The 1,084,389-nt window shown below is 51.7% G+C and overlaps 12 protein-coding genes, 1 long non-coding RNA gene, 2 other non-coding genes and 2 pseudogenes across 28 annotated transcripts; 9 read left to right on the top strand and 8 right to left on the bottom strand.

The window, feature by feature from the left end:
* Positions 1-18,473: 18,473 nt before the first annotated feature.
* On the bottom strand, positions 18,474-18,623 carry LOC138385494 (U4 spliceosomal RNA; annotated as a pseudogene).
* A 7,719-nt stretch (positions 18,624-26,342) lies between these two features.
* Positions 26,343-119,825, top strand: PPFIA1 (PTPRF interacting protein alpha 1). 3 transcript variants are annotated; one of them, XM_069471707.1, is made up of 32 exons: positions 26,343-26,551; positions 27,858-28,121; positions 61,997-62,098; positions 63,690-63,854; positions 64,769-64,843; positions 65,209-65,310; positions 65,532-65,753; positions 67,320-67,466; positions 70,145-70,279; positions 71,219-71,293; positions 71,674-71,757; positions 75,519-75,650; positions 77,068-77,130; positions 78,360-78,439; positions 81,561-81,696; positions 83,786-84,009; positions 86,936-87,167; positions 89,267-89,296; positions 92,686-92,837; positions 94,030-94,202; positions 94,556-94,649; positions 99,313-99,394; positions 99,501-99,701; positions 102,087-102,149; positions 102,653-102,679; positions 108,230-108,405; positions 108,492-108,589; positions 110,668-110,843; positions 111,594-111,662; positions 113,653-113,818; positions 116,514-116,584; positions 118,410-119,825. In XM_069471707.1, exons 2-31 carry the CDS (start codon positions 27,858-27,860, stop codon positions 116,570-116,572), a joined length of 3,804 nt encoding a protein of 1,267 aa, XP_069327808.1. In that variant the 5' UTR covers positions 26,343-26,551; the 3' UTR covers positions 116,573-116,584; positions 118,410-119,825. The 3 variants fall into 3 exon arrangements, with proteins under 3 accessions (XP_069327808.1, XP_069327810.1, XP_069327809.1); XM_069471708.1 differs by lacking the exon at positions 71,219-71,293 and having other exon boundaries at positions 26,515-26,551; positions 118,410-118,528; XM_069471709.1 differs by lacking the exons at positions 71,219-71,293; positions 89,267-89,296; positions 102,087-102,149; positions 102,653-102,679.
* On the top strand, positions 95,323-95,429 carry LOC138385519 (U6 spliceosomal RNA). Its single transcript, XR_011233753.1, has one exon. It is a non-coding gene; the product is annotated as a U6 spliceosomal RNA (small nuclear RNA).
* Positions 119,826-129,159: 9,334 nt separating the features above from the next.
* Positions 129,160-163,984, top strand: CTTN (cortactin). 6 transcript variants are annotated; one of them, XM_069471701.1, is made up of 18 exons: positions 129,160-129,243; positions 134,426-134,522; positions 136,757-136,843; positions 136,980-137,053; positions 139,765-139,894; positions 143,743-143,853; positions 144,961-145,015; positions 145,916-146,026; positions 147,530-147,640; positions 148,181-148,291; positions 149,199-149,309; positions 150,649-150,704; positions 153,239-153,308; positions 154,566-154,714; positions 157,420-157,509; positions 159,548-159,731; positions 160,606-160,677; positions 162,453-163,984. In XM_069471701.1, the coding sequence occupies exons 3-18, from the start codon at positions 136,757-136,759 to the stop codon at positions 162,587-162,589; spliced, it is 1,659 nt and encodes a 552-aa protein (XP_069327802.1). In that variant the 5' UTR covers positions 129,160-129,243; positions 134,426-134,522; the 3' UTR covers positions 162,590-163,984. The 6 variants fall into 6 exon arrangements, with proteins under 6 accessions (XP_069327802.1, XP_069327807.1, XP_069327803.1 ...); XM_069471702.1 differs by lacking the exon at positions 129,160-129,243 and adding an exon at positions 129,469-129,597; XM_069471704.1 differs by lacking the exon at positions 129,160-129,243 and adding an exon at positions 130,224-130,276.
* Positions 163,985-180,474: 16,490 nt separating this feature from the next.
* On the bottom strand, positions 180,475-699,430 carry SHANK2 (SH3 and multiple ankyrin repeat domains 2). 2 transcript variants are annotated; one of them, XM_069471699.1, is made up of 26 exons: positions 699,367-699,430; positions 676,669-676,756; positions 631,507-631,725; positions 607,718-607,921; positions 603,831-603,902; positions 601,432-601,540; positions 590,220-590,371; positions 589,043-589,210; positions 583,986-584,102; positions 574,877-574,954; positions 529,504-529,570; positions 464,634-464,940; positions 450,659-450,828; positions 441,190-441,303; positions 363,781-363,856; positions 342,510-342,592; positions 340,840-340,964; positions 210,263-210,398; positions 209,759-209,839; positions 209,535-209,543; positions 208,462-208,482; positions 201,032-201,162; positions 199,206-199,317; positions 198,228-198,248; positions 193,106-195,512; positions 180,475-182,817 (listed from the first exon to the last, which is right to left on the bottom strand). In XM_069471699.1, exons 3-26 carry the CDS (start codon positions 631,711-631,713, stop codon positions 182,247-182,249), a joined length of 5,538 nt encoding a protein of 1,845 aa, XP_069327800.1. In that variant the 5' UTR covers positions 631,714-631,725; positions 676,669-676,756; positions 699,367-699,430; the 3' UTR covers positions 180,475-182,246. The 2 variants fall into 2 exon arrangements, with proteins under 2 accessions (XP_069327800.1, XP_069327801.1); XM_069471700.1 differs by lacking the exons at positions 529,504-529,570; positions 574,877-574,954; positions 583,986-584,102; ... (6 more) ...; positions 676,669-676,756; positions 699,367-699,430 and adding an exon at positions 468,642-468,678.
* A 61,416-nt stretch (positions 699,431-760,846) lies between these two features.
* On the top strand, positions 760,847-760,953 carry LOC138385509 (U6 spliceosomal RNA). The gene has a single exon (XR_011233743.1). It is a non-coding gene; the product is annotated as a U6 spliceosomal RNA (small nuclear RNA).
* A 17,380-nt stretch (positions 760,954-778,333) lies between these two features.
* On the bottom strand, positions 778,334-798,878 carry LOC138384663 (uncharacterized). Its single transcript, XM_069470292.1, has 8 exons — positions 798,750-798,878; positions 794,395-794,523; positions 792,977-793,087; positions 789,448-789,532; positions 785,577-785,738; positions 783,794-783,982; positions 782,148-782,329; positions 778,334-778,598 (listed from the first exon to the last, which is right to left on the bottom strand). Exons 1-8 carry the CDS (start codon positions 798,864-798,866, stop codon positions 778,455-778,457), a joined length of 1,119 nt encoding a protein of 372 aa, XP_069326393.1. The 5' UTR covers positions 798,867-798,878; the 3' UTR covers positions 778,334-778,454.
* Positions 798,879-815,944: 17,066 nt separating this feature from the next.
* On the bottom strand, positions 815,945-831,366 carry DHCR7 (7-dehydrocholesterol reductase). The gene is made up of 9 exons (XM_069471698.1): positions 831,282-831,366; positions 827,773-827,888; positions 825,241-825,344; positions 824,386-824,608; positions 822,505-822,595; positions 821,418-821,631; positions 819,718-819,922; positions 818,701-818,832; positions 815,945-817,321 (listed from the first exon to the last, which is right to left on the bottom strand). Exons 3-9 carry the CDS (start codon positions 825,336-825,338, stop codon positions 816,857-816,859), a joined length of 1,428 nt encoding a protein of 475 aa, XP_069327799.1. The 5' UTR covers positions 825,339-825,344; positions 827,773-827,888; positions 831,282-831,366; the 3' UTR covers positions 815,945-816,856.
* A 3,078-nt stretch (positions 831,367-834,444) lies between these two features.
* NADSYN1 (NAD synthetase 1) lies at positions 834,445-867,810 on the top strand. Of its 2 annotated transcripts, XM_069471695.1 has the most exons (21): positions 834,445-834,604; positions 835,817-835,877; positions 836,099-836,215; positions 839,072-839,125; positions 839,694-839,783; positions 843,688-843,739; positions 847,564-847,652; positions 847,834-847,951; positions 848,656-848,787; positions 850,525-850,599; positions 851,479-851,603; positions 852,328-852,376; positions 852,748-852,850; positions 853,736-853,904; positions 854,974-855,109; positions 855,249-855,355; positions 858,531-858,662; positions 859,436-859,505; positions 864,010-864,138; positions 864,749-864,925; positions 867,576-867,810. In XM_069471695.1, exons 1-21 carry the CDS (start codon positions 834,520-834,522, stop codon positions 867,621-867,623), a joined length of 2,118 nt encoding a protein of 705 aa, XP_069327796.1. In that variant the 5' UTR covers positions 834,445-834,519; the 3' UTR covers positions 867,624-867,810. The 2 variants fall into 2 exon arrangements, with proteins under 2 accessions (XP_069327796.1, XP_069327797.1); XM_069471696.1 differs by lacking the exons at positions 834,445-834,604; positions 835,817-835,877; positions 836,099-836,215 and adding an exon at positions 837,287-837,328.
* A 7,913-nt stretch (positions 867,811-875,723) lies between these two features.
* LGALS12 (galectin 12) lies at positions 875,724-883,464 on the top strand. The gene is made up of 9 exons (XM_069470291.1): positions 875,724-875,792; positions 877,101-877,189; positions 877,324-877,537; positions 878,306-878,425; positions 878,936-878,974; positions 879,562-879,588; positions 880,163-880,251; positions 882,685-882,835; positions 883,318-883,464. The coding sequence occupies exons 1-9, from the start codon at positions 875,724-875,726 to the stop codon at positions 883,462-883,464; spliced, it is 945 nt and encodes a 314-aa protein (XP_069326392.1).
* Positions 883,465-900,024: 16,560 nt separating this feature from the next.
* On the top strand, positions 900,025-904,315 carry LOC138384661 (uncharacterized). Its single transcript, XR_011233679.1, has 3 exons — positions 900,025-900,116; positions 903,573-903,670; positions 903,842-904,315. It is a non-coding gene; the product is annotated as an uncharacterized lncRNA (long non-coding RNA).
* Positions 904,316-905,202: 887 nt separating this feature from the next.
* Positions 905,203-908,820, bottom strand: LOC138385028 (heterogeneous nuclear ribonucleoprotein A1-like; annotated as a pseudogene).
* Positions 908,821-909,182: 362 nt separating this feature from the next.
* Positions 909,183-914,312, top strand: LOC138385027 (phospholipase A and acyltransferase 4-like). Its single transcript, XM_069470662.1, has 6 exons — positions 909,183-909,224; positions 909,359-909,459; positions 909,613-909,685; positions 909,989-910,097; positions 912,511-912,770; positions 914,205-914,312. Exons 1-6 carry the CDS (start codon positions 909,183-909,185, stop codon positions 914,310-914,312), a joined length of 693 nt encoding a protein of 230 aa, XP_069326763.1.
* A 14,140-nt stretch (positions 914,313-928,452) lies between these two features.
* Positions 928,453-954,053, bottom strand: LOC138384660 (phospholipase A and acyltransferase 3). 3 transcript variants are annotated; one of them, XM_069470288.1, is made up of 5 exons: positions 953,989-954,053; positions 953,496-953,574; positions 941,527-941,629; positions 939,909-940,177; positions 928,453-930,414 (listed from the first exon to the last, which is right to left on the bottom strand). In XM_069470288.1, the coding sequence occupies exons 2-5, from the start codon at positions 953,508-953,510 to the stop codon at positions 930,313-930,315; spliced, it is 489 nt and encodes a 162-aa protein (XP_069326389.1). In that variant the 5' UTR covers positions 953,511-953,574; positions 953,989-954,053; the 3' UTR covers positions 928,453-930,312. The 3 variants fall into 3 exon arrangements, with proteins under 3 accessions (XP_069326389.1, XP_069326388.1, XP_069326390.1); XM_069470287.1 differs by having other exon boundaries at positions 953,953-954,052; XM_069470289.1 differs by lacking the exons at positions 953,496-953,574; positions 953,989-954,053 and adding an exon at positions 945,674-945,682.
* A 6,426-nt stretch (positions 954,054-960,479) lies between these two features.
* ATL3 (atlastin GTPase 3) lies at positions 960,480-1,014,647 on the bottom strand. 3 transcript variants are annotated; one of them, XM_069471694.1, is made up of 13 exons: positions 1,014,606-1,014,647; positions 991,197-991,411; positions 990,629-990,772; positions 988,685-988,789; positions 988,138-988,188; positions 977,575-977,631; positions 976,676-976,768; positions 975,804-975,942; positions 969,255-969,382; positions 968,497-968,553; positions 967,172-967,243; positions 965,687-966,118; positions 960,480-964,912 (listed from the first exon to the last, which is right to left on the bottom strand). In XM_069471694.1, the coding sequence occupies exons 2-13, from the start codon at positions 991,401-991,403 to the stop codon at positions 964,826-964,828; spliced, it is 1,572 nt and encodes a 523-aa protein (XP_069327795.1). In that variant the 5' UTR covers positions 991,404-991,411; positions 1,014,606-1,014,647; the 3' UTR covers positions 960,480-964,825. The 3 variants fall into 3 exon arrangements, with proteins under 3 accessions (XP_069327795.1, XP_069327793.1, XP_069327794.1); XM_069471692.1 differs by lacking the exon at positions 1,014,606-1,014,647 and adding an exon at positions 1,007,653-1,007,879; XM_069471693.1 differs by lacking the exon at positions 1,014,606-1,014,647 and adding an exon at positions 1,007,653-1,007,879 and having other exon boundaries at positions 990,629-990,769.
* Positions 1,014,648-1,014,903: 256 nt separating this feature from the next.
* RTN3 (reticulon 3) lies at positions 1,014,904-1,066,695 on the top strand. The gene is made up of 7 exons (XM_069471691.1): positions 1,014,904-1,015,178; positions 1,060,648-1,060,855; positions 1,063,100-1,063,238; positions 1,063,927-1,063,996; positions 1,064,535-1,064,581; positions 1,065,423-1,065,481; positions 1,066,589-1,066,695. The coding sequence occupies exons 1-7, from the start codon at positions 1,015,037-1,015,039 to the stop codon at positions 1,066,632-1,066,634; spliced, it is 711 nt and encodes a 236-aa protein (XP_069327792.1). The 5' UTR covers positions 1,014,904-1,015,036; the 3' UTR covers positions 1,066,635-1,066,695.
* Positions 1,066,696-1,072,084: 5,389 nt separating this feature from the next.
* On the bottom strand, positions 1,072,085-1,077,326 carry ZFTA (zinc finger translocation associated). The gene is made up of 5 exons (XM_069470286.1): positions 1,077,188-1,077,326; positions 1,074,542-1,075,042; positions 1,073,598-1,073,984; positions 1,072,747-1,073,301; positions 1,072,085-1,072,539 (listed from the first exon to the last, which is right to left on the bottom strand). Exons 1-5 carry the CDS (start codon positions 1,077,324-1,077,326, stop codon positions 1,072,085-1,072,087), a joined length of 2,037 nt encoding a protein of 678 aa, XP_069326387.1.
* Between the last annotated feature and the right edge of the window lie 7,063 nt (positions 1,077,327-1,084,389).

The following is a 1,084,389-nucleotide window of genomic DNA, read 5'->3' as shown; positions in this document are numbered from 1 at the left end:
TGCCATGCTGAACCATCTTGACCTTGGTTGTTGAAATTGTAGCCAAGACTGTGGGAGCACTATCTCCACTTAGCTGTGGACCTTGGCCTTGGAGCTGCTCCACACCTTCGCCAGGTAATTCTGGATACCAGGCACCATGCTGGGAGCCAGGACCATGGCAGTGAATGAGACAGAAGTGGCCCTGCCCTGTTGGCCCTGAAAGCTTGGCCAGGAGCCGTAGGTCATCACCAGCTTGGGGTGCTGCCCAGGAGCTGAGCCTGACCCTCTGTTACTCGCTGTACAGCCTCAGCCCCAGCAGCGCCTGCCTCTTCAAGCTTCAGCTCAGGGCTAGTTCTGTAAAGAAAAACATCATCCCTCACGTACTGAAGTGTGAGCAGCTTGGCTTTGGGGAATAAGTTTTCTGGGAGGGAAAAAGAATCCATATCTCCTGAGCAGAGGCAGATGTCAGAGGTTCTACATTCCCATAAAAGTTTAAGGTATAAGCTGCTGTAACGTGGAAATGTCCCACGTCTCCTGCATGCTTCTCACACCTGGCAGGAGTCCTGCCCTCCATCACACCAGGTGTTCTGAAAGGGGTTTGGGGAATGTGACATTAGTGCACCTAAAATTTTCCAGTGCCTAGAGCAAAGGCTGGGCCAGGCTCGGTCCCCAGTCTGCCACTGGCTTAAGTCCTGGCCTGTCCCGCAATCCTCCTGTGCGGGGCGAGGACATGGGTCTCCTGCCCTCGGCACTGACGTTCCAGGATCTCCCCACGCTGAGGGTGAAGGAGAAGGAGCTCCGGCTTCACAGCGGACCTGGGCCTGCTCCCAGCCCCATCAAGCCCCGCTCGGGGTGCAGCATGGGGCAGATCTCTGTCCTCACTGCCGGGCCACACAGGGTGTCCACCTCCAGGACTGGAGGGGCCTGGCCCAGCCCCAGCAGCAAAGCCATAGAGCATGGCGACGTGTGGCAAACTTGCCCCACGAGGTGAGTGTTGTGCACAAGAGACTGCCCCAGGAAGGCGGGACTCGGCCAAGCAGAGACATCCCTTTGTTCAGCCAATCCCGTGAAGCAGCCGGCATAGCTGGGCACTATGCCAGACGCTGGGGCTGCAACAGAGCAAGGTGGGCAACTGTCCTCAGGAAGCACTGGATTTTCCCAACTTCGTAAAATGGGAAAAGTGAAGAACATAAGCACAAGTGTCTGCAAAAGCATAAGTGCTCATATAATCACTGAAAATGGAGAGATAATGATAAGTATTTTATGACGGTGATGATTTTCTAGATGGTAAGCTGTGTATACTTTATATTTTCCACATTTTCTGTAATGTGTTTTTTATTTTTTAAAAACGACCCACAAGGTGCTGTAATGGGCGCAACCTGGACTGTTGGATGGGGAGTGTTCCCAGAGAGCAGCGGAGCATGTGGGCTCCAGTCCTGGCTCTGCACCCCGTGGCTCCATCCCTCTAAAAGGGGCCACTAGGCAAAAATAACTTGCCAAAATCTGGGGTGACTTGTTTCTCAGGTGCCTTTAAACTTTAAAGCAAGCAGTAAGATTTCACCCAGAGCCCCAGGGGCCAGTCCAAAGGTTACTCTGTTGCCTCTTTATGGTCTACTGGGAACCCTGAGCTCAGCAGTAGCCTGTGGTCATGGGGCACCGCCCGTCTCCCTCCCATCTGGACAGACCTACAGCGGCAGAACACGTCCTGAGCACCGACTTGTACCCCTGCCCCACAGGGAAGGTATTCTGCATCTTCACAGCCTCTCCTGGGACAGATGGGACCTGTGTCCACTCAGATGGGACAGGTTCAGTTACACCCCATCCTAAGTAGGGAACTGCTATAATTTTTGGACAAAGATTTTCTTGTACCAACTTTACAAGAAAAAAAAAAAAGCCTGTGTTCCGTTCTTTTTTTTTTTTTTTTTTTTTTGCAATCCTGTAAAATTTATGTTTCTGAAAAAGGTGCACATAAATTATGGGGTTTTCTTGAAAACTAAAGAGTGACATCGTGCTCTTCTAGTCCTTTTTCCCCTGACAAAGAAAAGCCCAAATGTCTGTGCTTTGCATGGAATTTGATCCAGCACTTGCTGTGACAAAGGGGCAACTCCCTTGTCTTCAGGCTCCTGGATTTCCAGGTGCCTTCCCTCCGCCTGCCATTACACAGTGCCGCTCCAGGACTGTGGGCCCCTCTCTAGCTGCCCTATGGCCCCGGCACTCCTGAGACCACTCCCCCCAGGCTGCACCTGCTCAGTCCCAGGCTGCCACTGCCCCTGCGCTTTTTTGTTCTGCCTTGCCCAGCATCTGGGGTTCTGGTACTTCTCGAGACCATTCTGTCCCCCAGCCTTCCTCTGATCGCCCTCCTGGGCCTTGCCTAGCCCAGCTCCTGTTGCCCGCAGTGCCTCTCTCTGGCCCAGATCTTTCTCCTAGGCCTGCAGACCCACATTGAAGACATAGAAGAAAATCCATTTCTTGCTTTTTGCGGCTTCTAGAAGCCACCTGCCTTTAATTCATGGTCCTTCCCTCCATCTTCAAGCCCACACTGTAGCATCATCCAATCTCTGACTGACTCTCCTGCCTCTATCTCAGTGAGATTCTTATAATTACATGGGGCCACCCAGCTAATCCAGATCATCTTTCCATGTCAACGTCCTTAAATCCACACCCTCGAAATCCCTTTGCTGTGTGAAGGAAAGTGTTCAGAGGTCCTGGGATGAGGATGTGGGCATGGGCGAGGGTGCCTACTCTGCCCACCACGCGCCTGGGACTCAGCGTCTCCCGCACCTGTGCCCAGTTCGTGCCTGACCACAGACCCTCCTTCCTCTCGCCGGTGCTCCTCCCCCACCTATACCTGAGACCTCGGGAGCATCCCTCCCGCCCCCGCTGCCGCCCACTCCCAGCAGGGCCTGGCCCCTTCTCTCTGGACAGCCTCAGCAAGGGACTTCCTAACTCATCCTCTCTCTGCTGTTGCCTCACCCCCCTCCCCCTCTTCCATCCCACCCTGCCTGCAATGGGAAACAAACCGAATCACACTATAGACCATGACTCTGTTCTTGGAAACCATGAGCTCTACACATTTTTTAGTTTTATATTCTTACTTCCAGATAACCATTCTGAGTCATCTTGCTGACCACTTTCTAACCACACCATTCCTGAGTAAATTGTATCTGGAACCAGACCATGACGAGGACAGCATGTGCTCGTGCCAAAATGACCCGTCACGCCTACAGCCGCTGATCCGAAGGGCAGGCTTCTCTTGCAGGGAAAATTTGCAGTTGAAAGCCATTTTCCTCAAAGAAGCCCTTGGTTTCTTTTTTTATTTATTTATTTTTTCCTTAGTTTCTTGAGTCATTTACTAAGTTGAGACCCTGTGGCAAGAATGATGTATACCAACCATATTAATTGTCACCAAGGAACAGAGGCCAATTCAACCCACTAATGGGGTCCTCATGGAGGGAAAGCCACGTGACATGTGAGCCACGTTTTCGTGGTGTAGCTTGCATAGAAAGAGAATGTTGTGGGCCGTTTGCGTGACCCAGGCACAGGGCAGGTAGGTACAAGGCCTCCCAGACCTGCCTGATGGCACTCGGTAGACATAAGGCTACAGTTTCATTTCCACAAAACATCGTGTGTTATTTAATGGTCAGGCAGAATGAGCTTCTGTTAGGAATGAATAAAAAATTCTGAAGCTGGGTGGCGGCGGTGACTGCACATCATTGTGAATGTACTTAATGGCACTGAGCTATGTGTTTAAAATGGTTAAAATGATAAATTGTGTGTTATGTATATTTTGCCATAATTAAAAATTAAAAATAAAGTTTGAAGTAGTTGGATTAAAGAAAGATACGAAGTAAATCATGGCACAGGAAGATCATGAATCTGGCTCGAATTAGAGACGTGAGGAAAATTTATGATAAAAGTGGAGTTTCAAATTAGAAAAAATTTGATAAACGGGGTTGAGACAACAGGAAAGAACTGCTGCATTCCTGCCTCACGCCTGCTGCCAAAATAATTCCAAATGGAGACAAGATGTGAATGGGGCGGGGGAAGAAGCTGCGAACCTGGGAGGAGTTCCTTGTTTTGAAGACAGCCAGGTGCAGTGGCTCACGCCTGTAATCCTAGCACTGCCGGAGGCCGAGGTGGGAGCTCAGGACTGCAGTGAGCTATCTTCACTGCACTCCAGCTGGGCGACAGATCGAGCATGACTTTGGTCTTTGTCCTAAGAGCCAGGGGAAGGCCCTGAAGAAGTCCAGGCAAGAGATCAGAGTTGCATTTTTCAAGGCTCTGGCCACGGGCCGGGCGGCGGGGAGCCAGAGGGGATCTGAGGGGCAGGTTAGGAGGCCACTGAGAAGGTGGGAGTCGGGGAAGGCACGGTGTGGTGTGGTGTGGGGTGGCGGGGGTGCCTTTGAGGGCTATTTGTGGTTTGGTGTGACTGAGGGTGGCATGGAGGAGGATGGCTGGTTCCAGAGAAGTGGCCGTGGACACAGAGGCTGTGTATAGGGTGAGGACACAACCACAAAGGTGATGATCATGTTAAATGTGAGGAGGTGCCTCCAAGGGGCTGGAAAATTCCACGGGTGTGAGTGTGAGCTGGCCAGGGAGAACTGCCCAGGCCCTGGAAAGAGAGGACGGAGCCCTGGAGGACAAGGCAAAGGGGCAGAGGCCTGAAGGCTGGGCAGGGACAGCTCAGGAATGGAGCCCTGCCCGCGCTCCGCCAACACACATGCACCCTGGGTTTCAAACCACCTGTGGAAGGACCGTCTGGAAAAGTGTCCAGACTGCAGACACCTGGGTCCCTCTTCCTGAGATTCAGGGCTGGCGGAGCCAGTACCGACTCCAGTACTGCCCCAGGCAGGACTATTTAATCATCAGCTGTTAAGTGCTACTAATTGTCCTTTGCTCTGTCTGTCTGTCTGCTCTGTCCATCTCGCCTTGCCAACCAAATTGCTCAGGACAGGCTGGGACCTTTTTAACTCAACTTTGATCTCAGATTGGAGTGAGCACTGGTGAAAAAGCAGGTTTTACAGCCCAGGGCCACAAAGGGTGGTCTGGACTCCCGCAGAGTGAGACTCCAAGCCACCATCAAGGCTCCAGTTGACACCCCAGAGGGCACAAGGGTGTGTTTCTCTGGAGGCGGGTGGTCAGCTCCAGGGTGGACTGAGTGCCCCGGAATGCTGAGCCCCAAATTTAAAACCTGTCCTGCTCCAGGCTGGCAGTGACGTTAGTGAGAGTCAAGTGGTGGGTTTGGCTTTTTGGTTTTGTCTTTAGATTAATCTGAGAGGCTCTGCCATCCAATTTGTAAAACAAACTGGCATGAGTCACCCTAGTGAGAGCTGGAGTGATTTGCCAAGTCACAAGGTGGAGCTAGGACTTCAACCCAAGGCTTCTGACGCCAAGGCCCGTACGATCCCAGGACACCACGCGGCGTTTTCAGAGAAGGGGCCCTTTGAGTTGGTTTCGTGGGATAAGCAGTTCTCCGGGGCAAGCAGTTGAGGCTGGGAGGTGTGAAATTGGAGGGCACGTGCCCCACTGAATTAGAGACTCAGTATTTGTTCATTGGAAAATGAAAAATCAGAACAACCAGATTCCCAAGATACCGTGCTTCAGCTTTCCGGCTGAGTTTGGTTGGGGGATGTGACAATGCGTATCACCACCTGGGAAGAAAGTCGTGCGTTAGTTAAGGCTGTAGAGTGGCTTTGGTTCGGGTGGTTTTTCCTTCTAAAGTTCTTTGAGGGCCAGCATCTTGTTTTAGTCTCACAGGAACCTTGACCTGTAGTTAAGGGCTGTTTGTCCTGTTTGACAGGTAAGGAAATGGAGGTAGGGTCCGCGATTAGCAGGGTGGTCTGCGTGGGAAGTGGAAGAGTGAGGGTCTAGGTCCAGATCGTCTGGATACTGTGCCAGACCAGAGGAGCCAGCCTGCCCTGCGGAACCCTCTGGTTCCCAGACGGGTGCAGCAGGCCCAGAACGTGTCCCAGCTGGGATGGGGCAAAGCCCATCCCAGTCCATAGTCCCTGGGAAGGCTGCCCAACCGGCGTCCTGGTCCCACAGCAGGCAGTTACCGGCCAGCATGTGAGTGACAAACAGGTGACTTCGCACAGCACAGGAGCAACCCCGAGAGCTAAAATAAGGCCTGTGTACGCTCCAAAAATACTCTGCTAAAAATAAACCTGACTGCTGGCTTCATGCCCAGGGCAGTCGGGGTGGGGCCAGAGAGCCACACTTCCTGTCCCCACACCCTTTTATTTTGGGAAAATCAAACCCTCCCTCCGCACCCCCCAGAGCGTGCCTGCAGGAGGGAGGTGTGGCGACTCTTGCTGGAGAGTTTGGGCTCAGCAGGAGGTGACCCTTCCGTTCATTCATTCATTCGCCCCAGGTGCGTATGGTCTCCTGCGTGTGCCAAGCAGGGAGCAGGCGGACTGCACTGCACTCGAGTCTGCTGTTGGCCGGGCGACAGCTCAGGGAGCCGCTTTCCCTCCATAGAGTATTAGCGGGTTTATTGTGCTGCACCCTCAGCCAACTGTCACCGTACTCAGTCATTATCCCTCACTCTCTTACTTGGTCTCACCCGTGGGCTTAACAGACAGTGTGGATTCCTTTCAAGAGCCTCGTGACCTGGGTGTAAAGCGCCTGGAACATCTTAGGTGCCCAATGAGTGCTCTCCGTGGCGATCACAGATGCGTTATTCCTGGCTGGCTCTCCATATCCGTCTCCCCTCCTCTCTGCTACCCCGGTCGGTGCAGGTTCCCCCCGTTTATGGCCCATAGGAATCAACTCACAGGGGACAGCTGGAAAAACCAAGGACCTATTGGCCCACTGGAAGTGGCCAAGCACTGGGCAGAGAGCAGTCAGTGCGTGGGCGCCCAGCCCAGCCCAGGGCAGCAGGGAGAGGCACCTGGGGCCAGCAGAGGATGCGACGTGAGAGCTGGCTCCCACGAGGGGCACTTCCGTCGAGCCCAGTGAGCCCGTGGGGGCCGTGCTCCCCGTCTCCCCCTGCAGTGCTCAGTCTCCGTCATCAGTGTGGAGACTCGGAATCCCAGCAGCCTCTTCCCGATCCTGGCAGAGCCTTGCTGCCTGATTTCATCTCCGTTCCCACGTAGCAGTACTTCGTGAAGAGTTTTGCTGACGTTAAGCCACGTGAACAGCAGGGGCCAGAGTGTGTATGTATTGGACGTGTTCCTGGGACCCATCTGGCCAGTGCTTGCGATCGCTGATTCAGACAACGTAACAGGTCGCAGTGGCAATGGCCCCTCACTTGGGATCCCCTCCGTGTCCTCCCTGTACTGAGATGAATAGTCCCCCCCAAATTCATGTCCACCTGGAACCTCAGAAGGTGACCTTCTTTGGAAATAGGGTCTTTATAGATATAGTGGAGCTAAGATGAGGTCACACTGGAGTAGGCTGGGCCCTAATCCAATGACTGGTGTCCTTATAAAAAGAGGGAAATTCGGACGGAGAGACGCATGCGGGGAGAAAGTCACGTGGAAACGGAGGCAGAGACTGGAGGGATGCGTCTGTAACCCAAGGAATGCCAAGGATTTCCAGCTATGGCAGTGCGTGTGGCTGTCTTCCAAGCCACGGGTGCAAGAGGTACCAAGGGCGGCCACCAGCCCTATGCCCAACCCCAGCTTTGCCTTAGCGGGGAGCTCCCCGCAATTTTGCCACTATCGTTAGCAATCACCCTCCTTTCAAAGATACGGAAATCGAGGCTCCGAGAAAGAAGTAGAGAGTGGACTAACATTAACTGTGTGCCTTCTAGGAGCTCCACGCAGTGTGCCTTCACTGCTCTCGGTTCTAGGAGCTCCACGCAATGTGTCTTCACTGCTCTCAGCATCCTGCAGAGAGAAGGCATTGTCCCATTCGCAGACGTAAAGACAGGGGCTCCGAGCATCAAGGACCTTTGCTCTGGGTCACAGAGATATTTAGTGGCAAAACCAGAACCAGGAGGTAGGACTCCCAATGCTGAGTCACTGCACCCTCCCTGCCTTCCTGGAGAAGGATGGGGGAACCGGGACACCCCGGACCCCTACAGCAGCTGTGGTGGGGTTAGAAGCCAGGCCCTGCACCCGAATAATTGGAGTCAGCCCTCAGAGGAGCAGTAGGGGGCGGCGGCCCTGGCACAGCCAGGGCTCTGCTGCGCACTGCCACGGCCCAGCGGGCCCCCTGCGTGGGCAGGATGGCATGTTCCTTCCATGAGCCAGGAGGTGAGTCATGAGCACTCGGTAAGGACGAGCAGGTAGAACGAGGCCCAGAAGTCTCGGCCGGGGCTGCAAGAGCGTGTTTGGCTCGTTTCTCTGCAATGCGTGATCTCCGTCCCACGCTGGGGCATCAGTTTCCCAGGGTCTCGCCCGGCCTTCCTGCCTTCCGAGCTGCAAGAGGGTTTGCCCTGTTGCTCTGCCGCTGTTTTCAGCCCCACCCTTTGCAGCCACTGAGTGCCTGCTCCTTAGGCTGGCACTCAAGGCCTTGACGCCAACCTCAGCTTCACCCCCGTTTCCTGATGCAAACCCTCCGCTCGGGCCGCAGGACATGTCGTGACCGTCCCGCCGCTGGGAGGCGTTGGGCAACTTCCCGAACCTCACGGAGCTTCAGCTTCTCCACGTATAAAATGCCTTTCAATTCCACCCGTTTTTACTGAGCTCCTACTAAGTCCACGACAGTCTGCGGACCTAGCAGTGGAGAAAGGTGGTTTGTTACTGTCTGTCCTTTTGTGCCTTTAAATGCTGTACCGTGTGCATGTGTAACTTATTTTTTAATTTTATTAAAATAATATTTACCAATGAAATGAGACTTAGGAAGAGGGAAAATATCTCCCTCCAAGGGCTTCCGTGAGGATGAAGGGAGGCCACACAGTAAAGTGCTGGGTCTGGGCCCAGCAAAGGGGAGGTGCTCATGTAACTGCAGCTGTCCCTCAAATGCTGCCCTCTCAGCTCCTCTGATAAGCCTCCCCCAGTGAAGCCTGACCCTCACCCCTTCTGGGGCGTTGCTGCACCTTTGGTTGTGTTGTCTTGCACCCACATTCTTTTTTTTTTTTTTTTTTTTTGAGACAGAGTCTCACTCTGTTGCCCAGGCTAGAGTGAGTGCCGTGGCGTCAGCCTAGCTCACAGCAACCTCAAACTCCTGAGCTCAAGGGATCCTCCTGTCTCAGCCTCCCGAGTAGCTGGGACTACAGGCATGCACCACCATGCCCGGCTAATTTTTTCTATATATATTTTTAGCTGTCCATATAATTTCTTTCTATTTTTAGTAGAGATGGGGTCTCGCTCTTGCTCAGGCTGGTCTCGAACTCCTGAGCTCAAACGATCCGCCCACCTCGGCCTCCCAGAGTGCTAGGATTACAGGCGTGAGCCACCGCGCCCGGCCTGCACCCACATTCTATTCGCCCACTCGCCCTCCGTCCGTGCATCCACCCACCCCTCTGTCCACCCTCCGTCACCCGTACGTTCACGCACGTCAGTTACTTACTGCATACTGCGTTACTCTGCGTACTGCATACTCCGAGTACTGCGTACTGCTATAACCGGGCAATGGATAATGAGCAGACATTTATTGGCTCGCGGTTCTGGAGGCTGGGAAGTCCAAGGTCAAGGGGCCACATCTGGAGGGGACTTTCCTGCTGCGGGATCCCATGGCAGAAGGGCAAATGGGGGCAAGGAGAGGGGCAAGGGTAGCCGAACTCGTCCTTCCATAAGGAACCCACTCCCCAATAATGACATTAAGCTACTCATGAAGGCAGTGCCCCCAGGACCCAAATACCTCCCGTGAGGCCCCACCTCCCAGCACTGCCAGCGGGAACCAGGTTTCCAACACATGAATTCTGGGGGACACATTCAAACCATAGCACGTGCCTGCAGTGTGCCAGGTCCCCTGCCAGGTGGGCAGGAGGTGACAGTAAAACAGTTTCAGTCCTTCCCTCATGGGGATCCCCTGTAGGTGGGGAAAGATGCCCCATTGTAGGAAGTATTTGCCACACAACGCACGAGCTTTGGTGGGTCATATACAGAGTGTGGGCCCCACAGAGCACGGGGTGCAGGCACATGGCTTGCAGAGAAGACGCGTCTCGGTGGAGACCTGAAGCCGGAACAGGCGATGGAGGGAGAGGAAAGCACATTCCGTGCGAACGGCATGGATAAGCGGGCGAGTGGAGCAGATAAGAGCAGCTGGAACATTGAGTCTGACGTTGAGAGTAGTGAGGGGTTGGGGGGGAGGTCACGAAGGACCTCACAGGTCACCGGAGGCATCTGACTCTTGTCCCCTTAGCAGGCTTCGGTTTCAAGCAAGGGAGGGACATGATAAACTCTGGTTTTGGAGAGAGAACTCCAGCTGCAGCGTGGACCATGGGCTGGGCGTCGGGGACCTGGCTGGCAAGATGGAGCAGAGACTCCCGGGTGGGAGGGGGCGTCCAGAGCAGAGTGCAGGCAGTGAGGGCAGAGCCCGGGGGAGGGGTCAAAAGATTCCCCACTCTTTACTACAAAAATTCCCACCCTACTGAAAAGTAGAAAGAGCAATACCACGAACATCATTCATCTCCACTCAAATCCAACAATCATTAACACGTCTCCTCTTTGGTTTTCTCTAAAGAGATAGCAAGGTAGGTGGACAGTCTTTTTCTGAGCCATTGGAAAGTCAGTTGCTGACATGGTGACACTTCGCTCCTGAGTTCCTCAGCTGCGTCTCCTGAAAAGGACATTTTCCTCCTTTTTGTTTGTTTTTCATGGAGAAAAAGTTTTGTTCTGTCACCCAGGCTGGAGTGCAGTGACGTCATCATAGCTCACAACCACCTCAAACTCCTGGGCTCAGCCATCCTCCTACCTCAGCCTCCTGGGCGGCTGGGACCACAGGCATGTGCCACCACGCCCAGATAATTTTTCTATTTTTTTTTTTTTTATAGAGATAGGGTCTCACTCTTGCTCAGGCTGGTCCCGAACTCCTGAGCTCAAGTGATCCTCCCACCTCGGCCTCCCAGAGTGCTAGGATTACAGGCGTGAGCCACTGCGCCTGGCTGTCATTTCCTCCTTAACCGTAAGACCCGTGTCACACCTTGGAAATCCAGCAAGAATGGCACCTGATGTCCAGTTTGTGTTCAGATTTTCCTGATTGTTCCAAGATTGCCTTTTATGGTTGGGTTTTGTTTGTTTTGAAAGCTGGGCTCCCATCAAACGTTCTGGCGTTGGATTTGATCATGTCTCTCTAGTCTCCAGGAGAGAATGTGAAGGGCTTGATGAGTCATTGGATTCCGGGGTGGAGGGGAGGGAGGATCTGGTGTGGGCAGCCAGTGGTGCGATGCCGCAGGTGCGGATTCGGGAGTGGGAACAGATCTCGGGGGAGAGAGTCGTTCTGGAAGAGCTGGGTGTGCGTGTGTGGTAGGCAGATGGAGGCTCAGGTGGGAAGCCCAGGAGATGATGGAGAGATACAGAGTGAGGGCTACATTAACTTCCTGGGGCTGCCACAACAAATGACCACAGACAGGGTGGCTTAAAACAACAGAAATGTGTTGTCTCAGCTCTGGAGCTGAAGTCCAAAATCAGCAGGGCCACGCTTTCTCCAGAGGCTCCAAGGAAGAATTCTTCCTGGTCTCTTCCGGCTGCTGGTGGTTTTCGGCAACCCTTGGTGTTCCCAGGCAGCTGTAGTGCTGTGATGCCTGCCTCCGTCCTGCACGTGGTGGTCATCCCCGTGTGTGTTCACATGGCCGTCTTCTGAGGACACCAGTCTTTGGATTTAAGGCCCACCCTGGTGTGACCTCGTATTAACTTAACTATGTCAGCAGAAACCCTATTTCCAAATAAGCTCACATTCTGGTGTTCCAGGTGGACGTCAAATTTGGGGTGTTGAGGGAGCCACGCTATTCAACCCAATAGATGACATGAGCATCACCATGGTAACTGCAACTTCAGGAGAGGAAGCGACTGCCCAGGGAGAGCAGATGGAGGGAAGGGCTGAGGAGGGATCTGTGAGCAACCCCAAGGTTTCTGGAGTCACCAGAGGGCTCTGGGCCCTAAAAGGAACCAGGGAGTTCAGTCAGAGCTGGGAGGGGGGGCGGCGTGTGGTGGACAGGGCCAAGTGGCCTGGGATGTCCAGTAGGAGATGGGCTGAGCTGTACCCTCTGGATTCTAGGGCAAGCTGGGGACTTTGGCGAGAGTGGCATCAGGAGACTGCTTGGGGGAAACCCAGACCTCGTGGGATTTTGTTTTCATATTGCAGGCTCTGGCCTCGCAGACCTCTGGACCGCAAGGGGAACAGTGGCTCTGCTTATGTATTCCTTTTGCTGTTGTCTCTTCTTCCCATCGGACTGCAAATCCCTCCAGACCAGGGGCCCACACCCGACTGTGTCCACTGTGACTCTCCCAGCCCCCTGTGGGCCGTCAGGCCTCCCAAGAGCATCTGTGACCCCAGAGGCCTTAGTACGTCTGTCCTAGGACAGCCACCACCTGTGTGGGGAAAGGGTCCCTTACAGGGCAGGAAGATGCCGATGTCGGCTGATTTCAGCTGATTTCAGTTGGCACCTACCAACCCCTTCCTTTGCGACAGGTGCGGCATTTCACATGTGTGGACTCACTCATCAAACCCTACAGCAACCTCCAGGAGTACTAGAGTACTGTAGTGCTAACAGTACTGCAAGAGTACTATCGTTACTCCTACATAGCAGATGGGGAAACCAAGGCACAGAGAGGTCAAGTTGCACAGGAAGTGCATGAGTCAGGGTTCAGACTTGGTGACTGGGCTCCAGAGACCATAGTGCTCTGTAGAATGCACAGCTCCGGACTGACCACTGACACCTGTTTGTCATTAAATGGGCTCCAAGGTCATAGGCGGATCTCAGGCCAGGCCCGTGGATCTGCTCCCGGAGCTCCCGCAGCTGTGGCAGGCCTGGCCTCACCTGGGCCCTGGCTATATTCTCTGCTCTTCGCTTCCTGGGGCCGAGAGAGGATGCAGGGGCCTGAGCTCTGTGGGTCAGGTGGGCAGGTGCGGTCTGAAGCCAGGGGCTTCCAACCTCAGCGTGGCCAAGGCTATTCTCGTGTTGAGAAGACACTGTCCTCCCTGCCGAGTCCCCGCCAGACCCAAGACCTTGGCCCTGCACGTCCGCTAGCAGCCTGCTCTCTGCCTTTTGTGTCTCCGGCCTGCTTCATTCAGGGGAAAGCCCTGGAGAGATGCACCTGGCCGGGAAGGCTCCCTGACCGTAGTGGTGAGGTTCTCCGGCTTGTTTGTTTCAGTTGTTATTAGAGGTCTTCATTATCCTTCCTACGAGCCAGCGGAGCCTGTTGGCCCTGGGCGAGTTCCTGCCTGGCGGGCGAGTGGGAGCCTGCAGCGTTTCTTCTCCCACACCCCGGAGCCCCAGCTGGCACGGCCGGGAGGGAGGGGTCCCCCAGGCCGTGGGAAAGCGGGGATGGAGGGACACCCCAATTATCCACGCTGAGGGGGTCGCTGCCATGCCAGCCCGGCCAGGGACTCCTCCCTGCTGTGCCAGGGTGTCCCAGAGGCCCCAGGCTGCTCCCAAAGGTGGGAGGAAGGGACTTCCTTCTTCCCTCTGGCAGAACTTCTCGTCCCTGAGGCAGAGTAGATGTGAACAGCCACAGGTCTCTGGGAAGGAGGGGAGGGGACGCCCTGGCCTCAGTGGACACTTTCCTCCCTGACTTGTGCTTATTTGTTCCCCCGCCTGGAATCCTCTGCCCTGCCCTGCTCACGTGCTCACTCTTATCCGGCCCTCCCATCTCACCTTCAAAGTTGCTTCTTCCAGGGAGACCTCCCTGCTTCCCCCAGAGCTGAGGTGGTGTCTCCCTCCATCCCGCATGCTTCTAGAACACCCCACCACCCCCTATCTGCCTTTCCCATGATGGAATTTAGCTTCCCTGAGGGTGGAAGCCGCGCCTTTCTGCCCACCCCGTGTGCTCAGCATCGGGCCTCACAGAGCATCATAGGCTTGCAGTGTGGAACAGGAGTTGGCCCGTTGCCAGAACCAGGCTCACCCACTCACTGCCCGAGGTCCTGGCTTCTCCCTTCCCCACCAGGACCAAGGCCAGCCAAGAACAAGCAAAGAGCACAGAGAGCAGAAAAAGAGACAAGCCGGATGAAGGGGGGTCCTTGGTGGGGTGACCTCCTGGAAGAGGTGACTTTAGGCCTGAGAACTCAGTGACTGGGAGACGTCAGCAAAGTGAAGGGCTGGGTCAGAGTGTTCTGGGCAGGGAGAGCAACATGTGCAAAGGCCCTGGGGCAGGAACTAGCCTGGCAGGTTTGAGGGCCACAAAGGAGGCCAGTGTGAGTAGAGTTGAGTGAGTTACAGGTCTTATTCCAAGTGTGTCAGAAGCCAGGCGAACATGATCTGACTGAGCCAGCATTGCTGTGGGGAGGTTGTCTCGACGCCAGGGTGGCTTAATGAACTGAGGCCGAGAGACGTGGCTCTGGCCTTCCCCCCGCCGCCTTCATCATCATTTGGAAATGTTCACAGCAGGCACAGCAAGGGGAGCGTCCAGCGTCTGGGGCAGCAGAGCACGTCTCACCTTCCAGTTTTGGATGGTGAGAAATAGGGCGGGGGCAAGAGGAGCCTGTCCGTCAGCCACCCACGGGGAGCGTTCTGGCCCTAAGCAAAGGCAGCGTGGCCATCCCCGGCTTGTTTAAGTTACTTACACAAAGGTGTAAGGTATGTTGGAAGAAGGTGTTGGGTTATGACAAAAGGGGCCATTCTTTTTCTTTCTTATTGGAAAGGAACTGGGCTGCCGTAGGGACCAGCCACGTGCCTGGATACGTGGGACTGACAGGGGGTGCCCACCCCAGCCGGGCACTCTGACCTCTCTGCCGCTGGAAGGAGGGACTCTCATGGCCCCCACTTGGCCAGGGAGGAAACTGAGGCTCAGAGAGCTTTGGAGCCCTACCTCAGCCACAGGCAGGCACGTGCAGACGAACTCAATGCCTGATCCCAAACCCTGTGCCTTTTAAAGACCCTCTTATTATGAATATTTCATTGATACAAAAGAACAGAGGTGATGTTTTGCAAGGTGAAAATAATGATCATATAACATGGACACCCACACACTGTCACCTGCTTAAGAAATAAAACGTGCTGGGGCCAACCGTCCCCCTGTTTCTCCTGATGGACACGTCCCTGCCAGGCCACCCGAGGGCAGCCAGGACTCCGGATTTTGCCTGGATCCTCCCTCTGCCCCGTGCTCCTCCCGCTTTACGCCAACTGCTTTGTGGCTTCGTAGGGCAGGGAGGGTATTAATTAATATGCATACATGTATATTAGAGCATACTGTTTCCTGGGTATGCCGTAACAAATGGCCACAAACTGGGTGGCTTAAGCAACAGAAATTTGTTCTCTCCCAGTTCTGGAGGCCAGAAATCTGAAATCAAGGTGTCGGCAGGGTGGGTTCCTCTAGAGGCTCTGCGGGAGGGTCTGTTCCAGGCCTCTCTCCCAGCGTCCGGTGGCTGCTGGCGATCCTTGGTGTCCCTGGCTTATGACCACGTCTCTCCAGTCTCTGTCCTGTCTTCACGTGGCCTTTCCCCTGCGTGTCTCTGTGTCCGCTCCTCTTCTTGTAGGGACAGAGACATTCTATTTATGGCCCGCCCTAAATCCCGATGGTTTCATCTTGAGATCCTTAATTACACTTGCAAAAAATCCTTATTCTGAATAAGGTCATATCTGCAGGTACCAGGGGTTGGGACATGGACATCTTTTGGGGGGGCCATTACTCATTCACCCACCACATACAGGGAGGTGCTAGAAATTTACTTAGTGATTAGAGTGCTCGATCAAAAGGTTTAGGGTTCTGTATGGCGCAGGGATGTTCCTGGCATTGTCTCTCTTTCGGGCGGGGGCCACATCTCATGACTCCCGAAGCCCAGCTGCTTGGTGGACTGCAGGAGAAGGGTCTCCAGGCTACTCCAGCTGCTGCGTAGGTTTGTCAGATGCAGCTTCACGTGGAGGAGAGCGGTCTTCGTTCCCTCCCTCACGGCTGTCCCCAGAGGTGAGCTCAGAGGGCCAGCAGGGGTGATCCAGATGCTTCTTGGCCTGGCCCAGAGGAGACCGCAGGGCAGGCTGGGTCACGGCGAGGCCTCCCGCCAGCACAGGAGGAAGGAATCGCTGTACCCCAAGTGGACTTAGCGCTGCTTGGCCCACAGCAGCCAAGAGCGTCGGGCAAAGCCACCTCGACTGGGCAGCCGGGGCTCCACAAATGATGACCGAGCACCTGCTCCGTGCTGGAGAACGAGACACAGACGGCAGACACAGGGACAGCCTGCTTCCCCAGTGCTGCTCACAGTGAGGACGAGAATCCGGCCTGCTGACCCCGGGGCGGCCCTCGGCCCCTCTCCCACGCCACGCTGGCCTTGCGCTGTTCGTAATCTTCTCTGTGCTCCCACTTGGGTGCGGGCCATCTTTGTCAGCGCTGTGAAGGATCTACTCTACAGCTTTACCACGCTGGGAAAGGTCTGAGGAATCCCCGGAGTGACAGCCCACACATTTCCATTCTGCCTAAGGTGAAAGCCCAAACTATCAAGTGCAGTGAACTCACACGGACAGGCCCCTCCAGGAAGCTGCGACGCCCAACAGGTCAGGCACTCCCGGCCTGTGCGTTCCCAGAGCCGGGCTGGGAGCCCCGCTTGGCTTCTCTCTGGGAAGCAGTTCTTGGAAATCTGTTGCAGCAGCAACTCCTGGTGCAACCGTGGGCTCCTTTGTGTCCGCTTGGAGCCACCTGGGGTTGTGTTGGCTGACTGTGGCGCGATGTGGCCTCACTCCTTCCAGGAGCTGGTGGCTCTTTTTCTCATCCCTGCTGCCCAGAGCAGCTCCTAGCACCCGGCCTCAGCCCTCCTCGGCTTCATCAGTATTCACAGGTGCCGCCTTGCCTGGCACAAGGGAAGCATTACTCACGGCTAAAAATTTCAATCCAAATTAAAAAGAAGAAAAAAAACCCACCCCCACTGCCCGAGAAACAGGCCTCATTTCTCTTCCTTTGTTCTGGATCACAGCCAGCAGGTTCTCAGAATGCTGGGCCAGAGGGACAATGGGGACGTTCTCCGAGTGCCCTGGCCAGGCCGTGAGCAGTCATTTCATCATCCCAGGAACAGGAGAAGGTGCACCACGAGGAGGGTCCCAGACACCAGGCATCAGTGGGGTGCTGGGCAGGGGGAGAGGAGGGTAGGGTGGGAGTCCAGGGACTGACGTGGGGTGGCCAGGGCAGGCGCTTAAAGCTCCATTCGTGGGAAATAGGTTTGCTTGATAGGTGGGGACATTTTTCCTTTCACATTTGATCAGACCCACCCAACTATTTTGAACTAAACCTACATGCTACATAAAGAAGTGGCATGTGAAATGCACCAAATGTGTGAAAATCTATAAAGCGCAAGAAAATCACAGATTCCTTCCTAAACACAGCATGAACACACTACTAGAGAAAGATGAGAGCCAGGATAAAGAAATCTGACACCAGCTACACACAAAGGCAAATTGTCGTTAACAGCTCACAACTCCACGAATGTGGCATAAAGAAATGACTCTAGATATTCTTTAGGCATGACAGTGAAAAATAGCATTTAAAAGTGGGGATTTAGCCTAAGAATCTACTCCCAACTTGGGTGTTCTCAGATTCTGTCTTGTTTTTTTTTTTTTTTTTTTTTTGAGATGGGATCTCACTATGTTGCCCAGGTTGGTCTCAAACTTTTGGCTTCAAGCAATCCTCCTGCCTCCCAAGTGCTGGGATTATAGGTGTGAGCCACTGTACCTGGCATCTCAGATTCATTTTTAAAACAAGTCTCTCAATAGGGTAAAATGTACCCTATGATCCTTGAGTCTAGTCCCTGGGGGCTCTAGCTCAGCCTTGTCAGTTGTCACACCTTGAAAATGGAAATGTGGTATCAAGAAGGTAGTGGTGAAGGTAGGGGAGGATCACCCATTGGTCTGCATCACAGATGGCCGAGGAAACAGCTGAGGCCGGCTGTTGCGGGCTGAGTTAAAGCCCCAGACGGAATCAGCCCCGTGACATCTTGATCTCGGACTTCCAGCCTCCAGGACTGTGAGAGAATAAATATCTGCCCTTTAAACCACCCGTCTGGGTGCTTTGTTACAGCAGCTCGTGCGGACTGACACACATGCCAATCTCAAGCAAAGGTTTCAGCTCTTTCACTTTTTTCATGTGAAATGCTAAGCCTTTGATTCCAAATTAACCTGGCGATAGCAGTGAAGATTGACACACCAGAATCTCCAAGCGCAGATCCAAAAGGCACGTGGATTCATCATTTAATCCACCCTGAGTTCACCTGTCCACCTTTCTCTGGCTTCACCCGGGCAAAGCTCCTTTCCTTTCCCGTGTGATGGGGAGGAGTGGGAGGGCCACGCCCTCCTTGGGAAGACCCAGCCAAGCGCGGATCCAATAACTGTGCTCCCAGTTCAAGAGCTGTCACTGGCCAAAGTGCTCATGACTTTTTAAACCATATGCAAATTTTTCTTTGTTCATCCATTTCAATGCCTCTAGACTATGTGTTCTTTTTTTTTCTTTTTTTCTTTTTTAAATTCAGTCGCCTCTCAAAAATTGCCAATGACAACCATACTTCAAGTCGTCTTGGTGGGGTATTGGGTGGCGGTATTGGGAAAAGTTTTCAATTAGCAATAATCGCGCCTCGGATAAACCTCACTGGCTACGATACTGCCACTGTGCAAAGGGTGACGACACGTTCTGACCTTTCATTTATGGATGTGTTCCCAGCACCCGGCCCGTCATCTGCCACAAAACGGCTCCCAACATCTGCTGAATGAATGAAAAGTATAAAATCTCGACGTCTAACAGTTGTCATATTAATATCAACTATAAAAATTAAAGTAATTTTAAGAAGTGTCAGGAAGACAGAAAAGAAGTTGGTGCCTGCAGCATCAGACACTCAACTAAAGGTGCTCACACGACACAGACATTACCCACTTAACAAGCCTGCTGGGAGCAGTTCCCGGTTGGTGCAGACTTCTGGCACGGTCTCGCCTCAGAATGTCACAGCTTCCAAATTCCCCACAGATATTAATCCCAGGAATGAGAAATCAGAATTCCCCAAACCCTAAATTGTTCTGTATTTTTTCAAAACACTGTATTTACATGCTTTTAAATAATCATGGGTGGCCATAATAAACAGGTTCAGAGGTTTTCAGTAAGAAAAAATCGTAAGTGCATGTTTTATTATAAACCAATACATTATGATAATATTGTATATTTTAATAACTTATAAACATGATCTGTAACTGATACCGACATCTGATGATAGAAAATATTGAAAGAAAGGAATACTAGTAAAAGATAAATGCCAAAAATGTAATTTAAAAAATTTTAAGATAGTTCTACAAATATCTACCGTTTAAAAGATTGATCATCCTGTCCCATAATCTTGATCTTTGTTTCACGGTGAATATTCCCGTTGGAAAAAAATTTCTGAGGCGTGTGGCCAAAAGCATCTTGGAGTTGGGCTTTGGGAAGTTGGGCTTTTGGAAGAATATGGGGTTTAAAAAAAATTGTTATTATTGTGGTAAAATACACATAACATAAAATTTCCCGTCTTAACCATTTTTAAGTGCACAACTCGGTAGCATTAAGCGCCCTCACACTGTTGTGCAACCGTCACCACCATCCCTCTCCAGGATTCCCTTCCTCTTGCAAAACTGGAACTCTGTCCCCGTTAAACATTGACTCCCAACCCTCCCACGGCCAGCGGAACCCACCACTCTACTTTCTGTCTCCGTGAGTTTGACGCTGTAGGGACCTCCCATCAGCAGGATCATTCAGTATTTGTCTTTTTGTGTCTGGCTTTTCTTCACTCAGCATGATGTCTTGGAGCTTCATCCATTGGGTTATATTTTTAATGGGGAAACTATTTCATCTGCTTCACAAAAAACTGTAACCCACAGCGAATATTCAGACACTGGGAAAGACCAGCAAGTGTGTGGGGTGGGATTCCAATGCCGCTAACGTTCCGATCTCTCGGCACGGTTGACAGGGCCAGGCGGAATCACACTGAATCCTCAGACGCAGTTTGTGCTTAGACCACTACTCACGGATGAGTACCGAGTACACTACGTGCACAAACTCAGTAACATTCATTTTATTTGCAGGAATAACGCCGTAGACAGAGGCAGGGCCCGCCGCAGGCACTGCCAGTGTGGCGCAGCCGCAGGCAGGGCTGACTGGTTGAGGGTGGCTGGTTTTCTGGTTTTCTCCCGCACACGCCAATCCTGGGTCCAGAAACATCGACCTTACCCTCCTTTCAACCCTGTGCATCCACGTTTCCTGCCCCTGCTTTTGACTTGGCATCGTGGATTCCTTTGAACCGATAGCCTCTCCATGTTGATCATGTTTCATTCTCCAAAGAGGATCATCATACTTTTTCCCTTTTTTCAACTTTTGGGTTAATTTTTCTTGCCTTTGGAATCGAGAAAAACACAAATTTCCTGAGTAATGGTGGGAAGGAATTTCCTGGAAATATCCTGGGCAGTATCTTTCCTCGTGGTCTCACGATGGCTGCCACAGTCCCCAGCCCCAGTCCTCAAGGGTAGAGTCCCAAAGAGAAACAATAGGGCAGAGGTCACCGGGCATTCTACTGCTCTGTCTTTTATCAGAGAGGGAAATCCCAGGAGACTCTACCCACTCCCCCTTATGTGTCATTGGAGAGAACAGGGCCCAGGCCCACTGCCAGCCTGTCAGGGCAAAGGGGAATTAGGTGGTTTAATAGCAGAGCTGCACCAATCCTGATTCCCTCTGGGATGATGGGCACGGCCCAAATTAAGAGGACTTCCAGCTAGTGGTGATAGCGTGGGGCTCGGTGTGGTGGCTCAAGCCTGTAATCCCAGCACTTTGGGAGGCTGAGGCAGGAGGATCACTTGAGCCCAGGAGTTTGAGACCAGCCTGAGCAAGAGCAAGACTCTGTCTCTACTAAAAATAGAAAAATGAACTGGATACGGTGACACACGCCTGTGTCCCAGCTACTGAGTCCCAGCTACTCAGGAGGCTGAGGCAGGAGGATCGCTTGAGACCAGGAGTTTGAGGTTGCAGTGAGCTATGATGACGCCACTGCACTCTAGCCTGGATGACAGAGTGAGACCTTGTCTCAAGAAAAACAAAACAATCGCTCACAAAATACTTCCCAACGCACTTAACTCTGACAGCAACCCTATGAGGTGGTGCTATCATGCTTGCTTTACAAACGAGCAACTCACCTAGGAGTACGCAATGGCGGAGCCGCAGAGCCAAGATCCGACCCAGGCTTCCCGGCTCCAGAGTCGCTGTTTACACCTCCTGTGTAAGTGGCCCCCAAAAAAGAGGAATGGCTGCCCGGCAGGAAGCCAGCTGAGGATGCTACTGAGGTCACCTCTCATATCTGGCAATGAATGTCCCAGTGTGGTAGTGTGGGTGTTACATCCCCATCTGACAGATGAGGAGTCTGAGGCTCAGTATAGTTAGCACCTTACTAAAGACAAGAGCTGGGAATCCGGCTGAGATCTCTGAGAGGCTAGACTACTTCTGTCTCCCTGTAACAGCCGGATGTTTTTATTAGGTGGTTCCATTTGATGAACACAATGAAGTTGTCAAGAGAAGTTGCAAAATGCTTAGGACTTGCTTTTAAAATATAATTATACACATAAATTATATTTTGAACAAAAGTCCCTATGTCTACGCAGGAGGCCATGAGATGCCCTAAGAGTCAGTGTCCTCCCTGTACTTGGCATTGTGCTGGGGGCAGTAGGGAGTATTTCAGACAAGATGTTGGGGAGACAGATCCATAGACCCTTAGAGGGCATCAGGGGTCAGTACCTTGGTGGCTCGCCACTAATAAAGGGTTTTGACCCCAGCTTTGGGGGCTTGGAGATGCCATTTTGATGTAGCAGCAAAAACACCAGCTTTGGAGCTGGAGAGTTTTGGGGTGAGGGCCCTGCTTCTACCAAATCATAAACTGTAGGGTGTACGATGCATTATCTAGCCTCTGGGTCTTAGTGTGCTCATTTGTGAATGGACATACGATACACTTGTGAAGATTTGTGGGGTTATATGGGTAAGAGCTTCTTTCTAAAATGCTCTTCAAATGTGATTTTCTTACTATCATTTCACCCAGAAGTGTCCATGCTCTTGGGACTGACCCGAACAAACCAAACTCTGGACAGGGTCATCAATGGACCAAAATTTTAATTAATTGGTTTACCATGAGAAATAGAACTGCCATAGAAACCAGAACACTAGGGCCGATGTCAATGGCCACTAGGACCTCAGTTTCCTCATCTGCAAAATGGGAAGAATACAGGAACAGTCAAGTGGGGAACTATTTTAAGAATGCAATGAGGCCAGGAGAGGTGGCTCATGCCTGTAATCCCAACACCGTGGGAGGCTGAGGCGGGAGGATGGCTTGAGCTCAGGAGTTCGAGACCAGCCTGAGCAAGAGCAAGACCCCATCTCTATTAAAAAAAATAAAAATAAAAAATTTTTTTAAAAATTAAGAATGAAATGAGATGAATAAGTAAAATGGTAGCTTTCTGTCCTGGGGATTGGATTGTTTGGGCTGTATTGCAGACCCACTGATGAAATATTTTCTCTTCAGTTGTTCCTTAAAGAGACCACTCTTTGGTCACAACAACATGGGAGAGGACCGGGAATCAAGAGTCCTGCCTTCACTCAAGGTTCTAATCCCAGCTCTGCCCCAAACCAGCTGAGTGTCTATGGGAAAATCCTTTTTGCATTTCTGAGTTTCAGTTTCTTCCTCTTAAAGGGAGGGCCTCATCCCCCACCGTCCACCCCCCGCGGGGCTCCTGCAGCTCAGACCTTGCCCCGAACTGTCCTAGCAGCAGCACTCCCGAGGTTGCTCTCCATGTCCTGGGTAGATCGACAGCCTGATGCCTGCAATGGACATTGGGCCACACCCTGATCTTGCCGGGAATCCTCCTTGGACTGCTTACCTCTCTGGAATGCAGGTGTCCTCACCGTGAAAACAGCATCCTGGCTGTGGTAAGAAACTCCCTGCTCCCTCCTCACCCCCACGACCATAGTTTCTTTATCAAGTCTTAACAGAAGAATTGGAGTGAAAACATTTTCCATCTTCATCATTTTCCTGATGGAACCTTCTAAGGATGCCACTAAACTCTGAGACATGCTTTTCAGATAAATATTTCTGGGAAGTGGTTTAGTTGGGTGGTATGGACAACTATTAATACATCCAAAAGTCATTTAGCTTCCTGAAAGCAATTCTCCGTGGTTCTTTCTTGTCCAGATATAATTAAAGTAACATTTATGTGTGTGTGTGTGGGGGGGTTCTAATGATAAAAATAATGCACATTCATCTTAAAGTATCTGGAAAATACAGACTAGCACAAAGAAGGAAATGAAAACTCTAACCACAGTCCCACTCAAAGATAACTACTGCCAACATTCTGCTATATCTCTTTCCAGGAAAAAAAAATATATGGAAAGAGAGAGAGAGAGAAACTTATTGAACACAGTAACAATATTTTCATGTGTAGACATACATGTTTTTCTTTTACAAATCTGAGACTTAAATTTCACTTTTCAAAAATATTTCATTTCACATAAAATACATTTTATTAAAATGTTATCTTAATAACATTCTAGAGCTTTTCATATACAAGATAACTTTTCCATGATATATTCTTTATCTAGACACAAACTGTTTTTCAAATTTGGGCTCACACTGTGTAAACTTGTTTGTAACTTGCTTTTTGAAACAAATTTTTTTCCCGTTTATGAAAACTAGGACATACTTTACATATTTTTTTAAGGCAGGGTTTCACTTTGTTGCCCAGGCTAGAGTGCAGTGGCGTCACCATAGCTCACTGCAACCTCAAACTGCTGGGGTCAAGTGATCCTCCTGCCTCAGCCTCCCAAGTAGCTGGCTTGTGTTGTCACACCTGTCTAATTATATTTTACATATTAATGTACGGTTCAGTGAGTTTTGACAAACAAATAATAGCATAACTACCACCAAAATCAGGATATAGAATCTTGCCTGTCATTAGATAATTATCTAATGTATCACTGGGAATGTCACCAGGTTTTCTGTCACTTGGAAGTATAATGATTTAACCAATCTCTTTTTCTGTTTAAGTTGTTTATAATTTTCTTCTTACTGATTTTGCAATCTGGGGGAATGAAATGAATGAGTGAAATCTGGGATTCTCATTTTCCTGGAGCTATATCAAATGGGCTTCTCCCTTTTCTGCTGGGAAAATTTCGCATCATTCCATACCCACCTTACATGTTGTGTCTTGGGTGAAGCCCCCACGATGCCAGCTGGAGAGTTAATTGGAAAGATATTGCAACAGTCTCTCTTCTCAACTCCAGAAGTGATGTCTTGGGCAGCTCTGTGTTCCCAGAACCTAGGCTATGTTTAGCTCATACATGCTTCACAAATGCTCACAAAGTGAACCAATAGTCTACCCTGTTGAGCTAAATTTTGGTATTGTGCTGATTTCTTAGGAGACAGGTACTTTATGAGCATGGTGCACATATGGGTTGGATGAATTAAGCAGGTAAAGATTAAAAAATGTTTTTCCATCTATAAAAACTAGGGCGTGCTTTACTTATTAATGTACAGTTCTGTAAGTTACACTACATAGAGTAGTGTAACTACCACTACTATAATTTTTTTTTTTCAAAAAAGCAGATTACAAACAGGTATACAAAGTATGAGCCCAAATTTGAAAGAAAACAGTTTGCATTTAGATAAAGAATATATGACGGCCGGGTGCAGTGGCTCACGCCTGTAATCCTAGCACTCTGGGAGGCCGAGGCGGGTGGATCATTTGAGCTCAGGAGTTTGAGACCAGCCTGAGCAAAGGCGAGACCCCGTCTCTACTAAAAAAATAGAAAGAAATTATCTGGACAACTAAAAATATATATAGAAAAATTAGCTGGGCATGCTGGCGCATGCCTGTAGTCCCAGCTACTTGAGAGGCTGAGGCAGATGATCGCTTGAGCCCAGGAGTTTGAGGTTGCTGTGAGCTAGGCTGACGCCACAGCACTCTAGCCCGGGCAACAGAGCGAGACTCTGTCTCGAGAAAAAAAAAAAAAAAGAATATATGACATAAAAGTTATTTATTACAGACCCAAGGATCAGGGAAATTCAGGACTTGTGGGGAATTACTGGTGTGTGGAGGGGCAAATGGTCCCTGCAGAAAACCTCATAGAACCAAATGATCATCTTCACAATTTTAAAATAGCAAGAAACTTAGCCAGAGGTGCAAATTCGTATTTTTGTGTAGTTAATACTATTTATTGAATGAATGAATAAATGAATGGAAGGAAGATGTACCAACCCTGGTAGGTAAGAAAGCCAATCAGAGGTAGTGCTTGTTCTTGGTGAACTCACAATGGGGAATCAAGGAATTCACCTTGGAAGGGTTCGCCTGCACCACTCCCTGCCCCCACGCGGCCTCTCCTCAAACTTCATTAGTTCAGAGGCTTCTGGCTGCCTCCCATCAACAGCAGACCACTGGCCAGTGGGGACTAGCAATGATGTCCTCACAGGTTGGTTTGTGCTTCAGGAGTTAAATCCTGGGGGGAGAGGGTAGACCATCTACTTTATTACAGGTGTGATTATTAACCTTTGTATCTGCAACAGCTAGCACAGGACTTGGCACCTAGGTGTTTAAAAATATTTGCAGAAGGACAAAAAAAGACCACGACTCTCGGAATGCCTCCCCAGACAGGTTGCTCTTCACATACGTTCCATTTCTTAAAAAGCCCCGCAGGCAGATCTGTAGCATCTTCCCACCCCACAGCGCAGGCACTGGGTCCTGAGTTGCCCAGGCCCACCCGGCAGAGCAGCAGTACCGGCGGGGCAAAGCCTGCGTTCCGGCGCTGCTCATCTCCGCCTCCCAGGTACGGCAGGCAGCTCTCCGCAAACGGGTCTTGCGTGCAAACCGCGTCCTCCTGAGCCCGAAGGGATCCGTTCCGAGGAGGCCCCAGAGGCGACGCGGTGGGCTCTGACCCTGGCTCTCAGCAGGCGACTTGGCCTCGGCTCGCTCGTCCGGAAGGTGCGAATCAAAGCCTCTCCCGCTCTCTGTAGACGCGACATGTGGGAAGCGACTGGCTCAGAACTCGAGGCCCAGCAGACACTCAGTAGAGGCCCCTGATGTCCCCGCGACCGCGGGAAGAGATTCGGGGTCGCCAGAAGAACAGTACACCGTCAGGGGTGAGAAAAGGCGCTCCCACCTGTGGGCACCTGGGCGGGGTTAGGGGGCGGGGCTACTCTGCGCTCAACCAATCAGCGCCCCAGAGCGCTCGCCCGCCCCCTCCTGAGGAGGCGGCGCTTGCGCACTCGGCCCCGGGCCCCCCGCCTGCCTCGGGCCCCTCCTCCGGGGCGTTGCTGACGCTAGCGCCGACGCTCCCGACGTCGGGCACGTTGACGCCGGCGACGCGCAGCCGGGCCCGCTCCTCCGCTGTTCCAGTGTCCGGCCGCGGGCCGGCCTTAGTGACTGGGGCGGCGGGCCCCGGGGCCGCGGCGTGGGGCGGCGGGCGGACGCCGGCTGTGGGCTGCCTTCGTCGGCCCTCGGGCTCGCCTGGAGCGAGCAGCCGCCGCGGAGCCTCCTCGCCCGCTGCCGCCGGCGAGCAAGGTAAGGGAGCGGGAGACTGAGGCAGGCTCCGGGCGCAGCGGGACTCAGGGCGCCCCGGCGCCGGCAAGTCCCCGTTCCCTCGGCGGCCCCGCGGCCGATTGAATGTCACCCCGGGGAAAGGGTGCGCTTCGGCGCCGGCGGGGGCTGGAGGCGAGGCCCGCGGCGCCGGGCCAGCGTGGGAGAGCCCTGCGGGCGCCCGGCGGGACCCCTGCGCCTCCCCTTCTCCCCGAGGGACCGACTCCGGGGCTCCGCGCCGCCTCCTCTCCTGACCCCAGCGCCCCGGTGACCCCAGCGCTGGCGCGAGGGGCGGAGACGTGTCGCCGCGGGAAGCCCCGAGCCGGGCCGGCGCCCGTTGTCAGTGGTTCTCACCACCCTGGGGTCCGGGGGCTTCTGTAGCACCTGATGTGGGAGGGGAAGGAGTGCGGTGCGAGTGGGTTAGACTAGGTCATTATCATAGTCAGGTGCGCTGTTTTGGGCATCTCCGTCTTGGGGGTCCACCGGGCCCGGAATGCTGCCCGGAAGCCTCAGGAGTGGCCCCCTTTTCCCTCTCCCCGTCTTTATATTTGAGACACTTAATAGCCTCTCATAATCTCACCTTTCACTTTTCCTTCCTTCCTAGCCGTCCCTAGCTGTATCGACCTACTATATTTCCATTGTGGAATTTTTTTTTTTTTTTAAAGCAGTAAACTTACGTAAGTTAGGTTGACTGACCAACCATTGCAGCCATTGAAAAACACCTCTCCCAGCACTTAATGAATCCAGTTCCTTTTAGTGCTCACCAAATCCAGCCCAAGAATTCAGGGAGCCGTCAGTCCTTCTCAGGAGCTGACTGCACACATTCCTGTAAGATGCCTGATGGATTTTGTACTTGTCAGTTTTACTGGCTCTATGCTCCTTCTGTGCTTTTCCTGAAAAATGATTGGGTGGCATGTGTTTTGACTTTGTCTCCCCTACTGGGAAATAGAAAAATTAGGTAACAGAAACACACTTGTTTCCAACAACTGAAAAGTACAACTTTGCAAACAAAGTACCACGGGGTTTGCTTTTTATGTGAGAGGTAGTCTTGTTGATTTTTACCCCTTCACTGATTATTGTCTGTATTAATGTCTTCATGTGTGTTCCCGCACTTAATATTTCCCTGTGTACGTTTTCCCGCTTATTTATGTAGAAAGCATAACAGATCTGAGAATAATGAGGCTGCCAAACTTTGTTTATTAGCTACAGCTACCTATAAAGTTGCAGATTTGCAGGAACCTGTATGCTGTATGCTGCATTTAATGACTCTAGCCTGGGTCTTTCATTTCAGATGATGTGCGAGGTGATGCCGACCATCAGCGAAGCAGAAGGCCCCCCAGGAGGAAGTGGGAGCCATGGATCCGGCTCCCCTTCGCAGCCAGATGCAGATTCACATTTTGAACAGTTGATGGTCTCCATGCTAGAAGAAAGGGACCGTCTTCTGGACACGCTGAGAGAGACTCAAGAAACATTGGCACTAACACAGGGGAAATTACACGAGGTTGGTCATGAAAGAGATTCCCTACAGAGACAGCTCAACACTGCACTTCCACAGGTATGGGTGCTTTTAACCTGAAATTCCACAGTTTTTTTTTCAACTAAATGTTTTCCATTCGTGTCCTCTTTTGTTAATATTTTAGATGAGTATTTTATGTAACCATTTGTGAAATTATGGCTTCTGGTGTTTATAAGTCACATACAAAGTTCCTGAGGATTAAACTTCTTAGGGAGAACAAACTGTTGTACTCTAAAGTCATGTGAAAATACCTTAGTACTCTCACTTCTGTCTTTGGGGAACTGCCTAGATTTGGGAAGTACTTCAGAGTTTTTGAAAAAGAACCATGAAGCAACAAGCTACATGGTGCCTTCCGTTCTGTTGTAAGCCTTTTATTGTTAAATGTGTATTTTCCCATGGATTGTATCTCATGTATTTCCAATTTTCTAATGAAATCTAATAGACAAATAATATTGATTTCACAGAAAAAAATTTTTTACAGTCTACCTTTGTCAGAACACCTGTGTTTTATAAGTCAAATTTGTTTTAGGGAATAGAAGACTAGAGATAGATTCTTTAGGAACTTTCTCCTTAGCAGATAAGAATTTTAAAGCTTAGAACAATTGAAGTTGTTTCTCTAAGTACATTACATTTAGACCAGTGTTTCAAAGCCTTATTGAGTTGAATGAAGATTTAATGGTAGGTGAAGAGAGAAAAATGTTAAAACTAGAAAAGTGTAAGGTGAATGATGCAGAGCAGTGGGAGATAAGGAGGTTACTTTGGTGTTTACTTGGGTGTTACTTAGGAGTTGTCTAGGCGCTGTTTTACTTATTCAAAATAGGTGCCCATATGGTGCCTTCAGGTAGACCTCCATAAGCATACATTTGTACTCTCATGATGGGTCTGCAGTGATAAATTAGTACCTGAGTAATTACTAGCCTTAATGCATTTCTTGGCTATAGTCAGTTCTCCTGAAAGATTGATAAGCCAAACATTTGGATTTCCTTTTTAGCAACAAGAATTTGATGTTATGCTATATGTTCCTTTTTCATTGGGTTAGAGAATCATTAAAATTTTTTTCATTTGAACCTTATAAATTAGCAAGTTTGTTTAGGTCAGATTTTATTAACACAAGTTTAAAAGGATTGGTCAACTTATGTTTTACTGGGATGTTATTACATTTGCAAATCTTTTCAGTAGGTTTTTTTTTTTTAAATTGTGTTTAAGTATAATTTGAGGTACATATACTGAGGTGTATATCAGATACTTCTGTATTTAATAAGGTAGTTTTTGGAAAGCATGGACATACAGGACATGTCCAGGAAGTGACAGGAATTTTGTACAGTTAGTCTCAGCAGTGGGGGTTGTCACACCCACTGGTGAGATGGTTGCTCAGTAATTTGTTTCTGGCTACTGCTCAGTGTAGTAGCCTGGAAATGCCTAGTCAAGTGGATAATGCGATGGTGCCAACAGTTCACGTCACCTCCTGAGCACCTGATCCCAGCATTTCAGAAACAGGGGAACCAGTAAGTAAATTTGTTTTGGACCCTTCCCTTTCCTGGAATCTGGCTCATCTTTGGTGGCTAATAGAGCAACCAAATAGGTGAATGAGTCAAGTAAGTGCATTTGTACTCCTGGCACGTTATGTAGGCAAATCAGAGTATACTGTCAAGAAATGTAACATACATTAGAAAAATGCACAAACCACAGTGTATGTCTCGGTGAACTTTTCACAAAGTTAACACACTTGCGTAACCACCACTCGTATCAAGAGGTGGAACATTACCTGACTTCTTAGAAGCGCCCGCCTAACTGCTCCCAGTAATTGTCCCCCAAAGCTAACCACGGTCTTCACATTTCAACTTTGATTACTTTTGCTTATTCTTGGCTTTATGTGAGAGAAATAAAATAATACATATATTTTGTTTCTTGGTTCTTTCATTCAACATTATGTTTGTGAGATTCGTCTGTGTTGTCTCATATAGCTGTGCTCATTCTCGTCTGTTGTCTGGTAATCCAGTGTACAAATGTAACATAATTTAGTCTTTCTACCCTTCATGAACATTTGGGTTGCTTCTAGTTTCTACAGATGTGGCTCTAATATTCTTGCTTGTTTTTTGGTGCAGAGATATATACATTTCTGTTGGGTGTATGGAAGGGAGAGGAATTGCAGGGTGATACTGTGTGTATTTGTTCAGCCTTAGTACCTATTGATTGTGATAGTTTGTGTACTACCACCAGCAATGTATGAGAAGTCAGTTCATATGTTCTGCAACACTTGGTATTGTCCATTCTTTTAATTTTAGCAATTCTGGTGGGTATTTAGCTCAGTGTGGTTTGAATTTGCTACTCCCTGATGACAAGTAACATGCAGAGGTAGAGCTTCCCTGCATGTGTTCATTGACCATTTGTGTGTGTTTGTTTTTTGTAGAGATGAGGTCTCGCTATGTTGCCCAGGCTGGTCTCAAACTCCTGACTTCAAGCAATGCTCCTGCCTCGGCTTCCCAAAGTGCTGGGATTATGGGCGTGAGCTACCACACCTGGCCTCTATTGGCTGTTTGGATGTTGTTTTTGTGAAATGATTGTCTTTGGCCCATTTTTCCATCGGGTTGTCTGTTTTGTTTCTTACTGATTTTAAGGAGTTCTTTATATGTTCTGAGTACATGTGTCTATGATCTATTGTTTTTAGGCTCTTGTGTTTGACTTTTCACTCTCTCAGTGGTATCTTTTGATAAGCAGAAGTTTTAAATTTTTAATGTAGCCCTGTTGATCAATTGTTTCAGTAATGTTTAATGCTTGTGTCTTGTTTAAGAAATCTGCTAGGCCAAGTTCATGAAGGTATTATCCTACATTGTCTAGTAAAAACTTTAATCATCTTCCGTCTGAAATTGATTTCGTTTATGGTGTGAGATAGGGGCCAATATTCCTATTTTTGTTGTTGTTTAGTATATGGATATGCAGTTAACCCTGTGTACTTTATTAAAAGGACCATCCTTTTCCCAGTGCACCGCATTGTCATCTCAGTCGAGTGACTATCAATGTATGGGTCTGTTTCTGGACTCTCTTCTGCTCTGTTGATCTTTTGGTTATTATTGCACAGATATCACACTGTCTAAATTACCGTAGATATAGTCTGTCTTGAGATCTGGTAATTTAAGTCCTCCACCTTTATTTGTCAAGATTTCCTTAGCTAGCCTTGGCCCTTTGCATTTTCAGATAAATTTTAAAGTCCATTTGGCCCTCTTGCCTGCAAAAATGTACTGGGATTTTAATTGGTATTGCATTTAATCTATAGACCAGTGTGGGGAGAAATGACGTCTTTTTAATATTGACCTTCTAATCCATGATCATGAAATAGCTTTCTGTTTATTTAGATCTTGTTTAATTGTCTTAATATTTTTTAGTTTCCTGCATATAGGTCTTACACATCTTTCATTAGATTTATTCACAGGTATTTGATTTTTTTGATGCCATTATAAATTGTATCTTTTAAAAAATAAGTTATATAATTGTTTATTACTAGCATTATAGAGATAGAATTGATTTTTTGCATATTCATCTTGCTAAATTTATTTATAGGAATAATACTTGTATTTTCTCTGTGTGCATAGTTATGTCTGCAGATAATAATGACAGTTTCTTTTTTCTCAAGTGCTATAACCATTTTTATTTTTCTTTCCTTATTGCACTGGCTAAGATCTGTAGTCCAGTGTAGAATACAGTAGGCGTCCTTGTCTTGCTCCCACTATCAGGGGGAAAGCTTTCACTATTTCACCCTTAAGTGTGATAATTACTGTAGGATTTTTGCAGGTATTCTTTATCAAAATGCAAAAATTCTCATCTATTCTTAGTTTGCTAAGAATTTTTAAAAATCATGAGAGGGTATTAAATTTAAATTTCTTAAATGTGTTTTATGCATCTTTTGAGACAGGTGATTTTTCTGTTATGTGGTGATTTAACTTTTTTTATTTGCAATTCTAGAACAATTCTAACTTGATCTCGGTGAATTCTTTTACTGGATTGTATTTGTTAATATTTTGTTTAAGATTATTGCATCTATATTTGCGAGAGATTGACTTGTAATTTTACTTCCTTGTATTGTCCTTGCTAGGCTTTGGTATCAAGGTTATGCTTGTCTTTAAAGTGTTCTTTGTTTTTCTGTTTGTTCCCTAGTAAAGTTCCTGTAAAATTGGTGTTTTCTTTCTTAAATGTTTAGAAGAATTGGCAAAAGCAGATGGTGTAGACTTTTCCTTGTGAGAAGGAAAAATTTCAGAATTAATTTTGTAAGTCGAAATGAGAGTTTTAGTATTTCTTTGTGTGTCTGTTTAGGTCAGGCATTTTTTTCCCCTAGGGATTTGGTCAGGCTGCCCACATCTTCCAATTTGTCAGCATACAATGGCTTGTAATGTCCTTATTATGTGCAGTGATGTCGCCTTTGGTAATTCTCGGTGCTGGTAATTCCTGCTTTGTCTTGTTTTCTTAATCAATCTTACAAGGAGTTTGTCATTTTTTAAAGCTCTTTCAAAGAACCAACTTCTAGTTTCTTGAGTAGATAATTCATTTTAGCCTTTCTTTTTTTCTAATATATGTATTTAAGGCTGTAAGTTTCCTTCTAAGCACACTTTCAGTTGCATCGCACAAGTTTTGATAAGTCAAATTTTCATTATCATTTATGTAAAAAATTTTCTAATTTTCACTGTGATATCTTTCTTTATTCAAGAAAATTTTTGAAAGTGTATTTCTTAACTTTCCAATGTTTGGGAGTGGATTTTCTAGAGTTATCTTTTTATTGATTTCTAGCTTCATTCCATTAGATACCTAAATACACTCAGCATTATTTCAGTCCTTTGAAATGTGCTGACTTTCCTGATAGTCTAGCATATGTTTAGTATTGTTAAGTGTTTCCTGGGTGCTTAAAAATAATGTATATTTGTGGGAATGCAGTATTTGATATTTATCGATTATGTCAGCTTTGCTAATCATGTAATTCAGATTCTAGTAGCCACATTAACAGATACAGGATACATTTTATTTTATTTTATTATTTATTTTTTTAGAGACAGAATCTTTGTCACCCTGGGTAGAGTACAGTGGCGTCATCATAGCTTACTGCAACCTCAAACTCCTGGGCTCAAGTGATCCTCCTGCCTCAGCCTCCTGAGTAGCTGGGGCTACAGGCACATGGCACCATAACTGGCTAATTTTTTCTGTTTTTGGTAGAGATAGGGTCTTGCTCTTGATCAGGCTGGTCTGCAACTTTTGAGCTCAAGCAGTCCTCCCGCCTTGGCCTCCCAGAGTGCTAGGATTACAGGCGAGAGCCACCACCTCGCCTGCCCAAGATGCATTGTAAATTTAAGCCTGATTTAGTACCTTTACTGCTTTCTAGGCACTGCTGTTTCTTGAGACACTTGAACTGCACTTAACTCCCTCCCACCTTTTGTGTCATTGTTTTATAGTGTCATTTTTTTATACATTTTAATTTTAGGTATGTTTTTGGCATTATCAGTTTTGTGCAGCTAATGTTTATTTAGATTTATCCTCATTGTTACCCTTTTTGTTGCTCTTCATTCCTTATTATTTTTTCATGTTTCTGCCCGGGATTACTTCTCTTTTCCCGGAAGAACTTTCTTTAATATTATTTTTGGTTCATGTCTGTGGGTGATGAACTGTCATTTTTGTTTGCCTGAGAAGTCTTTATTTTGGGTTCACTTTTGTAGAATGATTTTGCTGGGTATCGAATTCCAGGTTATTTTCTTTCACCGTTTTATAGCTACCTATCCATTATTTTCTGGCTTCGTTTTTCTTGAAAAAGGCAGTATGTTTTTTTCTCTGGTTGCTTTTAACACATTCTTTTTGCCTTAGGCATCAGCAAAACTGCTGTTCTTCATTATATTGGTGGATTGATTCGTAATTAGTTTTGGAAAAGTTTGAACTATTCTCTCTGTAAATATTCCTTATTTCCCATTCTGTCTTTCCTCCACTCTGAGGGTCTTCATTTGTATGCACATTAGATCTTTTTTGCCATGTCCTGTACATCTTTTATGCTTATTTCTATATTTTCTAGGCTTTCTGTGTATATCTGTATAGATATTTGTTTACTGACCTATCTTCCAGTTCACTGATCCTCTCTTCAGCTGTTGTTCAATCTGCTATTTAGCCCATAACTTGAGTTCTTAATTTCAGTTACTGTATTTTTCAGTTCTGGAATCTGTTTGATTCTTTTTAGTATTATGGTTCTCCAGTGAAATTTTTCCTTTTGCCAAGTACATTTTTGAACCGTTGAAGTTTGCATCCAATAACTCTAATATATGGGTCATGTCCTGGTGTGTTTCTATTTATTTTTGTTTTTTTCTCTTGGTCCTGTTTGTTGATATGCCCATTTTCATTTTTTAAATTGAGTATCAGGTATTATGTATTAAAAACTGGAGGTGCCAGGTGATACTGTCTTCCTTCAGTGAGTTTCCTTTTATTATTTGACACACGCTTAGGGTAGGGACAGATCATCTCGGCTCAGTCAGGGACTGAGTGACTTGATGCTAGGATTCAGTCTTGTAAACCTCAGTTTAAGCTGCCTTTACCCCCAACCCCCACCCCAGTGTGTTTCCCAGGACCCCTCCTCCTTGGCCCGTCCCAAAGCCCAAGTTTTATCTCCCTAACACCATGAGACTACTGAAAATTCAGCTTCTTGGCCAGGTTTTGCAGAGTGCTGGGCTCATTTTCTGTGTCTCCTTTTTCTCTGGAATCTTGGCCCCTGAATTCCTGGCTGTCCAGCCTATACTCCAGCTTTGTCTTCCCAGCCCCTATGAGGCCATCCAGAGCTCTGTTAGCCACTGCTTTCTGCTGTGTTTTCTTCCTACTGTATCATTGCACTGCCCCAAATCCTTCGGAATTGTCATATGCCCTGAGGGAAAAAGTGGGGCTCTCTGTGGGCTTCCTTTTTGTTTGTAATCTTGGCCTCCCCATTGTGGTTGCCTAGGTATGGCTTTGATGCCTGCAAACAGACTTTAAAAATGTGTTCAGCTTTTCTAGTTCTTGATGGGTTGATGTACTACAAGCTACCCATGTTTATAACTGAAAGTGGATTAAAAAACCTGGTGTGCTCTCTTCATCTGTAGCAACATATAAAAGTCATAGTAAATATATTGATCATCATTATTTGATATGGGAAGGGTTTGTGATCTGATAGTGGCAAAGAAGACTAGGAAGGTGGGAGAGGTTACATGGTGTTAATTCTGTGAATCGATCACACAGGAGTTTTCTTTTTGACTGTTTTTAAAAATTACTGCTTTTAGGTTTCCCTCTAATTTCACTTTAAAGTTTTTTTTTTTTTTTTTTTGAGACAGAGTCTCTCTCTGTTGCCCCGGGTAGAGTACAATGGCGTGATCATAGCTCACTGCAATCTCAAACTCCTGGGCTCAAGTGATCCTCCTGCCTCGGCCTCCAGAGTAGCTGGGACCACCATGCCCACTAATTTTTTCTGGTTTTGGTAGAGGCGAGGTCTTGCTCTTGTTCAATCAGGTCTCAAACTCCTGAGCTCTAGCCTCAGCCTCAGCCTCATTAGCCACTGCCCAGGCCTCCACTTTAAAGTTTCAACTGCCTATTCAAATGCAGATTTTATTCTAAACCCTAGTGTAGTGATTTTACAGTCTTTAAAAGACCTCTTACTTGGAGAACTCTAGCATATAAGACCTAGAAAAGAGAATATGTTTGGGTTGAACTGTGGATGGGGCCTCAAAGTTTGCCTGTGTCTCTCTCAGTCTGTTAGTCCTTGGGACAGTAGTAGAGAACTCAGAGTATTCTTAAGGAATAATGTCTTAAAATCAAATCAAAATTTAGTGAAAAATAAATCTGCCTGTGTCAGTTGTGTTTCTTGTCAAAATTAAACAGTAGTGGTATAAAATGTGCTGGCTGGATTGGAAAGGGAAGAAGGCACATGCATAGCCTGGTCAGGAGGCTGTTTCTGCAGTGTAGGCCTGAAGTGTTAATAGCCCAAAGTAGGATGCTGGACTACAAGGACAGGGAGTGTTAGAAAAGAAAAACCTGACAGAGTGGGGTGAAAGATGCCAGAGTAAAGCCTGGGGGAGGGCTGGGGAGACGGGAGATGCCGACATTGGCGGCAGTGTTTGGAGGCATTTGTGGCTGTCACCACTAGGGCAGGGATGCTCCTAAACACTGCGTGGGGCCATACCACAAAGAACTACCTGGCCCCAAATGTCAGAAGTGCTGGAGGTTGAAAAATTCTGGTATAAAAAATCACAAGCTTTTCTCAGTTATTGCTATAATGCAAAGTTGGCTACAACACTTTACTATAATTTAATTGTTAAGTACCACCAGTAAGGTTTGATTTATTACTTGCTAAGCTCAAGTTAGTAAATAAATTAAGAATCCGAAATAGGCAAAATTAGCTAAAGGACTCTTCCCGGGGGGGGGGGGGGGTTGGTACAAACGACGACTCCTTGAGTTTAGATGGTATCCCCTGCAATGTGCTTTTTTTAGTAGTAGTTGGTAAAACCCCTTTTAAAATACCATGCTTGTTTTCATTGTTTTTGGTTTATGAAACAGTTAAATATATCCTTTCAAAATACTGTTGGACCATTTATATCTTCTCCCTTTTGCACACACTCACTTTGCCATTTTTTTGAAAGCAGCCCTGTCTTGCCTTCCTCTGTTTCTCTGCACCTTTTTAAAAAAAATATAATATTAATAAATAGAGACAGGGTCTCACTATGTTGTCCAGGCTATCTTCAAGTGATCCTCCTGCTTTGGCCTCCCACAGTGCTGGGATTACAGGCCTAAGCCACTGTGCCTGGCCTGTTTCTCCGTACCTTTAATCATCGGCAAGGGGACAGAACCACCCCTTCCATTATTGAGCCCTGTGTGAATATGAGTGCTCTGTGCAGACAGAATCCCTGCCCTCAGAGGGCTTACTTAATACACCTGCTTGAGACAAAGGCAGCTTGTGAAGGACAGAATGAAATGGTTAAAAGGAAAGCCATGACCTTGGTCGAGTGTGGCTGCACTGTCGTCCAGGAAGGCAGGGCTTTCCGAGGGATCGCTCTTGAGCCAAGATCTGAAGGCTGAGAGGAGCCGCTGTGAGAGCTGCCTCAGAAGTGGGGCTACCTGGGCAAGGCAAGGAAGGACTTAGCTGGTGCAAGGCTGGGGACTGGGCCATTGTTCCTGGACCTGGAGGGAAGAGTGGAACAAGGTGAGGTTGGCCAGGTAGGCTGTGGTGGGATCAGACAGAGCCTTGCAAGGTGAAGAGTTGAAGAGTTGTTTGTTTCTGTTTTGTTTAAGTACCTTGTAGCCTTAGTGGGAGAGAGTGACATGATTTGGTGGAGTTTTTAAAAGATCATACTATGTGGATAGTGGGTTGGAGGTAGAGGCAAGAATGGACACAGGATAGAAATCATTGGTTAGAATAGTTCCTTTTTTTTTTGGAGACAAGGTCTTGCACTGGGTCTTGCACGGTTGCCCCGGCCCATCCCACAAGGCACAGAACGATACATACTTTTTAATATTATATACATAAAGACATACTATCTTAATGCAGCACACATAATGTTTACGTATATGTGAATAATGTATACATTAATGTATTAAGTATTTTACTGAGTGCCTGTTATGTGTCAGGCACTGTTCTAGGTGCTGAATATTCAATTTGTAATAAGGGTTATATAGCCTACATATATTTTTTAGTTGTGTAAAGAGATGGGAGGAAAAAGCACTTGTGGTGTTTGGTTTGAGCAAGTTAAATGCACGGATGGTGCCATGTGGGAACGCTTTCTGTTTTCCGTCGTGTTTGTGTGGACAGAACTTGGGGAGGTGGTTTTCCTGGGTACTCCTTCACTCTCACAGCTCTGTCTCACAGATGCCTTGCCTGCGTGTCATGTGGTGTACTTCCATTTGGGTGGCCTTTAGGCTCCTTAAATTCAACATTGGCCCAAACCATCTTTCCCCCAGATCTGTCCCTACTCCTGTGGATGGTACAGTTTTCTCCCTCGTCAGGCCAGAAACTAAGGAGACATCTGTCGTCCTTTTCTGCACTAACCGTGCCCTGCCCATCTCCAGCTGCTGTGGACAGACCTCTCCATCCCTTAAAGGTTACCTCTGAGGCCCACTGGCCAGAGTGGACCCTCTAGTGGCCTCCTGGCTGCTCCATAGCTGCCTCCAGTTCATAACACCTTGCTGCAGCATCATCTTAAAATGCAAGTCTGATTGCCTTTCCTTTGCGCAAAATGCTTCAGTTCTCCACCTCCCTTAAATTAAGGCTGAAGCCAAACTCCAGTCTCTTCACTTCTTTCCTGGTCTGGCCTCTCCCAGTTCCTCCCCAGCTGTGGTTAGTTCCCCTGTGCAGATTCCTCATTTTCTTACAGCTTCTTTGTAAATATGCCGTTCTCTCAGATTAGGCCTCTCTTATCTTGTCTTCTGCTTGCTGACTCTTGCTAGCTACAACTGAGTAATGCGGTACAAATCGTTTGGAGAACCAGTTTTGCCCTGTGTCTAAAGATCCTCAAAAATGCTCACATTCTGACACAGCAGTTTGACTTCTGCTAAGGAAACACTTCTTATCTGGAAGAGACATCATGCATAATGATGTTCACTCTCACAACTTGTACATCTGCACTTTTTATTGGTTAGATAACGATAGGAGTTAAAAGTACAAATATGTGTAAAGTAAATTCTCATTGCACTGTGTGGTTGAGTATCTCTACTGCATTCCTGCCTTACCCATCTCCCCCCTGCTTTTAGCGTCACTTCGAGAGGGACACGGGTCCGGTGGTCTCATTCTTGGTGGTATGAAGTGGGGCCACCTGGCTGAGGTGGAGATTGCAGACCCCTCTTCTGGCTTTCTCTGCAATTGCTTGTTCCCTAGTGACTTTCCACCAACTAGTTTTAGCCTCTGTTAGTGTCCTCTGCCCAAATTAATTGTGATGTTGAAAGTTGCAAAGTGGTGATTTTTCCAACTCTCTGCCCTTCTGCCTAAAGAAGAGCATTCTCCTTTGTTCCCTTTCTATCTTCTCAATCGCTGTAGACACTTGGATGTGTATTTATTCAGTGTATTACAATCAGTCATCGTTCCTTGGATGTTCACACTGTCCCCTTCAGATGGCTCCTCTGTCCTTTTGCCAAGACCCCATTAGTTTTGAGTGCTTCATTACTTCCTGGCACAAAAATCTGTCCCAGGCCCACTTGTGCTTTTACTGCCTAGGATCTGAAATCATTCCTCTAGAGAGCCCTGGTTCCTTTTAGTGGGAGAGTGATACTCAGAAATCAGTATTTGGGAGCTAGATGTCACAGGAGTTAACATCTGTCATTGGACAGAGCTAGAAAAAAGTTCATTAAAAGAAAAACTTCAATTTCATATTGATATTACTTTATAAATTAAAACTTAGTTTTTTCTTAATTTATTTTACATTTATATTTATTTTCTTATACTGACCTTGATTTCAAATGATATTAACATTTTTTTCTTTATCCTATGATATACCTAAAATGGTTTCAATATTTTGATACCCTGTTGTTCTTATAATCAACCTTTTGAGTGAAGTTTTAGGATTTCTTAGCAATTCTTTTGGACTTTAAAATAAATATCTCTTAAGAATATGCAGTTGGGATTATGAATTTTCAAGCAACTTGGTATAACATAACCACACAGATAAAGTAATTATCAATTTGATATACCGTTAGGTTCATTTGTTACTATTTAAATTCTTGCTTTCAGGGTTTGCATTTTTCTTTTTAGGTTTACTATTTTTCAGATACATGAAACATTTACGTGGTTCAAAAGGCAGAACTGTATAAAAATGCATACTCAAAAGTCTTGCTCCCAGCCCTGCCCCACCCAGCCCTTCTAGGTGGGGTGATCACATGTCCCGGGTTGTAGGGGACAGTCTTGGGTTTTGCCTTTTATCCTGGAGCAATTAGTGATAGTGCCCCCTTTGACTCTCAGAAATGAAGCGTAGCTAGAGCTTTGTTGGCGCCTGCTAATGCTAATTTAGAGATGTGGACAAAATGTTTCCACTTTGTAGATTTTTTTTCCCTGTAGCTAAAAATGAGCACTTGGCTGCATCCTGCAGACTTTTGGATTGTGGTTCTCTTGGCAGGGAGGTTCACCCGTGGAGTTCATACTCTTGCCTTTCACAGAGTCTCATTCTCATTCGCAGGAGGAAATTTCATTTTGCTGTGAAAATAAATTTGGAAGCTTGAAGCATATCCTGCATTTCCCAGTTTTTCTGCGTTGCAAATGGGCTAATTATCCTTCCTGCTGTAGTTTTAAGCCTTTGCCAGTACTAACAGAAAAATTGATTTCAAGTAGCAGCATGCTGAAGTTGTTAAAGTTTTACTTGAGACTAATCAATATTTCTGAGTGATTGTTCTATCTTGCAATCTTACGGTGATGTTAAGAAGCCAGAGCAGGCCGGGTGCGGTGGCTCACGCCTGTAATCCTAGCACTCTGGGAGGCTGCAGTGGGTGGATCACTCAGGGTCAGGAGTTCGAGACCAGCCTGAGCAAGGGTGAGACCCCATCTCTACTAAAAAATGGAAAGAAATTAACCGGAAAACTAAAAATATATATAGAAAAAATTAGCCAGGCATGGTGGCGCATGCCTGTAGTCCCAGGTACTTGGGAGACTGAGGCAGTAGGATTGCTTGAGTCCAGCAGTTTGAGGTTGCTGTGAGCTAGGCTGACGCCACGGCACTCTAGCCCAGGCAACAGAGTGAGACTCTGTCTCCAAAAAAAAAAAAAAAAAGCCAGAGCAGTTTCTTCCTTCCACCTTAAAAATAGTTGATGGGGGAAAATGTGAATGACAGGTGAGGTCATCATAGTATCTTATGTACCCTAAAATAGACAAATGTGGTAGGCCAAGGTTGTTTTGAATAGTCTGAGGATTAATGTGAATAGTCCGGTGTGGTATTTCTTTTCATGCAAATTAAAATATAAAGGACTTCATTTGTGACTGAGTGGGAAATGCAGTTGATGCATAAAGGTTTAAAGAAGTTCTGTGTGGCATCTGACTTTGCTGTGTTGTGGCTCAGCTTCTTCACCTCCACCACGGACACCGGGTGTGTTCACGTCAAAGGGAGGCCGTTATTCTTCTTGCTGTCTGAAGGCATTTTACAAAAAATAATTCGTTTCCCTTTCTCCATTCCTTTTCGTGATTGATGGAGACCTACTGACTGGAATGAATGGTTTAGAAGCAGGTCATACGCAGTGTGCATCACCACACCTCTTGTCTGTCTCGGTAGGCATGTGGCGCCCCACCCTCTCCCCCGATGTGTGTTCCTTGGCCAAGGTGGGCAAGTGGCGAGGATGGCCCAGAAAGCTGTCTGTCCCTGCAGAGCGTGGCCTTGGAGTCAGCTGGACGTGCGTGCCATCTCTGCCGTGGTACCTCTGTCAGTTTCCTTGGTATCTCTGAGCCTTCAGTTTTCTCATCAGCAAATTAGGGATCCTAATTATTTGGGGTTATTTTTGGGCAAATATTTATTGTGTGTCTACCATATGTTAGGTATTATCACAGGGTTGGGTATGTGGATGTTTGAAAGATTAAATGAGATAATAGTTAATGTTTATTGCTTCTAATCCTCATTATAGGAATGATCTCACTGAAGTCTCATTATAGTACTATAAAGCAGGGTACTGTTATGTACCCCATTTTATAGATGAAGACATTGAGGCACTGAGAGGTTGGGGAACTTGCTCATAATCCCATAGATATTAAGTGGTAGAGTCTGTAATTGAACCCAGGAAGTCTGACTTCAGAGTTATGAACCTGTGTGAAAGGATTGCGGGTAGCGATATCCCTTAGGCGGCCCTGGTGCGGTATTGGAATGCATATGTTGTGGTTCTTTAGCAGAGGGTCTTTATCTCCCAGGCAGCTCCCCTTCCACCCTTCCGTACCCGCACTACCTTTGAGTAGTGTGGGCAGCTGCACAGGCTCTTGTCCCTGCCTGGGGTGGAAGCCTGAGTCCAAACGAAGTGCCTTCCCCTGTGGCCTGCTGCCTGGTGCTGTTCTGTCCCCAGTGCCGAGCATAGTGCCTGGCATGCTAGGCTCACAGTGGAATGAAGTGATTTCCTCATGACCTAAGTTGGTTTCTGTAATGCCCAGAATCTTTACAGTCAACTGTTCTTCCATGTCGCATCTAATTCTGTTTCTGGCTTTTCTACTTGATTAATCCAAGGTATTTAGAGTTTCTGTCTTTTCCCTTTCTTCATTGCTTTTCTGCAGAAACTTTTTCCCAGTGTAGAACAAGGAGGTTTAAGTGTGCTATATGTTAGCTTCATGGCAAGTGTGTGACATTATTGCTTTGTTTCCTGTCAGTCATCTCTTGACCTGCTGCAAAATTAAAATATGCTAACCTGCAGTTGTGTCAGTGCTTTAACGGTAACTTTAAAGAAGTCACTGGAGTGGCAGAGAGGAAAATAAAAGCAGTGGGTTTGAAACGTAACACATGAGTCAGCAGTTGTTTGTGTGTCACAGTGGGCAAGGTCTCCCCCCTTGTTCCCTGCCTTTGACACACAGGAACTGCAAGTTGGCAGAGTGTGGGAGCATGTGGCCCAGGGGCTGAGAGGTGTCTCCTGTTCTGGTCATCAGTTAACCTCTTGGAGCCTCCGGTTGCTTCTCTGTAGAATGAAGGGGTGGGCCCTGTGGTTGAATGCTTTTGAAAGAAGCCGGTCTCTGAAAGGTATTTTCAGTAGGTGAGCACAGCAGCTCAGGTGAAGGTTGGCTGCCCTGGAGCATCATTTGCTCAGACCGCCTAGCCTCCTGCAAACCGCCTGTGCAGGACAGTTGGAAAGCCCTACAGCGAGATGATTGTGAACACCCCGTTTGCTTTCTGGTTCTTTAAATCTTATGTAGTGCCTGCACAGTTCTTTTTTGCAAGTTGTAGAGAAAGGTGAAAAAGTGATTCCCTTATTCACCTGCACAAGACCAGCACCAGTAGCTGGAGAAGGTGAGGTAAAGGCAGGCAGGAGGAACACTGGGAATGAGACCCAGCTTTCCTGCTGTAGGGAGTGTCCTCGTCCTTTAGACATTCGACAGCAAGCAGGATTTCGGTGCCTTGGAATGGGAATGTAACTCCTACCTTGAATGTAATAGTGAAGGTTTTGTGAGAAGGGCAAGGAGTCAAAAGGGAAATTGTAAGAATTTTCTTCATTGCATTTGTTCCTGTGTTTATGGAGGAAATTGCTTGTTAATACAGTATGATTTTGAGGTCATTCATAAGAGCATGGACTGTGGGTCTGGGTTGTCCCCTTAGTTCTGCTGCTCACTGTGAGACCTGCCTCGCAGGGTCATGGTGAAGATAATAAGAGTTAATTTCCATGAAGTCCTCAGAAAAGGGCTCTGGTGTTTAATGGGCAGGCACAGTTGGCTCGCTCTTGTAATTCTACCACTTTGGGAAGGCAAGGTGGGAGGAGTGCTTGAGGCCAAAAGTTCAAGACCAGCCTGGGCAAAATAGCAAGACCCGTCTCTATAACAAAATAGAAAAATTATCCAGGTGCAGTGGTACGAGCCTGTAGTCCCAGCTACTTGGGAGGCTGAGGTGGGAGGATCATTGAGCCTGGGAGTTCGAGGTTACAGTGAGCTAGGATCACACCACTACACTCCAGCCTCAGCGACAGCAAAATCTCATTTCTTTAAGGAAAAAAAAGAGTGCTTGATATTTAATGAGCATTCAGTAAATGTTAGCCGTTATTCTGATAGTCATTATTGAATGGGGTAATGAAGTTTGGTTATGGTGAAGAATGCTTCTTTGTGATTCCCAAAGTTAATTGTGAACAGTAGAAAAAGAGAAATGAAAAAGAAGGTACAGACTGATTTGGAAATGTGTGGTGTCCACAGTGACTGTCTCTACTTGCACCCAGCGTGTCCACGGTGGGGGCTGTTACCTGAAAGATGCGTTCACACTCGTCCTTTGCGTTCCCGCTTTTTGTTGAGAAGAGTGGATGAGATTCTAGGTTGTGAAAACACAGCTAATGAGTAAATCAGCATACCAAGTCAAGGGGCTTAGTTATAAACTCCCTGTATGATCTGTGCAGAAAAATAAATTATTGTAAGGATTTTGACTAGGTTACAGTGTCTCAGAAGGCAGGAGAACCAGGGTTGGAGGCCACAGGGCCCAGTCCTGCTGCGAAACGGTCTGGTGAAGCTGCTTGTCCTGGAAACTGCACCCTGTGCTGGACGCCATTGGCCCTGTCTGTGGATGAAATGACTACCTGTGGACACCGGCTGCCTGGCCCTGCTTGTTCCCAAAGTCTGGACTCTGAGGGTGTCACCCGCAGATGCAGGAAAGGCTAACAGAGCAAGTGGCTCCTGTGGGCCACTTGCTGTTCCTCATGAGTGGACCATTTCCCAGCCACAGGAAGGGGGCTCAGATGCTGGCTGGCCAGAATGTATGACAGATGGCAACAGTATGACGAAAATTATTGACAGTTACACCTATAAAACTGAAGAAAGCAATTTAGCATTTATTTACATGGCAAGTGGTAATGCCACTTCCCTGCTGGAATTACCAGGAGAAATCGCCATGTGAATCTCTGCTTTCTGCCCCAACCTCCCTGTAGAAAGATAAAAGAACACATATTAAGTGAAAATCCAAATTATATGTTTGGAAGTCCTTCCTTCCATCAGCTTTTCTGCGATATCACTGCCCTTCTTACTTTTATTCGTATGCCTGATCTTTATTCCATTTCAGGGAGAAAGAGTAGGAGAGAGTTGCACACACAAGAAACGCTGCCTTTCTGGAGTGTGTATAGCAGGGTGCCTGATAGTCACCTGATTGGCGGAAAGGCCCTTGTAAGAAAAAGTAGTGGGTGGTTAGAATAAAGGTTTTTAAATTGGAAAGAATGTACATTCCAAGGTTGTTTTCTTGTGCAAACCATAGAAATAATTGTTCCCTCAAAAAGTTTAACGATGAATTAAGAAGGGATTGTTTGAAAGCAGGTTCCTGTTGCTAGGTTCTGCTTGCCTTTTGCAAACTCTTGAATGCCTGATACTTTCTTCTGTATGTTCCCCAAACTATATTTTTACTGTAAATGATTGTTATTGAAAGGGCCAGCTGCTGCCAGGAAGTGATATTTCCTAGACTGTGCCTGAAAGTGTTAATACAATAAGCTTCCAGGCCGATGCATCCCACTGTGCTGGCCTGAAAACATCAGCTGCTGTTCAAAGGGCTTCACTGGGCTCATGAAGAGATTACTTGGGGTCTCGACTTAGAATGCATGTTTTCCTATGCTTCAAAACACTGTTGGTATTGCTTCAGTTAAAAGTTCCTGTCTAAGATTCTCTCATTGCAAGTTTTAGAGTAACACTACATAAAGAGATGTTGGCAGTTATAATACTAAGTTCAAATCAGTTTAAAAACTGTCAGTAGTTTAGAGGGCAAGTGTCTAGATACAGTCATTCTTTCTTCATTAAACAATTTTACCATTGTCCTTTGTTTAAAGGAACAGGTTCTGGGTAGGCCTTTTGTTAGCTGCAACTTTAGAATAAAATGTTATCATGATTGTCTGTGTTCTTACGCATGTCTCTCTGTGTTTACTGTGCTGCACTGGTGGGCACTGGGTTTTTTTCACGTTAGGAAAACCTCTGTGGAAAGAATGGAGGGAAAGGGAGCACTTGCTGTCCAGAGATGCTGTTCTTGGACAGTGACTCTCATTTGCACACAGCATGGTGCCTGTGACTAAGAAATACACTGACGGCCTCACCTCGGCTCCCTTCTGCAGTCCTCATCCTGGCGGTGCCTTCCCTTCTCTGGAGTTGCCTATCTTCACCACGTCTGTGACTCTACTGGAACCTCAGCCCCGAATTTTATAGTGTTGCAGACACAGCCATGGGGGTGTCCTGCTGCACCTCATGTCCAGAGCTGTGCTCGCCTTTCCTTTGAAGTCCGTTTCTCTCTGTCCTGGGCCTCCCATCCACACCTTAGTCTGTGTCGCCCTCCTCTCCTCTCCTCCTCCATGCCACTCGACACAGTTCTCTCCTCTAGTCTAACCCCCCATGTGCTCTCCCTTTGTGTTCTAGTGTCCAAGCTGGGCCCTCAGCGCCTCGTGCCTGTGTTCCAGACTGTCCCTGTGCTCTCTCCCCTTTCCGGTCCACCCTGCACACTTTATACTGCCACCAGTTTGAGCTCGGCCGTGGCTTTGGGAGTGTGTGTTTAGCACTGATCTGTGCAGAGGGACAAACTCTAAACCCGGTTAGTCTTGCTTTCATGACTCCCCGTTCTGGCTTTACTCTCCTTTCCCACCCTGTTTCCCTCTAGCCAGATGGTCTGTTCACTCTGCCCCTCCCTGCACCCTGGCCCACGAATTCCCTCCTCCCAAGGTGCCCCTCAGCCCCTTGCTCAAGGCCAAAGTGCAACCTGCAGGGTCACCCCTCGCAGGTGCTCTTTCCCTCCCATCCCTGCTGGGATTCAGGGCCTGGCCCAGTCACCAGAGAGGTCAGGGGCCGATGCCTGTGGCTGATTTTACTTTTTATTCCTTTCATTTTTATTCTAGTTTTTTTTAAATGCCACCGGCTTTAATATAAACACATGAAATGTTAGGATTGAGTGTATATCCACATCAGTCTTGAGGAGGCAAAAGAAAATACAAAAAGATAACCTGGGGGATGTGGCCCCCATATTCTTTCCATTTAGGGTTATTGGTTGACTATGTCAGCAGTCCCTTCTGTCTAGCTCACTGCTGCAGTGGTGTTCTGTTATTTTCTGCCCAGCCATTCACTGTTCCCCCTGCTCTACATACCCATTTCAAGTCTGGGGCCATCTGCACACCAAATTTTTGATCTTGGCCAAGATATTTTGCCTCTAAGACTGTTTTGCCATCTATAAAATAGGACTACTATTTACTTCCCAATATTACTTCCCAATATTATTCTCAGATTTAATGAAAACTAACGAAAAGTATCCACCACAGCACTGCACACAAAGTAGGCACTCATTTGCTCTGAGGCATCTGCCCACAAACCCCTTACCACAGCCCCTCCCCAGCACAGTTGGGACTGAGCTAATTCATTCTCTGTGTGGACTAGGTTTTGGTCCTCACCGTGGTGTCTTCCCCCGACGATAACATCTGCACTGGGTTCCGAGTCCCAAGCCACTTATTAACTGAATGACCTTTGCAGCTCTCTGACCTGCCTGGGTCTGTATTCTAATTTGTAAAATGAGGTAATTATGTTTGCCTTACTGGGTTGCTGAGAATAAAATATGATAAAATATATGAAAGTATTTTGAAAACCATAAAGCGTTAAACAAATACAGTTATTGCAGTTTACATCTATGAGTACCTAGCATAGCGTCTTAGAAATATTTTTTTTTGTTCAGCAAATGATTTGAATTAATAGGGCTACTCATTCTTAGCTTGTATTTCTGTTTACTAAGCTTAACAGAGCCACAGTGAGAACATTCCTAATAAACTACCCCTAGTTACAGTTTTGGACCTAGACCTCTGACTCATTCTGAGGTGCCTTCTTGTTAAATTAGAGGGTAGAACTGTTTATGACACAGGGCTCTTGTCAGACTGGTTTGCAAGACTATATAAGCACACAGCCCCATGAGAGCTTGAGAAGACTATAGTGCAGCAGTATTACCTGTCAAAGGTAGTGTATTACTGAGTTAATCCCATACGTCGTCGTGTGAACACCCACACTTTGCTAGATTGTTTGCCAGGGCTCAGGGTTTTCACAGTGATGGGGACAGTTCTTTCCCCTAGGAGGGAGTAGTAGACTCAGGAGAGCGCAGTGAAGCGCTGGCGGTGCTGTGGTGCAGGCAGACAACATCCAGTGTAGTGCAGGGAGGGAGCTGGCCAGGTCACCCTCGCCCGTGGGGGGCGTGGGGGGTGTGGGGGGTGTGGGGGGCGCAGAGAACCTTCCCAGAGGAGGTGGGGTGGTGGAGTGCAGGTTGTGAGGCTGCATTCAGCATGCAGGCGGTTGGGGCGGGGCCGCAGTGGGAAGAGAGACTTCCATGGGAGCACACCAGCGTGGGGGGTGGGGGGGCAACCGTGCTGGTCCTTGGAAAGGGCATGCTTCCCCAGGGAGGCCGTGGGAGAGGCATCGAGGGCTGTGAGATCACAGGAAAGTGGGTGTTGAGGCTGGAAGTGGGTTCTCTGAGAACCTTGTTGTGAGAGGATGAGGATGCACGGTAGAGGCTGGACAGACAGACGGAGGGCACTGCAGCAACAGAGCCGACAGCTGGGAGATGGGGCACTCGAGACGCTTCCTTGGCTGACAATAAATCCTTTCTTTTTACTATTTCCACCAGTCAGTTATGTCGTTTTCTGGTAGGCAGTTCTGAAAACTGCATGAGAATCAAAAGCCTTTACAAGTCCAGTTATATTTCTTACGTTCAGCCTTAACTATATGGCCTTAAACACTAGAGCATTTGTGTTTCCCCACCTGTCAGCAGAATATCAGGATGTGTAAATGTAGCCGTAGACACTCGTAGACCCTCATTCTTTAGCTTATGTTCCTATTTACTAAGCGTAATAGAGCTACAAGAGGAAACCCCTCATAAAGAACCTTTCAGATACTTTTATGCCTAGACCTTTGATTCATCTTGAGAAAGCTGCTTATTGGTTAGAGAGCTCCCCATCTTTGACCTGATGTCTCCTAAACCATGTCAGAGACTAGAAAAAGAAAGCAGCCTGCCCAGTTCTCCTTGGTCTTGTGCGTGCTGAGCTTGCGTTTCCTCCAGTTGTGGCCCCGTGTCTGAGGATACTGGCTGGCACTTTGTGTCAGTGTTCTTGCGCTCCTTCATCCTTCAGAACTGTGTTGTCTGCTAGACCCCAGTCTGGGGCAGTGCTGGGCGCCCTGTTGCACATCAGGCTGCTGCTCCCCAGTAGTGCTTGGTCCAGCCCTGCACACCCAGTCCTGTCTGCAGAACCTTTCTGTGCACTTGTGCTTGACGAAGAGCCTTGGAAAGTGGGCTCAGAAGGCTCACACGTCTGGGCATTCCCAACTTCACGGCATGGGAATAGTTTTGCAGATTGCTTAATCACATGTGAAAGAGTTGATTGTGGCATTCTTTGCAGAATCGAAGTGCTCATGTGAACTAATGACAAGCCTGAAAAATGCTAACTAAAACTGGAACTAAATCAGAGAAACCTTGTGCAAACCCTAAGGTTTTTAGAGAGAATTGCTAACCTGTAAATTGTGAAGCAGTTCCTGAGTGGTGGCAGTGTGATATCATGACATAATAAGAAATATATGTTTGGACTAGGCATAATGGCTCCCACCTATAATCCCAGCAGTTTGGGAGGCTGAGGCGGGAGGATCTCTTGAGCTCAGGAATTTGAGGTTACAGTGAGCTGTGATCGCACCACTGCACTCCAGCCTGGGTGACAGAGCGAGACTCGTCTCTAAAAAAAAAAAAAAAGTGCATATATACATATACACACCCACACACACAACAGATATCCTTTGACTCAGAGATTCTAAGATTTTTATCCTACAGAGACACTTGTCACATGTGCAGAATGATGTATGTACAGTGTTGTTCCTTGCCATGTTATTTGTAATAGCAAAAGATTGGAAGCAGGAACATAAATGTCCATCAACAGGCGAACGATTAAATTATGGCATTTGGACTCAGTGGTACTCGGTGCCGCTGTAGAAAGGAAGGAGGACATTCTGAACTGATAGGGAAACACCTTCAGGTTATATCCTTAACTGAAGAAAAACAAGGGGGAAGGAATATTTTTATGTATATATGCATTTTTAAAAACTCTGGGTAAACAAGAAACCTATAACTTAACTTTAGTTACCTACTATGTGGAGGAGTGAACGGGGCTGGAAGGTAGACTTTTATATGTATACCTTTTTTAGCAATTCAAAAAAATTAAATAATTTTTATAAAGATTTGTGTAAAGAAAGAAAAAGATGTGTCCTAAGACCCTTATCCTTGCTGCTATCACTGTTTTTAAAGCTTGTAGGACCAAAACATACCTGTAGAAATATGGGTTATACACTGTCCTACTGATGGCTTTAGACTGTCAAGTTCAAACAGGCATTTTCTGATTTCATACTTTGAAGACATGATTCAGTAATTTCTTGGCACCTGCATAGGTCTGTGAAATGAGATGCTTAAAAATGAAAAATATTTTATACTCCCATAAGCGTGAACAATGCCAAAAATCACATACTTGCTTTATTGGAACTTTGAGGAATACTATAAATATAAACTGGATGTCAGGGTACTTCATTTTATGTTTTTTATTTTCTAGTGTTTTTAATTTATCTGAAACTCTTTTAAGCTAATTTTTTTTTTTAAATGTGATGCAGAAGGCTGTCATGCCTATTCGAATCAAGGGTTTCTGCCCTCAATTTATTATTTCATTGCTTTGATTCTCCCCCTCCTCCCAAGCTGAGTTAATTTTTTGTTTTGTTTTGTTTTAGAGATGGGGTCTAGCTCTATCACCCAGGCTGCAGTGCAGTGGCTGGATCACAGCTCACTGCAGCCTCAAACTCCTGGGCTCAAGTGATCCTCCTGCTTCAGCCTCCCAAGTAGGTGGGACTGCAGGCGCACATCACCTCTCCTAGCTAGTTTTTTTTTTTTTTACTTTTTGTAGAGACAGGGGTCTTGCCACTGCCCAGGTTGGTCTTGAATTCCTGGCCTCAAGAGATCCTCCCGCCTCGACCTCCCAGAGTGCTAGGATTACAGGTGTCAGCCATTGCACCTGGTAAAAAATTTAATTAGAATGTTTTTTTCTGTGGATTTTTCACTAATATTATATATTTGAATTCTGAAATATATGAAAGATACATTCACATTAATACTTCAGGTTGTTCTGAAACATGCATTCTAATATTTCAAATTGTTCTGCTTATTCTAAGGAATGGTTTGTGTTTTAAGTACTAAAATGCTAGTAACAACCCAAACCAGTTTGGTTTGGCTTTGGTTAATGGGAAGCTAAAATAAATAAATAAAAGCAAAAACAGTTTTGTTTGCTCTTTAGCAGAAAGATAAAAATACATGAAGCAAAACTTATCCTTCACTCCCATGATGAAATCACAGTTTTGCCTAAAAGAAAATGTCTTCCAAAGAAAAAGGAATGAAGCTGCATCATGCTACAACATGGATGATCCTTGAAAATACTGTGCGAAGTGAAAGAAGCCGGGCACAGAAGGCCACATAGTACATGATTCCATTCATATGAAGTGTTCAGAATGGGCAGATCCACGGAGACAGAGCAGATTGGTGGTTGCCAGGGGCTGAGGGCAGGGAGGATCGGGGATGATTGCTAAGAGGTGTGCGGATTCCATTTGGGGTGACGAAAATGTTCTGAATTAGCTAGCAGGCATGTAGCATAACATTGTAAATACGCTAAGAACCACTGCTGAATTGTACACTTTAAAATTAAGATGGTGAATTTTATGTGACTTTTATCTCAGTAGAAATTTTAAAACATAAAATCAGTATGGTCATTTTTTTTATGAATTTGAATCATGTTAATTTAAAATACTGGTATAAAATATTGACATCACTATTTCAGTTGCTATAAAGTAATACAACTTCCAAGAGTCAAAAAAAAAAAAAAAAAAGTTAAATTTTCAAGAATGAGAGAATTTCAGAGCTGGTGGGCCAGGTGGATTATAAATTGTGTTTATGTTACTGCTGTCTGGCAGTGCCACTGTAGCTGGTGAACAGACCACATCCTGCATCACCATTTTCAGGTCTGGCCTTAAAGAATGCAGATTTGAAATTAGAAACACACAGAATGCGTCCTCCTTAGTTGCTAGGCCAAAAGTTAGGAGAGAGGCACAATGCATTTTTAACCTGTTCATCCATATATTTAAAAAAACAATGAGGGCTTCCCCCCCTTCCCCCGCCTTTTATTCTGTTCCACATCAAAATTGCATTTGGTTTTTGACAGAGTAAGTTCAAGCTGTCCTAGTAGTGGTGGGCTCCTTATCATTTAGCAGAAACTGAATGAGTTCCGGGAGACGGGACCAGGCCTGGAGGCCAAGTGTTGGTAACAAGGACCCAGTATTGGGAGAGATAAGAGGCCAAGGTCACACAGGCTCTTAGGGTGCTCAGATTTGTTCATCCCTGAGAAGAGCTTGTGAGCATGAAGAGGGGAAAACAGGCCATGGGCTCCCAGTACGCGGAGACTGAACACGAGACCATTCTGGGAAGAATTCTGTTAGCAAAGGTGAAGCCAGGTGCAGGGTAACCAGGAATCTATAAAGTTGCCCATGGACTGAACCATGAGTGCATGTGTGATCATTTTCCACTTTGTGTGTCAGAATGCTTTTGCTTGAAGAAAATGTTACTATTGAGAACTGAATGGGCTGGGCCTGGTGGTGGCTCATGTCTGTGATCCTAGCACTCTGGGAGGCTGAGGCGGGAAGGATGGCTTGAGCTCAGGAGTTCGAGACCAGCCTGAGCAAGGGTGAGACCCCATCTCTACTAAAAATAGAAAAAATTAGCTGAGCATGGTGGCGCACCCCTGTAGTCCCAGCTACTTGGGAGGCTGAGGGAGGAGGATTGCTTGAGCCCAGGAGTTGAAGGTTGCTGTGAGCTATGATGACATCACTGCACTCCAGCCTGGGCAACAGAGCAAGACTCTGTCTCAAGAAAAGAAGAAAAAGGCCAGGCGCGGTGGCTCACGCCTGTAATCCTAGCACTCTGGGAGGCCGAGGCGGGTGGATCGCTCGAGGTCAGGAGTTCAAGACCAGCCTGAGCAAGAGTGAGACCCCGTCTCTACTAAAAATAGAAAGAAATTATATGGACAACTAAAATATATATATACAAAAAATTAGCCGGGCATGGTGGCGCATGCCTGTAGTCCCAGCTACTCGGGAGGCTGAGGCAGTAGGATCACTTAAGCCCAGAAGTTTGAGGTTGCTGTGAGCTAGGATGATGCCACGGCACTCACTCTAGCCCGGGCAACAGAGTGAGACTCTGTCTCAAAAAAAAAAAAAAAAAAAAGAAAGAAAAGAAAAAACAAACCTGAGTTAACATTTGAAAGTATTTTTTAGTAGCATGGCAAAAATCAACCGGTCAGTCCCATGCCTGTCAGCCATGTGCATTTGAGGAGCAGACGGGCACACAGGTAGTTCTGTGGAAGGAGGTTTGTGGGAGCCGCTTTCCTGGGTCAGTGGACTGGCACGTGGACAGTTTGCTCTTTTTTTTGGTGGTTACAGTTGTGTGTGGGTAGAACGAGGGGAAGGTATGGTTACAAAGGTTTTGTAGATTAATAAGCCAGGAGGAATAACTCAACTCAAGTGACGTGTTCCAGGTCAGAAAGGCCAGTTGTTTTCAAACGCAGAAAGATTTTAAAAATACGGCCGGGCGCGGTGGCTCACGCCTGTAATCCTAGCACTCTGGGAGGCCGGGGCGGAAGGATCACTCAAGGTCAGGAGTTCAGGACCAGCCTGAGCAAGAGTGAGACCCCATCTCTACTAAAAATAGAAAGAAATTAGCTGGACAACTAAAAATACATAGTAAAAATTAGCCAGGCATGGTGGGGCATGCCTGTAGTCCCAGCCACTCGGGAGGCTGAGGCAGGAGGATTACTTGAGTCCAGGAGTTTGAGGTTGCTGTGAGCTAGGCTGACGCCACGGCACTCTAGCCCAGGTAACAGAGCAAGACTCTGTCTCAAAAAAAAAAAAAAAAAAATACAAACAAACAAACAAAAATAGATGCTTCCAGGTTCCACCCTGGAAACGTTGATCCGGGAGCGAGAGGGCCACCTGAGCTCCCCAGGTGGTTTCTGCATAGCCAGTCTGCGCAGCACGCATGGAGCCTGTGCTGCCTGAGCACGGGCGGGTCCGTATGTTTGGCTAAAACCAGAGCCTGTGCATGTGGTGCACAGTTTTTCATAATAGGCAACATTCTGGTTTTGTGTGTGGGTGTTCCTTTGGTACCATTGCTGTCATTCAGGCTGCGCACATTGACTGGGTCCCTCCTGTGTGCCCAGCAGTCACCGCAGACATGGGCTTCTGCTGTCCAGTGTGCGAAGTCGTCTAGCAGGGAAGACAGCTGAGCTGGAGACTGAAGTGCAGAATGCCAGTGGGGGGTGTGAGCACCTATCCAGGGACCTGTCCACATGTGCAGGAGGCTGAGAAGGCCTCTACAGGAAATGGCTCCCACGCTGTGAAGGGAAGGGTGGGTGGGCGCTGGTCGGGGAGATGGCAGATTCACAGATGCATGGCAGGGGGACCGCCATGGTGTGAAGGCCCAGAGGGGAACAGAGGACCTGTTGAACGAGGTGTAGACTTCTTGCGATTGAGGAGCTGAGTGTGAGGCACAAAGTGACAAGAGGAGCAGGGTCAGAATGTGCGGAGCTGACTTCCTCGAGCTGCTGCCCTGCCGTCTCCTGTGCACGGGGAGCTCCCTGTGTCACCTCATAGGACTGGGAGGATTAAATGGGATAATCAGTGTCAAGTGCTGGGGGCAGTCTGGCAGAGAGTGAGTGCTGCATTAGTGTTTGTTATTACTTCTCATTAGTAGTAGAAGGTATTAGAGGAGGTTTGGGCTTGACCCTAAGGGCCCTGGAGAGTTTCAGAAGGATCTTAAGCAGAAAGGTCACAAGGTCTGATATGTTTTAGAGGGTCTAGGGAATGGATTGGAGGGAAGAAGGAATGGAGGCAGGGAAGAGTTAGACAGCTTTTATAGTGGGCAGAGGAGACACAGCAGCCGGGACAAGAGTGGGCAGGGTAAGGGTGTAGAGAAGTGGATGGTCCCAGAAGACAGATGCTTGAGGGTAGAATTAACAGTCCTCAGCACTTGGTTACTGTGGTGGGAGAGCAGGGGGGCGATGCGATGTCCGAGCGTCTGACTGGGACAGCTGGGTGCTGCTGTCTGCTGAACAAGGGCGTAGGAGGAGCTGAAGATTGGGCAGGAGGAAGATGATGAGCTCAGTGTGGGGAACGTGGTTCGAGTAGAGATGTAAAGTGGGCAGTGGGACATCATCCAGAGTGGGTGATGGAAGCCCTGACAGAGAGCGGGTTAGGCAGGCGCGTAGGGTGAGCAGTGGGCATGAGGAGAGCGGGGAGGAGGCGGTGTCTGCAGGTAGGGAAGGCCCGGCGAGGACGGCTGCAACCAGGAGGTGGGTGGGTGTCGTGGCCAGAGCTCGTTCAGGGGAGCAGTGGAGGCTGAGAGTGTGGGAAGCAGAACTGAGGCCTGAAGGACGGGCTCTGGGGGAATGTTTCTGAACAAGTCATGTGACATTTGGACAATCTGTATTCTGGTCATGTCCTTGAGTTTTAACGTTGTTTGAAGGAGGTCTACTTTTTTTAGTACTAATACCTACTTAAAAATTAAAATAACAAATATATAAATTGTATCACTTTCAACCCCCTTTCCCAACTGTAGTGGGTAACCAGCATTAGCAGTTTGGTGTGTACTTTCTATATTTTATCTCATATATATATATATATATACACACACACACACAGATAAGTGTGTGTTTGCTTTTAACCCAAATGGGGTCATATTGAAATACTGTTCTGTACCATGTTTTTAAAATTCAATGTTTATTTAATTGCTTAATGCTAAGTATGAGCATACATTTTGTCAGTATATATTTCTTATAGAGAAACTGACAGGGAAAAGAAATAAGATACATTGGAACTTTTAAAATGTTTATCTCTTGCTTGCAAATAATGCCCCGTGATTGAAAAGCCAGTGTCATTTCCATCACAGCAGGTTTGAGAGTTCAGTGAGATGATGAGATGATGGATCAGAGTATGCAAAAGTGTAAAGTTTATGGTTTTGTTTCCTAGTATCCCTCTGTCTCTCTGCTCCCATCATTAGGATGTGAGATAAATAGGTGGGTAGATAGATGGATGCTTATTAGCATACTTTGAATCACTAGGGGTTCAAAACATATGATTTACTCATTAATTTTAATATACAAACTTCCAATTTTCTCTTTATTTCAAATTTTTTTTTTTTTTTTTTTTTTTTTTTTGAGACAGAGTCTCACTTTGTTGCCCAGGCTAGAATGAGTGCCGTGGCGTCAGCCTAGCTCACAGCAACCTCAAACTCCTGGGCTCAAGCGATCCTCCTGCCTCAGCCTCCCGAGTAGCTGGGACTACAGGCATGCGCCACTATGCCCGGCTAATTTTTCTATGTATATATTTTTAGTTGTCCATATAATTTCTTTCTATTTTTAGTAGAGACGGGGTCTCACTCTTGCTCAGGCTGGTCTCGAACTCCTGACCTTGAGCGATCCACCCGCCTCGGCCTCCCAGAGTGCTAGGATTACAGGCGTGAGCCACCGCGCCCGGCCTTTATTTCAAATTTGATACTCTTTTAAAACATGATTGAGGCAAATAGCTTCTACTAACTGAAAATAATAATGTCAGTTAAGGCAGTGCTGAGACGCTAGCGGTTTTGCCCACTCTCTGTTCAGGGCCCTCGAAGTCTGTAGATAGGACGACTCCTACAGCCTTCAGCGTGAAATCCGGACTCCAGCTGAGGTCTGAGAGGGCTGCCCACCTCTAGCCTCTCCTCCTTCCTCCATACACAGTGCCTGTGCCCCTGCTCTGCTGAAGCCCTTCTCTCTTACCTGATGCCTTCGTGCCTCTGCGAAAGCAGCTCTCACTGACCAGATAGTTTGTTCAGGATTCAGCTCAAGTGCTGTCTCCCTCAGCATAGCTTCTGAGAAGCATGCTCATCTCCCATCACAGATGGCGTCCACTCGGCTCTCCCTCAGAGGCTGTGGGGGTTGTGGCCAGCTTGTCTGGTCTGTAGAGCACCCTGCGGTGTGAACAGGCCTTGCCTCCCTGTTCCAGCGGCTGACATAGGCTAGGTGGGCCACTATTTCTTGATCGGATTGTCATATCCAATCAAGATGGAGGTATAAACTCATGCTTTGGGCACCTCTCCTCCAAATGTAGCGGTGAAAATAGGGAAACAAACCAGAAAATGTAGCCGGGTCTCCAAACAAGGTAAATACCCTCCAGTACAGAAACAGACTAGGAACCTAGCATGAGCACGAGTTGGCTGGATTTTACTGGCCTGCTGAGCTCCAAGCTCCAAGCAGGCAGTGTTAGTAGAAAACGTGGTTCCTGCAGGGCAAGGGTCATAGGTACTAAAGTGGTCAGTGGGATTAGAACTAGATTTAGATACTTCCTGAAGCTGGGGGTTAGATGAGGTCTCTCCTTATCTAAGGCCATTCTCCCCTCTGCAGATTGGGGCTTGATAAGAATGTTGCAGTCCTAGGGAGGGGAGAAAGCAAGGCCTGGGATGAGCCATGCTCTTCAGTGGTCTCCAACAGGATCTGCACTGTCCATAAGATAACTATGCAACAGAACCCTCAGTCACCATGGAAAACCTAGTTCTGGACTGAGGCCTTGGAAGGCTTAGAGTACAACAGCCACAGAACACTAGTCATGCTGCAGTCTAACCTGCAGTATCATTGTATTAGCAGGTGGAGCCCTTGGGAGATGATTAGGGCATGAGGGTAGAGCTCTTGTGCGGGGGGATTAGTGTGCTTAGAAGGAGACCCCAGAGAGACTCCTTGTTCCTTCTGCCACATGAGGACGCAGAGAGAAGTCTGTAGTTGGACTCTCACCAGACAGAATCTTACAGCCTCAAGAAATGTGAGAAATAAATTTCTATTGTTTATAAGCCACCTAGTCTATGAGAGTTTGTTAAAGCAGCCCAAACGGACTAAGACAGCTAGGCAAAGAGAGTGCCAGCAACATAAATTCCTGTTAAGATGAGCCTAAAACCCAAATTCCGTAATACTTAAAGATACCTAATACTAAGACATCCTCACAGAGTCAACTCCTCACCGAGCTGTACATTTTCTCCATCTGAAATTTATGGACAATCTTTTTAAGATGCTTAAAAAGATAACTTAATATACATGGCAACAAATTACTCCCCCCGCCAAAAAAAGCAGAAGTGAAACAAGAGCAGGATGGTATGACCAAAATAAAAATGGAAACCTAGTGAATGAAAAAGTTACTGGCTAGGATGATAGACTCTGGACTGGACACAGTCAAAGACAAAATTAGTGAGTTGGTAATTACTTTACAAAATTGACCCAGATTGCAGGTACAAGGGGGACAAAGTAATAAAAATTCAAGGCCCCACATTCAGGCAGTTCTGGAGCCAGCTCTGCCCTTTTACTTCATGGTTATGTGAATCATAATTGCCTTTTAAGTTAAACTAGTTTGAGTCCAGTTTTTTTCCACCTGGAACAGAAAGAATCTTCCAATACAAGATCCTGTTAATAAGAAGACACTGTCTCATTAACATTAGGTATTAGGTGATCTGACAGTCAACTAGAGATAATTACCAAGGGAGATGTAAATCAGGGTATTCGATATGATTAATATTGGCGTAAATGAAAGAAATCTCTGAAACTTAGGAAGGAAGATGAACTTGAAGGGAGAACATGGAAAGGGGACCTAGTGATACAGTTAGATATTTGTCCCCTCCAAATCTCATGCTGAAATGTGATCCCCAGTGTTGGAGGTGGGGCCTCATGGGAGGTGTTTGGGTCATGGGGGCGGATCCCTGATGAATGGCTTGGTGCCCTCCACGTGGTAATGAGTGAGTTTTCCCTCTGTTACTTTGCCTGAGAGCAGGTGGCTTAAAGGAGCCTGGTACTAGCACTCCCACTTCCTCTCTCCAGTGTGATCTCTGCATACACTGGCTCCCTGTCTCCACGAGGGGGAGCAGCGTGAGGCCTCAGCAGAAGCAGGTGCTGGCTGCATGCATCTGGTACAGCCTGCAGAACCGTGGGCCAAACAAACCTTTCTTTATAAATTCCTCACCCTCAGGCGAGTATTCCTTTATAGCCACGCAAACAGATTGAGACACCTGGTCTACTCAGCTGCCTTTCTCTGCTCCTTCTCCCCGCCACTCCCCAGCCAAGAAGTCCCCTTCTGAATGCTCCCTGTTAGGTCTTTAAGGATGTGTCAACACTTGACTGAATATCAGGTTTTAAGACACATTTAGGTGATTTTTATTTAGGATTATTTTCTTTATGTTTGCAGGCATGCATTGAAATACTGAAATGAAGAGTTGCTCCTGTTCTTTAGCCAGTTGTATGCTCTCAGGAGCAGCCTTGTCTCCAAAGCTCACCGTATGACATGTATACACACACACTCACACACACACAAATATATATATTTAATTTCAGTAAAATATACGTAACATAAAACTTACCAATTCAACCAGTTCAGTGAATGGCTGGATTAGTTTAGTGAAATGTGTTCCCTTTCCGCACCCACATGTTCAGCTCCCAACAGGTACAGCTGTGGGTGTGCCTGGTCACCCTGCCACGGCAGCGGTGCCGATGCTGCAGCTCTCTCCCACTCTCTGACCACTAGGCAACTGTGAACCCCCACAAATTGTTCTGTTTTCAACAATGCCGGGGTAATTACAAACCAGTTCAGTCAAATTGTAGCTCCTTCCAAGGCATCGTTTCTAAAGTCAGTGTTTGAGATTTGTTCCCACCCCAGGAGGGCTCCTTCCAGCTGTCTTACTCTCCAGTTTTCTCCTGTGAACTAGCCAGCCTGCAGGCTAGGCTGTGTCGTCATTGAACCCACGCATCTCGTTTCAGTTGCCTTTCACCAGGACCTCCACTGTTCTTGAATGCACCTGCACCTCTAGGTTTGAACTTCACTGAACTGTTGCAAATGAAGTTAGTGCCCTTGGGAAGAAATTAAGAGCTATCTCTCGTTCTACCTGCTTCTCCCGGGGAAAATCTCTGAACCAGGGCTCTGGAGCTGGGGGTAGGAACTGTGGCAAGTTTCTCTCTGAGTGACACGCCTGCTCTAGTTGTTGAGCACTAGAGCAGCCGGGGGTCCTTTCAGCTGCCACTCCAGCCCTGGAACAGCACTGCCTCACAGAGCCAGGGCACAGACAATCAGAGCCCCAGTAATTTCGCCTGCTACAACCAAGGATGAGCCTCTTCCAGAGTGGAGGCTGGGCAGAGGTAGGAAGCCCCCACCCTCAACTGCACTAGCCAGGATGTAGCATTGGCACCAGGCAGCTAAGGCAGGGTGGGAACCACTGAAGTCCTGCCCCTCCCAGAAAGAAAGCCTGGCTGAGAGCTGGAGGAGAGGGTCCCTGCATTGTTGGTATCGGGGACAAGGGGCCCTGCATTGTTGCTGTGGGGGACAAAGGGGCCCTGCATTGTTGGTCTGGGGGACAAGGGGCTCTGCATTGTTGGTCTGGAGGACAAGAGGCTCTGTGTTGGTGGTTTACGAGACAAGGGGGCCCTGCATTATTGATCTGGAGAAAAGGGGGCCCTGCGTTGTTGGTCTGGGGGACAAGAGGGCCCTGTGTTATTTTCTGGGGGACAAGGGGGCCCTGCATTGTTGGTCTGGGGCACAAGAGGGGCCCTGCATTGTAGGCTGCAGCAATCTGGAGTGGAGTCTGTGTTGACCTGGGAGGGGGAGACAGGGAGCAGTCTTGGTTTAAATACCACAAACTCTCACCCTGTCTTACTGAATTTTTGTAGATTTTTCTTTTCTTTTTTCTTTTTTGACGTTTCTTCATTTGCTGTGTGCACTTAGAACCATTTCCAGAGGCTTTGAATAGTAGTTTTTCTTACCATGTTCACCAGTATCCCTGGGGAGCAGGTCAGCGGAGCTCCTTATGCTGCTGTGCTAGCAGTCGGTCACTCACAGTCATGGATTCTCGCAGTAGTAGTAGTAGTTTGGAAGAGAAGTTAAGTAAATTAAAGTGGCCGTTAGCTTACCAGGTCTGAAAAGTGCTCCTGAGTCCCCTGAAAGATCTCGGTACCTTATATGCCTCCTCATCCCTCGCCAGTTTTCTTACCTGGAAATGACAGCATTTAAGAAAAAATGAATATGCTTAATATCACTCTTTTCCGTTGTCGACTGTAACAGGACTGCTTGCTGCTTTCATCCCCATGGATGAGCATTTCAGTTCTGTGTTATGGCTCAAATAGGCTTTTGTGGGTTAGCCTTGTAAAATCAAACCAAGGGAAGGGGTAATTTCTGTAGTAAAGCTGACTTTGAGTTGCAAAGGATTAATTTATAAATTCACTTTAAGCATACCACCTATTTGTAAACTGATTTTCTAGAATTACCTAATTTAACCACTTTTCATATCTTGAATGTCTTGATTGTCAGGTTAACCTTTATCCCTCCTTTGTCTTTTAAAGAAGAAATACTTAAAACCTAAAGAAACATGGCAGATGATTTTACTTAACTTCTGTTTTGTTCCATTGAAAAACTGGCAGAAGAACAGGAATTCATTTCTCTGACTCAGCTCGTCCGTGGTGTGCACGTGAGGGTGCTTGTTGTTGGGGTTGGAGACTGACGCACAGTGGAAGCTGGGGGAGGCGGTGCTTGCGTTGCTCTTCCTACTCACGTCCTCTAGGAACTCTTCTGCTTGACTAAAGAATAAGTCATCTTAGACCTTTCCTCTATGCAGAAGGCTTACCAGCATTTGTGATGAGTCCGTTTTTTACAGCTGACTTTGAGCAGTTTAATTCAGGCTGAAGGATTGGCCTTGGGGTACCATCAGCCTTTTTCCCAGGGGACTCTCCAAAGCCAGTGGTCTTCCCCAGAGGAGATTCAAGACAGACAGAAAAGGAGGCCGGGCTGGGGTGGAGGCATTCTGGGCTTTCTTTCCTTTGCTCTTCTCAGCAATTCTAGGAGTTGCTTAAAAATGTCTTCATTCACTTCATGTCAGGATCCTTGCTCAGGAAAATATTGTGGACTGCTCTGGCCATTGAGAAGGTGACTTGGATTGCCCTTTGTCCCCTGCCGTCTGAGTGCCCGGGCCCGGGGTGGAGGGAAGTCAGATTGAGTTGGGTTCTGATTTATTAGATACCGGGTGTGGTCTTAGGCCAGTCGGTTGATCTCCTCGTTCTCTGGAGGGTCACAGAGATCCTCCCCTACACCCTGTGACGCTGCCTCCGTGAAGACTGTAGAGGCTTGGTGGAAGTCTGTCATTAGAGGTTCTCTTTTTATTTATTTAATTAATTTTGCTATTTTCTAGGAGTTTGCAGCACTTACTAAAGAACTCAATGTATGCAGGGAACAGCTCCTTGAAAGGGAAGAAGAAATTGCTGAACTGAAAGCAGAAAGGAACAACACCAGGGTGAGCAGGTGGATCTTACCATTTACCGTTTGCCTCTGGAGTCAGTATCGGGATCGGTGATGCTGTCTTAGAAGGAAAAGACAAGCACTATGGTTTTAAACACATTTGATACTATTTCTTACTAAGCAACTGGGGTAGATCAGTTGCATTAATTTGTGATGAAAATTAATGATATTTTAATACATTTGAGAGGAATTTCTGTAACCTTCTACTGAACTGAAGGGATTCAAACTTGTTTTACCATAGATTGTAAAGGAGCTATTGGCCCCAAATTCAAATGTGAAAGTGTTAGGTCACTAAATATGAAATGGTCGATTCTGAATCAAAAGTTTATTATATCTCAAGAAGCAGTACAATTAATCAAAGTATGTGCCTAAACTATTGACATAGTTTTGCCATCTTAACGGTAGTTTGCTTATGCCAGCAGTGGAGAAGCCTGCAGAGCAAGTGGCAATGAAATTGAGAAAGGCATTTTCCACAGCTTGTTGAGAATTGAATAGTTTTCCTTGCAAGTGGTCCAAAGCCTGGAAGAAGTGGTAGTGAGTTGGTGCAAAGTCTGGTGAATATGGTGGATGAGAGTTTCTAAGTCCAGCTTCTATAGTTTGAGCAACGTTGTTTGTGCAACACGTGGTCGAGCGTTGTCTTACAACCGCATTGGCCTGTCTCTGTTGACCAGTCTTGGCTGCTTAATCGCAAGCATCCTCATCATTTTGTCCAGTTGGTTGCAGTAGACACCCACTGTAATCAATTGACCAGGTTTCATAAGTTGTAATGGATAATACTAGCGCTGGACCACCAAACAGACACCATTAGCTTTTTCATGAATATTCAGTTTCGGACTGTGTTTCAGCACTTCATCTTTATCCAGCCATTGTGCTGAACGCTTATGATTATTGAAAAGAATCCATTTTTCATCACACTTAACAATATGGTGTAGGAATGGTTCGCCTTTATGTTGTGACATCAAAGACAGGATGCTTCAAGACGATTTTTCTTAATTCACGTGGAACCCGTCTATCCAACTTCTTTACCTTGCCAGTGTATTTCAAATGGTCTAATATTGTTGGAATAGTAACATCAAACCTTGCTGCTAATTCACACGTAGGTTGAGATGGATTTGATTCCACTACAGCTTTCAGCTTTCAGCTCACCATTATCCACCTTGGTCTCAGATTGCTCACGTGGCTCATATTCAAGATTAAAATCACCAGAACAGAGCTTCTCAAACCATCGACATACTGTGCGTTTATTAGCCACATCCTTCCCAAACACTTCCTTGATACTTCCCGCTGTCCGCGCTGCCTTGGTTCCACAACAGAACTCATGTTCAGAAATAACACTAATTTTTAACTTATCCGTGGTTTCACAAAATTGCCCTAAAAAAAAAATTTGAAAGATAATCACAAGGCAAACTGTGTATTTAAAAGACTGAGGATGTACCTTCACAATAAAAATAAAACAAGAAGTGTCAAAGTGAAATGTCAGAGACATCAACTGTCAAATTTAGTACTTAAGAAAACTGGACCTTTCATACTCAATAACTTCATAAAAGTGCTTTTTAAACGTGTCTTTCTTTGGCCTTTTGTTTCAGCTGCTGTTGGAGCACTTGGAATGCCTCGTCTCTAGGCATGAGCGGTCCCTCAGGATGACCGTGGTAAAGAGACAAGCTCAGTCCCCAGCAGGCGTGTCCAGCGAAGTTGAAGTGCTTAAAGCACTGAAGTCATTATTTGAACACCACAAAGCTCTGGATGAAAAGGTGCCATCAGCCACGTAGCAAGTGTTGGTTTGTGCGAGTTCTGGGTGTTGGGCAGGCTTCACGTGTGTTTGGGGAACGCTTATTTTTGGAGCTTCTTGAATTCTTGCAAACAAATTTTCTCTCTAAGATAAAAGGGTTCTATACCATTAAAAATACTAATTGTCATAAATATGTTAAAATTAATTAATTCTGTATATTGAATTGCTAAGAATTTGGTAATCTCATTTATTTAGGGGGGAAGCTTTTCTCAAATTTAAAATTTAAAGCCATTAAAAAGGACGTTTTCTTCACAATAAGATCAATGAAAGAAAGTAATGATATTCAGGCAGGCTCCTGTGGCTCAAACCTGTAATCCTAGCACTCTGGGAAGCTGAGGAGGGAGGATTGCCTGAGTTCAGGAGTTCGAGACCAGACTGAGCAAGGAGGAGACCCTGTCACTACTAAAAATAGAAAAATTAGCCAGGCAGTGTGGTGTCTGCCTGTAGTCCCAGCTACTCTGGAGGCTTAGGCAGGAGGATCGCTTGAGCAGAGAAGTTTGAGGTTGCAGTGAGCTAGGATGATGCCACTGTACTCTACCTGGGGCAACAGAGCAAGACTTTGTCTCAAAAAAAGAAAAAATAAAAAGAAAGTAATGATAGTCTATTATGTTATGGTACACTAATACTAGGATAACTATACAGTAAGAAAATTAAGCTGGGTGTGGTGGCATGTGGCTGTAGCCCTAGCTGCTTGGGAGGCCAAGGTGGGAGGATCGCTTGAGCCCAGGAGTCTGAGGTCGCAATGAGCTATGATGAAGCCACTGTACTCTAGCTTGGGCGACAGAGGGAGACCCTGTCTCCAAAAAAAAAAAAAAAGAAGAGGAAGATAAATAAATACATACCTATGCATGCTAACTCAACCCCTTTTATTTTCAGGTGAGAGAGCGGTTACGAGTAGCACTTGAAAGATGTAGTTTGTTAGAAGAAGAATTAGGTGCCACACACAAAGAGGTAAGCTTGAGATATCATGTGATGTGAATTGAGAGATTTTTATTTTTATCCCTAAATTTTAAAAGTATGAGGACTGTAGTAGTGGATATCAGATGTTATTTATCTTTTTGACTGAGGACCAACCTATCCAGGTCATTTTAAGTACCAGTAAACTAGACTTTTATTTCTTAAGTACCCATTTGTACAGTAGATAATAAATTCCATTTTAAACGATCTGGCTATATATTGGTTGGATAACATTGCCACGTGCTTTACTTTTATACTGTGTTTAGCAGTTTATAGTAGTATTTTTCCAAAAGGAATTTTGCCGTCTTATTTCACTTATGTAAAGTACTTTACTCTCATATTCAATTTTTTGGTTTTAGCTAATGATTCTTAAAGAACAGAATAATCAGAAAAAAACACTAACAGATGGAGTGGTTGACATAAACCATGAACAAGAGAGTACGCCGAGTACGAACGGAAAGGCAAGTCTTCAGGCTTTCTCTGTATACTAATTTCATTTGTCCATGGTAAGCGTGTTGGCTGTTTTGAAAAGCTGTTGCTAAAGCACTGGCTTAAGCTTGAGAGGCCATGAGAGTTGTGTAATCCAACAGATTGCATAAATCAGTTTTGATTTTACCTGGTTTCTGGAAGTATTTTACAGCTAGCCAAACAAGGCTATTTAAGGATTTTTTTTTCCCAGCAGAGATCTTCCGATGGTTCTTTAAGCCATGAGGAAGACCTTGCGAAGGTACTTGAGCTCCAGGAAACCATAAGCAAGCAGTCAAGGGAGCAGAGCCAGATGAAGGAGCGCCTGGCTGCCCTGTCCAGTCACGTGGCAGAGCTGGAAGAGGATCTTGACACTGCTAGAAAAGATCTCATCAAATCTGAAGAAATGAACACAAAATTGCAACGAGATGTCCGTGAAGTAAGTGATCATAGAGACCTGCAATATTGTCATTAAATGGAATATTTGGGGTGTTTTGATTAATTGAATTTTTTTTTTTTTTTTTGGCTCCTTTTGTCCCTTACTCTCCCAATTACTTTCAAGCTTTGGATTATTGTATAAATGATATCCAAAAAAGATTGCTAGGAGACTGTGACAGGCTGCCTCCCTAGTTTTGTGGTGAAATCCCCTGTCCCTTTAAAGGTAGAGGAGAGTGGCCCCACTGTCTGGCTGTGGCTGGAGAGCGGGCACCACCGTGTGCCGTGGGATCAGGCACTGCCCTCGTGGAGAGTCTTCGTCTGTATGGCTTCTAGGCCGGCTTAGTTTGTTCTTCATTATGTTCACATTTCCTTCCGACACACACTTGCTCTGGCAGGTGCTTGGTAGCGGCTGTGCTGTGAGCATGGCCCTGTGTCAGGGTGTCCTTGGTGTCCTTTTGCTTTCCTGACTTCTGCTCCTTCACACAGTGTGTCGTGGTGAATGTCAGTTGTCAGGATCATGGTGTGAAACTATGGTGAGGTATATTCATTTCTGACAAACATGTCTGCATTTGTAACTGTCTATGAGAAACTGTTAATATTCAGTCATAAAGGAAATGAGGGCTGGATGCTTTCTCTGGTGTTCCTCCTGTCACTCACTCACCTGTCCTTTGTATCCTCTTAACTGTGTAATATACATAGAACAGGCTGACTTACTGTTTGGTAGCCTCAGGTGAGAATTCAGAACAAAGAAAGATATTTACATATATTGCGTAACCTATTAGGTAATATTATTTGGCTACGGCAGGAGATTATGTGGGAGAGATCAATAATGCAGAGAATTTTGAAATTCTTTTAAGACCTGTCGCTTTTAATATTAAGACTTTGCTAACAGTCCCTTGGTAAACAATGAAGGACCTAAAAATCAGTGAATTGTGGGGTGGAAGAGAGGTACTCCACCTGCAAAGCATTGTGGTCCTACTTTCTAGGGGTTGATACATGTGGGATTAACTTCAGTTTTGCTACAGACATTAGGTGGTTCCATCCAATTAAATTAAACTTTGACTTCTGCTTGCATTTGTTAACACACTTGTATGTTGTGATTATATGAGATTTCATCCAACCTTTTCTCTAGAAAATGAGTTTTGTGTCTTACTACTTTATCCCTGTCCTGTGTGAGACCATTTATATAACACAAGGCAGACCTAGGCTGCATCTTCATTGCAGATGCCTTCACCTCCTTGAATTCTTGCAATATTGGGATATTCTGTTTTATATACTCTTTTGTAATACTGTGTAGAAAGGGATAAGCTTGGTAAACTGAGTGGCTTAGTATTAAGGCAGACGAGTCTTTGTTAACTTTATAGGTGAATATTTATGATATTTGAGGTAGTGGTACATTTTCATTCAGATTTCAGAAAATTGACATCTGTATCAGTTTAATTTTGAGGACACTAATTTTATATTTGATTTGAAATTTAGGATTTAGTCGAGTTTTTTCTCTCTGAAGTATCATAATGTTTTATGTATTAATTATCTATCTTTTTCTCCTCTGAAATACCTATTTTAGGCCATGGCCCAAAAGGAAGACATGGAGGAGAGAATCACTACTCTTGAAAAACGCTACCTCGCCGCACAGCGTGAAGCCACATCTGTGCACGACCTCAATGATAAACTTGAAAATGAAATTGCGAATAAAGATTCTATTCATCGGCAGGTAATGGGTTTTATGTACCTTTGTCTGGCTTTTGTTAATTAAGTCAAAGAAAATTTTTATAACCTTAGAATATTATGTTCAAGAAGTGTGGGTTACTCCAACGTAAAAGTTTTGATTATTTATTAATAGGATTTGATTTAACCATTTTGTGGAGCTACACTCCTTGGTTCTTTCTTTTGTTTTAATTGAAAGTTAGCCTGTTGCTTGTTAGCATTTTTACTAAAGGAGCAGAGAGTGGCAAAGAACTTCAAGGCGTGGGCTGGTTGCTAGTACCTGGGAACGACACCATCAATGGCAAAGTCAGAAATGAAGTCTGTGATAAGAATTTGTACCTCCTGTGGTTTGGTAAACCACAGTCACTCCTGTTTCTCTGTAGTCTGGGATAATCAAGTTAGCGAGAAAAACCTAAATCAGGCTTCTTGAAAATAAAGTGTTTGGTATTTTATAAAGTGTATTTGGTACACTTTTGTGTATAATTAATGTAATTCATGAAGTACGTACAGTGTGGTATATTTTTTGAGGGTTATTTTATTTTTTATTTTTTGAGACAGTCTGGCTCTGTCACCTTGGCTAGAGTGCAGTGGCCTCCTCATAGCTCACAACAACCTCAAACTCCTGAGCTCAAGCAATCCTTGTGCCTCAGCCTCCAGTGTGGCTGGGACTACAGACACTACACCCTCACGCCCCGCTAATTTTTTCTGTTTTTTAGTAGAGATGGGTCTCACTCTTGCTCAGGCTGGTCTTGAACTCCTAAGCTCAAGCAATCCTCCTGCTTTGGCCTCCCAGAGTGCTAGGATTATAGCACTCTGGGAGCCACTGTGAGCCACTGTGCCTGGCCATATTTTTTGAGGGTCTTAAAGCATAATGTGTTATCTGCACACAGAAAAAGAGGAAAGCTGCATGTAAATAAATTGTAACCTCTCAGGAACCTGGACTTACAGATGGTTTTTAGAATTTTTTTTTTTTTAATAAGAGACAGGGTCTCACTCTATTGCCTAGACTAAAGTACAGTGGCCTGATCATAGCTCACTGCAGCCTCAACTGCTAGGCTCAAGGTATCCGCCTGCCTCAGCCTCTCGAGTAGCTAGGGCTACAGATGTGTGTCACCAAACCCGACTGATTTTTTTTTTTTTTTTTTTTAAGACAGAGTCTCACTCTGTTGCCCGGGCTAGAGTGAGTGCCGTGGCGTCAGCCTAGCTCACAGCAACCTCAAACTCCTGGGCTCAAGCGATCCTCCTGCCTCAGCCTCCCGAGTAGCTGGGACTACAGGCATGTGCCACCATGCCCGGCTAATTTTTTGTATATATATATTTTAGTTGGCCAGATAATTTCTTTCTATTTTTAGTAGAGACGGGGTCTCACTGTTGCTCAGGCTGGTCTCGAACTCTTGACCTCGAGCGATCCACCCGCCTCGGCCTCCCAGAGTGCTAGGATTATAGGCGTGGGCCACCGTGCGTGGCCCCGACTGATTTTTTTTTAATTTTTGCAGATATGGTGTCTTGATACGCTGCCCAGATTGGTCTCAAACTCCTTAAGTAATCCTCCACAACCTCCCAAAGTACTGGGATTAGAGGTGTGAGCCATCACACTCAGCCGTAGATTTTTTTTTTTTTTCCAGCCTTTTTTTAAATTATCATTTTAAGTGACAGGATCTCACTATTTTGCCGAGGCTGGCCTCAAACTCCTGGGCTCAAGAGATCCTCTTACTTCAGCCTCCAAGTAACTGGGACTACAGGCGCGCACCATCACACCCAATTTTAAAATCTTTTGTTAAATTTTTTAGAGTAAGAGGGTTTTTTTTAAAAGAATAATTATACACTTAAAAAATAACTAACATTTCATTAGACATACTCTGGGAAGATCTATATGAAAAAGGAGATGAAAGCCATATTTTCTTTTACATGCCCATGGCAGTCTGCTGTAAGCAATGTTACTTTCAAATATGGGTCTGATTATTATTTTTTTTCTTTTTCCTAATCTTGATATGGGTTTGCCTTTCCTGAGATGATTTTTTAACAAGGCTTAATACCAAATTCTTCTTACCTGAAATTTGTCAGTAACAATGAGCAAACTGGCTAAACATGGTGGCTCACTCCTATAGTCTCAGCACTTTGGGAGGTTGACATAGGAGTATTGCTTGAGGCCAGGAGTTCAAGACCAGGCTTGGGCAACATAGTGAGACCCCGTCTCTATGAAAAATTTAAAAATTAGGTGGGCGTGGTGTTGGGCACCCTTAGTCCCAACTGCTTGGCAGGAGGATCGCTCAAGCCCAGGAGTTCAAGGTTACAGTGAGCTATGATCCTGCCACTGCACTCCAGCCTGGGCAATAGAGCAAGATTCTGTCTCTTAAGGGAAGTAAAAAAGAATGAGCAAGATTCTACAGAAAACTAGTTTTCCTTAGTGTATACGAGCCTTTGGTTTTTTGTTAAAGCTTCTTTGAAGCTATTTAGGAAAGGCAAATACTTTGGCAAGAGATGTTTTGCTCACTGGAATCAAGCTCTAGAAGGTGGGCGTGTACCCCTGGCAGCGAGGAAAGCCTCACCTGGAAGCAGCTACCAGAGCTGTAGTGATGCCCTTGTAATGAACTCAGTCTGTGTCTGCCTTCGGTTTGTTTCAATCTGTGAGAAACAGTTATGGCTAGATTTGCCACATTTTGATACTTTGCTCTCATTTCATAGACCGAAGATAAAAACCGCCAGTTACAAGAACGCCTGGAATTGGCGGAGCAGAAGCTGCAGCAGACTCTGAGGAAAGCCGAGACGCTCCCCGAGGTGGAGGCGGAGCTGGCCCAGAGGGTGGCGGCCCTTTCCAAGGTGGTGTCCTGGGCTTAGTTCTGGATTAGATGGCGGGTTTGTGATTGTGATCGTGGTTTGTTCCTGTGCCTCACACTGTGACCTCAGTGCACCTCAACCCATGGAGCAGCCGGATTTGTTTTTAGGGCTGTTTGCTCTGAGATTGGGGTGCTTTTTCAGCGTCAGACATGATCCTTTTTGTTACCCATAAATCTCCCTGCAGTTTTGTCAGGTGTATGCTGTTTGTCCACCGTCTGCGTGGTCTAGGAGTTACTGCTTTTTAGGGTCATTTTAGTCACCATCTGAAAGCATAGGCCAGAAGCTTCATGTAAAAGAAGGATAGTTTTTCTCAAATAGGAAATGATAATTAAAATAAATTTGTAATAAACAGATGAAGTAGTTTTGTTTTGAAAATTACTTAAAAATATGTTTCTAGGTAATACTGATTCATTTGTTCAACTCTTGGGTATGTGTGTTCAAGACACAGTCCCTGTCCTCCCACGTTCTCACCACGCACGTGGGAAGAAAGCAGGTAGGGGCCGTGTCAGATGAGGTAGTAGGTACTCGAATGCGGCAACCCACAGGGGAGCTCTGGGAGCAAACCAGCAGCCTCAACTCCACAGGGCAGGCTTCGCCCTGCAGTGCCGGCGAGCTTCCGCCGGGCACAGGGAGCAGCACAGGCTGAGGCCCGTGTCGGCACCTGTCAGCGGTCCTGGCTCGAGCTTCCTGAGCCTCTGGGGAGGGACGGTGAAAAGATGCTGGACCACGACCCGGCGTCTGGCTGGTGAAGGGGAGCGTTGGGCCAGTCAGATGGTATCCAGGACCCACAGACCTGTTCCTTCGAGCAAGTGTGTTGCCAACAGCTGTAACAGAACCTTTCCTCCCTCTCCGTGATCTGCTTTTAAAGTCTCGGTTTCTTTTCTCCCTTGTTATCTTTCTTGTCCCTTGTCGGCTTTGTAGTCTGACCTTTTGTCTTCTGGGAGCTCTGCTGCTAAGGAAGCTAAACTGTTCGAACTTACTTCCAAGCTTAGGAAGGTAGAATTTGTACATTGCTCCTTACTTGTGCTTGCTGCTTTCTGCTTTCCATGCTGACTAACCAGAAGCAATCTGAGATGGGGAAAGTCACGAATCCGTGGAGACCGGGCATGGGGGTGGGGGCACAGCACTGAGTCAGTGGCCAGCACCAGCCATGCTGCAGAAGCACCAGCTAAAGAGGGCTGAGCACGGGAAGCCACATAGGATGTGTTGATAGATGGTAGCAAATGCTTTCCATTTACTGTGATTGGAAACAGTCCACGCAGAGCATGTTATGCTTGTTGCTGCTGCAGTAGTGTACAGCATGTTGTTAATGAAGTGTGAATACCAGGCCAGCTTATGGTTTTTTTGGGTTTTTTTTTTTTCCTTTTTGCTGACAGGCCGAAGAGAGACACGGCAACATTGAAGAAAGGTTACGACAGATGGAAGCGCAACTAGAGGAAAAGAACCAAGAACTGCAGCGGGTGTGTATTCAGCCAGAAAGGCTGGGAGCGCCGAGCCTGTGTACTCTGGGGGCGTGGCTCAGTGGAGGTCATGGCCTGTCTTCCACTTCTCCCTCCTCTGCTGCCTCTGCCCCCAGCTGAGACACTGTCCCTGCAGCTTGAGTCTTGTCCTGCGCACTTATTTTGTGGCCTCATCTGCAAGTTGTCCACTGATATGTGTATCTCATACACTGGCAGCTTTTTGTCAGTATTGGTAGCAGCAAAAGAAGTCTGTGGTCAAAAGCAGTACTGTAGGGAGCAGATGGGATCTCCGTGTCCAAGAAGACTTCTTGTTCATCTAATATCCTCTCAGGGGAACTGCTCTAGGTACAAGTGAGACCTCATGGTTCCTGCTAAAACAAACCTGTTTCGCTGGACTTGGGAACCCCACCCTTGAAACGCAGAGGAAAGCCCATTGTCCTAGATAACTAGTCCGCTTGCTAGGCCAGGGCAGAGCCCTGACCTCTATCCCAAAATAAAATAATCCGAACAGTGATTGTTTCTGAGCAAGAGGAACCCCATAATTGAGCTGCAATAAAAAGAGCATTAAGAGAGCATGGCATTGGAGGGCCCTGTCAGTTGAACCCTAGGAGAGTTTTTCCTGGAAGAGTTGGGCAGATGTCAGTATGCAACATCCAAGAAACAGATACAGTGAGAACAGTTTTGGAGCCAGCTGGTGCCAGGCCTGGTGTTTTGGGGTGGCCTTTTCTTTAACAAGTGGGTGGATTGAGGAAGCATGGAGCATCTAAACTCTCATACCCCTGGGTCAGCCAGCTTTATGACACTAAGGCCATTAGATACTGTTTTCAGCAGAAACCTGTATTGGCCATGCACTGCAGAGTATCAAACGAGCTTCCAGGAAGATTCTGACTCCCAGGATGGGTTGCATATTAGGCAGTCCCCCTTCCCCTCCCCACATGCAGAGACACCCCACCACACAGACACACACTCTCACCCTGTAAACAGAGAATTACATTTACATATTTAATGACTGTCAGAATTGGTTTATGGCGTTATGAAGGACAAGTGTTACGATAGGGGTGTTTATAACTAAGGCAATTAAAAGTAAACTTTAAGCTAATTTGCATTTAAAATACACAAATGCTGACAGAAAATAAGTGTAATTTTCTAAAGAAGGATTATTAGATACTCTGTATCTTGCATGAGGTTTTGGGCCCTTTCAGATAATGTTAGTTGCTCAGGTATATTCTGAGTGCTTCATATTTAATCCTTACAATGACCTTATGAGAAAGGGGAGAGGCTGCTGCCCACGTCTTACCAGTGAGGAAACTGAATGCGCAGGGGCTGGGCACACTGCTGAGGCTCATGGTGAGTCCTTGTGGATCCAGCCCCCTTCCTGGGCAGTGTGACTCGAGTGCACAGCGTAGCCCCCGTACCCACCACCCTCTGCCTGGGAGGAGCCTCCTGAGCACCACAGAGCTGCTTGGATACAGAAGGTGCAAAGGTGCCACCTGAATGGTGCTGCCTGCTAATCTGTTAATTCTTCTTGTCCCCTTCTACCTGTCGTTTGTGTTCATTCAGGATATGGGGTGAAAACAAAGCTTTTCAGTTGATTATGGTTTTAGAAAACAGACTTGTCAATTTTGTTACCACATTTTGAAAATTCCTTAAGGTAATTGTTTATAATTTTTGAATATAAATTTCCATTATAAGAAATTCAAGCAATGTAGGTGTATAAAGAAAAATATGTGAGAGTCTTCTTAAATTGACCAATTTTTTTTTTAAAGCAATTTTTTTAGCTGGTTGCGGTGGCTCACGGCCGTAATCCTAGCTCTCTGGGAGCCTGAGGTGGGAGGATTGCTTGAGGCCAGGAGTTTGAAACCAACATGAGCAAGGGCGAGACCCTGCCTCAACAAAATAACAGAAAAATTAGCCAGGCATCGTGGCACGCACCTATAGTCTCAGCTACTTGGGAGGCTGAAGGATCACTTGAGCCCAAGAGTTTGAGGTTGCATTGAGCTATTATGATACCTCTGCACTCTAGCCCAGGTGATAAAGTGAGACCATGTCACAAAACAACAGATTTTTTTACCTTTTGCTTTGTATTAGATCATTAAATATGAAATTGTCCAATTTCAAATCAAAAGTTTATATCTCCAACAAGAAGCAATAGAATTAATCAAAGTATGTCCCTAAACTATGTCCCTAAACTGTCGATACAGTTTTGCCATCTTAACGGTAGCTTGTTTATGCCAGCAGTGGAGAAGCCTGCAGAGCAAGTGGCAATGAAATTGAGAAAGGTATTTCCCACAGCTTGTTAAGAATTGAGTATTTTTTCTTTCAAGAAGTGGTCTAAAGCCTGGAAGAAGTGGTAGTCAGTTGGTGCAAGGTCTGGGAAATACAGTGGATGACAGAGTTTCCAAGTCCAGCTTTTGTAGTTTGAGCAGTGTTGTTTATGCAACAGGTGGTCACATGTTGTCTTGCAAGAGGATTGGCCTGTCTCTGTTGACCAATCTCAGCTGTTTAATTGCAAGCATTCTCATCATTTTGTACAGTTCGTTTCAGTAGACATCTGCTGTAATTGACTGACCAGGTTTCATGAAGCTGTGGTGGATAATACCAGCGCTGGACCACCAAACATACACCATTAGCTTTTTGATGAATGTTCAGTTTTGGACTGTGTTTCAGCACTTCATCTTTATCCAACCATTGTGCCCAATGCTCCCCGTTGTCAAAAAGAATCCATTTTTTGTCACATGTCACAGTATAGCATAGAAGTGGTTCACGTTTATGTTGTGACAACAAAGAGAGGCAAGCTTCAAGACAGTTTTTCTTCTGATGCTTTTTTAATTCATGTGGTACCCATCTATCCAGCTTCTTTACCTTGCTAATTTGTTTCAAATGGTCCAATATTGTTGGAATAGTAATGTCAGATCTTATTGCTAATTCACACGTAGGTTGAGATGGATTCACTTCCACTACAGTTTTCAGCTCATCATTATCCACCTGTTCTCAGGTCACCCACGTGGCTCATTTTCAAGATTAAAATCACCAGAACGGAACTTCTTAAACCATCAACATATACTGTGTGTTCATTGACCATATCCTTCCCAAACACTTCGTTGACATTTCGAGCTATCTGCGCTGCCTTGGTTCCACGACAAAACTCATATTCAAAGACTACACTAATTTTTGACTTATCCATAGTTTCACAAAAATTGCTCTAAAAAAAATTTGAAAGCAATCACAAGGCAAACCGTGTGTTTGAAAGACTGAGGATGTACCCTCACAATAAAAATAACACAAGAAGTATCAAAGTGAAATGTCAGAGATATCAGCTGTCAAGCTTAGTACCTAAGAAAATCGAACATTTCATACTTAATAATCTAATAAATTAAATTTAATTTTTTCCCCATGAATCCAAACCCAGGATTTTATTTACACAAGGAGAAATTCCGCTACTAGTACATTAACAAGCTGGTTCCTAGGTGTAAATCTGCTCCCTAAGTCCATCTGACAGTTAATGACCGGTGACATTCCTGAGGCCCAGGAATACTTTGTTCACCAGAAGCAATGGGACCTTTTAGTTAAGGATCTGCCCAAGACGTTGGTGGTGTCTCCCTGCAGCATGGCCCTGAAGGCCCCTGAGGATGGCGGGGGACGGGCATCCAGGGCGACGGTGCCTGTGGGTCTCCCTTGGCCCACCCCTCGGTCCTTGTGCTTCTACAAGAATGATCGAACGTTTCCTTGAAGTTCCTAAGTCTCTGATTCTCCTATTTTAGGCAAGGCAAAGAGAAAAAATGAATGAAGAACATAATAAACGTTTGTCAGACACCGTCGACAAGCTTCTTTCAGAATCTAACGAGCGGCTGCAGCTCCACCTGAAGGAGAGGATGGCTGCTCTGGAAGACAAGGTACGGCAGAGAGCCTGGTCACCCCGCAGGCACCCACCCTTCATGAAGAGACTGTTCCTCTTCTCCTGAGGAATGACGTATGATGGTGGCTAGCAGCCATGACAGAAAATGGGAATTATTCTTTAGAATGGAATAAGTACAGACCATTATCCAGTCCCTGAATCAACTTCCTGTTTGCTGTGCCCTTGCTTCATTTGCACGTATGGAAAATTGTGTATCATTCTTATTCTCTAGGGCAGGAGGAGGTAAATGGTATCTATAAAGGACCAGATATTTTAGACTTTTAGTAATTATGAATAATTAAATAATTTTGTGCTAACCAATAATTAGCACAAATGTAAGCATACACGATACGTGAGTGAATAGGTGTGACTGTTACAATAAAATTTTATTTACAGAAATAGGCAGTGGGCTGGATTTGGCTGGCAGGTCCTAGTTGGCCAACCCCTACACTAGAATCCTTTTTTTGTTTGTTTTTGGGGGGCTTATCCCTCTCCCCTCTATTGCTCTTCCTTTGGAAGTTAATTTCTGTCTCATTTATAAGCAGAACACTAAGGGGTGTGGTGTAATAGAAAGATTTGATCGGCTGAAACCAAACATTCTCACATTCCAGCCACCACCGTCTTTCTTTCTGGTTTGGTTTGGAAAACGTCTAAGCCCAGTCTGACTTACTGCTCCTGTCACAGAGTTGCATTAGCTGTCACCAGAGTAAAGGGATGTCCTAGAATCTGTGTCAGAGAAGTTCTAATGGGCTGCAGTTGGATTCAGATTTGATACAGCCTGTCCTAACTACACCAGTGTCCCTAGAGAGGAGGCTCAGAAATTCCCTGAAATTGGCTCTTAGGGTTGAGGTTGTGCTCATTTGAGAGAGACTAATGATTACTAATCATTATGGAACACATTATGCTATACAAAACTGACTGTGGAGTTAGAGAACACATAGAGCTCACTTAACTCCTTGGTAAGTGGATCAACCTTAAGGTAGGAATATTTTTATCTTTATTTTAATATTTTATAAATTTATATCTATATTTTATATCTTTATATCTATATTTTAATTATACATTTGAAACTTAATTTTAGGTTTCCTAAGTGACCGACCAGTGAATTGTAAAATCGAGAAGTTAGTAATAAACCAGTTTAACTGATTAAAATAAACTTGCACCATGAACCTGGCATACCTACGTTTAGAAAATAGGGTCGGTGAAGGAGTAAGTTTTATGTGAATAAGAGAAATGATTAGAAGTGGTCCTGGCCACACCGTCAGCACTTGACTCCATGGGACGGTGACACGGCTCATCAGTGTGCTCCTCTGGTCCATTCCCTTTCTGTGGCACTTTGTTTTTTAGATGAATGTAGCCAGGCTGTGTATCGCAACATTTTAAACAAACACTAAAGGACTATCTGTCTTTTTCAGAATTCTCTATTACGAGAAGTTGAAAATGCAAAAAAGCAATTAGAAGAAACGCAACATGATAAGGTACTTAAAAAATCTTCTCTAATTCATTTAGAAACTGTTCGGAGCTGAATTGAACTGAGCTTATTATAATTATAGTTACTGCAGATGCTTGGCAGAAGTTGAGAAAAACTTTCTGTCTGGCTCTCGTCGTCCACTGCCGTGAGATTCACAGCACTCCTAAATTTGCACATTGAATGCCTTTGTATTTTAGATGTATTTTGAGTCTGGCAATGTGTATGGTTCAGAATTCTGAGTCCTTTCGGCGCTTATTTGAAACTAAAATATTAGTATAAACCATTCATCCATAGCAGTGCTGTCCAAGAGAAATATAATGTTAACTACATATATAATTTTCAATTTTCTTTTTTTTTTTTTTTTTTTTTTTGAGACAGAGTCTCGCTTTGTTGCCCAGGCTAGAGTGAGTGCCGTGGCGTCAGCCTAGCTCACAGCAACCTCAAACTCCTGGGCTCAAGCGATCCTACTGCCTCAGCCTCCCGAGTAGCTGGGACTACAGGCATGCGCCACCATGCCCGGCTAATTTTTTTTTTTTTTTTTTTCTATATATAATTTTCAATTTTCTAGTAGCCACATTATAAAAAGTAATAAGAAATAGGTACAGTTAATTTTATTTAACCCCATATATCCAAAATGTTATTTCATAATGTGTTAATAGGAAATAATAATGAGCTACTTTACATTGTTTTTTTCTCATTAAGTCTGTGAAATCCACTGTGCATTTCATAGTCACAGCACAGCTCAGTGTGGGCCAGCCCACTTCAAGGGCTCGGTGGCCACGTGTGACCAGCGGCTGCTGTATAGGACAGCACAGATCTACAGGTGGGATCAGATGTGCAGGTGACATAGGAACGAATGCATGCTTGGTAGGAGACTATTCAGAACAGTACAGACGTACAGTGCAAAGTGAATATTGTTCCCATTCTCCCCCAAAAGACTTGTTTCTCTCTGCAAAATTAATAATTGTTAATGGTTTGGTGTTTGTCCTCCTCTAAACTTTTCTATGACTAAGACAGGTTTTTCTTCATGAAGCTTTACAAAGTTAATTTGGTAGTCTCAGGGTTGATGTTTACCACAGTACTCTTACAGAAAATTTTCTCAGAATTAAACTGTTTGGTATTTAAACTGCTGGTTTAAGCTATTACAGTTATGTTCAACATCTGAGCACATTTGAAGCAAATCGTTTTAAAACCTAAAAGAGATACCTGTAATGTAAGTCTTTTCCTGTTTTGTAGGATCAGCTTGTCCTAAACATTGAAGCGTTGAGGGCTGAACTAGACCAGATGAGACTAAGAAGTGCTTCACTTCATCATGGGTATGATGTTAACCAACTAACAACTATGTTTTTAGCACCTGTTGTGTGTCTGCAAGGGCCTGCTCTTGGCCATGTGGGCAGCATAGCTGGATGTAGCTCATGGTCTGACCTTGTAGCAGGCAAGAAGGAAGAGTAAAATATTCCAAGGGTTAGAGCTTGGTCCCTAGGGGAGACCAAGCACTGGCAAAACTGACAAAACTCAGAAACATAGGAGGAGGTTTGGAAGGTGCTAAATGATCAGTCAATATTGGGATACGTTAATTTAGGTACCCAGTGGAGTATGACCCTGATGATACAGGGACAGGAGGACAGACTCCAAAATGAGAGATGCAAGGCTGGTATCCATGGGAGGGTGTCTGCACCCACAAGTGAGACTGCTCAGGGAGCGGCTGCGCAGTTGGAGTTAGAGAAACACTTTGGCATTTAGGGATTTAGTACACTATTTGGAGTCTCTGGTATTTTTTAGGAGACACTGAAGGCTCATGGCATGTGACTTTATTTTTTAAAAAATGGGGTCTCACTATGTTGCTCAGGCTGGCCTCAGACTCCTGGGCTCAAGTGATCCCCCTGCCTCAGCCTCCCTAGTAGCTGGGACTACAGGCACATGCTACCATACCTGGCTTTTTTAAAAAAATTAATTTATGTATTGATTTAAGTCCGTTGAAATAGGACTTTGAGTTGGCTGATGTAGGAGTGAACCACCTGGCTTGTAATGCATCTAGCAAATAGCCCAGCATATGGCCCGCCAGCATTCTGATTTTCTTCCTACTCATTGTTACAGAGGCAGTCATTCTAATTAAGGTATTAAAATTATTGTTTTGTTTTTTTGTAGAAGATGATCACCAAGTGAGAGTTAACTTTTAGCAAACATGATTGAAATGGTGAGCTGGTGACATTAGTCTACAGGAAACAGGCTCCTGCTTGAAACATGATTTAGGAGAATCCTGGGGCCATATCCCCATTTCTACATTTGCAATCTATGGTATTGTGAAGGTCTAGGGTACCCTGTGGCCCTTCCCCACTGAGCCTACTCCTGGAAAGCAAGAATGGAAATCAGTGAAGACAGAATTACAGAGAGTCGGAGTCAGGAACTCTTGCTGTCTCTGAAGCCAGGGGAGGGTGAACTCCCCAGGAGGAGTTTATATCCTCACAGGGGAAATGCTGAGGAAGGTGAGACCAGAGAAAAGTCGCTGGATTTGGAGATCAAGATCCTCGATGCTGAAAGGCTAGTGTCATTCGTGTGGCAGAGACAGAGTCAATAAGATGCGTGTCTAAAAAATAGTTTGAGCAGATAAAAAGGAAGCGGACTCAGTGCGTGTCACTGTCCAGAATGAAGGGCTTTGGCAAGAAAGGGAAGGAGAGAGCTGTTGCCACGACTGGAGGGTAGCAAAGTTAAGGGGGGCATTTTAAGGTGCAGAAGGCTGCCCACGTGTGCCAGCCAAAGGGCTGGTGAGAGAGGAGCTGCTGCTCTAGAAGCCCCAAGGAGCAGGGGGGCTGTGGGAGTCGCAGTGGGTCTGAAGTGGCCATGTGGGCCTGAAGGCCCGAGGCAGGAGAGGCTGGGTGGGGAGGACAGGGCTTGTTTCAGGGAGGTAGACCTAGAGGTTTCACAGCAAGAGGCTGTGAGGATGGAGAGGAGGTGAGTGTGCGGGGTGACGAGGGGTCTGGGGAGGAGTGAGGCGAGGGCTGGCCCCCCGGCCCATGCATTTGTTCCACATGCCCTGACGGTGACATCGGTCATCTTATTTTTGTGATCTGATCCAGAAAGAGAAGTGAGGAGTGGAAAAGAAAGGGGACGGCTGGGAGATGGCTGGTTGTGGGCCAGGGCTGAGTTGGAGGAAAGTAAGCCCAAGAGAGGGCGTCCAGATGAGGAAGCTTTGGCGGGCTTCAGAGGCTGCGTGAGCCACCCAAAAGTACACACATGATATCGTGTGTGCGTAGCTTTTTCTGGTTCTGGCATATGTCACAACCCAGAGCAGCTAAGCTAGAAATGATGCCGAGAAGGAAGCAGCAGTTTCCTTAGTTAGGAGGGAAAGGGGGAGTGAAAGGCAAGCTGGGGGCAAAGGGCAGTTCTGGGCTTTGGTATCTTACACAGAGATAACCAGTTTCATGTACAGTTCCCAGAGCCATTTCTTACACACACGGAACGGGTGTGAGCCAGAGGTGAGTGAGTTGGCACATTGGGCATGTCGTGTGGAAACTCGTGAGGGGTCCTCTGTTTAACTTACTGTCATCAGATTGGTGGGCTCTGTCTCCCAAGACCTTTGCCTGTTAAGGATTTCTGGAAACGAAGGTAGCCACCCTTCTTTCACAGAGAACTAGGAGTTCCTAGAGTAAGTGAAAATGAGTCCATCACAGACAGAAGTGGCAGGTGACGTGCCTGTGGCTGGTGGTGGCAGCACTTGCCCCCTGCTGCCACCGGGCTCTTCTCTGGGGCCTTTGCTGATGGGAACTGGACAGGGGCTTACTCCAGCACCTCCGGCTCCGTTGCCTGGAGCCCACGCTCGTCTTTCCAGGCAGTTCTTCAGCCAAGGGTGTTGATTTTTGCTAGTCTAATTGCACACAAGTCTGTTTTTGATTCAGACACTGAAGTGAGCTGCCAGATCCAGTTCAGAGAAGCCCCAGCTCTGGCTGAAAGGGGCTTCTGCAGCGGATTCCTCTCAGGCACCTCATGGCAGCACTTCAGACAGCGTCACAGACCAGGGCATGTGTGCCGGGCTGATCTCAAGCCATGGGTCTTAGTCCAAGGCAGAGTGGTTGGAGGCCAGGGCGTGTGGACGTCAGCTGTGGGAAGTAGAGCAGACATGCCGGCCTGGACATCTGCACGCAGAGCAGGGGTCTGAGGGGACCCCAGGTCTCTCCGCATTCCAGGGAGCTGGACCCCGCCCGGCTCGTCTCCGTGGCCGTGGCAGTCTGCGCTGGTTTTCCTGGACAGTGAAGCCTTCCACCTGGTGAGGCTGGAAGGCTAAACACCGGCCCAGAGCAGCGAGCGTGGAGCCACTGGGGCAAGCGGGAGAGGCGCCCTCCTCGCAGAGTTTTTCCTCTGGAAAACCTGTTTTCCAGAAGTCAGAAAGTTAGTTAATTTTCCTTCTAATAACGATCATTCTTGTTTTTCATGTTTCAGCCGACCCCATCTGGGCAGCGTCCCAGATTTCAGGTTCCCTGTGGCAGACGGGCACGCAGATTCCTACAGCACCAGCGCGGTGTTGCGGCGTCCCCAGAAAGGCCGTCTGGCAGCCCTGAGGGAAGAGCCTTCCAAGGCAAGGCCTTCGTGTGGAGTCTCTGTTGACGTAAAAGTTCCCTACTCTACCCTGCGGTTCTGAGACTGCTCCGCAGGGAAAGCGTTGATGGGTCACTTTCTTTCCTGACCTCCTCTCAGTTCCTTTTTCTGGCTCTTTCTGGCTGAGAATTTATTTTTAGTTAGGGCTTAAAAAAATGAAAAGAAAAAAAATTCTGAAATAACATAGTATACTCTTAAATACAGTGTTAATTAGTATGGATTTGAAGTGGTAACTTAAAATAAGTGAATACATGCATTCATCATGTAGTGAAAAGATTTCACATTTGGAAGTTCAGGTACCTTCTCACTTGGATCTTTTCAGCAGCACGTATTTGATGCACTTGTGTGTCATTTGAGCACCCATACGCATTGGGCAGCTAGTTTGGGGCAGGTGCCGTTATGGACCTAGCGCTGTGGCAGCGTGTGAAGCACAGACGCGACATCCCAGGGTGCATGTGCTAGTGAGGACAAGTACACAGATGAAGTAAATGTGTGCCTGTTAGTTTTTCTTGGTGTGGAACAAATTACTACAAAGCTCAGTGGTTAAAACAAGGAGCATTTCATAGTTCACAGCTCCGTGACTTCAGATCAGCAGAGCAGGGTGGCTCTGGCTCCGGGTCTTGAGAGGTTGCAGCACAGGAAGGCTCCACGGCTGGCAGCTCTGCTGTCAGGCGCACTCACCTGGCTGGGGCGGGGGTCCGTGATCCCTCACCCTGTGGGCCTGTCCACAAGGCTGCTTCCTCCCAGGGCGACAGTGGCTTCCCCCAGAGCTCCCATTCTAAGGGAGGTAAGGAGAAATCCCACAAGCCATTGGCAGCCTAGTCTTGGAGAACGCACATCTTCACTTTCACTTTATTCTGTTCATTCAGGTGAATCGCTAAGTCCTACTCACACTCAGTGGCAGGGTGAGAATCACCTCGGCCTCTTACGGGAGGAGTATCAAAGAGTTTGTGGACATATCTTTAAGCCATCCACTGTGTCAGATGGTAATAAGCAGGGAAGGGACCTGGGGGCCCTGAGTTATAGAGCGAGGCGGGGAATAGGAATTTCAAGTGGGGTGGCCAGGGAGACATCACCTGAGGGTGACATATGAGCAAGGGCCGGAGGAGGAAAGAGAGGGAGCCGTTTGGATACATCATTAGGTGGAGCCAGCCAGACCCGCTGAGAGACTGGAGACGGAGCTGGAGACGGTGCGCAGGAGAGAGAACAGTCAGAGACAGCTCGGGGTGGGGGAGGTGTAGCTGGCAGGGTGGAGTCTGCTTCCTGAGATGAGGAAGACTGCAGGTTTGGGGGAGACCTGGAGTCCAGTCTGTCAGATATCGGGGGTCGGGTGCGAGGGCAGGGGCTGTAAGATAACCCTGCAGCAGAACCCCACACTCACAGACAACTCAGCCCGTATTTTTTAATTGATTATATATTAGATGTACATATTTTTGGGCACATGTGATAATTTGATATAATTCACATAGTCAAATCAGGGTAATTGGGATTTCTGTCACCTAAATATTTTTCTTTAAGAGCATTTGAATTATTCTGGCTATTTTGAAATGTACAGTCAATGGTTAAGTAGAGTTACCCTACTGATCTATTGAATCTCAGATTTCTCTTCATTCCCTCTCTCCCTTCCTGGCTGATTTTCAGTTTTTATTTCTGACTCCGTCATTTCCCTATTGTGAATTGCATTATAGAAATGCCTCACATACACATTAAGATGTTAATATTGGCTGAGCGCAGTGGATCACATCTGTAATCCTAGTACTCTGGGAGGCCAAGGTGGGAGGATCACTTGAGGTCAGGAGTTTGAGACCAGCCTGAGCAAGAGCAAGGCCCCGTCTCTACTGAAAATAGAAAAATTAGCCAGGCATGGTGGCATGCACTTATAGTCCCAGCTGCTTGGGAAGCTGAGGCAGGAGGATCGCTTAAGCCCAGGAGTTTGAGGTTGCAGCGAGATATGATGATGCCAGTGCACTCTACCCTTGGTGACAGAGGGAGTCTTTGTCTTAAAAAAAAAAAGTTCCTATAACTAATGTTGCTTTCAGTCTGCTAAGATTTGGTTTTCTTGTTTATAGGTACAAACTCTTAATGAACAGGATTGGGAACGTGCCCAACAAGCTAGTGTCTTGGCAAATGTAGCGCAAGCATTTGAGAGTGATGTTGATGTGTCTGATGGTGAGGATGACAGAGACACTCTCCTCAGCTCGGTTGATCTGTTGTCCCCCAGCGGGCAGGCTGACGCACAGACATTAGCCATGATGCTTCAGGAACAGCTGGACGCCATCAACAAAGAGATAAGGTATGTGTGACCGTACACAGAACTCACATAAAACATGCTGTCTCTGAGGAATCTCGTTCCACTTGGAGGAGTCTGGAACAAATACTGTTAACATTTTCTAAATGTTCCATAGTAATAGACTGACTTAAGCAAGTTCCGTGATTACCCTTCATTATAAAAGCCAAGTAACCAGGGCACCGTGTCATGGCACTGGTACCCTGTGTAGGATGTTGTAGGAGGTGAGAGGTGTTTGGTCTCTGGAGAGCACTGCAGGGGCTCGGTGCGCTCCTGTGACAGGGGCTGCAGGGCCAGCTCAGCTACTGCTGCTCTCCTGAGAGCTGCGCCTAGGTGGGCAGAGGAGCTGGCACAGGTCGGAGAAGGGCTGCTGGGCCCCACCTCTCTGAGCCAGTGCAGAGGGAAGATGGGCACCTTGGGGAGTTGGGAAGAGACGGACTGGCTGAAGCGCGCTGTGGATGAGAAGCAGCAGGTTCCTTCCGCAGGCCAGTGCCAGGCAGCAGTGCCGCTCGCTAGGGGAGGCGAAGCAGATGGTAGAAGTAAGAGGGAAGGCTGCCTGTGAACCCCCGTGCCAGCCTGAGTGTCCCCTTGACTCTGAATTCTGAAGGGAGCATGTGGCCACCACCTGCTGCCTGTGCATCCCGCAGCACTGCGGGGGCTGCTTGTAGCGTGCCCTTCAGAGCATCACGTCAGTGTCTGTCACACGGCGCCAGCCTGGCACAGAAAAGTGGAAGTTTTCAGGTGTGTGTGTTCCCACTATACTTGCCTTTCCCTAGGTTAAATTAACATGAGGTGAAAATTTGTTCACCTTAGGACAATGAGTGGTCAAACGGTGAGTGAATCTTTTTCGTCTCATCAATATTTCCTTCAAAATTTTTTCCTTTAGCAACTCAATAGCAGTTTTATTGGGAAATGTGTAAAACAGTGGGCCACCTGTGGAATAGAAACTAAGGTGTAGTGCTGAAGAGGCCTTCAAGAGGCCTTAGGTAACTGCTGCCCGTGCTGGCTTGGTCTGGGTGCGCAGCAGTGTGACCGGGGGTGCCCTGAGATCTGTCCCGTGGCCCCAGGCCTGACGGCCACACAGCCAGCCTGAGTCCAAGTGAAGAGCAGCCACACGTGTGGAGTCCTACAGCGATCTGGGTGGGGCTGCTGCGGGGACTTTGTTGTAAAGTTAACACAGGCGGGAGTTTGCCCGTCCTTCTCAGAGAGGGCACGAGGCGGAGCAGAGAAGGTGAAAACAAGCTCTAAGGAGAGATGTAGGCTCCAGAGTAAGACATTCATGTGCTGCCTACGTTTTTCACTTTGTACACTGACTTGTCAGGTGCCAGGTTTAAAACTGGTGAAGAGCTCAGAAAACTAGTCTTCCCTTATCGTTATGGCAAATAGATACCTTTATTTTTTATTTTTTACAATGTATTGCTAGATAAAAGTGATTTTTCTTTATGTAGCAAGTTAAGGTGGTATAAATAAGTTCTATCCACTAATTTGTAGATTTTCTTCTGTTAATAATGACCAAAAAAATACTTTTCTTAGAGTATATAGTAGAACTTTAATTGGAAGGGTTGCTGCAAGGTTTCTGTATTTTAATATTAGAATAATGATTATTGGCATAGTCAGATGTTAACATCACTGTTTAGTCATCCACGACACTTTAGGATAGAATAGCCTTAATCTTGAATTCGAAATTAGCATGGCATGGTTGACATGAATCCCGAAATTCAGATGAAGCTGTTAGAGAATTCCATCAGGTGACACTTTTGTTTGAATTTAAACTTTATTTTTTTTTTTTTGAGACAGAGTCTCACTCTGTTGCCCGGGCTAGAGTGAGTGCCGTGGCGTCAGTCTAGCTCACAGCAACCTCAAACTCCTGGGCTTAAGCGATCCTACTGCCTCAGCCTCCCGAGTAGCTGGGACTACAGGCATGTGCCACCATGCCCGGCTCATTTTTTGTATATATATATTTTAGTTGTCCATATAATTTCTTTCTATTTTTAGTAGAGACGGGGTCTCACTCTTGCTCAGGCTGGTCTCAAACTCCTGACCTCGAGCGATCCACCCGCCTCGGCCTCCCAGAGTGCTAGGATTACAGGCGTGAGCCACCACGCCCGGCCTGAATTTAAACTTTAAAAATCAACTTGATATTTTCATTTAGTCTAAAGAGTTAAGTATTTGAGCCAGGCATAGTGGCTCATGCCTATAATCCCAGCAGTTTGGGAGGCCGAGGTGGGAGGATCACTTGAGCCCAGAAGTTCGAGACCGGCCTGGGCAACATAGTGAGACCTCGTCTCTATAAAAAACTAAAGAATTAGCTGAGTGTGGTGGCGTGCTCCTATAGTTCTAGCTACTTGGGAGGCTGAGGCGGGAGGATTGCTTGAGCCTGGAAGGTTGAGGTTACAGTGAGCTATGATGATGCCACTGATCTCCAGCCTGTGTGACAAAGCAAGACCCTGTCTCTAAAAAAAAAAAAAAGCGTTAAGTGTTTGGAAACTCTTAAATGGCTTTGTGGTTCAATTCTTTGTATTAGAATTCCGAATATCCAGTTGAAGAAATCTATAGATAAAGGTAAGCTTTGCTCTAAGAATAGGAGAGATGAGGATTGTAAAATTTAAGTATCTCATTGCTTGGTTGCAACCATAGAAAAAGTTGCCAACCAGCCCCTTTCAAAATTTTAGTGTAAATCAGTAAAATCAAGCCTGAATGTATCACAACCAACTTAACCAGGGTCAATGGAAGATTTACTTTTTATTGTCCTAAGATGTAGTATATTTTAAAAGACTAAAAGCAAAACATTTTTGCTGAAGTGTTAAATGTTTGAGCAACTTATTGGAGTTTACTTATACTAATACAGAGTATAAGCAGATTTTTTTTTCATCCAAACATATTAATCTGTTTGCCAATAAGGAAAGAATGACTGCTTTTGTTTTTATTGTAGGTTGATACAAGAAGAAAAGGAAAACACAGAGCAGCGAGCAGAGGAGATTGAAAGTAGAGTTGGTAGTGGGAGTTTAGACAATCTTGGTCGTTTTAGATCAATGAGCTCCATTCCCCCGTATCCTGCCTCCTCGCTTGCCGGCTCCTCCCCCCCAGGCAGCGGTCGTTCCACCCCAAGGAGGATCCCGCACAGCCCAGCCAGGGAGGTGGACAGACTGGGCATCATGACTCTAGTAAGTGGCACCCTTTCTGTGTGGCATCCCCACCCCACACACCTGTTTGAAGTCTTGGACACTGTGAACTTGCTGCTTTTTACCCAGCAGAAAATCGAGTATGTTTGTCATTTTAAGAGGTTGAAGATTTTAAAACCTAACCAGTGTTTTCAACTATGTTATTCAACTATGCCAAATTGATTCTAATATTTGGATGACCAGGCTAGTGTGCCACCATTTGTTTGTGTGACAGTTGGCCTAGGCAGCTGTGCAGGGTACAGCAGCCAGAAGGGGGAATGTGTACTCTTTTCTAGGAGTAGAGAGTTAACAGAGGAAGCATAGGCAGATGTCAGAGCATATAGGAAAATGAACAGGGGGATCAGCACCATCTGTCCTTTAGGGATGCTGAACAAGGTTCCAGGTGTGCAGTCCAGGAAATAAAAAACTAATCAGGTTCTGCACGTGAAGCCATTTATAGCCAGGCTGCTTTTCGGCCTCCTCTGGAAGCAGATGGTCCTCAGCCTGGAGTCACTTTACCTGGAAATTTGATGGCCTTGTGGTGTTTGGTGGCAAAGTGTGCAGATCTGAAGAGTGTTTAAAACTTTGTTGTGTAGTTAGTCTAGGTTTTGTGAGTGCATTGCCTAGGAAATCATATTTCACGTGAAATCATACTTACAACATTCTGTTTTTAACTGCACTTCTATCGTTTTTTTCTTTGACCCTCCATTTTCATCTTTAGTTGTGTTGTTAGCCAGCGTATGATTAACTCAACAATGAATCATTTTAGTGGCTTATGAAGTGGTGACCCATCTACTTGCAGTATTTTGACATACTTTTTTCATAATTTACATCATTAATTAGCTAATATTTTGAACTCTGACCATTTCATTTGTGGTTTCATGCTTATTTCCTTCCAGAGCATTTGTAAAAACAGTTGTGTCTATTTTTTTCCTGGTTTTGTAATTCCATATGCTGACCGACAGTCTCTATGCCTCCGTCGTTGGCTTTGATTTCCTGCATCACCCTTTTGTTTTGTTATCTGAGCCATCTCCAGATTCATTTGCGATCCAAACCTCAGGTCCCTGTCAGCCTCTAGTTTGTTCCTTCAGCGCCCCCAGGGCCACCCCACGATATAACGCTTCTTCACAGCACACAGGTACCCAGGCTGCAGCTTGGTGGCCGATGATATGTGAGTCTGGGCTAGATTATGACTTTGTTAGTCGAGCTTTGGGTTTTTTATCATTAAAAAATGTATTTTTTCTGAATAGTGATAAAATATAACTAGTGTATCATTGTATAATAAATATGGATACAGGCACAATATAGGTGGTTTAGACGGTTTTTACTCAGTTTACGTAGGATCTGTATAATTCATAAATATTTCCAACATGAAATAATCTGATAAGTGTGGAATTAATGGAAGCTTTATGAAAACAATATACTTTCTGGTTTTGATGATTATATTCAAGACTATAAATCTCATCAACTTACTAAACATACTCTACTGTCAGATTTTTTTTTATTAAAATATCTTACATAAATCATTGGATGTAAAGATTGTACCTGATATGCTAGCTTTTGTTCTTATATATTTTCACAGGGTACCTTGCTTTAAGCAATAAATTTTTTTTTTGAGAAGTTATAAATCAAATTCTCAGTAAGGATTTTGCGTTAATGTCCAATAGGTGATTAAAAGTAGGTTTGTTCAGTTTTATAATGGGCATACTGTAATAACTTCATCATCAATTAGAATAGTTTGAATTATAGCATGTTTTTTATTAAAGAAAACTAAGCTATAGAGAGGTTTGTCTTAGAATAGACAATTATTAGGGCCTGTTGTTATATACAATGCCACAATAAATTGCATGTATTGAAATAGAATTGTCTCTCTCTGAATAATAATTTATAGTGTTTCTCTAGTAAATCTTGAATAACTTATATTTAAATTTTGTGGTGAAAAAATGTTCTGTGTACAGTTAAATTTTCTCTAAATCCTATTGCACTTGTAACTATCCTGTTATTCCCATTTTGATATATTTGCCTGTACTGATCCTTGAATTTTTAACTTCAAGTGTGCAGTAAATCTGGTTTCTCTTCATCTCTTTGCATGCATCTGTCAGCCTAGTGATTTAAGGAAACATCGTAGAAAGGTAAATTATTTAGTAATTTAACATATTTTTGTATGTCTATAACATATTGAAGAATACCTATCATTTTACATAAATGTAACATTATATAGTTATATAATAACGAATAATTGAAATTTTAAAGAAAATGTTTAAACTTACCCGGCACTTTACATGTGATCGTTCTCTTGGAAGTTATTCATTAGTGGTTTTCATAGAACACGGGACAAATGTAAGAATTTGCCATTCTCCCACTTTTTTTGCCTTCTAATCATTGCATGCTTACTTATAGCCATGGTATTTTTAAAAATAAATTATTGAAGCAAAGCCATAGATTTTAGATTTGGGGAAAATCAATTTTAATAACAATTATAGCTAGCATTTACTAAGCTCTTGATCTATGCCAGGCTCTGTGCTGAGTGCCTTACCAGTCTGTTACAGGTTAAGTATCCCATATTCAAAATGCTGGGGACAAGAAGTGTTTTGGATTTTGGAATTTGCATTATACTTAGTGGTTGAGCATCCAAAATCTGAAATCCTAAATCCTCCCATGGGCATTTCTTTTGAGCATCCTGTCAGCGCTCAGAAAGTTTCAGATTTTGGACCATTTCAAATTTTGGGTTTTTGGATTTGAGATGCTCAACCTGTATCTTATTTAATCCTCACACACGTTCTTGTGATATATAGGTTACTGTTATCCCCATTTTACAGATGTGGAACCTGAAGCCTAGAGAGTTCACACAATGTGCAGTGCAGATTTGAGTTCAGATTTGCCTGATTTCAAAACCTGGACCCTTGGCCGTGTCACCATCTGGCCTTTTCTCCAGATGTTAATAGTCTGGTCTCCCTGGCAACGTCCCTACAGAGGGAGGTTCGAGGCCACGTCTCCTGGGAGATAACTGTAGATTGGGCCTCCTGTTCTGGGAGGACGTGCAGTGCATTAGGAGCAGTGCTGGTCGGTGGCTGTTGTTTAGGGTGACCCAAAACCTCTACCTTGTAACTTTCACGCTCTAGTCTGTATTCTGTGGCCCCTTCCAAAAAACCTGCCTGATGGTGCAGTGACCAGACAGCCCTCCAGAGACATAAAAGCAGTTGTTCTCTGAAAAAGCACGTGACGTGTCACTGTGTGAGCTGCTCTGTTGGGCTGGGCAGTGGGGTGATTAGTGACACTGCTTGTTCAGTCACTGATTAGTTTGTGACCTGGGGTTTGTTACTCACCCCCGTTTGTGCCTTTGTTTGTGCTCCTGACAAATGAAGATAATAATAGAATGGTGTCACTTAAGGTGGCCGCAGACCTTTGTGTGTCTGCAGTGAGATCAGCTACAGCAAGACACAAAGCATACCCTTAGTTCTGCTGACTTGTATTTGGGTTTGTTTGTTTTCGATAGCAAGATTTTCTCAATGAGGGAAGCAGCGTGTTGATTTGCACTCAGGCCTGATAACCTAGTGTTGTTCGCAGGTAGCTTCAGCGTGCTGCTGGTGGCTTTGAGGAGCCTTGTTCTCAGGTTGTTGTGAGGGTTAAGGCAGCTGTATGGGCAGAGTGCCAGGCACGGTGCCAGGCACAGCCCGCATTTGACTGTCACCCTCCTCCTCTGCCTCAACATTATTGGTGTAGACTAAGATGACTTCCCTGCTTTCTAGTAGCGTCTGAGATGTGATAGAGGCAAAAATCTGGTGGGTCTCAGTGCTGTCCCTTGCGGTTGCAATACAGAGGGCAGAGCGTAGGTGGGGCTGGGTGTGCGGGAGCACTTCCTTAGGGAACCTTGGCTGGGCTTTACTCATCGACCTCTGGTAGTTTACGGTGAGTCATATTGTCAGCTTGATCACATGTATTGCTGCCTATGCTGTTCTTTGTTTTGCTTTTATAAACAAATGATTGTTTAACCTGAATTTTGAAGCTGTTAAATTTTGTACTGACAATATCTAGCCATAATAGCCTTGTGTTATCTTATGATTGTAATTGGAAGTTGAGAAAGGATATAGGATTTATCTGCATCTTAACTGCTAATTAAAATTACATCCTCAATGACCTCAGCCCCTCCTACCTGGTTCTCATTGAGCCACTGTTGGGCTCCCATGAAATTGATGTACTTTACACAGTCCGTTTAAGAAGCAGAAGTTCAAGCCAGGGGCAGTGGCACTTGCTGAGGATGGGGGAGGATCACTTGAGCCCAGGAGTCTGAGGCTACAGTGTACCGTGATTGTGTCTGTGAACAGCCTCTGTACTGCAGCCTGGGCAACATGGTATACTTCATCTCTGAAACACAGATTTTTAAAAAATAAAATTAAAAAGCAGAAGTTTGCTATTCAAGTCTTATTGTTTATACAGATGCTTGCTCTTTATGTTTCACGAGACCTAGTCCTGCTCAAAACCAAAACACACAATGCATAAGCAAGACCTGCCTAGACCCTGCAAGGGTGAATCTGTTTGCTGTTATTATACCATCCTGCGTCCCTCAGCACATGGCGTACTCACATTGTAGCGCAAGAAAAGAAAGCATGGAGTCGGAAAGAGATCATCTTTAATGATAAACCTAGGATTATTTTATGTAAACCATATTTAACAAAAGGTTTTTGAGCTGCTTATAAGTGCATCCGTTTATAGCATTCAGTCCAAACATTATTGAGAAATAAATAGAAGCTGTACATATGTGTGTTTGGGTCATGGGCTATTCCAGGGGTCCCCAACCTATGGTGAATTGTATAATTTTTTCATTATATTATGTATTACAATGTATAATAATAGAAATAAAGTGTACAATGAATGTAATGCACTTGAATCATCCCAAAACCATACTCTCCCTCCCTGGTCAGTGGAAAAATTGTCTTCCATGAAAACAGTCCCTGGTGCCAAAAAGGTTGGGGACCGCTGGGCTATTCCATATTTATTCCCCTCCTCTCCAGACAGAAAGATACTGACAGTTTTGCCCGAGAAGTTTCTGCCCACTCTAGTGTTTTTTTTGATTGGAGCCAGGAGATAAACATATTTATCATAGGATCTGTATAAGTCTGAGTTAATGCTGTCAAAACTTTATAATGATGCAGTCGTTTAGATCTTAGATCCCTTTCAGTGATTGTCCTCAAGATGTGCGTAGGACTCCCGAGGGCAGAACCTGGCATGGAGGAGGCTGAAGGGTGCTCCTGTGTGCTTCCCGGGGCCCTGCTGTCAGTCGTGGAGGGCAGGGTAGGAGTCTGGCTGCTCTGTGTGCGCGGTGCCGCGTGGCCCTGCGTCTCGTGAACAGGGCAGTCCTTCACATGGCATGAGACTGAAGTGAGACTTTCTGCACTGGCAGAAAGCATAGCTGACAGATTTTCAAATAAGTTTGTGGTTATAATTTAAGGCTTCTGTGATTTTTTTTTTTTTTTTTTTAATGGTCCCTGTCAACTAACTTTGCACTTCTCTCACCCCTCAGTTGCCCTATTCCAGAGAAGAGGTACGAGATGACAAGACAACGATAAAATGTGAAACCTCCCCCCCTGCCTCCCCGGGGTCCCTCCGGTTAGATAGGCCGCAGAAAGGAGCACTGCACACAGTCAGCCACGAGGACATCAGGGACATGAGGAAGTAAGGAGTGGGCGCCATCCCAGCAACCCCCATCGAAACATGCTTGTCTGTCTGTCCTCAGGTTTAAGAAACCTGTTCATCTTTACTTGAAAAAACAAAACAGTGACTTTACTGAATTACCGGTTAAACTGAGTTGAGTTTATTTAAATGCTGTACCTTGAATGCCCACCACTGCTCTGGGGACTAGAGTGAAATCCACTGGGCAAAGTCAGTTTGAAAAGAAAGGAGTTTAAGTATCAGCAAAGTTTAGAAAAACTTGGTTTCTTCAGATTGTACAAACTGACTACTGTGAGAAATTTCTTTGTGTTTTTGGTAGAGAGTTTGCCAGGCAGATGACAGGTTCTGGTTGGTGCTGCTGTGTAGGGCAGTCGTGCCTCTCAGGTGCCCTCTGTGCCGTTTGTAAGCTGTTGAGAGTTCCGCGTTGTCCTTACCCATTGATTAAGTGCTTCCTCTCAGGAAACCAATAAACTACTTTGTTACTAATATACTATCTTTTTTCAAACTACCATTTATTTTTTATTTTTATTTAAAAAAATTTTTTTTATTTCAGCATATTACGGGATAACAAATGTTTAGGTTACATATATTGCCTTTGCCCCACCCGAGTCAGAGCTTCAAGCATGTCCCTCCCCGAAATGGTGCACACTGCACCCATTAGGTGTAAATATACCCATCCCCAAACTACCATTTATTGAATTTCTGTTCTGGACCAGGCAGTACGCCTTGGAGCATGTATGTTCCCTGCAGGCAGCTGACGTGGCCCTGGGTTCACAGCCGAGGAGTCAAGCTCAGGGCAGCTGAGAGGGTTGGGGGCTCCAGCTGTTCTATTCCCAGGACTCTGCTCTTGCTGCTCTTCCGGCCGCCCGGCCTGAGCACAGCTCTCATGAGCTGAGGGGTGCACCTGACTCAGGTCACTGGGCTCCAGAGTCTGCTGGTTTGGAGTCCAGCCCCACTCTGAAGGGGAGCAGCCAGGGGAGAATCTCGGTGTCCCAGAAACAGGTCTCTGTGTTAGCACCCTGGGAGCCGCCTATGCTGGGCAGAGTGCGCTTTATGAAGGTGTAGAAGACACTGGGAGTGTTGGTTAGGAAGCCTGAGGAACGAGGGTTAAGAAAGTGAAGAATCGTAATGCACGTGAGTGGAATGTTCTGTCATGGTAAGGCCTTGTGGTAAGGATCCCTTTCTTTCCTCAAAGCTCCACAGGTTCTCAGGATGGCCCCGTGAGCAATCCCAGCAGCAGCAACAGCAGCCAGGACTCGCTGCACAAAGCCCCGAAGAAGAAGGGCATCAAGTCCTCCATCGGTCGCTTGTTTGGCAAGAAAGAAAAGGGCCGACCTGGACCAGCTGGCAAAGCCGCATTAGAGCAAGGTCGGTGGGTTTCCTGGAAACATCTTAAGGGTCAGGATTATGGAGAGGAAGGGACTGTCATTTGTGTGCCCGCCATGTGCTTGACCAGCAGCTCCTTCCTGGGGTGGGAGAGGCTGTGTGTTCTCCAGAGAGCAAAAGCTGCGGAGGCGTGAACTGAAGAGCGCGGTTAGTTCATTGGCCACTCATAGGTATAACCGGTTCACTGTCCGGAGCGTTTTGGTGTATTGGTGCCCTAGTATGAAGCTCAGCCCAAGAAAGTAACACTGTGCCTGCAAATGTGTGACCACCTGTTTAGGAAAAGACACAACTTTGCCAAGTCGATTTTATTTTGGGGTTGTTCTGCTTCCTCGTAGCTGGTGTTTCAGAGACAGAGAACTCATCTCAAGATGCCTTGGGACTTAGCAAATTGGGAGGACAGGCTGAAAAAAATCGTAAACTTCAAAAAAAGTAAGCTTTCTATTATTTCTTCTTCTCACTGACCAATTTTCAATTGTGCCTAACTTTTAACTAATGCCTGTTAAATGTAATGTCTAGCTATGTGTATACGTTACCTTCTGAAAGATTAACCTCCAGCCATACTTCCTGGAAGACAGAGCATTTGTGACATTCTGAAAGAAATCACACACAGATCCTCAGTCCACTTTGGGAAGTAGAAAGCGGAGGGTGCTGGGTCGCATTGGAGTCCTGGTGCCTGCTAAGGTTAGGTTTGTGACTTTGGGAAAGTGACTTAGCATCCCTGTGCTTCAGTTTCCTTATCTGTAAAATGAGGGTAATAGTCGTGCATACCTTGTATGGCCTTGTTAAAATTAAATGCAATGATAAACATAACGTGCTTTAAACAGGACCAACAAGTCGTAAACTAGCTGTAGCTGTGGCCACTGCAGTGATTGTTGCCTACCAGCATTCAGAACTTGCTATTCAAGGCTGGGCACGGTGGCACGTGCCTGTGGTCCCAGCTACTGGGGAGACTGAGGCAGGAGGATCGCTTGAGCCCAGGTTTGAGGTTGCTGTGAGCTAGGCTGATGCCACGGCACTCTAGCCCAGGCGACACAGTGAGATTTTTTTCTCAAAAAATAATAATAACATAAAATTTGGGAAATAAAAAGGAATTTTCTCTTCAGTGCTTGCTTCGGCAGCACATATACTAAGATTGGAACAATATAGAAAAGATTAGCATGGCCCCTGCGCAAGGATGACACACAAATACATGAAGCATTCCATATTTTAAAAAAAAAAAGAAAGAAACAATTTGCTTATTCATACTAGTGATCTGTCTGGAAACATTGGCTGTGTTGCATTTTACCTCTTCCTGTAGATTTTGTACTTTTATCTCAAATAGTCTCTAGATTTTGTAGTTTATTTACTAAATTTTAATTCTAAACTAAATCTTGACTCTGAAAATAAGCAATGTCTGGAACGGTGTTCGGCACAGGAGCACGGGCACTGTGATGCCCCAGGACAGGGACTCGGGTGCACACGTATCTCTGGGTTCTTCTCTGATGCAGAGAGAGCTGTGTGTTGGTCGGCCTTATCCAAAACCAGAGTTCAGTAGATGCACTGGATAGATTGAGACAATATCCCAGTGAACTGACAAATGAAAAATAAAACTAAACCCACTTCTGAAACAAAATGGGCCGTTTGTGTAGTCTAAAGAGGTCGGAGGTGACCTTGAGAGTGGGGATGGAAAACTGATGATGAGCTGGGAGCGCAAGGCCTTGAGACAGGGTGAGACTCGACAGGCTCTGCAGAAACCTGACGGTGGGAAGAGTTGTTCTGCCGCTCTGTGTGCCCACTCGGATCTGGAGCTCAGGGCCCAGAGATCTGCCCCTGGATGGCACCAGAGCCGTGGGGACCCTCTCCACTGGGGGCCAGTTTGCCTTCAGCCCCTAGAGTTGCCAGTGGATTTTTCTGTTGTAAATCTACCTCGTTTTGTTCTCTTTGCAGAAGCCGTAATAAATATCTTAATCATTGATTATATCTCAGGTGAAATGTTAACAATACCATAGGAACACTCAGTTTTTTGGTTCTCTGTAAATGGAAATTTGTAGAAAACACTTAACAGCAAAATCTGATTTGAACATTGCTGTCTTTGAACTGTGTAAAAATGTTTTAAAATAACTTGGGTGGTTGCCATTTGGTATGAAACTTAATACTAAAACTAGGCCTTTTGCCTCCTGGAACCACACTAGGAAAATTTTGTCCCTTAGATTTTGCTGCTGTGTTTTATTTCACATCCTCATACTTACCATAATAAAAACAGTAAGGTATGTAGCAGTGCAACTTGGTCTTACCACCTCCAGCCCCAGAAGTTTGTATTTCATGTCGGAGAAAAAAATTCCCAGGAGCTATGTTTGAGCACTTAGATGTAAGAGGACAGCCTTTGAATTATTTGCCTGACCATGTGATTAAATTTCATGCCAGTTTTGTGTGTGTGTGTGTGTGTGTGTTAGTGGTAGGTTTCTGTGGAGCTGTGATGTTCAAATTCATGGCATTGGCTTTGAACATTTAACTCTGTTGTCATGGTTGAAACTAAGTGTCCGAGAGATCTTTCTCTGTACTTGATGCTTATGCATGGGATCCGTGTGTAAGTTCTTAAATGTACTAGTAAGTTAATAGAGAAATTTCAAAGTACAAAGGTTATTTGTCTGCCTATAATGTTTAATTTCATTTCTATCAGTTAACCTGAGATAAAATTGATTTTAGGAAAAATGCTGTATTTATAAATGTGGAAAAATGTTTGAGGCTTTGGGTGGCTCCCACCTGTGATCCCAGCACTTTGGGTGGCCAGGGCAGGAGGATCACTTGAGGCCAGGAGTTCGTGACTAGCCTGGGTAATATAGCGAGACCTCATCTCTACAAAAAAAATTTTGAAAATAGCCAGGCATAGTGGCGTGCACGTCTAGTCCTAGCTACCTGGGAGGCTGAGGTAGGAGGATCACATGAGCCTAGAAGTTCAGAGTTACAGTCAGCTGTGATTATGCCACTGCAGTAGTCTGGGTGACAGAGCCAGACCCTGTCTTTTGGAAATAAGAAAAGTTTGAGTTTGTGTGAATACAGTTTGACACTCACGCATTTATTGATTTAAGAATCCAAATACATTTTTCAGAATTACTTGTTTTCTTTTTTTGTTGTTGGTCTTTTTTATTCCTTTGAGATGGGGTCTTACTGTATTGCCCAGGATGGCCTCAAACTCCTGGGCTGGAGCAATGTTTCTGCCTCAGCCTCTGTAGTAGCTCTCACTAGGTTGCCCAGGTTGGTCTCAAACTCCTGACCTCAAGTGATCCTCCTTCCTCAGCCTCCCATAGCACTGAGCCTATAGGTATGAGCCACTGCACCTGTCCTCCTTGTGATATTAAAACATTTGTTGCATTTTCTGGTATAATTACTCTTAGATAATTATATTCATTATCCTCTGGAAACCGGACCACTTTTTTGAAATTTTATGTGAAACATTTTGCTTAGGAAGTTGGGCTGTAATTGTACGTAGACTTCGCAGTCCTAAGAAAAGTCTACTATTGAAATTTATTGAAGCTCTAATATTTAATCTTTAGAAATAAAAGATTCTATGGTATGGCCTACAGAAATTATTATAGAAAAATGTCCAAAAGCAACCTAGGAATTTAAAAATGACTCGGGGACATCCATGCATGCAAACTAAATGTACCTGTCCTCTCCCCTCTAATGCCATCTTCTCTCCTAGATTTTTCATTTTTTAAAGTAGTTTCTCTTTGAAAGCCTTGTAGATAAACACTTGAGAAATAAGGTGATAATAACACCAAGTTTATAGTGTTGTCTTTCAAATAATTATGTTAGACACAATCATTTTTAAAGATGTTAATATGGTAAAATCATGACTTGGGTATTTAAAAATAAGGCATCTAGAATATTTCTGATCACAAAGAAGTGTGTGGCCAGGAGTTACCCGTGGTTGTTTCCCTGTGGTTGCTGTCAACGTGTCAGTTCTTGTGCTCAGGATCTACTCTGTGCACTGAGACAGCTGTTAGGATTTCAAATCTTCTGGGTAGGAAGCCTGTGGGTTAAACCATAGGATGGCCCAGTGACTTAATTTAGCAATACTAGCTAAACAGGAGTGTAGAATAGAAACAACCATCCATTACTTGCTTGTTTTATTAGATTATAACAATTTTAATGTTAAAAAGCTGCACTAAGCCAGGCACGGTGGTGCACGCTTATTAATCCCAGCTACTTGGGAGCCTGAGGTGGGGAGAATTGCTTGAGACCAGGAGTTCAAGGCCAGCTTGGGCAATGTAGCAAGACCCCTTTTTAAAAAAATAAAGGAAAAAATCTACAGTGTACACTGTTTTGGAGTTTTGTTTGTTTGTTTGAGTTTTTTTGGTTGAATGTTAACATTTTTAAAGACTCTCCAAGAGATAAGCTCCTTTGTTCAGATTTGGGTGTGGTTTCCTCTTCCTGGATATTTTTCTTCCTTGTTTAAGAAGGGAATCGTGCTTATATTTTCCTTTTAATGTTCTGTTACCTTGGATATGAAGATGAAGACTCTGCTGGTGTTTTTTACGTTGGTAATAATTCTTTGATTCTGTAAGGAGCTGGTGATCGTATAGAGTCCAAGGGGCTCAGGCAGCATTTCCTCACTTGGGCGTGCTTTGTAGTATGTACAAAGCTAGTATGAAATAGGTGATGTTGATAACATTAAAACTGAAGATGATTAAAGGAAAATGATGAGAACATACAGTCGTCCCGCAGTATCTGTGGGGGACGGGTTCCAGCACCTCTCAAGGATACCAACATCTGAGGCTGTCCAAGTGCTCTGTGTGACGTGGCGTAGTGCTTACACGTAACCTGTGTACGTCCTTGTGTGCGCTTGAATCACCTCTAGCTGGCTTATGATACCTAATACAATGGAAACGCTGTATAAATGCTTGTTATACTGTATTGGTTTTTGTTGTTTTTTTTCCCCCTAATATTTTTGATGCTCGGTTGGTTGAGTGTGTGGTTGCAGAACTATCGAGCGGGAGGGCGGACTGTACTGTTAGACTTTTGGAAGTGCTCAAAGAGAATACTTCTGTTAACTTTTTTATATATGCATGTCATAATGATTCTTTAATTTTGAGTATCTTCTTATTTGTAGGCATGAATTGCTCGAGGAAGCCCGGAGGCAAGGTTTGCCTTTTGCCCAGTGGGATGGGCCAACTGTTGTCGTTTGGCTGGAGGTACGTCCTTTTTTTAATACTCATTCGAGTGTGTTACTTAATGTGTATTTATAGATCCATCTCATAGACCAAACACAACCTCTGACCTTGCCATTCCTGTCTCCAGCTCTGGGTGGGGATGCCGGCCTGGTACGTGGCCGCCTGCCGAGCAAACGTGAAGAGCGGAGCCATCATGTCGGCGCTGTCCGACACGGAGATCCAGCGGGAGATCGGCATCAGCAACCCCCTGCACAGGCTGAAGCTGCGGCTGGCCATCCAGGAGATCATGTCGCTCACCAGCCCGTCGGCCCCCGCCACGTCCAGGACGGTATGGCCAGGGCGGTCCCTTCGCTCTTTGGGAAGAGGAACGTTTACGTTGCTTCTCCAGGTCTTTGTGGACACATCTAGTGTAGTTCTAGTTCAAAGGTTTAGGGTTCACATTAGAACTTTTAATCTGTGGGATAGTCAAAAGGAACTTTATCAAATACGTTTGTAAAAGATCAGTTAGGATCCATCATAAGATAAAAACACGAGGGTTTTTTTTAAAGGTGAAAAAGTAATTATCACAACTTCAGGTAGGAATTTATCAAAATCGAATCAGTCTAAGGGCATCTTGAGGAAGGAAAAAGTTAACATTTTAAGTTCATAATTTATACTTAAACTTTTTGAATTTCATTTCCTGTTTCATGATTCAAGCTGAATGAGTGACTAGCATTTGCACTATACATGAAGATATTTGCTGAGCAAATGATAGTCTAAATATTTTTAAATTTTATGGAAATGTAATATAGAAAAATGCACATGTAAGTGTAACACTTCAGGGAATGTGTAAAATCTGTGCACCCTGTGTAATCAGCACTCACACTGAGAAATGGGATTTGCCCGGGGCCCTAGAGGCCCCTCCCCCTCACTGCTCCCTTCTCTGGGGGGCCATGCGTGACTCCTGACCCCATGGACTGGTCTGTTTTGTGCTTTACGTATATTATTGAAGTTGTGTATTTACTCTTTTGTGTCTGGTTTAGTTTACTTATTGTTATATTTGTGAATTCATGAATATCATTTCATGTGTAAGTAGGATCTTAAGGAGTAAAATTTTTTTGTCTGTTGCAGAGTACTGGCTCTTCCAGATACCTTAGTAGCATTCATTTAAACACACTGGTACGTGGTGACATACGAGTAAGAGATGGCTGACATGCTAGCTAACACACTAGCAAGAGGTGGTTGTTACTAGCTGACATACTAGTAAGAGATGGTTGTCACCCACCCATCAAAACTGGTCCCTGAAGAATTCTCCCTTTTCCATAATTCCAGTTTGTGGGCAATATATATATATATTTTTTCCAAAAACTAAAGGGGGAAAAATTAGCCCATTGGTTGCATTGTAACCAGTGTTTTACTGTATTTGACTTGTTTGGCCTGTAGGAACTTTCCATTTTGGGAGCTGTAGACCCTGGGAGCTCAGGATTTTAAGCAGTTCACAAATCTACAAATGTTCAGCAAGCATTATCTGTACTAGAACAATTTTTCTCCACGTGGGAAGTCCTTGAAAAGGGTTCTCCTGGTTGAAAAAGTTTAAAACTATTCTAATAAAACTAGTGGTTATTGGGAAGTGAGGGCAGGCCAACTCCTAATTTCTGAAATTCAGGCTTTTTACATGGGTTGGATTCCCAGTCTCTGCTTTTAGTCTACTCTGGAGAGAAAACCAGCTCTTGTTAAGAGATTAAGAACCTTGGAGACATATTTCTCCAAGGAGCAGGGCAAGGCCAGATTCAGGGCTTACGGTTACTTTACATAAAAAGTTTTGAGGTTTGTTTGTTTGTTTTATTTTTTTCTTAGTGAAGAAAATTAGGTAATGAACAATAAGCATTTGTTCTTACCTATCGCTCAGAGAGCTCTTTTCCCCAGGAATGCTTTGTAGCAGTATCTGATCTCTGCCCCGGCTGTTTCACGTTAGAGTGGCCTTTCTAGAAACGAAGGGGCTGTGTGGTTTTTCCAGCGTTTTTATGAACTGTCTTCCTCAGTAGTGATGAAGAATGGGCCTCACTCTCTGCACTATGTCGGGTGCAAAGATTAAATCTGCTCCCTCAAGGAGCTTATGGCAGACAAGTGGGGTGGCCCTCTGTGTCATGTCTGGTTCAGATGGTTCCACGGGGCCTTTTTGTTTGGCATGTGGCACTCCTGTGACTCACCCTGCCCTGCTCCTACCTCCCCAGTTTCCCTGGCTTCGGCTGTCCAGGCAGAGGGGCCCCGTCACTGTAGAGCGGGCTGCAGATAGTCTTAAAAGAACCAAAGCAAGAGTTTCATTCTGTGTTCTTTGTTGTTAATCTTTGGGTAAGGCTGTTTTAAATATAGTGACTCAGTAGTTACTTGAGAATTATTCAAAATTTCCAGAAGAACAAAATGTGTTTTCTTCTCTTTATATTTCATGTACCCCCAGGGGTAAGCATGGCATCTAAGTCTCTGGAAATTGTGGGCCATTCTCCTTAGTTATTGATGACGCGGCGATAACAGGGCGCGTTTATTCTTTAAAAGGGAATGCGCTTGTGTTCCTGTCTATCATTTTCTGTGTGGGCATCTGAATTGAAAAAGTGAGAAGAGCGACTTTTGTCTCCGTGGCTCCTTCTCTGTACGTGTGGCTCATGTGTGTGCCCCTCTCCTCTTTGTCACTGCTTCCCTTGACCTGGATGTGGTTGGTGCACTGGGGTCACCTTAGACCACAGGAAATGTCTGGTTAACACACGAAGAGATGGAAACGCTCGCAGCCACGCCGCAAACGGTTAGTCACGCGCCGCAGGCTATGCTCCTCGCGGTGCATTTTCCACTTAAGACCGCCTGGGTTCTTTGCCTTTTTGTTGAAAACAAAAATGTTATTTTCCATTTCAGTTGTTCCAGATAAGTATTTCCTTTAGGTATTGGTTTAATATGTAAATAGAATTTGTATTATATTTTATTTTAGATTTTTTTAACTAATTTGAAGTTGGTAGACTTTTTAGAATAGATTAAATTCATCTCTCCATTTGGAAAGACCTCAGTTTTTTTCCCCTGTTGTGATTGGCTAACTCTAACTTTCTCCTTTTATGGATGTTTTTGGCATGGAAAGAGTCTGCTCCTTGCATGAGAAAAATTTTTTGTTTTGCATGAGTTTTGCATGATGCTTTGATAATTTGAACTTTTCATTCATTTAAGTTGCACTTTCCCTACAGAGTGAATTTGCTTGCGTTACTAAGCTCACCAATACTAATGGTTATGTTCTTTTGCATTCCTAACACATAACGTCAGGAAGATGAGGAGGGAAGCTGGGCTCAGGTTGGAGTCTTTCTATAATATATTCTTCACTACATGTACAGCAGCAAAAAGAAATTGGATATGAAAACTTGTGTAATTTGCTTTTTTGATTTTTTTTGCATCTTATTCAGAGTAATAAATGATTTAATGATTTAAAAATGATTTGAAAGCATTAGGCAAATCATAGGATTAAAGAGTACGTCTCATGGACAATTTTGAACATGTCTCGTATGGAGCCATGGTAGTTATTCTTAATTGACATAGATCACTTCGTTTAACATATGATCTTTTTTATACAAAGTCCTGTGGCTTAGGCAGCTTCTGAGATTATATACGTAATGCCCTGCTGGGGTAATTTCAGTTGCAAGATCTACTGATGGGAGACTTGTATTCTAATAAATTTCCAAACATCAAAATTGGCAAGTGGGCTGGGCGCAGTGCCTCACGCCTATAATCCTAGCACTTTGGGAAGCCAAGGTGGGAGGATCCCTTGAGCCCAGGAGTTCAAAATCAGCCTGGGCAACACGTAGCGAGGCCTCAACTCTACAAAAAATTTAAATATTAGCCAGGCATGGTGGCACGCACCGGTAGTCCCAGCTACTTGGGAGGCTGAGGCAGGAGGATCACTTGAGCCCAGGAGTTGTAGGCTGTAGTGAGCTATGATGAGGCCACTGCATTCCAGCCTGGGTGACAGAGCAAGACCCTATGTCTTTTAGAGAAATAATAATTGCGTAGTGACTTTTCCTCTGTGTCTTTGTATCATTATTTTACTGAATACTATCCTAATATTGTGTCCACTTAAAGGTTTTCTTACTAATGGAATTCTCAGAAATTAAGCCTCTTCTCAAGTAATGTACATTTGAATTTTCAACTCCCAAACTCACCAAAAGCTCTGCTTCAATTGTTTTATGGCCTTTACGTTCAGACAGCTTGACTAAGTAATAGCGGCTCCTTAGGTGCAGTTCCGCCAGTATTGCTGTGTGCCAGGCTGTATGTCTCAGTGGCACGTCGTGGCTGCGAGGCGTGGACAGACAGTTCTGGAGACTCTCACTAATGGCACGGTGTTCAAGGACTTGGGAAGAATCATTATGTATCTGAAAAGAATCAAAATCATTTTAAATCAGAATTTTCTTGATTACAAGGTGATGGTTGAAACAACTGTTTCCTTCCATTTGTACTCCTATAGTCAGGTATATTACTTTTTTTTTTTTTTTAAACAAAAAAGGAGAGTAGCTATAATATGAATGAGTCTGTGGGTTTTTCCCTCCCTTGATTTAGGCATTCTTTGCTTCTCCTCCGGATAAATAACCATATTAATTATTTAACCTAGTTAGATAGATATCTCTTTACAGGAGCAATAATGATCATCAGTAAATTAAATAGGGTTTATTTAATAAATACTTACATTTCAGTGTGTTTTATACTAAGAAACATAACTTTGTCGCTATCTTAGTGTGAAATTGCGTGCATCAGAGGCATGAAGTATAAATTCAATAAGCTTAACCTTTGCTGTTCACGGTGAAAATATATGCAGTGTATACCTTTATTTAGCGAGTGGTAAGAGAGTGTTGGCTGCCAGGAACCCACCCGTGAGCAGGACAGCCACAGTCCCTCCCGTCATGGAGCTCACGTTTTGTGGAGTTCACAAAACTGGGTTGCGTTTGTGGTCATCTTAATGATGGACGTAAACGCTGTGCGATGGGTGTCTCCTCTAGCCCAAATGGTCTCTGACCAAGAGATCACTTTGCGTTTGTCTTCAGAAGGCTGTTAAGGCAGCCCAGGAGAAGAGGGGGGTCTCCCTGGGATCGAGCCTGCTTCTCCCGGGAGTGTACGTTGCCAGCCACTTCAAACATATGAATAGAGTATATACTGAGTGAACAGAAGTAAGCAAGGTTCTGCTTCTATGCAGTTTTCTGTTTAGACTGTTTCTTTGCTACTTCTACCCATTTAAGAATGCATAATCAGCAAGCAAGGAAACAATACCAGATATTAATGCTCTAAATAGCAGGCCTATGAGAGTAAAGTTTGGAAGAATGAGAAAACATGGTGATATTGTGAGATATCTTGATGGTGGCCCCAAAATATTTAGTGTATTTCTTACTTGTGGTTGTTTAGAGAAAGTAGTGAAACGTTTTTTTCTGTTAGAATGTCAACATTCTTTGTTAGAATTTGGGTCATTACTTCCAGCTTGATTGGAACAAATAACAAATGAGATTGGAGGCCATCATGTCAGGACAGAACGTGGTGGTAGTTGCAAGTTACTATTTCCTGGGATCTCAGAATGCAACTACAGGATTCCTGTGAACACAACTCAGTCTTCCTCCACGGGAGAGCATCACGGGCCTTTTTCTGGTGTCTGTGTGTGTATATAATGTATTTAGTTTTTTTCATTGTCCAAATCTTGCACATATTCTGCTAGACTTATCCAATTCATGTGCCTTTCTTTTTCTTGCCCTATTACAGTGGCTAGAATGTTGAGTACAGTGTTGAATAAAAGTGGTAAAAGCGTTCATTCTTACTTTGTTCTTGTCTTAGGGGGAAGCAGTTAGTATTTTACTACTAAGTATGATGTTAGGTTTACGTTTTTTGTAGATACCCTTTATCAGGTTGAGGCACTTTTCTTCCATTGTATTCATTCCATAAATGGATGATGAATCTTGTCAAGTGCTTTTTCTGCATCTTTTGAGATGATATTATGGTTTTTCTTTTTCAATCTCTTGATATGGTGAATTTCATTGATTTTTCAAATGTTGAATCAACCTAGGTTCCTGGAATACTAAACTATACTTGTCTTGATATCTTATTCTTTTAATATATTGCTAATTTGGGCCAGGCTCTATGGCTCATGCCTGTAATCCCAACATTTTGGGAGGCTGAGGCTAGAGGATCACTTGAGGTCAGGAGTTCAGGACCAAGTTGGGCAACATAGTGAGACCCCCCCCCCCACCTCTACAAAAATTTAAAAAATTGCCAGGTGTGGTGGTACGTGCCTTTAGTCCCAGCTACTCAGGAGGCTGAGGCAGGAGAATCACTTGAGCTCAGGAGTTCAAGGCTGTGGTGAGCTGTGATTGCACCATTGCATACCAACCTGGGCAACAGAGCAAGACCCTATCTCTAAAAAAGTAAATAAATAAAAATAACGATATATTGTTGGTTTGATTTGCCAATATTTTGTTAAGTATTTTTTACATCTGTATTTTCTTTCCTTATAATATCTTTGGTTTTGCACTCAGGGTAATGCCGGCCTCATAGAATGAGTTAAGACATTTCTTATTCACTTTTTTGTAATAGCTTTTGTAGAATTGTGGGGTTATATATTTTATGTATATATATAAAATATATACATATAAAATATATATGTAAAGAAAAGAAATATATATATCTTTCTTTTTAAAAGAAAAAATATATATATGTATAAATTGTGGGGATTTGGTAGAATTCACCAGTGAAGCTATGTTGGGTAGATTTGTGTGTATGTGTGTGTGTGAGAGAAGATTTATAACTACAAATTCAGATTCTAATAGATCCATGTTATCTGTTTCATACTGGGCTGCTTCGGTAGTTTAAGAAATTTGGAGCCGGGTGCGGTGGCTCATGCCTGTACTAGCACTCTGGGAGGCCGAGGAAGGAGGATTGCTTGAGGTCAGGAGTTCGGGACCAGCCTGAGCAAGAGCGAGACCCCATCTCTACTAAAAATAGAAAGAAATTATATGGACAACTAAAAATATATAGAAAAAATTAGCCGGGCATGGTGGTGCATGCCTGTAGTCCCAGCTACTCGGGAGGCTGAGGCAGGAGGATCACTTGAGCCCAGGAGTTTGAGGTTCCTGTGAGCTAGGCTGATGCCACGGCACTCTAGCCTGGGCAACAGAGCCAGACTCTGTCTCAAAAAAAAAAGAAAGAAAGAAATTTGTCCATTTTATCTAAGTTACTTAAAATTATTCACAGTATTCCCTGATTCTTTCAGTGTCTATTGGATCTGTACTGATGTCCCCTCTTTCATTGTTGATGTTGTAATTAGTGTCTTTTCTTTCTTTAATGTGGTGGGGTTTATTAATTTTATTGATACTTATGAAGAACCAGATTTTAGTTCCATAGGTTTATTTTGTATTATTTTTCTTTTTTATATTTCATTGATTTCTGCTGTCCTACTTTCTTCTTTCTGCTTGCTTTGGATTTCATTTGTACTTCTATTTCAGGTTTTCAAAAGTAGAATCTTAGATCAGTGATTTGAGATCTTTCTACATTTGTAATCACTTAATACTATAAATTTCCCTCAAGGAACTCCTTTATCTGTTTCCCACAGTTTTTGAATATGTTTTCATTTTCATTAAATTAAAAAATATTTTCCAATTCCCTTGTGATTTCATGACACATGAGTTATTTAGAAGTATGCTAATTTCCAGATATTTGGGATAGGGGTTCTAGACATCTTTCTGTTACTGATTTCTAATTTAATTCTGTTGAGGTCTGAGAACATACTTTGTATGATTTCAGTCTCTTTAAATATGTTGAGATTTGTCTGTCTTGGAGAATATTTTGTATATACTTTTAAAGAATGTATATTCTGTTATTTGGTACAGTAGTCTAAAAAATGTCGATTAGGTCCAATTGGTTAAGTGTTGTTTAGGTCTTTTCTATATCCTTACTGAATTTTTTTTTTTTTTTTTTTTTGGCTTGTTCAGACAGTTACTATGAGAGACAAGTACTGAATTCTTTCAAGTGTAATTGTGGATTTGTATATTTCTCTATTCAGTACTATTGGTTATTGCTTTTTTTATATCTTTTTTAAAACTATTTTTAAGCCACTTTTACTGATTTTGAAATATACAGATGTTTTGCTTAGGAAAACAAAGTATTAAAAATAAAATTAAAACCAAGCTGGCCACAGTGGCTCACACCTATAATCCTAGCACTTTGGGAGGCTGAGATGGGAGGATCTCTTGAGCCCAGGAGTTGGAGACCACTCTGGGCAACACAGCAAGGCTCTATCTCTATAAAAAACTTCAAATTAGCCAGGAGTGGTAGCGCGCGCCCATAGTCCCAGCTGCTCGGGAGACTGAGGCAGGAGGATCACTTGAGCCCAGGAGTTTGAAACTGCTATGTGAGCTATGATCGTGCCACTGTACTCCAGCCTGGGTGATGGAGACCCGTCTCTAAAAAAATAATAATAATTAATCAAAACCAGCCTGAAATAATTTTAATGAGTCGAATTGAGCCTTCAAACTTGTTCATGAGTCGTGATCATTCATCATTGTTACTATATTAAAAACCATTTCAGAAAGGAAATTTATAGCCAGTTCCAGGTTTATTGTAATTTGGTAAATAAGTTAAATTTATCACGAGTGAGTCATAGAATTTTAATATTATGATTCCTTTTGTATAAAATTTTGCTAACAAATTTAAAAGGAGGGAAAAGAAAATCTAATTATTTTGAAATTATAAAGTTGTCATTAGTTTAACCTTTGAGAATATCTGTATTAATAGTAGATTAAAAATTCTATTTAAAAATTATTTCAACTGCTCTTGTAACTCCTTCCGTAACTCATGTTACTCACTCGTTAAAACCAGACACTTGCATACGGGGACATGAACCACGAGTGGATTGGCAACGAGTGGCTCCCCAGCCTGGGCCTCCCGCAGTACCGCAGCTATTTCATGGAGTGCCTTGTTGATGCCCGCATGCTGGACCACTTGACAAAGAAGGACCTCCGCGGGCAGCTGAAAATGGTTGACAGTTTCCACAGGTAACTCTGTGCAAATAGTTCTTACTACCGGACTAAGAAATTTTTCACTGTTGCCATCTCAAATAATCTCTCTTTTTTTGTATTAGAAACAGTTTCCAGTGTGGAATTATGTGCCTGCGAAGGTTAAATTATGACCGAAAAGAACTGGAAAGAAAAAGAGAAGAAAGTCAGAATGAAATAAAAGGCTAGTACATTGTTTAATTGATTTAGCATACTCCTGCTGGCTGGGGTGGTAGCAGCATCAGTGATTTCCTGTTTTTAAAAAAATCAGGAAAAGCTTTAAGTTGAAAAAACTAGTCTGGCATTATTGCAGAGGAGGGAAAGATGAAAATGAATGCTTTTGAGGTCTGTTCTGTGGCCAGAGAACTTGTGCCTGTTATGCCTTACATCAGTCTGCAGGCTGAATGTCTCAGAGCTGGCATTTTTCCTATGACTTTAGAGGTTTTCTTTTGTTATGACCTATGTACTCTTTTGCTCAGAGATGCTGTTCTATACCGTTAGATAGCAGCAGAGCAAAGTGTGCCCACTTGATTTAAGTGTGAGAAATGTGGTTCTGGGGGTTCGTCCAAGGGCTTCCAGAGCACAAAAGAGCACCGTTGCAGTTCTGCTCCCAGCTTGGAGGGAAAGAGGCGTAGAGTTTGAATTGCAGCTGGTCCTTGAAGGAGGAGCAGGTGCTTCTTGGTGGGGTGGGGTAAGGAAAAGGCATTTCATTTAGAAAACAGAGGCCAGGAAGGTCTAAGAGTACATGGGACGTTCACCCGGAAGACATGGGCTTCTCTCCTCTCTCTCGGCGAGCCTTTCAGTGCCCCTCTGAATGATCAAAGATAGTAATTTGCTTTTAAAGTAAGACTCTAAACATTAAGCTCAAAGTCAAGTCTCCAAGAATTTTTGGAATGCAAGGCGATCAATAATAATAATGATGATGAGAAGCAAGGCTTATTGAATAGTGAGTAGGTGATGGGAAGTGTTCCAAGCACTTTCATAGGTTGATTTATTTAATCCTTTCCACAGCCCTGTAAATGGTGTTTTCATCCCCAATTTTTACTAAGAAAGAAACTAAAGAAGGCCAGGCATGGTGGCTCACACCTGCAATCCCAGCACTCTGGGAGGCCAAGGCAGGAGGAGCACTTGAGCCCACGAGTTCAAAACCAGTCTGGGCAACATAGGAGGACCCCATCCCTATAAAAAATGTTAAAATTAGCCAGGTGTGGTGGTGTACAAGTGGCTACAAAATTAGCTTCTGTTCCTCAGGAGGCTGAGGCAGGAGTATCATCACTTGAGCCCAGGAGTTCGAGGTTACAGTAAACTTTGATCTCTCCACTGAACTTCAGGCTGGGCAACAGAGAGAGACCCTGTCCCTTAAAAAAAAAAAAGAAAGAAAGAAACTAAAGGAAGAAGAAAATATGGTTGGGAGATGGTGCATTTGAAGAGTAGTTTACTTATGATAGAGTTAATGGTGAATCATGAGAAATATCTTAAATTCACATTTATACAATATATATGGAAGTGTGGGCTTTTATCCAGAAAAGGGTATTGGAAATGAAATATGTCAGTCTGTTTCATTTGTTTTCTGTATCCATTTTATATCTTTTTACAGTTAACAAAAACTGTCTTTGGCAGTGATTGGTGATCATCTGAATGTATTTTTACAGAGTGGCTATTTTTAGATCTGATAGAGCAAATTTAATAATTTATTAATTTGCATAACATCTTCCTCCAAGGTTTCTAATATGCTGGAGAATATCTGTAGGTCTCTCTTTTTAAAATGCCACATGAACAAGGCTTAAAAATTAGACATAAGTGATGTATGTTGAATTGAATAAGATGTCTAGATTTTTACGGTGCCAACTCCTGTGATGGGAAGAAGTATTTCCAGAGGCTCTCCTGCTATAAAACATGTTCATACATGTTAGGTTTTAAAGTCCTTACAGTCCTTTTGGTTTCTGATCCCTGGATCCTCCTCGTTTTCTGTTCTCTAGAAATACAGTGTACATGATACCTTCATTCCTCTTGTGTTCACTGAAGACCAAGTTCTAATGGGAGAGTTTCCGTTAGAATGGAGCAGGGCCAGGACACCAGTGTCTAAGTGCGGCAAAGGTTGTCCGATTAGCAGTTCCTCCCAGCACTTGTGGGGATCATGCCCTTTGTCAGGAGCCAAAGGATTAGGAACAACGGTAGGGATCTTTCTCCTGCGTTATAGGGTGTGTGTGATAAAGATGGCTTTCTGAAGGCACTTTTATAATTGTTTTTATTCTTTTTCAGATGTGCTTGTTTGGAGCAATGATCGAGTGATTCGCTGGATCCTGTCTATTGGTCTTAAAGAATACGCAAACAATCTCATAGAGAGTGGCGTTCACGGTGCGCTTTTGGCCTTAGATGAAACCTTCGATTTCAATGCACTGGCGCTGCTGTTACAGATCCCGACGCAGAACACACAGGTGACACTGAGTCTGTCCGTGTCTGCCTCAGCCGCAGTGTTCAGGCTTTCCTGATTGTAGCCACTTAGTTGTTCACGTGAACGGAGAGAAAACAGAAGAACCTCAGACAACTAGTCATCTCTTTTCATAACTAATTTGTAATACGATGCTTCAAAATTAAGCATTCTTTTTTATTATTTTGTGTCTCATCTTTCCCTTTCTGTTACAAGCATGAGAGTCTCATAGTAAACCAAGGGAGTCTTTCTTCCAGTCCATATGCTTTTAAGAGTGACATATATTTAGTTCTCAGGGAAAGAAATATTTTAGGTATGCCACATTGAGGTTTTATTAATTTTCTTCTATTTTAAAGTCTTGGTTTAAAAAACAATTATGAGGCCTGGCAAGGTGATTCATGCCTATAATCCTAGCACTCTGGGAGGCTGGAGGATCACTTGAGCTCAGGAGTTTGAGACCAGCCTCAGCAAGAGCGAGACTCCATCTCTACTAAAAATAGAAAGAAATTAGCTGGGAAACTAAAAATAGAAAAAATTAGCCGAGTGTGGTGGTGTACACCTGTAGTCCCAGCTACTCGGGGGGTTGAGGCAGGAGGATCACTTGAGCCCTAGAGTTTGAGGTCGCATGATGCCACGGCACTCTAGCCTGGGTGACAGAGTGAGACTCTGTCTCATAAATAAATAAATGTATGTATGTAAGCTAACATCCTCCTAGTTAAATTAAATGAAAGTTTTGGTGGTTGTTTTGTTATTTCAGGCTCGTGCTGTCTTGGAAAGAGAGTTTAACAACCTTTTGGTCATGGGGACTGACAGAAGGTTTGATGAAGTAAGTTTTTGGCCTAATGTTCTTTACATTTATGTTCAATATAATCCATTTTATTTTACCATGTAGCTAGGCTGTCTCTTCAAAATGTGGAGATACTTTTACTTTACAAGTTAAGCTTTGCTCTTACATAGTTATTAACAAATCAGCTGGTAAGAAAGTACTGGGCTGGGTGCAGTGGCGCATTTGGGGAGGCTGAGGTGGGAGGATCACTTGAGCCCAGGAATTTGAGGCTTCAGTGAGCTGTGATTGTGCCACTACACTCCAGCCTGGGTGACAGAATGAGGCCTTCTCTTGAGGGGAGAGGGAGACTAATATCATCAATAAGACAGTTTTGTTTTCATTTTCGTGATTTAATTTTTGACACTCCTCAAAAATAGTTTGTTTTTTCTTGTTGTTAGGTTGGTTGTTTGTTGTTTTTTTTTTTTGTTTTTTTTTTGGGGGGGGGGTGGGGGGGAGACAGGGTCTCACTGTCTCCCTGGGCTAGAGTATAGTGGTGTGATCATAGCTCACAGCAACCTCAAACTCCTGGGCTCCAGCGATCCTCCTGCCTCTGCCTCCCAAGTAGCTGGGACTACAAGTGCATGCCACCACACCTGGCTAATTTTTCTGTTTTTTGTTTTGTTTTTTTCTTTAGTAGAGACAGGGTCTCACTCCTGCTCAGGCTAGTCCCCAACTCCTGAGCTCACGTGATCCTCCCACCTTAGCCTCCCACTGTGCCAGACCCTTCTTCAAAAATGGTTTTTATGTCATAAGACATTGGTTGCAGTTTAGGAATTAAGTCTGTAAATGGTGTTTTGGGGACCACTGGATGTCCTACTCCAATGCAGAGCCCTTTTACTTTGATGGGGAAATGTTTCAGAAGTATTAAAAAACACCAAATGTTGGCTCGGCACACTGTGGTTCAAGTCTATAACCTTAGCACTTTGGTAGGCTGAGACAGGAGGATTACTTCAGGCCAAGAGTTCAAGACCAGCCTGGGCAACAGCAAGACCCCATATCTACAAAAAACAGAAAAATTAGCTGGACATGGTGATGTGTGCCTGTAGTCCCAGCTACTCAGGAGGCTGAGTTGAGGAGGATCAGTTGAGCCCAGCAGTTTAAGGCTGCAGTGAGCTATGAGCCTGGGCAACAGAGCAAGACTCTGTCTCAAAAAACAAAAGACAAAGAATGTTAATTTCCCCTTATACAAAACCATGACTCATTTATTTCCACACTGTTGCTATTGTCTTCAGTGCACCTCAAGAAAACTGGAGTTTGACAAAGAGAGTAGGAGGGCATCTCTAAAGATGAAGCACTTTTTGGCCATGTCCTGGCATAAGACAGAAATGTTTCCAGCTTCAAAACTACTTTTTAAGACAAATAAAAATGTATTATAGGCCGGGCGCGGTGGCTCACGCCTGTAATCCTAGCACTATGGGAGGCCGAGGCGGGTGGATCGCTCAAGGTCAGGAGTTCGAGACCAGCCTGAGCAAGAGCGAGACCCAGTCTCTACTAAAAATAGAAAGAAATTATATGAACAACTAAAACCATATATATAAAAAATTAGCCGGGCATGGTGGTGCATGCCTGTAGTCCCAGCTACTCGGGAGGCTGAGGCAGTAGGATTGCTTGAGCCCAGGAGTTTGAGGTTGCTGTGAGCTAGGCAGACGGACGGCACTCACTCTAGCCTGGGCAACAAAGTGAGACTCTGTCTCAAAAAAAAAAAAAAAAAAGAAAAAAAAGAAAAGAAAAAAGACGTGATTAAGAATACATTCCTGACTTTAGCAGTTATTTTAAAGGACAGTCAACTTTACATCTCTGTCCTTTATTTTTATTTTTGTAAAGATGTAGAGTCTCACCATGTTGCCCAGGCTGGACTCAAACTCCTGGGCTCAAGCAGTCCTCCTGCCTCAGCCTCCTGAGTAGCTGGGACTACAGGCACAGCCCCTTGGGCTCAGCTGATGTCTTTCATATTTAAATGAATCTTATTTTCTGTTCTTTAATTTACCAGGATGATGATAAAAGCTTTAGGAGAGCACCTTCATGGAGAAAAAAATTTAGACCAAAGGACATTCGTGGCTTAGCTGCTGGGTCAGCAGAGACTCTCCCTGCAAACTTCCGAGTTACTTCTTCTATGTCTTCACCCTCTATGCAGCCAAAGAAGATGCAGATGGACGGTATGTGACGAGCCATGCTAACCGCCACTTTCTGGGAGCCTGAGCAGCTTCTTGTGTGGGACGTGAATAATGACCTAGAATGGCTGTTTACTGTGTTACAAGGCATTTGAGTATGATTGCATGCCCCAGTATAAATGTTTTAAAATTTAACTCTAACATTTGTTTTTAAAAGTTTAACAATAACAATAGAATTTTTAAAAAATTATTGTCTGGTTAAATCTTAGCATATTCTTCTAACTAATACAGCTAAGTATTCGTCTGTGTTCTCGGTGTGAGATTGACATCCACCCTTGCACACACGTGTGCGTGACAGGCTGCGCTGGACAGCTCTGTCATGAAATAGCAGTCGTGGCTTCCAGACCACGTAACTCACTCTCAGGACTGCTCTCCACACTGTGAAAATGACCAAGTAAACTTCAAATACACAATTTCCAACCTCTTTGAGCTCCGCTTTTCCTATGTTCCTTCCCTCCCTGCTGTTATTTTTTCATGTGACCACCCTTGTATCCATTAGAGAAGGACAGGGGAAAAGGAGGTGATCCTGGGGGAAGTCAGCAGGGAGACAAGGTCAGCCCTTGGGACTATGCCATCGAGAGGGCACCACAGGTGTTAGCTCGTAGGAAGCTTGAGGTTTTCCCTTTGATGGCCACTTTTTCCCTTTGACGGCCACTTTTTTTTTTTTTTTTGAGACAGTGTCCTACTCTGTCGCCCACACTAGAGTGCTGTGGCATCATAGCTCACAGCAACCTCAGTCTCCTGGGGTCAAGCGATCTTCCTGCCTCAGCTTCCCAACTAGCTGAGACCGCAGCCATGAGCCGCCACCACCAGTGTAATTTTTTCTTTTTTGTAGAGACTGACCGGGCCTTGCGCTTGCTCAGGCTGACAGCCACTTTGATTTGAGGATGCAGCTGGTTAAGAGTTGACCATGGTTTCCTGACACCTCTCTCAGCTCTGACCTTGTACTCATCAATGAAGGGCAGTACAATCAAGAACCAGACTGCCTGCACTGTGCCTCAGTCTCCCCCTCTGTGAAATGGTCATCACAGTAGTATCCTCCTCATAGGGGGTTGTGATGATTGAATGAGTCCTTCATAGAGCTGGGAGACCCGAGCGCTGCATCAGCGTTGGCCGTCCAGGCGTGTCGGCAGCCCCCGTGTCACACGGAGACGGTTTATTCTCACTTCTGCTGTGGATGGTGGGCTCGGGAAGGGAGAGAGTTTAAGAACTGTACTGATGGGATTTTCACAGGTTTTTTTTTTGTTGGCTTCTCCCATAGTAGGTTTGCCCTCTCTCACATACATAAAAACGAAGAGAAAAATACCTTCATATAAAACCTTAGTTAAGCTGGACACTTGGTGAGAATGGATTACAGGGCAACATTTTTAACTTTTATAAAAAAGCTGTAAATTTTTTTTTTTTTTTGCCAGAATTTAGTAATATACTTGAGGGGGGATATTAAGAATGTCTTTTAACTATTAACTTTTGAAAAATTAGCATTTCTCTTCCAAGGAACATGCAGATAATCCTTAGGAATTTTAAGTGTAACTTGGCCTTCAGCTTACTCTGCGCCAGCCCGTTGGGCAGTGCAGTGAGCACCTTCTTGATTTCCTTGTAGCTTCGATTTCAGTTTTCGTTATTGTAAGTCACATTTCCCCCGTTAATTGTTAACAGCAATATTAAGTATGACAGTTTGGATAGATTTAAAAAATAAACCTAGAAAAGAGTGTAGGGAATGTATTATACAGAACGAGACTGTTTACTAAGGCACAAACCAGGTAAAATGGATTACTGTAATGGCTTCGTAAATAAGGGGATGTAAGGTAAATTCCAGCAGGTGCCCTGGGCTCTTGGAAGGATCTGTAAAGATTGTCCATTCACTGGCAGTCCCAGCCCAGCTGTCTCACGTGTTTTCTGGAACCACGGCAAGATGTTGATAAAAAAGTGTTCCTGGTGTGCCTGTGGGAAAACAACAACTGGAAGCAGCAAATGTCTGCTACAGATTTTGAAAGTTTCTCACCCAGTTTGTGAGTGGGAATCAGGCTTACCTGGGCCATGCAGTGTGTTTCTTGAACGGGAAGCAAAAAATCAGTGGTCTGTATTATTTCTGGTAGAAACTGAGACTGGGGTTCAGTTTTCTTCCATCAGTCATTGTCCTCACCCCACTGCCCGCCGGGCCCCAGGCCTGCAGCCAGGCCTCTCACCTGCTCTGCCGCCACCCAGCAACGCATGCGACCCCGTCTCCCGCCGCCCTCGCTGGGGCTGCGGGACACCTTACAGCACCACTCAGTGCCGTCCCTGCTGCCACGCTCAGCACACAGTCCTGCGGGCAGACAGGAAAGCCCGGTTGGTCTGTGAATGTAGAGTGGAAGGAGAAACGAAACAAGTGCTGAATAGTTGTCACTGGTGCAGTTGTACATTTTGAAGTTGTTTTTATACCATTTGGTGGTCCATTGCTATTTCAGTTACCTCCCAGTGACTCCCAGGCCCCGCGGGAGTTGGGGAAGACCACCACTGGGTGACACTTTGATTCTCTTTCTCCGGCTCTGTCCCACCCCTCTAGCAGACTCCCCTCAGATCCCTCAGTAGGTGCTATTGTAGGTGTGAAGATGTGTGTCTGTGCTTGTGCCTTCATGTGACGTTTTAAGACTAACTGCACGCTGTGTTTGCACGCCTCCTCTCGTGGTTGTCAAAACAGGCAATGTATCAGGAACACAGAGGCTGGATTCTGCTACAGTCAGGACTTACTCCTGCTAAAGCCTCCTGTTGGTGAGTAGAGAGCAACTTAATCCCTGGAGATTGTTCAGAGGTGCAGCCGTCAGTAAGCGCGAAGCCACGGTGTAAAGATAGGACTGTTGGCTTTGGCCCGTGAAAGCCAACTTCAGTTCATTGGGGAATTTTAAAACTATAGACATGCAAGCTCTCTGCACCCATTAAGATGATTTTGGTGTTACAATTGCCCATAAAGATGTTAGTGTGTCCTTGTTTTTTAAGGAAAAAAAATGTATTTTTGTATTTTCACTTTTTCCTTACACTTGAAAATGCTGGCTCATGTTAAGTGTCTGTTGATGTCATGAGGGGTGGGCAGGAGAGCAGGACAGGACAGAAGGGAGCATAACACAGCTCTCATGGACTGCACCAGTAGCCAAGAGCATGGGGACATCTCTGCCACCTTGACATTTTCATGCACGCTGATATAATTCCTAAGCTTACTTTGTTACAAATACACATTCCTGAATGAAACAAGCCCCAAAGTTAATCATGTATTAAGTTTTATGAGGGCCGGGCGCGGTGGCTCACGCCTGTAGTCCCAGCTTCTTGGGAGGCTGAGGCGGCGGGAGGATAGCTGCAGCTCAGCGGTTCGACACCAGCCTGAGCACAGTGAGACCCTGTCTCCGTAAAAAAACAATTACAAAAAAAGTTTTATGAGGCTATATGATTGTGTGACACTTAACAGCCTTTCAATTTGGAGAGATTGGTTTTTTTGTTTGTTTGTTTTTTGTTTTAAAGTTGGGGTCTCACTCTGTGGCCCAAGCTGGAGTACAGTGGCACAATCTTAGCTCACCGTAACCTCGAATTCCCAGGCTCAAGTGATCCTCTTGCCTCAGCCTCCTGAGTAGCTGAAACGACAGGTGCACACCACCAGGCCTGGCTTTTTTTTTAAATTATTTTTTGTAGAGGCAGGATCTCACTACATTGCCCAGGCTGGTTTTAAACCCTTGGCCTCACAAGTGTTCCTCCTTGCCTCCACCTTCCAAAGTGCTGGGATTACAGCTGTGGGCCACGGTGCCTGGTCTGGAAGGCTGATTTTTAAAACAAACTCCTGTGTTGCCATTACAAGCTCTAGTTGCTCAGAGCCCAGCCTGTCCCTGTTGTGCTGCTTTGGGGCCTCACCCTGGGAGCCTCTGCTCACCCCAGCAGGGAGCGGCTGGCCTTGCCCTCTTCTGTCACTGCTTCTGCAGTGGAGCTGCGTCTGCTCCACTTGGTTTCTGTTTTTTTTTTTTTTTGAGACAGAGTCTCACTCTGTTGCCTGGGCTAGAGTGAATGCCATGATGTCAGCCCAGCTCACAGCAACCTCAAACTTCTGGGCTCAAGCGATCCTTCTGCCTCAGCCTCCCGAGTAGCTGGGACTACAGGCGCGCACCACCATGCCCGACTAATTTTTGGTTTCTATTTTTAGTTGCCCGGCTAAGTTTTTCAATTTTTAGTAGAGATGGGGTCTTGCTCTTGCTGAGGCTGGTCTCAAACTCCTGAGCTCAAGTGATCCTCCCACCATGGCCTCCCAGAGTGCTAGGATTACAGGTGTGAGCTACGGCTCCCGGCCTCCTCTTGGTTTTAATGTCTCAGCTGGGAGATTTGGCCGGTTTTTTAATTGGTAACTTAGACATATGCCAAAATGAAGTCGATCAAGAAATTCTTTCGTTGATATGCATAGTCCTTAATGTTCTCCCTAGTGATTCTCAAAGCAGCTAAAAGCATAGGTTGGGGAGTCAGTGTGGGTGGGTGCTCCGGCCCTGGCACCTGAGGGTACATACGGGTCTTCCTCCGTGTGGCTTGTATTAAGGGTGGCTTTTTGTTTGTTTTTATTTTCCAGTTTACCCACACTACTTCTACAGATGATTATGCAGCATTTTGAATCCAACAAAGACTACATTTTAGAATTCAGTGGAATCTTTAATCTGTTAATAATTGTTATATGGACCCTAAGATATTTTATTACAGAGTTTTTAATTAGTAAAAAATTCATGAATACCATAGAGAAAATATTTTAGAATTTAATGTTTCTTATATTTATGTAAACTTATGACTTTCATTTATATAGTTACTTACTTTTTCATGTATATCCAGGCTATAAATATCCTTTCAAATCAAGTTCTTATACCTAATTTTAGTCTTTCAAAAGAATGTACTGTAATGCTTGTATGTATAAATGCTATGAATAAATATAGGGCTTTTGTAAATTATGCATTTATTGTAATTATCACTGTTTAATTTTTTAATGATAAACCATGACAAAGGATTTTACTATGTTTATAAAATTATCATGACACAAACAACGTGCATTGTCCTTTACAAATGCAGCCTAGCTCTGCAACAATCATTGGGAAATATGCATACTTAATTTCAAGCAATTATTGTCGTATTTTAATGACTGACCTTAACAATACTTTTTCTAGCAAGAAATGCTTTTTTTCTGCAGCGTGAACAGATTTAAAATATCTGGTATTAAATATCAGCTTCTAATAAAATTTGGACTGAAGGGATTATCAGAACACTATGAAATCTTAGCACTGGTTAACTCTTTCCTAGCCTAGTCTCTGGACTTGGGCAGCTTGTCTTCAGTGACTGACAGAAGCTGGGAACTGGGAAAAGTTTTCTCAGCGGGAAAGAAAGACAGGTAACCTGGGACCGGCCCCAGCCCTCCGAGCCTCCTTCCCCGCTTTCCTCCCCGGAAGCAGGGGGGAACGGCGCCCTTACGCCTACTCTTCGAGGACCAATCACCAAGCACTGCGCTCTCATCTCACAGACATCGGTGCATATAACAGATGAAGGCAGGAGATCCTGAGAACTGTGTCGTGCAACTCTAATAAAGGCCTTATGTTTCTTATGTAAATCATCTTTTTACATTTGTTTGTAAACATGTTTAAAGAATGAACCTAGTCGTACATTTTTAGACTTTGATGATATAGCCATTTTGGATTGTATAAGTAGCAAATGTAACTTTTCCTTTTTAAGTGGCATATTAAAAAGCCAGCAAGCAATGTGTCAGATCACGGTGCGTTATTTATTATGCAGCTGATACAGATAGAGACGGCATGTCTTTTTACATTCAGCTTCTGCTTCTAATTTACTTGTACAATTCATTGTTACTATTCTGTTTTTCTATTAATCTTTTGTGAACTTCCTGATCATGTAACAAAGTATGTACAGTCTACTTTTGAACTATTTTTATCACAGTATTATTTATTGCTTTCTTTCAATAAAGTACTGAAGCATTTTCCACTGCCAATAAAAAATACTGAGAATAAGCTGGAATTATATTGACAGCTGGCCGCAGCTGCTCTCTCTCATCTCACTGAAGTCACCGTAGGGAAATTGCATTCTAGAATCAATCGATAGGATAAAGAAGCTGGAAGACAAAGTGTAGGTTTGGGGTGTCATCCACCTGGTCTTAGGTGGGTCCTGCCCGCTGCTCTGAAGCCCTAAGACTGTGTCCCTTCCACACCTGAGGGGAACACTGGAGATGGGTGGGTGGTCTTACCCAGGAAGGGAGTGTGTGGGCTCCCACGCGTGGTCCTGGGTAGGCTGGCCTGAGGCAGCCCTTGACTAGGCAGATGAGGAGCCGAGGAGGTGGCTTGTGTGCCAGGGTGCGTGCATGTCCCTGCAACGGTCTCTTAGCTCCGCTCCCTTTCTCCATGTTGACTATACTCTCCTGCTTGTTCTTCATGCCCGGTCCCCGGGCCACCAGGAATCAGGAAGCCAAACCAAGTCCTGTGTGGAGAACCAGGGCAGAGGGGAGGGGACAGGCTGCCTGGCTGGTCATGCAGGGCCCACCCTTGGAGGTGGGCGTGAGTTCAGTCCCCCACCCCCACACTACAGGGCTGGAAGTTGATTGCCCAGACAGGAAAGCCAGGCGCTAGTGAGTGGCCAGGAGCTGTAGGAAAAGAGAGCCATTCCCCTGCCTTCCCACCGCAGAGGCGGTATTGTCACCAGGCCTGGGGCTGCACAGAGCCCAGCAGCCCAGCCCACCTCACCTTGGGGTGTTTGGACGCCACTGCTGACATTCGCTGGGGTTTTCACTTTCTGTTCCCTCTGCCGCTCCCTGGCTGAGGGACTCCTGAATGACACGTTTTGTGGATCAGTGCATTCCAGCTGGTTTCTATCTCAGCAGAGCTACCAGGGCATGTTGTGCTTTCCTGTTTAAACTGCGCCTGCTCCTTTAATGTGGGGGCAGCCTTATTTTCTGCATTTCCTAGTTGGTGGTGTTAAGTGTGAGATTTGAAATGTTAATGTAATGCCTCCCTGCTTTTTCCACCTAGTAGTTCTTTTTGGCTGAATAAAGCTAGGCAGGCCCTCAAGTATCTTAAAAGCTTCTGGAAAAACAAAATGAAACAAAAGTCATCACTGATTATAAGTTGCAGTTGTTTTTTTCTCTCTTTATAGAGATAGGGTCTCACTCTAGCCCAGGCCGGAGTGCAGTGGCATAATAGTTCACTGCAACGTCCAATTCCTGGGCTCAAGGGATCCTCCCACCACAGCCTCCCAAAGTGCTAGGATTATATTAATAGGTGTGCGTCACCTCGCCCAGCCCATAGACACATCTTTTGAGGGCCATCACTGAACCCGCTACGCTCCTGTCCTGGAGATAGATGCACGGGTCAAGCAGATCACTATCCCCAAGGCACCCACTGTCTGGTGGGAACAGACTCCTAGGATTGCAGGAAGGGCAATATGAGTAGAGAGGAGGGAGCTGTCAACAGCCTGGCGGTGACACCCAGGGAACAAGGGCCTGTGCTTGGGTATGGGAGGAAGCAGGAGTGTTCCAGACCCATTTGAAGTGCCATCATGGGGTGGGGGCAGAGGAACCAAAGAGAAAAAAACAGAAGAGTTTTAAGTCACAAGGACGGCCAGGCGTCGTGACTCACACCTGTAATCCTAGCACTCTCGGAGGCCAAGGCAGGAGGACAGCTTGAGGTCAGGAGATCGAGACCATCCTGAGCAAGAGCGAGACCCGCGTCTCTACTAAAAATAGAAAGAACTAGCCAGGCATGGTGGTGCACACCTGTAGTCCCAGCTACTCAGGAGCCAAGGAGTTTGAGGTTGCTGTGTGGTAGGCTGATGCCATTGCACTCTAGCCCAGGTGACAGAGCAAGACTCTGTCTCCAAAAAAAAAAAAAAAAAAGGCCACAAGGCCACTTGGCATGCAAATGGGACAGTTCATCTTCAAACTTGAGTGTGCATCACCTAGCTAAAAAGGTAGACGGGGGGCCAGAGAGGCCTTGCTGCGTTAAAAGCAATTCAACATTCACTTACTGAGTGCACACTCTGTACCAGGCACTTCTAGGAGCTAGAGAGACCATGATGAGACAGAGAAACATTTCTAATCCTGTGCATCTAGGGTGCAGCCCAGGAGTTCGAGTCACACTCTGGCATGGGAGCAGAGGGATAGAGAGGTGCCTTTGGGGAGACGGCGTCAGACAGCATCCCACAACATCGAACCTCCACAATCTCTTCATGTCTAGTCAACACCCTGCCTGGTGAGTAATGCACGCACACTCTTCCCCAGACAGGGTTCCGGGGAACACCGTGCGAACAGACCTGCGTTATAATAGACAATGTGCTAACTTTTCCCATGTGTGCTGTCAGGCAACAATCCTTGTGATTTGACTCTTTCTGAATATGTGACGTAGGTCCTGCCAGTCAACTTCAGAAGGAGCAGACAGGATACCGTTCTCCCCTCCTGAGGGCAGGCGACAACCACCACTGCCTAATACTGCACGGTTCTTGTCTTCAAGGAGACTAGAGTGCGCTCATAAAATTAAATAAAAGCCATATAACCTAGGAATTGTTATACAACCTAGAGGGCTGAAGAGGTTTTAATCACCAATTCTCCAACACCCTATTTTCTTTTGTAATTTTTTGTTTGAATCCAAGTACTACATGCCCATTATTTATTTATTTATTTAGAGACAGAGTCTCACTCCGTTGCCCTGAGTAGAGTGCCGTGGCATCAGCCTAGCTCACAGCAACCTCAAACTCCTGGGCTCAAGCGATCCTCCTGCCTCAGGCTCCCGAGTAGCTGGGACTACAGGCATGCACCACCATGCCCGGCTAATTTTTTCTATATATATTTTTAGTTGGCCAGATCATTTCTTTCTATTTTTTAGTAGAGACAGGGTCTCGCTCTTGCTCAGGCTGGTCTCGAACTCCTGACCTCAAGCTATCCTCCCGCCTTGGCCTCCCAGAGTGCTAGGATTACAGGCGTGAGCCACCGCGCCTGGCCAATGCCCATCACTTAAAGTAAAACAAGAACAAAACCAAAAAACCCCCAGCATTCCTTGTCCCTCCTCTCTTCCTCCCCCCGTTCTGGCTATTTCTTCTGTTTGCTTCCTTCCACTTATAAAAAGAAAGTCAAAGTCTCAGGGCCACCCCCACACCGACTCCATATGGTAAAGGCCTCCAGCCCCTGTGAAGAGCTGGCCCCACAGGTGGTTCATTAAGGAAGCTCCTTGCTGCCCTCCCGGAAGCAAGGACACGCGCACTGTACCCATGTCTGGCACCTAAAACTAAAGTCTGCTGGATTCCACACTAATAACGAATACCTGCTTATGTTGCCAGGTGACAAGGGGAGACAGGGCAGGATCAGACATTCTTTCACCTGCCCAGCGGCCCCTACATAACTGATGCTTCCTTCGCTCCCTTTCTCTCTGTACATACTCCCCTTAGCTTAGGTGAAAGGTAGACGTCCTGGGCCTCATAAGGATGTGACCAGTGGGTCTGTGGCCGTGTCACCCTAAATGCTCTCATGCTGTCTGATGTCCTTAAAGCTAACCAGGCTCAGGCCTGGTCAGTACTTGGATGGGAGACCACCTGGGAATACGGGGTGCTGTAGGCTTTTCTTTAAAACAATACAAAAAGGAAAAAGACAAGAAGGAATGTAACCACTTGCCTTAGCACTGGGCCGCCTGCCTTTTTCTTTCTATATGGCTTTAAATGCTGAAGCTTCCAAATTCCCCTTCAGAAAAACGACGACAGTTCTGTCTGGTTTTTGTTTTGCTGGGGCATCCTCAATTTTGGCTTAATAAACCTCCATTGATTGAGATTTTTGCGTCAGTCACTTTTTGGGTCGATACTCCTAAGTAAACCGTGCTCAGTGGGGTCTCCTGCTCCATCCATTTTTGGCCCTGTCTTTTGGCTTCTCTTTGTGGTTAATGAGAATTTTTTGTTTGTTTGTTTGTGTGTTTGTGTGTTCTTTTGAGATGAGGACTTATTATCAAAACTGCAAGAGAGTTTCAGCCTAGATCTAGTTGCTTGCCTCTCAAAGATCCAATTATTTGGGGGGCGGGGGTGGGGAAGATCCAATTATTAGAGAATGAGGATTGCCAAGGAAGAAAGGAATTTTAATGCGAGTGACGTTGGGAGAACAGGAGCAATAGTCTCAAACCCCTCTCGCGGATTGGCAGAAATCATGGGCTTTTTAAGCAGGGTCCACATGCACTGGGGCAGGTCCTAGGGGGTGGTGATTCTTGGCATCAGGAATCTTGTTCAGGGGACTTCAGAATCTCAACTCCTTTGTCTTGTAAACATTCTGCCATTTCTGGCAAACAACTCAAAAAGTTCAAGTAGTCAGTTAAGGGAGAAGATTATAAAAAATACATAGAGGTCACTGAAATTTGTTCATAGAGCTGCTTCCAGTCTCACTCTGTTGCCCAGGCTGGAATGAATGCAGTGGTGTGATCAGAGCTCACTGCAGCCTCAAACTCCTGGGCTCAAGCCATCCTCCCAACTCAGCCTCCCTAGTGGCTGGGACTACAGGTGCACGCTACTATACCTGGCAACTCCCTTTCCCTCTCCCAATCCCCCAACAGAGGTAAGTCAAGGCTATTGGTGTGAACTAAAATAAAATCTTAGGCTCCCCTCAGCTGATTGAATGGACCCCTCTTGGCCAAGGGGACCCAAAAAAACCTTAAAGCTGAGTTGCCGGCCATGAGAAGAGAGGTCACACACGCGTAGTTCTGTCCTGTCCCTTTTGGAGTTACTCTTTGCAACCATAAGATACTAAATCATTAACAGGCCTAAGGCTGTGCAAGACAAAGCCTAAACCACACCTACAGGCCATCAGTTTACTGGACCTGTCTCTTGAGTTTTGGTAAATGTTGGGTGACTTGTCTCTGATTACTAGACTTCGTTAAGTTGAAACATTCCAAGCCATTAGACAAAGCTTCATTTCTTTAATCAATTACAAATCAAAGACTCATTAAACTCACCTATAACCTGTAAGCGCCTTCCCACCCCCTCCTTTGCAGATGTCCCGCCTTTTCACGACAAACCGGTGTATGCCCTCCACACGGCGACACAGGATCTTAAGTGTGATTCTCGTCCCCAGGAATGTACAAAACCAATCTGTAACCCAGCTACTGTGGGCACATTTTCTCAGGACGTCTTGAGGCCAGGTGCTCTGGGCCAGTCACACACATTAGGCTCAGAATAAACCGCTTTCAATCATTTTACAGAGTTTGGGGTTTATCCCATTAACATCAGTTAAATCCACATTCACCATTTCCATTAAGACTGTAAATATTATTGTTGAGCCAAGTGAGATACTTTGATTACAACAAAAAGGGGACATGGCAAGACTGTATCCCCAATATTCACAGATGAGATAATGTGATGTCTGGGATCTGCTTTCAAATAATCTTGGGGGAGGGGATAGCTCAGGCTGTGGATCAAACAACACTGACCATGTGGCTTGATGATTGTTGAAGGAGGGTGATGGATTCATGAGGGTTTATTATATTATTCTAGTTTCACTTTTGTGTGAAATTTTCCATAATAAAAAAATTGAATATACTCCCATGCAAATGAGGGAAAAAAATGAAAAGAAAAAAAATGAATAGTTATCTCAGGGAGACCCTCTATGTGATAAACTATCTCTCCGTCTTTGGATGTCTGGAAATGATTACTTCTTTTTTTAAAATTTTTTTTTACTTTTATTTTTTTGAGACAGAGTCTCACTCTGTTGCCCAGGCTAGAGTGCTGTGGTATCAGCCTAGCTCACAGCAACCTCAAACTCCTGGGCTCAAGCGATCCTTCTGCCTCAGCCTCCCAAGTAGCTGGGACTATAGGCATGTGCCACCATGCCCGACTAATTTTTTCTATATATATTTTTAGCTGTCCAGCTAATTTCTTTCTATTTTTAGTAGAGATGGGGTCTCGCTCTTGCTCAGGCTGGTTTTGAACTCCTGAGCTCAAACGATCCACCCACCTTGGCCTCCCAGGGTGCTAGGATTACAGGCGTGAGCCACCACGCCCAGCCTGGAAATGATTACTTCTTGAGCCTCACTTTGGAATGATGATTTTGCTCAATCTCAAACTTGGACTGCAACCCACAGTGGAAACATTTTATATCACAACCCAGCATGTACACACTACGTTTCATCAGTTCTATATGACCATTTTTTTTTCACATTTTGGTATCTGGAATTATGGTGCATTCTTACAAGCAATGACATCTTAGACAAAACATCACATGTAAGATAGGCTGAAAATTCTTTGCTACTCTTCTCATTGAAAGGTGGAGTCTAATTCCCCACTCTTTAAAGCTGGGATGGCCTTACTGACTTGCTTGACCAAAAGAATGTAGCAGGTAGGATGTTTAGGGACCTCTGAAGCTAGGTCATAAGAAGCCTGGCAGCTTCCACCTGGACTCCGTGGAACTCTTGCTCTGAAAGAAACAAGCCATCCAGTAGTAAGTCCCATTACCCCCAAGACCACCATGCTGTAAGGAAGCCCAACCAGCCACAAGGAAAGACTGTGGAAAATGAGACATGGCTGGTGGCTGTCCCCAGCTGTTTCTGCCATCCTATTCTAGATGCCAAACATGTAAGTAAAGAAGCCAACTTGGACATGCCAGTCCATGAAGACATGATTGGTTCTGTCTGTTGGATCAGTCAGAACCAAGGTCCCATTGGAAGGAGAGATGAGCCATCCCCAATGTGCCCTGTCTGAATTTCTGGATCCATGGAATTGTGTACATGATACAATTGTGGTTGTTTTCCACCACAGACTTTTGGGGTGGTTTATTACAGCAGTAGATAATTGGAACAATCTTATGTGTGAATGCACTTATGTTTTCTACTGTCTTCTATTTTTTATGCTGTTTTCTCCCCCACCATCTGGTATGTTTTCTTATCTGTTGCTGTGTTAAAATCCACCCCAAAACTTAGTGGTAAAAAAATAACCATGTTTTATTGTTTCTCTTGATTCAGTGGTTTGGCAATCTGGGTGATTTTTTTCTGCTGGTCTGTCCTGGGATCTCGTGACTGCAGTCATCTGAGTGGGGTTGGAAGGTCCAACATGGCCTCAGCCAAATGCTTGGCAGCTAGCACTGGCCACTGCCTGTGGTGCCTCATCTCTCTTTCTAGTGGCTTCTCATCTTCCAATGGCTAGGCTGGGCTCCACAGCATCATAGCCTCGAGGTTCAAGATGCAAGATTAGAAGCTGCAAGGTCTCTTAAGGGCTAGACCCCGAAACTCGCACAATTCATTTCTGTGCATTCTATCGAGCAAAGCAAGTCACAAGGCCAGCCCAGATTCAAGAGGATGGAGAAACAGACAGCATCTCTTGACAGGCACAAGAGCGATGTCACATAGCAAAGGGGGTGGGCACAGGAAACAAGCTTCGTTGGGGCCTGTTAGTCCAGTAGGGCTGCTGTAACAAAGCACCATAGAGTAGCGGGCTCAAACAACAACACGAAATATTTATTTTTTCACAGTTCTGGAGGCTAGGAGTCGGGATCAAAGTGTTGGCAGGTTGGTTTCTCCACTTGATTGTCACAGGTCACTCAAATGCACCAGTCTGGGACTATACTCACTCTCCCTCCTCAGTCTCAGTGCATCTCCTCCTGAGGTCCTCACCCACCCTCATTTTCCCAGTCCGAGAGCACCTCCCCAGATGCTAGGAGGCATCCTGTTGTCAGAAAAAATTTCAGACTTTCGAATGGGCAAAAAGATTTGGTTATTCAATAGAATGTCCGAGCCTCTGATGATCAGGTTATCGTATGGGACATAGGCCTTTGTTTTTACTAGCCTATTTTATACTCTATAGAGGCAGAAGTTAACCTCCAGAAAACAGGGAGCAACATAAATGATCCTTGTCCATAGAAGTGCAAACTAGCTGTGTGCAGTGAAATACCCTAAGGATGAACTAGTTTTTGCAAATTCATTTTAGCATTCTTTTTACTTCGCCTTTGAATCAGTTGTAACACCTTACTGGTTTATTCCTTATTGAGTTAAATAAGATCTTTGACATGTTTTCATTTTATGTATGTGTGAAAATATGATTTTACCTTTAAAAAATTATCCTTGACACCTGACCTTTCCTTTCCCACCCCCCACCTCTAATCCATCCTCAAATCTGACAAATTTAACTTTCTAAAGGTCGCTTGTTTCTACCCACTTCTCTCCATCTTACCTGTCACCAGTTTGCCTGAATTGGCTGCATTAGGCTCCTACCTGGTCCTCTTCCCAACCATTCTCCACACAGCAGCCAAAGTAATCTCCTCACCAATCTTTTTTTTTTTTTTTTGAAACTGAGTCTCACTCTGTCACCCCAGGTAGAGTACAGTGGCATCATCATAGCTCACTGCAGTCTCAAACTCCTGGGCTCAAGCGATTCTCCCACCTTGGCCTCCCAAGCAGCTGGGACTACAGGTGCATGCCACCACGCCTAGCTAATTTTTTCTATTTTTAGTAGAGATGGGGTCTTCCTCTTGCTCAGGCTGGTCTAGAGCTCCCGGGCTCAAGTCATCCTCCTGCCTTGGCCTCCCAGAGTGCTAGGATTGCAGGCATGAGCCACCAGACCACCATTCAATCTTTATGATGTCTTTTATCTGTTTAACTTCCTCCAAGGACTTCCCATTTCTTTTAGCGTAAAGGCCAAGGCCCTTGCTGTGCTTGTTCAAATGCTACACGGCCCAGCCCTATCTCACGCTTCCTTTAGGTCCTCTGTGGAAAGACCTTTCCTGCCTCAGGGCCTTTGCACAAGCTGTTTCTCTGCTTAGAAAATTCTTCCCTTCTTATCTTGTTTACACCTACTTGGCTCTGGATCTTGGCTAAAATGTGAATTGCCGGAAGAACTCTCTGATGTCCCAGATGGGTTCAGGCCCTACCTTCTCCCCAGCATAATTTCATGACACCTTTGACTTCTGCAGAGCACTTATCTCCGACGTATGTATCTAGGCGGTGGAGTGCTTGAGTCACCTGGCTGGAAGGGCCCTGAGGGCAAGCCCCAGTCCGTCCCGCTCTCCCACTCCCCGGACACAGATGCGGCCTTGTGAGAAGAGGGACAGCCTGCGGGGTGGAGGGAGAGGGTGAGGAGGAGGCACGATGGCCCGGCAGACCGGCCGGCATAGCCACCTCCGCAGGGCTCTAGGCTCGCGGCCCCGTCCCCGCCGAGGCGCATTTCCCTTCTCACCGGCCAGAGCCGCTCACCCTGAGATGCCCCCGTGACCGCCCAGGACCGGCCGCATTCCTGCACGTCCATCCGCACTCGGAGCGCGAGGCGCAGCCGGGACCTCGGGGCGGGGCTTCGCCGGACCCGGATGCGGCCCCGCCCCCGTCCGCGGAACCGGAAGTGGAGCCTGGCGCCTGGGATCGCGGGCGCAGCGCGAGCCGGGCTGACCCGGGCCGGACTGACGCCCCGCGGCGGTGAGCGAGGCGGCGTCCCCGGGCGGGCGGCTGTGCTCTCCGCTCCACCCCCGAGGCGCCACTGGCCCCGAAACGGGAAGGAAGCGGCGACCGCAGCGGTCTCGCCACTCTTCCGCCTGCGGTTTTGGGGGCGGGGGGGAGCGCCCGGGGCGTCCCCGGCCCTGGGCGCGGGCTGGGGGCGCGGACGGGGGAGGGGCCCGGGCCGAGGGGGCGGGGTGCGAGGGGGAGGGGCGGACCGGGGGGGCCGGGGCTCCGCGGAGAAAGGTTAGAGGGGCCGGCTTGGGAGGGGTCCGGTTTCTGAGGGGAGATGCGGCGGCCCGGAGGGTTTGAGGGGACGGAGAGAGGCCAGACGAGGTAGGGGGCTGCGCTCCGAGGGGGAGGGGCGCTGGGCCTTGGGTGTTGTGGGGTGCGAGCGGAGGGCCCGGGGTCCGAGGGCATAGGGGAAAGGTATGAGGGTGCGAGCGGAGGAGTTGGGGTCTAAAGGTATAGGGGAAAGGGATTGGGGGAACGAGGGGAGGAGCAGGAGTCCGAGGAGATTGGAGAAGAGGATGGGGGTCCGAGGGGGAGGGGCGCTTGGCCTTCGGAGTTGGGAACTCAGAATGGAGGGGCCGGGGCCTGTGGGCAGGGCGTGGGGTCTGAGGGGGAGGGTACGGAGGCTCCGAGGGGCTCAGACAGGGCTCGGCAGGGGACAGTGGCCGGGCAGCTGGGGACCTGGCCCGCACCTAAGGGGAGGTTTTGCAATCAGCAATCAGGTCAGTGGAAATGCGGCGACACAGCAGCCGCTGCTAGTCGTGAGGCTCTAAATTTGGAACCGTCCTTCCTTCTGAATGTTTGAAATCACCAGAAAGATGCTTTGGGGTTTCTGATTCTTGCTTTTCGATCGCCTGGCTATTCCAGCGGATGCGCGATCCCCCGTGCTGGCGGGTCTCTGGTGAGCGTGGACAGGGCTTCCTCCGACTGGAATCTGTAGACGTGTCTGGCCACTTGGGGAGGAATTCCATTTTCTGCTGAACACAGCTCTTAAGCAGCCCAAGTGAGCGCTCCCTGGAATCTTGTGCCAGATTATGCCCACGCTCCTTTTGGGTTCCGTTTTGACTTGGTTGGACAGTGCTTTGTCAGGGGGCTTCACCCTCTAGGTCCCTACGGTGGGATTCAGTCTGTGGCCCTGTGGAGCCTGAGTGGGCCCAGGGCCTGGACTGGGAGTGGCCGCCTGCCCGTGCCTCCCTTCCGTGTTTGACGGTGGGGGTGAGTCACCGGCTCTAGCACATTGAGTCAATCCCATTTCTCCTCTGGTTAGAGGAGTATTTGCCAGATAGTCAAGGAATAAGGGAGCGTTTCTTGATTGCGATTTTAAGACCTAACAGAATAAAGAGCTGGGAAGGTAGGGTTGTTTTGGTATCAGGTTGCTGGGTATTGGAAGTTTACCCTCTGCTAAAGCTGACTTTTAAAAAATTCCTTTTTTGGAAAGAGACAGGGTCTTGCTATGTTGCCCAGACTGGAGTGCAACGGCTATTCTCTGGGCTCAAGAGATCCTCCCACCTCAGCCTCCAGAGTAGCTGGGACTACAGGTGCTGCCACCTTGCTTGCTAAATAAAGCTGACTTTAATTGTAGCATTTTGATGGACTTGGCTTTAAAAGTGCATTAGTAGTTGCCCAGGGCTGGAGGTGGGGGGTGATTGGAGGTGACGGCTAAAGGGTACAGGGTTTCTTTTTGAGGTGATAAAATTACTCTGAAATTGATTGTGGTGATGGTTACACAACCTGAACATACTAAAACCATTCTGTGAACATACTAAAAACTCACTTTTTAAATTACAGTGAGCGTAACTGGTGATGCAGACCTTTGGTTCCTGACACACAGTAGGTGCTCAGAACATGTGTGGTTGAATGTATGAGTCAGTTGAATGGGCCTGTCATGGTGAGCACTAGTTACTGCCTTATGCTGCAGTGTTCCCATGTCCTGGGGCAGCCGAGAGCAGGGACTGCACGTGTTCCATCAGCACATGTCTCTCACTGCTGTCTCTGTGCAGGCAAGGCCACTCCCCTCTGCTCAAGCACTGTGTGGAGCTAACTGTGAGCAAAAGTGCTCAGGGTGAGGATGGGGGGGTTTCCTTGGAACATGCGTGGTGTGGGGAGTTGGCCTTGGAATATCTGTTTTGGCTACTCAAAAGCCTTTTGGTTCTCTTTGGCTTTCTGCTACGCTGTAGATAGTGAGACCAACATAAACGTGATTCTGGGTGGGTGGTTCTGTCCCATCATTTAGAACATTCTTCCATAGAGGAGATTTTCACTCTGTTTATACTGGGCAAGGTTACTTCATATTTGTGCAATCTTGATTTGTACGAGTGACGTTTGCAAGGGAGATTTAATATTAAGGGTGCTGGATAGAGGCATTATCTTTTTTGAATAGTATTTTTTTTGTAACAGCATCATTGAGATGTAATTCACATGCTATACAATGCACCAATTTAATGTGTACAATTCAGTGGTTTTTAGTATGTTCACAGAGTCGTGTAACCATCACCACAGTCAATTTCAGAGGAATTTTATCACCTCAAAAAGAAACCCGGTACCGTTTAGCCATCACCTCCAATCCTCCCCCACCCCAGTCCCTCCAGGCCTGGGCAACTACTGATGCACTTTTTATCTCTATAGATTTGCCAATTCTGGATATTTCATTTAAATGGAATCGTATAATATGTGGTGTGTAGTGACTGGCTTCTTTCACTTAGCATGATGTATTCAGGGAGCATCCATGTTGTAGTGTGTGTCAGTGCTTCATTGTTTTTATGCTGAATGACGTGCCATCGTGTGGATAGACCACATGTTACATATCTCTTCATCAGTTGATGGACATTTGGGTTTCCACTTTCTGGCAATTATGAACAATGCTATTGTGAACATTCATGTACAAGCTTTTATGTGGCTTATATTTGCATTTCTCTTGGGCATGTACCTGGGAGTGGGATTGCAGAATCATATAGTACCTGTGTTTACCCTTTTCAGGAACTGCCAGACTGTTTTCTATTTTCCATTCCCACCAGCAACGTATGTAGGTTCCAGTTTCTCCACACCCTCACCAACACTTGTTACTGTCTTTTTGATTTTAGCCATCCTGATGGGTGTGAAGTAGTTTCTCCTTGTGGTTTAGATTTGCATTTCCCTGATGGTTAATGACATTGAACATCTTTGCATGAGCTTATTAGCCATTTTTATATCTTCTTTGGAGAAAGATATCTTCTGTTCAGATCCTGCACCCATTTTTAAATGGGGTTAGTTGTCCTTTTTATTGAGTTGTAAGAATTCTTTCTATATTCTTGATATATGGTTGAAAAATAGTTTTCACTTATTCAATGGATCGTCTTTTCACCTTGATGTTCTTTGAAGGACAGAGTTTTACATTTTGTCCAATTTATCTATTTCTTCTCTTCTTGTTTTTGGTATCATACCCAAGAAACTATTGCCAAATTCAAAATCAAGATTACTCATAGTTAGGATTTTAATTCATTTTTTTAGATACTTTTTGCATATGGTGTTGAGCTAGGGGTTTAGAGCCATTATCTTTGGATTCACAAGACATTTAAGCTGATTTTTCTTTTTTTTTTTTTTTTTTTTTTTTTTTTTTTTTTTTGTTGAGACAGAGTCTCACTTTGTTGCCCAGGCTAGAGTGAGTGCCGTGGCGTCAGCTTAGCTCACAGCAACCTCAAACTCCTGGGCTCAAGCGATCCTACTGCCTCAGCCTCCCGAGTAGCTGGGACTACAGGCATGCGCCACTATGCCCGGCTAATTTTTTCTATATAGATTTTTAGGTGTCCATATAATGTCTTTCTGTTTTTAGTAGAGACGGGGTCTCGCTCAGGCTGGTCTCGAACTCCTGACCTTGAGCAATCCACCCGCCTCGGCCTCCCAGAGTGCTAGGATTACAGGCGTGAGCCACCGCGCCCGGCCAAGCTGATTTTTCAATTAGTTATTTTTATAATTTTTAAAAGTTTTAAATATCAAGGGGATGGTAAATTACTGTGGGTTAGAGCCTATCAGTAGCTGCCCTCGGGTAGATCTTTATAGATGCTTGCTGATGACACCAGTAACTGCAGTATCTAGAATGTACCGAGAAATCCACAGGAGTTAGGCTTTCCAGAGGGGACTGGGGAGACAGAAGGAGCAAATAGTTGGGTCAGTAAGTAAAGAGGACTGGGCGCAGTGGCACACACCTGTAGTCCCAGCACTTCGGGAGGTTGAGGCAGGAGGATCACTTGAGCCCGGAAGTTCGAGGCTGCAGCGAGTTATGATTGGGCCATTGTACTCCAGCCTGGGCAACAGAGCAAGCCCCTGTCTCTTAATAATAATAAAAAAAAAAAGGGACTAAGGAAATTAAGTATAGAGAGGACCAGCCAGCCAGCAGCCCTGTAGTTCCTAATGCATGAAAAGCTGCATCCTGGTGCACGTGGGTCTGCCTGGGACTGGCTTGTTGCTAGGGGACAAGGGGATTTTATTCATCTGATATGTGATGTCTAGCAGTGCGGTGTCCGGTTGAGACTGATGTAGGGTCTTAGGGAAGAGGGTGTGTGCTTGGCCACCATCTGGGGAACTGGAGTGTTTTTCTCTGCCCAGTAACCCTATACATTCATTAGGAATGCAGCCCACTTCTGCGCAGCTCTCTGGCTGCAGAGCTCACGTCCTCATAGCCAGTCAGCGTACTATTTTTTCCTCCCAGCCACAGCATGGAGTGTTTTTCTTTTTTTTTTATATATATATATATTTTTTACATACACATGCACATATATTCTATTGTGAGATATTTATCTCACAGCAATAGAATTGTATTGTTTTTAATAATGTCATAAATTATTAACAGAATGAATGAAACATGAAGACCTATAAGAAGTGTAGCAAACAGGAAACTTGCGCTAGCAGTTGAGCCAATAATTTCTGCTTGCACTAAGAAGAAACATCATGTAGTTGTAAATCTTTTAAAACTTAATTGCTTTAGTTTCTTTATGTTGACTTTCTTGATTAATAAAATGTAAATCTTTCCATCCTCCTTTCACATTTCTTTACAAAATCTTGTTACATTTGGGAGGATTTCCAGGGTATTCTAAAAAGATCTCCACACAGAAGGATTTGCCCAGAGACACTGTCAACAGACGTCCTTCTGAGCTTTCTACCCTTAATCTTTTTACAGACGGAATCATTCCCAAATGCCTGGAAATTCCTCATTGGATAACTGTGTTTTAAACGGAGTTTTGTGAGCAGCCTTTTATCTTCGACCGGAAAGAAAGGTTCGTGTATTGTGAACATTCTAATATTCTTTCCCCGTGGATGGTGAGAGAAACATCCCTTTAACAAAGAAAGGAGGGGGTTGCTCTCACTGTGGGCTTACAGGGAGAGAGACAATTTTCTGGAAGGAAATTCCATTGTTTAAAAAAGTCAAGTTTCTGATATTGCTGATGACTTAGAAAGCGGAGGGAATTGCAGAAAACTCAGGGATGGAGGAACAGGAAGCGTTTCTGTCCTTTCAGAAGGGGCAGTCTGGCCTCTTTCTGTCATGTTCCATTGAAAGTGGGCAGGTCCACCAGGCATTTATGAAGCGTGCAGAAATGCCCGCCTTGCCTACCGGTGAAGCTGAATTCCAGAAAGGTCAGTGGAGGTTGTGCTTTGCCGATCTTTACCTGATGAGTCTGAAAAAGTAACAGGCAAAGACACCTGTTTTGGTCCCCTGCAGAGACCCCCCCCCCCCATCCTTGCCTGTGACCATTTCCTTGGTGGTCGAAACTATACGCAGCTGAAGTGCCAGGTGCCATGGGGCAGACTTGAGTCTGGGCAGACCATTTAACTTTCCTGTAGCCATTTTTTCCCATCTGTTAAATGGGCACATTGAGATTAGACTGTCTGGTTTTCCTTTCAGTGCTGAGATTCTAGTTCATCTGCTCTCTAAAATCCTGTCAAAGGCAGATGACGTCTGGGAAATTTTTGCCATGCTTTTTGGAGCATTTAGATGAGGTTCAGGGTGGCCCTAGTTCCAGGGGTATTATTGGTCCTGCCCCACTGGTGGCAGGAGTTGCACCTAGAAATTTGAGAGCCTCACTCTGCCGCCTTGGACTTGGACTTGAGACCCAGCCGGGCTGGAGCGGGCAGAGTTTTTTTAAACTTTAAAGGTTAGATTTTATCTTTGCAGTTATAAAAATAATTGTCTTGTTAGTGTCTACAGATGTGCCATTGTTCTCTATAATAGACAAAACCTTACAGGCTTAAAGTGCTGAGGAAGAAAGATGACTATCCACTTTCAGAGCTGTCCACTAGAGGAAAAGTTGGCGTCTTATGTACCCTGTTTATTCTGAAATAGATGGTAAAGCAATCAGCTAATAAATTATTTGAAACATTTATTAAATTGTCAGTATGAATGAAGAAAATCATTGTTATATTTCCAGTAAGCACTTGAAATCAAAGTGGATGTTCTTTCTTAAATACGTGTATCATGAAATTTACCATTAGCAATGTTTAGTGTATTTATAATGTGGAAACCAAAATGGTATGTGTTTTTTCTCTTTTTAATTTTTTTTACAGAAGGAGTCCCTGTTGCCCAGTCTGGAGTGCAGTGGCACAATCATGGCTCTCTGCAGCCTCGAACTCCTGAGCTTGAAAGATCCTTCCACCTAAGCCTCCTGAGTAGCTGGGACTACGGGCGTGTGTCACTGCACCTGGCTAATTTCTAATTTTTTTTTTTTAGAGTCAGTGTCTTGCTATGTTGCCTAGGCTGGATTCTAACTCATGGCCTCAAGCCAATCCTTGGCTTCCCAAAGTGCTGGGATTACAGGCATGAGCCAACACATCCAGCCTGCCTTTTTTTTTTTTTTTTTTTGCTTGGAAAACAGTGTTGTCATAAGATTTAGAAGAACGGGGGTCTGTTCTTAGTGAATAAAGGATATCCACACCCAACTTTTTATTTTCCGGAAAATTTTCTCACTTGAGTTGAAACCACAGAGTGTTTCCAGTGTCTTTCTGATGCCAGTTGACAACAGTGTTAGAACCCTCAGCGCTAAGTGCTTTAATGCCTGCAGTGGTCATCCTAGGGGTCATGAAAGATCACCTGGTCACGCAGCCCCCACCCTCTCTTTATTGTCTTAGAGTCTGTAATTTTGGTAAAAACCTGCAGATGGGCCAGACACGGTAGCTCAAGCCTGTACTCCTAGCACTCTGGGAGGCCAAGGCAGGAGGATCGCTCGAGTCCAGGAGTTTGGGACCAGCCTGAGCAAGAGTGAGACCCTGTCTCTACTAAAAATAGAAAAATTAGCTGGGTGTGGTGGGTGCACACCTGTAGTCTCAGCTACTTGAGAGGCTGAGGCAGGAGCATCGCTTGAGTCCAGGAGTTTGAAGTTGCAGTGAGCTGTGATGATGCCACTGCACTCTAGCCCGGGAGACAGAGCAGACTTTGTCTCAAAAAATAAATAAATAAATAAACCTACAGACGGCTCCCCTGAGGTCTCCATAACCCTCTTCGGGGCTGCTTTTTCAGATGTGGAAAGCATCGGCAGGTCACGCGGTGTCCATCACCCAGGACGATGGGGGAGCTGATGACTGGGAGACCGACCCCGATTTTGTGGTAGGAACCACCAGCCTTTTGCTTCTTGTTTTTCTAGAAGTGTCTTTCCTAGGTTTTTGTTTGATTAGGCAGTTGTTACTTGTTTGTCTGTGTTACAATCCAGGGTGTGGAGCTTACTAGTTCTTTTTCTTTGCAGAATGATGTGAGTGAGAAAGAACAAAGATGGGGCGCCAAAACTGTGCAAGGCTCCGGGCACCAGGAGCACATCAAGTAAGAGGCCTCGCCAACACCGTGGTGAATGGGATGCGATGCGTGAAGCCGCAGGTGGAGCGGGCATGTGCCTCTGATCCGTCTGTGGGGACACCACGTGTAGGGTTGCTTTTATTTGTCTTCTTGACCTCCTGTTCACACAGTAGATGAATATGAGATCTGATATATTAACATACGCATTTCTGTGTGTGTATTTACATGCATATGTGCTCAGTAATTTTAAAATTTCCATTGCAAACAATTTTTATGTCTATAATTCTAGAGAGTCTACTTTTCTTTTCTTTTTTTTTTTTTTGAGACAGAGTCTCACTCTGTCGCCTGGGCTAGAGTGCTGTGGCGTCAGCCTAGCTCACAGCAACCTCCAACTCCTGGGCTCAAGCAATCCTCCTGCCTCAGCCTCTCAAGTAGCTGGGACTACAGGCATGCACCACCATGCCTGGCTAATTTTTTTTATATATATTTTTATCTGTCCAAATCATTTCTTTCTATTTTTTAGTCGAGACGGGGTCTCACTCTTGCTCAGGTTGGTCTCGAACTCCTGACCTCGAGCAATCCTCCCGCCTCGGCCTCCCAGAGTGCTAGGATTACAGGTGTGAGCCACCGCGCCCGGCCGAGAGTCTACTTTTCATCAAGGAACACAGTTACTTAAGCTCTTCTTTCTACAAGTGGGAGGTTTCTTTTTCTTTCTTTTTTGAGACAGAGTCTCGCTCGGTTGCCCTGGGTAGAATGCAGTGGTGTGATCATAGCTCACTGCATCCTCCACCTCCTGGACTCAAGCGATCCTCCTGCCTTAGCCTCCCAAGTAGCTGGGACTCTAGGCGTGTGCCACCACGCCAGGCAAATTTTTCTGTTTTCAGTAGAGACGGGTCTCGCTCTTGCTCAGCCTGGCAAGTGGGAGGTTTCTAAAGTGTGAGATGTCTTTGAATAACTTAGACATTAAATGCCTCCCTTCCTTTATTTTCTTTCTTGTCTGAAAGTATTGTGTATTGCAGAATTTGATAGGTACTGTGAACTGAATTGTAAGCTTTGTTCTTATGAAAAGCCCAAAATAGGAGAACTTAGTGAACCATGTCATTGTTTCTGACTTGGCACCATCTAAAATGCTAGCTCTCAGGGTAGTTTGTTTTTTTTTCTCAGGAAGTGTAGATAAAAGGAACTTTTAAAATGTGATCAGACTTTTGTTTTAGGTGGTGCTGGGCTCAGAGCTTATGCTGCGTTCCCTGCCGTGAAGGCAGCACTGCTGGCCGGGTGACCTGCTCTGCTACTTTGGGAAGACTGCGCCTTGCTTGGCTGCAGTGTCTTTGACTGAGAACGATTTAGTAAATCATCTAGAAAAGAAGGCAAAGTCTGCACAGTGGCTTTTTATTTTTATTTCTTTAAAGTAAAGAAATAAAAGAGATAGGGTGTTGCTCTGTCCCCCAGGCTGGAGTGCAACGGTGCTGTCATAGCTCACTGTAACCTTGAATTCCTGGGCTGAAGCAGTCCTCCCTCATCAGCCTCCTAAGTAGCTGAGACTACAGGCATGAGCCACCACAACTGGGCAGCAGTGACGTTTTAGACATAAGTGTTAGTCCCTGCATGACTCAGTCCACTCCCTTCTAGAGAAGCAGCTTGAGAACGTAGAAGGTCCTGGGGCCAGCTGGGGGGCAGTTTGAAATGGGGGCTGACCCAGGAGGCTGGTGCAGCCTTAGCTTATTTGCCGTGGGGTTAGGCAGACCAGGTGGACTCTGACCTTGGTGATGTCATCACATGTTTTCCCGTCTATTCTATTCCCCGTGACTTCAGAACATGTTGGGGAGGGTAGATTGGAGTACAAAAGGAACTCGGGTATAAACAGCCTGTGGATTGATTAGGATTCAGAAAGGGAACACGTGGGGACAGTACCGTGCTTGGTGCTCTGTGGTCCTTGTCATGTTTTAGGAGCCCTGTCTTTCCTTTCCCTGAAGGGGGTTTGGTGGTTTCCAAGCCTGGTTTGCATTTCGTCTATACTTCTGGGATTTGTCCAGATGTTGAAGGTGTGGGCCTGGTGTCTCCTGGGCAGAAAGGCCACATGCTAAGGTGGCCTTCCTAGCACCTTGGGATTTCTTGGGCACAGCTGCTTCCTGGCCTGCCAGGGTTTTACCACATCTTGTAATCTGTTTCATTATTCCCTGCATTTAAAATTTAAAAATGGCTTTTAGGTGGTAGATTCTGAAAGACTCTCATCTCGTCTTTGAATGTATAAAAAGCTGGAGAACTTCCGCTAAAGAAAGACAGGCTGCCTAGATGGTTGTCATCACTGGGCTTCTGCTGGTGTCCTTGGGACACCTGGAGTAAGGGACCTTTGACTCGCAACCCCTCCCTCCGGACAGAGCTAGTTTTCCTAACTCATCTATCTAATAAAACAAGAATCTTTTCTCCCTGTGAAATAAAGTTCAAGTTTCAGTAGAGCTCCTTTTGGGGGTGGTTGGGATGATCCTGTTGCACGTGTTCAGATTAGCGTTCCTTCTGCCATGAAACTTCCGTCTGACTCTGAGAGTGACTGAAGCGGATGTACCAGCTGCAGAATAGTCGGGAAAGCACAGTGAAGGCAGGGACCTGGGTGAACATCAAGTGACCAAACTCACAGATTTGCGAAGATAATGTCACCTCTCTTTATTCAACTGGAAGGCAAGGATGCTCATTCATTATATTTTATTGACTTGTTCCTATTTTCATCTCTCCCCTTCAAGCATACACAAGCTGAGAGAGAATGTTTTTCAAGAACATCAGACCCTTAAGGAGAAGGAACTCGAAACAGGACCAAAAGCCTCCCATGGCTACGGAGGGAAGTTCGGTGTGGAACAAGACAGGATGGACAAGGTGAGTGGACGATGGCTGCCTGTGCCAACCTCCTGGTGAGCTTGGGTCCCTTGCCAAGTTGGCAGAGCCATCCCTCAGACTTCCCTTAGAGTAGCAGTTACATTTGTTTAGGATGAGACTTACCTAAAGTAATCCTAAATCCTGATTGGATTTAGTCATAGAGTGCTCCAGCTTTTTTAGAAGCTCTTTAAAAATTTTTAGAGGTGCTGGAGTGTGGGGAGGCACAGAGGGGGAGATTGTCCCCCAGAGGCCAGCTATGTGATCAGGACAGCAGTCCAGAGGCATCTGACTGCAGATGTTGTTGTCACTGCCTGCAGTTCAGCTTGCAGCCTGAGTTGTACCAGTCCGCAGACCCAGACCAAATGTGTGGGCCTTTGGGTCCCAACACGTGGAAATTCAGCCGGCAGCATAGCTGATATTCTCCCTGCATTTGGTGCCCTTCAGAGAGGAGTCTGGCCTTCAGTGTACGCCGGGGGCGGGGGGTGGTGGGGAGGAGAGAACACTCACTCTGTTCAAAAGCGATGGACGAGGCCCAGCGCGGTGGCTCACACCTGTAATCCTAGCACCTTAGAAAGCCAAGGCAGGAGGATCCCTTGAGGCCAGGAGTTCGAGACCAGCCAGGGCAACATAGCAAGACTCTGTATCTACAAAAAATAAAAAAAAATGTCCGGGCGTGGTGGCATGGGCCTGTAGTCCCAGCTATTTGGGAGGCTGATGCAGGAGGATCCCTTGAGCCCAGGAGTTTGAGGTTGCTGTGAGCTATGATGATGCCACTGCACTCAAGCCTGGGTGACAGAGTGAGACCTTGTCTCAAAGAAAGCGACGGACAAGCTTCTTGTGACTAGTCCTTGCTAGAGTTCAGACTGCCAAGCGGATGTTGATCGAAGTTGCTGACTTTGCCGGTACCTTAGGTCTTCCCTGCCCTAGGAGAAAGGAGGGCTTATTTGCTCCCTCTGCAGACAAGATGGTGTAGACTGCAGTGTGTTTGCGTGTTCTTCAGTAGAGCAGGTCTTTGCATTCTGCAGACATCTCGTAGAGATGAATTTCCGCGTCTGAGCAACATGAGATTGTTCTGACCTGACAGATGTCTGCCCTTCTCTGTGGATGGAAGTGAAAGTCTCAGCCGGTGTTGGAGTCCAGTCAGTAATGTCATGCCTCTGCCTCACTCATGGGTCTCATGAACATCTGACCCGGGCACGGGACAGTGTAGCTGTGCCAGAGTGAGCTGCTCGTCCCTCTGTCCCTCAGCAGAGTGGACGATGTGGCCAGCCTGGGAGCACCCCAAACCACATCCCCAAGTAAGCTGGAGCTGGAGTGGGGTGCGGGGCCATCTGCAGGAAAGAGACGGGTGTTGCTGTGTCGCTGCGTCACTACCACAGAGACGTCCTGACGCTGAGACAGTGTGCAGAGAAGAATCATCTTTGGATTCTAAAAAAAAGTCTGGGTAGCTTTCGGGAATGCAGATGAACAGACAAAACTTCCTGTGTTCAGGGCAGTGAAAGAGTCAAGTAGGTAAGAAGCCTTTTCCATGCCAAACTGAGATGGGCCCTGTGCTCGCCGGGCTTGTGGAGAGTTACAGCAAGGAGAAAAGAGAAATCTGTTCTAAAAATTGCCCCCCAGCTCTGGATTGGGAAAATAATAAAAATGTATCAAAGAAGAGCCTGGTAATGAACCTATGGTGATCTGGCTTCTCTGCTGCTGCTCAGAGGGTGCTTCTGGCTGGCCTGCCTCTCAGCCCTGACCCACAGCTCAAGCCTGTCTAGTCCAGGAAGCTTCCCTGAAGAGCCCTGCCCTTCCCTGTGCCCCAAGAGGCCACCTGTCCCCCGTGCCTTCTCCACCTTAGCTTGTGCTCCCTTGCTTGGTCGTCACTGGCACACTGTGCCGTCCTTTCTAGCGAGACACTCCCCTCTGGGCTGGGCTTTCTGAGGGCCGGGGCCGTGAGCCACGCTGCTTCTCCTGGGAGGGTGAATCCAGCGAGGGGCATCACCGCTGTCCCTGCCAGCTCACAGCACACCCCCCCCCCCCAACTGGGCATTTAGGAAAGGTTAGCGCTCAGCTCAGGTGAGCACCACAAGGCAAATCTGTTGTCAAAACTAACTCAGATTCCAAACCCAAGAAGAAATGGCTTAAGGTATTTGTAACCTGCTCTCTCCAGAAATTGAAAAAAAAAATTGAGATCCCTGTGTTAAGAATTCAGGAATATGCAATAGAGACTTCCAGAATAAAACACTTTTGGGGTAGGCACACATTTGTAAGAGGAGCCTGGCCAGGAGCCGTGGGGTTCTGTTACTGCTGTTGTCTAAGCACATGCACCCTCCTTTGGGGACTCAAGGTGGCTGGAGTCCATCCGGCTTCCTCTTCCTCCCTGGTCTCTGCGTCCTAGAACCCCAAGTCTAAACACTCACCGACCAGCCAGTAACAAGTGTGATTTTGTCAATATAAGATCAAAGACAATTTTGGGGATAAATCAGTTTCCATCAGAAAGCTGGAAATGTTACCAGGCTGTCACTCTGGCCATATTTTTAGAACGGGTTTCTTATAACCTCTCTCTGGTGGAAACTCACGCCAGGGAAACCCTCTGGCACAGCTGTCTCTCGCCACCTCTTTGTGTGTTCTGGGAGAGACCCTGGAGGCTGCGGTGGGCAGGCTTTGCCATGGCAGGTTTCGGAGGCGGTGGCTTGTGTGGACGCTTGGGCAGCTGCTGACCTCAGAACAAACATAGGAAGAAGAAAAAGTGACACAGCTCTGGCGTTTAGAGTAAACCCACCTTATTCATTAGGAGAGTGGACACTCTGAGTGCCCTGTGGAACGTCAGGGTGGGGCTGATGCTGCTCACCGTGGGGCAGCCGCGATGGGGACACACAGGAGGTGGAGCAAGAAGAAAGCTCTGCACGTGCCATGGGCTTTCTCCACGCCCTGTGCTGGGTCACATGTTTTCATCATCCGTGAAGGAGCCACTTGACCTCCCGGCCACTGTGGGGAGGGAGCCTCGAAGCCTGGGGCTTCGCTGAGCCTCGAAGGTGGGTCTGATGGGGCTGAGCAGGGCCAGGGGCTTTGTGGACCATAGGGTTGGTCAAAATTGCTGAACTGAGTGCTTGAATCAGAAAAGCAGCCATAGCCAGTATGTCCGTGAATGGTTGTGGTTCTATGTTCCAGAAAACTTTCTGTACAGAAAGAGCTGGGCACTGGGTCTGGCCCAAGGCCATGGTGGCTGAGCCCACGTGGAAAGCTTCACCTCCTGGCTTTGCTGCCTGGTAAATGTGTGACCTTGAACAGAATGTCCCTGAACTTGTGCCCTTTTCTGGTGGGGGCTGACGATGCTGTTGGTGATGCTGGAATGAGCTCGTGCAGCAGCTGGCTCCCTGCCTGAATGGGCCGCTTGCTCAGTAGATATCAAATCTGAATCTGCCTTGTAACTCCAACGTACGTGTGTATTTCAGTTTGTTAGCAAAATCAATATTTTTTGTTCTGATTCTTGGGTCTTGTGGTATGCAAATGTCTCATGAGTAGGGCAACTGTTGCCAACAGTGTCCACATAAGCGGGTCTTATGAACTGTGTCACAGGCTGCCGGCCCTGTGTCCTTTCTTCACAGCGATCGATTGTGTCAGAAGCCTCTGTCTATGGCTGGGGTTTGTGGATGGCTTCCCGGGAGCCCCCGGCTGGGGTAGGCAGTGAACCTGCAGGGGCTTGGGCAGCTCGAGGCTCCGGTTCCCTCCAGCAGCCAAGTGCCCCTCTGTCGGCTCTCAGGTTGGGTGGGTGGCTTTCCCCTCAGTGCCTGCACTGGGAGGAGGTCAAGAGCCGTGCTGTCTTTTGGTGTATAATACTGTACGTTTGGACCCTGTTCCAGTCAGCTGTCGGCCATGAATATCAGTCGAAACTTTCCAAGCACTGCTCGCAAGTTGACTCTGTCCGGGGCTTCGGAGGCAAGTTCGGCGTCCAGATGGACAGAGTCGATCAGGTGAGAGATGTGTGGGGCCGAGGCAGTTGGGAAACGGGGTGTCTCCAGAGAGCAGAGCTGCCTTCAGCGTGACCTGCCGCTGCCCTGCATGTCCTTTGGGCCACATGCAGTAGCACACAGGTGCACTCCAACTCCCCTGGACTACAAGGGGGGCCTCCAGACCCAGGGACTCCAGGGCTCTTCCCCTCCCAGGATGCTCTGGGAGCCTAGGCCACCGGGTGAGGAAGCAGGACAGTAATGTGTTTGCTGTAGCAGTCCCTGTGGTCACTCTGAGTGCTGGACAGCCTGAGGTGTATCCAAGAATGTGCCAGCGGGGACCAGCTCCATTCTCCTTTCTCACGCGTGTCACCGTGACAAGGTGACAGTCAGGGCCTGTGCTGGGGAGTGTGATGCACACTAGGTGTCCAGGGTTCAGGCTAAGCATCCAGATGTGGCAGTTCCAGGCCTGAGCCTGTTCTTGCATTTCTTTGGCTCGGGGCTGTTAGCCCCTTTGTTTTCTAATGAAACAGTCAGGATCCTGAAATGACTCGCTGCAGGTGGCAGACCGGGATAGACCTCAGTCTGCATTCTGGTTTTGTGACACATTAGCTGTGTTCTGAATTAACGTGTGTATGATGTGGTGGTGGTAATACCTACTGCACGGGGCCGTGTGCAAAGCGGGTGCGACGGTGTGTGCTCGCCCGTGTCTGTGCCTGGCCTGCAGCAGTATACACGGTAGCTGCTGCGGTTCTTGCTAAATTAACGTTCTTGGCATGGCTTGTTGAAAAGCGAGTTTACGTGTACCATATGGAACTGCTCCAGATTGGCATTGTGTGGCTGAAATGAATCAGCTGAGCATGCTCTGCAGCAGTGTGCTGGGGAGGGCAGGTCACCGTGGGTACAGCTTGGCCTGTGTGGCTCAATGGGCTTTCTGGAACATTTTGGGGCATGTAAACTCAAAGCACCAGAGCTTTGGCATTAATTTCACTTGCACCTGGCTCAGGAAACCACAGGCCAAAAATAACGTTGTGTTTTTAAAAATTTCATGTATGTTGTGAACTCAGGGATTGTTTTGGAGACATTTAAAAATGCATTGTCCTGTCCTTCTTTGTCTTTTGGTGACCACAGTCTGCCGTGGGCTTCGAATACCAGGGGAAGACCGAGAAGCACGCATCCCAGAAAGGTGAGGCGTGGAAGGTGCAGAAAGCACCCTGTGGTCGGCTGGGCCTTAAAGTCACAGTCACCTGGAGCCTGTTCTCGGGTGGGTGGGCTGTGGCCACAGTGAGGACTTTCTCTCCCCTTCAAGTTTCTGGGTCACCTGGAAACCATAAGATGGGGATGTTCCTGTAGCGCAGCTCCCACGAAGCCCTGGCATCCGGCATCGTGGCACGCCTCCCACCTGCAGCGGAAGCCGCCCTCCCTTCATCTGGGCGGCGCTGCTCCTAGAAAAGTTAGCGCTCTGGCTTGGCAGAAAACTACCTTCTCCCCCAAGGATAGAAACCAGAGTTGTTAAATTCTTATTTTTGTTATAGATGTACGATCTTACCATGGCGGTGATTAATCTTTATTGCATCATACTAGTTTCTAAAGCCATTTTTAAAAGACGAAATCATATCGCTTTCTAGAAGTCCTCAGTGTGTTTTTTGCAAGCTTGATTAATTCTGCCTTTTGTGTGTCATCACGTAATCTGGGACACAAGCTCTCAGTGCTCGAGCAGTCCAGGCGGTGTTGGTGGCCACCACTGGGTGTGGGGGAAGAGTCAGGGCTTTTCTGTAAAGTGTCAGCTGCGGAGCTTTCTTCATACTCTAACCTGTACTTGAACAGGTAACTTTCAAGTGGGCCCACAGCTTCATTTCTGCCATTGCGAGGAGCTGGCCCTGTACCAGTGGAAAGGGACCAGGGCTCCTTCGTGTACATTGTCACCCGTATGGAAGAGTGGGTGGCTTGCTGTGTGTTTTAAAATGTGTGCTTGATGTCTCTGGGAGTCTTAATGCCCAGACACTTCTGTTTGCCTAGCTTAACAAAAAGGGGCGGTCGAGTTGGTCCTCAGCCTCACGTGCTGACTGCTACCCTGTCTCCTCAGACTACTCTAGTGGCTTTGGTGGCAAATACGGCGTGCAGGCTGACCGTGTGGACAAGAGTGCCGTGGGCTTCGACTACCAGGGCAAGACGGAGAAGCACGAGTCACAGAGAGGTATGGGGGCACCGCCCGGTCTTCGCTCAAGTGTTTGCAGACACGAGGGGATTTTCTCCCCCGTACAAGCTGGGCTACGTTCGTTGTGTATAAGTGCTTTTTTTAAACTCAGGCTGATTTGGTGTTCTCTTCATATCAGAATATATGGATTTTCCTATTTTTAATGGCTGCTCGGTCCCCCCACTGTATGAAGATTCCATAGTCTATTTAAGCATTTCTCTTTTGAATGTGCACTTGAGGTTATTTCCAATTCTTTTTTTTTTTTTTTTTTTTTTTTTAACAGTCCACTAGCAGGCCTATTTCCAATTCTTTGATGTTAAAAGTTGAGTGCAGTGGATATTCTCATTCCTATGCCGTACACACGAGTGATTATTCAGAAGAGTCAATTCCTAGAAATGGAGTTGCTGGGTCAAAGCAGAGTGAATTTACGGTTTTGAGAGGCACTGCCGAGTTGTCCTCAGAGGCTGCGCTGCTTTGTCTCTTCACTACGACATACCCTGTGAATGAACGGTCACTCGAAGAACCTTTCCTGCAGCTACAGCCGTCGTGACCTGTTGGTTCCCCTGCACCGTTTGTTTTCTTCGGCCTACACCTTTAAGTTTTTAAAAATAACAGTCAACATTTGAAAACTGAGAGCTTTAATGTTTAAAAAGTCCAGGTTTCTTTTTAAAAAACACCACTGAGAGGTGGTCACACCGGCTTGACATTTCCCAGAGGAAAGCGCCAGCGGGCCTAAGGGGCACTCAGCCTGGAATTTGCTGTGAGGCTTCCCTGGTCCCTGCTCCCTACCTGCTGGCTCCCAGGAGCCCCTTTCTTGGCTCTGGCTCTGGCTCTGGCGTGTGCAGCCCCTGCCTGCTGCAGTGAGTTAGTTTACTCTGCCTTCTCCTCTCTCTCTTCCGGGAAATAAAACGTCCTCCTCTGCCAGTCTGCACAGGGCGCAGCAGGACCTTAGCGAATGGTGTGCAGGGAAGCTGTGCAGACGCGCCCCGGAGAGTCTGGGAGCACAGGCCCAGGTGCCGTGGCAGGTTGAGGCCCCTCTGATGCCTTGGGCCTTCTCTCCCAGGACTTGATCTCTGCGTTCTACGCCATTAAAGCTCCAGGAGAGATTCATGCTTTACTGTCAAAATAACGTGCTAGATGACTTCATTCTGCATAGAACTGATGTTTCTGAAAGTTGCACTGTGCACATCCTGTTTCCTGGAGGCTCCTTCCTGGCACCTGCTGCTCTGGGTCGTCCTCATCTCAGAAGCCCTGTTACAGTGATCGGCGCTGCTGTCTCTTGGGAAGGATGATGCTACAGTTATTAGTCTGCTGTATTTGCCACTCTGTACTATTACACATAAGTAGTACCTTTAAATACTGTCCAGGTTGCTCAGTGATCTTACAGTGAGCCTGACTTTTATTTTTAAATTAGCGATAAAAGTAGTTTCTTAAAGACTAAGACCCTAGCATGTTGACTGATTTTGTTGCTCGTTTTTAAATGGTACTTGTTGTTGTTTTTAGATTACTCCAAAGGTTTTGGTGGCAAATATGGTATCGACAAGGACAAAGTGGACAAGAGTGCCGTCGGCTTTGAGTATCAGGGGAAGACCGAGAAGCACGAATCCCAGAAAGGTGTCTTCAGTTTTATCTCATTCTCCAGCCAGCGGCTATTAATGTGACAGGTGTTAGCCAAAATAGAAAAGGGAAACAATGCTTAAAGTAGATATCTCTTTTTAATTAAATATTCAGCTTTGAAACAGCAGATCCAGAAACATAGCTGTGAAATGAGAAGTCAGATGTTTACACTGTTGCTGGCTGGCAGACCCCAGCGGAGTTGCTCATGACAGTGGCCGTGCACCGCACGTCTGTGTTGCAGTGTCGGCACGGCGCTGCCTCCCAGTGCTGGCAGAAGCTGCATGCGTTGGAGCTGCTTCTAGGGGGTCCCATCTGTGTCTAGTGACGATACTAAGATTCTAGGCTCGTTTTCTGGCCACTCTACACAGAATCCCTCTTAATGGATATCACCTAAAGTTTTACCAAAGATCCAGGAGGGAAAGGATGGAAAGGATGGATTTAGCGAGTTGTGTGTATTTAACTGCATTGAAACGTACTTTCTACCTGTGACCCAGGCTGCCGGTTACTGATAGATTATGGCCTTTTATGTGCATGTAGACTATGTGAAAGGGTTTGGAGGAAAATTTGGTGTGCAGACAGACAGACAAGACAAATGTGCCCTTGGCTGGGATCACCAGGAGAAATTGCAGCTGCATGAATCCCAAAAAGGTACATTCCCTTTGACTACTCATACTCAAGATGATTTTGGAAGTTTGTTTTCGTTCATTCCTAGGTCAATTGATGTGTTTTGTGTTTGCTTTGTTGTTGTCACAGTGTTGTGCTTCACTGTTTGAAGTTGTCCTGTGCCTTCTACGGTGTCAGAACCCTTCAGCTAGTGTAGGGGTGACCCCTGCCCTCTCACACAGGAGGCCTGGCCTGCAGGGCTGCGCCACAGGGGATGGGTTTACCTGGGGTCAGGAAACTCAGGTCAGCGCCTGCAGAGCTGCTGTTTGTTTCCTGCCCTCAGGGTTCCTGCCCTCAGGGTGTGGCACAAAAGCCGAGGTGTTGTAGTCCATGGCTTCTTGTTTGTAAAGTGGCAGGAGACTCTTCCTTTCTAACTGGAAGTGTTTCCTTGTCAGAGTGGGAACCCCGTCCTGGGAAAAGGAGTCCGAGGGGACTGAAAACCTTTCAGTGTAACCCGGACCTAAGCCAGGGGTCAGGCATGCCTATCCTTGAAGCCGGCTCAGCAGGGGGTGGGCTCACCTGTGTGGCTGTGTCTGATGTGTGTGTCTCCATACAGACCTGCAGGTGCATTCTCTTTCTGCAGCGTGGGTAGGACCCTAGAAATGAACTTCAAAGCATGGAGTGGCTTTACTGAATTACATAAAATACAGCGCTTAGCCCGTTTCCAGATCCTGGCTGAAGTGTTCAAATTTTAAGTTTGTTCTTTAACCTTAACCTTCAGAGCCACCTTCTGACTGTGAGGCTGGGAGCTGGGTCTTTAAGGCCCTAAACTCGGCAGAGCTCTTGCTTTCTGGAAACGATGTATTTGATCATTGCCATGCTCAGACAGTTCTAACCCAGCTTGTGTTTCCTCTCTTGGTTGTTTTCCCCACTGTCGCTTGTGGACTTTCAGATTATAAGACTGGTTTCGGAGGCAAATTTGGTGTTCAGTCCGAGAGGCAGGACTCCTCTGCTGTGGGGTTTGATTACAAGGAGAAGCTGGCCAAGCACGAGTCCCAGCAAGGCACAGTTGCCCCCCCAGCCTTCTCCCTCCCCTCTTTGAGTGCAGCCACTTCTAGCACAGACTTCAGGGTCACCATCAGAGCCTGCAACACAGTCTTCCTAAGTCACCAACTGTCAGCTGCCAGGGGCTGCCACGTGTAGTAAACCCACTTTTGTGTTAGAGAGGTGTTAACTTGGGATTTTCCCCCTCTTTTTCCCGTTCCCTTTTTTTCCCTATGACCTTTACAATTTCTGTTTGGTAAATTGTGGCAGTTAGTTTGCAAGTTTTATTGTTCTAACCACATGACTTGTCCAGTTTCTGGAATGGGGCATCTCCAGTCTGCTCCTGACCGTGGAGGCTGTGAGTCATTGAGTCACCGAGATGAGGAGAGACCTGTCTGGTTCAACCAAACCACTGACCTTCAGACCCGAGGCTGGTGGCAGTGAGGGCCAGGAGACAGGCACATTCTGTGTGGTTTCTGTGTTGCATTTGTGATGGTGTTTTTGGCCAGGGGTGGGTTTTTTTTATTTGTTTGGGTGTGTTTGATGACATTGTCTACATGTAATATCCCTACACGGAGCCACACAGTATGGACACAAAGCCGGCCAGCACCGTGTTCCTTAGAGCAGTTCCATTACCTTCAAGATTCAGAGTTGGTTATGAGAGCCTGGACACGTAATTGGAGAAGGGGGAGTCCCTAACTTACAGGGCAGACTTTAGGCTTTGAGCCTCAGTGTTAGAAGCACATGGCAGCTCTCAGGCGTGGGAAGGTAAACACACCTGGGGAGGGTCCCTCGAGCTGCATGGAAGAGGCCGTTGGGTCTCTGTGGCATTACTGCTGCATGACAGTGTGACTTTCATGTGGATCTGTGTTGCTGCAACAGAAGTATTTGGCTGGCAGAATTTCCACATGGATTTTTTTTTTTCTTTTAAAAAGCAAGAGAACAAACTGCGATTGAGCCTCTTTTTAGCGCTCAGTCGAGCAGGAGCACAGGAATCATGAGAATAAGCCCGTGCTGGTGCAGAAGACTGTGCTATTGAAGTGACGCGTTGCAAAGGCCTGTCCCGTGCCCTTTCCTCAGCTTAGTCCCCCTGCCTGCTGCCCGCCAGCCCCGTGCCCCTCAGGAGAATGCCCAAGCATGCCCCAGGCCTGTGCTCTGCCTCTCACCTGCCTGCGTGCCCAGGGCCGGTGTCACGTGCGAAACTTGCCTTGCCAGTCAAGACAGCCTTGGTGGTCCTCGTTTCTTTCTGCGCTGGGTGCACTCTCTTGGGCTGTTTCTGGTCTGTCTGCATGCATCTGCCGTCAGCCCCGGGCCTGTCCTTGACCTCAGAGTAAAGGTTGTGTTTTGCCACATTTCAGACTACTCCAAAGGATTCGGGGGAAAATACGGGGTGCAGAAGGATCGGATGGACAAGGTAAATATTTCAGTATTTTCTGCCAACAAGTTTGGGCATTTATGGGGCTCTGGGTGTGTCAGCCCTGCGGTCTCATGGATGTTCTCAGTGGGCGTGGCTCATGGTTCTGGAAGTATACCCAGTGGCCGGGCACACACCGTTCCTATCACAGATGGTCCTGTGCTCCTGGGGGCAGTGCTGTGGGCTAAGTGCTGTCACCATCCCTCTTCCCCAGCCGCAGCACAGTGATGAGTGGCTGGGCCACCACTGGAACCCAGGTGTTTAACATGAGAGAGCCTCAGGGGCATGTGGTCAGTTGAACATTAAATCAAATTGGAAACTGTGTTCTCTGGTCACATCAGCCACATCGTAAGAACTCAGCAGTCACATGTGGTTGGTGGCTGCCCTGTGTGGACAGCACAGCTCTCAGCCGTTAGCGTTCTCCTGGCAGGTCTGAGGGACACCGCCAGCCCCGGGCTGTAGTCTTAACCACCAGAAGACGTTTCTATGGAAACACATTTTGCTCTCCCATTGGTGATTCCTTCATTTATCTTTTCACTTTTGACTGGTTTCACAGCCTCGGTGAGTCAGTGTTGAGCATATGAAATGATTGTTTTTCTCATCCCTAATCCAATGCTTTAAAAAAATACTAGAGTTATCAGAGTGTGGGGGGGTTATCCAGACTGGCCGGCTGGGCACTGCTGTTGTCTGCCTGCAAGATGAGCCGTGCCTTCTGTCTTGTATTGCGTCTAGCTGCACAGACTCGAGCCCCCCCAAGTCCACTCCTGTGCGTGGCCTGGGGTCACGGGCAGCAGGGCTGTCCATTGGGCTGCCATTGGGCTCACTGCTGACCTCGCAGACAGTGTTGCCCAGTGGACTGGCCCTGTGGCCAGGGCTCCCGACGTGGGCCCTGGGGGCACAGGGGAGGGCAGGAAGTTGGGCTGAGGAGTGGGGCGAGTGATAGCCTGACTCAGTCTTCGGGTGGGTGGGGACCCGAGTTAGGGCAGATTCTGAAGAAGGGCCAAACTGCAGAGTGTGGAAAGGGGTGAGGGACTCACTGGTCCCCCAAGAGCCCCACAGACCACGGAAGGCTTTGCGCGGCATGAGGTGACGTGAGCGGCCCTGGAAGGGGTCAGCAGGCAGGGGACACTAGTGGGAGCCCTCTGTGTGCAGGCTGGATCGTGGGGCACGTCCTGGGCCGGGATGTGGTTGTGAGGAGAGAAGCGTCGTATGCCAGAGGTGCTCAGGTGGCAGAGCCGCAGGGCTTGGTGTTAGGTTTCAAGGGGAGCAGGGGAGGGAGGAGTCAGGGTGACCCTGAGGTGGACATGGGGCAGCTGCCAAGGTGGGAACTTGGGAGGAGGGACTTGGGTGAGTCTGCATATGGCCAGTGCCTAGACGGGGCTGGGACAGCCAGGAGAGCATGCGGGGGGTGGAGGGGGCGTCCAGGGCTGCACCCTCATGATGGTAGTGGTCAGGCGGTCAGAGGAGGCTGGGCAAAGGGACCCAGCGAGGGGGAAAGGGCTCGGGGAGGTGGCCTGGAATGGGTGGAGGGAAGGAGCTAACTGTGTGAGTGAGTCAGAGGTTGTGGGATTTTTTTGTGGCCGGAAGTTGAGAAGTGTCTTTATCGTGGGTGTCTGTGGTCAGAGTTGATGGTAATGACAGTGACCGCTGACCTCACAAAGACGTGGAAGGAAGTGTGTGAGGAGCCACCTTCAGTGTCAGGAGGAGGTTTGGTATTCTTTGTCGTGGTCTGCCTCCATCCATGCTGGGAGGCCAACCCCCTGTAGCAGTCCCTGCCGGTGGTGCTGGCGGGTTCAGGATCGCTGAGGCCAGTGGCCTTGCCTTTGAACGGGTGTGAGCAACTCAAGGGCCTGGAAGTGGCCGACGTGGACCCAGGCGCTGGCTGCACAGAGGGCTGGTGTGGGGAGAGGGAAGGCCTCAGGGTCGGAGCAGAGGAGGCCGGGAGGTGGGCGAGCCGCTGGGCAGACCATCCTGGTCAGGAGGGGCCTGATGGGGCCGCTGCAGCTTCTGAGCCCCAAAAGTTGCGGTCAGAGGGAATGAAATGCAGGATGCGAGGGAGGACGGCCGTCGGTTTCTAAGAGCCCTGCCGGGCTGCCCCTGCCTCGGCCGTTAAGTGGCAGCCATGGCCCCGCACGGCAAGCAGGTAGGACTGTGCTCCCTGGGAAGTGGAGGATCAGGCCAGCAGAGGCCCACGTGTGTCCCAAGTGTCCTTCCAGGCTCTGAGTAAGTGTTGAGGCCTCTCTCGGTGGTGAGGGAGGGGAAGGCTTGAGGAAATACCCAGGACAGATTTGTGACAGAGCAGATGGGAAGAGAGGTGGCTTTTATTCTCGTGCTGACTCATGGTCACCAGCAGGTGTGTGTGGTAAAGTTTGTGATGCCTCAGTTACTTTGCAGAATGGAGAGGTGGAGATGAGAGTTCTGGGCTGTCTGGTTGGAAGATCTGGGAGGCTCTGAGGATTTCTGTCAGTAGGAGCCTCTGCGGGGCATGACGAAAGAGAAAAGTGCCTTCCTGATTCCTTTCCCTGTCTCCGTAGAACGCATCGACCTTTGAAGATGTCGCCAAGGTGTCCCCTGCTTACCAGAAGACGGTGCCTGTTGAAGCTGGTGAGTCCTAGCAGACCCCCAAAAGCACGGTGTGGTTTTCCCGCGAAGAAAGTCCATGCTGTGTGGTTTTTCCACACAGGAAAATGCCGAGGGCAAAAGGATAATTTGTGAAAGGGAGCCAGGAGCAGACGGGGCATTCCTGGAGAGCGTGGCTGTTGCTGCACATTTTGGGGAAAGAAATTGACAATCCTTTTGATGAAGATGCTCTTTGCTCCTGGAGAGGTGAAGAGGCATCTTTCAGGCACAGCACTGTGGGCTCTTTCAGTGGGGTCTGTTTGGAGGGGCACCACCCAAATCAGAGAGGGAAATCTGCACTGCCGATGACAGGGTTCTGGGAGCAGCCCGGGCACACCCACTGCTCCCTGAGCCAGTCAGCCATGGCCATGACCGGAGGAAGGTGTGATGACATCTGTGTGCAGACAACAGGAGACGTCTTCTCCGCTTCACACTCGTGGGCCCTTGACCAGGCAGCTCGAATGAAATCTGTCCTTTCAGGTGTCTTGCTGGGCACACGGTGGAATCAGACGTGGGCCACACCCTGAAGAGAGAATCGTTTAGTTGTGAAAAACGTTAAACATGATAGCAAATGCTAAATTCAAAATAGGAAGCTGAGAGCTACGGTGCTGTGGGTGCCCTTGATCTGAGAGTCTCAGGGCTCGTGGGCCCAGGGCACTTTGACACACATGAAAATTAGTGAGGGCCCCCTGAGAGCTTTTGTTCATGTCGGTTATATTTGTTGGTATCTACTGTACTAGACAGAGAAAAATTTTTAATTAATTCATTTAAAAATAAGAAAACCATTACATGTGAATACACAACACTTTTAATGAAAAATGACTACATTTTTCAAAATAAAAGAAGAGTGGCATTGTTTTACCTTTTTATAAACCTCTTTAATAGTTGGCTGAATTCTCGTATCTTAGAATCTTACGCCTATACTCTCAGCTCCTCGGGAGGCTGAGGCAGGAAGATCGCTCGAGTCCAGGGGTTTAAGGTTGCAGTGAGCTATGATGGCACCACTGTCCTCCCAGGCGACAGAGCGAGACCCTGTCTCTGAATGAATGAATGTTTTTCAAGTCCAAGGCTTGTAGTAATTCTCCGTCCTACCAAGCATGTAGCACGCTGCGATGGGTGCACAGGGCTGGCTCTGGGTGGGTGGGCTGAGCAGTAGCTTGGGGAACCTTTCCCTTCTCAGTGGGGGGACTGGGAGGGTTCTAGGTGTTCTGAGGCCAGGTGTCCTTTCTCCTCCCTCTGTAGTGACCAGCAAAACCAGCAACATCAGAGCAAACTTTGAAAACCTCGCTAAGGAGAAGGAACAGGAGGACAGACGGAAGGCAGAAGCGGAGCGAGCCCAGCGGATGGCGAAAGAGAGGCAGGAGCAGGAAGAGGCCCGGAGGAAGCTAGAGGTGAGTGAGGAGGGCCTGCGCCGAGGGGATGGGGGCTCTGGGGCTGCGCTTACTCTTTCCTGGGCAGGCCAGAGGGTTCCACTGGAGAGTGTTTAACTCACGTTTGAGGCTCCCCTGCAAGTCGGGAGCCGCACAGACGGTCTCTGGCCTTGCTGATCCAGCCCCTGGTGACCCGCCAGCTGCACTGCCCTGTCCATGAGCTGTCAGTGGATGTGTCCAAGTTCTGTGCACTTCCTCCTCTGTGGAGTTCCTGCTGGAAGTTTGCCTCTCTTCTCAGCCCTCACCTTCCGGAACCCGCTCGTTTCTCAGGTGGAAGGTTAAGAAGGGAGCCACCTCTGCTCCCCCCAGCCTTGCTTCTGGAGCCTGGGCTGCTGCGTGGCTCGTGCCTCTCCGAGCTGTTTGTTCACTGCGGGAAGGAGAGTAGGGCTGTGGGAAGTGGGCGGGAGGCCAGGACTTTTTCTCTCCTGAAACTTCTCTAGACGGGCCCGGCGTCCAGGCGCTCCGGTCCCCACTTGCCACTGGGCACCTGCGGCTCGGCGTCATCCCACTTTTCCGTGGTGTCCTGTTCTCATCTGTGAAACACAGGTGACGATACTTGGGTCTCTGTGGGGTAGCTGGGAGTAGAATCTGAAAGGATGCTCGGAAGCTGTTCTGTAAACTGTGGAGCCTCGTGTGAGTCCTCGGACGTTTCTTCCCACAGTCCGTGGTTAGGGTTCTGGAAACGCCCGCTGAGGGAGAGCGTCTGGTTGGGAGAATTAGCACGCAGCAGTCGGGCGATGCTGGGGCCGGAGACGTGGATAAACAGCCCCTGGCACGTGTGCCGCACGCAGTGGAGTAGGCATGGTGGTGAATTCACCCAGCTGCCCTTTGCCATTCCTCTGCCTCTAGACACTCCTAAGGATTTCTCTCCTTCGCAGTGTTTAGCAAGACGCTGGCGTTCTCTTTGTTGCGGAACACACAAAAACACGCACAGGCCTCCCCCACCGCTGTCTCGTCCCTTCAGATAATTCATGCTTTCCTCATTTTATGACTTGGAATTTGACCCCTGCCATCCGAGTGCCATCACATGCACAAGGTGCAGGACGATTTGGTTGCTTGGGAAGACAAAGGCCGTAGGTGGCTGTTGAGAGCCTTTCAGGGCCCCTCGGTGGCTGTCCTTCTCCACGTGCAGCCCTGCCCACCCCGTGCTGCTGGCTTCTCCCCGGAGAGTGGTCTCGGCCTGGACAGCACTGCTTGCACCCGGGCCCCTTGCTCTGGTGAAGAGGTGCTCCAGAAGGTCACCAAAGCTCCCCAGCAGGTGGGGGACACCGGCATGCATCCATGTGTGCTTGTCCCCAGCCTGGGTGGTTGGCTGCTGGGAAGGCATTTCCTTGTGCCCTGCTGGGTGTGGGAGGGGCTGTGAATGGAGCCCACAGCCTATGGCTGTGTTGGTGAAGCCACTGCGTGTAATCCAGCAGCCAGGGCCTCTGCATTGTGGCTGGCAGGCCTGGGTGTCCGGACGCCCGGGCTTCTCCTGCCCAGCCCAGGCCCTGGCCCTCCAGGGGCACACACGGGCCACGCTGGTACCGCGGGTGTCCCCAGTGAGTGGGGATTTACGACCGTTAGGTGTGCAGGTCGGGGATGGGCACCAGATGCCAAGAACCGTGCTAGGGTCTCCAGACCTTGGACAGTGCTTTCATCAACAAGACTCGCTACTCCGGCCGTCCCGTCAGGGCCCGCTGCAGGGGGAGGAGTGGGAGCATCTGCAGTGGACGGGTGGGGTTCCGACCCTGCTTCTGCCGGCCCCTGGCTGCCTGGCCCTGGGCATGCCACCTCACCTCTCGTGGGCCTCCGCTTCCTCTGTGGTGACAGGCAGGCCGTCAGTGTTTGTTTCCTGGTGCTGCTCTGTGGTGGTGGCTTGAAACCACACGTTACCTCGCAGTTCCGGAGGTCGAAGTCCTAAATGGTGCCGGCAGGGCTGTGTTCGTTCTGGGGGCTCTTGTGGCCCCTCCCTGCGTCCCTCCAGCCTCTGCTCTCCTCAGCATGTCCGCTCTGCCTCTCACACTCCCCACCCCTTACCAGAACCTAGCGATTATGTGAGGTCCACCAGGCAGTCCAGAAAACTCCCCATCTCGGAATCCTTAACTTTATCGTGTCTGCGGTCCTTTTGGCCATAGGAGGTCACGTGTTCACAGAATCAGCAGCTTTGGAGGGCCACTGTTCTGCTTCCCACAGTCCACCCTTTGGTGGCACCCAAAATTCATGTTCATCCCACATGCAAAACATATTCACCCTGTTTTAAGGTCTTAAATGTGTCAAGCCGTGACAGCATCAGCTCAGAGCCCCAGAGTCATCATTGCCACCACGCAGATCAGGTGCTGCTGGGGCTCAGCGTCGCAGCTCGGTGACAGTACTGGTGCATTCCCGACCACACTCTGCCACCTGTGGGCCATGTGGTGGCAGCAGGAACGCTGTGGGCCACCACGGTCCTCTTCCTTGAGGCTGTGGACCGACTGCATGACCTCCCCTTCAGAGTGCACCTGCCCTTCAGGTCCCCTAGGTGCTCAGCCTCGGTGCCCGGTGTCTCTGCTCCTTCACCCAGAAGGGTACCCGGAGCTGGGGCCCGAGCCTCCCCCAAATGCAGAGGGACTCTTGCCGTGGAGGCAGACGTGGTGACATGGAGCAGCGTGGTGACGTCCTGACTGCTGTTTGTTTTTCCACGCCAGGAGCAAGCCCGAGCCAAAGCGCACACCCCGCCTGCATCCCCTGCTCCCCAGCCGGCTGAGGAGAGGCGGCCTCCGAGCCCCGTCTATGAGGTTGGTGTCTCCCCTTGGTCTTCCGTGAGTCTCCGACTTGCCCGAGATGGGTTTCCTTCGTGTAGCGGGAGAAGCCCTTGCTGGGCCGTGCAGGGGGGGAGGGGGTGGCCTCGCCACTGTTCTGTGCCTGGGAGATGGGCGGCCGTCAGGGTGTCCAGGGCCGGGGCTCTCAATGCTGTCTGAGGGGTGGTCCTTCAGACCACGTGCCACCCTTTCTCTTCTGTGGCCCTGGAGCAAGCCCCCCGCCACTGCCCTTCCTCATCCCCTGCATTCTGGCTGCCTGTCACATGGTCCCCCTGAGGCCACCTGTTGCCACCTCATGAGAGGCGTTGGTCATCTTCTCACTTGCTTTCCACCTTGTTGGATGCTGGCCACGTTCCCTTCTGGAAATCCCATCCTCCCTCGACGCCAAGGTGCTGCTCCCCCCGAGGTCCCGCTCCCACGGCTGCTCCTCTTCAGCCCCCGCCCTCTTGAGGCACCTCCTGGACGAGTGTTTTCCAGATGCCACCTGGCCTTTCTCCTTGGTGTGATCATTGGCGTGCAGTGACTCCCTCACAAGTGTCCCCAGTGTTCTTTCCTCATCTTATAGTTACTAAACTGACTGCCTGACGTCTGGTGCCCTCAGGTTCTGAGTCCCCCTCTCCACCGGAGCAACTGCCCCCAAGACCACCCCCACCACCCATGACCACGTCCAGCTGGGCCTGGCCCCTCCCCTGCGGCCACTGTCCTGGTCCACCCGGTTGTCTTCTCTCACCTGAGAGTCAGTGATTTGCAGGGGACACCAGCTGAAGTCCCGAGGAGGTCTTGAGCCCAGGGAGAGCTGTGGAGATGGACAGGGCCAGGCCTGGCCCCCAGCTCGGCCGTGGTCTTGTCCCCTCTTTCAGCTCTCACCACTGTGCCCTCTGCCTGTGCTTCATCTTGCCAGACCCCAGGCGGATGTGGCCATGGCCTCGTAGCTTGTCCCTTAATGGTAAGAGGCCTTGCGCTGTCCTCATTCTGCCACATGCCCTGTCTGGCCAGCACTGAGAAGCTGGTCCTTTGGCAAGCAGGCCAGTGAGTGTGGTCCCTGGTGGGTGGGGGGCCACGTGATGGGGGTGCTGATGTTGGAAGGCTGCAGCTCAGCCTGGGCTGCCACACCGGGACCTGGCCTCCAGCCTCCAGCCTCTCCCCTCTGCAGCCGGGGCCGTCTTACCCAGAGGATGCTCTGACCCTGTTAACACCGCTGTGGTCCCCAGTGCCTGCCCTGGGGGTGGCGTCGCTCTCCTTGGTCTTGCAGCAGCTCTTCCTGCCTGGTTACACCCATAGACAGCTCTAGGCCACCACCTCTTGCGGGAGCCCTGTGTGTACAGTTCTGGGCCGTGTGCTATGCTTTCTCTAACCCTTGGAGGGTCCTTCCGGTAGCCCCTGGTGGGAACATTGATGCCAGCCCTGTTGGAGATGGGCAGACAGATCACAGTGTCCTCAGGACTCAAAAGTTACCATGGTTTGAGTGGAGAGGTGTTTATTTCTAGAGAACCTTTGCACTTGAATGTGGTTCTTTGCACAGAGGGTGTGGCTCAAACAGATCCCGATCTGCAGGCTCGGCTGCTCAGGCAGGGCTGGGGTGGCACGGAAAAGCTGCTATCAGGTGTGAGGCGGGCAGTGCAGGGCAGGGAGGCTGGTGGCCTCAGGGATCTGAAAAAAGCGCCAAATGTAACCCAAGAAAGACTCGCCCACAGGCCACAGCACAGGAGGGGTGTGGCTCCTGCTAGGCGGCCTGGGTTGTCGTTACTACAGGGCTGGGGAGGGTTGGGGTGTGTGGGAGGCCTGGATCCTCCAGGAGGAGATGGCACATGGGACTCTTAGCATGCGCTGCCGTGTTGAAAATCCAGGCATGCTCACGTGCTTGTGGGTTGGCCTCCTTGTCCTATGTTTGTTTCCTCCGTCCTTGCTGGGGCTGGGAGATAGTCCGTGTGTTTCTGCTGGCTGGGGCAGCGCAGCCGCTACTTGGCAGAAACCAGCACGGGCCGCATGAAACGTCCATTTGCCACTTCCCCAGGACGCAGCTTCATTCAAGGCAGAAGCGAGCTACAGAGGCCCCGTGAGCGTGAGCGGGAGTGAGCCGGAGCCTGCGTACGGCGTGGAGGCCGCCGACTACCGAGAGGCCGGCAGCCAGCAGGGCCTGGCCTACGCCCCAGAGGCCGTCTACGAAAGCACAGAGGCCCCAGGCCACTACCCAGCAGGTACTGGGGCCCCACGTTCCAGTGCCCTTCCCGGAGCAGGGAGCTCCCCTGTTCATCCTGAGCTGCCTCTGGGTCCCCCTGTGAAGAGCGTCCCATTCATTCACCTGTCCCGCCTGTGCTGTGTCCACAGGGCCTCTGCCCCTGCTGGGGGTGCCCCGGACAAGCTGGGGCACGCACAGTCCCAGGAAGATCCTGCTTGCTGGGGCAGTGGGCAGGGGTCAGAGGAAGGGGGCGACGCTGCTCTCCTGTGTCCTTGGACAGAGGAGAGTCTGCAGAAAGCCGAGGGATCTGGAGGGCTTTAAGGTCTTCCATACGCTTTGAAAGTTTTGTCGATATTTCAGTCAGAGAGACACTAAAATTGGTCTTGTTTTATTTTTAAAAATGAGGTTTCATTTAATATATTTAGACAGGCTTAGCATAAGCACTGCGTCCCACTTGGAGTGCTGTGAAAATGGGTAGCAGAGAGGGTTAGCTGCTCCTGGCTTTGAGAAGGTACGTCAGGGCGGGGCTTTCTACCTGCCCCCTCAGTGTGACGAGGGCCATCTGATTGGCTCTGTCCCATCACTTTCCATGACACAGGACCTCCCTAATGATGCCGAGTTCTCCCGCTCTAGGAGTTACGTGGCGAGGATGGCCACCGTGCCAGCCAGGGGCACCATGCTCCCTGGGGATCTGGGAACTTGCTCTGAAAGCCGGAGTCCTTTTCCTGTTTCTAGAAGGTGTCTCAGAGTAGAGCTGGGCCTGCAGTTCTTTCCTAACCGGTTCCCCCACCCCAAATCTCAGCAAGTGTCATCTACAAAAACAGTAAAATGGAACAAGGCAACAGTGCGTGGGTGGGACTTGAGCTGCGCTCAGGCTGTCCGTCTGCTTGCAGAGGAGAACGCCTACGACGAGTACGAGAACGACCTGGGCATCACGGCCATCGCCCTCTACGACTACCAGGCCGGTGAGCACACGCGGAGTCAGGGCTGCCGCACACTTCCTGCTCATCTTCTAGGGACTCTTCTTCTAAGAACCCACCTTTGGTGCATTTTACAGTTTTTAGAAATAATCTGTGGGAATAGTTTCAGGACTGTTTGTAGAAAAGTTGCAAGTACAGTGCCAAGATGCCAAGAGCTCCCATCTCTCTCCCAACCAGATTCCGTCCTCTGCACACACGCACACCCCTGTTACCTTTAGTCTTTCCCTGAACCCTCGGAGAGGTGCAGGGCTGCTCCTCCACCCCTAAAGACCCCAGCCTGCATTGCCCAAGACCAAGGACACCGCCCCACAGGAGCCCACTCCACCCTCCTGGTGAGGAGGCCAACCCAGATGCCACGGTGTTGCCATGTTCCCGCCAGTCCCCTCCTCCTGCCCTTCGAAGCCTTGGCAGTTTAGAAGAGGCGGCCTCACGTCCTGGGCTGAGCTACGTCCTGGGCTGTGCTACGCTCTGGTGGCAGGAGGGCCACGGAAGCCATATGGCTCTCCCTGGTGCCTCACATCGGCTTCACGGCGTCTGTCTGTCCGTTTGTCCCAGCTCATCTTGTGATCCAAAGTCACCCCTCACCCTCAGCAGTGGACGAGTGTCTTGTCGGTGACTCGGGATCCACCATCGTGCTTTCCTCCCAGACTGCCCCACGGCTTCCCGCTGCCGTCCCTCCTGCACGCAGCCGGCACCCTCCCGGCTGGAAGAGCTTTCCCTGCCCGTCTTTACCCCTTTCACACGCGCATTCGTTCATGCACGTGTGGGTTCTGGGACATTTCGGCACCTGTACTTTAAAAAGTGCTGTGGCTTCATCCTGCCGCCTCCCATCCCGGCCTGTCACCTTGGGCTTCTCTCCAGGTGGCCCCTTTTCATATTTGTAAGAACCTCCTCAGCCCTGCAGTGGCCCACACCCGTGATCCCAGCACTTCGGGAGGCCGAAGCAGGAGGATCACTTGAGCCTAGGAATTTGAGACCAGCCTAGGTGACAAAATGAGACCCTGTCTCTACAAAAAAAAAAAAAAAAATGAGCTGGGTGTGGTGACACATGCCCGTAGTCCTACTCGGGAGGCTGCTGTGAGCTGTGATGGGGCCACTGCACTCCAGCCTGGGCAACAGAGCGAGACCCTGCCTCTCAGGAAGCCTTTCCAGCTGTCCCTGCACCCGCCTTACACGCCCATGTTGTCTTTGGGGACTAGTGGGCACCTGCCAGGAAGGGAACGTGGGCAGGGAGCGGAATTGCTGTGGTGGACACGGGTCCGTGAGGGCGTGAGTGTAGGTTGGGGCTGAGGGTCCGCGAGGACGTGAGTGTAGGTTGGGGCTGGGGGTCCGCGAGGGCGTGAGTGTAGGTTGGGGCTGGGGGTCCGCGAGGGCGTGAGTCTAGGTTGGGGCTGGGGGTCCTCGAGGACGTGAGTGTAGGTTGGGGCTGGGGGTCCGAGAGGACGTGAATGTAGGTTGGGGCTGGGGGTCCGCGAGGGCGTGAGTCTAGGTTGGGGCTGGGGGTCCGAGAGAGCGTGAGTGTAGGTTGGGGCTGGGGGTCCGAGAGGGCGTGAGTGTAGGTTGGGGCTGGGGGTCCGCGAGGACGTGAGTCTAGGTTGGGGCTGGGGGTCCGAGAGGACGTGAGTGTAGGTTGGGGCTGGGGTTCTGTTTGATGGGCTCTGCCAGGTCTGTAACCGCCTGGGCCCTGCTGGCGGAGCTGCGCTTCTGGCAGACCAGGGCGCGCTTGCACTTCACACCTTTCTCTGTGTCCTTTCCCCTAGCGGGCGATGACGAAATCTCATTCGACCCCGACGACATCATCACCAACATAGAAATGATCGATGACGGCTGGTGGCGCGGGGTGTGCAAGGGCAGGTACGGGCTCTTCCCAGCCAACTACGTGGAGCTGCGGCAGTAGGCGGCGCTGCGCCCGGTCTCACCACACAGCAGGCCTTCCTCCGTTCTTGGTTTCGGTTGATTGTTTTTGTTTTTGTGGGTTTTTGTTTGGTTTTTTTTTTTTTTTTTGGTTTTATTTTTTGATGGTGGGGAGGGGAATATACATATTGCTTTTATATTTAATACTTTTGCTGATGCTTTTGAAAATGTTTATGGCACAGAATTTGCTAATATATTGTAATCATGTTCCTTAGGAGGACTTTGGTAATTGTTTTTATGCATTTAAGATATTTTCTTCTTTTGCCAAATTGATTGTCACGTGCAGCCACTTCAGGGGCCTTTAGTTCTCTTGAGGTCAGTAGTGCGTGTCCTCGTGGGCAGCCGCGATTCCCCAGGACAAACACGAGCTCTTTCAGGTCAGTGTCTGCGGCTGTCAGGCAGGAATGACTGTCGGGTGAGGGGTCCCTGGGGTCTCCGTGTCTGCAGGAAGGGGGCAGGCCCTGTGGAGGTGAGACTGGAGGTGCCCTGTCAGGAAGGAGGGATAACCCTGTGCGTGTCATGCGGTGACAGCCCAGAGTAGCGACGGCTTTAGCAAGGACCCCGCTTCTCTGCTGTTCCGGTGGCTCGGCTGGTCCTTGTCTCCACCCCTCCCCTGCCACCCCAGTCCCCAGTGAGGCTGCCGTGGGGCCTGTGCCTCCACCCTGCCTTGCAGTGGCTCTGAGTCTCCACGCACCCCCTCCCTTGGCCATCTCCAGACCACGGCCCACAGTGACAGGCTCTGGGGCCTTACTGGTGAGGCTGAAGCTCGTGCTGGGCTTGGCTTGCTGGCACGAGGCTCATGTCTGGGCTGTCACTTGGACGGTCCCTGGGCAGCCTGGGGTGGTGTGTCCATTGTGTGGCAGACCAGCCACGTAGCTGTGGGAAGGCAGGTGCCTTCTCTGTTGTAAACTGCCAGAAACATTCTTCCCATCAAGGGGGTTGTGCTGTTTTTGCCAAAATATGTTCAATTACTGTAAAAGTTGATCAATTGACAGCTAAAAATAAGAACTGCAAATGAGTGAGTGTTCCTACCCAGGGTGCCCCGTGGTAGTTCTGGACACTGCTATCCCTGGGCACCGTGGCCACTTGCTGCCTGGGAAACGTATCTCCCTCCCAAGAAAGGAGGGGCTGGACCAATGTGATGGTGCACAGTCTGGTGGACAGTGTGTCTTTCCAAAAGATCACGTAGAAATGTCTCAGGTATTCGGGACATTTAGTGATTGTAATGCACGTGTTTTCTTTCCTGAAGTGCATTTCTGCATATTCCTTGCTTTACCACAATTAGGTTGGGTTTTATATGCAACTTATTGTATCTGAATTCCTGTAGCACACCTCATAGGTATGATTTTTTTAAATTAAATACTCAGAATAAACTTTTTTTTTGATCCACTTGCATGATTTGCTTTGGTCTTTGGTTACTCTGTTCTGCAGCTGAAGATGCCATGTTGGAGCCAGCACACTCCCCGGCCCCCCGGGGCACACCCTCCTGTCATTGCGCATGCCACACGCATTCTGCTTTAGTTCTAGACCAACTGCAGACTCCTTTGAAAGAGGCATGCTCCTTAAAAGGCACATTTTATAAGGTAAAATGTATTTACTCTCTCTGATCATCAATTTTTGGACAAAGATTCCAAGCAAAATAGGAAATTATGTGCTTAAAAATAATTTCTGAAGTACAGTTCTCACCATAAATCCCAGGCTGGCTATGATGTAGCTAAAGGTCTATTTTCTTTAGAGGCACCTCAAGTTAAAGTCTGGGGGGACAGTGGCACTGAGCAGAGAGCTGGCCGGCTTGGGGCCTCACGCCTGGGCGGGGAAGTGGCAGGAAGGCCAACTTCCATAGCACAGGGCAGGTCTTTGGAGCCCCCGAGATGGTGGCAGAGGGGCCTCGTGCTTCCACCCCCCGGCTGGACTCAGCTCTGTGGTACCCATGGCCATACGTGCGCCTTTCGTGGGCAGCTCCCAGACAGTGTGGCAGAACAATTTGAAGCTTCAGGAAAAACTCCTCTCACCATCCCTGAAAGAAATGGGGGAGCGAAGCAAATCACAGACGTTGCAAACTAGCGCGTCCTTCCCATTTACGGGAGGGGCATTGCCCACAGCCGCCATAAGCTGATGGTAAGGAGGCCCCAAACCCCAGGTCCCACCTTTGGCCATTTCACTTCCTAAGTCTTGTCGGGTCCCCCTTGACACCCTGCTGCCCTGTGTCCTGCTGGTCCTCTCTGGAGCCCAGGACCGTGTGCTGGTGGCTGCCTTCTCCCTATCTTCTGGGGTCCCTGGTGCCCTCTAGGTGAGCCAGGTGCCAGAGCAGCCTCCAGCCCCCTGAGCTGCGTGGCTTTGGCCCAGGCCTGGGGAGGGTCCCAGACTTTCTGCTCAGCCCTCTGTCTTTGGAGACCGGAGTGGTGTTGACCTTTTGTTTCCAAGCTAAAACTGGAGGACTGTCCCTAGTCCCAGGGGTATAGTGGTGGTTTTCTTACAAATCAGGGATTAACAAGTTGTCACTGGCTCTCCTATTCCACCCCCAGCTCTGCTCCCCACACATCCCTACCTGCCCTGATCTGGAGGGAGGTGACAGGTGGCTTCCATGGGGTTATCTGGACATGCCTGCAGGAGCTGGGAGCCGGGCCCTGGAGAGCCTGGTTCCAGCTCACACTCCCTGCCTGCTGGGCCTTCCCACCAGCCTTCAGTTATGCTGACACACCCTGGCACCCTTTGCAGCCTGGGTGGCGACAGACCACCCCCCCACCACCACCTGCAGTATTCCCCAGGCACTGCATCCTCCTTTGAACCATCACTGCCTTCAGCTTAATGAGCGCCCCCTTGCCCCCTTGCCCCCTTGCCAGCTCTGCTCGTGTCATCCAAACCCAATAAGGCCCTGATCTCCCATGACAGTGCAAGCACAGGTCCTGTGCTTGGGACTTGGGGGCCCAGCAGGGAGGCTGGGACCACACGTGGTTACAGAGGATAGAAGGACCTGTTTGCCAGGTGAGAGGTTGCAGCCACCTGCAGGGAGGCCAGTCCTGAAAGAGTGGGGCAAAGAGGTTTCTGCACAAGGGGAAGGGCTGGTGGGGGAGCCAGGATACAGGGTCTAACAAAGGGACGGGGTTGTGCAGAAAGGGTCCCCACTGGCCCACTGTTTACCCGGTGTGGCCCTGTCCGTGACTACAGAGGGACAGGTGTGGTGCTCAGCAGGAATGGGACATGTCTTGGGTGGGTCTGTGTTCCTGTTGTCTTGGTGACCAAGCATGGTCCGGCAGCCTGTGCACCTGTAGTCACCCACCTTAACCTAGCTGCTTTTCTTTTAGCTGTGGTTGTTTTAAAATCAACTGACCAACACTTCTGTCTCAAGGTCAGATTCATGCCCAGGCCCCCTTGGCCTGAGGAACAACCCAGCTGCTCACTGGGCAGCAGTTTGCTTTCAGACCCCTGGAACGTGGAGGTCAGAGGGTGGATGTGCTTTTTCTCTATCGATCCCAGCCATGGGGAATGATAATTGGGGCACATAGGAGTAGTGGTCACCAAGGAGCATTGCGTTACTGTGGCCACTTTGGGCAGCTCAGAAGTGTGCACAGAATGGAGAGTGCTTCCTGCCTGGAAGATCTGCTTGCCGGTGCTTCAACCCAAGACCTCCAGAGAGGTGCCCCCCGTGGTTTTAACTGAGCACCCGTACAGGTGCTGGGCCCTGGAGGTGAAATGTGGAATGAGGGAAGTGGCTGTGCCCTGGGGGAGGCCACACAGGAAATACGTGATTCCACCATTGTGTCTAATTCCAACCAAGGAGAAGAGAAAATTCTGAAAGGAGAACAGGGAGATCTGAGAATATGGCCAGGGTTGGCCAGGGAACTCTGCTTGGAGGAAAAGCCTCTCCCCGTTGTCTGCCAGTCCTGCGGATGCGCTGTGGAGGGCAGGCACCATCTGTGATGCCCGCACTGACTTGCCGATCTTCAGCTCCAGCTTCCTCCTCTGAAACGATAAAATAACCCTCTTTCTAGTTACATGCTTGCAGGAGTCATTCTGCCTACTTGCATTTGAAATTTATTACCAGGATACACCTTAAAAATTTCATGGAACACATCAAGTGCATATTAACAATATACTTTAGTAATTTATACTTATTTTGCCTGAAACTTTAGGATTCCATTATCTTTTCATCTCAGTGCTGTGTTTTGAATTTTTTTTTCCTTCTCTTATCCCTTTGGTTTCTTCTGGCCTGTTTGTCATCCCCTTGGAAGACAAACTCTGCTTTTGATTAGGATTGCAAAAACGTGCAAGGAAAGGAACAAATCAAAATAGGTTGAGTGATAAGGTTGTTTTTTTCCTACCCATTGTCACTGTACAATAGTGCTTGTTCAGTTAATGTTTAAGTCATTTGAGAAGGCTCATTTGTCACTTGTGAGCTGTGAGGACATTTCCCACTAACATAAGCCTTCTCTAGATTAAATGTTAATCCTTCCTCTGTTAATTAAACCTCCCGCTAGGAAATAATGAAATGCAGTCTTCCCCTGGTATACAAGGGGGATTGGCCCCAGGGCTGCCGTCCTGTGCCCGAATCTTTGCATACTCAAGTCCCACAGGTGGCCCTGTGGAACCTGTGTGTACAGAATGTTGGACCTCTGTATACATGGGTTTTGCATTCTGCAAATGCTGTATTTTTTATTCTTGTTTGGTTGAAAAAATTTGCATATAAGTGGACTTGTGCACTTGTGCAAATCCATGTTGTTCGAGGGCCAGTTGTGCCACTGAGTAGGGTGTGCAGATGAGGTAAGTGCATGTGAGTCTCTGTGAGCCTGGTAACCCCTGAGGGGGTGGAAAAAATGGCCTCTCAAAGATGTCCAAGTCCTAATTCCCAGAACCCGTGAATATGTCTCACATGGCAAAGGAGAATGAGGTAGCAGATGGAATTAAGGTTGCTAATCAGCTAACTTTAAAACAGGAAGATTACCTTTTCAGCAAGTGATGCTGGGAAAACTGGCTGTCCACGTGCAGAAGAATGAAGTTAACCCCTTACATTTTACCATATAGAAAAACAAATTCAAAATGGATTGAAGACCTAAATGTAAGAGTTTTATAATACAGTGTGTTAAAGGTTTCCTCCATCCCTACCTTCACCCATAACTGTGTGTTGCTGTCCGAGCCCATCTCCAGAACTGTCCCGTGGTCCTCACCTCCGCGTGTCACGCCCTCATGCAGCCCTTCCCACTTGGAATGGGGCTGACCGGCATCACCAAGGGGATAGTGTGAAAGCGGTGCAGCGTGGCTTCCAATCTAGGCCATGGGAGATGCTGCGGTTTCTGCCTCGTTCTTTTACATGGTTTGCTCTGAGAGAAGCCAGCGCCTTGTCATTCAGTGGCAAGGAACCAAGGCCAGTAGCCAATAGCCATGTGAGCAAGCCACCTTGGAGAGAAATCCACCATCCCCTGCAAAGCCTGGCGGATGTCTTCAACTGAAACCTCATGAGAGACCCTGGGCCAGAACCGCCTAGCTAAGCCACTCCCCAATTCCTGATCCTCAGAGACAGCGTAAGGTAATAAATATTTAGGGCTGTTTTAGGCCACTAAGTTGTGTAACAATTTATAAGGCAGCACTAGGTCACCATTAGAGATGCTGGAATTTATTGGAATCCAGCAAAGATGGGCACGGCTCCCACACAGACGTCACTATGCTGCTGGGAGTGGCCTGAGGCCACCTGGGAGGTGGGCAGTTAGGCTCCCTGAAATATTCATTGAAATGTCTAAAATGTGCTTTAGCCCACAGCTCTACTTCTGAGGATTTATCCTAGCACACTTGCATGTGTGCATAAAAGAGACAACCTAAGTGTCCATCCACAGGGGGCTGGTTCGATCCACTGTGGAACATCCTCGCAAAGGAACTGGACAGCTTAGAAAGGGCAGCGACCTCCTGGGCGCCATGGCCAGGCCTACGACGTTAACTCACAGCTCGGGGGCCTGGTGGGGAGCGATTTGGTCATTCCCAGGAGAGCAGGAGGTGACTCAGCAGTCCCACTCCTGAGAGATGCTCTGATGCACATGGACTTGGGCATTCACAGCAGCACTGCTTTTTAAATCAACTTTTAATTTTGGAGTAATTTCAGATTTACAAAGACATTACAAATTCAATAGAGAGAATTCTCGTATACCCCCCACCCGGTTTTCCCCTTTGATTAACAGCTTATTTAACTGCAGTACATTGATTAAAACTAAGAAATTAACATTGGAATGTTATTAACTGAGTGACAGAGTTTATTGGGATTTCATAAATTTTTCCATGAATGTTCTTCTTTTGTTCCCGGATCCAATCTAGGATCCCACATTACATTTAGAAAAACACTGGGTTTTTCTTTTCTTAAAAATAGATCTATTGAGATTTAATTTGCATACCATATAATTCACCTATTTAGAGTGTACAGTTCAATGGATTTGAGTGCATTCATAGAGTTAGAGAAATAGCATTACTAATTCCAGAACATTTACATCACCCTCAGAGGGAGTCCCCACCCATTAGCAGTCACGTCCCACTGCCCTCTCCCAGCCCCTGGCAACCACAACTACTTCCGGTCTGTGTGGATTTGCGTGTACTGGACGTTGCATGTAAATGGAATCATGTAATATGTGGTCACTTGTGACTGGCTTCATTCACTTAGCATAATGTTGAAAAACGTTGCTTTTAAATTTTTATTAGAGACTATTTCTTTGAGCAGTTTTAAGTCTACAGCAAAATTGAGCAGAAGATACAGATATGTTTCATACACCCCTGCCCCCGCCAGCACTATCAGCATCCCCCACCGGCGTGGCACATTTGTTACAATCAATGAACCCACACTGACACATCATTTCCCCAGAGTCCACAGTTTACATTGGGGTTCAGTCTTGGAATTGTACATTCTATGGGTTTGGACAAATGAATAATGATGTGCATTTACTGTTACAGTATCGTATAGGATAGTTCCACTGCCCTAAAAATCTGTGTTCTATCTATTCATCACTTCCCCCAAAGAGCATTGTTTGTAATAGTGAAAAACTGGAAATCTAAAGATCTATCTACAGATGAATGGAGAAATACATTTTGATATGTTCATGTAACGAAATACTATTCAACTGTGAATACGAATGATTTAGAGCTACATCTGTCATCTTGGATGAATCTCAATACTATTGAACAAAATAAGCCACCTGCAGAAGAATTCATGATTCCCAGCAACTATCATAGTATCGATGATGTCGTGGCCAACACGTAACTGAGTGGTGACTATGTGCTGGGCACGGTTCCCTTTATAGGGATTGCTGTTTTATTATGCATGAAGTAGAGAACATTTATATAAGGTTTTAAAATGAGCACAATAATACTACATATTGTTTATGGAAGCGTGTATATGCAATAAACATATAAAAACATGCACAGAGATGATAAACACCAAGTTCAGGGCAGTGGTTGCCTCTGGGGTGGGAGGAAAGAGGGTGGAATCGGAGTGGGAGGAAGGGACTTCAATTGTACCTGTGATGTTTGTTGTCCTAAACTGGGTGGTGACTGTGGGTGTTTGTTATTCTCCATCCTTGTGATGTGCCTGATCTATTTCATAATAGTCTTAAAAAGAGCAAGACTACTGCAGAACAGTGTATGGAGTGAGCTATATTTGGGTTATTAAAATGATTCATAGGTATGTGCTTGCAGATGCATGCACTGGCCCTGGAAAGGGCCGCGAGGAACCCTTAATAGGCCCAGGCTTTGCGGAGAGCCTGGGGCCTGGGGAGCAGAGGTGGCGGGGAGACACGCTTTTTCCTGATACTTTTTGAATTTTGTATTGCATATATTATTATTAATTAAAAACAATCCAACCTGGCCGGGTGCAGTGGCTCACCCCTGTAATCCTAGCACTCTGGGAGGCCAAGGCGGGAGGATTGTTTGAGATCAGGAGTTCGAGACCAGCCTGAGCAAGAGCGAGACCCCATCTCTACTAAAAAATATATAGAAAGAAATTAGCTGGACAACTAAAAATATATAGAGAAAAAATTAGCCCGGCATAGTGGTGCATGCCTGTAGTCCCAGCTACTCGGGAGGCTGAGGCAGCAGGATCGCTTGAGCCCAGGAGTTTGAGGTTGCTGTGAGCTAGGCTGACACCATGGCACTCTACCTTGGGCAACAGAGTAACAATCTGTCTCAAAAAAACAAAATCCAACCTATATTTATATATTCCCTTTTGCTTTGCCAGGCAATTTTCCCATCCAGAACCTCATTCCCTCCACAAAGGTCCTGGGGCTTCCACGATCGTAGCATTCGGATGAGAACGCTGAGTTGCAGACAGGTTCCTGGGTTCCTTTCCTGGTGGCTGGTTCCCAGATGAGGCTCCTCCTGCCCTGCACAAGTTCTGTTAAATATTAAAAGTCTGTGATGGGGAACTTGTGTTTTTCCCTCATTCTGTTTATATGAAATGCCCAGAATAAGCAAATCCATAGAGAGGTTAAGTAGATTGATGGTTGCCAGGGGCTGGGAGCAGGGAGGGGGAATGAGGAGTCACTGTTAGTGGGTACAGGGTTTCTCTTTGCGGTGATGGAACTGGATAGTGATGCTTATACAACATTGTGAATGTACTTAGTGCCGCTGAACTGTATACTTAACAATGGTCAGTTCTAAGTTCTTTACGTATCAGAACAACAACAAAAAACCAACCAACCAACCAACCAACCAACCAACCAAACAAAAAACAATGCTCAGTGAAGACACTTCACCTGAACACACTCTTGCCACTATCTGTCACCTGCCCACCCATTCTCCATTACCCTCTGCTTGCTCACAATTTGTTCCTCCTCCACTTTGTTCCTGGCAGCAGTGTGCCAAACTAACTGCTCACTTTCCCAGTCTGCCTTGCTTCTAGGGGTGGCTGTGGACACTACTGTGGCTGATGACACATTGGCAGACATTTCTGGGAAAGCACTGCTTTTTCTGTTAAAAGAGACAGACACAGGTGAATAGTCTTGCCCCTTCTTCTTGCCTTGGAAGAGAATACGATGTGTGGAGCAGCAGCAGCTGCTGGTTGCCACGAGGTGGCAAGTTTCAGGGCAAGGCTGAAAGAATCTCAAACTCGGCACTGTTGAGCTGTCAGACCAAAGCCAGGGACCACCCACCTCCTGTCCAACACATACTTAGTGAGAACATTCTGTTCGAGGTGCTAGGCAGTGAACAAAGACAGACAAAATCCAGGCCTTCCTAGAGCTGACATTTTCATGTCATATGAAAAGAATAAACCACTATTTAAGCCACTTTTAATTGGAGTTTCTGTTATTTGAAGCCAACATATTAATAGTATTAACTGATACAACCATTTACTTAAATCGTTTGATCTACTTCCAGGGGTAAGAGTGAAGATGTTCACATCTGTGTTAAGGTGCCTTGGCCATACAGCTAACAAGTCCCTGAACGTGGATGTGGAGAAGTTTCTGGAGCTGGAGCCCAGACTGTACTTCCCATTACAGTCTTTCTTACATCCACCCCACCTCTCTGCACAGCCCTTACCCAGTGTCTGTCCTTGTGCGGCAGCAGGTCTGTGGTGATGTGACAACCACGGCCTCAAAGAGCTGGATGGAGGACAACGCTGTAATAGTAAAAATTGGAAATTATCCTACATGTCCAACTAAAAGAGGATCATCAGGGAAATTAGGGCGTACCCACTCAATGGGCTGTAGGGCCACCGCTTCCGTGAGGGCTGGGGACGCAGGCAGCCACGTGAACCAGGCTTAGTGTGTAAAGGAGAGCAGGGAAAGTGGGGACAAAAGTGTAAGTACATCACAATTCAAGCTCAAGTAGGGGGCGATGGACGTCGGAAGACTGGAAGGGTTTCGTATGGCTGGATGCTCAACCGGCTGGCGGGCAGGGCTGTGGGTACCTCTGTATTTCTTGGTGTGCACCTGATGTGGTTTTGTGGCTTTGAAATTCAAAACCGTAACTCTATTTAAAAAACAACTTTCAAACATGCGCACTCCGAGCGTGAAAGTGGGTGTCTCACCCGTCCTTCCGATGGCGCAGGGCACAGGGGTCTGAGGACGTTGGCACCGTTGGCGGCACCTCTGCCCCTGGCTGAGAGCCCAGCCGCTGACACCTGCCGCTGGGGCATGGGGGGAACCCCGGCCCGCCCCGTCTCCTGGCTCCGGGATTGGCTGAAAGATGCCCCTCCTACTCCAGCCGAGCCAATCCTGGGTCCACGATCTTTGCCAGTGATTGGCCCACGTGCGGTACGTGACCAGCGGGCCCAGCGTCCCCTGCGCGCCTTGGTCAAACTGTGAGGCGGGAGGAGAGCGACGGTCAGGCCGCTAGCGGTGGGGTGAGGCCGCGGCCTGGCTGTGCCCTGGAGGCTGGGGACCTGGGGGACGGTGGTCCGGCTCTCCACCCCGTCCTCCAGTCCTTGCGGGGGAGCACGGAGCCGCGGGGCCCACCGTCCGGGACAAGCGCGGACGTCGAATGGTAAGGACAGAGTTGGTCAGCGGCGAGCTGTGGCCGCGGGAAGGGGCAGCGCCGGGTGGGCGACCTGCGTGGTGGAGGGAGCCTGAGGGGAGGCGGCGGGAGCGGGCAGGGTGCATGGCGAGGCAGCAGGTCTGCCGCTGGGCCGCTGTCCCGGTGGTGATGTCGCCGAGCGTCGGCTCTGCAGCCTTGGAGGCCTGAGTGAGGGGGCTGTGCCGCACACCTGTAAGTCCTTTCCGGTAAATGCTCTAAGGAAGCCGGGCGGGCCTGTGGTCAGTTCTTCTGGCAGCCTGGAACTTTCTCGGGCTGGCGCGTTAAGGTGGCCTGCGGTCCTCCCAGGGCTGTGGCTTTGAGCTGTTGTTAGAAACTCTGTTAGTGCTTAAGTCTTTTAAAGTTGAGGGAGAGGGGTGGACAAAGTCATTTGGTTTGAGAATCGGTAGTTTTATAGGCCAAGGTTCAGGCCTAGTGGAGATGACAGCTCAGAGAAGCCTGGCTAGAGTTTGGCTGAGGATGGACTGTGGGTCATCACCCAAGGGTGTCTTTGTGGTCCTTGAAGCCACTCTCAGGCGAGCTTAGAGCAGAAATGTGTGTCTTCGTCCAGAAGCTGGGCACTGGGACAAGTTACTCAAAACACCTGATTCTGGGAGGATGGCTGTGCTCCCTGCGGGTCCTCTGTGGGCGGCTCTGCATGTGTATCCCCTGTGCTAACGTTCCCCTGGTACTGCAGGGAGCTGCGGGGTTTGCCACTCGCTGGAACAGGGCTGGTCTGGGCAGGTGTCCTTCCCCACGGGGCCCATCCCTGTGTGCCGGAAAACTGAGGGCTGTGGTGGGTGAGGGCGAGTCTGAAGGGTTTAAGCCCAGGTGTCTGTCCGCCCAGGACATAGTCTGCCTATCCTGCAGCCACTGAGGGGTTCAGGAAGTGTCCCTTTCCACACCCTGTGACGGGACAGGAGAGGTGTGTAGCTCGACACAGAGGAGAGGAGGCGCCTGGTGGTATGGGGGAGCAGGGGCCCCAGAGCAGCAGTCAGGGCAAGTGGAGGATTCCCAGTAACTTTCCAGGCAGGGGACAAGGAGGGTCAGCATAGGGGCAGGCAACACACGGGAGGAGTCCCTGAGCCTCTAGGGAAGTCCTTCCTTGCCAGGTGTCTGAGGACCAGATGGAGGCCGCAGGAGCTGCAGTGGCTGCAGCTGTGAGGGGTGAGCGGGGCCTCTGGGAGATGGGAGGCCCGACTCTCTGGCGCGGAGGGCTCCAGGGTGGTGCTATCGCAGTGCACGCAATTGGCAGAGCTGCCCCCGTGAGGCTCGCCTTCCAGAGGGGTGAGTGTGGTGGGAGGCAGGTGATAGTCAGTAAGCAAATAAGCCAGTCGTGGGTATTGACAGGTGCCATGGGGAGATGTGAGAGTGTGTCATCAGAGTGAGCCCTCCTCTAAATCCGGTGGTCCAGGAAGCCATGCAGGCACGGGGAAGAACATCCCAGGTACCAGGAGGAGCCAGCAGAGGCAGCCCTAAGTGGCAGTGTGGCTGGAGCAAGGTGAGGAGGGCGGGCAGGGGCCCAGGTCTCTCAGGATGGGGCAGAGCTTAGTCAGCTGTGGCTTACGTTTCATGCTGTGTGCAGCCCTCCTATTTTGTGGTCTCCTTTCCTCCCTCCATAAGGAGCCACCACACTCCCCACTTAGTGCTCCTGGCTGCTGCCAGAGAGCTGGTCACATGCCTGGGGCGGGGAGGGGAGCTGGTCTTTCCCAGCAAGCCTGCCGGGTGCTAAAGGTCTCAGGCTGTGTGGTTTTCTCTGGGCCCCATGTCTCTGTCAGGGCCTTTGTAGTCACATTTTATAAACTCCTGCTTGAAAACGGAGACTTTATTTTTAGGCTGCCCAGATGGCAGGCTCCAGGCCAGGGAAGGCTGCTGCTGCGCCCTGCCTTTGGCTTTAAGTAAAGCTTCAGAGCTGTGTGGGTCTGTTGTGCTTGTTTCCAGACTCCTTCTGTAACTGTGGGCTCCTTATCTCATCCTTCATTTGCTTGGCCTCTCTTCTCTGCCACTGAGGGAAATAGCAGAGGGAGAGGAAAGGGCTGCCCCGTTTTGTAATAACTGGCAGAGGGAGGCTGTGGGCTGGGGGAGAAAACACCATCATCTGGGTCAGGAGCTGCGCCTGGCATCTGTGGTTGCAAGCAACAGAAATGGGCTCTGGCTGACTTAGGCTGCAAAGAAACATGTCGGGAGTGTTCTGGGTCGTTCGTAGCCATGAGGGGAAGAGTTTAACAGGAGGGAAGGATGGGGCCCAGGGCAGCTCTGCTCCCGTGGTGAGGACTCAGTCTTCAGGATGACTTGTTCCAGCTGCCTGTAGGCCACATGGGACGGCATCTGGTTCTTTGAGCTTCAGTTTCCTCCTCAGTAAAGGGGATAATCACCATGGTGATACTTACCCGATGAGAATTAAAGTAGATGCTACATGTCACATGCTCTCTAAGCCGTGGAGCCTTTTACAAATGTCGGGTCCTTTCTCTGAAAACTAGAGGTTCCCTAGGCCTTGCTTCTCCTGATCTCAGTTGAGCAAATTAAGGTAACCAGATTCACACCAAATTAAGTCTCCCTTTTCCACAACTCTGGGGTGCTTTAGCCAGGAGGCGCCTGCACTTTGCCCGGCCTCCTGAACCCCAGGCCCTGTACAAATGGCTTCAGAAGGGGGCAGGGAGAGGGAGTGCCCTGTCAGCAGGGCAGATTCTGACCCAGCAACGGGTCCCAGGCCACCTGATTGGGTTCTCTGCTACAGACTTAGGGAAGCTGTATGGCAAACCCTTCTCTACTTGATGTGGACCTTGGCAAGACTTAAGTTTCCTCGTCTGTGAACTGGGGCTCTTAGTTTCTAACTCACAGGGCTGTCAGATACTCTGTGGGTCAGTACTCTGAACGGGCCTGGCACATACAGAGAGCGCTGGGTGGACTGACTGTTCCCAGCCTGTGCTACCTCTTGGGCTCACACACAGACCTAAGTGGACATCTGCCTTGTGCTTGTGGCCCGCTCCTTGGAGTGTCAAGGGCTGTGTGCTCCTGCCACTCTCTGGGCTCTGGGTTTGGAGAACACGTGTAATTCCATTTCTGCAGTCCTCGGGCAGGGAAGACTACAGGTGGGCAATGGCACGATGGCTTGCCTTCTAGGAGCCCTAGGACAGGGGTGCTGGCCATCAGATGTGGGTGGCTGATGAGCTGTCTCCACACCCAGTCTGGCTCACCGGGCTGTTCCTGTGATCCCCACCTCATACGGGACCCTGTGGCTGTGGGCAGTGCTCCAGCTCACCCTTTGACTCTTGGACACATGCCACATACTTTGAGCAGAGGCAACGGCATGTGGAACAGAGTGGCTGAGAAGCCTTGGCCACCTCTCCCTGACCACCCCTTCAGATTCTTGGATCATTGGCTATGTCCGTTGCCTGAAACTAAAAAATCCGGATATCCAGTTGACTTCTGGCCAGCAGCACTGTTGGTAGTCTTGCGAGGTCAACAGGCACAGGGTAGAGTTCCAGACCTGAGCAGCTCCTTGCTCCCTTGAGATATGTGTGGCAGGACAACTCAAGGACATGCTGACAGACACAGCACGTGGTATTGCCCTGCCTCTGGGCACGTCAACAGCCTGAGGAGACCCGGCTGCTGCTGCTCCCATCTGGCCGGAGAGTCCCACAAAGGTTCACTGCTGCTGCCACTGATCCGGTCCACAGGCAGACGTGGGTTCCCGATGTGTGTGCTGCACCCCAGACTCATCTTTTAAGATGGGAAAGGACACTTGGGAAGGCTGACATTTAACGTTAAGTGGAGCGCGACAGCGTTGAGACATTTCTTCCGTCATTTTTATTTTAAAAGAAAAATGTGTGTTGCCATTCCTTGTCAAAAATGGAAATAATTTTTCTGTGATGAGTGCCCTCAGTCACTAAAAACAAATATTTTGTATATTTTTAACAATGTGAAAATGATCAGTACTGCTGACTTGGGTAAGCATTACCAACAAGTGCCACCAGGGGACGACACAACACAAGGGAGGAGGGTCTGAAAGCCCAGGACTCTGGATCAAAATGTTTTTCTCCATGAAAATTCTCAAACACGTTTTGTATTTTAATTAAATGAAAATACTGAAGTGATACAGTAGAGAGTACTTTTAATTGAAAATTAATTGATAACACAATCTTATTTCAATTTACTTTTATTTTTAACTGAAGTGACTGTGTATGTTCCACAGTCTTGTGATGAGAAAGGCTCCAGAATCATGTCCAGGTCTTCTCAACATTTCATAGCGAATTGTTTTTTTCTTTACGATGTGCATTGATATGGGCTTCTCAGTTCAGAAAACAAGGCACTATAACTATTTTATTAGCTACATTAATACATTGAAGATATATTTATCCTTTCATTAAATATACAGCATTTGAATACAATATGGTTTTATGCAGATCAGGTTCAAAACACCCAAGGCACACACTTTATTTTTTTCCTTTTTTTTCTTTTATGTATTTATTTGAAGGCTCATATTAAAGTTTCAGAATTGCTATGAACAAAGAGTTCCAGAGAGAAGCAATGGACAGTGATGTTGTAATTTTAAACATGAAATGCTAAAGACTGTGAAATGTAGAAACATGTTACAGGAACAATAAAGAAACAAAATCACTGATACAGCATGGAGTAAAATTGAAGTGATCAGATCTGCTGAAGTCTGAGAAACAAGTTTGGAAATTATCCGATTTCCCACAAAGCCCGGGCAGTCCCGTATGCATGCAGCTGCTGTGATCACCCAGCCATGGTGGAATTTTCACCCACTTGCATGTGTACATGGATATCTACAAATACAGAAACACATTCCAGTTCACTAGTTGTTAAAATGCCTCGGATAAAGTTCAAGTAAAAGAAAACATCTTCCAATATTTTTTCCCCCAATAAGACAAACTAATATATTCATCTAGGAAAAGAGGTGTGGAAAAAACCATTGGACAGTAAAGTCAGGGGACATGTTAAGGTTTGGGAGAAACTATTGGATGGTGAGGCAGGAGGGCTTTGTAAACTACAAAAGATAAGTGGATTCAAATTTTTCATGAACATGGAAACACAGTGGCTGCTGCTCAAATGGAGAATGTGCCAAAATAGAAGAAACCATTCAGGAACTAAAGACAAGTTTTCACTGATGAGGCCAAAGAAGAGGTTCAATGTTTAAGTTAAAATTTGCTTCCCTAAAGTGGAAGGGGTGGCCTATGTCTTCCTGGCTCAGTTCTTTGCCAAAAGACACAAGTGCTCTCTTGCTCCAAGCCTTAGTACCTTGTTTGCTTCTCAAAACATTGTTACATTTATGTCAAGCAGAGAGGCTGCCCAGTTCTGCAACTCCCATGGCTAGAAGGCAACCAGCTGGGGATGAGGGGAGCCCTATACTCCGAGGAGAGAGATCCAAACCTGGCTCACCTCCGTGGCATCCCTGCTTCCTCCCCAAAACAAAAAGAAAAGCCCATTCTGACATTTTTCACAATTCTGAAATAATATACATGTTTCCATTTATACATTGAGAATACTTTAAGGAAATGGAACCAAGGCATATTTTTAGCTCAGTGGGAGGAGCATTTTTACTCTTTGATGAAAGATATTATCTGGTCAATTTTATAGAGGTAAAGCCGGCTATGATGCTTCAAATAACCTACATTAGATTGCAAGTTTGGCAACTTTTTGTTTGTTTAATTCAGACAGTTTTCACTGTTTGCAATCAGAACCACAACCTTAGTGCAATAGTATATTTATTTTTTTACAGTAATTTTGGTTGCCATACAAGAGATTAAAGGATTGGGAGAAAGTGCAAATTACAGGAGCTTGGTTTTGTTTTGTTTTTTTAATAAAGTCTAAAAAGAATAAAAGCACAAAAGTAACAGCAACATAGATAATGCGAACACGTGTTGTTACACAAACTATAGTGTGAAACATATTAGTATTTAAAAAACAAAAAAAAATTGTTAATGGGAAAATCAATATTTGTGGCCCACACACAAAAAGTCATTGCCAGATCAACTGGGTAATGCTTGTTCAATAACTGAGAAAAAAATTCACCATTTTATTAACTAAAGTATCACAAATAATTCACTTTGTGATATGTAAAGTTCAGCAAATCAACAGTCACATTGAGTCATTTTTATATTATATGAATTAACTTAAAATGTGCACAGACACCCTGGAGAAGGTATCTTGGCAGGTATACATAATTTACATCTTGATAGATTTGGGTTTTGTATACACGATATTACAGAAACTAGGTATGTAAATGCAGTTTATTTAAATTACAGTATATAACAAAAGTTGATCTTAAAACCTGGAATAATATTAACATCTTTATATGAGCAGTTTAACATTTGTCCCACCATTAAAGAGGGTCATGGAATAGGGCCTGGTCCTTACATGTCCTAAAGGGGGCGAACAGTGGGTGGTGATTTGAATGAGGAACTATATTGCTCTCTGTAGCAAAATCAGCAAATAGAGCTAGAGACCGATTCATCTTGGCAACATGTTTATTGGTCAGTGCAGGTTCTGATAGATCCTATTACTTTTTATAAGATAATGTAAAAAATAAACTTTTATCAGCTGTTTAGCCAGCTTGCTTCTGGTTAGTGGCATGTGGCTTGAAGTCTCTTAAGAAAGGGAGTAACAGCCAGCTCTCACCACCTGGCTGCCAAAGTTTAATGAAACCAAAGTCACCATGTTGTGATTGCTTACAATCTACCAGAGGTTTCTTTCATTCTCCTCTTATCTAGCATTTTGCCTGGCACTGAGCACAGAGGTAATACCAATAGTAGGCAAAGCAAAAAGAGCCATGGTGAAGTGGTGGGCTTACTAAATTTTGCACTATCACCAAATGGAAGACAAAATTAATGGCCAAACCACCATTTTTACATTTTTCTAAAATATCGGGCAGCCCAGCAGGCCACCTATAGTATCTTGGCTTGAAATTTCTCTAGAGTAATGTTCGTTCATCTCCCAGTGGAAAAACTGAAAGTACACAAAAGTAAAGCGCCTTAATATTCAATTATTTCAAGTTGGACTGAATCATTCAAATATAAAGATTGACCTGCAAAACATTTTGGAACAGGAGAAAGTCTAAAGACTCAGTTTCCAAATCAGGGGCGTGTAGCTGGAAAAGTTGTGTGTGTGTAGTGTGTGTGTATTTTGGTTTTATTTTTAGAGAAACTGCTGCATTGTGAATTATAACCACTTTTTTGAAGAAATTGTCCTTCAATGATGAAGTTCTAGCAAAGATAGAAAATATAACACAGCTCTGCTGGTTCAGATGCATCCAAATAAGGTTGATTTAAAAAGGTCATACTTTTATAATTATTCCACAGAAATAGTATTATTAAATCACAAAAGTTTTTTTTTTCTTTAACTTTCTAGCACTGAAGTGGCACAAAGGCTGCCTAGTAGACCAGCCACTTTTTTTTCTTAAAATATTGTGCTTATAAACTATCTGTACAACTATTTAAACTTGCAGTAAAGAAAGAGATTTTAAATTTCTAAATTTTATGTATTCATTCTAGAGCTGTTCCAGACCTAACCAGACACTTGGTTGTGAGCATAAAGAAAAAAAAAAAAAAGAAAAAAAAATCACGTTTTATAATTAGAGATGGGCTGAGCTAGTTCTGAAATCATAATAAAACCAAAAACCTGACATTCGAGTATCCTCCAAATGTGGGAGAATGTGCTGGAAGCCTGACTGGATGTTTTGCAGCCCATGTGCAGTTGGTGACCTCCCTTGGCAATCAGAGGTCTCATTACCTGGAGCGGGGCTGCAGGGCAGAGCCTGGGGAGCTCAAGGAAGCCTTGCCGGAGAGGCCGGGCTGGCTGTCCAGGAGACCGCCCTGCTTTCCTTGCCTCACTCGTCTGCTGCTCCCCCTGATCCTGCAGCCCACCTGTGTTCTCAGTCCTGGGTTCTGTCTACACTGCATACCCACTGGGTCCTCAGAGGACCTGCTGTACTGTTAAGACAAGCTGGTGGGATTCCTAGACACCCAGAGAAAAAGGGGAAAATCCCCAAAGTACCATCTTCCCTGGCCTCTGAGAGCAAAAGGACCGTCTCAGCAGAGACGCTCACCCTTGGCCGGGCTCAGAACTGAGGGCCCTGCACCCCCCAGCTCCCAGAGAAGACACCATCTCACAGGGCAGCAGTGATGCCCACCGTGAGCTGTGCATCTTCTTGTCCTTCATGTCAGAGTAGATGCTCACCTGCTCTGGTCTTTGCTGAGCTCAACACACCTTCATAAAAAAGAGTTCTGAGAGGCAGAGAACCCCTTTCTCCATCCTGGATGGATACTCCTGGCAGACAGCAGCTCTCGACCTTGAGGAGACCTGGGACCAAGGCAGCTGCACACTGGCTGGTTCCATGGCCAGGTCTCCTCTCCTTTTTGGAATCGTGACTTTGTGCTTTGGCTAACTCCATGTGACATCTGATTGGCCACCTTGGAATTATGCTAATAGATTTGCAGAAATAAAGAAAGAAAGCTAAGCAAAGCTGGGCACGATCCCATTCAAACTCCCCACCACTGCCAAGAACTTCATGGCCAAAGAACCATGGATGCTCATCACAGGATGAGATGGGGTAAAGAGTCCGTATAGGGCAAAAAAGTTTCTCTACCTTTCAGGCCCAAGAAGGGGCACCAGACAAACACATCTGGGAGCATCTCACTGCAAGCAAAGTACAGGAGAGAGAAAGGAGCACGTGAGCATCGGGTGTCCTCTGAGAGGCCACAGGACTGAGGAAGGCCTGGTGCTGGGGCCTAGGGTGGTGAGAGCTGCCCGGAATGCAGAGGAGGGAGGTCTCAGGAGGTATCTAGAACACACTGGTGTCTGCCTACAAGAGCAAGGATCCCGTGCGAAATCGACGGGGAGCTTCTTGGACCCGGCAAGTGAGGTCACCTGCATGCTGGGAATCTCTTTCCATGCTAGAAAAACACTCTGTCCTTGTCCCCTGTTTGACAGAAACTGCCCAAGAAACCCAGAGAGAGCTGAGAGTTTCAAGGCCTCTGCTCAGCCACACCGTGGACACACACAGTATTTCTTTGGGTACCAGGAGACAAACCCATGGAACGGGGTTGATGCTCACAGACTTGCTTGGCCATCCTAGTATTTCAGTGCAAGCCCATCTCTACTTATAACAAGAAGTCTGTAAGGGTAAAGCGCAGCCGTCCTTATCTGTCAAGCAGCTGTTTCAAAGCCCTTTCTATGTTCATTCTGTGCCCAACTCGAGTCACCCCAAGGTCGATTAGGTCTTCCTTCTGAAGGTTTGGTAAGTGACTGCCATCGATCTCATTGTCCATGAAGGTCTCTTTATGTTCACCCAAGTTTAGACTTTCTAGCCAATCTGCCACGTCTGGTTTAGTCCACAGGTGGACAGGTTTAGTTGTAAAAGGCTTATTTGAGATTGGCTGTTGCAGTATCGAGGGAGATGGCGACCTGCTGCGTCCCACTGGGTTCAAGCCAAATAGGTCCCCGGAGGGGGGCTGGCTCGGAAGGCTAAAGACATCGGAGAGAGTGGGAGAAGGAGAGGCAGCAGCAGCGGACAGAGGGGCAGGCAGAATCTCTTTGTTCATCTCTGTTGGTGAGACCACAGGGCTCGGGGCACGTCTCGTTCCTGAGGTCCTACTTTCATAGTCGTGGGGCCGGCTCTGCAGGGTGATGGGCTGGGAAGTGCCAGGGCGGACAGTGAAGGTGACTGTCGTGCTCCGTGTACCTGAGACGGTGCTCATGACCTCTGGGCTTCTGAAACAGCAACAACAGAGAAAATCATTACAAGGCAGGTTACCATGTCAGGGTGGCAGGATGCAGATCACCGAGGAAGGTGAGGGGGACACCCAGACCACACCAGAGCATCTAGTGGCAGATGTGCTCACGTGGCAGTGAGCAAATGATTTGCCAGGACAGGGAGGAAAGGAGCAGAGGCAGAGTTGTAGGGAGACACCAGAGCACACCAGGCAGCCCACTCACCTGAATCCAGGATGGAGGTGCTGGGTGGGAGGGGAGGGCCAGCTGGAAGGTGGCCAGTGAGGCCCTTGTAAGGCTTGAATAGGGCATGAAGACAGGGCCAGAATGGAGTCCTGTCCCCTGAGTGGGATGTGCCCAGTAACCTCATCACTACCCCTTAAGGAAACGGTGTGCCCCATGTCAGCGAGCAGGAGGCGCACCCTTGAGGAGAGAGCCTCTTCGCAACTGCCCAGCATCCTCCGCTCCTTGCCTTGAGTGGCCGAGTGCAGGGCGGGGCGTTCCCAGGCCCTCATTCAGTAAGTGGAAAGCCCCATGGCTGCCTGGGGGCACTCAGGGTTTTTTAGGTAATTTTTAACCCCTTTCCTCTGAAAGATTCATCAGTAGGATATACAATCCTTATCAAAAAGCAGAACTCTGAAAGAAGCCCCGTTCTCCCAGTGGCCATGGAAGTCCTTGGCAGTCCCCTGTGCCCCTCCTGCTCTGGTTTGGCAGGTAAAGCCCCTGGAGCTGGAGAGGGGACAGGCTTCACTCTAGGTCCAACCTTTACTGAACCCAGTGAGGTGGTTGAATGACTTCCGTGGGGAGGAGGTCACAGCTCAGTGCTGGAGAAGTCCCTAGTCCCCACGCTCACCTATGTGGAGGTGGACTTTTCATAAACCACTCCCCCACTGGTTTTGGCCAAGGCCCATGGCGGGCTTTCTCACCACACCTAGAGAGGAACCACCGCCCCTCCGGGCCCTGGTGCACATTCTGCTGTCTCCAAACGGAAGGCATGTCCATCCCACTGGTCCAGGGAAAGCCATAGCCACTGGGGAGGCACAAGAGTAGGTGTGTGTCTCTTGCCTTTTGGACTCATTCACATGGATGTGGATAGCCCACCCACTCCTTTCTGGAAAGATCTATCCTACCACAGGCCCCTCCTCAGGATCTGGACTCGAGAGATGTCTGTTGGAGCCCTGGCTCTGCCAAATACCGGCCCATGAGCCTCCATGTCTTCATCTATAAAATGGGCTCCTCTCCTCTAAGTGGCGGGACAGCTGGGAGGAAGTGCCCTGGACAGTGCAGGGAGCGGCATGGGAGCGGCACCGTGGCTGCGAGTGAAGGCGGGCGGCCACGGTGTCTCAGTGGAAGGGTCGTGGACGAGAGGAGCGCTCCGGCAGCTGAGATGCCGCTGTGTGGGGAGACTCCCCAGGGACAAGACCGAAGCCCTGCAAGTCTGCTGCCAGCCAGTCTTGTCAGTTTGCATCTTGACTGTCGCTGGGGATTTGCTGCTGCCCAGTTACAGCAGCAGTTCTAAAAATCATCCAGGACACTGGTCAAGTGAGGATTCCTGAGCCCCTCTCGAACCTACTGAAATAGGATGGCTGGGGACAGGGACCCGGTGCCTGCAATTAACCAAACCCCAGACATTCTGATAGACACTGGACTTTAGAAACCACTTGTTTAGGCCCTGGTTTTTCTTCCAGGACGTGCAAAAGGCTAAGGGGCCAGACCTGCATGGAAGCTGATCGAAGGGAGTGCGCTGGAGACAGGCGAGGCTGCCAGTCTGGTCTGCCCATCTCCCGACTGTTCCTTTTGCTGCTGTTTGTTTTCTTTATCACTGATGTGTATTTGGGTAAAACCACCAATCAGTTACCTAGGCGCCTCCAAGCCTTGTGACACTTCCCCACTTGATGTCAGTCCTTGTTACTCCAGGTATAGAATATTCCACCGTGAAAGGAAAAGAGCGGATCTGAATAGGGGCTAGTGCTGTGGACTCGAGCGTCCATCCTGTCATGAGAAGTGTTTCCAGGGGCTGGTAGGTGCACACTGCTGGGCCAGGCACACCTCCACCCACGGAGTGCTCACATGCAGTTTCCTGGAGAGCTGGGTGCCCCAGGGGGGACTTGCTACCAACAGGACTTGCTACCTACCTGGAGCCTGCCCATCCCCTCCCCCCGAGGGGGTGCCCGTCACTGGTTGTGCTGGTGGACTGTGTACACCAACAGGTATGAGGCAGCCGCAGGTGAGACTGAGGACTCTGCCACTGCTTTTAGGCTCAGTTGTTCAAAATCAAGAAATTGGAGCCCAGAGGGGCTTCACGTGCAGGGGAAGAGGCCAGCACTCTCTGGTGTCTAGATTTAGCTTCTCAGGAGAGAGGTGGGCTGCGGACACAGGATATGAGAAAAAACTCTGGTGCTCAAGTAGGATACGAAGATCTGCCCCAGTTCCAACCTGAGCAAGCTAAAACTGGTAGGGAGTGTCGTGGTGTGTCCATCAAGATGGCCTGTCTCTGTGCGCCACAGCCATAAGGTGTGTACGTTTTGGGGAAGACTCACTTTTTTCACTTTGGTAAAATAAGATGATTGAAATAAGATGAGGAAGTGTGAAGCCACTGCATTCAGAGGCTATTTGTGGTGTTAATTAGGGCCAAGACCTTTGGGGAAGAAGGCATGCTTTTCGTTAAGTGGGAAAATATCCTACAAGAACACATTTGCTCAGATATGACTGGGGTGGGGGAGGTACTTTCTCTGAAGCTGACTTCGCTTGGTGAAGTGTGCCCATGACCCTGGCTCCAGGTAGATCCACTGAGGCAGCACAGCTGAGGAGCAGCCCTGTTGCTCATTAGGCTTGTGAAGCAGAGGCAGGTTAATTCCCCAAGTGACAGCGACTGCTACAAACCTGGGCAGTGTTTAACAGTTGGTGTCTCTGGCCCAGGGATGGCAGCAATGCCAGCCTCACTGTGGAAATACCCCAACCAGTCCCAGGCATGGAAGGGCTCTACAGGCAGGTGTGTGTGCGGGAAGTGAAGAGGAGGCTCTGCAAACACCTTCTTGGGCAGCAGGAGCGAAAGACAGTGGCACACACGAGAACACGCAGTGTTACTGCAGGCGGCACTTACTTCTGTTCAGCATGACCCTCTTCTGTTAACACCCATCATGGGAGCAAATGAAAATGACAAAATGCAATGACTTGAGACAACACTGCAAAATTAAGAAAGAAAAAAAAAGCATCTTTCGATGGATGGAATGAAAACAGTGGCACAGACGTTGGCTGGGAATCCGTCCAAGGAGGTCCCTTCTGCAGGTCCACTTTGAAAACCAATATGGGCATCACTTTCATATTTAGAACAGGAAAATAACAACTTTGCCTTCTTTGGCTTGGGATTTTGTAACTCACTTAAAAAGAAGAAAAATATCCCGGAAAAAGTTAAGAAAGAGAAAACAGTGACATTGGAATGCTGTTAGCCTCTGCCTGAAGCCCTCTGAGAACCAGCTTACTGCTAATTCCCTAACTCGGGGCCTGAGCCGTCTTCTCTCTTCTGCAGCTTAGGGAGGATAAACCAACATTCCCAGTGGGGGGGGGGGGGGCGAGGCCACCCTACGGGGACGAGATGAGGGACAGCCAGCAGCTAATCACGGGGGCGGGCAGATCCTGGCCACGTGCCCGGGGCCTGCTGGTGCCCCGCCCAACATGCCTACAGGAAAGGACGGCCAGCGAGTCTGGGCTGGCCCACCCTGCCCTGCTCCTCAGTGCGCGATTCTCTCCTGCTTCATCACACCCGTGTTCACTGGATCCTCCCGGTTGCACAGATCCTTACGTTGCTAAGCAACCACTGGGTTCCCAGGCGGAACACATGGGAATCTGATGCTCTGATTTAGAACAGACGCATACACACTCACACACACCCTCTCTTGGACTCTCACTCTCTAGCCTGCCTTTTAAATCAAATCCATATAGAAACATGAGAATTAAAAAAAAATCAAGAGGTAATTGAGACATTCGGAAATGTGCTGTTAATCCATCAGCCAGTACAAGTTAAATGGGGTGGGAGAAGTAACGGGCAGGCGGCTTGTGCACTGTGTTTACAAATCCGGTTTGGCTGGTGGACAATAACTGACAGTGGGCCAGGGGCTGTTCGGCGTGGCTCACTGGGCCTGCTCCTTCTGTCCCCCACACAGGCTGCCTGGCAGGAGCCCGGCCCTGGTGCTGGGTCCAGAGTCCTGTCAGCATAAAATTCTCCCCGCACACCAAGTCACACGTCTGCGTTTTAGTGACGAGCCACCATCCTGCATGTAAAATAGCCCTGATTTCCAGACTGTTCTCCAGTTGAGTTATGCTGTCTTTATAGCCTCCTGGTAAGTGGGGCACTGAAGACTCGGAACTGGGGCTGCTGAGCCGCTAGCCGTGTGCCCGGAGCCTCAGTGTCGGGAGCGGAGTCAGCACCGCTCGCTTGTACTGTGTGCTTCATGTCCATCTCGGCAGCTGTCTGCACACTCAGGCCTCGCTGCCATCCGCGGGCTCTGAGCGCTCTGAGGGGCCCTGGTCTGTCTTCAGTCCTCAGTGCCTGGCCCGGAGTGGGGCGTAATAAATCATTGCTGAATGAACAGTTAAGGGATTTTATGTCCATTTCCCAGATCACTTGGCTAAGTGACTTGACCAAGCTTACAGAGCCGGACCCGGGAGTCGGGTGGGCTGCCCTGGGTTCAGCGGCCATCCTGGGAATCCAGGTCTCCGTGCTAGGAGGTCCACATCTAGGATCAAGAAGGCACCCAGCTTTCAGGGGGAAATGGTCACCCTGTGATATGTTCTTGCCAAATGCGTCTCATGTGCAAAATGGGAAGGAAGCATCTGATTGGAGACCTGACCTTTGATGTGCAAGGACAGGTGCTCCCACCAGACTAGACTGGCCCCTTCCAAATACGAGTCTAGGGAAAACACACTCTAACCAGTGTTCACCAAATTATCTACAGCTTCATTCACTGACATTATCTTAATGTTTCAGTTGGTGCCGTGAAATGATAAAACCACCCTGACAGTGCTGAGATTATAAAGCTGTCATTAGGCAGCTTCTATTATTGAGTCTGCTTTGAAGTCTGCTCTGGGACCAGCTGGGCAGAGATCATTTTTTAACAACCCAAATTGATTTATTTTAAAATCAAGAGGTGCTCAGGATGACATTGCCGAGAGCCGGTGAAGAGCCGGAGGCACCGGGTGGGAGGGGAGGCAGGTGCTGCAAGTCAGTGGGCACAGGGACGGAAGCTGGGGCCTTGACAGTGGCTGTTCTGGGAGTGGGCCGAAGCCCCCAGGCAGCCCGAACCCCCTGCAGGGGCCCCTTGTACCCAGAGTTCCAGGGAGGAATATTCTCCCCTAAGCCTAGCCATGCCTTCGAAAGGTGAAGGCCAGTCTCAAGGTCCCTTCTGGACCCACCAGAAAGGCTGGCGATCTAGAGGGGACCCTGGGGGAACCAGCATATGCCGTGCCCTCTGATGGAAGCCACACGGGACCCCCATAGCCTGCACTCACTGCTCTGCTGCCCCCCAGACGCAGGGTGAAAGGGAAGCTGACCTTTTCCATGGATGTGTTGACAAAGAACAACAGATTATTTTGCTGTAAAATTAGTGTCTGGTATTTGTCAATTATATCTCAATTAAGCCGGGGGAAATGATGCTTAGCTCTCCTGGGTCGTAGCTAGTTTATTTTGGGTCAAAGCATAGAAGCCAGGCGAACTGTGCTGTCTTTTTTGGGGTTCCTGAGGCACTGATCCCTGGAACGTACCTGCTTGTCTCTAGAGTGCAGGCCTGTGCCTGGGCTGCCCGTGCCTGGTGTTCTGCATAGCTAGCTCCTTTTTGTATTTCAGGTCATTCAAATGTCACTTCCTTAAAGAGTGTCAGCTCCTTTCTGCACGTGGTCACTCTAACCTGTTAGCACCTCCTAGCTTATTGGCAGCATTTGTGACATTGGGGTTTATCTTGTTCATTATTTATCACCCGTGTCTCCTCTCAAGAATTTGAGCTCCCCAAGGGAAGAGAGACCTGGAATGTTTTGCTTGTTCAGTGATAAATTCTGGGCTCATGCTGCCTGGCACATAAGTGGCAATCAATAACTATTTGTTGAATGAATGATGAATGACAGACTCTGCTGCCTCACTTTGGAGGGCCCAGGCGTCCTTCTTGATGTATTCTTGTTACTCTCCACCCTAGAAAGCAGCAGTTCAGCGAACTAGGGCACCATGGGGCTGGGCCGTGGATCCAAGCCCCAGGACTGAGTGTCCAGTGGTCTCCCAGGTCTGCACCTGGAAAACTTGCTTGCACCTGGCTCCGTGACTGTAACCAAAACATCCAAGTGCCCTGCTCCTTGGTCCACAAAATGGCGAGAACACCAGTCAATGCCTAACACCTCCAGGCTTGTGAAAATCAAGTGCATCAGTAGATTACTGAAGGTCTTTGAAAAGTAAAAAGCACAGTGCAAGTGAAGGACACTGTAGTTGGGGCTAGTATTTTCACACGCCCATTCTAGTGTGAGAGCTCCAGGCTGTCGCTGGTACTACAGGTTCACCTTCTTGACTCTGAGCTCTTGACTCTAGCTCTGAGCAGGGGCAGCAGAGCACCAGGATCCTGTGCTGGGACCCCCAGCCAGCAGTACTGCGGTGGGGCGGGGGGTGGGCAGGGAAGCCCACAGGCTAGTGGCTGCAGAGGGAGAGTCCACTGATTCTCCATGGAGACTTACGCTTTCCCCAGACCACTGCTTCCTTCACTGATCTGGTTTGCTAATCCCTTATTCCCTTCAAGGTGAGATTACCTCCTGGCTGGATGATCAGGCTGGGTGGCCACCGGACGCTTTTCCCGGAACTGCTGACTCCATTCTTGGCGGGGTGTTTTTAGACCAGGCCTAAGAGATGCCTCTAGCGTTACGTACTAAAGAAAACTACTTGACTGGACTCCTTTCAACAACATATTTGTAATCAAGACATCTCCAAATTCCACGTCATCCCTGATTTCAGGGAAGAGCTTTTAGCAGCAGAAACACACTCGTTGCTCAAGTTAAATCAAATGTGCCCAAGAAAGCAAGGATCTAGTCATGTAATTTTCTTCTTCTTCCCTCGATCCTGTCCTGGGTTCTAGCAAGAAGTAAAAAGAAAACAATCTCCCCTCAGAGTTGTTGAGAAAGCATCCAAGGGTGAAAGTAACTTTAAAAGGGTCAAGTTCAGCTGGGGTTTTTGCCCACTTAGTGAACGAGTAGCTGTGGAACAACTCTGAAACTGTCCCTTTCTTGGACAATCAAAACTTGGTCCTGTGGAAATGGATTTTTGCACCACTGCTTGTCGTTTCAAAAGGCATGGCCGGCTTTCAATTTTCCCTAGAAAAACTCATTTCTTTTTCCTCAGTAGGAATTCCCTTCATCCAATTTCGTGTCTCATTTTGCCCATGGCCATTCACAGCTTTTAATTTTTAGATGTATTTAAAGGGGTGGTGAGCCCCAGCTGGGGGCACACCGGGTTTGTCTGATCCAAATGGGCAGATACCAGGCCTAATAACGAAGGCAACGCCCCAGCAATGAGACGTGCCAGGGGTACATCTGCGTCGGGAAAAGCGGAGTAGTGGAGTCGAGTGCTGCTTGTTCGTGAGAAAGACGCGCTCTGGGCTAGGGGAGCGCTTCGTTACGCCTTCGTAACTCTGTCCTGGACTCACTGGTAGTTGTGCTGTCACTCCAATTTACCCTTGTCAGCATATCCTCTGGCTGCAGCTCATACCCACTATGGTCTTCCCTCAGGCGCTCAACATGGTGAGGTTGTAAGATCCAAAGAGCAAGGATTAGAGTGCCTTGTTCAGTGTCTAAAGTGAATGACCTCCATGTTCATCCTCTGGCCCCATCCACAGGGCCATCCTGTGCCTGATCCAACTCCGAGTATAATCCTTGGCCAGTAGCAGGGAGGAACAGACATGACCTCTGGGAGCTTGGCAGCGCGGGTGACCCTAGTGACTAAGCCTGCCTGTCATTAGCCATAGAGTCACCAAAGAGCCATGGTGCTCAGCCCAGCCCAAGGGGAGTTAGAATGCCTGAGAGCTGTCTTGCCCTCGGCAATCTCAGCCTTGCAGACGTTCAGTTAGATAGTTGGCCTTTCCTCCAAGGTGATCCCTGCCTCCTGCCGGAGGTCAGGAGTTGACCCCGAGCCAGCCCAGTTGCAGGGCTAGTTCTGTGCCTTCCAATGAAGCACCCCTGGCCCTGGGGGCTTCAGCACTCTGACCTTCCGTTTCCTTGTCTGCATGAGCACAGGCCCTGCCTCCATGGTACCCGTGGCACACGATGCCCGGCATTTGGTGAGTGCTTAACAGGTGTCAGCTAATGATCTTATTGTAAGTGAGCTGCATTATAAATGCCAGGATGGCTGGGAAGTGGCTGTCCCCGGCAACCACGCACCAGTCCAGTTGGAGGTGGTCACGCAGCTATTCTCCTTAAGAAATCCAGCAGGATTCTGCCCCGTGATGCCTGCTCTGAGCCCCTTCCTGCCTAGCGTCACCTAGAGAAATGCAGGGCAGGGAAGCCCTAGAGACATGTGCAAGTTGGAATCCTCCTCTGTGAGCACCCCAGGAGCTCGTCCAGCCCAAAAGTGATCAGAGGGGGTGAGCTATCCAGCTGCTGTGAGAGAGGGGCCCGTGGAAGAGGTCCCTGCACTCACCAGGTGGGAGTGCTTGGGGGTCGCAGCTCGCTACAGGCCGCCCCACTGGCCTGAACAGTGAATTCCTTCCTCCAGCCTTGGGATCGCGCCCTTCCCGCTGTCCTTACTGTAGACATTGCTAACATGGGAAGCAGGAGGCAGAGACCTTAGCCTGAGTCCTGGCTCCATCTCCTACTGGCCGTGCACGTGGACAAGCCACTTAGCCTCGCTTAAAAATGGATCTAGTTACTACTCACCTCCCAGCTCCCCAGTCGCCCTAGGGATTATTCACCCATGTGAAAGTTGTAAAATGTGAAACACTAAGTCCTCTTAATTGTTATTTTCACATAATGTAATGACTAAAGAACCATATCATTATGTAATGGGATAGGACAAAACTAGTTGGCTTTTAAGATTTCCTTGAGACTTTTGAGTATATAACATTAATATTTGTAGCTACGTATGTACATATGTCTACCAGAAATAGGGAATTTTTAAAGAATTTCTCTTCAACTGGAGGTACTACGTGAATGTCACAGCTGGCGGCGGGTGCCTCATTCAAAGACAGCGGTGTCAACGTCTTCTCTAACAAGGCCGCCCGTCAATACTCCTCTGAGAGTAATGGGCACCATCGAGTAGTTTATTTACGTCCACACTGAAGACAGCTGGGAAAATTGTGGCTCTCAGCCTGCCTCTCGAGACCCCACTGTAGTGTGGTATCACTGATTAACGGACTTAGTTGTTTGACTCAAATGCCTGCCCAGCAGGAGTATGAAGAAAGACTTCATTAGTCAAAATGATGAAACCCGAGATCAAACATCAGAGGGGGAGATGGCAGAGCACTGCTGTCTGGGGAACAGCAAAGTGGCGCACGTCTCTGGCGATCTCGGGAGCAGGTGGGGCTCCGGTGGCAGTTACCCAGAAGCTGCAGACAGTTGAGGGCCCGTACTAGACAGAGCCTCAGGCGGGGCCTCCAGGTTGGGCTTAGAAATGACTCCTCCTTTATTCCCCCTCCAGTTCCAATGGAAACAACTTAAACCCCACACGATGCTCTGAGTGGCGACTTGGGACAATTGGAGGCTTTTCCTCCCCAGCGTCTGCCCCTGGCATAGGAGGGGCTGCCAGGGAGGAATGCATCTTACTCTGAAGTTCCCAGTAAAGCCACAGCCCAGCACCTCCCTGGCCCTCAGACCTGCCCGCGAGGGAGGGGAGAAGAACCCACACGTGCAGACGCCCGCCTGCCCCCCAGCTGGCGTGGTGGCTCCTGCAACCAAGCTTGGTTGGGCCTTGGTGTGGCTCTAAATGGCCTTTTAGGTGGTCCTGGCAAAGATGTGGAGGGCACAGAGGAGAGAGCAGAGCTTCTCTTTAGAAGCCAAGGTGGAGCTGGCTTTGTGCGACCTCATTTACACGTCTGTACGAGGGAGCACCACGTCCTGTTGGGATGCTTGTGGTCATCACTCTGCTGTCTCAGAGTCCAGGAGCATGAGAAAAAGAAGCACGGTTACTGGGTAACAGATGTGGCCAACACAAGAGGCTTTACGGATCCCCTCTTCACGTCCACCTGGGCTGCTCCCCGAGGGCTTTCCCGGTCAGCCCTGGACAGTGTGCACCAGAGCACCGTGTGCCTGAGCCGACCGCGGGACTTACCTTGGAGCGAGGCTGGTGGACTTGGCTCCCGTTGGTGAATCCAGACCTTCCCCCGGCTTTGCCGATTTCTCTCGGTTCATTTGCTGCAGGATTGAGTTCAATTCACTAATAACATTTGCCTTTGGGCCTGAGAGAATTGGGCTTTTGACCTCTGTGACGTCGCCCCACAACTTAGAGGTCCTTGGCTGGATGACCTTGGCCATCCCGGGCTGGGCACTGCCCGGTGGGGGTGGGGGGGCGGGTGGGGGGATAACAAAGCTATCTACATCCTCTTCCACAAGCGCATCTTGGTAAAGTGCATTGCTTTTGTGAATTATGGGCTTCATTTTTGGCTTAGGAGGTACTGGGGGTTTGTCAACCATAAATGCTTGCCCATCTGCATAGACTGTGCAGGTGTCCACGTTCTCCCCGCCTTCAGAAGACAGGGTGGAGATGCTGGACACTGTGGAGATAGTGCTGGTCGTCTCGAGATGGTGGTCGCTGCTACTCCGGCTGTCCACCTCCTCAATCCCAGAGTCGGTGACAGCGTCAAAGCTCTCAGGGGGTGGCAGGAATGAGGCAGGCAGACAGTTTGAAAGACCGGCTGGCTTCTTGCTGTCTGCAGAGTTGGTTGGTTGGCTGGAGTTCAATGAAGGGGACTGAGGAGTGTCGTTTTTTTTCTGCTTGACCAAGTCCGTGAGAGCGGGGACAGAAGCAGCGCGGTCGTCGGGGATATCAAAACTATTTGCAAATTCCAGGGGAGGAGGCAATGGCTCTGTAAAAATAAAATCCTCATCCAAGTCCACGGATGCCAGAGGGGGAGGAGGGATGCGGAATGGCAAAATCACCGCCTCTTCCATGGAGCCGGCCGCCACAATGGTTCTGCCGGGCGCGGCGGCGGGCTCAGGGGCAGCGGAGATCTGTAAAGCACCTTCGGTTTCGGAAACACCTTCTGGCACCTCAGACAGCGAGTTGTCCGGCTTCATGTCCACGTCTGCTTTCTCGTCCTCTTCCTCCAGGGAGTCGTGCAACTTGGTGGCGTCCACGGTGTGGACCATCAGCAGCCCGGCCGACTTCTGCTGGGACGTGTCCACGATGTCGATGAGCATGTTCTTCTTGTCGTCGCCTCTCCGGTCCCTGCCCAGGTCAGTCTCATACTTGTTCTCCGTCTCCTGACGCCGCAGGGGCCCCCGGGTATTCTGCCTGGTGACCGGAGGGAAGCCGGTTTCTGTGCTGGGCCTCATTTTGGTGTCGACGTAAAGAGGTTTGTTGAGGTCAGCCCTGGGGGCCTCCCCCCTGGGTCCCTGCTGGGATTCCTTCAAGGCTCGGTCCCGTGCAGAGAGCGCCAGGGCCAGTGGGGAGCTGGGGCCGAGCAGCCTCCCTGTGAGCGGATGCACGTAATTCTCAGGGCCGGCTGCGCTGCTGCTCTTGGGGGGCGCCGCCGAGCTGCTCTCGGGCCCTGTGGCTTTGGATGTGGAATTCAGTGGCCTCCCGGCCTCACCCTGAGCACTGGCCTCGCCACCACCCACGAAATGGTTCTCAGGTTCCCTGGGCGCTGCCCCTGGCACTGGGGACGACAGCTGCTCGGCGCCATCCTCGTCGCCAAACCCGCCCTCCTCGGGGAACTTGGAGGGCCGTGTCCTGGGGGCAGGCGGCCCCAGGCCCACATCCTCATCCCCCAGGTCTGTGGAGAGGAAGGCCGGGGAGTTCCTCCTGGCTTCCAGCCGCTTCTCTCGGTCACGCACGGCCCCGGCGATGGCGGCTGCGAAGGGACTGCTGACGGTCAGGCTGTCGTCAGGCCGCAGCTGGCCTGGCTGCTCCGAGGCCTGGGGGTCGATCTCCATGCTGCTGCCCTGGCTGCTTTTGCCGCTGCTGCTGGTGGACGGCTCCTTGACAATGATGGTGGGGATGGGGATGGAGCACGTCTTCTCCGGGCTGTCCTCCACGTTGGACTGCTTCACCAGCATCCCCTTCCGCCGGGCGGGCTTGGCAGGGACGTAGACGGCTTTGCTCGCGATCTTCCCTACCTCTGAGTATGGGTTTTCGGGCATCTGGCCTCTCTTATTGCGGAAGGTGGCCTGGGGGCCAGCGTTCCGACTGTAGAGGTCATCGGAGTCTAGGGAGTAGCGGTCTAACTCTCTCCTGTAGAACATTCCCTTTTCCCGCATCATGGTGGCCACCGTGTCAGACCTCGTGGCTGGGGACACCTTGGCGGCAGAATTCTGATTAAACGCGGGCTTTATGGTCCCATAGACTCTTGGAGTTGGGGACTTAGGGCAGTTGTAAGCAGTGGGGGAAGGAGGTGGTGGAGACGGGGGCACAGACTGCGGTGGTGGGGGGATGTCCTCGGAGGTGTCTGGCATGGACAGGCTTCTAGTGAACTTCAGCATTGGAGGAGCCAGAAACTGTCGCTCTTCCTCTGTTATTCCTACAAGTAGAGAACAGTTTTAAATCACAACAGTAGAAAACCCCACTAAGTTTCTAGGATTGTGCCGTATACTACAGTTCCACAAACTCACACAGTCAGATGATGTACACTTGTTCATGAAACACAGCACAAGCCACGATGCCCAGTGGTTAGTTCTGTGGCCCATTCTGAGCCAGAACAAAAAGAAAGAAAAGAACAGAAAAGGCACGAGGATGCAGTGAGTGTGCGCTGCTGCTGCGGTGCTCTCCCGGGCGCGTGTGCACCAGGGTGCAGTGAGTGTGCGCTGCTGCTGCGGTGCTCTCCCGGGCGCGTGTGCACCAGGGTGCAGTGAGTGTGCGCTGCTGCTGCGGTGCTCTCCCGGGCGCGTGTGCACCAGGATGCAGTGAGTGTGCGCTGCTGCTGCGGTGCTCTCCCGGGCGCGTGTGCACCAGGGTGCAGTGAGTGTGCGCTGCTGCTGCGGTGCTCTCCCGGGCGCGTGTGCACCAGGATGCAGTGAGTGTGCGCTGCTGCTGCGGTGCTCTCCCGGGCGCGTGTGCACCGGGGTGCAGTGAGTGTGCACTGCTGCTGCGGTGCTCTCCCGGGTGCGTGTGCACCAGGGTGCAGTGAGTGTGCGCTGCTGCTGCGGTGCTCTCCCGGGCGCGTGTGCACCAGGATGCAGTGAGTGTGCGCTGCTGCTGCGGTGCTCTCCCGGGCGCGTGTGCACCGGGGTGCAGTGAGTGTGCACTGCTGCTGCGGTGCTCTCCCGGGCGCGTGTGCACCAGGATGCAGTGAGTGTGCGCTGCTGCTGCGGTGCTCTCCCGGGCGCGTGTGCACCAGGGTGCAGTGAGTGTGCGCTGCTGCTGCGGTGCTCTCCCGGGCGCGTGTGCACCAGGATGCAGTGAGTGTGCGCTGCTGCTGCGGTGCTCTCCCGGGCGCGTGTGCACCAGGATGCAGTGAGTGTGCGCTGCTGCTGCGGTGCTCTCCCGGGCGCGTGTGCACCAGGGTGCAGTGAGTGTGCACTGCTGCTGCGGTGCTCTCCCGGGCGCGTGTGCACCAGGATGCAGTGAGTGTGCGCTGCTGCTGCGGTGCTCTCCCGGGCGCGTGTGCACCAGGATGCAGTGAGTGTGCGCTGCTGCTGCGGTGCTCTCCCGGGCGCGTGTGCACCAGGGTGCAGTGAGTGTGCGCTGCTGCTGCGGTGCTCTCCCGGGCGCGTGTGCACCAGGGTGCAGTGAGTGTGCGCTGCTGCTGTGGTGCTCTCCCGGGCGCGTGTGCACCAGGGTGCAGTGAGTGTGCGCTGCTGCTGCGGTGCTCTCCCGGGCGCGTATGCACCAGGGTGCAGTGAGTGTGCGCTGCTGCTGCGGTGCTCTCCCGGGCGCGTGTGCACCAGGGTGCAGTGAGTGTGCGCTGCTGCTGCGGTGCTCCCCCGGGCGCGTGTGTGGTGTGGGTGCCGTGAGGATCCCGAGAGAGGGTGCTGAGGGAGGGCAGCTGACGTCCTTGGGGCTGCATGTGTGTGTGCTTTTGCTCTCCTGTTGGGGCAGAGTCTGTCTAGATTAGGAGGCATCTGTCCATGCCCTTTCAGGCTTGGTAATGGCCCCTGGGTGAGGGTTTAGGGCTGAGGGTGCTGAGGTGGTCACCTGCTCATCTGAAATGAGGGCAAAGGGCACAAGGCACAGGGCTGTAGGTGCTATTGCGGCTGCTTCTGTGGCACAGATAGTGGCAGTGCCAAGGACTCTGCTCGCTCTGATCCTGCCCAGACTTGCAGGGAGGCCTCCTACCCATCAGCAGAGCCATCTGCTTGCTGGTGGCCCTGTGTGTCACTGTGATGGTATCTTCTAGGGTGATATGAACTTGTTTTGTTGCCTGACTTCTGTGGACCACACTGTGTGCTCTGTGTGTGTCGGGGCTCCCTGGGTCCTGGGAAGGATGGCTGTGTGTGGCCAGCTCAGAGGAAGGGTCGCACTGGCTCTGGATCATGCCCCTGAGGGGAGGGAGCCCTCATCTTCTCTTTAATCAAAGACTCCAGCCCAAGCCGGGAGCAGGATCCCAAGCAAACCCTCGGGTGAGGGGGCCTCAGTGAGCCCCTCTGGGTTATCATGGGAGCTCTAGAACTGGTCCCATCTAAGACCCTCTGGAGCAGGGGCTGAGGGTGCAGCAGGCTGCCACGACTGTGACTGACCAGGGTCCAGGTTCAGCTGACTTGGCAAAGTCAAAGTCAGGTTCCGTGAGTTGCCCCAGTGAAAGCCTGTGGGTGTTGAGCATGTGAGGATGTGGCTGAGGCTGTGGCCTGAGGGTTCTCTGGGTGTGTCGCTTGGGTGTGACTGTACAGACTGCTCAACAGTCCAAGACACAGAAACAGTAACAGAAGGCACTCCAGGGGAAGGGGGCAAGGCACGCACATACACACTGACAGACACGCAGGATCGCACGTCAGGGGCATGCAGGTTTTTCAAAATAAATTACTTGAAATAAAAAAAAAAATTCCTAGGACAAACTACAATAATTTATTCCAATGCAAACTTCCATTTGATAAGGGTATTCCAAATTTAGCATACTCCTTGTGGGAAGATCTTTTGGCATCGCAAAGATGGTTGCTAAAGGCATTCTGCATCGGCCACTCACTGCATGTTGGTTGCCCGACAGTTCCGTTCCCAAGGAGTAATAATTTAGGAATACACCTTATAAAGTAAATTAGGTTACATTCAAATTACAGATTCCAAACTGTAAGGATTCACTGACCTGATAGAAAGATTCTGCTGTCTGACAGGAGGAAATCGACTGTTATTAACCAGTAAAAGAGCCAGGGATTCAACATGGCGCATACGCAGCTCTGCCGCGGCCCTGAGCTCGCTGGCGCTGGGTGGGTTTTACACACAGCAGACACCACCTCCACTGTCACTTGTTTAGTTACTGCCTGCTGTCATTCATCTCAAACTAGTGACACGCAAGCAGCCAGGAAGCGTTTCCAGAACAACCAGAGCAGTGACCCCAGGGCGGGTCCAGGCTGAGCCCAGGTCCCCAGGGCTGCCGCGTGGCTCTTTACAGGGCGGAGCCCATCAGCGTCCCTGGGGCCTTTGCTTCTAAGAAAATTTACGTGAGAAAGACAGTGCCGGATTATCGCACAAAGGGACAGTCTTAAAAGGTCAAGTTTACCTTTGCCTGTAACAGAGTCAGTAGAAATAACTGTGACATTAACAAGAAAGGTAAGCAGTTTGCTACAACACACAGTACATTATTTCATTACAATTCAAGAACCTGACCCAACCACCCTTAGAAGTGTGTCCGTTGAGCTCATCCTCCAGAACATGGCAGTGGCCTGGGGATGTGGGAGCCCACTGGCCTGCCCACTCTGAGGCATGCAGGGTGGGCTGGGGCTGGCCTAGATCACCCCGTGCACCCCTCGCCTTCCTTCCTGGCATGTGGCCTCTTCACCCAAAAGGGTATTCTCACAGACGACTTGGCTTTAGGATAGAGAAACCACCCTGGAGTCTGTATCCATGGGGGTAGGGAAGTTTCACACCACCCGATGTTCAAATGGCTACCTGGTGGGTGAACCCAGGCTCCTGTCCTCCGGTGGGTGGGCTGGTGGGGACTTGCTGGGGGTGGGTGTGCCAGGGCGGCTGTGGTGGGCCCAGTGGCCCAGGCTCCCTGTGGGGCTCTGAGGCTGCGTTTGAAAGCCAAGGGGCAACTTCTGCAGGTGCGGGTCACGCTTCTTACCTATCGATTTCTGCCTTCGCATCGTACCTCGAGGGATGCCCAGAAACGGGCCTTTTGGGCTCCCAGGAACGGTGGGCGTCATCACAGCAATGCCTTGGCGCTCGTACACGGACTGCAAACCAGAACCCAGGGTGAGACTCTGCTGGGACCAGCCCCACCCATGGTCACAAAGAGTCTGTCATGGCAGCTCCTCTCTGTGCCTTTCCTATCGGCTCCTGCTGGCATCAGCCTCTGGCCCTGTTTAGATGACAGCACACGCTGCTCCGTGGAGCCGGGCTCTGCAGGGACCCCGTTCACCAGACTAGCTGTGCAGACGAGTCTGGGAGAATGGGGCCAGAGCAGATGGCCTGTGGGAAGGGGCACAGAGCAGTGCACAGTGGGTCCGACCCAGGTCCACACCCAGCTCCCCACGTGCCGTGGGACCTAGTCAAGGCCTTAAAATAGGAGCCTCTATTTTCCTCCTATAGAATGGGCTAATAGCGCCAGCCCCACAGCGTGTGTGAGAGTGTACCGGGTGCTGCGTGGATGAGCCCAAGGTGCCGGTTAGCGTGGGCGAGCTTTGAGAGTGCTCTGGAACACGGCTCCGAGTCTGCAGCAGTGGGCTGTCCCCAGCTTTCTCCCTCCTCGGCCTGCTCTAGGAGGAGCCTAGAGCTTCCCTTTACCCCCTTGGAAACAGCTTCCCTGTGCAACGTCTGCCCAAATCTCTCCCTGCCCCAGGCTGTGGCTTTGTCTGCAAAACTGAGGTTGCCAGTGTGATTCTGGAAAAACGTCAGATGTAGATCCCTGGCAACATTTGTATGCAAGCTTTTGACTCCAACGTGGAGGTGCAGCCTCACCTGCGCTCTGCAGCCCTGAGGCTGCGGGAGGGAGGGGACCCTGGTCCTCTGAGGGGTCAAGGGCAGCTGTCCCATGAGGCTAGTCAGGGGTCGGGGAGCATCTGAGCTGAGGTGGGGGGCAGGGCCAGAGGAAGGTGCTGACTGCCGCTCCGAGTGGGGGTGTGCCTCGCAGAGCTCCAGAGGGGAGGGGAGGAGGTGTGAGGGGGGGCATTTAATTTTAATCATTAACAGTTTTGTTTGTTTTAATGCATATTACATAAAACTCACATCAAATTTATGCTATTTGTGGGTGTTATTTTTTAAGAAAGGCTAGATTAAACAAAGTGCACCCATTTGAAATTGATTCAAAGAGAAGAGTAAGTAACAGGTAGTGCTGGAATCTGGTACCAGGCACAGACAGTTACGTCTAGAAAACAGAGAGCACGCCCTTGTCCTTGGAGGGAAGGGGATGTGGCAAGGGCCGCCTGCTCTCAGCTGGGCACCTGGTACGCCCAGCAAGCTCGGAACCCAGGCACTTCCCTCTTGGCAGTTACAGTTCTGAGTACGGCTGTCGCCCAGATCTCAGAGCGCGTGGCCCAGTGTTTATGCGGAGGCCTCTGCCTGTAAGGGCCACTGCACTCCTTCCACACGGGAATGCTTCTGTGCTCTGGTGGACGGGGAGCCAAGGTCCCTTCTGTCTGAAGGACATAGCCAAGAGCTCAAAGAGCCTCAGCTGGGCATGTGGTGGGGGGTGCCCTTGAGGCTGAGGGCATTGAGCCGCTGAGCCGAGGCCAGGGTGGTGGGTAGATGCGTGGTGAGGCGTGGCGCTAGCATGGGCTGTGCCCTCCACTGCGGGTCTGTGCTGGACTCGCGTGCTGTGGCCACTTAGATTTGGCTCTGTCTGGATGGCACAGGGAGTGTGAACCTCAGCTGCTGAGGTGGCCACCTCTGTTCCTGCTGAGCACCCCCCAGGCCCCACCCCCACAGTCCCCGGGGGGCACGGCCACTCACGTTCATGTCCGAGACAGCCGGGAAGCACCGGCTGGTGGGCCGCTGCTTGATGGTCGCCACCCTTGGCTCCACAGCCATGTTCTCGGCAGCTCGAGAGGGCTTGGAGGCCGGGACTATCTCGTCGGGTTTATCTGCAACATAACCACGGGGATTGGAGCAGGCCCCCCAGTCAGCGGAGGCCGAAGCTCAGTGAGGAAAAGGAAAGCGCAGCGATCACTCAGCATCCGCAATCATGCAGGTGGGCATTTGCCCCGCTGTGGGGAGCGTGCACGTGTCTCTCTGCCACATGCGCCCCACTGGAGCATCGTCTCGTTCCCCAGCCTTTGCCCTGGGCGGGGGGCACATTGACACAGGCGGGGGTGGAAGACCCCCAGCAACTTGGCTGCCTCCTCGGGAAGTGCTCAGCCCACCCCGGGTCCTGAAACTCTCGGTCGTTTCTTTAGTGGAATCACTTTGTTCTTATTAATGGTACTTACTCTTGATAGTATTCACTAAACCAACTTTTGGAATTTTTTAAGACTCAGAAATGTGGTTCTTTTGCAACCAAATACAGATGCCCAGGTGTGAGGACCCCATGCCCAGCGCAGGGGCCACCTGGACAGCGCGGGTGTTTAGGAGCCCCCAGAAGTCTGAGCATGTGCTGCACAGGGAGGTCCCCATTTATTTCTCCCAATAGAACATTCCATTTTTAAAAAGAAAGCCAAAGCTTAGTTATAAGCGATCCCTAGAAATAAAAAAAATTTAAAATATTTACTTTTTAAATTGAAAACGGAAGCAAATCCTAGAACTATCTGATGCCCCGGCTTTATCTCTGGGATGTCCGGGAGCAGGCACAGGGTCTGTCTGGGGCTGTTACAATGCAGGCACCCCCGTTCATGGAGGCCTGCAGAATCAGTCTTTGGGTCCCTGTATGCTTTTTTTTGTTGTTTTTTGGCTTTAAGAAACGGGGTCTCATTCTGTAGCCCAGACTGGAGTGCAGTGGCACGATCTTAGTTCACTGCAGCCTTAAACTCCTGGGCTCAAGTGGTGCTCCGGCCTCAGCCTCCCAAGTAGCTGGGACTACAGGCATGAGCACCACAATTGACTAATTTTTCTATTTTTTTGTAGAGACAGGGTCTTGATATGTTGCCCAGGCTGGTCTCGAACTCCTGACCTCAAGCGATCCTCCTGCCTCAGGCTCCCAAATTGCTGGGATTACAGGTGTGAGTTACCATGCCTGGACCCCACATGCATTGTGGAAAAGGCTCTACCCAACCCCAGCTGTGCTTTTGAGATACCACTGGGTGGGATGAAGCCAGTGCAGAGTGATGCCTGGTGGGTACGTCCCATTTTGGATCCCGTGAGGCACAGCACTCGCCTTGCCCCCCAGGAGAACACTCTGCTACCAGCCTGAGGCCTTTTCCTAGGCAACCCTCATCCCCCTCCTGGGGTCAGTGGCTCCCTGTGAAGTGCATGCCGTCAAAAGGGCTCAGACCCTGAGCTGTGAGGCTGGCATGAGAGTCAGGGAACTAACCAGAGCCCAGGGAGACAGGCCCACGTCTTCCAGTTGTTTTTAAGACTCAGTGTAAGTCACTTGTAACGGCGGCTTCTCACCAGGACCTGACCCACAGGCAAAGCCCTCCAGAGCCACAGCACTGCTCCGGGTCACCCAACACTAAAGCACCAGCCTCCCCCAAGTGGAAGAGCAGGGAGAGGAAAGGGGGTGGGGTGGGAGTTGAGGGACGGAGCTGGATCCCCACCACAGCCCCTCCACCTCACAGAGCAGCTGACACGCACACAGCCCTGACACCCGAGGAACCATTTCCGTGGTGAATTCCAGGTGAAGGTGCCTGATGCCAGGCCTGTGTTTTAGACCCGGAGTTGGCTCATGCCTGTTGTGGGATGGCCCTTGGCCTCAGGGTGGTTTTTACATTTTCAAAGAATTGTAAAAAGGAGAAGAAAAGGAAGGAGAATGTGCAAGAGACCACGTGGCCTGCAAAGCCCGAACATTTACTACCCGGCCCTTTGTGGAAGACGTTTGCTGACCCCTGGTCTGCACCATTATTGCAGTTTCCTCGCAGCAGGACGCTGAGGAGTCGCACAGAGCAAGGAGGCCCAACCCTGTCCTGCTCTAGTGGCCGTGACGCCGGCACGTCTCAGGCACCCGCCCGTGCTGTGCGCTCCAGCTTGCAGGCTCACCTGCCCCACTGCTGCTCCCACCTCCTGGCACCTCTCCTGTGACTCTGGGCCCACGAGCTCTTCTGGTTCTTTGATTTGGCTGATGCCACCTCCTTGGGGGGGCATCTTGTCCGCTCTATGGATGGCAAGCATCTGCCCCTTAGGGAACTGGTCAGGCCCAGCGAGGAGAAACACCCGACTCTCGTTCCACGTGGCAGTGGTGCACCCCAGCCGCAGCCGCCTGTGTCCTCACCCGCATTCAAGGCTCCTACCTCCTACTGCCCAGCGCCTCCTGCCCAGCGCGTGCTACCTGTAGCTGCCTCTTCCCACCTTCTCCCCTCGGCTAGAGTCCCTGTCCCCACCACTGGGCTATATGTGCCATGTCCACCTGCCACAATCCCAACGTTTTGCTTTCTCCGAGGAGCTTTTCCCCTTGGAGGTCTGGGCTGGGACTGACCCCTTTCTGTGAAGGTTTCTCCAGCTCAGCTGTGTTGGCCGGGCCTCGTTCCCCTTCACTCAGGGTCAGGTGACGCTTGTGTGATCTGCTTTGGCGAGCTGACTGACCAGCTTGGTCTGTCCCTAGAAGCTGGGCCCCTTGGCAGTGGCTGTTGGCTGAAGTGTGGCTGCTGGTGGCCCCCAGAGTGGTGTCCTCCAACAAAGGGAGGGTGAGATCTCCCACCAGCACTAGGGAGCTATGACCCACAGCTGCAGCGAGCCACTCTGGGAACCACCAGCCCCTCCTGATAGTTGGCCTGGGCCCCTCTTCTGACCCCAGTGGAGGGCGAGGCCTGAGGGGTATGCAGGAACATGGGCCCAGAGGGCATGCCGTCAAGTTAGGGGAGAACAGCTGCAGCCCAACAAGACATCTCATGGGGCCGTTTCAGATGGCAGGTCCTGTGCACGGCTGCAGACAGTGAAGGGAGCCCTCCCCGCCGAGCGGGTGAACCAGGGCTGTCCTTTTGCTCGCGCCTGGGCCGGATTCTGTCAAGATGTGGGAGAGGTCATCAGAGCCAGGAACACCTGGACATCCCTCCTGGGCTAACCTCTATTTTAAGTTATTTTAAGCTCAGAGAGTGAAGGTGGCGGCCGGGGTGCCGGGGCAAGGGAAGGTTGTCAGCTTTGAGCACTGATGGAGGTGCCAGACCTGTGAGAGGCAGATGGCCATGCCCTGCAGGGAAGGCCCTGGGCATGGGCTAGGCACATCGGGGTGAGGGACTCTAGGGTGGAAAAGCTCTCCTGTGATTAAGATTTAAACCAGCCAAATCTTCCAGAAGCTCCTGTTTCCAGCTGGGCCCTTCCAGAAGCCACGAGTCTGTTTCTTTTATATTAACAAACCCCAAAGCCGATGGGCTGGTTCACTCCTATCCACAGCAGGCTACGATCTTAGGATCTCAGGGTGCGTGACAGGCACCCTGAAAATACACCTGGAGTGAAGGCTGTGCCCTGGGTGAGGCAGCGGCAGCATAGTCAGTAACAACAGTGCCTTGCCCTGGTGGGACCGTGGAGAACCTGGCTGTAGGGGAGGGATTCTTCCCATTTTGAGAGAAAAACATTGAGGGTCTCATGCTTAAAGTCAGGAAACCGTGGGACCAGGTAGGAGCTGTAGCTGGCATTGAGGTCACCCAACCCTTGCGCCTGTCATGCAGATAGGGGTTCCCAGCCCTGGTGGGCAACAGCAGCAGGACACTTATTTGCAAATTGCTAGCGTCACTGTCAGAACGATCTGTCTTGGCTGGCTGAACAGTGAAGGGGAGGGGACGCTGTTCACATCGGAGTCGCCATATCAGAGGGGTGGGCTTGGCCATGTTATTGAAGGCACATCCCCTGGAGCAGTGGCCACCTTGACTGGGGATGTCCTTGTCTCTGTTTTAAACCTTCCCCCTCCTGCCTCTACCCTCAGCACAAACGTTCTTCTGAACCAGAACATGTGAGAGCAACTTGGTTTGTTGGTGTGGTACGGTCGGGGCCACAGTTCCTTTTTAACTTAGAATTTGTGTTGTTTGTGCAATTCAAGTGAAAAGAGGGAAATCCCTGCATGGGTCCCCTCCTGGCCCTCGTCTCTTGGATACGCTGGCCAGTGGGAAGCTGGTGGCCTGGCTCAGCTCAGCCCCACGTTTGACAGAGGGAGAAGCCGTCAGACTGCAGCTCCTGCTTCTCATTCTAGGCGTCTAAGGATTCCGCTTGATTCATAAAAGCCAGGAATTGGGTCTCTATTCAGGTTCTCTGGATGAAGGGGATTAGGGAATCCAGCCCCCTGCAGTCTTAAAATGAAGTACTTAGTGACTGAAAACAATCCTTAGACATCTGCCAAATCTTAAACAATCTAGCAATGAGCTGATGGAAATTCTCCAGCAGTAACCCTGCTTTTTGATTCTCTAAGCAAACTTATGTTCTTTTCAGAAGACAGATGTGATGCTAACCAGCATAAATTGCCAACTTCTGGACAGAGGGAGGGGAGGTGGCGGCTTTGTCACCTGCCTGCCACCGGTCCCCCAGTCCATGAGCTGACTTCAGTAAGAGGGCCCCTGACTGAGAGAATGCAGAAAGCAGCGTGCCCTGTGCCCTCAGCAAGTCACAAGGGAGACACCAAACTGTAATGAAACCCCCCCAGCGGCCATGCTGAGGTAAGGTGTCCCAGGACTAGTCTCCTGGTTCCCCAGTAGAAAACAGGATCCCACTGAAGCGACTCTAGGTCCAGTGTCCTGTGGGTTCCTTTGCATGTAGCCACATGCAGGGTGAGCCCAGGAGCCAGGCCCCAGTCACTCCTCAGGGCCATCCTGGGGAGAGCAATCCAGACCAGACCCTCCAGAAACATCCAGTGAGACCAGAACTGAGCCGCTCAAGCCCTTCCACTTTTCCTGCAATCAGATCCACAGGACACTTCGTATCAGCCGAGATGTGCGGGACCTGTTAGTGCTGCTGCTGCTCCCTCCCCTGGTGTGACCTTGAACCTGTGGCTTTGCTCACCTCTGGAGGTGCAGCGCCACCACGCCCTGTCTCAGGTGAGAGTGCAATGCGGGATTTCCTCTGCAACACCATTTCCAAAAGGAAAACAAGAACATACACAGCACCAGATGTTAGAGGACAAAAGCCACACGCGTTAGAAGCAGCGGCTGTCGCCAGCTGGCGGCCTGTTGGCTTAATCTTCCACAGAGGCAATGAAGGAATGGGAAGGGCACGTCTGGATGCTGGTGGGCTGGTCCTGGCCTGCGAGGGATGAGTCTGGGTGCAGGCAGAGGTGCCTGGCAGGGAGAGGCCATAGTCACCCCACGTGCCCAGGGCCAGAGGCCTGTCTGCCCCCCGCCCCCCCCGACCTCCAGGTGGCTTCTGCCTGCGCCCCCACAGCTGTCTTGGGCCAGGGTTCACTCACAAGGCAGCACGGGGGTCGCTCACCTGGGGCCTGAGCCCAGCATGGTGTCTGGGGACTGGGGCAGGTGCTCAGTAAATAATGGAAGACTAAATAAAGGGGTTTTAGACACAGAGAAATGAAGACTCGGGATCACTAATCAGGGTGTAGCTTAGGGCAGGGGTAGAGCTGGGATTTGAGCTGTTTCGCTATTACATTAATTTCCTGGGGCTGCCAAAACCAGTGACGACAAACTGGTTGCCTTAAAACAACAGAAATTTATCCTCTCACATTCTGGAGGCTGGAAGCCCAAGGTCGAGGCATGGGCAGGGCCACGTGCTCTTTGAAGGCTCTAGGAGCGAGGGGGAGTGTGGTGGTCCTTCCTGCCTCTGCAGCTCCTGGTGGTGGCTAGCAATCCCTGGTGTTCCTTGGCTTGGTCCTTCCTCCTCTTAGGGAGGTCCCACCCTAACCCAGTGTGACCTCATCTTGGTTACATCTGCAAAGATCTATTTCCAAATAAGGTCTCATTCGCAGGTTCTGGGGGGACATGAGTTTTGGGAGGACACTTTTCAACCTGGTACAACCATAGTGGCATGACTTTTCCAACGGCAGCCCTTCTGGAGTACGATGGAACCGCTCAAGAGGCTGAGCCAGAGCACGCGCTGCACAGCTCCTGTGTGCCACCCACTTGCCAGGTGCGATCCCGTGGGACTGGGAGTGGGGACGGGCAGCACCCGCTGTGCGGACGAGGAGCTGAGGCTCAGGGCCTGGCTGTGTGCGTGAGGGTGGCCCCAGCTGGATCCCCTAATGCAACGGGGCCAGGGGCATTTAATCACAAATTTGCAGCCAGTTTACTCTGCTGTTCAAATGGAATGTGGATATCCACTCTCTGGGACTCCTGCCTGTCCTCTGGTGGGTTCCACCTGGCCGTGCAGACCATGGCATCTGTCCTCTAATCTGCCAGAGGTGCTGCTGGCGGGGGAGGGTGGAGTGGATGGGGCTGGGGTCCAAGCAGGCCACAGGTGCCCACGGAGCCTTGGCCGGTCCTGAGCTGTTCTCCCTGACAACAGACTCTTCTCAGCCGGCTCTGTCAGAGTGGGAGCCCATGGTGGGGTGTCGTCTTCAAGAAGGTATGATGAACAGAAAGGCTGTTCTGGTGAGCTGGGGTTTGGCCTTGGATTCAAGGTGAGTTCATATAGAAATGTAATCCCGTGACCCTCTCTGCGCTGGCCCCTACCAATCCTCCACACAGTGCTGGAGCCTAGGAAGCCCACCGGGAATTCCATCGCCCCCGCCAGCATTTGGGATAGAGCGAAGATGCGCCTAAGGCCCCGTGCTAGGGTTCCCTCCTGCTCCTTGGGAAAAGCGATCTTGAGTTGGGGTATCTGTCTCTGGCAGCCAGGGGGGCAGTCGCCCCACATGCAGGTAGCTACTTAGAAGGGGCCACCTGATTCCCCCTGGGGTGGCAGTTGGAGAGATGTGGCCAAAGGGCCCCACAGCTCCCTTCCCTCCCCAGGCAAGGCGCGCTGATTGCTGTGGGGTAGCCTGCTGGGAAGTAGGGGCTTTCTGGGTGCTAAAGGGAGGCAGCCTCTGCCCACTGCACATGGGGTCAGGAATGCAGCCAGGGGCTCAGAGTGCAAAGGCCACCTGCCTGAGGCAGGCCCAGCTGTGCCTGAACAGAGGTTCCTACAGGTTTCATGGTCGTGATAATGTGGACACAGCTCAGGGAAGAAACAGGATGCGCAGGGAGGAATCACAAACAGGAGCAAAGCAGACGGAAACAGGATGTGTTCCAGGGCTGGGGAAATGGAGGTGACAACACAGGGCTTGTGGTACACTACAGACTCCACGTGGCAGTCACACAGGGGGTTTCTGTTTCACAGGTGTGACGGGCAGGGGACTAGACGGACATTTGCTCCTCCCTTACCCTTCTTCCTCCGCACCGAGGCTTGCAAACAGAAAGGAGTGCCGTGAGCCAGTGGATGGCACCCCCACACCCACGCGGGGGCCAGGGCGGCTGCAGACGCAGGCTGCGCTGTCTCCAGCAGCCTGGCCCCCGGTGGCTCCTTCCCCTGTGCCCTGCTCGTAAGCCTGCCTGGCGGAGGAGAAGGGGCGCCTGCCCAGGTGGGACGTGGTTTCTCCCAGAGCGGTGGGCTCAGGACACCCTGCATGGCTGAGCTGGAGCCCCACCCCTTATAAAGAGGAGCTGTTGGCTCATCCCTCTTAGGGAGCCCCATGAGAGGCCTCTCAGAAGACTGAGCCTGACACTTGCCACCTCCCTTTAGAGGAGAACGTGTGGCAATCCACACTTCTGTCGCCCATAAGGTTTGGGGCATGTGGAAACTGGGCTCTTCCTTGCGGGGTTGTGTTTGAAGAAGATGAGGTAAGAGCTTGTGGGGGGCTCTTGTTTTCTAGAAGACCAAGGCCTTGTGCTGATCTTCAGATGGTGGCCCAGCCAGCCTCAGTGCCCTGGGCCAGGGAAGCCCGGTCCACCACATCACCCACAGTGTGCACTAGACCCCCCGGGAAAGTTGCCCCTCGTCCAGGACAGCAAGGAGGAAGGAACCCCATCAACTCCCCGAGCTTGGGGTTGTTTCTGTGCCCAAGTGGGCTGCCTTCACTAGCCCTTATCCCTGCTTTCAGTGGGGTGGGCATCTCCACTGCCCCCACCCTTGCTCCAGAACCATCCTCTTCCACGAGGTGTTCCTGGGCTCCATGGCAACTCCCTGATATGGCATTTAACAGCCACCATGACCCAGGTGGCTAATAGGCCCCATCTTGTAGCCTGGGCTACAATGACTGAGAACCTCTCTCTGTTCCTTGCAGACCTTTTAAGAAGGTGCTGGGAGCTCCCTAAGCCTGGTGGGCAGATAGAGCTGCCAAGCCTACCACTGTGCCAGGTCCCTGGGGCTGAGGCCCGAGTGGCCATAGGGGGAGCTTGCATAGGCCCCGAGGCTGGTGTCAGTTGGGGTGCCCCAGGTAGCAGGGGGAGCTGCTTACCTTTATCCACTAGTGAGAAGCCCAAAAATGCAAAACAAAACAATGTTAGATCAACAGAAAAGAGGAAAGGCAGAACCACACCCACAAGGCTCTGGATGGAGAGGCCAAGCATAGGGCAGTCGGGCATGCAGGGCATTCGCAGACGCCATTGCTGGGGGCAGGAAGGGGCCAAGCGGGCACGGGGGCACTTGCAGGCTGGGGCGGGCTGGACGGGCGACTCTTACCGAGCTCCTCCAGCTCCGAGGTCATGGACTTGGAGCGCAGGGTGAGGGCTGTGGTCGGCGCTCGCTTTGGAGGCGGGGGAGCTTGATGGCAGATGGAGACAGGCGTGAGAGCCCGGCTGCAGCACACCCCCGCCCCCGCCTTTGCCGAGAGCCCACCCTGGCCCTGGAGCCTGCAGTTTTGTGCGGGCAGGTCACGGGGCAGGTGTTCCTGCAGGCTCCATTCGGGCTGTGGGGATCGGGGGCGGTGCAGGTGTGCTCAGGATGGAGAAGGACGGGCACTTAGGAGGGCGGAGAAGGGACAATGAGGGGAAGCACAGCAGAACGGACACTGTCCGGCTGTCTGCCTGTGTCTGCTGGTGACAGAGGGGCACAGATGGTTCTGGCAGCCTGTGAGCCCCGAGTCAATGTCATGGGCCCGATGCTTGGGCTCTCGGGTGGGTAGGCTCAGCTAGAGTGAAGGCCCCTGCCCCACAGCTGCCCTTTCCACCCCGGCAGGGCGCGTACCTTTCTTCCTGGCAGTGTCGTCCGGGTCCAGATTCCTGGTCACCGTGACCACCTTAAGGACAAGGTGATTCCCTCCCTGGCGGATCATGTTCACCACCTGCCTGTGGCCAACTTTGACGACATTCTCATTGTTAACCTGTGGGAAGACAGGAAGGGCAGGGTCAGTGAGGGCCAGGGGGAGAGAAAGGCCACATGGCACCCACCCGAGGCAGACAGAGGTGTGGTCTGAAGAGGGCGAACGCAGGGAGGTGTCATGAGACCAGTATTTTCTGGAAGCAGCGATGCTTTCAAGGAACCAGAACAAATGCCGCTGTGGCTGAGGAGGCCAGGGAGGCAGAGCTTCCTTCAGCCTGGCCCTTCCTCTGACCCCCGGTGGTCTCCACTGAGAGCTCTGCAGCTGCTGGGGTGCATGGACTAGCCCTGATTTCACCGGGCACTCTTACGTGCTCACTTATGGCGGCCGAGAGCGATTTTCACGGCCCCAACTACCTGCCAAGAGCCGAGAGGTTTCCGGGGTCAGGCTGCAGCGCTCTATCTTCCCACTTCCACAGAGACGAGGAAACAAGGCACTGAATTGCTTTTCCCATATTCTGGGAACACACATCACACCAACCCCAGACCCTTTCCTCCCCGCGCTTCCGCCCGGGGGCCTGGCTCGACAAGGTGCGAGAGGAATGGTGCCTGGACAGCTGCCCCAGCGTTTCAGGGAGGGTCGGTGGCTGCTACACCCTGGCCTCTGCCCGGCAGTTAGGAGCTCGTGGCCCCTTTCAGAGTCTGTTAGCTCCCCTGCCCTGTTGTCCCCACTGTGGCAAACATGCCCGGGGCCAAAACAGACTCGAAGTGGCATCCCACAGGCAGAGGCGGGGCTGGCCCTCTGCCACGTGTTCTTCTTACCTCCCCAAGCAAAGCACGGCAGCAGAGCATCCTCCGCTCCCTGCCCCACGCCACGCCCTGGAGGAAGGCGGGGACTGGTGGGTGTTTGGCCCTGGCCCTGTTCCCTGTCCACTGAACTGAGCCCGACAGGTGGGCTCCGGCACCTTCGTCCCTGCAGCTTCCAAGTGTGAGCGCTGGCCCGAGGGCACCTGTGCCCAGCACATGCCGTCTCTGGTTGGCAGCAGGGACGGTGCAGGTCCCAGTGACTGCACGCGCCACCTTGACTGTGAACAGAGAAGGCGCCCCGAGACCATGCCCCTCGACGACCCCCAGCCACCATTTCTGTGGTGGATTGTTTAAAAACTTGAAAACTCTGGTGAACAGAAACGTTAACAAAGCACAAGTGTGCTGCTTGGTGAACTTTCCCAACTGCCGCCTGTGCAGCCAAGCCTGGCTCCCCGTACTGAGGCTGGCCACGGGGCGTGCTGGTCTGGTCACCACCGAGATGGCTGCACAGCTCCGAGAAGCCCAGGGAGGGGCAGCCCCCACTGCTGTGGGACAGCTTGTCCCTGTTCACCCCAGACCGGTCTGGTTCTACAAACACCCTTGGTCCCCTTCCACTCTCCTGCAAATGCCATCTCGGGAGGACCAAGCCCACCTAGTTCAGGGTGGCAGCGGCAGTCATTGTGAAGGGACTCCTGGGGGCTCCCTTTCACTGATTTTCTCAGAGTATAGTTAGGAAACCAGAAGAATTTAGGAAGGAAGGAAGCCCGATGGAGGAAGAGAGCAATGAGAGCTCTCCGAGGGCAGAAGAAAACGGCCCAACTCAGCCAGACCTCGGCTCTCGGGACCCTGGCCGCCTGCTGCCATGAGGCTGCCTTCTCTCTGCTCCCTCCGACCAGCACAGCAGAGGCTACTCAGGAATTCTTTCATTCACTCATCCAACCAGTATTTTTGTTCTCAGCATCCACTAAATGCCACTCTGTCCCTGCCCTGGGGAGAGTATGTTTTCACCGGGAGTCATGACAAACAGGAAGTGAACAAATATAACCTCAGGCGTGCTGAGTGCCCCCCGAGAAGACAGAGTGGGAGCAGCACCGTGGGGCCTGGCTCCACTGGGGACGTGTGCTCTGGGAGGCGTCCCGAGGCAGGATGGCAGGCATGAGCACAGGACAGCAAGATGGCCCAGTGGTGGCCAGGGCAGCAGGAGAGGGTGAGGAGTTAGGTTTAGGATGATGGACCACTCTGGGTTGGGGTGGGGACGGAATCAGTGCCAGGGACAAGGGTGTGGTGGAGATGGGAGCGGCAGTGAGAGCAGGAACTAGGATGGCATCCCCAGGGCACAAAACAGATGGGGTAGCACCAAGAGGGTGGGGGGCGGGCAGGCTGCCTGGGCTCAGACGCCATGAGGCCAGCACAGAGGCTTTGGCAAGACGACATGGCAGCAAAGAGCCTCTGGGTGCCTGTCCCCCAGACCCCAGAGGGTCAGCCCCGCACAAGGCCGTGGTGGAGGCGAGGACAAGGCCCTCCTCTGGGCAGGTCCCCAGCGCAGGGGTTGAGGAAACTGCAACAAAAAAGTGAGTTTTGCCTTGTTCATGCCGATCAGCGCCTGGGGGTGTTTTCTGCGTTTCTGGGGATGTGCTCTCTCCCTTTGCACTTCCTACCCGAGGTGCCCCGGCCCATCCTTCCTGCAGCAGTTGCCGTTCCCATCTAAGCTCCTGGTTAGTGGCGCTGCCTTCACGCCAGCCCTGCGGGCAAGCTTCCATCCCACGCCCTCCCAGGAGAGCTGCCTCCCCCAGCAGACTGCAGCAAACCGCCGGAAGGACATGGTGCTCTGACCAGCCCCAACAGTGCCACCTGGCCTCTGAAAACTGATGCCGCAAACCATCCACACACATCCCAGGATGTTCCCATCCATCCCTGTCCGGGTAAACCCGAGGTTGCCAAGGGCCAAATCCTGCCCCCACGGTGCTTCAATCACCTTTAACTTGGCTGTCAGCATTCAAAGAGTACAAGACTTTTACATAAGAAGTCTGGAATTTCAGTTTCCATTGAAAAAAAACAGAAAACCTGACACCCAGGGACCGGGACCTCCCACTCCTACATGGCAGCCTCCCCCGGCCCTGATGGCACCTTCCCAGCCAGAGGAGCCATTGGATTTGTGACTCCTGCCAGCCACCATGGAAACAAAATGATGATCACTGCCTTCGATGCCATCTGCTTTTAGAATTTTGGAAAGGGACAGATTGAACTCTGCACATTGCGGGTCTCAAAATCAGTCCAGGACCATTCGTGAAATTCATTTTGATTTGCTCGGTAACCTGCAGGTGACCGCCTGAGCTTCCAGGGTTCAGTCTCCTGTGCCAGAGCTCGGATCACACACAACATTGACCTTGTGCCCAAGTCTTTCCCCCACAGAGGGAGAGGAGAGTCTGCGAGGGGCCTGCGGTGGCCTCTCTGAACATGAGAATGTGACATATTGCATGGACAGAGGCCTGCGGCCACCCTGCTTGTCACCACTCTGCGAGTTCCCCTGAGCTACAGGTGCACACCCAGCGGGTGGATGTGGCTGTGAGGTCTGGAGAGTCCCCGAGGGTGACCCCCTTGCTTACGCTGGCCCAGAGTTGGGCTGGCAAAAGCCAATAAAGAGGCTCCTTAAATCTCACATGTAATAAAGAAACCTCAGTGTTTCCGCCAGTGAAAAGCATTTGTAATTAAACTGTAGACACCGTCAAAGCATTAAAAACATCCACTTTCCCAAAGCGATGGGGCTTGTGGTTTCTCTGGGTGTCCAGAGGCTCTGCAAGTTGCTAAAGACCAGCGGCGGCTGCAGTGAGTGAGTGTGTGGCTTGGGTTTTGTTGCCAGGGCACAGATGACAAGAGCATGCTGCGGGGACCCCCGTCAAACAGACCTCAGAACAGGAAGCTCCCAGTGGAGAACTTGGCTGCGCTGACAGCCTGTGCCCGGCTCTGACCCTGGGCAAGGAGGAGAGCAGAGAGTGCCAGGCTTGGGTTAGGGTGCCCATGTGCTGGCTGAGCACACACCTGCCTCGGCTGAGCAGAGATTCTGTCCTGACCCTCTGCCCACACGGATCACCCCTCCCCCACTGCCCAGTACCCCCAGCTGCCCCACTGCTCTGCCAGCGCACGCTCTCTCTCCGTGTCCCCACTCTTGTTCTGGACTCACTGTGTCCCTCCCAAATTCACATGTTGGATTCCTAACTCCCAGTGCCTCAAAGTGTGACTTTATTTGGAAAGAGGGTCTTTGTAGACAGTCAAGTTGAGGCCATTTGGGTGGGCCCTAACCCAACTGACTGGGGTCCTTATCAAAAGGGGAAGATTGGACACAGAGACACGCACACAGGGAGAATGCCATGTGAAGATGAAGGCAGAGACGGGGGTGACACTTCTGTAAGCCAAGACAAGCTAAACAAGCCCTGACAGCGGGGGGGTGGGGGGTGTGCCTGGAACAGTCTCTCAGCCTCAGTGGGAACCCACCCTGCCACCACCCTGATCTTGGACTTCTGGCCTATGGGACTGTGAGAGAGTCCCTGTCTACAGTTGAAGCCGCCATCTGTGGCATTAGTCACAGGGCCGGGGCCCTGCCAGCCTCCACGCCGAGCACTGGGCTCCCCCGTGGCCCTCAGCTGCAGCCTTCTTCCTCCGCCGCCTTCGGAGCTCACCTCCCCTGGGCCCGTGGGCTGCACAGGGCGCCAGCATCTGCCTGATGCGAAGACACTCACTGGGCCAGAGCCTCGTCTCCTTGTCCTGTGACCTCCCGCTAGGCCTACTGTGGGGACACTGGCTGTTGGCCTCGAGTGAAGATGGCCCAAGTCCCGTTCATCCTGTGAGGAGGCTCTAAACCCGGGGCGCTCTGCTCAGGGCTTGCATGCAGGCACTGTCCCTGGCACTGCCCACCTCCTGGGGCAGGGGGGCCTGTTCCCAGCGTTTAGTTTCATGTTTTCAGCATTGGTTTAGTTTTCAAATCTCTGCTGCTTCTTTCTGCACAAGCCACACCCCCAGCTCCCCCCGCCCCTTCTGCTCCATCCTCCCCTCAACCACACCGGCCTTAAATTCTCGTCCTGTTCTGTGAAGTAAATAAGGTCTGGATGGCATCCTTCCCAAGAAGACAACATGTTACATAGCAAGGTCATAGCCGTGGGCTGTGTGGCTTTGGGCTGTCGTGGATCTGCTGCCAGTGTGCAGGTGAGCACCTGATCAGTGAGGCACAAGGATGCCGCCCAGAGTGTGCCCCGGCGCCTGGGTGGACGCCCCTGTGAGAAGAGCGGGGCAAAGGCACGTGAGCGGCGATACAGTTCAACGCGGAATTACCTGGCAAGACCAGCACTAACCAAGGCGGGACTGGGAAATTCGGTTACATTCCCCTTCCTGGTACAGCAAGGACCGAGTATCAGAGCCTTAGAATCCTTAGAATCTCTCAGCCTTTAAACAAACCTAAAATCAGTTTAACCTGCAATGGGACTTTGGAACCACTACAGTCCCTAAAGCAGATGCTACCAGTTGTTCCTGTGGTGTGACAACAACTCCAGGGTAGGGGAAATGCTGGCTGTTCCCTCACATGCTCAGGTTGGCATCTTGGACTGTCCTGGGGTTTTGGTGTCCCTTAAAAAACCTGGACCTGCGACTCTGGCACGCTGCTACCAGGGGGAGGCTTGTGCACTTGGTCACTTGGTGTACAAGGCTCAGGTAAGGATCAAGGCACCGAGGGATTACCGCCGTGGAATAGAGAGAAAACTGCTCACAAGTCACAGATTTACTTAATTGCACAAAAGAGTAACATGCTTTGCACGCACCGTCCCTACATACAGACGTGGAGATATTTATAGCAGGCGTGACTCACTGCTACATCCAGGTAGATGGCAAGAACCCAGGCCTGGCGCCAGCCGCAGTTCAGGGAACTTGCGTGAAGAGTGGGGCTACACGCCTGCCTTTGTACACCATTCTCCCCTTCCGCTTAAATTATTTAAAATATCAAAATCATACATGCACATAATTTAAAGAAATAGTTCTACAAGCCTTGTTACAAAAGGAGCCCTCCCCCCGCCAGCCCACTCCTCACTCTCGAAGCCTTCAGTGGATTATTTTTATATTTATCACTGCATCTTAAACACCTGTCTGTTGCTGCTACTTGGTGTTTACATGACATTATCTGTTGACACACCATCATGGGAAACGATTTAGAGCTTAGGGTTTCTCAACAGTGGCATCACTGTGACTTGGGACCAATCAGTTCTTTGCAGTGGGTGTGCGTTGTAGGACGTTTAGCAGTGCACCAGAGTTCTACTCACTAGAGGCCAGCAACAGTCCCTGCCCCCAAGTGTGACAGCCAAGAACGTTTCCAGACGTTGCCAAGTGTCCTGTGGAAGATGCCCTCAGTTGAGAACCACCAATGTAGCTCTTTTTCCTTTACCCACCCCTTCTGTTTTTCCAGTGCCACCACCGTCCCGATATATCAAAGTCTTAACTAGATCAACATTCGGGATTTACATTATGACTAAGCAATAGCTCCTCATAGCTAAAAGCATACAGTATACTATGATTACTTGCTCATTTCCCGTATGTTTTGTTTTCTCTGGAGCAATATAATTTTGTTTGTTAATTTTCTATGTACTTAACAGTAATTCAAATCCAAACACTTTCCTAATTACATAAATCTCTTTTCAAAATCTTCAAATACTTTAGGTATTTTAAGTTTGTCTTGAGGAAATCTTTCCTAAAGACTTCCGATCTGCTCTGAACAGTCAGGCTTCAGTGTGGTCCCCTGCTGTCCCCATTACAGTCACACTCAGGATTCCTTTGATTCCCTCTTGTGTTAGGTCTCCTGAATCCCAGACTTCATGGATGTATTCGTTTATTTGGTTTAAGACCTTATTTTTGGTAGAGGACATCTTCAAGTAGCTTCCCAATAAAAGGAGTCTGGAGATATAAAGACATTGCCTATTGGAAAATGGCTTTATCTGCACACTTTATGGTGGGTAGTTCATTTGGGTATGACATTTGAGATTGGAGGGTGAGATAAAGTAAGCTTCTAAGATTAACTCTTCTGCAGGTAACAGTTATAAAGTCTGGACAAAATACAATCCCTACCCCCAAACCCAAACAAACAAACAAATTCTCTGAAGGCTTTAGAGCGTTAAACAAAGGCAGGTGGATTCTGGATGGAAGGTGAAAATTAGAAGTTTTGGGCCGTAGACACAGTGTGGTATGAGCTACGTGCAGCTCCCGTAGAAAACTGCAGCCTTTCTGGCTTGGGAAATCAGAGGACAGCCCAGGTTGGCCACAGCTGCCTAAGTGAGGGGAGAATTCCAGAAGAGAGAGAGTCAGAGAAGGGTAGTTCCATGAACTGTGTATAAACTTTTCCCATGTCTCTGGTTGATGTATGAATTGCGCATACATAGAGAAAATTCAAAGAAGCTTGCAGATAAAGCTAAAGAACCTGAACTGAAATTTGAGCTGCTGCCACTGCAGGCTATACACAGAGTTTGCAATTTGAGTCTAGCCAAGCTAGTTATCAGCTAAACCAAAAACATCAACACTCATCAAAGGAATGTGACAGAATCCAGAGTGGCCACAGCATAACATTCACAATATGTGAATACAATTCAAACTTAATGAACAAACCCAGAGATGACCTGGATGTTGGAATTATCAGACAAGGACTTTAAAGCAGCTATTATAACAATACTCAATTAGGTAAAGGAAAATATACTCATAATGAATGAAAGATAGGAAATCTCAGCAAAGAAATTAAAAGAGATTACATGGAATTATTAGAACTAAGAAATACAATATCTGAAATTAAAAAATGCCTTGGATAGGCTTAATAGAAGAATGGAAATGGCAGAGCTCAGAGTCAGTGAACATGAAGGTACATCAATAGAATCCAATATGGGCCGGGCACGGTGGCTCATGCCTATAATCGTAGGACTCTGGAAGCCCGAGGTGGGAGGACTGCTTGAGCTCAGGAGTTCGAGACAGGCCTGAACAAGAGCGAGACCCTGTCTCTACTAAAAATAAAAAAAATTAGCTAAGTGTGGTGGTGCACGCCTCTAGTTCTAGCTATTAGGGAGGCTGAGGCAGGAGGATCGCTTGAGCCCAGGAGTTGGAGGTTTCAGTGAGCTATGCTGACACCACTGTACTCTAACCAGGGAGACAGAGTGATACTCTGTCTTTAAAAAAAAAAAAAAAGAACACCAATATGAAGTGGGGCGGGGTGAGAGAGAGAGAGAGATTGATTTTAAAAAGAGAACATTGAGTATTAAGGACTTACCGGACAATATCAAAAGGTTTAAGAAGGGGAGAAAATTAGAGTCACAGAAGAGAGAGAGAAAATGGGTCAGAAAAAATATTTGAAAAATGATAGCCAAGAACTTCCCCAGTTAGGTGAAAGACATAAATTTATAGATTCGAGAAGCTCAGTGAATCCCAAACAGGATAAATACAAAGAAAATCATGCCTAGGCGCATTATAGTCAATCTAATAACAGCCAAAGACAAGGAGGTGGGAATCTTAAAGAAGCCAGAGAAAAGTGACACGTTGTTTACAGAAGAACAATGGTTTGAGTCACTGTGGACTTGGCATCAGAAAGTATGGAGAACTTCATCCTGAAGAGGACACTGGAGCAACATCTTTAACACGTGAAAGTAAAAGAACTGTCAACTAGAATTCTGTATCTGGTGAAAATATCTTTAAAGAATGAAGGCAAAATAAAGACCTTTACGGATAAATTAAAACCAAGTTATCTGTCGTCAGTAGACCTGCGCTATGAGAAATGCTAAAAGTTGTTCTTCAAACTGAAGAAAAATGATACTAGATCTTTGGAAGGTATGAAGGGTATCAGAAAAGGTAAATACCTATGTAAAATAGAAAAAGATTAGTTTCTCTCAATTTTTAAAAATAGATATGACTATTTGAGGCAAAATAACTCTTTTTTGAGTTAATAAGCATATAGATATAATACATATGACAATTATAGAATAAAGGCAGGCAAGAGGGAAGAAGATACACCTACAGGGTTGCCAGGTTTTTATATTTGATGTGAAGTGCGAAATACAAACTCTGTTAAGGACGTATCCTGTAATCCTAGAGCCACCAGTGAAAGAACGTAAAGAGGTACAGCCAAAAGCCAATAGACGAATTAAAATGGAGTTCTGAGAATAGTCAAATAATCCAAAATGAGGCAGAACGAGGGAGAAAAGAAGAAAACAGAGGAGATAAACAAAAAACAAACTTGTAAACCTAGATTGAACATCAATAATTATATTAAATGTTAATGGAATAAAACTCTAATTAAAAAGCAGATCTTATAAAATTGGATAAAAAAGAAGACCTATACATGCCGTCCACACCCTTTCAACACAAGGACAACGAGAGATTGACAGTCAATAAATAGAAAAAAACAGCCCCTGGGTGAAGCGGCCGCGTTACCATCAGACAAAATAGACTTCAACCGCTAGAAAAACAGTTTGGTAATTCCTCAAAATGTTAAACATAGAGCTACCACATGACCCAGAAATTCCACTCCTAAGTATACACCCAAGAGTGCTGAAAGCATATGTCCCCATAAAACCTATGTACGAAAGTTAGTAGCGGCTTTATTCATTCATCCAGCCACAAAGCAGGGCGAATGAATGGGGAATGGCTGCCAGTGGACACGAGGTTGGGGGGAGGGTATTAAATGCATATTACTAAGTGAAAGAAGCCAATCTGAAAGGCTAAGGAGCGTCTGATTCCAGCTACATGGCATTCTGGAAAAGGCAAAACTATGCAGACAGTAAAAACATCAGTGGTTGCCGGGGGTGTAGGGGGAGGGTGGGGGAGGGGAGGAGATGGAACACGGAGGATTTTTAGGGCTGTGACACTGTTCTGTTTGGTACTACAGTGGTGGATACAGGACATTATATATCCACGATTTTGCTTGGCAAAAGCCCTAGAATGTACAACACGAAGAGTGAGCCCAGGGTGAGCCAGGGACTTGACTTAGCGCTGGCTTATCAGTCCTTAGCCTTCGGGGCACTGAAGTGAGATATTCGAGACAGGGGAGTGGGGAAGGGGGTAAGGGAATGGATGGGAACTCTGTACTTTTCATTTCAATTTTTTTCCTATAAAACTGCTCAGAAAATAAAGTCTGCTAGTTAAAAAGATCATTTGTATAGCTTGTTAGGATAGAAAAAGTCCAACGTTACACAAAAGCAGAGAGATACGGGAACCACTGTGGTCTCTTCCGCCAGCGTCAGCGATTTCTAATGCGCCAGTCCCGCTCCCTTCCCGCCCGGCGCTGTCCCCAAAGCACTACTGTGAAGCACATTCCGGGCATCTGGCTGCATTACCTGAAAACAGGTCACACGCTTTTTATTAAAAGACAAAGACTCTTATTAAAAACAAACACAATACCGTGATCACAGCTCAAGGAACTCTAAAGTGCTTGTACCGTCAACTACCCCACTGCAGATCTCCCCGACTGTCCCAGGCTCAGAGCGGGGTTATTGAGTCCCGAGCAGAACAAGATCCACACACTGCGTCTGGCGGGCCCATCTCTGAAGTCCTTTTCATCCACAGGTTGTACCTATTCCTCTTCTATCCCTTTGCCGCTCGTTTGCTGAAGAAACCAAGTCGTGTGTATCCCTGTGGTATCACTTAATAGTGTTCCTCAGCTCTCCGTGTCATTAGCCGGTGGCCGGAGGCTTGAGCGCATTCAGGTGTACTTCACGGGCGGTTCCACCCCCCACGCCGGGAGCCCCTGGACGGCTGGGTATGGCTGTGACACAAGGACGTGATGCCAGCCTCACCCATTCCCCGCCAGCCGGTCCTTAATGTGTTCAGCAGCTACTGGCAAATGGTCACTGCCTAGGTCCTTCCCCGCTGGGGACTGCAAAGGGTGACAGTCTCCTTCTACTGTCCCTTCTCCACATGCCAGTTGGGATAATTTTTAAAGAGCAACTTTCCCTCTCGGCTGTTGGATTACAGTCTGTATGAGAAGGCAAGATCCATGCTGGTGTTTTTTTTTTTTTTTTTTTTAATTTTCAGATTAATGAGTTGGTTCCTTCCAGAGCGACCAGTTCTTTAAAATGTGTCACTATGAACTCAAGGATGTTTTAGAAAAACATATTTGATAACTTTGAATGCACTGTGATTACTATTCTTACACCGTGAGGACGGTTAGGGAGCTCCCACGCAGTCCAGACTGTTCCGTGTTGCTAACATCGTACACTGGCGTGGTACGTTTGTCACAGTGAATGACCCGGTATCGATACGTTAACTAAAGCCCAATTTTTATTCAGATTTAATTTCTACCCGGTGTCCCTGTTCCGTCCCACGATCGCATCCAGAAGCCCACGACACTGAGTCATCACGTCCCCTTGGGCTCCTCTTGGCTGTGATGGTTTCTCAGACTTTCTTTGGATTTGATGACCCTGACGGTTTTGACTGCTGGCTGGGTATTTTGTAGTGTCCCTCAATTGGGATTTTCTCACGATCAGACTGGGGTGTGGGTTTGGGAGGAAGACCGCAGAGGCCAAGCGCTGTTCTCATCGTGGCACTTCAAGGACAGCTGCTGTCAACACGGCTCACGGCTGCCGGGGGGGACCCTGGCGGCTGGCTGAGGGAGGGCTTGTCAGCTTCCTCCACTATAAAGTGACCCTTTTCCTCCTCCTTTCCACACTGTGCTTTTGGAAGGAAGTCAGAGTGCGCAGCCCACACTTAAGGAGCGGGAGCTCTGCGCTGCCTCCTCAAGGACAGAATATCTATAAATTTTAGGAATTCTGCAGGGGAGATTTGTCTTTTCTCCTCTTTTATTCAACTGTTTATATCAGTATGGACTCACGTGTATTTATTTTGCACTCTGAATTATAACCTAGTACTGCTTTATTTTCTTGCTCAAATCGTTCCAGCTTCAGCCACTGGGAGCTCTTGTGTCCCTGAGAATGGCTCCAGCCTTCTGTTTTTGACCACTTCCTTCCTGCTTCTAGAAGATGCTGCAAGCTACTGTCTTGCTACTGTTCTTTCACATCCTGCAATTGTGTGGTATCTGCTCGCTGGGCCCCTTCACCTGGTTCCTGCGCCCTTCGCATGTGACTTTGTCTTCAATCCCTTCCTTGCTTTCGGGTGTGACAAAATAGTCTGGATTCTTCATCTTCATGACTTTATGCTGATAGTTTTAATGAAATTTAGGAAGCTAAGGTTTTTACTTCTTTGCATTTACGCTTGTGTCTCTTTCTCTTCGCTAAAAATATGGGTTCCTAATGACTAACATTAAGGTAGGGACTCATGTGCTCTATTATCTGTTAATGCATTACCTATTAGTCCATCATTAGATAGTTTTAGGCTAATAAAACCAATTTCACTACTAACAATATGACTACTACTGAAAAGAACTTAAGATTTCTTCACAGTTTGCAATGATATACTAATTGTCACTTGAAATAATTTCTTATTTGTTAATGCTGTTAATTTAATGCTCATTTATACAATTTTGTTTTGGATTCTCAAAGATTTTTTAAATTTTGATTTAATTTATGTTTTACAATTGTGTGGCAGACTTACTCAATTCCACAATCTAATCTACAAAATAGTTTGTGTTCTGAAAAATCTACTTTTTCTTCTTGTATCTTCTCCCCCAAGGCAACATTAAATTAAAAAAAAGATATTTTGGTGGATTATCTTTTTACTAAAAAGAAGAAATGAGCAAATACCTGTGTGTTCATGTGTCCAGGTGTATGTGTGTGTCCCCTCCTCACTCTGGGTGAACGGCAGGATGCTGGGCACAGTCTCCTCCCCTTGCCTTTCCCACCCAGCGACACATCCTGCAGACAGCGCGGTGGCAGCACACGGAGATGTCCTCTGGCCCGACTGGAGCCGCGTGTCCTCTGCAGCGGGTTCCGTGGTGCGTTCAGCCAGTCTTCCTGGGGGGTCTGGTTGTTTTAGTCTTTCGCTGTCACAGACAGCTGAAATGAACAGTCACGTGCATGCGTGTTTTCCCAGTTTTCTCAGGGTATCTTTGGGATATGCTCACAAAAGCGGGTTGCAAGCTCACGGCTTCTTATCCAGGTTTTCTGTCAGCCCTGCATTCCTGGGGCCCAGGTGTCTGCCGCCTCCAAGGGTGCCCAGTGCTGCCAGGCTACAGCCCGAAGCAGTTCTAACCGTGTGGTTCCGACTCCACTCGCTTCCCCACTGCAACCCAGGACCCAACTTTCAGGGGCCATTAAGTCCACTTGCCACGTGGCTTCCAAAATTCTGCTGCCACCATGTCTGTCCCTGTTCTCTGTCACTGATGGTCCACGCCTCTTCCAAGATGGCCTTGCTGCTGTGTCAACAGGCCCCAGGAGAAAGCCAGTCTGAGTGCAACTCTTAGGCTGCTTTTACTGGACGTCTCTAACAAAATCTCTAAAAGCTCGTTTATTCTTGGAAAAGGTGCACGGGGGACACAATTCTGAAGGCACAAGAAGACACCAAATGGGTGGGCCCCCACCATGGTCGTCTAGGTAAGCAGCCACTCTTGGCAGTTTCTTGGGCACCCTTTTGGAGTCCTGTGAACATACGCAGGCGTAGGGGTTGTAATTAATTCCTAGCTCATCTCTAATCATGGTTTATTCAATAAGATCTTGTTTCCTCCGCTGATTAGAAAGCCCTCTGGAAGCATCCCCATGCCAGCTCTCATCCTACCTAGGGACTCTGAGTCCTCCAGACTTGGGTCTTTGAAAGCCCCTCACCTGGCTCCGGCCCCAGGGCCGTGCCCAGCCTCAGACATGGGTGGCTGCCACCTGCTCACACTGTCCAGGTTTTTTCAAGGACGCTCTTGGCCTGCTCTCACCATCCATTCACAGCATGTCTTAGTCCCTCAGCCACTACAGCTGTTGGAGGGGAGAAAGGACGGGAGGAAGAGGGAAGAAGCGAGGGGAAGGCACAGTCCCCGTCTCCAACCAGGTGGCATCATTCCTAAGGCTCCTGCAGAAGTAGAAATGCCGCCCCCGGGCTGGCCAGGCGCTTGGGCCCCTAAATACTGCAGTTCCTCTCTTAGCAGCCACCGTTGCCAGGGCAACGGGTGGCAGTGGGCAGGCTGCCTTCACGCAGAGACCTCCCTCCAGACCCGCAGCAACAGTCCACACCCCCCTGTGAAAGTGTTTGCACACCACCCTGCAAGGCTTCAGGCAGAGGGCTCCTTGCACCAGCAAGCCCGCGGGCCCACACCTGCAACCCCGGCGTGGGTGTACGGGGTGGGGGGGGGCTGCCGCTTTCTTCCCGCCCCTCCCTGAGCGGCGAGGCGCGTGAGCAGCACGGCGGGGGGTGCTGCTGTGTTCGCTCAGGCCAGCCGGGCCTGTGCTCAGGACGGGGCTGGCCCACCCCTCAGCGTGCTGCCTGTGACAATGCAGATTCCTGGCCCTGCACAGCAGCAGGTGCTGCGTAAATGCTGCTGAATGGTTCCCTCTGGGACGTGGCAAACACGGGGAGGGGACTGCCTGGGTTCAAGTCCCAGCTCCCCTGTGTCCCACGTGAGTTTGTCACCTTAGAGTGGGGCTCTGGCCTCAGCAGCTCTGTCTGCACCACAGAGAGGATGGGCCCACTGGTGTCTCTGTGAGATTACGGTGGGGACAGGCGTGTGCCATCGATGGCAAAGCCAGAGGCACCCCGATGGCCTCCTCTGGGTGGATGCTGGGCGCGCAGGCCGGCCTCTCTGATTTGAGTGGGCTTGTCCCTGGTCACCCCTCCTCGGCCGTTCTCCCACATCCCCTCTGTGGCAGCTGGTGCGGTGAGGGCAGAAGTCACCACTCCTGTGTCAGTAGCAACGCTCTCCAGCTGGGACTGAGGGGGAACCGGGGGCTTTCGGGGCTCTCAGCCCATTACCGTGTTGTTCTCAGATGAACATCCACCATTTCCGTTCAGAGCAGTGGAAGAGTGTCACACGGAGGCTGAGTCGGAAAGCCAGGGTGACTTTATATTGCAGCATCCCTCGTCCCCTCACTCCCCAGAGCTGTCCGCCCTCCCCAGCGCTCCCGCTCAGCACAGCCACTGCCTGGGGGTCCCGAGGCCCCAGGGGCGGCCTCAGGGCCCAGGCTTAGTACTTGGAGTCCTGGAGGGGCCTGGCCATGTTTGCGGTGTGACTAGCAATGCAGGATCAGGAGCTGACACTAACTAAGGACCAGGGATGTGGCTGTCCCCACACTCCGGACCTTCCGTGATCACGTCATTGAATCCGCACACGCGTCCTGTGAATGAGACGGCGACTGTCTCCCACTGAACAGACGAGAGACTGAAGTCGGAGTGGGAGCCCTGGAACCCCCCTCGCTACCAGGAGAGCCAGCAGAAGCAGTCCCGCACCCTGGGGGCAGTGCAGACATGAATGCCCCCCGCAGAGACTGGAAAGAACAGGGCAGTGGTGTCTGTCACGTCCCCGCTCGCCACGCCCATCTGGACGGCAGAGGATCACATAGCTGCTGGAGCATGGTGTGGACCACCCTGAGCTTAATCTGGTGGTGACACCAATTGCAGCTGCTCTTCCTGATGGAGCAGGTCGGCACCACCCCTGACAGCTGGCAAGCAGTGACGGCCTCGCTAATTCCTCTTCCCCAAACCATCTGCAAGGCGTGCCAGGCGCAGTCCGTGCTCACCTGGCAGGGCCAGCCGGACACCCACTCGGTCTGCCCTCAGGGCTCTGGCAAGCCTGCTGCTCTCTGCGTCACAGGCCCTCAGAGATCCTGACCAACTCGGCATTCCAGAAAGCGGCGCGCTGGTCCACTACGTGATGACGTTATGGAACTGTATATGACGAGCAGGGAGGGGCACGTGCCTCAGATGCCGTGTAGGAACACTGCAGGGTGAGAGCGACACCTCATAAAAACGCAGGGACCCCCAGTTCAGGGACGCTCCAGGGGCCTCGGTGGCCTGGAACGTGTTAGGACATCCCTCCCAAGGTGAAAGACAGTTGCTTCCTCTCACATCACCTCACGCACATACATGTACACACTCTTGCTCACGGGCCACACTGGAACATTTCTTCCACCCATCTACAAAGTCCTCTGGATGGCTGCCTGCTCCGAGTGGGGGGCAGAGCGAGAGGCAGGTTCCAGCTACAGCACAGACCCCTCGGCCCTGGGCCTCGTGGTCCGGAAGATTCAGTGATGCTTACGGTGCCCGTGGCAACAGGTGCGCGGCGCGGAGCCTCTGGCCAGCACCAACGGGACAGTCCCAGTGTGGACCTCTAGGGTTTGGGAGCACATCTAGGTCCTTCTCTGCACACGGCTGTGCTCTTTCTGCAAAACGCCTCCGACTTGCTCCTGGGCCTTGAGCGGTGTACACCCGCCTGAGACTCACCCAGCAAGGTGGCCGGAAGCGTTTTCTCATACAGCTTTTGTTAGCTTTGTACGCCGGCCCCCAAACTCGGCCAAGGAACTGTCTCTGTGGATGGTCAAGGCCCGCTCCGACAGCTGAGGCCAGCGGCCCCCAGCTACTAGGACAGCCCACTCCCCCTTCTGCAGAGCCCAGGTGGCAGGCTTAGGGGCTGGGCAGGACACGGTGGTTTCCTTGTTGTTCTCCTGCCTCCTGCCTGGAGCATCAGACAGATTAAGAGAAGGGCAAGGGAAACAGCATTGGGAAACGAGCCTCGAGGAAGGGGACGAAACAGGCTTGTTTCATGGAAACAGAGGGGTTGGCGGCAACAGAGCAAGAGCGAGCGAACAGGTCCCTGGCATTGTGCACCTCGGGGGAGGCGACCTGCTTCCTGATGGGCACACGTGCCAGGAAGCCACACGTGCCTCCCCGTGGCGCAGAGCAGCCTGTTTGGGAGCCTCTGCACTTCAGACCACCCCAGGTCCTTTGGTGCTGGGGGCTGGGCTGTTGACGAGCGGACACACTGTTGCCCCGGGGAGGTCTGGCCCTCAGAGACGAGCTGGCTGGGGCATCTGGTGCCTGCGCAGGGTGGGGGCCCAGGCGGGGCGGGGTCCCTGCAAGAGAAACCAAGCAGGTGCTACAGGTGGGTGCAGCTCGGGGCTGGGGGTGGCTGGTGCTACGTGGGGCCCTGGGGGCAGCACAACAGCCTCCCACGTCGGTGGCCGCTCTGTCTGGCGGCCTGGATCACCAGGCGTGGGGGACATGTTCCTGAAGCTGAGGTCACGCTGAGACGCCTGCCTTCCCGTGGACAGGGGGAAGCCGGGCCTCGCGGAACCTGGGTCCCGGGTTTCCACCTGTGCTGGTGTGACTGTGATGGAGGCGTGGGAAGCTGGGGTGACGTGAGCCGATGTTGAGGCCGGACGTGCGAAGGCCGGGACCCCCAGGCTCCCCATGAATGAGGCGGCTGTGGGCTGGCCTGGGCACGGTGCGGGCTGACGCACGTCAGCTCTGTCTCAGGCCTTCGCCCTCTGTGGCGAGTGGGCTGATCGCCCAGGAAAGCACCAGGCGCCAGGCCCAGCGGGGCGTCCGGCCCCGCCCCAGGCAGCGCTGTGTGTAGGGGGGTGTGGGTCTTCCTGCTCCCCTAACCCGGAACACCCTCACGCATGCTGCCAGCCTCTCCCTCGCCCTCTCGTGGGGGACTCGCTGTTTCCTGGGGTGCTGTGTCCCCAGTGAGCTCACCTGGACCTGCCCGCCCCTGCACCTGCCCTGTTTGGCTGTCCCCTTGGGAAACTCCCTCTCAGAGATGTGACAGCTGCCCAAGTCTCCTCGGCTGCAGACCAGACACCCCCAGGTCCCCAACGCTACCCGAGTGCTGACATTCCAGACCCCTCCTCGTGCCACCCCTCCTCTGACCTGGCCTTGGCACCTCTGCGTCCCACTGGTGTCCCAACCCCAGTGTGGCTCTGCTCCCACAGCCAGGGCCTGGGCAGGCGCCACGTAGGGAGAGAGACCACAGAGCCTTGGTCCTGGACACAGGCAGCCCCCTTCATTGACCAAACACTCCAGAACATTCCACCTGGGGTCACTCCCCAACCCCACTCCAGGACCCCTGACTTAAAGCTGACTCTGGGCTTCTGCTGACCCATCTTGGAGATGGGCTGGTGCCAACCCTGGCCCCGTCCCTCCGGGGCAGAGCCTGCAGCTGCCTGGGGATCATTCTGGAAAGCTCCCAGTCTCAGCTTCCCAGTGGGCCCTGGGGAGCCATGTGGGCTCAGGTGGGGCCCGATTCAAGTCGGGGAATCCTAAAGTGGTTTGACTTCCTGGTGTGTTTAAAATAATCATTCTGCTCTTCACTCAGAAGGGCAATTGCTAAAAAAGGGCCCCCAACAGCCTGGAGATGGCGCTAATGCATATAATTAGCCAGCCTGGGCCTGCGGAGGCGCCTTCTCACTGGGGCCCCCAGGCCCCCCGCCATTCCCGAGGCCTCGGCGGGGACACAGTGACTCAGACTCAGAGATCACGGAGAAGGCCCCTCTGACACATCAACGAGCCGTGCTGCCGAGGGAGCAGCCCCTGGGCAGGGGGCAGCCGGGGACAGTGGCTGCAGGGTCAGGGCCAGGCGGCCGGTCCTGGGGTCAGGACGAGTGAAGGCCAAGAGCTCAGGCCCGTCTGTGCTCCACCCGCGAGTGTCCTGGGCGTCACCTCCCAGCCTCAGCGTCTCGCTGCACAACGGGACAGTAACAGAAGGTGCGGCCTGAGCGCACGTCAAGGATTTAGGCCAGTGCCGGACACATGGCACATAAACGCGCAAGACTGCTGGTGATAGTTGTCACCCCCAGCAAACAAACTGTCTGGACGAAAAAGATGCAGCAGGAAGCGGAAGCAGAGGCAGAAATAAGGAAGCCGACCCCCACTGGGGCAGAACCAACCCCACTGGGTGGCCCTGGGGGGGCCCAAGGCGCTGCTCACCCAGCCCAGGGCTTTGGGAGGCAGGCAGCAGGCCCTCCCACACCCCAACCCCAGGCATGTCCCCAAGTCTGAGGGCCAGTGGCCCATGGCTGGGATGAGTGTGGCTCACGGGCTGTCGTGGGCGTGGCGGCTTCGGGCAGGAGCAGGAGGCTCAGCAGGTCCTCCACGGCTGCGCAGCCTCCCGGGCCGCTAGGACGGGGTGCGCCTGGCTCGGGGCACCGCCCAGGCCCCTCCAGGCCACGTGGGGCTGAGGCTGACCCGGTGCTCTGCCAGAGTGCCTGAGTGGGTGCAACTCAGTGCCACAGGGCGGCTGTGGGGGCCTGGACAGGGGCTCAGGCCTCATGGGGTCCCTCAGCTCACGGCCCCCTGTGGCGCCAGGAGCAGGCTGGGCAGGGCTCTTTCCTGTGCGACACACGGATCCGTCAATCCGAGGTGCTCAGGGCTCCCCTCACCTGCCCAGGGTTGGCCGGCGTGCGAGCGGCGGAGCTCGCCATGGGCCCCGGTGCCCGTGGACGGCTCGGAGGTGCCCTCCCAGGTGGGTCTTTTCTGTGCCCTGACAAGACGAGGGGGAGCAACTTGCTGTGTGGCAGGATGGAGGGAAGTGTCCCCAGTCCTCCCTGACACGTCACCTACGTTCGGGGACCACCTGTGGCAGCCGGTAAACTGGGTAGCACTGCGGCTGGAACCCAAGGTGACAGCCACTGCTCTGGGCCCCCACACCCGGCTGCCAGGAGGGGCTCGTCCGTTAGAGATCAAAGGTCCTGGTGAGGCTCGCGCTGCACTGTCTGCGCCACTGGCGGCCCCGCCGGGAGCCACCGGGAGGAGAAGGGCTCCCTTCAGCTGTGACTGCGGGAGCAGACACCTGGTCACTCACGCCCCGCGGGCCGGAGGGAAGGAGCAGGTGCTGAAAGCCGACAGTACACAGGGCCGGATGGGCCAGGGGTGACCGCAGCCCCACGCAGAGCCCCCAAATGACAGTGGAGTCACAGAGGCCGTGTTAGAAAGCTTTCTAATAAACCAACGCGGGGGCCAGGCACTAAGACTCCCCTGGGGGAGGGCAGGGAAAGTGGGGTTACAGACCAGAATCTCTTTCTAGTTCCCTCCCACTGTCTGTCCTCGGTGGCCCCCAGGACACGTGCTGAGCCTTAGGGGGCTGCTGCAGAGAGGCTCCTCCGGCCCGTCCCTCACTCCTGGGCTTGCCCAGGGCCGGGCTCCATGCACACGAGATACCCGTGCTGACAGGTCCTCAGGTACCAGCTGCCCGCCTCCTCCTGCTGGCCCTGGGAGGATCTCCTTTTGACTGAGGGCCTCCCAAATTATCCGTGTGCGTGGCTGCAACTTAGCCCTGGGCAGGTGTCCAGAAAACCTTGAGTCCCCTGCAGGGCTCCCAGAGGGGCTGGTATGGACGTGGAGCTGTGTCCGTGGTCCTACTGCAGGGTCATGTTCCGTTGGCCCCGGATGTGCCTGGTGTCCCCAGGGCCAGCTAAACCCATTCTGTGGGGGGGGGGGGGCGGAGGGGGCTCTCTCAGAATCCAGCACCCCCATCTAAGGCAGTGAGGCTGTGCGGGTCGTGCCGATGGAGCCCAGAGCAGGCGAGCGACTTGCCCAAGGCCACACAGCTGTAATGGCAGTGGCACAGCAGAAGCAAGGGTCTGGCTTGAGAGCACAGGCTCCCCGTTACCACCCAATACCGGCCCCTCCAAAGAGCTGTGGGACCCAGGCAGCCCGCAGTGGGACAGATACAGGTTCCGGGTTATTTTAGAACAGTCTCGAAGGTCCTCCTTTGACCTAGAGGGTTTCCAAGATCTATATAAACCTTTGTGTTCAGTGTGGAAAACACACGTAAGCATTAAATTCACCACTGTAGCACTGAGCACGTTCACAACAGTTTGCAACTAACTACCACCTCAATCTAGTTCCGTGACGCTGCTGTCACCCCCAAATGGAAACCCTTGCCCAGGGGCAGTGGCTCCTCCCTCCCCTCCTGCTGGCAGCCACTAATCTGCTGTCTGTCTCTGTGGATTTGCCTGTTCTGGGCATTTCGCAGAAATGGAGTCGGACATTACACGGCCTTTGTGCCTGGCTGCCTTCACGTGGTGCGTCTTCCAGGGCCATCGGAGTTGTACGCGCGCCAGGACGTCGTTCCTTTTTATGGCTGAATAATACGTGGATACATACGCTTTTCTAGTCTTCGACCATGGACATGTGGGCTATTTCTACCTTATGTCTGCCATGAGTAGCGCTGCTGTGGACACGTGCGTACAAGCTTTTATGTGAACACCGTCTCACTCCGTCTACACCAGGAGGGGAATCGCGGGGCACGTGGCAGCTCTGTTTGGACTTTTGAGGAGCTGTCAAACCATTTTCCACAGTGGTTGCACCATTTTCCATTCCCACCAACAGCGTGCAAGGGCTCCAGTTTCTCCACATTTCAGCCAACTTGATACTTTGTCTTTTCGGTCACGGTTACACAGAGGGCGTGACGGGCGCCGTGCTGTGGTTTTGGTTTGCATTTCCTCATGAGCAGTGACGCTGAGCACAAATAAACCTTTTATGGTAAATATCTGGGGCAAAAACGCTGGAGCAGTGGAGCAGTGCACCTTTGGGCTCAGATTCACACGGGCACGGCCAGAGTCCAGGCCAAGACACACCTGGGGCAGGTCACAGCGGCCCTCCCGCAGGTGAGTCACCTTTCACCCGGACGGAATATGGAGCACAGTGCGGCGCGGGTGGCAGAAGGTGACAGAGTGCGCACGGTGCGGCTGCCGTGGGAGACAGTACAGCGGCTCCTCAAACAACTGAAGGCAGAATCACCATGTGACCACGTGATCACAGCAGTGCCACTTCTGATGTCACACTGATGTCACCACAGATGTCTGCACTGCTGTGTCCACCGCAGCACGTTCACAGCGGCCAGCAGGGAAGCCAAGCGTGTCCCCCAGTGGGTGACCGGAGAAACAAGACGCGGTCCATCCACACAGAGGAATGTCACTCTGTCACACAAAGGAAGGAGCTTCTGACACAGGCTGCAGCTTGGAAGGACCCTGAGGACGCTCTGCTCGGCGAGATGAGCCAGTCACAAAAGCACAAATACCGTGTGACTCCACTCGCACGAGGTCCCAGAGTAGCCAAAGCCGTGGAGGCAGGAAGGGGAGCGGCGGTGCCGGGGGGTGGGGGGGGGCGGAGCTAGAGTTGCAGTTGGGAGGATGAGAAAGTTCTGGAGATGAACGGTGGTGATGGTTATATACCACTCTGAATATACTTATCAGCACTGAAGTGTATATTTAAAAATGGCGAAGATGGTGAATTTTATGTGTTTTACCATGATTAAACACATACCTATAATTTTAAAAAGGGGAAGGCATGGCGTATGGCCTGGGAGGCTTGCGCACCAGCCCCGGAGCCGCTGTCGGGGCCTCTGCACCCATCTGTGAGGGGCTGGCAGGGGGCTGCTTTCCAGGGTCTTAGAGGATCAAATGCAAACACACACATGGTGCCTGGCGAGAGCCGCGGCGAGCTGCAGACGCCGGCCTGGCGGGGTGCGCTGGGTCCTCCTCTCTCACTCACGCTACCTGCCCCACGGAGGGATGACTGTTTCCAGGAGCACCAGGGGCCCGGGGACCATGCCGAGGGCAGGCGGGTTCCTATGGGATGGAGCACAGCTCTGGGCATGAGTACGGGGCTAAGGCTTCACCCCCAGTTCCTGCTGCGTGGCCACGGGCACTTTGTTGCCCTCTCTGTCCCCCACCAGGAAGGAAAACAAGCAGCGCCTCCCGGGCTGGTGTGGTGACCAGGTAAGAGTGCAGAGACTCTGGGGGCCTTGGGTAGGCCCCGGCCCAGCACACACTCGGGGCCGGAAGCGGCCTGTCCACACTTGGTCACTTGCTGACGGGACAGGGTCCTCGCATCACCCTGTGCATCTGCCCACCCACCTGTGCATCTGTTTCCCACCTCTCAGCTCGGGGCCCCGGGGCCTGCCTGTGCCAAACCCTCGTGGAGCTGCCAGCGGGGACCAGACATCTCCTCATCCTCCTGGGCCATGCCGTGCAGTGACACCACCGGGCTATGTGGCCTCTCTCTAGGACCAAGCTGGGTGCAGAGCTCTGAGCATGTTCCTCCCACTTGGGCTTCCTCCCTCTGGCTCACTCACCTGGGCAGAAAGGCCCAAGGAAGCCTCTCCTAGATTCTCTTGCCGGTTATTGAGAAAGTGGGTTGTGCTGAACTGAAATTTCTATTGCAGCAGCTGCTCTTGGGAATGTGACAGTTCCATAAGGCAGGGACTCCCACACTGTGCCAGATGAATGTGCTTCCGGGTGTCAGTAGGCAGGACTGCCCGGTACAACAGCATAGGTTGTTCACTGCACAAGGGCGTCTGCTGAGGGTGGTGCTTGAGTCCAGTCTATGCTCTGCTCTCCATGCTGTGCTCAGCTACTGGCATGCGCGCCCTGAGGGCGTCTTTTCCAATTTGAACAAAGGTACTCACGGGGTCCCAGAGGTGGCCTATCAACAAACACTGTAAGTCTGTGGGCAGAATTGTGGGTCTGTGTGCATTTTCCTAGAGGGAGGGCCCCTGGTCCTCACAGATTCTAAAATAGAGTCACAACCCAGACAGAGGCCCAGAGCCCCTCTATGAGGGAGGCAGGCCCAGCTGGGTGAAGCCAGCCCCCACACGGTCCATTGTCCATGCAGCAGAGGGGGGCGTTTGGTGGGAATGTCCAACCGTGCAGCTGCCATGGGAAAGAGTCGGAAGGTTCCTCAAACAGTTAAACAGAACTACCGCATGGCCCGGCAATTCCACTCCTAGGTGTGTCCCCAAAAGAACTGAAAGCAGGACGGCGAACCAGTATGTCCACACCAACGTCCACAGCAGCGTATTCACGACAGCCACAAGGCAGAAAGTGACCCAGTGTCCATCGGCAGACGAACGGAGAGACGGACGGTGGCGCAGCCAACAATGGAACGTCATTCAGCCGAAAAGGGCATGAAGTCGGGACGCTCGCTACGGTACGGATGACCCTTGAAAACACTGTGCTGAGTGAGAGACGCCAACACAAAGGACCACAGATGCCTGATTCCATGGATGTGAAACGTCTAGGACGGTAAATTCGCAGAGAGAAAGTGGCCTGGTGCTTGCCAGACGCTGGGGGAGGGGAGAGTGGGCGCGACTCCCTGGGGGTGCAGGGGTGCGGGCTCCTTCTGGGGTGGTGGGGATTTTTCAGGAATCGGAGGAAGGTGACGGCCGCACAGCACTGTGACTGTGCCAGGTATCAACTGTGTACTGAAAAGTGGTAAATTTTATGTTGAGTATATTTTACCCCCATTTTTAAAAAAAGGCATTCAGTTCAAAGGCTCGAATACAGCACTCCTCGGTACAAATTCAACATCCTTATCCAGCGTCAGCACCGCTGAAAACCCAGCTCCAGCCACGCCCCGCCCGCGCCAGCCGCTCTCCTGGCAGTCCCTCTGGGCGGCCACGCCGGGCTCCTCCCTCTTCCCCAGCGACCTGCTCTCGTGAGCTTTTCTGCTGTGGTTTATGTGTACAATACCTGCTTTTTGAGATGGGTTCACATGACGTACAACTCACACTTTCAGAGTACGCAACTCGATGGCACGTAGTGTATCCAGTGCTGTGTCACCACCATCCGGAAAGAAACCCCACGCCCATCAGCAGTCACCCCCACTGTCCCCTTCCCCAGCCACAGGCGAGCACCACTCTGGGTTCTGTGTCTGTGATCCGCCTGTTCTGGACATTTCGCAACAGGGGACCACACGCTCCGGGGCTGTGTGTCTGGCTTCTCTCCGTCGGCCTCGCGTCCTCCACACCACCCGCGCTGTGGCACGGCCAGTTCCCGAGTGTTCCACGGGAGCCTCGCCTGACGCCCTCGTCCCAGCCCGCGCCGCTCTGGGAAGGACTGAGCCGGGCACCGCCCTCGCGGGTATCGACCCCTTGACTCCTGCTCACCCCGGGGAGGGGGGCAGGTGCTGTCACCGTCCCCACTCACTGACGGGAACTGTCCTGGAGGGCCCAGGTCAGGACACACGGTTGGGATGTGGCCCCAGGCGCGCGGCTCTGTGGTGTGTGCTCAGCCACTGAGCCAGGCTGGCTTCTGACAGATGTCAGCTGGGTCAAAGAAGGACCATGTCCTAGGACTGCTGGGAAGTCCCGAAGTGGTGACTGCTCTAGAGTGTCACTTTTCCCATCGGCCACAGCAACGCACAGCTTATCGGTTGAGGTGGCCCCTCAGACACCCCCGGGAGCATAGAACTGAGTGAGGATGGTGAGGCGGGGGCTCGGCACCTGCCCGAGGGGCTCCCCCGGCCCGTCCACCTCACTAAAAGTGTGGCTCAGGCCTCAGGGCCACTTGGGCCACGAGAAACGGGGACAGTCCAGGAGGGCAGGGGCTGCTGGGTGTCACTGAGTGAAGCCGTCTGTAGGAAGAGGCACTGGGCCTGTGCACGGGGCCGGGGCAGGAGACACGTGGACAGGGCCGCTGGCTGGGGGAAAAACACCGGGGCCGTGGCTCCAGGGCCCCAAGCAGGGTGGTCCCGGCTGTCACACCCCCCGTCCTGCCCGTGCTGAATGGGCAGAGCTGACCTGGAGGGAAGATCGGCTTCAGGGCAGGTAAGGCAGGCACCGATGCCCACACCCGGGACCCTGCCCACAGGTACGCCTTTTCTCTCCCTCCCTCCGGTATCCGTCCGTCCATCCATCCGTCTGTCCATTTCCACCTGTCCGTCCATACAGCTGTCCTTCTGTCCACTGGTCCACCTGATGTCTGCTAGGTCAACTGTGAGGTCAAACGTTGTGCCAGATGCTGGGGAGCGTATAACGCTGCCTTTGAGGGCTGCACTGTTCAGCAGGAGGATGGCCACCAGGGGGACCCCGCCAGCCCTGCAGCAGGGCCATCGACTCTGCTCTGTGGGGGCACGGGAGGTTCAGGTGGGCAGCCCAGGGCCGTCTGCCAGCAGGCGGCAGGGCTCAGGCACTCTGGGAGCTGGGAGCCTGGGAAGAATGCGGAAGGAGCCTCAGGTCCCGGTAAGCTGGGGGAGGACACAGTTACTGGCTGGGGACCCCAGGAAAGGGGTACAGACCAGAATGGACACGCAGCTCACCTGGGGCTAAGTGACTGAAGGGGGCTGGGCGGGGGCAGGGCCTGAAGCCAGCAGCGCCACAGGGGCCCGACCCTCTGCAGGGCACGTGCTACTGCCCACGCATCGGGACACGCCCAGCACCGGCACTGGCCCAGGCATCGGACAGCACTGCACCTGCCACCCAGGACCAGGGACCCTGGCCCAAGCCCCTCCCCCTGGGCTGAAGCCAGCCATGCCTGCTGGAGGGCACCGGCCCAGGAGGGCTCCCAGCCCCGCGGCCTGACTGCCTGGCTTTGCGCCGAGGCCAGCCCCGTGCTCGGAAGCAGGAGTGGCTTGCGGAGCTGGGGGCTGGGCCAGCTGGAAATGGCAGGGTGCGGCCAGGCTCATGGTGCCTCTTGTTTTGTTAAAGTTCAAGTCTGCTGGACTGAGCTGAGCATGAGGCTCGGTCTAAAATAAAACCAGAGCTGCGTCAGTGTGTGGGCTGGCTCTGTAGGCTGCAGGCCGGCTCCGCGGCGGCTGATGAAGTACGGCTGTGCGGCCTGGGGCCATCTCTGCCCGGGTGGCCGAGCCGTCCCCAGGGAGCCGGCCACTGTCCCCTGGGAATCCCAGGGGCAGAACAGCCACCCGAGCAGAGGGTGTGTGTGGACCCACACGGACGCGGTGAGCCCACCGCTAGGGGCCTGATCCCGCGCTCCGTATCCCCGTGAACCCTGGGGTTCCGGCCTGCCGGTGCCCTTCAGGGTGGCTTGGGGGGGCAGGTGCCCCAGACTTGGCTCCCACTTCTCATGCAGGGAACCACGGGGTTAGACCAGAGCAGAGGAACCTTCCTGCCCGGGGAAATAAACGCGGCCCTTTCTGAGCCCTCTCAGAGCTGGGCTGTGCTGGGAACCGGCTAGAAGAGGAGCTTCCAGGAGAGGCTGGGAGGGACAGGGGCGTGGCCTGCCATTCTCCTTTCCCTCCCTTGGGGCTCCCAAGCACTGGGATTCTGGGGACACAGTCTGAAAATGTCTGGGCTCCCAGAACCCAGGCACTGCCAGGCACCCACCGGATACCAGTCTTCCGTCCCTCCCCCCGGCTATAATCTCGACGGTGTTCGGGGTAGCAGTCCTCCCAGAGTCTACTTGACACAATTCTAACCCAGTGAGACGCAGACGCATACCTGGGGATTTCAGTAGAGACCGGCATTTCTAACACAGGCGCAAACTGTCACTTTCCGTGGCCGTCTTGCCTGGGGTATGGATGTGAAGGCTGGACTTTCAGCAGCCATCTTATGACAGGGAGGTTACAGCCAAGAGAATTTAAGCTACGGAATCCTTGACCTGTTGAACTTATGCCTTTAACTACTGACCTCTAGATTTAAAGATAAAGTAACCTCTAATTTTTAAAAAAGCTGTTTGCTCAGGTCATCTTCCAAGTGGAAGCCGGTCCCTGATTGCCAAACCTGGGAAGGTCCTGTTCAGCTTGCAGTTTCCATGTCCCTGTGCGCTCACTCCCATCCCCTCCCCCGGCCGTGCGCCCCCACTCTACTTCCCGCCTCCGTGGATTTGACGACCCTGGGGACCGCCTGCAATGGGGCCCTGCGGCACTGCGTCTGTCTCCTGCGTCGGGCCGATTCCCTCGGCGTGATGTCTTCAAATCATACTTCAAATAATACAAGTAAGACCGAACAATACTCCGGCACACGGATAGACGCCATTTGGCTTCCCCATTCTCCCGTGATGGGCACTGGGGCAGGGCTGGCTCTTTACCCCGGAACACCTGTCCCTCCCAGCCAGCCCTGCTGTGCCCCTATATTGCCCTCACCCACTGGCCGAGTGCAATGGGAGGAAGCGATATCCACTCGCCCTAGACCAGTGGTCCTCGGCGTCATCAAGAAGGACAGCTGGCTGTGCCAGCTTGGCGGCTCCTGAGTGCGCCCACCTGGCCTGGTCACACCACGGCAGGCTGTGAGCCGACAAGCACAGGGTCAGCTAACGGAAGGTTCTGCAGGGGACCACAGGCCAAACCAGGGCACCTCCTGGGCCAGCAGGGCTAGCGGGCACTGACAGATGTGCCAGGGCTTGGGCTTTGCTCTCCAAAGTGGCGGAGAGCCCAGTTTAGAGCCTTAGCAGTGTTTTTTAAGCAGGGGTGACTGCACCCCCACAAGGGACAATCGGCCACATTGGCAGACAGTTTTGGTTGTCACAATTAGTGCTGCTACTGGTGTCTTGTGGGTGGCAGCCTCTGTGGGTAGAGGTCAGGGATGCTGCTAAACACTCACAGAGCACAGGACAGTCCTCCACAGCAAAGGATCGTCTGCAAGCCACGGAGCGCCTACAGCCCCCAGAGCCGGAGGAGGCAGGAAGGACCCTTCCCTAGAGCCCACGGGGAGCGTGACCCTGCTGACACCTTGGTTTTGGACTTCCGGCCTCCCAGACTGTGAGAGAATCACTGTCTACTGTTGGAAGCTGCCCTGCTTGTGGCCACTGGCTGTGGCAGTCCCAGGGGACCACCAGGCTGCACTCGGCCCTGCTCTGGGGCCACAGCCCACAGGGCTCTGACACCTGCCGAGCCGGGACTCCTCTCCCCAGCACCTCCGTGCTAAGCAGTCCCCCTGACGCTCCTGAGTGCATGGACCCAGTGGTCCAGGAAGGTCTGCAAACCACTCAGAAGTCACGTGGGCCACAGCGGCCACCCCTGCACACTTTAGGAACCAGTGTTCGTAAAAAAGTGGTTTCATCCGACGAACTCATGCAGCATTCCTGCCTGCAACCCGTCCACACTTCCAGTGAGCATCCTCACGAATCCCCCTGGGCAGCACTGCCTCAGTTTCCCCACTGCCAGGGAAAGAGGCAGGAAATGTTCTTGGGGGGCTTCTCTAAGATCTCAGGGGTGATGGTACCTCTACTTGGAGATCCCGGCAGGAAGGGGCTCCGCAAGGACGGCTGACTGATCCCACTCGTGAGAACTAGAACCAGGCGAGCGGGGTGGGGGCGGGGCAGCCTCGCTGGGTGGACGAGGAAGAGGAGCAGACCCCAGACTGCCCAGCCCGGGCGCCAGCCAAGCTCCCCGGGAGCTGCAGTCTGATGGCCGGGCAGCCACGAGGTCAGGGGATGCCGTGCTGGAGAAAGGGATTGGGGAAGGAAGAGCAGCCTGTGATGCCATAGATGATGTATTTGCTCTTCCTCCTGTTTCCTGGCACACAATTGCTAGAATCCTGGGAATCTCCAAAATGACATGTGTATGCTAATGAGATGGCTGATGGCTGGTGCCCCGAGGTATCTTGAGGTTGGGGGCTGGTGGCTGGGAAGACCAAGCCATGATTGGAGGGTTGGGACCATCAGCCCCATCCCCGCAACCTCCAGGGAGGGGACAGAGGCTGAAGGTTGAGCTGATCACTAGGAGTCAACGATGTGACCCACCACACCCTATAAGGAAGCTCCCATAGACCCCAGAAGCTTCTGGATAGCTGAACACATGCAGGTTCCTGGAGGGGGGCCCCCTGACCCAGAGCGGGCGCTGAAGCTCTGTGCCCCTCCCCCACACCTCACCCTACGCATCTCTTCATCTGTGTCCTTTGTGACATCCTTTGTGACAGCCCAGAAAACGCGTCTGCCTGAGTCCTGTGAGCAGCTCTAGCAAATGAGTCAGACCCAAGGACGGGGCCATGGGAACTGCGGTTTGTGGCCGGTGGCTCAGAAGCACGGGTCAGACAAGCTGGGGCTCGCGATTGGCCCCGGCACAGGTGGGGGAGTCTTGGGGCCTGAGCCGCCCCCCCCCCCCCCGCCACCGCCCCGTGGGGCCTGACGCCGTCTCCAGGTAGGCAGGGCCAGGACTGAATCGAGGACCCAGTTGGACGGCTGATTGTTTGCTTGGTGGTGACCACACGCTTGGTCCCCGAGCGCTGTGCTGCCGGTGATGTCCGAGCACAGCAGGGACAAACTGCCATCCTCGCAGCCCCTCCCAGGCTGGCGGCACCGGGCGGCAGTTAGCAAGCACAGCTCCGTTTCTCAGGACAACTTGCCAGAGGCCCAGAAACGGCCCGTTTGGCAGATCCAGCCCTGGCCACCCACCCTGCACCTCTCCCAGGGCGGGACGCCCAGGCGTGGGGACGACAGGCCAGGTTCAGATCTCCACTCTCCCCCGAGCGTGGGGAGGCCTGGGCCGCAGACCCTCTCCGTGCCTCAGTGTCCTCATCTGTAACATGGGCACCCCAGCACCTTTCCCATAGCTGCTGTGAAGACAAAGTGAGCCACAAAACATGGAGCCCCCACATTTGGGACCTTCCACAGCAGCCGGTAATAACTATCCTTCCTCAGCCGGGCGGTGGGGAGGTGGGGGCCCAGGTCCCTGTCCCATCGGTCCCCATGAAACCTGGAGCACCTGTCCCAAGGGAGAGCGGCCCACCTAGTCCACTGTGGGCCGGGCAGTGCGTACAGCTCACCTGGCCCCGGTCCCTGCCCAGGGAGAGCTGCTCAGCAAGGTGGGGAGGGGACCGCCCCCATCCTCAGTTCCCAGTGACAACGTCCCCTAATGCCTCCTCCTCTGGACCACACCAGCAGGGCAGCTGCTGGGCACTGGACAGTCCTGGGACTAGGAGCAGACTGGCCGCCTCTGCGGTGACTTGGGCCTTCCATCTGACAGGAAACAGAAGGGCCTGGAGGTCCCTGTCTGCCGCCCCGAGACCTGAGACTACCATCTCACTGAGATGCAAGGGCGAGACCCCAGCCCAGCCCCGGGCTTGTCGGCCAGCAAAGGGGCAACTGCCCTGGCACCACACCCGCCGGGTGAGGCCTCGTGGCCTCTTGCCAATGTCCCTTCCCAGAAGCCCTCTGGGAACAGCATCCTTCCGAGCCGATGAGGACACCAAGAACAAAGTCACAGGACCCCACGGGGCTGCGGGCTCTGCCCGGCTGCTGGTCTCCTGCTGGGTGGAGGTGGACCCGGGAGGTCGGCCCCCAGGCCTAGAGGGCGTCTCTGGCACACCCGACGCAAGCAACGGGGACAGGCTCTCGGCAGAGGAGGGGCCAGAGGCCAGCGGATGGGCCCAGGGCAGGTGGGGCCTGCGGAGGGGGTGGGAGGAGGCTCGGATTCGGTGGTCAATGCCTCGGTCCCCACTGTGGGCCGCGTCTCTTTCTGCCCGAGAGCGGATGCAAGTGGCTCCCAAGTCCCCAGGCACTGTCTGGGCTCCTCAGCTGGCGCCTCCAATGTGCCCGGTTCCTACCAGCTCCCGTGTGCGTCTCTTCATCCTGACGGCCCCCGCTCCTGCCCCACTCGGCGGCCGGGGCTGCCCCAGGGCCTCGGCCTCTCTGGCTCCCGGGACAGGCTGGGCAGCCCCAGCTGCTGCACGCGCTCTCCTGGGTGGCACCTGCCCCGAAGCCCACTGCAGAGCCGGGGGTCCTGACCCAGCCTCAGTGTCTCACCTGAGAGCAGCTCAGCAGTGGCATGTCCTCTCAGGGCCGCTGCGACGCTGAGATGGGGACTTCACGCAACCCCTCAGCACGGTGCCCTGAACCCGGTATGTGCTCAGTCAACAGCTGCTGTCGTGTTTTTTTCTGACGCCAAATACGTCCTTTCAACGCCATCAACCAATGCTCCAGTTCTCTGCCACTAGCTGGCGTCCGTGGTTCAATCCAATTCCGACACCAGCTCCCCGAGTTAGCGCAGACCCCACAGCCGAAGGCCTAGTCCTTCAAGACTGTCCCCACGCCCGACGCCAACCTCAGGGGACCACAATCCTGCCTGGCCAGCCACAAATGTGAGGCCTCCCACACCCCCCTTGCTTCGGGAATTCACTAGAACCTCTCACAAGACGGCAAAGTGCTTCACTTAGGACGGTCGCTTGGTAAGAAGGACACACAGGAGAGATGCTTGGGGCAGGGTGTGGGGGCGCGGAGCTTCCATGCCCGTTCTGGGTACCACGGCCCGGAACCCCCCTCGCCTCGTGGCTTCAGCCCTGCAGTGGCGGCTCCGTCACGCAGCCACGACTGATGCCACCGCTGGCCAGTGGCCACCGAGCTCTGTCTCCAGCCCCTCCTCTGAGCCTTCTAACCCCCTCATCGTGGGCTTGGTTTTAATGGCGACCAAGCCTCTCAGCCTGAAGCTGTCTAAGGCCTCCCCCTAGAGTCATCTCCTTAATACACAAAAGATGCTAAAGTCCAAAGGCGGTAGGAGTTCCGGGGACAAAGACCAAACACAGAAATCTTTATTATTCCACAGCTGTCACCTGCCCAGACGCCGGCCTCATTCGGCACAACGAGACCTTCCCTGGTTTGAGGGTGCCTCCCGGACCCTCGTGCTACACGTCTGGGGTCCTCACACTTGGCTCCATCCTGTCCGAGCCCTGCGCTGCTGGCTGGGCTGGTGTGGACGCTGGCTGGCCACGGTGGGGGTGCCGCCGCCCTGCCGGCCTCTGCGGCTGGGGGGGCCTGGTCAAGGGAACACGCGTTGTGTGCCTCCCAGTGGTCCCTGGGGTCCCTCCAGCTGCAGACACTTCTGGGGGCATCCTGCGCTGGCCAGCTGTGTGCTTGCCACGTGACAGTCGAGATGCTTGCTGGCCCAGCCTGTGCGCTTCCTCATGAAATCCAGCTTTATCAAAGGGCCCCGCTCAGCCAGTTTGGCAAGAACCGCCCCCATATCTGACCAGGGTCCTTGTCCCCCACGGCCCCCAGGGCATGTCCAGTCGCCCTGGCCTGCCCTCAGCCAGAGTCCCCTCAGCCCTGCTGGTGCTCTTGGTCACTTTCCATCCGGGGACCCTCTCCCTGCTCCTTATCTGTAAATTCCTGCATGTCCCGGCTGTGTTAGGAAGGAAGCCCCGTTCCCTGCTGAGCTTTCTTTCCCCTTTGTCCCGGTCGCAGCCGTCCTCAATAGAACCTGTCCTTCTCGCTTAACTTCTGTGCAGCCCTGTCCAGTCCCCACACGGGCGCGGCACAGAGCAGGTGCCCCGCGGCTCTGGCCGAAGAGCACGTCTGCGTGTTACACAGCTACTTCTCCGCCTTGAGGAAGGGGCAGACCCACTCTGGACAGAACAGCAACTTCTCGGGGATCCCAGTTTGAATGGCTGACTTGAAAGACTAAGTTCTTACTCTATGCCATTGTCTCCAAATGCAAATTATCTCTGCTAGATGGATACTCGCAGATACTCGGCAGATAGTGTCCGTAAGTGTTTAGATGAGCAAGACAGAGCATTTCAAAGCTCTCGTCAAACCGCTGTGAGCCCCCGTCTGAGCTCCATGGCGTCGGAGTGAGGAGAAGCTCACCAGCGATGAACTCCCAGGGCTGGAAATGTCCTGTCTCCCTGCCAGCCGCACAGAATGCCCTAGAAGGCAGAGAGCTGTGGGCAGCGTGGCTGGCAGAGCATCCTCAGAGCGGCCTGGCCCGGCCCCCTGGGTGTCAGAGGTGCTGAAGTCTGGGGCCCGTCCCGGGCAGGGGTGGTGGCCCCCACCCTCATTCCACCTGCTCCCCGGGGATGGCAGGTGGGGACCCCCCGTGTCCTGGGCACGCTGTGTCCAGACTCCAGCCCCCTTGAGCGGCAGCTGCCCCCACCACTTGGCTTCTCCCTGCCTGAAATCACTGCTCTCATTTTTCTGTCACACCTATTTTAATACAACCTTTCTGAAAAGAGCCTGGACACAGACATGCACGAGCGACCATTTCCAGCAACCGATGGCTACACTTCCCGTCCGCCTGGACGCAGGGAGGGGACTTTGCTTCCAGGAGCGCCTAGCCCATGCCTGCCCCGTCGTCCCCTCACTTCCCAGCTCTAATCCCAGCCCACCCACCGCTGGGCTCTGTTCCCGCAGCAGCAACTGGAGCTTGGTGGGGGGCTGGCCAGGAGCCTGTGCCGGGTCCCGGACACGGAGCCACTCTCTGTCGTGCCTGTTTACACATCTGCCCCTCCCCCTCCAGAGTCCTCAGAATGGGGCTGGGTCACTTCTCGTTCTCCTATAGGAGAGGCCAGCTGGTGCCAGCTCCACCCTTGCTGCTGGGGTCATAGGTTGTGGTGGGGTGAAAGGTGTCCCCCCAAAAGATATCTCTATGTCCAGCTGGGCATGATGGCTCGTGTCTATAGTCCCAGCACTTTGGGAGGCCTAGGGAGGAGGACTGCCTGAGTCGAGGAGTTCAAGACCAGCCTGGGCAACATAGTGAGACCTTGTCTGTACAAAATATAGAAAATTAGCCAGGCATGGTGGCAGCCATCTGTAGTCCCAGCTACTCAGGAGGCTGAGGCAGGAGGATCGCTTGAGCCTGGGAGTTCGAGGCCGCAGTGAGCTATGACTGCACCACTGCACTGCAGCCTGGGCAACAGAGTGAAACTGTCTCAAAAAGGAAAAAAAAAAAAAAAAAAAAAGGATATGTCCACGTCCTAACCTCCAGAACCTGTAAATGCAACCTTATTTGGAAACCGGGTCTTTGTAGATGGGATCAAATTACAGGAGGCCATTGCGGTAGGCCCGAGTCCAGTGAGGGAAATTTGCACACGTGGAGGCAGCAGCCAGGTGAAGACAGACGCAGAGGCTGGAGATGCTGCCACGAGCCAAGGATCGCCAAGGATCGCCAAGGATCGCCAAGCATGGCCAGAAACTCGCACAGGCTGGAAGCAGCTGGGAGGAGGGATCAGGAAGGTTCTCCCCTGGAGCCCTCAAAGGGAGCCCGGCCTGCTCACACCTCGATTTCCGACCTCGACCCCCAAACTGTGAGCGACTGCGTTTCTGTTGCTGCAGACACGTGGTCTGCTGGGCCCTGTTGCAGCGGCCCTGGGAAACCGGTCCTAGCACAGCTGGGCCGCTGTCCGCTCTGCAGAAATACTTCTCACAGCCCTCAACCAAGTGAGCCCTCAACTTGCCTGGTGCTTAAAACCAGCTCAGCGTGGACCCCGCGGAAGGCCCCGCTCGCAGGCACGGAGGAGCAGCCCGGCTCCCGCGCTGGTGAGCGCAGCCCTCGTTTCAAGTTTATTCCGACTCTCACCCCAAGCCCGTGACCACACTTATCTCCCTAACGTTGCCCCTTAAACATGGGGACTTCATGGCCCAGAAAAACAGTCCGATTTATTCAGGAAGTGGAGGCCGCCTGCTTCCTCTGCGTTGGCTGGACATCAACCTACGAGGACACCTTGCTGACGTTTGCAAAGCAAGGTCACTGCCGCTGTCATCTCTGCTGGTGCTCAAGGCAGCAGGAAGAGGGGCCTCCAGGGGCCGTGGCTCCCCTCTCGGGAGCCGGGACCCTGCTGGGATGTGCCCTGCCCCAGGTCATTAGCCAGGGAGTTGGGGAGCCCAAATGGGACCCATGGTCTGGCATCCGGGCACAGGGCTTTGTCCCCTGCCTGGAGCTGCCTCTTCAGGCCAGCGAGAAAGAGGGAGTTTCCAGCACTGTTGGCATTCACGCCCCTTGGACAGTCAGCACCAACACAGAGGGGCCAAGGACACAGGACTGCAGTGTACACGCCATTCTCGCCACATCGTGACACTCGGGCTCCCATGAGGCAAGGGCTCACGGAGGAAGACGCGGGGAAGCCCCAGTCTCTTTCCCTCCTAGATGCTTCCCTCCTAGATGCCGGCCACCTCTGAGTGGCACTTGTGAGTTACGTTCGTGAGACCACCCTGGCAATGTGCCCCCATGGCCCCGCGACACAGCCTCGGAAACTGCAAACGAGCTTGGCCACCGGCTTTCCTGCTCATCCTCGGCTCTGGCTGCCGGGCGACGCCCTCCTAGCGGGGTGTGGACAGCCTGCGGTACCTGCCTCAGTCCCCCACTTCCTCGCCGCGCCCCTCCCCTCGTTCTCCGCATCTGGGCCCCGAGCAGACGTCATCGCTCAGTTCTTGGCCCGTCCACCAACTCGGGATCCAGAGCCAAACGTGAGTGACACCGTGGACTTGATTTTTCCTTCTTAACAAGTCTTTAACCCCACAGATGGCATTTTCACAGATTCGTGACGACGGCACTGGGACGTGCTTTCGCCTTGGAGAGGCAGACCCTGGTGAAGAGCAATGGGGGTCAGCGACGCAGCGTTTGCCAAGGCTGGGGACACCCCTGCCCCTGCACCGTGCAGGTGGGTCCACAGCGGGGGACGGCTGGCGTCTGTCCGAGGCCAGCTGCGCTCCAGCCCACCCTCCCGGGCGAGAGAGTCTTTGCCACTTCTCCACAGCCTGACGGCGAGGGGGACGGTGTGCGCCACCGCCAGGGCCCAAGACACCCACTGGGTCGCTGAACACTGTTTTCCTGGGGGCTTCACCAGGGATTTACCAAGTTGCTGGATTTGCATTTGTGACTTGTCCTCACTCTGTGTTTGTGCGTCAGTGCCCTTACTAGGGGAAAAGGCCGAGCAAATACAGAAAACCTCCCTTTTTGTTGCCCACGACCTGGTTCTTTCAAGCTCATGAGAGGTGCCAGAGGTTCTTTCCCATGGCCTTGGGAGGAGTCCTGGGACCCTCCTCGCTGCTCTGTGTCCTGCCCGCCCTCCCCACTCCCCGCCCAGCCACCGTCCTCAGCCCGTCCCCTGCCCTCACCCACAGCCAGTCTGCCCTGAGCACTGCAGATGGGTGGCCGGAGCCCGACCTCTCACTTTAAATTTGTGGACAGAATTCTCAAAAATCCTACTCCATCTAGACTGTAGTGCCTGATTTTTGCCCAAGACATGTGGGCAAAACATGATAGTCATCGTGTGTCCTAGATGCAATTTCCCCCAAACTTCAGTGTTTGGGTACCACCGCCATGATTCTTGGGCCATCGCCCGAGTTCCATATATATTATTATTTCCTTAGAGTGATTCAGGGTTCTTCGTACTCAGATACACTAGCCTCCACTGAAGCCAGAGCTCTAATTGTACGAGGATGCACTGGTTATAATCTTTGAGCTACACCCTAAAATAAATGTCCCCTCAAAATGAAGATGTGGACTCGATGCCACTCAGCATCGCCTCTGGGCCCCAAGGGGACAGGTCATCTCTGCCCGTGCACCTGGCCCTAGGCCTGGCGAGATGCTGAGCCCCCAAAGGTGCTGGACCCCGAGTTCCGAGAGGAGCACAGACGGGAGCACTGACCTGGGGCCCCGAGTCAGTCCTGCCTGGGGGCTGCAGGGGCAGAGTGAGACCCTCCGTCTGCCAGGCCTGTGCTGCCACCTTCCCAGCACGGGGCACAGGGGAGGTGGCGGGGCGTGGGCTTCTTCCCACCTGGGGTCTGCACGTTTTATGGAAGAGGGTGGACAAAATTCAAGCACAACGAATAATTTCAGGCAGCATCCAAAGCCACGTTTACTGGCGACAATGCCTGAGGTCAGGGTGACTCCTGGGAGGGCTGCCTGGAGGTGGTGGGCCTTGCCCTTGGCTTTGAAGGATAACATGACTGGGGTGAGGTGACGGTGGGAGGGAACAGACTGCGTTTCCAGGGTGTGGCCACTCTGAGTGGGAACAGACACACAAGCAAGCAGTGGGTGGACCTTTCCCGGGAAGAGGGAACACGCGAGGACACACCAGGGCATCTGCAGCCCAGGCCCAGCTTCTGGAGGTGCACCTGGCACGGCCCAGCGGGGCCCCTCGATGGCACCATCGGCCTGCCAGTGTCCCTCCCGCCGCGCGTGTGGGCCGAGGCCCGGCTGACACGCCAAGCCTGGGGAGATTTATAGCTCAATTTAGTTCCCACATGTCCCACGTCACGGCAAGTAATTTATTGAGCACTTCAACTCGAAGACAACAACTGAAAAATTAATCCCAACAGCAAACGATTAACTCTTCAAGGGGATAAGATGCCTCATTTCCGAGGCTTTTGCCGGGAAGGTGATTCATCACTTTCTGCCCAGGACGCGCGGGCGGAGGCCGACCTTGGGCACGCTTCGGGCCACTGTGCGCTGCCGCCGGGGATCACTGCTGGGCCTGCAGCAACCTGTGGCCCCAAGGTTCTCCGCTGCCGGGTGGCCACAGCGTGCACGCCGCACGGGCGCAAGCCGAGCAAGGCGGCCGGCCGAGTCCAGTGGGTGGGAGGGTGGGCCTGGTGCTCTGACTCTAAGCGTGGCCCAGTTCCAACAATCCGTGGTGCTCAGCTTGGGCGGCCCTAACAAAGCCACAGTGGCTTTCACAACAGATATTTGTTCCCTCACAGCCCTGGAGGCTGGAAGGCCGAGATCAAGGCATTTCGGGGTTGGTTCCATCTGAGGCCTCTCTCCTTGGCTTGCAGACGGCCGCCGTCTCCCTGGTCCTCGTGTGGTCGTCCCTGTGTGTGTGTGTGTCTGTGTCCTAATCTCCTCTGCTCATAAGGCCGCCAGTGCTGTGAGACAGGCCCACCCTAGGCGCCATCCTACCTTACTTACGCCTTCAAAGGCCCCGTCTCCAAATACAGCCATGCTCTGCAGGACTGGGGCTTAGGCCTCCACCATGTGGATCGTGGAGGGACACAGCGCAGCCACGACAATCTCCGGCTGCTCCCTCTCTTATCCTACTTGTCCAAGCTCCTCTCCTGACAGCTCGGTTACCGGGACACGCCCTCCTGTGGCCGGCAACAGTGGGAAGTGCAATGAACCTGGGTCAGGACGCTGGCACCCGGGCCCTTGGTGATCTTCAGCAGGACATGTCCCCTCTCTGGGGGAACGAGCGGCTGGACCAGACAATACCAGAGGTGGCTTCTGCTCTGCCACTCGGGCTTCATGTGATTCCCTGGGTGACACAGGGTCACAAGTCAGGATGTCTGATGTGTCCTGGTATTAGTTAATGCGGCTGCTAAAACAAATACTCCCTAATGAGTAAGAGCTCGGTCACATCAGACATTATTTTTCATCCAGAGGAGGTCACTTCTGGGGGGCAATTCAGGGCCCCAAGCATGTGCTGCAGAGGAAGAGGCTGCGGCTGGTGGGCTGCAGGCCGGTGGTGGCAGGGAAGCTGCAGTTTGAATAAAGTCATGGAAGAGAACTTGAAACGGCCCGGAGCCTCTGATTCCCCAGCTACAGGAAGTCACCAGTGTGTGTGACAACCTCGAAGTGGCTTCTCCTCTGGTGGGGGCAATGCAGATGCCATGAGCAGCCTGTGCTGGTGTGTGAGGAACCCCCGGGTCCACGGGTCCCCAGAGCTGCACCAGAGGAGAAAACGCCATGTCTGCAGCCCACCCTCCTGAAAAGAAGTCACATGCACTTCCTTGACCCTCCGGACACTTCTAGAACATTCCACATCCCTCCTTAGACTCTGATGGGCCTCCAAGGGGGTGCTCCCTCAGATGGCCTCCAGGTCAGTGACACGCTCTGATCACTACCACTGTGGAGCTTCGAGGAATGTTCTAAGAGCCACCTCTCCTCTCCATCCATTCTGTCCCCACTGGGTTCCCTTAGAACCCTATTTCCTAGCATGAGTAGGAACTTGGGAGGGTATGCCTGATCCTGTCTTATCTTCATTGTGTCTTTATATTCTGGAACATTTTAGATGTACAGAAAAACAGCACAGGAAGTTCAGAGTTCCCACGTATACGCCTTCCTCCCCCCGAGTCCCCAGTTCCCGGACTGTTGACACCTTGCACTGTTGTGGTGCATTGGTTGTGATGGATGAACCGACATGACACATGATTATTAGCTAAATCCACAGCCACAACAGGCTTCACTCTGGGGACGTGCACGGCTTGGGTTTTAACACACCAATAACGACGCGTCTGCAGCGTGACAGCTCAGCGCGGAGCGGCCCCACCGCCCTCAAACGTCCTCCTGTGCCACTTCCTCGTCCCTGCCCGCCCCGGCAACTGCTGATCGTTTTACCGTCCCCACCGTCTCATCTTCTTCCGGGTGTCACGTGCAGGCACACCGCGCTTTACTGCGCTCCTCAGACGTCGCGTCTTTTGCAAATTGAAGGTTTATGGCAACTCGCGTCGCCCGAGTCTATCGGAGCCGTTTTTCCGACAGCGTGTGCTGACTTCCTGTCTCCGTGTCACATTTTGGTAGTGCTCACAGTCTTTCAAACTTTTCATTATTATTGTATCTGCTACAGTGACCTGTGAAAGTGATCTCTGATGTTGCTATGGTAACTGGGGGCCCCATGAGCCACGTCTGTGTCAGTGGGTGGGCGTCACCTGTTAACGCTCCGTGTGTTCTGACCGCCCCACCCGCTGGCCATTCCCGTCTCTCTCTCCCTCCCCTCGGGCCTCCCTCTCCCCCGAGACACAACAAGACTGAAATTAGGCCAGTTCATAACCCTACAATGGCCTCTACGGGTTCGGGAGAAAGGAAGAGTCACACATGTCTCACTTTAAATCAAAAAGTAGAAGTGATTAAGCTTAGTGAGGAAGGAACGTTAAAAGCTGACACAGGCCAAAAGCCAGGCCTCTCGTGCCAGAAAGTTGGCCAAGTTGTGAATGCAAAGGAAGAGCTCTTGAAGGAAAGTAAAAGTGCCAGTGTGGTGGACACACGAATGATAAGGAAGCAAAACGGCCTTTTTGCTGACATGGAGAAAGTTTCCGTGGTCTGGACAGATCAAACCGGCCACGACATTCCCCTAAGCCAAAGCCTAACCCCGAGCAAGGGCCTGACTCTCTTCAATTCTGTGAAGGGCGAGGGAGGGGAGGAAGCTGCAGGAGGAAATCTGAAGCTGGCAGAGGTCGGTCCACGAGGTTTAAGGAGAGAAGTCGCCTCCTGAACATAAAAGGTGCAGCTGCAAGTGCTGGTGGAGAAGCTGCAGAGAGTCGCCCACAAGACCTAAGACCACGGATAAAGGCGGCTACACTAAGTAGCAGATTTTTAACGTAGCCTTTTCAGATTGGCTTCCTGTACTTAATATCCACTTACGGTTCCTCTAGGCCTTTTCCAGGCTTGATACCACATTTTCTTTATTGCCGGATACTATCCCATTGTCTGGATGTACCACAGTTTGTCCGCTCAGCTAGTGAAGGTATCTTGGCTGCGTCCGGGTTTCGGTGATTAGGACTGAAGCTGCTATGAGCACCCGTGTGCAGTCCAATCACGTTACTGCAAGGCCAGGGCCCTAAGTGTCTTGGCACCGCTGCTGTGACTCGTAGGACCTAACAGTGTCCGTATTTTGAGTGCTCGCTGCGTACCAGGCGTGGCAGCGAAGGGTTTACTCGCCCGCTCACTCACTACTTACCGAGTGCCGTCCATGTGCAGCTCCGTCCTAGCTGCCGGGGATGGAGCCATTTGTCGGTCTCAGGAGCTCATCAATGACAGACAAAAAGCGAGAAACACATCATCACATAGTGAGTTCTGGGGAAGGGTTTGAGCCAGGCTGGCCCACCATGACACCCTTGCTGCTGTCACCTCCCCTAAAGGAGAGGCTGGCATGGAAGGGGTTCTGTGTGGAAACTTCCAGAAGCATGTTCTGAAGGAGCAGTGGGTGAGGCAGCCCTGATCGAGTTAGCAGCCCTGGCTTTGAGGCCTGACGTGGCCCTTGGGAGGCTCAGGCCAGGCGCCGACAAGCCGGACAGCCGGCCTCGCTGCCGAGGCGGGGGAGAGCGCAGGCCACTAACACCGAGGCGAGGGCAGGGGGCCACAGCAGGGCCTGGCGGAGTGCCGGCAGGGTGGCTCCACTGCCATGCCCCTGAGAGTCCCACAGCCCGGAAGGACAGGCAGAAAGCCCTCACCCAGCAGAGGCCCAACGGGGAGCTGAGGTTCCTAGTGACCCCCAGGGAAACTCCCAAGAGGGCCAGCAGCTTTCTCTGGCCACCCGGCTGCCCAGCGACCAGGGAAGCAGAGCCCACCCTGGACCCCGAGCTGCACTTTGCGTGGTCACAGCGCCCAGGCGTGCTGGCCCTGGGTCTGAGTCACTGCTACTACATGAACGTTTTCCCCTTCAAAATGACAGTCTTTGGCAAATACGTTAAATACCAACTGAGAACAAACGCCACCGGGAACTCGGACCATCCTTCATCTTCTAAGCAAAGAAATGTCACAGGGAGAAGGCAGATGAGTTGGAACCACAGAAGGGAGCCCTGGGGCCACTCTCAGGCTGCCGTGTGGCAGGGGTATGCAGTCCCCCAGGAGCCCTGGGTCCCTCCGGGGACTCTTGAAGAGGCACTTTCTCCTCTGCAGCCCCTCGGCTCCATCTGCAGGCTCACGACAGTGGCTTGTGCAGGAGCGTCAGGCTGGTTGCCTTGTCGGCTCGCTGCCAGGTGGGGGGACACCCGTACCTGCCCTCTGGACAATGCCACAGGGGCTCCCAGAAAGAAGGGAGCAGCAGCCTTCTCTCAGAGCTGGCACTGGGCTCGCCCCATTCAGCAAGTACAACCCAGCACAGGCAATGCCTGTCACCACCGCAGAGCTGGCAGTCAAGGCAGCACCTGGGCAGAGGTTCTGCGCTGAGGCTGCAGCCGGCTTGCCCCGGTTCAAATCCCAGATCTGCCACGCCTCCGCTGGACAGCCTGGGACAAGTAAGCGGCTTCCCCGCTCTATGCCTCAGTTTCCTCATCTGTGACACGGGAACAATGTCAGTGTCCCACACCCCCACTGCAGATGCGAGACCATGCAGGAGGTACTCAGCCCGGGGCCTGGCACTCGGGACGTGCCCTGGGCCCCGCCCCGCCTCCGCCTTGCAGCCCGAGCTCTGCAGAGAGCGCCAGGTTCTGCGCTGGGCACGGGCGAGTGGGCTGAGTAAGACACAGACTGTCACCGCTGTCCCGAGCAGGAGGGGGACAGAGAGACACGATGACAACGTGGAGGGGAGGAAGGAGAGCAGCTACAAAGAGTGCAAGAGGAGGGCTCCAGCTTCCTGGAGGACGTGAAAGAAGTGGTGACACCGGCGGGGACGCCGGGCACAGCAGGCCACCTGGGGAGAAAGCAGCCTCCAGCCGGCCACGGCCCTTCCATGTGGCCGTGGGAGCCGGTGCAGGGCGCATCCGCACGTCTGAGGAGACGTGCACACACACACACACACACACACACACGCCCCTTGAAACTGTTTAATCTGATATACTCTTTTTTTTTTGAAGCGGTTTTAGGTGTACAGAAAAACGGTGGAGAAAGTACGGGCAGCTTCCATATCCGAGTCCGGACAGCTCCCACACCCCTTCCCATGCCGACAGCGACGAGCTGTTCTGCTGTTCGCTCTTTCCACTTAGAATCCGTGACTGAGGGAATCATTCCCCAGCAGGACAGCCAGAGCCATCTCGTCCTCCGGCGCTGCGCCGCACGGGGCCCCATGACCCACCTGAGGACGCCCCCGGGGACGGCACCTGGCAAGCAGAGCCTCGGGGGAGAGCGCTAGCCGTGTGGCCAGGCCGAGGGCGTTTGCATTTCACATTTTAACAGGAATCGATGAGTTGTTCTTCAAGGAGGGTGACTGCCAACGTCACCTCTCCCAAACGTAAGGCAGCACCCAGTGCCCCTCCACTCTTGCCGAAATCAGATTTCAAAAAGAAAGAGTCCTGAGACAGAACAGCCTTCCTGCACCCCACCTCGGACACCCGCGCCGCAGGCCGCACACAGAGGGGACCGGAAGGCACCGGGTTCCGCGGAGACCACTGCCCCCTAATCATGTGTCATTCTATGTAACAGCAAGAAATGATCACAAACAAACTGAAATTCAAAAATACCTCTACCACATCTTCAAAAAGTATGAAATAGGGATAAATCTGACAAAGGATGTGCACGACTCGTATACCAAAAACATGAAAACATCGCCGAGAAAAACGAAAGCGGACTTGAATAAACGGAGACGTTTTCCAGGGTTGTGCGGCGGAAGATTCGGTCTCTCCAGAGTGATCTACGGAGTCGGTACCAACCCGCTCAAAATCCCAGCAGGCTTTTTGTGGAAAATGACAAGCTGGTAGTAAAATTTATAGGGAAATGCAAAATACCTAGAATAGCCAAAAAACAGCTTTGCGAAAGAACAAAGGTGGAGGACTCACGTGACCTGAGTCCAAGCCTTAGCACAGAGACACAGCAATCGAGACAGTGGCGCCAGGACAGACAGACAGACGAGGGAAGGAGGTGCAGACAGAACTCTGAAGCAGAGCCGAGCCCCGGGACACGTGAACAGTTGCTGGCCACGTGCAGGGCGACTCCCCAGTGGAGAAGGAACCCGCAGTGAGGCTCACGTCTGCTACCCTCAACGTTGTGCCTTCCCCATTTCATTTCCGGATCAGCCAGGCTGAGGGTCATTAATTTTATCGATGTTGTCAAAGAACCAGGTTTTGGCTTCTCCATTTTCCCTTATTATTTTTCTATTTTCCAGTTCATTGGTTGCTGTGATCGTCATCATTTCTTTTCTTCTGCTTACTCTGGTTTTCACACACTGTCTAAAGGTGTCTAAAGGTGAAAGCTGAGGCCACCAACTTTCTTTCTACTACAGGCATTTAGCACCATGGTTTTCCCTTAAGGACCGTGTTAGTGAATTCCTACATATTTTGATATGTTGTGCTTTCATTCAGTTCAAATATCTTCTAATTTCCCATTTGATTTCTACTCTGACCCATGTGTTATTTAGAATAATATAATTTACTTTCCAAATATTTGGTGGATTTTCCAGAGATCTTTCTCTTATTGGCTTGTAATATGATTCCACTGTGGTGAGAGAACACATCTGTATGACTTGAACAGTTTTGAACTCATTGAGACTTGTTTCATGGACTGAAACGTGGTTTATCTTAATAACGGTTCCAAGTACACTTGAAAGGAGCCACAGAGGGTCCTATAACTGTTGGGTCAGGCTGGCTGCCGGTTTTGTTCGCGTTTTCTATGTCCTTGATGATTTTATTTCTATTTGTTCTATGAGTTATTGAAAGAGAGGTGATTATGCTTGTAGTTTTTAAAATCTACTTCCCCTTACAAGTCTACTAGTTTTTGCTTCATGTATTTTGAAGCTCTGTTATTAGGTGCATAAATGTTCAGTGTTTTTATGTTCTTCTACAGAACTGACCCTTTACCACAATGAAATAACCTTTTTTAACTCGGGTAACATTCTTTGTTCTAAAGTATACTTTGATACTAATATAGTCATTCCAGTTTTTTTGATTATTGTTAATCTGGTATATTCCTTTCTACCCTCTTAGTAATTTTGGGTCTTTATAATTAAAGTTACTCCTGGAGGAAAGGATTCATCCAATTTGAAAATTCTGCCTTTTACGTGGGGTGTTTATACTATTTACATTTATTGTGATTATTGACATGGTGAGTTTTGACTCTAACCTCTGCACTTGCTTTCTATTTGTTCCATGCATATTTTGTCTGCCCCTCTGTTCCCTCATTTTCTGTCTTTCTTTGGGTTGAGAATTTTTTATGATTCCATTTTACTTCCTCTGCCAGCTTGTGAGCGATTATTCTTTGTTTTGTTATTTCAGTGGTTGCATCAGAATATACTTATCGCTGCTTATAATCAAGTGATGTTCCACCACTCCACACATAGTATAACCAACCACCTTACAATGGTACAATGGTACACTTCCATTCCTCCCCTCCCAGCCTTTCTGACACTGTTCTCATACATATTACATTTCCATGTCTTAATCCCCAAACTACACTGTTATTATTTGTGTTTAAGGTAGTTATTTTTTGAAGGGATTTAAGCAATAACAAATTTTATATATTTGCTCATGCAGTGAAGCCCTCCATTCCTTTGTGTATTTCCATCTGTGGTCATTTTCTTTTTATCTGAAAGATGTCCCTTAACATTCCTTAGAGTGTGATCTGCTGGTGATAAATTACTAAACCTTCTGTATTTTCCAAAGTCTTTATCTTTGTTTTTGAAATAGTTCTGTTTTATCTTCCCTTTCAAGACTTGAAAGATATTTCTGTACTGTCTTCTCACTTGCATTGTTTCTGACAATATATCTGCTGTCACCCTTATCTTTCTTCTTCCTATGTAATGTGTCCTCCCAGCTGCCCCTGGGTTGCTTTTAAGATTTTTGTCTTTATCGCTAGCTTTGAGCAATTTGAAAATTATGTGTCCTGCTGGTTTTTGTTTTTCTCTAATGTGTCTTGTGCTTGGAGTTCATTAAGCTGCTTGGATTTGTGTGTTCATAGTTTACTTCAAATTTAGAAAAATTTCCATCCTTATTTCTTCAAATATTTTTCTTTCCTCCCCACCATAATCATCCCCACTTCAGGGAATCTATTGACAAGTATATTGGGCTGCTGGATGTTGTCCTGCAGCTCACGGATGCTGTTTTATAAAAAAATGCTTCTTTTCCTTTCTGTTTCATTTGGGATAGTTTCTATTGCTGCTTCTCCAAGTTCACTATTCTTTTCTTCTGTAACGTCTAATCCACTGTTAGTCCCATCCTGTGCATTTTTCATCTCAGACACTGTACTTTTCATCTCTGCAGTTTTGATTTGGGTTAACATTTTTTTAAAAAACTTAATTGTGGTAAAATACGCAAAACATAAAATTTACCATATTAACCATTTGAAAATGTACATTCCAGTGGGCTTTTAAAATATCTTCCATACTGGTTGGAACTGGAGCCATTATCTGAAGTGAAAAAGCTCAGAGACAGAAAATCAAAGACTGTGTGTTCTCACTTGTAAGTGGGAGCTATAAAGCATGCGTAGGGACACGGAGTGTGGAGTAATAGTCACTGGGGACTCGGAAGAGTGGGAGTGGGGGCTGAGGGATGAGAAATTACTTAAAGAGTAAATGTGCACTATCTGGGCGATGGTCACAATAGAAGCTCAGACTTGACCACCGCATAATATATCCACATAACAAAACTGCACTTGTATACCTTAAATTTATGCAAATTAAAAAAAAAATCTTCCATGCCTCCATTTAACTTTTTTGAACATATGGAATATGGTTATAACGACTCTTAATCTCCTTGTTTGCTAATGCTAACACCTGTGTCAATCCCTAGTCAATTCTGACTACTCGATTTTCCTCCTCTTTATGGCTGTATTCTTCTGCTTCTTTGTGTGCCTGGGAATTTCCTTCTTTCATTTCTTCCCCCTAATCCCGAGACCCTGTGAAGGCTGGGAATTTCTGAATGGATGCCAGACATTATAAATTTCACCCTGCTGGGTACTGGGTATTTTTGTATTCTTATAAATATTCTGGAGCTTTGTCTTGGGTGTAGTTAAGTTACCTAGAAGCAGTCTGATTCTTTCATATCTTTTTAAAAAAGATTTGTTAGGTTGGCCCCAAGTCCTGTTTGGGCTAGGACCGATTGTTCCGCACCATAGGGGAAAGGCCCGTCTGAGTGCTCTACCTGCTGCTCTGTAAGACGTGAGGTTTTCTCCAGGCAGGGGTGGGGGTGGTGGGAAGAGGCGCTACCCCAGGCCTGTGTGGGCGGCGACACTGTTATCGCCCCAACAGTAGGTGACCAGACTTCAACAACAGAGTCCTGAGACAAAACAGCCCTCTCTCTTCCCACCTCAGACCACCCATACTCTGGGGGTTGTATCCTGAGTGAGCCAGAATATACCGGATCCTACGGAGCCCCCTGGACCCGAATCTCTTGCAATTCTATAGAATAGCGTGCGTCACTTTTCCAGTCCCACTGGAGGTCAGCTCCTGACAGCATCCCTGAGAAATGCAGTGTTCTCAACCTTCGGGTGATCCTTTCTCCAGCTTTTGGTAGTTTCGTCTCACACACGCACTGATCCGTATTCAGCTGCAACTGGGGGACTTTCTGCGGTTGTCCAGGGTTCTCTGTGCAGCTCTTTCCTCGCTGCTGCTCTAGCCGCAGCTCTAGCTGCCCGTGGTCTCCCCAGACTCTCAGCTCCATTTCTCCGACGTGGGTGTGGTTGCAGGCCCTGGGTTCGCTCTCCCCGTTCTGCAGCCTGGAGACACTCGGTGCGGGAAGCCGTGGCAACTGCAGGACTTGCACAGTTGTTCCCTGTCTTTCAGCGATCACCCTCACTTGCTGCCTGACATCTAGTCTTGAAATCTACTGTTTCACATATTTTATCAGAAAGATAAATCCTATTTCTGTTTTTCCATCTTGACCAAGGTCAAAGTGAAGTAGAAGCAGGCATTGTTTAATTTTGAGTTTTTTTTTTTTTTTAAGGGAAAATGAAAACAGCAAACAGCGCAAAGAGGAGCACAGTGCTGAGCCCACGGCCTCCCTGAGGCCCCCGCAGCCACCCTGCAGCCGTAGCCTCAGTGAGACAGAAGCGCATGTCCCTGGCTCTGATCTGCACCACCTCGTTTCTCAGGGATACTGCTACGAGCTGGCCCCAAACAGCAGTGGAAAAGTGGCTCTGCGGCCCTCCTGGGATGGTGACACCCCTCACCGAACCCAGGGCTGGGCAAACCGTCACCACCCCCAGGCTCCCTCAGGAGGGCAGCTCCCACGGCCTGAACACCCGCGTGGACGCCAAGACGATCGCTTTGACTCATTCTGAGGCTCACAGTCACAGTTGACACAGACACCAGTGATCACTGATCTCGAGGAGGAAGACAGCACTGTGCTTGTGGGAGGCCGCAACTTCCCGCACCCCACCCGCCCTCCCGCGCTGGAGGGGAGTGCCCCGAGCCGCTGTCCGGGCACAGACGGTACGAGATCAGACACGCGGTAACAGGTAATTCATTTAGTCTCTAACATAACCACTTAGCAATCTGTTTTCTCTCTATTTCCTGTTCAGAGAACTTTGTATGCATCAATCTGAATAATTGATTTGAGCAGAAAAGCAGCCTCAAGCCTTTGAAGCCCTCATTAATTACCTGGCCGGGAAGAAGGAAGAGTCTCTGCTCAGCCATGAAGCTGCTAAATGCCATCAAAGGAACCCCACCTGGCTTTGATCGGTCCCTCGGTTTGCCAGATGTACCGTTTTCCTTCACGGATGGTGGAATGCTTCTGGAACTCTCAGAGGTGCTGCCGAATGCCACCACCACTAGGGTACGGTGTCCTTTTACCCTAAGGCAAACCTACTTGGCTGCAACTGCAGGAGACGTGGTCTGCGGAGCATCTTTGATCGGCTGTCATAGGCTGAACTGCATCCCGCTAAATTCATATGTTGAAGCCCTAACCTCTGACACTTCAAAATGTGGCTGTATTTGGAGATAGGGCCTTTCAAGAGTTAATCAAGTTAAAATGACATCATTAGGGTGGGCCCTAAACCAGTCTGACTGGGGTCCTCATAAGAAGAGGAGATTAGGACACAGACACCCACAGAGGGACGACCATGTAAGGACACGTCTGCAAGCCAAGGAGAGAGGCCTTGGAAGGAACCAACTCCCTGACACCTTGACCTTGGACTTCCAGCATCCAGAACTGTGAGAGTAAGTGCCTGTTGTTCAAGACCCCGTCCTGTGGTCCTCTGTTTCGGCAGCCCGAGCTGAGACAGAAGCTAAGCTCTGTGCTGGTTGTAGGGACGCGAGGGCAGCTACAGACACTGGTGCGCGTTCATCCAGGCACTCAAAATGGACTGAGCTGTGCAAACCAAAACGCAGCGAGGAGACGGGCCACAGGAGCGTTCGCAGTGAGAGTGAAAATGAGATGTGTCCAGACAGTTAGTCTGGACTACTGGCCAGGCCTGGGTGGCCAACTACGGGCCTGGGTGTGCAGGCCGTGAGGCCAGGGAGGGGGCCGGAGCGTGACCCCACCCTGCCTGTGACGGTCCTGCGAGGGTTCAGGGAGACCTTCCAATAGGAGGAACCTACAGGGCAGGTCCTCGGGGGCTGCAGCTGCCACCTGTGCCATGGAGGCACATCTGGGGAGGCCGGGCCAGGAGTCCTTCAAGGGGCAGAGCTGTCTCCGTCCCCAGGATGAATATTAACTTCTTTGCAAACGCCCTGGCAGTGAGTGTAAGGACAGAACTCAGTCAAGGCAGTGCCACAAAAGGGCACGGAGGGCTAAGCTTCCTTCCTTCTCACTCTCGGCTCCCCGAAAGCTCCTTGCAGGGAACGCCTCACTTTAGTAACCTAGAAAGAGCATGAAAAATGAGTCCGAGGAACTCATTTAATGGATTCTTGCAGGAGCTGAAATCCTCAGAGCTCTGTGAAGCTGAGGAACTTCTTATTCTTGGTAGAACCTCCGGCTTAAGAGAAAGTGTGAATTTCCCCAAAGCCGGTTCATAGTCATTGTTCCTCCTGGGAGATGAATCCACCCAGCACCTCCTCCTGTCCTGCGTGGGCAGCAGACTGCTGCCAGCCTGCCCACCTCCTCCAGCCCAGAGCCATTTGTTCTTTCTAGCAAAGCAGCGAGTGAGCTGTGGGGTGGAGCGGGCCAGGTGGGCTGAGCTGTCCATGCGGGTGGAGCCCGGGTTCTGGAGGCAATCCCACAGGGCAAAGCCCACTCTGAAGGGTGTGGCCTCCAAGACTTTGGTTCCTTGAGCCACCCTGGCAGGAGAGCCCCCTCCCTTCTTCCTGAAAGGGGACTTGAGTCCCTGGCGCTGCCACTCTAGCTGGTTATGGGATGGCTGGCAAGCCTGCCCTGTGTCCAGCCAGAGTGCAGCTGTGTGGCCAGTGGATTCAGCGTCTGGACCCCAGTGATGGCTCATGTTCTTGGAAGACATTCAAGGCCACTAGTCTGCCCTTTCCCTACCTTCAGCCACACAGCACACAGCTCCGTTCCCTCTGCTCGACTTAGGGTGAAGGTGGCAGAGGAAAGTGAGTCCAGCCCTGGGTCCTGCAGGGAGGCCCAAGAGTGGACAGCAAGGCCCCAGATCTGCACCAAGAGGGCAGAGGTGGGCCTGGCCCCAGGGCACTTCTGGAAAGACTGATGCTCACAGGGATGCTGGGAGAGGCCACACTCAGGGCTAAGCTGTGGCTGCTGGGGGCTGCTGGGGGCTGCTGGGGGCTGCTGGGGGCTCCTGGGTGATGTGGCTTGGGAATGGCACCTGGGTTTTCCCTTGCTTGTCTCCCTGGTGGGATGGTATCTTGCCTTGGTTTCCAGGCACAGCGTAGCAGGGAATTCCAGGGCCAACTAGCCCCAGAGCTGTTTGGAAGGTGGAGTGGACAGGATTTGGATCATGGGAAGGAGAAGGCCATTCCCAGGCTTCCGCACTGGGCAGTGGTGGACAGTGGGGCTGACCCAGGGAGCGCAGACCCCAGGAGGAGGACAGGCACAGGTGGCAATGATGGAGCGACCTGGCTCTAGTTCTGTTTGTCCAGCCAACTTCTCCATCCCTCTTCTGCTGGTAACTGCTGCTCTTTCCTTTTTGGGGGGGCCCTTCCCATGGAGTCCCCAAGATACTGTGGATGCTAGGACACACCCTCTGTGTGCTCAGGAGGGCCCATGTGACCCATTCCTGGCCAATCTGAGCCCCCCCATTCCTCAAGCCATCCCTCATTGGTTGAGGAATGGTCATATGACCCAAGCTAAGGCCAATGAGAATCTTGCCTGGGTTTTTCTTCTACATCTTCTGGGGAAGATGGTCTCCTGTCTTTGGGGGGCAGTGATGCTGGCAGGATGTGTGAGCAGGGAGGGGCTCCTCAGCAGTGGGAAAGACTGAGGCTGGTACACAGAAGCAGCAAGGGCAGGAGGTCAAGGAGAGGAGGGAGGGGGAGAGGGAGGGACAGAGAGAAAGAGAGATAGAGACAGAGACAAAAAGAGAAAGAGACACGCAGAGATACAGAGACAGAGAGAGACATTCAGAGAGCCGGACAGGCGGCCAGCTGTGGACCCCTGTAGTCAGCTGTGGGTCAGGGAGCCCATCCCCCACTTGTTCAGCCACCTGCACATTATTTACCTTTTCAACTTCCGCCATTCGGCTGGGCCTTATAAGCTGCTGCCATCTGTTTTTTGACCTATAAAAATGGCAGCTTCCCATGGCTCGACTGAATGACGAGAGGGGACTTGTGTCATTTGCAGTGGGTCCTGGGTCCCGTGGTCTCAGTGGGTTGCCTTGCTGGGCTGCAGGACCCTGCCTCGCTGAAGCACCCCCATCTCTCGGATCTGGTGTGCTCACAAGAGGCCCAGGATGCTCCTGTCTCAAGGATTAACCTTCTAAAGGCTTTGATTCTAATTCCGAACGGTAGAACATCAGGTCCCAGTGCCTCCTGGGGTACACTCTCCGGTGGCCCTGGCCCAGGAGGGTGCTGCCTGGCTCTCCAGGAGCTGTGGTCGAGGACACCCAGCCTGCCCTGGGCCAGGACTGCTGTCACATCACCAGGATCCCCATGGAGGCCTTTCCCTGACAGGGGGCCCTGGGCAGCCTGTGCACGTTTCCGTGGGCAGGGCTGGCCTCTCTGCTCTGCTCAAGGCCTGCTGCTGCCACCATGGGAGCTGCTGACAATGACAGGTGTGGGCCCAGCTTCAGATGGGGCTGTGATCCTTCAGAGTCACTTCAGCCAGGCTAGCTTCATGGGCGGGAGCACTGGGGGCTGGAGGACATGGGTGTCCCGGAGTGGGGTGCCATAGACCAAGCCCCCCAGGAACCAGGGCACACTCATCCCTACCCACCAGGGCCTCACGTGTGGCTCCCTTCTTGGAGCTATGGGCGCAGTTGCAGAGACACACACTCTGCTTGTCACCCAGCCCATGACGGGACCCCATGTGGGTGGGGCTGAGAGTGGACGTATGTCATGAATCCTGTAGTTACCTGTGCACAGCACAGCTGGGCTGCATTCTGTGGGTCTAAGCATTCATCTCTAAACCGGGAAGAGACCTCACCGGAACCGACCCTGCCGCCACCCTGGCCTCAGACTTCAGCCTCCAGAACCGCGAGAAAATAAAATTCCCTGTGTTTTTAGTTTCCAGTCTGTAGTATTTTTTTTTTTTTGAGACAGAGTCTCACTTTGTTGCCCGGGTTAGAGTGAGTGCCATGGCGTCAGCCTAGCTCACAGCAACCTCAAACTCCTGGGCTCAAGCGATCCTCCTGCCGCAGCCTCCCGAGTAGCTGGGACTACAGGCATGTGCCACCATGCCCGGCTCATTTTTTCTATATATATTTTAGTTGTCCATATAATTTCTTTCTATTTTTAGTAGAGATGGGGTCTCGCTCTTGCTCAGGCTGGTCTTGAACTCCTGACCTTGAGCGATCCACCCGCCTCGGCCTCCCAGAGTGCTAGGATTACAGGCGTGAGCCACCGCGCCCGGCCCGTGGTATTTTTCTTATAGCAGCTTGAGCTGACTCAGACAGAAGGGGAGGGAAGGAAAAAAAGAGAAGGAAGAGAGAGAAGAGGGGGGAAAGGGAGAGGAAACCCCTCTGTTCCCCAGGACGTGCCAGGGCTGGATTCACAAAGAAGATACAGGGACGGCGTGCACAGCGGCAGTCACACGGAACGCAGATCGAATGGCACCTCACACCTGTGAGAATGTCTGAGATGAAGAAGACCACACACGCCGAGCACTGGCGAGACGGGGGCAGCTGGGACTCGCGCACGGCTGGCGGATGCAACACGGTGCGGCGCTGGGGCAGAGTTGGCAGTTTCTTTAAAAAGCTGCACAGCCAGACCCCACCCACCTCTTTCCACCGTGGGGCCACCCCCAAGATCACCACCTCCACCCCGATTATCACAACAGCTTCCTCACCAGTCTACCCAGCTCCAGGTGTGTGCTCTAATCGTTCTTCACGAGGCTGTCAGAGTGATCCTTATAACATGCAAATCCCATCACCTACTCGAGCCCTCAGTGGCTCCTCCCGCCCTAATCCAAAGTAGAAATTCTTTCTCCGCCAGGGCCTCATCTCTTGCCACTGGCTTCCTGAAATTCTCTGCTCCTTATGCACTATGGTGTAATAAAATAAATATTTGGTCTTTGTCCCTGGACCCTGACACAGAGCTCCTAGGACCCTTGAAAAAAAAAATAAATAAAATACGCAGGTTTCCAAACTGTGGTCCATCCACACAATGGAGTGTCACCCAGCGACAGGAGGAATGAGCCACCAGCACATGCGAATCTCAAAATAACTGTGCGGAGTGGAAGAAACCAACCAGAAAAAGAGCATAGATTGTATGATTCCATTCATGCGAAATTCTAGAAAATGCAAACTTCTCTGGAGTAACAGGGGGCTGGGCCACAGCTGCAGGAGGGTGGGGGGTGGGAGGGACCAAGTGGTTCATGAGAAACTTCTGGGCTGATGGTGGATCCATCACGTTGATCTTGGTGATGGTTTCACAAGGGCACGCATACCTGACAACTAGTACAACTGCGCACTCTAAATATGTGAAGTTTCCTGTACACTGATCATGCCTCAGTAAGGCTCTCAGCAAAGCACATCGCACCATATCCCAGGATGCCCCAGGGAGCCTGCCCCGCGTGTCTGCGTGTGGCAGGGGGAGGTGGCATTCGGCAAGAAGGAAATACAAGTGACTGGGACCGAGACACGAAAAGGACCTCCCCACAGCCCCTCCTACGCTGACCAGAGCAGGTTTCAGGTTCTGGGAGATGGTGGGTGCCCAAGTCCATGTGCTGTGCCAGTGCCCAGCTGCGGCCTGGGGACAGGGGGGAAACGGGGTGCCAGCTGATGCTCCCCAAACCTGACACCTCGCTTCAGCAGGAGACCACATCCGTATCCTGTCTGAGTCTGCAGAGTGCTTCTCACACTGGGGACTTGGGGACACACACCACACTGGAGACAGCGGAGCCTGCTGGCAGCCCCGATGGGTTGGGCTGACACTGCAGTACTGGCTTCCACACCCTCCTCGGGCAGCACCAGGCCCCACCCTTCTCGCCCGAAGCCCTGCCCTGCCCTGCCCGGCGCCCCCGCCCAGCACAGCCCTTCCAAAGGCAGACGATGCTGACGGAAGCCTGGTCTCCCCGCCAGGGCTGAGATGCTCCAAGCCCCCAGCTTGTGCTGACGGAGACCCAGCCAGCTCCTCCTGTCCACGACTGCATGGCTCGTAGAGCCCACGGTGGCCCCTGCCCAATCCCTCTTAGGTCCTGTCTCAGTTTCTCCCAGCTAATCAACCTCCAGGTGAGCGGGGACGGGCTGCTGAGGTCTGGCCCAAGGTCAGCATGCGTTTATTGGGGGCCTTTCTTTCTTCTGAACCCCCATCCAGGCTGGCTGTCCCGGCCTCTTGGGAACCTCTTGGCGCACAGCTGGTGTGGACACTCCACACAGCCTGGGAACTAATGTCTCGGGACCACAAACCCCCCTCTCCCTGTGGGGACGCACCATCAGGGTGGGGCCCGGCAGGTCTCCGGAGGCAGGAGAACAGGCCAGCTGGATGCTGGCTTCTGCCCCCACACTGCAGCTTGTGACCACACAGTGACATCACCTGACGCCTCCCAGCTTCCATTCATTCACTCATCAAATGTCTGACTCTCGACCTGAGGCTGGGACCGCCCATTCGCACACACGTGCACTCTGCCGGAGGACATCTAGTGGTCGTCCCTCTGCCCACGAGGATGGCTTGGCCTGAAGGGTCCCAATGCCATTTCCCCACTCGGCAGCGAGGGAGGGGCCAGCTCTGAGGGAACCCAGCCCTGTGTGCTGGGGACACAGTCACACAGGGGACGTGGTCTCAGGGCCTCAGTCTACCTGTCTGTGAATGGGGGGTCAAACACCCCCTCCTGGTGACCTACCGCATCTGCCGTAGCGCTTGGGGCACCCAGGAAACGGAAGCTCCTCTCCAGCTTGTTATGGTTGGCGGCCTCGTAACACTCTGACCCCAAATCCCGCTGCCCAGTGAGTGTCCTGTCCTTTCCTCTCCCTGTCCTCCTCCTGGTGGGACGTCCTGACACTGAGTGGAGAGGCCCTGCCTGCCCCCGGCCCACCTCTCACTCGCAGGAGCCACAGGCAAAGGGCACTTTCTGCTTCAAAACCTGCATCCCAGCTCATCCTCCACGGGGGCAGCAAGGGGCCGGGCCGCGGGCCGCATGGGGAAGGACAGTGGGAGCCAGGCCCAGCCACCTGGGGCAGCAGAGGGATGGTCACCCAATGGCTCCTGCCAAGGTGCAGACATGTCAGAGGCCAACGGAGTCAGCCCAGAGCGGGGACCAAGATGACCCCTGGGGCAGAGGGCCCAGACCAGACGTCAGACTTCTATTTAGGGCCCTTTGGACCTCCACCTTTTACCTTTGCCCACGTGCTTTATCGTGTGTGTGCTCTAGGGTGTAAACAAATAAATGCACACGGACTGGGGATACAAACGGAGAGAATCGGAGATTCTCGGGCTGTACAGCGATTCCTGACGGGCTTCCGAGAAGCCCCTGTTTGTGGAGGGGGGCAGGGTGGGGGACTTGGGGGGGCTGGACACAGCGGAGGATGCCGAGCTCCCACGGGCTGCGGCCCTAATGATTTTTAATTCCTTGCCACTGAATACCCTGGGTTCGCTGCAGCCTGGCACGTGCCAGGGGCTCAGTAATTACTCGACCAAATTGAGCATGGAGAGTCGCCAGGAGCGAGTACGGCACGTGGTGTCTCCCCAGTTGTGGACGCAGGTGTTTCTGCCGAGCGACCCACGGGGCTGGGATTCTGGCAAACAGACTCCTGCCATCTGAGCGCCAGGCCATTTGTGCCCACCGGGGACTGCTGGTGCCTCGGCACTTCTCACGAGCCTCTATTCTTGCAGATGCTGGGACTCGGCTGAGGACAGGGTGGGATGGGGTGGGGTAGGGGTGGGACGGAGCACTGAAGCTGCAGGCAGAGACCCTGCGCCGAGCCCCTGGGGGGGTTGCCATGCCAGCAGGGGAGCACTGGATTCAGAGTCAAAAGCCCACTGCCCCAGCCCTAACCCTGCCTTCGCCAGTGTGAACAGGGACCAAGCCCTCCCAGGGCCCCAGTTTCCCTATTTGTTAGACTGGGATGCCCAGGGCCACTGTTAGGCTCAAGAAAGTCTCTGAAAAGGGGTTTTTATCATCTCCTTATGCCTCACTTTCCTCGTCTGTGAAATGGGGTAGCAGTGCCACCATCCTCCTGCGGTGGCACCCAGGAGTCAGTCTGAGGACAGAGCCAGCAGGTCACAGTGCCCAGGGGAATGCTGGCAGCTCTGTAGCAATAAGGAGCCGTCACGCAGCTAGTGGCAGGGATGACTGTTCTCACACAGGTGGCCAGACGCCCTGCAGGACGAGGTGCGTGCCCAGGAGAACGCTGGTCCAGCACCTGCCACAGAGGCCACCGCCACTCCTCCCCTCCCCACGGATGAGCCGGGCAGGGAGGCTGCAGCTAGCTCCTCCAGCACCCCTCGGCCCTGTGTCACCAAGGTGCCAGCCTCTTCCCTCAGTCTGGAGACTGTGACATAGACGTGACATCGCAGAGCCCAGACACCCCTGAGGGGGACTCGTCATCCCCACCTGGCTGGAGGAAGGAAGGGTGACTCAGACCCACGCCTTTCTGGGAGGCATCATAAGGGGTCGTCAGTGTCAGAACCCTGAGCTCCGGGTGGGGGCTGATGATCACTCCAGAGGCCCCAAGGCCACCAGGGATGACCAACATGCTGAGGGCCACAGGGACATGGCCGTGCTGTCTCAGTGGTGGAGTCGCTTTACTCCACCACTAGGGCTGCACCCCGGTGGACGCAGCACCCCGGTGGACGCAGCGCCCCGGCGGACACAGCACCCCACCAGACGCAGTACACCAGTGGACTTGGCACCCCGGCAGATGCAGCGCCCCGGTGGACGCAGCACCCCGGTGGACACAGCACCCCAGTGGATGCAGCGCTAGAGCTGAGGAAAGTCATAGAACCCTCCGGAGCCTCAGTTCCACCCATAAACGGGGGTGGAAAGCCCACAGGCTGTTTCTCAGAATTAAGCCGGGAATGAGTGTGCAACACCGGGCAGGTGACTCCCCTGGGCCCACAGACACGGCCGGCCACTCCCAGTGCAGGGGAATCATCCGCTCCTGACCTGCACGAGACACAGAGCAGCAGATGTGTTTGGGGGATGGGACGGTTCCTGGCCCAGGCGCCCCAGCCCCAGCACGCGGGGCAGAGTTGCAGCCCTGCACCCCTGCACCCCTGCACCCCCGGCGAAGGGGAGCTGAACCGTGTGCTCCAAACTCCTACGCTGGAGTCCCGTCCTCCACGACCTCAGAATGTGACTGCGTTTGGAGGGAGGGCCTTTCACAAGGTCACGCAGTTAAAGGGACGTCACTAGGGAGGGCCCTAATCCCATAGGACTGTGCCCTTATCAGAGAGGAGATTAGGACACAGACACGCACAGAGGGACGACCACAGGAGGACAGGAGAAGAAGGCAGCCGTCTGCAAGGCAAGGAGAGAGGCCTCAGGAGAAAGCAGCTCTGAGACACCTTGATCTGGGACTTTCAGCCTGCTGGAACCGCGCGCTGGTTAAGCCACCAGTCTGTGGTGCCCCGTTTCGCGGCAGGAGCTGGCCGATACGCACAGCAAGGGCCCCACCTGTCAGCTCTCGCGGTTCTCTCCCCGTTGCACACAGGGAAATGGACGCACAGGTGCACGGCACCTGTCCAAGGGGGGACTTGAACCCTGGTAAATGCCTGCGATGTGCTCACACACCCTGCAACCTCGACAGGCTGCAAGAAACAGAGACCTCTGCGTCCCGAAGAAGGCAGCAATGGAGATGTCTTTTGACTCTTCATTCCAGCGGCACAGGAGCTGGTTTCAGGAACAGCACGTTCCCCGCTCACCCGAGGATGGTGATGTCACCAGCACAGAGCTCGAGGTCTCAGGTAGGACACACCCACGACAGGACACACGACTTCCCAGCCTGGACCACATCATCCCACGAGCCTCTCCTGCGCGTGCCACGGGCTGCTGAGGCCAGCGCCCTTTATCTGCACCAAATTGGTGCATGACGGTGGCCCCTCTGTGGTCATGCAGACAGCATGGCCCTGGGAAGGCGGAGGGGCTCCAGGGAGGGTCTCACGGGCGGAACCTTCATTTCTTGAACCATCGCTAATCAGCCAAGGGGATGGCCTTGGTCACAACGTCCCATCTGCTAATTTACACAAATCGGAGCAACCAGAACAGCCAGGGAAGGTTCTCAGCCCGGGGTGGAGACCAAGGGACTGACTTTCTTCTCAAATGGAAATGACTGTTCTTCCCATGGAAACGTCTTTTATTTGTGATAGTTTAGACTTGTAATGCCATGAGCTCGGAGACCATCTGCGGGGCCCCTTCTCGGCCCTTCTCTCCCCTCCACACAGTCTGGGTGGCAGGCCCAGGCCCACCGCAGCGTCAGGGGGCTGCCACGCCAACCTGCTCTCTGCAGCGTTTGCTGAACACGGGGAGGAACTGGAGTGCGGAGCCGTGCGCGTGCAGGTGGGGACGAGACCTTGCTAACCACAGGTGAGCAGGAATGCACGGCCGACTGGCCGTGGCCGTACCTGCATTTATAAATTACCTCTTTCTCAGACTTCAGGCCCACCCCAGCCCCGGTGGGTGGGGTCGCCGAGGGTGTGGACACTTCCCCAGTGCACCCCTGCTCTGCACTGTTGCATGTGGGGGTGTCAACACGCTGTCTGGGGACATCATTTCTAGCTGGGGGACTGACTTGGCACCTAACTGAAAACACGTCAAAGCCACTCTCAGGAACGCAAGGTGGCGGTGCCCAAGCTGTGGGACAGGCTAGTGGTGGCTGCTTCTGAGGGCGGCCAGGAGAGGCTGTGGCTGGAACTGCATCCCTTTCGTTCGTCCTCCCCGGAGAGGGGGACCCGCAGGCCCCCCTGTGCCGCAAAGCCCAGGCCTGGACAATGTCACAGACGTGAGACAGGCAGAGGCTGAGCTGCGCACTCAGGGCGGCACCTGCAGGGCCTGGGCTGATCCCAGGAGCCCAGCTGTTCCCAGGTCCTGTCCTCTGCAGGTCAGCGCTCCAAAGATATCCATGTCCTAACTCCTGGGACCCGTGACTCTGTGACCTGACATGGCAAAAGGGACTCCGCAGAAGTGACAAAGTTAAGGACCTTGGGATGGGAGATGATCCTGGGCTACCCAGGAGGGTCCAGCTGAATCCCAAGGCGCTCGGGTGTGGAGGGGGCAGGAGGAGAGCGTCAGAGAAGCCGTGAGGATGGAGGCGGAGGTCAGAGGGATGCACTGCTGGCTTCGAGATGGAGGAGGCGGCGCAGGCCAGGAAGCTCAGGCGCCTCCCGAAGCCGAAAACACACAGAGACAGGACCTTCCCAGGGCCACAGCCCCTGCCGGCACCTGACTGAAGCCGAGTGAGACCATCTGGGACTGCGGCCCCCAGGACGCTGCGATAATCAGCCCGTGTGGTTGGAAGCCGCTGGCTGTGTGGTGACTTGTTACAGCAGCCACAGGGAACAGCCACCGCGCACAGTTGCTCCCGCAGAAGCTGAGGAAATGAGGACGCTGTGGGGACAGGCACGGGCTGAGCAGAGGGCTCACGACCCGCCCATCGTGTCGGTGATTAGTAAATGGGGGTGGGGCTCGCAGGGACGTGGCAAGGCACCAGCTTGCAACGGACTGAACACATTGCAACAAGGTGTGAGGCAGGTGCTGGGCCCTGCACCCTGACTGGCGCCCCCAGCGGGCCGTCTCTGAACACCCACTCGCTACCGCCGGGCCGTGGGCCTCCAGAACACTCGTCACATCCATCATCCGCCTACACAAAGGAACCACGCCACGGATGTGTGGCGCGGGCCAGAAGCCTGGGCCGCTGGTGGCTCTGCCTCGTCCGGGCAACCTGGGGTCTGCTCAGTGCTGCCAGCGGAGCGCACGGGGCAGCTGGTGGCACCGACAGGGGCTCGAGATGCAGGAGGAGGGAGCCGGTCTTCAGCCAGGATCAAGGACAGCGCCTGGCAGGCGGGTGCTGGGGCGGCAGGAACCACGAGGCCAGCAGCCACGGCTCACGGCCACGTCTTTGTGCCCACGTGAGGCCTCAAGGCCTGTGCTGCCCACAGGGGCCAGGGCTGGGGTGGGAGCCCTGGGAGGACACAGTCTGCCGCTGCCAGCGCCCCGTTGGTGGACCCGGGACCCTCCCCCAGCGCACATGCACGTTGCACCGCTGCCATCTCCACTGCTCGGCCCTGGCCTGGCGCCACCGTGTCCCGGGACTCCCGAAGCCCCAGGCTCTTCCCCATCATCAACTCTCCATCGTCTGGGCTGCGTCACCCGAGGCCTTCCCAGGAGCCACCGGGGAGGGAAGATGCCAGAGCTGGGACAAGAGGCGCCTGAAACAAGGATGAACACAGGTTCAGGTGCTCCCTTCCCCAGAGAAGAGACAGCGAAGACCTCTGTTGGGGATGGTGGCGAAAGCAAGTCTTGTTTTTGGAGGACAAGGGAAGAAAAGCTTCATAGTCACTGAAATAAAACCGCAAACCTGATCAGCCTTTCCGCTCCCCTAGGACAGGCCTTGTCTCGCCCACAGACGTCTCTCTCCCCGAGGAACGTGCTCTGCATTACATCACGGCTGTGGGGCACTTTACTGTTATTATTATTTACTTCTAGATGACACCATAACTTCACTGTACTTTTTAAGCTAAAGACCAAATATGGGGCCTGGTGCACAGAGGAGCCTGGCGTCACCACGAGAGGAACCTAATCGGTCCCCGCCCTCTGAGCTCTCCATCTCCGAGCCCCTGGGAAGCCACTGGGAAGCCACTTGACCTCTCTGGGCTTCTACTTAATGTCCTGTACAGCAAAGCTCCTGATACTGTCTCCCGGCACCAGGGGGCGAGGCTGCAATGGGCTGCCAGCCCTGCCCCAAGCCTGATGCCCACCAAGGCCGGCACTGCCTCCTTCCGGGAGCTGCCGGTCAACAGGCCTTCCTGCCAAAGAGCTGGGACCAGAGGAGGGGCTGGCCAGACCCAGGGCAGGAAGTCAAGTGTGGTGTCACCCAGAGAAGGCCCCAAAAAGAAAACAGAGAAGGGACAACCACCCCAGGTGGCAAATGCCACCGTCTCTGTGGCAAGAAGGGGCCTGGTGTCTCCTAAATGGCATCTTCAACATCCTGGCCCCCCAATCCCCTTAACTGCATTACTGCAAGCCAGCAGAGCCCCGCCAAGCCCCGGCCCGGATCCAATTAGCGCATGAGCATATGTCTGGACACGACTGGGAGGGCTGGGGTGAGATGCCGTCTGCTCAGAACGCTCAGCAGATGGGACCCACTCAGCCTCTCCTTCTCCCCTTGGAGTCCCCAGATCAGTGTGTCCCTCTGTGCTCGTGCAGAAGCAGCAGGCAGCAGACACACGATCGGTCCCACGTTGGTCTGAGTGGGGCAGGTGGGCAGTGAGGCTACGAAAACCTCTCCCTGAGCTCTTGGGGCACTGAGGTGGCCCTGGAGTGACAGGCCCTTGTCGGTCCTGGGGGTGTGGGGACGCAGCCTCTCGCTTTTGTTGCTGTCGGGATCCCTGAGGGGCCTCAGCCTAGAGAGAGAGCGGACGGACAGACAGGTCGCAGGGGGCATGTGTGTGCGCTGTGCTGCTGTTCCTGGACCTGGCGGATCTTCAGAACCACCTGGGGACTCTGGACCAGCGCAGAGCCCTGGGCCGTCTCTCTGGACAATCTGAGCCAGTGGGTCTGGGCTGGGCCTGGAGTGGGGTCTGAGTGTCTGATGAGAGCAGACTTGGGCACTGGCGAGGTCCGAGAAGCCCAGGAAACGTTTACAAAGCACGTTCTAAGGAGCTCACGCTCCTGAAGGCTCACAGCAGCCTCCTGAGCCCCATGTGCTGCGGACAGATGGGGCCCAGCTCAGGGGTTCCCGGGCCCTGCCCCCCTTCTTGGGGAGGAGCCAGGAGATTGGGCACAGGACAAAGGCCACATGTCCAGTCAGTGCCCCGGGCCTCCCGGGGCTGCCGTGCGGGTGGGAGGAGTCCAGCCCCAGGGCTCACAGCCCAGCAGGCGCTCGGTAAATGCCATACTGTTATTTTCATAGTTGTGATCCTTGCAAGGTGCTGGCTGGCGTCTGCCTACAGGGAGGGCAGGGCCAGGAAACAGCAGCTAAACACCAGCTGCCCAGATGGTGCCAAGGCCAGACGGTCCGGGTCGGAGCTTCCAGATCACCAGGGTTGCGCCTCCTCTGTCTGGGGCTGCTCAGGACCAAAACCCGAAGTCCCCTTTAACATGCTCCACTCGCTCCCACTCCCATGTCACCCACAGACCAGCTCGGCTCCCAACCTCAAAGCAGGCCCGGGGCGTCCACCCTGTGCTCACACTGTCTCTCCTAGGAACCTCGTAACGGCCCCCAAGGCCACCCTTCCCGCTGTCGTCCACTCTCAGTCCAACAGTCAGAGCCTGCTCTGCACTCTAACAGGACTGCGTCAGCTGCCCCAGCACGGAACCTGCAGGGCTGCCCTCTCCTCACAGAGCGGACGCCAGCACTGCCCAGTGGTCCACACGGTCCCCAGGGCCCGGCCATGAACCCCATCTGGCCACCTGCCACTCCCCCCAGCTGCCTTGGCCAGACTCAGAGCCCTCCTGCTGACCTCCACCTCCAGGCAGGGCCACCTGAGGGCCCGGAATGTTCTTCTCCAGACCCCCTTCACCCCCTCACCTTTCTACTGGGGCCGTCGTAGCCACCGTGCGTGACTCTGCAACACCCCACCCGCACTCTGACCACAGTCCCTGCGGCCTCATCTCTGCCGGTCACCCGGACCAGTAGCCCGAGGACGGCACGCCAGAAACATTTGCTGGACAGGTGACACTCCCCACCAAAGGCGGGAGACAGTGACTGAGTTCAGACATTCCAGCTGCTCCAGCCGCCTGCCGGGCTGAGTCCGAGTTCCAGTCCCCCACGGCGGGTCTGCTACCCACGCCTTTTATTTCCATCTTCTTGATGCTCTCACATCTGGGGTCCTGCTGACTCTGGAGGGATGCCCGGTGGCCCATAGGCGTGGCCTGTCCCCTCCTCTTGGGAGCTTGAGTTAACAACTCCCTTTCTAACAGCAGCCCACGCCTTAATCATAATGAGCCAGGGGAGGGAACCTGCAGTCCTAAGGCCACATGTGGCCTTCTAGGTCCTTAAGTGCAGCCTTTTGACCGAATCCAAATTTTATAGAATGAATCCTTTTATTTTCATTAATACATTTTTGTTCATCTTTTACATATTTATTTTATTTCTAAAATGAGCACATTTAAAATACTAAGGAATAAAATAAGTTTCAACAAAATAATTCTCCCAGATTGGCACAATCAGAACATTAGTAAGCCGTAAGGGCTAATCTGGCTAATTTAGTTTTAACTTCCCCTGCCTGGACTGGCGCCGCTACAGCACGAGGCTGGCTGGTGAGAGTTTATGGGGGTCAAGAATGCCAGTCTGTTACCAGCTTTTGACAATGGTGCACTGTGGGTTTTTGTTTTAAGTGGAATTTGTGAATAGTTGCACAGCTCGACAGTATGTTTTGTCTGCTTAACAGCCCAGCATGTCAAAGACCAAGAGAGCACTGAAGGAAGAAAGCAGATTTTTTTAATGGGCATTGGGAATTGTAATATTATCTTATTTCTGCAAAAGATAAGATGATTTGCTTGCTTTGTGATACTGTAGTATCAACATTAAAGAAATTCAATGCTCATCAGCATTATAATGCTCATAAGGACCACAAATATTTTAAATTAGAGGGAGAGGCGTGAAAGGTGGTATTGCAGAAATTAAAAGATGAAAAGCAAAAGCAAAGACAATTCATCTGAGCAGCAATAAGACCTGGTAATAATGCCACTGAAGCAACTTATAAAGTAGTTATTTACTCAGGAAAAAAGGGGAGCCATTCAGTGATGTAGAAATTGTGAAAGAATGCATTGTCTAAGTTGTAGGATGCTTGGACCCTGATAAAGTTTCAAAGTACAAATAACTGCTTCTTTCAAAGAGAACCATAACTGATTGGCAGCATGAATTAGCCTTCAGCTTAACAGAACTTCATGTAATACTTCAAAAGGAAAATATACATTATTCAATTGCTTTGGCTGAATCAACTAATACTATTGACTTGGTGCAAGTTTTATACTTCATTCAGGTCATAACAGAAGGTTTTCTTTGCTATGAAAAGTTACTCACTTTGGGCACTCTTGGGAACAGAACACAGGGAACAGACATCTTCAGCAACTCTCAAGATAAATGTTGTGAAGTTGGACTGAATTTAGTCAATTTAGTGAGTTTATGTACAGGCAGTGAACCTTCCATGACAGGAAAACATAAAAGTGTTTATTGCGCAGATAAAGAAAGTATTAACAGATACAGATGCTCTCATTTCTTTTCATTGTATCCTGTATCGGCAAAATCTCTGTGCTAAAGCTACTACTGTTGTAAGTGACACTTTGCAACAAGTTATAAGTATTGTTAACTATATTCAAGCAAATGCAACACAGCATCATCAGTTTTGTAACATGCTAGGGTTGAATGATGAGGAATTCAGTGTGGATTTTCCCTATCATTCTAAAGTGTGTTGGCTATCGCAGGGACAGGTGTTAGCCAAAATTTTGTCTCTGTGAGAATAGGTAGTTAAGTTTTATGAGGAACAGAATCAGCAACGTGAATTATGGAAAAACAATTTTTATAGGAATGCAGCATTTCTGTGCGATCACTCAAATCAAAATGACTTGAATATTTCTTTGCAAGGTAAAACTAGGTCTATATATGATATGTGGCAAAAAAATCCAAGCATTTTAAAAAAAAAACAAAACCTATTTTTTTCAAAACATTTCTTCAAAAGGAAATTTTGGATGAACATTTTCCCCAGTTAGCAAAGGTCACTGATGAGGATGATATACACGGATCATTTGAAGAATACGCAGCTGTCACAGGCCTGTTAATCGGAGAACACAATGAAAGGTTCACTGACTTTGAAAATCATGACATCACACTCAAATTAGCGTTTCAGCCTCACCGAGTTGATATCACCAAGGCACCTAAAGAACTACAGATGGAATTGATTGAGCTCTCAGTAGATGACATTTTAAAGTCATTGCTTGATGCTAAGTAAAAGATCCATTTGAAACGTGGAAACATGCAGTAGAATACCCACGCCTTTGGCAACATGCTTGGAAAATGCTTTCTTGCTTGTCAACCACTTATTGCTCCAAATCTGCGTTCTCCTACCTCACCCAAATCAAGACGCCTGTAAACTGAAACTGCGGACCTCCCTGCTGCAACCAAACACTCAAATGCTCTCCCACAAAAAGCAGGCAAAACAAAGTCATTAAAAGGTTAGTTAACTTTAAAATTAACAAATAGTTTTCATTTTTTGAAATTATTAAGTAGATAGTAGTTAGATTTCTGCAAAATAATGTACATTTTTAAGTATATCTAATTGAAGTTTCTTGAATGTGGCCTTATTGAATTACGGTTAAATCAATGCGGCCTTCCCACATGAAAAGCCTCCCCACCCCACATTTAAACCTCCATTTAAAAAACACTGAGGTACACAGGACCTGCCTGACCAAGGGCCCAGGAAAGCAAGTCCCCGCAGGCAATTGTCTTCTTTTGTCTTGCTCCACTAAACCGGAGGGGCCAAGCCAGGCATTGCCTGATGCACTCGGGGGCGTGGCCAGAAGTCAGCAGAGATGCGGAGGCCTAAGGGTCAGAGGACCGGCCCCCGAGCTCCATGGCTACTGCCCTGGGCTGGATTCGGTTGCGATGGATTTTGCACAGGAGGCAGGGTGAATACTACCGTGCAGCCCCTCTGAACTGGCATGGCCCAGCCCACAGCACCCCTGCCTGGCTCAGGGAAATGGCACCATGCTCCGAGCCCTGGCAGATAGACTGATTCGAGGGTGGGCATCCGAGGGTGGACCATCTAATGCCAAGATCTGATGCAAAGAGCTTTCTTCATGGGGCAGGAGTGACCAGCAGGACCAGGCAGACTGGCTGCTTTTAGAATCAGAGAGTCTGGGGACGGTGACGACAGAACAGACAGGCAGAGAGGGGCTGAGACAGCATGAGGGAGTGACAGGCGAGCCACTCTGTGACACTGTTCTGGGTCCTCACAGCTCCACGTCCCAGGACACACTGCCTGACAATGCTCTCCAATCCCACTTGCCATTTAACAAAAACTGACCAGAACCTGTCCCTGTTCTTACTATTACTAATAAGGACAGGCTTGCGTTTATCACCCCTCCCTCCACCTCCCCACCCATCTCTGGATCTGTCCATCCGTCCGACAGCTATTTGAACTAGTTACTGACCACCTCCCACAGGGAAAAGATCGAACCCCAGCCCCGTGGAGCTCCCGACCTGGAGACAACTGAACAAGCAGCACAAGTGCAGTGAAGTTCCCCGGAGAGTCACACAGGTGCCTGCCCTGGGGGTGTGATGTGGTGGGGGCTCTTCTAACTGAGGGGGTTCAGGGAAGGCTTCTCTGAGGACAAGGCTGTCAGGCCTGAATGGCACCCAGGAGTCAGCCAGGAAGGGCAGAATCCTCGAGGCAAGAGGCCTGGGGGTGGACTGGGGCAGGGCAGGAAGTGGGGATGGGGCTCATCCTCGGGGAGGCTCTGGAGGAATTCCTAAAGGCTGGGGCACAATACTCGTCTCGCCTTAGGGAGGCTGCCGTAGGCACCGGTGGCAGGTGGACACGAGGGAGGCGCCCGGGGTGGGGTCCCGTTAGGAGGCTGCTACAGTCCTCTGCCTCTTTGGCTTCCATTAGGGCAGGGTGGGGGCGGCCAGCCGCACAGGTGGACCCAGGGAGCCGCCTGGCCGGTTGCTCAGAGCTGGGCAGCCTAGGCACGCAGGTCTCCACGGGGACCCTGGAGCTGATTCCAAGGCAGCACTGTGTGGTTGTCCAAGGGCACAGGGGGGCACAGACGGAGGGATGGACGGATCCGTGTGGGCTCTGACCGCTGGGCTCCAGCACTGTCTCCACGGAGACCAACTGGCAACAGGAAATCGAATTATCGAGGAAACAAGGTACTTCCTGGTCCCTTGTCTAAACACTTTCTGGAAAGGCAAGCTGGCCAACGGGAATCCTAATTAGGCCAGTCCTGACGGGACAGAGGGAGACGGGAGGGAAAGGTGGGCCCCAGGAAAAGCCCACGACAGCAGCACTGCAGGAACGTTTGTGAAAGCGGAAACCAAGGGAAAGGGAGGTTGGTTTGGGTGTTCCGAGCGGCCGCCAGCTGTGGACAGCGGTGCTTGCTGACATGGAAGAACCTTCTCCACGTGCTGTTTAAAAGAAAAGCCGCTTACAAAAAAGTACGTGACAAAGAGTCCAATTTTCAGAGAGAAAAGATGTTAGTGGGAAAGACACACGGGCAAACCTCTTTCTAGCGCGTTTTGCTTTAACACGCCTCGCGCATGGTGCGTTTTTCACACATGGAAGGTTTGCGGCGACCCTGAGTCGTGCACATCTATTAGCACCATTTTTCCAACAGCACGTGCTGATTCGTGTCTGGGTCACATTTTGGGCATTCTCATCATATTTCAAACTTTTTCATCATTATTCTATCCGTCATGGTGATCTGTGAAAGGTGGTCTTTGACATTAATACTGTAATTGTTTTGGGGCCCCGCGAGCCACGCCAGTTTAAGAGGGCCAACCCCATCGATAAACATGTGTGTTCTGCCTGCCCCACCTGCTGGCCGTTCCCTCCCCCTCCCTGGCCTCCCTATTTCCCAGGAAGCTGCAAGATTGCAATTAGGCCACTTGATAACCTTACAATGACCTCTAAGTGTTCAAGAAAAAAGAAGAGTCACAGATCTTTCACTTTAAGTCAAAAGCTAGAAATGATTAAACTTCGAATTTGGTGAGGAAGGCACATTGAAAGCCAAGATGGGACGAAAGCTGGACCTCTTGCTCCAGTTAGTCAAGTGTGTGAACGCAAAGGAAAAGTTCTTGAAGGAAATTATAAGTGAACACTGGTGAGCACGCAAATGACAAGAAAGCGAAACAGCCTTATTTCTGACATGGAGAAAGCGTGAGTGGTCTGGACAGAAGACCAAACCAGCCACGACATTCCCTTAAGCCAAAGCCTAATCCAGAGCAAGGCCCTGACCCTCTGCAATTCCTTGAAGGCTGAGAGAGGTGAGGAAGCTGCGGAAGAGTTTGGAGCTGGCAGAGGTTGGTCCATGAGGTCTAAGGAAAGCAGCCGTCTCCATAACGTACAAGAGCAAGGTGAAGCAGCAGGTGCCGATGTAGAAGCTGCAGCAAGTCATCCAGAAGATCGAGCTAAGATCACTGACGAAGGGGGCTACACGAAACAACAGGTTTTCAATGTAGACGCAACAGCTTTGTGTTGAGAGAAGATGCCATCTAGGACATTCATAGTTAGAAAGAAGTCAATGCCTGGATTTAACACTTCAAAGGACAGGCTGACTCTCTTGCTAGGGTCTAAGGCAGCTGGTGACTTAAGTTGGAGCCAGTGCTCATTTACCATTCCAAAAATCCTAGAGCCCTTAAGAATTATGCTAAATCTACTCTGCCTGTGCTCTGTCAATGGAACCAAGCCTGGATGACAGCACGTCTGTTTATAGCATGGCTTACTGAATATTTTAAGCCCACCATTGAGACCTCCTGCTTAGGAAAAAAGGTTCCTTTCAAACTATTGCTGCTCACTGACAACGCACCTGGTCACTCAGGAGCTCTGGCGGAGACGTACAAGGAGATGAATGTTTTTTTCATGGCCACTAACACAGTATACGTTCTCCAGCCCAGGGGAGTAATTATGATTTTCAAGTGTTATTAGTTAAAAAATACATTTTGCAAGGCTATAGCTGCCATAGATGGTGATTCCTATGATGGATCTGGGCAAAGTCAATTAAAACCTTCCGGAAAGGTTTCGCATTCTAGATGCCATTAAGAACATTCGTGACTCATGGGAGGAGGCCAAAATATCAACATTAACAGGAGTTTGGAAGAAATTGATTCCAACCCTCATGGATGACTTTGAGAGGCTCAAAACTTCAGTGGCGGAGGTCACGGCAGAGGTGGCGGAAACAGCAAGAGAACTAGAAATAGGAGCGGAGCCTGACGGCGGGGCTGAACTGCCGCAATCTCGTGAGAAAACGTGAGCGGATGAGGAACCGCTTTTTATGGATGAGCAAAGAAAGTGGCTTCTTGGGATGGAATCTACTCCCGGTGAAGACGCTGTGAACACTGTTGAAATGACAACAAAGGATGTAGAATGTTCCACAAACTCAGTTGACAAAGCTGCGGCGGGGTTGGCGAGAATTGGATCCAATTTTGAAAGAAGTTCTGCTGAGAGTAAAACGCCGTCAAACAGCATCGCACGCTACAGAGAAATATTTTGTGAAAGGAGAGTCCATTGATGTGGCAAACTCCATTGTTGCCTCATTTCCAGAAATTGCCACAGCCGCCCCAGCCTTCAGCAGCCACCGCCCTGACCAGTGGGCAGCCGTCAACACCAGCAGAAAGATCATGACTCCCTGAAGGCTCAGATGATCATTACCATTTTTTAGCAATGAAGTATTTTTTTTTTTTCAGACAGACTCTCACTCTGTTGCCAGGGCTAGAGTGCCATGGAGTCAGCCTAGCTCACAGCAACCTCAAACTCCTGGGCTCGAGCAATCCTCCTGCCTCAGCCTCCTGAGTAGCTGAGACTACAGGCGTGTGCCACCATGCCTGGCTAATTTTTTTTTTCCTATATATTTTTAGCGGTGAAGATAATTTTTTCTATTTTTAATAGAGACGGGGGTCTCGCTCTTGCTCAGGCTGGTCTCGAACTCCTGACCTCGAGCGATCCTCCCGCCTCGGCCTCCCGGAGTGCTAGACAGGCGTGAGCCACCGCGCCCGGCCGCAATAAAGTATTTTTTAATTAAGGCAGGTAACATTGCTTTTTTAAGACATAATGCTATTGCACGCTTAATAGACTACAGCATAATATAAACATAATTTTTATGTGCACTAGGAATCCAAAAATTTGTGCCTCACTTTATTGCAATATTTGTCTCATTGCAGTGGTCTGGGATCAAACCCACAGTATCTGCAAGGTCTCCCCAGATAGGAAACAGGAGCGGAGGGGCCTCCTGGGGCTCAGGGGGCTTCCCTTGCGAGGGAGACCTTCGCACCTGGTGGAGTTATTGCTCTGATAATTAGGATCCTTGTTCCCATGAGACGTCATTTTTCAAAAAAGGAAAAGACAAAGAGATTGAGGGAAAGAGAAGGTCCAGAAATGGGACAGAAAAGAAAGGCAGGAAAGACAGACGCAGAAGACGGAGACGAGGAATGGCAACCGCGTTGGTGCAGGCGGATTAGAGCGACGAGTGCGGTCCCCGGACTGAACGCCGTCCCTTCCACTTCCAGAGACACAACATTTGCTTTTCTTTTCTCAAAAAACAAAAGTAACATCAGAGCTCCATTTTTGTCTTTTCAAAGGAAACGTTACATTTCAACAACTCATAAAAGGACAGGAAGATCACGTTAAAACATCCTGAAATAGTGTTTTCTCTCGAGGGCAGACCTGGGCAGCAGCAATCTCCTGAAACATTTTTTAAAATGCAGAGATGTTGAGACTAAATTTAAACAGGGCGTGTGGGATGACCACTTCCCTGTCAGGTCTCAAATATTCTCTGGCGGTTCGGGCTTTGAATGGGCGCTGCCGAGGCATCGTCCTGGGCTCCGTCCTCCCAGTGCACACGGGGCGGGGGAGGCGAGCCCTGGGCGTCAGGGAAGCTGGCCTGCCATCCGGGTCAGCGGGACAGGGGATGCGGCCCACTCAGAGGGAGGGGAAGGATTTGTGCTGCCCCGGGGGCTTCCACGCAGATTTGGGGTCAGCAATCCGGCGCGGCCAACACAGACTCAAGCGCAGACGCAGCCCGCTCTGCATCCCTGGTCACAGCACGTGCAGCCACGGTTTGGGGAAGCTCGCTCTGAAGACTGCAGTACCTTGGCACCCACGGCACCCTCCCCTTCCCCCAGACTCCCACCTCTGCCTAAGGGCGGGTCTCGGGCAGCCCCATCTGCCCCCAGCAGCGGGCAGACGAGTGCTGCCCTGGTCCTGGCCTGCGCCACCGTCCTGGAACAGGGCTCTGCAGACAGGCAGGTCTGGCCTGCGCCACCCACAGCCGCAAGCCCTGTCCTCGCCTGTGAACCGGGGCAACGGCAGCGCTCAGCTCAGGAGGCCGCTGCGAGGTCTGCAGTGAGGTGATGCAGACGGGCTCGGGGCTCAATGCCTGGTGGCCATGGCAATGACACGCATCACCTCGAGTCCCCGGGGGCCTCTTGCAGGGCCAGACCCCTCTCGGAGGGCCGGGGCGGTGTTGTTCATTCTTCTGCCTCCCGGCTCCAGACACAGGGGAACTATTCCTCGCCAGGGCACAGGTCTGCACCGAGTCCGTCCTCCCCGCCAGGCCTTCGCAGTCTGGCCAGGAGGGCCTGTCTCCCCCGTTCAGGAAAGATGCTCCGCCAGCAAGGTGAGCAGCTTGCCCCAGGCCGTGCAGGTGGCCCTGGCCGGGCCGGGCTTTGGGCTCTGCTCTGCTCTGTCGGCCCTGTGGGAGCCCGCTCGGGCTGCAAAACAAGGGCCGCAGGCTGGGCAGCGGAAACCACAGAGGTTTATCTCCTCCTAGCTCTGGAGGCTGAAAGTGGAAGATCAGGAGGCCACAGGGCCTGGTCCTGGTGAGGGCTCTTCCTGGCTCGCAGACAGCACCTGCTCACTGTGCCTTCACACGGCAGAGAGCGCGCTCTGGTGTCTCTTCCCATAAGGGCACTGACCCCACCATGAGTGCCCCACCCTCGTGACCTCATCCAAAGGGAGCTATCTCCCCCAGGCTCCGTGTCCACGTGCCACCCCATGGGCATTCAGGCTTCACGTGTGGATCACGTCAGTCCACAGCAGGCCTCAGAGCTCCCCTCTGCCTGTCCCATCACACTTCCCTCCCGAAGACACTGTCCTGTGCTCGCAGGCTTGTCCCCGTCACCCCTGCTGGGACACTCCAGCCCGGCCGCTCGCCCACCCCAGGGACACCAGGAAGCACCTGTTGAGATGTGAACAGCCCTCCTCCTCCTCCTCTGTCCTCAGGCCTCCCGGGGGTCTAGGTCTCCGCCTGCCCCCGGACGGGACGAGGCCTGGGCTGGACCGGGAAGCAGAGGGCCACGCCCGGCGGCGGTGGACGCACCTGCTGGGATGCGCAGGCCGGAATCCACCACGTGGCGACGGCCCCCGAGGTTGGGAATCTCCCCACTCTAGTGGAAGCCATTTGCACTCGGGCCTGGGCCACAGGACAAGTTCCTTGTGCCCTTTCTCTCAGCCCACAGCTCCCTCCACTGCCCCGTTTCCGCCCATTGCACGAGAGAGGCCGGTGTCCGCCATGCCCTGTGGCCTGCGGCAGGGGCAGTGCACCTCCATGGAACGAACGCCGCCCCACCCAGGGCAGCCCGGGTATCCCAGCGTGCGTGGGGGCGGCACGTGAGGTTTCCAGCCTTCCCCTCCCTGCCCCCAAGCCTGCCACATAGTAGGTGCGCAGCAAACACTGGCCGAAAGGAAGCATGACTCGTGAAGCCAGCGGTTCTGTGGGGCTGGGGCCCTCCCCCCACCTCGCAACCTGCTCACACCCAGGACTGTGGGTGGTGACGTGTGTCTGGCCCCGCAGCTCACAGCAGGCCCGAGGCCACCTTGGCTGCCCTTTGAAGGCTTCCAGCATGTCCCAGCAAGCACGAGTTGTTGGCTTCAAACACTTTGAAGGCATTTTTGGCTAGGTGTGCCTCCTTTATTTAGGGTGGGCTACAATCTCTTAGGAGTCTTCACGCAGCTCTGAGAACTCTCACCATGTGAGAAAATCTAACCTGCAACGTGTTTTTAAACGAACACTCACTTAACAGTGAATGAAGTTCGGATATAGCAATTCAATATTTACTAATTTAAACAGTCCCGTTGCCTTTTCTTATTCCAGAGCCTTAAAATGTCATTTCTAGATCAAAGCCTGAGAGCTCCTTCCTGAAGTGGCCTGGAGGGTGGCGGTACCTCGGTTTCCCCACCTGGGCAGCGGTGGCCACCACGTGTACTCACGTCTTGCAGTCGGCCCTTTGGTGCCCATGCGCGGGGAAGGTTGGCCCTCCGTACACGCAGGTTTCTTGCCCTGTGAATACTGTATTTTCTGTCTGCATTTGATGGGAAAAAACCCTCGTGTAAGTAGACCTGTGCGGTGCAAAGCCACGCTGTTCACGGGTCAACTGTACACGAACTGTCTGGGACAGGTGACTCCCCAGAGAAAGCAGATCAGTGCCAGGCTGCGGGAGCGGGAGGAGGAGGGGGATGAGTGCTTCATGGATACAGGGTTTCATTTTGGGGTGATGAAAGTGTTTTGGAACCAGGTAGAGGTGGTGGTTGAACGACGCCATGAATGCTCTAAATGTCACTGAATGATACACTGTAAAATGGCTAATTTTTAGTTCCGTAAAATTTCAAAAACAGTGAACTTGGACAAATTATGAGAGAAGGGCTTCCGGGCTGGGAGCTGGGTCGTTCTGAGCCCGTGTCCTGGTGGCCACAATGAGAGATGCTCGTTTGGCACTGGGCACACCCCGGGCGGGGGGGAAGGGCCCACTGGCCGCTGAGGCGCTCCTGGGGCTGTGTGCTCAGGAGGCCGGGCCGCTGAGCCGGAGGAAGGGTCCTCAGCTGCCCAGTGTGGGGTCTGCAGCCTGCAGCCCCTGCCTCTGCCCACTCACCCTTCAGCTGCCAGCGTGCCCTGATGCCTGCTTCTGCCAAGGCTCAGGCAAAACCCCAGGCCGCTCCTTCCCACTGGCCCCCGGATGGAGCAGGGCTGGCCTTCCGGGCCCCAGTGACCAGGCAGGCAGGTCAAAGGCTGCAGCCCGGCCCACCTCTCGGGACGCCCGGGTGCCAGCGCCACCCTCCACCCATCCCTGGCGCCCAGCTGAGGCTGCTTGCGTTTGTTACAAATACACAGCACCATCTGCAGCGACTTATAATTTAATAACATTTATCTATAATGCGACTGAGGCTTGTTTTAAAGATGAGCTTGTATCTTTGAGATGAGGCTTCTGAGGCTCACAGGAAGCACCCAGCCTGGCTCAGAGCCGCCCTCTCTCTGAAAACGGCACGCGGGCCCGGGCCACACCTCTGCAAGGGCAGAAGAGAAAAGCCACTGCCCGGTGCGGCCGGCGGCCCCCCAGTCATGGGAAAGCCGAGGGAAGGCAGGAGGGGCAGGGTCTGCCCCAGCTGAGGTTCCCTGTACCGCGCTGGGTCATGTCTGCCCAAAATTCACGCCCACCAGCAACCTCAGAATGTGACCTGACCAGGAACTAGGACCTGTGCAGATTGAATTAGTTAAGATGAGGTCGTGCTGCATTAGAGTGGGTCCTTAATCTAATGACTGCTGTCCTTGTCAGAGAAACTAGAGGAGGACGTGACACACAGACCCAGAGGAGAGGAGAAGCCACGTGACGACAAAGGCAGCGATCAGGGACGCGTCTCCAAGCCAAGGAACGCCAAGGACTGCTGGCCAACCGCCAGCAGCCGGAAGAGGCAAGGAGGGACCCACCCGAGAGTCCACAGAAGGAAGCGATGCTGCTGGCTCCTTGTTCTGGAATCCTGGCCTCCAGAACCACGACAGAATACATTTCTGCTGCTTTTAGCCACCCAGCGTGTGGTCATTTGTCACTGCGGCCCCAGGCCAGCTCGCTTCCTGACCAGCGCTGTGGGGCACCCGGCACCCGGCAGGTGTTCACCGCAGGTCTGCAGAAGGCGGAGGGGCACCTGGCCGGACCTCAGACACCTCCCTGCGCCAGCTGTGCCTCCTGTCACTTCATTTCCCTCACGTGGACTGACATCGGGGAACCATAAGGGGAGGGCATGGACGCCCAGCATTAGGCTCTAGAAGAATCCACAGGCCACAGGGGTATCGGGAGGAGAAACTGTGAGGTGCTGCTGAGGGCTGGGGTTGGGCAGGGTGACAGAGGAAGAGGAAGAGGCTCTGAGCCCCGCGACTTGCCCCTCAGGGGCTCTAGGTTTCTAGGCAGGAAGAGCACCAGGGTCCAGACGTGCGGCTTTGTTCCTTTTATTCCTGGTCCGGGAGCCCCAGGCCTTGCTCTGCCCAGAGGCTGGCAGGACCTCACCGAAATGGAAAACGCCATGAGCAGAACCCCGATGTGGGCATGGAGGGCTCAGTGGGGCGGCTGCCCGGGACTGCAGGCTGGTGAGGCAGAGGGGCCGGCTGCCTCCTCACTCAGGAAGCCTCCATCCCCTCCTGCCCTGACCCCTTGCCTACCCTGCCCCTCCCTGTCTCCTCCCCTCCCTGCCCCACCCCTTCATTCCCTGGCCTCCTGCTGCCCCACGTGGTAAAAAGAAGTGCGGGCCCCGCCCACCTGGACCCCAAGGGCTCATTTTCCCCTGGGGTCATGGGCGCCTCGATGGGGCGCACTTAGAGGCTGCCCGGAGCTGGGCTGTCACCTGTTGAGGGATGATGGAGGCTTCTCAGCGGAGCAAGTGAGGGCCACGCAGGGGGAGGACAGAGGCTGTGGTGTCAGGCCGCGGGCACAGCAGGGGCACAGGCTTGGAGTTAGGGGCCTTTCTCACGCCTGAGGTCCGTCTGTACCTGTGCTTCTGAAAGCTCTCAACAGACACCCTCAGGCCCCCTGAAGAAAGCTGAGTCCACACGCAGCTGGCTCTCAGGTGTGACTGCTGCCTCCAGGCTGCCCACCGTGGCGGGGGCAGGCCTCGCGCGTCACGGGCAGGGGGCTGAGCTCAGCCTCTCCTGGCACTCGCGCAGGCCAGTGCCCGCAGTCCCTCATTCCCGCCCCCCCTTTGCTCCCACTTCCTTCCATGGTGCACAGCCTAGGTGCCCCGGGCCAACCGTGAGGACCCCAAGGGACAGCGAGTCCTCAGCACGCACAGGAAGCCCAAAGGAGCCCTGAGGAGATGCCTCTTGACCACACCACGGGGTATGCTGAAAGGGCCACGCAAGAGGTGGCCAGTGGAACTCGCACCAGTCAGGGGGAGAGATTTTCCTTCAACTGGCAAAGTCTCCTTCCCATTCACATCCCGCCTGAGATGTCACCTCTCGGGAGAGGCCCTCCGGGCACCCCCAGACCAGGTGAGCCTGACTGGGGCTCCCGCAGCCACGCTGCCCTTCTGCACAGCACACAGTGCCAGGCTGTGAACCCACTGCCCCTCTGGACCCCCAGAAATCCAGCACGCCCGGGGCTGGGGCCCGGAGGAGTCCAGAGCCAGCAGGGAGACGTGCCGTGGACATGGCCCCAGGGAGGGGCAGGTAGGCAGGTGATGAAGCAAGATGAATGACTTTCAATATGTGTTTGCTGAATGACTGAAGGACACACATGTAGAACTCTGAGCAGCTGTGTTCGGCTGGAGTGAAGGGTATTTGGAGGTGGGCAAGAATAGAAGAAGAGGCTAGAAACAGAGGCTTGGTGGGCAGGGCTTGAACACCTGGGGAGAGAGCTGGAAATGGATCCAAACTTAGCACAGGCGACTCAAGAAGAATAAAGACCTGAGGAGCCCTGTACCCTTGAAAGAAATTGAAATAGAAATTGCAGATCTTTTCACAAAGAAAACACGAGGCCCAGATGGCTTTCTGAGCAGGGTCAACCCATCGCGGAAGGAACAAATAATTCTAACCCAAGCAATGCCTTCCGGAAAAAAAGAGAGAACATTCCCAGCTTGTTGTGAGACTGGCAAAAGCTTGACTCTCAAATAAGAATAGTATAAAGAAAGGAAAATTACAGGCAAACCTTATTCATGAAGCTTGACGCAAAAATCGTAAACAAAATATTAGCAAATGGAATTTGGCAACATATTAAAAAGATTATTACTAAGTTGGGTTCATCTTAGGAATCTAAGATTGATCTAGTAGAAAATCAATGAATGCAATTAATTAGCAAAGGAGAAAAGCCATATGATCTTCGCAAGTGACACAAAAAAGTACTTGATGAAATCCAGTATCTGCTTGCAATTAACCCAAACCTCTTACACACTAGGAAAAGAACGGAATACTTTAGCCTGATAAGCTGCATGTCCCAAAAACCTCCAGAGTCAACAGAAATTCTGAAAGCATTTTTTTTAAAGATCAGGAACAAGACAAGCATGCCCACTATCACACTTCTATTCAATGTTTTATTGCAGGTCCGAGCCGGCAGAGAGAGAAAAGAGAGAGGAAGGAAAGACATAATCAACAGACAAAAGAGAATTCATAAGAGAATTTAGCAAGGTGGCTGGATAAACTAAAAATCAAGATACCAAAGTCAGCTGCATTGCTACATTCCAGCAACAACTGGCAAACGTAATTTTGAAAAATACACTGTGGATGTGGTGGCTCACGCCTGTAATCCCAGCACTTTCGGAGGCCGAGGCAGGAGGATCGCTTGAGGCCAGGAGTTCAAGATCAGCTGGGTAACGTAGCGAGACCTCATCTCTATAACAATTTTTTTAAAAAATTAGCTGCACATCGTGCACATGCCTGTAGTCCCAGCTACCCGGGAGGCCGAGGCAGAAGCATTGCTTGAGCCCAGGAGCTCGAGGCTGCAGTGAGCTATGCCTATGCCACTGCCCTCCAGCCTGGGCGACAAAGGATGACCCTGTCTCCAAAAAAAGAGGGAAAACCATATATATATATATATATGAACAAAAGAAAGAAATAAATGAATACCACGAATGCCATGAAGTGACAATAGTTAAACTACCCAGGAATAAATCTAAAACCACTGTAGAAGCTCTTCATGGAGATAATTGAGAAATCTGTTTGAAAGACATTAAAAAAGACCCAAATAAATAGAGAAACATATCATATTCTTAGAGAGGAAGACTATATTGCAAAAGTGTTAATTTTTCCCAAATCAGTCTATTCTGGGTCAATGCAATTCCATTCAAAACCCCAAAAGGGTTTTTTCTTTTCTTTTTTTTTTTTTTCCTGCTATTGTTGTTGCTATTTTTTTTTTGGTGAAACTTGATGAGCTGATTTAAAAATGTGTATGAAAGAGTAAGGAGCCAAGAATGGCTAAAATAAACCTGAGGAGAAACAAGGCAAGTGGGGTAGGTTGGGAGGGGAGGGGAGCATTTTCAGATGTGATGAAGGTGGTGCTGGGAAAGACACGTGGACCAGTGGACAACCCAGCAACAGACCTGCAGCCACGTGGAAGTGTGGTTTGTGACTGAGCCGGCACTGTGGACCTTGGAGAAAGTGTCACATTCCACAAATGATAGTGGACAAATGGGTTACCCAGAGGAGAAAAATGAAATTGGATCCCTACCTCACACCATACACATACCAAAAAAACCCCCCAAATTCTTGAATTAAGGACTTACACGTGAAAGGCAAACATATTAACCTCCTAGAAAATAAGATGGGAATGCAGCTTTATGACCTATTGGCAGAAAAGAATTTCTTAAATAAGATATAAAATCACAAACCCCAAAGGAAAGTTTGATGAATTTATCTAAATTAGGTGGCTCATGTCTGTAACCCCAGCACTTTGGGAGGCTGAGGCGGGAGGATCTCTTGAGACCAGGAGTTTGAGACCAGCCTAAGCAAGAGTGAGACCCCGTCTCTAAAAAAAAAACCCAGAAAGATTATTTGGCCGGGTGCGAGGGCTCATGCCTGTAATCCTAGCACTCTGGGAGGCTGAGGCGGGTGGATTATTTGAGCTCAGGAGTTCGAGACCAGCCTGAGCAAGAGACCCCATCTCTACTAAAAATAGAAAGAAATTATCTGGCCAACTAAAATATACATATTGAAAAAATTAGCCGGGCATGGTGGCGCATGCCTGTAGTCCCAGCTACTCGGGAGGCTGAGGCAGGAGGATCGTTTAAGCCCAGGAGTCTGAGGTTGCTGTGAGCTAGGCTGACGCCACGGCACTCACTGTAGCCCGGGCAACAAAGCGAGACTCTGTCTCAAAAAAAAAAAAAAAAGAAAAGAAAAGAAAGATTAGCCAGGTGTGGTGGCACACACCTATAGTCCCAGCTCGTCAGGAGGCTGAGGCAGGAGGGTCGCTTGAGCCCAGGAGTTCAAGGCTGCAGAGAGCTATGATTGTACAACTGTACTCCAGCCTGGGTAACAGAGTGAGGCCTTGTCTTGAAAAATAAATCAATCGATAAATCAGGAACTACTTGTGATAAGAAGAGTGAAGAGACAAGCTAAGGATTAATCAACAAAATATAGAAAGAACACAAATCAGGCAGAAAAAGAGGAAGAACCCAAGAGAAAACTGGGCAAAAGATAAGAATAAGCATTTTATAGCAAAGGAATTGCAAATGGCCCAGAAACACAGGAAAAGATGTTTAAGTCCATCAGCAACCAGGAGATGCAAACTCAAATGCCAACACGAAACCACTGAGCATCCCTAGACTGGCACAAACTGCCGGGTGTGCACCACAGTAAGAACAGCTGTGGGCGTGGGGCCATGAGACCTGCCACCCGGGTAGCTGGGATGCTGCCACGGGAATCTCTGTGCCACCACCCGGCAGAGCCGAGCATCTGGCTCCCAACGATCTAGCAGCGATTCTCCTCATATCCGCACACGGACATCAGGGGACACACAGGGGTGCTCAGAGCACATCTGTTACAGTCACAAGGAACAGGAGGCCACCCCACGGGCAGGTGATGAACACAGCGAGCACAGGACAAATCCACAACACCACGCTCCATATTCCCGCGCCAACAAGGCTCTGAAAACAAAACGCATTTCTCCTTTGTTGGGGAAGCAAAACCGGCCTGAACAGATCCGAGGGCATTTAATCTCCTCCGTGTTTATCCCACTGAATGTCCAGACATTTCGATGCCAAAAAATCAAGGTGCTTGATACACGGGGCCAGTTGACTGGAATGATACACCAGATGTATAGAATTTTTTAACCTATAAAGTTCATTTTATGGTATGTTTTATAATATTAAATTATATAATTTTTAAAGTATAAAATAAATATATGCACAACATCATCTTTATTCTGAAGGGCACCCAGCCCCATGAGCTTTGGATAAGGGACCAGGGACCTGCCTAGTCGTACAACAGAATCCCACACAGGCGGGAAAGTGAACACACGGGCCCCACTTGTCAGGGGCTGACTGCAAGAGCATGCTGACGGGCCCAGGCAGTAGACAGCAAAATGCCATCTATACAAAGGTGGCAACAGGGAAAGCTGGGCTTTGTTCAGTGATATCAACACAGCTAGCAACACCACCAGGAAAGCCCAGGAGAAGCAGTGGCAGGGAGGGCCCTCACAGCCAAGGTCCCTACTGTGTCCCCAAAGTGTCCCCTGGCTTAGGCCCAAGCCTCCTGGATGCTGGCAGAGTAGGGGGAGGGAGCTGTCGCCAGTGGCAACGTCCACTAGCTGAGTCCAGGCCTGGGTGGCAGACAAGCCTGAAGCTCAGGCCACGTGTGCAGTCTGGGCAGGAGGGAGCAAGAGGCTTGGACATTGTCCTGAGACCAACACCAAGCTGCAGCCATCGCCGCGCCCCCTCCAACCTCCCCTCTTCACCCGCACAGCCCCCCATCCTACCAGCTACCCACCCTGGTGCCCCGTCCATCCTGGCCATGATCCAGTCCGGCAGCTGGGCCACAGCTGCAGGGCCACTCGACGGATCATCCTCCTTCCGCCCAGGCCCCAGGCTCAGGCCATCGCACAGCGGCCTCCGCATGCCCCCTCCTCCCAGCCTGCGATGCTCGGCTCCAGACATCGCCTGGCTCACGCCCTGCTTAGCCCTTACCAGGTCCCAGTCAAAATATCCCCTCCTCCAGGAAGCCCTTTAGGATCACCCAGATCCTTGGAATTACTGTCCGCTGCTTTCGTGGCATTTTCACAATCTGTAAAGAATTTACTTTTGTATGTTCTGCCTCCGTAAATGATAAGCTAAATAAGCACAGGAAATATTTCTGTTTTTGTCACTGCTGTAAACCCAGAGTCTAGCAGGACCTTTACTCTGTAGGAACACAAATCGTTCTTGAGCAGATAAGCCCCTAAAACTAATGACAATGACACCAAGGAACAGAGAGGTTGAGTGACTTAGGATCACACAGTGGGTAAGGCACAGAGCTGGGATCTGGAAGGCTGCCTCCCCCATGCTGCGCGGCCCTGTCCTGGGCCGGTCCTGCTCCCCACTCCCCAGAAAGGGCCTTGGTGCTTCCACGAAAACCTGAGGGGCACAGGGAAAACCAAGAGCGGCTGGGGCCACTCACTGTCCCCGCTGCAGCCTAATGGGTAGGCGAGGCAACATCCGTGGAGCCCTCTGCTCACAGGGACCCATGCCCGGCCCAGGGGGCACGCAGAGACCCACCTCGACGCCCCCTGGCAGTGCCGTGATGCTAAGCAGATGGTGCTCAGCACTCGGAAGAGGGGTCGGGGAAGCAGAGTGGCCCAGTAAAATGACTTATGCAAATATGTAACCGTGGGCACTGCGGCAGTGCAAAAATAAAATCCAGGGGCACGTGAAGCATTAGCTGCCGGCAGCCCTGGGCATCTGCATGCTGAGCAGGCAGAGGCCAGCCGGAGGTGGGGGGGTGGGGAGGAGGGAGAGGGGGGAGGAGGAGGAGGGGGGAGGAGGGGGGAGGAGGAGGAGGGGGGAGGAGGAGGGGGGGAGAAGGAGGGGGCAGGAGGAGGAGGAGGGGGGGAGGGGGGAGGAGGAGGAGGAGGCAGCGGCACCAGGAGGGGAGTCCAAAGCTGAAGCCAGCTGGGAGGGAAGCGCAGCCTGCTGCTGCCCCACAGTCTTTCTGTTCTCAGTCCCAGGACTGCATCCTGTGGGGCCCGGAGCTCCTGGCCCAGCTGCTCAGGGAGAGAGACTCCCAGGAGGCCGGGCACGGTGGCTCACACCTGTGATCCCAGCATTTTTGGAGGCCAGGGTGGGAGGATCATTGAGGCCAGGAGTTGAGACCAGCCTGGGGAACATAGTAAGATCCCATTTCTAAAAATAATAATAATAGTAAAGAATTAGCCAGGCAGGGTGGTACACACCTCTAGTCCCAGCTACGCGGGAGGCTGAGGCAGGAGGATCACTTGAGCCCAGGAGCTCAAGGCTGCAGCGAGCTATGATTGCACCACTGCACTCCAGCCTGGGCAATGGAGTGAGACCCTGTCTCTAAAAAATAAGATGAAATAAAATAAACACCCATGAACGGCTCTCCCTCCCACGGTGGGGATTGCAGCAGAAATCTCTCAGTGACAGTGAGACGCGAACAGAGCAGGACCCGTGAACCTGGATGCCTGGGCGGGGCTGCACCCCAGCCCCTCTGTCCCATCGGCACTGGGAACCGCCGGGGTGCACAGCTACCTGGGGGCTCTGGACCGCTCTGGCCTCTGAAGGGTTTGCACAGTGAGTCCAGGAGGGCCACACCCCGGGGAGTGGTGGCCTGGGACAGGTGATGCCAGCACTCTGGGCTGAGGTGGCACCAAGATCAAACTCTATGGACACACTCAGCTCAGGAAGGGCAGGTGCGAGGGTCCCCGGCCAGTGGTCACTGTGTGAGGACGAAGATGGTAACTCCAGAAGCAGCAGCGGCAAAGCTCCCCTGACACCGGATAGGATGTACGGATACACAATACACAGGTACGTATGTGCACGCATTCCACACACGTACAAAATATAACATATCAGCGCATGTTCACACCCAGCCGGCCTGGCTCTGGCCCTCTCCTAATCCCTGTCTGCACTGTCGCGCTCCGGGCGCTGGACAGAGGAAGTGCGTGTGCACACGTGCACACCTGTACATGCACACGTGTGTGGGATGTGCACGGGCTACAGGGCAGGCTCGGCAGTTTCAGGGTCGCTCTGGCTGAGCCACCAGCGGCAGTGACAGCAGGCCCTCGGGCCGGAGTGCAGGCAGGCCGTGGGGTAGTGGCCTGGGGCAGGACCCGGGCCAAGGCCTGCAGAACCTCTCAAGAATCCTTCCCATCGAGTGTGGAGTTTAAGCTCCAGAGCCACGTTTCTCTGTATGCGGGAGATGCCCCCACCCCTCCACATCTTAAAGTAAACGTGACTCTTCTGGAAGCTGCTCTTGCAGAGCAGCCAGGCCACGCTGCCGTGAGCCTCGGGGGTGGGTGCACCTGGTGTGAGCTGTGAACCCCCAGAGCAGCCGGCAGCTCGGGAGGGGCCCTGCCTCCAGAAGCCCCTCCGACCACCCATGTTTAGGGCGGACCCTCTACACTTGCATTTTCCTAATGCAGCTGGTCTCTCACCTTCTGTGAGTCGCACGTTGGGACCGAGAGCCACGAGAGAACCTGCCAACTTCTTAATGGCCGGCAGCCTCCAGTGACCTCATTTTTAGCAATTTTCACTCCAATGAGCGCTCAGCGAGAGCTCAGATGTGTCAGCCACACTGGGAACTTTTCCATATCGCGAACTCTCTCTCTCAAACAGGCAGAGGGAGGGAAGGACCACAGAGCTCACTCTGGATTCACTGTGCAAACTCAGTTACAGATGCAAATATCCGACATTTTTGATATTTTCCTCCTGGAGCCAGAGCAAAGGAAACCCGAGGAAGCCTGATGGCCACCAGCCCCAAGACGCGGGCAGGCTGGCACCGAGGCCACACGCCTGTCTGGAACTGGATTTATGAGGAATGTCGCCACTCAGTGGTCTTTCTCCTCCCCCACTTCCTCCGCTGCTGGAAGCTCGGAGCCAGCGGGAGGAAGCGTAAGACTGAAATGATCCCTCTGGAACAATCTACTGTTCTCTCCCCTGCAGGGTAAGAAGATGCCGTGAAGTATCATCCCTTAGGAGCCCTGGGGCCGGGGTCCGCAGATGGACAACAGCAGCTTGGGGCTGCTTCTAAGGGCCCCATTGCCAGGAAGCATCCTTGGTGTGGGGCAGCTGTAGGATGGCTCCGAGCCACCCCAACACCACCAAAGGCCCATTGGAAAATCAGCCTCTCTAATGCTTGGGAATCATCACCTTCTGTTCTCAGGTTTTCCTCACTCCCTGGTAAAGCAGCCCCAGTGCCTTTGCACATGCTATTCTGGCTCCTCCGACCGTCCTTCCCCGACCTCTTCCATCTGAGACTCCTATCCACTCTTCAAAGATCCTAGCACATATTCACAACCTAACGAGCAAGCCAACCACTGGATCTTGTGAGACTTCAGAGTTTGAGGTAGCAGGTCCTGGGTGGGGCCGAGTTACAATTACACCCCTGAATCTCTCCCACCACCTCCTGGAGGGCCAGCCCTGCGCCTCACCATCTCTGCGACCCCCTGGTCTCAGCACGAGGCTAGGAGGTGCCCAGGTGCACTCGAGATGGAACAGCCCCATCTGCTCCCGCTGCCTCAGGCACCGCGCAGGCCCTGGTCCCCACTGCTGGGTCCAGCGGCAGCGGGAAGATGGGGAAGGGAGGACGGACGGGCAGCTTCTCGGAGCAACTTTGTTCTTGGAATGTTCTCATCCCAAAACTCAAAGCCCTTGAATCCCTGACAGCCCAGGGAAGGGCGAGGCTGGTGATTGCTCACGGTGTCTGTGCCTGCAGCTCCGAGACAGGTGCCTGGGTGGGGCAGGGCCAGCGAGGGCGCCGTGCCTGCTCGGCCTCTCCAGAGAGAGTCCACGGAGATCCAAAGTGCACGATGGACCTGAGGCCTCAGCACCTCCCGTCAGGCCCCTGATGGGGACCTGACTTTCCTGGAAACACGCACCTCCTCCCAGGCACCCACAGGGACACGTCCCTCCTGGACCCTGAGCAGGATGTGGCCCAGGCTCTGGGATCTGGAATTGCCCAGGCTGATACCATGGCCCCAGGGGGATTTTACCAGATGAACCTGTTTCTGGGCTAAAGTCTGGGCCTGGCCTCCCTGGAAGGTCAGAGGTGACCACCGAGGACCTGGGGGCTGGTCACTCTCCGGTCCTCTCTCGCCACTGCCTGCCCCATGTCCAGCACAGACTAGGCCAGGCCTCCTCAGAAGGTCAGAGGTGACTACCTGGCAGACACTAAGGACCCAGGGCCCTGGTCACCGAGGGCTCCTGCTCCCCATGCCCCTCCTGTGCCCAGCTCCCCGTGCACACACTGGCCCTAGGACCTGTTTGCCAGCGTTGCTCCCTGGGCCCACTGGTCCAGGGACTTCTCAGCCAAAGCGTGTGGCCACCAGGGCGCAGAGCAGAGTGGCCTGGAGGAGGGGCTGGTTTCCCTGCACACTCCTGGCCCGTCCAGGCGACTCCCTGCAGCACAGAGCCCGCTGGGCACGCCGCCATCTGCCATCTGCCCTCCGGCCTGGCCGGGCTCACTCGGTTTTGAAGCAGCAGCCCTGTTTAACCTCAGCCGGGCGCATCCAATATGAAAGTCAGGCTGGGGTTAAGGGTGGGAGCCAAGCATGGTGGCCAGAAAGAGGCCACTGAGTGTTCTTTTGCTTAGCACTTTAACCCCCTTCTAGAGAGAAGAATCTATTTCTAGTCTGTCCTTGTGTTCTTGTGGGGCAGAGTGAACGGCTGCTCATTTTCCCACTTGACGCTGACCAGAGAGGCTGAGTGACTCACCCAGGGTCACACAGGAAAGGCAGAAGCAGGCCTCCTGACTACTGCCCACCACCTCTGACTCCTGGTACCTTTTCCAGATAAACAAAGGTAAATTTGCCAGATGTGCTTGCTAGAAATCTCACCCTAAATTGCAAGGGACTTTTTCTTGCCTCTGCGAACAGAGCTACTATTCCAGCCACTGACAAGGCTACATGAGGAATTAGACGGACACAGAGGTGGCAAGGCCACCTGGGGACGATGACTTATTCTCTCAGAACAGACAGCTCAGGCAGGTCACCCAACCTTGCCCAGGGGCTCGGTGGCCCCATCTGTGAAAGGGCCAGTGTGAGGCCTGCGGGTGAGCGGGGCGCAGTGCCCTGGGGGCTGCTGGCTCTCCCCTTCCTGGCCTCGGCTTGCTCTGACAGTGACGGGGCATGGCTGCCCCGGCCTCCCTCTGCCGGACTCAGCTGCCCACGCAGCCCACCCGGGCAGCGGGGCCAGGCCCACGGGAACCCATTCACAACCGAACGCCGATCCGATTTCGTCTCATCTGTTTACAGCCCACGGCAGACCTTGATCTCAAATTACAAACCTCTCAACTCAACACGGCCTATTACGCAAAACCTCATTCCGATGGCTATAAATAACCCGCACGACGCGGTCTCCAGGAACTCTCTGGAAAGATACTGCACAGTTTTGAATAACAGGGTAATGGAAACACAAACCGATGCTAATTAATTTCACTGCTCAGAGACAGCTATTTCCTCGGTTAGCCACGGTCAGTGGGACTCAGGCGAGAAAACCCTGGGCCGAAACGAGAGGATTCCCCAGGAAACCTGGCCACGTGGACTAATGACAAGCGACTGTCGGGCTGTTTGGGAACCTGCAGGATGTGGGGCCCCTGAGAAGCCCCAACTGGCTCCTGCGTCTCAAAGCCCTGCTCAGACAACGCCTGGCCAGAGGCTCAGCGTGGGGAGGACCTGTGGGAGGGGACGCACAGCTGGACTGCGCTTGGAGGGGAAACAAGGAAGAGAAGAGAAGCTGGGGACGCCTGCCGTAGGGCTACGAAAGCTCCCAGGAGGTGGCTTGTCTGCTCGAATCAGAGCCCCCAGAAAGATGACCTGGGGGTGTGAGGGAACCAGCTGTGGGTCATGAGAACAGTCTGGAAGTTCCTCAATAAGTTAAACATCCAGCTGCCATGTGCCCCAATAATTCCACTAAACAGGACGTCAAACACACACGCGCACACCCGTGTTCAAAGCAGCACCGTTCACGGTAGCCAAGAGGTGGCACAAACAGCCCAAATGTCCACCAACTGATGAATGGATAGAGAAAACGCAGTAGGTACAAATAACACAGAATAGGTTATACATAAAGAGAGAATGGAACACATACATACAATGTGGAATTACATATGTGTGCATATTATGGAATATTATTCAGCCCTAAAAGAGAATAAAGTTCTGATACGACACGGATGAACCTCCAAATAAAACGCTGAGTCAAGAAGCCAGACACGAAAGGCCACGTGCCATGTGGTTTACTTACAGGAAACACCCAGAACAGGTAAGTCCACAGAGACAGAAGGCAAGTTGGTGGCCGCTAGAGGCCGGGGAGGGACAATGGGGAGCGACGGCCAACAGGTATGGGGCTTCCTTTTGGGGTGATTAGCTAGTGGTGGTGGTTGCACAATCTCATAAACATACTAAGTTTACTGAATTGTTCACTTTTAAATGGTTAGGATGGCAAATTTTATATTATATTAATATGTATTTTACTACAATGAAAGAAAACACTCATGGGACCTGGTTGCCTCGTAATGAAAGGCGTGCAAACTCGGCTTCGAGGGCCTCTTGCGGCTCGGCTGCAAAGGAATGAACTGGTGCCTGGTTTTATGACACTCCTCCTCTGCTGCCAAGGCCAGGGTGTGTCAGGGTGGCACGAGATATGCCTGTGACCTCAGGCCAGTCCCTGAGCCTGAGCTTCTCAAATGCCAGGGCAGAGGCTGGCTCCAAGGACAGCCTTTGTTCTCCCTCTCCCTGACTCCGAGCATGCTTGGTTTTCCAAGCAGGCTGCACTTGGAAATGATATCCAATTCTCCATTTTATATTAATTAAAGACAAACAGAACTGCCAGCCAGAGCTGCAGACGGGCTCCAGCGGGTAGAACAGATCTGGAGGATTTTGCGGGGTGAGCCGACGCAACTCTAGCCCTGACACGGAATGAGGCACCGAGCGACCTTGCCGGCAACTTCCGGCTTCCTGCATGTTTAGAGCAGCTGTCGGATCCCAGGGACTCCATCCCACGGCCCGCGGGGATCTGCAGGACTCGTGCCAAGAATTACTGAAATCTTTCTCAGCTTAAAACTCCCTGGTTTTGAAAAACAAATGACCCTTTAAAGAAGGCTGCTTCTTTCACATGCAGCCCTTGGGCACCCCGATAAGAAGAGCTCCGGCCTCTTTCAAACCCAGTAAATGACACGCCGGAGGCTTCCGAACAGCTAGGAGGATGCGGAACCCATAGCCACAGCGAGGCAGATTTAGGGTTTTGGAATTTCTGCCACCCGAGGCTGGCTTTCTCACACGTGCTGAGGATTCGGAATGTGACAGAAGCAGTGTCCTTTAAAAAGGAGCTCTGAGCTTCTCGAATCTAAGCAGAAATGCCACGTCCCAGAGCTGGCACTGAAGCCGCCGAGAAGGGCTCACTGGCAGAGGCCCCTGACGGCTGGTTTATCAACGCTGCCAAGGGCAAGTTCACAGACGCCCGTCGGCTTTGGTCCTGCGCTCCGTGGGGCTGGTGGGGCAGGGCTGGGCAGGCTCCCCAGCTGCCATGTCACGCCCAGCTCAACGCCACTCGGATGCCCCAGGGCCCCTGGCTGCCCACGCTAGCCCACAGCAGCCCTGGGCACTTGGTCACCAGCCCACGACCTGGATCTTCTCCTTCAGGGATTTCTTCTCCATGGGGCTGCACCGAAGGACAGAGGACAGGGCAGAGGGACAGACGACTTCTGGTCTAGGGTCTACCTCTGCATTTGTTCATCTTTCCACACTGCAGCCCTACATCAAACCAAGATTTCAGAAAGCCCACACCCGTTGGTGTGGAGGGACCCACTGGCCATGTGGCAACCTGGGAGGGCGTCCTAGGGGAGGTGTCACCTGAGAATCCTTCACTCTTAGCCATTTAGGGAGAATTTCTAAGTAGCCAGGCACTCAGGTTGGGCCTTTCAGGACAGACTAGGGAATTAAGAAAATTGTCTCCATTTCTACTGAAAATGGAGGAAAAAGGCAATTTTCAGTTCTTCTCAGAGCACTTAGGAACATGAAACTGGGCTGCTGGTTTAAAAGGGAACCACAAGCCTCGTTCCAAATGCGCTTGGCTGTTGCTCCCAATGGCAGCCCCTGGGGGGTCGGGGGATGTGAACACCGAGACTGTATCCCAGAAGGGGACAGTCCTGCTCAAAAACTAGGCAGGAGGTGGCAGCTGGGTTTGTCACAGGCACAGAGGGTTGGAAGGGGTGATGGGGAAGTCACCCAGAACTCCTGCCCGGGAACCTGGGCTCTGTGCTGGGGGTGAGGGGTTACCTGTGTTTGCATTTTCACAGACAGCCCTTTAACAAGGGCTTGGAAGGTGTCCCGCTGCTGCCTGTGGGGACTCCGGGCTCTAGGTAGGACACTGAGCAGGAAAACACCGAGGGCACAGGACACCCACCCATAATCGCTCACCTGTGACAGAGCAGGACGGACACGCACCATGTGTCCATCAGCCAGCAGCCACCTCTCTCGCCAGGTACGGCCATGCAGGCCAAGGCAGCTGAAGTGTGGCTTCTTCACAGATGCACACACGTGCACACACGTGCACACATATTCTGGGAGATGTTTTTCCTTCTTCATACGATTAGGAATACATTTAGATAAGCGCTTAACATACGCACAGGTTAAAGGAAGCTCCGCTGAAGAACCGCAGCACGGTCAGCCCTGCCGAAGCCCCAGCCACCCCCTGCCCCCAAGTCAACTGCGGTCTCTGTTTGTGCCTCCCAGGCCCCGGTTTGTCTTTCTAGTGTTTTCACCCGTTCCTATCCTTAAATAATATGTTGATTTCATTTTGCCATTTTCTTCCTTAAAAAAAAAAGTTTACATAAATCATTTTCCCTTTTTTTTTTTTTTTTGGAACTTTCCATAAACCGCATCAGACTTTCTGTGTTCCTCAGAGGCTGCGATGTCCCTCTCCACGCCGTTTCTGAGATTCACCGCCCGGCTGTGCGCGGCCGCCATCCGCCCCGCTGCCCTGCTGAACAGCACCCGGCGCACGAGCAGGCGACGGCGTCCTGACCCTCCCCGGTTGACAGACACTTGCATCGTTCCCGATTTTTGCTACTATGAACTGAGCTGCTTGGAAGCCCTGGAGTGCGTCTCGTGGCCCGCGTGGGTGGGCCCGACAGGGGTTTGCGCCACAGAGCCACGTGCTGGTTCGCACAGGAGCTGCGTCTTTAATTCTAGTGGGCAGCGACCACTGTTTTCCAAAGAAGTTGCGATTTGGGACCTTTTCCATTTTTTTTTCTTATTTTAAAACAAAGTGTAGAAACCTGAAAGGCTCTGAAAGGCCCGGCCCTGTGCAGCTGGGCCACAAGGTGCACAGTATCCCCCCAAACGATACCGGGAGTCCTAACCCGCCGCACCTCGGAATGCGACCTCCTTTGGACGTAGGGCCACTGCAGATGTAACTAAGATATAAATGCAGATGAGGTCATACTGCCGTAGGGTGGGCCCTTCATCAATACGACTGGAGTCCTCCAAGAAGAGGGAAATTTGGACACAGACAGGAGAAGGCCGTGTGATGACAGAGGCAGAGATTAGAGTGGTGCAGCCGCAAGCCAAGGAATGCCACGGGGTGCCAAGGAGCACCAGCCACCACCAGGAGCTGGAAGAGGCAAGGAGGCTCCTCCTCTAGAGTCTCAGATGGAGCGTGGCCCCGCCGACAGCTTGATCTGGACCTTCTAGCACCCACAACAAGGAGGCAATAGATGCCTGCTGTTTTCAATCACCCGGTCTGTGGCATTGTCACAGCAGCCCTGCAAAATGAACGCAAGTGGCATTGCAGGCCTCCCTCCATCCCAGCCTTCGTCTCAGAGACAGACGGGCCCTCGGTCTGTGCTGTGAGAGCAGGGATGGCCAAACCCTCCGCAGATCCCCAAGACGCTGCACGCTTGCCTAAGCCAGGTGAACATCTGAATCCTTCTCAACACAGTGCTACTGGCCTTGCTACCTACTAGTTCAACAGGCAGGAGGGACTAGATGTTTTCCATCCCTGTGTTAGAGGCTTCCAGAGAGGGAAGAGGAAATGGGCAGCTCTTCTGCTCCTGGTTGGAGGCTGTGGTCCCAGGGGCCTGCTTTAGTGGGCTCCTGCTTTCTTCGCCCCCTGCAGAACACATTCAGGGGTGCACTATCTGCAGCCCTCCACGGGAGAGGTCTGCAGAGGGCGGAAGGCACCCACGAGCTCAACCTTCCCAGCCTCTCTCTGGGCCTGGAGCCAGCGGGGAGGAAGGCTCATCGCTTGGCGCATCCGGGGTGGGGAGTGAACATCACCAAACGTCTCTGGCCCGGCCGGCTCCTCCTGGTGGGCTCGGAGCTAAGGGCTGGCTCCTTGTGCAGGATGGCTGCCTGGCTGGCCCTGGACTAACCCAGTCTCCTCGCCTTTTTTGCTTGTAGTTCTCAAGAATAACTGTAGAATGTGCTGGGAATGCAACGTCCTAAGAGGAGGAGGGACTCTCGGGGACAGCCTGGGCTCTGAACCAGTCCTCCCCAGAAACAAGACGTCCTAGCAAGTCATGTCACCCAGGGTACAAAACCCTCTGCTTTTCAGGGTCCCTCAGCTGCGGGCCAAGCGGGGCACGTGCAGTCAGGACCCACTCAGTTTTCCTGAGCCTTTTGGGGCTGGTCCTGCTGTGCCTTGCTGCGTATCTGTAAGTAACAAACCCACTTCCTGGGCGTTCTGTGTCACCCAACACGGGCAGGTTGGCAACCAGCACGGTGAACCCGCTGCACACCTCGGGTTGGAGCCGTGTGGCCTGCCGATCCAGTTACGGGGTCTGGTGCCGGCAGGAAGCCGGGCCACCTGCAGATCTGAGCTACCTCGAGCAGCGTTGGTTTTGGCAGCAACGAGGGCAGAGTTTGCTCTCCGCGTCTCTCGAAGCCTGGTCTGTCGCTTCCTTGGCTGGGCGTGGGGAGTGGGTGGGTGACAGCACCTGGTGGTGCTGCTCAAACCCTGACCACCTCGGAGGGCGGGTGAGGGAGGGTCATCGGTGTGTGAGAGCCTGAGGTCAGGGCTGCCGCCCAGCAACTGGGCAGAGACCTTGACCCCGTCCTGCCTCCCCTGGATTCAAGTCCTTCAACTTCTTATTAGGTGGAGCCATGGGGAACTGCCATTTTTGTAGGTCAATAGTAGCTAAGGACGGCCAGCTCCGTAAGGTTCCAACAGACCCGACTGAGTGCGCCAACAGACGCCTACTCCAACCCAGGGAACAGATGCCCTGCCCTTGCTGGTGACCCACAGTGGGCCAAGCACCGTCAGAACTGGCTCCGGGGACCCTGAGAGGAGGCCCTCCCCAGCCCTGGAGGGGTCTGGCGGCGTCTCTGGGTTGGGGACGTCCGCACTGAAACTGGTGGGGGTGAGCCAAGCAGAGGGTAAGAATTACCAACAACCAGAGTGTCGAGACACCCCAAGGAGGGCGGCGGGGCGGTGCCCAGGAGCCAGAGGCAGCCTGAGAGGCCGAGAGTCCAGTGCTGGGGGTGGCAGGACAAGGCCCTGGGACCAGGGCCCCCGTGCCCAGCTCTGGGTGTTGCGAGAGTCCAGCTTCCCGGGGTAAAAGCCCTCCCACTCGAGAAGGAGGGCGCGCGGGAGGCCTCTGAGGCTGCTGGGTTGAAGGCTGGGATTCATCTCCAGGCCAGGGCGGCCCAGAGCCTCGCTGTGGCCCAGGTGGGCCTCCCGCCAGGCCGGCCCCTCCTGAGGCCCACAGGTGAGCATAGGGCGTCGACCCCACAGGTGCCACCGTGAAAGAGGGGCTGGCAAGTGCCACCTGCCAAGGGCCAGAGAGTAGAGCTTTTCGGGTCCGGAGCCACGTTTTCATGTGTGTGTGGGTATCTATGAGTGAGTGTGTGTGTATGTGTGTATACGCGTGTGGGTGTGTTCACAACCCTTTAAAAATGTACAAACCTTTCTTAGCTTGCAGGGTGCACAGAAACAGCGTATGGGTCGAATGTGGCCCATGGGCCGAGTTTGCCAAATCCTGCCATAGCAGAGAGAGACGTTCAAAGCCGAGCAAGGACGTCCGAGTAAGAGCGGGTCATCCAAACCAGGGGCCTGTGCGCACGATCTGCAAATTTGGTTCCAGGACTCCCGGGGCCACAGGCAAAGGAAGACCCAGCCATGACCAGAGGAAACTCAGGACCCCCCAAAGCGGTCCAGGACATGCATAGGTGGGGCCAGTTCAAGGTCAGAGTGAAGGGGGAGAAGGGGCAGGTGCTGGAATAAAGGATAGAAAAAGTTTTCATTATCAAGGTGGGGTCTACCCCAGCACATGTGACCAAAACTTTCAAAAACAGGTTTTACTGAATAAATGGCCCCACGTCAGTGCGTTAGACAGGTTTGGGTCTGATCTGACACACGAGGCGAATTCAGACGGCGAAACCAAACCTCCACGGGGCAGGGGCCACGTCCCAGAGTCAATGGCACTAACGTGGCCCTGGCTCCCTGCACCAGGCCCGGCCTGGCCTGCAGGCAGCGTGCATGCTGGGATACAGTAATTAAGTCATAAAGCACAAGTCTGGCTGCTCAGCAAAGAATTACAAGGCATCGTGCGCATGAATACAGTAATCCCGCTTAATTAACACCGACGCGCAGAGAGCAACGTGTGCACTTCTGGGTTAAATTAGCCCGTATCTGCACGTTGACTATCACTTACCCTCAACACACCGCGATGGATGCTTTCCACTGTGCGTCATAAAAATAAACCTGGGCCTGGGAAACCGGGCAGGTGACCCACGGAAAGGCCTAGAACCATCCTGAGGCTGGCTCTCCAGGGCCTTTGTGCCAAAATGGAACAAATCTACCAACGCTGAGAGGTACGTCAAGGGGTGTGGAGCTTCCCAGGGACAGGGGACACGTCCACGCCCAGCCAGGGCTGACCCTGGCAGACACCGAGGGCGGACGGTCTGCACCCCCAGGCACTGTCCCAGGGACTTCCCAAGTGCTGGTCACTTCAGTCTCACAACCACCCTGAAGGGGCGTGTGTTAGATTCTTACCACCTAACAAATTACCACGTGTTTAGTGGCTCAAAACAATGAAAAAGGTTACCATCTCACAGTTCTGTAGTCAGGGGTCCGGCACAGGTCTCACTGGGCTAAAATCATGGTGTCGCCAGGGCCCCGCTCCCTCCAAAGGCTCTAGGGGAGGGTCCCTCCGAGTCCCTCCCAGCGCGGGGGCTCCTGGTGCTCCTTGGCTTGTGGCGCCATCACCACAACTGCTGCATCCGCGGTCACGTGGCCTCTCCCCGTGCACAGCAAGTCCCCTCTGCCTCCCTCTTACGAGGACACGTGGTTACCTTTGGGGTCCACTACGTGACCCAGGACTCTCTCCCAGGAAGGCACACGTCTATAGTCCCGGGGACCAGGCGCAGACATCGCGGGACCCTCCCTCAGCCGAGCACAGGGGGCACCGCTGCTGTACGAGGAGGCGCCTGGGTGTAGAAGGGCGGCCGCCTGTCCAGGGCCCCCGCGTGCAGCACCTCGGGGCCCCTCCTCCCTCCCCGCTTTCTCCTGTCACCTTCGGGGCAGGTCCCGGCCGCACTGTCGCGAGGCTGCAGGAGAAATGCTGCCGAAATGCGGCTGCCAGAGGGGCAGTGCCCGTAACGACAACTCCCTGAGACGCGGGACAGTGAGGGGCTGCTGGGGTTGAAACCCACCTCTGTGGCCTCGTGACCCAGACGAGCCCCCGCTTGGGGCTGCCGCCATCTCCAGCCTGTTAGCTGCGGCCTGGGGACCTGCAGGGCAGTTTTACAAGAACCAGAGAGTGACAGGAAGCATCGAATGAGAACGTCGAGGGCCGTGTTAAAGACGGGAACAGAACGTCTGCTCTGGGAGCGAGAGTCTGGCCTCTCCGTCCCTTCTCACAGGCACACAAATCCCCTCGCGGGGGCCCCACCCTTGTGGCCTCACGGGACCCTGATCACCTGCCACAGGCCCCACCCCCCAGGACCATGGCAGGGGCCGGGCTCCACACGCACGTGCTGGGGGACAGAGATGCTCGGGCCGCAGCACGGCCTGACGAACAGCCCCTGGCCTGACGCACGTGCAGAGGGTCCCCCAGCCCTGCCGCCTCACACCCTCCCACGGCAGAAGGATCATCACTGTCCTCCCCGGAACAGAAACGTAATTGTTTTGTGCCTTTCAGAGGCCTCCTGGGTTGGGAGAAGTGGAGACTTTGGTGGCTGTCAATGAAGTACTTAATTAAGCAGAACAGGTAATCCCGCTGGTGCTACCAGAAACCAGCAGCGCTGCACCGGCTGTGGGGACGCTGCCGCCCCGGGCCCGCCCTTCCCGCTGTCCCCACCCCACCTCGGGTGCCCTCCCTCCCACCTGCTCCGAAATAACTATGGTGCCTCATTAACGTCTGCCTTGCCCCCGGACCAAGTGACAAGTTTGTTTATGGACTGAATGTTTGTGTCCTCCCCCCATTCCTATGTGGAAGCCTCAGTCCCCCCGAGGTAATGAGGCCTGTTTGGAGCTGGGGCCTTTGTGGAGGTAACTTAGGCTACAGGAAGTCACAGGCGTGGGGCCCTGACCAGATGGAATTAGCGTCCTTGCAAGAAGAGACATCAGAGAGCTTGCGCCCCCCCTCCCCGCCTCTCTCCCGCGTGAAGAAGGCAGCCCGTGCTGGGAGTAAACTGCCGGCGCCACGATCTCGGACTTCGGCCTCCAGAACTGGGAGCAGATACACGTCTATCGTCTAAGCCTCCCAGCTCATGTGACTCGGCAGCCTGAGCCCGTGAAAACGTCCGCGGAGCCAGGTGTGACGCAGTATCTGTGTGGCCCCAGCAGGCCTCAGTCTCCCCGTCTGTAAATGGGGGCGGCGACGGCACCTGCCCTGCAAGCTGGGGGGGATTCAACGAAAGCCCCGGCACCGAGGCGCTGGCTCAGGAAGGAAGCGGTCTTGACATCCCCCCACCCACGCTCACACCGACGGCGGCGGTCGGCCGGGAGCCCCAGGAAGACCCCACGTCTGGGGCTGTGCATGTCCAGTGGGTCCTGGACACTTCACTCCAGTTGCGCTATCCACCCCCACAAAGTCCCTCCGTCCTGACCCTCGCCTTACAGATGAGGACACCGAGGCAGGGGCTGCCAAGGAACTCACTCAAGGTCACAGCAGGAATGTATGAGGCAAGTCTGGAGGCCCCACAGACTTGGAGTCCATGTCCCCAAAACAACCCAGGCCAGTGACTGTCACAGGTGGCAGAGACTTTGCCCGAGGACGTGGGCAAGAAGGATTTAAGAGGTTCGGTGCAGGCAGATGAGCACGGCCAGCTGCTACGAGTTTTCCATGGTGACACCCATAAAACACCCGAGAAACACACGGTTTGTGGCTTAATGGCAGAGGGCGGTAAAGTGTGACTGACCGGCAGGTGTTGCCCATGGAAGGCAGGTGCGTCCCAGGCCTGACGCAGCCGTGGCGAGAGGCCCTGGCCAGCCAGCTCTTGTGTCCACACAGGAGAGGATCCACTTCTGAACCCAGATCTGTCCACACCGTGCTGAGCTTCCAGAGCTGAGCCCAGTGCCCCTGTGGAGGGGCTCTGGCCCATGCTGCTGGGCTGGCTGCCCTCAGGCCTGGCCACATCTCACTGGTCGGGGGTGAACCTGATAAGAACAGGTGGCCAACCACGCCTTGGCACCTTCTGGAACCATCTGCACCCAGCAGGATGCCTGATGGCCATCTCCATGGCACAGTGGGGCTCCCCGTCTCTCGCTCCACCCTGCCCCCAGGCTTCCCCATCTCAGCAAAGGGCCAAAAGGTCCAGGGGTCGCCCACTCAGCCCTCCCTGTGTGTGAGCTCTGCCCGCAAACCGACCCCGTCTGGCTCCCCCCAACACCTGGGCGTGGAAACCTGTGGCCTTCCTGCCCTCTCCGCATGCCCCGGGGCTGCCCTCACAAAGCGCCCCAAGCCAGGTGGCTTAAAACAACAGAAATGCATTTGCTCACTGTTCGGGAGCCCGGAAGTCCAAAATCAAACCTTCTGGGGGGGAGAGTCTGTCCCAAGCCCCCTCCCAGCTTTCAGGGGCTGCCGGCAGCCCTCGGCGGTCCTGGGCCGCAGCCGCGCCTCTCCCGCCTCTGCACCTGGCCTCTTCCCCTTGCCTCTGCGCCCTCTTCTCGTAAGGACACCAGCCGTCGGGTTTGGGGACTGTCCTACATCCAGGATGATCTCCCCTCAAGATCCTTCACTAATTTCGTCCGAGTACATCTGCAAAGACCCTGCCTCCAAATGAGGCTCCCGGGGGACACGAGCTCTGGGCAGACACTGTCCAGCCCACTACACTCTCCAATCCCTTCTCTGAACAGACGTCGAGCGAGCGGAAACACACACACCCCCACGCTCACACCCACACGCACGCATGTGCTACTGCCGACCACAAACCCTTGTCACACCAGAAGCAAATTCTAAATTCCTCCCTGCCCCTGCCTCCTCCTCCTCCCACCGTGCCCCACACTTGGGTGCACGGCCTTCTGCCCCTGGAAGCCTCGGGCCCGTCTCTAGGCCATCGCGGCAACAGCTTCCTCTGCCGGGAAGGCCGGCTGCTAGGGCCTCTCCTCCCCCAGTCCTGGCTGTCCCCGAGCTCCGCCCGGCGGCCTGGGCCACGACCCACTCGAGTTCACACACCTGCCGTTGCAGCAACATCCTGCTTGCTCACATTCGGCTCCCCACCCCGCCCCCACCCAGCCAGCCCCATCTCCCGGCTGCGCCCCCACAGCACCCTCCGTGGCCGGAGGACGTGGCCTAGGACAGGTTCTCGGCAAACACGGGCAGACTGACTGGAAGGGAGGGAGGGAGGAAGGAGAGAGGGACCTGGAAACTCTTCTCAGCACCTTCATTTTCCGCACGGAAGGTGGCTTCACCAAATGGAAGGTCCAATGCAGTAGCCATGGCCACCCCTGGCTACTTAAGTTTACATTAATTGACATTAGTACATCAAATACAATTAAGAATTTAGCTCCTCAGTCTCACTGGCTACCTTTGAAGTGCTCAGTAGCCATGTGTGGCCAGTGGTACCATATCGAGCAGATGGAACCTTTCCAGAAAGTTCTACCAGGTAGTGTTGCTCCAGATCAACAAATGAGAGAGCATCCGAAGCCCTCAGCATTATGAGGGCCCCAGGCTTCTCCAGCTGTGTGACCCCAAAAGAGACACCATTGGGGAGCTGGGGTGGGGGTCAGGCCCCGGCCTCCGTTCTGAGGGGTGCACGCCAGGGGCCTCCGTCCTGTGCGGGTAGGGCCGTCTCCAGTGCGGGCACCTGGGGACAGAGGCCCTGGTTCCCTTGGGCAGGGTGGCTTGGCCTCAGCTCGCCCAGAACCTCTGGGGACATCCGTTCAGAGCAAGGCAGGCGTTCGTTCGTCCTCCAGGAGGTGCCGGCCTCGGGGGGCTGCGGCTGAAGGAGTGTGCATGGCTGACGCACAGCCACCACCTGCCCGCTTGCTGAGAACCGCCGCGCAGACCCAACGGAGTGAGCCCACCGTCTTAGTCCCTGGGCACGGTCTCAGCGAGGGGGACTGGCACCCTATTCCTCTCCCCGTGGAGGAGCCTGGAACAGCCACACCCTGCCGGTCCCCTGTCCCCAGCCTGAGGCTGCCTGGTCCTCTGCTGCCCTGGGGCACTCCTGCCAGCTCTGCGGCTCTCAGACCCGGGGACGCCACACCCGTCACAGGAGAGCAGCAACAGAGCCGGCCCACCAGGCCAGGACGCACTCCTATACATCCCTCAGCACCCGCTTCTGCCTCGCCAACCAAACGCTCCACCATTGGCAAGTCTGTTTCAAAACAAAACAAAACATCAAACCATCGTTCCCTTGAGGCAGAGTCCTCAACCAGGGGACACTTGGCAACGGCTAGGGACATTCTGGGTTGTCACGACTGGGGGATGCTACTGGTATCGGGTGGGTAGAGGCCGGGTGCTGCCCGACACCCCACGATGTGCAGGACAGCCCATGACAGGGTGGCCTGCCCTGCCGTGTCAACAGTGCCCTGTGGAGAAACACGGCCTCAGTTCCACATCCGAGGGCCAGTTCTAATGTCACCTCCCGGAGCGTGGTCTCTCTCCGCTTTCTTGCTTGGTGACCTTGCGGGGGGGAGGGGGGCGGTACCCTGAGGGACTGGGCCTCAAAGGAGTTTAGCCGCTTACAGTTGGAGAGAACTGCCCACAAGACCACCCTCAGGTTCGATGTTTTGTGAGACTCACGGAACTCACTGGAAGTGCTTACACCTGTCACGGTTTATTACAGCGAAAGGATCCAGGCACAATGGGCCGAGGACAGGGAGGTGTGGGGCAGAGTCCAGGAGGGTCCCACCACGGGCTTCTGTGTCCCGTCCTGTGGAGCTGGGGTGCGGTCCCTCCCGGTGCCAACGTGTCCACACGCGTGAGCATGCCAGCCGGGAACTGACTTTCCGTCTCCAGCCCTCCTGGAGGTCTGGGCCGATCCTGCATTTCTCCAGTCAAAGCTGACGACGCGTGGTGGCCCAAAGCCCCCATCACACTGTCAGACTGTCCCGGGGACAAAGCCCCCAGGCACACAGAGACACTCCTGTCAGGCAGGACCTCCCAGGAGCAGAAGACCAAGGCCGGACTTCTCTTTGGGTCAGGTGAGTTCTTCACCACACAGACCTGTGTCCATTTTGCAGATCAGGAAACCGAGGCCCAAACCATAGGGAACCTGCCCCTGCTCTGAGCAGCAGGGGTGCGGTGGGCTCTGAGCGCTGCTCATTTACTCAGGGCCCTCCACTCCCCACCCCTGCCTTCCGGAGGGTGCCAAGGCCAGCTGGGAGCAATCTCAGTCCGGCCCTTCACCAACAAAGCCAGGACATGGGGACCGGACCCTCAGACCTTTGTGTGCAAATGGAAGGGCAGGACGGCTGGTGAGTGAGATGCACACAATGGGGGGCTAACGGAGGACGAGAAGTCCCCGCTAACTCGCCCCCGTGGAAACCACCAGGACTGCGTGGGACCTGGAGCCCTAGTTCCCTAAGCCTGGGGCCCCTCCCTCCGAGAGCCGAGGGCTGCGGGCCTCCGGGCCTCCCCGCCTCCAGTTCCGCAGCCGCCTCGCTCTCGCTCCCCGAAGCCTCCATCCCAGCCTCCCATCCGGCTGAGCATGGTACCCCACACACACGGTTGCTAGGAGACCGTTGCCGAGAGTCACAACTCAGCTGGCAATGGAAAACACCCCCAGCAACACAGTTTTCCGGGCCCATTTAGGGAGACACGTTTTCTGGTCCACTCAATGCCTCGCCCTCTTTGCAAACATTTCAAACGATTTCTTTTACATGGCTCCTAGGTATCACTTAGCATGCACTCTATATTTAGGAACAGTTATGAAACAAACATGTCACCCACAGTATCTGCATCGAATGTGGCATGAAGCCTCGTACCAGGAGCAAGAAGCAGGGAGACACCGTGGGAGAAAAATGCCGCCTCTCGCCGCTGGTGAACCTGGTGCTCTTGGCCGCTTCAGGAGCTTGGGTGTAAATGTCATCTGGTCAAACCCCACGAGCCCCAGGTGACCAGCTTCTTGCCACCGAGCCCACTGGGCTTGGAGAAACAAGAGAGACTGATGGCTCCGGCCCTCAGGCAGGGGCAGGGGTCTCTGTTGCTACAGTGGAGAAAGACTGCACACCAAGCCCCGTCACAACACCCCGCAGTCCAGAGGGGGTGGCAGGAAGAGGGCGACCCCACCCCAGCAGGGACTGTGGGGGTCACCGCTGTGCAGTCAGCACACATTTCCTTTCTTGGCATCCAGTCTGGGGACCCCAGGAGGCCCTGTGGTCGGCCTTGGCACAGCCATGCGGGTCGGATAGGAGCCTGGGGGTGGGGGTGGTGGCCTTGCAGTGGGGGCGCTGTGCCCCTGAGGAGTCTCCTCTCGAGAGCCTCCCTAGCGCTGAAGGCTCTTGCTTTCGGGCTCTGTGGTATTAGGGCTGGTCACGGGCAGGGTTGCAGTCGCCACTGTCCTGGAGCTGCATGTGGCCAGTGAGCCAAGAGCAACACAGGTGTGTGTGGCTCCAGAAAAGCCTGTAGGACAACACGCCATTCACATGTCACCCTTGAACCCAGCCGCTGCGACTACTGACGGGTGGATGGTCTGGCCAGTGGGGGCTTCACCCAGGTGGGTTCCCAAGTGAGGACGGCACAGGACAGGGCTGTCAGAGTGGGTGGGAGATGATCCTTTGTTCTTCTAGGCCACAGTGACCTCGGGGATGTTTGTTACTGCAGCCCAACCCAGGCCACCCTGACTGCTGCAGATGAGGCGGGGACAGACGGAGTGTCGTTTATCTGAGATGCCTGGACCAGAAACGTTCTGGATTTTGGAATATTCACAAATGTACAATGAGATCTTGGGGATGGGACCAAATCTAAATACAAAATTCATTTGTTTCATATAGACCTCATACACATAGCCTGAAGGTAATTTTATATATTTTCAAGAAATTTGTGCATGAAACAAAGTTTTGACCGCACTTTGACTGTGACTCATCACATAAAGTCAGGTGTGGAGTTTTTTTACTCGTGGCATCCTGTTGGCACTCGGGATGTTTGGATTTTGGAGCATTTCAGGTTTTGGACTTTCGGATCAGGGATGCTCCACCGCTCCAGACCTCACAGGGCGCCCTTGCCGACGGCAGCAGCCCCAGCAGAGCAGAAATCTCTTAAAACTGCAGCCCTCACAGGGGGGCACCTCTTTGCACGGGGGGGTCCACAGGCCAGGCTGGGAGGGTCCTGGTGCAGGGGAAGGTGGGAAACCAGATCCTGACGGGGGTGGCAGTGCTGGGAGGAGCGTCCAGACCCTCAGCGAGGACTCTGGGGAAGCGGATGGCGAACACGGCACCAGGGGACGGACCGAGGTCGTGGGTGGACGTGGCAGAGAGGTTTGTTAAGTGATGGAAGGTGGTGCACAGTGCACCCCTCCTCTTTCCTGTCCAGGCTCATCCCTGTCAGATCACTTTACCTCTGGGCCTCAGTTTCCCTGTCTGCAAAGTGGGACTTGTCATCCTTGCTCTGCACACAGCCTGGGGAGGACCAGTCCACAAAGCACCACCTGTGCGACACTGAGGCAGCGCCTCCATATGCAAAGAGCACTTCTCCCTGGGACCAGGCTCCTTACTGTGCAGAGGTGGGGACGGAGGTTGGGGGACCTGCCCAAGGAGCCCACCCACAGGAGGCAGAGCTGGGTGTGGCGGGAGCCCCACACCCAGCATCCTGGTGCCGCCGCTGCTCACGCCCCCGACTTCCGACTTCCCAGCTCCAGGCCTGTGGGTGGGCGGGGCTGCAGCAGCTTCCGCCCACCCACCCCGGACAGGTTCACGCCGAGTGTCTGCGAAGAGTCTCTTGACTGGCAGAGGGAACAGGTGCCAAAGGATCGTGGGAACACTCGCGGCTCTGGCCGGGTAAACAATCCCAGCTCCGGGGCTCGGGGCCCCAGCTCGACAAGGCAGAGTGCGTTCCGTGCAATCAGAGACAGGATGTACTCGGGGAGAGGCTTCATTGTTGTGAAGCGGAAGAGAAATTAATTTTAAGCCTGGAGTTGATTCCAGCCTGGGAGGGAAACGCCAACACTCGGAGAGGGCTGGTTTGGGGCGTGCACGCACCGGTGCTCACGTGCCCGCTGCAGCCCGGATTCGGCGGAGAAACGCGCCCCTGGGGACTCTGCCTCCTCTCAGCGTTCTAACTGCGCCCACCCCCACCGCCCCCCTCCCACCGCCCCCCTCCCACCTACGATGTACTCTTCCCTGAGCCACACCCCAGGCTGCCGCGGCCGGCCAGGGGCGAAGGGGACAGGCAGAGGGGCAAAGGCGGAACAGCAACCACCTCCCCAGAGTGCCCTTGCCCTCGGGAGTCCGGTCCTCTGTCACTCAACCCTGTGCTTGGTGACTAGACGTAGAATGGAGTGTGGCCCATGCCTGATGGCCTCACGGGGCTCCGTGCCTGGGTCAAGGGGACACGGGCATCCAGAAGGGCCCAGCTTACCCTCCAGGGGACGTCCAGGTCACTGCAGCCCTTGGACACTGGAGGTGGGAAGGGCAGGGCTGAGCCGGCCAGCCTCTGGGGCCTGTTCCATCCTGTCACGCCTCGAGTCACCCGCCCCGTGCTGTGCAGGGGGTCGGCCCCTCACACCTGCTGCTTTCCCGTGCCCAGAGAGCGTGGGAGGCGATGGGCAGGGACGGGAGCTGTCCCAGGGACTCTGTCCCCTGGTTCCTGGAAGCTTCCAGGTCCCCTCAGGGATCAAAGGGAAGGGTGTCTGCCTCTGGGGCCCGTCCTTGCACTCCCTCGGCTCCCCGAAGTGCCCCCAACTGCCACCTCAGCCACTGAGCAGTGCGCACTGACTATCAGCCCAAAGCAGGGGAGACGGGGTCGCCACCCTCTGAAGCCTGCCTGTGCACAGGCGCTGACACCAGGGGCACCCCCGGAGGGCGGATGAGCCCCTCTCACTCCCATGCCCTGACTCTAGTAAGCCCCACTCTACCTCTGTGCCTCAGTTTTCCCAAGTGTACAATGAGAATCCAGCTCCCAAGCAGACCCCATGCGGGTGGGGGGACAGAGCACTAGACTCAGCTACAAATCCCCCTTCTCAGCCTGCCCTTGCGGCTGGGGTGACATGAGACACCGTGCTCCTTGTCAGTGAGATGTGAGAGGAGGCTGCCTGAGGGGTTTCTGGAAAGCTCTTTACATGGGGCAGAACCAGCCCGCACAGCCCTTTTGCTCCCGGCCCTGACCTTGACCCTGGAGACGCACCCTGGTGGGCTTCTGCCCCCAGCCAGCTCACCCTCATGCTGGACAGCTCCCGGGGACAGGGGGCGGAGCGGGGTGGGGGCCGTGCTGGGGCAAGAGAAAGGTGAACACGGCCCGCGGGCTGGCCCGACCCCACAGGGGCCTGGGGTCAGATGGCACAGAGCTGCGGCTGGCCCAGGACAGAGGGCAGCAAGCGGAGGACAACCGGGCCTGCTGCCCAGGCGGGGCGGGGACAGGAGCAGCCTGCACACAAGGCCGGCACGTCCAGGCCAACTGAAACCACGTGTCATTTCCAGCCAAGAGAAGGCAGTGGGTTGAACTGTGTCCTCCTAACATTCACATCTACCTGGAACCTCAGAATAGAAATGGACCGTCTTTGGAAATAAAGTCACTGCAGATGTAACTAGTCAAGACGAGGTCACACTGGAGCAGGGTGGGTCCTACCTACATCCAGGGGTTGGTGCCCTTAGGAGAGGAAAAAAATAGACACATGCAGGGAGGCCACATGCAGACGGAGGCAGAGACTGGAGTGATGTGGCCACAAGCCAAGGCACAGCAAGGACCGCCAGCCACCCCGGGAAGGATCTTCCCCTGGGGCTCCCAGGGAGCGTGGCCCTGCCGACGCCTTGATTTTGGACTTCTGCCTTCAGAACGAATGTCACAGGCTTTTGTTACTGCAACCCCAGGACGCTAGCACGGAGAGCCAGTGTCCCCTGTGTCCCATGGGGCCAGAGTAGTGACTGGCACTGGTATATTCTTGGCCTCTCCATCAGATACCCCGATGTCTCCTAGGACTGGGGGTTTGGGGCTGCACGCAGAGCACGTGGCAACAGACGGAGGCGAGGAAGACGGCAGCCGGAATCGGGCCCACAAAGGGCTCTGGCATCAGCGGAGAGACGGGAGACCCACAGGAGCGGATTTAAACAGCAGCAAGAGCCCGTCCGAGGAGCCAAGAGGAAGGAAACGTAGACACCCCCGGCAAACTGCCAAGAGAAGGGGGCAGGCCCCCCTCTGTGGGGCCTCAGCAATAGAAGAGTTGACTTTAGAACAAATAAAGTCCAGGTTGTCCAAAACAGGGGAGGGTGGCCGAGGGCTTGCCCAGACTCAGTCCCTGGTCCACCGGGCAGTGTCCTCGGTGGGAGGGGCTCACTGAGTGCTGGGAGCCGGGCACAGGCCAAGGCTCTGGGGCCTCCAGTGATTAAAAAGTTTCCAGGAATAGGACAGCGCCGGTGCCCTGCAGGGGCTGGGGTTACAAAACACATGAATCCTTTGCAGGACGGAGCTGGGACCGTAGGAGTCGGGGTTGCTGAGCTCACCAGTCTCTCGGGGTGCCACCCTCACTGCGGTCGTCAGGCCCCTGGAGCTCGAGTCTGGGCGTCTGAAATCTGCCCTGCCACTGGGTCCCTCCCCGGCCCGTTCTGATCGGCCCTCTGAGACCCATCACGGAAAACACAAGTCTCAGAAAAGCAAAGCAGTTTCCACAGGCAATTTCCTAAGTTACGTTTCTCAGAATCACATGGGGAAGTTGACTGATCAGATTTCCTCTCACTTCTGAAATGTTTTCAAAGTACAGTGAAAATGTTCACTCTCTTGGGACAAGCTTCGTGCAGATGCCAAACATCTGCATGCGATTTGCTCTTACTGCACCGAATCCCACACTTTGCGCTCCTGGTTCCGTCCCACAGGTGTGGGAAGGCAGGTTGGAAAACGCCTTTGAGTCAGACCCACATCCCGGGTTCAGCTAGAGGCTCCTTCCGTTACTTGACAAACATCCACATTTTTCATTATTTCATAGAACCTCCATTTACAGCAGGGCGGGTCCCCACCCCACACGGGATGCTGCCTGGCGACCCCTGTCTCCCAGGGACGTGGGCAAACACAGCCAAGGGCGGGGCCAGTTCCTGCACACGCCCAGCACTGCCAAAAGCCAAGGGCGTGAGAGGTGCGCACACCAGGGCGTCAGAAAAAATTAATGTTTTTATTTTTTGAAATAAGGTAGTGTTGACTTGGAAGGCAACTTGGGGCCGGCAGGGAGAAGAAAATAGGACCAGAAAGAGGACAGAGGAAAAGGACATTGTTCAGCAAAATGGGGGCCTGAGAAGCTGGGTTTCTGGCCCCTTTAATTCCAGTGAGACCCTCGCACAGGGCAGGTGACTCAAAAGGGGCAGGAGAAGACCCTGGGCTCGCAGAGTCCGGCGTGAGGCACCGCCCGTGGCAGGGATGGGCGACTCAAGCCTCAAAGGGAATGACGTCTGCAACGGGTGGAGACGCCTTGAATACAGCAAAGCCTGTGATCCATCATGACATATAAGTGAGAGACAGAGAGAAAGAGACCCGCCCTGCCCCCAGCCAAGGAGGAGATCACCGAAGCATCGACTCCCCACGGAGAGACTTGATAATGAAAAAGAAAGAATTAAGCATTTATCTTGCCTTCTTGTACAAACAGTGTTTTGGCTTAACTGAATCGTTTTCCTTGATAAAGGAATGTTCTTCTCGATTAGAGAATCTCAGCCCGTGATTGCGGAAGGAATGCCAGGACTGGGAAGTGGCCCCTGACAAGCCCTAATGGACTCCTCTGTGCCCACCGTGGAGAGAGAGATCCCGGGTGACGGATGGTAGGGAGGCTCATGATGAAGGGGTCAGCTGTCACCACCCAAACCCCCAGGTCCAGCTGTCGTCACCTGGGTGGGGAGCCTGATCCCTGCCTTGATAAGGGGGGGGTACGGAGCACACGGCACCCCTGCTGGGGGACCAAAGCAGCAGAGCTGTGAGAACTCATCTTCATCTACGAGGAGGAGGAAGGACTGGAGGACGGGCCAATGCCACCACGATGAGGGCCAGCAGATCCCGTCCCTGTGACATGTCGGCAGCAGAAACAGAGGAGAGACAGCCTGCATGGAAGACAACTTGGGGGACAGACCTGCCAAGTGCCATGTGGGGTCCCCAGTCAAAGTCACCATGGTGAAAGGACATTTCTGAGACAATCGGGGAAACGTTTCGAAGCTGGGGTCCCGATTCCACCCTGAGACCGCAGCTGGATGCGTGGGTGGGACAGCAGCACTCGGTCCCATCGAGAGACACAGGCTGAAGGGAAAGAGGGGAGGTGATACGTGCCAGGGATTTTCCGAATTGCAAACAAAAAGAATAAAAAGAAGTAGATGGATGGCAAAGATTTCTTGGAGGTGACAAAAACACAACCAACCAAAAAAAAAAAAATAAAAAAAACTGGACTATATAAAAATTAAAAACTTCTGGGCATCAAAGGGCGCAATCCACAGAGTGAAAAGGCAGCCCAGGGAATGGGAGAAAATACTTGCAAATCATGTATCTGATACGGGGCGGTTAACACCCAGAGTGTGTAAAGAACTCCTACAACTCAACAACAGGCACAAACAACCTGGTTAAAAATGGGCAAAGGACGTGAACAGACATTTCTTCAAAGAAGCGACACAAATGGCCAATGCACGGGGAAGGCTGCTCCGCATCAGTGACCATCAGGGAAACGCAAAGCAGACCCACAGGGAGATGCCGCCTCTCGCCCATGAGGGCGGCCACTGTTACCAAGAGAGAAAATGACAAGTGTTGCCAAGGATCTAGAGCCACCTGGAACCCTTGTGCACCACTGGGGGGATGTGGAAAGGTACGGCTGCCATGGAAACAGTATGATGGGCGGGTCCTCGAAACATCAAGAGCAGGATCGGCGTCTGCTCCGGCAACCCTACTCCTGGACAGCAGAGTCTTGATGATCCAGCTGCCTGCCCGGGTTCATAACAACATTAACTCACAATAGCCACGAAGTGGAAGCCACTCGCCTGCCCGTCTGTGGGGCGTGGGGCGTGGGGCGTGGGGGCGTGGGGCGTGGGGCGTGGGGCGTGGGGCGTGGGGCGTGGGGGCGTGGGGCGTGGGGCGTGGGGCGTGGGGCGCGGGGCGCGGGGCGCGGGGCGTGGGGGCTTGGGGCGTGGGGCGTGGGGCGCGGGGCGCGGGGCGCGGGGCGTGGGGCGTGGGGGCGTGGGGCGTGGGGCGTGGGGCGTGGGGCGCGGGGCGCGGGGCGTGGGGCGTGGGGGCGTGGGGCGTGGATAAACTGCGTGGCCCATCCGCACGGTGGAATATTACTCAGACTTAACAGGAAGGAAATTCTTTTTTTTTTTTTTTTTTTCACATTGCGATTGTCTTTATTTTATTAGGAAGGAAACAACTGATTACCCCAGGCTCCTGCCAATATGCCAGAAACCCAGTGACCACACCCAGCCCACCTGTGGTGGTCAGGAAGGAAATTCTGACACAGGCTACGACGTGCAGGGACCCTGAGGACATTACATTGAGTGAAAGAAGCCAGACACGAAAAGACAAAATACCGTGTGTGATTCCTCTTACAGGAGGTCCCCAGAGTGGCCAAACTTACAGAGACGGAAAGTACACGGTGTCCCTGAAGCCTCCATACAAAGGGAAAATTTTGTAATGAATATTTTGTAAATAACGGTATGTTTAGTTGCAGTTTCCCAGGGACACCCTGCGGAATGGTGGCTGCCAGGGGCCGGGGAGGAATGAGGAGCTGCTGTTTGGGGACAGAGTTTTGGTTCAGGAAGATGAGAAAGTTCTGGAGACGGGCAGTGGTGATGTCGAACGTGAGTGCCCTTAACGCTGAGCCGCACACTTAAAGATGGCCAGATGGCCCACTTCATGTTACGTGCCCTTTACCACAACTTAGAAAATAATAAAAAACGTAATTATTTAAAAACAGGATAAATGGAGCAAATGTGAGCTATAGTTTCCTGAAGGCCAGCTCTCCACGAGGGCGTTCACAACCCTCAGTCGCACTCCTACCTTGCTCCAAAGCCCGCAGTGGCTCCCTGTGGCCCTGGGCCTCACTGCAGCCCGCAAGGTCCTGCAGGGTGTGGGCCCCCCCACCCCTCGGACCTCACCTGCCCCCTCCCGAGTGTTCCAGAACACGCAGCACCTGTCCGGGCAGGGCCTGTGCATACCCCACCCTGGCCTCAGCCCTTCCTCTTCGGGCTCCGCCTGGATCTCACCCCCTGGGGAGCCCCCTGACCACCCTGCTCCGTCCCTGCCCACCCTGCTCCGTCCCTGGAACTGACGCAGCGTCCCGGTGTGGGGTGTGCGTGTGTGTGAACAGACGTAGCATTAGTGCCCTGCGGCTGTCAGAACAAACTGAAACAACGGGGATTTCTCCTCTCAGCTCTGGAGGCCGGAAGTCTGAGATCAAGGGGTCTGCAGGGCACGCTCCCTCCGAAGGCTCCAGGGGAGGGTCCCTCCTGCCTCTTCCAGCTTCGGGGGCCTCCTTGCGCTTCCTGGCTTGTGGCTGTGTCACTCCGATCTTTGTCTCTGTGGTCACGTGGCCATCTCCCTCTGTGAGTCTCAAATCTCCCTCTGACACTCTTACAAGGATGTGTGGAGGCATCCGGGGCCCACCCAGACGATTCAGGGCAATCGCCCAGGTCAGGACCCCTAACTTCACCGGGTCTTCCTTTTCCTTGTGAGGTCACAGTTACAGGTCCCAGGGATTAGGCTCCTTGGGGAGCCATTATTCAGCCTATTACGCCGTGTGCGTGTGTGTGCACGTGTTCATCTGTGTGTGCACGTGTTTCTGTTCACACCACACCACCACTTCCTGTCATGGCGCCCTCTAACGCGCCTACAGACCGTTTCCCACACGTGGGCCCCGGGAGGGCAGGGCCTGGTCTCGCTCTGCCCAGTCCCCAAAAGGGCCCAGGCTTGTTACTGACGAAATGTCCCCAGTTAGCCTGTCTGTAGGGCCCCGCCCCCGTTATTCACAGACAGGGGACAGATGAGGCTGTGCTGGTGTTCACCGTCCCCACTGCCTGCACTCACAGCCAGGCCACAGGCAGCTCGAGGAGACCTCCTGGTGCCCAGGCCCCAGAGCCTCCAAAGACCAAGGAGCAGCAGGAGGAGCTCCCAGGGCAGCGGCTCAGGCCTCCCCCGGCCAGCCCACTGGGAAGCTGCCACCGCAGAGAGGATGTGACCCGTGCGTGGACACTGCCCAGTGCTCGTGAAAGCCAGGCAGAAGGGACACAGGGCACTGGGGTGTGGCTGGCACCCCCGCAAGGGAAGGCCTGTTTCCCCAGACCCCAGCAGTCCTGTAATACCAGACCCAGGCTCCAGACCCGCTTTCGTCCTGCACCCCGAACTCTAGGGAGCCCAGAGAAGTCCCGAGGAGCTGCCTCCCTGGCACCCGCCAGCCTTCAGCCAACCCGTGAGTCCACCACACACCGTCTGGCGTCTGTGAGCCACCTGCAGCTCACACGCGGCCTCTGCTCCCTCGGCCAGCTCAGGCCTGCTGAGCACGGGTTCTCAGGGGCTGCTCAGGAGGCCCACGGGTGGTGGGTCCCACTCGAAGACAGCTGCTTCCTGGCCAACAAGAAGCTGCAGGACACCCTTGGGGCAGCCCACAGTCAGCTGCAAGACGCACAGCAACTTGGGGCTAACTTCCTCCTGCAAAGAAGCTGATCCCATAATCTGGTAAATACACTAATCATCGCCGTGCTGCTCAGAGCGGGAGCTTATGTGCCCCAGAGTCCAGGGGGGGCGGGCTTGGCGTGGAACGGGACCGAGACTGCCGACACGAAGAGTGCGCTGCCAGGAAATGAGGTTCCCAAAGCTGGCGACGGAGCAAAAGCAGCTCCCCATTGCCGAGGACCCGCCGCCATGCTGCACGTGTGGCCCGTACCACACCCACACGCCACATGCAAACGGGGAAGCTGAGGCCGTGCGGACCACCCCAGGGTTACCTCCCTCCCCTAATCCCGCCTCCTCCCTTTCCCTGACACAGCACAGAACAGCACGGGGCCGAGGCACGGCCGTCCACTCTGCCAGGGGATGCCCACCCGTCAGGCAGCCACAGTAGCCCAACGAACTTACCCGCTGAGAGCTTCTTGGACAATATTTAAAAATCTGAGTAATTACCACTATTTACAAGGGGAAGGTTTCCTAGAAAAGTCTCCACTCCGGCTTTGCTCAGAGAAGGCACAAGCAGGCTGACAGTCCCACGGAGCAAGTGTGGGCTGGTCTGGGAGGGGTGGCCCTGCCCACAGAGGGTCCCCTCCAGCCAGGCCATTATCACTCACGGTGGCATCTAGAGGCCTCTGTGTTTGGGACCCAGACAGTGGCTGGAGGAGGGGGCAGCCGTGGGCTCCCCAGGCACCCGAAAGAGGGTCTCAGTCCACTCGGGCTGTGGTAGCAAAATACCAAAAACTGGTGGGTTAAAACGGCAGAAACCTATTCCTCTCAGCCCCAAGGCTGAGATTCGGGCTCTGGTAAGGGCTCTCTTGCCGGTTCACAGACGGCGCCTTCTCACTGTGCCCTCGCGAGGCGGGCGGGGCAAGGGAGTCCTCTGGGGTCCCTTTTTTAAGGTCACTAATCCCTCGTGAATGGGCCAAACCTCCCAAAGGCCCCACCTCCTAACACTATCACATTGGCAGTGAGGTTTCTTATAAATTCCAGGGACACAGACATTCAGACCACAGCAAAGAGAATCTGTTTGGTTTTCTCTTTTGGGGGGAACGGGGGGACAGAGTTGATTTCCATATGGTTTTCCCAGCAACACACTGACTGAGTAAAGCCCAGACCGTGAGAGTGGACCCTGGTGGGCAGCGTCTGCACGAGAGTGGGGTGCATGTGGGGTGGGGGGGCCCTCAGTCTCCCCTGGCCGGCTGGGACGTGAGGGTGCCCCGCAGGCCACAGGGTGAGGTGTGGCCTCAAGGGCCTGAGTGGGCCCCATCTCCCCACCGGGTCTTCACCCTGCTGCCCCACCAAAGCCTTGGCCTCTCAGTGGCGGGGCTCCTAGCGGCTGGGACTGGGATAAGGTCGGTGGGCCCAGGGATGGCCTGGGGGAAGGGGCTGGGGGCTTAGACAGGAAGGGGAGGGGACAGATGGCCAGGCCCATGGGCCCCCCTGAGGCCATGCCCAGGCCATCCAGGGGTGGGGAGGGGGGTGCAGAGACATGGAGGTGGGGCAGGGGTATGTCCCCAGCAAGGAGCAGACAGCCACAGGCCCATCAACGCTAGCACTGTGGGCTGAGTGGGGACCACCAAATAGAGGTGCCCACGTCCCGAGCCCTGGAACCTGGGAAGGTGAATTTATTTGAAAAAGAATCTTTGCAGGTGCAATTAAGCTAAGGACCTTGAGAAGGGGAGATTACCCCGAATTATGTAGTTGGGCCCTAAATCCAACGACGTGTCGCTCTACAAGAGACAGAGACCACAGGGCCCCGTGGAGACGGAGGCAGAGGCTGGAGTGATGTGACCGTGACATGGGAGTGCCTGGGGACACCAAAGCTGAAGAGACAAGCAAGGTCCTCCCTGGAGCCCCCAGAGGGAGCACAGCCTGTCCACCCCCAATCTGAGACTTCTGCTCTCCAGAGCTGTGAGGAGAGAAATTTCTGTTGTTTCAAGCCAGCTGATTTGTGGTCACTGGTGACAGCAGCCACAGGACACAACACACTGTGCCTCTGAGGGGACTGCACAAGGCTGAGGCCTGGCCCTGACCCGGGGCACAGAAGTGTGACGGAGCTGGGGGGCGCCTCGGGCAGGGGTGGGGTGGGGGGAGAGGGGCTCGCACCCGGGCCAGGATCCCTTCCTGGCCCCCTTCCCTAGGTCAGTCTCCAGGCTGGGGGCTCTGGAATCCTCTGTAAACTGCCCAGCCTCACAAAGCCTCAATTTACGCATCTCTAAAATGGGGACAATAATGCTACTTACTCCACCTGAGGGGCTGCGGGAAGAATCGAGGCGAGCACCCAGGTAACCTGCTCAGCACAGTGAGTGCACGGTGCAGGTCACGAGTTACCATGACCACCGGGATTTAGAGGGAGGAGAAGAATCCGTCACTGGAGATCTGAAATTTCACGCGGCCGAAACACACGCTCGCCATCGTGCAGCATTGCTCCCTAACGAAAAGCAACAACAGATCATACCCAGAATTTTTTAAATTGTATGTTTTTTTTCACTGAGCATTTTTCTTAAAAGTGCTTCAGCTTGTCTACCAGGATCTAGCACCAAGCACTTTGAGACCAGTGGCAGAGAATGGCCATTCGCTCTCCGTGCAGATGCGCAGAGAGGCCGCGCGCCCCAGGCTCCCCTGCAGCAGGAATGACGGCCAGCCGAGATTCCAGTCAACGAAACGTGAGTAGAAGTGACATGCGCTTTCTCCCCTGCCAGCCAGATGAGGCAGAGCCAGGTGACCTGGGCACTGGCGTGTCCAGGATGGAGGAGCCGGGAGCCAGAAAGAGCCTGAATCCCAGCTTGGAGGCGCTGCCTGCCCAGCCAAACCTGAGAGGAGCAACAAGTACAGCCCCACCGCTCCCGGGCAGCCACTGCTGTCTGGCTTGCTGGTTACAGCGGCTGGTGTCCAGCGTCACTATAACTGACACAATGTCTAATGTGGTTACAGTTCTGCAAAGCGCACCTGCGACACTTAGCCCACGGGCAGCGGAGCAGTCGTGCAAGCCCCTGCCCCGGCTGGCAGCTTTGCCAAGCAAAAAAGGGCGCAGCTGCCCAGGCGAGGGTCCGGCACTAGCGATTCCCATCCAGCACGGCTGTTTTGGGTGACCAAGTTTCACACTCTTTCTTGGCAGTTCCCGGGGCTGGAGAGGCCTCAGGGGACCAGACGCCAGGGTGGGTAAGGTCGAAAGGACAGGGGCTGGGGGTTGCTGCGAGTCACTGGCATTCCCCGCAGGGAGGTTGCATTTTACTGGCTTTTCCAATTGATGAAGCCTTGGCTGGCGAGGTCTCTTTACAAGGAACCAGACGAAATCAAGCCAATGCTTCCGAGGCACCTTGACCCCAAACTATCTGCCTAGCAACTGGCAATTAGGCTGCCTTCGTGATAAATTTTCTTGGCTAAAAATATCCACGGGCCTTGTAACTTTGATTTTCTGTTCGATTCGAATTTACATCCACAATTGCAGAGCTGGGGGGAAATGCCCAGGATGAAGACAGTGTCCTAGTGAACAAAGCAACCGGTGAGTGACAGGGCCTCCCCCGGCAGTAACTCAGGTGGGATGGGGCACGCTGGGTCACCCGTGTGAACTGCTCTAAGGAACAGAGCGGTGGTTCTGTTTGGTTCAGGGGGGCGGTGGCTTAGCCCATCCAATTGCAACTGAGGTGGGGCCGAGGGGCGTCTCCCCCGTATCCGTGCCCGCCAGGCACTGCCCACCCAGTGACAGAGGCCGGGCTGCCACTTGCATCCTTCCCCGACACCTCCCACCGTCTTCTGGGAAATAGCAAGTGACACAAATGGGACACGGATTTCCTGGAGATTTCTATCCGGCTCAGGAGCCGCACCTGCAAAAGGTGGTGAAGAGCTACGAAGGCCCCAGAGTGACAAGGACGCTGCGGCCGCTGTCCCTGAGGCTTGGGAGCTTAGTTTCACCAGCTTATTCTCTCTTGTTTGTTTTTGGCTTTTCTTTTCTTTTCTTTTTTTTTATTTTATTATTTACTTATTTTAGAATTTTTACCACATAGATAAAAAGTATTCTTTTTTTGCCCTTTATGATGCTTTATGTATGATGAAATGTACATAAGCTGGAATTTTAATCACCAGCTATAAAGTGAAACAAAAATAACATATTGGTTGCTATCTAATCTTATATAAAGTAGTAAATATTTTAATATTCTTCATATTGATCTTCCATGATATATGTAGTTTTTGCTAGTGGGTCTTTGGTTTTTCTAAGAGACAGGGTCTCGCTCTGTTGTCCAGGCTGGAGTGCAGTGGCATCATCATAGCTCACTGCAACCTCCAACTCCTGGGCTCACGTGATCTTCTCACCTCAGCCTCCTGAGTAGCTGGGACTACAGACGTAAACCACCATGCCCGGCTCATGTTTCTGTTTTTTGTAGAGATGGGGTCTTGCTACGTTGCCTATGTTGTTGGCCTTGAACTCCTGGCCTCAAGCGATCCTCCCACCTCGGCCTCCCAAAGTGCTGGGATTACAGGCGTGAGTCACCATGCCCGGCCTTCATTCCTTCATTAGACAAGGAATACAAGTTAAAAAAGGGAAAATTTACTTTACCAAAGTGCTGAGGTGACTACAGTTAACGATAATATATTGTATATTTCAAAATAGCTAGGAGAGAAGATCTGGAATGTTGTTCCCAGCACAAAGAAATAAAAAATGCCCCAGGTGATGGATATCCTAATTACCTTGATTTGATCATTACACATTGCACGCCTGTATCAAAATATCACCTGTACCCCATAAGTAAGTACAGTTATTATGAATCCATTAAAAAAAGAGCCAAGTCCCATGTGACTCACCCCTACCCTGTTTCTTCCTCCAAGGCAACCTTGTTATCACATTGGTGTAGAACCTTCCAGACATAAACACAGCATTTATGTTCCCTTGGGAAATGTAGAATATGGAGGATAAATATAGTATTTTTGCATACTTTTGCAAAAAGCTGAACTATTATCGTACTATAGCGATTGTTCTACAACCTGCACTTGGCATTTAGGATTACGTCTTGGGGACCGCTTTGTGTCTATACATACACACTCTCCTCTTTCTTTCTAACTTCTACATAGTTTTTGTTCATTTCACAAGGATTTATTGAGCACCTGCTGTGTGCCGGGTGCTTTCTGTTGCAGGTGAGCAAGAAAGACAATCTTTGCTCTCACGGAGCTATGGTCTGGCGCGGGACACTGGTCAAGATGAGACACAAGTGGAAGCTAAGCCGTGTGCCAGTCGGCACTGTGAACAGGCAGGAGGCAGAGGAAGGGGCTGGAGATGGAAGGGGGAGGAACACTGAGGGTGGGGGCCCCTGAGCTGGGGCCATGCCCTGAGTCTCAGCTGACCCAGGGACTCCACACGGTGGGCAGAGGTCACTGCTGATCCTGTTTCAGAGCTAAAGAAACAGGCTGGGACCTGCCCCCACATCTAACAGTAAAGACTTATTGTTCAAAAAGTTTTTTAAAAAGTCAGGATATTGCTTTTCTTTTTTTAATTAAAAAATTTAGGCAAAATACACATAATGTAAAATTTACCATCTAAGCATTTTTACACGCACAGCTCCGTGGCATTAAGCACATTCACACTGTTGTGTGACAATCACATCCATCCCTCTCCAGAACTTTCTCATCCTTCCCAGGGAAGCTCTGTCCCCATTACACACTAACTCCCCGTCCCTGTCCCCCACTGTTCTACTTTCTGTCCCTATGGGCTTGGGTACTCTAGGGACCTCATGTGAGTGGAATCTACAACATTCTTTCCCTTTTAACCAAACTTGGCAACTCCTGGCATCTGTCCATTTCCTCACTTCCCAGCCCGGACACCCCTGGGGGACAGTGGCGAGAACCGAGAGGGGCCCCATCCCAGGGCAGGGCCAGCAACCCTCACACACGGCAGCTCCTGCTTTGGGAGCAAGGTGCCAACGCCCCCCTTGCCTGCTGCAAAGAAAAGAGGAAGGTCGACCTTCGGAGGACATGCCAATGGGTATTCCTGGAGACGGTGTTAATCAAGGCAAAGCCAGGAGTGAGGACAGCATCGAAATCCACCCCAGACCTGCTTGCCAAGCCTCCCTGTCGCCGAGTACCTGTTTGCTATGATCATCTAATTAATTCCTTCCTGATGCATTTATTCACCAAACAACAGCCCCAGCCCGCTGCCAAGACCTGCACCTGTACCTGAGATGAACAAGGGAGGGAGACGGTGACCCCCCCCCCCCTGCGATGACCCCAGCCTGGCAGGGAGGGGGCCTGGTATGAGATTAACCGAAAGGCCATGGTGAGGACACCTTGATGGGCGAACGGGTAGACACAGCTGTTCTGTCTGACGCCAGCGTCCCGCAGTTGCTGGGCCGAGGTGGGGGCCGTGGAACGGGGCTGCAGGCTGGGGACAGGGCTGGCCACGGGGCTGCTGGGCACACAGCCTGTTCTCCAGGAAACACAAAACCAACTGAACAAATCTGGCCCTTCTATCCAGAAGGCTCATCAAAAAACACCCCAGGAAAATTAACTGACAGGATTTCCTCCTGGGACGGACACAGTGGGGCCAAACGCAGGAATTAAAACGACATGGGTGCCGTAGACACTTGACTGCCGTGTTCACAACAAGGTAGCGATGCCAAGACCGGGAGGCAGCACTGTCTGCCACCAGGTCCTCAGGGCTAAGTCGTCCCCCGCTCGGTGACCAACACTGCCCAGTTCTGCCAGTTCTCCAGGAGGTGGCCTGGGGTGCTAGGGCGTGGCAGAGCCTGCCAGGCTGGGACCCCACACCAGGGCGGCCAGGCTTCCCGAGAGCCCCCTGGCCACTTCCCCGCTCCCACGGGAGGAAGCCGCAGCATTTGGGAACTACGGGTCCAGAGCCGGACTTGGGTTCCCGTCCTGCCTCATCACACACTCACCACCTCGTGTGACTTCTGTCATCCCGACGCTCGCCAAACCTCAACTGCCACATGGCACTAATGCCACCTCCCTCCTCAGACGGGTGAGGGTGGCAGGAGACCCTGGCACACAGTAGGTGCTCAATAACTGGCAGAGTCGTCACTGAAATGGTCACTGTCATTACTCCCACGCTGCGTGGACCCCAGCACCTCGCATGCTGGTGGCCAACTGTGGAGATGGTGGCGGTTTGATCTCCCATGCTCCGTGCCCCCCGAACCCCGGCCGTTCGGTGTACGTGACCGTGAGTCTTAGGCTGGAAAGGCTGCTCCCCTCCTGGCTGGAAGAGCCAAGACCACCAGCTGTGTCTGAGACCTGTGCCCTGCACGGCGGGTCGAAGGTGCCTGGAGCTTAGTTCCCAAGCATGTTCATCGTGACACTTGTGGATCCCCAAGCCCAGGTGCCCAGCCAGGCTCCCCACCCTCAAAGCTCATGGTCCCCCTCACCTTCCCGATACACAGATCCCTAAGGGCCGCCCCTGCCTCCCCTCAGTTCATGTTTTCACTCCTTCCCTCACTGTGAAAGCACCGACGAGCAAATGCTACAAGGGGCCCCGGCTCAGCTCGCTGGAGCGGGCGGCCGAGGGGGGAGCACAGGACCCGAGCTCCGTGCTCTGGGGGAAGAAAGACCAGATCTGATTCAAATCTGCTTCACCAGCCACCAGCTCCAGGCCTGGCACGACATCACAGCTGCTGAAAATAAGTCTGTAGATGTGTAACCCAGATAGACACCATGCCCCACGTGGCCCAGTCCTTCCCGAGAATGATTTTCAAAGAATCACAGTCTAGATACCAAGTAGACAGTACGTAGGATTTCCAGCCTGTAATGGCACTTCTCCAACTACTACGAGGAATCTAACGTAAAGCTCAAAGCAACCCCGGTCAGGAGCCCCGCCTTTTACAACCCGCGTGTAAAGGTAAAGCCCCCGTCTCTCTTCAAGCCTTACCCACGTGTGACTTTTTCTCCTCCCAGCTTTCTGCCTAGGCCGCCGCCTTTCCCTCTGTGTCCTTGTTTTCCTCTCTGCCCTTCCTCTAGAACCTGCATCGCAGCAGAGGTCAACTTGGCCAAGACTCTCTCTGGCAGGTGGAACCGAAGGGGGGCTGAAGGGGCAGGTGGGAAGCAGTAAATTGTGCCCCCGCCCAACTGACTGACTGATGCAAAGAATGAGTGAAGGGAAGCCGGCTGAAGGCCTGCGTCACTTTCTACACTTCATTAAAACCAAGCACTTCACTCGGTGCTCTCGACAACTGCAACGTGCAAGTTTGGGGCCACCATTTGGATTCCGAGACTCTTGATCTATTTTGTCTTTAAGGCCAAGACCGAGTTATGCTGGACCTGAGCAGTGACTGAGTACCTTGACTTTTGCTTGGTGAGTGAGGACGTCCGAGATTACGCTCCGTACCCGAGCTGCAACCAAAAGGTTTCCCGGGGCCAGGGCAGAGAAGTGCTCAGACCTTGAACAGTGAGACGTCACCCAAGCAAGCTGGTTGGGGAGGGACCTGGAAGTCCTTAAAAGGTGCCAGATGCTCACGTACCCCTACCTGTCCTTAGGACCACATCTGGGCACTATACAAAACACAGATCAAGATACTATGATACTATGATACTACACAGATACTATGTAAAACACAGATCAACGTGAGACCTCTTTAGCCCAGCTTGTTATGGGGTCTGTGTCCCCAGGCCTGTGGGAATCAGAGCCTCTGCACACTCAGAGAACCTAGAGACCCTGTGACAGTCGGGGTCAACATGCCCACAGGGAGGATGCACAGAGAGTGTGGTGGGGCAGAAACCCCCCCCAGGCCATCCTGCGTGGCCCGCAGGGAGTGCTGTCTGCTGAACCTGCCTGCTCAGCGACCCCACCCTCTCCTAGCCATACCTGAACCCCAGCTTCCTTCAGGACGCCCCCATTGTCAGTCCTGTGGTCAAGGGGGGCTGACCTAACCCATCCCTGGGGAGAGCATGTCAGCCAGTCCCTGGTGCAGGGAGGGACATGTGACCCAAGGCAGGCCATGGAGATGCTCTCTTTCTCTGGGGGTTCCTCAGCCAACAGGATGGGAACCCGGAGCTGATGGAGATGACACCCACCACCTTTGTGGGAGGATCAGCTTCAAAGTGAAGCTGGCCCAGGAAACACCAGAACCGAGAGCGCGAGTGAGATTCTGGGGACACTGGTGCATGTCTGGATCCGGCTGGGCCTGAAGCCAAACATCTCTGGCATTTTCAGTTACTTGAACCAGTAAGTTTCCTCTGCACACGGAGCCAGTGTGGATGGAGCACTGTCAGTTGTACAGAATGTTCTAGAATATCCACAGGAGATGGGCACCCTTGCTTGGCTTCCATTGTTAACCAACTCCACTTTATGCTGAAAGACCCCATGCCCCTCACCTCCTCCAGGAAGCCCTCCAGGGATCCTCCAATCAGTGATGACCTCCGATTTTTAAGTATGCTCAATCTGCTCAGTCAGCAACTCTCCTCAGGCCCGGAAATGTCACCGTCTTCACTGTGGCCTCCAGGCTGGACAACATGGCCAACCTTGTGTGACAATGCAAAGCACGCAGCAGCCCTGGGGTAAGAGCCCAGGGTTTAAGCCCCAACCACAATCTGTGATAACTCTAAGTGACCCCATGCAAGACACATGATCTTCCTGAGCCTTGCTTCCTCATCTAAAACATAGGCGTGATGACAAAGCTAGCAGGAGCGTGAAATGAGCCATCCACAATGAAGCGTCCTGCCTGGGGTCCGGCACATGCTACCCACCCACCAACAGCAGCAGCTGCTGCCACTGCTGGGTCTCAGACACCAGGCAGGGCTGGAAGTCAGGAGGGTGTGGCTCCATGTGTGATCACGGTGACCCCTGCAGCAGGTGAACATTCTGCCCCCTGGCCCTGCACCCTGATGCGTGGGTGAAAGCCCAGCCCTGGAGGCTGCAGCCAGCCTTCCCGGGCTTGGCACCCCCGACCCCCTGCACCCTTGAGGATGCCGTAGCCCACACCACGCTCATTTGAGATCACCTCTTTCCTAGGCTCCTCCCACCCACCAGCCTCTCGGCAGGTGACCCAGCAACGACCTCCAAGGTGATCGGCCACCGAGGACCCACACACCTGCCTGTGCTCACATCCCCACCCTCATGGTCCTCCTCGCCTCCCCTGCCAACGGCCACCAGGATCCTCAGCCCCTACTGCACCCAGACCCCTCCCTAGAGCCCTTCAAGTCCCAGGTCACATGGCCCAGGTGTCCCGTTTATGAGAACCTTCTCTGATACTGCTCTTGAATCCAACTCTCCTGCCTTCCTTTGCTGCCAAACCCCCGACGTGCTGTTTCTGCCTCCTCTCCCTGCGTCCACGTTCAATCTGTCATGAAACCCAGCCTCAGCCTGAGGGTTCTCCATGGGCCACCAGCTCTGAGCGGTTTATCTTCTCCATCTCCAGATGGACTCTTGTCTCCAGGGTGCAGACAGGACACTGAGGCCCAGCTAGGTGAAGAGGCATGCCTGAGTCGCCCGGCTCGGGTGACGTTAGAGCCCTGGGAACTGCCCCCGGACAACCGACTTCTGCCTCATCCTATCCTCATTCCCCTCCACACTTGCCAAGAAGACTTGCTCCTCTGAGGCCCACTCTCAGGAGCTCATTTCCGGGTTCCAGAACCATCCCTGCCACCCTCCCACCTGGCACCCCCCACCTGGATGCCTCTTCTCAGGGGGTTTGGGGCCCCCTGATCCTGCGCTCTGCCCCGACCCTGCCGTCCCCTGTCCCGCCCACCTTTCAAGGCCCTGGTCCGTGGTTAGCTGTGTCCCGGACACTGGCCAAGACTCTTTATGTGGCTGTCTCATTTTCATTCACGCCAGCACTGGAGGCTGTTCTGTTGCTGTCCTCACGCTACAAAGCCTTCCCCACCGGCCTGCCTTCAGCGGTCCCCCAGGCTGGGTTCTACACCCCACTCCCTATTTGATGGCGGTCATACGGTGGGGAAGTTCTGAAGGAGGCGCCTGCCTGGGACACGGCCTGGTCCTGCCATTTGCTCGCTGTGCATCTACGGGCAAATGAGTCCCCCTCTCTGGGCCTCAGCCTCCTCATGCAGAAAAAGGAGCTGATAGAAATATCTACGCGAAACTGAACACTCAATGAGTTCACGGATGCGAAATCCCCAAAAGGTGCTGGCACATGGGAAATGCTCAAAATGTAAGCATTTCACTCCGCTATCGTCATCACCATCGTACGTTTCACTTGCCGTCAGCATCGTGCTGCCGGGCAGCGAAGTTTTTCGGTGGGTTGAGCCCGGACGGGGCTCCCTTCCCTCTGCAGTCCTCCTCCTCCCCACGCCTCATACAGCGATGCTCCTCTGCTAAATGCTCGAACACCTGCCCGCCCAGCCCAGGATGAGGCTCTGGGGTTTGGGTCAGCAGTTTAGAGAAACACAGAATGACCGTGAGACCCAGCAACTCCACTCCTAGGTACACACCCCCAGTGGACTGAAAGCAGAGACTCAAACAAAGACTTGTACAGAAATGTTCATGTCAGCGTTATTCACAATAACCCAAAGGTGGAAACAACCCGAGTGTCCCTCAACTGATGAGTAGATAAACTAAATGCAGTCTAGCCATACGGCGGCATGTTCCTCGCCCACAAAAGGAACTCAGCACCGATACATGCTACGACACAGATGATCCTCAGAAACATTATGCTGAGAGAAAGCAGCCAGACACAAAAGGCCGCATGTTGCATGATTACCTTTATGTGAAATGTGCAGAACAGGCATATCCGCAGAGACAGGGTGGATTAGTGGCCGTCTGGGGCTGGAAGGGACAGGGGAGTGAGTGCTAACAGGTGCAGGGTTTCCCTGTGGGGTGATGGAAATGTTCTGGAACCAGACAGAGGTGCTGGCTGCTCAACTCTGTGCATGTGCCAAATGCCTCTGAATTATATACTTCAAAATGGGTAAATTGGTAAATTTTATGGTGTGTGTATTTTACCCCAATAAAAAAGACATACCCAAATGAAAAAAGAAATTGCATAAACACATGACAAAATGTATTTCTAATAGACGACTAAGAAAATAAAAACCCACAAAGGTGAACTTCGTCACATTAACCTTGTCTCCTGGCAGCAGCATCATCTGACTTTTTCCTTTGGCTTCTCTGCATCCCAATTTTATTTGCGGCAGACAAGCGTGGTACTCAAACCATGATGAAACAATACTACGGTAAAAGCTGGTCACCGGGCCTACGTGGGGGTAGAGTTTACTCTAAATCCCTGAAGTCTCCCCAGGGGAGGGGCACACATTCCTGGGTGTGCCCGGGGAGAGGAGGCCACAGCTTTACCGGGAAGGGCTGGCTCATTGTGGTTCTTTCTGATGCAAACGAGGCAACCCGGCCACCTCCACCAGGTTCCTGCTGTTCCTGGCCCCGCAGGGGGTGGGGGGACTGGGAGGGAGGAGCCGCCTCCCCGGCTCTGAAGGCTTTATCCTGGCTGTGCCCTCCTCCGGCGGGCCCGCCCACACTTAAGGCGTACTTCCTGAGCGCCTGCCACGTGCTCAGCTCTGGGTGGTCCTTATCTCAGGGAGTGCACACTTTCAGGACAGGCAGGGACAAGGCACTGTGAGTGGGTGTCACAGGCAACTGTCAGGGAGCAGAGATCGAAAGGAGGAGCAGGAGGTACTCAGGTAGGGGAGGGAGAGGAGGGAAACATGTGGGCAAGTGCCCGGGGGCAGGGGTGTATGGCACGTTCTGGAGACCCGGGATGGTGACATCTATCCAATGTGGCGACATCTATCTCCTTGCTGGCCGGGCATGTGTGCCATCTCCCCGCTCAGCTGAAAAACCAGCTCCTCCCTCTGCCGCCCGCTCCAGCTTGGAGAGTCCCCAGGGAGGTTTACACGCCTATTTATCTCTGTGACCTCCCTGGGCCCTGCCCAGAGGGGGATGAGCACACAGGAGGTGCACAGAAGTTTGCTAAATGGAACTGAACGAAGGTCCTGGGGAGAGGGAAGTGGAGAACTTGCTGGTGGTGGTTGGTCTCATGGGACCAGAGTGGGGAGCACATTCTCGGGGCTCTGCAGTAGCCTCAGACGCTAACTGCAGCTTTCTAACCCCCCTCCCCACCTGGTCTTCCTCCAGGCTCCTTCTGAGGAAGGCTCCCTCCTCCCAGCTCTCTGGTTCAGCACCCTGGAGAGCGCCAGTGCCCTGGAGAGGTTCAGCACCCTGGAGAGAGCCAGCTGCCAGCACCGCTTCCGCTGTTCCTCCCAACTGCTGACCAGCCATACGCAGTTGTACCTACTTCAGTTGACATTCCAGGCCCTCACTGGACCAGCCCAGTCACCCCAGCTCCATGACATCCAGCCACTCCCAAATCCACCCTGAACGTTCTGAGCCCCTGAGCTTTTGCTTGAGCGTCCTTCCTCATTCCTGCCTAGGAAACCCCGCTCACTGCTCAAACCTGGTGCCAGCACCATCCCTTTCATCTCTCCCTGGCTTAACTTGGGGTCTTCACCACACTCCGATTTTGCCCCCCTTCCCCACTGTGTGCTCCCCAAGGAACTGTGTCTGATTCATGTCCTTCTCGCGGCCCCGCACCTGGCGGGCACCCAATGTATGCTGCAGAAATGAGTGAAGTTTCAGACATGAAACTTTTTTACCATTTGTTGAGAGCTCACGATGCCAAAAACTGTGCTACATGCTTCACACACATTTTTATTTACAGTTTAAGAAACTGAGGCCAAGAAATGAGCAATGTGCCCAAGTTCACACAGTTAAGAAGAGGCAGAGCCTGGATTCAAACCCAGATCGGACTGCACAGCCCATGCCCTTGACCGTGGCTCCTTTCCACCTCCCTCCAACCCAGAGCCCTGCCATCTGCCAGTCCCACGGCATCTGAGCACAGCAGCCATGGTCCCCTGAAGTGATTCTGAATCTTTTTTTAGCCTGAAATTGAAATCACTGATGCTTCAAATTAGAACCCCAAAAGGAACGAGCCAAGACTTCAGATTTGCAATAGCTGAGCTGCAGCCACCTTCTATGCAAGATTCCTGGGCTGCTCCTCAGCCTGACCTGTCCCCAGTCAACATGGAGGACACAGGGGACGATCCCCTAGGCCCACAAGGGCCACGTGAGGAAAAGGGATCCAACCTCCCAGCCAGCCAGTGGCTCCCCTTCAGAGCCTCAGAGAACAAAGACCCTGCTATAAGCCTTGGCGAGCAGACCCCAGGGGCTACGACCCTTGGAGAGCAAAGACCCCAGTGCTGTGAGCCTTGGAGGGCAGATCCCAGCGGCCTAGTGAGAAGCTGCAGAGCTATCAGAACAGAAATGCTTCACACTCAGAGGGACTCAGGACAGTCATTGGTTGTTTTTGATGTGAAACCAACAAAGCATTGGCCTTGACAACCAAAGCACCAGTGTGAACCCCGGTAAGAATTCAGCAGTCACCCTGGATTCCTGCTAACATCAGTTGATATTTGGTCTTTAACTTAGTTGCTAAATTACATACCCATTTAAAACTATTTAAATAAGCTATGAAGAATTTGGGGGGGTACGGTGCGGTGGACGGAGTTCCTAGATTGGCCATCAGGACCACCAGCAGGACAGATGACAGAGTCTCTCCTGATATTCCAAAAGGCAAGACAGAGAGCTGTGAGCTGTGTGGTGTGGCTGCATAACTGGACCCAATGCATGCTGGCACCCAGGAAGCCACAACAGGGCTCTGACCTCAGTGCTGGGATTTTTCACTAGAGGGCAAAGCAGGCACCATGAATAGGAATTCCAAGATTATCTGAAAGCCAGACCTGTGCCAACACTGAGTTATGCAAGGCGGGCAATGCCCTGGGAGCAGAGGTTTAAGCCAAAGCAGGAGGCACGACCGCCGGGGACACTGGCTTGGGGGTGGGGCAGGGCAGGTGCCTGTATTAGCCGATATCCTCTCCACAGAGGCACAAGGAAGCTGCAGCTCCTCCATCTCAGCTGGACACGTCTGAGTGTATGTGCTTGGCACGTGAAGGGCGTGCTCTGCAAGGGCTACACGCTTGAAAAAACTGGTAACGACCTCCTGCCATTATAACTTTTTATTATTACTATTTGTTCAACTAATAATCATTGGCTTCCTCTCCAGAGTCAGGCACCACTAATGATGATGAAGGACAAGACGTGATCAACAACAGATACTGACCGAGTGCCAGCCCAGGTGATCGATTCTCACAACTGCCGGCTTCACCGATGGGGAGCCGAGACCCAGTGAGCACGTGAGCATAGTGGCCGATCGGGACACCCGGACTTCATTTTCTTTCTTCTGGGCAATTTTTGACTCCGGAGCTGGGGAAGGCGGGTCACCAGCGGGTTGCAACCACCGCACATCACGCCAGCTGGGTTGAAAGTCATGGTCTGGGCAAACGTGCTGGAGGCGCCTTAAGTGTTTCTCAAGTCCGGTTTTCAAGTCCCAGCCTGAGAAACAGTTTATGAGCCACTCAAATGGTCTCTGAGGAAAGCGCCAGGGCATCTCTTTCGGCGTCCTCACTCAAATACAAACAAAGATTACAGAACAGTTCCAGGCCATCTCTGCTGCAAGTATTTAATACCAGGAAGGGGTAATTAGCAATCAAGCATCACTTGCCAAGGATGAAGGATATTGCTGTCTGCTTTCATTGCAAGGGAAAACCTATTTAGGGAAATGAACACAAAAACAAGATGGGCCACTTCAGGGCTAAGAAAACAATCACAAAAGCCATAGGAGTCTTCAGAGCACGGCACCAGGTTGGCAAAGGAGCCCCCAGGCAAACAATTAACACGCAGGAAGGCGTCCTCTAGAGCGAACAGCACCCCCCGTGGCCAGGGAGGCTGCAGCACCACTGTCCTGGTTCTTCTAAGAAACGTTTCCCTACTTATGAAATTAATGCTCGTCAGAAGTTAGCACTGTCATTCTAGAAAATCTGAGAATTAGAGACAAGTCTGAAAGAAGAAAAAAATAACATGATCCATCTTCTAGGAGTTAACATTTTCTTTTTTGTCTTTTATGGAAGGTAGTATTATGTAGGTCATCTTGTACAGAAAATTTTGATTCTGCCTTTCTTTACTAAATAGAACGTAACCATTTCCTGTTGGTGTTATATTAAGGACTCCTTGTGAACATAACGTCTAATGCTTTCTTACAAATCCACGACAGATATTCGCTGCCCCTTAACCGCGCCCCTACCGCCACCTCCCCACCCCGACTCCCTAGTGTGCTGGCTACACTGTGATCTCTGCCCATTTTTCAGATTATTCCCTTAGGATGGATTCCTGGATATAAAATTCCTGGTTCTGCTTTACGGTTCTTGTTACATACTGTCACATGGATTTCTAACAAGTTTACGGCAATTTAATTCTTTTACCTAACAACACAAGCATGCTGTTACCAGCAACGGGTATGGGAATAAAAAAAGAGTATTTGCTAATTTGAAAATAAAAATTGGTCCCTCATCACGTGTTTCTCTTCTAACCCTTTGCCCACTGACACACGAAGCACATCCAAGTATCTCTCGTGAATCTCTGGGCTGCGGTGTCACCGAGCCGGACAGCCTGGGTTGGAACCTCTGCAGTTGCCAGCTACAGAACCCCCCTGTGCCCGTTTCCTCGTCTGTAAAACCGGGTGACACCACGTGCTGTCTTACAGGATTACCGTGAGGACTAGACGGGAAGCACCGTGCCTGGCAGACACACCCTCAGTCACTGTGAACAACGACACAGGACTTTTGGGGGTTATTTGCTGCAAATGTTGTTTGCCTTCGGGTGTTTACTGCTGAGTTGCCTAATGAACAATGCTTCAGATACAGAATATTTTAGTTCATGACAGTAACTCAAGGAACAAAACTTAGGTTTCCACATGGGGAGCTGGTGGGAGAGACAGTCCCGGTTTGCAGACAAGGAGATGAGGGCAGTTCCTGCTTCTCTGTGGGCTGAGCAGACTGCAGCTAGATGCCAACTGGAGAGGTGCAAAATGCCAACCCGGATCAGGCCAGCAGGACATCATCCTGCCTGCCCGCCAGGACCCCTGCGGCATCACCGCCGCTTTCTAAAAACATGCCGCCCGGGCTCCTGCCGCCTGGCTCTGATACGGGCGTGTGGGTTGAGGACCGGGTCTCTGGTTCTAATGGGCCTTCTGGTGACTCTGACGCCCAGCCGGGTGTCACTGGGCCGGACCAACAGCGAGCCCTGCAGGACATCCACGTGGCATCCCAACCTCCATGCCTCCACAATTACTCCACATGTCTGTCACCCACGAGCCATCATAAATTTTGGAAGTGACCTCTGACCTCTCCTGCCCCACCTTATGGGAGTGCAGAGGCCAAACCACAATAATGCCAAAGAGACGGCAGATGGTCTTCAGGAACTATCCCGGAAGGCTGATTCTACCACTAAAAGCTTGGGTTTCAGCTCCCTGACAAGCTCCTATCATTATGAAAACCAGTCTGGACTGGTTTGTAACCAAACCAGTTTGTGACCAAAAGGGACATGGGCTCTGCCCCTGTGCCCACCTCCCCGCACGCACCTCCATTCCCAGCACAGAATGTTTAATGACAAGACAATTTGCACACTAACACTTCTCTGTCTTAGCAAAAGTCCCAACTGCAAGCTTTTTACAGGGAACTATACTCAAAGCTTTTGATTTTAGTGGGGGTGGAGGCGTGGTCGGCAAAGAAACAATAACACCAACAAAAGAACAAACTCTTCCCAAATGCTCAGGCAGGAAAGAAAGAAATTCTAGAAGGTACGTGCCCAAGAAAATCAGGCACGACGGGAAACCCGTCATTACAGGCTGGACGCCGAGCACGGTGACCAAGCTGGGGCATTCTGACAAAGCCAGACGGAAAAACCAAGTTCTGAAGATGCCAAGGACTTTAAAAGCCAACATTCGCTTCAAAAAGTGCCCCTTGGTCCGAAAGTTCAAACCACAGCATGCATTTTTAAAGAGAAAATAAAATCTGACATACTTTCAAGGGTCTTTCACAGAGCGGGGAGAAAAGAGGGTCAAGGGCAACGCGGGGCAAGGAAGACAGCGTGACCACGGGTCGGGCGGCTCCTCACGTGGACACCTCGCGCCTCGCCAAGGACTCAGAACCCCCCGGCCCCAGCCACGTGAGGCTGTGCAAAACGAGCCCTGCAAGGTGGAAGCTTTTCACTGAAGACAGAAAAAAATCATCTGTTGGAAAAAACATGCACCTATAAGGCTCTGATTCTAATATTCCAGTTGCAAAACCCAGTAGCTAGGAAAATAGCTCCGCAGGGATTGCGTCTCACATCCAAGCACCTCACGGAGAATTCTGGGTCTCCCAAGGCAGCTCTGGAAATGAACTGGGAGGAGCTCGGTTCCAACTCGCCTGTCCCCTGTCCCCGTGTTAGTATGTGACTGGCAATAAGTGGCCTGTTAGGACTGTAGCCACGGGGGGCCCAGCACTCCTTTGGGTCACACGAGACACCATTGTGCCAGCACAGTGCGAACGCATCTCAGGGCCAGCCGTTCCTAGAATCCCGAAAACCAGAGGTTACCCAGAATATAAAACCTGCTCCAAAATGGCAAATATATTTGCATCTCAGAGGTTAAAAGCAATGTCAAAGGAGGTGCTTTGAAAATTGAAGTGCAGAAACTCTCAATGCTCCAGATTTCCACAGAGGCTTCCATCCGGCAGGATGGCGTGGCCCAGAGAGCACGGCGTGGCCCGTGCCCAGCAGCGTCTGCTAACCCAGCACCGCCCCAGTCCACGCTTCTTTTATTGACTGGCTCATCAAGGAAACAATCCAATGAGCTGAACAACGGGGTGCTCTTGCATCTGCAGTCCTCGTTTATTATTGAAAACCAAGAACCAACAGCAACCTATCTCAGCCCACCGGAACCCCCGCCCCTCTCTGCCACACACTCACACTCCACCCATAGACTTCAGCCCTGCCTCTCAGCCCGAGACCACACCCCTCTGTCTCTCTCTCTCTCTCTCTCTCACACACACACACACACACACACACACGCACACACACACAGGAAGGGGACTTACATCACAACTGCAACCTACAGAAGATGATTCAACCCAGTCTCTGCATCTCCATGAAGGTTACAAACCGAGTTAACCCACAAAGCTGCGGAGGGCTCCAGTCTCCCTCATTCTAGATGCGCATCCGACAGTTTCAACATATGAGAATCCAAATGAGCTCATTCCTCATTCAAACCAGGCATTTATTGGCTAATGATAATTTAAATGCATCTTTTAGCAAATAAGATCCATACAAGATACCTGGAATAAGTTAAAACACCTTCTCCATCTTACCTCGCTCTCTCCCCTGCAATAGCATCTTCCCTCTGGTTCCATGACCCTTTCCTAGTCTGGAGAAGCGCTAAGATCATGACAGAACCACAGCTTCCAAAGCATCCTTGGGAGCTTCAGCCTAGTGGGGAGAACTGGATTTAAGTGGCCACCTCGCCAGGGGCTGGGAGGTGTCTCCTTTATAGAACGGACATACGTCTGGCTGGCCCAACGGCAGGGACCACCATGTGGCTGGCTGGATACCACGTACACAACTCTTCCGAGTGGCTGAGGCAGGGCTCAGGGTTAACACTTGTCCAAGAAATAGGAACTCCCAACGAGTGCAGTTTGTGTCTACCGAACCTTTTACAACAATCTTTTCCAACCTTCATACTTCCAAAGAGTAACACATTCCTTTGCACATCAGGATTGAAAGTAACACCTAAACTTGAAAAAAGCAAGACACTCAGAGGTGCTGGGGCCGTGGACACCTCACACGCACTAACGTGCCAGCGGCAGGTGAAGTTTGCAAAACACAGGCACGCGCACCTAGTGGGATTCCTTAAATGAAGAGAATGCTCAGTCCCTTTACATACTAGCAAAAGCTCATTTTCAAAGCATCTGAATTTACAAGTTTCCTTTCTGTGCCATCAACGCCAGCCACCCCTCTTGCTCAGGCTCCTTGGTCTTTGAAAGCCACCATCCATCCAACAGGGCTGCTATTGTAACCCACAAATCAATGAGCTCTTACCCACCAGCACCACAGACCTCATGCCAGCGGACACCACACCAGAGTGCTTGCCAATGTGCCCTCAGGACACAGGAAAGGGGACGACTCCTCTTGCTGTCTATTTATAGAGTCACAACTGAACAACCCACAGATCCACCTGTGGCCCCAGCATCATGGTGACCACACGTCTCTTACTACCTGCCACTCATGACCAACAGCCAAGTTCTGCCTATGCTATTTCCTCCTTCCAAAGAGTTGCAGCCGAGGCCTCAGAGGCCATCAAACACCAGGTCCACAGGGAGTGGCATCCACAGTGGGCTGAAACAACCACGTAACAAATGTTCACGGCAACCCCAGGTCAGGCCTTGTGGCCGTGCTGCCAAGAACACGATCTGCTTCCTGATGAGAGTCGGCGCTCTCCCCAGGCAGAAAGATACAGACACCTGTGCTCCTACCTCAATCAGGAAGTCCCCAGTCCTCAGCCCGGCTTGCCACGCCACCCCGCCTTCATCCACGGACTCCAGGTACTGCAGGGCTGGGAACGCTGGCGTCGGTGTGAACTCTTCAATGGGCGTATCCGCTGGAGAGACAAGGAGCACCTCGTTACAAGCCTGGGACATTATTTTCCAAGTTAGCAGCCCCTGACCTCCCCATGGGACCCTGGGAGAAAGGCCCCAAGCATCTCCCATCAGAAGTGGGTGGTCTAGGCCAACTTGTCCCCAGGGAAAGCTTAAGACTCAAACTCATGGGTCACCCCCAACCCAAGCAATGAAGCCAACTGCATGTTGGTGCCACCATCATGGCTCTTGGCCTCTCTTCTGGAACCATGGATAACGTGCTCCATGGTACATGTCTACATGCCTGTCATTTTCTTTAAAAGCATCAGTGACTAAACATTTTCAGTTCTAAAAATGGAAAAGTTCCTCCCCTACCACACGGAGCTACAGAAACACCACACTGAACCACTTGCCAAATTTATATCTACGTAGACGCGCAACCAAGGGAATTCAACTTGGAACATGGACGGAACATCATGCTGACCCAGTGGGCGGCTGCAGATTTGGAATCTGCTCAAGAGTCCTCCCTATGGCAGCCCGGCCCTCTGTGACCTCGTCCACAGTGGGGGGGGCGGGGGGCTGGACCACTGTGCCTCAGCCCTGCGGGGCTCGGCTCCTGGGGCCCACACAGCTGCCAGATGCAACTCTGGGGCAAGAGGTGGACTTTTCTGGCAGTCATGAGTGGCTGGGGGTGGATGCGTGTGGGGAGGAACATACCAGCTGGGGGAGGGGAGAGCACACCACAGAGACAGGTGGGGACTCACTCACGGGCACAGATCACTTGGCCACCTGAGCCCGAGGCAGGAGGGAACGCCGGCCAGGGAGGCCTGCGGCACAGGTGCAGGAGCCCCGGCACAGCACTAGCAGAGATGAAACTTCCACATGGCTCATCCACACACGCGGTGGGCAGACGTCCCCTCTCGTGGGGAGGCGATGCCATTTTGTTTTCTTTTGGAACGGAAGCCCCCAAGTTAGGGGCAGGTGGCAGGCATGCTGCCACAGAGCCTCCCACCACGGGCCACGTAACGTGTGTGCTGCTGGCTCGGGCCACGCCAGAGGGGACCATTTTGCCACATTTCCTTTGCAAAGTCACCTTAGAGGCAAGCACACGGGTGCCTGCCGGCCTCAGAGCCGAAGCCCACTCCCAGAACGGGGCAGTTTCCTGATCCTGAAACTCAGAGATGGGTAATTCTGGGTGTATGAGACCAGGAGCTCCAAATGCAGCCCCAATCCGGCCAAACCAGCCCACAAAATATTGATCACCTCCATCATTTAAACAGAGAGGTGGGGGAGGGACGAAGGAGACGAGAGCGAGCCTATTCAGAGCAATATTGTGTATGGAAAATTAAAAATATTCCTAAAGGAAGCCCCAGTGTTTTCTGAGTAAGGCAGAATGTTAAAGAACATGGTTGTCTAGCAACCAAGTGCCCCCAGGAAAAATGCTTATTTCATGCTTGTTTCTGAGCCGGGGAACATTTTTCATACAGGCGTGTGCACACACGCACACACACACACACACACACACACACAACATGTGAACGCAGCCAGGCTTAGAGCCGTGCTCTTACCTTTTGCCCCCCGGAGCACGAACCCGAAGCCCTCATTGTCTTTCTTCTGCAGGACCACCGTCTTCTCCTCGATAATGCAGTCGCTGTAGAGAGAATTCCGGGGATAGCGACCATTACTGTAGCCCGTCATCATCACCGCCGCGGCTCCTCCGCCGGGCACGTTCATCATCATAGCCAATTAATCACCCGGCCCGCCGGACCCGGCAGCACGGAGGCAGCCGGGCGCGAGGGTGCGGGAGGAGCGAGGGAGGGGGGCGGCTGCCAGGATAGGCGAGCTCCGCACAATGAGGCTCGGAGGGGGCGGGCGGAGCGGGAGCCAGCCCGAGGCAGGAGTCACGCATGGTGGGGCGGCCGGCTCAAGGGGGGCTGGCCAGGACGCCGCCGAGAGCAAAGAAAGTAAGTGGCCCGCTCGGCGGCGGCGGCGGCAGCAGCCTCGGCGGCAGCAGCGAGGTGAAGGCGCCCCTCCGGCCTGCCCCGGCCACGCGCATCTTCCCGGGAAGCCCAGCGAGATCAGCCAGAGGAGAAATGAGGCAGCAGTTTTGTTTTGCTTTTCCTTGAAGAGGGTTTAGGAAAAAAAAATCAAATCCTGTCTCCTCCCGCACGAGCGAGCGGCAGCAGGCGCCGGGGACAGACGCAGGGACCCGTGCGTCGCATCCAGCGCCCCCTCCCTCCCCGTCCCGCGCGACGGTGGCGTGGCAGGAGCCCCCACGATCATCTGACGAGCCCACGGCGCGCCGGCGGCTGCCTGGGCGTCATCCCGGAGGAGCGCGGCTGGGCTGGGCGCGGGAGGGAGGGGGAGCGGCCGCGGCCTCCCTGGCCGGCGGCTCCGATCATCTCAGCCACAGCAAAGCCTCCCTGGGGGACGAGCGAGGAATTGCGGGACCAGGAGGGGGGGCAGGCGGCCGCCTCCTTTGAGCCTGAGCCCACAACCCAAAGCCACCCTGCTCTGCCTCTCGGCCCGGCGTCTCCTCTCTCTTCTTTAAAGGAGAGAAACCGCAGAGCTCCAACTTTGCTGTGGCTGCCAAGGCCTCCTCTGGTCTGTGCTGACGGCACCCTGCCACACACTGTCACTCCTGAGGACCTTGGGGTGTGTGGGGGACCTGCACTGCCCGGTGGACCACCAGGCCAGTGTCCCAACTGTCGTCCACCCCCACCTTCTGGGGGGCCCACTGAGGCAGGGGGCGTGCGCTGAAGGCTGCTAGCATCCCAGGAGCCTGCTGCCGCCCCAAGTCACTTGGGAGGCCGCTGCAGAGGGGAGTGAGGAGGGGAGGGAGGCCCTCTCCAGGGTCCTGCAGGGCCGTGTGGGAGCACCAGGTGCCAGGAGAAAGGACACGGCCACCAGAGGCCCCGACAGAAAGGGCTGCAGAGGGGCCCTGAAGAATCCGGCAGACCCGTCCCAGAGAAGCAGGCCTGGGGACGTGAACAGCAAGCAGCTAGAGAAACGCACACAGCCAGCTGTGACAGCACAGCCATCCTGGACCAGGTGGCCCTGGGGGGGATGAGGGACATGTATGATAGGCCTCAAGTGTCCTAGACAGGGGACAGGGACAGGCAGCAGCCCCTCGAGGTTCGTGTTTCACAGATGAGGCCAGTGAGGTTCGCAAGGTTGAAGGACATAGCTGGGGAGCGTGCAGCGGTTCCGACCCACTCCCGTGTACCCTCCCTCGGAGGGCCGTGCAGAGGGACTCACCAGGGGGACCCTGGCTTCCAGAAATGGCCCAGCACGGGCGTGAGGTACACCTTCATGGCCGTAGACCACGGCAACCCAGCATGACTGGTCAGGGGCCCAAGAACTTGGCAGGGGGCTCAGTCTCTGGGCCCTTGCTCTACCTCCCGCCCCAGAGACACCGGGACAAGTGCAGGGAGCCCCAGCTCTGGGGAGCTTGGCCATGACTGTGAGCCCCACTTGGCTCAGCCTCACGAAGCCCACCTGCCCTGCTCAGGGCCCCCAGACAAGGGCTGAAGCATGGGCAGAGGTCCAGGGCCCTGGAAGCCCATGGGTGGTGTCACATGGCTGGTGTGGTCATTAGTAAGTGACGGGGCTCTCCAAACCTCAGTTTCCCCACACGTCCAGAGGCGGCAAGAACAAGCCTCTCGTAATTACCAATTACCGCAGGGTCAGAGGCCGTGCCCACAATGTTGAGATGGAACAGGAAGCCCCGGGGAGCCGTCCCTACAATGGCTGTGAGTAACCGCAAGCAGCCTTGGCAGGCAGCCAGGACCCGGGGGCCCCAGGGAGGCAGCGGGAGCAGAACTTGGAAGGGGAGTCGGCTCACCCTGGCTGGGCAGGCGCAAACCTGCAACCTGCTTATGGGCCTCCTTCTCCATGGAAGGTTCTCCAAAGGCCCCGCCACCAAAGCCAAGGGCCTTTGCTCCGCCCTCCCATATGTCTCCTTTGCATGAGGAGCTGCTGAGGGCAGGCAGCCCCCCGAAACTCTGGAAGGATGCCAGACCCAAGGGTCCTAGGCTTGCTTCCCTGCTCTCCCCGGGCCGACGACGTCCGCCTCTGTCCAGCTCCAAGGGGAACCTGTCGTGTACTCAGGGTGCCTGTTCCAGCTGCCAGGCAGCTCCACCCCCGGGACCAAAGGCTGCCCAAACTTGGGTCATTTCCTGCCAGCTGTCCCCCAACAGGGGACTTCTTAGTGCCAGCGGGGCTGCCCAGACACTCACTGGCGTCGCCTACTGACCACAGGAGGCAAAGGTGCTCCAGAGTGTGGGGTGGGGGCACCCAGAGCCCCGTTCAAAGCCCAGCTCTGCTCTGCCCCAAGGTCACTCTGACCTTCCCAGCCTCAGAGCCCTGCTCTGGAAAATGAGAATCCCAGCGACATGTCCCAGGGCCCTCAGGAGGCGTGCACGAGATAACCCTTCCGAGCCCCCCTGGTCCGGGTGTGCTCACAGCACCAGTGCAAGTAGACTGGAGTTTGCATCCGCCAGTCCCTCCTCCCGTCAGGACCCCTCCGATCTTGCCACCATCCAGGTTCAAACACTCTCCTCGATTCCTAACCCACCCGAGAACTTTCTAGCTCGTACTTGCGACTGGGCAACTGTCTTGCCGCTAAACTGTAATGGCGCCATCCTGTTTACTGAGAAAACACCAAACTCCTTAGTTTCATATTGAGAAGGACTGTTTCTAGCTTCTCTTTCCTGTGTTATTTCAGGATCTAAACAGTCCCCTGTCCCCTGCCCAGCATGACCCCATCTCATTTTCATTCACAGACAGACCTGGGTTTGAATCCTGACTCAGACAGCTACCGGCTTGGCTACTCAGAGCCTCGGTTTCCCCACCTGCAAAGTGAGGGAAAAACATCTGCCTTGTAAGGTTTACAAGGGAAAACTGAGACAACGCCAGTGAATGCCTGGTGTGCGGGCAGCCCCCATAACCGCAGAGGCTCCTCTCAGCGCCCCCACGCACCCTCCCGCCCTGGGAAACCAGGAGCAAATGTCCCTCTCCCCGAAGAGACATGAACTCGTGGGGCCAGGGACCTCATCCTGCAGGTCACCCCAAATGACCACAGCACCCCGCATGGGACAGGCACCCCATGTGTGCCCAGATGGGAAGCAAAATGGGCGTGAACTCGAGTCACCCATGGGAGTAGGGAGAAAACAGATGTTGGGCAGGGCTTGACCAAAGGGTGACCATGGGGTTTGGAGTGAAGAAGGCTCCAGGACAGCGGGCAGCCACACCAGAGGGCAGGAATGGCTCAGCGCTGGGCAGCACCAACTGCAGGCAGCTGGTGTGGCCCAGGGAGCCAGAGAGGAAAGAGGAGAGGCAGCCTCAGGCCCTCAGAAACTTTCACTCCTAGAGCACGTCACGAAAAGCAAAGGGATACTCTAGCAGAGCCGTTCCCCTCAAACAGGAGCTCGAGTCTGGTTCTGTCCTGGGTCTGCAATGTCCCACCAGCCCCACGGAATCAGAATCCCACACTCAGACCTCGGGAAGGAGCCTCTCCGGAGACGCGAAACTCTCAGGAGCTCCTTCTGCTGGTTTAGGAACCTAAAACCTGTCCCAGACGGCAGCCTTGGCCACGTCTGAAGTCGTGGCCCTGAGACACGGTCTCCATGTGCTGCTCCTGAGCTGCACTAAAGCCCCCGTGAATCGCAGCCCGCCCTGACCTCCGCCACGACCTCCGCCCTGGCCAAGCCTGCCCTGGCCCCACACCGGCTTACCTGCTCTCAGATGCAGCCCGAGAACACCGCGATCTGGTTTCATGGGGGGGGGAGGGGTCAGCTGAGGAGGTACCTGCACCCCCCCAGCTGCTCCTGGAGAGCCTGGCCCAAGCCTCTGCTGGGGCCCTTCTGACCCCAACCATTAACAGATCCTGCGTCTGCACAGTCACCGTGGGCTCCTTGGGAGCAACACCCTGCCCCTTCCTCTCTAAATCTCGCCCCCATGGCATAACCTGTGCTTGTTGACTGGACCAAGAATGTGGTCCAGTGGCATTCTCTCCAGATGTGCTTTCTCAGCAGGTTGGGAGGCCGCTTTGACATACCCCACATGTACCTTCCTTTGCCAACTTGTGTCTGCAGCAGGAGCTGTGGAAGGCAGAAAGGGTGGGCATGCAGCCTGGTCAAGCACATCTGTACAGGTTGTGTACAGTACAACTACAGAGGACGCCATTTACATCATGGCCATCATAGAACCATGTGCTTACAGTGGTAATTTCAGCATAGATGGAGGTGAAGTGTCTTGAGAAAGGGGCAAGCACACTTTCCTAGTTCAAACAAAGATGGGGCATAAGCCATTGCCTGCCATGGACAATGTAAGAGGAGTCCCTGTAGGAACCACACAGACCTCTGGGAGACACAACCAACTCCGTGTTGAAACTCTCCTGGGAACCAGCCCGCAGGGACCATGAAAAGTTTCCTTGTTTGTGCTCACGGCACAAAGGAAAGAGCTTACTGGACACACTTGCAGCAATCTATAACTGGAAGCCAGACAGGAGGGTTGTGGGGACTCTGGGTCTGTCACACAGGGGCCCCCGAGGCCTCACCCCACTGGCAGGCCCGGCAATGCTCCTGCCGTCTGCCTCGCGAGACCACAGGTGGCCGAGCGTCAAGTGGTTTTTAGCAGTGGCCTGGGGTTCACTGTCCCCAGCTGGGAGCCCACGGGAAGGCCATGCTTCACTTGGTCCAGGAGGCCGCAGGTGCCAGCGATGGCAGCTGGCATTTTTAGGATTTGTCAGTCTCCAAATAAGCTCCCTTGGCAGCGGCCCCTGATCCTGGAAGAGGCGTGAACTCAGAGCCACAGGAAGCCCGGCCTGAGCTGGCCGAGACGTGTGAGCTCGAGGGCCCGGATGGCTCCCTTGGCCCTACCCCACAGGGTCCCCCTGGGCATCTGAACTGCAAACACCAGGGTCACTGGAGTGGACCAGGCGGCTTCCTCAGCAGCTCACAGGATCCTGGCTGGGACGGCGGCCCTGTCAAGTCTAACGGATACAGTTCTTTAATCAACTGGGACCAGGTCTTGGTCTAGGACTGAAGTTCAGACATGACTGGGGCCAGCGTCCATCTGCCACGTTAATTAGTGCATCAATTCAGCCATTACTCACTGACTACCTACAGTCAGGGGGTGGGCTCCTGGGGGCCGGGCATTTCGGGGGGACAAACCTGGCCCTTATGGAGATGCCAGGTGCAGGGGTTGAAAGGTAGCCCCCCAAAAAGATGTGTCCAGCTCCTAACACTGGTATCTGATAATGGGACCTCATTTGGAAATAGGGTCTTTGCAGCTGTGATGAGTTGGGGACCTGGAGGTGAGACCATCCTGGGTTTAGGGAGCGCCCCAAAACCTCATAAGGGAGAGGCAAGGAGTTGACTGAGACACAGAGGCGGAGGGGAGAAGGTCACACGGAGACGCAGGCAGAGACTGGAAAGATGCGGCCACGCGCCCAGGAGCGCTAAGGACGGCGGCAGATGCCAGGGGCTAGAGAGGCGGGAAGGCTCCTCCCCCAGAGCCGCCAGGGGAGCGTGCCCTGCCGACACCTTGATTGGGGACTTCCGGCCTCCAGAACGGTGCAAGAATCAGTTTCTCTTGTTTTAAACTACCTGGTTTACGCTGATTTGTTAAGCAGCCGCTGGAAGAGCCCAGCAGGCGAGCGCGGAAGACAAGTGCTCACCCAAGGGCCACGTGGTGCGTGTGCTCGACAGCCCAGGACGTGCTCTGTGAGAGCGTGAGGGACCCGGAAGGCCTCCTGGGAGGGGGACTGAAGTGTGTGCAGGAGCGAGTGGGGTGGGGGCTGGGGAGGGGACGAGAGGGAGAACATTCCAGAGGGGCGCTGGAGCACAGGGAGCAAGCGCATAGAGTCGTGGGTGTCGGCCGCCTGCACACCCGGGGCAAGGTCCAGGGACGCAGCTGGTGGCAAGATGTGTGCGTGCAGGTGTCAGCAGGGCCCGGGCCGGCGCGTATTTCCCCCAGGGTCAGCGGTGAAGGCTACAGTGACAGAAAAGCAATTGCTCCACTCCTTCCTCTGGGCTTCTTCCGGCCAGGCCTGAGCCCTGCTGGAGTGACCCGGGGCTGACCCGCACCTCGTGGCAGGAACTTTCACCCAGCGACCGTGTTTCCATCTAAGCAGTTCGTAGGCAAGAGCATGACTGTCGCCCCATGAATGTTGGAGGCCACGGCTGTTCCTTCAAAGCGGCAGGGAGTGGCTTGTGGGGCCGAGGCAGATGACAGAGTCCCCACCTGCAGCTCTTTGCAGGGGGCTTCTGAGGCCGGGGTGGGGGCTTCCGAGTCAGGGTCGGCGCTGGAAGGACACTGGGATCAGGCAGGCGTGGCCGTCAGAGGTGGCACAGACGCCGGGCAAAGCACCCTCTGCAGGTGTGCGGAAAGGGCAGAGCAGAGCCGCAGGGTGGGGTGAGCGGGGCTGTTTCCACAACTCCCCGGAGGCCCAGGCTCCAGCCGTCTGGACACAATGGGCAGGGGACCCGCCAACATGCCTGCGACCTGGAAGATAAAATTCTCTGGCCCCAGAGTCCAAACAGCGTTCGGCGTCTCTGAGATCTCCCGCGGGGTCCACCTGCTGATCCGCTAAATCTGCTGTCACCAACGTACCGTCCACCGCGTGCGCAACCGCTTGGAGGGCAGATTTCCTCCCCTGGAAGGAATCCTCGGGCACGCTGACGGCTGCTAAGGAGTCACAGAAGCCGCTGGGGAACGATCACGGTGAGTTACTCGCAGCCAAATGGGTTTCAAAAGCAAAATTATCAAAATCATCTCAGAATTTTGTTTATGGCAGAAAGGTACCTTGAATGTGGGCTGTGGGTGCATCGCGCACGTCTGATCCGACCTTGGCAGGGGACGCCGGAACCCAGGGCAAGGCCCACGGTGGGCTGGGGGAGGGACGGACTCAGGAGGCTGGGAGGCGCCTTTCCTGCCTCTGAAAGCTCCTTCCCTGAGCAGTGGGGGGGACCCGCCTCTCCAGGGCAGGGGACGGAAGCCGAGAGCAGCACCTCTAAATCATTCCCCGTGTAATCGCATTTCGGTGGCAGGGCCGGATGGAGGCAGGAACTGGGACACTATTAGAAAGAGGAGCCTCCGGGGAAAGGCAACGCCAGCGGATGTCCTAGAAATTTCCAGGCTCTGCCAGTCAGGAAGGATGGGGCTAAGCAGAGAGCTGTCAGCTCTCTTCTCCCTCAGGGGTTCCGGGGTGGGGGGCTCCACAGGTATCCCGGCCCTGCAGAGACGCCAGCCTGGGCCCTTGTGCTGCAGGGTGCGGGCACCGGCCCAGCTCACCGTGGCACAGCTGGCTGCAGGCGGCACAGGGGGCCACTGAGCGGTGGGCAGGCTGCAGGCGGGCAGGAGTTCCCCAGGCATCTGTCACTCGCCGCCAAGCGGGGGGCCTCTCATCCTGTGACCACACACACGGCTGCTCCCAGCACCTGCTCCCTGGTTGGAGCCCTGCAGTACTCGGTGCTGCTCTCTCGCTGCCCTCCTCCATAGCTCACGGGGGAAATGAAGCCCAGCACCCTCACGGTGCTCTGAGTGACAGCCCAGGGAGCCACTGTGGTGTCACGTGCAGGAGGTGACGGATGTGGGTCATTCATTGATGGAGGACACTTCTCCTGGCTGCTGGGAGCTGCCCTCACTTGACGGGCAGGGGGACAGCGTTGCTCCGCGTTGTGTTGGGGAGGACAATGGCTCTGTCCCCATGGAGCCTGCGCACCTGCTCCACAGAGATGCGCATTTATAGGAGCCATTTTTCAAATCAGCAATTATGAAAACACCCTGCCCGGCGTTTATTACGACCATTTTCCTCCTCATTGCTAACATGATAAGCAATACCAGTTTTTCCTAATAGAAATAATAATGTGCAAAGAATTTGATTCAAATTAAATTGTCTCATTACTTCATAATAAATCACCAACAAGCATTTCCTAAGCGCTACCAGGCGTGTTACCTGCCAAGGACGGCTGGCGGGGAAGACAAAGATGCGGCTTAAGCGTGTTCACAACAAGCAGGGTGGCGACCGGGCTCCCTGCGGAGACACGGGGACGTAGGCTAGGAGGGAGAACCGCCGCCTTGGAACCTGAACGACCCGGGTGGGACCCCAGCTTCCGTGACCTTGGCCAAGTTGTGGAACCTCATTGAACACCAACATCCTCACCTGCCCAACATGAGTGTCAACTGCAGCCTGGAAACAAAACAGTGGGCCCGAAAAATACTTATTTAAAAAAGGTCCCTTATGCAGGGTCTGGCACGGAGCAGGTGCTGGAAGACTTTATCGGCTCATGAGGACGTACCTTATGTGTTACAGAACCTACTTCATTCTGGAAACGTCACGTATAAAGCGAGATATTTTTATGTGCCTCTTAGGTAAAAAACTCTTGTGCCAAAATCAGCAGAGTGCCTGCCCTCGGGTGTCCTTCCTTGTGGCAGGACATCCTGCAGGTGCATTTACGCAGAACACGACACCCCCGTGTGCCAGAAAACGAGGAGGAGGAAGTCCCCACACGGCGACTCCCAGGGAAGGGGATCCTGGCACACAGAGCTGTGGGCAGGTGGGATGCGGGCAGGCCCGTGGGGGAGGGGCACCCGGCACCTCACTGTGCTTGCAAAGACGCCGTGGAGTCTGCGGTGCCACGTGCGACACTCGCGTGCTGGCCCAAACCCAAGGGAGCATCCTGAAGTGAGCTCTCCCATCCCCCACAGCCACCTATCCGCACGTGCCGTCAGCTGGAGCCCCGAGGCAGAGCTGGCATCCGCACGCCTGTCCACGACTTTCCCCGTTCCAAGCCCCCAGCCTCGTGTACCTGGGGACCATGAAAGCCTACTGACGGTCTCCCCTGAATTCGCTCTTTACTGTAAAGCCTTACATGTATCTCTTTTGCCTAAAATACTTCAATAGATTCCCATCATAACTGAGGATAAAATCCAAAGTCCCCACCATGGAGGGGCTAAGACCCTTTATGATCTGAACATGCCCCTTCTCCTCTTACCTCCCCCTATTCCAGCCACACTGCTGTCTTCTCGTCCTCCAGTGGGCCAAGCTCATCACCACCACAATGCTTTGCACTACCTGTGGTCACCCCAGAATGCTGCTGCTGCCATTGTACAGGTCCCTGAGGTCACCCCACAGAGGGGCCTTGCTGCCTGGTAGCAGCAGCCCTCCTGTGTCCCCAGGTCCCCAGCCCTTCTCGTCACTTATTTTATTTGAAATTGGGATTTGTCTGTTCACTCGTTTACTGCCTGACTCCTGCAGCGGCACGTGAGCGCCCCCAGAGGCAGGATCTGGTCCTGCCCACCACGCTTGTGCAGCCTCGGACAGCACCTGCCACCACCGTTATGTTTTGAATAAAAGCAAAAAGGTGGAGAGGACCCACTTTCCAGTCCTGGCTCTGGCAAGCACTGGTGGTGGGACCCTGGGCAGGACTGTCACCCACTCTGGGCCTGGGTTTTCCTGCCTGTAAAACGAGAGACTGGGACATCCGAGCAGGTGCTCCACTGGTGCTACTGACTCGATGAATGAAACTACACCAGAGTCTCTCGTGTGCGGTGTGTGACGCAGACTGGGTGACCCACTGTCCTGGTTTGCCCAGGACAAAGGGGTTTTCTGGGATACAGGACTTTCGGTTGTAAGACTAGGATGGCCCTGGGCAAATGGGGCAAGCTGGCTGCCCCCCACAACCCTCCTTTTAGTCAGGAGGACACCTCTGCCTCCAGCTCTGCGCCCCTCACGACCCCCTAGGCTGGTGGGACCACCTCATCAGAAAGTCAATGCAGCCAGTGGGGGTGGCTTTGCCCAGGGCCACACGGCTCGGCCTGGCAGGGCCAACCCTTAAGCTTCAGCCTTCAACTCTGAACTGAATGTTCTTAAAAACAAAACAACAACAATAACAGAGAACCAGGGGAACAGTACAACTGCCTGGCATTTTGCTGCAAGTGCAGGAAGGGGCTGTTTGTGACTTTTCCCTCACTCGTTAATTAAAATGACAGGCCAGGCCTGCCCCATCTGTTGGTCTCCAAGCTTGCCCAGAAAGACCAAGCCGAGTGGGCTAGGGACAGTCCACTGCGCTCTGCTTGTAAGGCCAGCTCCCAAGTCCCTCTGGTGGGGGTTGGGGGTATTCACCCGCCACAGCTGTAAAACCAGAAACCGTCTCCTTCCCACGGGAATCAGACTCAGTGGTGGTGAGTTGCCGGGTACCCCAGGCTTTGGACAGAAGGCCCAGGCCAGGGCTGGGTGGGGGCCCGGGGCCTAAGCCCGCAGTCCCCCCACCAGGCACACCTGCCCAACCTGGACTAGACGGCACAGACGCCTATAGCAGGAGGCCACGGAACACCCAGGCCAGGCCCGGCCATTGCCCCTGTCCACGCTGACCGCCAACCTCCCTCCATCTGTAAGGGCCACTGAGCAGTCTGTTTCTGCCCCAAGGGTTGATGCTTAGATGAGAGGGTGGCTTCACCAAAGGGACAGTTCTAAAAGTAGCTACAAGTACGAAGGAGGCACCTTTAATGTGGAGCACTTTAATGAAGTCCTTTTGAGGGGCTCTGCAAACATTCTAGACCAAGGCTGGCAAACTTCTCCTGTGAAGGCCCAGACAATAACTATTCCAGGCTTTTTGCGCAGTTGGTCCCTGTGTCACTTCTCTGTCAATTGTGGGGCGGAGGGAGCCGTGCCCATGTGTAAACAATGGGCGGGGCTGTGTTCCAATAAAACTTAATTTACAGACACAGGCGACGGGGCAGGTTTATCCCATGGGCTGGCGTTTCTAAAGATAGGCTCTGAATGTTCCGAAGACATTTGAATCCACCCGAACGATACACGCTATGTGACACGTGCTGACGCATGGTAGGAGCTAAGGACAGTCTCGGTTCTCCTGCAGAAGCCACACCGACACTACCGCTTGCAGGTGCCCGGGCTTGCCACGCCACCTGAGCTTCAGCAAAGGTGCGCGCACAATGCGCTTTAGAAATGAGGCCATCTGTGCGATGCCCTAGAAAGGTTCAGAAAGATCACACCGAGAGTCCTTTCGGGAAAACAGAGAGCCTCCCTCCCCTTCACTGTGTCTAGGTTTATACTAGGTTGGCTCCAAGTGGGGACAGACCTGAATTCTGGCTTAATGAGCAATAATTAATAATTAGGGTAATTATTATAATTATTGTACTTATGGTCTCTGAGCACTTGAGCTGTGCCAGGCACCACTCTAAATGTTTCCCAAGTTGAACTAATTGAATCTGCACCACGACGACCCTAGGAGTCGGGCACCGTCACCGCTCCCGCTTTCTGGACGACGGACGCAGCACGGAGGTGAGTGACCCGCGCTACAGCACGCAGCGGCGGGGGACCCAGTCTGTCCCAGGGGACCGCACAGCGGTTGGACACTGGCCAGGTGGGGCCGGCTTCCTGACTGCTCACGGCCCTCCCCACCCAGACAGCGACTAAGAAAGGAAGGACCCTCTGGAGGGGGATGCTGGTTCTAGCAGCACTTTCTGGAGGAGAAATTGCCGATTTACTGTCCTGTCGATACCTGAGCTTCCGGGACAGCACCTCGGGATGTTCTGAGGGCCCTGGAATCCCAGCCCTGCCCAGCCGCTCTCAGGGTCTGCAGTTTTGTCCAAAGCCTGTTCATTCATGGTGGCCACCAGCCAGCAGTCATGGCAGTTTCAGGCCACATGTATAGAGTTTATAATCAGAAGAGAACTTGGGGATGATGTAGCCGTTTTACAGGTGGGGAAACTGAGGCCCTTGCAGGCAGTAGGTGTCAGAACCGGGACCAGAACCCCCTGGCACCTGCACTCCTAGGCCCGGGCCCATCAGGCTTGAAGCCCACCTGCTAGAACCTCAGGTTGGCACACCTCACTGTGTATTCGCAAGCCAGCCCTGTGTCCAACCCTGAGTCAGAGTGTGGGGCTGGAGGAGGGGGCAGAGTGGTGTGGGCGCTGGCACAGGCTGCCGAGAGCTTGCAAGGGCCGGCTGTGGGCATCTTTCCCCACACAGTGCTTAGTGACCCCAGGCCGGCAGTGTGGAAGGGGCCGTGGTGGGACTGTTCGTACCATGGAGATGAGCAAATGCCGCCAACCATGGCAGAGACAGGGGCAGAAGAGGGGCCAGGTACAGTGTGGGTATGGGGGAGGTGGAGGCTACCTTGGCAGCTATGACCAGGGGCGACTCCAGGGAGGATTCGAGTAAGCCCTCGGGGATTTGGGGGGCAGGAGTGCCTGTGCGCTGTGGGCCTGAGAGCCCTGCTGGCCCCGCCCCACCCTAGTGGGGAGCAGTGAGGGCCAAAGGGCAGCTCCTGACATTATTGTCTGTCAAATATGAATCTCAAAGCTCCGTGACAGAGGCCGAATCACAAATGCTCATTCTGAGAGGGCACAGGTGTGAATGATCCTGTCTGGGGCCCGGGGCTGGCAGGAGGACAGGCTGGAAGGGACACAGTTTTGCACAGCTCCCAAGTCAGGGTTTGCACCTTGCTGCCCCCCTCCTTGGCCAGAGAGCCTCCTCCCCTTTCGTGACTGAGCACAGACACGGCATTCCTGGGACCCGCTCCTGTCATCACTGCGTGACCACCTGGTCACCTCACTGCACGCTCACTTCAACGCAAAGACACATCAGCCCCTCAATTTTCAATGACTGCTTGTCCCACAGATGTGCACAAGAACCCGCGTCTGTCTTTGCTTACGAGCTCTTGAGAACAGGGCTTCTGTCTCTCTGGTGCTTTGACCTAAGGGAACGCGCGGTGGATTTGGGCTCTGCCTTCAGAGCGGCTCCGTGCAGAGATCCGCCCATGCACGCCTGTCTGCGTGCTCCTAAAGGCAGCCAGAAACTACTCTCTCAAGCTTCAGAAGCTTATCCCATCATGGAAAGGAAAAGCTCTTGGACAATAAAAATGTGACTGACACCGTGATAACTCACATAGACAGGCTGGAAGTTGAGGAAGAATTTCCCAGAATGCAGAGCGCACAGGCGGAGACAGGAAGTGTGAGAGACTAAGTGGTCAGTGGAATGAGCTCGAACGGCCCAACCGGAAATCCAGAAAGACCGAACTGACAGAGAAAGTGCGGGCACCGCCCAAAGATCAGTAAAAGGAGATCCATGAAGCTGAAGCTGCTTCAGTCTGACGGAGCCTCCGGGACAGTGAACGTCACAGATAAAGACACCCACGCTCAGACACGTCATCAGATGCCAGAACATGAGAAAAAGGAGAAACCACGACATTCCTACAAACTTCCAGAGAGGAAAGTAAAGGGTCGCGTACGGTGGAATGAGAGTCAGACGGCATCACAACCTCTCACGAGCGGTACGCAGAGCCATGGTGACAGTGAAGCAATGCCTCGGCAGTTCAAGAGGGCAAACTGTTTTGAACCTAGAATTCTACAACACTGAGACCGTCAAATAACTAGAGGATTTCCAGACACAGAAGTTGACACTCCAGATACCTTTCGCTGAAGGTGTTACTTGAGGATGTGCCCCAGCAGAACAAGGGCAAAGACAAGAAACAATTTACTCACTCGGGGCTCAGTGAAGGGAGACTGCAGAGTGACAGGCGTGTACTGGGAACGGGAGTCGTTTGGAGCAGAGTGTCAGGGGACTCCCCAGTAAGAACGGGTAGATTCCAGGGACACGTAAGGAACAGGGTGACACGTTAGTGGCAGGCCAAAGAAGACACAATTCTCCTCTCACAAGAAAAAAAAAAGAAAGGCTATCAGAAACTCCAGGAAAAACAAAAACCTCTTGTGAAAATCATGATCCTAAAATGAAGCTAGAACGTGAGATTATTCTGAAAACTGACAGAGTGGAAGAATAAGGATACATTGATCTGTGATACTAGGAAGACTCTTTGTCTCATGGGTCTGTAAAGAAGAAGTGGAGTCCTAACCCCATTCTTGGTGCTGACGTAAACATTTATATTATCTCAATGATGATACTAAAGGATAATGCTTTCTGATGGATTTAAACTTTTGAATCCAACTTATAGACAGAACCTAGAAGACTTAAAAATGAATATAAATACAACAGAGTCAAGTGATACCATCTAAAATTTATTAAATAAGAGAAGAATCTGAGAGTGTGACTTTAAGGTAATCAATTCGCAGACTGGCAAGACCTATTCACAATTGCAGGTGGGGACAGAACCACAAAAGCCTCAAAAGCTTCATCTCTTCTAGCAAAGAAAGGATGTTTCACACTTTTAAATTAAGAACCAAGGGGGTGATGGTAGAGGTGCAGAGGTAACCATCAGAGGAAGGGAGCAGAGAAAGTTCTAAAAGCGGCTCCTCTGCCAAGCGGGCTGTGCGGCCGAGGCTGGGCGGGCGGGCGGGCAGTGATCTCTTTCCATCCTTAGCCCTGTGGGGGTGATTTCCTTTAATTAATTAATGTTATTGCACCCATGTAGAGCTTGGATCAAAATTTATGGAGGGAGGAAAATGTCAAACCAAGAGTTCACTGAGAATGGATGAGGGGTGGGCCCTGGGGCAGCCAGAGGGTGGGGGGCTACCGAGAACACAGAGGAGAGTGAGGGGGACCCCGGGAAGCAGCAGGGTGGGGAGGGGGCGGGACTCCTGGACCGCGGATGGGCTGAAGGAGGGCGGGAGGGGAGAGAGAGAGAAGGGGGAGGAGGACGCTCAGGCCAGCCTGGGCACGGGCAGGCTGTCGTCAGGATGCGACTGCAGGAAGAAGAGCAGCACTCCCTGGAGAGTGACTCCCCCGAGGGACATGGGGCCCCTGCCGCCATCTGTGTCACGCCGGGAGACAAAAGAGCAGGGTCTACGGTGGTCCTGACATCTTCCCGTGCCTGTGCCCAGACAGCCCCCTCTCTTTCTGTTTCAAAAAATTACAAAAGCACTGCATACTGTCAAAACATAAAAATACAAAAATGTCTGAAATAAGAAGTGAAGTCATCTCTTCTGCCCCAGCGTGCCCCAGAGGCTCTGCCGTGCGGCGTCGTGACTGACGGCCAGGTCCCCCCGTCACCCGAGAGTAAAGGGAGTATGTTTCCTCCCGCGCCCAGCCAGTGAACACGCTCAGAGACGGATCCCTCTTTTTCAAGTCTAAGAAATGGTAAAAATATACACAAATACAAAATACTGGTGAGGGAAGAACAGGGGAAAACCCAGCATTTCTTGCCGTTCAGTCCTTACCCGACACACTGCGGCGATCTTCTAGAGCAGAGTTAGGGCGTCAGAGGAACCAGCTACCCACACACGCTGCTCACAGCCCAGCACCCTCTGGATTTACATAGCACACGCCTCTTAGGCGCTGCAAGCACTAAACATATTTTCTCATTCACCCTTTTTTTTTTGAGACAGAGTCTCACTCTGTCGCCCTGAGTAGAGTGCCGTGGCATCATCACAGCTCACAGCAGCCTCAAATGCCTGAGCTCAAGTGATCCTCCTGCCTCAGCCTCCTGAGTAGCTGGGACTCCAGGCGTGCACCATGATGTCTGGCTGATTTTTCTATTTTTAGTAGAGACAGGGTCTCACTCTTACTTGGTCTCAAACTCCTGAGCTCAAGCGACCTCCCACCTAGGTCTCCCAGAGTGCTAGGATGACAGGTGAGAGCCACTGTGCCCAGCCTCTCATTCATTCTTAATACGAACACAACTGGAGATACAGGACGAGTTGAAGTATCTCCACTTTGCAAACCGGAGCAGAAGGCTCAGAGAGGGGAAGTGAACAGCTCACGGATACACAGTTGCAAAGGCAGGGAGAAAACTTAGGGCAGCTTATTTTTCAGGGGCTTTAAAGGCTTCAGATAATATATGTATATTCTTCTACGTGCAGAGTCTGTCTCTAGAAAGATCCCCAGGAAACCGGCAACAGAGGTTTTCTCTGGGTTGAAGAACTTGGGGGCTGGAAGGCCAGGAGGGGAGAGAGACATTCTTCACATTCTACCATTTCCTGCACATTTTGAGTTTTTCAACCAGGCGTATGTATTTCCCGTTACTAAGATAGAAAATAAAACTGGGCTTGCAAGTCATGAATATGAGCAGCTACGGATGGTGGACATTCAGCGGGTGGACGGGCATGATTCGGCACCCTTCTAACTCACTCCCTAAGAGAACATCAGCTTTGAAAGGGGAGAGCCAAACCGGAAGCTCGGCCCACCCTGACCCGCCCCTCGCATGGTGGTCGTGAGCACAGTCAGGCCGGAGCCGTGTGTGCGGCTTTGCAGGTGTCGTGAGAGACACCCCGAGGGTCTCGCTGCCAGTGAGGACTGAGTCTGAGGCCCACCTGCTTCCGGAGAGCTTCTCCCTGCACAATCCAAGAACAGGGGAAAGCCGAGCCCCCGCCCTCCCCTCACCCCACATCTGGTGCCTCAGTGGTCCTGCCCTTTCTAACTTCACCCGACACCCTTGGTCCATCCACCTCTGTATCCCTGGCTCCTGCACTGTGACGGCAGTGGTCTCCTCGCTGGCCTCCACCGGTCCTGCTGCCTGTGTTCCCGCGGCAGAGCTCGTCAGCTCCCGTCTCTCCTCTTTACAGCCCCCAGTGCCTCCCGCTGCGAGCACGAGGACACCCAGCTCCTGTCTCGAAGCTCGAGGTCTTTCTCCACACCACCTCCTCTCCTCTCTCCCAGCTCATGGCTGCCCCTGCCGCGTCAGGTCCTCCTCTCACCTCAGGGCCTTTGCACTTGCCAAGTCTTCTCTAGAGGTTCAACTCAGAAGTCACTTCCCCAGAGTGATCTCCCCCAGCTTCCCTGACCAAAGCCAGCCTGGGCAGATGGGTGAATAGGTGTAGACGCATGGATGGGTGAATGGACGGGCAGGGGGATGGGTGGATGATGGCTGGACGGAGTCTATTCAGCCCAGAGTGAGACCCTGAGGTCTCGCCTGTCCCTAGATGCCTCCTGGGTGGCCCAGGCTGACAAGAGAAGTGGGATCTGACTGAAGCGGAGTGGGAACTTGAGATTCCCATTCCTACGTTGAGACATGTTTTCTGAAATGACACTGAAACGGCCGTGAAGTCCCATGCAGAAGGGCCTCTGCTGTCTGACCCGGATCACCGTGGCTGGACCCCTCACTGCACCTGGGCAGGTGGAGGGGCGTCCCCAGGAGCGAACCAGCTGGAGCAACTGGAGGCGTCCCCAGTGAACGGGCGTGTTCCACAATCGGCTCTTCAGCTCTGAGCAGTTTTTGAAATAAGGGGGGTGTGAAAGGAGAAACCTCCTGACCGGTTCAGAGACGTCACCACCGAGTCTGGTCTCCCGCCGCCCTTTCTCTCAGCGTGTCCACATCCACAGTGGCCCCTGCTCAGCTCCTAACCTGCTGCCCGCAGCGGACGACTGGCACCCAGGTCCCCGCCGCTCACTAGGCTACTTCCAGCGTGAATTCTGAGCAGGCTCACGAGCTACCCGCCGATCCACACCTGCACCGCGGTGACCGTGCCCCCTGACACCTTCTGCTCTATCAGAGGCACTAACGGTCACCTTCTCACTACAACCCCCCCTGGAGCCAGGCCAGTCGCAGGGTTACGGTGGCACACGAGACCAGCCCACCTCTTCATCCACGCTGCCACCCTCCATCGTCCCTGCCACGTCACAGTCTGGTCAAGGCCAGTTCTGCTGGTCCCGAACACAGCGGGCCCCGTGAGCTAAGTCTACACCCTCACAAACGAGCTCGGTGGTCAGGTGTTGACCCAGGTAACACCGTCGCTCCCTCTCCCAGTGACGCTGCGGGAGGTGACAACCTCGCCTCCACAAACAACCTGGGCTCTCGCCCTCACCGGCAGCTGTGGGCAGGAACGTCCTCCCCCAGACCGGGCCCCCCCTCGGGCAGACGCTCTCTCGGGGGCCCAGGGGCAGCTCTTTGGCTCGGCCTTCCTTTCTCAGCTGCAGCGTCCCTCTCTCAAGGGCGACATAGTGTCCGGCCTCGCAAGGTCACCGGGGGGGCCCTCGAGGGGCAGAGCTGCGATCAGCGCGAGGTGCCGGCGCACGGGCGGAGAGGGACACATGGTGCCATTACACTCCCGTTTCTCTCACTGAAACAGCCGTCACGTGCGGCCCGAGGTCTGCCTGATCCCTCACCACGACAGAGGCGCCGCGTCCTCATTTCATTCAAGGACAGAACGTTTTACCGTTTGCTTAGAAACTACCAGTTGACCCTGGGGTGGCCCAGACGACCCTCTCCTTTGCGGTCCCAGCTCCTGGGACAGAGCAGGTGCTCTGTGTGCACGTAAAACAGAGCCCTCCCTGGGCCCTGAACCCAGGGACCTGGAGCTGGTGGGTCTCTCGGGGGTCACACAGTCCCACCTTCTATGACATTCTGGCAAGAGCATCCCCCGCCTTGCTTGACTCCCTCCAATGTCAGGGAGCTCATCACCCCGAGGCAGCCAATTTTGTCACTGAACAGCTACGGAAGCTCCACACGTCTCCTGTCAGCTGAGCTGCAGCCTGTGTCCCGATGCCCCCAGTCCTGCTGTTAGCCGTGGTCACCCCTCGGTGACATGGTCCCCAGCCAGCCTGGCCCCTTAGTCATCTCTCTTCCCAAGTCTATCGAGTCAGGTCCTCCCGACGCCCCTCTATGGGGCGCAGCCCTGAGTGTGGAGCCCACTTCAATGCTGAGTGCACGTGCACGCCACCCTCACGCACACACACACACACGCACACGCCTCTCTGCCCTGGAGATGCCGCCTGGTGGGGAGACAGCCCTGCAAAAGCCACAGCCTGAAGGAAGCCTGCTGCCTGGACCCTTCCCGCCTTGGGAGGGCACTTCTCACCTGAACCCCACGCCCCACCTGGGCAGCCCTAGCGGTCACCACGGTGATAGCTCTCCCCGGTGTTCCCCGAGCCTCAGGCACTGTGGGCCACTGGCTTCACCAGACCCTCCTTGCTAGAATGGAAGCAGGGTATGACAGCCCAGTACCACGGCCACCTGTGCAGGGTCCACCTGGACAGGTGCTCTCTGCTGCTGCAGAGACAACTCATCTGGCCCAAATAAAGACCAGAGCTGTGCTCCAGGACACAAATCACAACCTGGGCTTTAAGGTCAAAAAGTGGGCAATTGTAACAAGACCTGGGAAGTCTGCAAGACGTCCTGCCGGGGGTCCCGGCTCCCTGCTGCGCATGGGATTCCTGTCATAGCACATCTTGTTTATGACAGAGGTGGTAGGGACAAATCAGCGTTAAAACCAGCAATTCCACTCCTAGGTTCAAACACTTATACGCAAACGTCCACGGCGACGCCATTCACAGCAGCTAAGGGCGGAAGCACCCCAGCGTCCCTGACGGTGAATAGATAAGCAAAACGTGGTCCATCCCTGCAGTGGAACGTGATTCAGCCTTAAAAAGGAAGGAAGTTCTGACACCTGCTGCAACATGGGTGAACCGAGGACGTGCTGAGTGAAAGGGGCCCGTCGAGCAAAGACAACTACTGTGCGATGCCACTTACACGAGGTCCCCAGCGTAGTGACGTCCACGAGACGGAGAGCAGAGTGGTGGCGCAGGGGGTGGGGGAGGGGATGGGAGTCAGTGTGTAATGTGGACAGAGTTTCAGTTTTGCAAGATGAGAGAGCTCTGGAGATGGATGGTGGTGATGGTTGTGTGACAATACGAATGTCTTTGACGCCACTGAGCTGCACAATTAAAAATGGTCAAGACAGAAAACGGTATGTTTTGTGGACTCCACCATAACAGGAAAGTGCCGGGGTGGAGGCCTGAGGAAGCAAAGCGCTGACACGCGGTGGGACGTGGATGGAGCTCGAGCACGAGATGCTGAGCGGAAGGACCCACACCCAGCAGGCCACGCATCGTGCGACTCCTCTGCACACAGCACCGGGACAGGCACATCCAGAGACAGAAAGCAAACGGGGCTGCGGGAGAGGAGAACGGAGTGACGGCTAGCGAGTGACGAAAACATAGTGACGATGGTTACACAATATTGTGAATGTACTAGATGCCCCTGAATTGTGCACTCAGAAATGGCAACTGTTAGGTTATGTACATTTTACCTCAATTAAAGGAAAAAAACCCAACCAAGCCAGGCGGGACCTCCCAGTAGGCAGGGGAGAGTTAAGGGAGCAGTTCTGAGCTGCTCCTCACAGACCCCCTGGAGTTGGGGAAGAACCGGGCAGGGTGTCGGACCCTTCCCCAGCCTGACCCTCCTCTGGGCCTCTCGGAAAGGGGTGCCACAGCTGGACAGCTGGGCCAGGCGCAGGCCCCTCCCGTCCCGATGTTTTCAGCATCCACCAAGAACCCTCTGTCTGAGTGGGGGCACAGGCTCCCCATGGAGGGGGCCCTTCTCCGCACCCTGGGCCAGCAGGCCCCTGCACTAGTGGGGTCTCCCCTGGATGCAGAGGGACACAAGGACCCGAGGGTGTCCCATAGCGCATGCCGCACGAGTGTGGCTCCTGCAGGAAAATCCAACCCTGCGCAGGTGGCAGCCCCATCACCAAAGGCGCAGGGCTCTCTGCACAAGCCAACACATCCAAACCTGCCATGCTTGGAAGATCTGCCTGCCTGGTGCCAGGCCTGTGGAAATGGGCACAGCATGAATATAGAAAGTGCAAGTTGAGGTGGAAACCCAGACCTAAGGCATCCTAAACGCTCCCCCGGCAGGATACCACTACCCTGACACTGCCTCTCAGCTCCTGTGGCCAACTGTGGGCATTGTAACATCTGGGCTGCCTTTCCCCAAAACAATGCCAGCCAGCCCTCTCCCTGGGGCCACAGGTGTGCTCGGCTGGACCCAAAGACCACCTGGCAGGCAGGGTCTCTAGAGAACAATGGACACACAGGGGAAGCAAGCCACAGCATCGGGAAGCAAGAGGGTCTAGAGCGTTTGCGGCACGAAGGAGCATCTTTAGCCAGAGGGTCCTGGTAGAGAAAGAAGCGTGTCTCACCTGGAGGCGTCGAAACTGTCATAGGAGCCCACCGTGTAGTGCCTGAAGAGCTTCTTGCTGCGGTCTGCACGGGTTTCTGTACAGAGAGGGGAGAGAAACACAGTTTAGAAAAGTCACGGTCCCCAAATGCTGAACCTTCACGAGGCCGGCGGGGCCTCTCATTTATCCCCAGGAAGCATGAAGTCTGCCCTCCTGGGAACGGTCTGGGAGGAAGATGAGGCCTGGTTCCGGGTGTGACTTTGCAGAATTTGGGAAACGCATATGAACCCGGTGCTGACCACGGAGTCCCACAGGCCCAGCTCACGGAGGAGGGAGAATCACCACGCCGAGCAGAGAGCGCAGAGCTCGGGCTGAATGGTGACAGCCCCCTCAGCACGTGGAAGCTGCTAGAACACTGAGCCTCCTTGCAATCTGACAACCTGCAGATGGCTGCCTTTGGGGAAAGAAAGAATGTTTATTGTTATTTTCCTGATTATAGTTGCTTTCTCCATTTAAAAAAAAAAAAAAAGCACCGAACAAACATGATTAACGTTTCTAATTAAGTCCTCTGCTTGCCTCCCTTACTCAGCAGATTTAGCGTAAATTTCATGGGAAACGATGTGAGCGATGTAATTAGATTTAATAGATGACCCAGTGCTAGAGGCAGGAAAAAACCCACAACACAAATACATGAAATACGGCGGCTCCCTGTTTACTGTTTAGATGTTTTCCTCCCAAATAAGATTTCCTGCACAATCTCCTTCCTAAACCCTGCAAAAAACTCAAGAGAAATTATGCAACTGACTTCAGGAAAATGGCTGAAAATCTAATTTAAACTCTGTAAATAACCCTCTCTCTGTTGTCAGCCTCCTCCGTCGCATATTCTAAGGTGAATGTGCTTCTTTCTCCTGAACCCTAAAATGCACACCTGCAGTTCAAAAGTGAACACAGGTAAGGGTGTCGAGGATGCCTTGGCTTCTTCACTGACCAGAGGCGGCTGGCTGCTCCCCAGAAGCGCCCGCCTTTCTGTACGGACTGGGGTTGTGTGGGGTGGGGACGAGGCAGGTGTCCCGGGCCCAGGACTACATTTCCCAGCTGCCCTTGTGGCTGGGTGTGGCCACCTGAGCGGTTCTCACCAGTGGGATACGAGCTCACTCTGGGTGGAGAAAGGTCCTCCCCAAGCCTGGGCTTCTGCAGGAGCCCGTGCGCCTTCCCTGCCCTCTCCTGTGGCTCCCGCCGGCTCACAGCTCAGGCCTCCCAGGCCCTGGGGGATGGTGGAGTCAACACCTGGAGTCAAGATTCAAGATACCTGGATCTCTGTGCACAGGACTGTTACGTGAACAAGAACTGAATTTCTGTTGTGTTAGGCTGTGCTCTTGGGATGTCTCTGCCCTGTCCCTGCTGTACAGGGCAGACGGGTCCCCTGGGACTCGGCCCCCACCTGCCTCTCCACCCCTTCCCCTTGGCGCCCAACGAACCCCCGAGGCTCGGATGATACAACACTCACGATTCCTTGAATAGCCACTGCATCATCATCTCCATCACCACTGACACTCATCGAGTGCTCACTGTGTACCAGGCCCTGCTGTAAGCGCCATTCATGTATTCGATTGCTAAGTGGCCATGACCACCCAGTGGGGGCGCACACGCCACTCTGCAGGCCCCTCGAGTCCAGCCGGGGACAGCCCGGGGCAGCCCATCTCCCTCCCACTCGTGAGTGCCGCTCTGCAAAGCCCTGCTCAGGACTGTGGGTGCCCCCCGGGGAGGTACCTGTGATTTAAAAGAATAATCTCATTTACGTTTAAAGCATCCTGCTAGCCTAAATGTCTGCCTGTGTACACTGCGCCGCTCAGCCACCGCTCCTTACTCAGGTGTGACAGTTACACGGCGTGGTGGCCGTCAACAGCACGCTCTGGCGCTGACTAACACTGGTCTCCTTTCGCAGAGCTAATTAAAAGAATGACATTATGTGAACAAAATAAGCAATTTAAGTTTCAAGAAAAGTCATACATTATATGTAAATAGATTGCCGAAAATAAAGTTGCCAATAATATAGATTTCTGTCACTTTGTTATACAATGGAAAAGGTTGCTGAGATGTAAAATGATCGGACTGCAGACTTAAAACAGCCAACGAGCTGTGGTCCCCTGCCCGGCTCCGTCTCTCTGCATCACCACCATCTTCATCCTCACTGACATTTACGAAGTCCTTCCCTGGGTCTGTGGCCGTGGATGAGGACAGCAAGGGCTGCCAAGACAAAGTCACACACCCACTAAACAGCCGGCCAGGATCAGCAGCCTGGCCGGCAGACGGGCTCCAGCGCCCACACGGCTGTGACCACACCACACACTCTCCGACCCCCAGATGCCCTGTCCTCGCCACGATGCTCAAAGATGGGGACCTGGCCTTGTTTCTCTCCGTGTCACCCTCCGCTGTCCAACCCCTAGCAGATCTCCAATGTCAATGCTTGCCAACCTAACTGAAGGGACACATTGTGTGACTGGCACATAAAAACACACGGCACACCACCAGGGTGGCCTGAGTGCACGGGACCCTCCCCAGACTGGGCACTGGTCCAACCAAGCTGCACCCACCTCCCCTGTGCAGGGCGTCTGGACCACACGTGCTCAGATGCCCTGTGTCCTCCTCTCCCTCCGAGCCAGCAGCCTGCATTCATTTGTCAGGTCCCCCTGGGAGCCAGGCCCTGTGCCCCAAGTGCTGGGATTGGAAGGACTCAGCAGGGTGGGGCCTCAGCCCTGCTCTCTGAGTCTCAGCCTCTTGGAAGTGGGTGAAGAAGGACCCCAAGGATGCTGGCCCTCCCTGGGTGGGGCCAGGGGCCCCCGCAGTCCGGCAGCAATGTGGAGAGAGCACATGGCCAGGCGACGTATCCACATTGGGGCCGTCCACGTGGAAGGATAAGTGAGACTTGCGCCTTTCTGCGGGGTTAAGCAGAGTAGCTCCTGCAGCCAGTGAAGGCCCACAGGGACTGGCTGTTAATTGCTATTATGGCTCTTAATTACCTCTGTCCTTTAGGGCCCCAGGCAGCAGCTCTGGGCTGGTTGTCTAGGGAACGGCTGGGCGCTGGAGCTCACTAGAGCAGGTTCCCGGCTGAGGTGAGGGGTTGCAGGGTCCAGGAGCAGAGAGGGGAGTGTGCAGCGGAACGCATGTGTGTGCGCACACGTGCTTGTGTTCACCAGAGGAAAATCATGTTTCAGAGAGGGAACCACTTCTAGGCCAGGTCAGTTAGCTGGTGGTCCCCAGACTTGGGGATTTCACAGACCAGTAAAATTTTAAGCACAGCGGGGAAGGAGAGCAACACAAGGTTTACCAAGTTTCTAATCTGCCTCAGAAAGGACATTAAAAACAATAAATTCTCCTCTCCTATCTCTATTTTATAAGAGAAAGGGACCCTTTAGAAAAGACATCATCTCTGACCGTCTTATGAAAGACTCCCACTGCACAGGCCTACCTGTCCTCGGCTCCCAGAAATAGTCACACTTCTGCTTGGGACACAGCCCTGAGGGGCAGGGAAAGGTCTCGAGGGACATAATCATCACCATCATCACCATTGCCATCATCAGCATCACCATCTTCATCATCACCATCAACACAGTCATCCCCATCACCATCATCCCCATTGTCATCACAGTCACCATCACTGTCATCATCACTAGCATCATCACCACCATCGTCACCACCATGACCACCACCATGACCACCATCATCACTGTCATCATCACCATCACAATCACGACCACCATCACCATCTTCATCCTTGCCATCATCGACACCACCACCACCACTGTAATCAGTATCATCAACACTGCAGCAAAAGTAATTATTTACTGCCAAGTGTGGGACGCTCTGCTAAATTATCTCATTTCATTAAAATTAAGTCTTTGACTTTATTTGGTCCTCAGGTGACATCCCGTGGTAGGTGGACTTCCTGTCCCTGTTTTACAGAGGTAGCAGGTGCAACAATGAGGGACATGGACTCTGAGGCCAGACTGGCTTGAACTCATGCCCAGCTCTGCCACTCGCTGGCTGCAGGTCTGCGTCTCCTCCCCTGCAGAGCAGGGGTGACACAGTTCCCACTCACAGGGAGCAGCTGAGGAGTCAACCTGTGAACACCTGTGAAACGCCAGAACAGAGCATGGCACACGGAAAGTGCTGTCACCACACTAGCTACTGTTGTCATGGTTGCTGTACCTGAATTTGGAGGCTCTGCCTCCCAAAGTGGCCTCTCAAGGTCACAGTTCTGTGAGTGGCAGCGTGGGCCCCCGACCCCAGACTGTGTGCCTCCACAGCCTGTGCAGACAGCAATTGACAGCTACAGTGTTCTGGAATGTTCACCGGGGCCAATATAATCTAACAGCTTCACCTGTGTGAGCTCAATACTGTTTATAGATGAGGAGGGTGAGGCTCAGAGAGGTGAAGTGAGTTGCCTAAGGTCACTCAGCTAGGAAATGGCAGAGCCGGTCCACAGCACAGCCTCCTGGGTCATGTCACTTGTGGTTCCCGGGGCGGGGGGGGGGGGGGGGGATTTCCTGAGTGAACTGCCTAAACCCAGGTAGCCTCCTTGCCCTGCCACATCCCACGGACTCGCCCTCACCCAGCCTCAGTTTCCAACCTGGGAAGGGAGGTGGGTGAGACAGTCCCTGGGACCCTGCACCCCACCATCAGGGCATGCACCCCATGTCACCCAGGCTTGGCCTCCCTGGGACCTGCTGTGCACTGTGCAGGGAGGCAGGGATGCTGGCACATGGGAGGTGCCCCCTCAGGAGGCGGGGCACCTGCCCCACCCACAGGGACGCACAGGTGTGGCTCAGGCTGGAAGCCCCAGACCCCATCATTAGCAATGAGTAACCCGTGGCCCTCCCCAGGCTCACTGGATCGCACAGTGCAAACGTGGGTCACAAACAGAACGCCCACGTTTGAAATAGGCAAGATGGAGGAGCAGGTGTCACAGCCGCACCAGCCTCCCCGCAGCCAGGAGCTCCTCCCCACCAGGAGCTCTGTGGCCTCAGCAGAAACCCCCGCTGCTAAGTCAACTCTGCGGTCGCTGTGCAGCCCCGCCCCCGCCCTCACACACAGGCAGGCAGTGGGGTCCGGTTCCGCTGCCTGAGAACCCCAGCACATGCCACTGTGCCCAGCCCGGCAGGTGGGGCATGGGCTCCCCTTGTCCTCTAGGGGGACCAGCCCTTTCCCAACCCCAGCTACGCACTCAACTGAGGCCACCCAGCCCTGGGCTCTCGTGGCTGGCATGGGAACATGGCTGGATTGTCGCTTTGACCACAGTGAGTGACAGGCTCGGGGGGTGGGCCTGTGATCCCTGCCGGGTCAATGCGGGCCTGGTCTTGCTGCTGGGAGTCCCACAGCTGAAGCCACCCGGGGACACAGGCTGAGGATGATGCCACTCCCACAGCAGCATGGGAACAGGCAGAGGGAGGGAGGGGACGGACAGAGAGACCCAGAAAGAGAGGGCCCGATTGCCCTGATGGCACGGCTGGAACCCCTGGACACAGCTTCGCTGGACTTCTCACTTACACAAACCAGTGTCCTTGTTGGCATCAGACAGCGTAGCTTTCTTTTGTTTATAACACAAAGAGCCTGGAATGAATGACACAGTGATGCGTTTAATCACTGTGCCCAGTGGCCAGGAAGTAGCCACCCAACGTGTGGTACACACGCTGGTCCTCTGCCTGCATTTCTCCCCTGGGACACACGGCTTCCCTTCACCATGAGGAGGTCTGGGCGAGGCCACCCCACCCACAGGGACACACAGGTGTGGCCCAGGCTGGACACTGCTGGACCCTGTCACTAGCAGGGAGTGACCCATGGTGCACGCAGGGCCAGTGGCCTTTGTTCTGAGATGTCCTGTGGTCTGGACGCTGAGGAAGGTGATCTCGGTTTCCTTTTGGAGACGAGGCGGAAGGGTATGGGCTGTGGCCGCCATTCCGGCCACAGGGAGACAGTGAGCCCAGGACCGAAGCAGCTCACAGCGGGAGGCAGAGCTGGGGCAGGGGAGAGACGGGCACAGAAGGCTGTGATGCCGGGGGTCCCTGGAGTGCAGCTGGTGGTGGTCACTGGGCTACTCATCACCTGTTTCTGGCTTCCCTGCTCGTGGAAATGCAGTTAGACTCTACTTCTTGGCTCTCTTGTGGTTGGGTGGATCCTTGCAATCAGTTTTGGCCAATGAATTTGAGAGGAAATGACTTATGTTACCTGCTGGCTGGAGCACTGAATATTGCTTTTTTGCCAGCGGGCATGGAGACCAAAACACGTGAGAGGCTGGTTGCTCCACAGTCTGGTCCCCACGTGAGCCCCCTATTCACACATGATGGACATGTGGCACGAATGAGAAATGAACCTTTGTTGCTCCAAGCCACCGAGATGGGGGGATGCTTGTTACCATGGCTTCACCAAGGCTAAGCCGACCGACACAGACCATGCGTGGCCTTCTCAGTGCTGTGCGCCTGACACATCCCAGGCAGAGCTGGGTTTCCATCACCAGCAACCAGAAGAGTCCTAGCAAGGCCAGGAAGGAAGAGCAGACAAAAGGCAAAGGCTGAGTATGGCTTCACCTGGGAGAACGCCCGTATTTTCCAGGAGAAAAGTAGAAAACCACCTGATGGTCAGTAGGGACGTATCGTGCTAAATGTGGACAGGCCACAGCATGGCACACATACCTTCACGTGTCTCGGAGGACGAGGCCCCTCTGTGACCAAAGAAGCAGATGAGCTACCCATCCGAGAGGAAAGTATTTACCTGTCTGCTACCTCAACCATGGACAGGCTTCCTGAAGTCAAGACCCAGTTTCCCACCAGGCCCACCTCCTGGCCAGTGCCAGGCTCAGTGCTTTACACAGCAGGCGCTTGGCAATGTGTGTAGTGGCCCACAGCTTAGGGGCCAGCAGTCACTATCACTCTAGTCTGAACCAGCAGACTGGTGCAGCAGCCTCCTGTCTCTCCCTGCTTCCACGCCTGTGCCTCCCCTCAGCAACCCACACCCCACAGAGCAAATAGAATGAGCTTTTAAAAACATAAACCAGGTGATTTTAAGCTCTGCTGCTTAACAGTTTCCAAAGGCTTCTCAGTGCAATTAGAGTTGTGTTCAGGCAGCTCTCGACGACACAGGTGGCCCCACGCGGCCCTGCCGTGTGGCTCTGTTTCTCCACGTCATCTCCCCCAACCCGTCACTCCACTCCAGCTGTGTCAGCCTCCCTGCTGTTCCTGGAACAGGATGAGCTCACTGGCACCTCAGGGCCTCTGTACCCACTAGACTCTCTCTGGAACGTTCCTTCCCCAGCTCAAATCTCACCGCACTGCTCGACCACCAGCCACCATAGGACAGCCTGGCGCATGGCGGGAGCTCAGTAGCCACGGAATGGGTGAGAAGTGGATCAAAACCACACGGCTGCGGACGCTGGGCTGCTAGCTCCTCCCAGGGACTTGGCGAGGGTGGAAACAGCCTGTCCATCGAGGAACGTGAGTTCTAGTCCCAGCTGAGGCAGTGACCATGTGTGATCTTCTCGCTTTGCCTTCTGGGCCTTCCCCGTCCCAGCTGTGGAGCAGGACAGTGGGACGGACGAGTCCCTGGGCTCTCCTATGTCTCAGCATCCCTCAGAGTAGCTGGGACCCACTGCCTTGCCAGGAGAGGGCCGTGAGTCCAGGCACCTGACACACTACGCATCTGAGCTGTGCACCCTGATAGCTGTTTTCCGAGTATGGCCTAGAAAAATCTACATTGAAAAGAAAAAAACCCACAAACCTAGAAATCCCATTTTGTATACCCCTTGGGACTCGTGAGAGGCAGTGACAGATTGCATGACAAGCTTCAGACTATCAGCATTTAAAATAGCCCTTTAAGCAGAGCTGCTGGGAAGAGGATGCCACGCGGCCTGGTGAGGGAGCCAGGGTGGGGTATCTGGGGAGACTCGACTGTCCGCTGACCCTGGCCCGTGACAGTTTCTGCAAGAGGAGATGAAGAGAGGAATCCCTCAAAGAAATTTACTAAGACTCTGAAATTCCAAAAACAAATTCCCCAGGACGAGTGGGGAGGAGCAGGCTCCAGGGTTAGGGACAGAAGGCAGGAAGTGGGGACGGGGTCCCATGAACATGCTGACACCTTCCCACCCCAGCCACATTCCAAGGACTCACAAGGCAAACTGAGCTTGAATCCCTTGGTAGCTGCACAATCCCAGGCAGGAAACAACCTCTACCCGAGCCTCAGTTTTCTCATCTGTAGCATGGGCCCACAGCAGCCTCTGCATTACAGGATGAAATGGAATCACACTTCTAAGTAAACCCCTTCCCCATCGCCCAGCCTAGGGAAGCTGTCGAGGAATAGGGCTAGTGTTGTTCATCCAGGAACCCACCTTGGTCCTCCTGGCCCACAAGCCTCTCTGAAGAAGCCCCCCTCCCTGACCACATCTGCACCACATAACCGCACACCTGCTTAGAGCGCACTGGACGTGAGACGGCCCCCGTGCCAGGCCTGGCCAATCAGACCCTCTCCCGGGAATGCAGAACAGACATGGACAGTCTCTGCTCCCTGTCTGAACGGAGGACATCTCGGCTCCAGAGATGAGGCTGTCCCTGTGACCACACCAGTGGAGGGACCAATGTGCTTCCAGAACCCTGGGAGGCTGGGCCATGCCTTCTGCCCTCCACGTCCAGGGAAGGCCCTGGCAGGCTTAGACGGGAGTCTGTTTCTTCTCTAGTGAGCTCTGTGTTTCCTGCAACCAAGACAGTGCTATCTTTCAGCCCGTCTGTCACACTGGGTAGAAACTGCAGTCACTCAGCATGACAGATTGATCTCAGCTCGTCCACCCTGCAAGTGCTGCTCAGTGGGACACCCTGGACGCCAAGGGCTCGGGGCACCCAGCACCCCTAGTCCTGAATACTGGTATTAATTGTGACAACGAGTAACGCCCCACAGTGGGAACTGCTGGCCACAGACATTTCCAGATTTTCTTCTGTCGAACAGCAGTGACCGTGAGCAGGCAGAGGGCAGTGGGCACGAGGGGCTCCAGACGTCTCCTGTCTCCATGAAAAAGACAGAGGAGCCCTGGGATCGGCCGCAGACATAGATAAGCCTGACTCCAAATGCCGGAGAAACGCTTCCAGGCCACGTGGCCTTGGTCCATGCACCATGGAGACCGGGAGCCACCCCTCCACAGCCTCTGAGGGTCATGCGAAGTCACATGCTGAGCTTTTGTGTTCCTGTCCCCAAGTGCTAGGTCCCAAATTTACTTTTCTTATTGACAATAAGCACAGAAACTATGAGAGAGCCATAAGATGGTGCCGTGCGTCTCGAAGAGGAGATCGAAGGCATTTTGACGAACACAGCCTTTGCTGACCTCCAGGGCAGCTTTTAAGACACAAAAGAAAAACCCAAACGCGTGTGAATCTGAACAGGTCAGTTCAGAAGGTGGCCATGGAGAGCAAACCGTGTTAGCCAAAGCCCTGGAGTCGCACGCACACAGCCCCAGGGCAGGACTCTGGCCAAGGACGGCTGTGGCTGTCGTAGCTCCCTTGGGAAGGGGTGCAGGGAAGCTTCCTGGAGGCCAAGGTCATGTTTGCCCCAGCCGAGGGGGGAGCAGGAAGTCACAGCAGAGATGGCTCAGTGGAGGGTAAGGCGTAGGTGAGACTGCCAGAGGGCCCTCCTGGCACCTGTAGCCATCCGAGTGTCCTACAGGGGAAGGCTCAGAACAGCCCTGAGAGGAGCTGCAGGGTGCCCATCTCACAGCTGCAGACACCGAGGCAGAACGCAGTTCAGGGAAGGCCCATGTGCCAGTGCGAGGCTGGCAGAGCCCGCTGGGGAAATGCCCGCAGGCACCATGAGATCTAGGCCTGGGGAATCCCTGGAGGTGAGGCCACCAGGCCACCCAGCACAGAGGCAGGGAGGAAGGAGTCGAGGGATGTGGGGGCCCCAAGAAGGGAGCCATCAGAGTTGGGTCTGCACATTCAAGGACCCATGGGGGCTGGGATGGGGAGAAAGGTCGCTCAGATGATTCCGGGAGGATGGACACAGAGGCTCCCTGCCAGGAGCTACCGGTGCTCAAAGGCCACACCACCGCTGCGTTGTAAAGGCCCAGCCTGAGAGGAGTCCGAGTTCAGCCTCTGCTGTCTGCCTCCCCTCTCAGTCCCCCTTGCCTGGGGGCCGTGCCATTCACCTGGAGGCCACTCCTCATTCCTGTGTCCTACGAGCCACAGAACAACGGCAGACCTTCTAGACCAGGCTCTGGACACAACTCCTGAGCTGCAGTGAGTCATCTTAGAGGACCATGTCCCAGTGTCCCCTGTGGCCATGGAATGGGACTGGAGAGGTGTTTGAAACCCAGGAACACTCGAGAGACCTGGCGGAGAACAGACTCCGCCCGGGCACGTGAGGCTGGTGCTGGCGAGATGGGCAGGGCTTACGACGCCCCTCGACCTTTGCCCCCCGCCCACCCCCCATTTTATGCCCATGTCAGGGTATGTGCCTGGCAGGGCGGACTGAGTCTCATGAGCCCCTTTGAAACCCAATCGCTCCTCTGGCTGGTAGAAGGACAGGCAGAGAGACTCGAACAATCGGGGACACCTCATTCCTACAGCCTCAGGGAACCGAGTCCTGCCCACAACCGCATCCTCCTCCACAGAGCCTCCAGAGCCGAGCCCGGGGTGGCTGCCACCTCGATGTGGCTTCCTGAGACCCGGTTGAGCCGCCGGCAGGTGGGGGTGTGAGCGGCTGAGCCTCGAGTCACTCGTCACACAGCAGAGAAAACCGGCAGAGCTGAGGCCACGGGCTCTCCAGAGCTCTGTTTCCCTAAAGATTTTATCTGCATCTCACCACAGCTGGGGGGTGACAGACGTCCCCAAACACCCTCCCTGGGCCCTCATCCTTGGCGCTCTACCCCACAGAGGTGAACCTCATGGCCATGCCGCAGCGGGCGGGCCCCGGCTTGCCCCTGCCGTTGCAGTTACGGCTGCTGCAGGCCTACTAGGTGCAGGCCCAGAGTTAGCCACGACCGTGGCAGCCGTGCGTGGCGGTGTCCTTCCTGCCATTTACAGGGCTTGGGGTCACCCGGCTGGCGACGTGGCGGGGCCGTCCAGCCCGAGCCCCCGTGCTCTGCGCCCACCTGCCCTCCCACGCAGCCTCCTGTGATCTCCGGCGTGGCTTAAATCAGACACCGTTCGGCTGCACCCGAGCTGCCAAGCCAAATGCAGGATCAGAACCACAAGGAGGAAGAAATTACCGATGGGGATGAAAGACAGAAATAACTTTTCTTTTTTAAAACCAAAGCTGCGGACGGGCTCCTTGCGAGGAGGAGAAGCGCGCAGACAGGAGTGCCGGAAGCACGCGGAGCTTGCGTCAGCACACCAGGCTTCAGCCCGGGCTGCCGGCGCGGGTCACCTTTTCTGCCCTGGCGAGCTAATGGGACGCTGGCCACCGCGAAGGGGGCAGAAGGTCAGGACCTCACTCGACCGAGAGGCACAGAACTCTGATTTTAAAAGAGACACATATCACACTAGTGCCACCACCTGGCTTGGCCACGTGGTCCTTTCCTAACTCAGCTGCAGGTCGCTCAGCAAGCACCTTCTGGCACCCAGTACCGACCTTGCAGGGGAGGGGGAGAGAAAATAAGGACCCTGTTGTCAAAACACACAGGCAGACGTCCACACCACGCTGACCCAGCGCTGTCGGGGGCACTGGGCTCCGTGGCCGACAACACCACAAATGCATCGTCCTGCAGTTCCATCGTGACTCGGGTCTAGCTGGGCTACAATGAGGGCGTCCACAGGGTCGTTTCTTTCTGGAGGCTCCAGGGAGAATCCGCTTCCTGCTCCAGCATCTAGAGGCTGCCTGTGTGCCTTGGCTGCTGGGCCCCTCCTCCACCTTCAAAGCCCACCACGTCACATCCCCCGGCCCTGAGCTCTGCCTCCCTTTTCCACATCCAAGGACCCCAGGATCACACTGAGCCCACCCGGATAATACAGGATAATCTCCCTCTCTTAACGTCAGCTGACAGCAACCTAATTCCCTCTGTGACCTTAATTCCCCTTGGCCATGTAGACAGCACACTCACGGCTTCTGAGGACTGGCATGTGCCCATCTTTGGGGGCCATTATTCTGCCCATAGGACAGCATGCCGGGCAAGCCTGGGTCAGAAAACCGTTTAGATCCCATCAGCGAAGGAACTCAGACCTTTGTCTGCAGGCCAGAAACCACCAAGTGACAGAGAAGTGGTTTTCGGGAAAAGCATTTCCCTGTACCCAGATGCAGGACAAAGCTCGGTTCAAATTCTGACTCTGCCGCGGACGGTGGGACCTAAGCTGAGGGCTCCTCGCCTGTGAGGCTCCGGCTCCTGCTCGGGCAGCGGGGGCTGCGGTGCTTCTCCCGGACGCCAGGCGTCTGCCCTGCGCCTGGCAGCCCGGCAGGATGAACCCTCCCTGTGCTACCCGAAGCCGGCCCTGCAGTGACCGTCCCCACCCTGGCCTGCACGCCACGTGCTCAGGGCCACACTCTCGTCCCCCGGTCACACTGGTTTCCAGTCCTTGAAGCTGCCTGGATGGTGGAACGTGGCACCAACTAGCAACTGAGTCACTGACTTCTATTTATTGCCAGCTCCCGGAGTATCGCTCGCTCTTGCCGGCGTGTGTGCATGCGCTGGGGTGTGTGTCATCCGCCCTGCTCTTCCTCCCTGATGGTGCTGGGAAAACCAGCCTGTGTCACACATCTGGGGAAGGACTCAGGAGCGAGGGGCAGCAGGAGGTTCGCTAACAGAGCCACGTGCTGCGACTTCCCTTAACACAGGCAAGGGGTGTGCGGGGAGGTACCGGCCCCGCCGGCGACGTGCCAGAGGGGCCCCAACATCCTGGCACCGCACAGTGGCCAGAGCTACGGACTCCACCAACCAGAGGCAAAGGAGGAAGGGGGCAGCGTGCTGGGCTGGTTTTCCTTCCCCGGGTACACAGAAATCATTTCAGAGAGCTGGCCACCCCTGCACGATGTTGTTCTGAGTCATCTTGGGAAATTGTTGGTTGTGCTGTAAGACGACAGAAAACACCTGAAGAACAAACACGAGTTGTGCTATTGACTTGTCACTTTACAAAGCAGTACATTTTCTGGGTGCAGCTCTGTACCCTCACAGAACCCCCACAGCAGCGGGGTTTGGGTGTGGACCAGCCGAGGCCCCCACGGGGGTGGCTTCACGTGCTGCAGCGAGGGGGAGGGGAGCACACACACCAGGGCGCCAACGGGCAGCCGGCACGAGGGCCACGGCTGTGCCTCTGCTGGGGGCTCAATAAATGGTTAGAACGCAGAAGACCCAAAGGAGGGAGGGAGAACTCAGCCTCCCAGAGCAGAGTTTGAGGAGGAAGATGGGAGGGGGACGTCACCAGGCAGCATGGGGCTGCCACAGTGCTGGGTGTCCATCACAGCCACCATCACGGTCTTGATCTGTCTGTACCCACCATCCGTTGGCCCTCACCACGTGCCGCCTGTGCCTTCTGAGTGCAGAACACACCCTCCTTGGAACGCTCCCAGCAGCCACGCGGGACGAGTGTAGCATCATCCTCCACTGCACAGGCGGGGACACCCAGGTCCACCCGGGCGAGGGGTGCCAGCACCCGAGCTCTGAGCCACTGCCCTGTGCTGGTTCCACCTGGGAGTGCGGAGCCCACGCCGTGCCCAGCGCTAAGCACTTTCTTCCTTCTGACAAACACTCGGTTGGCTCACTCAACAGCTACTTCCAAGCGCCATCTCCTTTCCCTACCCCAGAAAGCCAAGCCCTGATCCGCTGCCTCCTTCCAGGAGGGGCTGGGCGCCTTGGTCTTAGCCAATGAGAAGGGAGCAGGCATCTGCTGGGAGGGGCTTCCCGTCCCCAAACCAAGCCTCCCTGAGCCACCTCCCCCTCTCCTTGCCTGGAATTTGGAAGTAGGATGCCCAGGACAAGGGTCAGGAAGAGAGGGAGCTGCAGTCCCAGATGGTACCATGGGGCGGCCTGGCCCCGAACTCCTGTTGGGTGATACAAGTAAGGCCTATGAGTTTAGGCAATGGTTTCTAAGGTTTCTGCATCCGCTAGCCAAGCACGGTGCTAAGTGCAAAGCCACACCTTATTTTGTTTAGCCACCAACAGTGCCAGGTACTGTTGCTATAGTAACCACTTAACAGATAAGGAAACTGAGGTACAAGGAGGCTCAATGACATTCCCCTGTCCAACAGCTGGTGAGTGGTGGAACCGGTGATCCAGTTGCTATCCTGAGTCCTGCAGCAACACTCACAGATACTCCAGGTTTTCTGCCCGGAGAAAACCAGGTGCAATTTGATTATTTCCCAGGTCACCCGGCTGGTGAACATCAGAGCTGGGATCCAAACCCAGGTTTCCTGGCTCCTTGAGTCAAGGTCATCCCCGGGCATCTGCCTGCATCCTCCTTATAGCATTTTTTAAAGGAAAAATCTCAGGGGTGAGTCATTCCCGGTTGCAAGAAGTCTTTACGACGCTACCCTGGAGAACTACTGGGGCACACAGGGAAAACCTAGAACCACAAGCTCTCGGAGGAAGGACTTACAAAGACGCTCCCTTCAGTTGAGAACGAGCCGTGATTTGCCCAAGGTCAACAGCCCCCACTCAAATCCTTCGCTTGCCTATGGGAGCTCAGTGGCCACCTCCTGCCCTGGGCACCGAGCGCTCTTGGGGACGGAGTCCGTAGCTCTCTTTTGCCCACGTCAGCTCTCCTCGCAGCTCTCTGGCCAGGCCAGTCTGGGGACACTATCAGAGGGGAAGCTATGCTCAGTTTCTGGCGACGGTCCCCAATTACCACCCTCCCAAATTGGTTGGACAAATGAATAAAGCTGTTGGCTGTCAATGAGTTGGTTTCTACTCTATAGTAATTAGAATGTTTAAAAAAAAACCAGCCCAGGAGCACAGTGGAAGCATGTATACCAATACCTCGAGCCAAACCAGCAGTCTAAATGGAAATTAGAGTAAATGCAGGAATCTGTGCCTGATTTGCATGTTGTTGATTAGCTCGGCTGGAGTGTCCTTGCCAAGGCGGCTCTGTTCTCTCTCCTCTCTCCATCCAGAGGGAGCACCTGGCGGGCGGACCAGCCTGTTTCTGGCCCCTGCAGCCCAGGGCTGGAGTCACAGTGGAGGGCAGGTCAGGGTCAGCCTGTGACGGCGACCATGGGCATTCTCCCCTCTGTCCTTACAGCGCCCTTCCCCAGCGCCCTTCCCGGGGGGCGGGGGGCGGGCATCACTACCCACCACCCAGAGATGCGGCCCAGGAAGGTGAGCTGCGGCGGCCGAGGGCACACAGGTGTGAGCGGCACAGCCTGGATTTAAATCTAGGAATGCACTGGGGGCGGGAGGATTCTTTTTAGCTCTATAATCTTTTTTAAGGATTCTGGCAGCTGAGGCTTAGGAAATAGGACATCTAGAAAAAAAAAGACCTGTTGAGCTCACGGAGACCGCCCCGATCGTGTGGGAAGACAGCTGAAGCTTTACGGTTTAGGCAATCAGACCTTGGCTAACCGGAGTTCAAGATCAAAGGGTAACTGGACTCACCCCTCGTCAGGGTGGGTTTTGGGGGAGGACTGGGTGGATCTCACTGGCACTAGGAGAGAACACAAAGACCCTTCCCGGCAATGACCTTAACAAGGAAGGCCAGGCCCTCTGGCGCTCCCTCCCCGCAATCCACCAACACGGCTGCACCTGCCCAGGGGTCTAGCAGCCCCAAAAGATTCCACAAGTCATTGACAGACCCCAGGGCTGCCAGGTGGGTGAGGACCAGCCAGTGGGACCTGGTGGAAGCCATAAGAATCCTGGCAATTCATGGCTCCCGTTAGTCCCTTAGATCTCAAAGCAACATCAGGGAGGGAGACTCCATCAGTGGGAGGCCCCTCGCCCAGCCAGGTCCCCGAGCCCCCCCACCAGACCCCTGCAGTCTAGCCGTCTCCTGCCGCCCTCTGCCTTTGTGAGCACGAGGGAGCAGTTGGTAACAACCCAGTGGAGTTGACGAGAGCAATGCAGTCTGCAGTTGCATATGGTGTTTCCTCCACCTCAACTGCTATTAATACAAAGCCTAAGGAGCAGAGAGTCCACTTGGTGAGGAAAACATCGACAAAAATCAAACCGGCCACGCTTTCTTTGAAGACGGGCAAACCACACCGGTCAGGAGGCACGATGCCCTGTGCCAGTTTCGTGGGGACTTTCAATACAGTTTGTCAGGTACGAAAGAACACACGGGAAAATGATCGATGGATGCATTTAGTCACAGCACCTCCTCATGCAATCGACCTCCCTTTGAGGTTAACCACAGCGCTTACTAGGAATCTACGTTCGAGTCTGTCTTAAAAACCCACCGGCTGCTCAAAGGGACTCCTGAGACTATAAACAGGTCCCCTGGGATTCTAACAGCCACTGAGATGCCCGCATCCTCCCAGAGGATCCGAAGGCTACCTTTATTTCCATTCTGAATCGGAGGCAGAAGAAAGCCATTCTGGAAACAATAGCCTCAAGAAACCCAGCAACCAGAAACACAGTAATCCTAAAGCACACAGTGCAAGGCGCCCCCCGGTGCAGCCTGCCACCCGGGCTCGCCCAGCGCTGCAGGACCGCCGAGTCCGGAGACTCTGCCGTCCCTGCCGCTCTGGGAAAGAACAAAGACTCCGCACACCAGCCCACAGCGGGTTCAGGAGGTGGCACCGTACCTCCAAAATGAACTTTCTTCTTGAACCGTGAATTCTCAGCCATCATTCCTAACCTGGGTGTGACCATCTCACTCAGACGGGTCCTGCGGCTGCCCTGGGTCCTTGCGGAGACGGAGTCCACGGGGCTGGCCTCATCTACTACTGTCTGTTAATCCAATGGGGGAAAAAAAAAGTTGCAGCCCTCTGCGGTCAGAATTGAAGAAGAAAAGAGAAGCAACATCAGACGAAGCAGAAAGGTGGCTCCGAAGTATTTAATCCTCGAGGAGGTTCACAAATTTGACTTTTGGGGACCGCAAGGCAGGAGCAGCCGAAAATTCGGTTCTTTCACACAAGTTGTAAGCTCCAGATTGGAGCCAGCCGCATCCTTCCACTTCCCACTGTACCAGGGACTTTTTTTCTCCTAGTGCCGGTTTCCATGGCAATGCATCAGTCACTAGTCTAAATAAGTACGGGTGAAGGACGCCTGAGAAACCAGTGCAATTACGCATGCCATTAGCAGGGAGAGGAGAATGATTCAACCCGGCGATTAGCACGGGGCAGAGGTGTCACTTAGAGGCTGCTGCCGTCCTCATCCCCAGTAATTGCTTCTCATTTTGCAACGCTCAGTGTTTCCTCGGTCCTGGCGGTTGGAGAGTCCTGCTTTCTGTGAAGTGGGCAGATGGGCAGCCGAGTCCATTCTGGCCACACAGCCAAGCCAAACCAACGCAGACGCGAAGGGGCTGCATTGCGGTGAAGTCAGCCCCGGCCAAGGGCGCACACGGTGCCTTTCACCGGACAGCACATCCTTAGCAGGGCCTGGGACCTCGGCGGCACAGAAGGATTTGGGGGGAAATCCAGAGACACACCACAGACTCCGCTGGCAGGGGCATGGTGCGGTGCGCCGTCCGCCCTGCGGCGGGGTCAGGGCGCAGGGCTGTGGTCTGGGCTGGGGGCCGGGCCAGTCTCCTGCCAAACAAGGCCGCCCTGCATTCCTGCAGCACTTCCCTGTTCAGGGTCGCCTTGGAGGAGGGAAGTACCACATAGGGCCAGGGGGACTTCTCCTTCCTGACATTTGTCATTCCTTTCTTTTTCTGAATGGCTGGCATGAGCCTACCACATGGCCTCGGGCAAGAGCTCTCGCCTTCCGGGGCTGCAGGCTTCCGGTGGGTTAAAACACGGGTTGGAAGGGGCTGGGATCCTCCACGAATGTCCTTCATGCCCTGGGAGAGGCAGAACGTGTGGGGAGGGAGGCGGCCTGCAGTCAAGCCCAGCCCTGCCGCTGGCTCGCCGTGCCACCTGGGCGTGTTTCCACCTCTCCGGATTTGTCAGATGAGGGTCACGACGACTCACCCGTAATACGGGACGTCAGAGTTGTCGTGAGGATAAAATGGATTAAAGAAGGGTGCCCGGCACACAGTAGGCACACGAGAAAGATTAGCTCCGTTACTAGTCTTATTTTCACAGCCAACGTGAAGAGCACAGAGAAGGCTGTCGCGCACGCGCCACGGCTCCGCGAACACCGCCCAGGGGTTACGTGCAGCTCCCGGGGTACAACTCCCTCCTCTCACTCCTGTCAGCCTACTCATGCTGGAATAGATGCTCTAGAAAGATCCAGAGATGAGAACATGGGGCCCAGAGAAGTTAAGTGACTGGCCCAAAGTCACACAGCGAGGAAGGGGTGGACCTGGGCCTGGAACCCAGCTCTGTGCCCGTCCACTACCACGCCTCCTGCGCTGGCAGTCCTGCGGATGCAGGCAGTGTCGTGGCACACGCACGGGCATGCAGCTGGGACACACTGAGGTGGGCCTCACTCCTGGGAGATCAAACGTGGTCTCTAACTGGGTGGCACATCGCCAACTGCTCCCCCCAATCCTGTCCGCGCGCGGCGCAGTGGGGGGCTGCAGGCCGCCCTGCCTGTACGGGTTCCTACTCCACTGCAGCCCTCTCCTGCCCCCCTGGTCTGACGTGATCCCTCGGCAAGCAGGAGGGTCATAAAAATAGCCTGTGCCTGGCACGCGAGGGGCCCAGGGGCTGCTGCCACCGCACGCTGGGATTTCAGTGGGAGGCAGACGCTGCAGAGACAGGAGGTAAAAATAGCGAGGGTTTCCACAACTGCTCTGCACGCCCCTTCTCCAGAGTGACACAGTGGCACACAGGACCCTCTCACCCCCACACACTAGCATCGTAAAGCTCCCCGTCCTCCGAGATGCCCCATCTTGCCAGGAAGGTGAGGAGCGCACGGCTGCACACGGTGAAGTCTCCACCTTCCTCGAAGGCTTTAAACCCCCCAAATCGGGCCAGCTAGGCGGGCTGGAAGTGGGCGAGTGCTGAGTTTTGAAGTGAAAGGGCGGGCTCCTCCCCGATTCATGGCCCCGGGCAAGTTTCTCAACCTCTCTGAGGTTCCTTTTCCCCAGGAAAAAGCAGGCAAGTGAGAACCTGCGGGAGGACTGGCCTAAATTGATGGGCGCGCCAGGACGGCTCTGCGCGGACAGGGCCGCTGCACCTGGATGCCGCTGCACCCCTAGGGCCTGGCACCGCAGAGGCCCATGAACACCTACTGAATGCACAGACAGACAGCATAGACTGTACGGTGCTGTGCAGAGCACTGTTGCCATCTCTGTTGCAGGGGTCTTTGCCTTGTCCAGCTGGTTTATCACAAAGTGGACGTGGCCCAGGGGACATCTCCAGAGGCAGCAAAGAATCAGCTGGTGTCTTGCACTGGCAGCCACTGGGTTTGAATCCCCCGAGGCCCAGTGGTTGTGGGACTTTAGGATGTTACCCAAACTCTTGGCCCCATGACTCCTCCATCAGTGCACAAGGGGGCCGGGGGAGAAAGCGCCAGTTCCTGGGGGCCGTGAGGGGAACCCACGAAGGCGTGTGGACAGCACCGAAGGCCTCCTCTGCTGGGAAAGACTCTGTGCTGCACGGGCAGAACAGCTGATGTCCGCTCATCCGTCCTGCCCCGCAGCAGGCGAGACTCCGAGCGAGCGGGGGCTGGGGGGGTGAAAGGAGTTCACCGCGCTCAGCCTGATACCTGCCGCTCATCACCCAGAAACAGGCAGGACTGACACTGTGCGCTCTTGAGGCGCCTGTGTGCACAGACACACATGCACACACAGGTACACATATACATAACACATAGGCACGCACACACCCACACACAACACATACATGCACACAGAATGCACATATGTACACACATATGCACACTCATGCAGTGCACACCTGCATACACATATGCACACACCACACAATGCATACACTCATACATGCACACGAACACACCCACATACATGTACATTCGTGTACACACATGCAAACCTGCATACGCACATGTACACCTGCATACACACAAGTGCACACAGTGGGGAGGAACAGAGGACAGGCTAGGGATTTGGAATTCCTTTCTCTGGAAAAAAGATCTAAATCTCAAAGCTTTCCTTTCTTCTAGAACCCAAAGAGCCCAGTCCTCGTTCCCCTGACAAGCCAAGCCCAGGCTTCAGTGCTGCATGGGCAGGACTGAAGTTAGATTCCTCACTGACCGGCAGCCTCAGGCATCCTCTCTCCGTGGCCCCTCTCTTTCCTCCAGTTAGGGCTCCAGGACACGGGACACCTCCCCACAGACAAGGGTCTCCCCTGCAGGCTCTGCTGTTCCTTCCTGGAAGAGTCTAACGTCCATCCCCAAGGCGCATTTCACACACGTCACACCTAAGGCGTGTGAGTGTGCGAGGGTGTGCGTGTGGGGCTCCTCGGTGACTGCAGCCACTCCTGGGCACAGCCTGGGCTTCCCTCCCCGCATCCCACATGGGCTTGCCTGGAGGCCGGTGCTCAGTGAGGACCTGTCCATTCGGATTTAATTCCCACGTCAGGGTCATCGCAGGAGCGATAGACTTATATGTCTCCAGGCAGCTGTGTATGAAGGAGCCGGTGTACTAGGAGGGCGAGTGGTGGCGTCTGGGGTCAACTGAATCTTAAAGGTGCACAAATCCAACTTTCAAGGAAAGGCTTGTTTCTTCTGAACACAGCTGCAGGTGGAAGTGGGTTGAGGGTGCCACTCTGTGAACGTTGCAAGTTTGAGCCGCATCTCACTGGATGGTTCTGCCCCCGGGGGGTGTTCTGGAGGCTCATGGGCCCAGCTGCCGTGGTGTCAGGGTTAGCATGACTGTCATGCCACGGACAAAGCTGGAACACAGGCAGTCGACAGCCAGTCACCCTGTACCACACGGCTTCCCAAGGTCCCACCCGACTCCAGGGATGTGAAGTGTCTTTTTATAACCATCTGAGCTCGGATCCTAAATTCTTTGCACATAAAGCACAAAGTGTTTGTGCATGGCTTGCATGGACACTGAATTCTTCAGAAATGCCAATGACTTGAACATCAAGGGAAGAACGTCCTTTGTTTATTTCGAGCTTTTAAAGAACAGCTCACCAATTCCCCAAACCACATCACCAGCTGCAGGGCCCCTCGAGGTGCTTCGGTCAGCATTTGTAGCGTTCTCGGGGACTCTCTGGGCCGGAGCATCCATCCAACTCTTTGTTTGCTAGCCTGGTGGCGCCCACACTCGTACATCTTGAAATCACCTTCTTGCTCTGTCTTGACGTCCTGTCCTTTGTCCTTGATATCGCAGTTGGGACTGTGCTGTCTGTTGGTACTCTGCCCCGTTCCTGTGCTGTGCCCTTGGGGGGTGAGTGAGGACACCGCCTTTCCCACGCTCTCTCGCCAGGGGCAACAACAGCCCGGCTCTGCTGACGGGAGGATTTGTGTAAAGCCGGGTGGTGGAGAAAGGGAGACGTCATCATTCTCTGGAGGAGACGGCCACCGAGGACCGTGGACAGGACGCTCCTCATGCTCTGAGCTGTATCTCTTGGTTCCCTTTGCTCCTGTAACCCTAAGGGCTGTGGGTGGCTTCCTGCAGCCACCAATCTCTGGATGACATCACCTATTTCAAAGACAATTTCCTGTATTCAATCTCCTCTGTTTGAAATACTTACGGAGGTGTTTGGTTTTTTCTCATGGGAAATAAACTTAGAGAGTAATATGTTGATTTTTTTTTTTTTTTTTGGAAATTATATGTATTGTGGACTTTTTCTGTAAGAATTTCATTTAAACACAATAAGGGAATCTTTGTATATAATTGTTTTTCAAAATGGGTGCACTGTGTCTCTTAGAGGTCAGAACCACAGAGCTGCAATGAGAGATGGTTTCGTAAAGGGTTGAGAATGACAGAACTAGGAATAAAAGTCAAAACCGCCGCCACCTACGCTCGTATGCCTCTAAGATCAGGGTTCAATGTGGGGAGTTATTAAAAGAAATCTCTTAGCTCAAAAGCAGGACTTATGACTTATGAGAAGTGGCAGGATAGTTTGCTTGGAAAGATTCTAAGCCTCCTGACCAAGAGGTTTTGGAAAAACCAAAATCTTTCATGAGAAAGCTAAATAGTTAGACAGAAATCTCACTGCTAATAAGGAATAAGCCTCAGCTTTCACTTTTCTGCCTGGTCCCTGGTTTCCTTGCCTTTCTGGGACATTCTACAAAGCACTCTCAGGCCCCATGTGGGGTTAGAAAACATGCTCATCACTAATATTTTGTATGTTTCAAAATAACTGTAAGACTTGACATGTCACCAACACGTGAAAATGATACATACTCAAGATGACGGACACCCCAAGTATCCAACTTGGTCATTCATTACACAGTCTATGCATGAAACACTCGCATGTACCCCATCCATATGTAAAATATTACGTATGGATAAAAGAAAAACATGCTAATGGTTCGTGTGTCTGACAGACCGATAAGGTGGTCCTCAGTTCACCTTCTGGTCTTCAGATCCTGGTGTGATTTCTTCCCATGAGTGTGAGTTGGACCCACGACTTGCTTCTGACCAGTAAACACGGCAAAGATGACAGGATGTATGTGATTCCACATACGTGATTATATATGATTGTGTTATGTGCTACTGTAGCAATTTTCTTGCTGGAGTCTCTCTCTCTCTTGCCGGCTGGAGAAAGCATGCAGCTGTCTCAGGGAGCCCCATCTCAGGGAACTACAGGCAGCCTCTGGTCCCCAAACGCAAGGAACTGAATTCTGCCAGCAGCCCGAGACAGCCTGGGAGAGTGTCCTTCCCCAGTCGGCCCCCGAAGAGAATGCAGCCCAGCCGAGAGCTAAACCACGCCCCACTCCTCACCCACGGACAGCAGGAGGTAACAGACGCATGTTGTTGAAGCCACCGACTTGACGGTCACACTGTCATGCGGCAACAGGTAAGTCATCAAGCCCCACACTGAGCAGACGCAGGAGCCACACCCCGCGGATGCTCACCTGGCGTGACCCTGTGCAAACGTTCCACGGGTGAGACTTTCTCTTCCAGACCCGGGGAGGAGGCTGCGGACGGGCGGGCAATGTGGGAGAAGCAAAGGGAAGAGAGAAACGAAGAGCAGCCTCTCCACACTGCGAGCACCTGAGCAGCTACGGAGCCCGGCACCCTGCAGGGCACTGTCCTGAGCACGCTGGGGACAGAAGTAAGAGATGGCTCTTTTTCACAGATTAGCACCTGGCTGGATCAGTTGACAAATGGGGGAAAAACCCCACATCAAAGCCCAGCTCAAGAGGTGTGTGTTGGAGGCCCCAAAGTTCATTCTTACGCTCGATCAGAACCATTCACGGAGCAGGCTGTGCAGCGTGTGGGTGTGGGTGTGCGTGCACACGCATGTGTATGTAGGTGTAAAAACGTTTCCAGGAACTACTGTCAGAAGACCCCGTGTCACTGAGCATCCTTCTCAGAACTCGGCTCTTTCGGACCTTTTCTGTGTCCTCCTTTCTCCTTTGATCTCATAACCTGGTGTGTCCTTTTGGAAATATCAGATACTGTTCGAATCAGAGGAGGCGAGAGGTCCTGAATTTCTGAGCTGAGAGGCTCAGGAGCTACGGGGACCACATGGTCACCTGTACAGGTCGTGCCGACACCTGTGGCCAGGCTCTCGGGGCGGCCTCGGGTACAAACACCGGCTCAGAGGCAGGAGGAATACACCTGACTCTGCGTTCCGGGAACGCTACCTGCTCCGCGCTGGGGAATGGAAACTTCTCTCAAGGTCTAATGAGCTGATGGGGTAGCGAGCATGAGTCAGAGGAAGCGACTTGTGAGTTTGTGCCCACGTATCCCACAGGGGAGGAGACATTTGAGCTGCATGAGCTAAGTGAGATAAAGTCCCCGAGATAGTAAACACCAATCCTGACCAAATGTCGGTCTAAACGGAAGGAAATCATTTCCTGAATACCTACTACGTGCCAGGAGCTTTCATAGATGAGAAAGTACGTCACAAATTATTATGCTTTTAGAAAACAGTGTTCCAAAGCTTGATTCTTTGGGGGAAAAATACTTAAGCTAAGGCCATTATAAGGCTGTCATTAGCCTAAATAACACAGGCAAAAATAAGTACTGTGGCGTGTACGAAAGGGAGTGATGTTTTTCCTACTGTGCGGAATTTTAGTGAGTAAATGTTTTCCTACAATATTCATAAATGCCACTAACACCCCGAACCAGCAACATTTAACTTATTTGCAGCTGGTTCTGTGTCATATTTAAAATGAATCATTTTGTAACATTTGGAGACTCCTAAAAGCTGACTGTGGCAGGAGGAATTTCCTTGGATACCAGGATACGAATACACACGGCGACGGGGGCTTGGCAGTGTGTGGCAGTGGCCCTGAGCGATCCCTCTCTGCGGACTTGGTCCTTGGTCAGCTGCCTCGTCTTGGCCGCGACCAGCCGGCTGGCACCCAGGGTGCGTGAGGTCAGAGCAAGGGCCTGGTGCCCGACGTGGCTCACTGCAGACTGAGTCCCTGGGACAGACTTCACCCTCACGCAAGCACCGGCCCAAGAGGACGTGGCAGGGTAGGGAGCATCGATACCCACGTAGGAAGGTCAGAATCATCATCACTTGCTGGCTCAGGTCAAGTGTAGCAAAGTCAATACAACAGCGACAGAGACAGTGGTTGTTTCTTGACGGCCCACTTCTTGTCAGCACATTGTAGATGCGGTTTTATTCCTAATCTTCTCGGACAAAGGAAATCGGGCGCACGATGAATGCAAAGTGCCCGGAAGCGTGTGGGGAAGAACACAGTAGCCTCCTAAGCTGCACCATCTCAGCTCCTCCTCACAAGCAGGGCAGGCTGCTTCTTACGACTGGTCCCATCTGACAGTCCATAAAGCCACTTCCAAGCAGCCACGTGCCTTGGGGTGTGTGTGAAGTCCCACGGCCAGTGGGGGGATGGAGCTCAACTCAGGAGCAGTGGCCCATGACTCCGCGTGGTTTTTTTCTACGCTCAGAACTGGGGGGCTTTTAAACCTCTCGCCTGCTTTAGTGATGGTGCCTCTTCCTCAATGAAATCTCATCCAGAACCTAACCCAGAAGCAGGTGGAAGCAGGGGCCCTGTGCCCTCACCTCCCACCAGCATCCTGGAGGGCCCAGGCTCCCTGGGGCCGGGTTTGGAAGCTGGAGCTGCAGGGCCCTCGCCTGTCAGCAGCAGGGCAGCTGGCGGTCTGGCTACCAAAGGGCACCAGCAACCACGCTCCAGCTGCACACTGTCACCCGCCTGGGCCTCCTGGGCCCCACGTCCCAGGCTGCAGGCAGGAGGCTGGAGATGTGGGGTCTTTGCCGTGAAGCAGCTCTAAGTCTGGCCCAGCAGAGGGGCAGATAAAATCAGACTCCCCAGGGCTGGAACAGAGGTGTGGACAGAGCTGGTGGGAACCCAAAGGCAGGAGTCAGCGTTTCTGTCCATGGGGATCAGAGGTTTTCAGAAAAGGAGAAATGAAGCTCATGTGGGAAGGCAGGTGGGGGCTGTGGTAGACTGCAAAAATAGCTAAAATTATTCCCCCTCTCCCCCCGCCGTATCCACACCCATTTGCAACGTGACTTTGCAGCTCCTCCCACCAAGAGACAAAGTCTATTGTCCAGCCCTTGAACCCTGTGATGCTGACCAACAGCACGTGGTATAGATGATCCCGTGCCAGATCTGAGTCTGGGCTCCGAGACGCCTACATGCTTCTGTTCGTTCTTGGAAGGCTGCACAGCTCCCCTGGCAGTGGGCCCGGGCCAGCCTGCTAGGTGATGAGACTCATGCCGCAGCCATGCCGCCAACCTGCTGAGAGCTCACCGACGGCCACTACAGCCACAAACCGACATCCAGCTGAGGACAGAAGAATCTCCCTGCAGATCCCAGCCTCATTTGCTTTGCAGAATCATGAGATAAATGGTGGTTGTTTTAAGTCGCTCGGTCATGGGGTAGTTTGTTACACACCATGTGCTGACTGATACATTGGTTATGTGACTTTGGGCAAGTCACTTGATAATTTAGCAATGCTTTGACCACATGCAAGATGGAGAAGACAAATCTTGCCTCTTGCACACAGTAGCTGTAAGAGTCACATGGGTAGCCTTAACAGGGCATTGTAATTTTACAGCACAAGGCACCTAGGGTGGAAGCTTTACCACCAGAAGGCTAGTTGGAAAGTGGAGTGGGAGATTGGCCAAGACTTCGTGCACGTGTGTGGTATGAACTGCTGCATTCAGGGTCCGTTTTCAGAGAACGGCAGGGCTCCCCACAGGCTTTGCCTCGGGCACACTGAGTGTCCACTGACTCCTGTGTGGTTTCCAAGGCTCTCTGGTTGCTAAGGTGGCAGTTGTGTGCTTTCTGATGCACTGTGGCATAGCATAGTATCCTCGGAGCTGAGTCCTGGGCAAGGTGCTGGGATTCTGGCCCTACAGTTTCATAGTTTATACCCTTGGCCAAGACTGTTCCTCTCACCCAGCTGTTTCCTCGTCTGCAAAGTGGTGCTATTCCCACTCTGCATCCCACGGCGGGCAGGCGTACGGTGGGACTGAGACGATCCACGTCACAATTCAGTACCACGGTGGGTCACTGCTCAGGGTGAACGACCTCCCGAGACCCTAGGAGGGCCAGCCGTACCAGAAAGCGTTCAGACATGGGTTGGCAGCAACACAAACTTCTTTTCCACTGTGACACTCTGTGGGGGCCACGGGCTGTTCTAGGTTTCTGTGCACAAACATTCACAGTAACAAAACCAACAGAGCAACAAGGTGATTTTCCTTATGTGGGCAAAGAAGCCAGAGAGGTTTTCTAATGATTCTGCTGGCTGACATTTTTCAGAAGTTATTTACAGGGCTCGATGAAGGTGTTTATTGTGTTTACTGTTCCATGCTGTAAATGCCTTAAATGAGGAGAATAAATGAATACCCCGTGTCAGGGCAAGAACGGGCAGGTGTACGCAGAGCCGCGCCTTCCCCGCCAGCAACCTGTTCCCCATCACCATAGAGACCGAGCCGTGGGATTCAGGCGACTCTCCGGGAGGGTGGTGCTTGGTTACTAACACAGGGAAACATGCTCCCGTTTGGAACCCAGCGGATGCTCAGGACACTCCATCTGCTCGGGTAGGACACAGGAGTGTCCCACGCCTCCACGGATGCTGATACAACTCTGCCAAGTCCCAAGAAATGGTACCCAGCCTTCCCCCGGGATGAGCGAGGGGCAGGGGGCTGTCCCCAGCCAGCAGGCTGCCCCGAGGCACCGGGGGCTTTGGGAACCGCCACACTTAGTTCGCTTGCTGGAAGGCAGCCCCCCTCACTGCCAATTAGGACACCCCGCAGCTGCCCAGCCTCTTCTCCGCGCAGCCTCAAGATGTGTCGGTGAAAGGAAAGCTGATTCCAGGACTCCCGGGAACCCGAGATGAAAACCACAGCTCCAGGCTGTCCGAGCGGGACAGGGAGGAGCTCGTGCAGCTTGATGGGCAGGGATAATTGACTCCTACTGAATGCATCTGCCTGGAAACAAACAAGGGAAAGACGAACGCACACCTCCATGACGCAGACGCCTTGGTCTTTCTCCTGCCCAAGGTGCTGTGCTGGAATTACTATGCTCCCCAGACTCAGGCTCGCTCTAAAGAAAAACAAAAAAATGAGCTCCAAACACTTTTAATTACACTCACACATTCTCCTACGCATACCCTCCGATCACGTAAGGCGGCCTGCAGCTAAAAATACCCGGGAGGGGCTCTGGAAAAACCGCTGCTCCCAGCGGGAGACGGAGCAGTACGGGCTGGAGGACGCCGGAACCTAAGAAGGAGAGAAGCTCTGGCCCCCGGGGCCGCACGGGTGAGCCTCGGAAACACCACAGTCGGCGAAGGAAGCCAGACACCACGGCCGCGTGTTACAGGATTCCACGTATGTGACACGTCCAGATGCACAAGTCCGAGTGGACAGGCAGCAGGCTGGTGGCTGCCAGGGGCTGGGGCAGGGAGGGGAAACGGGGAGCAATGGCTTAATGGGGACGGGGCTTCTTTTTGGGATGATAAGAATGTTCTAGAACTAGATAGCGGTGATGGTTGCACAACCCTGTGAATGCACTAAATACCACTGAGTCATGTACCTTAAAAGGGGGATTATATTGTAGATATTATATTACAGCATTTGAATGACATCTCAATAAAATATTAAAAAAAAAAACCAAAATGCAGGTAGGTGCCCATGCCACGTGGCCTAGGTCCCAAACCTGCTCCACCACCCACAGCTTCACTACTTTGGGCAGGCTAATCCGCCTCGCCATGCCTCAGTTTCCTCCTCTGTCATGGTACCCGCCACTGCGGACATGTGGGGCCTGGAGAGGAGGAAGCAGGATGTTCCCACTAGCTGCTGTTATTGTTACTCTGTCTCAAAAAAAAAAAAAAAAAAAAAAGAGTCTCACTCTGTTGCCCAGGCTAGAGTGAGTGCCGTGCCATCAGCCTAGCTCACAGCAACCTCAAACTCCTGGGCTCAAGCAATCCTCCTGTCTCAGCCTCCCGAGTAGCTGGGACTACAGGCATGCACCACCATGCCCGGCTAATTTTTTCTATATATATTTTTAGCTGTCCATATAATTTCTTTCTATTTTTAGTAGAGATGGGGTCTCGCTCTTGCTCAGGCTGGTCTCGAACTCCTGAGCTCAAACGATCCGCCCACCTCGGCCTCCCAGAGTGCTAGGATTACAGGCGTGACCCACCGCGCCCGGCCTATTGTTACTCTTATTATAGATCCTCGTTGGAACAAGATGCCCGAGACTCTTGGACCCTTGCCCCTAAGGCTGTGGACCCCCCTGACTGGACGGTCCCTCCCGGCCCTCCTGGTGCTGTCCTCAGAGCTGCCTGGCATGCTGCTGTCCTCCCAGACCGTCCTCACCCTGCTCACCTGGGCCCCGCAGGTGAACAGCCGGGTTCCTGGCCAGGCCGGCGTCTCCTCTCTCCCTCCTTGCAGATCGGGCCTCTGAATTGGGGTCCCAGCTCCCGAATCCTCCAAGACTCGCTCCCCGGCCCACGGCCCCCTCACTCCCAGCCCCCATGTCACAACTCTCCTTCCCGTGGTGTCCTCTGCTCTCTGCACCGGGGGCCTCTCTTCTCCATCCTTTCTTCTTAGTTTTTTGTTTTTTTTTTTTTTTTTAATAGAGGTGAAATTGACATAGCTGAATACTAACCATTTTAAGGAGTATAATTCAGAGGCATTTAATGCATCCACAATGTTGCGCAAGACCACCACCTCTGTCTGGTTCCAGAACATTTCCGTCACTCAAAAAGGAGACCTCACAGCTATAAGCAGTGGCCCTCTGATACGGACTGAACTGCGTCCCCCTAAAACGCATACGCTGAGGCCCCAACCCCCAATGTGATTATATTTGGAGACAGAACCTTTACAGAGGTCACGGAGGTTAAATGCAGTCACGAGGGTGGGGCCTTGATCCCACGGGATTAGTGTCCTTGTAGGAAGAGGAAGCAGCGGCAGAGCTGGTCCTCGTGCACCAGGCGCACACATGCAGGGAGACCACACGAGGACACAGCGAGAAGGCGACTGCCTGCCAGCCCGGGAGAGAGGCCTCAAAGGAACCAGATTTGTTGGCACCTTGAGCTCAGACTTCAGCCTCCAGAACAGTGAGAGAGCGGCTACTGTTTAAGCCACCCGGTCGGTGGTGTTTTGCTGCCACGGTCCAAGCGGACTGACATGCAGCCCCATTCCCCTCTCCTGGCAACCCTGACCTCCCGTCCCTGTGGTTTGCCAGTCCTGACGTTTCGCAGAGATGGAATCACACGGTGCACAGCGCGAGGCCCGTGTCTGGCGTCTTCCACTGGGCATCGCGTTTCCATGCTCACCACGCCGCAGCTCACCAGCCCTTCGCTCGCTTTTCAGGCTGAAAGACGCCCCCTCGTACGGGCAGACCAGGGCAGACCAGGCTTTGTCTACCCATCGCCGCCCTCCTGCCTGGCCACTGCGAGTGGTGCTGCTGTGAACCGCCGGCACGGGAACGTCTCCGGGCATCTGCTTGTATTTTTCAGGGCTCTCTTCTTTCTCAAACCCTTGAAACCAGATTCTACACCGGCTGCTGGCAAGGTGCCCGTGGCCCCCAGCTGTGAGATGGAAGGGCCCGCGTGCGGCTCTCTGGCTTCTGCCCTCCTCGCTCGCTGGGTGCTCCCGGTCACTCCCGTGGCTGCTTCCTCCCCAACCTCTGAGCTCACTGCCCTGGGCGTCTTCCTCACTCTGCCGCCCACGCTGCCCCGCCACCCAGACTCACCTCCCCCGTCCAGACCCGCATGTTCCACTCCACCTGGACGCCCAGCATCTGACGCCACAGGCGACCCCATCTCTGCCTCGGCTCCACTTCCGGCTGCTCAGCACAAACCTGGCCCCTTCTCTGCTCTCACAGGCCACGGCCAACTGGTCAGCAAGCCTGTGGGTTCATCTCTAGCATACGGCGGCTCCACCCCTCTCGCCACACACCCACGACCATTGCTGCGGCCTGAGTCACCTTCACCTCCCTCCCGGGTCCTGTACCTGCTCCCACCTGGTCTCCCGGCTTCTCTCGCGCTCTGTCTCTTCTCTCCTTGGCCCCACAACCATCCTTAGAAAGCCCAACCCATCACATGGCTTCTCTGCTCAGAGCCCAGAGTTCAGAACAAAACCCAGAGTTCTTCTCATGGTCCCAGGCCCAGCCTTGCTGCCCACTCCCCAACTCTCCCCACCCCCATGACGCTACGCTGCTCCTCGCTGCTGCCTAACATTGTCCATTCCTGCCTCAGGGCCTTTGCACTTGCTCTTCCTGCTGCCTGGAGTGCCCCACCCCACATCCACACGGCTCACACTCATTTCCTTCAGGTCTCTGTGTCAATATTCCCACCTCTGGGGCCGTCTCTGACCACGCCACACAGAGCCTGCCCCTCCTCCCCCAGCACTCCTGACCCTGCCGTTGCTCCACATCCCCCGGCGCTTGCATTTCCCTGCGGGTTACAGGTGTGCCACTTCCACGAGGGCAGGGACTCTGGCTCCCTACTGTAACCCCAGCTCCCGAAACAGTGTCTGGCGCACACAGCCTGCACTAACAGAGCTCTGCCGAATGAATGAATTCCGAGCATCTTCTGCATGTCAGACGCTGCCGATGGAGAGATGACTAAGCAGTGACGAGGGCACAGGCTGGTGGGGGAGACAGACGCGGAACAGATCATCACAACTGAGTGGGATCGTCTGCGACGGGAGACGTGTCACGTGCTACGGGAGCAGCTGAGAGTACCGGGAGCATGGAGGCTTTGCTGGAGGTACAGAGAGGGAGGGACTGTCACAGCTGGGTTTTGTAGGATGAGTAGGAGTTAGGCAGATGGACAGGTGAGGGGAGGGCACCCCAGGCAGGAGGACTAGCACAAGCAAAGGCCCAGAGGTGTGAAAAAGCTTGGTATATTTACATAGAAGCACGGAGTCGAGGGGCTGGTATAAACGCACAACGTGGATCCGTCGTCTTATCCAGCGCCTACGCTAACACTGTGTGGTGGGGACAGTGACCATGATCACTGTAAAGATCTGGAAACAGATTCTGAGAGGCTCCGTCCCTTTCTGGAGGCTTCATAACTAAATGTGGCTGAGTCAGGACTGGAACCCAGGGGCCCAAAATCTAGGGCTGCAGCCTGCTTTTGTCAATAAAGTTTTATTGGCACACTGCTGTTCCCACTTGCTAACTATTGTCTCTAGCTGCTTTTGTGCTACAAGGGCAGAGCTGAGCAGCTGTGACAGACAGCACGTGGCCACAAAGGCCTGGGGGAAGGAGACGGGTTGGACAGGTCAGTGGGGAGGTGGTGCCCCACGAGGAGAGGGGCTGAGGGAGGAGGGTCTGGGTGGGTCTGGGGAAGGGAGAGGTGAGGAAGGGCAGGGCAGGGCTCAGCTCCCGTGAAGGTGTCCTCAAAGTCTCAGGACACAGCAAGGACAGGGAACACAGAGCTTCCGAGGTGGCGGGGGGGGGGGTGTCTCCCCCGGAAGGTATTAATATTACCCCGAGGTGCCTTTGCTGGGCCCGGCTTGTGCCTGGCCACCCAGGACCTGGAAACAAAGTGACGCCGTGGCCGCGTGCGCTGCGTGCTCAGCAAGGAAAGCGGAGGAAGCACAGCCAGTGAGAGGAGGCGAAGGCAGCGGGGCAGGGCGAGGGCTCGGGAGGTGGGAGGCCCCCCTGAGCCAGGCACAGGGAGGAGCAGGCCTGCGCGTGCAGGGGAGAGGCGGGCAGGGTGCCTGGCAGGGCACAGCGCGGGCAAAGGCATGGAGGCTCGACCGACCCCTCCGAGCCACTGCGATCGGGGTATTTGCGAAATGAAAAGATATTTTAACTTGCTGTTTGCAAATGTTTTGCCTGATGCTTCCTTCTGAGCAGGGTTGAACAGCCGTACAACTAAAATCAGAGAGAGGTCGGAGGACCATGTGCCACCTGCAAGACCCCTCCTGCCAAGGGACGGAAGCAGGAAGGGGCAGCCTGGCTCTCCCTGCTGGACGCAGACACCCAGCTCTGCTGGCTCGGGACACCTGTGGGTGGGGCAGAGACCGGGAGCCCAGCGCACACAGAGTCCTTCCACTGTGTCCTCGCTAAGGATCCTGTGGCGGGGAGTCTCAGGGTGGGCTGGGGTGGGGGGCAGAGGCACAGCCAATGTCCCTGGGCCTACACTGACCCTCCCACCAGCCAGAGGCTGCCTTGGCCCAGGCCTCCAGCAGAGAGACGGTGGCCTGTGTCCTGCCAGCCGAGGGGTGGCCTGGGGACCAGCCCAGGTCAGACAGCGCAGGGAGGGCTGCTGGCCTCAGGGACCTCCACAGTGACCCCTGTGCGAGGAGGACCCTTGGGGATGGTCTTCCTGCCACTGCCCTCCCCCCGACTCAGGAGGGAGGGAGGGAGCTCTGCTAAGAACAGAGTGCAGGGCCCATGTGGCTGGAACGGCAGGATATTTTAAGCAGCACGAGGGGGATTCTGTGTTACCCTGGAGACGAGCAGGCCAGGCCTCGGCAGCCGCGGCACATCTGCGCTCAGCGAGAGGCCTGTGCTGCGCCTGGGCTGGGGGCAGAGGCCCCTCCGTCGTGGGGTCAGCGTGGGAAGGCAGGTGTGGCTGTGGCCGCCTGCCCCGGGATGAGCACGTTTCCGGACCTTGCCCAGGTCTGTGAGGGAACCCACTGCCCTGCAGACGCTGGGGCCCCCTTCGCCCAGGAGGAAGAGGGGGCCGAGGATCAGGCGAGACTGGGTATGTCTTCTGCACGAGTCCCAAGCGAAGCTGGACAACTGGGCGGGGCCCTGGGAAGGCCGGCTGCCCAGGGAACCCCAGAAAGGAAGCTGGGCCTGTGGAGGCTCCCTGGGGTCCCACAGGCCAGCCTTGCCCAGCATGACGGGAGAACGTGCAGAGGCAGAGACAGGGGGATGCCGAGCACCCCTTCGCCCAGTGTCTGCCGAGCTCCCAGAAAGTCCACACCCTGGCCCAGCTTTGGGTTCTCAGAGCTCTCTTCAGCATGAACGTCCTTCAGACAGGTCACCCTGTGGCCATGAGCCTCATACTCACCACCGTTCTGGCCGCTCACCTCTGCAAGCTCCAAGTCCTCTCACCTTCCTTGGTCTGGACACATACTCCTTATGATGTGACCTCAGATCCTGGTGCTTGCCATATTCTCCTGACCTGGGCCATCTGCCTTCCTCCCCAGCCACCAGAGTAGCCTCTACCTTCATGAAACTGAAGAGCTTCCTCACCAGCAGGCCTCCTGAGGTGTGGCCAAGCTGGATCCAAACCTGATCCAGGTCTGAGCATCGTGGGCAAGGACCCAGCTGAGCCCAGTGGCAGAGGGACAGGCCAAAGCCCCTGGCTGGCTCTGAACCCCACCTCCCCCCTGCCCCCTATAGTGGGGACAGTAACTGCAGGTGGGTTGGACGGGCCCCCATAAGACATGCCCACACCCCAGCCCCTGGAACCTATGTGTGTGACCTTATTTGGAAAAAGGCTCTTCACCGATGTGATTAAGTCCAGGATCTTGAGAAGAGGAAATTACCCAGGTGGGCTCTAAATCCAACGACAGGCATCCTCACGAGACAGAAGACACGGAGGAGGAGGCCGCGTGGAGACAGAGGCAGAGACTGGAGTGACGCAGCCACACACCAGTGGATCCCAGGAAGAGCTGGGAAGGACCTGCCTTCCGGCCTTCAGGGGGGACACGGCCCTGCCGACACCACGGTGTTGGACATCTGGCCTCTGGGACTCGAGACAATACGTTTCTGTTGTTTTTCGCCACCTGGTCTGTGCTCACTGTCATGGCAGCCACCGGAGACTCACGCAGGGACCATCCCATGTGTCTCCTCCACACTTGCCCCCAACACAGCCCGGCCACCCAGACACCACATGCCAGGAACAAAGCAAGGGACAAGCTCCTTATCCCCAGAGGCTTCCAGAGGATGTGGCCAGGGCCGGGGGGTGGGGAGGTGGGAAATGGGAACTTAATTAAGCCCCTTCCCGGCAAGAACCTGGGGTCTGAAACGCCACCTCCAGAACTCCAGTTTCTGTGCTAATTTCTTGCACCATGTGTGGTCCCAGGGCCTGGGGAACCTGTCCATACCCTGTACCCTCTGCCGACATGGGGTCAAAGTCCTTTCTGAGCCAAAGTCCTGACTGAGGGCTGCATCCCTCGGAAATTCCCGACGCCGCCAGCCCTGCCCGTCCACCCGGAGGGGTCAGGTCCCGAGTGGGCCGGGGCGGCCCCAGCAGGGTGGGCGCCGGTCCTAGTCCTGCTGTGTTCACCGTCGTCTCCCAGACATGCGCACACCCTCCCGTGTCGATGTTTAAACAGAAGTTCAAGGAAGACGGTGTCTGGGTGATGGATCCACTTGTCAGTTTCCCATTGAATGGCAGCTCTGACAGCTCTGAAAATGATGATCCCTGATCAGGGTCCCCCGCTGGGAGGCCTCTGTGCCCAGTGCCAGCTTTGACAGTTCTGTGGACTCTGCACCTGGCACGTGCTAGGCCCCACCTTTGGGACCTGCCCAGAAACACGGGCCAGGCACAGAGGGTGTGTGACACTCTGGCCGAGTTCCCAACCGCACTCCTATCTTGCTCTGGAGGCCCCTGGCCACCTGCCCGCACTGGGTCCAAAGCCACACAAGCCATTCCTCTCAAGGACACCATCTGCATATGCTCCTCCGTGTTACCAGGCCACAGAGGGCAGCGGGGCTCCGGCAGGAGGGGCGTGAGGGACGTGAGGGACGGCCAACCTGCGTGGGGCTGCGGCCTCAGCCCGCGCCTGGCAGGCGGGACCCTGCTCCAGCACAGACCCTTCCCCTGCGAACCTCGTGAAGGGGCCTATCACTCCTCGTCAGTCACAGGAGTTGACACATTTGCTGATAAGGCTCCAGAGTGAACGTGCGTGACAATGACGACGCGTGTGAGCGGCACCATATGGTGAGTGGGGGGCCGAGGGAGCCCACAGGAGAAGTTGGGCTCCGGCCTCGAGACGCCACGTGCCAGGCGCTGGGCGTGACAGTTAATGACACCAGCTCTCGACACCTGACAGAGCCCTGCAAAGCTGGCAGCGGGATCGTTCACACGCCGGGGGGTTGGAAGGAAGCCCTGAAATCTGTCCCCACACCACGGCAACCGCGCCTCGCACAACCGAATCAGCACACATCTCGGGAGGGGCTTGGCGGAAGGGCCACGAATTTCAAAAACACTAAGAAACCCGGTGGGTCCTGAAACCTCACAACACCGCCGCTCTGGAGGGAACCCGGGTGGCGTGGCAGAACGCCTGCCACCTGCTGCCCCCTCTGCCGGCCCTAAACATAAACGCACCGTCCCCGTGAGGCCTCCACAGCAGCCCCGCAGAGCACTGTCCTTGTGTGCAGGTTCCAGGCCAGATGCCCGAGTGTCAGAAGGGTCCACAGCGTGGCCAAGGCTGCACAGGAAGAGGCAGCCTGCGTGGGGACCCCAGTGTGGGGGCGCACATGCCTTCCCGGGGCCCCCATGGAGGCGCAAGCCTCCACACAGAAGCCCCTGGAACATGCAAACCTGCCCTGTTGTGCTCTGGTCTGTTCAGAATCCCACCGTTTCTGCTAACCAAGGCGCAGGTGGAAGGACGGCCACCCGCTGGGCCCCCTCCTGTCTTTCCGCGGCGACTGTGCCCGTTCTCGTGACCTTATCAGTGCTGGCAATACAGACCATCCCCAGCCGTGTCCACGCACAATGGCACTGATGAGCCCGGACACCCAGCCTGCCAGGGAACACTCCTGCTCGGAGGGCAGTGGTGGATCACAACAGAAGCAGTCAGGAAATCACCTCACACTTCCAGCAATACCCATGCCGCCCATCAGCCCGCCAGGCCCCCGGAGGGCTCTGCTGCCACCCCCAGTGGTGATCCAGGCCCAGGGAGAAACACAACAGGGGTCGCCGGACGCAACTTCCCAAGCGGGGAAGGGGTCTGCCGCTGGCGCAAGGGCTTTCCGTGTTCGGATGCCCCCGGGGTCCCGGTGAGCAGGGCTGCTGGGCGTCTCCAGCCAAGATCCTGCGTTTCCTGCCACCGCGACCCTAGTGCCTTGATGGGCCGCACCCTGCTTTGCTTCTGGGCCAATGACAGCGTGAGCAGTGTGACACTGTCCCATCAGCGGACCTGCACCACCAACCGAGCCTCAGCTGGAGGGTCCGAGGCTGTGGGGACCGGACGTGTACTCTTGGGAGACACACAACCCCCTCCCTGCCCGTCTCCACTTCCCAGTGGAGGGAGGAGGCCGGAAGACAGAAGGAGTCACTGAACAATGACGATGGCTACGGGAGAAATTGCTGCCACCGAGGCAGGACACAGACACCAGCCTTTAGACCCAGGCCACCCCCTTCCTCTCTCTCCAGGAGGTCCTCTGTGCCCACAGGGAGCAGGGTATGTCTTTCCCTTTGTTTGGGGACACCTGGTTCAGGGCCGTGGCTGCCAGGCCCAGCCAGAGCCTGTGCTGTGCTTTGCTCTGGTTTCAGATTCTGAGCCGGGTAAGGGCTACGCCAGGTGGGTCCCAAGGAAGCTGTAAAGGGCTAAACTGTGTCTCCCCAAGTTCATGCGCTAAACCCCTAAGCCCCAGTTTCTCAGAATGTGACAGTATTTGGAGATAAGCTCTTTAAAGAGGCAATGAAGTTAAAATGAGGTCATATGGGTAGGTCCTAATCCAGTATGACGGCACCCTTACAAGGCAAGAAAACTCAGACACACACGAGACACCAGGGGTGCACGCACAGGACAGCCACGTGAAGACATAGGGAGAAGGTGCCTAGGGTCATGAACCCGAGTCATGGGATTCAATGGCAAACAGGCAGGGGACAGAACCCCCGCTCAGCCCCTCCACTAGCTGGAGACCTTGGACAATCACGACCAGCCAGATCAGGGGCTCCGTGGGGACAGAGTGTTGGGGTTTGCTCCCTGCCCTCCCCCAGCACCTAGAACCATGCCTGACACACAGCCCGTGCTCGGCGCACGCATGCGGAATGAGAGAAGGGCTGAACCTCCACCCCACGTTTGTCTGCATGAAAACCACAGAGACTGACTGTACTGGGTTCTCATGTCACCTGTGAGAAAGGCCCCACGGAGGGATGGAACATAGTAGGTGCTCAATAAATGCGATCCCACTCATGCTGACCCCTGCTGTGTCTCTGTGGCCTGAGATTCCCCCAAGCTGGGATCACCCCCCCTGCTATCTGGAGCCCCCGAAGCCCCAGCGGTCTTTCTGGGGTCTCATACATTCTGAGTTGTAAACAGGGAGTAGCAGAGGAGCCCGCACCCCTCGATGGCGTCAGAGGCCCGAGACTGAAGATTTCCTCCCCCGACGCCCCCGCCCGGTTTGATAGGCTCCAGCAAGCAGTGTCGGCCAGCCCAAGTTTATTTTTAATCACATGATTACCCGGGGCCTTTTGTCACTTCCACAGTTAATTGGGAGCTGCAGCACTCCTACGGCAGAGCTCCCGGAAGCAATGTCAGCTGGAACACCCCGGCAGCCGTGGACAGAGGGAGCCTGTCCTCAGAGCCAGCCCCTTCCCAGAGGGAGTCCCAGGGGGCATCCAAAGCCAGGGTGGCCCCACTGGGCAGATGGGGAGAGCCGAGTCCCTCCACAGAGGGGACGCTCCCTGAGGACCTGCAGCTCCAGGACGGGCAGTGCCCACATGTGTTGGCCACGGGGGCACATCACGACAGAGACTATTTCAACTGGCAGCAAGTGGAGGGACGAAGGCCATCAGTGTCATCTCACACTCGACTGCTCATCCCTTCAACCACCTGCTCGCCCCATCTGCCCATCCACCGCCTGCCTGAGCCCCACACTCACCCGCTGTCCACTGCGCACCTTGCAGGCGTGTTCTCTTACCTGCAGCTCCGGTTCCCAGGGGTGCTGCCGGCTCATCCATCACTGCGTCCTGCCTCCAACCACCCATCTATCCAACTCCACGGGCAGTCCCCGCGTTACAGACCACCCGACGTACGGCGTCCCGGACTTACAAACAGGCTCCCGAGGCTCCGCATGAGGCTCATTTATGATTAGACAATTACATAAATAATTCCAGAACTAGTTTCTCCCACACGTGTAAACAGACCCGCATGGCACACGCGGTTCACTGGCGCGGCATCTCTGCACCAGCGGCCAGTCTCGCTGTTCATACGGTCGCTGTGCACCGCGTTGCTTTGTCTTAACTTTCGTATTAGAGTTTGTGAGTCTGTGTTCACCCTCGTGACCCTGCCTCCAAAGTGAAAGTCCACTGCAGGTCCAGGTGAGGTGATGACAGTGGAAACGGAAGTAGAGACAGTTAAGTCACTCACTGGGAGAGCGCCAGGCTCCAGTCACTCGCCTATCAGGATAATCACAAAGGACAGAGTGAGAAGGACGGAACAGGTGAAAGGCATGCTCCAGCGAAAGCGTCAGTTATTACTAAGTAGCACAGGGGATTAATTGCTGACATGGAAAGGTTACTACTGATTGGGCTAGATGATCAAAATTAGGGTGACCTTCCTATTAGCCTGGTGCTGATGCAGCATTAGGTGAGTGCTAACTTTCTTTGAAATGTCTCCTGTCTAAACTTGTTATGAGTTTGTTTCCATGCTGTTTATTTGAATTAAAAGAAAGAGCACAATAGTTTCTATAACTTATTACAGCACAGGGGTGTTATTACTATTACAGTATTATACTGTATTATTATTATCACATATGAGCCATTATACTATTGTTATTTTTATTATTACTGTATATGTGCTGTTCATCAAGGATCCGAGTTACATACAAATTTGACCTAAAGACGTTCTCAGGAACACATCTTGTCTGTAACTCAGGAACCGCCTGTACATGCATCCTGTCCATCCATGAATCTATCCAGTCACCCACCCCAACCATCCATGCATCTACCCAAACGCCCACCCCACCCATCCATGCATCTATCCAATCACCCACCCCATCCATCCATGTATCTATCCAATCACTCACCCCATCCATCCATGTATCTATCCAATCACTCACCCCATCCATCCTGCATCTATCCAATCACCCACCCTATGCATCCATGCATCTATCCAATCACCCACCCCATCCATCCATGTATCTACCCAATCACCCACCCTATCCATCCATCCATCTATCCAATCACCCACCCTATCCATCCTGCATCTATCCAATCACTGACCCCATCCATCCACGCATCTATCCAATCACCCATCCCATCCATCCACCCATGCATCTACCCAATCATCCACCCAACCCATCCATGCATCATCCACCCCATCCATCCATCCATCTATCCAATCACCCACCCTATCCTTCCATGCATCTACTCAATCACCCACACCATCTAACCATCCATCTATCTAATCACCCACCCCATCCATCCATGCATCTATCCAATCACCCACCCAATCATGCATCTACCCAATCATTCATCTATCCATCCATCTACCTATCCATTCCATATATTCATTCATTGTTCAGTGAGCACCAAGCAGGTATCTTCTCCCACTTTCATACTCACTCAGCTTCCCAAAGGAGTTGCCTAGTCACCCATTCATCTCATCCATCCAGGCATCCACCTACCCCATACACTCATCTTTGCTTTGCTGAGCACCTGACAGATACCTTCTCCTACCTTTAAACCTGCTCAGTTTCTTTGAGGTGGCTCCTGCTCATTGTTTCCAGCTGCCGGGGTACTCTTTGCATCCTCCCAGGCCCTTGGCTGGTCCCCCCGCCAGGTTTCTGGCCTCCCCTCCACCTTACCCCTCACGATAACTTAAGTGGCTGATGCTCACTCCCTTAGAGAAGGAAGGAAACTAACAGGAAACTGACTCTGTGTTGGGCACAGCTGCCTCTGTTTCTCATTAAGTAGCTATCACCAGTCCCTAAGGGACCATCTTGCTTTTCTAAGGAGACACAACTGACAAGGAGTAAGGTCACAACCAGAAGGCGTATGTGACTATGGACTTGGGATTCCTCCTGCTACCCACTAGTGGGCCGGCGGGAAGCATCCCTCATGGTGGTGGACCCCGAGAGGTCCTAAGGACACACTCAGTGTACAAGGTTCCAGATCCCCCCCATAGCTCCCCCACTGTCCCAGCTAAAGGACTGCTCTTTTCTAAGTCTCCATTTCTTCGTCTACAAAGTGGGATGATGATACCCACATTATAGAATAAAACGTCAGCTGCTGGTACTTCTGTCCACCTGGGAAGCTCCAAATTCTTCCCCCCCAACACAGTCTCGCTCTGTCACCAGGCCAGAGTACAGTGGCATCATCATAGCTCACTGCAGCCCCAAACTCCTGGGCTCAAGCCATCCTCCTACCTCAGCCTCCTGAGTAGCTGGGACTACAGGCCCACAGCACAATGCTTGGCTAGTTTTTCTGTTTTTTGTAGAGACAAGGTCTCGGTCTTGCTCAAGCTGCTCTCAAACTCCTGACCTCAAGTGATCCTCCTGCCTCGGCCTCCTGAGTAGCTGGGACCACAGGCCCATAGCACAATGCTTGGCTAGTTTTTCTGTTTTTTGTAGAGATGGGGTCTTGCTCTTGTCAGGCTGGTCTCAAACTCCTGACCTCAAGTGATCCTCCTGCCTCGGCCTCCCAGAGTGCTGGGATTATAGGCATGAGCCACCGCGCCCGGCCGAGCTTCCCCAGTTTTTGCCTCACCTCCATCACAGGGTCAACCAGAGAAAGTCATGGCTGCTCTCCTAACCAGTGCCATGGGAGGCTACAGCTAGTGAGCCCCCAGCCCGACTCTTGCTGGCAGCCCCCCGCCAGGGCACACCTGAGCCCTCCTTCTCCACTAGAGAGCGTTCCCCTCACTGCCTGCCTTCGAGCTCTGCGCAAGGCAATTGGTGGCGCCGACCCCCTGGCTAGAGCAAGCTCAGAATGCTCAGCCTCTGCTTGTTCTTGTCTGGGGGGTTTTCAGTTGTTTCTGTGCCAGTAGTGAGTACGAAGATCTCTTATACGTCACCTTCTCTGGGTTGAAACATCTGGTGTCTCGGGCCTGGGGCTCACAGCCCCTGGACACAAACCTCCTGACCTTTGCCTCCTGCCTCCTGCTGTACTGGACATTTAGCCCCCATCTCCCCAGCTCTGTCCTGCCCTGCCCTAGCCTGGGCTGAGCTGGAACCCAGCAGGGCCGGACCCTCTCCTGGGAGTGTGGGTCTCGGATAGAGGAAGCCCGGCCAGGCAGAGGGTCGCAGAGCTGTCCTGGCCCCACCTAGCCCGGCACCTGCTCCCCCACCTCTAGGCACTGCCCTCTCTCTGTGCCTCAGCTGACCGGCTGGAGTGGCCTCTGGTCAGCTGCAGCCTCAGAAAACTCAGGGCCCTGGAGCAAAATGCACCGCTGAAGACGGGAGCGCGACTTTGGCTCAGAAGGTTGCCCTGAGGCTACTTGCCACCTCTTAGGTCTCCAGCGAGCGCTCCTTCCGCCACCCGCATCCTTTCCAGTGTTCAAAACGCCATCGGGTGTGAAACCGCCCAGCATATTTACGGAAAACACAGATCTCCCCAGAGCAGAAGAGCACATGCGTGTGCCACCATCCTCCCCACGCTTCCCGCCGGCCAGATCGGAGCCTGGGTGCTGGGGGCCTGGGGGGCTCCTGAGCAAGTTACTGAGGAAAATTATACAGATGCCGGCTGAAGACATGTGCCGAGGACCCGCTGGGTTAGAATCTCAGACAAGGGCTTCAAAGGGGACTCTGGGCCTGGCCCAGGAGGCTGTGAGGTCACCAAAGACACCCCCGGGCGCAGTGTCTGGGGCTGCGTAGTGCCCAGTGACACCCACCAACTCTCCAGCCTCCGCTCCAGGACAGGGAAGCCCAGGCCTCCCTTGGAGTTGGGGATGGAGGCCAGGCCCTGCTCACAGGCCTTGTCTCCCTATTGTTTTCAGGGTACCCCCAGGAGGGGCGGGGAGACCTTATGTATCCATCCCCCTTGGTCATCTGTACCCGCAAGTGGCCTTTGGTGGCTCTTCCGTGTCCCCAGGCGCATCATGACCTCCTCCCATCTCAGTGCCCTTGCACCCTCCTGGCCCCGCCGCCTGGCTGAGCCCTCCCATCCTCCACCGCAGCCTCAGGGCTGGGCTCCCCCCCATCCCTCTGCTGCCGTTCTGTGGACTCGGGTGCCCCGTCTGCTCCTCTGCAGCCCCTGCTCAGTTTCTCTCCCCTGGTCCAGCCATGGTGCCCTCAAGTGACAGGTCAGGACATTCCCAGGGTGGTGAGACTCCACTGGGTCCAGGAGGCAGGTGACTTGAGGGCCAGGTAGAAACTAGCGGCAGAGCTTGTGCCAAGGGAGGGGGGAGGCGGCAGGGGAGGAGGTGAGCGCAGCCCCACGGCCAGCACTGCTCTGCTCTGCAGGGCGGGCGGGGCGCCCTGGGAGGTGGGGACGGTGGGGGGAGGCCTGGACGATGACTAGCTGGCTGCCCGCAGAGCATGGTCTTGTTTTCTACTGATGGGAAAGTCCTCGCACAGCCCGGCTTCTCAGGCTCCTAATTAAGTGGGGCCGGAAACTGTGGGGGCCGGGCTTCCTCGTCGCAGCCCTGGAAGGACGGCTCAGTAATTGGAGATCAGCTTACAGACCAGCCTTGGATCTGGGAGCCGCCTTCCAGGGCAGCCTTTAGATCTGTCACTGTCAGGCTGCCACTGTGGGCTTCCGATGGAGATGTAGCCATCTGGGTGGGGCTGCCCCGGCCCTCCCTCCATGTCCCCAGGAGCCAACTCCATGCTGAGCAGCAGAGACAGCAGCATGAATGTGCACATGAGTGTGAGGATGCACGTGTGCATATGCATGCATACACTGTGGTACATGTAGGTGTAGCACGTGTGTGAGCATGCATTGTGGTGTACATGCATGTATGGTGCATGTACTTGCAGTACATGTGTCTGAGTGTGCATGTGTGGCATGCATGGTGCGTGTACTTGTAGCACTCATGTGTGAGTACACATGCAAGTGTGTGCACATGTGTGAATGTGTGTGTGTCTGTGTATTAACACATGGACGATGAATAATAAATATCAGAGGAGGTAAGAAGGGTGGGAAGGAGGAGGTTGACGGAACTGCTGTGTAGAATCTCAAAGTTGAAAGTAATCTGGGGTCATCTTGCCCGCCCAGCCTACTTTGTAGTCAGGAAAACTAAACAGGTTAAATGACTTGCCCAAGGTCACATGGCAGGAACGGGACTTGGGCCTTGGCTCCCAGCTCAGTGACCAGCGCGCTGCACCACTCTGCCTGGGAGGAGGGCCCTCCTTGCTCCCAGAAATTCTGAGCTGCTTGCTGGACACCTGCCAGCAGACACCACGGCGCTCCCAGCTGTAACAGACAGCCCAGCAGTGGTGGCCTCGCCCCAGACAGAAGCCGCCAAGAGACACTGCTGTTCCTGAAGCTGCCAGAAAGCAAATGCCCCAAGGATGGAACCCCCGGAGCACAGGGTTCCTTTGGCAAGAGAGAGCAAGTTGAGGGCAAGCGTCCATTTACCAGGAAGTGGGCTGCTTCCTTCCTGCCCCTGTGGCGATGGGTGGACACCTTGCTGGTGTCTGTTGTTCCCTGGTTGCTGGTGTCTGCTGCTCCCTGGAGGGACTGCTAAGAGACAGGCAGGAGGAGACACACCCTACAGTCAGAGACAGCCAGTGCTCAAAGGGGCCTCGTCAGCACGTAATCCATCAGTCCCTAAGCTTCTCAGATCCAAGAGACCACCTTTAAAATAAACATTTTGTAATGCCACCCCTTTCCCATCCTGAAATGAAGTTCACAGATAATAGAACCTCTCTGTATACCCAACCCCAATGCAATTCTTTCTAACTGTAAGGTGCAGGCAAACTAGAAGAAAAAGTAGTTTACAGTAAAATTATCTGCAGTCTTATATGAAATGCTTACGCCTATGCATAGAGTCATCACGAATGTGAAAACCACAAGTGCAGAATAGCAGGTGACCTCCTCCCACCGCCCCCCCTGCTTAGCACTAAAGCGGTGAAAAACTCTTGGGAAAGTTCCAAATTAAAACCTAGCCCCAGAAAGCTCTGCTCTCAAGATGGTGGTGCAAAGCTGCCCAGAGACAGTCTCCCACTGCTCATAATCAGAATACTGTGCACTATAGGACCCAAAACAACCCCCCCACAAAAGACAATGACCCGAAGATTCTGGAGAGTAAACAAGAGCAGTCAGACTGGCCCAGAGGTGAGTTTCCATTTTGCGGGATTTCACCCTGAAAGCACGCTGCAGACACAGCAGTGGCACAGGCAGCTCAAACCCCATTAGGCAACTGCCCAGCTTTCAGGTCGAAGGAATCAGGGAAATAAGCTCGGGCAGCTGTAGTTGGTACTGGGGAGTGAGAGGAGAGCCCTGGGGGAAAAAATCAGAGGAAGGAAGTCCCTCGTTCTGGGTATGCACCTGCAGAAGTCTCAGGCTGACCTCAAATCATGCATGTGTGGGACAGACACAAAGGAGTGCAGCAAAAGCTTAAAGGACTCAACTGAGAGTTCAACCACTGGACATGGAGTTTATAGTTGAGTCCAACATCATTGTCAGCTCAAACAAATGATAAACATTCTTCAGAGGAATATAACAGAACACACAGGCTACACAACATAATACAATATCAAGCAAACAATCTGAAATTGCCAGGAAATATGACCCCTTTCAAGAGAAAAGAAAATCAAAAGATGCTAAGCTTGAGATAATGCAGATGATGATTCCAGATCATCTGGAATTAGCAGGTAATGACTTTGATGATGTGGCTATTATAACTATTCCAATGAGGAAAGGAAAATGTGGTGGACATTTTCATAAAAAAAAAGAACTAAATGAAAATTTTAGAACTGAAAAATACAATATCTGAAAAAAATTCAATGGAGATGACAAAGTAAAGACTCAGTGAGCCTGCAGATAAATCGAGAGACTTTACCCAGTTTGAAGAAAAAAGGAAAAAAGACCAAAAAATTAAGAGAATATCAAGGTTCCAAATGACAATATGAAAAGATCTAAGAATTGCATAATCAGAGTCACAGAGAAGGAGGCAGAAAAACTACTTTAAGAAATAATAAATATAAATTCCCAAAGTTGATGAAAGAAATGAACGTACAGATTCAAGAAGCTTAGCAATGGGTACTAGTTCCAGGAAGGATGGAACAAGCACACTGCACTCTGTCTCCACCGGTGAGTGTACTTATAAAACCTGGACAGATGCATGGGCAGTTATCCGAGCAGTCCAGAAAATAAACAGTAGCTAGCAAGTTGTGGAAGGAAACCAGATATCAGAGTACCACCAAATAGGCTGTGAACTCCCCATCTCTTTTTATTTCAGTGCCACCTGGCTGGAACTGAGAGCCACAAGTGGACTCTAAGTACAGATAAAAAGAGCTTCAAGGTAAGCCCTTGTTTATCGACCCAAGGAATGGGAATATGGAGCCCTGAGGTTCAGAGAACATATGGAGAAATCTCCTTTTATTCTTGATTGCATTTTCTTTCATTCATGGCCGCAGGCAATTCTGCCATGGCATAGAATTTGGGCAGGTGCCTAAAACTCTGGAGGAGGAGAATCCTTCTCTCTGGTGGGGGAGCTGTGGCTCCAAGAGTGTGGATGAATCCCTACTGCCTCTGCCCTCTTGTTATCCTCCTGCCATTTGACTATGGATGAAGTCACATTTTCAGTAAGTTTATGGCAAAGCAGGGAAACTGAGGTTCCAGCTTTTCATCCAGAATCCCCTCCAAAAGGGGTCCCCAGATTCCCAGTGATGAGAAAAATATCAGAGAGATTGTGGTGAGGGGGGAACTGGAGAGGGATTGTATGAAATGGTGTATGAATTTCTGAGCTCAACTCCAAGTTGTGCATGTATGGATCCGACCTTAACCAGCACACCAATGACATTGAGAATGGAACTAAGAGATAAAATCACCACCATCTCCAAGCCTGGCCAGTGCCTCTGAATATGTGGGACAGATGTAAATAGCAAGCAAAAGGTTTAGAAACCAAACTGACATTGGAATAACAACCCATGAAAACTTGGTTAAAACTTGGGGCCTGATCCCAGCCAAGTAAGTGCTTAAATCAAACTTTTCCAAAGAATTTAAACAAGACCCAGAGTATCAATAAAATATTCAAAATGTCCCAGATACAAGTGGAACTTACTTGGCATACAAAGAACTAGACACATGCCAACTCTCAAGAGAAACAACAGAAAATGAAAAAATTTACTGGATATGCTCAAAAGCAGCATGTAGAAGACAAAGGCAGGGATTAGTCAACTTGAAGATAGATCAGTAGAAATTATTCAATCTGAACAAGAGAGATAACAACATAAACTTACAGATTCAAGAAGCCCAGTGCACCCTAAGAGGGCTAAGTCAATAAATCCATTCTCAGATACATCATAATCAAACTGCTAAAAACTAAAGACAGAGAGCAGACAGAAAAAAACAACATATTTCATATAGAAGAAAAACCATTTGAATAATTGCAGATTCCCCATCAGAACCCATGGAGGTCAGAAGGAAGTGGAACAGTATTTTAAAAATGTTGTCAACCGGCTGGGCGCGGTGGCTCACGCCTGTAATCCTAGCACTCTGGGAGGACAAGGCAGGTGGATCGCTCGAGGTCAGGAGTTCGAGACCAGCCTGAGCAAGAGCGAGACCCCGTCTCTACTAAAAATAAAGAAATTATCTGGCCAACTAAAAATATATATACAAAAAATTAGCCGGGCATGGTGGCACATGCCTGTAGTCCCAGCTACTTGGGAGGCTGAGACAGGAGGATCGCTTAAGCCCAGGAGTTTGAGATTGCTGTGAGCTAGGCTGATGCCGCGGCACTCTAGGCCGGGCAACAGAGTGAGATTCTGTCTCAAAAAAAAAAAAAAAAAAAATGCTGTCAACCAAGAATTCTACATCCAGTGAAAATACCCTTCAAGAATAAATGCTAAATCAAGACATTCTCAGAGGAAGAAAAACCAAGAGAATTTCTTGCCAGCTGGCCAACTCTAAGAGAAATGCTAAAGGAAATTCTTCCAATGGCATGGAAATGACACCAGAGAGAAACTTGGAAAATCAGGAACTAAGGAAGTATAGGTGAAACAGAAACTATCTGTGCAATAGCCTATTCTTCACTTCTGATAGTCTTTAAAATATTTATAGTGGCTGAAAGCAAAAATTGTTACATTTTATGATAGCTTTAAATATATTCAGATTTAATACATGTGACAGCTACACCACAAAAGGAGGAGAAAAAAGAGATGTGTATCGTGATAAGGTTTTAACATTCCACTTGTAGTGGTAAAGTATTAATTTTAAATACACTGTGAAAAGTTGAGTATCTATATTAAAATCCCAGAGCAACTACTCAAAAACAAAGAAAATGCTACAAATAGAGTAAAAGCCTCAATAGATAAATTAAAATGGAAAAGTAACATATTGAAATAATCCAAAAATTATCAGGAAAGAAAAAAAGAACAAAGTTCAGAGAGATCAAATAGGAAACAAGAAATAAAATGATAGACACAAATACGGACACATTGATAATTACATTAATTAAAGTGGTCTAAACACATCATATAAAAGAGAGTGTCAGAATGGACTTTTAAAAGATTATGCAGCCAGGCACAGTGGCACATGCCTATAGTCCCAGCTACTTGGGAGGCTGAGGCAGGAGGATCGCTTGAGCCCAGGAGTTCGAGGCCAGCCTGGGCAACAGAGTGAAACCCTGTCTCTTAAAATAAACAAATAAAACACTTACACAATGACATGCAGAATACAAGGAATCAAATTTATATATAATGTCAAACTAAAAAGACAGAAAAAGATGTATACACTAACTAAAAGAAATCTGGAGTGGCTATATTCATATCAGACAGGGTAGTCTTAAGTGCAAGGAAAATTGCCAGGGATAAACAGGAACAGTGGATAATAATAAGAAGATCAATTTGCCTGATGACATAACAACCCTGAGTGTGAGCTACACCTAACGTCAGAACCAAAATATTAATACATGCACCAAAAGCTGACAGAGCTGAAAAGAAAAAATGAACAAGTATACAATAATATGGGAAAATTCCAACATTCCTCTCTCAGCAGACGACAGAACTAGTAGAGCACGAGTCAGCAAGGCTATAAACATTTTTAAAAATACCATCAAAAAGATCGAATTGACATTTATAGAACACTCTACTCAACAATAAATAGCAGGATACACTTTCTTTCCAATGCCTATGGAATATTCCCCAAGATAGACCACATCCTGAGTCATAAAACCAGAAAAAGAGCAAAATCAATTCAAAGCACAAAGGAGAGAGAAAATCCTAAGAACAAGGACAGAAATCAATGAACTGAAAAAAAGGGAGAAAGACCAGAGGAAAGTCAATGACACTAAAGCGAGTTCTTTAAAATATCTACAAAACTGATAAAATTTTAGTCACTGGGAAAGAAAGAGAGACACAAGTCACCAGATGCCACCAGACTGAAGAAGTGGCATCACTACAGACAGACACTGAGAAGATAATGAGGGGATACTATGGGCAACTCAGATACGGTTGACAATTTAGGTAAAATGGGCTAATTCTTTGCAAGCTGAAAACTTCCAGAACTAACCCAAGAAGAAAGAGATAACCTAAACTGTCTTGCATCTGTTAGAGATATTGAATGCACAGTTGAGAAAAAAAATTGAAAAAGACCTCTTCAGACTCAAATGGTTTCACTGGTGAATGTTCCTGATCATTCCGAGAAGAAACACCACCAATCTACACAATCTCTTCCAGAGAAGAGACGCGGAGGGGCTGCTTCCCGAGTTAATTTATGAAGCAGCACTACCCTGACACCCAAACCAGACAAAGACAACATTAGACAATTATAGACCAATATCCCTCAGGAACATGGACACGAAGGTCCTCTGAAAAATATTGGGAAATGAATCCAGCAATATATAAAAGGCATAACACATCATGACCAAGGGAATTTTATCCTGGGAATGCAAGGCTAGTTCGATATTTGAAAAACCAACTGACATAAACCACCATATAAACGAAGAAAAACACATAATCATATCAACTGACGTAGAGAAAGTACTTGACAAAATTCAACATGTTGACAAGAGGGGCAGCCCTCGCTACAGCCTCACGGTGAGTTCTAGCAGGGCCAGGCCTGCAACCAGGTCCTGACTGCTAGATTTGGGGTCCGAGTAGCTCGAGACAGGCTGAGGCAGGAGGAGGCAGCAATGAGAGCTTTGTGCTCTCATTTACTTGCATAGCATGGACCATCAAGGGCCAGTGGAGGAGCCTCAGTGGCAGGTGAGAAAGGACAAAGATGAAAAACCCAGGTGCCCAGGTGGTGCCGGACACCTCTCCACCACAGCCCATCCTGACGAATGCTGGCTGAATGTCGGGCTGGGCTGTGCTGCTCCAGGTGTTTGGATTTCACGTAGCCCCAGACATACAGAGACACTGATTACAGGGGGTACTCGGGCCCCCGGGGAAGATTCTAATAACACCAAATAATGACAATTATGACTACAAAATAGTAAGTTAACAATAAAATTAGGCACTAGTAATAGCAAGGTACCTAAATTACTTTGAAATGTCCCGCACAGTTCCCGTGTGTGTGAAAACACTGGTTATGATCATGTGAGCCTAAACCAATACAGCTTCACATAAACAACACGATATTCATATTTAAGAGTGAATTAAGAATCATTAACTACATAATGTACAATAGTAGGGCTAATAGTCTTGCCCACCTACTCTGTGCCAGGCCCTGTGCTAACTGCTTCACGTTTTTTAAATCAGCTCACCCTAACTAGCAAGTATCACTGTCCTCTCCGTTTTGCACACCAGGGAACTGAGGCACGGAAGGGCTGCATAATTTGCCCACGTGATGTCACGTGGCCCGTCCACCTGGCCTCACAGTGCCAGTCTAAGAAGCAAACCCAAGGTCGGCTGAGCTCTGTGTAGCACCTGTCGGCACTGTGTGGGGGATGGGCTGGGCTGTTCAGGGGACCACGGGGACGCCTGGCCCTGGATATCATGGAGCAGTCTAGAATAAACAGAACATCCTCGGGCAGTCTCTTAACCTGGACATCCATCCTCCCGTGGGCTTCCTTCAGAATGTGTGGGTGCAGGAGGGGCACCCCGTCCCCTCTTCCCTCAAGCCCCCGTCCCACCACTGTGCCATCGTTGCCCGTCCTCTTGGCCTCCCTGACACACTGCCATCCCCAGGCAGGGCCGGTGGCTTTCCTGCTGGGTCCCCAGCCCAGGCCCGGGCTTGCAGAGGTGGCAACGTGACCATGGGCCTTTGACAGGCCAGGGCGCGTTTTGCTCAGAATGTGAAAATTGAAGCATCTTTCGCACTAGGCTTCCTGGTGGGGAGACATCCTCCCCCAGGGATCCTCTTAGAAGATGGCTCCGGGCCAGGGCGCCTCTTCGGCTCCCGCACCCAGCGGCTGCCATCTAGTGGCCGTGGACGGACATGCACGGCAGGGAAGCAACTTCCTGGCAGGGCTGCAAATGACACTAAATGAAGCGACTTCTAACAGAGCTGCAAATGACACTAAATGCAAGCGAGGCCACTGTATCTGGAGGCTCCTGGACACCAGGGCTTTCTGAGGGGTCCTCACAGTGTCCCTCATAGAGGGACAACTTCTGTATCGCACTCCAAGTCTCAGAAATGCAAGTTTACTTCCATGTCACACGGTGGCTTTCAGGTATCGGATTGTGAATTACCAGAACCTCCATCCCGCACCCCTGCAGAAAACCAGGTGCGGACTCAGGAGTCCTGTCCCCTGCTGACACAGAGGGGCCGAGGGCCTGTGTGATCTTGGGGAAATCACCTGCTCTCTGGGCCTGCTTCCTCACTGGCCGCAGTGGAGATGAAGCCTTACTGTCGGGTCCAGGGTGACACCTGCAGCCCAGGCACATGGCAGGTACACAATATACCCTCGGCTGCCCCAGAAGCCAGTTCAGGAGTGAGGCAGAGACTCTTCCCAAGCCGAGTCTGGGCATCTCTCTCCCACCCTGGGGCCAGGGAACACTCCCTTCTCGAACGCCCAGATTCTGACCGTAAAGATCCTGTACTCAAAGATGCCCTGAGCCCAAGCTCATGCTCCCTCTGAGGGATACTCAGCTGCCCTGGTCTCTGGGCACACTAAGGGGGTGTGACCTGGCATCACCCTGGTATTAAACTGCTCCATAGACGGGTGGAATGTATGAAAGTTAAGTGTTGGCATGAAACAATACTGCCACTTTAAACTGCACGTCTTTAATCAGAGCTGTGGGACCCACAGAGCAAACTGTTCCATCGCTCCAGCTAATCATTTGGTTATTAATTCATCCACCCATCAACCCATCCCACCAACCACCCATCCATCCACCCTACCCACCCTATCCCTCCATCTATCCTCCCTACCATCCATCCATCCATCTATCCAGTTGGTCACCACACCTTTATTAGTACCTGTTCCATGCCGAGTCCTGCACTGGGCAGGTACTGATGATTCAGAGAGGGTATTGCATACGGCCCGGCTCCCAACAGATTCTCGGGCCCCAGGAGGAAGAGATCGGAAAATGAAAGACAAGCCACTGAGCAAGGGAATGAGACCAGGACAGCTCTATTTGGATTGCAGAGAGAAGGGTCGGGTCGGAAGTCGGGGTGCAGGAGCTGGGATGGAAGGGAAGTGTGAGCAAAGCCTCCCCAGCATCCATGTCCTACTTTCTGGGGAAACACCTGTAGCCTAAACTTAGTCTACCTGCCCTGAGTGGCACTGCCAGCCCCCTCTGAAGATGGTCGTATGATTCAGGCCTGGACAAAGGGCTCATCCTGCTCTTTCGGGTGGTACGATTGGGCCAGGGATGGGCAGATGATTCCAATCAGTCCAGTGAAACTCAATCCTGAACCTTCTCTTAGAATGACTGGGAAACAGGCATTCTCTTCCTTATGTGACTGCTAAAATAGCCGAATGCTAGCCTGGTGCCACTGGTGACCATCTCCACACCGCATGGGAGAGCCCGCCTGAGAATGGAGCTCATACAGAGAAAGAGGTGCAAAGAGAGCTTCCTAAGGCCCTCTGAGCACCTGGATACAGCCAGGCCTGAAGCTATTACTCCTGAACTTTAAATCCATTCAATTCCCACTTGGCTTCCACCAGGTTAGGCTGGATCTTTGTCATTTGTAACTATGAGGCCGTACTGAAATGGCAGGATGCAGGCTGTGACCCAGTGAGAGATCTAGGGGCTCCCGAGAAGGCAATAACTGATGGGGCTCTGGTCTCTGCCAGGGACCCAGGCTGGCTGGTACAACATTAAGCAGGTACAAACTCCCTTTCCCTATATGGGCTTCAGTTTCCCCATGCGTGACGTAAGTTTTTTTTTCCCGCCTAAGCATCCCAACCTTTTCCTCGAATGACATTTTAAACCTTACATCTCCAGCTGCTCTGGAATTGGGGGCAGGGTCGGAGAGAGGACATCTGGAGGGGGTGGGCACGGCGGAAATGGGAAGAAAGCCATTACTTGGGAGGTATTGTGACAGGGGTGGCCAGCTGCCTACCCCAACACCTGCTCTACATTTATTCTCAAGAGCAGGCTGTTGGGATGAAGGCAACCGCTCTCAGCCTCCTCTGAGATTATGTTATGGCTGTTACAGCTGGAAGCATGGTGGAAAATTTTTTATGTCCTCAAAATGAGGGAGCTTTTTTTTGGCCCCTTCCTTCTTCCTCTACTGGATTGTGGATACAATAGCTGGAACCTAAGCAGCCACCTTGAACCACGAGGCAGCCTATTGAAGATGTGGGAACAGCAAGAAAGGAAGAGATTAGGTTGCTGTAAGTTTGAAGCACCCATAACAGGTCTGGACTTCCATCCTCTAACATGGCAGAGAAATAAATCTCTGTCTCACGTAAGCCACGTTCTTTAGTGTTGTTCTGCCACATGTGGCTGAAATGAATCTGTGCTGACCCTTACGTGGTGCAACAAGAGACATGTCTTGGATATTCCAGCTGAGGAGGAGGGAGACAGTGGAGAAGAAGAATGGGTCTCTTGTTTCAAGATAGGAATGTCTGGAGTTTTACGTTAATTTGAAAGCATCTTATTTAAGTTTTACAGGAACATTTCTCTCAAACACCTCCAGGCCCTGATTTAAGTCCCTAAAATAGTTTCTACTCCTAAGCAACCACAGCAAGGGTTTCATCAGACAATAGCACACTGCAGGTGGAAACAAATGCCCCTCGGGACGTACGGGGCAGGGATGCTCACTGCTACTCTGGCAGGTAGGGAGGAACCGAGCCCCGCTTGTTAAAATGTACCTGTCGGTTTTCTTTTTGTTTCATAACAACTCCATTTTGTCACTCTAATTTTAGTGGCAATGTTTTTGTTCCAATCAGCGATCATTTTGGAAAAGTAGGCTGCTGGAAGAGCTCTTGGCATACAAAATGACAAGCAATTTTTAAACGGCATAAGACGGATGATTTTTAACCACACGGAATTCTAAATCTGTTTCGGGCTGGTTAGTGCTCCTTAGAAAATAACTAGCTGTCTCAAAGATGTGATGTCCATTCTGCCGGCTCCAATGTGGTGCACCTACTGTGTGCCAGGCAGGGACACAGGAAGGTGTCCGGCAGGGTCCCTGCCCCGGGGAGTCGGGGGACGGGGACACGGACTGGGGAAGCACAGATGGACGGGGGTGCCGGGCTTCGCACACTGAATGCTGGCTGCAGCGGGGATGCCAGGCCCAGCGGCCAGATCCTCACCTCTGCCGTCCTGCCCAGGCAGCCGCTCCAGCCCCGGGAGGCACCGGTCACACTGACCTCACTCTTTGTGGTCGAGATTCAGAACATAGAAAAGTTTGGCAGTTTCTCAAAAAGTTAAACAGAGCTACCGTATGACCCCGATTCCAGTCCCACGTAGGTACGTGCCCCAAAGAATTACAAGCAGGTAAACAAATGCTTACACATCAGCGTTCACAGCTGCATGACTCACAATAAGCAAAAGGGTGAAGGTGACCAAACGTCCCTCAACTGACGAATGGACACACGCCACGTGGTCCCTCACAAGGCGAAATGTTATTCAGCCTCCAAGGGAACGGAGCTGCGAGACCTGCGGCCATGTGGCCGGGCCCTGGAAACATGACGCCGAGAGGAAGGAGCCAGACTCAAAAGGCCACGCCGGATGATTCCACCTACGTGACATGTCCAGAGAGACAGGAAGTGGCTCAGTGGCTGCCAGGCCTGGGGAGTTACCGCTAATGGGTATGGGGTTTCCTTTGGGGGTGACGAAATTAGCTCAAACTGGATTGAAAGAAATGATGACCCCACAACTCTGAGTCTCTAAACGCTACGGAATTGTGTACTTTAAAATAGCTAATGTGAATTTCAGCTCAATTAAAAAACAAAAACATTCCAGAATGTTCTGCCCCGGGCCCAGATTGACCACCGCTGCCTTGCCTCTACCCCTCCCCTTTTGGGTCCCCCTCTGGGATCCTCTCGGTCTATCCTGCCGACTCTGCAGGGACCTGTGCAGGGGGCGGCTCAGGGTGGTGGAAGCACACGGGCCTCGGCCAGACCCAGGCTGGTCACCGCCAGCTGGGGACCCTGAGGATGCGGCCGCACTTCTCCGAGCCTTGGTTTCCTTCTGTGTCAGATGGAGCTAGCAGTACATTCCGTGGCCAGTGGTGGCATCAAAGAGCTGATGGAGCGAGCGGTGTGAACGCGAGTCCCCTCCCTGCCTGTCCACAAAGCAGGGCCACGTCCAGCCCGTGGATGACTACCGGGTGTGGACTTGGCACCACACGGTGAACCCCTGACGGAGGAAGCTGTGAACCAGGATAAAGTCACGAGAGAGACGGGCAAGAACAGAGCTACTCAAACAGGTCACGTAATCACGGCCACGGAAGCTCCATGCTACAGGAGAAGGACGGCACTGGGGCAGGGCTGGGGGTGGCCTGCGCCGTCCAGGCCGGGCTCTGACGGGGAGGGTGCCAGGGGAGCGAGGAGGGGGTGATCGTGGGAGAGGGGCCGTCTTCCTCCCCGGTATCTCAGAATCGCTGGCACCGGGCCGTGCCCTGAGCCTCGATTTCTTTAACGAGCCACGGGAGGGAGCAGCCATTTGTGGGAGGGTTCCCCAGGCAGCCTCACTCGTCAGGAGAAACAAGGCTTGAGGGGAACCTCAGGCTGCGGGGGGTGCAGAGGTGCAGGGAGAGGCCGTGGACTTGGCGGTTGAGACCTCGGTTCTATCTCCCGGTTTCCAGGGTCCTCGTCCCGTACCCGGGAAGAGGCCGACCGGGCACCACAGATGTGTCGGATGTGTCGGCTGCTGCCAGAGGTGCGCTCCAGAGAGAAAGCAGACGTGTCCTTGTTCCCCAGGACAGTTCCCAGGTGACCCTCCCCGAGCTCACGTCAGCATCGGGGGCTCGCCTCGTGGGGGGTCTGTCCACACTGAGATAAGTCACTTCTCTCCCCAGATGCAATCCAGCGACAGGCTTTCCTCCTTGGAATCCAGGGCCCCGCGTCCTAGTTCTAGCAAGCTCGAGTAAGAGGGTGGCGGGTGGGCGAATGGATGAATGAGAGGCTGGGTGGGTGAGCAGCTGCGAAGCTCCGGCTCCAGGTCGCCTGCAGCAGGGACAGCGCGGCCCGGCTCTGGGCAGCGGCGGTAAGTGGGGCAGCCCTGGTGCGCGCGCAGCCCGGGGGGGACGCCGCTGCCCTCCTGGGCTCCCAGCCGTGTTCCCATTTGGATGATAAACGATGCGGTCACCCCAGCCATCAGACTCCTTCTAGGACTATCCACAAGAAAAGCCAGGAGCTTCAGGACAAGAAGTAGGTCACGTTGTCACTGGGGTTTTGTATCTGTGCCAGAGCTCAAGGACAGAGAATGTCTGCAAGACAATGCTGGAGCTGCACGTTTACCTGAGCCGGCGTTCACGGGATGCGCTGGACACCCAGGGCACATGCAGGGGCTCCTTCAGCCTCCTGAACGAAACTGTGTGTGCTCATGTGTGTGTGAGTAAGCGTGTGTATGAGTGTGCACGTGTGCCTCCATGCATGTGTGTAGCACATGTACAAACATGTATGACGTGTGTTGTGTGGGCATGTGCATCTGTGTGCGTGCATGTGTGCACATGTGTAGGCACATGTGCGTGTGCTCGTGGGTGTGCATGTGTGCATGGGTATGTTTCACCTGGTGCTCAGCGAGGCCTGGGACCCCGTGCGTGGTCGGAAAGGCACCAGCCAGCACACACGCGTCCTGCAGACGTAGGAGGCTGGAACGGACATCCGTCCTCCTCCTCCCCCATCTCCCGCCCTTTCCCATCCCTGGGCCACAGAGGAGGACCTTGTGTGAGCGGATGGTCCACGCAGCTGGACAGCGTGACCTGGGCCCTCTGGTCCCATCGCCCAGGGGAAGATGAAAATCCTTCTCAGCTGAGTAGCCTGGTCAGCTAAAGCTGTGGCCTAGGGAAGAAAGTTCTAGTCTCTGCTGCAGCCCACTCCAAGTGGGACCCAAACCTCGGCCGTGTCTACTCTTTGCCTCTGGTGTCCTCTGGGAAATGCGCCACCAGCCCAGCCCGGTCACTGACAACAGGATCTAGCAGTATGTTTGGCAGGCTGGGGAAAGCCATCCTGGGTGACTGGGGACACTGGCACAGCCCCGCGGTCCTCACGCCTCCACTCACCTGCCCGGTGGGAACCTCCTGAGCCCAGCAAGGAAACAGCCGACCAGCTGTATCATCGCTGAGGCCCCCAGCTGGCCCCCAAAGACCCCTCTGGACAGAAGCCACCACACCTGAGGTGGCGGACAAGCCTGGGCGGCAGTGTGATGGCAGGGAAGTCACTTAACCTCCCGGCACCTTATCTGTGAAACGGGTCCTCGGGTGTGACACTGGTCCTGCCCTCCTGCGGAAGACGCTGGGAAGGCGACTCAGCACTCTGACAGGTGGTAACCTTCGTAAATGAAAAGCGCCACAGTGATGGTGAAAGTGACGCCCATTTCAGTTTCCTTAGAATCAACCGGAACGTGGGCCTCCTCCCTCCTTGGGAAGAGAATCTGAGAGTCCTGCCAAGTCCGTCCCGCTCTGAACTTGGTCCGTCCTCCGACATGCTCGGCACCCTGAGGGTAACAGGGTCGACCTCTGCAAGGACCTGCAGGACCCTGGGGGGCACCAGGGCCGGTTATTGTCCCCCATCTCAGCACGGGATCCCCCGTCCCCACTCTTTCAGAGACGTGGAGGGCTGTTGTGCCACACGCCCGGGTGGCTGGCGCACGAGAGAGGAGAGGGGGCCCGGTGCGGACGGGGCGCAGAGCTAGAGCCTCGGAGGTTGACGATGCGAGCGGGGCAGCTGCACCTGGGCTGACAACACTCCTGGGGGGCCTGGCGGCCTCTGGCAGTTATTTCCCAAGACAAAGGAGCTAACCTAGGTAACAGGGAGAAATGGCTTGGGCAGGTACCAGAGCCCATGGGCTTCCGCAGCCTCGGCCAGGAGAGGGCAGCTCTGAGCCCGTCCGAGAGCCTCCAGGCTGCCAGCCAGCCGCCCTGCTGTGGTCGCACTCCGCCACTGACGGATTTGGGGGCTCCATGAATAATGACTGGCGCCAAATCCCAGCCCCCAGCTGAGCTGCCAGGACTCCCAAACCCACTCCTGGGCTGCGCCTTCGGCAGGGGGAAGCCAGGGAATCCTGCCTTGGGAGTTTTCACAACAAGGTGGCCGAGCTCCGAAGTCTGGAGGGGGAAGGGCTCTGAGGGTGAGGTCCCCGGGGTGTGCTCAAGTCAGCGGAGCCGCGTGTCAGGCGTGAGGCTCAGCGCAAAATGAAAACAGGGCCCTTGTTCAAAAATGACTGAGAATCTCAGGATGGTGACACCAGAGAGTTAAACAAGCATGGCCCAGGTGACAGTGCGTGCCAACCCCCTTGGTGTGAGAAGCAGATTCCACGGCCCTGAAGCAGCAAAGGTTGCGCCATCGCTAAACACGTCAGACTGGTGCAGTGATTATTTCAAGTTGAAAACATTGGAGAAATTGTAGTTTCAGAAAGGACAGGCTGACCTGTCTCTTCCTGCACGCAGCGAGCCACAAAGACTCCTCCAGGAGGGGTTCCCAGACCATGCCCCTTTGTCACCGGAGACTCGGCACTGGAGGTTGCGAGGGACCTCAACAAACAGCTGACGAAGTAACCCCTGCCTTCCACACGTTCCACCCCGCCTACATCCCCTAGTGGCCGCCCCAGTCAGGTTTCTTTGTCCTGTTGCGTCTTCTCAGATTTATTGCTTTGTCTAAACACTATAAAAGCACCTTGCTTTGGCCACTTCTTTGGCGGTCACTCTCCTGTGAAGATCCCGTGTACACGTAAAACTACTGACATTTGTGTGCGTTTCTCTTGTTAATCTGCCCGGTGTCAATTTGGTTTCTAGACCCGGCTGAGGGGCCCTCTAAGAGCTAAAAGTGGGGGACGAAGGGGTCTCTGGCTCCGCTACACCCCCAGCTGCCCGCGCCCAGGGTGTGGGCTGTTCTTATCTCTCCTGAGCTGCAGAGAGCAGAACCCAGAGAGGGGCCGTCGAAGCTCCTCGCAGGAGCTGGGGGGGAGGTGGCCACACTCCTGCCCTGGGTGCCAGCCCATTTCTGCATTTCTCGTGCTAGGGACAGAGACAATGGGGCGCCTGGCTGTGCTAAGTGACTGGGCACGTGGCACGAAGGGCTTGTATCCCAAGGACAAAATGAAAAGCTTTTAATGTGTAAGGCCATTCCCTGCAGTGTCACGCACAACAGTGAAACGTGGAAACCACTGCAATATTGCAAGACACAGGAGTGGGGAACAGACGGCCAATGTCACGTCAATGACACGCCCAGGTCACATCCAGGACAACTTGTAAAGCCATTGAAAATGGCATTTTTCAAGAATATTTGCAATCCATGACACGACGCCCTTTCACTTGGAGAAGAAGCAGGATTCATAATTACAGACTGTGTGCTGGATTTTGTTTAATATACATTTACGCTCAAAGAAGGACCAAAACCTTGACGGTGACCATTAACACGGGGTAGGATTATGAGTGATTTTTATTTTCTTCTTTATACTTTTCTATATTTCCCAAATTTGCTACAGGACTAGACTGTACCTGTATAATAAAACATTAATTTTAAAAGTGAACGCCTCTCAAAAGAAGATACACAAACAGCCAGCAAGTACATGAAAAGACATTTGACATCATTAGTTATCGGGGAAACACAAATCAAAACCACGGGATACCGTCTCACACCCAGAGGACGGCTACAACAACAACAGCAACAGCAACAACAAGAAGGAATTAAGCGGTTGTGAGGATGTGGAGAAACTGGAACCCTCACATGTTGTTGCTGGGACATCGCAGTGATGAAGCCACCGTGGAAAACAGTCCGACAGCTCCTCAGGAGACCAAAGTGAGCTACCACGTGACCCAGCAACCCCATTCTCAGACACACACCCGAGAGAACTGAGCACAGGCGTTCCAACAGAAACACGCAAGGAATGTTCACGGCGGCACTATTCACAATAGCCAACAAGTGGAAACGATCCAAGAGTCCATTCAACTGGTATAAATAAAACACGGTATAACCATGCAATAAAAAGAAATGAAATTCAGATACATGCCTCAACACGGACAAACCTCAGAATCCCTGTGTGAGTGAAAGACACCGGTTACAAGGACCCCACGTCGTGTGACTCCATTACATAAAACGTCCAGGACAGGCACGTCCACAGAGACCGAAAGCAGAGGGGTGACTGCCCAGGGATGGGGAGCGACTGCTCATGGGTACGAAGTTTCTTTTTGGGGTGATGAAATGCTCTGGGATTAGACGGTGCTAACATTTGCACAATTTTGTGAATAGACTGAAAGTCCCTGAATTGATATCTCAATTTAAGAGGACAAAATAAAAAAGGTAGGGTCCCTATCTGAAGTCCCTCAGACCACAGAATGATGTAAAATTTAAACAGGAGAGGGTTAACCATCAAAAACTGATTTTACAACCTGAGTCGCTTAACCACTTCGAAGCTTCTGGAAGTCGTGCTGGCTGAAGATGAGTGTTGACTCGGAGCCACATCTGCGGACAGGGCCCAACCCGCCCCTCCTGCCCTGACTCCCTGGCTCCCCCACGCCAGGTCTCCTGCTAACCGGCTCCTCCCTCGCCCTGGTGCTCCTGAGCCCGCAGACCCAGGCCGGGGACAGGGGACAGAGGGAGCGTCATCTGAGATACTCTTGGCTTTGTCTTCTGTTTGAGCAGGAGCCTGGCCTTTACATATCCACTTTACATATGCATGTCTTAAATTTAATCTCAAATGTGGAGATTTCATCATTACCAGTATGCAGCCCCCATAAGCCAATGTTTATTCATAATCCCTGAATCTGTTTCCTATCGTCTATTTCAGAGGAGCCAAAAACAACATCTTCATTCAATAACAGAGCACCATATGACAGCTTTCATCTTCCAAAATGAGCCGCAGCACTCTGGGTGGGGGGGGCACCCATCTTTGCCCCAGCTAGAGGGGGGCTCCTGGCCTGGCTAACCAGCCACAAACGGGGTCCCCCAGTGCCAAGTGAGGGACCTCAGGGCCGTCCTCACCAGACTCCCGTCTGATGGGACACATCAGTGGTGCCACGTCCTGTCTCGGGAGCGGCCTATTCCTCCCACCTTTTCAGGGCACGACAACATTGGCCTTCTGGAACACCCACGGATCAAGACACTCATGGCGAGAGCAAGGAGGGCAGGTCAGCCACCTCTCCCACGTGGATGCCCAAGCCCCAGCGCCATTCCTCTGGCTCTGCAGGGGCAGGGGGTGACGCCTGCAAGCTGGCTTCAGGGGCAGGAGAGGCAGGCAGCATCTGAGGCCAGCGTGCTTCCGGCTTGGCTGAAGGGAACAGCTACCTTAACAATCTCTAGGGAACAAAGACCACAGGCAACCTGGCCTGGGATGCCAGCGATGATGCTGGCACTTTTTCCAGGTTCAAATACACCCCACTGCCTTCCCTGCTGCTCACACACTCAATGGTTTAAACACATCCGGTTGGGTAATGCTGTAGAGGTTTAAAGTAGGAGGGGCTACACAACTAGAATCGGGGTGAGCTGTGTATGAGAGGTAGAGTGGGTACCTACGACCACCCCCAGCAAGGCCCACCCACCCATCCATCCATTTATCCATCCATCTATCCATCCACCCATCCATCCATCTGAGAAGTACCTCCTCAGCCCCTACTCCATGCCAGGCACCGTGTGAGGTGTGGGGAACACCAATGAGAGCCAGTTGCATCCTCTTGGAGGGCTGTATACCTTGATCAAATCACCTTACTAACAGGTAAAACTAACCTTCGGCCCCCTGGCCTGCGCCATTTGCGCTGATGAACTCTGCTCCAACACGGGTCCCCGATCCCAGCTCATCACACACGCTGGGGAAGCTCCTTAAAAAGGCAGATTCCCAGGTCCCACCCAGACTTTCCGGTTCATCAGGCAGAGGTGGGGCCCTGGCATCAGCATGACTTTTAGATGGGCTGGGATTAGGGCCACGCCCTAACGTGTGGCCTGCACACTCTGTGGGTTTCTGCAGACGTGGCATGTAGCATGATAACAACAGGAGAGCCAGACGGCTCCAGGTGCTTTCCAGGATGAATTCCTTCCACCCTCACAGCAGCCCTGCAGTGAACACATTACTGGCAGTGCCCCTGCAGAGCAGGAAACAGACACTCAGAGAGGTTGAGTAACTTGCCCTAGGTCACACAGCAAGGAGACGGTGGAGGCTGTGGATCTTGTAGCCTTACATCAGAGGCCATGGACTCCGATGTTTGCTCTTTCGATGGACATGGGGATCCAGGCCATATTCCCAGAACAGAGGCCAGGCCCTGAGACTGACCCAAAGAGGCTTCCAAATGCTGATGGGGATGTGCTGGTGTGCAGCTTTGTCAAGCAGCAGTCTCAGGACAGAGAGGACAGTCGCTGCCCTCAGCTCAGATGACAGACCGGCCCCACTGAGGATGGCATTGTGCCTTAGGAAGGGGCAGAACTGAAAAGTCATCTGTAGAAATCGTTACACAGAACAGAGCCTGGTTTTTGGCTGTGACTCTTCACTCTGTTGTGGACTGAAGGTTTGTGCCCCCCTCAGAACTCATGGTGAAGCTCTGGACCCCAGTGTGGTTGTATTTGGAAAAAAGGGCTTTTAGGGAGATAATCAAGATTAAAGGAGGTCAAAAGGGAGGGCTCTGCTCCGACAGGACTAGTGTCTTTGTAAGAAGAGATGTGTGCACACAAGGAAAGGCCATGTGAGGTCACAACAAGTGGGCAGGTCTGCAAGCCCTCGGTCTGGGGTTTCCAGACTCCACAAGTGTGAGGCAATCAATTTCTGGTGCTCAAGCCCCCAGTCTGCGGTATTTTGTCACAGCAGCAGAGCTGACTAGTAAGACACTGCTAGCCACTCCAGCAGCCCAGGGTCACAGCAAAAACGTCCCTAACCCTGCAAGAATCTGAGCCATGCCATCGCCCCCTCCCTCCAAGCCCCTGACCCATAACACCCGCACAAGGTGACTTTCTGGACAGAGCTGCAGACACCACCTCTTATAGTGGCAGGAGGGGTGGTGAGAATAAAAGGGCAAGGTCAGTACCCAGCATCACTGGGTTGCCATGGTAACCCAAAGCAGGCCACCACCACTGCTGGGAGGGGGCAGGGAAAGCCCGGGTGCCACAGCAAAGCCAAAGCCTGCATCCTCTCCACAGAACCAGGACTGCAGACGGACCCGCAGAACTCTGCTTGCAGGGCGAGCCCAGGCATGAAGGCTGGTATTTGAGACACAGAGCCGCGCTAGGAACAGCGCACACGCCCCACAGCAGCATGGCTCCGGGTGTGTTTTAGTAAAATGGCGCATCAGAAAGCAAGGAGAGGCGCGAGCCTGCCACGGTTGTTTAACAGAGTCATAACCATTAGCAGCAGGACCACGAGTCCTGGTATTTATTTTATGTTCCGTGAGGGAACAGCGAGTAACTCCTTTGGAAGCCGGTTTTTGCTGCTTATTAATATTTTAGATTACAATTGTGCTAATAGAGTCATTTGCCCATATTTTTAAATGCTCTAAAGATAACAAAAACATTCTATTTTGGAAGAACCAGCCGTGGCTACGGTGATGTTTTGCAGAGGCTTTACACACACTGTGACTAAGGAACTTCTGTTCAATAGCAGGACGCCACCGGCTGCTGCGCCACAGCCCAACCAGAGCTGCCCAGAGACGGGGGTGACGGCTCCCGCCCCCCGTGTCTCCTTGGGACACTGCTCCTAGGAAAGCAGGTCACGGCAGTGTCCTTCTCTCATCTCCAAAGAGCCCAGACGCTTGGCCTCCCTGTGGACGGCGCCTCTGTGGCTGTGGCTGTGGTGTGCAGAGGCCCTGCCGCTCCCTGCTGTCCTTGGTGTACCGTCCTCCCCACACCGCTGACCCAGGCCCAGCTGCTCACACTTCCCAAGTGCACCCACCCTCTAGCCAGAGTGACCGGGTCCAGGCGGACGCATCCATGACTCGAGTCAGTCCAGCCAGGGCCACCTTTGCTAAGTAGCCAGCAAGGAGCCATTCTCTTTCGGGTGGACTCGGACCTGTGAGGTCGGAAGCCCCGGGGCTGCCTGGAGAATAAAACCTCTACGGAGAAATCAGGGCTTAGAGATGGAAAGAGAGCTTCCTGGCGACATTCTTTGAGCACCTGCATCCAGCTACCTCTGAAGCCAATGGCCCTGGGCTTTTCAATTATGTGAGCTAATAAATTCCTTTTCTGGGGACAAGGGTTGGAGGGAGCCCTGGGGTTTTGTCACCTCCAATTAAAAGAGCGAAAATGACCAGAGCAGCCGGAGCTGGTACAGGGCAGAGAGAGGCCAGGAGTTTAAGGTCAGGTCTCCACGCCACGAGCCAGCTGGCATCCTAAGCAAACACCGCTCCGACTTCCTCCTCTGAGAGGCAGAGGCCTGAGCCTTCAGGCAGGGTTTTCTCAAACTGGGGTCTCAACCCCAAGTCGTCTCAGGGGCATCTGAAGTTTGCGGGAACCCTCTTATTTGGTGCCCCTGCACAGGTGATACATTTTTAAGGACAAAATTGTTTTGCCCTAGTAATTTACATTTTCATAGGCAGAACTTCAGTTTTATAATAGGGTATTCTTTCAACATGGGATTATTTCGCTCTTGAAAGTGACTGACGCATGGCTAAAGCAGGAGAGAGTCTGAACTAAGCAGCAACTACTGGTTCTCGCCTTCTCTGGGTGGCGTTTTGTGCTGGTTCTCCGTTTGTGGGCTCGAGGAATGAGGGGTTCCTTTGGTCAGGTGACCCAGATTCAGGCCTGAGGCAGCAACTGACAAGGCCATGAGCCCCTGGACACGCCGTTTCGTCTCTCTGGGCCCTGCCTCCTCATGCGCAGAAGAGGAGCAATATCAGGCAGTTTAGGATTGTTTAGAGGTCAGAGGAACGAACACGGGAAGCGTCTGGCACCGGCGGGCGTATCTGGGTCAGGATCATTGTCACAGCATTTCAGGACGGGCCTCGTGCATGGATGCAGCCTTCCGAGCCCCGCTTCCCACCCCCAGCCCACACGTCTGAAGTCCCACACCCCAGCCAGGCACTCCTGAGAGCCTTCAAGTTAAGGACCTCATCTGAAAAAGGGGTCATTGCTCAGCTCTCCCCAAAGCAGCAGGACAGAGTTTTCCAAACATAGCCGTTCTTATACATTCATTTCTAAAAGAAGCTCTTTAAATGACCGTTTTAAATGGGAAACCAGCACCCCCGGCACAGACAGGGGGGAGCCCTCACATGAAACACAGCAGGGAGGCGGCGACAGGATCACAGCCAAGCTGGCACCGCTGTCTGCAGGAGGCGCCAGGCCAGGCCTTCGGTGTCCGAGTTATAAAGAGGATTAGTTTGGCCACCAGAGCTGCCTGGACGAGTCCCCACCCTCCCCCACCCCCGGGAAAGGACCAGCCAGGGTCCGGGAGCAGATGTTTGCAAATGTGTATCGCCAACAAAGGGCTTGCTTCTGGGGTGTACGAGGAATGAACACAAATCAACGTAAACCAGATGCCCCACCTTCAAGAAAAATACAGAAGACCTGGCCCAGAGCCTGGCAAAAGACGACATGCAGATCAATGGCCACTGAACACACAGAAAGGTGCTCACGGCACACACCAGGCCAGCCGCGGGACAGTCTGCCATAGTGAGTGCTGGCGAGGTGTGGGCACCCCCACTGCTACGGACTGTGCCCCCCAAAATTCACTGACCCCCGATGTCACAATATCAGGAGGTAGGGCTGTCGGGAGGTGCTCAGGGTGAGACGAAGCCATGAGGGTGGGGCCCCCACAGTGGGGTCAGTGTCCTTCTAAGAGGAGACACCACAGTGAGCTCCCTCTCTGGCAGTGTCTCCCCACCTCGAGAGGAAACAGTGGGAAGGTGGCCGTCCACAAGCCAGGAAGAGAGGCCTCACCAGAACCCGACCATGCAGGCACCTTGATCTTGGACTTTCCAGCCTCCAGAGCTGTTGTTGAAGCCCCTGGGTCTTGGGTATTTTGTACAGCAGCCTGAGCCGACAAAGACACCTACTTACGACGTGCCCCGCCCCGGCTCTCAGTCACTCCTGGTGTGCAAGCAACAAAGGTGCACACGTGTGCACACCAGGACAGGAGGGCAGGGACGTCCACGGCACGCTGCCTATGACATTGCCAGGCTGGAGGGGACCCAGGCTGCCGCCCACAGCAGGACAGATGAACAAAACCCAAATGCACGACCTGACAGTGAAACTGGGTGACCTAGATCCGTTCTCAGCCTAGAAAGAAACCGGACGCAGCACAGCACACACGCCCGTCCCGTGTACGTGCTGCTCACAAGTGGGCAAAACCCAGCCGCCCTGTGCAGGGAGCCACAGAGCCACCAGTGAAAAGCAGGGACGCGGGGGGTGATGAGCCAGGAGGTCTGTTTCACGACTGTGCACCAAGCTACACGTTCGTGTGTTGTGAACTTGTCTGTGTGTTTGTTACGTTTCACATCAAAACAAATCGCACAAGCACCCAATGGAATTCCCTGATCTCCTCGGACGGCTTGCAGAGGAGGGAAGGGAACGACGGGATTCCGAGTCTGACCAGCGAGGTCATCTCCCAGATGCCCAGCCCAGGGCGCCCGAGACTTGCGTCTTGGAAAGTAGCTCACTGCCACGCGCAGCACAGCGGGATGCAGCGCTGAAAGGGCCAGGGACGGGGGACGGTGGGGGACAGGCTGAAAGTGGGAACAGGCGGCTGTCTGAAGGCCTCCGGGCAGCTGGGGGCAAAGTCGAGACGCTTCAGGGGCTGCAAGAGAAGACGGGCACCTGTTCGCCTGGTCGGGGGCTCACTCTGCACAAGGACGGGGGCCCCGGAAGAACACCCAGAAACTCGAGTTCTGTTCTGTGTTTTCCACTGACCCCGCTAAGTGGTGTCCCCATGCATCCCTGTCCTTCTCTGCGAAATGGGCTGTGAGTGGTATCCACTCCCTTGGGAGGAGTGGCCGAGGTCCAGGGAGACGCTGGACGGGAGAGTCCGGGTTCTCTTGGCTTCTCCCTCTCAGCCAAAGCCAGGGCTCCTGCCCAGAGTCCTCAGCTCTGGGGCAAGGGCACACGGGCCCCCCACCCTGAGTCCTGAGAGCCGCGGCCCTGTTAGCAGCGGCTGTCCTGCCTCCCCTCCGAGGTGCTCCTTCTGCAGCTGACCTGTCAGAGCCAGGGACACGAGGAGCCACACGCAGTTCCTCGGTTCCAGGCCCTCAGCACACGGAGTGGCTCCCCCAGAGGGCTGCGCTCAGGTGGACTGCCGGTGTTCATGGGCTATCCCGGGGCCCCTGTGCTCACAGCCGCCCGGCCCAGACCACATCTCTGCGTAGCCCCTGGGCTTCCAGGAGGACCCAGGCCATAGACCTGATGGGCATGGCAGGGAGGGGACAGGGGACACACACTCTGCACCATGGTAGCCCCTGGGGGTGCCTGGGCCGCCTCCTGTCCCACGTCCACACACCATCTTACCTATACACTTGGGGGTCCTGAGGCTACTGAAGTGTGGGGTGAGCGAGGGGGAGGGAACCTCACTCATCAGAGCAAACCTTACTTTAAACACATGTGCCCCAAACGTCCCCAGAGCTCTCCTGTCCGGGTTGGTGCCCCATCTATCCCCAAAAGTCTCTCTCTCCCTCCTTTCCCACCGGCGGGTTCTGGTCCCTAGAACCCCACCAACCTCCACTGTCCGCCCAGCAGAGTAAAAGCAGCCACCAGCGCGTGGCCAGTTCTGTCCTGCAATGAACCACCACCTCCCCGGTCTCTGCAGCGCTCCCCGGGGCTGGGTGCGGCCTGCCAATGGGGGGGGTCTCCAGAGGGTGTTCCCCCCACAGCTGTGCTCCAGAAGGCAGCCAAGAGCAGCCCCGGGGGCTCAAGGGGTTCTGGGTGGCTCAAGATCCCATTTCACAGACAAGGCGGGGCGGAGGGGGGTCACATGGATCCGATCACAGGGACACACTGTGACAAGATGAAGACGCAACAGCGGCCTCGGGCACTGGGGTGCCAAGCAACTGGAACCAAAGCCGAGCTTGACTTCATTCGTGAGGGGTGAGGGAACGAGTATGTGAACACCCCGCCTGCTTCAGGGACCGCGTGGTTTCTGAGCAGGGGCGCAAAGATGGGGGCCTGGCTGCCAAGCGGTGGCACCCTGGGTACCCCGATAGGCTGCTGTCCCCACCTGTTGTGTGAAGAAGGGCTGGGGACCAGACCTCTAGGTGGGCAGGGCCCCAGGCCATAGCCCGAGCCTCCTCCAGGGCAAAGGGGCCACGCGGTGTTTGCAGCCGCGAGGTGGTGGGGCGGCAGGGTGGCGAACCCCGGGAGAAACGTAACTGGTATGGAGAGGTGGGGCTTCCTGGGGCCAAGGGCAATGCGGCACTGTCCGCACGTCCCCATCTGTTCTTGGCTCCACCCTGGCGGTCTCTGGCCAGCGAGGTGGGGCTGGGCAGTCTGCAAGGTCAAAGCCCCCAGTGCGGGCAGTGGACGGGCACGGGCTCAGGGGCAAAGCAGGGAAACCAGTGACTCAGCCCTGCCACTCGCCAAGGAGCTCTGACGTGCCGCCACTCTCAGGGCCACCGTCGGACACCCACCCCAGCAACAGTGTCGGTGACACACTCTGGTATGTGCACAGCGTTTTACACTTTTGCTTTCTTCCCAGTGAGCTCTCGCGGCGACCCTGTAGGGCACGTCCATCTGGAACTACCATGAACCTGATTTACAGATGAGAAAACTGAGACAATCCAAGTAAAATGATTTTTCTCAAGGGCACCCAGTGTCGATTCCTCTACACAAGGAGGAGAATTTGAGGAAAGAAGTGCAATTTCAGGGACTGGAAGGCGCCGTCCAGGAGGTCCCTAGGAAGGAAGAGAAGCTGCACGGGGCCAGGTGAATCAAAACACGCAGCCTGTGGCCGGGGCGGTGGGTTTACCATGCTACAGTGTCAGACCTGATTAGAGTCATTCCTTTGTCATGTCCTCAAAACCCCTGTCACCACCACAAGCATCACCACTATCGCCATTGCTATCACCATCCCCAGCGTCACTGCCACGGCCACCAGTTGCACCACCGTCACCAACGCCACTTACAACAACGTCATCAGCATTACCGCCGTGAACAGCGTCACCGCGGCCACGACCACCGCCAGCATCACCACTGTTGGCATCAACACCACCACCATCAGCATCGTTGCCACGGCCACCAGCTTCACCACCGTCACCGACATCACTAACAGCAGCATTGTCACACCGTTACCACCATGACCACTATGATTATGGCCGCCACCATCAGCAGGACCACCATCATCAGCACCACCCCTGCTCCCCAACTCCAAGACCACCAAATCCCAGCACCGCAGATGATGGCTGATGCCCTGCAGACACTCCAGCCTGGTGGATGAAGGGAACAGACCGTCAGCTCAGACGTATCTATGTTTGGGTCCTGGCTTGGCCACCTATGAAATGTGCTTCTCTGAGCAAGTCACTCGCCATCTCTGACCCTCATCTCTACAATGGGCAAACATCCCCATGTCCCACCTCCCAAGCTCGCTGTGAAGGTCACACGAGTTATCTAAAAACCAAACCTAGAGGTCAGGGGATGCTACTGCAGGGACAAGGTTTGCCCTGAAAAGGCTGGAACAATGTCACATCTCTGCAGCACGGGGTACCCGGCTGAGCCAGCAGGGATTCCATACAGCTCACCAGGGAGGGTGCACGGATCCTAGAGCTGGACCGAGTGTTGAAGTCATGGTCACCAAGAGGACAGGTGCCCAGCCCGGGGCCAGTGTGGCTAGGTGTTCCCTCCTCACTATCCCCTTACCGATGGCCACGGACAAGGAAGCTCAAAGGACGGTGTCACTAGTCACCTGTGAACACAGCAGCCCCTTCTTAGCTGTGGCTTTGCTTTCCACGGTTTCAGTTACCTTGGTCAACTATGGTCCAAAAATATTAAATGGAATATTCCAGCAATAAACAATTCATAAGTGTTCAACCGTGTGCCATTCCGAGTAGAGTGGTATCTCGCACCCTCCTGCTCCAGCCCTCTGGGGACACCTTTGTGCCTTTGTCCAGCACACACATGCTGTCCACACCACCCGCCATCAGCCACTCGGTAGCTGGCTCAGCTACCAGACTGAAAATCACAGTGCGTGCAGTGGGGGGTTCGGTACTACCTGCTGTTTCAGGCTTCTGCTGGGGGTCTTGGAACATATTCCCCGAGGACAACAGGGGACTATGGCAGTCACAGAACATTCAGCAAAACCACAGGTCACAATCATTCGCCCGCTCAGCCCTGATCAGAGGGCTGGATTTGGGGACGGGAGCTTTTCAGCTCCAAGTGCCTGCTGGAGCCCCGACAAGGCCACATGGGGGTGTCCTACGGGGGACAGGAGGGGGCAGCTTCAGAGCTGCAGGGAAGCCGTGTGCGGCACTCACCCCAGATTCCTGGGGGAGGAGTGAGCCCGTCAGAACTCCGCAGGGTCCGAGGGGCACCCAAGAGTGGAACACCCGTCAGCCCGCGGGTCGTGGTGCCGGGGGCCACCGGGAGACATTTCTCCGTGTAAACGGGAACGTCCCTGGCGAGTGGCGACCACTCTGATAAATTAGGGAGCAGCTGGAAAGAGGGGTCCCTGGCAGGGATCCTGCATGGGAACAGCCCGTGGGAAGAGGGAGTCAGCGGCTCAGCTGGCGTCCTACCCTGGACTCTTGCCACACGCGTTTCCTTGTTGACCAACGTGGATCACGACAAAGGCTGAAGGGAGGCGCTCTCTCTCCTCTCTCCTTGGAAAAGCAGCTCCACGGAAAAGCTCCATGGAAAAGCAGCCAGGACAGATCACAAACCACGTTTCCTCGTCACTGCTCTTTCTGATCTAGACCTTGTTCTTGTGGACAGCTTCTAGAAACTTCAGAGAGCCACACGGACCAATTCTTACATACAGACTTAGCTCATCTTCCTGGACAGTCAAAGGAAGGACAGCTAATCCTACACTCACACCCATGAAAAAGTCAGGACCTTCACCGGGGATCTAGCCAGAAAATTCTGGAAGCCACTGCACAGGGAATCCCCCTCCCACCACCCCCGTCACTTCCTTGGTGGTCGCTGCTGCTGCTGGAGGGTCCTGACTCCCACAGGCCCTGGCGGCGTCCACAGCACACACCATTGCGAGTCACGCCGGGCGTTTGGAATGTGGTGTCTCACTCCCGGGTCTGAGCTGCCCGGCGTGAGGCCGTCACTCCTCCCTACGCAGCTCCCGGGTGACCAGATCCACCGTCGCTGGGCGTCAGGGATACTGTGGGATATTTTATCTTTGTTTCTTAGTGGAGATCCAACCTCAGGGCATCCCCAATTTCAGTTCAGTTTGCGGAATTCTAAGCAGAAAGGATCAGTCCATCACCCTGAAGGTTCAGATGAGGAGAGCAGCGCCTTGGGAGATGGAGGAAGGTGCCCAAGGTCGCCGGCAGGCAGAGGCGGCCTCCAGAGCATGGGTCTGGCCCTGTCGGGGTCAGCTCCGGGGAGCAGCCTCACCGGCTACAGCACCCAGCCACTCAGCAAGCGCTGGTCTAGACTGGGCTGAAAGACACTTTGTAGACGTGGCTGACACCAGCAATCCATCGAGTTCAAGTACATATTTTCCTTAGTACTGTACGTGGGCCTCCTTCAATCAGTTGAAAGGCCTCAGGAGCAAAACTGAGGTTTCTCTGGGGAGAACAATTCTGCCCCGAGACTGCAGCACAAGCACCTGCCCGAGGGTTCCAGCTGTCCTGCCCTGCGGGGTCAGACCGGCCTGCCATCGTGTGAGCCAGTTCCTCGAAATGAGTCTCTTAACATGTGCTCTACTTCCGTGTCGCTATCTGTATCTACATCCTACCAGGTCTCTGCAGAAGCCCGACTGACACCATCGCAAGACACGGCTCCTGGCCAGGGACCTCGCGGCCCAGCATCTGCAGTAGCTGGGTCACATGACCTGTCCTCCACAGGCCGCCATGTGTGTCCCCACTGTGCCCAGCCTCACGCGAGAGGGCAGGGTTTCTTCAGACTCTCTCCCAGCACCTGCTGGCGGGAGGCAGAGGACCCTAAGACCCTTGAGGCTGACGGGGCCACTCCATGGAAGGGCCTGGACGCCTCGGTCACAGCATGGACAGAAGCAGCCTGCCTGCGGACCGGGAGAAACCACACCGGGAGGCTGCCCGGCAGGAAAGGAACGTGCGCGACATTAAGCAACCAAAGTCGTGGGTTGGTTTGTTACGGCAGCCGACATCGAGATACCCAGTGCACACGGGGGGACAGTTTTAGAGTCTAGACAAAAGCCACCCTTTCGTCTCCTGATGAAGAGCAACACCACCTGCTCTCCGTCCCACAAACACAGCGGACCGTCCGACACGCACTCCGTCCTGGAGAGGCACCAGGCAGGAGACAGAACAGCAAGGTGCTGTCCCTGCCCTCGAGGGGCCTGCATTCTGGCAGGATGGGTCGGGGGGACATGCACATAATCAACCAGCAATTTCCCAGAGCACCGCCCTCCCTGGCAACACTCCTCACGTGCACAGCAACACGGCCAGCGTGGCACTCTGCCGGCAAGCCCCCAGGCTGCTGCACGCAGAGAGGTGAGATCTTGTTAACTGGGGCACACCTGTCCCTCAGGCACAGACAAAATAAAAGCCACAATCACAACCTCCCCCAACTCTTCACACGCATCCTCTAGAGCCTGCACGTTTCGGATGAAGAAACCTGATGAGGGCTGTTGGCGTGTGAGGGAAGCCTGCCCGAGGCTGCTGAACCGAGAAGCCTGGATCTGTTTCTGCTCCTCTGCGGCTCCAGGCGGACACACGTGAGGGCTAACCCGTGGTGGTCACTCCATGCAGGAGGCTGCCCGGATGCAGGTACAGGTCAAAGCACGGGGTGTCAGGAGTCACAGAGAACGTGGCACAGCCCCAGCCTGATGACTCCCTATCTGTGTGCTCCTAGGGGTGGAGATGGGGCTGATCATGTGTCAAACAGGGGTGAAAATTCCTGCTCTGTCTACTCCACACAGTTAGATGAGACAGCACGCAGGAAGCCCACTGGGAACAGTGAAGCCCCACATACACCGTCCAAAGAAGTTAGAACTGAGGTTCAGGTCGGTAAGCCCATCATACGTTAAAGGCGTAACCACCAAACTATTCGTGGAACTACGCATCATTTCTTTGAAAGAGGGTCTCACTCTGTCGCCCAGGCTGGAGTGTAGTGGCACGATCACAGCTCACTGCAGCCTCCAACGCCTGGGCTCAAATGATCCTCCCGCCTCAGCCTCCCTGAGCAGCTGGGATTACAGGCACGTCACCATGACCAGCTATTTAAATTTTTTTTTTTTTTTTTTTTTTTTAGAGATTGGGTCTTGCTACATTGCCCAGGCTGGTCTTTAACTTCTGTCCTCAAGTGATCCTTCAGCCTTGGCCTCCCCAAAGACTAGGATTATAGGCATGAGCTGCCACATCCAGCCTGAACTTGTATCACTGAATCAACCAATCAACCAGGGCCACCATCTGACTCTGCTGTTAGTTCTCCCTAGTCTAACGACTGTCACTAGGTGACAAGGATTCAGCTGGTCCCATTCACAAGCATCAACTGCCTAGAGCGGCCACTTCTTCACTGTGCTGCTCATTCCTTGAATCATGGACCTGTTTCATTTAATGTCCATGAATGGGATTTACAAACTAAACACTCACTTCACAATAAAAAAAGTGGTGCTACACACACACACAAAACAACTTCCGAGGGCTCAGACAAGGCTGTGTAGAAAAGAGCTTGCTAGTTGAAAACATTTAAAAAATATTTTGTACCATCTTACAGATTCTATGTGTGTATTCAAGGTCTGCTAATTTCAACATCAAAAAAAGCTACAAAAAGCACTAATGTGAAAAAAATGGATAAAGTGGACTTCATTTAAGATTTAAAAGCCCTTTTACTCATTAAAGATATACAGTGGACCCTTGACTGACATGGGTTTGAACTGTGCAGGTGATCTTGTACTCAGATTTTTCCCAACCACATGCAGGTCGAAAGTAGTGTCTGTAGGATATAAAACCTGCATGTACAGAGAGCTGCCTTTCTGCATACACGGGTTCTACAGGCTGACTGTGAGACTTTAGTACGTGTGGAGTTTGGTATGTGGGGGCGGGGGGGTGGGTTACAGTCCTGGAACCAACCCCCTGTGTAAACTGAGGGACAACTGCAGGTAGAAAAGGAAAAGGCAGGTCACAGACTGGGCAAAATATTTGCAACTTGTATCTGACAAAGTATTGATAGACTATATAAAGAACTCCTACACATCAATAAGGGAAAGATAAACATCCCAGTTAAAAATGGACAAAAGACTGAAAGAAGCTATACATATACCAAATAAGCATATAAAAGTGTTCAGTAACAGTAATCATCAGAAAAATGCAAATTATACCCACAATACGATGCCACTTCAGAGCCATTAGGACGGCTGAAATTAAAGAGGCTGATGTTACTAAATGTCGACAAGAAAATGGAGCAACTGGAACTCTCGTATGCTGCTGGCAGGAACATAAAATAGGACAGCAGTTTGGATACCTGTGTGGCACGTTTTTATAAAATTAAACACACTCTTATCATATCACCTGGCAGTTTTCCACCTAGAGAAATGGAAACTACGTCCACAGAGAGATGCACAGAAACCTTCCTTGCACCTTTGTTCGTGTTAGCAACCCACACGCCCGTCGTCAGGAGAACGGGCAAACTGGTATAAATGTGTAACAGAAAGTGTTCTCAGCAATGCAAACGCACAAAATACCGACACCCCAGCAACACAGCCGACGGCACAGGCGTTAGGCTGAGTGGAAGAAGTCAGGCCCAGGAGAACGAGCTGTGGGGTCCCATCTACGTGAAATCCAACAACAGGCAAAACAGATCTCTGGTGACAACAGTCAGAACCGTGCTCGCCTCTGGCGGGGGCTGGAGGGGTGGCTGGAAAGCAGCCCCAGGGAACTTCCCGGGGCGAGGGAAATGTTTTATATATCTCAACTGCAGTCGGAGATACGGGTGTATACATTTGTCAAAATGCATTATTCTTGTAATCTGTGTATTCTACCATATGTGAATCACACATCTATGAAAGAAGCTAATAAAAAAGATGGGGTTAAGTCATGATCTTAGAAAGCCCAGGGCAGACAGGAACCACTCTGGAGCCCTCCCCACCCTCCCCTATCTCTTTGTGCTGTTCTCCAGGGGTACCTGCTTCACCCCAGGTCACAGGGAGGTCTTGCCCCTCTGACTCACGGCCTCTGAGTTACAGTAGAGTTGTTATGTTCATTTTTTCACCAACCGTGTCAGGGAGAAGGATGGCTTCCCCCAAAGATGCCCACGTCCCAATCCCCTACACCTGTGGATGTGTCACCTTGATGCAAAAGGGGATCGAGGCTGCCAATCAGTTGACCTGTCCTGGATTAGCCAGGTGGGGCTAACTGCACAAGTGGAAGAAGAGGAGGAAGAAGGGACCGGCAGAGAGACACACGACAGAAGGACGCTACCCACAACCGCTGGGAGACGGAGGAAGGGGCCACGTACCAAGGACTGTTGTAGCCCCAGGAAGCTGGAAAACACACAAAAATGGATTCTCCTCAGAGATTCTAGAAGGCAATACAGCCCTGAGGACACCCAACATCGCCACGGTGACAGCCACGCCTGCGCCCGCCCAGGTAGAGAATCTGCTTTATCAAGGATGCTGCCTACAGAGCAGAGCATGGGCAGGAGCAAAAACACCCTTCTAGGAATCTGCTCCACCCTGATGACTTCTTCCCACAACAAACACGAGCCACCCCCCTCTGGAAGCTCCTTCCACGGGATGTGCCTCAGCCTGGCAGGCTCCACCTCGCCCCCTGCCCCGTGTGGGCACACAGTCAGTGGGGTCATGGGGCAATGCTGGCAGGTGGGCAGGAAGAGCCCACTGCAGAGAGGCGGCAGCAGGCTGCTCCAAGTGGCCCTGCCTTTTCCTGCCCACTGTCCAGGGAGCTGCCGTTCTCCGGAGGGAGGATGAAGACAGCAGGAAGACCCAAAGGCTGCCAGACCCAGCAACGGCGTGAAAGAGTGGAGGGAGAGGTGACCCAGTGCGGCTCTGAAATAGTGCTGGGGTGGGGGGAGGCGCAGGGCCAGCCCAGGAAGAGGAGGGCCGGCTTTCCCTCCGGGTCAGAAGGGCCATAGGACAGCGCATCAGGCGACCAGGGAAGGAGGGCTGAGCTCACAGGCTTTGCCCTTCACAGGTCCAGCCTTTACTGGGGGCCCAGTGTTCTCATCGCCACATCCAGAAAAGCGTGCTCCCACTCCGTGCTGGCCACCAACCCACTCAGGAAGAGCACGTCCCAGCTTCCCTTTCCAGGTTGAGTTTGGGACATGTCCTATCTCCGTACCCCTACAGTACCGCCTGCAGTTGAGCCTGAGCAGGGATTCAGCAGCAGGCGAGGAGCTGCATGAGTTGACCTCCCAAGTCAAGTCAAGATCTCAGACAGAAAAGACCCCCGACAAAGACCACAGAGACCCAGTGGACAGAGAGACAGCGCCAGGCTTTGCGGGGCAGATGATCGGGGGCAGGGGGCTGCCTGGTGGGCACCCAGACTGAGAACCTCGAAGACAGGGCAAAGACACATCTGAGCAGAACTCAGAGGCCACAGGGTCTGCCCAAGGACACGCGGCAAGGTCAGTGACCACAGAGCGTGAGTGGCTGCTTCTGACACGTGCACGGCAAGTCTGGGATTCTACAAAAAGCCAGAAACTGTTCACACACACGTGTACCGATTTCTTCTTCTAAGACACGGCTTCGCTTTTCCCCGACTCTCACATGTATACTTTTTCTCTTCGTACCATTTTACATAAGTGGTCTCCTCTTAACATTTTAATCAATGCAATCTTTTGGCAATCAATGTAAAAGTGATTTTCAGCAAGCGCTATATCTGGAAGTTCTCAGAGAGATGCTGGGACGACTTCCCATCGCGAACGCCGAACTCTTTCGAGCAGTTTTTACGGAGGCGTTCGAGGCGTGGCTCTCGGGGAGGCACGGGAGATTCTCGCCTGCAAATGGGAAGCTGCCTGTTTTGTGACATTGGTACAAGAGATCGAAAAAGAAATTTAATCAACCCCCCAAAGTCTCTCCCTGACGGCTGGAACATACGGCCCAAGTTTTCTGGGACGTGCGCAGAGCAGCCTTTTCACTAAAAGCTGCCACCCCATCCTGTGACGCGTTTCTGGTTTGGACGAAACCCAGGGGAACGGAACCAACCAAGCCGTTTCCAAAGATCTAGAGCAGCCCTGGATTTGCGACTCAGCCCTGCTCCACCACGCGGCGGCCATGTCCTGCCACACACTCCGGTGTCGTGGCCGGCGCCGGCCACAGGCCTGGGAGAAAGCAAGGGTGGGCCGGCAACGCGGCGCCTGCCTTACCTGCCTGGCCGTCCCGGGGCCTGCACTGCACCTCCTCCACGCACTCGGCTGGGAACCACCCGGTGTGGCCGCGGGCGCTGCCTTCCCAGAAGCCCCCTTCGCCGATGCTCAGCACTAGAGGCAACAGAAAGGAGGGTGTTAGCAGGGCAGGAGGGTGAACAGCGCAAGGGTGGCCGGGCAGAGGCGCGAGTGCCAGTGTCTCCTCGGCCAAGCCTCGCCCACCGACCCCACTTCCTTCAGCTGAGGAGGAGGGGCCCTGGCAAAGTGTCCCCTCGGCACAGGGCCGAGAGGCGGAGCCACTCCGGCCCACAGGTGTCCTCTGCCCACTAGGTGACAGGGAGAGAACAAAGCACTGACGTCCTCGCAGCTGTACACACCTCACACCACAAGCCAGAAGCATCAAGGTGCGTGGCTGCCTTGTGGCATCTCTCGGTGTCCCACGTGAGACAGGACGGGGGTGACTGGATGTCCTCTCCGCCAGTGATTTTGGATATAATTGTGGGAGCCACCTCAAAGGGGAGAGGAGGCAATGAGGTCACGCCTGCCTCGAGAGCCTGGGGAGGCTGGAGGCAGAAGGGCCGAGGGAAAAATCCACCTGTCCCGCCCCAATCTGGATCTTTTAACCCAGCGTGAAGAAAGAGATCCCAGCAAAAGACAGAAAAGTAGCGTGAGAACTGATGACTGCGTGATACTGTCTTGACTCGGAACGGAAGGGCTGGACGGACAGGCTCATGGGGAAGCCCTGGCCCCCGGCGTGCTGACTTAATAGTTACGTGGTGGCTGGCAAGGACAGAGATTTCTTTCCAATTTGTAGTTGAAACAAACCCATCTGCTTAGACAGCAGGGAGGGCTGCGTCCCAGCAACCTGTCCTGGGGGACCCCGGTGCACAGCTGGGCAGGTGTGGCCACCCCAGCCTGCAGGGTGGGGGGCTGCTGAGACCAGGAGAACCATCCCCCCAGCCCAGTGCGGGGGCACTGGAGGTCCCTGGCAACGTCAGCTGGAAGAACGAAGCATATCTGTTCTCACACTCGGCTGCTGACAAGGGTGGGAAACCCACGCCCAAAGACACTGAGGGCGGGGGAACGTCACAAGGACCCTTCACAACGCCCCCCTCACCCTACTGTGATAAATAAACACTTTGGCTGTAAGGGCACAGCTTGCCAAGGCAACGCAGGGAAAAGGGGATCTTTCTATCTTAGGACTCTGGTGCTGGGCTGGAGACACTCCCTGCACCCTCAGTCCCCCAGTGTGCCATGGGGAATCAATATCATCTCTCCAGGCTTCACATTCTTCTAAATCACTCAGGATCTGCAGGCACCACCGCGCAAAGAGGGATCAGGGCACTGGAAGTGTTTTCCTCTAGCCTCGTTTTAAACTCAGAGGCCAGATAAAGAACCACTCAGCCCATGATTTTTGAAAGTTAATGGAACTGAAAATCCCGGCTTTATAAGTTCTTGCCTAACAATCTAAAGAAATGACCTGACTGAAATAGACAAGCAGCATCCTGGGTGACCAGGACAATCATAACCGCCTGAAGCAATTTCCTCCCAGGATCACTGCTGCACCCTGAGGCCGCACTCAGCCCGGCTGCCCGGACGTCCTCGAGGTCCCAGCAGAGTCCTGCTCCCGAGAGGGTCGTCGGGCGTTGTCGGAGCACTGCCCGGGGCCACGATGGGGGGTCAGGGCCCCGCCCCTGTGCTGTGTGAGCCGATGCCCCCGTAGAGACGCCTCCTCCTATTGCCAAAGCCACGGGCAGGTCATTCTGCTGTTTCATAAAGCGCCAGGTAGAGACTGGACCCTTCCTCAGTGGAAGCTCTGCCACACCTTATCTATGTGACTTGGGACAACTTCCTAATCGCTCTGTGCCTCGGTTTCCTCATTTGTCAGATGTTAGCTCACAGCATTGCTACGTGTAGAACAAGCACATTAGCCAGGGTGGGACGAGGACTCAATCAGCACCATTCACTTCCTCCCAACCCCAATGCCTGGGAGAACAACGCGCTCTAGCTCCACCTTTAACCTCTACCCAGCATGCGCTTCTGGGTGTGTTGCTGCTGTTACGAGACCAAGAGCAAATGTGAGAGGCTGCTTAAGGGGCGTGACGGTGCAAGAGGTCCACAGAGCAAAGCAGAGGGGACGCGCTGAAAGGAGTTACCGGCATGGGGAGCCCTTCCCATTGGGCTGGTTTTGGGGACACGGGGGAAGAGAAAACAGGATCTCCGCTGAGACCTGACGCAGAGCTCGGGGCATCTGGCTGTGCACATGGTAGCTGGTGCCCTCTTTAGAGAGGGGGAGGAAGAAAGCATGGTGGGGAGAGGATGTGGAGGACTCTGGGGTCCCCTTCTGAACATCCTGTGCTTTCAGCAGTTGGCATTTCACAGGCTCATCTGCTCCCGGTAGCCACGTGTGAGTCGGGCACACACGTGTGCTGGGCCCTGGGGCGTGCATCTGGGCTCGCATACTCGGGTTTTTGCCTGCCTGCGTTCTCAAGGGCAGGTTTCGAGCGCTTCCCTGATGAGAACACCTGCGTCCAGGTAGAAAGGGGTGTTCCTTATAACCATGGAGACAGAGGTAGGTTTGGCTCCTATTGAAAAGTAAACGCTTCACACCCATGCAAGGAGAGGTGGAGGGCAGGAGAGCGTCCTCTCCATGGAGCAGAGCAAGGAAGAGCTCCAGACCGGAGGCCAGAGACTCAGGTCCACCGCCAGGATGCTGAGGGACCTGGGGCGAGGGTCCTGCTCTCTCTGTGGCCTCACCTTCTCCTGGGGGAGCACAAGACAGCCAGGCCAGGTGGATGCTGGAATTCCACCTCCCCCCACCCCAACCCCCTTGTGCTTCAGATGGACCAAAGAGGGCTCTGTCCCCAGATCCCAGACGTGCAGGGGAGCCAGGAATATGCAGGACCAGCTCTACCGCAAAGGAGCAGACGGGGATTGTCCCATCCAAGCCCAGGGGGCAGAGGCAGGCTGTGAAGCAATGACTGAAATGGGTCTCAAGAGACTCAGGAAGCTCTGGAGGAAGAGGCAGGCACTTTGAAGGGCTGGACAGAGAATGGGGTGAAGGCACCATGCCCAAAGCATCACCACTGGGGAAGGGGCACATGCAGTATGGTCTGGAGCCCCCGGAACCCTGCAGGAAGTGAGGACCATCCCCAGCACTGTGTCCATTCCAACACAGACGATGCCACTCCCTGCCAAAGACGTACAAGCTCTCTTGCAAACTGGAAAACACTAAGCCCCTGCACTGGATTAGCTGGGGCAGAGGCCACCGCCCTGCACCCTGCTATGCTCCGCCTCCTCCCTCTCACAACACGAGTAAGACCCAGTGTTGGCCACGAGGGGTCCACCCCAGCCCACCCGCCTGGGCACGGAAACCAGCCAGGCCCCTAAGGAGCTGGGTGGACCTGACACCCACCCTTTCTCCTGCTCCGCACTAAACTTTCTTGTTTGGAACGTAGCCCTGGGCCATCTTCAATTTCAAGCCACACAGGGCTTTCTGTGTGTCTGTGGTCTTCAGTTTAAACGTGCCCAGGACTCCCGTGGGCCAGGGGCTGGGTGGCAGCAGGCTGGGGCGGACGCCTGCAGGAGCAGCCTGCGGAGGCCTCCTGGACGCCTGCTCCTCTGCTTCCTCCCGGGCCGCCCCTCCTCCTGCTCTGTCCCCTCCTGCCAAGCTCAGCGGCTCCACCACACCCGAGTCCCAAGTACTCTGCGCATGCAGGTCTCCCCGGGGTGTCAGCTGTGCCAGACCAGGGCATGGCAAACGCTCCCCAAGCTGAGCACATCCTCCTGGGAACTGGAAGACGGCCTCACCGGCCACCCCTCAGTGGCCCAGAGCCACATTGCCTGGTTGGCCCCCTTCACACCCAGACAACCCCCCAGGGAGTTCTCCAGATGTCGGCCCTGCCCCTTCTGCCTGGGCGATGAGGCCACCCCCTCGGCTCCCATCAACCTGCCTCTAAATCCCCCCAAGGCCGGGCTCTCGGCTGAAGACGTTCCCGGCCAGGGAGCTTTCGAGGCCCACACAGCACATGGCATCCACTGCCCTGGGCCTGGGGCTGTCTGCCAAGCTCTCAGGGATGTCCTCACCTCAGGGAATGGGCCACCGGCCCCCACTTTGGCCCCCCCATCTCCCCAGCCAGGCTGGCGGGGCTGGGCACGCTCTGGGCTCTGTCTGTCCTGCCCGTCATGTGTCCGACATCCTGTCCCCCAGCCCTACTCATTCCAGCACTTTTCAACACTCTGCTTAAACGTCACCTGCTTTGAGAAGCTTCCACCATACCTTTGGGCTGAGTGAGGGGCTCTCCCCCGGGACCCCAGCCCCCTGGCATTTGCCACAGGCTTATTTTTCTTGCCTACCAGCATGGGGGCTTCCAGCAAGCAGGGACAATAATGACAGCTTCCTCAGGCCCTGCACACGGCCTGGCACCACAGGGGTTCACTGCATGTCTGCTAAATTAACCCCCCAAATGGGACCATCACTGTGCTACATGCTACACCAGAAGGCACAGAGTGTGTGGTGGGAGGGGGTGGGGAGACTCCCAGGGAAGGGACGTGTCGGCCCAATCCCAAGCCATGGGAGACACAGGACAGCTGCCGGTCTGGGCAGAGGAGAAGCAGGATGGAGGCATCGACATGAGAGGACGTGGGCCCAAAAAACACACACACTCCACAGCTCAGAAAGTGCAGTCATCATCCACACACCAGCCACCCACTCACCACTGCCCCTCCCCCCCACACGCACGCACCCGCCCACCCACTCGCCTACCCATTTCATCCGTCTATCCGTCTGTTCATCCACCCACCCACCCATCTCATTCATGCACTGATCCATTCATGAATCCGTCCATCCATCCGTTCACCTGTCCCTTCCCAAGCACTGTGCCACAGGCTAAGGAAACAAGACTACGACACAGTCCTGGACTACAAGGGGTCCACAATATGTCACAGTCAGGAACACGGCAAAAATCACCTGGGGAGCTTGTTAAATATTCAGATTCCCCGCCCTGTCCTTGCAAGTTCCGATTCTGCAGCACTAGGGGTGGGTGGGCAGGAAGGCTGCGTGTTTACTAAGCTCCTGGCATGGCCCAGATGCGGGACTCCAGGTAGCACAGGCTCAGACTGCACTCAGGAGCTCGGCCCTGGCTCCTGCGCAAAGAACTACCAGGGCTGGAGGGACAAAGAAGAGCCCTTGAAGTCACAAGAAAGGAGGGCCACCAGGGGAACGAGAGCGGCCCTCACCTGCTCTGGGACACCCCTTGTGTTAGGAGCAGAAGGCTGGGGCATGCTTTCCCAGGTACCTGGCACCAACCGTCCACTGGGATAGTGACGGGGGTGAGCAGAAAAGAGGCGAACAAAATGAGACTTGTGTTGGAGCTGTGGTGCTACCAGCAGGACCTCAGGGCCACCTGGGCCTGTCACAGCCGCCCTGCCGCCTGTTGCTCAGGACCCACCTTCCCTCGCAAGGAGCGAGTGCAGTTCTCGGGAAACCCTGCATAGCTCCTGTCCCTGCCGGGCAGGAAGTGGGGTCTCCTGCACCCCTGCAGTGGTTCCTCTGAAGTCAAGGTGACAGACGTCTGCGGGAGGACCGTGGCTCCACAGGCAGAGGATCACCTCGACCTGCCTGTCACCAAGAACTGTCAGGCAGGCAGCAAGGATGGCAGGGCCACCACAGAGACGAGGTGCTGACAGCTTGGCAGGAAGGAAGCGCAGGCTCCCAGCCGACAGCACCAAGGGGCCCCGTGCCAACCGTGTGCAAATGGCCTGCGCAGCCCACGCAGATCTCTGCCGAGAACAGCAGTCCTCGCAGTCACCCTCTGTGGTGGGAGCTCTGGAGCCGAGCTCCACCATCTCTGTTCTCTCCAGAGCCAGGCCTGGCACCCCGCACGCCCCACACGCCTACAGCAAGGGGCGGGCTCCGGTCGGGTCTGGAGTTTGGGGAGGGGGCTGTTGGGCCCCAGTGTGCTGGTGTGGGGTGCAGAGGAAGCAGCCAGGCCCACGGAGAGGCCAGGGAGGCCTAGACCCTGGCCACGGCCAGGAGGAGTCACGTGACCGTGCTTCTTTCCTTGTTTTGGATCATTCTATGGGAGCTCAGGGAGCTGGGGACGCTCTGGAGCCCCAAAAGCTGCTGGGAACAAGGCATGCAGTGCAGATTCATGAGCACCATCTCCCACAGGGCTCTCGCCCACCCAGGCCCCTCTGAGTCCTGGGTCTCCATCTCCGCCTGGCTGCCCCCCCACCATTGCCCGAGGACACACCTGCCATCAGCAGCTCAGTCACACTAGTCTCCTCCCTTATCCGCTCCTGTCACCATCTCTGGTTTATGCAGAAAGACACAAATCCCCAGGGAGAGTGACTGGCCCTGGTCACCTGGGGGCATTACAGGCTCCTGCTGGAAGGCTTGGTTCTGATCGGGAGCCCCACGTGGGCCTGGGGCGTGCACGGCAGGGGGATCCTCGTGGAACGAAGGCCCAGGGCTGTGGGCCAGGGGCTTAGCCAATTTTGGAGCCTGGGCTGGGCGGGGAGAACCTCGTGATGTTTTGGGGTCATAGCAGGTTGCAGCCTGTGCTGAGTGTTCACACGAGCCTCCCCCCCCGCCCCCCCGGCCTCCCGAGCAGAGACGCCGACTCAGGGGGCTGCCTGACCGGGAAGAGCTGCGGTTATTTTCAGCATAGCTACCCAGTGCTAATTAGGCAATGGCTAATTAGCAGTGCTGGGGACCTGCCCCTTCCCTAGGTCTGTCAGAACAGTGTCTGCTCCTGCCCCGGTGATGGCCGAGCTCGAGTTCTGCCTGCAAGGAAGGTGCTGAGAGGCACAGGCTAGAGGACACAGGCCCGCTGGGCAGGGGCGGGGGCGGGCAGTGGTGCATGAAGGTCCCTGAACCTCGGTTCCTGCAGCCCCCACACCCTGCCCTGGCCCTGCCAGCTCCACCCACAGGCTGCGAGGAGCTCACAGACTCTGCATGGCATGAGGCACCACCAGCTCAGCCTGACGTGGGCCTCCCTGCTACACCCCCCGGATGCCCTCCGGCAACCCGCGGGACCCTGGGAAGCAAGGGAACAGCGCAGCAGAGGCAGCAGCGCACAGGCGGCAGCAGGTACCAGGGGAGGCGGTTTCCCACGCAGCCCGCTGAGCTGCCGGAACTGCAAAAACAGGCTCTGGTCCAGGGAGGGCCGTGCACTCGGCGACGGCGTTTTAAACACCTCCTAGTGAGTGAAGCGCCTCCCTGGCCACCAGCCAACCACATCTAAAACGGCAGCGACCTGGACATGACTGGTGAGTCGCCACCCTGTCAGCATCACCGAGCATGACTAACGTGCAGGGGAAAGAGTCGACTCTGTGATTTTATCATTCAAATTCAAAGCAGTAGGCCGTGTGAATTTTTACATTTATAATTTCAAAACCAACAAAAATACCATGTTAAACCACACTGGGGCAATTCAGGAACTTTTGCATATGGCTACGATGGACAAAGTCCGTAATGGACACCACCACTGAAAACAGCTCTAAACTGGAATGTGGTCCAAAGAGCAGCCACCAGAAGGGGCTGGGAATCGAACAGCGGCAGCTGGACTCTGGTGGGGACGCAGGCTTGCCCAGAGGAGAGGGGAGGGAGCTACACGAGAAAGTCCCTTCTCCACGGCTTTCAATCTGGGCTAGACAGTCCCCACGGCAGGGCCAGTGCTGGAGGGACACACGGGGAAAACCCTGCAGTGTGAACAACCTGGAGAGGCAGGAAGGTGGAGCCAGGAAGCCACGCCTGCGAAGAGCATGGGGAAGTCCCTGCAGGGACACAGGTACAGAGGGGGCTGCAGACTCAGACTCCCCTCCCAGCTCCCCGACAGACCCCTGAACGACATACGCACAGAATAGGCTCAAAGTGGCTCAGCTAAACCCACAGGATCTGAATTGGTGTAGAGCTGTCACCCAAGCAAACTGCTGCAAGCAAGGGAAGAAACTCCCGGGGGAAGAACATCTGAAGCCAGAATCTCTACAACGTAACGTGCAGATGTGCAGAACACAACCGAAAATCACCAGACACGTGAGGACCTGAGAGAATGAAATGTGTTCTCAAGAGAGGAGAGTCAGCTGAGCCTGAACCCAAGACAAAGCTGACATTGGAACCGACACACAGGGATTTTAGAGTGAGGCTTACGCCACTCCGCGACGCTGTCAAACACGTGTTTTCAGTGAGCAAAAAATCTAAACAGGAATAGGAAGTCTTGGCAAATAAAAAGAAATGATAACATAATACATATGGAAATTCTAGTGAACGTAAAATTTCTGAGTTATAAAACTCACAAGGATGGATGGATTTAATAGCTAAAGGGACATTTCAAAGGTAGGAGGAAGTAAACTAAAACATAGATTGATGAAAATGATCTTATGTGAAGAAAAATTGATTGAGAGAAAAGTAAATAGAGCTCGAGGGACTTGTTTGATGCTATCAAATGATCACGTGTGTGCAGGTAGAATATCAGAAGTTGAGAGAGAGGACGGGGCTCTCCCTTCCCTAGACTACTGGGTTAGCCCAGGTAAAGTCTGCCTGATTAGTGCCGAGAGCAGAGAAGGGAACTGAGTCAATTACCTGCCACAGGCTGAACGGCAACTCGGGGGTGGGGGTGGGGGAGTCAGGATTTGAACCTGCTCTACCAATCGCAAAGGCACACACTTTCCATCCTGTGCCAAGCATCTCCTGGAAGCCTGTCCTCCAACAGCGGGGCCCAAGCACGCTGGGCACACTATGCTTTCCCTGCTCTGCCCAGCAAGTTCCAACCGCCCCTGGGAGGCTCCTGCATTGCACACCTGCTCTTCTCTGGTTCCCTCCCATGAAGCTTTGGCTGAGGCCTCACTGCCAACTACCCTCTGAACTGCACACACCACCACGGCATCCACCTTCCTGAGTTGCCTCACTATACCTCATCTCCCTGGGCAGAAACCATCGCTGGCTCCCCAGTACCTTGGGAACAAAGTCTACCTCCCTGGCCCAGCATTTACGGTGGCCTCAGGAGGCTTTTCAGCCACAGTTCCCAGGATCCTGCTCTGGGAAACTTCCTCCCAAGCCAGGAGATGTCCTTCCTTTGAACGCTGCAACCCTTGGCCCACGCTGGACTGTCCACTCGGGTGCTCCAAACTGACCTACGCCAGGGCCTGCCCCGACACCTCATGGCTCCAGGGGGTTATTCTGGCTGGAAAGGGGCTCTTCCCTGCATTTCCCACTGCGGAATCTTATTCCAGACGTGCGTGTGTTGCCCTTCCTTCCCCCGCAGGCCCAGCACTGGGGACAGGTCACTCTGTTCCCCGTTCCTGCCCTCCCAGGGCTCTGTATTTCCCATGGGGGCCCTGTAGAGGAGATGCCTTGGACGCTTCCCCCCCCCCCACCCCCGGCAGGCCAGCCAAGGGAGTCAGAAAAGCCTTAGGGGCGCCAGCCTGCCCCTGCCCCAGAAGCAGAGGATGACCGGCAGACACTGACCTTTGACCCTGTCGCCGCGGTGAAGGGGGATCTCGCCGTCGACTTGGGGCTGGTATGGCTTGACGACGACAAAGAGCCTTCCGGGCACGGCGCTGTAGAGCTTCCTCTTGGGCCCCGGGTACTCGAAGGCCGAGAGCGGGTCCTTGTTGGCACCAGGAGCGAAGGGCGACCTGGATCGGGCAGAGGGGCAGAGAGAGAGGAGGTCACCGGCCACGCTCCGGGAACTACAGCCAGTGGGCTCAGCAAACACCGTGCCACCAGCAGCCACGCCGGAACTCGAGACGCCAGACAGTGCCGGAGACGTGACCAGGCCAGGGGCCGAGTCTGTGGATGACAGACTCGAGTAGGTCCGGCAATTCCACTTCTGGGTGTATCCGCAAAGGACCTGAGAGCAGAGTCTCAGAGAGACACCCGTGCACACGTGTTCCCAGCAGCGTAGTCCCGACAGCCATAGGCAGGAGGGACTCAAGCGCCCGTCGACGGATGATTGAACAAACAACACACGGTCTCCCCATACGATGGGATGTCACTCAGCCTTCAAAAGGACGGCGATGCCCACACGTGCTATGACACGGACAGACACGGACGGTAGTCACATTCACGGAGACAGAAAGTAGAATGGTGGGTGCCAGGGGACAGGGGAGGGGGCGGGGAGTGAGTGTTTAATGGGGACAGAGTTTTGGTTTGGAAGGTGAGAAAGTTCTGGAGACGACTGGTGGTGATGTCTGCACAGCAATGTGAATGTGCTGAACACCACTGAACCGCTCGCTTACAAAACATTACGGTGGTAAGTTTTATGTTACGTGTATTTTGCCACAATTGAGGAAGAAAGACACAGGTGGAGGAGCCATCGAGGCAAGCCCTGGCCACTTCCCACCTGTCCCAGAAGACATTTTATCCCTCTCGCTATGAACAGGCATCCTGCTGGGCGAGGAGACACCAGAACCTTCTGTCAAAGCTGGTCAGGATCGTGGTGCACACAGCCCACTCCTAGTGGCCACCAGTGACACTCGCAAGAGGAACTTATATCCACTCTTGCTTTCTGTCAGCGATTTTGCAAAGGGCCTACATTTCTAGGCCGACTTCTGCACCTGACTGCAAGACACGCCCTAACTGTGCCCACACGTGACGTGAGAGACACGGGCTTTCACGGATAAACCCGTGAAGGGGCTTCTCCTAACAACACCGCTGCATCGCTGGACAGGTGACCCGGGCTGACTTCCCAGCACAGGGGAGAGGGACATCCACTGCCCCCCAGGGGCCAATGATACCCAGGAGGCATCACCTGGCTGCTCTTCCCAGGACCAGAGTGTTCGGAGACAAACACCTGCATGGAGGAAGCTGGGCAGGGATTGCAGGACGACATTCCAGAGTGCTCTGCTCGGAAAGACAAGAAAAGCGTTCATCTGTGGCTGGTGTCTTCCAAGAGGGCATCCAGCCTCAGGGACGTGAGTGGAAGATTAATGACACGTGAGGGAAGGTTCCAGAACTGGAAGCACATCTGAGTCCAGGGAGAGGGTAGATGCAGGCCACAGATTCATCACTAGGAGAGCAGGGTCCCCAAATGTGTCTCCTCTCAAACCACAAGTGCTGTGGCCTCTGGGACCAGGGAGGCAGCCTCAGTCTTTCCACGAGGACAGGAAGGGGACATGGGACCAACACATGACGAAACAGCCTTGCAGGGAAAATTCCAGAGGCTGATGTGACCGGGCACTTTCGGTATTTAACATGAACCCCCACGTGCCCATTGTACCATAAATGCGTGTCCCTGATAAACGCCCCGTGGTTGGTCTGCGCTTGGCAAATCCACAGAAGCGCACAGTGCTGTCCCCTTCGACCAACGTCATTTATCCCCAAACACCCTGAGCTCCTGGAGTGGCAACTCCTGCAAGAGGCAAGTCATGCGGCCACCTCTCGTCCCCAGGTATGGCTCAGTGAGCCAGGTGCCTGCAGAGAGGAAGGACACCAGGCCCTGCCTGTGCCACGAGAAGGTGGGGACATGCAAGGGCAGCCCTGCCAGGTCCCCACCGGCAAGGCCTCCCCAGCCCGCCGAGGCGTCTGCGCTGGCATCCGGGCTCATTTATTCCATCACCTCAACGCAGCCCGACTCGGGGCTGGGCTGGCCCAGGACCGAGCACAGAGAAACGGGAGCAGGGAGAGACGACGGCCTCCTCCAGCCCTGAGGGTCCCAGGCTGTCTGCCGTCTGGCTCCCAGGCCGGGGCGGAGGTGAGTCGTAGCAGCCAAGGGGACAAAATTCCCCTGCAATAGCGCACGTGTCCCCAGGGGGCACCTGACTATTCCACCTGGAGCCAAGGGGTCAGTAGGGGCGGTGGCTCCAGGAGAACACAGCACCCCAGGGTGAGAGTTCCTCCTCTCCCCAGACCCCCACAGACAGAGCTCCTGGACCAGCCCTAGTGCACCTGCCCACATCTGCCTCAGGCCAGGGAGGCAGTGAGGCCAGCAGCCGCGTCACGGCTCTGTGGACAGTCTGAACCACCTCTCGCTCCCGGGGGATTTGTGTGACCTTGAGTGAGTCACTTTATTTCTCTGAGCCTTAATTTCTGCATTTGTAAACAGGTGGTGGAGGGCAGGGGCTGCCGGGGACTAACGAGAGCGTGCAGAGGGCGCAGCTCCGAAGGCGGTTGCTGTCTCGTCTGCCACCACCAGGCTGAAACGCAGGACTGTGCAGACAACTGTCAGAACGTCCCCCCGCTGGTTTGGGTGTGACAACAGGTGCTCAGAAGCGCTGGACGCATCAACCCCATCAAGACAATGCAGGGTGGTCTAAGCAACTCGGTCACAGGTGGGCCCCAATGCTCCTGGGCTGCATGGAGCCCTCGGACAGCAAGCAGACCGCCAGGCCAGCTAAGCCCCAGAGTCCTGAAGCACCAGGAGAGTGGTCGAGCCGAGGGGGGCGAGGTGAGGCACAGCCCAGAGGAAAAAGCAGCAGGGACCATGCTGACAGTGGCCAGGCAGGGCAGAGGGTGGGCCGAAGAGCAGGGGTTGCAGGGGCCACTATCGACTGCTGTTTTGCTGATGTAGCAGCTGCTCAAGCCAAGAGCTTGGGAAAAATGGGGAGCCCATCTTCTCAGAGGACCCCCACCCCAACACAGCTTCAGCAAGGAACCCCAGGCCCCACTGCCCATCTTCAACAAGAGCTTGATGGGAAGCTGAGCCCACCCAAGCTGAGAAGTCAATCCTTATTATCAGAGTCAGAAACCCACCCACTCACCTACCCACCCACCCACCTACCCATCCACTCATCTACCCATCCATCCACCCACCCATCTACTCACCCACCCACCCATCCACTCGTCTACCCATCCATCCACCATCCATCCATCCACCAGCCCACCATGTGCCAGCCCATCCTCCCACGCACCCACCTTACCATTTATCTGAACATTATCTATCACTGATCCACCCAAAGACCAGAAGGTCCCTGCCTGAAGCCCAGCTGACCACTCACTATCGGTCACTGGACAGGTCAGCTACCCTCCCAAAGCCTCCTCTCCCCGCTGCATGCAGAGTGACCACGAGGGCCGACGCTGCTCGGGTGCTGTGTGAATGTGGGCACCACCCCACCGCTCTGCTGCAGCTGGGAAGTGGGTAACAAAATGCCCACCTCGCCCAGCTGGTTTAATAGGTGCTGAGTGCGTGTCACGGGACAGGGACGTCACAGTGCTCCAGTCTGGACACCACTCCAACGAGGAGCTCCATGCCATCATCCTCTTTGCGGGCAGCTCCCTGATCCATCAACTGAGGGCCTGGGAAGCCCTTATCTAAGAACAGGAAGGACGCATGCTTTGTAGACCAGAGCACGCCTGCGGTTCTAGGCACCAGCAGCGACGTACAGTCCCACAAATGCCCACACACCTTCTCACTCACTGTTAACTGGAACCCCACAAAGTCCCACAAGGCAGCAGTAGGAACCGTCACCCCCATGTCACAGGTGAGAGCACAGAGCCTCCACAGACAGTGCCTGGGCATGACAGTGTCACTGCAGAGCTGACACTCACGTCCCGGCTCCTAACTCCCAGCCCAGGGCTCCCTGCTCCATCTGGAGACAGAACAAGGCGACCAAGATCTCACCCGCGTGAAGGCGTCTCATCCCTGTGATGTCTCAGAACCTCGCCCTCCTGCCAGCCCCAGACGCAGCAGGAGCTACGCCAGGAGAGGTGGCAGGAGGCTGTGCCGGGGCTCCCTCCATCCTGCCGTGCCAGGACAGGGAGGATGTGTCTGAAGTCCACCCCCCAACTGCCCATGTTTTCCCTGTGTTCCGGCTATGAACAGCCAGATGGAATTCCAACCAACTTGTTTTTCTTTTGGTACGAGGGCCAAATCGCTGAATTCTCCACATCAGAAAATTGGTATGTGGGTGACCTGGATGGTGACTTGCACCATTTCCCAGCCATCACGGGTGAGAGGGACTGGCCTCCATACTGAACTCTCTCCATTCATTCATTTGTTCGGCAGGTGCTGAGTGGGTGGGCTGTGAGCCCGGCAGCTTGTGGGTCTGCAGACCGTGAATGTGAGACGTAGTCGCAGGCCTCGTGCAGCCCGCGATCAACGGGGCAGGGGCACAGTGAGGTGCATTTCTGCGTGTCCACTGGGGAGATACAGAGAACGGGGTGGGGACCAAAGGCCTGCACAGGCCTCCCCCTGCAGGGCTGGAAGAAGGGGTGAGGCTACAGGAAAGGCTCCACAGGGACATCCAGGGCAAAATTGACGCCACACAGACCAGTGATGTGACTGGACGGGCACCGGGCGGCCCCGGCTGCAGCATCAGGGCTGGACCAGGACAGACTCAGGGTGTGGGTGGGAGCCCGTGGAGAGGCCCCTGTGGCCACCCCAAGGGAGACAGAGGGGCAGGTTGATGCGCGGAGTCACAGGAGAACTAGAGATACCAAGGGGCTGAATCACCCCACCTGGGGACCTGGTGACAACGGGCTCATGCAGAGGATGGGCGGAAGGAGGTGGAGAGCTGCTGGCCTGGGGCCCGGGCAGGGGGCGGCGTTCCAGCACAGGAGGCCCCAGCTCTGAGTGTCGGGTTGGTCACACTAAACCTTACTGACTGGGCTGACAGTCACGTTTAACACGTGAGGGCTCAGACTGCTGCCCTCCCCTCTACCGCCGATGTCATCTCCCTCTCTGCCTTCCCAGGACTGTGTAGAGGACGCACAGTCAGTCTGCACATGCACCCTTTGCAGCTCACCCGCCACAGGTGTCAGAGCCTCGCCCTGCCTCTGTTGTCCTGGTGACGGCATCCCTTAAGAGGCACCTCGGGGACTTGGGACTATGAGGAATGTCCCTCTCGCTGCCTGCAGCTACTCCTTTGGGGAGGGGCGTGGGGCACTGGCTGGGACAATCACAGGGCAGCCTTTAGCGGCCTTCAGAGATGGTCAGGTCCACCTGCCTGAGCGAGGGGCCAGAGCAGCCGGGGCAGGAAGTGGAATGGCACGTGCCCTGAGCCGAGTGTCAAACGTGCTCCCTGATGACTCCAGTGCCTGCAGTGGGGCGGCCCCTCCCTGACGCCGGCCCCTCTCTCCACCTCGGGTCACCTCCCCCAGGCTGGTGTGAGCACGGACTCTGTCACTCCATGTCCTCTGCTAAATCAGTGCCAGGAACTGACAAGTCCCCCTCCGTCACGTCTGGTGGGAAACACACACGTTCACCTGCGTACGGGACGCACCCAACAGAAACATGGGGAGCCTCAATGAGCCCCTCCCCCCACCTCCCCATGATGCGCCACCACCCCAGGTGCAGATGACGCAGGGCAGCCAGGGCAGCCCGCCCCACCCCGACTCCGTCAGCAGGGCCAGCCCCCGCCCCCCATGCTCTGGGTCAGGACGGGGCACAGGGGAGTGAGCAGCAGTCACCGTCTTGCCCAGAAACCAGGTCCTTGCTCCACTGGGAGAAAGTCTTGGTGTCCTGGTCCCCATGTCCCCAGGGAGGTGGGAGAGGGCACACAGGAGTGGACAGAGACCAGGGCCATAGGGGACCCCAGCACTGCATTCATACCCACAAACCTGACAGGGGCTTTATCCTCAGGAAGGGGTTCGCAAGGCGAGGTGGATCCCCACTGCAATCCTGGCACCCTAGAACCTTCCGGAACCCATCTCTACCCGTACAGGAAGCAGGTGGGGGCCCATGATTTCTGAAGCCTAAAAGGTCCTGCTGTCTCCGTGTGACGCTCCCAGTCTATGTGAGCACCTGTCTCCCGGCTGGCGCCCACTCGGGGCCGGAGGATCCCCGAAGCTGACGTCACCTTCCCCAGGAGAGGGAGCTGGGCGCCACCCCGAAGCTGCTGCGATCGCCCCAGTACCAAGGCCATCCGCCCATTCCATCTACCTGAACCCCCCAACACCAGCTGCGCCTCAGCTTCCCACGGTGGAGTTCAGGGAAACAAAAGCAATTTGGGTAAAAGACAGACTTTCCAGAGGCCCCACTGGGCTCTGCCAGACCCTCCAGCTCTGCCCCTACCTGTGCAAGGTGAGGGCTGCCCTCCCGCCCCTGTGTGGCAGGTGAGACGGACCAGGCCAGGAGGGTGGCCGAGTCCCAGCCAGACAGCCAGTGGGCGGCGCTGGCGTCAATCTCCACCTACGAGAGGCAAGGCAGGACGCTCTCCTCTCTGCCCAGCTAAACCCACCCAGAAACATCCATCTAATGTCGGGGCGGCCAGACATTCCCTCATGGCGGGTGAGGCTGGGGCAGCCCCCAGGACTGGCTGAACAGATGTCCAAGAAATACATCAAGAGCCGTTCTGAACCTGGGTGGGGCCCATCGCCACCTGGCAGCTGGCAGGGACTCCGGTGGTGGGTGACAGGGTGGGCAGACTCAGGTGTCCAGGAACGTTCTCCAGAACGTGGCCCAGCCATGCCAGTGGGTGCCACCAGAGGGCGCCATGCCCAGCACGGGGAGCAGGAGCCGCCTGGGAGAGGACGCAGAGCATGTGCAGGTACACTGGTCCCCACCCTCGCCAGAGCCCAGGGGCAAAGACAAAACCGTAAAAATCAAACAGGAAGAAGCAGACAGAGGTGGCGAAGGGATGGAAGAACAGTGAGACATGAAAAGGTGGGCGAGAGAGACCCCAGGGGAAGAAGGGACCTCAGACAGGTGTGGGGTGTCCTCTCCCCCAGAGTGACAGTCCTGCCACAGGCGCCGGCTTGCCCAGGAGGGCCCAGGGAGCCCCCACTTCCAGGGGCACCGACTGTGCACAGCCCACACAGCCTGGCCCCCAAGACCCCTCGGAGCCCCCTCCTGTGGGCACGTTGCTGAAACGCCAGCTCCCAGGATGGGCCAGGCCGGGCGAGCTCTGTGGGGTCCACTCTGCCCCCGTGGCTGGCCCACTGCTGCTCCGCGCTGGGGCCGGCTCCTCTACGCGAGAGGTTGGCCCTGCCCAGACCTGCAGCCCGGCTGGGAGGGGCTCGGGGGGGCCCTGGGCAGGCTGGGAGGCCTCAGCCCCCATCACGGCTGCACCTGAGGGCCTGGCCTGAGGCTGGTTCAGGCCACGCGGCCACGTCCACTGCGTTCCTGGTTGGGTTTCTGGGCCTCAGGTGGGTGTTTAGGCCAACAGGCTCTGGCCGTGACAGGTGCGGGGCGGCCGGCCTTCCCTGTGGGCAGAGAGCCCACGGAGGGGACACAGGGCCTGGGCCGGTGCCCGCCCTGCTCAGGACACTACGTTCTCCAACCTGGCTGTCTCTGCTTCTGGCTCTCAGCCCAAGCCGGCGTCCACCACCTGGACAGTGGCACCTGATGCTCCGTTCCCTGCCCCGAGGCGGCCAGGCGAGGTCTTCCTGAACTGTCCGTGATGACAGCCCAGAGAGTGGCCGACGCGTCCACAGAACATGTGCCTGCTCCTGTGACCAGATATGGATGTCAGCAGGCATGAAATCCCACTTGATCCTCCTCACAGCCCTACGACGCAGGCTGGTATCACTGGTCCCATTTTACACATGAGGAAACTGAGGCACAGAATAGTCAGGTGACTTGCCCAAAGCCACACATCAGGTTAGGCAGAGCTGGGTGCAGCCCTAGAGTCTGGCACAGGCTGGGGGATGGGCGGACGGGGGCCACCCGCCATGACAGGGCCCGGGGGAGGAGGAAGCGCAGAGGAGCCCCCAACCCCACCTCCCGGTCCTGACAACAACCCGGACAGGCTCCAGGGCACCCTCCCCACAAGTGTCCCCTGAGCAGCGTCCAGCCAGGCCACTCTGCCCCAGGAACCCAGAAAGAGCTGGCTTTTCTGCAAGAGCAGGGAGACCCACGGGTGACTGGGCTGGCTCAGAGCCTCGAGGACAACCTGGAGCAGAGGGGTCTGCCCACCTCCTGGACCCACCAAAGGCCCTGGGCTGTGCTGCAAGGCTTTGTGTCGTAGCCCCCATGCCCTGGGCTGGCTTGAATGGCGATTGCCCTACTCGAATTAAGGCCGTTTCCACACCTGGGCACAGATATGAAGAGCCAGGCCCTGGCTCCACAGCCAGGAAACAGATGGCTCCGGCGCGAGCCCCACGCTGCGCCTGGCCTGCAGGACGTTCAGACCAAGTGTGGTCAGCACACCAGCCCACGTGCCTGGCTGGCCCACCGACGCCCATGTGCCTGGCATGGACCTGGCACCTGGAGAGTGCTCAGGTAACCACTGCCTGAGTGGACGCCTAGCACCACAGGAACCTCCCCCTTGTACCCCTTGCTGTGCAAAGACACATCTGTGCCCCCAGGGCCATGAGAGCAGCACCGCAGTCCCCACCCTCATCCCAGGGCAGCCTCCAAGAGAGGCCTGGAGTGGCCGCTGCCCCCCATTCTCCATCCTACCTGCCCGCCATGCAGGCAAACGCCCCCCATGTGGTCCCATCATGGGGAAGTCAGGGCTGCCAGCAGGTCCCAGATGGACAGTGGGGTCTTGTGGGAGGGACCCGCCAGCTTATCAGCACCCCCTCCCCCAAAGGGCTCTTCTCATGGTATAGCTACTGTCATTAACGAGGGGGCAGAAGGACAGGGGACAGGCAGGAAGATGGGGACAAAGCCAAGGGAGGCAGGCCGACAGGTCAGGGCCCCCCGGCAAGCTCAGCACTCGCTGACTCAGAACAGGCAGCAGCCCACAGTTAGGGGACCAGCCATCCTAAGGTTTGCACTGAAAATCCCACTTCCCAGGAAAATCCGGACAGTTGGTCACCCTACCCAATGGTTCTGGGTGACAAAGGGGACAGTCTTGGCCAAGCTCTAGGCCTTGGGATGGTCGTGGATTTGAGCTCTAGGGACCAATGTCTACTGAGCACTTAGTAGGGCAAGGCCCTGTGCCAGGCGCGTGCCCTGAACTCGTTGGTTTAATCTCCAGAACAACCTGAAGTTGGTCTTGTGGGGTCCTTAGTTTGTAGTTGACCAGGATGAGACACAGGGCCGGCAACTTGCCCGAGGTCACACGGCTGCTCCAAGGCCCGTCCGGGAGCACGTTTGTGTGTGTGCACACAGGCACCTCCCCACACGCCTGCACGGGATGCTGGGGACACTGCCCCTCCCCACACGCCTGCACGGGATGCTGGGGACACTGCCCCCTCCCCACACGCCTGCACGGGATGCTGGGGACACTGCCCCCTCCCCACACGCCTGCACGGGATGCTGGGACACTGCCCCCTCCCCACACGCCTGCACGGAATGCTGAGGACACTGCCCCCTCCCTACACGCCTGCACGGGATGCTGGGGACACTGCCCCCTCCCCACACGCCTGCACGGGATGCTGGGGACACTGCCCCTCCCCACACACCTGCACGGGATGCTGGAGACACTACCCCCTCCCCACACACCTGCACGGGATGCTGGAGACACTACCCCCTCCCCACACGCCTGCACGGGATGCTGGGGACACTGCCCCCTCCCCACACGCCTGCACGGGATGCTGGGGACACTGCCCCTCCCCACACACCTGCACGGGATGCTGGAGACACTACCCCCTCCCCACACGCCTGCACGGGATGCTGGGGACACTGCCCCCTCCCCACACGCCTGCACGGGATGCTGGGGACACTGCCCCCTCCCTACACGCCTGCACGGGATGCTGGGGACACTGCCCCCTCCCCACACGCCTGCACGGGATGCTGGGGACACTGCCCCCTCCCCACACGCCTGCACGGGATGCTGGGGACACTGCCCCTCCCCACACGCCTGCACGGGATGCTGGGGACACTGCCCCCTCCCCACACGCCTGCACGGGATGCTGGGGACACTGCCCCTCCCCACACGCCTGCACGGGATGCTGGGGACACTGCCCCTCCCCACACGCCTGCACGGGATGCTGGAGACACTGCCCCTCCCCACACGCCTGCACGGGATGCTGGGGACACTGTCCCCTCCCCACACGCCTGCACGGGATGCTGGGGACACTGCCCCCTCCCCACACGCCTGCACGGGATGCTGGAGACACTGCCCCCTCCCCACACGCCTGCACGGAATGCTGGGGACACTGCCCCCTCCCCACACGCCTGCACGGGATGCTGGGGACACTGCCCCTCCCCACACGCCTGCACGGGATGCTGGGGACACTGCCCCCTCCCCACACGCCTGCACGGGATGCTGGGGACACTGCCCCTCCCCACACGCCTGCACGGGATGCTGGGGACACTGCCCCTCCCCACACGCCTGCACGGGATGCTGGAGACACTGCCCCCTCCCCACACACCTGCACGGGATGCTGGGGACACTGCCCCCTCCCCACACGCCTGCATGGGATGCTGGGGACACTGCCTCTCCCCACACACCTGCACGGGATGCTGGGGACACTGCCCCCTCCCCACACGCCTGCACGGAATGCTGGGACACTGCCCCTCCCCACACGCCTGCACGGGATGCTGGGGACACTGCCCCCTCCCCACACGCCTGCACGGGATGCTGGGGACACTGCCCCCTCCCCACACGCCTGCACGGGATGCTGGGGACACTGCCCCCTCCCCACACGCCTGCACGGGATGCTGGAGACACTGCCCCCTCCCCACACGCCTGCACGGGATGCTGGGGACACTGCCCCCTCCCCACACGCCTGCACGGGATGCTGGGGACACTGCCCCCTCCCCACACGCCTGCACGGGATGCTGGGGACACTGCCCCCTCCCCACACACCTGCACGGGATGCTGGAGACACTGCCCCCTCCCCACACGCCTGCACGGGATGCTGGGGACACTGTCCCCTCCCCACACGCCTGCACGGGATGCTGGGGACACTGCCCCCTCCCCACACGCCTGCACGGGATGCTGGGGACACTGCCCCCTCCCCACACGCCTGCAGGGGATGCTGGGGACACTGCCCCCTCCCCACACGCCTGCACGGGATGCTGGGACACTGCCCCCTCCCCACACGCCTGCACGGGATGCTGGAGACACTGCCCCCTCCCCACACGCCTGCACGGGATGCTGGAGACACTGCCCCCTCCCCACACGCCTGCACGGGATGCTGGGGACACTGCCCCCTCCCCACACGCCTGCACGGGATGCTGGGACACTGCCCCCTCCCCACACGCCTGCACGGGATGCTGGGGACACTGCCCCCTCCCCACACGCCTGCACGGGATGCTGGGACACTGCCCCCTCCCCACACGCCTGCACGGGATGCTGGAGACACTGCCCCCTCCCCACACGCCTGCACGGGATGCTGGAGACACTGCCCCCTCCCCACACGCCTGCACGGGATGCTGGGGACACTGCCCCCTCCCCACACGCCTGCACGGGATGCTGGGGACACTGCCCCTCCCCACACGCCTGCACGGGATGCTGGGGACACTGCCCCCTCCCCACACACCTGCACGGGATGCTGGGGACACTGCCCCTCCCCACACACCTGCACGGGATGCTGGAGACACTGCCCCCTCCCCACACACCTGCACGGGATGCTGGAGACACTGCCCCCTCCCCACACGCCTGCACGGGATGCTGGGGACACTGCCCCCTCCCCACACGCCTGCACGGGATGCTGGAGACACTGCCCCCTCCCCACACGCCTGCACGGGATGCTGGAGACACTGCCCCCTCCCCACACGCCTGCACGGGATGCTGGAGACACTGCCCCCTCCCCACACGCCTGCACGGGATGCTGGGGACTCGCGCACAGGGTCCCCGCGATAAGCCCAGTTGCTTTTCTCTCTTCACAGCAACGTTCTGTTTGCAGCTGGTGCAAGTCCCTGGTCACGCTGCCTTCACTATCTTATTAGATTTTGTACTGGGGGAAGGGGACTCATTCTTTTTAAAATTATAGTCATAATTCCAGCTAAGTGTGTGAAGTGGAATTGGCTTCCTCAGGGGAATCCTTCAATTTAGCTTTCAACTGTTCTTAGCACCTGGGACTTCTCCCTCGGGGTGACTCCAAGTGAGAATCTAGACCAGAGCCAGGGGCTGCATCGCCTCGCCGGGCTCCAGCGAGAAGCGTCCGTGGGCTGGAGGGCTAACGCGCTGATGTGGGCTGGGGCTCTGCTGTCTCCGAGAGGCCAGGCCTCGACCCTGCCATGGGGCAGGGAGAACTGGGTGCTAGAGGGCACGTCCCCCGCACACCCTCCTCGCCGCAGCCCCGAGACCTGGCCTGCCCATCATGGTCGCAGCAATTAGCTCCTCCTGGGACCACAAGAGGCACCCACCCTGCCTGGAACTCACACCGAGCTGGCAGGATGGAGCCCTCGGTTGAGCACGGGAGGTGGCAATGCACCTCCCCAACGTCCCTGATCTTGGCAAGACTCGCCACAGTCAGGCTTGGGACCCCAGCTGGCTTCAGAGGCCAGGGAGGAAACAAGGAGGTGGCAGGCGGGGTGGGAGTCGGGGGCCTGAGCTCTGAATGCCACCATCTCCAAACACACTGTGCCAGCCCGGATGACACAGGCCTGAAGCTCCATGCCTGAGTGAGCACCACACCTGCAAACTCCAGAACCGGGGGCCTAGAGTCCCGCCTCTGGTACATTCTACGTGACCCAGGGAGCTGGCACAGTGACCTCACGGAACGGCTGTGCCTGCATGAGAACCCAGAGGTGTCAGCAGCAACGAAGACTGTCCCTGCTGCTGACACTGTCACGGCTCAGACCAATGCCAACCCGGCCCCCAAGGCCTCAACAACGAGTTGACTCCTGGGAAGTCCCTTTTCCTTGCCCGGAAATTCTGGAAGGTGGCACGACAAGGCTGAGAGCGTGCTCGGGAGTCGGTGCTCTGAGTGCGAACACAGCCCCCAGCCGTCTGGGAGGCAGGAGAGTGGGGGGAGGCCCAGGACCCGGCGTCAGACACTCAGGGTAGGTGCTGGCCAAGACGCCATGGGCAGGTCCCCACTCTGCCGTCCCATGTCCTTGTCTATAGAGTGGGGTGGGGAATGGGGTTTCTGTCACCTGGGGCTGCGTAAGAGACTGAGACACCCTCCGTGCACCTGCCGTGCTGGGCACACACAGAGTCCCCGAAGACAGCACTATCGAGACCGTTCCTACGGCTGCCGGGGAGACGGTCAGTCTCTGGTGCCGTGAGCTGGCCTGAGCCTCAGTGTTCTCATCTGTGCCAGAGACTCTCACCGCTAGTAGTGTGTGTGCTCGGTTTGGACACGGTGTGCCTGGAGGCTTGCAAACACTGCACCTGGGAGAGCCCTCGGCACAGACCCGGCTCGCAGCCGTGCCTCTTGCCCTCCTGAGGTTTCACTTTTGGGACCAAGAAGTCAATGTACAAAGAAAGGAAACAAGGGCCCAGACACCAGCGACACCCCCGATCAGCCCAGGAAGCTCAGCCCAGCCTCCCACGCCTGCCCAGAGCCATGACCGCAGCGTGAGGCTCAGGACCCCGGCGAGGCAGCCCAGCAGGCACAGTGGGCAGAACTTGGGCTTTAAAGTTCCCTCGACATCCGGGTTGGAATAAAACAGGTTTTCTGCTCGACCTCTGTCCAGGCCCCAGGTTGGAGGAACCAGGACCCACTTGGCAGGTGGAGGGCCCCTCCCCTTGGTACCCGAGCAAGCCCAGCCGCCCCTTACCCGACGTGTCGGTGCCTCTTGCCATCGTCGCCTGCGCCCAGCCTGTTGAGTGACGGGGACCGGCTGCGGGGCCCGGGGATGTAGTTCCCGATGGTCTTCACTGCGCCATCGGGCCTGCTGGGCGTCGGCTGCAGCAGCTGCGGCGAGAGGCTGCGGTGGGAGGCGGCTGTGGGGCACACGGCCCACTCCGGCACGCTGGCGTTGAGGTTGTTGTCGCTGTTGGAGCGCAGCAGGACCCGGGGGGCGGCCAGCGTATTGGGGGGCCGCCGCCTCCGGTTGGAGTACGCCGGGGCCTCTCGGAAGGGCACTGCGGGGGAGAGGACAGGGAGAGAGGTGGGTGAGCGACTCTGAGCTGCGGTCAGCACCAGCCTGCATGCGTCCAAGCCCCCATGCGAGCCAGGGGAGGGGGCTGTGAGTTCTGTGCCCTGTCCCCAGCGGCACCCCACCAGGCCAGAACTCACCGCTGGCACAGAAGCAGAGACAGGTGGGGACTCAGAACGTCCCTACTGCAGGGAGAGTCAAGCCAACGCTGCACATGGAAGGGACGCGGGGTCTGAGGTTCCATCCGGGCGGCCCAGACGCCGGCCAGCCCTGACCCCTGTGAAGATGGGCCACCCCATCTCGCTGGGCAGTCAGGATCCTGAGCTGGGGCAAAGCTCCTCTTCCTGAACTTGGCCTCTGTGACGGGCTGCATTTTGACATCCACCCCCACTTCATTTGTCAAAGTCCTAAGCCTGCCCCCTGCGTCTCAGAATGCGACATGTGGAGATGGGTCTTTACGGGGGTGATCAGGGCACGTGGTCATTAGGGTGGAACCTAATCTGATAGGACTGGTGTCCCTATAAGAAGAAGAGATCAGGACACAGACATGCACAGAGGGACGACCACAGAGGACACAGGGAGAAGGCGGCCATCCAAAAGCCAAGGAGGCCTCAGAAGGGACCAACCCCGAGACACCCTGATCTCCAACTTCCAGCCTCCAGCCCATGAGACAATAATGTCTGGTGTTCAAGCCGCCCTGTCTGTGGTGCTCTGTCACGGCAGCCTGAGCAAAGCAACACAGACTCCAAATCTACTGGTCATGATGAGTCCACCCCAACCCTAACCACGACAGCCTGGTCATGGGAGAGGGCAGAGGTGGACCCATCTTATCTGGCTTCCAATGGAGCTCTAGCTGGCGCAAGGCCCTCGCTGTCCTGATTCAATGTGCCCAGGGGCTTAGAACGAGGACAGCAGCCACCAGGAGCCCTGAGGGGTGGCAGCTACTCCATAGCAGCCTGGGCTGCTCAGAGGGCCAGAGCCTGAAACAGCAGCCATCCTTTCCAGGACAGAGCATCTCCAGGAACGTGGCCCTCCGAGCTGCAGGGCAATGGCAGGTGCCACTGACTGCCCGAGACACCAGGCTCCTGCCAGCTCTTTGATGCCCAAGGCAGCTTTTCCCATTGGCCACAGAATTTACACACTGGGGGCGGGAGCTGCACTGGCTCTAAAGTTCACGCTGCTCATGGCCAGGGCTGCCATTTGGCAAATGGGAAGCTGTACGGCAAGAGAAAGCCACGTCCTCCCAGGGGGAGTGAACCTGGGGAAGAGACCTTAATGCCTCAAAGGAGAAGAATGTCACAAGTAATTTAGGACACAAGTGGCACTAGAAGAGTTCATGGGGACAGAGGTGGTGCTGGCAGAGCTCATGGGAGACAGCCATGGCCCAGCGCACCTTCCCCACCTCCCCAAGTGAGGGCAGCCCGGGAGAACAGAGCCGGCGGCCAAGCCTGGGAAGCCGCACAGAAAGGCACAGGCTCCCTGGGGACGCACGTTTGGCTCGCACAGTTGGGCTTCAGTACAGCTGGTGAGAATTTGGAAGTGACGCATCAGGGAGGTCACAGCCTCCCCAGTTAGGCAGCAGTACACTGCACTCTCCTCTGCTTCCTCTGAAGCCTTTTGTCTGGGAGGACACACCGCCAAGCCGCCTGGGCTCTTCAGCCGGGACTTTCATCCCTTCTCAGCTTCTCCAAGCAAAGGAATTCCCGAACGCCGACGGGCAGGGAGAGGCTGGCAGCCTCCTCCCCGGACGCCTCTATCTCAGGGCCAGAGGCCGCCCTCTCGAGGAGCTTGGCCAGGTCCACAGCTGTCACCCTGAGAAAGACCTCCTCCTGGGGACGGTCCCTGAGTTTGTGTTCTGCTGGTCACGAGAGAAAACCACATCAGTTTCCCTCCCTTTGAGAGGGCAGAGGCTAAAAAAAAAAAAAAAAAACTTATGGAATGACTGAGCGTCCACCATTGAGGCTTTGGAAGACGCAATTGGCTGCGAGAGCTTCTGGGAGATCCAGGAACTGCCTGCCCTGGTGGGGGTGGGGTGGGGTGGCTTAAAAGACCTTGCAAAGGGCTGGCGACCCAGTCTCAGACAGCAGCTACCTGTCATGTACAGAGACCGCGGGCTGGAGACCGTATCGGTGTGACAGTCAGAACCTCAAGCAGAAACAGCAAGCAGAGGGCAGCCCCAGAGCCCCTCGGCCTCCTGGAGCACCCAGACAAGGCCAGGGCTCCCCTTGACCACGTGGAAGGGACCCCACATGGCTCCTGGTCAAGGAAACACTGCCTCCCACGACTGACACTGCCTCATGCCGAGCCTCCTTGTCCCCTGACAACGCAGCCAATTCTCTTTCTCTGACCCATGTGCCTGGGGAAGGTATTAATATCATTAACAGCAAAATAGTGACACCTGGGAGGGTCCTGCCCCTTGTCAAGATAAACACAGCAGCAAAGAAAAGTCTATGAAACAACAGGACAGAGAATTAACCTAACACTGTAACCCCCAGGCGAAATTTTCATGCTGTTCATGGCTTATGAAAATTGAAATCCCAGAAGGTAAATTTTGGTGAATAATGTCAGAAAACAGGCACAGATCAAAAACTCTGTTTTTTAAGTCCATAAATGCCAAAGAGTCTGAAGAGCAGGGACTTGGAGAGGGAGAAGAACTCATATGGTGGGGGACACCCTCAACCGATTAGAGGGGACGGGAACTGGGGCATTTTCAAAGACATTTTACCCTGAACAGCAGCGACTCCCTCAGATGGAATCACATAGGTGACATTAGGGTGAACATTTTAATGAAAATTACCTCGCTTAATTACCAAGATTCATATTAAATTAGTTTCTGGAGCACTGAAATTTCTTTAGTGTTCATTTTACGACGAGCTTAGGCTGGGAAATACCGTCCTAATTCCTTTAAAGTCACATCTTCATCAATCTTCTGGTTTCATAAAACGAGAGCTCTCTGACAAAACTAATCTAACTGTAACCATCCATGGAAAGGATGATTTTTGTGAAAAGGGTTAAAAATAACTCTTTTCCTGTCTGAAAATGATTAATATTCCACCCAACTGTTTCCTTCTTTCAGGCAATCTGCAAACTCTTAAGTGGGTGGATATTTTCTTAGCTGTCTGAACGTGTGTTTATTTATATCTATATTTTTTCCCCACAATAAAAATCACACAAGGTATGACAAAAAGCGGATGCACTTTTAAAGTCTGCCACGCCGCCTTCTCCATCCACTCCCTGAAACGGCAGCCCAGGGGCAGCCACGCAGAGCTGAGCGTGGTCCGGGGGGGGTCCCCCCGTTCGGCACAGCCAGCCATGTGCCCGACCTCCCTCAGCAAGTGCCTGGCAGCCCTCCGGTAACCGGCAGGCTCGAGTCGAAACTTCCTTTATTCCTCCTAGGACTTAGTTCCTAACGAGCTTTGTCGCCACGGGCGGGCATCCTGGAACGTGCAATTCCACCGGGCGCCGGAGGCTTGACAGCCGCGTGCAACAGAACGGCACCTTCGACCGCGTTAATATTCCAGACCCACTGCAACAAAGCCGTGTCATGAACCCGAAGTAATTATGCCCTTGCATGACACGGATTAACAACCAGTAATTTCAGGAGGCACTGGCGTCCCCCCCTGCCCCCGAGCATCAGTAAGAAACGGCTAATTCCCGCTCCCCGGCGCCCTGCGGCTGCTTCCTTACCTTCCTTCTTGGTGAAGGCATTTAACAAAGACTTCATTTTCCCTCTGACTTTGGCAGCGGTCCGCTCATTATATAACCTTCTCGGATGGGAGGAAGGAGAGGCGCGCGGCCCAGCCCCTCGGTGCGAGAGCGGCTGGGACCCGGGGAGAGGTGGCGGGCGTCTGGGCTCGGAGCACTGCCGAGCATAGCTGGGCACGCCAGACCCGGCGCGCTGGTGACAAAGCCCACCCCATATTCTGTCTGTCAGCTGGGAACCAACTGTGCGTAGACTGGGGCTGCTCAGAGCCGGCTACCTCTCCCTGAGCTCGTCATGTGAGCCGAGCCACTCCGCTTTTGTGCTCAGGGCATCTAGGAAGGGGCACCGCGGAGGGCGAGCGCGGACGGGCGTCCTCAAGCTGGCGGCCGGGAGACGCCGGGAGGCATTTGTGAGCCGGAGCCCCACTTATCCGAGGAAAGTCGGGCTGCTGCCGGGTGCTCCATCGCCTGTGGCTAAATATAACCCGCTGTGCTTTTCTATTTTTCTAAAAAAAAAATTTTTAGAAGAAAAAGCCAAGTTTGTTTGTCAGCGAGCAGATGTGGCAAGAAAGTTAAAGGGAACAAACACCCAAGTACCAGACAAGCCTCGCGCCAGCCCCACGGCACCCCGGCAGACACGGCCAGCGTGCTGGCGTTTCTGAACACGACCCATATTTCCGCTGCAAAGAATCGGAGACGGTACCAGTCACTCCTCTGCCCTCCCCCACGTGGTAATTACCCTGCAAAAAACAGGAGTCCGCCCCTCCCACTTTTTTTTTTTTAAAGCAAGAGATAAGAAAACAATTAAAGCGAGAGCCAGGCAAAGCTGGCGCTGACTCCCCAGGCAGCTGATAAAACACGCCCTTCCCTTCGGGGTCACATTTCTCTAGCAATTCCACCCCACAGAAGCCTAGGCGAGACACGGAAAGACCACCCCGAGGACACACTGCAGGAGTCAGTCACATCTGCAAAGCGAAGGCAGAGAGGCGGGGCTCGCCAGCGGCAGGTGGGACACAGTTATTTCTGCACAAGGAGAAAGGTCTTCGGAAGCTAAATGGAACACCCCAGGGCCAAGGTTCTGTTGCTCCCAGCGTCTGTCGCTGGGGCTGTAATTAAGTGTGCGGTTTTTGGTTGCTAAGAGAACTGCTTCCGAAATTAAAAAAAAAAAAAAAAAAAAAGGGAGAAACACGAGACAAGATGAGGAGAAAGCGACTGGAACACGGAAGTTGAATTCCATATGGTCGACACGCCTCGTGTCAACAAAATGGCAGCGTGCGAGGGAGCGTGTGCGCGAGCGTGCGTCAGGAGCTGGCCCGGGCCCTCCTGTGCGGCACGCTCGGGACGGCGGCACCTCGCCACGGGCCTCCCGGCTCAGGGAGAGCAGAGACGGGCACGGGCTCTGGGTGGGTGCCCTTGCCCGCTGAGCACCTAGACATCGTCCCTCGTTAAACTCCCACCACTCAGCGGCCACCACGGCGAAACCCTGCCCTGGGGACTTTCGTAGCCTGCCCTGCTGCAGCCACCCTCAATTCACGGACCCTCGTCGGGCCGTGCCTGAGACGGGCACTAAGAGACAGCACCCACGTGTCCCACACAGTTCATGCGTGTATCTCCTCGGATGTTTTGGGGAAGGTTGAAGAGCTTCCAGAAGAACCTTCCTGGGATGCACACGGTGTCACCAACAAGGACACATCTGCTTTTTGTCCCACTTGAGGGGCGTAGACAACGTGTCCTCTGGGTGGACGTGCCGGGGGTGCTAAAGGCATGGAGGGCATCCAGCTCACCACGGTGTGCTGGCCAGAGGCCCAGCCGCCTGCCTGGTTGGGGGACACTGCGGGGCTGGGACAGGGATGCCACAGGGTGAGTGTGTAAAGGGACAGCCTCCAGAGGCTGGGAGACCCAGCCAGCTACGCGCCCGGCCACGTGGGCCCAGAGGACTCGCCAAAGCTCAGGGAATTCTCCGGGAGGCTCAGCAACGCCCAGCTCCCTCCCTCCGTCAGTGACCGGGGATTGATACCCTCCCACAAGCACACAGCCTCCTCCCAAGCCAAGCTTCTGTGCCAGTCACCGCCCTGGTACTGCTGCCTTTGCACGATCCTGGGTTGGCGAGGTCGGGGACCCGTCCTCGTGCCGAAGGCCAGTGGTGACCCCCTGTCTTTGGCAGGTCTGTAGGCTGCGGGTGACCTTGGGGAGAGGACATGGGGAAGCAGCTGCTTCCCTGGGGGCCAAGTGACCATCCCACATCTTTTCTGACTGGAGAAGGCCGGAACAAGACAGCCTTCCTCCCTTTGCTGGGGCCTCCACCTTCAGACATGTGAAGGACTGATGAGAGGTCCCTGCCCAGCCTAAAGCAGAGAAGAACCAGAAATCCCCAAACAGGGCCACGCAGCGGCACGTACACGTGGCCTGGATGGGAAAACCCTCAGCTGCCGTTGCTGCCCTTGTATACGGAGCAGCTGTCCCCACGGCGCGTCTGCCCACAGCAGGAGCAGAGTCGGGGAACACAAGGGGCCGTGGCTGCTGGAGAAGAGAAGGGAGCCCTTCTAAGACTCGGCCCTGTCACCACGAACAGGGCTTGCCGGCCTGCAGCACAGGCAGGCTCTGTGCCCGCGCCCACGCCTGCATCCGACGTCCCATCAGGGTTTTGGACCTGAACCTTCTGCAGACCCACAGGGTGCAACGGCAAGATGGAAAAGAACCCAGGTTTCTTCAGACTGCACGGGGCAGGGTTGGGGATACCACGAGGCTTTGGATGTGGACAATTTGGGGAACCCCAGGAAACACCCCCATGCTGAAGGATTCCTTTCAATTCTTTTAACAAGCAGACAACTCTTCCAACCCACACTTGGAGGAAGCTGAGCAAACCACTCACAAAGATCAGGAGCGTCAGCTAGGTCAGACTCATGTGTAAGCCTACTGTGTGTCCAGCCCTGGGGCAGGCTCTGCCACTCGGGGTCTCATGGTCAACCCCACAGAAATCCTGCCAGAGGAGTGGGGCCATTCCTGATACTGCCCTCCTGGCCACCTGTGGGCACGCTCTCCTTGACTACTTCCAGCGACAGGGGGCTCACTACTACTACTGTCAGAATAAATGTTCAAGCGAGCATTTGGGGTCTGGGCCCTCACAGGACTACAGCCGCACACTTCTAGGTCTGCCAGGCAGCGGCACCCCACCCTGGAGGGGAATGCTGACTCGGGGCCCCCAGACACACGACTCCTTCCCCTTGCCTCTCCTTAGTGGACGCAGACCACTTCCCGATCTGACGCGAGGGCACTAAACGCACAGACACCTCTCCAACGGACACACAGCCATCTGCACCCTTCAGGGCGTCTTCTGTCCATGCCCTGGCCCCAACTCTCCCGTGGGAACATCCGGTCAGCAAGCCTCGCCGCCTCAGGACGCGGCGATCAGTACACGGGCGTTTATTTCACCCATGTTTCATGAGCGTGCCTGCAGCCTGCAGCCTGCCCTGCCTGCTTGGGTGGGGGAGAAGTTCTGCAGGAATAAATATTCATGCAGGCGTCTGGGGTCTGGGCCATCACACAGCTGCAGCTGCACGCTTTGGGGCCCACCGGGAGAGCTGGCTCACCGTGTTCATGGTCCGCACCCTCGCGCCACCGGCACGCACGCTGGGCTCTTCACCCTCCGAACCACGGGCCCACGACTGACCCAGGTGACCTTGGAGGGCTGGGCCACAAAGGCAGAGGCTGGGGGCAGAGCCCCCCCCTCCCCCAGAACACCAAGAATCAGCTAACACCATTTCTGTCTCTAAAACAAGGATACTTAGGACACCTAAGAGCTAGTGGTTAAAAATAAAAATTAAGACAAAGACAGAAAATGAAATTTAAAAACCCATTTTTCCTGAAAGCTTCCAAAGGTCTTTTTCTCCACTTAATTCACCCCCTGATGGAGCCTCAGACTTGGGGCAAGTTCCTGTGGAATCTCCCCCTGGGCTCCCTGAGACCAGCTGCAAGGCTCCGTGCACCAGATGCCTGTGGTCCGGAAAGGCCAGGGGTCCTGAGGGGTCGGACAGCCCTGCCTCACCCACAGGTGTGACTGCGTCAGCCCAAAGGGCAGCTGAGCTCTTCCTGCGTCCACCTCAGACCCTCTGTCCCATACGGGCCCTTCGTGGAGGACCTGAAAGGACCCCAGAGGCCTGTGCTGGCCACATTCCTACAAGTGCAGATGGGTTCATTTCAACTGGATTTTATTCTGGAAGAGGGAGCGCCCAGCAAAGAAGGACTTCTGGGTCTGCGCCGGGCGCCGGGGGGTGGCAGACAGTGAGAATCTAGATGCTTAGTGGTGACCCGGACCCCTGCCCTCCCCAGCTGCCCACCCCAAAGCCGGGGACTGTTCCTTGTCCATGGGCAGGTGGAACCGCAGGAGAAAAGATCAGAGGGAGGCTCTCAAGTCAGACTGTTTTACAGGAAGGAGGGGGTCACCCCAAACTCCCAGCTTCCCAGCCTGGTCCATTAGCCGCCAACCTGGCTGCCCTCAGCCCAGCCCCCGTGCTGCCCCTTGGTGAGACACAAGCCGGTCCGTCCGTCCAAGGCCCCTCTCCCCGTCCTGTGGCCACCCCGTCCCGCGAGCGCCCCACAGACCCACCCCGTGCACGGAAGCACCCTCAGACTCTCAGGCTCACTAAGTCCTTTATTCGCTGAGTCTTTTGACAACTGCCTGACAACAGGCTGAAACTGATTTCCCTTCTTGCATAAAAAAAGGCTCTCACACGTTGGGACGTTTCAGGGCGCTCTGAGGGCCCTGCGGGAGGACGTGCCAGGTGTTATAAACACGCCTGGCGAGATGCGGAGGGGCCGACGGGTCTTAGACGGGCGGACGGGAACGACAAAAGCCCACCTGCACGCTGGGGCTTCAGTGCACGTGTGGTTTGCAGAGAGCGGGACGTGCAGCCCAGCCGGCTGGGGTCGGCACTGGCTTTGCGTCTCACGCCCTCCGCGGACGCAGGCCGGTCGGGCACCCCTGGCCCTCAGCGTCCCCATCTGTAAATGGGGGTGACACAACTTATCTCAGTGCTGGCTGTGGGGACCACCCACGCTCGTGTCTGAAGCGCAGAGGACAGGGGCTCAGCACACGCAACACTCTGGAGCGAGAACTTCCAGGGACGAATCCCAGCTCTGCGACCCTGGAAGGGTCATGTGGTCTCTCTGTGGCCCTGTCTTGTCTGAAAAATGGGGATGTTAATGGTGCGCGCCACCAGACGGCTGCCAGGGTGAAGTAAATCAGCATTTGTGACAGCGCCTGGACGTTGGGGCTGTCAGTGAGCTCTAATAAATACGTTTAATTAAAAATAATCTGCAAGCGGAGAGCCAGGCAATCTCCCATCCCCCGCCCTGCCCCCATCTCTGTAAGAAATAAGCCCCCCTTGCTTGCTCAGAAGGCATTCACGTTATCTTTTCCAGTGTTGCCTCCTCCGGGAAGTCTCCCTGACCAACCCTGTCAGTGGAGAGACCCCCCAGCTCTGGGCTCTCGTGGCAACAGTCAGCCTCAAGCATTTCCTGGTGCCAGGAGACTCCAAGCTCCTTGAGGGTGAGTTCCACGCCCAGCTGCCCCCGTTATCCTGCAGCCAGGGTGCTCCCCAATGTTCCACATTGAACGAATGGATGAGTGAACCAGTGAAGACAGGAGGTGGTGAGTTCGCGCTTCTGGTCACTTTACCAGGGACACCAGGCTGGTCTCCAGTGGTGCTGGTCACCTGAGGCCAGAAGCCACCTCACATCTCTGCTCCGACCCTGCCCCCACCCCTGCTGCTGCCCAGGGCCTTGCACAACCCAGTAGAGGCCAAGAGAGGCCTTGTGCTAAACCACGGCCACGCTGCCGGCTGCCCCCGGGCCCCTGGAGGCCTGTGCTACAGGCTCCATAGGCCAGCCCTGCCCTTGCCCCAGGAGCAGGTGCACCAGACGTGGGTCAGGCCAGTGTCCTCAGAGTCCCGCTGCACCTGTGGTTCCCTGCAGTCCGAGTCCTGGGTCTGAGCCGGTCAGACGCATGGGCCTGGATCACCCTGAGGGAGCTGGTGGGTGTGGAACCAGCTGGACACCCGGGCTAGCTGCACACCTCCCAGCTCCGGCTCGCTGCCCCCTCGGAGCACCGTGCCCACCTTAGAGTCCTGCCCTCCCTGCACTGACGAGCCAGAGCGGACTCTGCTGCTTGCAGCCAGGCCCTTGACTGAGAGCGCCTCCGAGGCCTCTGCCCAGGGCCAGGCACCAGCGTCTCTACGGGAGAACTCCAGTCTCAGGATGCTGAAAGCATCCCCACGGCATCTGCAGGTAGGTTTTCTGGGTTCAGATCCTGCTGGGCACCTGTCCACACAACGTCTCTGGACCTCCAGTAACAAAGCCAGCGCAGCGATGGTGTCGCCCCAAAGAGCTGCTCTGGGGACTGGGTACTAACGGGGCGCAGTACTTAGTGCCACCACCACCGCTACGCCGGCAACTGAAGCTGGCTGATTATCTCCCACTCTTTGATTATTACAACAGCTTGCTGGGAGTGCGGGGTCCTCACAGGCCTCCATGGTCTCTCTGGGCAGCCCAGACGGCAACAGGCCGCAGACATCCGCGGGGCCTCTGGAGACACGGTCCCAACCTGCACAGGGACAGGGTGGTCCTCCAGAACCCAGAGTCCTCTGCCAGGAAGGAGCTCCACATTCCAGAAGCAAAGGCCAGCTGGGGGCTGGCCTGCACCCTCCAGGGGGACGTGCACAAAGCTTTGCATTCAACTGAAGCCCTGGCCAGAAACCTGAGTGTGTGACAACCAAGTCAGAGGAAGAGAAGATGAGACGTGGGGATGGGGGAAGCAACACTGGCAAACCTCGGGGGGCGGGCGCCCTGCTACCCCCGTGGTGGTTTCCCAAGTCTGCCTAAGCATGTGCTGAAGCCTCACCACACACTTCAGGGGGAGAAGGCAGAGACAGGGTGGCTAAGCAGGGGGGATCAGAGCCTGTCTCTACCTCAACACGAACGCACGGGAAGCGATTCAGCTCTGACTCTGGTCAGATGGGAGGCCCGTGGGGAGCTTAAAGGAGGAAAAAAACTCCAGAGGGCCTCAGTGGCCCACCAGCCCCACCCTCCACTTTATCTTGCAGAAACAAAATGGGTGCTGAGAAAGGGAGCACGAGAGCGAGGGCCTGGCCTCCCGCGGGGTGGCAGGTGCTGGGCAGGTACAAGCCAGAGCTGGGTTCCCCCTGCCCATCCCCCGCGGAGCTGAAACAGACCTGCTTCTCTCCAGCGTAGCTTTAGATAACTGCAATTTAAGTATTAGTAGGCAACGTTTCTCCATCTCACAATAATTGTTAAATGAATCATGCTTTTATAAATAACGCGAGATATAAAAAGGCGTCTCAGCAATAATGCGGGGTTATCTTTGCACAAAGATGTAGGTGTCTGTGGCGTGTGTAATGCTCCCGTCGCTGGAGTCATTGAGGGAAGCTTTGCTCCTGCAGCAGCCATGGAGCCCGTGGAAAATTGGGGCGGGGGGCACGGAGGAGCGAGCTGTGGAACGCCCCTGGCGGGACAAGGTGCTGAGGAGCTGGGACAGGAACTCCGGAAGGCACCACGCACCAGTTTTCTGGCCCTGAGTCGGGCTTTAGGTCCAAGACCACGGCCAGCGTGTGGGGAGGGACTCTGGAGAGTGGAAATGGGGCCGACCGCAGAGGTTGGGGGTCTCCAAGGGACTTTCTAGAAGGATCAGAGACTCCAAACCTGCTCTCCCTCCATGCAGCTTTAGCCTCTGCCACAGGCTCCCTGCAGAGCCCCAGAACACCGAGGCAGGGGTGGGGACAAGTGGTTTGCGATTGCTTAAGGGGCGGCTCTTCCGAGAGCAGAGAGACTGAGGATACTGGGACTTCCCACGGGGGATACTGAGGTGCAAATGCTGGGACGAGTCACCCAAAGCCTCGAGGACATCAGCTGCTCAGTCAGGGAGCAAACCCAGGGGACCTGATGTGGGGCTGAATGGGCTGGGGGCTCATGGAGGACCCCAGGGGGCCAGGCTGAGTGTGCAGGAGCCAGAGCTGAGTGACAGTTCCGGGGACACCATGGCAGAAACGGGAGGCCCCCGGCCGGCACCTCTGCCGTCTGTCGTGTTGACACCCAGACTTGACGGAGCACAGCCAGGTGCCCGCTTCCCAGAGCCGCGCTGGGGATTCGGTGCCTACTGGGTGCGGGACGGAGGCACAGCGTGTCCTGCACGAAGGCCAGCTCCGGAGCTGTCACCGTGATCACAGGCAACGAGGCCAACGCAGGAGCCCAGGTGGAACCAGAGAGAGGGAGCCTGACACAGGCCCCAGGGCTCATTCTCGCACGCGGGGCAACAGCACTGCAGGCAGCAGGTGGCCGAGGTCGAGGACAGCAGCAGGACAGCCACCGCTGCTCCCGGAGCCTGGGCCGGCCATACTATTGGTGGGGGGGGGGAGTGCCCACTGCCTAAAAATCAACTCGGGGGACCTCTGGGATGGGTCCAAGGGACCTCACAGCTCGTTAAGAAACAAGTCCTGACCCTGGACCTTCCTGCCTGTCCCCCGGCCACCCGGGCTTCAAGGTGACCTTGAAAGACTAGTACATGGTGCAGCCTGTCCTGGGAACTTGAAGCCCAGCTGCCAAGGCCCGTGGGTCCCAGAGTCTGGTGGAGTCAAGGCCACACCCACCTGTGGCTCCTGAGGCGACAGCCTGTTGCTTCATGCTGGGAACAGCCACCCACGTCCACGGCCACCGGTGCCCTCCCTGCCCTGTCTGCTCAAGGGGTCTGTGCTCAGCTCCCAGGGCCAGTCGGGGCGTGCCCCTCCCTGAAGCCCTCCTGGGCGCAGCACAGCAGCCCCCAGGCTTGCGTTCTCAGGCCACACCCTCAGGACTGGGCCAGGCCCACTGCTCTCCTCTGCTGGGCTGTCTGGACAGGACCCAGGCACATCTCTGAGCGCCCAGGGGGCAACGCCTGGTGGACGGGATGGGAGACCTCTTAGTGGGGGGAGGAGCATCCTCCACCTTCGGGCAGAAGACCCCGGCACAGCTGGCTTCCCTGCCCCATCCCTCCGTGTCAGCCCTGAGTCCTAGAGTTACTGCCAGGACAGCCCCGCCCCCCGAAATGGCAGGACGCCCGAAGGCTCCCGTGCAGACCTCAGCGTTACAAAGATAGCCACCTTCGGGGAATACGCCAATTACCAACAGCACTGATTAGAAAAGCCAAGTCCTACACGGCAGGAGCCGGATCACCGGGCTGGGCCGCCCTCTTTCTGCAGACGCTGACCCTGATGGGGTCCTTGTTATAAAATGAAACCTGGGTTTGTACAAGATGTGAGTCCCAGTCAGTCTCTGACTCATGCCGGGATGCTGGGACTCAGTTTCCTCATCTGTGGAGTGGGCTGGCCAGCCCCCATCCTGCTGGTCTCAGGAGGTCTCTGAGGGTCCCATGGGCTAGAGAACCCCAGGGAGGGGAGGCTTTAAGATTCAGAGATAGATTGTGCTCACTCTGGGACCTCGGTGCAGGCTGGGGGAGCAGCCCCCCCGGCCCACCCCAGCCCGTGCAGTGCAGCGGCCTCTCCTGTCTCGAGCCCCACGTGAGTGGGCCGCCTGCCAACTTCCCTCCCCACAGGCCGGCCCAGCAAGGTGGAGGAGGGGCTCCCGAAATTCAGGGAGGAGTGGCGCTCGGATTCCAACCGCAAGGTAGGGCGCCCACGTGCCAGGGGCCGTGAGCGAGCTCTGGACAGTGGAGAGCCCACCCTCTTGCCCATGGGGGCTGGGGGAGGGGAGGGCCCGGCCCCCAGACCTTACAGGAGAGACTTGGGAACGCGCCCACCTCGGCAGCAAAGCCGCTCAGCCCTGACTCTCAGGCCGGCTCAACCCAGCTGCAGCGGGCACGGAGGGAGCGCCTGGGTGGGGGCGAGGGTTGTGTGGATCCCACCCGACTGGCCCTCGGGCACACTGCCTGCCGGCCTGGGGCTGCACGCTGCAGAGAGGGCACCACAGGCGGCCACTTTGGAGGGAGTCGGGGCTCTAGAGGCCGGTGGCAATGTCGGCGGGTGTTCATGGAGTGTCAGGCGCAGACGAGAAGGACTTCCTGTGGGCGACCCGGGGGCTATGACCCTTCTACTGTCCTCTGCTTCCCCGTGAGTCACCAGGGTGGCTAATGCCATCGGGCCCCACTGGCCTCCGTCACACCACCGCCCACTGGGCACAGGCTCCTCGCCTGGACACCGCCTGGCATCTAGCACCAAACCACAGAGGCCAGGACCACACAGGGACCCACCGCAGCTGCCCAACAGCCGGGTGACTCAGGACACACTCACACACCAACCCCACACTGTGCAGAGTGACTTACATAAAGCAGCCCCCAAGACCACTGGAGGGTGACCAGAGCGACCATGTCCTGGGGACTGAAGGTTGATGCCCCGCCAAATTCATGGATTGAAGCCCTGACCCCCGGTGGGGGTGGTGTTTGGAGGTGAGGCCTTTGGGAGGTGACTAGGTTTAGATGAGGTCATGAGGGTGGGGCCCTGTGATGGGAACGGTGTCCTTATGACAAGGGACTTGAGGTGATCTCTCTCTCTCTCTCTTCATGAGGACGCAGCTAGCAGGCAGCCGTCTGCAAGCCAGGAAGAGAGCCCTCCCCAGACACCGAATCAAGATCCAGTCAAGTCCTTGATCTTGGACTTCCCTCAGAACCGCGAACGATACGTTCTGTTGTTCCAGCCACCAGTCTATGGTATTTTTGCTAAAGGGGCATGAACTGACGGAGATGCCAGGCACGGCTGAGCAGGCCACCGTCCCCTCACAGGCCGCCTGGGACTGAGGCCATCCTGTCAGCTACCCCTGCGCCTCCACCTGCCCCTCACGCACACAGGCCCCTGCCAGCTCCGCCTCCATGACCTGGACACGCCTCCAGGCCTCTGTCCCCGCTGTGCCTCCCCCTGGGAACTCCTCTGTGCCCCTGCCCGTGGCCAGCCACGTCTAACTCCAGCCCCTAAGCCCTCGCTTTTCAGGCCACCTCCTCAGGGAGCTGTCCTGGGCCATCCTGTCTGAGGAGGTGACCTTACTCTCTATCTTATCCCCTCGTTATTTCTCCTTCATTGCCCTTGAAGCCATGTCATTTTTGAGTTTGCTCATGTGGTCTTTCTCCTCCCAGTAAAACGTCTGCAAGCTGAGAATGGAGCTGAGTCTGTCTTAGTCACCACTTCCTCACCAGTGCCAAGCCCAGCCCCTCTCGAAGATGTCCGATATCTTCATCCAACAAATGAATAAATACACGGAAGGCACTTTCCCACCTTCCACCCTGAACTTTCTCTGTGTTTGCCTCACTATAGGAACTCACTATGTGAAGAGTTTCTAGAACTCTTCCCACCATGCATGAACACTGCCTCTGGGAACCGGGGCCTTCTGGAAAGCCTGGGGCAGGGGAGAGGTCGTCATATACTTTTCTGTGCTGGGGATACAACACGAGACTCTACACAAAGTGGGGAATTATAAACACGTGTTTAGTTATCGTAACTCCGTGTCTGCCCATTTCAACATCTGGGTCGTCTGTGACGCTGCTTCCATCAGCTATGGGTTTCTCTGGTTACGTGCCACACTTCCTCCTCCTTTTCATATCCAGTAATTTCTGATTTCATACTGGACATCGTGATTGTCATGCCGTAGAGACGCTGGGTTCTGTTATCTTCCTCTGAAGTGTGTCTTGCTTTGCTAGCAGGAGTGTAACTATCACAGCAACACGTCCTCCTGCAAAGGCGTGACTTTGGGCTTTGTTGGGGGCGTCTCTGTCGTCTGGTCCTGGATGAGGTCCTGACTCCTAGGGCCCTTCCAGGGCTCCATCAGGAAGCCCGATGTGTTCACCAAGCTCCTCTAACGTGGCAAGACTCAACGCTAACTCTGTCTCATCTGTGGTGAAACCACTGAAATCTCCTCGTGGCTCCTTGGCTTTAAGCTGCTGTTTCCCACTGGGCCCCAGGGACGCCCACCGTGCACATGCCAGGTCAGAAGTGGGTCAAGAATGTGGGAGGAATTTATGTGCAAGCTTTGGGGCTCTCCTCTTTTCCGGGATTCCTGACTCCAGCCACCCAGGCAGCTCTGACTCCAACCTCCAGCCTCTGAATCCTCAGCCCAGTGAGGAAAACCCTGGGAGTGGGGGGAGCTCTGTGTCTGTCAAGGTTCCCTGCACCTCCAGTTCTGCGCTTTTGGTTGCCTGCCAAAGCCTACAAGCAGCTCTTGTTGGTATTCACATATATTCTGTCCATAGTTTGTGTCTGTTCCTAGCAGGAGGGTTAGTCTGATATGAGCTACTCCGTCATTACGGGACGGTGGAAGTCACGGGCTCACACGTACATTTACCATCAGAACATGACTTTACCATCAGAACATGACGCACACATGAAATAGAGGAGGGGCTGGCGAACGGGCTCCTTCAAAGGGCTCTCATCCTAAACACAAGTGAGAACAATGGCACAAAAAATGTGCTCTAGAACTGGAGACAATGAGTTTGAAGGTGTCTTGGGTGTTATTTGGTGACTTGGCTTAGAGTGGCCTCCCCCCAGCTGGAGGCAGAGTGCAGTCCTACAGCGACGGTGACCACGCCAAGGCAGAGGAGGCCTGGCTGTGCCTTGAAGCCCTGCGTGGACAGGAGGGGCAGCCTCGCTGGGCCCCAGGCTCCCGGACCAAGGACATCCTAACAGCCCCTCACGAAAGAACCCCAGCCATGGAGGTTTTATCAACACCGGAAACCACCTTGTGCGGGTTTTGAGCACCTCCAGGAGGCGAGTGGCGAGGGCAGGGCGAAGGGGGGGCCCGCACTCCTTAGATCAATGTGTCAGTTGATGAAACTTAGGATGGCGCCCGGCAGCCCGGGAAACGCAGCGCTCGTACCATGCAGGGAGAGGCTGCTTCTCCATCCCGGTTCATCACCTAGTTAGCGGCTCCAAAAGCAGATTTGTATTTTGGGAACTAATTAAGGCTCAGTGACTGATTTAACCTTCAGATAGATTCCTTCCGGGGCCGAGCTGGCAGCACGGTGAGCCGGGCACCCCACCTGCATCGGGAAAACCCCAAACCTAGGGAGAAGCAAACCCCGCCGGGCAGGGGTGCAGGGAGGAGGGAACAGCAAGCCAGGCAGGCTGGGCTGGCGGCAGCCATGCTGCCGTGGAAGTGAAGGCAGAGGGGGAGCGGGACCCGCGGCTTCCTCCACGCAGGTGACAGCGCAAGCAATCGCCGTGAACGGAGTGAGGGGCTTGGACTGAAGCCCCGGGGTCCTCACTCGACACCAGCCCCAGTCTGGTCCTCACAGCTGCCCAGGGCAGCGCTAGCCTCGCTCTGGCCACCACTGCGATGTCAAACCGGAGATGTCCTGACCGCTGGACGGGGAAGGAGTTGGGTGGGGGCCCCTCTAGATGGTGAGTCCCATATCCCTGGAGCCTCAGTTTCCCACATGTCAAAAAGGAGTGGAACGCCCGCTGAAGGTCCTCGGGCTGCAAAATCCAAGGCGCCTGTCAGCTCTGAGGAGCACACGCGTCCGGAAGGAGCCCCTGGGAGGAACAGAGTGTCCATGGGGCTGACTGGCGGGATTCCAGGGGCGCTGGCACTGCCTGGTATGGAAGATGGAGATCGAGGAGGCCAGGTCTCTCCCGGGGACTCAGCCACTATGGCTGCTCCAGGCAAGGGGGCCCAGGGAAGGCCGGAGCCAGGAGACTCAGGGCCTCCCTCCAGGGCGCCGAGGACAAGGGCAAGGAATCGTCACTGGGGGGGTGGATCTTACACTGTGGCCACCACAGCACTGGGGAACTTGTAAGGGATGCAGGTTGGGCTGCCCCAGCCAATGGCAGTTGTCTGAACGCCACTGGAGCTTGACGAGACTTCACTCCAAACGGCTCTGGCCTGCCCTGACCTCTTTCAGTGACATATAAAAGATATGAGAATAAAATAATAACAGTAACCACCACAAAAGCGTGAACAGCAAGCAACAACTGCAGGCCTTACACATCCCTTCTCCGGAGGACCCTGAGGCCCAGAGCAGTTCAGTAACTTGCCAGGGGTCACACAGCCAGGCCACACCAGGCTGGGTTTGAACCCAGGGGGTCTGCCTTTGGCACCATCACTGACCCGGCAGCTCACACTAAAACCCAAGCCCGGCAACTTGAATTCTGGCCTGCAGTAGCCTCCGAGAGGGCCCCGGGCCCTCCCCACCCCCTCACAGCTCCTGCAGAACCAGGGTCCCGGCTCCAGCCCACGAGGCCGGGAAGGCTCCACCCACTGGTCCTGCTGGGTCTCCCACCTCCTCCGTGGGGTCGGCCCAGGCACGCGGTGCCACCTCTTACCTAAAGAACTTTCATGCCTCAGCCTCAAGTTCAAGTGTGCTGTCTGCTCACCTTGGCCCCCATCCTTCTCCGGGTCTCAGTGTCGTCACCAACCTGGACAGCTGTCCCCAGAGCCCACCCCACCCACCCGGTTCTTCAGGCCCAGAGAAGGGGCCCCTCTCTCAGGTCCACTGGGACCTAGTCACCTCCTACGGGTTTCCCTCCTCAACTCTGGCTCCTGCGGGACGGGGGCGGGACCTTGTCTTTCTGCCCCACATGCCCCGGGCCTTGCTGTCACTCAATCAACGCCTCTTCAATCACAAACGGGACCAGCACAACACCAGGGATAGTTGCATAGCCCCTGACAACTCACAAATAATTTATCTGCACCGATACAAAATCTCATTATGTTGTAAAAATATTTTAAAATTTCAATCCTTACTTTTTAGTAAAATTAGAGGATGGTTTTGCCTTCCCTTGACTTGGGGCCAAAACACAAACCAGAAAGAGACAGACATTCCAGGGAATAAAGCATATTCCCTACCCCGGGGCAGCGTGGGTGGCTAGACCTTTCCAAAGCACCGTGGCGATCCTGAGGTGGCTCAACTCTGAGCGCGGAGCCCAAGCCCTGGTGGTGACTGTGGGAGCCTTGCCATCTGCCCATCAGGGTTCATCCGTGCTGAGGTTAAGCTGTGCAACCTGGCCAGGCCCCATAACCTCTCTGGGCCTCCCTCTGTCCATGCGCAGATGGTGCTCTAGTGCCCCGTCTGCACTTGTCCCTTTCAGGGGCCCATTCAGCTTCAAACGCAGAAGAGCATCAGACACAGGGGAGGGTGTGTGGACCCGTAGGGTGAGCTCCTGCCCTGCAGCGTGTGAGCCTCAGGCCCCGGGTCTGCCAGCTGGGTGTGGGCACCTCTCTGCCGTGCTGAGCAGGATTCTAGTATGGCTGAAACCGAGTTCGGCCAAGTAGCCCAGCCCTGTCCTAAGTGGAAGGAAAGGCCACCAGGAGACTCGTGGGCAGGTGGGGGGCAACCAGGGCTCCCCCTACCCACAGCCCAGGGTGATGTTCCCTTCCGTGATGCCACGCCTCACCACGAGAATGAAACAGCCAGTGAGACCTTCCATGGTCCAGGGCCGGCGGCTGGATTAGACAGCTGTCCCCTGATGTCACCTTACCACCCCAGCACGGGGCGCGGCTCATGTCTGCCCAGAGCTGCTGGCACCGATGCCCTGGGCCGCAGGCTCCCCGAGCAGCTGGGCAGACCTTGGACTCTCCGGCATGTGGAGGGCTGGGGCGTGAGCCTGGGCAGAGGCTGGAAGGTACGAGTGTCAGATCACGAGGTCGAGGGCTGTGTATGGGGAGTAGAGGCTGGTCAGTGGGCTCAGCAGAGGCTGAGGGCCTGAGGGACACCCCGGGGGCAGTTCCTACCAGTGGAGGAGGCTGGGGGGCCCGAGAGGAGGAGGGGAAACAAGCCTCGCTTGGCCTTTGGGGAGGGCCCATGGATGGGTGTGCTACGGACTGAACTGTGGCCCCCAAAATTCATATTTTGAAACCCTGACTTTTAATGTGACTGTGTTTGGAGAAAAGGCCTTCATAGAGGTCAAATTAAAATGAGGTCACCAGGGTGGGCCCTAATCCCACAGAGCTGGGGTCCTCATCAGACGAGATTAGGACGCAGACACTCCACAGGGACAACCACGTGAGGACGCAGGGAGAAGGCGGCCGTCTGCAAGCCCAGGAGAGAGGCCCGGGAGGAACCAGCCCTGACACCGTGATCTCGCAGTTCTGGCCTCCAGGACTGTGAGAACGTAAGTATCTGCGGTTTAAGCCGCCCGGCCTGTGGCGGCCCCAGCAGACCGATCCTTACAGGATACGAAATTCAGCTCTTCTAAAACAGAACTTCTCCGGCCCTCCCGACCTGGCGTGTGTGCCAGGGAGTTTGCGAATGTCTCTTGAAGCTTCCACCTGGAGGCCTAGAAACCCCGTGTCCCGGGTGGATGGCTGTACCATCCGTACTCCCTCCTCGGCTGGAGATGGGGCCTCCGTGGGCTGTTCTCCAACGCCTCTCAGCCTCCCAGGGAGGGGCACCTGTCCGAGTCCCTGCAGACGTGAACGCCCTGGGGGAGGAGCCGGGGCCACACCTCCCCCAGCCCTGGCCGGGACCCTGACTGCCTCCCTTGCGCCTCTGGGTGGGACACGCTCCCAGCAGCGCTGCTACCTCCACCGAAGGCACTTCCAAGGCACTAGTTCAACTCGTTAATACTCTGCTTGAAACAAAAGTCTAATGAACGCCCCATTTTCCTAACTGGGTCAGCAGAGCATGCCCTTAATAGCATTCAAGCCGCTCAGCATCTACCTGACACTGCCGGGCATTTTTCCACCCAGGGGGATGGGAACCTCTCCCTAGGCCCTTGGTCTCGCCCCCACAGCCAGCGTCCCCCACGCGGAGATCATTTAAAACGCTGTGCACGCTTCCCGATGTGGCACAATCCCGCTCGGACCATGGGATTCAGACACACATCTGGAAAGTCAGAAAAGTGGGGTCTGCAGGCCACCCTCTTTGTCCCCACGCTGGCACAGGCCTTCAGTCCCACTGCCACGGCATCTGAGCAATCCAGTCGCACGTTACATAATATTCCTAGAGGCAGCATGCTGCTCTTCCGTGACAAATTCCTCAGGGCGGAACCATCTCGGGCGAGCCGAGATGCTTTCTGACTTTTCACATTATCAATGACAGTTGTGAGCATCTCACACCCTTCTCCTTTGGAGTCATTCACATTCCCTGGAGTGCAAGTGCCAGGTCAAGAGGTGGCTCCGGACACACTCTGGGGGACTCTTTTCCCTGCAGTGACGGTGACATACAGGGCCACGCCATAGGAACTGATTTCCTCTTAGAAAAAAAAATAAAGTAAAATTCTTTTCTAAAGTGAGAAATAAACAAAATGTGCTTTAACCGGAGAACAATAAATGTGGAAGAGCGAGAACATCAGAAGGCTCACGAGAGCTCTCCACAGAGGCGGGTCACGAGAGGAGGTCCCGTTTCACTCTGCAGGACTCGTCAGGACAGGACAGTTCCTGCTTCCAGCAGGAGGCACAGAAACAGACCCGGCACCGTGGGGCCTGTCCCAGAGCCCCAAACCCACGAAATTTCTCCCACTCGGCTGCACGAGCTTCAGCGAGCTGTGCCTGAGGGCTGGGGGCCAGATGGGAGCCGGAAGACGGGGCTGCTGGTCCCCAAAACACCCACAGACGCTGAGACGGGACTGTGGGGAGAACCCGAGAAACTGAGATCCCAGTAAAAACCGGATTTATGTGATGAGAAAGGGAGCGAAGCCCAGTGAAAACAAGAATCAAACGACGGCCTTTGGTGAATGAATAAACACTTCCCATAATTACACAGAGGTGGGGAGTGAGCAGCGAACAAAGGGGAAGACGGCCCCTTTCCAAGCTGTTTGCAGCAGGTGCTGAAAATAGACACCGGCTGCGGTGGCGTGGCTGCAACCCGCCAGCGTTTGTCTCTGAGCTTCCCGCAATTAAACGACAAGGGGTGCGCGGGGGGCAGGCGGGGAGCCCATGGCAGGGGAAGCCCCCGTGCCCCCCGAAAAACACGTGGCCAAGGGCACTGGCGAGGCTGCCCCATGCCCGGTGCAGAGCACCCAAGAGACGGCGCCCGGGTCCTGGGGAACGAGGAGGGTTTGGGATGTGCCCTGCAGGGGGACAGCAGCCCCACGCAGGGTCTGCGGAAAAGAGGGGGCAGAAAACTGAGGCACCATCCTTTTCAGGGTTCCTGGGGGGACATCCGAGCCTTCGATGGCTCAGGACATTCTCTGTGAATTACAGCAGCGAGGATGACCACGCTGGCGAACGCAGACCACCTGCTCCCGCACCCCAGGCTGTTCCCCCCACTCCATGTGCATCAGCGCGTCCAGGCCGCATCCCCCACAACAGGGTGGTGGTGTTATCATCCCCACGACGCTGAGGCAGTGACGTCAGCCCCGACAGGTCCAGTAACCTGCCCAAGGCCACACAGCTCCGCAGCCCACACTCACCCTCCGGCCCGCTCTGTTCACAGGGCCGAACGGGACCTGCCTCCGGTGGGTGCCATAAGCACCAAAGGGCACAGCCCACGGGGGCCTCAGTGCAGGCCCTGGCACAGGGGATGATGCTCACTGCACACGGTGCCATTTAGGAATTTATCTGTGTCCACAAAATGACCTGCGCCACGGCCCGTTCACCCCTCTCTGCTCTTTGGAGGGGCAGGACCTCAGCGGGGTGGGCACATTCCCCACCCAAGTGAGACGGCCTCGTTCTACGGATGAGAGTGCAGGCCAAGGCATGGAGCAGGGGACCCCATGACGGCCGAGCCTCCATCATTCTAGGAGCCCTCACTGCCCTGTGCCCCCAGCCCAGAGCAGGGTTCTAGGAGGGTCCCAGGGAGACTGAGTCACAGGTCTGTGTGCGGGGCCTTGGCTGTGTGATTGTGCCAAGTCAGGGCACCCTTCGGGAGGCTGCCCTCCCACCCACCCCGGGCACTTTGCAGCCCACACCTCCTGCCGCCGCAATTGTGGTTAGGTCCCAGAGAGACGGGGTCCCCCAAATGCAGCCTCGTCTCACAGGGCAGTGACGGCTTTGGCAGCAGCGGGGCCTCCTCCCTGAGTTTTTAAGCAAGAAAGCAATGCCAAGAAGCAAAGCTGTCAATCCTAGAATCTGCTGTCAGTGTTAAAAATAGGGGAGAACGTGCCTGGCTGCCAGGTCCCCCGCTGAGGAGGGGGCTGCCCCCTACCCTGCTTCGGCATTTTAAATTAATTTTAAATTGCTCTGGAAAGGGGACCAGCCAGAAAGCCAGCTGCTCCCACCCAGCATCTCACCCGTGCCCCTCCAGCGCCCACTCCCCACTCTCGACTCCGGCGAATTCCACCATGGCCCCGGGTTCGCAAGCAGAGTCCACCATGCAGACTCACCCACGGTCTTCAGCGAGATGAACCAGCTCGGTTCTGCCTGGGGGCACCCCCACCCACTGAGCCCTCGTAATCTGGCCTCAGGGGTGGGCAGGGAGCCGGCCCAGGGCCTGCCCAGGAAGGCCCGGACCAACGGCGGGGCGCAGGGCTTGGAGAACGTCCCCAGTGGGGACCCGCCAGGCGACCACCTCCTTCCAGGCTTCATGGCTGCGGGAGCCTCGGGGGCCCAGGCAGCATCCGGGGCTGCCAGGGGTGAGCGGGCGGCTGGAGGGGGACCAGCCAGCTGGGGGGCGGCTTCTTTATCTTGCTAGAAGGCATGGCACAGCCCGGGGTATGGAGGGTGGCTCCACACCTATTCCCAAGTGCCAAAGAGAGTTTGAGGTCCGCTGGTCTTCATTTTACAGCCAATAAAACTGAAGATGAAAGGCTCTCTCAGGACAGCCGTTTCTCCATGGAGTCTTAGCTACAGCGATATTATTGCTGCTTCCTAAAAAGGAAGCCAGAACTCTGGATTTTTATGTGAAATCTCCTGATTTTAAATACCAGCGACTAGTTCCTATTTTATCAAAATGTGCCTTACAGCATGGGCTAAAAGAATCTGTCCATGAGCTGCCAGGAATTTGGGGGTGGGGGTTTGAAAGACGGGCACTGTCAGGGCCTGGTGGGGGCGGCCGACGCACCAGCTCTCTCTCTGCGCACACCCCCACGGAGGGAAAAAATGCACCGTGAGCCCGTCTTCAGGCATGCCTGCCAAGCTGCTTCCCAAAGTGAGTCCCACGGGACCCCGGAGGGCCTTGAGGATGACTGTGCACAACAGGTGCCACCGTCACGTTTGGGAAACACCAGGTCAAACACAGCTTGGGGGCTTCTTTATTGCAGGACTTACCAGGACCTTAAATGCCATCAAGTGCATCCTGAGGGTCCAAGAAGGGAACAAAGTACGCAGTGCTTCCAACGGGGTTTGACCCCAGACCTGAGTTTTGCAGAGCGGCCTTGGAACTCACTAGAATCCAGCACCAGAATCTCTGCCTTGAGGGGTAGACGCTGAGGGTGCAGGTCAGGGACACGGCCCCAGTGGGCTCAGGTAAATGACATGCTCGCTGCTTCCAAGGATAATACGTACCACCCTCAGTAACACACTTTGGATACAACGTCAAGTTCAGAACAGAAGACCGGGTCTTCTCCCTGGGGTTGCGAGCCCCACACCAGCCCGTTTGGAGATTTTGAGGAACAGAAATCAGCACGCAATTCTGGGGGAGCAACTGAGCACCACGCAGACCCTGGGGCCTCCGACCTGGTGCAGGGGGGCCTCCTTGAGGCCCGACACCGCGTAAATGAGCCACAGGAGGGGCTGAGCAGTGTGCACAGGGACGCCAGCTGCAGCGCCGTCGGTAACGGCTGATGCTGGAAAGAGCCCAGACCTCGTGCTCGGGAATGCTCAGACGTAGGGCATGGCCCCTGCAGGGCACGTGACACGGGTATCAACAAGATAAACACGCCAGTGGCTGAGCTGCAAAGGTGAGGTGGGAAAACAGACGCACCCCACAATTCATCCTCCTTCCGTCACACCTGCGTGAACTTTTCGAGTGAACGGGGACTGGAAAAGGACAGGAGACCCGGATGTCCTCCTGTCCAGTGGGGGCCAGGAGGCTGAGCCTGCGTGAGCCGGCAGGCCCCAGTGTCAACTGTACTGGAGCATAAGCCGGGGCAGGTGCCTCGGTTTACCCCATCGCACGGGAACGCGAGGGCTCCTTGTGTGAGACCTGACCGCATTAGCACAGGTGGCGGCATGTGGTGGCCGTACTCTTCGCTCTCTCTGGATTTTCCTATGATGGCATTTATGTCATAAGAATGAAACCGCAGTGAAAAATATGCAAACAGAGCGTCATGCCAAATCTGTTGACAGCTGCCATCGATCAAGTCCTCTCTGGGTGACGGTCTGGGGTAAGCGATTCCCCTACGTTAGCTCCTTTTTTAAAAAAAAATTATTTTTATTTGTGGCACACTAAGCACATTCACATGGTTGTGGGACCATCACCACCGTCCAGCTCCAGAACTGTGTCGTTTTCCCAAGCCAAAAACTCTGTTCCCATCACACACTAACGCCCCACCCTCTTCCCCCGGCCCCTGGCACCCGCCACTCTACTTTCTGTCTCCATGAACTGGACGACTCCAGGGAGCTCAGTGGAATCGCACAGCACTTGTTTCTCTGTGTCTGGCTTCTTTCACGACATCACGTCCTCAAACTACATCCATGTTAATCTTCGCAGCAGTCAGGTGGTCAGTACTCATATGGCCAGATGGGCTCAGAGAAGTCAAGCAATGTGCCCAAGGTCACACAGCTCCACCTGGAACTTGAACCTGACGATGCCTGCCCCTGAGACTTCTGGCCACGGCACTATACCTCCTGCTCCCACAGCCACGGAGGAGCAGGTAGGAGTAGTGGTATTCACGGATTTTCAAGCAATTGGCCCACCTTTCCCCAAACGAGAGGTCCATACTCGCTGGGGGCAGGGCTGGGGCACTTTATCATCTATTGCCCCTGCCCTCCAGGCAATGCCCAAGCACCTGCAAGGAGCTCTCTGGGACACGGCGTGTAAGGTTCCTCCGCCTCCCTCCCCGCCGAGACCCAGGTGTCCTGGTCACTGCATCAGAGGCGAGCGTTTTGCCGGGTTCCAGGCTCTGAGTTCCCACGTGGGCCTGGGATAACTGTGCCTGCCGTTCCTGCGGGTTCACAGGACAGGAACTCCGGGTAACCGTGTAACTTAGGACTCTGAGGCATCGAGACCTCCTGGTCAGTGCTGGTCCCCGGTGGGCCATGGGCAAGTGGGGAGAAGTTGGACAAGCAGAACTTGCGAGGCCAGTTCCTCGACTTAGGTCTGGGCAGGCGCCCTGAGCCCAGATGGGGCTCCGACAAGCGCATGAGAGGGCTGACAACTTCCTGTCGGGCTCAGGTGGCCGGATGATCCCTTTGCCTTCGGAGCTGCACATTCTCCATCTGCAAAATGGGTTCACAGCCGACGCCCGGGCTTGCTGCAGGGGTGGGGCGAGGTAATTCAAATGGGCGCAACTGCACCCAACAGTGGCCCACAGACGTGGATCACGCCCCTGTCTCTGCACGGACTTTCCACTCCGCCAAGCCCTTAGCCCTCGATCCGAACACCAGAGCTTCACAGAACAAGAACAGGGTTTCCTCCGGAAATGACCTTCTCCCCACCAAAGGCAAAAGAAAGGGCGAGCGTGGCTGGGGCTCCTATTGCCCCCAGTTTGTGTTCTCCTGTCCTCCTCTGTAACAGAACCTGGCCCTTCAGCGGGCCACCTGGCTGCCCACAGAGAAGACGACATTGCCCGTCAATAAGGGAGCCATGCGATAATTTCCTGGCTAACGGGGTGTCAATAAAAGCAATGAGTAAGTACACTTACAGAAAGTGTCCTTATGGGGCAGGGCATGCCCTTCCCCCACTCCTTTCTCCTTCCTGCTGATTGGAATGGTGATGCAATGGGTCGCACTGAAGCAGCCACCTTGGACTATGAGGGGAAGGGGGAATGGTGTCCACACACGGTACAGCAGTAAGACGGAAGAACCTGGGTCTCAGACACCACAGGACACTGCCTCACCTCCGCACCACCTAGTTGGAGGTTTTCAAAATTTGGGATTTTTTAGTTACTCACAGCCAAACCTCACCATGACAATTAGAGGATGGAAATGCTGTTTTGAAAGACTTGAGAGCACAATGACACAGTTATAAGAACACAGAGCCTGGGGACCAGGTGGACCAGGTAGACCAGGTGGAGAGGTTCAAACTGTCCCTATTAATCCTGACTGGGTGCAAGGGCGAGAGTCCCCCTGGCTCCCAGCCTGGTGGAGAGACAGACTCATAGCCCAATGACTGCAATAGAATACGAACAACTGATACAGGCACTCTACGAGGCAGTCTGTTCCCATTCCTGCCTACTTCTAAAAGCAAGAAAACACAGGCCTTTTTAAAAGCAAGACCTTCTAGGCCTCTCTGCACCCAGGAACATAGGAATCCTCCCGGGGTCTGCTGCCCTTGGGGGAGTGGCAGGTGCGGGGTCTGTAGAGGTGACAAAGGGCTCCGAATGAGACACGACACGCTGCCTGGTGTCAGAGCACACGGCCCCTTGTCCTGTTGTTCCCAAAGCATCTGTAAAGTGCCAAACAGTGTAGACAACAAAGAGAAATCACTTCTGATTAGACGCTTCAGAGAAAGAATATCAGAACAGCAACGCGTGGGGAGGCCAACCAGCCTCGAGGGATCTCAGAGAAGCGCTCTGGGGCTGAGCTTCCTCAGAACGCCACGAGCAGAGAGCACACAAAGCAGCTGAGGTCAAGGGCACTGCCCATGTGTGATGCAGGGGCAGGGGGATCACAGCGGGAGAGCAGCAAGAGTGGGTGGCTGGCCATTTCCATGAGGACAGTGTGACAATCTGCACTCCGTGATGGCCCCCAGGTTTCCGGGGAGCCATGTTTTCCTGAAGACACTGGGGTGTTAGGAATGGGCCCGCAGTGGGGCCAGGGGAGGGGTCGCCTCTGCAAGGCCCCTAGTCTCCATGTCATCATCAACAAGATGACCCTAAGTTTCTCTGACCCAGTGGACCATGCGGAGAAGGTTGTGGGGACCCCACGACCCTGCCCTGGGAGACAGAGACCTCAGGTCCACTGGAGGGGCCCCCTGGGGTGCCTGTTGCAGAGGCTCCTTCTGCATCTGGTGCTGGGGTTGTGCAGAGGGAGCGAGCCTTGGTGGGGTCCACCAGGACCCTGGCAAACCCATGGTGGGGTGGGGAGAGGGAATACAACATGAGAAATGCCCCCCAGAACTCTGGAAACAGAGCCAGACTGTTTCTGGGGAGCAGACTGGGAAACCCCAGCTGGGTGGGGCTGGGCCGAGGGTCCCGGTGCCTCCCACGGGTGCTGGTGCTCAGAGCAGCACTTCCCAGGGAGCCAAGGGCTGGAGGGGGTGCACGCCACAGCGGAGCTCCAGCTTCTTCCCCGTGAGCCTCATGGAATCCCAAGAGTGCCTTGGCCAAGGTCACACAGTGAGCAAGATGGGAAGACACAAAAATTCGACGCAAAGCTGGTGCTCAGTTCCAGGGAGCAGACTCCAGAGCCTCCTCCGGTTTCCTGATGGCCAAGGGATCCGGCGAGGCTGCCTCTTGGTGAGTGCAAGCGCCCACCCAGACGGCACCGGCCACGGCAGCTCGCAGGGTGCAGAGGATTTCTGGGCTTGGGCTTCGATGCCCAGCTACGGGGGGAGGCAAAAGGAAGACACGGGGACCATCACTGTGTCTGTTAGCTGCCATCGCAGATTAACACAAACTGCTGACTTCAAGGACAGCCACTTACTCTCTCACTGGCCTAGAGGCCACAAGTCCAAACTCAAGGTGCCGGCAGGCCCCGCTCCCACCAGGGACTCTGGGGAGGGTCCTTCCTGCCTCTTCTGCTCCAACCTGTGCCTCCGTCGTCACGCGCCTTCCTCTCCCCGTGTGCCTGTGGGTCTGTCTGAATTCCCCTCGCCTTCCTCTTACGAAGACACTGGTCATTGGAGTCAGGGCTCCCCCTAATCCGGGATGAACTAATCAAACCTGCAAAGACCCTATCTCCAAATCAGGCCACATTCAGAGATTCTGTCTGGACATGAATTTGGGGGGACATTTTTCAACTCAGAAAGGACACACCTCAGTGGTAACAGTGTTCAACTTGGGGGGACGGAGGTTTTGGTGATTTTCATATGTACGTATTTTTATCAATTGCTTTTGTGTCATTTCTACGAAGACCAAATATTACTTCTCTATTCAGAGAGGTAAATAAATGAATATTAATAAACATGAAATAACCAAATATTTTTGATAAAGAACAAAATTATTTAAGATCCCACAGACTCTGTTGGCCCTCGTGGGTAGGAAAGTCACCCCCCTCCCCAAACTGCTGAGATCAAACCTGGCGAGCGCAGCCCGGAGGCGGTGGCCGGCCGGCTCTCGGCCCACGGAAACCTGGGGCCTCCTAAGCCAGGCCGGCGCTGCTCCCGGCGGCCCTGAGTCAGGAGCAGGAGCGGAAGGCAACGAGCGATTCAGCTCTCAGGGGCCCAGTCCAGCTGTGGAGCTGGGAGCGCGAGCCGGCAGCGTGCGAGGCCGGACCGAGGAGGCAGGCAGAGGTGTGACTCGTGAACCTCGTGCTCCGGTTCAGGCACCGGCAAGGAGAGGCCTCCCGGGGAGGGAGACACAGACGTGTCCCGGTGGAAAAGGGACAGCGGCTCACACAACATAAGGCCCTGCCACACGCTGACAAACACACGACGGCTGATGAAAAGCCCTCCCGGTTCTCAATGTCGGGCCCAGGGAGAGACACCCCAGCTCCAAGCAGGCGCCACAGCTGGCGAAGCTGCCAGGCCATGACAGCCCCGAGCCCCGGGCCTCCCGGGCCCCGGACAAGCCCCCACGCCGAGTCCTCCACCAAACAGGGACGAGGCTCCAGTCTCCCCCAGCACCGGTGCTGCCCCCCAGGGAGCGGACAGCAGCCAGGCCATGCTCCCTTCTGCTTCTGCGGAGGTTTAAAGTCATGTTTCCCCCACGGAACCCAGCCCCGCTGTTCTCACGATCATCCCACAAGCTTAGACATCTGGGCCTGGCCCTGCTGTCCCAGATCCCAGACACTCTTGGTGACTCGCTGGTAAGAAAGGACGGCCATCTGGCCAGGGGCCAACAGTGGCCTGGTGGCTCTGGCTGCTTTCACCTAGGCCCGCTGCTCTTCACTGACTTCGACAGGAGTTCGTAATTAAAAACCATGCACCCTGCACCCTCCCCTCCCGAATCCAATTTGGTCACGTGATGAAAGAGCTCAGAGGAAACATACAAGGTATTCTAAGCCCCATGGGACAGGCAGTTTAGCAGCTGAGGAGCAAGTCAGGTTTCTGGACGTTTCCTGGGTCTAGAATGTTGGGTCTGGGCAAGCTGCCCACAACTCTGGCCCATCTCAGTCACAGTCACTGCAGGCCCCTCCTCTCTCTGTCCCCCACCCCCTCGCTCAGATCGTATCCTCCCGACTCTTCCAACAACCTCCAGATGTGCTCCACCCCAGCCAGTCTCCCCTTGCTGATTCCTGAGCCCCCAAAATTGCAGCTCTAATCAGGGTATCAACAGCCCCCACTACTTAGAACAGGAGTGAAGGAATTCCTGTGTTCAGATCCTGGCCCCCAGCCTCACAGGAGACGGGGGGAAGATAAACTGGCAGTCCTGAGGCAGGGAAGCTGCATTCCATGGCCTGGGGCCTGGCACAGCGGTGAGCTCACAAGAAATGGGAAGGGAGGGAGGGATGGATGGATGGACGGACAGACAGACGGACGGACGGACAGGTGGGTGGGTAGACAGACGGATGGGTGGACAGACAAGAGGACGGACAGGTGGATGGGCAGGTGGGTAGGGTTGGGGGTGGATACATGGAAGGGTGGACAGACGGGAGGATGGATGGATAGATGGATGGGTGCCCTCTTGGTCCGTTTTGTCCATTTCCCTGTCTCTGTGAAGCATGAGTCTAAGCCTCACTTGGTGCATTATTTCATTGACAAATCAACAGTCCTGCAAGGACGGCGTCTGATTCCTGCTTTGCTGAGAGTTACAAGGACCGTACACAAAGTCCCATACAGGAATCAGGGCCAGAGCTGGGATTCAAGCCCCTCCCAGCCCTACCCACCACCCCAGCATAAGCTGCGGTCACGTGTGCTACACCCAACCGACAACTGCTGATCTTGGATGTCCTCTTGCTTCTTCCTCAAGTGGCTTCATTTCCTGATAAAGACCCTGGTGTCTTCTGTGGAACTTGCTGGGGCCCAGCCCCTGGGTCAGCACCCGAGGGCACTACAGGTGACTCACAGTCCTGGGGTCCACCTGTCACCCCTACCGCTTTACTCAGCCGACGCAATAGCCCACCTCTTCCTCCCCAGGCAGCACAGAGCACGAGGGGGATGGCAGCCCGCGAGGTTTGAGACCCTCCATCAGGAACTGACAGGGCACCCTCAGCATGTGGCAGAGACTCTTTGCTGTCATGACATCACGGAGACACCACGACATGATTTTCCAGGCTACTCAGACCCCGCTACTTCCCCTGCAGGCTGAAGAACAGCAGTAATAGCGAGGCGGCACTTCTGTGAGCCACGTGCCATGTTCTGCAGCTCACACACATCACTCAGGAGGCCAAGACCCCCGGAGACACGTCTGACCCAGCCCGTGTACCGGGGGTGTCACTGCAGCCTCCACCCACCCCAGGTGCTGCAGCGCGACGGCTCTCGGGGCCTTGGCGAGCTGCAAGACACCATTTGGAGAGGGAATTATTCAAATCCTCGCACACCCGTGACCTGTGCTTCTCAGCTTTCATCCCAGCCCAAATGTGCCGGGAGCTAAACTGGGGTGAGGGCTGAACCCAGCCCGCGCTCTGTCAAGGAAGCGCGGAGCTGCTCGGAAGCACCCAGAGCATCTGCTGCCCGCGGCCGCTCATGATTCGCTTTAAATGGAGTCATCAAAATTCACTGCCATGTTCACATAAAATAACAGCAACAACTGCCACTAAATATGCACAGCGCTGTGTGGCCGGGCTGCGTCTTCCCCTCATCCCGAACCCAGCCCTGTCGGGCGGGCAAGGAGCACGTGATAACACGTCTGAAGCCGCAGCACGGCCCTGCACCCCACAAGGCCCGTCCCCCTGCCTTCCCCATCCGCCAACAGGCCGAGGCGGAAACGGGGGCTGACCCTGCGTGCCCCGTGCCTAGCGGCAAGGCGGGTCCCAACCCGGCCACGACCCACCATCTTCATGTCCGTGGCTGTATCTCCCGTGGACGTGGCAGCAGGCTCTCAACACAACCCCCTGCTTCCTTCATTTCACAGCAGTCAAAGGATTCTTCTCAAAAATGTAAATCATGGTAACCTCTTTGCTGAGACCCCTCAAAGGCTCTTCACCATGTTTAGAAAAGAACTCAGACCCCCAATTTAGGACCATGAGGCTCAGGAGACCTGGCTGCCTCCAGCCTAACTTTCCCACCTCTTCTCCTGGACTAGGCACCCCCAGCCCCCACCTGGGTACCCCTGGTGCCTGGGAGGCCCCAGGCAGGTCCTTTCCCACCACAGGGCTCAGCAACAGCATTTTCAGGAACGTGCTGTCCATACATTTTTACATGGCGATTCCTCCCACCGCACAGCCTTCAGCCCAGATGCCACCCCAGCCCCCGGGAAGGCTTTCCTGAGCATTTTTTTTTTTTTTTATTGGTGGGTTAGTCCACCTCCCAAGACTCTCGCTGTCCTTTCTCCACTGTAGCACTAGTGCTGAGCACACAGTCCAAAAAAGCTTAGCACGTAACTGCTCTGGATGAATGGACGGGTGGGTGGATAGATGGATGGATGGATAAGTGGGTAGGCGGGCGAGTGGATGGATACATAGATGGGCAGATGGGTGGGTGGATGGATGGACAGATGGACGGATGGATGGATGAATAGATGGACAGGTGGGCGAGTGGATGGCTGGATGGGTGGGTGGGTGGATGGGTAGGTGGTGGATGGACAAATGGATGGATGGATGAAAGGATGGGTAGATGGACAGATACTATCACCCCCAACATAGAGTTAAATAAATCTCTTCAGAGAAGCTAAGAAACTTAACTCCCTGACTTAAGACACACAGCCAGCAAGTGGCAAAACAGGGTCCCGTCCCTGCCCCTGAACCTGGCTTGGCCTCCACGAAGTCAATCAGCAAGCCCAGGGCAGCCTGTCAGCCCAGACCGGAACCTACCCTCGAGGCTGGTGCCCAGGAGAGTTAGGGAGATGCACTGAGCCCTCTTCTCCCATCAGGGCCAAACACAAGACAGACCGCAGGGCTCTGGAGCAAAGACCAGGAACCGAGCTCCTGAGCCCAGCACCCAGGCTGGCCGATGGGACTCCAGTGACTTCCAGATTCAGCTCTGCAGCAACTCACGTCACCTAAGCTCAGCACACACCCTCGCATGTCCTCCAGAGATCCCTGCTGCTTGTCCCCTCCCTGCAACCAAATGTTCCCCAGCCCACCCTCCGCCACATCTGCCCTGTTCCTTGGTCAGCAGTCCCTTCCTCCTGAGAGCCCCTCTGTGCAGACGAGCCGAGCACAGCCTCCCGGGTCGGTGGCCCCCGCACATCCAGTCAAGCTCCTTCCTTGCCTGCCCCACGCGCCCATGGGCTGAGCTCCTTGAGTTTGGGGGATTTTCTCAGCTCTGTACTTGGCACCCTCTGATGCACATCAGTCTGACTGTCCCCTCACGGGCCCTCTCACCCCTCGAGGCCATGCTGTTGTCACCGGATGTGCCACGCACACCTCTCCCACCAGCCGCAAATGTGATGGGTTCGCGCAGGTGAGCCCCACACAAGGGTGTGTGGGTGGTCAAGACGTGGTCTGTGAAAGGCAGGGAACAAGTGGGTGAGAATCAGACCACCAGAGTGTGCATTTCACCTGTCCAGGCCCATGCGCCCACCTGGAGGGGGACAGTGGCAAGTCCCCATGGATTGGACCCAAGGTTTTGCTTTTTTACCAATTGGGAGAAGGAACCAAGACAAATAGCCAAACACATTTGCCTTCACTTGTCCCCCTGAAAAAATAGAGGAATACTTGCCCTTTGACCTCTTCATGTCATAAAAAGTGTAAAATGGATCTGAAAGCGTGTACTCATAGTCTGAGCAAGATGTGCAAGGCACAGGCATCGAGTCAAGATCGTGGTTGCTTAATTCAGTTCCACGACCGCAAAGCGGCACCTATGGTGTGTGTGCGTGGTGTGCTCACGCGGGGGGTATACAGAGTGTGTGTGTGTGGGTGTGTGTGGTAGTATGGGCGTATAGTGTGTATATGTGGTGTGTAGTGTGTGCATGTGCTGTGTAGTGTGTGCATGTGCTGTGTAGTGTGTGCACATGGTGCACATGCATGTTTGTGTAGTGTATGTGTGATGTGGGTGTGTGGTCTGTGTGTATGTTGCATGCAGCATGTGTGTAGAGGGGGTGATATGTGTGTGGTATGGTGTGTGTTGTGTGTGGTGTGGGTGTGTGGTCTGTGTCTATGTTGCATGTAGCATGTGTGTAGAGGGGGTGATGGGTGTATGGTAGGGTGTGTGGTATATGTGTCATGTGTGATGTGGGTGTGTGGTCTGTGTGTATGCTGCATGTAGCGTGTGTGCAGAGGGGGTGATGTGTGTGTGTGTGGTACGGTGTGTGGTGTGTGTGGTGTGGGTGTGTCGCATGTGTACACGGTGCATATGGCGTGTGTGGTCTGCGTGGGGTGGGTTGTGTGTATGTGAGTGTCCGTGGACACACCCAGGCGGGGATGCTCTCCAGCCACGGCTCTCCCGGCTCCTCTCCTGTCGTCAGCGCAGCCTCAGGTGGGAGCTGTGTGAGCAGCTGAGTCACGGACGGCGCCTCCTCCCACCCGGCCTCCATCCCCGCACTGCTCTCCCCCCCCCATCCCTCCATCCTCTCCTCCATTCACGCAGCGGGAGCTGGAGAGCGCCCACGGTGGCCGGCACGTGGGGCAAAGCCACGCACAAAACCAGCCCGAGGAGCTTCCGCCCTGGCGGGGAGAGGTGGACGCCGCAGGGAGAGGTGGACGACATGGGGCGAGCAGGCACGTGAGCCACACTGTGAGCTCCCTTCCTCCAGCAACCCGTCCTCGGGAGCCGTGTGCAGCCCAGGTCACGCTCTCCTCCCGGGACCCCAGGAAGGACGTCCGTCCCTCGGCCCGTGGGCCACACGGCAGGGACGGCGCTGACTCACAAGCACCGCAAGTCCGAGGTGGCAGCTCCCGCCAGGCTTTCAGTCAGGCCCCAGGTTAGCAAATCCCACCGCCGCCCTGCGGGTTTAGCCCCGCGGTTGCAACGTCACGTCTAACAGCAAGCCCTGACGTTGCCCCTCTGCGTCCAATTGCAAATAAATGAGTCTCAAGCCTACTGATGGCTGTGCTCCTCCAACCTGTCCTCCTAAAATGGGTCGTGAAGGACTAACGCTTTTAAAACACCGTAAAACAAGGGCGAGAATGGCTCTGACACCTCAAAAGTGTATTAGGACGAAAATGTGTGTTTCCCTGCACCGTATGGCACTGAAACACAAGCTCTGAATAATTGTGCGTATGACAGAAAAAAATTCCCAGCCCAACCTACACCTGAACTTGCATCAAAACATGATTTCAATCAAAATTGTCATCAAAAGGCTCATTTGGTAGAAAGCAGGCTTTTTAGATCAAAATTAGTATTGGGGGAAAAAAAAAAAAACTTGTGCAAATGCCCATCCCAGACTTCACAGCACTGCGCGGGCCTCTTCCTCAAGCCGGTTAGCTCTGCCGCCCTAAGCATGGGGTGTGTTTCTTAGAATCCTCCCCCCGGGTGCAGACACGGCACCCCAGCCCTCCACAGGCTGTGGGGTCTACACTCCGAGATGATCCTGGATCAGACCCAGGGCCAAAAGAGGTCTGCAAGTGGCAGCTACACATCCATTCATCTGTCCACACAGACTGTGCCACGGTGCGCCGGGGGTGGAGGCTGCAGGAAGGAACAAGCCAAACACAGCCCCTGGGCTCGGGGAGCTCAGAGCTGGTTAAGAAGCAAGCACAGGAACACATGACTGATCCGACCCGGGCAAGAACCACAGGACCGACAGAGAGATGTGACCATGAGGAACAGGAACAGCCCACTCTGGACAGGGTGGCCCAGGAGCAGAAGGGGCACAGGTGTGGCTGAAATGCAGATAGCAGGGGGGAGAGGCACAAGATCAGGCAAAGACCTGGAAGGATCCAGTCACACAGGTGTCCCAGGCTAGGAGGAGTCTGGAGCGGATACCAAACCCACTGCAGTAAAGTGATTTAACAGGGAGGGATGTGTGTGTGACACAATCTGATTTATGTTCTTTGTTGAAAGATCTTTCCTCCCGCTGCTGGGGTGGAGACTGGGTTGTGGACGGGAGCAGTGGAGACAAAGAGCCCAGCTGGGTGGCTACTGCACTAGTCCGTGTAGTCTATGCATGGGTTGATAGAGGCAGGCTCGGGTGGAGACAGTAGAAATGGAGAGAAGTGGGATGTGCTAGCTGGATTTTGCAGCTGGAGATAGGATGGGACAGGATGATGGCTGAACAGGGAGGGGTTAACAGAAAGGGAACCACTGTGGTGCTTCTCTCGTTTCTAGCCTGGGGCACTGGGTGGATTGTGGAGAAACAGAAATCCACTGTGCTTGGGAGGGGCGGGGAGGAGCCTGGTTTTGGACACGCTGCATTAGGGGAGGCCTGTGGGGCCCCCTCAGGAGCGGTCACTTGGGCAGTTGGGCGCAGAGTCTAGAGTCCAGTGAACTGGAGGTAAGAGTCTGGGAGACACAGACATGGAGCTGCCTTTGCTAAACTGCCTGCCTCGGGCCCTCAGCCTCAGCAGGAGACGAGCCACCTCATCTCAGGACGCAGGGACTCAGGTGGATGTGGCTAAACAGGCGAGAGCTGGGGAGCGGGCCAGGGGCCGCCCGTAGGATTCAAGGACCAGGAAACGTCTACTTTAGACAGGGACTGAGTGGGGCTTTCAAATCTGGGTAGGACCCTGAATGCTGCCACATTCCAGGGACAAATCAGACAAAAATAATTTGGGGGCCGGACAGTAGGTGAAAGAGGCCTCCGGTCACAGGGAGTGGCCTGGGTTCTGCGGCCCAGTGAGACAGGCTCCGTGAGGGGTGCGTCTCCCCATCAGCTCTGCCCACGCTGCTGGTTGAGCCCCTGTCCCTGTCCCAGCCGATCCGAGCACCTGCCCCTGAGTTGATGTCACATGTGCCCGATGCCCAGGCTCCCCCATGCCACCCACACAGCTTGGCCTCGGTCCCTCCAATCCAAAACTGGCCACGCCTAGATGAGCCCCAAGTGTCCTCTGCTCACTCCCCGTGAACTCCCACCTGGGATGGCTGGGAGGGAGAAGACACAGGCTCCCAGGGGGTTCCCCAGGTCTGGGGCTCATCCGCTTGCTCTGATGGCAAATCCTCAGTCCCATTAAAGGTACAATTCAGAGTCTAAAATAACTCAGGCTGGTGTGAATACGGCTCTGGCCTGCTCTGCTGTCCCCTTTCAGACACCACCTGGATATTCTGGGCTGGAGCCACAAGAAGAGGTACCAGGTATCACATTTTGGCCTCTTGATACCAACTATCAGGAGGGCTAGGGTTGAACTGTGTCCCCTGCCCATTTATATGTTAGAGTCCTAACCCCAGGACCTCAGAAGGTGACCTCATTCAGAGATGGAATCTTTACAGAGGCCATTGAGTTGAGGTAGCGTCATTTGGTGGGCCCTGATCCAACACGACTGTTCTTCTAAGAGGAGGAGATCTGGACAGACGCGGAGGGTGCCGTGTGAGGACGGAGACGGCCGACTACCAGCAGGGACAGAGGCCTCGGAAGGAACCAACTCTGACAACACTTGATCTCGGACTTCTGGCCCCAAGAACTGTTAAAGAATGAATTTCAGCTGTTTCAAGCCACCTGCTTTGTGGTACTTTGTCACAGCAGCCCTAGCAAACTAAAACAAGGAACCATGAGCATCACTTGTCCTGGCTTTGGGTACCTACATCCGGGTACCTGCCCAGGGCAAGGGATGGACCATGCAGTCCCAGACCACGCCCCTACGTCCACGCTCTTCCTTGAGCTCTGGTCACCAGGAAGGCAAAGGGAAGAGGTGCTTGCACGGGGCTCGTCATTTGGAAAGTGAAAACCAGCCTCCGTTGCTGTAGCAACTCCACTGGGACTCTTGCTATTTGCACATTTTGAAATTGGAAGGGCGAAGTGAGAAAGGAAAGCGGGGAGGAAAAATAAGGGAGATGGAAGCGTCCAGGGTAAAAGACTGAAGGAGAAGAAGCAAAAGAAGTTTAAGAAAAGTCCGGCTTCAGATGGGTGACCTTGCCTGCGCTTGCTGAGCTCAGAGCAGGGCCCAGGTGCTCACTCGGTAACTAACAACATTAAGTTGTGGCAGCTCCAGCCAGATGTCCGCCCAGGTCCCGCATGGTCAGAGGGGAAACTGAGGCCCAGTGAGAGGCGTCCTAGGTGAAACCACCCAGTGACCTGGGGGAGTCTCCAGGTAAAACCGGCTGTACCGGGGGACAGTCTCCAACCTCATACTGGACCAAATGTTGGCGCCACCTCCCCAAACTCACATGCTGAAATCCTAACCCCAAATGTGATGGTTTTACAAGGTGGGGCCTTGGGAGGTGATTAGGTCACACGGTTTCATGAAACCCTCGTGAATGGATTAATGCCCTTATAAACGACGCCCCGGGAGTTGCCTGGCACCCTGGTCTGACTTCCAGCCTCCAGAACTGTGAGAATAAATTCCTGCCGTTCCTCAGCTGCCCGTCTGTGCTGCTCTGGCGCGGTGGCCCAGATGGACTAGGACCACCTTCCTTCCAGACCCAATGGCGGCATCCCCCCAGGAGTGGGCCCGAGCGGCCCCCGGGATGCCTGCGAAAGGATTCGAGTGAGACCTGCAGCCCCGTCACGGGCACCAGGGAGAGAATCCACGCCTAGGGTCCGGCTCACGGGCACGCGCCTTCTCTCACCGGACAGGCCGCTGTAGAGAAAAGAAAAGATGCTACGGAACTAGGTGATGTCTAAATTTAGCCCGACAGAGAATCTAGAGCACACGAGCACAAATACTATTCTGAAGGGACACGGGAAAGAATACAATGGACCTGGGAACGGAATTCGTCTGAGAGTAGTGAATGCGGGTGGCCCCTCTGAGAAAGTGCAGAAGTCAGTGGACGGAAGGACCCCTGCGACACGGAGCTTCCGCAGCCCAGCATGTGGCAGGGTGCGGCCACCTCGCTCCCCAGTAACCCACCCGAGGGAGGCGTGTGTGGAGGGGGTGGCCGGGCCGGCTCAGCAGTGGAAGGCGAGGCAGAAGTCACTCGTCTCCCAAATCACCCTGAACCCCTCAGCGAGGGCCACGGGAGGCGTGGCTGGCACTGCCTTCTGCCGTAGCCAGACGGGACCTGTCGTTTTCCCCCAGCATTGAACCAGACCCCGTCTCTCCAAAGGAGCCTCAGGTTCACGCCTTCATTCGTTCAGCAGAAACCAGCACCTGTCCCGTACCGGCGACGGCTCTGCCCAAGCATGCCGCGTGGCAGAAGATGCCTGAGGTTCCGCCCTCACGTGACCTCAACTGCCAGGTAAAATATTTGGCTTTCATGGGTTGGGAGGCCCCTCCGTGGCAGTCCCAGCCCCTGGCACGGCTCCCTCAGGAGCACAACAGCTGCTTCACCCCCAGGCCTTGCAGGTCCCTGCCCCTCCCCCCTCCCTTCTGCCCTGCTTGCCGCAGCTTCTCAGCGCGGGGCCACCGGCCTGTTCCCAGGGCCTGCCCAGTACGAGTCCTGAATTCCCTGCACTGAACCCTTTGTTGGAAAGGCCTGGGGTGCCCCTGTGTTCTGGACTAGCTTTCACCCACACACCACAAGGGAACAGCCTGCTCTGGTCTTCGCACTGTAGGCAGGACTCGGGCACCGACCCCAGGTGACACCCCTGGTCGCTCCCTGCTGTCGGAAGGCAGAGCACAGCAAATAAAACCCAGGGGCCACATTCCACTGCTCCCTCTGGCACCAAATGGGGTGGGCAGAGAAATGGTTTTGGAGGGACCAAGACACAAAGAGCAGGGAAGGCAGGAACCTAGCTCCATTTTTGAGAGAAATGGTAAAAGAAGAGCCACACGTACATAATTAGGATTCCGCGGCTGCCACAGGGAGAACGAGGTGCTGCCCAAGTGAGAACAGAACAGATCAGACCAAGAAACATTTGGGACCTAACATTTGGCTACCAAGAAAGCTTCCAAGTGTTCTTCTGTGTTGATCTCTCAGAAAGTCCAAATTGCAATTTGCTGCGATTTCAGTACTTCTAGCACCAAAGGTTCTCGATGTTTGCACGTGGGATCCGAGGACAGCAATTGACAGGAAATGAGGATGAAATCGAAAGCCCCCTCTCAGCAGGAAAGACTTTTCTTATCTGTTCACGAAAGGGGGCCAGACACAAACAGGCCAACAAGCGGGACGCTTATTTCTAAGGGTCCGTTTTTGCTGCAGTTTTCCTGTGTCTGCCCAGCAATTTTCACCTGTCCCCAGATGCAGCTTAGCCCCACAGTTTCTGCACGCAGGGGCAGCATCCCCCTGCGAATGGAGAACGAAGCCCCAGGTAGGAACCAGCCAGGGTGGGCAGTTCCGGACCGGTGGGAGAGAGAACGGGCAAGGCCTGGTACCCTCCATTCCCAGTAGCCGCCACCCCACACCCTCATCCCCTGGGCAATGCTCTCTCTGCATCCTTCCTCCGTGGGGCCACCAGCTCCAACGAGGAGCTTCACACCTTCTCCCTGTCCCCAGAGAATCGCTTCCAGGGTGAAGGTCACGTTCACTCCTGTGATGCAGAGGTGCCCGCAACCTGGGGACATGTGCTCCAAAAGCCAGTCTGTCAGCTCCCGGGGGTTCAAGGGGCCCCTCTCCAAGGAAACAATTCCCTAAGCGGTTCCCTAGGGCAGCCGCCCTCCCCATGTGTTTCTGGACACAGCACGGGCACTGGCCAGGCCCTCGCCGCCCCTGAGGATGTCTCCAGGTAGGAGGGGAAGGCAGATCAGTGGGCCCCCGGCGTGTCCTCCGCTCCCTCACCGGGCCCACCCCAGCAGACACGGGATCCGGGACGACACTCAGGAAGCCAGACGCCAAGCGAAGACTGTTACAGACACCTCCATGGGTAGCACAGAGGGATCCGAATCAGACCAGTTGTGTTTAGAAAAGACAGGGAGGTCTCTCAGGGGACGGGTTCCCCCCTCGGATTCTCCCAAGTTCTAGAACACGAATGTGCTGGTCCTAAGTTTGCACATTTCCTATCCAGGCAAGGAGCACGGAACGCGTGCCGGTGAAAGGACTCTCTCACACGAGTCCCTGAACAAACCCAGAACAGACGCAGGTCACCAACAAGGGGGCCGCTAGAGGCTCAACTCCCTGGCAGAGGCCAGGGGCCAGGATCCGGCCCACAGAGGACGACAGGCAGGAGCACACGCTGACAACGGGTGGCCGTGTCCACCTGCCGGGGAGTGCAGCCCGGGCGGCTGGGGCCGAGGGGTGGGGACAGGACGAGCCAGGCCCACTCATCCGTCCCTGGTCTGCATTCAGGCTCCTGCTACCTCCGGCTGTGAACACCTCCCCAGGCCACTGGCCCGTGACTCACGGGGACACGCAGCCACGCTGCCTTTGGAGAACAGCCCTATAGATTTGTGTTCATTACCCACTGAACCCAGGGCCAGACAGACATTGCGTCTCACCCCAATAAAAGCTTTAACATTTACCCAGCAGCACAGAGTCATTATTCTGTGACAATATTCTACTGCTCTGACCTTTATGGCCCGTGCTTCTCTGGGCAATTTCCAGGGAAGCGTGTTAGTGGCGAGCACGGCTGCTCCAGGTCCAGGGCCCCGGCCCTCCTGCACGGGTGGAGCCCGCTCCCCGCCCGCCCTCGGGCTGTTTGCCTTCGTCCGGATTCCATGCACTGCCGGTGTGTTTGCCACCACTTAATTCCATCCCGACGCTGCCTCCTCTAAATTGATCGGTGTCAATTCTGGGCAAACAGTTTGGTGGAATTTCCAGCGGGGCCGCCCATGCTCATTATGCAAATAGCGCATGCCTGTCACCAGGGGCCGCGCTGGCAGGAAGTGTCTAAACTCCTTAGCATTTGACAGCGTAATTGAAAACACAAATAGGATGGAGACTCCCACTCCCTCGCTCCCGACAGCCCGGCCCGGAGCGCGCCTGCTCGGAAGTACGGTGGCTCACCTGGAAACAGAGGCCGTGCGGGGTCACAAGGGGGGCTGGGATGGATGTATAGACACCTGCCCATGGGCCTGGAGCTGTGTGAGCTGCTCCCGGACAAAGCTGGGATCATACCCTGCACCATCTATGAGAAGCCAGGCCAAGTCACATCAACTCCCCGACCTCAGTTTCCCCATCTGCAAAATGGGGATAACACCATTGCTGTAAGCCAGACCAGGTGATTCACCTGAACTGTCTGTATGAGGCTACTGGCTGTTATTTATCCCATGACACAGAGGAGGCAACTATGGCACAGAGAGGTTTAGTAACTTGTTCAAAGTCACAAAGCCCGTGAAGGACAGCATCAAGATGCAAACCAACAGATGGGCTATGGAGTCCATGCTCACATGCTCGTAGCCTGTGTGTTGAGCTGGGCTGTGTCCACATCTGACACAATGAGTCATCACACCCTGAGGCGGCAGCCCAGGGCCTCGCCCACACAGAAGCACGGTCACAGGAGGGGCCACTGCCAGCCCTCAGTCAGAGGGCCTTGGGGACCTTGCACCTCCTCGTCCGTGGCAGTTCTCTTCTGCAGGGCTGCCTGGTTCTTGCCCAGGACACCAACGTCCAAGGGACGCTGCGTAAGAGCATCCCACTGGCAGAGGCCACGTCCACTGGGCACTGGGCGTGAGGGGCTGAGCTGTGTCCTCTCCCCAAATGCATGTGTTAAAGCCCTAACCCCCGGAACTCAGCACATGACTGTGTTTGGAGGCAGGGCCTTTAAAGAGGTGACTAAGTTAAAACGAGGCCGTTACGGTGGGTCCTAATCCCATATGACTGGCGTATTGACCAGAAGAGGAGATTAAGACACAGACACACACAGAGGGATGACTTTGTGAGGACACGGGGAGAAGGTGGCCATCTGCAACCCAAGGACAGAGGCCTGGAGAGGAGCCAACCCTGTGACACCTCGATCTCAGACTTCCAGCCTCCAGGACTGGAGACAATCATTTGCTGTTGAAGCCACCCGTGTGCGGGGCTCTGTCATGGCAGGCCGGGCAAACGGACACACAAAGAACCCAATGACCTGTCCCTGAGTCCTCCAGAGCAGCAGGTATCCACAGCATCCTTTGTCCCCGGGCCAGAGGACGAAGGGGACACGCTGGTGTGCAGGCTATTAAACCTACTGGGACTGACACAGCTCCACGTGCCCCAGGCCGGGATGAGCCGTGCTCCCAGCCTGCTCAAGTCTCAGGGCAAAGCTCTCCTCTCCCACCCTGCCAGGCTCGGGGCGTGGAGCTCTGATGGTGTCCGGGGCTAGAAAACTACCGGGAGGGGCCACCCTCAGATCAGGCTTCCTGGGCTCAGTGACCGCTGTGTGACGTGGCTGGTCTCTGTCATGCTTGTGCGTCGTCCTCCCCTGGACAACGGGGTCCGCTGCGGTGTTGGAAGACAGAACGGAACTGTCACAGCACTTACGACTACACTGGTGGCTTGGTCAGCGCCGGGTCAGCGCACAGGATCTCGCTGCGAGTGACTTGTCCGCCCCCCCTCTGCCTGGAGCTCCCCGGCTCTGCCTCCTCACACACTCAGGAAACCGCCCCGAAGGCCAGCAGTGTCCCCCTCAATCCACCCCCACCCAGGACCCACGCATGGGGCCTTAACTGGACCTGGGGCTGCCGCAGAGTCGCAGGCGGGACTAGTGAGATGAAGATGGGGTCTCACTGGGCTGGGGTGGACCCTACATCCAACAGCTGGTGTCCTGACGCGGAAAGGGAGCCCGGGCCCCCTGGAAGGGCTTTTAGGGCGAGTGCAGCAGCAGAGTCTGAGTGCTGGAGGCGCACTCCGGCCACCGTGTGCTCTGCCCCGTGGAACCGAGGGAGGCAAAGCCGGGGCGAAGCCCCGCGCCCTCTGCCGCACACGGTCCAGGCGAGCAGAGACGAGAGCCCCATGGGAGGGCGGGCAGCTTCACGAAATACTTAGAGGGAAAATGGAAGGTGCAGGTGAGGGCCAGGAAAGATCGAGGAAGGCCATGGGCCTGGTTCCTGTGCCACACTGGGATGGGTCTCCCAGGAAGGAGGGCCCACCGGCCAGGAGAGATACTAGGGCTGTCACCGCCACAGCCTGCGGGCCTCACACAACAGAAATGTGCTGTCTTACAGTTCTGGAGGCTGGTGTCCTGCCAGGCTGTGAGGAGAATCTGTTCCAGGCTCCTTTCCTAGCTCCTGGGGGTTACAGCGATCCTTGGCTTTCCTCGGCTTGCAGAAGCGTCACCCTGATCTCTGCCTTCGTCTTGCCTGGAGTCCTCCCTGAGTGCATCTGTGTCCGAACTCCCCCTATTTCTAAGGACACCAGTCCTATGGGATTAGGGCCCACACTAATGACCTCGTCGTAACTTGATTACTTCTGTAAAACCCCACCTCCCAATAAGGCCACGTTCTGAGGTACTGGGGGTTACATTTCAGCCCGTGAATTTTGGGGATACACAATTTGTCCCATGACAGATGGCACCCTGAGACTGAGGGGTCGGGGGTGGCTGGATGAGCGGGTCCTGCAGGAGGTAAGTCTGAAGCTCGGAGGCTCCGAGCAGAGGTCACAGGGAGGATGCTACAAGCTGCCAGCACAGAAGGTCACAGGCGCCAGGGGAGCAGAGGGGGATGTGGAGGGGACAGGGAGCAGAGCAAGGGCAGCAGTTGGACCTGGGAGCCATCCTGCCCGCTGAGAGGGCCCGCACAGCCTGTCCTCGCACCCTCTGCATGTCGAGGCCACATCTGTCTCCCAGGGAACCTGAGAGCCCCTGGAGGGAGGGGCTGTGCCTGGGACCCCATGGATTCCCCAACACGCTTGCTGAACAAGCCAGGAAGGGAAAGAAAAGAAACTGAGGTTGAGACAAATATGACCACATCCCCGATGGAAAGAAACCCAGGAGTTCACGCTGAGAGACAAGGATGGCCGGACACACCTGGTGCTCACGGGGCCCTGCAGGCTCCACAGCAGACGGCAGCCATGTGGGGGTGGGGCTGAGCAGCTGGGAAAGAGGCAGAGTCCCTGCTTGAACTTGACTGAGAGATTCTTTGAAAACATCTGAGATTTCCATATACGATTTCTATTAATATTTAAAGCAGGATGCATCCCATCCTCCATGACAACACCATCTTGAAAGAAGCCTTTGAACTACTTAAAAGGTAGACCCAGGGTTATTTTTGGATTAAGAACTCTGTTGTTCATTCAACAGATACAGATCCATGGCACCATCCCTGCAAACCGCCCAGCCAGAGGTGTCTTGGTGTGTGCACGTTGCCTGCTTTTGTGACAGTAACACGGGGCATATGTTGCCTATTACGTCACACTGCCGGCAGGACTGGGCAGCGTCCCATCCCCAATCACAGGAGGAGTTCTGCAGGGGCTGGATGAATAATCACACTAAGTAGGATAAATAAAAACTATAAATAGCTCAAAGCAGTTCAGGTCAAGTCTGACTGCCAATGAGTTCTGGAAAAGCTTTCACTTTTCAGATTTCTTTGCAGATAAAGGGTTGTGGATCCTGCATCCGTCTGACGGCCGTCACGTTGGTGGATGCTCAGCGCCCGTGCGTGCTGGAACTGTAGGACCAGGGGGTGAAGACAGAGCTCCCAGCTTACAGTGTGCAGAGGAGACAGGGCACACAGTGGACGAGAAAGTAAAAAGTCGTGCATGGAGAAGACAGCTAAGTAGGACAGGCTGGGAGGTGGAGGCTTGGCGGGGCAGGAGGCACAGGCTCCTTCTCTGGGAGCTCATGGTGGCCATGGAGGGCGGAAATGTGGAAGCAGCTGGAGGGAGGGAAGAGAGGCCCCCAGAACGAGGCGCCCTCCACACACCACACTCAGGGGCACGCGGGGTCCCAGAGCCACGTGGAATGGGAGATTTGACCATGGACCACATTCTTTCAACACTTGGTGTGTCTCCTCCGTGCCGTGGACACCTGCGGTTCCCTCTTGGCTACCATGTTGGCCAGTTGAAATTGATGTGCAGCACTTTTCACCCCTTGCTGTCTGAAGAGTCTCGGGGGCTCCTCTGCCTGGTGCTGCCGTCTGGGGTCACACTCGAGCACGGCAGAGCTTGCTGGGAGGCAGGGAGCCCGTGACGCCCCCAAGAACCCAGCTCCGCAGGGCAGGAGGAGCACATCCCACCATCGGCCTCCTCCGTAACCCCTGTGACACACAAGAAAGGCTGGGGACAGTTCCAGGTGCCACAGAAAGGGAGGAGGGGAGACCACTGCTGAGTCCATCCTGGTGCCTCTGCCTGGCTGGCGGCCCCCGAGGAACGGGAAACCTGCAGTTTGGACCCTGGCAGTTTACAGGATAATGTTTGTGATTCCCTAAAACAGAGAGCCGTTGCCATGGCAACCGTGGCACCCCAGAACGCAGAGGCTATTCTGAGACACTAAACAATGAGTTTTGCCTTTCAAATGGATTTGATACCATTTGCCCGGAAAGCGTTAACATCCTCTGACACGACCTGCACGCAGGAAGAGAAAGGGCGGCGCTCGCGAGGACGAGACACGCCCCAGGAATCACGTCGGTTCAGGGGACAAGGGGACGCAAGGACCTGAGACACTTTTAACACGCAAAACAGAAAGTTGGAAACGGCGGAGATGAGGCCAGAAGCCGACAGAGCCCCGACCCTTCCCCCAAGGGCCCAGTGCAGGCGGGAGGCGCTACCGACACCCTTTCGGGGCTACCTCACCAGAGGGATGCTGGCAGTCCCGTCTGGGATGTTCCTCTTCCTCAGGGTCACGGATCGCGACAGAGGGCACAGTCCACAGTGACCACCCAACCCAGCCTCTTCGCTCCGCAAAGCCGGAACCCCTTGCTCACAGCCCTCTCTGCTTTCCCGTTTTGCCAAATTCTTTGCCAGTTCGTGAAAAACTTTTTTGTCATTTATGACTATCTCAGGGGATTAGGACACTAACTGGAGGTGCAAACAGGACACCAAATAGCCTTTGTTCCCAGTGCCGGCCACCTGTCACTAGCATGCTGGGCAAAAGGTCCTCGAAACAGCCCGTGGGTGGTCAGAGACAGGAACGTGGGTGACCAGAGGGTGGCACAGTGTAGAGCGGGCTGGGGCAGGCTCCAACACAAAGCATGTTTTGGAACGGACCAAAGAACACACATGAACAGTACGTGTATATCACACCTGCTATTTACCGAATGCCCACCCTGTACCAGGCGCCGCTAAGCACTTCACATTTGTGACCATGTTTCCAACCCCAGGTGTCCCCAGCGTGGCTGACACCCAGAGAAGACCGTGTCTAACAACCCCTCTTCTGTACAGCAAAATTATTTTCTATAATAGTCATGTAATAACCATCATTTCCTTGATCCACACCTTAGTTTTAAAACAAATCATTTTCAAAGAATGTATGTTGATTTTAAAGGTATTATCCAAATTCAACAGTTCATGTAAGAGTTGCATTGACTAAAAAAATTCATTGCACCTTGCAGTTCAAATCGCCCAATGTTTCAAATTTTCAACACAAATGCAAACTCCAAGTGGCCACCTAGAATAATAGCGTCGAGGAGGTGCGAGCTCGCTTTGTCTTTCTAGTCACTGAGCACTCACATCTGTCTCCAATCTACCGTTCCATGGCAGGAATGCCGAAAACGACAGGGCAGAGACCAGAAGTGCGGAAAAGCCAGCCCAGGCATTCCGGAGCCTGCGGACCTAACTCCTGCATGGAACAGCGGTGGCTGAGTCCACCTGCTCCTGAGGACCACCACGTAACCTTAACTGGAGTTCTCCAACTGAACGACGAGTTATAGAAAGGTGCTAATCTGAGGTTGACAGCGACATTATTAAAACTCAACAGCAACTGTAGCAATTGCTTAGAACTTACACCACAGCTGAGAGGAGAATTTTATTACTGGGCATGTACAGAAATGGGGGGTGTGATGATTATAAAAAGGAAATGGACATTTAGCTGGTTTTACTGTTGCTTGGAACTCTCTACAGACAAGGGGTCCTCTTATCTTCTGCACCTGGGCAGACAGCTCCGTCCACCTGCCCTCGGCACAGCTCTGCCTTCGACACACGATGGAAGCGTCAATCTGGTGTGTTTGTTCATAAACAGGGAAGCCGAGGTTCAAGGGGAATGTTTTACCAACACAGGTCACAGCAGGCGACAGTGCCTCTCAGGGATTGTGCAATTTAAGAGAGAGAGTAAGGAAACTCCCCAAGGGAACAGACGGCTGCTCTGAGCACACAGTAGGGTCTCAGGAAATGCTCTGAGCCAATTGTTCCCACCTTTTTGGCACCAGGGACTAGTTTCATGGAAGACAATTTTTCCATGGACCAGAGTGGAGGATGGTTTCAGGATGATTCAAGCGCATTACGTTTATCGTGCAGTCAAACGTCTCTGCTAATGATAATCTGTTTGCAGCCGCTCCCCAGCGCTAGCATCCCGGCCTCAGCTCCACGTCAGATCGTCAGGCATTAGATTCTCATAAGATCCCTCACATGCGCAGTTTACAGTAGGGTTCGTGCTCCCATGAGAATCTAATGCCGCCGCTGGTCTGGCAGGAGCCTGAGCTCAGGCGGTGATGTGAGCGATGGGGAGCGGCTGTAAATACAGATGAAGCTTTGCTTGCTCGCCCCCCCCCCCCCCACTGCCCGCTCACCTCCTGCTGTGCGGCCCAGTTCCTAACAAGCCATGGACAGACACTGATTCACGGCCTGGGGGTGAATCCTGCCCCAGGGTTCGCCTCTCAGCCCGGCCCATCTGGTGCTGGCTGACAAAGGTCCTCACCGGCCAGGCCGTGGGCAATTCCGTAAGGGACTCAGTTCCAATGAGATCCCAGTAACTGGAACACAGACATGGCCCAGTAAGAAATAGGTAAATATTACTCCCTGCTCTGGTCACACAATTTTGTCTTATCTCTTCCTCACTGATATTTTTATTTCTCTTCTGGGTACATAAAAGAATACTGGTAACTCATAACAAAAGGAACGACACGTGGTGTTCTTAAATTTTGTTTTCCTTTTTAGAGTGCATTGACACCAAGGTTTTGTCTTCCTCTGGCCTGAGAGCTCCAACAGCAGGAGGGCACCTGATGGGCACCGCCGGGGTCAGGGCCGGGAGACCCGGGCTCAAGCCCTCACTGCGGGCTGGTACCAGTGTGATCTGGGAAAAGTCACCAGGCTTCCCGAGACGACATCTACAGTGACCACCTGCTGTGTTACCAGCACTGGTCTCCTGACCTTCTGTTCTTCCGCAGAACACCCTCCCTGCCTGCTGGCTGCAGGATGACCACGTGGCTAGAACTGGCCACTGGCGTGGACACGAATGAAGTGACCGTGATTTAAGGGAAGGATCCAGCTTCCTGCTCTCACCCCCGGCTTGGGCAGAGCTCTGCCCTTCCTGGCTGTGCTATTTCCCCTTCTTTGCTTTTCCAGGTCTTGTGCACTTCTGAGACCCCCCCAGGACCCTCCCAAGGGTCTGGTAGCAGCGAAGAAAATGAACACCTTTGGCCACCGTGCCTGGCTCGGAGATGGGCTGATCCAAAGCCCTGTCACCTGCTGAAATCCGGATGCTCCGGTCAGAGCAGCAACGAGTCAGGGTCTCGCCCAGGGTGCAGCCGACCAGAGGGAAGTCGAGTTCAGAAACGGAGAGATGGATACGTTCTGGGAATACCGACCATAAAGACAAGTGGAGCTTTCTCTCCTAGAGCACCAGGAAAGAACGGGTCTGAAAAGGTGGCAACATATGTAACAAGAATTTGTCCGGCGCCTATTGCATACCAGGCGCCACTCTGGCTGGGTGCTGGTGAATGGAGCAGACACAGCCCTGCCCTTGCGTGAGGTTCCTGGAGTCTAGGGGAGAAAACAGCGGGAGAGTCGATCAAGTTTTCTGAGAATGACTCACCGGCTCCTGGGAGCTGGGCTGCCGGATACCCAGGGGCAGGAGGAAGGAACGCCGGCCTGGGCTGAACCACCTCTGCTGAGTTCGGCACTGCAGGTGGCCCCGTGCCCACGACGCACGTGAAACGCAAGGCAGCGCTTTACCCAAGTTGCGCACAGCGGCGGACACGCAGCCGTCTCTCGCTTAGCTGGAACGCAGACGGATCTTCACGGAGAACTGGGAATCGGGGACCGGACGACCAAGTCATTCCGAAAGCAGGTCCCTGGACAGACTCTGATAAAGTCCCAACACCAGGCCATGCCTCTCAACACAACCCAAGCCTCCCCTCCAAACGTGAGGGGGACACTCAGAGGAAAGGTACGGGGCATCCTATGTGAGCTCCCTGCCCCAGGATGCTGTCCGGGGCAATTTACTGTATCAGAGGGGTGGGAGTGACGCCCTCACTTCAGCACACAGGAACCCAGGATCCCCACGGACCGCATGACACGTCTGGACCCAACCCACCAAAGTCACGGGCATCCCCGTGACGGCCTTAGTCGAGGGTGGCCGTGAACGGGGGACGGCGGAGGAGTGGAGCGTGCTCTGCTCTTACTTTCTAGCCCCTGCCTGGTGAATGGGTCCCGAGAGTTTGCCAGGAGAGGTGGGCTTCCCTCTGCCCTCCGCCCAGCTCTCTCTGGGGGGGTCCTGGGATTGGAAGCAGCTTGCTTTCCTCTGGCTCCGCAAGCTCTGTCCACAAATGCTGACCGAGTGACATAAGAGAAGGGTCCCGGTTCTGGAGTCCCTGCCGTCCCCTCTAGCTCCAGCCAAACTCTCTGCCCTCCCTGGCCATGTCACTTTTCTGGCTGTCCCTCAGGGGACCCCGAGGGACATGCCAAGGGTCTGGAGCAGGGGAAGGAAGACATTTCTCGGAGCTACTTATTATCCTCTCCTGCAGCTGCCCCTCCTTGGTGGCCTCCGAGGCCCATGTGGCAGTGGCCTCAAAGATGAGAGCACACTGACATCTCCGTCTTGCACTGGGACCCGCTGTGAACCCGAGACCCAGCGCCCCACGAGCCGGGACGGGTGATCATTTTCTCTTCTGCTTCTGTTCTGACAGCTGCTGCTCCACTAGCTGCTCGCGCCATCCCTCTGGCGTGGCTAAAACCGGCACCGCTTAGGTGCACACGTGCACGAGTCCTCCCTTCCCTGCCTGAAACCTCATGAAGTCTCTCCGCTTATGCTTATTAGGACTAGAATTAGAAACCTTTTCTCTGTTCAATTTAATTTTACCACGCATATTCTTCCAATTTGATGAGGCTCAAATACTTGAAATCCCAAAAGGAACTTCCAGAAAGGACTCAAATCTCTGTTTGAATTTGGGCTCAGCTCTAACCAAGAGAGAAGCCTGGCTGCAGGGAGGAGGCGGAGAGAGACTGTTATCTGCAGCGGCCGCCGAGGCCCAGAGGGATGCTGCGGCTGGTCCACCGTCACCGAGAGAATTCTGGATTCCAGCCCGCGTCCTCCTGGCACTTGGTCTAATGCTTTCTCTCCTGCTCCGCTGCCCGGCTGCCTTTGCATAGTAACAAAAATTAAGATTTCTCTGACTACTTCCTGACTCCAGGACATATGCTAAAAGTGGCTTGATGCAAGGAAGTCCAGAAATTCTGGGGTCAAGGGCCTTCCCCCAAAGGTCACGCAGGGCTCCGCAGGCTTGCTGAGGGCCGATGGGTCCTTGCGGCAGGACACCAGGGGAGGGACCGCTCTCCTGGCACCGGCCCTGTCGGGGCCTTGTCTGGGTTCCTGCAGTTGCTCCCAAGGCCCAGGCCTGGGAAGTTGGGGACACCGCAAGGGAAGGTCATAGGTGAGGGGTCAGGACAGAGCAGAGGCCACAGGGATCTCAGCACCCTCCCAGGGATGGCAAAGGAACTCGCCAGCTTTCAAGGGCAGCCAGATGTTGTGAAGCTGCCGTCCGCTGAACTGCAGGGCGGGCACCCCATCTGCTGTCGTTCGCAGAGGAATTATTTGCCATGTGACTGTCCCACATAAGGCCCAGGAGCTACGTGCTGTGGCTGCTGCGATGGCGAGGGACCAGAGCATGGCCTGCGGAACCCCTGTCCAGCCCAGGGATAAGCTGTGTACCCTGATTTCCATGGGATGAGCCCCTACTCGGGATGGAGAAAGGGTGGTGCTGTGAACCAGGCACCCCCACCAGGGCGAGGGCTGTGGCTGGCTGGGAGGAGTCCGGGGACACAGCCAGAGGAGCGCGGAGAAAAGGGACGGCTTGAGCAGAGCACACAGGGTGGACGGGGCAGCCCCTGCCATGGGCCGCCTGGAAGGGGCTGGGGAATGAGAGGGCCGGACAGGCCGGTGGGAGCCGCTCAGGAACCAAGGAGCCTCCGAGGCTTCCACTCCAGTCGCCTGGAAGCAGACACAGGGCTCTCTGCGTGGCCAGGGCACGTGCCCCCGGGGACATAGTGGCCGATTCTCTGGTCCGGGTTTTGTACTCTCCCCACCTCCCCCAGAGTGCTCCCTACACTGGGGGATGGAGGGCTCCGGGCTGGGGGTGGGAAGACACAGTGTCTGGTTCCACCAGACTGTGTGGCCTCGCGAGAGCCCCTGCCCCTCTGAATCACACACTTCTGTCCACAGGACGAGGGGCCAGCTGGGCTGGGGTCCCACCTGCCCCCCCCCCAAGGCATCCGGGCCACCGCCTACGCCCAGGCCAGGTGCAGAATGGCCAGGGAGGCTTCTAGCCAGGACTGTGAGTCACAGGACCGACCGGGTGGGGGGTTCCCTTCACATTCCCAGTTGCTCCCTGGGGTCACCAACTGTTAACTGCCAGAAGACAAGTACTTCTGAAAACACCCCGAGATTCACTCTACAGCATCCACCATGAAGATAGGGGTGGGGATGGGATGGACACAGATGTTTAAACAGTGGCTGATGTCCAGGGAGCTGGGCCTGTTCTCTCCCCATGGGGTCCCAGCTGCCTTTCTCCCCAGGGCTGGGGTTACAGGGACGGGTGAGCACGGAGTTCCAGGACCCAGGTCTCCTTCGACGGCAGCAGATCCTGTCTCCTGTGAAAACACTGAGTGCACGTGCAAGAAGGGTTCCCTTGCCGGAGAGAAGTTTGAAAACCATAAAGTGAACCCCCCAACCCCCCAGAGGGACACAGGGAGAATGTGAGTTAAGGGACAGGTCACTGGAGTGCTGCTGGCCACTGGGACAAGGGGCACGGGGGAGGGGAGAGGCAGGGAGGATCAAGAGAAAGAGGAGGAGGAGGAGGGTGGGGGAGAAGAGAGCATGGCTGTGCGGCCTGGCCTGTCCAAGCACCTCCAGGACGGGGGAGCTCAGGGGAGAGAGGTGGGGGCGGCTGCAGTGGGGGGGGGCAGGCAGGAGGCGCCGGCTGCGGTGACAGGAGCTGGGAGTCAGGCCCACAGCCTGCAAGCGAGGGATCTGATGTGCATCTCAGAGCAGCGGGGAAGCTGGTTTTCCTCGGTAAGATGGCCCAGCGAAAAGGCCACAGCAGAAGCAGCCCAGGGTTCCTCTCCTTGCACGAGGCTCTGAGACGGGGCCTGAGGGGGTGGCTGGGCTAGTCTGTGCGGAGGCAGGTGTGGGCCAGGTCAGGTGTGAACCCAAAACCTGCTGGTAAAATCCGCCAAGAGCGTGGGGTGGGGGTGGTGTGCATGAGGCTGGTGGTGGAGGAGGAGGATGGCCCCCCCGGAGCCTCACTGAGAGGTGGTGGTGGCTTATCCCCACGTCCATGGGAACGGCCACCTCTGTGCCCCACGTCCAGGGAGCAGGGGAGGCCCAGCAGCCCGCCCGACCCTGCGGGAGGGCAGAGCTGCAGACCGAGCGCTGCAGGAGGGAGGGGAAGCTGGAGGAAACGGCTCCGGGTGAACAGCAACGGCTGGGTGGGATCTCGCTCCAGCTGGGGGCGGGTGGGCAGAGGGGGCTTTTCTGAGGCCCGAGGGAGGGGCGGGCAGGAGCACGGGCCCAGGAAGTAAGGGCAGCAGAGAGAAAACAAAGGGTTACGGGCAGCATCGCCAGCAGTTAGCGGTGGCTCTGGAGCCAGGGGCCTCGCTCCAGCCCCGCTCTCGCTTACTACTCTTGCTCCCTCGACAAGCGTCTGAGCTCCCAGGGCCTCGCTCTCCCAGTCTGTAACATGTGGCAGTGTCTTCTCCCTAACAGGACTGTCTGTCCCCAGGACCAGATGCACAGCACTGAGCACAACCCCAGCACGGAAGGGGTTGAATGCACATGAGCTATTTTTGTTGCTCAGGTCAAGGCAGCTGCTGCCTCCTCCTCCAGGAAGCCATCCTGACTCTACACCCACTAGGATTTAGCACCCCCTAATGCTGACTTCAGCCCTTGCCCAGATACCAAGGTAGGCATGAATGGGAAGGGTCGGGACAGGGGGAGGATGCCACTCAGGGCTTCAGGAGCCTTCCCGAGAGGGTACACGGCAGTGTGGAGCAGGATGGTGCGGCAAATCCAGGGGACCCCAGGAGACCTGGGGCACACTTACCTCCTTCTGGGACCCAAGCCAGAGCCACAGACCGAGGATGAAGGGTGGGCAAGACTTTGGGGTAGCAAGAACCAGCCTCTACCTGAGATGGGACTTGTGCTATGAAGGGAGGACAGGGTTGGGGGAAGGATGGGGACGTCCTGGTACGAGGAGAAGGGAATGAAGGTGTGGGTAAGGGTGGGAATAACCCTACAATGAGAGGCGTGGAGGCCACGTCCTCAGGAGGGGAGAGCCCACTTTGGTCTTGACATTGGTGGTCTTCATCCCTGTGCGGGGCCCCGGTGGGAGCAGTGTGGACCAGGATGGCGCAGCAAAGCCGGGGCTCCCGGGAGGCCTGGGGCACACAGCTCGAGGACAGGGTCAGAGCTAGAGAATCGCACTTAACCCGGTGGGGCCGCAGAGCCCCGGTCCAAGAGGGGAGAGGGTGGGATCGCCGAGGGCCCCAGGAGCAGCTGGCGCTCAGGCTCACGAGGAACGTCCTGGGAGAACGCAGCAGAGATGGAGGACAGATGAGTGGGTGGAGGGCTCCAAGGCACAGCGGTTCCCGAGGGCTGGCGTCCCCCCACCAGAGGCGGCTCTGGAGCTGTTACGGTAAGTGTGGTTGGAGGGAGCTTCTCACTCGTGGCGGGAAGGGCCAGGTGCGCTTGGTGTCCAGCAACGCGTGGGACAGTCCCACATCGATTCTGAATGACCCACCAGACATCGGGGCAGATGCAAAACCTGTCTGACTGCACAACCTCCCCCATCTGGCACTAAACAAGGCAGATTTCTGCGCAGCTTTAAAATCCCCTGAATTTCCCAGGATGTGACCCAACACGTAAATGAAAGAAAACGTATGTTTCGTTTGGTTCTGAACTTTACTAAGAGGCATTGACCATTTCGAGAAATCCCGCCACCGAGGGCCGAGCATCTCAGCCGCACGAGGAGCTCTGGGCCTTACGGTGACCGCGTCTGGGGGCACAGCTGCCGCGCTGGGGCTCCCGGGTGACACCCCCCTCTGCAGCACAGGCCGTGTGCACTGTCCAGTCCTTCCCAAGTAACACAGTTAGGGAGTTATGCCGATCTTTGTGAAAAGTTACGTGCACACATTAGGTTGTGTTATCTAAGAGTTTCACCTGAGGATAACAGGTATGTTACACAACGTCTGCTGTAAAAGGGCCTGGAGTCTGATGTGGTTGGGAACCAGGGGACAAGCGTGTCTCTGTGCTGAAGGGAACTGTGGTGAGCCTGGGCTGGGGGGACGACAGAGGGTCTCTGGAGCTTCCACCCCTCTGCAGGGCACGCAGTGGGTGGGCTCTTCCCCAAGGTGCCCGAGACCAGGGAGCGAAGAGCCAGCAGAGGCTCAGGGCTGGGGAAGAGTTCAACCCAGAGGGCGGAAAGGCGCCCATCTGTGCACACCTGGTGGGAAATCCGCCGCAGGACACGCTTTGCAGCAGCCACGCGTGTCTGCTGTGTGGAGGCTGCATGGGCAGGGACCCCACGAGGAACAGCACGGGCGGACACAGCACGGCACCCGCCCCGCCCTCCGGCAGCAGCGTCCACTGGCTGAAGGGGTGACAGTCCACGGGGTGAGCCCGAGGGAGCGGGCACGGGGCAGGGCATGGACAGACGTGGCCACGAGGACAAAGTACACGGAGACTCAGGTTGGACAGGAGGCCACGGCCTCGCGCTGTCAGGACAAAAACCGTGTGTACACAGCAGTCGCGACAGGCCACACGCCACACAGGACGGCGGGTCCCCCAAGTGGACACTCACCCAGGCGTCGGTGCTGGAAGTCGGCCACATACAAAAACACACTCCCAGCCGGACACACTGGCCAAGAGGCGGTCACCCTGTCCCGTCCTGGCATGACGCCCACACTCTATAATTCGGAAAAAACTTCTAGACAGATGTGCACAGGGAAACAGGTGGCGGGGCAGGAGAACCAGAGCAGCACGCATGTGACCGATCCCCTTGGCAGACACAACACGGAGGCCGATCGGGACCCCAGAACGGCACACGGAACAACACAGAGGGCCACGTCGGATAAAACCACCAGCCCAGGGAGCGGCGTCAGCCCCGCGCACAGACAGACCGGAAACCACACACATCCTCACGCAGCTCGCTCCGTCCCGCAAAGGGGACAAGAACAGTCACCCCAGTGACAGGTCACGGTGGCGGCCGGTTGCTCACATCTGCTTAGGAACCGCTGCAGCTGTTGGGGCTGTGTCCTCCTGCTCTCAGCAGATTGTTTTGAAAATATCCTATGGAATCTAGTCAACAGCTGTGTGATTTCTACAGAATTCGGGGCAAAACGCTACCCCCACTTTCCCTGGGAGGGTTTCCTCTTAACGCTCATGAAGAGGGACTCAACCATGGGGACCCCAGTCCACGCAATCTAGTGAAATGAAACAGGTTAGAATTTGGGGCTTTTCCTCAGCATCTGCTGTCCCTACTTGCAAACACAAAGGACACTGTGTTTACTTAATATCGTCACCTACGTTTCCTTCTAAGTAGCACATTTCACAGTCAAAATGCCAGGTAAACTGAAATCTTTCAAATCGGATCATTTTATTTCACAGCAGGTGGTATCTACCAAATAGGTATATTTTTAAAAGAATCATCGCTCAAAACCAGCCTGAATTTTACATCCTCACACAGAAATACACATATGCACACACATACCCAAAATATTACATTAAGGAATCTGTTTGAAAACACCACCCTCTACCCATCATCTATACATATCTAACGCATAATTACACAGGCAGCCGGTCCCGAAACCTAGCAACAGTATCCAAGTCTTCCTGAGTCGGCTAATCAGGCACCCAAACTCACACATCAGCTCAATGTGCTTCATCTTAAAAACAAATGCCTGCTTCTCTCTCCATAGCTGCGGAAGGACAAGAGGTACGAAAACAAACCTTGTTCGGCTGAAGAAGAACAACCCATGTCATTTAATCCATCTGACAGTGCATCTCCCCACACAGCCAGGCAAAAACAAAAACAACAAAGATTGTGAAAAATAGGTTATCCCAGTCCAAAGCTTATCAGCTGGCAACATGCTTAATATCTGCTTGACTATTTCGGACGCGAGCTCTCCAGCTCCCCAACAGTCTTGATTTTTGGGATCTCCGTCCTATAGGAGCCATTGTAAATGCTCTATAGCAAAAGCCTCTAAAGCCTGCTGGGCTCATTTACTCAGCCACAGCTAAACACCGGATGGCAACAAGCAGGGATTAACTTTGCTGTTCATGGGCGCTTTTAAACCATCACTTTCTTCGAGCTGGCAAATAAAATAACCAAATGGAGGTCACATTTAATTTTTTAAAGAGGAAGGGGGCATAAAAAGCAGCAGACAGCAGCAACATACATGCCAGCCGGATTGTGAACGGAGTGTTTCTCGACAAGATGAAATCTCCCTTTTAAAGAGCTAGAGATGTGCCCACACGGCATTCCAGATCCATTTCTGGATTCTACAGACCTCAGCGTGCCCATTAATCACGGTGCTGTGTTTCAGCACGTTGACTGTCTTGTCCCCTAAAGCCACATCTGCACATCCTGAGTGTGCTTCTTCCTGGCACCGATTTCTTCTGTGTTTGGAAAACAAAGGCTCCCCTCTCAGTAGCAGAGGCTATTTGGTCTTTTAAAGGGACTTCTTAAAGAAAAACATCCCACCGGTTAGGCTGTATATGGAAAGTCAGGAAAATGTTCAGTATTTTAACTTACTCACTTTGAAGCAGCCAAGCTGACCCCACACCCACCCTCGGCATGGAATTCGAGATCCTTCACCGTATGTGCACTCAGAAACGCCACCCGACCTGAGTCGGCGAGGTCTTACCTCCGGCTCCTCTGAGTTCAGAATGCGGACGCTGAGGTTGGGTCCTCCAAAACGGTGTCCCAGCTCCACTAAACGTGTGATAGACAGAGCTCTGCTCGTAACCACGAGGGTTTGTCCTGACACAGGAGCAAGAGCTCGGGCTTGAGGGACGGGTCCCTGTTCATCCACGTCTCTCCTAAGCTGTGATGGTGCTCAGAAGTCCAGCCTTGCTGAAGAGCATCGAGACGCAACCCGACTCCTCAGGGTGACAGTGACAGACAAATGGCACCTGGAGAACACACGGAAATCCTCCGGCGGCCATCCGGCATATCACTCGCCACCGGCTGAGGGGCCAGGAACAGACAAAAGACTGGCCCTGACTGTGAAGATTAGCGCAGCATCCGCGAGGTCGCAGAGAATACGGGGTGGAGGAAGCCAAGCCACGGAAACTAGAACCAGAAATCGGAGTGGCCCCTCAATCGAGTGTGGCCCCAGAAATATCTGGTGTAAGGACACATGACACCACACCCAACACAACCCACCACCTCCAAATGCCTCCTGGCCCCTGTCCTAGTGAGCTCTGCTTCCTGGGACTCTGAAAACGCTCAAGACGGAAACATTGCCCTGCGGCAAACACGCTCAACCCCGCAACGGACCTGCAGGTAAGTGCTCTACCCGCCACACCCAAGATGGCGGTAGGAGCCGTTCATCCCACACACGTTTTCCTGAGGCCCACAACACACGAGTGGCTAAGGGGAAGTCAGAGTCAGCGCCTGCCATGAGGAGGTGACAGCCTGGAGAGACAAACAGCCATTAGGCAACATGAGTGCCCTACCATGCGCTGAATGGGGACCCCAAAAAGATGTGCCCACATCCAAACCCCCACTACCTGTGACTGTGACCTTATTTGGAAATCAGGTCTTCGCAGATGTGATGAGGGAAGGATCCTGAGATGAGATCATCCTGGGTTCAGGGTGGCTCTAATCTGAAGACTGGTGTCCAGTAAGAGAAAGGGACAGGAGCCTTGAGACACAGACGCACAAGGTGGACGGCCACATGAAGACGGGCAGAGGCTGGGGTGGTGTGTCCACAACCCAGGGAGCACCAACAGCTGCTGGCCACCACCAGAAGCCGGGAGGGAGGCAAGGAAAGACCCTTCCTAGAGTCTCAGCAAGGAACCAACCCTGCCAACACCTTAATTTTGGGCTTCTGGCTTTCGGAACCAGGAGACAGTAAGTTTTGATTGTTTTAAGCCACCCAGTTGGAGGTCACTCATTATGGCAGCCCCAGGAGATGAGCAGGTGGCCCATCCTTAGGTTCAGAGCAGGCCTGCGGGAGACGTGGGTGAGCAGAAAAACCCCGAGGGTCCCAGGAGGCAAAGGTGGAGCCGGGGCTTAGACGCCCAGCATCTCACCCTTGGGGGGCGACGTGAAACGGTGAGTCCAGGGGGCTCCCCAGACCTACTTAGTCAGACTCTGGGAGTGGTGTTAAGCATCTGCATTCTCCACCAGCTTCCTGGGGACTCAGATGCACTCCAAACCTCACACGCACTGCTGGGTGCCAGGGAGCCTCAGAGGCTTGATGTAGGTGAGTCAAGAGCAGTCAGGATCAGGAACAGAAACGAGCGGCTCCCGGGCTCTGTCTCGGGGCTCGACTGCCAGCAACACAGTAGCCTCACTGGGGGCAAAGGACGAAGTAGCTGGACAAGTGGGGGCCAGACACGAGGGAAGGGGGGTTTGCAATAGGCAAAGAGACAAAGTGCGTGGAAGAGTCTATTTTTCTAGCAGGCAAGTGCCATTCTCTTGCTAAGCAGCAACTGATTAGCTCGCTCCAACTCAGAAGGGTGCACAAGGCCTGCAGGTCTTTCAACACCACTTCCAGATCTCGGGGGAGGGGGGTGGGTAGAGAGGACAAGAAAGATATTGTCCTCCGTGGTCATCCCCTCCCAGAGGCCAGAGGTGTGCTTCCCAATCCCCAGTACAGTGCAGGGCTGCAGGGAGAAGGCGCTCATGGAGAGCTGTCCCGGGAAAGTGGTGCCCGGGTGGGTGGAGGAGTTGGCGGGAGCCCAGGCATCTTCAGGACCTGGTACTGAGGGAGGCTCCACTACAGCATGGTCTTCTGCCCACCGAAGGGAGAAAGGATGCCCCTCCGGCAGCACAAGGCAGACTGCTTTCCTCAGGATGTGTGGATTCCTCTCTCGGCTGGAAGACACCAGGGGCAGTTCTGCTAGAGTTCTGGGACGGCAGCCTCCAAGGTCCAAATCCTTTCCTTTTGTGATCCCACGGAGGTGACGCCGCAGCCCTGAAAGCTTGTCATCCTCCTCCCTCCCTGTGTTCCTCCTGCCCAGGGCAGCGTGCCAGGCTGCACCTCCCACCTGCGAGGCCTCCTGGGTGACCCTGACCTTGCAGAGAGCACCCTGGGAAGGAGCGTCCCTGGCGCCTGGTGAATATTTCATAGTGGGTGATAGGTATCAAGGAAGACGTTTCTCTCTGCAATGTGAGAAATGAATGCGGAAGTTGAAGAAGAATCCAGGAGTTGCAGGGAAAATAATTGATCCTGCAGGTGAGACCCGGATGAGGACAGGGAGGCCGGGACCGGTTCTGTCTAAAACACGACTTCTCTCTCACATGGAAGATGAGCAACTCGAGAACCACTGGGAGAGGCCCTGTGAGCTGCCTGCACAGCGGTGGGGCCGCACCACAGTCCTTCAACTACTGATGCTCACACCGCCGCTCCGCAGGCACCAGGAGTGGCCCAGTGCTGCTGCCGGGACCCTTCCTCCAGCTCTGCTCCTGCCCCTCTACGCACTTCCACGGAGCTGGCCCAGAGCAGGAAGTGCTTTGCCACTCTTGGTGACCCCAGAGTGATGGAGCCTGGATGAGGAAGCAGAGAGGAGAGACCCTTGTACCTGTGGCAGGGACCCAGCCTGTCGGTGGTCTGTGGCCAAGAAGCCTCCTCTTCCTTCCACCCCACCGATCTAGCCCTGGTTCCAGGACCGGCCTGCGTGAACACCCCGAGCCTGCCTTGTCCCAGCCCACACAGATGCCTGCAGCTCCTGCGTGTGGCGGAAGGCTCTTCTCGGCTTTACCGAGGTAGGTACCCCAGAGTCAGACACACCTGGGCTTGAAACCTGGCTTAGCCAATCACTCTAGCACGTGGGTTTAGAAATGCTGACTATAAGACGCTATGGATGCCCTGCCAGTGTCCCCTGGGCGCTCACTGTTCCGTGCGCACTGCTTACCCCACAGGCACCTGCCACCCCCTGACACCGCTCTTCTCCAGACCCTGGGGGGAGCATGCACGGAGCAGGCTCGGACTGACCAGGAACTGAAACCGGTGGGAAACACACGAACTGCTTCCCAACGCCAAGGCTCTCTGTGGCGTCCCAGAGGGCCCGCGCCTCAGGGGCCTGAGGCATCAACTGCTCATTAAAAATCCTCCGCAAGTGTCCTGCCCACCCCCTGCTACTTCCCTCTGCCCCCATGGGGGCTTCCTGGCACCACCTCCACTATCCACCATTTGCTCTCAAACACCAGTGCCCCAAGTGCCATGTCACTTCTCAGTTTCTTCCTCTGTAACATGGGGACAACAGCCGCCCCCAGACAGGAAGGACTGAATGAATGGGACGCTGTACATACAATCCTGGGCCCACGGTACTCGGTCAGCACTAGCTGCTTTCACCGTGGTTATTCGTTCGCCCAGAAGGAGGGCGGCTTCCTTAGACAACGGGCACAGACTTGCACACAGGAGCTACCTCGACCCAGGCAGGCAAACGCACGAGCTGGGGGACTGTGCCCACCACACACTCAACACCCAGCACCCCCAGGAAAGAGGGGAGATGCAAAGTGGGGGTGGCCACAGGGTAGGGAAGAGTCAAGTGGGTTCAAACCAAGAGGTTTGGCTGATCCAGGACCTTATGATGACTCAGCGGGCTTCAATCAATCGACACACCGAGAGGTGTCTGGGTCCGCAGAGAACTCTCAGCCTTCATGCCCTTAATCTCTCTCTCTCTTTCTGGGAAATGGTCACCAAAGTAGATTCAGAAGGCACAGTCTGCGCTGACACCGGTTTGCTAGCTCATGATCACAAATCCTTAGACAATTTACATAATAGAAGAGTTCTTTTTTTTTTTTTTTTTCCTTTCTGTGGAGACACAGAAGAAACCCGTGGGGAACTGCAGATTTTCTTTCTCTTCCACTGGGGGCCCTGGGGAAGCCCCAAACCCGGTAACAGCGGACATGGGCTTCCTGCATCACCGATTACAGACGCCAGCCCACGTCTTCACTGCAGACCGGAGCGGTTTGCAAACGTACAGGAGCGAGAGACCTCAAACCTCAATCCCAGCACCATGAGGACGGCAGCCACACGAGCCTGCTGTAGGTGCCCTTCTCTTACTAGGGATGCTGTTTATAATTTCAATACACAATTGCTCAGAATGGGTGAGCGGTAATTAAAATGTATTCACACACCCCCCAAAATGAGCATTACTTCTGTTGTAATAAAACAATTTTCATTTGGGAAGAGGTGCTTGCATCACAGATAGGGAAGATAATAATCATATCTCAAAACTGAAAAGACAATACATCTCCCCAGGCTGGGTTTTAAAATCAACTCAGGGCTTCGAGGGAAGGTGAGGGGTCCTGCTTTTGAGTTGGGGAGTTCAGTGGCTGGTCCCTATACCCATGGCAGGTGGTGGGGCTGTGACTCTGAAGGGCGTGGGGTAGCAGCCCCAAATCTCTCCTAGCTACATCCAGAGAGTAGGATAGAGACACCTCACGCCTCCCTCTTTGCTGTGCAGGTCCCGGTCAAGGTGGGCACATTACAAGCATCCTGAGGGCAGCCCAGAGCTCTAACCACTGCAGACACCTCTATGGGGCGGAAGGGGCTCTGCGTCCAGGGACGCTGTCCCTGCAGCCTGGGTAGGACCTGCCCTAAGGCTCAGTCCTCTCCCTTCTCTACTGTGTGTCTCTGCTTAAGACAGTCCCGTCCCCGTCACAGCATACCTCAGACCAAAGCTATCACACTGCTCTCAGGTATTAGGGAGGAAGACAGCCTCTTGCATTCCGAGAGCTCAGTTCATTTTCTAAATGACTTTGCAGGCTTTAACGCATCAATCTCGCTAATGCGCTCACAGAGGTGCTAATGCAGCGTGGTGCCACCCTGGATCTCAGAGCAATTAAGTGATTTGCCCTGGCTCACAGGAGGGACGGCGTGTCAGCATCGCCCGGCCTCCCGGGGGCCCCAGTGCTCAGCTCGGGCGCTCAATGGTGCAAGCAAAGCATCTGGCCCTGTGACCTGTGCGACTCTGTAAGCAAGGCGGGCGCCAGCCAGGCTCGATGCGAGGCACACATCCGACACGGTGGAGACACGACAGCCAAACACGGGGTTTCGCCTGCCCCCGACGCCAAAAACAGGGTGGGGGGCACAGGCAGTAAGAGCCAGATGCCATGTGGCTGCTTCTCAAGGCACCCGGGAGGCCCCCCCAGACCCCGTGGATGGGATGGCGCCATCTTTGCAAGCTCACCGCTGCTGGTCCAACGGGACTGCTCCCCGCTGCAGGTCCTGTGGAAGCCCGGGGCTGGAGGAAACAGGCCGGCGGGCTCGTCCAGGGTGCAGGACTGGGCCCAGCCCACGGCAGGGCGGCGGGAGGGAGGACGAGCCCCAGAAACTGCCCTCCTGGTTGGCACAAGAGGTACTAGAAAGGGGAGTGGTCATCAGCACAACCGCGGGGGAGGTGGAGGCGACCAGAGGGGAAGGAAGAGGACGCGGCTGGCTCTCCCCCTCCTCGCCCAGTCACCAGCTCTCGCCTAGATGGAAGGTGTGTGTTACAGGCTCTTCCAAGGGACACATCTAAACTAGCTGCAAATAAACGATTCCCCAGTCACAGAGCAATGCCTACATCCACCGCCCGACACTTAGCAAGTTCCCCTGCCTCATTTCTTTTCTTTTCAGATTTTTGTAAAAAAGACATATTTTTAGAGTAGTTTTAAGTTCATAGTAAAATTGAGCAGAAAGAGCAGAGCCTGCCCGTGTGCACCTCCCGCCCCCATATGCGCAGCCTCCAGCACCAACGCCCCGCGCCGGGGCAGCTGCTGCAACCAGTGACCCGCCTCCCCGTCACCCCCAGTCCACCGTGCACTTCAGGGCTCACTCTCGGGCTCGTACGTTCTACGTATAATGGCACCTATCGGTTTTTATCAAGATTTGGGAAAAATCAGATACATAAATCAGAGAGAGAAACCCAGAGCCAACTCTTAGCATAAATTAAACATTTCCTGTTCCTCTTCCTACATCACTAAGTCAGTGATCTTAGTGTGGAAAGACCCTGAAATGGGGCCTGTTGGAGGAGATTAGAACATCGTCTAGAGAAGCAGGCTGCACATGTCAAACGGCCTAATTCCCAAGGTCTTCCTTAGCCCCGTCCCTGCTATAAGCTGAAAAAACATAAGACTGAGATGGGAAACGCTCTCTGTTAAGTTCTGCTAAAAGCGGGCTCTGAACCAATCTTAGCAGAACTTTGAAAAGCTGGTGACCGTCTCCTCAGCCAACCGAAATCTTCCGTGGCTGATCAGCAAGCCTACTCACCAACGTCCGTCTCCTTGTGGTTCTTGATGTATTCTGCCAGTTCGAAGTTGCCTGCGATGATCGCCACCTGCAAAGCGGAAATCATATTAAATTAAATGTCACCGGCAGAGCAATGATTTTTTTAATATACTTTTACATCACTGAAGGCCTCACATGACAAGGAGCCCAATCACGGCTCTTGCAATGGCCGGCGCACATCTGTTGACTCTCATCTTCTCACTCTGCCAAACGCCACTCTTGCTTGTTGCAAAGCCCCTGGTCATTTTACGATGGTGAGATTATCACCGCGCTAGGGTGAGTGCCTCTATCCAGAAGGCACAGGGAGGAAATTACCCATACAGTGGTGGTGAATTCAGCAAAGCCAGAACTTGCAAACTCCCCGCCCACCGTCGGCTATGTCCTGTATTCCCACAGGGCTCAACCGGTTGAGTCTCACACCACCTGGGAGTCCCACTTTTCTGATTAGATACGAGCCAGTGCCCATAAATAGAGAGAGGGGAAACCTCAAAAAAACATTTAAAACTCTTCATCAAATTTCAGTTCAGTGGGAAAAATTCCTCCCACAGATGTATGCACATCCAGGTGGGAGGCATCAAAACCAACACCTCCAGAAAATTATCCGAACTCAGGTCCTACAGACCTGTTATCTAAAGCCTCACGATCCTTGACATGTGGAAACAGCCAGGCAGGTGAAGCCAGGTGCCCCTGGAGGCCCCAAAGGGAGGCCAGAACCAGAGACCACATGGGCAAGGCTCACGTGCCCCAGAGGCGAAGATCTTGGTCTCAGAGCCAACATGCAGGCACCCAAAAAAGAGCCAGGCATCCTGATGCCAGTCTGGAGGAACACACACACATCTACAACGAGTTGACGTCAAATGAAAATGTGGAATTATCCAATCAGCTGGAGGCCTCATGAGCAAAAACTGAGGTTTCCTGTGGAAGAAGAAACTTGTCCTCCAGACTGCAGCATCAGCTCCTGCCTGGGTTTCCAGTATGCCCCGCAGATTCCAGACTTGCCAGCCCCATAACCATGTGAGCCAGTTCCTTACAATCAATTGCTGACCAATAGACATTTCAGTACCGGGAGTGGGGTGCTGCTGTCCCAGATATCAAACAATGTGGAAACGGCCTTGGACCTGGGTGGTCAACGAGCAGAGGCTGGACGCGTTCTGAGGTGCGTGCTGGAAATGGGAATGTTACAGCGATTCTGGCGAGATCGCAGATGGAAGGAGAAACGCTACTGGAAACTGGAGCAACGGTGATCCTTGGTATAAAGTGGCAAAGAACTTGGCTGAATTGTGTTCTAGCGTTTTGTGGAAGGTAGACCCTTGTGAGCAATAAAATTGGATATTTAGCCAAGGAGATTTCTAAGCAAAGTGTTGAGGGAGCAGCTGGCTCTTCCTGACTGCTTATGGTAAAACACAAAAGCAAAGAGATGAATTGAAGAAAGAATTGTTAAGCCAAAAGGAACCGGAACTTGAAGACTTGGAAATTTCTCAGACTGTCCACATGGGAAAAGATGAGAAAGCCTTCCCCTGCTGCCAAACACGAGCACCGAGGGTGTGGCTGGAGTGTCACCGGATCACAAGCAGGAACACGGCCAGTTCCAACTGACAGAGACAGAGACAGGACAAGATGAAGGACAACTGTCAGACTGCTGGATGTGACAGGAGAAGGTGACGGAGCTACTAGGCTGAGAGTGTGAGCTGGTCTTCAAGAGGGAAAAAATGACCCTGAAGGCAGCTCAGAGATTATCGGTACCACCTTGGTTTCAGTCTTCCTCCCACCCCCACGTTCAACACGGAGTAGGTGGAGACCCATTCCAGAAGTGCACCCCAAATCCCCAGCCTGCCCCCCGTGTCTGGCGCACCCTCCCAGCCCCTCACCCACACTGAACGAGACAGCTCCTCTGTGTACCCAGTGCCTGCACCCGGCCCGTCAGGGAGACCTGGAGGCCTGGGGGGCATCTTGCCCTTGCTCAGTGCCCAAGGTGGGTGTACCCCACACACCCAGGAACAAACTCCTTAAGGAACAAGCAAGCGAGGATTATCAGGACGTCACACCTACAGGAGCCCGACAATGACCTGAGTCTTGTGCCAACGGCCTGTGCTGGATGTACCCAGGGGCCCAGCTGGGCAGAGGTGCCCGAGAAGTTGGGGGGCTGCGTGGGTGCAGCAGGTGGAGCTGTCTACTTGGGTCTCGCAAGGAGTGTGGGGCATAAATGCTGTGTCCCAGCCTCTGAGGAGTGCACAGACCAACACGAGACGTGAGGAGCAGCCCGGTGCTCAGGCAGGGCTCTGGCACAGACGGAGGAGAGGGTGTGAGGCAGGCCAGGGCCAAGTAGACCCCCGTGGGGACCTGGGACCTGGGGAAAATCTGGAGGGACCTGGCTGGCAGGCAGGGGAGGAGGATGGCGGACCATCTGGTTGGTCCCCGCTGAAGCTCTCTGCAGATCGAGATTTGACACCTCCCGTATACATCAGGCAGCCCTTTCCAAGACAAGACGGCTTCCTGGACGATTCCGGATGACACCTCTGTGGGCTCAAGTCACCCACCCACCATGCGCCCACTGACATGCCATTAACTGAGCACCAGGACGTGCCACGCCCCGCAGCACCTGGCTCCGAGTCTGGACCCCCCAAAGCACGTCTCAGTTTGCAGGCGTGAGCTTGCGTGCTGGATCAGGCGACACACGTCTCAGTTTGCAGGCGTGAGCTTGCGTGCTGGATCAGGCGACACACGTCTCAGTTTGCAGGCGTGAGCTTGCGTGCTGGATCAGGCGACGACTACACCTGAGCCCAGGCGTCACGTGGACTTCCCTGCAGTCTGAACGTCTGTGTCCCTCCAAAATTCCCATGTCGAAACCCCAGTGCAAGGGTGCCAGGAGGCAGGACCTTTGGGAGATGATTAGGTCACCAGGGTGGAGTCCTCGTGAATGGGGTCAGTATCCTTATCAAAGAGGCTCCAGAGATCCTTGTCCCTTCTGCGATGTGAGAACTCAGAGGAAAGACGGCCGAATAGGAATCGGACCCTCCCCAGACATCGGATCTGCTGCCGCCTGGTCTTGACTCTCAGTCTCCAGAACCGTGACAGGGGAACGTCTGTGGTTTATAAGCCACTCAGCGTACGGTATTTTGCTGCAGCAGCCTGAGCACTAAGACAACGTCCATCTCGTCCCGCCTGTCACCCGAGCTGACGCTGGGATCAGAGCCGGTGCCCACAGACCTGCGCCTTCTCGCTCAGCTCAGGGGAGTGGAGGCACACATGAACTTTCCACAGCAGTAAGAACACCCGGGAGCTGCATTGTCGCCTTCGGACACTCTTCTCAGTTTCCCTGGCTCTGGAGAGGGTGGTTAGGACCCCGGGGATGCTGCTGCCTTGCCGTGATGCCCACAGTGCGACCTGCTCTGCCCACGCTGAGAGTCAGAGCAAGGGAAGCGGCCGCCTCTCCCCTCCTCCCTCCTGAACAACCTCCTGGGAGCTGCCGCCAGGTGCAGAGGAAACGCTTCCCCCGCCCGGAGCGAAGCATCCTTCTCTTTCCAAAGACAAATGTGCTTCCCAAACGGACAGCTATGCACAGGCAGCTCTGTGGTCCTGACACCTCTTCGCCACATGTAAAGTGGCTCCTTGAAGAGCCAGTAAGGGAAACCCAGGGCTCACTATGTCCCCATGTCTCGTTTCCATCCGGAGATATGGCGTCTTGTTTCAGACCCCTGGGTAGCTCGGGAAGTGACCGATACCCACAGCCCCGGGAGGCTGGGAAGGGTGTCTGAAGTCTGAGCATCCTCCAGCCATGGTGGGGCGGGAGTCTGGGCTCAGTGAGGTCAGAGGTCGATCTCCACCAGACAAACTCCACGGGAGTCTCTGCCCGGCTCTAGGCTAAAGCCAGGGGTCTGGAAAGGCAGTGGACGCCTCTGCATGTTCCGGAAAGAACAGCTCCCTGGGGCTCTGCCAGAATTGCGAGTGGGGACAGGAGCCTTTGCAAACCCATGTGTGTTACCCGAAGGCCCTTGGTTTGCTCCTGGACCTTACACCAACCCGGGGGGGCGGGGCGCTGACTAGACAGAGACCCCCTCAGTGACACAAGCAACCACCCACCCCTCCAGGGACTGCCGACTCAGGGGTGCTGAGGGCTGGGCCCTGAGCCAGAGGAAGCAGCCAGGGCTTGGGAGTCTGCCCTGTGGGTGCTTCTGCCCCGGGTGACACTGTGGGCCTCCTGCAGGGAAAGGGGGCCCCAGCGTTGAATCAAGGCTGCCCCAGGCAAGGCCTCCACTTGCTGGTACCCAGAGGCTGGGGATCAAATGGCCCCCAGGCCCACAGAAAGCCAAGCAGGTCCAGGCCCCTGCACCCTCCCACGGCTGAGGAGTGACGGGCACCCCCAAGCAATGGTCGGCCCTCACTCCGGCAGCACCGTGTGGTGGCCGGAGCCACGGGGACCACAGACAACCGACGTCCCCTCTGTACCTGCATCTCCTCCTCTGTAACCAAGGGTAATAATACACGTGTGATCTTCTACGACTACCGTGAGAATTTAAATAATTAATATTGGTTAATGGCTTAAAACAGCATCATTTGATATCAGCAAATGGAAGGCAGAGAACTGTTTCTAAAGGAGACAGTATCAATGCCTAGGTGAGCCCGTTTCAGAACAAGAAAATTGATCATTATAACTCATCACGTAACGGGGAAAAAAGAGGAAATCTATCTAATTATCTTGATAGTTGAAGGATTGGATCTCAGTTTTGATAAATGTTTTATCAAAACACATCAGATACAACAATACAGCTTCATGATAAAATCTAATAGACCAGGAATCAAAGTGAGCTCAGTCTGCTAGCGCAGCAATTAAACACGTGTCACTGCAAAACACCACCCGAAACTAAGTGACGCGTGATCCTGAGGACCATGCTCTAGGAGCACTCCTGTGACTGCATCTCAGTGGAGGGTCCCAGGGCATGACAGCCTCCACGAGGGTCTGGCTGTCGGCTGGGGCTCAAGTGTTTTCTTCCACGCATCTTCCCACCCTCCAGGGGACCAGACTGGCCTCTCGACACAGTGGCTTCAGGTTCGTGCTCCACACAGACACCTGAAGCTGCAAAGCTGCCTGAGGCTGAGCTCTGGACCTCACGTAACCAGTACCACCTCTGGCAAAACCTACTGGCAAAGCACAGGACCAGACTGCAGGTGTGGGGCAAACAGACTCCACCTGTGGACGGGAGGGGCCGCGCCGTCCATCCTGCTGCAGTTCCAAACTGCATCGCTGCAGCGATGAGCACATTCCGCCAGGATCAGCAGGTGTTTGGTTGACCTTGTCCTTTCGGACTTGGGGTCACGTGAAGGTCCCAAAGGGCACACAGCAATCTGGGACTTGAACCAGGGCTCCAGAGTCTTCAGAACACATGCTGTCCGGTTCAGACTCCTCGACACTGGCAGGCTACCTCCCAGGGATGCTTGTGTCAGCACCAAGGTTACTCCCTAATGACAAGCGGATGCTGAACTACCAGTTGGCGCTGGGAGATCATATTTGAGGAGAAAAACCATCTTCGGCATTTAGAAGTTTCTGACCCCATCAACGGGCCAATTCACACTATGATCCGGCCCATCCACCTGCATTTTAGCGGCTAGGCTTCCAGCAGAGATACTCGAACATCGACCAGGTGAAAACCCGACAGCTCTGTGCCTACCCTCTTAGGTAGAAGAGACCTCTGGGCAGTATTATCCAGTTCTCTGTCCTGTGAAATATTTACGGCAGTCAAGGGGATAAAATACCTCAAAAAACATTCTGCATAAAAGTTTAACAAACACATAAAAGAATGAGAAGTAATTATTTCATGTGGACCAAAAACATCCTCCCTTCCCCAGATGGATTTGCTAATAAAATGTAAATTTCTCCTTTGAAATAGCAACGGCTTTGCTGAAGGACACCATGTGCTCCCAGAAATCTTAATAGAAGGTCCTTCAGTGTTTGCAGAGAAACAGTGTGCAAGGCAGTGGCTCCGGTGGGGGCCTGAGGCTGAAAGCCGGGAACCCACAGGGCAGGGAAGATTTTCTACTTGGCCTGAAGGTCCTCCTGCCTCGTGGGGCAGAACAAGGACGACCACTCCGTAGTGCGAAGCTGAGATTCCTGCGGATTACAGGTGTTCCCAGACTGGCTTCTACCAGGCTGCGAGAATGCGGAGAGTGGTGGAGCCGATGATAACGACGATTGCTCACATTCACCCAGCACGTGCACACAGGCACGCATCTGAGCACGGCGTCAGGCTCAGTCCTCACGGCACCCTGGGGAGTGGAGCTGCTACGACTTTTGTCCTGCAGGTTAGAAAACAGGCTTCGCGAGTTCAAGTAAGTAAGTTGGATTTCTACCTCCCCTAAAGGTAGACCTTGCTCATTCGACTCCAGAGCCTAGTAAGGCAGGTGTTGTATACATGGCCTCCTGTGGCTCTAACCACAGGAAGTTCTCCAGCACCTCGGTTTAATCACACCCTTCCTGCTTAATAAAAGGCAAGAGGGAGATTAATAATGTGATTTGATTCAGAAGCAAAAGCTGAGTACCATTTTCTGCCGGATGGTAACCAAAGAAAGAAATGACAGCTGAGACTATCTCACATCCTGTAGCAGTTTGCTGAGGCCACCGTCACAGAGCACCGCAGGCAGCTCGGCTTAAACAACAGAAATTTATCTCACGGTCCTGCAGGGTGGAAGTCCAAGATCAAGGTGTCTCCGGGTTGGTTCCCTCTGAGGCCTCTCTGCTTGGCTTGCAGACGGCCACCTTCTCCCGGGGTCCTCACGTGGTCGTCCCTCTGTGCATGGCTGTGTCCTGATCTCCTCTTCTTAAAATGACGTCAGCCATATCTGATTAGGGCCCACACTAATGGCCTCATTTTACCTTAATTATCTCTTCAAAGACCCTGTCTCCAAATCCAGTCATAATCTGAGGTGCTGGGGGTTACAGCCTCACTATATGAATTTAGGGGGACCCAACGTAGCCCATAACAACTTGCTTACCCAAGTGTGGGGAATGTCTTTGCCGGCCTAGTGAACACCTACAGTCCCCAGCAGACACCCAGGCTGGAAGCGTGTGGGGCCTACACGACGGCTTGAGAATCTCTCCCCTCCCTCGCTCGGTTCCCAGGTGGCAGGGCGGGAAAGGCACCTGCACATGATGGTCACAGACAGAACCGCAGAAACAGAAATCGCTGCTTCTCCCACCCCCTAGATTTTGTTGTGAAAAATTTCCACACATCCCCCAAAAGGTGGAAGAATAGAGCAATGAAAATCAGCTCCTTCTCAACTGGATCGCCCAGGTGTTCCCGTGCTGCTTGGCATGGCACGGCGTGCACACACGCGTGAGCACGTAAGTTGGGTTTTGCTGCCCACAGCGGCGCTCCCCTCTCTGAACACCTCAGCATCTGTGAATGGAGGGCGTCCCCCTGCACATGGTGTCACCAGAACACCAGCACTCGTCCCCAGACATCCTCCAATACTCACAGGTCCCCAAATACCTCTTTCCCCTAATTTTCTATGTTGTGTTAATCTGGGTAAATGCCCACAGAGTGAAATGCACAGGCACTAAAGGGAGGATTTGATGAACACACATAACCACGTTACCACCAACGCACAGGAACCAGGGGCCACGAATGGCCCGACCTCCCTCACCACGGATTAGTCACATGTTTGCTGCACGTCACATACGATGGAATCACGTGTTACATACTCTTGTGTGTCTGGCTTCTCTGGCTGAACACTGTGTTCCTGAGAGTCGCTCGTGCTGCCGTGGGCATCTGTGGTTTCTCGGTCACTCAGCAGTGACGCGCTGCCCCACCACGGACCTGCCATTCACCTGGACACCTGGGCTGCCTCCCATTTGGGGCCACAAAGAATAAACGGCTTTGAACATTCTCGTACAAGCGCTTTTGTGGCTGTTTTTGCTTTCTCTTGGCCAACCCCCGGCTGTGGACTAGCGGGGTGAGTAGAGTCGTGCATATCAAGCTTTGTAAGAAAATTCCTTCTCTCCCAAGCAGGGTTCTGTTTAGCGCTCCCACCGGCGATGTATGAGAGTTCCAGCTGTTCCTCATCCTGACGTTTGACGTTGTCCATCTTCTTAATTTTGGCTACTCTGGTGTGTGTTTAGTAGATGGTTTTAAGTTTCATCTGCCTCCCTCTCCTTTTTTTGAAAAAAACATCTCATCATTGTTATCACTAAAATAAAATTAATTTCAATTTTCCCAGAAGCTGGAAAAAGCAATGATTCCAAGACTCGGACCGAGAACTGCAGATACCGACCTCGGCGGAGCCGCCAGCAAGCTGGTTCACCTGCAGCATCCCCGGGGCCGAGGGGTGTGAGAACCCCAACAGCCACTGCCGTTTACTCAGAAACGCCACTGCCTACCCCAAATGACAAGAGCGAGAACACAGCTGAAGCGGTCCATGTATGAAGATGGCAGTAATACCAGCGTGTCTTACGCACACAGAAAACATTTCACTTTATTCAGCGACGTGAAGGAAGTTTCACCAATTATATAAGCTAAAACCATGCCTGTCTGGTAACATACAACTACATAAAAAAACGAAATGTGAACTAGCTGTGTGCTCTGTGGGATTTTATCTGGTCAGCTCCCACACAAAACCAAACCGGCAATTCCACTAAAATCACTCAGGTGTCATGTTGGGCAACGACTTCTGGGATATGAACCAAAGTTGTCTTGCCCACAGAAGCAAAGATCACCAGTGGAAACTGCCTTTTTCCTTCCGTTCTGTGGTCTCGCCATATCAGAGTCTCAGGGAACTGGCCTACAGACGTCCAAGCCAAGTTCTCGACGCAGGTATTTTCTTCCTCACTTCTCCAGCGACGAAAAGGGAAAGGAAATAAAAGCTCCTTCCCCTCCCCATCCTCTCGCCACCTCCTGGCGTGTTTATAAAGACATCCGGCCAAGGTCACGCCCTTCAGAAAAGAAAGACTTCAAACTTACAATTAATCCCAGTGCTACAGAAGAAACTTATTATGTAAAGAGACTTGTCTTCCTTCTCTTCCTTCCTTCATCCTAAATGACAGACCCTATTATTAACTTGGACCACTCAGGAAACGTACCAAACACCCAGGAGAGTCTATCTGCTAAAACGGATGGGAGGTATGTGAATTAAATTCAACACGACTAAATAACATAAAATTGCATTTCAATACCTTCAGGAATAAAAAAAAAAAAAAAGTCAAAAGACATTTTACTTTATTAGGAACAGCCTGGGGACAGTGATTTAAGTTCCTTGTGACCAGCAGGTAAAGTTTAAGAGAAAGAAGAAAACAGGAGGAGGAGAAGGGGGGCAGGAAGGGAGGAAAAGTTATGGCAAGGAAGAGGGAGCAGTTTTCCTACATGGGTTGTGAAGATCCTTGTAAATAATTTAAAACCACTAAAAATATAAACCAAAGACTCCAAGTTCCCACTTTGGGATCTGGGGGCTAAAAGAGATGATTCTGAGTTTAGATGCTGGCTCCAAAACGTGCCCCAGACTTCACGCTGAAGCAAACCCTAAAACGGCAGGCCTTCCCAGGAGAGGGAGTCGTGCACGGAGGACGCTGCACCGGGCCCTGCCGGGCCGGCTCCGTACATCTGTGTCTTAACCAGAGCAGTTCTTTCCATTCCCACTCGGAAAGCGCTGCTCAGCCTTCACTAAGCCTAATCGTTCAGGTGATGCTACCACTCGTCGTTACGGAGAGCGGCTGGCCCCAGGGCGTTATCATCAGAGCCGCGACGTGAATGTTTACTGCTCTTAAATTAATCCGCTTTTTGATTTAGCATATTTACACCGGCACAGCACACAGAACGGCGCGGTAGTGAAGGATTTGCCTGGGGCTGCTGGGCTCTTCGAGCAGGTGAACAGGACCCCTTCCAATGACACTGGCTGTGCAGCATCTTTTTCTAGAAGCCCAGAGAAGGCACAACGCGCTCAGCGGCATCCCACAGCCCCCTGACCGACACCGGGCTCGGGGGCTCGCCGAGCCACAGGCACGAGGATCTGACAGTGTGCCACGCCACTGCAGCGCCCATCCTCCCCGACTCTCTTGGTCGCCATTTTAGGCACAATCCACCTGCCACCAGGTGCATGAGCAACTCCCAGGCTTCCCGGCAGCCTGGTGTTCCCCCTAGGCAGGGGCTGGAGGAAGGTCACCCCCTACACCGCACCTGCTGTGAGGGAGCACCCATGGAAACACAGGGGAGAGCTGCAAACTCCAAGCCAACACAGAAGGGCACTTTGAAAATATAACTATCTCATAAGCAAACACGAGAGGCTGAAAATACACATGAAAAGGAAGGAAATTCAGTTGTTAAAAGTCTTTAACTGTGAACATCAGGAATCCTCTGGGTTACAGGGGCCACCATGTTTGAAACACCCTCATTCACCACGCACCACATCTCGTCTCCTGATTCCTTAATCTCGGTAACGCACTTTATGGGTTAAGCCAATGGTTCTGTATTGGCTGGCAATGACCTTTTGCAATGATTTCTGGGTATTGCTTACTCATGTGACAAGGTCATCCTTGGGTCCTGATGTTACTGACCACAACCACTGATGTCTTCTTTTAAACACAGAACTTGGTCCCTTGGAGACACTTCACTGTCACCGGGAATCTCATCTCCAGTGTGCTGGGCTGCTGTTCCCAAATCCACCAGCACATGTTAGCAGACTGTACACCCCCCTCGCCCGAATCCCCTAGCAACTACATCCTGGCACCTCACATTTTAATTCTTTCGGTTATGATTCATGGTGCCATCTGTGGACAGATAATGAGAGACAATAATCCAAGAATAGCTACCGGGCGTTTGTTCAGCGGGTTTCAGCACCGGCGTTTCCCAGTTACGGAAGGGACGTGCCACACCAGGCGGTGCCTCTCCCCCCCACCCATGGCCCAAATGCGACCCAGCAAAGTGGACTAGCAGGTCTCTGCTCAGCCCGCCTGGTGACATCTGCCCCCAGCTGTCCTCAGACTCCCAAGGACAACTAGAGCGTGGCCACCGAGTCCCATAGAGGGTTAAAGGCAACTAACGTAGGAAGAGAAAAGAGGGGGTGCACCCCACACCAGGGCCGCCCCTCCCCTGCCTGCTGGGGCGGGGGGGTGGGGGGGCTATGAGAAAGGGTACCCCCTAGGGGCCTGCTTGCACCTGGGGAGCAGAAAGGTGCTTTGTTCAGTTGTGAGATCAAGGCCATGCTTTAAAGACTTCTGGGCTACTTGACTAATGACACTCAAGGAAACATCACTTTTCCTGTTTTATAAACTCTGACATGTGTCCTTGTGGCCACTCTTATTCCAGAGTGCACCCCTGGCTATCCTGGGACACAGACGTGTGTTTCCATATGCCACCCCCGCTCACGGCGACACTCGCCACCGGCCAGCATCACCTTTCTCTGTCTCCGGGAGCGGCACACGCCCAGAGCGGTCCACGTGTCTCCTGCAGGAAAGGGTTAGAGAGGCTTGAGCGGTGACCGACACCTCCTCAGGGCTTTGCCCACAGCCCTGTACACCGAGGCTGCGCCTTCCTGTGAGTCCTGGGGGATAAAGGACCTTCCCGCCACCCCGGCCCTTTGCGGGAGGCAGAGTTGAGACAACCCGGGCCCCACATAACGTTTCGTGCTGGGTCGAACACTCAGGGGAGCTGTCCTCGGGCAAGGTCAGGGGACCTGGGGACAGCCCGGAAGAGGCAGGGTGGGAGCCAGCACAGAGCGGCCCCTTGTGCCCACCTGCTGACCCGTCCCACGGCCACAGAGTGGACAGAGGCATGAAGTGCTCTCGGCGTGTCCCCAACGCGAAGCTGGTAGAGAACAGAAGCGCCAAGTCCTAGCACCAACCGCTGACGCGCACACCAGCCGCCACCCCGCCACCCCGCCATCCTTTCGTGCGGTTGCACAGCAGACTTCGGAAATTATTTCCAGAATTCTAATGGAGCGTGATTCACTGGAAAGAGGACGATCATATAATTATCCACCTGCGTCACTCAAACAGCAAGAAGTACCCCTGCCCGCCCTACGGCTAGCACAGCACGCAGCCCCTGCCTGCTGTCTGAAGGGAGATTTGTGAACCGCTGATGCGACTCCAGGGTCTCTCTCTGCAAGCTCGCAGGTGTGAGTGCCCAGGTGTGAGCAGCCTGGGGAAGGGTGAGCCGGGACCACACGGACCCCAAGGAGGCACAGAGCCCCACGGGGCACCAGTGCCGCAGCACACTCTCCTCCCTCGGTAAGCGGACTCGCTGCTTCTCGGCGTCTGCCGTACCTGGAGCCCGAGGCCAGGTGTGTACGAATGGGAGTCCGGGGGAGGCTCGAGACACCAGGCCATTACCTTGGGGCACGATGCTTAATTTTTATTAGGAAACAAAAAATGGAAAAGTGAGGCCAGAAGAGGGAAAGTGACCAGGACAAGCCACCGTGCACAGAGCAGTGAGCCGCTTCGAGAGGAGAGGACAAGTCAGCTCTGGCCCCGAGGACGGCTGAATATCCCAGCCTGCTCCAAACAAGACACCGGTAAGGTCACCCCCGGGTGTCAAAGGCCGCCAGGTGAACATCTCAAGCCAGCCTACATTTTTAATTATTTTATTGTGAGAACTCAACCCAGGAAAGAAAAGCAGCTGCTATAAAACAGGCCACCCACAGACTCCCCTAACAGGGCTCCTGCATCAGCTACAGGGACGTAAGTCAGACGGTCCCTAACGAATAGTCACAGCTTTCCCCTCTCTATTGAGAGAAGCCGAGCGGTGCCAACCTTATTGGTACAATTGCGTCCTAGGATCACAAGGTCACCAACCACCCACGCTTAGTCTCATCTTCAATGCTGGGTACAGCCCAGGTGGCTCTGCCAACCCAAGAGTCACTGGGGAAAAATGTGCCAAAGTGTATGAGGAAATCTTTTCATTGATTTTCTTAAATTGACAAATAAAAATGGTATATACTGATGCTGTACAACATGGTGTTTTGAAATATGTATACACTGTGGGATGGCTAAATTGAGCTAATTAACATATGCATCACCTCGCATACTTATTTTGTGTAGTGAGAACACTTAAAATCTACTGTCTCTTGGGAGGCCAAGGCGGGCGGATCATTTAAGTTCAGGAGTTCGAGACCAGCCTAAGCAAGAGTGAGACCCCCGTCTCTACTAAAAAAATAGAAAGTAAGTAGCCGGACAACTAAACATATACAGAAAAAATTAGCCGGGCACGGTGGCCCATGCCTGTAGTCCCAGCTACTCGGGAGGCTGAGGCAGGAGGATTGCTTGAGCCCAGGAGTTTGAGGTTGCTGTGAGCTATGACGATGCCACGGCACTCTAGCCGGGGCAACAGAGTGAGACTCTGTCTCAAAAAAAAAAAAAAAAAAAAATCTGTCTCAGTGATTTTCAAGTGCACAATACATTGTTATAAACTGTAGTCACCATGCAGAGCAGAACTCTGGAACTTACCCCTCCTGTCGCACTGAAATTTTGTATCCTTTGACCACATCTCCCCACCCCCAGCCCCTCGCAGCCACTGTTCTACTCTCTGCTTCTGTCAGTTCAACTTTTTAAGATTCCACAGACACATGAGATCACGTGGTGTTCGTGCCTGACTTACTCCGTTTAACACCATGTCCTCCAGGTTCATTAAACAAGAGCAACCCACCAAAGCTTGGCAACTGGCAGTTTCCAGAGCTGCAGAGACTACGACATAAGGCTTCGAGTCCCAGATTCCAGTTTTCTCACTGTGTGGTTTTGGTCCTGTTACTGAACATCTCTGGGCCTCAGTTTCCTCATCTGTAAACAGAGGTAATCACAGACCCTACCCCCTAGGTATTTTGTCAATTAACATGAGATAAAGCGGGTAGCATAATTAGTACTGCCTCCTGACATACAAGCACTTAATAAAAGGGTAGCTACTACAAAAATAATAATTAGTTTTCAAAAGCACTCTTTATAAACGATAGAAGATATATTTTAAAAATTATTATCCATGGCAAAAAAAGAAAATAGAATAGAAAGGAGAGAGAGAAGGCTGGACTTCTTTGTGTATAAAATGGTTTACAAATGTGACTTTAGAATAATGCAAACATGTTATATAATTACAAAACCAAATTAAAAATTAAAATAGCAATCATTAAAAATCAAAAATGAAATTAAACAAGTGAACCTAAATGCATATATAGCCACTGGCATAAACAAATAGAGAGAAATTATTCCAAATGACTTTCAAACGCAGTGATTTAGTTGCACATTCCTAACGGGGTCTACTCCAATGACAAAACATAACTGCAAACAAAAACCTGAAACCATTTCAGCATCATATTGCTGTGGAAATATCAGCATTATTATTTGGAGAATTTTGTGTGTGCGCAGTAGAATAATAAACCAAGATTAGAGTGATGTTGCGCATTAAAAGCTGAGGGTTTTAGCATGGTTGAAAGACACAGACATTAAGATCAAGAAGGAAAAATAAAAACATCCTGAGTTGCAGCAGGCGATTTTGATACGACTTACGATGTAAAATATCTTTAAAATAAGCCCCCCTTGTACTTACACGTGGCCCCTCAACACCAGTTTCCACAAAACGAAACCAGACTTCTCTGGAAAAATGGCTGATTCCATGTTTGGAACAAGAAATTTACTAGAGAAGCATGAAATGTCTTGTCACACCAGAAAATCAGCAAGTCATCAGTGACCATGAGGTCATGTCAAAAGGGCTCAGGAAACCATCTGAATGAGCCTCCACTGGGCACAGACAAAGTAGCTTGAGGCAGACAAAAGCTCCCACTGGAAAGAGAATAAGCAAACCAAACCAGGCCTGTCTTCGAGGCATCAGGGAGCTACCAAAGCCACAAAGGAGGTGCCAAGGTTCTGGGAGGGGACAGCTGTCAAGGGGGAGCTGGCGTTCTAGAGCTGCTTCTCAGAGTCCTGGGATGGCACCAGGGAAAGGGCTGAGAACTGGTCCTCAGGCCTTGGGACAATCCCTCCTGCTAGGTGCAGAGAAACCGCCGGAGTGTCTGGTAGTCAAGAAGGCTCCTGAGGTGGAAACTGCAGATCTGAAGGGCTGGAGGTCTGCGTGAGGGAGAGGAGTGGAAAGGAGGCTTCTCCTTCAAGACATTTGCTGGATTCTGAAACTTGTAGGGGCAGAAGGCAGCAAAAGCTAAGCATGAGAATGGAGAGCAGGATCTTCCAGGAAAAGGGACCCTGGTAAGCACACCAGGCTCTCATTCTAGCAGGAAAGGAGAACTGGAGACAGAATGAGTCCTCTCAAATCTACAACCCGGCCTTGACTCACTCAGCTCAGTCTCTGACCACATTGAGTGACAAGCCCCTACTCTATCTATCTAGCAGAAGAAAAGGTAATCTTCTTGGAGAGAAAGTAACATTATCTAGAGTCTCCATAATTTTTTTTAATTTTTATTTATTTATTTATTTATTTTGAGACAGAGTCTCATTCTGCCCAGGTTAGAGTGCCGTGGCATCAGCCTAGCTTACAGCAACCTCAAACTTCTGGGCTTAAGCAATCCTCCTGCCTCAGCCTCCCGAGTATCTGGGACTACAGGCATGCGCCACCATGCCCAGCTAATTTTTTCTATATATATTTTTAGTTGGCCAGATAATTTCTTCCTATTTGCTCAGGCTGGTCTCAAACTCCTGACCTCGAGCGATCCTCCCACCTCAGCCTCCCAGAGTGCTAGGATTACAGGTGTGAGCCGCTGCGCCCGGCTGAGTCTCCATAATTTTTAAAACATTTGCAATGCCTGATAGTCTACCAACAGCACCTAGTCATTCCCAGAGACAGCACCATGTGTCAGAAAACAAAGAGAAAAATAAGTCAATAGAAACAGACTAATGGATGATCCAGATATTAGAGTCAGAAGCCAAGAAATGTAAAACAATTAAAATATTCAAGACAGTAAAGGAAAAACTGGGGGAAATAGCTGAAAAGATGGAAAATTTCACCAAAAAATTGGAATGCAGAAAAAAAGAATCAACTGTAAACATCATACTTTAAAATCCAGTATCTACAATTAAAGACCTAAAACATGGGTTTAAGATCCAATCACATATAGAAGATGGATAAAGAAATTGGAAAATGGGTCAATAAAGAGTATACTATCTGGGCCGGGTGCCGTGGTTCATGCCTATAATCCTAGTACTCTGGGAGCCCGAGGAGGGAGGATCGCTCAAGGTCAGGAGCTCGAGACCAGCCTGAGCAAGAGTAAGACCCCATCTCTACTAAAAAATAGAAAGAAATTATATGGACAACTAAAAATATATAGAGAAAATTAGCTGGGCATGGTGGCGCATGCCTGTAGTCCCAGCTACTCGGGAGGCTGAGACAGGAGGATCCCTTGAGCTCAGGAGTTTGAAGTTGCTGTGAGCTAGGCTGACACCACGGCACTCATTCTAGCCCGGGCAACAGAGTGAGACTCTGTCTCAAAAAAAAAAAAAAAAAAAAAAGAGTACACAATCTGAAGAACAGAGAGAAAAAGGAATGGAAAATACAGACAGTACACAAAAGACACGGGAAAGGCTCTGACATATGTGTGATTGGAATCCTGGAAGGTGAGAAGATGAAAAATAGAGAAGAACCATTTACATTAAGCCTGCACTTGCCCTGGGCCCACTCAAAGAAACAGTATACGTAAGATAAAAAGAAAAAAAGAAAAAAAAAATACATTAAGCCTAAACAGATAAAACACATAAACCCATGGACCCAAAACCTCTATGAATTGCCAGCAAGACAAACACAGGAAAAAGCGCATCTAGGCACACAAACACTGAAAACCAAGGACAAAGAGAAAATTTCTAACGCAGCCACAGCAAATGCCATCACCTACAATTCCACTGACGGGAGTCGTTCAAAAGACACTAGGGAAGTGAGATGACAAGGGAAAAAGATAACTACCAATCTAGAATCTATACCTAACAAAAATATTCTTCTAATAATAAAGCTAAATAAAGGCATTTTCAGAAAAATCAAACCAGAGAATCTATCACCGGCATGAATGCTAACAAGGACTTCTTCTAACAAAAGAAAATTGATCCCATAAAAAATAAGGAAATTTGGGAAGGAATAAAAAGCAAATGGAAAATAAACGTGCAAGCAATATAGGGCACTGAAATGTAGTGGTGAGTTTCTAAACGTGTCACCAAAGCTGGGAGATGCAGGGGGAAAAGCTGACCTGGTGATATAAAAATAAACAAAACACAACAGTATTTTCTATGCTTTACAAAATGATAAGCAAAGCTACAAGAAGGGAGATAAATTTGAATGAGCCCCACACATCTGTAACCTATGATTGGTAAGAGTTACGTAAGCTGTTATACTATTACAAACGTACAACAAAGAGACCCAAACTTTAACCCCAAACAGGCAAAATCCAACTGGCGATTTCCATGCCAGGGGGTCATGGATGGTAAAAACCACCAAGCGTCAGGAGGAAGAAAAGAGTCTGCAGCCGTGTGTCCAGGAGGGGGTGATGAGAGCTGAGTAGCCCCCCGTCTTTCTGCACAGAGACCACTCCATCCCCAGCTCGAGCCTGCATCCCTGAGCTCTGGTATCATCGCCTTAGCCCGACCAGCTTGATTAGGCAGCAGCTCTTCCCGGCCAGCTGCTGGCATCCAGCCTACAAGGACGCAGACCCACCAGTCACTGTCCAGGGACCGTTCACCGAGTGCCCTCATGAGACACAGCAGTGAGCCTTGTGCCTGCCCCACTGAGGCAGGAGACAGGACAGCTGACTAACTACCCGGACACCAACATTGTCACAGGGAAGGGAAAGCCAAGTCCTGGGTGCCGCCTTGAAACGCTTGCTTTTCAAATGCGCTAGACTCAGTATCCCTCCCACCACACTCCCCCCAAGCCCTGTGCTGTTACCAGAGTCCCCAAGAACTCTGCTGATGGTGTAGACCCTGATTGGTCAGACCTATTGGAGGGAGAGGTGCCCAAGAACCGCTTTCTCTGTGGACAGGAGCAAAGTCCACGGTCTGGGGGAGGTGCTGCACCCCGGTCTCACCTGTGTCATGCTCCCCCAGGAGACAGGGCCAGGCCCAGGTGTGTGAGCCTCACACCTGGCGGCTCTTTCCACGGCCCCGTGAGATGGTGGGGTTGAAGGGGGGCCTAAGCCCTTACCTTATACTTTCTTTACTAAAGCGTCTTCCACTCTATCGAGGCTTCCGTGGGGCAGCCAAACCCGAAAGTCACATCTCAGCAGACGTGGAGACAGGCGGCCTGTGATTCTAAGACACCACCTTCTTTCTCACTTGAGACTCTAGCCCGAGTACGCTGGGTATCACTTCTCTTTCCTGTTCTATTTTCCTTCCCAGTTTGAGGCTTTGAGTGCCGTCGCCACACGGGAAGGCTGCAGCTCCCTTGCACACGGCACCCGTTACGACTGATGCTGAGGTCCAGCTTACGTCCTCCCCAAAACTCAGTGCTCTGAGGACAGGCAACGTCTCCTACCGTTTCTGTTACTGGGCGCTGCCCACTCCTACAAGTTCAACTGCAGCCTCCCTCCCCGCCACCCTTTCGGCTCACAGGAGGCCGGATTTACACTCCTTTGCTCACTAGAGATCGTCACGCTAAGCTTTCCTCATCAACCGGTCAGGAAACACGCGAAGCCAATGTGCTATCCATGACCGTGCGCAGCACCGAGGGGACAGCCTGGGGGGTTTCACAGGGGGCCGCTTCACAGCCACGTGAATCAGCAGCCCTCAGCCGTCTCTGAAAGCTGGAGCAGTTCCCGTGTGTTTAAGAAAGCGACGGTTAAATATATGCCTCATTTCATCAGCCACTTTATGGAATAAATATTTCAATGATACCCCGCTATGCTGACTCTGAGCTAAGAAAAACATGCATTTTTATTAAACACCAAAGCCAAGGAAGCCCCATTAATTCTTGCAGATGAGGTGCCTGATAGCGGTAGCTGTTCAGTAAAGAAATGACATGTCCACGGAACGTGTCCTTTAGTCCCTCCTCACGCCTGCTGCCCCAGCCCGCGCTTCTGCAATCAACACCAAGCCGACATGCACCTGCACAAAAGCCAGATACCTGAGACCTGGTAGAGAAAACGTGTGAGGCAAATCATCCCACCTCAGCTTCACATGTTTGTCAGGGCTTAATATAAAAGCAAACCCACCAAGCACGACTGGCTTCTGGCCTATCCTAGCGGGAAGAAAAGCCAATTCACACAAGGTGAGCCTACTGGATGTTACGTGAACATGAACTTGAGGGCTTCCCCCTGCTTGCTTTGCAAGGCACGCACCGCTCCAGCTCGTACTGCCCAGGCACGCACACATAGGTGGCTCTCGTTTTCCACGGGGTTACCTTCTGCAAAGCTGCCACGAAACCCGGGTCAGTGTCGCTCCTAGAAGGAACGTGGGGTTAGGCTCCCGAGTGCCTCTGGTCACAGCGTTTAACCAACCTATCAATGCATAACCTGCCTTTATGTATGTTTCTACGAATCGTCAACGCATGAACATCGCACTCAGACCCAACACGCCTCATGCCCGGATGAAGCTTCTCTAACACCTTCTCCGTAGGGCACGTCACAGCCTCCGTGCGCTTAGGAACACTAGATGGCATTTCAGCATTGCACCGGGGGCCATTTTACACAGCAAAGTCACCAACAAAATGCATGAAAATTACAGAACCATGGCACTCAGTAGATTGCGAAAGGACACCTGTTTATAATACAAGAGCTGAAACAAGAAGGCAGAACGTCACCCCCTTCAAACTCAGCAGGAAATCTGCAAGGTGGATGCCTCAAATTTTCCACCACTCTGTGCGTAACTGCAAATGACCTCAAAAGTGTGAGTTTTTATTTCGGTGTTACAAATAAATCTCAGTGAGGTAGGCAGATTCACAAATGCAGAATCTGCGGATAATGAAGATAGATTATACAGAGGTGCTCAGAGTCCCCTGGTCTGACCCACTCTGGCCAAGGGAGGCCTCTGACCCTTACTTTCCACCATTAATCACTGGCCTCTTGTCCATCTCCTGGTCGGTAGCCCCCACACACTCACTGCTTAAAACAGCAGGGCCAGGACCAGTGATCAGCATCTCTGTTGTGTGACACGGTAGGAAAAGAACACCAGGCAGGCACATGTCATATGCTTGTTAAGGCATCTCAATATGTTTGCTTTTTAAAAAAAAAAAAAATAATAAGGGCCTACAACAGCAAGAAATAGACTCAAAAGAAACACATGGAGACAAAAGATTCTTTGTATCTATTCTATAAACAATAATACCTCCTATCGTGTTCAGATAAATAAGAATCTCTGAATGCGGAGTCTGAATTCCATTTAAATATTCATGAAGATTCTGAACTCTACCTCCAGAAAAGATCTCACAGTTAACACTCCGTGTCTGCCACCCTCCTGCTATGCGCCCAGCTTCATTTCACTACCTGGAACGACGGACTCAAAGAGCCGTCAGAGGTGGGGGGAGCGACCTTGTTCTGTGTGACCAACGATGGGTGACAAGGGAGGGAGTGGGTGAGTGGATGCAAGGAAGCGACCAGAGACAGCAGGCCACCTGGAGGGGTAATGAGGTCCCCATCTCCACAGGCAGTCAAGTAGAGGAGGAAGAGATCTTAAGGAGACGGTAGTTCCCATTAAGGCACAGGCAGGGCCCAGGTGCTCTTCCAGCCTGCGATGGTTCGTTTATGTGTGTCAACTTGGCTGAGCCCCAGGGTGTCCAGACTAAACCATTATTTCTGGGTGTATCTGTGGGGTGTTCCGGGATGAGAGCAGTATTGAAGCGGTGGGCTCTGTACAGCCAACGGCCTCACCCCAGCCCTGGAGGGCCCGAATCGCATAAAAGGCAGAGGAAGGGGACTCTTCCCGGCGGCTGCCTGCCTGAGCTGGAACATGGGTCTTTTTCCGGGTTTGTGCTGGGATTTACATCACTGGCTGTCCTGGGTCCCCCGCTTGCAGATGGCAGATTGTGGGACTTTGCAGCCTTCGTAATCACGCGAGCCAATTCCGTATGATAAATCTCTCTGTGCGCACACACACGTATCCTGTTGGTTCTGTTTCTCTAGAGAACCCTAATACGAGGCCTCTCCGCACAACCTGCAAGCCCTGGCACTCAGACAGACGAGGCACTGTGACCCACACCTGCTCCCACCTACAGAGATGGCCCAGGAACCCCAGTGCTGTCCCTTCCACTGCCGTGTCCCCAAAGCGTCTGGAAGGAAAGGCTGTCTGCCTGGAGGGCCAGTGGAAGCCAGAGGTCTGAGAGAGCTGGTCAACCCACCACGAAGCCTCATCCGGGGCACAGATCGAGGGCTGCAGGGACGGTCCTGAGGTGCGTCCGCTGACGGGCAGGCAGAGTGCAGTTGCCAGGGCAACCCCGCCCCAGAGAGGGCCCTCTGGGGCATGGCAGGCAAGCATCTGCTGCTTGCATTTATCTGAACACGAGCCGGTCACGGGGCTCTGGAATGGAGGGGAGGCCTGTGGCGTTGGGTAAGGGCATTTGTTTCAAAGCTGATCCCCGGGGCGGGGAGAAAAGACTGGGTGGGAGCCTGGGGTGCTCTCCCTGAATGGAGAACCGGCCCCCTCCAACAGGATCCACAGGGCAGAATTGGGACCAACGGAGGAAAAAATTGCAAGAGTGGCAAGACATGAGCACTGGCACAGGTGGGTAGTGCTGGCAGGTAAGGCTGGCCTATGACCCTGACCCTGACCATGCACCTGGACAGGTAGTGGGTCCACCTGCAACCTCTGTGCCAAGCCCGGGCTGGAGAAGGGAGCCAGAAAGACGCACAAACTGAAGATTGGCATGGGGTGACCTGAAAGTGAGTCCTGGTCTTTCCTGGGAGGGCGGGGCTGGCAGAAGCGGGGAGCGGGCCAATGTTCCCGCAGAACACAGATGTGCGGAAGCTCAGAGGCGTGACGTGGAAACAGGGGGCTGGGAGGGAGCTTCCCAGTTCAACAAAAGAAGAAATGACATCCATGGGGCAGGGAGGAGCGCCATGTTCAAGGGCCTGTCATTTCCTTAATCTTCTCTAGTGTGACTTCCAGGATTGGTACCCATGGTCACCAGTCACCAGCTGTGCTGGCATCACAGCAGGGAAATAGGTGTTCGCAGAAAAGCCTGAGGGATGCAGGGAGACACGGGATGCCTGGGTCTGCACATGGCTCTGTGGCTTCACCCTGCATGCAGTTTCCTCTTCTGTGAAGTGGGGGTAATAATCGGGACCCACCTCACGGGGCAACTGTGCAGATTCCGAGACTCGGACGTAAGTATCAGCTCCCCATTGCTGCCGCAACTGACCACAAGTGCAGTGGTGTAGACCACGCAATTATTCTCTTACACTTTTAGAGGTTAGAAGTCCTGAAATAAAGACGTGTGTGGCCAGTGCTGTGTTCCTTCTGGAGGCTCCAGGGGGGAATCTGTTTCCTCCCCTTGTCCAGGTTCTAGATGTGCCTGCACCTCTGGCCTCGGCCCTTCCTCCACCTTCACGGCCAGCAGCTCCTCTCTCTCCAACCTCTGCATCCATCATCACGTCACCTTCTCTGACTCTGACCCCTGACCCTGCCTTCCTCTTGCAAGGACCCCTGTGATTACATGGGGCCCACCCAGATAGCCAGGATCGTCTCCCAGCTCCCCACATCTGTGGCGTCCGTCCCTTTTGCCATGCAGGGTCACCCCTGCACAGGTTTGGGGGATTAGGATGCAGATTGTCAGGGGAGGCACTCTTCCAGCAGCCACAGTATGGAAAGCCGTCAGATCCCAGCTGGCTACAGAGATGTGAGCCGTAAATGCCACATACAGTCACCGCGGTGACAACAGTGACATGGACACAGATGCACACGCAGCACTGGGGTGAGCAAACCGCCCCTCTGTAGGAAGCCAGAGGGAAACACTCTCAGCTCTGAGGACCACACGGTCTGGATCACAGCTACTCGGCTCTGCTGTCACAGCTACTCGGCTCTGTTACCACAGCTTGACAGCGACCACAGACCCCACACAGGTGAGTGCGCATGGCTGTGCCTCGCCGAAACCTTGTTTAAAAGGTAAGTGGGCCCCACATGGCCTTATTTTGCTAACCCTCATGCACAGTGCTTTCTTGGTTCCATTCACTCGACCTCTCCCTGGACAGGGGTCAGCCCTGCCCACTGCCCTGTGGCCAGAAGGGCCGCCCTAGGGAAGGAGGCGTGTCTGTCCCACCCCACGATGGCAGGCTCTGCCTGCAATCGCTCCCTCTGCCCAGGGAACAGTGACTTCTCCTTCCAGCTGGATCCTGAGACAGAGAGGAGACTGGGGACAAGCCACAGCAGACCTTTAGACGTCATCACCAGACGGCCGGAAGGCACTGGGAACAGGGGGGCAGGAGGGGAGGCGGGGGATGTTTGTTACCACACGTAACCTAGCCTCAGCTGACCAATGCAAGTGTCAGTCATCATTAACGTATTTACTGTTTTAACGTTATTACAGTTTTTTCTCTGTTACCCCACCTGGCCGATATGGGACCCTGAATCTAAGCCACTCCCAGGTAACTGCCAGGTCTGGGGGAGGTAACTGGCCTCGGGGGCTGATCTGGCAAACATAAATGCATTTTCTAATAGCGAGAAAGCGCAGACGCCGTCTACGGATACATGGACGTATAACATGTGGAAGTCATACAATGGGACGTTGTTCGGCCACACAAGGGACTAAAGCGCTGGGACATGCTACGACATGGATGAAATTGAACACATGCTCAGTGAAGGAGCCACACACAGACAGCCACGTATTGTGTGAGTCTACTCGTACGAAGTGTCCAGAACAGGAAAACCCACAGAGACAGGGGCAGGCTCGCGGTTGCCAGGGGCTGGGGGCAGGGGGCAGGGGCTTAGGGGGATGATAGCCAAAGCGTTTCCTTCAGAGGTGATGAAAATGTTCTAAAATTGACGATGGTGATGGCTGCAAAACTATATGATTACACTAAAGACCACTGGAGTGTACGTGCTAAATGGGTGACTTGCATGGTATATGGAATATCTCAATAAAGCAGTTTTTAAAAAAAAACACAGCACAAAGCACTGAGAAGCCGAGGACAGGCGTCCACCTCCTCACTCCCACACGGCCCTCGACTGCTGGTCAGAGCGGCTGGCTTGGCCACAGCAAGTCAGGACAAGGGGAACCGAAGATGCCACATCATCACCTGGCTTCATGTTCCCTCTCCCCATGGTGACGTTGTCCATGGTCACCAGGGTCATCTTTTGCAGGTCGTCTTTAAGGGGAGAAAGAGAAGGTGTCTCAATGCCAAAGACACAACTACGAACCAGAGATGGTTTCCTGACGACACCAAGGTGCTGGTGCCAACGGTCCATCATTGCAGTGAGCTCCCGAGTTTCAGAGCCACGGCCTGCTGCTCAACGGGCTCGTCTCTTTTGCACAAACACACCCTCGCAATGACCTTTATTATTTTTCGAAGTGAAAATCATCCTGACAACATGTTTGAAAGAGAAAGAAAAACATCCATTTTCAAGCCTGCAGAAATCTTGGCAATTCAAAATTAGCATAACAAATATTTTTTAAAGAAACTCTGAAAGAGTCTCCGTGTGCAATATTTATTACCAATTTCCATAAGCCCACTCTAAACTTCTCTGAATTAGCATAATCTCTATGGCAAGGCGTCTTCCATTGGAAATGGGTAGAAACGTCTTTTTCAAGCTGAAACTGTGATCTTCTTAGAAGAAAAGAAAACATTTTGCAGACATCTGGTTCTGGACAAAAGCGTTGCTTCTGCCTTAGCAATGGAAATCCTCCACTTGGAAATCTGAGCAACGAAAACAAAGTCCCTTTGAGGAAACAAAGGCATTGTCTCTAATAAGAGCCACAGGAAATATTAATTTCCAGATGCATCCGTTTTTATCTTAAAAGCCCAGACCATATGAAGCGAGGCCTCGTCTTAGACACTCAGGGAACCAGGAGGAACAAGGGGTCTTCAAAGCCCATCGGCAGCAGGATAGCCGGGCCCTGCAGGGTCGGCTCGGGCACTGTCCCTGCTGGGGGGAAATGGACACAGAGAAACCGCCCAGATGACAAGCAGATCCAGGTCCCCAAGGTTTCAGGTTAATTCCCAGGAAACCTTCTGTTTTCCAGAGATTAGAGCCTCTTTTCCAAGTCAGGTCCCAGGTCACACCCTCCCGTGCTGTGAGCCGGAATCCACTCACGCGTGTTCGGTCCTCTGCGAGCACTGACCAAAGCACAGGTCAAAGGCAGCGGAGAGGGAGCCAGGCCTCAAAGACCCCATGGGGGACCACCTGCTGGGGCAGGGGTCTCAACTACTTCACCTCCTTCGGCTCATACCCGCCTTGCAACACTGCCCTGGTGGTTGCCACAGAAACAAAAGCTATTTAAAAACACACAGCACACCACCTCACAGGCATTAGGATGGCTACATAAAGAAAAAGAAAAAACAAGTCCTGGTAAGGATGTGGAGAAACTAGAATCCTTGCGCACTGCTGGAAGGAATGTAAAATGGTGTAGCTACTATGGAAAGCAGCAAGGCAGTGCCTTAAAAGTTGAGAACAGAATTACCCTGTGATCCGGTAAATCCACTCTGCGTGTATATTCCAGAGAAGTGACAGCAGGGACTCAGATAGATATTCGCACACCCATGTTCAGAGCGGCACCGTTGCCAGTAGCCAAAAGGTGGAAGCAGCCAAGTGTCCATCATATTGATGGATGGACAGACAGACAAAACGCGGTCTAGCCACGCAACGGAGTGTTATTCTGCCTCAGCAAGGACGGAAATCCTGACACACGCTACAGCACGGATGCACCTTGAGGACATCATGCTGAGTGAAATCAGCCAGGCACAAAAAGGACACATGCTGTGTGAGGTCCCTGGAGGTGTCAACTCCAGAGACAGACAGTGCCGCGGTGGGGCCACGGCTGGGGCAGGGGGATGGGAGCTAGTGTTTGATGGGGACAGAGTTTCAGTTTGGGAAGATGAGAAAGTTCTAGAGACGGATGGTGGGTGATGGCTTCACAACAACCTGAACGTACTCAATGCCAAAGTACTGTCCGCTTAGAAATGGTTAAAATGGTAAATTTTATGTTAAGTGCATATTACCACAATTGAAAAAAAATCTGAATTTCTAAATTCTCTTGAAAAGCAGGAAGATCTGGCAACGAGGGGTATGTGCATTTATAGTAATTTTTAGAAAAGCAACAACAACAATACAAATATCACATTAAAACCAGGCGGTCACTTTTTATTGCAAAGCCAGCCTCCGTCCCCAGCCGTCCACGCCCCACGGGACTGGCGTGTGCAGCTGGCCAGCCTCCCCTGCCCCGCCTCAGGCTGGCTCCGCTTCCCAAACAGACCCGCCTGGGTGTGGGGGGCCCCAAACACAGGGGTCCCTGCCTGAGAAGCAACCCTTCCCTCCCCTCCCTGCTGCAGGGCAAGTTCCTCGGCTTCCAGAAGTCAGATGAAATGTGCTCCCCAGGAAGCCTCCTGGGTCCCCGACTACGGCTCCCCCAGACAGTCTGACATTCATCACAACTGTGACAACCAAATTCCATCAAATCTGAGCCACCAGCAATTAAGGATGCTCATTATTTTATGTGCTCAATGATAGAAAAGCTGCCAATAAACTTTCAAATACTATTGATTATAACATATAAATGCAAGAGAGGGGGTCCCTTAGGACAGCCGAAACGCAGCATGTAATTAAGTAATTAGCGGCGTGGATTTTCCTGCAGGAGGCCAGTGTGGGCATTCTGTGAGACTGGGGGCCTCATCGCTGGGGACCTCGTCACTGCGGAATGTCCTGTCCCCAGGTTTTCAACAAATGGTTGTTTAGTGCTGGATGAACCAGGAACCTCAGATGAACTCAGGAACCTGGCCTGGCAGGAGTGGCCAGGTGTGGCAACCCACCAGGGTGTAGCATCCAGAAAAGTCCTGAGAGGTCACCTGGCTTTCTAGCGCTCCAAAGGGATCTTGTGAGAGCCCACTGATGCTTGGGAATGGGACAGCAGCGTGGAAGCCAAAAGGTGTTCCCCACCCACGTGCCAGGCCCATGACAACAGTGATTCACCCTCAGGGCTGATGGAGTAATGATCCCAACGGCCACAAGAGCACCCAAGAGGGCAGAACTGCCTGTTTAACAGACGGGGGATCTGGGGCTCAGAGAAGGTACCAAGGAGACAGATGGTCCGACTAGCAGGGTCAGTCATTTTAACTTCTAGATTTCACTCTTTTCTTGAACCGCCTGCATCTTGCCAGGGACCGTGACACAAGCCAAAGTGACAGAGCGGCAGCGTGAGGCGGGCCGGGGCAGGCTCTGTGCCAGCTGCCCCACTTACACTCTCAGTGGACAGTTAAAGGGCTGTGCCCGTGACAACAGTCCCCTCACCCGCGGTTTCAGTTACCCACAGTCAATTGCAGCCCAAAAATATTAAATAAAAAATTCCAGAAAGAAACAATTCCTAAGTTTTAACTGCATGCCGTTGTCAGCTGTGTGAAATCTGGTGCCATCTCACTCCAGGGGGGATGGGAGTCACCCCTTCGTCCTGCGCACGTCCACGCCGCCCACACGCTAGTCGCTTAGCAGCTGTCTTGGTTATCAGATCAAAAAACCACAGCACGGCTTGTATGTGTGGGGTTCAGTTCCAGGCGTCTTGGAACGTATCCCCTCAGACCGGGGCTGGGGGGAGGGGGACCATGATACTCCCATTTTGCAGACAGAAGAATCGAGTCTTAAGTTAGAAACTGGCCCCAGCCACGTGGTCAGCTAGGGGTGAAAGCAAGAGTGACCGCCAGGCCGCTAGGTTCAAAGACCCTGCTGAGCTATCTGGAATCCATCTCAGGAGGTCACTCACTGTGGGTCACACTGATCTTTCCAACACCCGAAACCTCCTAAAACCATAACCGATTCTATTCTGTCTGGACATGAGCTCTTCCCTGAGCCCGGATGCTAAGCTATTATTTGTTTACTTCATCAGCAAACACACCCACTATGTGCCCGGCCCCGACCTAGGGGGCTGACTCTCATGAGCAGACAAATAAAACAAACTCTGTCCTAACTAGCAGACACTTTCCAAGACCGGAAAGGCCTCCTCCAAGAGAAGGCAGTTTGGGAATGTTGTCAAACTCCAGGTTTTGAAAAGCAGAACGAATCCTTGCCCCGAGTTCTGTCTTTGTAATGTTATCAAGCACCTTAAACTGACCCCCCGCACCGTGAAGTGTTCCCAACAGCGTGCAGACTTGGGGCGCCCGGCACAGACAGCCTGGGATTCACGGCCAACAGGGCACCTCTGGCCTCCACCCAGCCCCGCGGCACCAGCTGAGGACGGTGGGTGCCGCCCCGGGTCCCCGTGGCTGAGGTCTCGCGTCAATTAAAATCAATTGGCCTTACTCATGTCACAGCTGCCAGAGATTTCCCTCTCTCTTGAGTAAACATCATTTCTTAAATGCCAACTCTCTGGGGTTTATTCTCAAAACATTAAAAAAAAAAATACATAAAGAAGAATCACAGTGCTAAAACCAAATACCTTCAAAGCAACAGGCAAAAGGAGTAAGACCGCGAGTTTGTTTTGGCTACTGATTTCTCTATTTTGTCGACAGTCTTTTTTGGCCTCTGATGACCATGCCAGCAACTGAAGCCCACGCTCAGCACCAAGGATCCGGTTCCCAGAGGGCTGCTGCCACCTGGCCTCCCCGGCCCCGGCCCAAGTGCCCCCTCGGGGTGCCCGACAGGCCTCCTAAGGAAAGGCCAGAGACTGAGCGAGGGGAAACATTTGAACACCCCAAATGGTGGGCAAAGCACGCCGGTGCCAACCACAGTCCCTGGCATGGTTCAGTCCACTCTGAGTGTCCCAGCAGGAGCGTCCTTCCCCCTGGCCACTCAGCTCCCTTCCCTGAGATTTCCTGCCTGGTGCGGCCTTCTCTGAAACAGTGCTGCCGGCCACTGCTTTCAAACTGGAAGCCTGGGATCTGTGGCATTTGTCACATGCGTCCATCCTGCCTCTACCCGGTTCTCTGCGTGGACTCGGAACGTGTCCCTCGCCAGCCCCGGACAAGCTCAGCTGCTGCACAGAGGGACTCTGGTTCTCATAACGTCACAGGGTCGACACTGCTTGTGTCTGGAGGAAAAGCTGAAGAGCCCCGAACGGCAGATGCGCAGGGGCTCTCGAAACTCCAAGGAGACGGAAGAGCAGGGCCCCCAGGGAGAAGAGCAGTGGCGAGCACAAAAGCCGTGTGGCAGTAAGGAAAATATCCAAAATAAAACCCCAAACCCTCTCACCGACCGCCGCAGACCTGGCTTCACGGAGGCTTCCCTGGCTGACCTGGATGGGTGCCGCAGGGTCAGAGGGTCCCCAGTGAGACCCTCCCCCAAGAGGGCCTTCGATTGGGGACAGATGACTGTGTCATCATCAGCTCCCGGCGTCTCCCAGACCTGACAACCTCCTGAGGACCCAGCAGTACGGGTGTCCCCTCCATGCTGTGGCCGGCACAGGTGCCCGGGGGGCCGTCCTGGAAGGACCTTCTGTGTGGTCAGACAGACCTGAAACTGGGCGTGACGATGACCTTGTGACCTGCCCTAAGTGCTGTCTCCTCATCTGCAGATGGAGACACCTACCTTCCGGCAACTGGAGACCTCCGCGCACAGAGCGCTCAGCAGGCCTGGCCCTCGGCCAGCGCTCCGGAGCGAGTGGCTGCCACTGCGTTGTGCGTATTCTATGCATCGAAAGCAATGGTGGCTACTCCTACCTTTTGAGCACTTTATATTTTACATATGTTCATATATTAATTTTTCTTGAGGGGCAGAACATACAGAAAAAAAGGCCGACCTTGGAGAGAAAAGGTCTGGTCTGGGTGGAGTCCTCGAGTTGTCCCTGTTTACTCAGCAATTGCCTATGTTTTGAAGAACACAAACCCACTCAGATGGGCTCGACCAAAAAGGCAGCATTTTGAGGGGAATCTCATAAAAACCTAGCAGAGGGTACGTGGCCTCTCAGGGCCCCCAGGGCTACTCTGTTTGCATGTGCAGGTGTGTACCAGGTGTGCGTGCACTGGTGCGTGTGATCTGTCTACCCACCTTATTCTCTCCGGGTCCACGTCACCTTTTCACTCTACTTTTCTCTGACTCGCCCCCCCCACCCCGCCCTGCCCCCGCAGGTCCCGGCTGCCTCGGGCCCTCCCCATCGTGGCAGGAACACATCCGCAGGTGCAGTCTCTGCCCAACCCCAGTTTCCAAGGGGACAAGTTGGACTGACAGAGTCGGTCACTTGGCTGAGGACAGGGGTGCGCAGCAGCGCATGACAAGAGGCGAGGGTCAGAACAGGGCCCAGAGAGGGCTTTCCACGGGGCCAGCACCGCTGTGTGTGCATGTGGGAGGGTGTCCTGGGCACATCTTCAACCCCCCTGAGCCGGGGGGACGTTCTCGGGTTAAATAACACCCAATGAGCGAATGAAGGCAGACACGCTTCGTGAACGTTACCAATTTAGGTAAAACTCTGAGGCCGTGCTGGAATATTAATACACGATTCCCTCCCTGACGAAGAACGGCATGTTCCTAAAACTTACACACAAGTCAACTCGAGGGATCACTGGAACAAAAGCCTCGGGGCACACAGGCCATCGGAAGATGTATAGAAATCTGTATACATATCATTTTGCTCACTAAAATTTAACAAATAAATAGACATTTACTGATGGCCGCCTATGCAAGTCCCTGTCCTTTGGAAACACTATCGTCGGGGAGACAAAGCCCCCAGGGAACAAGGACAGCGCGCAAGGGGCTGCTCCCCTGGTGGCTGGGTGACGGGAGTTCCAGGCCGAGGCCACAGCAAGTACAAAACACTGGAAGTCAGTGCCGGGCCACCAGGCAAGGGCGGGAGGAGACACAAGGACGGCCTCGCTCTGAGGGCCCTTCTTGGCCAGGGGGCTACAGGGAGCAAGAGGACCCCACGTGTGACCCAAGAAGGCGCCAGCCACAGGCACTCAGGGCACCAGGACTGTGGAGGTGGCAGCAGGGACAGAGGGGGGCAGACGGGCCAGAGAGACCTTCCAAGGGGAGAAGATAACAGACCTAACAGACCCAAGCAGTTTTCTTTTTCTAAATAACATGATGGGGACCAGGCTGTTCTTTCCGGTTTTCCTGGCCCAGCTCTGGGTCTAGCTGGAAACTTCTCAGGGTCTGGTGCCCTTCAGCCGGAGAGGCGGCTCTCGAGGTGTACACACTGCTGCTGTAGGTGGCACGCCCTTTCCTGAGCTCGGTTCTGCATCCAATAGCTCGACACCTTTGGGACTTGCTGACCTGGGCCTCCCTGGCCCACCCTGACCCCACAGAACTTGTCCCCCCTTGTTCCTTTCCAGGCATAGTCTCATCCAGAACCTCTATGCTGCTGGGATACCCTCTTTCTCTTGTGGCTGGCAGAGTAACGGCCCCTAAAAGATATCAGGTCTGAATCCCTGGACCCTGTGAACACGGGACCTCACATGGCAAAAAAGATGCCATGAAGTCAAGGATCTTGAGAAGGGAAGATGATTCTGGATTATCTGGGTGGGTCCTAAATGTAAACACTGGTGTCCCTGTAAGAGGGCGACTTGACACAGAAAGGAAGGTGATGTGACCACAGGGGATGGGCAGGGTGCAAGGGCACCAGAGAGGGGTGTGATGTGGCCAAAAGCCAAGCCACGCCAAGACTGCTGCCAGCCGCCAGCCGCAGCGGAAGAGACAAGGAATGGATTCGCCCCGTTTCCAGCAGGGACACAGCCCTGCCAACACCCCGATGTCCGACACCGGCCTCCAGCACCACGAGAGAATGAACTTCTGCTATTTTTGTCTATGAAGTTGTGGTCATGTGATATGACAGCCCAGGAAACACACACACTCCCTACTCTCCTGTTCCTTGATTTTCCTTTTTCCTCCCCACTAGAAGTGACTCCATCACACCCAAACTGGGCTGTTTCCAAGAGCAAAAAGCACAAATGCCTCGATCACTCTCAAAGCGGCTGATGTCACCTTCCCCCAAATAAGGTGAAAACTGGTTCTTGGAGGGAGGGATGTTTGATTCTTTTCATACATAAAGCACAGCTATGCAGCCAGTACACAAAGATTTACTGCATATCTGGGGCATTAAAACTCCCCGGGGGGGGGGGAGGGGGGAAGGGCATCAGGAGAAAACGGCTGAGAAACACCAACTCAAATGAACGGCACCAAGCAGGAGTCACCAGGCACTTCCTTCCTTCAGCTACCAAATATGTGCTGAGGCCCTGCAGGTCCTACCTGGAGGGAAAGTGACGATGAGGCCTGGCGATGCATTTGCTCTTGTGGCAGGGGGACAGTGTCACCAGCTTGAGCCCCTCCCCAGAGGCAGGGAGACCCATAGCACACAAGTTTGGAGACCGACAACCCCAAATTTCAGTCCCGTCTCACCAAAGGATCTGTAAAACTGATTCACATATTTAAACACGCAGAGCATTCCAGGATCATGTTGTACCAGCAAAGCATTTAGCGCCATATCTGTGTTTACTCAATAAACGTGAGTTCTCTCCCCTCCCTGGGTTCTAAAAAGCCGCGGGATGCTTCCTCATGAACTAGACAGGCAGCACGAGCTTGGGGGCTGACACACACACGACTCCTCCCAGAACTACATCTGAAGACTGACTGCAGGTCACACATTGAAGGTGAAATGCCGGGAAACTGCAGGTAACAGCCGTGCTACAGTAAACTGAGAAACCCATTCACACCCGGGCTGAGGCGTCTCTGGCTTGCTCTCTGGGTCTGCTACAGACTGAACGTCTGCGTGGCCCACACCAAGTTCACCTGCTGCAGCTCTAACCTCAATGCGATGGCATTTGGAGACGGGACCTTTGGGGGGTAATCAGGGTGAGGTGAGGTCATGAGGGTGGAGCCTCATGATGGGATGAGTGTCCCTTTAAGAACAGACACCAGACAGCTTGTTTGCTCTTTCTCCGCCCTGTGAGGACACAGGGAGAAGCCAGCCAGCAAGTGGCCCTCATGAGAAACTGAATCGGCCAGAACCGTGATCTTGCACTTTCAGCCTCCAGAGCTGTGAGGAACAAACGTCTGTCGTCTGAGCCGCCCAGCCTGTGGCGCTGCGCTCTGCCAGCCTGACTTGGGCCACTTTGTGTTGCTCTAACAGGATGCCTGAGACCGAGCAATTTATAAAGAAAAGAGGCTTATTTGGCTCAGGGTTCTGCAGGCTATGAAGTTCAAGGGCATGGCCCTGGCTTCTGGAGAGGGCTTTTGTGCTGTGACATACCATGGCAGAGAAGGTCAAAGGGGAAATAGACAAGTGCGAACAGGGCCCAGATCCGAGGGGTGTCCTGGGTGGGAACCAATCCCACGTAGCCAGAGTGGGACTCGCCCTCTCCTGGGAGAACGACACTACGCCATTCACGAAGGCGCCGCCCCCGTGACCCAAACACCTCCCAATGCCACCACACTGGGATGCAACTTCAGCGTGAGCTCAGGTGGGGGCAAACCAACCACATCCAGACCATAGCACGACAGAGCAGACCAACACAGGGCCGTTTCTACGTCACTTCTAAGTGGAGAACAACCTGAGGATTTCAAGTCAGGGACAGATATTTCTTCAGGTTAGAAACAGCTGCTTCGTGACTATCCCACGCCAAGCACTGGCTGCACCCTGGCTCCCTCACCTTTTGCATTTGACAAACCCCTTCTTCCCTTACAGGCACTACGCCCAGCTGCACCTGGTTAATGCTGCCACCTGGTGGCCAGCATGGGAAACTACAAGGAGCTGTGTGCTCTGCGGGCCCCTTGACCGGCTGCTGTTCATTTAAACGCCAGTTGGTGAGGGTTCCAGGCCCGGTGCTGGGTGCCAGGAGAGCAACGCTGGAAGACAGGGTCCTGCCAGTGCACTTTACAGTTTAGCTTGGGAGACTTTCACATGAACCACTGCATTCTAATATAATAAATAAAAGGTACACATGAAGTAATAAACACAGAAACCAAAAGAGACGTCTTCTGCAGGGGCAGCACTTTGGCCGAGAGGGTGCCTGAGCCCAGCAGGAGTCTGCCTGGCAAAGGTCGTGGGGGTGGAGCAAGCAGTCACCTGGCTGGACAGTCATCACATCACTGAGAAGGTGGTATGCAGTCACCAGCGTGTTTAAAGGGGTTTTTCTGCGTCTAAGGGGCCTCACGTCCCCTGCTGGGGCAGAACAGCAGCAGGGAGAGCGACCGCGTCACTTCTGCATAGATGAACTTGACAAGGGAAGCGTGGCCGTGGCCTGGAGGGCACCTTGGAGCCCAGGCACAGGAACCTCGCTGGGACGCTGCCACCCACTCTGATGCCTTTGGGCGGCTTGGACGCCCAGGCTTGTGCTTTGAGAACCGGGGTTGGGGCCAGGCCGCTAAGCAGGCCGAAACCCAGGAGGAGACTGGGCTGCTCCAGCACAGGGAGCGATGACAGCGGGTCCAGATCTAGGGCACAGCAGACACGCGCGGGAGGAGCAGGTGCAAAGGCCTCTGGGCGCTGGGGCAGAGGCGGCAGGAAGGGAGCCTGGGCCTCAGGGACAGCGAGCGCCGGCCACCGTGACGCCCTGACCCCGAAACGCAGTCTGGTTGGCAGCCTTGTGGTGCCGGAATGTGGCAAGGAGGGGAAGAGGTGCTATTAACGATTTTCTTTAAAAAAATGAAACCAAATTTCTACTTTTATCAATGCCACACATGGACGGACAGTTTACAAGTCCAGATCGTTCTACCCTGGGTATGAGCTGCCCCACCCCCACCGACCCCCCCCCACACCCCTGCGTCCCCCACATTCCAGGCCGAGCAGCTTTTTCAGGTGTTCGCCTTTTATTTCTAAATAGCACACGTCTGACAATCCATCTTGCTATCCTTCTGCTTAAATATCTCTTATTGAATTCCTGCCAGGGAAGACGAGGGTTCACTCATTCATCACACGGCCCAACGCAGTCATGTCCTGGGCTCCGTTAAATCACCACCCGGCTCACACCACTAGGGCTGTCTACACCTCATCCACAGCAAGACAGGGAGGCGCCTACGGTTCTGTGCCCCTGAGTGAAGAATGGCCACATTTTAAAATCTGCCTTTCTATTATATTTACCCGTAACTAATTAATCACCAAATTCTGACAGAGGCATCAACTGTGGAGTGCAGGTCTCTTCTCGTGAGGTGCAAACACTTCAGCACCCCGTCCCTGTTTCCTTTGTGCCTGAACCCAACCCTCCGGGAGCCGTCCACCCTCCCAGGCCCCACGCGGCTTCTCCCGGTGCCGGGGCCCTCCTGCCGAGTGCAGGGTCTTCCTGTCCCCAGCTCACCCGCTGTCTGCGTGGAGCTCACCTCCAGCAGCCTCACGGGAAGGGAGCACAGCGGGGCACACTTTGAGAACGTGCACGTCCAAAAGTGCCTCCGGAACAGCCTCGCGTTGATTTGTTAGAATACGGGTTTGGGAGGCTTTTCCCTCCGAGTTCCGAAGGAACCACCAAGTCCACGGCGAGTGAGCTTCCCACACGGCTGCTGAAATGCCTGAGCCTGATCCTCTATGTGGACCTTGATTTTTCTCTCCTGAAACTTTTAGAATTGCATTTTCATTTCCATTCCCCGATGTCTGAGCTCTCAGGATGCTCGTCCCTGCCGGGGGCGTGTCCTCGCTCGTCATGCTGAGAACGCAGGGGCCCTTGCAGCTGGAATCCACGGCCCCCGCTCAGTGGCACCGTCTCGGACCATCTCTGCTCATTTCCTCTTCTTCTATTCTGCTCCCTCCGGAAATCCTGTTATCCAGATGTTGAATCTGCTTGGTGACTCCTTGAATTCCATCCACGTGCCAGTTCTCTCCTCCAACTCCCTGTGTGCGTCGACATTACTGCTGTCATCTTTTCGCAATAATTATTAACTTTCAAGAGCCCCTTCAGTGCTGTTCCACGGATGCCATTATCTTCTCTGATCACACTGAGGACACGAGCCACAGTATGCGTCCTGGAAATTCTCTTCCGTTCCCCAAATTGTCTCCGTGTCTGCCCAGCATCTTTGCTTGTACTTGTTTAACGTCTGCCTTTGGAGCTGATAGTTTTCCTTTCATGACAGGTGATTCTCAGTGGCCTGTCTCTATTTTCCGCTTGAAGCACTTGCCCGAGGAGGAACGCAAACTGTGTGGGGGGTGGGGGGTCTTGTCAGCAGGGGGACTTCCCTTAGGGGGCTTTCCCTGGGGGGATGAACATAAGACACTCGGAGGAAATGTTCTGTTCACAGAGGTGACAGCCAGTGCAAAGGCCCTGGGGCAAGACTGTGTTTGGTGTGCCTGAGAAAAAGCAAAAGCAGAGGACTGGGTGGCTGGAGCAGAGTGAGGACGTGAAGAGAGTGAGTTGATGGGGTCAACGAGATCCCCGCTGGCCTTGTCACACAGGCCTGGTCAGCCTCGTTCCACCAACGCCCGTTTTCAGCCCTGCCTACGCCCTCGCACAGAAGAGCCAGGCCGCCGACACACTGAGCTCTGGCCGGCTCCCAGCTTGTCCCTGCAGCAGGCGGCTAGTGAGGTCGTCCCCTTCCTTCCACCTTCTGAATTCTCTTGGCCTCCTTGCTCTCTGCAGACTGATGATGGCATCTCCTTCATTTTCACACAGCGGAGCCCAGTGCTGTGCACATGCTCGGCACGCTCGCCTGGCGGCTGAGCCCTCACTCTCGCGAGCATGCCCACCCGAGCGTGTGGACAGCTGCGGCGACCTCACCGGGCACCAGCCACAGACTTGCCTGCATGCACCAGGGCAGGTAGGCCAGGCTGGCTGTGCGTTGCTTTGCTTAGGGGGACAACAGAATAACTTTAGACTCGTGAGACTCTGGGTCACCACCCAAGCTGCAGGTGCCTGGGGCTGGAGCACCTGACTGGGAGCTCCCAGGGAGGAGCTGCGAGGACTCACCTGTCTTCCCTCCCACAAGGAGCCCACAGAGATGCTAACCTCTTGGGTCTGCGGCCCTCGGCGGTCGATGAAGTCTCCCTCACAGTCTCCCCCTTCCCTAACCAAGCCCCTCCCCAACCCTACTCAATTAACCAGGTAACCCGGAAAATCCCGGTGCTGACCTCAACCTGGCACGACCCGTGAGGTGCCTCCAACACACACACACACACACACACACACATGCACTCACACTCACGTGCCATCTCAAGGTTAGAAGCCAGCCTCGTGGTACACAGGCGCAAAGGAAAACGCCAACGTTCTGGACTCAGGACACACCAGCTTCCAGAGCAAGGCCGACCCATGTGGTCTGGCTGCTGGCATTTGCAATATAGGTACCACGACCCAGGAACTGAACTTGACACTTTCTAAAATTATAACTACATTTAAATTTAAGCAGCCACATGTGTCCTATGGCTACTGTACTGGACAGCAAAATCTAGAATATTCTGCTGAATCCTCATAACCTCTGTGCAGTTTCACCAACGCTACTCTCTCCCCCAGGACGATGTCTGCTTTGCACACAGGGTCATGATGGCTGTCGGATGCACGGATTGGTTTCTCTTTTAGGGCGTTCTGCCTAGTCACACCACATACCTCCCCAAGAGTGAAATCTGAAGCCACTCGGCCCCTCTTTGGCCTCGTTTCCTAATGCTGTATTGTCCATCACTCGGCCTCCTGGCCGCTCCTCACACCCGCAGGCCCATGCTGACCCCAGGACCTTTGCACTTGCCACTTCCGCTCTCTGAACTGCCTTTCCCTCAGACATCCCTAAGGCCCAGCACCTCCCTCCCTCTTTCCTGGTCTCTGCTCAAGCGTCCTCCGCACCCATAAAAGAGCTTCGCGCCCACAGCACCGTTGCCAGTTTCTTCCACCTCCTCATTCAGCTTTATTTTTTCTCGTGTTTTCACCAACATCAACATGTCATGTGTTTATTTGTTCGGTATCTGGCGTGTACTCCCTGAGAGCAGGGTGTCGGGCTCACCGAAGCATTTCCCCACACCCAGGAGAGGGCGTGGCTCCCACGAGGGCTCAGTGCGTACGGGGTGGTGAAGTCATGAACCTGATCCCTGGTTACCTTTCATCACAGACGTGCTCGGAATACCAGCCCCGTTTTGGGTTTGCCCAGGTTGCTAAGCCCTAATCCAGAAATACGACTTCTGTTTCCCTGTTTCTATGGGAACACAGAGACTGAATCCAAGTAAGACCCACAGAAGAACTTTTAAAAGCAGCTACTTATCAGTGACTGACACCCCAGGGGCAGGCCCTAAGCAGGGACAGCAGGCCGCAGTGCTGCCAGGGGCTGGGCAGGCCAGGGAGGGGCGGTAGGGAGGGGTGAGGACTGCGGCCAGCTGAGGGGAGCACAGCCTCCCGGTGGGGGCCCACTCCCCAACCCCAGCCAGGTGTCCACATGCACAAAGGCTGCCTGGGTGTGGCCACACATCCTCGTTTTTCAAATGAAGCTGGAAAACTGAATTTTTATAAGAAATTCCCGGAGGTTTAAACATCAGAAACAATACTCTGTGCAGGCCACGACCGAGCTCCGGGGCCAGGTCCGCGCCCCCGCCGGCAGGAGGGAACTCTGCTCTCCGGCTCGGCTCACTCTGCCCACAGCGTGGGAGCCGGGTGCCGGCGTGGCTCACTGCCCGCCCCTCAGAAGGTCACTGGCCACAGACACACGGCAGGTACCAGCCAGTGCCTGGCTCCCTGCCTCACCCAGCTGCTTCTAAACACGCCAGAGAACGGCACCAAGAGAAGAAGAAAACAGAAATAAGAACGAGTTGGCTGGCGGTTCACACGCGCAACGGGAAGGGCTGAAACCAAACCTGACCCGCCTCACTGATCCTGCAGGAGCGGAGATGGTCTTCTGCCCACAGAACTCGGGCGCTGGGGGCTGGAATGGACGGAAGAGCCCTTGTGGACCACGCATCGTCCCCAGGCATCTGGAGTCCAGGTCTCAGCAGGGCCACACTCCCTCCGAAGGCTCCAGAGCAGGGTCCTTTTCACGTCTCCCAGCTCGGGGGGTTCCTGGTGCGCCCCGGCTCGTGGCCACGTCCCCGAGATCTCCGCCTCTGTCTTCGCGTGGTCTTCTGACCTGCGTGTCTGGTCTCCATCTTCTCTTCTTAAAAGGACACCTGTCACTGGATTAGGGCTTCCCCAGCACAGCGTGACCTCATCTTAATTTGGTCACATCTGCAAGGGTCCTATTTCCAAATTATGTCAGGTTCACAGGTTCCAGGTATAACTGTGGGGGAGGGGAATTCTTCAGCTCCGTGCAGGGGTGTCCAGAAACTTCCAGTGACTCCTAGAGGTTTGCCCAAGGGCACACAGTGGAGAAGAAACCAGAAAGCAGACGGGAGTGCCAGGTGCCTACTGTGCCCTCTGGCTGGACCGGTGGCCCTAGAGGAGTGCTGGCGTCCTCAGGGCAGCCTTCCTGGCCGAGGCCTTGTGCCTCAGCAAACCCAGACCGAAAATAAACCATCTCCTTGGATGATGGAGAACCAGGATGAGAATTCTGGAAACCACTTCCGTCTCGTTCATAGAAGCGGTGTTGGAAACAACAGACTCTTCCAAGGATGAACTGTGGAAACTGCCGTCTCTTGTCAATTCCTGGCTGATCCTGCATCCTCTTTTACTTTGAAAGTGAATAGATGCAAGCTGTCTAGCGACTTGGCTGTCTTGTTCAAATAAATGCTTTTTTAATCAAGCCATAAAGTAAGTGCAAAACGCCGTCTTTGGGTGGTTACAGAGCTGGTACCATGATCCACAGAAACGTTCTCATGTTGGCTCCTACAGCACAGCTTTCCTAGGTGGCTCTCACTGGTGACAAACACCAGAGATGCACCCAAACTAGTGACAATTTTCAAGCCGGGACGAGACCAGCTGGGTGGCCCTGGCTCCGGGTGGCCCCAGGGACTCGGGCAGCAGGAGTCTGTGAGCTCACTGCTAGACACCACCAGAGGCTTCTTGTGGCTATTCCTGTGGCTGCTGGATCATGCACTGGGTGGCTCTGAGTGACAAAAATGTATTTTCTCCACAGTCTTAGAAGCTAGAAGTTCAATAGTATCACTCAGCCAAAATCCAGGGATCAGCAGGGTCACGTTCCCACGAAAGGCTCTGGGGGAGTGTGCCTCCTGCCTCTTTCAGCTTCTGGGGGCTCCAGGTGGTCCATGGCTCCTGGTAGCATCACCCTGACCTCTGACCCGACCCCTACCTCACCCCCACCTGCTGCCTCCATCCTCACGTGGCCTCCTTCCTTGTGTGTCCACCCACGAGGACCTCGGGGATCCCGCCGGCTCACCCAGTGCTGTAATTAGGATGCTGAAATTCGATTCGCAGGGTCGGTGGTGGGGCCTGGGGGGAGGTGTCTGGTCACAGGAGCAGATCCCTCACGAACAGATCAATGCCCCCCGCCGGGGGCCAAGTTGTCACTCTGCTAGTTTCTGAGACAGCTGTCGTTAAACAGCCTGGCACCTCCCCACGCGCTTCCGCTCTCACCGTGTGATCTCTGCACGCGGCTTCCCCTCCGCCTTCGCCGCAAGCGGACGCAGCCCAAGGCCCTCACCAGGCGCAGGTGCCCAATCTTGAACTGCCACATAAGGTCACACGCACAGGTTCCAGGGGTTAGGATATGACACCTGTGGAGACCATCATCTAGCCTAACACACCCTGTCACAAGTCCACCTGCGGCCCCAGCCAGGAGCCGGCCACAGGCGCCACCTCCCTTGAACACACTGTGACCAGGACTTTCCAGACTCCAGGCCTTCGCTGTGTCACTGTGATTTATGGTAAGGAATATACACTTGGTCTTCCTCCCTGTTCCTGGCACAGAACTAGAACCCTTGGAACTCCCTAAGTGATAACAGCAATAAATGTGGGAAAAGCGGCTTTTGTCATTCATGACAACCCTCTTCAACCACGCTGCGTTGATGCCTGATGCCGGTGGGGTGACTTCTGGAAAGTCCCTAAGGATAGGGCTGGCTGCTGGGGAGGGACCAACCCCATGATGAGAGGGCAGGAACCTTCAGCCCCATCCACACCCACCTCTGGGGAGGGGAGAGGGGCTGGAGGTTGAATTGGTCGCCAGTAGCCAGTGATTCAATCCATCACACCTATGCGCCGAAGCCTCCATAAAATCCCAGAGGGACAGGGGCCAGAGAACCTTCCAGGGTGGGGAGCACACGGAGATGCCGGGAGGTGGGGTGGTGCCCCCAGAGGGGATGTGGAGCTCCGTACCCCCATTCCTTCCTCTGTGCGTCTCTTCCATTCGGCTGTCCTGAGTCATGTCGTTTACAAGCTGGCCCACAGGTAAGCAAACCGTTTACCTGCGTTATGGGAGCCATTCTAGCACATTTCCAAATCCAAGGACGGGGTGGCCAGAATTCCCAATCTCTAGCCGGTCAGTCGGAAGCACAGGTGAAAACCTGGGCTGGTGGCTGGGCAGGGTGGGGACATCTGGTGGGCCTGAGCCCTTAGCCTGTGGGGTCTGACGCTGCCCAGCAGACGGGGTCAGAACCCAGCTGCTGTCAGAGAGGTGGCTGCTGGGAGAGACCCGCACATCTGGGGCCAGGGGTGAAGCCCTGAGAGAGGAGCAGAGGAAGCAGCTTTCCCTGCAGGCCCTCAACCCAGGGTGCCGGCGCCCAGTTCCCCACAGCGGTCCCACCTCTGTCCTCAACTTTTCTCTCCTCACCTTACCCTGCTTCTTTTCTTGTCACTCGCCACTCTGATCTTCCTTCTCATTTGTGGCCATGTTTACCCTTCTTGCCCAAGGCTGGATCCAGCTCTGGGGCTGGGCCGGCCCGGCTCGCAGGAGCAGGTTCATGGTCACCTTCCTGATGGCCACAGCTGGGCCCTGCTCTTATCATCACCACCACCACCATCACCATCATCATTATCATCACCATCGCCACCATCATCACCATCACCACCATCATCATCACCATCACCACCACCACCATCATCACCACCATCATCACCATCATCACCACCATCATCACCACCATCATCACCATCACCATCACCATCACCACCATCATCATCACCATCATCACCACCATCATCACCATCACCACCATCATCATCATCACCACCATCACCACCATCATCATCATCACCACCATCATCACCATCATCACCATCATCATCATTACCACCATCATCACCATCATCACCACCATCATCACCATCATCGCCATCATCACCACCACCACCATCATCACCACCATCATCACCATCACCACCATCATCACCACCATCATCACCATCATCACCACCACCATCATCACCATCATCACCACCATCATCACCACCATCATCACCACCATCATCACCATCATCACCACCATCACCACCATCATCATCACCATCATCACCACCATCATCACCATCACCACCATCATCATCATCACCACCATCACCACCATCACCACCATCATCATCATCACCACCATCATCATCATCACCATCACCACCATCATCACCATCATCACCATCATCATCATTACCACCATCATCACCATCATCATCACCATCACCACCATCACCATCATCACCACCATCATCGCCATCATCACCACCACCACCATCATCACCACCATCATCGTCATCATCACCACCATCATCGTCATCATCACCACCATCATCATCATCACCATCACCACCATCATCATCATCACCACTATCATCACCATCACCACCATCATCACCACCATCACCACCATCATCACCACCATCACCACCATCATCATCACCATCACCACCATCATCATCATCATCACCATCACCACCATCATCACCACCATCACCACCATCATCACCACCATCACCACCATCATCATCATCATCACCATCATCATCATCACCACCATCATCACCATCACCACCATCCTCTACCGCCCCCATCATCCTTATTCGAGATACACCCAAGCAACATTTTAAGTGCTGCTTCTCCTCCTCTTCCTTCTCCTCCTCACATAAAGCACTCATGTCTATCTTTCGATTCTCAAACCCAAGTAGACACCAGAATCCCCAAGGGTGGAGTAAACACAGCCCTGAGTCAGCGGGACCAGGGTGAAGCCTGGGAACCCGCGTTCCTCTCCAGTTCTCAGATCTGGCTGATGCGGCTGGTCCGGCACTGGGGTTCAATCGTTAAGCAAGCGTGTGGCCAGCAAATTCCGCCAAACATGCTAAGATGTCTTAGATCAGCCTGACTTCACAGCAGCAGGACACGTTCCTCGAGTCACCTCCGTTTTCCAGGTGAACACGTGTGATCTCTCTTCAGCGAGGCAGCAAGCCAGCGTTTCCCCCACACACCCGATACCGCGTGACTCAGTTTGCATGACTGGGAGGGGAAAAGAATGGTGAATGAACAGTAAAAGCTGGGGGTATTTTATGGGCAAGGACCCACAGGTATTATTAAAACACAAGACGGGAAGATATGAAGCTGGAAACCAGCTCCTGACACGCATAGCTGGAGCCCAGGCTGGGCATGTGGGTCGGCTGGGGTCACGTGCCGCTGGCTACCCAGGCAATGTTTGCAGGGCACAAAGTCCGGTCGGTTTAATGGTATTTTGTACCATTTTCTTTCAGGACCATTTGTGGCACCTGCCTGACTGTCATTAGCAAAAACAGGGAGATGGTGTTGGCTTGTGTGGGTGCGGCTCGGCTGCCGTGAGGATGCACTAAGCGTCCTGCCAGGACTCACATAGGAGGGGCGTCCCCATCCCAGGTGGGCCCTGCCTGTGGCGATGGGACAGTAAGGGGACTGGCAGAGAGGGGCAGGCCACCCACACTGGCCTTCGGTCCCAGAAGCCACAGAAGACTCGCTTCCCTGGAGCGTCACGTGGCAGTTACAAGCCACAGAAATGACCCTCTCTGTCATGCAAGTACTTGCCATGATTCAAAGGGCATTAGCATTAGTTTTCTTAGCAATTTAAGCAACTTTTAAACTTTTGTTTAAAAAAGGATCAGAAAAATATATTATTTAACAGCAAAAAAAAAAGTTATTTTCTAAAACCGAGCCCACTAATGTACAGCTAATCCCACGAGAGCAGATGTAGCACACCACACCCCCTTCTCAGTCACCCTGGAAAGAGAGAATTCTCTTGCAGAGTAACTGCGATCTTTATAGACCCATTAGCAACCCAGGAACCCATTTCCACAATCCATTTTCTATTAAACATTTGCAAACTGCAAGATTCAAGGCTGGAACCCAGGCTCCCCGCGATGGAAGAATTAAGTAAACTCTGTCATAGTGGTTATTGAACATCTGGGCCCAGCTGTTGGACTGAACTCATTCGTTTTCTGTACATCAAGCCTGATACGTATATTAGTAATGTCTAAGAAAAGCATCAGTAAAATCATCCACGGGAACTAGTTCTAAAGTCTTACTCTCAGTGCAACAAAACGTAAAAATTATTTTCAAATAGGGAGATTCATGGTCACATCAATTAGCAGTTCAAGTGGCTATATCTGATGGTGTATAGTATCGGAAAGCATTTCCAGAACTTAGAGCATTTAGCTAAAAGACTTATTTTCACCCTAAACTATCTGGTATCTGGTCAACAGCATCAAAATTAGACGAGCTCCATACCCACCACCGTGGACTATTACCCAACTGTGAAAGGGAATGAAACAGCGACACCGGCTACAACACGCATGCACCTTGCCAGCACGATGCTGAGTGCAAGCAGCCAGACACGAAGGGTCACGTACTGTATGATTCCATTTATATGGAATGTCCAGAATGGGCACATCCACAGAAACACAGACCTAGCACTAGTTGTCAAGGGGTTGAGGGGAGGAGAAATGAGGAGTGACCATTTACCGGGGGTTTCCTTTAAGGTAATAAAGTTCCTAACTAGACGGCAGTGATGGGTCACAACACCATAAATGTAGAATGTACCTAATGCCACTGAAGTGCATATGTTACAGTGGTTAAAATGATAAATTATGTGTTTTATGTATTTTACCATAATTTTTTTTAAAAATTTAGGACCAGGGCTTGCATATGCCACCATGGAACACACTGACCAATGCTGGGTTGAGACTGTTCTCCCTCCACTCTGGGACAGCACACTGGGGGGTGGGGTGGTGCCAATGGATGACAAGCCACCCCACCGTGAGATGCTCTGAAGCCCGCCCCATTCCGGGGACGGGCAGAGGATCCAGCACTTTCCAACGGCTGCACGATTAAAAGGATCCACATCTCTCCTGCCTTTCCAAAGCTGCTTCCTGCGCACTCCACACAGACGAGTCTCTGCCCCGTTCACGCCGCTGCTCCATTAGGACGCAGGCGTGCAGAACGGCAACCTGACCCCGAGAGACGGAGGTAGGGGGTGCGGCCTCCAGACAGGGAATGTCCACAAAAAAAACGAGCCAACTTCATGCCACACGTACAGACGTGACGTGCAGAAACTCGAGAGCTGCCCCCATAGTAACTCACACACAGGCCTTGCTGATGTTTGAGAACTCTCGTTACCTGAAATGGAGTCTGGCTGTTGTAGTTCTTCAATTCCTTATTTCCGCCTCGAAACAGCAGCACTCTCGCACAGCTGTCCTGCAAATGGAAAAGAAGAAACCTGCTTGTAAAACGGTGCCGTCGACAGTCTCCAGAGAAATCCGTCCAGAGGCTCAAGCTCACGAGAAATGAGGGAAACACAGACGCAAGGTTAACAGGGGGCACGTCGCCTTCCCCAGAGCTGCAGGCACGAGGGGGGACGGGGTCCCGCACGCGACCCGTCAGCGGAGGCTCAACTGCCGCAAACGCTTTGGACGGCAGCTCGGCAGAATCTACAGAAATCTAAAATATATACACCCCATGGCCAAATGATTCCATTTTTCAAGACTGTATGCTGCAAAAAGTCTTGCACATATGTATAAAATATATAACAAGTGAAATACTGTAAGTAAAATACAAAAAGAAAGGAAGGAACAGGAAATTCTACATTTACACTTTACAAGCTTAAAGTCTATATTGTAGAAAAGCAAAGATTATGTCTAGAAGGATACGCACCAGTTCCCAGTATTTACTTTCCTGGGAAGGAAAAAATATTAGGGAGAGAACAGCAGGAATCTTTCTTTATATGTAGATTTAATTTTTTATGGTTTGTTAAAAGCAGACAAACGTTACCTCTTACGTATTTTTATAATGGAGATAGATCTACGCCTGTCCATTTATTAAGCATCTACCACTTGCCCATGGGGCTGACAGAGAACTTCTTGCCACCCCTTCCAAAGCTCCCCAGGAAGAGTACAGGGCAAATAGCTGCAAATGAAAAGGCAGATGGTAGAAAAGTGAGGTACCCATACTGACGATAGGAACGATTTTGCCTAGTAAATGCCGTTGACTGTTCAGAACAAGTAAATTCTGGTTTTGGAGGAGCATTTAAATGGTCAAGGGGCTGGGTGTCGTGGTTCACATCTGTAATCCTAGCACTTTGGGAGGCCAAGGCAGGAGGATCACTTGAGGCCAGGAGTTTGAGGCCAGCCTGAGCAACACAGACAGATTTCATCTCTGCAAAAAATTTAAAAATTAGCCAGGTGTGGTGACTCATGCCTGCTGTCCCAGCTACTTGAGAGGCTGAGGCTGGAGGATTGCTTGAACCCAGGAGTTTGAAGTTTCTGTGAGCTACAATGATACCACTGCACTCTAACCAGGCTGACAGAGAGAGACCTTGTCTCAAAAACAAAGTCAAGGACAGGCCGGTGTCATGCATCCTGCAACAAGGCAGCCTCCTACTGGGCCGGGGCACCCTCCCCTACAGGACCTGTGCTGGTGGCCCCAACGGGAGCCACCGCCAGCCCTGCCCTGGGCGTGTCCTGGCCGCTCCATCCTTACCTACAGTCTAGCACCCAGACGACAGGCAAGATTACCCCACATGACACTTGAAAAATAACCATCAAATAGAGGAATGAGTGAAATAACCAACAGGGGAGTCCCACCTGGACAGGCCACAGACCCCGCCCCCGACCAGAAGGAAAACCCTCTCCTGGGGAACAGCAAGGCGCCAAGATGCGTGACACTGCACAGGCCACAGGACCTGGTGGACCAGCAGATTTGAGGGGAAAGCTGAAAACCCAGAGAGACAGAGGGCAGAGGAGAGGTTGCCCAGGGCTGGGAGGGTCAGAGGGACATGGGAGCAACTGCGCACGGGCGCAGGCTTTCTGTTTGGGCCAATAAAGACGACCTAACATGGACTGTGGTGATGGTTGCGCACTCTGCAACTGGACCAACCAGCACAGAAACGCAAACTTCAGAAGGGTGAACCGTACGGTGTGTGAATTGTATCTCAATAAAGGTGCCATATGTTGAAAAGAAAAGAAAGAGAAAGGGAGCTACTCGGGCAGAAGTCTGCATCCCCGACCACGCGGTGGCATGAGCCACGAGCACAGTGAGGAAGCGAGCTCTCAGAAGGCGCAGGGCTGCCCGTCCCCGCCACCCACGCGAGGGGCCCACCGGGGCCTCCGCCCCATGGCGGCGACTGTTAATGAGGAAACCACCCGAGAGGAGGCAGACAGAAGCCCAAAGCAGGACTCTGCTCTGGGGGTGGCATCTGAGAGGGGCTGAGCTGCCCAGAACATGAGACGCAGGCAGGGGCAGATCTGAGAAACGTGGACACAGACCAACCAGCCACTGTGTCCCCAAGCTGCCAGCGTCCTGGAACCTCGGCTGCACTCATGGCTGGCTTTGGTCACCGTCTGTGTAAACAGTCACCTGCAAGTATGGGGATACGCTCTGCCTCACGCCCCATCTGAGGCCACCTCTGTACAGAGGGGCTCTGGGTGCGGATGCCACGGAGCCCACGGAGCCAGGCATGAGGAAGTGAGAGAGGACCAGCCCCCGGACTGTGCTGAGAATGCTGTCCTACCCCCTGCAGGAAGGTCAGGCTGGTCAGGAGACACCCCCAGAGCCTGTGCACCCCAATTCCAATGAGAAGCAAATCCAAAAAGGTTTCCCCACACCCTGGGGCAGTGGTTCTCAAGGGGGGGGCGGCCACAGGGGTTGATTTTGCCCTCTAGGGGACATTTGGCCGTCCCAACAGTGAGTGCTGCCGGCACTGCGTGGGTGAGGGCCAGGGATGGTGTGAGGCATCATGCAGTTTGTAAGGCAGCCCCAGCAACATGGAATTATCCTGCCCCTGTGGTGCTGAGGTGAACAAGCCCCGCCCGAACGACTGCAAATGGTACTGATGGCGGGTGGTCACCGTGGGCAGCAGGGACCCCTGGGATGGGCTCAGCAGCACAGGACCGCAGTCTTCTGCACGAAGCCCGCAGCCCCGATCCCCACCTGCTTTTGGCCCCAGCTGGTCCAGCCCCACAGGGATGCTGGGATGCCGAGTCTCTTCCCGGAAGGTGTGCTGGGATTCAGGGACTGCCCCGCACGAAGGGTTCGCAGAAGATGCTCGCCGCTCTCTGGGAAGGCAGGACACAGGGGCTGCCCTCTGAGGACCAGACCGCGGGCTGGTGCACGTGGAACCTCAGCCTGGGGCACAGGGCACGGTGGGTAAACAGAGGCAGCGAACTCACTCGAGACGGCACAAAGGACACTCGAGATGAAGGATCGGGCTGGGAAGTGCAAGCAACAAAGGAACACACACTGGGAGCCCCCCAGGCTTGAGAGCAAAGCTGTGGGTTACAAGAATGTGCCACTGTCCAAGCGGTGTGACAGGACCCGTGCAAGGGTTTAGGGGCAGGAACCCCTGGGAAAGCACGATGTGGACTTCCGGTTTTTACTCTGGGATTTCTATACTCTTCTAATTTTTGCCATGAGCATGCATTCATGTCTTGCTTCGAGTGCAGTAAAAAATATAATTTAAAAAGATATAAATGTTCTCAGCAAACAAATCGTTCATATTTGGGGTACAATTAAATCCAGAGTTTCGGTCCCACAGACCAACCCTCCCTGTAAATAGCCGTGCCCCAGACAAGGGCCGGGGTGGGTGGCACCACACCCCTCACACACCACGGGGCACCGGCGCTTCTGCCCGACTCGTGCCCGGTAGAATCAGAGCCCTCCCCACTGAATGGGTTATGGGAACGTGTCCCCCAAAGCCCGGGGGAGGGCACGAGCACGCGTTGGGAGCCCGGCTTCGCCATTTACTAAGTGGGTTACTTTTGGGCCTAGAGGGGATCTTCTCGCCTGTTTAAAGAAAAAGCCAAACCAAGTACCCACCAAAGGCGCGGGGTGATCTAAGGGTGCACTCACAGCGCTCAAGGCTCCTGGGCATAAGTGCCCCCGGGGGCCTTGTGGAAGCCGCCAGAGAGCTGGCAAGCTCTCCGTGGGACAGCAGCGAGGGCCACGGATGCCCACAGAAAATATCCCGTCTCTTCTCACCTTGGCTCTCACTAAAATCGAGGGACTTGCCCCAGAGAGGCAGGGTGTTTCCTGTTTTTCGTACCTTCCAGACAAATTGGCCTGGCCTAGTAACCTTTGGTATTTAAAACTCCCTCCCTTCCTTCATTATCCAGGGCAGAAAAACAAACACCAGGCTGCCTCCCTCCCTCTGGAGCTCTCAGAAAGCCAGCGCCAGGGGAGGGAGCTGACAGATTAGACACAATTTGCTGCTTACAGTCAAAGCCCTAATGAGCTGATTTCATAAAAGAGAATATTCTGATCACAGTGTATTTTCTTAGAAGCGTAGAGCCGGTGTAAAATTGATAAAGCATGTGTATCAGTGCACACACCTGGATGCTTTTGGAATTGATAAGGAGAGGCTCGTCACGGCAAGTCATCATCAGTGGCAACATCACCGTCACCATCACTAGGACCACGACTGAGGCTACTCGTAGAAAGGGGGAGGAGCAACATGCACAAGTGATCTTGATGGCCAGTGACTGGCAGACACTCCTGGAGGCTGGTGCCCAGAGGATGCTCATCCTGAATGTCCTGCCACGCTCAGGACAGTCCTGGGCAAGAGGACGGCTGCCCTCCAGGTCCCAGCGTCTGTGCCAGGAAAGCTCATGGGCTGGAAGCCTCATCCAAAGAGACTGGAAGAGTCCAAGGACGCATAGAAGGGAGACAGAATGCCTTCGCTTGGCAATTTCCGCAGCTCCACAAGGGAACGTTGCAGCCATGACTGTGCACCTGGTGACCACGGGCAACGTCCAGGGACAAGGCCCCTCGAGCCACCATTAGATGCCACAGTGAAGTGGCGACTGCCCAGGTTGTGGTGATGTATGTGACTTTGGTCACGATCCGTCAAGGCAGAATGGGAAGGGAGCGTAATGAGCATGGAGCCCAGCACATCAGTCCCAGGTCAATGGCAGGCCCAGCTGCCTCTGCGCAGACTGCTCAGCACTGCTGGGATTCTGGGATTTGGGCCGGAAGCCTGGTTATCTACATTACCAACGGGTTCCTCGGGTAACTCCAATGTGGAGTCAAACAACTCAACTAGGAACCTCATTTATTCTGCTCATCACCATGACCATCACCACTGTCATCACCATCACCACCACCACCATCATCATCAACACCATCACTGTCATCACCACCATCACCACCACCTTCATCATCACTATCACTGTCATCACCACCACTGCCACCATCATCATCGTCACTGCCATCACTATCATCACCACCATCACCACTGTAATCACCATCACTACCACCATTGACACCATCATCATCACCATCATCACCACTGTCATCATCACTGTCATCACCATCATCACCACCATCAACACCATCACCTTCATCATCACCATCATCAGCACCACCATTCTCCACCATCACTACAGCCACTACTTACTGAGCCTCTACTATATGACAGGCACACCATGTTTGTTTTCTATTTTTAGGCTCTTGGCAACCCCGTGAGTTGGGTGTAACTTTCCCCACATTACAGACAAGGGAATTCAGGGCCCAGAAGACGCAATTGGTGGCCCAAGATGGCACAGCAAGGTAACAGTCCCGATAAGCACACCTCCTTGCACTGCTGCTCCACTACGCCAAGGCTGCCTTCTACCTAACTCCTTCCTCTGAATCTCATCCGGGTGCAAAGGCACCCTTGCCCACCCCCACCCCCGGACAGTCTGCTGGACCTGCACCCTGCAGGACACCGTTGTCCATGTAGAGTGGCCAGCGTGGTTTCTGCTGTCTGCACCTGAGCCTCGTCTGATACGGCCCCACACATCACACATGTGTAGACGAGGGAAGTGGGTGCAGCAAGGCGCTCAGCACGCTGGTGAGACAGAGCACAGCAGCTCTGGGTCAAGTGTGCACCGCCTGCTAGATGCGGGCTGGGGTCCCTGTTCCTCCCACACAGCTGGTCACCAGCACCTGGAGGACACGGGCACGGAGCCGCGCCTCTCCTGGACTCACGCTGAGCTGCAGCTCAGACCGGCTTCTTTCACCACGTCAGTAAGACTCTCCGACAGGCGGGGGAGGCACAGGGAGGAGAGCGAAGACCCTAGAATCCCAGGGACAGGCGTGAAGCATTCACGGAGCTGGATCCTAGAATACTTGCTGACATTCCAAGTGGATGTGATATCTGGAAGCCAAGGGGACAAGAAGCCCAGAGCCTGTGACCCTACACAATGGCCCCTGGAGGCATCGCCAGGGAGGGGTCAAAGCCAGGGGTGCCAGCTCGGGCATCTGTACCCAGGCTGAAAAGGAGGGGCACACAGGCGGGAGCTGGGGCAGCGGCAGGCTGCCTCTGATGGTCCCAGGACCCTGGAGGGGACGGCTCTCCCCGCAGCTACAGAGGCTCCCTGGCCTGCGGGGGAAGCCACTCAGCCCTGGGGAGGGGAGTCTGTCTGTGATCCAGGGCTGGGAGAGTGGCAGATGCCACCTTGATTCCAAGGCTCCCCAAACCACAGCCACAGGCCACAATGGCCCACTGCCTGTTTTGTAAGTAAAGTTTTTTTAATCTGAATACAGATACACTCTTTCATTTCTGTATCATCTGTGGCTGCTTTTGCACTACAATGGCTGAACTGAATAGTTACGACAGAGTCCAGGTGGCCCTCAAAGTGTAAAATATTTACTAATTGGCCCTTTATAGCAGAACTTGGCTGACCCGGCGACCCCTATGCTAACCCCAGGCCCCTGGGGAAGGGGTTTTCCTGAGAGTCCCGGCCAGCTCCAGACCCTCCCAGAGCCAGCAGCCGAGGGTGGGGACAGGTGTAGCACGTGGGATGACACCAAGTAAGTAACTGACAATGCAGACTGCCAAAATGTTTTAACCTTTTCTAATAAAAAAAAAAAAAAAATCAATACTTTGCAAGACCATCTCGTCTACCATTATTTCAAGTGACAGAAAACATACTTTTCCTGGTTGGTTTTTTTTTTTAAGACAAAATACGCTTGAAATCTATGGGGGAAAATTAAGGAATGTTTTTCCCATCTAATGCAGTAATTAGGAAGCAGATGCTCGTACAGATGTTTTACCCGCGACAGCCAAGCCTCAGGATGTGTTTTTCTAATGCAGCTGAGCCACGCGTCTCCACGCTCACGAAGTCGTGCCGGCGTCTGAACGCTGCGGAGCGCCGAGGCCCAGCTGCACACAGATCACGTCGACGTGCTTTCCTTAAGGAGGACGCGGCAGCTCTGCAGATGCTCCCCGAAGCCCGGCTGGAATGCTGCCCCGACCCCATCCGCTTTGCTGCTCTCCTGCACCAGGCACAGCGGAGACGCCGGAAGATGGCAGTTTATGCCCCCGAGAAGATGGACCCGAGGGGCAGGGAATGTTGGTGAGGAAAACAGTCACCGCTTAGTCCTGGACATTTCACCCTGGCTGTGTCTTGCAAAGGGCTGCAGAGCAAAACATACAGCTAACTACATCAAGGGGTCATAGTGGAAGGCTTAACCGGGGGTGGGAAATCTGAGTTGGGTTTTGAAAGATGCATAGGAGCTTTCCAGAGGAAAGAATCCAGGACGGTTTAATAGCTAGAGGCAAAGTGGGACTACAGCAGAGTGGCTGGGGGGGCCCGGGCTGGTGAGTAGCTATGGAGGGGCTGGGGAGGGACTTGGGCGTACGTGAGGCTCGAGGTTTTACCCTGGAGGGCACAGTGAGCCAACAGGACGGGAACACTGCTGTGGACTGGGAAGATGATGCTGACGGCCCACAGAGACCCAGGTACAAAGAGCCCAGGGGCCTCCAGCAGAGCCCCTCCTCTGTGACCTCCCCCTGTCCCTCCAGGAGGAAGAGCCACGTGCCCTTCCACGCCTGCTTGGTACAGCGTCCACATCTCCCCACCCTCCGGACTTGAGGTTCCCTGAACTCAGAGAAAGAGAAGAATAAAAGGAAAAAGGGGCAGAGGAGTCCTTCAATAGTGATGTCCCGGAATTAATTAGCCTGAGCTTGAGCACCAAGGAAACCGGCAGCCTCCGTCTGCAGAAGCAGCACCTCGACCCCACGCGTCTGTCCCTTCTCCTCTCCACCCGGAGCCTCCCTGCTGCCCTCCTCCCGCCCAGCCACGCACACACTGCACGGGGGCACCCCCCTCGCCGTTCGGGGCTCTCTCTCCCCAGCCCACACGCGCTTCCCAGACACTTTCCTCTCCTGCCACCCTCGGTTCCCAGGTTGGTCTCACACAGGGGAGTGTGTGCTTTAATTTATTCACACTGAGGTTCCACACCTGGGTCTGTTCCCAAAAGAACCAGAAACAGTCCTGAACCGACACTTACACACCCGTGTTCACAGCAGCAAAAGGTGGAAGCGACCCAAGTGTCCACCAACAGATGGACAATAAACAAAACGCGGTGCCGCACGTACGTACAACGGGACAGTGCTCAGCCTTAAAAAGGAAGGACGTTCTGGCACATGCTAGACGAACCTCGAAAACGTTACTCTAAACAGGTCAGACACAAAAGGATAAATACCATGTGATTCCACTCACATGAGGTCCCTGAAACAGGCAAATCCACAGGGACGGGAAGGAGAGTGGTGGGTGCCGGGGGCTGGGGAGGGGCGGGAGTTAGTGCGTCATGGGGACAGACCTTCAGCTGCGGAGATGAGAAAGTTCTGCGGGCGGATGGCAGTGGCGGCTGCGCAGCCATGTCAGTGTGCTTAAGGCACCGAACTGTGCACCGAAAAACGGTTCAAATGATGGATTCTGTTATGGGTATTTTACCACTTAAGGAGCACTTCGGGGCACAGTTATTACATGCAGTGGTGAAAAGCTAGCTTTTGTTACATGATATTGTCACAGACTTCCCGTGGGAGGGTGCCATGACCATACCCCGGCTTTGTCAGCCACGTCCCTCCCCACTTCATGCCTCCGGTCGGCCTCTCTCCACGTCCCACGCAGACCTGCTCTCACAGACTCTGGGACTGAGCGGAGTTTGCACCCCAGCTCCAGAGGGTGGGCACGGGAGGCCCCTGGCTCCGTGCACTTCTGGAAGGTGGAGGGCGAGGAGGCCAGCACTGGAACAGCCCCGAGTCGCGAGCCCAGCGCTGGCGACACCAGCTGCGTGAGCAGGGGCTGCTCGCTGTGCTCCCCTGGGGCTCTGTGTCCTCTTTTCCACAACAGCGGGACAGTTCCCAGCAAAGTGGCAGGTGAGGATCACCCGAGAGGCCCTCGGCACTGTGCCGGTGCCCCCGGGGTGGGGCCGGGTGGGGCGCGCGGGCTGCGTGCTCAGCACTGACCTGGTTGTAGAGGGCGCAGATGTGCAGGGCCGTGTTCCCCGAGGCGTTCTGGGCGCCCATGTCCGCCCCGTAGAACAGCAGGTGCTCCAGGTGCTGCACGTGTCCGTACCTGCAGGCCTGAAACACAGAGCCACGCTGTCAACCGGGAACCCCCAGCACCACGTACACCTGCCACACAGAACCCCGTGGCGGGCAGGGCCTGTGTGGACCCCAACCCACCCACCGTCCTGCACCAGGGCCCCACAGGCATCAGCACCTGCTGCACCCCCAGGCTCGGGGTGGCCGCCAGACCTCCAGCTGCGGATCGAGGAGAAGCAGCCTCACCACTGGTTTGGGCTCTTGCACTTGGCTGTTAGAGGGTCTGGGAAGGGGCCCCCAAGTTCCCTCCATTCAGACCCAGGGGCCTAGAAGCCCAGAGACACACAGGAAGTTGTTCCCCCGACCTCGGTGGGCAGCTCTAAGAAACGCAAGCCAGGTTCTCCAAGCCCCTCTCCAGGGAGGTGGATCGCAGCCTCTTCCTGCTGCTGTGTCCGGGGTTGCAAGCCTGTGTCTGTCCCTCTGTGTGCAAGGGGCAGCCCCACTGTCACTTTCAATGTAATCCAGCCACTAAGCAGGTTTCAGGAGGCAGAAACAGGGCAGCCACCAACGTGATCGACCCTCTCCAAGCCCTTCTGGGGTGAGGAGTGGGGGCAACGTATGAACCGTCAGGGGCTGGGGTCGGGCAGATCTAGGCCCGAGTCACGGATATTCCGTTTATCAGAACTTTCACCTCGGAGCCTGCCTACGTCGTCATCTGGAAACGGGAACAACACTGCACCTTGCAGGGTTCGTATGAGAATCACGTGGGACAAGGGACCCCACAAGGCCTCACACGAGGCCAGGCGCCCAGCAGCACTCAACCCCTCTCACCCCAGCTCACAGGGAGCAAGGAGGTCCCTGCACAGGTGACGAGGGTGCCCCTGTCCACCTGCACCCACACTGGGGGCCACAGCCTCGGACAGGGAGAAACGTGAGTCCTGAGCCCACTCTCCTCCCCCTGAGGGTCGGGAAGGCAACAGGACAGCCACACCAAGGGCAGGCAGCCACTGGGTGGCCAGAGCACAGGGCTCCAGGGCGGACACAGCACAAGCTCTGGTTGATCACGCATTTTTGATAATTGAGACCGATGGAGGTGAACTTCACCTCTGCAGGGTGTAGGAAAAAGACCTACACCTGGGCAATTAACAAGGAGGAAAGATGGCAGGGAAGATACTGAAACTATTAATTTGATGAGCTTTTAAAAAACCCCAAGAAACGTCCATTTCCATTGCAGTGCCTCCCACAAAATCTCATTAATTTATAAAGCAGATCCTTCCTGTAGATATTGTTGCTTTTACCTGCCCTGCCCCCATGCCCCTTCTTCTGGAGCAGCACCTGCACTTGGGGACCCAACTCCACTCTCAGGTCAGGGGAAGGCCTGCCCCACCCTGCTCCTGCAGGGGACATAGGACACAGGCCAGGGCACGAGCTCCCTCTTCCCAGGCATGGCTCAGGGATGTCCGTGTGAGCCTAGGGAACCTGCAACGTCCCAAGCTGGAACTTCCATCAGAACTACTGGGAAAGAGAAGCCCCGTGTTCTTCCGGGACGGTCAGCAGGAAAACTGCAGAACCCTGGAGCTGCCAGGGCCTGTCAACGCTGGGGGACGCAAGGGAGGGAGAGAACGAGAGAGACCAGGAGATGAGAGACACACACAGACTAAGCCAAGACGACACTGTCTGAGCCCTTCCAAGCTGCCCTGTCTCTGGATTCTCAGGGTCATAAAGACCAGGCATAATCCCCACCCCCACTGTGCCCCCCCAAAACCAGTTTGGGTTGGGATCTTTGCTCCCTACACTGAAGGATCTCTGGCTACCCAGCACTTCCCAAGGGACTTGCAGCCACACTTTGCTACAGCTTAATTTAATCGCTCCGTAGTCAATGAAGACGAGAACTTTGTTACCATAAAAACACTGCACGGTTAATCCACACTCATTATTCCCCTTCCCCCGGTTAATCTAAATTAATGAGGTTTAAATTACAGGAGTGGGATCGCCCTGAGCACTCCCCCCTCAACGGGGGTCAAACACCATCAGTGCCAAGGGACGAAACGCAGCCACCGGCCCCGGACAGATGGTTTGGGAGACTCGTCCTCAAGAGTGTCCTTCTCTGTGTCTTCTGTCCCTGTGACTGTCGCTTTATAACACGCAAACGCAGGAAATGCAGAAAAGTGCTAAAACAAACATCACCGGTAATCCCAGTCTTAAATCTACCAGCAGGTTTTCTTTAAAGGATCATCTCAGTCTCTTGTCTTTAATCCCCGGTTGTCAAAGCGCAGAGGTGGTGCTTGCCGAGGAAGAGGCCGCTGGCAGGGTGTGGAGGGAATCCTAGCAAGGTGGCAGCCGCACAGGCCGGGGGGCGGCTGCAGCCGGGGGACGGAGCCAGTGAGCCCACGAAGGGAGAAAGGAGTGACAAAATGGCACAGCAGAAACCAGAAGGAACCCTCGGCACCAGCTTGGCGTGGGGGTGAGTGTGACCCCACAGTCTCAGAGAGAAATGAAGTGAAATGGGGGTGCACGTGCACCCTAACTCTGGCCCTGCGAGGGCGCGGGGGCAGCGGCAGCCCCGCCATGGTCAGCACACCTGGCACCTGGTTCTCACTCTCTAAATGCCACTCTACGCTACACAGAAACCAGGCTCCTTGGAGAAATGGCCGAGCCCAAGGCCGAGGCAGGAAAAGAACGAGAGCTTGGAAGACTTTGTTGTGCCAGAAAAAAACAAAGTGTCCCCAAGTTGATGGGGACATGTCCAAAGGAGCCGTCTTGATGGGGCACCCATTGGCCAAAACTGAGATAACAACAGATTGTCACCTACAGAATAAACAGAAATCCAGGTGTCTACCTTGTTACAGATGAAAGAATAAATGAGAAGAGAAACTTTTATATAACAGAAAGCCAACTAATAAATGCAGAGGCAATGATAGGATTCCAGAAGTATCCATTTAGGAATCGTGACAGTGATAATTAATTTAGGCGAGAAAAGCCAGTGGATGCCAAAACCAGCAGGTGCTGTGCTTTCTGGCCGTGAAGACAGCTTAGAGGATGGGTAAGAGGTTGGAGAACGACTGCGTGTAGGACAGACTCTGCCCCTGCCCTCTCCCACCCTAGCCCACTCCTGAGGTGCTCTTGGGACAATGCACGTGGGGGGCTCCACCCACACCTGCCGCCTCTGAGCCTCCCAGGCGAGCCTGGGCAGGTGCATTTGGACAACGCTCCCCAGAGAGTCTCAGTTCACCCCGACTAAGCCTAGCATCTGACCCACCACTTGGCAGCCACACAAATTACAAGGAAAAAAAAGGGTGCTCTTTCCTTTAGGCACTTTACTGCCACCTGCTGGACAGCTGTGATAAACGTACATCCTAATGTCACAGCCAGGGGAAGGGCGCCCCCTGGGGTTGTGCGATGCCCAGCACAGCGGCTGGAGCAACGTGGAGTTGGTTGCACTGCTGCTTCTGCGTGGCCGCGGGCCCCAGTCAAACTGTCAGTCCAAACCACACTCAGGCACTTGCCCTACGGCAGGAGCTTTATAACAAGGTGGACATCACAGCCAACCAGAACACAGGTCTCGTCACTGCAGCCCTAACGTGGTCAGGAAGCAGGCTGCCTGTGCGCAAAGGGACAACATCTTGTCCCAGCACATGCAAACACCCGTTGCTGGGCCTGAGCCGCCAGCTGCTCCACGGCCCCACGTCCCACGGTCTTCAAAGCCCGGGTGTGGTCTTCCCGCCAGACCAGCCGTGAGGGGACACTGAGGCACGTGGAGCAGTCTGGGAACGGAGGCAGGGTACGGCCTGTGGTGCAAACCAGACAGCGGCTCACTCTGTTCTGATCTGTCTACGGGCTGAACTGTGTCCCCACGACCTTCACATGTTGATGCTCTAACCCCCAGTACCTGGGAACATGACTGTGTTTGAAGACAGGGTCCTGACAGGGAAAGCCGGGTCCCTGGCACTGTCCCTACCAAGCCCCTTGCTCTTAGAACACGGTTTTTGGACTCTGTCATTAGACCTGACAGGGGGACAGGGCGGCCCTTTGCCATCCTGGTCTCGGGTTGCCACCCCCTACCCGCTCTCCTCTGTTCCCCCCAGCGCACCAAGGAGTCTGGGCTGAACCCTGGTGGTCCTCCTCCCCCCTGAGGACCTCTGGGGAAAGGTGGCCTTGTTTATTTCTCCAAATGGAACCCTGCTGGGCAAGGTGGGGGCACCGAACCCAGATCTGACCTCCCAGGACGACATGGAGCAGAAACCCCAAAACCGGGCAGCTCACTCTACCGCTCTAACCACTGGGCTCAGCCAAGAGGAGGGAAGTGGGTGTTTCTTCCCCCGCCCTCCCCAACATGCGCCTGCCGGGCTCCATTGTCCTCAGCGGGCTCTGCTGCTCCCAGGAACACCGTCTGCTCCCCAGTGCTCTTGTCCATGGGACTCAACCTTTAACCCTGCCCACACCTGTACCTGGTCCATCAAAGACTTTTCACTGGAGACATCAGGTGGATCGTGTTTCTGGCCAAGACTGTGATTGGCACACGCCCCCCCAACCCCACTGGTGCAAGGTGGGGCCTGAAAAACATGCGCCTGGTATGTGGAAATCAGGCCTCATACCTGCGCTCAGAAAGCACCTGGCACCTGCTGTCAGGGCACCCAGGGTGGTGGGGACCTGGAGAGAACGGGGCCCCCAGGAAGCGGCGTGCACTCCACAGCTCCAGTGCACTGCTGCTGTGCGAATTGCCACAGCCTCGCCTAATCTTCCAGTTGCTCCGGAGGAGTCAGAAATGGGTATTTCTATGTAAATGTCTATTTTTGAATGCTGACATTCACATTTTTAATGAATTTTTAATTCACATTTTTAAGGAACTCCGGGTAGGCCAGACGACACACCTTATTATGGTAGGACCCGACCTGCGGGCCGCCCCGCCCAGCCCAGGGATTACAGCACCAGCGGAGGTGGGCGGGGGGCAGGACGGGAGGGGAAGGCGGCCTGCGTACCTGGTGGATCTCGTGCCAGCCGTTCTCATCTTTGCAGCACACGGTGGCGTGTTCGTGCAGGAGGAGCTCGCAGCAGTAGGGGTCACCCCCAACGATGGCCGTGTGATACAGGGGCGTGAGGCCGTAGCTGTCTTTGTAATCCGGGGACGCTCCAAGCTCTAGCAGGGTCTAAGAAAAAAAATCAGAAGTTACAGTCATTGGTCTCATAACCCCTTTTGCTCAGACTGAGACCTCAGGAAAGCAGCAGGAGGCCCACGGGCCCCCAAGGCCAATGTCAACCTGTGCATGGGCTCCCGGTGCTGCTGCCGAGTCCCCAGAACTAAGGAGATACTAACTTTAGACAGTGAAGTTTCTGGCCCTGAAACAGCAATGGTGCCCAGGCACACAGGACAGGCTGACACTCAGGAGGGGAGGGGACACCGTGCAGACGTGGGCCTGCAGCACTCAGACCCGTCCAGTGGTGTATGGTGGACAGCAACAACGTGAAGGGACATTTGCAGCAAAGAGAAAGCTGTACTACTCAACCTGCATGCACCGCGGAAGACGCTCTCCGCCTGCACCCTGAGCGTGGCGAACCCAGCGAGCATCACTGTGACGCTCTCATTTCCGAGGAAGCCAGAAAAGGTACAGCTCCCATCAAGGTGGGAAACTCCAGACTTTAGGAAGGAGCCCCCATCTGGGGTCAGCCTGCAGCGTGGCATCCCTCTCCTGCCTCCCTCAGGCTCTGATGGAGAATGGGCCTGGGGCGGCCGCCATTCTATCCGCGCCTCCCAAACACAGCGTTAGAACAGGTCAGACAGGCACAGAGACAGCGGCCGGAGGAAGATGAGGGGGAGACCCACACCCACGACTGGCTTCCAAAGACCCTAAGGCCACAGCAGCAGCAGCAAGGCTGGGCCAGTGCCTGTGGCCTGGGTTTGCAGCCCCTCCTGTGGGTGTGGGTGACAAGCCTTTGACTGCAATAACAGGAGAAAGACAACTTTTTGTTAACAGTAAGTTATAAAAGCAACGATACCAAGGAGAGAGGGCAGGAGAGTCTGGAGCCTGCTACAAGTGGAACCTCACTCACGATGCCTTCGGGGTTGGGCACCCTGGGGATGGGATGGGACGGGGGCAGCTGCAGGGGACCACACAGGAGAGGCGGTGTCACCCGTGCAATCCGGGCTCCAGGATTTACCTTCAGGGCAACTTGGTTCCTCATCCGGGCGGCTTTGTGCAGGGCGGTCATCCCATCTTTGGCACGGAAGTCCAGGTGAGCCCCGCCGTTTCTGAGAGCTTTGATGACCTCCACAGAGTCGTCCAGCTGGGCGGCTAAGGTCAGCGGGGTCTCTGAGGGACCCAAACACGGGCACTTTAGAACCAACATTTAGGGAAAACCACCAAGTCACACTGCTCACTGAGCCCCGTTCAAATGCCTAAAACTAAGGCTAAAGAACTGACCGAGGGTGTTACAGCTCCCATCTGTGGACCCCACAGTCCCCCGGGCAGTGTGGCTCAGGCAACCCCAGTGCGGTGACGTGACATGTGGGGTCACATGCAAATCAGTATGGTGGCAGAGATGGGGGGTCAACAGGATCGTATCGAGGCTGTGAGCGCAGGAGGCTTCCCTGCTCCCTTCACTCTGAGGACACAGCCCCCGCGGTGCCACCTGGATCCCCCTAGTCAAAGACTGATCCATCAGGGCCCCAATTAGAGATTTGCGAGGCAGACGCTGCCTTTCCTCACTCAATTTCCACGTCTTGGTAGACGCCGGGGACTGGGCTGCAGGGGCACAAATGTAAATAAGCCGTAGGGTCTGTGCCCTCGGGAGCTCCCATCGGGGAGAGCAGAAGCCTCCGTTCGTCAGCGCAGTGCAGGACGACCCTCCAGGGAAGAGGATGAGGCCTGCCTTGGGGGGAAAGGGTTAAGAAGGCCCCCGCCCCACGTGATGACCCTGGACCAGTCTGCAGCCGGCGGAGGACGTTGCCATTTGTTTGAGACATCTTTCCCTTTGCTTCTCACTTTCCTACCATGCCACCAGGGCACTGACGCACAAGGTGCGCTATTCTGGCCAGTCTGTCGTGGTTAACTGGAGAGGTTTCTGAGTTACAGAAAAGCACCAAGAGTACCATGACAGCACGCAAGCCCCGTGACCCAGAAACACCCGTGGTTACCAGCCACTCCGTCTGCAAGCACATCCTCAGGACAAAGCCCTGGGACGTCTGCCCTGCGGCGGGTGGCCTCCTGACACTCACTCCGTCCGTCACCCCCCGTCCCTGGAAGGGGCACCTCTCTGGTGACTCAGACTGAATATGCCCGTCTGTTTTCAATTCTGACATTTATCCATTCATAAAAGGGCGCTGTTCTGAGTGCTTTGTAAATTCACCGTAGGAACCACTCTGCGTATTGACTGTTCCTGGTGAGATGCGCAGGCCCAGCCCGCTCCTTGCGACCAGCGTGTCGTGTGTCGCCATGTCCCCGCGTGTGTCTGCCATACGGAGTTCGTACCCCCTCTCCTGATGCCAACAGCACACGGCCCGTTCTCCCCAGTTGCGACCAACGCACTCACGGATGCTGCTGCACACAGATCTGTTGTGCACCCACAAGAGGGACCTTCTTGTGCAGAGGTTTTAAAGAAAAACAGGGATTTTCTAGAACCTAAGGGACTTTGGTGACAGTGGGGGATGTTTCTTGCATAGAAAACAGCAAAAAGGGCCGGGCGCGGTGGCTCACGCCTGTAATCCTAGCACTCTGGGAGGCCGAGGTGGGCTGATCGTTTGAGCTCAGGAGTTCGAGACCAGCCTCAGCAAGAGCGAGACCCCACCTCTACTAAAAATAGAAAGAAATTATATGGACAGCTAAAAATATATATAGAAAAAATTAGCCGGGCATGGTGGCGCATGCCTGTAGTCCCAGCTACTCGGGAGGCTGAGACAGGAGGATCGCTTGAGCTCAGGAGTTTGAGGTTGCTGTGAGCTAGGCTGACGCCACGGCACTCACTCTAGCCTGGGCAACAGAGTGAGACTCTGTCTCAAAAAAAGAAAACAGCAAAAAGGTAAGGAAGGCACAGCACGGTGAGGGGCGTGTGCAGAGGTCTGGGAATGGGGCAGACGCACGGACAGACGCAAACTCGGGACAGGCCCCGCCCTCTGGAGAAAGAACACGAGTGGTCGGCCCCTCTCTCTGCCTCACCCCAGCGGCTTCCCAGGCCAAGGCACAGTGTCCGAAGGCATCCAAGGGTCTCTTCCTTGCAGGGAGGACTGCTTAGGGATGGTGGTGGGTGAGGGGGGCGACTGACAGTCAAAAGGCATAAAAAGATGGGCCTCAGGAGCCACCAATATCTAACTGAAAATTCCAGTCTCTTACAGCAACGTAATGAGTATGTTGATGCTCATTTGGGCCAAGGTGAACCTTCAGAACAATTAGGATTTTTCTCCCTTATGTGGCTGTCCACACATGCCCAGTGCAAAAGTTAGCTGGTCCAATGTAGATTTAGGAAAAAAAAAAAAGAAAAAAAAATACCATACCATGCCATTTTCACAGCCAATGACCGCGACTTTTCATACGTGAGAATGCTGTCTCAGAGAGAGCCAGTGGCAAGCCGTAAAGTCGGAATTGAGGCTTGAATGGTGACTTCTGACTCCACATTACAGACCCGTGTAGCTGAGCCGTGCCCTGGATGGTGCCGGGCGCGCAGAGCAAGGCTGGACAGATGCGCAGGTGGAGAAAACCACACCACGCGGTTAACGGCTGTGTCTTCTTACAGGATGGGCAGCTTCGGCCCCTGGATGACATCTAGGGCCAATGGCACACGGCAGCCTTCCCAAGGGTTCCAGAAGCCCTCCCCAAATAACATTCCAGGCTTGCCACATTCACTGCTAGCCAGGACCCACCCCGGTGACGTCAGGAGAGCCCTCCGCTCCCTCGGCCTCCACAGCACATTCGCAAAGGGGACCAGTGAGGCGCCACATTTGGGGCTGATGGAAGCACCCCAGGGAGAGGCTGTTGAATCAGCTATAAACCTGTGACATTACGGGGCTGCCCTGTCTGTGCAGTCAGTGACTCTGTCGTCACCCCTCTAACGAGCGTGGGAACTCTACAGCCATCTGGCACCACGGTTCTTAAAAATATTCCTCGGTTTCTGCATTTTGGAATTTCATTTTAAAACTATACCGGAACCTCAACAAGTATAAGCTCAGAAGTGGCCCAGTCTGCCGCAACCGGAATGACTACCTGAGTAGAGACACCTGTGATGTCCCGAGATGACCCTGAAGACACACAGACCCTCCAGGCTAGAGACTGAACGTAGCTCTTGGCTCTAGGGAATGACCAGGATGTGCTTCCAAAGGCGCCAACAGGAAGGGGTGACAAAGGGTCTTCCTGGCTGGTGCCCTTCTCCTGAAGCACAGCAGGAAGGCACCAGCCCCGGCCATGTGTCCTGATGTCGGGATGTGACACAGCGTCAGGAAGGCACGGGGTGGGAGGAGTGGGAGCGGTCAGGGCAGCCACTGTGACCCAGTGGGCTCAAAGCTGCGCAGGCTGCCACGTGCGCTGTTCCCGGCCGCATCCAAGCACCTAGAGTGACCGGCCACGGCAACCAGAGGCTGGAGAGCGATTCCTCCTACGAGAGGCGGTGACTCATGGCAGTAACAACTGCTTCCTCCCGTGACCTCCCACAGGTTTCTTAGAAAATAATAATTCTGGAGGCCGAAGGACTCTCAGGTGGAAACCAGGACGTGAGAGAAGACAGCAGACGTGTTAATACAAACGTAGGAAAGGACCTCATGGAAGGGCTGGGGACCAAGGACTGGCCCAGGTGCTCTGGAGGTGAGTGGAGTCCGCAGGACTGCAGGGAACCACTGGAGCAGTGCTGGATGGCAACCCAAACGGAGAGCAAATGCCCACGAGTCCACACTGATACATTACTGAATAAGCAAATGAATAAATAAATGTATAGGGAGGAAGGACGGATCCCCCACGCAGACACACTCCAATTTACGTAGCTCCCTGCCCTCCAGGAGGTGGCCTGAGCTCCCCACCCCTCCATCGTGGGCTGCACGCAGTGACTTCTTACAGCAGAGCAATCTGCCAGACACAACCAGGTGATCGAGGGCAACCTCGAAAGCCGCAAGTCATGGTGACAGTCTGGCCCTTGATGGGACGTGATGAGAAGGGCTTGCTACTTCAGGGCTCTTCCTCCCCAACCCACAACCCGGTCAGATCATGAAAAAAAACAGCAGACAAATCCCCATAAAGGGGCATCCTCCAAAAGGTCAGATCAGTCCCCCTTGAAACTATCATGGTCATCAAAACCAAGGAAAGTTCTGAGAAACTGTCACAGCCAAGAGGAGCCCAAGGAGACAGACGGCTACATGTCCTATGGACCCCCATGAAATCCTCAAACAGAACTAGGAAAATATTAGGGGAAAATTAAGGCAATCTGAACCAAGTATGGACTTAGTTAATAATAATGTATCGGCACTGGTTCACTAGTTGTGACAAACATACCATATTATTAATAAAACAAGATGTTAATAATGGAGGAAACTGGATACAAGGTATATGGAAACTCTCTACATTTTGCAATTATTCTATAAATCCAAAACTGTTCTAAAATGAAAAGTTTATTTTAAAAAATACCTCCTGGCTCTTGCTTTGGGTGGTGAGTTTAATGCAAAAATGCTGCTGCCCACAAATGGGGAGAAAATATTTGCAAAGAACACATAAAGTACTTGTATCCAAAATATTCAGGGAACTCCTAAAATTCAACAAGAAAACGCCCAATTAAGAAGTGGACAAAAGATCTAAACAGACACCCCACAAAAGAAGATATACAGATGGCAGATAAACATATGAGAAGATGCCCCTTGTCAGATGTCCTTAGGGAACTGAAAATTAAAACAACTGTAACAGATACCACTGCACATCTAGTAGAATGGCCAAACTCCAAAACTCTGACACCACCAAATGCTGGTGAGGATGTGGAGCCACAGGAATTCTCCCCACTGCTGGTGGGAATGCAAAATGGTGCGGCCACTTTGGGAGAACGTTTGGCAGGTCCCTACAAGACTAAACTTACTCTCGCCGTACAATCCAGCAATTGCACTCCTAGGTGTTTCCCAAAACAAGTTGAAAACTTACGTCCACACAGAAATCTGAAAGTTAATGTTTACGGCAACTTTATTTGCTGCCAGAAACTGCAAACCACCAAGATGCCCTTCAGCGACTGAACGGATAAACTGTAGAACATTCAATGAAATATTATTCAGCACTAAAAAGAAATGAGCTGTCAAGGCATGAAGAGATACAGACTGAGGAAGCTTGAGCACATATTGCCAAGTGAAAGGAGCTGATCTAAACAGGCTACAGGCTGTATGACTACAACTCTCTGACATTCTAGAAAGGGCAAAGCTATGGAGACAATAAAAGGATCAGTGGTCGCCAGGGGTTAGAGGAGAGGAGAGATGAACAGGTAGAGCACGGAGGGCTTCTAGGTCAGTGACACTATCCTGTATGATGCTACAACCGTGGCTACAGGACAGAAAGCACCTGTCCAAACTCACAGAACGCGCAACACTGAGCGTGGACTAACGTCAACTATGGACTTGAGTCATTGCAACAAGTGCACCACACCCGTGCGAGCTGCCAATGACAGGGGGGACACATGGGGACTCTCTGTACTGTCTGCTTGATTTTTCTGTAAACCTCAAACTGGCTCTGCGCCCAGCCCTGGGGTGTCACTCCCGAGGACACTGGGCCCGCTCCCCAACCCATGCTGCCCCATTTTCCTTCCTTATTGTACTTCACCTTGTTCTCTCTCATGCACCTTCACAAGCCACCTGTGCTCTCTTCTAGAGCCTGGTGCGACGTAAATAAGAAAAATCCTGAAATAATTGGATACTATCTTTGAGCTCTCACTGGAAAACAGGACTCTTTTTTTAATTAGGAACTGTACCCAACCAACCAAAGGCACCCAAATACATTCACTGGTGGCAAAGGAAGTTATTTGCTGAGATCTCCAGGCTGCCTTCATTTGCATCGGGTAATTTGTGTGTCTCTTCCGGAGGTTTACGAGGTCCCGGAATTGTGTTCTCTCCAAAGGCCCCGGGCTCGCAGGCGCTATTATTCCTGGGGAATTACACACCGTGATTCATCGGGGCTGAGGTGAGACAGCGCAGTACGGACCATCAGTCACCGCAGGCATCAAGTGAGCCCCTCCGATCCTCAAGACAATGCTCTATGGAGGCGCTCAGTGTACCAGGACCCGCAGTGTCCTCGAAACCTCCTAATTGGGCCATGTGGGAGCTGGGAGGGGCTCTCCCGGGAGCCGGCTTGCAACAAAGCCAAGGCGGAACCACGGCGGCCACCCAGAGAGGCCCCAGCCCGGCAAGCAGCGAGCACCACTGCCCTGGAAACCGACTCGGTAATTGGATCTCATCAGGGAAGTCCAGACACATCATCGGTGTGCGCAAAGTCTGGCTCAGTAAAGGAATATTCTATTTTTCATTTCCCATCAAGATGTTTAAAGAGTTGAAAGGCGTTTCTAGCTTATTAACCAAACCTTGTTTGCTGCGCCTGGGGCTTCTCTCAAGTTTGGAACCAAGAGTGTGAAAATAAAAGCCGTTAGACTAAGTTACACTCAGATTGTCAATTTTCCTTCCTTTTCAGGGCTCGGAAACACCACTTGTTGGGACCAGCCCCAAGACCCTGGTGGGAGAAGCCAGTTTCATCACTGTCACTTCATGCAATTTACATTTAGAGCAGGTACCAGACGGCTGCCTGCAACAACGTGGGCTGTTTAGTTTTAACAGACAGGTGGTTCCACTGGCATCTGATGATCTCTTGTGCACGGCTCAGCCTAGACGGCTGCTTCCCCTGCTCGGGCCCCACGTGCAGCCCCAACACAGGGACTTGGAACCCGGGTTGGAGCATCGTGGCATTTCCTGAGCTTAGGAAAGAGGCTGATTTCAATTCCAAGCACAGGGAATGAAGAAGTCTGGTTTTCAGCCAAATTCTGCTGCCTGCTGGTTAGTTTTGAAAAAGTTTCCAAATTCAGTGTGGAGCCACTAAAACACGGGATGGGAACATGCTCAGGCTGTCACGGCCATTGAGAGGAAAATGTGGTGTCTGGAAGAACAGGGATCACGGGCACGCTCTTCCCCCGACCTGGGACTGCCCCAGGCTTCAAAGGCAGCTCAACCCTGGGACCAGGACCTGGACTTGCCCCACCCCCGCCAGGGCCACGGCCACGGCCACGGCCACGGCCAGCCAGGCACAGGCGTGGGAGAAGAACCCTGACCCTGGCCCACTTGCTTTTCAGCAAGGGGATGAAAGCAGGGACCCCCAGGGCCGGGGAGCCCAGGCTCTGCCTCCTCCCTCCCCGGGGACTTGGCAACTGTCCTAGTTCAGGCTGCTGTAACAAAATCCCAGAGGCTGGGTGCCTTATAAACGACAGACTATTTCTCATAGTTCTGGAGGCTGGAAGTCCAAGATCGAGGCCCTGGCAGATTTGACTTCTGGGGAGGGCTGGTTCATAGACGGTGCCTTCTGGATGTGTCCTCACGTGGTGGAAGGGGTGAGGGATCTCTTTGGGGCCCCTTTTTAAGGGCACAAATCCCACCCAGGACCCCAATCACCTCCCAAAGGTCTCTGATTTCAGAACTTTCTGCATTAATTATACCCTTTCCGCTTTTTGCTTGCTGTAAATACATAGAGAGAGAGAGAGAGAGAGAGAGGCAGGCACACATACACACACCTGGCAAACCCCATTGCGCTTGATCACTGTTATTTATATCTGCGCAAAAACCTGCACACAGATGTTCATAGCAGCTTTATCCGCAATTGCCAAAGTTTGGAAGCGACAAGATGTCCTTCAGGGGGTGACTGGATAAACAAACTGGGGTACAACCAGACAATGGAACATTACTCAGTGCTAAAAAGAAAGGGGCTACCAAGCCATGAGAAGGCAGGAAGAAACTTACATGCATATCACTAAGTGTAAGGGGCCAATCTGAAAAGGCTGCAGACTGTGTGAGTCCCACCACATGACATTCTGGAAAAGGTGAAACTATGGAGACAGTAAGAAGATCGGCAGTTGCCAGGGGTTAGGGAGGAAGGAGGGAGCCCGGGGGGTTGTAGGGCAGCGAAACCATTCGGTGTGATACCACAACAGTGGTGTGATGCTACGCATTTATCCAAACCCACAGCACGTGTAACACCAGTGTGAACTCCGATGTAATCTGTGGGCTTCTGTTCATAACAACGTGTCACTATTGGCTCAAGTGTAACAAACGCCCCAGTAATGCAAGATTTTCACAATAAGGGAAACAGTGTGCAGTGGGGGGAATACAGAGCTCCCGGCACTTCTACTTAATTTCCTATAAACCTAAAACTGCTCTAAAAGATAACTCAGCAAGATAAAGCCTACTAATTTCAAAAAAGTGGAGGGGGAGGAAAGAGAAAGTTCTGCTTTTTGGAGGAATATCAGTCACTACAAAAAGAAAAACTGGCGTAGAAACTACCATGTGAGAACTGATTCAATCATTGTGTTTTAAATTCTAAAACTGAAAATAACTGTCTGTCGAGACCCAAACGAAGCAAAACAAAACCACAAAGTTCGACTGCTGTGAACTCCTGGGTGGGACAGGGAATAGTCCTGCAGGGAAGACCCACCTGTCCCCCTGCGTCTGCCTCCTGCTCTCGACTCCCAAACCAACGGGGCCCTGGCCCTGTCCCTGGCCCGGTCCCGCCAGCCTCCCCTGCTGGAGACCCGAGAACCTGCACCTGCTTCTGTGCTCTGTCCAGAGCCACGTCCCAGCCTGTGGTGAGAAGAGGTTTCTGCTCCTTCTCGGGCTTCGGCCTTTCTCATCGGTAACGGGCGCAGAGGCTGCAGCCTGGCAAACACTTCAGAAACCACGGAGGATGCGCCAGGCTGCCGTCTCCATGGGCAGCCCCCGAGTCACTGCCACTCGGTTCTGGGGCAATCGGTCAGGGGTCTCGCTTCCACCTTTGTCTGTAATTCCCATCGCTCCACGCCTGCTCCCAGCAATCGAGGATCCCAGGCTTTGGTGCCAACTCAATCCGGGATTACGCTGAAGGCACCTTTAACTCCAGGCCACGTCCCTGTGTTTCCACACAGCTCAGGGGCTGGTCAACGTGTTTTGGAAGCGAAGTTAGGGTCTGCTCTGGAATAACACTCCTTTCAAACCCTTAGCATCTGAAGGCAGCACCAGCCTGGTGGAGGGGGCTGGGGGCAGGCCTGGCGCACAACGGAAAAGCACCAACCCGAGGGGACACCGCGGGAGGAAAAGAGCAGCTCAGAGTGCACCCCACCCACCAGGACACGGCGAGAGGGGCAGCCAACACTGCTCGGGCCCAGGACCCCCGGAATCCACCGGAAACAGGCACAGATGCGGCCAAGATAGAGACGCACGCAGCTCTCCCCAGGCCAGCGGGAGCCAAGGCCCCAGACTGGCCCGGGAGGGAACCCAGGTCTGGACGAAGGCCGCCTGTGAATGTACCGAAGGCTCAAGTTCATGCCCAGGAATCCGTGGGTCCTTTATGTTTACAGCCCAGGCACCAGGGAGCTGCGACTCCCCGCATCGGAGAAAGGGCTCCGGTCCCCAGAGTGCGCACCATCGCAGAGGACCTTGAAGAAGAGAAGCCAGCCATGTCAACACAGGGGGACATGTTCATGTCAGGGAAGGACAGGTGGATGGACAGGGCCCTCCTGAACCTCCTGCCGACTGTGCCCCACTTACAGCGTGTCGCCCGCCCAGGGGCTCAGACCTCTCTGCTTCCCAGCTCAGCTTTCATCCTCCCCCAGCTGCCCCACAGCCAACGGTCACCCAGCCATGGAATATCAAACTCTGCAGCTGTCCCTTGCCCCAAAATGCTCCGCAGGCCTGGGGGCTCCACCACCTGGCCCTCTACACACCCCATCCCAAACCCCTCCCTCTCCTTCCAAGTGTGCCCACCTCAGCCCCTGCTCCGCACCACCTGCCCCAGGACTGCCGGGACCTCTAGTAAAACCTGGCTTTGTGCACGTCACTGCTCAGCACACAAATACCCCCGGGTTTCCCTTGGGGTGTGTTAATGCTGGGCCTGATGCCTGCTCACCTGCAGTCAGGCTCTTACTCTCCACCCCTACCTCTACCCCTCCCCCACTCTCCGCCCCTGCCTTGGAGCCTGTTCTTGCGCAGTTCCAGTTCCTGACACCTCAGGCATTGCAGCAGCCACCAGCAAGCCCATGCCCTGCTCTCATGTCGCTCACAGCTAAACTTCAGAGACACAGACAGTTGCAAAGAGGCCATGACAGCCCCCCAACCAGCGCTCAGCTAGGTCTGTGCTGGCTGGATCCAGGCCCAGTGGGGTCCCTGCCCAGCGTGAGGGGTCCGATGGGCCTCCCACAAATGATAAGAAAGTGCCATTCTTCAGTTGGCAAATACATCTGTCGTGTGCTTAATAATTTGGAGGCGTGACACCTGTATGTGACGATGGCACCAAACCCTGCAGGAGCCAGAAGCAGGGCGGGCACATCCCAAGAGGAGAGGGAGGGTGGTCCCCACTCCCCAGGGCAAGAGGAACGTTCCCCTGCCCAGAATCACCCACCTGACGGGCAGACACCCTGGGCTGCGACACAGGCTCTCGCACCTGAGGCTGTGCTCCCCGCGGGACCTGACCTCGGCCTGCCCACGCCAGCTGGTGTCCCGTTGGCAGGGGGCTCGCACCAGGGGCAACTGCCCCCCTCCAAGGGGACACTGGGCAACATCTGGAGACGCTGTCGTCACACGGGGTGCTGCTACTGGCATGGAGTGAGTAGAGGCTGGGGACACTGCTGAACTCCTGTGCAGACGGCGCCCACGGCACAGAACCACGCAGACCAAAGGGCGACAGCGCCGGGTCACAGAACCACCAAGGCTGAGCCGTTTCCCAGCACATGCTGAGAGGCTCACGTGTAAGGAGCTCGGCTTCCAGCAGGGGGCGCGAGATATCTGCCTGTCTGTGCCTGTCTGTGCCTGTCTGTGCCTGTCTGCAGGGTGCCCAGACACACGGCCCTGGCATTGACAAACAGGCGTCTCCATAGAGGAAGCTCTGAGGTCTGTGTGTGCTCAGGGCCGCGACCGCACAACGCGTGCGTGTCATTTGTTCATTTGTTCACTCACTCACTCGACAGTCATGCACCGCAGACCTGCCACGTGCCAGGCCCTGTGCCGGGTGGCGGGGACACCGCGTGAGCAAACAGGGTGAGCCCCTCTGGCTGAGAAGTCACAGCGGAGAACACACTTCCAAAATCCAGACAAAGCCACGTAAAACCTAAGAGCTGCGTTTTTCACGTGTACCCTGAAGAGCAGACTGACTTTTCCACACTTCAGCAAAGCTCAGTAAAGCCCCGTCTAACAGGTACCGACCTCCCGTCTCCGGGTCGTGGAAATTGGGGTCCAGGCCTCGATCCAGCATCTTGACGATTTTCTCCACCAAGCGGTGCTGAATATGGTCCATGCATTTTCTCAGATTGGTCTAAAATGAAAAATAATAAAACAGAAATATCTCCATGAGACACGTCTTTACAGGCTGTGGGGAAGCTCCTTGCTGGGGTGACCTCTGGCCTCTTCCAGAGAGGAAGATCCTCCCCCGGCCGGGCCCTCTGTCCACCCTGGGGCTGGCCGGGCAGCAGCTGTCTCTGGAAGCCCAGAGCTGAGCACGGAGTCCGGCACCTGGCAAACACCATCAGCCTGTCCTGGAAAAGCGTTTTAAAAACCCTTCACTATTCACTGTCCTTGTGACTTAATGTTTGCATCCCCCCAAAATTCACAGGCTAAATAATCTCCAATGCAACAGTCACGAGAGGCAGGGCCTTTGGGAGGGGATTAGGTCCTGAGCGTGGAGACGACGGTCGTCGATGAAGCAGGAACTGGCCTTCTCCAGACACCAAATCTGCAGGCACCTTGATCTCAGACTTCACGGCCTCCGGAACAGTGAGAAACACATTTCTGTTGTTTATAAGTTACCCAAGGTAATTTTTTTAGAGCAGCCTAAATGTGCAAAGATACCTTGCTAAGAGCTACAGATGTTTCTTCCGTTTTGAAAAGATGAGCTGAGCCACCCGGAGCACCCTCAAGTGCTAGGGTTTCCAGGGGGCACCCCAGACCCTCTGCCTCCACCCCCAATCTCTAAGGAGGCAGCTGTGATGGGAGCCACCAGGGCAGCCGCTCACTCGGGTAAACCCACTTCTTGGTGAGCCTGTGGCAGCACGGGCAGAAACAGCGATGCCTGGTCACCCAGCGGTTCCAGGTTCAAGGTGAAGGGAGGTGCTTAACTCAGGAAATCCCAGAGGTCAGCGGCTCAACCTTGAAGGGGAGAGGCCTTTCCCAAGCTCTGCCAGCCTCGCCTGTGAGAGCAACTTCTCGTCCCCCCAGCAGACAGCCTGGCCACCCGCCCAGGGCTGCAGGCTGGACACCCTCCACCCGAGCAGTCCAGCTCTCCGTGCTGGCCTCAGCCTCCGCCCCTGCTCTGCACACGCCCAGACGCACCGAGGGGACCGACGACGGTTTTCAACACGCATGTCTCCCGGGCCCCTCGGCCTCCTGACTCGAGCTGGAGTTCCACCTGATCATTTCCTGTCCCCTCCGGAACCAGGACTGAACAAATGCCCCAGAACACAGGACCTGCACTTGCTCTCACCTAAAACTTTCATTGCCATCTGTGAATCGATACTTTTTAAAAAATTCACAAACACATTTTTATCTACACATCAGAGCATCATTTAATTACGAAACAACCCAGAGGCCCAAACCTTGGCAGTCTAAGCACCACTTTCCAGGGGATCCCGGGCTGAGGCAGGGAAAGTGCGAGAGGAGCCCGGAGCATTCTGTCGTGCAAGAAAGCGGTCAGTGCATCGGGGATGTGCACAGGGCAGGGAGCAGGGGGAAGGTCGATGGCCCCCCCATGTGGACAACATGAGCACAAAGACAGATAATGACAATGACACATTAGATCCCATAGTGAAAATCTTCGCATGGTCAGATGGAAATGGCGGGAGGGGACAAAACAAAAACCAGGAGCGGCCTGTGGTTGAGAAAGCCCCGGGAGCTCCGGCTGCAGGTGCGCTCACCTGGGGAGCGCCTGACCCTCTCAGGGCAGCTACCAGGCAGCCCCCGGCTGGGGGTGACAACCTGCTCAGGTATCACAGGTTCCTCCTCGCTGTGAACTAGCAAAGGGCTCCACACACACCCCCCAGGGCCTCGGCCCCCACCTTTACTTGCTCGACTGGCACAGCACCCCCACAAAGAGTGGGGTGTCCATGGCGCCAATGTCATTCGGGGGCTCAGGACGTGGCTGCACACACAGGGACCCACAGTGCCTTCCGCCAGGTGCCAAGCGCTCCGGGCAACTCCCGCTGCTCACACGCAGTCCTACCAGGGTAGTTTATGTCAAGAGCACTTTAATAAGTTCGTACTGATGTGACAACAACAGAAAACCATCACAGAGCTTGGCAGGCACTGTCGTCTCTCCACCGTGCTGAGTCCAAATCCTGCCCTCTTCGGAGCCGCTGCCTCTGAACCTCTCCGGAGCACCCAGCGGATTCACCGTCCCCGTCCCGAACCCCTGTGGCTTCACTGAGCAGACCCCGCCGCGGCCAGGTGGCAGAGGGCCTCTGGCAGCTGCGCCTCAAGGCGGCCCGTCCTCCTGTGCAGCCGGCCACGCCGCACAGCACCCCAGGCGCACGCCGGGCCCCCCGGTAAGAGGATAATAAGACAAGGAAACATAAAACGCCAGGAGTGTAAGTAACAACCCATTCCCTGCGTACCTTTGTATGCAGCTTGGCTAGCTGTTTCTCGTCGAGATTGGACTGTTTATACACCCGCTTCTTGTATCGAAACTGGCACAGAAACAAAGAAAAAAGAAAACAAGTAAATACTTCACACGATCATTCAGAGGAAAAGTGGCCTCTTGGCTATTTCACCGGCAACAGGGAACTCCGCAGCAAACTCCTCGAGTTTTAAATAAACTACTTGTATTCATACAGCAGAGTCTGTGACATCCTAAGAATCACTTCTGCCAAGATTCTACAGGAATTTAGCTCAAAAGCCACAAAAATGAACAAGAGCAACAGAAAGAGAAGCGGAAAGATCCCCTTCTCGGGAAGCTGTGCTGCGGCTGTGCTGGGTGATCGTTCTCCTTCGGCTGATGAGCCATGACGGTTCCTTACAGGGACTCTGTCTGCCCCGGCACAGCGTGTTTGGCAAACGAGGACGCTGCTTCCTCAGCCTTTACTGAGACACGCACTGGAAGCTGGGCCTGGTCAAGCCCCCGCCTCCATGCACTCCTGTGACCTCTGCCCGGGACTGGGGAGCTGCCATTTACCCCTCAAAGCAGCAGCGCCTCCTTTGAACTGGAAATTGCACCGTCTGCACCGGGAAGCACATTGTGCTCAGAGGCGGCAGCAGCGTGCAAGATGAAAGCCGCCATCAGCCTGCTGCGAGGGTCTCCGGCACCTTTCGCCAGACACCTCCCGCCCCCAGCGCCCCTAAGCCCCTCGGTCACCACACGTGCCGGAGATGCTACGGAGGTCTGGGGAGGCTGCTGAGCGCTTGGGAGCCCCTGGGGCTGGGCACTTTCCAGACATACCTCAGTTTCCTTATCTGTCCCATGGGTGGCCCGAGGGTTGAATGTGAGCTTCCTGGCACAGAACTGTCCCTGGACAAGTGCCAGGTTATCACTCCCTTGATACCATCACCCTCCAAGGTCACACATCAGCTCAGGGTGAACAAAACCGCCCCTGGATAAAGGGACGGTGAGGGCAGTGAGTGGGTGAGCTAATCCCGAAACTGGAGGTCTAACCCCAGATAACGTTTCCAAGGAGACGACCTTATTCTCCTCTCTCCTCCAGGCCAAACAAAACAGCAATTCAACAAAAGACAAAATTCTTGTTTTTCACACACTGAAACTCGTGTTTTGTTTTGTTTTTTTAAGTGTCAAAATAAATTAGTTGTGAAATCAGAAAGTTCTATGGGACCCAGGAGGCTGCACAGAGTTCCGGGATAAAGTGTGGTTGGAGCATCCACCTTCCAGGACAGAACCGGCGGGAGGAGCCCCAGGCCTGTCTTAGGATTTCCACCCTGGATCCAGATTCAGCCAGGACAGCATGTCCTTGGACCAGCCACGCCTCTGGTCCGGATTTCAGAAGCCACCGAGAATGGTGTCAGGCACAGCCCGCAGCTCACAATCACACACCTAAACCCGAAAGGTCTCAAGGAATTCAACTCAAGGGGCGCTGTTTTCAGTTGTGAGAGAAAACGCTAGGGCCCCCAACATCTCCTGCAGGAGGGCAAGTCCCCAGGAGAAGAAGTTTATTCCAGAACCACAAACACTGACAGCTCACGGCTACAGAGGGACACGGCTCAGAGCCACAAATGCTTCTCCTGCCATGACCCCCGTGTTGCACATGTAGCCAACCGTATTTTACTGACATTGCCTGAGGCAACGCGCTCAGGTGGATGCCTGCCCCCATGTGTCCATCCCCGGGCTGTCTCGGCCCTTCGGGGGAGACAGGATGGCCGCTCGGGGAGATGAGTTGATGCAAACCCCAGCAGTGATCTCGCGAAAAGGAACCCATCACAGCAGCAGACACACACCGATGGGGGCACGTGCTGGCGGCCGGGCTGGCCCAAGCTCACTGCTCTGTGGAATCTCCCCCCAAGTCTCTCAGCCACGCCGGGAAGTCACGACTAACAGTCCCCTGATTCCACGCCAGGAATCTAGGGCTCGGGCGGGCTGGGCGGCTGGCACAAGGATGCATAGCTACGGGTACCGGGGCCAGGTCAGGAGTAGCTCCTGAATTGCTGGTCTTCCCGCACAGTTTTACTGTTGTCATGGAAGTGAGCAGCCCCTGAAACCAAGTGCATTGATTCCCTGTTCCTGATCCACCCCTCCCACTGGAATGTAACTGCCACGTGACCAGAACCTTGACTGTCAAAGTAAAATTAGGCAAGGTGGATATGCCTGGCAAGTGTCTGGCACTTAGTAGGCCCTCAACGGCCGATTTTTTTCCAGCGGATACCCATTTTACAGATAAGCAAACTGAGGTCAGAATAGCTGAGTGATCTGCTCTAAACCACACAACTTCCAAGGGGCACCCTGTGTTTTCCTCCACTGAAACCCCCCCCTCCTGGTCCAATGCACAGTCCACAATAACCTCAGCCTCAAAGTCATGATGGAACCTAGAAGTGTGCTGATGAGGTTTCACCTTAGTTCTGGGTTGATGTCTGTGACATCTTGGACTTCAGAGTAATCGCTAGTGGCCAGGTCGAAAGAACTCACTGTGCCTGCTCCAGCGCCAGCTGCAAGCACACACGTGCTGCCTCTGCATTTGGCTGAGCTGCAATGAGCAGTGTGCTCTGCAGCAGAAATGGCCACACTCCGGCTACTTGCAACTGACACCATGTGCGTGTTTGTGGGGACCCTGCATGGAAACCTGGGGGCAGCAAGGCAGAGGCAGAGGTCGTGCTTTACGTGGAAATGCGTAAGGCTGCCCCATGGGACAGATCGACCACTTCACAAGGGAAGCCCAAGACCCTGTGGTGGCCAAGGCAGCTCAAGAGGCCACTGGTCATCTCGGGGCAGGAAGCAGAAAGGAGGCTGCAGGGCGGGGCCACCTGCGACCCAGGGGCAGGGAGGCTGGTCTTCACACCTGATTCCCGGAAAACCCGTGGGACCTCCCGCGTGCTGAGTCTCCCTGCCATGCTGATGAGATGGCTCCTGATTCCTAGGTAGCTTCAGGATGGGGGCTGGTGGCCAGAAAGACCAAGCCAAAGCTAGAGGGCTGGAAATTTCGGCTTCACCCCTGCCCTCCAGGGAGGGGAGAGAGGCTGGAGGCCCATCTGGATCACGGACGACAGCCAGGGATTTAATCCATGCTGCCTATGGAAGGCAACTTCTATAAAAATCCCAAAACAATGGGGTTTGGGAAGCTTCTGAGTCAGCAAACACATCCAACTCCCCGGGGAATGACACCCCTGCACTCGGGACCCTGGTCCCTCTTCATCTGCTGTCCATCTGTATCCGCCACAGTAAACCGGCCACAGGATGAAAAGCGCCTTCCTGAGTTCTGGAAGCTGCTCCAGCAAATGGACAAACCCGAGGAGGGGTGGTGGGAACCCCTGAGCTACGGGCAAGTTGGACAGGAGTGTGGCTGACCTGGGGACCTGGCACTTGCCACTGGCGTCTGGAGTGAGGGCCGTGTTGTGGGGCCAGGCGCTAACCTGCAGTTAGTGTCAGCCTTGAATTAACTGTTCACACCCAGCTGGTGTCTGGAGACCTGGAAAGGTGGAGCTGGGGAAGACACTGTGCATTAGGTGTCAGGAGGGGAACAAAACCCTGCAGGGAGGCAGAAGGGAGCCCCATGCTGCACTCCCAGGACTCACAGGCCCTGATAACACGAGCCTGGACCAGACCCACGGTTTGTTCACACCAAGATTTCTCTCCAACAGATTCTTTGAATCTCTAGTAAGAAAACAAATGTACAAAAATTGCACGACAGTCTGAAATTCACAGTAAAATTAGGTGCAACCTTAAGATTCCAAACTAATGTTTTCATCTGAGGCTAATTTCCCAATCCAAACGGAACTGGGAGTTTAGGTAGGGTCATCCCCACCGCCACGCGTCTGGGCTGTGACGCGATCGCAGGCGAAATACCTCGAGGGAAGGGACGCCCTGGCCCAGGGGCTGCGGATACTCCCGCAGAAGCCGCTCCTCGTCCAGGAACTTGCCGTCGCGCCCGTTGCTGGCCGGCTGGAACAGCCCGTAGTTCAGCACGTCTTTCAGACTCTGGTTCAACGTGCACAGGATCCGCTGCTTCGCGACCCACACCGTGGCGTCCGGGTTGAAGCGAATGCACTTCTGCCGGGAAGAGCAAAGAAGACTGATGAGTGGTGCGGCCCCCACCCCCATCCCTCGTCGCCCACGTGGGACACGTGGTCAGGGACGCCCAAGCTGTGTCCACGTCTTCCTGATGGTTTTTCCGAGCTTTGGGCCCCACGGCTTTGCAGGCTGAAAAGCAAAGCCCACTGGCTGCTCGCACGGAGATGTTTGGTAACTATTAAAGGGAAAAGCCGAGACTGAGGCCTTGGTCTTAACCATGGGCCCAAATCCTAGGTACTCACGCTGTCTTTCTGGCTATCAATAACCTCCTATTGCTTCGGGCAGTGCTACCCCTGGCGCGACGCTCCTCAAACTTCAGCACCCGCCGAAGCGCAGATTACCCAGCCCCCTGCACCTACCAAACAGAGGGTCTGATTCAGCAGGTCTGGGTGGGGCCTGAGAACATGCATTTCTCACAAATTTCTCACGGATTTCAGGCGATACTCTTGCCGCCCGTCCGGGGAACACACGCTGAGGCCCACAGCATGGGCACATCCTACCGTGACTTAATTCTAACACCAATTGCTCTCGGCCCCTTCCAGCACGGGTGGACGCCTAGTCCCGTCACCTCCCTGACGGAACGTCTTCACACCACCCACCCACGCTGCCTCTGAGCAGAAGCTTCGGAAACACAGACGCCAGCCCCCACCCCCCCGAAGGATAAAGACAGGCGATTATGAGAAATCAAACATGTTGCCTCCAGAGCTAATTTTTGAAAAGGTTAAACAGTGGCGTCGACAGGGCCTACAAGCCAATCACAGACACTTCAAAAACATCACGGCGCCTCCGAGAACTGGAAGGACCACAGGGCAGCCGTGTGCGCGGGCCCTTCTGTGGGACACGCCAGTGCGCCGGGAAAGGCAAAAACCAGGCAAACCCACTTCCAGCTGCAACTGCCAGTTTTTGTTGGGTTAAAATTATATTCCACCGGACAGCCGTCAGCACGGGCTCAAGAGTTAGCTTTATCCGGGTGAGAGCATGCAGGGAAAAAGGCTAGACTGAAGATGAGGCTGAACTAGTTCTCTACCAGGGGCTTCTGTGGGTCTGTGCCCACAGGCCCTGCCAGCGGCCCGGCGGCCGGGCGGCTCTTCGCTGCTGGGAAGAGGATCCTGCGGCTGCCAACAGTGCGCACGGGCTCAGCGGCAGCCAGAGCCCCCCCACCCCCAGGAAATGCGACACCTGCACACAAAGGCTCCCGTGTGTCCCTCTCCAATGTCAAGGGCTGAATTCAAATGTGACTCGCAAACCTCCCCACAGGGCTACAAGGCTGGGTGGGGCCAGTTGTTCATTCTAGTAACTTGCAGTCACGTGGCCTCCCCCATCCTTGGCTGAGAAGTCTCTGGAAACTCCTTGTTCAACAGACAAGCTGTATCAGCCACGACCAGGCGGGGCCTCCCCTAACTCCCCCGTTCCCGTCTCAGGGATCACCGCCAGCCTCGCCAACTCAAGTCCCCTCAGACCCCAACACACACAGAGCGCTGTGGGCCCTGCCTGCAGCCCGGGGACGGGACTGCCAGCAGGAAAGGGCTCCGGGGAGCACTGGGCTCAGAGTCGCCTCTGTGCCGCTGAGGGTGATCGCAAAGACTGGCGTCCCCACCACGCAGCAGGCAGGGCCACAGATGCTGTGTCCTCGCAGAACAAAGACCCATTCTGCTCCAAAAAAACGCCAAGAGCAACCCGTTGAGAATATTCTGGAAGGAACAGGAGCTCAGAGGTCAGAAAGGCTTGGGTTTGCAACCCAACTGCACAAGCTGACCTTGTGCTCCTGGGAAAACCTCCCACCCTGGCAGTCCTGTTCCCTCGATGAAGACCACAGCCACCACTCAGCTCGCAGGGGTGTGGGCAGGATCAGAAAGAATGTGAATGATACATGCTACGGGTTGAATCACGTCCCCTACAAAGATGCTGAAGCCCTAACACTGCCCCCCCCCCATACTGTGAATGTGATGTATTTGGAAATAGGGTCCTTACAGATGTAATCAGGTTAAGGTGAGGTCACACTGGAGCAGGGTGGGCCCTAACGAACGACCATGTCCTTATAAAGAGGCAGAACTCGGACGTAGCAAAACACACACAGGGAGGCGGCCCATGAAGGGGAAGGCAGAGCCCGGAACGATGGATCCACAAACAAGATCACAGCAAACCCAGCTGTTGGGGGAGGGGCCTGGAACACGTCCTCCCTCACGGCACTCGGGGGAACCCGCCTGCTGACGCCTGCATCTCAGACTTCCAGCCTCCAGGCTGCGAGACAATAAATGTCTGTTGTTTAAGCCCCCAGACCGTGGTTGGCTATGGCAGCCAGCAACTAACATATATGTAAAATCACATGCTACCAACTGCGCCGGCAGAAAGCAGCACCACCCCCAACATCTCTGAGACAGGAGCCTCAGCTGGGTGGCACCCCGGCTCCCGGGTGCTCCCTTCCTGTCGCACGTGACGGGTGCTGCCCACACGTTCACTGGCTCCAGGGAAGCCCACGATGTCGGAAGACACTGCACGAATGCTGCTTCCATTCCTCACTCACCCACCGTCGAGGGCCGCTGCCCACCAGGCAAACGCCAGTTCCAGGAACAGGCCTGGCACGGCACAGGTGATCGAAGCATGCTCAGTGAATGAATGACTTGGGAGCCACAAAGACAGCAGAGAGAAAACCAGCCCTAGGCCACTATCTGTAGTGCTGAAAGACACGTACTCAACTGTCACGTGACACAGAAAAGGTAAAAATAAATGCCACAACAAGCTCACTGGGGGATCCAGGGGAAGGAGCGAGTGATGCCGCCTGGTAGGGTATGCACCCCAGAGACAGCTGCCCAGGGACACAAAGGGATGTTCAGTGTGGGCTGGGAACTCCAGGCTGAGGGCCCGGCACAAGGAGAGGCAGGGAGACAAGGATGGAACGGTGATGCGTCTGCCAGCGGAGCGCCCGAGACAGCCTGTGCCTTAAGTGACCCTGTTCCCACCTTCCCCAGCGTGATGCTCGGTGAAGTTCGCAGTGAGGAGCGCTGTATGGTCCCCGCCTCCCTGCAGCCCTGTGAGATGGGTATTCCTACACGGCTTGTCATCAGAGATGTTCTGAAAGAGTGGGCAATGTGCTGGCCGACACCCAGAAAGCACAAGGAGGATGACAAGGACAACCCTGGGGTCAGCAGTCCCAGCCCCTGCCGGCTCCTCTAAAGGACTGCTTGAGGAAACACCTCCCTTCTCCTCAAGCTCCTGTCTGTCCAGACAGGGAGGACCCTGTGCCAGCACTGGGTGGGAGGACGTGAAGATGGCCAACACGGGACCTTACCCCTTAAGGGGCTCAGTGTCTAGTGGGACATGATGACGATGATGATGATGGTGGTGAGGAGAGTGGTAATGATGATGATGGTGGTGGTGGTGGTGGTGATGCTGACCATGATGCAGTGATGGTTAACATTTATTGAATCCTAATATGCCAGAAACTACAGTAACTGTATTCACTTCCCCATCACAACCGTAAGTATTATTGTTGTTATAATAATGATAACATTATTCTCCATTTCCACGTGAGGAAGCTGATCCTCAGAGACTCCAAGTCTCCCACCCCAAGGTCACACTTTTAGGACGCGGTAGAGGTTTGGCTGACACCAGGGCAAGTGTGCTTGGCTCCCGGGTTGTCCCTGTTTAGCACGACACGTTACGTTCCTCTCTCTACACGTCCACGGCCAACCTCAGTGCAGGCAAAACATAAACGCCAGGAATACCTCGTTTTACGGTGGTTCACTTTACTGTGCTTCGCAGATACATTTTTTTACAAATGGAAGGTGTGCTGCAAACCTGCATAAGCAAGTGTGTTGGCACCATCTTTCCAACACCAGGTGCTCACTTGTATCTCTATGTCGTGTTTTAGTAATTCTCATGATACGTCAGACTTTTTCATTATATCTGTTCTGGTGACCTGTGAGCAGTGATCTTTGATTACTCCTGTAATGGTTTGGGGGCACCATGAACCAAGCCCACGTCAGACAGTGAACTTCACCGATAAATGTTGTGTGTGTCTAACTGCTCCACCGCCCGGCCACTGTGCCCCCTCTGTCCCTCTCTTAGGGCCTCCCTATGCGACGCAATATTGAAACTAGGCCAACCAACAACCCTACAATGGCCTTAAAGCGCTCAAGTGAAAGGAAGAGCCACATGTCTCTCCCTTTAAATCAAAAGCCAGAAACGATGCAGCTTAGTGAGGAAGACACGTCGAAGGCTGAGACAGGGCCAAAGCTGGGCCTCTTGTGCTAAAGGGTTAGCCTGGTTCTGAATGCAAAGGAAAAGTCTGTGAAGGAAATTAAAAGTGCTATTCCAGTGAACACACAAATGGTAAGAAAGTGAAACAGGCTTGTTGCTGATATGGAGAAAGTGTGAGTGGTCTGGATAAAAGATCAAACCAGCCACGACATTCCCTTAAGCCAAAGCCTAATCCAGAACAAGGCCCCAACCCTGTTCAATTCCATGAAGGCTGAGAGAGGTGAGGAAGCTGCAGAAGAAGAGTTTGGAGCTGGCAGAGGTTGGTCCATGAGGTTTAAGGAAAGCAGCCGTCTCCAGAACATAAAAGTGCAAGGTGAAGCAGCGGCTGCTGATGTAGAAGCTGCAGCAAGTCATCCAGCAGATCTAGCTAAGATCACTGATGAAGGGGGCTACATGAAATAACAGGTTTTCAACGTAGACAGAACAGCCTTCTCTTGGAAGAAGATGCCATCTAGGACTTTTATAGCTAGAGAGAAGTCAATGCCTGGCTTCAAAGCTTCGAAGGACAGGCTGACTCTCTTGCCAGGGGCTGATGAAGCTCATGAGTTTAAGTTGAAGCCAATGCTCATTTATTATTATGAAAATCCTAGGGCCCCTTAAGAATTATGCTAAATCTACTCTGCCTGTGCTCTGTAAATGCAGCAACCAAGCCTGGATGACAGCACGTCTGTTTACAGCATGGTTTACTGAATACTTTAAGCCCACTGTCGAGACCTACGGCTCAGGAGGATTTCTTTCAAAATATTATTGTTCACTGACAATGTACCCAAGAGCTCTGACAAATAAGGAGATGAATGTTGTTTTCACGCCTGCTAACTAACACAGCATTCATCCTGCAGCCCAAGAATCAAGCAGTAATTTCGACTTTCGAGTCTTATTATCTAACAAACACATTTCGTAAGGCTATAGCTGCCACAGACAGTGATTCCTCTGATTGGATCTGGGCAAAGTCAGCTGAAAACCTTCTGGAAAGAATTTATCATTCTAGATGCCATTAAGAACATTTGTGAATCATGGGAGGAGGTCAAAATATCAACATTAACAGGAGTTTGGAAGAAGCTAATTCCAACCCTCCTGGGCAATGTTGAGGGGTTTGAGACTTCAGTGGAGGAGGTCACTGTAGATATGGCAGAAACAGCAAGAGAACTGGGGTTAGAAGCAGAGCCTGAAGATGTGGCTGAATTGCTGCAATCTCATGATCAAACTGGAGCAAATGGGCAAATAAGCAAAGAAAGTGGTTTCTTGCGATGGAATCTACTCCCGGTGAAGTCGCTGTGAACACTGTTGAATGACGAGGATGGATCTAGAATGCCACGTAAACAGTTGACAAAGCAGCAGCAGCATTTGAGGGGACCGACTCCAGTTCTGAACGCGGCTCTGCTGTGAGTAAGATGCTACCAGATCCATCAGGCGCCACAGAGAAACCTCGTGGAAGGAGGAGTTAGTCACTGCAGCAAAGTTCACTGCTGTCGTACTTTAAGACACTGCCACAGCCCCCAGCCTTCAGCAAGCACCACCCTGCTGGATCAGCCGCCAAAGACATCACGGCTTTCTGAAGGCTCAGCTGATGGTCATCTCTAGCAATAAAATATTTTTTTAATTAAGACATGTACATTGTTTCTTAGACATGATGCTACTGCACACGTAACAGTACAGTGTAATAACTTTTATATGCGCTGGGAAAACAGAAGACTCGTGTCTGGCTTTATTAGGGTATTTGCTTTATAGTGGTGGCCTGGAACCAAACCTGCAAGGTCTCCGCCATGTGCCCGCATGTGACAGTCCCTGACGAAGAGGCTGTTTCAGGTCATTCGTGCGTCAGGATAAATACTGTCCGTGTCAGATTTTCCCATTACTAGTAAATGCGCCTGTGTTGACCATTTACACTTAAAGGGGACATCATTTAATCCCTATAACCAGGATCAAAATTTAGCAGAACAAATTTTTTTCCAAAGAAGTGAAGTCTAGCCTCTGAAGAGCCAGCAGCATTTAAAAATAAAAACAAGTAACGCAGCAGAAGCTACACCTGGAGCAGCGCCGCAGACATTAAACGCGGCTGCATCTCTCTGGGGAAAAATGCAGGGAAGAGCTGAGAAAAAGCAGCGTCCCTTCATCTAAGAACTGGGCTTCAGGAAGTACATCTGAAAGGAAACCCCCAGAAGAATTAAAAAGCACACTGAACAAACATTCTCACCCTGGGACAAATTCACAAGGCAAAGAACCCCTTGGAACAAGCACCCACGCCCGGCCATGGTGGGACAGTCACGCTTACCGGGCGGTTCAACACAAAGGGACGTGCTGTCAACCCTGAGCACACAGACCGGGGCCCCAAAGGGGACCTGGACCCAGCTACCAAACGAGTAACTCCAGGGCCGACCGTCTGCTGATGACGCCAAGGCCAACAACTCACCCGTGGGGGCCTCCCACCCCGCCCACTCCTGTCCACAGTCCTGGGTCCCAACACCAGTGTCAGGAGCCCACCCGCTCTAGCAGCTCTCTGCCCCTCCCTGTCCTGCACGTCCTGGGTCAGTCTGGGTCCCTCTACGGCCTCAGAGCACGTGGGTCTGCATCTGCCCCACCACCACTGCCCGACGGGCCACCTCCTTTCTCACCAGAGTCACCCAGCGGCCCCTACACTGAGCTTAACCGCATGCCTCTCAGACCCAGGCAGCATCACTGCCCTTGGACCCCAGTCCCTTCCCAATCCAGTCACTCCACTGCCGCAGGCTCAGGACCTGCCCCTGCCCCCCAGGGACACAGGGAAGAGTTGGCCGTGGTCTGGCAGCTGCCTCCTTCTCAGGACATGTCCTGTCTGCCAGTGTCCCCTCCCTGCCCCCCCAACACACATATACACACATGCAAACACATACACAGAGAAACACACACACATGAAGAGAAACACACACAAACATGCACACACATACAGAGACCCACACACATACACACGCACATAAACATACACACACAGAAACCAACAGACATATAACCAAATAAAAACACATACAAAGCACACAGAAACTAACACATACACACAAATGCACATACATAAGCACACACAGAGGAACACATAGAAACATAAACACACAAACACATACAGCCACACATACATATGCAAACACACGTGCACACACACGTACCCTAGTGATGCCAAACCGCTCACTGGCGACACTCTGGAAACACCAGGCCATGTGTGACCTCTTGCACCACCTCAGCTCACTGTTCCACCCATTCCCTTTTTGCCATCTGCAGCTACACTCGCGTTTTCCCTGCAGGGCCAGTTCTCTTGATGACATCTCTCTGGCCTCCAGCCAGGATGAGCTGACCACTGGACACCCTCGCTGGATCCCAGGGAGCTCGTCCGACTGCCCATGGCCCACAGCAGGCTAACTCGGCTGCCCCTGCCCCCTGCCCCGTCCAGTCTGTGAGGCACGGCCTCCCCACCCGCCTTTCTTGTCTCCTGGGAGAGTGGCACCAGCACTGTACTGTGTATTTTGCATTAGAATGTTCTCCTCGCTTTCTCCTGACAGGTGGGAGTCAGTGACTGTTGCTTGTCCATCTCCTGGTGCAGCACATCGAACGCTGCAATGTCCAGAGCCACCTGGAACCTCTGGTGTACCTGGGCTAACCTGGGTGGCTCCAGACACAGAAAACCTGAAAGCGGATGCAGTGACATCTCCAAGACCCAAACCAGGGTCTCCTTATCCCTGAGACCTGGGTGCGGGGGTGTAATGGGAGAGGGGCTGACGTGGTCGGGAACTGCAAAGCCAACAGTGGAAGAAGAGGTTTGTGGCCAACGCCAGCCTCAAGACAATGACAGGCAACAAGGAACAGTCTCAGGAGTCCTCAGGCAGCTTCAGCTCTCTGCAAGTTTCCTCTGCACCCCAGGCCTGTGTCCACAAAAGGGAGGTGCACTTAGTGCAGATAAACCACCCACCTCTTGCCCACAACACGCGCCTTTTCCCAGACCTCCTCCTCCCCACAATCTTAGTCTCGGACCACTGCCACGTTCTGATTAGCACTCCTCCTACCCACACCGAGCTGCCTGAGGACAGGGTTTACATCTTTTTCTTCGTATAACCATCACCGATGCTTAGAAATGCTGATGGAATTGAACCACGCTGGACAAAACTCCAGAAATGGAATACTGCTGGGTGTCATCCAACAGGGAAGGAAGGTGTGGACTTAATAACGAGATAATGATGGGGATGACAGAGGCCACCATTTACTGAGGATGTACTTTGCACCAACCACACTGTGCATACATCATCGCATTTTGGTACGGCAATGACCCTGAGAGGGGAGACTCCTCCACCAAAGTCTGCAGAGCTATATGTGACAGAGCTAGGGTTGGCCATGTCGTTAAACACCAGCCCTACTGGGAACAAAGTTCAAGGTCAAGCTTAAATAAAAAGTGAAGAGAGCCGGGGAAAGTGGTTTGCATACTTGGTTAACATGAGTCATAGGTATTTTGCAAGATGTAAGGCTAAAAACTGGAAATACCCAGACAGTGGGCACAAGGCTGGCATCAGAGACAGGCAGAGGCAGCTGCCTGGCCTGGGTCTGCCCCATGAGTAGAGTGTACGAGTGAGCCTGGGCTGCCCTATAGTTACCAACAGACACTTACTGTCCCTCAATCCTGGAGGCTGGAGTCTAAGATCAAGTGTCTCAGGGTTGGTTTCTTCTGAGGCCTCTCTGCTTGGCTCACAGACGGCCGCCTTCTCCCTGTGTCCTCGCATGGTCGTCCCTCTGTGGTCTGTGTCCTGATCTCCTCTTCTTATAAGCACGTAAGTCAGACTGGAGCAGGGCCCACCCTAGTGACCTCACTTTACCTTGACTGCCTCTGTAAAGACCCTACCTTTAAATAAAGTCTCATTCTGAGGTCCTGGGGTCAGGACTTCTACACAGGAGTGGGGGAGGGGAGACTACACACTTAGCCCACAACCGTACATAAACACAGAGGGCCACATGCCCAAGCAGGACACGCCTGCATTGACAACAAACTGACAGGAACGACGGTAGCTCACGAAACCGATGCTGGAAAGTGCCCACCTGCGGGGCCGCAGGAGCCTCTCGGCCAAGGCTGTTCTAACGTGCGGCAACACGGCAAGAGAACTTCACGTAAGAGACTCAATTGCTTTCCAAATCTGTTTCAGGCCCTATAAAATGGCGATGGTGACGATGGTTCTTTCGTGAGTTGTCGTGAGGGTGTGCAAGAGTGTCTAGATGAAGCTTGAAAGAACACAAATATCGCACTATGTACAACAGGGATTGTCACAGTGTGTTACCTGAAGGCAGCGCGTGAAGGACCCTCAACACACAGGCCAGAATCACACAGGCATCCTCAGGCCCCTCCGCCCCGCTGCATCCGTAATTCATGCCCCTCAGGTGAGACTTACACCCACCTCACTCTTGACTTCCACCCAAAGAGCCCAGGAAAAGCCACCTGAACGAGGGTGGGGGCAGCTGAGCACTTGGGGGTAATGGCCGCTAGGGGACCGTCCCCATCCAGGACCCAGAGCCGGAAACACAGGCCCCAGAGAGAATGCAGACCCCAGCTCTGCAGATGCTCACAGCAGCACAAAGCAAGAACTCGGAAATCCTGAAAGCAGCGCAAGCTCTGAGCGCGCCATGCATTACCGAGACGCGCACTCCGCATTCAAACCCTCCACTGCAGCTACGGCTTGTGTCTCCGTCAGCTTCCTCACGACGCGATTTTAAAGACCCATAATAAACACAAGCTCAGCTGGAGCCACTGAAAGGCGCATTTAAGAGTCTCTGGCCTTTAACAGCTGTTCATCTGCAATCTGCATATTTGCACACTTCTGAAAAATAGCCCACACCAAGGTCAACATAAACTGTAATTGGGTTATTTCCGAATGCAATTGTCCAAGTGAAATAATACTTCTTGCTGTGGACAAAGACCCATCAGACCAGTACTCATCATAGCAAACACCAAAACACATGAAGCTGAAAGCCAGGGATTTAGGGGTGACAGGGAAATAAATGCCGGGTGACCTTGATCCTGAAGGACAGCCTGACCAGGGGATGCTGAAGTCCAAGAGTCAGGCTAGTACTTCTGCATGTTTAAATACTAATAAAGGATAATGCAGCCATGGAATCGTTTTTCCAATTAGAACATTTTTCAAACAGCAGCCACTGGGTGTTGAGGCGCAGTGGGAGGCAGGTGGTATCTCCTGGCAATTTTCACGGGGCTGCGTCGTCGTCTCTGCTATCGTCAAGGTGACACTAAACTGAGAGACACTGCTTGGGTTCTGCCAGTGATTCGTGTTCTCCTTAGCGGTGAGTTAATTTTCCTGTTTTAATAGCCGTGATTTCAGACAGAGCCATCGCAGAGCAGAGGATCAGACGCCGGCTGGAGAAGTCAGTTCAGAAGCAATAAACTGGAGCAAGTGACCGGCGTGGGGGCAGGGAGTAATCAAATAGTCCTGACTGCAAACACAAAGCGCTCACTGTGTGCCTGCAGCCCGGCGCAGTAAGCGCATCAAACACAGCATCTTCTCACTACGTCCTCCATGGGCAGGTGTCAGCCCCCCATGCCCAAAGAGGGACATTCCAAAAACTTCAGGAGGGTTCCAGAGCCACAGAGCTGCAAGAGGAGCTGAGAGTATGGGGGCCCTGAAGGCCGAGCTGGAGCATTTCAGCTCCATCTGGGATCTTTATTCTCTCTAGGGTCTGTGTTTCCAGCTCTGGGTCCCGGATGGGGAGGGTCCCCTGCCCAGACAGAGCCACGGATCAGGAATATTAACCCACCCAGGAGGACGAAGGTCACAAAGTAGATCACAGATGCTGCTAGGATCAGATGCAGCCCTGTGTCCACCTGGAAAGGTGGGCACGCGGGCAGAGGTCAGAGCTGGGGAAGCTGAGTCAGAGAGAGGCAGGGGGGGCCGTGGACATCCGATCGCAGAGCAAAGGCGCTGGGAAAAAGCCTCACCCTCGGATTTAATGCAGGAAATTAAATATTGACCAGCCAGGGCCCTGGTAGTGCCACCTTCTGGGTGATTCTCATCAGCCAGGGACACCAGGGCAGGACACAGCTGCTCCTCGCTGAATCAGAACCGTCTCCCCACAGCATGGGGTTTACAGAGCTCTCCTACAGGATACGCAGTAATTCCAGACCAAAGCCACTTTCCCTAGACGCTATGTTCTCAGAGATTTAAGCAGCATTAACTCTAAGCTCAACCAGACGAGCGCACCAAGGCAGACATCTGTGTATAGACTACGTCCCCACACGCCTGGCCAATCTCACTCCGGCCTAAAACTTTAACCTAATGTCTAACAGAGGAAGGTGCAGCATAGAACCCTTATGACACACAAAACCGACTCTGGTCAAGTAGTCCTTTGCTTTGGAAAAATGGTACACGTGCAAATGAAGTCATCCTCAGCCCTTAGCAAGGATGCCACATGGGATGGACGGTGACCAACATGGTCAAGGTTTGACTTCCCTGGAACCTCTCAGGGGAGGGCCCCAGGGCCTCACCCTTTGCTTTAAACAATTTACAACTCACCGATTTCCTGATTAAAATTGTAAAGTATAAGGCCGGGCAGGGTGGCTCACGCCTCTAATCCTAGCATTCAGGGAGACCGAGGCAGGAGAATCGCTTGAGGTCAGGAGATTGAGACCAGCCTGAGCAAGAGGGAGATCCCATCTCTACAAAATATAGAAAAATTAGCCGGGCGTGGTGGCGTGCACCTGTAGTCCCAGATATTGGGGAGATTGAGGCAAGAGGATCGCTTGAGCCCTGGAGTTGAAGGGTGCAGTGAGCTGTGATCATGCCACTGCACTCCAGCCTGAGTGACAGCCTGGGTGACTCTGTCTCAAAAAAAAAAAAAAAATTGTAAAGTGTAAAGCACTCCACGTAAGGACAATGAGGCTGGTCATTGTTGCCACGTTACAGGGAAAAGGGAGGCAGAGTGCAGTCTGCGTGGGGGCGGGGAGGGCTCTCTTTGGCCTTAGCAACCAATTACTGAAAACACAAAGAAAAACAGATGTCACATCTTCCATCCCTCCAAAAGGTGATCCAAGTGCATAATATTACAAAGGACACAGCAGGGTCACTCAGAGTAGACCCCAAAATCCCAGGCACGTTAATATTTCTGTAATCAAAAGGAGGAGCGGGTGGATGGAGAGAAATGGTTGGCTGGATGGATGGAGGAGGGATGGATGATGGATGACTGATGGGTGGATAATATCAAAATATCAGTAATAGCAACACGATATCAATAAAAACAGATTGCAAATACATAAGGTCAAGTGAAAAAACAAGTTCTGAATGGCATGCCCCGTATGAAAACAAGTATTTATATATGTGTGTGTGTGTGTGTGTGTATTTATTTTCTTTTTAACCCAATACCACAATACTATCTAGTGATAATTGACATGTACAAAAAGACAGCAGGAGACAAGAGACATTCACACTGAATTCCTGGCAGCGTTTGCCTCCGAGGAGAGGGGACTGGGGGAACAGGATGACGATGATTTTGACTCTATCAGTAACGTTTTAATCCCAAGATTAAAAATTGAGAAAGTGTTAATTAACAACTGTCAATTCAGTGTAACAGATACACTAGTGTTATGATATTATTCTTGAGATTTTTCTGTATTGCTAATTTTTTCTAAATTTAAAGAAACATAAGATAGCCTTTTAAAAGCATCAAACCAAGAGCTGAGGCCTTCCCCAGCCTCCCGGGCCTCCCGGTCGGGAGCCTGTCCGTGGGTCTCCACCTCTCCCTGCACTCCCAGCCCCAGCCCCACTTCCCGGATTCTTGCAGGAATCCTACTTCCTTCCCTCTTTCATGCAGAAGCCAAGATCATCCTTTTCAAATATAAATAAGGTCACGTGCTCTGTACCAAACCTTAGCTCAACAAGCAGAATCACAGCCCCTTGCCGTGACTCTGCGCACCTGGATGTCCCCTCCTACCTCCCCCTCCAGGTGCACCTGCTCCAGCCAGCAGCCTGCGTCCTCTGCTGAGTCAACACACCAGGTTCATTCCTGCTCAGGCCGGCGGCCCCTGCACACACCTCTGCTCGGAAGGCTCTGGGTAAAGACCTTTGCCAAGTTGAGGCTCCTCAACCAGGGCTCAGCTTAGCCGTCACCTCCTCACCCCACGGAGGCAAGGGCTTAAACGATTCACTCACTCTCTAGCCAGACATTTAGTGTCCACTCAGTGGCACCAGCGGACAGGGCACAAGGATGGGACAGATGCCCTCACAGAGGGACATTGACCCAGAGTTCCCCAGGCGCTTAACTGTGAAACCACATCTGTGAAGAAAGAGACCGAGAAAAAGCAAAGGAGCCAGGAAAATCTTCGGGAGGGTCCGCCCAGGTCGGGGGGAGGACGCGATCTGCATCCTCACACCTGTGAGAAGTCACAGGAGGGTTGTACACAACGTGGTGGCAACTGTGTGCAGGTGACAACAATCACCTCCGGCGTCATATGCTGAGAGGAGAGTCTGTCTTTGTCGTTCGAGAGAAGGATGGTGGTCAGAGGGGTAGGGTGGGGACACAAGGACAGGAGGTGACAGGCTCAGCAGGGCATTAGAAGGCAAAACAACGAGACTTGGGAATGGAACCGCCGAGGCGACTCCTGCGTTCTGCTCCAACGACTGAGCCAAAGGTCCCGACAGCCAAGAAGTGGGAGGCGATAAGGAGGGTGAGGTTCTGATAACGCCTCAGTGTGGATGGACCTCAAAACCACTGCGCCGAGCGGGAGCAGCAGACACAGAAGGCCACACGCGTGCTGCACGACCTACTCACAGGACCGGTCTGCACCAGGCGAGCAGCGGACAGGAAGCAGGTTGGCTGGAGGCGGGAACAGCTTTAACAGCGAACTGGCCGGAGGGAGCTTCTCGGGGTGACGGAAACATCCCACAGCTGGATGGTGGTGATGGTGGCACAACTCGGCAAATTTACTAGAAATCACTGAACTGTATTCTTAAAACAAGTGAATCTGACGGTTTGTAAATTATAAGTCCACAAAGCTTTCTGTTTATTTGGGTTTTGGTTTTGTTTTTTAAAAAGGTAACCACTACCTGAGAGAGAAACTAAGAGCAGAGCCAGGTGCGGGGGCTCAGAGAGAAGGGCGGGGCCCCGGCGTCGGCTTTGCACAGCGTGAGCTCCAACTGACATGGTGTCAAGAGAGAGATGAGGTCCAGCCCCCAGAGGGGATGTCACGGCCGGAGATGTGGTGGCGGTGAGAGGGTCCTGGGTGTGGGAGGAGGAGAGCTGGGCCGCCGCAGTGGGGGGCCAGGAGGTGTCCCTGATCCGCAGGTGAGAGATGAGCAGCCGGTACAGGGATGGAGCAGGGGACAGGAGGGGTTCCGGAAGAAGGAGTCCTGTTGGGATACAAGGTGAGGCACAGGCAGGAGCCGGCTCCTGGGCGCTGGGCTCCGGCCATAGGGAGCAGGGAGCGGCCACCATGGGCGTCCTCCTCTGCCCGGAGCCTCCCTGCTTGTCCCTTACCGCTTACCCAGAAAATGCCGCAGAGAGCGCGGCAGAGGGGAAACCCGACCACAGCCAGCTTTCTGCCTGGAAAAATCCAACCTGGGGAGTCAAGGACAAACCTTCCTGAAACAGAATTGAGAGGCTGCCACTTACGATTCACAGTCACCCAAGCTGCCAGTTTTCCGGAAGCGTGGATTCCATCCACTCCTGGAAGACAACACACAGCTCCACTTCCCAAGGGGCCAAGAGTAATGAGTTAGACACACGCACAGCAAAGCATTCACATGGAGCTCTGGAAGGTGACCAACTGTGCCCGCACTGGCCTTCTAGAACCCTCTCTCATGACGGTGGCGCCCAGTGGTCTTTGCAGAATGGGGGGCCGGCAGTAGGGCCTTGACTCGGACGGGATGAGGGGAGGTGAAACACTTGCCAAGACAGTGGGGTCCTCCTACAGTCAAAAGCACAGGGAACCCCAGATACAAACAGCAGATATGACACTAACATGCCTGCGACAAAAAGAACAAGGGAACTAAAACCCGGAGGAGGAGACAAAACTGCTTCGCTCTTGGAGTCCCACCTTGACCCTCAACAATAAGCAGAAGGGCCCAGGTCACCTGGGAATCAAGCGTAGCCGAGAGTCCACTTGTGGCAGGTGCTTGACTAGGGGGCGGGGCAGCCACTGGGGTGAGAGGGCAGAGACCCCCACCCCCGCGTGGCCAGGCGGGGGCTGCTGGAGGTGGGGAGACTTTGAGTGTGTGTGTTAGAGAGAGAGAAGCGGGGAGGGGAGGGGATGGCAATAAACCGTCCGCAAGGGGTCAGGGTGGCGGCTGAAACGCTTTCTCCTGAATGAAATATCCAACTCGAAGATGCATTTATTTAATCAATGGAAGCATCGATTAAAGCATAAAAGGGGACACTCATTTTCCTGAAGCCTCTGCCAGAGGAGGGCCAGGCCCTGCGTCTCCATCAGCTCACTCAGACCCTTGGGCTGACGGCTTCAGCTGAGCCCTGGGTGCAAATCCTCGGGGAGAGGCGGACGCAGGGCCGGCGTCGACGTCACACAGCCTAGGAGACCCGAGGGGGCGCTGCACTGCCGTCGTATTTTCCTCTGCGCTCTGCTCGTGACGTGACACAGCGCGGGGTAAAGACCCAGCTGCTGTGTGCCTCGGTGCCAGCCTCGTTCCTGCTCCTCCAGAAACCTAAGTAACAGGACTCACCACAGTTTGTATCGATTTGGGCACGTGCCGCTTTTTTAAAACGCCAAGTTGCACGTCGTGCCAGCACTGTGCACACGCTGCACTGGAGACGATGCAGACAGACGCCCTCCACGGGCCCAAAGCCCACCCGCCACTGCCCGCACGGCCTGGTAAGCCCACCTGCCCAACCCGAGCGTGCCTGAGGTGGGGGGCTGCAGGAGGCTCTCCCTCAAGGGCGTAAAGCTTCAGTCCCGCCAGGGCTGTGAGGCTCGGAAACAGCAGTCACCCAAGGAGCAGCCCCTCGGGCACCAAACCTGGCGGGCGGGCACAGGGCCGCGGTGCCAAACTCGCTCAGCAGCTCCCGCTCTGCTCCTCTGGGCAGGATTCCAGGAACTGTCTTGTGTCCCAGCTACACAGAGGACACAACCCCACAAGGGACTTCACGTGGGAACAATGTCTGCTTTGTTGCTGACAGCTCACACCCGTGGGATTTCTGGTCGCAGCCTCCAGGGGCTTTGTCTGTCTTGAACAAAGTGAAGAGAAGTGGTCTTCAGAAGGTTCCAGAAAGTCATGCTCCAGAGAGTAGAGACTACACCCCTAGAAGGAACTCTCAACTTCCTTTCATGAAGAACTGTCGTAATTCTAGGCCTGGGGAGGAGGTGTCATCCATGAGTCACTCTCAGCAGGTGCAGCAGTTTCTCTGGCCACACTGAGCCGTCCTCACGACCTTCCCTCCCTTCCCGACAGCCTTGCCCTGGCTACTAAAGGAGCATTGTGATGGCCCAGGTGGCCTTTCTCGTCTCTGTGGCTGTGGGGGCCTCCCGAGTGTGGACAGCGCCAGCAGAAGGACTGGCACCCTCTGGGAGAAAGGCAATGAGACAGACACTTCACGGCGCTCGCTGCGTACCCAACACTGCAGGACACCAGCCTACAGCCACTTCACCAGTGGGGTTTCTCCCCCCGCAGGTGGGAGCCGAGACTCAGAGACCTGCAGATCTTCACCCAAAGGCCCTCGGTGAACAGTGGGGGACCGGACTCTGATCCGCCCCAGGACGACGGTGGCCCAGGGCTGTCTCCCACACACTGCTGCCCGGCGGGCACCTTCCTGCGGTGAATTCAACCCGCAGGTGCGCGTCAGGTGCAGGTGCCAGGCAAGCAGTGGGCGCGCCCAACGCCACATCCCAGGGCTGCCTCCAGCAGGTTTGAGGCCCAAGGCGTGCGTCCCCATACACCTGCCCTGCCTCTCACTAGCTCTGGAGTCCAGTCCTTCATGTACCCGTCTGTAAACACCTGTGACCTACCCTGCGACTGGGAGGGAGGAGGTGGGGGGTCCTGGGGGGCCGGCTGACGTCTGTTTCTCCATCTAGCTGCGGGTCACACACTGCGCCCCTTTTCGGCACTGAAGACACATGCCCTCTATACAGGTGTGTCGCGCTCCAGCAGAAAGGCTCACGGATGCTCCTGCCCTGAGGCTGCCACAAGAACTCCAGGAAACGATGCACGCAGCGACGTTAGTACAGTGTCTGGCATGCGGTAACGTTCCGGAAGTTCTTAGCACAGTTGCAGGACGCTGGTTTCCCCACTGGGGGAATGTGCCCACAGGGACGTACCGCGTTAGGATCAGCGCCCGACATAAGCCACCTCCTTTGGCTTCCCAATTTGGACTGTCAGGCATGGGGTCTGGGACCCAAGAGGAGTGTTTCCCAGTCCCCCCGCCCCGCCCTCTGCTATGGATGAGCAACACCAGGACACAGGATTGAAGGGTTAAAACCCCACAGCTCAAGGAAGGCTCAGACTGATGGTGGTTACAGGTGTCTCTGTCACTGAGAGGTGCAGTGTCCAGGGGCCAGGAGGGTCGGGCCAAGGGGGACCAAAACATAAAAGCCACCCCAAAAAGTATCCAAAGTAGAAAATGGGCACAACCCAAGCCAGAAACATCCCTCTCACCCTCATCCCAGCTGCACCCTCATTCCTTGCAGTGGTACCAGTGAGGGACGCAGGTCCAGGCCCTAAATCTGGACAGATGACAACACAGGGTCCTTCTCTCTTTCTCCTTGAATGAGGCAGGGACTGGGGAGACAGGAGGGGCCTGCGGGGCTGATTTTCTGAGACAGCCTCCCGGCAGGGCTCCTGGCTGGACGGCAGGCTCCAAGTGCCAGGTGTCCCTCCGTGAGCATAAGACAGTTCCCCGATCAGCGAGGGTGAATCCGGCGCAGAGCACGTAGGACACCGTAGAAGAGAAAGGGAGCCCAGGCCTGCCAAGTCCAGGCGCCGCTCCCCAGCCCTGGGCCTCTTCATCTAAAAAAAGGCAAATGTATCACCAGGCCCAGCTTTACAAGGGAGCCAAGGCAAAGCCACTCACACACATCCGAACAGAGAGGAAGACCAAGCTGCTAAAAACTAACCGGAGCAAGATGAGTAAACACCGCACGAAAGTAACAAAGGCACAGCACAGAAACAGAAATGAACGAGGGGAAGGAAGACTCAAGATGGCACGCAAAGATCACAACCATCCCCAGTCTGCATGAAATATGCCACGATTGAAAGAAGAACGTCTCCAAGAACGCCTTCTGCCAAGGAGGAGAGTAAGACGACCCAAAACCTACTAACCAAACCACAACTCGAAATAATAATTTTCAAAAAAGGAGCGTGCTCACGGCTATGGAAACAAATGCAAAGTCAAAATAACACAACTGCAATAAATTCAGAACTGCAAGGAACAGAACTAATCCAACTGAAATGCAATAAATAAAGGCTGAAGAAAATCACAGCAAATAGGAAAATGCCAGGCAATTAAAAGTGATGAAAGCAATTAGAGAAAAGATAACAGATATGGAGAAGGAAAACTCAATATGAGAATACTTACCACCCAAAAAATAATAGAATACAAGAAAATATCCTTAAAATGAAGGACAAACAGTGGGAGGCCGAGGTGGGCGGATCGTTTGAGCTCAGGAGTTCGAGACCAGCCTGAGCAAGAGCGAGACCCCATCTCTACTAAAAATAGAAAGAAATTATATGGCCAGCTAAAAATAAATATAGAAAAAATTAGCCGGGCATGGTGGCGCATGCCTGTAGTCCCAACTACTCGGGAGGCTGAGACAGGAGGATTGCTTGAGCTCAGGAGTTTGAGGTTGCTGTGAGCTAGGCTGACGCCACGGCACTCACTCTAGCCTGGGCAACAGAGTGAGACTCTGTCTCAAAAAAAAAAAAAAAAAAAAAAAAAAAAATGAAGGACAAACAGAACCTGCAGGTTGGAAGCTTTTTTTAGGAAAAACCCGGAATGACCATCACCAAACACTTCCTGGTCCAGCAGACTGAAGCCAGTTCTTTAGGAATCCAGTCCCCCTCCCCCAATAAAGTCATGTACCAGATGGGAAAACAAGTCAAGTCACCTCAGATGTGGCCAAAGCAACGTTCAGGACAAGAAGATAATCCAACACCCCACAGAGGGGAGGAGAAAGGGATTGTGCCTCGGAAACAGGATACAGAGCAAAGTGCATTTATGCTGAAGGGAAAACATCAGCATTTTCAAAATACACTCAATTCTCGTTATTCATGGATGCCATAACTGGGGACGTGCCAACTGTTTGTAACCCCCAAATCAATACTTTACACCCTTTCGTGATCATCTACAGACACGCACAATGCAGCAAAAAACGTGAGGTCCCCACGGCACAGGCCCCCACGGCACAGGTTCCCACGTGAGGCTGAACAAGGCACTGATCCGCCTCCTTGTTTAAGCTCATGATGTAAATGAGCATCCTCACTGGAGTCTATTTAGTGACACATTTTTCACGCTTTTGTGCTTTCTATTGGTGATGTCACCATTTACAAGGGCCCCAGGGAAGGTCCAAGGTGTCCACAGCATTCCTACAAGAAACGCAAGTGTTGGAGAAGCTTCGTTCAGGCGTGAGTGACAGCGGTACTGGCCGTGAGTTCAACCTTAATGAATCAACAATACATACTAGATTAGGTGCCTTTAAACAGAAGCACACATAAGATAAAATTATGCATTGACTGGCTGTCAAAACCATGATCAGAGGCTTGCAGAACCTAACCCTCGGGGGACCCTAGGAGCGATGACGACGGCTCAGTACTCTCTAAGGCAGTGTTTATGGTGACTTTATAGAACACGAGTACTGCAGACAATGAGAACCACTGAGGAAGCTCTGCCCTCAGGACCCTTTCTAACATCTTAACTCCATCCAATCAAGGGGTGAAACAAAATAAGGAACTGCAAAAAGCAAGGCTGTTGCAAAGCCTGGCGATGGGTATCTACCCCTGGAAGGAAACGAAGTGACTCCAGTGCTCCAGAGCCACCGTGGGCACTAAGTGTGCTGGACAGTGAGCGCTTGCAAACAGTTCTGTACTCAGCAAGAGTCAGGAGCCGGGGAGAGAAGTGTGTGTGTGTGTGTGTGTGTGTGTGCGCGCGCGCGTGCAGGTGTGCATGCAACTAGCCACTTGTTCACCAAGCTGCTGCCCTTTCACTCCTGGGCTCGGAGCTGACCTGCCCTTCCAGCCTCCCCTGCAGTCAGGCGCAGCCTCCTGCGGAAGCCAGGGAGGGTGGGGGAGTGACGTGCTCCCCAAGTTCTCTCTTCCCTCCCCAGCTTCCAGGCAGACACAGAGGACCCCACGCAGGACTCCAGAGCTCCAGGGAACGGCATGGCCACCGAGTGGAAGCAGCCCGGGTCCCTGAATGTCTGCGTGGATCAGAACTTCCCACCTCCTCACCCTGCCAACCCTGGCGGACTGAGAACAAAGAAATAAAACATCTATGCGTCAAAAGCCTGAGATAGGGAGGTCTGTTTATTATAGCAATTGTCCTAATTTACCCCAAATAATACAGGAAGAGAGCACAGCGGGAAAAAAACTACAATAAAAAATGAAAACAAATCCCAGCTTTCCAGTGTGTCATAATTGTTTAACTTTACAGATGTACTTGGAAATGGTACCTTGAGTGGCAAACAATTACTACAGTTCAGCCTGTCCTTCACTGTCTTTTTCTCCTTTTATATTCAAATAAAATAACGTTACTGATGTTCACGTATTGACGGTGTGTGCGGTTTGCGCCTGCGACAACCAGGACGTCCTGTCTGCACGCATGTCCCGCACAACCTGCAGCTGTCTGGACAGGGCTTCCGGAATGACGTGCACCAAACGTCGACAGTGACTGCCACGTCTGGGACTGGCATTTGTACCTTCCTGCAGTACTTATATTCCTTCTTGTAGTCGTTTACAGCTTTTGTAGATGTTCAATGACAAAGAAGAAGAAAGAACACCAGAGCACCACACCCACCCTCCTGAAAAGCCACTGGCTGCTACCAGGGTGGCCCCTCAGGTCTGCGGCGTTGCCAGATCGGTTCTGGGGCAGGTCCCCCAAGCTTTCCCTAAAGGTGAAGCCACCTGGCTGATCTGCTCCCAGAGGACAAGTGTCAGCACCACCATGTCCTCAGCCCAGTCAGTGCCCCCTCCCAGAGAGAGCCGCGGGTGCTGAGCAGAGGGCCCCTGCTGGGCCGAGAGCTGCCAGGGAGCCAGGCAGCGACACAGAGCTCACCTGATCTGGAAACACAGGAGAATTCCTACCACTGGAGGTTCCTGCTGTGCCTGGCCGTGGTCTGGGACCCACCAGGCTCTAGAGAGCTGCTCCGGGGTCCCCCACTCTCCTGCGTGCCCATGTCAGAGCAACAGACATGAGACTCCGCAGGAAGCTCAAACCCAGCCTGCCCCAAGCTGGCCCCCACCCCCCTCCGCACACCTGGCCCCCACTGCCCACCTGCCCCCACTGCCCACCTGCCCCCGAGCCACCATCTCCCGAATGAGCCAGGCAGGCCCCACTCTCAGTGCAGGCTCCTTCGCCCTGCACCCTCCCCCCCAACGGTGGAAGGTTCTCATCCTTCAAGGCCACGCAGGGAAGACGCCCCTGGACCCTCTGCCCACAGCGACTTGCAGCTGCCCCTTCAGCCCCGAAGCACCATCTTCCTCCGTCTGATGCTGGCGGGGGATGGGGGGACCGTCCATCTCTGCATCCCCCGTGCATGGGATCAAAGGATCTTAAATACTGTTGTGTCTAATTGAACACGACTTAACTGGGAAGAAGCAAATACCACCTAGGACACGCCAGAAGACGGAATAACGTGTTCTCTGCTAGACTCTAGCACACGTGGGCCGAAGCCTCAGACGGTTCCTTACGTCGTCACGGTGCCAGTCAAACTCCTCTCCTCATCTGCAGAGGCTGGCGCCCCTCCCACCTAACCTCGGGTCCCATCTCCAACCTCACATCGAGGTCGAGCCCCGGCCCCCACCTCAGGCCCCTAACAGCCATTACCACCTCTGGCTGCATCACAGGGGGCCTTTCCGTGCCTTCTGCCTTCACAGCTGGGTGCTCTGACAGCCCCACAGAGATCCCTCCCCCATCATCCCCACCCCCTCACCTATCACCCCACCCACTTCCTCCCATCCCCCACCCCACACTGCTTTCTCCACCACCTTCCCCGCCACACAGAACGGCCAGTCCCCTTCCTTGGCCTTTCCTCCCCAGAGCCTAGGACGGACCCTGGCTCGTCACTGACACTGAGCAAGTGAACTTTAACAAGTGCCACGACCCAACCCCATGCCGCTGGCTGTGAGAAACACCTGATGCCCCTGGGCCAGCAAAGCCCCGACAAGGAGCATCCCAGGACCACCCTGGAATTCAGCCCTTTCACGGAACAGGAAGAGTCTGGAAGAGAGAAAGGTTGTATTGTGAGTGCTTATCTCCACTTGGAGCGGTTTCCAACTTCATCAGAAAGCCCCGATGACGCTCAGAAGAAGAAAACCTCAGGGAACAATGGAGGAGTCACGTGCTGCTGCGGGAGCCATGTGTCAGCCGAGGACAGATGCGGCGGTGTGACAGGAGGATGTGCGCCTCATGTCCACAGCCATCCATCTGAGTCACTCGTGCGGCAGGGCCCACCCCCGACCCAGCCTCTGCCCCGACCTGGCCTCCCAGGGGAGGCGAACCCACCGGCAGGCACCCCAGGCACAGTGATTGGCCACAGGGACAGACACCGGGATGGCCAGGGTGGCAAGTGGCAGCCTGAGGCTCTGAGGCCACCAGTGGTGACACCGGGGAGCCGGCCAGCACCAACGCGGGTAAGGGCACTCAGACAGAGCTGCACCCCTGGAAGTGGGGGAGCACGGACCACCGGGGCTCCAGCTCGGCTGAGTTCAGGCACCAGGAAGAGGCAGAGCCGGGCCAGAGACCACCTCCCACCCCGACTGCGGTGCTGGAAGCCCTGCTGGCTGGCGCGCCCACCACCCCACTTCCTCCTCAAGGCTCTGAAACGCTCCTTTGCGTCTCTCGCCCTGGCCACGGGCCTGGCACGTAGCAGGTGCTCAGTGGATGCTGTGGACCGAGGTGGGAACAGGGAGGACATGACGCAAGGCTGGCAGCAGGCAGGGAAGGGGGAGGCAAAGGCGGGGAGCTGGGTGGAGTGGGCAGGGCAGCGGTTTGGAGTGAGGCAGGAGCATGACGTGCCCAGAGTGGCTGGGGCTTGGTGTCGGGGGGACGCAGGCACCCTCTGGTGCTGGAGCCACAAGGGACATCGCCCCACCGTGGAGCAAAGGGCAGAGACAGAGTGAAGCCGGGCGCCCGCGGCTCACCGTCTGCTGCAGGTCCTGGATGACCACGCGGATCACCAGCGTGTTGCCCTGGCTCTCCTCCGTCCTGACGCCGCCCGGCTTCTCCGCAGTGGCCCGGATCGTGTCGTAGATGGTCTCTTCTTTGGAGCTGTCCGATTCGGACCCCACGGAATAGTCGGAGAAGCTCTGAGCCATCTCGTCCTCGCTGGACGTGGGGCTGCGCGGCATGGCTGCCCGTGTCTGCGGGTGGAGAGGGAAGAACACAGGCAAGAGGGAATGTGAAAACTCAAGACAACCCAAGCACACGGTGCAGACTGGCACACGAATGAGTGTGGGCCCATTTTCACAGTCCGTGTTTATTGGTGTGACACTGGCCCAGGGCCACCTGTGTGTGCACGGACAGGTCCCTGAAGGCAGCAACAACCTGGCACCGCCCGCTCCTCCCTGGGCCTGAGCCTGGAGCTGCAGCAGCCAGGACCCTGGGGGACCCTGGGAGACCCTGCAAGCTCTGGCCCCTGCGCTGTGAAACCCGGCGTTTAAAAGGAGCCCAGACTAACCGTGGGGATGACCACAGCCTACAAGGATTAGCCAAAAGGCCGCAGGGGCTGTTTGAAACTTCCCAAGGTGGGAAAAAAGGCTGCCTTTTGTTTTCCTTTGAGGGTAGAGCTGCAGGAGAGGAAGAAATACAGGCTTCGGGTCAGGGCCGTGGCAAGTTCATGCTATAATAACCCCCTCTGCTTCAAACAGAGAGCAATGAGAGGTACCGTGTAAAAATAGCACAAAAAGACAGGGCCAGGCTCAGAAATGAGAAAATCTCTGGGACCAAAAGTGGAGTGGAACCCAAAGTCGTGAGCAGGCTGAAGCCGGGAGATTCGGGGTCCCCACAAGGCGGGGGCAGCTGGAAATGCAGCTTCCTCCAGGGCAACAAGAGTTCCCCAGCAAAGACGCAGGCAGGCTGCTGAAGCCACCGTGGACCAGGGCTTTCAGTGACCATCGAAAGGAGACAGAACTCTGAGAACAGGTTGCCCACTGTTTGGGGACCGCATCTGTGACACCCCATCTCTGTGGGAAAGGGGTCCAGACAGATAAAAGTTAGCTCGAACTGGGGGTGCCAGGGACCTGGTGGAGGTGCCACATCGGACCAGCAATTCCACTTCTGCATAAATTCTACAAGGAAGATCAAGGTGTGCGCACATGGAAAGATGTACAAGACTGTGCCCTGCAAAAACAGTGCTGTCCCAGGCAAATGGGGTCTTACGGCCACCTTAATCATCTCGGGACTGCCTGATCAAATCGTGGTCTCTTCCCACAAACTCCACAGGGCTGTGAATTGCATGAACCTGAGCTACCGACGGATGATCCCCAAAACATAACACTGAGCAAAAGGAAAGCAATTTGCAGAATGATTTAAACAACATAATACCACGTCTAGATAACAGCTAGGAAGATGCAGCACAATTCCACAGATTGCACGTGGACACGTTCCTCTGGCATCGTGGCGTGGAAGCAGTCAGCCGGACAGGCCAACACTCAACTCAGGAGAAGGGTTCTCTCCCGGGAGGAAGGAGGGGGATGGCAGAGCTTGCCATGCTGCGTGGAACCATCTACTTCCTGAAACAGTTCCAGCAAATGTGACAAAATGTCAGACTTTGATACAGTTGGGGACACAGGTGTTTGTTGTATTATTCTCTATGCTTCTCTCTCCGTGTGTTGGAAATCTTTCATGGCGGAAACGAGGAAGGAAGGGTGGACGAAGCGTAGGTAGCAGCGTCTGCCACCCCAGAAGATGCCACTTTGGCACGAGGGCTATTTTGAGCTGAAGGCGACTGAGAAGCAGCAGCTGCAAGAAGAGCTCGCTGCCCTCCGCGATGGCCTCAAAGCAGGAGGTAAACTTATACAAAGTGTCTCCATCCCCTCTCCACCAGGAAGAACAAAAGGTCATCACCAGAGACAGTGTTAAGCCGTATCAGCCCAGAGACCGCACAGAGAATCTGCATAGCAAACTTCACTACCTGGCCTTTATCCGCCAATCCTTTCCCAAACATTTGCCGTCACACAGTTGCCTCTCCAGAAGCTCAAGATCCTGTCTGCCCAAGCCCATGTTCTAACCACCCCTCTGAGATGCCTTTCTGGAGGTTTCTCCCACAGATGTGCACCACACACCTTGACAAACGGTGCTTCGTCTGTGAACCTGGCTCTTGTCAGTTTGATTTACAGAGTCCCAGGGAACCTAGGAGGGTACTAGGAAAAATAATTTTTCTTTCTCTGCAGAAGGAAGGAAGGAGAGAAGGGGGAGGTAGTGGACGATGGTACATGGACAGATGAATAGCGGGGTGGGTGGATAGGCGACTGGGAGACGGACGAGAGGGGGAATGACAAGGACACCTAACAAGACCCTCTGTAATACAAGATAACTCTGTGGATGGGGATAACAATGGCATTGATGATGATCCAAAATCAAGAGTTTAAAATTCGATTCAGACTCTGGCTATAAACTAAACTATATTCACTGTGCATCAATTGTGCACGAGTAATCTACCAGGGGCAGGGTGTGGCTTTCATCGCCAACAAGCACCCGTTCTCTGTGCGATGTGTGCTGTAGTCTGCAGATTCCACAGCACCTTGACCTGAGGGGCTCGTCCCCTCCGTGTCACCCTCGGGGCAGCACAGGAGCTGCTCACGTCCGCGCAGGGGCACCAGCCTCGGGCACACACCCGGGTTTCTGACTCCAGGTGCCACAGCTGGGCTCTTCTAACACAATCTCTGCTGTGCATTCTCCTGGGACGCGTGGCCTGCTCAGGGTGGGGAGGTGAGGAGAACACCCCACCCTCTGGTTTAGATCCTCCACAATGTGACTGCACAAGCAGGGGACAAGGAACACCCATTGCTCACCCTCTCTGGTGCCTAAAATGGGAGTGAGCTTTACAGAAATCCTGAACACTTGGGAGTTCTCGCGTGAACACCTGGATTTCAGTCTCCAGGCCCCAGCCCGGCCGACCTGGCAGCCAAGGGACAGGGTCGCCCAGCCCCAGCTGCCATCACCTCCACACACGGGAGCTGCTGCCTGTCACCATCCAGGCGCTGCCGCTTGTTCTGGGCACAGCTCACCTGCCAGACCGACCCCAGGCCCCAGCAGAAGTGTGGGTTCGTGGACCCTGCTCTAGCGCTTTATGATGGGGGACCCTGCGAGTGCTCAGGAACATCCCAGGGAAGACACAGTTGGTTCACCAATGCTAACACTCGACCTTCAATTGAGGGAAAGCTGATGCCAACTGTCTACTTCCACAGTTTACTGAACAGCAAACAAACGCCCCGCAGGGAGCGTGCCAGAGCCCAGCCTGTGACCCCGTGAAGGTGTTCTGCACAAACCACCCGCTGTGCGTCCCACGCTGAACCACACAGAGCTGCAAGGAGCCACTCCAGAAACACAGGCCCCTCCCTGAGGAATTGCCAGACCCTGACTGGCGCCGGGGCTCCGTTACCACCAAGAAGATCCCGAGTGTCTGCAGAGGTGGGTCCAGCTCCTGGGGCCACAGACACAGACGCTGTTTGGCGTGACCCGCTGGTCTGCACAGGGTTTCGAATGCTGGCTAATCTGGAGATTTTGCATGAAAACCCCGACTTCTGGCTTATTTCCACCATCAGGAGGGCCTGGCGATGCGGGAGGCTGGCACGTGGCACCAAGGGCAGCAGGCCCTCCCTGGGCCAGGCAGCCCCCCAGGTCCTCAGAGAAGTGCAGAGACTCCAGACCACCTGTTCTCACAGCCCCCTCTCCTCGCTGGTGTTCCCTTCCCACCCGGCCATGAGCTGGAGCCCCGGGGGCACAGATCTGGGCTCCTTTTCTGTCTCCTGCCGGCCCCTCCGTCAGCTCAGCCAAAGGGAGAGCCACGGAGCCGATAAAACATCTCAAGCAACATCCCAATCATGCAGGAAGTTGGTTTTTTTAAATAAAATTTCTGAAGTTCACCCTAGTGTAATTTGGAATTAAAATCCCAGGGCAAATGAGTATTCCTGCATTCACTGGCCAAATGCCTTCGTAATATCATTTCAGCTTAAAGTTTTCGCAACCACAGATGTGCCAAATCTGGTGAGCAAAGAGGGAGCGGGGGCTGAAGGCAGGATGTGGGCAGGCCCAGCCCCTTCAGCAGGGCCCAGCCTCAAGACAACATCTAGTAACTGATTCGTGCATTCACTTATTCATTCATCCGCCCGCTACGTGTGAGTTAACACCTGCAACTGCCAAAATAGTGCCCAGTACACAGTCAGTGTGAAATATTTACAATTGTCATTAATTCCAGCCATGTCTCAAGTTCTGATGAAGCATGTCCAGTTTTCACCCCGATTGCACAGGGAAGTTAGTCGGAGAGCTTAAAAAAAAAAAAAAAAAAAAACCACCAGCACTAGAAATTCTGACTTAATTGGTCTGGGTGGAGGCCCCAGTATGGACACTGTTTTTGCCAAGCTCTCCAGGTGATCCAGTGGGCGTCCCGGCTGGGAGTCCCAGCTGCGGACCAACCCTGAGCCAAGTGTGCAGGTCTAACCCTAAAGGACACGGCAGCAACACGGAGAGACCCCAGTGAACTGGAACCAGCCTCCCCCTCGGGCTAAGGGGGCCACGTCCTGAGCTGCCCGCGACAGCCCGAGAGGCACGGCGTTCGCTGCCTAAGTGGTCACCACGGACACGGGACAGCCGGGCAGGCCCCTGTGCTGGCTTTTGCTACTCTGGGGTTCCAGTAGCTTCTTTCTGTGCCAACAGGTGTAACTGACCTCAGCGTGGCCTTGGCTCCACTTAAGAAGGGGTCCTTCTGGTCCCAGCTGGGTCTAAGAGAAAGAAAAAGAAAAAGACTACAGATAGAATGGGGCGTGTCACACTCACACACGAGGGTCGATGTCTGATGAGAGGGTGGCCGTGGGGTTTCTGGGCAGCAAGGCCTACAGCACAGGTAGGAGCATCACTAAGGACATGGCCCCCGGCACACCCACGGCCCCTCGGCCCTTCTCACGCAGGGCGAGCGCTGGTTCCTCTCCATCAGGCCACAGCACCCCAAAAGTGCACAGGCTTTGGAACAGTACAGGCCTGGACCTGGTGCTGTCATGGGAGGAGCCTCCGTGTTGGCATCTGAGAAACCAGCACGAGAGCCCCAGCTGAGCACCTGGCACAGAGCAGTCACAGCCCAGGCCACACCAGTTCCGTCCCTGCCCAGGACAGACAATATCCTACACGCAAGAGCAGGCAAGAGGCTGCCCAGGCCCCAGGCTGCTTCCTGGGAGGGCGGCACAGGAAGCCTCAGTGAGAAGCCCAGTGGGCACTCGGTGAACACTCGCGGGTGGGAGGCCAGGGCTCCGGGTCGTGGACACCCACGGGAGCCAGTGGAACGTGGAAACAGGGAAGTTGGCAGAGTGGGCACAAATCAGTCAGGCAGTGGCGTTTCAGCCCCAGCCACTGCGGGTGCACAAGAGCACAGGCCCAGCATTACCAGGCCTGCAGGTGTTTCCTAGATAGGTCAGTTTGGGGCAAAAAAGCAACATGTACAAATGTTGGAAATTCATTGTTTTTTTAAGGATCACCTCACAGGCCACACACAACATGTCTACATCTGGCCCTGAGTCTGGAAACAAACTGACAGCCCACAGAGGGGAAAGGGCTGTCCCCCGCCCAGCTGAGGACACCGCCATGCCCCGGTGTTGGCTTTGGGACCAAAGGTCGCACAGGGCACGGCTGCCACAAAGCTGGGTGCAGAGGGCCCCGCTAGCTGCGTCTGCGGAGGAACCGGGGCTGCGTGCAGGAGCAGGGCAGGCAGGGGGTGGAGAAGGCTGGGCCACGTCACCCTGGATCTTTCCAGAACAGCCCTGGGAGTGCCAGGTGGAGACTTGACTGGGAGGGTCTTGACCTTAATGAGGGGCTTGAGTAACCCGATTAGCGGCTCCGTGGGAACAGCTGACACCCGATGCAGATGCCTGGGAAAACGTTTAATTATTAACTCCTGGGTAGGGCCTCCGCAGGGTAAAACAGAGGGCGGCCAGTGACGTTGCCTCTCAGATTTACAAGGAGGAAGTTTTACCATAGGTATGCACAGAACATACCGACACTAAAAGACTATCTGTTGTTCTTCTGACAGTCAAACAGAACTGGGGGCCCTGCCGTTTATCTGACACCAGGGGGGAGTGGAGAGGGCTGAATTTGGTTCTTTAACCCCCCTGGGACCCCAAGGGGGAGGTTCTGCAGAGAGGAAGGAAAGCAAAGACCACGTCTGGATCCCGGCTCCCCCAGGAAAAGTCAGCGCCAGGTCAGCGGAGGGGAAGGTTACACACCACCCCGGGCAACCCTTTCAGAATAACTAATCTCTCAGAGGTAGAAAAAAACAAGCTATAAAAACCCAGGTCCATAAAGTTCAGCGTTACCATGTGCTCCTCTCAGCGACCCGGTGGGGGTGGCTATGAGCAAGGAGGAAAGAAAATAATCACCGTGAACGCCATTCCAGCGAAGACTCAGTATTGTGTTTTGCCACTCGAGTGCTCCAAGAAGATATGAAATCGTAAACTGGCTCGTTAGTCCTCTAATGCCCGGGACAGAGAGGCAGACAGACATTCCCACTCTCAAATTCCCGCGGCCGCCGTGAAGGCCACGACAGCTGACTGGAGAGAAGAGACACACAATGAAAATAAACAAACAGAAACCTCCCTGCCGAGGCCGACTTCGTCAAGGTTAGAGTCGCAAAACCTCCTTACACCAGCTAACCTCTGGTTCAAAAGGTTTTCTTTTCAACAACAACAAAAAGGTTTTTATTCAAGTGGAATCTCAGACACCCTATATGTTAAACACATGTTTATTTTGTGCATTCGAATGTATATCATTCGCTGGTCCTCAAAGCAGTGAGACCCCCTCGAGGCTGTCCGGGTGCTTGGTACAGACATTTAAACTCAAGGTCAAGGTCACAGCCACAGGCCTGAGAGCAGCCTCCACCAGAACCTGCAGCAGTGGAACAGAATATCAGAGGAATCCAGGTTCCGTTCGGATGGGGATGTGAGCAAATCGCTGTTCTGAGAGCTGATGTGAGCACAGGCTGAGAGCACGTGCGAGGGGCGGGCTTCGGGGCCGAGTGGGCCAGGCCAGCGGGAGGAGAAAGGAGACCATGCTTCTGTGTGTTACTTCATCCACCTTGCTCCTCCCTGCACCAGCACAGCTCTGCAGCTGAGGACACGGAACACACCGGGGTCCTGGTCGGGGGGTGGGCTGCTCTGGATATGGCTCTGCCATGGCACCCAAATAGCTAAGGGGCGAACCTACCTCACCCAGGCTCCCAGCCACGTTCCCAATGGCACCAATGCCAACTCCAGCCCCGCGGCTGAACAGTGTGGTCCGGGAAGTCTAGGTCAGGGGGGCCAAGGCCGAGTTTCCCACACGCACCTGCCGCAGACAGCCTGCCCCCCGGAGCGGGTGGATGCCGTCCCACAACAGGAAGGGAGGCGGTGGTCTGAGCACTGGGTGATCGCAGACAGCAGGAGCCCTGTCACACACCTGTAACGCACGGCCCGCCGGCCGGCACCCTGCCGAGCACGGTCACCTTAAATGCCCACAGGGCGACTGCCTGGCTTAGAGACGCTGACGGCAAGAAACCCGAAATGGTTCTCTATCCAGAAGCAAAGGACCCCAGGGATCTAACAGCCACTCAGTGCCTTCTGGATGCCAAAACCAGTGTCCCCGAAGCCGAGCACTGAACCAGGTGCCTAAACTGAGATGACGTTACCATTCAGACCACGGCCTTGGACGAACCGCAATCCCGGATGGTGCATTCCAGCAAGACACCGGGATGTCCGCGTGTTAAGAAGCGTTCTGGGCCAAGTAAGCAGAGGACTGTTGAGAAGGAACATTCCCCGGGGAGGCCTGTTTCTCCTCCACGCCGCAGCCCCACACAGCGCGCTGCTTCCCTGGCGCCGCCGGAAACTGCGCCACGCCACGAATGTGGTCTGCGCCGTCCTTCTTTGCCCAGACCCGACACAGCCTCCGACAGTCTCTCAGCTCCCGGAGAGGACAAGCTGGGTTTCTATTCGGACCCCAGGGACTCCTGTCGGGCTCCTACCGTAGACGGGCCCATGATTTCTAAAGCAGGACTGGTTTTATTTCAAGTTCACATTTTAGTTTCCGTAGAGAAGGATTCCAGAGGTTCCAACTTACCAGTTTAAACCCACCCTTAACCTCTTCATAACAGGCTTGGCCCATCCATGTAACGCTTCTGCAGAAACCGCTCACCTGGTGGCAGTGAGAGCACCCCACCCCAGTCACAGGCTCCCCAGCACACGGCCCAGACAGTCAAATGAATGAGGACAACAGGCCAACACACCCGCTCCCGGGCCTGCCCCGCTCACAGGCACCTGTTGGACAAGTCCCTGTGTCCAGCAGGGACCAGAGGCCCAGACCTGGGACAGCCGTGAGGTGGCCATCAAGGAACAAGGACATGAACCACCTCCAATCAGGATCTAACTCTTGGAAAACCTGGAAGAGAAGAGCATCTCCTTGACTTGAACAGAGCACCCACCCAAATCCTGTAGCAACATCAATAATAACTAAACAAGCAAACAGATAAATACTTGTTTAAAGAATAAAAGGAAAGAGGGAAAATTAGTATTTTCAGATAAGATGCTTCTCCATATGGAAAATCCAAGAGAATCAAGGGACAAATTAAATAATTTCTAACTAACAAAACTAGTACAAAAACAGTCCAGCAAAATACTAGGTAAGAAATATATCATTCTGCTACACTAGCAATAAACAACTGAAAAACATTAAAAAACACTTTAACAACACCAACAATAAACAAAGGCCCCTATGGGAAAAAATCTAACTCAATATGTGCAAGGTCTTTATGGCAAAAAGTAACACTCTATAGCATTATCTTCTGGAAAAGAAAGAAGGAAATGAAGGAACACCCAAACAAATGGTGAGATACACAATGACCCTGGATGTTAGGATTAACTATCTTAAAGACAGAAATTCTCCACAAAATATAAATTTAACTTCAAACAAAAACCCCGACAGGACTGTTCACAGAATTTAACACTCTGATCTTGAAGTTCACGGCAGAGGAGAAAGAGCCAGATAAAACCAAAACTTTGGAGACTAAGAGAAGACCACTCTAGCAGATGCCAAGGCTTGCTAAGAATTTACAATATAGAAACAGTATGGTATTGTACAAAGACAGAAAAATAGATCAGTGGAAAAGCGGAGAACCCTGGAACAGGCCTTGTGAATATGGGACTCCGTATGTCTTTGGGAAAGGGAAGAATTAATAAATGTACAAGGCTGACACAAATGGTTATTCTGGTGCATTAAGAAATAGACAAGAAACAGAGCCCTATGCTACTCCATACACACAGATCCACTCCAGGTGCATTGAAGGCTTTAATGAGAAAAGCAAAACAACAAACCTCTAGAAGAAAAAATAAGAGGCAGTGCCTTAACACAAAATCCCTCACAGCAAGGAATTCTGGATGCTCCATTAATGCTGCTTGGTTGCCAAGAAAGGTTAAAGCAACAGAAATGTGCAGACATGTGTTATCCTCCTATTGCTCAGGAGGTCAGAAGTCCTCAGTGAGTTTCGCTCAGCTGACGCCAGGGTGCAGTCAGGGATGCTTCCTTCTAGAGATTCTACGGAAGAAACCCACTCCTTGCCTTTCCCAGGTTTCAGTGGTGGCCTGCGTTCCTCTGCTTGTGGCTATTTCTCTACTTCCAAACTGCATCTCTCCAACCTCCGCTTCCCCCTTTACGTCACGATCTCCTCTCTGCAGTCGAGTCTCCCTCCTATAAATAAGGACCCTTGTGATTACAGTCTGTGCCCCACCTGGATAATCCAGAATAATCCCCCATCTCAAGGTCTTTAATTTCATCACATCTATAAAGCCCCCTTTGCTGCATAAGCTCACATTTGCACAGATTCCAGGACCTGGATATCTTTGGGGACCACCATTCAGCCAACCAGAGTACGTTACATTATTATTTGATAACTAAATCGAAGAGAGCAAAAAGCCTTTCTTTCGACAAGGCACTAGCACAAAGCATGAAGGAAAAGACAAATTCAGCATAGTTAAAATTAAAACTTCGATCAGACACAACTGGGAAAAGACCCTGTTGCAAAAAACAGATCCCTAAAAGAGACCTCTGCAGCTTAGGACAGAGTGGAGGGGAGACTCTGGGGAGAATCCTACACAGCAATCCTGGGGTCCAGAGGCCGGGGAGCCTGGAGTCGGCCAAGGGCAGGAGAGGAAGAGTGTGCCCCCAGCTCCCACAGGCCGGCATAGTCACTTGCTCTCTCTGGGCCCCGGCTGACTGCGGACAGCTCTTCCCCACCTCATCCACTCAGACTCATACCCTAATCTCCTCTGGAGACACCCCACAGACACCCACACCGATGCTTTGCCAGGTTTCTAGGTGTTCCTTAGTCAAACTGACACCTAAAATCAACCATCGGATCCTATCGGATCAGGGCCCCTGACCTCATCTAACCTTGAGTACTTCCTTAGAGAAGCCTCGTCTTCAAAGAAGGTCACATTATGGGTTAAGGGCTTCAACATATGAATTTTGAGGGACGCAATTCAGTCCCTAACACCCGGGGAGACCCAGCTCTGGTCTTGAGAACCCCGGGCCACACCAGCGCCCTGGGCTGGGAGGCCTCCCCCACGAGGGGCAGGAGCAGGTGCCGGAGGGTTTGACTAGACAACAGGCTTCACTGCCCAGCACCATCCTAGACATGGTGAGCACCTATCCAGAAGAGGCACACAGCCATCAGGATTCCCAACGTGACAGGTGCAGTGTGGCACAAAGGAAGCCCTCGAAACACAGTGGCAGCAGCTGTCATCATTGACCTCACCCCACGATCCTGCCAGCTCCCTCCCAGACCTCACCAGGGAGAAGGAGCGCCCCAGAGAGGCTTCTGCCTCAAGAATGCAGGGCCGAGGGTGTGATGGCACGCTTCCTTGCTCCTGGAGGTGCTTTGTCCAAAGGGAACAAACGGCTTCCTCAGGAAAGGTTCTGGAGAGTGGACACGCACTCCTTAACGCCTAACCGCTGCCCCACGAGAGAACCCACCAGACTGCTGCCCAGAAGGCTGCACAATTTGCACCAGGGCAGGTGCACGGCTCAGCCCAGCACGCCGGAGCAGGGGACAGCAAGCACTCAAACCCTGACATCATCCACAGCCTCCTGAGTCCCGCAACCATGGGAAGGCAGACGCTATAAAAAATGAATGAGCACGGCAGCTTCAGAATGCTTCAAAGACACTCCTAAGGGCTGTATTTCAAAGTGCTCTGGCCTCCAGGGCGACCGGGCTGACGGGGGCTGGGAAGTGAGCGTCCTGGCCGCCACCCAACTCCGCAAGGTCGTCCCTGAGCAGGGAGAGGTAGGGTGACTTGTTTGATGAAGTGTCTTGTAAATCTATTAAATTTATTTTTCAAGCCACTGGACTTTCGTAGACTTCAATAACAATAAAAGGAAAACCTTTCTCAACCCTCATGGAGGACAACATGAAAAGGAAGAGAGAAACTGATTCCAGAACAGGTTTCTCCGCTGGCTGGGAGGCGGCTGGGAGAGACCAGGATCCCGAATGCCTCCCGGCTGCAGTGGCCTCTGTATTTGCAGCAACTCACACACCTTGGGTGTGAGTTCACCATCCTGGAGCTGGCACAGAAAGCTAATAACTGTTTTTAAGCCTCTTCCTTGACCAGCCAGGCAAACTTCCCCCAGGAAATGTTCCTTCCCATCCACGAGCGAAGGGAGCTTCCACCACCACAATCTTAACTTCTGCCCAAAGAGTTTACCCTTCCAGAAAATGCTGCCAAACTGCTCCTCTGACAACATGCCCGAGCGTACCAGGTTGAAGAGTGTCCTTTCAAAATCCATGTCCACCCAGAACCTCAGGCTGTGCCCTTACCTGGAAACAGGGTCTTTGCTCATGCAATTAGTTAAGATGCAAGATGTGGTCACACTGGAGTAGGGCGGGCCCCAAATCCATGACTGGGCTCTTTATGAGAACAAGAAGGACAGAGAGACAGACATGGAAGATGCCGGGTGAAGACAAAACAGAGACTGGAGCGATGCAGCCACAAGCCAAGGAACACCTGCAGCACCCAGAGCTGGAAGGGGCAGGAGGGACCCTCCCCTAGAGCCTTTGGAGGGAGCATGGGCCTGACGACACCGTGATTTCAGACTGCTCATCTCCAGAACTGTGAGACAATCAACTTCTGTTGCTGTAAGCCACTAGTTTGTCTCTGTGTCGGTGTCCACAGGAAACCGATACACCAAGGATTTACACTTAAGTGAGTAGCACCATTAAAAATCATTCCTAACTTATTCCTCCTTGGGCAATATGCACACTTGAAGTCCCATCCTGGTATCTTTTCAGAACGAGGCAACACTCATGGCAACAGTCACCACTGACATTTTTGCAGAGGCCCTGCAAGCCGCTGATAAACAAGGTCTGCAACTGGAAACAGTCGTTAGGAACACAGGCTTTGAAGGGACACATGAAACTGAATTCCAGTGCCAGAGCTCCCTGGAGCTGGGACATGGTGGACACATGGCCTTTGTGCTCGCTGTCCCTTCTGCCTGGAATTCTCCCTCTTCCCTGCTGTCCTCCCATACCATGGCTTCTACGGCACGCCCTCAGAAAAACCTTCCCTGACCACCGTTATTAAGCTACAAAACACACACACACAGAGCACACGCTTCCTTAGCTGCACTTACCACCGCAAGGATTTTGTGAAATGTGTATTACTGATCTTCTTGTGTGTCGCTCCCAAGAGAGCAGGGACAAAGCCCATGGCATTGCCTGGTGCTTCCTCAGCACAAGTTTGAAGGATGAGTGAACACACAGTCCCCGGTTACTGGACGATGGGTGAACATGCGAGCAGCCCAGCTGGGGCAAGACAGATCTCGCAGGAAACACAGAGCTGGTGGTGCTGAGCCACAGAAGTGGTACGGGTGGGAGACCAGGCTGCCGTGGGTGGTCCTGTGGACACTGATGTAGCGCAAGGGAGTCTGTACAGAGAACAGGAGGAAGACGAGGAGAAAGAGGAGGAGAGGAAAGGGCAGAAACAGATCAGGGCTGGAGAAAGAGACGTACAGACGAACACACAGGGGCAGAGACAGAGACAAAAGATAAAGGGAGAGCGTCTCGCTTCCAGCAAAGATGGAGTGGTGGGTACCGGATTCAGTCTCCAGTCTGAAACCATCAAAAAGGTATTTGAGATATGTGGAAAAATACATATTTCAAAGTGCATGAGAGACAAGAAACAAATGGGTGCAGGAAAGGACCACCCAGGTGAACTCCCAGAGTGGTGGCCACGGGGCTGAGACCGTGGGAGGCCAAGATTGTTCCATTTTGCAAGACACAGAACCAGAGAGGAGAGAGTGGAACAGAGACTGGTGGAGATCTGTCCCCGTGAGTATTCTGCAGAATATAATCAATGCATGCATGTGACAAACCATCTTAGGCCAGAGAAAGAACCACCCAGGAGAATTGGTGGAAACAATACATATGAATTACATGGTCCAGGAAAATCATCTGTTCCCACCAGCCAAACTAGAAAACCTCACAACTCACAGGCCACGGAATACACCGAGGGTTTTGTCTCCGTAGCGGGAAATAACCAGGCCTGGGCTAAAATGCTGCTACCACCGCCCCGGACAAACACTGAAAGATCCAAAAGAATCAAGATGTTTGTAAGTAACTTAACTAAATCTCAGCACAAAGTTCAAGAATATTTTATAGAAATTCAAAAATATACAGATCCAACAAGATAAATTCATAATTCACAATGTTTATCAGTATAAAATTAATTCATAAAATAAAAAATTACCAAAAATCAAAAAGAAAATATGACCTGTAATGAGAAAAATAATCAACCAACTAAAACCAAAAACTAATACAGATGTTATAATTAGCAGAAAAAACATTTAAAATTATATTAACTATATATTCTGTACATTAAAAAAGTAGCAAAATGAAAAATTTTAAGAAACCTAAACTTCCAAGGATGAAAACTATAATATCTGAAATAAAAAATGCACTGGATAGGATTAATGGCAAATTAAACATCATACAAAAAAATCTGTGAACTTAAAGATACAGCAACAGAAACTATACAAAATGGAGAAAAAAACCAGAAAATGATAATACCACAACAAATAAAAGAATAGAGCATCAGTAAGCTATGAAACAACTTGAAGCACCCTAATATATATTAAATTGGGGTCCCTGAAAAAAGAGGGAGAAACAAAAAATATTTGCATTTTTGGCCAAAAGTTATCCAAATTCGATGCAAACTATAAACTCACAGATTCATAAAGCTCAATGAAACCCAAGCACAAGAATCAAAAAGAAAAATTACACCAAGGCCCAACATAACAAATGACTCAAAACCAAAGGTAAGGAAAAAGATCTTAAAAGCAGACAGACAAGGGGAAGGAGACCAGCTACATGCAGAAAACAGACTTCAGAATGACGGCAGATTTCCTGACAGAGATAATGCAAGAGAGCAGACAGTGGAATAACATCTCTAAAGCACTGAAAGAAGAAAAGTCCAACGAGAACTGTATACCAGTGAAACCATGTTTCAAAAATAAAGATAAAAGAAAGACTTTTCAGACATACAGTAAGTGAATGACCAGGATATCTGTCCTGTAAGAAACATTAAAGGAAAGTCTTCAGGCAGAAGGAAATGATACCAAATAAAAATACACAAAAGAGGCCAGGCATGGTGGCTCATGCCTATAATGCCAGCACTTCAGGAGGCCAAGGCAGGAGGATGCCTTGAGCCCAAAAGTTTGAGACCAGTCTGAGCAATATAGCTAGACCCTGTCTCTACAAAAAAAATTAAAAATTAGCTTAGCATGGTGGCACACATCTGTAGTTCCAGCTACTCAGGAGGCAGAGGCTGGGACTGCTTTAGTGGTTGCAGTGAGCTATGACGACACCACTGCACTCTACCCCAGGCAACAGAGCGAGACTCTATCTCAAAAAAACACACAAAAGAATGAAGACAATTGGAAATGGTAATTAAAAAAAAATGAGTTTTTTCGTATTTAAACCTCTTTAGAACAATTGACTGTTTAAGCAAATAAAAATGTAGTACAGGGTTTATAGCATATGCATAAAAATATATATGACAGCAATAGCACAAAGGTTGGGAGGGGAAAATGGAAGTATGTGATTGTAAAGTTCTTACACTTACATGAACGGGTATAATATTACTTGATAACATGCTATAATAAGATAAAGATTTAAGGTAGGTGTGCCCTGTAGTTCCAGCTACTCAGGAGGCCGAAGTGGGAGAATCATTGAGCCCAGGAGTCCAAGACTAATCTGGGGAACAGAGAAGACCCATCTCAAAAAAAAAAAAAAAAAGACAAAGATTTATACTATAAACCCTAAAGCAACCATTAAGATAACAAAAAAAGTAATAGCTAACAAGTCAGTAAGAGATTAAATGGAATCATAAAATTCTCCTATTAATCTAAAAGAAAGCAGCAAAAGAGAGAAAGGAGAATGAAGAACAAATGGAACAAAAACAGGTAGGAAGATGATAGATTTAAATCAAACCATTACCAGTTTTCACATTACATGGGACAAAACTCTAAGCTCCCCAAAAGACATGCATCTTAAACAAATAACCCAATTCAAAAATGGGCAAAGGACTTGAATAGACATTTCTCCAAATAAGATATGCAAATGGCCAATAAGCACAGGAAAACACGTTCAACATCTTTAGGCATCAGAGGATCAACGATAGTGAGATACCACTTCGTACCTATGAGGACAGCAATAACAACAATAAATGGGAAATAACAAGTATTGGTGAGGATGTAGAGAAATTGGAACCCTCATGCAGTGCTGGTGAGAATGTAAAACTGTGGCTCCCGTGGAAAACAGTGTGGTGGTTTCCCAAAAGGTTAAACACAGATTAACATACGACCCAGCAATTCCACGCCTAGGTATGAATCTAAAAGAATTGAGAGCAGGGACTTGGACAGATATTTGTACACTAATGTCCGTAGCAACATTACTCTCAAAGGCAAAAGGTAGAAACAGCCAGTTCATATATCACCTGAAGGACAGATACACCAGACGTGGTCTACCAGTGCAATGGAATACTATTCAGTCATCAAAAAGAAGGAAATTCTGACACGTGCTACAACATGAACAGACCTTGCAAATATGCTAAATGAAATAAACAGACACAGAAGGAGAAATCTTGTAGGATTCCACTTATATGAGTATCCAATATAGCCAAATTCACAGAGACAGAAATCAGAATGGTAGTTACCAGTGCTGGGGGATAGGGGAGGGGAACTATCCTTTAATGGGGACACAGATTTTGTTGGAGATGACAAAAAAGCTTTAGGTATAGACAGTGATGATGGTTTCACAACGTCATGAATGTGTTTAATAACACTGAATCGCACACTCATGCATGGTTACGATGATAAATATGATGCTATGCATATTTCACCAAAACCAAAAATGTTTTTAAAAAGAAATACACCTTAAAAATAAAGGCAAAAGTACACACAAAGTAAGGGGATAGAAAAAGGCACACCAGGCTAATATTAATCAAAAGAAAGCTGGAGTGGCCATATTAATTTTTGTCCAGAAAATTGAAAAGGAGGAAACCTCCCAACTCAACATTGGCTGACACTGAGAAGAAAACACAGACCAGCATCCTTCATGAACACGGATGCAGAAAGTCGAAATGAAATTGAATCCAACTATATGTGAGAAGGATACTTTCTCATGACCACGTGTGACTGTTACCAGGAATACAAGGTTGATTTAAAATTTGAAAATCAATGTAATTCACCATAGTAACAAATAAATAAAAACTGTATGATCATCTCAACAGCTGTAGAAAAAGCACTTGATAAACACAGATTCGGGACGAAGTCCCTCAGCAGACTAGGACCCGAAGGGAACGGGGCATCCGTGTGAATCACCTGGTTAGCATCACACTCCATGGCGGAGACCGACATGTTTCCCCAAGATCAGGGACAAGCCAGGAACATCCACTCTCGGAGCTTCTCCTCCATAAGACAAGAAAAATAAACAAGATGCCTCCAGATTGGCAGAAATAGAACTATCTTTACTTGCAGACAACATGACTGTCCATGTCGAAAATTCATCGCCATCCTTGAAAAAGCTGCTAAAACTAATAATTGATGTCAGCAAGATGGGAGGATGTAAGATGGCTACGAAACAATCAATTGTGATTCTATATAATTGCAATGAACAATTGGAAGTGAAAACTAAAAACAATACAATTTACAAATGCCAACAAAAAATATATGCTTATGGGAAAATCTGGCAAAATATGTGAAAGACCTATATACACACCAAAAATGACAAAACATTGCTGAGAGAAATTAAAGATGACCTCAATAACTAAGAGGCCACCTCTCGACAAGAGAACCCAAGTCCAAGTTCATGCAAAGCTCTGCTGGCCAATTAGGGACCCAGTGGGCACAGGACTTTCCTGGAGCTGACGGCCACAACCACACGGTCCCCTGCCTGCCACGTGGGAATGACAAAGCATTTTGCCGACTTTCCCGGGGACAAATGTCATTATCTTCTGCAGTTGCAGAAAAAAGTTACTCAGAGGCAAATGGCTCTGGGTATCCTCACTCCAGACGTACCCATGACGACGTCTCATTCCAGTCGCGCTTGCCAATACCTTGTTATTTATGAGAACTCGCCACAGGGCTCAGAAGCTGTGCTGTTCTCTGTCAAACGCCCTACCTGCTGGTGGTCTTTATCGACAGGCACAGGACGGAAGTGAAGAGAACAGAGGAAGCGGTTTCCATAGAACACCGTGGAGGAGGTGACTAGCTTTGTTAATTTATGATCTGGGCAGTTAAAGTAGCTTTTCTTACCAGGGTAGGAGCAGAGGGAAAGCAAAACCCCAAGTTCCTTACCCCGACCTCATCCAACCACGCTTTGCACAACGCTGACAAGTCCACAGCAAAAACCTAGTTGCAAAAAAAATAAATAAAAGTACCAAAAAACAAAAGACAAAAAAAAAAAAAAGTTCAATTCCTATTTAAAATAGATACAGGCTTCTAGAAAACACCTACAGATGGCACATTTGAAAAACACCTGTCACCACAATGGCCCACACGCCCACATGGATCAAATTAATTCCAGCCCAGGAATGAAACTTTCAGGAAGTGCAGGAGCTACAACCCAGTGAGGTGGGTGTTGTCACCATCCGCCAACTCTGACTCTTGAGCAGACCAGAGGGGAGGGAGCAAAAGCTCACAGGGCAGGGACGGAACGCCGCCACACAGCCCCCGCCCCTCCACGAGCACCTGCAAGCCCAGGCTCGTCCCTGCCCGCTCTATTTCTGGCCATAAAGCAGCCTTCCGCGTCCGTGTGGCAATTGTCCTCACCCCTGCTCCCTCTTGAAATTGCACATACGCAAGAAAAGCGCCAAAGGGGTTTTATTTTTGATGCACAAAAACACAAGGACAGGCAGAAAAGCAGAGGGAGGGGGACAGTGACAATCCCTCATCTTTCAGAGTCACGCGGAGCATTCCGCACGAAGGACGACGCACGGGTACAAAGTGCTGCAAGCACCGTAAACTCCACCGACTGCCGGGTCCACCGTTCTCTGCCAGGTGCCTCTGACCACAGTGCGATGGCCGCTCACCTTTCTCTTACCGAGAAACCCACGAGAACCTGCGTGGGACGCCTCCGCGCCTGCACCTCCCGTGCAAAACACAGTCAACGGCTGCTGACACCTCCCCACCCCGACTCCTGCGGCCGTTGGCCAGGCGTTTGGTGGAGCGGACAAATGCCACAGGCAGGGACACACAGGACAGGCCGGACCCTCGGGCTGGACAGAATTATTCTAACTGAACCGGGAACCTTAAGGTCTATCAGCCACCTGGGAGGCCATTGGTAGGCACTGACAACCTCTGTCCCCCAGATGAGGTTAGTCCCACTTGGGGGGCTCCAACAATTATAAATAACTCGTACTGCCCAGGGGCTCCATGTGCTCCCAGGGCTGCACTTCCTGTGCGGAAGCCAGGTGTTAACTCTCCTCCCTCCTGAGGACACAGACACTTGCACCTTAGAGGGGTCACGAGAGACTTCAAGTGCATAAGCAGACGCCCCCGTCCACTGTGGGGCCCTCAGATGACCACAAAGTTCTCTCCAAAATGCAGCTGCCCTAGGTTCTCAGGTAACTCCTGGAGGGTTAGCCGGCTCGTCAGTTACACGAATGCCGCAGGCACTTGTGGACAGCAGACGTCTAGTTAGAAAACGTGGAGGAAGGTGTCCCTGTGATCAATGTCACCACCGCAGCCCTGGAAGCCACTCAGATCAGCCACCGCTCACCGTCCAGTGTCGGCACGGAGGACAGCACCTTCCACTCCTTCCTTGTGGGTCGAGGCGAAGTCTGTGCAAGGCCAGCCCAGTCTGCTACCTCCGGACTCGTAACACCTTCAGCCAAGTGGAAAGGCCAATGCAAACTCAGGCAGAATGTCGCTCGGTTTCTAAGGGAAACCTGAATGTTTATGGGATGTGCTCAGCCAGCTGGATCCGGAACCCTGGGCGTCTGGATGAGGTTAGTGCCGCAGCCCTGCTGAGAGCCGGGTCACTGCATGCTGCGTGACACACGGAATGGCCTGGTCTCTACCCCGTCTGCCAGGTGAGTCCCCAAGGCCGACAGAATAGTGCACTCGAGAAAACTGGCGGGATGGTACAGGCCTGGGCTAGACGGAGTTCAGGACAGTTCTCTGTGGGTTTTTCGTGTTTTGCTCAGGACAATTCTTCGTGGCTTTCTCAGGCGGGGATCGTACAGACCTGAGAGGCAGACGATGTCAGGGACAGTTCTTCTCGGGTTGTCACGTTTCCATGCGATTGGTGGGCAGAGGCCCGACTGCCTTGCTCCGGACTATCTTCTCGAGGATGTCTGCGCAGAGAACGGCCCTGGAAGTTGGAGGTGGCGTCTCCCTGTGCAGCGAAGGACAGACATGCTCCCTGCTCACCGCAGAAGACCCCGTCTCCCTACCCTCGGTGGTGCCCCCAGAATGCGGCTCGCCGAGCTGTTCCACATCACGCTGCAGAGAGCCGGCCGGCACTCTGCCTCCCGGGGCTGCTGTAAGAGCTGCCCTTCGTCTCTGATCCGGGGGTTTCATGTCGTCCCCTGGCACCACGAAGCCGTGGCAGGCTGACCTGCAGGGCCGAATCCCAGGCCCCGCACAGTTCCGGACACCATCCACCTGCCCCCATTAGAAACTGAGGAATCACCCTTGACGCTTCCCCTCCGCCTAAACCCCATCATCTGCTCACTGCTGAGACCTGGAGATCTCACCTCCTCGTCTCTGCAAACCCTGCCGGCTCCCTCTCGCCGCTGCCCAGTCCGTCCCCAGCGGACGCTCTAAGCCCCCACAGGGGCCTGCGCTCCAGGCCTCAGCACCTGCTTCCCGCAGGGAAGGGTCACCAACCAGGTGCACGTCAGTCCCCTTTGCGATGTGCCATCCAGGGGTGTCCCTCCTACCCACACGGCTGATGCCAGTTGTCACTAACGCCAATTGAGGCCACATCATCCATGTGCTATTTCATTTAACCAGACAGCAATCTGATGGAGGCAGGTGTCACTGTCCCCTCTCACAGTCCTGGCACAGTAAAGAGCTGCCACGGAATTGAATTTCCTCCTGTGGTCACAGGGCTGCTGGCTGCTGGTGGCAGGAGCAAACCCGGTGGCCAACTCCAGAGAGCATGCGGTTAAACCGCACCCCGGGGCTGCCTCCCACCCACCGGCCTGTACTAGGCAGATACGAGGTTACGCACACGGCGGGGATTCAAGGTGGCTGGACCTCTGCAAACTCCCTCCACCAAGAGGCGGAGTCTTATTCCCCATCTCCTTGAATCTGGCTCATTCTGTCCTCTCAGCCCTTGTTCAATATTCCTTGGGCCAACAGACTGTGGCAGAAATGAAACCAGGACACCTCTGGGCTGAGCCTTGGGAGACCTACGGCATCCGTCTGTGTTCCCACCTCCTAGCAGCCACCAGGCTCCCTCCCTGTCAGACGTCCACCCGCCCGCCCGGAGGACGCCCAACAGGGCCATGCTGAGAGCGGGTCCTGGGGGAGCACCAGCCCAGGTCCCCAGGCTGCACCAAATGCTGCTGAGTGGACAACACCAGCTTGTCCCTGCCCAAGCCCCTGACCCACAGAATCAGCGGTAAAACGGTCACTGTTTTACATCCTTCCGTTTCTGTGCAGCTCCCTCTGCCACGGCAGGTAACTGGCGCCCTCACAGGTGTGCCCGCTCCTCCAGGCCCACTCTGCCCCAACAGAGAAGCGACTGGGCCATCTCCACTAATTGCCAGGCAGCACTGGGCCTTCAACCAGTGTGTCCTCAGAGGACAAGGCTCTGACGTCCCGGCCACCTCCAAGAAGCTGCCACCGGGACCACCAGACCCAGGCTTAAGAGCTCCTCGGTGAGTCTCAGAAGCAGGAGAGCAGCCCCTTCCCCCAGCACCCAGGCCCTGCACCCCTTCCCTCGTCCTGATGCAGCCGGAAGGCCCAGAAAAGCCCACGCTGTCCCCCAGCCCCAGCACACACACCCATCCCTCAGCAAGCTGGGGGGTCCCGACCAGGGCCTGCACAGGTCCTCCCAGAAACAGGACTCTCCCTCTGGGGAGGGGACTTCAGCGCAAGGTAACAGGAAAACACAGCTAATATTTATAGCTGCTGTATGAACAGGCACGGGTATATGAATAATTGAAAGACAGAAATAAACGAGGCCACATGAATCACCTTGACAACCAGGTACAGCAGTGAAGATGACAAAATTAACCATACCTGGAATCAAAGGTCAAGACGAAACTGCGGTATGGGGCCCAGACGCAATGTGCCAGTACCCGGGGTGCCCTGTCCACTCGTCCACACCCACTCTCATCTGCCGAGGGGCCACTGTGTCCCTGTGAACCTCCAGACAGAGCTCAGGTCTATGGGGCTCTGCAGGACCCGCCTTCTCTCCAGCAGTGGGTCAAGGTGGCTGGGAGCAAACCCCGGGGTTCCTGGGACACGGCGGGAGTGGATGCCAGTGCCATGGCCTCCTGCTCCCACCTGGATGGAGCCGGAGCCCCAGGAAGCCGCCTCGACACAGAGCGACAGCTGACGGCCAGGACCCAGCCACTGCAGATGGCCGGGGAAGATGGGGCCCTCGGGACACACCGACAAGGCCCTCTGGGTGCGAGACGGATGTGGCCAAGACACCAAACACTCGTCTTCTCTCACTCACTTCACTCTAGGTCCTCGTTCCTGAGCCTCCTCTTGGTCACACCTGGCTTCCCACCGACCACCCCCCACCACCAAGGGCTCCCAGGCACCATTTCCATCTCCCTCTGTGGAGTGACGGTCTCCGGGGTGCTGCCCCCGTCCCTGGTGCCTGATGGGCCAGCCCCAGGCCTTAGCCCCGAGGACCATGGAGGACCATGAACCCCACGGTGTGGTATGAAAGAGAACATACTGGTAAAGCAGAGCTGTCACTGCTCGAGCTGCCACCCTAGTCCACCCTGCTGTCCAGGCCGGCCTGACTCTTTCTCAGAAAGGAGAGATGGTTTGTTAACTCCAAGGGCGGGAGGGGGCACTGTGGACCACAGCTGCAGAAGCCCACCACTCCTCTTGTGCCCTTCCAGGTAATCAACACCCAGGCCCTGGAGACGGTGGCACTAAGTACCTAGCGAGGGAACAGGAAGCTCCTGTGGCTCCATCTGAACCCCCAGGCAACTGGGCGCCCCACTGCCACCGTCCCAAACCAGTCCCTGGGTGCCAGTGGGGAGACAGCGACCTCTGTGCTGCTTCCCAGAGCAAGAGACAGCGTGTCCCGCTGTCTGGAGAAGGCGGCCTTGGAACCTACGGATGCCCGATGGTGACGAGATGAAGTGTGTCACTGCACTCCGCGGCAAGAGGCTGCTGCAGGAACTGGCCTCTCAAGGCCTCTCCCCTTGCCCACAATGGACATGCAGAAGGGCCAGATGGGTCAGCAGGATGTGACAGGACGCCAGGACACGGGGACCAGGGCCACGCAGGCACTGGGAGGGTCCTACACGTCGGGGAGAGCCGAGGCCCAGTGCCAGGGCTGCACCCTGAGCCACTTTCCTCATCTGGAAGGTGGATGCCGCCCCCTGTGGCACTGGACACGGCAGCTGGGAGAATAAACAAGAAACACGCGAGGTGCACGCAGCACAGCGGGATCCTGACCTGCCGCGCATTCTCATTAACCATTTAATATCGATATGACTGTGACCGGCTAGGGAGACGGGTGCTGTGCGCACCACCGCAGCTGTCTTCACTCTTGCGTGAGTTGGCCCAGGTGCAGACTGCCACGCACTGGGGGCGTAAACCACACGCACGTACTGCCCTGCAGTCCTGGAGGGTGGCAGTCTGAGATCACGGTGTCACAGGGCTGGTTCCTCCCGAGGCCTCTCTCCTTGGCTTGCAGACGGCCGCCTTCTCCCTGTGTCCTCACATGGTCGTCCCCCCAGGAGTGTCTGTGTCCTAATCTCTTCTAAGGACCCCAGTCATTGGGTGAGGGACCATCCTAGTGGCCTCATTTTACTTTAATTACCTCTATAGAAGCCCTATCTCCAAGTACAGTCACATTCCAAGGTACTGGGGATTAGAGGTTCAACTTATGAGTCTGGGGGGGTGGGGAGGGGACACAATTCCACCCATAGCAACTCTCCACTCCTGTTTCATACCCATGATGACAGTGCTCCTTGTAAACTACTGGACTGCATCTATGACAGCCCATCTGCTAACGTATCAAACAAAACTGCTGGGGGGTTTTTAAATTTATTTTAGAGATAGGGTCTTACTCTGTCTCCCAGGCTGTAGTGTAGTGGTGTCATCACAACTCACAGCAACCTCAAACTCCTGGGCTTAAGGGATCCTCCTCCTGTCTCAGCCTCCTGAGTAGCTGGGACGACATGCACATGCCACTAAGCCTGGCTATTTTTTTCCTATTTTTTTGTAGAGACAGGGTCTTGCTATGTTGCCCAGGCTGGTCTCAAACTCCTGGCCTCAAGCGATTTTCCCAAAGTGCTAGGATTACAGGCGTGAGCCACCGCACCCAGCCCAAAACTGCTATTTTTATGTCATAATTCATATGTGATGCTTGCGCCCCAATCACTAGCTGGAATCCAGTCTCCTAAATGGAGAAGGATGATGCTATACTGTCCCACACTGTCCCCACTGTAAACTCAAAGACCAGAGCTTCAGCCTTCAGGAAGGTATTTTAAACGAAAAGAAATGCAAGGTACAGGTTAATGGAATAGCATATACCACCTGGGTGGAAAAGTCTTGCCTTTATCAGGAAAATGACTTAATCAATTCAATTTTATACTTTCTGTCTTCAGTCATTACTAGAATATTCACTTACAAATGCAAATTGCAAGGATATCTATATTCATTAAAGCCGCCTTTTCCTAGAGATTTTATCAAGCTATCAGGAGGCCATCAGCTCGTAAAGGTGACAGGAAAAAGCAGGAACCAGAGAATGCAATCACGCCAGCCTAATTAAATCATATGCAGGTGCCTGAGGAAATAACGAAGTGTCTCATACGGAGTATTATAGCTTCAATGCGGGAACATTCCCTGTCAAAGGTAAACATCCAATTCAAACAAAAGCCTGCGTTCCTTGTTCTTCCTGCTCTAAACAAAAGTCTAGAAAACCAAACCTGGTATCCTGGAAAGTACTAGAAAATCAAATCCTTCATTTCGCCATTGCCATGTCAGGGGCACAGAGAGACAGCCCACTTCTAGGTAAGGCCGAGACACACCTGAGTCGAGGCTGTGCCAAAGCCAGACCATCACCAAATTACAATCACTTTGAACAAAAGGGGCCCCAGATGAAGGCTCTGCTCGCCAGGAAGGGGCCGGGAGGCTTCCGCTGGGCTGCCTGGAGCTCTAGCCCACGACTCTGGGCCCACCCCAACACAGCCTTGCTGCAATTTCACGTCAAAGAAGATGTTTTAATCTCTCCTGCTGGAGATACTCATTTCCTGGGTTCACATACGGTCAGCAGAGCTATGCCGTGTCCCAGGGCTTGACCTAGTACTGGACGTTTGCCCCTCGCTTGGCCCCACCCAAGGGAGGTGCTGGAGTCTCCATCCTGCAGCCCCCTGGCCACTGCTGGCTCCCTGCTCGGAGGTCTCCAGCCTGCTCTTGGCCCCTCGGCACCAGGGTTTGTCTGCTAGGGCTGCCGTGACAAAGTACCACAGGCCGGGTGCTTAAACAACAGACATACACTCACATTCCTGGAAGTCAGAAGTCTGAGCTCCAGGTATCGGCAGTTGGGACGGATTGTTCCAGGCCTCTCTGCTTGGCTTGTAGACAGCGTCTTCCCGCGCACGTGCCATTTTCCCTGTGTCCTTACAAGGCTGTCTGCTGATAAGGACCCCAGCCACACGGGATTGGGCCCACCCTCACAACCTCACTTTAACCTGATTACTTGTTAAAGACCCTCTCTCCAAATTAGGTCACAGTCTGAGAACTGGGGGTTAGGGCTCTGACACATGAATTCGCAGAGGACACAACTGGGTCCTAGCAGCACCGTCAGCTGGAACAGCTGGGCCGAGAGCAAGCTCATTCCTGATTTACAGGGAAACCAAGGCACAGAGAGAACCCCAAAGCCTCACCAACGCCAAACATACCGCCACCTCTCCAGAGGGGGTGAGCAGGCAGGTGTGCAGGTAACTCAAGGGAAAACTGTGTTCAAGGTGGCCTTTGAGGCCACATCTGGGGCGCTCCCCTGCAGGTGACTGGTCTGATGGGACCACAGTTACTCCCAGGTACAAGGAAGCGGTGGGCACCTGCCCACCATCAGCTGCCGCAGCATCCACACCAGGGTGAGGGCTGAGAGGCAGGGACCCCGGGGGGTGGTGCAAGACAAGGGGGGCACGCTGCCACTGCCTCAGCCACACCCGCTCCGCGTGACCTCCAGCCCCAATGCCACTCACTAGCTCTTCTTCAAATCACCTCACTTTGTATTAGCTCATGTTTTATTTAAAAACAAACACCAGAACCAAGCTGTTAAGCATAATGTAACTGCTGGATCCAAAGGGCGGGTGCAGGTGGGAGCGACAGGCCCGCGGGACAGAGGCGGAGAATACAGCATTCCAGCAACCAAGGCACTTGCGAATGAAGTTCACACGGTGTGCTGGATCTGATGGAGTGGCCTTAAAGTGTCTTCAGAGCCAACCTGGAAGTAATTAAAATGCCTAAAGAGAGTCAAAGAAACACAAAAGGAAACCAAGCCTTTATGGAAGTTAGCTACAAACTTGCTAGCAAATATGCTTGCACATTGCAGCCGTACAGAACCACCCAGGCGGCTGCAACTGGAGCAGGGGCCAGGCTGGGTGCGTGGACAACAGGACCCAGACCCCTACAAATCATGCAAGACTTGTTAAGCGGCGGGAAGCCCCACTCGGGCTGAGGACCCCGAGGAAGCAGCAAGTCCCGGGTGCCAGCAGTTCTCCCGCCCTGGTTGACGGTCACCCAGCTACCGAGATGGAAGGTCCACATCGCCTGGCTCCCTCTGTTTCCTGCGGGGGTCAACGTTCTGTAATACCAAGGTTTAAACCCAAGGGTAGCTACAAAGAAAGAAACCAAAGCCACCTAACTGGCCTCGCATGTTAAATCCAGAAATAGGTTTCACGTTTCCATACTGTGCCGATTTACGTTTGGTGTTCAGGAGCGTGCAACCAACGCGTCTTGTCATCCCAGCCAAAACGTGCCACTGAATGACTGATTTAGACATAAGGTTTTACACTGAGAGTATAATTTAAGAAAATTAAAAACATTTCCTGGAGGTTTCAGAGAAATTAAGATTCCCCCTATTTTTAATATAATGAGATTAATAAGAATTACCTGCATGCCCCAACCCAGATTTTTGTTGGAATTTAAGGGAATTCAAGTTTGTAAACGAGATCACTCTTTTACCAAAGGCCCACTCTCAAAGCACCATGAAAATCAACTAGTCATATAAATAAAACAACAGCTGTAAAATCAAACTCACAAATTTAAGAAAAGTAAGTTTTTTAATGCTTGACTCCAATAAACTAAAATGTTAATGCTAAAATCACAAGGAACTGGAAATACTCTTTTCCGACGGGAGCCTTTCCTCCAGGAACAAGAAACTGACACTGGTGAGCTGCCTGCCACGAGGAAAGCCAGCCGCAGAAATAAACATGCCGGGTATTACATTCCAGCCCAGCACTTTCATCCGCCCAAGGCGCTCAGCCAGCCTCTGGCTCTTCCTGCCATCAAGGGAGAGACCAGCGAGTGCCCCAGAAGTCGTGACACTCCCTGGCCCAGCAAACCAGCGCTGGCCCCAATAACTCAGAGAAATCTCCCTTTCATCTCTCAGCACATAGCTGCTGAACGCCCACCACACGCCCCGCTCTCTCTCAAAGGGCCTGGGAACCAGCCTGGAACAGAACCAACAAAAGTGCCCGCCCTGGCAGAGCTTCTGTTCTACTGGGAACTGTAACAGGACTGAAGCGAACATGACTCAGTGTGACCCAGTGCCGCGTGCCGCACCCCTGGAATCATTTCATGGTTCCATTCCCCACACCTTGCAGCCTGAGCAGATTGCCAGACCTTCCCGGGTCGGGTAGAGGAGGGTGGGGGCATCTCGCTGCAGCCCGCGCCAGCTTCCGCACATCATGACCCGACCCCAGGCAGGCCCCAGCATCGCCCGGCAGGCCACGTGGGTGATGCGCTGCACAGGAGACCGTCCTACCCTCTGTCTCTCCGTCTGGGCCAACCTTGCCCACTGCATCACACGATAAACCCCAGGGAGGGGCCCCGCTGTGTTAGATCTTGTCTGCATCCTCGAAAGAGCAGCCTGGTAGGCGTTTTATAAATAACTCTTGATTAACTGGAAGGCAATTCCTGAGCCCCACGGCCCACCTACGATCGGCCCCAAGGAAAGAGCACTTAAGCAAAGGGACTTAGTCACCAACGGCAGCCAGGGAAGGAGGGAGCCGGGCACCTGGCTGTGAGCTTCAAAGTCAGGGAAGTCCAAGTTTAAGCACAGGGATGACGACTGCTAATGACGGAGAGCCAGCTGCAGCTGCCACAGCGCCAAGCCATTCACTGGCTCGGGTCAGCCCACACCAAGCCTTCAAGACGGGATCAAGTTTGCCCTTCTGCCTCTGTGTGTTATAAATTTGGTGGGTGATGCAGGGGCCTCCTGCCCAGCATCCTTCCCAACGGGACCTAATCCTAACTCGGATCTCCCCTCTCTGGGAAGCTCATGGGGGCCTGCAGCTCTTGAGTAAAAGTGTCCTGTTCTCCCAGCCAGAGGCCGGCTGGGGAGGGCCCGTGTGCCTTTAGGAGGTGTCTCCAGAGAGGCCCCCAAGAGAGGTTTCTGCACCCTGAGCGAGGGCCACAGGAAACAGGCCGGCTCCCCCCAGGACTCTGCAGGAGCCGTCCACCTGCACGCTCTCAGCCGGCGAGGGGAGACAGATGACACCTTCCCTGCACACTCTACCCTGATCCCCACCCGTGGCCGACTCCACGCCAGCGTGGGCGGAGCCAAGACCAGACTCCCTCCCACCTCAGTCCCACTGGGACCCTCTCCCGTCCAGCGTCCTAGGGTGAGACTCAAAATTCAGGTGGAAGCATCTGAGGCAGAAGCCTCATGTGTAGACAAGCGAGGTCACAAGGGCAGCGGGGTTTTCTGGGCAGAGGTGGCTCTGGATCCCGTGGTGTGGCCATGGCTGGTGGATGCCCAAGTGCCCCTCGGCAGGCTCATCTGGCTGCGACTCTGAGAGTTCTTTGTCACCCTCAGCCTGGCATCAGCGATCGTGTTCAGGCCCATTTCCCTGTGTTCCATCCTGTTCTGCTCAGCCCAGGTTCATTCAACGCTGTGGCCCAGAGCCTGTCATGCGAGTGAGGCCGGGGGGCGAGGAACCCACCGAAGAAGGTGTCAGTGACCAGAGACGGTGTAACAAGCTAGCAAGTACATCATTTGCCTGCAGGAACCGTAGTCCAATCTTCTTGGCTCTGCCACTTGCTGGGTAGCATTGAGAAAGTCACCAGGCCTCTCTGAACCTTAGGCCTTTGCCCATAAAGTGGGAGCTTTAATTTGCACTTTCAGAGCAAATGCACGACAGAAGACAGACTCAAAGAGATGTAAAATTGTCAATGTAAATAACCTACGTATAAATTACAAGATACTCAGCAACAAACTGGCATCACCACGTAAAAGCAGGCAGGGTCTGCAGCTTCCTGCAAATGGGCAGGTGGGAGCCAGACCTGAATGAAATGTGACCTGCCCTCCAGCTGCAGGGGACCCCTCAGTCAAAATGAAGGTCACAGACACGCCTTACACTGTTACGCCCCAGGAAGAGGCACTTCCTGGACGGAGAGGGGATGGATGCAGTGGCAAAGGTGACCTGGCTCTCAGGGCCTGTCCTAAAGAGCCCAGGCTCTCCAAGTAGGAGCCTGTGGGAGGCAGCCACAGCCTCAGGGAGAGAGCAGGACAGACGTGACGAGTCACAACTGTCCCCAAGACCAGCCCCCAGTGAACATCCCTAAAGTAGTCAGGTCACCAAGGACCACGGAAGGAAAGACGTCTACGTGGACACCACGCCCTTCCATGCAGAATCTTAATCCTGCCCTGGAAGTGACAGCGGGTGACCTTGGCCGGGACGCACAGGCCCTGCCGCCGTTGGCTGTGTGCCCCGGGCTGGGGACAGAGAGGGGGAATCACAGATTCAAGAAGACAGCAAGTGGCAGGTGGGAGGGGCCTCTGGCAGAGACACCGCACTTGGCTTCAAAGCAGATCAGCCTCCCTAAAGCCAGACACGCTTTTGCCTTTAGGGGGTTATTTTCTTCGTGATTTTTTAGATTGAGATAAAATTCATGTAACATAAAATTTACCATTTTAAAGTGTACAGTTCCATGGTTTTAGCTATGTGGTGCCACCTCACCACCCTCTAGTCCCGGAACACGTTCAACCCCCCGCGTGGAAGCCCCGCACCCGTCAGCAGCCGCTCCTCCCCTCCCCCAGCCCCTGTGGATTTGCCTGTTCTGGACGTGCCACACAAATGGACCCAGATAATATGTGGATACGTGGCCTTTCCTGTCTGGCTTCTTCCACTTCACACGATGTCCTCAGGGTCTCTCCACGCTGCGGCCTGTGTCAGGGACCCACTCCTCTTCAGGAGAGTGACACGCCAACACGGGTTGATTCCTCAGCTGATCCACCGTAGGTCGATTCCACATTCCGGCTGCGAACGGTGATGCTGCCAGGAACACTGGTGTACACGTCTTCACGCGTGGCTGTGCCCACCTCCCTAGGCATGTACTAGCAGGGGAACCACGGGCTTGCGTGCTGACTCTGCGTTTGGCGTTCCCAGGAACTCCCGGACCGTCCTCCCCGGCGGGCAGCCGGTGCTGACCGACACCATCGGTGCGGCTCAGACGGCAGCCTCTGTCCTCGCTGTCACTCTGTCTTCAGGCCCTCATCTGCGCGGTCAGGGACGTCACGCTGTGGGCAGACGTACTCACCCTCAGTCGTCAGACCGCAGAGGGGTGTCCCGTCTCAGTTCTACGTACATATTTTGAGAGCTCTGTTTCTGTGACTGCCACGTGGGGGAAGCCCTGTTTGTAAATGAAGCTGTGAGCTCAACGCTTCGTTCAGCCGTCCGTTCAACAGATACTCGCCAAGCACCTACGGCCTGGCAGGGCCTGTTCTGGGGACTGAGGAGGCGTCCAGGAACAAAATAAAGAGCCTTCCTGGAGCCACCAGGGAGAATGATGAGATGGTGACAGTCCGAGAAAAATCGATGGCGCTCAAAAGTTTCTCCCAGGATTAAAAGTTAATTACCAAATCAGGCCATGTGCAGAGCCTGCAGGCTCAATGCTCGCCAATCTCCCCAAACCTTCCCTGTTCCACAGCCCCCACAAGCCCTCCGCCCAGCAGTCCAGCCTGACAAAGCCACGGGAATCAGAGGCACCACAAAGAGAAGCTTGGGCTGTGAGAGGCGTCCCAGCCTCCCTGGGTAGGAAGTTGTGACCCCAGGAGAGAGCGTGTCCTTCCATTCCCCAGAGAGCCGAGACGTGGCGCCTGCCCCGGGGCTGCGCCAGGTTGCTGGAAGTTCCACAAACACCATTCGCCACTGCGCGTCCACCGTGCTTAGTGCCATGCTGGCCGAAGCTGTTGCTGCTACTGCCCATTTGGCGACGACGGCAGTGACCTCCACGGCAGGGGCTGGTCAATGAGGGTACATCGTGCGCAGGTTCCGTTTCGAGCACGGACACCGGACGATCACAGCTTCCTGATGAGTCCAGTGACTGTTCCCATTTCACAGATGAGAAAAGCAAGGCCCAGGGAGGGCAGGTAACAGGTTCATGGCCACAGAGTGGGCACAGAGCAGGGACAAATGCACATCCCGCAGGCAGACTCCATGGGAACAGGCCTAGATTAAAAGGCCTGAAGGAGTGAGTCACCTCCTGCCAGGTGGGAATGAATTTGGGGGAGGGAGGTGGGGACAAGGCTGCAACTCAAGCTCCTCCCCGTAATCCTGAAGTAAAGAACCAATCCCCTCCTGGAACCTGCCTGTGGCTTCTGTCAATGCCAAATTCCAGGGCTGCTTCCATAAGCCCCCGAATGGACGAGGGTCCCCAGTTCTATTGGATACTGACGACTGTCATTTCTGCAAGGCCTGCTCATGGAGCAGGTGGCCTCCGGAGCGCCAGTGCCCCCAGGCCCCAGCTGCCCAGTAAGCCCAGGCGCCAGCCACATCAGACATCCTCCACTGACCCAGCCTCCCCGGCCCCCGACCAGACGCTTCGTCCCAATCCAAACTGCCCCGGGTCTTGCCAACTCCCTCCTGGCCCGTGCAGGCTATCGAAGGAGAAATCACAGACTCAGGTGGCCTGGGTCGCTTGAGGTTCTGGGGACCTCTGTCCCATAGGGGAACAGGGCTGCTTGAGGGGTGGTGGCAGCACATCACCACAGAAAACAGGTCAGCGAGAAGAGTGGGAACAGGGGAGCCCAGCCCTCTGGCGAAGTCGCACAAAGAAAGGGCAGCCCAGCAGGCCCCTGTGCCCTCTGCCTTTGCCGATTCCACCCTTTCGATATAACAAACCACACGTGTCATGAGAACAGCTCTGCTGAGTCCTGTGCATCCTTCCAGTGAACCGAACCCGAGGGTGGCCTTGGGGAGCCTTGTGCACAACTGTCTGGTAAGTGGCTATAGTTCTAAGGCGGAGAACTACACGCCAGGGGTCGGGGAACAGATGTCTGAATTGATTTACAAGAACATAAGTTGCTTTTATAAAAGTAAAAAAATGTAGATCCCAGAAATAATCATAAACTGCACCAAAGAGATCTGGAGGATGGTGGCTCACACGGTGACCAGGGGACCAGGGCTGCTGGTGTGCAGGCGGAGGGACTTTCCCTGGCCAACGGTGCTGCCCCTGCAGGAGAGGCCCACGGCAGGTAACAGGACCCGACACACCCCCCATCTGCGCTACCTCTGTAAGGCGAGCTGTGCCGGGAAGGGACCGTGTCCCCGAGCTCCAGTGGGCAGATGCACCACGGGGCACTGCTGGGTCTCCTCCTCCTGACCTCGGTGAGGTCTGCGGCACCCGGGCCCCCAAGGCAGGTGCACTGCCCCCCAACACCTGCTCCCTGCCAGCCACCCCCACGCACTTTTAGGGGAAAACAGGATTCCTGAGGACAGGACCCCCAGGTCTCAGCTGGGCCACTGTCTCCTTCCAAGACACTCCAGTGTAAGCCTGACCACAGATGCAGAAAACGAGACCAAGTGTTCACTTTCCATTACAACATACTGGTCTCTTTCCCAAAACTATTAAAATGACGAGGGCCACCACGGAGCCAGGTAATGCCAGTGTCCCTGGGAGGGGCCGGATGCAAGTGCTCTGGAAACACCGTCTCCCCACTGGCCTGTCCACGGGACGCTGACAAGAGCCAGTCAGAGGAATGGACACCTGGTCCCAGGTGGTGGGGACACGGCCAGAGGCCCCCTGAGGACAGAGCAAGGGGAGGCAAGGGACAACCGTCCCTGAATGACGTCGACCTGAGGTCTGCACCCCATCCTCTCTCCTCTTCCTCATGAAGGCAGTCCCATGAGGAGCTGCAAGAAACACCAGGGCTGGGGAAACCTGAGTCCCCAGGGAGCCCTTTGCCCGAGGCTCTTCGGCCAAGGCCTGATCACAGAAGAACCTCTGGACTCAGGCCCCTCCTGGAGGGTGGCCACCTTCGCAGGGTCTCCATCCCGAGTCACAGTCCTCATTGGTGCTAGCTTTGCACTACCGAAAACCCGACCGTCACGCCTCTCTCTGGTCAGTGGATGCTGATCGGGACCACCTGCCAGGCCAGCGTCCCCGACCCTCCCTCAGTGACAAATCCAGCAATGTTCTGCAGCTCCGCCTCCCGCAGGAACCTGGATCTTCCGGCTCCTGTCTGCCCCTCTGGCTGGGGTCCCCCACAGGCGGCACAGCCCTCGGGAGTAGCACTCGGAGCCCAGCATCTCAGGAGAGAGAGCTTGGCTGGGGAGAGCCTGGCCCGGACCCCCGAGAGAGGAAGCACCCCCTGGTCCTCTCACCTCGTCTGTTAGGACTCAACTTGAAGAAGTCAAGTGGGCTGTCTGAAGGTTTTGACATGCAGGTGGAAAGCACCATACCTCCAAATTTCACCAGAAGGAAAGTTCCAGAAAAAAGCAGGAATAATGCTGTGCTCCCTCCGCACACCTCCCAAGCCACCCTAATGCACATCCTGCTCGGTGAGGGGAGGTGTGTAGGGTCACTCGGGGGCCGGGGTGGGTCCCACAGGCCACGGTTAAAGTCACTTACGGGTGTCTGCCAACACTTAGGAGCAGAGAAAGGCCCAGTTGGCACAGTGCCTCCCGGGCTGGGGTCTCCTAGGGAGAAAACCCCCGATCAGTACCGAGTTCTCATTGACCCTGTCCCCACCCAGATGGGAAGCAGGTCTGATTTCTCTCCATGTGCCCTGCGCCAGCCCTGCGGGGACCCTCGTCCCTGCGGGGACCCTCGTATTTCCCGAGTGATCGCACCACGAGCACCAGGGAAACGGTAAGTAAACGAACGCTCCAAAGCACGTCTGCTCGCTCTGACGTGAGAAGAGGGACGTCCCCGCAGAGTTCTCTGTTTCCGGAACATCCACGAGCGATTTTCCTCCCTGGGTTGCCCTTTCCGGGCGGTCACTCTCACAGGACGACACCGCGACGGGCGGGAACAACGTCTCCACGCGTACGACTGCATTCACGTGGCCCGGAACCCCCTCTGAGCGTTCGATTACGTGTTACTCCGGGCTTATTACACGACTGTTACACAGCTCTCGGTAGCTGCACGGCTCTCTCCGAAAACATCCAGGGAGGGTGAACACTGGAAGGCGACATGCACGTGCCATGGGTGTGGGAAGAATCACATCAAAGAGCATCAAAAACACAGATATTTAGAGAAAACGGGGAGCCGGCAGCCCCTCCCCTCCTCCCTATGCCTTTGACAGACAAGTAAATGACATTACTTTCATATCCACAGCCACGGGACACAGCAAAATTACACAGCTTTGCTCCATATGCCACCAGCTTGCCACCTACGCGATAATTTGTAATATGATAAAAATGTCAACAGTTTCAAAAAGGAAGAAAGGAAACCAGGACAATCTGGATTCGACCAACACCTTAAGTTTTATTTCCGACAGTCTGAGATGGGCAAAGGCTCCTACGTTAGAAGGTTTATCTGCTTGTTTTAGTGAATTACGTTCTCTCTGATTTCTCCCTTGTTCTTTCCAAGAAAAAGGGGAAAACAGCAAGTTTCTCATCTACTTTTGGTGCTTTGCTGAAATGCCAGCAAACTTTTATCCACGAAGCAAAAAGGAATCCACAGAAAAGGGCAGTACCCGATAGCAGAGCCACCGCCAGGTGACCCGACGTCCCTCCCTCAGCCAGGTCGTCGAGTCCCTGCGTCCGAAATCTGCACAGCTCTGACCAGTCCTCAGCGTGGCGCCATGCCCGGAGGCCGGCTCTGTGCCAGGCCTTTCTGGAAGGTAACGTACACAGGAGTCACTCTCGTGACTCCGGGCTCGAGAGCTGAAGGACGAGTGAATAATTCCTCTGCGTTCCTGTCTGCTCTGGAGTTTGACTTGCCTGAATCTCAATGAATTCCACTGGAAAAAAGACTGGAGGCCTACGGACATGCTGGAACCATCTGAGGACTCTTGAGTAAAACTTTTAAAGGCCTTAAAATGCCTAAAATCCAAACGCGAAGAAAGTTGCCCTGAACATCCAACTGTTCAGCACCATCGTATTTAAACCTGAGTGGGGCACAGGTGTGGCAGGAAGGTGCCCAGGAGGGGCCTGGGATTGAGGCAGGTGTCACCGGGTGGGCAGGATGTGCCAGGGCAGGAGCAGCCACCCCAGGAAGGAGGACAGCCCCAGCAGAGGTGTCAGGAGAGGGCAGAGAGGGGCCACGCCGCCCCATAACCCTAACTCGATGCTGTTTTCCAAACCCCAGACAGCTCCAGGGGATGTTACTCTGCCGTGCACCCAAGCGTTTCTCCCCACCCTACCTTCTCCAGTCCTAGCAGGTGCCATGGATATCACAGATAGGTATAAAACAACAGCCCTCGGGATAGACGGTCAACGTAGCAAAGAGAAGCAAAGGACAAGTCTTTGGGATAAGAAACACTGGCATGGAAGCCTGACTCTGCTTCTCTCTGGGTATCATGTTTGGTGAGTTACTGAATCTTGAGCCTCAATTTCCTAATCTGTCAAATGGGTTTAATGCTACTCACCCTAAAAAGCAGGTTGGAGGCTTAACGGCATACTCTAGAAAGATACTCAGCACATCCCTGAGACATAAGTGCTCAATAAATTGCCTCTATTACAATAAATATAATAATCTGAGACAATTAGAATCCAATCAAGCTGAGTGCACACATTTTAAGTTTCCAGGATTAGGCATTTTAAGAAGTGAGATGTATTGTGACATCCACTCCATACCAGGAAGAACACTGTCCCTAGTGTCAGGGGACAGTCAGAATAAAGCCCAGTGCTTTGAATCAGATCCACGGTGCTTAAGAAACTCACTCCCAGGCTCCAGCTCTGCTCATTTCACCACGGCCGGGGGGAAGCTGGTCGGGAGCCAGCCCACACTGGGCTGAGCCTGAGAGCCAGAAGGCTGTGCCAACCCAATCCCCAAGGCATGACAAAGGTCTCTGTTAAGTCCCAACAAGGACTTGACAATGAAGCAAGGCCGGCAAGGACTGTAACTGTAATGATTGTCCAAACCAAGAAATCACCTTCATGACACCATCAGCAACCCCGGCACGGGCTGACCGGAACACACCGCCCACTCCCTACCTCAAGAACACCTGTGTGCGCAAGGCCGACCCAGGTGCTGTTTGGTGCTGCAACAACTCCGGAGGGGGGCTTCGGTAGGCAGGGACCCCGCCAAGCACAGTGTGGGACAGGGTCAGGCTTCCGTGCCCGAGGGCACCACCACTGCTTACATGTCCAGGGGTCATGCCTCCTCTCGGAGTCGGGTAACAGCCATGGAGCCCCTCCCCAAGGCCGCACGACCCCATGCACGCACACACCAACACACATGTGCTTACACACAGACTCGGCTCCTAAATCTCGTGTGCTTATTCCCAGAATCCACAGACTCCCAGGAGAGCTATAAAGCCATGCAGCAGCCATCCCCTGTGGCAGAACAAGCACCAGATTCCAGTTCTGCATCAGTCCCGACTTCCTGGCTGGTCTTGCCTGAGCCCCCCTCTGCTGGGTGTGCCCCTGGACCATCTAACAGCACACCTGCTCTGGACTCGGTTCCATCCAGAGAGCGCCAGGGCTCCATCCCAGGGGCCTGCCTGGCCCCCGGCTCTGTGGGAGGGGCTACAAACGGCCAGAAAGTCTGCGCAGGGTCTGGTGCACGCTGAGACACCCGTTCTCCATGAAACACTCTCATCAGATTCTCAAATGAGTCTGTGATCCCATAATAGGAAGAATAAACAGCTGGTTCAGATCTTTTCCAAGGGACCGTCCGACTGCAGCCCTCTGTCCTAGGGGTGAGCATCTGCGGGAGTCTGTGGTTCATACCCGTCTCACCACCCTAGAAAAGTCCTGGTTTTGCTACTTGGTTCTTTTCATTTGAAATAGAATCTATAGATTCACTGAATAGACATTAAGGTCTATATTTACATTAATACAATTTTATTTATAATCACACTTATCTCATTTCTTTCTCACTGGCAGACTGTATCTGCAAGCTTCTGGAAATCTGGCCGCCTTTGAGACCAGATCGGAACTCACCCCCCCCCCGGGTGGCCCTGGGTGCGGGGGACGAGGAGAGACCCAGACTCCTGCAGAAAGAATGGAGGTCACTGCAGCTCTGTCCCGAGAAACCACATTTCCGTACTGGCCGGGGCTCCCCCTGCTCCAGGAATAAGCTCACTGGCCTCAGAGCTGAAGGTAAAAATACCTCAAGCAACAGCGAAGAGAACGCGTGACCGGGCACCTTGACTCTCCGTGCCCTGGGGGATTTGAGGAAACAGCAGCGTCCGACACAGACCCAGGAGGCGCAGGCGGGGGCACGTCCGGCTGGATCCAGCAGCAGCGACAGGGCTGACGTTCAACTCCTCAGGGTCCTGTTTCAGGGGCTCTCCAGGGCTGCAGGGGCCCTGGGAGCTTCGCCTCCCTTGCCCCCGATGACAGCTCCCAAGCTGCCCACGGCCACGGAGTCCATCCTGTATCCCCGGCTGGACTCGGTCCAGCACACACCTGCCATCTCAGTCAATTTCCTCTCTTTTATAAAAAAGTTTTATTGAAATAGAGCTCACCTGCCACGCGATTCACCCAAGCAAAGTGTACCATTCAGTGGATTTTAGTAAGTTCCTAATCAATTTTTGAGCACTTGCATTACCTCAAAAAGAAACCCCACACCTTCAGCCCTCACCCGTCTGTCCATCTCCCCACCCGCTCCGGCAGCTACTCGTCTGCTTTCTGTCTCCACGGATCTGCCAGTTTGGACCATTTCATATCAATGAAATCACACAGTATGTGGTGAGCCTATTCTCTCTCATTCTTTTTTTACTTCTCTTTTGAGAAAAACTTTGCCCTCGTCCAAATCACCTCTGTCCCCAGTTCTTCAAGTTCCACGTCTGAATCACTTCGAAATAGGAGAAAGCCACACACCTCAATCACCCGAGATTAGTGTCCACCTCAAAGCGTTTTTTTGTTATGTCCTCAGCTTTCGCCAAGGTTAAGGGTACTTGAAAACCATTTTGTTTTTTGCAAAACCCCACCCGAAAACACTGTGTCATGTCACATGAAAACATTCCCAGCACAAAGAAAAATCTGCTCTTCAGCGGAACTGATGTCAGACAAGAGAATTCTGTTATCCTGCCTTTCCCTTTTTGCCCTGACTGATAGGAAGCTCAGAAATAAATACCTCGTATAACTGTAAAAACGTTCTCATCCTACAGGTTGGTCTTAGAGTCTCCTCATGGGCAAAGGGGAGTTTTACAGCAGCGTGGCCTGCGGAAGAATCCCTCGGAAAGCCAGCTAAAAAGACAGAATCGGATTTCCTATAGTTGAGAACTTAGGCTGCAATTTAAACAAGGGCCCCTCAAATGTTCTCAGGTCTGGCTTTAAAGCCAAAGCAAAATGTCACAGCTCTTTTCCTAGGACTTAGAAGACCTTTTGGGAGAAAGAAATTTAGTTCCTCCCCTTCCGCTGTCTTCCTCCTGCCCAGTCAGCACCCAGGAGCACTTCAGGGCTGCCTGCAGGGGCTGCGGTGGACACGGCTGGCGTGCCGATTCCACACGGTGGGCAATTACCACTGCCACACGACGGAGCAACCCCGGGCTGAGACAGGAGGATTTGCATAACGAGCAGACAGAACACGGTCCCTCTCCCTAGACCTCGTAAACTCCATCTAAGGGTTTCGGCAGTTTCCATGGATAATCCAGTCTGCCACAGGCCTGTGCCGCCTCTTCAACATCAAACACGGGGGGTGGGGACTCTGCAAAGTTTTAGGACATCCCACCATCGGGAACCCTGCTCCAGCGGGAGAGGTTTCTTTCCTCGTTTCCCTCGCTGGGCAACAGGGTCTAAACTAGCGGGGGCGGGGCAGGGAGAGAGCGGGAAGAACCTAGGGACACCGAGCTCACTTCTCCAGCACCGCAGAGACCAAGGCTGGCTCTGCTTCCGAGGCCAGGTCCCGGGAGCTCATGGCTGTGGCTCCTCACACAGAACATGCAGAGGTGGAAACAGAGAACCTTGTGGGAGGGCAGGAGCCCCAGCCCCCGAGGGGACAGGCATGGGCGGCTCACAGAGCAGGGACAAGAACCCAAGTCTTGGTGTGACCATCAGGGACAAGGGATGTGGCCAAGGACAGTACTGGAACCCCTGTGCTGACACTTCAAGTCCCCTGCCTTCTCATGCCTCAGTTTCCCCTTTCCACAAAATGAGAACACCCATTGCCAGTGTTAAAATCAGGGGACCCATGTGTCAAGCTCCTCACATACCAATCCTGGGGCAGCCAAAGTTAACAACAGGAGAGAATTTACCAGATCAAAAATGCAGACAGAAGGTGGGGGGTCAAACGGGCAGGGGCTCTGCGTACTCCATGCTCCCCAGGAAGCTGGGGTGAGGCCATTAAGCTGGCTGAGGTGCCACGCACGTTTGTGGAGGGAAATCTCATGTGCACGAAATACGCCGGGCATTTCCGTGGGCAGCTGGGGTGTCGGCCCCGCAGGCACACGCGGCGCGTGCGTCCAGCTCATGCCAACGCTGCCACGCCTGCCCGGGGTGAGCAGCCCGCCGTGGAGGTGAACACACTGAAAACCCGAGCCCCAAACACACGACACGCCCCACTTCCCTCCTCTCTTAGTGGCAAAAACTTGAAAAGCGACAGGTTTCCTGACGAGGAGAAATGCCGGATGGTGCCGTGTGCAAGTTTCCCGCGGCTGCCGGAACGAACAGCCGCAAACGGGGCGTCTCAAAGCAGCACAAATTAACTCCCCCCCAAGTCTGAAACCAGTTCCGCTGGCCTGAAACCCAGGTGTCAGCGGGACGCTGGGGAGGATCCTTCTTCGTACCTTCCAGTGCCTGGGGCCTCCGGCGTTGCCTCCTTCCCTCTGCAGTCAGACCTCCCTGTGCCTCCCTCTTACCCTAGGGATGACATTCAAGACCCAACGGGACAACCCAACGTCATGTCCCCACGGCAAGACCCTTAACTCAATCGCATCCGCAAATCCTTGCTCCATGAGGCAAGAGACAGCTTCCAGGGATTCAGACTTGACATGTTTGGGGGCATTTGTCAGCCTGCACTTACTGGTGGCTTTTCCTGGTACCTGCCGGGTCCCTTCTGGGAGATGACAGTGATGGAGGTCACCTTGTTAGCACAACCCAGAGGCAGCAAGATTCTGCAGCTGCAGCCCCCTCACCTGGCCTATGGCTCAGCCACTGCTGTCCGGCCAACTTTACGCTGACCCAGGGCCCCCAGGGGAGGGGACAGTCACCTGCTCCCTGTCCATTAGACTGCACGCCAGACCTAGGTCTGGACTCTGGGGTAGAGGGTGAGCACTGGAGGGCTTCTGCTCAGAGGCAAACAGCATGAGGACAGTGAGAAAAGACGGTGCATCCCCCTCGAGCCAGACTCTAGGGGAGAGGTCCCTCTTTGCCACCTGCAGCCCCCGGCCCACTGAGGCGCCCAGCTGTAATCTAGCCTCACCCTGGCCCGGGGCTGAGTCTTGGGTGGAGCGAGCAGGTGACGCCCAGGACCCTCTCCCCACAAAACACAGTCTCTGCAGTTCACACCCACCTCGCCCACCACAGCCGGGTGGACAGAGCTGCCAGGACGTTCCTGGGGCCCACCTCTCCCAAGGTGCCGCCCCCACCCCCAACTCGGCATCTGGCCGTGCCTCCCACTCGAAGGCCTGACCTCCCCAGTTCCCTCCCACCCACCCCCCCAAGAAACCCCACCTCCTCACACTCTGAAATTCCTGATCTAACAGCAGCAGAAACGAGGACGCAAGCCAGTCCCCAGAGTCCTGAATGCAGCCCCGGGGTGCCCTCCAGCTGCCCTGAGACACAGCTCCTCTCACGCTGCTCCGCAGGCAGGGGTGCAGACGACACCCAGGCACAGGTGCGGGGGGGAAGGAGTGGGGCCTGGACTTGACCACAGGCCCTGAGGTCTCGCGATTCACCCCTTTACAGGCACCACCTGGACCCATAGCCTGAGCGCCACGGCTCAGCACTAACAGCCTCCCTCACCCCCTCTGCCCTGGGGGGTGCTACTCAAACCCAGACCTCTTCTTGGCCTTCTCTGCATTAAAAATCATCAATGGCTCCCTTGCCCCAGGAAAAAAGTCCAAATTCTGAGCCATTCCAGGAAGCAAGGAGTTCTGCAGACACACCGGCCTCTGGCTATAAAGCTCTTCCAGCCCCTGAAGCGTTGCTTTGGGAATTGCCTTAGACGTCTCCCCAAGGAAGGTTCCCCAGGCAGTTATGGTGTCTCTTCCACTCCTGCACACAGATACACACACAGACAGATGCACACATAAAACACACACACAGACACAGACACACTCAGACATTCACAAGCACATCTACAGACACACGGACATGCACAGACACACACAAACATAACACACGCAGACACACACATGCACAGAGGCACACAGGCCTCCTCGGGGCACCGTCCTCTCATTTCCACACTCTGCTGCGATTTCTCATACTCACTCACCCCCACCTGCCAGGCAGGAAGGACACCTGAGATGCTGGCGTGTCCGTGGTGCAGGAGTTCGCGCAGGAATCAAAGAATGAAGCATGAGGGGTCTCCCCGACTGACACTCAGCCCTGCAGGAGCAGGGGCCGCCCAGGCCATCCCCTCACGGCCGGACCCACGAGCTCCGTCCTGTTCACTCGCTGCACCGCAGGCCTCCCCAGCACGGCCGGGAGCGGCACAGCCACGACTCTTAACAGCCGTCTGGTGTGCCACTCCGGAAACACCGGGATTCCCTCATCCTTCCATCGCTCAATTCAGCAAACACAGCTCGCTCCAATCTTTCTCGGCCCTACATGATACCATTGAACATCCTCACACTCACGACTGCACCTTACTCTTCCTTCGGGATAAGCTCCCAGGGGTAGATTTTTGAATCAAAGAGGTGACCGTTTTCCTGTAAAACAGAGATGTCAACACCACACAAGCGAGAGGAAAGTGCCGACTCTGGGCCCGGGAATTTCTTCTTTGATCATCCCATGGAACCACGTGGGGCATGAGACCTAAACAGCCTTTCCGAACTGGAAGTCTCTGTTCCAGGATGCGACTCCACAGGGGCAAAGTCCCCGTGGACACAGCCGGCAGCCCCCTGCGCTTCCCTCCAGAAACGTGCCACGTGCCACGTGCCCTCGCTGGCTCTCGTGAGCCCGTCACCTCCCACCGACAGGGGAGCCGCTCTGCAATAAGCAAACTGTATTAATCACGTTTTCAGTTTCTGTATCTAACAGTGTTGTGACATCTTGGGGGGACCTCACAGACCAGGGCAGAGTCCACCCCTCCCAGGGCTGGCTAACTCCCAAAGACAGTAAGCGGCTTACTGGGGAGCACAACTCTCACGCGAAAGCCAGCGCCACCCCCCAACTCCCGTGCACCAAGCCGACACCCCCACTACCCTAAAGCAGCCCGGGGCCAGGCACCAGGCAACCGGAGGCCGCCCCGACGGCCCAAGCCCACCAGGATTGCTCACACCGGCCGATCCTGAACCCCCCCTGCCCAGCCCTGTCTTTCCCACAAAGGCTCCGTCTCAGCCTCCGCCCAGCCCTGCTCTGCCTCCTGGCCTCACCCGGGACTTCCCTGTGGCCCGAGTGGTGTGCCACACCCCTGCCCTCAGGGATGGAAGGAATGAAATCTTCTTTCAATGTCACCATAAATTAAAGTCCCGAGGGTACAAATAAGACACAGAAGCAGCAAAGAGGCAATGACATAGGTGAGTAGCCCCCACCAGCTCCCCTCTGGCACACATAGCTACAAACGGGGGTGCCCCAGCCCCCAGCAAGGGCCCCCCGGGGGACAGCACAGCATATATAATTATGTATAGTACATAATACTTGCTAATGATAATAAACAACTATGTTACTCCTTGGTGTGTTTACTATAGTTTTCCCATTAGAGTATACTCTTTCTACTTATTAAAAAAAAAAAAAAAAAGTTAACTACAAAGCAGCCTCAGGCAGGTCCTCAGGAGGCATCCAGAACCCGGATGTCATCACAGACGACCTCCGTGCATGCTGCCGCCCCTGAAGCCCCCACAGTGGGACAAGACCTGGAGGTGAAGACAGTGATATTGATGCTCATGGTAGCCTAGGCTACCGTGTGTGATCATGTCTTAGCTTCTTAAAAAAAAAAAAAAGTTTAAAAAGGAAAAAAAAGTTAAAAAAATTGAAATTAAAAATAAGCTTATAGAATAAGGATACAATGAAAAATACTTTTGTACAGCTAACAATGTGTATTTTAAGCTAAGTATCATTACAGGAGTCAAATTTTTAAAAGTTTAAAAGTTTATAAGGTAAAAAAAAGTCACAGTAAGCTAAGGTTAATTTATTATGGAAGGACAACTTTTTTTTAATAAATCTAGTACAGCCCAAGTGTGCAGTGTCTACAAGGCGTGCGGCAGTGTGCAGCGATGCCCTCGGCCTTCACACTCACTCACCGACGCACCCAGAGCAACCCCCAGTCCTGCAAGCTCCATGCAGGGGAAGTGCCCATACAGGTGTGCCACTTTTTATCTTTTATACCACATTTTTACTGGACTTTTGCTATGTCTAGCTATGTTTAGATGCACAAATGCTTGCCATTGTGTCACAATGCCCTAGAGCATCCAGTACGGTTCGATGCCGTACAGGTGCATAGCCAAGGAGCAACAGGCTACGCAGAGAGCCTAGGTGTGAGCAGGCTGTAGCATCCAGGTCTGTGTAGGACACTCTGGGATGTTCGCACAATGAAGAAGTTGCCTAAAGACACATTTCTCAGTATTCCCTATTATTAAGCAACACATGACTATACTAACTAAAACCACTGGATTGCATGCTCTTTAAAACAGGCAAAGTATACACCATGTGAATCATATCTCAATAAGGCTGTTTGTTTGCATGTGTGTTTTTATTTACTAGTTGGATCTGTGGTGCCTAACGATGAGCAGGTGGGCGCAGGGTCTGGAGTGTGTATCGCCACCTACTCACCAACCGCCTGTGCTAATCACACAGCGCACCTGGGACCTGATCTCCACACACTCAAGATCTCTTGAAGGGAATGGATCACCTGAGAAGCCAATGAGCGCCTGAATCAGATCACGTTACAGTACAGGTATAACCGGAGCACTGGGCATAGCTATCTAGGAAGAAAGCCCCAAACTCACTGTTTTGCCAAACAACCAAGCCTTGTTCTTCCAGCATCGCTACAGACTGTGCCTAAATGCCTCCCTCTTCTGCAACCCCCAGCAGGGAGGAGACCCCAAAGCAGCCTTCTCCGCAGGGCACCCACAGAGGATGGCATCTGTGCAACCCCACATGTGGTCAGCATCCTACACGGACATCACAAAACAAAGTCACAGAGCTTAACCTAGACTTTGTGGGCAGGCTGCACATGGACACCATCACGCAGGAGGCTCTGAGGCCCAGGATTTGGAGAAGCCAGATGGGGAGAGAGCAATTTCTCAGAATCACATTGGAGAAAAGCAGCCTGGTTCTCGGCACTGTGATGTGCTGAGATCTTTTAGAACAGGAGTCGGCAAACCTTTCTGCAAAAGGCCAGCCAGTAACTACCTTCACCTTTGCAGACCACACAGTCTCTGTCACAAGGAATCAACCCTGTCACAGACAATGTCACAGACAATATGGGATGGATGATTGGAGCTGTGTACCAATAAAGCTTTATTTATAAGAGGATGAGCACAGCTGTGTGCCAATAAAGCTTTATTTACAAGAGGCAACCCAGATTGGCAGAAATTATCTGCAAATCACACATCCGACACACAAAGGGGGTGAGGTGGACCACACTTGGGCAGTGGCCACTGGCTTGCAGGTCGCAAGGACAAGAAAAGCAGCCTAACTCACCAGAGGAGCCCCACAGAACGGCTTCCTGGAGCAGGAACTGTCCGCGCTCGGGCTGGCCAGGGCAGGGCAACCGGAGACACTTCCGGACCTGAGAGGAGACAAGACCAGAGTGTGGTCAGACAGAGGCCGTCAAAAGGCACATGTTAAAACTTTACATAGATCCTGATTTTTCTGAGCTAAAACCCACGGACCGCACTTCTGCTTCCAGGCAAATGGAGCAGACGCACTTCTCCCTGTTCCTCACACAGAGTACAGCGAGACACCCAGGATGTTGCACATAAAACAAACGAAAGACCCTGTGAGGGGGACAGAAGGCGGCAGAGCAGCTGGGCACACAGAGCGAGGTCTCTGGGTTTTCCTCTTGCCTCAGACACCCCAGATGTGGCACTGAATAAGCCAGCAACCCAAATACCAACAGGGAAAAACCACACAAGAGCATGTGGTTTTTAGTTGAAGGACCAGGAAGTGGCCCCGGCAGCAAAGGCTGAGTAGGAGCCCAGGTCTCCGCCCATGTGGCTGCACCGAGGCAGCCCACCCCTGACAGGGCCGTGTCAAATACACCGAGGGAGGGAACTGGGACACTCATCCCACCAGGCAGTAGCAAATCCTTCCTTCACTCCAACAGTAGTGCAGGCAGCGTGGGGAGGCTGGACTTCCTTAGCCCCCCGGCAGTAACAAGGCACGACCTCCCACGCTGGACTGCAGCCAGGAGGACAGGTACAGAGTCGGGACTTCCACCACCGCCCAATGGTGACACCACCCCTCCCAGTGTCATGGCGACCTGCAGGGAGCCAGACTCCCACCCCCCAGCAACGACAAGGAGCCCCCCACTCGGATATCAATGGAGGCCAGTGGGGACCCCGCACTTCTACCCCAACCTGGCATGACGAGGCCGCGCCCCATCACACCTTCCCTCATGGAAGTGGCATCAGAAAAAGTTGGCTAAAAAAAGGTTTAAATGAGATCCAGAGTCTCGTGAGGTAATACACAAATGTCCACATTTCGGTAGAAAATCACTCCTCAGGCCAAGAGTCAGGAAGATCTCAAACTGAAAAAGGTATCAGTGGACGGCAACACTAGGTGACAAAGATGTCAGAACCATCTGACGAGCTGAAGGCGGTCGTGATAAAAATGCCACCATGAGCAATTACAAACACGCTGGAAAGGGATGAAGAAAACAGAAACCCTCACGAAACAAATGAAATCTCAGCAAAGAAATCAAAGATACAAAGTACCATCAAATGGAAATGATAAAAGTAAAAAAATACAATAACTAAAATAAAAGTTATTTTATTTTACAAGGCATCTATTTAAAAAAAAAACCCTCCTGGAAATAATGAGTCCAGCAAGGTCACAAGACCATCAGATCAACATACTAAAGTCCAATTATATCCCCGGAGACAAGCAACGAACATGCGGACACAATATCACTTACACTTGCTCAAAAAAGTGAAATATCTACATGTAAATCTAACAAAACATGTACAGGAACTATATGCTGAAATCCACACAACGCTGATGAAATAAATCAAAGAAAACCTAAATAAATGGAGACATACACCCTGTTCATGGATTGGAAGACTCAACATAGATGTCAACTCTTCCCAAACTAACATACAGGTCGAACACAATCCAGCCAAAATCCCAGCTACACTTTTTGTAGACATAGACAAGATTATTCTAAAACACACATGGAAAGGCAAGGGAACTAGAAGAACTAAACAACTTGCAAAAGAAGACTAAAGTGGGAGCAATCAGTGTTCCCAATTTCAAGATTTATCATACGGTATTTAAGACCGTGTGGTTCTGGTGGAGGAACAGGGACATGGCAACAGAACTCAACAGACGGCCCATAGAAAGCACACGTGTACATATGCACGCGCGCACGCATGCACACACACACACACACAAAAAAAAATAAGCCCAGCTGATTGTGGACAGAGGTGCAAAAGCAATTCAGTGGAGGAAGGACTGTCTCTTCAACTAATGGTGCTGGAGCAATCGGATATGCATTTGCAAACTAATGAACATCAACCTAAGTTTGATGCCTTATACAAAAATTAACTAAAAATGAATCATGGACTTACATGTAGAATATAAAACTTTTAGAAAGAAAATAGGAGAAAATCTTCAGGATCTAGTGACAGGCAACAAGTTCTGAGACTTGATGCCGAAAGCGAGAACCACAAACAGAAAAACTTGATGAATAGAATCTCACATCAAAATTTAAAACTTTTGTTCCATGAAAGACCCCGTTAAGAGGATAAAAACACAAACCACAGGCCAGGCGCGGTGGCTCACGCCTGTAATCCTAGCACTCTGGGAGGCCAAGGTGGGCGGATCGTTTGAGCTCAGGAGTTCGAGACCAGCCTAAGCAAGAGTGAGACCCCATCTCTACTAAAAATAGAAAGAAATTATATGGACAGCTAAAAACATATATAGAAAAAATTAGCCGGGCATGGTGGTGCATGCCTGTAGTCCCAGCTACTCGGGAGGCTGAGGCAGTAGGATCGCTTGAGCTCAGGAGTTTGAGGTTGCTGTGAGCTAGGCTGACGCCACGGCACTCACTCTGGTCTGGGCAACAGAGTAAGACTCTGTCTCAAAAAAAAAAAAAAAAAAAACACAAACCACAGAGTGAGAGAAAATGTTTGCAAACCACTATTTAACAAAGGATCAGTGTCTATATTATATTAAAAACTCTCAAAACTCAACAATAAAAAACAAACAACAGTCCAATGAAAACACAGGCAAAGGATAAAAATATTTTACAAAAAATAATATATAGATGGCAAATGAGCACCTGAAAAGATGTCCAGCATATTAGCTATTAAATAAATGCAAATTAAAACGAGACGTGACTGCACACCTATCGAAACAGCTAAAATGAAAAGTAGCCCCACTAATTGCTGGTGAGAAGATGGAGAATCTAGATCACTCAGCCATTGCTAGCGGAAATATAAAATGGTCCAGCCACTCCAGAAAACAGCGTAGCAGTTCCTTAAAAATCTAAACATGTAACTCCCGCGTGACTCAAAAACTGCACTCCTGGGCATTTATCCCAGAGAAACGAAGACTTATGTTCACGCGAAAACCCATGCACTAATGTTTATAGCAGCTTTATTTGTAACAGCCAAAACCTGCAAACCACCCATATGGCCTTGAACAGGTGAACGGTTAAACAAACCGATACGTATGCACTGTGGGATGGAATACTACTCACCAACAAAAAGGAAGGAAATATTGATACACAACAGCCCAGATGAATCTCTAGATACTTACACTGGGGGAGGTGGGAGCCAATTTCAAAAGGTTACTTACTGCATGATTCCATTTCTGTATCATTACTGAAATGACAAAGTTACAGAAAAGGAGAAGAGACCAGTGGGAGCCAGGGGGTTAAGGAGCCAGTGGTGGTAGAAGGATGTGTGTGGCTGTAACAGGGTAACACGAGGAATGCTTGTGTTGATGACAATATTTGTATTTTGGCTGTATCGGTGTCAGGATCCTGGTTGTGCTACCGCAGTGTGGTCTCCCAAGATGCTATTACTGGGCGGACTAGTTCGAGGGTACAGGGAACACCTCAGTGTTATTTCTTAAAACTGCAATGATCTTAAAAATACAGTAGACCTTGAATATCATGGGTTTGAACCTCACAGGTCCACTGATACATACATGGGTTTTTTTCTGCCTCTGCCACCCCCGAGACAGCCAGACCAAGCCCTCCTCTTCCTCCTCCTCCTCCTCCTCCTCCTCAGCCTACCCAACGTGGAGATGATGAGGACGGAGACCTTCATGACGAGCCACTGCCACTCAGTAAATAGCAAACATTAATATATTTTCTCTTCCGTATGATTTTCTTAATCACATTATTTCTCTAGCTCACTTTATTGTGAGACTAGAGTATATAACACATACCACATACACAACACGAGTTCGCTGTTCCTGCCTTCAGCAAGACTTCCAGTCAACAGCGAGCTACTAGCTGCTAAGTTGCGAGGGAGTCAAAACATACACGGGCTTTTGGCTGTGTGAGGGGCTGGTGTCCCTAACCTCCACATTGTTCAAGGGTTAACGGTAAAGAGGTTAATTATTTTAAAAAATACACTGTGGAAAACAGAAAAAAGAGAACAGACATTTTACAGAGGTACAACATGACCGCGCAACTCCACGTATACACCTGAAATAACAAACCATACGTGCCCACATGTATGTTCCAGTCCCCGGTGTTCACAATAGCCAGAAGGCGGCGGTGCCTGAGTGCCCATCTGCGGATGAATGGAGACACAGTGTGGTCCAGACACTCAACGGAGCATCACTCAGCCGCATAAAGACTGAAGCTGACACGCGCCATGACACGGATGACCCTCGGAAACACTGCACCAAGTGAGAGACACCGGTCACAGATGAACTCCTCTCGTGAGGTTCCATTTGTAAGAAATGCTCAGAATCGGCCAATCCGCAGAGACAGAAAGCAGCGCAGCGGCCGCCAGGGCTGGGAAGAGCCGGGGAGACAGGATCAGGAAGTACCGCTGACGGTTACAGGGTCTGTCTTGGGGGGATGAAACTGCTCCCAAATCAATTCTGATGGTTGCACAATCCTGTGAATACACTAAATGACACCGGGTTGGCTGCTTTAGAAGGGTAAATCACAACGGTGTGTGCATTATATCTCAATAAATTGTTTAAGACATCAGCAACTCATTCTAGGAAATGTTAACGGCATCCAATGAAGAGCGATGCTCCTCCCCCACCAGAGAATAACTAAATTATTGAACTATTTTAAAAGGTTAGCTGTCAGATGTCTGTCTCTATTTTTAGAAGGGCTCATCACTCTCGCAGAGATCGAAATCACAATTGTGAAGCATTCCGACACAGCTCGGCAACCCTAAGAAAACGTCCCAGGCACAGAGCGGTCTCCAGCGTCCTGGGCTCTGAGTGAGGAGGTCAGTCCGCAGACCCAGCCAGACCCAGCCAGACCCAGCCTGCTCGAGCCTCGGGGCCCTTTTCCAGAAATCAGGACAAGAGCACAGTTTCTGGAGCCAGCTGGCCTGATTCCAGCTCAGCTCTGCCCCTTACCAGTGTCTGCGGATTCTAGCAAATTCTGCATCCTCTTCTGTAAAGGGAATGAATGACCGAGCTCACCCCTGGAGCCCTGGGGATTAACTGAGCACGCGTGGTGGGCTCCGCCGCCCCCCACGGGCACCCCACTATCAGAGGAAATGCCAACAGCCTCCCTTGTCCAGAAAGGCAGCTGGAGCGGCCTGTGCTGCAGGCACCCCCCACCCACCCGCTCACCCAGGACCAAGAACCCGATTCTCTCAAAAGAAGGGACAACAAACATTCAAAACCTTGCGCAGGAATGCTCACAGCAGCACCATTCACAACAGCCCAAAAGTGGGAACCACCAAAAGGTCCATCCACAGACGGAAGCATAAACATGGTCTATCCATATGACAGAATATTATTCAGCCATAAAAACGGATAAAGCACTGACACACACTACAACGCGGACCGTCCTTCGTGGTATTAACATAATAATAAACACACTGGCTTTGTCCCTGGTTCCCGGCACAGAGAGCCGAAAACCCTTGGAACTTCGTGAGTGGTAGGAGCGAGCCCCTCTGATCCCACCTGAGCTTGTGCTAATGAGGTGACTTAGGGAGAGGCCCCTGGACAGCTTTGGGATGGGGCTGGTCACCAGAAAGGCCAAGCCACTGGCCTCTGGGAAAGACGGGGGTGAAGGGAGTGCTGGAGATTAAGCTTCATATTAAACAAAAACTCGTGCACAGGAGCGTTGATGAGCCTCCCAGCTAGTGGGAACATCCGAGCACAGGAGGGTGGTGCACCCCAGCCCCACGGGGACAGAAACGCCTGCGCTCAGGACCCTTCTGGGCCTCACCCCATGCACCACTTCATCTGGCTGATCACCTGCATCCTTTACAATACCCCTTCTAATGAACCAGTAAACCTAGGTAAAGTGTCTTGCTGAGTTCTGAGAACCATCCTAGCAAACTACTGAATCCCAGGAGGGGTGCGGGGAGCCCCTGATTTACAGCTAATCGGTCAGAAGTGCAGGAGACCTGGGACTTGTGATTAGCACCCGAATTGGGGCAGTCTTGTGGGACCGAACCCTTACCCTGCGGGAACTGACGCTATCTCCAGGTAGACAGGGACAGAATCAAATCGAATCAGAGGACACCCAGCCGGCATCTGTTGGAGACCCAGTTGGCGTCCGGTGTCAGAAGTGTGAGATTAAAGACAAACTGTGTGTTTCTCTCATCCTTGAAAACACGATGCCGCGTGAAAGCCGCCAGACACACCGGGCCCCGTGCTGTAGGACCCACCAATGTGATGTGTTTGGCGCAGGCAAATCCAGAGACAGAAAGTGGGCAGTGGCTGCCGGGGGCTGGGGGTGGGGAGACAGAGCAACAGCTAACGGGCTTGGGGCTTCCTGTTGGGGTGAAGTCTAGAACGCTTGGAGTTAATTAGCCCGAGGTGGTGGCTGCACAATGATGTGAATGTACCAAATGCCACTGAGCTGTGCACTTTAAACCAGTTAATTTCATGTTCTGTGAATTTTACCTCCATTAAAAAAAACGTATTCTGAATAGCTCACAAAGGTTCAGAATCCACTTCATGAAGTGAGGGGAAAAAAACTGAAAACAGGGCAAAAGGCCAACATTTCTGGGCATGCGGAAGGGAGGCAAAGATCTCTGATCTTCAGGTTTTGTCAAAAGCCACCTCCCGAGGCCCATGTGACACAGCCTGCTGGAGTGGCTCAGCATGGACGGGCACACGCTTTCCCCACACGTGTGTACACTGTCCCATCATGCTGTCTACACCATCGCTGAAGCCTGTGCTTGAAGAAATGGTGGCTTTATTAGATCTGCCCATCTTCCTATAAAGAAACTGAGGCCAGACCAGCAGGCGTTGGTGGTACAGCCAGGACCAGGCGGTGGCCCAACTCTCGTTTCCATTCTCCCTGCCCAGCCTCCTCTGCGCCTCGGGGACATGCTCGCTAGAAAGGCAGGACCGAGAGGGACGTCACCGTGGACCTGGGACTCACAGCAGGGCTCCTCATTCTCCTTGTCCCCAGCTCGGTGACCAGAGATGGCAACAGCACAGGCTGAAATTGGCTTAGTAACAGTTACTGTGCAACACTGTTTGGGAACAAAATTAAAATACCGTGGCATCAAAGCCCAACACGGAGACTCCACTGTCCAGTGGGATCTTTCTGAACCCAGCCGCGAGGGCAGCCGCTGGGAGGCACTTAGCACAGGCGAGACTGCGCCGAAATCCTGGCAGGCTGTCAGTGACAGCTCCAATCAGCTTGTGCCTCCCCGGATCTCCCGTCTGGGGAAGTCTTCTCCCACAATGGCCCTGCACCTGGCAATTCTGTTCCCTCTGGCCACTCTGACAAGACCAAAGGGCCAACAGTGACTGTGCCACAAGCAGAGACTGAAGACCCGCGGCGCACGGCAGCCTGCTCTCTTGCTGCTCTCGGGAGCCCGGCAGCCACCAAGTGACCAAGGCTGGGCCAGCCAATGGAGCCCAACTCGAACAGCCAGCTTGCAGAAGTGTGAGCTGTATCAATCAGGGTTGGCAAATTACTGCCCACGGGCCAAACCTGGCTCAGGCCTGTTTTTGTAAATAAAGTTTTATTGGAACACAGTTATGCCCGTTCACTCACATATTGCTTCTGACTGCTTTTGTGCTATCACAGCAGAGGTGGAGATAGAGCATATGGCACGTCAGGCACAAATATTTACTTTCTGGCCAGAGATAAACAGTGGATGTTTTACCCTTTGTTTTCAGGTGGTTTGTTGTACAGCAAAGGTTAACAAACACAACCCTCAATTTAACAGCTACCTGTAAGGTGGTGTCCTTGTCTCCCTCCCGGAGATCGGGAAGCTGGGTTGGAGCAGTGAAGGGCCAAGTAACTTGCCCGAGGTCACACAGGGGTGCGCAGAGGCAATACTGGCAAAGCAGGGGTTAACCCCGGTGTGTCTAACACCAAAGGCCCAGCCCCCACCACAATGCCGAATCAATACCTCCAGTGAACATTCCATCTCCACCTCCCAGGCCCGTCCTCGTCAATAAAAGATGGCAGGATAAAATTTCAAATGAACAAAAGGGCATCCACGCCAGGAAAAGCCACTGAGGGCCAAGGAAGCCGACATGGCATAACACACTCCACTGCCCAGGCTCAGGTGGCGGAAGGAGCAGCCCGGCCACCTGGAGTCCCAGGGGACAGGGGCCCTTCCTACGGGACACTCCCTGTGCCACACACTCGCCTCCTCCCCTGGTGCCTGCACACACGGGGTCAGCCACCAAGGCCACTGATGTCCCTGCAAAGGCAATAGATGCAGGGGTGCCACTGGTTACCCCATCATCCTGAGCCCCCGAACCAGGCACACCATGGAGCCCAGGCCTGAGGCTCTGCAGAGAACAGGTGGGGGCCAGGACTCACGTCTGGTCCCCAGCATCCCCGGCTCTGCCTGTATCAGGCCAGTGGAAAGACCTGACAGGACAGGGACCTTACGAACTCAACAATCCACATGTGGCACATGTACCTATACAGACAATGCATATATCACCAATAAAGACCACAGAGCAGTCAACACTAGATGGATGCTTATCATAGTCTCAACCGTACTTAAATTATTCAATGTTCAGTCACTTGAGATATGTTACTACCCACATTTTAAGGATGAGGAAATCAAGGCCCAGAGAGGTCAACTAGCTTGCCCAAGATCACACAGCAGTTATGTTGACAGAGCTACTTACTGGCCACTGCAACGCACCATCTACTTACAGGACACACAGCATGCAGTTGGGAGGAATGAATCCAAACACTCCCTCAAGCCCAAAGATTCCAGGGCAAAATTTTCCAGGCAGCTCACCTGTCACCACAGCCTAGAGAGTACTGGGCTGGAACACGGTGACACTCATCTCTGTGGGGACAAAGGCAGGGTTCACGTTCTGGGGCTGCCCGAACTGAAAAGCTGGAGCTCTGTGTCCTCCCTGCCCTTCCCAAGCTGCCTCAACCTACCCCAGAGGACACCAGGAGAGTGGCTAGTCAAACGCAGGGCTACAGGGGGCACAGTTCATCAACAGGGAAAAGGCTACTAAACCTTACACAGTGGTCCTGTTCACAGAGGCCCAGAGGGCTTCAGGAAGGGCTGTCAACAGGTGGTCACGAGGGCCGCTGGGCACACCGGGAGGGGGCCTCCCTGGGGGGGGGAAAGGGGACAAAATGCTCCTGTTCCTTCCAGTTCTGGTCAAAACACACAATGTACCCACTTGGGCTCAAAGCCCCGGTCAACACACCTCTCGGGATCTCATCTTCCCCTTCTGTAAAATGGGCCTAAAAATATCTCCTCCCAGACACTAACTGTGAAGACTTCATGAGACCAAATGTTATTCTAAATTTCCTAGTAGCCACATTTAAAAAATGAACTACAAAGACACAGCTGAAATTAATTTTCATAATATATTTTATGCAACCCCAAATACACAAAATATCAGCATTTCAATATGCGGCACTGGCCGCATTTCAGGCGCTCTATAGTCCCACGTGCCCAGTGGCCACAGCGCTGAACCACGTGCCCTGGGCCGGGGTTCCCTCTTCTGGGGTCAGGTGCTGGTTCCCTCATCTTGCTGCCACATGCTGGCTGGATGTGGGGAAGGGTCACGTCCCACAATTTCTCCCACACGGGGGGTCAACCCCGCGCTAACCAATCCCTCTAAGCTGGCTCCCTTCTCAACCACCAAATGGAGTAGTTTGCAGCAGGGCTGTCTGCAGTTTAGAGGAGATGATACTGCCAGGTATCAAAGCTTATTTTAAAGCAATTGTGAATAAACAGTGCGGACTGAGAGCTAGGATCACAGACCAACAGGAGGGAAGAGAGAGCCCGAAAACCCACCCCAGATTGAAAGCTGGATCCAGGATGGACCGGGCAGGAGAAAGCAGTCGGCCGGCCGCGGCAGGTCACTGTGCGCAGGAGATAAATTACACGTCTGCCTTACACGAGACACAAATACTAACTCCAGACAGATCAAAAACCCAAAGAAAAGCAAAACATTAAAATTATTAGAAGAGAATACAAGAGAGCACCTTATGGCAATGGGGTAGCAATGGTTTCAAAAGCTAAATCACACACACACAAAAAATTAATTTGACCACATCCAAATGTAAAACTTCTGTATAGCAAAAGGCTACTCACTGCAAGCAAAAGTACAAAGTCCAGCCAAACCAGGCCAAGGTGCATCCAGAATATATAAGGAACATCTATAAATCGGTAAAAAGCAGACTGGGACCCGTCGTAAAGATGGGCATATTCAGAAAGCAGAAAGCTGAGCGGTTGATGAACTGGAAGGCACCCTCTAGGAATCAGACAAAATGCAAGTTAAAACGAGATATCCTCCCCACCCATCACACCTGGTGAATACCAGGTGACACCAAATCTAGCTACGGGTGAGGGGCACAGGGAGCTCTTACACAAAGCAGGGGGGATTATAACTTGGCACAACCCCCCCGGAGTGCAATTTGAGAACACCCAAGAAAGCTAGACCTGTGCACACGGAAGGCACAGAGGGCAACCTCTCCTCCTACAACACACCCAGGGAAGCGCTGGCCACGCACAAAGAGTGTTCCCTGCAGCACCATCTGAAAGAGCAAGACAAGGAAAACAGCCCAGTGTCCACAGGAGATGGGAGAAATGGGGTTAACCATTACATGAAACAGGACTCAGCAGTTACAGGGTATAAACTTGAGCCACATGATCAACTCAGTGTGGATTCTTTTAAGTAGCTAGTAATCAAGGTGCCCTGAAGACAAAGCTTCCAGGCAACAGGAAGTGCCCTGATACCCCTCTCCCCTGCCCCACACAGGCTGCCCCAGGCCCCACTGGACCATCAGTGACTGCACGACATCCGTAAACACCACGTTGCACAACCAGCCCGTGTCCAAGATCAGGAGGCAATCAGAAAGCATCTAACTAGCCAATGAGCTAAATGCTGCAGGAGACACTCGCTCCCGCTACTGTCTGTGGTCAGTGCCCTCTTCAGTCCAGCCCCAGACCTCAAATGAGCCCACAAGGGTGGGACGCCCCCACCAGGTTCCCAGGGAGCAGCACCTTGCTCTACTGGAGGACGCTGGACATGGGGAAGGGTCACGTCACATAATTTCTCCCACATTTGGGGTCACCCCCGTTTGTCGTGAGACCCAAGAAGAAAGACAGGGTCTCCTTCCACAGGAAAGCAGCTGGGGATGGGGCAAGTGGGCAGGAGAGCTCAGCTTTGGAATCCCAAGACAGATGGGACTGGGCCTGGGCGCTGTGTTAGTGCTTTCTGAAAGCAGGGACTCCAGACATTTCTACACCGTGTTCACAGCAACTTTAGCCACAACAGCAAAAAGCTGGGAGCACCTCAAATGTTCATTGACAGAAAAATGAACAAAATGAAGTCTATCGACACACTGGAATATGGTTCAGCCTTACAAATAAAAAATTCCGACACGTGCTACAACACAGATGAAGCTTGTGTTGAATTAAGCCAGTTACAAAAAGAATACTGCCTGCAGTTGCTGGGGGCTGGGGAGTCCGTGTTTAACGGGAACAGAGCCCCGTTTTTCGAGATGAAGGAGTTCTGGAGATGGATGGTGGTGATGGTTGTACAACATGGATGTACTTAAAGCCACTAAACTGGACACCCAACAATGGTTAAAAGGGTAGCCTTTTATATTATAGGCATTTTTACCACAATTTTTAAAATCTTAAGTGAAAAAAATACTCTCACATCAACTTCCACTACATTCTTCATTCATCATTTATTGCTTCCCTCACCTCCTTCAAGCCTTGGCTCGAGTACCACTTTCTCAATGAGGCCACCCTGACCACCCTGTGTCACGCTGCAGCCACCTGCACTCCAGCGCCCACCGCCAGGCTCTCCTTTGCTCCACACTGCGTGCCTGCTTCTTTCCGATCTCTCCTAACCATCGTCCCCCCTGGCTAGGGTGTCAGCCCTACGAGGGCAGGAATACTGGTCTGTCTGGATCACTGTTGTATCCCAAGAGCCTAGAACAATCTAGCAGACACTCACCCAAAGGCAGCAGGACACACATCCTTCTCAAGTGCAATTCTCCAGGAGAGACCACGTGCCAGGCTAACGGGCACAGTGCACACTATCTGTGTGAGGAACACACTCATAACTTTGACTCAAACTGTACAAGAGCAATTCATGTATCCAAAACGTTTGTACCCCTGTAATGTTGTGAAATTTAAAAAAAAAAATGTAAAAAGGAATAAACCATACCAAAAAAAATGTTCTCCCACCATGAAGGATTGAAATTAGAAATCAATAACAGAAATCTTAGGAGTGCACAAATACATAGAAATTAAACATGTCTAAATAGCCAATGGGTCAGAGAAATCACAGGGAAATTAGAAAACACTTAAAAATGGGTGAAAAAGAAGACAAAACATCAAGACTTATGGGATACACAACTCATGCAGTGCTTAAAAGGAAATGTGTATCTGTAAATGTATACATTAAAAAGAAGAAAAATCTCGAATCAGTAGCCAAAACCTACCTTGTGAAAGTAGAAAAAGAGCAACAAACTAAAATAAGTAGGAAGGAAATAATAAAGGTTGGGGTTGAAGTTAATGAAATCTAGACTAGAAAACACAATAAATAAAATCAATGAAACCAGAAGTTGGTTATTTGGAAATATCAATGAAATTGACAAACTTTATCTAGACTAATCAAGAAAAACAGGGAAGACAAAAATTACCAAACGCAGGAATGAAAGAAATGAAAGAAGTAACATTACCACCAATTTACTGAATCAAAAAGGATAAGAAAGTACCATGAACTGCACAGAAATAAATCAAACGTACATGAAATGGACAAAGTTCTGCTAAGACACAAACTAGCAAGCTTGTCTCAAGAAGAAAGAAAATCTAAATAGATCTATAACAAGTAGAGACCAAATTAATAATTTTAAAACTTCCCACAAAGAAAAGCCCAGGCCCAAATGGCTTCATTGGTGGATTTTACCTAATATTTAAAGAAAAATTAATGCAAATTCTGCACAAACTTTTCAGAAAAATGGCAGAGAATATTTCCCAAGTCATTTTATGAGGCCAATACTACCTTGATACCAAAACCAATCTTCTCAAGAAAATTACAGACTGATAGCAGTTACGAGCATAGATGCAAAAAACCTCAACAAATACTAACAAACTGAATCCAGAAACCTATAAAAATGATTATAAACCATGACTAAGTGGGATCTATCCCAAGAATGAAAGATTTGCCTAGCATCTAAAAATCAATTCATGTGATATATTAATAGAATAAAGGACAAAGAGCAGCTAAGCATTTCGATAGATGCAGAAAAAGCATTTGACAAAATTCAGCACCATTTCATGATTAAAAATGCTCAACAGAATAGGAATACAGGTGAACTCCTCAAAATGATAAAGAGCCCACAGCTAGCATCATACTTAATAGTGAAAGACTGAAATGAAAGCTTTGCCCCCAAGATCAGGAACAAGACACAGACATCCACTCTTACCACTTCTATTCAACATGGCACTGGAGGTCTTAGCCAGGGCAGTTAGGCAAGACAATGGACTAACAGGCATCAAGATTGCAAAGGAAGAAGTAAAATTATATCTATAGCATATGACACACTCCTGTATGTAGAAAATCCTACAGAATCTACCAAAAATTATTAGAACCAATAAACAAGTTCAGAAAGATATAAGATAAACATACAAATATTAATTGTATCTCTGTACATGAGCAATGAACAAGTTTAAAATGGAATTAAGAAAACAATTTCATTGATAATAGCATTAAATTCTCAGGAATAAATTAAACAAGTGCAAAATTTAAAATTGGAAAACTAGAAAACATTATTGAAGAAATAAAAAGACCTAATTAAACGGAAAACGTCTCATGCTCACGGATCAGAGACTCAGTACTGTGAAGACGGCAATATTCTCCAAAACTATCTGCAGATTCAAAACAATTCCAATCAGGCTGGGCGCGGTGGCTCATGCCTGTAATCCTAGCATTCTGGGAGGCCGAAGCGGGTGGATCGCTCAAGGTCAGGAGTTCGAGACTAGCCTGAGCAAGAGCGAGACCCCCGTCTCTACTAAAAAAAAAATAGAAAGAAATTATCTGGCCAACTAAAATATATATAGAAAAAAAATTAGCCGGGCATGGTGGTGCGTGCCTGTAGTCCCAGCTACCCGGGAGGCTGAGGCAGTAGGATGGCTTAAGCCCAGGAGTTTGAGGTTGCTGTGAGCTAGGCTGATGCCACGGCACTCACTCTAGCCCGGGCAACAAAGCAAGACTCTGTCAAAAAAAAAAAAAAAAAAACAATCCCTATCAAAATCCCAGAGGGCTTCTTTCTAGAAACTGATGAGCTGATCCTAAAATTCACATGGAAATTCAAGGGACCGAGAGTAGTCAAAATAGCATTTAAAAAAAGAACAAAGTTGGAGGACTCAACCCTTCCCGATTCCAAAACTTACTGTGAAGCAACAGTGAGCAACACAAAGTGGCATTAGATGGACAGACAGGTCAAAGGACTAGAACTGAAGGTCTGGAAATGGTCCCATGTTTCTCTGGTTAACCGATTTTCAACAAGGGCACCGAGACAATTCAATAGGGAAGTATACTTTTTTCAACAAATGGCGTTTGGATAAACAGAAACCACAAGCAAAATGATGACGTTGAACCCCTCCCTCAGGCCACACACAAGAAGTAATTCAAAATGGATCATACACCTAAATGTAAGGTCTAATACTATAAAATGCTTACAAGAGAACACAGGTGCAAATGCCCTTCAGTTAGGCAAATCCTTCTTAGATCTGACACCAAAAGCACAAGCAACGAAAGAAAACATACACAGACTTCATCAAAATTTAAACCTTTCATATTTCAAAGGACTCCATCAACAAAGTGAAAAAGATGACAGAATGAGGGAAAATATTATCAAATTGTGTATCTGACAAGGGACTTTCTCTAAAATACATAAAGAACTCTTACATCTTAATAAAAAGACAAATAACCGAATTAAAAAATGAGCAACAGACATTTCTCCAAAGATGTACAAATCTCGAAGAAGCACCTGAAAAGATGTTCCGTATTGTTAGCCACGGGAGAAATGCAAATCCCAAACACGGTAGGACATCACTCCACGCACCTCGAGGACGGCTTTTATCAAAAGGGCAGATAATAACAAGTATTGGTGCAAATGTGCAGAAATTAGTATCCCTAAACCCTGCTGGTGGGAACGTGAAACGATCCACCCATGCTGGACAGCAGTGTGGCAGTTCCTCAAAGGTGAAACACAGTTAGCACATGACCCAGCAACCCCAATCCTGCATAAATACTCAAGAGAAATGAAAACACATGTCCACACAAAAACTTGTGAGTGAATGTTCACAGTAGCACGTTTTATAACAGCCAAATAGTGGCGAAAAAACCTTACGTTCATCAACCGATGACAGGATAAACAAAATGGGACAGAGCCATACAACGGAATAAAAAGCAAAGAAGTACTGACACAACACGGGTGAACCTTCGAAACATACCAAGCGAGAGACGCCAGTCACAAAAGCCCACACCGTGTATGATCCCATTTATGTGACGTGTCCAGAGCAGGCAAAGCCAGAGACAGAAAGCAATTAGCGGCTGCCAGGGGCTGGGGAGAGGGGGAGTAACTGCCAAGGGGTGTGTGATATCTTTCTGGGGTGATGACAATGTTCTAAAAGTGAGTGGAGTGATGGTTGCACAACTTCGTGAATATGTTGTACCAGAAACCACTGAACTGTACTCTTTAAATAGGTGACATGTATGCATATAAATGATAGCTCAATGAAACTGGCGTATAGACAATTCTACAACTCAAGGGCAGTGTCGGCACATTCGCATTTCTCAGTGCTTGGTGTGTGCCGGGCCCTGTTCCGGGAACTGGGGAACATCCTGATGAACAGGACGGACAAGATCCCTGCCCACCGGGGCCTTGCTCAAGTGCAGGGAGGTGGCAAACAGCTGGTAAGACCAGAGCTTCTCATTGGTCCACAGCCTGGAAGGTCACTGGGACTCCACCATCCTGTCCCAGATGGCGGACCCTGCCTTGCCTGCCAGAGCAGACCTTGGGCATGCCAACTCCCCCCTCTCAGCCCCAGTTCCCCATCTTGTAGGTATGAATAGTGACATCATCTGCCCTCTCTGGACGACAGGTCACAGAGCAAGAGTGACAGAAAGGCCACATGCTGGGGGCTGTAGGGCCAAGGTCCAGAGGGATCATCCACCCATGGCTCCCTCTCCGCACCCTACAGCCAGTCTCTACAAGGAAGCCCACTCCAGCATTTATTCGAGAGCCGCCGGGAATTTCTTCCAGAAGGCAACCTTTGCTTTGCTGGGACTACTCTCCATCAGCACCGCCTCTGTCCTACGGAGCCTTCTCCATACCATCCTCGCAGATATCCGGAAACAGCCTTCCTGCCTTTCCAGTGTTGTCAGAGCAACTGCCTGGCTCCCTAACGGTCACTGCCATACGATTTAGCTTTTGGTCACATCCCGCATACATAACACAGTTTGATTACAACGTATCTCACTGTGGATTTGTTTGGGCTCCGGTATCTGTATGCCCATTTCCTTCCCCAGATTTGTAAGTTTTCAGCCATTATATCTTTGAATAAGCTTTCTGGTCAAAGATTTTAATATTTTTAAATTCATCCTTTTAATTTCCCATGGCATAAATATCAATCCATTCATGCACATAAACAAAAAGCTGAGCCCTCAAAAACTCTCCTAAGAGGGTAAAGGGCCCCTTATAGGCCTAAAGTCTGAGAACCACGGTGCTACCCCACCTGCTTCACGTGAGAGTGAGCGGAATGATAAACCGGCAGGCCGCCCAGGGATGACGTGGAGGCGGGGAAGACACTGCTCCGTTACTCCACATGGCCACGTGGGCGGCTGCCTGGCGCGGACCCCAGCAAGTCCAGCCAATGTCCTCTGCCCTGGTTTACTCACCTGGAAAATGGGGCAACAATACCACGCTCCCTTCTCAGGGCTGTGGTGAGGGTGGCGCGAGTCTGTGCTTGGAAAGCACTTAGGGACCAGCGTGGCCCAGATACTCACCATCACTGTGATTTTCACACTGCAAAGTCACCGGGATTCCCCTGAGGAAGCGGGATGGAGGGAGACTTTGTGGGCCCCTTTGGCCCTCGGTGACCCTGCCTCCCCCGAGGAGGAGCGCCCCACGACACCCTGGCCCCAGCTACCCTGACGTGGCTGGGCACGTCCCCCAGGGGCCCACCTGGGAAGGGAAACTGCGGCTGAGGGAAGGTGGCCCCTGTGCCACTGCCACCTGCACTAGGCGCTGGGAGCTTCGAAACAGCTGAGCGTGCACCTGGCCGTGGGGTCCAGAGCTCACCCCAACCCCTACGTTCCGGAAACGCACATCCCGACCACCCCCTTAACGTAGGCTGAAGTGGGTGTCCGTCTCCTGCAACTCCAAGAACCTTGTCGCAAACAAGCAGACTCAAAAGAGACAGAACAGTCCCAAGGGAGGACTGTGCCCAGACTCAGCACAGAAAACTGCCACCGCCACCAAGCCTGAGTTGCTTAACCCTAGCCCAGACATTCCCCACAGAGACCCCAAAGAACCAAAACAAGCCCCAGGCCAGCGGCTGCAGACGACAGCCTTTCTATTCCTTCAGCTGGCAGCGTTTCCTGATTCCAAAGCCTCGGTGACCACGCGGTTGCCCTAGGGAAGTGAGTGAGGCCTGGAGCTCTCTGGAACCCAGAAGGTGGCACTGACGTGTCCTTGTGTTTGGGGAGTTAGGAGCGGCACAGGCCAGGCCTTGCCATGACAGTCTGCAAGAATTCCGTTCCCAGCGTTACTTGGACTCTGTGTTGTGTTCAGGAGAAAACTCACAGCTTAACCACGGCCACGCACCCTGCACCTGCCCACACCCAGCCTTGGTAAACACCCCGGGAGCGCGATCCTGGTGGACATGGGCCAGCAGGGGTTCCGCACGGCCTGCCCAGGAACCCACCAGGCCAGAGGCCCGTGGCGTTGAGCTGCCCAGCCCGAGCACAGCCATGGGGCTGGCCCAACGTCTGAAACCCCCAGAGTGAAGCTGAGGGCGTGCACTCCCCAGGTGATGGGACCTCCTAATACCAAAAAAAGGGGGGTAATTCAACTACGGCTTTAATTAAGCACCAAAACACCCACTGTCTTCTCACTAACAGATGCATCTCTGGTAATTCCCTTTTTCCATTTCCACAAATCTATAGTATTTCTAGTTTTTGATCAACTGTGCCCCAGCAATGACTGTACAGCTTTTTCAATCCAGAAGTGATTTTTTTAAAACTACTTAGCAACTTGAAGCCACAGGAAATTTTTATAAGTCAATTATGTATATTTTTCTTGCAGAGAAGTATGCTAGATTAATTAATAAAAGACCCATGAGCATACAAGTCTAATACATTAGGCTAAAATTCTTTGGGGAAAGTGGCTGCACAAATTCAAGAAAAGAACAATGAGGATTTCCTAATGCTCATTTATGTCTTTTTCAGTGAAAAGTGGGCAGCACAGTGGGTCGTATCCCAGTGGAGAGTTAAAGAGTTAGGCAATGGTTACTTCTAAAATACCGATATTTACTTCACAGAGGAGGTACTACATCCTTTCAAATATTTAAACCTATGAAGAAAAATTTTAGATGTTGACTTAAAAATGCGCGAGAAGGCTAGTAAATGATTAATGGCAGAATCTGTAAGTGGGGATAAAGAAATCCACTGTGTAATTCTTTCAGCTTTGCTGGATATTTCAATTTTTCATGAGAAAATGTTGCAAGGACTAAGTAAGGGAACATACAGTCTTTTCAAAATAACACTTTTAGAGAGAGGAAAACATTTTTTGGAAGAGACGTGCCCCAGCCCAGTCCTACCCAGGGCCACAGTAGGTGCGCGATGACCACTCCCCAGGGGATGCCTCCCGGACAGTCTCCCAACTGAAGCCTTTTTAAGTTAAGCCACTCAGGACTTTCTCCAGCTGTTCTTCCTCCTGAAAACTGAGTGTTTCTCAAAGTGTGCTCCCAGAACTCCTCAGGGCAAAATCTCTCTGGAGAACCCCGGTCCTGCATTTCTGGCCACATCAGATTTTCTGGGGGGTGGGCCCGGAGCCCTCTGCACCCCTGAGGCCCTGCACTCAGAACCCGCGGCCTCAGATTAGGAGTTTGTGGCCTAATGCAGCCAGCACACCTCTCCCGGAGCTACCCCCAGAGTAACTGCCACACCCAACAAGGACAACTTTCAAACACCACCTCTGGTCCTCCGTGGGTGCCAGTCCCCTGCTCTGCACTGACATCTGGCAGCCAATCAGGGGAGCCCAGCACAGCACTGCTGCTGCCCACAAACTCCTGGTGGCCCAGCAGGCTTTTAAGAGTTTAATCTCCCAGGAAGTGACCTGTGCTTCAGCTGACCTGTCCCTGGGTCACATAAATCCAGAGTGACCCAGGCAGCTGTCCCCACACCCAGGGAGGGTTCTGGGTATTGGGTGTGGGCACATCCTCCCCCACCCTACAAAGACTGGAAACCCCTTGAATGGCAAGAAGGCACGTGTCAAGGCATCCTCTTCCCCAAGACGGACGTCAGTCTTAGTACTAGAGCCAATGAAATCAAACCATTCCCCGAGTATGCTTTCAACAACAGCAACAGCTAAATGCGTACCACATCCAGAAGTCTGATCAGAAAGGTCAGCTTTCGCCCACTGACTGTAGATCTATCTCATGCCACAGGAACAAGAATTGTGGCTAGTTTTCTAACTGCCACCTGGTTGCTCTTTCCAGCTGGGTGACACGCATGGAGCCATGGCAAGCATGGGGATGAAGGGCTGGGCCCCACAGTGCTGCCTGGGGTGCAATTCCAATTTCCCCACCTCTCCCCTAGCTGTGTGTCCTAAGGCAATTGGCTTCACGCCTCTGAGCTTCAGGCTCCTGATCTGTGAAATGGGAGTAAGACTCAATGAGGGAATATATCGCGAGAGTATATCACTAATACCAACCAAAAGGAAACGCTGGGAGTATTGCTGTTACTGCCACTATTGTGACTACTGGGTGGCTGTGTCCCCACCTTGGAACAAGAAGTAGATTATTCTGCCAAAGGCTTATGTTCAATGCTGGGGTATTCAAACCACTCAGCCCTCTTCCAGGTGTTTTATATCTCTCCCGGGCAGCACCTAGTGGTCACCTCTTTCACAAATCCTGTGGCATCATGCACTAACTGTCCAGTCACTCCTCTTCCTCCCACTAACCAGGAAGCTCCCTGGGGCAGCAACCTGCGGCCAGTCCAGGCCCGGCAGGCAAGCAGGCCTTTGATGACTGTGGAGCTCATTTTTATGCAACATGCACAGAAAACCAAACATCCTAGATCACCTCTGACCAGCAGAGAACGGCAGGCCTCTCGTTTTGGGTAGGCGGGTTAGATGCAACAGCCAGGTCACAAAGGTGACCCAGGCAAGGGGAGAGTTCCAGGCTCCAAGCCCTTCACTCAGTCTGTACACATTCTTTCAGCAAGTAGTTCACTCTCCGGGAGCCCAGGTGAAGGGCAGGGGGCCCTAAGGTGAACAAGACAGGCCTGTGTTTGGAGCTCCCCTCCCCTCCCCAGTCTGTGCAGAGGGTCACAAAATTTGCTAGAGGTCACCTGGATGAAGGAAGACCCTAAACGTTCCCTCCCTGGCCCTTAGGAGGAGACTGGAATTCCAGACAAACGAGACGTCAGGAGCTGGGAGGCACATCCCCAGGCTCCTTTCTGAGTAGGAGGCACAGCCTTGAGCCCCCGTACCGACTCCCAAACTGAGTCCCACTTTGGAAAAGGCCCCACTGCTCACACGGCCCGCCAGGGACACCAGACCTCTAATAAATATTTGGAAACAAAACAAGTATTGCTAAAGAACTGTTGTCCCATAAAAGTCCATTTTTAGGAGCGTTTTCCTGTATATTGGCCAACTCCTGGCATGTTTTTCTTAGTTTCACGTTTTTTTCTTCTGTCTTTTTGCTCATCGCTGATGAAATATAAAATGCAGTGCTGTCGGGATGCCTCTGCGCTGCGCTGGGCAGCACCCCTCACACCTGACCTCAGCCCCGCCGGGGTCCAACCCCCAGGATAGTCCCCAGGCCTGCACAGGGGGCCCCCAGATGCCAGCAGGGGGCCGTGTACACAACCCAGAGCACCTGCTGAATTAGAAACAAATGAATGAATGGAAATCACCTGGAAACTCACCCCCACATGAATAGGCAGACACCCCTCGCCACGCCCTCACCACGGGATCTAATTTGTTAAAAGCAGCCAAGTGCTGTCACCAGTGCCCACGGGGATTGCCTTTACAGGCAAAATCACCTTCTTCACAGAATTCCTTTGATACCTGAATCCCAGTCTCCTTCCACGGGGGCCCAGAGTAGCACCAGCTTCCCACCCAATTCTTCCTACTTGGAAACCAAGAAATTCCTCAGCATGATAGTGGAATCTGCCGCCTTTGGAACATTGCTCCCCAGGAGTTTTAACACCCAGGCAATGTTAGAGCAGCAAAGTCCTATCAACACAAGGGTCTCCCTCAAACCCTCTTTTAAGGATACTGACCTCGGGGTAAAAACCCACAGCTATCACCCCGCCCCCTTACAGCTGCCCTGTTGCTGACTTTCTCCCCTAAATTAACACTGAACGCAGAGCAGGCGCCAAGCTCTCTCCGCCTCACTCCGCTCCCCGCAGGCTCAACACTGTCCCGAGCCACACCTGTCGCCTACAAGTGGTTGGAAAACTCGGGTCTCCAAAAGCAGTCGCCTCCAGAAGCTGTCCTGGACACCGCCAAGCCCCGGGGGGCGCCGGGCTAGTCACTAATCATTTCCGAATGCGGCAGCAGAGGACTGGACCAAGCTGAATCCGTTTCCAGGGGCGCCGAACCCTGGTCCCCTCGGCCAAGTCAGGGGTCAAATCCCAGGTAGAGAGCAAACCGCCAGTCCCCAACGGGGGACTTCCCAAATTACCTCTCTGCCTCCTGAAGCTTAACTTAATTAGTTGATTGGCCTCATTAACGTTCGAACTTGAGTTTCAAACGAAAAAGAGGTCATGCAACTATCCAATTTACTACCTCGAATCTCCACGCAGAAACCACTTTATTTTTGGATGGCCTCCGAGGACTCCCAGGACCGTGCCCGCAGCTGCCAGCCCCCGAGGCCTGAACCCCCCACCTGCCGGGCCCAAGCGCCTTCTCAGATCAAGCCGCCCAGAGCCCCTTAAAAGCTCCGCCGCAAAAACTCACGGTCATCAGCACGAGCTTCTCCCCTTCTGGGCGCCCCCAGCCCCACAGAATTGCGAACCTTGCCCGCGCGCCCACCTTGGAGGCAGAGTGTTCCCGCGCAGACCCGCCTGGAGGCTGCGAGGGCAGCTCCGACCCCGCACCCTCCGAACCTGGTGGAGAAGTCCACCGCGGTCCCCGCACCCTCCGGACCTGAGCGCGAGGTCCTCCGCGGCCCCCGCATCCTCCGAACCCAGGCGGCGAGGTCCACCGAGTCCCCGGCACCCTCCGAACCCTGGCGCCGAGGTCCACCAAGTACCCCCCCCCCCGCCCGCCCCGAACCCGGGCGGCGAAGCCTGCCGCGGCGGTCGCACCTGCTTGCTCAGTCCGGTGGCCCCAGCCCAGCTGGAGACTGCGCGGTCGGCACGCAGCGCCCCGGCCGCCCCGTGGAGGCGCCCGGGCAGCGGGCTGCGCGGGCGGAGCTGCCCCGCTGTCGGGAGGAGGGATGCCCGGGTGAAAGTTGCCAGGGAAACTTGAGCAACTCCGGCGCGCCGGTGCCAGCCTCCTGCATAATTCACGGGCGGTGGCGGCAGGGCTGTGCCCGCCGGGTCCCCCTACCCTAGCTGGTGGGCACGGCTGGCAGGGGTCGGGCACCCGGCGGGGGCTCCGCGCGACCCCCGGAGACCCGGGCGCCCGACCCGCCACCTTCGGACCCTCACCGGGTGCGCCGGACCCGGCATCCCCGAGGCAGCTGCTGCAGCCGCGCGCGCCTCGATGGGGACGCTGGGTGCGGGGCCACCGTGACCGCAGCGGGGTCTCGGGAGACCTAGCGACAGTGGCGCGGGTCCCGCCTCCCGCGCGCCCCCTGGCGGCGCAGCGCCGGCTGCTCAGCCGGGTTAGCCAGCCCGAGTCCTCGGGCTGGCGGGCGGCGACTTGGCGCAAGGAGACCCCAGCGGCGGGGGACGAGATTGGTCCACCTGCACTGTTCAGGGGAAGTGCAGAAGCGCTAGCGGTGTCGAGGGTCCATGCGCGGGAGATAACTGGGGTGCTTGTGCGCTCTGTGCCCACGCCGCTGCCAAAGCTTTTAAAACTGGCCCCTGTCCTGGAAGAAAGCTATTGGGGGAGGGGGAAGGTCGTCTACAGAGAATTAACCCCCACCCGGACCCGCGGAGCCCGCTCCCCACCCCGCCCCACCCCCATCCACTATGGGTCCAGGACTGCGCTTACCTGGTAGTTGGTGCTCCCGGAATCCAGACGCACCCAAAATGCCGTCCGGGAGCAGGGTCGGGTGCCCGGGGGCCACCGACTGTCCTTCCCGGCCCGCAGGGGGTGCCCCAGCCGTCCCCGCCCCGCGCCCGCGGCGCCCCGCGCCCCCTGCAGCCACCTCACCTGGCTCGGGCGGCCGCTCGGCGAATCGGGGGCGGGCCCGAGCCCCTGGGGAGCGCCGGCGTCCGCGCGCACCTGGCTGGGCCGCAGGAACCCGAGCGGCGCGGTGCCCAGCCCTGCCCGAGCGCGGGAGCCGCCGCTCAGGTGTGGGGAGGGGGAGGGGCCGGCCCCGCCCCGCGCGGCTGCCGGGACTGGCGAGCGTGGGGGAGGGGTCCTCTCGCCGCTGAAGGGGCGCGTGCTGGCGACTCGCGGGGATCTCTGCCCCCCGCCCCAGTGCGTCGCCCCCAGCGCGCTCCGGCTCGGGGCTGTGACCGTGGCGCGGCGTGTGGGGTCTGTTGTAGCAACCCCGGGAGACCGCCCGGGTGCCCAGGGCTGCCTCCGCCCCGCCCCGCCCCGGGCTGCGTGGCTCCCCCCACCCCAGCCCCCACCACGTGAAACCTAGCGGACGAGAAAGTCCTTTAATTTGGTAAAGCTGTGTTCGTTCTGCACGATTATCCCGAACGCAGCTGGCTCCCACCCCAGAGTATTTTAATAGGATTCGGAAATACAGTGACCAACTGCACATCAAAATGTTTGCACAGCAAATGAAAACTTTGTACCTGGGTAATACGCCCTCACCTGCTTCGCAGGCCTCCGGGGCGCCTTCCACCCCGGGACGAGCAACATTGTGTCTCCCCCAACTGCCCTCCAAGCCCAGATGAGATTTGGGGGTGGGGTCGGTGGGGGGCATATAAGCCAACAGGTGAATCCTAGAGGCCAAAAGGCACCCTCTGGAGACTCCCAGGAATCCTTTTATTATCTGGGACTCGGGAATTGCTTGGTTTGACGAAGCCAAAAGGGGCCTATCCGCAGCCTCCGGCCCCCAGCTCCCAGCTGTGGCTTGGGCGATTTCCTCGGGCCCAATGATGTATGAGCCATTGGCTGGTAACTTTTCTCAAGATCCTAATAATTCACCAGTAATCCCACCCCATACAAGCTGTGTGCCTCTGAGTAAGCTACTGAGGTCTCTGTGTCCTGGGTTTTCTGATCCTCTGGAATGGGAGTGTGTTTCCTGCCAACAGGATCTGTAGTCTGCAGGGGTTGGACGAAAGGGGGCAGGAAGGTGGGACAGGGGACAAACACCAGTGTCCAGGCGGTGCTGTGGGCCAACTGCCTCCAGAACCCTGGAGCCAGAGGTTAAGCAAATGCCCAATCTATATCTACACACACACACACACACACACACACACACACATATATATATATATATTTTTTAAATCAATCTTATAGGACATGCCTGAGAGCTGCATGGGCCGATGACTTCAACAGACCAAAGGCAAAGTTAAATATTTGCTCTAGATACTTTTTTTTTTCTGCTTGCATAATTGTCCCACATTTCAAAGAAATCTTTAAAAGCACTTAGGTTAAAAAAAAAAAAAAGTTGTGTTTGGGGCCTGAATATTTCAGGACACACATGGAGTAAATACTGTAACTCCTAGAGGGCAGCTGCCCTGTGCAAACTTCTTTCTCTCCTCTGCTTCCTCGAGCGTGAGACTGGATAAAATATTTGCTGCAGGAGTCAGGGAGACAACTAAGGATCCCTACAACAGGGAGAAAGAAGCCCTGGCAGGACCTTGCGGGCACAATTTCTTTGACTTGGAAGCCGGAGGTCCTGGGAGGGGTGGCCACAGAACATCCTGCTACCCTGTGGGTTTGTCAGTGGCAGATCCCAGATGTGAACTGCAGGGAGTGGGGGGGAGTCTCTACCTTCCCATAACTTCTGTCAGTACCCACTTCCCCAAAGAAAGCCTGCCATCTAAGTTAAAGTGGTATGTTTGCCCTGCAAACCTGGCTCCAAGACCCATCCCCAAGCTATTACCCTCCTCTGACCAGATTCCTGCCTCCCCAAACGCTCCTTCCCTGATTTCTAGAACCATCACTGCAGATAGCAAGGGAGGCAGCTGGGCAGAATTCGGCTGTGGACACACTTCTGCTGCCCTCACGGAAGGTTTAAGTGCCAATGCCATTCTGCCGTCTCCAGGAAATCCTTCCCTCGGGACCCAGGCCTCCGCCAGCCTGTCCACCCAAGTGAACACGGCTTAGGCCACCCCCTCCGGTCCTTCTGATCTGTTTGTTGCCCAACAAGAGCGCTCTGTGAGAGCCCCATCAGTTGGCATTTTAAGGACAGTATCCTGCTTATGTCCCAGTTTCTTTGTGTCTGTTTAGAGACATCCAGTTCAGCCTTGTTCTCAGATTAAGCAACATCCTTCAAGTCTTTAAAGACTTCTTATCAACCCAACACAAAGAAATTATGGAGGTTCGAGGTGATGGACATGCTAATCACCTTGATTTGATTGTTATACATTGTGTACATGCATCAAAATATCACACTGGGCCCCATAGATACATACAATTATTATATATCAATTAAAAATAAAAGCAAAAAAAAAGTGCTTTTGAAAACTTATGAAAAGGTTTGGGATCAGAAAACTGCACCAGTGCCTTTATTCACACTTAAACACTCCGAGAAGGTATTCCAGGTAGGGGGACCTTCTCCCTGGCTCCCCTAAGCAACACGAAGTCACTGCTTGTTTGAAGCAGGGCTCCTTTCAGCATTCCTCTTTCTGGCGGAACTTAGCTGGGCACTTGGCTGAGTACCTTGTTTTAGTTTCAGGTTAGGGAGAGGAGGCAGAATCCTTTTGGCTTCTTGGATTCAGGACTCCCCAGTTTTTGTTTCTGTGAGCTGCCTTCCCCAGCTTCCCCCGGGTTCCCCCAGCACGCCTAGTGATGCGAAAGGAGAGGTTGAATGAGCTTGCAGGAAGAGATGACGTTTCCATTGGACGGTCTTTCCTTTTTTTCTTATAAAACCTGAAGCATGCAGCTGTCAGTCACCACGGACAGGGATGGTGGCCCCCTGCACACTCCTGAACATGCTCGGGCCTTCTGGAAAGAGTAACTATTTTACAGAGAACCAGAAACTGGGACACTGTACTGTTAGGGCTGTGAGACATAACCACCCTTTCTGTCCTGGGGAAAGCATTATAAATATTTTGTAGCTTAGATTAACCCAGATGTTCATTGCACTGAGCAGCTGTTCTTCTCTGTTCCCACAGGAAAGCTCCCAGGGTTGGGGCATGTCGTCGGAGGCCAGCACTTCTTCTGAGCCGGGCTCTACGTCTCCCCAAGTGGGAGCGACCTAACCCAACCCCATCTCACAGGTGGGATGCTGAGGCCCAAGGAGGGGATGCGACTTGCTCCAGGACGTAAGGTCAGAGCCACAGAAAGGCCGGCCGGCATGCGCAGGTAAAGTCAAGCGTGCACAGGTAAAGGTCGTTGCTCCAGCCAGCGAGTCTGCCCCATTCCCTCATCCTTGCCAGATTCTCCCATGTTTTTGCCTTTTTTTTTCCTGCTTATTTTCCGTCACAGCAAGAGGTCCATGTTCCTCGTGTTCCCTCACACATCAAATATTGGAAAATTCACTCATTTCTCCATGGTTTCCTGACAACTGCTAGTTCAGTCACATAAACCTGGTGAGACAAATAGACCCAGATTTTACAGCTCCCGTGCAGAAGTGCCTCCCATGTGTCCCCTCTGCATCTTAACGTGGACGTTTATTACTCTCTATTAATTTTCCATGAGTTTATTTTCCATGGATTTGTTAGAAAAAGCCTCCTGGGACTTTGCACATAAGTGTCAGGGCTGCTAACCGGGAAAGCGGACGGGGAGTTCATTTTTCTCAGAATCCGAGACGATAAGAGGGGCTGGTCTGAAGCTCTTCCTGCTGGACTCGAGCTGGCAGGTGTGGGGGGACAGTGGGCAGGAGCGGAGACAGCGGGGCCTAGGGGCTGCGGGAGGTGCCTCCCTGGTGCGGCACAGCCTGCAGGGAGGTGCCATGAGTGCCCCCAGGGCAACTGCTGATCCTGGCGGAAGCAGAGCCAGGCTGGGAGGCTGCGAGAGGGAGATGCCCAGCCTCCACCAGGCAGTTGAACAATCCTGCTAGGGCACATTCTGTAGTTCTAAGAAGTTCCTCTGGAGCCTCCCTTGCTTACAGCAGAGACCTGGACAAAACACCTTTATGTGGGGATTTCCTTCTTCTGGGTCTCCTTTCTCCTCTCTCTCACTCCCGCTTCCTGGGGCCAACTCTCAAGCACAGCAGCCTGCATTCAAGTCCTTGCTTCAGGCAAAGCTTATGAGGAAACCCAAAATAATACAGTAGTCCCCCTTGTCCACAGGGACGGTTCCAAGCCCCACAGTGGATGCTCGGAACCTCGGCTAGTGCTGAATCCCATATAGACTATGTTTTCCCGATAACCCGGAGGGCTACTAACAGGCATGTGGCATATGCAGTGTGGACACGCTGGACAAAGGGGGATTCACGTCCAGGCTGGGACAGAGCAGAATGGCCTGAGATTTCGTCACACTCCTCAGAATAGCACGCAGTTTAAAATTTATTAGTTGTTTATTTCTGAAATGTTCCATTTAATATTTTCATCCCACAAGTGACCGCAGATAACTGAAGCCGTGGAAAGTGAACCCGTGGATGGGCAGGACCACTGTATAAAAAATTGTCTTGTGGCCCAGTCCAGTGCCTCACGCCTATAATCACAGCACTTTGGGAGGCCAAGGCAGGAGGATCACTTGAGGCCAGGAGTTTAAGACCAGCCTGGGAAAAATTGTGAGACCCACCCCCATTCCTACAAAAAAAAAAAATTAAAAAAAAAAAAAAAAACTAGCCAGGACGGGTGGTGTGCACTTATAGTCCCAGCTACTCCAGAGGCTGAGGCATTATAACCAACTCATACACCCTTGGGCTTTGTTTGACAAGCAAACAAAAAAGCAAAACCTTTAAAATGATCAACAGACGGAATACAGCAGAGCTTTACAAAAACGGCACACCATGACCAAGTGAGGTTTATTCCAACAATGCTAGAATGTTCCAGTATTAGCAAATCTATTAGGAAATATGTTTGATCAAACAAAATTTCTTGGCAAAAGAAGGAATTGTTGAAAATATTTTAGTATTACTCGGTTGTGTATATCAAACCAAAGCCAGCGCTGTGTTCAGTATGAAATACTGAATCATTCTCATTTAATTCAGGAACAATAAATGCGCACCTGCTAACGTTACCACTACTTACCATTTCTCTACAGTGCTAGTCAACGCAATCGAGGAAAATTTACCATTTGGGGAAGCAATATGATTTTCTTCATGAGAAATCTAAAAGGATATATACTGAAACTGCAGCCTCATGGAAGAGTTTAGTAAGGAGACTGTTCAAAAACAGTAGCTTTCCCACAAATGAACAGCGACCAGTTGGAGACATGAAGAAAAACAATACCGTTCCTAGTATCAACAGAACAAGGGGAAAAACATGCCAAGACAAACATAATGAGAGCTTTGCTAAAATTATAAGAAAAAAACAAACTATGAACTCTATTGAGGAAAAGAAAAAAAGGTAGAATGAACAAAGTACAAACATAGGGCTGTAAGAACAGAGACTATTAAGCCAAACTGCGTGGTTTCAAATCCCAGCTCTACGACATACTAAATGATTGAACTTAGGCAACATTCCTATTGTCTCTTTCTCTCAATTTCTGTACTTAAAATGGGAATAGAAGCAGTACAGTGTTGCTGGGAGAGTTAAAAAGAGCAGACCTGTGTAATCTACTCAGAACCACACCTTGCAAGAAGTGGTACTTCTTACTTGCTTATTTACTTACATAAGCACCGCTGACCTTGCTGTTCTCGGATAGGGAGACTCGCTACGGTCAGGACACAACTTCTCAAAACATCATCAAGTTCAACAAAATCCTAAACAAACTCATGGTGGGATTTTTTTTTTTTTTTTTTTGAGCTTAACATGCAGTTTATCTGAAGGCATAAACCTTCAAAATACAGTATATCTGTATGTAGACTATATAAAAGAATAAGTAGAAAAGACAGAGACAAACCAATAAAATGGGTGAAAGACTTGCACAGGTCCCTCACAAGAGAGGCTATCAAATGGCCTGCACGTGTGTGCACAGGAACTCAATTGTGTTAGTCATCGAGGACATGCAAAATAAGTTGACAATGAGATGACCTTCAGGTCTAGTTGACTAAAATAGAAAAGGCAGTCCGTATGGAGTGCTGGACGTGACATGGGCTACCCGTGCCCTGCTGGGGGGAGTGTCAATCGATACAACCACTTAGGAAAGTTGTTCTGCAGTATCTGCTGTGACCCAGCAGCCCTGTTCTGAGGGGCACACTCCAGAGGAATGAGTGTGTGGATGCATTATAAAGGTGCGTGGCACTCATTATGTGGCAAAACTGGAAACCCACCTGTTAGGAACCGAGTATTGATGTCTCCCCCAAATTCATATGTTGAAATCCTACCCTCTAATGTGATGGTCTTCAGAGGTGGGGGTCTTTGGAAGGTGATTAGGATTAAATGAGGTCATGAGGGTGGAGCCCCCATGAATGGCCTCAGTGCCCTTATAAGAGTCTGGAGAGAGCTTGCTTCTGCTGTCTTCCCCAGGAAGGGGACACAGCGGGAAGGCACCATCTATGAACCAGGAAGTGGGTCCTCACCAGACACCAAATCTGCCAGCACCTTGCTCTCAGATTTCCCAGCCTCCAGAATTGTAAGAAATAAATATTTGTTGTTTAAACCACCCAGTCTGTGGTATTTTGTTATAGCAGCCTTAAAGTACTAAACCACCATCCAAAGGTCCATCAGCAGTGATATGAATTAATAAATGAATGGAATACTGGTCAGTAATAAAGATGCATGAACTATTGTTCCATCCAAAAGCAAGAATTAATCTCACAATTGCCATGTTGAGTGAAAGAAGCATAACATATTATACATACATTATAATTATGATCTGTGAGCTAGTGCCGTGTGCTTTGGGGGAAAGTACTATATAATTCCATTTATACAAAGCTGAGTAACAGGCAGACACAGTCTGTGGTGTTGGAAGTTGGGACTTGGAGGGAGCCTGGGAAAATGTCTAGATGCTGAAATGTTCTGTTTCTTGATCTATGTCTGCTCACTTGGGTGTGTTCACTTTGGGAAAATCCATCAAGCTGTGCACTTACGATTTATACATTTTTTATAGATATGCTAGACTTCAATAAAAATTGACTTTAAAATAGCAAGAAAAACCTTCAAAAAGAAGACTAGTTAAAAAGCAACTGCCCTACTCAAACTTAAATATACCAAAATGCTACAATAATTACCAAGTGTAATGGGTATAGGTATAGAATGATAAAGCAATCGACCAATACAGAAATAAAACTAACCTAACAATGGCCTGCACGCTACACATAATGATCTTCTTTGAAGTGTTGACTACACCAGGCTCTCTCTTTCCCCCACATTTTCCCATTCCCACTGTGACCACACTAGACCAATCTAGCTCAACTTTTATGTGACAAAGTTGTGAGGTTTTTGGTTGCCATAGATCCCCAAGTTGAAGGTCAGCCATGCCCAGATGAACCAAGTGTGCAAACATGGGTGGAACGTCAGTCCTTGGACGGAGGAGTGGGGACTGAATTAAGAAGCAGATCTCACATGTCAGGATCCAGGATCCAATCAGATCGAGCCCTGGCATCACCCCATGGCAGGGTCCAGTCAGATCATGCTTCTCAGCATCACTTTGTTGCAAGATCCAATCAGATCACACCTCATTACCCTATGCTATAAAAGCAGCCCAACCCCATTGTTCTGGGACACCCTGTTTGAGAACTATCTCCAGTGTGCTCCTACCTGTACCACGTCATAAACCCCCTTGCTATAACAGATGTGGCCATTAGTATCCGCCAAGCAAATGAACCCATCTGTTGGGAAGGTAACATCACCACGCCTCTTTGACTATCTATCATTCGTCGTTTACAACACAGCTAAAATATGATCTGTGTGCTGGTGCCATGTGCTTCGGAGGGTCTTGCTGATCACTAAGTTTCAGCTTTCCCCTGCTCATTTTGATCTGTAGCACACGCAGAGCCTGGAACTTGCTACATGCTCACTGTGCTTTTAGCAAATGAAGGAAGAGAGGAAGGAAGGAGGCAAGAAAGGGCGGGAGTGAGGGGAGGAAATCTGGGAGGGAATTTATCGTAAGTGTGCTTTTAAAAATGTATAAAAAAGAGGACTGTTCAATAAATAATGCAGTACAGGCCTAGCAATTTTTGAAAAATATAGCTAAATCTCTAACCCACTTCTCATAGCAAAATAAATTTCAGATGAATTAAAGATTTAATCATTAAATGTAAAATAAAATATTGGAGAAAAGCCACAGATGATTATTCTTATTTCTTGGGGTGGAGAAGACTGGAAGGCCTTTCTAAGCATGTCAGATGTTCTACAGGAAAAGATGAAGTCTGACCACATGTGAATTGGGACCTCGTATATAACAGCCACCAAAGAAATGCAATCAAGCAAAGTAGGTGTGAGAGTATCTGTTAAACGTATTTAAAGCTATAAAATTTTCAAAAGAAAACCTAGGAGAAAATCTTTTTTGTCCTTGAGTTAGGCAAAGAGTCCTTAGGACAACAAAAGCATGATTCATGAAAGAAAAAAGTTGATAAATTGGGCTTCATCAAAGTTTAAAGCTTTTCCTCTTTGAAAGACATACTATAAACAGAACGAAAAGCCAAGGCACAGACTAGGAGGAAATACTTGCAAATCACATATCTGACAAAGGGCTTGGATCTACCATACTCAAAAGCTCTCAAATCTCACCAATGAGAAAGCAGCCAATTTAAAAAATGGGCAAAAGATTTGGACAGCCTCCTCACCAAAGGAGATATACAGATGGCAAAGAATCCCATGAAAAGATGCTCAGCATCCGCTACCTCTGGGGAAATGTAAAGTGAAACAACACACCTGTTCTAATGGCTGCTTTGGAAAAGCCTGGGGAAGACATGGAGCAACTAGAACTCTCACATGTGGCTGATGGGAATGTGACATGGCTCAGCCATGCTGGAGAGCAGTTTGGCAGTTCCTCCCGGAAGGAGACATGCACTTCCTATGTTCAGCCTAGGTATTTACCCAAAAGAAATGGAAATCTTATGTTCACACTAAAACTTATCTGAATGTTTGTAGCAGATTTATGCATAATTGCCAAAACGTGGAAACAACCCAAGTAAATGTCCTTCAGTTGGGGAGTGGGTAAACACGCTGGCATATCCGTGTAACAGAACACTGCCCAGCAACCGAGAGGAGCAACTCTCGGTGCCTGCAGCAGCGTGGCGGGTTTCCAACGTGTGTGGAGAGGCAGCAGGCAGACTCGGATGGCTGAGCACTGCATGAATGCTCTCAGGAGGCAAAGCCCTCGGAATGGAGAAGGGATCGGTGGCCGCCAGGGGCTGGGCTGGGGAGAGATTGCAAAGACACACCAGGAGGGAATTTAGGGGGCAAATGGATTAATCTCACAGATATAAATGCTTGGCACAGATAAAATTTGGCACACACATAACATGGAATACAATGTAGCTGATAAAAATGCAGAAATGATCTGAATTTATAGACCCAAAAAAGATGGTCCTGATCCCTAGTCGAGTGGCAAAAGTACAGTTTCGAATGTCATGTATGGTCCGATTCCATGTACAAAACAGTGCGCATGTACATGCTTTTCATGGGCGTCTGTGCACATAGAGAGCCATGCCTCCGACACCCTTCACCCACATGTTACTGTGACGTGTGCAATCTTAAAGCTGCCAGAAAGAGATGTGCAGTATTGGGATCCAGAAATACTTTTGCCGTTGTGGAGATGCCATCGCAGAGCAAAGCTGGGTGTGCCTGGCACGACAGACATCCCTTTGATCAACCAAGACAGAGTTCCCAGGTGGTGGTTTCCGTCAATAGCGTCTGCGCAGCACACACACACCTCCCACTACAGTAATTTCCAGTGCTTCCTGGGTTTCCTGCCTATCTGACCCCTCCTTTGAGCCCCCCTCTGTGGGTCACCCTGAAACACTGGGGTCACTCCAGCTCTGTCCCTGGCCTCTCCTTTCTCTCACTCCCCAGTGCTCCTCGGTGGCCTTGTCCCTGCCCACATCTGCTCTGCATCCTCTGCTGAGTGTCCCACTCCAAAAGGGAACTCAACACTCCTTTCCACAGCACCTGCTCCTCCTCCAGACTCCCTGCTGGGGGCGAGGGGACACCCCTGTCCACTTAGTGCCCTAGGCTAGGACCAGAAGTTGTCCTGGACACTATTCCCGCCCAGTCCCTCACATATCCACGTCCCGCAGAGCCGACCTCCTCTGCCTGCCTTGGGCCCAGCGTGTCTCTTCTTCCGGCCCTGCATCATCCAGTCTGTCGCTAATTGTGAGTCTCTACCCCTGCCTCACTCTCCCCCGCCCTCACCAGGGCTTGGTGTAGCCCCAAACTGCACCTGCTTTTGCTCCTGGCTGGCTTCCACCCCCCCCCCGGGTCAGATCCAGACCCCTCCTCCGGGTAAACCTGGCCCGTGGAGGTCTCTGCCTTCCCAGCCCCACTCCCTCCTCATCCTCTTTCAGGGTGGGCTGCACATCAGCTCCCTTCAGAGAACCTTCCAGTTCTGCTCCTGGTTCTCCTGTAGCCCCAGCCAGGTAGGACCTTCCCCTCGCATCCCACACTCAGCAGCACTTGCCTCTCCTGGGCAGGGCTGCAAATCCCCGGGGGGGAGGAGGCTGTATTTTACCTGGATGGTGTTTCCTGAGCCCAGCGCACCCTTGATGTTTGCAGACTGGAGTCAGCCAATGTTGGCTCTCGAGTCCAGGTTTCCAGATCAATCCAGCATAAGAAACGCGGTGGAGCTGCTCCTAGGGACACCAGTGCGCCCGGCACCGTGGAGGTGGCAGGGCGAGCCACATACACATCCTGGCCTCGGAGCGCAGAACCGGACCCAGAAAGAAGGCGAGGGGTTCTGCTTCCCCTGCAAAGAAGACAGTGCTGAGCGCTGAGTGAGGGACGGTGGAGGTGGTACCAGGGCAGGAGAGACTCTTACGGGCAACACGTGCACAGGGTCATGACACGCTACTTGAAAAATCTCTTTAGAAGCACAATGGTTGAATTTATCTAAATCTGTATAGCCGGGTTTCGTTAGAAGAGTCACTGCCTATACAGTGACTTCTCTGAAGGCAATATGAGGCTTTTTTTACACAAATGATCGATAAAGCGATGAATCTGGTCTATTGCCACTGTCTGCCAAGCGTGTGGAGCCACTTGGTAAGTTTCCCACTTTGAAAAAGCCTTCCTTCGCCCTTCCTGGGTCAGAGTTATGAAATTAATTCTAGATGGAATAAGTAACATAAAAGTCAAAAGAAAATTGCACGTGGTAAATTATCTGCCTTTTTTTTGACAAGGAGACCGAGGCCTTCTCCCACAGACAGCCTCCCTGGAGGTGGGGGGTTCCTTAAGCCTCTAATTCCTTATAAGAATCTACCCATAGGCCAAATGCAAAGCATAACAATGGGATCATTTTCCTAAGGCGATTTAACTTTCACTTCTTCAGAGAGCAGAATGTACGGTACTTAACTACAGGGTTCAGATCAGGATCTGCCGTGTTAAAGAAAGCAGCCGCCCCTGCTCGGCCCAGTCTCTGCCCTCGGGCTGGGGCTGGGGCTGGGTCTGCAGACCTAAGACCAGAGGCCATTTCTGGAGCTATTCAGGCCAGAGCCAGTGGGGATCCCCAGAACCCAGGGTCTTGCTCCCCCTTTTGTCTTGGCTTGGCCACAGCCCCACTGTCCCCCAGGGTGTGTCTCCCCAGGAGGCTGTAACCACTCCCACCCTACCCGGGGTAGGCCCCTGCCCCCAGGCACAGGATTGAGGAGTTGGAGAGCAGGGACACCCCAAGCTCCTGACTCACCAACGTCTTCCCTGCTGGAGCCCTTTGCAGTGGAATTCCGCCCCTCTGCCCGCCCCCAGCTGTCATCTGGTGGCCGCATGGGCCCGATAGTATCTAGGTGGTCTGGGCTCCCCTCACCTCTTTCAGCCCCTGTCTCTTCCTGTGTCATACACAGACTGGAGGTGGCAGGAGAGGGTACCCCCATCACCAGGTGTCCCCTTCATTGTCCTACTACGTTGTCCCACTACGTTGGAGCTATTATAGGACTGCAAATGTGATGCTGTAGTCAGCCTTTTTCATTTTGATTCTCATTTAATCATTGTTATAATTATATTATCATTTATTTATTATTAACTAACAGTTACATTGTTAATTATCACTAAAATAACACAGAATAGGATAACGAATTTTTGTCAAGACAGATTTTAAAAATAAGCAAAAAGCACAAGCATTGTCTCATGGGAGAACACCCTCTCCCTTGTCGGTAGGTTCCCCTCAACCCCCCTCCAATTGTATTCCAGCCACATTTCTGAGATGGGGGTTGGGTATAAGCCCGAGTTTGGGAGCAGGAGGAGGGGGAGGGCTGAGCCAGGCTTCCTAGATTCCAGAATTTCTCCAGTGTCAATGATGCACAATCCTCACTGATGGTAATTGTGCCCCTGCAACTTTGTGGACCTTAAAACCACCCCACCTGCACGCCCTCAATGAAACAAACATAAAATTATGCTGTCCTTGTATATGTGGCAGGATGGGCCGGTGGAAGAATGTTTCAAACGTCTGGGACACCGAGAGTGGGACCCGCCTTCGAGAGGCCACTGGCCTGGCCGGTGGAGTGGTGACCTGGCGCATGGAGCCCTGGTCCTCTCCCTGATGCCTGCACCGCCATTTGCACCTGCCCTGTGATGTTGGGGGCCTTAGCTGGGCGCGCCAAGCCCCACGTTCCCTGTTGGACAAACACATGACGATCGCATGTGTTTCACGGGGTTTTATGAAATGAGCGTAAATGAAATCTCACATGGAGCCAGCTGAGCACAGAGCCCACCATGAAATAAATGCTCAGCAAACATTAGCCACTGCTGTTAGCAAGACTGGTTGAGAGAACTGGAGATATTTAACCTGGAAACAGAAGGCTGGGGGTGGCGCTGGGGCTGCATCACATCAATGAAGAAAGGGCCTGTGGAAGTCGGATTAGACTCCACACGGCTCCTGCTGGAGGAAGGAATAGCCGGGGAATGCTGGGGTGGTGATCTGGGTTCAGTTTCAACGCCGCGAGGCCAATGGCTCCGACCGCGTTGCATTCCAGGCACGCTCTCAGATTCGAGAATTTTGGTGGCACGTACGGAAGGGTTAAAACACTTAAGACTGATTTTAAAGGAAGTTTCAGAAACCTGAGAACAAGAGTAAAATCTCCCCCCACTTCGTGCTGATGTGAAACTACTATCTGCCCTGCCCAGACGTCCTGGCATATTCGGGAAGCCACCATGATGAGTTCTGACCACCTCCACACGAATGGCCCATTTCAATGAAAGTTCTGCGAGTGAAGGGAAGATGGCACCTTTACCACGCCCACTGGTGTAGCGAAAGGTCATTTTCCTGTTGGCTGGACCAAAGAGCAAAAGTTGGTGGTGCCTCTGTGGAGAGGTTTCCCGTGGCCACCTGGGCACATCCCTTGGGAGCCCGAGTCCGGCCGGGGCAGGAACACTGTGGGTTGTCTCACCAGAGTGCACGTGGCCATGGGACGTGTCCGGGCAGTGGCAAAACGTGGCCAGCGTGGAGACTGGCGTTGGCTGGAGGGTGAACAGATGAGCAGCTGAGCTCTTCCCAACCCAGGAGGTGGGCGCTGGAGACAGAAGAGGGATTTCGGCTTAACCCTTGGGGTACTCAGCCTGCAGACCCTCCCCAACTAGCAGTGATTGAGGCTCTCATTAAACAAGGCTTTGTGTTATAGGCCCTTTGCATTAAACGTTAAGTGGCCCAGTAATAACTTAATTGTGGACCACACATTGCAAAGAATTATAACCACAGTCTCTCACGGAGTGACTTGTCCCCAGCTTCTCTCTGTCCCTTTGCCGAGCACTGCTAAACGTGAGCACCACTGCCGAGTTTACCTAAGTGTCTTATCAGGCCACGGGGTAACCATATTTTGCTGCTCTAAAACGCACAAAGGAAAAAGAAAAGAATTAGGCCTCAATAAAGGCAGGATAAAGATGTAAAGACAACCATGGAATATGAAATAAATAATCTTAATAACAACTAAATACAGATTAGTTCCGTACCTAAAATTTTTTTGTTTTAATTTTAATTCTATAACGAGAGCTTAGGGTAGCCTCATAGACGTCTGTGGGCATGAGTTTTTATTGCCACATGTGTTCTCAAAAACAGCAAATTACACCGAAGGCATGGTCAGGAAATGAAAGCGCTAGCCGGCGTGTCTGGCTTAAGAAGCTTCCAGCGAGCGTGAGGAGAATGGCTACTTCCTCACTTGAGCTGGGGCCCATTGTGTGGCGTGGGGGAGGGGTGGGCTGCCATGTGTGTGTCTGATGGTGGCACCACGAGGTCAGGACGGAAATTCGGTTCCATGTGGAGCTCTGACTTGCTTCCAAAGACTTCATTTCAGCGCTCTGGTGACCTTATTTTTAACGTGACCTCTCTCTGTGTCTTGGGATTAATAACTGCTGAGAGCTGTGAAACAGTCTGCAAAACGAATTGCGGTAAAGTGCGGGTGATAATTAGAGGCGGAGGCTGTGAGCTAATTGGATTGCAGTGGCTTGACAGGCAGGTCCCATGGCAGCCCATTAAAGCCCAGGGCTTCACGCACAAATTCTAACGCCTGGGTACAGATGCAACACATTGTCTGCTGGGTCAGACGGCCTGTGGGGCAGCTGTTGGTCCAGTCCCAGGATCGCAGTGTCCTCAAGGATTCTGCTGTGCGTCGCACGGTACGGATCCCACCCTGCACCAGCAAGGGCGGAGACGGGCTACCGACAGGCAGCGAGGCGGGTTATAGTCAGAGTGAAGAATACTGCAGGCTGGCTGACAGTCGCCTCCCAAAGAGGAGGAGGGGACAAGGGAGGCGCAGGAGGCAGCCAGAAAAGACCTGTATCAGCCCGCACGGGCTGGGGTGTGCCGTGGTATCAAACAGCTCCCGACTGCAGGCGGCTCAACATAACAAGGTTTATTTCTTCCTCACCACTGGGGTCCACGGTGACTCTCCAGAACAGCTGTCCTCCCTGTGCCTCCAAAACTGTCATAGCAAAGGAAGAAGGAGCAACGAGAATCACCTGCCAGCCAGCTCTTAAATGCATCCACCAGGAAGTGACACACTCCACTTCCACTCGGCCTGGTCGCTGAGGAAAGCCACATGGCCAGGCCTAAGCTCAAGGGGATGGGAAATGCCACACTCCTTCCCCGTTCAGGAGGGAAGGAGAAGCAGAAGTACGATGGACTGGCCTAGGCAGTGCTGACAGTGAGGCCACCTTTTATGCAGAAATGCAGGAAAAAATGCACTTGGTTGACGGTTCCCACCTTTGAAGGGGGTACCCTAGCATGGGTAATTCCTCCCCCCTGAGAGCACACAGTCAGCTGCCCTCCCATATCCATAAGGAGGAGAGCATTAGAACCACACACACACACACACACACACACTCCCATAATGCTAGCATTAGAGTCTATAGTGTTGAAAACTTGGGCTTCTCATCAAAGAGACCTGAATTTGAGTCCTGCCTATTACCCACTACTGTGTGACGTGGGACAAGCCCCTGTTTTCCTGTTTCTGCAATGGGGATCATGATGACAAATATGTGATCAGGTTGTGCTGAGAATTCAGTGGGATACATGGGCAGCATGTTTCCAACAGCCTGTGCTCACTCCCTGTCTCTGCATCATGTTTCAGTGATTCTCACAATATTTCCAACTTTTCCATTATTATTAAATCTGTTACAGTGATTCATGACCAGTGCTCTCTGGTGTTACCATTGTACTTGTTTTGGGGTGGCATGCGCCATGTCCATATAAGATAGCAAACTTTATCAATAAATGTGTGTGTTCTGCCTGCTTCACTGACCAACCCTTCCCATCTCTCTCCCTCTCCTCGGGCCTCACTACTCCCTGAGACACAACAATAATTGAAGATCGGCTGATTAATAGCCCTACAATGGCCCCTAAGTATTCAAGTGAAAGAAAGAGTCACATGAATGCAAAGGAAAAGCTCTTGAAGGAAAGTAAAAGTGCTACTCCAGTGAACACACAAATGATAAGAAAGCAAAACAGCCTTATCGCTGACATGGAGAAAGTGTGAGTGGTCTAGACAGAAAATCAAACCAGCCATGACATTCCCTTAAGCCAAAGCCTAACCCAGAGCCAAGCCCTGACTCTCTTCAGTTCTGTGAAGGCTGAGGGAGGTGAGGAAGCTGCAGAAGAACACCTGAAGCTTAGCAGGGGTTGGTCCATGAGCTTTAAGGAAAGCAGCCGCCTCCTGAACATAAAAGTGCAAGGTGAAGCTGCAAGTGCTGATGTAGAAGCTCCAGCAAGCTACCCAGATTTAGCTAAGATCATTGATGAAGGTGGCTATGTGAAACAACAGATGTTGAATGTAGATGAAAAACAACCTTTTACTGGAAGACAATACCATCTAGGACTTTCATAGCTAGAGAGGAGACGTCAATGCCTGACTTCAAAGCTTCAAAGGACAGGCTGACTCTCTTGTTAGGGGCTAAGGCAGCTGGTGACTTTAAGTTGAAGCCAATGATCATTTACCAGTCCAAAAATCCTAGCACCCTTCAGAATTATGCTAAATCTACTCTGCCTGTGCTCTCTCAGTGGAACAACCAAGCCTAGATGACAGCACGTCTGTTTACAGCATGGTTTACTGAATATTTTAAGCCCACTGTTGAGACCTACTGCTCAGGAAAAAAGATTCCTTTCAAAATATTACTGCTTGCTGACAGTGTACCTGGTCATGCAAGAGCTCTGATGGAGATATGTGAGGAGATTAATGTTGTTTCCATGCCTGCTAACACAACATCATTCTGTAGACCACAGATTAAGGAGTAATTTTGACTTGCAAGTCTTATCTAAGAAATACATTTCATAAGGCTACAGCTGCCATAGATACTGATTCCTCTGATGGATCTGGGCAAAGTCACTTGAAAACCTTCTGGAAAGGATTCACCATTCTACATGCCATTAAGAACATTCATGATTCATGGGAGGAGGCCAAAATATCAACATTAACAGGAGTTTGGAACACGTTGATTCCAACCCTCGTGGATGACTTTAAGGGGCTTGAAACGTCACTGTTGGAAGTCACTGCAGATGAGGTCGAAATAGCAAGAGAACTAGAGTTAGAAGTGGAGCCTGAAGATGTGGCTGAATTGCTGCAATCTCATGATCAAACTTGAATGGATGAGGAGTTGCTTCTTATGAATGAGCAAAGAAAGTGGTTTCTGGGGATGGAATTTACTCCTGGTGAAGATGCTGTGGACATTGTTAAAATGACAGCAAAGGATTTAGAATATTGCATATACTGAGTTGATAAAGCTATGGCAGGGTTTGAGAGAACTGATTCCAATTGTAAAAGAAATTGGGCAAAAGGCTATCAAACAGCATTTCATGCTACAGAGAAACCCTGCATGAAAGGAAGAGTCAGCTGATGCAGCAAATTTTATCGCTGTCTTATTTTAAGTAATCGCCGCAGCCCCCCCAGCCGTCAGGAACCTCCTCCCTGATCAGTCGGCAGCCAGCAACCTCAGGCAAGACCCCACACCAGCAAAAAGATTATGACTCGCTGAAGGCTGTGATCATTAGCATTTTTTAGCAATAAAGTATTTTCTAATTAAGGTATATCCATTTTTCAGGCAGAATGCTACTGTTCACTTAACAGATTACAGAACAGTGTAAACATAACTTTCATGTTGTAAAACCAAAAAAAACCGTGTGACACACTTTATTGCAATATCCGACTTATTGTAGTGGTCTGGAACTGAGCCCAAAGAGATATGTTTATGCATTATTAATGCAGGAATGAATATGTCTCTAATGTGTTTATTAATAGATTGAAAAGCGACTAGTTTGAAAATCCTTTGCTATTATATACTTATTCATAACATCACATACATGCACACATAACATACAAAAATACATAAAAACTCTCCTGTGAAAATACATGCTAAAAGGTTAACAATATTTGTCTCTTAATATTGGGAATTATGGGTGATTCTTCACAAATCATGTTTTGCATTCTTTTAGAATGATAACATTATTACACAAATGGTCAAAAAATTCAAATACTGTAAAACAGATATCCTATAATCCTAGCACTCTGGGAGGCCGAGGTGGGCGGATCATTTGAGCTCAGAAGTTCGAGACCAGCCTGAGCAAGAGCGAGACCCCATCTCTACTAAAAATAGAAAGAAATTATATGGACAGCTAAAAATATATATAGAAAAAAAATTAGCCAGGCATGGTGGTGCATGCCTGTAGTCCCAGCTACTCGGGAGGCTGAGACAGGAGGATCGCTTGAGCTCAGGAGTTTGAGGTTGCTGTGAGCTAGGCTAACGCCACGGCACTCAGTCTAGCCTGGGCAACAGAGTGAGACTCTGTCTCAAAAAAAAAAAAAAAAAAAAAACAGATATCCAATGAAGAAAACTACTTCTCCCATTCTGGCCCCAGTCTCACTTATCAGAGATGACAGTTTGTGTTGTCCTAGAAATGCCCTTTAGCAGCCATGTTTTCAAGTGATTCTGATTCATCATCTAGCCGAAAACCTAACATTTAACGTTCTCTGAGTCAAAAAACATAATGATCTAAAATAATATTCTATCCAAGGTGAGTTCTTAATGTATTACATAGAGCTAATCTGTTTCTCATTAATATTGTGGATTAACATTTAATCCCCACATTTCTAGAAATAAGAAAAAGTCTTTGTACTCTTATTTATTTGTTTACCTAGTTTAAAGGTTTATATTTAGCTTTGGAAAAGAAGTCTGATTTAAATGCAAGAATTCAGGATTATACATTATGTCATGAGATCACTTGCTAAATCTTTATTAAAGGATTTTAAAGAAAGGAAAAAATTTCATAAAGATTCCGACCAGTTCTCCAGCACTTCCAGACCTGCCCTGTAGATTCAAAATACTTCCCTTTGAGCAGAATTTGCAGTTAAGATCTGAAGCCACGTGCATGGAAAACAAATAAATTGACAGATTTTTTTGAAGTTTATTGTGGGTTGATTTCTATGATCCAAGTATGTTATTCATGGGTGCAACCAAGGGGAAAAAGTTGAATAGAACCTGACATTAAAGCAGTCAACATACAAAGCAGCCCTGTGAAAACTGATGTGTAGGAGGAAGTTTCCCAAGAAGAGGGAAGTTCTTTTTCCAGTGGAGCAACCCTCCTGGTTTGAAAGAATTAAAGCTTCGAAATTGACTACCATTTCCATGGAATGTGACCAGTCCTAGGGCCAAGAGAGGCCGCGGGTTCCCAGGAACGAGGTTTTAGCGTTTAGGATGTGAGAGGTAAGAAGCGTGGGATAAGGGGTGGGAGTTCAGCCAGGGCAGCCACCTGCCACCTGGGAGGCAAGGACCCCATCAGGTGGGTGGGGTCTCATGCTCCCCTCAAGCCTTTCCCACTCCTCTTCTTGCATTTTCTAAATGACCCGAAATCTTCCCTTATCCAGGAATCCCACCCGGCCGGTCTGCCTTCTCCTCCTGGTCTCTGGATCTGGAAACCCAGTGAGTGGGAACCAAAGAGAACTAAACCCGGAGTCAGAAGCTACGGGCCCCTTCGGAGCACAGTGTGGCAGTTTCCTATAAAGGTAAACACACCTCTTCCATGTGCCCTGGCCATCCCACCACTAGGAACCCACCCAGGAGGACCGAAAGCACATCTGCAAAGAGACTCGCGCATGGCTGTTTATAGCAGCTTTGTTCATGTTGGCCCCAAACTGCAAACCACCCAAAAGTCCATCAACAGGTGAAGTAAAGCGAGGTACGTCCATACCACGAGGACGACTCAGCGACACTAAGTTGTTGAAACATGCAGCTGTCTGGGTCAATCTCAAAGCAACGACACTTAGTGAAACCCAGACGCCCCCAGATACACACACGGTGTGAGTCCATTTGCATAAAAGTCTAGAAAATGCGAGCCAAACCTATAGTGACAGAAAACAGATCGGCAGTCGTCTGGAGGTGTTTCTGGGGATGTGAGGACACTGGGGGGCGATGGATGTATTCATCGCTTGATTGGGGGGATGGTTTCATGGGTGACACTAGCAGTTCCCAGCGAGGGGTGGATTTTGCCCCTCAGAGACTGTTTGATAATGTCAGGAGACGTTTTTATTGTCACATCTGGGGGGTTGCCACCGGCATCTAGAGGGTAGGGGCCAGGGACAGGGCTGAGCACCCTGTAGTTCAGAGACAGCTCCCAGGACAAGGAATCTCCCGTCCCCAAATGCCCATAGTGCTGAGGTCGGACAACCTCGGTAGGCAGATACGTCAAAACGTATGAAATTGTACACTTTAAACATGGGCAGTTTATTGTATGTCAATTATATATCAATAAAGTTGTAAAACAATGAAATCTCAGCCCTGCCAGTTGCTGGCTGCAGGATGTCGGGTAATTCACTCCACCTCTCCGAGCCTGTCTCCACTCTGAAAACCTGGGGGCAATAACATTTGTTTCCCAGAACTGTTTAGCATTGAGCAAGGTCCGCAGACGTGAGCCTGATACTACACAGATGAAAAGGAGGCAAACATGCAGCCTGCGTCCTACGCACACCTGGCTGCTCCCTCCCCGGGCACTGGAACTGGCTTCAGCTGTCAGGTGGAGAACGTGGTAACAGTATCCATGGAAAAGCCACTTTAACTGGGCTAAAGTCCTTAGAGACACCAAAGACTGAGTAAAATGGCCTCTGCGTTTTAGACAATGGTCCCAGGCCTGTGGGATGAAGGAGGAAACATCAGACAGAGCCTGCAAATCACGTTACCTGTGGGTAACAAGGACCTTGAGGTGACCTTGGGGTTTGGCTTTCAACCTGACCCCAAAAGGAAATATGACTCTGATATGATTCATTTCAAAATACTAAAAATTCATACATTATTTTCCTCCCGAGGTTATCATTCCCTGGGTTCCAGCCACAAAAAACACTCAAGAAAATCGAAGAGACTCGAGGTTCTTAAATCACAGCCCGCCTCTCCCAGGCCACCCTCGAGGTTGGGCTCTGTGCCTGGTGAAGCCATTTTGCGGATGACTAATGGCGCACGTTTTTTGATTTAGCTCGAGACCCAGTAATCATGGCATCATCCCCACCAGGCCCTGTGCCCCGACTTCGGTCCAATTGCACCTTGAGGAGGATGCACAGGAGAGCTCTTGGGAGCAGGAATCCAGAATCCTCAATCAGCTCTTTGTTCCCTTCGACCACAGGATGAGAAAGAGAGAGTTACTTTGGCAGCCAGAACACAACACCTTTGTCTCACAGTGGCAGGGCCTTTTGGAACGCAGCGGTTGGGAAAGCGGGCTTACCTTCGCAGCTGGAACAACCTGGTGCCTCTTCAGGCGCCCTTGGCCTCCGGGGTCTGCTAGGAGCTGTCCTCACAGAGACAGCTGGGGTGCACGCAGCTTCTGGTCTTGTTCAATCGCTTTTCTCCAAATGACGGCAGCTGCACCCGAGAGCCTCTCATAGGAGACAGCAGGGGTGGGAGTGGCTTCGAAGAAGTCCAGGATGTCTCCCGGACTGTGGTCCTCAAGAATACAGGGCTGTTTCAGGTCTGTTAGGGTGAGGAGAGGAGGTCTCACTTCTGAACATGCCCTGTACCTACGGAGGACCCTTCCCTGTCCGCAGAGCAAATCCTACGCGCCTCACAATGGCAGGGAAGGTTGTCAGCTTGGCCCCACCTCCAGGTGTTTTCCTCGAGCTTAGGACAGTCCGTGGCTTGTGCCCAGTGCCCCAAGGGAGCCAAATACACCTGGAACATCCTGTCTTTGCCGATGGCGCTCCCTCTGCTAAGCATGCTGCCATTTTTCCTGCGCAATTCCAACCCTGGAGGGTCCTCATGGCTCCAATGGGACAGACTGTCTTTCCTGAGGCCGGGTGACATCCTTGTTCCCTGGGCTCCAAGCATCCCCCTTTCCTCCCACGGTGGTGTTGACTTGGGGTGCTGACCCCTGATTAGACCGTGAGAGGAGCCCTGCCTCCGTCGTCTCTGCATCCTCGGAGCAGGCACGCGCCAGGCACAGTGGACGTGTGCTGAATAGATGTGGTCTGTACAGGTTGGACAAAACCGACTGCTTAGGGATTTTCTGACATCACCTGTCAAGCAGAAAGAGGGGGCAGCTGAGGGAAGGGACGGCCACTTGTGGGGAGGGGAGCTGTCTGGAGGAGGGCCCCCTGGAAGCTGTCGGGTGCCAGCCGCCTGGGTTCAGAACAGGCCAGGCTGGTTGGGTTGGTTGTGTGGAGGAAGAATCAGGAAGAAGGAGGTTGTTCTTCATAATCCAGCTCGTTTACCCAACAAACAATGAAACAGAGGGCAGAATTGTTCGGAGATCCAGCCGGCATCCATGAGAAAGACCCCACTGGCCCGAGAGGTCTGTCCAGGAATGCAGGGGCCTGGGAAATGCAGAGAGGACAGAGAATGGGCGTGGGGACACGGGGTGGGCCTGAGACCGTGTCACGCGGGTGCTGCTCTGGCGGAGAGAGCCAGCTGGTGCATGTCTTTAATTCTGTGGTCAGTGGTCTCACCGTGTGTGATGGTGAATTTTCTGTGTCACCTTGACTGGGCCACAGGGTGCCCAGGCATTCGGTACACACCCTTCTGGATGTGTTTGAGAGGGTGTTTCTGGATGAGACGAGCCTCTGAAGCTGTGGACGGAGTCCAGCAGAGAACAGTCTCCGTGTTGTAGGGGAGCAGCCATCCAACCTGGTAAAGGCCTGAATGGACAGAAAGGCTGCGTGAGAAAGAATCCTTTCCTCTGCCTGACTGTCTTCAAGTGAGGACATCGGCCTTCTCCCGCCTGTGGACTTGGACAGCCGAAAGAGCACCTCTCTCTCTGCCAATGCTTTTGGCAACATTCCGGAACGTGAGGCCCACTCCCACACTGACCACGATGGGCCTGGTTCCATGCTGACCTGTGAACCAAACACTGCCGGGACGAGCAGGTGCTCAGCTAGGCCAAGCTGTGGTCACCTGCCTACTTCTGCTGCCGGGCAGGGGTGAGCCTCCTGGGAACACAAGCGTGGAAGGAGGCAGGGCAGCTTGATCTTCTAGGAAGGACTGGGGTACTGTTTCTAGAAAAAAAAAAAAAAAAGAGCAAATTTCAGGCAGCCAAAGCCAACAGCCATCTGCGTGCACACGTGTTCTGAGCACCAAGCAGGATGCGCAGGCTCCTGAGTGAGCATGAGACGGAGCCCCCAGCGCAGGCATGACAGTAACTGATGACAAAGCAGTGACCTGCAGCCCTGATGGGCGCCGGCTGCAGTGGCTGCTCAGGGCAGGGGACACTCAGCCTGCCCTGGGTCCACCCCAGGCCTGAGTCGCTCCCCTCGCTCCCTCCCATCCTGGCGTGTGGCTGACTCTTGGGTTTTCCTTTATCTCAGGGTCTCAGGTGCAGGGACTGAGCTCTTCCCTTCCCCCCCCCATCGTGCTCAGTGCACGGGCCCTGCTGCCACCCCCGCCTCGAGTCCACCCCCTCCTATTCAGGAGGTTTGAGGCACACGCATGATGCCTCCTTACAAAACATAGACGCTGTTTTTGGTGTTTGTGGCAAACGCTGTTGTGCCCCAGATCCCACGCAGTTTCGTACTTTTTTCACTCAATGTTGTTTTGTTGTTGTTGTCAGGTTTTTAAAAAATTTTGGTAAAATATGCATAGCATAAAATTGACCATCTCAGCCATTTTCGAGTGTCCAGTTTGTGGGCGTTCAGCACAGTCACGCTGTTGCACAGCCATCACCACCATCCATCTCCAGAACCTTCTAACCTTCCCCGACTGAAGCTCTGTCCCCAACACGCACGAACTCCCCCTCCCCATCCCCCAGCCCCTGGCACCCTGCTCTACTTTCTGTCTCTATGAACTTGACTGGCTCCAGGGACCTCATATAAGTGGAATCACACGGCGTTTGTCCTTCTGTGTCTGGCAGATTTCACCCAGCTCAGTGTCCTCAAAGTTCACCCACATTGTAGCGTGTGTCAGAATTTCCTTCCTTTTTGAGGCTGAATCATGTTCCATTGTTTGTATAGACCACATGTTGCTTATCTATTCATCTATTAATGGGCACTTGGGCTGTCTCTACTTCTTGGCTATTGCAGCTAATGATGCTATGAACATAGGTATGCAAATTTCTATTAGAGACCCTACTTTCAACTCTTTGGGGTATATGCCCAGAAGTGGAATTGCTGGATCATATGGTAATTCTATGTTTAATTTTTTGAAGAACAGCCATACTGTTTTCCACAGGGGCTGCCTTATTTTACATTCCCACCAGCGGTGCACAAGGGTTCCAATTTCATGATGTTTTACTAACCCAATCATTGACTGTTGGGGTCTGGGCCGCCCTCACTCCCACAAACAGTGCTGGAAGGGTACGGGGTGCCCTTCTGGGAGGACACAGGGAGAGCTGCTCTTGGGTGTGCATTCCTGAGCCTGACTGCCCGGTTGTGGCCCCCAGAAAGCCCTGTGGAATCCTCCCCAGGCAGGCATGGGCCGGGTCTCCCGCCCACAGCAGTCCGGAAGGCTCTACTTCACGCCATCTTACCAGTGCGTTGCCGGCTCTCTCACTCTTGCAAACCTGGTGGGTGTGCAGGGAATTCGTGCGTCTTGCCTTGCATTTTTCTGATTGCTCCTGGGTTTGAGCAGTTCTCATTGCTGTCTGCTCCATTTGCATTTTCCCCTCTCTGAATTGCCCTGTTGGGGTTGGCTTTTCCCCTTTATGGATTTGCCTTGAAGAACAGTCCTGCCTTCTGTCACTTAAACAGGAGTAAAATTGGTTACTTTCAACTAAAATCAGGCTGTGGTAGCAGGGGCTTTCCATGTGCATGCAAAGGTCAGGTCCAGCCCTGCCAGTCTTCCCACACTCTATTCTGTCACTGCAGCACAGTGTGGTGAGCGTGGCATGTGGCCTTCGGGATGCAGCCACAGAAGGGAGCCCCACGGCTGGGCCTGCTGGCAAGGGACACAGCTGTTTCCAGCCCCTGAGTCCAATTCCTGGCGTCACTTTTATTGCTCTGATAGAGCTGCCAGCTGGAGCGACCGTGGGCTCTTTCAGCGCGCACTCAGTGGCCAGCGTGGTTGTGCCTCCAATTGCTGATGAGCAAGAGGCTGCCCCAGAGAAAGACGCGGCTGGTGCTCAGCAGTCGGGGGCCTGGAGGGAGGGCTGCTATCCAGGATGGATGATGCCACAAGTGGATTTAGCCACAAACCAGGAGACACTTCTTTGGCTGATTACCCCTTGTCATTGTCAGGACATGGAACCATTTCTCTGCACACAAATGCCAAGTTACCACGTAAAGGGCAGGAAGGAGGCCACCCTGGCAGTGATGTCCAGCTGTACAAAGCTGGCTGGCAGGTAGACACATGTAGCTTGGAAACCCAGACGATGCCCGTCTGCCCAGATGCAGACAGGAAGGAGATGCTGGTCCTTGCCTCGGGAAGTCCGGCCTAGTGTGCCTGGCAAATGTGGAAACAGATCATTTCAGGGCAATGTGAATGCTGGTGGCCTTTTCCGTGGTGTGGCTGCCAGATTCAGCACATAAAAATGCAAAACACAAAGAGATGCTCCACACCACATGTCATGAGGAAACGACAAATTACAAGAACAACGAGACACCACTGCGCACCTATTAGAATGGTCGAGACCCAAAACCCTGACAACACTGAATGCCGTGAGGGTGCAGAGCCATGGACGCTCTCCTTCGTTGCCCGTGGGAATGCAAAGTGGAGCAGCCGCTTTGGGAGACAGTTTGGCGGCTTCTTACGAAACTAAACATACCCTTACCGCAGGAACCAGCAATTGCACTCTCGGTATTTACTCAAATGAGTTGAAACTTATGTCCACACAAACATCTGCACATGAGTGTTTACAGCAGCTTTATTTATAATTGACCAAATATGGAAGCAACCAAGATGTCGTTCAGCAGAGTGGATAAACTATGGTACATCCAGACCATGGAATATTATTCAGCAATAAAAAGAAATGAGCTACAAGCCTTGAAAAGACCTGGAGGAACCAGGTGTGATGCCCATGGAACATAACTGAGACTTTGACCTCCCCTCTAGCTCTGCCTAACATGGCTGAGGACCGCCCCTGCCCCCCAACTCTGCCTAACATGGCTGAGGACTGTCCCTGCCCCCCAACTCTGCCTGCCTAACCGCCCCTCTGTCTAAGGAGCAGGATGCCTGGGGCCCTCGTGACCAGATGGTCAGAACTGGTAAGACGGCGGATCCAAGATTATGGTCCACTTAACCTCTAGAAACCCCTAACTTCATTATAATCTAATTTCCATGCTAAAAAGACACTCCCACTGGTGCCCTGCCGCTTGACAATCACATGGTGACAACCAGAAGAGACCATGAAAGGACAAGGAGAAGCTGGTGTTCCGGGTCTGAGAAATTCTCCTCCCATTCCCAGAAAAGACGTGAATATTCCACCCTCTGCTTTTAATACCCAACCCCTTCGTTAAAAGAAGTCGTACATTTTAACCTCCATAGTCAATTGCGAGCCACGCGCCCACTTCCCTGCCCCTGGGCCAGCCGGATACGCCCGCCCTGCTTCACACTGGCTTCCGGCTTCCCACACTGGCTTCGCCACGCCGAACTGGAAAGAGTCCCACCTTTTGGGAAAAACCCGATTATCTCGGTAACAGAATCTTAGATGCATATCACTAAGTGAAAGAAGCCAGTCTGGAAAGGCTACACATAACAGTGTGTGATTCCAACTCTGTGACATTTTGGAAAAGGCGAACCCATGATGACAGTAAAAAGTTCAGTGGTTGCCACAGGCTGGGTGGGGGAGGGAGGAACCGGTGGAGCACAGGGGATTTGGGGGCAGTGAAGCGATTCTGCAGGACACTGCAATGGTGGATATGTGTCATTATACATTTGCCAAAATCCACTAAACATACAACACCTAGAATAAGCCCCAATGCAAACTCTGGACTTTGGGCCATCATGATGTGGCACTGTAGGTTCATCATTCGTGACACATGTGCCACTCCAGTAGGGGTGTTGATAATGGGGGAGGCCGTGCGCGTGTGGGGGCAGTGGGTGTGTGGGAACTCTCTCTCCTTTTCATTCAACTTTGCTGTGAACCTGAAACTGCTCTTTAAAAAAAGATGAACTATAGATGATATTTCTTTCAAATGCAGGATGCACAGTCAAATATGAATTTCCAGTAAACAATGGATAAATCTTTTTAGTAGAAGTAGTAATATATCCTCCACCATACTTGGGACATATGTATACTAAAAAAATCATTCACTGGCAAGCTTACTTTGGAGAGAAATATAAGAAGAGGTAGCAAATCAGAAGCATGGGTATTGTTTCTTGTTGGATCAGAGGCCAGAGGGGTCAGACCAATGGTGTCCCTCTCCTAGGAGCGATGTGGCCACCACACTGCCATCTGCTTCCCCTCCCAGACAGGAGTTGCAGATTTCTGTGTATACAAGGGCAAGGCCAGAGCCCCAGACTTTGGCTTCAAAGTCTCAGTAATAGGCAGTTCTGCTCCAAGGACCTGTCATATCCTTGCTTAGACATGGACGTCATGGTCAAGTCCTGCCTGATTGGACGTTGGAATGAACCCTGGATAAAGTGACATCTCATCTGGGCACAGGGACCAGCGGGGCAAAGGCCTGGGGCTGGACTCCACCTGATGGGTCTGAGAAGCAGAGGGCAGGGAGGCCTCTGGCGCAGAGGATCTGGGGGCAGGGAGTGAGAATTAGGTGTGTTTGAGGACGGAGCCTCAGAATCTGCTGTTGACAGTGTGCTTAGAGAATGCTGGCGGAGGGAGAGAGGGGTCAAGTTGGGCTGCAAGGTGTGGAGGCTTTGGAAGCAACAGGTTGGTGCTGCCAGTTCCTGGACAGGTAGACGGCAGAAGGAGCAGGGTCGTGGTGAAAACAAAGGAGTACAGTTGACCTTGAACATCACAGATCCGAGCTGTGCAGGTCCGCTCAGACGTGGATTTTCCGCCTCTGCCACCCCTGAGACAGCAAAACCAACCCTCCTCTCCCTCCTCCTCCTCCTCAGCCTATTTCACCTGCAGACAGTGAGGATGAAGACCTGTGTGACGATCCACTTCCACTTAATGGGTAGTAAATACATTTTCTCATCCTGATGATTTTTTTGATAACATTTTCTTTTCTCTAGCTTACTTTATTGTAAGAATACAGTATATAGTAGGTGTAACATATAAAATATGCATTAATCAACCATTTATGTTATTGCTAAGACTTCCAGTCAACAGTAGGCTATTAGTGGTTACGTTTCTGGGGGGGTTGGTGCCCCCAATCCCTGTGTTGTTCGCGGGTCGACTGTAGTTTCACCGTGGGCTTGTTATGCATCAGAGAGGATGAGACTCTGGGTGGAGTTGCAGGACACGGAGTGAGTCTGTCAGCAGAGGGGCGTATTGAAAGCCCTGGTGGGGTCGAGACTCACGGGGACGGAGGTGAGAGAGGAGGGAGAAGGGGCACAGGCCAGTGTCAGCGGTGGGCTGGCTGCTTGGCAAGCTGGTGGCACTGGCCAGGCTCGTCGGGAGCTCAGAGCCCAGCACGTGGCACTGAGGGACTTGGCACAGGGAGGGTTTGCGGGGCCCTGGCAGGAACGTGAGCCGGAGGGAGCTCAGGCAGTGAGGAGGGCCGGCCTCCAGGTGCCCAGCGTGGCCTCTCACCGCAAGTCACTGGCCCTCTCTAAACGTGCTGGGTTTGTCATCAATTCGGTAGGGGTGATAAGAGAATCTACCTCAAAGGGCCATGTGGTGGGTTGAACGGTGACCCCCGCAAAGGCTGTGTCCACCCAGAATCCGTGCGTGTGCCTGTATTTGGAAAAAGACTCTTCGCAGAGGTGATTAAATCGAAGGTGCGATTATTCCAGATGAGAGTGGGCCACAAATCCAGTGACAAGTGTCCTTAGAACAGAAGCGGGGGAGGGCACAGAGGAGAGATGAAGGGAGGACAGAGGCAGAGACGGGGCGATGCGTCTACAAGCCGGGGGACACCCAGGATCTCCGGAGCTGGGAGAGACACGAAGGATCCCCCAGAACTGTGAGACCAACGCGTGTCTGTTGTGTAGCCCCCAGTTTGTGCTCACTGGGCCCCGCAGCCCTGGGAAACTCCACCAGCCGAGACAAGGAGCCAAGCACAGGGAGTGCCTGTCCAGCGGGGGCCCTCAGCGCCAGCCGGCCCTGGCTGGTACAAACCGAGGGCCGTTTCTGGAGAACAGAGCAGGGCTTAGAAATGTGCATGCTGTCTATCACAACAAGAAAGCTCCAGAACAAAAAGGGAGAAGTGGCCACATAGGGCAGATAAAACCATAAAAAATGTTCTGTTTCACAATTTTGCCTGTTCTAACACCCAGACTTGATGATCGATGAGGATTTTTCTTTTTTCCACCCAAAAGAACATGTTGCATAAGCTCAGGTTTCTGGGGACCTCAGAGAGGCAGGAAAACAGCCTCTCAAGCTCTCCCGTCAGCCAGGCAAGTGGCCTCTGCTTTCCAGACTGCACCAGCGGAGCCCTAGAGACAGGCTGATGTCTAACGACCCCAGGAGGGAATAGGGGCGGTTTCTAACGACCCTGGGAAAGTGAGGCACAGCTGCCACCAGAAAAGTGAAAGATACCAGTGCTGACAGTGCAGATTTACTGAAGGTTTGAGAGCAAATGCAGGAATAAAAATTTAGGATGTGTCTGGATCAGTGGTCTTTCCCGGAGAGAAGCATTCTTGGGAGCCGTGTGCATTTTCTCATAGAACACAGAGAAATTTTCCTGGGCCTCTGCTCTCAGCCTTTCAGAATGACGCCATTTGCCGTGGCAAGTACTCGTCCTACCTCTGCCAGGCCGAGTCGGATGTGTCCTCAGGGCTCCACTGTCCCCAGGGCTTCCCCATGGCAGGGAAATCACAGGGCCAGAGTGGCACTTGGGGACAGTGAGAGTGAGCACAACCCCGCCTCTCCGTGCCCTAGAGGCCAGGGTTTGGCCACTTCCCTCCATCGGTTAGCCGGCCTGGCGGCTCTGGCAGTTTAAGGGCACAGCGTCACTCCTGCAGTGGCCCCAGCTGGCTCACTGCCAGGGCAACCTGGGGAGAGGAGAAAAGGGCTGGTCTGACCTACGTGTTAGAAATCAGGGGACGTCAGGATGAACTGCCCACGTCAAACAGCCCCTTTCCCCCACGTGTTCTGAAACCCCTTCCTCTGGGGACACTGTTAAGATGAATTGTTTCTCCATAGTTCTTCCAGAACATGCAGTTTGCGACCCTGTTACGGTACTTAGCATGTCTCTACGGGTCCAATCAGGAGACAGAAACCACATGAGTATTAAATACTTTGGTGGTCAGAATTTAATACAGCAGAATGCAGATGGATTGCCTCCTGGGTGCAGAGTTGTTTATTCCTAAAGGCGCAGTGAGAGCTCCCAGGCATCGTGGAAGTTGCAACTGCAAGAGGCACCTACTCCTACAAAGGGGTGAGGCTGGAGTGACAACAACACAGAAGCTGGGAAGGGCAGCCCTGCAGAGTTTAAGCTGAGGGTTCCAAGGAGGAAACACTGGCTGGCTGGTGCGGGTGTCTCCAGGGGGGACTCGGGGTCCCTGATTCTGTGAGGGTCGGGAAAACTCTAGGCTAGATTTTCCCTGCTTGGGAAGGAACTACAGCTGCCGAAGCAAAGATGCGTCGCTGGGAGAAAAACAAAGCAACAGTAGCAGCATCGTCACTGGGCAACACCCCCAGGAACGGAGTCGGAACGGACACATCCTCCCCACCTCTACCCCTGCAGCCTCTGCCAGCCCCCGCGGCCATGGCCGCCCAGGGAGCAGCTGGCATGGTCTGCAAAGCCCCAGGTCCACCATCGTAAAGCCAAGCGTGGAAGAGCAGCCTTGGACCTGAGAGACCAGAGTGTCACGATCGCTACGGTCCACCCCCTTGGCTCTCAGCCTCTGTACAAGCCCTTCCACTCGCATCTGAACTTCGCTCCAGAAATGAAACAGCTTCATGTTGCTGCCTAATAAGCTGCAACTCTCCTCCCTCCAGAGGAAGATTTTTCTCTCCCTCTCTCCAAACTGAGGGGCTGCAACAGCGCACCAGACATTGTGTCCCTCTCTGGGCAGTGGGCCACGGGGGTTCTGCCACTGTCCATTTCGTGTTCCCTTTTACCTCAGCTGGTTGGAGTGTTCGGCCTGATGGGGGGACCCAAGCATCCGCTCTGGAGGGGTCTGAACCCTCACTGGTCCATCTTTTGGGGGACAATTCTCTATTCACTTGTGCTGTTAGTTATGGAAGAACTAAAAGGCACTCCAGGGAATCCTTTGGGTTCCAGAAATATTCCCCCCTGCCCCCCATCCTCTCCCCTTGGTAATCAGGATAAATGCCCACAGGTTCAGTGGCATTTGGACCTATATGGCCGGTGGCCTCTTGTCTTCTGGTTCACCTCGTTGCATCCCCTGGCAAAAGCACCCTGTCCAGACCAGCACACTCAGAGCTGCAAGGCCGGGAGGCAAAAGCTCTGCCAGTGGGTTACTGATGTCGTAGGAGAGTGACCAGTCACTTTCCTTGGAGCTTCAGAATACAGCATGGCCTCAGTGCATCTGCAAGAATTTAAGGACCAGGCCGTTGCCTGAGTTTTTTCTGAATCCCTAAGGTCTCACCCGGAGTCTGACACAGCAACACACTCAGTAAATACAAGTCACTGAATTCTTCTAAACGCAGCTGGACACAGTCTCTCTTTTCCAGGACACTGCAAACATCTGGAGAGCCAGCCCTGTCTCTACATCACCCAGCCGCCTTGTTCAAATCCAAATGCGAGAAGATCCGTGTCCCAGGAAACCAGCAAATAGAAGGTTAATACATGTTTTTGACTTGGATTAAATGCGTTGATAAAGCAGTCAGAATGTTAACACCGCTTTGTTAAACGATGATAAGAATGCATACCCTACTATGAATTAGTTCATAAATTCTCGATCGAAAAGCAGAATGGGGAGGGAAGCACAGCGTGAAAGCCAAAAGTATGCTGTGCAGGGTTAAATGGTGGCCCCCAAAATACGTCTAGTCATAACCCTGGTCCCTGTGCCTGCGACCCTACTGGGAAATAGGACTTTGAAGACAGAACTAAGTTAAGGAACTTGAGATGAGATCGTTCTGGGTTTAAGGTGGGCCCTGAATCCAGCCAGGGACGTGCTCGTAAGCAGAGGGGAAGACACGGCGGAGGCCTCGTGAGGACGGAGCAGGCTGGAGTGTCGCGTCTGCAAACCAAGGAGCACGAGGACCGCCGCCACCACCGGGAGCTGGACGAGGCAGGGAGGACCCTCCCCTGGAGCCTTCAGAAGGAGCACAGCCCGGCCAACGCCTCGATTTTGGACTTCTGGCCTCTGGCGCTGTGAGACCATAAACTCATGTTGTTTTAAGCTCCCCAGTTTGTGGTGATTTTGCACATTAGCCACGGGAAACTCATCCGCACGCCTCGTGGGACACCAGACAAGGTGAAGTGGCACCGTGAGGGGCCCTTCTGGGGTCACCAACCACAGTGGGGTCGGGGGGCTCTGGAAGGTGCTGAGACAAAGAGGGGGCAGCACCCCAGGAAGTGCCTGCCCTCCACCATTGCACACAGCACCTCTCCCGGGGGTGGCTGACTTGGGGTGGTGGCGATGGAACCAGCTCTGCAAGAGGGGACCCAGGGATCCTCGGTGGCCCCCGCTGGGGCTGGGAAGCTCTGTACCCATAAACGGGGGGAACAGGGGTAGCCCTGGTCTGGCCGGAGCCCACCTCCGAGAGGGAGGATTTTCAGGCGAACTCAGCAGATGTGAGGACTGTGGGTCTTCACACCCTGCGTGCCCCGGGGCACTTAGGGCTCTCTGAACATTGGCAAAAACATCACTGTTCTCCCACCAGGGCTGGCCCCAGAATGAATCAACGCACGGCCTCAGATGCAGGAGAGCAGTGCGGAGAATTATCCAGAATGTTCTTTTTCAATGAAAGAATGAGGAGGGATCAGGAGACTAGAAGAACATGAAAGTGACACCAAAGGGCTCTGGTGGGGGTGGAGACGGGGGTTCCCACCCACTGGAAACAAAGGAGCGTGCCCCGTGACACATCGACGCCACCCCGGGAAGAATGGAAGCTGGGCGCGGGTTCGGGGAGATGCGTTCTAACGAGACAGCTTAATAGCCCCTATCTGTGGCACACAATTCCCCTGGCAGCGGCAGAGGCAATTGCATAATTTGAACTTCCGTGCAGCGCTACGAACTGACGCCCGGAAAAGACCCTGCCTTGGCAAACAAAATCGCCGGGAAGGAAGGAGCGCGGGGAGGGCAGCCCATTCTGTGGGGGAGCCCCCGCCCCTGAGCAGTCCCTCCCCACATGCCTGCTGGATGGTGAACACATTTTTAAGTGACACCTTTACAGCAAAACGTTGAAGGTCGCACACTGACGTGACATTTATGAAAGCTGTCTCAGGGCAGGGTGGAAAGCAAAGGGCAGCCTTTCCAGAGGTAATTCAGCGCCAGGGCCGTTCTGTAAGAGACATGAAGAAGCTGATCTTTTTATATGTCTGCACCCCTGGGACCTGGCGTGTCACCTTAGAACTTTGTTCTGTGTTCTAGCAACAAACCACCGCAGAACATAGTGGCTTTAAAGCAACACCATTTATGTTTCCCTTTCACACATGACTGGGGGTGGCCGGGCTCATCTAGGGGCCCTCGTGTGGCTGCACTCCCGGATGGTGGCTTCACTGTGGTCACGTGGAAGGCTCCCCTCCTCCCTTGGCTGGCAGCGGGTGGTGCTGGCTGTTGGCCGGGACCTCAACTGGGGCTGCTGGCTGGGGCTCCAACACGAGTCTCCTCCTCGGGGCCTGGGCGTCCCCGCGGCTCGGCAGTGGGTTCCAAGAGGAAGCGGGAGCGTGCGCCAGCACAGGCCCTGTCACGTCTTAGGATCTAGCCTACGAAGTCGTGCAGCATGGCATTTGCCACGTTCTGTTTGTTAGAAGTGAGTCACGGAGGATGGAAATCAGGCTCCACCTCTTGAAGGGAGAGTGCTGAAGAATCTGCAGATGTGTTTTGAAACCAGCACCTTTTCCCTCTGGGTGGCGGAGAGGGGCTGGTGGCTCAGGGTTGGCATCCCTTGGCTGTCACCCACGGTGCAGCACTCTGAGCATAGCTTGGGCAAGTGGAGCGCCCACACGTCGGTGAGACATTGTCCTGTGGTCTGTTCCCCGAGCACCAGTCTCCCCACCTGTGCGGTGGAGTCCTCTTGTCCCTGAGCATCTCTCTTCCCCTTGTGGGGTGGGGTGAACTGGCCCCCAAGTCCCAGTCTCTCTTTCTGTGGGGTGGGAGGAGCTGGCAGGCAGCAGGTCCAGGATTCAAACCCAGTTCTTTCTCCCTTAGAGCCTACATTTGTACCCCCTCCCCCAAAACACTACCAGAATCTTCTGCCCCATGACCCTACGGGTTTAAACAGATCTCAGAATTTAATTTATGCTTAAATTTTTATCTAATCAAACCAAGCTCTCGGTCACCTGCTCTGGCTTCAGAGGGACCAGAGCCATCTTTTGTCCTGTTGCCAGCAGCTGCCGCGGCACACGTCTGCAGGGCTCCGTGCCGGGCCCTGGGGAGCAGAGTCAGTCCCAGCCCTTCCTCTTCAAGGTCCGGGTTACACAACCAGCAGGAACATCCCTGAAGCAGCCCACACATGAGGTGGGACCTGGTGGAGGGCTCCCCTCCCTCTGTGCGTCCCAGCCAACAGCGGCGGCTCACTGACCTCCCCTTGAGGTGACCAGAGGATGCCGGAGTGAAAGAAGGGGCAGCCCCTCTCTCCTCTCATCCCAACAGGCCCCACCTCTCACTCTGGTTAACAAGCAGGTTGTTGGAAATCAGCCCCCTTCCCACTTTGTGCCGGCCCGTTATCTGGCAAATGGGTAATTTTGGATCATTACTGACTAATGCCTGAAGCAGCACTATTGGAGTGCTTAGCGACTTGGTGCTTGTCCAGTGCGCCAGGCTGTTATTCACCAGCGGCTCTGGGGACCTTTCTGCTACACAGCCAACTTCAGTGGGCCCCAAAACATCGGCTGGGGAAATTATAATGCAGCCTTTGTGTACACACCTCCTCCCACCAAGTCGGGTAAATTGATGCCACAGTGGAGGACTGATGCACTTACTTGGAATGAGAATAGGCTGACCTGTAGCATGATCTAGAAGGAAAAAGCAGGGTTTGAATAAAGCTCCGTAATTAGGTACCGCTCTCTGCCATCAAGTCCAGCCATTATGGTGAGCCAAATACACCCTGTGCACAGAGAGAGGCCCGGTACACAGCTGGTGTCTTAACAGCAACTCTTTCTGAAGACGTGCACCTTAAAGATCATTCCTGAACTTTGTCCCACAAGAGGCGGCAGGTTCCAAAAGAAAACACTCTAGACCACTTGTCAGGAGACCTGGGTTTTCGTCCCAGTGTGACCTCGCGTGAGCATCTTGTCTCTGTCGTTCATTCCGTGACGGAAGACCTCCTGTTTACCAGGCACCACCCAGCTGTGGACACTGCAGTGCTCCTCAAGCATGGCCCTGCCCTCCCTGCGCTCAGAGCCTCTCTAGGGAGGTGGATATCAAACAAAGGATTAGTTTACAATTGCTTCAAATGGTGGTAGATTCTCAAAGGCAAGATTCTAATGCCAAGGTTCTTGGATTCTAAGACCAAGGTCTTAGAGAACCATGAACAGTGGATACGTACCGGCTGTCTACCCAGAGTCCTCCCCGTCTTCCTTCTCCTAATAGCAGCTAGGTCTTCCTGGGAACCTCCCCTCCATCGGGCAGATCTGGGGTGGGAGGGACTGGACCTGCCCCCAGCTCAGGTGGGCGCGGACAGGGACCCCCTCCATGATTGGTCAGTGCAGGTCACATGACATAGACCTACGCCAATCAGCACACAGGGATCCCCTCTCTGCTGCAGCAATTGGTCTGGAGATGGTCCATTCAGGGTGGGCCTAGGAATTTGAGCCGGGGCTTGGGCAGGGGCACCCTTTGCACCCCAGCAAGGTGGGCTACCTAATAATTTTTCCCAGTTCAAAATGAAAATGCAGAGCCCTTTGTTTAAAAGTCAAGAATAAAGTGCCGGCCGGGCGCGGTGGCTCACGCCTGTAATCCTAGCACTCTGGGAGGCCGAGGTGGGCGGATCGTTTGAGCTCAGGAGTTCGAGACCAGCCTGAGCAAGAGCGAGACCCCATCTCTACTAAAAAATAGAAAGAAATGATATGGACAGCTAAAAATATATATATAAAAAAAAAAATTAGCCGGGCATGGTGGTGCATGCCTGTAGTCCCAGCTACTCGGGAGGCTGAGACAGGAGGATCGCTTGAGCTCAGGAGTTTGAGGTTGCTGTGAGCTAGGCTGACGCCACGGCACTCACTCTAGCCTGGGCAACAGAGTGAGACTCTGTCTCAAAAAAAAAAAAAAAAAAAGAAAAAAAAAAAAAAAAAAAAAAAAAGAATAAAGTGCCATTAAAGGCACTCAAAGATAAAACTTGTCCCTTATTTCCTCGGTTTCTCTCACCCCCTTGTAGTATTTTTTAACTTTCAATTTAATATTGTTCTAAGTAAAGAAAAAAATCTAAATTCAAATTATTGGCATGAATTTCCCATTCACCTTTATACCCTGTGATGTTGGTTTTAAATGCATCGAGTGTGGAATTGCAGAGATTACACAATTTGTATTTTGCAGCTCACACCCACATGTGTATTTTGTTCTTATAAGACAAAACTAGATCAACTGTTTTTATTTTACTGCTCAGTATCTCAGTATGCTCACAGTCTAGACTCTCTCGACCTGCCACGTACCGATGGGTAAAGAAGGGCTTTTTCTTTCCTTCCGTGTCATAATTTTCAAACACAGAGGCATGACCATGGAAGGACACAGGAAGAAGGTGGCCGTCGATAAGCCAAGGACAGAGGCCTTGGGAGGAACAAACCCTGACACACCTTGATCTTGGACTTCCAGCCTCCGGAATGTGAGACAATAAATGTCTGTTGTGTGAGCCCCTCAGTAAGCGGTGTTTTGTTACAGCGGCTCAAGCTAAGACAGATTTCTTTGTTGTTCCTGTTCTTAGAAGGCCCTTGTCTTCTTTCTGCATTTGAAGTAAGTTCTGGCTTAAGTGGAAACCGAGTTCTCTGGGCCGTACCACGCTCACTTGTTTGTGGACGTAGAACTCTGACCTGCACTCTCTTTGAGTCTTGCTTAGCTCCCAGGCGTTGTGGGTCTACCAGAATTCTGCGCTCATGAGGGGTGACAAACACTGGAGGGGAACAGTACAGAATGGTGAGCACACAAACTGCTCAAGCCTCCTGTCACAGAGAAGCTCCACTGTTCCACGGGCTTCAGTTATAACACAAAGTTCAAAGATAAATTACTAAGAATTTTAAATGGCAACAGGGGGACATTAAACCAAGGCTGGGGCTCTTCTAAGCATGGGCCCTGTGTGACAGCGAGGGTTGCACACGCTTGAAGTTGGGTATAAGAAAGGAAGTGCAGGCTGGGCCTGGTGGCTCATGCCCGTAATCCTAACACTCTGAGAGGCCGAGGCAGGAGGATCGCCTGAGCTCAGGAGTTCAAGAACAGCCTGAGCAAGAGCGAGACCCTGTCTCTACTGAAAAATAGAGAATTAGCTGGGCATAATGGCATGCACCTGTAATCCCAGCCATTTGGGAGGCTGAGGCAGGAGGATAGCTCGAGCCAAGGAGTTTGAGGTTGCTGTGAGCTATGACAATGCCACTGCACTCTAGCCCAGGTGACAGAGCAAGACTGTCTAAAAAAAAAAAAAAAAAAAAGGAAAGAAAGAAAGGAAGGAAATGCAGAAACCTGGCTGTCACCTTGTGCCCAGGGAGGGAGGTCCCCAGATCAAGGACAGAGCTGAGAAGCAGAGCGGGCAGAGCGGGTAGAATCTGAGGGAAAGGTTAACAGGAGGCAGAGTGACACCTCCCCCTCCGGCACCCTGATCTGTGCTTCCAGCCATGAAAGCCACTGTCTCTGAAGCCCTCTGAGTTGGGTCTCACGCTCTTTGCAGTGGAAAGAGTCCCAAAGGACTGACCTGGTTGCTGGGCCTCAGTCTCCCCATCTGGGCTGTCAGGTAGTGCCTGCCTGACAGTATAGAAGTGCTTTGTGAACAGCCAAAATGCACAAAAAAAGTCAGGAATTATTGTGCATATATATAAAATATATAAGTATATAGACATATCTTCATCAGATTATCACTATGATCTTAGTCCAAATTAGCAGGCACTGAGTAAAACAACTCTTTTTTTCATCTGTAAACATCTGTTTCTATTCCGCAGGAAGGCCTTCTTATGAATTCCCTGCTGCCGGTTCTGAACATTGCTCGCCCCGCGTGATGTACGTGGAGACCCCGCAAGGTGCCAGAAAGGCTCTGTGATCTGGGACCTGGAGTCCCAGATCAAAGATTCTTGTCAATGTTTTGGAATCCATGGTACCCAGTGCAGTTTCTTTTTAAGGAGCTGAAACCAAAAGACCAAGACAGTTGTATTAGTTTTCTGGGGCTTTATGCCACAAACTGGGTGACTTAAAATAGCAGAAACGTATTCTCCCTCAGTTCTGGGGGCCTGCGGTCTGCAGTCAACGCTTGGCTCCTCCTCGGGGCTCAGAGGGAGAGTCTGTCCCCCGCCTCTCTCCGAGCTTCTGGTGGCGGCCGGCAGCCTTGGCATTGCCCGGCTTGTAGACACAACACTAAGGGTCTCTGCCTCCATCCTCACGTGGCCTTCTCCTCTGTCTCTGTGTGTTCTCCTCTTCTGTCTCTTACACAGACATTGGTCACTGAATTTAGGGCCCAAGGAGGTGATCCAGGATGATCTCATCTTGATATCCTTAACTTAATTACATATTCAAAGACCCTTTCCCTGAATAAGGTCACATTCACAAGTTCCAGGGGTAGGACATGGACATGCCTTTTGTGGCGGGGGCACCATTCAGCCCCCCACAGTAGTGAATCACTGATTGCTGCTTGCAGAGCCCCGTGAGGAGGACTCGAGCTGCACTCCCCAAACCCACTCTGGCCCGGCCCCCCCCCCTCCCCCCGTCTCGGCCACGAGGTGCTGGGCACTCACGAGCGAGGCGCCAGGCTGCTCCCGGCCCCGGCAGAAACAGCTGCTCTGGGTCTCTCCAGCTGGAGCTTGCTGGGTCATGACGCTCGTACGGCACCTCCCAAGAATCAAAGTCCACTCCCAAAAAGGCCCTCCTTCCTCTTCCTTTTCCTTTTCCTTTTCCTTTTCCTTTCCCGGTGCTGCTCAGCAGCCCTCAAACTCTCAAAGTCGCTGCTCAGCAGAGACTGCGGAGCAGTTTCTCAAATCAGCCCCACAGACTTTTGGGGCCAGATAATGCTTTGTGGAGGCTGCTCGGTGTGTTGTAGGAGGCTCAGTCAGCAGCATCCCGGGCCCCCTTGACACACTCAACGCCGGTGGCAACACCCAAATCATGACAATGAAAGACGTCTCCAGATAATGCCCAGCGTCCCCTGGAGGGCAGAGTCAGCCCCGTTGAGAATCACGGCTGCAAGGAACAGTGGAAACAGCCCAACATCCTGGACTCTGAAGGGATCGGCACTGACCTGCTGTGGGACCTTGTGCCTGTTCTGGAACTTTCTGAACTTTGGGTTTCCTAATAGGGATATGAATACTCTCTGGGTTTATTGGGATGGTAAGTAATAGATACTGTGTATCAAAAGGCTGTCACAAAGAAAGGTGGTACTCAAGCTTTGTTTTTGTTTATTTTCCAAAGCAGGGCAGGTGGGAACCATCTCCGTGTGCCCGGGGGTAGGCACACAGCTGGGCAAGCATCCCCTGTGTTCATGGGCCTCTTGTTGAGACAGGGACTCCCTGTCCCAGAGCCACTGTTCCCAGCCTTTTGGCAGCTGCCCCCTCGCTCCAGCCTTTGGGATTTATGATCCTCCTTTGTCCTCAAGATGGGACTTGAAAGGGACTAAAAGAAAGCTGAGACCCTGTGAGGGGGCTGGAGGTCTCTTCCGACCCTCAGGCTGCCTGGTCCCCTCCCTAAACCTGCTCTCAATTCTCATTTTGAGAAGATACTTCTGGAATCTCATGAGCTGGCTGGGAGCCACTCTCCCATCCTGGGAACTGGCCTCGACCCAACCAACACCTGCGGCGGGAAGAAGGCCTTCTCCGACCAGGCCATTCAAGATGATGCTGGACTCGAGCCACACACATCTTAAATGTCCTTGTGCCATGCCACGGTCAGTGGGGCACGATGGATCTGTGCCACCAGTTGTTCATTCTGTCCTGGGTCAAAAAAAAAAGAAAAAAGAATATAAAATTGTACAGGATTTAAGGAGTGCTTAAAACAAAAAATCCACTGCATTGATATGTGATGAGTATTTTCTTCTTTACAATTTTCTTAATTTTCCTACTTGCTTTTTTCAGTGAGCATTGTAAACTAAAAATAAAATTCTAAGCCCACAACTGATGGAATGGACCCCCTGCAGGCCAAGGGAACCCCAGAGAAACCTTGAAACTGATTTCCTGGCCATGATGGGATGGGAGGTTGGACACACCTTGTTATACCCCCTCCCTTTTGGTGCTGTAGACACAACTGGCCAGGATTCATGTCACAACAGAGATCACGAGACTGACAGAAGGGACCCTTTGTGGCATAAGATACCAAATTACAAACAGGACCCAATGGGGTGGCAGCAAGTCAGGTCACGCACCCTGCCCTTAAAAAATACACTGCATTCGAACTGCCGCACGGTTTTTCTTTTTCTCTAACTGCTAAACACACTGGCCTCGAGACAAGCAAGATTAAAACAAGGGCAGCTCATCCACTGCTGACCCTCCCCGCCTGCTCCAGATCCCAGACTACAGTTGGACAAGAGACTGACTTCAGTAACTTTCTCTTGATGAGACCACCTACTGGCCGCAGACTGACTCTGGCTGGCTTTACAGAGCAGATGCACTTGAGTGCCTTTGTGTCTTGAAACAACTTTTGGACATATAGAGCCTAGTTGTCATTCATTTAAATGTTAAGTCTCCACACCAGGAGTCATACGTAATGTACATGTTTGTTCAATATGCATGCATCAAGACTATATCATGAATATTCATAGCTCCTCCCATAACTTGTTGAATATGTATATTTGGTCAACCATTAGCATAAACCCCTGCCCCTGCCCCTCCTCCTTAGAGAGAACAGTAACACAATACATTGTTACTAGTATTGCTTTAAGGAAACAGTTATCTTTTAGGTCAATTAAGAATAAGAAAAATAAAAGATTTTATCTTACTTTCACTTATTCCTTCTTTGACATTCTTCCTTTCTTTATGTAGACCCACATTTCTGACTATATTGTTTTCCTTCTTTCTTTTTCTTTTTTTCTTTTTTTTTCTTTTTATTCTTTTATTTTTTATTTATTTTCCTTTTTTCATTTCTCTCCCCACCATACCTTCTACCTGAAGACCTTCTTTGAAGCATTTCTCACACGGCAGATCTGCTGAGGATGAATTCCTTCAGGGACCCCGGCCCCGCCCCATTAAGAAAGTCTTTATTTTTCCTCCGCTTTTAAAGGATAATTTTTCTAGCTATAGAAGTCTTGTATTTTCGTGCTTTTTAAATTTCAGCTTGAAATAGTTGACGGCACTCTGTTCTTGCTTGCATGGCTTCAGGCGAGAAGTCACTGTAACTTTTATCCTCATTCCCCTGTAGGTAACGCGTCTCATTCCTCTGGCTTCTTCCAAGAACTTCTCTTTGTCTTTGGTTTTCTGCAGTTTTCATGTGATATGCACATGTGTGTGTGCTCTGTGTGTATGTGTGTGTGTGTGTGTGTGTGTCGGTATTTATCGCATTTGGTGTTCTCTGAGCTTTCTGCATATGTACTTAGTGTCTCTCAATAACTCTGGAAAGTTCTTTCCCATTATAACTTCAGATATTTCTCTCCTCTGTTCTTTCTTATTTTTCTAGTACTCCAGTTACACGTGTGTGACATCTTTGATATTGCCCCACAGCTCTCCTATGTTCTGTTCTCTTCAACTCTTTTTTCTCTTTGGATTTCATTTTGAGAAGTTTCTATTGCCCCGTCTGCAAGTTCAGATTCTTTCTGGGCTGTGTCGAGTGTGCTGATAATCCCATTGGAGGCATTCTTCATTTTTGTTTCTGTTTTCTTTTTTATTTCTAGCACTTCTTTTTAGTTGATTCTTAGCGTTCCCACCTCTGTGTTTACATTACCCATCTGTTTTTGCATGTCATCTACTTTTTCCATTAGATCCTTTAATGTATTAATTATTGTTATTTTAAATTCCCTGGCTGATAATTCTAACACCTGTGTCATATTTGAGTTTTGCTGTGATGACTTCTTTGTCTCTTCAGACTGTGTTTCTTCATGCCTCGTGGCCAATGGTACACCTCTGCTACTGTCCCTGAGAGAGCTGGTTGACCAGCCACACCTGCCTGAGACCTTCCCCCTGCATTCTAGGAGGGAGGGACTAAGACTCAGCCAGACACAGGCACTGACATGATTTATATTGTATTCTTTTCTAGTAAATCTGAAAATAAACAAAGAAACATTTGAAACTCCAGCACCCATTGCTTGTGGGAGAATGAGTTTGCTGTCATGCTTCTGTCTCCAGCAACTTCAAAGATCATTGTCACCAGCGCGGCAAACGTGCGGATGGTGCTAACTGGGTGCCAGGCACTCGAGTTACACTCAGAAGCAGACACATCATCCCAGATCGATCGCCTAACTCGACAGCGTCGCCCACGTCAGACATGACCAATCTGTGTGACTGGGCTCACATGAAAACCAATTAAAAACTTCATAACCTCAAGGTCACTGCCTTGCTTCTAGCCCTGTCACTGTGATGAGTTTATATATTAGACTTGTAATTTCTTCCACCGTGGTTGCAATTTGCTGCAGCAGTCGGTATGCAGGTAAGAAAGGGGAGAGATGACCTTCCGTGGGCTCTGGGGCCAAAGACTCACCAGCAGCTGTCAACACAAGGAGCTGAAGGATGGCCCGGGTCACCCCACCATGGTCCCACTGGACGACTAAGCAAGAGTGCCACATCCTAAGCTTCCTGCACCCATAGCTGTCATGGAAATCCCAGGAAGTTGGTATAATTATTGTCCTCTTTCACTGAAACTGAAGCATAAGCACAGGTCACCTTAAGTAACTTGTTCAAGGTCACGTAGTAAGCAGTGAGTTGGGCTTTGACCCGAAGCCCTGTACCTTTACCCGCTGGAGAGGAGGAGAGGGTCTGGGGCTTCATTCTCTGGTGGCCCTGTGCTGGGGAGGAAGCCCGTGGTCCCTCTGATCATTGCCTGTCCTTGTCTCTCGCTGTGTTTATCCCAGCTCCAGCCATAGAGTGAGGAAACCAGTGCATCTGTGGCAATCTGCAATGACACCACACCTGCAACTGTTTAGTCAGCCCCGGAAAGGTCACTGTGGGAAGAAATGGGCTTCAGACTAAACCTCCTAAGCCTGGTTCCGTGCATGTAAGTGTTCCATAAATATTAATATTCAGAACATGCTCCTCAACATGTTAAGACATATGAGATAAATGCTAATGATAATGTTGCTAATTAAAGAATACTGGGTGCTCAGTATGAGCCAGTGACAGTGCTGACCCTGTGTGTGCATCTCACTGACATCTGACCCCTCTTCTCACCCCGACTCCAAGTTCCACATGGGCAGGGACCACCATGTGTTCACCGTTGTTTCTCCAATACCTCCCTCTCTTATTCTATGGAGAGTTATCACAAAGCAGAGTAAGTGAGGAGAGACAAAATCATGAGGTACCCTTAGGCCCATGCTTGTGCGTGGTCGTGCTGGGATTGGGGGGTTCAACATTCCTTGTGCTTGCACCTTCCTTCTCCCACCCCAAGGTACCCTACCTGCGGCAAATCCACAGCCTCTCTCAGCCCCAGCGTCCTCGTCTGCAGAGCTGGCCCAGTGACCCTCTGCTTGCAGAGCGGCTTCGATGAGATCACTGTGCAACAGCCCGATACGCACTCCGCACGTGGCAGCTCTCGACTGTTGATCACAGGGAGGTTGGTGGGTGCAGGGAAATTGTGCCCCTGCAGAAGGTTGAAGTGGAAGAGTGTGGACTTTGAAGTTAGAATACACCACTTTCCACCTTGCCTGGGGAATGTTACTCAACCTCTATGCCTCAGTTTCTCCATCTTCAAAGCCAAAATTATGCCATTTCTTGGTTACAGGACACTCTATGGGCCAGGCTGAGTGCTGAGCTTGCTACATGGGTATGTACTGACGCCCAGCTCGTAGGTCCTCCAGAGAGCCAGAGATAACATCAGACACGGGCTGGTCATGTGCCCAGGAAGCTCAGGATGTGGCACTCTTGCTTGGTCATCCAGTGGGACCATGGTAGGGTGACCCGGGCCATCCTTTAGCTCTTTGTGTGGAAGGCCACCTTTCCTCTTTCTCACCTGTGTACCAACTGCTGCAGCAAATGACAACCTCTCTTGAAGAAATTACAAGTCTGATATGCAAACTCATCAGGGCGACAGGGCTAGAAGCAAGGCGGTGACCTCGAGGCTATGAAACTTTTAATTGGTTTTCATGTGAGCCCAGTCACACAGATTGGACATGTCGGACATGGGCGACTGCTGTCGAGTTAGCAGATCGATTCGGGACGACAGGTTTGCTTCTGAGTGTAATTAGCTCCCACCTGCCTGGAGGGGACAATTCCTTGGCTGGGGAGGCTGTCCACTAAGCCCGTTCTCGGAGCTCGGTCTCTGTGCCATCCAATGGCCTTGGCCCATCCCAGCTCTGCCTGTCCCCCCACCCCCCACCAGCCTGTTCCAGGTTCCCTAACTCAAGGCCCCCTGGAGGCAGGACCACCCACAGCTGCCATCTCCTGGGAAAGGCCCCAGGCCAGAGGTCTGAGAATAGAATGGAAACTTGAGTCACCCTATCGAGGAGTTTAAAGGACCTCCCGCTTCAGTGTCGGGATTGGCCTCTGTCAGACACCGTCGGAGCAGCTTGAGGAGCAGCAGACATTGCTTTGTTTTTACGACCACTTCATCCATTTAGAGACCGTCCGAATCCCAGGCCAGAGACAGAGGAACATCACGGTGCTTCGTTTACTTTAGGTCAACCTGAACTGAAGTCTGGCCTCCCGTCTGGTGCTGGCGGACGACGCAATCTCAGCCACTCCTGAGACGTCTCTTTCCCTCCCCAACCCACCGCGCCCCGCCCGCTGCTGCCAGGTCTGGGGGCCGTGGTCCCCACAGTAGTCTTGAGACATTTTGGGCAGGGCCTGGGTCCCATCCCTGCCTCAGGAGGCCCCGAATGGAGGATTCAGCCCCTCGCCAAGCGGTCATCCGACCCCAGCTCTTCCCAGGCTGCGGAGCTGTGCCTGCCCCTCCTCCACGCCCACATGGGACACCTTGCCTCGTCCCATCTCACCTGGTTACTGCTCTGAGCTTGGAGATACAGAGTCTGGGCTGGTCTGGGCGGAGTGGGGGTGGGGTGCAGAGAGCAGACCAATCAACTGAAATGAACAGAAGCAAATGACTGTCCTGCCACATGTCTCGCGAGAACACCATGTGAGCAGTTGTTTTTCTGCTTGTCGATGTCTGTCTGTCCTTTCATTGGTAACAGTGCCAGGATATTCTGGGCACTCTCGGACTCTGTGCCTCAGGTGTCCGTGTAGGTGGTCGAAGGAGGAGGCTGTTGTCACCAGAGGCTAATGCACAGAGAGGGAGTCCAGGCCCCAGGGGTGGATGCTGGAGATGCCAGAGCCAAGAACAGAGGCCAACCCTGGGGACATGGGGTGGGGACCCATGCAAGGAGGCTGCATCTGCTGCGCTAGGGCCTGGGCCGCCACTCCCACAGGGGGCCTGGAGGCAGATGGGGCCCGAGGAAGGAGGGGTGGGAGGAAGGAGGGATGGGAGGAAGGAGGGGTGGGAGGAAGGAGGAGTGGCCAAGCCAGCAGAGGAAGGTCTGCTCAGCTGGAACGGAGAGTCCATCTCCCCCGCCCACGGTGACCCCACAGGGAGAGATCTGTCGGGAAAGGTGCCTTGGGGCCAGGCACATGGGCCACCAGGCTTTTGGGAGGCCACTCTCAATCCATTAGGCCCGTCCTTGTCTGTCCCCAGAATGAGCCTCGTCCTGGGACTTCTGCTGCCAGAGCCCTCCCACAGCCCCTGCGGGGGCTGCAGGCTGTCACCAGGTCCAGCTCCAGCAGGAAGCGTCACCTCTGCCGAGGGGAAAGCCTGGCAAATTGAGTTCACGGAGCTGTGAAGGGCCAGGAAGGAGCCGTTTCCCTACGGAGTGTGCGGATGTTCTGAGTTTCAGCCCCATTAAATTACACATCCGCAGCCATAACCTGCCCAGGGCCCCTTCAGAGGTGACAACAGCACAACCCGCTCCTAGATTTGCTGCCACTCCAGAGGCTGGTTCTCCTCGGCCGACCCAGACCCAGGGAGCAGCCAGCCGCAGCACGAGTCCACGGCTCTCCCACCGTGTCCCACGTGGGCCCTGGGGAAAGGTCGCCGCGGCTTCTTGGTGATTTGCTCGTTTATTAAAGCCACGCTTGTCCTTCCTCGAGGTGCCCAGCAGGGCTCCGCTGCACTGTTGTCTGGGCTTCTGCTCATCTGCCGATTGCGACAACGTGCAGCACCTGAGAAGCAGCCGCAGTGGAGGGTCGCGGGCTGAGTCAGGCGGCCCTCCTGCTTGTGGCCTAGTGACAATGCCCGTGAGGCAGTAGCTTCCCAGCACGGAGTGTGCAAGCCTTGAGGCTTGGAGTAGTGTGACCACCTCTTGGTCCTGTGCAACTCCAGAGTCCGTGGGCTTGACGTGGACATGGGCATCTTGGGCACAAGCCACAGGATGGTGCACCCAGATTTCCTCTCCCAAACTACCGCATTTGGGGGTGGGGTGGGCTGTCTACTTCAAGGGCTGGGGCCAAAGTGCAGATGGGCACAGGCTCACCCCTTATTTCTGCAGTGGCTCGTCTGTGTGATGCAGGGAAACACATAAAACACCTGAGGACCCACCTGCGACACAGATTTGGCCTGTTTTTCTGTCCTCTGGCTTCCAAGCTTAGCTCGTCCAGGCCCCCAGTCCCTACTCCCTGGCCGGCTCAGTCGGCTCCAGGCCCCAGGCAGGAAGCCAGCAGTGAGGCCTCCTCCCTGTCCCCTGGGAGACTCAGCACAACCTCCCCTCCACCTGGCAGAGGTGGCACCTTGTAGAACTGCACGGATGTCCCCCAGGGCCCCACTCCCAGGGCTGCATTTCTGCACCCAGCGAAGGGACGGCTTTGCATCCTTGTGCACGTCGGGCTGGTCTCACCTGGTTCATCCTGACGGTGAATGAGGAACCGCCCAGGCCCCAGGCCCCGACCACAGCTCAGCTTGGGGACAGGGATCCACCGCAGACCCCACAGGCCCCACTGCCCGGCTGTGTGACCTGGACCACGTTTCTGAGCCAGTGAGTGGCCACAGCATCACCAAATGTATAGTCAGTTCTGAGTCCCCATCTCGCTGGCCCAGGAGCGTGGGCAGCTGCTCCCGGCCCCTCTGTGGTGTCGGCTACGAAGACACCACACGTCCTGGTCTCCCTCGTACCCTCCCAGGCGCCTCCTCTTCTTGCTTCCTCTTAACGCTGAGCAGCCCGGCTGGACATGGCCTTTTCTCTAGATCTAAGGGCAGTCACTTCCCGGTGCTGTCACCCAGCCCATGGCTCATTCCCCCGAGACGTGTCCCCTGCACTCCCGCCGTGTAGACCCACCTGCCATCTCCACGTGACTTGGCTCAGCACCTGACCGACATCCTGGGTGGTGGCACCTCCAACCTTGCAGTCAGTTGCTCAGGTGGAAACTCGCCACCGTCGCACCATCACGCCCCCACCAAACGTGTCCGTGGACTCTGTTAGTTCTGCCACGAAGGTAAACCGCAGTATGAATGCTTCCTGGCCCCTCACTGCCACTTCATTGCCACGGCTCACACGTCACCTTCATGAAGAGGGGACCACTATGTTTAAACGTGGCATCTGCACCCCAATACTCACCCCAGGTCCCCTGCGTGTCATCACCTTCTGACGGTGCAGCTATTCCTTGTTAACTTACCTGCTCATCGGGTAACAGCCCTACGTGTCAGGGTTATCATTCGGACAGGGATCTTAGCCCCTGCGACCCGGATGTGCCCCAGCCACCTGGAAAAATGCCGGCACGTGGCAGGGCTGGATGGATGTTTGTCGAGTGAAACCTCTCGTGGGAGAGGGGACTTCATATGTGGGAGAGGGGACTTCATATGTGGGAGAGGGGACTTCATACGTGAGGAGGCTTGCAGATTTCTGTTAGATACGTAAGCACTTCCAAAGTTCCACATGGAACTCTAAAATGACGGCCACAGGTGGACTGGCCTCTTGATTCTCTGGCTGCAGTGTGGCCAGGGACATGTCCTCACCCTCCTCTTTCAGGAGCGCAGCCTAGTGTCTCGGTTTACCGCCCTGGAATGACCCTTCCCCGCCCCCAAGCTGACAGCTGGGGGGAGCAGCACCAGGTGCCGCGGCAGACGGAGGAGGGGAACCCCGAAAGGACACACTGCTGACGGAGACGGCTTATTACCATGCACATACATCTCCATTCCACGCTGACTCTGCTTCATAATGAAGTGTTTTTAAATCCGGAAAATGCTAATGAGAAGTCTAATTTCCAAAACAGCCACCAATGGCCAAAGGGACAAGGCATTTGTAAACAAAATGGGATATTTGATCATGAAGCTGAGCACCATAGCGTTGGAAATGATCGAATGTGGCAGGGTGGGGATTTTGTGTGTCCTCAGGCAGTCGGACATAATAACATCCAGCTCTGGATACTTAACCGGTGCTGAGCAGGGAGGGGCCCACGAAGGTGGATGTGAGCGTGGAGGCACCTTTTGCAGAGCACCTCCCCTGTCACCTGCCACCTCGGGCCCCCTCCCTGTTGCAGAGCTCTGGTGAGTCTGGCCGGTGAGACAGGTGGAGTTCTCACCTGGGGAGGGAGCAGGGGCAGGTGAGGCACCTCGATGGGCTCCTTCCCAGGCTCTGCCACCTGCAGATTTCCTTCTCCCCCTGGGCCACCTGCTCCTGGCGCCAGCACCTCCTCGTCCCATGCAGGGTCAGTCACGGGCCCTGGAGGCTCCAGCAGGCCGGGCCACACTGGGCTCCCACTCCCTGAGCAAAGACTGACGGAGGTGGCCTGGGACACCCCCCCCCCCCCCCGCCCCGTCACATTCCATCGACTATTTATGCTAACACAGATTTTCTTTTTCCTGGGAAGAGGGTCCATTCCTTTCATCAGATTCTCAAGGGTTTCACAATCCTCTAAAGGCTCAAAGCACTGACATAACTGGAGAGAAAAGCTGCTCCCAACATTTCGTGAAGGCCGGCTGTGTGCCTGGCAGGAGCCAGATTTCTCCAACATCATCTATTGGATGTAGAGGCGAACCTCCGAGTTCAAGATGAGGGAACCGAGCTACCCAGGGACCCGCCTGGGGCTGGCAGACAGGGGCAGCTAACAGGGCTCCTGGGTCCCAGGCGAGGGCTGGTGCCCTAGAAGCAGGGGCTCCCTGTGACTGTCCCTCTCACCTGAATAGGGGCCTTCAGGAAGGGGCTGGGTGTGGCCAGAAAGGGAGGGACAAACAGCAAGGGTGCCAGGACCGGCCACCCGGACTGCAGGGAGGGTCAGTCACTGCCTGGAGCACCTAAGGCGGGGAAGGGGAAGAACCCAAATCTCTGGGAAGGAACAGGCAGGTGACAGCAGGGATAGAGCTTGGGTGCAGAGTCAGGGGCCAGCTTCCAGGCCAGCCCCGCACATCTGGGCAGGCCACCCCTCCCTGGTGGGGCTCCCCACCTATAGAAGGAGGGGCAGGGCTCGCTCACCTGGCTGCCTCCTGCTTCCCACCCAACCCTCCATGGGAAGCCCTTTTCCAACAAGGGGGTGTAGGTGGGTCTCCAGGGCTGCCCTGGAGGCCTGTAGGTCCAAGGCTGTTGCTGGACTGCGAGCAGATGACAGGTCCTGCTTCTCTCCTGCCACGTTTCAGCTCAGCTTGGGGACACTGGAGCAGAGAGAGCCGCCTCTTCCCAGCCTGTGCCCTGGGAGGGCCAGGCGGGCACTTGGTTCTGTGCACATGCTGGGCCCCTCCAGCCATCATGCCAAGCATCCCTGCCCACTCCTCTCCCCCGCTCCCTAACACCCCAGCATGGGACAGGGAGGCTTTGGCTTTTTTAGGCTTATTGCCCTGTGGGGGCTTGGGCAGGAGTCAGGCCTGATGGGCACCCTGGGCCTTGGTCATCAGGGCCACAGCTGCAGGTGGGACAATCCAGTGCTTCCCTGGACTCTTAGCCTGCATTAAGGCCATTAAAAGCGTTTTGGCTTGATCCTGAAGACAGAGCCATGAAATTGTAGTTGAAATGAGGCAGAAAATGATGGGCCAGAGGTTCCCTTTTCTGTAATCTCTTTATGCAAGCTCAATTTGGTGTCCAAACACACCCCGATGCAAAGCCTGCATTTTGCCAAAGAGATTTAGAAGGGCACGATATGGGATTATGCGATTTCACATTCAGAAGCATGTGCATAAATCTGCATATCATATGCATCTATTACAATGGATCACAAGTTGCATAATCAACTCAAAATAATTGGTTTTTGTTTTCCTGCATTTTAAAATTTGTTTCCTACAAATGACATGAATCCTATTACCTAGCAGCATTGTAGGATGCTACAATGGAAGTGCATCGATGACTGGACTGAGCGTGGTTGGAAAGCTCCTCTGGGAAGGAAACTGGGATTCGAGGTGGGAGGGCCCAAGGCTAACACATGCATTTTGCTCTATGTCTGCACTGAACCCCTTTCCTGCTCAGAGCTAGGAGGCAGGACAGGAGTCTCAGCACCACGATGGACTTTGGCAGGACTCTGGGTTGATTAGCTTTCCTGTGTCTCAGTACCCTCATCTGTAAAATTGGCACAATTTGAACATTTGTCTCCTTTCTGCCTATAATGAAAATTACCATGGTTGTCAGCCAAGTTTAGCTACCATTCTAGATTTAGGGTTTAAGATAAGGAACGTTGGACTGGCTAGGGTTGAAGTCCTGGGCTGGTCTCCAGGAAATTCTGGCCATAACCAGGAAGACGGGGATCAGGAGGCTGCCCTTGGAAGAGCTGAATTCCAGAACCTTCCATGGGGGCTGTGATCCAGGGGCCAGCCGCTGCCACCTGCACAGCCATCTTGTGACACCAATGAAGCCTGGTACTGAAAGCCCACATCCCCATGGCTGTGCCCATCGCAGAAATATGGGCACCCAGGGCTCACCCAGGTGTATGATTGGAGGAATTCATTTGCATACAGTGCCTAATTTGCATGCAGGACCCACCCTGCAAGGGCATGTGGGAAATGTAGTTTTTAGCTTTCCAGCTTCTGCAATACAGGTAGCCTCCTCAGAAGGCTAATTCACCAGGCCAGCCACACCTGGCCAGCCCACCAAGCGGCTGATTCAACTCCTCTCACTGGCTCTTTTTGCTGTGAAAGGCAGGTGTTTCCTTGCATGATGCCTGCTCTCAGATACGAGAGCCACCCAGGGCAGGGTGGTGGGGGAGCCAGGCTCTGCAGTCCGTCTTGGGTGCACATGTGGGCTTCACTCCTTCCTAGCTCTGCTTCCCAGGGCATGTTACAGACTTTCGCCAAACCTCAGGGCCCACCCTGCCACCCTCGTTATGGTGGAGGTGGGATTAAGACCATCTATACAGAGAGCAGTTGGGAAACCCAAGGAGAGGATGCTCACAGGATCTCACCCAGGGCCCAGCATGCAGTAAGTGCTCAGTAAATGCAGGGCGTGGTGGTTCTGGAGGGAAACAGGGATGGGGGAGGGGGTGTCACCATGGCGCTGGACAGAGGGCTGGTTGGGGAATCAGCCCTGGGGTTTGGTCCTTTTAGAATTACTGAGCAGCACTGTGTCCCGAAGGAAGTTTCTTCCTTGTTTTCTCCCATGTGTGAAACAGCCATTGGACCCTGATGGCTAGACGCCCCCCAGCAGGACCCTCACATGTAGGGCAGGGACAGAGGGCTCGGGCTGGGCAGGGACGGAGGGAGGAGAACGGCACCCCCACCCATCCCTGCCCTGCTGGGCTGAGTGGGGAGGACGCCGTTTCCAGGCCCATGCTGGGCTGAGCCCCTAAGTGGGGCCCAGGGGCCCCAGGAGTCCCCTCCTGCCTGGCCTCCGCCTGCTGGCCCTGCTGTCTGCACCTGCCATTAACCAGCCCTCCCTGAGCCACTCCGCCTCCCCAGGCTTCCCTGCTGAGAGGAAAACCACAGGCAGGTCTCAGAGAGGCTCAGCACCACTGTGCACCCACCTGCGGGCCTGTCCTTGGCTGGGAGATGGGAGCTCTTTCGTTCTCTGGAAGCTTCTCAGAGGGTCCCCGTGTGGAAGTGGCTCTGAGAAGCCACGTGTGCCAAGGCCCTGCAGGCTGTGCAAGTCCCCATCCCCAGTCACTGCCATTAGCATCTGTGAGAACAGCCCTCATCCTCCTTGGGGCACTCGCTGCTTCCCAAGACAACCTGGAAGCTGCACGAAGCAGGGTGGGGCTGGCAACCTCCTTGGTCACCCCAGGGACCATAACAGTGTCAACACGTGGTGGGTGAACAGTGCAGACCTGTCAGCTGCCTGGATGAGAGACAGGCTGCTTCAGTACCAGAAGGTTCTGTGCACTGAGAAGCATTTGTGGCTCAGAGCACGGACCAGGCCTGAGCCAGATGGGACTCTGGGCTCTGGCTGTATGACACGGGCGAGTTACAGACACTCCTGAGGCCTCTGCAGGTGGGAGGGGGCAGGACTTCCAGCCTGGGGAGACCACCAGCCTTCAGAAGGTGTCTGTGTATGGTGGTTGTCTCTGTGCCGGGCACATGGTAAGTGCCCAGTGCATGGGAGCTGTTGTTACGCTGACACCTCCAGCCTACAGCTTGGCCTCCTGGGGTGTGCAGGACAGGTCTAGTCACCCTTCACGGGGAACGCTCCCAGGAGAAAGCAGCTTCCACTCCCCCACGAGGCAATTCTCCATCCTGTAAGGCCCCTGCCTTCGGGTGCTCCTGCGGCCACTTCTTCTGGATCCATTCCTAAAACTCCACCTCCCTTCCAGAGTCTGATGCTCTCCCCTGCCTTGTCCTGGACATAATACTCCTGTTACTGCAGCCTAGGTTTGGGGCAGCCATAGTTGACAGCCCAGAGCTTGCAGTTCATCTGCTAAGCTGCACACCCGACCCTGGCAGGCGGGGTTGATTTTAACAGAGTAGGCACTGCAAAGCCTCCACGTTCCAGACCCGAAACAGAACCCAGAGGTTGGAGGGTGGTCCTGGAAAGTTCTGGGCTCTGGAGGTGGCTCTGTGCTTACCTGCCGTGGGGCTGGAGAAAACGCCGTCATTAGCCATTAGGCATTAGCTCGGGCTGCCTCCTGGTCCAGTTGCCGAATGCAACTGACTGGAAAGCGTTGCCCTGTGGGGACCCTGCAGAAAAACCACCCTGAGTTTATGCTGAGCTACAGGAAAGCAGCCAAGAAGATGTGACCGTGGGAGCCAGAGGCCAAGACGTCTTTTTTATTAATCTCAATGTATGTTTCTGGGAAAAAATAACAAAGGAAATACTGGATGTAAGAACGAGAAAAACTATCACGAGGAGGGCCACCTCCAGGGACACCACGGTGAAATAGCACCACGACAGGGCAAACCCTGTTTTGTTCCGCGTCTCTGAGCCGTCGTCTCCCCTTCTGCGGGGGGCTATTTATCACCCACACTGCGCGGTTGTGAGAGCGAGGGCGGGCGCTGTCAACGATGACACCAGGCAACAGGTGTAACACGGGGATCGTCCTGGCAACGGGAGCAGACGGCGGCCGCAAGTATCTGTGCCATCGGCCGATCTGCAGGGATAACGAGGTACGCCATGGGAACGGCTTTGTGACTTAGAGCAGCACCGGTGTCCGAGCCACACTGAGGAGACTGTCGTCGTGGAGGACACATTTTGGAGCTAATTTATTCATCCCACGGCGGGCGGCGTCCTCTCTGCAATCCGAGCTCTGCCGCGCGGCGCGGAGCGGGGTTTGCACAAGGCAGCGGGGAAGGGAAGAACAAGCGCTTGGACTTGGGCCAACCTGGGCTCCCTTCAGTTTCCCGCCACTGGCTCGGCAGCTGAGCATAGACGATGTTTGTTGCTGGTATTGTTTTTCTCCACTCCCTGCCCTCTGACGTCTTAGCGAGGAGAACCCGCCTTTCCAGGACAGGATCCCAAAGCACCGGTCCTTCGGGCTGCCCGGCCTTCCTGGAAGCGGCCGGACTCGGGCAATCAGGTGGGCCTGCCCGGAATTATTTGGCCAATCAGGTGTTCTTTCCCTGAACTTCTTGACCAATCAGATGCACCTGCCCTAAACTTCGGAGACATTCAGATGCAACCCCCTTGAATGGCTTGTCCAATCAGACGTCTTCCCTGAACTGTGCCTCGGAACCAAGGAGATAGGAGGCTGGGACCAGGGGAGGGACCATGTCTGGGGCCGGCAGTGCAGGCGTCTGCGGCCCCCTCCGCGGGCCAGTTCTGCAGCTCTGTCTGCACAGCTTGGGAGCAGCATTTTCCCTTCCTTCCGGCAATGTTGTGCACTGCCCTTTATTTTTCTCATAAATTTCTTTTCCGCTTATACTAGACAGAACCCATTTTTCTCTTGTTGGCAAGTAAGGAGACTTGGCTGATACACTGCGTGAGCTTGGGTGATTCTTGCCATTATCTGAGCTTTACACGGTCATCGTTAAAACAGGACAAGAATCCCTCCCCTGCAGGGTTTGGTAAAGACAAAGGAGCGGGCTTTCTGCATCGCTCCACGGCCCTGGACCAGCTGCAGTGCCAGGTGCACAGAGGGCGGAAGGGAGCCCACCGCCCGTGGCAGACAGTGCCCTGTGGATGACTTGTTAAACTACTTGCTAAACTAATCCCCTTTCTGCCAAGAGGTTAAAATTTGTAGAAACAAAAAGTCAACCTTCAGAAACGATATGTCAAACCTACGTAAGACCCTGCATGAAGAGCTTTGCTCAGGTTGTCCGATGAAACACAGGATGCCCAGTTACGCTGGAATCCCAGATAAGCAACCAATTATTATTATTTATTTTAGTAGAAGGGTGTCTCCTGCAATATTTGGACATACTCATACCTAAAAATTATTGGTTGTTTATCTGGGATTCCAATGTAACGGGACATCCTGCACTTTTATTTGCTCAGTATGGCCGACTCGAACCCTGGTCTCTCCTGGAACCCGTCTCCTGACTTCCATACCCTGCATCTGTTTCGCTTTGGGGGCGCTCTGCTGTGAGCCAAATGGCTTTTCTACAACGTGCCTCCGAAAGCCTCTCGCATTAGCTCCAGAGCTTATTAAGACGAGCCGTTTTCACAGCGCTGAAGAGCTGGCACCACACACAGCATGTTCCCACATCCGTGGTGTCTCAATAACAAAATTGAAAGCGTTCTCACGTATTCCACCACCAGGAGTCTGGAACGAAGCATAAACACACTTCTGGGTCATTATGGGTCGTTTTCACTTTCAAAAGAGCATGTTTCCCCCTCCCGTTGCTTGGCCCGAGCTCAGTGGAGGTCCATTATGCACTCCGCTCCGTCCAAGCCGGGAGATGCCAGGACAGTCATTTTCCAAAGAGGAAACACATTTGCGTAACAAGTCTTGGCATCCTAGTCGTCCCACCCAGGCAGACATGGAAGCTTCTCGTTAGTTCCAACGCATCGCCCAGCGAAGGTGAGGGAGACCATTCCCTGAATTGTGCTGCCCAGAAGAGGCTGGAGGAGGGCAGAGCCTGGTGCCACTGTGTGGGTCACCTGTAGCCAAGAGGACAACCGAGGCTGACGTGTCGGTGAGGGAGCAACTACCCGTGTGGGCTTTCTCCTGAGCACTGAGAGCTGGCGACTCAAATAGGGATTCGTGACTGTGGTTTGAGACATTTGTGGGACAGATGTGTCTGGGAGCGTAAAGGATCCACGTCCTCCTCCCTCGCCCTCCCCAGGGCTGCAGCTCCTGTGCTGAGCCGACGCCGATGGTGGCCGATGGTGGCCGGGACTGCAGTTGTCCCGGAGGGCGATTTAGGGCGAATACTGTAGTTGCTTGTTGGGCTCTGGGATGCTGGTTTCTTAGAATTAGTCATAAAACATCTAGATGGTCATTCCAAACTGAGTTCTCGTTGTAGTCGATGTTAAAGGTGCCTTTGGGGGAAGCCAAGGCGCCAAGTTGCCAAAGGGCTACCGACTTCCTGCCATGGATGAGTGCAATGGACCCTGGACGGAAGAAGGCCAGCTCCTCCTCCCTGTCTGAGCACCTCCTCCTGAGTGCTCCCCGCCCCCCTGTGGGAGTGCAGCCATTTCCTGAGACCCCACAGGGTCCAGGACCTGTGTTCTCAGGCCCAGGGGTCTGTGTTGTTTTCCCAACCAGGAAGCTGAGCCGAACCATCCAGTTAGCAGGAGAGGGGGCCCCATGTCCGCAGGCCCCCGTCGGCCGGCTGGTGCGCAGCGGAGTGGCACCCTCCCCGCAGCCTCCTGGGTCAGGGCGCCCATAAAGAGTGCAGGGATGCTGCGATTTAAAGGAGGAGATGAGGTGGCCCCGAGCTGTTTCCTTTGAGAAGTTAACTCCAGAAACTGCTGTGAGTCACCCTAGCGTGAGTGGATGGATCCCGGGTGTGGGAGGGCTGTTGGCTGCACGGGGGGCTTCTCCTAAAGCACCCGCCTTCGCTTCCACCTGTCAGCACCGGGCACCAGAGAGGGGCACGTGCTGCTCTCAGCCCCCGCTTTCAGGTTAGGGGGCGGAGGGGAAGCCCTTGGCTCCGGGACAGCCCACGTGTGGTCTGTGGACAGCAGTGTCGCATCACTGGGGAACTTGTGGGGAAACCCCAGGCCTGTCGCAGGCACAGCACATGGTGGGCTTCGTAAATCAATGAGAGCGTGAAGGATGCCACCCTGTCCCAGGAAGAGCAGTGTTCGGAAGGGCTAGAGTATGGGGTGGATGTGGCGGGGTCGTGGAGACAAGCCGCATGAGGTGAGCGTGTGGATGGTGACGTCCCGCCCCTGCCCTCGGAGAGCGCATCGGTTAACTGGTTCGTATCCACGACTCACACGATGTTCCAGGACCTTCGGTTTCCTCTCCTGGCCCCTCCCCACACCAGTGACTTTGCTACTCAAAGAGTGGTCTGGGGTCAGCGGGAGCCCCCGGGAGCTTATCAGGAAAGAAATTCCTGGATCCAACCCCAGGCTCACAAATAGGGATCTCGGGGTGTTGGGTCTGGGAATCTGGGTTTTCCTGGGAATTCTTATGCACACTCTAGTTCAGGGCGCACTGGCTTAAACAAGTGAGAGGTCTACTCCCCACTCATAACAAGAAGTGCGAGGTGCACAGTCCGGGGGAGGGGTGGTGGTACAGGCACATGCTAGTGGGCGACTCGGCCACCCGAGTGTGCAGGTTTCATTGGTGTGCTTGCCACTGGCTGGCTTCATGGTGACGGTTCCACTTCTAGAACAGATACCTGTGCCAGGCAGGGAGCAGGGGGAGCTTACTGGCTGAGTCCGCCCCTTTCAGCCTCTTTCCCAGAAACTTCCCAGCAGCATCCACTTACACCCCGTTCACAGCTGTGCTGCACGGCTACACCTTGCAGTGGCGCTGCCGGAATGCAGCTTCTTAGCTGGGCTGAGGCCAACCTCAATTTTGCTATGTTCCTGTTGCAGAAGGAAGGAAAGGATGGTGCTGGGCAGGCGCTGTACCCCAGTGGTGGTCTCTGGTGCTGCTTGATGGTCTTGTGGTTTTCCTCTCTCTGCATGAACATGGCAGGATGGCCTGTTCTGTCTCCTTTGCAGGGAGTGGGAAACAGGGTAAAAGTTCCGACCAAGGGATTGCAGGGAGAAGAAGGTGAGCCATTTAAAATGCCACTGGCATGTGACTCTCCACAGCTCTCTCTCCCTTTGCTCAGCAGCTGCTTCCCAAACCTGGGCCCTGAGGAACTACTATGCGCAGAGCCGCCCTGCTCACTGTCCCTGCTGCCTGCTGACACATGATGGATATACAGCCTCAGCAGGAAATAATCTGGTGTTGTTTTAAACCAGTGGGACTTGGGGAATGTTTGTTACTACAGCATAACCTCGATGGTCCTGACTGATACAACTCCTCTCAGCAAGTACTGTAATCCTATAAAAGGACTTTTTCTCCCCTCAAGTTGTTTCTTGTCCATAATCTGCCTATCAAACTCTTGTCCATTATTCAAGACTCAGTCACTCCTCCTCCGGGAAGCCTATCCTGACTTTCCCAAATTGAACTGACCTTGTGTTTCCACTCTGCTCTGCATGGTGCCTCTACAGAGCAATGATGCCTCGATTGTCAGTTGTCTGCACACCAAACTCCCCTCCCTGCACGGAGTTTCTCCCGGGCTAGATCTTATTCATCTCTGCATCCCAGCTGCAGCACAGTGCCCGGCACAGAGTAGGCCTTCAAAAGACACTTGCCAAGTTGCACCAAAATGGGGAGACACAGACAGACAAGTGCATTGAATTGTAGACTTTTCTTGCCCTTGTGATTTTGCTCTTACTCTCTTCCTTTTCTTGCAGGGTTTTATTTTTTTTAATCCCGCCTTTATATTTATATCATAAATTATATTTATACGCACCCACGAGGGAGCTGTTGCGTGTAGGGAAAGTGATCATGATCTAATAAATGTTAATTGAGACCCGACTCTGGCCGGTGCTTTTCTGGATTCTGGATACACAGCGACAGACAAAGTGGACGAAGGGAGGGACAGTCCAGTGGACAAGAGGACGATAAAAATGCAATAAGATGTAATATGACGTCAGCTGATGGCAAATGCTCTGAAGAAAAGCACATCAGGGAAAGGGGTTAGGGCGTGATGGGAGACGCTGTTTTGCAAGGGAGGCAAAGAAAAGCTTCTTTGAGTAGCTGACGTTTGAGCTGAGCCCTGAAGAAAGTGAAGCAATTCACCACGTAGATATCTGAGGGAAGAGCATGCCCAGTAGAGGGAACAGAAAGTGCAAAGGCCTCAGGTGGGAAGGAACGGGCAGGCTGGTGTGACCCAGCGAGTGCGGGGGAGCAAGGGGAGGAATGCAGGGGAGGAGGGTGGAGAGGCAGTGGGCACAGCAGCTTGAATTAGACTGTGTGCTCGAAAGGAAGCCAGGGTGGTTTAAGCAGGACAGGGACAAGTCCAATTTGTGCTTTAAAAAGCCCACACTGGCCAACAGTCAGAGAGTAGCCTGGGTGGGGGGAGTGACAGTGGACATCGGGAGTCTAATTAGGAAGCCACCAGGTGAGAGCTGATGGTAGCTTGGGCCCGGGGGTGTCAGGGAAGGTGCCACAGGGGCAGAACAGATTTGAGGGTGTGGAAAGTGTGAACCCCACACTGTACTCTGGGTGCATCCATTTGGTGATGTCTGTTAGACACTGAACAGACTTGCCAAGTGTTAGGCTCAAAGAATTCACCCTCCCCAAACTTCTATCGAAACCTCCCATAAAACCCACTGCTCTCCCCAGGGCTGTATTAGGCCCGTAGCCTTTGCCAGACCCCTAGGGAGATAAAGGAGTGGAATGCAAGAGGGGAACCTACTTTCCTTATCCCTCCTGGTTGTTAGAAAAGCATTTATTACAGTGGCCATTGGGGCCCAGTTGCTCACTCCCCCCAGAAAAACCCTCTAGAAAACCTAAGGCTCTCCCCTCCCTCAGCGTGGACACTCTTTTCGGCCTCCACCCATCTGCACCCTGATGCTCAAATAAACAGCATTTTGCTACACACAAGGCTTCGTGTGTCTCTCTCTGGGCTCCGGACCTAACATCAAGGAGACTGGATTTACTAGTTGGGTCCACGGTGGAGGGCTGGGCTGGACACACAAGTTTGAGGGTCTTTGACGTGTGGGTGATCTTTAAGCCAGCAGGCTGGACCAGATCACCTGGCAAGGCGGCTGCTGGACCAGCATAGAGATCCGAGGACAAGACTGAGGCCACATTTAAAGCCAGGGACAAGAGGGGGAACAAAGATGGTAGAGAAAGAATGACTTGGAAAGCAGGTGCAAAGACAGGCGCTAAAAATGTTCCCAAAAAGCGAAATCAAGACTCTCCTACAAATATAAAATGGACCCCTAAGCTTCTATTTAACTCAGTAACCAATGAGGACTCAATCAGATGTTACAACCAGTTCAAGGGAGGAGTCACAGACCCACCAATTCTAGAGGCACGTGATGGGGTTGGGGGGGAATCCGGAAATGCATTTCCAAGCAGATGCACCACAGCTGCATCCAGCAGACACAGGTGATTTGCACCTGCATAGACAGGTGCCCTCTGCATTGTTCTCAGTTTTTCTACAACTTACAAAGTAGCCACATGAAAGGCAGAGAGAACCCTGCAGGGTGCACTGGACAGGATGCGCAGAAAACTTTGCTTGGGTGTGTGGTTCTTCCAACTTTAAAGTCCTTCCCGTGCTCGCTTCGGCAGCACATATACTAAAATTGGAACGATACAGAGAAGATTAGCATGGCCCCTGCGCAAGGATGACACACAAATTCGTGAAGCGTTCCATATTTTTTCATGAATATTTCCCATATTATTTCATATCATTGTACAAGAAATAATGTATACATTATGAGGACATACTGTATCTAACAAGATATACTGTTAGACTCTTTGATTCTGTAAAATTAAATAAAAAAAAAAAAAAAAAAGTCCTTCCCAAGTTTTCCTGACAGAGGAGACTAGGGCATCTTAGAACTCACAGGAATAAATTGTTTCTAGAAAAAGGAGTGAGCAGCTGTGTCAACAGCTGCAGAGAAGGGAAGATGGGAAGTGACTTCTGGATCTGCCAATGTGGTGGACATGGGGGACGTTGACAAGGGTGGCCTTGGTGGATGGGTGGGAAGAACTTCAGCTTGGAGGGGGCTCCAGAGAAGGTGGACTGGTGGAGACAGTGAGACAGGCACCTTTGGGGAGTTCAACCACAAAATCCTCTGGGGCTTGAGCGCAGAGTGGGGCTCAGAAGGAAAGCTCTCATGGCCCCACAGTGCTCTCGGTGGGTTCTCATGACAACCCGTGAGGCCACCCCAGGGACTTGCTTCTTCCCTTTAAAAACTCTAATGTAAGTGGCCATAAGCCACCCATCCCATGGGAGAGGGATCAGCATTACAGCAAAAACGCTTATTATCAAAGCAGAACTGGTTTCAGACAGTGCAAATAGCATGCATACCACCGCTCTTCCCAAGCATGAGTTCTCTAAACCTGGGATGTTGGTGCCCGCTCCAAAAGGCCACAACAACTTTCGAGGCTCCAGGCCAGGATTTCTCTTCTCCGGACCCCCTGCTGCCTCCACCCTCCAGGTCCTGGGTCCCAGGTTCCCTTCCTGCCCTGCTTCCCTTCTGCACTCCTTGCCACCCTTCCCTGGAGCTGTGGAGCCACACACCAGCCCAGAACAAGTCACAGGGCTCACAGCTATTACGCGGCACAGCAGGACTCTTACCTTGCAAGCCCGGCTCCAGAGCCTTTGCTCTTCCAGCAGCATCAGCTACACCTTCTGCGAGAGAAAACGTGTTAGCAAACACCTTCCTGCTTCCCCCAGGTGATGCATTGTGTTTTGTAAAAGTGAGATTTTGTCTGTGCATTTACCTCTGAGAATTAAAGATCATACCGAGAATGACCTTAGAGGGGGGAAAAGAGGCCAAGAGAAAAGCAGGGAGGAAGAGGAAGAAGAAGAGGAAAGGATGGAGTCTGGGAGGCTGGGGGCTGGTGCAGGCAGGGAGGGGCCCCTGGCCAGCCGTCCTGTCCTGTCCCGTCTCGTCCCGTCCCGTCCCGTCTTGTCCCATCTCGGCACTGGTGCTTGGCAGATCCTCCCCCAGCACACGCTGTGCGAGTGGGTTTCATTCCCACTTCACGGGGAATGAACTGTGAACTAAGGCCCCGGGAGGTCGGTGAGCTGGGAATCAGACCTGCGTGTGGGTGACAGCAAAACCCCTGCTCTCTGGTCCTTCCCGCAGCCTCCCGAGGGGCTGTGACTCTGGCCATGCTGCCTTTGAACCGGGGGCAGGGCTGGATTTTCAGGAAGAGTGAAGTTAGAAGCAAGTGGGAAATAGAAGAGTGCTGGTTTTGTTTTTGTGTGTTTTTAGAAGAACCAACAGTGCCAGCCAGGGGCCGCGCCCCCCAGTAAATATCCTGCCATGAAGATTCCAGGTCTCCGGCCGTGTTTAAGCAAGGACAGCGTGTGGGGTCCATCTGCTGCCGCAGGCTGTGATTGCCCTCGTCTGGCCCTGAATCCATCCGAGGCTCAGGCTTGGGGTCCCTGGCTCCCCCCAGCAGCGAGTCAGGGCTGAGCAGAAGCAAGGCCGGTCACTGAGAAGGGTGCGGACCCACTGCCAGGGTCTGAGCCAGGCCTTGTACTCTGGGGAGTAGGATGGCAGGGCCCGGCCTGAGAGAGGCCGAGGGCACGGGGAGCCCAGGCGGGTGGGCAGCAGCCAGACGTTGAGCGTACAAGAGAGGTGGCTGCAAAAAGGGAACAGGTCTCCGTGCCGTCTCTCTCTCCTGAGCAGGAACCAAGTCACCCTTGTGAGACATGCAAGTCACCGCGGTTCCGCGCAGCCGGCGCAGAGGGTGGACGAAACGCTGGCAAGGGCGGGCGCCCAGGAGGCCCCTGCGAGGCGTGTTCCCGCTGGGCGGGAGCCATGGGCCGAGGCTGGAGCGCGGTCACGCTTGCCGGGCTCGAACACCAAATACGCTCCCTCGCCCGCTGTGACAGTGGCTGACAAGCCCCTGGTGGCCGCCAGCAAAGGTGTCCGTGGCCCGAGTGACTGGATCCCAGCTAAGATGGCAACACAGAGACAAAAGCATGAGCCCAAATCTCCAGCGACTGGTGGGTCTCACCGGCCTCCAGGTTTCTTTGAAAGCTTAAGGAAGAAGAAGGGTCTAGAAATGGCGTGTTCCTCTCGGGAGGAGGTGCCGGCTCTGCCAGAAGTGCTCTGCACGCACTGTGCCAACTGTCACACTCGCCAGTCACCACACTCCTCTCGTAGGGGGCACGGGATGGATCTTTCTCTTTCTCGTTTTAATCTTTTAGTAAATCAAAGTAGGACTTGCACACACACGTATGTATGTGTCTGTGTGTGTATGTGCACACACGTGTGTGTGTCCGACTAAGGACTCAGGGATAAACAGCTGGCCCCACTTCCACCCCCCCCCCCCAGCTTCTTCAATGCTTTTAAGTCTTTAAGTATTTTCCTCATCTACGTTTTTAAACAATATATTGCTTTTTTGTAACCTCTTAATTCATCAGTTTTAGACAATCGCCACAGGATGGTACTTATCTCTCTTTCAATCCCCCATCCTCTCAAATTAGTAGCTTCCCAGATTTTGGACAAATCATTATTCAGTATTTCTGTTACTGCAACAAGGTAAATTGTTTACTTTTGAGTCAAATATAATTAAGGGTTTTTTCTCCTTACACAATCTTTTATTTTTCCTTGAATTCATACTTGCTTTTTTTTTTTAAGTTGTTTACCTTTTATATCTTCCCACGGTTAAGTCTCCCCAGAAACCTCCCTGCACGGTTTTCCCGGGTTCACCTTGCTTCCATTTTCCCCTTTCTTCCAGGAACCCTCTGTCCACTTGCTTCCGTCTGGATCTTTGCTCTCGAGGCCCGAGAACTAGTCCCGTGGACGGGGCGGGAACAGAGGTTCGCAGGTGTGCGGGGTGGGGGGGATCCCCATTCAGTACGCAGACCCCATGGGCACTATGCTCGGTGTATCACCTCACCTGCCTTCTTCTCTCGCTTTTGCAACAGTTTTCCACACAGCAAGCTCTGCTCTGGCAGCGCCAGGGAGTGGCAGGTCACAGTCTCCTCTGACCTCTGCTCACCTTTGCTGCACGCACTTGCCGCCTCCCGCTCTCTGCCCTGCCCACGGAGATCTTAGGTCCTCCCCTCGGCGGTGAGGCCCTGCCCCTTCCCGTGTCTGGCTGGCCCTGTCGTGTGAGCTACTGCCTGCGTGGTCGCGACTGCACCGGCTGATGTGGTTTACAGCCATTCCTCTCGCGGGATGTGAGCTGTCAAAAGCGAAGGTAGCATCCATCACAATTCTCTGCCCAGAGCCTGTATTTGATGAATATTTCACGAGCGATGATTGATATCCTTCCAGCATGCCGTGGTGAATGAGCTTCAGAACCAGCCTCGACCCTGACAGTGCTCTCAGAAATCAGGAAAAAAGAGAAAGGAGGCTCTTTATTCCTGTAGATTTTGGCAAACATCTTTCGTTTGGCTGTGGTTAACTCCATGTACATGTATCCTTGGCCGAAACCAAGTCTCCCAGGAAGTGTTTGTGATAAGGAGAAAAGATTGCAGAAACATCCTGAATTATACAACCAGCAAAACTTTTGGCTTTCGGATATTTGTCGCTTATTTTAAACAAAAAACTCTGCCTTGGTTTGGGGCATTATTGATCAAGAACTAGTCGAAACATCTTTAATTTCAGTCATTTCTACCAGAATTTCCCCAAGTGAGCTCCCTTTTCTGCTAACAATGCCGTAGGCCACCATGTGGGACCCGGGCACGAGGCTGTCTCAGACCCGTCAGCGCCAGTCTCTCGGGGACGTGCACAGGGACCCAGCCTGCACCGCTCTGCCAGTTCGCCCTGCCCCAAGGCTGCTGGTAGCTTCTGTTCTGTTGTTAAAGACAATTTAGCCAATTTTCTTTTCTCTGCAAAGATTTCAAAGCACTTAGAAAAAGCTTCCATTGTGAAAACGTCATAAGATTGGGAGTCACTGCCTCCGCTGATTGCCCAGCCCGCTAGATGAGCGTCTCAGGCTGGGAATTAGGGCCTTTCTATTTTCGATGTCCCCGTTTCTCAAAATAGTGGCATGTGAGCGGACCCGCCGGCCCAGATTGCCCAGCTGGGCCCCTGGGTCTGGGACAGCACCTGCGCAACTCTCGACACGACTGGACGCTCTGCCTGCACCCGTGCAAGGGGCCGACTGCATCCACCCGGTTCCGTGAGGCAGACTCAGGCGACGGCCTCATTCCAGGATCTCGGGAGAAGGAGACTGATTGGCTTCTGTGAGAAGTCATTGAATAGAACAACAAAATGCAGAATTTTCTCATACGATCATAGGTACGCTTAGAAAAATGAAAGTGCCTTCTTTCCTAGCGTGGAATGTGTTATGAGAAACCTCTGCCTCGCTCCCAGGACACTGTATTCCCGTCACGTGAGGCTCCCAGCAACTCTCCCAAGGCGGCGTGGCTGCCTTGGGAATGAGAGAGCAGCCCGTGGCTGGAGGCAACCAAGGGGTGCTTGGATGGCCACTTGGGGGTGTGGCAGGGCCTTTCAAGCCTTGGCTAAGGACTCAGATTGAATGGCCCCCAAGTCCCCTTCCAGCCCTTGAGGCCCCTGCCATGCTGAGGGCTGAAGGGAGTCGGGGCGAAGGTTTGCCCAGGCTTATTACAGCCCAGTCCGCGCCTGGATGCCCCGATCCTGGCGGCAGGGTATTGAGGACAGGTGCTTTGCACTGTCCTCCCACATAGGCGAAATGTGTGTTAGTCGACTGTTTGTGTTATCGGTGAGGCTTCTGGTCAACAGCGGGCTCTTGGCAGCTAAGTTTTGGGGGAGTAAAAAGGAACCTGCAGATTTACAACTGTGTGGGTGGGCTGGGTTGTCGGTGGCCCTGACTCCGCGTTGTCTGGAGGCCGACTGTATGTTTAGACTGTTCAAGATGTGGGTCCTGTGGACATAGCAAACCAAAGAGAGTATTTTGGCTCTGTCCCTAATGCCATCTCTAACGGCGCCTTGGTGGTTTCATCTGCCATTATCACCATTCTTTGGTCTTGGGCTGATTCTCATTCAGTCACCTGCTTCCCAACACCTTCCGGAAGCTTCTCCCCATTGGCTGGTGACATGCAGCCTCAGAGGTGACATGTGCATGCTCTTGGCAAGACCGGTGAGGTGACCCATTTCCTCTCTGATTCTGGGACGAGTTGTGTTCACCGATTAATCATGGTGACTCTGCTCTACCTCACCTTGCTCTGCCTTCAGCTGCAGGGAGGAGCCTGCGGGGCGGGGCGCCGTCCAGGCCTGTGAGGGGCAGGCCCCGCCTAGCAGGGTGGTGGGGTCCCGGCTCTAGGCCGAGGCAGGGCGGCCAGTCCTGAGCCTCAACCCCGGGGGCCGGTCGTTTCTGCTTCCCTGGCAAAGGCAGCATCTGGAGCCTGGCAGCGGGAAGGACGGGGCTTCTCTGCGGCAGCCGCTGGTCTCTGGGAATGGACATGAGGGGTGACCCAGGGAGCCAGAGGGACCGTCCAGGGGCCTGTGGGGGCTGGGGCTGACCGGGCGAGGGAGATATGGCCCGGGTCACAAAGTGGAGACTGCACTTGGTGGGAAGCCAACTGGAGGGCCACCAGGGTGAGGGCACTAGGACGGCCACCTGTCCCCAGGCTGCCACAGCACACTGCTTCCGAGGTTGCACCTGCTTCTCCGTCTCAGAACAGGCCCTTGCCGCTCCGGCTCCCAGTGGGCGTCCAGCCGCAGCCCAGAGGCCAGGACTCTCGAGGGGCCAGTGTGGCCGACCAGCCCTCCGGGAGAACACGCCAGGCAGGCAGCTTTGGAACCTGGGTGTGAGGCTCCAGAAAGGGCTGAGGTGGGCGGTCGCTGGCAAAGGGGAAGCTTCCCTCAGGTGCTGGGAACGTGGGAACCAGGAGAAAGATGCCCCAGCATGGATGAGAGCCAAGCTCCCCCAGGGCAGAAGCGCACTCGCGTGTGGCCCCCTGGGGCCCTTCCTGTCGTTCCTCTGCCCCTGCCCTCCTGGCCACCTGTCTGCCCTCTGTGGCTCTGTGTCACCCCCGGGTGGGACCACTCCCGAGGATAGAGCCAGGACTGTCACCCACGGCCCTGAGAGGCTGGAGGGAAGAGCTCCATACTCACACACAGCAGGCGGCCACCTGTGAGGCTGTCTGCGGAGAGGCAGCCAATCCCAAGGGTGGGACAGGACAGCAGGCTCTCCAGGCTGGCTTCCCTGGGGCTGGGAGTCTTGTGCTGGACTTCAGCCTGCTGCGGGGACCTGAGGCCGTTGGAACAGGGAGGAAGACAGGTGCAGTGATGAAAAAGACCCAGTTCTGGAGGCTGGCACTCCCAGGGCCAAGTTCCAGCTCCGATACTTATGCCCTGCATCCGGGGAGGCTGTGTGCCGCCACTGACCTCCTGCAGCCCGCCTGCTCCTGCCCTTGCTCCCTGGGCGACCTCCCTCCCCACCGTCCGGCACACCTGCCCGAGCACGTGCTAGGGTAGCAAGTCCTGAGTTCTGGAACCAGATCCTCGGCACCCTGCCCCCCTGGCCTGTGCGGAGGCCCCTCGCATTTTCCCACTCCCAGGATTATTGTAAGAAACGGATGAGCCAGTACCCTGTGCAAGGAGGAGGTCAGACCTGAGGGCAGGGACATGACACTGACGGCGAGTTTGGCTTTGACATGACTATTTGCCAGAAAGAGATCCCCAGGGTGGACCAGATGGAGCACTCCTTAGTTATCAGCAAGCCTGGGGGTGTGAGAAGATGAGGAGTCCAGTTTAAATAAAGGGAGTTCAGCCCACGCTTGCACAGGGAGCCTCGCTGTGCATTTGGAGCCGCCCCTTCCCGGGGGAGGGGTTTCGGACAGTCAGCTCTCCCAGGCGGGCAGGAGGTGGGTGGGGGGCGGATGCAGCTCAGGTGCGGCTGGGCTGGGGACTGTGGAGATGCTTTGCTTGGCACTCGGGCCCTGGTGGGCTTCCGGTGAGTGGGCGTTTCCTGACCTTGAGGTTTGGAGGTTCTCTGGCGGTGGGAGCCTGGAGCCCGCTCTGTGCATTGCAAATGCCAGGGTAGGAGATTGACCCCAGGTCTTTGGAGAGTAAACTCAGGAGGGTTAAGAACAGAAGAAAAAACAGTATTTTCAGAGGTATCACCCAGAAGTTATTATAAAAAATATAAGTCCTCCTAAGTTTTATTGCAGGATTCCACAGTGTTATGTTTAAAACCAAAAGGGAACAGGGTTTTCAAGACGTAAACGGGAGAAATCTCTAGCTCCTGAGCAGCTTGGTTTAACGTCATGGTTGAGAGCCTGGGCTCTGCCGCTGTGCAATCTTGGGCAAGTTGCTAAACCTCTCTGGGCCTCAACTTCTTCATCTATAAATGGGGATGAATATATTAAAGTAGATTAGGTGTTAAAATGCTATTAACATAGATTAAAAGAGTCAATGCATGTCAAGTTCTTAGAACAGTGTCTGGCACAAAATAGGCCATCAATGAATGTTAGCCATTGTTTCATCTAGGATAAGCTTTGGCTTCATTAATATAATAGAAAAATGAAAATAACAGTGGTTTGAACCATATGAAATTTTGTTTTTCTCCCATGAAAAACAATTGAGCAAATAGGCAGTCCAGGATAGACGGCCCGCCGGTCCCGCGCGTTGGCACTCCTTGGCATCGGGTCCCGTGTCCCCAGAGGGTGGAGGGTTCTCAGTAGGTGCTGGCTGAGTGAGTGAGCGAAGGAGTGAGTGAGTCCACAGGTGGAAGCCGCGTCAGTGTCAGCCGACGCTCACCGTCTTCCCAGGGTCCCGCGGGGCCTCGAGCTCGGCTGTACCTGGGGAGCACAGGTGTCTCCACACCGGCCGGGGGAAGAGGGTTGCAGAGCGGAAAGTGAGGCCACCCATACAGGTGGAGGAAGGACTTGACTTCCAGACCACGGAGGACGATGACTTTACCGAAGGAGAAATAAACACGCCCAGCTGCCGTTTCCCGGGAAATGCGCGCAGGGAGCCTCAGAAGTGCGGTTCTTGCAGGTTCATCTTAGCTGAGGCCAGAGCATGACGAGAAGAAAGTCTGATCCCATGGGCGGGTTTGGAGCAGCTGGGTGAGCTTGCCAAGAGCCTGTCCCCCTGCACGCATGCCTGCATCGCCTGCTAGGTGTTGGGGACTGCCTGAACCAGTCACGTGGGGCCCTGCCAAAAGCCACCAAGGCCGAGATCCTCCTGAGGCTTGGCGTGAAGCCGGCTCAGCAGCCCAGCAGAGGAGGCAGGCTGGGGGAGGTGGGGGTGTGTACACCCTTTCAATAGTTAAAACCTTTGTCTTTTAAAACAAAGATCAGTCTGGGCCTGCAGGTCCCCCCAGAGGCCCCAAGGCAGATGTTGGAGTTATTTGGGAAGTTCCCCCGGGCGCCCGCCTTAGCAGGCTGATGCTGAGGTTGCCCCCTGAGAGGGAGAGCCAGCTGGACCGCCCTGCCTTGCTGCTGCAAAGCTTCCCCATGGACGGACAGGGACAGATGGTGCCCCCGACTGACCCCTTTGCCAGGCCCCCGACTTCGCTGAGCTGTTCAGAATCACAAAGTGCCCTCCGGCTCTTGGCTGCAGATGGCCCGACCAGGAGGAGAGGCTCAGACTGTCCCGTCTGCCCCCACGTCCTCAGTAGCTGGGAGATCTTGGGGACACTGGACCCCAGGTCCTGGTGGAGTTGAAGTGGTCTGGGTGTCTGAAAAGCAGAGCAGTCAGAGCTGGCCTCGGGAGGCGTCACTCTCTGCCCTGGTCCAGGGCTGAGTGGACAGGCACAGCCGTGGCAGGGGTGGGGAGAGCAGGCACGGGTGGGCCGTGGGCTCCAGGACTGGCTGGGCCACACAGCGCTGTGCCGAGACCTGGCCCCTGCCGTGACAGCAAGAGCTGCTGTGGCCAAGGGCCACCATGGTGCACATTCTATATGTGCCCCTCATTCCTGCAGCCTGGCAGGATGGTCCTGTTGTCCCTAGTTCACCAATGAGGACACAGGTCAGAAGCTAAGTCCAAGGCTGAGCCGCCTGGACGTGGTGGGGCGGAGTGTTGGCTCTGGGCCAACGTCCCTCTCTCTCCACCCACATGTGCCGCCCACTCACTGCCTTTCCTGAGCCTCCTTCCTGTCCTGGGGTCCCCACTGGCTCAGGCCCTCCAATCTGGGAGCCCCAGTGCAGTGCCCATGCCAAGCCCGCGCCGATGAGCAGCTGGTGGAATCTGAGACCCATTCCCGGCATGGTGCTCCAGCCACGTCACACCGCAGCCGCTAGCCAGCGTCTTCCAGTTAGACTCTCACGCTGGCAGAGGGGCAGCATCTCCCTCTAGCTCTGGGCTTAGCAGAGCGCCCAGTGCTTAGTAGGTGCTCACTAAAGTTTGCTGTGTGCCAGGTGACAACAGCCATGCCACACAACTAACGTGCACTCCCGAGGGCAACGCTGATGGCTCCCCAGCATCCTTCCCTGCGGGTCCTCACTGCAAGGCTGGGAGACCAAGCCTTGGCAAGGTGGAGCCTTTTGCCCAAGTGGCATGGCTGGTGACCGGGGGTGTCCTGTGTGCTGAACCCTGTCTGGGGACTCCCGGCCCTGCCTCCACTCTTCTCCAAGCCCCTTCCTGGTGCTCTGACCCCAGGATGTTTGACAGGGATGCGCGAGGGCAGGAGCACATGCAGACACACCCCCTCCTCCGGGTGGGAGGGGACAGGCTGGCTGCCCCTTGTAGAATCTGGCACAGCCAAGGGACCGTCACGAGCTTCACAGTCAGGACGAGGGGCCCGACCTGCCAATCTGTGTCAGGGCGACATCTACTGGTCGGTGCCAAGCCACAGGGGCCATGGGAGGGGCCAAGACCCCAGTGGGAGGCTCACTGCGTGGAAGAGACCCCCTGCAGGGGTGCAGGTGCCAGAAAGCACACCTGGATGACACCTCAGCAGGCAGAGGCAGGATCAGGCGTGGGCTCTGCTCCCTCACCCCTGAATTCACAGTGCTGTGCAGGTGACAACCCACCTTTCACACCAGTCATCCCACGGACCCTCACCAAAGGGACCCTCCTGCACGTTTCACAGATGGGGAACCTGAGGCTCAAAGGACAAGCATGTGGCAGGGCCAGGAGCCAGACCCAGGCCTGCAGAGGCTGGGCTCAGTGCTGTGCTGCTTGCAGTCTGCACCACAGCTGCCTCCCAAAGAAGGGCCACAGTGAGGCCTGGTGCCTGTCACCTGCACTGAGGACAAAGGTCAGGGAGAATCCCACCCCCTGCTCAGCATAGGGGCAGTCCCGGGAGGCTTCCTGGAGGAGGAGACATAAGCAGGTCTGTCAGTCAGGGCAGCTTCTCTGCTGGGACACTCGACCCCCAAACCTCTGCTCTCAGATGTCAGCAGCCAGCCTTCCATGTGGCAACCCCGGCTCCCCACCTGCAGGTCCCACCAGCCTTCGGGGCTCGGAATACTCCTCAGCAGAGACCTTCACCACTGCCCGTAATTCAGATCCAAAGAAACTGTGAGTAACAAATGTTTCAAGCTGCTGTTTGGGGGCAATCTGCTATGCAGTAGTATGTTCTGGAACCAAAAGTTGGCGGGATTGGGATATAGTCAGCCTCGCTCCATCACCTGGCTCTTAACCTGTGCTGGCAAAACGCAACACAGCAGCGGCGGCACAGCCCAGCAGAGCCCGATGGGGCCAGGTGTGTCCAGCAGCACTGACTTCCTACCCCCCATCGTCCGCCGGCTCGGAGCAGGGCCGTGGGGCCGTGGAGCTGTGCTGTCTCGGCCAAGCCTGGTGCCTGTGGCAGGACCAGGGCTTCCTGCAAGGTGGAGCAGCAGGCCTGGCCCCACAAGGGCCCATGGGAAAGAGCCCAGCCTCACAGATGACCCTTGGTGCTCCCAACCTGGTGTTCCTGGAGCAGTGAGTGCTCCCAGCCCAGGCTCTGCGTCCATGATCCTGGCCTGATGTTCCTTAGCCTCATGCTCTTTCCACGGTGCTCCTCACCTGATGCCCCCACCCTGCGCCGTGGGCTCCCCGTCTCACCGCTCCCCTCCTGCGAGGGCCCCTCACCACCCAGAGCCCCCCTCACCCCTGCAGCGCTGGCCCTGGTGAGAGGAGGAGGAAGTTTCTGTCTCACAGAAAACTGTTGAAAGTGATGAGGAGGAGCAAGCTGGTGGCCTGCAATTAATCCTCTTGGTAAAATGTGCCTTAATGTTGCATCCACTTCTCTGGGAGCTCACTGCATCCTCATTCCGGGCCTAATCAGCCCCTCGCAAAAAAGAAGAAAAGCTTCAGCTGGGCCTGCCGGTCGCGGGCGGCTCAAGCTCAGCCCGCCTCGGGCACCAGCTGGCGCAGTAGAGCCCGCTCTCGTGGCCAGAGTAGCCGCTTTGTCTTTCTGAGGGGGGCTGGCTGCTCCATTTGGAGTAATTGCAGCTCTCCGAAAACGTGACCTCAAGCATTTGCTGCTGACAACTTTCTCCAACAGTGTGGGCAGGCGGAGGCTGCCCCCTGAGCCCAGCCGCATTCTGGGACAAGGAGAGAAGCCAGGAGAAAGGCGGCGATGGTGGAGACACGCCCCGGATATCCCAGGCCGCCCGGACTTCCAATCTGCTGCCAGTTGTTCCCCCAAACTCTCAAACCCCCCTGCAACTCCAAACCACGTTGCCCAATCTCTCTCTGCCACCTGCACCAGCACAAAAACCTCTGCCTGATTTGGGGTTTGAAAACCATATGATGAGCATAAATTAGATGTCAGTCATTGTGTGTCCACGTTGGAGGGGCCGTGCGGAGACCCTGCACCCTTGCTGTGCCCAGATGGGGAGACGCTCGCCCAGGGGGCACCTGACAGAAGCCAGACGCCTGAACTCACAGGGCAATGGGGCACAGTTTCCTGAAACATCAATTTCCCCCAACTCTTCTTTCAGGGGAAGAGTTAGATAATTTAATTGGTGAGCGGTTTCAAACACTTTACTGTAAAACAAACAGCTGTGTTGTGGAGAGAAGATTAATCTGCGTGCATTTTAAAGAGAAGACGCGATTTTAAGATGCTTCTGCGTTGCGGCAGCTGCTTTGTGCTCTGCTCTCAGATCCTGCGGGGATACGGTCTCCCCTCTGCCATGCATCTGTGTGTCTCGGCCCCGAGGGGCAGCTCAGGGAACCGCGGGAGCCGTGTCCCCGCAGTGGGTGTGGATCGTAGAACCGCCCAGAGTGAGCAGGCTGGGTGCAGAGCCCAGGCCTCTGGGTCCCCTGTTCTTCTCTCAGCACAGCCTGCTGGCTCGCGAGGGGTGGCCTGTGAGAGATCCCCTCGCCCCAAGTTTGCCGCTTCACTAAGGGAGATCCAGCTGTGTCCAGAGGGATGCGCCGCGTCCTGCAGCCATCACCTTGCAGGAGGGGGAAGCTGCTGCTCCCAAGAGCTCAGGCCTTTTTGGCCTCACCTGGCTGGGCTGAGGGTGTGGCACTGCACTGAGGCCCAGGGTCCCAGGCGAGCAGGACATTCTCCCCAGAAGCCCTGGAGACAGGCACAAATGGAGGAGGGTGACAGGAGGCCATGGGGAGGCCCAGGGAGCCAAGAGAGGAGTGGGGCTGGGGCTGTCCTGATGGGGAGAGAGCCGGGCCCTGCAGGCGCCGAACGACCCAGGGTGGCAGAGCCTGCCAGTGCAGGGCTGGTCTGAGCACAGGTGCGCACCGGGTCACGGCGGCTCTGGCTCACTGCTCTGCTCACTCACTGCCTCCTTCCCTCGGACACAGAGGAAGCCGGTGTGTGCTCAGCCCCTCGCTCATGTGTCCACTCGTCCAGGCACTGGGCTGGTGCTGTCAGCCCACGGAGCCCGGGGTCACCTGTGGTGACAGAGTGGCCCCAGCAAGCCTTTCTACACCCTCCTTCCCTGCTGCAGCACAGGCTGGGGCACAGTGAGCCCCCAAATCTGAGACCTGAGTCAGGATGACCTCTTGAGCGATGATTATCCCTGGGGTCTGGGCTGCCGCCGGTGGCTACACCTTGGGCTGGGGTTGGAAACTCAGCCAAGCGTGAGACCAGCTCTCCGGAACGAAGAAGCCATCGGGGGGTTGGGTTTATAGTTATTTACCCCGTCTCTCAATTGGCTTTTTTTTTTTTTTTTGAGACAGAGTCTCACTCTGTTGCCCAGGCTAGAGTGAGTGCCGTGGCGTCAGCCTAGCTCACAGCAACCTCAAACTCCTGGGCTCAAGCGATCCTCCTGTCTCAGCCTCCCGAGTAGCTGGGACTACAGGCATGCACCACCATGCCCGGCTAATTTTTTCTATATATATTTTTAGCTGTCCACATAATTTCTTTCTATTTTTAGAGGTGGGGTCTCGCTCTTGCTCAGGCTGGTCTCGAACTCCTGAGCTCAAACGATCCGCCCACCTCGGCCTCCCAGAGAGCTAGGATTACAGGCGTGAGCCACCGCGCCCGGCCTCAATTGGCTTTTAATGAAGCAATTTTTGGCATCTGATTAAGTGTAATGGACTATTAAGATCACTCATTGTTGTGTTTTTAATGGAAGAAACTCACCGTGGAGTGGTTAGCGTAAATCACTTGCTGGATGCCAATAATCACTCTCCCTTGGAGAAACCAGGCAAGCTAGGTTTCTGGGCAGGTGTGCGCACTCCATTATTGAGGACTCTCAGCTTACTGGGATATAAACATGGATCCTTTTCCCAACAATTGCTTCCAGCCAAGCCGACAGGCCCTAGCTCACCCTGCTCTTCCCGCCGAGCCGCCGGCACGCCGGGCTGTCGCTGTCCAGATGTCCCCGGTTACTACTGGAGCAGCCCAGGGCCGAGCCCCAGCTCCCCACTTGCTCAGCCACGTGGCCTTGAGTGCTCCCGCTTGTGTTCCCTGGAATGCGGTAACCATAGCACCTCTTCCACTGTCCTCACAGTGAGGACTGAGGGAGGTGACCTATGTAGGGCACTTAGGGCTGGCATAAAGCAAGTTGTGCTTTTATTAGGGCTGGAGGAGTCTCATTGTTTGTTGTTATTGTACAAATATCTCTTGGAGACCGTGCGTTGAATTCTTTTGGGTGTATACCCAGAAGTGGAAATGCTGAATCCTATGGTAATTCTATGTTTCATTTTTTGAGTAACCACCGCACTGTTTTCCAGAGGGGCTCCACCATTTTACAGTCCCGCCAACAGTGCACGAGCGTTCCGGTGTCTCCACGTCCTCGCCAGCTCTTGCATTCCGGTGTCCTCGCGGTGTGAGCGAACCGCACCGTGGGCCGGCTGGGGGTTCCCGCCCGGGAGCGCTGTGATCTCGTTTGTGTGCTGCAGCCCCTTGCCCGGCTCGGCAGAAGCAGGGGTGCCCGTTAGAGGCTGCTGCAAATCTCGGCAGGGGTGATGGTGTGTTGCCCAGGGGATGGCACAGCTTGGTGACACGGTTGGATTCTGGATATAGTTTGAAGGGAGAATCAATCAGATTTGCTAAAATTCTGGTGGGCATGAAATGGAGTCAAGAATCACCTTGAGGGTCTGGCTGAGCAGCAGAGAGAACGACCTTGCCGTGCATGACACAGGGCGTGGTGGGGGAGCAGGGTGCTGGCGGGAGGGCACGTAGGAAGGGTTTGATTCGGGGCATGTTCATCCCAGTTTGAAGGAGTTCCCGTAGGTTCCAGATAATTTTTATTACCCCCTTTGCCTGCTGTGTTCTGACGCTGTCTGCACCTAAACGGCGAAGATTCCTGACGCACGTTCTCAATGGTCGTCCTCCCCCTTCACAAATAAAATCTCTTCGATGTTTTAAATGATTCTGCTTCGATCCTATTTATTTCACATCTGCTTATCTTTGTTCTCACTTTTCTGGCGTATCCTCTTCCTCTAATTTCCTTCATAATTTCATTTTACATTTTTTATTCTTCAGCTTTACCAAGCACCATAGTTCTTTTACGTTTTTATAAATTACGTAATTTCATTTTATAAATGTCCCATGTATTGCTATTTTCCCATTGGCTACCCTTACGTTGTTTTTTAAAAAATTTTACAGCTTAATGCATATGGTACAAAATTCGGAATCTCGACACTCTAGATTACGCTCCTGTCATTTAGAGTCCCTTGTCCACTGACAACTAACAAAAGCCTCACATAGAGGTTTGCTACCTTAAAAGTATCCTGATTTATGTATTTAACTACCACTACCCAAAGTGAAATTATGTTTCAAGAAGATGAATGCCTGTGTGGTCTTCAGCCCCCCAGTCAGTGGAGTGAGAGGTTTACTGTCTGCACCGCCCTGGTGAGTAGCAAATGGGAGGATAGCGACAAGCAACTTTTGCGAACGCTTCCAAATTTATTAAAATAATGATACTTGTTTTCAGGCCAGAAGAAAATTAGAAACGTCCAATGACTGGGGGGAAAAAAAACCCAATGTTTGACAATTGTAATGACATTCCGTTGATAAAAAATGTTACTTTGGAATACAGCAGTGGCTGCTAGAATGGTACCTTCCCCCTACCTGAGTCACCTGGGCCAGGTGGCGGGTCCAGGAGGATCGTGTGGGCCAACATTTCACCCTGAGGAAAGTCTGAGCAGAACCTGGGGGTGCAGACTGCGCCTGCGTGGGGCACTGTCGCTGTGTCCTTAATGAGAAATGACACATCTAACTTGCTCTTTCCTTTCAGTGTCTAGAGTTCATCAATGCCTGTATCTTCCATGATTTCACTTTCTTCCTCATTCCCTCCTCTCTCACCTGCCCCCCCACAATTTTGAGATCATCTGAGATTTTTGTTCCATAGTGGTATTAATTTTTTTTATTAATAATTATTCAGATTTAATTCTGAGTTTGGTCTGGCTTTTGTACTCACTACTCTTTCTTTTCCTTGGTTGGTTTGTTTATTCATCTTGCAGACAGTCTTTGATCTATTTTTTTAGAGAGAGCTTGCAGATGGTGAGTTTCTGGACTCTTTGTCCTCAAATAATTTTTTTCCTAACATTTCAATCTATTGGACTAGGTATGGGATTTTAAGTTTGAAATCATCCTTTCTCATCTTCATGGTTTTATTCCCTTGTCTTCTGCAACGAGTCTGCAGTCGAGAACTTCGATACAACTGGAATCTCTTTCTTTAGTAGCCGGGCTGCCGTAGTTAGCAAGTGAAGACTCATGCAGTATTGGCTGTGCTTGTCTGAAACATTTATTTGTTATACTGCTAAAATTCAAATTTAACTAGGCATCCTGGATTTTTTTTCTGGTGAGCCTACTTTATAGCTCACCTGTTTTTGTTGCTTTTTTCTCGAAGCCTCTAGAATTTATTCTTTATTCTCAATGTTCTGAAATTTCACAAGAGAGTGTCTGCATGTGGGAATCTTCATTGCTCTGCGCAGCTGCCTCTGGCCCCTCCTCCCACAAAACGTGTATATCTTCAGTTTGGGGAACTTCTCTGTTGTTTGGTTACTTTCTCTCCTTAGTTCTCTCTGTTCTTATCCCCAGCACTCTCACTAGATGTCATTTACGGATTCAAACTCCCTGTTACCACCTAACTAACCTCCGTCCAGCTAACAAACCTCTCTTATCTTTGGTCCCTGTGTCTTGAGATCAGCTTTTATGAAACCAACCTCACAGCAACGTCACGAGGAGTGAATTAATCGCAGGACACTATGCCCTTGGCACGGTGTTGCTCTGGGCACCCCCCAACAGTGCTTTCTCGCAGCTGGAACACCCACACCTTCTGCCCACGTGGGTGCGTCAGGCCTGTGGCAAGATGGCAATTCCCGGCCACGAGGGGCTGGGTGGGGCTGTGTGACTTGTTCTGGCTAATTAACTGTGGGATGTACCACGTGTCCCTTTGGGGCTGACACACTTAGTTGCCAATATAAGACCCACCAGAGCACTCTTACCTTCATCCACAGTGAATGACAAAGTTCCAGGTGGCATCTGCTCTGTCAGCAGATCCTGAGTGTGGATGGTGCATGCCGGTTGACCTTCCGTGGACATGTGGCATGAGTGAGAAGTAGACTTTTGTTTTATGGCACTGAGATTTGGGGATGTTTGTTACTGCAGCATAGCATGGCCCTCCTGACTAGCACACAGGGAAAGGTGGGAAGCCCCTCTCCCTCACTGCCCCGCGTGAGTGCTGAGCAGGTCCTGTGATGCTGTGTAGCAGGTGTCATAAGCTGCTGCCAGCCTTGCCCAGATGAAGAGGCAGAGTCTGTCCTTTATTGATCTTTTTATTGAATCTGGGGGTTGGAAGGGCCCTTGCGTCTGAGTTGGTCCTGAGCTCTGATCAGTTTGCCGAGCTGAGGCTCAGCCTGGAGCTGGTATTGATGGCATGGGCCATGGGGTCCACAAAGCCACAGATCAGAAGCTTCTTCTTCTGACCATAGAGGAACCCATGTTCTCGTACTCATTTCTGGTGACCCACATGTCCTTGAACGTAGACAGCGAGCACAGGATGGAACCGCCCACCCAAGCACCATAGGCAGAATACTGGCAGGTGGACACCTGGATGGGGTCGAGGAAGAGAGGACAGAGGAGAGTGGGGGAGAGGAGGGGTGGAGAAAGGGGAAGAAACCAAGATCAAAACGCTACTCTAAACTGGGGTGGCAAAATGTCCACCCTGAGAGAACTCCATGGGCAGTTGCCTCCCCTCCTGGCAAACACAATTTATCATTTGCCATTAGAGATGTCCAACAGTCCACACCTCCTTCCTGTGGCTTTAAACTAGCAGATAAAATGAACAGGAGCGCAGTGGACTCGTACCCTTAGCATTTAAAAAACTATGACACATTTTATACATATATAATGAATATGCATAAGGCATGTGTATTTTGTAGAAAAATTAGAAAACACAGCTGAGCAAAATCAATCAATCACCGGTAATCAAATACCCCAGAGAAATTCCTTCTGCATTGTGTCGTGGAGCTTTGAAGACTTTCTCTCACTTTTGCTCCGCTCTTCCTTTCATGCCAAAATCTATAAGTATGTATGTCTTTCGGCTTCCAGGAGAGAGAGCAGCGCTTCCCACACCAAGCCAGGTCACTGCTGGGCTGGGAGGAGGTGACACTCTGCACACCCATTTGTCCAGTGGGGGCGCAGGGGCTCAGGAAGGTTAAGGTCACTTGCTCAAGGTCAGACAGTTGTCGTTCTTGCCTGTTCACTCACTTTTCTTAAGGTCCTGGGCACGTAATAGTAGAAGGTGCGCATTATTCTGCGACGCAGGAAGGCAGACGCGTCACTCAGTGGTCTGCAGGGATGCAGCTCTGAACCGGGGTTTGGAAAACCGGAGCTCCAGGGGCAGGGGGGCGTGGGGCGGGCGAGTTCTCAGGCGCCTGGCCCAGTGCCCACGGGCTCTGTTGCACCACAGAACTGTGCTTGGCTTGGAAACTACTTGCTGGTATTGATTAAGAGACTTGTCACTACAGTTTTAAGAAAAATAGAAAGGAAGAGTCAGAAGGGGGGAAAGCATGTGCAGGGTTCGTACATCAGTGGAGAAACAGCCGACGCCAGGTGCCCGGGAGCCTCTGTTCTAGCTTTTCTTCAAAATGTGTTTTAAAGAAAAAGAGAAAAGAGCAACAAAGATGCTGGCCCCGTGCTGGCATAGACGGGGGTCCTGGGCCGTTGCATCCCCACCAGAATGCGTTGAGAGGCTGGATGTTTCCACGGGCAACCTGCCCCGATGTTCAAAAAGCCTCCAATTGTGCATGCGTTTCTGGCTGTGAAAATCCACCCCTAGAAATGGATTCTAAGGGGGGAAAACTACTCTAAAGAGATAAGAGGATATAATGGCCACAATTTTTGCTCAAGAACATTCATCGCAGTGTGGTTTAGGTTGTTGGGAGAAACAATTATTTGAAAAGTTGGCCCCACTGGAACGCGCTGTTCTCTCAAGGCGGATGGGCTCATCTGAGGGGAGAGATCCTCCCTGCTTTAGGCGAACAATTCAATGAGCTTTATGGATGGTTACAGGTGGATCCGCCTCCCTACCGCTTCCAGAGAAGGAGTGGGCAGGAGAGAAAGTAGGCAGAGAAGAGCTAAATCACAACAAAGTTACAGGCAACGGGTGTTACCATCAGGCTTCATATAAAGCAGGTTTTACTGGGGCAGGTAGGGGCGGTGGAGGCCACCTTGAGGACGCAGAAGGATGGAAGGGCTTGGACCAAAACACGCCCAGCCACATGCTGGCAGGACAAAGATGGCCCAAGAGATCCCCTTTGCAATGTGGTCAAGAAACTTACAGAAGTACAATATTTAGTTTTACTTCGTTTTCCATACTGGGCTAAGCAGTGGCCTTCCATTCTGATTTAGCAAATGTTCCTTACGCATAAAAGCCTTGAGAGATCCGGGGAGCTGACAGAGGAATACCAGAAACAGAAAAAGCGACGAGAGCTGAAGACGCCAGAGAGGGAGGACGGGAGGGGTGACAATTTTCTAACATTATATAAATGCCTGCGGTACTAGGTAAGGTGACATCATGAGGGCTGCAGACTTAGGCAGGAAGGAAATGGATCATGGCTTCCCAGTATTATGTGGATTTTTATGACACATATACAGAGGGCTGAAGGCTTAGGGAGCGGGAAGCTCTGGAGAACATTTTTGTGTGACACCAGCTGATGCCTTTGTCTCTCCACAGGATTCCTGATTCTTCCCTGTGGCTCTGGAGCAAGGATCGTTGCTGTGTGTTCACTTTCACGTGTCACCCTGGTCTGCAAATGGAGTGGACACGGTAAGGAGTAGGAGGGAAGAATGCGCGGAACACCGCCAGACAGGTGGGGGAGTCCCAGCAGGTGCAGAGGCTACATCAAGGACACACGCACGCCAGAAAGTTCTCTCTGGGAGGGCCCTGCGGCAGCCGACCTGAAACCCCAGGTGGGTTGAGGGTGGTGTGTGAAAGAATCCTGCAGAGACGTCTGGGGGCAAAAGAGAGCGAGTCCATTTCTCCTGCCTCTGGACCCTGGGGGGATGTCACCTTGCAGTGTCCCTTCCAAAGCTGGGTGGCAGAAGCAGAGGGGACAATGGCAATGAGACGGTCTAGAGATGGGGAGGGAAGGTCTGAGATGGTTGCTCCTCCCCCACCGCCGTGCGGGATGCAGAGGACAGCACAGGACAGCAGAGGACTCTGGCCGACAGGCCCGAGGAGGCTGGGGTCCATCTGGCCAGGGTCTCCTGGGAGCCTGCAGCAGCAGACCACGCCACAGAGTGCCACGCGGTTGGTCAACAGAGCTTGCAGCCAGCTCGAGGGCCAGCTGGTGAGACTGGCTCTTGCCCCCGGAGAGCCAGCAGCGGCAGAGGCAGGCAGAGAGCAGGCCAGAGAAGGGGAGCGCACATTGGGGACAGCCCTCGGTGCGGGGCCCCCAAGAGGTGAAGAACACTGTTAGTTACCCAGAAGAGACTAGGGCAGCTGCTGAGCTCAGCTGGGAGTGGATGGGTGACCCCGTCCCTCCTGCCACCAGCCAGCCACATCCAGACAGTCCCAAGCTCCAGCCAGCCACGCTCCACGTGGAACCTAAGCTGTCCTCCAGGGCCCACCTGTACCGTGTCCCTCCGCTGCTCAAACCTTCCGAGGGTCTCCAGCCCCCTGCAGGGGGAAGCCTCATGCGGCTTCTCTGCCCTCGTTCACGCCGCCCCAGTGGCCCTTCCTTGCCTTTCCTCCAGGAAAGCCCCTGGCCCCGCACGGGCTGCTGCCCTGCCTGGACACACTTCCCCAGATGTCCGCCCCGCTCACCCTCACCTCAAGGATTTACCCACTGCCACTCCTGGAGAAGAGCCACTCTGAACACCCTGCACTGAGCACCCCAACCCTGCCCCCCCCACTTGGCTGCGCCTCCCCCGAGGCTCACACCCCCTCCCACGTGGCCTCACCGCCACGTCATGTTCCCCTGTCCTGCTTACGGCTTCCTCCCCCACTAGAACGAACGCCCCAAGGACTGCTGACCCTTTTGTTTATTGATGCTTCCCCAAGCGCGGGAACCATGCTGAGCACATCCAAGGCATTCTAGAAATATCTGTGGAATGAACTCGGGAAGCCCCGAGGAGGGGTTGGCAGAACCTTACCTTCACGGTGAGTTCAGGGGACACCAGGCCAGATAGTTCTCTCTTCATCCGGGAGCACAGGCCGGGGCAGGTGCCAGTCCCTCCAGACAATATCATGTGGCTGAAGAGGACGTTCCAGAGGGTGGGACTGCAGGAGGTGACACTCTGGAAGGCCATCATGTGGATGCCAAGGGTGTTTTTCCCTGTTGGGATGGACAGAGAGAAAGAACTTTGGAGGCCAGAGGCGGGCTGTGCCCCGGCACCTCCGTCCCCCTGAGGGCGCTAGGCTGGTGGGACCCCGATCCCCAGTCTCAGGTGGCTCCGAGTGCAACAGGCAGCGGGCAACATTGGCACCACGAGGCCCCTGGCGTTTCAACAAGGTAAGTGCGTGGACTGCCAGCCCCATTGCAGGACTCAGTGCTCGAGACTGAAGAAATAAATATTAATTCTCCTCTCTCATCCAAAAGAATTTATATTCCAATGTTACTGACAAGTATTAATTTGTAACGCCTTGGTATCAGTTATTTTATGAAAAGATTTCTGTAGAGGCAGCATCCTCACTCAGGCGGGCTTTGAAAAACAATCCTGATTCATTTCCTTGAGTCAATTGACCACATAGATCAACTCAAGTATAACAGGAACAGCCCTTAAAAGACGCCTATGCTGTGTTTTTTCCTGTTCTACACTGTGAGCTTCTGGGACAGGAGGTGGCGCCTGTCAGGGCCTCAATGTGCTCATCTCTGGAGAAAACCTGCCCAGTGACCTTGGGCCAAGGACTGAGAAGCTAATCGCAGGAGGCTTTGAGGACGGGCCAGCAGGAATGTCCTTGAGAGTCGTGGTTCTGGGGCTGGGTGAGCGAAGCACTTCCATTACTTCTCTGTTTATCCCCTTGATATTTCTGGTGCACGTGCCAGGTCTTTAGGACCACAGTGTCCCCTGCACAGTCTAATGGGGAAAACGAAGACCAAGAGTCACGGGCTTACCAGGTCCTCATCCTCGGGACATGGCTCCTTCCCCAGGCTGAACTCCCCCGCTTTGACCCTTATGAATGTAACAAATTATTATACTTTAAGCATTTGTCTCCAGGGAATATTTGGTTTTCCATGACTTCCCAGCAGACGTCACTTTCCCAGTGAATCGGGGTTCTATGGTCTGTCGTTGTTCCTGTTCTGACTTGCCTGCCGGAGAGTTCAGTCAATGCAACGGTCATTTAAAATCTCTGGGCCAGCCACGTTTTTAAAGCCCCCCTCCCAACATAGGGTTGTTACTTTCCTGTTTTAATTGTCTTAACTTTTATATTTCACATTATTGTGTATGTAGGCAGAGTATAAATGGTACATTATGAGAGGGAAGACGTGCAGTCCAGTGTGGCCCTTAATCACATTTGAAAACGATTTAACACTCTTCAGTGAGCTTTCTCCTTTGTAAAAAGGGATAACATGAGATTTGGGGAGGGATTCAAGAATATAACTTACCTGCAGTGGTCAGAAAAGCAGCAGGCATACAGTAAGTGCTTAGTAAGTGATGGCCGATAGCAGAGGAGCTTTTGAAATGGGGGCCTATTGGCCGCTCACACCAGAGTCCGCTCCCGGCTGCCCCCGTCCCTTCTTGCTCACAGCTCAGCCACCCCGTCTGGGCTAATTTCTGTCCCCTCCATGCGGACTCACCTACGAGGTCCGTCTGGAAGAGCACCTCAGGGCATACGAAGCGCTCCTGCCCCAGGGTGATCTCCTGGCCGTCGGGCAGCTGGTACTTCTGCTGGCAGGAAGGCAAGTTGGTTTTCGCCTTTTCCATGTCAAAGTCCAAAGCCACATAGCAACACTTCTCCTTCACGTCCCTGATGTACTCCCGGCCAGCTGTGGGACACAGGAAAAGCGCCAGGTAGGACGGGGCTGGGAAAGAGCTGAGTTCTCCAGAGCTCCTCGCGGTCAGGACAGGATGGCACCACGGTGGCTGCTGTTTCTATGTTCGTCTCACTGTCCAGTTTCTCTTGATCTGGGCCGGGTGTGGAGGCCCGAGTTTGTGGGAGCAAACAGTAGAATGGGGGTGTCCTCAACTAGGATGCGAGGGCTTAGACACATCAGCGTTTGTAAGCTGAGACTCTACTGTACGTGGCGTGTTTTAGGGGCTGGAGAGCTGGACAGCTGGACTCAAGTCTCTTACCCGCTGACCGCTCACAGCTGCCGGCTGCCCTGTGGAATTGCCCACAGCCGATCGAAGCCCCTCACCTGGAAATCTCTGGAAGGTTTTACCCCTCCCCTTCCTGGGTGGCTGACAACAGGTTTTAAACCTAGCTGTGTCTTTTGGTGTTATGTTTTACATTTTGTCTGCCACTGTTTTTGAGCGTGGACCAGAGGGAACTCCCGGCACTGCTCACCTGGAAATCCCACCTGCCCTCCAGCCCCCTGACGTCTGGCTTCTACCTTCCTCGCTCCACCTAAGCTGCTCTCGCCTGGGTCTGTTCTGTCCCCCGAGTTCCAAGACCCTGGGGACACTCTTCAGTCCTTTCCTGACCCCTTGCCCTCCAGCAGTGGAGGGTGTTAATCACTCCTTCCCTCTCCCTGGCTCTGGGACGCTATATTCCCTGAAAGTTTTCCCTTTTTCACCTAGTCGGGACTTTGGTGAGACAAATCTGGGTTCAAATCCCATCTCTGCCATTTACCAAATTCCTGGCCTTAGGCAACTCCATTATCCTCTTATATTTCCCTCTCCTCCTCTGCAAGAATGGGATCAATCATCACTCTCAGGCCTGTTGTAAGAATGAGAGAAAATAATGCACATAATGATCTTGCTGAGTGGGAGGCTTCGATAGTATGCTTTGACCTTGTCCTAATCAATCCTCACCTTTCCTCTAATTGCTGTTATTCTTTAGGGTCCCAATTTTGCCTGTTTTTGACACAGACCTCTTGCCTGGGAAGACCAAACAGCCAAAACAGAATTATGGGCTTGTTGGGAACAGGAGCCCCACAGGTGACACAGGCTGGGGTCTAGTCCAGGGATCAGTGACAAGTGGGACAGGCATTGCTGCGTCTGGTGCCCTCGGGTTCACATCCCAGCTGCTAACCCTACTGCTTATGGGATGTTGGCCAAATTTCCTAACCTTTCTAAGCCTCTTCTCGCAATGGAAACGGTTGTTTCTTCTCATAGGGTTATATCAAGAAGCAATGATAGAATATATGTGAAATGCTTACTTGGCCCAATTGAATAAGGTAAGTTCTCTATAAAGCTTAGCTCGCCCATTGTCATCATAACCATCACCATCATCACCATCATCATTGCCCTTGTCATCAACCCGCTAAATTTCCCTCTATGTAGATAGGGTTGCTTTAGAACTTGGATAAAAGTCAAGTAGCCTTAGCTTTACACACCAAGGACTGTAGGTTGAACAAGCAAAGAAGGATGTTACACCCCAAGGACTAGTTTACCTGGGCAAGAATAGCAATTTCCTACCTGTGCCCACCAAAAAGTGCTCATTGTCCGCCAAGAGTTGACACAGGTATAAGGTTAGGTCTTGGCCGGCTACATCCACCTGGAAGGTCGACTGATGCAAAGGACAGCCGTCAATGATGGGCACAAAGTATGTCATTCCTTCTCCAGATTCAATAGTCGTTCCTAGATAAGAGAACACGCTGGCGTCACAACATAGGGTGAATGACATCCCTTATAAAGCACTGGGTCTGCAAGAAGAGAAGGAGGACGGGGCAATACTTGGAGGAGAAGGCGAAGGGTCTCAGGAGCAATTTTCTCCTCTGAGGGCAGTGTGCTAGGCTAGAAAAAAGGGCTGACTGTTTTCGACAGAAGCCTGCAGGTTTTCTTATTAAACGAGGACGTGCAGGAATGAGCAATAGTTGTCAAAGAGGTGAAAGAAGTGGAAGAATCCCACGATCTTAACACTTTTTCTCTAAAGCACTCCATGCATGGATGTGGACACTGGGATTCCGGGGCAGGCACCGAGTGTCTGGAGGGTCTGAGTGTGGTGCAGGAGGCTGCATTCTAGCTGGCGAGCCAAACTAGCTCTCTTCGCGCAGCCGCAAGGATGTGGTGTAAGGGGGAGGCAGGGCCTCAATCTGTGTAGCTCAGTAGCTTCTGGAGCCGCCCAGACTGAGTAGGAGTCTGGGTGGGCGGTGTCTTCACCTGTTGAGTCTAACTACCCAGAACTGTGAGCTTAAACAAGGTCCTCCTGTGCGTCAGGAGGACTCCGCTTCCAGCTGGGATGCAGAATAGGGAGCATCCCCCTCCCACCTGAAACAAGTGAAAGAGAGAGGCAACAACGCGCAGCCATCCCTGAGAGATGGGATGCTACAAGAAAAGGAGACCACAGGCCACTATCGCTCACCAATGCAGACACCAAACTCCAAACAAAAGTTTAGCAAATTGAATCCAACAATATATAAAGAGGATAATACATTATGACCAAATGGGTCTTGCTCTGGAATGCGAGGTTGCTTTACCACTCAGAAATCAATGTAGGCCGGGCACGGTGGCTCACGCCTGTAATCCTAGCACTCTGGGAGGCCAAGGTGGGCAGATCGTTTGAGCTCAGGAGTTCGAGACCAGCCTGAGCAAGAGCGAGACCCCATCTCTACTAAAAATAGAAAGAAATTATATGGACAGCTAAAAATATATATAGAAAAAAATTAGCCGGGCATGGTGGCGCATGCCTGTAGTCCCAGCTACTCGGGAGGCTGAGACAGGAGGATCGCTTGAGCCCAGGAGTTTGAGGTTGCTGTGAGCTAGGCTGACGCCACGGCACTCACTCTAGCCTGGGCAACAGAGTGAGATTCTGTCTCAAAAAAAAAAAAGAAAGAAATCAATGTAATTCACCATATTAAAGAAGTAAAAGAGAAGATGTGTGATCTTATCAACAGATGCAAAAAATGTATTTGACAAAATCCAACGTTCCTGATTTAAAAAAAAAAACCACTCTTAGCAAACTAAGAATACAAGATAACCTCCTCCAATTGATAAAGGACATCTGCGAAAAACCTACAGCAACCGTAGTACCTAATGCTGAAGACGGAGTGATCTCCCTCTAAGGTCAGGAACAAGGCAAAAATGTCTGTTCTCACCGCCTCTACTCACTGTCATGCTAAGGAGTCTAGCCAGTGCAACCAGGCAAGAAAAAACAATAAAAAGCATCCAGTTCAGAAATAATGAAGAAAAATTTTCTTTATTTATAAAAAATACTATTGCCTAAGTAGTAAACTTCATGAAATCTACAAAAAAAATCTGCACTGATAAATGAGTTTAGAGTATCAGAATATAATATCAATATATAAAAATCAATTATATTTCTATGATAGCAATGAACAATCAGAAATTGAAATAAAAATACTATTTACAATAGCATCAAAATGTAGGACACACTTAGAGATAAACCTGACAAAAGAGATGCAAGACCTGTGCATGGCAAACTATAAAACGTTATCAAGAAAAATAAAGGAAGACCTAACAGATATACCATATTCATTGGTTGGAAGGCTAAATATTTTCAAGATGTCAGTTCTCACCAAATTGATCTATACATTCAAAACAATTTCAATCAAAACCCAAAGAAGTTTTTTTTTTTTTAAGGAATTGACAGACTGATTTTAACATTCATATGGAAATGCAAAGGACCTAAAATGGCCAAAGCATTTTCAGAAACAGGAGACCAAAGTGGTAGCATTAACATTACATTACTTCAAGACTTTTTATAAAGCTTCTATAATCAAGGCAATGTGGCATCAACCTATAGAAAAATAGATTAGACAAATAGATTAATGGAACAGGATAGTAAGCACAGAGTTAGACCTACTCAAATCGACAACTGATTTTCAAAATGTGCAAAGGCAATTCAATTAAGAACAAGTAGTCTTTTCAATAAATACTGTGGGAACAGTAGGACATCTTTCTCTCTACACACACACACACACACACACACACTTCATTTATACCTTATTGTGTATACAAAAATTTATTCCAAATGGATCAGAGAACTGAATATAAAATTAAAATCTATAAAACTCCTAGAAGAAAATATAACAGAAAGTCTTTTGGTTCAGCATATATTTCTTAAATATGATACCAAAAGCATGATTCACACACACAAAAAAACCAAACTGGTAAATGGGACTTCATGGGAATTATAAGCTTCAGCTCTGCAAAACACACTGTGAGGGGAATGAAAACTGAGGCCACAGACAGGGCACAACTGTCTGCAAAACATACACCTGATAAAACACTTGCATCCAGGATATAAAAAGAATCCTCAAAACACCAAGGTGAACAACTCCATGAATTATTGGGCAAAAGATTTGAACAGATACTTCACTGTAGCAGGTCTGAGAATGGCAAACAGACACATGAAAAACATTCAGCATCGCTGGTTGTTAGGGGAGCGTGAATTCAAACCACAGTGAGATACACCGCACACCTGTTAGAATTTAGAATGGCTAAAATTAAAAGACTGACCACACGAAGTGTTGGCAAATATGTGGAGGAACCGGAACCCTCCCACGTGTCTGGTGGGAATGCAAAATGGTGTAACCACCTTGGCAACTAGTTTGGCAGATTTTTTAAAAAGTTGAATATACACTGATCATTATGATCCAGTCATTTCTAGGTATTTACCCCAAAGAAATAAAATCACGTATCTATGCAAAGACTTGTACTGTACACAAATTTTCCCAGTAGCTTTGTTTATAATAGCCCCATTCGTGGGTGAATAAGCACAGCATGATGCATTCGCACAGTGGAATACTACTCAGCAATAAAAAATGGACTATGGATTCAAACAGTAGCACAGACGAATCTCCACGTAACTATGCCGAGTAAAAAAAAAGAGACACGGAAAGAGTACATACTTTATGATTCTACTTACGCAGAATTCTAGCAAATGCACACTCATCTGCAGGGACAGAGTAGTGGCTGTCTGGAGACAGGCTGGCGGGGCAGAGTGTGGGGTTCGAGGGGAACTTTCAGGGGTGGTGGTTATGTTCATTATCTTGGCTGTGGTGAAGGTTTCATGAGTGTATCCGTGTGTCAAAACTTATCAGATTGTGCACCTTAAGCACGTGCAGTTTAGTGTATGTCAATTACACCTCAATAAAGCTGTTAAGGAAAAAAATGAGTTCGACAGATTGTTAACATCTGAGAGTGAATTGTTTGACCCAGAGGAGTCAAAGGGGAAGCGGTTGGGGAAGGGGCTGGAGAGTGTGGGTTCTGCGGTTCTTTCTTTCCTTTTCTTACCTGTCAGTGGGGGAGTGGGCTCCTATCATACGAGGAGCGGGACGGGGAGGGTGTGGGCTGGAAAGAACGGGGCTTCCACGGGGCCACTCACCGGAGGTCTGGCCAGAGGCGTACATAGACAGGACTGCTTGGTTGGCTATATACAGGGCAGGTATGTTGAAGGTCTCAAACAGGATCTACGGAAAAACATTAGCAATCCCTGGCAGCCAGGCAGGCAGACAGAGGAGGCGGTAGGCTGCTCCTTAATCACCCAGGCAACAAGAGTCCCACCCACCCCAAAGAGATCCAGAACACGGGCTCAGAAGCGTGACCCTCTTCATGCCAGCTCTGCCCTAACCGGCTCCGGGACACTCCCAGTTTCTCAGTCTATAAAATGGGCTCACACCCTTCCCAGCTACCTCCTAGGACTGTGGGGACACTTGGATTAGATTAGGGTATACCATGGTCTCGTAGACATTTTGTTGACTGGTACCTGGCCCCCAGGACGATTAGGGCAGGCTCACGGTGGCCCGGGAGTGTGAGAGCTCGATGCGGTAGCAGTTGGAGTGTGGACTTAACCAGCTGCTCAGGAAAGGGACTGGCCAGCCCCCAGCCAGGGCCTGAGGACTGGGCCAAGGCAGCGTTTTTACAAAACAACATTATACATGGCTGGTGACACCACTGAGCACGCTACTCATAACACGCATTGCTAAGCCTGCTTCCAGGGGGTGGCATTCTCGGTGGGCTTGGGTATTTACCCAGAGAAATGAAAACGCACGTCCATACTAAAACTAGCTCACGCTTATTCATGGTAGCTGTATGCAAGGTCCCCACACTGGAAACCACACGGCGTGTGTGCACAGGTGGACGGACACGCAGGTGAGGCGTGGGGAGGCTCCAGGGCCACAAAGCACTGCCAGACAGCGCGGGCGGGTGGCCCACATCGCAGCATCTCTGAGGCTGTGCCTCTCAAGGGTGCCCCCGGATTTGGATCCCAGTGGAGGAGGGGGCATGACCTTTAGGTGGGAGGGCAGGTTTTGTGATCGAACCAAACGTCCGTTCCCTTAAAAAACACAAAGACATGAACCAGCCTCGGTTCCCGCTGGCCTACTGAGGGTAGGGCCAGAGGGTCAAAGAACCCGGAAGGGTCTTCAGGGTTCCTGAGGTCCAACTCCCATTTTAAAGATGAGAACACTGAGGCCCTGGAACAGTAAGGGACAGCATTTGCTGGATGCTCCATGTATCCTAAGCACTCCTACAAGTTAGTACTGGCATTAATGCACTTTGTCCTCACCACAGTCACCAAGGAGGTACTGTTGTTACCCTTCTCATGAGGAAACTGAGGCACAGCAAGGAACAGTCATCGGTCCAAGGTCACATGTGCTGGCGGAGCTGGGGATTCTAGGGTCCTAACGCCAGGCCAGGCCATTCCCTGTACTCTGGGCTGCTCCCAGCAGTGGCGTCTCTCCTGGAACACAGCACCCCAATCCTGCAGACTGATTCCAGAGAGGAAACCGCCCTGCACCCCGCAGTCTGCTCCAGGTTCCGGGGGAGGCCTGCTGGGAGGGTGTGCAGGATGGGGAGGTCAAGGCAGGGCCACAGGCGCAAAAATGCCCCGTTCCCGCTGCGAGGCGGCCTTCCTTCTGCCCAGTGCAGGTGGCTGGCTGTCCCCTTTGCCTGCAGAAGCCCCTCCTTTCTCAGGGCTGTCTGCCCTGGGATCCCGGTGCGCAGGCCGCCCGCGGGTTCTGGCCGTAGGGGCCGCAGACGCAGATCCTGGGAGCGGGAGAGGGAGGGGTGCTCATGTTCCTGCTGCCTCCCTGCCGGCCCCTCCTTCTGAAGCCACAGCTCCTCGGCCTGGGTGACAGCCCCTCCTCTGGTTGGTCACCACCTGCTGCTCCGTCAGGCTTAGGGTTGGCACCAGCTTCCCCCAGGGGGCCCAGTGCACTGCACCTTCTCCTGTTGCTTTTTCTAACACGCTCACCTGTGTGTATAATCTCATTAAACTCCCACCAGAATTGCCACATGTGAGTGTACTTTGGTTTCCTGCTGGGACCCTGATACAATTAGGGGTGAATTTGGAGAGAAGCAGAGCAGAGAGGCAGGCAGGGGGCCTGCAGGGGGGTGGGGAAGTGCCAGAGACAGGCTGGGTGCCACCCCATGGTTTGCATAGTGGTTGATTTCATGTGTCCACTTGACTGGGCCGCGGAGTGCCCAGATATCTGGTGAGACATTACTCCGGCTGTGCCTGCAGGGCGTTTCTGGAGGAGACTCACGTGTAAATCAGCAGACTGAGCAAAGCAGACGCCCTTCCCAGCGTGGGGGGGTGGGCTCGTCCACACAGTCAAAGGCCCGACTACAGCAAACAGAAGACCTGAGTGAGACGGACTCCTCTTACTTGAGCCGGGAAGTGAACCTTTTCCTGCCTTCAGACTCGGACGGAAATGTCAGCTCTCCGGGTCTCCAGCTTGCTGCGGAGCCTGGCACGTGTCAGCTCCGCAATTGCATGAGCCACTTCCTCATAACAAATCCCTTCCAGTGTCTATTCATGCCCCAGGGCTGTTTTTCGGGAGAACGCTGATGGAGTGAGGGTCTCCTTGTCCTCACTCATCCTGCTCGGCTCACCAAGGCCTCGTGGGCACTCAGCGTTCTCAAAGCAGTGCCTGCTGTCCCCTTGGGGCGGCCTGGCTGTGCCCCACTTCTGCCTTCTAACTGCACGCGCGGAGGAGGATCGGCCGCCCGCTTGGGCTTTGATTGACGGGCGGCGGCGGCTCACACCTGCGCTGTGATGGACGGGGCGCAGTTTCTGGGCCATGGCGTGGGCCTCTGCTGTGAGCAGGTGGTACCTCGAGCCCTGGGCCTGCCCCTGGGGTCACTGCTCACTGTGGGACACACTGCTGGGCTCCGGGGCTCTGGGCCAGGTGGTCGAACCTTGCTGCTTGCTTAATTAGCTCATCGACGTCCTCATTAGGAGCAGCCTAATGACGCAACGGGAACTGGGGCGGCCAGCGGCGGCTCCCGCAGCACCACCCCCCACCTGGCCGCCACTCCCGCCCTGAGGAGGACCCCGCACGCTCCTTTTTTCACCAGTCTGGATGGGCTCCGCCATCCAGTTCGATCCAGGGCAACCCAGTCACAGCCCCCACCTCCCTCCTGGTGGGCAGGCCCAGGGCCAGGCTCAGAGAAGAGACTCGGGAGATTTAAATCAGAATCAGACCTCCACAGAGGACGTGCGGCAGGACAGTGGCTGAGAACAGAGTCTCAGAGCCAGACCACGGGGGTCTAGGCGAGTCAACCAGGGGCTCGCCCACCAGGGGCTCGCCCATGACCTTGGCCAAGCCACTTAAGCTGCTCCAACCTCTGCCCCTGCACAGAGAGGCTAATGGTCACCCTGCCTGTAGGAGCCTGGTCATGAAGCCTAAGTGGAATCATTCGCACCAGTGCCCGGCCAGGACCCAACTCCCGGGGAGCTCCCCCCCGAGACAGCCGCCATCCTTGGTGTGAATGTCAAAGGGACGTCTCTCACCTTCATCTTCACCTTGCTGAGCAGAGAGAAGGTGGGGCCTGGAGGTGGCTCCGACTCGACACTCAGGGGGAGACCAGAAGCCGACCTCCCTCCTCCCCAGCCCACCGCCTCCCTGTACCTGCATCACTTTCTCTTTGTTGGCTGTTGCATTTAGAGGCGGGTCTGTCACCAGCACAGGGTGCTGCTCGGGGGCAATGTGGAGCACCTGGTAGAAGGAGTGATGCCAGATCTGGGAGGAGAGAGGGACGCGGAGTGAGCAGTCCCCAGGGCACGGTGGCCTTCTGCAAATGGGCAGGGTTATATGCTATGTTATTTATTTATGTCATGTTATTTATTTGACAAAGCAGTATTTGAATAGCATTCGCAACCGCCGAGTCACAGCTAGGGCAGCCCTGACCTGAGGAAGCCGCAGGGAAGGCAGAGCGTGACTTTGGACAAGACACGTGACCAGCATTTGTGCTCCAGGCCTGGAGTCGGGAAGTGGGACAGAGACGGGCCCAGAGCTTTTCAGAGTCTCTCGTGGTCTGATGGGGGGACTGACAGGACCACCAGACCGCAGGGGTGAGCCCAGGATCCCGGCAGGAGTGGGAGTGGCCCAGGGACAGGGCTCCTGTGTGTGGCTCTACCCTCTGCCAGGTGCGGGCCCTGGACATGCGGTTTGACCTGTATGAATCAGTTTCCTCGTCTTTAAAACAGGCAATAGTCCCTGCCTCGTGGGGGCTGTGGGGTTAACTGCTGTGACATGTGTGGAAAGCCTGGCGTGTGTTTCCTGCGGCTGCTGTGACAGCATCGCAGGCGGCGCCAATAGCACGAGCTGATTGTCTCGCAGTCTGGGGGCCGCAAGCCCGAGATGGAGGCGTCGCAGGGGCCGCGCTCCGTGGCTTACAGATGGCCGTCTCCTCCCTGTGTCCTCCCACGGACGCCTTGGCCCCCAGCACCTCAGAATGTGACCTCATTTGGGAATGGGGCTGTTGCAGATGTCATTAGCAGCGAGGGGCGTGCAGCAGGGCAGGGTGCGTCCCTAATCCAATGACTGGAGACCCTATCAAGAGGGGAAACGTGCACACTGAGCAGATGCCGTCTGAAGACGGAGGCGGGGATCGGGTGCGGCATCCGCCAGCCGAGGAACAGCGAGATGGACGGCAAACACCGGAAACCAGGAGAGAGGCCTGGCTCAGACTGCCCCGGCCCTAGAAGGAACCGACCCTGCTGACATCAGAAAACAAATGTCTGTTGTGTACGCCGCCAGCCTGCGGTCCTCGTTACGGCAGCCCCAGGACTAGGACGTGGTAACTTGCGTGGACACCCTCGAGGCAGTCACAGCCTGTCCGTGTGCACAGAGGCCTCATCAGAGCCTTGCGTTACTGAGAGGCTCAAACGTGTCACTGCTTCCTCTTTGGGACTAAGGACTCATTAACCGTCACCCCCTTGGCCCCCAAGACAGAGCGTGTAGGAGGAACAGTCGTACCCGTCTCATGGCCCGACATGGCTGGGGAGGCCTGCGAGCAGATCCCTCCCCGCAGAAGCTGGGCCTACCTTTTCCATGTCGTCCCAGTTAGTGACGGTTCCCCGAGAAATGGGATATTGCAGGTTGAGCTTCTCCCGTTTCTTCTGAACCTCGTCCCCGATGAAGCGGTCCTCCTCCTCCATACCCACCAGCACTTTCTGAAAAACACAGGCCGGGACAGGGCTGCTCTTAGGAGCGGTGGGGGTGGGGGGAAGGCTGGATTCGCCTGCAGGCGGCCTTCGTCCGTGGGCGCACAGCGAGCGGTGGCTGGCGGGCCGTGCCGGCCGTGGGGGAGGCTCCCGTCACAGCGCGGGCACCTACACCTCCTCGAACCCTGTGCGTGATTTCACGCATGGCCGCTAAGAGGCTTTAGCACATGACCTGCGAGGTGAGCATGCCCCTGAGGACTCACTGCTAGGACACTCGTCTCGCCCACTGTGTGGATGGGGAAACTGAGGGCTGGGGAGAGGCTGCTGAGGAAGGAGAGGTGTGGAGAGAGGCACCGTCTTCCACATCTGCTTCGGAGGGTTGACCGGGAAAGGGTCTGCAATGTAATCAGTTTCTGTTATCTTTTAGGAAGATGCACCCGGCTACCTTCGTGGCAGGTTAAACTGTTCATTCCGTCATGAGAGGGAATTCATCCGTTGGCTCGCGTGTCACTCTGGGTCGCTGAGAAGCAGACACCAGCCAGGATGCAGGTGCGAGGGTGTTTTAGGGAAGGGGCTACGTGAGAGGGGTGGGAAGGCGGCCGGACGCGGCCAGCAGAGCTGCCAGGCTGCCGTCCAATCCTGAGCCTGGGTGCAGGAGCAAGGGAGGCGGGATGGGGGCTGGCCCAGGCCACCGTGCGGTCTAGGGAAGGACTTGCAGAGTGCCGGGTGCAGAGGTACACACTGGAGCTGTGCAGTCGGAGCCAGCCCGGCTCTGGAGGTGGCCACGGCGCGCCGCACGGACCTCTCCTGCCTTAGGAGTTTGTCTTTTTGGCAGAAGAGATTTGGACTTGGGGCGAGAGCCACTAACTGTGAGACCTCGGGCAAGTCGCTGGCCCTCTCTGCGCCTCCACCTCCCTCTCTGTCAAACGGGACAGTGACCTCTCCTCGTCCCTGGCCACAGCGCTGTTGGGGATGGAGTGAATTGAGACGACTGACGAGAACACATCTCATAAACTCAAGGGCACAGTGACGTGAAGGAGCGTCACTGCTGCCGCCACCCCTGATGTTTCTCAGCCACCCATATCTGAATGTGAGTGGCTGGGGGACAAAGGATGATTGTGAGGGTGTGGAGGCAGCAAAGGTATCCTGGTTTGAACTTGCTGCTTGAAATGGTGAGATGGACAGTTCCCAGCATGGTGTCCTGTTGCTGGGCGCCCGTGGGTCAGAGTGGCTGCTCTGCCAAGAAGGGACCAAGTGACTCAGGGCAAAGCCTTTACCACCCCCCGGGGATCTCACTGCCATCTTGGCTGCTGGACTGAAGCCCTGGACGGGGCGTGGGTGGGAGCCCCGAAGGACACCCTGGGTGCCCACGCCTGGAACACGTCAACTTGGGAAATTAAGGGCACTGCACCGTGCGTGGGGAGGGGACCGTGGAGCTGAGGTCTGGAAGGAAATGTGACCTCTCTCAGAGACAGGAACTTACTCCAGGGGCCGGTCCCCAAGCCCAGGAGGCTGGCAGGGGAGTGTCTCGTAGAAAACCAGACCCAGCTGAAAGCCCACTCTGTGTGGTTCAGCTAGACAGTTTGCTGCTCTTATAATTGATCTTGGTCACTCATTTTATTCTGGTGAAGAATTTGGTTTTTCTTGTGCTGTGATCTTGTGTTTCACCATGTAAGTGACCTGTCCTATACAAGCTCTGCTTCCTGTGTGCCACTCTTGGTATGGGTAATATGTATCTTTTCTTTCCCCCTGGGGCTATGGAATGTTTTCATAGTGCAACCCACATTAAATTTTGACATTGCAACAAATGACTGTAGCCATCAGGAAAAGAGATGCCACATTTCGGATACAGGGATTGATGCAGGGAGTTGATCGCAGCGTTGGGAGTTTGAAAGGGCACGCAAGGCGCAAGGCGGGCTGAGGCAAGCCAGAGAGTAGAGCCGCAGGCAGCAGCCCCCTGCTGGGGTGGGGACCCACAGGTGGGAGGTGGGCTGTAGACCAAGGAGCTCCGAGGGGGCCCACAGAGCTAGGAGGAGGTCCTGCTGCAGGCCCTGTGGGGATGGAGCTGGAGTCTGCGTGGGAAGAGCAGACGCCCTCTGGGCTGGCCGAGGCCTGTGAGGGGTGGACTCCGAGAGAGGGGAGAGCGTCGCTCTCATCAAAGACCCCTCCACGCACCCTCCCTAAGTGAACTGGTGCTCTGGGCAGAGACAGGCCCTGGGGGAGGGGAGAGCTGAAATGAAGTTTCTCACGTGACTGCAGTGGCTGGGTGGTGGCCTCCCGAAGGCTGTGTCCACCTGGACTCTCTTATTTGGATAAAGGGTCTTTGAACACGTGATTAAGTTAAGAATCTTTAGATGAGAGTATCTTGGCTTACCCAGGTGGGCCTAAATTCAAGGCAGGTGTCCTTATAAGAGAGCTGCCAAGGGAGATTAGAGACAGAAGCGAAAGAGAGGGTCACGTGAAGACAGAGGCCGCCAAGGAAGGGCTGGGGCCCCAGGAGCTGGAAGAGGCAGGAAGGATCCTCCCCTGGAGCCTTCGGAGGGAGGATGGACCTGCTGACAACTTGACTTCTAGTCTCCAGAACTGTGAGGGGGTACATTTCTGTTGTTATAGGCCACCTGGTTTGTCTTTGTTTGCTACAGCAGCCACAGTAAATTAACATATCCGTCACTGTCATCATCACCATTGCCGTCATCTTCATCATTGTTAAACACTCCCTATGGGCCGGAAACTGTTCTAAACATGCAGTTTCCGTCTCTTGTAACCTTCCAGCCAAATCTATGAGATATGTGCTTTGGTTAGTCCCACTATGCAAAAGAGACTCCTTTGCCATGAGGGCACGCGTGCCCAGAGTCATGCGCGTCTAAGCGGCAGCGCTGATATTGGAACCTGGGTCTCCCTGGCCCAGTAGTCCCAGCTCTTAACCACCGAGCCCTGCGCTCTCCAAGCCACAAGCTGGGCAGCTAGCCTGGGCGCAGGGACCTGCTAGGGCCGTCCCAGCTACAATCCCTGCCACTCAGACGGCGAGGAAGAAATGGCCTGGCTCCCAAAGGTCCTTGTGCAATTTATCCACTTAGAGAGGGAGACAGGGATTGTCACCTTCTGTCACAAGCCTGGGTGTCAGGCGTCAGGTACGGATGGCAGTTTAACCTGGGTCATTAGAAATATGCCAGTAATTTGCTCCAAGTTCTGCAAAGCCCAGGAGTGATCACCACGGGATCCTGTGGCACTGAGACCCCCCATGTCACCACACTGCTCCCTGTCACAGATGAGTATGACCTCCCAGGAGGGGCTCCATGATCCGGAGCGTGGGCTGTGAGCTCCGGCCCCCGCAGCAGATCGGGAGAGTTACCGCTCGGAGCTGGCGGCTCCTATTCCAGGAGAGGGGGCACCACAGCACCTGCCTGGAGGGCTGCCAGGCCCGCACTAACTTGTCCCGCTACGATTACCATGTGAGGGTGTTGCCAGGGGCTGGGGAGGGGGGTGGGGAGTTAGTGCCTAATGGAGACAGAGCTTCAGTTTGGGAAGATGGAATGTTCTGTATGGTGGTGATGGTTACACAACAATAGGAATATGCTTAACACCGCTGAACTGCACCCAACAATAGTTAAGATGGTAAATTTTGTGTTATGTGCATTTTGCCACAATAAAAACAATCTGAATTTGTAAAATCTCTTGAAAAACAGCAAGATCTGGCCACGTCGGGTCCACTCGCCTGCATGTCAGAGCCTGCCCTCTTGGGCCAGGCATGTGTCCCAGGCCCCACCCCTCCCTATCGTCTTGCTGTCACAGAGGCCGGGTGTCAGTTGCCACATAGTCCTAATGGATTCTGTTTATCTGAAAGGCGGGCTTCTACTTCTCTGTGTCCACACTGCTCTGAACAGTGGGGCGAGCAAAGGTCATTGATGGGCAGTAGAATTTATTGTTCACAACTGGTCCACTTTACGGACTTATGTGACGGCCTGCTCCAGTTAAGTCAGTGGTTCTCAAAGTGTGGCACACCCAGGAGTGGTTAGAAATGCAGAGCCCTTGGCTCACCCCATCTCCCACCCAGACCTGCCGAAGCAGACCCTCTGGCGGGCCTGGCCACCTGTGTGTCACCAAACCAGACACCCCCGTGACCCGAGTACATGCTCACACTGGCCACCCACTCCCATGGCCAGCCCTGTGACCCGCCCTGTGGTGGGGGGAGGGGCTGAGCAGCACCCAGGGAGGACACCCCCCACATCACTCACATCGTGCCGGAGTTTCCCGAGGACAGTTGGGAACACGCCCAGGGGGGCATCCATTCCTGCAAACCCCACCTTGCTGAAGCCTGAGCCGTAGTCACAGATGAGGGGCACACCGTCCATCCTGCTGCGTGCCATCTGGAGGAGGCTGTGGAGAGACCACATGGTTACTCATGCCATTGGCAGGGCGCTGGCCCTCGGGGCGAGCATTATGCCAGGCGCCAAGCTCCGGGCTCCCAGGACAGGCGGGTCCAGGGCAGTATGGGCGGCTTCCCCACACCCTAGGCTGGGCCCTGCTGGTGGGGCGTGGGGGGAGCCACTCTCTGGATTCTGCAGGCAGGTCGCTGGAGTAGGGCTCTTTCCAACGACCATTTGCATATGGCGGCCTTGCAGAAGGGAGGCCATAGGGGGATCCTGGGCCAAGGCTTTTGCCTCCACCTGTTTCAGGCAAACTCCGTGTCTGGCTTCACAGTGGTTGTCTGAATCTGAAGTAGCCCTTCCCATCCATCGAGGGAGGGGCTTTGGGCAGGGGCCAGCAGGAGAGCCCTGTAGAGCTGGGACCCCGGCCATCTGCAGGCTTGTGGGCGCAGCCAGTGCCCCGATTCCCAGCGCCGAGCCCGCCTGGGAGGCTTCGCTGGCCTCTCACCCCGGGGCAAAACCCATCTCCCTCTGCTTTGCCTCTAGAGAACTTTTCCCTATTTTTGCGAGTTTAGGAAACATGAGAAAATATAAAGAGCATCACCATCGCCACAGCCCCCACGGCTGTCCCTGCGACATTTTGGTATCTCTATTTACAACCGATTTTGATGCTATATATAGATTTTTAAAAAATCAATCACCCTCAAAATGAATGAGTCCATTTTCTCTTTTGAATATTGTGTTTTAATTAAATCTTTACCATGACAAGTGTTTTCTTCATTTTAAAAGCAACTTTTAGTTCTTTGGATGGAGAACGAATTTGGTTGGCTCTACATGTTCATTGCAGAAAATAGAGAAAACTGTGAGGAAAAACAGAATGCTTCCCAAATCCTACAATCAAAGGTGGCCTTTGTTATGTCTGGGCGTTTACCCTTCCAGCCCACACAGACGGCAGAGCTGTCCCTGTTTACTCAGCACCTCTGTGAACAGCCGTGTACAGCACGACTCTAGGAGGGGCCGAGGTGTAGCCTTGCTATGTTTATCACATGCACACATTATATGTATTACATACAATATATACAGTACAGAGTTTTGTACCAGACTTTTCAGTTGAGCCTTATAGACATTCTGATGTTGTTAAGTATTGTCTGGAAGCATTCTTTTTTTTTTTTAGAGGCAGGGTCTCACTCCATCACCCAGGCTGAAGTGCAGTGGTGTGACCCCAGCTCACTGCAGCCTCAAACTCCTGGGTTCAAGTGATCCTCCTGCCTCAGCCTCCCGAGTAGCTGGGACTACAGGCGAGTGCTACCACACCCGGCTATATGTTTTCTATTTTTAGTAGAGACAGGGTCTTGCTCTTGCTTAGGCTGGTCTCGAACTCCTGACCTCAAGGGATCCTCCCACCTCGACCTCCCAGAGTGCTGGGATTACAGGTGTGACCCACCTCGTCCAGCCCAAGAGTTCTTTATGTATTCTGCATTCTAGACCCTTGTCAAGTGTGTGATTTGCCACCATCTTTTTTTCTTATGTTCAAAGTTTTTGTGAAGTGCAATTCTCAAGGATGACATTTCCATCTTGCCAGAAGTTGTCATGACCATCGACTATAAAATCCTCAGAATCACCATCCACTCTCCCAGCATACGTGCCCCGCCTTTGTCACCTTCCACCGCACGTGGCGTCTGACGCCTCTGGACCCGTTAGGAGAACCACTTTGGAAGACCCCCAGACCAAGGCCTCGCCAGGCTTTCATCGTGCCACGTCTGTCTCACCCCACCTGAGGTTCCAGCAAGGGCGAGGACAAGTGCAGGGTTTGGGGCCGTGTTGAACTCACACTTTGCACGTGTCTGCCCTTGGCCTCTGTGCCTCTGGTCTCGTCTCATTCTCCTCTCTTCCCTTTCTCATCAGCACATCCGCAGAGGCCAGCGTCATCGCCATCTTTCCTACCTGCCGAGGCGGGAGCGTGCGGGGCCGGGGCCAGGCGCCTGGGAGCAGGGATGGGATCTTCTTCTGCAGCTGACTTGCAACCTGGCATGTTACCTCTCAGACTCTCAATATTTGCAAATCAAAAGTGAAATTATTGAGATGATTCAAGCTTAATATATATTTCTGTAGCATGACTATTGCTGAGCGTAGAGACGACCAAGTAACCAGTGAGATTCAAACCAGGTGCAGAGTCAACTGTACATGGCCGCAGAATTGATTGCTAAGCTGAGATACAGTGCAGACTGGCCAGAAACGGCACAGGTCTTCCAGCCAGGCAGATCTGGGTTAAACGCCTGGGCAGGCAATTCCACACTGACAAGTCTTAGTCATCTCCTCTATAAAATGTGAATAATGAATTAAGTAAGCACCCCGCCTGGCACATAGTACTTGTTCAATAAACAACTACACATTAAAGAATTATGAATTGGAAATTTTAAAAATGTCACCCACAAGCTATTGCACATTAAGTTTCTAAATAATAATCTCCACTAGCTAATTTTCCGGGGGGGGGGGTTTAATGTGACACAGGAAGTGGTTGGAGCTGCTCAAGGGGGACTCACTTCCAGCCTGGGCTACAGGGAGGAAGTGACTTGTTGCCAAAGGAGATTTAACACGCCCTGACTTGGGGCCACGAAGAGAGCCCAGCCACTAAACTGGGTGAGCCCTGACGCACGAGAGACAGAGAGACCAACTGAGGCAGGCTTTGCACTGACCAGTGACGCAGGCAGGCAGAGGAACGGGGCATGCAGATCAGTCCGTGTGGATCTGATGCTGAGTGGCTGTTCTCTGAACAATTACACGCTCATGACGTCCAGCTCTCTGCGATCAGGGTTCTGAACCGCAAAACGAACATCCTGGGTCATGTCGGATCAATGCAGAACAAAGTAATGAAGGACACAATCTAAAGTCCCCAGGGCCCGAGGAAGAGGCCCACTCAGGGGCCAAGATGACAACCTGGCTGCCTTTGGATTGAATCTGGCCTGTAGCCTTGTTTCCTGTGGCTGGAACAAATTTGATTTTTGTGCTTGACATTCAAACATGAGACGATTTGTCATTAGAAATCAATCAATCAATCAGTCAATCCCTGGTTTACTCAGGAGCCACAGCAAAGGACTTTGTTGTCCCGTGGCAGCGTGGCTGCAGCCGTGTCAAGGCTGCCCCCAGTAGACGGGCTGTGGGTTCCCAGTCAGCTGCCCGCTGCTTTGTTCATCTGTGTTGCTCGCACGGCCCCTGCAGGAGTGTGAGTTTGAGATCCTCGGTGCTTAAGATCTATCACCAGTTATTCAGTCATGAGAAAATGGGACAGTATGGTCAACCTACAGTTCGTTGTTTATGAGGTTGATGAGTAAATGGAATATGGCACTCAATTGTCACACTCAGTTGTCACACTCAGTGGTCACACTCCCTCCTCATTCTGTCCTCTTCATGACATGCTGGGCTGAGTGATGTCTCCTTCACCCTGGCAACACGTAGAGGTCCCAAGCACTCCCCAGGGCAGGGCGTGTGCACCGCGGTTCTGGTTGGGAGCCACTGGTGGGGAGGGAAGGGCCTTTGTCATGCAGACCTGTCCAAGCCAGGTGCAAGGACTGTTCCAAGGATTGAAACAGTTAGAACCAGATTTTCCGAGTCCCTGAAATAATTTCCTCACCAGGGAAACCATCGCAATGGATGTGATACTATCATTGTTTTTCCTTATTTCTATCCAAAATCATTTCTTCTAAACAACTCCAACACATGAAGACCAAAGTCAGAAAGACCAGTATGTCCGGGTCATCCCCTGACAGCGTCTGGTTCTCTCGCACATCACGCCTGACCTCACCACCCATGGCTGCAAGAGGAGACGTTCTTCCCACCTGTGACTCTGGTGGTCTGATGAGTCCTGTGCCTGCTTAAGTCATGTGGCTGCAGAGAAGAGAATTAATGTGAAGGCTCATGTTTTATAAACTAGAAGGTGCTATACATACCTAAGGGGTGATTATAGTAACATCAAAGAGTTATCCCTATGATATTTTGGGTAATTTGAATTTCCCAGATGGTAGAGTTTGTGATGGGTGAGAGTGCGTGTGTGTGTGTGTGTGTGTGTGTGTGTGTGTAGGGAATGCTGGAGGGGCTTAGACTTGGGAAATGTGTTAGTAGGCTGAAGTATTTGTAAAGAGTTGTGTGAGCCCAGGATGGACGGATGGGTAGGTAAATGGATGGATGGATGTAGTCATTTCTATCCTTGCGTCTCTTATACCTCTCTAAGTTCAGACAACTATGTCTTCACCTGATCCATTTGCTAGCAAGGAATCTATCTCAAAAAGTTCCTTGTAGAAGGAGAAATGATGTCTCTGTCTGCTGCCTTTATAAACTTTCTACAATCTTGGCACCCTTTTACAACAAAACACAATCCTATCCTGCAAGCGTGTATGGAATACTAACTCATCACATTACTTAAGCAAGTCCTTGCATCTCTCCAAGTTCACGGAGACGCCGCTGGGGGACTCCACCCTTCTCCTCCCTCTCACCCCATAGAGCCTGAATATCACTGATGCCCTCGGGACAGGATTTGTTCTCATGAGAAACAGATAGGACTGATACAATGTGGCTACTGTGTGTTTTTCTTAAGCAAATTATACCGAGTTCAGCGTGGCAAGGTCCCAGAAGAGAGACCACACAAAACTGTAAGGAAACAGAACATGCACTGTGTCTATAGGTCCTGTTAAAAGTCCTTCCTTTACTGAGAAGTTGTGCTGGCTGGCTGCCAGTGCTTCTGATGGGAAATAGAGAGAAATACGCCCCAGCTGATTTAAAGGGGCTGCGACTGGCTGTTCCCAAAGGCGCTACTGCAGGCTCTGAGCAAGACTCTGTGTCTGCTATCAAGGAACTCCCAGACCATAGAGAGAGACAATTGAAAAAAAAAAAAAAATGAAATCATTTTAATTCAATGTGATAAGGGCTATAAAAGGGAGACAACACTGTGAGTTCACCTGTTGACCTTGGAAGACTGTAGCGGATTCCAGACTGGGATGCAGTTGAGCAAAAGCCCAGAGTGGGGGTGTGTGGAGCTGTCCTTGGACCAGTGTGTGGAAGGACACCCCGATGGTCTTGAGCGTCCTCAATTCCTACGCCCTCGGTGCTGTCACATCCGTGGGGGTTCACTGGGACATTAATACCAGCAGCCACGTGGGGAGGACTTGCTTGTGCCAGACACCGTTCTGGGTTAACCCAGTTACAGGCCTCCCAACAGCTCTTCAGGTAAGGGATTGTCAGTCTCATTTTTTTCAGCGTGGAACAGGCACAGGGAGATGGAGTGAGATCTCCAGTTGGTGAGACCTGGAGCTAAAACTCAATGCCAAGCAGCCTAATTCCCCATCCACCTTTCCATCTGAGCGGTGAATTGCAAACAGCCAGAAATTCCTCGCATCTTTTCCTATTACCAAGTGGAACCTATTTTCCCACTCTTAAATCTGGGTCACAGCTGGCCTTGCGACCTCATTGACCAATAAAATGTGATGAAAGTGACCCTGTGTGAGCTCTGAATGTAGTCACAAGAGGAGCTACAGTGTCCTCTCCTGCTGCGCTAAGACTACCATGCTGAGAGCCTGCACCAGCCTCTCGGAAAAGAGGAGGCCAGGTGGAACAGAACTGATGTGCCCAGCCAGCAGCCGACCACCTGCTAGACATGGGACTGAGGCCATCTTGGATCATCCACCTCCAGGTGACCTGCTGGTGACCCTAGATGTACAAGACAGCCCTGAGAGACCAGCAAAACCAGCTTAAACCAGAAGAAACCCTCAGCTGACCAGTAGACTGGTGAGTATTAATATAAGATAGTGGTTGCCGCAAGCCATGAAGCCTTGGGATGGTTGTTACGTAGCAAAAGCTGATTGATACACTCTACTATGCTGTCTCTGTGCTCTAAATAAATGGTCCTTCCCAAACCTCTGCAACCTGCTTTCAACTGGCTCAAAGTCATCTATCTGCTCACCAGTACAAAGGTGGCAAACACAGAGAAGCTAAGGAGACTACTGAAAGTCACAATGCAGTGATCTAAACCAGAGATTGGCAAACTACGCCCAGAAGCTAAATCTGGCCCAATGAATTTGTAAATACAGTTTCACTGGGACACAGCCACACTCGTTCATTTACATACTGTCTGTGGCTGTTCTTGCCCCGCCACGGCACGGCTGACGGGTTGAGAACGTGTGGCCCACAGAGCCGAAAGTATTTACTTTGTCACCCGTTATGGAAGAAGTTTGGCAACCCCTCATCTAGAATTAACACTCTTAACACTATGACAATAGTTCTCAAAGTGTGGTCCCCGGACCAGCAGAATTAGCTTCACTTGTTGAAAATGCTGTCATTGGTCCTCATCCCAGATCTGCTGAATTGGAGGCGCTGGGGGTGGGCTCCGGCAATCTTAGTGTAAGAAGCCCTCCAGGGGCTTCCCACGCCCACTGCTTCCAGGTGAGACAACAAGAAACAACCGACTCTGGCTACAGACACCTGGTGAGGTTATTGATACTCTGATCTAAAAAGCAATTTCTTTTTTCTCACTCCCAGCCTTTCGGGAAGTGATCAAGTCCTTCATTGCCTTCAAGTCTTATTTTTCTGAGTTAATCTGCCCTTGGCAAGATTGGAGACTGGCTGTCACTCAGTCAAATCCCTGCAGCCCCCAGAAGCCCCTCCAGGCAGGAGGCGTGGGAGGGCAGTGGGGATGACACCAGCCTTCTTTCCTGGCCCCTCCAAAATAAATTCAATGTTCACAAAAGGCGTACGAGAGAACGTCTGGAGTGCAGTGCTCTTGTGACATAAAATCAACCGTAAAAAATGCAAGCACTTATATTTGAGTGCTGAAGTCTGGGTGAAATAACCAACTCATCTCAGCTTTGCCTGGTTTTTTCCCAGTTTTAACGTTGAAGGAACCATGTCCCCAAAACCCCTCAGTCCTGGTAAAATTGGGGCAGGTCCCATGTCTGAGACGTAAAAGGCCAGGCTGCCCTGAGCAGGGCCCGAGCACTTCCTCACGCTCCCTGCGGGTGCGGCGGGTGCGGAGCCAGAAGGGGCCCCCTGCTCAGGGAGTTGTGGGTGGTAGGGGGGCAGGTACAAACTTTTACCCCCCTGGGGACTCTCCAGTGGGACTCCCACAGACTGAGAGCCCCGGGGGTGGCCCAGGAGTGCATGGACGTCCCACCGGGTCAAGTGCCCCCGCAAGGGTCCTCTGCCTTAGGCCGCTGTGTTCTGGACCCAGCAGCTCTGCCACCACAGCTGTTGGCTGTCTCACCTCTGATTCAACCAAAAAGCCCAATTTCCACACAAAGCGCAGTTCTCGGGGCTGGGATGAGCCTTTGCAGTCCATGCTCCCTTACAGCTTTTAGAAAACCATCCTGGCCGGGCGCGGTGGCTCACGCCTGTAATCCTAGCACTCTGGGAGGCCGAGGTGGGCGGATCGTTTGAGCTCAGGAGTTCCAGACCAGCCTGAGCAAGAGCGAGACCCCATCTCTACTAAAAATAGAAAGCAATTATCTGGCCAACTAAAAATATATATAGAAAAAATTAGCCGGGCATGGTGGCGCATGCCTGTAGTCCCAGCTACTCGGGAGGCTGAGGCAGGAGGATCGCTCGAGCTCAGGAGTTTGAGGTTGCTGTGAGCTAGGCTGATGCCACGGCACTCACTCTAGCCTGGGCAACAGAGTGAGACTCTGTCTCAAAAAAAAAAAAAAAAAAATAGAAAACCATCCTGCACACCCTAATGGCCAGAAACAGATGCCCCAGATCTAAGCTGCTCCCCTTGCCAGGGAGCGCTGCACCCGGAGACACAAACGGGGAAGGGATTATTAGTTTTTTAATTGTATTTGATGTATATATGTAACATAGACACACATGTTAGGGACGACTACTTGTTTTAATAAATTAATAACCTGCCAAGATTACCCACACCTCTGTGCCCTCCCCATTGGCCGTATCTCCCTTCCTCCCTCCCAAGGGGACCCAACACACTGAAGTCTGAGTTCACGGTTCTCCTGCTCTCTGCGGCAGTTTTATCACTGCCGGACATATCCCTAAAGAAGATATTGTTTGGTTTTGCCTGATCCTGAGATTTCTGCAAATGGAATGATCACCCCGTGTGTTTCTGTGGTGACCTGCTCATTTCATTTGTCCCCTGGAGGGTCACCCATGTGGATGCGCGTAGCCGTGGTTCATTTTTCACTGCCGTGTAGTAGTCCTGGTTCCGCCATATGGATGTGTGTTCGTTTGAGCCATGGGATGTGCTTGAATGGCAGCACACGGCAGAGAAACTGTCCTGTGAGGATCATGCCCCCTTTCTCTGGAGGACACGGTGGGATGAGCAGATGGGGCCAGAACTGAATTCTGGGGGATCCAGGTGAGGCTGAGCTCCCCTATTCTCCCTCATGGCACTCAGCCCATCCCCTAAACAAATGTTGGCCAATTATTTAAGTAATTTGGGTTGAAGGGACAGCAGCTGGTTCTCCTGGGATGCCACGCACACATAGATGTTTAGAACTAAGTATTTATTTGCGTGCGTAATACATGCACATGCCAAAAATGCAAAACCTTCTGAGGGATCCTGTATTCCAAGAGTGCAGCCCAGGAATGATACGCGCCTTTGAGACTCTAGATTTTACTGTTTCTTTCTGCAAAGCAGTTTAAGTTTTTGTGTGCACTGGTGTCCTCTGGTGGTTGTTCAGTAGAACACAATTCTACGCGTCTGTCTCAGATTCAAGTTCCAGGAAGAAAGTTGCTTCACGTACTGCTATTCCTTCTGAAGCAAAGTTGGTACTTTCCGCCTTTAAACTCACCCCTAACATAATACGTAATAATATTGCAACATTTTAAACAGTTCTTAAAACATAATAGTAAAAGGGAGAGGCCGTTTTAATACGTAAGTACTTAATTAAAACATTCATTTCTGGGTCCTACGAGGATATGAAGACCTCCCCTAGGAGCAGTGAGTCTGTCCAGCACAGGGTTGGCAAACCACGGCTCACTCGCCAAATCGGGCACACCATCTGTTTTAGTAAATAAAGTTTTATTGGAACACACCCATTTGTTTACATATTATCTATGGTTGCTTTCTCACCACATGGGTAGTTGCAGCAGAGACGTCCTGGCCCACAAAGCCTAAGATATTTACAACTGGGCTCTTTCTGGAAAGAGTCTTCCCACTCCTGGTTGAGTGTGTCATTGTAGACCCCCATCACGATGATTTAGCCTGGAAAGAAGCTTCCTGTTTGGATTTGATTCTCCACTCATTCATTCGTTCATTCAAAAAATTGTTGCATACCTACTACGTGTCAGACATTATTTCCAGCCAGAAAAGATTTTTGATATTTTCAAAGTTGGAGAGCTCTAGTATTAATATTTTCAGGTAGGACAGTAAGTCATACCAGTTACTAGCATTTTCTACCCAAAACAGCTTCTCACGTACGTGTGTGTGTGTCTGTGTGTGTGTGTCTTCTCCTACAGAGCCCACCATCCAGAACGAAAGGTGGTCATTTTAACACAGATGCCCCCTCTGTGCTGGACTGAAATTGGTCACAGGTGCCACCTCCACCTTCACCTGCATCTCCCGCTGGTGCTGGAGGCCAAATCTGTGTGCTGTAGGGGACGTCAACAGGGAGCTCCGGCCGGGCAGGAGGGGAGAGGAGAGAGTGTGTTGGTGAAATCTGGATCTGGTTACAGTCCTACTCAGTGCAGGACTTGCACCTTGACCCGGGCCTTCCTCACTCCCACAGGAGGCACCTGGCTTGTGTTGCTGGTGAGAAATGCAAACGCTTATGAACGTCGAATATATGTCTGGAAGAAGATTCCAACATAACTTTCATTCACCAGCAGCCACGAGCAGCACAGGGTTGAGCCTTCTCCTCCACAAACGTAGACGTGGCCGAGCTGTGGACATCCCAGTCTGTGTTTACACGTGTTCCAGAAAGCCAGACTTGTCCCAAGTGTTCTGACGAGGAGTCCCTGACTCTGGGACTTTGGAGCCCACATGTGTGTAGACACCCACAGAAGTCACTGAATTCCAGATGCTTTTAAAATTGAATGAGATCATGGAACTAATTTGGTTCAATTTCCATCTAGAAAAAAGTCTTTTTCAACAGCTAGAGGAAGAGGTAAAGAGGAACGTCAAGAGAAAGTATAAACCATGAACTTTCACTCAGGAGACACTTAGAACTCTCAGTGCACACCTTGATGTGGTGATCCAAACACCAGGAAGCGGCCACCGTCCTCTTACCTGTGTCCCCAGGGAGAGATGTAGGGTGCGTCAGCTTCGTTCTCAAGGAGGTTTATTCAGCAAGTACTGGTCTCACTCAGGGACATTTGCACTTCCTATTTAAAAAGAAAAAGAATCCCAAAGACTTTAATTAAACGGTGCAAATATCTAGGCCAAACCACAGCTACTGAAACAACTGTATGAAAACCCCCGAAAATGCCGCACACACCCTTCCTCGTGTTTCATTAGGGAACAGATCCTTCCAGGTAACTGAATTACCCAGTTAACAAACGCTTGATAGACCCCAGCGTTCTCAGACACACCGACATCTCCAAAGGAGATTACAAACCTTTCAGCCTTCCTGTGCATGGATGCTGGGTGTACGGTCACCTGTCCTTGGTGGCTCGGGGCCATCACCTTGCACAACAATCGCACTGTGCTGTAACACAGCTGTGACCTCAGGGGCCTCACCCTGTGCAGGGACATGAGTCTTGACTGAAATGGCCCCAAGAATGTGACCTTTTTGTTTTTATGTTCATGTTTCTAGTTTTTCTATATCCACCTTTATGGTTGTTTTGGAGCACGTGACCCTCCAGGGATCTGTTCTGCTGAGGACAACAGAGGACCCCAAGGCCTTTGCCTGGATGGCAAAGAAGCCTGGGTGTTGAAGAATGAGCTTGAACTACGGGGTGTTGCTGTCCTCAGCCCTGCACAGGGGAAGGAGCTGGGAGTGTAGTGGGGACACAGAGAAGTGGCCGCACACGCACAGGCGGTGGCAGGAGAGCCCAGGTGGTCTGGCTGGGACCAGGCTCATGTTCAAGGCTGTGCATTGCAGTGTCCTGTGCAAAAGCCTTAAAAAGATGGGGAACAAGTTATGCAGATCAATGCAGGGCTAGTTAATTAGTTAAGTGCCTCTGTATGACGGAATAGTATGAAGTTCTAAAAAAAGATAGGGCAGTCAACTGATGTGGAATGACAAAGATGGGGTTTTAAGAGCAGAAAGGAAGGCTCAGAACAGTATATCTGGTAAGCCGCCATTCATGTTTCCAAAACAAATTCACCCACAGGCCTGAACAGACATAGAATACCTCTAGGTAGGATAAATGGAAGCTGGTGGCTGTGGCTGGCAATGGGGAAGGGAACTGGTTGGCCGGGGGCCAGGGGAGGCCATGTGACACATTACCTATTTCATTCATTGGCTTTTCATTTTGCGATACTAGTGTATCTGCATGTAGTTATAAGAAGTAACACGGAGAGACCCTATGCATGCCTTTGCTCAGCTTCCTCCAGTGGCAACACCGTGCAAAACTATAGTACAACATCAAGGATGTTGACATTGATACAATCCACCAGTTTATTAAGATAACAGTTCCCCAATTTTCATTGCACTTGTGTGTGTTTAATTCTATGCAATTCTGCCACACGTGCAGGTTCGTGTATCCACCACCAAAACGAAGCCACAGGACATCACCACGAGGGTCCCTCACGCTGCCCTTTTATAATGACCCCCTCCTCCTGCTCCACGACCTCACCCTTGTCCTCAACTCCTGGTAGCATCAAGTCTGTTCTGTAGTTCTATAATTTTACTTCAAGAATTTTAGAGAGGCCGGGCGCGGTGGCTCACGCCTGTAATCCTAGCACTCTGGGAGGCCGAGGTGGGCGGATCGTTTGAGCTCAGGAGTTCGAGACCAGCCTGAGCAAGAGCGAGACCCCATCTCTACTAAAAATAGAAAGAAATTATATGGACAGCTAAAAATATATATAGAAAAAATTAGCCGGGCATGGTGGCACATGCCTGTAGTCCCAGCTACTCGGGAGGCTGAGACAGGAGGATCGCTTGAGCTCAGGAGTTTGAGGTTGCTGTGAGCTAGGCTAACGCCACGGCACTCACTCTAGCCGGGGCAACAGAGTGAGACACTGTCTCAAAAAAAAAAGAATTTTAGAGAGATGAACCCTGGAGAAATGGACTCACAGAGCATGTGGCCTTTTGGGATTTATCATCTCACTCGATAGAAATCCTGAAAGATTCATCCAAGTTGTGTGTGTGCCGACGGTTCACTCCTTGTACTGCCGAGTAGGGTCCGTGGCATGGATGCCCATTCACCACTGGAAAGTTTCTGAGTTGTTCTCAATTTTTGGCAATTGTGAATAAAGTTGCTATGAATGCTCTTGTACAGGTTTTTGTATGGCCTTAAGTTTTCATTTCTCTGGGATAAGTGTCCACGACTGTGATCCCTGGGCATATTACATATTGTAAAAATTAATATGAAAAAAAAGTGCTGTGCGGAAAACAGACAAGGTGCCCCCTGGCCCTGCCTCCCGGAGGGGCTCAGCAGCGCAGCACCACCCCTCCCCCACGCTGCCTCCACACACATTATCACAGAAGTCTGTCACCTCTGACTTGTGTTTTAAACTTTGCAATGTTCCTTCTTGTGCACCTGAGCCCACTGCATCTTCATAATCAGACTGGGAGCATCTTAGGCCCAGAAACAAAAGACATCGCGGGTACTGGAGGCTTCTCCATGTCTCATTCCAGCCTCCCACATCCCAGCCGCTCTTGCTGCGCTCTCACACTCATGCAATTCCTTTATCTCCATTGAATCAAGCAACATTCATAGAGAATTATCTAGGCGCTAAGCTGGAAGAGCAGAAGCCAGGCAGGAGCTACAAGGAGTGATGAAGAGTGTCAACCTGTGTAACCAACAGAATACAATGAAAATGATGGAGCGTGACTTCCAAGGCAAGGCATAGGATACACCGCACTTCTGCCTTACGTCTCCTGGATCACTTGTGCCAGGGGCAGCCAGTGCCATGTTGTGAGGTCACTCAAGCAGCCTTGTGGAGGGAGCCACACGGGAGGAGCTGAGGCATCAATTTGCCAAACATATGAGCTGCTATCTTGGAAGTGGACCCTTCAGCCCCGGTCAGACCTTTGGGTGGGACTGCAGCCCTGGCCAACATCTTGCCTATAACCTCACAAGAGGCCCTGGGCTAGAGCCACCGTGTGAGCTGCTCCTGGATTCCTGAACCTCAGAAAGTGTGTGAGAAGCTAAACGTTTACTGATGGTTTAAGCCATTAAATCTGGGGGTACCTTACAACATGGTGATGGATAGTTCATAACCCCACCCTTCTAGGGACGATTTCATGACTCACGGATGGGCTGCAATGCACAGTTTGAGAAGCATCCTTGAAGAGCTATGCATTCGGCCCAACCCTGTGTCACAACGTGGCCTTTTCTAGGAACTTAAGAGCTTACCAAGATCTGGAGACAGGCACAGAGAGGGCGGTGCAGGGGCAGGTGGAGTCTGAGTCCCAGCTCTGAAGTTTGTTAACTGTAACCTTGGGCAAGTTCCACTATCACGGATTTGAGCTCCAGTTTCTCCACCTATAAAATGAGGGTGATGACAGTGGCACTTACCACAGGAAGTCATTGTGAGGACAAGTCAGTGCACACGATGTCCTCCCAGCCATGCCCAGCACAAGGCAGGAGCTGGGAGACTTAGCTGCTGGCATGCGGCAGGCAGTGTTCTCGGGGCTGGGGATGCAACAGGGGCAAAAGAAGCAAAACTTCAAAAACAAAACCATCCTTTCTAATTTAATGAAAAATTGGTTATTTTTTATTGTTTTCTGTGTGTGAGTTATATGCAACTCACATGGTGCTAGAATCCATTTTTACACCACATGCCATGAGTTGTATGTGACTCACGACACACTTATTGAATTTGTTTTGGAGAATTGAGTCTTCATATGCTTCCTGAGACCCTGGGCTCAAAACTGGCATGAGTTAAATACAGCTCACGTGGCAGTTCATGTGTTAAATATCTCTTGGCAGACTTGGAGGTCAGAGTTTGGTAAGAGGGGGAGGTGGTCCCGTGGGCTGGGAAGGCATTCAGGGAGAACCACCTGCCCGTCCTGATAAGAGACACGCGGGTGGACTTGGATCTTAATTTTGCATGTAACGTTCTACTCAACTAGGCCCCTTAACCAGAAAATCTGGCTGGGCGTGGCCTGGCCTAACTGGCGAACCACACCACATCCAGCAGAGCCCTCCCCCAGGCAAGTCGCTCTGAGCAGACGCGGATTGACAACGGCTTGGCCTCTCGGTTGGAATAGTTCTATCAGCAGGTGACATCAGTGAAGCCAAGGCCAGCCGGCCCTCAGCGGCACGAAATCCTGTGTGGAAACCGTCCTGCCCTTTCTCTTTGGCCTGCCTAGGATGGGAAGGTGTGCTTTATTAAACACAAATGCCTCTCCTCTGTCCAGTACCATGAGCATTCCTAATCCTCCCCCTGCAGAGGAGTCACTGAAAAGCAAATAAAATGTATGAAAAATACAGAAAAACAACCAACACTGATCATCTATTGCCCACCATGCAGCTATCGGCAGTGCTAAACTTTGGTGCATGTCCTTCTTTCCTGGATATACTTCATCTGAATAACTTTATTATTAATTAGTATTAAGTAGACTTGCATGAACGTCCTTATTGACAAATGTATTTCTCCTTCGTTGAATTTCTCAGGCAATTTCTTGAGTTGAATTAATGGATCAAAGAGTATTTATCTCCCGAAGTGTCTGCACGTACGTGCTGAAGTTGGCCTCCAGAAAGACTGCAGTTTGTGCCCTCCGAGCTGGCCAGGGGATGCCACCGGCCTCTTGTTGACCTTGGCCATGCCAGCGCCACCGTTGTGATAAAGCTGCCAGCGTGGCAGTCAAGACAGAGGATCACATGATATTAATGTTCATTCCTCTAATTGAGAAACGGAACAGTTTTCAGATCTTCATTCATCATTTATAAGTTTTATTTTTAATTGACAAATAATATTTATGGGGCACAGTGTGATGTTTGGTATGTGTACATATTATGGAATGGCAAAATCAAGCTAATTAACATATCCTCACCTCACCTGCTTACTTTTTTGTGGTGAGAACACTTAAAGTCTACTCTTAGCAACTTTTAAACATACATTATTATTAACTCTTATTAACCACTCATAGTGGTCACCACACTATGCAACAGATCTCAGAAATGTATCCTCCTGTCTAACTGAAACTACATCCTTCGACCAGCATCTCCCCTAGCCCCATCCCCAGCGGGGCAGGGCTAGAAACGACTCCTGGGTTTGCTAGTTGTGTCATCTGGGGCGAGTTGCTTCAGACCCTGGACCCTGCTCTGTTGTCACAGACAGTGCCTGCAATCTGCCCAGCTCCTCCAGAGAGCACAGACATATGATTAGCAATTAATTATTAACTGCGGATCAGAAAGCAGGTTTGGAGGTGACATTTCACACACATTGCTGGAGCCAGTAGGCTGAGTTCTGGGAGAGAGGCCTTGCACAGTTTCGCAAACCTGGCGTAAGAGAGGGTGGGACAGGTCAGTTGCAACCTCCTGGGACAATGATCCCTGCTCTGGCCCTGTCTGTGTCTGATAACCTTCTCCTTATCAGAGAGCACTGACGTGCCCTATGGCCATGAGGTCTGAGCTGCCCTTCACCGTGGAAGGAGGCAGAAGGCCAGGCCGGCTTCCCAGAGGTCCGGGGGCTGTGGCTTCACTGAGAATTTCGAAGGGCCAAGGCTGGCACTAAGCTTGGCTCCTGGGCTCAGCCTGTTCTCTCCTGCGGAGGGACTGGGGGCTTCCCCCACGTCTGAGCAGAGGCAGACAGCCTGGGAGCCAGCGGGAGGCAGCCACAGCCACAGCCACCGCACAAACGCACGGGCACAAAAGAGAAACCTGGAGCCTGGCTCAGAGATGCCAAAAGACAAAGCAAACCGAAGAAAGACCCTCAGCCAATTGGTAGAGGCAGGTTCTCGAGGCCACACAGCTGTCAAACCGTGGAGGTAGAACTCAAAGGCAGGCAGGGGGCGCACATCTAAACTGAAGATCTCCATGCTCAGCCTCCGCAAAATTAATTTGCTCAACGTCTGGGAAGAAAAGGAAGGGTCAACTCCGCTCAGCACCATCCAGGGCAGTGGTCCTGGTCTGGCCAGTATTTGAATCACCCATGTGGTGTGTGGAACACAATGCCTGGGACCCCTCAGGCCCACATTCTCAAGTGGGCAGGGCGGGCACCAGTGTCTGAAAACCATGGCTCTAAAGTCAGCCCTAGTGGAGGTGGGGGCAGCTGTTCTAACCTGAGGCAGCCCAGCCACCCTAAGCTTGGCCTCCCTGCCCTGGGCCCTCTGCCTGTCTCCCCCACTAGTTTCTCCTGGCGAAAGACAAGCCTGGCACCATCCTTCTGGCCGCTCTGTTCACTTGCTGGGGGCAGGTGGCCAAGCTGGGCTTTCCTCCCTTTGGCGACTCCACATCCAGCCCAAAAATAGCCCCAGCAAAGGGCTGACTTCGGGAAGGGGGAAGGGTGGCACCACCCACCCGAATGCCCTGGGGGGTACCCAACGTCGGATGCTGCACCCACGTACCTAACCACGTGCTTCTTGGGCATCAGAGCCCTCATGGACCAGACAGGAGACAGAAACCGCAGTCATTTATTTTCACACGAAAATTTAATGGAAAGATCAACTCTACTAGAAGTCTAATGTTTAAAAAGAGTTTTACAGAATCCCTGGGTTTAAGGGAGAGGCTCCCAGGCAAGCAAACACTTTAGGATATCCCTCCCCGAGCCGGGGAGTCAGACCATCTCGTGGGAAAGGCATGGCGCCCCTGGACGGGGAGGCTCTCTCTGGGTCACGGGGCAAGCAGGAGACGGCCCTGCGGGGTGGGGGGGGGGGGGGGGGGCGGGGGCAGGAGGCCACGGCTGCCGGGCGGGGCTCACGGGGGGGTCGGGACCAGAGCCCATCTGTCTAACATCAGGAAGGCCACAGCTGGAACTACGACCCTGCCCAGATCGTCACCCAGACCCCTGGATGTCCCCACACCACACCTCTGGCAGCCGAGCTGTGGGAGCAAGAATCCCCTCCCTCCCACACTGCCCCAGCGCCCTCTACTGGCCAGTTTAACACTGTGCAGGCTGCAGAAGAGAAATCGTACCAGGGCCCGGCCACTGCTGCACTGCAGGTAATGAAGGGCGGGGCGGAGCTGAAAGGCACCTGATATAGCTCACTCCGACTTTTATTTAGCAAGAACAAGTGCAGTCCTAATCACAGGGAGCTGGACTACGTCCTGTTAAGTGTCAGATACCAGTTTGTCTAGGCAGTGGAGCAGCCTGGACTCTCAGTACAAAGAAACTCTGTCCCTAAAGGGCTAGTAAAGGTCATCTTCCTGCCCTCGGGGCACTGAACAGAGATAGTCACTTCTGTTGGCAAAAGCAGTTGGTGTAAACTCTCAGGAGTCCCCTCTGGACAAGGGAAAGGAAAGAGCACCATTACTTATAGAGACCCGCCCAGTGCCAGGCTCTTTCTGTCACAGATGAGTAAACTGAGGCTCACCAGCGGGCGGAGCTGGGATGCCAGCCCCCAGGGACCTGGCTGAACATGCTCTTCACAGCCGCCCAGGGGCTTCTCCCTGGGACGGTGCCTTAGAACTGCAGCCCCCAACCCCCAGGCTGCGGACCAGTACTAGTCTGTGGCCTGTTAGGGCCCAGCCTGCAGAACTCTGTCACACGCCCTCCCCCCGGCCCCCTGTCTGTGGAAAAATAGTTTTCCATGAAACTTGGGAACAAGGAGTGGGGGACACAGCAGCTGGTAAGTGGCAAAGCTTCATCCATATCATCTGTATTTGCATCACCGCTCGAGCGCCGCTGCCCCACCCCGCCCCCGTCCATGAAAAACTGTCTTCCATGAAGCTGGTCCCTGGTGCCACAAAGGTTGGGGACCGCTGCCTTAGAAGATCCCAGGCAGCAGGCGGTAGGGCACGGCGGCGGTGTAGCGCTCCCAGTCCTTGCCGTACTTGCTGGCACAGCGGTGCTCGTCCCGCAGGCAGCGGTGGATCAGCAGCACGGCCATGTAGACGGTGTAGAAGTAGGGCAGGAGGTGGCCGCCCCCGCAGGCCAGGCAGTAGGCCAGGCTGCCCATCAGGTCGCCGGTGTAGTTGAAGTGGCGGGCCAAGCCCCATAAGCCCGACACCAGCAGCTTGCTGTGGTGCTTCTGCCCGTCGGCGGACGTGTACGAGCACTCGATGGCCTTGGGCTTCCTGCCCCAGATGAGGCAGCGGCCGTCCGTGCGGCGGAACAGGTCCTTCTGGTGGTTGGCCATGCGGAAGATGTAGTAGCTCAGCAGGCCCAGCAGCAGGACGCCCGTGGCGTGGGCGGCTGAGAGCTGCACGGGGTGGTAGACCAAGTACAGACCCTGGGGGGCGAGAGGGAAGGGGTCACGCAGCGCCTCCCCCGGGGAGCGGGCAGGAGCGCGGGCGGCCTGGGGTCAAGTCCTGGCTCTGCCTCTGACATGCCGTGCCTCGGTTTCCTCTCTGTAAAAGCACCTACCTCGACGGTTGTTGTGGGCCTCAAATGAGCAAAGCCACCTGCCCACCTGCCTGAGTATGCATACACGCATATCCACTCACCTCATATATTGTGTGAATATAAAATACATAGGAAATATAATTTGAATATGATACTGTGATGGTCAGTTTTGTGTGTCAACTTGGCTAGGCCACTGGGCCCAGGTATTTGGTCAAACAGTTGTTGTGAAGGTATTTTTTCAGATGAGATGAGCCTTTAAATTAGTAGACTGAGCAGAGCAGGTGCCTTCTGCAATGTGGGTGGGCCGCATCCAATCAGTTGAAGGCCTTAAATGACCACGTTCCCCTAAAGAGGGAATTCTGCCAAAAGACGGCGGCGTCCCAGTGCACCACGACATCAGCTCTTCCCTGGGCCTCCAGCTGCCCCAGAGAGTTTGGACTCGCCAGGCCCCACAATCACCTGAGCTCAAACCTCTCTCTCTCATACACACACACCTCCCCATTGATTCTATTTCTCTGGAGAACGCCAACACATGTACATTAATAGCATGGAAAAATGTGTATACATATTTAACACATACACAGCAAGAGCTATACAAGTGAGATCTGCTGCCACGGTTTCACGCGCCTGGGAAATGGAGCCCACAGAACCGGGGAACCAGCAGGCCCGCAGCCAGCCAGGTAGGGAAAGGGGTCCAGTGGACCTCACGGGCCCCTGAGGACCTGCAGTTGGTGTGAGTGTGGGGCTGGCGCCCGGGGCTCCTCCCCATCTGCCAGGCGCTCTGCAGTGAGCCGTGAGCGTCCTGCTCCCAGGGCCCTCGGGCAGGCGCTCAGCTCCACGTCCTCAGCCTGCACCACCGTCATCCACAGACCCGCTATGACACCCCGCGCCTCACCAGCCACGTCCCAAACAGCCGACAGAGCCTTTCCACGTGGTTCCCTCCACTCCTGCACAACCCTGCCATGCTGCCCACTAAGCCAGTGCCCTCGGGCATGTTCTGTCTCGGGCCTCCTCACTTGTAAAGGGGGCAGGTGGCACCTCTCAGGCTTCCCAAGCGGCTGCCGCACGTGGGAGCCCAGCACACCCTCGGATCAAAGCAGGGCTGCTCTGGGGCGGGCCCATGGCCTACCGGGCTGTAAACTCTAGCACACGGGCTCTTTACCAAGGTGCCCCTGGGGCAGGCCTGTGGAATGAGCTGCAGAACGCCCTGCTGGACCCTTGCCCATGTTCTGGAGGGGCTCCCCACCCACTCTGCCCCCTCCTCACCTGCAGCGTGTAAAGGTACGGCAGCCAGACGCAGTCGCCCCAGCCCAGGTACCACCCAAAGTGGTCATGGCAGATGTCTATGGTTTTCAGGTACCAGGTTTCGTTCCAGAAGAAGTCCAGCACGTAGATGGCCTGCAAGATAGGGACAGCCACTGACCGACCCCTGCTCTCCTGGAGCACAGACGGGAGCTTCCCACCGTGCCTGGGACATGGGTGGAGGGCGGAGTAAAGGAGTCTCTGTCCTTACTCCCCACAAGCCCATGGCCCTCGGGTCACATCCAGCCCAGGTTCTCAGGGCCTGGAACGGTACCTGCCCGAGGAAGGGGTGCATTCATCCCTCCCAGCCCTGCCCTCCTGTCCACCCCACCCCAGTGATGCCAGGGCCTCCTGATTGGCCTTCCTCACCCACTCAGGGCCCTTCCAGCCAGCTCTCCCCTCAGCTCCTGGGGGGCCCTTTGGAACACACCTGATCCCGGCCACCCTCCACCCCTGCTCAGCGCACATGTGCAGGGCCTTGCTGCTTTTAAGATAAAGATAAAAAATGCCACAAGGCCTACGGAGCCCAGATGACATGGCCTTATCCATCTCCAGCCCCACCTGGCTCTGAGCTCCCGCACGCGCTCTGCTCAGGAGCTAGGACGTTCCTCAGTTTCCGACTTGCCATCACCTCCTACTACAGGGACTCTGCACAGGCCCTTCCTTCCCCCTGGAGCTCCCACTCTTGCCTCCACCGTACCTGGTTAATGCCCACTCACCCCCAGATCTCCCCTGGGTGCCATCCCCAAGGGAGACCTTCCCGGGCCAGGCCGGGCTGTGTGACAACAGCTTCCTCCCCTCCCTAGGCTGGTGCAGCACCAGGCTCGCGGTGATGGCCTCTCCCACCACGTGCTCGCTGCCCAAGACCCCGGGAAGGGTGGCTGACTCTTTGAAAAGTGGTGGATTAACTCTCCGGCTTGGGGATTTTCCCAGGGCCCGGGAGGTGTCAGCGCTTCCACCCTCTTTGGCCACGACGGGTACCTGCAGGACGTTGACCAAGACCATGGAGTTGGTCACTTGGCCGTAGAGCTCCTGCTGCTTAGCAGCAAAGGACAGGTTGATGAGGGTCCAAGCGACAATCCCAGGGCGTCCGTTGAAGAACAGCTTGAAGTCAAACCACTTCCCAATTCGGGGGTTAAGCTCAATGCCCATCATGTAGTTGTAAAAGAAATTGCCTGTGAATTTGCTAAAAATATAAATAAAAGATACATTTAGTGGGGGAGCATACCTCCCAACACACAGCCTACCTTGCCTAGCGGGTGCTCAGCACAGGCCTAGGGTCCCGACAGGTTACGTGAGACGGCCAGGGCACAGGCTTGCTGTGAGCTGCCAGGACCCATGTGGCTGAGGACGCTTCAGTTTGGCTGGCTCCCCAACACCCGAATTTACTTCCACTTTCTGTTCAGCTATGGCTCAGCAGAGACATCCTTAGCCAGGTGGCAGCCCTTAGGATGCCCACTCTGCTCCCGGGAAGGGCGGGAGACTGCAGGTGCCAGCGCACGGCACAGGGGAGCTGCAGAGCTGGCCCTGTTGGACTGCGTGTGCTGCTGAAGCCCGAGCACGTGCTCTGAAGTCAACTCAGGCATTTGGGCCCCTCGTGGGCAAGTGATGTCATAAATTATGCCTAAGTGGAGAATGAAAAAAAGCACCCTGTCCAACGCCGTGTGCTTGCTGTGTACACACAGGGATTTCTGGGTTAGAAAATCCTATTTTCGAGTCTAGTTCCTTCAGTTAAGCTAAATAGAAAGCAGCCAAACACAGTCTAAAGCAGCTGATGTGATTACAAGGCAGTGAGAGTGATTTCCATGAGCCATAGGAGGCCAGCCTCATTACTTGATAACACACAAGGTAGACAGTATCATCTTCCAAAGACATTTCCCAAGAGCCTAGGTATAATAGTTAGAGGAAACAGACTTTGTTTGGGTCTCCCAGCCTAAACTGTAAGCCCCACTGCCTGCAGCTGTCTACAAGAGAACCCCACCAAACGTGTCGATGGATAGGAGGGTGAATGTGTGGATGGATGAATGGATGGGAAGATAGATGGATGGGCAGGTGGATGGAATGGACAGATAGATGGGTGGATGGGATAGGATGAGTGGGTGAATGGATGGATGGATGGATGGGCAGGTGGATGGGTGGGTAGACGGCTGGGTGGGTGTGTGAATGGATGGATAGTCGGGCAGGTGGATGGGTGGGTAGACGGCTGGGTGGGTGTGTGAATGGATGGATAGTTGGGCAGGTGGATGGGTGGGTAGATGAATGTCTGACCACCGTCCATCCCAAGGTCCATGAGAATAGGTCCCGACCAGCAGGGCTCTCCTGGGAAGCTGTTATGTCAAAGCCGTTAAGATAACAAGACTCTTCACACTAAGACTGTTTCAGGCCACACTCGCTACTCCAAAGAAAGAGGCAATGGGCTGCCTCTGTCCCGAGCCAGCAGTTGTCTTTCCGGCTTCCCTGCTCCCATGATGGCCCTACAGACGATGACTTGGCCACTGTCAGCTGCATTCTTCCTGAGGCCAGAGAAGCCACCAGACACTTAGGATGTTCCCCAGGGTCAAGCAAGCTCCATTCCCCTCCTCCTCCGAGGCTTCTCCAGCCTCCCATCCGAGGCAGCAGAGACGGGCAAGGAGCAAGAACAGCATTTTCAGTATCCAGCATGGCCTCTACTAAGAACATACCAGTCTTTGGCATTGGTGGGGAAGAAGTAGCCCTTGATCATCACAAAGGTGGACACGGCATAGCCAAGGATGTTGGCGCACCACAGCAGCGGTATCCAGTTGTCGAAGATGATGGTGGGTGGGAACCAGGACAGGAGGTAGGCGCCGGCGAACCAGAGGAGGTGCGTGATGAGCCAGGCTTGCAGGCCATTGATTTCATACTTGTTCACAGCCCCTGTGGGGGGAAGATGTAGAAATCAACTGTGTGTCCCTGACAGGCGTCAAGGGACTTGGCCAGGTGGTCACACGCCTGGCTGGGCCCGACTTGCTTTCTGGGCCTTTGGGGCTGCTCAGACCCTCATCCAGGGCCCCCAGCACTGTCCCTGAAGAGGCCGGTCAGTGTCTGCAGCAATCCCAGCTCCCGGGTCAGAAGGCCAGTAGCGCCCCTCACACGGTCGGCTGAGGAACCAATGCTCCTGCCGAGCCCTCGGAAGAAGGAAAGGAAGTGACTCTATTCTCTGGGCTCTGAGTCTCCTTAAGTGACCACAGGCTGAGTGATGGGTCTGCAGTTTGTTAGGGAGTTTGGGGCCAAGTGGCAGAAGCAGGTGAGATGCCTATGGTGCCCCACGCTCCCCTTGCAACTGTCGGGGAGCGTCTCAGCCCCCCACTAGACCAGGAGCTCTCTGCGGGCAGGGACGGGTGGGGTTCCAGTCTGCACCCCACACGGCATGAAACTGGGCTCTTCTCGGGTTCTCAGCGATGGGATGCAGATAGGGCCTCCCTGCAGACGTGGGCGGCACTGGGCCTGGGCATCACCTGCTGTGCGACTGGGGAGGGGGCTGGGGCCCATCAGTCCCCTCTTTAAGGAGGAAAGTGATGTTTAGCCTTGTGACTCGGACAGCCCTGGCTGGCTACCCTCAATCCTTTTGAGGCCTGGTGCTGTGAAAAATCTCCATGCGAAACTCATTTTTATTTTGTGAGAGGCCTTGGGGCAGAAGTTGCCTTGGGGTGGAGGTGGCCTCAGGGTGGCCGCCCCTGGGCTGAAGGGAGGGGCACAGCAGCCCAGAGGGGAGCCTGGGAGGGCGGGGTGGGGGGGGGAGGGTGTTACCTGCAGGCGTCACGGCCCCCTCCTGGACTCCCCCTACGTAGCCCGGCACAAACTTATGGCAGAAGTCAGGAAGCCAAGTGTACAAAAGCACCTGGAACAAAGAATGTTATGCAAAATTGCCCGAGGCCTGGAGGGCACACCCATGTTTTGACACAGCATGAACTTGAGAAATCCTAATTATGGTTTGGGTTTTTTGATTTTTTTTTTTTTTTTTGAGACAGAGTCTCGCCCTGTGGCCCCGGCTAGAGTGCAGTGGTGTCATAGCTCACTGCAGCCTCCAACTCCTGGGCTCCAGCCATCCTCCTGCCTCAGCCTCCCGAGTAGCTGAGACTACACGTGCACCACCACACCCAGCTAATTTTTCTATGTTTAGTAGAGATGGGGTCTCCCTCCTGCTCAGGCTAGAATTATGGTCTTACTCAGAAGAGGTTATTGCTCCTGGGAGCTGAGACCGCAGGTCTGCTGGGGCTTTGAATGGATTCCTGAACAGGAAACTCATCTACCAGCCGAGGCACCAAAGTGCCTCTGGCACCTACCGGGGGCCCTGCTCACCCCCTCAGGAGAGCACACGAGTCCTTCCCAGTCACTTTTTACTGGGGGAGCGAGGTATTTAAAAAATTGAGATATGACTGACATACCACAAAATTCACCCTTTCAAAGTACACAATTCAGCAGCATTTGGTACATTCACAAGGTTGCGCAACCATTGCCACTATCTTAATTCCAGAACTTTTCACCCCTGCAGAAGGGAACCCCGTTCCCATTCAAAGTCACTCCAAATTCCCCCTCCCTACAGCCTCGTCTCTGTGGAGCTGCCCACTCTGGGCTTTGCACATAAACGGAGTCACGCAGTGTGTGGTCTCTTAGCATCGGCTCCTTCACTGGGCACAGTGCTGGCCAGCTTCACCACCGTCTCGTGAGTCAGAACTTCGCTCCTGCCGACTGCCAAACATTGTCCATGGGTGGACACACCGCACGCCACGTACCCAGCCGTCCGTGGACGGACAGATGGAGAGTTTCCACTTTTGGGCTATTGGGTTTTTTTTATTTTTTCTTCTTTCTTTTTCTTTTTCTGAGCCAAAGCCAAGTAACCTTTTGGCTATTGTGATTCAGCTGCCCCTGTCATTTTTTTCCCAAAGGGCCCAGGAGACCTGAACTGTGAGGGATTCTGAAGCCCGAAATCTTAGACCCTGGGGAGAAACAGCAAATAATGAATGGCTCAAGCCTTCTTCCTGGGAAGGAAAACCCAGGCCTGCCTGCCTTCTCCTTGTACCGTTTTCCTGGAAACTTCATCCTGTGTTCAGACAATGAGCAACACGGCTGCGTTTGCCAAGTTTATTGCGAAAACAACCCCAGTCTGGGGAACTTCCTCAGTGCGGGGAGGCCGGCAGGGGAGTAGAGTGAAGGTGTCCTTGACCAGAACTGCGCAACAGCCTGTTGGGAAACGCAGGCCTTGGCTTTGCCTAGCAGTGTCTCTGGTCACTGAGGGTCCCTTTCAGGGTTGGGATGCTCCTTCCCATGGGCCGGTGCAGGACTTGCCTCCTACTGAGTACAGGGCCTCCCTGGGACGGCCCCTGTCCTCCCACCGGGTCTCGCTCCTTATCCTCAGCCTGTTCTGCAAGGCTGGGCATGCTCCGGAACCGCATCCAGCCACTCCCGAAGGTGTGGCGGACACGGATGCCAACAGGTGCTTCCTGTCCTACATCTGATGATGAACCTAAGTACATCTAAGTAACGCCCTGCTGGGTCCTGGAACCTGAATGTCAACCTGAGTCAGGATCCCACGCCCCAGACAGACGACAGGGACTGTCCCAGCCTGAGGCCCGCCCCCGCCCTCCGCCGCCGCCTGCTGTGCCCTGACTGAAAGGGCAGGGTGCTGACCTGGAAGATGACCCACAGGGCATAGAGCTGGGCCGCTTTCTTCGTCATGGGCGGGGTCTTGGCCCAGATGTCTGCGAGCCGAGCACGGCCAGTGGCGATGTCCACCACAGGGGCGGTCAGAGCGCAGCTGTACTGGTCACAGGCCATGATGAAGTAGTACACGATGACAGGCGCGAAGAGCAGCAGGAAGATGACGCTCACCAGGGAAAACGAATCCACCTCCCTGCCGGGACAGACGTGGGCGGTCACTTGGGGCCCACTCATCCCCCCGACTCCACGCGGGGCTCCAAGATGGCCTCATGCGTGGGACCCGTTGTTCAAGCCCACCCGCACCTCACGAGAGAAGGCACAGCTCTTAGCGCCAAGCCCTCTTGCTGCTGAGGAAGCCCCCCAACGCGCCTGCTCCACTGCAACTGGCGGGCAGCTCGATGGGCCTGTGGGTGCCCACGGAGAGCCCGGGGCCCAGGACGTGGACGCAGGAAGGCCTTTCACGACCACCGAGGCCGGCAGTTTCCCCAGTTCCAGGCCAGGGAGACCCTCACCCACACCAAGTTCCCATCACTCTGGCAAAACGTGAGCCATGACAACAACGTCCCACCCCCAGGGCAGTGGGAGAGAATCAGTTGCCCTTAAAGTCCATATCCCTTCTATGTGGTTTGGTGACAGTGCGTCCTGCATTTTCTTTTTTTAATTCCTTACTCTATAAAGTAGAAAACTGCTTACCTTTCGTTAGACTTTACAATAAAAAAGTTTTTAATAGGTCATTCTTTCCTTTGGGTCCATAAAATCCCAAAGGCTGGAAACCTCTAAGAGCCCACTGTATTTTCCAACTGGGAGAACAGGCAAGATCCTTACCAGGCACGGCCCCACTGCCCTTGAGAGACAGTCCTGCCATTGGTGACACTGGCCGAACTCTTGGTTTTGGGAGCGTTGGGCTGGGATTTTGCAGCCATCAGGCCCTGCAGGAAGGAGATACCTTGCTCAGATTGGTCCACAAAGAACAGACACCACCTCTCCCTGCTGCATCCACCACTGCTCAGGGGCCTGGCCTCCTTAGCACACCTTCCCAGGACCCTGTCCCCAACAGCAGGTTCCAGGCAGGGAGGAGATGACAATGATTTCCCACCCCCAGGGCAGTGGGAGAGAACCGGCTGCCCTTAAAGCCCATATCCATATCCTCGTTCATTGGACCTGTTACTTCCTCTGCTTTGAACACGTTTGCAGGTGTCCTTGTTCAGGGATCACGGAAAATGTCCCCTCTTTGGGAGACCTTCCCTCTCAGCCAATTTAAAGTGGCTGCTCCCCAGGTTCCCTGCCAAGGCTTGCACTCCCCCCAGCAGTTTATTTTCTTAATAACTCTCCTCACCATATAGGATTATTTTATTGATTTGTGCACATGGGTATAGTCTGCTCCCCTGGCCCCCCATTAGGGTGTAAGCACCCAAGGGCAGGAGTCCTGTGTCCCCTGCATTGCTCCACTCCCAGCTTCTAGAACAGTGGCCCATATGGGGTGCTCAATAATCACGCTACAAAAACGGGGAGGAAAGGGAATTTCCCTAGGTACCCACAGCTGCTCTTCACACTTTAATTTGGGGGAAGTGGCGATAGCCTCACTTTCAGAACAAGTTCATAACTGTGAAGCCTTAAAATATCAGCAATAAAAAAAGATGATCTTAAAGGCTTTCAAAGAAAAACCAGGATTAAGACTCCTGGTAGCCTTGGACTGCTTGACGGCAAGCTGAATCCTAGAAGACAACGATGAAAAACATTCTGACGGAAGCTTTGTTTTCAACCTAGAAGTCTATTCCCCAGGGAACTGTTATTTAAAGAAGATGACATGAGGTCCAGGAAAGTGGGGATCCCAGAGAGCTGCTAAAGGGATGCCCGGCGAAAGGACAAGGGCAAGTCCCAGGGTGACAGCTGTGTGGCAAGACCGGCCGGGAACCAGCCCACATGGGGACAGGACGAACATCTAGGAAGGAGCGAGAGAAAATGAGTTTTTTGTGTCTGCATGGGCAGAGCAACTGGTGTGCGTGGCAACTCCGTCAGAGCACTCAGAATTAACGACAGATGCACAGTAACCTCACCACTCGGAAAACGTGAGGAAACCGTTAACTCCAGGAAAAATAAAAAGTCATACGAGGGGGAAAAAAAGAAACCAAACCATAATTATAGGACATTACTTGGGTCAACAACGGTCAACTCTGGCTATTGACTGACTATTAGATGTACAGAAGGAAATTTGCAAAGTTGGGGTATTAAAAGCAAATTGCTTAGAAATAAGCAGATATAAACACCACCACAAAAGTGGCTAAAACAATGAAAGTGTTTGGTGCTGGCAAGCTAGATGTGGGATGTAGGATGCGGTAAAGAACTTTTTTGGCAAACCTTTTTACATTCTGACTTTTTAAAAACCATGAGCATCAATTACTTCAATAAAATTTACATTCATTTAACAAATTTCAATGATGAAAGACATTTCCATTATGTAGCGTGAGAACTGGAGCCTCAGCACAGGGTAGTTTATGAAGAGCCTGTGACATACAAGGCAGGGTGGAGTCCTTGAGGGGCAGGGGCCATACCTCTCTACAGCCCCTAACTCCGAATACAGAGCCTGGCACGTGGCGGTCACTCTGCTCCTATTTGAAGAATTGAAGCAGACGCAAGAAAACTGCCCCTGAGGAGTATTTTACACCCTAAGCAACATCAACGTGGGGATCGTGGGGGTCACGGCCACCTGGCCAGGCCAGCTCGCTTTCCAGTTCCCTCCCCCGAGGCTCTCATATTGCTTCTTGCTGAGCGGCAACAACCCCAGGCTTCTGACTCGGTCTTGCTCCTCACCAAACCTTCCCAGGTCAACGCCCCACCCCCTGGCCCCCGTGCTCACACCTGCCTTACGGGAAGGTCAGGCTGAGGGGGCTGGCGTGCTTCTTGCCCAGGTCACAGCCGAGCCCTGTGGAGGCAATGCCTGGCACCAACGTCATCCCTCCATTATCTGCCGTGGTGGAAAACTGCAAACAGACAGGGAGTGTGTGACCTCAGAACAGCACGGAAAAACCAAGTGGAGAATGTTGCCACCAGGGAAGAGTGTATCTTCCAGGGATCGAAACAAGACCAAATTACTATTTTCTGCCTATCACAGAGTTCATTCACGCAGGAGTCGGGTCCTCTGTCACAAGCACTGAATTTTGTAATAAATGTGTAAGTAAGGCCTTGGCGGTAGACGCTGGGGAGAGAGGCGGGAGGCGCTCCGGGTAGACTGCATTTTACTCCTGAGACACAGACAGCAGTCAACACTTGAGAGCAGATGCACCAGTGTGTTTTTACTTTTCCAAAGCTGAAAGTCACAGCCTGTGCCAGGGACCAAGGGTGCTGAGACACGCTTACCTCCCGTCAGCGGCTTCACAGCAGAACGGAAGCTTTCCTTCCTGAACTGGCCCCTTTAAAATGTCGAGACTCTCCCGTTCCAGAAGGCCTGCGCGTGGCTCCCCCGAAGCACAGTCCTGCAGGGGACACAAAGAGGGAAACCCTCAGGGAGCTGACAGTTCAGGATGGAAGTTAGACAAGGCCCCTGCTGGAATCAAGCGAGCCACAGGCTCACGCCGCAGAGCCCCGAATCGAAAGGGGCCCGGTGTGGGCGTGTGTGCCTGTGTGCGCAGCGCGTGTGTCAGGCACTCTCATCAGAGCTTCTCCGCCTGGCTCAGTGCCTGGACTTAACACCAATGGCTGGAACGGACGGCGGTCCGCATGTAGGCAGCGCTTGCCCATGGGCCTTAAGGTCGTACGTGGATCAGACCTGACGAGCGGCAACAAACCAAGAGGGTTTTCTTTAGACGCTGACCACAGGCAGCCACATGGGTCTGGAAAGCCTCAGCCAGAATGAAGCCACCTAGAGCTTGCACATTCCAGGAGCCAGAGAGAGCCCAAGGACTCAGAGCAGCCCTGAGAACAACCTGGGCTTGCGGTCTGAGTCCCTGGGGCTTTGGTGACCTTCCTGCGTGTCTCGATGCCCATGAGGACTGGTGGTGGCTGAAGACAGATAAAGCCGGTTAGGGGCCCTCCCCTGAGGAAAGAGGAAGGGGGTCAGACCCCAATTCTTGCTGGGGGAGTGGCAATGTATCAGGACATGAGCTATTGTTGGGGCCATCACTGGATGATACAACCTGTCACAGACAGCTCTATTTAGCATCTACCAGGGGCCAAACGCAAGTTATCTTGTTGGATTCTCATACCCACCCTGGAGAGTTAGCACCTGTTCGCCCTTTTCACAGATGAGGCTAAGGACAGAGAAGGTCCTCCTGCTACTGCAGTAGGTTCACTCTGACCTAGGGGACAGAGCTGGGTCTGTGGGAACTCCACCTTCTGTGACACCCTTGGGAGGCTGTGGAATGGAATTTGGAATAATGATGACATGTACTAACTTTCGAGTTGCCATGTCGAGTACTATTCTAAGGATCTTATACAGAGGAACAGATTTAGTTGGAACGACATGGGAACGGGGGGAGTCCATTTTAGAAGTGTGTTAGTCCTAAGAGTGGCAGAGACTGAAAAATAGAGACGTGCCTCCAACTGGATTTCACGATGAAAAAGAACGATACAAGTCAGAGTCGATACAAGTCAGAGTCGGCAAGGGGGAGAGGAGCTGTCCTCCTGGTGTGAGGACATTTCTAGAGGCCAGGGAGACCTAGGAGTTGACCCAGCAGGTACTTGTAGGAATTTATCCTGGAAAATACTCTGAGGGCTGTGTAAATATGCAGATGCAAGAACGTCCATCGCAATTTGCTGTATATGATTGCAAAATAATGGAAACAACCAAATGACTATCTATCAGAAAATCAGATAATGACATACCTACACATAACACTCAGCAACCGTGAAAATGAACAAGTTTGTTCTGTGTGTAGCAACAAGGAAATAGTCTCTGATATGTCACAACAAAAGGGTGAGTTGCAATATAGGTTGGAAATATAGGTGTTTTTTTATCTCTATTTTTCCCTTTTTCTAGTACATATGTACTTGTATAATAAAATAATTAAATAAAACATTAACAAATTGGCCGTGTACAGGTGCAGTGGCTCACGCCTGTAATCTCAGCACTCTGGGAGGCCTAGGCAGGAGGATCACTTGAGCTCAGGAGTTCAAGACCACCCTGAGCAAGAAAGAGTCCCCATCTCTTACTAAACAATAGAAAAAAATTAGCCGAGCCTGGTGGTACATGCCTGTAGTCCCAGCTACTCTGGAGGCCAAGGCAGGAGGATCACTTGAGCCCAGGAGTTTGAGGTTGCAGTGAGCTAGGCTGATGCCATAGCACTCTAGCCTGGGCGACAGAGCAAGACTGTGTCTCAAAAAAAAAAAAAAAAAAGTAACAGAAAAGTTTTTTATACAGCTCTTAGAGTCCTAAGAACCATAATTCTGGGAACATTGGTGGCTTTAACCAGGGTACGGTTACCAATACCCAAGGCATGGTGAGACCGGCCTTTGGGGTGATCCTTGGGTTTGCTTGGTGTGTTTCTACCCACTGCCCCCAAAAGGCTCTGTGGTCACTCAGCTCTCATGTGATTCCAGAGCCTCATTTGCTAAATGCAGGGGCCGCTCCCTTCACCGTGTGGCCCCTTCAAGCACCTGGAGCTGGAGAGCTCTGGCCTGACTCGCCTTGAGAGGGTCGGGGTTCCCACTGGGGAGTGGCAGTTTCTGAGGCCTCTAGAAATAGCCATGAGCCCCAGGTGGAAGGAAATACCCAGAGACCCTGATTCTAAAAGGTAAACTTAGGTTTTGACTGAAGAGACGGGGCTTCTGCTTTCAAGTCACAAAGTGTACGCTCACTGAAACACAAGTGTAAAAGTCAAATGTGAAAAACAGAAGATCCTATTCTCCTAACTCCTATCCATCCCCAGGAATCATTAAACTTTGATGTGTACTCTTCCAGAGTGTTCCACAAGTTACTATATAATATACATACGCTCTCCATTTCTTTTCAAAAATCAGTTCAAATCCAACTTCTTTTGCAACTTCACTTCACTTTTGTCACACCTTGTACTATGTAATCTATTGCATAAAACTACCTTTTTTTTTTTTAAGCCGCAGTTGCACATGAGGTTTGCTTAGAAGTATTCCAAGTGTTAGCTGTGCTTCGCCTTGCCAATCACCCTGGTTTTGCAAGGGAAACGTGAACTGCAGGTGTAATGATTTACCATCTTGCCTGCTGCCACCCCTCTTCCATCAGGACAGAAAGTCACAGTTGCCAAGTCCAAACTTTTACTCAAAATAAACCAGAAGGTCAGTGTGGAATTCCTGCTCTCTGGTGAACCCTGATCCTTAGCTTGAGGGCCTGGGAGGCTAAGAACGCCTTTGTGGGCACCGCTGCACTTCCCACTGCGCATCAAGCCCAGCACCCCGATGCAGTCCTAGTAAAGCAATTCAGCTTTCCTACCCGCTCCCAGCTTCTAGGCGAGAAGAGAGGGCTGTTCAGTAATTTCTGCAAACCCATAACTCCATCCAGGAGCCAAGAGTCAGGAGCCGACCCACCCGGCCGCGGGGGCATCGCAGCCCACCACAGGGGGGCTCCGACCACGAGGGATCAGAGCACCACTCAAGGGCCATCTCGGGGTGGGCCAACAGGCGCCCCTACACCTCTGGCCCCGCCTCACCTGAGCACCAGCTGCTCCTCATGAAGAGGAGGGGGACCTTCTCCACCTACGCGCGCTCCCTCCTCACCTGAGCACGGTCTCCTGCCCATAAGTGAACGCGCCCCTTCCCAGCCACCACCACCCCCGGCCCCGCACACACTTCGGCCCCTCACGGCCCCTCACCTGCTCACGCGCCCCCTGCCCATCTGAACACCTGTTCCCCACCTCACCTGTGCACCCCTCCTCCTCCTCCCCGCCCAACGCCCTCACCTTCGTCCCGCTCACTTGCGTCCCCCTCACCTGCCGCGCAGCACTCCGCAGAAACCCGCGCCCCACGCCCCAGCCGGATAGGACCTCCCCGCATGCCCGCCCCCAGCCTGCTGTGAGCGGTCGGCAGCCAATCGCAGGCGGGCTCTGCGCGCCCGGCGGCCCTGCGCGCCGCGATTGGCTGAGGCGCCTGACCTGACTCCGGGCCCATCGCACTAGCCACTCGGCGGCGACCCGCGCGAGATTGACGGCCTGGCCCGCCCCGCCCCTCCTCCTCTTCCTCCCGCCCCCTGGCCCGAGCCGGGTCCCTCCTCCATCCCCGCGGACACCGGCAGGCGCCACGCTCATCCATATACTGGGAGGGGGTGGGCCGCCTGGTGCCTCAGTTTCCTCCTATGCACTTGGGGCTTCAGAGGCGCGCAACACACATTTATTGAGCACCTGGTGTGTCCAGGTGCTGTTCTAGGCGCTGGGTGCCCAGCGATGAGCAAACAAACAAAATGCCTGCCCTTGGGGCTCACTTCTGGGGGGAAGGGGATCCTCAATAAGCACTTAAGTAAACACTCAGGGTGTCCGAAGGTGACAAGTGGAATGGAGAACAACGAAGCAGGATGAGTAGACTCCAGTGTGGCAGGCGCCAGCTTTATTTAGAGGTGTCAGGAGAGACTCGCTGCTAGGAGATGGTCACAGGCTGGACCTCGGAAGTGACTCTGAGATGGAGTTTAGGGTAGGGTGCTTATTAGGGATCACTCCTGTGCAAGGATGGGAGGGGAAGAAGCAGGATGGAGCGAAGGGAGACGTTGAGCCACAGTGCAGGCAGGAAGCCACAGTGGTTCGGCACAGCCCCTGGGGAATCTCCAGTGATGAGAGAGCCCCTCACGGGCCACCGTTGCCCTGACAGGACTTTGGGCGAGGCAGCCCCTGAAGGGGAGGCCAGCCAAGGTGTTTGCTGACCACACTCCCAGCAGCCATGGCAACAGGCCTTAATAGCAGAGGGAGCTGGTGGGCACATCTTTGCTGCCCTCCCAGAGACATTTTTTTCCCCTGCAACTTTTTATTTTGAAAATGTCCAGTGGTACCAAGAAATGGGACATACAGTAAACACCCAGGCCTAGATTCAGCTGCTGTGAACAGTTTGCCACATTTCATTAACCCCTCCGTAGCTCTAGCTCTCTCTCTCTCTATATATATATACATGTGTACTTTTCTTTTTCCCTTTTTTATCCCCATGAACCATGTGTTAGCTGCAGAAACCATGATACCCTCCTCCTGAATACTTTAGTATCATCTCCTAACAGCAAGGACATTCTCTTACATTACCAAAATAAAATGACCACACTCTGGAAACTGAACACCGATTCAACGCTATTCTCTATTATCCATTTCCAGTTTCCCCCAATTGTCCCAGTAATGCCCCTGACAGCCCTTTTTTAAGCTCCAGGACCCAATCAGGGAACCACACCATGCATTTAGCTTATGCGTTTTTCTCTTTTTGGCTTCTAGCATGTTGTGTGTTCAGGGAGTCATGTCAGGAGGCAGCACAATGTCACTTTGCTCTATTGATAAGTTTGATCGATCGTGGGGTGGTTTCTGCCAGAAGTCTCCATTTTTCCTATTGTGATTCATGAATAATTGGTGAAATGATACTTTGAGACTGTGTAAATATGATGCTCCCAAACAATCTTTCACCCAGTGACCTACCATTTAATGCGGACTCCCACCTAAATCACTTACTTCTTGGTGTAAAGTGTCAATTTTCTAATTTCATCATTCCTTCAACATTTGGTAATAAAGTATTATATATCAGCCAGACTTCTTCTGTAAAAAATTCCTCTCTTTTATTCATTTTTATCAATATCGACTACTGAAGTTTTTAACTCGCTCAGTTCTGATCTCGTAGTGTGTTGTCCCATATTTGGCCAGTGGAACCCCCTTCAAACTGCCTCCTTTTTTCAAGTGGCATGTCGCCATCATTTTTTGAGAACATACTTATTTTCTGGGACAACCAAATGTTCCAGGATCCTCATGTTCTCTGCTCCAGGCCTGGAATCAGCCATTGTTGGCAGGAGGTATTTGAGCAGAGACCTGATGGAACAGGGGAAGCCCCTGTGGATTTCAGGTTGGAGAGGAGGGATGAAAACTACCCGAAGGGGAGGATGTGAGAATTAAATAAATTATGTATAATGTTCTTGTGCTTTTCTCGAGTTTTCAAATTGTGTGTCATGAACAAGCATTATGTTCTAGACAGGGGAAAAAGTGATTAAAATGTGAAAACAAGCCCATGTATGACAGAGAAGGATGAACTGCTCTAGCAGGTTGGTGAGACAGCTCCTTACTCCTATGGGAAAATGGATTCCTACCCTGGCTGGATTACAGATAAAAGTTGGGGGGGAAAAAAAACAGAGAAACTGAGGGTGGAGAATCGGCGCAAGTGCCTTGAGAAGAGATTTGGCAATATTTAGTAAGGCTGAACATGCGCATACCCTACTGCTCAGCAAGGCTGCTGGAGAAACGGGCAAGGCGGCCACCAAGTAAGGCGAACCCCGCAGGAATGGAAATAGCGGTGCGCAGGTGTAGCCCGCGTGTTGGCAAAACGCCGCTAGTAACTTCAAGGCCCAGCCGTTATTGGATGGATGCACTGTGCTTTATTCCTACAACGAAATGCCAAACTGCAGAAAAATAATCAAAAGAATGGCTCTCATACCACAGGGGACAAAAATCAAGTTTTATCAGCACATCATATGGCCCTAGGCAGGAGTTTTCTTTGTCATACGCTTTACTCCTTTGGTGTGTCTGGAAGATATCCCAGTGCATGAAAATAAAACGTGTCTAAGCTGGCGGTGCCAAGCGGCTGTGGAATAAAGAAAAGGGGTGGGCGGAGCCGCGTTCTCCACCTGCTTGCAGGCACGGGTCTGCGTCCGCGGGCGGGGCGGGGCCCTCGCTGCGCAGGCGCAGCCGTGATCGCGGCGTCCGTCTCGCCGAGTGGGCGGGGAGAGGGCGTGGCTGTCCGTGGGAGAGGCGATCAGGGGGCGGGGCGGGGCCTGCCCGGCAGCTCTGGGCTCTGGGGTCCCGTCCCCGCGAGGCCTCGCGGGTGGGCGGGGCGAGGGTAGGGCCATCCCCGGACGGGCGGGGCTACAGCGGGGCGACCCGGAAGGTCCGGCGACTGGCTACCCTCTTCACCTGGAGGACCGCGGGACCCACCATCTTCCGACTGCCTCCTGTCCGGAAGGCTGCCGCCAGGATGGGCCGGAAGGTGACCGTGGCCACCTGCGCGCTCAACCAGTGGGCCCTGGACTTCGAGGGCAATTTGCAAAGGATTTTAAGGAGTGAGTCTAGGGGCGGGGCGGGGCGAACGCCCACTCTGGCGCGGCCGCGGCTTGCTGGTGGCGCCCGCACAGCCTTGCCCTACAGAAACTCGCAGCAGTGGGCGTGGGGACAGATAAGATAATGGATAATGACCGCGGCAGTGGCAAGTGCCCAGGGCTGTTTACAGTTTCTGGGGACATGTGGTATATAAGGCACGGGTAGGAAAAGTCTGGAGGTGGAGGTGGGAGGTCCAGGGACGCACCTGTCTTCAGATATGTCGAGGTCCCACGTGGCATAGCTTGGGACTGAACTGCCAGTCTCGGAGGTGTTTGGACAGGTGGCAGACCACTGGCGAGGATGTCTTGCAGAGACCAGAGACTGGATGGTCTCTAGTCTCTGAGCGCCTTGCTGGTGGGTGGGCACTGGGAGGAGGCATCCCAAAGAGGGAAGGAGAATGAGGGGTGAGCTGCCAGCTTAGAGACTGGAGTGTGGTTGTTGAGGCATCACCATTTTATTATGGTTCATATCAGCTCATCTTGAAGAGTGAAAGGTCAGATTATTATACCTACACCTAAACTGGGGCTGCCATGGGCAAACCTGCAGGTGCAGTCACCCCAGGTTGTCTTGTGCTGGGTTGCTTACTGCAAAAGTGTGTGCCAGCACAAATGAACACAGAGTGTCTCAAGTGCTGGCCGCTTATCCGCCATGTGCCTTGGACCTTCATGGTTTTTTTTTGTTGTTTTTTTTTTAAATATCAACCCACTTTCATCTCATCAGAGCTCAGAGCAAATCCAGTTGGTGTGAAGTGAAGCTGGGTGGCCTCTCCTCCCTAGACTGCATGTTGGAAGCTGCTGCCCAAACCCTGACACTGCTACCCCTGTGGGGTTGTAATCCTTCGCGCCTGCCCCTTTCCTGTAGATGATCTTGGACATCTGCTTGTTAATAAACTACCAGGATGTGATTTTTTCCCCTTCCTCCACCTCCTCCGTGGTGCTAAGGGTCAGACCTGCAAGTCCTCCCTGTTTCTCATTTCCTGCAGGCATAAGCAGGTGTGTACAGGTGTGTCCTCTGCTGCCAGGCTATCAACAGGAGGACTGGCTGCATCAGGGCAGAGAGGTCACAGGGCATTTTGGTTTGTTTTTTTTATCATTCCCACTGTAGCATCTGCCTTTGAACATATTGTAGGTGCTGAAATTGTCCCCCCACTTCTTTCTCTGTCTCTGTACATATAGGTATTGAAATTGCCAAAAGCAGAGGAGCAAAGTACAGGCTTGGACCAGAGCTGGAAATATGGTGAGAACAGACACACAAACAGGCGGGTAGTGGTGAAATGCGTTGTTGGTTGTAGAGTGCTTCTAACTCTGGCTGCCCAATGGAATCGGAGGCTTTGGAAAAACACTGATACCCGGCCCCCACCTCCCCTGACCCTTTCCAACATGACTGGCCCACAGGCCTCGCCCTCCCCAGCTCCCTGGGTTGGGTGTGGGCCTCACCTGCCTGCGCTCTCTCTGCAGTGGCTACGGATGTTGGGATCATTATTACGAGTCAGACACCCTGTTACATTCGTTTCAAGTCCTGGCTGCCCTTCTGGACTCTCCCGTCACTCAGGACATCATCTGCGACGTGGGGATGTAAGTGCCAGCGTGAGTGTGGGGAAGGGCAAGCTCAGAAACAAGGCGAGTTCGAGGGCATGATCTCTCCAGCACCATCCTACGCTCAGGGGTGTGGAATGTGTGGGTGTCCAGAGACACAGAAGCCTCATGTTGAGAAGTGGGTTTTGCTCCTCTCTCAGTCCCCTCCCCCACCACTCCCTCCCACGGAGGCAGCTCCTGGAAGCAGTCTTTGTTAGCTCTTCTGGAAGCTCCTGTGCACACATGAGCACACTTTGCACAAATGGGGGCTCAGGGCTCATCCCGCTGCACGCAGAGAGCTTTATTCTTTCACAGTGAGTCTCAGGGATGGTTCTATGTCCTCCACATCCACACGACCGCCTGGTTCCCCGTGGTGTAGGTTCCAACGGCGTAGCTTCCCCCGGCAAGACTTGCACATGCTGTTCTGGTGTGTGTCTGCGCCACACTTTGTGTAGCCAGTGTCCTACCGCTGGGCCTCACACCATGTCCATTTCCTGTCCTTCGGCTCCGCTTTATCTGGTGTGCAGGTGGCACCTTCGCTTGCTTTTCTTTAACATTTGCCTTGCGGGTACTGTCCTGCCCCTTAGTGTTCATCTTGCCCTTTGTTTAGTAGGGTCTCTTCCAAGGAGTACATAGATGGGATTTTTAATCCAGTGTGGTCACATCAGCGATGATTATTAATATTGTGCACTATGTTCATTTCCTGTTGCTGCTGTGATAAATTACCACAAACACAAAAGATACACAAATTTTTTATCAGGCAGTTCTGAAGGTCAAGCCAAGAGGTCAGTGGGTCAGCAGGAAGTCTCGCTCCTTCTGGAGGTGCCGGGGGGAGCCTGCATCGTCGCCTTGGCCAGCCCCTTCGGCCCCGGTCCTTCCATCGGCAGGTCTCCTCCTCCGGCCCTCCGCCTCATAAGGACCCTGCGGTCACACTGGGCTGCCCCGATTGTCCAGGGTCATCTCCCCTCTCCAGGTCCTTAACTTCCTCCACCTGCAAAGTGCCTTTTGCCACATAAGGTCACATATTCACAGGCCCCAGCAATTGGGACGTGGACATCTTTGAGGGAGCCATGGATGGTTCAGCCGAACACACAGACTGTTCTGGTTGTTTTTGTAAGTTTCCTCCTCGTTAGCTTCTTTGGTTTTTGTTCGTTTGTTTGTCTTGCCTTTTGTTTATTTTTGCTCAGACTTTCCTCTGCTGGCTTGGAATTTATAATCCTGTTTTTATTTTTCTAGTTTTTACCCTTAAAATGGTAACGCTCATATTTGAGGATATTTTTCTTTTGAAGCTCCATTGGACAAAACGAGAATTATGTCATAGTGTCATTGACACCTTCTGTTTGAATTCTCTTTCCAAATGATCCTCCAGGAAGAGGGTGCTAAGTCCCTCTGCAATTAGAAGTGTGCCGTCCTTAGCGCTGACCGACACGGGAAAAAAAACCTTAGAATGGCAGATGATAAAAAAAAAAAAAAACCCACTATATTATTTATTTGCTTTTGTAGCTTATGAAGTTGAACATTTTTTCTGTTTGTTGGTCCTTCGTAACACTATTTGAGAGTTGCCTTTTCTTTTGTCTACAATTGTTTGTCTAATTTATTTGAAGAGTTGTTTATATAGGAAAGATATCAACCTGTTGCCCTATAGGCTAAAATTACTTTACCTTTTATGTTGTTTACTATTGAAATTTGTTGTATATGTTAAGCTTTAAAATGTTCATGTAGTGAACGCCCCCTGTGATCTTTTGTTTCTGTTTGTTTCTGGTTTTGTTCAAACGGCTCGCTCCAGTTAGAGAGCAGCTATTTACTGAGGGTCTGTGTTTTCTATAAAACATCTCACACTTCCCTCACACTCTGTACGTACTTCGCACAAATAAGAACGTGGTTGTGTTCATCCTGCGATGGGTTCTGGTTCGGCAAGGAATGGAAGCCATGTGGAGCCAGCCGCTCACGGTGGCTGTCCTGTGCAGTGGCAGGATTGGGGGTTGGGCAGGGGTGGTGCCCTTTAATCCCTACTTTTGAGGGGAGGAATTGAGGCCAGGGGTCCTTAGCCAGTGGAAAAGCTGGAATCTGAACCCCAGCAACCTGACTCTGCAGTCCACACAGGTTCCCAGGTTTTCTCCCTCCCGACGCTGTGCTGTGTTTAGGCACATCCCTGGGCGTGCTGCCCTCACTGCCGTCCCCTCGGTCCTCCTGGAAGGGTCATCTTTCCCCGTGCCTGCTGCGCTCTGCCCTGGGCCTCCTGTCGTTCACTCTGGGCCAGGCTCAAGCACTGGCCCACTTATCTGCAGAGAAGAGTTACCAGGTTGTCCATAGAGGTGACGTGATCTCGAAGCGCCATGTCTAGTCCTGGGAAGGGGCTGATCAGAGCAATGAATGGAATGATTTGTTCCATGCCTGGGCCTGGGCCTGGGCCGCCCACCCAGGAGCCTGTGATGTGCTGGGCCGTGAGCAGGAGAGCTCAGGCAGGAGAGGTGCAGGGGAGGGAACTGAGGCAGGGGGCTGCCACACGAGGTGGTTAGGAGGGGATAGGTGAGGAGCAGCCAAGGTGTGGGCAGGGCGGTGGCAGCTGTGGAAGGCCTGACAACGGTCCAGGAGGAGCAGGAGGGTCCCTGAAGGCGAATGATTTTGCCCTTAATTGAGAAGAATGTCTTCCCAGTCCAAGAGTCCGTGCCACTGGGTGGCAGAACCATTCGGCTCATTTTTAAGTTTGATTTGAGAATGCCACAGAAGAACCTTGCTGGTCCCTTAAAGTATCTGACCAAGCTTCATATTAAAATGGAATGTTTGATTCTAGAGCTGTAGCCATGTGTTTTCGCAGCAGGGCAGACAGAGGTGCACCTTCCCTTTCTCCTGCAGGCCTGTGATGCACCGAAATGTCCGCTACAACTGCAGAGTGATATTTCTCAACAGGTAAGTGTTCCCCTGCCCCTGGAGGGTGACAGGTGTGTGTCTCCCTGGCTCTCAGCTGGAGGGCTGGGGGACATGTGCTGGTGCCCTGGGAGCCCTTGGCCGGGAGGCTGCTTCTGGAAATACCCAACTGTTAGCAAGAACTGATGTGCCCAGTAGTTGATTCTAGTGAGTTTGCTGCTCTGGGTCTCAGCCACCATAGGCGTCATCAGGTTTTAAAAAGAAAGACGCCCGGGGGGGCGGTGGGGGGGTGGGAATGCAGGTCCTTGTTGCCTGGAAGCCAGTCTAGGTGAATGAGGTCTCCTTACAGACCTGTCTTCAGCTGCCAGCAAGGTGCACACCTGCGGGGTCAGAGCTGCTGTCCTCATCAACAGTCAGGGATGGATGGAGCCGTGGGGAACCATTTGCAGACAGAAAGCTGAAGCCCAGAGAGGGAAAGAGATTTGCTCAGGGCCCCATTTTTGAGCTATCTCTGCGTGGCGTCACCTGGTCCTTTGGTGGTGGTGGCCACTGGCTATGGCACATGCCTCTCAGGAGCTCAGTGTGAGCCACCCTGTTCCCCTGCCTACAGGAGGATCCTGCTCATCAGACCCAAGATGGCCTTGGCCAACGAAGCCAACTACCGCGAGCTGCGCTGGTTTACCCCGTGGTGCAAGAGTCGGTGAGTCGCAGGTGCACGGGAGTGTGATTTCTGACTGCTCCTTGGATGCTTATTAAGCATCTTCGCCGAGTTTAGCCTGGGTCCCACAGCACGGGAGGAGACACACGAGACCACCAGAACAGGTCCCTGGCCCCTGGTGCCTGTCATTTGGACGTGTCTTTCTTGATGCTGCTGATTAAATTGTAGCCGAGTCCATCACGGATCACAGACTCTCCCTGTCATCAATCAGTGATCAGCAGTCGCTTTGAGGGAAGTGTCACTGCCGTCTTGAATGATCCTGTGTATCAGGGTTTCTGTGCTTCGGCCCAGTTGACTCATGGGGCTGGGTCATTCTTTGTTTGAGGGGGGTGTCCTGTGCACTGTAAGGTGTTCAGCAGCATCTCTGGTCCCCCGTAGGTGCCCACCCATGCCACAACCCAAAATGTCCCCAGACATTACCAGATGTCCCCTGGGGGGCAAATCACCCCTGATTGAGGAGCCCTGCTCTATATTTTTATTGCAGTTATTCCTGCTTGTTTATTGTTGTTGCTATTGTAAATAGACCCTAATATTATATTTTTTAAGGGATTAACATCTTGATGTAGGAAAGCTTTTAATTTTTGTGTGTTGCTTTTAGAATTGACCACCTTACTAAATTTTTTTATTGTATGTAGTATTAATAGTTATTCTATAGATTTTCTTGGTTTTCCTCTCAAGTGGAAATTATATAATGTACAACTACTTTTACTTTTCCTTTCCAGTGTTTACCCCCTCAGTTCATTTTCTTAACTTGTGCTGGCCAACATTTCTAGAATCTAGAACAAAATTCTTTGGGCAGTTTTGTCTTTTTTCTGACTTAACTTGGAAAGCTCTTTCTGTTTCTGTGTTAGGTTTTGGATTTATGGCTATCTCTAGCTATTTTTACTTTGGGCTTTTTTCAATTAATTGAGAATGGATCTTGAGTTTATCAAATGTCTTTTTAGCACGTATTGAGATGAATATAGCATAAATGTTTGCTTTTTAATTTCTCTCCAGAAAAAGCTATCTTTGGATCTCTTGGGCTGAGTGTCCCTACTCAGCTACTTGGACTTTAACTTAACACACCCTGATCTTCAGCCTTGAGACCACCGCCTTCCCCACCCGCTTTCCCCAGCCTGGTGTTCTGGCGCCAGTGTCTCCCTGGTGCAGACTCTAGTCTCTGGTGGGGTGATGTGCAGGGTTGGGGAGACGTCCAGGTATCAGCTGCTTCCAACCCACCTCTAGAATCTGGTGCTGCCCGACACGGACTGCTCAGGGTCTCTGCAGGGTGAGCGAGCTCGCTGCTCCTTGTGACTGGCAGGCACTGAGGTTGTAGTCTAGTCCTCTCTGCCAACAGAGGTGGCAAGGATGTGTCTCGTCACCATAGCAGTTCACTTCCCATCTTTCAGACAGAACCATTGGGGACCCTTGTCTGCTGTTTGCCCCTTTGCAGTTTCACTTTTTCTGGAGGTTCAGCAGTTCAGGTACCTGAATGACCCTCACAGCTAAACCATTAACATGCTGGATATGGTGTATCTCATTTCCAAATATGCACAAAATTTTATCCTAGAAATTTTGTGATGTGTATTTAAAGTCAAAAGTTAATCAGTGATTTTACTGTCCCATAAAATAGCACCCTATTGATTTATGTGCATAGCTGTCCAGTGACTTGGGGCCAGCCTGTTTTCTGCTACACATTAGGTACCGTGTTTTAAACAGTCCAATTCATTTAAATAAATGTATCCATAAATTTACCAACATCCTTTCCCCCCAATCCTCTTGAAATTTGAATGCCTCTGCTAGAATGATTTTCTTTCTGCCAAAGGTACGTTCAGAATTTCCATTAAGAGTCTTTGAGTAATAAACTGTTTTTGTTTCTGTCAAAATGTCTTTATTTTGCCCTCATTCTTAAAAGATACTTTTGCGGATTCTGTTGTCACATTCCAGGTTGCCAGTTACTGCCTCCTGGCATTTGTCTAGCCACCACCTTCTGGCTTTGCTGCTGCAAAGCAGCAGCTGATCCAGTTGCTGAATCTTCATAGGTCTTTTTTTCTTCTGGCTACTTTTGAGAACTTCTCTTGATCTTTCCTGTTCTGCAGCTTCACGGGGACGTTTCTAGATGAGAATTTCTATTTTACATCCTGTTAGGATCCGCTGCAGTTAGTGTGTCTGAGGACAGCCTCTGTAAGCATTTCCACCTTCCTCATCTCCATCCTCTCCTTCCAAAACACGGATGAGACCCTCGTGACACACTTTCACTCTGTCCTCTGTGTTTCTTAACTGATCTTTTAGATTTTCACCAGATTTTCTCTAAAGACTGAATTCTGGATCATTTGGGGGATGGGGGGGCGTGGAGGGAATGTATCTTTCAGATCCCTAATTCTCTATTCAGCTATGATTAACCTGCATTTTACATTCACATTGTTATTTTTTCATATTTCTAGAAGCATTATTTGGCTTTTTTCCTATTTATGATTGTCTTCTTCTTACACTTTTGAGCTTTTCTTTTATGTCTTTCAGTGTATTAGGGCACTTATTTTACGTTCTGTGTGGAGCTCCCTGAGGGGCCGTAGTGAGCCTCACCAGCCACAGCGGAGGTGAGCTGGCCTTGGAGCAGAGGGTGAGAGTGAGTTGACCGTGCACCTGTCCTGCGGTGCACCGGCATTGACTGGATCTTTGCACTGAAGGGGGAGGTGAGAATGGAGGGCGACGTGTGGACAGCTCTTGCCTGTAAGGTGAACGTTCATCGCTATCAACAAACCTACCGAGGGCAAACTGAGCGCTCACTATGGGATGGCCTGGAAGCTTGGAGATCTGTGGGGCATTTTCATGTCCCTATTGCCTACATTAGTGAAGGAGAGAAAGCATCTTTGCTCAATTTCTTAAATTTTAATGTTTTCTTAAGTAAACAAGAGCTGCTAAAACCATGTCCAGAAGGCTCTTGTGAATTCTATGAAAGCAAAAGAGAAATAGAGCTAATTAACATCCAAATGGTGCATCTTTTAACAGACTGTTGGAAGTGAAATGTGTGCACCATCTATTTTTAAGATTTGCTCTTTTATTTTTTTATTTTTTTATTTATTTTTTTTTTTTTTTGAGACAGAGTCTCGCTCTGTTGCCCCGGCTAGAGTGAGTGCCGTGGCGTCAGCCTAGCTCACAGCAACCTCAATCTCCTGAGCTCAAGGGATCCTCCTGTCTCAGCCTCCCGAGTAGCTGGGACTACAGGCATGCACCACCATGCCCGGCTAATTTTTTCTATATATTTTTAGCTGTCCATATAATTTCTTTCTATTTTTAGTAGAGATGGGGTCTCGCTCTTGCTCAGGCTGGTCTCGAACTCCTGAGCTCAAACGATCCGCCCACCTCGGCCTCCCAGAGTGCTAGGATTACAGGCGTGAGCCACCGCGCCCGGCCAAGATTTGCTCTTTTAGAGCATTACCTTGGGACACCTTGTACTGAAGTTGTGTGTTAAACCCTCCTTCCCATCTTGTCAGTTTGGAGCATCGTGATTGCCATGATGATACAGGTTTGTGATTGTATACTGGGTTATGCCAGTGATTTTTCTGGTTCAGTAATTCCCCTGTGGGGAAGCGTGACCTGTTTTCAGCAAATCCTTCTGTGACGTCTCTCGGAAGAGCTGCGCATCAGCAAGTGGGGAAGCAGAGGCAGCGGGACCTATGAGCGCCCGAGGCCCTGTGGTGTCGCATAGCCAGACACACGGGGGTCTCATCCAGCCTCTGTCATGCTCGTCTTCCTACCTTAGAGTCATAGTTTACGGCATTCTGTGGACACTTGGTAGTTCCTTTGCTGAGTCGTCGATTTGAAGCTCTCAGTTTGATTTTTGTTTACATTTAGGTGCCCTCTTTCCTGAGATGGTCATCCTCAAATCTGTGTGTTTCCTTTCCAGGCAAATAGAGAAGTATTTCCTCCCTCGGATGATACAGGACCTGACAAAGCAGGTGAGTCCTTGGGTATAAAACCATTTTTCAGTCAGTCATCACTATTCTAGGCTAATGGTGGACCATGTCGGGCAGGAACTTGTCGACGGAAAAATCCAGACTCTGTAAAATACATTAAAGAGGTTTATTTTTATCTGGATGTTTGTGACTGCAGCCCGGGGAATATAGTCTCAAGAGGGCTTAAGAAAATATGTGCGAGGCGGCTGGGTTATGGTTTGGTTTTACATATTTATGGAGACAGGAGTTATAGGTAAAACCATAAAAAAATCAATACACGGAAAGTGTTTATTGGTTGGTCTGAAAAGAGGAGACATCTTGAAGTGGGGGCTTATAAGTCATGGGTGGGTTTTAGGGATGTTTTAGTCATTGGTTGAAAGAGTTAAGTTTTGTCTAAGACCTAGAGTCGGTAGGAAAAAATGTCTGAGTTAAGATGGGGGTCCCCTAGAATGTCTGAGTTAAAATGGGGGGCTCTTTTATCTGTCACATGATGTTATACCAGAACTAGGTGGGAAAGCAAGCCACATCATACCAGGTTAATAAAAGCCCATTTAATGAAATTTTTATCATTTGTAGGTGTGACTTACCAGGCTTCTTAGAAAGGAATTTGGGCAAAAGAAAAAAAAAAGGTCAGAGTCCAGTCTTCAGTTCCCCCCTTGGCCAAGGTCATGCTAGGGTTGCGTGTGCAGCCAGCAGGAGTCTCAGGTGCCAGGAGGACTCATTCCTAGAATTGTCCATTTGGGTATCTGGTGTGTTTTCATAATAGCGATGTCGGATCTTAGGGGAAGGTTGTGATTTGATTGATTTAATAGTCAGTTGTTTAAGAGGCCTGAGAGAGTCAGGCCTTGGGTTTAGTCGGAAAAAACATCTGGGATCAGATCTGTTCCATGAGGTATCATGATCTGGGTCTTTGCTTGTTTCTTTATGTTTAATCTGGCATAATATTTATAAGAGATATATTAATATGATGATACTATAGTGATAAATGTCATAAAATTAGTGAAGATTAGGTGTTAAGAAAGTTATAGGTAGACTCAGAAAGGTAATAAACAACCTAAGTAGCTGAAAAATCCCCTGCATATACCATTGTATTTTTAATCAGACTTACAATGTGTTTATCCTTTTAATCAATGGTCATTTGAACCTTATAGTAAATCTTATTTGAGGATTATAAGACCAACACCAAATTAGAATCTAATAAATTTAATTTGGGGGGCAATTGGTCTCTGTAGGTATAACATCTTGAAGGTATAAATCAAATTTGAGAAATATCTGAACTTTAGTGTCTGAATTGTCGTAGGACCTGTTTATAGCTGACAGATCTATTTTTTCCACCACCTTGTGTTGTATCATATACTAGTATTTGGGAGGGAAAAAGAAGTTTTCTTTACAGGAAAAATCAAATAATCTTATAATGTTATTTTGTTATCCCTCCAAAATGGCCCTTTTTCATATATTAATTGTTATGTCCTATGAGAGTGGACATTAGAGGTCAAATTTGGGAGAAATCAGGGCTTTAAGTGGTTTGAGGGCGTAACCCCGTCCATTCTGTATTTTTACAATCTGAGGAGATAGGCTGCTGTGTGTTTTATTAGCTAGAATAGCCCATCTGCTTTTCTTGGGGACTGCCTTCCTGCTATTTATCGTGGTCCTGATGCCTGTTAGTTGAACTGCAGAATATTTTTGGGTCTCATTTAACTTAGGTGTTTGAGCTTCAGGAATATAATATCTGAGGTCACATTCACCATCTAAAAATGTTTATAAATTTGGGGACCATACATTTTTTTGTATAGGTCCTTATATCGTGTCTTAGCACTGAGCATCGCAGGCCATGGTTTTACAGCTATCTTAGATTTCATTTGTGATAGCGTGGACAAGGGCCTTCCTGGGTGAGGTACACGTCTGTTCTCACCTTTGGGTTTAGGAGCGTGTTTTTATGGCTTGTCTGGTCTCTTTTATTCATTTCATGAGTGTCATGTTATCTTTAGCATAGTTTTTTAATCTCTTTTTTTTTTTCTTTTCAGAATAGCATTCCTTCTATGTGGCCTATTTTTTTTGTTTGTTTTGTTTGGTTTTTTGAGACAGAGTCCCACTCTGTTGCCTGGGCTAGAGTGCCGTGGCGTCAGCCTAGCTCACAGCAACCTCAAACTCCTGGGCTCAAGCCATCCTCCTGCCTCAGCCTCCTGAGTAGCTGGGACTACAGGCATGTGCCACCATGCCCAGCTAATTTTTTGTATATATTTTAGTTGTTTGGCTAATTTCTTTCTGCTTTTAGTAGAGATGGGGTCTCGCTCTTGCTCAGGCTGGTCTCAAACTCCTGAGGTCAAACCATCCACCTGCCTCGGCCTCCCAGAGTGCTAGGATTACAGGCATGAGCCACCGCGTCTGGCCCTATGTGGCCTGTTTTTGAGAGGGAATTTTTTTCCTAAGGAATGTCTCTCTTCGTTAGCAGTGAATTTGCTTGTCTCGATATACCTAGGCCAGTTCTAATTTCTCTAATGAGGTCATGTTTTAGTCTTCCGATTGGCCAGTTTTTGTATTTCTACCAGGAATGTTGTTGCCATCATGTGTTAATGGCATCAGTGTAATTTGGATAAATGGAGTCACTATAGAACCACTGGTGTCCCAAACGATCGTTGGGTGAGCGGAGGTCATGCCTAAGTGTGCCCTTGTCTGGGTATTTTATGAGGCTTTTTAGAGGTGCCCTTTCCTAGGGTGGAATTTGTACTATCGGGGACTTCTGCTACCAACTGACTCCCATAAATAGTTCTTTGAGGGCAGTGTCAATGTGGTGACTTGCCCCAGCTTGCAGCTCGTGGCGGAGGAGCCTGCGTCCAGCTGCAGAGCCTGCGCCCTACACGAAGATTCCTTCTCATGCTTTGTCCCCAGCCTGCTCTCGGGGGCAGCAGTGGTCTGGGGCTGTTCTGCCTCTTTGGCGCCTGAGCAGCCTGTGAGCTGCTACCCCATCGCCAGCTGGACTTCTCTGGCCCTGTTCTGTTGCCCTTGGTGGGGGGCGAGCCTAAGTCCTCAGCCAGGCTAAAGCCGGGCGCCCCCCCAGGAGATTTCTTGGCTGAGCAAAGCAACACTGCACTATAACCTTGGCACTGAGAGAGGTAGCCAAGTTTGGCTCCAGCTGGCACATGCTAGAGGTGTCAGTATGTGTTTTAAGCAGGCTGTTCGCACCCGTGATGTTGCCCTGTCTGTACCCCCTAATTCCAGTGCCTCGTTACGCCCATATGGCACCCACAGGGAGAAGGCTCTGTCCCTGCCCCAGAAGCCCCCATCACTCTTGGTTAGTGAATATGCCTCTTAGAGACAGACATACCTGCACTCTGCCTCTGGCCCTGCCACTCAGGAGCTGGGTGACTTTTTGTCACCATCAGTTAGGTCATTTCTGCAAATAGGGATTAGAAGGCTACCTGGTAATACTGTCAAGAGAACAGAAAAAGTGCTTAGCTCTGTGTCACATAAAGAAACACTTGATAATTGAGAGCTATTATTATTAATGATGGTGAAGATGGCGATCTGTGCCCAGGGACAGATACTTCACAGCTAAGTCACAGTTTGTTGCAGCCATCGTCAGCTCCGTGGTCGTTCAGAGCAGGGCCTGTGGCTCATGAACCGTGTGACCGGAGGCCCTTAGGTATCAGCCGAGCAGGGGCAGCCAGGACCGGGCCACCTGCTCCAGGAATGTTCCAGGTAGAGGAAGGATGCAAGTTAGGGTTTGGAACACAGTGACAGCCTTCATGAGAGTCTTCTGAGGATGTGTGGGGTCCCAGGTCAGTGCGTGGCCAGTGAGTCTGTGCTCTCCCGTCTCCTGACGGCAGGAAACGGTGCCCTTCGGAGATGCTGTGCTGGCCACCCAGGACACCTGCATCGGGAGCGAGATCTGCGAGGAGCTCTGGACGCCCCACAGGTCAGCCCCACTCCTCCGTGCTGTGCGGGTACCACTCACACGGGCCAGCTGGGAGGACCTGGGATTTGCTGATGTCCTGGGGCCACAGCCTCGGAGATGCTGTGACAGAGAGTGAACGGCTGCCCGGGAGGGGGTTGGAGGAGCCCAGTGGTCTCTTCTCTGCACCTGCCTCTGCCTGCAGCCCACACATCGACATGGGCCTGGATGGTGTGGAGATCATGACCAACGCCTCGGGCAGTCACCACGTGCTGCGCAAAGCCCACGCCAGGGTGGATCTGGTGACCATGGCCACCACCAAGGTAGGTGCTGGGCCAGGCTGCTGGAGCATGAGCCATGGGGTGGGGGCTTTGTGCTGAGCACTCCCGAGTCTTCAGCGCCTAGTGCAGGGCTTGGCTCATACGCTGCTTGTAATTACATCCTGTACTCGGTAAGCATGCCCTGACTGCTCTCCTGGGGCTTCCCTTGCACGGCTGCCCTGTGAAGTGGGTCCTGTCGCCATCTCCACTGTGACCAGGAACCAGAACGTGCCACTCGTCCGTTGCCACCATGGCAGGGCGTGGGAAATGCCCACGTGTTTGCTGCTCGCGCTGGGCAGTGGGACGTGGTGAGAGGTGGTGCCGTTCAGTCGTGCACGGGGCGGGTGTGGCTGCAGCCGAGCTGGGTTTGAATCTCGGCTTGGTCAGCACAGATTTGGCTTCTCTGAATCTCATTGTGTCTAACGGAGATGACAGGGCCCGCCTTGTAGGGTGGTGACGAGCCAAAAGCAGACGTTATGTAACGCCCGGTGCCTGGGAAGGCCCAGCAGTGGCAGCTGCACGGCTGTGTGTCGCCCCGCACGCGCATCGTTCGGGTGGGCGTTGGTGATGACGCGGTGGGATCAGGGAGCGGGAGAAAGTCTGGAGCCGGCACGGCCGGCACGGCCCAGTTTCCCGCGTTTGGCCAGTGGCAGGTGAGGGTGATGGACCACAGCTGGCAGCTCCACTGTCGGCTCTGTCTCTTCCAGAACGGTGGGATTTACTTGCTGGCCAACCAGAAGGGCTGTGACGGGGACCGGCTCTACTACGACGGCTGCGCCATGATAGCGATGAATGGGAGTATTTTTGCTCAGGGATCCCAGTTTTCTCTGGATGACGTGGTAAGGAGCGAGCGTGCAGCTGTTGGGCGGCGTTCCCCTGGCCGCGTGGGTTCTCTGGGTCGGAAGCTGACCCTTCACTCTCCCCAGTGTTCAGCGAGGACTCGTGGCAAAGTCCCGCAGTGCCCGCTTGCTTTGATCACCTCCTCTTCACCTCACTGGTGAGGGAGGAAGGGTTCCGGGCATGGCTGGACGCTCGGCACAGGACACACGGTGCTGGACAGATGAGGGTGACGGCAGTTTACGAGTCACATATGTGCTCAGCCTTGGGAGGAGGACTCCTGCCACGCAGGGCCATAGGGGGTTATGCTCAGGCACAGATTGAACAGCCCAGGGCTGTGGGAGACGGGCTTACCCCGCGCTGCCCCCTGACCCGGGCACGCTCCAGTACGCGAGGCCTTGTTCTCGGGGACTCTCTGAATGCACGGTGGCCGGCAGGGTGAGGGACGGACCCAGGGGAGCTGTTACAGTTGAGAGGTGCCATTACTGTGCTGAGGTCGCACAGGGATGTTCGGGGTCAGGGATTAGACGGATAAAGAGAACAAAGCCAAGAATCACAGCTGCGTGATCCTCACCAGATCTAGGCCACCCCTGGAAGGGGGTTCATGACCTTGTTGGGGCCACAAATTCCTTTGAGAAACTGATGAAAGCTATACACTCTCCACCTCTAAAGATGCATGTTAATGTAGGGGCAGAGTTTCTCCAATTTATTTTTTTTTTTATTTTTTTTATTTTTTTTGAGACAGAGTGTCGCTTTGTTGCCCAGGCTAGAGTGAGTGCCGTGGCGTCAGCCTAGCTCACAGCAACCTCAAATGCCTGGGCTTAAGTGATCCTACTGCCTCAGCCTCCCGAGTAGCTGGGACTACAGGCATGCGCCACCATGCCCGGCTAATTTTTTTTTCTATATATATTTTAGTTGACCAGATAATTTCTTTCTATTTTTAGTAGAGACGAGGTATCGCTCATTGCTCAGGCTGGTCTCGAACTCCTGACCTTGAGCGATCCACCCGCCTCGGCCTCCCAGAGTGCTAGGATTACAGGCGTGAGCCACCGCGCCCGGCCTTCTCCAATTTATTATATCACGTTGGATGTTAATTTTTTTTCACAGAAGAGACAATAGATGAAAAAGTCCTTGGAGAGATTTGTATGGCCCTCACTTTTGCTTTTTTTGAAGCAAAAAGGAAAGGAGGGCTGTTGTTACCAAAAATGGAAATAAAATTTAATTGTACAGATACAACAAAAAGTAATTTTGAGTTCTGCCCCAACATCGATATGAGTAGGAGGGTTACTCCTCTAGGGTTCCACCTTGCTTTAGGTTGGCTTCATTCTCAGGTTGCCTCTCCTCATGGTCCCAGGATGGCTGCAGCAGCTCCAGCCTTCTGATCTTTACAGTTATGTTCAGAGGCAGAAAAGAGGCCCTTGCTTCCCGTGTGTCTTTTTAATAAGAAAAAAGCTTTCCCAGAAGCCCCTGGCAGACTTACATCTGGTGTGATAATTAATGGATCACTGACAAGTGTCAATGCTGTGGAGAGTTGGTGGCAACAGCAGAGGGAAGGGCTTTGGGTTGGCAACAGCGCTGTCTGTCCCCTGTCCCTGGGCCCCTAAAGATCCACAGGCCTTCAGCCCCTGCTTTAGAAGGTACGACTCGTTCACATGCAACACCTGTGACGGTGATCAAATTACACATGGGAGTAGCAAAAACAGGAAATCACGGTTTCTCTTTGAAATTTCCTTGTCCAGGAAGTCCTGACGGCCACGTTGGATTTAGAGGACGTCAGGAGCTACAGGGCAGAGATTTCATCTCGAAACCTGGCGGTGAGCACTTTTCGTAGATGCCTGCGTGAGACACAGTGTGTGGTCATCTCTGGTTTTCTTCACTTAGCATGCTGTTGTCAGGGGTCATCCATGTTGTAGCGTGTGTCAGTGATTCCTTCCTTTGTATTGTCAAATAATATTCCATTGAACGGAATATTTGTTTATCCAGGCATCCATTGACGGACAGTTGGAATGTTTCCACTTTTTGTCTATTCTGAATAGTACTGCCGTGAACATTGATATATCAGGTGTTTTGTTTTGTTTTGTTTTGTTTTTGATCTCGCTCACCGGGACTAGAGTGCAGTGGCATCATCATAACTCACTGCAGCCTCAAACTCCTGAGCTCAAGCGATCCTCCTGCCTCAGCCTCCTGAGGAGCTGGGACTATAGGCCCATGCCATCATGCCCAGCTCATTTTTCTAGTTTTTTGTAGAGATGTGGTCTTGCTCTTGCTCATGCTGGTTTTAAACTCCTGGCTTCAAGCTATCCTCCCACCTTGGCCTCCCAAAGAGCTAGGATTACAGGCATGAGCCACTGTGCCCGGCCCACGTACCAGTTTTTGAATGGACACCTGTTTTCATTTCTCCTGGGTGTGTCTGTCCAGGCAAGGAATCACTGGGTCATGTGGCGACTGTGTTTAGCCTTTTGAGGAGCCGCCAGACTGTTTCCCAGCAGGTGGCACCATTGTGCACCCCAGCGGCACACGAGGGCGCTGTCCCTCCATACCCTCGCCATCGCTGCTTACCGCTATCGTCCTGGCTGTGGTTGTGCTGTGCGTTGCGCAGTGGCTGCTGGAGCCCTGCTCTTCCATGGGCCTCAGGAACCTTGAGGGTTTCCGTAGCTCAGGGATGTCATTTTGTCATGAATCTCCATCGACAGGCCACCAGGGTGAGCCCCTATCCCCGAGTGAAGGTGGACTTTGCCCTCTCATGCCACGAGGACCTGCTGGAGCCAGTCTCTGAGCCTGTCACGTGGAAGTACCACAGTCCCGAGGAGGAGATAAGGTGTGTGGCTCCCAACTCCAGGGGGAGCGTGGTCATCGCGTCCCACCCAGCTGCCGCCGCGGGCAGGGCGGGGACAGCACGGGGCTCTGCGGTGGGTTTTCAGAACCTGCCCAGGGTGGGAGCCAGGCCAGGAGGAGGCTATAGCCAGACTGCCTGGGTTTGCCCCCAGCTCTGCTGCTCCCTTGTGCTGTGACCTTGGGCACCAGGGCGCTGTCCCTCTGTGTCTCAGGTAACACCTACCCCCAGGGTTACTTTTATTTATTTTTTTTTTTTTTTTTGTTGAGACAGAGTCTCACTTTGTTGCCCAGGCTAGAGTGAGTGCCGTGGCGTCAGCTTAGCTCACAGCAACCTCAGACTCCTGGGCTTAAGCGATCCTACTGCCTCAGCCTCCCAAGTAGCTGGGACTACAGGCATGCGCCACTATGCCCGGCTAATTTTTTCTATATAGATTTTTAGTTGTCCATATAATGTCTTTCTATTTTTAGTAGAGACGGGGTCTCGCTCAGGCTGGTCTCGAACTCCTGACCTTGAGCAATCCACCCGCCTCGGCCTCCCAGAGTGCTAGGATTACAGGCGTGAGCCACCGCGCCCGGCCTCAGGGTTACTTTTAGAACTAAAATTCATCACTTCACATGAAGTGCTTGAAACAGAGAGACTGGGGCCTGGTCAGGTGCTGTGGGCAAGGCCGGCCGCCTCCGGACTCAGCGCTCTCGTTGCTCTGCAGCCTGGGACCCGCCTGCTGGCTCTGGGATTTTTTAAGACGAAGCCGACAGGTAAGTTGCCCAGTTTCCAGCCAGCTCAATTTGCTTGTTCTATGGGTTGGTTTGATTCTCGGGCAGGCTAGCGAGTCTCTTAATGCGAGCGTTGCTGGCTCCCCCTCTCATTCAGTGTCATCCTGTGTGTCTAATTCACCAGCGGAGAGTCAGCCTTAGACACGCCCCAGAGCAAAGGGTCTCTTTTCCCTCTGGAAAGCCCATTTGTTCTGGCAGGTGTGGGCATTCTCCCTGCCTCCCCTCAAGGCACTGACACCCACGTGCATTTCCGTGGGCGCCTCACCAGGGTTTGTTGGGCGGAGCTGGGCTAATCTTTGGGCAGGTCGCTCCCTGTGGCTCTGCTCACACTGTGTTTGGCTGGCCCATTCCAGGCGGGGTTTTTCCTGCCCCTGAGTGGTGGGGTGGACAGCGCGGCCACCGCCTGCCTCGTCTACTCCATGTGCCGCCAGGTCTGCCAGGCTGTGAAGAGTGGAAGTAGGTGATGTCCGAGGGCCCAAAGAAGGGAGGGGGAGCCCAGGAGCGGGCAGAGGCGAAACCCAGCTCAGGGGCCTCGTGGCTAAAGGAGGCTGTGGCCAAGCTCATGTCACAGCATCATGCCCAGGTCCTGGGGCAGCAAGGCCATCAAAGCCTCTTCCTGGGGCTTTGATCTGAGATGGCTGTATCTCCAGGGCTGCATCTATCTGCTGCTCTGTCCACAGTGTGGCCCAGTGGAAAGAACACAGGCTTGGGAGGTGGAAGTCCTCCGCTCTTCATGCTGACATTGAGCATGGCCTTAGCACAAAAACAGGGGTGGAGCCGTGCAGGCACCTGCGGCTATAGCCTGGAATGGAGCCATGCACGCACCTGGGGCTGTAACCTGGGGTGGAGCCGTGCTGGCACCTGGGACCGTAGCCTAGGGTGGAACCTTGCAGGCACCTGGGGCTGTAACCTGGGATGGAGCCATGCAGGCACCTGGGACCGTAGCCTAGGGTGGAACCTTGCACACACCTGGGGCTGTAACCTGGGATGGAGCCATGCAGGCACCTGGGGCTATAGCCTGGAATGGAGCCATGCACATACCTGGGGCTGTAACCTGGGATGGAGCCGTGCAGGCACCTGGGGCTATAGCCTGGAATGGAGCCATGCACATACCTGGGGCTGTAACCTGGGATGGAGCCATGCTGGCACCTGGGGCTGTAACCTGGGATGGAGCCATGCAGGCACCTGGGGCTGTAACCTGGGATGGAGCCGTGCAGGCACCTGGGACCGTAGCCTAGGGTGGAACCTTGCAGACAGCTGGGGCTGTAACCTGGGATGGAGCTATGCAGGCACCTCACACACGGCCAGTGGCTTCTACCCCTTCTGTCCTGGTGGTTTCAGATCAGGAAGTGCTGGCTGATGTCCAGACCATCGTGAACGAGATCAGCTACACCCCCGAGGACCCCCGAGACCTCTGTGGACGCATACTGACAACCTGCTACATGGCCAGTGAGAACTCCTCCCAGGAGACGCACGACAGGGCCAGAGAGTTGGCCCAGCAGATTGGAAGGTAGAGTTGGTCCCTAGTGTTGGGCACGGGCAGGCTGCTATGACAAAGGTCAGAGCTGCCGAAAACTCCACCTGCAACTGCATTTGTGTTTAAATGTGCGTCTAGGAGCTGAGCAGGTTTCTACTTTCTCTTGGTCTGAGCCAGATCTCAGGGAAACTGTACGTCAGTCCTCCCCACCCCCATCTTGGACTGTGTCTAGGATTTCCCCTCTTCCTTCCCGCCTTCTTGCGCCCCAGGCGCAGGCTGCAGGTGGCATGTGCTCCCTGGGTGCTCGGCAGGTAGGCAGCAGTGCGACCCATGCCCTTCCCCACCCCACCCAGCTGCCTTTTCCACAGGGCAAGTCTCTGTATTAGGATGGTGGAGAGAGGGCCCTTTCCAGAGAGGGGACACTAAGTCCCTTCTGCAACGTTCCATTCATAATGCCTCCTAGGAGAAAATGAGGAACTGCCTGTTGTATTGGATGAGCTCAGCTAAAAGCTGCCCCAGCCCTGCAATTCTGCTTCTAGATACGCACCCAAAGAAATTGAAAGCAAGGACCCAACAGACATTTGCACAAGAATGTCTGTAGCAGTGTTATTCCCGATTGCCAAAAGGCGGAAACCCAAGTGTCCATCAGCTGATGAGTGGCTAACTGTGGTCTGTCCACACAGTGGAGTGTTACTCAGCCATGAAAGGGAATGACGCACCGCCACGCTCTACCACACAGGCGGACCTTGCGGACATTATGCTGGGCGAAGGGAGCCAGTCGCAAAAGGCCACATAGCGTGTGCTTCCTTTCTGTGACATGTCCCAACGGGCACATCCCCAGGGACAGGAAGTAATTAGTGCTTGTCGGACGCTGGAGGAGGAGAGGATGGGGAGAGATTGCTAACGGGGTCGGGATTTCCTTTGGGGTGATGAGAAAGTTCTGGGCCAGGTAGTGGTGATGGTGGTGCAACGTGGATGTGTGGAGCACCACTGAACCGTACACTTTAAAACAGCCACCGTGGTGTTCTGTCACGTGTTCTGTACACACACTCGCACGCACACACAGGCACACTGCCCTCCGTGCTCACCCTTCTCCTTCCAGCCACCACATCGGTCTCAACATCGACCCAGCCGTGAAGGCTGTGGTGGGCATCTTCAGCCTGGTGACGGGGAAAAGCCCCCTGTTTGCGGCTCATGGAGGAAGCAGCAGGGAGAACCTGGCGTTGCAGAATGTGCAGGTGCCTCCCGCCTGGGCCATCGTCCCCATGGCGGGTGCGGGGCTGGGGTCGGCAGCCTGCATGCCTCGCTGGAGACACTGGTCACAGGGCTTCGTGGCCTGGCCAGGGTAACCGTTTATGTCCCCCTTGTGTTGTCCAGGCCCGGATAAGAATGGTCCTCGCCTACCTGTTTGCTCAGCTGAGCCTCTGGTCGCGGGGCGTCCGCGGTGGGCTCCTGGTGCTGGGATCCGCCAACGTGGATGAGAGGTGAGTGTGCTGCGGTGGCAGGTGGTGGCGGGCTCCTGGGCGTCTCGAATCCCTGAGGGCAACTTGCTGCAGGAGGCGGTGAATCTTGACTCTTGTGGTATCTGGGAGAGACGCGGGGAGGAGATTCCTGTCCTCCCAGGTCTCACATGGCAAATGGTACCTGGGGCAGCATCATTCCTCTGAAATTTCTTAATGACGAGAGTGGCAGATTGGATCAACGTCGTGCCTGGCTGCCCCCACCCAACCTTGCCCCAGCGCTACCCAGTTCTACCTGGCCGTGGGGTTCCTCATCCACACTGCACCTTGCGGTCGGCCCCCCAGCCCTGGCTCCATGCTTAGGCTCTTTCTCCAGGCCTCTCCTCTGCATCTTAGGTCGTGTCTTTGCATCTAGATTTCTCCTCTAAACCAGAGAGTTATTTTTTCATGTGAACTGAGAATATTGCCTTTCTCATACTGCTTCCTTGTTAAAGAAATTCAGAGACTCCCTGTTGTTTTCCAGATAAAATTCAAGCTGCCCTTCAAGCCCAGCGGTGGAGGCTATTAGCATTTCTTTTCCAGGCTTGGGCTCCCCGTTTCGCATAGGTGAGCCTCTGCTCCTCTCAGCTCTTCTGCTTGCTCTTCCCAGTTGCTCCATATTAGCTGAGGGATTTCAGGTACTTCATCTGTCATTTATTCATCTGTTCATCTCTGCGTCCGTCTCTCCATCCATTAGTTGAGCCATCCATCCATCCACCCGTCTATCTACCTGTCTATCCATCCATCCATCTGTCCATCTATCCACCCATCTGTCCACCTGTCCATCCATCTACCCATCTGTCCACCTATCCATCCATCCACTCATCTGTCCACCTGTCCATCCATCCATCCATCTGTCCATCTATCCACCCATCTGTCCACCTGTCCATCCATCCACCCATCTGTCCACCTGTCCATCCATCCACCCATCTGTCCACCTGTCCATCCATCCACCCATCCGTCACACCTGTCTGTCCATCCATCCATCTGTCCATCCATCCACCCATCTGTCCACCTGTCCATCCATCCACTCACCTGTCCATCCATCCACCCATCTGTCCATCCATATTTCCTTCCCTTCCTCCCTCCCTTCCTTCTTTCCATCAGTCCATCCTTTTATCTATGGCATGAGCATCTTAATCTTTCTACATCTTTGCATATCTGTAAATGTGTTCTCTTTTAAATCTTATTTTTGACATTTAAACCCTATTTTATTTTTCTGGTTATAGCAATTTAAAATAAACACTCTATACCTGGTAAAAAAAAAAAAATTCCCCACCCTCCCCGTGCACATTTTGTTAATTTTCGTTGCTTTTCTGTTGCCTGCGGTGTTTTTGTAAGGAACTGATGTTTCAGGAAGGGTGTGATGGCTGGCATATATTTTAAGCTCTGGCATAGGCAAGAATATTGATCTTTTGTTTGGTTTTGCTTTTGTAGATGGACAAGAATTTGACCTGTTATCAAATTATATTGTTCTAACATTTTTCCCCTCACAACTCTTGTCCATTGTTTTCTGGTATTTAAAATTTTTCCCACAGTGGGGTTGTGTTCTGGGAGCTTCAGGGTTTCTAGGTGTCTGTTTAGAAAATAAACAAACCTAAGTGTTCGTCACTTTTTGCTGTTCAGCATTTCTCATCAACAGTCAGAGGTCTGCCTGCAGTCGAGGAAACTTCTTCTATCATGTTTTAATTCTGTTCTCTCTGTCCTGGCTGTTTCTGTCCCCGGCTGCCTTCCCATCCGCTGCTCTTTTCTCGCTGGTTCCAGCCATACCTTTTCTTCCTTTACATTCTGGGGTAGAATCTCAGGTTTATGGTGTTGGTTTTTAAAAACATTTCTTGTAATTCTGTTTTTTCATTGCTTCTGATTCTAATTTTCATTCAGTTATGGCTTTTATCTGTTTAGGGGTCTTCATTTGAACTGTGGTGCTGGGAGGGGGCACTCAGGGCAGGGCCGTGGGGAGTCCCCAGGGTGTGTAAAGGAAGGTGCCGCCTGGCCTCACTCAGGCCTGGAAGCAGCGCTGGCTGGCCCTGAGGGTCTGACGCCCAGGCACCACTCGATGGTGAGAGTCAGGAGGGGTGAGAAGGCGTTTCCGTGTGAGTTTGGGGTGGGAGAATCGCTCATGGTGAGATGAGCAGGGACCAGCCCGGAAGGCCTTGCACGGCCAAGGGCACCAACGAAAGGACCAGGCAGTGGGGGCCCGGCCAGGATTCACCATGGAGGTGATGGGGGCACTTGGCATGGAGGAGGTGGGCCGGGATCCAGGGACCTGCACCACCGTGCAGCTGTGGCAGGGTGGGGTGGTTAAGGCAGGGTCCACGGAAGAGGTGGGGGGTTTCCTGTGGCTGCCATGACAAATGACCACAAAGTCTGTGGCTTCAGCAGCACCACGGCTCTGTAGGATAGACGTCCAGCTGGGTGCTCACTGGGCTCAAGTGATGGTGTGGGCTGGACTGGGTCCTTCTGGAGGCCCCAGGGAGCATCTGCTTCTTGCCTGTCCAGCTTCTGGCGGCCCTGCCTTCTGTGGCTCGTGGCCCCTCCTCCTCTGCACGGCCAACAGCGCTGCATCTCCGGGCCTTTCCTCTGCCCCTCACCTCTCATCCCCTCTTCTACTTCTAAGGTCCCTGTGATTGCATTTTGGGCCCCCCTGCAATCCAGGATCATGTCCCCATCCCAGTGCTCACCTGGACCCAGTTGCCCTGTGAGGTGGCATTCTCTCAGGTTCTGGGGACCAGGACGTGGGCATCTCTGGGGGAGCATTCTTCTGCTGACCACAGGAGTCAGAGCTGACAGGCGAGGAGAGGGGCCCTGCTGCTGCCTAGGCTGAGTGTCCACGTGCACCAAGATCCCACCTCCCCCTTGGGACATCTGTCCCTTGGCTCTGCTTGCCTGGCCCGCCTTTGAGTCAGGCTGCTCGAGCTGGACGCTACTGACTCCCAAATTCACTTCCCCACCCAGGCGTCTCCTCTGGTCCAGCCCCTCTCCGCAGTCATCTGTGGCCCCCTCCCCTCTGCGGCCTGCTCCAGCCGTACCACACTTCCCCAGACCCTCAAGTTTGCCAGGGCTGTGGCCCCTGAGCTCCTGGAGGAAGCCAGTTCTGGGATGGCCGGGGTTGGCTGAATCTGCAGCCCCTCGGGCCCATGTGCTCTCTGTCTTGCTGCAGTCTCCTCGGCTACTTGACCAAGTACGACTGCTCCAGTGCGGACATCAACCCCATAGGCGGGATCAGCAAGACGGACCTCAGAGCCTTTGTCCAGCTGTGCGTCGAGCACTTCCAGCTTCCCGCCCTCCGGGGGTGAGTGCACCCAGGCCGTGGCTATGGCTCCTGGGCTCCAGGTCCCTCTCCCAGCACAGCCCGGCCACCCTCGCCCCCACTTGGCCACCCTCGGAGCTCCCTACCACCCAATGAAGACAGCCCTGCCCCTGAACCAGGCTGGGCACTTGCAGTCCTGTGACCAGGCCACCCCCTTCTTCCTGTTGGTGCTTCCACAGCCCCCCAGTGCTGGCCAGACAGGGAGCTGCTGCCGCCCTTCTGCCCTGGCCTCCCTCCTCCCGCCGTCCTAACGGGGAGGTCTGGTACAGTGCGGCGGTCCATCTTAGAGCACTGGGGGCTTTAGCAGCGAGTGGATTGAGTAATGCCCAGAACTTTCCTAGGCCTTTGTTTGCATTGTTTCCTATAGTAGGAATGTCCTTTCTTCTCTTTGTCCCTCCTGGGTGATTGTGCCCCCAGGGGACACTGGGCAATGTCTGGAGACATGTTTAGCTTCACGTGGGGTCTGTTAGTGGCCTTTAGTGAGTAGAGGCCAAGGACACTCCTGACTGTGCTACAATGCACAGGACATTTACATTCCCAACTTCAGGGAATTATCTAGCCCCAGGTGAGGCTGGCATGCCCCTGTGCTGTGCCTCCCAGCCTCAGGTTATGAGGTCCCCTCGACTTGGCTCTACTGGTGGTGAACAGGGCAAAGTGGCCAGCAGGCTTGGGACAGGTGGTTTGGTGATTCTCTCCCAAAGCTCATGAGCACGTTAGCAGCTATAGTGACTGTCCTCTGTGTGTCTTGGCTACAGCATCCTGTCAGCACCGGCCACTGCAGAGCTGGAGCCCTTGGCTGACGGACACGTGTCCCAGACTGATGAGGTAATGGTGGTGGCTTTGTCATGGTACCTGTTCTTCTCCTCCCCTCCTCCACATGATGGTGGTGGCTCCTTCCTGCCTCCTTTCTGCCCTGAGGAACTGTGCTCCACCGCCAGGCTCCTGGCCTGGTGCCCAGGCTTCAGCATCCATCACATCGTCAACCTTTGACACCTCGGTCCTGCTTTCTTCTGGTTGGGGCCTGGGAAAGCAGGGGTGAGGCAGGTGGAAAGGGCGAGTGAATGGCGAGCTAAGAAATGCAGGTCCCTGGCATGCAGGAGGGGAGTCTCTCCAGGAGCTTGAGTGACCTCAGAGAAGAATTGCTCTTGACTCCTCCATTTCACGCTGGCCTGTGGCGATTGGGGCCACGGCTGTGGTTTGTAGCTCAGCAGGTGCTGGAGAAGTGGCCATCAGCCTTTTATCATAAGATGCATGGCCCTCCAGCCTCCTTAGGTCACAAAGTCTTACTCCTATATTTTCTTCCAAGAGTTTTATACTTTCAGTTCTTACATTTAGAGAATCTATAATCTAGTTGAGTTAACTTTTATGTATGGTGTGAGGAAGGGGTCCGACTTCATTCTTTTACATGTACACATCCAAATGTCCCAGCACCATTTGTTGAAAAGACTATTTTTCTCCCCTAGAATTATTTTGTCACCTTTGTTGTAAACATAGGATTTATTTCTAGACTCCACTCCATTGATCTACATGTCTTTCCTTATACTGGTACCATGCTGTCATGATTACTATAACTTTGTAGGAAGTTTTGAAATCCAGAACTATGAGTCCTCCAACTTTGTTCTTTTTCAAGATAATTTTGGCTACTCTAGATCCCTTGGATTTCCATGTGAATTTTGAGATCAGCTTGTTAATTTTTGCAAAAAACAAAAATAGCTTGGATTTTGATAGGCATTGCATTGAACCTATAGATCAGTTAGGGCGGGGGTTACCATCTTGATAATGTTAAGTCTTCTGAACCATGAACATGGGATGTCTTCTCATTTATTTAACTCTCCTTTAGTGTTTTTCAATGTTTTCTAGTTTTCAGAGTATAAGTTTGCACTTCTTTTGTTACATTTATTTTGAAGTATTTTATTCTTGTTGATAGTACTGTAAATGAAATTCTTAATTTCATTTTTGGGTTGTTCATCGCTGGTGTATAGAGACACAATTGATTTTTATATGTTGCTCTTGTTCCCTATAGCCCTGTTGAGCTCATTTATTAGTTCTAATAGCTTTTTAGTGGATTCCTTAAGATTTTCTGTTTACCAGGTCATGCCATCTGCAAATAGAGGTAATTTTACTTCTTCCTTTCCAACCTGGATGCCTTTTATTTCCTTTTCTTGCCTAATCTCCCTGGCTAGAACCTTTAGTACAATATTGAATAGAAGCCATGAGAGGGGATATCCTTGTATTGTTCCTGATCTTAGCGGGAAAAGATACAGTTTTTTCCCCATTAAGTGTGATGTTAGCTGCGGATTTCTCATACACATCCTTTATATTGTTCACGAAGTTCCCTTCTATTCTTAGTTTGTTGAGTGCTTTTATCATAAAAGGGTGTTGGATCTTGTCAAATGCTCTTTCTACAATTTCCAGATGTTAAACCAGCCTTGCATTCCTGGGATGACTCCCTGTTGGTCTTGGTGTATAATCCTTTTTGTATGTTGCTGGCTTTGGTTTGCTGGTATTCTGTTGAGGATTGTCTTCACAAGGGATATTGATCTGTAGTTTCCTTTTCTTGTAATGTCTTTGTCTGGTTCGGTATCAAGGAGATACTGGCTTGGTAGAAAGAGTTAGGAAGTGTTCCCTCCTCTTCTGTGTTTTGAAGAGTTTGTGAAGAATTTATATTGTTCTGTACAGTTTTGGTAGAGTTCATGGGAAGCCATCTGACCTGGGCTTTTCTTTGTGAGAAGTGTCTTCATTTTTAATCCAATCTCTTGTTAGAGGCCTATTCACATTTCCTCCGAGTCAGTTTGTATCTGTGTTAGTCAGTGTTTTCCAGAGAGAACCAATAGGGTGAATGGATGGATAGGTTTTTCTTTTGATCTTTTCAAAGAATAACTTTTAGTTTTGTTGATTTTCTCTTTTATTATTATATGCCCCATTTCTTTAATTTCCCTCAAATCTCTATTATTTTCTTCCTTCTAATTGCTTTAGGTTTAGTTTGCTCTTCTTTTCCCAGTGGCTGAAGGTAGAAGGTTACGTTATTAATTGGAGATCTTTTTTTCTTTGTTAACATAGGTGTTTGCAGCTATAAATTTCCCTCCTAGCGAGGCTTTTCCTTCATCGTTGTGTCTTCATTTCACTCACCAGAATGTTTTCTGATTCCTCTTGTGATTTCTTCTTTGATCCATTGGTTTTGTAGGAGTGCACTGTTACATTTCCACATGTTTGTGAATTTCTGAAATTTCTTTCTGTTATTGAATCTCTAGTTGTGTTCCCTTGTGGTTAGAGTGCCTACTTTGTATGACTTCAATGTTTTAAAGTTTTCTGAGGCTTCCTTTGTGGCCCAGCACGTGGTCTGTCCTGGAGAATGTACCATGTGCACTTAAGAACGTGTGTTCTGCGGCTGCTGGGTGGAGAGTTCTGAAGATGTCTGCTGGGTCTCGTTGGTTTACAGACTTGACCCCATCTTCTGTTGCCTTCTTGATATTCTGTCTAGTTCTATCCATTATTGAAAGTGGGATATTGAAGACTCCAACTATTATCATTGAATTGGAGAAATTAAAATGTTACAATAGGCCGGGCGCGGTGGCTCACGCCTGTAATCCTAGCACTCTGGGAGGCCGAGGCGGGTGGATCGCTCAAGGTCAGGAGTTCGAGACCAGCCTGAGCAAGAGCGAGACCCCGTCTCTACTAAAAATAGAAAAAAAAAATTATATGGACAACCAAAAAAAACATATGTATAGAAAAATTAGCCGGGCATGGTGGCACATGCCTGTAGTCCCAGCTACTCGGGAGGCTGAGGCAGTAGGATCGCTTGAGCCCAGGAGTTTGAGGTTGCTGTGAGCTAGGCTGACGCCACGGCACTCACTCTAGCCTGGGCAACAAAGTGAGACTCTGTCTCAAAAAAAAAAATAAAAAAAAAAAATAAAAAAATGTTACAATAGAAAATATTCACTTCATGCAGAAGAAATCAGTAAAGCAGCTTATTGTTCCCGAACCTGTCAGGTGCTAGGGACTCCACTGTGAACAAGACAGATGTGGCCACTGCTCTTAAAATCATAGAGTCCCCTGAAGGGGCCAGAGAAGAAGAGCGTAACCATGATGAGTGCTGCAAACAAAATAGATGGGGAGACACAATAAAGAGAGATGGCAGCGGATGGCAGTGTCCCTTAGGCAGGGTTCAGGATGACCTGAGGACTGAGAGAAGGCCAGGCAGCTACATCCGAATGGGGAGGATGGGGACATAGGACAGGGGCCACATCACAGAGGGTCTTGCACACCCTGGTTGGGGGTAGGGGCCACACTGCCGTGGATCCCCAAATGCCAGCATTCACGTCTGCCTCTGATAACAGCTCTAGCCATGTCTCTGATGGTGGCTCTGCCCATGTGATGGTGGCTCTGGCTGTGTCACCTCTGATGACAGCTCTAGCTGTGCGTCTGGGATAAGGGCTCGGGGATTTGAGGGAATTGAGAGGGAATCAGATCAGGTATTGAAAATGGAGACGGGTCTGGGTTTTGTAAGCCGCAAGGTAAAATTGACTCTCCTGAGCCCAGCTGGAGGAGTTGGTGGCCTGGCACTGTCACACCAGTGGCATCTTGTGGCCTCCAACATAGCCCAGATTTCAGTGATCCCTGTTCCCTCTTCTCTGGCCCTCCGCACAGCAAGGGAGCAGGTCAGGAGGGCGGGGGCAGGATCCGTCCGCTCAGCGTGCCGAGCCTCACCCGAGGCTGCCATGGCAAATGGCTGCAAACTGGGCGGCTTAAAGCAACAGGAGTCCCTTCTCTCACCGTTCCGGAGACCAGAAATGTGAAATGAAGGTGTTGGCTTGTTGTGGTCCCTCCAAAGCCCCCACGGGTGGTTCCAAGTGCTCCTTGGCTAGTGGCTGCATCGCTCCAGTCTCTGCGTCTGTCTTCCCACGGGCTTCTCCCGTCTCTCTTCTTATCCCTTCTAGGACATCTGTCGTTGGATTTAGGGCCCACTCCACATCCAGAGTCATTGCCTCTCAAGATGTTTAACTGAATTACATCTGCAAAGACTCTTCTTCCAAATAAGGTCACAGTCGCAGCTTCCAGAGGTTAAGGGCATGAATCTATTGTTGGTGACCCACAGGTTGCCCCACTGCAGTCCTCAAAACCAAATGTCTGGCTCTTGGTCATTTTTTCCGGAATGCCACGTCCTTCGTGGCTGATCAGTGCTAGGGAAATAGGCTGAGCATCAGCTACTGGCTCTTTGGGGAAGGCTCCGCCCCCTGGGTCTCCGGTTCCCATCTCCAGTGGACGCTCTAAGCTCTCCTCCTGCCCTGACGCAAGGTCACCCTGTGCAGTGGGTTTTTGTCCTCTGCAGGAGGATATGGGGATGACGTACGAGGAGCTCTCAGTGTACGGGAGACTCCGGAAGGTCGCCAAGGCGGGGCCCTACAGCATGTTCTGCAAACTCCTCACCCTGTGGAGAAACGTCTGCTCCCCACGACAGGTGAGCCACGAGTGACGGTTCACAGAGGGAGACCCATCAGGTGCAGTCACCTTTGCAGGGCTCGATTTGACTTGTAGGAGCAAGTAAATGCCATGTGACCCTCACAGAGTGAAACTGTCCCGCACAAGAGCGCTTTCCAGTTCTCCTTCCCACCAGCTCGGGTCATCTGTTTGCCCTTCGGTAGCTCAGCCAGCCCCAGGGCAACAGGACATGAAACAAGCCCCTCCTCTTTTTGCGGGCAGACCACAAACTGCAAGGTCAAGGTCAGAATAGTATGGCTTTCTGCTAGTTGTGGGTCTTGTCCGGGCTGAAGCCCACAAACACGGTGGTCCCACAGGACCTCCTGGAAGCCTCACGAAATGACCCTGCGGGCTCGCCTCAGAGCTCCCGGAGCAGCCAGCCTGCCGCAGGGCTGGAGTCAGAGAGTCCACGGTGTCACGGCTCCACAGCCCCCTGGCCTGGGCCCTGGCGTTCCCCTCTCCCTCTGGGGAAGGTCACACTCGGGGCTGTCACCTGTCAGCCACTGGCTTGCCTAGTCCAGTGTCCAAATTCTAGCCACGGGCCCTTCCAGCTTTGCTAACCCGAAGCCCATGCGTTGCATGCCCTCCAGGTGGCTGACAAAGTGAAGCGATTTTTCTCGAAATACGCCATGAACAGACACAAGATGACCACGCTCACCCCCGCCTACCACGCTGAGAACTACAGCCCCGACGACAACAGGTTTGACCTGCGACCGTTTCTGTACCACACCGGCTGGCCGTGGCAGTTTCGGTGCATAGACAACCAGGTAAATCAGGCGAGAGTGTTTTTTGCTCTTTGTGAAACATCTGTGGGGGCAACACGGGCATATTTCCGTCGAAGACGGAAAAGCGTTTTTACATGCACGGGGCACTTTTCCTGCCCTCACTTCTGCAAAGGGACAAGTATGTTTAAAGCTTTATTTGTTTTAATTGATAAATACAAGTTGTATATATTTATTCTGTGCAACATGACGTTTTGATATATGTAGACTCTATGGATGGGTAAGTCAAGCTATTTAACATATTAGGCATTACCTCACATACTTGCAGTGTCTTTTTGTGGTGAGAACACTTAAAATCCACTCTCTTAGCGCTTTCCGGTGTTAACTGTGGTCGTCCTGTTGTGCAGTGGAGCTGCTGAACTGGTGCCTCCCGTATGGCTGAAACTTTGTGTGCTTTGGCCAACGTCTCCCCACTCCCAGCCCCGGCAAGCTCCGTTCTGCTCTCTGCTTCCGTGAGATTAACTTTTTTACCCCCCACAGATGAATGAGATCGTGCAGATTTGTCTTTCTGGGCCTGGCTTATTTCACTTAGCTCACGGTCCTCCAGAGTAGTCTATCCTGTTGCAAATGAGAGCATTTCCGTCTTTTTAAAGGCATTAAAATAGCATCCCGCTGTGTATGTGCCACATTTTCTTCATCCGCTCACCCGTTGGTGCACACAGAGGTTGAGCCCACATTCCGCTGCTGTGAGCCGTGCTGCAGTGAGCACGGGCTTGCGGCTCTCCCTTCAACACGCTCGTTTCCTTTCCTGCAGGTTTATACCCAGTAGTGGGATTGCTGGGTTGTATGGTAGTTCCCGTCTTAATTTTTTGAGCGCCCTCCATACTGTTTTCCATAATGGCCGTCCTAATTCACAAGTGTGTTCAGAGTGAGTCGGGTGTAGCTGCTGGTGGCCGTGCTGTTTGCCAGCACCGAGCGCACTGGGATCAGTGGCCTCGCACCGCTTCATGAGCATGGTGCCAACTGCTGTCGCTTCTAAACAACCGGAGTTTCCGGATGGTTTCACAGCCCCTCAACCAGCCTGTTTTCCTTTTCTCTTTGTAGTTAATTAAGAATAGAATGAAAAAAAGACTGATAACATCAGTAAAAAAAAGTATAGGGCCCACCCTTTTTCAAGGCCAGACGTGGGAGCCACAGCAGACAGCAAGACAGACGTGGCCCTCCCGAGGGCAGGCGGTGATCTGGTGGGAGGAGAGAGACGGCCAAGTCGTCACCACAGGGGCCATTTAACATTGAAATTGTTACCAGTGTGCTGAGCCCGAGGGTACCAGGGGCCGGAAGGAAGCTGCTTTAAACCTGGTGGTCAGCGACGGCATCTCTGAGCAGGTGACCTGTGAACAGAGGGTGGGCCCGGTGCAGGGATTCTCCGTCAGGGACGGTTTGCCCCCCTGCGGACCTTAGGCGATGTCTGGAGAGGTTTTTGGTTATCACAACTGGGCTGGGGTCTGTGCTGCTGGCGTCTGGAGCAGGAGTCCAGGGTGCTGCTGACCACCCTACGGGGCGCAGGACGGGCCCACCCCCACCGCAACAGAGAATCACCCGGTCTATCGTGTCAGTAATGCCGGGGTTGAGGACCGCTGACATTTTGGGCCGGATGATTGTGGGGGCTTCTTGGTTGCAAGGAGTAGATACTATATCTGGCTGACTTTGGTGGAATGGAACTTACTAGAAGAGTAACTGGGAGGGTTGAAGAGAGGGCTGGGCCAATGGAGGCTGGGACGCTGGGACTCTCAGGCCAGGCGGCTGCTGCCCTGAATCCCTTGCTGTGGCCAGACAGAGCCCATGCTCCACGCCTGCTGCGGCGGATGACAGTGCTCTGCCTTCCTGCATGTCACTGCATCACTGGGCAGTGGAGTGGCTGAGCCTCTGGTGACAGAGCTGTCACTTGGCCACCCAGGGCAGGGAAAGAGAGCTGTTCCCGGCTCCGGCTTCTGTCATGGCGGATGGGGGCCTGGTTCCCACCAAGACCCACTCGGCCACGGATTACCCCAGACCGGGCAGGGGGTCCGGATGCTGTGTAGCCTGGAAAATGACACGTGGAGGCGTGAGATACACAGCCAGGTAAAGATGAAAACACCTGCACTCTGACGTCCTCAGTGACCACCGTGCCTGTGCTGAGACTCACCCTCCAGCCTTCTCCAACGCACATGTTCGCAGTACCCTGTGGAGACGCTTTGACAACCTGGTTTTCCAACTCCAGGGCGTGTGACCCCCTCTTTGGTGTATTTCGACAGCACGACTGTCAAGAGTCCACGCATAGGCCGGGCGCGGTGGCTCACGCCTGTAATCCTAGCACTCTGGGAGGCCGAGGCGGGTGGATTGCTCAAGGTCAGGAGTTCGAGACCAGCCTGAGCGAGACCCCGTCTCTACTAAAAAAATAGAAAGACATTATATGGACAACTAAAAATCTATATAGAAAAAATTAGCCGGGCATAGTGGCGCATGCCTGTAGTCCCAGCTACTCGGGAGGCTGAGGCAGTAGGATCGCTTAAGCCGAGGAGTCTGAGGTTGCTGTGAGCTAAGCTGACGCCACGGCACTCACTCTAGCCTGGGCAACAGAGTGAGACTCTGTCTCAAAAAAAAAAAAAAAAAAGAGTCCATGCACGGACCATGGTGTCCGGGCTTCTCTCTCCAGGTTCTCCAGCTGGAGGCGGCAGAGCAGCAGCGCCTGGCAGTGGACTGAGGGTCGATCCTGCCCGGAGTCCTCCTCTCCTCAAGGACTCCAGTGTCATGTTGTCGCTGTCGCTGGCAGCCACGGCGAGGACCTCTGCCAATCCCATCCAGAGTGGCACGTCCAGCAAGTTTTGTTTCCCATTTCGAGGGAGAGGGATCTTTTCATTCTATTGATAATTCCTTAGGAAGAGGCTGCAATAAATCTCGTGTGACTTCTAAGCCTTCCCGCGCAGCGTGTGCTTTCCCCGCCCCGGGCTGCAGCGGGTGGCTTGACGGGAAGCTGCTGGGTGAGCAGGAGCCTCCAGGACGCCGGTGGGCTGCATCTTTGCACCAAGAACAAGGACAGCAGCTTCCTGGCCGGGAGGGGGCTTCCTGAGCAGAAAACGGAGGGGAGGAGCCCTCTCCTCCCACCCACATCCACCTTCCAATAGGGTCCCCTAGTAATAGGGTAGTGTTGGGAGTTAGAGGGCTGTGTCCCTCCAGTGTAGGACAGTCACCAACTACAGGGCAATGTCCCTCCATTTGTCGGGCAGTGGCCCATCAGCTGAGGTCATCACCACAGCTCGGCCAGTGAGAAGCTGTGGATCCTCTCTGGCTGTGTGCAGGTTGCTGAGGGACCCTGGGCTCTGTCCTAAGCCCCCAACACCGAGCGGACCTTCCTTCCTGGAGAGGGGAACGTCCCCTGGCATCAGCTCCAGAGCTTATTTGGAGTCTGAGGAAGCTGCTCACGCCGTCCTGAGAGCTGAGATGAGCAGGAGCCTGTCCCCTCGCCTCTTGGAAGCCCTCCGAGTGTCTGGCTGGCATATGTCACTCAAAGGACAAAGCGGCCTGAGGGCACCCCAGGGAGAGCCCAGGGCTCCCTGCGCATGTGTGACGGCCCCAGCCAGGGGATTTTCCTCGTGTTCTGCGTCATGGGTGCGTCCAGTCCAGACCAGCTCCCAGCAGCATCGGCCCAGAACGTTCTACCACCATAGCAGAAAGCAGCCACAGACTACACGTGACTGTGCTCCAGTAAAACCTTATTTATGGGCATGGAAATTTGAATTTCATGTAATTTTTCATATCACAAAATATCCTTCTTTTGGTTTTTTTCCCAGCCATTTACAATGTAAACCCGTTCTTGTCTCATGGACCATCCACAAATAGGTGTCAGGCGGGATGGGGCCTCTGGCCGTAGTTTGCTGACGCCTAGCGGTAAAGGTGGCCGTGTCACCTCCTCGTGGGCTTTGTGAGGCTTCACGCAGCCACTCCCTGTGGAGTGCTCAGAGCGTGTTTGGCGCGTCGAGGTGGGTGCAAGGTGTTCCTGTTAATGTCTCTGCCTTCTGCCCCTCCCTTGATGTCCTGCACCCAATGGACGCCTCCCCCGTGTTCCCCCGATTCTGCCGTAGCACCCCAAATCTATTTCCTCCTGGTTATGCACGCGAATTGACAACACGGAGCTTGGTAAGATTGCACTTGGATAGGGCCGTGGGAACAGTTCTGAATGATGAGTTCCGAGTGGGAGGCCCGTCGGGGGCCTTATGTTCTAGTTTGAGGCCTTCCGGAGCCTCCTTCCTGCTCTGCCCAGCAGTGTTGAAGGTGGCAGCTATTCCATCAGCCTGGGTCCCTAAGTAACAGCAATATCTTGCAACAGATACGGAATGTGAGTAAAACACAAAAACTCAAAATAAAACAACTGTGTTGTTTTAAGCCACCTTTGCTGTGGTGTACCCGTCCTTGGGGCTAGGCCACTTCTGTAAGGAGCTGCGAGGCTGCTGGCTTCAGTGGCTGCTCCATTTCGGACTTTTGTGCTTTAAGATAAAGTGTCCTGTCTCTCCGCGCTGTGCAGCCCTCATGCAAAGATGGCACAAGTCACTCCATGGACAATTGGATGAGGATGTTGGGGTGGCGGAGGCTGGGTAGGGGTAGGGCTGGTAGAGAATATGTGTGGGCTAAAATTGGGGGACACCCCACTGGAGAGTCTCGTACACAGAAGCTGCAGGACTTAGGCATCAGGAGTCCCCGTGGAGACGTCAGACAGGGAGACGACGGTGGGTTGCGTGACCGAGCAGTGGCAGCGTGGGAAGAAGTGACGGACAGGGCAGGCGAGAGGACCCTGAATCCCCTGGGCAAATGGGGTCGGAAGGAGAAGGGGCAGACGCCTCGCTCTTACGTTTGGGGCCAGCACAGGAACCGCCTGTGTGGGGAGGTGGGCCTGCTCCAGACACTCTGGTCCTGGAGAAATCGCTCGGGCTTCAGACCACCCGGCCCTCTTGGGAGCCGTGGGGGAGAGTGGAGCCCTCGGTGTTATCAGGACCATCCACGGGCTCTTGTGTTTTCCTGTGTCCTGCTCTCTGGCCACCAGGAGTCCAAGCGTGGTCTCTGAGGTGCCCTCTGCGGGTCCCTTTCTGCCTCTCTCCCACCCAGCCCCCAACTCTGCATAGAGTCTTTCTCCTCCGTGACCCCTTCCTCTTCTGCACAAACCTCTGTAGCACATTGTCACAATGTGCCCAACACCGTGACCCATCCTCTCAGGTGATGTCTGAGACTTGAAATACCTGGTACATTTTGGGGCTAAGCCATATTTGAGGGCCCTGCCCTAAAACATCCCTTGAAGTCAGCCCGGTAGGGTGTCCTTCCCAGGCCACCATACAGTTTGGGTCCCTGCTCCTCAGTCCACATCCCGACCCTCCCGGATGCTCTGTTCTTCCCTCTCTTCCCCAGTCCCAACCCTCACACCCCCGGCAGTGACCAGCCACGGGCCCCAGACACAGCACTCCCAGGTCTGTGCCGGGGCTTCCGGGGGGCCCCAGAGGGCCGTCGGGAAGGGCAGGACTCGCTCCACCCCAGGAAGTGAGCCGCACCGCGGGGTGCTCAAATCACGTTTTCTTCTTAGAAACGTATCCATTTGTGCCACGGATGGCCCCAAGCTCTCAGAGAGAGACAGCAGAGTAAGGGAGATGGGGAGAGAGTATCTCTGGGCAAGCTCCTCCTGGAGAGAGGCAGCTGAGAAATAAATGACGAAAGTCTCAACCCACACCCGCTGGAGGTTCTGCACGTGGGTGGCGTCAACGTGGCCTGACCCCGGCTCCTAGGCTCCCTGAGGGGTGAGCGGGTCCAGACGTCACTCCGTCACACTCTCACCTTTCCCCCGGGAGTTTCCCCGCTCCGTCCAGGTTCTGTCCTCAGTTGGAGGAGATTCTTTTCCAGGGACTGGGGACATGTATGGTTGTTCAGGCTCATGGCTCCCAGCATCAACTACTGGGAGAGCCCGGTGAGAAAGGGGAAGGAAAGGCGTGTTCCTTACTGTCTGTGGGAGAGGACGGGGGTCATGCCTGCCCCACAGCACAGCTCACATCTCTACCGTGGGGTCCCTGTGTCAGCACCCAGGATCCTCCCTTCTCAAATCTTCTCAAACTCCACGGCGGTGGTTCTCAAATGCTTTGGTTTCGAGACCCCAGAGCATTTGCTTACGGGGTCTGTATCTGTTGACATTTGCCACCTTAGAAATCAACGCTGAGAAATTAAAAAATATTTACTCTATGCAGTCATTTAAAAATAAAAATACTAATTGCATGTTAACATGAAATAGCATGTTTTTATGAAAAAAATACGTTTTCTAAAACAAAACATTTTGCTGAGAAGCATGGCATTGTTTCACTTGTTTGGCAAATGTTTTCAGCGTCTGGCTTATGGGAAGACAGGTGGATTCTCCCATCCGTCTCTGCGTTGGATCTGCTGCAAATGTTATTTTGGTTGAAGTATACGAAGAAAGTCTGGCCTCACACAGATATGTTGGAGGAAAAGGAAAGAGGATTTTTAACAGCTCTTTCAGATACTCTTTGAAATTTGAATTATTCTCCCTGGAAATTACACCAACACTTGACAAGTGGTAGTTTCTTAAAGGTTAGTTGCAATGTGGCATCTGAAACCATATCGGTGAACTTCTCATAATCTGTTATGTTACAATCCATTGATTTAAACTGTACGGCGATTGGATCTTTTAGCCATATGCAATCATGTCATGCATTAATTGTCTGGAAAATGCTGAGTCACGAGTTATGCAGCTCTTTGAAATGTTGACACGTTTCATTACAGTCGGCCCTTCACATCCGTAGGTTCCACATTCGAGGATTCAACTAAGCACGGATCAAAAATATTCAGGGAAAAAAAACCCAGTGCAAAAAAATACAATGGTAATAATAATACATATAAAAATACAATATAACAAGTATTTACATAGCATTTACTATTGTATTAGGTATTATAAGTTATCTAGAGATGATTTAACTTATATGGGAAGACTCACGTAGGTTATATGCAAATACTACACACTATTTTATGTCAGGGACTTGAGCATCTGAGAACTTCGGTACTGCGGGAGTCCAGAACCAGCCCCTCAAAGATACTGGGGGCTGACTGTATAGACTGTATCTGGCTGTAGATAAATCTGTCTACGTATCTATTTATCATATTTGTTTTTTTGTTTTCTTTTGAGACAGAGTCTCGCTCTGTTGCCCGGGCTAGAGTGCCATGGCGTCAGCCTAGCTCACAGCAACCTCAAACTCCTGGGCTCAAGCGATCCTCCTGCCTCAGCCTCCCAAGCAGCTGGGACTACAGGGATGCGCCACCATGCCCAGCTAATTTTTTCTGTATATATTTTCAGTTGTCCAGCTAATTTCTTTCTATTTCTTTTTTTTTTAGTAGAGACAGGGTCTCGCTCTTGCTCAGGCTGGTCTCGAACTCCCGAGCTCAAACAATCCTCCCACTTCAGCCTCCCAGAGTGCCAGGATTACAGGCATGAGCCACTGTGCCCAGCCTTATCACATTTGTTAATAGTACCAGTGATCTCATCAGAAAACTGAATATTGGGAGGCTGTTATGCTCAAGGTAGCAGATACATGTTTTTCAGAATTTTAATTTTTACTTGAAAGCCCAAATGGTATTACTGGCAACAATAATACCAGTTGTTTTCTTTGAAATAACAAACTCACTGTGTTCACTGGTCCGTCAGTCATTCTTTCACGTGAGAATGGAGAGGCACGGAATAAAGAGGCTAGTTCAGTTCTCAGCTCAGACAACTGCGCCGTGCCTTAGCCTGAGAAAATCACTGCACTTTGTCACACAGCAAAAGTGTCCCATATATACTTCCATAGAGTCACATGGACTATGAAAAAGGCATGTCCTCAACGGTCCTATTTAATACAATTAAGACTTTTTACTGTTTCATCAAGGATATTCCTAGATAAAGATGGCTTTTTAAAAATACTACAAAGGCGTGATGATGGCAAGGAACACGATGACTACTGCTGTTACCGTTTGTCACCCTGCCTGGGTTCGAGCTAAGCACCGGCAGCCTTAGGCATCATTGCTTTTGTACCATCAGTGAAGCTCTCAACACAGGTGCTCAAGAAGAAACCATGAGATTCAAAAAAGTCATTTGACGTTTTGAATATTTTAGCACTTTTGTTTCTCACCGGCCATTCCCACATAAAGACCTTCTCCAGTGGTCGCTGGGCACTAGCACTAGAGCAACACCAGGAGTCAGCAACGCTGCAGCCTTGTCCAAATGTGTGTGCAGGGACTATATTAACTCAGTTTTCATGTTTGCACCCAAATCTTTAATGTGATACGTTATTGTGTCATTGGAAAGTGGCAGTGCCAGGATTTCTGGTGTTGACTTGTCACCCAGCAGACATTCGGCAACGTCAACTGTTCACGGCAAGTGAGGCGCTGACATGAAGCGGAGCAGATCCTGATCAGCTGGAGAAGCCACTTGCTACTGCCCTGGAGACTGTGTATGTGACCCTCAGGCCCGTTCCCTTGACCCGGAGTGGCTGACCAGGGCACCCCCTGAAGCTCTCTGCATTGGAAGGAGCTCCCCTCGCCACTGTCTTTCAGAGACATCTCGAGTGAGGCTGCCACGCGCTAGCGGGCTCTGTCCAGCCTGCACATCTGTGAACCACTCGGCCTCGCTCCGCTGTGGTCAGCTGGTCATGTTGGATGGCCCCACCGTGCGACCAAAGGGCCCCCCTTGGCCAGAGCCTGGGCCAGGCCCTCCCAGGGGCCCATGAGCACCAGCCTAGACTCTAAGACCCAATCTCATCTGAAGTTGAGATCCCACCAGGACTCTGACACTCGTGACCCTTTCTATTTAGCAAAGGCCACTGCCCGACAGTCCTTGATTGAATCAGGACATCTGCCGTGTGGTCCGGGCACAATTATGTAAGTACCTCATGCTGACCGATTGTGCCACCGGAGCGCCGAGGCTCTCTTACATGACTCTCTCCTTCCCTGAGACGGGTGGGGAGGAGGGGCGGAGTGGGGGGCTCTGGCCCAAAGCTACAAAGTGGGAGACTTGGCAGTGGCGGGAAGAAACTGCAGGAGACTCTGACCCCAGCTTCCTTGGGAGCTGCCTTTGCTCAGTCCACAGGGCCCCATCCTGGGATTGCTTCCTCCTGGGCTGGCAGCTGCAGCCCCTGGGCAGGGAGAGGACACACTCTCTGCCCCTTCCCCTGCTGGCAGTGTCACTAACCGCAAGTTCACCCAACCGCACTGGATGGAGTGACATCCAGAGAGGGCAGGGACAGTAGCTGCTTCCGGGGCAAAGGTCTCCACCGACTTTATTCTCAGGCCCACACCCTCTTCCAGGACCTTCGTTGGTCCCCAACCAAGGCCACTTCCACAAGGACCAGAAGCACAGGCTCGTCTGCCAGCAGGAGGAAAATCTCGTGGTGACCCCGGCCCCATAAGCATCTACATCCCCTTCTTCAGAGATAGGATCAGGACCAGGACCTCACCATGGGGGGGCGGGGGAGGGGCGGCGTGGATGTGCCTCCATGGTGGTAGAGAGACACTTTCCCCGGGACCCCTTCCTGCTCTGTCCTGCGAGGGTTCAAAGCAGGCCTCGAGGTCCCTGTGCTCAGTGCAGTGGGGACAACGCTGCACAAGGCAGTGGACACGGGGAAGACACACGGAGCGGCTGGACAGAGCCCTGCCCGACACCGCAGGCCCAGCCGGCAGGGGGCGCTTGGCTCTGGCCGTGCTACCTCACCCAGGACCCTTCGCCCACCTTCCCTCCATGCAGGGAGCTGACTCTTCCTCAGGCCCCAGCACCTGACCCTTTGCCCAGCCTGGCCCGGCCAGGAATTCCCTGCTGCCAAGTCTGACCTGTGGTCAGATACTGGGGCCTCCCAACTGGGAGTAAAGTTGAGAGGTCGTGCTGCTTTTTAAAAGGAAAGCATTATTGGAATTTGCACAAGAACTGGAAGACTCTAGTAAAACGTAGGTGTCGGGGCCCACCCCCACCCCCACCCTCACGTGCAGGCCTCCCTGCAAGACACGCTGCTGTGGTCACCCTCCCAATACACAGATGAGCAACAGTGGCCCAGAGATGGGGAGTGACTTGTCCAAGGGCACACAGCACATTAGAGCAGAGGAGGAGCAAGAGTGCAGGTCTCCTTCCTGTGCAGCCACGAGCCCCGACACTGCCACTGCTGAGCCTAAGGGGCCTCCTCTCCCGGCGCTTTTCTCACTCCACCTTCCTGTGACCCCAGCCGGGTCCTGGGGTTTCCAGCTGATGCCGAAATAGAGACTCAGGGGACTGGAGAACTTGGGAAAGGAAGAAGAGTGGGGTAAGGGGCAGGGAAATGAGGGGAAGAGGTGAAATCCTTTTGTGGGAAGATGGGGGAGGAATGGGAAGCCGCCCATGGTCAGCTGGGGGCGGGGCTGCACCGACACCCCTTCCTCTCACCCAGTGAGGGCTCGAGCCCCAGGGGAGCCAGCCTCTGGCTTCCCTCTGCAATGGCCGCGTGCCTCAGACCCGGAGGGGCGAGTTAGTTGGTTGGAGAGTGGCAGCTCCCCAGCCTGGGACGCAGTTTCCGCTGGCAGCTCCAGATCAGCCAGAGCTCTGCTCTGCACCACCAGGGCTGGTGCTGGTGGGGCCCGGGGGTGGACCGCTGCCCCCAGGCCTGCTCCCAGTGGCTTAAGACCCTGCAGGGGCAGGTGAGACGAGCAGCAGGGAGAGCTGCCCCAGACGCTTGGGACCCTGGCTGGGGAAGGCGAGTCAGTCCCGTGGGGGCAGGGCTCCTGGAACCAGGAACTGCAGCCTAAGTTGGAGCTTCCACACCCCATGTCACTTGGAGAAAAGCTGGACCCGATTCCTGACAGCTTCATCCTGCAGCCACCAGTCTTCCACCCGGTGAGCCACTGCACTGTTCTGGAACCTCCTAGGTCTCTGGGCTCCTCCCTTCTGGCTGGGCCCAGACTCTAGGGTGGCGGGATGGAGAGGACCTCTGTCTGGGCCCTGCTTCCTCAACCCTGCCCTGGGCTCTGGAAGGCCCTCCTGAGCTGAGCACAGGCGCCGCCCTGCTAATTCCCACTTGGGTGTGAATGACTGCCGGCCCCCAGGGCCCTTGCATTTTGAAAGTGGTGATGCCTGGAGCACAGTGCTGTGCCCCTTCTGGGATGGGTGGGAGCCAGGAGGACCAGGGAGCGGGTAAGATCTTTGAGGGGACACTGATTACCTCAAGGGTAAGGGCAGCCTCATCTCCAGCCTGCGAAAGGGAGGGCCAGGTGGGAACCTCCAACTCAGGGAGGGCGGGGGCTTCCTCCTTCCCCCTCCTGCTCAGGTGGTGCCCAGGGCAAGGCTTTACAGAAGGCTGAACTCCCAGCAGACACCCGACCAATGAGCACTAATTATCATTTTCCCTTTACCTGCCGCACTGTTCACACTCATTCCACAAACTCCTATGCAGAGCCCCAGCTGTGCATGCAGACGGGAAAGGAGAGGCTTCACCTTTGAGGGGCTTGTGGGCTCCTGGTGAAAACAGCCGGCCAGTCCCTCGGAGCCAGGGCCAAGCTCTGGAAGCTCAGGGCAGGGGAGGAGCGATTCAGCCCCCAAGTGGATGATGCTTGGAGAAAGAGTCAGGGTGGGGGAGAGCAGAGGAACAGCCCAGAAGAGGCAGGGAGGTGTGCATGTGTGCGAGTGTTTTAGGAAACCCGGGCAGCTTCTCCCTGTGGGGGAAGATAAGGCCAGCAAGGCCACCGCTGGGCATCTCTCTGGGGTCCATACAGGGTCAGCTCCCAGCTCCCACCTGGTCCATCCCTCGCTTCCCAGTTCCTGGGCTCCAGCCATTAGCAGTCCTCGGGAAGCGGGGATACCAGGCTTCTGGGGTCCAGGGTGGCATCCATGGACAGCAAGCCTCGCTGGGGACACGGCGGCCCACTGTGCCTAGGAGCTGGGGAGGAAGCTGGCTGGGGCTCTGACAGGGGAGTGGGACTGAGTTTGGCTTCCCCGGTGTAAAGTGGCTTTGATGTATGACGTCCGGGAAGGGGGAGTCAGCGGAAGACACTATTTCAGAGAAAGCTGGTTTTTCCCTGTAAGGACGTTTTTCTGTCTGGGGAGGGAAAGTTGAGTTTTCTTCTTCCACGTCCCTCCCCACTCCCCTGACAAAGGGTCCCAGGCCCTTTCTCCAGCCCTGCACGGATGGGTTTCTCCCCTGTTCAGGTGGTTCCTTATGTCACAACGATTTTTGGCGGCCTGCACACAGGCAAGATGGTCGTGCTGCAGGGAGGGGTCCCTCTAGGCGCACGCAGGTAAGGGGGTGGCCCGGTGGGGGGGGGGTGCTGGGCTCAGCCCTAGAGACATCGAGCTCGGGGCTCCTCTTTGCCCTCGGGGGTCTGCGGGTCTCTGACCCGGGCTGCACTTTGCGAGCCTCCCCTCCCGCCAGGTTTCAGGTGGACTTCCAGTGCGGCTGCAGCCTGTGTCCGCGGCCAGATATCGCCATGCACTTCAACCCTCGCTTCCACACCTCCAAGCCCCACGTCGTCTGCAACACCCTGCACGGTGGACGCTGGCAAAGGGAGGCCCGGTGGCCCCACCTGCCCCTGCAGAAAGGGGACAGCTTCCTCATCCTCTTCCTCTTTGGGAATGAGGACGTGAAGGTGAGTGGAAGGGGCCGGCATGGGGTGGTCTGGAACTTGTGTCCTTCCACCCTTCCTGGTTCCCCTGTCACTGTGTTGAGTGGCACTGGGGGACGGGGGGCTGCCCTGGGCCCACATGGCAGCAAGAAAGCTCTATGGTGCCTGACCCCAAAGAGGGCACCGCTGCCATGGTCGTGGGCAGCACTCGGGGAGCACCTGCTGTGTGCCAGGCGCTGTTCCAAGCTCGTTAAGTCCGTCAGCTCACTGAATCCTCATGGCAGCCCACAAGGTAGGTGCTTTCATTATCCTCATCGTACATCCAACCGGGCAGGGGCTGGGGAGACAGAACCTCGACCTCAAGGCTTTGACCTCTGATGTGGACTCCTGCCAGGAGGATGATGGGAACTTCAGACTTCTCCAGGGGACAGGGCAGCTGGCAGGAGGGGACTTACGGGGTACATGTTATCACACAGCTCTTGAGCCTCAGTGCCCTCACCTGGACGGGATGCTGGTGATGCCACAGGTGTGCTGAGAGGCCACAGGAGAGCCGTGGGAAGTGCTTGTCAGGGTAGGGAGGGGCGCTGACGGTGCCTCGGTCCCAAGGCCAGCTCTGCAGCCTCGGGTAGGTTACCTAAGCTCCCCGAGTCTCGGCAAAGTGTACCTACCTGGTAGAATTGGTGTTAAGTTAAATGAGGAAAATCCAGGTAAAAGTGCTTAGTGACACCTGGGACGTTATTATGAGCTTGATGGCCATTAGCTGCTGCTGAGCCAGACCCTGTCCCTCTCCAGGTGAGTGTGAACGGACACCACTTTCTCCACTACCGCTACCGGCTCCCGCTGTCTCGTGTGGACACCCTGGGCATATTTGGTGACATTGTGGTGGAGGCTGTTGGATTCCTGAACATCAACGTAAGTTTCCGTGGGGCCAAGGCCGCTGATTTCCACTGACCCTTGGACAGGTGTGGGACCCGTCCCACAGCTCAGAGCGAGAGACAGAGGGGGCCCTGGGCCCCAGTAACAGCCCGGGGGCAGAGAATCCACAGTGTCAGGTGTGGGTGGGGTGAGGGGGAAGGGAGGCAGAAAGGGCCCCGGAGCCACGGGCGGGAGTCTGCCCCCGGTGCAGCCGGCTACACTGAGAACAACGGCCAGGAGGCGAACGTCTTGCCCAGTAGGGCCAAACAGGCTGCAGCGGCTGTCTCATTCCCACTGATGAGCTTATCCAACATACAGATTTCGGGGACCCGCCTCCACAGATTCTGATTCAGTAAGCCTGAGGGGGGGGCCTAAGAATTGGTGTGTCCAAAATGCCAGGTTTGGGAACCACCGACCAGCCACGTGGGAGGCCTGAGGCCCTCCCAGGCACAGGTGCGGGGCCTTGCAGGGGCCCTGACTGCTCTTCTGTTTTCTCCTCCTGAACAGCCGTTTGTGGAAGGCAGCAGAGAGTACCCCGCTGGGCACGTGAGTCTCCGGGGAGAGGGGCGACAGCCGCACTGGCCGACAGGCCAGTCCTCCCTCACCCAGCGCGCCCGGCCCCGCCAGGCCGCTGCTCCATTGCTCAAGGCCGGGCTGCCCTCGCCTCGCTGCTGCGGCTGCCGCGGCTCCGGCTGTCTCTGCTTGGGTCCCGGGAGGGTCTGGAGTTGGCGCTCCCAGCCGCTCTCCGGGGCCAGCTTGGGAAGACAGACGGGGGTGGCTGGCTGCCTGCAGGGGCAGGGACCCCGTATTCCTATCAGGAGGTGCCTTTCAGTTGGAGCTTTCGATTCTCAGAGCAACCCTGCGAGGTGGCTGGGGGTGGCCTTGCGGGACAGAAGGGGAGCTGAGGCCCACGTACTTGCCAAGGCCACACTGAGTGAATGTCCAGTGCTTCCCCCTTATTCTGGAGCTGGTGGACCTCTGAATTCAAGAGGACCCCTTGGGGCCCCAGTGACTCACCTGCTGCAAGAGAGAGACAAGCCCCAAATCTCCCCAACTTGTGAGAATAAGAGCGAGAGTTTCCCTCTCACTGAGCAAACGCGCATGGCCTGTGTCCCCCTCTCTTTCCCTGACAGCCTTTCCTGCTGAGGAGCCCCAGGCTGGTGAGTGAGCCTCCCTCCCTCTTCCCCTGGAGGTGCAGCCCCTGGCCTGCACCCTGGGGCCGGAAGCCCCCCTGGTGGGAAACGCCCTCAGTGGGACTCCCCTTCCTCTATAGACAGCTGCAGGCTGTGGGCGGCCGGCAGCTCCAGGCTGAAGCTCCAGCTTCACTTTCCCTTTCTCCTTTCATTCTGCAAACCGTTATTTGGTGCCAGCCTCTCGGGATAGAGGCACGAGCCAGTCCCAGCCCTCCAGGTGCTCACAGGCTGGCGTGGGAACGGCCGCTGAGTGGCTGTCACAGTTCAGGCTGCAGCGAGGGGAGAAGGACGTGGTGCTCATCGGGGCACAGGGAGGCACTGAGCTCAGCCTGGAGGGGCCAGGGGAAGCTTCCGGCAGGAGCAGAGCACAGGGGGCCCTGGCCTGTGCTAGGCGTCTAATAAATGCGCAGAGCTGAGTCTCCTGGCTGCGGGCCTGGGGGCAGAAACGCGCCTGCCCCAGTGCTCCCCTGGCCCCGGGGGCAGGTGGCCCTCCCTGAGCCCCCGTGAGTGGCCTTGTCGGTCATCTCCCCCGTTTCTCCAGGAGGTGCCCTGCTCACGTGCTCTTCCCCGGGGTCTCTGGCCCGGGCAGGTCATCGTGGTGCGGGGGCTGGTCCTGCAGGAGCCAAAGGAGTAAGTATCCAGCTTCCAGGGGGAGGGGAGGGAGCAGAACCTCCCTGCTGGGCACGTGCTCATAAAACACCACCGCTTTTACTCTCCCAGCACCCCGCTTATCTCCCTCCCACAGATAAGGAGACAGAAGGGCAGAAGGGAGCAGTGAGTTGCCCAAGGCCGCAGAGCCCATGAGAGTCAGGCTGGAATTGGGACCAGCAGCCCCACTTCTGGGAGCACCTTCCCTGCTGGCACATCTGGTCAGGCCAACTCGCGCCTCGCCACAGGGCCCAGGAAAGGGGCCCAGAAAGGCCCTTTGCAGTGCAGGCGGAGGCCCAGCCAGGATGTCGGTCCTTGGAAGCCGGGACCTGGAGGGACATAGTTGCTAAGTGAACACTGCCTCTCGCCTCCTGCAGGGGGCGCTCAAACCCAGCCCTGTGGCTCCAGCGCAGCCGGACCCGGCTGGCCTTGATGCATCGGGTTTTATGACTTTGGCCTCTGCTTACAACACTTATTACCCATGCACCCTTAGGGCAGTTACTTTTCCTCTCTGTGCCTCAGTTTCCTTCTCTGTAAGAAGGGGATAATAACAGCTCCGGCTGCAGGGGTGGTGCTCAGGAGAGCACCCGGCATGCAGTAAGAGCTCAACTATGGCTGCCGTCAGAGGTGTCTCAGTGGACGCAGGGGAGGGCAGGGAAGGGGCCCACCCTGTGTTTTCCCTGCTTTATTTTGCTTTTATTTTCTAAGTCACTGACCTCACTAGACCCTGGCGCTGTGTGCTCCTGACCACGCCTGCGAGTTCCGGGGCAGGCATGACCCACAGACAGGATGGCACGGGCCTCCAGAGACAGGCGCGACAGGGCTGCATTCCTGGTTTTGCCTCTTATAAGCTGTGTGGTCTTGGGAAGGTCACTAAACCTCCCTGAGTCCGAGTTTCCCTATTGGAAAAAGGAGGAATAGAATCCCAACCCCACAGGGAAAACGGAAAGGTGCTCGTTGGTAGAATGAACACTTCCTTCCGCCAAACGTGGGTCATCGCCTAGCTCAAAGTCACAAGGTCATTATTGACATGCATGTGTCCTCAGAAACCAGCATGGTCACATATATAGTGAGGCACCCCGCTGGGAAAGTGGGGAAGTGGAAGGAACATTTCCGTAGACGCAGTCGAGCCAGATCTTCCTCCAGCAGTTCTGAGGCCAGTGGGACAACACAGCCTGTCTGGGGTCGGGGGATGGCACAGCGGGTCGGGGCTGGACCTGGACCTGACCAGCTCCTGGCCACAGTGGGGCTGGAGGCTCCATGCCATCCATGCTCCAGGGTCCTGGCCTTCCAAGCTCCTTCCCAAAGCTGGAGAGGATCCTCCACAAGTCCCCAAAAGGCCAGCCCAGCACAGGCTTCCCCCCACCTTGCCCTGCCATCTGCACCGTGCGTCTCCTACGCCCAACGGCTTCCTGCTGAGGAGTCGGTCCACAGCCGCCGCAGGGCAGAGCTTCAAAGAAGGACACCTTGGAAGCTCCCAAGACGTGAAAAAGAATCAGGCTGCCCTATCGGAGAGGCAGGTGCCAGGCAGTAGAAAGAGCCCCCGGACTGGAGTCGTGAGTCCTAGTTCATGTCCCTGCCTGAGGCCCCACAGCTATTGCTGGTAACAGAGCAAGTCCCTCAACTTCTTGTTCTCATGAGTTTAGTGGGCTGCAAACCTCACGGCACAGAACGTGTGTGAGGATCGGGGAAGGCAGCCCTAGCGTCCGCAAATCACCTCTGCGTCCTGGGAATTGCGAGCATTCACGCACTTGTCCCCGGGTGCGTGCGGCCCTATGAGACACACACTGCATCACAGAGTGATGCTTGTAAAACTGTAGTTCCATCTGAGAGCTTCCCGTGTGCCAGCTGCTGTCCTGAGCACTTGACATGTATTAGCTCATTTAATTCCCACAACCCCACAGGCAGGGACAGTGTGGCTATTATCCCCACAGCACAGAGGAGGACACTGAGGCATGGAGAGATCAAGGGACTTGACCAAGGTCACGGACTAGAAAGTAGCAGAGCCAGAGTTGAACCTGGGCAGCCTGGCCCTACCACTAAGCTGTTTGCAAAACTTTTAAGGCGGGACCTGGCACAGAGTTAGCATTCAACAAGTGTTAGCTGCTACTATGTCCCCACCTCCAGGAGGGGAAACCGAGGCTCAGGCTAGATCAGTCCCTCCCCACCCTCCCATGGTCCTCCATCAGCAGATGGCAACTCAGGGATTCAACCTTAGGTTCATCTGAAAGCAAAGTGGACGTTTCCACTACTCTGAGCTGTGCTGTGTCCAAGCGTCCAGCCCTGAGCCTGTCCTGGGCCCTAAGCACTCGTTTCTGGAGGCAGAATCCTCCCGCCACTGCCGCCTCCATCCTGAGCAACCGCCTCAGGGCAGCGGCAGCTGGTCCCTCCTCCCTCCTCCTTCTGCCTCTGCAGCTTCACTCTGAGCCTGAGGGACGAGGCCGCCCACTCTCCCGTGACACTCAGGGCTTCCTTCGCAGACAGGACTCTGGCCTGGATCTCCCCATGGGGACGGAAGAAACTGATCTCGGCCCCCTTCCTCTTTCACCCCCAGCGATTCTTCGAGGTGGGTCAGAGCCAGCGGCCACGTCCCTCCAGGATGTTGGCAGAGCTGAATTCCCAGAATGATCTGGGAGACTGTGGGCGGATGCTCGTGGGGGTAGGGTAAGACATTCTGGGGCAGAGAGAAGCCCCTGCAGAGGTCCTCAACCCTCCACGCTGATGCCAGAACTCGGATTAATTAATGCGGGTGGGACCCCAGCATCGGCTTTATTAAAACGGCCCCCTAATGATGGCAATGTGCGGGACCACCTCTCGGCAGGAAGCAACCCCAGCTACAGCTGGTGACACTGAGGCCCAGTCCAGGCCCAGTTGAAGGCTGCAATGGGCCAGTGACAAGCGGGACCCCATCCTGTTCGCTCCAGCCCTGGGTGGCCCCGGGGTCCAGTCTCTGTGTCCTCTGAGGGAGGAGGGTCTCGCAGGGTAGAGCATCAGGACAATGAAGCAGGGCCTGCCTGGAAGCCGCCACCCACTCGTGCCCCTTCCCAGGTGCTGCTCCTGTGCCAGGAGGGAGGGCTAAAGCTGGCGCTCAATGGGCAGGGGCTGGGGGCCACCACCCTGGGCCGGCAGGCCCTGGAGCGGCTGCGGGACCTCCGCATCAGTGGAAGCGTCCAGCTGTACTGTGTCCAGTACTGAGGGGACCCAGGCCAGAGAAGAGGAAGACCAGCCAAGGCCCAGGGCCCCACGGTCCAGCTCCCGCTCTCCCTTCCCCATTAAACTGTCCACCTGTCACCACCGCATCCGGCCTGGCTCCTGGGGTCACGAGCCTGAGTCTGCAGGGGCTCTGGGCGGCAGCGGAGGGAAGGCACGAGGCCTGAGGCTCCTCCGGCGCTGCCCCTGCCTCGCCCGGGAGCTGGGATTTGGCTCCATCTGCCTTCAGGGCCCACTGTGCTCACGGAAGCAGGTTTTGAAGCCCAACAAAGATACTCCAAATACAGTGGCTTAAAGAATTCGATGCTTATTTCATCCTCACCTAGCAACTCTGCAGAAAATGGTCTAGGTCAGTGGGGCAGCTCTGCTCCCGGGGACATTCAGGTCTGTCCTAGCTGTCACCCCACCACCCCCAGGGCATCGTTCACTGTCAGCCACGTCCCCGTCTACACTCGCCTTTCATCAGCAGGCACTCGGTCTCACGGTCACGCTACCTGCAAGGGAGGCTGCAGTGTTCTCCGCGACAGCCCTGCTCCCAGACACAATGCCATGACTATAAAAGAGAGGGAGAATGAATCTGTGTGGACAGCCAGAGTCTCGGAGACAGTAGATGCTGTTAATACCCTCATTTCATAAAACAGGACACTGAGGCTCTGAGTGGCTAAGTCATTTGCCAAGATCACCAGAGTACGTGATGGTGCCAGGATTAGAACCCAGGGATTCGGCCTGCAGAGCGTGTGGCTCTTAACCACAGTGCCATGGTGCACTAGCGCTTCCCGGCACGGGGCCCATGGGAGCCGGGCGTGGGGGAAATCAAAGAAACTTGCACACTGAGAAGTACAGACAAGGAAAAGAGGGAACACCACCAAGGAAAGAAAAAGGTCAAATCATAAATAAGAATTTAATAATTATTATATATTAGGTATAATTGCATATAATGTATACACCATATAAAACATATGTATAGATACTTGCCTGGATCTCCCCGCCCGGATCTCCCCGCCAGCGTTGTGGGAGGAGCGACTGTGAAACCCGCAGCTCAGGCTTGAACACAGCTTCCAGTGTCCGCCCCCCCTCCATGTCGTTATCAAGAGGACCCCGCGATGCGGGCCACGCGGGGGCAGGAGGGCCCTGCGATGCAGGCCGCGCGGGGCCACCTGCCCCATTTTCCTGGTGGAGGAAACAGTCTCAGAGGGTGAGCTGGTGTGAAGAAGGTCTCTCAGCAGGCCAGGGTCACTGTGAGAACCCGACTGGCTGCGTGGCCTTTCAGAACTACGGGTCCCCCACCCGCGTCCCACTCTGATGTCGCTCTGGAATGTTTCTCCAGACTGAGAGGTGCCCTTCAGCTATGGGACGTGCCTGGGTTCACTCCTGACGTGATGCTGGACAAGTTGGACAAGTTGCCTCAACTCTGTGAGCCCAGGTCCCCACGTGCAGACGGGGGACCCGGATGGGGGACCCATCAGGCTCGCTGTCGGGACATAAAGAGCTAAGCCCTTTGAAATGCTGGGTGCTGCAGTGTTAATATGACAATGCTATTAATACTCTAGTATTGATACTGTGGTAATAACATGGAGTATTGATATGAGAAATGCCATGGCAGCTCCACTGATGGGTCCCCACACCCTACCTGTGACTATCCCTCAGTCACTGCTGCCAGAAACTGTAGCCTTGTCCTCATTTCCCCTTCCTCAGCTCCCCTGTGCAGGCTGACCCTCCCATGACCCCAGAGCTCTCACCTGCAATCCATGTCCCCAATCTGCCTAGTTGTTCCCACTGTCACCACCTAGTGGGGGCATTAAACAGCTCTGTGCTGGGCACCCATATCCCTGTGCAGTTCCCCAACCCTGACTGTGTCCTTACAGAAATCAGTGTCACTGACGCAGGAGAGTGACACCCAGTGCTGGGAGCCACTTTAAGTCCAAGTGGGTCCTTGGATTCCCACAAGAAAGAACTCAGGAGCCAGCTGCCAGCGTAAAATGAAAGTGATATTGTTAGGATCGGAGCCCAGAGGGAGACACACGAAGCCTCATGTGTAGCAAAATGCTGTTTATTTTGAACAGCTGGGTGCAGCTGGGCGGAGGCTGAAATAGGTGTCCACATGAGAAAAGGGAAGAGCCTTGGGTTTTATACCAGGTTTTTCTGGGACGAGTAAATAAATTCTTTTCAAACAACCAGGAGGGATAAGGGTCCTGATCAGGAGGGATAAGGAAACTAAGTTCCTCTCTTGCATTTTGCTCCCTTATCTTCCTAGGGTCTGGCAAAGGCTACCTGCCCAGTACCCCCCTAGGAAGGGGAGAGCGGTGGGTTTCATAGGAGGTTTGGACAGAAGCAGTGTCTGCCAGGTCCCGGCTCACCACCAGGGCGCCCTCTGACTATGGGGGTGGTGGTGGAGGGAGGAGTCACAGCCTTTTCATCCCCCTGTCAGCAGGTGACTTGGAACATCATGATTCTGGTCCACAAGGACAGTGACTTTATCACCATCATTATCATGAATCCCCAGGGTGGGGAACTTTTTCTGGAAAAGGACGGATAGGAAATATTTTAGGCGCTGCAGGCTGCGTGGGAAGCTTAGCACTTTCAGCCCCATCCCCACACATCCTCCAGAAAGGGCAGAGGGGCTGGAGACAGCGTTGATAAGTCAGGCCTATGTCAGGAAGCCTCCAGAAAAGCCCTGAACTACAGGGTTCACAGAGCTTCTGGGCTGCTGAGCAGGTGGGGGGTGGGAGTACCTGGAGAAGGCAGGGCAGCCCGCAGCCTTCCGCACCCCTGGCCCTGTGCGTCTCGGCCGTCTGCTGCTCACTGCACCCTCGGTCGTGTGCTTTATCACAGACCAGGACTCGGAAGGAAACCCCTTTCCTGAGTTCCGGGACCACCAGAGGAGGGGTGTGGGAAGCCCTGATTTATGGCCGGTTGGTCAGGAGATCCACGGACCCAGACTTGTCACTGGCATTTGAAGTAAGGACAGTGTTGTGGGACTCAACCTTTAACCTGTGGGATCTGATGCCAATGCAGGGAGAGAGTGGCTGAATTGAATGGAATCCTAGGTCACCCAGGTGGCGTCCACCAGAACGCTGGTGACGGTGGGAAAACCCGCACACATTTTGGTGAGCAGGACTCTGAGTGTGCGAGCAGGAAAGCAGTGTGGCTTTCCCGCCTGTTGCAGAGCCTCAGACAGCTTCCACAGGGGGGGTGGCTGGAACTTGCAGGGCCGGCTCAGCAGCCAGGAGGCAGCAGGGCTCGTCAGGAGGATCCCTGATTGCAGGACGTGAGCCTGGGACCCAGGGCTCATTGGTGTGAACACTGCGGCACAGCCATGACATGACCAGCACGATGGGACTCACAGCAGCTCCTCCAAGACACCAGCTTGAGGGCAGCACCACGTTGGAGGCGCAGAGGAGAAAGAGCTGCTCCCCAGGAGGAGGAGAAAGAGGAGGAGGAGGAGGAGGAGGCGGCGGCGGCGGCGGCGGCGGCGGCAGCGGGGGTCTCTGGGGCAGCCAGAGCACGGCCAGAACACAGCGTCTGAGAGACGCAGTGGTTTGCTGGGTCCAATCCTGTGATGGCCAGTAAGACAAGGTCAGAGACAGAAGCTCTGGGCTTGGGGACAGCACGTGGGGGACTCTGGGGAGAGCAGCACCGTCAGTGAGGGGGTTTGGGGGAGAAAGCCAGTTGACAGTGCTGGGCGCTGCGGAAGTAGAGACGGTGCCTCCTGCCCTTTCTGCCACGGGGCTCTGCCTCGGCAGGGATCCTGGACTGGGCGTCTGGTTTCTGGTTCTGGTCCTGGCTGTGCCCCAGCTGGGCCGATGGCCTTGGGCAAATGTCCAACTTCCCTACTCTGTGTTTTCATCTGCCCAATAGCTGGGTGAGCCCAGACCTGCAAGGCCTCTTCCAGCTTTTATGTTCATTGCTCTGGGGGCCGGGAGTGAACGGGCCCTGCGGGTGACGGCTTGTGGGAGGGTGCAGAGCACACCCACAGGGGGCAGTGAGCTGTCACCCCAGGATGGCATGAGGTCTGCTCTGGGCCGAGGGGCCTAGAACACAGGACTGATAGGACATGTGGCAGGGTGGTAATGGGACTATGTTCCCACTAGCTCCGTGGCGATTTCGGCAGGGCAGGTGGCAGGTGGCAGGTGGCAGGTGCCCCCTATGTGGAGAAGCACCAGGTGTATGAGAAAGTGCTTCCCCTGGGATGACTCACGCTGCAGGAGGTGAGTGATGTCCCCGGGGCCCGAGTTAACTCAAAGGCAGGAGACATCAGGAAGGAGGCTGTGGGAACAGCGTGGAGGCTCAGAGTGAGGACGGAAGTGCTGCAGAATGAGGGGTCTAACGGGACGGGGCCGTGGGAAGGTTCATGTCAGGTGTCAGCTTGACTGGAGGAAGGAACACCCAGAAACCTGGCGAAGCAGCATTGCTGGGTGTGCACGTGAGGGTGTGTCCTGAGGAGAGGACAGTGTGAGTGCCAGGGAGGTGGGGGAGAAGATCCGCCCTCAGTGTGGACGGGACCACCCAATCCCCCGGGGGTGTGGAGAGGACACAGAGAAATGCAAGTGTGCCGATGCCCTTGCTGGAGCTGGGACACACTCTTCCTCCCTTGTCCTTGGACAACAACGCCAGCCTCCGCAGCCTTTGGACTCCAGGGCCCACACTAGCAATCACCTGGGTCCTCAGGCTTTGGCCGCAGACTGAGGGACAGGACGGGCTTCCCTGGTTCTGAGCCAGCGCACATGGCCTGAGCCGTGCTGCCAGCATGCCAGGGTCTCCGGCTTGCAGATGGCCTGTCCTGGGACTCGTCAGCCTCCCTCACCATGTGAGCCCGTCCCCTCCTATACGTCCCTCTCCTCTCTCTCTACCTGTCCATGTCCCCACCTGCCCAGCCTGTTGCTCTGTGTCTCTGCAGAGCCCCTACTCGCACAGGCAGTGAGAGGCGCCAATAAGGAGGGAGTGGAGAGAGGGGCAGACTGGCTCTGCCCACCCAGCCCCCAGAGGATGGTCCACACAGGTCAGCCTGCCCAGGGAGCCCGACGTGCTCACATCTGGCCACAAACAGGCACGTGCGGGGCTGCTCCAGAACCGGAATATCACACGTCCCGTGTCCCATTTGTCAAACCCATTTTGATCGTGAGTGATTCCTAGGCCCTGTCTAGTTCTAGCAGATGAAAAGCCACCTGAGGCCATGGAAACTCAGCTCTTCCTGAGCGGGTGACGGGCTTTAGAGGACCCTGGTCAGAGAAGCTGCAGGTACAGGAGGGGACAGACCTGTGACTACAAGCCTTTGGGAAGAGACTTCCGAGATCAACTCAGAGGCCAACAATATTTGTAAGACTAAAATCATGTTGTGTATTTATTAACAACAACAAAAAAAAAACCCAGCAAATAAAAACTGAAGACACCCTCGCCGTGCTTCTGCACCTCAGGAAAGCTTGACACACCAGGACGTTAAAGATGATGCTGTAACCTGTCACAGTGTGACCCGTGGATGCCAGGTATCACCGTGGATAACGTTATTTAGACTCTCGTCTATAGATATACAAGTCCTAGACACAGCCCTCTCTCTTTGGAATGAGACCTTACATTTTTCAAATAATGCTGTATAATACTAGCCTCATGACTGGAGATTTCCTATCCGGAGACCCTGGACCTTCCCAAGTTCTGTCGCATCTGTGGTGGCAGCGTATGAAAGGACTGATCGTCTCAGCGGGTGGCTCACTCTCCCCAGAGCTCCTCCAAACAATGTGGGGCCTCAGTGCGCTGAAGAAACCCTCGCTGTCCTCCAATGCCCCACTCGGACGGTGCCTCCCCAGCCAGGCCTGTTCTCCACTGTCCCCTTCCTTGAAGCGCCACTGCCAGAATGAATCCCACATAGCTCTGTGTTCCCTCTGCGTGTCCCTCACGCTGCCCTGTGTGCGGGAACACTCCTCCCATGGTGTCCTGTCTCCTGAGCCAGAACTTCCTTGAGGTGAAGGACTGTGTCATGCTCACCTGCGTCCCCCTCCTGCCAGCAAGACAGCCTTGAACACATCAAATGCTCACCATGTTTATTAAATGAAGCAGTGACTGAAGAGCTAGGATTAAGCATCTAGATATTTATTCCTCCAACCCATGAGCTCACGTGCAGGGGAGCACACGGAGGGGTGTCCCCCAAGGCCCCAGGCATGGGTGCCCCCACACAGACGCATGTGCCCCAGGCGGGGCCTCTTTGTTAAAATCCATCTTAAATTCCCATCTTCTTTAGAGAGAGAAACCGCGAGATCTACCAGGCTGAGTTGCAGAGTGCAGGCTGAGCTGGAGAGCGGAGTCGATTATGCAAACAGCTGCAGAGACGTTTCCCTCAGTTGTCAGGACAGGGACAACCAGGGTCATGGAGGCCCAGAGGAGAAGGACTTCCTTTGGTGCCCATGAGAGATGCTTCTAGAAACTTTATGTTTGCTTTTTGATGCTTAAGTCTTCCTCCTTTGAAGTGACCTTGCCAGTTGGTTTTTTCGTATTCACCTCACAGCGTAACCTCATCCTGGAAAACAGACATACAGGACAGGCGCTAATATGGGTGAAGGAACCTCGGGCACCAAGGTGCTGAGACCCCGCGGGGCTGCTCCCGCTCCTGGGCTGGGAGCTGGAACTATGAGAGCCCCCAGTCTCCACCCTCTCGGGGCATCTTTCCACCCGCTGAGGAGCCCCAGGACTCACCTGCGCAATGCACCACCGGGAGAGTTGCCCCGGTAGGACTCGAATCCGCAGGCCAGAGAGGCCCCTTCACTGCGTGTCGTGATAACAAGGACGACAATCAGCACAGCGCAAGCCACCATCGAAGGGATCTGGAAGCAGAGCAGAGGGTTGGGACGTGGGGCCATGAGCGCTGGACCAGGGGGCATTTGTCTGAGCTCGAAGTGTGGCCTGCGAAGGACCATTTCTCACTTCGGGGGGTTGGGGTCCCCTGTCCTGTCAGCCTCATGGGAGAATATCCCACCGGTGTCTGTGAGGGTCACGTGTGGGGGTGAGAGCGTGGGGATTTCAACACTCCCTGCCAGCGCTTCCCTGAGGGAGAGGGTCATCGTGTTTGGGGAAACGCCTTAACAGGTGGCTTCAGGTGCGGGGAGGCCTGAGGTGTGGTCTGGAGTCACACAGGAAAAGCGGAGCTGTTCTGTGGAGGACGGGAATAGGAATTTGAGGGTTCAGACAGGCTGCAGAGCGAAAAGCGAGATAGTGGCAGGGGACAGATGGTCCCCAGTGCCATGGCGGGAGGTGCAGCCTGCAGGGAAAGGCTCCTGCCCGAGATCAAGACCTCGTTAAGCAGGGCTGGCGATGCTGCAGGGATGAGTGATTTTTGGGGCTCTGATGTGAACCTCCACCCTCCCTCTGACCCTCTGGAGAGAGCCAGCCACTGAGAGGACCTTCTTGGCTTGTGACAGTGACATTTTGTGGAGGGGAGGAATGGGGACTGTCCCTTTGGCTTGGGAAAAACAGTCCGTGAAATGATCCTCGAATTGGACTAACTGAGTAGCAGGAGGGACCCAGGAGCAAGGCAGCCTCTGCTTGTTGTCCCCCGAGAACACCCAGGGGTGCAGGGTCTCCCAGAGCACCTGGGAGGAGAGTTTCCAGACAATCCATTTGCATCTGAGGGGACAAGGGAAGACCCCAAGTGCCATTTGGGTTCCAATTATGTCAGATGATAAACAGGACAGCATTAATCATATCGACATTATGCAGCTGCACAGCACGTGGTAGGTAACAAAGAAAATTTTCTCAATAATCCTTTTTAAAATGGCCTTGGGGGGAGCCAGCTGCTCAGGGACTTGTCCCCTTTGGAGAGGCGTCTCCTTAGCCCTTTCCTTCTCCTCCCCCTCCACTTAGCAGCAGTTGTCACAAGTTGTCACACATCCATTCAGTACACCTGCCTGAGAGCGGGACCCTGACAGACACAAGCTGGGAAGGGACAGGTGCAGACCAGATCAGTGTCACTCACAGCAGAGGGGCAAGAGCTATACAGGAGCAAAAAGCGTGTCCCAGGGCCCTGAGGGGAGAGGGGTTTGCTTCTTCCCAGGGGCTTCAGAGAGGGTGGGGTAGGAGCGGCCTCCCGGGCAAAGGGGGGGGCAGGATGAAGGTGTCGGAGTCAGTGAGTCCCGGGAGCTTAGAGTAGAAGCTGGGCCTCTGCACTAGAGTATGCAGTGCTTCTCCATTGTTTTTTAAAGAAAATTCTTTTTATACATAGAACCTTCCAAGGAAAAAGTGTCCTTCAAGCAGCTGCGATTGTTGCTATTTGATGGGAAATAATTGCAGCTGTCAGACCCTGGAGCCCCTGCATTCCGGGGTCATCGTGTGCAAAGCTGGCACACAGTGTGGCCCTCCAGGGTCAGATGGGGCGGCTGAGGCCGGAAGCTGGGGTGTCGGTGGGCATGGGGGGAGGTCTGCACCTGAGATCCGACCTTGGCAGACTGAGATCACAGGCTGAGTTTCCTGACTGCGGCTCTGTCTGCTGCAGGGCGTTGGCTGTGCTGCTGGGGTTAGTCTCTCCTGAACACCCACCATCTTCCTGCCCCTTAGCTCCTCCCCCATCTTCCTGCCCCTTAGCTCCTCCCCATCTTCCTGCCCCTTAGCTCCTCCCCCAGCTTGCTGCCCCTTAGCTCCTCCCCAGCTTCCTGCCCCTTAGCTCCTCCCCCATCTTCCTGCCCCTTAGCTCCTCCCCCATCTTCCTGCCCCTTAGCTCCTCCCCCATCTTCCTGCCCCTTAGCTCCTCCCCCATCTTCCTGCCCCTTAGCTACTCCCCCAGCTTGCTGCCCCTTAGCTCCTCCCCAGCTTCCTGCCCCTTAGCTCCTCCCCCATCTTCCTGCCCCTTAGTCCCCACCCAGCATGTCCTTCCTGTTGTGGGACACTGGGCAGTCCTGCCTGCTTGGTTGCTTCCTCCCAGCAGGAAAGGTCCCAGGTTCTGTCTCCCTCCTCCCTCCCGCTTTCTTCCCCGGGTCTCCACGGCCCTCCCCAGGCATGGACCTCATGACTGGGGAGTTTCTCAGTTTCTGTGCTTCTGCCTGTCCCCAGAGGACAACAAAGCCCCTCCACCCTCATCCCAGCTGCCCCGTCCCAGTGTAACAGCACAGTCACCCCCTCTTAGAGGTAACTATTAACTCTCCCCCAGGCCTAACTGTGTGTTTGCCCAAGAATTCCCGGGAACTGGCTGAGCAACTAACTCTGAACCCCAAAGCAGAAGCACGGCCCGCGGAGGGCAGGGCCCGGCAGTTCCTCCACCATCCGCTGGGGTCCCGCTCTGCCCGCCAGGCCCACAGACAACGCGCTGCCCCAGGGACCTGGGCAGGACGGGCTGACCCGCACACAGCGGCCCCTGCGCGTCCTTTCCCACAGCTGCTTCCCTTTCCAAGCCCCCCGTCGGCCTCAGGAAGCTGAGGTGGCCTTTGCGACATGAGTCTGCCATGTCCTCGGCTTGTCAGCTCTTGAGATTCAGGATGCAGGGCACACCCTGCAGGCAGCTTGCAGGCCCTTCCTGACCCGCCTCCCCCTCCCTCCTCTCCCTCCTGGGCCTGTTCCTCAGGCCGGCTGAGCCACTGGGCCACCTCAGCACAGCGCGGGCTCTGGCCTCTGCGGCCCTCACATCCGGGGCTCTCTGCCCCAGCACCTCCACACACCCACCCCTCTCCCCCAGACACCCCTCACCTGAGGGCTGCGCTGACGGCCCCAGCCTGGCTCAGCTGGCCCTCCCCGGGACCCCACGTCACTCGTAGCACCTGCCCTCCCTCCACAATAGATCCAGGACAGCCCTCTGGACACAGGACATGGCCACTCCGCAACAAACTCACAGTCTCCCACAGAAAACTGACTTTTGCATAATGACAGAATTTCTATAGAAGCTTCGAATTGGAAGGTGGTACTCACACTTCCCCAGACTAGGACGCCAGAGGGAGTCCTTCCCAGGGGGGTCGACCCCCTGTGGATTTTCCCTGATAAATCAGGACACACTTACCAGCGCCCACATCCTGAAGCCACAGCCGACTGTGACAGGCGAGTGCTGAACTCTGCCAGGAGAGTGATCTCTGAAATTCTGAGAATTTCACTTTCGATTGCATGCCCCAATGACTGCTCACAGCCAATCATTTTCTAACCTAGCACTGAACAACCACAAACAAAGCCTGACAAGGGATCACAGTGTAATCAGTTGGCCCCTCACACCCAGAAACAGGAAGGGCAATAGTGCTCCCCTGAGTCACCAACGACATACCAGACAGTCCTCCCTGACCCTGGGAAGGGCTGCTTTGAAGCAAGCTCAATGTCCCCCGATTGTCACCCTGATTATTGAGTCAGCTTTTGCTCTGCAAACAAGCAAACCCAGAATCTTGACGGCTCAGGACAGATATTTCTTTCTCACTCACCTAGCATGAGGGCTGGAGGTCTGTGGAGAGGCTTCTGGGCTCAGTAGCGTTCGGCTTCAGGCAGGGGGTGAAGGCCAGGTCCCCACCTCCTGGGTTACACTCTGGGCCCAGGTGAAAGGAGTAGCCCCGACCAGGGACAGCTCCTCCTGGCAAAGTGCACAGCAGCCCAAGGAGCTGACCCCAACCGTGCAAGTCCCTCTGTGAACTCCTGCTCAGGTGTGCTCAGAGACAGTGTGCTCACTCCCTTCCACTGGCCACAGCAAGATCACACGACCAAGCCACAGGCAATGAGGAACCCTGGTAAGTCCCCAGATGATGACAAGGACACATCATCTGTCACCTTGAGTGGGCACAGCAGCAGGGGGTCGGGGAGGGGGAACCGGTCTAAGGCCAGAAACACTTCCCACAGCCATTCGGAACTGAAGCCCCAGAAAATACTGGTCTGGAAGGGATGAGGGACGGCCGGCTGGGTGGGGACACTGCATCCGTGTGTGTCCACAGGAATAGGCACAGCAGGTGCGCGTCTAGGCGAGGCTCTTGTGGTGTCAAAGGATGTGCTGCCTTCACGGGAACACCTGGGCTGCAGGTCACAGCACTGGATTGGGTGGGGGTCTCCAGGGAAGCAGAACTGTTAGGAGACGTGTGCACACATACGGGGATTTAGTTTGCAGATTGACTCATGGGACTGAAGGGGCTGAGAAGTCCCAGCATCTGCCGTCTGCAAGCTGAAGCCCCAGCAAAGCCAGCGTGGATTGCAAACTGAGACTGAACCCACCGGAACCAGGAGACCCTGGGGTAACTCCCCGTCCACGGGCAGGAGAGGAGATGAGAGGTCCCAGCTCTAGCAGTGCGGCAGGAAGAAGGGGTGAGGTCCTCCTTCCTCTGCCTTTTGTCTTCTTCAGGCCCTGCAGGGCGTGGAGAGTACCTCGTCCCCCGACTCGAATGCTCTTCTCTCCACAAACACCCTCACAGCCTCTCCCAGAGTGAGGTTGAATCTGAGCCCTCCTTGGCCCAGACACATAAACTCCACCATGACAGCTACTAAATAAAATGGATACGACAGCAAGGAAATACTCTCTTCAGGTAACAAGATGTCAAGACCTAGTGTGGCCGGGCCCCTTTAGTGCCCGGGCGTTACTCTAATGACACAGATGATGTCAAATGTGCCCAGCCCCCTGCTCACTCGCACAGGTGAGCTGCTCCCTCCTGCCCAGCACACCTTGTTCTCAGGGGACCTGTTAGCTGCTGGTGTGCTTTGTTTCTCTGCCAAACAGGAAGTGGTAACTGCAGGGTGGTGAGGAAAATCTATGAGATTGCCTTGCAGAAGGAATAAATGCCGTGAAAAAAATTGCAAGTAGCTCCTGATGCCCAGAGTGTGGTCACTCAGGTGCCATCAGACACCAAAACCACACACACCCCTCCCTGCTTGCTCCCCTCGCCATGAAAGCTCCCGGCCTCGGTTCTTTAGGAAGATGGAAGATTTTGTTCTCTCATCTTCTCACTTTGGCCAAATCAAATAAACCTGCATCTATCTCTGAGCACTAGTGTCACAGTGTGTGGCTTTAGCTGCACATGGGGGACACAAGGCTGCATTTGGTGTCGCCAATGGTGGGAGGGAGGAGAGGAGCTCTGACCACAGGGGGGTAGCATGAGAGAGAGCTTTGTTGTCAGGGACAGTCTGTCTCTTCATAGTGCTGGTGGCTACAAAAATCTACACGTGGGATAAAAAGAAGCTATAACTATACACACACGTTGTACCAATGTCACCATACTGATCTTGATATTTTACTGTCGTTTTCTTAGATGTAGCCACTGGAGGAAACTGAGAGAAGGTACAGGAAACTTCTCTATTCTACCTTTGCACCACCCTGTGCATGTGTGAACTGTCTGCAAAAGCATGTGTAGGCATTGGACAGCAACACTGGTGCCTGACAGAAAGGTTGCCATGGAGGCGAGTCTCACGTGCATTCCCGCTGCTACCTGAGAGTGGTTTTCAAACCATGGTGCAGGAAAATAGAGACAAACACAGACTGGCAGTCGCATTAAGTGCAGGGAGCAGATCACAGTTCAGGACGGTCTAAGACGTCTGGGAAAGGGTATCAGTAGGAGGGAGCTTCAGAGAAAAGACCTGTAAACTTGTGTAAAAATGTCCCTTGGGTCCCTGGGCAATGGCTAAGACGCACAAATATAGGAGAAGGCATTCCAGGAGGACCAGCAGAGACATCTAGTTTCAAGCCTTACATCATGTTTTCAATCTGTATTGAGTTGATTGTTTTATACGGTGACATATAGGAGTCCCCTCTCATTCTTTTGTGTATAGCAATCTGGTTTTCCCAGCACCATTTTTTTTTTTTTTTTTTTTTTTGAGACAGAGTCTCACTCTGTTGCCCAGGCTAGAGTGAGTGCCGTGGCGTCAGCCTAGCTCACAGCAACCTCAAACTCCTGAGCTCAAGGGATCCTCCTGTCTCAGCCTCCCGAGTAGCTGGGACTACAGGCATGCACCACCATGCCCGGCTAATTTTTTCTATATATTTTTAGCTGTCCATATAATTTCTTTCTATTTTTAGTAGAGATGGGGTCTCGCTCTTGCTCAGGCTGGTCTCGAACTCCTGAGCTCAAACAATCCGCCCACCTCGGCCTCCCAGAGTGCTAGGATTACAGGCGTGAGCCACCGTGCCCGGCCCATTTTTTTTTAAGAGTGTCCTTTCCCCAGTGTCTGTTCTTATTGACATTGTGAAAGATCAGTGGCTGTAAGTATGTGGCTTTACTTCTGAATTCTCCATTCTGTTGCACTGATCAATGTGTCTGTTTTACACCAGCACCGTGCAGTTTTGGTGACAAAGGTCTTGTAGTATAATTTGAAGTTAAGCAATGCAATGCCTATAGCTTTTGTTTGTTTGTTTGTTTCTCAAGACTGCTTTGGCTGTTTGGTGTATTTTGGTTCCATATGAACCAATTAGAATTGTTTTTTCTAATTCTGTGAAAAATGACATTGATATTTTGACTGGGATTGCATTGAGCCTGTACATTGCTTTGGGCAGTGTGGTCATTAATACTTCTGATGCGAGAGCATGGGGTGTTTTTCCATTTGTTTGTGTGAACTATGATTTCAGCTGTTTGCCAGTGGGGTGTGGAGCACAGCAATGATGTGATATGATTATGTTTTCTCAGACTTTTTCTGACCCCTGTGCTGACAACAGCCTGGGTAGTCTAGGCTGGGATTGGCAAGGGCAGTCAGGAGGATTACGTGCAACAGGGTGGCAGGATATGATTAAGTTCCTGCTACAATTTGATGGTGGTGTGTGCTGATGTGCTTGGGCTGGTGTGACAAACCACACCCTGGGTGGATACACAGAGAAATGTGTTCTCCTGATTCCGGAACAGAGAAGTCCAAGGTCAAGGTGTCAGCAGGGTTGGTATCTCCTGAGGCCTCTCTCCGTGGCTTACAGACGGCCATCTTCTGCTGGAGTCTTCACCTGGTCTTCCCTCCCTGCGCATCTTGTCCAAATTTCCTCTTCTAAGAACAGCAGTCACATTGGTTAAGGACTCACCCTAATGACCTGGTTTTGTTGGAAGTGACCCACGGTGTTGTTAAGAAAACAGTCAGACACTGTAAATTGTCTCGGCAAGGCAAAATGTTTACTTCTGATCGGAAGGGCGTGTGGCGGCAGCAAGAGCAGTCAGCCAGCAGCGCTACAGGGAATGGCTACATCTAAGAAAACGACAGTAAAATATCAAGATCTGTATGGGCCGGGAGCGGTGGTTCACACCTGTAATCCTAGCACTCTGGGAGGTCGAGGCGGGTGGATCGTTTGAGCTCAGGAGTTCGAGACCAGCCTGAGAAAGAGCAAGACCCCGTCTCTGCTAAAAATAGAAAGAAACTAGCTGGACAACTAAAAATATATACAGAAAAAATTAGCTGGGCATGGTGGCACATGCCTGTAGTTCCAGCTACTCGGGAGGCTGAGGCAGTTGGATTGCTTGATCCCAGGAGTTTGAGGTTGCTGTGAGCTAGGCTGATGCCACAGCACTCTAGCCCGGGCAACAGAGTGAGACTTTGTATCAAAAAAAAAAAAAAAAAAAAGATTAGTATGGTGACATTAGTTCAACGTGTGTGTGTATAGTTATAGCTTCTTTTTATCCCACGTGTAGATTTTTGTAGCCACCAGCACTATGAAGAGACAGACTGTCCCTGACAACAAAGCTCTCTCTCATGCTACCCCCCTGTGGTCAGAGCTCCTCTCCTCCCTCCCACCATTGGCGACACCAAATGCAGCCTTGTGTCCCCCATGTGCAGCTAAAGCCACACACTGTGACACTAGTGCTCAGAGATAGATGCAGGTTTATTTGATTTGGCCAAAGTGAGAAGATGAGAGAACAAAATCTTCCATCTTCCTAAAGAACCGAGGCCGGGAGCTTTCATGGCGAGGGGAGCAAGCAGGGAGGGGTGTGTGTGGTTTTGGTGTCTGATGGCACCTGAGTGACCACACTCTGGGCATCAGGAGCTACTTGCAATTTTTTTCACGGCATTTATTCCTTCTGCAAGGCAATCTCATAGATTTTCCTCACCACCCTGCAGTTACCACTTCCTGTTTGGCAGAGAAACAAAGCACACCAGCAGCTAACAGGTCCCCTGAGAACAAGGTGTGCTGGACAGGAGGGAGCAGCTCACCTGTGCGAGTGAGCAGGGGGCTGGGCACATTTGACATCATCTGTGTCATTAGAGTAACGCCCGGGCACTAAAGGGGCCCGGCCACACTAGGTCTTGACATCTTGTTACCTGAAGAGAGTATTTCCTTGCTGTCGTATCCATTTTATTTAGTAGCTGTCATGGTGGAGTTTATGTGTCTGGGCCAAGGAGGGCTCAGATTCAACCTCACTCTGGGAGAGGCTGTGAGGGTGTTTGTGGAGAGAAGAGCATTCGAGTCGGGGGACGAGGTACTCTCCACGCCCTGCAGGGCCTGAAGAAGACAAAAGGCAGAGGAAGGAGGACCTCACCCCTTCTTCCTGCCGCACTGCTAGAGCTGGGACCTCTCATCTCCTCTCCTGCCCGTGGACGGGGAGTTACCCCAGGGTCTCCTGGTTCCGGTGGGTTCAGTCTCAGTTTGCAATCCACGCTGGCTTTGCTGGGGCTTCAGCTTGCAGACGGCAGATGCTGGGACTTCTCAGCCCCTTCAGTCCCATGAGTCAATCTGCAAACTAAATCCCCGTATGTGTGCACACGTCTCCTAACAGTTCTGCTTCCCTGGAGACCCCCACCCAATCCAGTGCTGTGACCTGCAGCCCAGGTGTTCCCGTGAAGGCAGCACATCCTTTGACACCACAAGAGCCTCGCCTAGACGCGCACCTGCCGTGCCTATTCCTGTGGACACACACGGATGCAGTGTCCCCACCCAGCCGGCCGTCCCTCATCCCTTCCAGACCAGTATTTTCTGGGGCTTCAGTTCCGAATGGCTGTGGGAAGTGTTTCTGGCCTTAGACCGGTTCCCCCTCCCCGACCCCCTGCTGCTGTGCCCACTCAAGGTGACAGATGATGTGTCCTTGTCATCATCTGGGGACTTACCAGGGTTCCTCATTGCCTGTGTCTTGGTCGTGTGATCTGCTGTGGCCAGTGGAAGGGAGTGAGCACACTGTCTCTGAGCACACCTGAGCAGGAGTTCACAGAGGGACTTGCACGGTTGGGGTCAGCTCCTTGGGCTGCTGTGCACTTTGCCAGGAGGAGCTGTCCCTGGTCGGGGCTACTCCTTTCACCTGGGCCCAGAGTGTAACCCAGGAGGTGGGGACCTGGCCTTCACCCCCTGCCTGAAGCTGAACGCTACTGAGCCCAGAAGCCTCTCCACAGACCTCCAGCCCTCATGCTAGGTGAGTGAGAAAGAAATGTCTGTCCTGAGTCGTCGAGATTCTGGGTTTGCTTGTTTGCAGAGCAAAAGCTGACTCAATAATAGGGTGACAATCGGGGGACATTGAGCTTGCTTCAAAGCAGCCCTTCCCAGGGTCAGGGAGGACTGTCTGGTATGTCGTTGGTAACTCAGGGGGCACTATGGCCCTTCCTGTTCCTGGGTGTGAGGGGCCGACTGATTACACTGTGATGAACTTGTCAAGTGTTTTTTGCCTTTGTTCTTCAATGTTCAGTTAGAAAATGATTGGCTGGGAGCAGTGGAACAGAAAGCGAAAGTGAAGTTCCCAGACTTTCAGAGAACGCCCTGCAGGCAGGGGAGCAGGACTCCGGATGCAGTTGCCTGTGGCTTTAGGATGTACGCGGTGGTAAGAGCGTCCTGATTTATCAGGGAAAACCCACTGGGGGTCGACCCCTCTTGGGAAGGACTCAGGATGGTTTTCTAGTCTGGGGACCTGTGAGTGCCAGCTTCCATTTCGAAAGTAGTATAAAAATTCTGTTCTTATCCAAAATCTGGTTCTGTGGGAGATTATGAGCTCATGGCGGAGTGGCTATGTCCTTTCTCTGTCCAGAGGGCTGTCCTGGGTCTCGTGTGGAGGGAGGGGATGTTCTGGGAGTGACGTGGGGGTCCCAGGGAGAGGCAGCTGAGCCAGGCGGGGGCCATCAGGGCAGCCCCTCACGCATGGGGTGTCTGGGGAGAGGAGGAGTGGGTGTGGGGAGGTGCTGGGGCAGAGAGACCCAGATGTGAGGGCTGCAGAGGCCAGGGGAGGAGGGGGAGGTCAAGAAGCGCCTCCAGCTGTGTCCTGCACCTTGAGTCCAGAGGAAGGTCATGGCCAGATGTGCCCATGGCAGGCCTCTGCGGGTCCTGGCCTAGATGTGCAGTGGCAGCGACAGGAGGGTGGAGCCAGTCAGGGAACCGTAAGGGTCACTGAGGCAGGGACAGGGCTGCCTGACCAAGTCAGTGCCAGGAAATGGACCAGGAAAGGACCAGGAGAAACTTTGGGAATCTGTGATGGTTGGTTTTGGTGACTGGATGGACATTGTCACAAGGAGGGCAAAGGTCAGCTGACCCTGGTCAATTGCTGCCCAAAGCAGGGTCAGCTGCTGGCCACACGGAAAAGCCCACTCGAGAGGATGGTGGATGTCAGGCAAAGCCGGTTTATTCAAGAGCCGACAAGCCGAGGACATGGCAGACTCATGTCGCAAAGGCCACCTCAGCTTCCTGAGGCCGACGGGGGGCTTGGAAAGGGAAGCAGCTGTGGGAAAGGACGCGCAGGGGCCGCTGTGTGCGGGTCAGCCCGTCCTGCCCAGGTCCCTGGGGCAGCGCATTGTCTGTGGGCCTGGCGGGCAGAGCGGGACCCCAGCAGATGGTGGAGGAACTGCCGGGCCCTGCCCTCTGCGGGCCGTGCTTCTGCTTTGGGGTTCAGAGTTAGTTGCTCAGCCAGTTCCCGGGAATTCTTGGGCAAACACACAGTTAGGCCTGGGGGAGAGTTAATAGTTACCTCTAAGAGGGGGTGACTGTGCTGTTACACTGGGACGGGGCAGCTGGGATGAGGGTGGAGGGGCTTTGTTGTCCTCTGGGGACAGGCAGAAGCACAGAAACTGAGAAACTCCCCAGTCATGAGGTCCATGCCTGGGGAGGGCCGTGGAGACCCGGGGAAGAAAGCGGGAGGGAGGAGGGAGGCAGAACCTGGGACCTTTCCTGCTGGGAGGAAGCAACCAAGCAGGCAGGACTGCCCAGTGTCCCACAACAGGAAGGACATGCTGGGTGGGGACTAAGGGACAGGAAGCTGGGGAAGGAGCTAAGGGGCAGGAAGCTGGGGAGGAGCTAAGGGGCAGGAAGCTGGGGGAGGAGCTAAGGGGCAGGAAGCTGGGGAGGAGCTAAGGGGCAGGAAGCTGGGGAGGAGCTAAGGGGCAGGAAGCTGGGGAGGAGCTAAGGGGCAGGAAGCTGGGGGAGGAGCTAAGGGGCAGGAAGATGGGGAGGAGCTAAGGGGCAGGAAGATGGGGGAGGAGCTAAGGGGCAGGAAGATGGGGGAGGAGCTAAGGGGCAGGAAGATGGGGGAGGAGCTAAGGGGCAGGAAGATGGTGGGTGTTCAGGAGAGACTAACCCCAGCAGCACAGCCAACGCCCTGCAGCAGACAGAGCCGCAGTCAGGAAACTCAGCCTGTGATCTCAGTCTGCCAAGGTCGGATCTCAGGTGCAGACCTCCCCCCATGCCCACCGACACCCCAGCTTCCGGCCTCAGCCGCCCCATCTGACCCTGGAGGGCCACACTGTGTGCCAGCTTTGCACACGATGACCCCGGAATGCAGGGGCTCCAGGGTCTGACAGCTGCAATTATTTCCCATCAAATAGCAACAATCGCAGCTGCTTGAAGGACACTTTTTCCTTGGAAGGTTCTATGTATAAAAAGAATTTTCTTTAAAAAACAATGGAGAAGCACTGCATACTCTAGTGCAGAGGCCCAGCTTCTACTCTAAGCTCCCGGGACTCACTGACTCCGACACCTTCATCCTGCCCCCCCTTTGCCCGGGAGGCCGCTCCTACCCCCCCCTCTCTGAAGCCCCTGGGAAGAAGCAAACCCCTCTCCCCTCAGGGCCCTGGGACACGCTTTTTGCTCCTGTATAGCTCTTGCCCCTCTGCTGTGAGTGACACTGATCTGGTCTGCACCTGTCCCTTCCCAGCTTGTGTCTGTCAGGGTCCCGCTCTCAGGCAGGTGTACTGAATGGATGTGTGACAACTTGTGACAACTGCTGCTAAGTTGAGGGGGAGGAGAAGGAAAGGGCTAAGGAGACGCCTCTCCAAAGGGGACAAGTCCCTGAGCAGCTGGCTCCCCCCAAGGCCATTTTAAAAAGGATTATTGAGAAAATTTTCTTTGTTACTTACCACGTGCTGTGCAGCTGAATAATGTCGATATGATTAATGCTGTCCTGTTTATCATCTGACATAATTGGAACCCAAATGGCACTTGGGGTCTTCCCTTGTCCCCTCAGATGCAAATGGATTGTCTGGAAACTCTCCTCCCAGGTGCTCTGGGAGACCCTGCACCCCTGGGTGTTCTCGGGGGACAACAAGCAGAGGCTGCCTTGCTCCTGGGTCCCTCCTGCTACTCAGTTAGTCCAATTCAGGGATCATTTCACGGACTGTTTTTCCCAAGCCAAAGGGACAGTCCCCATTCCTCCCCTCCACAAAATGTCACTGTCACAAGCCAAGAAGGTCCTCTCAGTGGCTGGCTCTCTCCAGAGGGTCAGAGGGAGGGTGGAGGTTCACATCAGAGCCCCAAAAATCACTCATCCCTGCAGCATCGCCAGCCCTGCTTAACGAGGTCTGGATCTCGGGCAGGAGCCTTTCCCTGCAGGCTGCACCTCCCGCCATGGCACTCGGGACCGTCTGTCCCCTGCCACCATCTCGCTTTTCACTCTGCAGCCTGTCTGAACCCTCAAATTCCTATTCCCGTCCTCCACAGAACAGCTCCGCTTTCCCTGTGTGACTCCAGACCACACCTCAGGCCTCCCCGCACCTGCAGCCACCTGTTAAGGCGTTTCCCCAAACACGATGACCCTCTCCCTCAGGGAAGCGCTGGCAGGGAGTGTTGAAATCCCCACGCTCTCACCCCCACACGTGACCCTCACAGACACCGGTGGGATATTCTCCCATGAGGCTGACAGGACAGGGGACCCCAACCCCCCGAAGTGAGAGATGGTCCTTCGCAGGCCACACTTCGAGCTGAGACAAAAGGCCCCTGGTCCAGCGCTCACGTCACCCATCACCCCCCACCCTCGAGACCCCAGCCCACCTCCGTCCCCAACCCCCTGCTCTCCTAGATTGGTGGGGTCGTGTTCACTGTGCTGCTCCTGGGCAGTCTCTTCCTGATACTGAGGGAGTCGGCGTGCCTGGACCGAGAGGAACGTGAGTACCACAGGTGAGCCCCGGGGTTCCTCACAGGGTGCAGAGATGCACCAAAGGTGGAGACTGGCAGGTCTTCAAGGTACTTTTCCCTGCCCAGGAGGGGGAGGAGCCCCACGGGGTCTCAGTGCCTCAGTGCCGCCCCTCCTTCGCCCTTAACACCCCTCCCGTGTGTCTGTCTGTCCAGGAGGGTCGACTGGACATCGACGAGCAGGACACAGCAGGCTCCTCTGCGCAATATTTCACGGCGGTCTTACACTCCGTACACGGAACACCAGAGTTTCTAGGAGTGTCGCTCATGGGCACCAAAAGAAGCCCTTCTCCTCTGGGCCTCCATGACCCTGGTTGTCCCTGTCCTGACAACTGAGGGAAACGTCTCTGCAGCTGTTTGCATCATCGACTCCGCTCTCCAGCTCAGCCTGCACTCTGCAACTCAGCCTGGTAGATCTCGCGGTTTCTCTCTCTAAAGAAGATGGGAATTTAAGATGGATTTTAACAGAGGCCCCGCCTGGGGCACATGCGTCTGTGTGGGGGCACCCATGCCTGGGGCCTTGGGGGACACCCCTCCGTGTGCTCCCCTGCACGTGAGCTCATGGGTTGGAGGAATAAATATCTAGATGCTTAATCCTAGCTCTTCAGTCACTGCTTCATTTAATAAACATGGTGAGCATTTGATGTGTTCAAGGCTGTCTTGCTGGCAGGAGGGGGACGCAGGTGAGCATGACACAGTCCTTCACCTCAAGGAAGTTCTGGCTCAGGAGACAGGACACCATGGGAGGAGTATTCCCGCACACAGGGCAGCGTGAGGGACACGCAGAGGGAACACAGAGCTACCTTTAGCCTTTCCAATTAGAGAAAATACCTAGTTTTTTTTTCATTCAAGAGAATTCAATCGTTTATTGACTACACATGATAATGGTTGATACACAAGCTTCATTCCCATCTATAATTTTATCTGGTACCATTATTCAATTTAGATATATTACACAGGCTATGCCAACAATCATCTTTATAACCAATAATTCCGTGATTTTCCTTGGATGATCCCTTTTAATGGTGAACTTTAGGTCACAACAGTAACCGTCAGTTCAACTACACCAAGGTTGCTGAAGATAATGGCTTCTCCACCCAAGCAGGTTGTAAATGAATTTCAAATAGAACCTGGCATCACCCTGAAGGAATTCTATCTTCACACTTCTGGGGAAGTTTACCAAAATGGCTTCAGAGTAGACTAACTTTACACAGCACATTAAAAAAAAAAGAGAGAGACATTTATTCAGCGTCATGATCAAACTATTACATTTAGCAATCAACAGCATGGGTGTAAAAAAAAAAATCTACATTAAAACCCTTTGTTGGAATGCTTTGCCCTTTCCACAGAACAGAAACCAAAATAACCTGTTATACAATTAGTCACAAATACAATCCTCGAGTTTTTTGCCCATACACATGAGTATTGTCTAAAACATGTCTTCTTTGTAGCAGTTAGGCCCTCCATCACTGTGCTTGGCTGAGTTCACAAATCTGTTGTAACCTGTAGTTTCCCTGTCACTTCTCTGGTTCTCCTTTCCTGCTAAGCTTTGTTTCCTGGGAATAATTAAAACCTTCTGCCCTGCCATAGCTACTGCTGCTACTGGAACCACCATGGCCAGCTTGGTTTCGTGGTTTGGCAAAATATTGGCCTCCACCACCATAGGGGCCAGAGCTTCTGCCTCCAAAATTTCCTCCCTTCATGAGTCCAAAATTTGAAGACTGATTGTTGTAACTGCCAAAATCATTGTAGCTTCCACCACCTCCAAAATTGCTTCCATCATTACCAAATCCATTGTACCCATCCCCACTGCCACCATATCCACCACCACCATGGCTGCCACCAAAGCCACCTCGACCACTGAAGTTTCCTCCAAAGTTGTCATTCCCACCAAAACCACCTCCACGACCACCACCAAAGTTTCCAGGACCACGTCGATCTCTTTGGCTGGAGGAAGCACTGGCCATCTCTTGCTTCGACAGGGCTTTCCTTACTTCACAGTTGTGGCCATTCACAGTATGGTATTTCTGAATGACAGTCTTATCCACAGAATCGTGGTCATCAAAGGTTACAAAAGCAAAGCCCCTCTTCTTGCCACTGCCTCTGTCAGTCATGATTTCAATCACTCCAATTTTCCCACACTGTTCAAAATAGTCTCTTAGGTGATGTTCTTCAGTATCTTCTTTAACGCCACCAACAAAGATCTTTTTCACAGTCAAGTGGGCACCTGGTCTTTGAGAATCTTCTCTAGAGACAGCGCTCTTCGGTTCCACAACTCTTCCACCCACCTTGTGTGGCCATGCATTCATTGCCATATCCACCTCCTCCACTGTGGCGTATGTGACAAACCCAAAGCCCCTGGAGCGCTCGGTGTTTGGATCTCTCGTTACCACACAGTCCGTGAGCACTCCCCATTGCTCTAAATGGCTCCTCAGACTCTCATCGGTCCTTTCAAAGCTCAGCCCTCCGATGAATAGCTTCCGCAGCTGTTCGGGCTCTTAGGAGACTCTGACTTACACATGGCGGCAGTGGGAAGAGAGACTTCAACAATGCTTCCTAGGCAGCGTCCACGGGCAGAAAGGAGCAATAGAGAAAATACCTAGTTTTTAAAGACTATAGTCATCTCAATCTCAATTAAACTATGTTTAATTGTATTTAAGTACTACAGGAACAGTGTAAGAAGGAAAGTGAAAGCGCAAGTCTCAACTTGGATACAAAAGATGCTTCCTCCGCAAGCAGCAGAGCACCAGACCCTGCCTTGACATCCAGATGGCTTCGGTAAGTCCCTGGGAACTTTCCCTGCTGACTCTACAGAGGGTGGGCAGCTCCCCTGCTGTCCCCTGCTGTCAAGGCCTCAGTCTGGCTTCCTGGCCTTGGGCACACTGAGCTTCACAGAGCTTACCTTTAGATAAGCTTTCCTGGAAAGCTGTATTTGTCTTTTAAAATCCACCTGTCCTGCTGGACCCGGGACCCAGAGGTCTCCGGGCAGTCGGCCTCCTCCCCACGTGTGGCACAGTGCGGGGAGCCTGGGGCCCCCGTGTGGGAGGCAGACTCACGGGTTCCAGGGGCTGCGCCTGCCCGAGCGGGAGACCCGTTTATCAGAGGCAGCTGGGGGAGAAGCTGAAGTGTGGGCACATGGGGTCCCCGGGTCTTGGGCAGGGAGCAAATCCCCACAGTGTCTGCTCTGGCTGCTGACTGAGGCTCTGTCCTTGTCAGCCCCAAATACCTCTTTCTCCTCTTTCCTCCATGGCATCTGTCCTGCCTTAAAGGTGCATTCTGGGCCGGGCACGGTGGCTCACGCCTGTAATCCTAGCACTCTGGGAGGCCAAGGTGGGAGAATCGCTCGAGGTCAGGAGTTCGAGACCAGCCTGAGCAAGAGCGAGACCCCATCTCTACTAAAAATAGAAAGAAATTAGCTGGACAACTAAAAATATATACAGAAAAAAAAAATTAGCCGGGCATGGTGGCACATGCCTGTAGTCCCAGCTACTCGGGAGGCTGAGGCAGTAGGATCGCTTGAGCCCAGGAGTTTGAGGTTGCTGTGAGCTAGGCTGATGCCACGGCACTCTAGCCCGGACAACAGAGCGAGACTCTGTCTCAAAAAAAAAAAAAAAAAAAAAAAAGTGCCTCTAACACCAGCGTTCTGAACACTGAAACCCGGCTCGCATCAGCGCAGATGTGCAGAGTGGCAGGAGCTGCAGGCGGAGCTGGCTGAGCTCGTGGTGTGCAGCTGACTCAGGCTCTTACTAGAAATGAAGCAATTCCAGGAAGGACCCTGCAAACACCAGAGGGGGCGCCCACTCCCAGGCACCCCTGACTCTGGGAGGGGCTTCATTCCTGCCACAGCAAGTCAGGGCTCTGTTAACCGACACCATTTCCTTAATCACGCAGGGGCTGAGGCTCACATTTCATTAGCCACCAGCTGCTGGTGACAGTGCCTTGACCTTGCTATTAGATATTTGGCATTGGAATTAAAAGTCCCCTGGTTATCCCCAGACAGAGACCATCTCTTGGCCCTGCGAGGCGCCGGCTGATGTGCTTGCCTGTGGCTGCGGCAGAGGAGGAGCTGGCAGGCGGCTGTTGCCACCCAGCCAGGCTCATGGCCCCCTGCCCAAGGAGAAGCCAATGCTGAGACAGCAGGAGAAAGAGTTAAATCCTACATAGCGCTGAGCAGGGAGGAATGCCTGGAGTTCATCTCCCTGAGAATTTGGAAGACGGGATTTTAGGGGTAGTTTGGCGGCAAAGGATGAGGCTATTAGGTTTGCTAATTGGCTGGGTTGGGGCGGAATCATCAGGTGTTCGGTATGGGCGCCGGCCTGGGTGGGTCAGCCAATCCACTGGAATGCAGGCCCTGGGAGATACCCAAAAAACCACCTTTAGGTTCTTCATCTGTGGAAAAAGCTGCGAGTCTTTATGACCACCAGGTATGTGGCTTCAGAGTGGCAATTATGGAGAAGCAAACAAGGGGACAATGGCTAATCACTAACATTATTTTTGGCTAGCCTAGGTCTCACCTTGCACCCCTTTATTTGTAAAGGGTGGTTTCGCTTACGGGCTGTCCTGAGACCCCATCCCTCTTCCTTGTCTGTTTCCTCTGCCCCGTTCCCAACCAGGCCCTTGGCTGGACCCTGGAGATGCAGGGAGGGAGGGAAGCACACACAGCATCCTGCCCGCACAGAGCGCACAGCCCAGGCACAGGGAACTGTAGCCAGGCTGATCCTGCAGGGAGAGGGGGAGGTCCTGGGGATCTGGAGCCCAGGGAGGGGCAGCTGAGCCAGGCTGGGGCTGTCCTGGCAGCCCCTCAGGTGTGGGGTGTCTGGGAAGAGAGGAGGAGTGAGTGTGGGGAAGGGCTGGGGACAGAGAGACCCCCGGAAGCGAGAACAGCGGAGGCCAGAGCCAGTACTGGGGTGGGTGGCCCAGTGGCTCAGTCAGCCTTGGGGGCGGAGCCCACAGAAGGCGAGGAGGGTGAGGGAGATCGGTCAGGAAGGGTCTGCAGCTGCCTGCAGGGTGTGTCCTGTACCCTGAGTCCGGAGGAAGGTCATGGCCAGAGGTGCCCATGAGAGGCCTCCGTGGATTCTGGGCTGGATGTGGAGTGGCAGGGATGGGAGGCAGGGCCGGTCAGGAGCCATGGGCATCACGGAGGCAGGGACGGGGCTGCCCAGCCAAGTCAGTGCTGGGAGATGGACCAGAAAATGACCAGGAAAAACTTCTGGAGTTTGCATTGGTTGGAAGAGGGCAAAGGTGGGCTGAGCCCTGGTCTCTGCCGGGATGAGGGTGGGAGAGTTTATCATCCACGGAGGACAGGCACAAAGAGGGAGAAAACTGGGAAATCCTCCAACCCTTAGGTCAGTGCCTGGAGAGGACGAAGAGGGAGGAAGGCGGGGCCCGTCGGGAGGCAGGGGAGGAGTGGGCAGAGGAGTCCACCTCGGCCTCCCCCGCCTGAGTGTTCTCGGGCAAGTCCCTCCACCTCTCTTGTCCTAGTTTCCCCACGGGTGCGATGGCGCGGCGCTGCCCACCCGGGGCTGTTGAGAGGGTGCAGGTACCGCAGGACGAGTGCCCGGCAGAGGCTGCTCTGTGAGTGCAGCTGCCCCTCAGGGCTGGGAGCCAGGGGCTCCACGAGACCCCACCCTAAGGCTCAGGCCCCATCAGGGTGTTGTCATTCGCATCTTGCAGGTCATCATCTCCAAGGCATGGGTGTCCCGAGGCTGGATGGGCACAGGGTGTGAGGAGGAGGTCCCTCTTGGGGACGATCACCTGGCAGAAGGAGACATGAGGTGCTGAGGGCAGCCCGCAAAGGGGGCTTTGGTACAACGTGTACCAAACTATACACACACGTTGTACCAAACTATACACCACGTTGTACCAAACTATACACACACGTTGTACCAGTGCTGCCCCCACCTCGACGAAGGCGTTTGTACATGTAGGGCTCGTGTCAGCCTGCTCCAGAGCACATGCACCATGCGCCTGGGCGTGGGCGCCTGCACCCTCCGCCTGCACGCACGCGCACACACGCACACACGCACACACACACACACACGCACCCCACACTCGCCCAGGCGAACCTCCTCCCTCCCATCCACGAGGTCACTGTCCAGGCTTCCAGCTCCCTGTGCCCCACTGAGGGAAGCCTCTAAAAGTGACAGCAGGGCTGAGGGTCTCACAGGGGACAAGAGCTCTCTCTCCCCAGGGTCTCACCAGGTGACGACCATCAGTAAGGGGTCCCCAGACCAGGCTGCAGCCCCCCAGCCAAGGGCTCTGTTGGTGCCTAGAAGGCTGGCTACACCGGTTTTTCTGTTGCAGTCATGCCAAGAGCCCAGGCCTGGAGACCTGATCGAGATTTTTCGCATTGGCTATCAGCACTGGGCCATCTATGTGGGTGACGGTTACGTGGTTCATCTGGCCCCTCCAAGTAAGGACTATTGAAAATGTAATGTTCAAAATATTTGTTAAGAAGACACTGAGAACCACTGAAAGAGAGTTGAGCAAGGGACACTCGAGTTGGGAGACGCATTGTCCATGGAGAAAGCTAGAGGATATCATTTAAATGTACCTGTGGGTTCCCTGCGTCCCAGAGGTCCTGGCAGAGCAGGGAAGAGGCCACTGCTCCCCGCTAGGAAGCTGCTGCGGCACTGGCGTCTGTCCAGCTCACAGCCAGGTCCTCTGGTGTGCAGAGTCTGATAGGACTTGAAACCCATGTTTCCGAAGGTCTGTGGCCCTAAAGAAGGGTTCTCATACAGAAGAATGTTTCTCCGCGCTGTGTCCTTTGTGTCACATGGTTTCACAGAACAAGGTGTCTTCACATTATGTACTTTAGGTTCCTTAACAGAAGCAGTTCCCACAGGTTTACACATTTTTAAAAATTGTCACACAAATGCACAGTGAGCACAAGTCAATGATTTATTTAACTTATTAATGAGAGAACCAGCAAGATGACAAAGCCAGTTGAAAGGAGATTGCAGGAAACAGATGTGTGGATAGTCAACGAAAGGGAAAGACAAGATGCTGGAATGAGACTGACAAATTAGATGCCCACAGGTTTGTGTCCTCCAGAGCAATGCCACCGTAGCTTTTTTTTTTTTTTTTTTTTTTTTTTTGAGACAGAGTCTCACTCTGTTGCCCAGGCTAGAGTGAGTGCCGTGGCGTCAGCCTAGCTCGCAGCAACCTCAAACTCCTGGGCTCAAGCGATCCTCCTGCCTCAGCCTCCCGAGTAGCTGGGACTACAGGCATGTGCCACCATGCCCGGCTAATTTTTTCTATATATATTTTTAGTTGTCCACATAATTTCTTTCTATTTTTACTAGAGACGGGGTCTCACTCTTGCTCTGACTGGTCTTGAACTCCTGACCTTGAGCGATCCTCCCACCTCGGTCTCCCAGAGTGCTAGGATTACAGGCGTGAGCCACCGCACCCGGCCCGCACCGTGGCTTTTGATGTCCTCTTTTTGCTAAGCATTTGCATTGCACCTGGACAGAAATCATTGCCGTCAGTATCAGAAGAATACATCTGCATCTTGTCAGTTTTCTACAAGCTATCAGCTCCCTTGACAGAGTTGGAAAAAAAGTCTGAATTGACGATAAATAGCAAACCAAGCCCACTTAATCCAGACAGCCCATGACAGTGAGGACACGTGGTCTCTCTTGTGCCTAACTCCCAGGGTGTGGACTGTTTTCCTAAGAGGACTTTCTTAAGAGGGTGCTAAGTGCAAACATTACCCTAAAGATTAGAAATGGGAGAAAACATGCCTAACACTTGTGCTCACTCCCTACCTGTCTCTTTTAGTAAAAATAAAAATAACTCCTGCACTCGCGATGCAATGGAATTTGGACCACTGGTTGTTAGCTCTTCCGAGCCCCTGTCCATGTGCCTAGCACTGTGCCAGGTCATAAGACAGAGGAATCTTCTGCGAAGGATTTCCTAAGGTTTGGCTCAGTGGGGCGGAAGGAGCCTGCAGTTACACTAGACTTTCACTACTGGGACTTCTCACAGCACAGAAAAGTCTACTAATGGCTCTCTGGCCCAATATTGCCTGTTACGTGGAGATCATGTTTCCCTTGAAAGTTAAAAAGCAGATTAGGCCGGGCGTGGTGGCTCACGCCTGTAATCCTAGCACTTGGGAGGCCAAGGCGAGGGGGGTGGATCATTTGAGCTCAGGATTTTGAGACCAACCTGAAGAAGAGTGAGACCCCTGTCTCTACTAAAAATAGAAAAAAAATGTATGGACAACTAAAAATATATATAGAAAAAATTAGCCGGGCATGGTGGCACATGCCTGTAGTCCCAGCTACTCGGGAGGCTGAGGCAGGAGGATCACTTGAGCCCAGGAGTTTGCGCTAGGCTGACGCCACGGCACTCTAGCCTGGGCAACAGAGCGAGACTCTGTCTCAGAAAAAAAAGCAGATTAAATTGGGTGAGATATGAAAAGAGCACAGCGTAGTCACTGAAACACAGTGGGTGCTAAAGCGAATGGATCTTTTTGAAACACCAGGTACAGGGTTGGACAAGGAACAAATATGCTTCACCGTCCTTGTTTATAAGGAGAAATTTTTCAAATACCTAAATGACTGATAATAGCGGATTGGCCAATACGTGACATCCGTGCCTAGAGCGGAATAGTGGCAGCCCTTGCTACCCGTGACGCTCTCAGACTGGAACAAACATTCACACCTATGAAACAAGAGCAGATCTGTGACTCCTGCAAACACGTGTGACAGGTCCACACCGACAGTTCCAGAGTGGCTTCCTCTCCTCCTCCTGGCCTCAAGCCCTTCTGCCCCTACCCCCACCCCCTGTGCGGCCCCCAGTGACAATGTCTCTGCTTGCAGGTGAGGACCCCGGGGCTGGCAGCTCCAAAGTCCTGAGCAGCAGGGTGGTGGTGAAACTGGAGCCCCTGGAGGACGTGGTGGCGGACTGTCGCTACCAGGTCAACAACCACTGTGACCACACATACACACCACTGCCTGTGCAGGACATCATCAAATCTGCGAGGGATATGGTGGGCAAGGAAATGGAGTATAGTCTTGTGACAAAGAACTGTGAGCACTTTGTCACCAATTTGAGATACGGCAAGCCCCGCTGCAAGCAGGTGAGGCCGTCTCTGGATGGTCCCTGTCCTGGGGGAGGTCTGCTTGGGGCGGGGCTGACCGGGCTGTGCAGCCCGAGGGGAGGATCTAATGCAGCCTGTCCCAGCCCTGCCGGCTGGAAGCACACTTTCCCATGCACAGAGAGGGCGTGGATTAAGGACCTCCGAGGGCTTGGCCGGCTCTGCCGGGATCCTTCACCTCGAGACCCACCCTGAAAACAGCTCCTGCAGCCCTGGGGTCACCAGGACAGTCTGGGCCAGCCCAGGACTATGGCAGGTCCCCTGCACTCCTGAAGAGCACTCAGGCACGGGAAGCTCAGGGCCTCTGGGCCTCCATGAGAGCTCAGGGTCTTTGTCCATGAGGTCTGGGCACAGTTTCCATCCCGTGTCCCCTCACAGTCTTCCAGGTTTGCTGCCCCCAAACACATAGTGAATTAGTGATAGAACCAGCTCAGATCAGGGCACGGTGGCTCGCGCCTGTTATCCTAGCACTCTGGGAGGCCAAGGCAACAAGATCGCTTGAAGCCAGGAGTTCACAACCAGCCTGAGCAAGAGTGAGACTCTGTCTCTACAAAAAATAGAAAAAATTAGCCAGGCGTCTTGGTGCGCACCTGTCCTCCCAGCAACTCGGGAAGCTGATACAAAGGGGTCGCTTGAGCCCAGGAGCTGGAGATTGCAGTGAGCTAGGATGACACCACAGCACTGTAGCCTGGGTGACAGAGTGAGACCCTGTCTCAAAAAAAGAAAACCCCACCGTCCCTTTCTAGAGTCTCTGCCTGTTACTCGACCCCGCAGCACCTCTGGGCCCTGGCCTGCGTGGTTGCACGGATGGGGGATGCCAGTGGGGAATCGGGAGTCTGGCGTGCCTGTGATGTGTGAGGTTCCCCGGGGGGAGATGAGGAGCAGAGCTGGGGCTCAGGCTGAGGTGGGGCTAGGGATGGAGGTTTCCCACCTGCATTTGTGAGCAGGACACAGAGACCCCAAGGGCACTGCCTATAGCCAGGGCCTCCCTATGTCCCCCCTCAGCTTCTGCCACAGCCCCCCGCCACCCACACAAGGAAGTAGCTCAGTGAGAATCTAGACCCCATGCAGACCCAGTCTGGACCCTGGAGCCCCGACCCCAGGAAACCAGGCACAGGGTCTCTTCCCTGCCCACCCACCCAGGAAGCTCTCTCAAAAGGATCCCATCAGCTGCTTGTCAGGACAAGCCCACCACTAAGAAGTAGTCACATCCCAGAAAACGGAGTCCCTGGGGACACAGCCAGCAGCCCCCCTGGGAGAGGACTCAGGGCTGGCCCCTGGGAGGGAAGAGGAGAAGAGAGGCCGCAGGGGAGGGTAGAGGACAGAGGAGAGAGAGAGGAGTTCCAGGCCCTGGGAGACAGAAAGAGCTGGCCTGGGTACGCTGTGACGTCTCAACAAGCGCTGCGTGCTTTGCAGGTGGAAAGAGCCAGGCGTAACTTGGTGGGAGGAGGCGGTGCCTTCACGCTTGGAGCGCTGGTTCTGGCTGGGTACGCCATGTTGAATAGGAGACGCCAAAACCAGTGACAGCCTCAGCAGCCACAGAATCCTTGTTAGAAGCAGCTGTGGAGGTCCCCAGGAGAGGAGCGTGACGTCACTCTCTGTGTCATACTCTCTCTAGTTCCTTTCCTCTCTCACTGTCCCCCTCTCATGGGCTAAAGGATGGTCTCACTGTCACAAGAATCAATAAACGCACCTATCTGTCCCTTCAGAAATGACTTCTACTATGTTTTTGTAGACTTCTGAACTTGAAAGCAGTAAAGTAACATTGCTTGAACACCGGGTGGGTAGTTCCAGCAGTTTCTAGCTGTGTGACCTTGGAGAAAGCTCTTGACGCTCAGAGCCTCAGTTCCCTCATCTCCAAGATGGGGTAACGACCCACATCAGGTGACGTCGGCAGCATCACATGCGACGATGCATATAGGACACCCAGCACCACATCTGGTACGCAGCTCAGGGAACCGACTGCGTCATTTTACACAGATGTCACATTGGCGCAATTGCACATCAGTAATCTCACTCTCAGGGAGGTGAAGAAGCCCTTCATCACCTCCTAGTGTGGTCACCTCATGTGGTCCTCACCTCCCCTGCCTCCCTGCACATCTCCCAGCATCTTTCCAACCACCCCCTCCCATTGACCTTCCTGTTTGGAAAGGGTTTTTTCTCTCAACTCAAAGGTCTAGTCCTCACCCACCTGTGACTACCAGATGGACTCGTATTCTCTTTCCACGCCCAAACTGCCACGGCTCAAGCTGCCCCTGAGTTACATGCTGAGAGTTAGCCCCTGAATACCTCTCCATTACCTCCGGCTTGCCCGGGGGTGGTCCCAGAAGTGCCCAGGTCCCCCTGTTTTTGTGCTTCCTCATCCTGGCTGCTGCCACCAATGACCCTACTGAATGGCTACCACATTTGACCATTGTCCGGGGTGGTCAGCTCAGTCACCACCACTCTGGCTTCAGGAGTGGGAACATCACCATCCCCTCTATCTTCTCACGCCCACGAAAGCTGGTTGGTCCCTTAATTTCCCAGCACAGTAGGAACAAGACTTCCCTAGAAGCTCAGAGCTATCAGAAGACCGAAGAACAAAAAGAACAACTTTAATTCCTACAATCGGCAATTATAACTTATCACTGGTACAGTCAGCAATTATAAGTTTTAATTGTTCAGAGTCCCAGGCTGAAATACGGAGTTCCATTTGGGGGTTGCAGAGGCGTCCCTGCCTGCCTTGCCCAGGGCTGCCTGTGGATCAGAAAGCCCAGCTGCTCTACCCAGAGTCCAGGCCCAGTAACCAGAAGGCCCAGCAAGAGGAGGAGGTTTCCTCACGTCTTGCAACCTCAGGCTCGCCTCTCCAGGCCTCGTTTCCTGTCCAGGATCAACTGTCCAGCACGAGGGACAGTGGGGCCATCTGGGCCCTTCCAGAGTGAGCTTGGCCTCCCTGACCAGGGCAAATCCCCGTTGGGAGTCTCAGGGGTCCATGTACCTTCGCTTAATGGTGATTTTCACAGTTGCAGTTGAACACTATCCCATGTGTTATTAATATTTTCCTATCATGTATCTGCTCAACACAGTTGCAGGGACAGTCCACTTTTGGTACCATCGGGGCCCTAGCGTCCAGTACAATGCCTACCTTACTGTAAGCACTCAGTAGATAGTGGTTTCCTTAATTAATAAAGTTATTAAGTAATATCTAGAAAAACATGACCAGTCTTTTCTCCAATTGTGAAGAAAATTTTAATACAAAAAAAGGCTGTAGCCACCACTGTCAGGGTTAACACCCACCAAAAGGTAGGTGGCTGTGAAGTTGAAAAAGACACCGAACCAATTCCAGACCCCTGCAGACTGACTTCCATGCGCTAGGTCCCACTAAAGTGTAGAAAAAAATATGTGAATAATAAAACTATCATTTATTTTTTCATAATAAGCTCATGAAATGGTTGCACCCCTTCTGGACAGTCCTTGGTCTTGCAAAACTTTGTGTTGGGATCACAAGCTGCTGAAGCAGGTGTGCGTGCATCCCACAGGCTGTTTCTCACCTCGAGAAAAATTTAAGAATGATTGGTGCTGGAGAAACAGGAATCCTGGGTCACGCGGGGTAGGGATGTCCTTTTGACGTTGTTTGTCACTCTTGTAAGACGGCACCCCCTCCCCATCCAAGAGCTGTGGGACAGCTGGCAGGACGCAGGGAAGCCCCAGCTGTCGTGGCCCGTTATGCAGGAACGAGGAATGAACGCAGAGACAAAGAGACACACACACAAAGACGGTACAAGACCACGGTGCCTTCCTGCTGCAGCGTCTTTATTTTTAACACAGCCTGTTTGGCAGCTGTTCCACCGCAATTTCCCTGTTCCCACACTGTCTCTACGTCCTGTTCCTTGTTGTTTTGTCTCCGGAGAGCCGATGTTTGCATTCTGAACTCTCTAGCCCCTCCTGTTTGCAGGGTCAGGGAGCCCTGGCTCGCGTGCAAGCCCACAGGCATGTTTTCGGAACAAAACAACAAGGAGACGTTCCCAGGTCCGGGCCACATATGACCCGAAATGTCCTCTACACCAGCACTGGCGTCCTACACCGCGGACATTAGGGTGTGTCCCTGTGCGCCTCCACCAGGGTCCCCAGACGCTCTGAAGGTGGTTGGGACCTGGGACAGATGTAGAAGGACAGGGAGCGCTCAGTGCTGCCAGCTGGATTAGCCTCTCTCTTTCCTCCTCTTTCCCTCTCTCGGTGGCTTAAAGTCTCCTTTTGGAGTAAGAGAAAATGAAGTTCACTCGAGACATTAGTTGGGAGGGTCTTAGCTCCTGCCCAAATCTACTCAAACCTTTTGGAATGATCCTGCCCCTGCCGTGCAGCCCTGGCCCTCGGACACTGGAGGAGCAGGAGGCCATCGTAAGTGCGACGTGGAGGGACAAGGACCAGGAACAGGAACCCAGGCTCTGCACAATAGAATGTCACACGCAGTTTTTCCTGCTGTCTCTCCTTTGGCCAAAGCGCCCAAACTGAGGACAACAGCTGTTCAGTGTTCACGTACTCTGAAGACAGAACCACCAGCCACATCCTCAAAATGCATAATCTCTGCAGTCCCTGGAAGTTGGACAGTTTTAATAATGTGTTGAGGCCAGGCACAGTGGCTCACACCTGTATTCCCAGCACTTTGGGAGGCAGAGGCAGGAGGATCATTGAGACGAGGAGTTCGAGATGATCCTGGGCAGATAGTCCCTGGGCAGAAACCAGGGAGACCCTGTCTCTACAAAAAAAAAAAAAAAGTAAAATTAGCCAAGCATGGCGGCTCAGAGCTGTACTCCCAGGTACTCTAGAGGCCAAGGCTGGAAGATCACTTGAACCCAGGAGTTCGAGGCTACAGCGAGCTATGATTGTGCCACTGCAGTCCAGCATGGGCAACACAGCAAGACCTTGTTTCTAAAATAATGATAATGTATTGACAGAAAGGGAAACTAGGCTCAGAGAGTCTAACCCACTGACTCAAGGTCACACAGCCACTAAGCAGAGGCTCTGGATACCCTGCAAGTCTATTTAACCCAAAAGTCAGTTCTGTTGGCCAGGCCACTGGAGTGTTCTCTGATGAGCCTTGTGTGGGCACCAGCCACCCCCTGCCATGCTTAAAGTCCCAAGACAGCTCCTGCGATGCCCCTGCAGGTTTTGTCAGGCCTCAGCCTTGGAGAGCCATCACAGGGTGCAGGATTGAAGCCTTGGCAGAGGGCGAGGAGCTGTGAAGAAGCAGGCGTGGCCAGGCACAGACGGAGGCCAGAGACCTGTGCTGCCAGGGCAGTGGGGGGAGGGAGGGTGCAAGTGAGCGGGACAGCCACTTGCCAGGGTGACAGTAGTGCTGAGGGCACCTGGAGGCCTTCTGCAGTCCCTCCCACTGCAGAGAAGGGGCCATTGTTCCATCCCCTGTGGCTGGGTCACCTGGAGACCCACCAGGGTCACCACTGTTTGCTATCTTCAGTCCCTGCAGGCTTTGGGAACAGGAGCCCCTAACCCTGGTTTACTCCTATCGCCCTACTCAAGTGCCAGAATTTTGCCATATTGAATTTGATCTTCTATTTTTAGCATTTTGTGTGCCTTCCCACACACACTGGCATGGAATCTCTTTTCAGCCATTGATATTTTAGTAAACGTTAGTCCTGTCATGGCCTTCAGCTCCCTGGTAGGACATGGAAGAAATGGGACTCAGAGGGTTAAGTCTCAGTGTGCGTTTGTGCGTGGGGGTGAGCGTAGGGCGGTGCTGGGTGGGGGTGGTGGCTGAAGTAGGTGGTCAGGGTCCAGGAATGAGGGAGGCAGCAGGCAGTCAGGGAAGAGGGAGGCTGAACTGCCAGGCCGGGGGACCTGAAGACAAAGCCCACCCCCAGTTCCCATGGGATCCCCTACATTGTCCCCAGCAGCGGTGGGTGATGGGGAGGATATGGGAGCTTTGGGAAGGCAAAGGAGGCAGGGGCATTGTGCCCACCCTCAAGGAGGGGCCCGTCCACAGTGGAGACAAGAGGCCAGGGTTGTGGGGAGCCTCTCACCCTTTCCTCTCGACCGACCCCTCAGGGCTGGCGTTGGCACCAGCCAACTGTGCACCCTCTCCGTTTGCTCTGCTCTCTGGGCAGCTCCAGCAGGTCTCTTTCCCTGGGACTGTTCCAGAAGAGATCATGCTCAGTCCCCACGCACAGTCCCCTTGGTAGGGTGTGAAGTCCGTACTCGGGCAACAAGGAATTCTCAGACAAGAGTTTAGGATAGAAAGAAACACCAAGTTTATTTCACTCTTTCTCCGAAGAGCAAGAGGACACAGCCCCAGGAAATAAGGAGAGGCACTGGCCCTGAGGCCGAAGACTCTAACTCTTCCTCAGGGCAGCCTGAGGAGAGGGAGCGGGGATTTATGACTGTAGCCCCATTCGCAGAGGACAGCTGAGAAACTGCTGAGTTCGTCATTCTCCTCTCACATGGCAGGTTGATAACAGGAGTCGGTTTCTTCTTTCTTCTTGCTAGCAGGAGACAGCTGGTGCCACCTCTCCTAGAAGAGGTGTGGGAAGCTCTTGCCTCCCGCTGTCTGCCCAGGAGCTCATCGAGGCTGTTTAAACAAACTCAAAACAACTTTTTTTCTCTAGGTAGTGAATGTAAAATGACAGTGGGTCAGACTGTTTCCCCTTTCCTCCCCGCTTCCCTGAAGACCCCTTTCCGCTTTGGAACACGAACGGACCGCTGTGGCCAATGTTAATGAGGATTCCCGCCTTCCTTTGTTAGCGTGGCTTCTTTTCCTTGCTAGGCAAACATCTCCGTAGGACAGATGTTCACGTTACCAACCTTAGGAACAGAGTTCATGCCGCTCTAAGTGGCTGCCAGTTAGAAATTTATTTTTTCTTGCTAGCCGGTTAGTAAAACTATCCTTTCACCCCTGCTACCCAAAAAGCAAAAGGGATAGAGGCTGAGTTCCCCGCCCCCAAGCTCCCCAGCCACGGCAGCTTTCCAATCAGAAAAACGGGCCTCACGGGCAGCCATCTGGCACTGTATCTGCAAGAAGTGGCTACTAGAAGCAATCTTTATTTCCACTCACCGGATATCTTCCTAATTAGCATACTGAATGTCGGAGATGGTTTTTCCTTGTGAAAAATTAAGGACTCGATATTCAGCATAATTGGAGGCTGGACATGATCTCTCACAGGTGAAACCCATGCTACTCTTGACTGAATTGGCTAAAATGTGGAGACCCTCCCCTCCCCTGCACGGGCAGAATGAGAGAGAGGCCTGGAGCCTGTGTCCTTGCTGAGGCCGCCTGAGGGTCCCTGGCATGGCCAGCCTCCGGCATGGGTTTCTACTCGCCTGATGCTGACATTCCAACAGTGAAATCCTCACTTCAGTGAGCCTCTGAGGCCAAGTTTGATGGAGGATCGCGCCTTCGGTCAGCTTTCAGAACAGGATGGATGAGTGAGTAGCTCTGTGCCCGGTGTGGGATGGGATTTGCTCTGAGATTTGCTTTCATTATAATCTGAGGGTAGGTTTGGGGGAACAGCCAACGTGAACTCATTCTAACCTGACAGCGGTTATGTTTATTTACCAAACAGAAACTCAGGAGCTGGGTATGACCCTGCCACAGCTCAACTTGCCACAGTGGGTGACAGGCTCTGGGTCGCAGAAATGGTGCTGTAACCACAGTGGGCCCCTCACAGGTGCTGGCCTTCCTCCTCTTCATACCACGGGCCCTCAGCACAGACAAGGGGGTCAGAGCTGATTGGCCTAGTGGGGTCATGTGACCCGAGGGCAGCCAATCGAGAGACAGAGCTCTGTGTGAGTTAAGCCAATCAGATTCTCTCCTGGGCACTACAGCCCGGAGCGCAGCTCCAGGCCGGGATCCGCTTGATGGTGGCGGGAAGAGATGAGCAGGCGGGGATGTGAGAGCCAGGGTCCCAGCAAGCAGAAGTGGTGAGTGTAAGGTTTTTGGATTGGCCGGCGCCAGAGAAAGACGAGCAGAGTTGAAAGGGGTAAGTAACGAGACATTATTGGGGTGCTCCCGGGCGAGGTTCACGGGCCCCAGGAGAGAGAGACCGGGGAAGTTGCATCGCCCAGAAGTCTGAGTGGGTTATATATGTTTTTAGGGATGGGGGCGGGGGTTTCTTTGGCAGGAAGATTTATGGTGGGGAGAACAAGGAATTGTCCCTTGTAGTTTTAGGGCGGGTATTGAGAAATAGGAGGGGCCAGTGGTATGTGTGGACTCCAGGAACCGAGACTCGTATCAGGGTAACCATCTAGGTGTGGTCGTCCTTTCACTTAGCTGGGCCTTGTAGGCATTGTCCTTGGCAGGTCGTGGGCTTCTTCTTTTTCCATTAGGGAGGGGAGGGGAGGGGTGCCCGCCACCAGCCTTACAGTGAGAAAGCAGAGGCGCTGGCGGGTGGAAGCGACATGGCAGAGGAGACGTGGAGAGCAGAGGCAAAGAATGATACTCATTGTAATTCCAATCAAGAGGAACAGGAAGTGGCAGAAGGAACTGGGAGCTCTGGCGACTGTCACGTCCACGGCCGAGACTCTCCACACGATTTTAGCCCCAAGGTGCTAGCGAGCGAATGGCTCCCGTCCTTGTACATCAGTCAGGTCTGATGGACGCCCGTCTGCCCCTCCCATATCCCCACACCATGAAGGAACACAGCCCTCCAGGAGAAAACCGAGAGGCGCAGTCAACGGCCAGGACACAGGTCCGTGTCCCTGGGAGGAGCCTGTGTGAGTCAGCTCCACAACAAGCCGTAGCCTGGATGGCCCAAACAACAGGCCTTTAATTCTGACAATTCTAGAAGCTGGGAAGTCCAAGATCAAAGTGGGGGCAGATCTGCTGTCTGGTGAGGACACTCTTCCTGGCTGACAGCCAGCCCCTTCTCACTAAGTCCTCACATGGTGGAGGGAGAGAGAGCTCTGGTCTCTCTTCCTCGTCCTAGAAGGACACTAATCCCATCGTAGGGGCCCTAATCTCACAACCTCATCTGAACCTAGTTACCTCCCAGTGACCCCACCTCCAAATACTGTCACACAGGTGGGTTAGGGCTTCAACGTATGAGTTTGGGGTGGAGGGGAGACACAAAGCAGATAGCAGATCCCTATCGTGTCTTTCATAGAAGTCACTCTAAGCTACATTCCTCCCAAACAAAATCTTCTATGCTGTTATTTGGTTCCACTGAAATAGCATTCCTGATCACAAAACAGAGCAAAATCAATAAGCCAAGCCCCACGCCTGCTGGCTAAGCAAGACCCACCCTCACTAACTGCTGTCAGGCCAGTTCCTTGGATTTATTCTTCCTGCTTGTGGACAACAGCGTCCCCACGATGCCTGTGACAGCCAGGACACCTAGGACGCCTAGTGTCACACCTGCTGTCGAGACCGCATCAGTGACCTGCAGCAGAAGACAAGGAGGGTCACGCTCAACATCAGGGGTTGGAGCACAGAGATGTACACCAGGAACCTGCGGCTCAGGACAGACCCATGTGGCCCTGTCCTCTCCATCCTCCTTCACGGAGGGAGGGGGATCCCAGATCAGGCCACCCAGGAAAGAGGAGAGGAGGTACCTGTTAGGAAAAGACTGAATGAAAGAACAGAGCCACAGGTGTGAAATATAGCAACTCAACAGAGGGAAACTACATACACCCTGTGGATATTTAAAGCAAAACAAACCCCCAGGGGGTGGCTGTGGAAAGCACAGAGGGGCAGCGCCTGGATGTGCTAGCTCAGGGCTGGCCCACTGGGAGCCTTGAAGCAGATGTAAAGTTGGGGAGATGGCCCCCAGGAACTCTCACCACCCATGGCTCAAGGGCTTGGACCTCATCTGGATTGTTCTCAGTGTCCCAGGTGCTCAGCCCACTGCCAGGCACAGAGCAGGCGCTCGTGAGTACCTGCTGACCGAATGCGGCATGCTGAGGGGCACCGCAGCTGTGCCTTCCTGAAGTGAGATTGCCTGGCTTGTGCTCTGATAGGACAGGGGTTCTGCAAAAGGAAGCGGATACTCTGAAAAAGCGGTAGAGATGTGAGGCTGACCCCTGAGGGTGGGTGTACTCGGCAGAGCTGGTGTGAGCCCCCCGAGACAACCCCCCTGTGATCTTGTGGGCCCACCCCTGCCTGCGCCACTCTGTCTGGGAGACCAGCAGAGGAGGGCCTGGAGGCGGAAGGACAGCTGCCTCCTCCCTGTCAGCGCTGTGCTTCCTCCGCCTGACAACCCTAGGAAGTAGCATTGTCATTCCCACTGTCCGGAGAAGACTGAGGCTGGACAGTGTGAAGAACTCACACAAAGCCACATGGCTGGCAAGTGACAAGGCTCAGATCTGCCTAACTTCCCAAGAGGTGTGCCTAAGCCCTTCCCAGGCAGGGAAGCAAGTATTTAAAACAGGGACGAAAGAGCAGATTTCTGTGGAGTATCAGTGAACTTGAACAATGTGAGTGGCAGGGGAAAAGAAGGAAAAAACACACTATTGTATTCAGAGACATTCAGAAATGTTCCCAAGTGTCAAAAATAAACAAAGCATGACGTTAATGGTGAAAACAGATTTAATTGTCACTACTGACAGTGGGGGACAGAGCTGAGCTCCATTCTGATTTGTGCAGAGGTGACTGAGCGTTTTAAAGGGAGACGAGAGAGTAGGGAGGGGGTGAGTGAGGCTCGGTAGAGTCAGGGAGGTGAAAAATGACAGAGGGTTGGTCAGTGTCCATGTGATGAGGCCAGCTGTGTCTGCTAGCTGGCAACTGTCAGAGTTAGGACTCTGCCCTCACAGAGCCTGGAGACAGAGGCACTTCCTTCCTGATGATGACATTTCAAAGGAATGGCTTCAGGTCTGTGAGAAAGATGCTTCTGGGTTATAAGAGATACACAGCCAGCTCTCTATCTATGGATTTCTTTTTTTCTTCTTCTTTTTGAGACAGTCTCGCTCTGTTGCCTGGGCTAGAGTGCCGTGGCGTCAGCCTAGCTCACAGCAACCTCAAACTCCTGGGCTCAAGCGATCCTCCTGCCTCAGCCTCCCGAGTAGCTGGGACTACAGGCGCTCCCCACCACGCCCCACTAATTTTTTGTTTCTATTTTTAGTTGCCCAGCTAATTTTTTCTATTTTTAGTAGAGACAGGGTCTCGCTCTTGCTCAGGCTGGTCTCAAACTCCTGAGCTCAAACAATCCACCCGCCTCAGTCTCCCAGAGTGCTAGGATTACAGGCGTGAACTGCTGTGCCCGGCAGGTGGGATTACTTTGGCCTAAGGCCAGAGACCTCAGCAATCACACCGGTTGGTCCCGCCCGTCAGGAGCGTCCCTCCAGGCTTGGAGAGACAGCCCTGAAATTCCTTGTCAGGGGCTCTCTCTAGCGGCAGGATAGGCAACCACCAAAGCCCACACCCAGGCTTCCGCACTCCAGCTGCCATCTATCTTGCTCCTACCCCCACCTCAGGGGGAACAGGGTCCAAGCAACCCCTGAGAGCTACAAGCCCCCTCCTAAAGCTCGAGGCATTCATATACCCCACCTGGGAGACCAGAGCCTACCACAGGGACAACAGATTACCTCATTAACTGGCTCCTCTGCGAAAACTACAATCAACAACAGAGGGTACATCCCCATAGCTAAACATATTGCCTTCCATCTCAAGCTATTAGGAAGCAGTGGATTCATACCCACAAGTACAATCCACCACCTTGGAGCTTAAGCTGGGGGCCCAAACTCACTAGACTCCATTGGGAAGAGGTGAAGACATCAGGTCAGAGGTAACCCAACAGGTTCATCAAACTTGCTACAGCACCCCTAAGGCAATACAGGACCAGTGCTCCTCTCTCTGGCACTGTCACTGAACGACCGACCCTTGGGGACCTGGAGACAGGGCCATAAACCAGCCTTAGCACCCCCAGTTCTCCACCAAGAAGCCAGATAAGAAAGAATCAGTGAAAGAACTCAGGAAATATAAAAAATCAAAGCAAAAAGTCACCCCCAAAAGAAAGCATTAGCTCCTCAGCAATGGATACCAACTCAAATGAAATGGTTAAAATGAAAGATGAAGAATTTCAAATATGGGTTGTAAGAAAGCTCAATGGAATTCAAGAGAAAATAGAAACACAACACAAAGAAGCCACAAGAACAATGCAGGAAATGAATGAAAAATTCTCTAAAGAAATTGAAGTATTACAAGAGAACCAAACAGAAATACTGGAAATCAAAGAGGCATCAAGGAAATACAAAATATTTGTGGAAAGCCTAAAGAATAGGCTGGATCACACAGAGGAAAGAATCTCAGAGCTTGAAGATAACACCTATGTGCTAAACAAATCAGATGAAGAAAAAGAACACAGAAGCAAGAGACATGAACAAGAAATGTTACATTTCTTGCATACAAGCAAGAAATGTGGGATTATGTAAAAAGACCAAACATAAGAATCATAGAGATCCCTGAATGTGAAGAAGAAAATATACAAGGGCTGGAAAATCCATTTCTAGGAATAATGGAGGAAAACTTATCTGGCCTAACCAGAAATCTAGATAATCAGGTACCAGAAGCACACAGGACTCCCGGGAGAGTCAATGTGAAAAGACAATCAGCACATCACATAGTTATTAGGCTGGCCAAAGTAAACATGAAAGAGATACTCCTTCAAGCAGTAAGGCGAAAACAGCAGGTAACCTACAAAGGAAAACCTATCAGACTAACTGTGGACTTCTCAACGGAAACCTTACAAGCCAGAAGGAACCGGGGACTCATCCTCAGTCTTCTAAAACAGAATAATGGCCAACCTAGAATTCTTTTTTTTGAGACAAAGTCTTGCTCTGTTGCCCTGGGCAGAGTGCTGTGGCATCAGCCTGGCTCACAGCAACCTCAAACTCCTGGGCTTAAGCAACCCTCTTGCCTCAGCCTCCCAAGTAGCTGGGACTACAGGTGCATACCACCACACCTGGCTAATTTTTTCTATTTTTAGTAGAGACTGAGTCTCACTCTTGCTCAGGCTGGTCTCGAACTCCTGACCTCGAGCGATCCTCCCGCCTCAGCCTCCCAGAGTACTAGGATTATAGGCGTGAGCCACCGTGCCCGGCCAGTATTAGCTATTTCATTAGCAAAGAAGAACACCAGGCAGGGAGACTTGCACTACCAAATATTAAGGCTTACTATAAATTCTGATTGTGATCAAGATAGTGTATTTTGGACCCTTATATGAGAGGCTCAAGGGAGCTCCCTTCTGTCACTTCTGCCATTTGACTACACAGTAAGAAGGCACCACCTAGAACAGCAGTCCCCAACCCTGGGCTGCTGACTGTGGCTGTTTAGGAACCCGACCAGCGAGCGATTGAAGGTTCTTCTGTATTTACAGCTGCTGCCTGTCGCTCGCATCACTGCCTGAGCTCCGCCTTTCCCCCAAACCTCCCCCCTCTAACCCCCCATTCGTGGAAAAATTGTCTTCCATGAAACTGGTCCCTGGTGCCAAAAAGTTTGGGGACTGCTGATCTAGAAGGAACAGGCCTTTCACCAGATATGAGATCTGCAGGCGCCTTGATCTTGGACTTCCTAGCCTCCAGAAATGTGAGACATAAATTTCTCTTACATATAAATTACCCAAAGGTATTTTGTTATAGCAGCCTTAATGGACTAAGACGTATAGTATATTGCTTATAAGTGTTCTTGAATTGCATATGAGAATTGCCCAAAACCATATTTGCAATGCCAAAGACAGCTGTTGATGTTGGGCACAATCTCCGAGAGATTATTATCAAAGATATTAAATCATTCCAGACTATTCTGAAACGCAAAGATAATTCACTTTGATCAGTAATTCCAAACTTTTTCAAGTATAATGTGCTTTTTATAATGGCAAAAATATGGCATGGGGCTGGGAATGGTGGCTCATGCCTATAATCCTAGCACTTTGGGAGGCCGAGGCAGGAGGGTCCCACCGCCTGCTGTCTGCAAGCCGGAGACCCTGGAGACCTAGGAAAGCCATTTGTGACACTCAGTCTGAACCCAGAGAGCTGAGAGAACCAGGGGAGCGGATGCTGTAGGTCCCAGTCTGTGCGCAGGAGAACATGGGATGAGATGTCCCAGGTCAAGCCGAGAGGCAGGAAAAAAGGGGCAAATTCCTCCTTCCTCTGCCCACCCGCACGGGGGAGGCATCTGCTCAGTCCCCTGATGCACACGCTGATCTCATCCAGAAATACCCTCACGGACACACCCAGAAACAATGTTTAATCTGGGTGCCCCGCGGCCCAGTCAAGCTGACACGTAAAATTAACCACCACAGCTGCTATGAGCATTAGTGTACAAGATTTTGTGTGATGCACGGCTTATCTGAAATATCGGTTATTTTCTATTTCTTCAACAGCTTGTTGGTACATGGGTTTTTTATTATTATTTCTTATATCTTACACTTACATTACAAATATTCTTCTATATAGATGTAGGATTTAACAAAACTCATTAAAAAGTGTACATAGTGCAAGATATTCCCGGAGTATACCAAGAACTGGTCACGCTGCCTCTGCGGGGACTGGATGGCCGCAGCAGGCGGTGGGGAGCATGGAGGCTTATATTTCTTCTTACAGCCTTGTGCAATCACACACACACACACACACACACACGTGCGCGCAGCACATATGGTCAAGAACATAAGCACTCCGGGTGGTCCTGGTGCTCTCCAGCCGGCTGTGCCTGTGGCCTGCCCTGCCCCATCCTCTGCACAGCCAGGAGGCTTGGGACCTCTGTCCACTCAGCGTGGACAGTAGGGACACAGGCAAAATTCTCCTGCTCCTCCTTCCGGGTGGTCCTGGGCCTGATTTTCTGACACTCTGGACAGACTGGCTTACATGAAAGCTCAAGCTCTAGTCTGGGCAACTCAGTCTCAAAAAAAGGAGAAGAGAAAGGAAGGCCTGAGCTAGCATACTCAGTCTCCTCACCATGTGATGCTCTGTGCTGACTCAGGACTCTTCTGAGAGTCTCCACCAAGAAGGCTCTCAGCAGAAGTACCCCCTTGACCTTGGATTTCCCAGCCTCAGAACCGTAAGAAATAAATTTCATTTCTTATAAATTACCCATGTTCAGATATTCTTTTATAAGCAACAGGAAAAAAACTAAGATGGATGGTAAATTTATTAATTTCTCCTTGTAATTGGCCAAAACTTTCATGATCTATTTTGAGACTATTATTAGATGAAAGCAAGTTTAAATTATTATATATTTCTAGTGAGTTGAAACTTTTATCAGATCCTTTTTATTCTCTTTCTGTCTCACAATAACTTTTGCTTTAAAGCCTGTATTTTCTGACATCAATATGGTTATACCAACTTTTAGTTAGTATGGCAATTTTGAGTTCATATTTGTCTAGCATATCTTTTTTATCCTTCTAATTTCTAAATATTATTATATGATTTATTAAAGTAGATTCAAAAGCATTCTTTTATTTAAACTTTCAAGTTCAAACTTCAGATATTGCTAAAGATGTTTGCTACGTAAATTTTTTAACATACGTAAAGTACTAGAAAATCTAATACTGTACAATGACTACCTACCTACCCTATAGCCACTGCCTCAATTAAAAACTTATTATTTTGCCATATTTGCTTTATCTGCATCTACTTTTTTAAATTAGGGCATGTGTTTACATAAGCCCAATGCCGTTATCACACTTATTAACCATTGCTTAATATTCTTGAATACCCAGTCCATATTCAAAATTTTCCAATTATCCCAAATTGTTTTTATAGTTGCTTTTCACATTTAGTTGTTTTGTCTCTAACAAAACCTAGGACAGCTTTCACACACCGCTGACTTTTCTCCTTGATAACATTAACTTTTTAAAGATATCAGACCAGTTGTCATGTAAAATGTCCATCCTTTTCATTTCAATCTTTGTATCGTTATATTTTAAGTGTGCCTGCTGTAAACTGTATTCCCTGTGTAATGTTTGCCTTTTATTTTGCAAGTTTAGTCCATTTATGCTTATGATTATCTACATATTTGGAATTAGTTCTTCCATTTTATTTTGTTATTTCTACACATGCCACTTTTTAATGTAATTTTTCCTCCTCTATGATTGGTTGGTTGGTTGGTTGAATTGGACCAACTGTTTTGTTTTACTTTCTTCGGCTTGTTTTTCCCATTCCTTTTTTTCTCTATAATTAGTTTGGAGGTTTACACCGTATGTGTTGCCTTCACCTCATACCATGTGATAGAGAGAGAGAGCTTTGAAAGACTCACAGTTTGAACTCGGCCTGTGTCCCTTAGGTTTGGGAAGATGTTACATCAACAGAGCTGGGACCAAAAAAAAAAAAAAACTGCAAAGTAAGAAAATGATTCTTCTATGTACCCTGGGACATAGATGGGCAGGTATTCATCCTGTACCAGATCTGGACAGAGCTAGAAATGGAGCCATTTGTAACTCCTGTTCAGGACCCCAACAGACAGGATTGTCCCCAGAAAACCAGGACTGGGGAGGAAGGAAACAGTGGCAACCAGGTAGAAGGAAAGCATGGTTCTGTGGAAGCAAGGACAGTCGGCCCCAAGAGAACATTTCTGAGAAACCCACAAAAGCCCCTTTCAGAGAAACAGTCACACTGAACATTTACCACACCCAATGAGTAGCTGTAAGACCTCAAATGACCAGCCACAGAAGGTGGCACTTTCTCCCAGCCCCTCTCCTGAGGGCTCAGCAGCAGGGATGTCAATTCCGGGGCCAGTCACACTCCTACCCTCTAAAGTCTGAGGCAACATTTGTACCATGTGACTCCACCATCAGGCAGAGGTGATTGGCCCAGTGGAGGTCACCTGACACAAGATAGCCAATGAGAATGCTGAGCTTTGTGGTGAGCTGAGCCAATCAGATTCTCCCCTGGGAGCTTGCTCTGGGAGCTCAGAGCAGCAGGCTGGCATCAGGGAAAGATGAAGCTGAGCTGCCGAGAGAAGAGAAGGTGGGGATGTGGGATCAGAGACATGAGGGTCATGGCAAGCAGAAGTAGTGAGGAAGCAGGAGCACTGAAGGGGTAGAAGGGACAAGGCAGAGGAAGGACATGTAGCAGAGGAAAATAAGGGAAGTTTTAGCAAGGCTGTCAAGAGCATATACTGAGTTTCCTTATGGCAGAAGACTCTTTTTTTTTTTTTTTAACTCCATTGAACACCTACAGACTCCAGCTGCTGAATCTTAGCAGCCATACTGAATCTAGTTCCAGACCAAAAGTCCTGGCTGGCTGTCCTTGTGTATCAGGTCTGTCTGTCTCCCTTGCTGCCCATGTGCATCCTGACAACCAGAAACACCCTTTACTTAACTGGAGTTGGACTCTGTTGCCTGCAGTGCAAAGAACACAGCCCACAAAGAGAAAGTGAAAGAAAATCCAGGAACGGAGCCCAGCTCTTCCCTCAACAAACTCACACCAGGCAATTCTTGCTGCATTTTCCCCAGTAAAATCCTCTCTTACTGTGCTTTATTTTATTCTGTGACAATAAGCCTCGCTATAAAACAGAATGAAATCCACAAACCAAACCACAAACTCTGTAGCAAAATGAGACTCCCTTAATGTATAAAGTCATTCCTGACATGACAGTCCTTTTAACTTAATGCTTTTGTTGCTTGTTTCTTGAGAACATGACTCCAATGAGGCCCATGGCTGCCAAGCCCACTCCTGCGACGCCTGCTGCCATGACGAAATCTCTGACCTGCAACAGAGAAGAGGGTGAGTCAGACTCTGTGTCAGGAATCTGAGGACAGGCTGCATGTTCAACAGGGCCATTCAGCTCAGGGAGCCTCACATGCTCCGTGACCTTGCTGGCCAAACTCAGGAGTCAACAAATATTGGCAGGGAAAAGAGAAGGAGAGGGCTGAATGGGGAAAGAGTCAGTGGACAGAGCCAGCTGGCCTGGAATTTACATGGACTCAAAGATGGGACTTGATTCACCCTGTAGGTATTTAAAGTATATAAATCCTCAGGGGGTGACTGTGGAAAGGACAGGGAGACGATGCCAGGATGGTCAAAACCCTGGCTGGCCAGAGGGGAGCTCTTGAAGCAAGCGTGAAGTCAGGGAGGAGTTGTTACTGAGTATTCAGTGAACCGCGGCCTCCGTGAGAGCAAGGACCTGGCTGTCTCGTTCATCACCGTATCCCCAGTGCTGGTCCTGCCGGGCGTGGAGTTACTCTTTACGTGTTCTTAAATAAATGACTCAACCTTAAGTAGTAGTGACGTTATATTTAAAATTATTAAAATATCTGATTTGTATTGCTTGTCAGGGGAAAAAAGTGTTGCAAAGGTAAGAGTAAATTTCAGGGTAAAAATTGAATATATGTGAAATTTTACTCTCTCCTGAAACCCAACTGAAAGTAAAGAAGGCATTTGTTTTAGGCATAATTCCACAAAGACACAGAAATCACTAAATCCTAAGGCAGCAGTGGGAAAGGCTGAGGATCAACCCTAATTATACAAGAGAATCCTCCAAAAGGATTGTATTGACAACCGCAGGTAGCTCTGGAAGTGGGAGAAGGAGAGAGATCTTTAGCTAGGTCCCTCAACCTCCTCTATCACCCCAACAGAAGTCCGAAAGTTAATTCTCTAGAGAGGGTAAAACAGAAGATTTGGCGACCTATAAATCTAGCAGCACTTGTGAGGATGTGGGTGTCATACCACAAAAATGAGTTTGAGATACTGGAAACATGCTAAATGTGAGACCCCCAGAGCTCCCGCCCCTCTCCCAGAACTTCACCCTCTACACAAGAGTCTGGAAGACGTTTCTGGGGAATCTGACCAGCCCAGGTGGGAACAACAAAAGATAGCAATACTGAGCATTCCCAAACAAAGAGCCAACCAGATCACCCCACAGTGAAGCCTGAAGTCAGCAGGCCATTGCCCTCACCCCACTCACTCCAAGACTACATTCAGTAGCAAGCCCCCTACCCTTATGCGTGAGCATACAACCAACGTACCAGGCATCTGAAGAAGGCCTCTAAAATTGAAGACAGAGAGCAAAACAAACAGAAAGAAAAGCAATCTAGAGAAACAGAAACCATATCTAGAAAAGAAAACGTCTTTTTTAAAACTATCATTAGAGAATAAGAGAATATATTACATCCAGTAAATAACCACATGGTACTATAAAAAATAATAGAATATTGAGAAATAAAAACAGTTCATAGAAAATAAAAATGACAGAAATGGCAAACTCAATAGAAAGGTTAAAAGGTAAATCTCTTAAAAAGAATAGCAAAAAAATAAAGATAGAAAACAGAAGCCAAAGGCCGGGCATGGTGGCTCACGCCTGTAATCCTAGCACTCTGGGAGGCTGAGGCGGGAGGATCGCTCCAGGTCAGGAGTTTGAGACCAACCTGAGCAAGAGCGAGACCCTGTCTCTACTAAAAATAGAAAGAAATTATCTGGACAACTAAAAATATATATAGAAAAAATTAGCCGGGCATGGTGGCACATGCCTGTAGTCCCAACTACTAGAGAGGCTAAGGCAGGAGGATCACTTGAGCCCAAGAGTTTGAGGTTGCTGTGAGCTAGGCTGATGCCACAGCCCTCTAGTCTGGGCAACAGAGCAAGACTCTGTCTCAAAAAAAAAAAAAAGAAACGAAAAGAAAAGAAAAGAAAACAGAAGCCAAAGATAAAAAATAGAGAAAACTCCAAGAAGTTCAATATTCAAATAACAAAAATTCCAGAAAGAGCAAAACAGAGGAGAAGAATCAAGAGTGAAATATCAATAATTCATGAAAATCTACTATAACCAAAGGATGTATTTCAGGTTGAAACGGTGCCCTGAGGCCCATCTTAATGGATAAAAGTAGATCTACACCAAGGCACATTACCATGAAATTTTAGAACACTGGGTAAAGAAAAGACATAACATCTAGGGCCAGGAAGAAAAACAGGAAATGGAGAAAAGATCAAGAATCAGGATGGCTTCTGATTTCTCAAAAGCAATGTTGGAAGCAAGAAGGCAATGGAGCAATGCCTCCAAACTGCTAAGTAAAACATTTCCAACCTAGAATTCTATACCCAGACAAACTATCAAATCAAGTGAAAGGGTAAAATAAAAAATAATTCAGACATACAGAATCTCAAAAAATTTACACTCCATGCATCCTTTTTCAGGAAGTTGCTGAAGAAGGTTCCATCAAAACAAATGAACAAAGAAAGAAGACATTAGATACAGAAGATGGGCCTTCCAGCACAGGAGAGAATAGAAGGGAAACTCCCTATTATGACGGTGAAATGAGGTCCTGGGATGACAGCTTTGTACCAGGTATAGAGAGTAAACAGTACGCAGAATAATGGCCCCCTAAAAATGTCCATGGCCTAATTCCAGGAACCTATAAATACATCATGCTACATGGCAAGGGGGAATTAAGGTTGCAGATGGAATTGAGGCTGCTAATCAATTTACCTTAAAATAGAGAGGTTATTCTGGATTATCCAGGTGGACCCAATGTAATCACAAAGTTTCGTAAAGATGGAAGACAGAGGCAAAAGAGTCAGTGTCACAGCGATGCGATGTGAGAAAGACTCAGCCAGCCAGTGCTGGCTTTGAAGACGGAAGGGGACTACAAGCCAAGGAATGCCAGCAGCCTCTGGAAGCTGGAAAAGCCAAGAAAATAGACTCTCTCCTAGAGCCTACAGAAAAGAACAGCAATGCCTTGACTGTAGCCCAGTGAGACCCATTTTGGACTTCTGACCTCCAGAACTATAAGATAATAAATTGGTGTTGTTTTAAGCCACTAAATTCATGGTGGTTTGTTATAGCAGCAATAGGAAACTAATACACTAACCAATGCAGACTGGAGCGGTGTGACTCAAGAGCCTGGCATGTTGGGGACAGCTATTGCCATTATCCTCTCCCACGGTACTGTCTCTGTACCCTAAAGCAACTCTGGAGGATGTGTTCTACCTAAATAAGGAAAAGAGCAAATAAATATGAAACTAAGAGATCATGGAACCAGGGAAATCTATCCAAGAGGAGGAAAGGAAATCCCAAGAAAGACAGCAAAGGGAAGCCCCAGGACAACGGTCATGCCACTGGCCCAGGAGGAGCCGGCACAGAGAGAAGGAGAAGGGCCATCTCTGGGATGGACGTGTCCAAAGAAAGCATACGAGAACTGATAGATTACTTGATGTGATCTCCCTTGTGAAGAATTGTACCGAGAGCTAATTGGATGGTGTGCGAAGAATTGACAATAGGTACCAAGAAAACTAAGCAATAAAAGGAAGTAATAATTATCATCAAGAAAAAAGAGCCACCTGCCCTCCTCAAAAAGAAAGGACAGCATCACAGGATACCACAACACTCAGCTATGAGCTTCGTCGTGAGTTCTGGCTGCTAAGGAGGTCGGTTCTGGGCACCCTGTGTTGTTAATTACGCTGGTGTATTTCCTGATGTTACACAAGACTGTGCTCAACACCTTTATGGCCCAGATATATATAATATTTTTTTTTTTTTTTTGAGACAGAGTCTCACTCTGTTGCCCAGGCTAGAGTGAGTGCCGTGGCGTCAGCCTAGCTCACAGCAACCTCAAACTCCTGAGCTCAAGCGATCCTCCTGTCTCAGCCTCCCAAGTAGCTGGGACTACAGGCATGCACCACCATGCCCGGCTAATTTTTTCTATATATAGTTTTAGCTGTCCATATAATTTCTTTCTATTTTTAGTAGAGATGGGGTCTCGCTCTTGCTCAGGCTGGTCTCGAACTCCTGAGCTCAAACGATCCGCCCACCTCGGCCTCCCAGAGTGCTAGGATTACAGGCGTGAGCCACTGCGCCCGGCCAGATATATATAATATTTTTTTTTTTTTTTTTTTTTGAGACAGAGTCTCACTCTGTTGCCCAGGCTAGAGTGAGTGTCATGGCGTCAGCCTATATAATATTTTTTTAACCACTGAAGACCTCCACACTCTTCTCTACATTGGTCATATGGAAGTTTTAACAGACAGAACTCATGATGACAAAAGTCTGGATGAAGTTACCAGCCTGAGGTTTGACTGCTGGTCAGCCTGTAAAGCCTCCTCTAAAAGGTAATTAGGCACAGGTTTGTGGCAGCCGTGGTTCTCTTGGGCTAACTTGCTAGGGGATCTGCATAAAATCACTTGTTTCCAGTGTTTTCCTTGCTAAGCTCCACGTCAGGGTAGGAGAAATGGTTTGCAGATAATGGAGGAGGAACAATATGTCCCTAGTTCTTTACAGAACCTCACAGTGTGAGAACAAATGCTGATGCAACGGGTTCAGACAAAAGACACTTTGTCAAGGAAAACAACAGTCACCTCATTGCCTGTGGTCATGCTTTGTACACAGTCAAAGAGTGGGATTAACACAAGAAAGTGGTATCCAGTCCGTCCTACAGTACACACTTCATGGGGAAAACTATCTGTGCAAGGGTCAGTGCTGCCTTCAGCGCCATTGATAATTCTCTTGTTGCAAGGCCCAGAGGTCCAGCACAGCGCCGTGCTGATGTCGCCGGACTTCTGCCCGTGAGAATGGGCTCCATGGTGTGCGTCACAGGTCTTACACCAGAATACTGTGAAAGAGAAAAACTGTCCCTCATTAGAAATCTGTCTTTTTTTAAGTCAGCAGACAAATGCTATCAGACTGCAGATGTTTAGCCACTTATGCCGCACAGCTCTTCTGAGTTAAGCCCCAACTCAGGGAAGTCTGAATTGTTCCTGGGAAAAAGAAAATTCTCGTGTGCTTCCTTCACTTTCAGCAATGCTGTAAGTGGAATAAAGAAGTAGAGGCCGGGCATGGTGGCTCACGCCTGTAATCCTAGCACTCTGGGAGGCCGAGGTGGGAGGATCGCTTGAGCTCAGGTGTTCAAGACCAGTCTGAGCAAGAGCGAGACCCCGTCTCTACTAATAATAGAAAAAATAGCCAGACATGGTGGTGCACGCCTGTAGTCCCAGCTACTCAGGAGGCTGAAGCAGGAGGATCGTTTGAGCCCAGGAGTTTGAGGCTGCTGTGAGCTATGATCACACCACTGTACTCTAGCCAGGGTGACAGAGCAACACTCTGTCTCAAAAAGAAAAAGTGGAGAAGACTCTTGTTATTCTGAAAGCAACTGAATTTAGACTATTAAAGGTTGCAATATAAGAATTGTTATAAAAATATTTGTATAAAAATTTGGTTTCATTTACAGTACTTTCAAAATAATATCCCATAATTTATCCAGATTCATGTAATATGCATATTGCCACTGGACATATTTTTAATTTCTATTTATCTTAATATTTTATTTGACTCAGATTAGACTTCATTGTTAGCATACCTTCTGGTTGCTTTTTTTAAAGTGCTATTCGGCATGAAAGCTTCTTTATAAAACCTTACTGAAATACGCCTTCTTTTTTTTAAGCCTAAGTATTGTTAGGTAGGTGGAAAGTAGGGAATTCCTTTTTTAGAATATTCTTAGGCATATAAAGCACAAATTACATTTTAGTTTAAATTCATTGCTTCCCTCTCTTACTAGGAAGTTAGATGAGTCACAAAAATTCTGTTGAAGGAAAATCTAGTCTGCTTCAAAGAGCTTACTTCGCACAAATAAAGATAATGCTGACCAGATTCTTTAAAAAGCAAACAAAAATGCTCATGAGTTAAATGAAAAGGAGAATCGCTGCTTTGACAGCACTTACAAAGAAAAACACTGGGAGCATTTTCCAATTTGTACTAAGCCCACCATCTCTGATGAGGCGGGGCACGTGCAGAAGTTGTATTTAATTTGGGTCACAGCATGTGTGATGATCATTACTCAGCTAGGCCAGCACCTCTCAACTGGGGACAGTTTTGCCCTCTGGGGAAATTTGGCAATGTCTGCGGATGTTCTTGGTTTACACCTGGGGGTGGAGGCTGCTGGTATCCAGTGTGCAGAGGCCAGGCTGCCGCTAAACATCCTGCCACGCACAATGAAGAATTCTCTGGCCCAAAGTGTGAACAGAGCTGAGGTCAAGAAACCCTCATCCTAGACGAAGAAATGAAAGACGAAATCTTTGGAAACAGTAGAGATGGCACCTCTTTTTATTGTGTAGAATATTCTGGTTTCGTTTTCCATGAAGGGATCCAGTAGAATTGTTTATGTTGTGTCATTGTTGTGTTGTCATTGTTTTGCCTCTTTCAAGTGAACGGGTGAATGAGTAAGTACATGGGGCGAAAGCCACAGAAAGAAAAGTGTGATGTGCCTAATTTGTATTGCTTCATTTTGCAACAAGAGTTGAACTATTGTTTACTTTGCAACAAGAGTTGAATTATTGTTTAAAAAAAGAGTAAACGGCAGAAAATATTTCTTAGTTATTTTACTATCTCAAGATTTGGAATTTTATTTAATTACTCTAAATAGCATTTGTACCTAATAACATGAACATTTTATTAAATTATGTAAGAATTTTGTGTTGACTTAAAATTCTCTACTTACATAAACTTGTGGACTTATTATTTATTCTATTAGTAAACACTGAAAGAATAACTAAAAATGAGATGATGAGGATATATTTTGCATATATACCAAATATTCTCAATGTTGCACCCTGGATTTCATAGAGTATCTTATTGCTTCCCAAGGTTGTATTGAAAGCCATATTTGGAGTTTATTGCTGCACAGGAGTGTGGAAATTTGCCTGAAGTGGAAACCATGAATGAATGAAAACCTTGATTGGAATGCAATGTTACCACAGATGAAATCAGATTTTTTAGCCTAAGTTTCTCTTTTTTATGCTAATATTGCCACTGCTAGTTCTACTTTTAAAACTTCTATTATACCTAAATCTGCCAATAAATGTTAGTTTTCAAATTTAAAAAAGACAAATAAATAGAAAAGAGGAAAGAGAAGATAAAAAAATCAGAGGAGCAGTCTAGGAGTCCAACAACCTAATGATAGGAATTCCAGAGAAGACAAAATAGGAAATTTCCCAGAACTATAGGAAGTGAGTTTCCAGATTGAAAGGAGTCACCAACTGCCTGCACAATACAAGAAAATAGACCCACACAGGCATATCATGGTGAAATTTCAGAATATGGAGGATAAAAAGATTATATAAGCTTCTGGAAAGAAAAAGTAGATCACTTACAAAGGATCAAAAATCAGAACAATGTCAGACTTCTCTACCATAAACACAAAAGCTAGATGGCAATAAAGCAATGCCTTCAAAGTTTTGAAAACAATTATTTCCAGCCTAGAATCCTATACCCAGCCAAACTATCAATCAAATGTGAGGATAAAACGAAGGCGTTTTCAGGCATGCACAGCTTCTCAGTAAACTATTAGGGGAAGTAGTCCACCAAAGCAAGGGAGTAAACCAAGAAAGAGAAAGATATGAGCTACTGAGGATGAAAGCATTGCTACAAGAGAGAACTGAAAGGAATTTCTAGGACGCTAGTAAAGGGAGATACCAGGATGGCAGCCATGTTTCGCCACATGCTCCTAGAGAGGTAAGTGTTTTGAAGGCCATTATCCCCAAGAGACAGATGTGCTGAGTGTCAGCGTCCCCCAGATTCCTTCTTTCATTGCAACACACTTTTAACCTGACAATATTCAGGTACTAATGAAGTTCCTCTCGTGGCCCTGCCCACTGATTCCCCAGAAGAAGGTTCTTACAGACTCTTGGGGAAGTCAAAGCCAGACTGTGACCCAGAGACTGTGGGAGTCTTCACCAAACATTGACAATACTGCTCTTTCCTTACCTGGTTAGATATGGACCTGCTACTCAATTTTTATAGTAATCACCTTTAACATTCATATATATATATATATATAAAGAGTTGTTGAACAATAATAACCCAATTGATTGAAAAAAATAAGAGGATACCTTATTAGAAGATAACTAATATCTTATCATAGAGAGGAATAGGAACAAACTAACCCACACGGGGTCGGTGTAATAAACACAGCGTTATCAGCAGCACAAAGGAGAGTTGCGAGTGACCCCTATAGGTGGTGCTGGTGAATTCAAGACCCCCCTGCTCCCCATTCAAGTCACTGTGGCCCAGAGAGGTGGACAAGGCACTGGATAAGCCGAGCAAAAACAAACAAATAAATAAGATGAGGACAATTATGACTCCATCTACTAATACAATTTGTTTTTCTGAGATAGGATCTTGCTATGTTGCTCAGGATGGCCTCAAAATCCTGGCCTCAAGCAATCCTCCCACCTTGGCCTCCCAAAGTACTGAGATTACAGGCGGTACTGAGCCACTGCACCTGGCTCCTACTACAATTTATTAAGTGCACTTTCAGAATCTGCACTGTGCTAAGCATAAAGGTGCTCTTATTTAACTCACATTGCAATCCTCCAAGACAGGCATCATCATTTGTACTTTAACAAAGTGTAGGGAGCTTGATAAATCCCCCAAGGTCACACAGGTGGCAAAGGTAGCGCCCAGACACAGCCCAGGGCTGCCTGGCTCTGTGAGCCCACACTCTTGACCACCACACTGACCGAGGACGAAGAGGTCAGATCCCAAAAAACAAAAACATTAATGCAAGTAAACAACAACAGATCTTAACCTCATCATTCACTGAAAAAGTTAAAAACCACCACATTCTTTTGCATCAACAGTCATGTGAGAATTTTCTGAAAAATGCTCTCACCGCCCCCCAAAAAAAAGGGAGGGGAGGAAGTGAGAGAGAACGAGAGGAGAAAAAAGACACAAAGAAGAGAGGCCATGACCAAAATCAGACCAAGTAAGCAAGACTGCATCCCCAGGGTCTCCGGACTGACGCTGGGGCTCACTAAGGCTGTGTCACACAGACCTGAGCTTCACATCCCACTTCTGCTACTTATCAGCACAGGAAAAGACAGGAACTGAAGACTCAACAAAGATTTGCTTGATGAAATGAATGGCCACAGACAGTTATTTAAGCTCTATGAGCCTCAGTTTCCCCATCTGTAAGGTGAGGATCATAAAACCTGCCTCTAGGCCAGGGCCAGGGCCAGGGAGGGCTCGGCAGCAGGGTGACCCTCAGGGCCGCGGCTCCTTCCTTGGCCATCACCCCCAACCCCACTGATCTGCACTGCCCACCTGCCGTCTGTCACCCCCACCCCCCGTCCCCACCCCGACGGCAGCGTCCTCGAGGCAGGAATTCTGTCTCTGCCCTTTGCCTGTTCGTGCCCCTGTCTCCACCCACACTGATGCCCAGCTGCTGTCAGCTGAGGGAACCTCTGGTTCCCGGGGAAGGGACTTGGCTGAGGACGCACCTGGTCGCTGCGGGGGACTCCGTAGCGCAGCTCATTCACAAAGTGCTCGCAGTTCTCGCTGGTCAGCTTGTAGAGCACCTCCTGCCCCACCAGCTCCTCCGCCCGCTTGACGATTTTGTTGGGAGGCAGTGGCTCGTACTTGTTATCGTGTTTGTTATTGACCTGGTACTTGTCTCTCCCGGCCACATCATACAGCAGCTCCTTCTTCACTATGGCTCTGTTGGTCAGGGCGGACATCACGCTGGCGGCACCGGCTCCCGCAACCTCACCTGCGGATCCACAAAGAGGAAACAGAGAGGGGTTGGCCCTGGGCAGCACCCCAGGGGCTCAGAGCTGGGCATCCGCCCTTGGTACCATCCACAAAGGATGAGCAAGATGTGGAAGGGCTAGGCTGTGTGGCTTTGAAGAAGGCACTTGTGGTCCCTAGGCCCTGGTTTCCTTATCTGAAATGAGGAGTAGGGAAGTTCCATGTTTTACTTTACTTTAAAAAAAAAAGTTCCATCTTTTTTTTTTAACCCACAGAAGCTGGCCTTCTACACCCCATGACACCCAAGTGGCCCTCTTCTTAATTATGCAGACATGAGCCAAGAGCATACTCATATTTCTGGGAAAACAGGGTGTGTCCCTCCTGTGATTCCATCGGGGCTACAGCTCCTTGACTATACAAAGCCAATTGCTGCAGAAAAGGTGGCTGGGTTTTCAGGAGTCCCAGCCCTTACGGGAGCAAAGGGACCAAAACACACAGCTGCTTCCCAAGCTGTGGCCCTAGGGAGGCCCAGTGGGCACGCAGCACAGCCCTGGCCAAGGGCCCAGGTCTGGAAGGAGAAACAAAGCTCCAGAAACAAGGACCTTGAAGAACAGGAGTCTGGGTTCAACACAAAGGCCAGGATGGTGAAGACAAAAAGCTGGTGCCAGCAGAGACAGGGTGTCCCTCCCAACGCGGCCAACCTGTACCGTGGGTGGCGGGGCACACGCTGAGTGTGGCAGCTGAGGAAGTGGGGATGCGCTCAAGAGGCAGAACTAGGTGCCGGGGGCATCACAAGAGGAGGCTCACTCTGCTCAAAGCCCCCACGGCCCTGTCAGTATCAGGTCCCCAGGGTGCCGCAGCAGCACCCTGCAAACCAAGTAGGACCAGTCTTCAACTGTGACACCCCGTTACAGTGACAAGCAATGGCAGGCGGGGCCGATCACATCCACGTCCTGCTCTGCGTGGCTTTCCAGAGACAACAAACCCGCACCCTGAGCACAGTGCTGAGATTTCAGACCTGAGAGAAGCAGGGCAGGGGGCGCTTGGGGGACTCACTCGGGTGAGTGAGAGACGGTGCCCTCGCCAACCCCGCGCTTATGGAGAGGGCGAGCTCCTGATGCCCATCTGGGCTCGGCGCCCAGCAGGCTCGGTGACAGGGCTGGGACTGGGGTGAGGCCAGCACGAGGCAAGGGTTCCAAGGAATAGACTTTGAAAACCACTGCCCCACCCCAAATTGCCTTCTTATAACACTCAGGAACACAGCCAGTCAAGGAACAAGGAAAATGTGGGGGTCACACGTTACCCACCGCTCCCCCACCCCACTTTCCCAGCCCCTGGGCCCAGCACCATGGAGACCCTGTGTGCCCTTACTTGGGGGGGCCAGGTGGACCACATATCCATCGCCAACATAGATGGCCCAGTGTCTGTAGAAAGGGCGGAAAATCTCAATCAGGTCTCCGATCTCCGGCTCTGGCTGCAAAACCAAGAACAGGGTTGTTAGAGGTGGCATGAGACCTTGGAACCGGGGGCAGGGCTCAGTCAGGCGGGTGCAGCTCAGCGGGCCCCAGCTGTCAGCTCAGCAGGACACATGTCCTGAGCCCAGCCCTGCCCTGCTGGTCCAACACCCGCCTGACTTCACAAGCCTGTGCCCCGGACCCGCAGGTGCAGATCGTGGAGTGCCGACCTAGAGGGCTTCTTCATTAGCTGGAGTCTCCGCCTGACTGTGACTATTTCTAGGAATATCACTGTTGAACTCTTACCCTGAGCCAAGCCCTCTGCTGTGTTCTACAGGGCGGCTCCATAAACCCACACAACCATCCTATGAGGCAGGTACCGTGATGAAGCCCATTTCATGGATGAGGAAATCGAGGCCTAGAGATGGGAGAGAATTTGTGCAAAGCCACACAGCTGGTGGTGCCACGGCCAGGACTCGAAGCTGGGCCAGCTGATTCCCAGAGAATCACCCCCAGTTATTCAGCTGTTGCTGCCCACGTGGGGCCCCTGCCAGAGGCCCTGGGATCTGGAGGGCACCCCGCAGACGCTCCGCAGCCTGGCCTGGGCCCGAGGGGGAACCAGTGTGGGTCTCCGGCAGTAACGTCCCGCAGCCACTCAGCCTGATGCTGAGGGGTGTGAGTGCACGTGTGAGCGTGAGGCTGTGTGAGGGAGGGCGTGTGCGTGTGTGTGTGCGTGCGGCGTGGAGCAGTGTGTGAGCGCAGGCAGGTAGGACGGGCACTGCGCATGCTCCCCAGAGTCCCGCCCCGTTGGGGGGCACGGGGCGGAGTCTGAGAGAGCTACGGGGAGGTTCAAGATCACTTCCCTCCGGCCTCACTGGCGTCCGCTGTCAGACCCCGTGCTGCGTGCAGGGGCCGGCGAGAACTCCCACTGGGCCGGAATCTGAGGTGACAGGCTTCTCCGGCCCAGGCCGGCCCTCGGCCTCTGTAATGGGCGAGGAACCACCCCTCTGGACACCCAGACAGAGCGCGCCCCGGGCTGGCCCGGGCCGTCCGCCCTCGCGGGAGTCCGCCGCAGTCAGGGCGCGGGGGCCGGGCGGGGCCCCGGGAGGCAGGCCCGCAGCAGGGCCCACGGGCGGCTCGCTTATTATTTCCCAGAAATAGTAAAACTACAAACAAGCATCACGCGTGCCAGGAGGAAAGTCTTTTCACGAGAATGTTACGGATAAATCATGTTCTCCTTTTTGCAATACCTATAATTTATCTTCCAAACAGAGGGCGCCCGGTTCTTACCGAGAGCCTGTATCAGAACCACGGACAACGGCCACGATGTGTCAATCCCATTTGTTCTCCCGAATAAAAGAAAAAATATATTAATTGTTTGGTCACAGTTAGGCAGTCTTCAAGGTCCCCCAGAGGGAATTTAACCAGGATCTCCCTGAACAGGCAGGGACGGAAAGGCAGGGCAGGGCCCGGCGCTGGGGGAGGCTGTGATTGGACAGGACAACGCCAACGTGACATCGGGCAATAGCAGCCCGCAGACGCGAGGGGCTCGCTGTGCTCCAGGCAAACAACAGTGACAGGGACCGACACATGGAAACGTGCTGCATTTAAAAAAACAAAAAACTTATCACAATGACAAAAATAAATAAATAACTATTATAATGGCTTGGGCAGAAAACACATTTATTTATCTACAAGGGAAGAGTGAAAAATGTCCTACCCAAACAGCTACATACTGTAAGATTCCATTTATATGTCATTCTAGAACAGGCGTAACTACAGGACAGAAAATTAATCAGCGATTGCCCAGGGCTGGGCACGAGAGACTGGCTGTCCCCGAGGAGAGGGACTGACTTCCCCGGGCAGGAGGGAATTTCAGGATAATTAAACTTTCTATACTGTCCTATATCTTGATGGTAGTGAAGATTCTGCAAGTGCATGTATTTATTAAAACTCACAGAACTGACCATGAAAAGGGTAAATTATATCTTAATATTTTAAAAGAAACCAATTTTTAAAAACAAATAAAAATTAGAAATAATTTTTTTAAATGGACAGCTACAATTTGGAAGGAAAAAAGTTTTGACCTTTTTTTTTTTTTTTTTTACACTCAGCCAAGTTGCCTGTCCCTTGTAAGGGAAAAAGATACATTTCCCAAATATGCACAAGCTTGGCACTTAATACCACTCAAGGAAACTTCTTTTTTTTTTTTTTTTTTTTCCCTGAGGCAGGGTCTCGCTCTATTGCCCAGGCTAGAGTGCAGTGGCATCGTCATAGCCCACTGCAACGTCAAACTCCTGAGCTCCAGCAATCCTCCCACCTCAGTCTCTCAAAGTGCTAGGATTACAGGTGTGAGCCACTGCACCTAGCCAAGGAAACTTCTTTTTAAAAATGAAGCAAAAAGAGTAGACTTACCTATGGAGCCCTATGCTCTAGTTAGAAGCAAGGACTCACTGTTCCAACAGCAATGTGGGTTATCTTTAACACACAGTGCCGAGTGGGAAAATGAGGGTCAGCTCTATAATACCATGCCAGTTACATGAATTAAACATACATGCAGGCAAACCTACAATGCACATCTTACAGGAACCAACCCGAAAAAGTAATTTTTAAAAAGCAACAACAAGATAAGAATCATGCACACCAAAGGACGCATATTAAACGCATCAGGATGGTGGCCACTGGGGAGAGAGACGGAAGTAAAGAAAGATGATTAAAGGAAACAAATACATAAACAAACACATAAGAGTGGGGTCTCTGCAGGGACCAGTGAGGACAGAGTGCCAGGACCCGAGGATGGCAATAATTCACCCTCTCCCACTAAGATCCAACTAGAAAAACAATTACCGAATGATACACAAAAGCCAACCCGGCTGAATCAAAATTAAGAAGGCAAACTCATGCTCTAAAATTGGAAGCGTGAAAACTACAGTCATGGGCCAAATGTGGACCTCTGCCTGTTGTTGTACGGCCTGCAGGCTAAGAATGATTTTGAGATTGTTTGAGTAGCTAGTGGGGTGGGGAAGTCGAAAGAAGACTATTTTGTGACACATGAAAATGACATGAAATTCAAATTTTAGTGTCCATAAATAACACTTGCCTAGAACATAGCCACGCTCATACACTTACATTCTGTCCCTGCCTGTTTTCTCGATACAACAGCAGGATTGAGTCATTGTGACAGAGACGCTATAGCCTGCGAAATCTAAACTGTTTACTCTCTGGCCTTTTACGGAGAGAGTTTGCCAATCCTCGTTAGGAAAGAACCAGCTGCGACCCGGGAATGCAGCTCTGTCATGCTGTCAGGTGGTTCCAGCGGATGCCCTTCCACACTGAGCGAGAGCACCGCCTCCTCCAGGGCGGCCGGCCAGCCCAGCCCGCACCGCAGCCAAAGCTCTCCCATCTCCCCCGCAGCACATGCACTGACGGTGGCTAAGCCCGGTCTGTGCCCACGGGATTTCAGAACAAAAGTCCTTTATCCCTCCACAAAAGCAGTGTTACCAAGAGCTGAATAACAGCCATTTTCCTTAGCAAGCAAATTGAGGAGCAATTTCGGGCCTCTGAAATTCATACTGGAAAAACCACCCAAACAACCATCAGTAAGGACCACTTAAGCAAATTATCCTACATCCACACGGACATACAGACGTCGGAGAGAGCAAGGTGAATTCACGTGAGCAGACATGGAAGTACGAATTGAAAAAAGCAAGTTGAAAGACATTATTGTTTCATTTTTGCTTAAAATACATTTTTATACATTCATAGGTAAAATGTATCACACACTATATGAGCCGAGGAAAACACATCAAGCTGTTGTATGTTACATACAGTGGGCAGTTAGGATTCAGGGAATTTTATATTTTATTCCATTATTTTATTGTTCACATTTTTTACAGATAGGATATTACTTTGATGATAAAAATTTTTTTTTTTTTTTTTTGAGACAGAGTCTCACTCTGTTGCCCAGGCTAGAGTGAGTGCCGTGGCGTCAGCCTAGCTCACAGCAACCTCAAACTCCTGAACTCAAGCGATCCTCCTGTCTCAGCCTCCCGAGTAGCTGGGACTACAGGCATGTGCCACCATGCCCGGCTAATTTTTTCTATATATATTTTTAGCTGTCCATATAATTTCTTTCTATTTTTAGTAGAGATGGGGTCTCACTCTTGCTCAGGCTGGTCTCGAACTCCTGAGCTCAAACGATCCGCCCACCTCGGCCTCCCAGAGTGCTAGGATTACAGGCGTGAGCCACCGCGCCCGGCCTGATGATAAAAATTTTTAAGGGTTTTTAAACGGAAAAAAAAAATCCCTCATGTTGATGAACTTGCAATTTTTTAATTGGAAAGTATAGATATATCTGTTGCCAAAATGTCCTGAAACTGTCTCAATTTGGGGTATTAATTTTCTTTTTAATTATTTTCTAGTTTTCCAAAATGTTTAAATAGGCATGTGTTCATTTTAGAATCAGAAATAAAACTGAGACTCGACAAAATCAAGGGTGTTCGACTTTGGGTAACCCATACAATCACTATCATGTAAAACGAAATGCACAAGCAAAAAGATTAGAAAAATATATACACACGAACATCCTAACGGACGTTCCCTCAGGTGCTAGGTAAGGGTGGTTTTTGTGATTATTTTTGCTTCCTTCTATTTTTCCGTATTTTCCAGCTTTTCTGCAATGAGCATTTTCAAGTTTATAGCATGTTTCCCAACAATTCATGATGAAAAATTTTCAAACAGGACCCACTCGGTGGCTGTCGCCTGTAGTCCTAGCACTCTGGGAGGCTGAGGCAAGCAGATCGTTTGAGCTGAGGAGTTCGAGACCAGCCTGAGCAAGAGCAAGACCCCGTCTCTATTTTTCTAAAAATAGAAAAAATTAACCAGGCAACTAAAAATAGAAAAAAAAAATTAGCCGGGCATGGTGGCGCATGCCTGTAGTCCCAGATACTCAGGAGGCTGAGGCAGAAGGATCACTTGAGCCCAGTTTGAGGTTGCTGTGAGCTAGGCTGATGCCACAACAGTCTAGCCTGGGCAACAGAGCAAGACTCTGTCTCAAAAAACAAACAAACAAAAATTTCAAACATACAGTTTGAATTTTCAAACATTCAAAGTTGAAGGAAGTTTTTTAACAAACAGCCGCATATCCACCAGAGTGTGCTACTACATGCTGTGTTTGCTTCGTCACAAATATGTCCAACTACCATCTATTCATTCCTCCCGTGTAATATCTTTAAATTCTTTTTTGTGATTTAAGTAATTGAAGAGCTAATGCACTGAGGGAGTCAGGGCAATGACAACACAACAGACACATGAGGGACATGCTCTAATTCTGTGCTCCAGAGCCGGTTCCCAACTCCAAGCCTGCAGCTTGGATCCCAGCTGCAGCTGCAAGGTTTGGAACACAAGAGACACACAGTGCAACTTGGGTTTTAAAAGGGTCCCTCTGGCTGCTGTGTCGGGAAGGGATGGCAGGCAGGGAGCAAGGAGAATGGAGGGGACCTGCTAGGGGGCAAGCACAGAAGCAGCCATGCAAGCCCAGACCGGGTGGGAGGGGGGACAGGGGATGAGACGTAACGGATGCTGGGCCTACGTTGAAGGTACAGCCAACAGGCTGTGCTGATGGAGCAAGGTGGGCTGTGAAGGAAAGAGGAGTCACAAGTCCCCAAGGTTTCTGGCCAGAGCCGCTGGAAGGCTGGCATGGGGCTGGCTGCAGACAGAGTGGGCTGGGGGACCACCAGGTCCTCATGCCTGGGCTTGCAGCAGAGAATGTCTACCCGGCAGCCAAACTGGGGAGGCGGCTGCATCCAGGAGTCTGGAGCCCAGGAGCGTGCTCTGGGATAAAGGACACCCACCGTTATGAGAACAGCTTCTCTTGGGCGTTGGAGGCAAAGCCTGGCTGAAAGGGGTTTAAGAGAAGATGGGGGAGAGGAATTGGAGATGCTGTAGAAGAGGAAGCACCTGAGATTTTTGTTTAGGTCTTGAAAGATGAGAGGGAACTTGTACGTGGCAGAGACAGAATTCAAAGCCAGATCCCAGGACGTCCGAATCCCACACACTATACTGCAGGCAGAGAAGGTGGTAGGGAGGACATGGCCTTTAAGGGGGTCCATGGAGACAGGTAAGCAGGGGACAGGGAGGAGAGGGCAGGCGGGGCAGAGGGTTGGAAGGAGCAAAACCATTGTGGTGAGTGGGAATCCCAGGGTGCTCTTGGGATTTGGTCAGAAGCAGACTCCATGGGCTGGCGCCCAGGGCTGGTGTTATCATAAAGTTCCCAGGTGATTCTCCTGCGCAGCCCAGAGTGAGAACCACAGGAGACGGTATCTGAAGCGGAGAGAGGGGTAAGGCTGAAAAGTTAGACTGAAATGGGTGGTCATGCCTCATTTTGCAGGTAGGGAAACTGAGGCTAAGGGTGATGATGTCACTTGCCCAGGGTCAGCCTGGAAGTGGCAAAGACAATGTGAACCCCAACCTCTTCCTCACCCCTGCAAGGAGGCGGGAGACAGCCGGGCCCTACAGCAGGTTTCACCCCTCTCCGTGGCGGGCGCGGCATGCTAATCCACGTTCACCCTCGAGACTCGGACTCGGTGCAACACCCCCAGCTCTGGCACTGCACAGGGCCAGGGAGGAAAGCGTGGGCACTTTTAGAACAGTTTTCAACCCAAGGGTTGAAACAAAACAAAAAAAGAGTTTTCCTTTCACTCAAGGCCATGCAGGAAGCATTCCAGTACACCCACGCCCATTCGCCTCATCGGAATTTGGGGGGGGGTTGGGGTTTTTTATGAAATATTTCAGGAATACAAAAAAAAAAAATACAGAAAGTAGAATAGTGAGCACGACTGCTCTGTTTTAAATCAGGATGGATTTAATTTTCAGAAACAGCATAGTGATTACATACTTAGGGCTCTGTTCAAATCCCAGTTGCTTACTAACTGTATAGCCTTGGGCAAATTACCCAGCTTCTCCTGGCCTCAGTTTCCCGGGATGTAAAATGGGGATAATTATAGCACCTGATTCATGGATTATCCTGAGGCTGGAATAAGTGAATACATATAAAACACTCAGCAAACAGGACCTGGCGCATAGGAAGTGTTCAGTAACTGGCAGTTTTTACTGCCTCTGTTCCCAGGCGGTTGTTATTATTTTTTATTTGGAAAGATCACAGAATACTCGAAGGAGCAAGCTGTAAAACCAGTTGGAGATACTGTGGAGGTTGTGAAACCCAGACTGAGACCAGTTCTTCTCTGTGTTTCTCAAAACTACATGCTATGGTGACCGGAAATTCCTAACCTTGCCTGCCCACTGCATTTCTGACACTCTGGGGGAAATGTCTGGAAGCTCAAGATAACAGGAAGGCCTGAAGTCCAGGGTGGGTGTTGAGAAAGGACTTTTCAGCAGGGAGTTGAGAGTTTAGGTGCCAAAGTTTTAGGAAAAGAAAAAAACATGAGGAGCTGGGTGGGTCCCATCTATCTGAGGCTGTGTCCCCAGAAGCAGAGCCCAGCCCACCCACAGGGGCCTCAACTGAGCCCCTCTCTGCTCTATTGCTATGTGACCTTCAGGAATTACTTAACCTCTCTGAGCTTCTGTGGTAAAATGGGGTTAAGATCCATCCGGCAGGGTTTGTGTAAGAAATAACTGAGTTAATCAAAGTGAAAGTTGTAAAATCACTTAGGCCTGCGAGAGGGTCAAAACCCCGTGCTGCAGGCTGGGTGGGTGCAGAGAGGAGGAGGAGGCCTGGCTGCCCAGGTTCCCAGCCTCAAGGCCCAGAGAGAAGGTGGAGGAGGAATGAATAGGAGCTGGCCTGCCAAGTCACCCCTTCCCTGACTGCCACCCTGTGCCCTGGGCTCCTAGCCAGTCGGGGAGGGGCAGGAGCGGCTCCAGCTGGCATCAGGCCCAGCCTCAGCAGCCCAAAAGGCACAGGCATCCTGGGAAAAGGAGGCAAAACTCATCCGCCCTCCCAGGCTCTCAGCCACCAGCCCCCCAGACCTGTTCTCCTAGCTGGCAAACCTCACCCCTCGAGTCAGAACTGCCCCGACTCACTTGGAATTACCCCAGCACCACCACCAGGCACCAGGGGTTTCCACATGTTACCTGGAATCCTTACAACAGCCCCTTTTATAGACCAAGAAACTGAGCTCAGAGAGGGAAATTAACTTGCATAGGGTCTCAGAGCTCCCCAAAAAGCAGTGCCAGGATTCCACTGCAGACCTTCCTGAACCCAAAGGTCAGGTTCTTCCCACTCCAGCAAGTAATTCACACGAAGGTGCTGATGCCCAGTAACAGGAACGCTCTGCTCCCGTGGTGGGACTTGCGCCGGCATCACTGCATTCTAGGCCTGAAATGCCCTTCATTCACCTGGAAAACTCCTCCTCGTCCCTCAAAAAGGAGTCAACATCTCCACTCCTCGATGCCTCCCAGACGCCCTGGCAGAGAGAGTTGCTGCTGCCTCCACGATCGTACCTCTGTTACCAGATGACTATAATTGTGGAGCCGGATCCATGGGAAGGAGTGATCAGTTTCCACGCCCAGCCCGCCAGCTAGCCTTGAGCAGCGGAGGGCCAGGGTTCCGGCTAATTCACCAGCACCCAGCCTGGCACATGCAATGTTCTCAGCAGAGGTCTGTGGCCTAGAGGGATGCACTGCTTTCCCCTCTGAGCCCCTCTCAGCCTGTGGCTCCTCCAGAGTGAGGCAAAACCCTGAAGGGCCTGAAGGCCCAACTGCTATTTGAGCAGGGTCCTCCTCTCTGCCCTCCCCTTTGCACCTGAACCAGCTCCGCAGAGGTGTGTCAGGACTTGGATCACAAGGCAGTCGGGTAGGGAGCCCCGACCCAGGGAACAGGGAAGGCCCATCAATTTCCTCATGTTACCGAGCCTCAGTTTCACTTTGGGTCCTCACTTCCTCACTCAGCAGCTGCTCAACTCGTCACAGATTCAAGGATAGGGCAGGTGGGGGAGGGGAGGGAAAAACCCCAGCCCACCAAGCAGACAAAAGAAAGAATCAGCCTGGGAGGCCACCCAGCCTGGACTAAAGGGCTCAGGGAGGTGGGGACGGAGCCTCTCCCATCCCAGGGAGGCTCGGGGAGCTGTTTCAACAAACATTCATCAGGCCCTCCCCCAGAGTGGGGAGGTGGGAGCCCGAATCCCCACTGCAGACAAACAGGGGTGAGTCATCTGTAGAAAATTTAAAAACGATAATAAAACCCACCAAAAGTCACTGCTTTTTATTATTACCACGTGCAGGCCATTCATGTCGGTGATAAAATGCTACTCCCCCAAAAGATACCTTGTTGGTCTAAATTCGAATTGCAGCAATTACAACTGAGATTTAATAATAAACATGTGAACCTCCAATGAGCACATTTTTATTTCTTACTCTTTTAAAAATTTTGTCTTCTACCTGGCAGTTAAGTTAGAGAACGCACAGTTACACAGTCTGGTCCTGACGCACAGACTCAGCCACACATTCTGTTTCTACGGTTGGTTCCTAAGGGCTCACAATAGAGCTCACTTTATACAGTTTATGTGGCCAGTCCTGCAGTCTTACGTTTTCCTGTGTTTAAACAGAAGACAAAACAGTCTCCCTCCCAGTGCCAAAAGAAACTAAAAGAGCAATGTTCCAAAGCCTGGATGGTTCTCACCAAGAACTAGACTCTCTTTCTAAAGCGATGGATTCAAGGTCAACATTCGCTATCATCCAGTCCTTTTCTCTGATCTTTGCAGAAGAAAAAAAACTTGGGGAATTTTGCCAAATAAAACGAAAACTTAATGAGGAATTTTCAGGGGAAGATGTTTTAGTGAAAATGTTTCTCATGTAGAGATATTTAAAAGCTGCTTTGTTTTTTAAAAATTTTTGCTTTTTGTTTCCTTTTTAATTTCTCACTCTACTCATTTGTTCTGAAGAACCTGTTTGTTTGTTTGTTTTTTTAAAAAAGACATAAGCAATATTGCAATGTCTGGAATTTATTACAAAATGGGATTTTTATAAATCTCAGCCATAATGTTTAAGGCTTTTCCTAACTTTTTGTCTCTCTGTTGTTTCATGCAAAACAGCTTTTGAAATAAAAATTAATAAAAAGTTTTCTTCAATCAACTGTGAGCAAAGACGGATCGGTAAATCCAGCTCTACTGAGCGTTGAACATGAATATGCAAAGAAGACCCATTTGGACACAGTCATGGGCAACTTTTCAGAAGTTTCCAAAGCAGAAGTTGTAATGTTATTATCATTCATTACTGACACCAACCTATATGTAAGAGTAGGCTTTTTCCCCTGTTTTTCAAAAATACTTTAATGCAATTAAAAACTTTTTCCTATTGCTGCATAACGGGGAAGGTGGCTCGGGGGTCCCTGTCCTTCCCCCCCCCACCCCCCGAGGAAGATAGGGTGGGCGGGCGGGCCCAAGCCCCAAGTGTCACAGCCCCCCAGCAGTAGCACTCGCTATTTAAAAAAAAAAAAAAAGAAAGAAAGACAATGAAATATATATAATATTAAAAAAAAAACTTTTTCAGCCGGGCGCGGTGGCTCACGCCTGCAATCCTAGCACTTGGGAGGCCAAGATGGGCAGATGGTTTGAGCTCAGGAGTTTGAGACCAGCCTGAGCAGGAGTGAGACCCCCGTCTCTACTAAAAAAATAGAAAGAAATTAGCTGGACAACTAAAAATATATAGAAAAAATTAGCCAGGCATGGTGGCGCATGCCTGTAGTCCCAGCTACTCAGGAGGCTGAGGCAGGAGGATCGCTTGAGCCCAGGAGTTTGAGGTTGCTGTGAGTGAAGCTGACACCACAGCACTCTAGCCCGGGGAAGAGTGAGACTCTGTCTCAAAAAAAAAAAAAAAAACTTTTTCCATTACTTTTTCTTGCTTTTGCACTATCACATTTACTTTATTTTTCAGTTTTTCTTTTTCTTACTGGCATGATTACATACGTGAAGTTCAATAAAAGAAAATGTTCACTGTGCTTTTGTCTGGACATTATTACTACTACTCATTTCACGATTATCACTGAGAATAACGTTGTCAGACAGAGTAGAGGATATTAAAAAGTGACCACTCCAGGTGTCAAATATGCCAGATACACTCTGCCACCCGGCACTGCGCAAAGCTCTTCATACAGATTGAAACAAGAAGAACGACAGGGACAGTGAATGATGGTTGAGCATTCATTGTGTGTGCCAGGCACTGTTCTGAGCACTTCCTAAGTATTAAGTGATAGAAACTTCACGCTGGGGAACAGTGGATTTGAACTTGATCAAAGTCCTGCAGCCAGGGGCTCAGTGGGAACACAATCCGCGGTGGGTCCATCTCAAAAATCTGTACTCTGAACCCCGCACCGCCCCCCCACCCTGCACCACCCCTGCCCGCGCAGTCCTCCCTGGTCGAAGGGAGGCATTTGCCAAGCCCCGGTATGATTTCTGAACTACATCACAGGTTAGAAAGAGGAAAAGCCAGAGCTGGGAATGTGCTGGGCAGGGCTGGCCACAGGGTGAGTCACCTGACACCACAAAAGGCCCCTGCGGTCAGGGCCTGGGGCTGCAGGTCCAGCCTCAGCCATTCAGCCCCAAAAGCCCGTCCCCTGTCCCGGTTTGACTCAAGAGGGCAGCGCCCAACTTGTGTGAAGAGACCTGGCCCCCTCTGCCTCCCTCCCGAGGGTCCCGTTTCAGGCAGGGCTGCCTCCAAACGGGCCCTGGCCGGGGCAAGAACTGAGCCCACAGCTCCAACAGGTGGCCCTGCCACCTCCCTACCCCACCCCCCGGGGACACCGGACGCCAGCAGCTGATGGAGGTGCGGTCCCCACATCTTCAAAGATCCTCTCTCCAAAGTAAAAAGTTGGGCTCCAGGACAAGGAGTCACCATTAAAACACGACTCCCACCCTCCCCCGCCTCCACACTTACAATGGGCGCGCGCATCTTCTTTTGGTGATGTGGACCCTCAGTGTCAGCCTCGATCTCGCCTTATCAGCTGCGAAAATACCTGAGGCAGGGGGAGCAGGGATTGAGTATGTCATTAACAGGTAACAGCGTCCCCAAGCCCCCAGCGGACGGTGGCTTGTGGCGGGGAGAACTTGGGGTGTGTCTCGGACCCGTCTGGGAACAAGCACCTCACTCCCCCCCGCCCAGTGTCTCACCGGACCCCTCCCCGCTCCCGCCCTTGGCCTTGAACGGATGGATCCTTCACAGGGGCCAGGGACTTTGCACCGACACCCGACACCCCGGTGGCCGGCAGACGAGCTGGGTCGGGCCGGTGCCCAGGAGGCCGCGGCTGCTCCTCCAACTCGTCTACTCTCGCCCAGCTCAACTCCTCCACCTCCAGGGCAAGCCTCGGCCGGGAGAAGCAGCCCAAGCATCTTACCCTTCTCTGCGTCCCCGAAAGGACCGCTCCACCTACCGCGCGGCCGCCCCAGCAGTGGGAACCGCTCTAATGGCCGCAGAGACCCGGCCAGTGTGAGGTCACCCTGCCCCTCCCCGTGTGGCCGGCTAATGGGAGCCGCGCAGAGCTCCCTGCCCCGGCCTCTGGGGCGGCTGGATGCCTCCCGCCCCCTCTGCACCGCCTCCGCCCTCCTGCAGCCCAGATCCAGCCCCTGCAACCCCGCCTTCGCCGCCGCCCTGCGCCCGGCCCTCCCCGGGCACCAGCATGGGAACTCGTTGCATTCTGCCTGAACTCTGCACACACATCCCACTGCAGGGTCAAGACCAATTTCCGCATCTCCTTCATTCAAGAGTGGGCGTGTAGTTTAAAAACGGATCGAGTTAAAAATACACCACCCTGGCCTATTGACTGTTTCGAATTAAATACCCTTGAAACTCAGCAGGTGCAAGAAAATCATTCTGATCTCTTTTCGGTTTCTTAAAAGCAGGAGATGAAATTCCCATGTGAAGGACACCCTTCCTGTACTTAGAAGAAAAAGCAGCATCCTTATCCTCAAAGATAAGAAGTCAAGACCAAAAGAATTCCATGCAGATCTTATTTTTAAAAGTTTTTTTTCATTTCTTATTTTTTTAATTGACAAATAAAAATTTCATATATTTATCATGTACAGCATGTTTTGAAATATATAAACATTGTGAATAACTAAATCGAGCTGATTAAGATAGGCATTACCTCACATACTTTCTTCCTGGTGAGAACACAAAATCTCACTCAGCAATTTTCAAGAATACAGTATATTAACTGCCTGTAGTTACCATGTTGTACAACAGATCTCATGAACTTGACCAATGTCTCCCCAAACCCCCAAGCCCAGCCCCCAGTAACCACCATTCTACTCTCTACTTCTGTGAGTTCCACTTTGTAGGGCCCATACATAAGTGAGACCATGCGGTGTTTGTTTTTCTGTGCCTAGTTTATTTCATTCAGCATAATGTCCTCCAGGAAAATAATTCTGACCTTGTAAACCTCCTCACATAATTTAGTTGCTTCTTTACAACTTACTATTCTTTATCCAGTTCAATATAGAAGTAACTGACACCAACTGCTTCTCTGGGTCTTCATTTCTTTACGAGGGCTCCGTGCCAGTTAAAACGTGTATTACAGAAATTTGCACACACAGGGCGACAACCACGTGAGGACACCGGGAGGAGACACCACCTACCAGGCCAGGAGAGAGGCCTCAGGAGAAACCAGCCCTGCCAACACCTTGCTCTCAGACTTCCAGCCTCCAGCACTGTGTGTATCCCACTTCAGAGAGAGAGAGAATTCAGCCTGAAGTTCTTCTGTCCTTCAGCCCTGAGGGCTCCAGGAACAGAGAAACCTGGGAAACGGAGACTAACACAAAGAGAAAGGAAAATAGATGCTGGACAGCAAAATCAACAAATATCCAAAGCCATCTGTTTCTAAAATGTTCCTGGCAATGGCTGGGGAATCCCAAAGCCATAAAGCAAGAGGACAGTCATCGGCTGAGCTGGTCTGCTCTCACGTCTTCCCTCCTTCCTGAAGGCACATCACTTACGATGAAGTTCAAACCATTTTAAGGATAGGCACTGCATGGTAATTGGGATATTTAAAACTCTGTATGGCTTCACAACCATTAAAATTTTTAAAAACTAAAAAAAAAAACATTGCACGCCTATAATCCCAGCACTTCGGGAGGCCGAGGCTGGAGGATCACTTGAGGCCAGGAGTTCAAGATCAGCCTGGGTAACAGCGAGACCCCCATCTCTACAAAAAAATAAAAAAAATTTAGCCAGGTGTGGTGGTGCTCACCTGTAGTCCCAGCTACACAGGAGGCCAAGGTGGGAGGATTGCTTGAGCTCTGGAGGTCGAGTTTGCAGTGAGCTATGATATCACCACTGCATTCCAGCCTGGGCAACAGAGCAAGACCCAGTCACTTAAAAAACAAAAAAACAAAATGAAGTAAAAAAAAGAAGAAATTTGTATGCTTTTCTCCTGTGAATCTATCTTATATCAATTAATTCTCAGGCCCAGCTTGGACCTTAAGAGGATGAAGGTGGAATTTTGCTTCCACCTACAAAATTGTATTAAATTTAAAGCCATTCAAAGGCAAGGGTCTAGCAGAAAGAAAGTACTTTTAACTATTGGGTCTTATGCCAGTGGATATCCCCAAAACCTTGCATAAAACCTGGCAGACCGTGGGCATTCCATGAATGAATAATGACCCAATGCAGGCCATTCCTCTGCACTGGGCTCTGTCTCCACAGGCGCGGAACCAGCACTGATTCATCTCTACATGCCCACCACTCTGGTGCCAGCACTGAGCCTTGCATTCAGGATGCTTGGACCAAATCATGGCCCTGACATTTGCTAGTTCTAGGGCCCAGGGCATGGTTCCCTCTCTGAGCCTCAGAGAGGCTTTTGTTTGCCTATAAAATGGGGTGATGATATTGTATAATGTATAAGAATACATTCCTCAAAGGGAGAGCAACAAATGATACGATGCCCATTAAGTGCTGAGCCCAATGTCTGGCACGTGCTAAATCCTCAATCAGGACATGTTGGCTGTTATTAACATGAGAGAGATGTGCTCATCAACATCACACAGTATTCACCAGTTTCCCAACAAGGAGGGTCAGAGGCAGTGTAAGTAAACGCCAGAGCTTTGTGTGTGCAATCACTCACCCAACAAGTGTGCGGCATACTGAGTAAGTGACTTATCTGTAAGATCAACCAAACCCAGCAGGGAGAGGTTCAGTTTTGAAGAAACCAGACTGACTTCTGCCTCTCCTCTCCCTATGCTTCCAGAAGGGCCCACATATCACCTCTCTTACCTTTTCTTTTTCCTGTGGCTGTGCCGGGAAAAAGCAAAGCAAAACAAAAAATATACTGGGGGGTGGAGGAGAGCCGTGCCAAGGGCTATGTATTTTTACTTTTCACACAACTCTCAAAAGTCAGGCCCTAGCTCTTGCTGAGAGACTGCCCCGTGATGCCACCTCTAACTAGCAAGCCTGTCCTTAACCCTCACACCAAAGGGGTGAACAGGTGGGCTGCGATGCCAGGATCCAACTAGTGTCTGACTCCAGCTTCCAGGCTTTTCTGCATAGCACAGCTGTGGGCCCCATTCCTATTCTTGTGACAGAAGGGAAAATACTAACTTTATTTATTTGCAGTCTCTCCATTCTCTGCCTTCTGAGGATGGGTCCTCCAGTGTTGAGCCTAAGAATACTGAGTTATAGAAATGCCCCCTGTATTTCTGGAGACAAGATTTGATTTCAGAAGTCAAATAAGGCTTTGCCTTGAAGAAAAAATAAATGTGTTAGTTCAAAAGCTGCCTCGTCTCAGGAGGGCGTCTTGTTGGTCAGTAGAAGCTGTACTTCAAAGAGACAGCTGTAAACTGGGCCTTTGGTTCTCACCTGTTTTGAAAGACAAGGCAGGCCTCCCTTAGGACCAAAGGTTGCCGGAACTGACAGGTAGACCCCCCCCCCCCAGATGAGAGCTAATCAGATAGATATGCTAATGCCCAAGCTGGGACCAGATGGAACCATGCAGTTAAAGTAATTAACACAAAGCACAGCCCATGTTGACTTCTGGGATCATCTCTGTCTCCAAGAACACAATCACTGGAGCCAAGATGTCTCTGTTTGTTGCTAAAGTAATAGCCTTATCATAAAACTTAGAAGTTTGCCCCAAGACGATTTTATAACTCATTGTTCCCCTAGTTAGAGTTAGTTAAAGGATCTGTAGTAGCCTTTTAGGAGACCTTGACCCTAAAGCAAACTGCCTGTTAGTATGCAAATCCCGTTGCCCTTGGCAACTGGGAGCCTGTATGTACCCTATAAAATACCTGTGTGGAGTTTCAGTCGGGGATATATTTTATGCGGGTAAAAATATATCCATCCGGATACCCTCCTTTATCTATTTTCATAAACATTTACTTTATAAACTATATCTTTGGCTCTGTGTATTATTATTGCCATTACTTTATTTTTTATTTCTGTTTCCTACTATTTTTCATCCTTTGCAATGACCCCTGCCTGAGAGACCTGATCGGAAGAAAAAACCTCTTTGCGGGGAGCGTAGCTAACTCCCCGCACTCCAGGACAATCTGTTGCGAAGCTGACTCTCTGAGGAAGAATAACTAAGCAGGTGGGAGGAAAAGGCCCAGGCTAATTAGCTGTGCGGGGCTGCAAGACCCCGCGGGGATTCTGAGCAGGTGGGGTGGGGAACACGGAGACCAGGGCAGGAGAAGGAAACGGGGAGAGGGTGAGGAGAGAAAGCGGGCACCAGACTGCATCTAAGGGAAGCTGTTTGTGATGCTTCTTTACACACAAGGAACAGAATCCACAGATTTCACAGCATGAGGGTTTCTGTTGCTTAACAGCAACTCTCAAAATAGGAGCTCGTCTCAGGGGAAACTACTCATCAGCCAACTGAATATAGGGTTTACACACGTGTCCAGGCCACTGTGGTAAGGCTTTGTCAATATGCCAACTTTTAGTTTGCTCTGACCAGAAAAATCAGGTTTTTATGAAAGAAAAGGTGAAATATAACTTCCTTCTGAATCCCCTACCTTTGAAACTCCTCAAGTCCAAGGGAAGAGGAAAGAGAACAAAGCCCCACTGAAATGCCCTGAAGAGCTTCCTCTGCATAAATGTGCAGCAAAACCATCTCCACTTCCCCTTAAAATAACATTCCAGAAGCTTTAACCTGGGAACTGTCCCCGGGTCTCCCAATCCAATGCCTACTAAATGGCCAGTCTGGGAAGCTGGTAACCGCAAAGGATATTTGTTTTTTTTTTTTTTTTTTTTTTTTTTGAGACAGAGTCTTGCTCTGTTGCCCGGGCTAGAGTGAGTGGCATGGCGTCAGCCTAGCTCACAGCAACCTCAAACTCCTGGGCTCAAGCAATCCTTCTGCCTCAGCCTCCCGAGTAGCTGGGACTACAGGCATGCGCCACCATGCCCGGCTCATTTTTTCTATATATATTTTTAGTTGTCCATATAATTTCTTTCTATTTTTAGTAGAGACGGGGTCTCGCTCTTGCTCAGGCTAGTCTCAAACTCCTGACCTCCAGCGATCCACCCACCTCGGCCTCCCAGAGTGCTACGATTACAGGCGTGAGCCACCACGCCCGGCCCAAGGATATTTGTTTTGATCTGCCCAGCAGTCTTTCATTTGGTGACTCTGTGGTTCTGGTGGAGCTGCCAATCACAGTACATCACCCTGGCTAGACACCTGGGACCTCAGTCTGGCTGGTTATGGTGCCCCACCCCCCAGGTTAGTGTTGACCCAGGGAGGTGCAAGCCAAACCAATCAGAAGGCTTCTCTGGGAGAGACATGCACACAGTTTTAATAGGCAGGTCAAAAACAAAGCCTCTTTCCTCTGAGGACATTAAAGTGGGATGACATAAGCCTGGAACTCTTTGTGCCTGTGCTTCCTGGGGTATGAAGGAAACCCATCTACAACAGCAGATAATTAGGTCACTGCATATTGGGATGAAAGCCCTGTTGACATTTGAGTTTCTACAGTGCCTGATGTCAGTTTTGCCCCTAGACATCCAGTCACAAGAATCTTTTTCCCAGTTATGTTTCCTTTTCTTCCCTTTTTTGATTAAGCTAATTAGAGTTGGACTTATTTTTTGCAGACTGATATACACGATAATCAAAGGCAAGAATGTCAAATGCCCAAAGGCAAGCCTGTCTGCCTGACGTCTCCCCATCCAAAAACCATCCAGAACAGACCACACGCCTCACCCTGGTCTTTCCTTCTCCCCAGAGTATGCTGATGAGGGCGTCAGCACTGATGGTAGCAACCAAGCACTGCATCTTTGTTTTCACCGTACGCTTCACATACCAACCTCAGAGTTAGCCCCTTCCCTGATAAACTGGGATGAGCTTAAGTGCAGCACCTAGCCTAGCACCTGACACAAGATCATGACCAGGGATGGATGGATAAAGGCTGCTGATCCCAACAGTGTGTTTCCAACTGTGGAACAAATCTTTTCACTATAGGGCTCCGTTTATGTCTAGCTATTATTCAATATTTGAGAAGTACAATGCAACCTCCCCACTGCCTCCAAGGTCACCAGTGAAAGGGAAAGCTTTCAGTAGAGGTTTACCTTCCCTGCCCCCGGCCCCAAAGAGGAACCATTTAAACAGCTGGCTCCAGATGGGGCAACCAAATGGAAGTGTCACAAATAAAGAGGTCTTCACAAGTCCATGTTACTATAAATAAAATTCATGCTCACTCTTAAGCAACTCCAACAGCAGAGCCTTCTCGGTACTATGATAGAAAGTTACTAGTTCACTAGTGCTTTGCAGGACAGAGAAAGTTGACTAACTGGAACCACATAGTCACATTTTACCCCAGGTTATCTTAGAAGTCCTATTCACTCCGCCAAGCCCAATTCTATTTCATAGATCCTCCCATATGAAAAGAATAGAGACAGAAAAACACAGATAACGTGGCGTTGTGATCTTTATTCCATTAAATGACCTTACAACTAGGAGTGAAACAGAAACATGCTTTTAATATACTAATAGCATAATCTCATCCCATTGCACTTTTTAAAAACTGTACTAAATTTTAAAGCCATTCAAAGGCAAGGGTCTAGCAGAAAGTACTTCTAACAAATCTTTTTAAGAAAAGAAATCTGAGGAAAATTTGTGTATGTACAAGATTAATATTAACTCCTTTTAAGGCTTACGTCCATGATAGCATTTATTCATCTAAATTAGCAAACTTTGGGAATCAATGCAATCTTCTCTTGATCATAAAAATACATTTAAAGTTTTGTTCTGGCACATAAAATTCCTTCCCAAAGAAAATTTCTTTCAAAACCTTTCTGCCCCTAAATTTAGAAAAGTTCCTGATATTGGATACTCAGGTCACTATCAAAATTATAATCCTGTTCTTCCTTTTTATTCATTATTTTTATTTGCAGTTTAAAGTTTTCTGTATGCTAAAGATTTAGGGGTTCAAGTCATAGCGCTGAATTTGGCTTTTAAAAGAAAAAAAGAGTCAGGCACAGTGGCTCATGCATGTAATCCCAGCACCAGGGGAGGCTGAGGTGGGAGGATGGGTTGGGCCCAGGAGTTTGATGTTACAGTGACCTATGCCACTGCATTCCAGCCTGGGTGACAGAGGAAGAGTCTGTCTCTTAAAAAAAAAAAAAAGAAAGAAAGAAAAACAGCTATCCAAATTGCTTTTTAAAATCCTAATTACATCTGTTAATATACAGGATGCTTGTACATTCATTTTTCAAAGAAGGCACTATAACAATTTAGAAACTAAAATAGCTTTAAGGTGCTTAGATAATCCTCTGGATTAAAGGCATCCTTACTGCTCTGAACACAGTAAACTTCTGGTGATTGTATCTGGTAGGAGACCACCTATTCTGAACCGCAGGTAAAAGGCATCCACTTGCCTCCAGACTAGCGAACTGCACTTTCTCGTTGGTACTTCTCATCTCACCGAGCAGTCTAACCACCTAACATACTGTTTATGAAGTGATGATTCCAGGGCCACAGCCCAGACCAACTGAGGCAATCACTGGGTATAAAGCTGGGAATCTGAATTTCTTTAAACAAGCCTCCTAGGTAATGAATCTGAATTTTTTTAAACAGGTCTCCTAGGTAAGTCTTATGCACTCCAAGGTAGATGAGAGCCACCACTCAAAACATAGCTACAGTATGACTTACCATAACAAAAAGAAAACTATTCAACTACAAATCGTCTTTTCATCAGGCTTCTTAATGTCATTTTAGAAAATTAATCACATAGTTTGTACTTTCATAACTGAAGTTTGTCTTCATCACACCCATATACCTTGACTAAAATTTGTTAGATCCAAACATTAGCCATAGCTCTATAAAGACTTCCATATAAGTTACATTGTTTAAAAAAAAAAAAACCTATGAAAAGATAAAACTATTTGTTTTACTACTTTTGCATACTTAATTTTGCTATAACTCATACATACATACATACATACTCATCCAAACTCATCCCATCCAAGGCACCATTTTTATAAGCTAAGTAGAATACATGACCCACTAAAGAAACAAGTTGGATTTCTGTTTGTGTAGGTTTGCCCATAGTATTTTACTTCATGTTAGAGAAAACAGTAAAGCAGAAATAATATTCACAGGCAATTTTACCAAGTATAAAGTAGGTGTTAAAACATAAACCTCCACGGAACAGATTTCTAAATACACTGAAAAAATAAGGTATGACTCTAAAGATGTTTTTGTCAACATACATGACAGTTTGTCCTCCTTTTATCTACAAACTAATCATAGAAAGATTTCTCAGTGAAAGAATTAAAATTTTGATCCTATTATTTTTACTATAAGAAGCTAACTGGAAGTTATTTAAATTTATTAATAGCAACATTTGACTTCTGGAATGAATTATTTCGAAAACCTCTTTTTATACATTAATGGAAATGTGCTCCATATACTGTTAGGAATGTGCAAATTAAAACTGCCAGGAGCAGCAGAGCAACAGACACTGCACAACACCTACAACCTGAGCTCCTGACCTACTAATCAAAAGCTGAGAGAAGGTAAACAGGTAAGTCATTCTTTTCAACCTGGTTATAAATCTCCCCAGGACTATATATAGCCAGCAATGAGAATGCATCTTTTATTGAAAAAGCTGACATAAAATCATCAACTTACAGTTAAAAAAAGAGATCAAAGAAAACTCACAAGAACCCTCACTGAGAAAACTTTATAAACATTTTCCAAAGGGAGAACAAGTTAACTAATAAAGACCAAAAAAGGGGCTTCCTCTGGGTAATTAAACCAAGGTTATTCCCTTATGAGACTAAAACAGAAATGGTGAATTTAAATAGTAACTAAGCTAAGATTTCATTAAATCATATGTTATCACTTTTTTAAAACAAAGACCTAATAACTTTAGTCTTAGAATGAGTTTTAGACACATTATCCCTTCTCACCACTAAAAGTTGGACCACTTTTGACAATTACTCTGAACTTATAAATGTACTTACAGAATACATTAAAAACTAAGTATCTCAAAATCTATAGGACCTGCTACTTAAATTATGAACCGTCAGAGAGATGAGAGCCTACCTGAAAATGCACCAAAATTTCAGGAGCTTTCAGTTTAACAGTCAAAGCTCGGTATCACTGGTAAGTACAAGTAAACAGTTTTTAGAACAAGCTGGAATTTTTCTAAAATGTAACAGCAAGTAAAATAGCAAGAACTTCAAGGCAAGATGGTATACAAATACGAAAAATATATAAAATGCTCGGAATTAATTTAGGACTTATAAAAATACTTGAGCGGTAAAGTATTAGTCCAAAAAATTCTTGATAAAGAAATTACATGCTAGAAGAGACTTTCTTTTTTCTACCTTCCATTCATACTTCATGTATATGAAATTTATATTTTGCCTAAACCCTCCAACCTCCCTCCCACAACAAAAATTAAATTATCTCAAAAATTAAGGCTCACACACCTGAATGTTTATATAAATACTTGCAGGCAAGTTTTAAGATGTTTTAAAATCCACAACAATTCACCATTATAAATCAAAGGAAAAAGTGACTAATAGATAAAACTTATCACCTAATCAAGGTAAATAAAAAAAAATTCTTACATATGTCTAGATATTGTTTATATTTGAATAGGACTTTGGTTCTTACTATACCAAAGCTATTTTAAAGCTACCAGACTAGTCAAAAGTAAAGTTAAACAAAAGAAGATTCAGTAAATAAAATTGATAATTTTAGTTTCATTATTAGAACATTGGACAGTGCATAGCAGTATGCAAATTAACATTTGGATAAAGACCTTAAATCAGGTTATTTAATTATTAATTATTGCTAAGCCACATGAAATAAGACATTAATTAAAGGTAGCAATATTTGGTAATATCTTTCCTCTAATTCTTAACAAAGTTCTGTTCTTATGCAGAACTCTCAAAAACAAAACCTCTCAAATGACAACCGTGTAAGAGTTGTGTGTAACATACATACATATATAAATCTATAGTGAACCTGACCAAGGCACAAGTTCAAGAGACTTATCAGAGGTCTCGTGATTAACTTAAACTCAGCTTTTTTTCTTACAGTATCTAGCTCAGTCCTTTTATTATTCGAGGAATATATGCCTCTTTTTCTAGAAAGAAGCTGTGAGAAAAAAAATAGAGCATGTTACAACAAAACTGTCAGCCTGTTGGGTAAAAAACCTTACATTTCAGAATATGGCATATTTAAATATAATATGATTTTCCCACATTATGTGGCAAACAGGATTCTATAACATTATAAATAAGATTTGTAAAGTGTGATGGCATCATTTTCAGTTACTCTTTAGTTCTTAAGTTCTTCTAAGTTTTGTAAACTTTTAAAAAAAGGAATCCTTCTCAGAAGTGTAAAGAACTGAGAAGTTTCACCCCAAAATGGCATCTTTCACGAAGTTGTCCTCCATCCCCTCCCCACTGTGTCTGCAAAACCATGGATTCAATCTTAAAAGGCACTAAGTGGCACATAGAGAACTTAAAAGCTGCATTTTCATTTTTTTCCTTTAGCTTTCTCCCCCATAAAGTGCACAAAGCAGAGAGTAATAAGAAAATAAACACAGGCTTGGATTTATAACAGCAAGGAAGGAAGTGCTTCCAACAGAAATGGAAGTGTGTTTAAGAATCTGAAACCACAGGAGAGGTCAGTTCGTTTATTACGGTGCCACGTTTCGGCTCTTCCTGGAATCTGCCACTCCTCTGGACATGGACCTGTGGCCGCGGCGAAAACCCAGAAATCAGTAGGGGCTGGTCGGGTTCTTGTTGGATCCTCATATTAAGAGCTATTGAGCTTTTTTATCCACAGGTTGTCTCTCAGCAACTGAATCCCTCACAGCAGCCTGAGTGGAATTGCCAATATGAGAAGAAGCCTGCAAAAGTCCATTTATTCAATATGTAAGTTAATAAAACACAACAATAAGAGAGTAAGCCCTTGGAGATAAACTTTTTAAAAAATGTCTCCAATATCACTATGTCACAGAACATAGGGAAATAAAAATGCCAGGGGCGAGGGGAGGCTATGGCAGCAGCTAAGCCCCAAGACAGTCAGCGGAGCATCTGCTCTGTAGTTGGGGTGGATGGGTATCTCCACCGGCTTCACAAGCTGCTTGGCCTAACTCATCTGCTCGTATTACTCAGAAAAAGAAATAAGTCATCTCTAAGGTCATGTCAATGTCAAAAAGCCACTGGCTTATCGGGAGATTTTAAATGAAAGAGATGCCATCCCATTTTCTAACCCAATAGGACTCAAAACAGAATACTTTATTAAGTTCGTATATTTTGCAAAGCTCTTAATTTTCAATGAAGCAAATTAATCCAAGGGGCTGGGGAGAGGGAGAATCACACAGAAATTGTATCTGAAGAGCATATAATTAGAAGTTGCCCGTGAAAAACAAAATGTGTCTAAACTGGAACTTTTTTTGCATTAAAGGGCTGTTTTTAGGCATAGAAACAAAATATTAATACTAAGTATTAATACCCTAAAAGAGGATAGTAAATCATAAACCCTATCAATAAAAAATGGCCAAGGGAAGTTTCTCATGTGTTCTTTCACTATGAAATTCTTCTAAACTGAGACAGTTTCCAACAGAAGCACAAATATCTGCCCATTATCAAATCTCAGCCTCCTCAGTGACACCACTTACCTGCTCCAGTACATATGCTGCACCAAAATCAATAGCACCGCCCAGCTCACGATATTGGCCAGAATATCTGATGTATCCCCAGGTGAGGAGTGCTATTAACAGCAGTCCAACCATACAGTTGAACAGCTGAGCCACAACCTCCAGACCAACAAAGCCAGTGAGGCCTGAGGCTATATACAAAGCCACAATGCCTGTGAACAGCACTGCAGGGGTTCGGAAGGTGCTGAAGACGTTCTTGCTACCATTGTGCTTGCAGAAGTTCTCATACAGTTCTTTGATTTCCTCCTCCAACTCCTGCTGGTAACGAAAACTGAAATCTTTCCCACCCATCTTCTTGATCTTCTTAAAATGGTCCAGAGCAAGTTGTTTGAATTCACAGTGCTTCTCCTCTAGAATGTCTGGAGACAAATAAGGCTTCTCTCCCCCACAAACCTAAAAAGAACAAAGACACAATATGTTGAAGATCTCTTCAAAAGCAAGTGCCAAATAAATAAAACAAATGAAAAGATAAAGAAAAGGTTAGAGGCCGGGCGTGGTGGCTCACGCCTGTAATCCTAGCACTCTGGGAGGCCGAGGTGGGCGGATCGTTTGAGCTCAGGAGTTCGAGACCAGCCTGAGCAAGAGCGAGACCCCATCTCTACTAAAAATAGAAATTATATGGACAGCTAAATATATATATAGAAAAAATTAGCCGGGCATGGTGGTGCATGCCTGTAGTCCCAGCTACTTGGGAGGCTGAGACAGGAGGATCGCTTGAGCTCAGGAGTTTGAGGTTGCTGTGAGCTAGGCTCACACCACGGCACTCACTCTAGCCTGGGCAACAGAGTGAGACTCTGTCTCAAAAAAAAAAAAAAAAAAAGAAAAGGTTAGAGTATTTTAAGATACTGAACTTTTTTTTTTTTTTTTTTTTTGAGACAGAGTCTCACTCTACTGTAACAGTGAGACCCTATCTCTACAAAAAATTAAAAAATTAGCCAGGCTTGCTGGTATGTGCCTGTGGTCCCAGTTACTCAGGAGCCTGAGGCAGGAGGATCACTTGAATTCAGGAGTTTGAGCTTACAGTGAGCTATGATCGCTCCACTGTACTCCAGCCTGGATGACAGGGCGAGGCCCTCTTAAAAAAAAAAAAAAATAAAAGGAAAAAAAAAAGAAAGATTTTGTTAGAAATGGTAGTAATTAGAAGGCCCTAGTCAGGCGTGCTGGCTCACACCTGTACTCCCAGCATTTTGAGAAGACAAGGCACGAGGATCGCTTGAGGCCAGGAGTTTAAGACCAGCCTGGGCAACAGAGTGAGACTCTTGTCTTTAAAAAAAAAGAAAAAGAAATGGTAATAATTAGAAGGCCCCAAATATCAGGACAACCTGAATACAGCTTTATTGCCTCATCATCTTAAGATACGTTACGAATGATCAAGTTTGGGTTTTTGAAAATAGCAACAATGCCCAGGTTACAGATATTTCAGAATAAAGCATATGCCCCACATACCTCCTCCATGTTGTTATAATAAACGTCCTTGGCAGAAGCTGCAGCTGCTAAATTGTTGGCTTCAGCAGTGGCCTTTTAAGAAAGGAAAGTGTGAACTATAAATCTTTCCTCTTTTTAACATTCTTTCCACAAATAACCAAATAAAAATCTTCTCTCACCCTATTCCCCCCCATTCTTCCTTTTTTATTAACTTTCTGCTATTTTTTAGGTTTTCATACAGTTCAACTGATGAAATAAAATACACCTTTTCTGCCAAATTTTCTACCAAAAAAACCTGTTTTATATTTAAGACTTTTTAGCATAAATTAGGGCCAGGTGCAGTGGCTCACACCCGTAATCCTAGCACTCTGGGAGGCCGAGGTGGGCGGATTGTTTGAGCTCAGGAGTTCGAGACCAGCCTGAGCAAGAGCGTGACACCCCCCCCCCCCCCCCCACTGCCCCATCTCTACTAAAAATAGAAAGAAATTAGCTGAACAACTAAAAATATATAGAAAAAATTAGCCAGGCATGGTGGCACACGTCTGTAGTCCCAGCTACTTGGGAGGCTGAGGCAGTAGGATTGCTTGAGCCCAGGAGTTTGAGGTTGCTGTGAGTTAGGCTGACACCACGGCACTCTAGCCCGGGCAACAGAGTGAGACTCGGTCTCAAAAACTAAAAAATGAAAATCTCTGCTTAAAAAAAATAAAAAGAATCTTTAACATAAATTAAATCTCAAAAAAGCAAGGAAAATTTCATTTCCTTTGCTTCAATTTTAAATGTAATAAATAGATGTGAGTCAAAAAAACAAGGAAAAAAATCTTTCCAATGTCAATTACAGGTTCTAGCTGCCTTTGTGAAAATGTTTTGCTACTAAAGGAATCAACATTTGGCAACAAATGCCCTTGTTCAGCATATGAAAGTCAGAAATGATAAGTTTTAACCAAACGACAATTTCTAGTTGAAAATAAGAAACCCAATTAATGAACAGTAAATAGATAGTTCAGGATGTGTTCTGCTAAAGTAAACAACAGATGACAGGAAATTACTTATCTAACATATGGTGGGTATGTTTTACCTAGGTATAATAAAAGTGTATTCCAAAGTGTGTTTGGTGGGAAGATCAGGCCCAGTGAGGAGAGGCCATTCGGTTTTAACTGTACCACCACGAATACAAACAAGAAAACCAGAAGGCAGCCACACTGCTGCAAAACATGCCAAAAATTACCAGACCTCCACAATGAAAAAGGAAAGCGATCGCATTCTCTTCGTAAAGGACTCTACCTATCGTATACAGGTCATCTCAAGTGACTGAAGGATTGCATTCAGGATGTCAAAGAATTGCTTACCTGAAGCATGGACTTGGGGTGAGGCAGATCTTCTCCTTGGTAAATTTTAATATATGCCTTAAAATATAAACATAAAAACTGATTATGAAAAATGTCATTCTGTCACATATACAAGGGCTGTCTGGAAAGTATCCAGCCATTGTTAATATAACAAGAATGGTTACATGGCTGGATACTTTCCAGACAGCCCTCATATTATTCATACTTTAATTTTTAGAAACAATGACCATACAACTGTATTTTCCTAAAGACCTAGATCAACAACCAGGAATTAGCAAAAACACAACACACCTGTGAGTGCATGTTAGCATTTTTAGTTAACTAAACATCTTCTCAAGCAGCACAAGCTTAGAAGGCTAGGGTACCATCTGACACCCCATGCACACTGGCCTCACCACTACCTGGGCAGAGTGATCATCCGCCTTGAGGTAGTCGTGTCACATCTAGGTGCGGTCTCCTACACACAGCAACTTCCTAACCACCTCCTGTCCACACCATCTTCCTTGAGGAACGATCTTCCTTTAGCCACAGTAATTACTCCTCTAAGAGAGTGCAAAGAACATCCATTTGGTTCTTAGACTGATACTGCCACCCAGTGGCCCACTCCTGGAAGGACACCGAGGTCTCGGAAAATGCCTCTACCATCTCTCCCAGGAAACTTTCCCTTAAGTTTCGAAATATTGACATTTAAGTTGGTTTACAACGTAGAGCAGTTTTATCAAAAAGCAAATATTTTAATAATTAAAACCCATATTTACCTTAAAATACTCCAACAGTCCCCGACAGGTGACTTTTGAACCATTGATCTCCTTTTCCATTAACTTAGAGGGGTTTAATACATATGGTATCAAAGCCTGTAACTGTTCTTTGAATTCACCAGCGATATCTGTTCATGGGACCATGAAAAAGGAAACAATAAGCCACACAGCCTTATTCAACCAAGGTGAGCACAAAACACAATCGTCACAGTCTATCTCATTATTTTACCATTTGCTAGTTGGACGTGGAGGGTGGAGGCTCCAGACCATATGTTTTGACACTTTCTGGCTATGACCAGGTTGCTAACGTACCTTCATCTGTGTCCTTCCCCTCTGCAGTATAAAGTCCTCTCTAGTTCAGAATGGAATACTGCATGCAGAATATTCTACTCTGGTTTTCATTCTGAAATATTCAGTCTACTCTTAGCCTTTCAAGAAATTTAACTTTTTAAAGAATTTCATTAACAAGGTCTTCAACAAATCAATTATCAACCCCTCAAGTTGTCTCAGGCCTTTGTCATGCCCTCATGCTACCCATTAAAATCAATCAGAAATCACTATTTGATTTTTGTTAATTTTGTTAATTTTTTAATGTTAAAAGAAGTAGAAGCACCTGTACCCTGTGATATTCTGTATTATCTCCTCAGAGGCCCTCTGGGCCTCTTTAAGACAAAAAAGCCACTAATTCAGGAAAAGTGAGTTTCTCTGCAGCTTCTACAAGGCTCCCACAGAGGGTTAAGGAGAGTTATTAAATAGAGCTCTTTTCTCAAAGTAAGAATTAGCTGATCCAACTATGAAGACAAAGGAGAATTAAAATACAAAGAATCTGATTTATATAATTTAACATCTTCCTGGGTTCCCAAGTATCAACTGAAAGTGGCTAGAAGCCCGTATCAAGGAAAGAACTCTTTATCACTCCATAAAACTAATCATAATATGAAAAATGAAACTGTAAAATTCCAAGGGAAAAGGTGGGACAAATTCTTTATAACCTTACAGTGAAAAAGTATAAAACAGTGTATATACTATGCTGTTCTGTATAAATTCATATTTGCTTGCATATACTAAAGAAACTCTGTAAGCCTACAGAGATGGAAGAAAGACTTTTCACTGAATACCTTTTAATCCTTTTTGGGATTTTAAAATGTGAATGTATTTTCTATTTTAAAAAACGCTTTTTTTATGAGTTCAACTTTCACTCCACTGAAAGACTGAGTATTCCAAATTCACACTGGGATACAGAAGGATTGATCCAGATAGTATAGAATGCTATTTTACTGAGTTTTACAGATCCTAGGCTATTCATGTTTCTATAGGAAAGCTATACCAAAATAATAGTTTTTAAATCAGAATAGACAGAAAACTGTCTCATAACAGAGACAATCTCAATCTCTCATGGTGTCAAAGAAGACTGTGCCCTACAAACCCTTCTGTTATTTTCTAACTAGACAACACAGTAGTTGATGTATTAGGTATCCCCACTACGTACAGTAAATAGGAAGAAGTGTTTTCTTTACACTGATGGCACAGTCATCTTGTGTCTGATGAAAAGACTCTCAAAAAGCAGCTAATCTAGCTAATTACTGCAAGAAACAGTAGCTTAGCATCAATTATGCCAAAACTAAGATCATGTTCAGCAGGTATTTACCTCTCAGTAAGTGGTCAATCTTTGAAAATAAAATAAAACCACTAAAACAATTCCTAAAGTATTTGGGGGAACATTTGCAGAAATAGCTTCAGAATGTAGTTCTTATTAAATTTAAATGTAACACAGAACGACATTAAGTTCCTTTTATGAGTTAGTCATAAACATTCTCAGGCCCTAAACATTCTAAAGTTGTCTTTTCCAAGTTACATGGAGCAGGACTGCAGAATCTCAGCCAAGTAACTGTACAAATACACTTGAGAAAATATAACATCTAAGTGTGTGTTTTTGTTTGTTTAAACTCTGAGAAACACATCAGCTCCACTGACAGGTTTGCTGCAATAAATTTTGTGTGGTTCTCAAGCTAGCACTTGCCAAAGACTCACATGTCACCTGCTATTTGCAATTTAGCATCCAATTTAATCTTCCCTCAAAACCTTTCAATATCTTGGTTATTCCTAAAATTACAAAATATCCATCTCCAAATCTAAAAAGTACATAAACTTTTGCAGAGCTGGTTAAGAATTCTTCACAAATAATCCTCAGAATATTATTAACTGCATTTCCTTAAACACCAGGCAGACTATTAACATATTTTTAAAGCGAGGCAAAAAAGGACGTTTTTATTTTTCAAACATTTCCATTTTAAAAACTACTTATAAATTTACACACACACACACACACACACACACACACATATACATTTTTGTCAGCCATGATAGAGTACTGTGGCTTTATCACAGCTCACTGCAACCTCAAACACCTGGGCTCAAGTGATCCTCCTGCCTCAGCTTCCCGAGAAGCTGGGACTACAGGTGCATGCCATCATGCTCAGCTAATTTTTCTATATTTTTGTAGAGACATGGTCTTGCTCTTGCTCAGGCTGCTCTCGAACTCCTGGCCTCAAGCGATCCTCCCACCTTTGCCTCCCAAAGTGCTAGGATTACAGGCATGAGCCACCATGCCCGGCCTGTATTTTTTAAATAAACAGGATCATGCCACATATGCTACTCTGTAATTTTTCTACAATTAATAGTGTATCATAGACATCTTTCTATGTAAATACATATAGATTCATCTATCTGCCTTATCCTTTTTAATGACTGCATTTTATTCCTTTGTGCAGATGTACCATAATTTAACCAATGCCTCATAAACATACATTTGGGCTGTTTCCAATTACTGTCTATTATAATAACACTACCGTAGCAAATATCCCCACACATATATTTTTATCCACTTATTTGTACAGTTTCTTAGGATAAAATCCTAAAAGTGGAATACTGGATCAAAGAATATAAACATTTTGAATTCTGGTACTGTCACATTACTATCCATAAAAGCTATAATTTATATGAATGTTTTTGTCCTTTTTTGATTATTGTGATGCTACATGAATTTTCTTTAATATATACTAACCATTTGTATTTCTTCTTTTTGGACTTGATTTTCATGTAAGAAAGATTGAAACCCTAAAAATGTACTTTATAGTTCTATCCTGAATGAGGAAACGAAATAGTACATGAGATAAAGATTGTTTCTGGCCGGGCGCGGTGGCTCACGCCTGTAATCCTAGCACTCGGGAGGCCGAGGCGGGCGGATCCTTTGAGCTCAGGAGTTCGAGACCAGCCTGAGCGAGAGCAAGACCCCCGTCTCTACTAAAAATAGAAAGAAATTATATGGACAACTAAAAATATATAGAAAAAATTAGCCGGGCATGGTGGCGCATGCCTGTAGTCCCAGCTACCCGGGAGACTGAGGCAGAAGGATCGCTTGAGCCCAGGAGTCTGAGGTTGCTGTGAGCTAGGCTGACGCCACGGCACTCTAGCCCGGGCAACAGAGTAAGACTCTGTTTCAAAAAAAAAAAAAAAAAAAAGATTGTTTCTGTATTTGCTCAAAAGATTTGCAGTCAAAAAAGAAGATTGTTTATACAGAATTTGTTCCATATTTTATAAATATAATAAATATGAAACAGCATACTTAATATTTAGTGATTAAACTATTTTTAATCTGTATATATATAGTGGGGTTGAACCGTGTCACCCCCTCCCCCAAAATTCATGTTCACCTGGAACCTCAGAACATGATCTTATTTGGAAATAGTCTCTGCAAATGTAATAATTATTAATAGTTGAGGTCATGCTGGATTAAGGTGGGCTCTAAATTCAAAGACTGGTGTGCTTACAAAAAGAAGAGAGAACACACAGAAAAGGCAGCCATGTGATGACGAAGACAGAGATTAAAGGCAACTACAGGGACAAGTCAAAGAATCCCATGGATTGCCAGCAACTACTAATGGCTAGCAGAGCGCAGGGGGCAGATTCTGCCTCAGAGCCTCCAGAAGAAACCAACCATGATTTTGGACTTCTAGCACCTGCACTCTGAGGAAATAAATCTCTCCTCTTAAGCCACTCAGTTTGTGGTAATTTGTTAAAGGCAGCCATAGGAAATTAATATAACATGCATTCCCAAAAGTGACACAAAATTTCAAAAGTCAGGATTATAGAACTTATAAAAAAAAACAAACCTCTGCCTATTTCTTGAATAACATGGTAAAAATGAAACTAAATTTTCAAATAGAATGCACTGAAATATTAAAATGATTTAAAATATGGAAGACTACCATTTTTGAAAGTTTATACCTGATAATCTGAGATCACCTTGAGACAAAAAGAGCACCCTCTCCTAAACATTTTCCATTTAAGAATTAAATTGGATGTTTTCCCTATCAGTGATAAACAAATCTGAGTTGAAGTTTGGTAAAAGTATGACTAATAATGGATCTTTATAACCCTAAAAGTTCTCTCCCTCTCAACTCTGAAAACTCCCTAGCAACTGCCTTTTTTTTTTTTTAAACATACAGAGTCTCTCACTCTGTCACCCCAGGCTGGAGTGCAGTGGTGCCATCGCAGCTTACTGGAGCCTCAAACCCCTGGACTCAAGCAATCCTCCTCCCTCAGCCTCTCGACTACAGGTGTGTGCCACCTCACTCAGCTAATTTCTTTTTTATTTTATTCTTTTTTAGAGACAGAATCTTGCTGTGTTGCCTCAGCTGGTCTCAACCACCTTGGCCTCCCTAAGTGCTGGGATTACAGGTGTGAGCCACCAAGCCCAGCCCAAACTGCGTTTTAGGTAAAAGGTTCCAGTTCCAGTGCTTGCCTAAGCAGATTTCTCTCCCAAAGCCAACCCCTCTCCTTGGATTTTAAAATTGCCATATAACAGGCTCTGGAAGTCTCCTTTTCAGGAAAGCTGCCAAACACTTAAAAATATCAGACAAGTGACAAACAGAGATAAAGGTTAAGTCTCTCAAATTCAAGTTTCTTTTGTAATGTAAAAGATCACGTTCTGAGGTTCCAGGTGAACATGAATTTTGGGGGAGGGGGTGACTCGGTTCAACCCCACTATATGTATATACAGATTAAAAATAGTTTAATCACTAAATATTAAGTGTGCTAAGTTTCATATTTATTATATTTATAAAATATGGAACAAATTCTGTATAAACAATCTTTTTTTCCGACTGCAAGTCCTTTGAGCAAAAGGACTTGTAATATTAAAAGGACTTTGCAACATTAAAACCACCTGGAATGTAAACCTTGAGTTGAACAAGTACATTCATTCTCTTGGATCAACTAAATCAAATAAATTGAAAATGATGCATTTAACATGAGGCTATGAAAATCTTCCACTTTGGCCAGGCACAGTGGCTCATGCCTGTAATCCTAGCACTATGGGAGGCCAAGGTGGGAGGATTGCTTGAGCTCAGGGGTTCAAGACCAGTGTGAGCAAGAGCAAGACCCTGTCTCTATTAAAATAGAAAAAATTAGCCGGGTGTGGTGGCGCATGCCTATAGTCTCAGCTACTTGGGAGGCTGAGGTAGGAGGATCACTTGAGCCCAGGAGTGGAGGTTGCTGTGAGCTAGGCTAACACTCTAGCCCGGGCAACAGAGTGAGACTCTGCCTCAAAAAAAAAAAAAAAGAAAGAAAAAGAAAAGAAAACCTTCCACTTCAAAAGGTAACTGGCAACTAAGCAGTATATATCCTCTAAATGGCTTTCCCCATATAAGAGAAGAACTACTACTTTAGCACAGTTTGGCTCTGGGGCAGTAAGAATTTAAATGTACATCTATGTCCCACCAGTTACTCACTTACTAGCTGAGTACTTTGAGCAACTTACTTAACATTCGTCCTTTCCCTTAACTATTTTTGCCAGTTTCCTCACCTGTAAGATCAACTTCGTGGAATTACTGGTAACACAAGTATGAAAGTACCTAGCATAGTGCTGAAAACTCGGCCAGGCCTCTACCACTTTGCCAGGAATCTCAGAAGCTCAGATAAGCTCATAAACAGAAGTGCTCAGTTTAACACATGTGTAAACTTAAGGCCAGCCATTAAATGACTCAAGGCTTCGATGAATAAGGAAGAAAAATAAGATAATGGAGCCCAAGAGTCCCTACTCTGATTCCTCTCACCTGCCCTCTAGTCAGCACTTCCTGACATTAGCACATGGCCCAGCATCAGGTTTTGCTATAATTACAAATAAGATGAAAATAATAGCTCTGCCAGGCATCATGCTACTGCTCCTTGGGAAATTAATTTTACTTGATAAATGTGAGCTGACTTATATTTAGTCTCCTTGATTTAGCATTTGTATCTCTTATAAACCAAAAACCATAACAAGTCTCTTAGAGTAGATTATTAATGGATATTACCACCACCATCTCAGATGCAGAAGCCAAGGTAAACTAATTCTGATGGTCACAGTAAGTCAGGAGCAAAATATGAACTAGATTATAAATACTGACAGACCATACTATTTCTCTTAAGCATTCGATTCATAATTGATTCATTGTTCTTTAACTACAAAGATCAAATCACATGTTTAAAATAACATCTGTAACACACCTTTCAGTTTCCCATCAAAGTCAGGGCTTGTGGCCACCTGGAGTCCTGGATGTGGCAAGAGAAAGCAGGTGACATCAGAGAAACATGAGTGAATGTGATTTCGAACATTCTGAATTTCTTCATGTTGATGTTCCTTCACCTGCCAATAAAAACCAACAATTTAGTAACCAAAAACTGTTTGGTTTTCTTCACTGGAAATAACTAGCATGAGGACAAAGGAAAGAAGCCTCCCCAACTCTGATGGATTATACTGGCCAAATAAGAAAACTCAAAACCCTAAGAAGCAATAAATGCGTAATTTTGATTACCCATGGCTTGATTCCTATAGCTAACAACAGGTACTAATGAGCTTCTTTAAAAAAAGAGTATTGTACAATACTTAGAAAGAACATGGGAAGATTTGCCAGCAAGAAGGATATAATCTGTTAGTAGTAACTGGCAAAGGACTCCCATGTTCTGGTTTTAGAGAACAGGAGGAGCCTATCTCTAAACCAAAACAAGAATTATGAATAAGAACAACAGAACTAAAATTCTGAATGTGACTTCTAAAGGCCCACATAGAACCTGGTTTTAAAATGTGAAATGAAAATTATAATCAAAACTTGGGCTTTTGCCCAGAGTTCCTTTCTACGGTCCCTGTGCATTGCTTCTTGGCCTTATGGCTAAGATCAAGTGAACAGTCCCTGTGCATTACATATCCAGGTTCTTTAATCCTACCAAGAATAATATTGTTTGTGTTAAAATTCATATGTATATATTTAACACACTCAATATCATTTTCAATAATCTGCTCTGAATACAAAAGCCAAAGGCAAATGAGAAAGCTATCACTACTTTTAGAATAATTCCTTAGAAAATTATATTCCACTTACCTGTAAACGCTTATCCAAAAATGCCATTCCTCCTTGTAGTCCATAGGTGTATTCGTAAGGGAAACTCCAGTCTCGAATCAAAAACATCAGTGTCTAGTTAGGAAGAAAGCAGAACATACTGTAACAATGCTTAAACACATTCTCAGGACAACAGCTGCCATTCTTCTTTACATAATGCCAGCTTCGGCAAAGGGAGCAAGGACATGTACTAAAGGATTTGTCTACTCTGTACTGTCTTTATAAATACTAGAAAGACATATTTAAGCCAAATGTGAGGCCAACATATCCCAACTGCTATTTTTGTTCCCACAGGACAGTAGGAACAGAAGGAAGAGATTGATGAGAAAAATGTTAAATTCAGGGCCCTGCCCTAAAGGCAAGTACAGGGAATGTAGTAAAGGACAAAGAGAAACCACATGGCACCAGCTAATCATACCAGATGTGCTTTTACTATTAGAAAGGGAAAGAAACTCACTCACATACTGATAGCACCTCTTAGCTCATTGAGGTTGCTGTGCTTTCTTGTCTTCAAGAAACAATTAGCTAAAGCACAGGTCAGTAGACATTTTCTGTAAAGGGCCAAAGAGTAAATACTTTAAGCAACTACTCAACTCTGCTGTTGCAGCAGGAAAGCAGCCAAGGACAATATATAAACAAATGAGCCTGGCTGTGTTCCACTAAAACTTTAGCCATGGACGCTGACATCTGAATTGCAGATAATTTATGTTATGAAATATTCCTCTTTTCGTGTTTTTTCAACCATTAAAAATGTAAAAACCATTCTTAGCTCACTGGTCATATAAAAGCAGGTGGCAGGCCAGATTTGGCCTGTGAGCTGTAGTTTGCTGATGTATGAACTAAAACAAAGACACGAATTACATCCATAGTTAATATTCTACCTGGAAGGGTTTTTGGAAAATTTCATCCATTGCCAGACGACCATATTCTGTGAAGAGCTTTAAAAAAAAGAAGAGTTATAGTTTGTAAAGCAAAATGTCTTAAAATAGTTCTGTGGCTATTCTTTAGCAAAGTATTCATTTAACAGACTGGATGCCACTTATATTGAGACCAAAGTTCTACAGTTTCAAAGGCCCACAGGATTCATAAATCTTGGTTATTTCTCTCTCACATCCCACACCTCAATTCATCAGCAAATCCAGAGTCCAGTCACTCAATATTTCTGTGTGGCTTAGAACACTGCAATAGCCTCTTTCCTGGTCTCCCTGCCTCTGCCCTTGCCTCCCTACAGACTGTTCTCCACACAGCAGCCACAGTGGCTTTGTTGTAAATAGTGCCTCTGTTCACAACCCTGCAACCTCATTCCGTACAAAAGCCAGTCCTTACAGCGTGATCCAGCCACACTTGGATCCTCAGACATGCTGTTCCTCAGTCATACAGGGCACACTGCTGCCTCAGGCCCTTTGTACTGGCTCCTCCCTCTCCCTGTAATGCCCTTCCCCAAATATCCTCATGATCAGCTCCCTCACTTCTTAAGATCTTTACTCAGATGGCTGTTTCTCAATGAAGCCTTCCATGGCAATCTACCTAAAAAGATTATAACCAACTTTCCACACGGTATTTCCTACCCATGTCCCTTTCTTATTTTTCTCTTTAACACTCATCACTATCTAATATACTATACCTCTATTTGTCTTGATTAGTGTCTGTCTTCACCACTAGTGTTTAAACTCCATGAGGGAAGGAACATTTGTCTGTTTTATAAGTAATTATGTTACCTCCAGCAGCAAGAAAAGTACCGGGCCCATAGTATTTGTGCCATTCAAATGACTGAATGAATGAATTCTTTAAGGTTAGGGTTTCTGTGTACATTTACCTCTATCTCTTCATGAAGCCTCACTAAAAGCATAGCAAAACAAAGTTTAAGAGAAATAAATTCACTTAGCCGGGCACAGTGGCACATGCCTGTAGTCCTGGCTACTCAAGAGGTTAAGGCAGGAGGATCACCTGAGCCCAGGAGTTCAACACCAGCCTGGGCAATATAGCAAGTCCCCATCTCAATTTTAAAAAATAAAATAAAATAAATTCACAGGACAAACAGTGAAAAGAGTTGTTAAAAACCCTGGATGGAAACAGACAAATGAGAACCTTCTCAAGAAATCTGGGAGAAGCAGCGGCCAAATATGCAGATTATCTCAGCAGAATCCCAGAAAGGCTCCAAAATGATAAGCATGCAGTTACCTTGCAGGAGGGGATGTGGGAGTGGGGCTAACAACTAAAGAAATGTGTACACGTCTTTGGAGAGGGCACCCACCCACCCCCATACTCTTCTGCCCCCACAGAAGATGGGAAGTATACCATCTGTAGAGGATAAACCCCAAAACAAAACCCTCACTTAGGTACCAAACTCAGCTGAGGTTCAGAGTAAGTCCCCTACCTTGGTGCAAACAGATACTTCCGTCAAAGCTACATATTGAACAGTGGGGGACTCCTTAGCCATCACACTCTGCCGGGTGCCACAGCAAATTTCTACCCACCCAAGCAGGAGTTTAAAGAAATCTCTGGGGAAACTGAAGGCACAAGAATAAAAGTCTGCAAATACAGACATTTAGGAGTTGCCAACAAAATAGCTAGATAATCTTGCCCAATCACCACACTGTAATACAAGGCAGCGGTCCCCAACCCCTGGGTCATGGCAGGGTACCTGTCCATGGCCTATTAGGAACTGGGCCTCACATCATGGCCTGAGCTCCGCCTCCCCATCCCACACCCCACCCCACCCCATAGAAAAATTATCTTCTGTGAAACTCAGGAACTGAGCACACAGCAGGAGATGAGCTGTGACAAGGGAGTGAAGCTTCATCTGTATTTACAGCCACTCTCCACTGCTCACATCACCGCTCCCCACTGCCTGGATCACTGCCTGAGCTCTGCACCGCGCCCTCCAACTCCCCAGAAAAATTGTCTTCCATGAAACTGGTCCCTGGTGACAAAAAGGTTGGGGACCGATGATATAAGGCCCAGTAAATAAGGCCCATCCTCTTATCAAAGCTCTCAGTCAGGTATTTAGTGCCTCGCTCTTCAATACAGTCCAGGACCACCAGACATTGTTAGGTAGTTAGCAAGGGTTGCTGGGTCTCCTAGGGATGAAAGTGGGCACTTTGCCTTGGTGCAACTGCCCCACCTGGAAGAAGGCCAAGGGTGGGCCCCAGGCCCGCATCTTGGTCCTGCCCCACTTTGATCCTGCCCTGAGCTACTGCCATACCTGGGGGAAGAGGGAATACCCTATGAATCGGCCAATTATAACTTAGCACGCCAGCTGCAAAAGAATGCAGAGGACTCTCCAGCCCACGGGCCAAGCTGCATAGGTACCACAGAGTCCAGAAATTGAACTAGAACAACCTGCATGCATAGTTAAGACTCAGGTCATGCAACTCCCAACTGTCCAGTCAAAGTGGTTCCATGGTGACGTCTGAGCCACTGGGAGGTCCCAATTCATGCACTATAAAACAAGACTGAGACCATAACCAACCCCCTTTTTGTGCTCTTCCTTTTGCTCTCCCTTTGCTGCGAAAAGGGGTCTGGTCGTCATCTCTGGTGTCTGTAATCTTGTACCTGGCTCTTGCCCTATAATCCTATCTTTCTCTCCTCAATTAAACTCATTTTTATGCTTGCCTTACTTTGGTGTATCTGGTCATTCTTCAGCCATGAGCACACTGAGAACCAACATTTCATACTAAAACCTGACAATCTGAGGAAAGGCTCTAGCTTGAAACAAAAACTCATGTCTTTCAATTCTAGAACATCAAATTCTATTATTTATATTTTAATATCAATTTTATAATTTCTTTCCCATTTTCTCTCTTCTCTTTTACCAAAATACCTGTTATTAATATCTTAAACCTCTCCTGAACTGATCCTTTCTCCTTTTCTTGTGTGCCCTACCTGTTTTCTTCTCCTTTGAAACCCTTTCTCCCCCAATCCTCTCTCTCCGGCCCCTCTCTTCTTTTTTATTCTCTCTTCCCTTCACTCACTCCCTGCCTCCCTTCCAGTTTCTGCTTTGTATCTTTATTCAACCTGCTCGGGAATTTTCTCTAATTTAAATTCTAACTCCTCCCCTACTGAATATTCCATTTTTGCTGTTATAGTTTTAATTTCTAAGAGCTCTTTTCCTCCCTTTTTCTTTTTTTTAAATGCCAGTCAAATTTAGCAGTGGGGGCCTATATACAAACTTTAGTGGCACTAAATTAGTAAATTCTGATAACCCACTACATCGGACGAGCCCTATTTTGTTTTCTGAATGCTGCTTTTTAACAGCATTCTGTTGTTATTTCTTAGTTGAAACATAGCAACATCTTATCTTTCTGAAGATAAAAGTTTACAAAGAATGAAGAAAAAGCCCACACTAAGGCACATTACCATGAAAATTCATGCCAAGAATAAGATCTTAGAAGCTTCAGCTAGAAACAAAAAGGTCACAAACAAAGGATCAGGAATCAGATAGTGTGGGACTTCAGTAGCAACACTGGAAGCTGAAAGGCAATGAAGCAATGTCTTCACAATTCTAAAAGAAAACAGGCCAGGCTGGCTCACGCCTGTAATCCTAGCACTCTGGGAGGCCAAGGCGGGAGGATCATTTGAACTCAGGAGTTCGAGACCAGCCTGAGCAAGAGCGAGACTCCGTCTCTACTAAAAATAGAAAGAAATTAGCCAAACTAAAAATATATATATATATATATATATCTACACACAAAAAAAGAATTAGCCGGGCATAGTGGCGCATGCCTGTAGTCCCAGCTACTTCAAAGGCTGAGGTAGGAGGATCACTTGAGCCCAGGAGTTTGAGGTTGCTGTGAGCTAGGCTGACACCATGGCACTCTAGCCCAGGCAACAGAGTGAGAGACTGTTTCAAAAAAAAAAGAAAAAAAGAAAACTATTTCCATTCTATAATTCTAGGATAAAATAAAAATATACTCAGACTTTCAAGACCTCAAAAAAAAAATTACCTCCAATGCATGCTTTCTTAGGAATTTACTGGAGAATGAGTAAAATTAAGGAATGAATAAACAAATGGTTAAATGAGGTGGAAATTGAAAAGAAATTACCAGGATGGTGGCAAAGACAGGCCACTGGGTGACCAGGTCCAGAGTGGGCAGTCCACACAGCACCCAGGAACAAGGCCTCCACAAGGAAAAATAAAATATAACCCCAAGTATAAGACCATACTAAGAAGGTTTAGGAGTCTATGAGCTTGTGGTTGCATTAGTGATCAGCACATACAAAATGTAACAGGTGGAGTGCACTGGCTCATGCCTGTAATCCTAACACTTTGGGAAGCCAAGGCAGGAGGACTGCTTATGGCCAGGAGTTCAAGACCAGCCTGAGGCCGGGCGCGGTGGCTCACGCCTGTAATCCTAGCACTCTGGGAGGCCGAGGCGGGTGGATCGCTCAGGGTCAGGAGTTCGAGACCAGCCTGAGCAAGAGCGAGACCCCGTCTCTACTAAAAATAGAAAGACATTATATGGACAACTAAAAATCTATATAGAAAAAATTAGCTGGGCATAGTGGCGCATGCCTGTAGTCCCAGCTACTCGGGAGGCTGAGGCAGTAGGATCGCTTAAGCCCAGGAGTTTGAGGTTGCTGTGAGCTAGGCTGATGCCACGGCACTCACTCTAGCCTGGGCAACAAAGTGAGATTCTGTCTCAACAAAAAAAAAAAAAAAAAAAAAAAGACCAGCCTGAGCAACAGCGAGACTCTGTCTCTACTAAAATTTAAAAAAATTAGCCAAGCAACTAAAAATAGAAACAAAAAATTGGCTGGGTGTGGTGGTGAGCACCTGTAGTTCCAAGTATTCGGGAGGCTGAAGCAGGAGGATTGCTTGAGCCCAGGAGTTTGAGGTTGCTGTGAGCTAGGCTGACACCACGGCACACTAGCCTGGGCAACAGAGCAAGACTCTGTCTCAAAAAAAAAAAAAAAAAAAAAAAAATTGAAAAATTAGCCAGGCATGGTGATGAGCTCCTGTAGTCCCAGCTACTCAGGAGGCTGAGGTGGGAGGATCACTTGAGCCCAGGAGTTTAAGATCAGTCTGGACAATATAGCAAGATCCCATCTCTTAAAAAAAATGGGGGGAAATAAGTAAATAAATCCTAATTTTATAAGTTATTAATTTTCAAAATCAAAAAGGTGTATGTAGTATAAGCATGTTCTTAAAACTCTAGAAGCACAGAGCAGAAAAGACAGCTAAAGAAACTGTAAGTAGTTAACTCTGGAGAAAGGGACTACGTGGTGGAAAGGTTGCTACTTTTTTTTACTACAAACCTTGCAATATTACTGACTTTTAAACCATGCACATATACTCCTTTGTTAAAAAATAAAACGTTGCTTTAAGAAAAGTATCCTATATATATAAAATACCATATATAAACTAAACAAAACCATACATAAAAAACTATACAAAACTCAAAACTGCTTATCTGAAGTACTGAAATCCAAAGGCTCTAATACTCCCGAGTTAGGCAGAAAACTCATTTGGAGGCAAAACCTACCTTAAACTGACATGAGGCTTTTTAGAGGGTTTATTTACCCTACTTCATACAATTAGCCACACATTTTGCTGCAGAAATACTAACATGTTTAAACATGCCTAAACACCCACTCCTGTCTTAAGATTTCATGTTACATGCACCATATTATCTATTTAAAATTTTTAAAATTCTGAATTCCAAGACATATCTAGCCTCAAAGGGGTTTGCATAAGGGATTGTAGTCATGTGTTATATATTTTCTATAGGGATATATATGTGTTTACAAATACATTGAAAAGGAATAAAAATGATATATTCAAAACTAATAATAGTGGTTACCTCTGGGGAGGGGGGCAAGGAGGACTTCAGCCTTAGCCAGGGTGTTCTAATTTTTTACAAAGACAATATCACTTCTAAGCACCAGGCACCCTGACTCACATCTGTAATCCTAGCACTCTGGGAGGCTGAGGCAGGAAGATAGCTTGAGCTCAGAGTTCGAGACCCACCTGAGCAAGAACAAGACCCTGTCTTTACTAAAAATGGAAAAATCAGCTGGGCACAGTGCCATGCACCTGTAGTCCCAGCTACTCGAGAGGCTGAGGCAGGAGGTTTGAGGTTGTAGTGAGCTATGATGATGCCACTGCACTCTAGCTGGGGTGACAGAGTGAGACTCTGTCTCAAGAAAAAACAAAAAAAAAGACACTATCACTTCTAATTTCATAAAAAGCATTCAGAGTAAAAATAATAACTCCATCGGGTAAATTTTCCAAACCCCCAGGCTCCCTATAATACCTGAGATCTCTCTTCCTTAGCAGTTAATAAACATTTTATTGTTTTTTGTTTTGTTTTTGGATTCTGTCAGGTTCCCAAAATAATGCCTTTATAATTTTGTTTAGTGGGGAAGAACTGACAACTTTGTAATAATCAGTCCCAAAGGAGGTAATATTTATAATGCACAGCGCAGTGTCTAGTACAGAGTAAGCAGTTAATATTTGTTAGCTATTACCATCCCCTATCTAAGAAAGAAGATACATTTCTGCATGTGGTTAAATCTTTTACATACCTCATACAATTCTGAAGTGCTTCACAGAGATCTGGTTAGGTCTTTCTGTTTTTAATATTTTGTTGCTATAGTGAACGTTTTCCATTACATTTTTAAACTGGTTATTTTTAGTAGAAAAGAAAGCTTATTGATTTTTTATTTCTATTTTGTGATGGGTATCATAATTATTTTTTAAGCTCTAAATCATTTTCCACTTGATTCTTGTGGATTTCCAGGCACATAAGCATATTATCTTCTCCTTTTTAACATTTATATTCATGCAGCTACTGAGTCTACCATCAGCCTTGTCAAGTGAGATAAGTCCCCTGGCCATTAAATCCAGTGGGTAAAAGTAAGTAAATCTCCAGTGAGTAAATCCAACACACCTATCATCCCTATTTTCACCAGTCAATGCCCTAAAGGTATCAACCAGATCCCTCACCTTAGCTTCAAAGCTTGTGGCACTGGCACTATTATCTACATAATGCTCTGAATTGAATCTCCCTTCCCTCACTCCCCGTCACACACCTCTACTGTACCATCTGCAACTTTAGGTCCACGATGAACACACCCCCTTAAACTTGCAGTTACTTCTACCTCCTTGATTTAACTAAAACCTGAGGGCACAATTTTCCCCATAGACATCTTTTTTTTTTTTTTTTTTTTTTTTTTGAGACAGAGTCTCGCTTTGTTGCCCAGGCTAGAGTGAGTGCCGTGGCGTCAGCCTAGCTCACAGCAACCTCAAACTCCTGGGCTCAAGCGATCCTACTGCCTCAGTCTCCCGGGTAGCTGGGACTACAGGCATGCGCCACCATGCCCGGCTAATTTTTTCTGTATATATTTTAGTTGGCCAGATAATTTCTTTCTATTTTTAGTAGAGACGGGGTCTCGCTCTTGCTCAGGCTGGTCTCGAACTCCTGACCTCGAGTGATCCACCCGCCTCGGCCTCCCAGAGTGCTAAGATTACAGGCGTGAGCCACCACGCCCGGCCTCCATAGACATCTTAAATAGTGACTATTATTCTCACACTCCACATGTTTCAAGATCAAAAGGTGGGGTTGGTGGCTGCTTCCCTCTGTCACTTCTATTCATCTTTTATTCTTTTTCTTTTCTTTTCTTTTTTTTTTTTTTTGGAGACGGTCCCACTCTGTCACCCGTGCTACAGTACAGTGTCCTCATCATACCTCACTGCAACCTCAAACTCCTAGGCTCAAGTGATCCTCCCACCTCAGCCTCCCACAGTGCTGTGATTTCAGGTGTGAGCCACCGCACCTGGTCTCCCTGACCTTTTTGGAATTATTAAACTGTTCCTGTTACTACTATTCTTTGACCTTGCCAACACTTCCATTCCAAAGACCCCTCTATTTCCCTTCTAAACACAGATCTTCTTCCAGAATTCCCTCTCAATCAAGAAGTTTAAAAAGTTATTCATAACATCTGCTTCTACCTCACCCCCTGAACCCTTCTGTCACCGAGTCTGTTAACTGCTGCATAAACCACAAACAGTATTTTAACTAGACGATTTACTACAGAGAAAAATCAACAATGCATTTTCACTGGGAATAATCTCCACACTTTAATACGTGTTACCTATATAATTGTTCCCAAACACTTAAAACTACATCCCATTAATGGGACTCAAAAATACAAAGTAGTAGAGTTCAAAGCACTAATTTAGATAAGTCTAAAAGAAAAATATGATTTTTTTTAATTGAAGTCAAATATAAGAAATAATATGGCCTAGAGGGAAGTAAGAAAGATACTAGAAAAAAACAAAGAACTTATTTCAAAGGTAACAAGAATTAAGCAAGTTGAATTCTGTAAGAACTATGAAAATTTCTTTTACTAGAGAAGAGTGCTTCAGCTAGAATGAAATGAAAAAAATCATCATTGATAATGCAAAGGAAACAAGAGCCATGTTAATGGACTGCGCTGAAGAATAAACCAAGCTTTGGCTTTAACACAATACCCTGGAAAACAGATGTCTGAGCAAGTGAGTAGCAGAATCCCAATACCATTTATAAAGATGATTCAGTGGTGTGTAGTGTAATTCTTAGGCAGGAGAAACTGGAAACAGGAAAGTCAGCTGGAAAGCTGTTATAAAGGCCACACACAAAGTAACAAAATCATCGTAGAAGATAGAGAACTATACAGGACAAACGGGACAAAAAGAATTGGGAAAGGTTGATATTGAAAGGATCATGGAAAAGACATGCCAAGGATGGTAGAGCTCTTGAGAATAGTATCAAAAAAGAATTATATAACTGCATCATATCTCTTTTTTTTTTTTGAGACAGAGTCTCACTCTGTTGCCCAGGCTAGAGTGAGTGCCGTGGCGTCAGCCTAGCTCACAGCAACCTCAAACTCCTGAGCTCAAGCAATCCTACTCCCTCAGCCTCCCGAGTAGCTGGGACTACAGGCATGCACCACCATGCCCGGCTAATTTTTTCTATATATATTTTTTAGCTGTCCATATAATTTCTTTCTATTTTTAGTAGAGATGGGGTCTCGCTCTTGCTCAGGCTGGTCTCGAACTCCTGAGCTCAAACGATCCGCCCACCTCGGCCTCCCAGAGTGCTAGGATTACAGGCGTGAGCCACCGCGCCCGGCCTCATCATATCTCTTATGAGTTGAACTGTGTCCCACAAGATATATGTTTAAATTCTAACACCTGATACCTGTGAATGTGACCTTATATATATCTACAGCACTTGGTCTTCTACCTTGCACAACTTAGGCATTCAAGAAATGTGTGAAAGGAAAGAGTTTAGAAAGGAATAAATTTCAGGTGAAACAGTGACAAAGTCAATTTTTTTTTTTTTTTTTTGGCGAGGTTCTCAGGTCCCAGGGGAGAAGGGCCTGAGAAGTCACCCAAAGTCAATTTTTGATAAAAAAGTTTTACAGAGTAATAACTCTCAACCACTGAGTCATGCCACTGGTATAGAACCACCAGTAAAGAAGTATAAGCAATTGCCATTAGTAACATTTAAGGGCCAAAGTTCAGGAATGATTTGTTTTTTATTTTCATTTTTGTCCTTTTCAATGTTGTTTCCAATTCTTTGTTTTTTTAAAGGAATATAAAATAGAACTAATTCAAAGTAATCTCTATAATAATGACCTACTCACTCACTCACATTCTGGTATGTTTTCTTGAATGTCAGTGGGAGAAGCAGAATTAGAGAAGCATGTCAGGAATTGCATCCAACCCTGGAGTATCCACTGAAGAGTATTTTATGGGAAAAACAGATAAGAACTGCTGCTATAGAAAACGGCAATAATAATAATGGCTAGCAGTTATTAAGCGCATACTATTTTCCAGGCACATAATTCTATGCATATAACAAATATTAATTTATTTAACCCCACCTGGATTATTTTAATAGCTCCATGACCAGTTCCCCACTGAATGTATTCTTGCCCTCTAAAAATCTATTCTAAACATGGCTGCCACAGTGATCTTTTACAGTGTCAGATAACATCACTTCTGTGCTGAAAACCCACTGAGAGCTCCCACTCTCCCAGAGGAAAAGCCCTGGTATGACCAGCGCCTCACTGCCTCTCTGACTTCAACGCTTAGACCCCTCCTGTCACACCCTCCAATCCCAGCATGGGCCTTCCTGCCATTCCTTGCTCCTGCCAAGCACGTTCCACCTCAGGGTCTTTCTTCTTGCTGCTACATCTCCTATAACATTCCCCCCTCCACCACCAGAGGTATCTGAAGGCCTGACTCAGCCACTCTCTTCCATTCTCCGCTCAGATCAATAAGGCCTTCCTGACCACCCCTGCTCCACTCCAGCAACAGATACACTGTATGAACCAAAAACCTTCCTGCATATTTCAATCTTTTGCTAAAAACTATTCAGTTCTAAAATTTTTGTTAATCTTAAAACTTTTAAATAATATATTATGATATTAAAACTTTTATGAGAAATATATACCTGCAGCTGTTGAAGGTCATCTTCCTGAATGTTCTGGGATAAATTATAAATCTAGAAAACAAAAATCCAGATTAATACTATTCTGGCTTACTTCAGACAAATCCCAAATAACCCTAAAGCATTGACAGAAGCTCTGTACAATTAAAAGTTCACATATAAGAATATGAAGCCTGTTCAAACAGGAATATTATATGTCTTTTGGAAAACTACACATATAAGGTTGAAATCACGAAATTTTTCCTCCATAGTTTAAAATATTGTTTTCCTAAGTTCTTACCAAATACATTTTCCATATGATGTAACTGATGTAATATCAATTTCCATTTTTTAGACTTTTCTTGGAGCATTTTATGTATAATTATGAGCAAAGAGGAAAAATAGTTTACCTCCTTCTTGAGCTTGTAAGAGCTTAACTTTTATCTATAGTCTAAAAAGAACACTTACATATCAACAAAGGGATTCTGTTAACAGAACAACAACTTAAACTGGATGTCTTCGCTTTATCTTATTTCCTCTGCAAACATTTTCTAAGTCAAGTGGCTTTTACCTGAACAGAACTAGTCATGGTGCTTAGAGCAAAGATGGTAGCACAGTCTTTCACAGTTGACTGGCTGTCGAATGCTCCCTGGGTATCCATCAGAACAACTGCAACCTTAAAAACGGCAAAATACAAACAAAATAGGTTAAAGTGAGAAAGGGGAAAATGTAAAGGAGAAATCGAAAAGTAGAGGTAACACTTACATGGGCCTTAAGCACCTGCTTGTAGGTCCTATCAGAAATGTACAATTATTGAGGTGCCTTCTCTGACCAGAGCACTTTGCTGAAGATTATCCAAAGGCATACAAAGCAATACATAAGGAAGAGAAAATTGCCCCCCACCAACTGACAGCCAAATGTTGAAGGCAATTAGCTTACCACCTAACCAGTCAGTAAGATGTTTTTTGCTATTGAAAAAGAAATGGGCCGGGCGCGGTGGCTCACGCCTGTAATCCTAGCACTCTGGGAGGCCGAGGCGGGTGGATTGCTCAAGGTCAGGAGTTCGAGACCAGCCTGAGCGAGACCCCGTCTCTACTAAAAAAAATAGAAAGACATTATATGGACAACTAAAAATCTATATAGAAAAAATTAGCCGGGCATAGTGGCGCATGCCTGTAGTCCCAGCTACTTGGGAGGCTGAGGCAGTAGGATCGCTTAAGCCCAGGAGTCTGAGGTTGCTGTGAGCTAAGCTGACGCCACGGCACTCACTCTAGCCTGGGCAACAAAGTGAGACTCTGTCTCAACAAAAAAAAAAAAAAAAAAAAAAAAAGAAAGAAAAAGAAATGAAAGGCTGGGCGCGGTGGCTCACGCCTGTAATCCTAGCACTCTGGGAGGCCGAGGCAGGAGGATTGTTTGAGCTCAGGAGTTCAAGACCAGCCTGAGCAAGAGCGAGACCCCATCTCTACTAAAAATAGAAAGAAATTATATGGACAACTAAAAATATATATAGAAAAAATTAGCTGGGCATGGTGGTGCATGCCTGTAGTCCCAGCTACTCGGGAGGCTGAGGCAGGAGGATTGCTTGAGCCCAGGAGTTTGAGGTTGCTGTGAGCTAGGCTGACGACACAGCACTCTAGCCTGGGCGACAGAGTGAGACTCTGTCTCAAAAAAAAAAAAAAAAAAAAAAGAAAATCCTTCCATGAAAAAGTTTCTAATGTTGTAATTCTTTATTTCCCTATATTCTTTTTTTTTTTTTTTTGGAGACAAGAGTCTTGCTCTGTTACCCTGGCTAGAGTGCAGTGGCATCATCGTAGTTCATTGCAACCTCAAACTCATGGGCTCAAATGATCTTCCTGCCTCAGTCTCCCGAGTAGCTGGGACTACAGGTGCTCCCCACCACATCCCGCTAATTTTTTGTTTCTATTTTTAGTAGAGACAGGGTCTCGCTCTTGCTCAGGCTGGTCTCGAACTCCTGACCTCAAGCGATCCTCCCAGAGGGCCAGGATTACAGGCGTGAGCCACCATGCCCAGCCAAAGTTTGTATTAAGAAACACATGATTTGCCCCTCCCAATCCTTACAAAGAAATTTATAGAAAGGCTCTACAACTGTAGCTTGCCGGGCATGGATAAGATTGAAGGTAAGAAGCCTAGTGATAGCTGAGGGATAGAGAATGCTCACCTTCTGAACAGTGAGATCCCCTATTTCCTTTCCCTGCTCAGTTCCCAGAGCAACAGCAGCCACATCTGTGACACCCACAAAGGAGTAAGGAGTAACAAATGAGAGCATTAGCCTCCGGGAAGTAAAAATCAGGCAGAGGGAAAAATACCACACATGACAGCTCCTTTCTGTCAGAAGCCTTATAGTACCATTTGACCTTTTAAACTATATTCATGCATTTAAACCATGCATTTATAATACCTGGATAAAAATTCTTTTTTCAATTGGATTAACACAGTACATCTTGAAGTTCTCAATTTTTTGTTGTTGTTAATTTGTAAGTCTTTTCATTCTTACCTTCTTTCCACCTGGCTTCTCTACAGTGAAAACTTCATTCCAGATCTGAATCCCAGTGGTTTCTGGGTCAGAGCCCCCTCGCCATGAAAATCCTGTTAACGGTTCTTCTGGATCACCCAACCAATTTGAATGGCCACCTTCCTTCTACAGAAGAAATAAGAAATTTCCATTAATTCTTAAGAAATTTTACACATCAAGGATAATTCATGAGTTTATTTTGCTTTTTTGTACATAAAAGCCTCATTTTCTAATTTTTTTTTAAAGACAGAGTCTCACTCTGTTGCCCAGGCTAGAGTGCAGTGGCATGATCATAGCTCACTGCAACTTCAAACTCCTGGGCTCAAGTGATGTACCCACCTCAGCCTCCTAAGTCACTGGGACTACAGGCACGTACCACCATACCCGGCTAACTTTTTTTTTTAAGAGATGGGGTCTTGATATGTTGCCCAGGCTGGTCTTGAACTCCTGGCCTCAAGCAATCCTTCCATCTCTGCCTCCCAAAGGACTGGGATTAAGCCACCGCACCCAGCCTCATTTTCTAATTTGAAATTAAATAATTCTACTTTACCTGAGAATATAAGTATCGTAGCATAAAATCCAGAATGAAGGACTTGCCCTTTCTGAAGGCACCAGCCACGGATACCACCACCACATCAAGATCTCGGATGTGGTCCTGCAAGAGGATGCTGGCCAAAGCTTTCTCTTCTAACTCAAAGGAATGTTGGTCTTTGTGAACCAAAACAACTTGCACTGGACCAGGCTTGCTGCTCTCCATGGCATCACCTGTGTTCACGTAGAGAAAAAAAATTAGTTTCAAATATTTTTTTAATGTATATTTTTGAACAGAAAAACAAAAACTTCTTCAACAGGACACAAAATACCAACCATAAAAGAAAATAAAATGACAAATTCGACTTCATTAAAATTAAGAATTTTTGTTTGGCAAAAGATGCCAATAAAGAGAGTAGAAACACAGGCCACAGACTAGGAGAAAATAGTCACAAAACCTATTTCCAAAGGACTCACATGCAGAATCAGCACAGAAATCTGTAAGTAAAAAATGAACATTCTAATTTTTTTTTGTAGAAGACGTCTCGCTATGTTTCCCAGGCGAGTCTTAAACTCCTGGCCTCAAGTGACTCTCCCACCTTGGCCTCCCAAAGTGCTAGGGATTACAAGCATGAGCCAGTGTACTCAGCCTCCAATTTTTAAAATAATAATAATAGGTAAAAGACTGTCAATAGGCATTTCACACACAAAAAAATCCAAATAGTCAATAATCATATGAAAATACTTCCGTATCGTTATTTATCAGAGAAATATAAATTAAAACCACAATAAAATACCACTACCTGCCCATCAGAATTGCTAAAATTTATAAGACTAACAATATCAACTGTGGGAGAGGATGTGGATCAACTAGAATTCTCGTACATTCTGATGGGAGCACATAATTTTATCGCCACTTTGGAAAACTGGTAATATCTACTAAAATTCAAAATATTTATGATCCAGCAAGTTCCACTCCTATGCATGTACCTAAGAGAAATAAATGCATATGTCCACCAAAAGACATATGCAAGAATGTACACATTAGCTTTACTCAAAATAGTCCAAAAGCGGAAACAACACAAATATCTATCCACAGTAGAAAGTGTGTCTGCCACTCCTACACCTTCTACATATTTTATTTAATCTTCAGAACAATCCTATGACATAAATAATACTGCCTCATTTTAAAAATAAGGAAACAAGGCTAACAAAGGTTCTGCATCTTGTCCCACAGGTCCTGGAGATAAGCTCAAAAAGATTATTAGGTGGCTATGTTTCACAGACTGCTCAAAGTTTTAAGAGCAATTTGTTCTACAGTTCAAAGTTACCCATTAACTAGCACTTTCCCTAACGGAGCTGAAAGCACAGATTTTAATTCTTTGAAATTCAGAGCCACTTAGTAGCTATGGATTTAAGGAAAGTTTACAAAAAACTACCAGTGGGGCTTAGGGAATGAGGCAAAGCACGATTTCCCCAAGTATCAGTTTGTGCCCCTGGCATTAAAGGAGATGCCTGTAGGTAGTTAAAGAACATTTTTTATTTTAAAAATTATGCATTTTAATGCATACTTTAAAACGCCAAGCCTATGTTTTAACGGATTATTGCTTAGGAGGCTAAGTTTAAGAAGTAAATTAATTTAATGTAGATTTATATACATATATTAAGTAAAGCATAGCCCTGATAGGCAGATATGGCCAAAATCACAAATATGGTCCCCAAATAACGTCTAAGAAGCACTGAAGGATGCATGATCACAGCAGGCAAAGCAGATAAAACAGTTCGACTACCAGACTCTACCATTTCAGCTATAGGAACTAATGCTTACTTTTTGTATTCGTGGTATCAGATAGTGAAAAAAGGGTTCTTCTCATTTTCTTAACTGTTTGTAGACTAACGGAAAACAAGTTATAAATACAGGTTAAATGTCATGCTATCATTGTAATAAATGTATACTAATGCTTTTCTTTCCCACTCTTGCCTAGATAAAAAGGAAACATTTCTGGTCAGGCCCAGACTCACGCTTGTAATCCCAGCACTTTGGGAGGCCAAGCCAGGAAGATCACTTGAGGCCAGGAATTGGGTTTTTTTTTCCGTTTTTCTTTTTGTTTTTTGAGACAGGGTCTCATGCTATCACCCCAGCTAGAGTGCAGTAGTATCATCATTGCTCACTACAACCTCAAACTCCTAGGCTCAAGCGATCCTCCTGATTCAGCCTCCCATGTAGGTGGGAGTACAGGTGCACGCCACCACACCCAGTTAATTTTTCTATTTTTTGTAGAGACACAGCCACCGAGCCTAGCAAGGCCAGGAGTTTGACATCAACCTGAGCAACATAGAGAGAACCTGTCTCTACAAAAAATTAAAAAATTAGCTAGGCATGGTAGCATGCCCCTGTCCCAGATACTTGGGAGACTGAGGCAGGAAGATCACTTGAGCCTAGAAGTTTGAGGCTGCAGTGAGCTATCCTGATGCCACTGCACTCCAGCCTGGGTGACAGAGCAAGACCTTGTCTCTAAAAATTAAAAAAATTTTAAAAAGGAAACATTTCCATGAATAATCTCTTAGGGTTCTTATTGCCCCACCAGCAGTTAAATCCAAGACCTAAGGACCTCAGTCTTTCATACAAAAAAACTAATGAGAAGAATTTATTCAGATTTTAGGGATAAGCCAGTGTTAAGTACTGTGCAGCATTCAAAGAAGTACAGAACAAAGTCCTGATTGTGGCAGAGATGGCTGGTTATTCCCCTAATATTCACTTCTGCCCCACTATGTAACAGATTTTTCGCTGGGCATATAACTGTCCCAAAGAAACACTTTTACAATCCAACCTTATGGGTAGGATATGAACAGGTGACTAAGTTTTGGTCAATAAGAAGTGCCTGGAAATGACACAGGCAACTTCCAGGTCAGGCATCTTCCCCCTGCCTGTGGCTGGATGGAGAAGTGGGAGTGAGCCATCCTGGGGCAGGTACATGAGGGGAACACCCTAAGAATATTGGAGTAACAAGAGAGGCAGAACCTGGGACTTCATTAAGTAGAACTACCACACTGGTTCACTTATGTGAAAGAAAAATACATGTTTATCTTGCTTAAATCACTTATTTGGAGACTCTTTCAGATATACCCAAACCTAGTAACCAATACAATAGTCTCCCAGGACTGTACAATTAAGTTCATGATACCAGATATTTCAATTTCATCTATTTCACTATTAAAGTTTACTGAGCAGGCTGGGCACGGTGGCTCACGCCTATAATCCCAGCACTTTGGAAGGCCAAGGCGGGAGGATTGCTTGAGTCCAGGAGTTCAAGACGAGCCTAGGCAACAAAAAAAGACCCCCTCTCTACAAAAAAAATTTTTTAACACTTAGCTGGGTATGGTAGCACACGCCTGTAGTCCCAACCACCCCAGAGGCTGAGACAGGAGGATCGCTTGAGCCCAGGAGTTTGAGGTTTCAGTGAGCTATGATGATACAACTTCATTTGAGCCCAGGCAACAGTGTGCAATCCTGTCATAAATACATACATACATACATACATATGTGAAGTTAGTTTCCTGAGCAATGTGAATGTAAGGACACACAGCAGGCACAAAATAAACAAGTGTAAAATGAATGAATTGAGGGGCTACAACCCTAAGGATGTAGGGCAATAGGCATGGAAGATAAGGTTACATGGGCTACAGGTAAGATGAAATAATCCAATTACAAAAATGTATACAGTTGTGCACAATGAATTGCACTTCAAGAGAAGCTGAAGACCACTGAGGATAGTTGAAAAAAAGAAAGATAACGTCTTTACTCATCTCTTCGTCTCTTTCTTTCTGTAGCACAGTACCCAAGAACCCAGGAAGAGTACCAGGCTATGTTTAGTTGGAGGAGCTGGGGTGATCGTACATTTCTCTTCATACCAGTGGTATGAGCACAGTTATCAACATCCACTGTGTTCACTGACAATGTTCCTTTGGTTTGGGCCTATGTAAGGGAAAAAGTATTTTGAACTGTACACATCACCAATAATTCAATTTAAACAAACAGAGTTGCCCACTGATCACCACATAATCTCTATCTCTTGCTTCCTAAAGACAATGGGATGATACTATCAATCTTCCAAGTAAAAACTTCATTTCCACTCATCCCTTCCCAGATGTCATCTGAAGGTACTTTGCTGATTTGTCCTCACATCTCAGGCTCCCCAATCTTTTAGACTCTTTAATCAAAACCTTAAGGCCCTCTCCTTACACCATGCCACCTTCCAACCCTTCCTATCTCTTAGGTTGTTCGTCCAAGTCGCCATCCCCAAGTGTTGCTTTGATGATGTCAACTCTCCCCTTTGGGCTAAACTCTTCTACTTCATTATAGTACACAAACATATTAATATCACGACAGCAACTACACAAAAGGCTATCAAAAGCATTCTATGGATTGTGATTCAAACCTAAAACTCTCCATTATCTAAGTCAAAAGTCTTTCACCACCATTCTCCCCACTGCCTTATTTCCTTTAATTCCTTATTGTCACTCTTCCAGGAAGATGTATTCTCATTGATCTTTCTACTGGGAAAAAAGTCAGGATTCAGGTCCTGTCTGTCTTGATGCCAAAATTTCACACAAACCACCTATTCAACCATTCCTTCCCATGAGCTGAAATGCTTTTTCCCCCTTGACTCCAGGCAAATACTTCCCCACTCTTCAATACTCATCTTTGATGAAGCCCTCCCTTTGTCCTGACAACCTGACCCCACCCTCCCAGAGCCTATCACTTCACATGGTATACTAAAAAGAAAAAAAACAGGCTCTGGAATCAAGACAGGGCAGAACATGAATCCTTACTTTTCCACTCTATAACGTAACTCCTACGAAGGCAGCAATTTTTGTCTCTCTTGTTCAATGCTATATCCCCCAAGTTCCCCAAACAGTGTCCACACTTAGCAGGCAATCAATAAATATTGGTGAAATAAACAAACTCCACAACTCAGTCACCCTATGACTAGGGAGAAATTTGTAACCACTTTTGTCTCCATTTATAAATCTACCACTCATCTCAAAGCAGTGTTTGAAACATATTCGGGACTCAGTAAATAGTTTCTACTTCCCAAATTCCTGTCTCCACTGAAATCTTGTACATACTACTCATTACAATATTATCATGTTGTAAGCATGATTTATCACCCAGACTGGGAGCTCCTAGGGAGTACAGAAACTGCCACAGTCAGCCCTGGTATCTAACAAAGAATGAATAATTTCCTAGTATTGTGAACACTAAATCCAGTAATACATATAAAGCACCTCAATAAAAATTCCTTCTCCGCTGGGCGAGGTGGCTCATGCCTGTAATTCTAGCACTCTGGGAGACCAAGGCAGGAGAGGCAGGAGGATCACTAGAGCTCAGGAATTCGAGACCAGCCTGAGCAAGAGCAAGACCTGTCTCTACTAAAACTAGAAAAAATTAGCCGGGCATGGTGGTATGTGCCTGCAGTTCCAGCTACTCGGGAGGCTGAGGCAGGAGGATTGCTTGAGCCCAGGAGTTTGAGGTTGCTGTGAGCTGGGCTGTTGCCACGGCACTCTAGCCCAGGCAACAGAGTGAGACTTTGTCTCAAAAAAAAAAAAAAATCTTCCCTTCCCACTTCCATTCTCCTCTCTTTCACTGTCAAACTCATTGAAGGTATGTCTGCACCCACTTGTTATCTACCCATTCCCTTCTTACACCATGCAATCTGGCTTTCATGTCTGTCTCTCTGTTGATAATACTCCCTGGTTTATCAATGGCCTCTCTTGCCAAATCCAATGGCACTCTCTTGATTCTTATTCAACTCTACCATTCTATGACAAAACACAATTGCCACCCACTTCTAAAACTTAAAACCTTTAGACTCAGTGACCGTGCATGTTCCTAGTTCACCTCTAGCCTCTTTATCATCTCCTTTCACTAGTTCTTTTTCTTCTTTCAGCCTCCTGTGGATATATACTAATGCTCTGCTTCAAGTTGTTTTGTTTTGTTTTGTTTCATTTTGATATAGAAAGCACCACAATGGAATTTTGCAGTGGGAAAGAGAGGTTAGGCTCAACTCCCCTCAGCTTCAGTCTTTTGCAGTGAGGGAGCTCATTCACTCCCTCGATGAGCTCTTTATTTTTATAATTTCAACCATACCTTTTTTTTTTTTTTTTTTTTTGAGACAAGTCCTCGCTCTGTCACCCAGGCTGGAGTGCAGTGGTGTAACTCCAACTTCTGTGCTCAAGCAATCCTCCTGCCTCAGCCTCCCAAGTAGCTGGAACTACAGGAATGCACTACTACACCCAGCTAATCTTTGCATTTTTTGTAGAGAAGGGGTCTTGCTATGGTTGCTCAGGCTGGTCTCAAACTCCTGGGCTCCAGTGATCCTCCTGCCTCGGCCTCCCAAAATGCTAGGATTACAGGCATAAACCACCACACCTGGCCTATGCCCTCTATTTTGATGACTGACACAACTTCATTAGATCTCTAACCTACATATAGTTCAAATGTACAAATGCCTAAGGGACAGATTCACCTACTCACTCTCATGGGTAATCTGTGGAAATATATGGACCTAAGAGTCAGGAGACAGGTTCTTGCACCAGTTCTACCTGATCCTGGGCATGTCTAGTCTTCGGTCTCATCAGTAAAATTAGTCAAGTGTTTAACCTCTAGCAACCCTCCAATGCTAACATTTTACAAGTCTACATTTAATATTCTCAAAATGGATCCTTAGTCACTCCACTTCTCTCAAATGTCTCAAAGCCCCTACATTTCCCCTGGCTCTATCTTCTATATGCAGTATATCACCAAATCCTATCATTTCTTCCTTCTACAATTTAAGTGTCTGTTTTGGCAAAGGTTGCCATTCTGATAAGGCAGTACGTGTAGAAGAAAGGCCCTCCCTAACAATAAAACCAGAGTTCTATGCCCAGTTTTGCATTGGCCAAAAGAGCATAAATAAATCATTTTACTTCTGTATATCCATTTCCCCTACAAAATCAGGCAGAAGCTATGAAAATTAGCTCTAAAATTCAATGACTCTTGAACAACTAAAAATTTCCTGGATATCTAAATTGGCCAGACTTGCTAGGTAACCTATTCATCCTTTGACTTCATTTAGATTGCACAGGACTGGTGAAACAAATCAGAATTTATGATCATAAAAACATTACAGTAACTTGCTCAGTAAGGACCCATGCAAAAGGTTTGAAGGTTGTCGGTTTTGTTTGGGGGATTTTAGAAGGCAGTTTCCCATTAATTTCAGTGAAATTACTACCATTTCTCAGGAATCTTAAACTCTGAAGATCTAATCTCCAGGAATGGTGCCAGAAATATCTATAAGTGGCAACCTGACATGCCTTGTCCCTTCAGAGAAGCAATTATTTTCCAAGGTCTCAATCTGCATACTGCAACAACAGTGAATGCCATATTACATTCACATATATGAACACGGATAACAGATGTGACATTTTTCACACATATACAAAGATGCAGCCAGACCATAGTCACATCTGTCATCCATACATACAAGTGAACTCAAAACCTACATTTTAAAAAAAAAGTGAGCAGTAGAAATACTGTATCATAATGCCAATTCTGATTACAGTAGTCCCCCTTTATCTGCAGTTTTGCTTTTCACAGTTTTGGTTACCTAAGGTCAATCATGGTCCCAAAATATTACATGGAAAATTCCAGAAATAAACAATTCATAAGTTTAAGTTGCATGCAGTTCTGAGTATTATAATAAAATTCTGTGCCCTCCTGCCTGGGACATGAATCATCCCTTTGTCCAGCATCTCCATGCTGTATATACTACAGCCCATTAGTCACTTAGTAGCCTTCTCGTTAACAGATCACTGACTCAGTGTACATACGGTTCAGTATTATCCATGGTTTCAGGCATGCACTGGGGGTCTTCGAACATATTTCCCCTGGGTAAGGGTGGGGGACTATTGTATTGCTTTAATTAGTTCATGATAATACTGTATTGGCCATCAAGTATGTAGAAAATACTGAAAACAGTTGGCCAATAATTAGAAAGCGTTCTAATAGCTTATGTGAATGCTACAACCTTTTTATAAAGTACTGATTTATCCTGTACTTTTGGCATAACATACCTTAATCCAGACTAACCAATACGTTTAATATGCCTGTTCAAATCTCTGTAGTATAGTATTAAGTCCTTACTTGACATTGTTGACAGATTCTTGGAAACTGCAACTTTAAGCGAAATTATTGTTACGAAACCAGTTTTACCATAGGCTAATTAATATAAACAAGAGTTAACTTCCTATGGCATATTTCTGTTCACAAAAACATCACAAACTTGTAAATAAAAACTCAAAACACTTCTAATATTAAACATTGAAATAATGTAAGCTATACATATAGTTAAGAAAGATTAATAAAAACAAGTAAGATAATTATTTACCCAATTTTCGGTAAATCAGTGAGAGATGGCGGTCCTAGTGGTGGTAGGTTAAATCAAGAAATAAATGTTTGCAAAGCAAAAACTGTAAGAAGCACCTCCTACCACCATGCAGTGCAAAAACAATCAATCACAGGCCAGGAGGTGGCTCACGCCTGTAACCCTTGCACTTTGGTAGGACAACAGCAAGACTGTGTCTCTACAAAAAATTTTTTTTAATTAGCCAGGAGTGGTGGCACTTGCCTACAGTCCCAGCTACTCAGGAGGCTAAGGCAAGAGGATCACTTGAGACCAGGAGTTTTCGGTTGCAGTGAGCTATGATCAAGCCACAGGACCCTAGCCTGGGCAACAAAATGAGACTCTGTCTAAAAAAAAAAAAAAAAAAATCACAAACATGGCAGGCTTTCACACCACATCACTTACTGTCATGCATCTGTATAATTATCACAGACTTTGGGAGTTTTCCTTTTACTATAATTTGTATTCATTCATTCATTTTCCAGCCCGTTTATTCCAGTTCAGGTCTCCGGTGGCAGGAGCCCAACCCGACAGCTCAGGGCCTCAGGCGGGAACGCACACTGGACAATACACCATTCCATCCCAGGGTGCACTCACACACACACCCACACTCGTTCAGACTGGGACCATTTAGACACACCAATTCACCTAACAAGCACATCTTTGAGATGTGAGAAAAAACAAGAGTACCTGGAGAAAACCTACATAGACATGAGAATGTGCAAACTCCACACAGGCAGCAGCCCCAGCTGGACATCATTTTTTTCCTCATCAATGTTATAACAAAACAGTATTGAACAAAACAACATTATCTGAAGACCTGCTTTAATTGATTTCATTCAACAGACTAGCTCTGCACTAAAATGACAAGGAAAGACAACCCAAGCAAAATGCAGTTGAAAGATTAACAGGTGAAATTATCTCTTAACTCTGGATTTTTAAAACCCTTTAAAAAATCTCACACTGATGCCCAGGCTGGAGTACAGTGGTACAATATCATAGCTCACTACAGGCTCAAACTCCTGGGCTCAGGTGATCCTCTCGCCTCAGCCTTCCTAGAAGCTGATACCACGGGTGAGCACCACTGTGCCTGGCTGGCCTTATATAAAAAGAAAAAGAGAAAAAAAAAGGAGCTGCATAGGCTGAATAAAAGTGGATGAGACTTATTAAATCATAGTTAGCCTTTCAGTCCTATAGAAAACATAAATTCTAGGAAACAAGTTCAATCATAAAAACACTACAGGGAAAAAATTTAAATGCTCCCTCAACTATGTGATCAGACTGAACAGGGATAAATTCAATGAAACTAGTTAATTGAAAGCAGTTAATATTGCTATTTCAGAAAATTCACACAGAATTTAGTCAATTAAATTTGACAGCATAGACCAGAGCTTCTCAACCTTGGCACTGTTGACATTTGGGGCTGGATAACTCTTTATTGTGGGTGGCTGTCCTCTGCACTACAGGATATTTAGCAACATCCCTGGACAACACTCACTAGACACCAGTAACACTCCCCCCAGGTTGTGACATCCAAAAATGTCCCCAGCCATTGCTAAATGTCCTATAGGGTGCTGGGTTAAGAACCACTGGGGTAAAGCCAGCCTCTGTGCTCACCCTTATTGTTCAGAGTTCTAAAAGCAATGTAACCAAAGTTACAGAAACACTTCCCTGAGTAGACTGTATGACTCAGGGTAAAGTTATGACCTGAGTTTTCCAGTCTCCTTTTGAAATATCACATTCTCTAAAGGGCAAGAGCAACACACCCCAGAACAGAGGCATACCATTTTCATGTCTTGTTTTTGCTGGCAGTCTTTAAAGTTCCTAATTTACAGACAAAGCCAGAGGAAACACACCATCATATGCAAGGGTAAGTATACTAAGCCCTTAGCCAACTCTAAAAGTGCTGGATGTAATTCCTTTTGGTGGCGGTGGGGTGGGTGCTTTTATACACTCTGTTTTGTTTTAGGCAGTGATTATGCTGGTAGATACATCTATGTTTGAGGTTGTTTCAGTGAAAACACTAGTTAAACCCAACTAACCAGTATCCTGGGGAAAATTTACATTTTAATTAATTAAAGGGTTTAGGAGGAAGTTTATTTCCAATTTGTCTGTTGTAGAAAATCTTTGTGCCTTAGCACAGAATGCTGAACAAAACCACATTTCCTTTTTTTTAATTTTTTATTTCCCACACCCCTCCCACCCCACATTTTCTTTATTGACTAAGAATTTTGTAGTGCTTCATGGATTTATGAAGATCAACTATGACTAAACATATTGAAGATTCAGAAAATGCAAGGAAAGGCCTGAATCTAAAAATGATGCCAAGTTATACCACAGGTGAAGGAAAAATTCTTTTTAATAGAATAAGTTCAATAGTGATTTTATTTGTCTCTTTCCTAAATATGAGACCACCACCAAATCAATCTGGTTACCAAAAGTTTTAATTAGCTGTGCTCCAGTTAAATACAGCTTTTTTTCCATTTTCTTCTTTTTTTTAAAGAGAAGAGGTCTTGCTCTGTCCCCCAGGCTGGCATACAGTGGCACAATCATAGCTCACTGCAACCTTGAACATCTGGGCCCAAACAATCCTTGCACCACTACCTCTCAAAGTGCTGGGATTATAGGCATAAACCACCTCACCCAGCCAATACGGCTTTCTTAATTGACAAAATTTATTTGACTTGGATTCCTTATCATTTCAGGCCATAAATACACTTACTATACTACTTTGCTTATTCACCTACTATACCAAGATACCTATCTCCTAATTTGTAATATACCTTGGCTGTGAAATATATCTAACATGTTCTAACAATCAAAATACATGTCCCAAAAAAGCATTTCTTAGAAATTTACACAGACCATCAACTTCTCAGTACAAATGTTGATAGTTACAAATTATATTTCCTAAAAAATAACAAATCAATTCAAACGTAAATAACCACCTATAGGGAAATTTGATTATATACTAGTATGCAAAATAGAATTACTAGGGAATTTTAACTGTTTCCTGGTTCCTGAACAAATTAAATCAGGATTTGTGAGTGAGACCCAAGTTTAGGCAGGTTTTAAAAGCCCCTGGGGTAGCCGGGCACAGTGGTGAGTGCCTGTAATCCCCGATACTAGGAGGCTGAGGTTAGGGGATTGCTTGAACCCAGGAGTTCAAATCCAGCCTGGGCAACATGGCAAGATCCATCTCTAAAAAATTAAAATAAAAACCCCTTGGTGATTCAAATGTGCAACAGGACTGAGAACCACAGCTCCAAGACAATTAAAATATTTTTTTTCTTTTAAATAAAAGCTCTCCCCTCACTTTTCCCCTTGATGTTTTTTAAGTATGTTCCTAGAAAATACTTGACACAGATTAGAACTTAGTAGGTTTTGTTAGGGCAGCCTTGAATCTCCCAGTTTTCTAATGACAGCTACAGATCAATCCTGTGAGCTCTCTCTCTGCTCTCCCTGCTGGCGGGCAACCTGCTGGGACTATGTTTTCACAAACATCCCAAAAGAAAATCTTTTTCTTCACATTCACCAGCTCACAGCCTTTAGAATTTGTTTCTATAGCCTAAAGGTGTTCCTGAGAAGCTCCGAGACCAGGCAGCAGGGAGTAAACTCCAGGCTTCTTTTCATATCTCAGAGGCAAAAATCACATCCCCTGTGACAGGCCTGACTACATCTCAGAGATAACTAAGTCTCCAGGAACAAAAGAAACAAGAAAGACTGATAACTTGACCTCTGGCGACTGCGACTGCCTAATAATTACTCCACAAAAATTACCATTTTTCTCTTTGTCCCCATAAAAGCAGCAAGCCACTTGGCCTCTGCGGGCATCTCCCTTCTCTTTCTTTCTTTCGGATGCCATGCTGTCTCCCTGCTCTCTTCCCCCACCCCGTTTCCTTCTCTCTCTCTCTTTCTGCCCTTCTAAAGGATAAAATAAACTTTTAACATCTTAATCTCCGTGTGAGAAATCTTTCTCCACCCATGCTCTGAGCACCTACTAAGCCTTTCCCCCCTAACATTTGGTAGCCCACACGGGGACTAAGGAAAATCACATCTCTGCCTCCACACGGGAGGAGTCACTTTTCTCCCCCATGAGGGCAGGCTCATCCTCTCACTTTTCTACCTCCAGACAGAAGGTGCTTCAGTCTTGAAACTGCTCCCTCCTCATTTCTAGGACACCTCTCATTGTTCAGAATTAGGTGAATCATTTGGGAAACTTTGGGAATGGTCATATGCACAAGGTGGAGAATGGTAGCTTTCTTGTGTGGTCTGGGGAAACCCAGCACTGGGTCTACCACTCGGGAAGGTGGAATGGAGAGATGATTCCAAACCACTCTGCGGGGAGGGGTGGTGGACGGATGCCCCCATCAAGTCTTCACCCAGACCCAGGGACGCCTGCTGGCTATGGGGAAGACTTCAGGTTCACAGTATGAGTCGGAGTTCAGGGATCCCTATCTGCTGGCCAAATTGTTAGGTTTTGGTCTGACTCAGATTTTCGGGGATGCCTGATGTCTGATCAGACCTTCAACAGTCATCTGAGTTGGGGACGCCCTCTCAGGTTTTTGGCACATATGACCCTCTCTAAAACATCCTTTTCTTTCTCCTAGTTGCCAACATAGGCAACATTCAGTCAGAACTTTGGGACTCATTGACCCCCATCCCAAACATTCAGTAAATTAAATGACCATGAAATTTGGCCTGAGAATGAATCTCTGCATGATGTTACTTGATCTTCGGCCAGCAAACGGTCTGAAGTTCTCTACTTTCAAGTTTTCTTTAAACACACTAGTCTTTCTAGTCTTCACTCTGCCTGCCTCATATTATTTCCTACCCCTGCATCTCTCTAACTGCCCTCACTTTCTAGATGCTTCTCTTTTGGGTCCCCTGTTCCTCCTCCTTCCTATCTTCATTTCTCTCACCTGGCCACACCTGCTCTGGCTGGCCATTCCAGAACTCCCTCCCCTGTATACAGCTCCCTTTCTGGGAGACCACAGGGTCAGAAGGCATTGTAAATCAGGTACCCAAATGGGGGAAGCCAGGACGAAATTTCAGCCCTCTTCCTGTCTGAAGTCATTCTCCTCTTTACTAATGTAGATCCTGACACTAGGGAGGGACAATCCATCTTAGCAATGGACTTCATCTCACCACAGTCAGGCCCAATATTTGGCGTAAACTCCAAAAATTTGAAAAGGAGCCTCAGACTCCACAAGAGGAACTTTAAACCTGGCCTTCAAGGTCTTTGATAACCTGGATGGGGAGAGGCGAAAGGAAAAAGAGAGTGGGACTGGCAACATTCAAACAGTGGCTGCCACTGTAAAGGAGTTTTTCCACAGTTACTCAAAAAGGCCCCAAGCAAGAAGACCACAAGGCCACATCCTTCTATGGGAACTAAACTCTGTCTCCATTATGACTCTGGGTCCCTGGAGTAAAAAATGCCTCAGGAAGCAGGGTCCCTGCACCCTCTGACAAAGAAGGGCACAGGAAGAGCAGGCAGGAGATCACACCAGCATTCCGGAAGTGGCTGCCCCACCCTGAACGGGCGTCCTCCACACCCATGGACTCTCTAACACTGCTTCAGTCTGACAGACATGTCAGACTCAATGGGCATGAACAGACTCAACTTCGACACAATAGGATGGCCGAGTCTTAGGTAACTCTCTAGCACAGGTAGAACACTGGAGCCAGGTCCTCTGCTCTTCCTAAACTTTCAGGGCCACTGATTCCCTCTCCTACCCCCATTGTCAGAGTGAAGGGTAAAATATAAACCCCTGTGTATTCCATAGCTTCTCCGTACTCTGGGAGATAAAGTCTTTGTCCAGCCTTTAGTGCTTCCCAATTACCCCCACTGGGAAAAGCTATTACGGCTTCCTTTCTTTGATTTTTGGAAAAAGCTTAACTGGGACTTTACATACAACTTTTTCCCTTTCCTTGGTATGCTGTGAATTTTCTGCCTCGTTTCACCTAAAATGGTCTACTTCTATGTGTCTGTATGTTTGCGTGTCCATATATGTCATGTGAATGTGATGTTTCACTACCAAAATATGGAAAAGAGCTCTAATTGATTGGCTTAAAAATAAAGTAAGCTTGCATCAAATTTTATTAACAACATAAGAACTCAAATGCCTTTTAGTTCACATGACCTTGGTAACCTTCGATAAATGAAAATAGTTTTAAAATTGTTAAAACTTAAATGTTTTAAGATCATAATTATTACATCAATGTAAGTAGCTACATCCGAGATGGCCACTGATAAGTCATACTATACTAACAGAAAAACTAAACTTTGAGGGCCAAAGTTTATACCCATATAGCTTCCTGCATTGCCTTTAAAGTTGTCTAAAGACTATCACTCTTGGTTAAATGAAAGTCATTGTTTTATAGCAAACTTTGATTCCATTTAAACATGTTTTAGATCTGTAGAGTTTGACAGGCTTTCCAAGAACAAAATTCTGGATTTTTTTTTTTTTAACCTCAAAGTAGCTTTAATAGTGGAAACACTAGAAGCCCAAGAAAAAAAACTTATTAGGCTTACTGGTATATTAAACCATACAGGAAAACATCATCAAATATAAAATGGTATTTTCCACCTCTCTTTCTTTGGGATGCCACGCCACCATCTCTCTGCTCTCCTCTCTCCGCACCTCTCTCTCTGTCTCTCTCTCTCTCATTCTTTCTGTCCTTCTAAAGGATAAAATAAATTTTACTTTTATAACTTAATTTCTGTGTGAGAAATCTTTCTCCACCCACGCCATGAGCACCTACTAAGCTTTCCACCCTAACAGGTTTTGCTTCTTAAATCTGCTTTTGCAAAAGCAAGCCAAAATGTGAAATTATGTTTTTTACCCTGTTAGTTTTTCTTCGCCTTTCACAAGGCATTCTACTCCTTCATATTCAAATTTGAAGACTGAGATTTATCTATTGAAAGATTTTTCAGGTAAAGCGCGGTGGCTCACGCCTGTAATCCTAACACTCTGGGAGGCCGAGGCCGGAGGATCCCTTGAGCCCAGGAGTTAGAGGTTGCTGTGACCTGGGCAGACGCTACGGAACTCTAGCCCGGGAACCAGAGCAAGACTCTGTCTCAAAAAGAGAGAGAGAGAGAGAGAGAGAGAGAGAAATGCAACCAAAATATGAAGAGAAAAAAAAAAAAAGATTTTTCAAGCACTATTCTTTTCCTTTTTGCCGTCAGATTTCGCAAGTGAAAGACTAGGTAATTTCAACAGCGCACACAATGAAGCCAGGTAAAATGACAGCCTAAATCGTATCCGTGAACTTACGGTGACTCCCTATTTGGTTTTTACTTAATACTTTCACTATGTTTTATGGCTTCTGGAAAGCAAAGGAACAACGTACTGTACTAAAAGAACTTACTAAAAACCAATTAGGCCAATTCTTTTATCTCCCTTATGGAAATAAGCGTGGGCTGAAAACCAACTTTCCTAATACTTCTTGTCAGTGTCTCAAGGTCGTCAGAATAAACATAAAACCTCCAACTCGAAGGGCACTTCGCAGCCCCCCAGCACTTTAAGAAAGGCTGGCCAATAAAGCATCTACCCTCCCGCTCCGGGCCCGTTAACGCGGCCAGGGCCACTCGGCCCTCAGGTCCCTGCCCGAGGGCGTGCCCAGCGGCCAGGCAGGGAGGGAGCAGCAGCCCCGACGGCCGGCTCAGCCTCGGCGGTGCTCGCCCCGGCGAAGCTCAGGACGACAACCCGGGGACCACCGGCCCTCGGGGCCACCCAGGGCGGCGCAGAGGGCGCCACGGGGCTGGGGCAGCCAGAGGAGCGCCGGAGGCCTCTCCTGGGCGCCAGGCCCGAGCCCTGCAAGCGGCAGCTCCCAACCGAAGGCTGCGGGAGCCCCGCGAGGAGCCCTTGGCCCGGAGTTCGCAAGCCAAGAGACCCCGACAAGGGACGCGCGGTCGCAGCCCCGGGACGAGGAAGGGCGGCGGCGATGGCGGGCGGTCTCCTCGGAGCTATGGCAGGGAGCGCGGCGGGGTGGCCACGGAGTGAGCCTGGGGGAAATCGGGTGCCTCACCTGCTCCTCTCGAGGCAGCCGCTACCGCTCGCTGAGGGGCCAACATGGAGCCTCCGCCTTCAGCAGAAGCAGCAGAGGCGCAGAAAAGAGAGGAGTACTGGGGCAGGAACGAACTAGGCCCTGGAGGCGGGAAACGGGCGGGGCCTGAGCTCCAGAAGAAACTGGGGAGAAGGAGGGGAACGCTGAGCCGCAAGGGAGCCAGCGCAGGGCGTGCCGACGAGGCCAGACTGGCGGCCCGAGGCGTGGCAAGCGCAGGGCCGGCCGAAGCGGGAAAGCGCACGCGGCGGAATCCCGCCACCGCCCGACGCATGTGCGCGTGCGCAGAACGCGCTGCCGGCTACCTGTGGCTGGGTGCCGGGTGCTACGTCCACTGGGAATTGTAGTCTCACCGCTCCCTGGGTCCCGGCCAGCGGTCCCTTTTCTGCGCACTCATCCGGGAAGGGGAGGAAGGGCAGTAGGAGGAAGGCGGGTCTTGGCGCCTCTCCCTGAGTGAACTACAACTCCCAGCAGGCCGTGCGTAGGGGGCGGGCCGGCCCGCTTCCGCCGGCGAGCCCCGCCCGGCGCCTAGTGTGGCGACCAGGCCCCGGGCGGAGGCCTCGGGAGGACGGGTAGTGGATCTCTGCCCGCTGCGTTTGAGATGGTTTCGGTGTTTAACGCAGGCCGAGGCCACAGATCGGCGCCACAAGGGAGGCCTCAACCGTGGGTGACGTGAACGTCACTGAGTTTTTAATGATTTTGACTTCACAAGGAGAGGTGGCCGTGACTTCATTACCACCACCAGCAGCGTCATCACCGCATATTCCTGTCTCTGGCCAAGCCTGATGTGCACCATTACCGCTCTACTGGCTAACGTAAGAACTTCCAGTGAGACCTCTTCCACTGCTTTTGTCCAGCCTAAGCCTTGGCCATCTTTTGTAAACCTCAGATTTACAGGAGCTTGTTTTGATGCTGCTTTTCCAAGCACACGTTTACTTAAACTGTATGGAAGATAAATACAAGATTCTCCAAAAATGCTTTTATTCGCACTTCACATGTGACTGGGTAAATGTCACTTGCCACAATTGAAGAATATTGGATTTGTTGGGGAGGGGGTAGTTGTCTTGGGGATAAGTAGCTGGTGGAGCTAAAGCTTCCATTCCCGCACCATCACCACCTCTTGGCATCACCATTGCCTTATCCATTCAACAAATTTTTCCACCCTCTTCTTTCTGCCTCTGCCGTAACTTTTTATAACCTATCCAGAACCATCTTCCAGCTACGTCTATCTAGGTCCTGCCAAGCCTTGAGCTATTTTCTACTTCCAGAGTGATTAGGCCAGAGGTGAAAAGTTAATTCTACTTAATCCTACCTAAAGAGGTTCTGTTTTGATTTCTTTTCCCCTGTGTCTTCTGATTCTCCCCCACCTCTCAAGGTTGATTGAATACTCTCCTTCAGGCTTTAGATTTAAGTCTGGATTAGATCTAGGCCAGCCTGGGCCAGCAAGAAACTAGAAATGAACATCAGGGCTAGTGGTTACTGCAGTTTCACACTGGGTATGCAGAAAGCGAACCTACAAGATGTGACAAACCCAGGGCACTATGTGGCATTCTCAGAAAGAGAAAGGAGGGCCCAAGGGCCAATGACTTGTCACAGTTACAACACACTATATGTAAGGATTTAAAATTACCAGCAGTCTCTAATCCCCTTCCCTGCATTACTTTTCTACATAAGACTTCTTACCCCGAACTTATGTTTTACTTTTCATTTTGTTTGTCTCTTCCCACTAGAATGTAAGTTACAAACATAGGAATTTTTGTCTCTTTTGTTCACTACTATATCCCCAGTGCTTCAAACTGTGCTGGCAGATGGTAGAGACTCAAATATCTATTGAATTAATGAATGAAGAACAGATACACTATACCTAACACCACTCATTCACTTTCTGGTTTCTTTAATATTAAATACCTGACTTTTTCTATTGAACAAAATACCCTGTTCTATTTTAAGGGCTCCCAATAAAAATCCACTTAAATCAATTCTGTCAAGCGAACAGCAAATGCTGACGTTATATCTGTTTCAATATAACAGCATCAAGGTCAATCTTGGCATGTCAGCCTTCCCTATACCTTATAGAAGCTTTTGACATTTAAAACAACACAGTACAAATTATAGGTAGACTTTAGTATTAGTCACAGCTTAGAAAGCAACCCTTGTAAATGAGAAACATGTTTTGTTGTTGTTATTTCCTTCTCTAATATCCAAGGTCATTAAAACAGTGGACATTCAAAATGGTAAATATTGATGATACTGATTACGGCCTGCCTTCAGCCATCTCACTCAGAATTAAGTCATGTGGTATGACCAGAGATTGAACTTTCCTTGAGGTTTTTCCAGAAGTAGGTGACATTTAGACAGGTTTGAGTGGTTAAGACCACTTGCTTTGGGGTCAGGTGGACCAGGCTCTGAGTTTTGGTTCTGATGTTCACTAGCTGTGCAATCTTGGATGAGTTACCTAACCTCTCTGAGCCCATATCATCATCTGCAAAATGATTCCAATACCCAGAGTTGCAAATTAAATGGGATGTGTTTGGCAATGGTGACCGCATGGTTAGTGCTCAAAAATTGTTAATCATCATATTCATTCTGGAAAAGCAAAGCAAAGTCATACATATTCAAGATTCTCAAGTAGTTTATGAAGCACAAAAATAGCAAAATTGTTTTCTGCAATGACATCCACTGTGACTCAGGTTCAAAGCTTTCCAAAAATAGGACATTTATTATGTGCCAGGTACTGTGATAGGCAATAATGCTGCATAAGACACATTCCTGTCCTCCAGAGACTCACAGTCTTGTGGGTAAACAGCCGAGTAAATATTACTCACTTTGACTATACTGGGACACACTTCAGCCTTCTACCCTCCATGTACAGGATTGGTGTTTAAGCAGCTTGGAAGGGACAGGTTGGAATGAATACTGTGTCCCTGGGCATCATTTAAATGTCTGTACTTTACTTGCTTGTGTGTAAAATGGGGTAATGATTTGGCATCTTCTTTTCTTATTTTGTTATTTATTTATTTATTTATTTATTTTAAACAGAGTCTTGCTCTGTTACCCAGGCTAGAGTGCTGTAGTGTCAGCCTAGCTCACAGCAACCTCAAACTCCTGGGCTCAAGAGATCCTCCTGCCTCAGCCTCCTGAGTAGCTGGGACTACAGGCGTGCACCACCATGCCTGGCTAATTTTTTCTACTTTTAGTAGAGACGGGGTCTCACTCTTGCTCAGGCTGGTCTGGAACCCCTGAGCTCAAAGGATCCTCTTGCCTCGGCCTCCCAGAGTGCTAGGATTACACGTATGAGCCACCACGCCCGGCCTGGTGTCTTCGTTTATGAAAAGAAAATAGTCAACCCCACTTCATAAGGTGTTATACAGTTGAGTATTAGGCCCTGAACATGGCAACAGTAAAAGCTTAAGAGCATGTCAGCTGCTTCATTATTGGTATTTTAGCCAAGAGCACAGCTGTCTAACATTTCAAAAAATATACTAACAAAGATCACTAGCAGGAAAAGAAGCAATCTGCACAGCTATGTTATCATTTGTGTTAAAAAAAAAAAAAAAAAAGGATGAGGATATAGACTTGCTATATTCACTTTTGTTTGTGTTTGCCACAAGAAGATCCTATGTATGTGTGGAGGGGTAGAGGGAGTTAGTGATAAAAGAAAACTTTACAGTACCTATACTTTTAAATACACACACACACACACACACACACACACGACCTGTGAATGTATTCAAAAGTTTCAAATTACAATGTGTAATTTTTTTCTAAAAGTCAAGAAAAAATCGGGTACTGAGATGTCTTAGAAGTTGAGGTAGTTAGCCAGGTGTGGTGGCATGTGCCTGCAGTCCCAGCTACTCAGGAGGCTGAGGCAGGAGGATCACTGGAGCCCAGATGTTTGAGGCTACAGTGCACTATGATCAAGCCTGGGTAACAGAGCAAGACCCTGTCTCTGGAAAAAAAAAAAAAAAAAGAAGAAGCTGAGGTGGAAAATTATATAAATACCAGTACTGAAAAACAGGAAGAAGAGACCTAGTGCAGTGCCTCAGCAGCAGAAGTTGTTTGATGGAACTCCTGGGAAATAGTTACACTCCAGAGTGAGCACTTTAAAAATCTCATCTGAGACATTCCCTGCCCAGAAACTTTCACTGAATCCCCATTATTCTTAAGACGAAGCCTCAGTTCCTTAGTGCAGTACCGCTGCTTCTCCACACTCTGGTCCCAACGTATCTTCCCTCTTGTCCCGATTCAAGCCCTCAGCTCAGCCAACTTGGCGTAACCAACACCTAAGACACCTGACACACAGTCACACTGTTGAGCCTTCAGCCACAACATATAGCTGTGCAGTCTGTGTGTTCAAGGCAGCCTGTGGAGGGAAGGGGCAAGAAGGAATCAAATCTAGGCCACATTCTGCTAGACAAGTCAGCGTGGAACTGCATCATGGACTAGGCTGGAAAGAAGAGGTGGTTTTGGCCGGGCGCGGTGGCTCACGCCTGTAATCCTAGCACTCTGGGAGGCCGAGGTGGGCGGATCGCTCAAGGTCAGGAGTTCGAGACCAGCCTGAGCAAGAGCGAGACCCCATCTCTACTAAAAATAGAAAGAAATTATATAGACAGCTAAAAATATATATAGAAAAAATTAGCCGGGCATGGTGGCACATGCCTGTAGTCCCAGCTACTCGGGAGGCTGAGACAGGAGGATCCCTTGAGCTCAGGAGTTTGAGGTTGCTGTGAGCTAGGCTGACGCCACGGCACTCACTCTAGCCTGGGCAACAGAGTGAGACTCTGTCTCAAAAAAAAAAAAAAAGAAGAGGTGGTTTTTTTAGGATTCATCTGCCCACAAGGGTACCTTTCTGTATATGTGAACAAAAGCAACCCCCTGTGTTTGCTTCACACTACCCTTCCCTGCCTTTAATGACCTCCTTACAACTCCAAACTCCTATCCTACTTTAAGCTTCTTCATAAAACCTCCCCAAGACACTATATAGCGATTCCCTCCTCTCTTTTACATTCATACAATTCGCTTGCCATCTAATCAAAGCACTGTGGTTTTATGTTATTTGGGGTTGTTTTTGGTTGCTGTTTAATTTGTATTATTTATATAAATATGTTCTATGCTCCAGCTTGTAAGCTCACTGAAGTCAAGACAAACTTATTTTTTCAGTCCCTCCAAAGTTCCCAGGATTATGTCATACACAGAGGTGATCAGTAAACATTCATGGAATAAATCATATATACAAATAAGCAAACATCCCAGGCAAGTATCAATTGCAGGGATGTTCACTGGTACAGCAAGCAAAGAGAAAGCAGAAAGGAAAGACAGCTTCAGAAATTAGACCTCACACAAAGGCTTCTTATGTAAAAAAAAATCTCTGACGGGTCTGAAGAGACCACCAAGAACACATGAATGTCTTGATTTTTAACTTTTTTTCTCTGCTTCTAGATATTAGGGAAATGGGCCTCCTTTCCAGCTGGGGTCTTCAGATTCTAGCAAGTGCTGTTAGAGTTGGGTATCTGCATCATCTATTTCCTTATTCAGCACCTAATAATATAGATATTTTAAAAACACATGTATTTATGAGAATGGGTAGATAACTGGCTTGGTTATCGGATCAACTATTATTTCCCTTTGCCATCAAAGGGACAGTGTGCTGCATTATCAGCTGATGCTGTAAAGTGCCAGGGTAAGATATTTGCCACAAAGTTATTTTGGGAAATATTCCTGTGTGCCTTTTTCAGAGTGTTGCAATGGCCAGGAGTTCCCCCTGCCCTCCATCTGGGCTTCACCTGACCTTAAAAACTGTCAAGGGCAGATGTAGTCTACAGCCTGCTCTAGAAGATTTCCACTGCTCAGATCACTTTTCTACTCTGTGGCAGTCTGGCTGACCACCTCCCCCTTCATGAGGTTGCATCTTTACAGGATCTGCTGATCCTGCAATTGCACTTTGGGTCATCGATTGCTGCTTTAGCAATAACAAAGCCTACAGCCTTGATTTTTATTATTTCAGGACACACTACCCCTTTTAAAAAAAATTATGCACCTTTCAAATATTTTGACTCGACATAAGGAGGCTTTGAATTTGGCAAGCCAACATAGGAGAAGCAAAAAAATGAATCAAATCCGATGTAAGCTAGATGTCTGGTTTCAAATACATATTCTGCTAAGGACCCCATTTAGGCCATGAATAAAATTCAATTATATGTATTTTGTGCCTTATTCTGAATTTTTTTTTATCATTTTTTAGAGATGGGGTAGAGGAGTGGGGGCCAGGGATCTTCCCCATTTTGCAGGGGCTGGATTCAATTCCTGGGCTCAAAGTGATCCTCCCACCTCAGCCTCTCAGGTAGCTGGGACGACAGGTGCCGCCACTGCCTCCGGCCTTATTCTGAATTTTTAATACCTCATTTTATCACCCTGCCCTATAATCACGGCCAGAATATTCTTATCTCCTGGCTCTTCTTCCTTCATCAGCTCAGCATTTTTTCTTCCAAAACAGTGCTTTTCTATCTGAGAGCCCATTCCAAAGAAAAGACAACCTTACGATCCAAGGGTTGGCCCCTTTGGCAACAGTAACGAGATAAGAATATGAAGCAAGTTCTGCGACTGCATTGCAATGTGATTGGAATGACTAACAGTTTTTCATTCTGTACCGCATCTTTCTGCACCTACGAAATGGGGGGCCGTGCCATCTCTGCCTCACGGTGAGGCGATATTACGACACATCCAGCGAAGTGCATAAAGCACCTTGCAGAGTGGGCCTACTCGACACTGTGGATTTCATTTTTCACTGGAGTCACAGGCGGGAACGCATCAACCGAAAGACATCGACTCTGGAATTTATGGGAAAGTTTCCACCTAATGGAATCACAAAGGAATTTTTGTTGTTAAAATATATACCCCGCCGACCCTAAAACACTTACATAAACAGCTCAGAGAGAAAACCACCCCGCAGTCCCTGGCGGCGGCCGCAGTGGGCGGAGCCTGGCGCTGAGTCACGCCCCATGCGTCTGGTCCCCGAGGGGCGCGCCCCACCCCGGCGACGCGCGGGGCGCGGCGGGAGGCCAGTTTCGCCCCTCCTTCCCTGCAGGAGCGCGGAGAGACAGTTCTTGCGCCTGCGCCCTGCGCTTCTGCGCGCTTGGACACCCGCGGGAGGGGCGCCTATGCGCGTGCGCGCTCGCGCTCCCGCCCTGTCGCCGTGCTCGGCTGAGTCAGTCAGTCTGTCGGAGTCTGTCTTTGGAGCAGGCGGAGTGAAGGGACTTCGAAGAGCCAGCTGCCCGACTATTCTATTTCCCCTCCCTCTCTCCCGCCCCACGTCTCTCTCCACCCTTCTCCGGCCCTTGCTCGCATAGCCATGGCGGAGCCGTCGGCGGCCACTCAGTCCCCGTCCATCTCATCGTCGTCCTCGGGGGCCGAGCCGTCCGCGCCCGGCAGCGCCGGGAGCCCGGGAGCCTGCCCCGCCCTGGGGGCGAAGAGCTGTGGCTCCTCCTGTGCGGGTGAGGCGCGCGGGGAGAAGGCGGGCGGGGGCCCGGGGACTGCAGGGGGTTAGGACGTGGGGGGAGGGCGAATTAGCCTCGACTACTGAAGACTTCAGTCCCGGGGGACGAGCGTTTGGAAATTGGGCAGAGGGGGAGGGGAGCATAAGGTCGTGCAGGCGGTGAGGAAATAACGGGGTGTGGGGAAAACAGGTTGGGGGCGGGGAGGCCGTCTAGAGAGTGGGTGTTGGCGCCGAGACTGGGCAGGTGGGGAAAAACACCAGCTTGCGGGAGGGTGGGATAAAATGGAGAATTGATCCGTCCATATGCCGAACCACGTTCGGGGAGGCGAAAGCCCTCTGAACACGGGTGATTTAGTGGAGGATTAGAGAGGTTGAGAGCATTGGGGCAGGTGGGTCGTGGGAGAAATGATTCGTTACGATTTTGAGGGGATGGTGGTGACAGGGTTGCATGGCAGGTTTGCAGACAGGTGTTGACATAATCAAACAATTGCATTAGTCCTCAAAAAAATTTGGGGGGGGTTGCCCATGGGGAGCATGAAGAAGTTTAATGGAAGCAATGTAGCCCTTTTCTTTACTGTTTTCGGCTAGACTCTATGAATGCCCGATTTTTCTTAGGCTCCAAGGTGGAAGGAGGCGTGATGAGAATAGCTCTGGGAAGATTTGGGAGGGAGCTGCTGGTCCAAGATGGATCCGTGGCTGTTTCTGCAACACAGCCTGCTCTTCACTGGCGCTGCGTGGGGGTGGGTCGCTTATATTCTAGAAGATAATAAATAGAGTCATGCCAAGCCATCAACATGTTTTGATTTCATGTTTTCTGTGGGCCGTTGTTGATGGAAGTGTAACAAAAGGAGTTGTTTACTGCAGAAAGCGGGAGGGGGAGAAAATTCAGACAAAGCAGGGGCTGGTTGAACCCCCTTCTCACGTCTCTGGGAAAGACTAGGAGGGAAGCTGCAGGCCTCCTTCAGTTTCCATTGTATATGCGTCTGCCTGTTGGTGGGAGCTAGCTGGCAAGCTCCCCTTATGCAGAGATCTGCAGTGCAGATGCCTTCTTGAGGGAAAAAAAAAAATGCACCACGGGCAGGTGGTGGTTATTAAAGGAACTGAGTCGTTGAAGGGAAAAAAAAACGTTTTGTCAAAGGAAGGGCCATAAACTCGGGAGAGTACAGATAATTTTGCTCTATTTAGTTATATTAAAGGATTTTGAGAGGTTTTAAAATGCTTCATTGTCTCCTTTGCCAGAATCTTGGGTTTATTGTTCTAAAGAACATATAATTTCTGATCTTCGCTTTCAATATATTTTCCACATGTTTTTCTAACAATGGATTTCCACCTGTCTAAAAGCTTTGGAGCCCTGTTGAATTTTCCAGTGTGGTTATGGCCATTTTAGTAGAAACAGACAGTATCAGAGGAAGCTTCTGCAGATAAAAGAATGAGGCAGCAAATTTGGAACCTGTATTCCCTTTAAACCACCAGTGTTTCTCCTCCAAATTTTTGTGTTCTGGGCTAAGATCCAGATGAACAGCAGCTTCCTTATAACTTAGCAACTTGGTTTTTTTGGCTTACTGTTTGGAGTTGGCCCTTTTGTGCATACCTTTTGATTTTTCTTGATTTTTCCATTTTTGATTCATACCTAAATTTTAGGAATTGACCCCTTATGGTCAAGATAAGACAGATGTTAAGCATTGAATTGTAGTTAGCAGGCATTAAAATTTAGTCCAGGGCCAGATGCAGTGACTCATATGTATAACCCCTGCACTTTGGGAGGCCGAGGTGGGAGGATTGCTTGAGGCAAGGACATTGAGACGCAGTCCCTATAAAAAATAAGTGTAGTGGTGTGTGCCTGTAGTCCCAGCTCCTCTGGAGGCTGAGGCAGGAGAATTGCTTGAGTCCAGGAGTTTGAGGTTGCTGGGAGCTATGATGATGCCACTGCTCTCTAGCCTAGGTGACAGAGCAGACCCTGTCTCAAAAAAAAAAAAAAAAAAAAAATTAGCCCTAACGTTTACAACCAAATGATGAAATCATTTGATAATCAACATTTTTATTCTTTTAATGCACTTATGAAAAAATTGGCTCTTTTAATAAGCCAATGAAATAAGAATATTTTGTTCACCGACACACCACTGCCATTGAGCAGACCCTAAATTGGCAATATAAGTTTAATAACATAACATATATTAATTTGGCTTATGTCTCTGATATCATTTACCCTTGTCACAATTCTTATTTATTTATTTATTATTGACTTGACTTTGCTTATTTTTTGCACTTTTATGATAGTGGAAAAGGTGCTAAAACTATGCATTTTGCCAAAAACAGTAGAATTTATATTCTGAAATCATGTTCCAAATACATGGGTTTGCATTACATTTTCTAATAGTATTAAATGTCTCGGTTTTCACCCATTGTTTTTTGTTTATTTGTTTGTTTTTGGTTTTTTGTTTTGTTTTGAGACAGAGTCTCACTCTGTTGCCTGGGGCTAGAGTGCCATGACATCAGCCTAGCTCACAGCAACCTTAAACTCCTGGGCTCAGGCAATCCTTCTGCCTCAGCCTCCCAAGTAGCTGGGACTACAGGCATGCACCACCATGCCCGGCTAATTTTTTCTATATATTTTTAGTTGTCCAGCTAATTTCTTTTCATTTTTTTAGTGGGGGCGGGGGCGGTGTCTCACTCTTGCTCTCAAACTCCCGAGCTCAAACAATCCACCCACATCTGCCTCCCAGAGTGCTAGGATTACAGGCATAAGCCACCACGCCCAGCCTGTTTCTAAGTAAAATTTTATTACAGAATTTGTATTTCTTGGATCAGCTGTAGATACTTTATCACTATTCGCATTTAGGATGGTGTCTGCTATAAAGAAGTACTTTATAAGTATTTGTTCAGTAAATCATCAAATTTATGAGCTGGAAAGGTACACCTGAAAAATAAACAGATACTCTATCTTAAACTCTTATCTATTGAAAATGTGCATTCATATTGTCTAGAATTTTGCATTAATACAATGTTGGTGGGCCCAGTGCAGGATCCTCATTTGTTGGGTCACTACTTGAATATAAAAGTTTACTTAAGATACTGCAATGTGTTGCAGAAGCCTTTCCTCCTTGCAGAATGATTTTTCCATCTCACAGAGGAAATGCGAAGCTTTTGCAACACAAAAATAAGGTGAAGTTTCCTATTCTAAAACTTATTGAAAACGTAGATGCCAAAAAATTACCCTGATTGTTTAAAAAATCTGCAAGTGTTGCTGGTCAGCCTCAGCTTTGTGTTCTTTCACCAACCTTCTCTTGGTTTTAGTTAAAAATGAGTAAGCGATTGCATGGTGTCCTGCGGAAGACAGTTTTGTCTTGACTGACCTGTCCAGTGATGAATTTTAGAAATATTTGTTCCTACATACAGGTAGAGAATGAGTGATGGCAGTCTCTGGTCCAATGCCTTAGGTACTAATGCAACCAGCAATGCTAAGAGAAGAGGTCAGGGACCAGGATGGCTTCCCAGATTTCTGTCTTTGAAGGAAACCGAAGACTTCAAAGGCAGAAATTTGAGGTTGAGATAAAAGAGACTGAAATATTTAGTGTTCTTTTCAGAATAAGAGTTTTTATTAGACATCAAGTATAGATAATATGTCTGTTGTCTGAACTTTAAAAGTGTTTTAGTAGTTTACTGTTACGTTGAAATTCTATAACTTGCTAGAAACTGCTCTTTATTTCAAAAATCATAATGCCAACATAAAGCCACATTTCATAAGTCTGTTCATAGGAGTTAGCTCAAAGCAAAAACAGCTTGGGCAATTACAAAAAATGGTTTTGCTTTAAATATTTCTTTCCTCACAAAACTTAGTTCTGTGTGCTTTTTGTGGCATCATTTTCACACTTTGTTCTAACATATCCATCAAAGGTAAGTATATATGTTGTGTTTCCAAGTAATCCTTAAATAAAAAGAAATTGACCACCTGTTCAACACTGTCATAATCAGTGCATTATATTCATGTCAGATTATCAGTGGCAGTATAATAACATGGTGATAAAAACACAGAGATGCCTAGATTTCAGTCCTGGCCCTGTCTCTTAATAATTGTGTGACCTGTCTGTGGCCATACCACCCTGAACATACCTGATCTTGTCAGCTAAGCAGGGTTGGGCCTGGTTAGTACCTGGATAGCAAAGAAAAGAGCAAAATTGTGTGACCTTGTACAAATCCTGAACCTCAGTTTCCTTGACTTTATTTATGACATTGAGCTGCCTCCCCTCTCCACTCAGGTGGTCTGTTAAAGAGGTAGAAGGAGGAGCCAAGATGTTTCCTAGATGGCTTGGCATGATATCACTGTGCTTAAATACTTTCTGCAGCATCCTGACCATAATAAATATTGTTATGGCATATTATGAAATGCCTGTCCATGTGGAGGCAAGAGTACAGGAAACAGCAAGAGGAGTCATGTCAGTATGGTCTACAGATGCCTGCTGACTTGGATTGTTTTTATTCCCCAGAAATAAAAAATGTCTTTCAGTGATGTTTGACTGATTGATTGGAGACAGAGTCTCGCTCTGTTGCCCGGGCTAGAGTGTAGTGGCATCATCATAGCTCATTGCAACTTCAAACTCATGGACTCAGCCTCCCAAGTAGCTGGAACTAAAGATATGCTACAAGGCTCAGCTAAATTTTTGTAGAGACACCTGGAACTCCTAGCCTCAAGCAATCATCCCACCCCGGGCTTCCAAGTGCTAGGATTATAGGCATAAGCCACCACTCCCAGCCTCAATGCTGTTTTCTTTTATTGTCAAATTCACAATTAATTGAACCACTCTGATCAGATTAAACAACCAGTCTACATACATTTAACAGGTGCATCTTTTCCCTAAATTGACATCTCTAGGAGGTTGTTTAAGTTGCTGGTAAGAGCGTCAGTGTTTTTATTTTTAGTATTTTAGAGATCATCTGAAAACAAAATAAAACTATTATTATTGCTTTTATTGAATTCTGCTGTGAGGAAATTATATATTAGTCCTGGTATAGGAGTCACCTGTCTAATCCTGTGCATGTTTCAAGCACTTGAAAAGCGAATTTGGTAGTGTAGGAATTGGTGACATGTCATTGGGAAAAGGGAAAGTTAAGCTTTCCAGTTTTGTTTGAGCCCAGAATTTGTTCTGCAGAAAAGGCACTTCTCTTTAGACTATCCATAATCATTGAATTTACTGTTTTTGTAATTCTGAGTAAAATTATGAAGGCTCCAAATAAGTGGATTTTGTAATACAAATGATTAAGTATGCATATCTGTTTCTGTCATTTTTTTTCTTACAAGCCACATCAAGGCATAAGTATGCATATTTGTTGTGTGTACTTGGATTATAGTTTGTGATCATCTTTATTGTTAATAATGGATTTAGCCTCCTACAATATACAGACTTGTGAAAAAATATATCAATTTCCATAGTGAACTTTTTAGATAAAAATTACCAAAATGATATTTTGTTTATATAATTAACTCATTCAGAAGTTGCCCAGAAAACTGACTTACCTTTTATTCTATTCATTTATAACAGCTATTAATTCTAGAGTTTTTTTTTTTTTTTTTTTTTGAGACAGAATCTTGCTCTGTTGCCCGGGCTAGAGTGAGTGCCATGGCGTCAGCCTAGCTCACAGCAACCTCAAACTCCTGGGCTCAAGCAATCCTTCTGCCTCAGCCTCCCGAGTAGCTGGGACTACAGGCATGCGCCACTATGCCCGGCTCATTTTTTCTATATATATTTTTAGTTGTCCATATAATTTCTTTCTATTTTTAGTAGAGACGGGGTCTCGCTCTTGCTCAGGCTAGTCTCGAACTCCTGACCTCCAGCGATCCACCCGCCTCGGCCTCCCAGAGTTCTAGGATTACAGGCGTGAGCCACCACGCCCGGCCTCTAGAGTTATTTTGGATCATATGGCATGGTGTAGATGTTTTGAAAGACGTGTGTATGTTAAATAAGTTTAGCTGTAATCAATATTGCTTGTGATTGCATCATTGAAGTCTTTTACTGCATATCTGTGACTTACAAGTATGTAAGACGTTACTCTGTGATATTGCAGCTTCAGAGAGAATCTGTTTCAATACTGTAACAGGGCTTGTATTTCCATTTTACGTTATGGGAGGGGGCTCAGTCTGTGATGGTTTTTTCAAATTGCAAAGAACTACTTTTTTTTTTTTTTTTTTTGGCGAGGTCTGTATAGCTCAGGCTAGTCTCAACTTCCTAGGGCTCAAGCAATTCTCCCTCTTCAGCCTCCCTGGTAGCTGGGATTATAGATGTGTACCACCTCACCCTGCTCAAATAAGTATTCTCTGTTTTCTCCAATCAACTGATTTATTACCCACTGTAACCCTATCATCATAACCTAAGCAGGAGGGGGCATGTAAACCTTTTGACATGTTCTTCATTGACAACTTGCCCTTCAGGATACATGGAAGAGTATTCTAGAAAACTTTTTTTAGCAAAAATAATACAGAGGCCCTTTTGTCTGTTACTTGAAAGTGTTTCATCAATGAGTATTGTCTTCATTTCTTAATTTTACATATGAGGTAGGAACACTTGATTTTTATGATGTCATACATTTGTGTATTGCTTTATGGTTTAAGTCTTGCTCATATATTAATTCAACAACTGAGCAACAACTTAAAGCTCTTTGCTAGATACTATATAAAATAGGTAAATAAAACATAGGTCATCCTTCTAGAGGCTATTTTCAGTAGGAGAAAAGACTTATATTACGTTTATCTATGAGGTAGGCAGGTATCAATATAAACCCCATTTTATAGATTACAAACTGAGGCTCAGAGAGATTAATGCCCAAGGCTGGGTGCAGTGGCTAGTCCTAGCACTCTGGGAGGTCAAGGTGGGAGGATTGCTTGAGGCCAGGAGTTCAAGACCACCCTGAGCTAGAGCAAGACTCTGTCTCTACCAAAAATAGAAAATATTAGCTGGGTGTGGTGGTGCTCGCCTGTAGTCCAGCAACTTGGGAGGCTAAGGCAGGAGGATCGTTTGAGCCCAGGAGTTTGAGGTTGCAGTAAGCTCTGATGATGCCACTGTACTCTAGCTGGGGTGACAGGGAGACTCTATCCAAAAAAAAAAAAAAGGAGAGATTAGTGCCCAAAGGTTTGTGACTGTGAAATTGGTGTGGAGATAGAACTAAGGGATTGAGGGTTCAATTCCATTCTCATCCAAATAAATACACCGCCTCTCTTTAATATTTGAAGCAATATGTGATAAAAGTGGTTCATTCACCCTCTTGAATTCAGTGATCAGTTTAACTTAAAAGCCTTAATTTCTGGTTCCATGGTTCTCAAGGCTAGTGCCTTTTTGCTCCATTGCTCTACAGAAACTTCTCTAGTCAAGCTTACCAAGTTATTTTCTACACTGTTAAATCCAGAAATCCAGTCGTCACTTCTCACATGCCTTCTCAACAGCTTTTGGTATAACTGATCGTTCCCTCCTCCTTGAAATGCCTTTTTGTCTTCCATGATGCCACGTACTCTCCCTCACAGGCTGCTACTCTGTCTTAATAAAATTCACTATTTTAAGGTGGTTTTTAGTATATGCGCAAAGTTGTACGACCATCACAACTACCTAATTGTGGAACATTTTTCTCACCCCAAAAAGAAACCCCATATCTGTTAGCAGTCACTCCCTATTGCTCCCTCCCCTATCCGCTGGCAACCACTAATCTACTTTCTGACCCTATGGATTTCCTTATTCTTGAGATTTCATACTGCTAATTCCTGCTAAATCTTTTATCTTCCCAACTTTTTTTAATGTTTGCTTCTTTAGGATTTTTTTTTTTTTATTTAAACAGATTTAAGGGATACAAGTGGTCTTTTGTTACATGGCTGAAATGCATAGTGGAGAAGTGTAGGCTTTTAATATACCTGTCACCTGAATAGGGTACACGCATCCTGTACACCCCTCTCCCCTCCCCCTTCGGAGTCTCCAATGTCCATTAAATCTGTGGTACCCAACCCCTGGGCTGAGGCCTGGTACCAATCCACTGGTTAGGAACCTGGCTGCATATCACCACCTGAACTCTGCCCTGCCCCCTGTCTGTGGAAAAATTGTCTTCCATGAAACTTAGGAACTGGGTTGCACAGCAGGAGGTGAGCATGGCAGGTGAAGCTTCATCTGTATTTACAACCACTCCCATGGCTCGCATCATGCCTGAGCTCCACCTGCCCTACTCCCCCACCCATCTGTGGAAAATTGTCTTCCGTGAAACTGATCCCTGGTGCCAGAAAGGTAGGGGACCGCTGCTTTAAGTCACTCTGTATGACCATGCATACTCATTGCTTAGCTCCCACTTGCAAGTGAGAATATGCAGTATTTGTTTTTTTGATCCTGGGTTACTTAGAATAATGGCCTCCAGTTCCATCCAATTGCTGCAAAAGACGTTATTTCATTCTTTTTGATGGCTAAGTAGTATTCCATGGTGTGTGTGTGTGTGTACCACATTTTTTTAATCCACGTATCAATTGGTGGGCATTTAGGTTGGTTCTATATCTTTGCAGTTGTAAATTGTGCTATGGTAAATATACAGATGCAGATGTCTTTCTAATAAAACGACTTATTTTCCTTTGGATAGATCTCCAGTAGTGAGATTGCTGTATTGAATGGTAGACTTACTTTTAGTTCTTTGAGAACTGTTTTCCATCAAGGTTGTATGAATTTACCTACCAACAGTGTATAAGCATTCCTTTTTCACCATATCCACACCAGTATCCGTTGTTTTTTGACTTTTTGATAATGGCCAGCCATTCTGACAGGGATAAGGTGGTATCTCGTTATTGTTTTAATTTGTGTGTCCCTAATGATTAGTGATACTGTATCTTCCCAACTTCTGAACATTAGAGTGTTCCAGGACTCACTTCATAGAACCTTTCTCTATCTTCACCCATTGGTCTCATTTATGACATCCAGTCTTGTAGTTTAAAATACCATTTATAAATTGATGGCTTTCAAACCTTCACCTTTAGCCTGCTTGTCTAATGGCGTCTTATAGTTACTATGTCTCAACCTGAATTCCTGATCTTCCTTTTTTAATCTGTTCTTCTCCATCTCAGTAAATGTCTCTTCTGTCCTTTCCTTCCTTTGCCCACATCAAAAGTTTGGAGTCATCCTTGTCCTCTCTATCCCTCATACAACCGTCAGCAAATGAGGTGGGAGAGGAGGGAAAAAATAAAAAGGAAAAAAAGAAAGCCCACAAAACTGTTATCTGTAATAAATATATCTTATGTTTAAGGTTAGCTTCTTTTATTTGTTCTGGACTCGAGGTATTTTCTAATGACTTTAATCCAGAAAAACATCTTTTCATAACCACTTGAATGCCACATTCTAGCATATTAGAAAGCAGTTCACTTCCAATAAGGATTCACTGGTAGGCTAGTCTGATGTGTCAAGATTTTAAAGCATGTTAAAATAAGTTTAATTTCAACCTTATTCCTAACAAAATCTGAAATTTTGATTTGGTATCTCTTGAACATATTTGGAGAAGGGTAAGACATTCCTAGAAGTAAATGCAGTGCTGTTTTAAAGGCTGGGGTATTTGTAAGGGCTGGGTGTGGTGACTCAAGCCTGTAATCCTAGCACTTTGGGAGGCTGAGCTGGGAGGAGCACTTGAGGCCAGGAGTTTGAGACCAGCCCTGGGCAACATAGCAAGTGCCTATTTCTATAAAAAATAAATTTGAAGAATGAGCTAGGCATGGCGGTGTGCGGCTGTATTCCTAGCTTCTCGGGTGGCTGAGGCAGGAGGATCGCTTGAGCCCAGGAGTTTGAGTTTGAGTTTGAGGGTGTAGTGAGCTATGATCACACCACTGCACTTCAGCCTGGGTGATGGATCACACCACTGCACTTCAGCCTGTCTCTTTTTAAAAAAAAAAAAAAATACACACACACATATGTATGTATGTATGGATGTAACCAATTTCCTATTTTACACAGTCCGTTTTGTTTCTGTCAGACTTTTTAATTTTGTTTCTTTTGCAACAGTATTTCTACTTGTTTGTCCTTTTTGATTGCATATGCTCCATTTTGATTTTTTTATTGCATTTACTCCAATAGGAGTACAAAGAAAGCTTTCCAACTTTTTTTAGTGTTGTAACAGAAGAGTGCGCATCTTGGTAATGAGCGCCATTTTGACATATACTGGAAGGAACTACTGCTTTTATAACTACTACATTAATAGGACTTTTACTTCTCTGGGCTCCAACATTTAGTCAAATGATTCTAAGACCTGTCTGTTCTGTCTTGTCAAATCTATACCCTCATTCTCATCTTCACTGCCTTAGTGCAAGCCTTCATCTCTTGCCAAGATTATGTGATAGCTTTTAATTCAGTCCATGCTCTACCCTGCTGCCATTTCTTTCTGAAACACATGATATTGTCACTCTCACAGCTAAAAACCTTCAGTGGTTCCTCATTTCACAAAGGATATAATCCAGATTTCATTGCATGACATTTAAAGCCATTTGGAATCTGGCCAGTTGTTCCTTCTCTCCAGAATTCCTTCCCCTTCCTGGTTCACCTGATGAACACTCTTTAAGACCAAGCTTACTGTCTCTTCTGAAACATTCTTAATTTACCCTAGTGGCCACCTCTGTTGCATTCCAACAACTCGTACAGTTTTACTGGTCTGTGTTTCTTTTTCAGCTACTTGTGAGCACTGTGCGACCAGTGCTAACACAGGGAGGACCTGAACGTAGCTACTTAAAATCATTTCATTAATAGCGTTTGAGAATTAAGATCACCACCATTCTGGGGTTCAGTTTCTTGTGGCATAAATACGGAGTATGAATACAATGCAGTTTTGTAACTTAGAAACCTTATGGAATATTGTTGCAAACTATTACTTGTTATCTGTGTTCTGTATCAGAACAAATGCTCCACATAAAAATTTGCATGTCGAAATTTTCCATTAGGAGGAGGGAGTGCTAGGTGGAGTGAAAAGGCAAACAGCTGGCAAATTCATAGGATCTTTTTTGGCTTCAGACTTACTTAAAGCATTTGGTTTTTCAGGTTTGTTGAGATTTAAATTAATCAGCTGGCAGAGATTTAATGTTGACAATAAATGCATATAGAAATGAACCCATCTAGAAATGTAAAAGAGCTAGGTAAACATGCTTCCTTTAAAAAAGGAAAGGAGAACGTTTTTAATTTGTAGAAGTAAATGTGATAATTTCATTTTAAGATAATTTAAAACGTAGTGAATTACTGCCTGTTTGTCACTAAATTCTGCCTTAATGTTAACACGCTCTATATTTTTTACTAAATAGTTTTCTTAAATTAATACTTACATATATAGTTATGGCCCAATCCTTTAAAGCAGTCTTCTAGTTTTAAGTATATTTCTAATATTTGCGAAAACATTTTTATAATTGCAAGAAAAAAGGGAGTTAATGTATAAAGTTCAGTATTATTTAGGGGTATTTTTGGAGGGTTTTTTTTCCACGTGGCTATTTCTATTAATTTTTTAGCATTTTTAGGTAAAAGGTCATTTGTATTCTTGGTTTTTGTTTTGTTTTTTTTTTTTAAGGGCCAAAGATTGTAGTGAAAAGCAAGTCTCCCTCCCACCGTAGACTTTGCAATCCCTTTTGCTAGTTCCTTTGTTGTTTAACATATGGGAGCACGCTGAATACACTTCTATACTTTGCTTCTTAAATTGAATACATGTGTGGACTGTGTGTGTATACATAGTCAGCCCTCTATATCTTTGGCTTCTGCATCTGTGGATTCAACCAACCACAGGTCAAAATATCTTTTAAAAAAAACCTAAAAATAACAATACAATAAAAAATACAAATTAAAAAACCAACATAGTATAACAACTATTAACATAGCATTTACATTGTATTAGGTACTATAAATAATCTAGAGATGATTTAAAGTATATGAGAGAATATAGGTAGCTTATATACAAATACTATACCATTTTATTTATGGGACTTGAGCACCTGTGAATTTTGATATGAAGAAGTTCTAGAACCAATCCCCTGAGGATACTGAGGAATGACTGTATACCTGTACATCATTCTTTTTCATGGCAGCAAGCATTTCATTGTTTGGATATAACTTTTTAATTAGTCTTCTATTTACTAGTATTCCTAGTGTTTGTAACCAGAGCTTTTATGAATATCCTCATACACGTATCTTTGTACACATACATAAATATGTCTGCAGGATAAATTCTTAGAGGTATAATATAACTGCTGAGTTAAAGAGTATGTGCATGGCAGGGCAGGAGGAAGATATGTACATTTGAAATTTTGATATATGTTGCCAAATTTAGAGGAGTATAATTGAGTATTCAGGATCAACTTCACACATTTGCCAATTAGATTTTTTTTTTTTTTTTTCCTGAGACAGAGTCTCGTTTTGTTGCCCGGGCTAGAGTGAGTGCCGTGGTGTCAGCCTAGCTCACAGCAACCTCAAACTCCTGGGCTTAAGCGATCCTACTGCCTCAGCCTCCCGAGTAGCTGGGACTACAGGCATGCGCCACCATGCCCGGCTAATTTTTTTCTATATATATTTTAGTTGGCCAGATAATTTCTTTCTATTTTTAGTAGAGATGGGGTCTCGCTCTTGATCAGGCTGGTCTCGAACTCCTAACCTTGAGCGATCCACCCGCCTCAGCCTCCCAGAGTGCTAGGATTACAGGCGTGAGCCACCGCGCCCGGCCTGCACGTTTGCCAATTAGATATTTTTAAATGCTCATATTAGTGGCTGACTTCTCAAAATGCAGTTGAAAATGGTTTAAAGCACATATTAATTAGTACTCAGATACTTGTTTTCCCTTTTCCACACAGTAGCAAAGGAGCATCATCTGTTCCTGAGGTTATGCTTGATTTAAAATACTAGGGGTTCCTCTTTTCTTGCTTTGAAGGTGAGAATGTTTGACTAAAAAAAAAATTGAATTGATTAACTTTTAGAAATGCGTCTTGAAAGTAAGGTTGTGCTGCCAGGTGAGTGAAAACGATAATTGGAAATTATTTGGAGTTTTCCCCCTTGCTAAACCCGATGAAATTACAATGCTTGCCGCTGCCCCCCCAAAAAGAAAGTTGAAATTAAAATTCTTGTGTGAGGTTGTTAAATTCTCATGCTGTATATTTTCTTTCAGATTCCTTTGTTTCTTCCTCTTCCTCTCAGCCTGTATCTCTATTTTCGACCTCACAAGGCAAGTCTGTAATTTTTTTGTGTGCGTTAATAAAAGAAAAATGTTGAGAAAGAGGCTGTAACTGGGGATTTGAAGCACTTCTATTGCCCTTAAATCCCTTAAAATAAAAACTAATTACAAGCCAGTTCTTCAGCAGCTTCCAGTGGATTTCCTGTAAAGGTTAATAAAGGAGAATGAGGCTGGCTGTATCCTTTCTTTAACAGAGCATAAGCTTTAGGTGTAGTTTTGAGTATTTCTTAAAAATTAAAAACTTGCCCACAGAATTTGGAGCAGATAGAATTATGGCTTAGAAAACAGCCCCATCTATAGAATGCATTTAATATATTGATTTGCATCTGTGTAACTGGTTTAGAGAGCTGTTGGGTTTGGAAAAACAATGGAAAAGTGTGCTTCCACTGAACTACAAAAATACCAGCCTAGCTAGAATATTTTAATGTGAATTTACCTGAGATATGTTCTAAGAGCTAGGCTGGTTCCAGATTGCCTCGGAACATTGAACAAGCCAGTTGACTTTTTGGCAAGTAAGGCTTCTTCTCCTAGAGATTAAGTTGTGGTTTTGTTTTTTTAGAAATCTGTCAACCAGTAGGGAAGTGAATTGGATTTGTGGGGGTAGCATTGGCAAAAATCTGAAAGAGCACTATGTGCTCCGTCAATTTATATTAATTATAAGGCGCTATTTCGTTTGTTCTATTGTGCTAGACCCCAAATATAACTCAATGGAAAACCTTTATTTAAAAAAAAAAAAAAGTAATTAAAATCACTAGATAGGTTTAAGAATCCCTGTGCAAACAGTTTGTCCTAGCTGGAATTCTCTAGCTGCAAAAGACTTTGACCTTACCAAAATAAAAAAATATAATGAATGTAGTAAAATTTTTGCCTGGTTTAATCTGCTTCTTAGGAAATGTGGTAGACAATTTGTTACTTTTAATTCAGACTGATAACATTGTAAACCCCCTCCCCCCCCCCCCGCTTTAATAATATGCCTTATTGTGTGAATTTAGCTATCAAATCATGGCCTTTGAAACTAATGTGTTTACATTAATAGAAATTTTGTGACTGTTACAAAGTAACTCAAATATATAAAGTAATTGTTCTCAATGTTTGAAACTTGGCTTTATTTATAGAGACAGGGTCTTGCTAATTTTTAAAGTTTTTGTAGAAATGGGGTCTTGCCATATTTCCCAGGTTAGATCTTGAACTCCTGGGCTCAAGTGATCCTCTCACCTCAGCCTCCCAAAGTTCTGGAATTACAGACATGAGCCACCGTGCTCGGCCCAGATTTGTGTTTTATGGGTTTTTTTAAATGAGAAATTTAATAATTTGGGCAAATAGCTATTATATTTACTCTACTCTGGAAGAAAAATATAAATAGAATAAATAATTATATTTCTTCTATTGTAGGTATTTTAGATTTTTAAAAATACATTCTAACTTTAAGGCACTTTTCATATAGAAAGGGGATAGTTGATATCCTAAAGAGTATAACAATGTAACATAGGCCCAAAATACCTAATGTGTGAAAGGCTGAAAAGATAACTGTCATAACTTTAAAAGTTGTTTTAATCTGTTAGCAAAAATTACACATACATTCAAGTAAAATGGAGATAAATAAAAAGGAATTTTCCAATTAAAAATGAATGTTTAAGTAGGCTTCAGTTCCACAGCGCATATTAGAGTTTGTAAATAAGCATATGTTTGTCATTCTTCCTTTTTGCTTACAAAAAAATTATTTTGACCAGTGCAGATTCAGAATAGTGTTATTTTTAAGAGGCAGTTAAAAATGCCATTTCCCTGAAAGTGTTTCAAACTAGCGTCTATTAGTAGCATTTTCTCCTGCCAAAAAAAAAAAAAGAGCACATGATAGAAAAGTTGCCCGTTGGGGCTCTTTGTTGGCAGGTTTAGAGGTCAGCCTGTTCAGTTGTTTGAGGGAACACCTTGGCAGGTGATTAGGTGTATTCTAGAGTAGCCAAGAGTGGTAGCTTCTAGTCTGCCTTAATAAAAACAAGGGAAGAGGAAGTTGTTGGTTACTTACTTAATTAACTGTATTAAAACCCACGAGAGGGGAGCAGGGGTGCTGGAACTAGCCCACTTCCACACAGGCCTTTCAAAATGACTGCTGCCGACAGCTCGCACCTTGACTCCATCACTGGCACTAGCCCAGCTAATCTCTTTGGCTTCATATCCCGTAGCCATCTAGCCTTGGGAAACTGCCTTATTATATACCCAAACCATATTAAGCAATATGTAACATTAAATAGGACATTTTTAGATTTAAAAATGACTTGTATTTTTAATCCCGAAATAATATTTATCACTATTGGGTTTCAGGGAGATGCATGTACAAAAAGTGTCATTAATTTGGACTAAGTAAATTTTGTGACATCTATTAAATTGTACTACTTCGAGAATACAGGTACGTAAGCTAGGAAGTTAAGCTTTTTTATATGTATAGATTTGTGATTACAATGAAATAATCAACAGCTTCATAAGCTAGGAAGTTAAACTTGATATGAATAGATTTGCAATTAGAGTGTTAATGGAATAATCAGTTTCTTAAATAAGTTGTGCTCCTTAATAGGTCCTTGCAATCTTTTGCTTATGGATTCCTTTTTCCATCAAGCAGTGTTAAATTTCATCCTTATCCCTGAGAGTTCCAAAATAGAGCAGCAAATTTTAATGTTTTCCTGTGTTTTATAAAAGATATAAAGATATTGACAGAAATATAGATGTAGTATGTGGCTAATTTTTATCGAGCTTTTACTATCTTATTTAATCTTCACAGTGAATTCTGTGGAGGAAAGGGACTTGCTTTTTAACCAGTTGAAACTGGAGTTTAAAATGGTGAAACAACTTCCTGAAGTAGCACAGCAATAAGTGACAGATGGAGGACTCCAAAGTCATGATCGTGACTGCTGCGCTTGTGATAAAGATTACCAGCTAGCAAACCAGCTGTATTTTAGGAGCTAGAGAGTTTTTTAGAGATGTCATTTTGAAGTTAATGTTAAAATCATGAGAGCAAAAGAGGCAGAAACTACTGTTTTGGCCATATTACTGCTGTTAGTGATGCAATGTAGTATCATCTGGAGGATATGCTCCCTCTGTCAGACACAAAATCAAAATCAAACTGCAATTTGGTTTCTACTTTTGAAACCTTTGATAAGAGTGGAGGCTGGAAAATACTTTGATTTTCTTTAGAAAACATTGGAAGAAAAGTAGACGAAAATAAGATTGGAAAGAGGATCCATCCACCATGCAGAATTGAAAGCACATTTGTGTTAATGAATGTTTGCATTTAGTTTCACTAATGCAGTAGGCATCTGGAATAGGAAGTTACAACACTGAACTTTGGGGCAAGCATTGAGGAAAAAAATTTGCCAGTTACAGCCTTTTTTTAAAAAACAAAAGCAAAACATTTTTCTTTGTACAAAAGAGACTTTTTGTTTAGGATCTAGCTTGGCTGCAAAGTGTCTGCTGGCTAACTTCCTATTTTGATGCTGTGGCTGAGAGTTGCTGATACTGTTTTGCACGATAATTTGTGTTTCCTTCTTGTTTTGTGAATATGAGAAAATTCAAGTGTAGGAAAACCTATACCTGAATATTTCAAGCCTCCCTTGTATGAATATGCATATATGTATGTGGAAAAGTGACTTAGTGGCTACCACAGGCTGGCACCCTTTCCTCACTGATGTGTATAGTTTTTCCATGTTACAGGTATCCTTTTAATTAAAAGTAATGAATTTCCTTCTGAAGCCGAGAAACTTTAAAAAAAAAAAAAAAAATTTCCTAAGTGAAGGGAGAAATTAACCACATGGTAACTATAACATTATTCTAAGCTAGTCACTCTTTTTAGGAAGAACTCTTTGCTATACATTCAATATTGCTTGCTTACTTCTAGACCATATTATGTTTTTAGTAATTAAGTTATAAACACTTGAATAGATAAGTACTAAATCCTTACTTTTTCTAAGAGACAGTTTGGGGGAAAAGAAACAAAGAGAAGATATTTTGAAGGGTAGAGTAAAAAGTGTATGAAGGGTTTTTTCCTATTCAAATATATTTATTTGGCCAGGCGCAGTCACTCTAGGATTTAGCTCACGCCTGTAACCTTAGCACTCTGGGAGGCCGAGGCGGGTGGATCACTCAAGGTCAGGAGTTCGAGACCAGCCTGAGCAAGAGCGAGACCCCATCTCTACTAAAAATAGAAAATTATCTGGCCAACTAAAATATATATAAAACAAAATTAGCCGGGCATGGTGGCGCATGCCTGTAGTCCCAGCTACTAGGGAGGCTGAGGCAGGAGGATCGCTTAAGCCCAGGAGTTTGAGGTTGCTGTGAGCTAGGCTGACGCCATGGCACTCACTCTAGCCTGGGCAACAAAGCGAGACTCTGTCTCAAAAAAGAAAACAAAAAAAAAACAACAACAACACAAATATATTTATTTGATGTGTACACAGAATTCACTTAGAAGTTTTTTTTTTAATCATCTCATTTTTCATGCCCCATCTTGCTCTGTAAGATAAAATACTCTAGGCATAGAGGACAGAAAGTTCTTCAATTCCCATACCAGATTCTCTAGTTAAATAGAGCTTTTGCCTTATTCCAATAAAAATCTAGAGTCACTATAATTTAGAATTAGCATATAAAAGTATTTAAAGCAGGCACAGAAGGACATCCCCTGCTCCATCCTCTGCTACCTCTTAAGTTGTGCTCCTGGACAAGCCCATCTATGGTGAGGAGGAGCAGTGAAGAGTGGCATTCTCCTTCTGTGGGATTTTTATAGGACTAGAGCTCTGAAATATGGCTTTGATCTTTGTGCCCTTCTGAAACTAATGAAATGTGCTTCTCAAACCAGGTTCATCACCTGGGAAACCTGTCAGACAGACTTCTGAGCTCTGTCCTCCTTAGGAAATTCTGAGTTAGTAAATTAGAGGTCAATAAAGCCCATGAAATACGAGTGGTTGCTCTTAAGTTTGAAAGAGATTATAAAAGATTGTGCCAAAGGCTATTTTTGTGCTAGGTTTTTGAATTGTTCACCAAGTTGTACCTTGAACTAAAATATACTTTGACCTTGCTGGTGGTGAAGGTTATTTGCTAAAACATTTTGTTCAGAAAAAGTTCTTTTATCTTTCAACACTGGCTTGGAATTTTGGGCTGTCTTAAAGATCTTTATCTGCATAGAACCTAGCACAGTTCTTGGGATGCTGTAGGCATTTGGTTTGTACCAACAGAATCAGAAGTTGCATCACCCAAAATTTTGAAATAGATGAAAGCTCTTTAAATTCCTTTCCTTTATTTGTGAGTGGTAGGGAGGAAAGTGTCTAAAACTCTCAATCAGGATTTTCTGTATTATATACCAGAGGAAAGTAGTTATGATTTGACAATACGCCTTTTTTCTCTCCTCTAATAAAAAAGCATATGGTCTGGAGTCTCTATGTCAAGAGAGATTTTTTTGAGAATGTAGTGCTTGGGGACATTTATTGGGGATTTCCTAAGTGCCAGATACTATTCTAAACATGTGTTAACTCACTAAATCCTCACAACAATTCTAAAGTTAGGTGCTTTAATATCCACTTTTTTTTTTTTTTTTTGAGACAGAGTCTCGCTCTGTTGCCCAGGCTAGATAGAGTGCTGTGGCGTCAGCCTAGCTCACAGCAACCTCAAACTCCTGGGCTCAAGCGATCCTTCTGCCTCAGCCTCCCAAGTAGCTGGGACTACAGGCATGCGCCACCATGCCCGGCTAATTTTTTTCTATATATATTTTTAGTTGTCCATATAATTTCTTTCTATTTTTAGTAGAGACAGGGTCTCACTCTTGCTCAGGCTGAAATATCCATATTTTGATGAGAGGAGATTAAGTAACTTGCCCAAGGCCACGTGATTAGTAAGCTCGATGAAAGGACTTCGTATCTTAAATAGGAATTTTTGGTTTGGAAGTCCTCTAGAAATTTAGAATATGACTGCCAACTTAATTCCTAGTCCTGTTTTAGATAATATATCTAAATTGAAACTTCTGATTATTTAGAGTTTAAGAAGATATATGGATAAACATGGAACTGAGTGTTTGATAGGTTTGAGAACATGCTCATCATTGTGGGGATATGACATTTTTCCCTCTTACCATGTACTGATTCCCTGTTTATTTATTTATTTGAGACAGAGTCTTGCTCTGTTGCCTGAGCTAGACTGCAGTAACATCATCACAGCTCACTGCAACCTCAAACAATCCTCCTACCTTACCCTCCTGAGTAGCTGGAACTAAAGGTGTGAGCCACCAAGCCCAGCTAATTTTTTTTTTTTTTTTTTTTTAATTTTCTGTAGAGACAGGATCTCACTATGTTGCTTAGGCTGGTCTTGAACTCCTGGCCTCAAGTGTTCCTGCCTCAGCCTCCCAAAGTGCGAGGATTACAAGGGTGAACCACTGTGCCTAGCCTGATTCCCTTTTAAAGAAATTTAGATATATAACTTATTTGCTAATAATTAGAGTAACCCCATATTTTTAAGTGATTAGAACTCTTGAAATGAATATGCACATTAAGTCCCATTATAGCAAATAACTAATTTAGAAAATGTACATAATGAGAGTTTTGATAGAGATTGGTTTTGAGTAATGTTGAAAGTCAACTTGGAGTGCATGTGAAAGGATGAATCTTTTGGAAAAGGAAAGGTAGTGGACATTTTCTAAGAGGTAAAATTATCCAGTGTTATTCCACCAGGCAGTTTTGTAGTTTATAGTGTTTTAAGAACTAACAACCCTCAGATTCCTTGGCGTTTTCTGCCGTTTTGCCAGGTACTGACTTGGACAACACCAATGACTGTTAAGTGCCATACTGACTAATTGGAAGAGTCTTTGCTTATTGGGCTGTTCTTTAAGGCTTAGTAGATTCTCGTCTTCATTCTATTTAATGTTTTCATGCCTTTAATAAACTTTTTACTTCCAGCCCAATTTTTTCCATTGTCTTGGTACAGCTCAGCTCTGTCCGAGTTAGTTAGGGTTTCAACTAGCCAAAATCATTTTATTTGCTGTAATTCTAAACACGATAATTAAAATTAAGCACAATGAGGATGCTGCTTTATTTTTCTACAAGTTGGAAAGCTTGATTGACAGTAATGAGAGCCAGCACCTGCATCTCACAATCACTGAGGAATGAATGCAGCATCCAGCTATGTTTACTCTCTAAGCTTAATGTAATAGTTATGTTAAAGAACTTTGAACAAAATATTTGAAGTCTGTCAGGCAGTCATAGCACTCAGTAGAGGACCTGTTGGTATTCTGAGAATAATGCTTCTGATCTAATCTTCTAGTTTTACCTCAGATTATTCTACACCTACCTTGTAGGTTTTGGAGTGCTAAGAGTTCAAGGAAGATATGAGAGAAGCAAGGCTTGGTTGGCAAATTGACCGGTTTGTGTCCTGACAAAGCATAGGACATTTTTACCATGTTTTTTCCCCTCGGGTGTGTGCGTTCTTTGATGAGCATTTCATTTAGGTTACTTTCTTTGTCATTTCTTTTTTTCTTTTCTTTTTTTTTTTTAGACAGAATCTCACTCTGTTGCCCAGGCTAGAGTGCCGTGGCGTCATCCTAGCTCACAGCAACCTCAAACTCCTGGGCTCAAGCGATCCTCCTGCCTCAGCCTCCTGAGTAGCTGGGACTACAGGCATGCGCCACCATGCCCAGCTAATTTTTTCTGTATATTTTTTGTTGTCCATATAATTTCTTCCTATTTTTAGTAGAGACGGGGTCTCGCTCTTACTCAGTCTGGTCTCGAACTCCTGAGCTCAAACAATCCACCGCCTCGGCCTCCCAGAGTGCTAGGATTACAGGCGTGAGCCACCGCGCCCGGCCACTTTCTTTGTCATTTCATTGAGCACCACCACCACTATATCATCATCATTTTGCTTATTGATTTTGTTTATTATCTGTCTCTACCTCTGTATTGTAAGCTCCATAAAGGCAAGATTTTTTCTGTTTTGTTTACTGTTTTAAACTTAGTTTCTAAAACAGTTTCTGACACATGGTAGGCACTCAGTAAATATTTGTTGAATTATTTTTTTACCCCACCCCCCAATTTGTTGAATTATTACTAATTCATTTTGTTGAATTTCATCTGTAAGATGACAGATCTGAATCATCTGAAATCTCCATCTCTATAAAACATGTAAGCTTTGGCTGTCCATATGGGATGGAGTCAGTTTTGCTCACCCCAAAGTTCCATTTCTGTTCAAAGGGAGAGGTTCCCAAACAATTGTACATTTTACCTGAATCCAGATTTAGTTCGTGGAATGTTTTCTGGTAGAAACACTGACCAGTAAATTCAATAACAATGCATGATTCAGATTGTGGAATATTCAGTTATTTGAATCTTTTAACCTACAGTGCTGGGCCTCATTTCTGTCTTACCCTTAATCTAGTTATGCTGAATATCCATATATATAATGATGGATTTAAACCATGTTTACTACATTAGAACTGAATATGAGTGATAGTTTACTTCAATTATTTTGTTTCAGTGATATGGTTTACTGTATTACCACCAAACCTTAACAGTTTTTCTCCAATTTACAAAGACTTTTTTCACTACCCAGATTACAGTTATACTATTTCTAAAGCTAAGATCCTGTTACATCAAATTTCAGTGATATGTTGAATAGGGGAACTTTATATGGCATTTTGAAACATTTTTATAATAGTGGACTTTTATTATACTAAGATTTATTTAAATCTTTAATAATTTTGAATGAGGTCATAATTTTGCTTTTACCTAATAATATTCAAATTCTTACATGAAAAAAAGAACATAAGATGAATAAAAGTAATCCCAAAGGAATTTCTCCTTCACATTCCCAATTAATCATTTGTGCTGAAGGCATCACTTTCCTGAGCCTACTTAGGTCTCACCAGGTCTGAGCAAACTGAATCTTTGCTTCATCTATTTGGAACTGTTTATTTAGGGCCTACTTTGTTCTAGCTCTAGAAATACAACAATGTGCAAGGAAGCACTTGCCCTTGGGATGGTTGTTGTGATCTTTTTCCCCAATAAAAACTTGTTAGATTGGAAAATTAGAAAACACTGTGGTAAATGAATGGCTACTGTGGTATTAATAACTGATAAGACTTAATGTATTGCTGTGAGGATGATATTTTCTATTTTAAAAGGAATTCTGGGCTGGATATGGTGGCTCACACCTGTAATCCCAGCACTTTGGGAGGCCAAGGCAGGAGGATCACTTGAGGCCAAGAGTTGGAGACCAGCCTGGACAACATAGCGAGACCCCATCTCTGCAAAAAATTTAAAAAATAGAAAAATTAGTGGGATGTGGTGGTTCATACCTGTAGTCCTAGCTATACCGGAGGTTAGAGTGGGAGGATCAGTTGAGCTCAGGAGCTTGAGGCTACGTGAGCTATGATGACACCACTGCACTGTAGTCCAGGCAACAAAGTAAGACCCTGTTTGAAAAAAAAAGAGCTCTTGGCCAGGCGCGGTGGCTCATGCCTGTAATCCTAGCCCTCTGGGAGGCCGAGGCGGGAGGATTGCTTGAGCTCAGGAGTTCAAGACCAGCCTGAGCAAGAGCGAGACCCCGCCTCTACTAAAAATAGAAAGAATTAGCTGGGCATGGTGGCACATGCCTGTAGTCCCAGCTACTCGGGAGGCTGAGGCAGATGGATCCCTTGAGCCCAGGAGTTTGAGGTTGCTGTGAGCTGGGCTGACACCATGGCACTCTAGCCTGGGCAACAGAGTGAGACTCTGTCTCAAGAAAAAAAAAAAGAGCTCTACCCCTTAATATTTTGAAACTATAATTTTTTTAAAACTCTGGCCACTTTTTTTCCTTTTCAGATTGTGAGCCTATAACAGTGGATTTATAGAGGCAGTTTGTTCTGAATTGTTCAGCTTGCAGATGGAGGTGTATCAGTGCTTCTTAACATCAAATTTTTTATTTTGTATGGATTATGTTGCTTCTGTTGAATAGGTCTACCAAAAAAAAAAAAAAGGAAGAAAAAAGATTTCCCAATCTCATTGCCCTTCTCTGTGCTTTACCTTTGCAGTGGAAAAAGTAGACTGATTAAAAAGTATTTGTTGTGAAAATTTTTTGTCATTTGCAATTCGTAGCATGATACGGCTTTTCTGTTTCGCCGTTGGCAATTTTATGCATGTCTTGTTAGGGTAACTGTTGATCATTTATGTGTTTATATGTATGTGTATGTGTGTGTGTATATACATCCTCTGTGTGTGTGTGTGTGTGTCTTCATATAATTTTAAAAAATAAAAAGCATGCTGCTTGGCCTGACTAGCTAATGTGTAATTGTGCCCAGTAAACAATTTTTTTCTTTCAAATTCTGACCATAGAGGGATTGCGCTCTCTTTGCTCTGATGCGCCACCTTCAGAAATTATGACTTCTTCCCTTCTTTCATCTTCTGAAATACGTAACACTGACCTTACAACACTACATGGAGAAAATAGAGAAGTATCAGACAGACAGTCTTTTTTAGCCAAGGAAGAAAAAGACCACTTGGCTCTTCCAGATATGAAAAAGATGGAAAAGCCTCAGGGGACCAGCAGTGACATAGCGAACTCTACAGTTTCTCTTGCAGCAGTAGTTCACTGTAACCATCCTTTCATTCCGGCCAGTTTCCCAGAGCATTCTGCTTCTCCCTCAAAGGGAGTTGGTCAAATAGAAGAACAAATAAATAAAGACCAAGAGTCCAGGAACCGAAATGAGGTACCAAGTAGAGAGGATAAAACTGCATCGGATGCTAATGACAGATTCACTTTGCTAACAACCCAGAAACCCCCAGCTGAGCTGTCTAAGGCAGAAGGCATTTGTGCATATTCTTTGTCCCCATCCAAAGTTTCAGGAGATGGTGTTATTGAAAAGGATTCCCCTGAGTCACCTTTTGAAATAATTATTGACAAAGCAGCATTTGACAAAGAATTTAAAGACTCATATAAGGAGAACACAAATGGTTTTGGTAGCTGGTCAGTGCACGCTGATAGAGAGTCATCCGAAGACATTTCAGAGACTAATGACAAAGTATTTCCACTGAGAAATAAAGAGGCAGGGCGTTACCCAATCTCTGCATTGTTCACCAGACAGTTTTCACACACAACTGCAGCACTGGAAGAGGTGTCTAGATGTGTGAATGATATGCATAACTTTACTAATGAAATACTGACTTGGGATTTGGTTCCTCAAGTGAAACAACAGACCGATAAATCTTATGACCACATCACAAAAACTACAGGACTTGACATGAGTAAATGTAATTCAGAAATTCCAGTTGTAAGTCTTAAAGCTAATACTCATCAGAAAATTCCTGTATGTTCTAATAATGGGAACACTCCCATCACTAAATCAACAGGTGATTGGGCAGAAACGTCTCCTCCACAAGAAAATGCTATTGTTGAAAAACCTATACCAGATGATGTCAATTCCACAAAGGAAGTCAGTATCAAAGGTGTGCAAGGCACTGTGCAGAAACCTGATGGCATGCTTTCAGAGTTACCTGGGCCTCCATTTGAGAGAGATGTTTCTTTGGGTTCTGGAGAGGCGACAGTGAAAGTAGATTTCCCTGATGACCACCTGAAAGATGAAATGAACCGGCAGAGCCCTGTGATGGGAGAAATGACAGAGGCTGATAGTTCTGGTGAATCTGATGACACAGTAATAGAGGATGTTACAGCAGATATATTGTTTGAAAATAACAAAATTCAGGCTGAAAAACCAGTTTCCATTCTAAGTGTGGTTGTAAAAACAGGTGAAAGAGAAATCAAAGAGATTCCCAGTGGTAAGGGGGAAAACTTTGAAGAGTTGGTTAGTGACTCTGAGCCACTTCAAGTTCAGCCTGATATTTTTGGAAGGAGTCCCGTTGGTGAGGTGGCATGTTCACAAGTGCCCGATATGAATGTCTCGTCAGAAGATGTAAATCAGTCAGATAGTATGAATGAAGTTGCTCCTAAAAAGCCTGTTGCAACTGAGAACCCCACACTTTCTTCAATAGCATCTCCAAATGTTTTTGATGAGAAGGAATTCTCACTAAATGTGACAACTTCTGCCTATTTGGAGTCATTACATGGGAAAAATGTTAAAGATATAGATGATTCCTCCCCAGAGGACTTGATAGCAGCCTTTACAGAAACCAGAGAAAAAGGAACAGTAGATAACGGTGAAGGAAACGCCTTTGAAGCAATACCAGAGAAGAGGACAGACGTTAAAACAACGCTTCCTGTAGAAATCTTGCATGAAAGTGAGTCAGGTGGTTCTGAAATTAAACACATAAAAAGCAAATACAACGAACAAAGCAAAGAAACAAATGGAAGTGAACTTCTGAGTGTTTTCCCTACCCAAGGTACTCCGGCAGCATCTCTTGACTTAGAACAGGAACAGCTCACGATCAAAGCCCTCGAAGAATTAGGTGAAAGGCAGGCTGGGAAGTCACAGCATGTTTCTGCACAACATGAAACAGAATCTCCTTCTGAAGAAATACTCAAGCCAACCTTCACATTCACTACAGAGTCTGGGCCACAAAGATCATACGACATCCTAGAACATACAGGTGTCAAGACCGGATCTGATCTTGGGATTTCCAGAAAGCCCCCCACTATCAAAGAAACTACTAGGGTAGATATTATTTCCAACCTTAGCAAGACTGAACTGGTAAACAAACATGTCCTAGCGAGACTTCTGACAGACTTCTCAGGTAATCATTTACATTAGAAATACTGCATGTAGTTAATTCTGCTGTGATGGATAACTTACCATTTTTCTTAGTCTCTGATTTATATCTGCACAAGTATAGCTAGGATACAAACTTACTGTATGGTAGGGAAAAGGCAGATTCTTCTTCTTTTTTTTTTTTTTTTTTTACAATTTCTTGATTTGATTTCTCTTTACCAGTATTTCCCAAAATAGTAGGCTGCTTTGTAAAATTAATCTTCCCCTAAAATTATTTTCCTATGCTCCAGTTATATTTCACGTTTCTTCTCTCCTTATAGGTTGGCCCTAGGGTGATTGCTGCTTTTAAGAATATCATCAGGTTCTCATTTATTTACAAAGTTTATTTTTTAAATCTCCATCGGGACTGGGCAAGCTGGCTCACGCCTGTAATCCTAGCATTCTGGGAGGCCGAGGTGGGAGGATCACTTGAGCTCAGGAGTTTGAGACCAGCCTGAGCAAGAGCAAGACTCCGTCTCTATTAAAAACAGAAAATATTAGCCAGGCATGGTGGTGCGCACCTGTAGTTCCAGCTACTCAGGAGGCTGAGACAGGAACATCACTTGAACCCAGGAGTTTGCAGTCGCTGTGAGCTAAGCTGATGCCACGGCACTCTAGCCCAGACAACAGAGCGAGACTCTATTTCAAAAAACAACAACAACAAAAACAAATCTCTCTTGGTCATACTGCTTGGCACTTGGGTTTTTTGATATAGGCCTTGTGAAATCTTGGCAATCAAAGATAAAGGAATTCCTGCTGGGAAAGATAGTAAATGAAATTTTTAATTAATGTGATCATATACTACAGAGATTTTATGCTCTGAAAGTAGGTAACCACTATTGTAGTGCTATTTTGTGAGTAATACTTAAGAGAACTCATGTATTCTTCTACTTTGGATCTTATATAATATTCTCCAGGCCAAGACTCATTATGAGATGGTACCAGAAGCCCTTCCTCTGGTCCTCTATTTATTTGAAATGATCACTTTCCTAAAAAGTGGCTTTCAGTTAGATTACTGCAGTGCTGCCTATTTTGGAGTCTTAGAAAGTACAAGAAAAAAAGGATATTTAATGGGGCCCCAACCTGTAATCTAATACCAAGTTCTGCATCTACTGTATGGTCAGTGTTAGGTGCTATGTAGTGACTGGTGGTTTTCAAGCTTTTTTGATGATAGAATAGATCTTTTTTTCAAATGAAATCATGCACAGAGTTGTAGTATTTACCAAAAAATCAGACTTTTGTTAGAATAAACTTATTTTATGTTTGATTATACCATTTACTTTTTTTTTCTTACTGGAAACCGTAGGCAGATTACTTAATCTTCTTAAGTTTTAATATTTAAAATAGGGATAATTGCATTTAACCTTGTAATGGTATTGTGAGGATCAAATGTGAAAATACATGTGGTGATGCAGTGCCTAGCACATAGTAAATATTTGGTCAGATTTAGCACCAGTGACATTTTGGGCTGGATGATTTAAAAAAAAAAAAAAAGATATAGCACCAAATACAGGGCCTGGCACATAATAGGTGCTAGATAATTATTTGTTGAATGAATGATATGCTAATAATTATCAGTGAAAACATTGAGGCCTTTTTATAAACTCTAAAATTTGGGATAGTTGTAATACTCTAGTAATTGAAGATCATTGAACTTGGATTAGGGAGTGCTAGGTTCTAATTCTTGCTTTAGTGTGCCTAGAAGTCTGACTTTGAACAATTAATTAACTTACATAAGCTTTTGGGGCCTCAGTTTCCTTATCTGTACAGTAAGGGTGTTGAAGTAGATGGTCTTCAATTATCGTTTCAATCTCTGGCTCTGGTACATTCTAGATTTCTTCCTGAGTTGTTGTCATAATTCTTATAGATAGTTACTTTTGGGTGATGAGACATATGGGAATTAGGCTAAGAACTCCAGTGTCTAATTCTGGCAAGTTCTTGCTTTAGTGTGATGTTAGGCAACTAGTTTAACTGGTTTAGCATCTTCCTTTGTTAATGTGATGATAATTATTTTGCCCTGCTTTATAGTATTGCAATAAATAAGTACTGTGTAAATACTGATTACTAGTAATTCTCAACTGAGTTATTTAATCTAGTATGAGAGATGAAAAGGGCTATGAAATTTCAGGATGTTTGTCACTGATCAGATTCCATGATTGGTAGATATTTTTAGATGATAATTAAAGAAGACTGGTAAAATTAGACCAGGAAGCTGAAAGGTCTTCCTTACAGGTTTCAGAATTGAAAACCTTTTTAAATTGTCTTACTTTATGAATAAATCTTTTTAAATATAAATCATTTCAGTAAAATGCATCAGTCTCTAGTTTTAAATAGGTGTATCTGAATAGTCTCTCTTAAGATAAAAACAGTTCTGTAATTATTTCCTGCCAACATTGTCGGGGAAAAATAGGTAAAAGAAGCAATGAAAAAATTAATGATATACTGTTTTCTTTTGCTGTTTTATAGTATATTATGTACCAGTTCATAATCAAGCCTTTAGTAATTATGGTATAATAGACTCTAATAGTTTGGGGAAAAATTAAATCTGTGCCTCACATACCTAATTTGCTGAAGATAGTTTTTGTGTCTTATTACCCAGATTGGCAAGAATGCAAGGAAATGGGCAGGCATATAGCTTGGTGACAGGTGTGTAAATTGTCACAGCCTTTCTGGAAGGCAGTTTGGCAATAGGTAACAAAGACCTAGAATTGCCCCTGGCAATTTTGTTTCTAGGAATTTGTCCTAAAAAAATTTATGTGCAAAAATAACTACAAAGATGTTTATTGTATCTCTGTTTATGATAGTGGCAGATACCTCAGGGTCTTCGTGGTTAAAGATTGTTGAGTATGTTATGACGTAACTGCAGTAGAATATTACACAGTCATTGAAGTTGTTATAGGTGGGTTGTTTTTTTTAAGAAATGGAAAAATATAGAAAAATACAAAGACAGACCCACATTTCTATATATAGAATTAACCTTCTATTAATTATTAACATTGATGGTCATATTTGTTTCCAAACTAAAGGACTCTTTGATTCACCTTGCCTACTCCCTTCTCCCCTTCCCCAGAGGTAACCACCATCATAGACCTGGTACATCCTTCCAGTTTATTTTAAATAAATAAATGTGTGTTATAGTATTTTATGTTTTTTGACCTTTTCTTTATATTATCGTTTGTTATACAATATTTTTCATTCAATATTAGGTTTTTAAACTTCTTTCATGTTGAAATATATATAATTCTCCTAGATCATTGTGCTTGGTTAAAAAATACATGTGCACACATTCATTTTAAGAGCTATGTAGTAATCCATTGTATGAATATATCATTTCCCTTTTGATAAGGTTTTGGGTTATTTTCTATTTTTTACTGTTATAGACAGTGTTAAAGTTAACATTCTTATCTTTGTCCCTGTGTTTACACATATGCACATATTTCCCTAGGGTCAGGGTGCCACTGCTTACGAATTTCACTTATAGGTATGTGAATTATTTTTCTAGTTGCTCTCAAAGTTGGAGGGTTGTGATCTCATCTGAGACTCGGGACTGCTTTCCAAGCTGACTTGTTGACAGAAATCAACTCTTGGAGGTGGTAGGATGAGATATCCACTTTCCTGCTTGCTGGCTCTTGGCTGGAGGGTCACACTCAATTTCCTAGGGGCTGCTCTCAAGGCTTAACCTCATGGCCTTCTCACAACATGGTTGCTTGCTTCTTCAAAGCCATCAGGAGAAGCTTATACAGTTGGCCCTCCATATCCACACATTCTGCATCCAGAGGTTCAACCAATCTTAGATTGAAAATATTCAGAAATTTAGGAGGCTGAGGTGGAGGATTGCTTGAGACCAGGAATTCGAGACCAGTCAGAGCAAGAGTGAGACCCCATCTCTACAAAAAAAAGATAGGAAAATTAGCCATGTGTGGTGGCACACGCCTGTAGTCCAGCTACTTGGGAGGCTGAGGCAGGAGGATTGCTTGAGCCCAGGAGTTTAAGGTTTCAGTGGGCTATGTTGACACCACTGCTCTCTAGACAGGGTGACAGAAGCAAGACCCTGTCTCAAAAAAAAAAAAAAAAAAATCAAGATAAAAAAACCAATAACTATTTCTAGAGCATAGGTGTTATAAGTTGTCTGGAGGTGATTTAAAGTATACGAATGGATGTGTATAGGTTATATGCAAATACTGTGCCAGTTTATATAAGGGACTTGGGCTTCCATGGATTTTGGTATCCTCAGGGGTCCTAGCACCAACACCTTTCGGATACTGAGAAATGACTATATAACTGAAATGCAAAAACAGGAGTGACTATCCCATCCCATTCACAGGTTCTGCTTACATTTGGGAGAAGGGGGAAGTATTATACAGGGTGTGTACAACAGGGGCAAGAGTCTTGGGAGCCATGTTAAAATTCTGCCCACCACAACCCCAACTTCATATGATATGTACAGATTAATTTAAAATGAATCAGAACCCTAAGCTTAAAAACTAAAACCAAAAAACTTGTTAATGAAAGCATAGGAGAATATCGTCATGGCATGGGAATAAGTAAAGGTTTCTTAGGTCACAGAATGCACTAACCATAAAATTAAAAATTGATAAGTTAGACTTCATCAAAATAAAAACCTGTGCTCATTAAAAGACACCATTAATAAACAATCAGGCCACTGACTGGGAGAAAATATTTGCAAAATATGTATCTGAGGAAGGACTAGTATCCTAGATGAAGTATAAACTACATTTCAACAGTAAAAGAGCAAACAACCCAATAAAAGTAATTCGACACTTCTCAAAAGAAGATGTACAAATGACCAATAATCCAATGAAAATGTGTTCAACATCTGGAGTCTTCACATGATTAAAATTAACATATCACCACCCATCCACTCAAATGGTTAAAATTAAAGACTGATGACACCTAATGTCAGTCAGGTTGTGGAGTAACTGGAACTCTCATAAACTGTTGGTAAGAATGTAAGATTGTACAAGTACTTTGGAGAAAGGTTGAGCAGTTTATTAGAAAACTGAACATTTGCCTGTCCCTAAAAACTCCGCTGTAGAGAAATGAAAACATGTTTTCCCAGAAATATTTGTAAATATTCATAGCGGTTTTATTCATAATAGCCCAAAGCCGGCAACAGCCAGTTGTCCATCAGTGAGGAAACAGATAACCCATGATATAGCTGTCCTTTAATACTTGTATCAATATGGACGAATCTCAGAAATTATGCCTAGTGAGAGAAGCAGTACAAAAAATGCATACTTCATGATTCCATTTATGTGAAATTATAGAACAAGAAAAGTACTCTATGTAGGGAAAAAAATCAGAGCAGTGGTTGTTTCTGGGGTGTTGAGTAGGAAGGAGCATAAGGGAACTCTTTGGGGTGATGGTAATGTTCTGCATAGTTTTATGGAATTACATACGTGTATGTGTTCACACTCAGTTCATATATCATGTACTTATTGTATGTAATTTTACATCAAAAGAAAAACACTAAAATATTGAACTTTAGTAATGATACGCAAGCTGAAGTAGGTTTTCTGATACATATAATTTACTTTGAAATGCATAAAAAACGTTAGCGTACAGAGGGACAGATATGTACAGTAAAACATTAATGGATAGTGGTGATGGTTGTACAACAGTATGGATATACTTAATGCCTCTGAACTATATACTTAAAAAATGACCAAGATAATAAATGTTATGTATATTTTACCACAATGAAAGTAAGATATTATGATAAAATCTAGATGGTGCTTATATGAGTGTTCACTCTAAACTCTTTTCAACTTTGCTGTATGTTGGGGGAAATAAAACAGAGCTGGGGGAAGCTGGGCCAGTTACTGATCAGATTCCCATGTTTCCTTGGGAGAAACACTCAGTAGAGCTGCTCGGGAGATGGAGAGAGTAAGATCTCAAGTCAAGTGTGCATTACTTAACACTTTCACTTTTAAATTTTCTCTTGTTAATTACTGATAAAGATTTTAGAGACTGTCAGTTTTTTTTAGAAGAAAAGAATCAGTTTTATGTCATATGTTCTTATAGTCTCAAACCATGTCACTTATCTGCGTTACTTTAACAGTGTCAGAGAAGCATACACAAGTTCAAGTGTTTCAAAACCATAGGAAAAATATGTTGGCATGACCTGACAAGTACAGAGTATTGCTTAGAAATAAATATGTACAAAGGGCATTAAATCATGTTTTAAATTTGATTGGGCTTTCACAATTGTTAGCAATTAACTAGTGTTTAAGTTTAGATTGAAGCTTATGTCTTTTGGAGGCTTAAATCTACAATGTTTATTAATTGGCGAATTTAGTAGTTGTCCAGCATGTTCAAAGAACCAGCTGGATCTAGTAGGGAAAAAGAAAACTAAAGCCAGAATTTTGCGTCTTTATCCATTCTATCATGATTCAGCATTGCATTTGTTATCTTAATTATGTTCTTTAGATAACTAAGGTCAAAGTTAACATTTCTAGGTCCACCCAGCTATTCACTTGGGGGGGGGCAGACAATGCCATTTTGTTTTCCATGTTTTATAAATCTGAAATTGAGGGCAAAGGGGACGATAGGTTATTTTAATGAACGAAAAACTGTTTTTTCTCAAGAGTGTGAGAAGAATGTTAGTTTGAAAGGAGTTCCTACAAATTTCTCTGGCCTGCTGCCAGACTTGTCCATAGCCAAAAGCATGTGTGTCTGTCTTGAACAGTAATAGCTTTGTATTCTGTCAATGTCCTTCTGTGCCATTTGAAAGAGAATTTCTTTGGTTAAGGGTAAATCTGTAGCAGAGCAGACTATTAACCCATTTCAGTAGCCACAAAATTTAGATCTGAGTTTGTAAACACATCATCTGATGTCTTTTGCAACTCAAAAAGTGGCTTCATTTATTACAACTATTCATGTAAAAGTAACCAAAGAAAAGAAAGAAATAATCCATGTGAAAATGTCTGCATCTTTTTCTTTACATAATGAATTGTTCATATAAAAAAGCTTAACTGCCTCTTTCCTCTTTATTAATGAACAGTTTCTTTTTTGTGGTCATAGCACCTGGCCTTTTTTTTTTTTTTTTAAGTTCTGGCGTGTTTATTCTTAGAGGTGTGTTGTATATTGACAAATTTTGAAAAACTGTTGCAAAGAGGATAGAATGTATTGGACAGATCCTTGGAGTTTTATTTGTTCTTTAAAAATGAAGTTAAATCCAATAGGCTACTAAACGTTGAAATTTCGTTCCCATTTACTCCTTTTCAGAATAAACATTTAAACTGCCTTTCTGGCCAGACTCAGTGGCTCATGCCTATAATCCCAGCACTATCGGAGGCCACAAGGCAGGAGGATCTTTTGAGGCCAGGAGTTTGAGACCAACTTGGCAAACATAGTGAGGGCCCCCATCTCTACAGAAAATTAAAAGATTAGCTGGGTGTGGTGGTGCATACCTATAGTCCCAGCTACTCGGAAGGCTGAGCCAGGAAGATTGCTTGAGTCCAGGATTTCGAGTTTACTGTGAGCTATGATCACGCCATTGTACTCCAGCCTGGGTTACACAGCGAGACACTGTCTCTTAAAAAAAAAATTTTTTTAATTAAAAAGTTAAACAGCCTTTCTTTTATAGCTTTGAGGTATATACTTGGGAGAGTAGTCACTTGGCTTTTGGGAATTGCTGAAGTTAGAATCAAACCGAGCTTTTCCCAAATTCAGTAATAAAGTAAATGGGTAGGGGATCAACAAGGTTTATTGCTGTTGCTGCTTGAATTGTTACTGGTTTCTTTTTCCTTAGCCTGAGATTACCATTGGATGTATTAGTGCCCTCTTCTGGTTTAATATGGGTACTGCAGCGGGCATCCTTAATATGGGCAAGAGGTAGACATCCTTTAAAGGTTTTTGTTTGTTTGTTTTGAGGGGGACGGTTATTGCCTTTTTTTTTTTTTAATTTCAAAATATTAAGGGGGTAAAATGTTTTTGTTACATGGATACCTTTTTTAATGCTTAAGTTGGGGCTTTAGTGTGCCCATCACCCGAATAGTGTTCAATGTACCAGATAGGTAAGTTTTTATCCCTCCCCTCCTCCTACCATTCTCCCTTCTTGATTTCCAAGGTCCTTTAGATCTCTTTGTTCCCACGTGTGCTCATAGATTATCTCCCACTTATTAGAGAGTACATATGATGTTTGTTTTTCCATTCCTGAGATACTTAGTATAATGGTCTCCATTTCCATCCAAGTTACTATAAAAGACATTATCTTATTCTTTTTTATGGCTGAGTTTTTGTTTGTTTTGTTTTGTTTTTGTTTTGAGACAGGGTCTTGCTCTGTCGCCCAGGCTGGAATGCAGTAACCTGCTCATAGCTCACTGCAACCTGGAACTCTTGGGCTTAAGCCATCCTCCTACCTTAGCCTCCCAAGTAGCTGGGGACTATAGGCATGTGCCATCACACCTACCTTTAAAGTTTTTTAAATAAAAGTGATAACATTACAGAAGATTTGGAAAATAAAAGAAAGGAATCACTCATAATTCACCAGCAATATAAACACTCTTGACAAATACAGACACTCTTTGTCAGATGTTTCAGCCGCCATTAGCAAAATAATTAAGATAACTGAGAAATTACTGGTTTTACTTGACATAATGAGTCATAAAAAGAAGCTTATTATGTACTGAAATGGATTCTCAGTAATTAAAGGCATTACTATTACAACATACTAATTTGTCACAAGATTTTTGTGGGGGTTTTTTTGTTTTTGTTTTTTGTTTTTGAGACAGTATCTTACTTTGTCACCCAGGCTGGAATACAGTGACACAGTCACAATTCACTGCAGCCTTGAACTCCTGGGCTCAAGTGATCCTTCTGCCTTAGCCTCCTCAGTAGCTGGGACTACAGGCATGTTGCCACCATGCTTGGCTAATTTTTAAGATTTTTGTAGAGACACGGCCTAACTGTGTTGCCCAGAGTGGTCTTGAACCTGGCCTATCACAAGGTTTTAAACATACTGAGATACAACTGGAAAGAAATGTAACATCTTTTAAATGAAAATAAATTTTAGGTAGTATGATATTAAAGGTAAAGTTATAACCTGAAAAGTAAGGAAACATTGACTTTGGTCTTTTGAGAACTTTTGGCCTTTCATTGTTCTAGTACCCATTGAACTAGCTTGGGTTAGTTACCTTTAGGACTGTAGGAAGAGACTAGCCAAGGCTTCATTCTGTCTTTATAAGATTGTGCATTGGTGCGGCAGTTTGTTAGTCCATTAGCTCTCGGCTACTCTCTTCTGTTTTGGAATACCCAAGATACACACAGTGTACCCAAACAAAAGGATAGTCCCCGTCTGTACCTGTGGCTCGCTTCAGCAGGGATTCTGTACTCGAAGCACATCAGGATCTCTGTAAAAGCAGTAATTTGTTCACAGCTTTAAAAGGATCACATACTCACAGGAGTCAAGGACCCAATCCCCATCCCACATCCTGTTCCCCATCTCACAGCCAACTGAGAGCCACTAGTTCAGACAGTCTTCTCTAAATTCTGCTAAATTATAGTCATAAAAATGTTTGAGAATCTTCACTGAAAATTACTCAAAATTAAGATCTTATTTTCCTGTGATTGATTCAAGAAGGTAGACTTTAGCCGGGAGTGGTGGCACATGCTTGTAGTCCTGGCTACTGGGGAGGCTGAGGTGCGAGGATCACTTGAGCCCAGGAGTTCAAGGCTGCAGTGAGCTACGATCGGGCCTCTGCACTCCAGCCTGGGCAACCAGGCAAGAGACCCTGTCTCTTAAATTAAAAAAAGAAAAGGAAGAAGAAGAAGCAGAAAGAGATGACGGAGAAGGAAAAGTGAATCCTATTTCTGTATTTGTCTTGGGTTTCTGGGTGGATGGTGGAACCATTTTCTGTCATCAAGGGACAGTGTTAGAAGGTGATGTGGAATTTTAGGTGTTGTGAGATGCGCTTAGTGATCTCTTCTGTTCCTATAGCTTCAAACTACGAACTACATGTTGATAATTCCCAAATCTATACCCTGTGCTAGTCCAGTCTGCCCTGTAGGCCATATATCATAATGCCTTTACCCCCTGGCCCTCTGTCTCCCGCTGTCCTTGTATACATCACTCTATTTAATCATAGTTCTGACAGTGCAAACCTTTCTTCATAGAAGGTGAAGGGTGGAAGCTTGATAACGTAAAATAGATTTGGTTAAAAAGGTCCATTCTAATCCCACAACTTAGTTTCTTTGTATCCCATTAGCAACAAAGAGAAAGGAAAAAAAAAAAATCTTACTGCTATGTAGCAAACTTTAGCTTTAGTTCTTTAATTTTCTGTTACAATTGTAGTAGAGATTGACAGCCAGATGAATAACAATAGCTAAGATTGTATTACTATCTAATCAGCAGTGTTCTGAGCACTTCTACACATTAACCCATTTAATTCTGGCAACATCCCTATAAAGTAGATATGGTATTATCTTGTCTCACAAATGAAGAACCCAAGGCACAAAGAGGTTAAGCGTCTTGTATAAAATCACACAGGGAGCAAATGGAAGAGACAATTTAGACAAAGTGGACAAATTCCTTAAAGACACAACTGCTAAAGCTCACTCAAGAAATAGATAAACTGAATAGTCCCATACCTATCAAAGGAATAAAACTGATAAAGTGCTTCCCATTCAGAAAACTCCAGGCCCAGATAGCCTCACTAGGGAACTATCAGACATTAAACAAGAAATATTAATAATATAAATGCTATACTAACTTTAAAGCTGGGGATAAAGTATGTTACCAGGTAGGGATCTGTGGCCAAGTAGAAGCCAGGAGGCATTAAAGGGGCTCCAAAGAAACAGCTGGAATAAGCCCTAAAGTAAACCTCTCCTAATATACATTTGCCTGTTTCTGGACTTTCTAAACTATGCCATTGCTCTGTTGTCTGTGTTTTGCCAGCACCACACCATGTTGATAAACGGTAGCTTTTTATAAGTTTTGAAATCAGTTGTGTTAGTCTTCTAACGTTCTTTTTTGAAGTTGTTTTGACTCTTGCAGGTCCTTTACATTTCCATAGGAATTTTAGATCAACTTGTCCATTTCTACAAAAAAGCTTACTGGGACTGTAATTGGAATTAATGAGCTGGGGTTTTTTTTGGGTGGAGGGGTTGTTTTTTTTGTTTTTTTTGTTTTGTTTTGTTTTGTTTTGAGTCAGGGTCACACTCTGTCGCCGTGGGTAGAGTGCAGTGGCATCATTGTAGCTCACTGCAGCCTCAAACTCCTGGGCTCAAGCAATCCTCCTGCCTTAGCCTCCTGAATAGCTGGGGCTATAGGAATGTGCCATCATGTCCAGCTAATTTTTTCTATTTTTAGTAGAGACAGGGTCTTACTGTTGCTCAGGCTGGTCTCGAACTCCTGAGCTCAAGCAGTCCTCCTGCCTTGGCCTCCCAGAGTGCTAGGATGACAGACATGAGCCACCACACCCAGGGTAGAATTTATATTATTAATATTTCTTGTTTAATGTCTGACAGTTCCCTAGTGAGGCTGTCTGGGCCTGGAGTTTTCTGAGTGGGAAGCACTTTATCAGTTTTATTCCTTTGATAGATATGGGACTATTCAGTTTATCTATTTCTTGAGTGAGCTTTAGTAGTTGTGTCTTTGAGGAATTTGTCCACTTTGTCTAAATTGTCTAATTTATTGGCATAAGATTTTTCATAATATTCCCTTATTATCCTTTTAATGTCTGTAGAATCTGTAGTGGTATTACCTCTTTCATTCCTGATATTGGCAATTGGCGTGTTCATTCTCTTTTACTTGGTGAGTCTAGCTAGCATTTTATCTATTTTATTGGTCTTCTCAACCAACTTTGATTTCATTGATTTTTCTCTCTCTCTTTTTTTTTTTTTTTTTTTTTTTGTTGTTGTTGTTGTTGTCTGCTTTGCTGATTTCTTTTACTTTTTTTTCTTTAATTTTTTTTCCCCTGTGGGCTTATGGCCTCACGTAATATGACGTGCACGCACACTACCAGAGCCCCCGCACCTTCCCCTGCTTTGCTGATTTCTACCAATTTTTATTTCCTTTCTTCTGCTTGCTTCCTATTCAAGTTGTTCTTTTTCTAGCTTCTTAAAGTTGGAGCTGAGATCACTGATTGGTAATCTTTCTTCTTTACTAATACAGACATTTTCATATTATCAGTTTCCCTCTAAGTACTGTTTTGTCTGGGTCCCATAAATTCGTGTTTTATTTATTTATTTTTTGAGACCGAGTCTCACTCCGTCACCATGGGTAGGGTGCAGTGGCGTCATCGTAGCTCACTGCAACCTCAAAACTCTTGGGCTCCAGTGATCCTCCTGCGTCAGCCTCCCAAGTAGCAGGGACTGCAGATGCCTGCCACCACGCCCGGCTAAACATTTTGATTTGTTTTCATTTTTATTTTGTTCAGAATACTTTCTCATTTACCAGTTGATTTCTTCGTTAATCCAGGGGTTATTTAGAAGTGTGTTATTTAGTTTACAAATATTGAGGGTTTTCCTAATATCTTATGTAATTACTCTGTAATCAGAAAGCATAAAAGTGACCTGAATCCTTTTAAATTTATCAGGATTGTTTCATGGCTCAGGATTTGATTTATCTTGGTAAATGTTTCACATGTACTGGAATGTATAAAATCTGCTGTTGAGTATTTTATAAATGTCAAAAGGTCACATAGGTTGATAATGTCCAAGTCTTCTATATCCTTGTTGATTTTCTTCCTACTTGTTCTACGAATTATTGAGTGAATGGTGTTGAAATCTTACAATAATTGTGGATTTGGTTATGTCTCTCTTTCTAACAGCTTTATTGAGACATAATTTCACATGCTATACGGTTCATCCATTTAAAGTGTATAGCTCAATGTTTTTTAGGATAGTTGTGAGTACAGGGTTGTACAGCCATCACTGCGGTGTAATTTTAGATTTAGTTCCCGCCCCTCCCCCCAAAAAAGAAACCCCATGTCCGTTACCAGTCATGCCCCATTCTCCTCTACCACCACCACCCCAGCCCTAAATAACCACTAATCTTCTTTCTGTCTCTGTGGATTTGCTTATTCTGGACATTTTATATAAATGTAGTCATACATTTGGGGTCTTTTATGATTGGCTCCTTAGCCTAGTATTTTGAAGATTCATCCATATTGTAGCAGGTAGCATCAGGACTTCATTCCTTTTTATTGCTAAATAAGATTGTACGGATATGCTGCATTTTATTTGTCCATTCATCAGTTGGTGGACTTTTGGATTATTTTCACTTTCTAGCTAATATGAATAATGCTTCTATGAACATTGGGGTACACAAGTTCTTGTGTTGTATGTTTTCTTTTTCTTGGGTATAAAGAGTGGAATTGCTGGGTTATATCATAACTCTGTGTTTAACTTTTTGAGGAATACCAAATTGATTTCCAAAGCAGCTGCTCTATTTTACATTCCCCCTAAGAAGGTATGACGGTTCTAATTTCTCCACAGCCTTGCCAACATTGGTTGGTTTTTTTAATTGAAGCCATTCAAGTGGGTTCACTGTGGTTTTGATTTGCATTTCTCTAATAACTAATGATATTGAGCATCTTTTCATGTCCTTATTGGCCATCTTCTTTGGAGAGATGTCTATTCAGATTGTTTCTTCATTTTTTCAGTTGAGTTATTTTTCTTTTTATTACTAAGTTATAATTCTTTATATATTATATGTATTCTGGAGACAAGTACTATATCATAATTTGCAAATATGTTCTCTCATTCTGTACATTTTCTTGTTTCTTTATGGTACCATTTACAGCACAAAGGTTTTTAATTTTGATGGTGTCCAATTTATCTATTTTTTTTTCTTTTGTCATTTGTGTTTTTGGTGTCATAACTAAGAAACTATTACCTAACCCCCAAGGTCATGAAGATTTGCACCCATATTTTCTTCTAAGAGTTTTAGGATACTTTCTCACTTTCTGAAACAACCATTTCACATCTTTTTCTCTCCCTCTAAACCTTTATCCTCTCGTGCCATCCCAGCTGATGGCCTTGGCTACTTTTTGTTGAGAAAATAGAAGCATTCAGAAAGAAATACCCCCTTCTCCAACCTTCAGATCTGTGAATGGGTCTGTCCTTCCTCATCCTCTTCTCTGTGTTACTCTGTGTTACAAGGGTCAGCCCTTTCACCTGGCCTGGGGTCTCCACCCCTCCCTTCTGGACTTCGCTGCTTCTGCCCCATCCTCAGTCTCTCTCCGTCTTCATGTAAGCATGCCTTAAAACAGTCTTCTTCAGGTCACCAACTATTGGTATCTCCATATTGCCAAGTCCAGGGTCACTTTTTTTCATACTCAACCTCAGCAGAATGAGCCAGTTTTCTACCTCCTCCTCCTCAGAGCAGTCCTCTGTGTGTGATACCACACTGTCCTGGGTAGCCCATCTCCCTGTACATCTCTCTCGGTTTCCTTTTACTCAGCTGCTGGATGGTAGAGTGCCTCAGAATTCTCTTTCAGTACTAGGTAACCTCATCCTTTTCCATCACTTTTAAATATTATTTGTATGCCAGTGACTTCCAAACATTTGTCTCAAGCTCAGACTTGTCCTGTGTGCTCCACACTGGTGGATCTAACCACCTTCTGTAATAGTGGATGTCTCTAGGCATCCCAAAGTTAACACACTCTACACTCCATTCTTCCTCATCTCAGTACTTGATACCACATCTGTCATTTTGCTTAGGCCCCGAACCTAGGTGTCATCCTATGCTTCTCCCCTGACACCTCCCACATCCAGTTAATCACTAAGTTCTGCCTATTCTACTTCCAAAATACAGCTCAGGTCTGCCCATTCCTCTCCATCTTGACTGTCCCCATCCTAATCTGAATGACCATCATCCCTCACTGGAACCTCCATGTTAGCCTCCTATGAGCGTCTCCCTGCCTGCACTCTTGCCCCATCCTAATCTATTTTCTATACAGCAGTAAAAGTATTCTTTTCTTAAAAATAATACATCGTGTCACTCCCCTGCTTGACATTCTTCAGTGACTCCCCATTGCACCTGAGGTGAAATTCAAGCTCCTTACCTCATTGCTCTGTGAAAGTGACCCAGCCCTACCCAGTGTCTCCCACCTTGTCTCGGCGGCTGTCCCCTGCACTCACTGCATACCATCCCCGTGGCTTCTGACCTTCCCTAAGCAATGCCAACCTCCCCCCACCCCGCCCCCAAGACTTACTGTATGTGTGTCCCCTAGCCCAGAGTGCTTTTCCCTTGGCGTTCCCGTGGCCAACTCCTCATCCTTCATGTCTCACCTTTCATACCAACTTCTCAGAGAGGCTTCTCCTGACCACCTACCTATCTAAAGTAGTGTGCGTGTGCACACAAATCATTCTTGCCGTAGCCCAAAGCGTTTATGTTTTTAAGAGCCTGTGATACAAATAACTCTTATTTTATTATTTATTACCTTTCTTCCCCACTGGAATGTAAGTAAGGATCTTATGTGCCTTATTCACAGTTGCGTCATGTCCCCAGTCTAGCACTTCCCTGGCACATGACAGGCACTTAATAAAACTTACGAAGGAAGAGAAGGGTGGGAAAGGAAGGAAAGAGAACGCACTTAAAAATAAGGAACTTGGCCGGGCGCGGTGGCTCACGCCTGTAATCCTAGCACTCTGGGAGGCCGAGATGGGCGGATCGTTTGAGCTCAGGAGTTCGAGACCAGCCTGAGCAAGAGCGAGACCCCATCTCTACTAAAAATAGAAAGAAATTATATGGACAGCTAAAAATATATATAGAAAAAATTAGCCGGGCATGGTGGTGCATGCCTGTAGTCCCAGCTACTCGGGAGGCTGAGACAGGAGGATCGCTTGAGTTCAGGAGTTTGAGGTTGCTGTGAGCTAGGCTGACGCCACGGCACTCACTCTAGCCTGGGCAACAGAGTGAGACTCTGTCTCAAAAAAAAAAAAAAAAATAAGGAACTTCCTGGTTTAAAGAATACAGTCATGCGTTGCTTAACAGTGGGGACACGTTCTGAGAAGCGTGTCGTTAGCCGATTTTGCTATGTGAGCTGAACAGCGTCGAGTGTGCTCACATAAACCTAGATGGCGTGGCCTACTACGCACCTATGCTACATGGCACAGTCCACTGCTGCCGGGCTGCAAACCTGTGCGGCAGGTTGCTGAACTCAATACTGTAGGCTACTGTAGCACAGCAGCAAGTATCTGTGTCTCTAAACATAAAAACAGGTACAGTAAAAATACGGAAATATAATCATAGGGGACCACCGTCATGTATGAGTCTTTGTTGACCAAAATGTGGTTATGCAGTGCATAACTGAGGTAGCAGGAACAGATGAACGCAAGTAGAAGAGTACAAACAAAAAGAAAATTTCATGGAAGCAAACCATTGCATGCTCTTGTTGGTGTCCTGGTTATGAAGTGAACACTAAAACTAGTGTAAGTCTAGTGGCTTCACATTTTAAACTTTTGGCAGCTGCTTCATTTCTCAATTTTTCCTCATATTTTTCCATCCTCCTAACTCTTTCCCAAGGGATCAGAGAGGAAAAAGTTTCCAAAGACCATGCCAGTTTCCTGTCTTTGGTGTTCTGTATTCAGAATCCTTAGTCTCCTGTACTCGATAGAGTCATGTGCAAAGACTTGGCTAGTTTGAGGGGGATTATCGGGAAACAAATAGAAATTGTAGTTTTGCTGTGTTTTGCTCATTAGTTTGGCCCGTGTTCAAGCTCTCAACAACAGATAAAAAGAGCCTGCTACAAGTGGTAAGTGCTCTGAAGAAAAACAAAGCCAGATAAGGGGATGGGGAGTGGTGACGACAGGAGGGGATGTTAGGTAGGGTGGGCAGTCCCTGAGGAGGCAGCCCTGAACCAAGACCTGAACGAAGGGAAGGGGCAAGCCATGGCAAGTTGTGGGGGAAGAGCATTGCAGAGGTTTCATGTATTGAACCAGCTTTTCCAAGCTGTCCCTCTGTGGTCCCCCTTTCAGTCATTGTCCCCTCCCCTCCTAGCCCAGACCATAATACTGTACTTCTATACTGTTGTGCAGATTGGATTGGATTGCACACATCTAGGGAGCAGCGTTCACACGTGTTATCATTGTAGAGTTAAATATTTCTTACAACAGTTTTCCAGCAGATGGCAGTGATGTTCATGAGGCCAGGGTGACTTCTAATCTGCACAAAGGTAGAATTTCTAATTGCCGTTTAGGTGCCTGTCTTTATCATCCCTTTTTCCATCTTTAGATGCATCAAAGTCCTCTTCTCTCTGGGCCCAGCCTTGTCCTCTAAGCTTTTCTTTCTTTTTCTCTCTGTCTTTTTCAAATATTTTGAATACATAGAAGAATTGCAAGCATAATACAAAAAACTCCCATATAATCTTCCCTGTAGTTCAGCAGTTGTTAATATTTGGCCACATATGCTTGATCACTTCCTCCCTGTCTGGATAGATGCATGTTTTTTCTGAACCATTTGAGAGTTGGTTGCAAACATTCTGCCTCTTTACCTCTACTTAGGAGTGTGTTTCCTTTGAACAAAAACATTTTTGTTGGTTTATTTTACATAATCAATAAAAATTGTTAAGGAACTTTAACAAAAAACTAGCTCGCTATTTTACCCCCTTATCCAGAGTCCAGTCTAGGGCCACAGTTTGCCTGTATGCATTGTTACGTCTCCTCACTCTCCTGGAATCTGAGAATTAAGGTCTTCAGCCTTTCTCTGTCTTTCACACCATTGATATTTTTGAAGAGTACAGGCTGGTTTTTTGTAGAATATTTCTCAATCTAGGTTTGGTGTTTTGTCATTAGATTCAGGTTATATTATCTGGGCAGGAATGCCACAGAAGTGATGTTGTGTCCTCAGTGCATTACCTCCGGAGACGTGTGGTAGCAGTATCCACTGCTGGTGATGTTGGCTGTCCAGGCATTCCATGTTGAGACTGTTCTTGTAGCCATAGGAACTCTGACGTGTAGATACCTGGACTCTGACTGTAGGAATTCTGCTTGGTATTCGCTCTCCTAAGTAGGCAGCATTCTGTTCAATCTCAGTTGAATCAGGTGGGCCTGCGCTGCCCCCCAGCTCTTTCTCGCAGCATCACTATCTGGGACTCCCAGCTTCCTGTGAGGAGTCCTAACGCTTCCTCTTTCTCGTGCTAGGTCACATCCCTTAGCCAGAATCTCTCGGAACCAGTGATTATTTCCTCTATACGATCAGCATATTTTTAGTGTTTTCTTGGTTTCAAGTTAAGTTCCTTTGGCTCTAGCAAGGTTAGGCTTCAGAGAAGTGGTTTCAGAGGAGAATTTTATAGCTGAATGTAGGGAAGAACTAGGTGCCATCAGGTCAACTGGAGTCAGATTCAGGTTCATTTTATCCCAAACCACAGTCTTCTGGGTTAACCTTATTTGGATTATAGTTAAAATTTGAGTATTTACTATGTGTCATTTACAATGCTAAGCATTCTCTGTGTGTTAGCTTTTTATATTTAAAAAAAAAACTCTAGGAAGTAGATGCCATTTTCTTTGTTTTCCAGAGGAGGAAATAGAGGCTTGGAAAGGTTAAAGTAATATGTTTAGCAATTACCAGGACTCAGACTCATGTCTCTCCAACTTCAAAACCCTTGTTCTTTGTAAGTAAAGAGTGGCTGGGAGGATAGTCCCAGTGGGGCTGTTAGTGTTTCAGTCTTCACAGATTGAAATGCAAAAAGTAGTATCATTGCTAGATCGGAGGTCCTTGCCAGCACCTGTCATTAGGAGTTTCGGAGATATCTCTAAGTAGAAGAACTTAGATTTTCCCAGTATGGATGTGCCCAACCATAAGACCCAGTTGCCTGGGATGGTGCTGGTTTATACCTGTTTTGTTTCCTGGCATAATTATTAATAGTGCCCCACTCAACTTTTAAAAGTATTGTGGTTTGGACAATTAATATGGTCCCCTATCCATAATCCCTCCTGAGTTCTTTTCAGATTAAGGTAGAGACTGGTGTTTCATTGTAACTAGCACTAACAGAGGTTGGTCTGTTTTTACTTACCTCTTTCTTTGCCCCCGCCTCAAAATTGGGGGCATTTCAAGTTAGCTTTGGTTTTATAGTCTGTTGGCCCAACTAGTTTCTAGGCATGGTTTGCTTAATTTTGTCAACAGTTAGCAAGATTTTGCTATATTTGCTTTATCATTTTTTCTGCCAAATCATTTAAGATAAATGACACTATAGCCAAATGTACTTCTGTAGCCGAAATAAGCTCATAAATTTATATAAACATATCCTGAAACCTAATCAACATAGCAGAGGAAACTTTTGTAGCATGAATCATTACCTCTGACAATTTGGTTTTCATTTGTAAGATTCTCTTAGAGCTTTTAGAGTTAGGCATGGTGGAGTGCACCTGTAGTCCTGGCTACTCAGGAGACTGAAGTAGGATTACTTGAGCCTAGGAGTTTGAGGCCAGCTTGGACAATGTAGCAAGATCCCATCTCAAAAAAAAAAGATTCTCTTAATGTGGGGTGTTACCTGTATTTGTGTGCTAGTGTGATGCTCCACAGGTCTGCAAGACATAGCCAGAAAGCAGTCCTGGCCTTGTGGCTTATGGGTGTTCTCATACCTTATATTCCCTTTTGTTTTGACAGTGCACGATCTGATTTTCTGGCGAGATGTGAAGAAGACTGGATTTGTCTTTGGCACCACACTGATCATGCTGCTTTCCCTGGCAGCTTTCAGTGTCATCAGTGTGGTTTCTTACCTCATCCTGGCTCTTCTCTCGGTCACTATCAGCTTCAGGGTCTACAAATCTGTCATCCAGGCTGTACAGAAGTCAGAAGAAGGCCATCCATTCAAGTGAGTTGAAGTTTCACAAGCAACATTCCACATTTTAGTGGAGAGGTTCACTGAGGCCAGTCAGGTCTGCAAATCAAGAATTATCGAGCCTAATGCAGCTGATTGGTGGCATGAACCATCAGATGGAGACCTTGAGATCACCTTAGGAAGTGTCCAAGTTAGGAGCCAAGAACTTTTTGACAAGCTAGAGGCTCACATTTCAAGACAAAAGAAGACACTAAATTCCTGAGCAGGGTAGGGAAAGCAGAGCACCGAGAACAGCACTCGGTTAGATGGGGTCCTGGGTGCGTATTCAAGCCTCCATATATAGTTCAGTCTTCTTCTTTTTTTTTTTTTTTTATTTCATCTTGTTATGGGGGATACAGAATTGCAGGTTACATACGTTGCTCCTGTACCGCCTTTCCCCCCCAGTCTTCTTCTTTTTCTTTTTTTTTTTTTCTTGAGACAGGGTCTCACTCTGTTGCCCACGCTAGAGTGCCATGGCATCAGCCTAGCTCACAGCAACCTCCAACTAACTCCTGGGCTCAAGTGATCCTCCTGCTTCAGCCTCCTGAGTAGCTGGGGCCACAGGCACACACCAACATGGCCGGCTAATTTTTTCTATTTTTAGTAGAGGGAGCAAGGTCTCCCTCTTGCTCAGTCTGGTCTTGAATGCCTGAGCTCAAGCTATCCTCGCACCTCGGCCTCCCAGTGTGCTAGGATTACAGGTGTGAGCCACCTCGCCCAGCCTAGACTTCAGTCTTGAAATGACCTTGAAAGCGTGGTGTAGAGGCTGTGCTCTTGGTAATAGCAGAACTTAGTGTGTTTACTCTTGGTTTTATTACTGATTTCCTTCTTAATACCACAGGCAAGTCAGTGGGGCATATATTTTTAGGATCCAGTTTCTAGCTTCTCTGATTTTGCTGTAACTTTAATAAATATTAATATTTTCTTCACACTTTCTCTGAAATTCTTAGCCCATAAGTCGTTTTTACTGTGACATTAGCAAACAATAGTTTTTGAAAGCTCTTTTCTCATAGAGAGAGAGACTCCCCTGTGGCCTCTCAGGACCCTGACAGCCCAGGCTTCTCTCTGCGGCTCTGCTCCCTGCGTGTTCTGTTGGTGAAAATAGAAGGACTGGCGTAAATTACATGTGGCATTTTAAAAATTTTACTGCAAATATGTTTTAACAAATAAATAGCTGTTGAATGAATGAGTGAATAAACTTGCTGTTTTGCCCCAACCTCGGATATCTCAACGAGTTGGTCCCCCTCTCTTGCTTGACACTATTGTAGATTTATAAAATGTGTTTTACAAAGTTGTACTAATCACAACATCTAACTTTTATATTTGATAATAAATATTGTCTTAAGTAGGAAGAAAAGATATGTCTGTTACTCTTCTGTTTTCCCCGCAAAACCATAGGCTCCTTAAGGCAAAAGTGGTCTTATGTTTCCTGACATCCTGGCACCTACCAGAAAAATAGGTCATGGAGCTGGGCTTGGGGGCACATGCCTATAATCCCAGCTACTCAGGAGTCTGAGGGAGGAGGATCACTTGAGGTCAGGAGTTTGAGGCTGCAGTGAACTGTAATCATGCCTGTGAATAACCATTACACTCCAGCCTGGGCAACATAGTGAGACCCTATCTCTAAAAAAAAAAAAAAATTAATTAAAAATAAAGGATCATAATTGTAATATAAAGGTATGACAAAATAGAAAGCCATTTATAATAAAGTAACATGTATTTCAGTCACTGTTTCATTGCTTGGACCTGACTACACCAAAAAACATAGTGAAGTAGTCAGATACTTGCACTACCTGTATGATCATCAGTGGAAATACGGTTTTCTAAAATGGCTAAAAAAAAAAAAAAGTAAAGTTTTAGCATAAACAAAATACAGTTCTAGAAAATTCAGGATATGTTAGAACTGTGGAAAAATACCTTGTTTTTATATGTCCTGGGCTCTTAATTATAAATAGGTTCACCTTCATGAATATCCAATGAGGCAATAAAAGTTATGCAGAACACAGGACAATTCTTTATTGTGCATGACTGTCCCACACTTTGCAGACATCCGGCATCTTTGCCTCTGCCTGCTAAATGACAGTGGTTCCCCCTCACCCTGTGACAGTAAAAATTGCTCGTACAGATTTCTAAAATGCACCCTAGGTGCCTGTATCACACTCCAAAGAACTGCTGTGCTAACAGAAGATCTTTTCCTTCCATGTCAAATATGTGACTGCTGTTTCTTCTTCTGAAAAGAGCCTACCTGGATGTAGACATTACTCTGTCCTCGGAAGCTTTCCATAATTACGTGAACGCTGCCATGGTGCACATCAACAGGGCCCTGAAACTCATCATTCGTCTTTTTCTGGTGGAAGATCTCGTTGACTCCTTGAAGGTTAGTAGCTTCCGCAGCTTTTGGTGGTGAGGCTGAGAAAAACCAGGGAGTAGGTTATAATTCAGAGGAAAAACAGTGTATAGGTTTTTATCAGACAAAATGAACATATGTTTGTCTCAGTCAATCTATAAAAATGGGGCAGGGCGCGGTGGCTCAGACCTGTAATCCTAGCACTCTGCGAGGCTGAGGCGGGAGGATCACTTGAGACCAGGAGTTCAAGACCAGCCTGAGCAAGAGCGAGACCCTGTCTCTACTAAAAATAGAAAAATTAGCTGGGCGTGGTGGTGCCCCTATCGGCCCAGCTACTCGGGAGGCTGAGGCAGGAGGATCACTTGAGCCCCCAGGAGTTGGAGGTTGCTGTGAGCTATGATCACACCACTGCACTCGAGAGAGCAAGACTCTGCCTCAACAAGGTCTTACCCCAGGTAGGGAACCAACATCGGGTCAGTGGTAATATAATTGGCAGCGGTATGCAGGTAGTCTGTCTTTGGACGTAAAAGAGCTACAGAATTCTCTCACGTGCTCTGAAATGTATAGCACAAGCGAGGAAACCTTCATTTTGAAATTATCTATGCCAGACATCACTCAATTTGTGCAGACTTAATTAGCTGTAGGAGAATAGCAGCAATTATCCTGACTTTTGCCTTACGGTTATTTCTGCTTCACCTTCTGATGTTGGCCTCCACAGCTGGCTGTCTTCATGTGGCTCATGACCTATGTTGGTGCCGTTTTTAATGGAATCACCCTTCTGATTCTTGGTAAGATGACAGGGAAAATATCTCCGTGCTCTTTGAAGTTATTTGCAAGAATAAGAGTGAAGAGTCTGCCCAGCATAGTCCCACTCATTCTGCAAGGTCCAACCTGTAACATCCATAGAAACCGTGTAGTAGATACTGGAGGAACCTGTGTTTATGGTCACAGATTTATTAATGGTTCCTGTTATAAAGAGATATCAAAACAGCTGGAAGTAAAGGAGAGTTGTCTAGGTTTGGTTTAAATATGGGGATCTTATTTATAGAAACTATTTTTGTAATTTGGAAATTGCTATTTGTGGTTTAAAGAAAGTAGCCTATATACCTGGAGAGGGGTTTTTTTTGTTTGTTTTCTACACAACCCTAAATTAGCTCTCTTTATCTAACTATCCTTAATTGGGAGCTCTAGCCAGGATTTCTCATTTTGAGGAAGATCTGTTTTCCATATATTTCATGAGGAAAAATGTAGGAATTACTTTGTGTCTGGAGACTCTGGTGCCATCTCACATTTACGCTCGCCATGTCCCGCGATTCTGTCTTACAGCCGAACTGCTCATTTTCAGCGTCCCGATTGTCTATGAGAAGTACAAGGTAAGCATTTGTCTGTTCTGAATCAAATGTACCAGTTGATGTATGCCTAGTTTTAGTTCGTTTTTGAGACTTTCAAAGTTCGGAGTAGTCTTTTAATAACCAATCTAATTCTGTGAGTCAGGTGCCTGTAAGAAACCGGTAACAGTGATTTCCTCCAAGGAGAGAAACTAGAATTCAGGACGGAGATGAGTCAGAAGGAGGCTTACTTTTTTCATACCTTGTGTGTCTTTTGAGTTTTTATCACGTGGATGCATTATCTATTCAAAAATAATGAGTTGGGAAAATGCTTAAATGAATAAAAGCTGTCTAACAGGAAATTTAAATTGGTTATTAAGAAAATCCACTGGTGTGAGCAGATGTTTGCACTGTGGGGTGGTGCGTACCAGGCACACTGGGTGCTGTGAGGGTATTCTCTGTGGATTGTCGTCCATCAACAGACTTTCTGGATGTTTGGTATTAAATGAATTAGTCTGACCCAGGGGCATAACATATTTATGACTACAGAATACAAATTAGACACAGTTTCCAGTATTGAGAAAACACTGTACTCCAATATCTCTAAAGGAAATACCTGCCTAAAAGTAAGACTGACTTCTGCAAAGATGCATGATCCGTTCTTTAACAAAGTGTGGGACATTTATAGCATAATTTGAAGTCTAAAACCAGAAGTTTTTTAAATACTTTTAAAAACTTGCTGCACCATGGGCATTTATTTTCATTTTCTAGACTAGTCAGTAATGTTTTTTTTAAAAAATGGTTAAGCTAGACAAAGGAACAGTACCTTCAGGAAAATTGTTAATCTTTGTGTTACCACAACTGAGCCTACTTTCCTTCGTTAAAGACCCAGATTGATCACTATGTTGGCATTGCCCGGGATCAGACCAAGTCAATTGTTGAAAAGTAAGTACATTTAGGGACCACATTTCATCATGACATGTACTTTTTTTCCCCAATTATCTTTAATCCCCTGCATAAAATGCTGATGCCAAAGAAAGTAATTTTCACCCGGATAAAAACCTTGGTTAAGGCCAGGTGCAGTGACTCAGGCTTGTAATCCCAGCACTTTGGGAGGCTGAGGTGGGAGGATTACTTGAGGGCCAGGAGTTTGAGACCAGCCTGGGCAACATAGCAAGATCCCCTCTCTACAGAAAAATAAATAAAACAAAATAAGAGGAAACTATGAATATAAATATCCAAACAGGTCTGGCTTGATGCCAGGGTCTTCACCTGGTTTTTTTGCTTTTTTTAGGTATACATTAGTGCTAAAACTAGGTGGACAGCTGGCAGAAATATGTATATGGTTGTTGTTTACTCCTGATTGGTGAAAGATGGTCGTAGCTCAGCTTCAGACCTGATGTCTTGATTGCCAGTGTTAGCTGACATGGTCATCTCCTGTGGGATGTGACGCTGTGGAGGGTAGCCTTGACAGTCACTTAGGGGAATGAACAACCACAGTGATGGGTAGCCTTAATGATTTCAGAACACCTTTGCCACAATAAAGAGCAGCTTTAATGTCCTGTGAAGGACTAGAAACTGTTGCTAGCTTCTGTGGTCATGAGAACCAGGAACTGATGACCCATGTCCTTTTAACATGTTTCCTTGACACTTCTGATTCCTTTTGTGACACTAGTGGGTGATCTGGCATTCCTTTATCTGTACCTCTTAGAGCCAGAGAAATGGGCTCTTGCGTTACGGTTCGTAGAGCATAGTCAGCAAGCATCATGCCCAGATACCCTCATTCTTTTCTGGAACCCCCAGTGAAGGGCACAAGAGGTTTTGGCAGTGAAAGATGGCAGGCATGGGGGTGGGGAGGTGTCCTTGTGGATCCTGCAGGCTCATCCCAGGCTAGACTTGGCCCCTGCTTCTTTTTATCCATCCCTGTGAAAATAGGAGAATGTTTTCACGTTGCTAAAGCAATGTCTTCTATTAAATAGCATCACTGTTAAAATAAAAACCTTGAGCAAATGCTTATGTTTTCATATTCATTTTTTTCCCTTTCCTCAATAGGATCCAAGCAAAACTCCCTGGAATCGCCAAAAAAAAGGCAGAATAAGCATCTGGAAACCAGAAATGCAACAGTTACTAAAACATCATTTACTAGTTATAACGTTGTTACTTGTACTATGAAGGAATATGCTCAGTGTCAGCTTGAGCCTGCATTCCAAGCTTTTTTTTTTTTTAATTTGGTGTTTTCTCCCCTCCTTTCCCTTAACCCTCAGTATCAAGCACAAGAATTGTTGGACTTAAAAAAAGAACTTAGAACCCAAAATAATAAAGAAAGAATCAAATTCATAGGATAAGTCAATACCTTAATGGTGGTGGAGCTTTTACCTGTAGCTTGGAAAGGGAAAGATTGGAGGTCAAAGAGAAAATAAAAGATAGAACACCATCTCTTAGGTCCTTCTATCGAACTTTCAGGACGAGTCTTACTCAGTTTCCCATTGTAGTTTTGCCCTTGTTTTTAAGTTAAAAAATAATGATTAACTTAATGAAGAAATTATTTGGGGACAGGAGTGTCTTTCCTTCCTTGGGTTTTTTGCAGCCCTTGGGTCCCATCTTCCTGCCCCACAATGTGAGCAGCTACTCCTAATATTCCTCTTCTTCATTTAATGATATAACTTTCAACTCTGTGAATAACTTAGAGGTGACAGTGGTAGTTCCTGATTCCCAGAATGCCATCTGATTACAAAAGAATTGAAACAGAAAGTAGGGTCAAAGAGGGAGTTACAGGAGCACTGAGGTGCCCTTCCTCCACCTGGGGAAGGAGAGCTCCACCATTTGGGAAGCTGGTTTCTGTGTCTGTTCTCTCGGACACCACTTCTGAGGGTTAGTTTGAGAACTCATTCCCAAATGTGCTTTCCTCCCTCTCCTCTGTCCGCCTCACCTCAAGTTTAATAAATATGGTTGTACTTTTCTTATTATGAAATAAATGTCTGTAACTGCTGTACACTGCTGTAAACTTGTTAGAGAAAAAAAATAATCTGCATGTGGGCTCCTCAGTTATTGAGTTATTGTAATCCTATCTCAGTCTGTGGGGGGGGGGGCATTTTCAAGAGATAAAGTACAGAAACATAAAAAGCCTTTATGTTGATCTTTTCCCTACAGCTTCCTTTTTCACATTCTGCATCTTTAGCCTCTGTTCATCATTTTAGCCTAAGGACCAAAGCCAGGCTGGCTTGAGAGATTGTGTCTGTGGTTAAAAGACCACAAATTAGTGTAGGGAAGTGTATTTTGTGGTTCTTTCGGAGTTTTAACTGCTTTGAGGCTAGCTTATGGGTGTGTGTTGTTTGGAAGTTTCTTTCATTTACAGTCCCATAAAATGTCCCCTGGCATGGTCCAGGGTGCTCCTTTGGAGAGTGTTTTCCAAGAAGTTTTAGGTGAGGGTGACCAGGCAGGGCGAGATCGTGTTGATGGGCTCTGTGTACAATTAAAAGGCAAAAGAACAACTCACACTGACATCAGGTGGAGGGCAGTTGGGAAGCTTTGATTCCCATTTGAGGTTAAGTTTCTTCCTCCCTTCAACGTGAAAATGTAGCAAACTTGAAAGAAAAGTCATTTGTGAGCTCATTCAGGTGTAACTCGGTCATGATCATCCAGAGGGACTTGCACTGGTGAGTCTGAAGTAAGGGCCCAAAGTACTGCAGCTGTAGAAAGTAGTGGGAGGAAATTTGCTTTCCACTGTTTTTTTTTTTTTTTTTGAAAATTACTTAGGTATTTGGATGGGTAAAAGGTACCCTTGCCTTACTCTATTTTATTTTCTTAGCCCCCTTTCCTTTTGAATTTTTTTTAACTGATTTAATGTTGTAGTAGGAAATGCATTCTCCAGTGTCATCCTTTGCTCTCCCAGGAAGTCAATGCACTGATCGTCTTTTTGGGCTTCCCCTCCAAAGGACCTCTTTCTGCACTGGAAGCCTCCACGTCTAGCTCTTTTCTTTAGTTGCTGCTGTGTTTCAGTAATTGAAGAGATCTTTGTGCCACGCAGGCAGGTTTTTTTTGTTTTGTTTTTTAAGAAAAACCTATAGATGAAACAATTACTAATGAAACTGTGTGCGTGTCTGTGCGTGCAACATAAAAATACAGTAGCACCTAAGGAGCTTGAATCTTGGTTCCTGTAAAACTGCAAGTCGATGTGGTATTAATAAAAAAAAAAAAAAAAGAACACGACAACTGTGGTGTCATTCTGCTAACTTTATTCTTTATACACAGTTTGGGTAAAGTAAGATCCAAACAAGGCTTCCACTCCCCCCATCCTCACTTCACTTTGGGGGCTATAAAAAGCAACTAATAGTTGATACTGGTAGGGATTCCCAAGATTGTGGAATTTCTATAGTAGAGCACAGCTGTGTATTTGATTTCTGAAAGAAAATGAGACCCTCTAAGAGGTGACCTTAGGAGAAAGATGAGGAAGTGGAAGGGGCCAGAGGAGTCTGTTGTCCCAGTTTACACCAGCCTGGGAATGTTCCCTGCCTGCGATATGAAGCAGCCTATAAATCACACACAGCCACAATGCACTTAAATTGGGAATCAGTCACCATGGAAAATGGGAACCGAATACATCAGGTCTTTGCCGAAAGAACTCAAGCAGTCATCTCTGATTACCTCTTCCCCTAAACTAAGGCTGCTGTGACCCTTAAGCTGGCTTTTAAAATTTTATTCAACATACCTCTTAGACTGAAATATTCTTTAAATGACTGATGCAAACTTCACAAATACGCATACAAATGTTCGAATAATGTCGCTAAGTAACATGGTATATAAATATGTATTCAGAGTAACATTTACATATTGGCCATAATAGCAAGCATACCATTAACAAAAAAAAAAATAAATCATGAAGAAACTTCACCTGTTCATGTCAGAATCCCAAGGCGAGGAGGCACACCTGGGGATGAGGACAAACTAACCCCCAACCTCTAACCTGTGAGGCCATAGCTTCAGTCAAAGAAACACTACAGCAGTGCTTCCTAGATCTCTGGTGCTCAGAACTTCAGCTGCATCAGGGTCATTGGAGCACTTTATCAGACTGGATGGCTGGGTCCCACCCAAGTTTCTGGTGGCTGGTGGGACCCAAGAATTTACGTTTCTAGCACATTCCTAAGGTGCTGCTGCTGGCCCAGGGGCCACACTTTGAGAACCACTGATGTGCTTGGCTGTCTCAGTGAAGACATCCACTCTGTCCTCCTAAGGCCTCTCCTTGCCGACAGATGGGGAAAAACCATTCCTAACCTGCTCTCTGCCCTGGCTTACCTGAACTTCGGCAGTGGGCTTGGGTGATTAAAATTGGCCGCCCCAATTTGCCTACTGTTTTTGAGCGGGCAGAGTAGAAAAAGAATACTCATTCTGGATCTGAAAACAATATGCGTGAAGGAAAGTAAAAGAATGGCAGTACCCAGCCTGGTGCCACCCAAAATCCCTGTTTTCAAGTTTTTAATACTGTCTCAAAACTTCTGGAAGTCCAAACTCACTGGCATTCACTTTTCCCGGCAACTGACAACCCATTCAGGATCTTCCAGAAACCCTGGTGGCCTCAACAAGAAAACAAAGCCAACAGTGCCCTGCCGGGGAGGCCTTGGGCCAGGCAGGCAGCCCCACTTCTGGAGTTCTCACTGGGGAGGGGGAGGCTCTGGCTTGCACCTTGCAGCCCAGGCCCACACCAAGAGCTGCCCTGCACAGCTCAGCATACTCATCCCAAGCAAGTGTGCAGTTCTTTGTCACCCCCAGGAGGCACACCTGCACGGTGATGGCCTGCACTGCCCAGCACATGTCAACCCTTCGCAGGCCTATGGGGGAAAGAAGTTTTAACAACTTGCCAGAGATTGGGAGGTGGTGTAGTGCAAAGAAAACACTGAATTGGGAGTTGGTATTGAATTCTAGTTCTCGTTCTGTTCCCACCTGGCTGTGTGATAATTTCAGTTTCTGGGCTTCATTTTACCTAGGGGGGATGGGGGTGGTACTAGTGATCTCCAGGGTCCCTTCCAACTCTGACAATCTTGAATTATATAAAAATGCTACAAAATCCGTGGTATAAAATCCAACTCCCAAACAGGAGGAGTCAAGGGGACCGGGCCTGAGGCACTTGAACCTTGGGCTCTGGCCTGGGGGGCAGGAATGAGAAGCGGGGCTGCCGCTTTGCCCTGTGCTTTCCCACCCACTAAGGCAGCCGCTGGCCCCAGCTGCCAGGGTCCCTCCCCCTCCAGACCCAACCCTCAAGTCCCACCCGCTGACCTCCACCCTGATTTTCGGACCGAGGGAACTGTCTGCAGTGGCCTTGCTTTGTGGCGATATCGGGGCCCAGAGAGGCAGGGGCAGCCGAGTCACTAACATTAGCACGGCCTGTTGGGGTCCTTCCACCCGCCTCTGCCCTCGCTCCTTCTTCCTTTAGGTCCTTCCTCCACCACCTCACAGCTTATCTCTGACACACGCATAATAAATAAGACATTTGCACATGGGGTGTAGGGTCAGCTCTTCCCGCCCCGCCCCTTTTCATATAAAAGCATTAAATACAGTTTCCAAATAAAATACAAAGAGCAAAAAAGGGCCTGATCTCGGGGCCAGCTGTTCTCCACAGGAGAATGAATATACACATCCCTCTCGGACCTGCCTGGGAGATCGCGGGGCCCCTTCCCCGCCTCACAGGGCCTGGCGCTGCCGCGGGGAGGAGAAAGGGAGGCCGAGGCCCGGCCCCGGGCCCTGGGGACAGAACGAGCGGCGCGTCCCCCACGGACAAAGGGGGAGGGGGACGGGGACGGGGCGGGAACAGAACGCCCCCGGCCGGGACCACCAGTGCCCCGGGCTCGGACGGACCTGGCGCTGGACCAGAGCGCCCGACTCTGAGCGTAGGGGTAAGCGGAGGGCCTCGGGGCAGGAGGAGCGAAGGAAAAAAGTGCTAATCCCTTTCTGCGATCTCCGTCCGGGCGGGCGTGGCGGCGGCCCGGAGGCGGCGGGGCCGCGGGGCGCGCGGGCGTAGCTGGCCCGGCCCGGCGCCCACCCCGCCCGGCCCCGCCTCCCGCTGCCGGCCCCCGTCGCGGCCGGGGCCTCCGAGAGGCCGAGAATACCAATCAGGCAGGGCGGCCAGCAGCCCCGAGCCGGGAGCCGAGCCTGCCGCCGTGCAAGGCTGCCGAGGACCGGGCCCCCGGCCAGGGCGAGGGCCGGCGCGTCCTTCCCGGCCGCCCTGCGCCCCTCCTTCGGCCTTAATACTGACTGGCGGCGTCCCTGGGCCCGCCTGGCGAGTGCTCGGTGCTACGGCGTGGAGGCCGCTTTGGCTTCTCGGAAAACGTGGGCCCCTGTGTGGGGAGGGCTGGGGCTCCCGGGCCCAGGGGCGAGCGCGCTTCCCGCAGCGCCCCGGCGACAAGGGGACTCGGCGGCACGGAGCAGAAGCGCCCAGTCTCCGCCCGGCCCGGCCAGCGGGGGGCGCGGCTGCGGCGGGGCCGCGGGAAGCGCCTGCACCCGGCACCCGGAGAGGGCCGGGCCGCCTCCGCAGGGCCCGCCCGGCCCGCGAGTCAGCTACGCCCGGCACACGGCGCCCGGCTTGAGGTCCGCGCCGCTGTCGCGCGGGGCAGGAGCGGGCGGCCCGAAGCCCTCGTGGCCGTAGCAGCGCAGCGCCGCCTCCTCATAGGCCTCCAGGATGGTCTGGCGCTCCTCGGGCGTGAAGTCCATGGAGAAGGGGTGCACCTGCAGGATGTGCCGCTTGATGGTGCTCACCTTGAGCGTGGCCAGCGCGCCCCCGCACACCATGCACACCAGGCCGCGCCGGCTGCCGTCGTAGTCCATCAGGTACTCGCCCCGCCAGCGCGGCTGGTAGTTCCGTCGCTGCTCCCGGCTGCGGGGCGGCGGCGGCGGGGGAGGCGGTGGCGGCGGCAGCGGCAACACGAGTGCCCCCGGCTCCTGGCTGTCCTCGTCGTCCTCCTCTTCCTCGGCGGGCCGCTCCAACGGAGCCTCAGGGGAGAGCGGGACGTCGCCTAGAGGGGACAAACGGTGGCGCTGGAGCTGGTGGGCGGAAGCAGGCCGGGACCCGCGTCCCACCTCCGTGACCGCCCGACCTCTGCCCTCCGGCCCCGTACCCCCAGTCTCCGTTCTACCCAGGCAGCGCCCAACCCTCTCTCCCTGCCTGGCTGGGAGCCCTACCCGCTCTCCCTCTCCACCTGCTCTGGCCCGCACCAGCTCACCCCACCACTCCTCCGCTGGCTCCTCCTCGTCCCCTCCCCCCTCCTCGGAGGCCGCAGCTGTGCTGGGGGCGGCAGGGCCCCGGGGGGAATCGGGGCAGGGCAGCCCCAGGGCCAGCAGGTGGGAGGCCTTCTCGCTCCACTCCTGGGCGATGAGGGCCTTGACCGGCCCGCTGAGGCGGGTGGAGCCCGGGTGGCGCTGGCGGATGTGCCGCTTGATGGTGCTCATCTTGAGCGAGGCCAGCGCACCCCCGCACACCATGCACACCAAGCCGCGCCGGCCGCCGTCCAGCTCCATGAGGTACTCCAGCCGCCAACGCTCCTGGTAGTGGCGGCGGTGGTCGCGGCCCCGTGGCGACCCGCCCGGGACCCCCACCCTCTCGCCCTGGCCCTCCTCCAGCTCCTCCGCCTCCTCCTCTGCCAGCCCGGGCCTCTCAGGGACCCAGCCAGCCTCTTCCTTTACGTCTGGGGGGCTGAGATCCTGAGAGGAGGGGGCTCCAGCAGCGGGGGCCGAGTCCCGGCTCTTTCTGGTCAGGTCCTGGGGGATGAGGTCATCGTCTGTTGGGGAAGGGGTGAGGGAGAAGGGCTCAGCCTGCTGGCTGGGGTGCCCTTACCCACGCAGAGGGGTCCATCCTTGCTCCTCACCCCAGCACCAAGCTAGAGACCCTGGCGTGTGTGCGTGTGTGCGTGTGTGCGTGTGCGTGTGCGTGTGTGTCTGTCTGTGTGTGTAGGGGGTGGGGGTGAGTTCCTGGCCTTCAGCTCTCAGCTAGAGGTTCCTGCCTCCCAGTTTTGGCCACAGACCCCACTGTGCAGCCCTAACATGAGAGGGTCTCAGCCTGGGATGGGCCTCGCACCTGCTGGGGACTGGGTGAGCTCAGACAGCGCCGCAGGCTGGCCACCCCAGGCCTGCAGCAGGGCACTGCGCTGGGGGCCGCTGAGCCCCAGAGAGCTGGGGTGCACCTCCAGCACGTGGGCACGGATGTCGTCCAGGTGCAGGCTGGGCAGTGCCCGGCCACAGGCCATGCACACCAGCCGGTTCCCCCGCGGGTCATAGTCCATGAGACACTCGGCCCGGAACCAGTTCTGCAGGGACTCCTTCAGCCTCCTCTCCAGGCGCTGGGCCCCCAGCCCCCTGTTGCCCCCGGCCCTCCGGGAAGCTGAGAGGCGCAGACGCCGAGCCCGGGGTGCCACTGGGCCCCCTCGCCGCTGGCGCCAGCAGCCCCCACCAGCTGGGGCTTTGCCTGAAAGGGTTGGAGGGAAGGAACTGAGACGACACCGGCCCTCTCAGGGACCCCCCGCCACGGCCAGGTCCACCACAAGCCTCTCCCTCGCTTGGCTCTCAGACTCTGAGGCCCCAGGCCTAACCTCTGCCCTTCCCTTCCTCTCCCCTCACTCCTTGCCTGCAGCCCCCTAAATCCCCCTGCACACACTAAGCCCATCCACTCCTCAGCCAGAACCAGAATCTGACCCCTGCCCCGTCAGCCGCACCTTTCCAGGCCCCTCCCGGGCCTTCACCGACCCAGCCTGGCCTCCCCACTCCTGGCCCTTCCCTGGCCTGTCCCCCAACCTCCACTCTGCTTGATCCTTCACAGACCACAGAATGTCAAAGCTGCCAGGGACACTGGAGGTCCCCCACCCCACTGTCCTCCCTCACTATTGTACAGTAAGGGCAATAAACAGACCCCACCCAGAAAAGGAGCAGTAACCTGCTCCAGAAGACCAGCTAGATGGCAGAGAAGCTGTCCCCATAGGGCCTCACTGGCCACCTGGGCCCCTGCCTCTCCATGACCTGAATTACCTGGGCCCTTGGGCGGGCAAGCTGGGAGGCTGGCCCCCTCCTCCTCCTCCTCTTCTTCCTCCTCCTCCTCCTCCTCCTCAGCCCCCTGGACCCCCAGGCCCTCAGCCTCTCCACAGGCCCCCAGCCCCAGGTGGGCGTCCCAGCTGTTGCTGATGACTTCTTTCTCCCGGGGACTCCAATGCAGGGAATAGGGGTGCTTTTGGCGGATGTGCCGCTTGATGGTGCTGAGCTTGAGGGTGGCCAGGGAGCTGCCGCACACCATGCACACCATGCCATGCCTCGCAGGGTTGAAGTCCATCAGGTACTCCAGCCGCCAGTGGTCGTGGTAGTAGCGCCGGTGGTCACGGCCAGGGATGCGGCTCTTTCCAGGTCTGGAGGCCCGGGCCTCACAGTGGTCTGAGTATTTCCTGCCTGAAGATGCTGGTCCCCTGGCCCTGGAGGAGGGCAGGGGGGCACTCCCCCAGGACCCCAAGGCACCCCCTTCCAGCTGAAGATCTTGCCCTAAAGAAGGGGAAAGGGAGACAGTTTTCAATCTCTGATTTCCAGGGAAAGAAGTCAGGGCTTTGATTTTGAAGCCTGAGAAAGGGAGGTGGGGGTGGGGGTGTTCAGGGACAGGAAAAGGGATGTAGGAGAAGCAAGGAGTCAAAACATTGGCCCTTTACTAAGAGCAAGGACCCTTTAAGAGAGGATCAAGAACAAAAGGATGCAGGGCACTGTGTGAACTAGCTCTGACTTTAAAAAATAAGGTGGGAGCCAAGGAGGCAGCCAGCTCTGTAAGGTGCCCTTTTTGGATGAGAGCTGTAGGGATAAAGCCAGGAGAGCAGCAGCAGGCGGAGCGGAGCAGGCAGGGGGGCCGAGGGGAACAAAGGGGGCATCTGTCTGCATCCAGGGCTGCACACAGGACCCACCCGCCTGGGGCCCCAGCCAGGAGGGCCGCACCCAGAGGTCTTCTCCCTTTCTCCAGTAATGCCTCAAACACAGCCTCCTGAGAGTGCCATTTTAGGGATGAGCTGAGCACTGTCGGTGGGCTCCCCCACAGGAGGGATCCCCAAGACAAAGCTGTCAACACCTCCAGGGAAAGGAGTTTCTTAGACCTGGACTTCCCCAGAGTCTGGGGAAGCCAATGACCCTGAAAGCAGATGGCAGGAGGGCCACCAGAGTAGCTACTGATGACACTGCAGCAGGGAGTGGCCACCACCCACTGGAGCCCATTAAGTCTTTCTGGGGATTTATTTTTTGCTCTGGCAGGGTGCCGGCCACTGCCCAGCAATCACAAGGGCGGCACTGGAGAGGCCCCACTAACCCAGTGGCGTTCCCTTAGCCAAACAGACACCCAAAGCAGTCCTGACCCTTTTTTATTTAGAAAATGGTCTCCTCCTGGGCACAGAGGCTGTATGGGCGGGTTCTGGTCATTCTCCCAGTGGAGAATCCCAGGGTTAGAGAAACAAAAGACAGGATCAGAAAGGGCTCCTGTCACCGTTGTGGGGGGTTTTTTGTTTGTTTTAGTTTTTAGTTTTTAAGTAGATCCATAGAATCTACTGGCTTCAGAAGCATAGATAAGGGTTCGAGTCCTGGCTTCACTGTTAACTTCCTCTGTGACCTTTGATAGGTCATGTCCGCCCAGTGGGCCTGAGCTTCTTTGTCTGCAAAGGCGCTGAACAGCTAGCTGGTCTCTAAGCATCCTTCCAGCGTCCCAGCCAGGCTAGTCTAAGGTGGCTTGGCCCTTTAAGAGCCGAAAAAGGGGGAGGAGCTGAGGTTCTTTAAAAACAAAAGGGGCTGGGGAGTTTCTGGGAGGGGAGGGAAAGGGAGGGGAGCCCAAAGATTAGGGCAGAGTCTCCCAAGCCTGGACGGGAACCTCCCCGGGTCTGAAGGCGTTGACCCTGCAGCAGGGAAACAGACTCCTTCCAGAGCGAACGAGGATGGTTCCGCTACAGCTGACAAATTAGGGCAAAAAAAAAAAAAAAAAATTTTTCCCAGAAAAGAAGGGAAGAGATAACGCCCGGGCAGGAGGGGTTGTCTGCCTTTGTGGGCGAACCCAGCCCTCTAAAAACTGCCCGCGGTGGGGAAAGGCGGTGATGGGCCCCGAGGCGCAAGCTGTGCAATTTCCTAGGGAGAATGTGGGGAAGGAAAACGGTGCATGTCTCTAACAAGGCCACAGCCAAGCGCGGCAGCCGGTTCAAATACCGGAGTTCCGAGCCCAGCTGAGCAGAGCTGAGCCCCGCTGGGGGAAAGCACCCGAAGGGGACCCAGGGTCTGGGTAGACTTTTAAGAGACAGCGGGATAAGGGAGACCACCTGGGAGTCTGAAAGAGCAAGGGGCGGGGGCTGCAGATCCACCAGCCCAGAGCTCCGCGGCGCCTCGCCCCTCGGGGCCCCTGTGGCCTGGCCCCCAAGGCGGGGCGCCGCAGGCTGCCGCTCCGCCCTTTAAGGGGTAGGGGAGCCGCCGGAGCCCCCCGGGCCGACCCCGGGAGCTGGGCGGGGGGCTCCCCTGATGGCCCTGCAGCCGCGATCCACGCCCACCAGGTGGCGCCCCCGGCCGCCCTGCCCGCGTCCCCCCCTTTGTTCGGCGGCGGAGAGGGGCCCCGAGCTGCAGCCCTCCCCTCCCCCACACCGGGGCCCCCGCCGGGCCGCCGGCCCCAGCTCTTACCGCCTTCGTCCTCGTCTGGCTCCGCGCCGCCGCTCGATCCGGCGGGTGGCAGCCGTCTGCCCCGTGCCGAGGCCAATGCTGGCCCGGGGCCGCCCCTGCCGCCGCCGCTCCGGCTCCGGTGGTCCCCGCCGGGCTCCATGCGCTGCTGCGGAGCGGGGCCCCGGGGCGGCGGGGCGCGGGGCCGCGGAGCCGGCGGCGGCCCGCGCGGGGCGCTCGGTGCGCGGAGCCCCGGGGCGCGGGGCGCATGCACGGGGCGGCCGGCCGCACGGACGGCAGGCTGCTCGCTCGGCGGCGCGGGCTGGACCGGGGTGGGGATTCCTGTCTGGGGCCCCTGGGGCTCCTTTAAGGGCTCCTGGGTAAATTTAAAGGGGCCGCGCGCTATTTCCTCCTGCCAGCTCGCGGGGGGCTGGGGGGAGAGGCGGGAGGCGACGAGCCCAGCCGAGGCTCAGCAGCCGGCGCCCGCTCCGGACGCTCGGAGCGCGGACCTCGCCGCCCTCGCGGGCCTGCACCGCCGCCTCCGGGACTCTGGTCCCGGCTCGCGAAGGGTCACCGAGGTGGCGAGGGGCGCCCGCGTCTGCTGCGACGCGCTTCCACTCAGGCTCCGCTCGCAGCCACCGCCCCCTCGGGGCATCGCAGCGCCGGGCTCCCCGCACCGGCGCAGGCTGGGGAGCGCCTGATGGGGAGGCCGGGGTCCCTGCCCGGGGCTGCCTCCTCCCGTGCGAGCGGGGAGCGAGCTCCGCGCGGGCCCCAGAGCGGACGCGACTGGCAGGGGCCCCAGATGGCTGCGGCCCCGCCGAGAGGGTGGAGCCGCGGGGGCGGCCGCGCCCCCTCCCGCGGGAGCCGCTCGGGACCGCTGGGAGCTCGGGCTTCTCATGGGAGGGGCGGACGGACGAGGCTGCACAGAGCCGGCCAGGGTTGGGGGCGGCGGCCACAGCGACTCGGCCCGGGAGAGGAGAGGGGGCGCGCGGCAGACCGGCAGAGAGCCGGCTGCGCCTGGGCCCGACCCTGCGGGGCGGAGGTGGCCCCAGGATGGAAGCTGGGAGCAGAGGGCGCGCGCGGCCGTGACTCAGGCTCCTGAACCCGCAGGCCTGGGGGTGCCTGACGAGGCCCTGGGCGCAGCCCCAGACCCCGCGCCCGGCCCGGAGAAGCGAAGAATGCTGACCCCGGGCGGGGTATCGGGCATCTGGGGACGCGCGATGCCACGGCCGGGAAGCGCTGGGCGGACCCTGGCTGCGGGCCCCGGGGCGCCTCCGGACCCCCAGCTCCCAGAAAGCAGAGAGTAGGGACCGGGAGAGGAGCCAGGGGCGCCGCAGCCCGGGTCCTGCGAGGACGGGCTGGAGGAGCAGGTGCTCGCTTTGCCTGTGGTTGGTCGCCCACAACAAAGGCGATTCCTGGAGATCCAAATTACAGGGTGCGGGAGGCCGCCCAGGGCCCTATAATCTAGCGGTGGGTTTTGTTCTCTTCGCTGGGGAGGCACCCAGCAGTCTCCGTTGACAGACGCATTCGCTCGCCCGCCCGCCCGCCACCCGCTGTGTGCCGCATGCTTTTAGACGCTGGGCACACAGCGGTGAACAGGACAGACAAGAAGATACTGTGCGTGACTTAACAGGCACCCACCGCTCGTGAGAAGGAAACCGTTCCAGCCTTTCGGGAGCCAGGCGAAACATTACTTGGAACACAGGAAACCTGCCCCTGAAATGTTCGTGAGAAGGGGTCAAGTACTAAGATTTCTTAAGTGCCTCGAGGGCTCTGTCACGATGTCCCGTGTCTTCCTCAACCCGCACGATGCCCTGCGGGAGACATCACCCTGGGTAAACTGTCCCGCAGCTCTGCTCTGTCGCCGCGGCCCTGCCCTCAGGGAGCAGCTGGGAGCGGGCCCTGCTGCTGTTGGAGTGCCACGGGGGGCCACGAAGTGGGCATGCCTTCATTCATGATGTCCTTCCCTTGTGCGGGGCCCAGGAACACAAAGAGAAAACAAGACACAGACCTGGCCTTCACATACTGCTACGGTTTAAACAAAACACAACCCAAAAAAAGCTAAAATGAAACAAGACTGTTCCTCTGCGGACAAGGGGCCTCGTACTTCATTCTAGTTCGGCTGCTAAATTACACAGGGAGCCGGTGCTCAGGGCTGGCCACCGTGAGACACTTTGGGGGTCTGTCCTTCCAGCTGCTGTATGTGAATAAAGAGGGTAATTTTGTTTCTTACTGAAAGAAAAGGATCAAAGCCACCTGGAGCCATTTTTAACAACCTCTGGCCGTCCCCTCCTCAGCCAGGTCCTGCGCACTCAGTCTCAGGAAGGGTCCAGCCTCCACAGCTCCGGAGCATTTTCCCACTCACCACTTGACCCTCAGCAGCCCTGTGGCGCTGGAACTTTGCTGTCCAGAAGAAATGGGGACTCAGAGTCAAGAGCCTGGCCCAAGGCCATTCATTTGCTTATTCATTTGTCCCCTTGTTTGGAAGGCACTGACCGAGCGAGCAAGCGGCCAAGTGCCTAGCACTGGCTAGGGCTGCAAAGGCGTAAATACAACCGAGCACAGTGGGGCAGTCCGCCCCCCACTGTGGGGAGAGGAAACCGGTGGCTCTCGGGGCCACATTCTAACCTTCTTGGGCCCTAGGGACTTTTGCCTTCCTGAGTGTCTTCCTCTATTTAAAAAAAAAGAAAGAAATGTAAATAGTTTCATACATTTTCATGGGCCCTACAAACTAATTTTTCTGTTAAGAAAAATTAGCACATTTTCTTTGACCTTTAAAGTTTGTTTTTATCATTTAATTTTAAAATAAATTAAAAATTTCTCATTTGCCAACGAAGTTACGGTAAGACACCAGTGCCCCCAGGGCCGGTGGGCAGCCAGTGTGGACTGCAGTCCGGGTAGCGGGAAGCCCAGGGAAGACTTCCTAGGTCAGGCACTGCTGGAGCCAAGTCTTGAAAGGGCAGGAGGAGAAGGTAACCAGGGCTTTTCCGGCAGAAGCCAGGGAAGCTCCAGGTGAAGGAGGGTTTCAGGTGGCAAAGGCAGAGGAGGAAGTGGAAATCAGCAGGGACAAGAGGCTTAGGTGCCACATAAAGAGTCTGAGTTTGTCCTGAAGATACTGGGAAGTGCCCAGAACTTTGCAGACCATTCTGGAAGCAGCTGGGAGAACACTATTGAGGGAGGGAGATGAGAGAGAGCAGGACCCAGGCCTCCATTAGGGCAGTCCACACCAGGATCCAAGACCCGCGTTCAGGCAGCGGCAGTGGGGGCAGCGGAGAGGGGGTGACAGGTTTGAGCAGGGCCAGCACATCCCGGGGCAATCTTCACTGCGCTGTAAGAGGAGGGGCTTGTAGGACAAATGCCACCTATGCCCCTGGCTGAGCCAGGAAGAAAGGACAACTCTTCTCACCGAGGGGTGTTTGTTAGGTAAGTGCTGTACCTGACAGCTGCTTACACGCAGAGGGGCCTTTGAACTAGTTTCCAACAAAGGCCCCTTAGAGGCTTGTGGTTCTAATCTGAGCCACGTGGAGAGGGTAGAATCCACAGGACGGTGCCCAATCCAATGTGATGATCCTGGAAAGGCCAAGCTAACTCCAAGCATCTGGACTGAGAGGAGAGGGGATAGAAAAAGAAAAATAGATTTAGGGATGGAGAAGGAGGTCACAAGCTGGAAACTTCAGAGCCCATCTCAAACTCAGAACTCCTAATTTTTACACTTGGCCTCTTCCACACTCTCTGACTCAGATTCTTCTCGGTCCACTGTCTGGTGTCTCCTGCCGGCCCTAGGTCTGTGGGCTCCCTAGAGCCAGAGCTCCCCAGGGGTGCAGCTTCCTCCCAGCGTGTCTGTGGTTCCCTGGGCAGTCGCACTGAAGGAAGAGCCACAGTGACAATGACAGAGGAACCGTGAATAGTGTTGAAAAGGAAGTTTTAAGGAGGTAAATACATTAACCTCACTAGACCCAAATTTGCCACAAATTCTGGATCCTACTTTTCAATCTGTCTCAGAACTATAAAACAAATAAATACTGCTTCTAAAAGTACCTTTCAACATCCTCCAGAGAGCAGACCTAAACTCTTTCAAAGAACAAAGAGTCATAAGTCACATAGCCTGTGAGTGTCAAAGGGACCGTCTACGTAGACTATAAATGAAATCGTCCCTTGTAAAATTCCAAAGGAATTCCAAACCTACAGATTATATCCAGGTGTAAACCAAAACTTTAAACTTTGTATATGTGCGTTGGGGGAGAGCAAGTGGAATTTTAACCCCAGACACTTAAATTTGAGAATAGAGCAACCAATAAAGCTTTTGTTTTTAGAAAAGAAAAAATTGGCAAGCTGTTTCCCAATGCTCATTTAATCGAGGGTTCAGTAGAGGTGACTGGGATATGACATTCCATGAGGGCCAGTTACAGATGAGAAAGGAAATAACTTGTCCAAACACAGCTAGTCATTGGTGAAGACCACCCTGAGCCTGTCTCCAAATCCCTGACACTTAAAAACACTTTTTTAAAATTATAAACTGTTTCAAACATACATAAAAAAACTATTATACAGCAATATATGTATATATACTCATACCTCTCGCTTTAACACATCTAAACATTTTGACACATTTGCTGCATAACACCTTTTAAGCAATGAAATATCGCAGAGACAGTCGAGGCTCCTCCGCTGGCCTCCCTGCTCCACTGTCCCGCCCCCTTCCCCAGGTTCACCCTTCCCCACACTGGTGCTGGCATCGCCACACTGGTTCTGACACTTTCACTCCCCACGTACCCAGAAACAATACAAATCAATGACTCACGTTTTTAAGCTTTAAATAAATGGTATCACTCTACACTTATAATTCTGGAACTTTCGTATGCCTTTGCACTTCCCCCACACCACACAGTTTATTCTCAGACATGCTCGTTTATTCTTTCATCCAACTTCTGCTTACTGAGCACCTATCATAGATAACGCCACTGCGGTTGACTCAGATAAAAACCCGCATTCTCACACTCTGATTTCTGATTCCCTCCTTCCCTTGGAAGAGCTGGTCTGTCTGTTGAAGGATTCTTTCTTTCTTTCTTTCTAAAATTGTGGCAGGAACACGAGATCTACTCTCTAAAGAAATGTTTCTGTGCACACAGTACATTCTTGTTACCTGTAGGCACTGCACTGCCCGCAGGTCTCCAGAGCCGATTCCTCTTGCTTAACCGAAGCTTCCTGCTCCTTGATGAGTCAGTCAGTCCCCACTTCCCCTCCCCCCAGCTCCTGGCAGCCACCCTGTCACTCTTTGACTCTATGACTCTTACTCTTTTGGGTACCTCCTGGAAGTGGAATCACGCAGTATTTGTCCCTCTGTGACTGGCTTATTTCATTTACTGTAATGTCCTCAAAGGTCATCCACGCTGTTCCATGTTGCAGAATTTCCTTCTTTTTTAAGGCTGAATGATATCCTGTTGTATGTAAACAAGACATTTTCTTTTTTTTTTTTGAGACAGAGTCTCACTCTGTTGCCCGGGCTAGAGTGAGTGCTGTGGCGTCAGTCTAGCTCACAGCAACCTCAAACTCCTGGGCTTAAGCGATCCTACTGCCTCAGCCTCCCGAGTAGCTGGGACTACAGGCATGCGCCACCATGCCCGGCTAATTTTTTGTATATATATATTTTAGTTGTCCATATAATTTCTTTCTATTTTTAGTAGAGACGGGGTCTCACTCTTGCTCAGGCTGGTCTCGAACTCCTGACCTTGAGCGATCCACCCGCCTCGGCCTCCCAGAGTGCTAGGATTTCAGGCGTGAGCCACCTCACCCGGCCTAAACAAGACATTTTCTTTATCCAGTCATCTGTTGATGGACATTTAGGTTGTTTCCTTGTCTTGACTATTATGAATAATGAACATAGGGGTGCTAATATCTCTTTGAGATCTTGATTTCAATTATTTTGGATAAATACCCAGAAGTGGCATTGCTGGATCATATGGTAGTTCTATTTTTAAATTTTTGAGGAACCTCCACACTGTTTTCCATAGTGGCTATACCATTTTGCATTCCCACCAACAGTGTGCAGAGGTTCCAACTTCTCCACATCCTTGCTAACAGTTGTCTTTTACACTGAAGCACGCTTAATGCCTAGGCTGTATAAACCATTTATTGGGGTGACCTGATCAATCAGAAAATACAGGATAACCTTCCTGGCCCTACCTGTTGATGTCAAAGGAAGGATAATTCTTAGGGCCAGCGTGCACGTGGCCTGCGTGACCCCCGCCAGTGAGGAACACCACAGACGCATCAGAGGGTTTCTCAGAACCAGCCTCAGATGCTGGCTGCTGCTGGCTCCCCAGGAAGTTTAGGGGACATCTCCAAAATGGTCCCAATGTCCCACCCTCCCTTGAGGATTTTAGTCTTCCCTCCACCTCTCCACCCCACTAAAGAGGGACAGTCCCATGATGGGCCAACTCTTTGGCCAGGCCATGAGCAGAAATGAGGCACAAGGGGTAATTGACAAGCACGGCCTGCCTTCCTGCTCCTCTTTAAATGTGTTACAACTGTACATTTGGGGCCGGACACAGTGGCTCACACCTGTAATCCCAGCACTCTGGGAGGCCTCAGAGGATTGCTTGAGGCCAGGAGTTCAAGACCAGCCTGGGCCACACAGCAAGACCCCTGTATCTACAAAAAATAGAAAAATTAGCCAGGCATGGTGGCGCACACCTATAGTCCCAGCTACTCGGGAGGCTGAGGCAGGAGCATCGCTTGAGCCCAGGAGTTGGAGGTTGCAGTGAGCTATGACGCCACGGCACTCTAGCCAGGGCAACAGAGCGAGACTCTGTCTCAAAAAAAAAGCTGTACATTTATAGTTTCTCGGTTCCCTTTCCATCACCTGTCATCTAACACAGAGCCTTCCAGTGGTTGTTCAATATTTCATTAATCCTGTCTCTAAGAATGAGTCAGCATACTTTTAGTAGTAAATGATGGAAAACTCAACTCAAACTGGTTTAAATTTTTCAAAGGAGGTGAAGGTATATTAGCTCATGGGACTGAAAACTACAGAAGAGCTCTTTTCAGATGTGGCTTGATCTGAGGCTCAAGCAGTGTCACTGTGATCTTAGTGTCTGTCTGTCCGCCTGTCTGTCTCTCTCTGTCTATACCCTGATCCCTTCTTTGTTGGCTGCCCATCTGGAGAGATCTTTCTACGTGCCAGCCCCCAGCACCTCCAGGCTCACAGCCTCCCCACTCCAAGGCCC

The sequence above is a fragment of the Eulemur rufifrons genome, chromosome 6 (genome assembly GCF_041146395.1).
Source record: "Eulemur rufifrons isolate Redbay chromosome 6, OSU_ERuf_1, whole genome shotgun sequence".
In the NCBI taxonomy this organism is placed as follows: Eukaryota; Metazoa; Chordata; class Mammalia; order Primates; family Lemuridae; genus Eulemur; species Eulemur rufifrons.
Note: the sequence above shows the minus strand (reverse complement) of the source record. Positions and strands in the feature narration are given on the sequence as shown.

What these genes read in the sequence shown, in the direction of transcription:
- LOC138385027 (XM_069470662.1), top strand. Translation starts at nt 909,183, where the DNA reads ATGGCGCGGCGCTGCCCACCCGGGGCTGTTGAGAGGGTGCAG. An exon ending in CTGGCAGAAGGAGACATGAG is followed by an intron (nt 909,460 to 909,612) that starts GTGCTGAGGGCA and finishes TTGTACATGTAG; the next exon opens with GGCTCGTGTCAGCCTGCTCC. An exon ending in GGTTCATCTGGCCCCTCCAA is followed by an intron (nt 910,098 to 912,510) that starts GTAAGGACTATT and finishes CTCTGCTTGCAG; the next exon opens with GTGAGGACCCCGGGGCTGGC.
- ATL3 (XM_069471692.1), bottom strand. Translation starts at nt 1,007,698, where the DNA reads ATGTTGGCCCCTCAGCGAGCGGTAGCGGCTGCCTCGAGAGGAGCAG. An exon ending in CTTTGATGGGAAACTGAAAG is followed by an intron (nt 969,383 to 975,803) that starts GTGTGTTACAGA and finishes TCCCATGAACAG; the next exon opens with ATATCGCTGGTGAATTCAAA. An exon ending in GACTGTTGGAGTATTTTAAG is followed by an intron (nt 968,554 to 969,254) that starts GTAAATATGGGT and finishes TTATATTTTAAG; the next exon opens with GCATATATTAAAATTTACCA.
- CTTN (XM_069471701.1), top strand. Translation starts at nt 136,757, where the DNA reads ATGTGGAAAGCATCGGCAGGTCACGCGGTGTCCATCACCCAGGACGAT. An exon ending in AACAAGACAGGATGGACAAG is followed by an intron (nt 139,895 to 143,742) that starts GTGAGTGGACGA and finishes ACCCTGTTCCAG; the next exon opens with TCAGCTGTCGGCCATGAATA. An exon ending in AGGCCCGGAGGAAGCTAGAG is followed by an intron (nt 154,715 to 157,419) that starts GTGAGTGAGGAG and finishes TTTCCACGCCAG; the next exon opens with GAGCAAGCCCGAGCCAAAGC.
- PPFIA1 (XM_069471707.1), top strand. Translation starts at nt 27,858, where the DNA reads ATGATGTGCGAGGTGATGCCGACCATCAGCGAAGCAGAAGGCCCCCCA. An exon ending in TCAACACTGCACTTCCACAG is followed by an intron (nt 28,122 to 61,996) that starts GTATGGGTGCTT and finishes GCTATTTTCTAG; the next exon opens with GAGTTTGCAGCACTTACTAA. An exon ending in CAGAAAGGAACAACACCAGG is followed by an intron (nt 62,099 to 63,689) that starts GTGAGCAGGTGG and finishes CTTTTGTTTCAG; the next exon opens with CTGCTGTTGGAGCACTTGGA.
- LOC138384663 (XM_069470292.1), bottom strand. Translation starts at nt 798,866, where the DNA reads ATGGACGGTGTGCCCCTCATCTGTGACTACGGCTCAGGCTTCAGCAAG. An exon ending in ACTGGGACGACATGGAAAAG is followed by an intron (nt 793,088 to 794,394) that starts GTAGGCCCAGCT and finishes CTCTCCTCCCAG; the next exon opens with ATCTGGCATCACTCCTTCTA. An exon ending in ACAAAGAGAAAGTGATGCAG is followed by an intron (nt 789,533 to 792,976) that starts GTACAGGGAGGC and finishes GTTTTTCCGTAG; the next exon opens with ATCCTGTTTGAGACCTTCAA.
- LOC138384660 (XM_069470288.1), bottom strand. An exon ending in GGTCCACCTGGCCCCCCCAA is followed by an intron (nt 940,178 to 941,526) that starts GTAAGGGCACAC and finishes GTGGATCCGCAG; the next exon opens with GTGAGGTTGCGGGAGCCGGT. An exon ending in GAGTCCCCCGCAGCGACCAG is followed by an intron (nt 930,415 to 939,908) that starts GTGCGTCCTCAG and finishes TCTCTGTTGCAG; the next exon opens with GTCAGAGATTTCGTCATGGC.
- SHANK2 (XM_069471699.1), bottom strand. Translation starts at nt 631,713, where the DNA reads ATGCCGCGCAGCCCCACGTCCAGCGAGGACGAGATGGCTCAGAGCTTC. An exon ending in CCACGACCCGGAGACGGGAG is followed by an intron (nt 590,372 to 601,431) that starts GTCGGTACCTGT and finishes TGGGTCCCTCAG; the next exon opens with AGACCCCGCTGACCTTAGCC. An exon ending in CAGCAGAATCTTTCTATCAG is followed by an intron (nt 195,513 to 198,227) that starts GTCAGTGAATCC and finishes CTCTACTTGTAG; the next exon opens with GAATAACAGAGGAAGAGCGA.
- LGALS12 (XM_069470291.1), top strand. Translation starts at nt 875,724, where the DNA reads ATGTCACTTGGAGAAAAGCTGGACCCGATTCCTGACAGCTTCATCCTG. An exon ending in TTGGGAATGAGGACGTGAAG is followed by an intron (nt 877,538 to 878,305) that starts GTGAGTGGAAGG and finishes GTCCCTCTCCAG; the next exon opens with GTGAGTGTGAACGGACACCA. An exon ending in TGCTGAGGAGCCCCAGGCTG is followed by an intron (nt 879,589 to 880,162) that starts GTGAGTGAGCCT and finishes CCGTTTCTCCAG; the next exon opens with GAGGTGCCCTGCTCACGTGC.
- NADSYN1 (XM_069471695.1), top strand. Translation starts at nt 834,520, where the DNA reads ATGGGCCGGAAGGTGACCGTGGCCACCTGCGCGCTCAACCAGTGGGCC. An exon ending in GGACCAGAGCTGGAAATATG is followed by an intron (nt 835,878 to 836,098) that starts GTGAGAACAGAC and finishes CTCTCTCTGCAG; the next exon opens with TGGCTACGGATGTTGGGATC. An exon ending in TACAGGACCTGACAAAGCAG is followed by an intron (nt 843,740 to 847,563) that starts GTGAGTCCTTGG and finishes TCCTGACGGCAG; the next exon opens with GAAACGGTGCCCTTCGGAGA.
- DHCR7 (XM_069471698.1), bottom strand. Translation starts at nt 825,338, where the DNA reads ATGGCTGCAAAATCCCAGCCCAACGCTCCCAAAACCAAGAGTTCGGCC. An exon ending in GGGGGCCGTGACGCCTGCAG is followed by an intron (nt 821,632 to 822,504) that starts GTAACACCCTCC and finishes TTCCCCCCACAG; the next exon opens with GGGCTGTGAACAAGTATGAA. An exon ending in CGTACCTTTACACGCTGCAG is followed by an intron (nt 817,322 to 818,700) that starts GTGAGGAGGGGG and finishes CTCGCCCCCCAG; the next exon opens with GGTCTGTACTTGGTCTACCA.
- RTN3 (XM_069471691.1), top strand. Translation starts at nt 1,015,037, where the DNA reads ATGGCGGAGCCGTCGGCGGCCACTCAGTCCCCGTCCATCTCATCGTCG. An exon ending in AATCACCCTTCTGATTCTTG is followed by an intron (nt 1,063,997 to 1,064,534) that starts GTAAGATGACAG and finishes TCTGTCTTACAG; the next exon opens with CCGAACTGCTCATTTTCAGC. An exon ending in TTGTCTATGAGAAGTACAAG is followed by an intron (nt 1,064,582 to 1,065,422) that starts GTAAGCATTTGT and finishes CCTTCGTTAAAG; the next exon opens with ACCCAGATTGATCACTATGT.
- ZFTA (XM_069470286.1), bottom strand. Translation starts at nt 1,077,326, where the DNA reads ATGGAGCCCGGCGGGGACCACCGGAGCCGGAGCGGCGGCGGCAGGGGC. An exon ending in TTGCCCGCCCAAGGGCCCAG is followed by an intron (nt 1,073,985 to 1,074,541) that starts GTAATTCAGGTC and finishes CAACCCTTTCAG; the next exon opens with GCAAAGCCCCAGCTGGTGGG. An exon ending in GCTCACCCAGTCCCCAGCAG is followed by an intron (nt 1,073,302 to 1,073,597) that starts GTGCGAGGCCCA and finishes CTTCCCCAACAG; the next exon opens with ACGATGACCTCATCCCCCAG.